Below are 1,153,433 nucleotides of genomic sequence, written 5' to 3'. Positions count from 1 at the left end.
CCTCTCCCTCTCGCCATCACCCCCCCTCTCCCTCTCGCCATCACCCCCCCTCTCCCTCTCACCATCACCCCCATCTCCCTCTCACCATCACCCCCCCTCTCCCTCTCACCATCACCCCCCTCCCCATCACCCCCCCTCCCCATCACCCCCCTCCCCATCACCCCCCCCTCTCACCATCACCCCCCCTCCCTCTCACCATCACCCCCCCTCCCTCTCACCATCACCCCCCCTCCTTCTCACCATCACCCCCCCCCTCCCTCTCACCATCACCCCCCTCCCTCTCACCATCACCCCCCCTCCCTCTCACCATCACCCCCCCCTCCCTCTCACCATCACCCCCCCCTCCCTCTCACCATCACCCCCCCTCTCACCATCACCCCCCCTCTCCCTCTCACCATCAACACCCCCTCACCATCAACCCCCCTCTCACCATCACCCCCACACCATCACCCCCCTCTCACCATCACCCGCCTCTCCCCCCCCCATACACACAACACACTTCAAGCAGCTACCCCATACACATAGGGTCTCAGACAAAACGCAAACATGTTCAGAGACATACATTCACACACACAAGGATACTCTTTGTCAGACACACTCTCAGGCACATACACAGGTAGACAGTGCATCAATGTGTATATGTGACACTTTTTTTTGTTAGTGGGGCCTCATGTTTGCGTTTCGCCTAAGGCCTCATAAAGTCTAGAGCCGCCTCTGGTGGGAGATGCCAGAGGTTTCCTTTTGAGAGGTTCAACATAATTGAAAACCAGCTCATCCTAGGCCAGAAGGGAAGAATCACAATTATTCTTGCCTTTTCCAGGATAATTTTCTGCAAAATCCCTGGAATGAGAATTACTGGAGAGAAAATGTAGACCAGATGAAAATCCCAGGGATTGGCTAAGGCATCCACAGAATCTAGATCGCCTGACTGACTTGCTGATTGAGAGAAATATTCTGGGTTTCCTGGTTTCCTGGTCTTTAGGCCATCAGGTCTACATACATAACTTTGCCAGGGAGGGAAAACAAGTTCGTCCTTGCCTGTTCAGATATACAACTGTGGTTGCATTGTCCAATCTCACTTGAATGTGATGTCCCTGTAGGTGTATCCTGAAACTCAGGAGAGCCAACCAGATTGCCTTGAGTTCTTGGTAATTTGATGATTTCTGGGAAAACTGAGGTGTCCATTCATTGTCCCTTTGTTGCATATTTCCCAGATGAACTCCCCAACGGAAAGATGAAGTGTCTGTGGTGACTGTAAGCTAATTTTTCATTCTGAATGAGAGACCCACTGCCAGAAACTGGGAAGTCTTCCACCCACAGAAACCCTATATTGTGGATAGCCAAATATTCATCTATAGGTCTAGCCGATAGGTCCCATTCTGCCAGAATATTTCTCTCTAGATGGCTCCTTCTTGTCTTTACCCAGTTGACAGCCAGAATTGTAGAGGTAAAGAGTCCCAATAGCCTTATTGTTTATCTTACAGTACAGACATTCTTTGTCTGTAGAGCCATAATGGACCTGAAGATATTTGTGGGTTTTTTCTGCTGGATGAAATACTTTCATTTAAAACCCAATTGAATAGTTCTGGTGGGAACCAATGCTGATTGTTCTTGATATCAAATTCAGCCATGTGGCTGTAATTATATCTTTGAGTAGTTGTTGACTTGAGGATGCTATGAGAAGTCAAATATCAAAATGTACAGCAAGTACAAAAGGTAGGATAAGCGCTAAGGGATCAATTAATATATACAGTAAACTAAACTGCAAACACTGAAAGTAAGGAATACCACCAACACCTTACTGAAAAGAAGCAAAACAACACAAAACACAAAAACCAGGTTGTACTGTATGTATTAAGTCCAATTCTTTGAAAGACCCAGGCTTGGATTCAGCCAGGTTTCAGTTAGTGGTAAGTATATGTAATAAAACAGAAAATAGCCAGTAATGGTGCAGATTGCCAGATACTTAGTATAGGACACACAACAAGAATATGTGGGATCACACTCACATTTGCTAGAGCTATAGACCACTGAACAGCGTACAGCAGTATAATCTCCACTGATGGATATGTAGCTGCTTAGAGGTAAGTCTCCCAGCATCCAGATGAATATAAAGTAGTAAAACATAAAAATCAAACAATAGTGCTTACTTTGTGTAACGGACCGTTTCACTTATAAGAGGATAAAACCCAGTTTAGGCGATATCCCCCTTTTCCATTGACTAGCAGCTACTGCAAGCACCAATCTCCCGGACTGCAAACTGTACAAATTCTGGAAACTCCCGAACTGGAAACACACGAACCCTGGAGTAGCTGAACAGGAAAAGCATATAATCCGCTTACACTCCTGGCAGTCAGCATACAATCCAATTCCCACAAAAATGAGACGACACATCGGTTTGAGGGTCAAGCAGAATCTGAGGTTTGGAACACCCAGCCTGGTTTTTATTACAGTTGTGCACATACAGGTCACACCCAGGGGGAGGCATAAAACAACCAATCAAGCAACAGTACAACCCACACATCCCATCCGCCCAGATAAGCAATTAACATAATTATTACATACAGTAAAAATACAGTTTCCACACATACTCTGTAACTTTAAAACCATACATCGCATTCTCATGAAAATACATATCCACAATCAATCCATTCAGGGGAACAACATATTAAAAAATGGCATGGATCAGACCAGGGGTTCAAAAGTTAGTAAAGTATCTTTTGTTCCCCCTGGCTGGCAGTATTTTAATCAAACAGTAAAACAGCAAACAGTAAAAGTAAAAACATCCCCACAATGCACCCTGGCTTCCTCCCTTCTGCCCTGGAGATAATTGGAGAAGTAATCCAATTACCTCCCAGCACAGAGACAGACTCCATTGACCACATGGGGACACAAAGACAGTAAAACACTTTAAAATACATAAATTCACCTTTCACACATAACACACAGACATTTCACCTATCCCCAGATAGCTGGGATCTGCGCGCAGAAAACTACCGAATAGCGCGCAGATCCTACTCACACAGTTTACTTGCGATGGAGCCAAAGTCTTTAACTACACGAATGGGCTCCATGGCATAGCTATCTGGGTTAACACATTTACATAAAGTCTGGTCCATAGTCCAAAGGCAAGAGGCGGGCAAGCAGCCCCCTCCAAGGACACGTGGCGAGGTCGGTTTCGCCACACTTTGTAAAACCAAAAACAGGTAAAAATATAAATGGTAATTTACATTTAGTAGAGCAGTAACACCGTTCAAGAGATAGAGCTCGGGTGGTATGATCCCCACCAAGGATATAATGTTAAGTAGATTCTTCTGAGGGCAATCCTTGCCAGGGATTGGGTGCAGTGTGGAGTAGATACTTCAGGAGTTTTAAAATGTGCCATGAACAATATTAAAGCGGCACTGTCATGCCGAACTTACCTTTCCTCAATCTCTTCCTCTTCTACCCCTCTCTCAGGATCTGTTCTTCTTTTCTTCCTGTCTCCTTTAGTTTTCTTTAAAACCATAAGACAAAGTAGGGACTCTTTGTCTTATGGGATTCCTCCGCTTGACCAGCTCTGACCAGCGGAGGAGCAAAGTGTGCTTCATTTCCGCTGGTCAGAGCAATTTTCCCATGATCCCTAGCTTTCCTCCCTGTTCCCACAATGCTTCCTGTCAGTATTGCCAAACGTCCTGTCACTTAGACAGAACGCCGGCAAAACTGCCGAATTGCATCCTAACAGAATTCTCCATTGGTGTTAGGATGCAATTCGGTACTTTGTTTGTATCGGAATTTCATTCTAATGAATGAAACTCCGATGCTATTCATTGCCGCGGCTGCATCTTGCAGCCGCTTAGTAGATAACTCCCTAATTCCCACGGTATCAGGGAGCTATCTACTAAAAGGCTGAAAGACCTGAATTGGTCTTTCAGCCAACTTTACTAATACTAAGTAAAAATTACTTAGTATTAGTAAATAATATGCCCCTACTCGCTATACCGCGAGTAGGGGCATGTCTAGTAAGCAGTGAGCAGCCTGTGGCTGCCTGTGGCTGCTCACTGTAAAAAACAAAAAAAAAACCCAATAAACACCCCCCCTCCCCTGCGCGGGGGTTAAAGATTGGGGGGGGGGGGGGGGACCTACTGCCCCCCCCCCGCCCCCACCCCTGCGCGGTGGGTGGGGGCCCTAATAAAACAATAAGGGGGGGGGACCTTCTGTCCTCCCCCCCGGCCCCCACCCCTGAGCGGTGGGTGGGGGCCCTAATAAAAACAATAAGGGGGGGACCTATTGTCCTCCCCCCCTGGCCCCCACCCCTGCGCGGTGGGTGGGGGCCCTAATAAAACAATAAGGGGGGGGACCTATTGTCCTCCCCCCCTGGCCCCCACCCCTGCGCGGTGGGTGGGGGCCCTAATAAAACAATAAGGGGGGGGGACCTATTGTCCTCCCCCCCTGGCCCCCACCCCTGCGCGGTGGGTGGGGGCCCTAATAAAACAATAAGGGGGGGGACCTACTGTCCTCCCCCCCGGCCCCCACCCCTGCGCGGTGGGTGGGGGCCCTAATAAAAACAATAAGGGGGGGGACCTACTGTCCTCCCCCCCGGCCCCCACCCCTGAGCGGTGGGTGGGGGCCCTAATAAAACAATAAGGGGGGGGACCTATTGTCCTCCCCCCCCCCTGGCCCCCACCCCTGCGCGGTGGGTGGGGGCCCTAATAAAAACAATAAGGGGGGGGGACCTACTGTCCTCCCCCCCGGCCCCCACCCCTGAGCGGTGGGTGGGGGCCCTAATAAAACAATAAGGGGGGGACCTACTGTCCTCCCCCCCTAGCCCCCACCCCTGCGCGGTGGGTGGGGGCCCTAAATGAACCCCCCCCCCCCCATCAAGGTGACTAGGGGTCCCAAGCCCCTAGTCACCCCCCACCCAAAACATTCTATCCCCTACCTACCCCCCTCACCCTAAAAATAGTGAGGGGGGAATAAAATAACTAACCTGTAAAAAAAAAAAAATTAAACTTACCATTTGACGTCTTCTTTTTTCTAAATTCTTCTTACTTCAGCCCCCCAAAAGGCCAAATAAAAATCCATAAACCCGTCGCACTTTAAAAAAAAAAAAAAAAAAAAAACGAGCGCAAACAAAAATTAATCCATCTTCACCCATGGAGGGCACGCCGCGTACTGAGCTCCGCAGGGCGGGTCAAGGCTTATAAAGCCTTGCCCCGCCCTGCAATTAGGCTTAGAACACAATGATTGGTTGGTTTAAGCCAATCAGAGTGCTCTGTGTCATTTTACACAGCGTGGGAAAATTCAAAAGAACTTTCCCACGCTGTGTAAAATGACAGATCACTGTGATTGGATGGTTTTCAAACCATCCAATCACAGTGCTCTGTGTCATTTTACAAGCGTGGGAAAATTCCAAAGAACTTTCCCACGCTTGTAAAATGACACAGAGCACTGTGATTGGATGGATTTCAAACCATCCAATCACAGTGCTCTGTGTCATTTTACACAGCGTGGAAAAGTTAAATTTTCCCACGCTGTGTAAAATGACACAGAGCACTGTGATTGGATGGCTTGAAATCCATCCAATCACACTGCTCTGTGTCATTTTACAAGCGTGGGAAAGTTCTTTGGAATTTTCCCACGCTTGTAAAATGACACAGAGCACTGTGATTGGATGGCTTGAAAACCATCCAATCACAGTGATCTGTCATTTTACACAGCGTGGGAAAGTTCTTTTGAATTTTCCCACGCTGTGTAAAATGACACAGAGCACTCTGATTGGCTTAAACCAACCAATCATTGGGTTCTAAGCCTAATTGCAGGGCGGGGCAAGGCTTTATAAGCCTTCCCCCGCCCTGCAGAGCTCAGTCTGCGCGGAGCCCTCCATGGGTGAAGATGGATTAATTTTTGTTTGCGCTCGTTTTTTTTTTTTTTTTTTTTAAAGTGCGACGGGTTTATGGATTTTTATTTGGCCTTTTGGGGGGCTGAAGTAAGAAGAATTTAGAAAAAAGAAGACGTCAAATGGTAAGTTTAAATTTTTTTTTTTTACAGGTTAGTTATTTTATTCCCCCCTCACTATTTTTAGGGTGAGGGGGGTAGGTAGGGGATAGAATGTTTTGGGTGGGGGGTGACTAGGGGCTTGGGACCCCTAGTCACCTTGATGGGGGGGGGGTCATTTAGGGCCCCCACCACCGCGCAAGGGTGGGGGCCAGGGGGGGAGGACAGTAGGTCCCCCCCCCTTATTGTTTTATTAGGGCCCCCACCCACCGCTCAGGGGTGGGGGCCGGGGGGGAGGACAGTAGGTCCCCCCCCCTTATTGTTTTATTAGGGCCCCCACCCACCGCTCAGGGGTGGGGGCCGGGGGGGAGGACAGTAGGTCCCCCCCCTTATTGTTTTATTAGGGCCCCCACCCACCGCGCAGGGGTGGAGGCCAGGGGGGGAGGACAATAGGTCCCCCCCCTTATTGTTTTATTAGGGCCCCCACCCACCGCGCAGGGGTGGGGGCCAGGGGGGGAGGACAGTAGGTCCCCCCCCCTTATTGTTTTATTAGGGCCCCCACCCACCGCGCAGGGGTGGGGGCCAGGGGGGGAGGACAATAGGTCCCCCCCCCCCCTTATTGTTTTATTAGGGCCCCCACCCACCGCGCAGGGGTGGGGGCCAGGGGGGGAGGACAATAGGTCCCCCCCCCTTATTGTTTTATTAGGGCCCCCACCCACCGCGCAGGGGTGGGGGCCAGGGGGGGAGGACAATAGGTCCCCCCCCTTATTGTTTTATTAGGGCCCCCACCCACCGCTCAGGGGTGGGGGCCGGGGGGGAGGACAGAAGGTCCCCCCCCCCCTTATTGTTTTATTAGGGCCCCCACCCACCGCGCAGGGGTGGGGGCCGGGGGGGGGGGACAGTAGGTCCCCCCCTTATTACCATTTTTTTTTTTTTTACAGTGAGCAGCCACAGGCTGCTCACTGTTTAGTGGACATGCCCCTACTCGCGGTATAGCGAGTAGGGGTATTGGGGAGATTTTAATCTCCCTTGTCCTATTATGGGGGTCATATTGACCCCCATAGAGTGAGGAGGGGACCTGGGGGGCTTATGAAGTGGTGGGGAGCACTGCTCCCTGCCGCTTCTATAGTTACATATTACAAGGAGGGAGCTGCACGCCGGTAGCTCCCTCCTTGTAATAAACTGAACGAACAAACTAACACTGATACTCAGTGTTAGTTTGTTCATCTGATTTTTTCTATTCATTCATTCGTCTGTCTGATGAATGAATGAATAGATGAAATTCCCTTTCGCATGTCCAGGTGTTTCACTGGGCATGTGCGGGAATCTCACAGTCTGTGTAGTGTGGGTAGATGACGTGTCCCACAGGGACTTCACCTACCCACACAAAGATGGCGGCGCCCTGAATATAGATCGGGGCAGAAGATAAAGAATTAAAAAGAGGTAATGTGGGGGACTTAGGGGCATTTGGGGGTGACTAGGGGGTCGATTGGATGTAGTGGAGGCGGGAGGGGAGTTAAAAAAAAAACGGCATTCGGCATGACAGTGCCGCTTTAAACAATAAAAGTAATAAAAAGTATAATAAATGGTTTTGCACTATAAAATAGATGTAAGTCAAATAAACTTTAATGCTTAAAAACAATGTTAAAACACATACAATGCATTTTGCCAAACAAGGGGCTTCTTCAATTGTACATAGAAGTAGCCTGGACCATATGGGTTTATATAGGGTTAAAACAATTGGCAAATTGAATAATATCACGCCACAAATGCTGGCATATCTGACCTTTGAGCCCAAATGAGGTCACATGAAATGATTCAAAAGTCAAAGTACACATTAACAGGAAGTAGACTAAATGAAAAAAATATATAAAAATATAGCTCGATAAACACTGTTACGTAGTTTACTTAGCAGCGATAAATTCAAACCGGTATGACAGCTCAATGGGCCTATGCATCACCAACAGAATACACCCACTATCTGAGGGCCGCAGGTTCAAATCCCTTCATCTCTCCAATGTAAACAAAAGCAATAGAATATATCTAACACAAGGGGTTTTGATCAAGTGGTGTCAGGGTATTTATATCGGAAGACATTTTGTGCTATGATAGAAATACAAAGTTTATATTCTGAAGTCAATATGAACAGAGCAGACTCAATTCATATTATCTACAAGTTAACAAAGAGACACGAAATCTCTATCCTTTCTCTAAAACTTTACCAGAGCTGAATAGAATGTGTAGTATAAACAACCTAGAGATAAGACATGAGAACGGGGGATGGACAGACTGTCTAAAATGCTAATGGAATAGAATAAATTCTAAACGCAGACATAGGTGACAGAGAAGATTAAATAATTTAATTTTACTTTCTATATCTAACAAGATCCCATTGTGAGTGGAAGTTGAAATTAAGTTTAAACTGTCAATTTTAGAAATTACAGTAGGAATTGGAGACACATAGTCTGAAGAAAATTCAAGAAAACTGTTTGATCTGACAGAAGACTTGAGTTAGGGCAAATATATAGATAAGCCAAAATGACATCAAAATAGCCACCAGGAAAAGTTAACTCTTTCCTGGATAGGTATGTTTAGTGGGACAAGACTGCCATCTATAGTCCAAATACCAAAATGGTTATCTAGAAAGGAACCACACCCAAAGTGTTCCTATTGGTCTATCAGCCACTGACGAACAGAGAATCTGTCCCTTTAAAAGTTAAGACAAAGGGAAGAGAGAGGCAGTCAGAGCAGTCAAAAGAGATTCAATCGGCAATCAGAGCAATCAAAGATCAAGGAGGTATGCAGTCGGGGGCAAAAGAGTCGGAAGCAGGCTAAGAAGAAAAGACAGAGAAACATTCCTTGACACTTAGCTACCTGAGAACATCTGGTGAGAATATCTATTTAACTGGTAAATATACTGGCTTCATTTGATTAATTTAAATTAATTAATATATTCTAATAGCATAATATATGACTGAATAAATCACGATCAGATTTCGATATTTAGAAATCTTAGTTAACTAAGAAGTATATATATTTCTAACCATTTCATGCTGCAGATGAAATTGGGATAAGTGTATATTTCTGTGACATATCACATGTTAGCATATCGTGACATTTATCCAGCTGTATTGATTTGCTATAAAATAAGATTAAATATCTGTTTAGGCAAATTAAAAATTAAAATATCAGCTTGTAGAATTTGGTACATTTCTTCTCATTGGATGGATCTAGGAAATGGTTAATGAATTGGTTTAAATGTTATTTTAATTAAATTACATAAGAATAGATCTTAAATGCCTAGAAGAGGTCTAGCCAGCATTGAAAGGGTTATTCTGTCAGCTAAGTTTTTACGACCTTACGCTGCACGCTAAGGAATTCTGTCTCTGTGTGAAACTTTCACTTTGTCTATGTGAAGCCCATCGTAAATCAGTCTTGACAGCTATGTTATAGATTCTAGACTGTCTTAGCCATTGGGAAATGTTTTTATATTACCATATTGTATTGCATACTCATGTTATACTGAAATTCCATTGATTATTGTCATGCATGTTACTCATTATTATTATTTAAATTGTTAAAAATAAAATTGTATCTATTTTTATAAACAATTTGTGATTTTATTTATATGGTATACATTTCACTTACACGATAACGATCTTTGGGATCTGAGAATTAAAATAGTGGGCAATTCTCTCTGTTTACTATTATTATCCCATAAATATCCCCACAGTGGGCAACTTTAATATGCCCTCAAACACAAAAGCATTATAAATATATATCTATATATACCAAGTTGCAGTAAAAGATTGTCAATAATGGGACAAATAAGATATGTTTTTAATACCCATAATAAATACAATTCATATATGAAATAGCATAGGGTAAAAATAACACATTGTACAGCTATAGATAATGGGAATAAAAGTAGATATGCATGAAACTAAATCTTTGTTTTTTTCTTAGATTTAGTATCATGCATATCTACTTTTATTCCCATTATCTATGGTTGTACAATGTGTTATTTTTAGCCTGTGCTATTTCATATATGATTTTTGTTTATTATGTGTATAAAAAACATATCTTATTTGTCCCATTATTGACAATTGTTAACTGTAACTTGGTATTTATAGATAGAAATTTTTAACGCTCTTGTGTTTGAGGGCATATTGTTTACATTGCAGATTTTAGTCTTCCGGAAATAAACCGACCTTTGGTTTGTTATTTGACGCTGGACGTCCTCATGAACCTCCAGCATCAGATTTTCCCCTATGGGGAGGTCTAATACACGCGCGAGGCCATTGCCGTGCATGCTCATTAGGTCACCCCCGCTGGCTGATGGCAGCTGAGCGTGGGCAGTGCCTGACCAAGCACCGAGGAACATCGGCACTGGATTCAGGTAAGAAGCTGAAGGGGTTTTAACCCCTTCAGCAACATGGGATGAGGGGCACGCCAGTATTCTCTAGTGCCATGAAAACGGGTTTGCTTTCCTGGCACTAGAGAGTCCCTTTAACTGTAACTCAGGCTGTGATTTATCTTGTAAGAAATTATCTCTGTATGTGATTATAATTTGTTTTATGCATTATATGGGTCCCTGAGCAAGTTCTCAACTCTCAAGTGAGAACAAAACAAGTAGCATGACCTTATTATACTGTTATATTTATTCATCAATTTTTTTATACAATAAATATCCCTTTTTACGAAATAATTCTCTGGTTAATCGATTGTTGGAACTAAAAGAACAAGTCCGGAGAGGAGTCCGAGGGAGGAACTTAAGCCCCCTATTGGAATCAAGGGTAGCACCCTTGAGGCGTTTAAATCAACTGAGTGCAACTGAAAATATGTTTTTTTTTATTATTAGACAATATTGCACTATGTTATTATTATTTTTCCTATTGGTCTATCAGCAAGAACCTTAAATTTTGTGTATATACATAATATTTAGTATAGTATATAAATACCTTGAGGTCTAATAGGTTTAACCAAACCTTTTCTTGAATAATGTATGTTGCTGATTGTATGGTCTCCATATAGATCTTCTTCCCGGTGATGAATTAATTGACTTCTTTTAGGTCTAGGATTTATGCCTCACCTGGCTTTTGAACAAAAAACAGTTTGGAATGGATTCCTGAAACATTCTGCAGGAAGAAGCCATGACCTATTTCTTTAAAAAATATTCTCTACTTCTGTTTTGGACAATGGAAGTCTAATCATTCATCTCTTCTTATAAAAGAAATGACCCAGTTGTCTCTGGTGGTTTTCTCTCATTGAGAAGCAAAGGAAATACATTTTCCTCCTACTGCTTTAGCATCAGAATCTGCGATCTTTTGTTATTTCCAGCAAATTTTCCTTTTTTCTTTATTTCTCTAATCAGATGGCTGATTTATTCTTGTTGCAGACCTGTGAAAGAAAACTCTATAAGAAAATTTGTTTCTATATGTTTTATTCCATCTTTCCTTTTTCTGGTCTTCATGCAAGACCCCTTTCCCTTCACCTAAACTCCAAGATGTTTAGCTGCTTCTCTGGAACAGATGCTACAACATAGGCTGGTTGCAAGAAGAACATATCAAATGCTGTAATTTTGACATACACGTTTCTTTCTCAACTGGTTTATCCGGAGTCTCAGGATTAGACATACTAAAAAAGAAAAAAAAAACTAAATAAGGTTTTAAAAAAGTTTTTAAAAAGGTAAAGGGTAGAAATATGTGGAATCCAAGAAACACATTGGAAGGAAACCGGCAATTTCTTCCCTACCCAAGAAAAAAAAAAGAGGTGTAGCAATCCTCTTCTCTAAGGAAGAAGAACGAAAAATAAAATACCAAGAAACTGACAAAGATGGAAGATATATAATCCTTGTGGGTGAAATAAACAGAAATTTGATGACGTTAGTACATCTATGCTCCTAATAAAAACCCTTTGAAATTCTTTCTGAGAATATTAAATAAACTGGAGAAAGTCAAACAGGGGCAATTGGTGTGGATGGGTGACTTTAACTGCCTACTGGACCCTTCAATGGATAAAAAATCTCTCAGGTCTGATTAGAGATAGATATGTAATAGAACAGGCAAGGAAATTTCAAGAATTCATGGGTAAGAACTCCCCCCTATATGATATATAGTGAGTATTTCACGCAGAAGAGAAAGATTATACATGCTTTTCAAAAACATACTGTGCCTACTCAAGAATTGATTTAATATTAGGTGAGGCAGGAGTGATAAACCAAACTCAAAAGGTTAGGATTCAAGACATAACATGGTCAGATCACAATGCTGTGATTTTAGATCTCAGAGAGAATTGCATTGGTTGTAATAGAGATTGGAGATTGAATAATTACCTGGTAAAGAATCAAAAAAACAGAAATTATATAAACAAGATGTAAGAGCTCTACTTCCTGAAAATGAGATGGAAGATACTTCTTTAATTACAGTATGGTGTGCTTACAAGAGTGTAACACGAGGCCTCTTTATGAAACTAGGAGCTCAACTAAAGAAACAATCAGGAAAAAAACTATCCGAGCTGTATATACTAAAGGTGCTAATTGAATTGAAATTTTAGAATATTTTAAAAACAAGATATTTACAAAGCTATCTAAGGAGGCATTGGAAGAGATTATTAAACCATTCTCTATTCATGAAATTATTCATAGAATAGATAGCCTGAAAATTAACAAGTCCCCTGGACCAGATGGCTTTAATGCCTTTAAAAAAAAAAAACATTTAAAAACATGTTAGCACCTCACTTGATGAAAACATTCAATGAAATCGTAGTTAAAGGGAAATTACCAGAAGAGATATTAAAAGGGAACATAACCCCTATTTTAAAATCAGGTAAAGACCCCACTGACATAGTAAACTACAGACCTATTTCACTATTGAATATAGATTCTAAGCTATATGCAGGCATTGTTGCCAATAGGATAAAAAAATATATATAAAATATCTGGTTCATACCCATCAGGTAGGTTATATTAATGGGAGATCCTCTTCAAACCATATTAGGAGTCTAATGAGCTTATACGAAGATGCAGAGAAAAGACAGGTACCCCAGCTGACACTGTCAATAGATGCCAAAAAGGCATTTGACAAGGTTAGCTGGGATTTCATAAGAGAGTCCTTGCAGGCTTTTGGGATTAATGGCAGAATTTTTCAGGCTATAATTGCCTTATATTCCATGCCAACAAGAAGAGTGGTAGGGTCAGGTGTTAAATCTGACTGGCTCCAAATTAAAAACGGAACAAGGCAGGAGTGCCCTCTATCTTCACTCCAGTATATTCTGTCGTTGGAACTACTAGTTTGGGAGATTAGAGCCAACAATGATATTAAAGGACACAGAGGCTCAGAACATCAAAAAATGTAACTTTACGCAGACAACATCTTATTGATACTGGAAGACCCTATAAATGCAATTCTAGAAACAATGAATATAATCACAAAATATAGCTTCATAACAAATTACAAGTTAAATATAGGAAGAACTGTTGCATTATCACAAAATTTAAAACAAGAAGCAATAACACAATTGAACAGGGTGTATGTACATCTCAAGTATTTGGGAATAAAATTTCTTTAGATCCCAAAAATTGGATAGAGATAAACCTATTACCCCTGATTAAACAAATTAACAGATCATTAAACATATGGAAAGGCCTAGGTACATCATGGTGGGGGAGGATAAACATAGTAAAGGCATACGTACTCCCAAAGTTGACATATATCTTAAGAATGATACCCCTTATAGTACCACCAGCTTGGCTAGACTTGATACAATCCATTTTAATCAGTTCATTTGGGCAGGAAAAAAGAAAGATTACGTTTGGAATCCCTTTAAAAAAATAAATAAAAAAAGGAGGATTAGGGATACCGATTATAAAGGAATATGTTCAATTCGCATTACTAACCTATGCAATAATAACACAAAATAAAAAGTCTAAAACAGTTCCGAAGTGTCAAAGTGCCGATGTTCCGAAGCACAGTATTGCCTAAGTACTAATATACTTACACAGTGAAAGAAGAAGAATGTTACATTGTATACAATTTTAAATAAAAAGTATACAAACATAGCCAGGATTCAGCTGTAAGCATTTGCAACACTTACAACAATCAAGTAACATACATTCATATAAAATGTAAGTTACTTGGCCAGTCAATGTAATGACAGGAATGAATAAGTAGATAACTCCCTAATTCCCATGGTATTAGGGAGCTATCTGCTAAAAGGCTGAGACAAATTTACTAATACTCTAATAATCTTTGGAATTCTCCCACGCTGTGTAATTTGACTCATAACTCTCTGATTGGTGGATTAAGTAACCAATCAGAGAGTTATGAGTCAAATTACACAGCGTGGGAAAATTCCAAAGAACTTTCCAACACTGTGTAAAATGACACAGAACACTCTGATTGGTGGATTTCAAACCAACCAATCAGTATGCTGTGACAGGTAAATGTAGAGACTTACCTGTCAGTCTCTTCATTTACCTGTCAGAGCACTCTGATTGGATGGCTTAAACCCACCAATCAGAGTGCTCTGAACCTAACTGCAGAGCTCAGTCTGCGCGGAGCCCTCGACGGGTGAAGATGGATTATTTTTTTTTGCACTCGTTTTTTTTTTTTATAATTGCGTCAGTTATTATGGTTTTTTATTTGGCCTTTTTTGGGGCTGAAAAAAGAAGATTTTAGAAGAAAGAAAACATCGAATGGTAAGTTTTTTTTTTTTTTTTACAGGTACTTAGTTAAAGGTCCCCCCTCATTATTTTTAGGGTGAGGGGGGTAGGTAGGGGGATAATTTTTTTGGGGGGGAGGGGGTGACTAGGGGTTTGGAGACCCCTAGTCACCTGGGGGGGACATTTTTTTAGGGCCCCACCTGCCGCTCAGGGGTGGGGGCCAGGGGGGAGGACCTTAGGTTCCCCCCCTTATTAGTATTTAGGGCCCCCACCCGCCCCTGAGGGGTGGGGGCTAGGGGGGAGAACACTAGGTACCCCCCGTATTCCAATTTAGGGCCCCCACCCGCCGCTCAGGGGTGGGGGCCAGGGGGGAGGACATTAGGTCCCCCCCTTATTAGTATTTAGGGCCCCCACCCACTGCTCAGGGGTGGGGGACAGGGGGGAGGACATTAGGTTCCCACCTTTATTCTTGTTCAGGGCCCCCACTCACCGCTCAGGGGTGGGGGCCAGGGGGAGGACATTAGGTCCCCCCTTTATTCCAATTTAGGGCCCCCATCCGCCACTCAGGGGTGGGGGCCAGGGGGAGGACATTAGGTCCCCCCCTTATTCTTGATTAGGGCCCCCACCTGCAGCTCAGGGGTGGGGGCCAGGGGGAGGACATTAGGTCCCCCCTTCTTAGTATTTAGGGCCCCCACCCGCCGCCCGGGGTGGGGCCCGGGGGGAGGACATTAGATCCCCCCTTATTAGTATTTAGGGCCCCCACCACGCTCAGGGGTGGAGGACATGGGGGAGGACATTAGGTCCCCCCCTTATTAGTATTTAGGGCCCCCACCACCGCTCAGGGGTGGGAGCCATGGGGGAGGATATAAGGTCCCCCCCTTATTCCAATTTAGGGCCCCCACCCACCGCTCAGGGGTGGGGGCCAGGGGGGAGGACATTAGGTCCCCCTTATTAGTATTTAGGGCCCCCACCCGCTGCTCAGGGGTGGGGGCCATGGGGGAGGACATTAGGTCCCCCCTTATTCCAATTTAGGGCCCCCACCAACCACTCAGGGGTGGGGGCTGGTGGGAGGACAATAGGTCCCCCCATCATTTTACTTTAGGGCCCCACCCGCAGCTCAGGGGTGGGGGCCAGGGGGGAGGACATTAGGTCCCCCCCCATCATTTTACTTTAGGGACCCCACCCTCCGCTCACGGGTGGGGGCTCAGGAGGGGGGACCCTATATATATTTTTTTTTAACAGTGAGCAGCCACAGGCTGCTCACTGATTAATAGACATGCCCCATCTCACGGTATAGCGAGAAGGGGCAAAATTTACTAATACTAAGTCATTTTTACTTAGTATTAGTAAATTTGGCTGAAAGACCAATTTAGGTCTTTCAGCCTTTTGTTAGATAACTCCCTAATACCGTGGGAATTAGGGAGTTATCTACTAAGTGGCTGCAATAGAAGTCCCAAAGTGCCAAAGTCCCGAAATTCTGAAATGCCGAAGTTCCGAAGTGTCAAAGTGCCGAAGTTGCCGAATTTCCGAAGTGCTGAAGTGTCGAAGTTCCGAAGTTTTGAAGTGCCGAATTGCTGAAGTCCCAAATTGCAAAAATCACGAATTTCAGAATGCCGAACCGAACTGAAAATTTTCCCCATGCTCATGCCTATTACACACCTAACTGAAGACCTATACCTGTCTTTCTGGGAATTAAAAGGAGTCAAATATCCTGGAAAACAAGGAAATAAAACCCCTGGACACTATACAGAGAGAATTTGGCCTAACACTGAGGGACACATTTAAATATCTAAGAGTGAAAGGTATAGTATCAAAATATGTCATTAGAGAGGGCATTTCTAAAGAGCACCAACTTTTGAGCAAACTAATCCAACAGAAAGACTATAAAAATTTAGTAACTAAATGCTTAGAATTGAGAAGACTATTAAAAAAAGAATCAACTCCTCCGGCACTTAATAAACGGGAGCAAGAACTATGGCTGGTAATAATGCTACCAGACTGGAATAGATGCTTAAAAATGACCTATAGCAACATCCATTGTTTCAATTTAAATGAGTTACAATTTAAGCTGATGTCATGTATTCATCCGCTTATAAAAATGTGGTTACTGACATTTACTGTCCACACAGGAAAAGTTGTGCCGAGCAGCAACCTAATCCACAGAAGGGTTAATGCTGAGCAGCAATTATGCAAATGGCAACCTGGTAACTGACTTTGGGGTCAAAGGCCGGTTACAGCCTATCAGATCTATATGGGTATTTAGACCCATCCTGCTCAGTGCCCTGTCGTGGTTTCCCTTGTGGTTGTCCGAGAGTGCGTTATTTATTCTGGTATTTCTGGTTATTTGACTTTGGCATTGTTTTTGACTTCCCTGTTTTCTGGTATCTCTGACTCCTGGCTTTTCCTTATCATTGTGTCTCTTCTGTATCCCTTGACCTCGGCTATTCCTGACTATTCTTTGGTACGTTAGTCCGGCCATTCTAAGGTCTGGTATATGTTACCTATCAGTCCTCTGTGTTACACAATTCTACGTGCTGGATCATACTGTAATCCTGACAGCTGATGAACAGATGGCACTTAGTACCAGAAAGAATTGCTAAAATGTATGTAAATAATACAGATTTATGCTGGAGATGTGGCACTTTTAGAGGCGATCAGACTCATATTTGGTGGTCATGTCCTTTATTAAGACAACTATAAAAAAAAATAGACAGAAAAAGACTTTGCAGCCTGGATTGAGCACAAGTATGAGTTTTCTCCAATGAGAGTGCTACTGCATATGTCTTTTAATAATTTAAATAGAAATGAGACCAGAATATTCTTACATCTGGTAACGGCGGTAAAATTTACATCGCAAGAAATTGGAAGTCTTCAGTAGTAAGCAACTGGCCACTTATAAAGGCACAAATGACATACCAATGTAGAATGGAAAGAGATATAACTAATTTTATTAATAATAGAAAAAAATTAGCTTCCATTCTGGAATCAAATATTAAAGGAATTAGGAGAAGAAATATAATATGATATACATATTAATACAGAATACTAATTCTGATGAGTAGAATCTGGAGTGAAGCAGAAAATAAAGAAAAGGACACAAAATTTTTTTACAATAAAGTTCTGACTAGTGTAGTACAGATATCTATATTTGTATATGTACGAAATAAGTCTATAAAGAAACTCGGCTTATACTCGAGTCAGTGTCTGTATTATGGCAATTTACATTGCCATAATACAGACTGGGGGCTGGCAGCGAGCGCTTACCTCTCCTGCAGCTCTTGTCAGCTCCCTTCTCCTCCGCGCCGGTCCATTCAGCACCTTGGTCAGCTCCCAGTGTAAGTCTCGCGAGAGCCGCGGGGTCATAGTGCGGCTCTCGCGAGACTTACAGTGTGAGCTGACAGAGGAGCTGCACGGACCGGCGCGGAGGAGAAGGGAGCTGACAGGAGCTGCAGGATAGGTAAGTAAACTCTCAGCCAGCCCCCCTCCCCCTCCCCACTGAACTACCAATGCCACTGGACCACCAGGGAAGGAGAGCCCCCCTCCCTGCCATGTATCAAGCAGGGAGGGGGGACGAAAAAAAATAAAATATAAATAATAATAAAATATTAATAAAACAATAATAATAATGAAATAAAATAAAAAATAACAATAAAACAATAATTATTAAAATAATTAAAAAAAAAAATAATAATAATAATACAATTGCCCACCCCCCACCAAGGCTCTGCAACACACACACACACACACACACTGCATTCATACACACACAGCATTCATACACACACTGAACTCATACACACACTGCACTCATACACACACTGCACTCATACACACACACTGCATTCATACACACACTGCACTCATACACACACTGCACTCATATACACACACTGCACTCATATACACACACACTGCACTCCTACACACACACACTGCACTCATACACACACGCTGCACTCATACACACACACTGCATTCATACACACACTGCATTCATACACACACACTGCACTCATACACACACTGCACTCATACACACACTGCACTCATACACACACACTGCACTCATACACACACTGCACTCATACACACACTGCACTCATACGCACACACTGCATTCATACAAACACACTGCATTCATTATATGCACACACACTGTAAATAAATATTCAATTAATATAATTTTTTTAGGATCTAATTTTATTTAGAAATTTACCAGTAGCTGCTGCATTTCCCACCCTAGTCTTATACTCGAGTCAATAAGTTTTCCCAGTTTTTTGGGGTAAAATTAGGGGCCTCGGCTTATATTCGGGTCGGCTTATACTCGAGTATATACGGTAAATAAAAAATAAAAAATTCACATTTTAATTAACTAGTTTTAACATAGGCGATTTACATGCTGACTTGCAATACTTGCTGACTTTTTAAACTGATCCAAGAAACTCCTCAATTTTTGCTTTTCTGTGGCATGACCAAATTTAATTTGTCAACAGAAATTGGAAATCGAATTGTGCATGCACATAGCACACCGCGATCTCCAGGTGGAATGCATTGCAATCTGTGCATTCGTTCCACCGCCAGAACATCCCAGAATGTTGTGTCAGACGCATCTTTGCCATTTCTGTCACGGACATCAACAGAACTGATAAAAGCATGGAATACAGTCACCTGGCATACATTCCAATGCTTTAGAGGAGAAGAGGGAAGAATCAAGCACATCTCAGAGCTAATCTTCCCCGCCAGAGCGGAGCCCTTCTCTGCTTAAGCCACCTAACCTCCTGCAAATAAAATAAACACTTGAGTGCTTGAGTTACTGTGCTCGTTTGCAGGTTTTATGCCATGTGGATAGGATTATGCAGAGGGGCTTAACTTTTACATTTCTAGTGGGCTGCCTGTCTTTTGCTGTCAAGACATGGTGGATATCCCTGTTGTTGTGCACTGCCTCTAATCAGTAGGGTAAAAGATAATATTATTTTTGTGACTGAATATACCTGAAGACAAGGAAACAGCTAGGAGGAGATTCTATTCTATAAAACACTTATACTAAAACATGACAATATATGCTACAGGAAATAAACTTGAATAAGACAAATAGATTCTTCTATATTTGTGTCAGGATTCCCCCATATTACACTCTGCAGTACTTCCTGGTTCACCGATGAGGCCCCACCTATGCTTGTGATGTCATCCATTCCTGTGTTAAAAGGAAGCTGCACCTGATCTCAGGTGCTCAATCAATTTGCCACTTTGATGCTTGCTACGTGGTTGCTATCTGCTGAGAGAGCACTTTCTATTGATCACCTGTGTTCCTAACCTCTTCAACCTGATCCTGACTACGCTGACTTCTCCACTCCCAGACATGGAACAGACGTGACCACGAAATCCTGTAAATCCTCAGTATACTGCTGGTATCCTAAATCTTGTTAAGTTCTTCAGTTAAGGAGATTTACTAATGGATGATACCTGAAGTTACTAGGTAGGATAAAATGAATACTTGTCTGCCCTCTGGGATTCAGTTACTCTTCAGCTAATTATACTTTCCTAATTTAATTAGGTTTCTGCCAGCACTCTAAAATATTTATAAAAGAAGAATTGCCTTTTTCCTATTCCATAATTGATGTTTAATGGACTGTATTATCCAGGGCTGGCACAAGGATTCTTGCCGTCCTAGGCAATAATCCATTTTGCCACCCCCTTATGAAGGCAACTACGTTCTCTGACAGGTTTTTCACTACATTCTGAATTGCAATGAAGAGAGATTTAGGAAAGAAAACACACTGCGTAGAAACACTCATCCAGTATATGCATCCATATACACACACTGCCTAATACATCCATCCTGTCATGGTTCTCACCGTGCCATCCAGGTGCCAGACAGGGGATTTGAACCTGGGTCCTTTCCTGCAGCACTAAGGGGCTGGACTTCACCAGTGTCTCCTACCTGTCAATCTAAGTCCACCTGAGTCAGGTGGTTTATTATCCCAGATATATAACAATGCCTCTCCCTGAGGGCAGTGTCAGTTCACATGTACTGCCTAATGTATACATCAATAGAAACAAAGCAAAAATTCACAAACTGAATATAATGCTGACTGGAGATAAAGATGTAGGCACCAATGCATCCAGTGGTATGAAAGAATGTAACCAGAGAGAGACCACTAAATATCTGAAGTAACAGAAAGTATCAACACAAAAATAAATAAACTGACTCCAAATAATAAATACCGAACTAGCCTCATAAGGCTACTCCCATGCCTAAGTAAGTGAGGAGATAAAATTACTAAACACCTAAGTCTGCAATAATCATATAGGCTTTATTATTCCTAGCCCTTTAATGCATAGGGTGTTAGTAAATCTCCACTTAGTACCCAAGCACCAGAAAAAGTGGCAAAGGGAGAAAGGTCACTGTCTAAAAGATTAGCAGCCCTAATAATCAAAAGTAGACAGACGGATAAAGTTAAATAAAATAAAGTAAAGAAAGCCTCTCTCCTTGTGAGACTAACTACATAGGCATTGAAGAAATAATGTAAATCGTAAATCAAATAATAAATAAACTCCCATGTCTCAGTAAGTGAGGAGATGAAGTGCTAAACACCTAAATCTGCAATATACATATAGGCTTAATGAGTCCTGGCCTTTTAATGCATGGAGTGTTAGTAGATCTCCCCTTAATTCCTGAGCACCGGTAAAAAAATGCTAAAGGGAAAAAAGTTACTGTCTAGAAGATCAGCAGCACTAATAATCAAAAGTAGGACAGATCAAGTTAAGTAAAGTAGAGAAAGCCTCTCTCCCTGTTAAACTTACTAAATAGGCATAGAAGAACAAAATTAAAAGGAAAATCTTAAATCAATATTGGGATTTAATTTATGTTACTGTGAACATTTTTTTCAGTTTAATATAGAATTCTATTAATATATATTAAAATTATAATGTAATATATGTATCTAATTACATGGTCACACACACTAGCACACACACTGTCATTCACATAATCTGACATAATACACATTTTCACTAACACACTTTAACTGACATACAGTGTCACTTACACATTCTTACTAACACACACACTATCACTGACATACACAGTGCTGTTTACACACTCACTAACATACACACTCACTGACATACAGTGTCAGTCACACACTTTCACTAACACAAACACTCTCACTGACATACACAGTGTCACTTACACACTCTCACTGACATGCACAGTGTCACTGACATACACAATATCACACACACTCACAAACACACACACACACACACACACACTGTTGCTGACATACACACAGTTTAACTTACACACACACTCTCAGTGACATTCACAGTGCAACTTACACATTCTCATTAACACACACACACTGTTACTCAAAAACAAACTCACACCACTATAAATATAGTTACACACACAAACACAGCAATTCAAAACACACAGGCCAATTTACAATCATATACTCATAATCAGTTCCACTTACCTTTGGATGGATCATTCATAAGTGCTGTGAATGAAGGAGAGGTCCAGCCTGCAGGTCGCTGCTGTTGCTCCTGGTGGGGGGAGCAGGAGAGCTGTGCACTGTGAGCACAGGCCACTTCCTGTTCCCCTCAGAGTGCTTCTGGTGTTCACAGGTAGGGGGCAGCCGGAATACCAGGTCATGTCCTGGTTTCCCCTGCCTGCAGGAAGCACAGTGCTCTGCTCGGGTGCTGGGGTAACAGCATACCCCGCCCTCGAGCAGGAAAGCAGCTGAATGGCTGTGCTGGGGGGGTGGCTAAGGAGCAGCTCACCCAGCACAGCATCCCCAGACAGCAGCTGGGCAGCCCACCAGAAAACCTCCTTGTGGGCACCCCCCACAGGCCTTATTCACCTAATGTTAGCACTGGCCCTTATATATTTTCCTAATTAAGGAGTTACCTTGTTTATTTATTTATTTCTACTGAATGCTATCTCTGTTAAAACAATTCCAAGCAGGATTTAATTTTGCTTATGCTTTATTATTTTCGCTACAGAAGATTGATAACGTTAAATTACTTAATTTCAATAAATTATACTTTCTTAAAGTGACAGTATCAATGTATTATGTATCTGCAATTGTGTTCTAAATGAAGTTTTACTAAAGTATCACAGTTTGCTTATCTTCATTCGATCCATGAGCAGGAGATGCAAATCACATTGAACTTATCGTAGAGCAAAGCATTTCCTAATTTAATATAATCTCCTCTATTTCTTATACCCTTTAAAGATGATTAAATAAATATCACAAGATTGCCGTGATTATATGTTGGATGTCATGATACATCTCGAGACGTGATGACGTGATGACGTGATGACGGGATGTCATGATATTTCAAGTATGACTCCAGTGTCATAAGTTACACCGTTGTTTTGTCAAGATCATACTGTGGACACTGAGCGTCTAGATATGACATATGGTTTACTAACAATGGAATGTAGCTCACCAAGATTTAGCTGTTACAAGGTAAAGCAAATGCATACTTAATTAATAAATTGACAATTGAAAGTAAAAGAAAAGGTTTCTTATATTAACCATATCAATATAAAGCCAATGTGACCCACCTAACGACCAGACTCTCAAACTGAAACTGGTCAAACTCACAAAAAATAGAATGCAATTCCAAGTTGACAGCAACAAAGTTTAACTTCAACCCAATCCAATTATTTATCGAAATTGTTATACATGTTACTGCAAATGAAGGAGAGCACTCCAAATCCAGTATTAACCCCTTAAGGACACATGATGGAAATATTCCGTCATGATTCCCTTTTATTCCAGAAGTTGTGTCCTTAAGGGGTTAATCCAGTAATTTTCTGCCTAATATAACTCAAAGCATATCAATGCAGACGTTTCAGTTCAATATTAACTTTTATCACCTCCTTGATGAAGGTAAGGATGGAATGTCGAAGGCCTGCATTGATATACTGGCTTAAAAGACTTTAGTGTGCTCCTGTTAGTTTCCATCAGTTTTTGGACTGGAGACGGCAGTGTGTGTGTGTGTGTGTGTGTGTGTGTATATATGTGTGTGTGTGTATATGTGTGTGTATATATGTGTATATGTATATGTATATCTTTTTAATCCACTATATTCTGCTTTATTTAACTCAAAACACCATATCAATGTAGACGTTTGACATTTCTATCCAAATATGTACATGAACTGCACGTATACTACACTCTATTAACATATGGTACACTTCTAGACCCATACAGGGATCTGAAACTTTATTTTTCATTTCATTAAATTCCACAGACATGCAAAATATGGTCTGTTGTAGCTCTCGTACAGACAAACTCTGTTTCCAGAGAAAATCAAATATTTTTTTTCAAGCACTAACTCTTGCCATGGTCCATAACACAAGCAATCAAAGTCATCATGTAAATTTGATGGTTGAATAGCAAACAGATGCAAAATATTGAGCATCACCGCACATTCAGAAAATCATTTAAAAAATCAGATCATTTGTGTGATCAAGATTGATTAATTTAATGATCACCAAGTTCTACCTTACATTCACAAGTAATTTTTCAAACTTAGCTGGTGATTTGGTGACATCTAAAAAGCTCATTCTTAATGCTTCTTTTTTTTTAAATATAAAATTAAACTATTTTGGGTTATTATTTGTGATAGCAAAAGAAAAAAACAAACAGTAAAATTACCGTATATACTCGAGTATAAGCCGACCCGAATATAAGCCGAGGCCCCTAATTTTACCCCAAAAAACTGGGAAAACGTATTGACTCGAGTAAGACTAGGGTGGGGAAATGCAGCAGCTACTGGTAAATTTCTAAATAAAATTAGATCCTAAAAAAATTATATTAATTGAATATGTATTTACAGTGTGTGTATATAATGAATGCAGTGTGTGTGTATGAATGCAGTGTGTGTGTGTGTGTGTGTGTATGAGTGCAGTGTGTGTGTATGAATGCAGTGTGTGTATGAATGCAGTGTGTGTATGAATGCAGTGTGTGTATGAGTGCAGTGTGTGTATGAGTGCAGTGTGTGTGTGTGTGTGTGTGTTGCAGAGCCTTGGTGGGGGTGGGCAATTTTATTATTTTTATTTTAGTTATTTTAATAAAACATTTTTATTATTATTTTTTATTTTATTTTTTATTTAATTATTATTTTTTATTATTATTTTTTATTTTATTTTATTATTATTAAAAAATATTTCTTCCCCCCCTCCCTGCTTGATACATGACAGGGAGGGGGGCTCTCACTCCCTGGTGATCCAGTGGATGGGCAGTGTGTAGGAGGGGGCTGGCAGGAAGCACTTACCTCTCCTGCAGCTCCTGTCAGCTCCCTCCTCCTCCGCGCCGGTCCGTTCAGCACCTCTGTCAGCTCACACTGTAAGTCTCGCGAGAGCCGCACTATGACCCCGCGGCTCTTGCAAGACTTACACTGGGAGCTGACAGAGGTGCTGAACGGACCGGCGCAGAGGAGGAGGGAGCTGACAGGAGCTGCAGGAGAGGTAAGTAAACGCTCTGCAGCCCCCACAGCCCTCAATCTGTATTATGGCAATGTAAATTGCCATAATACAGACACTGACTCGAGAATAAGACGAGTTGGGGTTTTTCAGCACAAAAAATGTGCTGAAAAACTCGGCTTATACTCGAGTATATACGGTATATATATATTTGTTATCGGGAAACATAGGTCGATAGTACAAAGAGAATTGTGCGTAATTATATACATAAAGTCCTTTGTGGTGTGCTGAAAATGACGAGTGAGTAGGCCTGTAAAGAAGAGGGCCCACCTAAGTGTGAGTATGTTATATAAAGGGAGAAGAGGGTGGTCAACAATGCTGCATCAATGGCAGATAAGGGGCAGGGGTCCAGGTTATATAGGCTGGACTACAGGCTATCACTTTTGTTTGTGTGTTTGGGACACTGTCACGTCCTGCTCTGTTCTGTGGAGATGTCTGGTCTTGGCTTCTAGTATCCAGTACTCTTGTTACAATTCTTGTTTAGTTTTTCTTGGTTTTTGGTTTTCTATTCTATGTCTGGTTTTCTTTATGCTGGGATTTCTGGGTTCATTCCTGTAATCCATCCCTGGGATTCCCAGTCTCTAGGTTTCATTTAAATGTTTGTTTTATGTTGCCACACCCATTTGTTTTCCATCATTCACTCTGTTTCAGTGTTCCTGCAGGCAGCTCCTCAAGGCTTCTGCCCTTTCTTGGAGGTAAGTGCTATATATGTATTTTGGTTGTTTTAGCATATATCAGGCAGTGTAGGACCTGCCCGATATGGGGTACATTGGCGTTGTTGGCAGGCTTATGCTATGTATGATCATATAGTGTGACTAAATCCCCATAATTTCCATATGTAGTACTTAGTTATTTCTCCTCTTGTTTTGCCTATGTTATCTTGTCTTGTTTTAGTTTGTATACCCAGTCCATGTCCAGTCCTGTCCAGTCATGCCCATGTTATGTTCATGTTTCCCTCATGTCTTGTGTATATGTTCTGGGTTTAGCTTACTATCCTTCTCTGGTTCTGGGTTCTATTAGTTCTGTCTCGTTTTCATGTTTGGTGCCTATCTCTAGTCTTGCCTTGTTTCTAGTACTGGATACAATCTTGCTGCAGAGCCTCCCTATTCAGCTCCTGGGAGGTCTGCTTAATTTCCAAGCTCCTAGTTCCTGGTATCCGCTGAAGCTGATTCAGGGTCTTGGTATGTGGCTGCACAAATGCTGGTGCTCAACACTAGGGGGCGTGTGGTTACCCTGCACCAGACCCTGCTAATCCACCTCCACACTGTGACTCCTACTCTGAACATCAGGCATACTGGGTCCCGGTCCTGCTCCGCCGCCTGGACACTGTGTCTGGGTTCCGGACACCGGACCGCCACCCTGACAGACACATAGCTGATAGTTCAAAGAGAATTGTGTGTAATTATATACATGAAGTCGGTTGTGGTGTGCTGAAACCACACACTTAGGGCCACCCGATGAGCCCCCTCCTTCAGGGGCCCGGTGAGCACTGTGGCCGTGGTATAGCGCGACCGGGCCCCTTTAAAAAAAAGAAAAGAAAAAAGCAGCCGCAAGTGCGGCTGGGAGGAAGTGGTCACTTCCTCCCAGCACAAGTGAAGAAGGAGTCGCGCCGACTCCCATCATCCCCAGCTACCCTCCTGCAAAGGTAAGAGACAGGAGGGTGGCTAGAAAATGAGCACTGTGTATGTGTGTATTTCTGTGTATGTCTGTATATATGTCTATGTATGTGTATGTATGTGTCTGTCTGTAAGTCTGTGTATGTATGTCTGTCTGTATGTCTGTATACATGTATGTGTCTGTCTGTGTATGTCTATGTATGTATGTATGTATGCATGTATGTGTATGTCTATGTACAGGGAGTGCAGAATTATTAGGCAAATTAGTATTTTGACCACATCATCCTCTTTATGCATGTTGTCTTACTCCAAGCTGTATAGGCTCGAAAGCCTACTACCAATTAAGCATATTAGGTGATGTGCATCTCTGTAATGAGAAGGGGTGTGGTCTAATGACATCAACACCCTATATCAGGTGTGCATAATTATTAGGCAACTTCCTTTCCTTTGGCAAAATGGGTCAAAAGAAGGACTTGACAGGCTCAGAAAAGTCAAAAATAGTGAGATATCTTGCAGAGGGATGCAGCACTCTTAACATTGCAAAGCTTCTGAAGCGTGATCATCGAACAATCAAGCGTTTCATTCAAAATAGTCAACAGGGTCGCAAGAAGCATGTGGAGAAACCAAGGCGCAAAATAACTGCCCATGAACTGAGAAAAGTCAAGCGTACAGCTGCCAAGATGCACTTGCCACCAGTTTGGCCATATTTCAGAGCTGCAACATCACTGGAGTGCCCAAAAGCACAAGGTGTGCAATACTCAGAGACATGGCCATGGTAAGAAATGCTGAAAGACGACCACCACTGAACAAGACACACAAGCTGAAACGTCAAGACTGGGCCAAGAAATATCTCAAGACTGATTTTTCTAAGGTTTTATGGACTGATGAAATGAGAGTGAGTCTTGATGGGCCAGATGGATGGATTGGTAAAGGGCAGAGAGCTCCAGTCCGACTCAGACGCCAGCAAGGTGGAGGTGGAGTACTGGTTTGGGCTGGTATCATCAAAGATGAGCTTGTGGGGCCTTTTCGGGTTGAGGAGGGAGTCAAGCTCAACTCCCAGTCCTACTGCCAGTTTCTGGAAGACACCTTCTTCAAGCAGTGGTACAGGAAGAAGTCTGCATCCTTCAAGAAAAACATGATTTTCATGCAGGACAATGCTCCATCACACGCGTCCAAGTACTCCACAGCATGGCTGGCAAGAAAGGGTATAAAAGAAGAAAATCTAATGACATGGCCTCCTTGTTCACCTGATCTGAACCCCATTGAGAACCTGTGGTCCATCATCAAATGTGAGATTTACAAGGAGGGAAAACAGTACACCTCTCTGAACAGTGTCTGGGAGGCTGTGGTTGCTGCTGCACGCAATGTTGATGGTGAACAGATCAAAACACTGACAGAATCCATGGATGGCAGGCTTTTGAGTGTCCTTGCAAAGAAAGGTGGCTATATTGGTCACTGATTTGTTTTTGTTATGTTTTTGAATGTCAGAAATGTATATTTGTGAATGTTGAGATGTTATATTGGTTTCACTGGTAAAAATAAATAATTGAAATGGGTATATATTTGTTTTTTGTAAAGTTGCCTAATAATTATGCACAGTAATAGTCACCTGCACACACAGATATCCCCCTAAAATAGCTATAACTAAAAACAAACTAAAAACTACTTCCAAAAATATTCAGCTTTGATATTAATGAGTTTTTTGGGTTCATTAAGAACATGGTTGTTGTTCAATAATAAAATTAATCCTCAAAAAGACAACTTGCCTAATAATTCTGCACTCCCTGTATGTCTGTATGTATGTCTGTGTATGTATGTCTGTATACATGTATGTGTATGTATGTATGTATGTCTATGTGTGTGTATGTATGTATGTATGTATGGATGTATGGATGTATGTGTCTGTCTGTCTGTATGTATATGTATGTCTATGTATATATGCATGTATGTGTATGCATGTATGTATGTATGTATGTCTGTATATGTATATGTATGTATTTCTGTGTATGTAAGTATTCATGTCTGTCTGTATGCATGTAGGTATGTCTATGTATGTGTCTGTCTGTAAGTCTGTGTATGTATGTGTCTGTGTGTCTGTATGTATGTATGTGTATGTATGTCTGTATGCATGTATGTCTATGTATGTATGTCTAGGTATGTCTGTATGTATGTCTGTATGTCTGTCTGTATGTCTGTATGTCTATGTCTGTATGCATGTATGTGTGTATGTCTGTATGCATGCACTTATGTCTGTGTATGTATGTCTGTCTGTATGTTTGTGTATGCCTGACTGTCTGTATGTATGTATGTCTATGTATGTCTGTCTGGATGCATGCATGCATGTATGTATGTCTATGTCTGTCTGTCTGACTGCATGTATGTCTATGTATGTCTGCCTGTCTGTATGTATGCCTGTGTGTGTATGTATATGTGTGTGTATGTATGTCTGTATGTCAGTATGAATGTATGTCTGCATATCATTATGAACGTATGTCTGTGTGTATGGATGTCTGTATGCATGTATGTCTGTCAGTAGGTCTGTATGTATGCATGTATGTCAGTCTGTATGTATGAATGTATGTCTGTATGTCATTATGAATGTATGTGTGTATGGATGTCAGTGTCTGTATGTCTGTATGTATGTCGGTGTCTGTATGTATGTATGTGTCTTTATGTCTTCATGCATGTGTGTCTGTATGTATGTTAGTATGTGTCTGTCTTTTACTATGTATGCCTGTGTGTATGTCTCAGTATGTGTGTGTCAGTATGTATGCCTGTATGCGTGTATGTCTGTTTCCATATGTGTGTCTGTTAGTATGTATCTGTGTCCTTTTGTATCAGTGTGTGTGTTTGTGTCTGTGTATGTATTCCTGTGGGCGGTATTTGGAGGTGGACCCAGTGGGTGGTATTTGGAGGCGGGCCCCTGGGGGCCCAGACCCTGAGCTGAGTTAGGGGCCCCAAAATTTCTGGTGGCAGCCCTGATTGAACGCATATCTGACATCCAGGTCTGGTTGTGGTATGTACCTACAGTAGTTGGACGACTTCCAACAGCCCATTCTCTTTATAACATGCTTAGGAATATTGTTATATGGTGCCTCCAAAGCTGCTCCTATGCGAAAAGAGTGTCCAGAGAAAGAAGCAGAGCAGAAACCTAGCCTGACTAAGAGAATCCTGATATGAAACATACATTTTTGTGTAGTGAGAGGGTTCCCATGCCACAATAAATGTTGAAGGTTAGGGGAGTTTATCAGCAAATGTGATCATCAAGTACCTTTACTGGACACCAATTCATGTTTGAAGGGTAAAAAGGTATTTCTACCCTGGGTCCTACTTGACTGGTCTTGGTATGTTTTAGTGATACAATATAATAATTGTCTTAATTAACTCTTGTATCTGAAGGCAATTGCTATTATATGAATACTTAGCGACTGAGACTGAGACAGAACTAAGAAACCCATAAAAGGCTAGGTAAGTAGCGGCTTTTATGGTAGTTTCTTCAAAAGGAGCGCTGTCCAGTAGATTTGAGAGAGCAGGAAATTTGGGGGTTATCTATAGGCAGTATTTAGTATTTAGGTATTTAGGCAAAGCTAAGGGAGCCAAGCAATGATAGAATTTCCTTATGATTGCAGGAACCTTGTTGGCTAAGAATATGGTTCTGAGAAATCTTTCACTTTAAGGAGACTAGCTTTCATGGTTATGGAGTCCAGCTGAATGCCTAGGTAAGTTACTTTAGTGCCAGGACCTTTGGTTTTTCCGTTTGAGATTGGGACACCTAGATTATTGAATAATTGCATGGAGTTATCTTGGGGGCTTCGAATTGGCCACTACTCTAAGAATATCATCCAAATAGTTAATGGCTGTTGGACATCTGTATGCATTAGGTAGTAACCAAAATAGTATCTCAGCAAACATAACAAAAAGCCTAGGGCTGCTCTTCGAGCCGAAAGCAAGTCTGGTAAAGAAATGGCAGTTTTCCCACTTGATTCCATGCAGATGACATGGGGGCATGACTAACCACGGAGGAGACAGGGTGCATGGAGTAAGAGCTCCTGGTCCTAACTGACTAACAAGCGTTACAAACAGCCGACAACCTGCACAAAACTTGCTAATTTTGCAGCACAGCAGCTAACACAACAATTGACGGAAGAATACACACTACTCAAAAGCAAAATAACTGATATTGAGGACAGAGCAAGGCGTAACAACATGCGGTTTCGCGGGATAGCTAATAGCATGGTAAACAAGACCATGCCTTATGATCCATGCTATGTGTAAAGCATGGGTACTAGGCCTGGAAGAGGACAAATGAATGATGGATCGAGTCCACCATTTACCTCGGCCACAACATTTTACTGCAAAGCAAAGCAAAAGCAAAAGATCGACTACTGGCAGCAGCAAGGAAGCTTCCCAACTTGCCGGATCCCTCTCGACATATTTGCTTGTATGCTAACCTCTCAGCGGCGACAATGGTGAGACGTAAGGAATTTGTGAATGTTACCAAGACTCTTCGCAGTCACAACATACTATATCGCTGGGTATACCCCACAAAGTTAATTCTATGAAGGAATGGGAAAACTCATGTGATTCTTGAACGGGTAGATAGCACTAAACTGCTGGCGGACTGGAGCATTCTGCAACTACCGATTTCACTGACCCCATCTCGCAAATCACCTTCAAAAGTACCTGGCGAATGGCAGATGGCAAGATCGCCGACTAAGAAAAAAACATCCTCCCCAACCATTAGCATCTAAGCTGCGATCTACAGGGGATTTGTGCCTACCACCACTTTTGCTATCCTTTCACATTGTGTATATACTTTTTATTTTACTGTTAACTGCTGACTGACAATTTCCATGCACTGTTATACAAATGTCCACATGACACTGTTATCTAGGACATTTTCAGGTTTGACCTAGAAGGAGGACCCTAGGTGGGAAACCAGAAGAGTGGTGTTTAACATAACTCAGCCTCCTAATAGTAATTTGATGGATGCCCTACATACACCAACTGGTGTAGCCCCCTGTAATGCCGTTGGGACCAGAACAACAATCCGACTATACCAGACATTCGCCGCATCACCTGTGGTCTTGCAATTATCCACCTTATTGAGATACCTAGGCATTACTCAAGTACTACTCAAGTACTACTCAAGTACTACTCGTATCACACTGTTGCTAGTGCTCTTGATATCTGCAGAACAGGCAAACAAGTGAGCGACAATCCTCAATATTTCATCTCTTAGAATGGGCCAAAACCAGTAACCAAGTGATCGTGCTGGACGCTGAATAAGAATTTGATCGCCTCAATTGGCTATATATGACGTCAACTCTATTCAGACTGGGCTTTTCGACAGTTTTAATCAAAAGCTTCCAAGCCCTGTACTCATGCCCAACGGCACACACCTTTAACTAAGGCTTTACATCATCCGAATTCCATATTATGAATGGCACACGCCAAGGCTGTCACACTCCAATAATTTTTAGACTTTGTTTAGAACCATTGGTAAGATGCATTAAAACTTCCCCAAACATCAGAGGCATTTCCACACCAGCAGGAGAGCAGAAATTAGCTCTTTTTGATGATGACATCCTAAATTTTCTCACACGTCCAATAGACTCTATACCTCATTTAAATTATTTGTTGGAGAGATATGGGAAAGTGTCTTACTACAAAAATAATGTGTCCAAAACTCAAGCCCTGGCATACCCCGACCAGACAAACTAACCTTATAACGCTCCCACTCCTTTAAATGGCATAAGAAATCTATTGCCTACTTGGGTATCAAACTCACAAAATCCACATGCCTACTTCCACAGGAGAATCATTATCCATTAATAAATACATTACAGACACAGATGGAGACATGGGAAGGGCTAGACGTGTGGTGGCTGGGCTGAGTAAACTCCATCAAGATGATGGTACTTCCACATATATTATATCTTTGCAGAACATTACCTACAGCTTTACCAAACTCTCTTTTAAAAAAGTTTCAAAACACCACAAATGCATATATTGAGGGGGGGGGGGGGGGGAGGGGGATGAGAATTCAATACCGCCTCATGTGGTTACCACATGATAGAGGAGGTCTGGGCATCCCTGATATTCGCAAACATTACAGGGCAACTGGGCATGCACATTGTGTCAGGGGTGACAAAGCCTGTATGGCTCCAACTTGAAAACGCTTGCACTCACTCATAAAAGTTGGAACACTTGCTATGGGCCTCAATGCCACCCTCCTCCATTCCAAGTTGCAAACTAACCACATCCCCCTTTATTTGAAAAAGTTGGGGAGCATGGACACTGACACTCATTGAACCTAAAACACTAATGGCTGTGGCTCCTATCCAAACTTTATCTTTATTGTAAAGTGATCTCCATCTAGTGTCATGGCATAGGGGAGGCGTCAGTTAATAATTTATGCAGTACTTAATGATCCATTCAGCAGTAAAGTACAGTGTTAGTATCTTACACACACATAAAATTTAAATGTTATTTATCTCTTTTCAATTACACAGCTTTGTAAACCTTGATATAAAACCATACAGCAAAATAGAAAAGATAAAAATATTATTTATTTTTGCATGTATCTCTGAATGTCTGGAATATATACCTGAACATACATTATTACCAAAATTTTAACAAGCTCAATATACCACCCACATTTGTGAGTTGAACCTTGAAGCAATAGCATATTTTTAGTGTTTTAACTATATTACACTATTTTTTTTGCCTTTGTATAATCTTTTTTTGTAGATATTTTGCTGAATTATTTATGCACAACTACTGGGGTCAAGCAGTTTCCACAACTGCAAGAAGAATTTCACCTCCCTCCTAAAGAAGTATATATGAACTTACGCATTAAAAATATTCTACAGACTAAACTAACTCAGGTAGATATCCCTAAGCTCCCTCTTTAGGGCAAACGTTGCCTCATAATGCCCAAAACAGCTAAACCACTATCTCTGTTACACTGCACTAATGGAGGAGCATGCCATGAGTAAACTACCATATGTGGAGGCATGGGAGGCAGATATAGATAAAACCTTCCATCTTAAACGTTGGCACACAGCGCTGTTATTAACTATGCAATCCTCAAAGTCTGTCCCTGTGGGAAGCCTATTGTAAGATACTTCAAAGATGGTATTTAGTCTAATAAAGATTATCCCGCATATACAAAAATGCTGATCCCAAATGCTGGAGATGTGGAGTAGCAGTAGGCTCCATAAGGCATGTATTCTGGGACTGCTGCACTACTGTGCATGCGCTGTGGTTACAAATTAAAAATGTGATAAAAGGGATCACCAAAGTAGAGGCTCCACTTGACGCAGAATGCTTTTTGTTACATCTAATACCATATTTAGATTAAGAACCACACAGAGTGATCATCATCAATTTTCTCACACTGGCAAAATCTAGCATAGCCTCACACTGGAAAAGCACACCATTACCATCCCTACTAAAAATCCTGCATAAACTAGAGAACGTATAGCAACATGAACTAATGGTGCACAAAGTACTAGGTACACTGACTTAATACACACGAATGTGGAGCAGCTGGTCGGAGTCTAGACTCACAGATCTTGCTAACACACACTAGCACTACAGACTGCACACTGTGGCACTGCTTACTGCCCTGGAGAAGGGTTGCAGGTTCCCCAACTGACAAATAACCATATAATGATCCTGTCATTGACATCAAATAACCGCCATGCAGAACCTCTTTTGTGTACTAAATTGTTCAGATTCTTTTAGCTTAATGTTTATTTTGGTTTTATTAGTTTACTACTAATGGCTCCTCTACATCAAAAGACAGCATAGGTACAGAAGCTGAGCAGAGACATGCACACAAAGCAAGATGTCCCACACAGTTTACTCTCGGTGAACACGCTTACATTTATATTCATCAATGTTCAAACATGTGCACTACTCGATGTCTTACTGAGAAATGTGATTGCATTGTGATACAATATGTCCAAGATGCTTTTTTAAAAACATGCTGCGCTCTATGCATACATGTTGAAATGTGTTCAGATAACATGTCAAAAAATGATTAATAATATATTTATATTATAAATAAAAAAAAGTGTTTATAATGACTGTTTTGCTTAACCATGCCCTGGTTCCCGCTGAAATTATAGCTTGGATTACATTATCTATGTATGGTAAAATTATTAATTAGTCAATTAGTCAATTATTAATGTTTTTTTTTTAATTTTACGTTTACCCATAGAAATCCCTATTAAGTTAGTACGCCACACATGGAATGGGAGAACTTTAAATGGGCCTCCTAGGAATCCTTGTTCTAATTCTGTTTTGATGAGGGAGTTGACTGCAACTGAATTACTCAAATCAGACCGTAAATTATTACATTCCAAAATGCCTGAGGGTAAGAAAAGTAAACCTGGGTGAAAACCATTGATAAACCCGGAGATTAGGAACTCTTTTAAGTGTGTGGATGGATGGATGGTTAGACAGTAGTTGTGACAAAACATCAATTTCAACAGTTGTTAAATACTGCTTAGGGTACATTTTTGGGGGTACATAGTTTTGACATGTGCCTTGAAACATACAGAACAAACGCGTAACAAACTAAAACAACAATAAAACCACATGGACCTGCATTTCAATTATTGCAGATTTGAGATTTCCCAAGGCAAATACGCCTGTGAAGTTTGTCCTTCAATTCTTTTTGTGCGGCTAGGGGTAGGGCAAAGGTTGGTTGCATGTGACACAGAAGCACAAGTTGCACATGATGGTATTCTGAGGCCTGCAAAATGCTTGCAGAAGAGCTCTGTGTCTGACTCCAATCTGTTCTCATGTTGAACTGTGCTAAGGCTGAAATGGATTGGTGGTAGAAAGGTGAGGTTATACTAGGTGCTAAGCTGCTTGAGAGACTCAGAGGAATCCATGTTTAAAATGGAATGAGGCAAAAATGTGTTCTTTATTAAACTAATTTGCATATGCCCACCCAGAATCATTTGCAGTAGTAACATCACTGCCAATTTTTTTATTTCTGTGGGAAAAGCAAGTCTTAGGGCTTGACTGGTGCGCAGATCTTTGTTTAACATTATACACACTCTAATAGACTGTGCAAAACTTTGTTTAACATTGTATTAACATTGTATTGACCATACTTGACTAATATGGCTAATCCAATCTATATCTATATCTGACTTGCTTTAGTATTCACCCTGACTCATCTACCATTTTTGGTTCCTAAATAGATTTACATTGTGCATAGCACTCTACAATATCCAGACTATATCAATATTTTTAAGAAGTCTTTTTGTTCTGTTTTTTTTTTTTATATTCTTTATTTTGTTCGGGTGATTCAAGGCAGTTAAACAAAGTTAAAAGACAGTCGTGATAAAAAACATTGTAAACATACATGAGCGGTTACGTCCTTTTGTGAGATGGCCCGCTTTTTCTTTATATACATCTAGGGGTGTGCTAGTGGTTCCCAGGAGTGGGGTGTCTAAGGGTGTAGAAGGTGTCGACCACCAGGTAAGGCTATGTGTAAGTTGCGGTCTAACCTGTGTGCGGCTGTATTTATGAGTTATAGCTCCTGTTTTTGCCCCCTAACCTGCGGGGCTGTGGGGGGGGGGGGAGGGGGGAGAGAGAGAGGGAGGTTTACATGTTGCTCGGTTGGTATGACTAGTCGAGAACGTGACACGGGAGAGCAACGTTTGTGTTAGGCTATAGCTCTCTGAGGCAGATCTTAGTATACCACTGAGGTAGTGGCTGCAAGTGAGTTGTGTATTGATGTCGTGGGCGGATAACAAGAAAAATTAATATAGAACATTAAAAGAAGCAAAAAGGAACATTATAGGAGGAAACATAATATAGATTATTGTCCCGTATTAAGTCAGGTCACTGAGTTACTGGAACCGCTGGGTGTAAAAGGGGTGACTCTGGATACGTCCCAGGTTCGGCTTGTCTGTCGTTGCACTTTGGCCTTGTAATCCGAGCACCTGGAGGAAAGCAGTTCCTTCTGTGGGGTCTTGGGCCCTGAAAGTCTTTCCATCTTGAGTGACCACCAGAGCTCTAGGGAACGACCACCTGTAGGGGAGGCCAGCGTCTTGTAGTGACTTTGTGATCGGCTGCATCGATTTGCGCCACAGTAATGTGGCTCTGCTCAGATCCTCGAATTGTAGAGGGGTCTTGCCCTTCACTGCATTGAGGAGCTGTTGTTTGTCGGCTTGAGTTTGGCAACGTAAAATAATGTCCCGGGTGGCCGTGGCTGGTGCCTGCGACAATTTGGCAATGTGGTACATTCCGTCAAAGTTGAGTTGTTTTGCGTGTTTTGTGGACATAACGGTGGAGACTAGGCGCCTGACGAAGTGGGGAAGCTCCTCGGGTGAAAGGGCCTCCGCCACTCCGCGGATCTTGATGTTCCTGTTCCATTCTCTGTCCTCTAGGTAGGCCAATTTGACACCTTGGTGAGCTTGAGCCGTTTGTAGGTGTTGCACAGTGTCATGGATGGCGGCCAAATCTTGTTTCAGGTCAGTGAGGGCCTCTTCTGTCGTTTGGACCCTGTTAGTAACCGCCTGTACTTCTGCCCGCACAGTTTTGAGTTCTGCCGCAAACATTTGCTGTATGTGTACCAGCAGGTTGTGTATGTCCTGTTTGGTGGACGGTGCATTTCCATCGGGTATCGCCGTGGTCTCCGACATGGAGGGGGTCCCTGTTGGTGAGTCTGTTGTTGTTACAGGGCCTGGCTGTGTCGCCCCTCTGGGTTTCAAGGTGAGTAGTTGGCCGATATCTTGGCCCTCTCTGGGTGCAGACTGGGTCTGCTTCTGTGTTTTGCGTACCATGTCGCCGTCTGGAGGGGTTGGTCTGCAGTATTCTGTGCGTATGTTTCCCTCTGGGCTCGTTCAGCTCCAGCGGGGGTCGGTGGTCGGCCGCAGGCTTTCCACGTGGTAGGCCCGAAGGCCTCGGCGCCTGGTTTTGGTGTGCGCGGGGAAAGTGAAGGGCATCCGTTTGCTCGCTAGTGCTTCCCCCTCTCATCGGTGGTGAGTGAACGCCGATTTTAGCAGTTTCTGCGGTAATAAAGTTTAGTTTTGCCGAGTTTTATCTCGGAGCCGTCTAGAGATGCGTCTGCCTCGGAGCTCCGCGCCCCTTTTTGTTCTGTTTTGAATGAGGAAATTTTATATTTTGTTCTGTTAATCATAAGGGGTTACGCCCCAGACACCTCTGGAGTGTCATATTGGTGACTATATTTAAGTTGAGAGGTTCTGCAGCTGCAGACTATCCCAAACTTCAATATATCTCTTCATTTATGTATTTATGTATGTATGTATATAAATTGTATCAATAAAAAATAACAGAATCCCAGTGAGTGGTATGAATAAGAGTAGAAACTCTAACACCTTAGTGAGTTCCCTTACATCTCACCAATTATAAGCAAGGAACTCTGCCTTATATTTATGTATGTGTATATAAATTGATCCAATAAAGGTGAAGTGAGAATATTGAAAAAGTACTATATAAAGCATTAAGATTTGTGTTTATATAAAGTTTTGGTAGTGTGTGAGAAAGCCTGAATCTACATTAAGTTCTTCGTTTCTGGTGTTGAAATGTGTGATCATTTTCATCTCAAATGTCTTTCGTTCATGAGAGTCTTTGAAATTCCTTTTTAAGAACTTTAATCCTGAGGTTTTGTATGGAGTGACCAGTCTGGGTGAAGTGATGACCAACATATGCACACACAAGAAATAAACCGAATGTAAGCAAATAAAATTTCACGCATTACAAATGTATAAGAAATTTTTCCAAGTTAAACAGATTTGGATTCAAAATTAAATGCAGTAGCACGATTAATTCGTAATGCCTTCATTTATTCAAACTTCCCAAATTATGCCGTTTATTAAAAAACCATGTGTACAAAACCCATCCATTACCATGGATGATAATAAAAGCACCATTAATTAATTCACATAGTGGTATTTGATTTTTAATTAAAACATTTTGTAATTGTATTCTGTTTATGTCAGAATTGCAACGTGCATTCCTCTCCACTTGAAATAGGCTTCTAAATCAGCTGCCATCAAGTGGAATAAGATTATTTGTATTACCAAGGATTTTCGACAATCATTGATATGTGCTTATATCATAAAGAAACAGGATAACTGGATAACAGGTATAAAACTATCACTATTACTGTTGCAACCTGATATGCAAGCCTTAATTAATGCAGCAGTAATAGACAGACAGATTGATTTGTGTATATAATAATGGGTAATGCTTCCCATAAACAAAAAAAACATAATTGAACATATTGCACTTTACAATTCACTGCATAATAGCCATTGAAGAGCTAAATATTTATAGAATATTAGTTTAGAGGGTCTTAGGATTAGTCCCATAGAAAAAGGCATCATTGCATACTGCAATATTTTATATATATATATATATACTTTTATTGTTTAGTCGTGGGCAAATTCTCTTATCCATATTTAGAATATATCAGGACAGATTTTGCTTTGTTGCACAGTACAATGCATATTTAGGCTCAGCAGTACAGCATCGGTCTAAATGAGAAATGTCATCTGTCATGTTTTCTAGATAAGGGTAAATGCATTGTTTCATTCCCTTTTGGTTCTTTAACCCCTTAAGGACCAAACTTCTGGAATAAAAGGGAATCATGACGTGTCACACATGTCATGTGTCCTTAAGGGGTTAAAGAAAAAGTATTCTCACCTCGTGCACTCTTAAGAGACCACCAATAATCCCACACAAGTGGTGAGTTCTTATTTTAGGTTAATATTCAAAGTATTGACTGGGGAGGCCGGGATCCTTTACATATCATATTAGTATTCACTGCACATCAGGAACTGAAGTTCTTGTGAAGATAGAATTAATTACTTTTGAGTTTATTTATTTATTAACTTCATATTTCCATTAGTTTTAGAAGATAAAACTGTTATGTATATGAAATATTGGAAATAATACTGTATTTGACACATCAAAGGGCTTGTATTGTAAATTGTTTGACAGATTACCCATGGACAGTGCCGGAGGCACCTGGCACCACAACCATTACAACACAATGTAGTGCTTTCTAATTTAATTGCCATGGAATTTAGACAATCAATTTATTTTCCCCTTTTTTGCTAAACATGTTTGCAGATTTTTATAGCATTACATGACAGCCCACTTTCAAAGTTCAGGATTTGAGAATTAGGTTTTGAAGGTTAGGGACATTTTTATTAAAACTAGGGCCAGTGGTTTTAGAGTTAGGAGAACTAAAGTGTCATGGCTCCTGGTGATTCTGTCGGCGTGGTTGCACATAAAGTAAGCAACCACGCTGACAGAAACAAATTTTACTTATCTTGTTCCCGGCAGATCACTGCCCGACCTCCCTCAGGTCCGGTCCACAGCGGGTTCGACGCTCTTAGGAGCGCCGACCGCTGTGGTTTGGATTTTTGTAATAAACTTAACTTCGCCCACACGAAAGATGGCACCAACGTGCGTGCGATGTCACATTGTAGATGCGCACACATGTTTTGGGTTCAGAGGTTGGAGGCAACCAATTACAGCCAAAGGAGGGGTATTTAAACCCAAATTACCTTTCTGTCAGTGCCTTGTCGTGGTTTCCTTTTGCTAGATATCCGAGAGTGTGTTCCTGATCGTATTATTCTGTTTTTTTACTTTGGCTTCATTTTGACTTCTCTGAATTCTGGTATCCTTGACTTTTGGCTTTCCCTCATTGTTGTGTCTGATTCTGTGTTCCTGACCTCGGCAAGTATTTTGACTATTCTTGGGTACGTTAAGTCCAGCCATTCCGGTTAGACGTTATCATTAGTACTAGGTGTGATACTTTTTCTGCGAGCTGGATCAACTATAATCCTGACATAAAGTTAGTGAATTCATGCTAGTCATTCATTCATAAATCATCATCCTCCTATATTGAATGAGTGGAAGGGATGACCTCCCTTATAGTATATTAGAGTCTTCTGAGCCTACGTTGTAATGTATTTAAAGCCCCTCCCAACATATTGACTCTGTGTAATTTATAATTATTACTATACAAAGAGGTTAGTGTGCATAGAAAGATGAAAGATAATATTGCTTTGGGACTGAACGTACCTGAAGATAAGGAAATGGCTAGGATGCGATTGTTTTCTTCTATAAAACACTTATAAGCTTCTAAAATAAATACAATATAAATCTATGGTGAAATAAACATATTTAATAGGCATGTTTAATAAGCGAATTTTGCAAAACATGAAATTTGTTCTGGAAAATAAACACAACCTATCTATTTTCCACTTTTTGCTAAACATATTTTGAGAATATTTTGTTAGGCTCAATTTTATATTTTACAAGCATATTTTATTTGAGTGAGGTGCCACCTGCTTTTCAATGGATAGATGAAGTCCTGCACATATTAAGCCACATATAACATGTCACTGAGCTTCTATCTAAATTGCCTGCTTTTTAAATTCTGCTATGTTCTTGACAAAACCTCCATTCCAAGATCTGAAATATCGGACTGTTTAAAAAAAAAAAATGTTAATGTAAGTGATTTCTTCTTTGGTGTTGATGTGTGCATGACTTTGTCTTCTTCACTTGAAAGGTTTATCGATGTTCTGGCTGACTTGATGTCCAGTAGATAATCTTAAGTCCAATGCCTTTCCAGTTCAGAAACCTTTACCAACTCTTTAAGGATGCACTCGATTTGTTTAATGGACCACATACAATCAGCTACATTGTGGGTTTTAACACCTACAGAAGCATTGAAATATGGTCAAACTGTAAGTCCCTGTCAGATAATATTTTACAGCTGGTACAAATGCCTCCCATAGGGAGTTGTTATTTCTGTGATAGTGTCCATTCATCTTTGAAGACACCTAACCTTTCAGATGAAATCTATCACGTACAAATTATTTACTGCCTATGAGTTCTCACTGCATCTTGCCAAGCTAATCAAAGTGTGGTCTAATAATTTATATATTCATGCGGTAGTGCCATTTAGAACAGATTGGTAATATTTGCTTATCCAGATGATGTTAAGCTTAGTGGAACATGGGCTGCTGTGAATGCTGCTAACAGTGGATATTCAAGCATTAAAGAATATATATCACACTAAAATTCTGCAAGACAAATACATATTTTGAGTATAGATATTCAAAAGTAGTCAGACTTCTGGTGCGCTGTGCGTGAAATGAATAAAAAAAAACTCTGGACTTATTTCATGTTTGTCTATAAAAAGCTGTCTTAAGCATTGTTTATACCAACATCCAGTCGATGCTTGCAGCTACAAAATATCAACAGGTTTGCATGCTCCACATATGCCTTTAATGTCTACATAGACATTCATAACACGTATCAGTTGACATCAGTGGCAATGGAGTCTGTGTCTCTTAGGCATGCTGCGCAGGACATACTGATGAGTTTGCAGAGATATATGATGTCAAATCTTGCAACTCCCACATCCTCGACTCCAGCTGCCAAATCCACATATCTCATGCTCCACAAGAGTAGGACCATCTCGGGCATGCCAAACCATGATTTTCTTGTGTGACATATGATTGACAATCATACCTCTTGATCACCCAACAGATTATTATTGGCATTTATATATAGCTAACATATTCTGCAGTGCTTTACGATATTGTTAATGGGAATTTTACAATAAATGAGACAAATTATTATAAATGTTGACATTTTGAGGAGGTGAGGTATAAAACCATAATAGGTAGGGCAATATGGAGGATAGGAAGCCAGTGACAGGGTGGCAAAGTAGCAGAAATTAAAGTTGAGGGTGAAGGGGAGAATGGGCGCACTAATTAAGTTGAAAGAGTAATGACGGTTACCGTGGGAGTCCATAGACTATTCTGAAAAGGTGGTTTTAGGGACTTCTGAAAGGATTGAGAGTAGAAAGTGTTGATGTGGGGTGTGGGGTGGCAGGCTAGTGAGGCAATGGCTCTCTGCAAATCTTGTTAGCTATGACAGTGAGACCTGGGTAAATCTTATGAATGCTGCCACAGTGAGGCACAGATAGGATGAGTCACTCTATGTTTGGAGGACTGATTGTAGTGTACTTCGAATGCATGATCATCGGTGCTCACTCTACTCTTGGTGTGAAGTTTATTGGAATTTTCACCCAAACACGAGAGTCAGTGAAGGGCCCAATGTGTGGGCAGGACTGAATGGTTACCCTACCAGAAAAGGCTGTAATATTGATACTCAAATGCACTGACATTTTATGACACTTTTCTGAGCAGACACTAATTTTATCACAGACATGTCCATCCATCTGTCCATTCCCCTGGCCACTCCCCATATTGTCCACAAAGACAATTCAATTGTACGTGCCTGATGCTAAATGCTGCTAGCCATCCCCTGCTTCCCAAAGACCTATCCCTAACACTAAGCCAAGGGTTGCCAGTAGGTAGATCCCCAGATGTTTGTTTTAAAACTACAGCTTCCAAGATGTCATTCTAAAAACATTCTAAAAGCATGCAAAGGATCATGTCAGTTGTAGTTTAACAACATCTGGGAATCTACCTTTTGGTAACCCATGCGCTACCCACTATCCTATTATTACCCCTGACACTAACCTTACCTTTGCCCCAATACTAATTCTAACCTTAAAGGATTTTGTTATAACCAAATTTACAACAAAATGAAAGTATCTATTCATCACAAGAATGTAATGTTATTTTTGTAATTAATATTTTACAAACTTCTTTGATAACAAACTCTGCATTATGTATTTATAATGGCTGCAAAATAAAAAAAAAAGGAGCAAAATAATAATTTACTGAATTATTCGCAAACTGGAAAATTATTATATATTACTATATATAAAACTTCTTTACTACGCATTCCTTTCAGAACCTTATCCATTCATTTTATTAATAATATGTACCAAGATAGGAAAGCTTACAGAGTTTGTACTCCGGCGAGCAAGACATTTTTGCCATCAACATGCTGCTTTTGAAAACCTTTTCTTTCATAAATAAGAATATAAATGAAAGTATGGAAGTATGGAAGTAATACTGGAAGTTGGTACTAACTCTTTAGAAGAGAAAGATTCATGTATCATACAACCGGCTTTGTTCTCAAATGAACACATTACTAACATCTGTGTGTAACTTGCTCGTCGTACATGCAATGCAACCGGACTAAACTATAATTAATGTTAGCGTATAATTATCACAACCGTAATTATAGATTTCATATATAGGATTTTTGTGACATTTTACTTAATTCTTTTACTTAAGCATTTTAGTTTTACTTTATGGGCTTTTTCAGAATATGGAATATACAAAAAGTGAAAGGAGGAAGTAAGAAGAAGCAAATTGAGAGAAAATAAAACGATTTATGGGAATAAAAAGTGGTGTCTTGATTTGGGTTATATTTTCAGCTTACAAATAGAATTAAATGGCCATAATATGTTAAGCTTACCTGCCAATACTAAGGCAAAGATCTTACAAAGACTCCTACACTAAGAATTATTATTACATGAGACAATTACAAATTGTTACAGGAACAATAGGTAGGTGAGAACCCTGATCAAACAAGCTTGCAGTCTAGAGGAGTGGAGTATAAAGACACATTAGGAAGGGCATTGATGGGGACAGCAAACAAACAAGGAGGAAAAGTAACAGGACTGGAGGTGAGACTCGAGAGAGCCAGAGACAGATTTGTGACATAGAAGTAAACTGTGAGGCCATAAGCTTTCCATAAGAGAGGTTTTGAGGGACTTCTTAAATGATTGAAGACTAGAGGAGATGGGGGTAGACAGACTGCTCCAAAGGAAAGGCGCCTGTGAAAAGTTCTGCAAGCGCACGTTAGCAGTGAAGGTGTGAGGAGCAGACAAAAGAAGGTAATCGGAAGAGCGGAGAGATTGATAAGGGGAAACCTATGAACCAGTGAAGAAATGTAACTTTAATAACCATTGCTATGGTACCAAAACCACGTAGTTTTTTTTTATGTATTTTGGTATTTGGGAGAGTGGGCAGGTATCTATTTTGCTTTTTTTTATTAGACATTTGTTCTGGTGAATAGTAGCCATTGCTAATGTTCTCTAATTTTATTTATTTGTACGAAAGTTTGTTCAAAGCAGCAACTCACCCCTAGCTATTTAGGGTAAATTAGTTTGTGCAGTAATATTTCATTAAGCCACGTTTAATTAAGCTACATTGCTGGACTTTTTTAGTTGCACTCTCTAGAAGGACCATTTAGCAAGCATTTTCTGATATCTTAGTATTCTTATTGCAGCACTGCACATTATGAAATACTACTTTTTTTTTTTCTTTCCAAAAGGAAGGGAGATGTCCCCTTATCCCTTTGTTTGGAGTTTAGATTTTTTTTTTTCTATTCTCCTTATACTGCTGGTCTGCTACTGATGTGTTTTTTTATAATCCTGAACCCACAAAGCTACAGATTGTACTACCTTACTCTGTATTAATTATCCCTATATTTGGGTAGAACTACCAGATTTTCATATACAGTCATTAAAGCTACACTCAGGATAATTGTTTTGTAAATATGTACATTATTATTTCTGTTTGAATTTCCATTTCCTTTTCTTTTTGTTGTGGTGACTTATTTCACCTCTTAATCGCTATATTAAAAGTGAAGTTTTATTTTTAGAAATACCTAGCCTAATTGGTTGATCTTTGCCACTCCACCAGCGATAGTTATTATTTCTCGTTCTCTCCAGGCAGTTCTCTCTTTTTTTTTTGCACTTATTCCATAGTGAATAGTCTCACTACTGGTTACCCCCGCTTCAGAAGGTTAATAATTACATTACCTTTCTTTACTCTTTTATAAGTATATAGAGTTTCTATTTTTACTTCTCTTCCTTTCCCGTCCTTTGGTCACTTCTTACGTTGAACAATATCATCCTTTAGTGGCTGTCCCCTAATCATCAATCATCTTTTCTTTCAAACCGAATGCATACTGAATGAAACCGAATGTCTACTTTCTGGTTTGTATAGAAATTGATATTTCTTATCAAATTTTTTTCATGAGTCGATGTTGACATTTTGCCCTAGGTTATTATAATGAATAATTTGTTTCGAAGTGGTATTTAAGAGGATTTTAAAATGCTTTTGCTCCGTCTCCTCATGCCCTTGCATCTCCTGCTACTTCAGTTTTCCATTAATCAGCTTCCATAATTTGAGCTCGGAATCTTCATCTCCAGACTCAACTCATGAAACTCCTAATCCAGTACTGCTCGACACTTGACACAAAGTGACAGACATTTTGAAGTTGCTGTTATAAAAAAAAAAGAAAAACTGTCTCTGATCCAATAGTACATCCTCTTACAAAGTGATAAATGCTTAATTCTAGAAAGTGGTTAATGAGACTCTTCTCACAGATGGTGGATTTGAGTTTCCAAAATGAATGTCTTTAAAAGAAATATAATAATAAATACTGCAACATTTATTTCTGCAACACCTGCTATGGTTGTGTGATCCTTTGGTAACATTTAGTTATAGACTAAAATGATAAAATGAAAAGAAGCAATAGGGCAAGTGTAGCTCAACATGGCCAGTTCAACTTTTTCAGAGAAATAGTAAGTGGAATTTGTTTTTTATCATCTACATAATGCAAATTTTATTTGCATCATAATGTGCTGTTTTTTAAAGATAGTCTTTAAAAAGATTTTTCAAAAGAAGCCAAAAATTGCCAGGTGGAATTGTTCCTTTTACGTGCCAAATAGGAAAATTCTCCTTTGGATCTGCTGCCCCCTACCGTCTACTATGTTCAATCAATGTTACACTTCTGCAAGAAAATTTTCCCTCTTTCAAAGCAAAATAAGTAATGTTTTATTGATAAGCTCAGAGGTTACGACAACAGCCATTATGAACATTGTTCCTGTAACTCTCCTCATCAACTGTGTCATTGCATCGTAAGTTATGTTGTTTAAAAAGTGCCCTCTATTGCAATATACGCCGTTCCTTCTGTGAATGTGAATGATTAAACATCTCTGCTTGTCAATGGAACCTTCAAAGTGAATTTTATGACATCAGAGTTTGTAAATTGCATTTATTGTGTTCATTTTTGCAGTGAATATACCTGATTAATATTTAAAAAGCGCCATGTCCAATTTGATATCTGAATCGATTAGAACAAAGGTGAAGTTTGTATAGATTTTAAGCTAACCCTGTTTATTTGTTTGCTGCACAGCAATCTGGGACATCAAACGCTAACAATTTTAATCAAACAATAATTATGTGAAACAGTAAAGTCTATATACCCTCTGAGCCATTTTGTACATTGTGCTGCTTAAAATCTTATTAACCTACCTTTACTGAAAGGTCATTCTACCACATTCTTAGGGAAATCAATTTTAGCTGAATGGATGGAGTAGTGTGACGCTAATTATATTCCTTTCAACGAGGGCAAAGTGACATAATATAATAATAGGTATGCCAGCCTGTACAAAAAAGTTATGAAAATTAATGAGTGGACATTAACATAAAATATAACTTGAGTAATATATAAACTGTTATTTTGCATAAAGAGCTTTCTTTCATTTTTAAATTTTAATTTTCAAAGATAAAAGCATTTATATAACGCCAACATATTCGGCAGCGCTTTACAATTATAGAATGGGGATATCTAACAACAATATATTGTAAAGCGTTACGGAATCTGTTGGCACTATATAAATGGCGATAATAATAATAATAATAAACACACAAATTAACAGAGAAGAGGTGAAGAACCTGCTCAAACCAGCTAACAATATATACATTCATTCACTTTTTTTCCCCATCATACATATAGCATTCTTGTCTTTTTCTTCTCCCCCTCCTCCCTGCCCCCCTCTACCCTCCCCCTCCCCCCCAATACTCTTCCTTATATCCTCCTTGCCTTTGTTTTCTAACCCTATACCACAGGGGTGCCCAAAAGGTACATCCCCCACATGTTTTAAAACTACAGCTCCCATGATGCTTTGTTCTAAAGCATTCCAAAGGCATGCAAAGCATTATTGGAGTTGTAGTTCAACACCTAGGGATCTACAATTTTGGGCACCTCTGCTATTCCATGTTTCTATCATCCTAGTCTTTTTCTCCACATTCCTATACTATTCTTTTTGTCCTCCTCAACTTTCTCTAATCCTCACCCCATCTATCCTATCTTTTTACTTTTTTTCCTTCTCAAATCCATACTATTCCTTTTATTCTTCTCATTTTGTCTCGATTGAAAACCCTCCTCTTTCCATAGGCTTGGTAGTTGCTTTGTTTTTTTTCCCATTTTTATTTTCATAATTCTGTTTTATATGTCTTTTGCTTTGACCTTTCGATGTTTATGTTGCCTTTATTATTTGCATAAAACCTTTCAATATAAACAGATGCAATACCAAAAATGGAAATGTGTAAATCCACTCACCTGAAGACTGTGTTATGTTTTATACATACAGGAAACCTACACATTCTTTATATTAAATGGAGTTATTGAACACAACAAATCGTAATGTGATGAAGATTTATTTTCTTTATATTATACCATGAAATAAAACAAACCCTATATATTAAAGGGACACTGTAGGCACCCAGACCATTTCAGCTCATTAAAGTGTTATCCTATAGAATGTAAGCTCGTTTGAGCAGGGTCCTCTTCAACCTATTGTTCCTGTAAGTTTATTTGTAATTGTCCTATTTATAGTTAAATCCCCCTCTCATAATATTGTAAAGCGCTACGGAATCTGTTGGCGCTATATAAATGGCAATAATAAATAATAAATAAATAAATAATGGGTGCAATGACCCTATTGCACTTAGCCCTAGAGGGCTTCCTGATTTCAAATGTATCTGACGTTGGACGTCCTCACGCTCGGCTTTGAGGAATAATGAGCGCGCAGCATTTGGCACGCAAGTGCATCGGAGGGGGCGGAGCTGACTCAGTTCTGGGAGAAGGTAATTGAATAAAGGTGTCAGAGGAGGGAGAGCGTGAGTGACAGGGGAGGCAGAGGGAGCTATATTGCCAGGAATAACAGCTATGTATTCCTGGCACTACGGCATCCCTTTAAACAAATCTCTAGAAGGTTTGTTTTATAATGAGCAACGACTGTTTTTGAGCTCTCTTCATTAGATGGTTAAAAAAAACAGTTTTCTAAGGATATTAAAGGAACCCTCTGAAACCCTAAACAACTTTACTTGCAGTTTTTCCAAGTTCTTTTTATATATACCCCCAATGAAATAATGAATATTGCAATGCATGTTTTTGTATTCATTTGGGCATCTACTAAATATTGATTGGTATTTTTTTGTTTGGGCTGTATAGTGTCTCTTTAAGTAATGAGCACACATTTGCTATTTTTGTAATGCTTTTATTAAGAGTATTATGTAAAATGGTGCATCAGTTTTAGTAGAGTAAATTGAAAGCAGCTATAACTGTGGCATTGTCTAGATCAGTGGTTCCAAAACTTTTTAGGTTCAAGGCGCCCTTAATATTTTTATATTTTTCCAAGGCGCCCCAAGCCAAATGTTGTATATATATATATAGGTTGTATATATCTGCAGCGCATGAATATATAATTTTTATTTTAAAAAATAATAGTTTTCATATCACCTCCCCCTCCCCCCCTTACCTTTGCCTGGGAGGGGGACATTCCCTGCAATCCCTGGTGGTCCCAATGCCTCAGGAGCTGCTAGAGTTCACCCTCACGAGATTTGAAGTGTTGCCATAGTAATGGGAGCAACGCTCCGAGCTCGCAAGAGGAGAATCCGGCGAAGCTGCAGGTTGGAGCTCCCCAGGGTCCTCTCTCCCTCCCGGTTGCAAGAGGAAGACACAGTTCCGGGTGCTATAATCATAGCACCGGAAAAATCTTGCTGCACCCCGTGTGTCCATCACGGCACACAGTTTGGGGACCACTGGTCTCGATGGTGTCTGATGATTCCTTCTTAGTGGTGGTGAGCTCTCTTGTGTAATTTTTTTTTTTTGGGACACTTAGAGCCCCAATCAAACCTAACCTATAATTATCTATATTATATTATCCTGATCTATATTATTTATATCTATTAAAAAATGTTTAGTGTGGAGTGTTTCACTTAAATTGTATTGGTGCCCAGAGTGTCCCGTCAATAGTGCTGTCAGCAAATGCTCTTAAAATCTCCTAGAGCTTAGAGTTTGTCCTTAATGCATAGCTGAATATCTTCAATTTCTCTGACTGGTCATGGATATACTGAAAACACAATTGAATGTTTGATCTACAAAATAAAGCATTGTTTTAAAGCATCCTAATATTTGATTGGTTTCATACTGTCCATATTTTCTACACTGAGATACATTGTGGCCATTTCTCCACGACTGTTTTAATTTATTTATTGGTTCTTCTTCCAATTAAGGCAAGATTCCCTTACAGTTGCTCTTCAGAGGAGGCCATAGAGCAATGTTAGAGAATATCAGACTCTTGGAGTACTCTTGTTAAAATAAAAACCTCAATCTATCTTTTGGCCTCTCATCAAAACCTTATGCAAAAATTAGGTGCCCTGTACAGGAACAAATTCTGTCTAAGCCCTGTAATCATTAAATATGGGGATGTAGTGTATGCGCTTGAGTATAAAACCCACCTTCATAAACGTACTATGTTGTATAACTCACTCTCTCGCTTTAGGCTACAAAGAAATTATATGACCCACCACTGTGACATGTTGTAAGATCTAAAAAGGCTATCACTGGAATCCAGAGGCACCCTCCATCTTTCTAGCCTTGTGTTTAAGAGCTCTTCTTGAGAGTTCCCACCATATCTGTATAGAATGCTCTCCTGAGCCGTAACAACCTCCTATAATCTCAGATCCAGTACTAGCTCGATCCTCATTGTCCTACTGAGCACCGCAAGTGTGAAACAACCTCCCGGACACAAATAACTCTTCCTCCACACTAAAATAAATCCTTTTAGAATTCCATGTCAACATATCTCAGTACAGAATGCACCTGTAATCACGGTGGGTTATATTTCTTACCTGTTCTGTGTTAAATGTATGTATTTAAATAATACTTTGTATTTTTAATATGCTGTGTATTTTACTATACTTTTGTATTTTTAATATTATATTGTGTATTTTATTATTTTCTATTTTTAAATATTTTGCTGTATCCTGTTGTAACAATGCAATGTTTGTGGTTGCAGGACATACTTGAAAATGAGAGAAATCTCAATGTATCCTTGCTGGTAAAATATTTTCTAAATAAATAACTAGTGTATAGCGTTTAATATTTCACATTTAATGAAAATGAACATCTCATATGTAATTGCACAAATACAATGACCTGTCCATTGTACTAGACAACAGCAAAAATCATTGCACAGCCACTATTGAGTTCATTGAAACATCTTTGAATGCAGCTCCCTCTACTGGTAAATAGTGTAACTACTAGCCTTTTCTTTTAAACTATATTATGCTTCAAAATGGTTTGAATTTAAAAGGCACTAAGTCATTGCATTCAAAAAACCTTCTGCAAACTAGTTTTTGAGCCAAATACATTACATACATTACATACATTACATACATGCATTTAAAAAAAAAAAAAATGTTTTACCTTTTTTGGAGTTAGTGCAAGATAGGATTTGGTGCCGGTTCCTAAATCTGGTGACATGATGTTTTCCAAGATGATTTTAAAAGTGTTAAAAAGCTTTCTAATATGTATGTTTCATAAAAAGGTTTAGGCAGCTGTGAGCGTAAACAGAAATGTGAGTATTAGTTTGCAGGACAAAATGTAGGGGGTGTTAATGGAGAGTTAGTGAGAGATCAAACTAACTGAATACAAATTAGATGCTATCACACCAGGGTCCATAGAGGGACAAAAACAATCTGAAATGACATTACAAGCAGTTTTACTATTTTGTTACAGTCATTTTAAAACACCCATTCAAGCAATCAAACAACCACTGGATGATAAAATGTACCCTAACAAAATCTAAGGAAGAGGTAATAATAGAAGATGCAATGAGTAGGCCATTGTTAGATATTAGGGGTGGTTTGAAGGCAGAGGGGAGTGAGGTTACTAAGGGCTTTGTAGGTAAGAGTGCTGTGAATGGGGAGCCAGTGAAGGGACTTGCAGTAAGTTGCAGCCAATGGGAAAGAACAGGTAGAAAGGAATAGGTTGAAGATGTGAGTAAGAGCAGGAGTGAGGGTGGGATACAGAACGTAGATGTGAAGGGATTGGGTCAAGTAGGCAGGTAGCAAGGTGTGAAAAAGTTCATCTTCAGTGTCTGGGGGTAAGGAGCAGAGGGTTGAAGTGAGTGGAGTGAGTGAAGGTGCAGGTGGAACATTGCAAGCTTGTTTCTGGATGTAGCTATCAAATAGTATGTGTTTGGATTTTAAAGAATTAGCAAGGTCACTATGATTAAACTTGCATACACTTCGCAGCAGGTAAGAAAAGAGTTTGTTGTAGCTCTCACTGAAACAGGCAAATCATTTAATATACGTGTATAGGGGGGCAGAGCTTAGCGACGAAACGGATCAGACTCCATTTCTGGCAGCTCCGAGAAAAACTAGCAGAATCCGCTCAAAATCTAGCAAACTACATGCCATCCAGGCACACAACTACCAGCATTGATCAGGGGAGACAATCCTGCATCACCCGATGCCCTTTCGGTACACTCCGAGGCAGGCAAAGCCAAAAAATAAAATCCGGGCCTACTACACGCCGAACTACCGCGGCCTGGAGTACTTGTGGGGTGGAGAGGGCCTGGAGGACGCAAGAGACGAACCACAACAGGATCCTGACCACGGCCACAAGGAGATGGGGCGCAGATCACAAAGACCCCAACAAGGTACTGCCACAGCACAGCCTGATATAGGGGCAGTGTTGCAAAAACACACCCCAGACAAAATGACGGCTGAACAGAGCCCAGACCCCCACATGTGGACACCCATACAGATCAAACCTCCCCAGGGGCAATACAGGGTACCACACAACCCACACAGCACATTCTCACCAAGTCCACATTCCAGCAAGGAACTACAGACCCAGCCACCAAGCAGGACCTGCAGCAAATGCAGACCATGCTGCAGGACATACAACGCCTGCTGGCAGCAGACCTACCCGCGCTCAAAACTAGCATGCAACAGGTAACAGAGAAAATTACCACCACTGAAGGAGAAGCAAAAACAATCCAGGGAGAAATTTCCACGCTGCAAGACTCACTCCACCAACTACAACACGACCACCAACACCTGGCAATACAATTAGCAGCACAGGAGGATAGAAACCGACTAAACCACATCAAAATCAGAGGCATACCAGCCTCAGTGAGCAAAGAGGACCTGCCACACTATGTGAGGCGACTAATACAATCATTACTACCTTCTGCAGTGACAAAGAAGCTCACCTTTGCAGGGATTTATTTTTGGCACATAGAGTGAGAGTGACCACTTGGAAATATATTAATTTAAGCTTACAAAAGGATTTGCACTATACCCCTACGTATTTTATATTTGCATTGGAAGATTTGAGGATACTTTTGAGAAATACTCCCTGCTTAAAAAAAGTTCTGTAAATAATTTTGCTTGCACACGAATTGGTCATGTTATTTTAAAGTTGTGATTGTCAATGTATATACCTTTTTGGAATTACTGTTTTCAATATATTGTACTTTTTTACGTCTACAGTTTGGAGTAAAATGAACACTACACTGAACAAAAAAAACAATAATACTATGTTTTCAACATTTAGTAGATGTTAAAATAAAATATGCATTTAGATTAGACTTTTTAATGAGTTGTAGTACAACACTAGCCCAGCTCTATTGAGCTAACAGAAGAGGAGCTGATTGGCAGTTATTGACATGTTTCAACACCCATTCATAAAAATAACCATTTCTTTTGAAATCATCACTTTTATCAATTTTAAACAAAAAAAGCAAAAAAACAGAATAATTGACAGACTTCAGTGTTCCTTTAAATGTAATTTACAGGTTTATTTTAGTGATCATAGAACTTGCTACTTGCAAAGATTTTTTTTTTTTTAAATTTATGTAACTGTTAATTTGTGCATAATTACTGAAATCTACAATTCACCTCAACTCATTATCCAAGCAACTGAAGCATATCGGGAGGACTGTCTGACTCTGCAATGGATGACAGTCTCTTCCCGAGATCCATCCATTGTGTGGGCAAAAAAAATCAGTTGGTTTTATTGTATGTTTACACTTGGTAACATAGTTTCAAAATGTAGACAAACATATCAGACCACTGGGCTTTTTTTCCACAGTGAGCTGTTTTCAATTTGTCAAAATATGCATACCTAAATATCAGAATGTGAGATACAATGGGGACACGTTGCCAAAGTGATTCAAACTGTGTACTTTTTCTGGGAATAAAAAAAATAATCTGTTCCAGTTTAATAAAGCCGAAATATATATATTGTTTAACTCCCTGCACCTTGAACATTATTTCCAGCAATTTGCAACTCAGTTGTCAAATGACCACAAATCACTATTTAGTGAATGTACCCCGATATAGGCCTAAATGTAAAATTTTTATATAAGCTTTTCAAATTATTTGATATTTTTCAAAAACTTTAATATATATATTTAAATATATGCAGTTATTTGAAAATCGTATCCAATAATATTAAATCAAGGCCATTGTTGTATATTGTCTTCCCAGTGACAGTGATGTAACTGCATTCTCATTTTTAGTTTAGTTGTCTGAAATTCTCCCCTACATACTTGAAGAGTTACTCTTATCCTCTGATTAAATGGTCGTTTAGATTTACAATGCCCTATTGGGCACTACTGGCTAGGCCATGTAATAAAGCTATAAAATAATAATAAAAACTTACCTGAAATTACTGCTCCCAGTGATGTTCTTCGTGCTTTCTCCGATGCCACCAAGAGTCTCACAGACTCTAATCAAATGCGTCTCGAAAAGAATCATTTTGTTGGAACACTTCATCGGCTCAGAGCTCATTCGTGCACAGGATTGTTATTAGAAAAAATTCTGGACTGACTAAGTTAGGTGTGCCTGGGGTACAACTAGCGTAAACACTGCACATATTGACCCCTACCACTATGACCACTTCACATCACTGAAATGGTCATGGTGGTTGGGGTAACCCTTTAATTAGCACAGCAAAACATATGTACAGCATACATATACCTTAAAATGAACCTCCGAGACTGGCAGTCTTTCTAAAGCCCCTTCAGTCCCTCTAGACTTCAGTACAAAGCTCCATGTAATAAAACAAGAAAAAAACTGGGAAATAATGAAAACTGGTACTATAACACCTGGGTCCTCCACCCTCCCCCTTCCAGACTTTCTCAGACACATCACATGCCACCTGGGCTTAGACAAGCACAAGCACAAACCCAGATGTACCATTTAGGTATGAGCTGCAAAAATAGAAACGTATTAAGTCAGCAGAGGGACATCGACAACAAAAGAAACATAATAATCCATCAGGGACAGGCAAACACTGAATAGTGTGAAATGATGACATGTTCTGAGCAATGACTTTTATTTATACATCTGCAGGACAGGACAAGGCAGATCCAGGGAGAGAGGTTGCTGGAATGGTGATTGATGTTACCTGGTATCATTATCTGTTCTTTTCAAAAGTGTTTGAGAATGGATCTGACACTCATACAATAGTAATATACAACTCTATGTCAATATTCACTTTTATTTTTAATTTCATACAATGGAATGCTCTATAAAGAATATGTAATACTTTAAAACTGAATTTGTCAGAAAAGTTATGGAGTAGATTTGAGCAATGGTATTACAGTTTATACAATCTTAGAGCCCTAGTAAAGGAAATTCATGCCCATATATGCTATCATAATCTGTATGCTTTATTTGCTATCTGATTCAGTAAGATATGTTTTATAATTCTTATCTAAAGGAACACTATAGTGTTAGAACATAAAGCTCTATTCCTAACACTATAGTGCCCTCTGCCATCCCCCAAGAAGCAAATAAAGGGTTAAGAACTTTGTTGATTTGCATGATTCCAGCACCAATTTCCCTTGGTGCTGGGTCAGTGTCCTCCTCCAACAACATTCGATTTGTGTGCCCATTAGGTCTTCCTTATAGGATAGCATTGACTCAATAAATTTTCTATGGGTTTTTTAAAGACGCTGGACATCCTCATGCAAAGCATTGATCAAACTCAGTAAGAACTGCAGGAAGTACCTCTAGTGGCTCCCTGGTAGACAACCACTAGAGACAGTCTTAACCCTGCAATGTTATCATTGTACTTTCTCTAAAACAGCAATGTGTGCAGCTGCAGATTTAAGGGGACAGACACTGATCCAAGACCACTTAAATGAGATGAAGTGGTCTGGGTGCTTGTCTGTGTGCTTGTAGTGATCCCTTTTAATCCCGAACATTGTTAAAACATGCACTCTATTAAATCCAAAATGTAAATGGAAATATTAATCCTCTTTTATTTTTTACTGTCTATTTGTTACTTGTATATTTCTGAGCTTCCAGCATGTGAATAAAAGAATACAGAGTTAGAAACACAGCCATATATTTTACTAGTGGATCCTTTAATGTGTAGTTACAGAGCTGACCCTCAATGGTCGATCATTGCTGGACACAACTACATGCTCCATGTATGTTAGACCTCCTCTGTATACAGGGCAATAACTCCAGTTGTGGATACTGGGTATGGCATGCAAATGACTCTCACAATGGTTATGATACATTTTTAGATCTATTTAACATATGGTCTCATTCTTTATTTGTATGCTGTTAGAAACACATCTTGAAACCTAGTCTAGGTGAGAGGCCAGTCTACTGTATCCTTCACTGTAATCATTGTCATTAGTCACTGGGTATGTTTATCAGCACATACAACAGATTCCAACACACAAGATTATATATCTTGTTTGCCCTATTTTTTTTTAAGATGAAATATATGTTCACTTTCACTTTCCATTTCCTGTTTTCATGGTGATTACAAAATTGTTGCTTTTGTACAAACTGAAGATGAAAACCCTGTAGTGCTTTTTTTTGTACTTAGAACATTCGCTCATCAGTTCAAATTCAGAATAATCACAGCACCTTCCGGTTAATATTTAAGTTGATTTAGCAGACATTTCTCCTCTACATGTTAGCCAGTGTCTGACAAGAACGAGAGTCTCATTTAAGTAACTAACTCATTCTGAATTCAACAAAGGACAAGTGCAAACTATATTGGGTTAATATGTCTCCATCATGAGCAACATCTGTGATTTAGTTTTTCCACTAATGAACAGAAAAGGAACAGTACGGTCTTTTATGATATCAATAATCACTAATTTCTTCTATTTAAATGTTTTCTTTCTGATCTGGTTTGGAGAAGAGGTGTTTATACGTCATTTTCTCTTCTTCTTCCTTATCTTGCATTCTGTTCTCCAACTTTATTATTTCTTTCTTCACCAATCGCTTCATAGTTGGGTCCAAGTCAACAACTTTCTCAAAATCTTTCTTTGCTTCTGCCTCATTCCAAACCTCAGCATTTGCTTTGCCTCGTATGAAATACGCCTTCACCAAGCCTGAAAGAAAAATGGTAAAATGGTGATTTATTCTGGAACAGAAATCGTGACCAAACATCTGGAATAAAAGTGATTCATGACATGTCACACATGTCATGTGTCCTTAAGGGGTTAAATCAGCATCGGCAAAGGAATTCTTGTCTCTCTGGACCAACTACTCCTTCTGTTATTATTCAAATTAAAGGTATATTCCAGAATTATTTGTAACACATTTTGGAGCTAAATATAAAATAGAAAAATAATTGAATATGCTCAGCCTGCCTTACCCATTGCTTTCATTAGGATAAATTCCTATTAATCTCAGTGAATTGTTTTAAGGTTAGTGAATTATTCAGATTGTCACAAACGCACCCTACTTCAAGAGTGTGCATGATGTAGTTGTGGTGGTGAAAGAGTTAAAGTTCACTATTTGTCTGCACTAGACCGGAAATAATGATAAAATCCCCCATTTACACCACCCTCACTTAAGCATAATAATATAAATATTAATATTTAATGCTGTCCACCAGGTAATTTAATAATAAAAACCCACCAAATGTAACTTAGCACAATATCTATGTAATTGCAAAATACTAATTAGTATCTTCAGGTAACGAGATTCTTTACCAGAAAAAGGCAGAACTCAATAAAAGAATATTTAATTATGAGCAAAAAATAGTCACAGTGCATACAAAAATATAGATGACAATCAAAATAGTTACACCAACAACAGATAAAAACAAAAGGGATAAAATAACAGAAGTCCTAATCACACCACTCAGGTCACCACTCAGGTTTTCAAAATAAAACTTCTGCCCCAGGGGGTCTCTGAAAGGTGGTTACTCACTTGGAATTAGATTCTGGCCCCCAAGCAAGTACAAATGCACACTTCAGTATCATTAGAGATATAACCTGTGGATTACCAAGCCTCACCCAGAGGTGGAGATGAGGCATACCTATAGAAACTATAAGTGACCACCCCCTTGTGTTCCAGACCAACATCAATCAAAATGGAAACATTTTGTTCTATCTCCTTTTATGTATTCACCACAGAAATAATTGCATCTATGACTTTGTTACCATTTTCCCTATCCATAGATATGTCACGCTCCTTACTTGTGACCCAATATAGTAGGCATCACAATCTCTTCCCCTATGGTTTAGTTACGCAAATCATGTTTGGGCTTTATTAGAAGATTGTGCTGGTCACATTCAAAATATAACATATTATTCTGTGGGTAAATATTAATGTTTCTTTCTTTTGGATATGATACTGGAACACAAGGCTTGTTTTTTTCTTGAAAGCTAATGATCATTAACATATCAAATAAATCAACTCATTAATTAAAAGGTAGGGGCCATATGGCGGAAGTCAGCTATCTTACATTGGAGCTAGACCTTCCAGGCCAATTATGTGTGACTTCTCACACCTTACAGAGCCTTTTATTAATCAAGGTATCAATCCACATGCAAACAATCTGACCTTGAAACCAAGTGGCCAATTCATATATGCATTACACAAATTAAATTACATGGCAATATTCTATTGTGCAGCAATGAATTATGTACCCTTGGCGTGACACAGATGATTTAAATAAAATTTCGAAATTTATGGTTGAGTACCACCTACAGATACAGCGTCTCTGCAAGATCTTGTTTTACAATAGACCCAGAATGCCATGTTGAAGTATGAACAAAATATGTTTTTCACCATTTTTTTACATATACTTTGTTAAACAAAGAATCTGTTCCTTTTCAATACCTGATGAAAAGATCAATATATATATAAAAAATAGTGTGTTAAAGTGATGGTTCTCCTTTAAGGAAAACATTTCAAGTTTTGAAAGATTAGAGGCTTTTGTGACTTTCATGGGCAGTTATGTATTTACTTTGCGCAGTTTCAGGAAGTGATATGTCAAATATTGGTTCTGCAAATTGGATGATTTCCTTTGGATTTATGTCCTGCGGCTTTGAAGTAGTGTTAATCTCACAGCTCACAGGTTAAGCTTCAGCTGTAAGAAATAGTTCACAGCTTTTTACACCCCGGTACCAATGTGAGCTCTTTGTTCCATTTCAAAATGTAAAAATCATCAGAGCTTACAAAATACTTTTATTGTAGTGTTTTTTATATTACTTTCAACAAAAAAAAAAAAGAGGAATACTGGCACAAATCCATTTTAAACCAATTACTCCTTGGTTTTGCACCCCTCTCTGTCACAGGTGCCTGATCCCAGGGCCTTATTTAGCCTTGTACTGCAAAGAACTAGAGATGTTTTTTTTTCCCAAGTGAGTAGCTCATTTAGCAGACTTTTGGGGGTACAATGACATTGTGGCAGGTTTATGCAATGTATGATCATATAATGTAACTAAACACCCATTATTTTTTGCCTAGATTAGGTGTTTTTAAAAAACGAAAAATCTGTCAGCACCAAAGTTGCTGTTTAGTAGATAAGGGAGTGCGTTGGATTTTAATTTTTACAAACCCATTTTAGAACACGTCATTTTGAACGTGAAAAAAGATATTTGCTACCTAGTAATTCTGTAATGCACTGCTAATTTGTCTTATTGTTAACTTTTTAAGTTACTGCATGCTACAATGGTAATCAAGTCACAATAAGATATGTACTCTTGGGACCGGTGAAGTAAAACATGATTTGTTTCAAGGGATTTTGAGTTTTAAGAAGTTTCACTCAGAAATAGTGTTCAACCACGGCATGTGCTGATACAACTGGTTCAGTGAATGAACTAGGAATCAGATGATATCCAGCCAATACACTTCCCAACTATCCCGATTTCACAGTCACGATATTAGGGTTCTACCTCCCCGCCTTAGTTCTGTGGTGTCTCACTCTTTCAGACCCCGAAAAACTGTCCCCAACAATCATAGCACGAGTGCATCATAATACATGTTCGCGCTTTGTTCAGGGCTCTAGGATCCTGCAGGGAGAGCTGAAGCAGTGCTTCCTGCAAGGTCCTAGAGCCGTTAGTGGGATGGCTTGAGTGATGGACAGACATACACACCAGGAGGTCTGCCCTTAGGGGTGTAGCTAATGATGCTGGCCCATTCCCTTTACCTCCCTTACACCAATGTCCCAATTCTCAAGAAGCAGGAGGTGAAAGGTCTGAGTCAGCTTGCGTGCTCATATGCACGTTGGTGTGACAGACATGTATGAATAAACTCCCAATACACTTGCTGTGATGAGTTCAGAATTAAACCACTGTAAAACACTTATTCATGCCAGTAGCGCAGATATATGGTATGCCACATAAATGGCAAAAGGTATAGATTGAGAGCAATGTACCGGGGCAACATTAGGCTATGGGCACTTTGATGACAAACCAATATTAAAAGGGTAAACAGAGACTTAACAGCCAGTGTGGGGTCAAAAGACCTTCCACTGGAGTAGGTTCGGTTGCAGGGTATCAGGGCATAACCCTATAGGATAGATATGAAAAAGAGAAAGAGACTAGATAGGGATAGAAGAAAAACTCCTCCCCCTTCAAGTCCCTATACCCCAAAGAGACGCTAGTTCGTAGTATAATGGCAAAAGTGTGCCTGTATAGAACTAACAAGAAATATATGGAAAATAACAAATTTTTATTAGTCCCACTTAGGGAAAACAAATAGAAAATCAATACTCAGTGGTGTATCACAATAGATATGAGTGTATCAAAACGGTGATAAAGAAATAAAATAAAATTAAGTATTAACAGTAGTCAGTCTAGAGTTTGCTGTGCAGGTTCTGCACTTATTATACTGGTGTGAACCAGTATCTGGGAGTAGGTTTCTAGGGTAATTGGAGCGTATATTGGTAGAGATAGTCCAAGACTTGCTATACACACTCAGCGCTAATGTACTGATAATAGTAAGCCACTAAATTTTAGATTAGTAGGATAGACAGTGTATCGAGGTTTCAAGTGTAGTTAGCAGCACAGTCTAAATAGATCACATTGGCTCTATTAGTATACCAAAAGTAGCAACATAAAGCGGTTAAAACGGCTACTGCATTTCCCTCATGCAGTGGCCAGAATATGCAGAGGGAATAGGTCCGTTTAGAGTTACTAGTAACACCCCTATCTGGTAAAGTATAGCAGAAGAACCCGATCAAATATGCTCGTAGCAATTAACCCAATAATAATGAAACAGAGGGTATGGATATGGGGGAGCTCAATAGTCTCACCGACAAAAACCAACAAGGTGAGGCTATTGGTATGCAAAAGAGCGTAAACTCCCTAGTGGATACCTAGTCCGATTACAGCTAAGGTACTAGGTGCACTGGAGGTAGCCCCAAGAATAATAATTGCAAGCCTGTGCCCTGGATCCCAAATTCCCCCAACACAAAGTGTGTTGTCTCACCGGCAAAGGCTCATAAAGTGAGACAGCTAGTAGGCAGACAAAGGCATTGCTCCCTAGTGGGTAAGTTTTCAAATAGCTGCTTAGGTCCTACAGTACACCGCTAACGTGCTGGGTGTTGTAGGGTAACGAGGAGATGTTAACCAGATATAGACCCAATTCCCTGAGTCCCAATTTCCCCAGTCAGAGTAGAGGCAATCCCTCCTTGCTCAATATTAACAAAAGACAGAGTGACTGAGTTGCCTAAAAACGAAGTATAGACCATGTGGTCGCAGCAAACGCTCAGTTCCCCTATCAGAGTGGAAGCCAAACTTTACTGCTAAATATAAACGTAAAAGCGAGTAGCCAGACTTCCCATTCCCTAGTTAGAGTAAAAGCAATCCTTTCTTGCTAAATATTCTAAATGCAAACAGAGTAGCTAGACTAACTGAACTGAAGTAAAGACCATGTGGTAGTGGTAAAAGCTCAACGCGCGTTTCGGCGCTACTGATGCGCCTTTCTCAAGAGCTTACCGGCCTTGTATCGCGCCACAATTTAAACCCCCTTAAGCTCCGCCTTCCGGTATCTGACGTCACCACAGAATGTGATTAACGTCAGTCTAGTGGGCGGGGAAAAGGTAGATGAGTGGCAGGAGAATCCTCACTGTTGGGAGATGGGTGTAGATTGACCCTTCGAATCCCTGTTTGTGCAGGAGGATGTAGTTACAAAAAATCCTATAATGCAGGATAACTTAATAAGAATAATAATAAACAATAATAAACAATAGTAAACGATAATGAGTAGTCTTATATATTTCGAATAGAGCTGGTTGTATGGAGTACATACAACAAAGTACATGGAATACCAGATTCCAATAATGTACAGAAGGTGCAATGAAAATGTAGAAAATGTAAAGGTAAATAAACAAATAAATCAATGGATAAATAAGTGGATAAATTCATGAATCGATAAATCGATACACAGACAACGTTTTGGTGTTGTTAAACACATTTGAAGGATATACATTCACCCATCCATCTTTACAGTAGGAGCCCCAGGTTATTCCTGCATTGGTGTACTGTATGGGTGGGAGCCTGTTTTAAATGGTATGGCAGCCACAGAAGGTACCAATACTGTCTTGAAACATATAAAATAGATTTGATAGACTCATATCTATTGTGATACACCACTGAGTATTGATTTTCTATTTGTTTTCCCTAAGTGGGACTAATAAAAATTTGTTATTTTCCATATATTTCTTGTTAGTTCTATACAGGCACACTTTTGCCATTATACTACGAACTAGCGTCTCTTTGGGGTATAGGGACTTGAAGGGGGAGGAGTTTTTCTTCTATCCCTATCTAGTCTCTTTCTCTTTTTCATATCTATCCTATAGGGTTATGCCCTGATACCCTGCAACCGAACCTACTCCAGTGGAAGGTCTTTTGACCCCACACTGGCTGTTAAGTCTCTGTTGATCGTTTTTTTGGGTTTCAATACCTAGGTTGCTTACTCTTCTGAGCTGCAACATTGACACCATGTCAGGCTTTCTGGCTAATAAACCAGATAGCTCACTATGGTGCAAAGATGCTGAAAGTGTTTTCTCCGATAAACAACTAAATTTCACAGACAACCCATTGGATATACATTCATCTTTCAATACACTCAATAAACTATATAGGCAACAAATACGAGCGAGTTGGGAGATATCCTCCCTTGATAACTACCTGAAAAAAGAAATGATTCCGAGAGGCTTGAGAATCAGTAACATCCCGTCTTCCCACGCTGAAAACTCTGAGCTAGTTAAAGAATGGGAGGCAGCAGCCGGCACTTGCTCACAAACATTCATGCAAATAATTTGTAAACATGAAAGGATTAAACTTGAAGGTACCGATAAACAACTAGAACAAGAAATTGATAATGTCCATAAATTTCAAACAGATCCCCTCTATAACCAATTGGAGATCAAACTCAAACTTAATTTAGACAAATTCCAGCAAACCATAAGACTGAGGAAACATCAGAAGTTCATTAGGGACCTGAAGGATTATGAAACAGGTCGCATCTACGGGCCCTTTTCACGTAGAACCAGAACAAATTCTGATAACATTTTGACGTCTGATTATGATTCTTCAGATACCGACAACGAGCCTAGACAACAACCAAGTCTACCCACTAATGTACCTAACCCATCCAACACCAGAGGCATCCTAAAAAAAGGGGTGAATTTTTTAGAGTTGGACCAGAGGGAGGAGGTCCCTCAACAAAGATACCAAACTCGCAAAAGAGGCAGAGGAGGGAGGTACACGAGGAGGAGACAATATTAAGTCATACGTCTCAAATAATCAATCTTTCCGACCATGTCTTGAGCTACCATGAGATCCATGTCCTAAAAAAGGGTCTCTCCTTTGTACCCACTCCAGCATACAACAAGTTCACATGGATCAAAGACATACATCTCTTCGTCAGGAAACTAGCTCTATGTAAATACCACCAACTACAGATTGAAAGAAAAACGAAGAACTTGGGCATCTCTGAGGACGACTATAATGGACTCATGACCTTAGTATCCCTACTGGATGAGAATGATCCCAACATCACTCAAGGCCAAACGAATCTAAAACCTAAAAGCAGATTCACACCACATATAGGCAGCTACAAGAACATCGAACTATTCTTGGAAGCAGTGAAGTTTGAAATTGAAAGTATAAAAAATGTAGACCTCGAGTTTTATCCCAACATGAATTTAACAAAAAGTGAGGGTAAGGCTCTCATTTCCCTCAAAGAAGATAGGGAAACAATTATAAAACCCGCAGATAAAGGCGGTAACATAGTGATGATGAAATCCACCAACTATGTTAAAATGGCCTTAAAAATCTTGGATGACAGGGAAACGTATAGGATACTCCCTAATGATCCGACCAACTCCTTTCTGGAGGATTATAAACGGATCTTGGATAGGGGTCTCAGTGGGGGGTTGCTATCTAGGGAGGAGTATGACTTCATCCTCAACAAAAACCCTAGGATAGCAACCTTCTACTGTCTACCAAAAATCCATAAAAATAGGTTGGACCCCCGGGTCGCCCCATAGTGTCGGGCAATGACGGGCTTACACAAAATGGGAGCATCTATCTTGACCAACTCTTACGCCCCTTTGTGGAAACCCTACCCTCCTTCATCCAAGACACCAAACAGACACTGGCACTCCTCTCGAACCTCTCACTTCCAGAAAATGCGAATCTATGCAGTCTGGATGTTGAGACCCTTTATTCCTCCATACCCCATGAGGGGGGAATACAGCATGTCCAATACTATTTGGAAAAAAGAGGAGCAAGCCATGCAGCGCATACAGAGTTCACCTTGGAATTACTCAAATTCGTGCTGACACATAATTATTTTTTATTCAATGACAAGTTCTACCACCAGGTGCGGGGCACTGCGATGGGGACAGCTTGTGCCCCATCATACGCCAACCTGCACCTGGGTTGGTGGGAGGCAATTGTCATTGGATCCACGAAGCTCTCATCTTTTACCCCCATGATACACCTATGGGCAAGGTATATAGATGACATTTTAATAGTGTGGCAAGGCACGTCCAATGAGTTTAATCAATTTGTAACTCTGTTGAATGACAATGAGTACAATCTCAGATTCACCTCTGAATTTGGAGGAAAAAACCTGAATTTCTTAGACCTAACTGTATCCATTGATGACAAAGCCATCAAAACAACTCTCTTTAGGAAACCTACCGCCTCAAACAGTCTTCTGGATTGGAAGAGTTTCCACCCCAAGCCTCTCAAGAATGGTATCCCTATAGGCCAATACCTGAGGGCCCGGAGGAATTGCAGCACCATTCAGGAATTTCAAACTCAAGCTGATAGACTGCGAAAACAGTTCAAAGAAAAGGGATACCCAAATCGGTGCCTCAAAAGGGCGTACAGGAGAGCACTTGAATCTGATAGAGAGACATTACTCTGCAAAAACAAACCTTCAACATCCACGGCATCCCGCCCTCGCATGATTGCAACCTTTGATGCGGGCTGGGATAAAGTTAGATTCGGCATTGAAAAATACTGGCCACTCCTGACGGGCGACACTCACCTCACCAAGGTTTTGGGCCCTAAAGTTGAAATAACGGCACGGAGGGGAAAAAACCTTAGAGACCTCCTGGTACCTAGCCACTTCCAACTACCACGTCCAAATTTGAAGACGTGGCTGAACAAACCGGTAACTGGGACCTTTCAGTGCGGACGATGTGTCGCCTGCAAATATATTAGACGAGACTCAAAGAAAGTATCCGATAGCGAGAACAAACAGGTCTTTAATGTGACATCATTTTTTAACTGTAACACCTCTGGCCTGGTATACCTTCTTACCTGTGAATGTGACCGAAAATACGTGGGTAAGACCTTTCGTCCTTTTAAAGAAAGGATTAAAGAGCACGTCAGGTCACCCAAACTCACTACTGAAACACCCATTGCTCGCCACCTTAAGGAACACCACTCAGGTAAGCCTCAGGGCTTACGCTTCTGTGGACTTGAATTGGTGAAACGAAATAAGAGGAGGGGGGACTACGACAGATTTTTAAGGCAGCGTGAAAGCTTTTGGATCTATAGACTTAAGACCCTACAACCGAAAGGCCTGAATGAAGGCTTTTCATTCGCCCCTTTTATTTAAAATATCAGCGCCTCACCATACTCTAACTACTATGAGCCTCTAACCTTGAGTTATTGAGGATGTCTCCCCCAGGTGCACCATCATCACCTGAGTTCTTTTGATTATATATATCACCAATCCAACATACTAATATATTTAATCACCCATATCTATTTTATATGTTTCAAGACAGTATTGGTACCTTCTGTGGCTGCCATACCATTTAAAACAGGCTCCCACCCATACAGTACACCAATGCAGGAATAACCTGGGGCTCCTACTGTAAAGATGGATGGGTGAATGTATATCCTTCAAATGTGTTTAACAACACCAAAACGTTGTCTGTGTATCGATTTATCGATTCATGAATTTATCCACTTATTTATCCATTGATTTATTTGTTTATTTACCTTTACATTTTTTTACATTTTAATTGCACCTTCTGTACATTATTGGAATCTGGTATTCCATGTACTTTGTTGTATGTACTCCATACAACCAGCTCTATTCGAAATATATAAGACTACTCATTATCGTTTACTATTGTTTATTATTGTTTATTATTATTCTTATTAAGTTATCCTGCATTATAGGATTTTTTGTAACTACATCCTCCTGCACAAACAGGGATTCGAAGGGTCAATCTACACCCATCTCCCAACAGTGAGGATTCTCCTGCCACTCACCTACCTTTTCCCCCCCCACTAGACTGACGTTAATCACATTCTGTGGTGACGTCAGATACCGGAAGGCGGAGCTTAAGGGGGTTTAAATTGTGGCGCGATACAAGGCCGGTAAGCTCTTGAGAAAGGCGCATCAGTAGCGCCGAAACGCGCGTTGAGCTTTTACCACTACCACATGGTCTTTACTTCAGTTCAGTTAGTCTAGCTACTCTGTTTGCATTTAGAATATTTAGCAAGAAAGGATTGCTTTTACTCTAACTAAGGAATGGGAAGTCTGGCTACTCGCTTTTACGTTTATATTTAGCAGTAAAGTTTGGCTTCCACTCTGATAGGGGAACTGAGCGTTTGCTGCGACCACATGGTCTATACTTCGTTTTTAGGCAACTCAGTCACTCTGTCTTTTGTTAATATTGAGCAAGGAGGGATTGCCTCTACTCTGACTGGGGAAATTGGGACTCAGGGAATTGGGTCTATATCTGGTTAACATCTCCTCGTTACCCTACAACACCCAGCACGTTAGCGGTGTACTGTAGGACCTAAGCAGCTATTTGAAAACTTACCCACTAGGGAGCAATGCCTTTGTCTGCCTACTAGCTGTCTCACTTTATGAGCCTTTGCCGGTGAGACAACACACTTTGTGTTGGGGGAATTTGGGATCCAGGGCACAGGCTTGCAATTATTATTCTTGGGGCTACCTCCAGTGCACCTAGTACCTTAGCTGTAATCGGACTAGGTATCCACTAGGGAGTTTACGCTCTTTTGCATACCAATAGCCTCACCTTGTTGGTTTTTGTCGGTGAGACTATTGAGCTCCCCCATATCCATACCCTCTGTTTCATTATTATTGGGTTAATTGCTACGAGCATATTTGATCGGGTTCTTCTGCTATACTTTACCAGATAGGGGTGTTACTAGTAACTCTAAACGGACCTATTCCCTCTGCATATTCTGGCCACTGCATGAGGGAAATGCAGTAGCCGTTTTAACCGCTTTATGTTGCTACTTTTGGTATACTAATAGAGCCAATGTGATCTATTTAGACTGTGCTGCTAACTACACTTGAAACCTCGATACACTGTCTATCCTACTAATCTAAAATTTAGTGGCTTACTATTATCAGTACATTAGCGCTGAGTGTGTATAGCAAGTCTTGGACTATCTCTACCAATATACGCTCCAATTACCCTAGAAACCTACTCCCAGATACTGGTTCACACCAGTATAATAAGTGCAGAACCTGCACAGCAAACTCTAGACTGACTACTGTTAATACTTAATTTTATTTTATTTCTTTATCACCGTTTTGATACACTCATATCTATTGTGATACACCACTGAGTATTGATTTTCTATTTGTTTTCCCTAAGTGGGACTAATAAAAATTTGTTATTTCCATATATTTCTTGTTAGTTCTATACAGGCACACTTTTGCCATTATACTACGAACTAGCGTCTCTTTGGGGTATAGGGACTTGAAGGGGGAGGAGTTTTTCTTCTATCCCTATCTAGTCTCTTTCTCTTTTTCAATATTAAAAGGGTAATACGGTATTGAGATGACCGCAAAGTTGCCCTTTTCTCTACTGGGGGCAAGGCTGCTTCGTGTGCATCCTATCATCCAACCCCTAGAATAAGTATCATGGATTTGGTTGCATGTCGGTAAAGATTTTAAAATAGGACTAACTAATGGAAAAGGGATGCGTCTATGTTTACCAATTTCAGAGTTCTATTTACTGTCTTTTCTGCTGTGAAGGGAGAAGCCAGAGGCGTACCTAGGTTGCACGGCACCTGGAGTGAAATGAAGAACATGGAACAGCACAGCCAGGAGAATGGCCTTGACAGACTAGGAGGTAGGTATAGCAACCAGTTTGTATTAACGGTTAGTTGGTTAATGGGGGGCAGGGCTTGCTAGGGATATATACTGGCCAATGTATGTAGTGGCCATTTTAACTAACCTAAGTTTTCTGGCCAATGTATGCAGTGGCCATTTTAACTAACCTAAGTTTTCCAGTTAGTTGTCCCTCCTACCCTACCATTTGTTTAATAGTTTTTTTCAGTTTTTTCACAGCGGCGTGAAATGGCCAGGTTAAATTGGGGGGTAGATGGACTAGGAAATGGGCATGGCTACATTTAGTGTGGTTAAGTTGGTTTGTAGGTTCGAGCTCGACGGTGGCTCCGAACATGGAGGTGTAAGGGTGTCTCGGTACCTTACTACGGTTTTATCCGTTGTGAATGTGACCATTTGAATGCCCATGTTATATGTTCTCTGGTATTTATATTGTTATATGTTGTTGTTATTATTGGGGGTCATTGCCAGGGCTAATTTATGTATGGGAGATGTTGGTTTTAAATATATTTGATATTTGTAGGCAACGACTCTATTTTGTTATATTTTACATAATAATTTAATAAAGCTGTGTATTAATATTTTACAACAGTAACACTTGTGTCCGTCTTTTAATAGGTTTCAGGGTAAGTGTTAGAGACTATGCCGGAGAAGCGACTGTACACATGTCAAGGTATTTGGCGCTCCTCCCCCAGACCCGTAAAAAAAAAAAAAATCATATCTCACTATGCACTCACCTAACTTTTGTTAGGGAAGTATGTATGTATGTATATATATATATATATATATATATATATATATATATATATATCCAAGAGGGCTGCACTCACCTGAACATGCATACATTATACGGTGCTGCTGGGGCCAAAATATACAAAATACAAAAAATGTGTATATATATACATGCACTTTCATACATAAATTCATATACACAGAGACATTTACACAGACTCATATACAGATACCATGTTTCAGGATGGCCACGTAATGCACTGGGAGTAGGGGGCCTGCTGCCTGTCAACTGGGGTGGACGCCCTGTAATTTAAACAGTTAAAACATCTCTGGAAGGAGCTAATTAGTAGGTTAACGAAACCCTTCCTGGAGTGCTTTGTGTGTCTGGAGTCTGTCATATTTGTGATAGCTTATAAAAGTTCTGATTTCAATCTAAATCAGCACTTTTGTAATCAGGGCCAGGAACACATCCCTTGTTGTCACTCAGAGAGCCAGAGAAGGTTTACTGCACTTGTGTTAGCTCCACAGAGCTAATGTAAGCACCAGACATGCTGGACTAGCACGTAAGTGCCTTCCTCTCTTGTCAACTCATAGTTCCAGCACTGAAGGTTTTTAATGAGAAGCCTCTGATTGGACTATTCCCCAGCAGAGACTGAAAGGGCTTGCAAAGACTGCAGACAATGTGTTTTTTTTTTGTTTTTTTTATTGTACGTACGTGTTTTTTTTCGGTGGTACATCTTTTATACTATTAAAACATTCAATGACGTGTTCAAATAATGTTATGTTTGATCACGAAATACATTTATTATGTGGACATTCAAAGCACTCCAACAGTAATCATTGGAAATGATGCATGTTTCAATGCGTGACAAGAGACTAGCAGAAATACGGCTGAGATTTTTAAGCAATCCCTGTTATAGTGGACATTGGAGGAGATAGATTGGATCCTGAGGATTTGCCATCCATATAAGTCTGTTTTTATGCATAATGTTTTTTGCATTCAAATAATACATAAAACAACATTTGGAACTTTTTTGCTACTAAACTTTAACCCCTTAAGGACACATGACTTGTGTGACATGTCATGATTCCCTTTTATTCCAGAAGTTTGGTCCTTAAGGGGTTAATCTTGCGCATCGCTGAGCAATATTCACTAGGAAGAACAAGTGTTAATTTTCAGAAGACACATAGGGCAAAAATACATGTTACTTCTAAGCCCTTGAGAAAGGAACCAGGTCAGAGAACCCTGCAGAGCTGCTCAAGTGTCACTGACTAGTTTGTTATGCCATGTCAGGTTTTATTAAGGTGTTGGGGATCAAACTGTCTAGAGAGACCTCTGAAGTTGAAATTGCCTACAGACAGAAGGGATGCATAAGGCAATCATGATTTGGAAGGGCAGAAAGGGAAGGTTATATTAAAAAAAAAAAAAAAAAAAGAAAAAAAAACACATTACAAATGTCAAAATACATAAACAAAAGAAAGCATTTAGAGAACTTGAATAAACAAATAGATACTACTCAAAGAGTTCTAAAACTAATACATGTTCGATTGCAAACAGATCAAACGTCCGACCTTCAAAAGGAATTTAAAGCAAAGGGACACACAAAGCTCTATTTGCAGTCATTCTACAGCTTCTTCTTTCTATATAATCTTATCTTTATGCTGACAATGATCCAACAACAGTTATAGATAATTGAGAATTGTGATGTTAAAACACACTATTTTCTCCCAAACACATGTTATTTTCTTCTGTTACATATGGCACAATATAATGACAATGTTTAAGTAAATGGATGTTTACTTTTTTCTGTTTTAAGGAATATACAGTTTTTTTTAGATGTGCAATTTTACACAGAGGGGAAGAGCTTAAATCTGTTAGCTTGAAAGATACCGCATTAGGCCACCATGAACCAATACACCTTAGAGAACCACAAAGTTATTTTAACCCCTTCGTTACCAAGAATAACTATACAGGTCATCGAGTTTTGCTTTTTTTTTTCCTTGTTATGGTAAATTGAATATATATTAAAAACTTGTGTTATCCTCTGCTCCAGTACTGGTCCTCAACCAGCTGAGCTAGGGCGTGCTCTTTGACTTTTGATTGAATTGCGTATCAAATTCAGGAATCAAAGACAGCAGGGCCAGATTAAGAGCCCATTGGGCCTGGTACTAACAATTATGATGGGCCTAATTACATAATCTTATCGACAGAAAATACTTAAACAGTCATAACTCCCAAGAGTCATGTATCTGGTGGAGGTGGTGCTGGAGGGAAACTCACAAGATATATCTTTCAGAAAACACATACATATGCTAATCTCTTTCATCTGTCAAGTAAATCCATACCCCCTAACAGCAGGTCTGGTGAAGCAGGATATGGATGGGTGGGGTAAAAGGGTGGGCCACTGACGTGAATCACGTAACCAGAACCGCCCAAAGGTGCGAATATGCCCCAAAAAGGGGTGTGTCTGTCTGAAAAATTGGAAGACCAGCCTGGCATGAATGTATGAAAGGCTGCCTTCCAGACATGCCGACTGGCCAACTAAGGGCAGACAGCACCCTGAGCTTTGCATAAACGCATCCAATGATGCTCTCACTCCACGCTTTCTAAGGACTGTCCTCTAGCATTCACTTGTCCACTGATCTCCTAACCTTCTTACTAGCAGGCAGAAGCTCCTGTCTGGGACAGAGGAAAGGTGTATGTACTGAGTGTAGAAGAAACGGAACATGCCACAGTGTTAGAAACCGAAGCAGCAAGAGCATTCGCATAGTGCGCAGAGTCAGCTTTACCTTAACTAATTTCATTGTCAGCCAGTCCACACAAGTTTTGTTCCTCTACATCCATTTTAAGATTCCATACTTAAGCTAGAGCAAGTGAAGAGTAGTTAAAAAAAAAAAAAAAAAAATTCTGGGCCTTTCCTCCAGAATATGTTTTTCCAGGTTGCTCAGCCCCTCTCTTCAGCCATGTGCATCTCTCGATTCTCCTCGTAATCCCTTTTTATTCCCTTGTGTGTCTCTTAACCTTGCAGGAGAGGGGAGCTATGTCAACCTAGGACAGACCACCCCCCAGCCCTCAGTTTGTGGTACATTGAAAATACCATTCTTAGCTTCACTTTTATTAACCACGATTTTGTTACTTATAAAGAACTATCTTAATACAAATCTTAAAAAAAAAGTATGTTTATTGTCTCTTTTTCTCAATTTCTTATATGGGCAATTTTGTAATGCTTTAAGATTGGTAAAATAACTCTCAATGTAAATAGACTATTTAGACACTTATTGCAAGCACACTGGAATGTCAAAAAGGCGCCTAGTGCATTAGATGCACTAGACATTTCAAAAACTCTACATCACCACAGCCCTTGTTAAGAATGACTTGTATTTAGCATACTTAAAGTTCGGTCATCTGTTGCTTTGTGCTAGTTTGTCCGATTAATTGGGATAGATTGTATACAGGCATTTATTTAAATTCCCCATGGCTGTTATTATATCAATTGAAAACCTTTTCACCCAGAAAATGTGATTCTTCAAATAAAATACAGCCATTTATGCAAATGAACATTATTTGAATGTAAAATTATGCTACAGTGCCTAAAATGGACCTGTCACCTAACACAACTGACTACTTTACATTACTCAACAGTGTGTGAAAATACTGCCCGCAGGTCACATTATTTTGCTTTAATGGATGAGCAGTTTTTTAAAGACACGATTAATAATATATTTAAGCCTACATACATAGATGATATAAATAGTATAAGACATTATAAAATAGTTCTTGCCCGTCCTTCTTTAAAATGATTTAACTGTCATGATTTAATGTCATGATCTAACTAAAACACAATCTAGAACAGTTATAAATATGTTTATATATTTTTTTTTGTATTAAACAAGAGAAAATTCCACACAAGAAACAATACATGCAATTTACTCCATACACATTTTGTACATACTAGTACAAAAGGACTGAGCTTGGAATCTTGTATAGAATTCATGCTGGCAAGTACCAGATAAGGTAAATTTAGAAAATATTGAGACATTTGGTTAATAATAATAACAATAATACTAATTATTATCATTATTATTACTATAATATTGGCCCTTACCAAATGTCAGCAAATGTGACTGACAGGTGATTTATGGGTTTAATTACTAAACATTAATCTAGTAAAACCATTTGCATTTTTTTGTAAATCAACTATAGAACAGGGGCAGATCCAAAGCACACATTTGGGAGGGGTACTGTTAAAATTTGTGTCTGACTTTTGTCAGTAAATGGACACAAACATTTGCACAAACACACATGCACACATTTATAAACATAGTGAAAATATGTAACATAGTGAAATTAAGTGCAATGATATATGATAATATAATAATAATAATAATAATAATATAATATTAAAAATGCTGCAAACACTCATGTATAATTATCTTATATACACAACAAAAATATACAGACACTTTAAAAAAAGACTTCAACCTAAAAAGGTGGAGCGTGATAGTAAAAAAATATTGATTACCTAATATCGTTGTGTGCAGATTCAAATCAGTATAGTGCTACATAAAAAAGGAAAAATACAACAAATAGCATTACACTGTGGAAAATTAATAGAATTGTGTAATTGTGCCAATGTTCAACTCATATAGTTAGAGCCTAGTACACCCTGGCTCTAAGTTGCAAAGCTGTTGGTGTTTTAATGAGGGTCCACCACATCTTCTGAATGAGTACATGTCTTGGATGGTATCCTCAACTCAGTAAACAAAAAAACAAAAAAATTAGTGCAGGTGGTATTGTACAAAAGAAGCAATTGAATGGGGTAATGAAACGTGCTCACATGGACCAGAGTTGATGTGCATAGGCTTCGGTCGAGAGTCTCCTGCTCTTCTGATACACATTTCACTGTGAATCAGCAGCTTCCTCAGTTGGTAAGTTTTTATTGGATTTGATTTCACCTATAGCTCATAGTTTTACATATCACCTACACACATTTGGGTTTTTGCATTCTAAGGTGTCCATATGGAGCCACATGTGATCCCTTATCTCGAAATAAAATTTAATCCATCATCTCAGATTAGTTATAAGATTACAGTCAATTGTATATGTATGAGTAATTTTAATAGTAGTAATTTATATATGTAGGTACTTTTGCATTTATGTGTTCATTTTTACTTAGTATGTCACTGTACAGGTAAATTGCAATCTTAATGTTATCTCTCTATATGTCTTTTTTTAGTTTTGTGTATATGTGTAACCGTGACAACAAGGGAGTTAACAGATTGGGATGCCCTAATTGATATAAGAAAAATCTTCACACACACCCCTTAGAGGCATTTTGAGTGAGGCTAGACCTTCCCGGTAAGGATAAAGATCTGGCTATGAGCCGTACCCATGCTACAATAGGGCATGTAACATCGATATCCACAACAGTTATAATTGGACCAGGCAAAGCACAAACATATTGACTGAGGACTGAGGAAGCTTCTAATTCACATCAAAAGAGAAGGAGACTTTGGGACTTTTACTTGCTTTTTAATTTATATGTTTTCATTGCCATACAAGGCTTTTTTAAATGTAAGAAAGCAAAGTATTTTTAATTTACCAGCTTTGCTGCCTGCTATCTACTGCAGGAATCCTGTCTGGTCTGTTTGAGAAGTTCTATCCCATAGGTGGCACATTGCTTTGTAAAACAGAGCTGATGTGCCAATAGGCTCTGGTCTAGACATGTGCATTGGTTTTCGTACGAAAATTCGTGTTTTTCCGTATTCGTTTACTGATACGTCAAAGAATGTTCTACATATGAAAAGGAAACTAAACGAGAGGGAAAATGCCAAATGCCTTGCCTTTTCGTGTTAGTATTTTCGTTTAGTCAGTGGCTGCTCGCTGTCATTTAAAACTGGATATAAATCAGTATCTTATATAGAAGTGATAGAGAACTACGGTAAGAGTACGTACCAATAGTTATAGCAAAAACTATAACAATGTTGCAATATGAAAAAGTAGCTATTTAGACCAGTAACACAATAAGGCTGTGTTACTGATCTAAATAGCTACTTTTTACACATACTCTTACCATATCACTTCTGTTCAAGATACTGATTTATATAGAAGTGATAGAGTTTTAAATAACATAGTTTAGGAGACATGGGGGGACCTAGCACAGGGAACCTTAATTAAATAAATAATGGGGGGACCTAATGTCCCCACCCATGAACAGCGGGTGGGGACCCTTATTAATTAAAGGGGGGACCTAATGAGTCCCCACAAATAATCAAGTGACTAGGGATCCCCAAACCCCTAGTCATTAATCCCCCCATTAAAAAAACCCTACCTACCCCCTCACCCTAATAATAGTGAACTAAAAACTAAACTAAGCCCCCATAAAATAAATTTCATACTTACCATTAGATGTCTTCAATCTTCTTTTCTTTATTCAGCCCCAAAAAAGGGCAAATAAAAATCCATAATACCCGTCGCAACTGTTAAAAAAAAAAAAAAAACCTGAGCGCAAAAAAAAATCCTGACGGTAAAAAAATAATCCTTCTTTAACCAGCGAGGGCACGGCGAGCCTGAGCTCCGCAGGGCGTGGAAAGGCTTATAAAGACTTCCCTCGCCCTTCAATTAGGCTCAGAGCGCTCTGATTGGTTGGTTTAAGCCAAACAATTAAAGTGCTCTGACAGGTAAATCAAGAGACTGACAGGAAAGTCTCTTCATTTACCTGTCACAGCACTCTAATTGGTTGGCTTGAAATCCAACCAATCAGAGTGCTCTGTGTCATTTTACACAGCGTGGGAAAGTTCTTAGGAATTTTTCCATGCTGTGTAATTTGACTGATAACCCTCTGATTGGTTGCTCTCAAAAGGGTCCGCTCGCTGTTTAGGCGACATGCCCCTACTCATGGCATACTGCGAGGAGGGGCATGCAGGAGGATTTAACCTCCCTTTTACTAATATGGGGGTCATAGTTGAATGGTTAATGATTAATGGTTGATGATACAATTTTTGGTGCATCCACAGTGCCGTTTTTTGTCCAAATGGATGAAAACAAATTATTTTTTAACGAATTTCATTTGAAAATGAATGCTTTGCTTACGAAATTCGGGATTAACGAATGAAATTTTTATTTAGTTTGAAATCATTCATACGAAACGAAAATTTCACTGGTGCACATGTCTACAAGTCTGGTCCATGTGAGTAAATTGCATTACCACATTTATTTGCTTCTTTTGTTCAATACCAACTGCATTATTTGTTTTAGCTTATTTTTATTTTATTTTTATTTTTTTACTTTGAGGATTGTAACGAACGCCTGGTATTTCATATACCCGTTTGTTCGTATGCTCCCAAAATGCTAGGGACTTAGTGGATTATAGCCCGACTGCATGGAGCGCTGATTCATCTGTTCCCGAAATCCAAGTTGTGCATAAGAGTAAATCCAGCAGTTCGTCGGTCACATACCCAAACATCACCCGAGACTTGGTGAAGGGTACAACAAGAATGTTTTATTGTGGCCAGATGGACAACTATTAAACACAGACCCCCAAGAGGGGTGTCTCAAGCAAAACCATAGAAGACCCCCATAGTAGACCCTCCCCCCCGGTGTCTCTATGTCTGGGAGATAATTTAGTGTACTCTGCCTTAAACTAATTATCTCCCAGGCACTATAATGACTAAGCATAAAACATAAAATATTAAAATTACACATAATACATATAGGAACCCCCACCAATTTTAGATCACCAGATAGCCCTGGATCTGAGTGCTCAAGTTGTCCAAATAACCCTCATATCCCATGAACACAGCCGAATCGCCACTGGGGTAAAGTTTTGACCAGCCGCACATGAGGCGCCTGCCCAAATTAGTTCCATAGAATCAGAGGTAGCGGTCAGTCAATTTCAGGAGTTCCAAAATGAACAAACAGACGAACAGTTCCCCTGGCTCATAGGTAGCAATTGTTCGCCTAGTGCATGCGAGCAAACCTACCGAACAGCGATTTCCTGTCGTGAAGTTTGGCAGGTTTAGCGAGGTCGAGTGTCCAACGTATAGTTTCAGACACTTGACGACCAAGTCCCACTGTCTGCTTTTGTGCGACAAGATGGCCACCGTTTTTTCCAGAATGTGTTGTTCAGTTATATGAACGGTGGCCACACAGGGAGATCACTTAAGTCTGTGGTTTCTTTGACCGTAATGAGCCAGGGGGGTTTTTGGTGTTCAGTAGATTTATCTACCAAATGCAGGGAAAGTAACTTGGGGAATAAAGTATATAGTTTTGTCACAAGGATATCATCCAGGAAATGTATTAATTTAAAAGGTGTGGTGGAACCTCATTAAAACACTAACAGCTTTGTACGATTGAGACAGTTGTACTAGGCTTTACTTACATGAGTTTAAAATTGGCAAATTATCACAGTTTCATACTTTTTTTTTTACAGTGTTACATTATTTGTTATATTTTCCCCTTTTTGTTTTTATGTGGAACTATATTGATTTGAATCTGCACACATGGATATTCGCTAATCAATCATTTTTTATTTTCACAATTTTTTTTAATATTGTTTTGCCAATACTAAAGCAGAAGTCTGTGCAGCTATTCTTCTCTCTGGTATTGTGGACAACTCAACTGAGTTTTCTCCCCAGCATACCTGGACTTCTCCATGGAACTTATACGGAATCTGGACCTCAATATTGGACAGAGGAGGGACTTTGTTATTTGCTGGAGGGTGTTTGTTAGACCACAATGCTTAATTAGCGCTGTTCCTATCTATCAGTGCTTCACGCTTTGTAAGTGTGATGTATATGTAGCACATTAGTGTCTAGTGTGATTTTAAACTGTGTTTCTTTTTATTTGTTTCAAGTGAAAGTACTGAAGATTTTATATATCTAGAGCGGTTTCACATTGGATCAGATCAGCTCAGTACTTTGAGGATACATTTAATGTATTTATTTTTTTACCAAGTGTGACAACCCTCTTATATCTCAATTCATATTATAGCCATCCCACAACAGATTTTGTTTCCAGATTTTAGAGTTAGCCTGGGTTGTTGGTGAAGGCATTTTTAAGTAAAGAATAGAACACAAAATGAACTGAGTTATCAACCCAAACAACGCTGTGCTATGGGTTGTTACAGACAACCACCAATCCTCCTCAGCTAGAGTTACATAGAGGATTCTGAATACCACCATCAATTTGCTCTTAACTTGTTAGCACTCATGATTTAAATGCACACCATGAGGAATCCAGTATGACATAAGAGGCAAGCACTAAAGTCCACTCTGAGACAGGTGGCTCTTCCCCACTGACAACATCACTGGGAGTTTCTCAGCCACAGTGATACTCGCAGAAGGATATAGCAGAAGCCTTTTAGATAATACTGTAGTAGTCTCTCTAATATATCTGATATTTTAGCAGGCAAGAATAGCATAGACAGGTTGGCAAGCATTATATCGCTGGAGGGAAGTGACACTCTGGAGGAACCAGTAACAGAGGACACACTCAGTGCAGGAAGATAATGATTTAGTGTATAAGCCTGGACTCAAAGATCCTGCCACTTGTCTACTATGCTGCCTTTTATGAAAATCTTATTACCTAGGCTTCTTTAGATAATTAATGACCTCTTGATGGTTAAAAATCGTACAAATGTAGGGGAGAGCCTGATGGAGCAAAGTTTTTGTCTATTACTGGTGCTCATGCCAATGTGAAATTAACATCAAAAATACATAATAACTGCTAGACTAACAAGATCCCTCCCATCCATGATTGTCCCTGACCAACTGGATTTGTTCCTTGCAAGAGAAAAAATACTACATATTTTGAACATCGCATTCTTGGAACCGTTCTGTAGTAAAATTGACACAAGGTGGAGATGTTCTTTGTCACCGATGCTGTTTCATCCAAACATGGGTGCCCATCCTTAATTGCATTATGAAAAGGAAAAAAAAATCACCTTTAAATTGTTAGCAGCCATAAATCTGACTGCTAACAATTTTTACAAAACCCAACTCACATTTTCGTGAACAGGACTGGGTTCAACAATTGGCAGAGACAATGATCACACATGTACATGGCATCAGCTCAGAACCTTCAATCTGAGGAAGAAAGATCTTTCTACTTGTGCATAAGGCTTGTGAACACCACAAGAAAATATTGTACAAAATGCACACATTGTACAAAATAAATATATAGGGCCCTGTATACAAAGCTCAGGTAGCTTTCTGACAAATCGCTGCAGTTATGAACCATTATACTTGTTCACAGTGCAAAAATTAGGGTTGACTGAACTGGTTTTTGGGACACCCGAACTTCAGCCATGTGTTGGTTCTGCTGGGCAGAATTTTTAGTACCAAGAGGGTGCAATAATAGGCCAATCAGGGTACTGCAAAATATAGACATAATAAAATACTATGTGTATATTTTGCAGAACATTGATAGGAGCATTTTCCCACAGTTTGATTCACAGATCGTGTGAGAAAAAGTAACTAACAGAGGGAAAAACAGGAGGGGCAGTAAAAATCGAGATTTATGTAATAATTGCATAGTTATTAAATATAAAATATATAATTATCAATTTTTTTACTGCTCCTCTTTTTTACCTCTATTGCACACATCTCACTTTATTCATGAATAAAATCAACATTTAGTGGCTGTCCCCTAGCTATCAAACCTCTTTTCCGATCAATCATCTCTTCCTTTGGTGCCCCAGGCAGAATCCAGAAAAACGAATAAAAACGAACATGCTCGCCCATTCCATGGTTCAGTTTGTGATTTGGGTAAATGTCTGCTTAGAGTTTGTGAATTTGGCCGACCACATGATCAGCCCAAGATCACAAATTGCAATTCAGAAACAAACCACTAAGTCTATAAGTCACTGTCAGAGGATGCAAGTACTTAGAAACTTGGAAACATAGAATGTGACAGCAGATAAGAACCATTCAGCCCATCTAGTCTGCCCAATTTTCTAAATACTTTCATTAGTCCCTGGCCTTATCTTAAAGGACCACCCAGACCACTTCAGCTTAATGAGGTGGTCTGGGTGCCAGGTCCCTCTAGGATTAACCCTTTTTTTTTATAAACATAGCAGTTTCAGAGAAACTGCTATGTTTATACTGAGGGTTAATCCAGCCTCCAAAACCTCTAGTGGCTGTCTCATTGACAGCCGCTAGAGGCGCTTGCGTGCTTCTCACTGTGAAGGTACGTTTAACCCCTTCCTCCCTCCAGAGCCCGGCGGGAGTGGGTCACTGAGGGTGGGGGCACCCTCAGGGCACTCTAGTGCCAGGAAAACGGGTATGTTTTCCTGGCACTAGAGTGGTCCTTTAAGTCTAGGATAGCCTTATGCCTATCCCACGCATGCTTAAACTCCCTCACTGTGTTAACCTCTTCCACTTCAGCTGGAAGGTTATGATGTAGAATTATTAAAAAATCTTTATTGAACTTGTACTGAATTATTGTACTAACTCCATTTTAACCTCACACTGTGACAAACCCTCCATTTTGTCCTCATTACCTGACAGATCCTCCATTTTAATCCATTTTAAACTATATTACATGACAGAATTTCCCAGCAACATTTAACACAATGAACAGAGACTGTATTTTCTATAAAGACATGACTAACCCAGGAACTGCTGAATTTCCTTTAACTTGCAACATAGTATAATTTGAAGGCCATGAGAACACTGTACTAATGAAATGTTCTATTCATAAGAGAACCTTGCACCTGACCACAAGACCTGACATCACTGACTGTGTAAAATGATGCTCAAGCCCCCCTTTCCACCGAGTAAACCTCATGCTGGGAAAGATGGCTCTTGAGCCTTCTGTCCACACCCGTGTCCAGAACAATACCACCTCCCGGTGGGAGGACACCTAGCTAGTCACTCAAATCCCTGAGCCAATTAATAATATTGATGGGTGGACACTGATATAGTCACTTAACATTTAATCCAATTAATGATGTTTATTTGTTATTATCTGATATTCAATAATGATGTCATTTTGCCTTTAAAAGGGTCTGCATACCCGTTTTCTAACCCAGATGCCATTAAATTTTCTGAAGTGCTTTTAACCTGAACTCCATGTGTCAGTGTGAACTTACTTCTGCGTATACGCAATTTAATCATCTCAGATTTGGACAGGAACAGATAGACATTTAAACATATTTGTTTATTTCTAAATTAATCTACATCAATTTGGCGCCCAGAACGTGGGGCATCGGGCTATGTCTGGCCGGTGAGCCGTCCTAAGGAAGACGCTGTTGGACGGAGGAATCCGGGGGGAAGGAAAGGAGATTGATCACCTCCAGGTACACGGTAGAGACTTCTGCAGAGCCACCTTTGATTAACCTGTCCACGTGTCTGTGACTGCTTCCCGGGAGGACATCAAAGACAGGTAATATCTTGCCCAGTGTCTTGTTACTCACTTGTTTACCTGCATTTAGTCTATCTGTTGCCTGGGTGTGTTTGAATTGGCCTGTTTTAGTTTAAGTGCCCGGGTTGAGTGTTTATTTGTTTCCCCTTTTTGGGATAAGAGGGGGGGTGGACCTGTGGTAGTTTGCCTGGGGGTCCTGTGTTTGTCTGTTGCCCCTTTTTGGGATAAAGGGGGGGTGGACCCGGGGGATTTGCCTGGAGTCCTGTTGCCTGTTTACTCCTTTTAGGAGCCACGTGGCTGTGGCTGTATGGAAAAAGGGGGGTTGACCTGTGGAAGTTTTCCTGGGGGTCTTCTTTGCCTGTTTACCTCTTTTAGGAGCCTCATGGCTGTGGCTGTATGGAAAAAGAGGTGTGTTGGAACTGTGGAGATTGTGTAGACTCATAATTTCCTGTGATCCTTCTTGTGTCACTTTGATAGCCTAGCTAGCCTCATTGTGCACGTAGCTCTGCTGCAGAGCGGTGGTACCCTCCAGCTTTAAGCGCTGAGTTGGAGTCATCCCTGATTTTTTATTTGTGGCGGGCGGATTCAAGCAGGCATTGCTTGTCTCCCGCACCACGTGGTAGTGAGACTTATGAGTGGGTTCATAGGGGCACTACAGGAGTGAGGATAGAGGTGGCCACACTTTGTGGACTGCTGTAACGAGGGAGGCTATACAGGATTCGGGTCGGAGATGGTTGCTGTTTCCTGTGGCCGCTGGTAGTGAGACTTACGAAAGTCGTTCTCCGAGCGGGGACACTACGAGGTTGAGGGAGGTGACTTAGGTCACGCGAGTAAAGGAAAGGAATTACTGTTGATTTCATTTGAACTGTGATGCATGCACTGTATTTCAATTGTATTGTTGTTTTTGTTTAAATTGGGAGTCATTCAAACTCCTGTGTCTGTCTCTAAAATTCCACTTTACCTTTTTTTTACCTTTTCTATACTTCCTGAGTTATATACACTATCCTCTCCTATTTCTATTGTGAGAGAAGTGATTGGTCACACACTTCTCACCTCGCTCCAATTAGTGACTAGTCTATGTTTTGGGAAGACGCACTTGGGGGGACCCACCCCTCTCGAGTGGCAGTCCACCATTGTAGACACTCTGTTTAAATCTCTTTCCCCTGTATTTGGGACGCCTGTATAGGGAGGGATTTGGGACAGGAATTGAGTAAGCCCGGTAGGGGCTGGCTCGCATGTGATTTAGTTGAAGACAGAGAGGGTGAAGAGATGGTTAAGAAAGTTGATAAGATTGCTAAAGTATGTGGAATTGCTGTGCCTTCATGTGGTAGATTGCAGCCAGAAAGCTGGCATAGATTACTGACAGAGAAGAAAGCAAGCTTACTGGTACAGAGTAGCAATGCTATTCAGCAGGAAGGTTGGGCTGAGGAAGAACTAAATCACAAGGGTGTGAAATTATGTATATCATAATAATTGTTTTTGTATTTTGTGTTAGCCATTACCCTGGTAAAGGGGGGGGGGGTTGTATTGAGTTTCACTGAGAGTATTACTAAATGTTGTGTTTTTGTGTCTCTTTGCATTTGCAATAACTGTAACGTGGCTATCCTTCTGTCTTGTTACTGTACAGCATTGACATGGTTAAAGAGATTCTGCTGGCAGTCTCTCTCTCTCTCCCACTTCCCCCGCCTTTCTCTCTCTCTTGCTTTCTGTGAGACGTGAGGGGGGGTTGCGTGCTTGCAGATTCAGATTAGTTTCTTCCGTAGCGTTATATATATTTGGACATGTTAAGTGATTAATAGCTGGTGAATGATGGGGGAGGTTAGTTGCATCCCGTGAGTTTATTTTTTGCACCATGTTATTCCAAAGCTTCACGGGCTGTTAAATGTATAATGTTTTCATTTGTCTTATTTAATCCGTCCATAGTTTAGTATTTCATTTTGCCTAACAGAATGTTGCTTCTCTGATTTATTTTTATTGAGCTATAATTTAGTGTAAAGCTACTGCAAGTTGAAATGCCCTAAAAGAAAATGGCCCCTAGAACAAAAGAAGGTTGTCCTTAAAGAGACACGTCAGTCCTGGCTCCTGCCCTCACTCTGCCCTTAGTGAGGTCATATACGCCCATATATCGTGTCAATTCGAGATCTACTTCTACCACGCTCATCCTATCCTAAGACATGCTGTCTTCCTTAATTCCCACATATTATGAACAAGAAAGTTCTAATAAACAAGATTTCTTGAACAAATGGTAATACAATTAAGGATTGGTTTCAAAATGTTTTGATCTAATTGAAAAGGAACCAGTTAACATTATAAGCATAACTATTAACAAATGAATAAGGTGGGAGTGTGTTCCAATCTGTTTTTTACTGGATAATGTTTGCCTCCAAGATTAAAAGACTGACTAACATAATTTTTGTTGTAAGCCCAGATATTTTATTATTGCATATGCATAGGAATTGAGACTTTGGGCATTATAGTGTATTAATTCTAGATCTGTTACTAGCAGCAAGTGCTTAGCCTTATGCCTATCCCACGCATGCTTAAACACTTCTACTGAGTTAACCTCTACCACTACAGTTGGAAGGCTATTCCATGCATCCACTACCCTCTCAGTAATGTAATACTTCCTGATATTATTTTTAAACCTTTGTCCCTCTGTTTTTGAGACTATGTCCTCTTGTTATGGTAGTTTTCCTTCTTTTAAATATAGTCTCCACTTTTACTGTGTTGTTTCCCTTTATGTATTTAAAATGCTTTTATCATATTTCCCCTGTCTCGTCTTTTCACCAAGCTATACCTGTTAAGATCCTTTAACCTCTCCTGGTGAATTTTATCCTGCAATCCATGAACCAGTTTAATAGCCCTTCTTTGAACTCTCTCTAAGGTATCAATATCCTTCTGAAGATATGGTCCCCAGTACTGTATCCAGTACTCTAAGTGAGGTCTCACCAGTGTTCTGTACAATGGCATGAGCATTTCCCTCTTCCTACTGCTAATACCTCTCCCTATGCAACCAAGCATTCTGCTAGCATTTTCCGCTGCTCTATTACATTGTACATTGTCATTAACAGCCAGAAACTGGAGAACAAGAAATGTGAATTAATGTATAGCCAATTATAAGCTTAACAAAATCTCCATTATCTTTTCCATTTATTTTGCAGAAGACAATGTTATTTGTCTATTTTGTATGTTTTAAAAATACATTATCAGTGAAGAGTAGAATAAATTTTATCCCATTTGCGAGACATAAAATTGTGATAATGTATATTTGTGATATGAGTAGGAATTGCATTTTGAGATGTTAGATATAAATTAATAAAATAAAGAACGAGAGTCAGGGATAGCGTCTGTCTCCACGGGCACAAGTCTGGTGTGGGAGATGTGGTGGGCTAGCCACTGCGGGACACCCACGGAGTGAAATGTTCGAGGCCTGTGCAGACAAGATGAGCATGTTAGCCTTTTATTATTTTTCTCTAGGGAAAGCATAGGGCCAGTTAATAGTTGTTGTACATGGGCTATTTGCAGCCTCCATTGCATTTCTACCTAGTCTTGATTTCTGATGTATCCTTCATTGCTACATCACCTGTCTGCTCCCTTACCTGCCCACCCCCGCTTACTCCTTCCACCGATCCCTCCCCTTCATCTACAGTCTTCCACTTTCTCCTCCTACTCCTCCCTCTACTCCACCTTCTCCTCTTTCCTCCTACTTCTCCTCTACTCCTCCTACTCCTTCCTCCTGCTCTTACTCCTCCCTCCTCTTCCTACTCCTCCCTTTACTCCACTTTCTCCTCCTACTCCTCCCTCTACTCCACCTTCTCCTCTCTCCTCCTACTTCTCCACTTTCTCCTCCTACTCCTCCCTCTACTCCACCTTCTCCTCTCTCCTCCTACTTCTACTCCACTTTCGCCTCCTACTCCTCCCTCTACTCCACCTTCTCCTCCTACCTCTCCTCTACTCCTCCTACTACTCCTCCCTCTACTCCACCTTCTCCTCTCTCCTCTTCCTACTCATCCCTCTATTCCTCCCACTTTCTCCTCCTACTCCTCCCTCTACTCCACCTTCTCCTCTCTCCTCCTACTTCTCCTCTACTCCTCCTCCTACTCCTCCCTCTACTCTCTCTCCTTCCTCCTGCTCTTACTCCTCCCTCCTCTTCCTACTCCTCCCTCTATTCCTCCTTCTCCTCCTCCTACTCCTCCCTCTACTCCACCTTCTCCTCCTCCTACTCCTTCTTCCTGCTCTTACTCCTCTCTCCTCTTTCTACTCCTCCCTCTACTCCACCTTCTCCTCCTCCTACTCCACCTTCTTCCCCTCTCACTCTATCCACTACACATTCTTCCATCTCCCCACTGCCATATCTATATCCTTTATATGCTTCCTCCCTTCTTATTCCTTACCAATTTCCTCCGCGCATAGACAACTCTGCCTCTACCTGACAACATTATATTTTGAAGAAAAGTTGCTCTGGCCACTCTTCCGCCACTTCCCAGGGGGGAATACCACACTACCACACATTATTCAGACTGGTGGAGGTGCACTTCATCATGAAAGAACTGTTTTGGGCACTCTCAAGGAAATAGTGCGGTCCTGACCCAGATTCCCATGGAAGTAAGACACCTGTAAGGGAGGTGGCTGTCCCTCATGTTTTTTCTTCACTAAGTCCCCAGAAATCTCATGAAAGGAACCTGACTCATTAGAACAAAACATGAACATTCAATTTACAACTCTCTACAGAGGGGGGTCAGCAAGAGAACTGTAAATAGAAAGACAAATACCCCCCAATCTCACACAGAAATAGGTGAGGAAACCTCTTCTACTGCTCCTCATGGTTGCTTTGAACAGATGAAAGAAGAAACAAGACACCTTTCAACAGAGCATGCAGTAGCTTTACCAGATCCTGACTCCACCCTGTTTGCGGATAAAGAGGAAAGGTACCATACTGGATTTGCTGTTGCTACAAAAGATCAGGTACGTCAAGCATCTTCACTTTCCTCACCCACATCTGCTCAAGACGCTGAATTGACAGCCTTCTCAGTGGCATACAAAATGCCTGAAGGAAGACATGCCAATACCTACACTGACTCAAGATATGCCCTGGGTGCAGCACATTATTTTGGATCAATCTGGAAGATAAGAAGCACCACTATGCTGACTAAAAGCTGCCAACCAAGCCACAAGTGCACCAAGGGAAGTGGACAGAATGGTGTCCGCTAAAGAAACTTCTATACTCACCATGTAGATCCTACCTACAGATCTCAAGCTTCTGAAAGAATGACAAGCAGCTGCTGACCCTGAAGAAATACAAAGCTGGAAAAACAGAAAGGGGCAACCCTTGAAGACGGGCTGTACTCCAACACTCTCAAGCTCTGTTTACCCAAAAACATGTACTGGGCAGTGAGCCCATGGAACTTTATACCTATCCAAGACCCTCATGAACTCTTTGATCTCTAAATACTCTAAAGCACCTAGCTAACTCTCAATATCCCTTTCAAGAATCCAGGTGACAAAGAGCTGCTGGGTCAAATATGCACTAGTTATAATAGACATTTTGTCAGGATGGCCAGAAGCCTAGCCGGTCATCAATGTGACAACCAAGACCATATACCCAATAGTGCATTGTGAAAGTTGCAGAGATCACTCAGTGGATTCATTGTTCCAGATTCAAGACTCTCTCTCTCTCTGCAACATGAGAAGTAACATTTGTTGATTTTGACACACTTTTGACTCTAAAGAAAAAATTACTTGTTAAAAAATAAATAAAAAGATACCAACAAGTAGGTGTTTGACGGCCATAATAATGCCTGACCACCTGCCATCGATGGAAAGCCGAGGACCCCAAAAGGAGACCTCGTGAAGCTAAAAAGATCCAAACGCCAAGCTTCCTCAGGATTATTTGCCCATCCTGAGTTTGTGGTGATATTAATATTGACTAAATGATACGAGTCCACCTACGCTGATGTAGCGTGGGACAAGTTTAATACTACAATGCATAAGCAAATGTGCCCTAGCCAAGGTTATTATGTCCATACACATAATACATGACAAGGTACTCTTGACACACCACATTCATGCTTCAGAACATAAAGAGGAGCACCCCTCTAAAGGGAAAGTTTGACATATATATATATTGATGCCATAGATGTGCCAAGGGGGGTACCAGATGATTTTGCAGTAAAAGGAAAGTTTGAGTCCATTTTCCCAACCGTCACTGCTAATAATAATATTTTGATTTGCATTTATTATATCTATTGCAACCAACAATGTTTACCTGTCACCATGACTTGTTGTGCCTACACTCCAGATAACACAGGTCCATATGGTAATGTAAGCTTGTCTATTTATGATGTCCCTCTGAAGAACTAAGAAGACTTTAAGAACCGTTACTTCATAGGGTTTTGTGCCTTTGGGCTTACCTGTCTTCTGAAACTAACCAATAAAGTTTATCTCTTAGAATCTAACATTTCATAGGGGGGACTGATGTAGAATTATTAAAAAATCTTTATTGAACTTGTACTGAATTATTGTACTAACTCCATTTTAACCTCACACTGTGACAAACCCTCAATTTTGTCCTCATTACCTGACAGATCCTCCATTTTAATCCATTTTAAACTATATTACATGACAGAATTTCCCAGCAACATTTAACACAATGAACAGAGACTGTATTTTCTATAAAGACATGACTAACCCAGGAACTGCTGAATTTCCTTTAACTTGCAACATAGTATAATTTGAAGGCCATGAGAACACTGTACTAATGAAATGTTCTATTCATAAGAGAACCTTGCACCTGACCACAAGACCTGACATCACTGACTGTGTAAAATGACGCTCAAGCCCCCCTTTCCACCGAGTAAACCTCATGCTGGGAAAGATGGCTCTTGAGCCTTCTGTCCACACCCGTGTCCAGAACAATACCACCTCCCGGTGGGAGGACACCTAGCTAGTCACTCAAATCCCTGAGCCAATTAATAATATTGATGGGTGGACACTGATATAGTCACTTAACATTTAATCCAATTAATGATGTTTATTTGTTATTATCTGATATTCAATGATGATGTCATTTTGCCTTTAAAAGGGTCTGCATACCCGTTTTCTAACCCAGATGCCATTAAATTTTCTGAAGTGCTTTTAACCTGAACTCCATGTGTCAGTGTGAACTTACTTCTGCGTATACGCAATTTAATCATCTCAGATTTGGACAGGAACAGATAGACATTTAAACATATTTGTTTATTTCTAAATTAATCTGCATCAGCTATTCCATGCATTCACTAACCTCTCAGTAAAGTAATACTTCCTGATATTTTAAAACCGATTTACCTCTTATTTAAGTAGTAAACCTTTGATCCTGATTAGAGTGTTTCTCTCACACTCCTGCAGAGAGGCACATAATATTGTAAAGCGCTACGGAATCTGTTGGCGCTATATAAATGGCAATAATAATAATAATACATGTCAGTTGCAGTAGAATATGTTTTCCAATCACCTAATTGTTATAGACCCAAAAGCGCATGTAAATTAAACTGTTACTTTAAATGTCAAGCCCTTGTATATTTTGTAACCTGGGTGGTGTTGGATAAGATCTGTTGTCTGTTCCAGAACTTCATAGTACTCCTCCATGTGAAGCAGACACTGACAATAGTTCAGGACTAGAGTGTTGATCATCTTTTCTAACTTCATCCAAGGCACTTCCCAGGGCTTTTCCTAAAAACAAAATGTTTTATATTAAGAATGCAACCATCATTATAATAAAACAAATAAAGGATTTCTAGCGCTAATGAAAGTATAAGTAGGCAGCTATACCAATCCAAACCACCAAACCAGAGTCTCTTCCCTCTGGAAAAAAGTACAGTTTAGTATGGAAATGAGGAAGCAGTGCCTTGTAGATAGTCTCAAATCCAGGAGATGTTCAGTGTATATTTGAAGAGAAAAGAAACAAGAGAAAACAAAATAGTGTAATATCTTCTGACAGTTAGTGAAAGGAGTATAAAAACAAACAATCTTCAGGAGCTATAGATCAGCTTGCTTTTTTTTTCTTTTAATTGTATTTTAAGCATTAAACACCAAGCATGTTATGTTTTTATATGTTTGTGTTTTTATTTACCTTTGATGTATCTAATTGTTAAAGTGGCACTGTCATGGCCGAATCCCGTTTTTTGTTTTTTTTTAACCCCCCTCCTGACTCCACTACATCTAATTGTCCCCATAGTTGCCCCCAAATGCCCCTAAGCCCCCCATACTACCTATTTTTTAGTCCTTATTTTCTGCCCGGACATAGGTCCTGGGCGCCGCCATATTTGTGTGGGTAGATGAAGTCCCTGTGGGACACGTCATCTGCCAACACTAGATACCGTGCATTTGTAAAAAAATATTTTACAAAAATTTATATATTTTCGTTTTTTTAACAGTTGCGACAGGTATTATGGATTCTTATTTGGCCTTTTTGGGGCTGAAAAAAGAAGATTTTAGAAAAAAAATCAAATGGTAGGTTATTTATTATTTACAGGTATTTAGTTTTCTTGTTCCCCCTAGCTATTTTTAAGGTGAGGGATGGTAGGTAGGTCTTTATTAAAACATTTTTGGGTGGGGGGGGGGGGTTGACTAGGGGCTTGGAGACCCCTAGTCACCTGGGGAGAGGTTTACATTTAGCCCCAACCTGTTGCCCATGGGTGGGGGTTAGGGGGGAGGACAATAGGTTCCCCATAGTCATTTCGGGCCCCCACCTGCCGCTCATGGGTGGGGGCCAGGGGTAGGACTATAGGTCCCACCCCATTTTAACACCATTTTGGACCCCCCTGGAAGTTTTTAAAAAATATTTTATCAAGAGGAAAACTCCAGCTATATCCTTGGTGGGTGTCATGCCTTAATTATGATATCCCCTTAAATTCCTGGTTCCACGGAGCTTAGCCACACCTCTTCATGCCCCGGTCTCCCTATTTAATCTGACCGCACCAGCTGCTCAACGCTGGATTAATGAACTACGTTCCGTACTCACGAACCGGCTGCAACATCGTTGTGAAAGCCTGCTGCTTACCGGACCGGACTGGAAGACTTCAAGTTCCCTTCACCTTTCCTCAACCACGGCTAAAGCTGACCTCTATCCATGCAGGATAAACCGCCTCTAAGGAAATCTCGGGAACCAGTGTTCTATGTGCCGGAAGCTAAGTAAAACCTCTGTGATAAGCGTTACATCTCAAACTGTTATTTCCTGTCTCCAAAGTCCTTCGTTAAAGCCAACCGTTACAGCTAACTTCAACTCATACTTGTCTCAGTTAGCTGCATCTATCTTACTTCAGTTAAAGCCTGTGGAACAGTTAATTGTAACTTCTTATCACCTAATTGATTATTGCTACTAAAGGACTCTTGCTGCTTCAGTTACCGTTTACTCCTTAAAGCTACAGTGCATATAATTGTGGACTTCAGTTATCGTTTACTCCTTAAAGCTACAGTGCATATAATTGTGGACTTCAGTTATCGTTTATTACTTAATGCTACAGTACCTGTAATTTGGAATTAAAGTCAATACCAATTACTTCTAATAAATATTCGAACTATAAAGAAATCTGCAGTTGTGTTCCTTCATAACAAATGTTTAAACGTTAGAGATTAATCCAGCCATTGTAATGGATCCAGCAGATTTCGATTCTACTATAACTACGTTGAATCAAAGAGTTGATACACTAGCCCAAGGTGTGCAAGAACTGCAAGTTACTCACGAAAGACTTTTCGCCTATGTCAGAGATTTACAAACTCATACTCCTCATACTACTCTGCACTCGGTTAGTGATCCTGCTGTGTGTAACCCTGAAATATTCTCTGGAGATCGTTCAAAATACAGAGAGTTCCTCAACTCCTGCAAATTGTTAATTGCTTTGAAACCTCGATCCTACCCTACAGAAAGAACTAAAGTTTGTTCGGTTATTTCCTTTCTAAGAGGTGAACCTATGTAATGGGCCCATTCCTTTCTGGAAAACGATGACCCCATCTTAGATTCACTGGAAGAATTCTTTGAAGCCATGTCTCTCCTCTATGAAGATCCTAACAAACAAGCCACAGCTGATTTAACAATCAGAACATTACAGCAAAGAAATAGACCCGTTGAAGATTATATTGCTGAATTCAAAAGATGGTCTGTAGAAACGCAATGGAATGACATCACATTGCGCAACCAATTTCGAATTGGGTTATCTGAAGCTGTAAAAGACGAACTATCTAGAACAGAACTTCCTAGTACTTTGAACGCTCTAATTCAATTATCAATCAGCATTGACAGAAGATTAAGAGAAAGAAAGGCAGAAAAAGCCCTTTTACATTCTAAAGACCGTAAGCCTTTCACTCCCTCAAAAGCTCCAGAAAAGACTTCCTTACCAAGTGAACCTATGGAAATAGGGGTAATACGAAGTCCTCTTACTCCTGCAGAGAAGAACCGACGACGTCAACTAAACCTATGCATGTATTGTGCCTCTCAAGATCATCTGGTTTCTGATTGTCCCTTATTAAAACGGACAAAGGCCGGTAGACAAGCTTATACCTCTGCTATCTTCAGTGCACTCCCTTCAACATCAACCAATCCGTTCTTAACTGTATCGCTTGTCTTACAGTGGGATAAGGTGAGAATTGTGACTGAAGCTCTCATCGATTCTGGTGCACATGGAGTATTCATCGATTCAACCTTTGTAACAAAGAATAGAATTCCTTGTATTCAAAAAGCTAACTCTGTTCCTATTAAAGTGATTGATGGCTCCTTTATCTCCTCGGGACCGATTCTTCATGAAACCATCCCTCTAAAGGTAACCACAAATCACATACATACTGAATTTCTAGTATTCGATGTTATTCCGTCACCTCTCTATCCCGTTATAATAGGGATCAACTGGTTAAGGAACCACAACCCTCAAATTTCTTGGTCTCCTTTCTCTATCACCTTTAACTCACATTATTGTAAAGAAACATGTTTACAACAAATTCCTATTCTTCAAATCTCTAAAGAACCAACCATACCCTCTTGTTATTCAGACTTTTCAGATGTCTTCAGTAAAAAAGAAGCTGAAACGCTCCCGCCTCATCGTGCCTACGATTGTCCTATAGACCTCATACCTGGTGCCCCAGTACCATTTGGGCACATCTACCCTCTCTCTGAGGCTGAACTACAAATTCTTAAGGAATATCTAGATGAAAATCTACGGAAAGGGTTTATTAGACCCTCTAGTTCACCTGCTGCCTCAAGTATGTTTTTTGTAAGAAACAAAGACCAGACTATTCGTCCTATCATTGACTACAGAGCTTTAAATAAAATAACAGTTAAAAATCGTTATCCTCTTCCTCTCATCAATGAACTGGTTGAACGATTGAAAACTGCTACCATCTATACAAAGCTTGACCTTCGCGGGGCATATAATCTCGTCAGGATAAAGGCTAATGATGAATGGAAGACTGCTTTCCGAACAAGGTATGGCCTCTTTGAATATCTGGTGATGCCTTTTGGCCTTTGCAACGCCCCTGCAACTTTTCAACACTTCATAAATGATATCTTTAGAGACCTATTGGACGTCTGTGTCATCATTTATTTAGATGATATTCTCATATACTCCAACACTCCTGAGGAACATAGAAAACATGTCAGATGGGTGTTATCAAGACTCAGAACTCACAAATTATTCGCTAAACCTGAAAAATGTCTTTTTCATGTCAAAGAAATAACCTTCTTAGGTTATGTCATCTCCCCTCATTCAATAGGTATGGACAATGCAAAAGTCGATTGTATCATCAACTGGCCTGTTCCGTCCACAGTAAAAGAATTACAGCGATTTCTAGGATTCGCCAATTTCTACAGAAAATTTATTAAAAACTACTCTGAGATCGTTCACCCACTCAATCAACTTAACAGAAAAAACCATCCCTTCAATTGGAACGAGAAGGCTCAAACTGCCTTCACTGAATTAAAGAGAAAGTTTACAACAGCTCCTATTCTTCAACTTCCAAATCCTTCATATCTTTATGTCCTTGAAACGGATGCTTCGGAATTTGCAATTGGAGCTGTCCTCTCTCAACACAAAACTCCTCAAGACCCTCTTCATCCTGTCGCCTTCTTCTCACGATCATTATCTCCTGCTGAAAAGAATTATCCTACAGGAGAAAAAGAATTATTAAGTATCAAAGTGGCTTTAGAAACCTGGAGACACCTTCTTGAAGGTGCTCAGAATTCTTTAATCATTTATACTGACCATAAAAATCTCGAATATCTTCACTCCAATAAAACACTGTCTGCTCGACAAGTAAGATGGAATCTCTTTTTTTCCCGGTTCAACTTCCAAATCGTCTTTAGACCTGGGTCTAGAAACAAAAAGGCTGATGCCCTTTCCAGGATCCATAAAGACACTAAAATTGAACCTCCTTCGCCTAAAGTCATTGGAATCTTATCTTCTCTTATTGACGACATTAAAGATCTCAGTGAAGATGCTCTCGAACTTCCTAAATCAATTAAATTATCTAAGAAAAACGGTCTCTACTATTTCAAAGACCGGATTTACGTGCCTCCATCCTTCAGAATTAAAGTACTCGAATTTATTCATGATTCTCCTCTGGCAGGTCATCCAGGTATAAAGAAGACCCTTGAATTGTCTAAAAGATACTATTGGTGGCCTCGTCAAGACCAAACTATTGAATCTTATGTCAAATCTTGTTCTGTATGCCAAAGATCAAAACATGTCCATCATCAACCATTTGGTCAATTATTGAATTTACCAATTCCTGAACGACCTTGGCAATCCATCTCTATGGATTTCTTGGTAGAATTACCTCCTTCTCATCATCACACTACCATTTTAGTGGTAGTAGACCGCTTCACAAAAATGTCTCATTTCATTCCTTTAAAGAAGTTACCTTCATCCTCTGAACTTTCGAAAACATTTCTTGACAACATTGTTAAACTTCACGGACTGCCAGACGAAATCATTTCAGACCGAGGAACTCAATTTACCTCCAAATTCTGGACTGCTTTATGTGCCACTCTTCATATCCAACGTAAACTATCATCTGCATATCATCCTCAAACAGATGGACAAACTGAAAGAGTCAACCAATGCTTAGAACAATATCTACGATGTTATTGCTCTCACTTACAAGACGATTGGATAACTTGGTTACCTATGGCAGAATTCGCATACAATAACTCTTTTCATACCAGCAGTAAAATGACTCCATTTCTATCCAATTATGGATTTCATCCTTCCTCATTTCCTGCTCAGACAAGTTCTTCATCTAATCTCTCCGATTCGAATCAAATCTCTCATATGTCCTCTTTATTCAAAAAATTGCATGACAATCTTGAATTGGCCTCCTCCACTCAAAAGAAGTTTTTTTATACAAAACGACAACCTTCACCTTCTTATCAAATCGGTGATCTTGTCTGGCTTTCCTCAAAGAACATTTCTACAAACCGTCCATCAAAGAAGTTAAGTTCTCTTTTTCTTGGTCCTTTTCCAATACTATCGATTATCAACCGTAATGTTGTTAAATTGAAACTTCCACCAACTTTAAAGCTACATCCTGTTTTTCATGTGTCCTTGCTGAAGCCTCATCATCCTGACCCTTTCCAAAGGAATGTCACTACTTCTCCTGACCCCATACTGGTCCAGGGTGAAGAAGAATATGAGATTCAAAGTATACTGGATTCAAGGATCCATCGTGGCTCCTTACAATATCTCATCAGATGGAAAGGATATGGAGTTGATGAAGATACATGGGAAAACTCCTCTGACGTTCATGCTGACAAATTGGTTTCCCAGTTTCACAAACGCTACCCTTCTAAGCCAAGTCAATAGCACCCAGAGGTTGCTCATTAAGGGGGGGATACTGTCATGCCTTAATTATGATATCCCCTTAAATTCCTGGTTCCGAGGAGCTTAGCCACACCTCTTCATGCCCCGGTCTCCCTATTTAATCTGACCGCACCAGCTGCTCAACGCTGGATTAATGAACTACGTTCCGTACTCACGAACCGGCTGCAACATCGTTGTGAAAGCCTGCTGCTTACCGGACCGGACTGGAAGACTTCAAGTTCCCTTCACCTTTCCTCAACCACGGCTAAAGCTGACCTCTATCCATGCAGGATAAACCGCCTCTGAGGAAATCTCGGGAACCAGTGTTCTATGTGCCGGAAGCTAAGTAAAACCTCTGTGATAAGCGTTACATCTCAAACTGTTATTTCCTGTCTCCAAAGTCCTTCGTTAAAGCCAACCGTTACAGCTAACTTCAACTCATACTTGTCTCAGTTAGCTGCATCTATCTTACTTCAGTTAAAGCCTGTGGAACAGTTAATTGTAACTTCTTATCACCTAATTGATTATTGCTACTAAATGACTCTTGCTGCTTCAGTTACCGTTTACTCCTTAAAGCTACAGTGCATATAATTGTGGACTTCAGTTATCGTTTACTCCTTAAAGCTACAGTGCATATAATTGTGGACTTCAGTTATCGTTTATTACTTAATGCTACAGTACCTGTAATTTGGAATTAAAGTCAATACCAATTACTTCTAATAAATATTCGAACTATGAAGAAATCTGCAGTTGTGTTCCTTCATAACAAATGTTTAAACGTGACAGTGGGGATTATACCACCTATGCGATTGGGATTGAGCAACAAAACTTTGTTTGCTCCCCTTTTGTTAGTATCTCTTATTTTATTTATTTTCAATGTTATACCAGTAAGCATTTTTTTTTTACTATACATATCTACAACGGTGACCCACTGCTTTCAAGTTTAAAGATACACACAATTCCTACTGCCATCAGATCAAGATACAACATTTGCCAAGGGCCTACAGGACCACCACATCCATAGGCAGGGATTGTACCACCCAGGCGCTACTATCTGGAGCTGATCTATAGCTCCTGAAAATTGTACGTATGTTTTAATACTACTTTCACTAACTGTCAGAAGATATTACACGTTATTGTTTTCTCTTGGTTCTTTTCTCTCCACATATCCACTGAACATCTCCTGGATTCGAGACTATCTACAAGGCACTGCGCCCTCATTTCCATAAGAAACCATCACTATAAATCAGTATATAGCTGAGGTAAGGGTTACTGCAGTACAAAGAGGAAATCGATATATACAAACTTCTCCTGTTGTGCTGCTGACACCTCCCTCTGCAGCTCCAAGCATGGTAAAGTGATCCACAAAAATAGGAAAAAATGTTCTCCAAGGACATGCATTGAAAAAGGGGAGAACCCGAAACGTTTGTACATTATGTCCTTGTAAATAAATATTTTTGTAGCACTTGGTGTGCACATTTGCGCTGCCCTCATTTTTTCTAATTTTGTGGATCATTATAAATCAAGAAGACATGAGGATCTATATCACGTTGTACAATCAATTTGATTGTTCTGCTTTATCTTGGCAGCCAGTAAAACAATTTTAAAATAAACTGGGCTAAATCAATATTATTGTGACTGGATGTCAGCCTAGTGTTTACTGTTTACACGATTCAAAAAACACTGTGTCTGTTTGCTAGGATTTGTTTACTTCTATGGAAGACTAAATAGCGTTTTCCAATCGTGCTTGTTATTTAGAAAATATTTGTTCTCATTGCATTGGGATAACGGATAATAATCTATTTTTCTAAGTGGGGACATTGCATCATATTCCTAATTTGCTGTTGTGTTCCATAATGCTACAATCAAGCTAGGTTAGGATTGACAGTTTTTGGGGGGATACTTTAAGTGGTCATTTAAGTTTACTGTAGTTGGTTACTTAAAGGGCGACTCTAACACCATAACTTCCGGTATTGGTTATGGTGCAGCCTCTCTTTTATTGTGACAATACAATAATTTTTTCCCCCCATGTGTAGGGCAACCTTCCATGGGTGTCAATCAGTATACTCTCTTCCTCTCTTTCTGGCTGGCAATATCGGATTTGTACAACCTTTGTTTCTATCTGTCGTCCCTTGCTGTCCATGGCTGGGTGAGTTACAAGCACAGTCCCAAAGCTTCTGCTGCATGGATATCAGGCAATTAAACTATTTTACTCCCTGATATATAACAAAATTATATATAGTTTCTGATTTTGATATTTACCATCCACAGTGCAGAAATATAATATATATATATATACACACACATGCCATTTATTTGAGCAGCCTGTTCTGCTGGAGCATGACCCCTATCATGCGTATTGAGGTTGTGGCTGAGGATTGTGTTTGATAAACATTTCTGTACACAATAGTTTTCTAAAGTAAGTGTCACAGTTTTCAAGGCCAGTTTAAAATGAATACTGAACAAAGACACATCAACTAATATAGTTTTAAAGCGTGATGTTTATAGGAATCTCTAAATTCCAATAAAAGCAACTGCCATCACGAGAATATGGAAAGGAGATTTGTCCTCATTGCAATGAGGAGCATATGTTTGTACAAAGTCCAGGTCTAACAACTGCTGGGCAAAAAGAAAACTCATTTTCATTAGCTGCTGAAACCAGTTTTTAGATGATGAAGGTAAGCTTTCAAGGCATAGGAAATATTTTTGCAGATTTTAGTAAATATATATAGTAAATAGAAAATATGTTTTTTTTATAATATAATTGAACAATATTGATCTGGAGAAATGATTTTCTTGCTCCAGAGTCCAGAGAGAATGTTAAGAAGCCATCATGTAAAATATTTGCATATTTTAAAAAAAAGAACAATACAAATAAAATAATTGATAAAATTGAAAAAATGTTTAATTAACCATTCATATCTTCACCTGTACAGTACTGTTTATGTATATGTATGTAAAAATTATTATGAACATATTTTTTTTTTTTTTTTTTTTTTTAAGAATAAGGATAAAAGTGGATCTATAGAACTTGACGGGTAGGAGAGGCATGGGAGTGCCTGATTTAAAATATTATTATGCAGTCAATGCAGCAGCTGCTATTAAATTTAATTTAGATTCACATAAACCAAGATGGTTAGAGATAGAAACAGAAAATTTACACCCATACTCTATTAAAGAATTCATTTGGCTCCCTATTTCTAAAAGACCTACATTATCTACAATGTTTCCATCAACAGAAATCTCATTAAAAGCTTGGGATGTATTGTTTAAAACGTTAAAACCCAACTTGTCTTGATCAAGAGCTATGTTGCTTTCTATCCTAAATCAATGTTATCCACAAATAGATTTGACTGATTGGCGCTCCAAATTCATAAACAATATTGTTAGTTTTTTTTCCAACAATGATTTGTTAATGTCGTTTGAAAAATTTTATATGGGGGGGGGCGGAGTCTGACCGCCAAGCAGCACAGACGTGTGGGGAAAGAGCTCCCGCCGGGCGGACAGAATAAAGCCATTACCGGCGGCCACACAGCTCAAAAACCCATCGGGGTGCGCCACCCGAGACAGGGGGTGCACCACAGAATCAGAGGAACCCTTTCTGGAGCCTGTCGGTGCCTGAGGCCCAACACACAACTTGCGGCCTGCGGGAGTAAGTGCCAGGGAGAGGCGGCCGCTCTCCTCGATGCCGGAACCCCCAGATTCAACAAAGATCTCCTACCCCCCCCCCCCCCCTGGACCGGTGGGGGTCATCCCGGTCCCTGCCAGATAAGCGGACGAAGTTTGAGGCAGAGAAACGCAGCTAAACAGTCTACTGAGACACGAGTGTGTCAGAGCATGCCTAAAATGGCCGCCCAGCAAGGGCCAAAGAAGGAGCACGCAGACAGCTACCCACACTCGCAACACCTGGAAGCCCTGGACCGACTTTGCTCGAGTCTCTACGTGACACTATGTGACAGGGGAGTGTTTTACCTTCAAGCGGCTCAGATGGTGTCCTCATGGATCCGTCCGGAGACCCGCCGATGCCACTACGGAGTTCCACTGCGGGCCTTCGGGGTGGACAAGCGGCCCAAAAAGAACCGGCAACAACGGCGACGGGCGAAGGTCTGGAGCAAACTGGGTGCATGCAACCACTCACATACAAATAAGAGTGGGACAGCCAGGCAGCCACAAAGCCCCAGCAAAGCACCTGGATACAGCACCTTAGACCAGCAAGCCTATACTCCACAGTATACATGGTCCACAGCAACCTACCAAGCCACAGCACAGCTTCATGCCGACAACGATCAAGCCAGAGAGATCTTGCCCTCCCCAGTCGCAGAGACTGTCTATCCCAAGTGGCCCATGTGTGGGGTCGGCTGATCCAGGACTGGAACTGGTATTACCGTAAGGGGCATTGTCGGACACTCCAGTCCCAAGAAAAAAAAACTTACATTGTTATAATTTGTTTATATAAACGTGCTACCACCTTATACCTAGCAGCCTAATGCCTGAGGCCACATCTATACACTAGGCGACAGCCGACACTAACGATAGGCCTACCGCCTTTAACACTCACTACACTTGTTCACAGCTCGGCAATAGCTTTCAACCCAACATTATACTCATATATGCATATCTACCTTGAAAACACATTATTCACTGCATAGACAAGCCTGATCAAAACGATAAACATGGATTTTAGCAGTTGCAGCATTGTTATGCTTAATGTACTTGTCTTACTTAAGATTCAATACTACCTAACTTGTTTTCATTTTAAATATAAAAATGTGCAAAAGCCTCTAAATACCCCATTGTCACAAATGTTACTGGTATAAGCGAGTGGAATGCCTTTGGGGTACCACAAGCATGTATGTTCAACCTAAATGAAGAATTTAAATATAAAAATTCTAAAAATATTTTTTTATTTTTTTTATATGTAATATGATTTGGATGATAATTGAGCTCCGCAGTTACTGAGATCCTACAAGAGCAACTTGACATCCCCAATCCTAACCACAAATTTGAGAAATAAAAAATTTCAAACCTTTAAAAATGTTTTATTTATTTCACTCAAATAAAAAATATATGATCTCCTTATGTTGTTCTTATTTTTTTCAGTTCAAGATCCAAAACCAGGTTATATTCTAGCCTGGGAAAAAGATTTGGGTTTGCAATGGGACCTGGAGGAATGGCTTGCCTTCACATCATCTCTCAAAGGGATCACACAGTGTTCCAACCATATAGAAAAGCACAACAAATGTATATACTGGTGGCACCTGGCCCCTTCAAGACTTTATAAGATGAACACAAAATATTCAGATAGGTGTTGGAGGGGTTGTGGAGGCCTTGGTACTCTTTCACATATGTGGTGGCACTGTGCAAAATTGCAGCCGCTCTGGCAGGGAATACGTTCATGGACTAAAAAAATAGATCCGTCAATTATAACATTTTCTCCAGAGGTGGGTATATTCAAAAATCTCCCTAAGACATCAAGTAAATTAGATAGAATCATGGTAGGCCACATTCTTATTGCGGCCACGTCGATCATACCTTGCTATTGGAAGTCTACTACTTTACCATCAATTAAGGAAGCACTGATTTTAGTGCTCGATAACAAAAGGTATGAACTGGGGTTTCAGCAACCCTCACCTCAAAAAGTGATTTTGCTGTTTTGCTGTTTCATTGGTACACCTGGGAAAATGATATAAGTAAAGAGTTTATCCTGTAGACAATTCCATATGTCCTCTTACATATTGATATATAATATATTTAGACATACAATTGGTTATATTACTCTCTGTATTATATTCTGACAGGAACAAATGCACTATTTTAATATTATTAATTTGGATAGTACCCGTCCCCTCCCTTTTTTTTTTTTTTTTATTTCTTTTTGATCATTATTTTTTTCACCTCCCCTACTTATTTTTACTTGTTTCTATTGTTAAATGTTGATTTCTTTATATACCAAATTAATGTGAAACATGTTTTTTTTTTTTTTTTAAATACTGTTCAATAAAAATAGTTTGAAAATAATAAAGGATAAAACTGCACAAAGCTGTAATGAATAAAATAACATGTTTATTTCTGTCCAAAATATCTCTAAAAAAAAAAGAAAAATCGCTAAAAATCTGTGACTGTAAACATTGTGTCTGTATTTGTCCTTGCTGTACCTCATCTATTAACTTGCCTTAGTCTGGACATTTTTCAGACAGATGACAGCTTCTCTGTATTTATTGGTGGCCTCTTCATAGCGTCCCAGCTTGAACAGCCTGTTACCTTCTCCATGAAGTATAGGGACAGCCTTCAGCTTCTCGTCATTATTCAGAGCCCAGGTCTCCCTCTTATACATACTGGGGGATTCTACCTGTTAATGAAATAATTAATTAGGTACATTAAAAAAGGTGGCTGTAAAAATATCACAGAATAAACGGGGTGATGGGATGTAACTCAACTGTCAAAATAACCCTAACCTGCAAAGCTTGACAGGGAGATGTGCAAAACTAGTTTAACTGGAGAACATTTGCTTGTCGCTGAAAATCCTATCCACTGTGCTATATTGCTCCATAACATGTGCTGTCTAAATGTTTAGATTCAATATAATTAAATAGAAATTCAACATCCTTTTTACTAGTTCTACCATTGTGGAAGGTGGGAGGGTAGAGTGCAGTTTTGATGATACATATATGCTAAACAGTTTAGCTGATCATGCATTTAGATTCTTATGCAACATTTTTTATTTGGCCTGGGGTGGAGGTACGTTGCAGACACAAATTATGCTGGTGCCAATAGCCATGGCATACTTCCAAAAATATCAAATGGTCAAGGAGTACTTTCATTTTAGGGTATGTGGCAGGAGGTGAGGTCAGGGATGGGTCTTTTCCTACAAAAGGAAACTTGGGAGATATGCTTTGTTAAGTCACGAGGAATACTTGCTGAACTGATAGTAGCAAACAGACTTAAGAGGGATACATTTTCATAACAGCATTGATTAACCATGAATGTTACACTACAAAGCATTAAAAGCATATATCTGTTGCATGTATTAGTGATATTGCAGAAGGTCTTGATGGTAAGGTGTGTCTTTTTGCGGATGATACTAAGATATGTAACAGGGTTGATGTTCCAGGAGGGATAAGCCAAATGGAAAATGATTTAGGTAAACTAGAAAAATGGTCAGAGTTGTGGCAACTGACATTTAATGTGGATAAGTGCAAGATAATGCATCTTGGACGTAAAAACCCAAGGGCAGAGTACAGAATATTTGATAGAGTCCTAACCTCAACATCTGAGGAAAGGAGTCTGGGGGTGATTATTTCTGATGACTTAAAGGTAGGCAGACAATGTAATAGAGCAGCAGGAAATGCTAGCAGAATGCTTGGTTGTATAGGGAGAGGTATTAGCAGTAGAAAGAGGGAAGTGCTCATGCCATTGTACAGAACACTGGTGAGACCTCACTTGGAGTACTGTACATAGTACTGGAGACCCTATCTTCAGAAGGATATTGATACCTTAGAGAGAGTTCAAAGAAGGGCTACTAAACTGGTTCATGGATTGCAGGATAAAACTTACCAGGAAAGGTTAAAGGATCTTAACATGTATAGCATGGAGGAAAGACGAGACAGGGGGGATATGCATGCGTGGGATAGGCATAAGGCTATCCTAACTATAAGATAAGGCCAGGGACTAATGAAAGTATTTAGAAAACTGGGCAGACTAGATGGGCCGAATGGTTCTTATCTGCCGTCACATTCTATGTTTCTATGTTTCTATGAAAGACGAGACAGGGGGGATATGATAGAAACATTTAAATACATAAAGGGAATCAACACAGTAAAGGAGGAGACTATATTTAAAAGAAGAAAAACTACCACAACCAGAGGACCTAGTCTAAAATTAGAAGGACAAAGGTTTAAAAATAATATCAGGAAGTATTACTTTACTGCGAGGGTAGTGGATGCATGGAATAGGCTTCCAGCTGAAGTGGTAGAGGTTAACACAGTAAAGGAGTTTAAGCATGTGTGGGATAGCCATAAGGCTATCCTAACTATAAGATAATGCCAGGGACTAATGAAAGTATTTAGAAAACTGGGCAGACTAGATGGGCCGAATGGTTCTTATCTGCCGTCACATTCTATGTTTCTATGTTTCTATGGAGATTTGTGCAGTGCCATTCTCTCCTTTTGATGGGGACTGTGCATAAATCAGTAATGCTGGATGGAAATTGTTTCAAAAAAATTACTGTCACAGTAAGCTCAAGAGGCCCCCACAAAATAATTAAGGACATTTAGTAGAATGGGGATACAGAGGGAGTGGATGTTTCTTCTTCTGTAATGACTATGTGTTTACATATTTTACATACATACATACATATGTTTACATATCTTAATGCATCGCTCTGAGAATGTACCAGAAATGCAGTAGTTTAAAAAAAAATCTACAAAATGTGGATCAAAATTATTTACCTGATTTTTCAACTTTTAAACCATTGTGGCATAAATTTAGGTTTTTGTTTGTAAACCCTAAATAATGCATTGCCGATTAATTCATTAAGAGGAAAAAAATGTTGTATGTTTGTTTGTTTTAAAAGTTTGCCAACATATATATATTACCTTCAATAATTCAATCACAAATATAAGAGGCTGCGGTTCTTTCTGTAACTCATCAAGGTCTTCATAGCCCAAGGTGTGGTAAGCAAACATATTTGCAAGGCCGCATGTGTGAATATGCCAATCTGTTGGATCCTTTCCTTCTGCAATCCGCCGCAAACTCTTGGCAACTAGCGGGTATAAACCAGTGTGCTGGAAAAGACAGACAAGGCAATTTAGTAATAATATAATGACAACCAGTTCCAAAGAAGAAAATAATAACTGCAAATCTTACATTCGTACTTCTTGAAATTAGTTTTCCACGGAATTTAAATAAGAACTGTGAATCATTTTAAACACTTTCACTTGACAGAAGGTGAGGGCAACAATATTGCAAGCAACTGTGGTATAAACTGATCAGCCACAACATTAAACCCACCTGCCTAATATAGTGTAGGCCCACCTCAAACTGCCAAAACCCTGATGTGTCAAGACATAGGCTCCACAAGACCTCTGAACATGTTCCATGGTATCTGGCACCAAAACACTAGCAGCAGATAATCTAAGTCCCACAAATTGCAAGGCGGGCTTCCATGTATCGGATTTGTTGTTTCAACACATCCCACAGAGGCTCAATCATATTGAGATCTGGGGAATCTGGAAGTTAAAGAAACACCTTGAACTCTTTGCCATGTTCCTTTAAACCATTCCTGAATATTTTTTGCCGTGTGCCATCAAGGAACACCATTCGTACAAAAAAGTTATAGTAAGCGCTCAAACTGTTAATATGGGTAATAGCATAGAAAAGAATAACCGGGTGCTTCAAGCAAAAATCTGACCCCAACCAGATCCAGAGGCATAGTGAAAAGGAAACCCAAGCACACCAGAAAGAGTTGTTTGCATATATATTTTATTGATACAGTGGAAACACATAAATTGTACAGAAAAAGTGCTGTTAATAGTACAAGTATGTAAACAGTAACCAGCAGACCAATATACCACTATATAATAAAGTGCTCAAGAAAAAAACATAAAGGGGTTCCAAATCTATGCTTGTAAACTTTAACAATTATTAGACCTTGTTCAAACTATACTGAAAGTCATCACTCACCTGAAATCACACAAAACTATTATTTTTGTATGAGATGTCTCTATAAACATTTCTAATCATTTCTGATACTATTTCAAATTTTAATATGTAAAACAGAATAGGAAACCAGTACCTCTCTGAAAGCAAGTATTGACAAGCATTTATGAAATATATGATCCAGACCATTATAGTTATAAAACAACTTGATTCCAAAGGAACCAAATTAATATTAGTATTTCCCATTTGCAGTCGACGAGTTTCACTTGTGGCAGGATGTATCAAACTCATCAAGGCAATATAGCCGTACTCATAGCCTTCTATCAGTAAAAATTAGCTGATAATTATCGACTGTTTTAGGACGATTTTTTTTTTTATTATTTCAGCTGGATTTAATACCAGCCAAGCTTCAAGCAACCAAATCTGATAAAAGAATTGTCTGCTTGAATTAAAACCACCGATAAATGTGCATCGGAAGGACATTTATCGGCAATTTTGAATTACTACCCTTGTTAGTCATAAGAAAATCAACTGAATCCTGGGTTGCTACACTCTCTTGGGTTAAGTTGACCGCTGATTTCGGAAAGTTAAGCAACACGTAGTATTCAACTATGTATTTATCATTATTAGTAGTATATTTAATTAACGCAGAAAGAAGTGCTACAAAAGTGGATTACAACATTAAAAACGATGCATTAGTATCTTCATTAACTATAAATGATGATTTATTGATAGCCAATGTCCAAGGTACAGGTCAAAAAACCTAACTGGAAATATAGCTGAGTTGGAGAATGTTTACAACTCTCTTACTTGACCCACAAATAAGCAATTCCTTTATCAATTCATCTCAATTTACTGTAGAGAAATAAACTCAGAGTAAACTTACCTATTGGAATGGTTCTTTACTGAGTGATTAAGACAAAAAACAATTAACAACTGTTAAAATGTTGCAGCCTCAATAAGTTATTTTATAGTTTTGTGAGTTAAATTGGTTCATCCTCTGGGAAAATAGTTTATTTTATATAGAGTGTTTGTTCCATAAGTTTATTTTGTGTTCTGATTTACTTCTCAGCATGTTCATACCCACAGAGGAAAGTTCCGTACCTGTCATTCTGTTCCAAATTATACACTACAAGAGGTAAAGAGGGTTATAATGCATGATGTAAACATGTCGGAGATGAAATACCACCAGAGAATCAGCTATTTCAGAAGCTCCAGGGAAACAAACTCATTTTGGATGTCAGTGCATTATTCATTGTGAATCGTTTGGTTGCACGTATTCAAGCTCCTATGATCTCTATTTTCTCTTAGGCTCCAAATAATCTTATTGCACCTGTACAATTTGCAGCCTGCAGGTTGCCAGCAGAAGGTAAGACAATCACTTCCATATGTTCTGCATCTGATCTTCACAATTATTCAAGGACTATTGTAATCTTCTTTTGCAAATGACGAGCCTGCAGTTAAATGGATTTAGAAAACAGCCCTAAAACAGATGAAAAAACCTGCTCATGACTGAGATTCATTTGAATTCTAAAGGTCAATAATACAATATTTTCTAACAAAAAAGGCTTTATAAAATAAGCCCTTCCTCAGGTCCATGGCCTTTCCACTGATCTCTATCTCTGCTGAAAGTCATTTCTTACTTGCATGCTAATGTCACCGTTTATGAATGTGCTTGATTTAGCGACATTGTATGACACCAACCGTGCAACTTTGATCAAGACGTTGCCTCAACTTTAAATTCCTGCCTGTCTCAGTTTGCTTTAAGGAATTTGATTTAATCAATAATCGAAGTAAACAACTACAACTATAATCAGCCAGATAACCTGGACTGTTTATTATACCTCTGCATTCTGAACAATGTACCATGATGTTTTGTCACAGATTTATTAGTCACACGTTCTCATTATAGTTGTTTGCTGCAAGTCACTTATGTGCAATATATAGGGGTCAGATTGACTATAAGGGGGCAGATAAGATACAGTCAAAACTGGGGGAGCCACTGGGGCGGAGCCTGACAGCTGAACAGAGCGGTCGTACTTCAGACTAGCTCCGGGCCAAACAGCCCCAAATCAGTTCAAAATACTGCAATTATCTGCACAGTGCCAGCTCTCCAGCCCCAGGGGTATACCATGGAGAAGAAGCCAAATCGCGACCCTGAACAAAACTGGCGACCGCAGCCAGGTGATAGACCTGAGGCCTACTTGCGGCCTACTCAAGAGGCATGGGGGAGACGGCCGATCCCCCAGCCGACTGCAGCCCACTTTGCTGGAGGTCTTCCCGGAACACCATCTCCCCCCCCCACTGCCGGTGGGGGTTATCCCGGCAACCAAAGCATGTAACCGAAGACAGAGATACCGACCAAGATTTATCAACACCGCAGGGCCATCGACACCCAACATGGCGGAAGCCACGTGGGCCCCAGCACCCGAGCCCTGCCTGCTCCCATTGTCGGAAAGGTTAGACCGACTATTTGCTGACTTCTGGGCCAAGATAACCAGCCACGGGGGCACCCCAGGAGAAGCCCCATCAGCATCAGCCCCAAGGGACTCTACACAGAAGCCCGCAGCACAGGTATGGACCTGGAGAGGGACCTGGGCAGCAGGGAGAAGGAGGCGGGAAGCCCGACGCAAGCTCCAGCAATCCTATACTCGACCACGGGTGAGTCGCCTAAACCCTCAACAGGGACTCATCCAGGGGCAACCCCGCACCACTCCTCCCCATGCATACAGTCCCATCTGTGAGACACCATGCCGGAGGGCCCCGTCGGAACAGCTCCCTTACAGCCCCACGGGATCACACGGGACCTCCAGTACTCACTGCCCAACTGCATCAGGAGAACCAGTGACGGAAAAGGGCCGGTTCCGCGCCCGTAAATCAGGGATACCTCCTAATGGCAGCTCCAGCACCATCATGACACCAAGGGCAGCAGGGGCCGACCCATCAAACAGGCTCACATACCAACATGGATCCATGCCTCTCAGAGTTACCGGCCTGCCACTAACAGGCATCGGCTAAGCACCCCCAGGCGGACACTCTAATCCTAGGCTCGCTCGAGCTATTTACCGGGACTGACGTGATGCACCATCCCCGGCAACGACCCAACCCATGGTACACATTAAGCTCTGACACACTCAAGCGCCCACAAGATGTCATTTATTCTACTCTAATAAGCCTGTGTAAATTGTTATAATTTATCTGTTGTGGTTCTTTACCAATCTTGCACCACCCACACTCATTGAGCACCTGTCAATTGGTATCTCCTCACTTGAATAGGCATTACTACATGCTCACGATCTGACACACATTAGCGATTACACATACCTGCAACCTACAAGTCTAGACTCAAGCTACAACTCATGGGCATAACGCCCTTACACTAATCTGGTATCTGTAACCAGTGCCTGCGCCTCAAACTTTAGTCTGGCGACTCCATACTAGCACTGTGTCGCTCCAACTTGTATAATCAATATAAAAATGTGAAGCTTTCAATGTGATCAGTAGGCTTAGCCTGATAACACAACCTGTTTAAAATATGTTTTTGTTAAACGACTTGTAAAAATAAAAAATGAGGCATTCATATTCCGGAAATGTAAATTGCACGGTTATCGTTGTATTAACCCTTTTTTTTGTGGAATACCCTTGCATTTCCCCTTCTTTATTCTGTACCCTTCATATATGCCTTACTAAAATAAAGATTGACAAAAAAAAAAAAAAACTGGGGGAGCCACTGATAATTTCCACTGTGAGGGGTTAACGTACTGTTGTCTGGTACCAGACACCAATATATTTGGGAAAAATACTCACCAGTCATGTGGGTAGGCAGGTGCCTTCTCTGCCAAGTACAGTTAGCGGTGGGCAACCCCCCGCAGCTGAAAGCAATTTGTTGTTTGCATTCTAATTTCACCATTAATGAGTCTGCTTGATTTAACAACATTGGATGAATGACACCAGCCTTACAACGTTGATCAAGAAGTTGCCTCAACTTTAAATTCATAGCTGCCTAGGCTTGCTTTAAGGAATCTGATTTAATTAATAATCTAACTAAGCAACTACAACTATGATCATGTTGCATTTATATGCAGCACTCGGAATGGAAATCCTCCAGAAGAATAGAGACAGATAAAAGAGTCCCTAAACTAGTCCTTAGAATGGCTGGATAGCTAGAATAAATACAAGAAGAAAGGAATATTAAAACAGGCCAAGGTCAAGGCCAGAAATACACAAATGCAAGCAACAGAGACAAGACAAGGGAACCAGAGAAACAGTGTAGTCAATAGAAAGCTGGGGCAATACCAAAAATACAAAAAACAGACAAAGGAATGCACTATTGGGACACTAGAAACTCTATGAACCACAAAAAGGCACTGTGCCTTGGGCAGACCGAGATTTTATAAGTTTGAGTGTGTGGTTAGCATAACCATGACCCCAAAAGGTGAGAGTGCAATGAGTTCTATTGCTTAGAGCTCCCCTGACGTCATGATGCGGGAAAGCATGCACCGTGTCATAAAAAGGGGCGGCTGCACAGCAGCTGGTGTCCATGAGGCTGACCGGAGCCTCATGCTTCATGGGAGCAGCGGCCCACCGGATCGGAGCAACACCTGATCCGCTAATGTAAGTACCGAACCGCTAATGTAAGTACAGCAGATCTGACAGGTCAGCCAGATAGCCTTGGCTGTTTATCATATCTCAGGATTATGAACATTGTCCTGTGCTCTTTTATCACAGATTTATTAGTTATGAGTTACCTCATAATAGCGGTTTGTCACATGTCACCTATATACATTGGGGGGCAGATAAGATACCACAGTTAAAAATTGGGGGGCACTGATCATTTCCCTTAGGGGGGTGATGTGCTGCCCTTGACTATTTGGCCCCAGACACAAATTTATATGGATAAGGAATAGAGCAGTGCTAAACAAACTAGGAAGACTAGGATGGGAGGCAGCATACCTGATAATAGGGGAATCCCTCCAACTCCCAAGAAAACTAGAACAAGTCAAAGAACAATATACAGGTAGCGCCAAGAAAAATACTCCAAACACAATAGTATATAATAATAAGAGCAATAAAAGCAATAAGAGCAATAACCCCCCCCCCCACAAAAAAAAAAAGAGTCCACAATAAAACTTAAAAGAATAAAAAATACCATATGGTACGGCACAGACTCAAAGGTGGCAATAGATCTTCTAGTCCTGGTATGGGACTTTCTTGGTAGCATTGCTTAATAGCAGAATATGAAAAGGAAGCAAAAACAGAGGCAAACCAATAGTGCATTATGGTAGTACGTGGCAGGACAAACAACACTTAGATAAGATGTCAACTCACATATGGTAGAGCTACAACCAGCTCTAGGTAAAACAGCATGCAGTGGTATACAATCCCCACTTGCAGGATATCCCTCTGGTTAGACTCAGAGGCCTATGAAACAGTGCAAGCTTTGGTATTTGATCAGATGACCTGTAGCAACAAGAACGTTAACCCCTTAAGGACCAAACTTCTGGAATAAAAGGGAATCATGACATGTCACACATGTCATGTGTCCTTAAGGGGTTAATACGCATTTTCACACTCCATCTTAGCAGAAGCAGGATTTAAGCATACTGGAAAAATTGTCTGTAAAAATGAAAATTAACCAATATGTACTGGGGAAAAAAGTAACAGTTTAGTGGAATAAGGATATAGTTTATTGATTAGTAGGGGACTGACAGGGTTATTTACTAAACACAAACAGAGAGAAACAGGTTTTGCAACGTAGCAATAAAGAATCTTCTTTAATTAGACCACATATGGCTGATCATACAAGATAAAATATGACAATATGACGGGAGCAATTGTACAAGGATCAAAACAAAGCGTAAACAAAACCTGGAATTTAACTATATGTTTGTCCAACCATAATCTTCCTATTTTATATTAAGTGCACTAACACTTATTATATATCATTGTGTTCAGGAGAAACAGGGCTTTCATTTGACATCAAAATATTTAGATATGAAACGAAATGTTATTTAAATAAAATCTAAAAATTATGAGAAATTAAGACATTTTGTTATTTTTCAAGTTCTGCATGACATTTTATCTGTGAATGTAATAGTACTTTTTTTACTGCAATAAAATACACATAATTGTATTAATCAATGTCATACGAGTACAATAGTACCCATCGTGTACAGGTTTTATGGTGTTTTGGAAAGTTACAGGGTCAAATATAGGGCTTGCAAATTAAATTGTCTGGACTTTCTGCCTGGGTTGTCAGGCAGGTCCCTAAAATTATAATTAATAAAATTGCTTAATTACATAAATGAATAGATTAATATATACATAGAACTGTATCTATATTAATCTCCTTTTTTTTTTTAGCAGTCGGGCAGCCATAGGGATTGGTCCTGTGACATAAAATGAGGGTACATAATTCCCCTCATGCTTCCTACCCATGGGTACTGTCCACATCCTACCCTTCATGTGGTCAGTAGCTATTATAATATCCATGGAGAAGGATATAGTATCCCCCTGGCCATTAAGAAGACCCTAATTGTAATAATCACGGGGTTGACCACACTACGTGGGAAATTTTACAATGCTATGTAATATTAGTAAGACTGGTCTGATTGGCTGGCTAGTAAGCTAACCAATAAGAGCGTTCTAAAAGCAAAGTCTCACTTCTCTTGGCTTGGCTGTCAGAGGGGTTTGATTGTTTGGCTAGTAAGAACGCTCTTACTGATATCACATAGCATAAGAAATTTATAAGGGCTTTTCATATTCTGAGAACTCTGACTAAGAAGTCTGTGACGAGCCCTCCTGAGGTGAAGATGGATTAACTTTATTGCATCACAATTATTAATTTTTGCATTGTTTTTTGTGAACCTGTTTTTTTGTGTGTTTTTTTAAAGTAGTTGCATCAGTTATTATGGAATTTAATTTGGCCTTTTTTGGGGCTGAAAAACAGAAGAATTAGAAGAAAGAAGATTTCTGATGGTAAGCATATTATTTTAACAGGTGTTAGTTTTATTCCTCCCTCCTCCGCCCCCCCCCCCCCCCCATTATTATTAAGATGAGGGGCATGTAAGGTTATTTATTTTATTATGGGAGGTCACTAGGGCATTGTTCACTCCTTGTTACCTGAACTAGAGGGCAAGTTGACATGACACTATTTGGTAGTATGGACAATAGCATATCCACCCATTCTTGTTTAATAAATAGAGTCCCTACCTGCAACCGACAGGAGACACTAGGTCCTCCCCACATGATATAAATGTTAGGGCCACCAGCTGCCACCTATGGATGGGGACCGGAGGAGAACTAATGTCCTGAGTATTAATATTAGGGCCCCCTCCCTGTTTCCAATGGCTGGGGGGCAGGAGGGGAAATTAGTTCACCCTTATCTTATAATAGCCCCCACCCACTTACCATGGGAGAGGTAAGGGGGGGTGAATACATTTGGTCCTGAATTTTATTAAAAAAATGGTGCTTTGGGAATATTTTGAATCCTATACTTTGTGTAGGATTGAGATGTGAAAGCACAGATTTTAATCCAGACACAGAATGCATCCAGGTCACTACGGCACTTGGGCCACCCAAATTAGGACCATATTTGTCTATAGTAAATGTGAGAATTGCCATTCTGACCTGAATTCTGTCATTTTCACCAAATTTATTTAATAAACTAAAAAAGGAGAGAATATGAAATGTAATGGAGTGCATGTACTTGGTTAGATGCGTAAGCTAACATGAAAGGAAGAAAAATCAAGTTGAAGAATAGAGATAAGGGCTAATATAGAGGATTTTAGTAGGAATCTGATATTGACCTTGCAAATACAAGGGATCAGCATCAGAATAATAAAACAGATGGAATAATATAGACTGAGTGGCTTGCTAATACAGATGGAAGAGAGGAGAGACTTATGTGAGCTGTCAAAAAGTTGATATAGATATGGTGAGTAAGGGAAGGGAAGTAAAAGGAAACACATGTAAATTAGCAAAAAAAATATATGTATAAAATGAAGGTTAATAAAAATGTGGTCTGGACACTATCAGTCACTTGGTTTCCAATAGTATACAGGGCATCTGGGTTCTAAAGCATTTGTTAATGTCCTACATTACTGCATTATATAAGATGGATCAGTTGACCCCATTTAAATATACTTAAATACTTGTTCGTAAAAGACTTAAAAAAATTATTCTGTTCAGAACCATCTAATAAGGGATGGTTAAAGGACCTTTAGGTTTAAATGCTGAATATAATTGATCCTAAACATTATATTTGAAGAGTGACCTTTAAAAACTGCCCATTCCATGTAATCTGAAATGTATATTTATTAGTTGAATAATGCTGAACTTTCCAAAGCATACAATTCAATATATGCCCGGTAATAAAAATGTAAAAACATATTTAAGTACTATTTTACATTCCTGGATACTGAATCAAGTAAAGGTCTTATTATATTTATTCTCTACCTATAATTTAAGCTACTTCTAATATAATAACATGCAGTTAGCAATGGAGGCTGGTTCATAGAAGCAGGTGCGGCATTTTCAACCAGTTTTTTGCTGTAAAAATATATATAATTTAAAACTATTGACATGATAAGGATGAATTATAAGTGTGTGTTATATAAAACATATTGTGTTAAGGTTTGTCATGATTATATCTGCAATTTCCTACTCGCCTTTATTACTTGATCATGCTGAGCAACTAATCATGTCAAGCTTTTGGGACAGTTTTGGAATAAAAGTCTTATTTTCACCCCCCTTAGACATGTTTGGTTTACTGTCAGTAAAATATTTACAGCATCCACAGACTTTGTTTGGGGCCATCATATCCTAAACAGCTTCAAGAATAGAACTGTATGTTAGCCTGTCTTTCATGGCTGTCATTGGATAACATCATCGCTGGGTGGAGCCAAACATTTTGAAAGTGGATGTTACTTCCCAAATACATGTATCTATGGTATCTTTTGGTATTGAATAGCACATAATATTTCTGTGGGTCAGGTATTGGGTAGAGCCCAAAACAGTTGGGCAAAGTCTAGTGCCCCACCATTTGTAAAGGGATACCTTATGTATTAAAACTATGTCATCATAATTAAGTGGTGTTGGTGTATATAATCTGTCCCTTTTGTCTTACCGGGTGAAACATTGCTAATATTCTCAGCATAACACTGGGTGTCCATAGCAAGCAATTCGTTAGGAAAGTGTACATACTTTAGTTTGCCTTGCAATGATATTTAGCACACAGGATAGAGTTGCCCATCAGCCCCCCACGCCCCTCCCCCCAAAATGTAAAATTGAAAGGCAATCTACAACTAGTTTATGTAATAGTTGCAGTGCCAATGGCTTATTGGTGCAGGCTATTTGTTTTTTTTTCAAGTTAATTGAAAATAAATAAATACATAAATAAAGTCTGCTAAGAATATAAACCTGACCCTCTCTTCCCCACTTCCTCATTATCCATCTAAATATTTGTAAATAGTATAGCAGGATCGCCTCAGCTCTTCTTGTGCTGTTGAAGCTTACCTTTTACCTGTTTTAGTGCAGATTAGTTTCAAATCCCTCTCTCGCCAATGTTGTCTTCATCCCTTGTCACCCCCACTTTTATTTAACCATCCACCTCCCAGATGTTTGCAGCCCTGCCTAAGCAACATTGTGGCAGAGGTCATTCTATTTCCTCTGATTGGTCTCTCGGTGAAGGTCTGATTGTTCTAGAACAGGCCTAGGCAACCTTCGGCACTCCAGATTGTTTTGGACTACACACCCCATGACACTTTGCCAGCATTATGAGTGTAAGAGCATTATGGAGGATGTAGTCCACAACATCTGGAGAACTAAAAGGTTGCCTTTCCCTGTTCTAGAAGCAGAGCTAGCGGGTAGAGAGAGGATGTTGCATTTACCCACGTTTGTACTCTTTACTCATATTGCTATGTGAGAGCCCCCAATACAACTTCTCACACTTAATATTGGAGCCCCTAACACCACCCCAACCACCTGATTGTCACCTACAATGGGCCCAACTCCATTGGTTCCAAAAGAAAATTCTAGGGAAGGAACCACTTAAGGCATTCAAATTTTAGTTTGAATGTTAATTGTGGTACTCACTGTGACATCACACCAAAATTCAGCAACTTCTCCAATTCTCATGGAAGCAAGCAACATCTCCCAGACCTCCAGTTTAAACATGTTTCCAATTACGATTTCCATTGGAACCCCAACTTTCTTGCTGTCATCGATAACTGTACCTTCATCATCACATTTTATTGTGCGGAAGTGGAAGGTAACCTAAACAAATAAGAAAAAAACCAAGGTGGTTATAAACTTGTTATTTCCATCCACAAAAGAAGAACAAAACATGCAATATATAAAAATATTACAACATGTATAAAGTATATTTTCTAGAAGTTATTCAGTCCTGAAGGACCAAAGCAATTGTCCAACTTCTGAAACAAAATCTAGCATTTGTTGCATGTGTTTGTTCGACAATAATTTTCCTCTCTATCATAAAGTGCACTACACCTATTATAAATAATGTTTAAGGCCAGACTGGCCAGATTGGCTGTCCTTTGATACCCTTTGGTGTATAAATAACAGAACATTAATTACAAATGCAATTTTAAACTTCCCAGAGATTCTATCTGCTGAGGTGACACTATCTGTGTCACGATACTATCCAGGCACCTTGATAAAATGGATGTAGTGCTATCTCGATTAATATAAAACTGGATTAAATTAAAGGGAAAGCTTCCAGTTCTCTGTAAGAGGCGCTATGTAACCTCTGAAAAATAAGATATCCAATTCATTTGATGTGTATAATATGTGTATCGCACTATCTGGTGTACAGGAATGTTTCAGGACCTCCAATGATTTACTATATTTGTAAATGTATGTGACATTTGTAAGATTATACTGGGGTAGAACCATAATCTCAACATCAGGTATTCTGCTTCTGGCTATCATTCTTTCTCTGCAGTTAAATCTTTTTATATACAATATATCTCATCTCTGTTTTTGGTAACACTGTGTCAGATTATATAACTTCTCCAGGTAAGATAAGGAAATCTCTTTAAATCAATGAAACGTTACATTTATCAATAAATACATTATGCTTTGTTGTTTTTTTGTTGTTCTTTTTTATATCCTATATAGCAACCAATAGATGCTTAGACAAATAGCAGTCCAAAAAATGTATCTATATATAAATATAGTTGTAATCAAAATTAGTATTCCCCCATTGACAATCAGGTTTATTGTCAATATATACAGACGTTAAGCTGTTTGCAATGAAGAAATCAAACAAAAGCAATTGATATAGCTCAACACAATGAATGCTTCAAGTGACTTCCCTAAATTCAAATGAAAATGCAACTTATAAAGATTTCTCCAGTCTCAAAATTATTATTATTATATTATTATTGCTGCTCTCATTTATTTATTTACTGCTTGTGAAGTGTATTACAAGTTGGAATAGTTTGAACTGTGCCTTGTTTTCAGGGTTATCCTGGAGCTAGCCATTTTGCTGCCTGGTGTTGGACTACTGATTTATCACTGGATCTTTTTCACCCTGCTCGGATTATAAAATATGTACCAATAAGCTGTCCTTGAGGATCACCACCAGAATGACACAATTCTGTTAAAGTTGGTGGTCTTTCTTTATCTTACTTTCTCTTTACCAGAGAGCATTAAAGCGGCACTGTCATGCCGAACTTACCTTTCCTCAATCTCTTCCTCTTCTCCCCCTCTCTCGGGATCTGTTATTCTTTTCTTCCAGTCTTCTTTAGTTTTCTTTAAAATTATAAGACAAAGTAGGGACTCTTTGCCTTATGGAGGATTCCTCCGCTTGACCAGCTCTGACCAGCGGAGGAGCAAAGTGTGCTTCATTTCCGCTGGTCAGAGCAATTTTCCCATGATCCCTAGCTTTCCTCCCTGTTCCCACAATACTTCCTGTCAGTATTGCCGAAAGTCCTGTCACTTAGACAGAATGCCGGCAAAACTGCCGAATTGCATCCTAACAGAATGAGAAGAGTTTCTCCATTGGTGTTAGGATGCAATTCGGTACTTTGTTCGTATCGGAATTTCATTCTGATGAATGAAACTCCGATTCTATTCATTGCTGTGGCTGCATCTTGCAGCCGCTTAGTAGATAACTCCCTAATTCCCACGGTATCAGGGAGCTATCTACTAAAAGGCTGAAAGACCTGAATTGGTCTTTCAGCCAAATGTACTAATACTAAGTAAAGATTACTTAGTATTAGTAAATAATATGCCCCTACTCGCTATACCGCGAGTAGGGGCATGTCTAGTAAGCAGTGAGCAGCCTGTGGCTGCTCACTGTAAAAAAAACAACAAAAAACCACCTAATAACCCCCCCCCCCCACGCGCGGGGGTTAAAGATGGGGGGGACCTACTGTCCTCCCCCCTGGCCCCCACCCCTGCGCGGTGGGTGGGGGCCCTAATAAAACAATAAGGGGGGGACACCTACTGTCCTCCCCCCCGGCCCCCACCCCTGCGTGGTGGGTGGGGGCCCTAATAAAATAATAAGGGGGGGGGCCTACTGTCCTCCCCCCCTGGCCCCCACCCCTGCGCGGTGGGTGGGGGCCCTAATAAAATAATAAGGGGGGGGGACCTACTGTCCTCCCCCCCTGGCCCCCACCCCTGCGCTGTGGGTGGGGGCCCTAATAAAATAATAAGGGGGGGGACCTACTGTCCTCCCCCCCTGGCCCCCACCCCTGCGCAGTGGGTGGGGGCCCTAATAAAATAATAAGGGGGGGACCTACTGTCCTCCCCCCCTGGCCCCCACCCCTGCGCTGTGGGTGGGGGCCCTAATAAAATAATAAGGGGGGGACCTACTGTCCTCCCCCCCTGGCCCCCACCCCTGCGCGGTGGGTGGGGGCCCTAATAAAATAATAAGGGGGGGGACCTACTGTCCTCCCCCCCTGGCCCCCACCCCTGCGCTGTGGGTGGGGGCCCTAATAAAATAATAAGGGGGGGGACCTACTGTCCTCCCCCCCCGGCCCCCACCCCTGCGCGGTGGGTGGGGGCCCTAATAAAATAATAAGGGGGGGGACCTACTGTCCTCCCCCTGGCCCCCACCCCTGCGCGGTGGGTGGGGGCCCTAAATGACCCCCCCCCCATCAAGGTGACTAGGGGTCCCAAGCCCCTAGTCACCCCCCCCCCCCACCCAAAACATTCTATCCCCTACCTACCCCCCTCCCCCTAAAAATAGTGAGGGGGAATAAAATAACTAACCTGTAACGCCGGTAGCTCCCTCCTTGTAATAAACTGAACGAACAAACGAACACTGATACACAGTGTTAGTTTGTTCATCTGATTTTTTCTATTCATTCATTCGTCTGTCTGATGAATGAATGAATAGATGAAATTCCCGTTCGCATGTCCAGGTGTTTCACTGAGCATGTGCGGGAATCTCACAGTCTGTGTAGTGTGGGTAGATGACGTGTCCCACAGGGACTTCACCTACCCACACAAAGATGGCGGCGCCCTGAATAAAGATCAGGGCAGAAAATACAGATTTAAAAATAGGTAATCTGGGGGGCTTAGGGGCATTTGGGGGTGACTAGGGGGTCAATTGGATGTAGTGGAGGCGGGAGGGGGGTTAAAAAAAAACGGGATTCGGCATGACAGTGCCGCTTTAAAATGAGTTTTGTTTTCATGTAAAAAGTCATGATAGTTTTTCTTCGGCATTTTTCCTTAGATGTCACTTAAATGCTGCACCACGTCAAGATCTTTGTTTAGAATTTAGATTATGGCTTTATCTCTGTCCCTAAAGGTAGTCTTACTTTTCTTGTTTTGCAGCCCTGACAATGTTGTTGCTCACTGCTTAACCTTTTTAGTGGCTTTAAGGTTATCCCTTCATTAGTGCAGGGGTTCTCAACCCAGTCCTCAGGACCCCATACCAGTCCAGGATTTGGGGATTATCTGGGTGTGTCTAAGGTGTTTTTTTTCTTTCTTTAATAATTCACACATCATTTTGTGCATACACCTGAATGGCACAGTGAGAAGGCAGCCTATATTTCTCCAATGACAAACTCACCAGGCTGCTGAAAAGATGTGTTCACTATAGCACAGCTTCTATGAAATCAAACCATTGTCAAGCACTCTTATGAAGCATTGAATCAATGCACTCTGGGTTTTAGTGCAACAGGCATTTAATTAGTAGAAATATATATATATAAAAAAAAAAAAAAGAAACAGCCGTCATTAGCTAGCCTGCCATCTGTTGCGATGTGTAATCCTGCAACTCCACATGATAATACTCTGTAGCTCTGGCTTACAAAAATACAGATCAATGTATTTGCTTGCATATATATGTGACAGGCAAAAAAGAGAGGTTGTGCATGCCTACATATGTATGTGCATAAATATAACATGTACAAATATAATATGTGCATATATATCACATATACAATTATAATATGTGCATATAAATGTAAACTGTGTTCGATGGGGAAATGTCATTAACCCCTTAAGGACACACGACATGTGTGACATGTCATGATTCCCTTTTATTCCAGAAGTTTGGTCTTTAAGGGGTTAAGGGGTTCTAGAGTCATCACAATAGTCCACCCAAATAATAGCATTATCCACCTTTAATTAATCTGATTTTTATTTTGTAGGGCTTGGGTTTATGACCTATGGTTAATGGTAGGTTATCTTTCACCTTAGGGTAGTATAAGAACATATGATCAAATTAATAGTAGCTAGTCCTGAGCAGCAACTACTGTTGACATCTAGTCATCTTTAGCCATCTCCGGAGATATGCCAACACAAAAATAGGGGAGAGAGAATTGTGCTGTTTCTGTCTTCTCATCCCCTCACAAAGGATTTCATTTTTGGAAGAGGTTTGAGTTAAAATTGCAGCAGTTTTACATAAATGCTGCAATCAGCAGTGTAACTCCTACTAATCTCTGGCCGACTAGGGTAGAATATGTAACATATTATTATGTATAAAGCGGCAACAAATTCCGCAGCGCTGTACAATGGGATACATATAATGTACATGTATATTAAGATATGTGTTCTAAGGGACAACCTATCTCTGTATCTCTATAGCTGTGTATCTGTCTTTCCGTCAACATGGCCCAACACATTTATTTAGTTTTGTTTTTCTTATACAGTAAGTAATGAACCTACAGAAAGGAACATCACATAGATAGTTACTAAGAATACCACTGCATTCAAATAATACAGTTTGCTTGAAAAAACGCTGATAGAAATCTAGCTAGAGCATATTCAGGATAGAACAGTAATGCGACTTATAGATTTTAGAATAACTCATTACATATTGACTGTACTAACCAGGTTATTTACTGTCAGAGTTGGTCGAGAAAACAAAGTGAATTTAAAGCAAATTGCAGAGGTTAGATCTAAATAGTCAAACTGGAAGCATAGCGGACTTGAAGAATTTTTCAAATTTGACTATTTTGTCCCCAGGTTTGATGACGACCTTGAATTCACTTTCACTTCCAGAAAATTCTCACTTTTGCAAAAAACCTTCTCTATAAATTGGCTAGATTAATATTATAATTTAGCTGTGGTTACAAATTTAATATCCATCTAACTATAAATGAGATACATACTTACACAATTTGATGAAAACATTTCTGTATTTTCTTAGAATCTAGTGTCTTGAATAAGCATAAAGATTTTCTGCTTTGCATTGTGTGGTTTCCTGCACTCAAGGTACTTCCAATTCAGCAATTTGCATGTACAATAGTCATGTTCTATGCTTAGAAAACCTTAGGAAAAAATTGTTCCCTCTTCAAATTCAGACTTTACAAACTCTTGCATTGTATTCACGGAAGACAATATGTTGAAGGTGAAATAAAACTAACCTTTGATCCAGTAAGACATTTTGGTATGTCCCCTGTACCACCATGATAGATTTTCTTCCTCACACCTTCCATATTCAGTTGCACAATTTCATCCATTGTAGCTGCTAAGTGCCTGTCTGGGTGACAAGAGAATCAGAATGGAAGATTAACCTTTATATAGGGATGAGCAAAGATGTCTAAAGCTGCCTTGAAGCCATAAGACCAGAGGATTGAAGAGTCTTAGGACAGATAGTCTGCCTTAGTCAGGGCTGTTTATGTAACCAATATTTCATCTCAGCTGCAGTGTGCTCTAAAAAAACTTATTTAAAATAATATTGGAAAGGAATGTGATAAATTATTTCAAACATTTAATTAAATGAGCGATAACAATTAAAGAAAAAAAATGGTTAAAATTCTATGGGAAGATGTATCACAGCAAAAGGATGTGCTATTCTGATGCTATGCACTAAATAAGGAGGAATCACTATGGAAACCAATAGGGTATCCCTCAAAATGTAGCATTTTCTCTAGCTGGAGAACTGGGATTTTGTTCAACCTCTGCAGTTGTACAACACAATGTACCAGTAGACAGGGAGAGAGGACCTTCCTGCACCACAGCAGGGCTGGCATCTTTTGAGTCAGTGAAAGGTACAAACAAATGGCCTTTTATGTGCACGAATACTCACTCTGTTTTTCCACTGACTTCATTGCCACCAACATGTTATCAATGTCATAAACAATGTCTTTTTTCACAAGGACACACAGCAGAATAGTGACTGTTGCCGCTGAACATTATACACATTCAGTGTAGTCTGGAAAATTGGTCAGCCTCCGACATTACACTTCCCTGGAAATATCCTGGTGGGCAAATTCAGGACTGGAGTGCACACAAGCACTAGGAAATGGCCTACACCCCTACTCCCACAGCACTAAGCAAACAGACATCCCAACACACCTCCCACTATTTCAACTCAATTAAGTTGTTATGGTGCAAAAGGTCCCTGGCACCATCTTACCTTAACCCCTTAAGGACACATGAAATGTGTGACATGTCATGACTCCCTTTTATTCCAGAAGTTTGGTCCTTAAGGGGTTAAGGTTGTTTTTTTTTTTTGGTTTTTTTTAACATTCTTTATTTTTGGTTTAATCCACATGTATATTGTCATGATATAAGAACAAAAAGCAAGACACAAACATGACAAGTATTCCAGTGTGGTATTCAGGCATATAATATGCACTTGGTTGCTTTCTATGCTTATTCCACAGTCTTTGCAGACTTGGCATGAATCTACTGACTTGGCATTAAATCGTTATTTCAGGAACTGTTAGATATTGGATGTACCAGGGGGTGTACAAGATTACACCTGGCTGTTTCAAGACTAAGTGTGACAATTCCTCTAAACCTTTAGCTGGTGGGAGGGGGGAGGGGAGGAGTTTGTTTGGTCAAGATACAAGCCAATAGGTGGAGTAAAAGAGCTGTGCTTAGTTTTACCGAACGTAAACAAAATGAATAAATGGCGGAACAGAAATAGAAACACAGCTTAACAAAAGAAGACCATGCTAAAAAAAGTAGGCTATTCAGGTGGTAACTGCGGCATAATGGTCTTGCACTGGTTGTCTCTGTCTGAAGGTGACTACTTTGTCTGGATCCCAGCGGTGGCACGGTTTGGCTGTTCTTCGGGTCTCAGTGAGATTTAGGGAGAGATGAGAGAGTCCCAGCTTAGTCAGAAAGATTTATGCCCCTTGCAAGTCTTGTACCAGCTGTTTGTCCTTGCCCTGGAGAACCAGCAATGTACAAGCCCTTTGCTAACGATATTGTATGCTTTGATTCCTGAGGAGTGAGGTGAGCGGCCTAAGAGCCATTCACCAGGCCTCCAGAGAGATCTGCATAGAAAGTGAGTGGCATAGATTCGAATACGTAGGGTGAGCGTTCCCTTACCGCTGCTAATACTGCTGCCCTGTCCTTCCCCTTCTGGAAACGAACAATTAGATCATGGGGTACTGTAGCTGGGGCCTTGGCCAGTTTTGGGACTCGCAAGTAACCATCCAGTTACTTTTGTGGTAGTATTGGCCTGTCGAGGGGATAGTAGCTCTGCCAGGAGATGCCGCAGGATATGCGGTATTTCGGACACTGTAGTGTCTTCCGGAATGTTTTAAAACTTTTAAATTATTTTGGCGACGGCAAATGCAGCAAAGCGGCGATCGTATACTTCATTTTGGCATTGAAGACCCTGGACAATTTGTTGCATGGTATCAAGTTGGCTTACACAGTCCTCAGAGGTAGATTCCAAAGCCCCCAGTAGTCCTGTCAGACCCTGTTTATCAGAACAATGTACAGCTACATCAGACTGGAAAGTTCTCTGAAGGTCTGTCAGCAATGTCTTTAGGACTGTGGTTGTGACTGGTGAGTTGTCTGGATTTGGGACAGCCGGGGCTGGATTAGGCATGATAGGTAAGTGTACAATCCCCCTCTTCATTAGACAAGTTGTATGAGAATTCAGAGAATGTCTCTGGATAGGCAGCCATCTTGGGCCCAGCAGCGCCCCTTGTGCTTGCCGCAGGAGGTCTCCGATACTAAGTCCTTGCTGCGCCTTTTCAGCTCTTTGGTCTTGCGATCCATTCTGCTTCACTGTCTCCAGCCGAGTTCCCACAGTCGCTCAAATCGGACTTTGAAGTCGAAAATAAGTGAGAAATAGTCGATAGTTTGCAGGAGCTCTCTCTCAATGTGACCAGTTTGTGACCAGTTTGCCCCAGGGGTTTAACTGTTTAGAAAAAGTATTTAATCCAAAACTCAGACAAATCCAAATCCAAGACAGACCTTTGCGTACCTAATTTACTCAGCGCTACTTCCGTAGCGCTTTACAATATTATGAGAGGGGGGGATTTAACTATAAATAGGACAATTACAAGAAAACTTACAGGAACGATAGGTTGAAGAGGACCCTGCTCAAATGAGCTTACAGTACATGTTGTTATGATGCTTGTAGACCTCTCAATATAAAAAATATACTTAAAAGCAAAACTGAACAGAAAAGCGTAACTTTTTAAAAAAAAAGTGCATAAACACCATGCTATTCTTTCATTCATTCCTTTCATTTCTGGAAAGAATACGTCTGGATACATCTGCTAATGATCTTTTTTTCCCTTCTGTCCTGGTTGCTGTATATGCCACAATGCTTTCAGTGTCTGATGGAACCTATTATTTCAGAAGAAACTCATTTCCTTTAATTAGTATAATTAACTATATTGCACACATTGATTTAACCCCTTCATTATCAGCAGAGTCTGCAGCACAATGCATTTCAAGCTGTTCTGGCTATAGCAATGATAACAGAATAAATAAAGTAAGAAATCGTCACTGGAAGTTTGATGAGCAAAGTTATTAAGTGATCAAGGGCTACAGCTGTAAACTAACAATAGACCCCACTTCTTCAAAAAGAACAATTAAAAGGGAGTGAAGAATACCGGAAATCTTTGAAGTTCTTAGTCCTTTGTGCTTTACATGAGCGAACACATGGAGATCAGAGCACAGAAATAGTTTTTCACTTCTCAACTAGTTAATAATAAAGGAAAACAGGTAATAATAAAGTGACAGATGGAATAGGTCCGTTAATTGAGGAAGTATGATTAGTACCACTGTCACAATGTAGGTCCTGATAACTATTAGATCACATCTTCTCTTTAACGAGACAGAGGTCAGTGTGGGAGTTTTATTTATGCCTCCCAACTGTTCTGTTTTTTTTTAAAGATTGTTCTCATTTAGTGGCCTTCCTAATTTTGTTCCCTGGTCAACAGCATCCAGGGACACCATAGAACTAACCTCTAGTAGCACAGCGCATGCACAACATTAGATGAACACATGTAAAAAGTGCTAAGCCTGCATTGCATTGATGTCATGTATTAATTTAAAAATGGTCGTATCTGGAGACACACATGTATATTAATACATGTGTAAGTATTATAGGTCTAATAATACATATAATACAAACATATTAATATGAATGTATATTTATGTATTACGCTCAGAAATATATTAAGCCGTAACTTGTTATGGTACACACATACACATATTCAGATTATCAGCCCCCCTTAATAAATGGACCACTCCACACTCCAAAAGCATGGGAAAATATTTATCTCCTGGTGGTTTAGAGGTCTCTGCTAGTGATTTAGACCTCAACCAGTTCAATTTATCATATCAGAATCTGGATTTCACACTTGAATACTGGCACCTCTTTAAAAAGTACCAACAAACCCAGCAGATGCAGGCAAAACATTAATTCCCACCATGCAAGACGCTTTCTGTTTTCTAAATTAAGAGTTTTAAACCCTATCGGAATTCCCCACCTCTAGTGAGGAGCACCGGGCACAAACTCACAGGGTTATTTAATAATACAGCTACATCGGAGAAAATCTCACAGTCAACTATGCTTCCAGAACGGCTGTTTTGGTCTTACATTTCAAATTCACTTTAAATTTCTAACTCCTAAGTTCACTGTAGATAGAGAAATGTATTGATTCAGCTATTTTGGCCTTAAGTTTTACATTCATCTTGAATTCACTTTGAATTCTCAATTAAGCGAATACCCTGCCAAAGTCTGGCATGATCCTGGACGTCACACAGATTTAGTAGTCCGTCTAGATCACCTTGTGGCTGTCTGTATGACAGCCACTAGGAGGAGTAAAGATTACAAAATATAAACAGAGGCAGTTCACACAGGGTTATTCGCTTACGTGAAAATTTAAAAGTGAATTTAAAGAGAATTTAAATTTAAAGGTCAAAATAGCTGAGCCGGAATTTTTTTTAAATTCATTTGTGCTTCCAGATCAGCTATTGAAGTTCTTTATGTGTTGTGACAAACTTCTTCCCTGTGTGTGTTTGTCCAGGATCTTTTGGCAACCGCACAGCCGTAGAGGGTAAGTAAGCCAGGACAAGACAAAGTCCAGTTTCAAAGGCCTCTGCCCTGTTTATTTTCTGTTGTTAAGAAATAGCAGGATACAACAGGCAGCAAACCTTCTTTCTCCTCAAAACACTTCCCTCCCTCCACCCTGCTTTAACCCCTTAACCCCTTAAGACCGGAGGGCGTACAATTACGTCCTTTTTTAAGCGGCTCTAAACGCCGCCAGGCGTAATTGTACGCCCTCCAGTTTTTTTTTTACTTACCCGGCCGCCGGCGATCCCACACCGGCGATCGCGGTTGGGGGGACTCCCAGGGAGCCTTCGCGGCACCTCCGTCCTCTTCAGCCCCCCCGGGCCATGTGAGAGTGAGGTCCTTGCGAGGACCTCACAATCACATGGCCAGGATAGCTGGCTGCAGCATTGCCAGCAAGGGGACTGACTGTAATGACAGGTAGTCCCCCTGCTGGCTGAAATCAAATAAAAAAATGTTAAAAAAGGGTGCAAAAAATAATAATTATATACTTAGATCATATATATATATATTATATATCTATGATCTAAGTATATATATATATATACACATATACATACACACACATACACTGTCTAGGTGTATTTTAATATTAATATATATATAATTATATATATATATATATATATATATATATATATATATATATATATTAATATCAAATTACACGTAGACTGATACTGATTGAATATATATATATATATAATTATTGTTATATATATATGTATATATAATATAAAAAAATTAATATGTAAATACGTAAAAAAAATAAAATTATAATTATAAAAAAAATTATTAAAAAATATATAGATGTGTTTTATTTCGTTCTAACTGTATTGTGATATTAATATATCTATATTTATATCAAAATACACGTAGAACAAAATAATATATCTATATACATAAATATATACGTATTTATCACTATATATATACCTATATATAAATAAAAATATAACAAAAATTATATATATACGTATATATACACACACATACACACATATATATATATACATATATATATATATATATATATATATATATACTGAACACAATTATAAACGCAACACTTTTGTTTTTGCCTCCATTTTTCGTGAGCTGAACTCAAAGATCTAAGACTTTTTCTATGTACACAAAGGGCCTGTTTCTCTCAAATATTGTTCCCAAATCTGTCTAAATCTGTGTTAGTGAGCACTTCTCCTTTGCCACGATAATTCATCCACCTCACAGGTGTGGCATATGAAGATGCTGATTAGACAGCATGATTATTGCACAGGTGTGCCTTAGGCTGGCTACAATAAAAGGCCACTTTAAAATGTGCAGTTTTATTACACAGCAGAATGCCACAGATGTTGCAAGTTTTGAGGGAGCGTGCAATTGGCATGCTGACTGCACGAATGTCCACCAGAGCTGTTGCCTGTGAATTGAATGTTAATTTCTCTACCATAGGCCATCTCCAAAGACTTTTCAGAGAATTTGGCAGTACATCCAACCGGCCTCACACCCGCAGACCTTGTGTAACCACACCAGCCTAGTACCTCCACATCTAGCATCTTTACCTCCAAGATCGTCTGAGACCAGCCACCCGGACAGCTGCTGCAACAATCGGTTTGGATAACCAAAGAATTTCTGCACAAACTGTCAGAAACTGTCTCAGGAAGCTCACATGCATGCTCATCGTCCTCATCGGGCTCTTAACCTGACTGCAGTTCGTTATCGTAACCAACTTGAGTGGGCAAATGCTCACATTTGATGGTGTCTGGCACTTTGGAGAGGTGTTCTCTTCATGGATGAACCTCAGTTTTCACTGTACAGGGCAGATGGCAGACAGCGTGTATGGCATCGTGCAGGTGAGCGGTTTGCTGATGTCAACGTTGTGGATCGAGTGGCCCATGGTGGTGGTGGGGTTATGGTATGAGCAGGCATATGTTATGGACAACGAACACAGGTGCATTTTATTGATGGCATTTTCAATGCACAGAGATACTGTCACCTCCTGTTGCAGCATGATAATGTATGGCCGAATGTTCCAAGGATCTGTACACAATTCCTGGAAGCTAAGAACATCCCAGTTCTTGCATGGCCAGCATACTCACCAAACATGTCAGCCATTGAGCATGTTTGGGATGCTCTGGACCAGCGTATACAACAGCATGTTCCAGGTCCTGCCCATATCCAGGGCCGGTGCTTGGATTTTTAGGTACATAGGCGAAGATGCATTTTTCCGCCCCCCCTCCCCCCCAAAAAAACATCTTCACCTATGTGCCTCTTAACCAGCCCCTCTCCCCTCCCTGACCATTAATGGTCCCTTCCCTGTCCCTTAGTGTTCTTCTCCCCTACCCCCTCTTTTCCCTGTCTCTTGGTGTTTCTCTCCCATTCCCTCCCTGTCCCTTGGTGCACCCCACACCCCTTTAGTGGTCACACTCCCCTTCCTGGTGTGTCAGTGTGTACAGAGTGTAGCGGAGCGGATCGCGGTACAGGAGCTTCAGTTTTCTGTACCCGGCCGAACTGACAGGGAGTGCTCTCTCTGTGAGCACCTCCTGTCAGTCTGGCCAGGTACAGGAAACAGAAGCTCCTGTACAGTGCTCCGCTACACTCTGTACACACTGACAGTCACACACTCAATGACAAACACACAGACGTCACTGACAGACACAGACTCATTGATCTGACACACACTCATTCATTGACACTGACAGACCCACACTGATTGACACTCATTGACAGACACACTGATAGTCACACACAGACTCAATGACAAACATACTCTCACTGATTTGACAGACACACACTCATACACTGACAAACACACTCATCATGCACTGACAGACACACTCATACACTCACATGCACACACACAGACGCACTCACACACACACGCTGTCACTCACAGACACATACTGTCACTCACAGACACACACTTTGTCACTCACAGACGCACACACTGTCACTCACAGAGGCACACACTCTGTCACTCACAGACGCACACTCTGTCACTCACAGACGCACACACTCTGTCACTCACAGACGCACACACTCTGTCACTCACAGACGCACACACTCTGTCATTCACAGACGCACACTCTGTCACTCATAGACGCACACGCTGTCACTCACAGAAGCACACACTCTGTCACTCACAGACGCACACTGTCACTCACAGACGCACACTCTGTCACTCACAGACACACACTCTGTCACACACAGACACATACACTCACACACACACACACACACACACACAGACACATACACTCACACACACACATACACTCACACACACACACACACAGACACATACACTCACACACATACACACACACAGACACATACACTCACACTCACACACATACACTCACACACACACAGACACATACACACTCACACACATACACTCACTCACACACAAACACATACACACTCACACTCACTAATTATTTTATAAATAAATATTTTCCACCCAGCCTCCCTACCTGGAGAGCTGGTGTGGATGATGAATCCTTCCCTGGGGTCCAGTGGGGCTGCTGGGCGGCGTGCGGCTGTGCTGAGATCAGACGCGGCGAGGGAGCTCTAACCTCTCTGCTCTGCTCCCTCGCGCGCTGCCTGTCTGCTGATACCGCGGGAGCCGGAATATGACGTCATATTCCGGCTCCCGTGGTATCAGCAGACAGGCAGCGCGCGAGGGAGCAGAGCAGAGAGGTTAGAGCTCCCTCGCCGCGTCTGATTTAAGCACAGCCTCACACAGCACCGGGGGCCGAGATGGTGGCCCGGCAGGAGGGAGAGCTTCCCTCCTGCCGGTCACTGAAATCTTGCGCCCCCAGAGCCCGTGCGCCCTAAGGCGGCCGCCTGTGCCGCCTTATGGACGCGCCGGCCCTGCCCATATCCAGCAACTTCGCACAGCAATTGAAGAGGAGTGGACCAACATTCCACAGGCCACAATCAACAACCTGATCAACTCTATGCGAAGGAGATGTGTTGCACTATGTGAGGTAAATAGTGGTCACACCAGATACTGACTAGTTTTCAGACCCCCACCGTACTTCCCCAATACAGTAAAACTGCACGTTTTAGAGTGGCCTTTTATTGCGGCCAGCCTAAGGCACACCTTTGCAATAATCATGCTGTCTAATCAGCATCTTGATATGCCACACCTGTGAGGTGGATGGATTATCTCGGCAAAGGAGAAGTGCTCACTAACACAGATTTAGACAGATTTGTAAACAATATTTGAGAGAAATAGGCCTTTTGTGTACATTGAAAAAGTCTTTGAGTTCAGCTCATGAAAAATGGGGGCAAAAACAAAAGTGTTGCATTTATAATTTTGTTCAGTGTATATATATATATATATATATATATATATATATATATATATATATATATATATTTAAAACATTTTCCTATTTGCTATAAAATACCTTGTGAGTGGTACGCCAGCAATGATTGAACTTTGGTAACATTGCTAGCTGTCCAAGCCGAATGATGTTTTGAGGATGCCAGCAAAACAATTTAATATTTACCATGATTATTTTGAGAATAATAGTGACAATATTCAGGAACATTGAGCTATATGAAGTTAATAAACATTCCCAAAGAAATATATATGTTTCCTAAAAAAAATATCAGATAAGCTTTATGTACCATGCAAGAGTCTCCCTCTTATGTTCATTACATGTAATTGTAGTTTAACATCTTTGTTGCTTTGCACTGCTATTAGAAGTATTAGTGACAGTCAACTCAGCCTGCAATAATTCTGATGTCAATAAAACACTTTGCATTGAGTTGGGTAATGATAGCATTTACTTGTTATCAATTTGATTTAAAATTGAGGGCAATTGGTGCTTGATTCCTTTTTAAAAACATTATAATGTATTTAAATATATATTATTATAACTATTCTTTTTTTTTCTTATTAATATTACGAATCATTTGGTTATTTAGAACATGTAACTTCACTAGCAATAAGTTACATGGCTCGATATAAAATGTATAGCTAACGCAATTTTTTTTTACATTTTTTAAACAATGTCCCAATTGTAAATTAATTCCTACTGGACCCAATTGCTAAGACAAATGCATGTGCAGTCTCAGTGGTTATTTGGAGAAGCAAACTAAAGACACGGAACATAACAAAGTCACAGTAGCAGAAACACATTCCAGAATGCATATAGCATAGAAAAAATATTGATACATTTAAAAGCACTGGCAGTAATGCAAATGAACAGAGCCCTTCTCAGAAATTAATTTGTGGGCTATCGACGTGCTTTTTTTCTCATTTGTGGTTTTTGTTTTTAAAGGGACACTCCACTGTCCAAACAAAGTAATATAATAATAATTTGTGATTTTTATAGCTCTTTTATCCCTTTACAAATGTGTGAAACAGACATCAAATTTAAGAGTTTCTGATAGTCAGAGGGACTGACTCAATGCCTGATAAAAAAGATGGGTCTTGGATCTGACTAGCACAGTTTCTGTGCTGTGTAGACATCTCAAACCTGACTGGAATATCAAAGATCTTACAACTTCCCCAGAAATGGAATGTTGCATACTGGTTTGCAATTTGCCATGCAGTCTGGTTCTAGTAAAGGTTTCTTTAGGAGGTCTTTTATCACTGCTTCTTTTAGAGGATCCGAGAAGTTTCAAGATGTTAGTGAACAATGTACTATTTTTGTGAGGGCTGGGGTGAGTTTCAATGCACAAGGAAATAAGATCAGCTGGAGCAGAGTCTAAGTCACACGTTGTGGGGCGCAATTGTTGCATGGTTCTTTTAACTTCTATATCCACATTTATAAATATAGACCATAAACTGGGGCAATCTGGCATTACACTGTAGTGGTTCTGGTGCATAACTGGTTGGCCTGCTGCTATAGAATCTCAAATGGAGGAAATCTTTTCTGTAAAGAAGATTTCAAATTCCTCACTTTTATCCTGAGAAAATGCTGGTTTGCAGAACCTTTCTACTGTGCGAAATGGTTCCAAGAGTCTATTCTAGGTGAGTGTAATTTCACGTGACAGGAATGCAGATTATTTTCTGAGTTATCTTTAGTTGGTATTCATCGAGATGTTTGGTTAGAACAGTTTTATCATCTCTATCATGTGTTTTGTGTCACCTACTTTTGAGTTCATGGTCTGTACTCTTCATTTTTCTGATGGTGCTATCAAGCACGTTGCCTTGTTGTGTGTTTTGACAGTGCGTATACGTGTTGATGCAATGTTTTCCAGGGTGTTGCTTCAGGTATTGTTGTAGGAACTGTGGTCTTCACAAGTGCTTATTAATTCACTTAGATCCAAATGTGATGTTACATTTAATTGAGTCACCACTTTTAATGAGCAGTGCTTGTTCTGAGGCTTGGCTGAGTGTGATAAAATGGAGAAGTGTATGGAGTGGTTGTCTAACCAAACAACTAGATTTACAGTTACTGGGGATACATCTATACCATAATGGAACACTAGTTTAAGTGTATGACCGTTTCTGTGGGTGGAAGTAGCGACGATTTATATGAAGTTGAGTGCACTCATTAAGCTGAGAAGGTCCGGGATAGGGTGTTACCAATCCATGTGTTTAAATATCCCAATATAAGCCATATGGGGTGTTCAAGAATTAAACCAGTCAAAAGGTCTGAGAGTTCTTATAGGAAGCTCTTCCCATCTCCTGAAGAGCTATTGAGATGCTGGCAGCTACGCATTCAAAAATTGCCGTGTGTGGACTGATATTGGCCTGTGGTTTAAGGATGATTTAACACAGACCATTACTGTTCCTCCACTGCAATCTTGCCTTCGACGGTGGAACAAAGTATAATTGTCTGGAACAGCTGTGAATGGAGCCCAGGCTTCCTGTGGCTGTCCAATCACAGACTTCCCAATGCAGTGAACGACAAGTCGTTGCAAGGCAGGTTCTATGGGCAATTACTGCCTCTTGAGATTAGCTCCACTGAGGTCACCAAACCAGGAAGTAACAGGACCGGTTGTCTGATTGACAGCTAGCAAGGTGCAACAAAGTTAATTTATAAAAGTGACAATTTCTTTTAAAAATGCACTTTTTGTAAAATAAAAAAGCACTAAAGCAATCAAAACTCCTTTAGGGACTCAGAGTGTCCCTTACATTTCTTTGATTTTCATGGTTTCCTGGTTGTCTGATTAACATCAAGTGAGGTGCAAAAAGGTTAATTTATAAAATGCACTTTTTTCTCAAATAAAAAATCACTAAAAAAGCACTAAAGCAAGCTAAACTTATTAAGGGGTTCAGAGTGCCCCTTACATTTCTTTAATTTTCCTGTTTGCAAGGATATAATTCCTTGCAAATTGTATGAAATTAAGTACACTTCAAATGCTTTTTTTTCCTATTCAATTTCTTATTGAGAGTTTGAGATTTACGAGAAATTAAATGTCACATATTACTACTACTAGATGTTCAATAAGATTTAATCAGCAGAGATCTTGAGTATTATGCTAAGTTTATTGGTAAATGAATATTGCTAACATCAATCTGAAGAATAACCTGGCCACAGTGAAATCAACTGAGAATTATCTAGAATCAACAGTCCAGTGCGATATGCTGCTTTGTAGTTGTGACTTTGCTAAGTGCTTACTAACACCAGAGTTCAGTTAAAACGCACCCGAACGTCTTCAAATGTTAGCTATCTAGATGCAGACTCTGTTAGTATGCCTCTAATATATAGACATTAATTGGATACTCTGGGCAGCAACCAATTTTTTTTTTGTCAATCTTTGTTTTTATTGAGGCAAAGGATGGATCGTTACAGAAAGTAAAACAAGGGGTTAATGCATGAAAGATACAAATTATGCACAACTGGTTTATACAAGGATTGCATGTACTCCCAAGAGTAACGGCCTCTTTTTTTTTTTTTCTTGTTACCGTATATACTCGAGTATAAGCCGACCCGAATATAAGCCGAGGCCCCTAATTTTATCCCAAAAAACTGGGAAAACTTATTGACTCGAGTATAAGACTAGGGTGAGAAATGCAGCAGCTACTGGTAAATTCCTAAATAAAATTAGATCCTAAAAAAATTACATTAATTGAATATTTATTTACAGTTTGTGTATATAATGAATGCAGTGTGTGTGTATGCGTGCAGTGTGTGTGTATGAATGCAGTGTGTGTGTGTGAGTGCAGTGTGTGTGAGTGAGTGCAGTGTGTGTGTGAGTGCAGTGCGAGTGCAGTGTGTGTGTGAGTGCAGTGTGTGTATGAATGCAGTGTGTGTATATGAGTGCAGTGTGTGTATATGAGTGCAGTGTGTGTGTGTGATGCAGAGCCTTGGTGGGGGGTGGGCATTTTTTATTATTTTTTAATGATTTTAATATTATATACACACATCTGCAATTTAGGTGCAAGAGGGTGACTCAGATTGATGGGAGTCTGACTCCCTTTTCTGACTCCCTGTATATATTGCAGTGTGTGTGCATTATATACACACACTCTGTATATAATGCAGAGTGTGTGTGTGTGTGTGTGTGTGTGTGTGTGTGTGTGTGTGTATATATATATATATATATAATGCACACACTGCATTATATACAGGGAGTCAGAAATAGGAGTCCGACTCCCATCAATCTGAGTCACCCTCTTGCACCTAAAATGCAGAGTGTGTGTGCATATAATGCAGAGTGTATGTGTATATAATGCACACACTCTACATTATATACACACACATCTGCATTTTAGGTGCAAGAGGGTGACTCAGATTGATGGGAGTCTGACTCCCTTTTCTGACTCCCTGTATTTAATACAGTGTGTGCATTAAATACACACACACTCTGCATTAAATACAGGGAGTTAGAAAAGGGAGTCAGACTCCCATCAATTGGGCATTATTATTATTTTTTTATTTGAATATTTGAATACTTTTTGTAATCATTTTTTTTGTCCCCCCCTCCCTACTTCATACTTGGCCAGGGAGGGGGGCTGTACAGGGGGAGGGGAGGCTGTCTAGGTGGAGGGGGGCTGTCCAGGGGGAGGGGGGCTGTCCAGGTGGAGGGGGGGCTGTCCAGAGGTAGGGGGGGCTGTCCAGGGGTAGGGGGGGGGCTGTCCAGGTGGATGGGGGGGCTGTCCAGGGGGAGGGGGAGCTGTGAAGGGGGGTCCGGTACTTACTGCCAGTCTCGCGGTCTGCTCCCAGTGTAAATCTCGCGGCCCGCGTGTCTCGCGAGATTTACACTGGGAGCTTAACAGAGGAGCCGCGCAGACGTGCTGGGAGCTGACCGGAGCTGCTGTAAAGGTAAGTAACAGCTTCTCCGGCCCCCAACATGTCATGGTCTGTATTATGGCAATGTAAGTTGCCATAATACAGACCTAGACTCGAGTATAAGACGAGGGGGCTTTTTGAGCACAAAAATATGTGGCAAAAAACTCGTCTTATACTCGAGTATATACGGTAATTAAGAGTCTCAACAATAGTGTTATATAAGCTAAACAAGTTTAGGCTGGCTAAACAACACATGAGTGATTATTAGTTTAGATTTCAATCTTATAATATGTAATAGAAACAGGCTGGATCATATAATGCAGTATAATATCGGCTTCAAGTGTATCATTAAGCTGCAAACAGGCTAAATCTAATCGCCGGTCTGGTAGTTGCATGAGATAAACAGGCTTACATAGCTAGGTACCTACACAAGTTAGTGCGATGCAGTAAGTTTATAGTAGAGATATGTGCAGGGCCCAGAGGCAACCCTCCGAGGGGAGCCAAACACCTATCACCGAGCACATAAAAAATCAACATATATCTTAACGGATAACTACAGAGGTATCCAGCTTGAGTGTGACATTTCTAAGCTGTTACGGGTGGGTAGGCTAATTAAGCAATACGCTGTAAAAACAAATAATAACATTAATAGCATTCCTATCATTCACCTGTCACATGGAGGTCAAGGCATGAGAAATTAAGAATAAAGAGTTGGCGGGACATAGTCCTCAATGGCTGCGTAGATATGGTAGCTTGTCAGCGGTCCAGGCCACCGTGCGGCAGCGAGAGTTATTACAATGTGTCTCCGCATTGGCAGCTGGATAAAAAGCAAAATAAGCGCTAATCTAAATAACAGCCCATTACAAACTTCAAAATAACAGGGTTATACATTCTCGCCTCGTCTGTGTCACCCCCTGTCTGCCCTCATCAAACACAGTAATAGAATTAGCTATATAAAGCATATCACGCTGGGGGGGAAACATGAGGATACCAGAGACCGTCCGTTGGTTCTTGCCGGGGTTCAGTACCACCGTAGTGGGTTACGGTAAAGTGTGCTAGGCAACCAGTCCGAGCTCAGCCGATGCCCACACGCGGAAAGTACCTGAGAGAGGTATGGGAGTCACTGTGTTTTGCAACGTCGCGGCTCAGTTGTGTCATGTTCCTCTGCAGGCTTCTGATGTCAAACGGGTCAGGGCTTGAATCCGCGTGTGAGTCTCGGTAAAAGCAAGGGAATTCCACCTTCCGGCCCCTAGCTGGTTCCGAGGACGACCTCTTCATTTTACAGGCCCAGTTTTCCCATAGTGGAGCTCCGTCTTCGTGCCGGTTGGCATTCATGCTGTCGGCATGGTTCCTGGGTGTCAGGGTACCTGAGGTCTCTACCTCTGAGAGAGGTAGAGACTTAGTCGTTTATCCGTCTAGACGAGCCGTTTCCTCCGTTCCTCGCGGTCCATCCAGTCACTTAAACGCTGGCCGCGAGGGATCCGCTTCCTTTTCTAACATGACGCTCAGTACGTGACGTCATGACGCCAATCCCGAGTGACCTGTCACTCAATTGTCCGATATCTAATCAGGACTTGTCGGAGGCGTGTCTACTCCCCGGAGTCAGGGTATTTAAGCTTGCTTCTCTCTTCAGCTCATTGCCCTGTCGTGGTTCTAGCTTGTCTAGTCACTCAGTGCTCTTGTATTCTAGTATTCTCTTTGGTTCTGACCCGGCTTGTTGTACTATTCTGCTTATCTCTGTTATCCCTCTGACCCGGCTTGTCTCTCGCTTACCTGTCTTCTCGTTCCCTCGACCTCGGCTTGTCTCTGACCATTCTATGTTATTCTCTGTACGTTAGTCCGGCCATTCTAAGGCCCGGTACACGTACCTTTCTACTGTTTGGACTCTGCGTGTTGGATCCCTGTCCCGATCCTGACATTACGACAGGGCCAATGGATCCTGCAGGTACAAACAGTCAGCTTGGTTCTTCCGACCCCAGGTTTGATGCCATGGAACACAGGATGGATCAGATGGCCCTAGCACTACAGGCGCTATTGTCTCGTGCTAGTAACCCACCAGAGGAGACACGTACTCCTTCGATCTCTCCTGTAAGTTCAGGTCTAGAAGTAGCTACTGTAGGTGCTTCTTCTCGTATTACTCCACCAGTACGTTATGGCGGTTCTCCTGAGAAGTGTCGTGGCTTTTTGAACCAGATCAGCATCCATTTCGAATTACAACCCCGCTCCTATCCTACAGATAGAGCGAAGGTTGGATTTATTGTTACGTTACTCATTGAGAAGGCTCTGAGATGGGCTAATCCTTTATGGGAGAATGATAACCCGTTAGTGTATAACTATAATGCCTTTGTAGCTGCTTTTAAAAGAACTTTTGACCCCCCTGGTAGGAAGGTCAATGCAGCTAGATTACTGTTGCGCCTTAGACAGGAAAATCGAACACTTGTGGATTATGCACTAGAGTTCAGATCCTTGGCGGCAGAAGTTAAGTGGAACGAACAGGCTTATATAGACGTATTTTTAAATGGGTTATCAGATGTAATCCTTGACGAGGTCGCTACTAGAGAGCTCCCTGAGAATTTGGAGGATTTAATTTCTTTTATCTCTCGCATTGATGAACGCTTAAGAGAGAGGCAGAACACTCGAGATAGGACTCGTAGACCCTCCTTTAAACTAGCTCCTGCATTTCAAAATTCTGAGATCAAAACCTCACGTTTCCCAGAGCCTATGCAGATAGGTAATACTCACCTCACAGAGGAGGAGAGACAGTACAGGAGAAGGGAGGGTTTATGTATGTACTGTGGAGTCAGAGGTCATTTACGCCTAAATTGTCCCAATCGTTCGGGAAACGCTCGCACCTAAGTTTCTCTAGAGGACAGGCCTTGGGTGTATCTATTTTGTCCTCTGTTCACAATTATAAAGATCACAGGCTTCTGTTACCCGTTTCTTTGACTTGGGAGAAGGGAGTAGTAAAAACCATGGCTGATACTAAGAATTGGTCTAAGGAAGCTCTCCTTGCTTTCAAAACTCTCAAGGAGCTTTTTGCTTCCGCCCCAATTTTAGTTCACCCTAATACCACTCTTCCTTTCCTACTTGAGGTTGACGCCTCGGAGACTGGCATAGGTGCTATCCTATCCCAAAGGCTAGGTGTGGATAAACCGTTACACCCATGTGGATTTTTTTCTAAAAAATTGTCTGGTGCTGAGAGCAGATATGACATTGGTGACAGAGAACTACTAGCTGTTATCAAGGCTTTAAAAGAATGGAGACATTTATTGGAAGGGACATTACATCCTGTTACTATTTTAACGGATCACAAGAACTTGTCCTATATTGGAGAGGCCAAGCGATTGTCTTCCAGGCAAGCTCGTTGGTCGTTATTCCTCACCCATTTCAATTACGTTCTCACTTATAGGCCTGGTTCGAAGAATTCTAAAGCCGATGCCCTATCTCGCCAATATGAACCTTCTGCTTCATCTGAACCGGTTCTGTCCTCTATTGTACCTAAATGCAATATTATTGCTAACACAAGTCTCAAAATCCATTCTCCGTTGCTAGCCCAGATCATGAAGTCACAACATCTGGCACCTGGACAGACTCCTGAGGGAAGAAACTTTGTTCCTCCTGAACTCCAATTGGAGCTCTTACAGTGTTTCCACGAAAGTAAGGTGGCTGGTCATCCTGGCATTCGCAAGACTTATTCCCTGATCTCCAAGGATTTCTGGTGGCCTTCCTTACGAAAGGATATTAAGGAGTTCTTCGGAGCTTGTGAGATTTGTACCAAGACTAAACAGCCTCACACATCGCCATGTGGTCTATTACACCCTTTGGACATTCCAGAGAAACCATGGTCCTGCTTGGCCATGGACTTTATTGTGGATTTACCTGCTTCCAAGAGACAGACTGTTATTCTCACGGTGGTTGATAGATTTACTAAAATGGCTCATTTTGTGCCGTTACCTAAACTCCCGACTTCTCCTGAATTGGCGGAGATTTTCGCGAGAGAGGTTTTTCGCTTACATGGGATACCTTCTGAAATTGTTTCTGATAGAGGTTCTCAATTTGTCTCACGATTCTGGAGATCCTTCTGTTCTCAATTAGGCATCAAATTGAACTTTTCCTCTGCCTATCACCCCCAGTCTAACGGGGCTGCTGAACGTACCAATCAAAAGATTGAACAATATCTGCGCTGCTTTGTTTCCGAACACCAGGATGATTGGGTCGGTTTGATTCCTTGGGCGGAGTTCGCACACAATAATCTCGTTTGTGATTCTACTCGTTCTAGCCCCTTCTTCATGAACTATGGCTTTCATCCTTCCATTTTTCCTTCGGTCTCTTCTTCCCAAGGAGTACCGTCGGTTGATGATCATGTCGCCAATCTGAAGAAGTTGTGGGATCAGACTCGTCAAATTCTCCTGCATAATTCTATGTTGTTCAAAAAACACGCTGATAAGCACAGAAGGGCGGCTCCAGTTTTTGTTCCTGGGGATAGAGTATGGCTGAGTACTAAGAACATTCGTTTAAAAGTTCCCTCTATGAAGTTTGCTCCTCGTTACATAGGTCCTTACAGGGTTCTGACTCGTATCAACCCGGTTGCGTATCGCCTAGCTCTGCCATCTGCCTTACGCATCCCCAACTCCTTCCATGTGTCTTTGCTGAAACCGCTAATTTGCAACAGATTTTCCTCTACGGTTTCCTCACCTCGTTCAGTTCAGGTGGAGGGTCAGGAGGAGTACGAGGTCAACTCCATTATCGATTCCCGAGTCTCCCGGGGGAAGCTACAATATCTAGTCAACTGGAAGGGATATGGTCCTGAGGAGAGGAGTTGGGTACCTCAGGAGGATGTTCATGCCCCTCGCCTCCGCAGGGCGTTTCACTCCCGCTTTCCATCTCGTCCCGGTTCCTTCCGCCCGGTGGGCGTATCTGAGAGGCGGGGTACTGTCAGGGTACCTGAGGTCTCTACCTCTGAGAGAGGTAGAGACTTAGTCGTTTATCCGTCTAGACGAGCCGTTTCCTCCGTTCCTCGCGGTCCATCCAGTCACTTAAACGCTGGCCGCGAGGGATCCGCTTCCTTTTCTAACATGACGCTCAGTACGTGACGTCATGACGCCAATCCCGAGTGACCTGTCACTCAATTGTCCGATATCTAATCAGGACTTGTCGGAGGCGTGTCTACTCCCCGGAGTCAGGGTATTTAAGCTTGCTTCTCTCTTCAGCTCATTGCCCTGTCGTGGTTCTAGCTTGTCTAGTCACTCAGTGCTCTTGTATTCTAGTATTCTCTTTGGTTCTGACCCGGCTTGTTGTACTATTCTGCTTATCTCTGTTATCCCTCTGACCCGGCTTGTCTCTCGCTTACCTGTCTTCTCGTTCCCTCGACCTCGGCTTGTCTCTGACCATTCTCTGTTATTCTCTGTACGTTAGTCCGGCCATTCTAAGGCCCGGTACACGTACCTTTCTACTGTTTGGACTCTGCGTGTTGGATCCCTGTCCCGATCCTGACACTGGGTCGCAGAGACGTGTAGCCGCGGTCGGGGGCTTTGAATGCCGCTGGGAGGTGAGTAGGTCGGGTGTGCTGAGTGGTCCTGCACTGGTGTGCGTGTGGGCCAGTGTTGCCGCTTGCGAGATCCGACTTTATGTTCTGCCGCCCCAGCCTCCTTCCTTGTGTCCGTCTGAGGGCCGCTCTGGGGGCTCTGGGTGGGTGACCGCATAAGAGGCGTCGGGTTGCAGGGCGAAGCCACGCCATTGCCTCTTTCATTACTAGCCTGTAGAGCCAGCTCCTGGTGTATAGTGTGCTCCACAGGTTGGTGCCTAGTCGGTCATAAAATGCTAGTGTGTGAGAGGGTGGCTTGACCGGGCACCTGTTCATTGCAGGTCGAACCTGAGGCGCCATCTTGTGTAGGCCCTGTCCGCCCCAGGATGTCGCCGCCATCTTGCTTGGACCTCGTGGGTCCCATTCGTTTGTTCGTCGTTTCATAGGGGTTGTCATCCCCATAGTGGACCGGGATAACCCCCACCGGTCCAAAGGGGGGGGGTTGCAGGGCTGTGCTCTTGTCTTGCCTGTGAGCGGGCTTCGAGTCGGGGGATCGGCCGCCTCCTCCATGCTCTCGGCCCCTCTCCGGATTAGGCCGCGTGGCCGGTTCGGACTTTCCCGTGGCGGTTTGGCACCGGGCTGGTACTATTCTGCTCCGCATGAGGTCCCGGTTCAAGAGCTGGGTAGCCTGAGTAGATTGCTTCGTTATACCAGGCTGGTTGGGTATTTGTGTGCCCTCTGGTGAAGGAGCTCTCACAGGACACGTCCGCCCATCTTGGCTGTCAGGCCCCGCCCCCCAGAAACCAATTTTTATGCATTTTATAGCATTTTGCGTAAATAATTAGCTATACCTTTTGTACACTTCCTTTTATAGTTTTAACATTTGGCATTACAGTAGTTCTTATGATGCCAGACGTTCCCTGGTGCTCACCTAGTAAATCTGCCAAACTTTTTTTTTTTGTATGGGGGGTGCAGAAAGGAAAGTGGGTGGGGGGAGCAAAATCAGTTTGTTTTGTTCCATTGCATATTTCAAGTAAATTGTACATACATTGCACTTGACATAAACATTAACATTAATTGCGGCACAATTGTTAACAGTGATAGCTGCCTAGTAATAGTGGCCTAGACCGGGAGCTTGTGTGTCGGCTCTGTTTTCGAGTTGTTAATGGGACGGTTTCTGTGTCTGGGATTATGAGGAGTTACTGAACCCCATAATCCACTAGGGTGTGTCTTTAAATCTACTAGGGTGTGTCTTTTGTCAGTTTGGGGTTGCTTGCTTAAACTTTGTTATTGGGTAGTCGTAACTGTTATATTATATGGCTCTATAGTGTTGTTCCCTTTATTACTGCTAACTAGTGTTTGGCGTGTTATTGTTACTTCATCTTTCGTGTCCGGCATTTCTTTAGCCGCTGTGTGTATGTGAGTTCAGTGGTTCTGTGTGGTGCCTGTTTGACGTTCACTCACTTTGATTGGAGCGTTCCTTATTCCAAGTCTGTGGTGTATCGGTGTTTGCAATTTTGGTTTGAGCTGCTGTTTGATTTACTTTTAAAATTTGGTTAGATTCTTCCGTATTTTGTTCCAGTATTCCTTCCACATGAGGTTTGCTTTGGTGATGATTTTCTTTTCTCTGTACTGGTTCATGTACAAAGTTTCATATTGCCAGTTGGTGTTTATTTGGTCTATTAGGCTGTTGACTTGTGGTTGGGTTGTCTTCTTCCATAGCCTGGCTATCACTATTGCCGCCGATATAAGTATGTGGTATGTCGTCGCCCATTGTACTTCATTCATGTGTTCAGGTGGTATGAACAGTATGCATGTGTCTACTTTGAGCGTCATTTCAGTTCGCGAGACTTGTGCTATGATATCCTGGACTTTCTTCCAGAAGGGCTGCAATATAGAGCATGTCCACCAGGTGTGAAGCATTGTTCCCACCTGTTTGTTGCATCTCCAGCATGTGTTCGTGGATGTGTTTGGCCATATTCTGTGTATTTTGTCTGGGATTAGGTACCAACGATAGAGTAGTTTCCTCTGTAATTCCAGGTGGTTCGTGCATGAGGTGACGCCTTTGTGGGAGTTGTATGCTTCCGACCATTTTTTTTATTCAATAGTGCAGTTTAGTTCTCTGTGCCATGCTTGTTTGTAGCCAATTTTGTCTGTTGGTTTGGTTGAGGTTAGCCTACTGTTGCATATTGAGATCACTTTCCTGGGGGGTGCGTTGTCCAAGCATATTTTCTCAAAATGGGACAACATGTTTGGTGGGTCTTCATTGCGAGCAGTTGGTTTCGAGCCTACCATGCATGATTTGATTTGCAGGTACGGGAATAGCATTCGGTTTGGCAGTTGGTATTTAGATTGCAACTTTGGGAATGGTAACAGTTCTCCTACTTCGTACAATTGTACGATATGTTTCACGCCGTGTGTCAGCCATGGATTTTTGTCCATTGTGGTGATTATTTTCGCTAGTGCTTGTATGGGAGTAGATAGCGGAATCGGTTGGTAGTTTGTCATTTTGTGTTTGAGTGAATCCCAGATATCCAGTAGAAATTGAGTCGTGGGCAGTAGGTGGAGCGTTTGTGGTCTCCATTTCATCGGGGTCCAGAGAAGGGTTTGTAGCTCCATGGGGGCTGCCCAATGGGTGTGGTGCTAAGATCTTGTGGAAAGTTTGATATTTCTATTTCTTCTGCAGTGATAGGTGCTATTAAATCTGCTATTTGGGTGTCCGTTAATGATGGCAATTGGATGTCTTCTAGATATGTGCGGATGTCCCTGCTAGTCTGTTCTTCTATACCTTCCGCCTTTTTTAAGTTGTATAGCGCTTGATAGTATGAGGCGAAGGCTTTACTTATATCTACTGGTGATATGGCTTTCGTGTTGTTGTGGTCTATTACATACTCGATTCTGTTCTTTACTTCTCTACGTTTGAGCCTAGTCGCCAATAGTTTACTGGCTTTGTTGCCTTGCGTGTATTGTTGCATGTTGAGTTTTCTTAAATTGAAATTCACTCTTTGTAGAGTGTGCTCCTTAAGCTTGTCCTGTAATTCTTTAATTGTGTTTTGTAGCGTATCAGTTGGTTGTGTTTTATGTTGTGTGGTTGCCTCTTGCATTTGTTTGTGCCAGCTTGTCCACTGTGCTTGTGTGCTATGCTTGTGCTGCGCTGCTCTTTTCAGTAGTAATCCTCTGATAACTGGTTTGTGTGCCTGTGCATATCATGCTCATTGGCATTTGTTGAGAATGGTTGGTTTCAAAGTATTGTGTGATTTCTATTGATAGGGAGTCTATGAATGACTTATCGTTTAGCAGGGATTCGTTTAGTCTCCATGGGCTTTTGTGCTTGTATTCATATTGATCTTTAATCGTCAATGACACTGCTGCGTGATCTGACCAGCTGATCGTGTGTATGTTGCTGTCTGCTAGTTGATCTAGGTGTTGCCTGTGGATGTGGAATCTATCGATTCGTGTGTAGGTCTTGTGGGGGGCAGAGTAATATGTGTAATCCCTTTGGCTTGGGTGCAGTACTCGCCATGTGTCATATAGCTGGTAGTCGGCCATCATTTTCTTATATGCGGTGCATGCGGAGTGGAGTTTTGCTCTTTGCTTAGAGTTCGAGTGTGTGGTCGTATCCCAAGAGGGATCCATAATGTGGTTGAAGTCTCCGCATAGGATCAACATACCTCTTTGAACCTGCATTATTTTAGTTAATAGCTTGTGAAGGAAATTTTGTTGGTCAATGTTTGGGGCATAGATCGATACTATGGTATATTCTACGTTATTTATCGTGCATAGTAGTATAATGTATCTCCCCGAGGAGTCTATGTGTGACTCATGGTGTGTGAATGCTACCATGTTTTTGATGAGGATTGACACTCCTTTGGAATTGTGCCCCGTGACTGAGTGGTACTGGTGTGGGTAAAGATCCAGTCTGAGCATGGGGCTTGTTTTAAAGTGAGTCTCTTGAAGGCATGCAATATCAGCCTGTTCTTGTTTCAGGTCTCTGAATAAACAATGTCTTTTGTAGGGGGTGTTTAACCCTTTTACGTTATGGGAGTATATTTTCATTTTGTGGTTCTATTGCTTTTGCGCTGGGTTTTCTTTTTCTATGATTTGGTGTGTGTTTTGGTTTAGTTGCTCTGTGTGTGTTTACTGTGTGTGGCTCGTAACACAATATATTTGGCTATATCGTACTCACACCGTCTGTCCTGGTTTGCGATGAGTTTGCTTGCTTTTTATTGTGCTGTCTTGATTTCGCGGTTCAGGGAAATGGGATGTTGGTCCAACTAGGGAGGGTCAGGGGGGGAACAAAGTAGTAGTACCTACTATTAATACCCTAAATTGGGCTTGAGTGCAGAGCGTCCGCACTGTGAGAGAACGTGGTGGGGGTTTGAACTTACAGTGCAGTAGTAGTGTCCGACCCTTGTCAGTGCTTTACAGGGTTTTCTCTTTTAGGTTAGTGGGGCATGGTCCCATCTTATTGGGGTTTGCTGGAGCTCTCAATTCTGGTATTGCCCATTATACTGTTTTTTTTTTTTTTTTTTTGTATTTTATTTTTTTGTTGTTGTCCCCCTTAGTGATAGCCGCCCTTTCTGCGTGACAGTCGGGGGAGTTGTGTAATTTCTGTAGCGTCTTTCCCTCTCCCTGGGTGGTATTGTGTTATGTCACTAAGTATTATAAAAGGGTTCAGGTGTGGTATGTAGGTGAGGTTTTGGCGTTTGTCGTTCTTCCTACTGTCTGTGGTAGGTGGTATTTAACCGCTCAGTGAATTCCTGGGACATGGCATATCACAATTACACATTATGTCAGATTATAACGAAACAATTCAACTTTAACATCTCTTATCATCTAAACAGTTGTATCCTCAGCCTGTTATTGTTCTCCTGATCATTATTTCTATGCCCTGGATCAATTCAGCATAATGCAGTTATATCTACATTCCGGGCTGAGATTATCTAGCTAAATACATTACAACAGAAATTGACTATTAAATTATATTCAAACCATGAGCCACCATGTCTGGTCTTGGGAGGCCCTTTCATCTTCGGGCTTTCTTCCAGTCCGAGGGTAATCTTTGCGAGGGCTTCGTATTCTCTGGAAGTTGTTGCGTGGTGATACCCCAGGATGTCAGAGCCCGTTTGCCATCCTCCGGTGACAATATGGTGGTGAGAGTCCCATTTCTGTGGATTATTAGGCGAACTGGGTGGCCCCAGCGGTACGGGAGCTTCTGGGTCCTGAGAACCTCCGTGATTTCCTTAAATTCTCTGCGTTTTTGGAGGGTAAGTGCTGAGAGATCCGAGTATAACTGAATGTGTCCATAACATTCTGGCAGGTCTCCATGTGTTCTCGATGCTTGCATAATGGTGTCCTTTATATGATAGTAGTGAAGTTTTGCCAACACGTCTCGTGGGGCTTCTGCTGGTAAAAATTTCGGCCTGGCCACTCTATGCACTCTGCCGATGAGCAGCATGTCTGCGGGTATGTCCGGTACCAGAGTTTTAAACAGGCCTGTTAAAAACTCTGTTAGGTCCGGGTGTTTCACATCTTCGGGGATACCTCGAAACCGTATGTTTTGGCGCCTCGATCTGTCTTCTAAGTCCATTATTTTTAGCTGTAGCTGGTCTTGTTGATGTTCGAGTCTCTGCACATGCTCCGCCATGTCGTTGTGGGCCTCCGCGTATTCTCCCATTCTATTCTCCATTCTGGCCGTGCGGTCACCCAGATCTTGCACGTCCTTCCTGAGGTCCGCTAAAGTTTTATTAATGTTAGCTAATATTTTGTCTGACATAGAGTCTAGGCATTTTTGCAGTACTCCTTGCGTGATCGGCAGGTTCTCTGTTGGGTCTTTCTGCAGCGGCAGCGTGTCATCTCCGTCGCCATCTTGGTCGCTCTCTTGCACTGCGGCCTGTTTGGGCTGTTGAGATCTTGCTCCAAAGAATGCGTTTTTTTCGCCCTTTGTCCGGGTTCTTGGTTTTGTTCTTCTGTTGGGACATCTTTAGGTTCCCTTTTGTATGCTTCCCTGTATTTTCGCTGGTAAAAAACGCTTATTTTGGGTCTGTATGAGCAGAGCTCCTGCTACATGCAACTGTCTTCGCCACGGGTCAGACCACGCCCCTCTGCCAAACTTTTTTAATATTGTTTGACAACTTACCTGGGTCCCACTGGATGCCCACCGCTGCATGCATGCATGGGTTTCTCCTCTAGCCTGTGTCAATGCAGTGCTTGCAGTGAAGGAGTTAAATCTGTATGTAAATAATAATTATTATTATTTTTAGATGAAATTATAAGACATTTATGTTTATTCTTTATGAAGGTTGCAATGGCCCATTTCTCCTCAGTGAGGAATCTAAAACATTCCATATTTACATACTTTACATTCTTTTTCTCTGGAACACAGCATCCTTCTGAGCTCAGTTAATATCCATGACCTTCGTTGAAGATTGACATTAAATTAGAAATATTGTATGTACTGAAAACGAAGACTTCTATTCACTAAAAAGTTTGACTGTCACAATGTGGCTGTTGTAACAGAATGTAACTTCTCAAGTGAAAAAGTTTTTTTTTTTCTGAAGTTTTAATAATTTATTAAAACTTGAAGCAGAGCTGTCACTTTTATGGAAATAGTAGCTACTCATTCTCTCACCCCAGTAAACTTTTTTTAAGCGTATACTGTGCTGCTAGTGCGACAGATGTAAGTGTTAACCCCTTCTCGACGTTAGAATGATCCATGCAGTCCTTTACAGATTTCAATGGCGTTAGGATGGTCCAAAACTGACAGATGAGTTATATGCAATCAGGGCTGGCTTTAGGACTTTAGATGCCCTGTTCGAAAAATCTTCACAACGTGCTCCCCCTGTCATCCAAGTATAGTGTGTGTATAGGAGTGTAGTGATTGTATAGGGGATTTATTAAATTAATAATGACTTAAAACAAATATTCATTCCTCCTTTCCAGTTATTACCTAGTTGGGAGAGGGGCATGCTGACCTGAACCTGGTCTGCCCCTCCACTGGGTACAGACCATGCGTAACTGTCTCACAAGCTCAGGGACTTGCAGTGTCCTCTGGTAATCTGCCGCAGCGCTCTGATTATCCTGAGCTAGGAAGACCGCTACTTATGGTCTGCAGAAAAACAGAAGTGCAGGCCAGAAGTGCCTGACTGCCTCCCCTACATTACAGAGGAGCAGACTAAGTATGTCACATAATACTGTGAGTGGTTTTACTTTGGAGCTCTTGATTATACTTCTTTACCTTGACCTCTTTAGAATAAAAATTTGTAGTAATGCGCTACTTCTCCATTTATCACAGAGCTCCACAACAATAAACACTCCCGGTAATGTGGAGCTTTGTGACATGATCATACACTACACAGCAATACAATTCTAAGTAATGTCCCTATTAGTGTACCATCGAGCTCCCTAACTATAAAATACAGAGTAATGTGCATTTTATATACCAGAGCTCCACTGTAATACATCTCACTATAATATGATGTCATGTTTGTGTTGTCTGTGTATGTGATAGGTGTGATGACTGGGTTGTAATATGTATGCTATGTGTTGGCTGTGTGTGATATTTGTAATGGGTGTATTAACTGTGTTATTAACTGTGTGTGATATGCGTGTATTGGTTGTATGTGTTATTTGTGCTGGGTTTATTGGCCGTGTGTGATGGGTATTTAATTCAGAAAAAAATATGCATTTAGGCCCATGTGTGAATGCAAGTTGTGTCGGCCGCATGTCGCCCCCTGCTCCCATGGCGCCCTGTGCGGCCGCACTGCTCGCAACACACAGAGTGAGTGCTGTATACAGCTCTTTAAATAAGCATTGAAGTCCTTCCCTATTTACTACAACCCTGCTCACAGCAGGAGATCAATGGATACCAATTTTCCCCTCTGTCAGATGGGGCCATTTTGTGGCCTCAGATTGACAGATGCACTATATCCAGTGCTCAAAGTGAACGCTGCTACAGCCATTTAAGTGCCTATTGCTAGAATATGGTGTAAGCAGAGTTAAATCGGCACTGTCACAGAATAGGGATTTTGCAGAATTTGCAAATACCCCCTACAGTGACATCATCGTTGGGGATCTGATGGCTGGGGGGGCAGGCAAAGTTGAGTTCTACTTCCCTGAACTTGTTTTTCTCAGGTGCCACCATTTTCTCTCGTCAGGTCCTCTTCAGCTCCAGGAGCAGCCACTACTGAATTCCTGTGCATGCAAGGAGGATTACTCCATAGATAAAGCCAATTCCCCACAGGTGACGACTGGGAGGATTTACACTTCTAAACAGCGGTAGGTCTGCCCAGGGTCTAGAAGTGTCAGGCATAGGAAATATACAGACACAAAGTAGTCTTTACTTTATCTCTATTTATCTCTTGACTGGGTTGGAAGTTCAGTGAAATTTCAACACAGTCAATATGAATATTTAATAAATATTCTATCTTTATAAAATACTCATTTTTCAGATGGCAGTGACAGTGCTGCTTTACATCTTTGTCAAATCAGGAAGGCTCGGCAGAGAGGATGTCCCTCTGTCAGCTGGGGTCACATTTTGGTTGACCGATAAGCTGCATGCAGTGCTTAAAGTGAGCGCTGCATAATGCCCTTTAAATGAATTGAAAACAGTGTGGCTGTGCAATTACGCTACGCTCATCCGCTGTGATTCTCAGGAGCTCATGTGTGTGTGTGTATGTGTGTGTGTAAGGTGCAAAATAACAGTGGAACAGCAAAGCTTGCTACTGTATTTGCTGTTTTGGTAAGTAAAGAAATTTGTCTGCTTCAGCAATTCGGACCAATGGCATTCGGTTTGGTTGAGCACTTCCGAACTACGGAACTTCTGCGATTCGGAACTTCGGACATTTGTAAGCATCCGAATTGCATATGTCTAGTAAGTGGTTGTGGTGGCAGTCCTGACACTGGGAGCCCTATAGATGTGTAAGTGGTTGTGGTGGCAATCCTGGCAATGGGAGTCTATAGGGTTCCCAGTGCACAGACTGCCCCCACAACCACTTACACACCTGTAGGGCTCCCAGTGCCAGGATTGCCACCACAACCACTTACACATCTATAGGGCTCCCAGTGCACAGACTGCCACCACAACCACTTACACATCTGTAGGGTTCCCAGTGCCAGGATTGCCACCACAACCACATCTATAGGGTTCCCAGTGCCTGGACTGCCCCCACAACCATTTACACATCTATGGGGCTCCCAGTGCCAGGACTGCCACCACAACCACTTACACATCTATAGGGCTCCCATAGCCCAGACTGCCACCACAACCACTTACACATCTATAGGGCTCCCAGTGCCAGGAATTATTCTTGTCATTATTCACGTAATTTTCCCTCCCTCTCGTTTTGCCACTTTTCAGAAATCCGAAGCACTTCGGCATTTCAGACCAATGTCATTCGGTTCGGTTCTACCGAACTTCGGACATTCGTAAGCATATGAATGTACTAACTGCTCGAAATTCGTCCAAATGTACATTCAGAACGAAACAAATTGCACATGTCTAAGAAATATTAATAACAATCAGATCCCTGTCAGATATGCTTTCTGCTTATTTTTTTTTACATTATAAGCTATAGATATTTGTCCCAAATGTCTGTTTGAGATCCAGAACGCTGGTAGGGAACAGAAAAACAAAACATACAACCAGTTCTCTAAGTTGAAAAAAATCCTTTACACTATTCAGAAAAAAAGCACAAGAAATCAAAGTCACACTAATGTTTAACCACAGGCAGTGGAAGCCAGACTGCAGCTCCCCCAGCACAGCGTTACTTCTCTATTTTACAGACAGCACTTCCTCCCTTAATAACCCTATCGCTCCCAGGACTCGCAACAAAGTGCTGAACATTTACTGTATGTCGCCTGTGCCGCAGCACCGAATGGGTTAAGGAACATGCGGGATGAGGGTTTCTTGGGATGTCACCAGGCGCAGGCCAATCATGTGAACGTTGGTTCTCTGTAAAAAAGTAGTTGCCTACCGCATCTCTCGGGAACGAGCAAGGAGGCTGAAAACTGCTGCAAGTAGTCCTGAAAGGTTAGTAAATAATCCATGCCTCTCTCCCCATCTACACAAAAAAACCTTCACTCTTTTTCCTGCAAAAAGCATACAGTCACTTGCAATAAACAACAAAGAAAGTCTGCGTTTTTCTTATCAGGTATGCTCTCTTTTATGTGCAAAATAGATAAAGTGAGATTATTTATTGACCGTTCAGGATATTTTGCAGCCTCCCTCCCCCTCCCTGCGTGCTCGTTCTGGAGATTTGGGAGCAGAATTCAAACAGGATTTGAAAAGAACAAGTTTGGAATCCATTGAGAACGGGTGAGTGATCAGACGTTCTATTATTAAGAGGATGGGATTCTGCAACTGAATTAAATGTACATTATTTATTGCAGCATCCTGTGGCCTGCCTCATCTTGCCTACTGTTAGCCATTGTTATAAAGCAATTTGAGAAATACAACGATCACAGATTGAGAGATTTGTATTACTGTTGTCAGCATTCCAAATACTTTGATTTAAATACAGAGTTCAGTTTGTCGTTTTACATCCATAGGACAGGCTGTGTGAAGTGCACATTAGAATGGACATAATAATAATTTGGGGTTATTCACTAAACTCTTATTTATTTGCAAGCTAAATTCTGATTTGTAAAATTGAGGCTAAAATAGCCAAGATGTGACTACCGGAGATGGGGATTTATTTTCCAGACCACCTATTGTTTGCTGTTTTCCAGTTTGGATTTTAATTAGCTAAGATTCAAGAGTACTGAGTCCCCCACCAAAAAAAATAAAATAATAATAAAAACACACACACTAATCTCCCTCCCCATTAGGAAAGCAGCACCTCAATGCTTTACTATGGGGATTTCACTGATGCTGGATGTCCTAATACAGAAGGTGAGGACGTCCAGCATCATTTAGGTGACCTAAAATCCATTAGTATCTAGAGAATTGCCTGTAGTGTTGGGAAAGGTATTACGTCCGCTGGTGACTCTAATTGGCATACGTGGACTACACCTGTTGAGACTCATCTAGTAATGGTCAGGTCCCGTATTAATTTATGCAAGGGGCAAATTGGGGGGTGGGGGGACTGGGGATCAGTTTGGGTAGCTATCTGCGCCACTGTTATTTAATGTCTAGTAATGGGTAATATGGACCCCAGACGTACTAATTGTGTACCCAGGATCCACATTAGTTGAGTGACATATGAGGGCTTTATATATGCATTTTTTAATTGCACCCATAATGGGGGTTGGGAATATTGACAAATAGTGTGGATTGGGATAGTAAGGAAGACTAGTTGAAGATTTAATGTCTGGGACACCAGGTCCACCTGCCTTAGACAAGGAGCATGTTATAGTCTGGTGTACCCTAGGATGTCTTTTTCAGGATGAAGGATTTAATTATCATCTGGTATCTTTTTAAAATGTAAAGAGAGCTGGATGGAGGATAGTCGGACCTAAGTAGATAAAATATGATAGGGTGGATGGACATCTTGACCGCATTATTTTTACTTATCCACATTCTCTCCAGGGATTGCAGCTTTTCCAGTTGAGACATGATGGTGGTCACTAGTTTAGCATATTTTTCCTTTATCAATGTGTTACCCGTTGTGACCTCCATTCAAAATCAAACTTCGTATTTGGGATATCATAGTGTGACATATCTGTAGTAACAGAGTTTTATTTGTCCTGTGTTTGCAAAATGATATTTTTCCATACTCCTTGATGAGTTGAGGTTCTGCTGGTGTCAACAAAATATCATCCGCAAATAAGGACAGCTTCTGCAGGTCAGTTGTTGTTGGGCTTAACTCGCATGTATTAGAGGCTCCTAAATCAGCACACAAATCAAAGGTGAGAGAGAGCATCCCTCGCCTATCCCATTAGTAATTGTGACACAAACCCTGAGTTAAATACTCTGTCAGAGGGGATTGAATATAGACTCAATAAAGCCTGGAATAGGGTGGGAGGCCAAATATACGAAAGATATGGGTAATGAATAGCCAGTTGAGGCGTGTGTGAAAAGATCACTGGGGATTTTTTGCTTGTGAATAATTTCTACCATACCTTAAACCTTTGGTGTGTTGAGTCTCGCTACTTACATTTTTGCATAGATTGTTTAAAAGGGAGAAGGGATGAAAATTTGCGCAAAACATAACGGGTTTACCAGTGTTTTGGAAAAGTAATAATGTTTGCCGCCAGCATCCTGCCCATGTTGTGGAAGTAGTTAAACAACTCCAATACTTGGCGCCAGCAAGTCGGCAAATGTGGAATAGTAGATATTCGTAAACTCATCTGGCCGTTTTACATTTTTAAAGAGAGCGGATAACCTTTAGGTCTTGTCTAAAGTTAATCTGGAGTTCTGAGAACAAAGATCAGAGCCACTCTCATACACAACTGTCCCCTGGAAGAGCCAGTTAGTGGCGAAATGTGCGTCGGGATAGTTGTGTATGAGAGTGTCTCTGGATTTAGGAAATATGCTGCAGCTTTACTTTTGATTATATTGATCAGCCACCTCATACTTCAATTTTGATTTTATTTTATATTTTTTATTTCATTTTCGTTTTTCTATTTCTATCGTCATAGCCTAGTATAATAGTCAGGGGGAAGTTTTAGATTTCTAATATATGCTTTATGGGTCAGCAATCTCAGGGTGTGCTTCTCTCCCTCTGGGGCAGTAACCCCTTAAGGACACATGACATGTGTGACATGTCATGATTCCCTTTTATTCCAGAAGTCTGGTCCTTAAGGGGTTAAAGTGGAAAATCCTGAATACACTGTGTTATTTTGGACCTTTTGAGCCTCCCCGCGAAGTAATGAGTCATTAAGTCTCCATTGCTCTGTAGTGTTAAACTTACTATTTAGCTCCCCAGCCCACCTCTGTTTGCTTTGAAAAGGTTAAAAACTTAGCCCAAGCTGTGCGGGTCTTGATGCACCTGGCTCCACCTGGTCCCTGAGATCATCAGTATTTATGATCTCAGCCAATCCAGTGCTTTCCCACAGGGATTGTGCTGCAAAACGCTGTGCTGCACCAGTTAGCATTTCCTCATAGAGATGCTTTGAATCAATGCATGTCTATGCAGAGTGTGGAGATGCTAAACGCAAGTCCTGCACTCTGTGCAACACTGGACTAGGAAGCACCTCTAGGGGTGGTACAAGATATTTTAAATTTACAGCTTCCATGATGGTTTGTCATTTGAGAGTTGTAATTTTTCAACATCTGGGGACCTACATTTTGGATATCCCTGGTTTGCAATGAAAAACCTGCAGGGACTATAGTGTCCTTTTTAAGTCAACCTCTAGTGCTTGTCTTCCAGACAATAACTAGAGGCACTTTCTAGTGCCTAATGGAGTTTTACACTGGACGTCCTCACGCTTTGCATGAGGACATCTAACATCTTCAAATACCACATTTAATGCTTTACTACGGGGAAGCTTTATTGCGAGCCTCTGCGCTGGATTTAAGGTACGTTAAAACCCTTTACTCATGGGAGACTTGGAGGAGGAGGAGGAGGGCACAGACTTCTGAAACTAGAGACACTATGGTGTTAGGAATACAGTTTTTAATTTGACTCACATATGGCTGTGCTCTTGCATGCCATTGGGATGCATGCATGAGAAGACATTTGGAAGAAATGCTTATTATTGTATCATGACACTAATTACTGGAGTTAAGGAAATATGAACTTTCACTTTTCTAGAGAAGTGGCAGTTGTCTTTCAACAACAGTCTTTCTAGATTTTTTTTTTTTTTTTACCAATTCTTCACATTTTGGGGTTGTATAACATTTCCTCTGTCTGTTTGCTGATGATTTTGCTAGCATGTGGTGTAGATGCATTACATGCTTTAAATTGCCTACTATACTTTATATTCACACATTTTTAAACAGGAGGTTCATTTAATACCTTCCAGAATCCACATCCTGTTTTGGTTTTTATCTTTACATTCCAAGAGCTAGATATATGTGTCAGAAAACTCTGGAATCCACATTGAAATGTTGCTGCCCTAGTTGTTTCCTTGTTTTCCATATGCTCAGGCCATTTGTATCACAAGGCAAGCCTCTCAAATAACGGAAAACGTCTGGCAGAGAGCCATGGATTGAAATCTATATTCTCCTCAAAGCGCGCAGTTTAGCTTTTCTTGCATCTTAAATGTTCATTTGCTGGATACATATTTGTTGAATGACTTATTTTCATTCCTAAATGTTGAATATTTTTTTTTTTTTTTTTTTTTGGTAATAGTTGCTTTAATTATTGTAGAAAAAATATATTCACCAAATTATTTTAATAGCAAATAAATGAAAAATGACAGCACTTTATTGCCTACATTTCGTAATTTGGATTTCATTTCACATCAGTTTGGAGTGTAATAATTAAACCTCGCCGTTGTGTCCTGTGACAGATGGAATGTTCAAACACCCCGAATGCTGAACTTGCTGTTGTAATTCTGAACAATACTTTAGTTCTTGAAGCCATTTCAAGGTCACTGTGCAACATTGTTCCCATCAGTTTGCTCTCTGGACACAAAAGAGCTGTTCACAATTTTAATTCAGAAGACTAGTGCAAGTTAAAATAAAGCGCCTTCAAGAAGCTGCTTGGAAACAACAATACAACATTTGCACTGCTCAGCTATCTTGCACATGCAGGCCATATATTTTATTTTATCTCATGGTATCTTATATATATATATTTCTTTTAAATAAAATTCTCAGCAACCTTGTTTGTGCGTTACATCCTGGGTGTGGACTGTAATAACTTCGATTGAAATGAACTGTCACATTCTTTTGATTTTGGCTCTGAGCCCTTATTGTTAAACGTTTGCACCACCCTGCCTTCATTTCGAGCCTCTTGCAAGTTCAAGTTGTCTAATTGTCAGGGGTTTCAACTCTTGGCAGATGTTTCCGAAACAGCAAAGACTGCACATTATCTTCCATTTCATGTTGTTTGGGTAACTATTGCGTACATAGACTCAGTGAGTGCATCTTAAAGGACCACTATAGGCAAGCAGACCACTTCAGCTCAATGAAGTGGTCTGGGTGCCAGGTCCATCAAGGGTTAACCCTGCAGCTGTAAACATAGCAGTTTCAGAGAAACTGCTATGTTTACAATAGGGTTAATCTAGCCTCTAGTGGCTGTCTCATTGATAGCCACTAGAGGCGCTTCCGGACTTCTCAGTGTGATTTTCACAGTGAGAAGACGCTGCCGTCTATAGGAAAGCATTGAGAAATGCTTTCCTATGGACTGATTGAATGCGCGCGGCTCTTGCTGTGCTTTCGGCGGATGATATCGGAAGAGGGAGGAGAGTCCCCAGTGCCGAGGGAGCCCGGCGCTAGAGAAAGGTAAGAGCTTAACCCCTCTTGAGCCCGGCGGGAGGGAGACCCTGAGGGTGGGGGGGACCTATTAACACTATAGTGCCAGGAAAACGAGTTTGCTTTCCTGGCACTATAGTGGTCCTTTAAGTTTGCTTCCCCCTCTGTACATTGCGGAGGGTAAGGAGCGCCAGACTATACAATTTACTCCCACAATTCTCAAGGTATAACTGTATGCCAGTCACTAAGGCACAGTGGGTTCAAGCACATGCCAAGCAAGTGCATAACCTGCCTCTGCAAAGTGTCGGATAAAGAAAACAACTTTGCATTGAGTCTGGTTTAATATGAGAAAAAAAATAATAATCTGCATTTTGAAATACTCTGTTATGATCTAGAAAATGTGGTTCATGACAGGCCAACTTTAAAGCTTTTATGGAGGCACAGCATTTTGCCCTGTAATCCCCATCATCACATGTGTTTAATTTGTAGATAGATATGTCATTTATTTCACTCTTGCTCAATTTATTTCACTCTTGTTGTATTGCAGGGCTTTCTAGAAGTGCAGATATGTCGACCATTTTGCAAAATGTTGGCTGGAGAAACCACAGTCTGCTGGAGAATTTAGAGGACAGCCCTCAGCCAGACAAATTTAGGAAGATACCCTCCTCAAGCTCGCTTAACACATTGCGAATGTCCTTGAGGAAGAGGATGCCCTTAAAGCAGGTCGATGTCAACCTAAATGCCATGCCAGATTGGGACAGTGTGACGGGAAAAAGCAAACGGCACCGCATGCAGGCTGTGACTTCTACAGCAATGAACATGTTTGGAGCTGTATCTCAGGTAATTAATTGGGGGTCTCTACAGAGAACGGAGGAGACCAGAGTTATTGAGCAAACTCTATTGTGAGAAACGACTGTGATGCATAGAATAATGGATCAGTATGTGGAAATGTAGAAATGGTCAGAAAGAGAGAAAATTAAATGTAGCTCTGAAACAGGAAAATACATACACTGCTCTTAGGAGGGGGAGGGATACATTTAGCTTACAGGAATGGAGAACAGAGAAAGTGTGGTGGCATTGTGTGCATCTGTGGACCTCTAGATCACAGATGCCCAAATAGCAGTTCAGGATTTGGGGATTACCCCAAAGACTAAAAACACCTTAGACTCTTCACCTATTATTATCGGCCGATTTTCAGGAATATCGGTATCGGCCGATTTTCAGGAATATCGGTATCGGCCAATATAGATACCGATATTGCCGATAATTCATAACAGGACCGCCAGGCCTATTACAAGCCCGGCGGTCCTGGCGGGCCCACAGCAAGCTGTTACTTACCTTCCCAGCAGCTCTCTTCAGCTCCCTGTGTAAATCTCGCAAGTCCCGCAGCCGGGTTACCATGGCAACGCTCCGCGCGGCACGCATACTGCGAGATTTACACAGGGGAGCTTCTGGGAAGGTAAGTAACAGCTTGCTGCAGGCCCCCACTGCACAGTACATGCCACTGGACCACCAGGGATTGCCATAGCTCCCCTCCCTAGCCAGGTAACAAGCAGGGAGCGGGGACAAAAAAAAATAAAACATATAAATATTAAAAATAAAATTAACACTCTGCATTCATTATATACACACACTACACAAATACACACTGCATTCACTACACAAACACACACAGCTCCCCTGTCTAAACACACTGCATCCACTACATGTGACATGTATATTTTGTGCATTTACCTTAAGAAATAGTTTATTTTTTCAAAATGGTAAATGCACAGTATATAGGCTACCGGCCTGAAAATTCACAGATTATCGGTATTGGCTATACAAATTCAATATCGGTCGATCCCTAGTGTTTGGTGACTATGGCATTTTTTGTTTGTGGTGTTTTTTTATTATTATGATTATTATTATTTCTAGAGGCCTCCAGGTTCCACATGGCTACAGTTTTCCATAAGCTTTAAAAATGAGGTGTTTAAACTTTTGAACTCTACCTTTTGTGCTAACCATCAGGGAATGTGATGATTTATATGACTTTCTCATTCTTCTTCAGAGCTGTAACACTGAGCATCTAAACTTTGTGCTGCTTACACAAAGGGATTTGTATATTGCATTGTAGGAAATAACCAGTGAGCTGTGCAGGCTTTTCAGCAGCATCCAGATGGAAGATATTATGAAGACTGGCTTTTTAGTTGCTTTAACAGGTTTTTGATAGCTCTGGAAATTGTGATCAATAGTGCCAACAGAGTGTAGATGAAAACCTGCAAATCATTAGCTGAGACAGTCTTTATGCAACAATATTTAATATTCTGTGCAGGTTCAGGTAATCGTGGTGTGAAAGGGTAGGAACCAGCTGTGGGCTGCAGATATCTCCTAGAGAAATGCAAAGAATTTATTGTGAGTGGCTAATACATAGGAATGCACCTTTATGTCCATTTCTCGGACATCTGCGAAAAATAAAAATGTGGCATATAAAAATTGTACGCTGTGATAAAAGCATAAACAGCATACCATGTATCTCACATTTGGAGTTGAACACGGTTTTGTAATGCATTATAGAGAGAATGCATTGAAAAAAAAAATCAAAACAAACACGCTTGAATTTCCATAGAGAACCCATAGGTTATAAAAAGTGCAGTTTTCACTTGTTTCTTTTTTCTTTTTTTTTTATGCAAAAAAAATATATATATATTTTTATATATATATATATATCCTGTCTTACTGTGTTTTACACCCCACCTCCTATAGAATTTAAGCTTGATTGAGCAGGTCCTCTTCAACCTATTGTTCCCGTAAGTTTATTTGTAATTGTCCTATTTAGTTAAATCCCCTCTCATAATATTGTAAAGCGCTACGGAATCTGTTGGCGCTATATAAATGGCAATAATAATAATAATACATATACATATATTTCTCATACATGTTTACTCTAATTATAAACATCACTTGTAATGAAAAATGATAATTAAATATTTCCAGTCCAGTTCTGATGCTCACACTCCCGTTGAGGCCGGGACAGGGGTCATGATAGGCTCTCTGACTGGTCTGCGACTATGCAGCCCAATGCATTGCAAACTGTGATGCACTGTGTGTTCTGACATCTTTCTATCGTGGCCAGCATTACACTTTTCAGCAAAATGAGCGGGCCAGCCCGGCTATCTTTCGCTTCTTACATGCATCAATCAGCCTTGGGCACACCGACTCACTGGTTGTTCTTCCTTGCACTATGCTTTATAAATACTAACTGCCGCATGCCAGGAGCACCACACAGAGATGGAGATGCTCTGACCCTGTTGTCTCGCTATCACAATTTGGCCCTTGTCAAAGTAAGTCCCAATTCAGGAAATGACTGTTCATTTGCTGCCTAATATATCCCAGCCATTGTAATTATATATTCAATGTTATGGCTGATCAGTGAGTATTCTGACTGGATAAAAGTACCATGCAGCCCCAACTAGAATACATCTCACTGTTTAAAGATCTACCCCAAACAAGAACTTGCATGCAATTAATTATGCATTTTTTTCAAGTAACATCTGCTGTTACCTCCTGGCTTGGATATCATAGTGTTGCCAAACCCAAGAGGCAGCAATTGCCCAGAACCCCTGCCTTGCAAAGACCTTTCTTTGAGCTGCATTGGCAAGTCTGTGATTGGACAGTAACAGACTGTCTGGGCGGGGTTAGAAGGGGAGGTCTTCCAAAGGCAGCAGAGCAGAGAAATTCTGTTTTTTGCAAGTTGCAAATGATGTACCCTCAATTAAAAAAAGAAAAAAAAGCGTAATTAAATGCACGCAAGCTTTCATTTGGGGTTTATCTACCAAACAGTGATTTTTATCTTGTATTTGGGCAGAGAAATAGCTAAGTATGTATCAGTGCACTTTTTTTAATATTAAAAGGACACTGTAGGTACCCAGACCACTTCATCTCATTGGGTGCCCTAAACCTGTAATCTGAAAATTGTAGTGTCACAGAAGCTGCAATGTTTATATTGCAGGGCTAAGACAAGACTTCCTCTAGTGACTGTCTTATCAGACTCTTCTTCCTGCTGTTTCATGTTGTTTAACATCGTGAAACGATGCTGGACGGCCTCATAATGTGCATGAGGACATCCAGCGTCTTCAAATTCCCCATAGGAAAGCATTGATCAAATGCTTTCCCATGGGGATGGCCTAATGCGCTTGCTGCACATGTGAATTAGGTTCCACCTCGGAGCTGATGTTGGAGGAGATGGAGCCAGCACAAGGAACTTCAGAGCTGAAATAAGTTGAGTTTTTCAAACGGTTTAATAGTTTAAAAGCATCAATACCCTTTTAATCAATTCCAGATAGTTTGAAGAGCTTGGCTTTGTGACATGTTATGTGCAGGCTTGGATTGTTTTCATGGGATAGTGGCGCGGAAATGTAAAGCATTCATGGAATGTGACCGTTATTTTGATAAGAGATTTGCAGGAATATTTTTGTCTTAAGGAGTAGGCTATAAGAGGCTGGAAATCTAAGAGAAATCACTTCAGCCAATTGGTCTGAAGTGATTTGAAAGTGCCAGTAGGTATTTACCTCAAACACTTTAACATTTTTCTCTATAAAGATATATATATATATATATATATATATATATATATATATATATATATATATATTCTATTTTTATGAAAAACATGTGTAGACTATGTTGAATTTTCAAAGCAATTAGCTGAAATACAACAGAAAATGTATGGACTACTTTTTTCCCCACGTCAGACAAACATGCTTATGCAAGATGATCTGTTGAGGATCATGTGATCTGCATATGCAACTGTAATTTTGGGCACCTGGCAGCTAATACTGCATTGAGCTTCAGACAGATCCGTAATGAAATGTAGTCTCCTCCAAAATGCCACAAAAGAAGTGAATGTGTCACCTTGTGGAGGGTGTATTTGCAGTTCTGCTTTAAATAATAGTAATGAAAACTACCTACTTAAAGAAACACTATAGGGTCAGGAACACAAACATGTATTCCTGACCCTATAGTGTTAAAAACATATTAGCTGCCTAACCCCCTTAAAAAAGTAGAAATCTCAACTTTTTTTTTTTCTGGCACTGGTTCCACCCTCTTGGCTGAAATAATCAGAATTGATCATCTCAGCCAATCCAATGCTTTTCCATAGGTTATTGCGCATGCACGGAAAAAGGATGCCCTGGCCGATCAGCATCTCCATGGGGAAAGTTCAACGCCTTCATGCATAGTGTGGAGACGCTGAACGTCCGTGCTGCTAACCGTGTAGCACTGCCCAAGAAAGCATCTATAGTGGCCGCCTGAGTGACTGACACTGGAGATGTCACTAGGCATCATTGTAAACAGTGCCTTTTCTCTGAAAGGCAATGTTTACATGAAAATGCCTGCAGGGACGCAATGTACTCAGCAGAACTAAAGTGTCCCTTTAAGGATAGGATTTAGAATTGAAAAGTAAAGTATTGTGAGAACCTTTAAAATGCTAAAGGCACATTTTGATTGGAGTACAGTGAGATGTCACTAGGCATCATTGTAAACAGTGCCTTTTCTCTGAAAGGCAATGTTTACATGAAAATGCCTGCAGGGACGCAATGTACTCAGCAGAACTAAAGTGTCCCTTTAAGGATAGGATTTAGAATTGAAAAGTAAAGTATTGTGAGAACCTTTAAAATGCTAAAGGCACATTTTGAAAGTGAGAAGTATGGGATAAGGCACATGGCAAATGATTTAGGTAAACTAGAAAAATGGTCAGAGTTTTGGCAACTGAGATTTAATGTGGATAAGTGCAAGATAATGCATCTTGGACGTAAAAACCCAAGAGCAGAGTACAGAATATTTGATAGAGTCCTAACCTCAACATCTGAGGAAAGGGAGTTAGGGGTAATTATTTCTGATAACTTAAAGGTAGGCAGACAATGTAATAGAGCCAGGGCCGCCACCAGAAATTTTGGGGCCCCTAACTGAGCTCATGGTCTGGGCCCCTGGAGGCCCGCCTCCAAAACGGCCCACAGAGACCGCCTCCAAATCCCGCCCACAGGAATACACACACAGACACACACATTCACTGATACAAAAGGATACAGATACACACACACACACACACACACAGATAGATACATACTAACAGACACATATTCTGATACGCATATAGGCATACATACTGACACTAAATATACAAAGTGTTATAAGGCGCTTAAAATAGTAAAAATTAAAGTGCTCTCAGTTATAGCAGCTTTCACACAAAAATAGGAACTCTCTCTATTCCTATTACATCAAATACAAGAAAAACACTATTTAACAGACAAGTGCCAAATTAGTGAAGGTGTGTAGCGCTGAAAGGTAGATTACTTACTCCCAAATTGTTGGGGATATAATAGTGTGCAAATGGCTGTAGAAAAAAAGGGAAAAGTATATAGTGCAACACTGTTAAATTAAAGTGGAAATATATATTCCAAATGGAAGCACTCATGTGGTCTAGAGCCTATTGTGGATTGGCTCTAATCACTTGCGCCGTTGTGCACTTAAGGTGGCACACACCTTATAGATCCACGTGTAAGATGTTCCTCAGAAACATGTAAAACAAAGAGGTAGGGGGGGAGACAGGGAAAATTGCCCTGGTGCGGAAATCCTTAATCAGGTGAGGTATAGTGCAAACACATATAGATGGCTTCTCACCTTAAAAAGAGCCTATCACTTGGCTCTAAGTGTGTGAGTAGATGAGTCCAGTTCTAGGGTGACTCTACCCTTCTTTGAGCAGGATAAATGGTCCACCAATGTGTAGATTCAATAAAATTTATATTTATTCTATTAGTAAAAAACTTCTATAAAATAAGTTACAATAAAATAAGTTACAATAAAGTAAGTTACAATACATACACAGTGGTGGTGAGTCCAAAGGACTCACCACCACTGTGTATGTATTGTAACTTACTTTATTGTAACTTATTTTATTGTAACTTATTTTATAGAAGTTTTTTACTAATAGAATAAATATAAATTTTATTGAATCTACACATTGGTGGACCATTTATCCTGCTCAAAGAAGGGTAGAGTCACCCCAGAACTGGACTCATCTACTCACACACTTAGAGCCAAGTGATAGGCTTTTTTTAAGGTGAAAAGCCATCTATATGTGTTTGCACTATACCTCACCTGATTAAGGATTTCCGCACCAGGGCAATTTTCCCTGTCTCCCCCCCTACCTCTTTGTTTTACATGTTTCTGAGGAACATCTTACACGTGGACCTATAAGGTGTGTGCCACCTTAAGTGCACAACGGCGCAAGTGATTAGAGCCAATCCACAATAGGCTCTAGACCACGTGAGTGCTTCCATTTGGAATATATATTTCCACTTTAATTTAACAGTGTTGCACTATATACTTTTCCCTTTTTTTTCTACAGCCATTTGCACACTATTATATCCCCAACAATTTGGGAGTAAGTAATCTACCTTTCAGCGCTACACACCTTCACTAATTTGGCACTTGTCTGTTAAATAGTGTTTTTCATACATACTGACACACACATACTGAGACATACACACATATACAGACACACAGGCGTACATAGTGACAGACACATACTAACATACATACAGACACACATGCATAAGGACATACAGACACAGACACATTCATAATGACATACAGGCAGACATTCATACTGGCATACATACATTCATACAGACAGACATACACACATTCATAATGACATGCAGACATACATACAATGACATTCATACACACATAATGACATGCATACAGACATGCAGACGGACAGATATCCGGACAGATATCCGGACAGATATCCGGACATACACACACACACGCAGCTCATTTTCCAGCCACCGTCCTGTTTCTTACCTTGTCTTTGCAGGAGGGTGGCTGGGGATGATGGGACTGGTAGTCAGCACAGCTCTCCCTCTTGACTGGCGCGCGCTCCTCCCGCGAGGAGTGAGCTGGGAGGAAGTGATCACTTCCTCCCAGCAGAACTTGCGCTGCGGCAGCATTTTTATTTATTTTTTTAAAGGGGCCCGGTTGCGCTATACCACGGTCGCAGCGCTCACCGGGCCCCTGAAGATATGGGACCCATCGGGTGACCCTAAGTGCGTGGGCCACCCGATGTGCCCCATCAGCGTGCGGGCCCCCGTGCAACCGTTAAGGTTGTACGCCCCCTGATGGCGGCTCTGAATAGAGCAGCAGGAAATGCTAGCAGAATGCTTGGTTGTATAGGGAGAGGTATTGGCAGTAGAAAGATGGAAGTGTTCATGCCATTGTACAGAGCACTGGTGAGACCTCACTTGGAGCATTGTACGCAATACTGGAGACCGTATCTCCAGAAGGATATTGATACTTTGGAAAGAGTTCAGAGAAGGGCTACTAAACTGCTTCATGGATTTCAGGATAAAACTTGCAAGAAAGTTAAAGGATCTTAACATGTATAGCTTGGAGGAAGATGAGACAGGGGGGATATGATAGGAAGGGAATTAATACAGTAATAGAGGAGACTATATTTAAAAGAAGAAAACCAGAGGATATAGTCTTAAATTAGAGGGGCATATGATTAAAAATATCAGGAAGTATTACTTTACTGAGAGGGTAGTGGATGCATGGAATAGCCTTCCACCTGAAGTGGTAGAGGTTAACACAGTGAAGGAGTTTAAGCATGCGTGGGATAGGCATAAGGCTATCCTAGACTTAAGATAAGGCCAAAGGCTAGGGACTAATGAAAGTATTTGGAAAATTGGGCAGACTATTGGGCCAAATAGATCTTATCTGCTGTCATATTCTATGTTTCTATGTCAAATTCTGTCCTAATCTCTATGAAATCTCGTAACTATAGAATACATAACAAGATGATTGAACAGTCTTTGTTTTGTTAGCAATATGTACTTTGACAGTGGTGAGGAGTTACTGCTTATTGCAAAACGAATTGCAGTGTGGAGTACAGATTTGGAGGCAGATCATGTAACCTATGTATTATAAACATGCCACATGCTCACGCGTTACATGAAAGATGCTAATGGTTTGCATCCCATATATTCTAATGATATATTATAATACATAATTGTACATATGAAAACATAACTGTGTTTTTTTCAAATATTCTATTCCTATTGGTTTATGTTTACCTATAAGGAATCACAAGAAAGCCCTCTGTGTCCTATAAAAACAAGTGGTATGTATAGCTGAAGAAGTGTGTTGAACCTGTATATTTTATATGGCCTTTTCTATATCATATTATAAGACTCTTTTATCATATGTTGAAACTTTGAAATTATGTGGCCATCAAATCACAAGCACAGAACACTCTTCCAATTTGTGATAGTTGAATTTGTCCCTTTTTGTTCTCCTTTAAAATAAATCTTGCTTAAGGGTATTGCATGAGCTTTGAGCCCCAAGTGGGTTCCTAAAAATCATTGTATTTTAGCCCAATTTCATAGTTAGCTTCAAGTCCCCTGTGATACTGAAATAAAAATAACACCCCTAATAATATAATTTGTGACAGTGCCACTTTAATGTAAAACCAAAACCAGGATGCACACCAGCGCTACTGAAAATATAATCAATACTTTATTTACACAATAGTAGAATAATAAACAGAAAGCAAAATACACAGTGTAAGGCTGGAATCTATACATCAATATGCCACAATATTACCATCAATAGCCTACCAGGGCAGGACACAAATCCTCTAACCCCCAACGTTTCGGTACTCCAAAGGATCACTTTCTCAAAGGAACATTATACTTTAATATACCATATTTGAAATCAATGCAACATGGTTTGGGGTTAATTCAGCAAGTGTGGATTTATAAATCTATTTTCGTGTAATACTCTGCCTTCGAACACATTGTGATTTATAGGACTGTGTTTAGTGTTGGACTTAGGCTGGGTTTAGGAGGGGTTTAAAGGGACGCTGTAACTGCTTCATCCTGTTGAAGTGGCTATTGTCTGTAGTCCCTTGGTGCCATCCTTCCGTTCAATCTTTAACCATTTTTAATGCTATATGAGAGTTCCCAGCAGCCCATCATCTCTGTGCTGCTTGAGCTAACGAGGAAGCATTAGTCTGAGCAGCAATTGGCAGCTGTTATTGGCTTTCAGTCTATCACATTGCTCATTCAGGTATGAATCTGTATTTGTAGAAGTAGGAAGAGTGTAATTTCTGCCTTAGCCACACCTCCAGGGAGGGTGGGGCTAATGGGAAGCTAGGGTCCCTCATTTATTGGTAAACTGCTTGCAAATGGTTTTCCACTGAATGAAAGGACAGCACCAGGGGACTCCAGGCAGTATAACCAATTCAATAAGATGATATAGTTCTAGTGCCTATAGTGCCCCTTTAAGTCAATATATGTTAGAGGAGACAATATTTTATTTATACTTTTTTTTTCTTTTCTATAAAATATCAACATAGCGCTTACATTCTGCATACAATTAATCAGTTGTGCCTTTATAATATGTCTGCCATATTCTTTAAAAACCTTACCAAATAACTTTGTTGAGCATCTTTTGAGGGTACATTGTTTTTAAAGTTGTCTGTCAATATGTATTAATAGAAGGATGTGTGATAAATTATTTTATATATGCGATTTGTAAGGGAGCAATTGTCCAATGGAAGCCTGTGCCGCTAAACCTTCGAATGGTTGTTTCTTTTTTTTTACTTTTTAAATTCTTTATTTTTGCACACGATAGGTAAGGCAAGAATAATACAACTTGAAGGCTTGCGCAGAAGCCAATAGCCAATACTTCAACCTCGTACACACAATCATTGACAGTAGACGATAGCACAAGCCACTTTATAAATTCTGGAAAAACTTATCCCCTATCGAGGATTTTATGGTTTCTTAAAATTCCACGCTTAGCACTCGATGGGCATAGCCAGAGCAATATAACTGTGAGGCTTTCGCAGACACCAAAATACCCGGGCTCCGGTTTGGAAATACAAATACTGACAGCAGCCCACTTGCCAAGCCTCGCTATAATTTCTACATTTCTTGCCCCCTACCGTGGATTTTGTAATTTTATTCAGGCACTATATCTTAAGTAGGAGCCCTAGTCATATTAATGCTAGAGTTAACTTTAGGCATCCTCAATTCTCCATCAGCATACTCCTGCCTGTGAGAGAAAAAATAAAAACAAACGCATGAAATGAGACAATAAGAAATATCGAAGAGGAAAAGAGCAAGATGTAAAAAATGAAGAAGTATAAGAAGAGAAAAAGAAAAGAGTTAGCGAGGAAGAAGGGAGAAAAGAAGAAAAGAGAGGAGCAAAAAAGTGGAAGGGCGAAGGGTGAGGGAGGCGAGCGAAGCTAATGAGGTCTCCCCCGGTACTGGACCACTCGGTACTATATCCTGGCCCTCACAATACGTCCATCTCCTCAGTCGCCACTGGAGCCCATTATGCTAGAGTCCCATGGTTCCCAAATCCTCTGGAAATTGGCGGTTGTCCCCCCTCAACCTAGCAGTCAGGTCGTCCATAATTCTGCTGTCCCTTATCCTAGAAATCACCCCCTGGATCTCTGGGCCTCCAGGTGAGAGCCATGCCGCGGCGATGACTCTGCGTGCACTCAAAGTTATTACCCGTACCAATTTCTGTTCTCGTCTCGTCCATCCCTCAATAGATCTGTTTAACAAATATATCCACGGGTCCATAACTAGGAGCTTGCTAAACGTCTGCTGGATTAGGTCTTCAACAGACTTCCAAAATCCGTGTATTTTCAGGCATTCCCACCACATGTGGAGGTATGTGCCTCGGAGTCCGCATCCCCTCCAGCAGTCATCCGTATCTATTTTACTAATTTTGTGTAAAGTTACCGGAGTGGTATACCACCTAAGCATGGTTTTCCATGCCTGCTCCTGTTGCGTGACGCAGATGGACGCACTTTTGGTTGCTTCCCAAATCTCCTGCCACTCAATTCCCTCCAGTTCCTCCCCCAGGTCCGACTCCCACCTATCAATGTACTTCAATCTACCCCATTCCTTAGTCTCCGTGCTAAGATGAGCATAGAGAAGTGTAATCAATCCTTTAGGGGTAGTACCATCTCTACAGAGCTTCTCATAGAAAGTAAACGGACTCTGGGCTGCTGCTCTAACCCGGGGTTTTCTAGCGAAGTCCCTGATCTGTACATATCTGAAAAAGTCAGCTGGGGTCAGGTGGTTGTTACGTTGGAGATCTTCGAATGGTATGATTTACTTGTCTTTATACAGCTGGTACAAGCGTTGTAGCCCAGCCTTTTCAATATTTCGGAAGTTCCTAGGGGCCATTCCAGGCGGAAACTCTCTATTTCTGAGTATCGGAGCCATAGGGGAGGGAGAGGAGGCGAGTCTAAATTTATCGCAGTTCGCATCCCACAACCGAATAGAATTAAGTATAGCCGGGCATGTCGCCCTTATCATGGGCCTATGTACTTTTGGGACCCACACCGTAAATTGGGGGACGTCTAGACCCACTAGCAATGATTCAATCTCAACCCATCTCCGTTCCCCAACAGGGGAATGCCACATGACTACCTGAGACAGTTGGGCCGCCAAATAGTAATAATAGAGGTTTGGTAGTCCCAAACCTCCTCTATCCTTCCGCCTATAAAGGACTTGTCTGGCTATTCTATGCCTTTTATTGTGCCACACAAAGTCGCAGATCGCCCTCTGTAACGGAACCAATTGAGATTTCGTGACCCGTACAGGGAGAGCCTGGAATAAGAACAGCAGGCGCGGGAGAATATTCATTTTCACCGAATGAATACGTCCCAGCCATGAGATAGGCTTGTCCGACCATTTTTCCAGGTCTCCTATCAGGGTCCTGAACATGGGGTCGTAGTTGCTAGAGTATAGTTGACCTGGATCCGCCGTCAGGCGGACTCCCAGGTATTTGAAGGAGTTCGGTTCTAGCCTTAGAAGGTGTGTTGCCCGTATCAAAGCCTCCTCGGCCGCAGTCAATCCTATGGGCATCGCACTTGATTTCTGTATATTTGCCTTGTAACCAGATAGGCCCCCGTATTCTCGTATGACTCCCTGTAATGCCGCTAGTGACTCGATTGGATTCGTCAGGGTAAGGAGGACGTCGTCCGCATAAGCAGCGACCGTGAATTCTTCTCCCCCCACCCTGACTCCGCCAATGTTTGGGTGTCTGCGTATCGCCTGAAGTAGGGGTTCTAGAGCCAGGACAAAGAGAAGGGGGGATAGAGGGCACCCCTGTCTGGTTCCATTATGCAGTCTGAAGGGAGTCAGGGGGGCACCCGTTATTTGTATCTGTGCCCTGACATCATGATACATTGCCTTCGTTACTTGCATAAACTCTTCCGGAATCCCTAGGTGTGTCAATACCGAGAACAAGAAGTTCCACCGAACCCTATCGAAGGCCTTCTCTGCATCAATCGAAACCACTAGGGAAGGTGTTCCAGTTGCCACTTGCTTCCAGATTAGATCGGAAGTCCTTCTGGTGTTTTCGAACAGTTGCCGACCTTGGATGAACCCGACTTGATCGGCATGGATAAGTGAAGTCAGGAGCGGATTCAGTCTGTCCGCCTGTATTTTGGCCAATATCTTTAGGTCCTGGTTAATCAATGAGATAGGCCTGTAGTTTTCGGGTTGGAGTACGTCCTTCTCCGGTTTGGGCAACAGTATTATCGTAGCCAATGCCATCCAACCTTCCCCCTTGCCTTAAGTAGTTGAATAATGTCACTAGTCGGGGCGTAAGCTCTTCCCGAAAAGTTTTATAATACGTCCCATCGAATCCGTCTGGGCCTGGTGCCTTGTTACCTTTTAGACTTGATATTGCTTTGTCAACTTCTTCTACGCTAATTACTGCAGCCAGACTTTCCGCTGGCTCCCCAGTCAGTTTGTTCATTCCTAGACCTTCAAGGTATCGCGAGATGTCATCTTCCCCTTGTCTCTCCTGAACTGACCCGTCCGGTGTGTGATTGTACAGTTGCCTGTAGAAGTCCTCAAATACCTTTGCAATATCAGCCGGTTTCGTTTTTGTTGTGCCATCCGGATGCCTGATGGCCATAATGGGGGGTCTGCTTTGCCTGGGCCGCAACGTCCTAGCCAGGAGTGTGTCCATTTTGTTTGCCTTATCAAAATATGTACGCCTGGACGTCATGGCTCGAGCCGCGTCATCAAGCAGAAGAGTACGTATGTTCCTACGAACCGCCTCTAGACGGCCGAGTATCTCATTGTCCGAGGCAGATTGGTGTTTTTGTTCAAGGTTCCGCAGCTGTTTTAACAAGGTCTCCAGTTGTTGGTGCTTCAGTTTCTTCTTCCTCGTGGCCAATTTGATCAAGTTCCCCCGTATGACCGCCTTATGCGCTGCCCACACTGTGCTAATGCTTACGTCCGGGGTAGTGTTCTCATCAAAGTAATTTGTTATAGCCGTTCGAACGTCTTCCATTATCGTAGTATCCCGCAACAACGACGCATTCAGCCTCCAGTTCCAAGGGCTCGTTACGCATAAATTACCAAGTATGATAGAAGCATCCGCATGGTCAGACCAGGATATGTTCCCAACCTTTGATCCCACTATCCTGGGTGTGCCTGTCGCGTTAACCAAGAAGAAGTCAATCCTGGAGTAAGTTCTATGGGGGGCCGAGTAAAACGTATACTCCCGTTCCAGCGGATGTTGTGCCCTCCAAACATCAATCAATCCTGTGCCCGCCATAAATGCCTTCAGCAGGCGGTCCTGTCCCCCCCTCCCCTGCGATCTCGGGCCTCCATCCCTCGAGCTCCTATCAATCGCCGGACATGGGGCGGCATTAAAGTCTCCCCCCATAAGGATCATACCATGTGGCAATGCGGCAATCTTACCTTGCAGCATAGTCCAAAATCCAGCATCTGGCTGATTCGGGGCATATATATTAATCAAATGGATGTTGTGGGAATGTAAGGTCCCTGAGACAATAATGTATCGTCCCTCTAGGTCCACATCCTGGGCAAGCACCTGGAAGGGGCACGTACGTCGAATAATTATGGCCACCCCATTCCGTTTACGGTGAGATCTAGCTTCAAATGAACCCGTATATATATGATCTCTTAAGCTGAAAGTAGCTTGTTTGGGGAGGTGGGTCTCTTGTAAGTACGCTATGTCCGAGTCCATCCTTTTCAAGGCCCGAAACATGAGACGTCTCTTTTTAGGGGCATTAAGGCCCTTAACATTCAAAGTGGTAAGCTTAATCTCCATCCCGAAACATAGTGAACTCCGCTAATACAGCTGCGCCCTTGTCTGTACTAATATTCGCTATTCGAGCGTCCGAACCCCCTACCAGGGCTAGTAACTCGCCCGCCCCCCCCTGAGCCCTACAGAAGGAGGATACAGAAGGTAAAGGGAAAGAGGGAGAGAGAAAAAGAAGAGAAAAGAAAAACAGAAAGATCATCCGGACACCGTCCGATATGATGAGAAAAAACAAACGAAAAAATCTGGTCTTATAAAATGCCAGAAAATTATGGGTAGCGTGTGCCCACTTCCCCCTCACGATCAACGTGTGAAGGGAACTGAGGATCCCTAGAGTCCCGCCTCCCACGCGCCCTGCAAATCGTATAGTGACCTCCAGTTCCATTGCGATACTTCCCTATATCTAACCCTGTTCCTCATCCCAGTGCAAACCCCTCCATTATCCTCCCTACAGTGTTCCAGGGATGCATACTTAGGGTCTCCTCCCTTTACCTACCCCCGTCCATCAATGAAGATTCACATCCTGTCCCCCGTGTAGGCCCTACCTACCCCCCAAGGGCCTCTGATGAGACACCTACCTAGCTCAAAACCAATGGGGACTCATCAAAACACTCCCGCCTCCCTCCTTATCTGCGCCTAAAGGGGCGGTGCGCCTCCGCGTCAATCGGTGAACATCCCCGCTCCAATTCTGAAAGGGAGTTGGGCCCAGGTGTATAAAAAGTGAGGGGAGTCTGTCCAAGTGTCGTGGTGACAGGCGGGGTCAGGCACTAAGGATTTAACTAAAAAGCCCCAATATGACCCTTAGGCCAACTATTAATCCCCCCCTCCAAAACCTTGGGGCTTCGCCGCTCTCCCCCTATCGGTACTGGCAGGGGCTACAAAAGCAAAATTTAAGGTCTTTAATCATGCAGAGCTGCCTAACATGCCCCGTTGCTACCCCACCCTTCGTAGGCTGTGTCAGAACATTACTCTCAAGTTGTACACGCATATACATAATACATAGATAGAACAACACAAAACAAATCATACCATACATAATACATCGAGAACCAGGATGAACAGTACATTTCCTCAACCATTAATCTCTTGATCCCTCCTGCGAAGGAGATCCCACATCTCTCAAAGGGCACCAGGAAAACACACCACTATGACCTTAGCTATTTGGGTATACAACTTGGGGTGTTTGGTTCCGGAATACCCTAACCTGTTGCGTCCTGATTAATGGAATCAAGTAGCAATTGGGAACATTTCAAGCAAGTAATTGGCCTGTATACCTATTGGTATTGTGGTGTGAATATATAGGTTATTCGCCTTCGTATATTATTATTTGGGACCTGGTCCCCTCGCTATATGTTATGGTTTTCATCTTATATACTTTTTTTTTTTTTATATATATTTTTTTTTTTTTTGGTTTTTTAAATTTTATGTATGGTATTATTATTGTTTTGTTTTTTTTTCCCCTTAATAGCCCGTTAACATATATCTCCCCATCCCACCCCCTATATAATGATGGCTCTGCGGGGTAGGCCGGTAGGGTAGTTGCGGAGGTGTTACTTTAGCAAAATCACAGGGGACCACAAGACGCCCACCGCAACACCTGCGAAGGGCGGCCCGTCGAATGGTTGTTTCTAAATATAGTCTTTGTCTACAGAAATGGCTCCAGTGTTCTTGTGTTTATGGTAGCTCACTTTTAGTGATAACCTGTTTGAGATAATGTAATGTTTTAGTGGTTACTTAATATCACAAATGGAGTGATGACCCCTTCAGGGGCTGAAGAAGATTTTTGATCTTGCATTCAGCGCATACAAAGGAATGAAATGACAGCTGATAATGGAGGTTACCCATCAAAATGACAAGATAAGGAAACCATCTCCAGGATTTTAAGAGCAAAAGAATGCTACTGGGACAGTTTTTTGTTTTTTTTCTCTGTTATAAATTCGTTTTACTAGTTCTAATGGTTTGCATTTTACTATTCAGCCATTTATATCCAAACATTTAAAGAAAGGAAAAAGAAAAAAAAAACTTGCTTGGTTTATTGAGGTCTTAAGAGCAACTGTCATTCTACATGGTGTTACCGAGAAGTGGATCTACCTGTTGCTAAAATAATCAGAACTAACCATCAATTACAGTATTAATGTAATTTAATGCATTGTTTCCTGTGGTTTTTCCTAGTATTACGGGGAAGATAATCCCAGTATACTGTAATTTTTTATAGTAAACGTCATTAAAGAGACACTGTAGGCACCTAGACCACTTCAGCTCATTGAAGTGGTCTGGGTGGCAACTCCCATCACCCTTAACCCTGCAAGTGTAATTATTGCATGGCACCCTTATATTTAAACGCAGCAAGAGCTCCCAACTACAACCCTGGCACACCAAGCTGACCCGATACCTCCATAAATGTTCCAGACCTGCAGAATGCTGCTGGAGAAAGTCTCACTCTGCACCTGACTTCCTCCACCATAACTGTATGCTGCACTCCTACAGTTTGTAAAAAAAAAAAGAGAGAGAGGTTGCGCCAACGGCAAAAGTAGGTTCTTAGAAATAAATCTTAAAAAGAGTCCAATATTGATGTCAAATTCAAAGCACAAATAATACCAAAAAGAGTACTAGTTCAAGTCTTGCCAGGGAGATAGCCAGCAGTCTTATGGGGGGAATGTTCACTGTAGAAGTCCGATGGAAACAACTTGAGGGATACGTATGGGGAAACAGAGAAAGGGTGATAGTAGTGCAATAAATCCAATACAAATGTAGTCTTAAGGCAACAGAGTCTAATATAGTCCTACTCACGTTTAATAGAGCAATAAACCAGCTCTAGTGTGAATGGCATACAGCGGTACAATCCCCACTTATAGGCTACGTGATGAGATGTAAATTGCTGAATTTTGTAGACCATAAAAGGGTAAAATGAGGAGACAACTAATAGTGCTCACTGTATAAAAATATACAATAGGAGTATATATATATCAAAGTGTGTACTCACATTTGATTGAGCAGACAGACTACTCAATGAATCAGGATTTCTTTGGAGTAATACTCAACTGGAATAATAAAATCCGGATACCAAGCAGTGACAGTAAAAAAATTTAAATAGTAGCAAATAGTGATAATGTAAAATGGCACAATACGTGTAGTTAAAAGTAGCCAACGTACCTTTATTAAATACAATATTAAAATATCCACACTGCGTTTCACCTATAGAGGTTTTCTCTATTCTTGCTGTGTACTGGAAGTTTCATAAACTTTTAAACCATCATTTCCAGTACACTTTTAGCATTTCAAAAGGTTTGTGTGTATGCGTGTGTCCTGAATGGATATTTGGAGATGTGAGCTCTTAAAGTATTTACAGTAATAATGCTTTAGTGGGCACATGAAAGAGAAGGAATTGTACAAATTGCTGCTCAAGTCAGTCAAGCAAAGCACAGAGGTGGGATTATGGTATCTGTCTTTGCGGTATAAGTAATAAAAAAAAATCTCTTCACTGCGCTACAAAAGGAATTGCTTGATTTTGAAACTCATTATATTTTTGTATTATGCAAACTACATGAAATGCCGTTTCCAACCTCCTGAAATATCCTCATTTAACAGGAAGCCATGGTCTGCTGCACGTAATTGCAAAACTTAATCCCATCCTACAGCATTAGCTAATAATAGACTGAAAATTGAATAGAAGTAACAAAAATGTACTGAATCAGTAGCTGCCACTCAATATATTCCAATATTTACAGGTAAATCTGGTAACTCCTCATTTTTATTAGGGAGTTAAAAGTAGAATTAAAGGGTTGCTATAATCCTTTTTGGGAGACTGGGGGAGGGTGACAGTCTCCCCCCTCCTCAATTTTTTGTAAAACCTGAAAGAAAGAAAAAAGGTTCCCTGCTTTTCTCCTCCGATGCCACTGGGGCAGTGCCGAGATCCAATCATAGGCTACTAATAGAGAAGCCTGTGACTGGACCATATCGCTGTCTCAGATCGCATGTGTGCTGGTTGGGAAAAGGGAGTTTTTTTTAATTCGTTTTTTTTTTTATTTATAATTCTTTATTTTTTCCATCTTGGTAGACATAGTGAGAGCTCGTTAGCATATTAGCTTGTGCAAAAGCCAAGTAACATGTCATGCATTTGAACATTGTTATATAATAAACAACCATAGACATTGCACATTCATTGTAAGTCACATCTTCGTCACCGTCCACCAAGGAGTTTTGAATTAACTCTGAACAAACCCTAACTTGTGTCCCGTTCTATTTCCAACACGTTTCTTCACTAATGCTGACTTGGGGTTTGCCTTCTTCTCTATACCACCTTTTAACCCCTTAAGGACCAAACTTCTGGAATAAAAGGGAATCATGACATGTCACACATGTCATGTGTCCTTAAGGGGTTAAAGATTCATTCATGTTTGGTGTGGTGTTGTGTTACTCTTTGGTGGGTATAGTTGCGTGACCAGGTATCTACATGGTACATTTAAGTATACGTATACGTTTGTGTAATGTGACTCGCACAGTGTTATTGTCTTTGTCACTAGCCTACATATATTGTTGTTGGCGACACAATTTGACATTTACACAGTAACCGGTTAAAGAAAAGAGGGGGGAGTAACGGATAGGGAGGGGAGGGAAGGGGGAGGGGATCCTCAAGCGGAGATCGGAGTTTCGTCTGGTTTAGACTGGCTTACACTCTGGGTAGGCCAGGAATGGTAATGCCTCCTGTTCTAGTCTCAGTCTTCTCTATCATTTAATTATTATTTTTAAACCACCAATGTGGAACAAAGGGAGCGCAATGTGGGCAGGAGGAGGGGGGAGCTAGCTTTTCATGTCTGCCCACTGACAACACATGTAACTTATGCACAGAATTGACCTTGGCAGCCCGGAAAAAATAATTCTGAGCTGCCCAAGTTATGTGTGCTTGGGGTGCAACTTGCCCCTGGCACATATTGCCAATATCTCTGGATTGGCAGTGTTTCAAGATGAAGCACTGAACATCCAGGCTCCTGCCATCCAATACTACTTCGATCACTGAAGTGGTCATTGTGAGTAAAGTAACCCTTTAATATTTTGAGTGAGGAATACGGTGAATTTAAGCGTATAAAGTGTGATATTTTTCTTTTGAGATTTCAAGGGATAGATCAAGCTTAACCTAATGAGTTTCTTTTAATTTATTTTAAATTAATTTTAGTGCATAGATAAAAATATACAAAAAAACTAAACAAAATAATAATGCTTGTATTATAGCTTGCTGAATTTTCTGCAATTCTCAAAGCCACATAGTCTCTAGTGAGCATTTGCTAAAGGAGGAGAGAGGCTCAAATTAGTCACTATACTCCCTTAACTTTCTGTAGCCTGTAACCTAACAAATCAGCAGTGCCTTATAGGAACTGCATCTTGGGAAATGTATAGCACTACATTTGGAAGTGATAAAGGAAGCACAGCAGGTTGAGATGAAGGATTAGAATGGATAGGATTATGGAGAAAAACTAATTATAGGATTATGGAGAAAAACTAATTATTTCTTTAAAAAATAAGATTCATTTAAAAAAAAAAAAAAAATGTAAACTAACCACTCAGTTCCCCTAATGTGTTTTGGACTGCTCTATAAGGATGCTTGTGGGAAAACCTTAATAGATCGATCTATATACTGATAATTCTGTTAACTTTTTTTTTTCCTTCTTGAAATTTTATTTCAATTTTTTTTTTTTTTTTTTTTTAAATAACGAAGGAATGAAGCTGCTTTTGGCACCGAGATGGATTTAGACACTTATTGTGAACTTATTAGATATTTTAAATGTGTAGCAATAATTAATATATATTTCCTGTTTCAGAAATTAAAGAAACCGTGCAAAAACCAGACTGCCTATTTGTTGGCTTCTCCAGGCGAAGTTAAAAATTCCAAAAGAAAAGCCAAATCTCCTGAAAACGGTGGTAAACGTACCACACCAAGAACAACCAAGTGGCGTCCGCTAGAAGATGCCAGCCCCAGAACTTGTTCCACCCTGAAATCCAAGAAAAGCACCACACCACGATCCAGCAGGGCTTCAAGCTCCCAGTGGAAATGTTTTTCTAGCTTGGTTAGGAAAGACGAACTAAATCTGAGAAGGTCTGTGAGAGCTGCATCCTTAAAGAGCCCGTATTCCTCACCTGCAACTCAAATGAGGAGAAGGTAAGATTTGTTTATTGGTGTTGGCATATCCGTCTCCAAGGCCCTTACGCCATCCAGTTTTTTTTAAATTGACTTAAAAGGACTCTCCGAGCACCATCGCAATTTCATTGGAATGATGCTGGCTTACCATAGGGGTTAAACCGCTCATGACAGTTTAACACCAAAGTCCCTTTGCCAGTACAATATAACTCTGCCCCCCTCCACCATGCGCTTTCTGAAAATCAATATAACGGAAACCTTCCCCTGCCATGGCAGTCCAAGGCTTCTATTATGAAGATTTTCAGAAAACATGTATTGGAAAGGGCAGAACAATAGAACACTCTGTGGAGCCTGAAAGGTAAGTCGGCGCAAGGGACCTCTTGGCACCGTAAGAATTTAATTTAGATAAAGTTGCTATGGTGCCAGGAGCGTTTATTTAATGAGCACCAATTTTTTGCAATGGGTATATCATAAACGTTTGTACATCCTATTTTTTTTAATTAGATTTTTCTAAATTCTTTATTTTCAAGTTTTACGACTGTTAATGTGGAGTACAGAATATAGAAAAGGGGAGGGGTACAAGTACAAACCAGTTAGTCGAGTGAGTTAACATTTGCCATTTCAGAATTGGGATTATAGAAACTGGAATAGCAGTGGTTCGAGTGCCAGATTTTGTTGGCGGTAGTCTCTTTTGCTGACGTTGGCTTTTGGTCATAGAGTCGTCAAGCTGGTGGAATGTTGTTCAGTGTCAATGAATATAGGCTAGTGCCTTGTACGTCTGGGGGGTTATAGAGGCGGGTGGGGAAATTGGAAGAAGGGGGGGTTGCGTTCCCAGTCGTGGTTCGGGCAAGGTCCCTGTAGTCCCCGTAGGGCCAGTTCCTTGCGGTGTGGTTCGGGGTTGGTTGCGGTGGATGGGTCATGAGCCGTTTATTTCAGTGATCTGTGGTGGTAGCTCCTGGCCAGGGGCTTTTTCCAGGTGTTGTGGGGCCCTGTGGTGAGAGTCAGGGGGTGAGGGGTGTGGGGGTTTTGGCCCCTCGTAGGGTTTGGGTAATAAGGGGTCGGTGTTGTGGGGGGTCGTGTCGCCGTTGTTTCTAATTGTGTCATCAATGGTATGAGGTAGTAGTTGAGGCTTTAGTTTGGATTGGAAATAATGATCGTGAATTGGTTGCAGGTGGTCTGGCGAATATGTTCGGGGGGTCCGCAGGGGTTAGGGGAGGTTGGAGAGGGGTTGTGGGGGGGGGGATCGGGGCGGCGGGTGTCTCTAGGAGTTGGGAGGCTTTAGGGGTGGGTCAGCTGATATATGACCCAGGGGTCCCACATTTTTTTGTGGTGGTGGGTTGTTTCGTGAAGTAGGGCTGAAAGTTTGTCCATCTCCTTGGCTTCCTCTATTTTTTTGAGAACCGTGTCTAGGGTGGGTATGTGTTTGTTGCCCCATTGTTCGGCGATTGTGCGCCGTGTGGCTAAGGCGATTTTGGCGAGTAATTCGTTTTGTGCCCTAAATAGGGGGGCGTGGGATTTAGATAGTAGCCAGACCCACGGATCTAGAGGGATCTCATTGTGTAGGAGAGCTGATGTTAGGTCTGCCACTTTCGCCCAGAGTTGTGTTATGTGTGGGCATTGCCACCAGGCGTGGATGTAGGTGCCCTGCGACCTGCAGCTTTAATTCGATTTTTATCTGTCGTGCATGCAGTCAAATGTCTAAATTGCTTTTCTTATTATGCATTGCAGAAAGCAGTCTGGACACAACGATTATTTAATTTTTTATTTTTTTTATGAACTGAAAAAAGTTAATTCTGCCTTATTTTCCATTCTATGCAGAACGAATATGGTTTAGCTATTCTACGTAATATGCAATATCCATTCATGATGGTTTGTTATGTGAATATTACAGAAAGACATACCATGGCACTGGTAATGCTTCCCAGTACCAGTGTACTTATTAGAGAATTCTGAAAGAATTTACGGAGTTTTAGATTAAATTTTTTTTTTAGACCAAAGATGCAAGCATGTGCAAATTTACCTTGTTAAATAAACGAAATCTAAAAAGATTACAAAAGTTTATTTTCCGCTAACTGTGACCTATTTTTCACTTTCCTTCAAATCATTTTTTTTTTCTTCTTTAATTCCTTTCCAGGCAGTTTGACAAAGATCTAGACACAGTCTCCACAGGGATCCGGCAGCTAAAACGCCTCTCAAGACTTTTTGATGATGCCATCTTGAAAGAAGAAAGGTAAACCGAAAGTATTCTCTGATGTGCCCTCTTGAGTCTGTCATTGCCTGAAGCATAGATCTGATATTAAGGGAAAGATTTTCCAGAACTGTATGAGGCAGCCATTGCCTGCTCAACTTTCTTTAACCTCCCCATTCCCTGGCGAAAGAGCAGCATATTGTTCCCTGTGGTATAGGATATTTTAAAACAAGTATTTCAAAAATAAAAATATTATTTACTTTCTGAATGCTAAAATCCATACTCCACTTTTATGCCCTACTTTAAATTACCATCAGAGCCATTACTTATTTTATCCTATCCCATTCAAGCAAAAACAAATGACCTGGTTTTATAGTAATGTACATTTTTTGGATCTTTCCTGCCCATGCTGTATTATAAATGCAGCTTTGAGTTTGCAGATTTTTCCTTGATTGTTTTTACATAATCCAATTATTAAAGCATTACTCTAAGCACAATTACAATTGCAGCTGACTGTAGTGGTTGTGGTGCCAGGTGTACCCTGGCACCACCCAACTGTGAGTAGTCAAACCAGTTTTGAACAGTTTGACACTTATCTGGGTCCGATGGTCACCTACGGTCCGGCCAATGATATCACTAAAGCTGACGTTCCTATCTCCTCATTAATGATATCAATTATGTGCATCTTTTAATGGAATGTATGCTTATGTTTACAGTTAACTAATTATGTTCAACCAGGGCTAAAATTGATATATTTAATATAGAAGGTATAGAAGATATTTAATGCAGAAGGTGAAATACAACTTTAGATATGTCCAAAGAAGAGCCTGGACTGGCGGTTCCCAGGGGACAAATGGTTTGTTTACTTATGATGAGATGGCGCCATGCTGCTCATGGCATCACAACCATTGCAGCTCTCTGTAGTGTTTATGGTGCTTAGAGTTCCTCTTGAAGTATTTGACTTTGATTTTCGTCATGCTAACCAAGGCACATATTAAAGAATATTTTGGCTGTGAGAATGTGCAGTGATAAAAAGCAATATTTTTGTTTTATCCTTTGTGACATAGACCTTGTTCGTTGTATTCATCTTCACGTAAACATTTGACTCATTCTCAGTCACGTAACAAACCTTCTATTCGGCCTGCCATAAACACGTGTCTGTCAACAGTTTATTCTTCTCTTATATTAATCTGGTTTTTGCTCAAATACAAAAATAAAAATTAGTTTAGTAGATATACCCCTAATGAAAACATGCATGCATTAAATTAGGCATTTTTCATAGGAGTATATATAAAATAGCTGCAAATGCCACAGATCTTGTTTGTAGCCTTTGAAAACCCTCCCCTTCTTCCCCAGTCCAGACTTTCTGTGTCTGTCTAATCACGTTTCCCAATGCAGCTCAATGAGAAGTCTTTGTAAAGCAGATGCTCTGGTCAGTTTGTGCCTCTTGAGTTTAGCTCCACTGAGCTGACCAAACTAGGAAGAAACAGGACCAGCTGCCTGACCGCTGAAGGGGAAAGTTGTAACAAGGTTAATTTATATAAGTGCCAATTATTATTAAAATCTGCACTTTTTGTAAAATGAAAAAAATAGGACACACTCTTCACACAAAAAGCATTTAAGCAAGCTGAAGTGCTTTAGAGTTTGGAGTGTTCCTTTAGCAATCTAGAAAGTTCTGATCTCAATTAGCAATGGAAATATAATATACCTTTAAAGTTATAATTGCAGTAAATGATTTAGCTTGCCCTTTGTCAGTTCTGATATTGTATAGCACAATGCAACCTTCTTCACCCTATTTTTTTTTTTTTTTTTTTTAATAAAAGGTTTACTCCAACCCATATTAGTACTTATGCTTTTTTAAGTGGTCATGGTGGTAGGGGTCTGTATGACATCCAGAGGAATTGGCACTTGTGTACCGGCGGCAAGTTGCAACCCCAGCACACTTGACATTGGCAGCCCAGAACTCTGGGCATAACAGCCTACTGTCAACAGACGTAACGTGATTATCCCGTTGCAGGCTGAGCCACTAAGGGGAGTCTTGTGTGTCACCTCCCAACTCCCTATCTCATCATTTACATTTATTTTGGCCTCTGCCCGCTACACTCTCCCCTCCCTTTTCTCCCCTTTTGCCAGCTCAGGTCACATGGCTTTTTGAGTTATGTGATGCTGTGTTTGGACGAACATTGGCTGTCATGACGCAAGGAAGGGGGGGTGGAAAACTGTGTAAGCAGCTTCATCTGGCGCTGGATTTCACGTAAATCCAACTCCCTTAAAATGTATTTACGAAGTGATTGGGTAGGAGGAGAAGGAATAATCAATGCCCAATACGGAATTATTTATTTATGTATTTATTCATTTTTAAATATTCATTAGGGTTGGAGTAACCCTTTAAGAAAGCATTGCAGGTTATATTGATTATCTGTTATTTATTTTTAGTGTAATAAAGGTCTTCATTTAGGGCACACCTGGCACCACAACCACTATGCTACTTGGAGTGTTCCCGAAGTCGAATATAACATGTTAATGTACTTTTGTCCTTTTTAGAGTTCTTAAATAAATAATAAAACAAAACCAAACAAAAAATTGTGCTGACACTATTCTTTCATCTGTTATTAGTGACTTGACAGTTTCTCTCATTGATAACTGAAGAATAGAAACTCCAGGTAAAAGGTCCTTATGTTATGTGCATGGGCTGCTTTTCTATACTAACCCACCAGAAAGATCTGCCTTCTCCCAAAAAGGCATTTAAATAGAGTTATCCTTCCTGCAATTGAAGTTAGCAGTTGATGTTAGCATTTGCATTGAACTGATACACCGAGGGTCTGTGAAATAGCTCAGGCGTATTTAAAAGGATATATTTGACATGCAGAGTTATTTTCTATATAGACATGCACATTCCCATGCTTAGAGGTGGCTGAATCAATGAATATGGAACTTAGAAACATTTTTCACACTCTGTGTCTTACAAACTCCTTGACAGCCATTGTTTTAGAAGGAATCGGGTATAAGCACCTTTTGTATGCAGTCAATGTTCATTTCGTGCTCTGTTGCTCCTGAGCTTTAACAAATTAATTTTGGCATGGCTACAATTCTCTGTGGACAAACCTGGGAAGCGTTGCTTTTTCCTGATCCTTCATAGGTCCTGCTGCTCAAAACTGTTGTATAACGATACACAGATGTGGTTTTTCTATGTGAGGAAGAGAGCACTGAACTAAATGATCACACGTTCACTCTAGTTAAATCTTCGTTAAATACCATTTGTAAATGGGAAAGTGATTTTAAAGCTCTCTAGCTCTGACCAGATTAATTTTAGCTATACCGTGTTTTAACGAACCATTAACAGCTCATGGTAGGTAATGAACCATAAAATAACATTTCAAGCTAGATTATCATGAATGATATTAGAGGGTTTAGAGAACTTAAATAAAAAATAAATATATAATATCAAAACTTCTGCTATTTTTTCAGCTCACTTTCCTAATGGTTTGCATTCTCTTTTAATACACTAACCTGTTTCATTTTGTTTGTGGCTAATGGTAACTTTGTGCATGCAAGTCAATGTATATTATATCGTGTATGTTATGTTACATTTCATGGATTGTTTCCCCCCGTTTACAACTGCATCTCAAAATACATTCTCAAAATATATCCTCATTGATTTATTTTTTATTTTTCCTCTCTCTCTTCTTTAGTTTGGGGTTTGACACATTTCCATGGAAGTTAGTAGCAGGGTATTACATTAGAAGATAGTAAAATTCTCATTCACTTTTTGAGTGCCAGAATGTGTGCAACATATTTCAAAGCAATGCTCTGAGTTCTTGTCTGCCAATTAAATGGTTAAACATCTATGCACATTTAATTAGTCATACTCTTACACACACCTGAAAAATTATGGTTTAGAGGGGCACTGTAAGCACCTAAATAACTTTTTAGTTTAATTAAGCGGTTTTGGTGTCTAGATGATGTGCCTGTAGTCGCACTGCTCATTTCTTTGCTATTTAGGAGCTAAATCACTTTGTTTATGCAGCCCTAATCACACTTCCCCTGCCTGTATCCACACAGTCTCCCTACACATTCCCTGTAAAGCGAGAGATCTAATGCACAGTTTGTTTCATTTCGAATTTCATATCTCCTCCTCTTCCGGAGCCTCCTTCATCTCATGCATTGCATCCGGTCAAAGCCCTTGAAGGGAGTGATATGATGTCACATCCTCCCATTGGGATTCCATGCCGAAGAGCATCAAAAGTGTATCATTTAATTTGATCTTAGAGACACTCTGCCCCCTTAAGACAATGGGATGAGGTCAGAGACCAAAATCCTCAGTGCCAAGTACCTTTTCAGTGGTACCCTGGATATTTCAAATCATTTTTAGTTCATTTTTTATCACACTGGGGCAAGTAAATTTTTAAATATCAAATTCTCCTGCTTTATATGTGGAATTGAAGAAACATTTAAAGGAACACCTGTATTCCAAACCCTATAGTGTTAAAGCCGCCAATAGGGAAAACATTGGATTGGCCGAGATTATCAAGGTGGTGGGGGAAGAGCCAAACATTGACCTGGCCAATCCACATCTCCTTACATATATGCATTGAATCAATGCATCTCTATTACCAAAGTTCAGAGTCTCCATGCAGAGTGTGGAGATGCTGAACGTCAGTGCTGCATGCTGTGCAGCATTGCCCCATGAAGTACCTCCAGTAGCCATCTGAGGTGTAGCCACTGGAGGTGTCCCTAGACTTTAATGTAAACACTGCATTTTCTCTGGCTGCAACTGCATTGCTTCCAGGGACTATCTATACTCACCAGAACAACTAAAATGAGCTGTATGATGTTCTGGTGACTTCAGTGTCCCTTATTTGCTAAATCTATGGTGATTTGTCAAATTTATATAATATAATACAGGTTCTCACATTTCAAATGAACAAGATGTATACTTTTATATTAGCTGTGAGTGGGGTTGTGGACAGGGATATTTTAGAGACATTTTAGGTAACTTATTATGAACAATTTATGTCGCTAATTAGTTATAATGTATAGAATGTACACAGAACTGTGTGTTATACCGATTGTGTAACTAGGGTAGGACCAATTTAAGGACTATACATTTGTGTGCTGATGTAAGCTTGGTTGGATAACCAGGTTTTAAGAGCTCTCCTGAACAACTTATCTTCTGTGGCTCTTACTGTTGTCAGCGCTTTTTACAGTGTTTTTGCCTTTTATGCTTCTATCATTCTCCAGAAAAGAAGCCATACTGAACTATCACAACTTAATGGCCAACAACTTGCGCTGCACGCGCCCTTCTCGGCTGCCTTGGAGAAGGAGCACCAGAAAATTTCAGCATACATTTGGAGCCTGGACGGAAATTGCATTAACCAGCATCAGCAACATTGGTGCACGTTGACGATATGCTGAGTTCTACTATCGCTCTTTCTTTTTACATGTTAATATATGTATTCCATACAAGCTATGCTTATTAAGTATATGGCCATATTATGCTTGAGTATATTCCAAAAGCATTTATGCTGCAATTCCTATTTGCGTGTTTTCAAGGCAGCTATTTTTTTTATATAAAAATGTTACTATTCTCAGTCCATTAGTCAGTTTGATTAAATGGCTATTTTTTAATATAAACCAACGAAGGTATTTTTAGTATTACTATTTTGTATACTTGTTTAGGTATTATCCTTCGTATACCTAATAGATATAGCTTCTATTGATTTGTGAACGTCCATTCAGGGAGAGATTTTACATGTTTTTCCAGAGCTCTCTGCTTACAAGTCAATACATTTAATTGTTCAGTAACGAACTGATGCATGCCTATTTATTCAGTTATTGCATTACTTTCATTGTATGCACGCCTAGCTAGTTTAATATTGATAGGCTAATTTGGATATGTTACATGTATGAAAACATATTGGCAAACTCACCAGGAGATCTGTATCTATCTAATTTATCTCATTATTATGCCCACAGTTAAAATCCTTGTGTATGCTCTTTAAGCACAGTTGTTTTGGCTTAAATGACTTCAATTTAAAGATTTAATCTCAGGGTGTTATGGAATTCGACCTGGTGGAACTATAGGTTGGCAGCACTACCAATTCTTTAGTAGATATTGATAAAGAAACGGTAATGTCAATTCCAATATGACAAGGGATCAATCAAGTAGTCTGAAAATCTAGATTGCTTTGACAAACCTGACTAATTCTGTGTAGATAATGAAATATGATACTTTATGATGTAAATTGTTATGACTGGAAGTTTTTATAATATTTTTTCAGTAGCACAAACGTAAAATATTCTAAGCTGCTCAATCCTAGATTTCAGATGTCAATTGTACCCAGTTCTATTATATATTTTTGGGGGAAACAAAGTAAAACGTTAGGTTATCTTTATGGGTATTTTTTTTACCCATCCCTAAACAAATCCTAACCCTTGCTTTAAATACATAGACTGGTTCAGCAATTACAGAAGCAGGAACTGTTACATTTGGCTGTCTAACTGTAACCTTGAATTCTAAAAATGCATTGTACCTTGTGCCCAAGCTCTTACACTTAGCTACATAGCACTAAGCCTAATTCAGAGTTCTTATGGAAATATAAGAATAGGTGGAAGTCTAAATCTAAAATGTAATTCTTTAAAGAGACACTATAGGCACCCAGACCACTTTGTCTCATTAAAGTGGTCTGGGTGCAATGTCCCTGTCCCCTTAACCCTGTAATGTTAAATATTGCAGTGCCTGAGAAACTGCAATAATTGCTTGCAGGGTTAAGACTGCCTCTTCCTGCTTGCTAGGTGACTTTTGGTCACCTAACTGGCTCTGGATGTCCTCACGCTCTACATGAGGACATGCAGTGTCCATAAAATCTCCACAGGAATTTTTCCTATGGGGAGGGCCTATTGCGTTCGTTGGAGGATGAGCGTGTGTCGTTGAAGAGGCAGAGGGAGACTGGCGCTGGAATCCGGTAAGTACAGTAAGGTTTTTTTTTTTTTTTTTAACCTTTACAGTGCGAGGGTGGGGAATTTCAAGGGGAGGTGAGGATGGGGGTGAGAGGGGCAGAGGAAACTATAGTGCTAAGAATGCAACATTATATTCATAGCCTATAGTATCCCTTTAACCCCAATTTGGAACAATGGAAACATTATGTTTTCAATTCTAAAAATATCATGTTAATGTAATTCTTAATTTAGTAGGACTGCTAGCGATGGCGCAAAACGTGCCACTATGCAGTGTACTTGATTCCCATGAACAATTTATGTAGTAAAAGGCATTCAGAACTCCAGTGATAAATTCAAACATTAGGCAACCTGCCTCACTGGTATTACCTGATGGGGCTTTTAAACATTGCAGTCAAAACACTTCAGTCTTTGTGTATAAATCAAGTAGAAGCAGTATCTGGAACATGAGGGAACCTTGTGACATAATATCCAAACTGCAGCTTGTAATAAATGTCTTCTTTATTAAGTCAAACCATTAACCACACACAAGCCAAGACCCCCCCTCTCCAACCTGAGCTTAGCACGTAATCATAGGTACTTAATTCCCATTTACTCTTAGTACAACAACTGGTAATATAGAATCACCTTGCTTAAAAAGATAACTGCTATTGATTAAAGATAATAAAGCACCGGGTATTGGTTTCAAGATGTCTTTTAGATGAGGCGCAAAGCTGGTTTTCTTCTGTCCTTGGAGATGCTGCAAAAGAAATGACATATATCTAAAAATATATATAAAACATTTTGACGACAAGCAGTTGAGCTTTGACCACCCTTTTTCATGATTAAAAACAATCACATGTTTCTATTATGTCCTGCTTCTTAACACTAGTAATGAAGGAAATATTTTGCACCATTTTGTATAAGCTTTTATTTTCAAAAGTGTGACCTCCTTTTGTATATATGTTTTTCCTGTAATAATGTTTTGTAAGCCATTAAAAGAAAATAGAATTTCTTTTTTTGAAATATGCCTTATGTGTTTATTTAAAAAGAAAACATTTTCTATATTAATACTTGACATCGTTTATTAAGCTAGGTGATAAGTAACTAGTGACGGTGGGAAATATTTACATTTAGGGAGGGAGCTTTATGACCTTTCAACTTGCGGGATAGAACCTGTTTGACAAATGAAATGAGTAGCAGTTAAACGACTAATGTACAGAGGAGGGGACAAAAGTTCACTACTACTTAAAACACAAAGATTCACGGTCTAAAAAGCAGGAGCACATAAATAAAAGCCAATTTTGTTTGTCTTATTACTTGCTATTCAAAATTCCATAATATGTTTCATATCCATTGGCGGTATTCTTCAAGGATCTAAGAGGAAATGTATCGAATAGATTTCCAAAGTAGTTATGAAAGCTACTGAGCTCTGCTTTATTCAGTTGTAGTTCTACCTAACACACAGCATTCTATTACTTTGGGACACAAAAGGGAGAGTTTTATATATGCAATATGTGTATACACACACACAAAGCTGATGCTCCAACTTACTGTGACTTAATCTTAATGCATGATACCTGGATGCATATCCCTCGTTTACTATTGCTAAAATGTCCGTATCAGTTTATTTATAACAAAGTATAAATCAGTGTTTTTGAAACTATTCTGTCTTCATTGTAAAACGACCAATAGGGCATTTTTCAGTGCATATATCAGTTTTAAAGGAAAACCCTCATCATTACCACTATAGCGTACTCCCATGAATGGGTTGACTTCTTCCCTGGGGTCTGATGGGAGCTGTTCCATGCTTTCACTACAGCTGACGGATCCAGAAACTGTTTCCTAGAAAATGTTGTTAGTGCTCCTGCACGCAAACATTGAGCTAAGTCCTGTTTAGCTCAGACATCGAGCTTTCTGCTATATGTTGGATGTAGTGGATATAGGGAGGGGACCCCAGGTAAGAAGAGGCCTGTCTTACAGTGCAAGGGTGTCAGCAGCATGCTGTAGTGATTATGGTGCTCGGAACGTTCTGTTACATTTATTAGTGATAGCATCAAGCATGTCTGCAATGTTATATTAATGACTAATAATTTCTGCTATGGATAGATTTTAAGGGGCATACCTATTAATATTTCAAGCTATCATGGATAAAATATAAGGTGATGACAAATTAGAGAGCTTTGAAGTTAAACATAATTTTATAAGTAATGTATTTTTATATCTATTCACACATGCTAGTAGTTTCCATGTATAACTAATGCAAAAGTGAATACTTGTAAAAAAAATTTAAATAAATGGTTCATTTTAAATTCTATCTGCCAGAAGGAATGGAATAAAATGATTCCAATATTGTATACACAGATATGTGTATGGTGTAAAGACTTTAAAGATGGCTCTAAGAGTAACATGTGAAGCTCACAACTTATGCAGTTTTTTTTCACTTTTATTTAACTGTGCATAAGGATTTGGGATATTGAGCAAGTAAATATTTTTTTTTTTATTTTATTTTATGTATTGGGGCTAATGTGTACTATAGTCATTGCTGCATCCCAGGAGTAGTGTCAGTTTGAGCGCAGGTCTTATTTTTGTATATTTGTAAAAGTAGGGATGAGTTTTTCGCTTTATTTTTCACATAACTAAAAAAAAAAAAATAATCTATCAATACTTAATGAAAACATTATTTTTTAGGTGACCAATTTCCTTTAAGCATTAATATCCGTTTACGAAACCTGCTATGATTATTTTATTCATGTTCTTTATGTTGCAAACAAAAGTTCATTTTAAATTGTATCTCCTTAAATAATCTTCTAAGAAATCTCGCCGTTTAATCTATAAATATTATGTGCACTAGGATTAGGTTTGCGTATTTTTTCATTTTTTTTTTTTACAAATCCAATCAATAAATCAAACACATGTTTAACAGGATTATTTTATTTGTTTAAAAACAAGCTGACATCAAAAAGTATACTGCCTGTAAAAATCTTACATTTGATCTTAGAAATACATACTATATTGTACAGTGTTATATCTTACAGTGCATCAATAAGAAATATAAACATTTTATCACCATAAATAACTTTTCAACAGACAAGCAATTTCTTTATCTTAAAACTAGACGTAAAGTTAAAACTCTAAACCCAAAGACCAGCCTTTTCACGGGAATTCACAAACAAAATAAAACATCTCATTTCTCACAAATATAGAAAAATAAAATTATTTAATTAGTGGAGATTTTCATGAGTCTGCAGAGGAAGTCACCTTGTACTAGTATTTCTTAAGCACTAAAAAGTTGAAGTAAGTAGGTGGGACATTGCTTGATAATGTCTGACAAGTAGATCACCATTGTTGTCCAATGGAACATGTATATTTTATTTGTTCATTAGCCGTGTGGATTATTGTCATTTCACTGCCCTAACAGGATGCCATTTGAACAAGGCATATACCAGCCAGCCCCATCAAGAACTTGACTATTTATTTGGATCATTCCCTTTGTTTTACTGTAGAGAGACGGTTATTTTTACATTTCAAAATCAAATTTATGTTGAAGTAGTGGTCTGGCAAAATATATCTACACAATTTATGAAAGTTAAGTGAAAAAATTAAATACTAACGGGAGTAATTACCGATTTTCATTTTCGGTGTAAACGTTTGCCATCCTAGGTTGAGAATAGTTGATGTTGTGAACCACTGAACATAGGTGGCAAAGTGAGATAATGTTTTATTATCAAGATAAATTATATATTTCATTGCTTTAGATTTAATTTCACTGGTTACATACTTCTCCAGCACCCACCACCTGCTATCACAAACACACACTCTTGTATGCCACTTGTCCTGCTTGGGAACACTTCCCCAAATTGGATGACCATCCCCTATGTTGCCAACACTCCAGATTCATTGACAGGACATAGCCACAACAACAAACTGCAATCACTGTGATCTACAGTAGGATAACGACTCTGCTCTTCTATGTCACTCTATTGACATGTGAATGGAGGGACCTTATCTAATTTTAGATTAGTTTAGTGGTTTCGTACAAACACGGTCTTTTCTGTGAAAATTCAATGTTTACCTTAGTCTCTGAGTGTACCACAAGACAGCCACTAGATTTGCTTCATATTATGTTCCTGCAATCTGGGGAGCTCTTATGAAGATGCCCAAAGCTTCACACAGCCCTTGATTAGGATAAATCTAATGAAGAAATGTTGATTTTCGCAGTGCATGTGCAGTAGACCTCCTCAGTGCTTCTTGATGGAGAATCAAATACAATGTAAGACAAACAGTTGAAATATCCACAATTGTATTTTAATAAAGGTATTTTGGCCTCTTTCCACTGTATGTGTGCTATTTAACTTTTTTAATATTTCTACCTGGAATCCAATTTTAAGTTCCAGTGCTGGAAAAAAGGTACGTAAAACTTTTTTTTTTTTTTGAACTGCAAACAAGGGGACACTAATCTAAATAAGCATAGGGGCGCTATAGAGTTAGAAATACAAGTTTGTATTTTGAACGCTATGGTGTTCCTTTAATGTCTTAGGTCTTGTGATTCATGAGATACTTTCCTCACAGCTTATACTGGATTACAAAATATGTCTGGGTCCATTTTAAAAGAGTTATTTGCCATAAAATGGTAAAATATAACCAATTATTATTATAATTTATTATTAAAATAGGATCTCACTGGCTTTTTAAAAATAACGGTTGAGAAATCTTAAATATTTAATTGCGTACGCTTTTTGAAAATGTGATGCTTTAAAAAGAAAAAAAAAGGCTTAATTCCTCAAGCAAGACTCATGAAGCTCTCACAGAATTGTGGTGTATAACTTCACATCATTCAACTGGAAATATTTAGAACATGCCACACATTAAAACAAGTATACTTTGGTCAAGCAATTAGATATCTTTTCCAGTACCAAACACATAGGCAAACATATCGTCAACACTGTAGACTAAAGTAGCTGTTTTGTATAAATCACGTAGGTGGTGTAATATTTGTAACAATCATTATATATAATAGAGAGACTTTAAAATTCTAGGTGCTGGGTTATCATAAAGTAGTTCCTTGATTCTTTAAAAAAAAAAAAAAATATCTTGAGATTAAATTAATTTGAAAATTTCAATGTCCCACAAAGAACCTGTTTAATGACCAATATACAAAAACAGAGACCACTTAAATCAAACATAGTGGAACAATAGCAAATGGTGTGAAACATAATTTGAGCTTTGCAATTTTGTGGGGTAAATACCATTGCTGAATTCACACATAGTTTCTGACTTTTGCTTTTTAAATGTGATGACGATCCAAAAAAATCCACATCTTTTTTTTTTGGTAACATGGTTGCAGTTGGAATTTGTTATTGACTTAAAATTGGCTTAACTTCAGTCATCATCATTAATCATACAATCTCAAGATTGATATTCTGCCCTTGTGAGCATAACAAATATAATGAATCCATCTTGGAAAGATTTGATGTGCCGATTTGATCCTTTTTATAGTTCACTTATGATAATAGGGGACATTGATATGCTTTTGTGTTCCTTTAAGCATGTTCTGGTCAAATGTTGGGCACAGTGTGTGTTGTGTTATCAATTTTGTAATTTGTAGTATGTTGTTACAATGTTTTACTGTACTTTACTTGTTTTAAGTGACTAACAAGCAAGCAAAAGTATGACTTTGGTGACATTACTTCCACGTGTCACTCAACCATGGAAGATGTTTGTGGTGTTAGTTCTGCTCATGTGCAAACACTACAATTTATTTTTGGCATGACTTATCAGTCTTGTGTGTTGTTGAATTTTCTAAGTGTACAATGATTCCTTCATTAACTATTTTTCCAGAAATATTGTGATTGCTTAAACTTGGCTGGTTTTCATTGAACCAAGAATGGTAAAAGTATTGTGGTAAAATATAAAATACTTGAACATTGGATTTGTGATTGCTTTAATTTACTTAAAGGATACTTAAAGCTTGTTGACGTGCTTTATGGGTGAGGGGTATCCCATAATAATGACCGTTTATCAAAGTGCCAATTTCTATTAGAAATCTTCACTTTTATAAATAACTAGTGGAACACCCTACTGACCATTAATAAAACCGCCAGGGTGGGGGCTGTCTTCCTCCTTACGTTAGCTCACGAACTAGCTAACGAACGTGGCCGGCGCCTTCCTTCCCCCTGCATATCAGCATCCAGACCTCAGATCAGTGTGTTGCTTGTGGGGGCGCAAATACAGAGGATATCAATGAGAATCCTCTGATTGGCTATTTCCATTTGAAGAGACGAAAAGTCTCTTCTGTGGAAAAAGGGGAGGGCTTTAAAAGTCTGGTGTTAATAAAAACTGTAGGTTTTGCAAACTGTATTAAAATATACCACAATTAATACATACATGAAAAGTATGTTTGCAGATTGCAACAGACATTGTCACATCGCCAAATTAATCTTGTTGCGCCCTTTCTCCTGCTATGAATCGGGTACCAATCTGCTACTTTCTGGCTCAGTGAAGCTATACTCAAAAGGCAGCAATTACAGAGAGTTTCTGCCTTCCACTGAACTGCATTGGGGGGGAAACATGGGCTATTTGAAGGAGTAGCGGGGAGCTTGCAAAGGCTTCAGAAAAGAGATCTGCATTTTTACAAGCTGTTTTTAGTAATAATCGAATAAATAAATAATTAGATGCATGCAATTTATTTATTTTCATCTGGGGAGGTAGAAGGTATATCTACTAAACAGTGTGTTTTTTCATGTGCACTGGAGTGTATTTTTAACTGCTCACTGGCAAGTGTTAACAAGCCAATAAATATCAAATGATATGAAAGTTATGTAACCTCTGAGTAGGTCATGTCTGGTACAATATAATATTGGTTGTAAGATTTTATGAAGCATTCTATTTTATTGAATGTTGACGAGTGGTTGCTAGAAAGACTGCCAACTTGGTGTATCCTTACTTCTGGTTTTATTCCCTCAAGGATTTATAAGATACCGTCCAACTGAATCAAGATGGTTGTTCCTGCAACTCTTTATAACTGAATACAATTTGTTGACATGGTCTGTCAGTTATCCTTTTTCTAGAAACTGTGAAAGATTTATTTTTCCTTTGGATTTTTCAATACGAAAGAATACCAATAGGTGGCAGTAAAGGCATTCCAAAAGTCGACTGCTGCATTACAAGAATCATCTGCCACTTACTATCTTTAAAAAGCCACCTGATCTTCTCTACTGCTAGATTCCTTCTAACTCAAAGAAAGTAGCCTAATCCATTGCAGTATTATTGAAATGCATTTCTGCTCCGTATAAGCTTTAGGTTACATAACAATGTATTTAACCTTGTTATGCGAACCTAGTTGGATCTAAAATGAAGTTAAGCATGTGAAATATTCACATCCATTTCTGTGTAATTTCCTGACCCACTGTGCCTATAATCATACATTTGAGCAGCATATTTTAAATATGCTAAAGTTTAGAAGAGGCACACACAGAAAAACCTTGAGAACAGCACACCTGTTCAGAACTCTTATCAGTGGAAGGAACCTAACAATTTAATTTACAGGTCGGTATGATGAAGTGGATGTATATAAATGGACAAGGAGCCTCTAGTATTGGCAGACATTTGAGAAAATCGAAAATTCTAGAGCAAATATTTCTGGTTCCAAACAAATAGACTTGAAGAGAGAATATGGGTTATTATTTGTAATTTGTATTTTTATACTGCCGTCCAGATGATCGTATCGATATATTCCTACAGGAGTAACCTCAAACGTGCAAAAGTGCCAGATAATTCTGTTACCCATTTGTATTGTGATCTGACTTGAGAGTGTATTGTAGTTAGTTTTGTCTGTTGAACTATATAGTGGATACAGGCGCTGAATATCACTAATTATGAAGCATAGAATGACAAACACTAAGCCTACCAGTGGGCATTCATTGTCCACAGGAAAACCAGTCTTAATAAGTTCTATAAGAGAGATTAAGAAGGAATCTTAAGAGAGATTTTGCTATGATATATGATCATTGTAAAATATTATAAAATCTAATGTAAAAATTGCTCAGTAAATGTTTTTTCCCAGAATTATTGGAGTCAGAAATATATGTTGTAATGTAGCTCACAGATTAATGGTTTTTATCCAACTCAATGGTACTTATCTTATTGACCTCGGAAGAATAAAATGCTAAGTAGACTCTCCCTAAAAATTTAACTTATATCCTTCCAACAGAATGTACTGTTATTACAACATGTATAGTGAGTAAATAAGTTAAAGGATACCTTAGTTATGATAACCCAACACACATAGAGTAGATTATTGCCGTTGAACAAAATAAAAATCTAACAGAAATATAAACCAACGAAACAGAAGTGAAGTGATATATCGCTGTATTATTTAGGTTTGTGGTCTACTCAACCATGCTCTCTATATGAGAAAATCTAACAGCTACACCTCTTTTATATAGATAACATATCTAACAGGACAAAGCCAACCAAACAACTATTTAATAGAAAGCATATATCGACTACAGACTGCTGTAATAGTCTTGACTTTTATATCACAGAAATTTTTACGAAACGTGTAAATATGTACACACAGTCTGTATATGTCAAGAAAGACCATCTGTGCACTATACACAGGAGCAAGACAGATGCTTAAGGTCTCATCAGAACCGAAACAGATTTATGTATCCTGGTTTTAACAATTTGAAGCGTGGAAAGGTGTGCAAAGTCTGCACAATAATATCTATTCTATCAGGAGGGAGACAGCAGTATATTTAACCCCTCAGAAGCTACATTAAGTTTTGTAACACGTGTGCAAAAGTATAGCAAGGAAGTTTGCACCTTCCGGAGCTCAAATAGTTAAAGGAACCAAGCTGTTTCATGTAAGTGCCACTAAGAATTAATTGTGAAATTGCTACCCTGAACTTTTCCATTTCGTATCGGAGGCACTAAAAGGTTTAGTGACAAATGAACTCTAACCAATGCTTCATCTAATATACATGAGAGGTATTTGTATTAATAAGTGGAAAGGTTGCTTAGAGTGAATTCAAATGATATTAAACCATTTCAGAGGTTCGTGCCTTTAGATAAACTCTTGCAATTTTTTTTTGTATGTATAATTTCAGGCAGTACAAAAGAAAAACCCAGACAAAATAGAAATGTCATGTAATGCAATTAAATAGAATCAAAATTCAAGTAGAGTAGTTTTCAAATGTTTGTACTGAAAAATGTCTGTTCTTCACAGACATATTTGTTATTAGTAATTGCATGTCAATTTTTTGATAAATTGAATGTGTAACAAAGAGTTTGAGGAATTGATTTTTTTCTTTTACGTTTTGTTTTGTGTTAGCGTCATATAATTCACACATTGCTGGCAAATGTAAATGCTAACTTTACATCCTCTAGTTTACACTGAAGCCATTTTGTCGTAATAAGCTCCGCCCGTGTTTTGAAAGTGCAACAAGCAGGGGCTTGCTTAAAATAGCAAAGCATGACAATAGCTACAACTTCCCTTTCAGAAATAATGAAATCTATAATTTTATTCCTCTTCTTGGGAAATTGCCAGTAATGTGTGGTAGTTGCAGTATAATTCACCCCATGTACTATCATTTTCAGCATTTGCTATATACGGTAATCTCAATTTGTAAAAGGTCATTGCTAGATATAAGATAACACAAATAATTAGATGCCACTTGACTCTCAAATACGTATTTGTAAGTTGAATAGTGTAAACTCCTGTTTGTTTTTATTTTAACCTCTCATACAACTTGAAAATATTATACTGACACTACCGTTGCAGTCAATGCAATTCTACTTGATATATAAGAAAACATTGCACATCTCATTTCTAGTCCGATACCACTGATAACTTAGACACCTTCTGCACCATATATATTACATTATATTGGCTCAGTAAATTTAATGACAATCCACAAAACAGAATGTGTTTCAGTGCACCACAGAATAAGCCACAAAACAGCTGACAATATTTATCTTTTGTGCCCAAGTATGAAGGAGAGAGAATCTCCCTTTCACTAATTGTAAGTTCATGCACAATGGTGAATTATATCCACCGATTCCACTATCATGTCAAGATATGGGTTGAGATTACGGTGTTGGAAGGCCATCATAGACAAATCTGTCCTATTTTTCTTTTCTTTTTTTATTTGGAACCTTGCATTTCATGTGCAAAGTGCTGCTGAGGAAATTATATTAACAACATAAAGTGTTTCTTGTGTTCTGCAGAAAATGTCCTATTTTCACAGTCACATCAAGGCTCTCAGGAATTTTCTATTTCTGTAAGCTGCCTTTTCTGTGGTATTTCCCAACTCAATTTATTATCAAGCTTTTTGGTGCTAATATATTGGATAAGCAGCCATTCTGGCTTGCCCCTCTTCTTAATCGTGCTTGCCAATTTGCTCTGTACTCCAGTATACTATATTCTAAATATGCCATCTATACATCGGAGGTTGTGTGGCACTTCTGCCATTCCAGAGCACACCGTATTTATCAAAATGTCCAGATAGCTAACTTATCCTCAGTGTTTATGGGATTTGTTGGGTAACAAACCCACATAAATAGATAGCAAATTCTAAATAAAAATGCGCCTTTTTTGTTTTCAGAACGTGCCTTTAGTAGTGAGTAGTCAACTCATGGAGAAACTTGGACACTTAGGTGACTAGTCTTGACTAGTTGATTTAATTCCCTATCTTTGACATCATGTTCTGTGACTAGAGTTAAATTTAGTAGGTAGTGTGGTTTTGGTGTGAGGAGTTTTAGAGCAAATGGGTTTCTTTGACAATCCCCAATGTGTGTGTTTTTTTTTTTGTTTTTTTTTTCAATTCCAGCCATTTTGCAGCACTTCCACAAAAATATTATATTGATACATCTTAGTTGTTTGCCCTCTGATCAAACAGTTGTGAAAAAGATCTCCTGGAAAGCTACGATAGATCCTTCATATTGCTGTTTACATGCTGCCCACTCTCTCCAAATTGCCATTGCCCATTTTTAATGTGCACATTAAAGCAGGAACTGTTGCTTTTCTTATGGTGAGGGCTCAAATTTGAGCCCTGCATTTCTCACCCAAGAGAGGGGATTTAAGTGACGATCGTGATCTTTGTCAGACTCTGGCTGACTCTGTGCTCGTTCTGGTTTGGGGTTGGTGGATGGTGGCTCTGGCTGCTGAACGGACATAGTCCTACGTAGGTGGTTTCTTTTGCGCAGGAATTCAGGCTGAGTGTGCAGGCCAAAGCTGCCCTTTCTAAGAATCATTCGAGAATTGTTCTTCTTAGGGCGGGAATGGTGGCTAAATTCTAATGAAGCTAAGTGAGCAGCATACCCATCACTTACGAACTACAATACAAAAACAGAAAGTTAGCATAATTATATCAATATATCATTATGAACAAAACACAGTTATGTATTCCAAATATTACAAAATATTGGTATATTTTTTGTAACTGCACAAAGTAAGCAAACTAGTCATCAATATATTTTAGATAATAGCTAATGAGATCAATGAAATGAAAATGAAATTTTAATGAATTCAGTATATTCTATAAACTGTTTTTAGATATGGCAAGAATAATTGTGTTAGCGCAGGGAAAAAGAAAATTATAACTTGAAGGACAAAATATAAAAACACAATTCTTTAACCCCTTGAGGACGCTAGACGGTTCAGGACCGTCATCGGCATTTTTCCCTTGCCGACCGACGACGGTCCTGAACCGTCCTAAATTTAAAATGTACTTACCCGATCGCCATCGTTCCCCCGGCGGCGATCGGCGGTGCTCCCGGTGTGGGGAGACTGCCTGCAGCCCAGACAGTCTCCCCATGGCGGTTTAGGACCCCTGGGGCCATGTGATCGCCCAACAGGGCGACCACATGGTCACAATAGGTGTCCTAGTCTCTGCCTGCAGGGGGACTGTCTGTGCTGACAGGCAGTCTCCCTGCTGCTGTAAAATCATTACAAATTTAAAGTGAAAGTTAATAAAAAAAAATATATTATTATATGTGTATATATATGATATATAGACATATATTATACCTATATAATATATGTCTATATATCATATATATAATGTCATGCTAAGTGTATTTTTATATTAATATATACATATATTAATATAAAAATACACTTATAATTAATTTACACACGTATATATATAATATATATAATAACTACATATATTGTATATATATATTATTATAAAATACGAGTAATAAATAATTTAAATTAAAAAAAATTAAAATAATAATAAAAATTAAAAAAAATTATATATCTATACGAAATGTTATTCTAACTGTATTTTGATATTAATATATATATATTTATATCAAAATACACTTAGAATGAAATTGTATATATATCTATGTATATATAAATAAATAAAAAGAATGCAAACTATTCATATGTCCATATACAAAATTACATAAATAATTATATAAATATACACGTAGACTTCAAATATATAAATATGCATATATATTTAAATTCTACGTGCGTATTTATGTAATATTTTTACATAATTAAGTTATTTTATTGATTGCAAATTAAGGGACCTGCCTGCCAACCCAGGCCGAAAGTCCAGAGAATTTAATTTGCTATCACTGTATTTTACCCTGTAACGTTCTACGACACCCTAAAACCTGTACATGGGGGTACTGTTTTACTCGGGAGACTTCGCTGAACACAAATATTAGTGATTCAAAACAGTAAAACATATCACAGCGATGATATTGTCAGTGAAAGTGACTTTTTTTGCATTTCTCACACACAAACAGCACTTTTACTGATGATATAATTGTTGTGATACATTTTCCAGTTTTGAAACACTAATATTTGTGTTCAGCAAAGTCTCCTGAGTAGAACAGGACCCCCCATGTACAGGTTTTATAGCGTTTTGTAAAGTTACAGGGTCAAATATATGGGTCAAATATTTTTACATTGAAAATGGCCAGGTTGGTTACGTTGCCTTTGAGAGCGTATGGTAGCCCAAGAATGAGAATTACCCCCATGATGGCATACCATTTGCAAAAGAAGACACCCCATTTGCAATACCTTGGGTTATGTCCAGTCTTTTTTAGTAACCACTTAGTCACAAACACTGGCCAAAATTAGCGTTCAATTTAGTTTTTTACTTTTTTCACACACAAACAAAAATGCTAACTTTGGCCAGTGTTTGCGACTAAGTGGCTACTAAAAAAGTCTGGACATACCCCATATTGAATAGCCTGGGTTGTCTACTTTTAAAAAAATATGTACATGTGGGGTGTTATTTAGCAATTTATGACAGATAATAGTGTTACAATGTCACTATTGATACATTTTAAAAATGTATGTTTTGAAACCGCAATATCCTACTTGTACTTATAGCCCTATAACATGCAAAAAAATAGCAAAAAGCATGTAAACACTGGGTATTTTTGAACTCAGGACAACATTTTGAATCTATTTAGCAGTTTTTTTCATTCGCTTTTGTAGATGAGTAAAAGATTTTTCACATAAAATTCAAAAAACGTGTATTTTTTTCAATTTTTCATCATATTTTTTCATTTTTTTTAAATTAAATTACATGAGATTATATAAATAATGGTATGTAAAGAAAGCCCCTTTTGTCCTGAAAAAAACAATATATAATTTGTATGGGAACAGTAAATGAGAGAGCGGAAAATTACAGCTAAACACAAACACCACAAAAGTGTCAAAAAGATGCCTGGTCGCAAATGTACAACATCGCAAAAAAAGTCCGGTCCTTAAGGGGTTAACACAGTTAGGCCACATTAAATCCCTAATTATTTGGTCAAATTTGATAAATAAGCATTGTTCAAATGTTAACCCCTTAAAAACCGGGGACGTACTAGGTACGTCCGACAAAAAACGGTCCTTAAGGACTGCGGACGTACTAAGTATGTCCGTGGCGAATATGAGCGTTGGAAGCAATCGTGATCGCTTCCAGCAGCTCTAAGGGTATTGCAGCGATGCGTCGATTTCGAGGCATCCTGCAATAACTCTCCTAACAGTTCCCCTTTGGCAAATAAGGCCCCTGCGGGTCATGTGATCGCTCTGAATCATTGCCGCAATAGGCGTCCACGGTGCTGTCTGCAGGGGGACTGCCTAAACTGACAGTCAGTCTCCCTGCATCTGTAAAAAAAATATGAGATATAATATATGTGTGTATATATATTATGTGTATATATATATTTATATATTGTGTGTGTGTGTATGTATATGTATATATATATATATATATAATGTGTATATATATATATATATATATATATATAATGTCATACTAAGTGTATTTTTAGATTAATATAATATACATATTAATATAAAAATACATTTATTAAATTACTGTCACAACTGCTAGTGTGGTCCAACACGCAGAAACTATGTAAACATATACATAGAAATTGAAAAGGAAATAAAAGGATAGAACGTTAACCGGTCCTTAGAATGGCCGGACTAATACGTTAGAGACAGAGAATGGTCAAAGGGAAAACCGAGGTCAAGGAAGCTAGAAATACACAAATACCGTTTAAACAAGCCAAGTCAGGGAAACCAGAAATCGGAATAACCAGGAATAGCCAAGGTCAAAATACCAGAGTACCAAAGTGATTTTCTTTCCTTATTGCTAAATCCAAAACAACTATGACATTATACTGACCTGACATTGGTTTTGATATTTCTTTGCTGGACGCCCAACAATATAGATTTGAGATGGTGACAAACCAAGCACATTGTAGACAGAGATATCCTTCATAGAGCCGTAAGCTGCACTGATCTTAATGTGACACTGATCAAAATACAGATAATAATTGGGATTAAAGTACAGATTGTCTTCAAGCATTTTGGCAAGCAAATATAAGTGGTTGGATGATATGAGTTTACAATGGATTTCATTTTTTGTCACCTAACGCAGTTTTATATAGCATGCATTTGTAGTCTAAACTAAATGTTAAGCTCATAACATTTGTCAAAATTGTAACACACAATGACATTGGTAGATTAGTGTAAATTGGTAGATATTGATGCAAATGTACTATTACTAACACCATGAGTAGTAGCTGAGCGTTGTATATGATGTTATAAGAAGATGTATGCCAAGCATTGGAAAGCATACACAAATTACAGTGATACTCATTCTCACCTCTTGCATTAGGTTGCGGAGGAAAATTGTCTTTTGTCGCAGTGGGTCATGTACAAGGCCATCAGAGAAGAAGATCATGCCCTGGGGAAAGTTGTGCTGAGATAACCAAGAGACTACTCGTTGTTTCTGCATATCTGGGCGACCAGTGATATAAATTATTAGGTAGCCCAAATCTTGCCAATGCCTGAAAGAAATTAAAGTAACATGTTATAAAACACATGTTAAAATATTACTTCTTGGTAATGTGACATTGTTTTAGATACATCATAAATGTAGCACAGAAGACCGTGAATATTCAGCAAATTAGATGGCCACATTAGTGTTTGTTTTCATATTCTGCTTCAATTTTTATTTATTACGACATTTTGTATTCCAATTTATTTTTTTACACATTCAAATTTCATCTAAAGGGAAATCCACTCATTGAATTTTCATGAAAATCTATGGAAGTTATTCTGCTAGTGACACCTTAACATCATGTTATGTATCAAACAGAGCAAATACATTACACACAGAACATGGAAGCGGTATACTATAATAGCTACACTAACTACAAATTATTTATACGCCTCTGAACTATAGATCAAAATGCAGTTCATAAACATGAAGAGATTGTTGAATGTGCCATCTGTTCATTAGAAGAGAAAAACACAAGCATATTACCATATTCTATTTCTTAATTGTGCTATATATACACAAGGTTCAACATGTCAAGTCTAATGCTATTTACTGATGATAGACTCATTACTCTATTTCTAATACCAAACATAAATCCTATCATACCCTTTGGGTATGTATAAAATGCCCAAAGGTTTCTATACATATCAAAACAACAAGGCACACGAGTAATAGCTGTATTTTTACATGGTAGCTTTTCAATGAAATTCTACAGTAAATTTTTCCCCAATTCCTGACCAAATTGATTATGAATAGTGTTGTCGCGAACCCGAAATTTTCGGTTCGCAAACGCGAACTTCCGCAAATGTTCGCGAACCGGCGAACCGCTTGAACCGTCATTGACTTCAATGGGCAGGCGAATTTTAAAACCAACAGGGACTCTTTCTGGCCACAATAGTGATGGAAAAGTTGTTTCAAGGGGACTAACACCTGGACTGTGGCATGCCAGAGGGGGATCCATGGCAAAACTCCCATGGAAAATTGTACAGTTGATGCAGAGTCTGCTTTTAATCCATAAAGGGCAGAAATCACCTAACATTGACACCTGTCCTCAAAGCCCAGCCCTGATACACACTGACACAGAGCAGAATAGAGACTGTTCCCCCTACATAGGGTCACTTGGCAGATATGGATTGACACCTGTCCTCAAAACCCCTGATACACACTGACACAGAGCAGAATAGGGACTGTTCCCCCTACATAGGGTCACTTGGCAGATATGGATTGACACCTGTCCTCAAAACCCCTGATACACACTGACACAGAGCAGAATAGGGACTGTTCCTCCTACATAGGGTCACTTGGCAGATATGGATTGACACCTGTCCTCAAAACCCCTGATACACACTGACACAGAGCAGAATAGGGACTGTTCCCCCTACATAGGGTCACTTGGCAGATATGGATTGACACCTATCCTAATGATCCCTGATACACACTGACACAGAGCAGAATAGAGACTGTTCCCTGTCCACAGAGACCATGATACACACTGACACAGAGCAGTATAGAGACTGTTCACCGTCCACAGAGACCATGATACACACTGACACAGAGCAGAATAGGGACTGTTCCCCCTACATAGGGTCACTTGGCAGATATGGATTGACACCTGTCCTCAAAACCCCTGATACACACTGACACAGAGCAGAATAGGGACTGTTCCTCCTACATAGGGTCACTTGGCAGATATGGATTGACACCTGTCCTCAAAACCCCTGATACACACTGACACAGAGCAGAATAGGGACTGTTCCCCCTACATAGGGTCACTTGGCAGATATGGATTGACACCTATCCTAATGATCCCTGATACACACTGACACAGAGCAGAATAGAGACTGTTCCCTGTCCACAGAGACCATGATACACACTGACACAGAGCAGAATAGAGACTGTTCACCGTCCACAGAGACCATGATACACACTGACACAGAGCAGAATAGAGACTGTTCCCTGTGCACAGACACCATGATACACACTGACACAGAGTGTCCGCGTGAAATAGGGCCGTGAGTAATGACGTCACGGGTAGCCTGCCCATAGTATCGCATGGGGTGGAAGAGCTGATAGGACATCTGAAACGTATTGGGATGGAGATGCTTAATTGTTCTCCAAAATGCTTGACACCACCCCATAGTGAATCTCTGCAAACTTTAATACCATCAGAGGAGGAAAAATGTGGCAGCCCACTGGGATTATTCGAAAAATTTCAAATTGATGATTTTCCAGACCCTGGGGTTGACATTAGTCCAGATTTACATCTTGTGACCCATGAGGATGTTCCAGGCACTACTTGTGAAATAAAGACAGATAATAAAGTGAATGATCCTTCTCCTTGGGACTTGCACCCTGTCGTTGAAGGTGGAGTAGGCAATGGCAAGAGCATGCTGTGGGTAGTCAGTGCAAACACTCTCTTCCCGGTGAAAAATGAGGAGACTAACTATGATGACGTTATTTGCGTTGAAAGTAATGATGCCAGAGATCTTTTGAAACCATATGGAAGGAACGAATTGGTTAAAAGAAAGGCAAGAGACCACCTGCATATAGACAAGAATACGCATAAGAGAAAGAAGAGAACAGGTGAAAAAGAGAAGCTGCAGACTGCCTATCTGCAAATAGTTGAGTTATGTCCTGAAGATGTCCGTGTTACCACAGTGCAGACTCTGTTTGATACACTACTGAGGAGAGTCAGAGAAACCCCAGATCTTCACGTATTGGATGAGTCGGTGCGTGGAGTTGCAGAGAACGTAGAACAAGAAATATTTAAACTTTTCCTGTGTACTGACAGCAGATATACATAGGGTCACTTGGCAGAAATGGATTGACACCTGTCCTCAAAACCCCCGATACACACTGACACAGAGCAGAATAGAGACTGTTCCCTGTCCACAGAGACCATGATACACACTGACACAGAGCAGAATAGGGACTGTTACCCCTACATAGGGTCACTTGGCAGATATGGATTGACAAATCCCTGACAAACAGCTACCACATGCAAGGAAGGCAGCAGGGGCGCAAATGACCCACTCCCGACGCGGGAAGGTAGTGATGACAAATAACAATACAGGACTCTTTAGAGGCCCTGTAATTGTAATCAGTCCACTTGAAATCCTTTAACTTTGATCAATTGGAGGGAAGTCTGGTGCAGAGCCACTGACCCATGCGCAGGGCCAGCCTTAGGCCTTTGGGCGCCCTGTGCAAGAAATCTTCACCCTGTCACACCCATGTGCAAGAAATCTTCACCCTGTCATAGGGTCACTTGGCAGATATGGATTGACAAATCCCTGACAAACAGCTACCACATGCAAGGAAGGCAGCAGGGGCGCAAATGACCCACTCCCGACGCGGGAAGGTAGTGACGACAAATAACAATACAGGACTCTTTAGAGGCCCTGTAATTGTAATCAGTCCACTTGAAATCCTTTAACTTTGATCAATTAGAGGGAAGTCTGGTGCAGAGCCACTGACCCATGCGCAGGGCCAGCCTTAGGCCTTTGGGCGCCCTGTGCAAGAAATCTTCACCCTGTCACACCCATGTGCAAGAAATCTTCACCCTGTCACACACACACACACACAGGCAGACAGCCATACACACGCACACACACAACTGCGACTGACTAGGTTTGTCACCTCCTCAAAAGGACGCATGAGCCTACAGGCATTGCGCATGAGCGTCCAGTAACGTGGCAAAAAAATTCCCAGCTCCCCAGAGGCTGTCCTAGCACCCCGGTCATACAAATATTCATTAACAGCTTTTTCTTGTTGGAGCAGGCGGTCGAACATTAGGAGTGTTGAATTCCAACGTGTAGGGCTGTCGCAAATCAAGCGCCTCACTGGCATGTTGTTTCGCCGCTGGATATCGGCAAAGTGAGCCATGGCCGTGTAGGAACGCCTGAAATGGCCACACACCTTCCTGGCCTGCTTCAGGACGTCCTGTAAGCCTGTGTACTTATGCACAAAGCGTTGTACGATCAGATTACACACATGTGCCATGCACGGCACATGTGTCAACTTGCCCAACTTCAATGCCGCTACCAAATTTTTTCCGTTGTCACACACCACTTTGCCGATATCCAGTTGCTGCGGAGTCAGCCACTTTTCCACCTGTGCGTTCAGGGCGGACAGGAGTGCTTGTCCGGTGTGACTCTCTGCTTTCAAGCAAGTCAAACCCAAGACGGCGTGACACTGCCGTATCCGGGATGTGGAATAGTACCTGGGGAGCTGGGGGGGTGCCGTTGATGTGGAGCAAGAAGCAGCGGCACAAGAGGACTCAGCCGAGGAGGTTATGGAAGAGGATGGAGTAGGAGGAGTAGAGGAGGTGGCAGCAGGACTGCCTGCAATTCGTGGCGGTGTCACCAACTCCTCTGCAATGCCACGCATTCCTTGCTTGTCAGCCGTCAGCAGGTTTACCCAATGCGCAGTGTAGGTGATATACCTGCCCTGACCATGCTTTGCAGACCAGGTATCAGTGGTCAGATGGACCCTTGCCCCAACACTGTGTGCCAGACATGCCATGACTTCCTTTTGCACAATCGAGTACAAGTTGGGGATTGCCTTTTGTGAAAAGAAATTCCGGCCGGGTACCTTCCACTGCGGTGTCCCAATAGCTACAAATTTTTTGAACGCCTCAGACTCAACCAGATTGTATGGTAAAAGCTGGCGGGCTAATAGTTCGGACAAGCCAGCTGTCAGACGCTGGGCAAGGGGGTGACTTGGTGACATTGGCTTCTTACGCTCAAACATGTCCTTGACAGACACATGACTGTGGGCAGATGAGCGGGAACTGCTCAAGGCGGGAGACGGAGTGGCGGATGGTTGAGAGGGGGCAAGAAGGACAGCCGTGGTTGACGTGGCTGAAGATGCTGGACCAGGAGGAGGATGGCGGCTTAGAGTAGGCGTGCTACTTGTACTCATGTGTTAATCCCATAGGCGTTTGTGATGTGAGATCATGTGCCTACGCAAAGCAGTTGTACCTAGGTGGGTGTTGGACCTCCCACGACTCAGTTTCCTTTGGCACAGGTTGCAAATGGCATCGCTGTTGTCCGAGGCAGACACACAAAAAAAATGCCACACTGCTGAGCTCTGCAATGACGGCATTCTGGTGGTGGACACAGCATGCGTTGATTGGCGTGCTGTCGGGCTGACCCCGGGTGCCGATGCATGCTGTCTGACTGTGCCACTAGCTCCTTGCGACGACCCCCCCCTGCTTCCAACTCGTCTCCTCCTCCTCCTCTCTGTCTCCCCATCTGAACTTTCGCCCTGTTCTTCTTCTTGCCGAGCGGGCACCCACGTGACATCCATGGACGCATCGTCATCATCAACCGCTTCGCTTGTATCTGACAACTCAGAAAAGGAAGCAGCAGCGGGTACAACATCATCATCATCACACCGTACCTCCATGTGTTTAATGCTGCCTGCCTGAGACATATCCCTGTTATCTACATCCTCTAGCAATAATGGTTGCGCATCACTCATTTCTTCAAACGGGTGTGTGAATAACTCCTCTGACATACCAAGTAAAGCGGCTGTGGTGCTAGTTTTGGTGGTGGCGGCAGGCGGGTGAGTGCTATCTTGAGAGGTGCCTGAAGCTAAGCTGGAGGAGGATGGTGCGTCAAGGTTCCGAGCGGAGGCTGTACAAGATTGGGTGTCCTGTGTTAGCCAGTCAACTAAGTCCTCAGAACTTTTCAAGTTCAGGGTACGTGGCTTCTGAAAACTGGGCATTATTCTAGGGCAAAAGGGAATCACAGCACCACGACCACGACGGCCCCTGCGGGGTGGCCTGCCTCTGCCTGTCATTTTTTTGGGGATTAGTGGTACTATGCGTGCAAGCTACTGTGAGACCAGATATGATTGGCAATGTGCACTGGAACAGTTCTGCAGAGCACACGCTGAAGGAAGGACTGACAGAGCCGCTTGAAGACAAGTAACTGCTATTCAATCTATAACAGTGAAAAACAAATTTTGGTTTTAAAAGCACGCTATAGAGACACCAAATATGATTGGCAACTGTCAAAGCACGCTGGAACAGGTCTACAGAGCACACGCTGAAGTAGGCCTGAAACACAGACGCTTGCAGACAACTAACTGCTCTTCTATTACAGTGAAAAAAAAATATTTATTTTAAATCTAAAGCTTAACCAATTGTTAAAACAGATATGAGTGGTGGCACTGGGCAAGTAGGCACAGTATCCAATGTGAACCTCACACAGAAGCTGGCAGGCAGGCAACTGCTCTTCTATTACAGTGGAAACAAAATTTTGGTTGTAAAAGCACGCTATAGAGACACAAGATATGAGTGCCAACTGTCAAAGCACGCTGGCAGGGTTGTGCAGGGCACACGCTGAAGGAAGGCCTGACAGAGCCGCTTGAAGGACACTGACTGTCTGCTATTAGCTTACACTGGAAACCTTTTTTCTTTGTAAAAGCACGCTAAAGAGACACCAGATATGATTGGCAACTGTCAAAGCACGCTGGCACAGGTCTGCAGAGCACACGCTGAAGTAGGCCTGACACCCAGACGCTTGCAGACAACTAACTGATCTTCTATTACAGTGAAAAAAAATGATTTCTTTAAAATCTAAAGCTTAAGCTATTGTTAAAACAGATATGAGTGGTGGCACTGACTGTGCAAATGGGCAAGGCATCCAACCTCACACAGAAGCTGGCAGGCAGGCAACTGCTCTTCTATTACAGTGAAAAAAAATTATTTATTTTAAATCTAAAGCTTAACCAATTGTTAAAACAGATATGAGTGGTGGCACTGGGCTAGTGGGCACAGTATCCAATGTGAACCTCACACAGAAGCTGGCAGGCAGGCAACTGCTCTTCTATTACAGTGAAAAAAATGATTTATTTAAAATCTAAAGCTTAACCAATTGTTAATGGGCAAGGCATCCAACCTGACACAGAAGCTGGCAGGCAGGCAACTGCTCTTCTATTACAGTGAAAAAAAATTATTTATTTTAAATATAAAGCTTAACCAATTGTTAAAACAGATATGAGTGGTGGCACTGGGCAAATAGGCACAGTATCCAATGTGAACCTCACACAGAAGCTGGCAGGCAGGCACCTGCAATTACATTACACAGGAAAAAAAAGCAGCCTGATGTTATAGCCCTAAAAAGGGCTTTTTGGGGTGCTGTCCTTACAGCAGAGATCAGATGAGTCCTTCAGGATTGTAGTGGACACTGAATACCCTAGCCTAGCTATCAATTTCCCTATCTAATCAGCAGCAGCTAAACTTTCCCTCCTCTCACTAAGCTTTCCCTCCTCTCACTAAGAATGAATCGAAAATGGATGCTGGGAGGGAGGTTGGAGGGTGTGGAAGGGAGGGAGTGCTGCTGATTGGCTGGAATGTGTCTGCTGACCGAGAGGCACAGGGTCAAAGTTTGCCCAATGATGACGAATAGGGGGCGGATCGAACTGCGCATGTGTCCGCCCGCCGTGGCGAACGCGAACACGCTAAGTTCGCCGGGAACTGTTCGCCGGCGGACAGTTCGGTACATCACTAATTATGAATAACTTTTATCATAACTGTACATATCCCTTTATTAACTTTACTGAAAGCATAAGGAACATAGGGAACGTCTTCAGTTCAGCTATCTTGACCATAAAATTTAACATCACTTTGAATTCTGTCTTTTTCGAATAACCCTGTAATGTTGCATATTTGAATATGTCAGATAACATGTCACAGGATCGTTCTGCCGGCAAAGTGGGTGCATAGGGCAAATGGCAGATTATTTTCCATTGACTTAGCAAACAGTGATTTTCTATAATACACAGAAAGATATGGAGTGTAGAGATGATTGAGGCTCTATAGAATGGATTAAGAATGCTGCTTCTTCAGTTGGAAATATCAGAAGACAATAGGATTGTCCCGTAGTAGTTGCATCCATGCAGGCTCTAGTTAGATCCAATGTACAAATGTTCTACTTTACCTGACCACATCCACTGCTCCAGCCCTGACTTTGGGATCGCTGCCCATAATGGAAACACTTGCTGCAAATGAGCCATCTATGCTGAAAACCACACACTCCATCCCTTTGGGAAGCACTGTCAGATAACTTTGTGCACTGCTTTGGTCCCCCCTAAAAAAAACAATAACCGTTATTTATTATTCTCTTGCAAATAAAATACCAGAATATTGTGTAGAACAAAGCACCACCACCAGCTCAGTGTTTTAAAGTGGACATGATGCCTGGAGTCTGTATGTGCAGCATTTCGCTATGGAGCACTGTACATACAGAGTTTAACCCCTTAACCCCTTAAGGACAGACGACGGATATATTCCGTCATGATTCCCTTTTGTTCCAGAAGTTGTGTCATTAAGGGGTTAAGGACCAAACTTCTGGAATAAAAGGGAATCATGACATGTCGCACATGTCATGTGTCCTTAAGGGGTTAAATTCTTGGCTGTTAGAAGTGTAATTCTACCTTCGGCATCATTAGACAGCCTAGAACAAGAGTTCTGGGCTTTCTGATGTCAATTGTGTGCATGTTTCTATGCACAGAGTGTCATTCATTTGCTGAGAGTGATCAGCTGACACTCTTAACAAGTTCATGGCTAATCAAAATGGCACCCTTCTCCTGCAACTCTGCAAACAAAGTTTGCCATTACCAGGAAATGACACTAGGGTACTCCTGGTATCATTAAAAAAAGTACAGCAGACTACAGTGGTCATCATGCCTTAAACAACTCTTTAATTAATGTAATGTAATATTTATTAAAACAATAGGTAGTGTTTTTACAATTTTTTTGTTTTACATGTGTGGCTATGTGTAGCATAAGGTGTATCATTCATCTTATCAGTCAGAATGGACGAATATCTATTGATGCCTTATTGCGGTAATCATATGTTCACATGTTTAAGATAATAATATATGCTCAATGAATCCAAAGATATCAATAAGATATTTTCCGGAAGACGCAGTAGAAGAATGACCAGAATTCAGAGAAGAAAACTTTCAGATTCAGAAGAGCTGAAACAAACTACTATTTGCAAGTATGCAAGAACTTTAAGGCATGTAAAAGATCAAAGCAATAATTTACATTTGATGTAAGAAAGATTTAGCATCACGTTATAATTGATGTCACGTTAAAACATATAACATCACCTCACAACCATCTTGATGGGATAAACGCCAACACCCAGTCTCTTGTCTCCAGGAACACTGTAAGAAACTCGTCCACTGCTGTTGGATATTTCTGTTTCAAAGTACACCCAGCGGCCACTGGATGGCTCAGTCATGATTAGAATGTCTACCTAAAGGGTTTTACAACAGGAAACCAAAGAATCAGATTAGCTACTAGAATCCTCTGCACTTCCAGTATGGCATACTTTCAGAAAAAACTTTGCTTTACCATGTACACAAAGGCCATGGTCACAAGCATGAATGGCTGCAAGAATTGCATCAAGAGCCCCATTCATAATATTGTACAGCTAGCAATTGTACAGATTCGGTAGCAGTCAACAGAAAGTTATAAAAACTTGGAAAATTGTATTAAAAATGCAGGGTCTTCAAAGGTGGTCAACTAAAATGGGGATCAGCTGAAAGCTTGAGAGAATGCGAAAATACCACTTGGTCAAACTGTATGCTAATCTTTTTTAAGATCTTTAATGGAGTTTTAATGATAGGTGTTGTTAAAGGGAGGGGCTTGTTTGGCTGAGGACCTGGATGTGAAGTTCTTTAGCCCAGATCTCTACAGTTGGTGTAGAGAACAAGAGGATATTAGTGGAGTTTTTTTATTTTTTTTTATTTAATTTTACATCAGGCAGCTGTTTTTCAAAGCAGCCACCTATTGTAAAAACAAAGATGAATAGGGTGGCAAACGTGCCTATGCCACAAGCTCCTGGAGGAGCCTGCTAGCTAGTCTCCTGCCCAAGGACTATGGGCCTTATCCAAAGACCCCGTTTATGTAGTTAACCTGCCCTGCCTCCCCAATAGACTTCTCCTTGATTCCTCTGGTTCGGTACCTTCCCTCTCCCGAATTCAGCAGAACGCTCGATCCCTGACGGTCGTTCGCATGAACCAACCCGTGAACAAACTTCAGCAGTATTTAGCCGAGATCACTCTGGAACTGGTTTTCGACTATGTGACATTGTGGTTCATGGCCATATTGATCTGGTGTTTTGACCTCCTTGACGACCCACAAGGAGAGCGATTTTTGGAGGGAAGGTGCCCGAGACTCTAAGGAACAAATGCTCCCTGAGAGCCCAGAGGAGCACCCCGTGGAAGGAGTGATGGAGGACAGAACATTTCTGCACACCCCTCTATTGGTTAGGTAGGATGTTAAAATTGCATTGAGTACCTAGCTGTGCAGCATGTGCTTGTTTTTGAACATGCTTTCATTGAGATCCTGGAGAGGGTCAGCAGCACACAATTCATGGCTAAAGAGGAAGGGCTATGTTTTCCCTTGGGCTGAAGCCCCAGGTGTTTATAAAACCAAGCAATGCTCAGAGCCAGTTTTACCTGATACACACCCATAGGATAGGCACAAAATGCTTCCCCCTCCAAACCAATTTAAAAAACTTGACCGTTTAAATATAATAAAGAAGTAAGAGATATGGAAAATATATGTTGCTATAAAACTTATTTAAATGTTTTTTCTATACAAACAGATATCAGTGAGTATCCTATAAAGTGTATTTAGCACAAGTTTGTCATTAAATGAACATTTTGAATAATTATTTTTATAGCAGGAAAAAATGAACAAACTTTACAAGATAATTTAAACTATTTTACAATCAGTCTTGACATTAATGCATATTAGTGGTGCATGTGTACTAGGATGAGAATGTGCAAAGAGAACTTGCATTCATTCTACTGATTGATAAAAATAGATTCACATCTAATATGCACCAGTTATGACTCTGATCTCAAGTCAGATTATGTTACAAGCTTTATTTTACCTTGTCACCAATCTTAATTACTATTGAAGTTCTTTCTGGAATATATATAACTGGGAATTCAAACACTTCTATTTAAATTCATTTTCTAAAATTAGAATATGTGTAAAGGAGTCATTATCAAACTGGAGCAGTTCAAATGGAATCCAAGAGAAATGAGATTATTTAAGAGTTGCACTGCTGAAGGCAACAGAAAATTGCAATAGGCTTGTCAGTAAAAGCACTAAATTTAAGAAACCACTGTGGTACTCCGCAGATGTGGCCAAAATAGTAAAAAAAACTAAAAGTTAGCATTTAGTAATAAAAAATAAAAAAAAAACAGAGTGAGGAAGACAGACAGATCTGTAAGATTAGGCAGAACAAGGCTAAGCAAGTTATAAGAGCTTCCAAATCACACACAGAAGAGAAAATAGCACAGTCAGTAAAAAAAGGGGACAAAAAATGTTGTACATAAATGAGAAAAGGAAAATAAAACAAAGATTAGTTAGATTAAAAACAAAAGAAGGAATGTATGTAGAAGAGGATAAAGGTCTAGCTGACTGCCTCAATTAATATTTTCGTTCAGTATTTACAGATGCAAATGAAGGAAAGTGACCTCAGTTAGGAAAAAGGACAAATTAGTAATTTGTTACATGTGAGTTTACAGAGGAAAAGTTTCTTTTTCAACTGTCAAAAGTATATACAAATAAGTCAATGGGGCAATACACCCAAAGTTATTAAAAGAGCTTAGTGGTGTACTAGCAAACCATTAACAGATTTATTTAGCCAATCATTAACAGGAGTAGTCCCAGAATATTGGAAGTTAGCGAATGTTGTGCACATTCACAAGAAAGGTAGTAGAGGTGAGTCGGGCAACTATAGGCCAGTAAGCCTTAATTCAGTAGTGGGGAAAGTAATGGAAACCATGTTACAGGATAGGATTGTTGAACATCTAAAATCACATGGATTTCATGATCAAAGATAGCATGGGTTTATTTCAGAGAGATCATGCCAAACTAATCTTATTGCTTTTGTTTGATTGGGTAACTAAAATATTAGATCAGGGTGATGTAGCAGACATTGCTTACCTAGATTTCAGTAAGGCAAATGACACTGTTGCACTTAGAAGGCTTATCAATAAACTGCAATCTTTACGTTTGGATTCCAACATTGTGGAATGGGTAAGGCAGTGGCTGAGTGACAGGCAACAGAGGGTTGTAGTCAATTAAGTATATTCAAAGCATTATCTTGTCACCAGTGGAGTACCTCAGGGATCTGTACTTGGACCCATTCTCTTTCATATTTGTATTAGTGATATTGTAGAAGGTCTTGATGGTAAGGTATGTCTTTTTGCTGATGATACTAAGATATGTAACAAGGTTGATGTTCCAGGTGGGATAAGCCAAATGTCAAATGATTTAGGTAAACTAGAAAAATGGTCAGAGCTGTGGCAGCTGACATTTAATGTGGATAAGCTCAAGATAAGGCATCTTGGACGTGAAAACCCAAGGGCACAGTGCAGAATATTTGATAGTGTCCTAACCTCAACATCTGAGGAAAGGGATTTAGGGGTGATTATTTCTGATGATAATGTAATAGAGCAGCAGGAAATGCTAGCAAAATGCTTGGTTGTATAGGGAGAGGTATTAGCAGTAGAAAGAGAGAAGTGCTCATGCCATTGTACAGAACACTGGTGAGACCTCACTTGGAGTATTGTACGCAGTACTGGAGACCGTATCTTCAGAAGCATATTGATACTTTAGAGAGAGTTAAGAGAAGGGCTACTAAGCTGGTTCATGGATTGCAGGATAAAATTTACAAGGAAAGTTTAAAGGAACTTAACATGTATAGCTTGGAGGAAGATGAGACAGGGGGGATATGATAGAAACATTTAAATACATAAAGGGAATCAATACAGTAATAGAGGAGACTATATTTAAAAGTAGAAAAACTACCACAACAAGAGGACATATTCTTAAATTATAGGGGCAAAGGTTTAAAAATAATATTAGGGAGTATTACTTTACTGAGAGGGTAGTGGATGCATGGAATAGCCTTCAAGCAAGTGGTAGAGGTTAACACAGTGAAGAAGTTTAAGCATGCCTGGGATAGGCATAAGGATATCCTAACTATAAGATAAGGCCAGGGACTAATGAAAGTATTTAGAAAATTGGGCAGACTAGATGGGCCAAATGGTTCTTATCTGTCATCACATTCTATGTTTCTATTTATTTATTTTAATCTAAACTTTGGACTAAATACATGTTTAAATGTTCAGGTTTATCATTGGAACTAGCCCTACATTATTACAATGTGCACATACCTTCTCTCCAGTTAGCGCTACCATGTCTAATGGTCCATACATGAAGCGACCGACCAATACCTGGGGCCCCCCTTCCACAGCAATGATATCATTAGCTCTGTGATTGGCTGTTACGTTCTGAAAATTAGAACACAATATAAGTCACACAGCTAAGATATACTAGTTATAGCTTTTAACGTAGGCTCCAACTGTGGAAATTCAGAAATTATAACATCTTGCTGTCATACCATCATGCATCCATGTAAGAGTTTTTTTTTTTTTCTATTTTAAAATCTAGTATTTATTGTAGAATTAATGTATTGTATTTTTAATTTAGCTTGATAATATCACAGCAAACATTCCATCACACTTACTCTAAATAATAAAACTATGTCAAATTACTACCCTTTACGCTTGCATGATACATGAAGTAAGCTGGTCTGTATATATTTATAAAGTTGTAGATAGAACTCCACAAAGATTCTCAAACATGTTTCTGTATGATCACAAAGCAATTTAAACATGTCTTGTATACAGCAGATCTGAAGCATTGTGTTTTCACATCTCTCCCACAGTGCAGTGCAAGCTATGCAAATGAACAAAAACAGCATAGGGATGTCTTCGATTTCTAGCTAACATTTTTATAGGTTCACTTCACAACAGGCTTCTAATATATGGATGCATTACTTTTTAGAGCATTTTTTTTCTTTTTTTGAAGAGTTTAGATTCTAAATAAATCAGTTGTTAATACCTGTGTGGACTTTTTTTTTACAATTCTGCAGCTAATGAGCATTCAAGTAGCGTGGTTCATATTGGCAAATGTGAAAAGATCAAGCTAAGAATATTATTTTGAGTGATTAAAATGTATTAACTGAACATTATTAATTATCAATTGCACTATAGATAAGAAGTACCCTTTCTCCTTAAAAAAAAATGTTCCAAAGCGTCAAACATGTTTTTGAAACACAAGATATTTTTGCACAGATACACATTAGTCATTTGTGAGTACGTATGAGCTACGACACATCTTCCCACCTTTCATTACTGAAGAGGAAAAGGATAAATGCCCCTGTAGCTTCCTAGAGCTTATAGTTTGATGAAATCAAAGTGAAATTATAGCCTGCTGATTTACTACTTCCCAGAATGGTAAAACATTTCCAGTAAGAATCTGTAGCTGGAACTAATAAAAAGCAAACATTCTGCAGCTTGTAACTATGGGTTTTGCTATCATAGTGCTTTGGACATCCATATCAAACAGTAATTTCTTACTGATGAGGGCTCATTGAATTTAGTGCATATCCCATTACCATCCATGATAACTGGTTGTTAAATTAAAATTTACCCTTACATTTGTTTTTCAAGCTGGTGAACATATATATTTTTGGATAGACTTTGGCTAATTGTCTAGCTTTGGCGGGTAGTGAAAGTTATCCTTAAATAAAATGTACAATTTGTAAAGAAATTCTTCATTTCAATTACCGTATATACTTGAGTATAAGCCGACCCGAATATAAGCCGAGGCCCCTAATTTTACCCCAAAAAACTGGGAAAACTTATTGACTCGAGTATAAGACTAGGGTGGGAAATGCAGCAGCTACTGGTAAATTTCTAAATAAAATTAGATCCTAAAAAAATTATATTAATTGAATATTTATTTACAGTGTGTGTATATAATGAATGCAGTGTGTGTGTATGAGTGCAGTGTGTGTATATGAGTGCAGTGTGTGTGTATGAATGCAGTGTGTGTGTGAGTGCAGTGTGTGTGTGTGTGTGTGTGTGTGTGTCAGAGCCTTGGTGGGGGGTGGGCATTTTTATTATTATTTTTTTTTATTTTATTATTATTTTTAATATTATTTTATTATTATATATTTTTTTCGTCCCCCCTCCCTGCTTGATACATGGCAAGGAGGGCGGCTCTCACTCCCTGGTGGTCCAGTGGCATTGGCAGTTCAGTGGAGGGGGGAAGCTCTTACTTACCTCTCCTGCAGCTCCTGTCAGCTCCCTTATACTCCGCGCCGGTCCGGTCAGCTCCCCTGTCAGCTCCCAGTGTAAGTCTCGCGAGAGCCCCACTATGACCCCGCGGCTCTCGCGAGACTTACACTGGGAGCTGACAGAGGTGCTGACCGCACCGGCGCGGAGGAGAAGGGAGCTGACAGGAGCTGCAGGAGAGGTAAGTAAACGCACACAGCCCCCTGTCTGTATTATGGCAATGTAAGTTGCCATAATACAGACAGTGACTTGAGTATAAGTCGAGTTGGGGTTTTTCAGCACAAAAAATGTGCTGAAAAACTCGACTTATACTCGAGTATATACGGTACATGTACAGACCTGGTTGAACAGTCCCACTAAACATTTAGTTTATTTCTCAGGTGTCTCATATCTATATTAATCTATATCTATCTATACACCCATCTATACTTACATCCATCCATATATATACAATTGAAGAGAAGTAGAGGCTGCACTCACGGTCTTTGGTTTCAAATATGAAAAATCGGTTTTATTCTTTGTGTCAAAATCAATGTTTCGGTCCACACAGGGACCTTCCTCAGGATAGAGTGCACTCAATCCTGAGGAAGGTCCCTGTGTGGACCGAAACGTTGATTTTGACACATGGAATAAAACCGATTGTTCATATTTGAAACCAAAGACCGTGAGTGCAGCCTCTACTTCTCTTCAATTGTGTACATCTCTTAATCCCTAAAGGGACGGGCACCCGGCAATTCAAACCCACTGCACTGCAGCAGGAGGTCGTTTAAGCGTGAGTGCAAGGAAATATATATTGTATATATGGGTCTCTTTGCATAACTCCTGGACCCAAATATACAATCTGACACAAACCTAAAATATGTTTTATGGGCGTATACCTAGGTCTTAATTTTAACCCCTTAAGGACCAAACTTCTGGAATAAAAGAGAATCATGACATGTCACACATGTCATGTGTCCTTAAGGGGTTAAGTGTAGTACATGATGTTTTACACACTTAGGTAGAGTAGGTTTGGTGTATCTATATAATATGTTCTATGTTTTATGGGGTTTTTTTTGTACATGGTGGTTAGGACCAAAACATCACTATCTATAGGTTACCAGATTTTATACATATCAACAAAACATGAATAATTACTGATTGCAATACAACGTATGAGTGATCAAGTCATTGACAGATAAGTAAGTGGTCTGGAGTGGCGAATTTAGAGAACTCAGCGTAAACACAGATTCTTTTGGACAGACTGGCTAGTAAAAGGCACATCAGTACCAGTATTTCCAACAAACCCCTTTTCAAGCCATTCCACCATTCGGTGCCAGCATTGTTGGTTTTGTAGGTAGTAGGAGGTAGTAGTAGTAGGTAGTATTGGAGGAAGTAGTTTAATCATAATTGTCTGAGACAAAATGCAAACAGCAAAGAGTGATAATTTTGATCTCAAACTTTTCTTATCACTCAGTCTAGGTAAAGCTCACATATATTCACCGTATAACATACCCGTAGCTTCACATGGTTCCTCTTACGAAGCCATTTTTCCTGTCGACCTGAGGGACTCATGTTCACTGTGTCAATACCTTCCTTTTGTTTGATTTGTACACTTTCATATCTCATAAGCTGAAAGACAAATGAAAAGCACTGACCAAATTTGAACCTTTAATCTACTGTTTATTTATACGGTTGTAAGTACTGTTGAAGCAAAATTCAAACAAACAAATACTGATCAAGCAAACTTGGTCACCATGTTTCCTATTTCACGGGAGCCCTCCAAATAATACAGCAAATTAGGTCAGTTCCTCTGAAGGTGCAGTTTTATAGGTGCATCATTTTAGTCTTTGGATCACCCGTGGGCCCTCATTTTGATTCCTTATTGAATAGCTGTAACCACTTGTGTTCATTGCACTCAAACCACTCAAAGATACTTGTCATAACTAATTTACCAGTATAGAGTTAACCCTAGCACAATTCTCTCACACGTATGTTGTTATATCACATTTTATATATGTATAAAATACCAGTTATAGAGTGCATTATATTTAAACCTTGTGTACTTCTTAATTTAAGAATAAACCTCTATGTGATTGTGTTAATATTAGGAGTTTGAAAGGCCATAAAATGTAAATGTGAGATTAAAGCTAAGCAGAATTGAGGTGTACAAAAAGAAAGTATGGTGAAATTGTTTCGATGTTGTAAAACTATTTCCACAATTAAGATACTTATTAACCAATTGCAATCTCCGTATACTGAATGTAAAAAAGTAGTATTCATTACCATTACTTCTATCTCAAATTTGTAGCTGCTGTCTTTATGGGGTACTTTAACGTAGGACATTAGTTCACCACGTCTACCAAGTCTAAACGTTTTCAAAGGCATATGAAAATGTGAAACATGTCAACCATTGTATTTTGTGTTGTTTTCTGAATAAATAAAATTATTATACATGGCTTATTTAAAGTACTATTATCATTCTTAAAGGACCACTATAGGCACCCAGACCACTTCAGCTTAATGAAGTGGTCTGGGTGCCTGGTCCAGCTAGGTTTAACCCTTTTTGCTGTAAACATTGCAGTTTCAGTTTGCCTATGGGTTAATCCAGCCTCTAGTGACTGTCTCATTGAAAGCCGCTAGAGGCGCTTCCGCGCTTCTCACTATGATTTTCACAGTGAGAAGACGCCAGCGTCCATAGGAAAGCATTGAGAATGCTTTCCTATGAGACTGGCTGAATGCGCGCGTGGCTTTTGCCGCGCATGCGCATTCAGCCAGGGTGTCAGAAGAGGGAGGAGAGTCCCAGCACCGAGGGAGCCCGGCGCTGGAAAAAAGGGAAGTGTTTAACCCCTTCCTCCCCCTTCAGTGCCACGGGAGTGGAACCCTGAGGGTGGGGGCACCCTCAGGGCACTATAGTGCCAGGAAAACGAGTATGTAATATTTATCATAACAACTCTTGTCTTGTCTTGACTTGTATTAGGATAACACTTAGGGGTTTTACATGTCACTATAATGAATTGAATTGCAGGCAGCAAAACAAATAGAAAACATATGATGTCTGTCATTGGAATTAATGTTTTCCACCCTATCACTATTTAGAAAATCACACAAAGCATGGAGCACTCTTGTAGGACCATACCTGTCGTAGAATGAAAGCTGCCACATCCGTTGACTCCCAGTAGCTGGCATGGAAAAGATGTGGCAATGCAACAGTTGGGAATGCAGTAAGGACATCAGGACAATATAAGGCGTAATCCAGGCGTTTTGTTCCCCACCAATTTGCTGTAACTGGGCAAAACCGTGAAACATCACTAACATTAGATCCAAATAAGTATAATAATCTGCCATGAGTCCCACATACAAGAAGTGTATACCAATGATGTTGTAGAAATCACATGTCGAATATAGTATTCTAATTTATGGAAATGTATAACTACAATGCCCTCCATTAACATGGCATCATTGGTAAATATGAACAAAGAAGGCTGTGAAAAATCGCCTTTAATTGTTTACTTGTTTATCTTTTGTTTAAAAAATACACAAAAATATTCTGCTCTCATGGATATCAAACAATTGCAAACACAAAACAAGTTTATAAAGATAATAAAGTTTGTTAAATAGATGTGTGCACAATTATTGGTACCCTGATGAATTCATATGAGAAAAATATAGTTGAAGTATAATACCATTGAATTTTTTTTTTTTTTTAGTGCACCTGGGTGACTAGGAACAAAAAATTGTTCAACCATGACTTCCTGTTTCATGACTTCACTGGGGTATAAATATCAGGTAACACATAGGCCAAACTATCATTCATCACAATGGGTAAGAGCAAGGGATGTGCGATAAAAGGTTGTAGAGCTTCACAAAACGTCAGAGCAATAATTAAGAAGTCGGTGCGGCTAGTTACTGCTGGGACTATTCGTGGGTTTGATTCAAGCGAAAGACCGCCAGAGAGCCAGCTTTCGGTTCCATTCGCATGAAGGGAAAGTGCAGAATCAGGGGCACCCAGGGAAAGCTGCTAATGGCAGCTGGGGAGATTTAACTCCCGAACAGGGACTTTGTATGTGGCCCATAGTCTTTGGGCAGGAGGCTAGCTAGCAGGCTCCTCCAGGAGCTTGTCCGATAGGCACGTTTGACATGGTATTCATCGTTGTTTTCATAATAGGTGGCTGCTTTGAAAAACAGCTGCCTGATGTAAAATAAAGAAATTAAAAAAATCATTTATATCCTCTTGTTCGTGACAAACGTCCAGGGTAAGGAGCATTTGTCATAATCAGGAACTACAGACCTACATTTAATATATTAAGGACAATGAAACTGTAAGGAGGAACAAAATGTTGAAAACAAAGTGGGCTTTATCAAGAGAACTACAAAATTATAGACAACCAAAAAAGTTCTTTACAGTAACCTGTTTAAAAAGATGTACTTTTTATATGCACAGGAATAAAATCAACATAATCTTTTTCATATGACTATATGTAACCATTCTTACTGTTTGCAATTTTTGCTGAGGGAAGACTTTCTGAGGACCCAGACATCTCACTGTTCATGCTCACAAGACTTGATCTTCTCGCTTTTGCTTGTGTTGGAGTTGAGTTATTAGGTGGTGCTGGTGTGTCCATAGCATCTAAGTTGCTGGGTAACGTGTTTTCTACAAATGCTGCACTACAGGCTTGAATGGCATCCACTGTGGACAGAGATTGAATTTTTTATACATTATTCCTGATTGAACGTGGACATCAGCTAAGCACATGAACAAGTCTTAGGAAATCAATCGCTGAGATACAAAGTGAAACAATGAGTGGTGATGATGTGATAGTCAATCAAAATGCACAATTAGACAAAAATAGCCATATAGGCAAAATAACCTTTGAGTTCTGATATTTTGGCCTATATTGTGCGCACTTGTCTTCATGTCAAATAACATAATGTAACATACTCACAGAATAAAAACTGTGCAATGTCCACCTATCTATCTCTATATATTCAGTGACCTTTGGGGTCTTCTACAAGATGATGCCCTTGACACATAGATACATGCTCACAGACACACATGTACACAGATGTACATTCCTACACTTGGTCAGACACACTCACATTCAGTTGAAATTAAAATTATTCAACCTCCATTGAAAATCAGATTTATTGTAAAATAGTTCAGCTGTTTGCAATGAACAAATATAACAAAAACAATTGACATTTTTGAACACAATAAATGCTTCAAGTGGTTTCCCCAAATTCAACTCAAAATTCAACTTATGATGACTTCTCCAGTCTCCAGAAATTATTCAACCCCTTCATGGAAAGCATCTGTAGTACTTAGTAGAGCACCTTTTTGCTGTTATGACTTGTTGCAAATGAGATGCATATCCAAACACCAGCGTCTGGGAGCATTCCTGAGGAATCTAGCCCATTGCTCATGTGCAATAGCCTCCAGTTCAGTAATATTCTTGGGTTTGCATGCTACAGTGGTGGCCACTATAGAATTTTCCAGGACTTCTTCTGCATCTAAGCCTTGGTGGAATTTCAGATATGCTTGGGGTCATTTTCTTGCTGGAAGGTCCAATGATGCCTAATCTTCAGCTTCCTCACAGACGGCATTACTTTTTCTCCTAGGATTTCTTGATACTTCAATGAATTCATCTTGCCTTCCACACACACTGCAGGTTTCCGGTGCCAGAGGATGCATAGCAGCACCAGAGCATCACCAAGTCACCACCATTCTTAGCTGTAGGCAGAGTGTTCTTTTCAGCGTATGCTTCATAAAGCTGATCCATTGGGCCAAAAGGTCCAGTTTTGTATCATCGCCATGGGCGTCCGCAGGGTAGGGGAGGGGGAGTTAAGGGGGGGCACTTGCCCCCCTCTGTGTATGGAGAGACAGGGATAGGAAGCTGCATCTATCCCTGCTTCTCTCTGCTGAGTGTAACCCAGGAGCAACACATGCAGCCAGCAGAGACAGCCTACAGATCAGGTAAGTGAGGGATGGGGGGGAGAGATAGCTTATAGGTGAGGCAAGTGGGGGGGCAGTTTATAGGTGAGGCAAGTGGGGGGGGCAGCTTATAGGTGAGGCAAGTGGGGGGGGCAGCTTATAGGTGAGGCAAGTGGGGGGCAGCTTATAGGTGAGGCAAGTGGGGGGGCAGTTTATAGGTGAGGCAAGTGGGGAGGCAGATTATAGGTGAGGCAAGTGGGGGGCAGCTTATAAGTGAGGCAAGTGGGGGGCAGCTTATAGGTGAGGCAAGTGGGGGGCAGCTTATAGGTGAGGCAAGTGGGGGGGAAGCTTATAGGTGAGACAAGTGGGGGGGCAGTTTATAGGTGAGGCAAGTGGGGGGGCAGTTTATAGGTGAGGCAAGTGGGGGGGCAGTTTATAGGTGAGGCAAGTGGGGGGCAGTTTATAGGTGAGGCAAGTGGGGGGCAGTTTATAGGTGAGGCAAGTGGGGGGCAGTTTATAGGTGAGGCAAGTGGGGGGGGCAGCTTATAGGTGAGGCAAGTTGGGGGCAGTTTATAGGTGAGGCAAGTGGGGGGGGCAGTTTATAGGTGAGGCAAGTGGGGGGCAGCTTATAGGTGAGGCAAGTGAGGCATGGGGGCAGCTTATAGGTGAGGCAAGTGAGGCATGGGGGGGCAGCTTATAGGTGAGGCAAGTGAGGCATGGGGGGGCAGCTTATAGGTGAGGCAAGTGGGGGGGCAGCTTATAGGTGAGGCAAGTGGGGGGGGGCAATTCATAGGTGAGGCAAGTGGGGGGCAGTTTATAGGTGAGGCAAGTGGGGGGGCAGCTTATAGGTGAGGCAAGTGGGGGTGCAGCTTATAGGTGAGGCAAGTGGGGGGCAGCTTATAGGTGAGGCAAGTGGGGGGGCAGCTTATAGGTGAGGCAAGTGGGGGGGCAGCTTATAGGTGAGGCAAGTGATGCATGGGGCAGCTTATAGGTGAGGCAAGTGAGGCATGGGTGGGCAGCTTATAGGTGAGGCAAGTGAGGCATGGGGGGGGCAGTTTATAGGTGAGGCATGGGGACAGGGCAGCTTATAGATTAGGGAAGTGAGGCATGGGGGTTGGGGGGGGCAGCCTAAATGAAGAGTCTGCAAGGAGCAGAAAGGGACAGAAGGAGCACAAAGGTGAAGGAGCAGAAAGGGACAGCAAGGAGCACAAAGCTAAAGTAGGAGAAGGAGCAGAAAGGGTCTGCAAGGAGCAGAAAGGAATCAGAAGGGCGCAAAATAAGCAGAAAGGAGCAGAAAGGTAAAGGAGCAGAAGGAGCCAAGGAGGAGAGAAGACCGTGTCAGAAGAAAAAGAAGACTGTCAAATGAAGGAGAAGAAAAGGAGATTGGAGCAGGAAGGACAAATGAAGTGAACCCTCCACTTTATTCTGGACACCACATCATAAGGCTTTGGTACCTGGACCTGGCAGGGAAACTCTGGACCTTCTCATCTCCCCAGGTAAAAAAAAATATCAGTGTTAATGTGTTCACTTTTATTTACTGTGTGTCAGGAAGCACAGAGTGCCGCTGGTTAGGGGTGTCGCTGATTGGCTAGAGCGGTCAGCTGGCACTCTAAGCCAATCAGTAGCTCCCCATTCATAAAAAAAAGTAAAAAACTTTTATCAACCGGGAACTAGCGATTGGATTAGAGCGTCAACTGTCAACTCTAGCCATGCTTGACGTCACCCATGCTTGACGTCAATCTGCACTTCCTGACACTCCGTTTCAGATGTCGAATACCACTGAGCGACCTGGAGCTGAAGGGAGACTTTGGGGTTAAACCATTTGAGAGCGGTTTAACCCCTTAAAGGAAAGAGAGCACCCAGGGGCTTCCTGGCATCATAGCATTTTCATTTAGATGAAGTTGTTATGGTGACCAGAATGTTCCTTTAATTTGCTTAAAGGAACACTATAGTGTCAGGAATACAAACGTATTCCTGACACCATAGTTGTGAAAACGCTATTCACCCTGGCTTTATGTGATAATGGCTATGCTCCTCCCCTTCATGACACTGTCAAAAAGGGGCCAAGCATGGATGTCATTACAATTCTGCCCCCCCCTGGAAAAATTCCTGCGGACGCCTATGATCATCGCTCAACAGAACAGAATCCCAAAACTTATGTGGCTTATTTATATGATTTTGAGTATATTGGAGACAATGTTTCTTGTGCTTTTGGGTCAGTAGTGGTATACATTGTGAAGTTCTGGCATGGAAACCTTCTGTGTTTAGAACGCATCTTACTGTGCTCATTGAAAACTTAATGCCTGTTGCCACCAAGTCTTCCTACAGGCCTTTAGCAGTCACTCAAGGGTTTTTTCACAACCTTCCTCCTCAAAAATCTGGTTGCAGCCATTGATAATTTCCTTTATCTACCCTGTCCAGTTAGTGTAACCACTGTTCCTACTTTTGGCTTAGCCATATTTCTAACATGCAGTAAAATGTGACACTCAGCAAACTTCTAGCCAGTTCAGATATTTCAAGTTTTCCAGCTTAATCAGACCTGGTGCAACTAATAAAGCCCTTGATTAGTTGCATCAGGTGTGCTTGACACAACACCTGTTTTGCATATTTGTGCTTTTGTGAGGGATTCTATTCAGAGGGTTGAATAATTTTGAGACTGAAGAAGTCATTATAAGTTGCATTTTCGGTTGTATGTGGGGAAACCACTTGTATAATTTGTTGTGTTGAGCTATTTCAATTGCTTTTGTTTGATTTGTTCATTGCACACAGCTGAAAGTCAGTACATGTCGAAAATACACGATTTTCAAAGGGGCTTGAATAATTTTGATTACAACTGATAAAAACATTCAGTTACACACTCTCGGAGACAGACAGATACATGCTCACAGAAAGAAAAACACAGGTACACAAAGCTAGATATACACACATTTAAAATTACAGTATCTCACAAAAGTGAGTATACCGCTCACATTTTTGTAAATATTTTATTATATCTTTTCACTGAAGAAATTACACTCTGCTACAATGTAAAGTAGTAAGTGTACAGCCTGTATAACAGTGTAAATTTGCTGTCCCCTCAAAATAACTCAACACACAGCCATTAATGTCTAAACTGTTTGCAACAAAAGTGAGTACACCCCTAAGTGGAAATGTCCAAATTGGGAATGCCCTCAGCAGTGCATCTACCAGCGTGTGCTTGTAGTCACGAATATTCTGATCACGCTCCAGTAAGGGAATTAAGGACGGCATGTTGTCCTTGTAACGGGGATCCAGCAGGGTGGCCACCCAGTAATCAGCACAAGTTAAAATGTGGGCAACTCGGCAGTCGTTGCACAGGCACTGCGGCATGTAGTCGCTCATGTGTGCCAGGCTGCCCAGAGGCAAGGACAAGCTGTCCTCTGTGGGAGGTGTATCGTCTGTGTCCTCCGTATCCTCCCAGCCACGCTGCAGTGATGCCCACGGGCTGCGTTGGATGCCACCCTGTTGTGAGCAAGGTTCCTCATCCTCATCATCCTCCTCATCCTCCAGAACTGTACCCTGGCTGGACAATTGTGTAACTGGCCTATGCTGGTGCAGGAACCTACCCTCCAAGCCACTTGTGAATGACTGGCCTGATAACCATGGAACTGACCCCTCTTCCTCCTCCTCTTCCTCCTGTGCCACATCCTCTTCCATTATTGCCTGAAGCGTTTTTCAAAGAGACATAGAAGTGGGATAGTAAGGCTGAGAACGGCGTCATCGACACTGGCCATGTTGGTGGAGTACTCGAAACAGTGCAAAATGGTACATAGGTCTCATTGGTGGTGAAGTGGTGCTGTTCCGCAGAGCGACTGACCCGTGTGTGCTGCATCTGAAACTCCACTATCCCCTGCTGCTGCTCACACAGTCTCTCCAGCATGTGCAAGGTGAAGTTCTACTTTGTGGGCACGTCACATATGAGGCAGTGAGCAGGAATGCCGAAGTTAAGCTGCAGCACAGACAGGCGAGCAGCAGCAGGGTGAGAACGCCGAAAGTGCGCACAGACGGCCCGCACTTTCTGCAGGAGCTCTGATATATCTGGGTAGTGTTTCAGGAATTTCTGCACCACCAAATTCAGCACAGAGCTATGAGATCTCGCCCATTATCGCACACCACCAGGCCGGGCTTGAGGCTTAGTGGCAACAACCACTCATCGGTCTGTTGTTCCATGCCTGCCCACAGCTCCTGCGCGGTGTGGGGTTTTCCCCCAAAACATATGAGTTTTAAAACAGCCTGCTGTCGTTTCCCCTTGGCTGTGCTGAAGTTGGTGGTGAAGATGTTACGCTGCCTGGACGAGGTGGTGGTAGAGGAGGAGGAAGCAGAGTAGGAGGAGGAGGCAACAGGAGGCAAAGAGAAATGCCCTGCAATCCAGCGGAAGGACATGCGCCAAACTGCTATCCGCCTCAGGCCCAGTCACCTCTACATTTGCCCAGTTTGCAGTTAGGGAGATATAGCATCCCTGGTCCACGTATCTGTGGTTATGTGGACCTTGCCACAGATGGAGTTGCGCAGTGCACACCTGATTTTGGGATGGCTCGCCTGGAAAAGTAGTGGCGGCTGGGACCACATGGGACCACCGCCATCAGGTTTTTAAAACTGTCCGTCTCCACCAGACGGAATGACAGCATTTCAAAGGCCCCGAATTTTGAAATGCTGGCATTCAGGGCCAGGGATCGCGGGTGGGTAGGGGTGTACTTCCTCTTTCTCTCCAGTGTTTGGGAGATGGACAGCTGAACGCTTCCATGGGCCAGTGTGGAGATGCTTGGGGACGGTGGCGGGCGTGGTGGCGTTGCTGCCACATCCTCTGCTTGCAGGGTGGCAGGTGCCACTGTGACTCCAGAGGTGGCGGAAGAGGCTGAGACAGCACCTTTCTTGTTTTTTTTTTGTTTTTTTTTAAATTCTTTATTTTTGAAGTGCGCACAGTGATAACAATTGCTAATGAGGTACCCCAAAGGCAATCCTCTAGCTCGTTAGGTACAATTCGAACATAGGGGTAGACATGAGATCTTGCACACAATTTTTTTTTTAAAGGTAAGGAGATAAACTGAAATGATGAACTTTGCTTAGAGAATTTGAAGAGCACAACAAATGAACAACGTTTAGATTTTAGTCTAGTACATGTCGAGTGTTCGTTAAGGTTTAAAACAAGCTTATCGATTAACTGTATGCTTACAAGCTTTGTAAAATTAGTAGTCGTTTTACATATTCTACGCTAAACATGCATTTGATAAAGTTACTGATAAATGAGCAACGTCAGTTAGATTATGTAGATTATGCTTGGGTAACATTATTGAGAGTAACAATAGTTTCACCAGTACCAATAGCTTATCTAAGAAGGATTACACAGGTAAGTTAAAGTGAATAGGGTATGCATAAATTTTTAAAAGGGACAGGTAGCGATAATTAAGAGGTCTAACATGTAGGTGTAACGAATTGTTAGCGTTTAAACAGGTTTAGGTGAATCAAGAATGTGCTTCAATTGAAATAGCTGTTTACACGTTATATACAGACTCCACGACAGCGTGTTTAACGATGTGCTAAGGTTAGACAGTGGCTTAAGAGCTTGTACATTTTAGGTAGTGATAACAAGCCTGGCTAGACAGTGAAATCATTAGGTTAAAGTAAAACAAAATAAAATATAACTTAGTCAACGTTTAACAGTACAAGATTAGTTAATAAATTTGGTATTTGTGTAACATAAGTAAAATAGACTTGTATCTGCTACCCTTAAGAAAGTGAAGGTGAGAGAATTTAAATAAGAAAAGTATAACAACTGAGAAATGGCAGGGTAGCGTCCCTCATGTGTGAGATGTGCATGGCATCCTCTCCGAGGGCCAGGGTATAACCATTGGACCCCTGCTTAGCCTATGCCCTCTAGGGGGCAGATATAGTCCCGTGACCAGGGTAAGCGCTGCTGGCTGTCCCGGCTCTCAACGGATCGGTGAGGTAGGCCTCTCAGTGTAGTCAGAGTTCCATTCGGTACCAGGTGCTTTCCGTGTTGTCTCAGTGTCTCTGAGCTGGTGGAGAAGTAGTGAGGGTGCGTCACTGTAGAGGTACGCATCGTTGCTTGCCATCTGGTGACTACTCTCCGTGCAGGTATGTTGGTGCATGCTCGGGCTGTCTGTGGTCGATATCCTGCTGCTTTTATTAATCCTCTCTTGCGCTTGAGTGTTGGTCAGACTTTGTGGATGGCAGTATGCAGATTGGCGTGTTGCTTATCCTTTATTGCTGGGTCCGCTGAGTGAGGGGTAGGTCGGGTTTTCTGCTGTGATGCGGGCTCGTGGGTTTCAGCGTTCGCCGTTTCCCGCCTGTTTGGGCTTCGATTCAGTTTGGAGGCCGCCCTGGCGTTGTGAGGGGGGGTCCATTGCAGGGTGCGCCTGGTGGCCGGGCGGATCCACGCCGCCACCTCCCTCATCGCCAGCCGGTAGGGTTTTCTTCGGGCTTCAAGCTTTGCCCAGTAATGATTGCGTAGCAGGTCTATGAAGTCCCTTGTGTGCTTGGGTGGTGCGATGCGTGGTTGCCCGGTCTTAGGCCTCGCCGCCATCTTGGCCGGGCCTTGTGAGTTGCGCTTGGTTGGCGTTTTTGTCGCTCGTTCAGGCGTGAGTATGGGTTTGATCGTCCCCAGCGAAGACCGGGATGTCCCCCACCGGTCCATAGGGGGGGGCAGCAGGGCTGAGGTGGGCTGTATAGGAGTTCGTCCCGTGCCGGTAGGTCGGCCGTCTACCCTGGGCCTCAGGCTCAGCATAGGTTTAGGCCGCATGGCCGGTTGAAGCGTTTCCACGGTGCATCCGTGTCGGGCATCTATCGCTGTGTGCAGGATGCTGTTCTGCACCTGCTCCCGGTCACCGTTTGCCACTTGTGCCATTATAACGGTTGGTAACATTGCTTTTTGGCTCAGAGTTGCAGGAGCTCCTAAAATGTGCGACTGGCCATCTTAGCTGTCAGGCCCCGCCCCCCCCTTTTCTTGGTTTTTGAGGTGCTTACACCACTGCAGCTCGTGCTTTGCATATAGATGCCTGGTCATGCAGGTTGTGCTCAGGTTTAGCATGTTTATGCCTCGCTTCAGACTCTGATTGCAAGAACTGCCACGCCAGGGAACTCCTTGGAGCTGGCTTTGGTGTGCTCGGTCTCTGGGTGCTGTGGGCAGTAGCAGGCATACTGTCTAGGGGACAGCCACTCTGCTTTTGCACCCTGCTCCCTCTTAAGCTGTGCTGGTGCCTCTGTGCGACCACCGCCTCTTCCCCCAAACTGCACACATCACTCGCATGACCTTCATTCCATGTGGGGTCTAGGACCTCATCATCCTCCACATCATCTTCCACCCACTCCTCAACCCTGCCCTGCTTGCCGGTCTGCGCACTGCAGAAAGCCACAGTAGTTGGCATCTGTGTTTCATCATCATCAAAGACGTGCTGCAGTGGTCCTTGCATGTCCACATCCTGACACATAAGTGGTTATGCATCAGTGCACTCAATCTCTTCCACTTCTGGGGCAGGGCTAGGCGGATGGGCCACAGAAACCCCGCCAGCAGAGTCATCGAAAAGCATAATAGACTGCTGCATGACTTGTGGCTCAGACTGCTTGGCTGATTTGCAAGGGGATGAGGTGAAAGACAGATGGCAATGGGCTGCAGGTGCCAACTCTGAGCTTTCAGCAGGGGACCGGGTGGGAGACAATGTGAAGGAACTGGAGGCACTGTCAGCCATCCAATCTACTATCGCCTGTACTTGTTCTGGCCTCACCATTCGTAGAGCAGCATTCGGGCCTACCATATAACGCTGAAGGTTCTGTCGCGTACTCGCACCTGAGGAAGGTGTTTCACTTGTGCATGTAGCTGGCTCAGTTTGACCACGTCCTTTCCTTGCAACAGGAGCTACACTAACACCAGCAGCACCACGATCAGGGCCACGTCCCTTATTTGACGCTCTCCTCAATCTTTGCGGTCACCCACCAAACTATCAGATGTTTTATGTCAGGCGACAATGTAACCGCCTATAGTCAACAATTTTTTATTTTTTATTTTTATTTGCTTATTGGACTGCAAGAAATCTACCGCAGGACACAAATGTACTATTTAGCACCCAAAACAATTTGAATTTTTCAAAGTGTGCTGAAAGCATAGTATTTGACGGTTCTATTTGACTCTCAGATATGAAGTGCACCGCAGGACGCAAATGTACTATTTAGCATTAGCACCCAAAACAATTTGAATTTTTCAAAGTGCACTGTAAGCACAGTGTTTGACGGTTCTATTTGACTGTCAGATATGACGTACACACCCCAAATTTACTTTTTATCACCCAAAACAATTAGAATTTTTAAAAGTGCAGTATTTGATGCTTCTATTTGACTCTCAGATATGAAGAGCACGCCCCCAAATGTACTTCTTAGGAGCAAAAAAATGGGAATTTGTCAAAGTGCGCTGTAAACACAGTATTTGACGCTTCTATTTGACTCTCAGATATGAAGTGCAGGGTCCAAATTTACTATTTAGCAGATTAGCACCCAGAAAATAAGGATATTTACAATTGCGCTCTAACTGCACTATTTGACGCTTCTATTTGACTCTCAGATATGAAGAGCACACCCCAAATTTACTATTTATCAGTTTAGCACCAAAACAATTAGAATTTTTACAACTGCGCTGTAACCACAGTATTTGACGCTTCTATTTGACTCTCTGATTTGAAGTGCAGGGCCAAAATTGACTATTTAGCAGATTAGCACCCAGAAAATAAGAATGTTTACAATTGCGCTGTAACCGCACTATTTGACGCTTCTATTTGACTCTCAGATATGAAGAGCACGCCCCAAATTTACTATTTAGCAGTTTAGCACCAAAACAATTAGAATTTTTACAACTGCGCTGTAACCACAGTATTTGACGCTTCTATTTGACTCTTAGATATGAAGAGCATGCCCCAAATTTACTATTTAGCAACTTAGCACCAAAACAATTAGAATTTTTACAACTGCCCTGTAACCACAGTATTTGACGCTTCTATTTCACTCTCAGATATGAAGTGCACCCCACTAATGTACTTTTTAACACCCCCAAAAATGAAAGTTTTAAAACTGCAATGTGACAGCAGTATTTGATGCTTCAAATTGACTCTCAGATATGAAGTGCACCCCACTAATGTACTTTTTAGCACCCAAAAAAATTTAAGTTTTAAAACTGCAATGTGACAGCAGTATTTGACGCTTCTATTTCACTCTCAGATATGAAGTGCACCCCACTAATGTACTTTTTAACACCCCCAAAAATGAAAGTTTTAAAACTGCAATGTGACAGCAGTATTTGATGCTTCTATTTGACTCTCAGATATGAAGTGCACCCCACTAATGTACTAGTTTGCAGAATTCCTACCTAATCTGTCCCTGAAAGCGGCAGCATCCTCTCCCTACACTAATAAGAGCTCATATGACGTGCGGCGCTACGTGACTCCAGCTTATATATAGAGGCTGGGTCACATGCTGCACTGGCCAATCACAGCCATGTCATTAGTAGGCATGGCTGTGATGGCTTCTAAGGGCACACGAGTCAAACGCTTGTTGATTGGCTGCCCTGCAGCCTTTCAAAGCACGCCATTAAATCGCTGAAAACCGAACTCCAACCCGAACATACACTGATATGTCCGTGTTCGGGTCTGGGGTCCAAAAACGTAATGTTCGGTACGAACCCGAACTTTACAGTCCGGGTTTGCTCAACTCTACTCATAAGTAAAATACAATGATTTAAGTTTAAATAACTGCAGGTCACTGGAACATTTTTATATTTTTAATAGAATATGGAATCAACAAAGATTATATAAATTATATTCTAAGCAGTGTAATTTGTTATGTCAAACAGATTTACAAAATATGTTGGCTTAGATTTATCAAATGGCAAGAAAAGGCTAAGAAAATGGAAAAATGTTATAACCGAGCAAAACAATCTTCAGAAAAACGATTGATCAAAGTGCGTACAGAGTGTCTAATGTTGATTAATAGCTTCCGTGGTGTAAAAGGATTCTTGGAGTTTGTTTTGTACTGGCTGTTGTCCAACCACTTGATAAATCACAAAATAAATGCACCGAAAGCAATACTTGCAAGCAATATTTCAGTAAGAAACTTAAAAACATAACAGTGACGCATACTGATCCTCAAGCTCACGTAGACACTTTTTTGCTACTTCAGTGTTCTTTTTAATCTAGCACTTACCAGACGTTAGTAACCCTTGTCTCTGCTTTTGTTGTTGCAGTACAAAATATATGGACTGTATCAATAAGCATCAATAAGCAGTACTGCATGCGTATGACTATGTGCCATTCGTTCATTGGGTTACTAGTTCAGCTTTTTGAATTAAACAGACAGTGTAATACAAAAGGCTGAACGAATGAACAAATGGATGGCTCATGGAAACATTTCATTGGACCCCCATTAGTTTGTTTGTTTGTTTGTTTGTCTATCAATTTGTTCTCCGGTATTTGTACGAATAGATGAAAATGACGATTTCCGTCATAAAATCCATTCGTACGAGTGCGAATGCCCAAGTCTAATGACTAGCTACCTATTTTTAAGATTAACCAAATTGTGCTGTAAATAAAGAAATAATGTATTGGCCTATTTATCACCTATTAGATACTGGGTGTTTAAGTTTTTCTGTATTTTATTATTGAAAATAAATTAAAGATTAATTCTATAAAGAAGAAACTGTAATGCATAATATGTTTTATTAAGTGATCTATGTCAAATAAAAGATCCTGCAGCAATTAAACAGTTACTGGTATATGTGTATAATGAAATATTAGTCATATCAAGTCATTGCTGACGCACTGGAATAGTGAGAGTTTGAGCGCAGGGCTTAGTTTTGAATGTTTGTATTTGCTTTTGTATTACACAGCAATGTTACAGTGCTGCCGCCCAACCCATGTGTTCTCTAGTTAATATTAATAAGTGTGTAGGGGTTTGAAAAAATACCCCTCTTATTATAGTTTTTACCTTTTAGCTGAAAGCAACAAGGTGAATTGTTAGTGTAGAATAGATATGTGCAATTCGTTTTGGTCGGAATTTAAATTCAGACGAATTTAGGCAATTCAGACATTCGGATGCTTCCGAATGTCCAAATTGCTGAATTTCGAAAGAGCTGAAGTGCCGAATTTCGAAAGTGCCAAACCGAACCTAATTGCGGAAGTGCTTCAGCTTTCTGAACAGTGGCAAAACAGGAGAGGGAGGAAAAATGAAGGGAATGATGACAGGAATCTAACCATACCCCTAACCCTAATCCTAACCTAACCCCAACCCTACCCCTAGGGGTAAGGTTAGGGGTAAGGTTAGGGTTAAGGTTGAGGTTAGGGTTCAGTTAGGGTTAGGGGTATGGTTAGATTCCTGTCATTAAAACGCAAACTTTGGCCAGCGTTCGTGACCCATTTTTTTTTTCTTTCTATTTTATTTCAGACATTACCAGCCAAAAAGATTTTTCGAATACATCATTGTATAATGCTTTGGTAAAGAGTCATCATCAATATAGTATTTCCTCTTCCTATCTCATTTGACTACTTTCCGTATCCCCTATCTCTCTTCCTCTCTCTCCCTTCCCCATCGTCCCTTCCCCTCCCCTCCACTCTCCTCTCCCCCTCCCTCTCCCCTCTCTCTTCACTTGCTCTCCTCTTCTCTTCCCCAAATTCCCAACCACTTTTATTTTAGGGTTCTACTTTTCGATCCTATGAGAGTCTGTTTCCATATCCATGGATCAGATACCATTGAATATTCAATGTCTCTATTTATGGAGGGCAGGGGGTAGTGGTGGGTAGAGACAGGGGAGAAAAATCTCTTTCTACATTCATTAATCAATCATTCATACATTGTCTTGGTACAGTGGTGAATTTCATTTTTCTCATCTCTAACTTATGGAAGTATATGTTGTGTATTTAACTATTTCTATGACAAATTTTTATTTTCCTCTTGTTCCAACAATTCTAACCAGTTAAACCAGAAATTATTCTCTTTACTGTTACTTCAACTTTTGTTTACTCCCATTTCCATTCTTATCTGAAATTTTACTTGTTGTATAAGCTTTGCTTTAGAGAATTCTTGTGTCTTTTTCCAGTTTCTAGCTATAATTATTTTTGACGCTATCAAACAATGAGTTGTCAATATCTGTTTTCTTTTGATTAAAGCAGGCCACCTAAAGTGAAGCAGCATCATATCTGGGCTGGTCTCTATTTTGATATTATCCAGTTTAAGTAACAGAATTCTCACCAGCTCCACAAGGGGGTTACTTTTTAAAATTTCCACCATATGTGAAGATAATCTCCTCTTGATTCTCCACATCTCCAACATAGGTGATCATTATCTGTTGAAATTCTAAACAGTCTTGCCGGTACCAAGTACCATTTATTTATTACCTTGTAATGGGTTTCCAGTAAATGTATGCTATGCACATATTTGTTTACCTTAGCTAATGCCCCATACCAAATTTCTATGTCTATATTTATATGTAAAAGTTTCTCCCAGCTTTTTATTGCTGTTGGATAATGTTCTGTTATCTTAGTATCTAATATTCTAATACTTTTTGAGAATAGTTTTCTTGTTTCGTCATTATCAAATATAGTTTTAATTGCGTTGTACATATTCCATTGATTCATAAATTTGTATTTTTTTTAGGTAGCTATTTATTCTTAGATATGAAAAGACTTCTTGTGGCGGGAGAGACGCTTCATTTTTTAATATTTTAAAGGATTTCACCTTATCATCTATATACATAGTATTTTCTACTGTAGTAATATTTCCTTCTTTCCATTTTTTTTAGAGAAATATTTGGTATTTCTCTTTCTAGATGTTCAATATTTTGGAAACCAAAAATTTTGTTTTTGATATCTAATTTCTTTTTTAACTTTTCCCACATAGGTACTAAGTGTCTCAGCACATAAGAAGTAGAATAGTCACATATTTTGTCATTCCATATTATGTTAGCTAACTTCTTGGTTTGACACATTTCAGACTCTAACCAGAACCAACCCTCCTTAAATATGGATTCTTTCTGCAATAGTGTTATATGATGAATTATCCCCGCCTCATAATATTTTTCTATATTTGGATAACTTAGTCCACCTTTACTTGTGTGATTGCATAATGTATCTATTTTTATTCTAGGTTTTTTTTGCCTCTCCATACAAAGTTAGAAAAAGTTGATTTTATCATTTTTATCCATGGGGGAGGGATTGTTAGCGGCAACATTCTAAACATATATATCCATTTGGGGAGGACATAGGACCTTAAGGTGTTAATTCTACCCCACCAAGATATTTCTAGTTGGGGCCATTCCTTTAAATCTTTATTAGTACGTTTTAGAAGGTGCAAGAAATTTATTTCCATTAGTCTGTCTATATGCTTAGTTATTCTAATCCCCAAATATACAAATTATTCTGGTTGTGAGAAGCCATATTTAATTTGATATTCCTTTGTTATCCTACGTTTTTATACAGAGCAATCGATTTGGTCATATTTATTTTATAATTTGAAATGGTACTATACAGTTCAATTTCTGTCATTATTTGGGGTAGAGAATTTTCTAAGTCTTTGATATATAAAAGGGTATCGTCTGCGTATAATGATATTTTTAAATCTCCCTTAGTTGTATTGAGGCCTTTTATTAATTGATTTTGTCTTATTTTTAAAGCAAAGATCTCCATGGTGATGATATATAGGATTGGAGACAGGGGACATCCCTGCCTCGTTCCATTTTCTAATCCGAACCAGGAAGAACATATGTTTTGGCTTACCGATCTTGCTAATGGGTTGGCATATAGAGCTCTAATCGCATCCAGCATCCACCCAGAGATATTAAATGCTTCCAAGGCTTTAAACATGAATCCCCAACTGACCCTGTCAAACGCTTTCTCTGGGTCTAAAGACAGGATCAGTAGGGGATCCCCGTTTTTGTCCGCCATATCCATTGCATCTATTAGCCTCCTCACATTATTACCTGAGTTTCTCCCAGGGATAAATCCACTTTGATCCGGATTAATTATATCCTCCAATATTGTTTTTAATCTCTTGGCTAAAATTGATGCAAACAACTTTTATCTATTCTATTATCTGCTTTTTTTTTTTTTTTTAGTTGGTTTGTTAAGATTTTATCCGCCCTGTTTTGACGATAATAATATTTAATTTTTAATTTAGACATTTTTTTTCTATATTTTCTAATATTTTGTTTTTTATAGTCTGTTTGATTTTCTCTATTTTTGTTTGACCTTCTCTATTTGGATTATCCTTATATTCTTTAATAATTTGATTTAGTTGAATATACAGCATAGCCAACCCCAATCCTTCTGTTCTTCGAATATGTTTTTTAATCTTTATACAGTGCCCTCTAATCGTTGCCTTATATGCGCACCATATTGTTACATCTGATAACTCTAACGATCTATTTTCTATAAAAAAATATTTTGAGGCCTCTCTCAGGAGTTCTTGATTTTCTTTATTGTATAAGATTGACTCGTCTAATTTCCAGGTTGACCTTGGATGGTTTATCTTCCCTTCTTTTAATGTCATTATAATACTGTTATGATCAGACCATATCATGGTTTTTATTTCTATCTGTTCCACTTTTTCTATTATTCTTGAGTCACCTATAAAAAAAATCAATCCTTGAGTGTGAGTTATGGGGCCATGAGTAAAAGGAATATTCTTTAATTATTGGGTTTCTTATTCTCCAAATATCGTACAAATTATTATTTTTAATAATATTAGAAAAGGTTTTGATGGTCCTAAGTTTAGTTTTATCTATGTTTATACTGTTTTCTCTATGTGTGTCCATTTCTGTGTCCAGAACACAGTTGAAATCTCCCCCAAATAATATGCAACCCATAGCAATTTTATCTACACGCTCTAGGATTTGAGAGAGTAATTTCAGTTGGTTCAGCATTGTCAAGGTTTATCTGTATTTTATTCCGTAGTTGGGAATAAAACTTCATCGGGTTGATATTAGGTAAGTATACATTTAGTAATGTATATAGGTCACCATTAATTGTACAAACTAAAATTAGGAACCTTCCTTCTATATCACTATCCTGATGTTGTATTTCTACTTGTATGTATTTTGAAAACATAATTGCCACCCCTGCCCTTTTTTCTTCTTTTTTAGAAGAGGTGAATACCAATGGAAAAAATTTCTTACACCAACTATTTTTCTCTTTAAGGGTCCAATGTGTCTCCTGTATTAGTGCCACTTGGATATTTTCAGATACCAAATAGTCATTAAAAGCCCATTTTTTTTAGGTGTATTTAAGCCCTGAATTCGTGACCCATTTTGAATACCCTGGGTTGTCTACATTTGTAAATGGTATGCCATGATGGGGTTAATTCACATTCCTGGGCTACCATATGGTCTCAAAAGGCAACATAGACCCAGCAAACCAATCTGGCAAACTGAAATGGGCCAGCCCTATATTGACCCTGTCTCTTTCCAAGACACCCTAAAACATTTACATGGGGGGGGGGGGGAGTACTGTTTTACTTTGAGACTTCGCTGAGTTACTGAGTCAAATATAAGTATTGAATTTCCTTTTTTTCACATTGAAATTTGCCCTGGTTATGTTGCCTTTGAGACCGTATGATAGCGCAGGAATAAGAATTACGGCCACGATGGCATACCATTTGCAAAAGTAGACAACCCAAGGTATTGCAAATAAGGTATGTCCAGTTTTTCTAGTAGCCACTTAGTCACAAACACTGGCCAAAGTTAGCGTTCATATTCTTTTTTTCCATTTTTCACACACAAACAAATATAAATGCTAAATTTGGCTAGTGTTTGTGACTAAGTGGCTACTACAAAATATTGGCTATACCCTTTTTTAATAACCTTGGTTGTCTACTTTTTCAAATGGTATGTCATGGTAGGGTTCATATTCATTTCTGGGCTGCCATGCCGTCTCAAAGGCAACTTAGCCAATCTGGAAAATAGCAATTTACAAAAATAGAAATTGTGAAAAATCTTATGTTTGACCCTGTAACTTTCCAAATCACCATAAAACCTATACTTGAGGGGTACTGTTGTACTTGTGAGACATTACTCTACATATCAAATGTAGAATGTGTGAATATATAAATATAAAAATAAATATATATTTAAAAAGAAAATAATATATATATATATATGTGTATATGTGTGTGTATATAGAAAAAACAGAAAAAACAGAAGGGAAGGCTGCTCTCCGGACTTTTAAAACAAAAATTTATTCAATCATCATTAAAAAACGACCAACGTTTCGGTCCCCGTTCGGGACCTTCCTCAGGGTCAAAAAATAGAACAACAAAACAATACAGTACAGTGCATCAATGACCAATATATACCAAAATATTCAATTAGTTTACTCACTCAGGTGTGTTCCCGTGTGTTCCCGCCATCACCCTGTGCTCTTCCGGGTATGCGCGCGCATCTATGCGCGTCACGCCGTCTCCATTACGTGCCTACGTATCGGATAGACCGTAACCCTGGATACCATGTAAACAAACAGCCCGTTCATAGAAACCAGTACTGTGTTCAACGGGATGAAAAGGACTACAAGTGTACAGTGGGAAAGTGCATCGAAGTGCTTAAAAAATAAAACGATCTATTAATTTGTATAAGTGAATACACTGGTGAATACTTATATTTATCATAAACCTAATAAAGGTATACATATATCCTAATAACCAAATGACATGTACATTAACCCCTCAGGGGTATAGTGGTAATTATATATACTCAAAATGTGTAATATATAGAGTGATAAGGTGCTACTACTTTCGTTAAAGTGCTAGTGATAAATATAAAGTGCCAATAATTGCCACAAAAAGTGCTAGTAATATAAATAAAGTGCAAAAACCACACGTAAAGTAACTTAAAACATTAAATGACTGTATACAATATAACAGCTCGTTATTGTAACTCCGACATAAAATCACATCTAATAACGATACCCGTTACTTTTTATTACCAGTTAAAAATAAATACTATTAGCTAGCTGTAAACCTCATATAAACGAATGATATGCATTACTCTCATTTAACCCCATGGGAGCCACCGTATTCAATTGGTGGATCCAAAAGGTCTCTTTTTGAAGGAGCATCTTTCCTCTATCGCCACCTCTACGGGGGGGAGGAATGTGGTCTATGCCCACAAACTTCAATGATGCCAATGGGTGTTTCTTGTCCAGAAAGTGCCGTGCAACCGGTTTGTCTGATAGTCCATCTCTATAGGCTAGCCTAATGCCCGAACGATGCCCTCTGATCCTCTCGCAAAGCTGTGTCTCCGTTTTGCCCACATAGTGGAGGCCACATGGGCATACTAGTTTATATACAACGAACTGGGTCTTGCAAGTTATGGTGTATTTTATGTCATAAATCTTATTCGTGTGTGGATGATTGAATTTCTTTGCTGGAATCATATGTCCACATGTCACGCACCCAAGGCATCGCACACTCCCTCGTATGTTGTATTTAACTACACCAGTATAGCTCTCCACTGGATCTGTGCGAACCAATATATCCTTAAGGCTTTTATTCTTCTTGTAACAAATAAGAGGCCTCTCCTTAAAGATTTTCGGCAGAGTGTCGTCCGCTGAGATCATTTTCCAATTATCTCTGACAATAGCTGATATTTGGCTAGATGAATTGTGGAAGGTCATTGGAAAGACCAATCTTTGTTCACGTGTCTTACTTGGGAGCACCGGAGCTAGGCGAGCTTTCAACAGTGCATCATCCAATACATGAGCATCATAACCTCTTTCCAAAAACTTCTGGGTCATAACCCCAAGTTGTATCTCGGCCTTGTCTTTATCTGAATTGTTACGGATCACTCTCTGGAATTGAGCTTTTGGGATCGATTTTATCAGGGCAGTAGGATGTGCACTCCTAGCATGTAGCAAAGTGTTGCGATCCGTGGGTTTGGAAAATAAAGTGTGTTGTACACCATTAATGCCATAAGAAAGTTCAAGATCCAAAAATTGAACCCGATCTTCACTAATGTTCGCTGTAAACTGTATGGGTAGCGGGAGGGAATTCAACTCATCGACCATAGTAACTGCTTCCCCATATGTACCTCGCCAAATAATCAGCAGGTCGTCAATGTAGCGATAGTATCCAATGATTAAATGCTGATACGGAATCAAAATATGGGTGGATTCATATACGTACATGTACGCGTTCGCGTACGTGGGGGCCATCGCCGACCCCATCGATGTACCGGCCACCTGTAAGTACCAAAGGTCCTCAAAACGGAAATAACTGTTGTAGAGAATAAGTGACAACAGCTCCAGCACAAATTCAATAGGTGGTCCTTGATAGATAGGGGATGCATGCAGTACTTGTCTCATTGCTTCAATGCCCCCTATATGGGGGATCACCGTATATAGACTTTTCACGTCCATCGTTATAAAAATTGGAGCTGAGTTATTAAAGTCCAACTTTCTGATTCTGTGTAACAATGTTTGTGTGTCTTTGATACAGGTGTGAAGCTGTTCAACCGGCCCCTTAAAGATGAAATCGAGCCATTGGGCTATCGGTTCTAGAATGCCGTCGATTGCCAAAACAATGGGCCGGCCCGGGGGTCTATTGGAATCTTTATGTATCTTAGGGATACTGTAAATGATTGGGGTACGAGGGAATGGTCTATTCAGAAATCTGTATAGCTCCAAGCTGATGAAGTCTGCCCTAAGGCCCATCTCTAATACGTCCTCAATCTTCCTTTGAATCCCCAAAGTGGGGTCGCCTGGAAGGGGCCGGTGTGTGTATATATACACACACACACACACGTTTTTATTTCCTATATATATATATTATATTATAAAATAATTAAAGCATTTTATAATATATTATACATATATATGATTACATTATAAGTGTATTTTGAGAGATATATGTATATATCTCAAAGTACACTTATAATGCAATCATATGTATGCATTATATGTATAATATATTATAAAACTCTTTAGTTATTTTATTAATATTATACATATATAATATATGTATAATATATATATATATATATTTTTTATTTTTTTTTATTTTAGCTGCCTGGGGGACTGCCTGATTGCTCAGGCAGTCTCCCTGCTGGCAGCTTCATAGACTTCCATTGTGGCCATGGGATCATGGTGATCAGATAGCCCTGGAGAGCCAGAGAGGACGGAGCTGCAGCAAGGGGACTGCTGGGATCTCGGGCAGTCCCCCTGGACTGGGATTACTGCGGATCACCGGTCCAGGTGAGTACCCGGGTAATTTTAGCCTCAGACGTGCAGGGTAAATTAGTTGTCAGATATCCCCATTTTATATATGTAAAGTGCAGCAAATCTGTTGGGGCTATATAAATGCTAATAATAATTTGTATGTGACATTGATGATGATGAATTTGTTTTTCTTATTGTAATGGGTTTGAATGATTGTGTATTGCGTAAATATACACAACTTTGTTCAGTAAAAATAACTGTCTTGCAAAATGGGTTGGTGCTTGGTGCAATTACTAATATGATGTGTGTTTGAAAACACTGCACACAGTCACTGCACACAGTCACTGCACAGCGCTCTCAAACTAGCACGGTGCACACTAGACAGATCACACTCACACAGAAAAATAAATAAGGATTTTATCTCAGTAAAGAACTGTCAGATTGTAAATTGGTGATTACAAGTTGATGTTAAGTGACTGAGGCTAGCTGTGCGACACTGCACTAACCATTACCAAAATTCTCACTAGGATGAATGATGCCGGCTAACACTCAACAGTTATGTGAGTCCCACTGTGGCAGTAGGTAGCAAAATATATATATATATATATATATATATATATATATATATAGAGAGAGAGAGAGAGAGAGAGAGAGAGAGAGAGAGAGAGAGAGAGAGATTAAATGTTTTGAGCATCACACTCACCAAAAAGGATTTTCTTTCTATAAAAACTTAACTATAACGTTTTGAAAGCCTCACACTAATATCAATAAAACAATATCAGTCTCCTATCTCCTACTCAAAATTGTTTTAAGTGCCACTGACAGTAACTAGCTAGGTTGTTATAAACAACAGCACCTTAAAACAAGCTCACGCTAGGCTCAATGCCACAATTGCAACCTTCTATCTTCCACTCAAAGTTCTTTTAAGTACCACTGACTGCTAGCTAGCTAGATACAGAAGTACCTTAATGCTAGTCTCACAATACAATTAATGACACAGACTGTCCCCCACTTCCACGCAGACACAGCAGGGAGAAACATAGTATCACTGCAGGTCTTTCCCCCCTCATTAACTGCAGTCAAAGTATCTGGAAGAATCCTGCTTGGAAATATAGATTGTTTTGCAGGTTCTCCATTTACCCTTTATTGGATATATGCATTATTGATAGCATTTTGAACATGCTACAAACATACAAAACACGTTTCCAGGAGATTCAAGTATATACATCCATTGGTGTTAAAAAAACAAAGTCAATTGCAAATGGTAATTAAAAACCACTTCTTAGGATATGACAATTTGTCACCATATTTTAGCTACGTCATTATCAAGCAATCTTGGTTAAATAATGAAAGTAAGATTTGAAACATAGTATACATAGCTAGAGAATAAACATAAGATAACACAGCAATTTTGTGTATAGATTGCTATACCTACTGTGAGCTATGAAAATAAATTAAGCATTTAAATTAAGCATTAAGCATTTGCAGGAGGATGCAGCTCTAGTATCTGTCTTTAAAGCCACTAGAATGTGATTTCAGCGAAATGTAAATATAGCCATTTCTCAGAAATGGCAATGGTTTACATTGTCAGAGAAAATGACATCTGTGGAATAGGCCCATTGATTTAAAAAAAAATGGGCACACTTCTTAGAGTTGCCAGTTATTTCTCATGTATTTCTTATGGTTGCCAGCTATTTCTCAGAAGTATTTCTCAGGTATTTGAGGCTGCCTAGCCAGTATTGCAGTAATACTGGCAATACAAATGTCTGTCTCAGTATAAACAGAGATTATTCTGCAATACCAGCGCCGGCCAGTAGGGGGTCGCTGTTTGTGTGGAGAGAGGCACGGATAAGAAGTTACAGCATCTCCCTTCCTGCCTCTCTCTACTCACTGATCCCCGGTGGAGCAGCTCTGCACAGAGAGTCCAGACAGCAGCTCCGAGCCTGCAAGACATGGGGACGGTGAGAGACTTGGGGACGCTGAGACATTGGGACACTGAGAGACATAGGGACACTGGGGAACATGGGGGCCCTGAGAGACTAGGGACACAGTGGTCCCATGTCTCCCAGTATCCCCATGTCTCCCAGCCAGTGTCCCTAGTGTCTCAGTGTCCCCATGTCTCTCAGCCAGTATCCCTAGTGTCTGTGTCCCCATGTCTCCCAGTGGCCCCTAATCTTTCAGTGTCCCCAAGAATCTCAGTGTCCCCAGGTCTCCCAGTGTTCCCTAGTATCTGTGTCCCCATATCTCCAAGTGGCCCAATGTCTCTCAATGTCCCCTAGTGTCCTTGTGACATGGGGACACTGGGAGACATGGGGTCCCAGACACTAAGGGACTGGGAGACATGGGGACACTGAGATACTAGGGAACACTGGGAGACCTGGGGACACTGAGACTCTTGGGGACACTGGGAGACATGGAGAAATGGGGACACTGGGTGCCCCCTTTTTGTGTGTGTTCGCCCCTTTTGGCAGTTCTGGTTATGTGATTTGTGTCAGTGGCCCACCCTTTTACCACTCCTTAGACTTTCTGCTTTACTGGACACTGCTGTTAGGGGGTATGGGTTTACTTGAAAGATGAAAGCGTGAGATTAGCATAGGGTATGTGTTTTCTGATAGATATATCTTGTGAGTTTCCTTCCAGCACCACCTCCACCAGATACATGACGCTTGGGAGGTAGGACTGTTTTAGTGTTTTTTGGTGAATAAGATTTTGTAATTAGGCCCATCATAATTGTCAGCACCAGGCCCACTGGGCTCTTAATCTGGCCCTGGGTATAAAGTTCACCCTTCTCACTTCTCAAGTATTAATTAAGATATTAATTGGGTAGTGCTGAGGTCTCAGACTGACTGAGACATGGGGCTGGTGTAAAACGCACCCTTGCTTACTCTATAACAACACCAGTACAGTATGGAACATCCATTTTGTGTTGTCGTGAAAATGCTTTCTTTTATTTAACTGACAAAAAACGTATTGGTGTCTTGCATGAGTGTACATGTGAAAAATGAGGATATATGTTGCATTGTAAGAGCTATGGTCCATCCAGTTACACCTGTGGCTCTTCTGTATTATATAGAGAGAAAAGTAATTTGCACCTTGCATATTCGTGTGAAATAATATCTAAAATGTATCGAGAATTTAGCTGCAAACTATTCTTTTATCCATGACAGGGGCTGACAGATAATGAACTGAGTTGGTATGGCTGTAGCAAAAGCCTGTACATTCTGCACAGAATGATGCTCAATTCAGTATTGTCACGGAACTGTGCAGCAATTCAATCTCTGATTCACTTGCCTTCCCCATCTACTTGCGGTCAGATTTGACTGATGGATAAATGATGCTGTGTGACAGGCATGTGAGGCATGCAACCAGCGTTTAACTCATCAGACTGCAAATAGCCAGAAACGCAAAATCCAACTTTAACCTTTCTTTTTCCCTCTTCTTTTCATATGTATTATTGATGTTATCTTAACCATGCTACATATATGCAAAATATGTTTCCAGGAGATTCAAAAATATACATCTATGGGGGCTAAAAAATAAAGAATGTGGCAAATTAATAGTGAGAGTCAGTAAAATGGTTATAGACAAAAACATGAGATATGACAATGTTTCAGCATATTTTAACCACATCACTACCAAGCAATATTGTTATTTTATTTTATTTTTTTAAATTACATAATATTTATTTTAAAAAATTGGATATATAGCTAAAGAATACCCATAAGATAACACAACAATTGTGTGTATAGATTGCTGTTCAGACAAAAATCTGAATTAAAATTATGCAAATTAAGCTTACTGACCCTGATCACGGCTAATAGTTCTCATTGAGCAGGATTGAATTCAATGCTTCTAATGAAGAACTATTGGATTACTGGTGGAATACAGTGATTGTTGTGCAAGCTTCATATATTCACAATGCCTCTCAATGAGAAGCATCTGACTTAACAAACGTTATCAGGATCCACGACTTCACCAAATGCATATTGGGCTGCATTGATAAGTCTGTTTTGGAGCTGAAATAAAGGGAAGTTCACCTTAATCATAATATTCATTTTGTGGTTGTGTGGGAATTTCAAACAAACATGGCAAACTCGTAACTTTATTCTAGCACAGAACGGCTTGTTTCCAGTTGACAACCTGCATTACAAAAAATATCTGTTGCTGTTGATGCAGCTCTAAAAAAATATATTCTAATGCCGCATTAGTAACTATTTTTCTTATATATTAAATTCTATGAAAAGTTATAGATATTGTATTTTTTTAAAACGTACAGAAGTTTCCTAACTTATGCTAAAATTGGGATGATTATATAGAAATACAGAACAAAGACAAAGCATTTCCTCCTACTCAATATAATGAAGTCCTTTTATCTTCAAACAATTGAAGATTCTTATATGCTGGGTAAGAACGAACAATTAAGGAGATAACAATATATGATACCAAACACATATATACAACAGATCCAACTCATTTTATATTGCTAGTCTATATAACATGTTTTGCTTTTTTACATTCCATTGGTGCATCACAATCAATTGACATCTTTGCAGTAGTGATAAACTGTACTTCATTTTAAAAACACTAATTTTAAGTATGTAACTAAGATAGAGTGAAAAGTGGAGGTGGAGTAACTAGGGAAGGGAAATGGTAAGATAGTAAGGTAATTTTGGGATAAGCAGAAAAAGAGATCTTCCTCCAGTACCAAAGGGAGGAGGATATTTTGTCCCACCAGACAACATTAAAACATTACATTCGCTACATGTCTTTCAACTTTGGAAATCCTCTAAGGAGAGAATTGTTATGAACAAGACAGGGACTAGGTCAAAAGTCATTTATGTTGATGTTGGCATGCGGCTGCCACCACCGCAGAGGAATACCAGGTATGCTGTATTCCAGAATGGTGCGCACTGTATTTTGGAATATGAGATCAAGTCAATATGTATATTTTTGAAGTTCGGAGAAATATTTTTGCCATTGTTTCTTTATTACATAAGGTGTGGAGTCAATCCATTCTAAACAAAAATGTTAATTTTGTCAGAAAGAGAGAAAGCGAGAAAGCTGAGGCTGGGTCGACAAATGCCGTGTGACCTGCATTAGGGGAACTGTAGATTGGACTATGAAAGAAATAGTGGTTAAGAATGAGGAGGAAATGGAACCGAAGAAGTGAGACCCCATTAGACACAAAGCCCCCAACACCAGATAGACATACTGTATCTTCTCTTTGTTTGTATAACTTATATTTAAAATGTTTGCTGTACTCAATATTTTGAAAGCCATAGATCTTTGTGTTTTGATAGTCATTTATTTAATATTCTAGAAACTCATTATTTCAATACCGTATAGAATTGAAAAAAGAAACCAAAGTTTAGAACTGAAAAAAAAAGAAATCAACGTTTCCTCAGAGTGGTACCTGTATAATAGAAAATTGCATTGATATTGTTTATAATACCTAAAAGATAGGACTTTCCATCTCCCAGTGGATCCTTCTGATATCTGGGGACATTAAATGGGGGAAGCACATGGAAAGATTTCTCCAAGAGAGGCTCCAGTCTACAAGCAGATGGATCAGCAGAATGGAAAAAGCTGTACACTTGACCACAAGCAGGACGTGCCCGGCACACTATGAAAGAAGAGAAAAAATAAACAGGATTTATTAATACCAAAGCTGCATTTTGCATTTCTCTATATATGTATATATAGAGAGAGATTTTAGATATATAGAGATATGTTCTATATATATTTATAAGTTGACAATTCACGATATTCATTTAAGCAACTTGCGATTTGTCTGAATTTAGGACGATCATTAATTAAAAAAAAAAATGTCTACTCACCTTTCTCCTTTACAAAGGGGTAGGTTTGGGGAGGGGGTTGGGGGGGGGGGCAGTACCTTAACTATTAGCAGGCCACTATAAGGCTAGGAATACATGTTTTTGTTTTTGACACAATAGTGTCCACATTTTTTTTTTAAATACCTTTTAAAGCAGCCTTGTCATATTATTTCATTTTTCTTTGTTTTTTCTTTCTTTATTTCTCCTGTATCTTCATGATCATACTCCCTATTTTGCCACTTGCCATTATTTACATTTTGTATCTTCTTTTTTATCCTAGATCGCAATACCTTGCTGCAGCCATTTATTCTCCTATTCCCATGTTGTCTGCTGTTTGCCATTGTAAGTGATTGATATTACTTTTGGATTGTGGGTAAATCTGATTGGCCACTAAAACAGTACCTTGCATTAAACTCTACACATCGTCAAGTTTTGTGAAGTTTGTTGCTATACATATCAAAAAGTAGTCCCTAATTTTCTTTATCTATTTTTTAAAAGCTCAAGTGTTCAGAATAAAAAAAAATAAAATGAGATTCAGACAAAGGAAGCTATATAGAAGCAAATTAGATGACGTTTATCACAGGTAACACCTCCACTCTAAATAAAAAAAAAACTACAATATAACATATTGATCTAATCATGATGTGGAAAATTATTTATGAATGGTAATTAGTAGACAGGGAGATCTGAACCACAATTTTCTGAATTTGTGCCAATTTTTGTGCAAATTCTCGAAATTCAAATTGCAATGTACACAAATCACGAATCAAACAAGCCATGCAATGACAGAACATGTTCATTTTGATGTGTGACTCTGAAAGTTGTATGTGGTGCCAAAAAAAGAGATGGTTGATGGGAAAAAAATATAATTGACAGCTGGGGATTTTATTCACAGATCAAGTGAGAAATAGAAGGGAAAAAGAAGGACCAGGAAATATCTATACTTATACATTATACATTTAATAAATATATAAATATAGATTTTTAATTTTTTTTTTTTTACTGTTCTGTAAGTTACTTTGTAAAACTTGATCTGTGAACCAAACAACAGGAAAATAAACTGTACTGCAAAATATATATACAAAATATTATAGTATATATAAATTTTGCACTACATTGAATGTCCATGTCGGTGCCCTTTATGTTCTCTGATTCATTCTGATTTCCAAATATGGTTTTCAGTACCAACATTCTGCTGAGCCAAACCTACTTGTGGAGGAAATTCAGACTTCCTGAAAAATGTTCTATTTTCTGGAAAAATGGTTCAGTTATACAGAATTTTCTCATCATGCACAAGATTAGTACTTTTACGTGCCAGCCAGGTTTGCATGTATGAATAAAGATAATACATGTTGGAGTTGGATTGTCTGGTTATATTGTCCTTTTGGTCAATAGCTCATAAATTAGTTCAAGAAGTAACGAATGGAACCTTTTAAACCAGAAATCTATTTTTTTATATTTATAATCTCTAAAGAAAAGTTAGGATTATTTATCATACAATAACGGCATCTTTAACCCTTAAAATAGAATTGGGAAAGATTATTTGACACCTTCAATAATTTTAGTAATTAATTAAAAAAAGAAAATAAAAAGGAAAGGAAGGGGAAGAGGAATAGGGATAAGTGAGAATGCAAGGATGTAGGATGTTAAAGATAAAAATGATTGAGAAGGGACTAGTTCCATGTGATGTAGGAAGTATAAGGTATGTTATCATTATGGGTGGGATGTTAAAGGGATGTTATAGCATTTGCAGATATCGAGCAACGAGAAAATCTCATAGAATATTAATTTGCAGCTACACTCTGTATTTTGATATGAATATGTTTTTCTTCATATGTAAAAAAGTAAAATACAAAAAGGCCTGGGAGAGAGAGAACAATGTAAAATTTTCCAATGCACAAATACATAACAGTAAATACAAGGGTGTAGATATGCATCTAAATCATATGAAATGCCTCAGTTTCTATATTATATTTTCCTCTAATCTCCACTGGATTTCTACTAAAGATGCTGTGAAGAGCTTGCAAGTGTATCCACATTTGTTTGGGTACACTGTGCTTAGACCTTTCTGGAATACGTTATCCAAATTTTAGGTGAATTTATCAGCAACTAATTTGTTCCCATTCCAGCAGCAGTTCTTCTCTAACAATTAACTCTAAAAGACATTTGTTTGTCTAAGGCAGCCTAACTACTCATACTCATTAAAATAGCACTATAGTTTTGGATTAGGAGTGCAAACATGTATCCTCAATTCTATAGTGTTCTCCTCCCTTTTCAACTCAGGGGTACATGAATTAAATAAGAAAAAAAAAGGGGGGGGGGGATTTTTTTTTTCTTTACTGTTTTACCAGTGGCACGACTCACTCTATGCAGCCCCTCGCTCCTAAGAAAGACGGCCACTAGATGTCTGTTTAGCCCTGAAATGGAAATAGTGTTACATTGTAGGCTAAAATGACAGGAGCACAGCACTCAAACCACTTTATTCAGATAAAGTGGTCTGGATGTTTATAGTGTCCCTTTAACTGAAATGATATGCTTCCAAAAAGGATTTGCTTGTTTATAACATACATTATTATCTCGAAACTACAAGGGACATTGTTATATCAAGGCCTCTCTGCCACACACAGTGTAATGGAAGAAGTCAAGCTATTGATTGACGCTTTTCTTACATTAGAGAGATCTTATTGCTTTTGTATCGATTTGCAGGTAGGGTGGGCATTAGAAAGTTTTACAATTAAAAGTAAAAATAAGCTACATGTGCACTATCCCAAATCCCTATGCACCTTTAAATAACTGGAGTTTTTTTTCGTATCACACCAATGGACATTAAAATGTAAGCTCACCTGCCACATCAAGGCAAAACCTCTTAGGTGAGTCCTACACTAACAATTCACCTTGCTGCTTTAAGTTGAAAAGCAAAATCGCTAATGAGACAGAGATATTTTTTCTAAAAAATTAGGAGGTTTTAGACTGAGTTAGATTTAAATGTACTGTTATAGTCAAATGAAAACACTCACAAAAATGCTATAATTTAGTGAGTACATCTCTCTAGTCCTCTACCTACTTATGTGGAGCTGATGATACACAACAGTGTCTGGTATCACCAGCTATTGGTGTGCAGCTCTCATCACTGTCAGCCAGCCAATGGCAAAAGGTACCTTTCCAATCCCTGCTTGAACATGTGTCTGTATTTCTGAATCAACAGAACCACGAATTTGTGATATCTTTAATTTCGTAGATCTGTGTAATTTTTAACAGCAATTACTAGAGCAAACAGGTATACTATAACTGCCTGTTATTGTAATGGGAAGCGGACAAGAATGCTGTAAAGTGGTTGTCAGCATTCAGAGGAATAACACACTCCCAAGTGACAATAGATAAACTATCTCAGATGCACTGAAATTCTAGAGCCTATTAAATCTGATAAATTCACATAACATGAGTAATTTGCAAACAAAAGAATATATATTTACTAGAGGCATCATTTTGCACGGTACTTATTGTGTAACTAAACTCCAGTTAAATGCATCACTCTAGTCAATAATGTATATCACTTATATGAATTGAGATTGAATGATGTTTACTGATCATAAATCCTACCCTGCTGCCTACAGTAAGCATAGCTAGCGGAATGTAACTCATATTTGCCATTAAATTACAGTAACCATATTAGTTCAAGCTCATTTAACTCGCATATTTCTATTTTGTAGTAATCGTTGAAATAAATTAAATGTAATGAGAGAGGAGGGGTTTAAAAAAGACTCTAGTTCATCAAGTTCAAACTTTAAAACACTTGTTATGCTGTTGATCTAAAAGAATGCAAAAAAACAACTTCATTTCAAGAGATATCCATTTATGGCCTTGATTTAATATTGTTTGGTAAGCTTTACAAATGTTTTTTGAAAAATATTTATTAATAAACTTTTCTAATTGTTTTTTCAACATATTAAATAATCGAAACATATAGCATACATAAAAAATTATATATCAAAAAATATCAAAATATAAATATATATATTTTTCATAATACTAAATCATTTTAAAAGTTTATCTGAAAATATTAAATTGTTTGGAAAACTTATCCGACAATATTAAATCGAGGGCTATGTCACAAAAAGGAAAAAAAAAAACCCTTTTTGATCCCACAATGGCAAACAGATTTCTCCCTGGATCAACAAAAACAAAAAAATATCTAGAGAGTCTGATAGGACAAGCTCTAAGGTACTGGCCTGTTAACGGGACATGCCACATGTCACTGTAAACATCTACGACACACTAAGTTTTATGCTCCAATTGCTGGCATGGAACCCAACAACGGATCATTGGGTACCAGCCAATAAATAATATTTGAAGCTGGATAAGCAGGTGTTTTAGCAGGACTAAATCTAATCCTCATTCTTACAGAAAGTAGACTGAATAAAATGTACGTATTAGAGGGAATGTGTCTGCTTCATATTCTTTCAGATAATAATAGGCTTGAAAATCATAATCAAAGCAGGCAGAGATGAACGTGAATTTTTTTGAAATAAACTGCTTCACAGAGCCATTGGAACGTGTTGCAGAAGTTAATCAATGAACCAGCTTTATGCAGTTCTGCCGGCTCTGATGCACATTTGCATGTTAAATGCGGTGTACTCAAGTAAAGCAATCAGCCAGGGGGCAAAAAAATGCACATTCATTATTTACGCCATAGAGGATTCCTGGTAGCATGCGCCGGCCACCCTTTGCGCTCTAGTTGTTATTAGATAGTAACTCAGATTAGGTTGGTTGGGGGGGGGGGAATGGAAGCTTACGCTTATAACAATATGATTATACATGGTTGCCTACCGCTGACTGGTGATAATGTCAGGACATTCAATCAGCAGATCAAACCGCTGGATACCAAATTGATGGAATATTAACTAAAGTCAGCAAATGGTGCTACAACTCCACTTTTTTTATGGAAATTAAAGATTTTTTTTCTCCTTTTGTTTCTTTTATGAAGAAATTGCATTCGCAAAGGGCAAGAACTTATAGGCTTGCAGGCCGCAACATATACAAACAGATCATTAAGACAGGTATATGCATTGTACATAAGTTAAATTTCTATGTCAACCCTTCAACAGTAGCTAACCTACACTTCAAAACCACCATGTAATAAAGATCAGCATGGTAACATGATTTGCCGAGCGCTCCCCAGCATTAGCGTCTACCAGAGTTTTCCTTTATCACATTAGTTAAGCCATTATTATGAGAAAAGGTCAATCCTTGCCTGCAGTGATCATGAGAATAAGGTCTACTAGAGAGGATAACGTAGAAAGAGTTAGTGTATAAGTAGATGAAGAGAAAATAAAAAAGGATTCCAGTACCTGGGCGGTCGAGCGCCCCCGCGATACCCCCACGTCTCCTGCCTGTTCAAGCATTAAAAATCACGGATCTTTTTTAACTCCTCGACCACCCTGACCTGTTTTCACTCAGCTACAAAAGAGTCAAAGTTCCAAAGCAAGGCCATCACATAATGAGTTGATGCTGAAAATGTTTAAATATGTGTGTGCGTGTTGGAGGCACTAAAGTTTTTCAGGGATAGTGATGTGCTTTGGATGGAATCTCTCAAGTGTACTAAATTATGGACATAAAGGGACAGAAACTCTCATTTCAATCTATTTAAGGGAATAATTAATAAAATCCTGATAGTAGCATCACTGCCCAAGCAGCGTGAGTTCTGTGGAAAATCACTTTCTTTACAATGGTCTCTGCAGTTTCAAATTCACTAAATGAAAATTATAAAAACGTACCCATATGCCAGTACATGGACTGGGTGTTTACATAATTACAGTTATAATTTAATACCAATACATTTATGGCATTCATGGCTCGAATACCGATACCAGCATAAGAGATAGAAACAAGGGCCATAGAGTGTTTTTCTCAAATATTGCCACAGTAGCATGAAAATAACATACTGTAAATTGATCAAAATGTAATTTTGAATGATTTATCTGTAAAAAAAAACAATAGTACATAAAAAGTATTATTTTAGTACATGTCAGGGGTAAAACAATAACAAGTATATATTTGTATAATAAAAGTGATTTAAATTGCAGAGAAATGAGCAGTGAGACTTCAGAGGCATAATCTATAGACTAACACTGCTTCATTAAGCTATAGATGTGTTTGTGACTATAGTGTCCCTTTAATCCCTTTAAGGTTGGTGGGCGTTCTATGCCGTCCTTTTTTAGATGGTCCTAAATGCCGATGGGCGGCATAGAACGTCCCCGTCATCCTTTGAATTTACCGGTTCTCCGCCGCTCCACTGACGGCGGTAGTGATCATGGGGTCTGCCTGGGAGCTCTGGCAGACCCCCTCTGCCCGATCTGGCCCCACCGGCCATGGGATCGCGTGGTCCTCGCGATCACATGGGTGGAATAGCCAGCTTATGCAGTGCCTGCAGGGGGACTGCCTGAGCTCTCAGGCTGTCCCCCTCATGCCTGTAAAAAAGTTAGTAAGAGTTAGTAAACTGTTTTTAAATTAAATAAAAAGTACTTAGATCATATATATATATGATCTTAGTACTTTTACATACACATACATACATTAATAAAAGTGTATTTTAATATTAATATGTATATATATAATTATATATATTAATATTAACATACACTTAGAATGACGTTAATTATATATATATATATATATATATATATATATATATATATATATCATTATTTATTTATATATATATATATATATATATATATATATATATAAAATAAAAATAATCAATACATTGAAAAAATAAAATAAATAATAAAAATACATTTAAAACAAATTATATACCAGTTTTCATTTGTTCTAACTGTATTTTGATATTAGTATATATATATATATATATATATATATATATATATATAAAATTCAATATAGATTTAGACGTTATAAATACATATATGTAGCTATATATCTATATGTATAACTATATATAAATAAAAATAATAAAAAAACATTATATATATATATATATATATATATACACACACATATATATTTAAATTCTACAAATTTGCTTATGTAAGAATATTATATAAGTATGTAATTTTATTAATTACAATCTGAGGGGCCTGCCCGACAACCGAGCCAGAATTTGGCTCGCAAGTAGAGTTGAGTGGACACCTGGAAGTCCGGGTTCGGGATCGAAATTGACCCCGAATTTGACCCCGAACCTGAACCCCATTGAAGTCAATGGTGACCAGAACTTTTGGCCACTAAACTGCCTCTAAAAAAGTCCTGGAAAGGGTTAGAGGGCTGCAAAAGGAAGTAAAATGGGGGTAAGAGTAGGACAAGTGCCCTGCAAACAAATGTGGATAGGTAAATCACTTAAAATAACTTAACATAAAATAAGCAGCCGCTTAGTAGATAACTCCCTAATTCCCACGGTATTAGAGAGCTATCTACTAAAAGGATGAAAGACCTAAATTGGTCTTTCAGCCACATTTACTAATACTAAGTAAAGATACTTAGTATTAGTAAATTCAGACCCTACTCGCTATACCGCGATACTGTAAAAAACAAAACAAAAAAAAAAACCTATTGGCCCCCACCCCTGAACGGCGGGTGGGGTCCCTAAAGTAAAATAAGTGGGGGGTCCTATTGTCCTTCCCCCCCAACCCCGACACCTGCGCGGCGGGTGGGGGCCCTAAATTTAGAATAAGGGGGGACCTATTGTCCTCCCCCCCAGCACCCACCCCTGAGCGGTGGGTGGGGGCCCTAAGTTAGAATAAGGGGGGGACCTACTGTCCTCCCCCACGTCCCCCACCACTGCGTGATGGGTGGAGAACCTACATAACAATGAGGTGGGGGGGGGGGGACCCTACTGTCCCATAAGCTAAATACCTGTAAAAAACAAACAAACAAAAAAACTTACCATTTGATGTCTTCTTTCTTATAAAATCTTATTTTTTCAGCCCCAAAAAAGGGCAAATAAAAATCCATAATAACCGACGCACTTTAAATATATAAATCAATTTTCACCTATGGAGGGCTCCACGCAGACTGAGCTCTGCAGGGCGGGGGAAGGCTCATAAAGCCTTGCCCCGCCCTGCAATTAGGCTCAGAGCACTCTGATTGGTGGGTTTAAGCCATCCAATCAGAGTGCTCTGACAGGTAAATTAAGAGACTGACAGGTAAGTCTATACATTTACCTGTCACAGCACTCTGATTGGTTAGCTTGAAATCCACCAATCAGAGTGCTCTGTGTCATTTTACACAGCGTGGGAACGTTTTGTGGAATTTTCCTACGCTGTGTAATTTGACTCATAACACTCTGATTGGTTACTTAATCCACCAATGGGTGAAAATTGATTATTTTTTATTATTTTTTTAAGTGCGTTGGTTATTATGGATTTTTATTTGGCCCTTTTGGGGGCTGAAAAAAGAAGAATTTAGAAGAAAGAAGACATAAAATGGTAAGTTTATTATTATTTTTTTACAGGTATTTAGATAAGGTTCCCCCCTCATTATTTTTAGGATAAGCGAGGTAGGTAGCTGTTATATTTTTTATAACAGTCCCCCCCTTTATTGATATTTAGGGCCCCCACCCGCAACTTCAACAATGCTTTGAAAGCTGGGGCTCTACCGATTCCCCATGCTTGCAGGATTGTATTTAGCACGGAGCAGTATTTGTGTGTTTGACTGTAAGCATGTGTTTGTATGGAGTATGTTTGTATGATTGTAGGGGTGTGTTTGTATGTAGTGTTTGCGTTTGAATGCAAGCATGCATTTATATGTAGTGTTGGTTTTTGAACGCAGGTGTGTGTTTATATATAATTTTGGTGTCTGATACAGAGGTGTGTTTGTATGTAGTGTTGACATTTGAATGCATGGGTGTGTTTGTATGTTGTGTTGATGTTTGCATGCAGGTGTTTATTTGTGTGTAGTGTTGGTGTTTGAATGCTGAGATATATGCACATATACACATACACTGCCCCACACGCACACACTGTGATACACATACACAAAGATACACACACTGACACACATGCAGATACACATATACACAAACTGATACACATTCAGATAGACAGACACACAGATACACACAAACACTGACAGACATACAGATAAACACACACTGACATACAGACACACTGACAGACACATAAACACTGACAACATACAGATACACACATACACAATGATAGACATACACAAACACACAAAGACACACTAACAGACAGACATACACACACACACTGACAAACATATAGATACACACAGACACACTGACAGACAGACATATACACACACAGACACACTGACAGACAGACATATACACACACACACAGACACACTGACAGACAGGTTAAGGAGGGTGGCTTACCTGGGATCCAAAGTGCTGCCTGAGGTATTTGGGAGTTGGAGGAGCTGGTCCTGCCCAGCCCCCCTCCTCTCTGCCTTCTCCTGCTCTCGTGCCCCAGTCTTCTTGGGAGGAAGTCCTCCCATGCTGACGAGAAGGGGGCCGGCGGTAGCTCCGCCCCTGCTGGGCGCCAGCCGCGCTGTGTGCTACAGACGGAGCAGGGATATGACGTGTTCATATCCCTGCCCCCTCTACAAAGTCTGCGGCACTGCAGGTTGGCGCACGGCCACGCTACAAGAAGTGACTGGCAGGAGAGGGGAGCTGTGCGCTTCCCTCCTGCTGGTCACCCGGACATTTGCGCCCCCGGGCCGGTGCGCCCTAAGGCGGCCGCCTGTGCCACCTTATGGACGCGCCGGCCCTGCAAACACTGTCTGAGTGACTGCCCCAAGAGGTCTCTCTAGGCAGTAATTTAAACACTGTCTTTTCACGTTAAATTGCCGGCAAGAACATAATATACTCACCAGAACAACTACATTAGGCTGTAATTATTCAGGTGACTATAGTTTTCCTTTAATGTACTATAGAGACAATATAAAAACAAATAATTAAAACAAACACCTGTATACTTTAATTAACCTAGATTTACTATATATATATATATATATAACCAATATGAACTCCGGTAGCCCAGCTCATGTAATTCTTCACAATCTCTTAATATTTAACATTTCACTAAGTCTAGATTTCCAAGCAGGGGGAAAATTAATTGCAACAATGTTCACATTTTAAAAAAACATTTGTTTCATCCCTTCGGGAACTTCAAGAATTGATTAAATTGCACAGTTCATTCAATTAGTACTTATGTAGGCCAGTGGAGCAATATGTTCATTTAATAATTAGCTGCAAAAATAGGAGGTTTAGTAAAAGAGATGCACAGAGAATATTAACCTATTAAAGATAAATTATTGAAAAAAGTTACATTATTTATAACATCAAGCGTAAACGAGATGTGGATCAAAGTTGATATGCACAATTAAACCACACTTTTTATTTTTGTTAAAATGGTTTTATTGCTCAGAGCAGAGTACTACCAGACTCCACATATAATTAATATTACTGATGGTATATAATGTTATATTTTTATAAGGAAGATATTTTACATTGAGCCCTCCCATAAGGGCATGTGACATTAGATAGGTGGTTCTAGTTGGAATGATTAAGTGGTTAAAGATTGAGATTCTGTCCTCACAGATGTTGGTATCTGGTTTTCATAATACCAGTTCCAACCTCTAAATATTATCATTGTATATATGTTAAAATTGGAAGAGTGACATGGTTTAAGATGTAGGGAAGATTTGTGTTACATTTTGGAGAATGAATGGGAGAGAAAATGGATGGATGATAATGGCTGGGGAGAAGCAAAAAACAAAACAAAACCCTAATTGATCAGATATATTTTTAATCATTTGTTCTGCTACATCATTTGTACTACATATCATGCTCATTGTGGCCATCTAAATTAATTCACATTAAAGGGACTCTCCAGTACCAGGAAAACAATGCTTTTTCCTGGAACTGCAGGTCCCCTCTCCCTCCATCCCATCCCCAGTTGCTGAAGGGGTGAAAACCCCTTCAGTCACTTACCAAAGGCAGCGACGATGTTCCTCGTAGCTGCTTCTTCCTCCGCCGACTCTCCTCCCCTTCATCACGTCAGCCGGCAGGGAGACTGATCACACCCACCGGCTGGGGAGACCTAATGCGCATGCGCGGCAATGCCGCACACGCGCATTAGACCTCTCCATAGGAAAGCATTGAATATGCTTTTCAATGCTTTCCTATGGGGATTTTAGCAACGCTGGAGGTCCTCACATAGCGTGTGCTAGAATCCCGGAGGAGGAGCAGTTAACCCTGCAATGTAATTATCGCAGTTTATGAAAACTGCAATAAATACAGTTGCAGGGTTAAGGGTAGTGGGAGATAGCACCTAGACCACTCCAATGGGCAGAAGTGGTCTGGGTGCCTGGAGTGTCCCTTTAATACGAATAAAAATAAAAAAGGATGAATAGCTCTATCTAAAAAATATAGAATGGAGTTTCTATAAGTGGAAAAAAAAACCTAGTTAATCTAAATTTTATAAGTTTAGATAGATAGACAGACAGATATACAGACAGATGATTATGCAACTGAAACTGAGAATTTATTTAAAAAATGGAAACTTCTTTTCATTAAAGTAATTGAAGTATAACGTTCATTACCTACTATGGTCAGGTAATGTGTCCTAACTTGAAGACAATATATTATTCAGTTAGGGAAGGAAATGTAAGATTAATTATTTGTACTATAATTTTTTTTTATCTTTTTTAGCAAGCAGCCATAAACAATAAGACAATTCTTAAGAAATAAAAAAAAATATAATGAAACAAAAATGAAGTTTTAAAAATGGCCGTTATCAAGGAGATACATAATTACTTTGCTGGAATGTGAAACGAAAGTGCCTTACCATCCAGTCCAGGAAGCACAGTCCTCCTCATAGCTAAAACTAACCCCAATGGCGACCCGAACAGGAAAAAATCTGACACCTCAAAATCAAACCGCCCCATGTGAACTTCACAAAGGTTGGCGCTGACAGTTCGTGGAAAATCCATTTCATCCTTTAGAACACTTGAATGGATGCTGCATGGAAAAAGAAGCTGACTTAGAATAATTCAAAGTAATAAGAATGCCAAGGGGGTGGATGCTTGTAGACAAATCCAGGTCACAGTCAAACTATTTCTTTTCTAATCAATATGACAAATATATGTAACTACAATTCACCTACAATTATATAAATCATATGTCAGTCATAATCAACGGGCACCCTCCAATATAAGTAGTCCATTTGCTAACAGCCTGTATTGAAAGCTGGAATCTCCTGCTAGGAGCTTCCGTTAGGTCTCTGGAGCTAAGACCTGCAATGCAGGGCCAGCTCTTTGGCTGAGAGTTTTAGCCGATCACTTCCCGTGAGTAGAGAGGATTGTTTAGCAAATGGTTTAATTACTTACATTGTGGGATGCGACGTCACTCTAAGCACCATAATACTACAGGTGCTTGGAGTGTTCCTTTAAGGTTAGTGTAGGGCCCACTGATATTAGGGTACTTTGAGGCAGTAGTGGGTTTAAAAAGGTTTGGTCGTACGGTATTACTAAATTTTGCATATTTGCTAAAAAAAAAAAGTATCTAAGAAGCTTTCTAAGATTTCAAACCATGCTTTGTTGGACTTTACAGCAACACCATGATTAAGAAATGTTTTATGTGTACCCTCCAATTCTTTTTTCTTCTGTCTTGCTATTCAAGGTTTTTCTCTGATGAACAACTTCAAGAAGACACGGAAGAGTAGTACTGATAAAGCACAGTGCCCTGAATGTGGGTAGTTCTGACTGGTCGCACCTGTCACCTTACATACCAAGATGAACTTCACCAGCGACATTCCCCCATCTTGTCTTGGCTTCATATTTTGCAATATTGTGAATTAAACTTATATGTATAAATGTGTATACACATCAACAACCTTTAACAATCTGACTAGACAACTCTCTAACTATAAGCTACTATATATATATATATATATATATATATATATATATATATATATATATATATATCACGACCTACATATTATGTACATATTACGTACTTTAAGTAATAACATTCACCTTGATAAAAATGCATGGTGCTGGGAAATCGTATCACAGTCATAAGTAGATGAGTCACTCTGTTTTCGATGTAAGGGTTGCCTTGGTTCCCCATTGTCCAAGACTCCAGAGATGTCAATATTGCTCTTGCTGAGCCTCTTAGTACCTCGTAGACCTGTGCTGGTGTCCTCACACAAAATGGGATTATCCTAACAGAAAAGAGAAAAGAAAAAAGCAAGAGATTTTTTTCCCACAGTAGATGGAAAGAATACACATTAGTATCGTATTTCCACTTTGATGCACATAATTGGTTTAATAGTGGTTTAATGTAGTTCTATCAGAATTAATATTTATTATTGACTGCTTAAATTAAACCATGAGCCTCATTTTGGCCCATTAGCCACAACTGTCAGAAAAATCCAAGACTGGTATATGTGATTTGCAAGCAGGCACACTGCTATCTGCAGACCAGGCTCTTTTTGAGAACTGCAATCACAAAGGAAATTATTTGAAATAATTCACCTTCAGATTGGGCTCCTATTAACGTAATAGGAACATGGTCCAATTCAATAAACAAAAAAGTACCCAGACCATTTTATCTCAAAGAAGTGATTTGGGTGCAGTGGTCCTCTCATTTTAACTCTGCAATGTAAAACCTTGCAGCTTTTTTTTTTTTTTTTTTTTTTAGAAACTTCAGTGTTTGCGGACATACTGATAGCCACTAGAGGAGCTTCCTCCTCCAGACCAAGTCAAATTCAGTCTGGGAATCAGATGCTGCTAATAACAGCATTTGATTAGAAGAGTGTGGCATGCACTCTCCAATCCAATGATTCTCCGTAAGAAGCATTGGGTTGGGTGACAGCACGAGTGATGACAGGATGCTTGCTGACATCACTGGAGGCTGCACTGGAGGGGTCCCAGCTGTGGAAACGAGGTGAGTAATATTTATTTAACTTTATTTTTACAGGGAAAAGGTGAATGGAAGGAAGGGGGGTAGATTAAAGGAAACCTATAGTCCTGAAATAATGATTGTTATTTTCTGGACTATAGCTTCACGTTAAGTTAATAGGAGCACACATAATGCGGTAAAAGAAACATCCTAAATGTTACTCACTATAATACTTGAGAACCTATCCTTCAATGCATGGCTCTGGTTACCGCCACAATGCCTGCAGAATTTCTGGGATATTTACTAAAGTAAGAATTCAAGATAATTCAAAGTGAATTTAAAATTTAAGGCCGGAGTAGCATAGCTGACTTTAAAGAGACTCTTTCGAGTTCAGCTATTTTGATCTTAAAATTCTTTTTGAATTCTCATTTTAGTGAACAATCCAATATGTCTTGGACAAACTTCAGCAACTCAAATAAAATATGCTCAAACTACAGGAACTAGCATTTCTGTGTTTATATTTGTCAAAAATATTACTAAACCATAAGAAAAGGTCCTGCACTCTAATTTTTCTTTTTCAGTGATCAGAACTCCAATTTATAGGGTAACAGCTCACACAAGGTCAACATTTCGACTCACAAAAGGGGCTTTGTCAAGCCTGGTTATCGCAAGACAAGGTTAATTCTGAACCCTCTGTTATTTCCCACTTACGTTTCCCTGTAGATATCTTAGTGTGTGCGGGGCTTTTTTTGGAAGTGTGTTGTAAATATATTACTAAGACTGACAGGTTTTTCTAAAATCGTCAACAGTTTTAATGTCTCATGGTGTCATTGTAATATTCCAGCCATTGTGTTGCTGGAGTGTACAAAATATACTGTATAATGGAATTGTTACACGACTCAATGCCCTACCCTGTGCTTTATTTATTGTAAAATGGAATATATAATGTTTGTCTGGATATGCGAGAGCCAATTAATCTGTTTATGTACATTATGCCTTCTCTAAATCAATAGGAGTCAAAAAATCAGGAACCACCCAAGTATTTAGAAAATATATAAAGCACTTAAAGGGACACTCTACTGCCCAAATAAATAAAAAAATAAGGCTCATAAAATATCCTATTTATGTATGCATTTTTTTTTTGGAGTTATATCTAAAATCAGTTTGCAAAATGTGCAGATCTCTTGTCTGTAGCCTTTGCAAGCCCTCCCCTTCTAATCCATCACAGACTTTATGTGGCTGTTCAATCACAGACTTTCCAATAGAGTTCAATGAGAAGTCTTTGCAAGGTAGGTACATTGGGCAACTGCCTGCCTTTTGAGTTGAGTTCAACTGAGCTAACAAAACCAGGAAGTGACAGGTCTGGTTGCCTGATTGACCGCCAGGGGGTGTAACATGGCTTATTTATAAAAGTGCCCATTTTTTTTTTTTGTAAAATGAAAAACAGTGGACACGCTCGTCACACACGCTTAAGTGCATTGAGTGTGTGGAGTGTTCCTTTAAGGTTAATGGTAATGCAAGTAAAGTTGTGTCTTTCAATACATCAATAGGACAGAATAGCTTTCTGCAGTTTTACACCTATTGTTCTATTATATAGTGGTATTGGAGAGAATAGAATATTAAGTGTGATTCCTGACTTTGACTCTTTCAATATTGTATTTACCAGAGTTATCTAATGCCTTTGGTGTCCTGATGTTAGCAATAACTAACCTTGTAAGTATGTGCCTTTTGTAACATGATAAGTGAGCTTAAATGTGCTTCAAGTAAATTCTATAAGCAAAAACTCTCACTTAAATTATGCAAGAACAGTTGGTGTAAACTTTACAAAAAATTAAAAGTGCAATTGTTTGTGAATTTATTTATTTGGTTGAACAGCAATATTTGATTGTTGCAAGTATATGCAAAGACTGTTTCTCCTGGTTTCCATCAACTTGTATTCGAATTAAAGTATTCAGGTCTAGTGATGTCACGAACATAAAATTTTCGGTTCGCGAATGGCGAACACGAACTTCCGCAAATGTTCGCGAACGGGCGAACCGGGCGAACCGCCATAGACTTCAATGGGCAAGCAAATTTTAAAACCCACAGGGACTCTTTCTGGCCACAATAGTGATGGAAAAGTTGTTCAAGGGGACTAACACCTGGACTGTGGCATACTGGAGGGGGATCCATGGCAAAACTCCCATGGAAAATTACATAGTTGATGCAGAGTCTGGTTTTAATCCATAAAGGGCATAAATCACCTAACATTCCTAAATTGTTTGGAATAACTTACTTTAAAACATCAGGTATGATGTTGTATCGATCAGGTAGTGTAAGGGTTATGCCCGCTTCACAGTGACAGACCAAACTGCCCGTTTAACGCACCGCGAAAAAACCCGCAAATAGTCCATTTGCAACACCGCAAACTCCCCATTTGCACAAGGTTGGATACCAAGCTAGCCATGTCCTGTTCCTTGTCACTGATGTCATTGATGTCATTGAAGGTCTCTCTTCCTCCACCCAGGAAGCGGGATATGGAAAAAGATGCTTGGTTGGTCCTCCTACTTCAAATTTGGGGCACTGCGCGTGCAATCTAATGTGCCACCAAATAGGAGTGGTGTGTTAAGTAGTACTATTCATATCAGTTTAATCCCTGTTACGTCCCCTATCAGGGGACGTGTATATAAGGCATCGATTTTAGGAAGCGGGAGATGGAAAAAGATGCTTGGTCGGTCCTCCTTCTTCAAATTTGGGGCAGTGCACATGCAGTCTAATGTGCCACCAGATAGGAGTGGTGTGTTAAGTAGTCCCCCTCATCAGGCCTTTTTTAGTCGAATGTATCGCCCACTGTCAGTCCCTTCGGGATTCATCCCTCATTCATCTTAATAAAGGTGAGGTAATCTAGACTTTTTTGACCTAGGCGACTTCTCTTCTCAGTGACAATACCTCCTGCTGCACTGAAGGTCCTTTCTGACAGGACACTCGAAGCGGGGCAGGCCAGAAGTTCTATCGCAAATTGGTATAGCTCAGGCCACAGGTCAAGCCTGCACACCCAGTAGTCAAGGGGTTCATCGCTCCTCAGAGTGTCGATATCTGCAGTTAAGGCGAGGTAGTCTGCTACCTGTCGGTCGAGTCATTCCCTGAGGGTGGAACCCAAAGGGCTGTGGCGATGCGTAGGACTTAAAAAGCTCCGCATGTCCTCCATCAACAACACGTCTGTAAAGCGTCCTTTCCTTGCCGGCGTGGTCGTGGGAGGAGGAGGATTACTTTCACCTCTTCCCCTGTTAGATTCCCATCGTGCTGTGACATCACCCTTATACGCTGTGTAAAGCATACTTTTTAATTGATTTTGGAACTGCTGCATCCTTTCCGACTTGCCGTAATTCAGTAACATTTCAGGCACTTTCTGCTTATACCGGGGGTCTAGTAGCGTGGACACCCAGTACAGGTCGTTCTCCTTCAGCCTTTTTATACGAGGGTCCCTCAACAGGCAAGACAGCATGAAAGACCCCCATTTACACAAGGTTGGATGCCGAGCTAGTCATGTTCTGTTCCTCGTCCTCAGTGATCTCTCTGAAAGTATGTTCTTCCCCCCAGCCACGTACAACACCACGGGTACCAGATAGGTGACAACGAGCACGCTGGGATGCCTGTTGTGGTTGGTCTTCCTCCTCCTCCTCAAAGCCACATTCCTCCTCTGACTCCTCTTCCTCACAATCCTCTTCCAGCGTTGCCGCAGGTCCAGCAAGCGATGCCGATAAGGCTGTTTCTGGTGGTGATGGTGACCACAACTCTTCCTCTTCACGCTCATCTACGGCCTGATCCAGCACTCTTCGCAGGGCACGCTCCAGGAAGAAAACAAATGGTATGATGCCACTGATGGTGCCTTCAGTGCGACTGACTAGGTTTGTCACCTCCTCAAAAGGATGCATGAGCCTACAGGCATTGCGCATGAGCGTCCAGTAACATGGCAAAAAAATTCCCAGCTCCGCACGGCACATGTGTCAACTTGCCCAAATGCAATGCCGCCAACAAATTTCTTCCGTTATCACAAACCACTTTGCCGATCTCCAGTTGGTGCGGAGTCAGCCACTGATCCACCTGTGCGTTCAGGGCGGACAGGAGTGCGTTCAGGCAAGTCAATCCCAAGACGGCGTGACCATGCCGTATCTGGGATGTGGAACAGTACCTGGGATGTGGAGCAAGACGCAGCAGCAGAAGAGGACTCAGTCGAGGAAGTTATGGAAGAGGATGGAGTAGGAGGAGTAGGAGGAGTAGGAGTAGGAGGAGTAGAAGAGGTGGCAGCAGGCCTGCCTGCAAGTCGTGGCGGTGTCACCAACTCCTCTGCAGAGCCACGCATTCCATGCTTGGCAGCCGTCAGCAGGTTTACCCAATGCACAGTGTAGGTGATATGCCTGCCCTGACCATGCTTTGCAGACCAGGTATCAGTGGTCAGATGGACCCTTGCCCCAACACTGTGTGCCAGACATGCCATTACTTCCTTTTGCACAATCGAGTACAGGTTGGGGATTGCCTTTTGTGCAAATAAATTTTGGCCGGGTACCTTCCACTACGGTGTCCCAATAGCTACAAATTTTTTGAACGCCTCAGACTCCACCAGCTTGTATGGTAAAAGCTGGCGGGCTAAGACTTCAGTCAAGCCAGCTGTCAGATGCCGGGCAAGGGGGTGACTTTGTGACATTGGCTTCTTACGCTCAAACATGTCCTTGACAGACACCTGACTGTGAGCAGATGAGCAGGAACTGCTCAAGGCGAGAGACGGAGGGGCAGATTGTTGAGAGGGGGCAAGGAGGACAGCAGTGGTTAACGTGGCTGAAGATGCTGGACCAGGAGGAGGATGGCGGCTTTGAGTTTGTGTGCTGCTTGTACTCATGTGTTGATCCCATAGGCGTTTGTGATGTGCGATCATGTGCCTTCGCAAAGCAGTTGTACCTAGGTGGGTGTTGGACTTCCCACGACTCAGTTTCTTTTGGCACAGGTTGCAAATGGCATCGCTGTTATCAGAGGCAGACACACAAAAAAAAATGCCACACTGCTGAGCTCTGCAATGACGGCATTCTGGTGGTGGCAACAGCATGCGTGTATTGGCGTGCTGTCTGGGTGCCACTAGCTCCTTGCGACGACCTCCCCCTGCTTCCAACTCTTCTCCTCCTCCTCTCTGTCTCCCCATCTGAACTTTCCCCCTGTTCTTCTTCTCTTCTAGCGGGCACCCACGTGACATCCACGGATGCATCATCATCATCAACCGCTTCACTTGCATCTGACAACTCAGCAAAGGAAGCAGCAGTGAGTACAACATCGTCATCATCAGACCGTACGTGTGTAATGCTGCCTGACTGAGACATATCCCTGTTATCTACATCCTCTGGCAATCATGGTTGCGCATCACTCATTTCTTCCAACTGATGTGTAAATAACTCCTCTGACATACCAAGTGAAGCGGCTGTGGTGGTGGCGGCAAGCGAGCAAATGTTAACTTGAGAGGTGCCCGAAGCTAAGCTGGAGGAGGATGGTGTGTCGAGGATCCGAGCGGAAGCTGTAGAAGATTGGGTGTCCTGTGTTAGCCAGTCAACTATGTCCTCAGAACTTTTCAAGTTCAGGGTATGTGGCCTCTGAACAATGGGCATTATTCTAGGGCCAAAGGGAATGACAGCACCACGACCACGACGGCCCCTGCGGGGTGGCCTGCCTCTACCTGTCATTTATTTTTTCGAGTAGTGGTACTATGCGTGCAAGCTACTGTGACAACAGATATGAGTGGCACTGGTGTGACACTGTGCCCTGGCAAGCCCTGAAACGCACACTCGTGAAGGAAACTGACTGCTATTATATTACAGTCCAAAAAGTTTAGTTTTTTTTTAAATGCAAGCTATTGGGACACCAGATATGAGTGAGTGGTGGCACTGGGCAGGCTCTGAAATGCACACTCGTGAAGGAAACTGACTGCTATTATATTGCAGTCCAAAAAAGTTTAGTTTTTTTTAAATGCAAGCTATTGGGACACCAGTGAGTGAGTGGTGGCACTGGGCAAGTGGGCACAGTATACGCTGTTAGCCTGACACACACGCTGGCAGACAACTAACTGCTATTCAATCTATTACAGTCAAAATTGTATTTTAAAAAAAAAAAAATTACACTACTGTTACACCAGATATGAGTTGCACTGGTGTGACACTGTGCCCTGGCAGGCCCTGAAATGCACACTAGTGAAGGAAACTGACTGCTATTATATTACAGTCCAAAAAGTTTTTTTTTGTTAAATGCAACCTATTGTGACACCAGATATGAGTGGTGGCACTGGGTGAGTGGGCACAGAATACGCTGTGAGCCTGACACACACGCTGGCAGACAACTAACTGCTATTCAATCTATTTTTTTTTTAAATGTACACTACTGTTACACCAGATATGAGTTGCACTGGTGTGACACTGTGCCCAGGCAGGCCCTGAAACGCACACTCGTGAAGGAAACTGACTGCTATTATATTACAGTCCAAAAAGTTTTTAGTTTTTTTTAAATGCAAGCTATTGTAACACCAGTGAGTGAGTGGTGGCACTGGGCAGGCCCTGAAACACACACTAGTGAAGGAAACTGACTGCTATTATATTACAGTCAAAAAAGTTTTTAGTTTTTTTTAAATGCAAGCTATTGTAACACCAGTGAGTGAGTGGTTGCACTGGGCAAGTGGGCACAGTTTATGCTGTTAGCCTGACACACAGGCTGACAGGCAGGCAACTGCAATTACATTAAACAGAAAAAAAAAAGCAGACTGATGTTCTAGCCCTAAAAAGGGCTTTTTGGGGTGCTGTCCTTACAGCAGAGATCAGATGAGTCCTTCAGGACAGTAGTGGACACTGAATACCCTAGCCTAGCTATCAATTTCCCTATCAAATCAGCAGCAGCTACACTGTCCCTCCTCTCACTAAGAATGCAGCTTCACAATGAATGTAAAATGGATGCTGTCCAGGAGGTGGGAGGGTCTGGGAGGGAGGGTCTGCTGCTGATTGGCTGGAATGTGTCTGCTGACTGTGAGGTACAGGCAGGGTCAAAGTTTACTCAATGAAGACGAATAGGGGGCGGACCGAACAGCGCATGTGTTCACCATCCGTGGCGAACACGAACAAGCGATGTTCGCCAGGAACTATTCGCCAGCTAACAGTTCGGGACATCACTATTCAGGTCCTACTTTACAAAATACCCTTTCTAAGTGTCAGATTTAAAGTGCACCTCTCCATAACTATCATAGCAAAATGTAATAAAATTTTATAGTTTGCTGTAAAATGTACAGCTGAAAAGCTACTTATTATTTTATTATGTAATCATGTTCCTGTGCAGTAGACCTCGGCATCTGCATGTTAAGAATTTTGTGAAGGAGATGTCATCCAATGGCCCAAAACAATTCTATTTACTAAAAGAAGAGACAATCTTTAAATAACTATTCCTTTTAATTTATACCTTTGCTACCTATTTTGCCAGCACAATTTTGGGCTATACCAACCCATCACTCACATGCCAATCTCAGATGACAATAATGTGTTATTAACATACATATAACATCAAGGGCCAATAAATAATATTATAATTCTTCATTAACATAAAAACAATATTTTACTTTGCGATGTCTATTAACACAAAAAAGTGATAAACATGCCTTAAAACATACTTTAATAGATTAACAATCACACTAAAAAAGTTAAACTCTCAATCCCTGTAGATATAATTGTCACCTAATAAAATCTGCGCTGTAAATCTGTATACATACAAGTTTCAGAAATAAAACTGAGGAATACTGATTATTAAATACACCATGCTAATAAATATTTCCTAACATTTATCAAAGCCATTTGAATATACACATTGATGTGCATCATTTCAATTTTAATATTTATAACAATCTAAACGATATAAGTTATGATTAAAACTATAAAATGGATACATTATATTGTCATTTTAAAAAGTCACTAATTATACAGTAAATGAAACATAAGGGCAATTAATCTGTCAATTAATTCACACTGTGAACACACTACATAAACATATTTCAACTCTCTATCAAATTAGTCCTATTGTGATTATCAATTTCTTCTTCATTTTCACAGATTGCTTTAGCAAATATATTTAAAAAATAAAAACAGAAAATAATTATCCTCTGAAAACTGCCATTTTTAGTTCCACATTGTGACTGTAAGTGTGAATGAACCAGGGAGGTCCAATGCAATTCACGTTATATATTCTCACTACAGTATATTACCTGTACCAAATGCATTATTGTTTTGTATTAATGCTTACTACACAATTCAAATATGACAGTATTAATCTGGATGGATGTATATATTTTTTTTATTTTCCACCCCTTTCCTTCCTCCTTTTTTCCCTTTCCTTTTCCTTTTATTTAGCTTTTTTTTTTTCATATTTTGTTCTATTACTGTTATTGTAAAAAAATAAAAAAATATTCAATAAACATTATTTGGAAACTATTTTAGATTGCAGTATATTCCATACATGGCATTATCTGTTTCAGTTTTGAAGTGAACTTGTCATTGCATTTTTAAGTTAGTAGAAATCATTTTATAATGATGTGTATTGTCCCATTAAACTGTTATTTCACTAACCTTCAATGTGTTGTTTTTTAAGCCTTAGTCGCCTTCCGTTATAGCGTTTCCCCACCACCATCCACCCTCCTTTGTGGGCTGTAACTAACCCCTCTTTGAAAAGCCTGGTCGTGCTTCCCGAAGTCTGGCACAACCCCTCTCTATGATGGTGAATGTCACGCCTTTCTACCCTTTCCCATCCACCTTCTGTCTCAGTACCAGAGGGGAGTGGGGGGGAGGAGGGGAGACACATTTTGTATTTTCTGGTAAGCTTTTGTTGCCAGTACTACAGAGGGGTGCTTTGAAAATGAGTAACTAAAAAGGAATACATGCACGGTTACAATATTTGAAGACAGCAAAAGAACATTGTTACTATTTTCAGCTTTCATATATTATGTTACAACATTTCTAAGTAAGATATATTACAAAATTAATTTTGCTTTATCCCACCCTGCGGCAGTGTCAGGATATAGTTGATTAGGTATACGATATGGAGATGCTAATGGAAGCGCTGCATAATAAGGAGGACAAAATGTGTATGCCATGGCTCACATACATGTCATGTTCCACACAGTGACTTAGGGCTTATCCTCATAGTGTGCTTTGGGGTTACCTAAGACAGGAATACCCCAACAATTCTCTTTCACTTTTCCCCCATCTTTCCTGTTCATCTATCTCTTCACTATTCGGAAATGGCGATTGTCGGTGTGAACCCCATGTTGCCTCAGAGGTGCAACAAATGATTAGTCAACAGGGTTATAGGTCAGATTTACAAGAAATCCTAAATATGCATTGATTTCAATAATGATATTTTATAATTCAACTTTTCTTAATTTTTTTTAGGCAGAAGTTGGGCAGTGGCATAAAAATTCGCAAATTTTTATGTATTTATATCAAGCTTGGCTAAACAAGATATCGTGCACATTTTAAGTAATGACATGAAGGATAGTCGATTAGGTGTCGTTTGTGTGAACATGTTGCTATCAAGTAGAGTGAATTAGCGGTTTGGGTCATTCACCCCGAGCCATCAGAAGCAGGAGCCCCTGCGTGTGTAGATTACTAAGTGGTCAGGTAGTCTGCTGTGTTGTGTGCCTGTGCAGAGCCTCATGTAAGCGTTTGATGTAGGCGGGACCCCCCAGTCTGTGTGTGTGGTGTGTGAGCGGTCATGTCTGTTGCGTGAGGGTATGAGATCGTCAGTGGCAAGAGAAGCACAAAATTAATAACAATAACAACAATAAGAACCCCCAAATGCTCCATGTCACCAACACAGTGAGGGAGACCCAAATACTGTAGTAATTAAAGTGCAGCCAGTGTCTCTGGGTGTCTCGGAACCAGCCCACGACAGCTGGTGTCAGTGTATATGGCCCCATGGCCTCGGCTGGACATGGGGAGTCCTGACTAGTGGGCCTGCCTGCTGCCTCGTCATGGGTATGCTCCATGAGGTTGGGTCGTAAGTGATGTGCAATCCTCTTTTGTTCCGTTTTACGTTGGTGTTTGCCAGTGCAAGTGCGGTGTGACTGCTCGTCGTCCCCTTGAGCTGCAGCTCGTTCCACTTCTTCTGAGGGAGCTTCACTGACCTGCTGCGTGTCTGCAGTCTTGGGGTGTTGCTTCTGCGCTACTGCTGGGTAGGAGGTGCTGTTTGGTATGTTGGAGGGGGATGCAGCGTGGTAACTTGGGCTCCGGCCCCTCAGCTCTTTCAGACAGTCGGTAGATTGGTGCATGGTGCCGGTAGCTGTGTTTGTGGTGCCGCCATTTGCTTTGCGTCTCCCCTCCTCTTCTCCCTTCTGCCTCCGAAGATAAATGTCTATTTGGGACCCCATGGTGCTTACTCGCTGCTGGTTCCCTCGTGTGTCTGGCCAGCAAGGAGTAACGGTCTGTTTCGGGCTCTGTGAGTCAGCTCTTTCACACGTGGCCTCTGCCATCTTGGATTTAGGCTTCGGACCTACGCAGCGGCCTGGTATGATAAGGCCTCCGAGTGGGGCTGTGAGGTGAGGACCGGGATCACCCCCCCGGCCCAGAGGGGGGGGCGACCGGGACGGGGTCCGCACAGATGCAGCATGGCTGTCGGGCTCCGTTAGGCAGGGTAGCAGAGTGGCGACCGTCCAATCCACTCACTACCAGGAGAGGTCCCACGCGTCATTGCAGAGATTTCTTATCCGGGGGACTAGAACTCCGGGAGCAAGCCTCTCCCCGGTTCCAGTGGCCCTTACCCATCGAGGGTCATATTTGTGGGTGATTTGAGCAGTTAAAATCGTGATTTCCAGGCATAATGGGTCGTTATTTGCAGAAGCTGCTCTGCCCTGTGTTCGCTCCGCTCGGCGGCCCGGGCCCGCCCCCCAACCTTTCTTACTTTTATGGCTGTTTTTGTTTTGTTTTTTAAATATGTTTATGTCTCTAGGTACAAACATCCTATAAGGTAAAGATTGTCAAAAAAGAAAAAAAATATTTTGCTTTAATAGACCCTTCCAGTGGTTAGATTAAAGCCTTGCCAGTAATTTTTTAGCAGCCACCCACTACTTGTTACTGTGCCTGCTGCTACTTGACATGCTGCAGCTATTAGGAAATGCAGAGACAGAGTTTTACTAGTTATTGCTACTTCAAAGAAGTTGCTATTGGTTTTCATTATTTTCTATGGAATCTCATAACTACTTCTTAGCAACTGATTTACAACCCGGTGACTACTTATTACTGGGTGATGTTAACCTAAAAAACTTAACACCCCACTTTTTTAACCCCTTAAGGACACATGACATGTGTGACATGTCATGACTCCCTTTTATTCCAGAAGTTTGGTCCTTAAGGGGTTGAAGTTAAAGGGCTTGTTGAACTGGTCTGGGTGTAGTGTCCCATCATCTTTAACCCTGAGCATATCATTATTGCAGTTTTTAATAAACTGCAATAATTACCTGCTAGGGTTATCTCCTACTATAATGGCTGTCTACCAGACAGCCACTAGAGGTACTTCCGGGTCTTTAGGCGACTTTTGGTTGCCTAAATGACTCTGGAAATCCTCACTCAATACATGAGGACTTTCAGTGTTACCAGAATCCCCATAGGAAAGCATTGAATACAGTAATGCTTTCCTATGGGGCAATCCTAATGTGAGTGCAGCCAGCCAGCCAAATTTTAATGGCCAGCCATTAATTTCCTGTCTCAACTAGTCACACAGGGCATAGTATGCAAGCTCAGATGTGTGTTTCTGTGCTTTACCAGCAGGCTGCTAATATGTGAGTAGTTGGTATCTGTAGCTGCAGGCCATTTTAAATAATTTTACAACATCTAAATTAAACGGACACTATAGTCAGCAAACCAATGTTGGCTTAATGAAGCAGTTATGGTGTATAGATCATGCCCCTGCAGTGAGACTTCAAGAGCACGATCTACACACAAAGACTGCTTCATTAGGCTAAAGTTGTTGGTGACTATAGAGTCCCTTTAAAATAACTGTTAGCCCATCTGTGTGGCATGACAGACCTTTATGAATATGTTTGTAAGAAAGCCAAATACATAACACTATAATAGAGCCAAAGGTTATGCAGATCAATGACAAAATACACTATTTTATAAACGTATTGATTAGTGTGAGATGTTGCTGCTTTTATATATGGCTGCCAGAAAAAAAAATGTTGCTAAACAAATAAAATGAAGCTAAAGCATATCGTAAAGTCATACAATAACAGGAAATTGTCTTGTACCATTACCTATGAATAGAGCATTAGATGCTATGGTGCAATACAATTTCCTGTTAATTTATACCTTCATGCAATTGTTTATAGCTGTATTTGGCAAGAGCGCACTGGGAGGTTGCATGCCATTCAATGATTACAGGAAGGTGCTAAGCAGCAGAAAAATGCAAACCTAGGGGATTTGTAGAAAATAATTTAATTTCAAAACTAGGCATTTTTTCAATATTTTTTTTACTTTTTCACTTGAATATTTTAATTTACTGTCGTTTTCAGGGATGTGCTAAAAATACCATGATTTGTAATTGCCTCAGACTGTTGTCTTCCTAGATCTGTTGTAATAAATATGGTACTTTAGACTCGCTGTCTAATAGAGCAGACACAGGAATGGCTGCATATAAAATATCTTGTGTCTAAGATATATTCATGAAGATAAAAAAAAAAAATTACTTAATGATTCCTGTGCTTAAACACAAGGATGCATGAGTCAAATGTTTACTAATATATGAACTGCAAAGCCAAAACCAGAATAGATTTGTAGGATAAATTACCATATATCATAAAGAGAATGAATGTGCTCTAAGCACCACTATGCAGCTAACTATAATTTGTAATTAACCAGAAATAACGCTAAATGAACAAACTAAATGATGAAGATATTAATATAGAGAAGGAAAGAATAAAACACTTTTAAAACTAAGTCTGAACATTGAATCCAGTTATTCAGTTATGTGCTACTGTCTCAGCTTATTATTGTAAATGGCTATGACAGCTTGTTCAATATCCCTTCTGGAACAAATATCCAATATTAGATGTAGGTAGAATGAGGACAGTGGGTACAATGACCTTTGACCGCTGAGTTGACAGATGATACCAATTCCATTCCATAATTCATGCAATGAGTTATTCTATAGAAAAGTCTGGTTGTTGTTATTCCTGTAACAACGTCTGTCAAATATTTAAAGGCTCTCCACCTCAAAAGAAACAATACTAAATTATTAAATAGAAAAAATTATATTCCAATGTACAACCTCTACAGAGTCCTACAAACGTTGGCAGCCAGAAGATCCGCAAATAGTCTTCTGTATGGATATGAAAATATTGGGTTGTATTCCTCTTGGAGTGTAATGTCATTTCTGTACAGATCCTGAAAGGACTGCCCCACAATGGTGATAGATGTGAATCCATCTCTTATTGGGTGGTCCCAGTTCTTAATCCCCCTACTGGAGAGCCTTTATGGAATGTAGTTTAGTTCCAGTTTTGAAGTTATTTTTAGTGCTGGGAACTTTCCATTTTACGATTTCTCTACGAGTCTTTGACTTTCTCTCACTGCTGTTAACTAGCATTCAGTAGGAGTCCAGCCCAGCTATATGATTGTGGCCCTTATGAAAGCATTTTAGCCTAGAGAATTCTTTGGGTTCATGTAGGTCATGGAATTAATATTTGGTATGGCTTCAGCTGGAATACAGATAGGACTACCCTTGCCAAAAGCACCTGTTAAATTAACAGACCAACACATCTCCCCAAAGCTCCTGTACCTTTATAATCCGTTATAATAACACCCACCACCTCATAAGCCGGCATTATCTTTCATTTTTTCTTGGATAAGCACTTCTTGGCTTTTGTATATTTTTATTTGCATAAAAAGTGATATTTTGTGCAGCAGTGCTTTCCCAATAACTTTGACTGTCACTAACTGTCAAAAACTGTCACCCCTGGAAAGGTTGCATGATGTAAAAAAACGGTGATGTAAAAAAAATCTTGCCCAAGGATGAACTATGATTGGTTAGCTTCGAAAGCCAACCAATCAATGTGCAGATTACAGCAATAGGTGAAGATTTATATAACAGCTATCGCTGACCAGTACGCTATTCGTGTTTATAACTTTCACTGTCTGACACTCCATAATAGAAAGGCCTGCACCCTTTCTGTGGAACTCCCTTCCCTTCTCCGTTAGACTTTCACCCAGTCTCCACTTCTTTAAAAAAAATCTTTGAAAACACACTTCTTCAGGAAAGCATATAATTTAAACTGTTCATTCAACCCCTCTCTTCCTGTGCGTTCATTTGTCTGGTTACAATTACGTGTCTGCTAGTCCACCCATTGTACAGCGCTACGGAATGTTGCTGGCGCTATGTAAATAATAAAATAATTATATATCAGGGTCCAACAATACAACACATTAAAGTGAATATATGAATATATATTATTCTGTACTATGATTAGATCCACAGCATCTGCCTCCAATGACCATTTAAAAAAAAAAAATCAAAGTACAAAATGTTTGATAGACGTTTGACAAGGCAGAGTTTTGTTACCATTTTTCTAGTTGTTTTTCTTAAAAAGATAGTAAGCAGTATGTATATCTCTAAAATGAAAAGAATTATGATTTGATTATTGAGTCTATTAAAAAAATAATAGAGAGGTTCAGTGCAGGTAACAACCTTGATTAGTTAAAGAATCACTTCAAGCACCATGACCACTGCAGGGAGAACTTAGTAGAAGTTTCTTTCTTTCTTATTTGGTGATTTAAGATGTCATTACTTTTATAAATTCCATTAAAAACCACTAGATGGCAACATGGTGATTCTTTAAATTGTCCTATATCCAGATTAACATGCAATTACTGTATTCTTTTATGATAAATACATACAAAACAGCACTGCAGTAAGTTTTAGATATTAAAGAAACAATATGTCAGATAATGGGAGTCTAATGTAAATCAATGTTTTTTAAGTTCACTATCCCTTACTAATATTGGAGATACAAATCCAAAATAAGTAGAATATAGATAAAAGAATACAGAAACTCTGTATATTCTGTTAATTGAACATGTATGTACAGAATATAAGCAACAGCAAGAATACTTTCAAATACCCATTCACATACCCAGGCCAATGATGTACAGAAAAGGAAAATGCCAAAGATTTAGAATCTCACAAAAGTGAGTACACCCCTCACATTTTTGTAAATATTTTATTATATCTTTTCATGTGACAACACTGAAGAAATTAAACTCTGTTACAATGTAAAGTAGTAAGTGTACAGTCTGTATAACTCACTTTTGTTGCCAATGGTTTAGACCAGGGATAGGCAACCTTTGGCACTCCAGATGTTGTGGACTACATCCCCCATAATGCTCTTACACCCATAATGCTGGCAAAGCATCATGGGAGGTGTAGTCCAAAACATCTGGAGTGTCGAAATTTGCCTATGCCTGGTTTAGACATTAATGGCTGTATGTTGAGTTTTTTTGAGGGCTGTACATGTACTGCTTTACATTGCAGCAGAGTGTCATTTCTTCAGTGTTGTCACATGAAAAGATATAAAATATTTACAAAAATGTGAGGGGTGTACTCACTTTTGTTGCCAATGGTTTAAACATTAATGGGTGTGTGTTGAGTTATTTTGAGGGGACAGCACATTTCCACTGTTATACAGGCTGTACACTTACTACTTTACATTGTAGCAGATTGTCATTTCTTCAGTATTGTCACATGAAAAGATATAATAAAATATTTACAAAAATGTGAGGGGTGTACTCGCTTTTGTGAGGTACTGTATATAAAGAGAACAAAGAGAAATATTATTGTTATTAAATAATATTACACTGTGCTAAATGCAAAAATATACAATTTTGCTAAATGCTCACTTGGGAAAAATGGAGAAGGTGCAACATACTTGCAAGGCTCCCCCTCTCAAAACATTTCCCTTTCATTAACATTACTTTAAATGAATTGGAGTGAAATGTAATTATGCAAAATAGCGAGCATTGGCCACAGAAAGAACAAAGTAACGTATTTGTCTAAACACAATTCTAATTCTAGAATAAAAAAGATAAAAAAAAAAGATGTGTAAGGTGATTGGTGATTGCACATAAACTATCATTCTACATAACAACAACACTGACCCGTGAATGAGAAATGTGAAACTATGCTCTGTGACCTTGTCAAACACATGTGTATCATCAAGTCTCAATTACTGGTACAGCAGAGCTGATGGTACAAAATCATCTTGTTTTCCAGTGACAGATTGCAAAGCCATCAATGGAAATAAGAATCTAATAAGGTTAAAGTCAAGTCATCTTCATACCTTGATACTTTGAGTTTGGAAATGAAGCTTTAATCGTGGTATTATAGATCACAATAAAGCTTTCACTGTATGTTTGAGTCATAACGTGATACAATAACAACGGCATTTAGTTAAAACTTACAATTTGCTGTACTATTATTGTATTTCATTTGAACCCTCGCAAATGAAATAGCCATTCAATTACATTTATACTTAGCATACATTTTAGAGTATTCATTTAGTCACATTTCGAAAGACATTCATGTGTATCTATGTGATCTTTTTCTATGTATTTCACCTGAAATCATGCTTGGCCTTTATATTTTTCACAATTATTTTGTATTTCGCAGAAAGCATTAAATACATATTGATGTTATTAGCGTTAATGATGTTGTTTAATAAATTAGAGTAGTGGAAGTAAGCTTCCAAATACATATGGAGCTAACCGATGCTGTTGACAATGCCCCTCTTGTATTTAATTTACCTTGTTACATCATTTTTAGGAAAGTGGTGACCACGTGTGGGACTGAGAGCTTCTGTAGTGATTTATGACTTTTCCTCGCTATACTAGTTCTCAGTCATGCTAGTTCTGTATTTTTGTGCATTATACTTTTCAGATTATTCCAAACAATATCTAAAAGTCATTTTCAGCAGTTTGAACTCTATACTAGAATTATGCCAGTGTATCAATGGAACATTATGGTGTATACCATTCCAGCTTAGTAAATATCATCAGACTGCTGACTGCTGTACACTGGACCAGTCTTAATGGGCCTGGACCTTTTTGTTCTGAAAAAAGTGTAGGAATAGCGGGTGATTAACCCGGACGGCATTCTAATACAGCAACAATGCAGTTGTTTCTTCTGGGAGAGACCTGGTGGGGAATATCACGATTTACCCACAAGAACAGGTCATCACAGAGGAAGTATCATGTGCCCCATTTATGGTGGGTCACTAGTCCCCCTGCTTTAATATTTCTGATACTTTCTTTTGAAAGGTAATCCTGGCTTCAATGGGCCTTGCAACTCAGTTAGATTAATCTAATAATAGAAATGAAGCTACTACTTTAGTTGTAAAACACAAACTATGTATACTTATACAGAAGTAGCAATGGGGAATAAAACCCACTAGTATTAAATGAACATAAAATGTTAAACTTCAGTATAACTGCAGCTCCGAGTGTTTGGTAAATTGATTAAAAACAGCACCAGGGGGGGATCTACTTACAGCAAAGCACTGTAAAATAAAACTCATTTGCTAAACTAACTTTACAAGCTATTCAGAATTTTAGTTACCCTGCTGTATGTCTACATTTACATTTTATCTAAATATGTTCAACTGAATGTTCTCAGAAATTCCATAATTTCCATACACTATCCACGCTCACCTGTGTTTCTCGCTGGGAAAATTTCAATGTCCCATTGTTGTTTGTCTGTACATTGAATTACGAGTAAGCACATTTATAAAAGTTCAACATATTATACTGCACTATACAATCTTTGTTCCACATTTTTATCTTCTTGTTTACATACATTCTGGTGTTGTCTTTGTGTATGTATTTAGAGAAACCGTCTAGACTTTTGCAACCTAGAATTGTCATAATGCATCATACCCCACATTATATAAATGAATAAAAAAGTGATGAGAGGTAAAATAACAGAAGAGAATGTACTATGGGAGACAATAGGAGGGCAACAAAGAGCTTCACAATTATATAGAGAGGTGTATCCGGACCATACACACATAAATCCAATAGATGCCATTGATTACATGTTGAAGGTGATTGAAATGAGTATTTTTATGTATATATCTCCTTGGGTTAATGGCTTGTCTCATTATACTTCAATATCACCCAAAAATAGTAATACGCAATCTGACATTCTAAAAAAATATTCTGCTCCAAAAGCAAACCGAAACCTTAACAGGTGGTACTTCTTAACTATGTTAAAGAGATAGAGATCTCTGATATAATCGTCTATATCCAGCAATTCAGGAACAACCGGAGAGAGCGTCGTACTTTCTCAACTGTTCTTTTATAGAAAAAAATTACATCATAACCTTTAAATAAAACTTTGGCCATATAAGGACACCCTCAACCCACAATCCACATTCCAGAGCTCAGGATACAGAACTGCAAACTACCATCTGTTCTTTTTAACCCATTAGACATCTACACCTAATATGTATATGAATAGGAACATAGGATATGTAATATTCTACAGGTATTATATAACTTGATAAAACACAACGTAGGGCCAGATTCACATAGGGACTATTGGAGCAGCAGCAAGTCCTATATTCTCTATCCATCCCTAGTTTCTATACTTCCTCCCACGCATCATCTAGAGCAGGGGTAGGTAACCTTTGGCACTCCAGAGGTTGTGGACTACATCTCCTATAATGCTCTTACACCCATAATGCTGGCAAAGCATCATGGTAGGTGTATTCCAAAATATCAGGAGTGCTGAAGGGTTCCTATGCCTGGTTTCCATAGCAACCACAGCAGATGAGTCGGACTGGCTGTGCTTGAAATTCAGAAGAACCACTTTTGCTCTCCCTGTCGCTCAATATTACCTATCTATTTATTTCTAAATAGTTTTTTCTCTGATACAATACATCTGCTAGCACAATGTGTGTATATATATATTGTCATGCTCTTTAAATAGAACATAATATACCATGAAAACATGTACTAACTAGAGAGGGTAATGTATATAGGGAGAGGGTCTTTAAAACATATACTAACTGGAGAGGGTAATGTATATAATCATAAGTCAAGTTATTATGGGGTGGTTTGTATGCGTGTATCAAATAAATATATTTAGCTCATATTTGCCACTTATTATGCATGTTCTGATTCTTTATTACAAGTAACTTCTGTTTCAGTGGCTGTGCTTTATTCTTCTATATTTTCCTTTCCCTCAGCAAAGGTAATGAACGAAATAGTATTGTGAGAAGAAAGTGAGTCTTTTCAATGCACCATGTCTAATTATACATACCGTCAATATTGCGCTTCACTATACCCGCATGCCTGTGTCAATATTATAGATTAAATTCATCCTGACATCAGTGCTTGACATTAAAAGAAGTGCAATTGAATGTTCATAACAAAGAAAATGTTTGCAACAAAGTTGCAGCTTGTGTAATTAATTAAGTTGAAACTTCAAAAGTGAGAACCAATCTCCGAAGGTTACAAAACATGTATTAATAAGCAAATACTACAGACGAGCTTGTGTTTATTCTGTCTCTTGTGTCCTGGCAATAATATTTAATTACAGCTTAGCATAATTTGAGATTTATACTAAGGTAAGGTCTTAAATTGTTGATATTTTATTACATTGCAATATTACAAATGTAGGTAGTTCTATTCTGACACTCATGCGGAGTGATGGTGCATTTGTATAACCAATTGAACTGAATAAAGTATGTGAAACCGGTAGTTATGGCTTACTCGGAGTAATAACCCAGATAGCACACTGCAGTTGCCATGTTTAATAGAATGTCTTTGAATATACACCCTTGGTTTTATACAAGTACATCAAGGTTTAAGAAGCCGTGGGTGTCTTTGTGATGCATGATTTGAGATGAAGTCATAGACAGATGCAGTTTGCCAACATGATCAACCCGTTATTATATACGTAGAGTATCCAATACTATGACATTTGTGATGTTATCAGAAAGCAAAGAGAGTATTTTTTTTGACTTTGTCAGCAGCTGGCTCTTTAATGGAGAACAAAAAAAAAATAACCACAAAAAAAAAACATCTCTTGTGCCCATCAGTCACTGTAGTGTGTGGAATTATAGGAAGAAGGAAGCAATGCCATCAAACCTTAAGACGGGTAATTGGCAGTTGTAAGTCAGGGCAGAGCTCACGGCAGAAGTTGAGAAACTTCAAAGCTTGGGAATTTACAGCAAATGCAGGAACTTTATGTTTATACTTTTATTATTTACATTTTTTATCCCCCCCCTCCGATAATTTATATAATGCATTAAGGGTCATCTTCAGTTTGATTCCAGAAATCCCTGCTTCAGAAAACTTACAGTTAGGACAGTGAACGCACACGTGACACATACATTGAACAGAGGATCAATACATGTGTGGCAGCTTGTAAAGATTGTTTTCAAGAGTCACTACCAAAAACGAACAACATGAGATTAGATTAAAATGAGGATTGATAGCGGGGAATTGAGTAGAGGTTAGGGTGAGAATGTCCATTGTACTTGGAAGTCAGGGATAAGAGCGTGAGATATATTATTATGGTAATTGAATGCCAATGTTAAGGCTTTTTATTTTAAGCTCGTGTAGTAAAGAATATAAAGAAGATTTGTGAGAATTGTACAAGCGCTTACAATTTAAACTTAAAATAAATGTTAGGAGCTTTAGCACTATATGGGTACTCCTATTAATCTCCACAAATTAAACAGTGAACAACACACAGTGTTTTTTCAGTGCTTAGGTGATATCACTCTCCTTACCATAAAACACAACAGTGTATAGTGCAGTGCTATTGAAAAAGATGTTTGCATGCAAACAAGTCAAAGCTCACCCATAGGGTTATGCAGCATAAGTGGTTTCTTATATACAAAAGGAAACATAAAAATATATAATAGTTAAATACAGTTTGAGTGAATAACACAGAAAAAATACATAATCGGAAATGCTCACAGTTAAAGAGCCTTTTGAACGTTTTGGCTCTGAACGTGCAGGCTTTCTTTGCCTTTATGGTGGCAACAACAACCATCTTCTGTGTTTCCCTTTAAGAACTCCGATGGAATATACGCAGAGTAGAAGACACAAAGTGCAGAAATATAGTGCAGTATATCCAAACATTAGAAATGCAGTCTATACATATAGTAAGAATTGCTCACCTTATTCAGGAGCCTATGAAATAGAATTGGCATCACATGCAAACACTTGGATCCAGTATTTTATAGGCTCCTGAATAAGTTGAGCAGTTTTTACTATATGTATAGACTGCATTTCCAATGTTTGGATATACGGCACTATATTTCTGCACTTTGTGTCTTCCACTCTGCATATATTCCATCGGAGTTCTTAAAGGGATACACAGAAGAGGGTTGTTGTTGCTACCATAATGGCACAGAAAGCCTGCACGTGCAGAGCCAAAACGTTCAAAAGGCTCTTTAATTGTGAACATTTCCAATTATATATTTTTCTGTGATATTCACTCAAACAGTATTTAACTATTATATATTTTTCTGTTTCCTTTTGTGTATATGAAACCACCTATGCTGCATGCAAACATCTTTTTCATTAGTGCTGCACTATACAATGTTGTGTTTTACGGTAAGGAGAGTGATATCACCTAAACCATGAAAAAGCACTGTGTGTTGTTCACTCATGGGTAGTAAAGGCCCACACAGGGAAGTTGAAGTCAAGCTCATGGATACTTGATCACATTTGGGAAAGAATTTTTAAAAATGTATTGCACACAAGTACCAATAAAATGATATTGGAAATAATCCTTAAGGAACATAGCACTAGTATAATATATAATTATGTAACGGAAGAATGTTTGAGCGTTTTCATGTGTAAATTATTAGTGGATTTTAGACGTGCTAGAATGCATAATCACATTTTCCTTTTTTATACCATATTTTGTAAAAAATAATAACCAAATGTATGAATTAAATATTTCCTAAAACAATTACAGATTTGCTTAATCGTTTGCTCAATCATCCGATTCTCAATCAATTTGAGAATTTTACAATGTATGCTTCATGCTGGGTTTTAGCTGTGACTATTTCAGGGCCTAAATCATCAGTAAATGCCTCTTCGAATTAGGGTGCTGATGTATAAAGGTCACAGTGGATAGCTGGCTGTTATTATATCTTAGAAAGCACTTCTCTAGCTTTAGCCAATCATATGTTTTGCAAAAATAAAATTGGTGGGATTGTCTTATTTCCATCATTTATAAAGACTCTTATTTTTGAGAGTCATTTTCTTACTATTGTTTTGTGATACATGGCTCTACACGTGGGTCCTCTCCATTACCCCTGATGGTTTGGCAGTCTTATTGCCCTTTCCTGGTTTAGTATATGACAGATCCTCCAGTCATATACATGCTCATTTAGCCAGACAGTGTTGTAAAACAGACATGTAGTCTCTTAGTTTTCCCAGCTTCTGTCCAAGGTAGCTGAAGGATCCTATCAGATACTAAAGGTAGGGATGCTTTTTGTTACATATATTTCATTAAAAATATATATATATTTCCTTTTAAAACTTGATGAAATGATTATTATATTAGAAAATAGTTATTAGGTGATCGCTGTCCTTTAAATCCCCTGCAACATTTGCCTGTTCCCAAGTAGCATGAGAAATGTAGTGACGTTCATTTTATGGCGATATTGGAATGAACTTAAAAGACTAGAGGAAAACTATACTATACTGCTTCTTTACCCTTATCATGCTCAAATTGTGTGGGTCAGGAACTGGCAGTGTTTCGGCAGAAAATATCATAACGGGACTTTCTAGTCTCTATATCATATTATATTTAGAAAAAAGGAAGACGTGATTATCATTAATATAAAAGAAAATCTCACTGATTCTATCTTTGTTTGCAAGAAAACAAGAGTATAATGCCCACATTAAAAAAGGAGAAATACTTCCTGCAAAAGTTCCAGAAAGGGAGGGCCAATCGCAGGAGACATCAAATGGGAGAAACTATAAATATTCAGGCACACCCAAGGTTTCTTCTAAAATTAAGTCTTCTATTAGGAACAAAAAAGTGGAGACGGGGGCGTGGCCGACTGCCGAGAGAAACAGACGTGAATGTGTGGAGCTCCGTACCGGCATAAACTAAAGTAAGCACTTACCCGACAACCGGCTCCCGAAATCGGCCACACACACACGCCACCCGCACAGAGACACAAATGGGGCGATAAAATAAAAAAAGTCGCCAGCCAGAAACACCCACAATGTCCGATATTAGGCTATCATTTTCAAGGCCTACTCCACAGGCAGCCGCCAAGATGGCGGCCGCAGTCAGCAGCGAGGAGGAGGATTCCCAAGATGAAAGGGAAAGCCTTACTTCACCCACAGCAGAGTCTGAACCCCCATGCCCTGACACAGAATCAGAGGCAGAATCATCCCCTGTCACAAAAAGAGACATTAGGGACCTCTTACAAGAAATGAGAGAGGTGTGGAAGGCTGATATACTAAGCACACAGAAAGAGGTGGGGGACATCCAGCAAAGGCTCACAGCACTGGAAACTAGAGAAAGAGCAAGGGACCAGCAGAAACAAAACTCCCAAGACACAATGCTGACCCTCTCCTCACAGGTCCAGAAACTCACTCGGACTATCACCACAATGGAAGCTCGACACAGAAGGCGGAATATACGCCTCAGGGGGATACCGGACAATATAGAAGGAGAGCAATTACTACCCTACATTCACCGCCTATTGACTACAATGGGCCTTAAAGGAGGCACTGATCCCACAGCCATAGTATCAGCATTTCGTATCCGGAAGGCTGCAACGGCTCCCGAAAACGCAACCAGAGACACTATAGTGGTCACAAAGGACATGGTGACCCGCTCCGCAATTATGTCCCGTTCAAGAGACATGGGCACTGTGCAAATGGATGGCAGCACGGTGGCCCTTTATGGGGACTTACCATTCGCAGTACTCGCGGAACGGAGGCAGCTAGCACCAGCGGCCAAACAACTACGAGAAGCAGGTGTAAGATACAGGTGGGGAGCAGATGGAACCCTGGAGGTACCACGGGGAAACCAGACGCTCACCCTGACATCTAAAGACGACCAAAAGGAATTCCTTCGCCAGCTGCACCTCCCAGATCCTGACGGGCCAGACTCTGAAGAAAGAGACACAGTGTCGCAGCGTACTCCCAATAGTAATCTGGGTCCGGTGAAACATATGTACATATCGAAACTGACCAAGAGACGTTCTCAAACCTCACCACACAGTAGCTGCACGCATGCCCTCGGACCCCGCATGGATGACCAGCTGGGGCGCAAATAGCGCAAGAGCCGACACCGCCTGAACACTCACCTAATCTCCACTTAAACTTTTTCAAATGCATCCCCAACAGATGTTTGTTATTATTATTATAATCTGACGTTAAATGTAGACTTAGTCATGCCGACACCCGTCATTCTATAGCACAGAAAATTTTAAGCTGTTGTTGTTGTAATTTTACTGATGCTTAAATCTTACTATCACCTGTATATTATGGCAAAGCTATACCATGAATATCCAAACTCTAATAAAAACATAAATTGAAAAAAAAAAAAAGTGGAGACAACGTTTTTACTCTTCTCTGAGCCTTTATCAAGCGTCTCCACTTTTTCGATTCTACCTTTGTCACTTAATGCAGTTTATGCATAGAAAGTTACAAACCTACCAAAATAACCTACCATTAATAATGGACTATGGGTAAACTGTAGCATTACACCTGGCAAAGCAATCAGGAAATCTGTCCAGGCCATAAAATGATGAACATTAGCCAAAGGATATTGCAGTGTCAGTGCAATATACAAAGTATAAAATGTACAAACGGAGCATTATGCTATCGTTAGCTCATGATAAACTACATAAACTACAGGAATAAGGTGCAATTTTCTGAAGAAGTTAAGTGGGCAGATCTCATGCTTGCCATTTGGATCCTGTTGTTTGTCAGTGAAAGTGAAGAAAGGAAGCTGTTGAACCTGTGGCTTATCAGAGATCGAATGTTTGATATGTTTAATAAACATGATTTATGAAAAAAAATATATAAGGATGAGGACACAAAATATTCCCTTTTAGGTCTTGATAATACTGTGGTCATGCAGATAGATAATCACTGTTAAGGCTTTTTTTTGACAGTGATTGAGAAACTTGTTAGAGACTTAGTATTTGAAACAGTTACAAATAGTGATTCATTGTATCTCTAGTGTGCACAGATATCTAGCCTGACATCTGTTTTGTAAGCATCTGACATGCCTGCCATTTCCTATGTGCCCTTTAAAATATTCAAGAATATCTTGTGTGAAGCCCTATCACGTCTGGAATTTGCAATGTGCACTTCTAACAGGCCTGAGGCACCTGTTATTGTGAATGTTTATTTCTATTTTAATGCCATTAAAGGGACACGGACTGGAGTTTCTCTCAACCTATTTTTAAATTACTTAAAAACATAACATAGAATTTAAGAAGCTGATGAAAGAAAGTATAAATAATATTAAAGGAACAAACAATATGTTTTTTTTTAAACAATCTAGTGGAAATCTCCCAATGAAAACATTCACACATTTAATGATGCATTTTTCATTGGAGGTATATCTACAAACTACAAATCTATTGTCTGCAGACTTTGCAAGCCCTCCCCTTCTCCCCTAGCCCAGACTTTTCACTGCTGCTCAATGAGAAGTCTTAACAAAGCAGGTGCTCGATGCAGTTGTCTGCCTATTGAGTTAAGCTCCACTAAGCTAAAAAACCAGGAAGTAACAGAACCACTTGACTGATTGACAGCCTGGGGGATGTAACAAAATTAAAGGGACACAATAGTCACCAGAACAACTAGAGCTTAATGTAGTTGTTTGGGTGAGTATAATCATTGACTTCAGGCATTTTAATGCAAACACTGCCTTTTCAGAGAAAAGTAAGTGCTTACATAATCCCCCAGGGGCACCTCCAAGTGGCCACACTTCAGACCGTTCAGCATCTCCACGCTCTTCTCCCACCCCACCTCCTTGCCAAGTGGAAAATCTGCCAATCCAATGATGTTACCAAGGAGGCGGATCGGGAGCAGGAAAATAGGTGAGTTTTCACCTTTTCTAAGGGGGCTAAGGGGGGGAAAGCCACTGAAATGGTGGATTAAACACTATAGGGTTAGGAATACATGTTTGTGTTCCTGACCCTATAGTGTGCCTTTAATTTATAAAAGTTCCAATTTCTATTGAAATCTGCATTTTAAGCTTAAAGCATGCTAAAGTACCTTAGGTGTCTGGAATGTCACTTTAATAATAACAGTCAGAGATATACACCTTTGACATTCAGCTGTTTGCTATAAATATGTAGCTACTATATCTTTTTTTTTTTTTTTTATATATATTTCAGCTAATCTTGTCCTCCCCCATAGTTTTCAAACGTAACACTTGTAAGATAAAATCTTCATAAACACCATCAATATGTGTTCTGTCCAACTTTCTTCCTTATTATCGACACATTGGAAATAGTCCATCCAGATTTGGAGGCACTACAGAAATTTTAATGCGTTCCACACCACTTTATATATAATCAAATGGAACACTGGCATATCTTCTATGTATAAATACTTAGCTAGGCAAGTCCTACGTGTGATATGACAAGAACTATCACTTCTTTGGATATTGCACAATTGAAAACCATCAATGAATTTTCTTAACCTTTTTCATATGATGCTGTGCTTTCTTTTGCAATTTACATCAAAATCTGGTTCAGTCCAAGCACAACCAGGAAACACTATTCTTGTATTTATCTAGCTCTCTCTGCTCACTGCCAGGTGCAAAGGACATAGGTTAAAATAATTGACCGAGAGCCAATATAGAGGCACTAATTTCGAAGGTAGACTCTTGTCATTTTCCGCAATTAATTTTATCTTCCATATCTCACAAATACAGATTAAGGGGGGGGCATGGGGCTACTGTGTGAAGTAAACATTGTATTAAAAATCCTAACAAGCAACATTTTCTTTTTAAGATGCATGTCAATCATAGTCTCCTTGCACAAACAGTCAGCTCTGTTCATGCGCAATGGCACAGCGGCACAGCTGGCCCGTTACTATGTTGCAAAGATACATGTTTCATCACCTTGAACAAAAGTCACGTTGCCAATGTAAACCGTAGCAATAGTTTAGTGCTAGTCATAATAATCAACGATATAGCCAGGTAAAATCTTTGTTGGGGCCCTTTACAACTATAAAAGTATGACTTCTTGCTTGCAGCCTAAAACATATTGACAAATTGGAGAGGCATCACTGCTAAACAGAAACCTATAGTTCTTGCACTGACCCCTTGGGGAACCTACCTTATTACAAGCTCTTCTTAAAGGACCTCTATAGGCACCCAGACCACTTCAGCTCAATGACACCGGAAGAGAGAGAAGAGTCCCCAGCGCCAAGGGAGCCCGGCAATGGAGAAAGGTAAGAATTTAACCCCTTCCTCCCCCTTCAGCCCGGTGGGAGGGGGACCCAGAGAGTGGGGGGACCTAAAGACCCTATAGAGCCAGGAAAACGAGTTTGTTTTCCTGACACTATATTGGTCCTTTAAGCTTTCTTTGTGGGTAACTCTTATTCATTGATTGCCAAGTAGGATGAAGTAGTGGTTCGTACGGTAAACAATACAAACAATTGTGGCCTCAATTTAATCATCTTTCTAAATGATTCAATACTGTCAGAAAAACTTTCACAATTATTTATCTACAAAACATCCTATAGATGTTAATAGTGACTTCTTTAGATAAATAATTTGGAAATGTTTCTTGCAGTGTGAAATCATTTAGAATGCGTATGCAATCAAGACCTATGCCAGGTTCTCTCTAGTAGACATTATTTAGTATATATTCCCAATGTGATCAAAATAAATCTTAAACTGGGGGCGGGGCCCAACAGCCGAGTCAGTCACATAGTGCTTCAGCTCCTCAGGGTAATCCTCATTATAAGCCTAAAATTGGACTTTATTGCTTACTTTATTTGGACAAATTTCTGTCTCTACCTTGGGGAACACTCTGCTACTCATCTGATACAAGGCTGCCTGCAGCTAGTGGACACAGCCTGTGACAGACCTACCTGCGGCGTGTGGTTACACTTGAGGACAGGGAGGCGGCCGACCCCGCCCCTTGACCTGGAGCTTGCAGGCATTGAGCCCTGTTCCCCTGCTTTTGGACTGGTGGGAGATATCCCGGTCCCCACAGGTATCTTGGTACATCCACCTGGAACCAGAGAGTTGAGGCCTGACTTCCAAAATGACCTCCCTGTCTGGGCCTGTAACCATGCCTGACTCCCTGCCACCTACACTTGTGGATACATTCCTAATGGCATTTGATCGCATCTGCACTTCGTTCTGGGAGAAACTCTCTGGAAAGGGGCTTACCTCCACTCCTGCTGACAGCATTGTGGCGCCCCAGAGCCGTCCCACGGCTCTGCACCACCCGACTATGAATCTCCCATGTCCCCCCCCAGCAGAGCAGCACAGATCGAGGCGAAGGAAGCTGCGGCGGCGAACGGCTTTGCCTCACTGAATACGCCATTATACCCGCTAACGCTTCCTCAGACTCTGGAGTAACAAGCCTAGTCATCCTTAACATGATCCGGAGACCTACATCATCTGTTAGAATCGGGCCCAAGAGGGTGAAGAATCCTGGCACAGCAGCACTCCCACTGATCCTGACCTTAGAATGTGGCAATTCTTGCAGAACTGTTTTTGATGGAGAGTTGCTATCCTACCAGGCAGTGTGGCTGGCTATAGCAAAAGGCCTATATGTGGCATTGGATAAAACCAAGCATTCTTGACTGCTCATCTACTAGTATCATCTTGTTAGTGCAGGAATTCCTGTTCTCTCCCTTATCCTTTTCTATTATGACCAGTACCCAGGGGCATTGCTACTAAATTTCTTACTATCATAGTTCAGCATGTCTTAATTATTAGCTAGCCCATTGTATTAACTCACTTATCTTGCTTATTATTTTAAAAAGTGCAATGTTTTTCTTTGACTTTTCTACCAAATCTATATCCACTACTATTGTACATGCTTCTGCAGAAATGTCTATACCAGCTCTGTATGTTTACCAATGCACTATAAAAAAAAAAAACTTAAACTGTTTGTTTCTGTGTGTAGCTATGAAGCCACATACAGTATGTCTTTAAAGAATTTAAAATAAATGAGTCCAGAACTCATCCTTTACCTGTATGCTACTGTCGCTTCCTCTCCTGCTGGTGTTCTGACTCTCTCCCGGTGTCTTGGCACTGTGACAAAGTGCATCAAACCCCAAAATTCCTCCAACGCAGTCTCCGATTAAACACACCTGGGTAAACACAAACACAAGTCCATTTAACCTCAAAACTTTTTCCTCTAGAGCAAACCACAAAAAGTGATATATGTAGCAATTACCAGATAGTCACTACTAGAGAAGCAGTTCGTAATTAATATATATGGACATTTTCATGGTTTAACCTGTAGTCTCACTTTATGTTTTTTTAAATAACTACAAAGTTTACCAGGAGATAGGATAGGTAATGTTGAGACCTGTCTTTATTTACTCTGTAAACAACTCTTTGCCTACTAATTAAATCTTACTGATTTTAGTAAAACTTCCTTCCTGATTTGCTGGAAGAGAAAATCAGATGTGGCTCTCAAGTAACCCAGTCAAGCATACATCTTATTCCTTGCTTAAGGTATTGTATCAATAAAGAAATTAAATAAAACAATGGACTTTTCTCTGTGTAAAGTCTACACGATAGAGCACTATAGCTGGAGCTAAGGGACAATTATTAGAGTTTGATCAATAGAACGCGCTAATAACTTTTTATGAAATGTCATATATTGTGCTTAAAGGCACTATAGTACCCTATAGTGGGTATGGTACCAGGAGTCACCTGGCATGGCCCGACGCTCTGTCAAATCATTTAAGAACCGTTTGCCACTGCCGGGTCTTTACCGTCTGAGCTGACATAGTTAACTGACAGAATATCGATAAACCATAAAAGTAAGGTTGCTCTACAAATAAAATGAATAGAATTTATGAATAATACAAGTAAAAATATATGTTTTTAAAAGAGTAGCTGGTAACCAGGGACGGACTGGGACAAAACTTCAGCCCCGGCATAGGCAGAGTAGCCCTAGGAGTAGTGTTGCCCGAGAGGGTACATGTTGTGTCATCACCAATGATATTCATGCCTCTCAAAGTGGGCATATTTGTTTAATATCCCTCAGTGCCGTCCACGTGAAGCGTGGGGGTGATAGGCGATGTGTGTGCAGCGGTGTATTTACCGAGAGGCATTTGCCAGCCTCTTGTCGTGGGGGTGAGAGGTGGGGACAGGGGCTGCTGGGTGAGAGGTGGGGAGAGGGCCTGCTGGCTGGAGGGTCAGGGACTGCTGGGTGAGACAGCGGATGCAGGGTATGAGAGGGGACATGGGGCTGCTGGGTGAGAGGGGGAGACGGGCAGCTTGGTGAGAGGGGGGGACAGGGGCCGCTTGATGAGAGGGGGAGACAGGGGCTGCTTGGTGAGAAGGGGAGACGGGATGCAGGGAATGAGAGTGGATAAATGGCTACTGGGTGAGAGGGGGGACATGGGGCTGCTGGGTGAGATGGGGAGACAGGGGCTACAGGGTATAAAAGAGGGGACATGGGGCTGCTGGGTGAGCTGGGGGGCATGAGGCTGCTGTGTGAGAAGGGAGGCATGGGGCTGCTGTGTGAGAGGGAGGGACAGGGGCTGCTTGGTGGGGGGCAGGGTCTGCTGGGTTGGGGGTCAGGGTCTGCTGGGTGAGAGGCGAACATGGGGCAAAAAAAAACCCTTAAATTTCTAATTCATTATTTATTTATTTTTTTAAATGCAGTTTACTCCCCCTTCCCTCTTCCTTACCTTGATCCTTGGCAGGAATTAGTTTCCCTGATAGTCTAGTGGAAGAAGTATCTAGTCTACACCCCTTGACAGGTGTAGACCATGTGCACAGGGACTGCACTATGCATCAGTGTGCAGGCTGGTGAGAGAGATCTTTGATCTCCCCACCGCACAGAGCTCCCTCTATGGGCCAGAGGTCAGGCAGCACCAGCCCTAAAGGGGTCGGTCGGGTAGATCCCTTGATCTCTTCCACCAGCCTCTGCTCATGGCCATCGCGGCCCACCTGGAATTTGCCCGGTTTGCCTGATGGCCAGTCCAGGCCTGCTGGAAACGAAATAGAATGCAACAGTGTTATATTGTAATGATGCAGAATGCAAACATTTATTTATTCGTAGATTACCAGACAAGCTGAAAGAAAATAGACAAATATCCTCCAATGGCACAAGTAAAAAGTAATCCTATTAGCATTCCATTGGGACTGGTTTTTGCCATCATGCTGAGTATATCTACGCCTATAATAAGGTTAAGTTAGGATGTCAAAGTCTATTCAATGAATAATCTCCCATATGTTAAAATAAAAACAAAAAGGAAATAGAGGTTAAGTATAATTAATAATAACTACTATAAACATGACATCTGACCACAAAAAGCTACGGTCAATGCTTTGATATGCACTCTCACTTTATTAAATAAGACCATCTGATGTCATAGGGGATGGCAGTTGTATGTAGAATAATATTTTATGATGCTTCTTAGAAGAATACTGCTTAATGTTATTGCATGTTAATTTTTCTACATTGAGTTCTCTGTTTCCATTTGTGTATAAATACCCTCCTCTAATTGGCTTAATATTTACTGGCATAATCTTGCCATTCAGTGCTCTCTGCATGCACACCACGGTACTTCTTATTAAAGTGGCTGAAAGCCAGAGCCTACTCAGAAATTCATAGATCCTCCAAAATAAATCACGTTACTGTTATTAAACAAACAGATTATAGAGTGGGCGATGTGGGTGTTCTCTTGCATAATTGCCGAGCTTTCAAGAGCTGATGCACTTTCGTATTAGATGCAATATAACTGCCCATTTTTCTTTCCTACTTAATCCTATTTAGCTCCATATTTTCCTCTCTGACACTCAGACTAAACATTACAAAGGCAGGCTTTCTCATTTTCTCATAAATTCTCATGGATGGTAATTCCTTGCTGTATAAACAGAGAGTAAATCCTGTAGAGTATCGTCAGCAATTATTAGCCGAATAACTATCCATCTCAGTGCTGCAATGCACAGTTAACTTCTCTTGATTCGAGAGGCCTGGAGGTATTTTGTATTTGCCTATAATTTTTCTATAGTGCATGTTACAATTTTGAATAAAATTTGGGTCAGCTATTTCTTTGTTACAATAAATATGTCTGATTTCAGTTGGAGAATGGCGAATAAAGAGCAGAGAGAAAACTAAATGAATAATTTCAGAAGTTATTTTTTTTTTAGCAACTTATTTAGTAATTTTTGATCTAAGTAACAAAAAATTGTGTGCGTTTTAAGGCACTTTGACACCAGTCATTTTCCAGACATGTCATGATCTACAGGAATTTAAGTCCTGGTTCTTAAAGGATTAAACCAAAGAATGAATTATTTATCAAGTAAATCACGACGCGTGGTTATTGTATTAATTTTAGTTTGTTATTTACTGTTGACTATTGTGGTTGTTTTCATATCAATTTATAAGAACCTAGCAGATTATCTTAAGAAGCCTTGAGGTTCACCAATAGTGATGTACCGAACTGTTCGCTGGCGAATAGTTCCTGGCGAACATAGCGTGTTCGCGTTCGCCACGGCGGGCGAACACATGCTCGATCCGCCCCCTATTCGTCATCATTGAGTAAACTTTGACCCTGTGCCTCACAGTCAGCAGACACATTCCAGCCAATCAGCAGCAGACCCTCCCTTCCAGACCCTCCCAACTCCTGTACAGCATCCATTTTAGATTCATTCTGAAGCTGCATTCTTAGATAGAGGAGGGAAAGTGTAGCTGCTGCTCATTTGATAGGGAAATGAATAGCTAGGCTAGTGTATTCAGTGTCCACTACAGTCCTGAAGGACTCATCTGATCTCTGCTGTAAGGACAGAACCCCAAAAAGCCTTGTTTAGGGCTAGAACATCAGTCTGCTTTTTTTTCCTGTGTAATCTAATTGCAGTTGCCTGCCTGCCAGCTACTGTGTCAGGCTCACAGTGGATACTGTGCCCACTTGCCCAGTGCCACCACTCATTTCTGGTGTCACAATAGCTTGCATTTAAAAAAAAAAAATTTTTTCACTGTAATAGATTGAATAGCAGTTAGTTGTCTGCAAGCGTCTGTGTGTCAGGCCTACAGCGTGTACTCTGCCAACCTCTGCCAGTGCACAGTGCCACTCACATCTGGTGTCACAATAGCGTGCATTTAAAACAAAACATTTTTTTCACTGTTATAGATTGAATAGCAGTTAGTTGTCTTCAAGCGTGTGTGTCAGGCCTACAGCATCTACTCTGCAAACCTCTGCCAGTGCATAGTGCCACTAATATCTGGTGTCACAATAGCGTGCATTTAAAAACAAACATTTTTTTTTCACTGTTATAGCTTGAATAGCAGTTAGTTGTCTGCAAGCGTCTGTGTGTCAGGCCAACAGCGTGTACTCTGCCAACCTCTGCCAGTGCACATTGCCACTCATATCTGGTGTCACAATAGCGTGCATTTAAAACCCAAAAACATTTTTCACTGTTATAGATTGAATAGCAGTTAGTTGTCTTCAAGCGGGTGTGAGGCCGACAGCGTGTACTCTGCCAACCTCTGCCAGTGCACATTGCCACTCATATCTGGTGTCACAATAGCGTGCATTTAAAACCCAAAAACTTTTTTCACTGTTATAGATGGAATAGCAGTTAGTTGTCTTCAAGCGGGTGTGTCAGGCCTACAGCGTGTACTCTGCCAACCTCTGCCAGTGCACATTGCCACTCATATCTGGTGTCACAATAGCGTGCATTTAAAACCAAAAAACATTTTTCACTGTTATAGATTGAATAGCAGTTAGTTGTCTTCAAGCGGGTGTCAGGCCTACAGTGTACTCTGCCAACCTCTGCCAGTGCACATTGCCACTCATATCTGGTCTCACAGTAGCTTGCACGCATAGTACCACTAATCCCCAAAAAATGACAGGCAGAGGCAGGCCACCACGCAGGGGCTGTCGTGGTCGTGGTGCTGTGATTCCCTTTTGTCCTAGAATAATGCCCAATTTTCAGAGGCCACATACCCTGAACTTGAAAACTTCTGAGGACATAGTTGACTGGCTAACACAGGACACCCAATCTTCGACAGCGTCCACTCGGAACCTTGACGCACCATCCTCCTCCAGCTTAGCTTCGGGCACCTCTCAAGATACCACTCACCCGCCTGCCGCCACCACCAACACTAGCACCACAGCCGCTTCACTTTATCTGTCAGAGGAGTTATTTACACATCCGTTTGAAGAAATGAGTGATGCGCAACCATTATTGCCAGAGGATGTAGATAACAGGGATATGTCTCAGTCAGGCAGCATTACACACATGGACGTACGGTGATGATGGTGTTGTACCCGCTGCTGCTTCCTTTGCTGAGTTGTCAGATACAAGTGAAGTGGTTGATGATGACGATGCGTCCATGGATGTCACGTGGGTGCCCACTTGGCAAAAAGAAGAACAGGGCGAAAGTTCAGATGGGGAGACAGAGAGGAGGAGGAGACGAGTTGGAAGCAGGGGGAGGTCGTCACAAGGAGCTAGTGGCACAGTCAGACAGCATGCATCGGCACCTGGGGTCAGCCCGACAGCACGCCAATCAACGCATGCTGTGTCCACCACCAGAATGCCGTCATTGAAGAGCTCAGCAGTGTGGAATTTTTTTTGTGTGTCTGCCTCTGACAACAGCGATGCCATTTGCAACTTGTGCCAAAAGAAAGTCGTGGGAAGTCCAACACACCCAACTAGGTACAACTGCTTTGCGTAGGCACATGATCGCACATCACAAACGCCTATGGGATCAACACATGAGTACAAGCAGCACACAAACTCAAAGCCGCCATCCTCCTCCTGGTCCAGCATCTTCAGCCACGTCAACCACTGCTGTCCTCCTTGCCCCCTCTCAACCATCCGCCACTCCGTCTCTCGCCTTGAGCAGTTCCCGCTCATCTGCCCACAGTCAGGTGTCTGTCAAGGACATGTTTGAGCATAAGAAGCCAATGTCAGAAAGTCACCCCCTTGCCCAGCGTCTGACAGCTGGCTTGTCTGAACTATTAGCCCGCCAGCTTTTACCATACAAGCTGGTGGAGTCTGAGGCATTCAAAAAATTTGTAGCTATTGGGACACCACAGTGGAAGGTACCCGGACGAAATTTCTTTTCACAAAAGGCAATCCCCAACCTGTACTCGATTGTGCCAAGCATGGAATGCATGGCTCTGCAGAGGAGTTGGTGACACCGCCACGACTTGCAGCAGGCCTGCTGCCACCTCCTCTACTCCTCCTACTCCATCCTCTTCCATAACCTCCTTGGCTGAGTCCTCTTCTGCTGCTGCATCTTGCTCCACATCCACCGCACCCCCCAGCTCCCCAGGTACTATTCCACATCCCGTATACAGCAGTGTCATGCCGTCTTGACTTGGTTGAAAGCAGAGAGTCACACCGGACAAGCACTCCTGTCCGCCCTGAACGCACAGGTGGAAAAGTGGCTGACTCTACAGCAACTGGATATCAGCAAAGTGGTTTGTGACAACGGAACAAATTTGTTGGCGGCATTGAAGTTGGGCAAGTTGACACATGTGCCGTGCATGGCACATGTGTGTAATCTGATCGTACAACGCTTTGTGCATAAGTACACAGGCTTACAGGACGTCCTGAAGCAGGCCAGGAAGGTGTGTGGCCATTTCAGGCATTCCTACATGGCCATGGCGCACTTTGCAGATATCCAGCGGCGAAACAAGATGCCAGTGAGGCGCTTGATTTGCGACAGCCCAACACGTTGGAATTCAACACTCCTAATGTTCGACCGCCTACTCCAACAAGAAAAAGCCGTTAATGCATATTTGTATGACCGGGGTGCTAGGACAGCCTCTGGGGAGCTGGGATTTTTTTTGCCACGTTACTGGACGCTCATGCGCAATGCCTGTAGGCTCATGCGTCCTTTTGAGGAGGTGACAGACCTAGTCAGTCGCACCGAAGGCACCATCAGCGACATCATACCATTTGTTTTCTTCCTGGAGCGTGCCCTGCGAAGAGTGCTGGATCAGGCCGTAGATGAGCGTGAAGAGGAAGAGTTGTGGTCACCATCACCACCAGAAACAGCCTTATCAGCATCACTTGCTGGACCTGCGGCAATGCTGGAAGAGGATTGTGAGGAAGAGGAGTCAGAGGAGGAATGTGGCTTTGAGGAGGAGGAGGAAGACCAACCACAACAGGCATCCCAGGGTGCTCGTTGTCACCTATCTGGTACCCGTGGTGTTGTACGTGGCTGGGGGGAAGAACATACCTTCATTGAGATCACTGAGGAGGAGGAACGGGAAATGAGTAGCTCGGCATCCAACCTTGTGCAAATGGGGTCTTTCATGCTGTCGTGCCTGTTGAGGGACCCTCGTATAAAAAGGCTGAAGGAGAACGACCTGTACTGGGTGTCCACGCTACTAGACCCCCAGTATAAGCAGAAAGTGGCTGAGTGTTACCAAATTACAACAAGTCGGAAAGGATGCAGCATTTGCAAAATAAATCAAAAAGTATGCTTTACACAGCGTATAAGGGTGATGTCACAGCACAACGGGAATCTAACAGGGGAAGAGGTGAAAGTAATCCTCCTCCTCCCACGACCATGCCGGCAAGGACAGGACGCTTTAAAGACGTGTTGTTGATGGAGGACATGCAGAGCTTTTTAAGTCCTACGCATCGCCACAGCCCTTCGGGATCCACCCTCAGAGAACGACTCGACCGACAGGTAGCAGACTACCTCGCCTTAACTGCAGATATCGACACTCTGAGGAGCGATGAACCCCTTGACTACTGGGTGTGCAGGCTTGACCTGTGGCCTGAGCTATCCCAATTTGCGATAGAACGTCTGGCCTGCCCCGCTTCAAGTGTCCTGTCAGAAAGGACCTTCAGTGCAGCAGGAGGTATTGTCACTGAGAAGAGAAGTCGCCTAGGTCAAAAAAGTCTAGATTACCTCACCTTTATTAAGATAAATGAGGGATGGATCCCAAAGGGACTGACAGTGGGCGATACATTTGACTAAAAAAGGCCTGATGAGATGAGCTGCCTTGGGCTAAAAATGGTCCACACGCTGCTGTATTTTAGCTCTGAATGCCGGTTGACTTGCGTGACTTATCCGCCACCAACTAGGGTTCAAGCCGCAATGTTTTAGGGCACTTTCTGCCTGGGAAACAAACATAAATTTTTCTGGACACTGTTACAGCAGCGGCTGCAACAATACCTAATTTTTCAGGCATGTGTACATGCCTAATTTTTCGGGCCTCTGGTGCTGCACTGTGGCTTCAAAAACCAAACCAAAAAAAAGGCACATAACAGGGATTAAACTGATAAGAATAGAACTACTTAACACACCACTCCTATCTGGTGGCATATTAGATTGCACACGCAGTGCCCCAAATTTGAAGTAGGAGGACCGACCAAGCATCTTTTTCCATCTCCCGGTTCCTAAAATCGATGCCATATACACATCCCCTGATAGGGCGCCAGCTTGTTATTCTCTTGGGCGCCAGCTCGTTTTTCTCTTTTTCAGTTTACTAGGGACACTTTACTGCACTATGGGCACTTAGACCCACTCTTTGTCTTGTACAGTGTTATTCCTAGCCAGCATCTGTGATGGGAAATCAGGCAGTCATCTAAACGTTTAGATTGAGCTTTAGCTTAGAACGCCCTTGAAGGTGTTTAAGGAGATTAGGGCTAGTTTAGAGGATTCTTCTTAGACCTCTCTGAGTCTTTATAGCCCTTCTACCTATCCAGCATTTCTGGAAACTAGCTAAGAGAAAGGGTGGCTGTGTGTCTGTGATACATTTAACTTTATATCACCTTATTGACACTTTTTATGACAGCATCACTCCGGTCTCCATACTCTCTGCCTATACCCATCTATTTAGAGGGAATTTCCTTGCCCCTGGCAATATTATATAATAGGTAATAGTATTACCATTATTACACAATTAGCCACTATAGGGGAATGAGTATAGTATCCCTTTGTTATTTATAAATGATACAATAAAGACTTTTGTCCATTACTCAATTTACTTTAACAAAGGGTACTAACCACGGTATTAGGAAGCATTACTCTGCTTTCCCTTTCTCCCTCTATTATACACCTATGCTCACTAGGATTTGTATGTATCACTTTATTATAGTTGTCTAACCTTTTCCTATGCCAGGTTTAGATCTCCTTCTTGGGAGATTTTTTCTTTTTTCAGTTTATTAGCATACCTGGGTACAAGCCCTCGGTGGGGCTGGCACCACCACCTGACCACATTTCCTCGTTTCTTCCACTCATACCGCTTTTTCCATCTTTGAAGGGGTTTGGTGAAACAAGGAAATAGTCCTCTACTCGTAACAGGGATTAAACTGATAAGAATAGTACTACTTAACACACCTTATAATAACGCAGAGAGAGGCAACGCAGAGAGAGGAGTCTGAAGAAGAGGAGTCAGAGGAGGAAGGTGGCTTTGAGGAGGTGCAAGACCAAACACAGCAGGCGTCCCAGGGGGCTTGTTGTCACCTTTTGGGGATCCTTGGTGTTGTACGTGGCTGGGTGGAGGAAGAGACCTTCAATGACATCAGTGAGGACAAGGAACGGACATGGCTAGCTTGGTATCCAACCTTGTGCAAATGGGGAGTTTGCGGTTGTGCAAATGGACTGTTTGCGGTTGTTTGCAGTGCGTTAAACGGGGAGTTTGGTCTGTCACTGTGAAGCGGACGTAACCCTTACACTACCTGATCGATACAACATCATACAGTCGGTCCCCCCTCATTATTTTTATGGCCCCCACCCACTGCTCACGGGTGGGGGCGGGCGGGAGGACAGTAGGTCCCCCCCATTGTGATTTATGGCCCCCACCCACCACGCTGGGGGGGCGGGGGGGAGGACAGTAGGTCCCCCCCCTTATCCTTATTTACTGAATATTCCCCTGTATAACAATGTTTGGCATTTAGTGAATATTCCCTATTCTGCTCTGTGTCAGTGTGTATCAGGGTCTCTGAGGACAGGTGTCAATCCATATCTGCCAAGTGACCCTATGTAGGAGGAACAGTCCCTATTCTGCTCTGTGTCAGTGTGTATCAGGGTCCCTGAGGACAGGTGTCAATCCATATCTGCCAAGTGACCCTATGTAGGGGGAACAGTCTCTATTCTGCTCTGTGTCAGTGTGTATCAGGGTCCCTGAGGACAGGTGTCAATCCATAATATCTGCCAAGTGACCCTATGTAGGGGGAACAGTCCCTATTCTGCTCTGTGTCAGTGTGTATCAGGGTCTCTGAGGACAGGTGTCAATCCATATCTGCCAAGTGACCCTATGTAGGGGGAACAGTCCCTATTCTGCTCTGTGTCAGTGTGTATCAGGGATGCTTAGGATAGGTATCAATCCATATCTGTCAAGTGACCCTATGTAGGGGGAACAGTACCTATTCTGCTCTGTGTCAGTGTGTATCAGGGTCTCTGAGGACAGGTGTCAATTCATATGTCAAGGTGTCAATCCATATGTCAAGGTGTCAACATGTCATATGTCAGGTGTCAATCCATATCCATTGTGATTTAGGAATGTTAGGTGATTTATGCCCTTTATGGATTAAAACCAGACTCTGCATCAACTGTGTAATTTTCCATGGGAGTTTTGCCATGGATCCCCCTCTGGCATGCCACAGTCCAGGTGTTAGTCCCCTTGAAACAACTTTTCCATCACTATTGTGGCCAGAAAGAGTCTCTGTGGGTTTTAAAATTCGCCTGCCCATTGAAGTCTATGGCCCGGTTCGCGAACGTTTGCGGAAGTTCGCGTTCGCCGTTCGCGAACCGAAAATGTTATGTTTGCGACATCACTATTCACCAATAGATGAGTAGAAACTAGACAGCACTGTATTGTCCACATGGGAAGCAGCATCAGTTAACCCATCGTTTACTCATCATATTTTATAATTCCCAGCATACATTGCAACCAGTTCTAATTTACCAGGCCAAAATTTCTTGCAACCCGTAGGGAGTGTGGAGAAGTCCACAGTGCATTTCTTTTGCATAAACAAAACTTATTTTATAAAATGCTCTCAGAATAATAATAAAGAAAAATCTATGTGTATTAAAAGATTATTGTAGTTTTCCAGCGGTGAGTTATAATCAATATCACATGAATTCAGGGAATATAGATCTTAATTAGGTCTCAACTGATTTCATATGGAAACAGACAACTCTGGAGGAAAACTTGTAGCCCGAACTGAACAGTCTATCTTTCCTTTGATGGTAGTATTTAAAACTTAGTGGCACAGTTATTATTTTATTCTATTTGCTCGTTTGTATTATGATTTGTTCCTAGAAGGAATTAGATCTGAACGTGCTAAGTACGGATAGTAACATTACTTTTATTTTTAAAAAAATACCCGTATTTACAAGTTTTGCACATCATTCTTGCTTGTTCTACATCTCACTAGACAGTGATTAAATTGTAATAATATTTATAGCAAATTCTTATACTTCGGTTTTGTTTTATGACATCAGGTAATGAAGTTGGATAGTAAGCTACACAGAAAACCATAATTTTATTGAAAATTACTTTCTGAAGGGAAAAAAATTTTTTGCTAGAATTTGTTACAAATTCTAGCAAAAAAAAAATGTATTTTATCTCCTGCATTGGGGCTGATTAGAAGACTTTTTTTGCACTGTTTTTACCTGAACACACAGAAAATGCCTTTTGTTGAACAATATGTGATCTGAAATATTTTTTTGAAAATACAATTTTCTTTAAAATTCCTCTGACTTCATTGACTGAAACAATACTATTTTTAGTCTGTTGCCTGCAACAACAAATGCCAGACATAATTTGAAATCTGCGAGGCTCTCTTAATCTGTTTCAAGTAATATTAAGATTCACAAAAATAAATGTACAGCAGTTAGAATGAATCTCTGTAATCCAGTTGTGCAAGCAATATTTCCAATACTGCTCTGACAATTTGAAAATTAAGAAGGATTGTCCCTCACTCCTAAGCAGACATTAAAAGGGGCATAACTAGGGACCACTAGATCCTAACGTAAAAATTATAGTAATTCCTCCTTGTCACTCCTCCTTGCAGCCCCTTCTCACTCCTCATCACTCCCCCTAAGAAATGCACTTGACACTTGGTTGAGATGCATGTGGTTGCTTTGTGTGAATGTGCTGTGGTTAACCAAGTGTTGCAAGTATGTGTGTAGTTGGATGAGTTTGATTGTGTGGGTGTGTGAAGGCTGACTGACTGTGATTGTCTTTGTCGCTGTTTGAGAGGGAGAGCAAGAAAAAGAGAGAGAGAAAGAGAGCTGTGGTAGTTCCGCCACTGGGTCAGAGATAGGAGCAGATCCTCTCAATGTCCAGTGATGGAACTACAACGGTCGCAGGTATCACAAGCTGTGACCCGGCCTGTCAGTCCAGGGGGTCCAGCCGCCCTGTCGAAACTTGATGTCAGGACCAACTCCCCTTGCAAAACCGCTATCTAGTATATTGTCAATTCGGCTTTATAATTTACAAATGTTTCTTCAAATGATGAATGAACTTAAAATAGTTATTTGGAGCTTGCTGCAAAGTTTGGCAGAATCACAGCATAGGCAGAATTTGCATCTAGGTCCCAGACAGGTGGCCATAGCCAGCATTGGTAAATCAGACCGGTTAGTCTCGGTAGACACAATATAGAAGGTCAAGTTCTAAAAGATGTAATGATGTAAAATGGGAGGAGTCAACAATGGAATATGCCTACTGGTTATGCTGGTTTCAGTGGCGATTACCCCACTTTTCATATGTTGCACCATTTTTCAAAGCACATCACGTTTATAAATCCTTCCCAGTATTTCCATGTCTTTAGTAAACAAGGATTTCAGTAATTTTCATACTCCTCAAACAGCATAACAGTTGCTATCTTATATAATTTGCTCTATTTTTTAAATTATGGCATATCTGAAACTTAGATATTTAGACTATAAGACCAATAATTGTCAAAGATACATTTTTCTAATATTATTTAAAAAGCCTGTTATGCACTGCTGAACAACATGCTTATTTGTTCTGTTTTACATATTAAGAGCTTCAAGATGAATTGGAAAAAAATGCATATATTTGCAATATGGGTTTTATAATCTTGACTCTGATAAGAGTTAATGTTATGGTTACATACATGTGCTTAGTCTAAATAGTTACTGTGGAATTATACCTGTCCGTTAAAACTGGCTCCATCTGTAGACTTCAGGAATTCATTGTAAACTTGGTTTGCTCTGTTGATCACCATAGCAACTGCATCTTGGTACAGAGGAGACGATATAGCCAGCAGTGGTAAGGCAGCTAAGGGGATGTGATCTTCACTAATGCTCAAGCAGTTCTCGTCATAGCTATAGGGATTAAGACTAGAAAAAAATATATATAATTCAGTTTAGCAACAGCATAATAAATATAGAAATCTACTCCGTATAAATACATGCACAATGCCTAGCATATACATTCTTAACAATACTTGTGTAATATGACATATGCTATATTCAAGTGCTGCTAGTAAATAATAAAGAACTGTAACTATGACATGGTAAAACCATATCATGGAGTTATAAAACTATGATGGGCAGATTTAGAGCTTTCATTAAAGTACTCAGTCTTTGAGAAGGAGGGGAGCCTTTGACTTTTTATGCCAAACCTTCCAAAAGCAATTCTAAATGGTCAATGCAGCATGCCAAGCCTTTGATAAGGACTTCTAGATCTTTTACAAAGGCAGATATATCTATAAAAAGGCATGATACATACTTCAAGAGGTGTTCTAAACCGGTGATGAGGTCATTAGAAATGTGCTGTCCTTGCGATAGAGTATTAAGCCTTGGGTTGAAAATGTTGACCATTTGATCAAGAGGTTTAAGCTCATTCTATGGCATGACAACATTTTCATTAAAAGTTCTCAAGGTCTGACTATGACAAAGCCTGTTAATTAGCCAGTGAGTTTTAAAACTCTAGGTAAGACAATTATGTAGGGCTATTCACTATACTCCATATTTTTCTTTTGTTTTGTTTACCTCAGTTTTGCAATTCAGATATCATTTTCAAAAACTCAGTTAGTGAGTAACTCTGATTGCAAACACTTCAGAAGATATGCTGCATTTTAAACAATTGAGCAAGAGCATGCGGGGCTTGTCAGTGATGCATTTATCATCATCAACAAAGCTTATTGCTGTAATAGGTACAATCTAACAGACAACAGCCAGTTAGGGTTGCCCACGTGTTAAATTATATTAACATGTTCTCATATAGGTAGATATTCAAGTAAAGCTGTAAAAAAAAATGTAAAAAGGGAGAAGGAGGCGCTAATATCACAAAATATAACCCAGTGCAGCTTAAAACCACCTCAGTGTATAGTCACTATGCACACTGTACATGCAGAGAGAATTCAAGATAAAGGTGATAGCGCAGAACTCAGATTATATTTTACCTTTTTGATAAATATTCACAGATGGGTCCTATTTGCAGTAGTAATTGTATATTGTGAATATAAAACATAACATAGTGTATACCGTTACAACTACATTAAATTAGTTAACAAAAATGAAACACTCACAATTTTCAGAGCCATACAAGTTAAGCTCTGAACTATGGAAGCATTTCATCCACTTATAGGGATGGCTGGGTCTGGTTGTTCCTCCCAGGATAGCAGATGTGAAAGCTTTTTCAGGGACTCAGGAAGCAGGTGAACATGGATAAAAAAGGAATGTATTACATCAATATATAAAATAACAAATAGAATAACAAATAGATTAAGCACAACACGTTTTGACCATATGTGGTCTTCCTCAGGTGAAGTATGTCTTACCTCTAGCTTGAACACCTATATATATATATATATACATATATACACACCTCTGCAAGGTACAGAGGCCACTGCTTTGGTAATTTAATGCCCAATATGGTCCTGGCCTGGAAGTAAAATGCCACCACTAAAATGGTGATAATTCCGTCTCCGGCATTTGTCCATTCCTGCCACCTTTAAAATGGCTACAAGTCTCTTTTCTTCACAAAATTGCTCCAAATGGTGACGTGTTTATCCAATGGAGCACGTCCGTCAGGGTTCCAAACATGGCGGTACGTCTTAGTGGTGGTGTTTTACTTCCAGGCCAGGACCATATTTGGGTATTAAATTACTGAAGCAGTGGCCACACTTGTTCTTGTACCGGTCAGAAGGATATATAAAGCTGTGCAAGCTAAAGGTACGACATACTGCACCTGAGGAAGACCACATATGGTCGAAACACGTTTTCCTAATCTATTTGTTATTCTATTTGTTATTTTATATATTGATGTAATGCATTCCCTTTTAACCATCTTCATCTGGTTCCTGAGTCCCTGAAAAAGCTTCCATACCTGGCTTCCATACCAGCCATCCCTATAAGTGGATGAAATGCTTCAATAGTTCAGAGCCTAACTTGTATGGCTCTGAAAATTGTGAGTGTTCCATTTTTGTTCACTAATTTAATTTAATTGTAATGGTATACACAATATACAGGGTCCACAGCTAAATGTTACTTCTGCAAATATTTATTGAAAAGGTAAAATATAATCTGAGTTCTGCGCTATCACCTTTTATCTTTTATTCATTCAAGTAAAGCTGCCTGTTTTTAAATACACCATTGTGCTGAGCTCTCTTCCCTGCTGCTTTCTGAAGAGAGATACTAAAACATATAAAATGAAATATTGGGGCAGAGGCCAAAATTAGGACTGTCTTACTGACAGGCTTGTAAATATGTCACACCTGCTATGAGGAGTTTTAAACCTTTAATAATGAGCTCTATAAGGCAAGGCTATGTACCTTGTATGAGAGATACATTTTAAGATACCCAAAATAAAATCTTAGTATAAACACAACAGGGGTTTATATAGACAGTAGAATCTATTCAATAAAAGCCAAGTAAAATAATTGGAAATCATACTTGCAAAATTTAAGCAAATACAGAGCTGAATAGAATCTTCAGATCAGCCAGGATGAATATTTTTAAAGGCAACGTTGTCATTAATTCGGCAAGTTTATTCTGAAATTATCACAATGTGTTGTTTGATGAATAGTCACCAAGGTAACTTTCTAAAAGGATGTCAGCCAGTAACCCAACTACACAATCACCATGTGAAGTTTGCAGACCAGTGATACACGTAAATTTGCAAAAAGATTTCCAAATTAACCAATATAAATAAAACGTGTATTTCCATTGAACCTTAGCAATTACAAAGTAACCCGCAAGTTTATTTTTCAGTGCAACATGAATCCCACTGTCAAGTGGACAGAAACAGATTGGAATAAACATTTGCAAAAACACTTTACCTTGTTACAGTAAATTGCTACGAACACGCAGTTGTCGTGATCAATTTATATTATACAAAACTCAGAAGAGCATTCCCACAGAAATGAAAAGCCACAATACAAAAGGAATCTAAAGCAATAATAATAATACTTATGGCTTCAAAAATACTCTTAACCATAGTGCACGTTCAGATGCCTTTCAGAGGGTAATTTCTATTCCAGAAAAGGCAACGAACACTACACAACGAACGAAATAATATTTATGGGAGTGGAAAGAAAATATCTAACTGCCAATAAATTGTGAAGAATTATACTCTTTAATTGGTTTGCATACAAAAGAGAGAGACAGTGAATTTTAACCAAAATAATAGCAAACGTGAAATCATTATTACGGTGCTAAGATTATTTAAAGGTTTCACAGTTCTTTATGATGTGTACACAGTAATATAATATATTCTATGCATGATTAAATAGCCGTAACTTAAAGATTTGTGATTAATGCCCTGTGGAGCCAGAATTACATGGTGTGAAATAAATGTTCCTATTTATTATTGGTCATGAGTTGATTGAGATAAAATAAAGTTGTCTAGTGTCTGGTCATGAAAGGACTGCACACACCTACATAATTAATCAAATAAGAAATAAATTCAGATATACGAACACTGGTACGCAACGTACTCGTCTTAATTTCATTTGAAAATGAACGCTCTGCTACCTTCCCGATCAGGAGCAAATACAAATTACTTTTCTAACTTTCCTGCCTGCTATAATTTCCTCAAAAAACAATGCATGTTTAGTATAGATTATTATTTTACTTATAACAACTATACCCATGGAGAGAGCTTTGGAATGTGTTGGCACTTTATAAATACAGTATAAGAATAATAATAGATTAATAATATAGATAATGCATGTATTTATTCTCTGTGCAAAAACTGTAGCATAGAATTGTGATAGAACTGTAACGTAGAATAAAAAAAAAAAAAAAAAAAAGAGTTGACACGTAATCCAAACTAGCACACAATAATAATGTGGTCATTTCTAAAAGTAATTTAAACAAGAAGGTAAGAATTGTGGTGCCAAACAATTAAAACAACTGAGTTGTAGGTAAAGTGTTTTACGAGTAATGAGATTAGGAAGTGGAAGTTTAAGTAGTTCTTGATAAGATAGATCAGTGTTCTCCAACCCAGTCCTCATGGACAATCAACAGTCCAGGTTTTGTCAGTCTCTCCATTTGAATAAAACAAAGAAATACATAAATCCTGGACTGTTGCTGGTCTATGAGGACTGAGCTGGGGCCCACTGAGGTAGATCATCGAAACCTATGAGTTCTTAGAATTATAAGATTGGTGGGAATTACGTTTTTCAGGGTTATTTGCTAAAGTCCGAATGGCCCGTACCATCAGAAGGCTGCGTACAGGGTCACCCAAACTGCAAAATCCGGACCTTGTTCATGCTATTTAGCAATGTACAGATTTTACAATTCAGGATCTGCATGAGCCTGAATTAGGTCTGGTTTTCAGACAGACCACAGCCGCTGGATTTTGGTGGGTTGTTTATATCCCTGCATTTATGTATATATTTAATATATATTGAGGAAGACTGCATTGTTTTCAATTGTTTTGTAAATAGGATGGTTTAAAGATTAAAGGGAATATAGAAATTAAATATACACTAATTTAGCGGTCCGTGGAATTAGATTAATCCTTAATGAATTAAAGAGGGCTTTTACATTGATTTGTAATTAAAGTTACATTTTAATTGTTTTACACCCCACGTTTTACCTTCTTAATTAAAGAATTTATAAGTTAAAAATTAAAGTAACAAAATAAAATAAAATAAAAAATAACCTCAAAAAGATGTCAGAAGGTGTTTTTATTACTCAGGATATTTTTTAAACATGTCACCTCATGCAGTTTAGTCAATCAATTATTTCCCCATGATTCACACAGGTATAGCTTATCCAGTGACTGGTGGTATAATCTTCCACATACATTTGCGTTTTGGATTTTAATCAGAGAATATTGCCAAAGAGCAGTTAGTAGTCTAGTATGTAATATGAAGCAATGTTATGTTAAAAACAGAAAGTCCTATTATTTAATTTCTAAAGATTTAAAGTCAGTTAGGGAAAAAAGATAAAATCGCTAGCACCCTCTTGTGCTACACACGTCTCTCCTGATTACTTTGGTATTGAGCTATTCAAAATGGCTCTAAACAGCAGTGTGTCAAATCACTCCAATATCCAGGAGCTTAGCTTAGCCGTCAACATACACTGAGAGAGCCTTAACTACCATACATTCAAAGCTTCGGGAAAGAAAACACAGACATTTAACTATTAGAAGGTGAATATTTTATTTTTTAAACGATGGCAACTCTAGGATATTTTGTAGATATGATGCCAGAGTTGTTCTTAGGGTGTGTGACCTGTGTAATTGCACAGCTATGCCAAATACAGGGCAACGCGAAGCACTGCTGTCACAATGTCTAGATCAGGGGTGCCCTAAAAGTAGATCCCCAGATCTTCTATAACTACAACTCCCATGATACAAATAAACCCCTGAAAACACGCAAACATTCTCTGTTTAACATTTCTTTGTTAGATTGTTGTGTTCTTATAGTCATGTCTACTGACATTCACTGTGTGGCACCACGAGTCACCGAAAGCGAGAAGAACCCCTATATACAGAAACAAAATTGCATATTTTGAATAACTCCATCTTCTGACTCTTTCCGTGAGCCAATTTAATTCTTTTGAAACTTTGTCAATAATGAAATTGCCATATGGAGAGGATCAATAGAAGGAAAATCTGCATCTGGAAGTTTTCTTTCTTTCTCATTATGTAAGACGGAGAAAAAGACACCTCCATCTGCAGATTTTAGAAAACCCATTTTTACTGATCATCTTATCATGTTATGTAATTACAAATTATTTGTCCCGTACACCCACCATTGTGTGCCTACCTTATAATTATTTCTCTGTTACAATTACAGAGTAAATCTTTCATGTTTTAAGACCATCCTTGAACAATTTCTTTGGAATGTTTTTAAATTCTATTTTAACCCGTTAAAGTACCACATTCATAACCTCTTAAAGCATCTCTGTCACTTTGGAGTATTTCATGAAAACATTATTTCTATAAAATACTCATATTGACTACATTGGAGTTTGACTAAAATCCCAGCACAATCCAAAGATACAAAAGTGATAAAGCTATAAACCAGGAGATAATTAGTAACCACTATTAGCTACTGGCTGTTGTTAATAGTGACAGCTTTTGTCAACTATTAATAACAAGGTTGGAAATGAGATTAGTCCTTTTATAATTAAAAAAAGTGGTTTAAGGAACATTCCAGCATTATAATGCTGGATTGTTGAAGAGTCTACCGGACCCTTGTCTCCCCTTCTTTCCTGAAAATATAGCGTAAACTTAACTGTAATTCAGCTGTGAGACAGTCCCTCCTTCAAAGCTCTGCTTCATCCACCGTGAGATTATCAATACTATTGATCTCCCAGACAGGGCCGGATTAACACAGGGGATGATGGAGCTGCAGCTCCAGGCCCAGGCCCATGGAATAGGCCCATTAAAAAAAAAAAAAAAAAAAAAAAAGTAATTTTTTTTTTTTTTTTACACACTACTCTTAAGTTTACCGCTTAACTGGTATTTTAATGGCACAGCTGGTATTTGAGGCTGCCTGGCCAGTGCCAGTATTGCAGTAATACCGGCAATACAAATGCAGGTATTTTTCTCAGTATAAACGGAAATTACTCTGCAATACCAGCACCGGCCAGTAGAGGTCACTGTGTGTGGGGACAGGCAGGGATAGGAAGTAACAGGATATCCCTCCCTGCCTCTCTCTACTACTCACTGATCCGTGGGGGAGCAGCTACACAGCACATAGAGTACAGACAGCAGCTCTACAGCTCAGGTAAGTGAGGGATGGGGGGAAGGCAGCATGGAGACATGGGGACACTGAGACACTAGGAGACACTGATAAACTAGGGGACACATGGGGACACAGACACTAGGGGATACTGTGAGACCTAGGTACACTGGAAAACATGGGGACACTGAGACACTAGGGGACACTGGGAGAAATGGGGACACTGAAAGACATAGGGACATTGGGAGACACTGAGACATTGGGACACAGAGACACTAGGGACACAGTGTCCCAGTCTCCCAGTGTCCCCTAGTCTCCCAGTGTCTGTGTCCCCAAGTCTCAGTGTCCCTAGTGTCTCAGTGTCCCTATGGCTCCCAGTTTCCCCTAGTCTCCCAGCATCTTTGTCCCCATGTCTCCCAGTGTCCCTAGTGACTCAGTGTCTCTATGTCTCCCAGTGTCCCCAAGTGTCTCAGTGCCCCATGTCTCCCAGTGTCCCCAAGTGTCAGTGTCCCCGGGTCTCTCAGTAACATGGGGACACAGTGAGACATGGGGACACTGAGACATTAGGGGACTGGGCGATATGGGGACACTGACACTGTGATACATAGGGACACTGGGAGACAGGGAGACACTGGGAGCAATCCATCTATACAGCAGAATCCAACTGTGTGTAGTTTGTTGGTGATTTTACAGAATTTCCTCTTATGTCACTCCTTGTGATTTACATCATGTGATGTCACACATAACTAATTAATTATACAAATGTATAAGGCTGGTAATTTTTTTACAAGAAAGGTGGCAACCCTAACTACTCTTCACATACTCTTGCTTAAAGGAACACTATAGGGTCAGGAATACAATCATGTATTTCTGACCTTATTATGTTAAAACCACCATTTAGCCCCCCTGGCCTCCTCTTGCCTCCCTAAATATAGTAAACTCTTACTTGTATTCAAGTCTGCAGCTGCTGGCTCTGTCCCTATCTGCCTATGAACTGACTCTGTCTGCTGACATCATCAGAAGTGGTGGTCTGAGCAAATTACAATGCTTTCCCATAGGATTGGCTGAGACTGGCAACTAGGCAGATCAGGGGCAGAGCCATCATAAGTCAAACATAGCCCTGGCCAATCAGCATCTTCTCATGAAGATACATTGACTCAATGCATCTCTATGAGGAAAGTTCAGTGTCTGCATGCAGAGGGTGGAGACACTGAATGGCAGTGCTGCACACTAGGCAGTACTCCCCCAGGAGGCACCTCTAGCAGCCATCTAAGAAGTGGCCATCAGAGTTATTTTCTCTGAAAAGACAGTGTTTACTGCAAAAAGCCTGGAGGGAATCATTCTACTTACTAGAACAAATACAATAAGTGTCCCTTTAAGTTTGGAAGCTTAAGAGGGATGCATTGGATCAAAACCTGTGTGGACAGGCTGACAATAAAATTAGTTTAGATAATGCAGACTTTGGTCCCTATAACACTGTGGCATGCCCCCTTTCTTCTACACTCACTACATTTTCTCTGTCCCAGACTATATACCAGGAACTTCTGCCTGCTAGTAAGATGATAAGTAGACAAGTGGACCTGTGAGTGCTAGGGGACAGTCCTTAGAAAGCATGGAGTAGGCGCATCATTTGATGCATTTATGTCAAGTTCAGGGTGCTGCCTGCATAGTATGCCCTTAGTTGGACAGCCTGCATGTTTGGCAGGCAGCCTGACATGCATTCATGCCAGGCTGGCCTTCCAATTCTTTGGACAGCTATGCCCCCTTTTTGGGCATGTTCACCCCTTTTGGCAGGTCTGGTCACGTGATTCGCGCCAGTGGCACACTCTTTTACATTGACTTCCTGCTTCACTGGACACTGCTGTTAGGGGATATGGATTTACTTGAAAGATGAAAGCATAAATTAGAGAGAGATTAGCATTGAGTATGTGTTTTCGTATAGCTGCATCCTTTGAGTTTCCCTCCAACACCATCTCCATCAAATACATGATGCATGGGAGGTATGATTGTTTTAGTGTTTTTGGTCGATAAGATTCTGTAATTAGGCCCCATCATAATTGTCAGCACCAGGCCCACTGGGCTCTTAATCTGGCCCTGCTCCCAGACAGTCCAATGCTTCTTTGTCAGGATCTTACCTGATGTGGAGTCCGACGTGCAGAGTTATACCCTCACCCTTGCAAATAAACACAGAGCAAGATGACCAGGTAAGAAGCCACCTGGGTTGTGAGTCTGTACACGTGGGCTGTGCAGGAATCTAGCTCCCAGTCGCAGTACAGGCAAGGACAAGCAGAAGAGAAGTCATTGAAAGCCAAAGTCAGGGGAAGCCAGAATAAACAATGAGATAAACCAAGGTCAGGAGCCGTCACACACACTGGATCAAGATACATAAATACAGGAACCAGAATCAATTAACTGAAACTGCCCTCAGAGAGAGGCAATGTTTTATACCTGGCTAATTTTCGATAAGCTTCAGGTAGACTAAGAAAGACAGGGCAGCCACAGGAAAAGTCTAGCTCCCAGTGCTGGAGACAAGGCAAGGATAAACATCAGGCTGAAACAAGAACTCAAGTGTGGCTCAGAGGCAAAACAGCAGGCCCAGGACACAAAGAGCTAGGTTTGTATCCTCTGTTAGGCATTTCTGAGAACTGTGACATTCTTACAGAGAAGCACTGAGACAAATGGCACACAGCTGGAAATTGCAATGCATCGCATAGCAAAGCATTGAATTCAAGACTTATGCTTTGTGCTGGGGCTCATTGTCCTGTCAGATTGATAGCTGGGTATAAAAGTGCTGAGGTCTCTTGAAATCAATAGCTTTATAAAATGATATTGAGGGGACACCTAAAGCATTTCAACAAGCTGAAGTGAAGTAGGGGTTTGGAGTGTTCTGTTAAGTGATGAATTCTAAACAAAGAGTTTAGTTTAACACACAAATAGCCTTTAACCCCTTAAGGACCAAACTTCTGGAATAAAAGGGAATCATGACATGTCACACATGTCATGTGTCCTCAAGGGGTTTATGCTATTACTCTTCTGAAGAAAAATCCCCTCTATTTTTCAAGTAGCTGTAGATTGGCAGTTTGTAAAACTGTAAATATACGGTACTCAAGGCAATACAAACCTTTGTGACTTTATCACAAACAAAATGAATAAGAATTTGCTCTATTGGGAAACAATCCCAAGAGAAGAGATCTGGATATATTTTTACAATGTAATCTGGATGTTTTGTTACTAAAATAACACACTAGAACAAGCATATCAAACTTGCGGCCTGCAATGACTATATTTGCGACCTAGCAGAGGCAGCTCTCTAATTATGCGATTTAGGTTGCTGCCTAAATCGCCTTAGGGCAGACTAACATGTCGGTTTCTCGGTCTATGACCCGATATAGGGAGGGTGCCCAGCGGCTTGCCCATTATGCCACCGGGTGCGAGGCCTTTCTCTCAGTCTGCCCTGAGAGAGAGCCAGCACTAGTCAGTCTGCAGCTCCGCTGGGAAGTATCTTGCAATCTCCAGTAAATCAGAGGTAACCCGCGACAACGCTCTGACTGGAGATCGCAAGACACTTACCATGTGGTCTGTAGCTCTGCACACGGCGGAGTTGCAGACTGGATGAACAGACCACCGGACCACCAGGGAAAACTGAACATCTGTGCCACACTCAACCCCCGACCCTGCCACACTCACCCTGTCACATTAACGCCTCTAATCCTCTCACACGCACCCTGTCTTTTTTTTTATACTGCACTTTTATAAATAAACCTACTTTTCTATGAAAATTTCAGGTTTTGTTTTTTGCAGGCCCACATATACTTAAATCTTGTTGATGTGGCCCATGTTAGCCTTTGAGTTTGACATGCTTGTACTAGAATTTATTTTTTGCAGGGGGGGGATTAACTTTATTTTTCAAATATATAGCTTGTGTGCCGCAGCTATTAAAAAGTATTTCAAATTTAAAGGTACACTCTAAACACCATGGCCACTTCACCATATCTATTTGTAATGCTGTAGTGCATAGAGTCTTTGGGTGAAGTTCCCCTGTTTTTTGTCAAACCATTTTGAGATGGTTTAGTCAAAGTTGGGACTTGTCCGGCACCTTTAATAACAGTCCTTATGCACACACTGAGATAATGCTTAACTTTCACTTCTGCATTACCTGGATAAATCCATCTGCAATTAGTTTGCAAATACTGCAGAGGTCTTAGCTTAGATAATGAGAGAGCCTTGGCGATTGCTAAACATGTGAAAACAATTTATCAGGAAAAAAGAGGCTTACACTAAAAGTTACTTTGCACCATAATCACTAATATAAAGTTTACTATTTGAAGTGTTCCTTGAATTGACTGTTACTCTGAGTAGTTACCCAAGATGCACTTCTAGTTCAAGTAGTGATTTTGATGCTTACACTGTTAATTTAAGGTGCTCTTGCATGCTGCTAAATTAGTGAAATTTCATGGAAATTATACTTCTATCTATTCTACACAACATGTTTTCTCTCTACCACGTACAGAAATGTTTTACATAGCACTCATTATAGATTCCGATTGATATAATAATAGGTGCATTGTGCATGTGTGGACCACAACTTGGAGAGGCCCTGAGTGGGGGATTGTCTATGGACTTTACCCAGTGCATAGGACACAGAAGGGTAATTGGACATGGCGTGGCAAAATATGCTTGGAGCAGGGGTGCATTCTGGCTCATTCTAACTAGCCATCGCCATATATGTCTAGCTGTATGAAACTACCATCCCAATTTCACATGCTTGGATATAGACTGACATATTACAATCACTTGCCTAAATAATTAGTTATCACACTTTTATGGGAGCATCTCAGTCGTCATAACCTTGTCTGCTGTTGTTTTGATTTTAATTATTACCATTGTTTTCCTAACACTGTAGCTTGTGTTCCCAACACACTGTGTTCCTTTAATGCTCAGGAGACGTTGAACACAAAAAAAAAACTAGATGGAAACAAACATCAAGTGAAAGGCTGCATTGCTTAGACACAGAATTAAATATTAATTACTATCCATGAACTGTGAATAGTACATGGATAAACACGACATCACCCAATCCTTCTACACAAAGGTTCTCCATTCACTTGGAAACATATAAATTATTTCTTAGAATGTTCTTTTCTTTGTATATACTGTATAGAAAATGTCCTGCAGCTAGTAACTGTCAATCAAGATAAAACAGCCTTCTACCACTAACATATTATTTGCTTGAGCATCTGCGTAAAATATAGAAAGTGAAGATAAGCGTTGTCATTTATTCATTAATAATGTTTTTGGGTTATAAAGCGTTAACTGGTATAACCATGCTTCTTTTACTGTACAAACAACCAAGCTGATAAACTGCGTTTGCAGCCAGGTGAATAAATAATACGTTTTCACTGTCGCCTAGTGCTTTGCAAGAGAGCAAGATTGCAAGGTAACTGGCTAAATCTCCACCAAATCCTCTCTTTCTCTCTGCTCCCATGTGCTGCAGGGTTTCATAATGGATGTTTCTGGGATAGGAGTGATGTCATATAAAAGAAAACCAAAAAGATATAAAGCAGACCAGGGAATTTTCAGCTCTTTCACTCATTACTCTAGAATGCTAGAGATAAGCCTCAAGAAAGATAGGCCAGAGGGAAGGAGCTCAGAAAAAATAGAACTATACATGACTGTTTTTTTAAATCATTTATATAAAGGTTAAGACATAAAGATCTAAGACATGGAGAGGGGCTAAGAAATTAAGGAGAGCTGATACGCAGAGGAGAGACACAAGGGGAGATGGACATGGAGGCTAAACGATAGAAAGACAGGCAGAGGGATGAGTTAAAGGAACACTATAGGGTCAGGAACACAAACATGTGTTCCTGACCCTACAGTGTTAAAACCAGGGGCAGGCTGGGATGAGGGACATGGAGGCAATTGCTCCCCAGGCCACCCTAAATCCAGGGCCGTCCTCATCCAGCAAAAAAAAAAAAATCCAAATCCCCTGCCTCTGGCCGGGAACTAGGATTCTTCAACTTAACTGTAGGGAGCTACAGCCTGTGGAGTCGGCCGGCCTCTCCTGATGATGTCAGGTGGAGGGGGCATAACTTTCACTGCTCTTCTCCCAGGACCGCTGGGGAGTCTGGGAGAAGAGCAGAGGAAGTTCCACCCCCTCCTCCTGACATAATCAGGAGAGGCTGGCCGACTCCACTTACTGCTGGCTCCTGGATTCTAGCTCCTGCTTTTATGTTTTTTTTATCCCCTTGCTCGGCCCCTGAGGTTTAGTGTCTGTATGCAGAGGGTGGAGCCACTGAATCGCCATCTGAATAGTGACCAGTGAAGTTATCACTAGGCTGTAATGTAAACACTGCATTTTCTCTGAAAAGACTGTGTTTACAGCAAAAAGCCTGAAGGTAATGATTCTACTCACCAGAACAAATTCAGTAAACTGTAGTTGTTCTGGTGACTATAGTGTCCCTTTAAGATAAAACTGGAGAAGCACACCAACACAGGGAACAGGGTAGCTGAGTAAGAGGTAAGATGAAAAGACTGAGAAGAAAACGGATAACATGGAAAAACATAGAAATATAGAAACATAGAATGTGAAGGCAGATAAGAACCATTCGGCCCATCAAGTCTGCCCAATTTTCTAAATACTTTCATTAGTCCCTGGCCTTATCTTATAGTTAGGATAGCCTTATGCCTATCCCATGCATGCTTAAACTCCTTTACTGTGTTAACCTCTACCACTTCAGCTGGAAGGCTATTCCATGCATCCACTACCCTCTCAGTAAAGTAATACTTCCTGATATTATTTTTAAACCTTTGTCCCTCTAATGTAAGACTATGTCCTCTTGTTGTGGTAGTTTTTCTTCTTTTAAATATAGTCTCCTCCTTTACTGTGTTGATTCGCTTTATGTATTTAAATGTTTCTATCATATCCTGTGGAGTTGGTCGGCCTCTCCTGATGATGTCAGGTGGAGGGGGCATGACTCAACTGCAAGACTACCAACGTTGAAGAAATACATATGGGCAACAATGGCGCATGGCAACAGTGGGGAAAAAAGAGACAAACTCAGAGATGCAATGGAACAAAAACTGAGAGAGAGTCATAGAGATGAAAAGGAGCAAAACTGAGAGACAGACTGATAAAGAAACAGATGCTTTTATGGTAGCTGGTTTTGCAGGTAAGTAGTGTTTAATACTAAGTCCTGACTTACATTTGATATTGAGATTATATTTAATATTTTGTATATTTTTACATTTGGAATTGACAATAATTGTATATTTTCAATAAAGTTGGACATTTTAGTATATCTTTTGTTTGTAGATCGTTTATTTTTTTAATGTAGCTTCCTGGAAACTGATTTTATATGATCTCTATTGTTAACCAAATCTATGTGTTAACTCTATGATTAACACATAGATTTGTGTATTTGGTTTCTTCGGCTGAATTTGGGACATTCAGCTGTTTGGCCGAATTCGGTATTTCTGAAACGCCATATAGACCACAAACGACTAGCACGATGCTCAGACATGTTCATTTCAGAGTTCCACATGTGGCATCAATAATGAGATGATTGATGGGAAAAGATGACTGGTGGCTAGAGGCATGTTGATTTTATTGAGAAGTGACCAATAGAGGAGGGAAAAGGAGAAGAGGTAAAACAAGAAATCTATATTTCTATACTATATATTTAATACATACATGTATAATATATAAATAGATTTTTATACTGTTCTCACTCTTATTCTCACTGTTGGTTCCTTTTTCTTACTTGTTCTGTAAACCAAATGGTGGGAATATCAGTGCAGAGCAAAATACATACAGTTAGGTCCAGACATATTTGGACACTGACACAAGTTTTGTTATTTCAGTTGTTTACCAAAATAAATTCAAGTTACAGTTAAATAATGAATATGGGCTTAAAGTACAGTCTCTCAACTTTAATTTGAGGGTAATCACATCTGAATTGGAGAAAGTGTTTTGGAATTACAGCTCTTTAGTATGTAGTCACTTCTTTTTCAAGGGACCAAAAGTAATTGGAGAATTGATTCAAAGCTGTTTCATTGACATATGTGGGCTATTCCTTCATCAATTAAGCAGGTAAAAGGTCTGGAGTTCAATCAAGGTGTGGCATTCACATTTGGAAGCTGTTGCCGTGAACTCACAACATGAGGTCAAAGGAGCTCAACATGCAAGTGAAACATGCCATCCTAAAGCTGTAAACTCCCCCCCCACCCCCCACCTTACCTCCCCTTAAAAAAAAAAAAAAAAAACATCAAAGAGATAACATGAACATTAGGAGTGACCAAACCAACAAACCAACAGTTTGGTACATCCTGAGAAAAAAAAAAGAATGCTCTGGTGAGCTCTGCAACACAAAAATGCCTGGACGTCCACCGAAAACAACTGTGTAATTGTATGACCCTTTCCATGGTAAAGAAAACCCCTTCAGAACATCCAGTCAAGTGAAGAATGCTCTCCAGATATAATCATATCATTATACAAGTCTACCAGAAAGAGAAGACTTCACAAGATCAACTTGTGCCATAATAATGGGAAGAAAATAAAATATGGAAAAAACTTGGAATGGCTCATGATCCGAAGCATACCACATCATCTGCAACGTTGGAGGCAGTGTGAAGGCATGGGCATGCATGACTTCCAATGGCACTGGGTCACTAGTGTTTATTGATGATGTGACAGAAGACAAAAGCAGCTGGATGAATTCTGAAGTGTATATATAAGTGTGAAACAGTGACCATAATTCTAAATAAAGTGGGCAGCAACATACATTTTATCAGCTGAGATTCAAAACTTCAAATATTGTATGTGCGCTCCAAATACATAAATGAAATGGGAGAAAGTAGATAAAATGTATAAAAAATATATACCTTTAATAATAAAAGTCAGGTTAATAAGAACAGCTCAAGAAATATATCTATTGAGGAATAGCATATCTCTAAAAATCAGACATAAATCACAGTATGCAATGTATCAAAAAATGTAATGCAATTCTAACCACAAGATAAGTTACCTTGCTACAGTTCCAAATAAAATGAAGCAGCAGGTAGCAGCCTAAAGTGAGAGGCTTATGCCAGCAAAAAAGGGCGTTGTGGGGGAGGGGGGAAGCAGACCTATTAAATGTTGCAATAGTGAAAACTATGGGTAGGGATCAGAAAATTCAAAAGTCCCTTCAAAGGCTGTAAACCTGATCGCACCGATCCTTAGCCACGGGGTAGTGTGAAACAAATGCCGCGCTCGGGATCTAAACAAAAGACCTTGGCTATCTGGATAATAAATAGCTCAGGGAACATGAGGAGAGGTGACATGCAAATGCCGCGGTCGGTATCTTCACAAAAGACCAATGCTACCTTGATGTTATAAAGCACAGCTACTGAAAATCAAGCTGAATATGGTCCACTGAGTCTACGCGTTTCGGCTCTATCACAGGACTTTCTCAAGACTAAATACAGAGCACACTTGTGCTCTGTACTGTGGTCTTATACACCCTAAAACACCCGGGTATATCACAGCTCTTGTAAAAACCTGGCACGGGAGACAGCCACTAGAGCCTGGATTAACCCTGCAGTGTAAACAGAGAGGGCCCTAATGCAAGAATTATCTCTCGGATGGTAGAGCGATAGGATAGCATCTGCAGGTGAACTTATCATCTATGAGATTTGTGAATGACACGTTTATTTTAATCTTTTCATGACAGGCACATTTTGGGACAAACACAAAAGCTGTCCTTGTAGGTAGAGTGACTGCTCCGGTACATCGCGGATTTCAGACTGTGACATGCAAACGTAGATCCTACAGTTTGCCAGTAAATGTTGATCCTGACAGCACAGAGACCAGGGCTATCACTAACCGTAATTTACTAGCATTTCCTGACATATGATTTCTCTCAGAGAGTGATTGTATGTTGGTAAACGCTGACAGTGACAAACAGAATTATCAATGCCTGGTGTCTACACTCTAGCCTACACAATCACTCACAACAATTCTGAATGCACAATGAGGATTAGAGAGTAAGGTACAGTTTGTCCTTCTACCGTTGTGTCCACCTCCCCCAAAGAGCTCTGTCCCCTAATAATTCATTTAAAAAAATTAACCCCTGTCAGCAAAAGTTGTATTTATTTTTAAGGGCTCCAAGTCACTGAAAATAAAACTAGTAAGTAGTAATTAAATTGGGAGTGATAAAGAGGTTTTAGGTAAACAGACAATACCCCCCCCCCCCTCCACCTGCCTCCCCAGGAATGTCCCAAGCACTCTTTTTTTTTTTATAATGCATTTACTACTTAGTTATTCAGTAACCATTTGCTGTAATTATAAGTGATGAGAAAACTTGGAGGTGAATCTAGTCCCGGTCTTCATTTTCCCTAACACCCAATACAACATGTGTGAGTAAGAAAGAGGCTTATTGGCAAGTCTGGAACATGCCCACAATCCTTCTCCCCTTAAAAAAAATAGCTCTCCTATTAAAGTAGTTTAAAATGATTGCCTGCTCAGCTGTCCAAAATTATTTAAAGGTCCAGCATCAAAATGTCAAATTTAAAGCCTAGAATTGTTAGGTCCTAAACTAGACCTGTGTATTCAGCTTCAAGCAAATAGTGATAAATCAGAATTTTCGGTGATCAGCGATTCCTAAACTAGACTTGTGCATTCAGCTTCAAGCAAATATTGATAAATCAGAATTTTGGGTGATCAGCGATTTGTCAAAATCCACAACTCTGAAACGCCATAAGCACATATCACTAAACAAATTTAAAAAAATGTAATGCTTCAGTATTCTGTCATTGGAGCCAGAATAAGAGTGTGGGATCAGAGAATATTTTATTTATTTATTTGTGAATATTTTATAGTGGGACCTGAGCAGCACATTGCAAATTGCAAAAAAAAAAATAAAAAAAAAATATGATAGCTGCAGTGATCCTTGAGATCTCAGCATATAAGTAAACATTTAAGTAAACTGAGCCAGTTGTCTCTCTGTTAAAAAGTGACCTGTGCAAGTAGTACCCCTTCTTCTAGCCTTATGTTTTCACATTGCAGAGGAAAGGCGTTAACCTAAAAAAGTATTTTTCCAGCCCGTGAAGTTGCAGTGGAATTTAGTAAATATCTAATGCAATTACAGTTTTGTATGGTTTCCCGTAGAGCACTAGTATGTTTAAAAGCTTTTACTTATTATTACTATGATTTATATACAAATACTTGCAACAAGACCAATTGGACGCACAGGAGCAGAACGTTATGAGAGCTCTCTCTCTGCTTACATTCTAGGGAGAGTGCGGTAAAATGGTAAAAAGAGATAGAATGCATGTCATGTATGGGAAACGTAGCTTGCTAGAATTTTACAATTTTTCTTTGGATAACACAGAAGCTGGAGAGACTGCAAGGTGGGTTACTAAGGTGAGTGGAGGGGAAGTTGTTAACACTTTAGCTGAAATGCATTAGCCGAGAGTCTAATGGAGCAGGCAAGGGAGGTCCATAGGAACAGTGCAGCGTTAGAGAAGTCTTGAAGGTGGGTGCTAGAAGTACGAGTATGAACAAAGGATAGACTATAGGGGCATGGATCGGAAATACTTGTGTACTAGTGAGGGTGGATAGGTAGGAGCAGTGTCACATATAGATTTGTAGGCAAGGACCAGAATTTTAAATTCAGCCGTATAACTTACAAGAAGCTAATGACGGAGGAGGTTGGAGTGGGGGGTGCAGGAAGTCAGGAATATGAGTCTCACTATAGACTGTAGTGTGGCAAGCTGGGAATGTGCAGGACCAGTGAGCAGTAGTCAAGGCAGGAAAAAAGAGCAGGAAGGACTAGCACCTTAGCAGCATCCGTGTTAGATGTTACTGGTGGTAGTTGCAACAAAGTTACACCAGTTAATAAGCTATATTTTACATCTAATTTTGGTGCACTGCAGTGTATATTGACATGCTTCAAAAATAAACAGGGACATATATGTACTCAGAGAATTGTGCAGAACACAACTTTGGGAATATTACTGTAGGAAAATAAAGCAAAGGTTCTGTAAACATTTTCAGTAAATATTGTATACATGTAAAAATAAAATATGAATTAAATTTCTGGCAGAAATTGGTAATACAGTGGCTGCGTTAAAAAGCTCTGTAATCTTTTACGTTTGAAACAAAGTCTGTACTCTTTTTGATATGTGGCCTATAACAGGCATAGGCAAACTTGGCATTCCAGATATTTTGTACTACAACTCCCAGGATGCTTTGCCAGCATTATGGGTGTAAGAGCATTATGTGGGATGTAGTTCACAACATCTAGAGTGCCGAAGGTTGCCTATCCCTGGCCTATAACTACGAAAATATGAGGCATCTGAGCTATTCCCAAAATAAGGACAAATAGATTAATCTATTTTCACATATCCTTTTTTCCCTTCCTGTTGTAGTTTGAATTTGTTTTGAAGAAATACTATTTGTCTTTTATAATGTGCAAAACTGTGAAACATATACACTTGCCTTTTTTTTTTCTAATTAAGGAGTTATATATTATACTGTATAGATACTATATTATTTACTGTAGGAACATTCTAAGTGTCCTTTAAAAATATAATACATTTAGTGCGCTAGATGCGTAACAGTAAAACTATCATTGAATGAATACAAAAACATTTACAAAAAAATGTTCTTGACATAAAGATACGTAACAGCTCTTGTTATGAGTAGGTTATATGAATGTGCCAATGTAACACCCTAGAGCAGAGGTAGGCAACCTCCAGCACTCCAGAAGGTATGTACAATTTCCTCTCTAATGCCCTTACAGCCATCAAAGCAAAGCATCAATGGATTTGTAGTGCACAGTACCTGGAATGCCAAAGGTTGACCTCCCCTCTCTAAAGGATAAACTAAATGGTGTTCAGTAATCAATAGGCAAGGCATCCTCGTTCCCCCTAATAGAGTGAGGAAGATTTGAAACCTACAGGAATTGACCACAAGGACTTTACATTTCCCCCCTCCCTATTCATTTAATGTAGAAGTCTGTATTTTTTTTTCTATGGTGAATGTTCATGAATGTGAATGTGTAAAATCTAGTGTATTACAATTTCATGTGATTTCTCAAATTTATTTGCATATTATTCCAGTAAAAGAATAACAAATTGTTCTACAAAGTTTAAACTGTGAATCAGGAAGAATGAGGACTGTTTGTCAGCATGATCTACCTGTACTTAAGAATGACAAACAGTCTAGTGTGCTGGACAACTAGATATATCCATCCACAAAACTTTCATGTATCTGGAAATTTTCTGAAAAAGTCTGAAGTATTCATAAGCACTTTCAGAGATTCTTTCACATTGCAACTGAGAGAGTAGAACATGGAACTCACATTGAGACTGGATCTCAGCCTGTTAGAAGGAACACGATTGCTATACTTGTCTTCTAACCAACAGTCCTTTGGACAAGACTATCTGCATTTTCCATAAACACTTGAACTACTATTAATGACCTTACCCTAGGACAGGGGTGTGAAATATGGTCAGGGATAATTTTAATTCCCAACACGTCAAATGGACAAAGAGGGACACTTTAATTTTAGGGGTGTGAGTGGGGATGTAGTCAGGGGCAGGGGCTGTTTTGAGATTTTTTTGCTGACTTACTAATAACAATATAATATAAACAATAAAGGAAAATGTAATTTATAACAAGAACAATGTATCTTATTTACAGAGACTGGTTTCTAAAAACGTTTATTATACTTTTAAGACACTTTACTGGGAGTTATATTACTGCGGAGCTTTGTTATATAGCCAAACACACCAACAATATGGAGCTCTTAAAATAGAGGGACATTAAGTTAGAAAAGAGGCACAGAGAGATTAGGGACAGTTCAAAGGTATGGGTCATGACCAAGGCAGAATTTTATGATTTCTCTAAGAAACGTGCAGTTTTAAACTAAATTGCTGGTATATCTGTATTTCCTGGCAACTTGAATTTGATAATCCTGCACTGGAACTACGGAAATATAGAAATAAATATTTTCTGAAATGAGAATGTTCTGATGTGAAAACTATAGTTTTTAATATAAAAGTAATGAATTGCATTTTAAATTCACTTTGATTCCACAGACAGAATAAAATAATTAAATATCTAGTGAAACCTATACATGGTAATCTGCAAAGTTAAATGAACAATCCTAAAATATTAATGCAATAATAACAAAAAAGGCATTGCCTACACAGTGCAGTTCAGATGCAGCTTTGAGAACAATAGAAACAGCTTCATCTATTCATTCTTTTTGTCTGCCTTTTGATCATCCAGATGTGCCTCGAAAGGCAATGTTTTTGAATTTACACAAATGCAATTCTGAATTGCTTTGTATGATATCAATTTGGCTTTTAAGTCCAGCTGATTTCCTGTTGTAAGAGGTGGTCATATTCAGATTAGAGATTAACACTTTCATCACAGGTTCTTGAATATTGCTTACTTTGTTGCTCATATCATTCTGTTAACTTGTTCCCTTCCAACATGTATGTAAAGTGAATTTAGCCCATCAATTTCCACTTATCATCCACTTTGCTCCAGCATTAGTGCTCACTAGTGATGTCCCGAACAGTTCGCTGGCGAATAGTTCCTGTCGAACATAGCTTGTTCGCGTTCGCCACGGATGGCGAACATATGCGATGTTCGGTCCGCCCCCTATTCGTCATAATTGAGTAAACTTTGACCCTGTACCTCACAGTCAGCAGACACATTCCAGCCAATCAGCAGCAGACCCTCCCTTCCAGTCCCTTCCACCTCCTAGACAGCATACAATTTAGATGAATTGTGAAGCTGCATTCTTTTTTGTGTGTGTTTGTGTTTATTATACATTATCCTCCATAGCCAGTAACCTGTGTTTATTATACATTATCCCCCATAGCCAGTAAGCTGTGTTTATTATACATTATCCCCCCATAGCCAGTAACCTGTGTTTATTATACATTATCCTCCCATATCCTCCCATAGCCAGTAACCTGTGTTTATTATACATTATCCTCCCCATAGCCAGTAACCTGTGTTTATTATACATTATCCGTCCCATAGCCAGTAACCTGTGTTTACTATACATTATCCCTCCCATAGCCAGTAACCTGTGTTTATTATACATTATCCCTCCCATAGCCAGTAACCTGTCTTTATTATACATTATCCCTCCCATAGCCAGTAACCTGTGTTTATTATACATTATCCCCCATAGCCAGTAACCTGTGCTAATTATACATTATCCTCCCCATAGCCAGTAACCTGTGTTTATTATGCATTATCCCTCCCATAGCCAGTAACCTGTGTTTATTATACATTATCCCTCCCATAGCCAGTAACCTGTGTTTATTATACATTATCCCACATAGCCAGTAACCTGTGTTTATTATACATTATCCCCCCATAGCTTATTATACATTACCCCCCATAGCCAGTAACCTGTGTTTATTATACATTATCCTCCCCATAGCCAGTAACCTGTGTTTATTATACATTATCCCTCCCATAGCCAGTAACCTGTGTTTATTATACATTATCCCCCATAGCCAGTAACCTGTGTTTATTATACATTATCCCCCCATAGCTTATTATACATTACCCCCCATAGCCAGTAACCTGTGTTTATTATACATTATCCTCCCCATAGCCAGTAACCTGTGTTTATTTTACATTATCCCTCCCATAGCCAGTAACCTGTGTTTATTATACATTATCCCCCCATAGCTTATTATACATTACCCCCCATAGCCAGTAACCTGTGTTTATTATACATTATCCTCCCATAGCCAGTAACCTGTGTTTATTATACATTATCCCTCCCATAGCCAGTAACCTGTGTTTATTATACATTATCCCTCCCATAGCCAGTAACCTGTGTTTATTATACATTATCCCTCCCATAGCCAGTAACCTGTGTTTATTATACATTATCCCCCATAGCCAGTAACCTGTGTTTATTATACATTATCCCTCCCATAGCCAGTAACCTGTGTTTATTATACATTATCCCCCATAGCCAGTAACCTGTGCTAATTATACATTATCCTCCCCATAGCCAGTAACCTGTGTTTATTATCCATTATCCCCCATAGCCAGTAACCTGTGTTTATTATACATTATCCCTCCCATAGCCAGTAACCTGTGTTTATTATACATTATCCCCCATAGCCAGTAACCTGTGCTAATTATACATTATCCTCCCCATAGCCAGTAACCTGTGTTTATTATGCATTATCCCTCCCATAGCCAGTAACCTGTGTTTATTATACATTATCCCTCCCATAGCCAGTAACCTGTGTTTATTATACATTATCCCCCATAGCCAGTAACCTGTGTTTATTATACATTATCTCCCCATAGCTTATTATACATTACCCCCCATAGCCAGTAACCTGTGTTTATTATACATTATCCTCCCATATCCTCCCATAGCCAGTAACCTGTGTTTATTATACATTATCCTCCCCATAGCCAGTAACCTGTGTTTATTATACATTATCCCTCCCATAGCCAGTAACCTGTGTTTATTATACATTATCCCTCCCATAGCCAGTAACCTGTGTTTATTATACATTATCCCCCATAGCCAGTAACCTGTGTTTATTATACATTATCCCTCCCATAGCCAGTAACCTGTGTTTATTATGCATTATCCCTCCCATAGCCAGTAACCTGTGTTTATTATACATTATCCCTCCCATAGCCAATAACCTGTGTTTATTATACATTATCCCCCATAGCCAGTAACCTGTGTTTATTATACATTATTCCTCCCATAGCTAGTAACATGTGTTTATTAGACATTATCCCCCCATAGCCAGTAACCTATATTTATTATACATTATCCTCCCATAGCCAGTAACCTGTGTTTATTATACATTATACTCCCATAGCCAGTAACCTGTGTTTATTATACATTATCCTCCCATAGCAAGTAACCTGTGTTTATTATACATTATCCTCCCATAGCCAGTAACCTGTGTTTCTTATACATTATCCCTCCCATAGCCAGTAACCTGTGTTTATTATACATTATCCTCCCATAGCCAGTAACCTGTGTTTCTTATACATTATCCCTCCCATAGCCAGTAACCTGTGTTTATTATACATTATCCTCCTATAGCCAGGAACCTGTGTTTCTTATACATTATCCCTCCCATAGCCAGTAACCTGTGTTTATTATACATTATCCCTCAGATAGCCAGTAACCTGTGTTTATTATACATTATCCTCCCATAGCCAGTAACCTGTGTTTATTATACATTATCCTCCCATAGCAAGTAACCTGTGTTTATTATACATTATCCTCCCATAGCCAGTAACCTGTGTTTCTTATACATTATCCCTCCCATAGCCAGTAACCTGTGTTTATTATACATTATCCTCCCATAGCCAGGAACCTGTGTTTCTTATACATTATCCCTCCCATAGCCAGTAACCTGTGTTTATTATACATTATCCCTCCCATAGCCAGTAACCTGTGTTTATTATACATTATCCCCCATAGCCAGTAACCTGTGTTTATTATACATTATCCCTCCCATAGCCAGTAACCTGTGTTTATTATACATTATCCCTCCCATAGCCAGTAACCTGTGTTTATTATACATTATCCCCATAGCCAGTAACCTGTGTTTATTATACATTATCCCCCATAGCCAGTAACCTGTGTTTATTATACATTATCCTCCCATAGCCAGTAACCTGTGTTTCTTATACATTATCCCTCCCATAGCCAGTAACCTGTGTTTATTATACATTATCCTCCCATAGCCAGTAACCTGTGTTTCTTATACATTATCCCTCCCATAGCCAGTAACCTGTGTTTATTATACATTATCCTCCTATAGCCAGGAACCTGTGTTTCTTATACATTATCCCTCCCATAGCCAGTAACCTGTGTTTATTATACATTATCCCTCCCATAGCCAGTAACCTGTGTTTATTATACATTATCCTCCCATAGCCAGTAACCTGTGTTTATTATACATTATCCTCCCATAGCAAGTAACCTGTGTTTATTATACATTATCCTCCCATAGCCAGTAACCTGTGTTTCTTATACATTATCCCTCCCATAGCCAGTAACCTGTGTTTATTATACATTATCCTCCCATAGCCAGGAACCTGTGTTTCTTATACATTATCCCTCCCATAGCCAGTAACCTGTGTTTATTATACATTATCCCTCCCATAGCCAGTAACCTGTGTTTATTATACATTATCCCCCATAGCCAGTAACCTGTGTTTATTATACATTATCCCCCATAGCCAGTAACCTGTGTTTATTATACATTATCCCCCATAGCCAGTAACCTGTGTTTATTATACATTATCCCTCCCATAGCCAGTAACCTGTGTTTATTATACATTATCCCCCATAGCCAGTAACCTGTGTTTATTATACATTATCCCTCCCATAGCCAGTAACCTGTGTTTATTATACATTATCCCTCCCATAGCCAGTAACCTGTGTCTATTATACATTATCCCTCCCATAGCCAGTAACCTGTGCTTATTATACATTATCCCTCCCATAGCCAGTAACCTGTGTTTATTATACATTATCCCCCATAGCCAGGAACCTGTGTTTCTTATACATTATCCCCCCCATAGCCAGTAACCTGTGTTTATTATACATTATCCCCCCATAGCCAGGAACCTGTGTTTATTATACATTATCCTCCCATAGCCAGTAACCTGTGCTTATTATACATTATCCCCCCATAGCCAGTAACCTGTGCTAATTATACATTATCCTCCCCATAGCCAGTAACCTGTGTTTATTATACATTATCCTCCCATAGCCAGTAACCTGTGTTTATTATACATTATCCCTCCCATAGCCAGTAACCTGTGTTTATTATACATTATCCCCCATAGTCATTTATCGTTGGACCTAGGCAGCATGATGTCTTAGGCCGGCCCAGAGAGTGAGTGAGTGAGTGAGTGAATAATATAATATATATGTTCAGAAACATATTAGTAATATATGTAAATCGGGTTCATGCAAAGAGGGTGAAAAGGTATTAAAGAAAAACACACTTATTGCATCAAATTTACAAAGCTAAACTTTTAAAAGCTTTCCTCATTTCTCTCTCGGGATGAGGAATATATCGGTTGTAGACTGAGGATTTCCATCTGCCCAATCTTTTAATAATATGCACTGGAGTGTCAGTGTTGAAGGAGACCGAAGCTGCCCCTATTCTAAATGAAAGACCCGAGACATGGATACAACCCAATCTTAGGAGTAGTGTTCTGATGTAGAAGATGAATTTAGCCGTAGTCAGAGGGATTCAGTGAGAGTAGTGGTGAAATGTATGTGGCATGACTGAGTGTGGGTAAGTAAGAGTCAAGTATTTTACCTGGGCACTAGTTCTAGGTGGGATAAAGTGGTATAGCGGATGGGTGAGTAGTTTGGTTCGTTTTAGAGGTTTGTAGAGAAAGTATATAGTGATCATGATTTTTAGTGAAATCCAATATTTTTAAGGTGGTCTTAAACAAACATAAAATGCTATATAAAATTTGTGGGAATATCGAATAGTCGTGTACAGTAAATCAGAGAGGGCTCAGAATATTGAACCATCGATCGGTAACCTGGATGAAGTAGGGGGTCTATCTGTTTTATTAAATACGCGTTAATATGCTTTTAATGGGATAGGACATTAGGAAAGGTGTGTGATTGGGATAAGTGGTTGTGGCTGTATTTACCTTATCCTGGGACCGACCTGGCTCCTAAGCTTGAGCCGCGCATGGCTGAATCACTCCTGCCTCCACACGAGCCGCATGCGGCTTGAACTCCTCTTCTGACTTAGCCGCGTGCACTGACCGCAGTGATCAGACACGTGGCCTGCCTGGCACTAGGAGCATGGCTCGAGTCACGAGCTCGCTCTTAAAGGGGCAGTGGGAGCCAAAAGTTGATTCAGGCTCCCATTGGCCCACGTCATTCCAGCACCCCCACACACGAACGTTTTGGGGGGGTAGGCATGACGTGGGCCAATCACTGGTGTAACAGTAGTGTACATTAAAAAAAAAAAACTAGAAATTTGACTGTGAAATAATAGCAGTCAGTTTCCTTCACACGTGTGCGTTTCAGGGCCTGCCAGGGCACAGTGTCACACCAGTGCAACTCATATCTGGTGTAACAGTAGTGTACATTTTAAAAAAAAAATACAGGGGGCTTGTTGTCCCCTTTCGGGGACCCTTGGTGTTGTACGTGGCTGGGTGGAAGAAGAGACCTTCAATGACATCAGTGAGGACAAGGAACGAGACATGGCTAGCTTGGTATCCAACCTTGTGCAAATGGGGAGTTTGCGGTTGTGCAAATGGACTGTTTGCGGTTGTTTGCGGTGCGTTAAACGGTGAGTTTGGTCTGTCACCAGGGCCGGATTAACATAGGGGCTGATGGAGCTGCAGCTCCAGGCCCAGGCCCATGGAATAGGCCCATTAAAAAAAAAAAAAGTAATTCCTGCACAAATCAGTTTGAAGTGAAAAGAAAGTGACTTGGAAGTGTTCCAGCTTTTATGAATTTTCAGTGCACATTTCAATATGGTAAGATGCAAGGGATTGGACAGAATGCCTACTTAAACATTGAAATTTGTTGACGTGGAGCATCATTATCGTCTATGAAGCAGATTTTCCCAGAACTGAGTGGCAGTGGGATCTTCTAATTTTTGCATTGTTATTTATGCGTAGTTCGGGGGACTATTTCATACACAGTCATAAATTAACAGTTGGTGTTACCAGTTTTTCGTAGTAACATTGTATTTTACACCAAAATGTTATTCTTACTAGCCCCACCTGAAAAAAAAAATCCTTTGGTCAACCCATTGAAAAAATATATTTTTTCTTTTCATTTTTCTCACTATATTTTTCCTAATGCCATATTAGTTAACTTTTTTTTCTACTAAGCATTACTATAATTTGATATGATTTTAATAGTATGCTTGCTTACCTCTATATTTAACAATTATATATTTGTTAGGTGTGAAAATAAAAAAAGAAATAAATATTCACCTCTTTTTCCTGCATCTAAGCTCCCTGTCATCATTGTTATATATTCTGTGGGACAATCACCATGGAAACCAGTGGAATCAGCACTCGTCTTGCATTGATGACTACTCCCATTTACATTTTTGCACCACTTTAAAAAAAATTAAATGTATGTCTTTATTGGCGATACACTGACATCCATAATACAACATATATAGACAGTTTGCAAATTCTTGCATGTTACAAAAGAGACAAGGTTTAGGCAGAGGCGGCTCTCTAATTAGGCGGTTTAGGCGGCCGCCTAAGGCCTTGCGCTGGCTGGGGCCTCGCGGCCGCCTAAACCGCCTGTGGGCAGACTGTGTCAGGTCCTCGGTCACTGACCGAGGACCTGACACCAGGAGGGGGCCCGGCGGCTTGCCCGGTATGCCGCCGGGTGCGAGGCCCCTCCTGGCTGCCCGGCCAGCCACCGCAGACACCAGTCTGCAGCTCTGCAGTGAGCAGAGCTACAGACCATGTGTCTCGCGAAAACCGGCCAATCAGAGTGTTGCCGCGGGTTACCACGGCATTGCTCTGATGGTCTTGCGGGATTACATAGTCTGCAGTTCTGCGGAGCTGCAGACTGGGAGCAGTGGCCACCGGATCACCAGGGAGCCCACTGGACCACCATGGACTAAAGGTAGGCTCTCTCACCCCCCACCACACTCAGCCTCATCACCCTCCCTACCACCCTCAGCCAGCCTCCCCACCCTCCCCACCACCCTCAGCCTCCCCACCCTCCTCACCACCCTCAGCCTCATCACCCTCCATACCACCCTCAGCCTCACCACCCTCCCCACCACCCTCAACCTCCCTACCATCCTCACCCTCAGCCTCACCACCCTCAGCCTCCCTACCACCTTCAGCCTCACCACCCTCCCCACCACCTTCAGCCTCCCCACCCTCCCCACCACCTTCAGCATCACCACCCTCCCCACCACCCTCAGCCTCCCCACCCTCCCCACCACCCCCACCACCTTCAGCACCCCACAACCCTCAGCCTCAGCACGCCCAACCACCCTCAGCCTCAGCACCCCCCCCACCCTCAGCCTCACCACCCCTACCACCCTCAGCCTCCCCACCCTCCACAATACCCTCAGCCTCACCACCCTCCCCACCACCCTCAGCCTCACCCCCTCAGCACAGTCAGCCTCAGCACCCCCACCACCCTAAGCCTCAGCACCCTCAGCCTCACCACCCCCCACCACCCTCAGCCTCACCAGCCCCCACCACCCTCAGCATCACCCTCCCTCACCACCCTCAGCATAACCCCCTCACCATCCTCACCACCCTCAGCATCACCCCCCAACCCAACCACCCGCAGCATCACCCCCCCACCCCTTCAGCCTCACCCCTCACCACACTCAGCCTCACCCCCTCACCACCCTCACCATCCTCACCATCAACCCCCCCTCCTTCTCACATCACATCACCCCCTCACTCTCACATCACCCACCCCCTCACTCTCACATCACCCACCCCCTCACTCTCACATCACCCCCCTACTCTCACATCACCCCCCCCTCACTCTCACATCACCCCCTCACTCTCACATCACCCCCCTCACTCTCACATCACCCCCTAACTCACTCTCACATCACCCCCCCTCACTCTCACATCACCCCCCCTCACTCTCACATCACCCCCCTCACTCTCACATCACCCCCCTCACTCTCACATCACCCCCTCCTTCTCACATCACCCCCTCCTTCTCACATCACCCCCCCTCCTTCTCACATCACCCCCGCTCACTCTCACCATCACCCTGCTCTCCCTCTCACCATCACCCCCCTTTCCCTCTCATCATCACCCCCCTCACACCATCACCCGCCATACACACAACACACTTCAGTCTCAGACAAAAACGCAAACATGCTCACAGAGACATACATTCTCACACACAAGGATACTCTCTGTCAAACACACTCTCAGGCACATACACAGGTGAACTGTGCATCAATGTGTATATGTGACACTTTTTTGTTAGTGGGGCCTCATGTTTGAGTTTCGCCTAAGGCCTCATAAAGTCTAGAGCCGCCTCTGGGTTTAGGCATAGACTTAAACCGGTGTCTATAACTATTACAATTTTGTACTCCACCAAGTATCACCTTTAGTATTTTAACCTTAGCTTATGTAAAGCAGAACTTAATAGAGTACAGAATATGGAGAAACAGAAAATGAAAATGGAGAAATGTCTAGAATGGTATGTTGTCTAATAGAAAAGGAGGTTGCTTGTCCCCACAGAACATCTGTAGCCAGCCCAATCCTTCCCAATATGAACCTGTCCTATTCTGGACTCTTGTCACTCCCTGTAAATTCTTCCCTCTTTCTCCAACTCCATTACTCGCGTACCCCTTCTCAGAGGGATTAGTATTACCTGCATAAACCCCCCAATTATTTAATGTTATCCAGCCCGAAATGTTTATAAATTCCCATGCCGAAATAATATTTTATAGTATACTTTGTGGCTTTAAAGGGACACTTTATTCACCAGAACAACTACTTATTGCATTTGTTCTGGTGAGTAGAATCTTTTTCTTCAGGCTTTTTGCAGTAAACACTATATTTTCAGAGAAAATGCAGTGTTTACATTACAGCCTAGTGACAACTCCACTGGCCACTCCTTAGATGGCTGCTAAAGCTGCTTCCTGACATTTAGTGCCTCCACCCTCTGCATGCAGACACTGAACTTTCCTCATAGAGATGCATTGATTTAATTCATCTCTATGAGGAGATGCTGATTGGTCAGGGCTGTGTTTGACGTGTGCTGGCTCTGCCCCGATCTGCCTCCTTGACAGTCTCAGCCAATCCTATGGGGAAGCAGTGTTATTGGCTAAGACCACCACTTCTGATGATGTCAGCAGACACAGGCAGTTTCAGAGGCAGATAGGGACAGAGCTTCAGACTTGAATACAAGTAGGATTTTACTATATTTAGGAAGGCAAGGGGGGCTAGATGATGGTTTTAACACTATAGGGTCAGGAATACATGTTTGTGTTCCTGACCCTATAGTGTTTCATTAAGTTCCTCCCAATTGTCCCATGCTCTAATAGTTTCATAATTTCTATCAGAGCTGTACAAATGTGCTATTTTTCGTATGCTTCATTTAGTGATACCTGTGCTATAACTTTCTGTTTGGTGGGGGTTTGAGTGGAGGTCCACTTCCTAGCAATTAGTAGGTTTGAGGAAATTAGGCTATGTAATGTTATTTACTTGGAATCTTTTGATACTTCTGGGAAAGAACATAAATAGAAAAAAAAAATCCACTTTCTGTTGGATTGGTTGTCTCATGATTGTATGCCAAAAAGACTTGATTAACGTTTATTTCCACCATATGTGGAACCACCATTCTGGGATCTGCTAGGCTAGCAAAGGTTAGAGCATGTTACTCCCATGTTTGCTAATTGTGTGTGAACTAAGTACCATTCAAAGGCTATTTTTCTTTAATTCTAATGAGTAGAGCAACAAGAGAGTCCTTTGTGTATTCTAAATGCTCCCTCCCACTGTTACGGAGATAGGTCACGTCCTAAGTCTGTCAACCACCTTGGCAAATATCAGGAGGAGCTTTAAGTCAGGTTTGGTGATTTCATTATAACATGCAGAGATGAATTTATATTTTGCATAGCTATAGCTATTTGAACACTATGTTTAAAATTAGATAGTACGGTAATAGATGTACCCAGTGTTCCTTTTAGTGGATGGGTAAGATTTGGTGGATTGTAATCCTGTATCAGTTGATATTTGATATAAAGATTCACCTCCTTTCCAAATCTGATAATAATAAAAATAATAATAATAACAAAGTATTTAACCAGGAAAGGTCCATTCAGATTATTCTGGTTTCCAAGTACGTCCTTGGCATGTTACCTTAGCCCAACATCCAGGGGTTGTAACTATTACCCAATTTAGTGGTACTCATTTTATCTACCTCAGAAGCAGGGGCGGACTGAGAACCCTCAGGGCCCCCGGGCAAAATAAATCAAGGGCCCCCTTACAGGCCCCACCCATACTCCGCAGCAAGCGCCACCCATGTCCCGCCTCCATGCACCGCCTCCAGCCACACCCTACACAATCTTTAGACACAAGGAACAAAAGTGCAATAATCCCTTCAAGGCCCCAGTAGAGACTACAATTGAGGGCTAATGGGCCATGGAGGGGGGTCTTTCTAGCAGAGGCTATCTCAGTGTCCTTTAGAGAGTGTGTTAGAAAGAATCCCCTCCAGGCCCTATTAGAGACTACAATGGAGTCTAACAGGCTTGGAAGGGGGTCTTTCTAACAGAGGCCATCTCAGTGTCCCTGCTGGAAACAGTCGCCCCCAGGCCCCAGTAGAGACTACAATTGAGGGCTAATGGGCCATGGAGGGGGGGAGCATTCTAGCAGAGGCTATCTCAGTGTCCTTTAGAGAGTGTGTTAAAAAGAATTTCCTCCAGGTCCCATTAGAGACTACAATGGAGTCTAATGGGGCCTGGAGGGGGGTCTCTCCAACACTCTGGTTCCTATTCACAATATAGCAACACAACATAGCTGATACCTAGGCCAAGTTGGCTCCTCTTACCTTAATTACTGTTGCTGGCTGGCAGTCTGTGGGCTTGCTGGAAGGCTGTGGGCTTACTGGCTGTGGCTGGCAGGCTGTGGGCTTGCTGGCAGGCTGTGGGCTTGCTGGCTACTGCAGGCAGGCTGTGGGCTTGCTGGCTGCGGCTGGCAGGCTGTGGGCTTGCTGGAAGGCTGTGGGCTTACTGGCTGCGGCTGGCAGGCTGTGGGCTTGCTGGCAGGCTGTGGGCTTACTGGCTACTGCCGGCAGGCTGTGGGCTTGCTGGCTGCGGCTGGCAGGCTGTGGGCTTGCTGGCTGCGGCTGGCAGGCTGTGGCTTGCTGGCTGGCAGGCTGTGGCTTGCTGGCTGCGGTTGGCAGGCTGTGGGGTTGCTGGCTTTAAGCCTAACTGGTGGCCTGTAGGCTGGCTGGCTGTCTACTGGCCAGCCTGTGGGTTGGCTGGCTTGCTGGCTACTGGGGCACTCGTAGATTATTTAAAGAAATAATCCATGCACAATAACCACTACTACTCTGTGTAGTCGTTATGGTGCCAGGAGGGCCGGGCCCCCCTCCCAGAGTAAGTAGTCAAACCGTTTAAGAACAGTTTGACAACTTACCTGGGGTCTGCTGGGATATGAGGCTGTAGTAGGGTATAGGAGCAGTGGTGCAATGTGTAAGGGGTGCAGTCTGTGTGAAAGGTTCAGTGTGTGTGAGGGGGTGTAGTGTGTGAATGTGTAGGGTGTGTGGGGCAATGTGTGTACGAGGGGGCTGTGTATGTGTGTGGCAATGTTAGTATGGGGGGCTGTGTGTGTATGGGTGGGCAGTGTATGTGTGTGTGTGTGAGGCAATGTGTGTAAATGTGTATGGTGTGTGTGTGTGGGGGCAGTGTGTGTGTATGGTGTGTGTGGGGGCAGTGTGTGTGTATGGGGGGCAGTGTGTGAATGTGTATGGTGTGGGGGCAGTGTGTTTATGGGGCTAAAGTTCACTCTCACCACTGCGACCACCAGGAATACCTGGTGGTCACAGTGTTGAGAGTGAACTCTAGCCCGTAGCTCCAGGGCTAGAGTTTACTCTTGCAAGAGCCGTAACGTTGCCGTGGTAACCACGGCAACGATCTGTGCTCGCGCAAGAAGGACCCAGAGGAGCTGCAGGCTGAGCTCCCGGGTCCTCTCTTCCTCCCTCCCCTGCCGGCTGCCCGCACGGTGCCTGCGGACAGGGGAGGGGGCAATTGCCCTCCTCTTACTCCCCCCTCCCCCTCTTCTTACCCCCCTCCCCCTCTTCTTACCCCCTTCTTACCCCCATTCTTACTCTCCCCTCTTCTTACTCCCCCCTCCCCCTCTCCTTACTCCCCCTTCTTACTCTCCCCATCTTCTTACTCCCCCTCCCCCTCTTCTTACTCCCACCTCTTCTTACTCCTCCCTCTTCTTACTCCCCCCTCTTCTTACCTCCTCCCCCCTCTTCTACCCCCCCTCCCCCCTCTTCTTACTCCCCCTTCCTCTTTTTACTCCCCCCTCCCCTCTTCTTACCCCCTTTACTCCCCCCTCTCTTCTTAATCTCCCCTCTTCTTACTCCCTCCCCCCTCGTCTTACTCTCCCCTCCCCCTCTTCTTACTCCCCGCTTCCTCTTTTACTCCCCCTCCCCCTCTTCTTACTCCCCCCTCCCTTCTTACCCCCTCTCTCTCTTCTTACCCCCTCCCTCTTCTTACCCCCCTTCCCTCTTCTTACCCCCCCTCCCTCTTCTTACCCCCCCTCCCTCTTCTTACCCCCTCCCTCTCTCTTCTTACCCCCCTCCCTCTCTCTTTTTACCCCCCTCCCTTTCTCTTTTTACCCCCTCCCTCTCTCTTTTTACCCCCCTCCCTCTCTCTCTTAACCCCCCCTCTCTCTTTTAACCTCCCCTCTCTCTTTTAACCTCCCCTCCCTCTCTCTTTAACCCCCCTCCCTCTTTTAACCCCCCTCCCTCTCTCTTTTAACCCATCTCTTTTAACAACCCCCCCCTCTCTTAACCCCCCTCCCTTTTAACCCCCCTCCCTCTCTCTTTTAACCCCCCTCCCTCTCTCTTTTTACCCCCCCTCCCTCTCTCTTTTAACCCCCCTCCCTCTCTCTTTTAACCCCCCTCCCTCTCTCTTTTAACCCCCCCCCTCTCTCTTTTAACCCCCCCTCTCTCTTTTAACCCCCCCTCTCTCTTTTAACCCCCCTCCCTCTCTCTTTTAACCCCCTCTCTCTCTTTTAACCCCCTCCCTCTCTCTTTTACCCCCTCCCTCTCTCTTTTTACCCCCCCCTCCCTCTTTTTACCCCCCCCTCCCTCTCTCTTTTAACCCCCCCCTCCCTCTCTCTTTTAACCCCTCCCTCTCTCTTTTACCCCCCTCCCTCTCTCTTTTAACCCCCCCTCCCTCTTTTAACCCCCCCTCCCTCTCTCTCTCTTTTAACCCCCCCTCCCTCCCTCTCTCTCTCTTTTAACCCCCCCCCTCCCTCTCTCTTTTAACCCCCCCCTCCCTCTCTCTTTTAACCCCCCTTTCCTCTCTCTTTTAACCCCCCCTCCCTCTCTCTTTTAACCCCCCCTCCCTCTCTCTTTTAACCCCCCCTCCCTCTCTCTTTTAACCCCCCTCCCTCTCTCTTTTAACCCCCCCTCCCTCTCTCTTTTAACCCCCCCTCCCTCTCTCTTTTAACTCCCCCTCCCTCTCTCTTTTAACTCCCCCCTCCCTCTCTCTTTTAACTCCCCCCTCCCTCTCTCTTTTAACTCCCCCCTCCCTCTCTCTTTTAACTCCCCCCCCTCTCTCTTTTAACTACCCCCCCTCCCTCCCCCTCTCTTTTTACCCCCTCCCCGTAGCGTGGCCGAGAGGCTCTGCGTCCGCGGTGCCGACCGGATTGATAGGAAGGTGCACACACACTGAGTGTGCACCTTCCTGTCAGTCCGGCCGGGTACAGGAAACAGAAACTCCTGTTCCGCGCGGAACAGGAGTTTCTGTTTCCTGTACCCGGCCGGACTGACAGGAAGGTGCACACTCAGTGTGTGTGCACCTTCCTATAACTCCGGCCGGCACAGCGGACGCAGAGCAGCTCGGCCACGCTACGGGGAGGGGAGGTGAGAAGCTGCAGCCGCCTGAGCGCTCTTAAGAGAGCGCTCAGGCGGCTGCAGCATTTAAAGGGGCGGCCGGGCCCCCTGATGGCGGGCCCCCCTCCCGGCCGGGCCCTCGGACCATGTCCGAAGTGCCCGACCGGTCAGTCCGCCCCTGCTCAGAAGGATGAAGGGCTGAGTCAACCCTGCCGGGATTTGTCCTGGGCATGTTACCTTAGCCCAACATCCAGGGGTTGATACTATTACCCAATTTAATGGTACTCATTTTCTCTACCTCACAAGGATGAAGGGCTGAGTCAACCCTGCCGGGATTTGAACCTGCGACCCAAGGGAACAGATTTTACTGATGAAGCATTAGCCCACTGAGCTATCACAAGAAAATCAAACCACAAGAAGTCCATTATCTGCTTTTGAATGTGGGAATCAAATAATTAAACAGGAGAGAGGGTTTGCCAGGGTCAGGGGTTGGCACTTGCATAGCTTTGTACAATATTTATCTACTACCATAAGAGCGGGCAGTGGTTGGTAATTTATCATGTGTTTCAGGTCAAGCAGAGTTTAGAAGTCATAAAAGAGTGTGAACCCCCTCATGGTCCAAAAGGCTTGTATATCGACCCATTGTCGGCTCTCCCACCCATTTTAAAATGTGATTACTTTGCTTAATGCCACCATTTGGTAATACATTTTCACTTCTGGAATACCCAAACCCTCTGTCACATGTCTTTTGCTAATGTGTAATGGTATTTTAAGAAACGAGCACTTTGATAAATCTACTCTCCTGTTTCTATTTCTCCTCCTCATTAGCAACGATCGTCCTGATCTTGCCTGGGACTGGGCTGGATTGTGATTGTAATTTGCTAAATCTTTAATACAAATTTAATAGAGAAGAGAGCTTCAAAAATATGATTAGCGCAAGTTATGGGTGATTTTTAATGTTTTATTCAATAGTACAATTTCTGAAGAAGTGACTGTTTAATGATTTACATTGGCACATGCATCAGCTAGTAAATTGACACTATATCTAACTGTTCAAATGTCTCTCTTCATGCTTAAATGTCTTCCCTAATTAGCCTTTTGAATTCCAAGTCTTAAGGCTTTTTAAATGTTCCCAGGTCATCCTATTATTAGTAAGACATAATTACTAGAACTGCATTAAAGGGACACTCTCAGCACCAGAAACACTGCAGCTTAATTATTATTATTATATTTTATTATTTATATAGCGCCAGCAAAATCTGTAGCGCTGTACAATGGGAGTGGTTCTGGGCAAAGAGAATGTCCCCACAGTATAAACACTGCCTCTTCTGATTGAACAGTCCTTAGAGAAATGCATTGAGTTAGTGCACTTCTCGGAGAACAAGGTGATAGGTGCAATTTGCAGAGAAGTTGCACAATTCTTGTCTACAAGCAAGTATAGGATTGGCTGAGATCATCACCGTCGAAAGAATAAAGTTACACAATACAATAATGCTTTTTTTTTTTTTGTAAAACGGTCTGGTTACTAAGTAGACAAAACCCCTTAGTAACCAGACCGCTTTTTAATTTTCTCACCGTTTGGGACCAGGGCTGTTTTTACATTTCTGCAGTGTTTGTGTTTAGCTGTAATTTTCCTCTAATTCTTTTACTGTACCCACACATATTATATTCCATTTTTCTCACCATTAAATGGTCTTTCTAAAGATACCATTATTTTCATCATATCATATAATTTACTATAAAAAATATTATAAAATATGATAAAAAAATTTAAAAAAAAAAAAACTTTTTCTAACTTTGACCCCCAAAATCTGTTACGCATCTACAATTGCCAAAAAACACCCATGATAAATAGTTTCTAAATTCTGTCTTAAGTTGGAGATTAGGAAAAAAATCATAGTAAGAACTCAAGAGAAAATTAATAAAGCAATGTTAATATTAAAGCAGGGATGGTACTATGGAAATAACAAAACAGGGAAAAACCTTTCAAATAAATTAAAAAACAAAAATAAACTTCAATCTATAAACTATATAATAGCTGGAAATAAAAAAAAACTCTTCTCACCAACTCAAATAGCTAATGCATTTGAAGAATACTATAAAAGTTTATATAATTTAAAATTTAATGAGCCATCTGTAGGGGAAACAAATCAGTTCTTGGACAAATTAAGCCTGCCAAAAATATCTATTGAGAAATTAAATCAGCTAAATGCCCCATTCTCCATTCAGGAGATTAGTAATACCATTAAAGCATTAATAGCAGGCAAAGCACCAGGTCCAGATGGCTTTTCATCGATTTTCTATAAAAAAATAAATGATATAATTTCCCCATATATATTGAAGACATTTAAAGAATTTGCCAGTTATAAAACTATCCCATCTGAATTACTCCAGGCCTCTATAATGCCAATCCCTAAGGCAGATAAGTACCCAATATATACCTCAAATTATAGACCAATTTCTCTTATTAATTTAGATATTAAAGTGTATTCTAGAATTTTGGCTGATAGACTCAAAATATACCTGATATTGTACATTTAGATCAGAGTGGGTTTGTAGAAGGTAGGGGTACGTCTGATAACATTAGGAAATCAGTGAATGTTCTATATCATGCGGATCAAAGTTTGTCCCCTTTCACCATGGTTACCCTTGATGCCGAGAAGGCCTTTGACCGTGTCAATTGGAAATATTTCGAAGAGGTTTTGAAGGCCTTCGGCATAGAGGGTATTTTTAAGGAGTGCACAATGGCGTTATATAAAGATCCTCAAGCCAGAGTTTCAGGATTTATGTTCCAATCAAAATGGTTCCCAATTAGAAATGGGACGCGACAGGGCTGCCCTTTGGCACCCCTGTTATATATCCTTTCTATAGAACCGTTGGCAGCCGCGATTAGACATAATGATGACATCAGTGGGCTAAAAGTGAATACCTTGGAGAATAAAATTGCATTTTATGCAGATGATGTTCTATTGACCCTTACAGACCCTATTAGATCTATCCCAGCCGTATTTTTTCTTATTAACGAGTATAGCAAATTTTCAGGCTATAAAATAAATATAAAGAAAACACAAATCCTGACAAAAGGTTTAACTGAACCCGGGGTAAAAAAACGTAAAAAGGAATTTAAATCCGGGGCTCTGACGGCCTTCCCCCCCCTCCCCCCTCCGTCGTATATATATAAAAAAAATAAATGCTGTCTTAAGTTTAGAAATACCCAATGTTAACATGTTCTTAGCTGTTTTTTTTTTTTTTGCAAGTTATAGGGCAATAAGTACAGCACTTTGCTATTAACAAACCATTTATTTTCAAAATTAACACAAATTACATTGTAACACTGATATCTGTCAGAAATCCCTGAATAACTCTTCACATGTATATATTTTTTAAAAGAAGACACATTAAGGTATTAGACTTGGGGTATTTTGACTCTTTTCGTGCAGCCATTTTACCACCAATCTATGCCAACTAAAAAAATATAAACATAATTGGTAGTATTTTTGACACACATTGCAATTTAAGAATACATGTGCTGAGAACTTTAAGGGTTCCTGCCAAATATGTGTTCAGCAACATCTCCTGAGTACAGTGATACCACCCATGTATAGCTGTGTCAGGTTCTCTGGGGGCTAAAATACCTTTTTTGGAGGGTGCGCATTTCAGTTTTCCACCTTGGAATTTTGTCAGCTGGTCATCATGCACCATTGTCCTTTTTGGTACATTTTTGAAGCCGGCCAATGTAATTTACCCCCATCAAACCATATATTTTTGAAAAGTAGACACACTAGGGTATTTTAAATGGGGGTATTTTAACACTTTCCAGGCACTAATTCTACCAACAATCTTTGTCAAACTTTTGGGTAGTAATTTTTTTGTGTGTTATTTTTCTCTCACATTGTACTTTAGGCATGGATTCTCAGTTCCTGTTATGTGTTACTGACAAAAAACACCCCAATATGTGTTCAGCAACATCTCCCGAGTACAACAATGCTCCCAATATACAGGTGTTATGGATTTTTGCAAATTTACAGGGGTCAAATGTAGGGCTTTCCCATTTTCCCTGTTTGCACATTGAAATTTGCCTGGTTGGTTTGCTGGGCCTATGTTGCATTTGAGACCATAGCAGCCCAGGAATGAAAATTAACCCCATCATGGCATACCATTTGTAAAAGTAGGCAACCCACGGTATGTAAAATGGGGTATGTCCAGGCTTTTTTAGTAGCCACTTAGTCACAAACCCTGGCCAAAATTAGTATTTATATTATTTTTTTTTTGCATTTTTCACACATAAACTGCCATTTCACCAATGATATTATCAGTATAATATAATATACTGCTCTAAACCCCTCATATTTGTGTAGAGTAAGGTCTCATGAGTACAACAGTACATCTCAAGTACAGGTTTTATGGGAATTTGGAAAGTTACAGGGTCAAACATAAAATGTGCCAATTTCTGTTTTTGTAAATTGCTATTTGCCAGATTGGCTATGTTGCCTTTGAGACTGTATGGCAGCCCAGAAATGAAAATTAACCCCACCATGACATACCATTTAAAAAAGTAGACGCTTGCCAATATTAGCGTTCATTTGTTTTTTGCATTTTTTTTCACAAAAACTGCACTTTTACTGGTGATTTCATCATCGTGATAAGTTTTACTATTTTAAACACTCATATTTGTGTTCAGCGAAGTCTCCAAATATAACAATACCCTCCATGTACAGGTTTTATGCTGTTTTGGAAAGTTACAGTCAGGGCCGCCACCATCAATTTTGGGGCCCCTGACAAAGCACAAGGTCTGGGCCCCCCCGCATCGCCTGCCCCCCCCGCCCGGCCCGCCCACAGGACTCCTACCTAGTCCGCTGCAAATGATGCAGGACTGAATGTCGTGTGTATAGTGGAAGTGAATTAGAATGTGTGTAATGGATGTAGTGTTTGTGTGTATTAGATACTGTTTGTGAAGCAGATGCAGTGTGTATAGTGAACGCAGAGTGTGTTTGAATAGTGGATGTAGTGTGTGTTTGTGTAGTGGATGTAGTGTTTGTGTGTACTAGATGCAATGTGTTTAGTGGATGCAGTGTCTGTAGTGGATGTAGTGTGTGTATTAGACGCAATGTCTCTGTATAGTGAATGCGTGGTGGATGTAGTGTGTGTACTGTGAATACAGGATGTTTGTTTAGTGGATGCTGTGTGTGTCAGTGTAGTGGATGCAGAGTGTGTGTCAGTGTAATGAATGCAGAGTGTGTGTCAGTGTAGTGTATGCAGAGTGTGTGTGTATTAGTGTAGTGAATGCAGAGTGTGTGTTAGTGTAGTGAATACAGAGTGTGTGTTAGTGTAGTGAATACAGAGTGTGTGTGTGTGTGTTAGTGTAGTGAATGCAGAGTGTGTGTTAGTGTAGTGTATGCAGAGTGTGTGTTAGTGTAGTGTATGCAGAGTGTGTGTGTGTGTGTTAGTGTAGTGAATGCAGAGTGTGTGTGTTAGTGTAGTGAATGCAGTGTGTGTGTGTGTTAGTTTAGTGTGTGTATGCAGTGTGTGTGTGTTAGTGCAGTGTGTGTATGCAGTGTGTGTGTGTTAGTGCAGTGTGTGTATGCAGCGTGTGTGTGTTAGTGTAGTGAATGCAGAGTGTGTGTCAGTGTAGTGTATGCAGAGTTTGTGTGTGTTAGTGTAGTGTATGCAGAGTATGTGTGTGTCCGTGTAGTGAATGCAGAGTGTGTGTCAGTGTAGTGAATGCAGAGTGTGTGTGTGTTAGTATAGTGAATGCAGAGTGTGTGTTAGTGTAGTTAATGCAGAGTGTGTGTTAGTGTAGTGAATGCAGAGTGTGTGTTAGTGTAGTGAATGCAGTGTGTGTTAGTGTAGTGTGTGTTGTAGTATGGTGTTTTGGAAAGTTACGGGGTTAAATATAGGGTTTGCCAATTAAATTCTCTGGACTATCTGCCTAGGTTGTCATGCAGGTCCCTCAAATTATAATTAATAAAATCAAACAGTATGTAGTTAATAGTTAAATATATATGTAGAATGTGTGTTTATATATAAATACACACATATATATATATGTATATATATATATATATATATATATAAAATGTATTTTTTTAAATTTATATTATATATATATATATACATACACACATACACATATGTACATACACACACACACACTTTTATTTCCTATATATGTATAATACATTATAATTAAAGCATTTTATGATATATTATACATGTATAATGCATATATATGATTTCATTATAAGTGTATTTTGAGAAATATGTGTATATATCTCAAAGTACATGTATAATCAAATTATATATGCATTATGTATGTATAATATATTATAAAATGCTTTTATTATTTGATAATATATTATACATATATAATATATGTATAATATATATATATATATATATATATTATTATTATAATTTTTTTTTTTTTTTACTTTTTAGCGCCTGGGGGACTGCCTGACAGCTCAGACAGTCCCCCTGCTGGCAGCTGCATAGACTCCTATTGTGGCCATGTGATCGTGGTGATCACACGGCCCTGGATGGCCGGGGTGGCCGGAGCTGCTGCAGCGGGACTGCTGATCACGGCGGATTGGCGGTCTAGGTAAGTCCAGGGCTCCTACTTGCCATTTACCGATTTTTGTCGGATGTACCGAGTACGTCCACGGTCGTAAAGGAGAGCTCAGGCAGGCCCCCTGCAGGCACTGCACAAGCCGGCTATTCTATTATTATTATTATTATTATTATTGCCATTTATATAGCGCCAACAGATTCCGTAGCGCTTTACAATATTTTGAGAGGGGGGATGTAACAATAAATAAGACAATTACAAGAAAACTTACAGGAACAATAGGTTGAAGAGAACCCTGCTCAAATGAGCTTACAGCCTATAGGAGGTGGGGTATTAGAAACATTAGGATAGGAAATATCAGGTAGGAGTGAAGCAGAGCTGGAGAAGAGAGCAAAGCACTATCCCATAGGAGAGAGCAAGAGACCGGTATGTAAGGGAGAGATTACTCTGGGAGACCATACGCTTTCCTGAAGAGATGGGTTTTAAGGCCCTTCTTAAATGATTGAAGACTCGGGGAGAGTCTGATGGCAGTAGGCAAGTTATTCCAAAGGAGAGGAGCCGCCCGTGAGAGGTCCTGCAAGCGGAGTTGGCCTTACGGGTGCGAGCAGCGGTCAGGAGGTGGTCGCGGGCAGAGCGGAGGGTACGAGGAGGGGCATACCTCTGGATCAGTGAAGAGATATAAGAGGGGCTGGAATTGTTCAGTGCTTTAAATGTATGGGTTAGCACTTTGAATTGACTCCGACATTCTAGCCATGTGATCGCGAGCACCCCACGATCACATGGCCCGGAGAGTCGGTTCGGGTAGTGGGGGTCTACCTGAGCTCCCAGGCAGACCCCAGGATCGTGATCGCCGGCTAGGGATCGCCAACGATCAGGTAATTGGCGATTTAGTAAATGACTTACTAGGTACATCCTATTCATTGGTCAGGAAGGGGTTAAAGAAACACTCCAACGTTGCAAATAAATAAATAATTATATATATATATATATATATATATATATATATATATATATATATATATATATATATATATATGACCTTTTACTTTACTTTATTTAAATATAAATATGTTTGGCCCCTACAGCAATTATAAACATTTAAATAAAACCTTTTACGCCTAATGATACTGTATTCTTGAAGCAGATGCAGTGATACATGAGTCAAATTAATATCAGCACACATATTCCTTTGATATTGACTTTCCTTTTAAACTGTGCGGTGATAGGAATTGCTGCTAACTATTGTCATGCTTAATTAAATTTACCTTGAAGTTTATTATATGACCATCTGTGTATAATTGATGGCCACACATATAATGGATTTGAATTTGAGAAGACTTGACACCTGCTACATTGGTAAGAAGGTGCTTACATTGCCTTAGTGAGAGCCCCTTAAATCTAAACCATTGCTTTACTCAATAGAATTCACCTGGATGTTAATTTATTATATCAGCATCCATGTATAATTGATGACATCATATACAACAGATTTCTTATAAGAAATTTATGAATAGCTTTAATCCAGTAGGATTGATTAGCCAATTCCCTTAGCCACAGGTGCATACGAGTAAATACATTTAAAAAGCAATCTATGAAAAAAACATTTTTCTCCTGGAATTCTTCTCACTTGCATGTGATGTTCAACATATTAGAGCAGAGTGCCTGCCAAATATGATATCCTTCTTTGGGATACATCAACATGCAGTCTTCAGAGCAATCGAGAGAAGCAAGAAGGCTTGAGCTCATCAAATCAAATTGATATCCCACTTTACACCTCTAATAAAGAATGCCTCAGTGACTTCATTTATTGGGTCATTCATGCAGGATATTAGTACAAACCAGGCACCATGACAGAGGTGAAATACAGTTTATTCTTGGTATTTTAACTAGAGATTGTGGACTGTTGTACCTATTTTTTCTAGCCATAACAATTGCAATCTGTGTAGGGATTGATCACGTACTTCACTAACTAGCCTATAAGACTTCATGTATACTACTGAGGGTAAAAATGTACACTGATTTAGCTGATATGATTGGGAGAGTATTAAAAATGCATTAAAGAAGGTGATTTTACGCAGTTCAGCTTTTTTGAGCTTGATTTTTTTTTCTCCAGTAGACTGTTGACTAAACTCACTGCTTATCAAACAAACACATTGAGAGGGTCTAGTATAATTTCCCATAGTAACATATGACAAAGTAACTACATTTTTTTTTTCAAAGCACAAAACTCTGAGCCAGTACAAAGGTTTTTGGCTACACAGGCGAAGATGCATTTTGATGTCCCATTTTTTATACTTCTTACACTCTTCTTCTAGCACTCAATAGCCATGTTGTAAGAGGAAGGGACGGGGACATGATGTATTATCAAATCACCATGTCTCTCTCACAATACTTCGGGTGTTGAGGCTGGTCATACCCAGACGCACAATTGCACAAACAAAGTTATTAGCACACATATGAAAACTGTAAGTCATACATAGACACATACTGACAGTCACATTTTCACAAACAAACATAATCACACACACACATACACATAGCACAGGGCTATCATAAGTTCCTCTCTGTGCCGCCATGCATTTGCTTACTCTGCCTTAGTGAGAGACCCAAAAGCCAACTCCTGGAGCACCCCAAGACAACCACACAGGCCACCTTACACTTGCACTAGCCCTATATGTACTTATGTTTAATGCTCTAAAACCTTGTCCAACTGACACTCCACAGGTTGATGCAAGTCTGAATGTTTTTGTTTGCCCCTTATTCGTATAGTAAAGACCATAGAGGCCAAAACGTTGACGATATGTGTTACACAAGTCCTCTGAGTACACAAGTGCAAATAAATATGCACTCGAAGCAATCAGTCTTCCACTATATTATCGGCATAAGTGCTATAAAGTTATATCATTTCATATCTGCATAGCGGGTCTTTTGTAAAGCAGTTGTTCTGTCTCATGTAAACCATGTAAATGACAATAGCTATATTGTAAATGTTTTTTGAGCTCATAAAAGCACATTTCCCTAAATGACACGGTAAAATAAATCTATCTGACAGGTATCCTGTGTTTATTGTCTAAGAAATCACAAATAATATCAGAATGCGCCAATGCAGTCTTCAAATCAACTAAGTAATCCCACCAATGTGGCTCTATTACCATAGCAACCTAATTCCAAAAGCCATTGGATGTAAATACGAAGAATCTGATGTGGTAAAGAGTTACTGGCAGAGGTTACATTTGTGTTAAGAATCTAATATAAAACATCCAAATAAAAGCGTCTAATAATAGTTATCCACCACTACAGTTATATTAGCATATGAGAATCTTCTTATTTTCTTTAATCACATGAAGTGTTTGAACAAGGAATACTGTAAATACCCACAAGACATCAGACATCAGAAAAGGAATGTTTGATAGCAAGGGGTTTAAAGACCCTTTATGATGAACATCCATCCATAAATACACATTCCCTTATGAAAGAAATCATACAGGCAAAATAAGTAATGACTATGTCTGCAGGCGAGGTGCAAATAGTATTCATGACTTGCCTACTCTTTAAGGATAAATTTAAATACATATTAGCAGTAAATCAATCCAGGTAGTTGCAATGGGATATGTTTAAAATGGTTAAAATGCCCTCACCTCTTTTTAATCTTTATTTCATAACCCATCTTCTGCTTATTTAATCAATGTATAGTTTTTTGTCCTGGTATGTTATAGCTTTCTAGCAATATAGACAGTATAGACTGTAACTCAATCATCATTCTATGGTTCCTGTAACAATTTGTAATTGTCTCATTTATTGCAATGGCATCATCTATTCGCAAGAACTGCTTCATTAAGCTAAAGTTGTTTCGGAGAATACAGTGTCCCCTTAATTTTTTAATGTTTAGATTAAACATATTTCACTAAAATGTATCACACTAACATTCTCAGCCTGTCAATTTCTTCTAAACTTGAATGTAATGGGAGGCCAGAACATAGCACCTAGGGGCCGCAGTTAGTGTTAAATCATTTAAAAATGTTTTGAAATATAAACGTGGGCCTGCACCAGGGAACTTCCTACACATGTTTTCATTGCTGTAGATTGTAGGAGTTATGATGCTTAAGAGTTTTACTCAAACTCTAACATCTCAAAAATATTCATGCAAGGAAAAAAAACTTGCTATAGATGCAAATGTTTGCATCAAACAGAATTTGTTGCATTTTAACATTATTATCTCTGTAAGAGACTTTCCTCTGGATCTGGAGTTTTAAATTCTGGGTTAATTAAAAATAAACGCAGGTCAGTTCAGACCGTGTTTAAATAATCTTGGATGCAGAGCATCAAATACATTTTAATGTCACATATTTCTAAACTCCGCTAAAAGAACCTCTATTGCCATGCCCCTGCTCCAGAATTCAACAGAGGTAAAAAGTAGGTTTGGTGGATAAGGAAAATATTAGTCCTTTAGAAATGCTTTTGAATAACTTGTCTGCTGCTAAAACTCACGTAAGAACTTTTATACTTCTGGATATCTCTTGAGAAAGGTCGCCTTTTGTTCATTTCTCTACAGTTGATGCTGGCAGGAAGACTTACCTGCTGTGAAATTTGTTATATGCTTTTTTTTTTCTTGACAAAGGCAAGGTACAACTTTTTTCTATTAGGACTTCTCACGGGCTACAGTGAGATAGAGATCTCAACTGCACACAGAAACTCTCTATAGACCATCTTTTTAGTCTCTCCAGTTTGAGAGTAATCAATCAGCAAATCTTGAGCTAACTTAGAGTTTCAAGAGTGCACATGCAAAGTATATGACAAATGATGTAAAAGTTTTAAAAAAATATACTAGGGACTCAAAGTGAATAATACATGTAAGTGCTGCATATTAAAATAGTTACAAACATATAATTGTTTCCGTTAATGAAACTGATGTACTTTGCCATAAAGAATATGCTGTTGTCTATCCCAAAATGATTATTATTTTATACTTTTGCTAGTAAATGCTCTAATTACTATTACTGTAATAATGTATACTAATCTAAATTTCTCATCAAGACTGGAGTAAAAAATGGAAACAAAATGTGTTACTTTATATTCTTGTAACGGTATTTTGTGCTTCTGGAAGAAGGAACATCGAGGGACATCAGCACCATGGTAAAACTGCTCATCTCTTTCCGGCTCTGAAGCCAAAGTTACTTGGTGAATGCAGCATCCATTCAAAATATAGAAAAAGTTCATACTAGTAAAGCATTGTCTAGCTACAAAAGAAATTTACTCTAAATAAGGCTAACACATCTTGTTATTTTAGACTTTTTTTTATTTAGGATGAAATACCTATCAAAACGTGAAAATATGGTGGAAGAAAAAATATAGTTATTGTAACATCAGTAAACAATTTTATCATTGATACACATCTTAGAAGATTAAAAATTAATAAGGAGTGGTAGTGGAGTTTGAAAACCTCCATAGATTAAACATCTGGGAGATTGAAGGGACACTCCAGGTGCAGAGAGGTTCCTAGATTACCTGAAAAGATTAAACCATGAACAATCCCCAAAGTCTTCAATCCAGAGCCAGAGATCACTCTACCTCTAATTTCCATTCCAGTCAGAGGCTTTAATCATGAAGCCTAAGACCGGGTGCATCTGATTGTTTGAGAGTGTCAACTGATGCTCTCTACCTATCATTAGCTCCCCATTTACAAAAAATTAGTAAACAAAAATACCTACTGTTACTGATGTAAGCTCATCTTAACAGGGTCCTTATCTACAATTGTTCCTGTATCTTTTTGTAACTGTCTTATTCACTGTTAAATTTAGCATTTCAGAATATTGTAAAGTGATACTGAATAAGTTGGCGCTATATAAACACAAATAATAATAATAACCCTTTGCCAATGGTCGTCTCTAAGGATGACTATATATTATAGTTGAATTTGTTTAGCAATTGGTCAAGATTACAACAAGATGGATGAACAGGAACAGAGGGTGTAGATGGCTCTGCTCAAACAAGCTTACATTCTAGAGGGAGTGGGGTAAAGTGGCACAAGTGGTAAAGGTAAATAGTTCATTGTGAAGGGTTCGTTTATTGGATCACACTGTTGTAGGAGAGGAAGAAAGGTGAGTTACCATGGTGAGGAGAGGGAAACGTATTAACAGTTTATTTGATCTGCTTTCCTAAAGAAGTGAGACTGAAGGAACTAAGACTGGGTGAGAGTCTAACGGACTATGGAATGGAGTTCCACAGTGACAGCACAGCCTCGAGAAGTCTTGAAGGCGAGCAGTAGAGGTGTGAGTATGAACAGAGAATAGATCTAGATCTTCAGCATAGTGCAGAGGCCTGGATGGCACATACTTGTGTATTAGTGAGGATAGGTGGGTAGGAGCAGTGTTGAGAAGATATTTGTAAACACGCACCTGAATTTTAAATTAATTCCTATATTTTATGATAAGCCAGTGTAAGTATTGAAAGAGGGGGAGGTGTGGGAGGTGCAGGCAGACAGTAAGATGAGCCTCGCTGCCACATTTATTATAGATTGTAACGGGCCAGCATGAACCCAGCGTTAAATAGGAGTGGATGAAAGTTATGTTTATGAGATAGAAGTGGCAGGATTTGGCAAGTGACTGGACTTGAGTGGTGAAGTACAGGTTGGAGTCAAAGAGAACACATAGGCAGAGAACCTGCGAGGTAGAGCTGATGGTAGTGCCATTGACTTGGATGGAAACAGAAATGGGAGTAGCAACACTTGAGTGAGGAAAGACGAGAAGCTCTGATTTGGACTGGTTAAGTTAATGTTGATGGTATTTATCACATACATTATAAATTTACCCACAGTGCATTACAAAAATTCACATTGTTTGAAACATCAAGCTCATAAACATAAATAGAAAAATGGCTTACTTGTAAACCAAAGAGAAAGCTTCAGAGCATATTGCAGGACACGGGACAAGTCTGATCTCTATGTGGCCGAGAGCAGCTGGAAAATGTGCTCGTGTCACCTTTTCAAACACAGAGCTGAAGGTGTTTACATCAGCCATCTTGCTGTTGGGGTCCCCTCCTCCTGTGTCTAGTATGCTGCCACCATGCAGGACAAGAGCGAGTACATGTGTCTTACAGTCACTCTGCTGAGATCCATCCTGGATAGATATAAATAAAACCATACACAATATAACTCTAGCAATGCTTAGACGGCTTATAAATAAACGTCCCTAAACACTGCTATTTTTTTTTATTTCTGTTTCATTTGACACTGGATTACTTGTGTGTCCTCAATCATACCATATGGAACCAAGACACTGCAATCCTGTTTGTTTTCCTAATTTCACTCAACTCTTTTAGTGTCTTCTCTTATTAAAAAAAAAAAAAAAAAAATCTATAATTTTGATTTGTTGTTTTCAGAGAATTTTCTCATGGATGCCCTACCTTGTTCTGTTAGTGAATTTGTATGGACGGCTAAAAACCTGCCTAAAAGACACGTCTATTATAGCAAATCCTATCAAAGTATTGGGCCATTTCTCTCTGTATCATTGGTTCTGTCTGTCTCTTTTCACATTATGTCTGTTTAAGTGTCTCCAATGTTCTCTTCTTTATTGAAACAATATTTGTTTCTACAGAGTGTTTTTATATTGCTGTTCTTTTACGCTGTACAACACTTACACATCACATATTCTTTTTTCTTATGTAACCACTTCACTTGCAGAATCAGGTATAAACACTTTTACTTTCATGTACTTTGCAGAATAAAATTTCCATTGTAGTGATTTACTAAAGTGAGGATTCAACACACATAGCTAAAAAAATAATTTTAGCTATTTTGATCTTAATTTTGATATTCACATTGAATTCTCACTTTAAGAAATAACACTGTTATTCAATAAAGCCTCAGTCAACCTCGTCTATACGCTATGAATGATTGCCAGTATGTAGAGGAACACATTTCTCTGCCAGAAGTCACTGGTCTCTGATTCAATGGCTGGAAGTGTATTGCAAATGTCAGATTGCCCTCTGCTTCCTAACAGTAAAGGAAGTTTCAATGGGTCATACCATTCCTGCAGACAGGGAGGGAGAGTAGTGAATGGACTCCATACCATTGCAGTGTTAGCGTTCCAGAGATACATACATACCTTTATTTTAGAAATGTTTGATTTAACTGCATTCACTGTACATAGGCTTTATGTTTAAATGTAGGCATTCTTTTTACATTATGTTGCCACTTTCTGTAATCTGTACTGCTAGTAAATTCCTTCAGGGTCCTTAGAAATTCTTAAAAGCAAGGTATTTGACCATTATTTATTTAATTCTATTTTTTTTTCCACACTTACTGCATTTAAGAAAAAAATAAATGTCTATTAAAATAACATTTCAGAATACAAAATGCAATAAATAAGACTCCAAATTGGTGCATTTTCTACCAGCCAGATGAGCTCTCTTCCCACAGAGCATACAAATACAATTGTAACTCTAGATCCAAATGCAGGACAGAATATACAGACTCAATCGAGCAGACATATATTTGATCAGATATTGTCAGCTGCTGATAAGCCTTTTAAGGCAGAAATTCAATTAAATTTGAATCGATAAAAAGCTTACATGAACCAAAAAAACAGATGATACACGTGATCGGCTAATCGAGGCCTCTTTGTGAAATATTGCTAAGATAAAGGATACTATATACTTTCTAAAGCCAAATATTTTTTGTTATAAATAATGAAAGAATAAGTAAAAATTTAAATTGTTTACATTTGCATAATTATAATGTTTAAAGCAATCTGTACACAAAATAGCTTTGTTTTTATCACATCTATATGCTACTTATGCATCCCAGGCTTCAAATACATGTTATGCTAATATTTTATTAATGAAAAAGTGCTCAGTAGTGAAAGGGTTATCACATGACAACATAAAACCTGGGGAATCTATATTCCCTTCTAGACATAAAGCTTTTAACACCTCTCTTCCTTTAGACTGAAAGCTCAATTATGTATGGCCTTTTCACTCTGTTTTCTGTTTATCTGAACTTTTTTTATTATGTATTTGTTGTTTTTATAAACCCATTTACAGCTCTGTGAAAAAATGTTTTTACAGAAAATCTAATATATACATTTGGGAAAAAAATAAAATAAAATCCCAGAAAGCATAAATGGATTTTAAAGTCTATCCCTAAAAATAATATTTTAAATGCCAGCAGCAGAGGTGAATTACGAAAAGAAGGCTTTGCGATCAATACAGTTATAAGTAGCCACATGCAATATTTAAATTAACGTAAGATAACAAGCAGATACTGCTTTTAAATCGATTATTCCCATTCAGAATAATGGGCCTTATGGCAGACCTGACTTACTTGACAGTAGTATATCTTTGGCACGTCACAGTGGCTGCCCCACACAACATGGCTGACTGCATTTTTTTTATCAGAGTATTAATCAACTGAGACGATACTCACTGTGCTGCAGGCAACTCAAGAACTAGATAAAAAAATTTCAAGGCCAAGAAAATGCTACAATGCTAGTGTTCTACAGTTGAGCAAATGCTAAAAATCTCACGTGCTGATAAAACACATTTTAAGATAACTAATGTTATATAATTACAGCGCTAACATTTTTTAAATCCAGTGCAACAAATACTAGCTAGAAAAAAAGTAAATGGTTTCTGTAACCCTACTACGCCATGCAAAATAGTTCATAGATTATTTTAGATGCTACAGATCATATGACATATCTTATTCATTCAGGTAATTAAAAGAACACTGTGGCACCATAACAAATTAATTGGAATGCAACAACTAAACGTTGTTGATCATTTTTCTATTTTTCACTTTTTGCTCACTGATTTCACTAGCAGCCAATGGGCAAATAGTTAAAATAAACACCTCTCACCTGTGATGCTGTGGGTGGGAGAATGTTTACTAAACAGAATGCTCACTGTAATTAAAAACGAGCCACTGGGCAGATATTGTTGCCCAGTCACTTAATAAAATAATCTCTCCCTGCAGTTGGCCCAACTTACATGGCTGAGATAATCAATTTTGATGATATCAGCCAATCCAAGATTTTGCATAAGAAAGCATTGGGAGTTTAGTGTGCATGAGCGGCCATCTAATTGAAATAGCTGACAGACAGTAGAAACATTTAAACCATGCAACGTATGCCACTAGAGGCATTTAAATCCTGCAGAGTAAACATCCATTCCTGCAAAACATCAATGTTTAAATTGCAGGTTTAAAACAATAAGGACATAGGATATATTTTTCTTTCGACAGTTTTCTTCACAAAATAAGCTTGTACCTACCAACCCACCCATTGATTCCTCCCATCCTAAACTGATACACCCATCATCCATCTATTCCCCTTTATTCTCAGTTAACACACAGATTTTCCTTTGTTTATTGAGATTCATTGCCCTATTGTTCTATCTTCCATAATACTTGTGATATCTAGTTATATTTACTGCATAGAAAATCATCCAGCCCAGGAACCGAGCCTAAAAAGCAATATTGAGCTGATATAAGAAAAAGAAGAAACAATATGAAAATGTTCTCACCTCACTGTCCTCGTGAATTTCGAAACTGCTTTGCCGAGGACATCGATGCTTCCTCCCTTGAACTCTGTAAAGATCGCCTGTTAATATTAAAAAAAAAATAAAAAAAATTCAATATAGTTTTTTTCCCTTTAGGGAACCAATAAGGAGTACACAGGCACAAAATATTTCGACTTTATTTTTTATTTTTGCTTCCACCTGCAAGAAAGCCCTTCTCTAACAGCAAATATCAGATGAGGTGTACGATTCCTATCTAGGTTTAAACTTAATTACTAAATAAATACAAATACCAAGGTACATGGACAGGTAATATCAAGGTACATGGGCAAATTGTAATAGAGTGGGTCATAATGCAAAAATGGTAGTGCATGTATAACGTTCTAGCTGATTTGGTAAGAGAGGTCTTATTTGAAATCTGTATCCGAGTACATCCACGAACCAGGACACCGAAGAAGTAATCCAGATAGATCAGTGCAAGTATAACATGAAGCACATGTAATCCACCGCTGTCTGCACATATGCTATTCTACCACTACCCCTAATCAATAACAAAGATGTTCTGTCTACTCTCTAAATGGAAACGTAAGCAAGTAGAGGAAAGCAAAAGAGTTGGGAAGCATAGACATTAATAGGGGAATTAGCAATTTAGCTGGTGCATGCTATAAATTAATAAAACAAGAGAGTTATTTACTTAGTGTGTACATTGCATCTTCTTTTAGTTGATGTTTTTTTAGTAAGGGTCTAGCAGTAATACAAAATGTGTACATAGGTTATAGGTAGAGATTAATTGATTCAGTCTGTGAAATATATGAGATTTTTTTTAAAATGAACATCTTTCCAATAACCAGTGGCACAGCAGCCTAAGTCTGTCATCCAACATACAGCAATTGTGTAGGCAATGTTCTAACATGAATGTCCTTTGCACTCTAGATCCAATACCTTGTTAAGAATTATTAGCGAAGGCTTGAAAATGTGCAAGTCTGATGACTCAAGAACCAGAACATTGCTGGTGACCTAGAAATCACACAGAACATTGCTAAACACTGGTTTTCTTTAATTAAGTCTCGCACAGTCCATGTTGACCAATTTTATTAGGATTCCATTAAAATATATCAAAGGTCACTAATAAAGTGAATCTTAGCAACCGAGGGGGTGCAAGTTAAGATTAATTGCCTCAATATCTTTATTTTTAGAATTTGCCTATATTTTGTAGGGATAAAGGGGGTTAGATGCATCTCTTAGATTTGATATATGACTACAATTATAAGGCTTGCTCTTAAAGTAATAATTAAGAAACCCTAAGTCTCTAGTTGAAGAGATACATTTCGGGGTGTACATAATTCTTATTTTAGGACATCAAAATAAATCAAATACAAATATTATATGTGTAAGAAACTTATTTTGTTCAGAATAAAATTCTAAAGGAGGTACATCCAATACAATCTAGTACATTCCATTCAACTAACATTTTAACAACTAGCAGTATGTGGAAATATTGCTCTGATATCAGTACTTTAGAACTTGTCATTGAGGCAACATCACTTGGTCAAACCATGCACTAGTAGAGACAGTCAAGCTCAAAGAGAGAGAGAGAGAGAGAGAGAGAGATGAGACAGGGCCCAAGACTCAACAGGGATTGGAGACGACTTGATTAAAGATGACTTTAAAAGTAATAAAAGCTCAGTCAGCAACTCATAATCCCTGATCCACGCAAGTGGTATCTCGGAAGAACTGGCAATGGCTGATCCTGTCATACACCCACATCTAAAGGTAACTGTCTAAGCTCAACCTCTTGCTTATTAACAATGACCTATTTGGTTTGGTAACTCTTATTTGTTTTGCTTGTTTTTTCTGTTTTGTTTATGTTGAGAAAAGTGCAAAATAGTGAATGTAACTTACCGAATAACAGTTTAAAAGCATAAATGATAATGTCACTCGTGTTATATTCGTGTACCATGCATTCACAATAAAAATGGTTTTGGAAAAAAGCGCAGTCAGCTCCGCTCATACACTTTGGTTAGCCCATAAGATAGTAATGCACAGGTACTTTACCAAACATGCAGCAGAGATTAAAAAGTTAAAACAGAGACTGTTAGGTAATCTTTGAATTAGTATCTCAAATTTAAAAGCATAACATATGATGTAGCAGAAACAGATGAATTAGAAAATAAAATACTGAATGCAAGGATTCCTTAAATAAATATGAGCTAAAAGAAGCATACTACAGATGAATACAGATTATTAAGAATATAAAAGAGTAAGTATTAAACTAAAGGCAGCCAAGCAGATATAAAAGATAGAATCCTAGACAGCCTTACATTTGGAAGATATATCATCCTAATACAATTGTAAATACATTTGCAGGCTATTATGAATCATTTTATAATCTACAGTCAGGTAAAACTATTTTGCATCCAACCAAGCACGGTATAGATACGTTTTAAGCAGCATCAACATATCTTTACTGCCAACCGGTAACAAAGGACAACTTAAAAAAAAACAGAAATAGATATAGAAGAGATCTCAGTGGTGATTGACTATATGCTATACATTCAACACTTTCCTCTTAAAACAATGAACAAGTTTGTAGTGACTTGGTCACCAACTCTTTATGATAATAAGACGGTTCCCTGAAAACAGTGGTTTGGTTTGGTGTGGTGTTTTTTTCCCTCTGTGTGAATTTTTGTTTGGAATAGAACTTAATGTAAATTGTTGAACAAGATGGAAATCTGTGCAAGGAAACTAATTGTGTTACATGTGTTACTATGTGTTTGTTCAATTTCTATTTTGTTTTCTTAATTATACAATATTACATAAAAAGAAAAGTGTGAAAGATGAGAAGGGGCTACCGGTAATCATTGGTAACTCTAAAGAAGCTGGACAAATCTATATCCAAGGCAAGAAAACCTATAAATGTTGTGCCTTATGGACACATGGCAAGAAGATGGTTATTGCTGACAATACAAGTATCAAATCTCATTTGGAATTTGCCAAAAGGTATGTGTGATACACAACAAACTGAGAAAAAAAATATATTATTTGGTCTGAGAGGTCAGAATTGTACTTTTTGGATTCAGCACAAAAAAACGCCCCTTGCCTTAGTAACACCTTGTCCATGGTGAAGCATGGTGGTAAAAAAGGTACAATAGGGATGTTTTTATTGGCAAGTCTGCAAAATTTTGATACATTTTGAGAGCACCGTGATGAAGCAAAAACAGAATCAGTGAGACAAGGGCAATGCTTCATCTTTCTGCAGGAGTGATCCTAACCATAGGTATGCATAGCAGATTTCATTTGGGTGTGCACCCAGGAGTTCTGTCTAAGTTATATTTACTACAGTCCACTGTAGTGGTTATGGTGCCAGGACTGCCCTGGCTTCCTAGCAGTTTAATTTGTCATACTGTTTTAGAACAATTTAACATACAACTGGGTTGTGTTGGAGCCTGCATCTGCAGGCCCCGTTTCCGGTTTCTCTCTGCAAGCCATGATTTGCAAGCTCTGTAAAGATATCAGGCATCTTCTGCATGAGAAGACCAGATGTGAGGTGCCTGAGTTGACACAGGGAATTTTCAAACTAGCAAAACAGTGAGGTGAGTGTGCATGAAGACTGTGTATGTGGAGAATGGATGTGTATTGTGTAGGCATGTGGTGACTGTGTAGTAGCTGTGTGTGATGCATGTGTTCTGACTGTGTGTGAGGTGGCTGTATGTATGATGTATATGGCCATCCATGTGTGATGTGGATAGCTGTGAGTGATTTGTGGGAGTGAATGATATGTGGATAGCTGTGTGTGATGTGTGTGGACAGCTGTGACTGATGTCTGTGGCAGTATGTAAATAGCTATGAATGCAGTACATGATTATCTGTAGATATCTCAGTGATGTGTGTTTTGTGTTGCTGATGCACATTAAAATTGTTGAAAAACATATTATTTCTTTGCCCCATCTTACTTTTGGCCTATGAGGGGCTACGATCTTGATTTTTCTGAAGATCATTGCCCTGCTCCCTGGTGGCCCAGTGTAGTTGTGATGATGGCCCTTCTCCCTGCTGTCCACATATTCACTGACACATGCACTCACATACACTCATTAACACATACTGGCACACACACTACCCATACAAATACAATGATACACACTCACTGATGCATACACCCATACACACACACTGACAGACACACAGGTATTAATCCATACAAACACAATTGCACTCACAAAGTACCTCCTTACACAATCACTAACACAATGAGTTGTACACACTCACTGACACACACACAGTAACCCTTCTATACTCACTAACACACACAGTAACCCATACATAATCATTGATACACAGTGATTACCTACACACTCACTGACACACACAGTGACACCTACATATTCATTGACTCACAGACTGAGCCATGCACTCTCACTGACACAAAACGTGACCATACACACTTACTAACACACATACACACACTCACACAATAACCCATACACACTCCCTGACACACACAGTGACCCATACACACTCACTGACACACAGTGGCCCATACACACTCACTGACACACAGTGGCCCATACACACTCACTAACACACACAATAACACATACACACAGATACACACAGTGATCTATACAGACTAACTGGCACACACAGTGACCCATACACATAGTGACCATACACAATGACTAACACACACACACACACAGTGATCCATAGAAACATATTGCAAAAAAACATGCTGCCACACACTACACTCTCATTAAGCAACCCCTTATCAGATGCAACTGGATGTCTCAATGTGGCAATGGTAATACCTGCTCCCAGCCAGCCCTTTCTTACCACAGTCTGTCTTCCATTGTTCCAGCCTGCCCTTCATATCCCAGATTGTTAGGATATGCTGTTAATATGTATCCCGGTGGCTTTTTATGATCTACCATTACTCCCCTCACCTCCTCACCACTCTTCCAGGGTGGGGAAGATGATATTAAATAATGGTTTTTTTTGGTTGTTTTTGCTGACAGTAGTGGTGAGCCCACCGGGAAAGCTCCCACACAACAGAGACACAGCACAGGTATCCCTCATTTTCTGATCTCCCTGTTGCTTGTTTAGCGGATGCATTAGAGTGACAGCTGACACACCCCGTGCGCACATCAATGATCCCAGCACACAGCCAAAACTAAGCTCGAGTGATTTAAAACTAAGAATCTGAATGTCTTGAAACAGCCAAGTCGAAGCCCAAACCTCGGCATGATGGAAACTCTTTAAATACTGCTGTTAAAATATATGTTCACTAACATTCACAACCATAATAGGGCATAAACAATTTGGTCTAAACAAATAGTCAAAAATTGCAGTATCCAGATGGTAGAAATGTAACCCAAAAGATTTCAATAGCCAAAGGTGGGTCTACACAGTATTAATTTATGGTTGAATGAATACGGATGTCAGTAATAAATACCTGGTTTTCTTGTATATTAATAGATACAGTCACTGGCAATTGTGTTAGTACAAACTGTAGATTGAATATGCCCAGGTTTAGGTAACAGATATAGCCAAACTTTCTTGTAATCAATTACTGCATGGAAAAACATAAGTGACTTTGTGCCTGCCGAAGCTGAAGACCTTAAATTCACATATATTAAAAAAAAAAAAATACAAAAAATTGTGCTATAATATCTATAACTGAGAAATTGCTTGGTATTTTTTTGTTAATTCATGTGATTAATTCTCCATGATTTGTTACTCAGACTTTATTCAAACCATTGATCTACATAAATGGGGATACACATATTCCATATTTGTAGCCTGACACATATGAAGAACTAAGTCTATGCAATATCATAATTGCAAGGATTGTTTTATTATTGGTTACATCTAAAGGCTAATTATGATGCTTTTAGTTGCTAAGATAGCAGTAAAAACATTGTGTGGTAGACACAAGACAGATCAAACGAATGTGACCTGTCAAGATCTAAGCCAACAATAAAGCTTTTACTGGTTCCTAAGATACCTATATAAACTCTTAAATTGCTACACCAAAAATATAGCACAGTTTGCATTCTTAGATAACACAGCTGTGACACTCATAACATCAATGTGTTTCAGAATGTTGATTTTATGTCAGACCAGCCATTATTTACTGGTCTCCTAGCAACAATGAAAAATGAATTGCAATTAGGACACTTATCCATACTATAAAAATCCTTGAATAATTTCAGTATATCATTTATAGAAGAAGCACTTGGTAATTGGTAGGCTTGTACACATCAGAAATATGTATTTCGACCAAATCACTTCTGCCGAAAACAACAAAACAAAAAAACAACTTTTGGGACGGCTGCATTTTGACCATATACCGATTTAGCGTATCCTAATTTCATAATGAAAAATGACTTGGAAAATGAATCAGGTGAACCAAAAGTGAATGAAAATAGATCAATCAGTACACTGCAAAATATATACATAATATAAATATTATTTATTTTTCCACCATTTGTCTCACAGACCACATGAAAAAAGTAACCAATAGAGAGTATATATATATATATATATATATATATATATATATATGTATATATATATATATATGTGTCATTTTTAATAAATATGTAATATATTAATATAATTTTATTTTACTCCTCGTTCTCTTTTCCCCTATATTGCTCACTTCTCACTTGATCTATGAATAAAATCAGCATTAAGTGACTATCTCCTAGACATCAGCTTTTTTTCCCCTATAAATCACTTCAGAATAAAAAATCAATAATCAAAACCAACATTTGTCCATTGCATTCTTGATTCGGTGTGTGATTTGGCTAAATTTTAAATCAAAGTGTGTGAATTCAATCAATCACTAAATTTGCCCAAATTAATCAAAATTGCAGGTTGTAACAAAATAAATCTCCAAGTCTAGGAATTGGCATTGTGAAAAACATGTGTGGCTAGCAAGATAAAAAAAGTTTTCTCTCTTTATATATTGCAACAGTTACAAGGTACATAACCTCACTTGGCTAAATTATAACATCAATTTATTTGAAAAATTGACCCAAAAAAAGAACCGTCCTTCCTAAATTGGTACTCATGGGAGGGGTGAAACAGCGCTCAAAACATTGATAATACACCAGTTATTATTGATGGCAGTAAAGTTGTGGGAAACAGACTCTGCATTTCTTAAGAACGCACAGATCTCTGTCATACTGTACAGATCTTAGTCGGGCCTTCCAACTATGCCTATTCAGACAGGACCGTCCATATTTCAGTGTCCTCTCCTGCTATCCCAAGTTTATTCCTTGGTGCTCCACTTTTTGGGAACACCAAAGAACAGAAAATATAACGCAAGCGCTTCATTAGACTCACTTACAGTACATTAAGGACCCTATGGCCATGCAAAGACTAAAAACACTCTCTGAATGATTCGCCCTACTCCTTGGCGGTCTCCTCCTGGGCGGCACTCTGTTAGCTGGGAGGAATGACTGTTTCCTCCCAGCTCTGACATCATCACTGGGGCCCAGTCACACTCTTAAAGCGCTGCAGCGCAGATCATGCCCTAGGAAATCCACTGCCATCGGGTGGCTCCAAACCATGGGCCACCCGATGGGCCCTGCTAGGCACCCCGGTTGCAGGGGATGACAGGGTGGCCGGGCCCCCTGGAGTGACGGGCACGGTCGCCGCTGCAACCGCTGTGACCTTGGTAGTTTCGCAACTAGCTTCACGTTAATAGGACCACCCACTGAGACCTGTGCAACATGTGGGAAAAAGACCAACACTTTGTTCTTGCCTCCAAATCATAATGCTTCCAGCCCAAATACCATCCTTTTTTGGAAATATCAATATAAATGGGATCAATTATTACTCATCTTAAACAGATTCAACATAAAAGCACTTGCAATTTTGAGTAGATGAAAGGCTGATTAAAATGTATGTGTATATGTAGGTGTATAAATCTCACAGTAAGTACAGTGCTTACTAACGTGTCCCATTTTCTCCCCACACATTATTTGCACTGCTGATGAAAGTGCCACGTGTGAGATCGTGGGTAAATAAACTGCATTTAATGAGCACCTCTGACTTCATAAACTGTATTCATTAGGACTACATTAAATATGACCTCTTTCATTGCCGGTTAGAGAAACAGCATCATTTGAGTGATTACGGGCTAGACAGGCAGCAGTTTTAATATAGTACAAATAAACGTTTGTTTTATTTCACAGTTAAATGCTTTTCTTTCCTTTTTTTTTTCTCCCGCAACTGTTATCATAAGTCTGATTCACCACTACAATGCACTGACGACAATTACCATTACTCAGCTTCTTTTATTTATTTTTTTATAACATCCTACACTTTCCTTTATCTAACGCCACTTGTTTTGTGCCTCACTTCTTTTATTATTTAGCTCAGCTGTTGTCCTTTCTTCTCCATCCCTAAATACTTCTCGCCATCATAGCATTTACCATCTCCTTCTGCTAAAACGCCCCACATTTTTCTGTCCCCTTATTTCCTATCCATTGCATTTCTCATCCACGAGAACATTTTGTTTATCCGTTTTACCATCTTCTTTTTCAGATTTTCTCTTTCCCTTTTATAAGTTCTTACATATTTGATATCCCTCTTTTCTACTTTTTTTTTTTTTTTTTTTTTGTCAATCTTTCTTTTATTAGAGGCAGATAAGATGGGATACATAAGAGAAATTGGGGGAAACGTGCAAATGAATTACATTATAGGATCGGTACAGCAAGGTTAAATGACATTTCCTGAATTACGGTGCCTCAATTTTTAAATTTTTTTGTCGTTAAAACAGTAGTTAGAAAATACAGGCTAAGGATCATAAGATCCGGTAATTAACATGCTAAAACATTAGGGGTCCTACAGGTGATTTCACGTGTGTAGACAATAAGCTTACAGTTTAAAGAAACAGGGGTTAAACATTAGATTAAATGTTATAAAAAGTACATTAATGCTTATAATGTGATTTGCAGGTCTTGTGGTACACTTAATAGCAATGAATAAGAATGACATGCTTTACACACAGGATATGGACTGAGGCTTAAGTCACAAAATAAAAGTATAGACTATTGGTACAGTAGCTTGTTAATTAAGTAAACGCTAAATATGACATGCTGTTTAGTCATGTCTAGAGTGAATGAGCATATAATGCTTAGCTAGCCTAGGAGAAGCTCTAGACAAGTAAGAAAGGTATAAACATATAACAATTGCTTTATCGTCTTCACATATAAATCTCGTGAGTTGGCTCTAGTGCATTGCTTGGCCAGTCACGTGGTCTAAAGAATAGTGCAGGAGTGGCGTGGGGTGGCGTGTGTTCGCTGCAATGGGTACCAGGGTACCGTATAGGCCATTGTGGTCTGTGTCGCTGTATTGCATGGTACTTGCTAGGATGGTTGTACCGCTAAACATAGCGCTATGGAAGTGCTAGGCGCATGCGTATGTCGTGCAGGGTGGGTGTTCAAGTGTAGCATGAGATATCATAGAAATATATAAAACACAACACCTAAAACTGCATTGCTAACATTTGCAATTAAAACGAGTACTACGCTAACAGGATTAATGATCAAAACTTTAGGTATCGCGGAATCATGCATAGTAAAGGTGGTCTGAACACATCCAAGTAGTTAACAAGTTAAGAGTACTATCTATGGTATCAGGTAACAATTATAACCACAGGCTGGTTCGGTACTGGTAAAGTTTACTTAAGGTTTGTCACAGATCAGTCCGTGTACCAGGCAGCAGGGGAGGCGCGAGGGAGTCAGAGTTCTTCAGCCAATACCCCTTACCAGCCATCGAGGACAGTTCATCTTATGGTCGGGTGAGGCCAGTGCCATCGGGGCTGCCGATGGTGCTGTCTTTTCTACTTTTATCTTCTCTGATGCTACTTGGTTTTATTGCCCCTTGTTCCTTTCTTACATAATCTCTCCCTGTGGACATATATATATATATATATATAGGAAACATGGGGGGATGGTTGCACTCACCTAAACATGCTTAAATGGGGTGCTGCTGGGGGCCATATTATACAATAAATACACAAGATCCAGCGCACTCTCCTATCTACTAAACAGCAACTTCAATGTTGACAGATTAGTTTGTAAAAGTTTTTTTTAAAAACACCTAATCTAGGCAAAAAAGTGGGGATTTAGTTACATTATATGATCATACATTGCATAAGCCTGCCACAACGTCAATGTACCCCATCTTTGGCAGGTCCTACTCTCACAGTCTAATGTCTGCTCTTATGAGATTAACCACTTACTTGGGAAAAAATTCCATCTGAGGCTCTCTGCAGTACAAGACTTAATAGGGACCTGAGATGAGGCACCTGTAACAGGGAGGGGTGCAGAACCAAGGAGTTGGCTAGACTCCCAAATATATATAGGAAACATGGGGGGATGGTTGCACTCACCTAAACATGCTTAAATGGGGTGCTGCTGGGGGCCATATTATACAATAAATACACAAGATCCAGCGCACTCTCCTATCTACTAAACAGCAACTTCAATGTTGACAGATTAGTTTGTAAAAGTTTTTTTTAAAAACACCTAATCTAGGCAAAAAAGTTGAAGTTGCTGTTTAGTAGATAGGAGAGTGCGCTGGATCTTGTGTATTTATTGTATAATATGGCCCCCAGCAGCACCCCATTTAAGCATGTTTAGGTGAGTGCAACCATCCCCCCATGTTTCCTATATATATTTGGGAGTCTAGCCAACTCCTTGGTTCTGCACCCCTCCCTGTTACAGGTGCCTCATCTCAGGTCCCTATTAAGTCTTGTACTGCAGAGAGCCTCAGATGGAATTTTTTCCCAAGTAAGTGGTTAATCTCATAAGAGCAGACATTAGACTGTGAGAGTAGGACCTGCCAAAGATGGGGTACATTGACGTTGTGGCAGGCTTATGCAATGTATGATCATATAATGTAACTAAATCCCCACTTTTTTGCCTAGATTAGGTGTTTTTAAAAAAAACTTTTACAAACTAATCTGTCAACATTGAAGTTGCTGTTTAGTAGATAGGAGAGTGCGCTGGATCTTGTGTATTTATTGTATAATATGGCCCCCAGCAGCACCCCATTTAAGCATGTTTAGGTGAGTGCAACCATCCCCCCATGTTTCCTATATATATTTGGGAGTCTAGCCAACTCCTTGGTTCTGCACCCCTCCCTGTTACAGGTGCCTCATCTCAGGTCCCTATTAAGTCTTGTACTGCAGAGAGCCTCAGATGGAATTTTTTCCCAAGTAAGTGGTTAATCTCATAAGAGCAGACATTAGACTGTGAGAGTAGGACCTGCCAAAGATGGGGTACATTGACGTTGTGGCAGGCTTATGCAATGTATGATCATATAATGTAACTAAATCCCCACTTTTTTGCCTAGATTAGGTGTTTTTAAAAAAAACTTTTACAAACTAATCTGTCAACATTGAAGTTGCTGTTTAGTAGATAGGAGAGTGCGCTGGATCTTGTGTATTTATATATATATATATATATATATACATATATATATATATATATATTTTACACCAGGAAATAAGCATTTTTTTGTCATGGAAAATTCAATTGAATCTACTGAACTGGTGGATTCCCGTCAAACATAAACAAGCTAGTAAATGCTCCTACAGCCATTATGCTGGCAAACCATGAAGGGAGATGTAGTCCACAACATCTGTTGTGCCAAAGGCTGCCCATCCCTGCTAGGGACTCAATTTAGTAAACTGGCCCCAAAGTATTTTGTTTACTAAACAGCTAATATGGTAACCTGACAATGGCATTGCAAAATTTGGGGTAAAACAGTCGAGCTAGAAACAATCTACAGTGCTATCAATTTGGTATTTTGCCCCAACGTATGCAGTTTAGCACTAAACATTTTTTTAATTATTGTAAACCATTTGAATAGCATTTTCCATTTTCAACCATTTAAACTTGGTGCCCAAGGATTATTTTTGGAAGTGAAGTACACTAAAGTGTGTATCAGCTACTTCATATAGAGTTAAAGCTATACAATTCTCTGGAATCTGTGTAACATTTGAGGCACTTCTTGCAATTTATATTAATATTTTATTTTTTTTTTGGCAACTTTATGTTCAATTTACAAAAATTCATTATTTAGAAAATAAACTCTAATGCTGCTATTACAAACACAATCTTTAGCTCAGAACATTACAGTGAGAGAAGGTTAATTAGTGCCTGCCCCATGGCGAATCAATACTTTAATCCATTAAATCATAATTAATGTGCTTTTCTCAACAGCAAGTGATTGGCTTCACCATAGGCTAGAAAATTGCTGCCCTAGGGTTCCAAAGACGGCAACATGACAGCATCAAGCATTTTGAAATCATTGCATCAAGTAAGATGCTTTTGGCATCTTAACCCATTTATTTTCCAAGAGAAAGCAGAGAAATTAAAAAAAAAAGACATGACCAGTCAACAAAAACAATGCAAAATAAGTGTAAAAAATAATGCATTTTCTAATGTGTTGCAGAGTTGCTCAGTAGGATTTCATTGTATATTTTATGAACTGTTCAAAATACATTTTCTGATAAATAATTTCTGCTTTATTGGCAGATATTCTAGTCTCATATAAACCAACATGTTTACTTTAAACACTAAGAAATCATTTAACTTTAATATTCTGCTGTGTTCTACAGTATTTTGACCTTTTTAAAATACAATATCATTGCTCTATGATGGCATTCATTTTATCCCAAATGCCAGATTTTATATAGAATTTAAGAAATTGTTTGCATTTTATTCATCTCGTCTCTCCATGTGGAATTTTTATTTTCCACTATCACCATTACAGTTCAAACTTTCTTCATTAGTGTTCCCATCTTTCTCTTCCATCATCCCAGTCTCTCGGACACATCAATTTCATACACCATACACATAAGGTGTTTCTTCAGCCATGTTTTAAATCTTTCAATACATGTTCCCACTCATTAGTTGAGCTTACTCCATCAAACCTTCATGGTCTCCCTATTCTATAGATCCTATAAATTCTCCACTTTTAACCAAAATGTCCAGCCTTCACTTTCTGCCTCCTCCATATTCATGCACTATCCTTACACTTAGTTTATGTGGTCTGGTTGAGTCCATCAAGACACTTGGATCAATATGTCATTTGGCATTGCATTTCCTGGCTAGCTGGATCAACTAGCAATGATGGCTACTCTGGCTGCAGATTCAGTGCCACCCCAGAGGCCTCTCAGCAGCAGAAATTGCATCTGTGCAATACATTCATCATCACTGGTCTACAAGATGAGCTCGATGGAAGGTTCACCTTTGAATGAAATGCACATTAACTTGAAAAATTTTGTTACTTGTTAATTTTGTTACTTTTTACATTTGTTAGTAGAATAAAAATCATACTTCAACTGCATCTAATGATTTAATAAATTGGACATATAGATGCATTTTCACAGCTAAGTGGTGGCAGAGGCATACTGATAGGACGAGCAGAGATTAAATTGCTGCATTACAATGTAAACAAATACACATTGGGGTGCGATGACGTAGGACCAACGCACAATGCAGTCATTAGTCGTTCGTGCGTAAGAGCAGGGAGGGGGAGCGAAGCTGTCTCAAGGCACGGACCATGCTACTGAAGCTTTTGAAGCAAGCTGAAGTGAAGGAGATATTCCTGGCGAGGGAACTAACCAGATCAGCGGCTCTGGGTTGTACGCTGTGGGTCAGTGAGCCTGGGTGACTGGTCCAGTATACTTTTGGTGGCAGATGGTGTGAAGGTGTGGAGGTGTGGGTGCCGTGAGTTCCAAATATTTAACAACTATATGCAATATAACAGAAACTGGTGTAATGAATGCTGGGAAAACACCTCTGATAATTATGTGAGCAAAAGGAGTAAAAAAACAACAAGCTAATGCAAGTTCAGAAGTGGCAAAACTAAGAGGGGAAAAAAAAAAAGGAAAAAGTTTTAAACACACTTAAGGGGATGTAACCCATTTTAAGCAAGCTCCTTGTTAGGGTAGTACCCCCAAATATTAAACATAAAATCAAGCACAATACAAAAAAAGAGGGAAAAGATCAGAAAACAGACCAACTTAGACTAAACTTTAACATGAAAAAGAAGGGGGGAAAAAAAGAGGGTAAAAACCATTACAGCAAAGGGATTTCCTCTTAAAGAGATATCTCTTCTGTTTAATCTAACAGAATAAATGAACTCTTTCCCACCATGGCACCCAGAAAAGAAAGGTCACAAAACTCAGATAAAAACAAACCTATAAATACTTTTTATTCGCCTCAGAAAAGGCAGGAAGGCAAACTGAACCAAGAACTTCACTGGGCAGCTCAGAAATGAATGAATCAAATCTTAATAATGCGGAAAATCAACAGGAAAAACCTGAACATTTTCAACCTTTAACCAAGGAATGTGTGACGGAACTAATGGGCAATTTATATAAAAAAATCGAGCAAGACATGACAAGTCTCATGGATACATTTAAAGAAGAAACTTCCCAAATTCTCCACTCTATTTCGCTTTAAGTAGAAACAATAAACAATCTGCAAGAAAATTACAAATTATTATCAAACATGAAAATCTAGAAAATAAAGAATATAAACTGAAAGATATGGAAGCTAAAACTATAGAAATGGAAAACAGAGCCCGAAGAAAAAATATGAGAATCAGAGGCATATCTGAGGATTATTCAAAAGAAAAATTTAAAACATTTCTATTGGATCTATGTTCTTCATTAATTCCCTCACATAATCTGGGTCAATTTCCCTTTGTTTACCAACAGCTAAAGGTGTAGCCGAGCACCTACCGAAAGAAGTAATAGTGAGATTCTCCTCTTATTATATTAAAAATGTAATCACACAAACTGCAAGAAAATAACTAAGTTGGAACAATATAAAGTGTTGAAGATATACGCAGATATATCATACGCTACCAGACAAGCCAGAAGAAAGTTCCAGGATTGCACAAAAATATTGAGAGAAAACCACATTGCCTATAGATGGGGGTTTCCAGTGGCTTTGATTATTCAGTTTGAAAACTCCTCAATGATGTTTAAAGACCCTTCCCAAGCACGCCCGAAACTTATGAAAACGGGACTTTGCAAAGAAAACGACATTCAAGACCAACAATCAATAAGATAAAATAAGACTCTAAAGGGGAAGTTAACACTGGGCATAACATGCTAAAGTTACTTGAATATAGGCACTTAAGATAAACATATAGTAAAGCTTAGTGGGTCACAATTTGACAAAGGAAAGACACACTCTTAAATTTTTGAGGTAAGTTACAAACATATGAAAAAAAAAGGATTAAAGACATTTTTAGGTAAGAGGAACTTAAGGTTCTTAAGTATTAAAGGGAACATATGAGGGTTTTTTTCCCCTCTCTCTGAATAGCATATTTCCCATTTTTTTTGTCACAAGGGAAGTGTTAAATAAGGGGATGGAGAGAAGAGGGAAGATACTGGTCCAATCTTTTTTTTTTTTGGCATCATGTGGAAAGTGGGAAGATTATAGTTTATTCCCCTTCTGGGCTCTTACACCTGTTAGACATCGAAGGAAGATTAACACATAATGTATAGATTTAATGTGTTAATCTGGTATGAAAGTAGTATGAATGTTGTGTATTCTCCACAGTGCAGGCTAATTGACTTGGACTGTTGATATAGTATGGAATCTTACAGTAGTGATGGTGCACAACAAAAAAAATCGTATTCACTATGGACCTCTTATAGAGAGTGAAAGTAACCCTGTGTACATAAAATGAGGTGTTTACAGAGTGAAAATATTATAAATAATTGAAAAACAAACAGTGGTTGTGGTGAAACCAAGCACAATCTGTAGGTATACTTGCAAACATGGAAATTACTCTGACACCTATTAAGGAGAAAAAAACAGAAAGAGAGCTCCTAGTGCCGCATAGTAATTTACTTATAAATATATAGAATAAAGCAAACAGAGGTGCCCTTTAGGTGTTACACTCACAAGATTGGAGTCGTAAAAGCACCACTCATTGCTATAGCACTCAGGGAGGATCAGCCCCTAGAGTGCGTGGGATCCGTGGAAAGGAAGCTTGCAATCCGGATCTCAGGTAAGTATACTTTATTAATTGAAATTTAAAAACAGCAAAACCTGTTGTGGAGGTAGTTAGTCCGCTCACCAGCCTCAGGAAACCGCAAAGAAAGTTCCATATACTCATGTAATGTAAAAAAAATCTTCCCGCTGCTATCCTGGCTGCTGTTGACGACTGTCTCCAAATCACTTCCTGGTTCCGGGTCCGTAATGCATTTCGCCCCACCCACAGGGCTTTGTCAAACGGCTGATGCTTCCTCCCACTGTCCTGTGTCTTATATACACCAGTCCATGTTACCAACCATTTTAAAATCAATACAAACTTTCTAATCAACATTTCAAAGTCCAAAATAAGTCTCTTATTAGTAGCACTGCTGATCTCAGTGCTAACTGATAGAAATGGGGTCTCAGATATTAAAAAAAAAAAAAAAATGGAACAAAAATCGGTTATATTGCCTAAACCGATTTTTCACATATTTCTGTGGGCAATAAGAAACTCTACAAAAACTTATTTTATTCAATTAGCATTATGAATTTAAGTAAATATATACATTTAAAATTCTAAATAAAAAAGACAATTTATTTTCTTAAAATGGCAGCACACATTCTCATAATACCACTAAAAATCCATCTAAAAACCTGATTAGGGAACAAAAAACATATACACCCCTACATAAATGGGGGTATTTAGCAATTTGAAACTTATTTCATGGCAGCTCATTTGTTTAGAAAAAAAGAGAAAAAGAAACAACTACTTTTGAAAATACTTAAAACTTGATAAAAGGGGGTATATTGCCTAAACCAAATTTTGCACATATTTATATATGTAATAAGAAATTCCAAAGAACTATTTTTGCTTAATTAGCATTGTGAATATAAATAAATATGTTCACGATGTAACAATCAGTAAAAAATATATACAAAAAAAAGCACAAATTAAGATCAAAAATATTAAAACATAAAAATTTTAAAATACTACAGAAAATTACAAAGTTCAAAATCTTTGTTAAGACCGGACGGAGTTAGTGTTTCCATTTGAAAGATCCATCGTCTCCTGTCCGATCTTACGAATAAAATCACCTCCCCTCCAGTCCCGCTGTACCTTCTTAATGCCTATGAACTCCAGTCCCCGTGGATCCTGTCCGTGCACTTTCTTAAAATGTTCTGAGACACTATGACTTTCTAATCCTTTTCTAATATTATAAATATGTTCTCTTATCCTTATGTGGAGTGGACGGGTCGTCCATCCCACATACTCCAGTCTACATGAACATTTCAACAAATAGATCACATTATTGCTGTGACAAGTAATGTGCTCTTTAATCTAAAATTCTCTTTGCGTTCTCTCTGACCTACATTTTTCCACTTTGCTCTCTTTAATATTCCCCATATTCCTACAGGCAAGACACATCTTGCATCTGTAGAAACCGATGGGGTGTCCTAGGAAATTCTCCATTACTCTCTTAGGTTTTTCTCTCAAATAACTGTGTACAAGATTGCTTCTTAAACTCGGAGAGGTAATTTTGGATTTGGACGAGAGTAACCCACTTAAGTCTTTGTCTGTTTTTAATATTGGTCAGAATCTGTTGATAGTTTTTTTTCAAATATTTATGCGGATTATTAAAAGACTAACACTTCATTAAAACTTTCCTGATTCATATTTTTCACTTTTTCTTTTTTAATTAGATCTATTTGTGCAATTAGTTTCACCTTGTTAAAAGCTTTTTTTAGGATATCTTCTGGATAGGATTTTTCCCTAAATTTCTTTAGAAGGTCTTCAGCCTGCTGATCAAACACTTTTTCCTCTGTACAATTCCGTTTCAACCTAAGTAGTTGGCCCTTGGGTATGTTGTTAAGCCATGGTGAATAGTGCCCACTGTGATATGAAACATAACCATTCACATCAACTTTTTTTAAAAAAAGTCTGTGTTTTCAGGACCCCATTTTCTATGTATATCTTGAGATCTAAAAAAATCAATGGATAAAGTGCTGATATTACTTGTAAGGCGTATGTCCCAAGTATTATTATTTAGGTATTCTAAAAAATCTCTAAAATGGTCTTCTGTGCCTTCCCAAATAAAAATAATATCATCAATATAACGGCGATAGGCCCACATCCGCTCAGTCCAGCTATGTTCATTATAAATAAAAGAATTCTCCCAGTGGGCCATAAAAATATTTGCATAGCTGGGTGCGTAAGTGCTGCCCATCGCCGTTCCTCTTTTCTGTAAATAAAAGGAAGAGCCAAACCAGAAGTAATTGTTATTCAGAGTCCATCTAATACATTCTACTAAAAAATCTATTTGTGCAGGTAATAGTGTCTGATCTTGTTCTAAGAAATACTTGACTGCTGCACATCCTATATCATGTGGTATACATTTATATAGAGAAGTGACATCACAGGTTACCAGGCAATATCCCTCCTTCCATTCTAAGTCCTTCAGCATCCTCAGGATGTCTGTTGTATCCTTCAGAAAGGACTTAGTTTTAAAAACCACTGGTTGAAGAAAGGAATCAATATATTTCGATAAATTGTTCGAGATAGAGCCAATCCCCGAGCCAATCAGTCTTCCTGGTGGGTTATGGAGATCCTTATGCACCTTTGGTAGAATGTAAAAAACTGGGGTCCTGGGTGATTCAACATTCAAAATTTCATATTCCTTTTGCTTCAGGATACACGGCAGTTTACCTCTATCCAATAGTACTGTTAAGGATCTTCTCATCTTCCCCAACGGATCTCCATTGAGTTTTGTATAAACCTCAGTATCCTCTAATTGGCGTGCACATTCAGCCAAATATTTCTCAGTGTCCATTATCACCAAGCTACCGCCTTTATCTGTATAGTTTTGAAGAGTTTCTTAGTGCACACAGAAATATGTGAAAAATCGGTTTAGACAATATAACCGATTTTTGTTCCAAGTTTTTTTTTTTTTAAATATCTGAGACCCCATTTCTATCAGTTAGCACTGGGATCAGCAGTTCTACTAATAAGAGACTTATTTTGGACTTTGAAATGTTGATTAGAAAGTTTGTATTGATTTTAAAATGGTTGGTAACATGGACTGGTGTATATAAGACACAGGACAGTGGGAGGAAGCATCAGCCGTTTGACAAAGCCCTGTGGGTGGGGCGAAATGCATTACGGACCCGTAACCAGGAAGTGATTTGGAGACAGTCGGCAACAGCAGCCAGGATAGCAGCCGGAAGATTTTTTTACATTACATGAGTATATGGAACTTTCTATGCGGTTTCCTGAGGCTGGTGAGCGGACTAACTACCTCCACAACAAGTTTTGCTGTTTTTAAATTTCAATTAATAAAGTATACTTACCTGAGATCCGGATTGCAAGCTTCCTTTCCACGGATCCCACGCACTCTAGGGGCTGATCCTCCCTGAGTGCTATAGCAACGAGTGGTGCTTTTACGACTCCAGTCTTGTGAGTGTAACACCTAAAGGGCACCTCTGTTTGCTTTATTCTATATATTTATAAGTAAATTACTATGCTGCACTAGGAGCGCTCTTTCTGTTTTTGTCTCCTTAATAGGTGTCAGAGTGATTTCCATGTTTGCAAGTATACCTACAGATTGTGCTTTGTTTCACCACAACCACTGTTTGTTTTTCAATTATTTATAATATTTCCACTTTTAAACACCTCATTTTATCTACACAGAGTTACTTTCACTCTCTATAAGAGGTCCATAGTGAATACGATTTTTTGTTGTTGCGCACCATCACTACTGTAAGTTATTTTATGTTCAAATCGTTTTACCAGGATTTGTTTTTGTTGGTTGCTGCATGTAATAAGATCCTTCTCTCATTTGCGCCATCCTATTTATAATCGTTTTTTCTATAGTATGGAATCTGATAAGACGTAAGGAAAGGGAGGGGTGGGGAAGGGAATAGGTAGGGAGTGAATGGAAAGGGGTGGAAAGTGGAAGTATAGAGCACAAACTACATATTTATGTCATTTAAGTACCTTTAAATTAATATCAAGGGTCTTAACATTCCACAGAAGAGAGGAAGTTTATATAACCTCCTCTGTGATCATAATGTTGGTGTGGCATTTATTTAGGAATCTCATTGGGCTGAAGATTCTATGATTCTATGAAACTGTGGAAGTTTATGAGATTTCCTTTTTTGTTTTTGTTTTCTAACTTTGAATTTAGTCCTGATTTTAGAAATACCCAATGTTAACATGTTTTTAGCTTTTTTTTTTTAGAAAGCTGTAGGGCAATAAGTACAAGTAGCACTTTGCTATTTCCAAACCATTTTTTTTTTCAAAATTAATGAAAGTTACATTGTAACACTGATATCTGTCAGGAATCCCTGAATAACCCTTCACATGTATATATTTTTTTAAAAAGAATACAACCTAATGTATTAAACTTGGGGTATTTTGACTCTTTTCATGCAACCATTTTACCACCAATCTATGCCAAATTTATTTTTTGACACACATAGCAATTTTAGAATAAATGTACGGAGAACTTTAAGGGTTACTGCCAAAGAGCACCCCAATATGGGTTCAGTAACATCTCCCGAATACAGTGATACCACCCATGTATAGGTGTGTCGGGTTCTCTGGGGGCTAAAAGACCTTATTTGCAGGGTGCACAGTTTTCCAATTCCAGTTTTCCAACTTGCAGTTTTCACAGATGGTCATCATGCACCCATGTCCTATTTGTGAAATTTTTGAAGCCGGCCAATGTAATTTACCCCCATCAAACTATATATTTTTTAAAAGTAGACATCCTAGGGTATTTCAAATGGTGGTATTTTAACACTTTCCATGCACACATTCTTTGTCAAACTTTTGGGTAGTCACTTTTTTGTGTTATTGTTCTCTCACATTGTACTTTAGGCATGGATTCTTAGTTCTTGTTATGTGTTACAGACAAATAACACCCCAATATGTGTTCAGCAACATCTCCTGATTACAACAGTGCCCCCAATGTACAGGTTTTATGGGTTTTTGCAAACTTACAGGGGTCAAATGTAGGGATTTCCTCTTTTCCATGTTTGTACATTTAAATTTGCCAGATTGGTTTGCTGGGCCTATGTTGCCTTTAAGACCATATGGCAGCCCAGGAATGAAAATTAACCCCATCATGGCATACCATTTGTAAAAGTAGACAACCCACAGTATTCAATTTAAGGGTATGTCCAGTCTTTTTCAGTAGCCACGTAATCACAAACCCTGGCCAAAATTAGCGTTTATATAATTATTTTGCATTTTTCACACATAAACTGCCATTTCACCAATTATATTATCAGTATAATACATTTTACTGATCTAAAACACTCAAATTTGTGTAGAGTAATGTCTCACGAGTACAACAATACCCCTTAAGTACAGGTTTTATGGTGATTTGGAAAGTTACAGGGTCAAACATAAGATTTGCCAATTTATTTTTTGACATACCATTTGAAAAAGTAGACAACCCAGGGTATTAAAAATGGGGTATGTCCAGTCTTTTGTAGCAGCCACTTAGTCACAAACGCTTGCCAAAGTTAGTGTTCATATTTGTTCTTTGCATTTTTTTTTACACACAAACTGCCCTTTTATTGGTGATTTCATCGTTGTGATAAGTTTTACCGTTTTAAACACTCATTTTTGTATTCAGCGAAGTCTTCAGAGTATAACAATACTCCCCATGTACAGGTTTTATGGTGTTTTGGAAAGTAAAAGAGTCAATATAGGGCTTGCCCAATTATGTTTGCCAGATTGGTTTGCTGGGTCTATGTTGCCTTTTTTTTTGTAAAACATTTTATTCAATTATTTTTTTCTAAGAATCACATAAAATAAACAGGACAAACAAATAAATATGTACATTCCACTCCGTATGTTAACATTATTTACACAATTCTGGTAATCAGGATCAATCAGCTAACATCATGTCTCATTTATCAAAATTAGAGCCATACCCTATTTAATTTATTTTCCCATTTCTACCAGAAAACCTGAAATATCTTCAACCTATGAATTTTGTAGTGAAGGTCCGAGTATTCATATAAATGTACACATATCAAAGAAACACTCACACACCTACCATACACTGTTCCGAGAGTCTTTTTTATTTTTTTTCCTAGATTAGGTGTTTGTTTGTTTTTTTGTTTTTTTTTAAACTAATAGAATCTGTCAACATTGAAATTGCTGTTTAGTGGATAAACTGGATCTTGTATATTGTATACATTTACCCCCGAAGCAGCACCCCACTTATGCATGTTCAGGTGAGTGAAGCCCCCTGGTTTCATATATATACATACATACATACTCACACACACACACTTTTATTTCCTATTCATGTATAATATATTATAAAATAATTAAAGCATTTTATAATCTAGTATCCATATATAATGCATATATGTGATTTCATTATAAGTGTATTTTGAGATATATGTGTATATATCTCAAAGTATATTTATAATGCAATCATATAAATGCATTATATTTGGATAATATCTTATAAAATGCTTTAATTATTTTATAATATATTATACATATAGAATATTTGTATAATATATTTATTTTATTATTACTTTTTAGCAGCCTGGGGGACTGCCTGACAGCTCAATCAGTCCCCCTGCTGGCAACTCCATAGACTCCTATTGCAGCCATGTGATCATGGTGATCACATGGCCCTGGAGGGCCGGGGTAGCTGGAACTACTGCAGGGGGACTGCTGGTGTCTCCGACAGTCTCCCCCCGACTGTGATCGCCATGGATCGCTGGTCCAAGTAAGTCCAGGGCTCCTATTTACCTAGTACGTCCGCGGTCCTTAACAACCTTTTTGTGCGGTCGTTAAGGGATGAAATACTGTCAGGATCGGGACAGGGATCCAACACGCAGAGTACAGACAGTAGAAAGGTACGTATACCGGACCTTAGAATGGCCGGACTAACGTACGGAGATAGAGAGAATGGTCAAAGGCAAGCCGAGGTCGAGGGAACGAGAAGACAGGTAAGCGAGGAACAAGCCGAGTCAAAGGGTAACAGAGATAAGCAGAGTAATACAAACAAGCCGGGTCGGAACCAAAAGGATAACTGGAATACAAGAGCGCTGGGTGACTAGACAGGCTAGAACCACGACAGGGCAATGAGCAAATGGAAGAAGCACTGTTAAATACCCTGGCTCAGGAGAGTAGACACGCCTCCGACGAGTCCTGATTAGTCTCCAGACAATTGAGTGACAGGTCGGTCCGGGTTGGCGTCATGACGTCGAGTGCTGGGCGTTGTGTTACAAAAGGAAGTGGATCCCTCGCGGCCGGCGTGTAAATGACCGGAAGGACCGCGAGGAACGGAGGAAACAGCCCTTCTGGACGGATAAACTTCTAAGTCTCTGCCTCTCTCAGAGGTAGAGACTTCAGGTACCCTGACAGTACCCCCTCTCTCAGATACGCCCACCGGGCGGAAGGAACCGGGACGAGATGGGAAGCGGGAGTGAAACGCCCTGCGGAGGCGAGGAGCATGAACATCCTCTTGAGGTACCCAACTCCTCTCCTCAGGACCATATCCTTTCCAGTCGACCAGATATTGTACTCTCCCCCGGGAGATTCGAGAATCGATGATAGAGTTGACCTCATACTCCTCCTGACCCTCCACCTGAACAGAGCGAGGAGAGGATACCGTGGAGGAAAATCTGTTGCAGACTAGTGGTTTCAGCAATGAAACATGAAAGGAGTTAGGGATGCGTAAGGCAGATGGGAGAGCTAGACGATACGCAACTGGGTTAATTCGAGTCAGAACCCTGTAAGGTCCAATATAACGAGGAGCGAACTTCATGGAAGTACTCAACCATACTCTATCGCCTGGAACAAAAACCGGAGCCGACCTTCTACATTTATCAGCGTGTTTCTTAACCAGCATAGAATTGTGCAAAATAATTTGTCGAGTCTGATCCCACAACTTCCTCAGATTGGCAACATGAACATCAACCGACGGTACCCCTTGGGAAGGAGAAACCGAGGGAAGAATGGATGGATGAAAGCCATAATTCATGAAGAAGGGGCTTGAATGAGTAGAATCACAAACGAGATTGTTGTGCGCGAACTCCGCCCAAGGAATCAAACCGACCCAATCGTCCTGGTGTTCGGAAACAAAACAAAGTAAATATTGTTCAATCTTTTGGTTGGTGCGTTCAGCAGCTCCGTTAGACTGAGGATGATAGGCGGAAGAGAAATTCAATTTGATACCCAGTTGAGAGCAGAAGGATCTCCAAAAACGAGAAACAAATTGGGAACCTCTGTCAGATACAATTTGGGAGGGTATCCCATGTAAACGAAAAATCTCCCTAGCGAATATCTCTGCCAACTCGGGAGAAGACGGAAGTTTAGGCAGAGGAACGAAGTGAGCCATCTTGGTGAATCTGTCAACCACGGTGAGGATAACAGTCTGTTTTTTAGATATAGGTAAATCGACAATAAAGTCCATAGCCAAACAGGACCACGGCTTTTCTGGAACCTCTAAGGGATGCAGAAATCCACATGGAAGCGTATGGGGTTGCTTGGTCTTAGTACAAACCTCACACGCACCGATGAAATCTTTGATATCCCTACGTAAAGCGGGCCACCAGAAGTCTTTAGAGATCAAAGCGCACGTCTTGCGAATGCCAGGATGTCCAGCCACCTTGCTGTTGTGGAAACATTGTAACAGTTCCAGTTGAAGAGCAGGAGGAACTAAATGTCGACCCCCGGGAGTCTGTTTATGGGCTAGATGTTGCAGCTTTAAGATCTCGGCAAGTAACGGAGAATGAATCCTGAGATTCGTGTTAGCGATAATATTGCATTTCGGAACTATAGAGGAAAGAACAGGTTCGGATATAGTAGAAGGTTCATATTGGCGAGACAAAGCATCGGCTTTAGAGTTCTTAGAACCAGGTCTATAAGTAAGCACATAATTGAAGTGGGTCAGGAATAAGGACCAACGAGCCTGTCTGGCGGACAGTCGCTTAGCCTCCCCAATATAGGACAAGTTCTTGTGATCCGTTAAAATGGTAACAGGATGTAAGGTCCCCTCCAATAAATGTCTCCACTCCTTTAAAGCCATAATGACCGCTAATAATTCCCTGTCACCGATGTCATATCTGCTCTCAGGGCCAGACAGTTTCTTGGAAAAAAAACCACAAGGGTGTAGTGGTTTGTCCACCCCTAACCTTTGTGACAGAATAGCACCTACGCCTGTCTCAGAGGCATCGACCTCGAGTAGGAACGGCAGAGTCGTATCAGGGTGGACTAAAATTGGAGCAGAGGCAAAAAGTTCCTTGAGAGTCTTGAAAGCAACGAGAGCTTCAGTAGACCAAGTCTTAGTGTCAGCCCCCTGTCTGGTCATATTGGTAATAGGCGCAATAATAGAAGAGTATCCCTTAATGAAGCGCCTATAATAATTGGAGAAACCAATAAACCTCTGAATAGCCTTGAGTCCCTTAGGCAATGGCCAATCTAAAATAGACTGGAGTTTGTCGGGATCCATCTTAAAGCCTTCCCCAGAAATCACGTAACCAAGAAAGTCTATCTGAGACTGGTCAAAACTACATTTCTCCAATTTGCAGTATAACCCATGTTGAAGAAGTTTGAGTAATACCTTTCTGACTTGTCTGTGGTGGGTCTCAATCTCTCTAGAGTGTATAAGTATGTCGTCCAGGTACACAATAACACAATCATGTTGAAATTCCCTGAGAACTTCATTAATCAAATCCTGAAATACTGCCGGTGCGTTACAAAGACCAAAAGGCATGACCGTGTATTCATAATGCCCATAACGGGTATTGAACGCTGTCATCCACTCGTGTCCTTGCTGGATTCTCACCAAGTTATATGCCCCTCTGAGATCCAACTTGGTGAAAATTTTAGAGCCCTTTAGGCGATCAAACAGCTCGGTAATCAAGGGGATCGGATAGGCATTTCTGATGGTTATTTTATTCAAACCTCGGTAATCAATGCAAGGTCTTAGGGAACCATCCTTCTTTTTAACAAAAAAAAAAACAGCCCCGGCAGGAGAAGAAGATCTCCTAATGAATCCTTTGTCTAGATTCTCCCGAATATATTCCTCTAGAACTGAATTCTCTTTGGTGGATAGAGGATATACATTGCCCCTCGGAGGCATGGTACCAGGTAGTAGATTAATTTTACAATCAAAAGTCCTGTGTGGAGGTAGAGTATCAGCATTCCTTTTGTCGAATACTGCTTTTAAATCCAGGTACAGAGGCGGTATCTGTAAATCTGTAGACTGGGTAGAACTACCTGGTGTGTTAATTACACCCAATGGAGAAACCCTCCGTAAACACCTCTCCTGGCAACCCTGGCCCCATGAGAGTATCTCCCCTAACTCCCAATCAATAATAGGGTTATGTCTCTTCAACCATGGGTAACCCAGGACTATGGGAACAGAAGGGGACGAAATAAGCATAAGCGATAAGTTTTCCTCGTGTAAGATACCAACAGTTAAGTTAACGGGTATGGTTTCACGAGAGATAACAGGCTCAAGTAAAGGTCTACCATCTATGGCCTCAACGGCCAAGGGTGTATCCCTTAACTGGGATGGGATAGTGTGTTTAGTAGCAAAGGCCTGGTCGATAAAATTCTCAGCAGCTCCGGAATCTATCAAAGCCATGGTCTTTAGTACTCCCTTCTCCCAAGTTAAAGAAACTGGTAGCAGAAGCCTGTGATCTTTATAGTTATGAGTAGAGGACAAAATAGAAACACCCAAGGCCTGTCCTCTAGAGAAACTTAGGTGCGGGCGTTTCCCGAGCGATTAGGGCAATTCAGGCGTAAGTGACCTCTGACTCCACAATACATACACAATCCCTCCCTTCTCCTGTACTGTCTCTCCTCTTCTGAGAGGCGAGTATTGCCTATCTGCATAGGTTCAGGAAACAGTGAGGTAGTGGAATCAGGACTTTGAAATGCGGGAGCTAATTTAAAGGAAGGTCTAAAGTTCCTCTCTCGAGTGTTCTGTCTCTCTCTTAAACGCTCATCAATACGAGAAATGAACGAAATTAAATCCTCCAAATTTTCAGGAAGCTCTCTAGTAGCAACCTCGTCAAGGATTACATCTGATAGCCCGTTCAAAAATACATCTATATAAGCCTGCTCATTCCACTTAACTTCTGCCGCCAAAGACCTGAACTCTAGTGCATAATCCACAAGTGTTCGGTTCTCTTGTCTCAGGCGCAAAAGTAATCTAGCTGCATTGACCTTTCTACCAGGAGGGTCAAAAGTTCTTCTAAAGGCAGCTACAAAGGCATTATAATTATATACTAACGGGTTATCATTCTCCCATAATGGGTTGGCCCATCTCAGAGCTTTCTCAACGAGTAAGGTGATAATAAATCCAACCTTCGCCCTATCTGTAGGATAGGAGCGAGGTTGTAATTCAAAGTGGATACTGATCTGGTTTAAAAAACCACGACACTTCTCAGGTGAACCACCATAACGTACTGGTGGGGTAATACGGGAAGAGGCACCTACAGTGGCTACCTCTAGGCCTGAACTCACAGAGGAAATAGAAGTAGTACATGTCTCCTCTGGTGGGTTATTGGCACGAGATAATAACGCCTGTAGTGCTAGGGCCATCTGATCCATTCTGTGTTCCATGGCTTCAAACCTAGGATCGGAAGGACCAAGCTGACTGTTTGTACTTGCAGGATCCATTGGCCCTGTCGTAATGTCAGGATCGGGACAGGGATCCAACACGCAGAGTACAGACAGTAGAAAGGTACGTATACCGGACCTTAGAATGGCCGGACTAACGTACGGAGATAGAGAGAATGGTCAAAGGCAAGCCGAGGTCGAGGGAACGAGAAGACAGGTAAGCGAGGAACAAGCCGAGTCAAAGGGTAACAGAGATAAGCAGAGTAATACAAACAAGCCGGGTCGGAACCAAAAGGATAACTGGAATACAAGAGCGCTGGGTGACTAGACAGGCTAGAACCACGACAGGGCAATGAGCAAATGGAAGAAGCACTGTTAAATACCCTGGCTCAGGAGAGTAGACACGCCTCCGACGAGTCCTGATTAGTCTCCAGACAATTGAGTGACAGGTCGGTCCGGGTTGGCGTCATGACGTCGAGTGCTGGGCGTCGTGTTACAAAAGGAAGTGGATCCCTCGCGGCCGGCGTGTAAATGACCGGAAGGACCGCGAGGAACGGAGGAAACAGCCCTTCTGGACGGATAAACTTCTAAGTCTCTGCCTCTCTCAGAGGTAGAGACTTCAGGTACCCTGACAAATACTTAGTGTAATAATGTCAATCTTTTTACATACATCAAACTTTAATAAAGAAGATATAAAGAATACACATTAAAAGAATATAACTGACTCAACAGTGTTAAAACTACCATCTTGCCCCCTTGGCCCCCTTGCCTCCCTAAATATAGTAAAATCGTACTCGTATTCAAGTCTGCAGCTGCTAACCTCTGCCCCTGAAACTGTCTGCTGACATCATTAGAGGTGGTGATCTGAGCCAATCACAATGCTTCACAATAGAATTGGCTGAGACTGTCAAGAAGGCAGATTGAGGGCAAAGCCAACAGAAGTCAAACACAGCCCTGGCCAATCAGCATCTCCTCATAGAGATGAATTGAAAATGCAGTGTTTACAGCAAAAAGCTTTAATCCCTTAAGGACCAAACTTCTGGAATAAAAGGGAATCATGACATGTCACACATGTCATGTGTCCTTAAGGGGTTAAGGGAGAATTGTTATACTCCCCAGAAAAAATGCAATAAGCTGTAGTTGTTCTGGTGACTACAGGGTCCCTTTAAATGGATATCAAAACTCTTAACTTCCCCTCTACTGTATGCAGGCCCATGTGCCATGAAGATCAATTTTAAAATCTGGCTTCCCCATGCCTTTTCTCCTTATGTAGCTCAAGAGGCTTAGTATATTAAGATCTGTATTTCAGGTAAAGATGGTTCTATAACTGCCAGGGAGAGAGGGTTCTTTAAACTGACTGTATAACAAGGATCACAAAAAGGTATCCCCCAGTTATTATAGAAGATCAACTCTGCTGATACATAGCCCATAACCAGCCTTAAGATGTATCATTGGATATGGAGTTCTACAACAGTGGGGGAATAACATTTGGTCAACATATGCAAGTTTCAGTGGTATCCTCCAAATATTCCCATTAAAGTAAGGTACTGATAAATAAGATACACAACATAATCTCTAGCATTTTTATAACCGCAAATTATTCACTAAAGACAAAAGACAAAAGAAAAAACCAACAGACGATTGTCCTAATTTGTAAAATTTTAAATATAGGCATCGATGAACAAGAACATATTTACAAATTGATGCATCCCATATTTCAGATACAATTCATGACAAATTTATTTTATGGAGAAAAATACCTTAAAATAAAAAGGTGTAAGAACATTAAACAGAATTGCTATATTTATGACATTTTTACTTCCTGAGAACAGATAGACAGGTTTATAGCAATGCTTACTGCCATGCTTGGGGTAAAATGTGGTTTATTTTAGTATAGGTAGTACCACCGGAGTAATTTTAGCTATTAGAATCAGTCCTTGGTAATAAATATTGCACTTCTCTGAATTATTCTTCTAGCCTTACTGATTTTGTTCTACGTAATTTAATATTGGCTGAGAGAACATTCTGTACTGTACATCCAGTACTGACATTTACATGCCCAGTTTGATTATCATACACTTATCTGACATTATCCAACGCCTAAGAAGATGGGACCTCTCCAGTTCAAAATGTCCTCCCCCATTTGCAAGTCCTAAAATAGAATTATACACTACCTGTCTCCGGCTATAAATATCCTGCTGTGATCTCCTGGTAAGGAAAGGTCTCTGTTTTCTAAAATTAATATAGGGATTTTTTTTTCTTTCTTAATAGGGAAGTTGTATTGTTCAGCACAGAACAGAAGCAGCCAGCAGATAAATTGTTATTTCTCTTATATAAAGTCTTGACACATAGGACAACAAAAAGGCATATGTAAAGCATATATTTGTCCTAACATTTATAATCACACACACAAACCTATAAAACCACTGGCAACTTATGTTTGGCAAATGCTGTCCTTGATGACGAATGTTTCTTATATAGTTAAAGAATTATTTACGTACTTTGCTGAAATTTCGGAACACACAGATTCGCAATGATGAGTTATCCACTGAATAGGTGCGTTTTGAATACTTTCTCCATTAGGGTTCTAAAAAGAACTAGCAGTTTAGTTGTTTCGTCAGTATGCTGCAATATAATCCTTTTCATGGATAATTAGTGCTGTTACTGGGGGAAGTATCAGAGAAAGAAAGCCATGCCTTCAAAATATCTGAAAGTCTCTATTCTGCAAATTATTTTTTATATATTTGATATATATATGTATATATATATATATATATATATATATTGCAAACATTATGTAGTGCTTTACAATTAAATAAAGATGTATTTGCTCAAATGAGCGTACAAACTATGAAGATTTAGGTAAGTGGATATTTAATATTGGGTGTCTTGTCCAATGACACTTACTGTTGAGGTGGTCTGACCAGGATACAAACCTTGGTCACATAGTTCTAAGCCAATGACAATACCATGGCTCTACGCAGTCGATACAGAGCAAAACAGGGCCCCTCTTCACCCCTCCATTTTGATTTAGGAACAAATAAAATAAGAATATGTCTGAAAGACCCACGTAATATTCCATATCTTTTTCTCCTTAACTGTTATGGATAGAAGGAAAAAAGTTAACGGGGTACCCGCACCAACTAACCTTTGACAAATACTCCTCTCTCTATTCACCTTGTAGGTGGTGGTTGAAATGTTACTATAATGGATCACACCTATGAAAGAGTTGTTAGCGCCTCTTTATGAGTATAATGAGCTAGTTTTTTCTATGCATTACTGGGGTCAGAAGATACCCCAAAACACTGGTACAATAATGTGCTTGTGTCAAATCCCCTGTTCCTAATCCTCACTATCTATGATATAATAATAAATCAACCAATTTGGCTTGATTATTAGTGGTATGATTTCTTTGGACTTATATATTCTTTGGACTTATATATAAAGCAGCCACAGTTCATGTCACTAGGTGCCCTTGCTTGCATTAAAGTAGTAATAGGAATAAGAATAATATATTCATGTACATTTCTGGAATATTTTAACCCGGTTCTGTATGATTTTTTTTTATTTTATTTTTTTATTTAAAGTCAGTATATTGTACAACATTTTCGTTATAGAAATTTGAAAGAAATAGGATACGAGTTAATGTTGAATATCGGTAGTACATACAGTGATTAAACAACATTCCAGAGTCTTACATAATGGGATATCTTTGCAGTAAACATGGAATAATAGTGATATGGGAAACCTGTAACCCTGTCACATAACCTTGAGCACTAGAGTGCATGTTTAAATCTCATAGTTCTGTTCCGCTTTCCCTTGGGTTTTGTCCCTTGGGTCCCTTTCCTGTCTGTCCAGGGTCCTGTTCACTTGTGGTTATCGGCAAGGTCGTCGGGGATCTGGGTACGTGTTTGTCGGGTCTTTAGACGAAGTTGCGTGAGAGGTGTTTGTAGTAGGTCGTCGGTCAGGTGAGAAGGAGAGGAAGAGGCAGAGGCAGGGGGGAAAAAGGGGGAAAATGGGTAGGAAGAAGTCTTGGTCTCTAAGTGGTCGTAAGGAGGAATTGAGTCCATGGGTACCAGATCTCAGTGTATTGGTGATACTGGTTTGAGAGGGCATAGCAAGTCTCCTCCAAACTCCTGGTGGTTTCTACTTTTAGTAGCCATTCGCAAATGGTTGGGGGATTCAGTTGTTTCCAGAAGGTTGGGATAAGCTGGTTTGCTGCTGTTACAAGGTGCCGCAGTGTGTTTCGGTAAGCCTTGTGGGGTCAGGAGAAATAGGTATATGTCTGGGTCTAGGGGAATATTTATTTTCAGAATGGTGTGGAGTAGGCCTGATAATCGTAACCAAAATTTTTGTATCACCGGGCATGTCCACCAGATATGTGTGGTGGTGCCAATGGCTGTTTGGCAGCACCAGCATTGTTTGGAGGTTGCAGGGAATAGGGAGTGTAGTTTCGAAGGGGTGTAGGGCCACCTAACTATTCTGTTATAATTGCTTTCCTGGGTCGTTGTATTTTTTGAAGATTTATGGATTTGCGTGAATTTTGTTTCCATTTATCAGGCGTGATTACTATGCTTAACTCTTTTTCCCAGGTGGTGGTGAAGGCAGGCAATTGTTGGGGTCTCATGGAGAGAATTAAAGAATACATTGTCGAGATGTGTTTTGTCTTTATGGATTGGAGAGAACAACATAGTTCAAAGTTAGTTTGTTCTCGGCTGGCTTTGTGCATTAGTGGTCTGGACTGAATAAAGTGTGTTAGTTGCCTATATTGATATATTTGTATGGCCGTAGGGGAGTCTAAGAATGCCTGTATGGGTTTTATAGTTCGCGACCCGGTGGTCGCCATGGTGTCCCCCAACGCGAGATATGACGTCTTATGGAAGGATTGAAATGAATTGTCATCTACTCCTGGTTGGAATAGGGGATTGTGTGTGAGCGGGTAGAGTGGTGATGGATACGGTGATATTCGTTCGTGCGTGCGTAGGGTTGCCCACAAGCGGAGCGTTGGGGTGATTGTGGGATGTGGGTTGTGAATCATTAATACCTGTCCTGACTTGTGCCACGTAGATGGGTGCTCTGAAAAAAGTATCCTCTAAGGTCACCCATTGTTTCCTGGAGTGGGGGAGCGCCCAGTCGTATATTTGTGTCAGTATTATCACGTTATGGTACGTTTCAACGTCTGGGAGACCCAGACCGCCTCTATCTTTCGGTTTTGTGAGGAGCGAATAGGATAGTCGCGGAGCTTTGTTGGCCCAGATATATGTGGTGAGTGTTTGACGAACTGCCGTGAACCAGGATTTAGGAATAGTTATGGGGAGCACCTGCAGTAGATAGAGTATTCCAGGTAGGATATTCATCTTAAGAATGTTTGTCCTGCAAAACCACCCAAAGTGTGGCTTATTCCAAGAAATGAGGTCGTTCTTTATGGCTTTTAATAAGCCAGGGAAGTTGCTATCGAATAGTTGAGTTGGGAGGATCTCACATTTGCTAATGTTTGCTTTAAAATTGGAGAGTGAACTATAGACATTCATTTCTGACATCAGATGGGGTATCGTGGCTAAAGGGTTTGTTATTGTGAAAAGCACATTGTCGGCAAACGCTGCTATTTTATGTTCCTCTGTCCCCGCCTGGATGCCCCTAATGTTGGCATTGTTCCAAATCCCCTGCAAGAAAGGTTCCAAAACAAGAACAAAGAGGAGCGGTGAAAGGGGGTAACCCTGTCTGGTGCCGTTCGAGATTACTACTGGGTCAGTGAGTTGTCCATTGATACGGACATTGGCAGTCGGGTGTGAATAGATCGCGGAGATCCATTTGTGCCAATGCGGCCCAAAACCCAAGTGTTGCAGCGTCTGTAGCATTAGGGTCCAGTCTACCCTGTCGAATGCCTTTTTGGCATCTATTGACAGGAGTAAACTGGGATGCCCAGCTCGTGTGGCGTGGTGTATAAGATTCAGGATCTTAGTGGTGTTATGCTTGGCTTCCCTGCCCAGAATAAAACCAGATTGGTCTTCGTGTTCTAATCCTGGGAGTAGCGGGTGCAGTCTGTTGGCTAAGATTTTCGTGAAAATTTTTATGTCGGCGTTTATTAGTGAAATCGGCCTGTAGCTACCGCACTGAGTTAAGTCCTTGCCTGGTTTTGGTAGGAGTGTGATGGTTGCATTGAGGGCCTGGGGTGGAAGCGTGTCTGAGTGTAATAGGGAGTTGAATGCTTTCACAAAATGGGGGGCTAGTATCTTCGCAAAGGACTTATAATATTTTGCGGTGAACCCATCCGGCCCAGGGCTTTTCCCGTGTGGCAGATGTTTAATAACGTCTGTACATTCGTCTGTAGTGATGGGATGTTCTAGGGAGTCTTTTAAGTTGTTTGGGAGAGAATAGTGTATTCTCTTCTCCAGGAATGTCTGTATATCTTGCGTCTGGGGTGCAGTGTGTCTGAGGTTATACAGGGCAGAGTAATAGTCGTGGAATGCGTTTGATATATCAGTCATCGAGTGTGAGAGTTTCCCTGCTTTATTACGAATAGCTGCTATGAAGGTGTGTTCTCTCAGTTTTTTTAGGGCATGTGCTAGGAGTTTCCCACATTTTCCCCCTTGGGCATAGTAAAGGCTTCTTGTTTTGGCTAAGGCATACTTGGTGCGGACGTTAAGAATGGTGGTAAGTTCCGTCCTTTTTTCTAGTAATTGCGAGTGGACAGAGAGGGAGGAGTCCTGTTTGTGCGTTTCCTCCAGAACTCTAATTTCTTTGGTTAATTTAGTTGCCTGTGCTTACCTGTGTTTTTTGTGTTTCGATGCCAGTTGGATGATTGTTCCCCTAATGGTGCTTTTGTGGGCCTCCCATATTATCGGGCTAGGAGTTTCATGTTGTGAGTTTTGTTCAAAGTATTGAGTTAGCCCTTCCCTGATTCGCGCTTGTATCTCCTGGTTATTTAATAGAGTGTAATTTAATCTCCATTGAGATCTATTGGGATGCAATGAGGGGATGGTGATAGTCAGTGATATCGGGGCATGGTCTGACCAGGTGATTGATGCATAGTCACATGTTTGGACTAGGTTGAGGAACCAATGAGGAATAAGAAACATGTCAATTCTGGAATATGTGCCCGCTGAGTGTGAGTAATACGAGTAGTCGCGTTTGCAGGATTAGTGAGCCGCCAACTGTCATATAGTTGGTGTGAGTCTAATAGTGCCTGGATGCGAATTCTAGAGGAAGCTTGATATGAGTGAGCTGGGAGGTGGTGTCCAACACCCCGTCCAAGGAGACGTTGAAGTCACCTCCCACGATCAGCATACCTTCTTTGAAGGCATCGAGCTTGTGTAGTATTTTGCGTAAGGCAGGGGTTTGTTTCCTATTGGGGAGATAGATGCTTGCAAAGGTGACGGTAGTATGTCCTATCAGTGCTTTAAAGAAGAGAAACCTACCATTGTCGTCCGTTAGCTGGTCTGTGTACGTGAATGGAAGGTGGGAGGATAGAAGAATCGCTACACCTCTCGATTTGGCTTCCACAAAGTCGCTAAAGTAGCCTTTGGTGTAATCTTAGATTTGAGAGAAGGGGCAGAGTCCTTACGGAAATGTGTCTCCTGTATGAATGCTACATCTGCTTTGTGTCTATGGTAGTCTGAGAGTGCCATGTGTCGTTTTTCTGCGGTATTGAGACCCCTAGCATTGTGGGAGGTGATGCTGATCGCGGCTTTTGCCCCAGGTGTGTTCACATCTGGGGTGTTGTGTTAGTCTGTCTGTATGCGTGCAGGCTCCATGGTAATTTAAACCTAGTGTAACTGGAGAGTGTAGACCCTGAGAAAAAGGAAAAGTCGTTTGGTACAAATATACAAAGTCACATAAACAATGGTATTGTTAACAAACAAATAACTATATACAATTTGTCTAAATCAATTTTAGTTCAATAGGTGAGAATCTTTGACAACTGTGGATCGTCGCTCTAGTGCGACTCTTGTGTCTGGTGTCGGCTTCTGAGAGTCTGTAGAGAGCCAGTGTATTGTGACAACTTTTATATGGATGAGTGAGGAGGGGGTGACTGGTATTGAACCTGATTGTGGTATTTGGTACGTTATGAGTTTATAGCGTATTGTAGTGTGTACTAAATAGAAAACGATTAGCGCCGTAGAAACCGACGGATGTGTAGAAAAAGTTGTGGTGAGTAATGTAAGCTGTAAGGCCGAAAACTTGGAAGTTTATACTAGTGTAGTGGAGTTAGGTGTTGAGTTTCTATGTATGGGGATGTGTATAGGAGCTGAAGTGTGAGGGGGGGGGGCGAATTTCCTAACCGTTGTCCCAGATGGTGGCGTAGGTGTTCGACAATGTTAACATGCATTTTTTTTTTTTATTATTTTTTTTTTCCCCTTTTCCCTCCCTCCCTCTTTTAACCTTGGTGTAGGTTGTCCCAACTGTATCCCAAAGTGTATATCGTAACCTAGAGTTCGGACACAAAGTGTGCTGTCGGGCAATCGTGTGGTGCTCCCGTGTGGTGCACAATTACATATGTTTAAATACATTGTCATATATACGACCTGATATTATTAGTACAGCAAGGTGTCCCGGAGGCAGTGTTAGTCGCTTTAGGTTGAGGTGAGAGTTCACAAGTCCCATTTGGGTTTAACATTCAGACATTGTAAGTCCATCACTTAATAAGTCCAGCACTTCGGGATCAGCTGAGGGTGTATAGAGGAAGGTGAGGTGACCCTGTTCCCTTGTGTTTCCTTGCACATGTGTCGTCGTCTCGGGAGGGTAGTACTTCTGCACTGGTGTGAAGATTGCCGGTTCCATCTGGGTACGGTGTGTATACAAGAGTTAGTCGTCCATAGCTCCTCTGGGGCGTCTTTCTCTTTGTGGTTGAGGACTGACTTGTCCGGTTCTTTGTTTCTTTGCTTGCGATTGCCTTCCCATTTCACTTGGCTGCTTGTTGCGAGAGGCAGCAGGGTCTGGTGCATACCAATCCATAATGGGGGATTCGTTCAGGTTCAGTGCCCTAACAAAAGGGGCTACGTCTTGATGTGTTGCAATGGTGTATGTGGATCCTTTAACATTAACGATTAGGGCAAATGGGAAGCCCCACCTGTATCTTAGATTGCGAATCCGTAGCTGATCTGTTATAGGTTTTAAGGCTCTTCTTGCCTGCAGGGTAAGCCACGAAAGGTCTGGATATATTTGAATTTCTTGATTGTGATATAGCAGTGGTGCCAAAGTGTCTCTCAGGGTTCTTAAGATGTCTTCTTTGAGTGAGAAGTAATGGATGCGACATATTATGTCTCTCGGTGCATCACCTACCCCATTCCTGGGCCTTAGGGATCTGTACGCTCTGTCAAGGATTATCTGTGTGTCAGGCGGACGGCCTAGGATGGAGTTGAAGAGGGTAGTCAATTGGTCATGCAGGTTTTCGCCGTCTGTCTCCCGGAGCCCCCTTATGCGGAGATTGTTTCTCCGTCCCCTATTATCCAGGTCATCTAACGACCTTTGCATCATTGAGAGGTGTCTGTCTTGGGAGGTCACTTTAGTGGTTATATCTCTGATCTGTGTCTGGAAAGATCCCCTCTCATCCTCCAGCTCCTGCACCCTGCGGCCTACCTGTTGTAGATCAGAACTGAGACCCTCCATTTTGTGTTGGAATGTGGATTCCATTTTCCCCAGCATTTGTGCTAGGTCTGCCTTGGAGGCAGGAGCTCTTTGATGTCCACATCTGGAGATTCGGAGGAGCTGTCAGAGGGTGCTGGGCTTTGTGGCTGAGAGCCTGTGAAGACCGCCGCCGGCGCCATGTTGGAGTCCCCATGCTCAGAAACGCGATCGGCATAATCGCGGAATAGGCGGGTATCCGATCCCGGTCTACCCGCTGGGGTTTTCCCTGTTGGTGGGTAAGTGGTCTGCTGCTTTTTATTGTTCCCCATGGCGTTGTCAGGTCTCCGTTAGCTTGGTTTTCGGCCCGTGTAGCTCGGACCTGTGTTAGTGTGCGGCCATTCAGTCCGGTCACCGGCCACGCCCCCCGGTTCTGTATGATATAAGGAAATCTAACATATCCAGAGCTTAGTGAAACTCAATACCCTCTTGGGTTTGCAGCAATTGCACCCTAAAACCGGGGAACATATGCTTTGCTACATGTCATCATCTAATAATGAATAACATTCTGCTTTAAACCATTATTGAGCATTTGCTCTATTAAAGCATTGTTTTTTTGTTATCCCTGCTCAGCAATAGAGTCCCAGTCATATAGCTAGGAATAATACAAGCCAGTGGTTTGGCTAAGTTAAGATAGGAAGGCATGGTGCTGTGCTATGGTATTATAGGCATTCAGACTACTATACAGGAGTCACTAAATCAATCAAACCAGAAAAAATATTTAGAACTTTTCACACTAACTGCAATCTCAATCCAATGTACTATATCTTATCACAGGAGAAAAATGTATAAATACATAGAAGTAAGAAATAAATACTGAGGGATGTTTCAGTAACCAAGGAATTATGACTTACAGCAGAATTACAAAAATTAGGCTAAAATAATAAGATTAAAAAATAAGATACAAATTCACCTACTTTTCTAACTTGACTAGCTTTTGCAAAATTCTTGCCATTAAGTTTCCATTTTCATATAATTTACATATTATTTGATCCTACATTTACACTGACAGTTCTTCTCACAAAGAAGCACTAGTTTAACACTTCTATAAGAGAAGCATTTGATTGGCAAGGCATTTGCCATAGTTCCCCAATGCTTCTTTATCAAAAGCATTGAATTGCAACACATATCCTCGTAAGGATGACCTCACAATTGGTAAGGCCACAGTCAGGTGACTGTGATTCCACTGGATAAAAGGCAACTTTTAACAATTTCCTATTATTCAAAAGGGCAAAGAATGTAAAAATTCAAAGGAAGAATCTAACATTTTATTTATATATCTTTATGTTAGAGTATTCTTTTCAAATTATGGTTATCAGATCATGTCAGCAAGCTCTGTCCTGAGGAACTACACTGCATGAGGTACATAGTTACATAGCTGAAAAGAGACTTGCGTCCATCTTTCTTTCTCACATATGTTTTTGCTGTTGATCTTAAAGAAGGCAAAAAACCCAGTCTGAAGAGTTTAAAATTTTGCAACAAAGTAGGAAAATATTCCTTCTTGGCGAAATGGCAGTCAGATATTTCCTTGGATCAAGCAGCTATTACCCCACTAATTAGAAATTATATCCCTGTATGTTATTGCAAGTATTTGCTGTTTAAACATCTGTATGGACCCTGATAAAACCACTTCTTAAGGCAGAGAATTCCACATCCTTATTGTTCTTACTGTAAAAAAAAAACCTTTTCTTTGCCTTAGATAAAATCTCCTTTCTTCCAGCCTAAATGTGTGACCTCGTGTCCTATGTATAGCCCTGTTAATGAATAGATTGCCAGATAATGGTTTGTAGTGGCCCCGAATATATTTGCATAATGTTATCATATCCCCTTTGAGGCGCCGTTATTCTAAACTAAAGATAATTCGAAAAAAAATCAAATCAGTGTACAAGTGATGAGTAGATCATAAGACCTCCAAAATCAATCCATATCCAGTAGGCTAAGCCCTCTAACTAATTGGACTCTAGTGTGTTACTTATATTGCCTATAGTGATGTCGCGGACATAACATTTTCCGTTCGCGAATGGCGGACGCGAAATTCCGCAAATGTTAGCTAACGGGCAAACCGGGCGAACAGCCATAGACTTCAATAGGCAGGTGAATTTTAAAACCCACAGGGACTCTTTCTGGCCACAATAGTGATGGAAAAGTTGTTTAAAGGGGACTAACACCTGGACTGTGGCATGCCGGAGGGGGATCCATGGCAAAACTCCCATGGAAAATTACATAGTTGATGCAGAGTCTGGTTTTAATCCATAAAGGGCATAAATCACCTAACATTCCTAAATTGTTTGGAATAACGTACTTTAAAACATCAGGTATGATGTTAGTGTAAGGGTTACGCCCGCTTCACAGTGACAGACCAAACTCCCCGTTTAACGCACCGCAAACAACCGCAAGCAGTCCATTTGCACAATTGCAAACTCCCCATTTGCACAAGGTTGGATACCAAGCTAGCCATGTCCCGTTCCTTGTCCTCACTGATGTCATTGAAGGTCTCTTCCTCCACCCAGCCACGTACAACACCAAGGGTCCCCGAAAGGTGACAACAAGCCCCATCTATTTTTTTTTTTAAATGTACACTACTGTTACACCAGATATGAGTTGCACTGGTGTGACACTGTGCCCTGGCAGGCCCTGAAACGCACACGTGTGAAGGAAACTGACTGCTATTATATTGCAGTCAAAAAAGTGTGTGTTTTTTTTTAAATGCAAGCTATTGTGACACCAGATATGAGTGATGGCACTGGGCAAGGGGGCACACATGCTGACAGGCAGGCAACTGCAATTAGATTACACAGGAAAAAAAAAAGCAGACTGATGTTCTAGCCCTAAAAAGGGCTTTTTGGGGTGCTGTCCTTACAGCAGAGATCAGATGAGTCCTTCAGGACTGTAGTGGACACTGAATACACTAGCCTAGCTATCGATTTCCCTATTAAATCAGCAGTAACTACACTGTCCCTCCTCTCACTAAGAATGCAGCTTCCGGGGGGCGAGGCCTAGCTGTCATGGAGGAAAGACGCACTTCGTGTGAGCTCCCTCAATATCTCACTTTAAACAGCTATCAACAAGCAAATGTCACCCCAGAAGGGGATGACCCAGCAATGTTGCTCCTACCTGACCGACACGACATGCTTAATAGCGGTCAGCAACTCGGCAGAGTCTTACTTACCTCTGCGTGGCAAGTGTGGCCTGGTGCTCACCGGGTTAGAGAGGCGGCCGATCTCCCGATCCTGGGATGCCCAGGAGCAGCTACTTCCCGGCAGGAGCTCTGTTACCCACCCCTCGGACCGGTGGGGGTTATCCCTGTCCACCCCTGAGAGGCTGTCTGGAGCTAATGGACGCACAGAGCACAGCCGCCCAGGCTGAAATACTCATCTGCGACTCTCAAAATATGGCGGCAGCCGCGTGTCCTCTTGGTACCAGCAAAGCATGGCAGGATATTGAGTCTAAGCTGGACAGACTCTTTAATCAATTTTGGAAGCAAATAAGAAGCAGGAAGACCCAACAAGCTCCACCACAGCCCTAACAAGCTCCACCACAGCTAAGCGAAGCAGTCCCCATTAAAATCCACCAACGCAAAAGGCGTCAAAGACGGGACCGGAGGCACAAACAGAAATGCAGAGCCTGCCCCACGTCAAGAACTCGCCTCCACTTTAAGCCACCACAATCCCGCACCGGACGTGAAGCACCACCGGGACAGATCCGACCACCCGACAAAACAAGCTTCCACCACCTCAAGCCGCGAACCCGGCACTCAGCCAGAATGCAGCTTCCGAATGAATCTAAAATGGACCCTGTCCAGGAGGTGGAAGGGTCTGGGAGGGAGGGTCTGCTGCTGATTGGCTGGAATGTATCTGCTGACTGTGAGGTACAGGGTCAAAGTTTACTCAATGATGACGAATAGGGGGCGGACCGAACACCGCATATGTTCGCCGTCCGCGGCGGACGCGAACAAGCTATGTTCGTCTGGAACTATTCGCCAGCAAACTATTCGGGACATCTCTAGTCAGGATAGATGCCTCTGGAATGGGAGTTACGGGTTGAGATGGTACGCATACCAGTGTCTCAGGGGCCAAATAAGCATTTCTGGACAAAAGTGTCTGATGGGCCTGGGCAATCTGGTCCATACGGTGATCCTGTTCTTAAAATCTTGCCTCATAGGAGGCCATTTACTGTCCTAAACCTGCAGGGCCCATGGTCCTATCATAATGTCATGATGTAATACCCCAACACGCAGAGTTTAGGATAGCAAGGGACAAGACTAGGATATAACTTATTACCTGGACTTAGAATGCCCAGACTAAACGTCAGACAGAGATAAAGCGTAATCAGAAATGAGACGAGGTCATGGTAACAGAGAGCCTACGAAAACGAGAACAAGCCAGAGTCAGGAAGATGGTAATCAGTCACACGGGCAAACAAGACAGGAAAGGGTTAAAGATAAATTCAGAGTCAAGAACAAAGCCATGGTCAATACCAAAATAAACAAAATAGATCAAGGAACGCACTAAAGGGTACTGACACAGAAACCACGATAGGACAAAGTGGATGGGCCAATTAACATTTGATTGGCCCATGTCATGCCTACGCCCCCAAAACGTTCATGTGTGGGGGTTCTGGAATGACGTGGGCCAGTGGGAGCCTGAATCAACTGTTGGTTCCCACTGCCCCTTTAAGAGCGAGCTTGTGACTAGAGCCATGCTCCTAGTGCCAGGTGGGCCACGTGACTGATCACTGCGGTCAGTGCACGAGGCTAAGTCAGAAGAGGAGATCAAGCCGCATGCGGCTTGTGTGGAGACAGGAGTGATCCAGCCACGCGCGGCTCAAGCTTAGGAGCCAGGTCGGTCCAGGATAAGGTAAATACAGCCACAACCACTTATCCCAATCACACACCTTTCCTAACGTCCTATCCCATTAAAAGCATATTAGCATGTATTTAATAAAACAGATAGACCCCTACTTCATCCAGGTTACCGATTGATGGTTCAATATTCTGAGCCCTCTCTGATTTACTGTACATGACTATTCGATATTCCCACAAATTTTATATAGCATTTTATGTTTGTTTGAACCACCTTAACCCCTTAAGGACCAAACTTCTGGAATAAAAGGGAATCCTGACATGTCACACATGTCATGTGTCCTTAAGGGGTTAAAAATATTGGATATCGCTAAAAATCATGATCACTATATACTTTCTCTACAAACCTCTAAAACGAACCAAACTACTCATCCATCCGCTATACCACTTTAACCACCTAGAACTAGTGCCCAGTTAAAATACTTGACTCTTACTTACCCACACTCAGTCATGCCACATTTCAACACTACTCTCACTGAATCCCTTTTGACTACGGCTAAATTCATCTTCGACATCAGAACACTACTCCTAAGATTGGGTTGTATCCATGTCTCGGGTCTTTCATTTAGAATAGGGGCAGCTTCGGTCTCCTTCAACACTGACACTCCAGTGCATATTATTAAAAGATTGGGCAGATGGAAATCCTCAGTCTACAACCGATATATTCCTCATCCCGAGAGAGAAATGAGGAAAGCTTTTAAAAGTTTAGCTTTGTAAATTTGATGCAATAAGTGTGTTTTTCTTTAATACCTTTTCACCCTCTTTGCATGAACCCGATTTACATATATTACTAATATGTTTCTGAACATATATATTTTATTATTCACTCACTCACTCTCAGGTTACTAGCTATGGGGGGGATAATGTATAATAAACACAGGTTACTGGCTATGGGGGGGATAATGTATAATAACCACAGGTTACTGGCTATGGAGGGATAATGTATAATAAACACAGGTTACTGGCTATGGGAGGATAATGTATAATAAACACAGGTTACTGGCTATAGGGGATAATGTATAATAAACACAGGTTACTGGCTATGGGGAGGATAATGTATAATAAACACAGGTTACTGGCTATGGAGGGATAATGTATAATAAACACAGGTTACTGGCTATGGGGGGATAATGTATAATAAACACAGGTTACTGGCTATGGAGGGATAATGTATAATAAACACAGGTTACTGGCTATGGGGGGATAATGTATAATAAACACAGGTTACTGGCTATGGGGAGGATAATGTATAATAAACACAGGTTACTGGCTATGGGGAGGATAATGTATAATAAACACAGGTTACTGGCTATAGGGGATAATGTATAATAAACACAGGTTACTGGCTATGGAGGGATAATGTATAATAAACACAGGTTACTGGCTATGGGGGGATAATGTATAATAAACACAGGTTACTGGCTATGGAGGGATAATGTATAATAAACACAGGTTACTGGCTATGGGGGGATAATGTATAATAAACACAGGTTACTGGCTATGGGGAGGATAATGTATAATAAACATAGGTTACTGGCTATGGGGGGATAATGTATAATAAACACAGGTTACTGGTTGTGGGGGGATAATGTATAATAAGCACAGGTTACTGGCTATGGGAGGATAATGTATACTAAACACAGGTTACTGGCTATGGGATGGATAATGTATAATAAACACAGGTTACTGGCTATGGGGGGATAATGTATAATCAGGGCCGTCTATAATATGAATAGGACCCTGGGCAAAGCATTTTCTTGGGCCCCCTAGGCCCTGCCCCTCCCCCCCCTAATTACGCCCAACCCCCAATCACACTGACAGACCTTCTGACACATACATACACAGACAGATATATTAAAACATTCGCAGATACATACTGACACACATACACTGACACACAAATATATACTTATATACATTCAGACATAATGACACACACACATACATACATACAAACACACACAGACACAGACACATACACTGACAGATATACTGAAACACACACAGACACATACACTGACAGATGTATTGACACACACATACATTCTGACACACACACAGGGATATTGACACACACAGACATTCTGACACACACTCAGGGATGCTGACACACAGAGACATACTAACACACACAGGCATACTAACATACACACCGACAGGCATGCTGACACACACACACACTGACATACACACATACTGGCATACACACACACACACAAACATACTGACACACACACACACGCACACAGACATACTGACATACACACACAGACATACTGACACACACAGACATACTACTGACACACACACACACAGGGATACTGACACACACAGACATACTGGTCATATCAATGCAGATGCCTAGAATTAACCTTTAGTTCACTTCTCTCCCGTACATACTCTGCATTTTAAGCAAGCTAGTCTCTGAGCTAATTCTATACCATCTGGTTTTACCTACTCTTGTTTATAACTCTCTCCAATAATCAGATAAGAAGTACCTTTCTGACAAGCGACATTAAATAATAAAAATGTGCAGTATTATCTAATGCCTAACAATTGTAAACCTCTGTTTGAAAGTTTGCTTACTCTAGCTGTTGTGGCATTGTGAGCTTATGTGTAATCTCTTTGCACGAATGAAATAAAGAATAAAAAAAATAAATGGTTTTACTTATCAAGAGCTACTTCCAGGGGGTGATACATTAATATTTTGGGTTCTCTCCCAAATTGTGCACAACTATTCAGCATACTCGAAATCAAGTTTAAGAAAATGCACAATAAGGTTGACGTTTCTGTCTTTTAATCAGGCTGTTATAACCTTTTATATATATCTAATAAATTATCTTGCAATGTTGCCTTCTGGTTGTCCCCCCAGCACAAATGCTGTTTTGCTGTAGGAAGGGTTAAAATGAAATGTTCCTAATAATTTTAGGAGGGACTTTTTCTTCAGTAGCGCCAGGACTAAAATCATACAAACGGGGATTAGCATTCAAGATGTGAAGAAGCTGCCATAGTGCCTGACACATCTATCTCCGATGCCGACCTTCTCTCCAGCTTATCAAGACCTGCACGCTCCGGTTCAGCGTGTGTCAGTTTTGCCAAGCAATATGGTATTAAACACAGAAATCTCTCATAACTCATATGGGACAGACTCTCTTGTGGAGAAAGAGCATGACCATTAAAGGGAAAGATGTTCTGGATATCTTGCTTTCTTCTCAATACAAGCATGAATATTGAGGCTCCATTGAATCATGTGTATGCGGAGAAAATTTGGTGTGTCTAATTTGGTAAATCTGAATTTTACGATTGGTTTGGATGAACTGAATGTTTTTCAGATGTTGATTTGGTTTGCCTGAATCGCATTAAAGTGAATTATTTTGCGAATGTGAGTTAGACAAATTGAATAAAAAAGCAAAGATAATGCATTAGAACAGTGCCATTGTCATCATGCATCAAATCAAACTTCAGTCTTGAGAAGGGGGTTTATTTATGAAACAATAAAATGTACTTGCATAGGTTTACATCCAAAATGTAAAACGCTATTTAAATTTAGTTTTTCGGCCTTTATAATATCCACCGCACTATAATATGTTAATTAGTGAACAAACTACCTTGCATGTATTGCTCATAATTCTTGCTTGCAAATGCACTTCATTTGGTTATGTTTTACATAACGCATGCATAGCGTCTTTTCACGTATCTACAAATAATATACCTACATTATATCTACCTACCTATGCCCACCTATCATATCTAATAGTTCTAAATGGAAATACTTACCTGTGAAACTCTGGAAAAATCATGTACATTTGATCAAATTTATATTTACCTGTATTCACGACCTTCTGTATTGTCCCAACAATAATACTAACATCAGACAGAGATTGACTGTACTGTATTCGCTAAAAAAGAATTCAAGGATCAATTAGAGTGAATTTAAGGACAAAAATAGTTGCACTGAAAAAGGCTCCCAGTCAGTCATGCTTCGAGTTCGGCTATTTTGACCTTAAACTTGAAATTCATTTTGAATTCACCTTGAATTCTTACTTTGGTGAATAACCCTGTAAGTGTTGATCTGTGGCAAATAGCAGGCAGACTAGCATGATGTTCTAACTGGCCTCTAACTGTAAATAAACTCTATAATCACATGCCATTGGCCAGACAGACACACATCACACCGGAGTGGAAAAACTTTAAGTTAGGGTTACCTGGCAGGCTAAGGTATTGGCTATTAAATTTAGAATAATTTGTTACAGACCTGTATGATTGTATGGGCTAGGCACTGGCAGCATGCTATAAACCACAGACCAACAACATGATGATCGTACAGTCACTATCAGTATGCTTCCAGTAAAATATTAGTGACAATATAAAAAAATAATGAAATGAATAATAAAATGAAAAAGACACAATGCGAGTAGGTCCATTGATCATGTCCTCTTGCACCTCTTGTGAGGGAAAAAAGTATTTGATCCCCTGCTGATTTTATGGAGTGAGCTGAAGGTTCGAGTTGCCAAACGTCAGCCTCGAAACCTTAATGACTTGGAGAGGATCTGCAAAGAGGATTGGGACAAAATCCCTCCTGAGATGTGTGCAAACCTGGTGGCCAACTACAAGAAACGTCTGACCTCTGTGATTGCCAACAAGGGTTTTGCCACCAAGTACTAAGTCGAAGGGGCCAAATACTTATTTTACACATTGACATGTAAATCAATGTATAACTTTTTTGAAATGCGTTTTTCCGGATTTTATTTTTGTTATTCTGTCTGTCACTGTTAAAATACACCTACCATTAAAATTATAGACTGATCATTTCTTTGTCAGTGGGCAAACGTTCAAAATCAGTAGGGGATCAAATACTTTTTTTCCCTCACTGTATCATCATTATTTGCTCTGCTTCTTCCTGTGATTCTGGTAGGTGGCTGGCTGTCTTCTAGTGGAATAATGTTGGAATGTTGGTTGGGTGATTGTTCAGGTCAGGCCACACTGCTGTTACCTCTTACTTCTGCAAGTGTCAGTTGTTTGTTTGACTTATTTTGTGAATGTTAGTCTACTTTTCAGTTGTGTGTATGAATGAGAGTATATCTCTATAAAGTAGGTGTGCGGTTTGTATGTCTGAAAACTTTTTTTCTGATTTAGACAATTAATGGATTTGAAATAAACATGCATGATTAACAATAAGATATCAACATGTTTGTTTGTCTGTCTATCTACCCACTTTGCTTTTTAATAGGAAAACCACAGGACGGGCACTGCACACTGGAAATCACTTACTAGAGTTCCATTATCAGTATGGACCGATGATCCAAATACTCTGTAGCTTCATTTTATTTTCTGATCTGTAGATGTTCTAGCACTGTGCATCATTTCTGTGCTTCATTTTATAGCACTAAACTACTTGAAGAAAAACAATCCTTGCTACATATGTAGGGTCACTGTAAGGAAAACAATATGTTTAGATTGCCACTTTTACCATATAAGACTCTTCTCTTACATTCATAGCTCAGTTCTTAAAAAAAAAAAAAAACTCATGGCCTTTTAAATTAGCTGTGGTTCGGACCTTCGCCACCTCACCTTTTAAACTCTCTTGCAATTTTATAACATGACAGGAGGCTTCGTATTTTGCTTAAGTCTCTCTTTACTAGAACTCCACAGCAGCACAGAAAAACAACCAATCAGAAAAAAGTTAGGTACTATAAAACTCCCCTCCCCATGCATCATCTCCTCTTTCTTTGCTGCTCCGCATCAGTACAGGTCAGAGTACCACTGCCTCCTGCTATTATTAGTGGGTGGTTTTGGGATTTATTTGTTTATTGCAGTAATTTGAATTTATCTATCTGGGAGCTTATAATATTTTCTGTAGCTTTATTCCTACATAGCATGCCTCTCTGTAAGGTGTTCATGTCTTTTCATGGCAGATGCCCTGTTTATCATCTGCCTGCATGCTTATCTGATAGCCACCTTTGTAATTGCTTTGTCAGCTATCTATAAATGTATTCCTTTTATATGTTTGTGCATGGATTTGGGGGGTCTTGGAAGGCTTTTTCATCCTTACTGTCCCCGTTTTCCTCCCCCCTCTGCTATCCCCCGATACTATGTTCCGTGTTTCCTGCTGCCTCTGCCCCGCTTGGAGGGCTGTAAGTTTTCCTCCGGGATCGGCTGGAGGCTGACTGTCTCTCCCCCTCCAACCTCCCGGGCTTTGCCTCCCCTCAGAGGTGTATTCTCCGTTTTTTTTGCTACCTTTGCCCTTAGATGTCGGGCTGTGTGTGTTCCGCCGGGGTCGGCTGGAGGCTGACTGTCAGCATGCCGCCTCCGACCCCCTGGGCTCAGAGACCGCGGAGTCTCCTCCGACAGTCCCGTGCCTTTCCTGCCGGTCCCCGGGGTACTCGTGATCGAGCACGAGTACCCGACGGCCGGATCTTCTTCCTCACTTGGCCGCATGTTGCGGCCGTCTCCGGACCGCGTGTGCCCGACCGGAGGAGGAGGGGGCGCCCCCCCCGGCTGTGCATGCTTCTTGGAGGGATTGCCTACTCACTTCTAGTCATAACTGCAGATTACAACAGCATTGAAATGGAACATTGGATGCTGTTTCGTTAGTACATGACACATGTGGAGTTCATTACATTTTTGGGTTGCCTGGTTTGCTATGTATATATCCTCATGCTTGGCTATCTAGGTTTACAGCTTGGTCTTACTGTTTTTCTTATAGAGTTTTTTCGTTTTTTATGTACTGGCTTTTCCTTTGTGTTTAAAGCTACCAGTTACTTATGTCACCATTTTTTACATTAATCATACTTCATACTGTTGGGGCAATTTTCAGGTGCCCATATCAGGCAGTTATATATTTCCGTGACCCTGCATCGGATTTTACCCAAACAGTCATTACTGCGATTTCTGCTATCAGGATACATCACAGATTCTGTTTCAGGTATATTGGAACTGTTATACAGGCTCTGTACAGGGCGTATACAGCGCCAGCTAATCCTAGGATTCATGTGCCTCTCAGTATACAGTATATTTTTCTGGCCCAGCTATGAGGCCTCAGATGAGACTAATCTAGTATGAATTAACTGTCCATGGCACATATATAAGCTAACGGACCTGGCTCTGTCTCTATCTGGTATGGGAGACCAGTCTACGCTGATACTATACAAAATATACACAAGGTGTATAGTTGTGTAGGCGCTTCCAACTTAAAATAGACAATAAAAGTAAGTGTGACAGAAAGGTGTAATCCCTTAACACCTAAAGGTAAAGTGAAACAATTAAAATAATTCACACCCACTTAGAAAAATATACAGAGTAAAAAGGATATACCACCTATTGCAGATATAGATATGGTGGTTACATCTGTAAAACAAATGAGACATACATAGTGTTTTCCATATAGGTAAAAACAAACAATTATATCATATGAGGATTGAACTCACAAGGATGGAGCCTCTTAGGCTCTATGTACTTCGCTCTCGGGTGCCTATTCAGGCTTTCGATAATTTTCAGTTGAAGACCCAGACTCCACGAATTCAAGAGTAAATAAGGGTTTATTAATTGATGAAATATTATATTAAAATATTAATAATATAGGACAAAAATAGGCAGATATATGTATAAAATACAGCGTGGTATGGTACTGCAATAATGGTCAAAATTAAAAGCAGCAAAGCACCACAGCATATACACAAAATAACAATACCGCCAAATGAAAGTCCCAGTAAAAAGTCCAGTAAAGTGCAAACGCGTTTCAGCCCTAGATAGGGCCTTCCTCAGTGCTAAATTCCTGGAGAACCTTCAGGGCTTAAGTATCCCCCTTGATAAGTCCAACTGCATCCAGCTGTGCTTCAGAAATCCCGCCAGCCATATCACTTCCGGTTTTGGAAAAAAAAAAAATTTTTTTTTTTTTTTATTTAAAAAACATGTGACTTCCGGTTGGATGCGGTCATGTGATGTATTTGTGTTCCACCATGCGTTCCACACTCGGGCATGGTGGAATTGACTACAGAAAATGTTCATATTGAAAGAGGGCATTTGCCCAAACAAATAATACAATAATATAGTAGAATAAATAAACAAATTGAGTAAGCTGTGAATAAATAAATCGGAATAGAAATATAAAATACAAAATATTTGTTAATATAGGTACATATAAAACATCATATATAAAATAGAAGAAATGTAACTCAGGGGGATGTGGAAGGGAGAGGAAACGTCCTAGAAGAAAAGATATTAATATAAAAATGTAAATATAATATTTAAAAAATATATAAAATATTATATTATAAAAAATGGACTAACTCAAAATCTATGTTGAGACCTTTAGGGCACATAGTGTCCAAAGTGAAAATCCATTTACCCTCTAACTTACTAAGTTCTCGGACATTATCCTCTCCTCTCCAATTCATCCGCTTCTTCCAATAACCATAAAACTTAAGAGAGAAGTGTCACCATTATGAAATTCAATAAAATGTGCTGACACACTATGTTTAGTGTATTTAAATGAAAAGGTTCTCCAGGAATTTAGCACTGAGGAAGGCCCTATCTAGGGCTGAAACGCGTTTGCACTTTACTGGACTTTTTACTGGGACTTTCATTTGGCGGTATTGTTATTTTGTGTATATGCTGTGGTGCTTTGCTGCTTTTAATTTTGACCATTATTGCAGTACCATACCACGCTGTATTTTATACATATATCTGCCTATTTTTGTCCTATATTATTAATATTTTAATATAATATTTCATCAATTAATAAACCCTTATTTACTCTTGAATTCGTGGAGTCTGGGTCTTCAACTGAAAATTATCGAAAGCCTGAATAGGCACCCGAGAGCGAAGTACATAGAGCCTAAGAGGCTCCATCCTTGTGAGTTCAATCCTCATATGATATAATTGTTTGTTTTTACCTATATGGAAAACACTATGTATGTCTCATTTGTTTTACAGATGTAACCACCATATCTATATCTGCAATAGGTGGTATTTCCTTTTTACTCTGTATATTTTTCTAAGTGGGTGTGAATTATTTTAATTGTTTCACTACGCTGATACTATACAATTTTATCAGGTTCTTGGGGTGAGTCATTGAGTTAGCTATTGTTTAGCCCTACTCCTGGAAGAGTCCATGGTTACAATACCCTTCAGGTGGTATGATGATGGTAATCTATAAATATGATAAGAAATTTCAAACGGATCTGTGTGAGCAAGTGCATACCGATTCACAGTTTAAGGAGAGTATCGCTCAGTGTATCTTACATTCATGGACATGATAGTCACTGGAACAACGTCCGCTTATACCCACTACAGCAGGAATACCACTGTTTGCCTGCTGGGCATTTAGGGGCTGCCAGTCCCGGTCAGGTTACTCACACGTTACACTGTCTAAACGGGTTGGTGTCTAAGGGTCCTATGTCACAGGATGCCCTGAGGAACTACAATTTTTAGGGACCTCTACCCGGACTCAGAGGTCCCTGTTGCTCATTCAATACCCACTGCAAAGCGCTACGGAATTGGAAGGCGCTATATAAATACATGTTAATAATAATATTATGGTAATACACAACCCATTGATTGGCCTGCTATGTCTGTGCCCCATTGATTGGCCTGCTATGTCTGTGCCCATGAGAAAGGCCTGCTATGTCTGTGCCCATAAGAACGGCCTGCTGTGTCTGTGCCCATGAGAACGGCCCGCTGTGTCTGTGCCCATGAGAACGGCCTGCTATGTCTGTGCCCATAAGAACGGCCTGCTATGTCTGTGCCCATAAGAACGGCCTGCTATGTCTGTGCCCATAAGAACGGCCTGCTATGTCTGTGCCCATAAGAACAGCCTGCTATGTCTGTGCCCATAAGAACAGCCTGCTATGTCTGTGCCCATAAGAACGGCCTGCTATGTCTGTGCCCATAAGAACGGCCTGCTATGTCTGTGCCCATAAGAACGGCCTGCTATGTCTGTGCCCATAAGAACGGCCTGCTATGTCTGTGCCCATAAGAACAGCCTGCTATGTCTGTGCCCCATTGATTGGCCTGCTATGTCTGTGTCCCATTGAATAGCCTGCCATGTCGGTGCCTACTTGAATGGCCTGCTATGTCTGTGACTATTTGCTTGGCTAACCTTTCTGTGTCCATTCGTTTGGCCTGCTGAGCCTGTGCCCTACTGGCGGGCCTACACTATTGGTACCGAACCCCCTTTTTTGGCCGCAGGCCTGGGGTAATATCACTGAGGAAAGCCCAGTGCCCACCAGTAACATGGAGATAGGCAGGTGTCCAGACAAACACCATTGCCACCGTGTTCAAGAGGACACCAGTATACGGCCATCTGAATTTAGTGGCAAGGGTGAAGGCCCTACACCTCATGCCTGAAGGGCAAGGTTTCTTATGAAGACCCTGGACACATCCGCGGTTTATTCCAAACCGGCGACGGCACGTCTCCAAGGTGAACTTCGCACAGGCAAGGACCGGTACTCGGACTCCTACAGGAGAAAGCGGTGTTTTTTCCTTGTCTTTACCAACTATTCCGTATCTGCCTCCCGGAAGCCTTATAGGTTCAGTTGTTTTTTCCTGCGTTAGGTTAGCTCCTGGCCCGGTCCAGTGGGATTTACTTTTCTTACCTTCCGGACTGCTGTTTTGCCTTCTATCCGGGATAGAATTGGTGTATTTTCTCTTATCTACGTTAATTGTGGCTTTTTTGTTTTTTCATGACTTCCTTTTCCTTTTCGCTTGGGTCGTCGTGAGGCCTGACTTGACCTCCTCCGACCTCCCGGGCACTCGTGGATCGCGGAGAACGTCTCCAGCTTTCCTCAGACTACCAACGGTCTACCTGGACCCCGCGCGCGCGCACGGGATCCGGATAGTCGGTTGATAGTTTTCCATCGTTGTTTCCGTAGATTGCCCTCAGCCTTATGCTGACATTAATAATAGGTACGCCCTACAGTTTGGTCACCCTGAATCTCTAGGCACTCTAGTTTGCACCACAGGAGGGTGCGGCCCTCCATCACCTCGATCCGAGTATATTTATTTTTAGGAACAGAGGGCGAACCCTCTCATACAGAACCGGATGCTGATTTGTTACTAGTGGGCGCGGCCCGCACTTGTCCTGAACCAGATACTGGGCTGGATACAGAGGACAGGTTGGGAAGACCCATTCTCATAGAGAGAACCGGTCACGGATGTAGACTCTGCTGTTGGTTACTAACGGGTGCGGCCCGCTCAGGCTAGCAGCCGGACGCTCTCACGGTATGCGATCACAGTAGTAGAGAGCGCGGCTCTCTCATACGCTCGGCGCTCTACAGTACCGGCCATTTGTTCATCACACAGGCTTGTACCTGTGCAAGACATTGACTTCATAGAGGGGCGTCCCTCATGCATTCAATTAGAGCTGACATCCACGCTACTGACTTCGTTCTAGAGGACTGCCTGGTCATGCAAGAATTACATGTTTAGACTAGATCCCTCTATTCGATCTCCTGTAATGGATCTACTGGATCCAGACCGCTGTAAAACATGCAAGGAATACTCAGTGATATAATGGGGGGAGTCTCCCACTTATTACACACACTCCCGGAGTTGGTACGGCTAATGGATTGCCCTCCGGTATTTGAGAGTGCAGGGTTTTTTTTTTTTTTGGCATATTCTGCACCATATAATACAGTGATTGCTTTCTGTTTTGGATATTCAGACCATTTCGAACAAACTGCGCAGACAGTTTCTCCCATGTCAGGATGTCAGGTGATACGGAGACGTTCATGGCGCAAACGGGCACTGCCTTGCTCGGGTAACAAGATTATGGACGGCCTAGTACCCGGTCTGAAGGTATAATCGTACGTATGGATCACATGGTAAGAACGGAAACCCCGGTTGTCTTGACTTCCCCGGTCATTATGATCTTGGGATAAGATGGCAGGACTGCCCCGTCTCCTCGGAGCGCGTACCTGGTGAACATGGTTCGAAGATAGAGGATCCTCCGTCCATGCTCTATTTATCCCTCACGAGAGCTGTTTTGTTGGTTTCGCGCTAACCTATTTTTCAACTACCGTCGAGGAGACTATGGAAGTACCTGGTGTGCCCCGACTCCTACACAGAGATCTTTCACTCTTGGACGAGGGCATTTCTGGATGGAAATCTGCGTTCCGGTTTGTTTTTTTCCATTCCTTTGTAGATTTCTGTGATTCACTATTCTCAGAGTAGTCGACCACCGTTTCCTCCACACAAGTTCAGTTCGGAACCCTGAATGGACGTCCTTTGGAGTCTTTTCTCTACTGCGTCCGAGGATTACACAGTCCATTTGGTATATTGGTATCACTTAGAATACGGCTGGTTTGGTCACACTCTTGCCTGCATTGTGAATTTATCCTCGGATGAGGCATCTCACCGGGAGGACAGGAAGGAACGGAAGACCCTTCCCCGGTTTTCTATGGCGATTTTGGTGGTGGACTTAGGCGCATTCCTTGAGGTTGTAGATCTACCCGCAAGGTCGCATCGCCGAATGACCCTGGCACGATCGGAGGAGCCGCCTTACGGATCGTGAGTTGAGACATGGTGGCAGTTTCTTCTCGAGACCCTAAGTCCGAGATTGACCTTCGATATTATACAACTACAGGAATATGGCTGATAGGTCAGCTTGCCAGCTCATGGACCGACTGCTAGGAAACTGGTCGCGTTCAATGGATTTACAGCGGATGGTGCTTTTTTTCTGTACTTGAGATGCTTCATCGGCTGACATCTTCTTTGATTCGTCTGCTGTCATTTATAGTACATGGAATGTCCAATTAGGTTTACTCTGATATTTCCTGGAATAGATACCAGCGACACAAACAGCGTTGGATTTGTTGTCTGAGCGTTGAAACAGCCAATACGAAGCCTCCTGTCATGTTATAAAATTGTAGATTATGCTAGCTTTAGTGTACCTATAATCTTAATTTTATTAATGACAGGAGGCGAGTATTTCCCACCCATTCTTGTCCCTCCCTTGTTTAATGTTATAGTTTAGATTATCAGGTACGTATGCAACTCTGTTTGTTGTCTCTGCTACCTGTCGCTTGTTCCTTATGTCTGTGTTTTTTCATAAGTAGGGTTGGGATATCTACATATTAAGGTACTTTTGGTTGCTACATTGGGTACCTACATGTTTATTCAGAGTACATTTCATTGGATAATCAACCTGTTCGATTCTGTTTTTCTCTCGTTTCAGTTTACAGTCCATCAACACTATCTAGTTTGACGGTTACACTCGGATGGTGGACATCGTTATATTCATCGTATCTAGGACTTCGTTTCTTCCCCATGATGTTCTCTGCCTTTTATTCTGTTCTTGTCGCAGCTTGAAAGAGGAAATGATGCATGGGGAGGGGAGTTTTATAGTACCTAACTTTTTTCTGATTGGTTGTTTTTCTGTGCTGCTGTGGAGTTCTAGTAAAGAGAGACTTAAGCAAAATACTCGCCTCCTGTCATTAATAAAATTAAGATTATAGGTACACTAAAGCTAGCATAATCTATAATTCGTTTGTAGCTTAATGAAGCAAATAAAATAGATATGACATCATATCAAAAGAGCTTGGCTTCCTTAAGTCCCCCAAGTACTGGAAGGTTGCTGTAAAGCAGAGGTCCTCAAACTCCGCCCCCCCAGATGTTGCTGAACTACAACTCCCATGATTCTTTGAATTACATAGATAGCCAGAGAATCATGGGAGTTGTAGTTCAGCAACATCTGGGGGGCCGGAGTTTGATGACCCCTGCTGTAAAGGCTTGTGCAAGCAGAAGCACACACTTTGAAACTTATGAAAAAAAGGAGTTTAGATTCCAGAGAATCCAGTAATTTGGTCAAATGCCTGACTTGACATTTCCTTAAGACACTCATGAGTATGTTGGCATTGATTTGGAAGATCACACAATTAAGGTTTGTTAGTATGTTTTTGCTGTGTAGCAACATTTGTATTAACCATAACAAGGTTCTTTTAAATCCAAAGAGGGACATGTCTTGAACATAAAACAAAAAAAGTTAGAGAAGGACAAGGACCCATATTTAGGTCTGTTTGTACCTCTTAATATGGAGGTTCTTGGTTGATATGAATTAACAAATTCTAAGCCTGCAAAACATACTCTTGTTTTTGGTCAGTCAATTTCATATCTCTCTATCTTAGACATGTAGTTAAAGAGAATAGATTTACATCAACACTCCCTTTATCTTACTGCGCCAACAGGACTGAAAAAACGAGGAAACATGAAAAACTCATCCTCTCCTACAAATTCATGACTTGAATCACTTCAAGTATGAGGAAACATGTTCACGTCTTTTCTTGATACTGCGTGGTACGTTTCCCTGTGTTCCATTAATCTTAAAATTTCAGGCTTTGATTCACATACCCAGACTCACAAACAAAAACTCAAACTCTTAATTTCTCATCTCCCTGAAGCTTTCAGGTACTGGCTGAAACTTGGAAGATTGTCCACCTCATTTATGCTGCCTTTTTTCTACAAAATTGTATTATTTATACCTGTTGTTTACCACTGTAATTTTCTGTAAATGCAGTGTTTTACTGTTGTTTTCATTGAATGTATGCCACCAATATTTAAAGTACATGTAGTTATTAATATTTGGAGTGATTGAATATGATTGGTAAAATGTTCAATTGTATGAAATTGTACCCACCCCCTCTCTCCATCCTTTGCCCGTCCTAGCTGTAAATACCTTGATACTAAAGCTGTAAATACCTTGATATGTCTTATCTCAATCCTTGTTTCTTGGACCTTGATTCACAAACTCAACATCACAAGCAAAACCTCAGACTCTTCATCTTTTCTAAGCAAACCCACACACCTATCCAGGTTCTTTCAAAAATGTATAGCATGCTCCTCCAGCTGCTTGAGATCTTACATAAAGGAACACTCCACTGCCCAAATCAAAACAAAGTAAAAATCACTATTTAGTAGATATACCCTCATTGGTAGCATCCATGCATTTATTCGTGCATTTTTTCATTTGGGGTGTATCTAAATACAGCTGGCATGCTCCTGAGCAGGTCAGAGAGGAGACGATTGCAAGGGTTATTGGTTAAAACTTTGTCGTATTAGACACAGGCTGCTCACTGTTTACTAGACATGCCCCTACTCACGGTATAGCAAGTAGGGGCATAATTTACTAATACTAAGTAATTTTTACTTAGTATTAGAAATTTGGCTGAAAGACCAATTTAGGTCTTTCAGCCTTTTGGTAAATAACTCCCTAATACCGTGGTAATTAGGGAGTTATCTACTAAGCAGCTGCAAGAGAAGTCCCGAAGTGCTGAAGTCCCAAAATGCCGAAGTGCCGAAGTTGCCGAATTTCCGAAGTGCCGAATTTCCGAAGTTGCCAAAGTTCCGATTTGCCAAAGGCCGAATTTCGGAATGCCGAACCGAACTGAAAATTTCCCCCATGCCAGGTGGGGGCCAGGAGGGAGGACAATAGGTCCCCCCCATCATTTTACTTTAGGGCCCCCACCTGCCGCTCAGGGGTGGAGGCCAGGGGGGTCAATAGGTCCCTATATTTTTTTTTAAGAGTGAGCAGCCACAGGCTGCTCACTGTTTACTAGACATGCCCCTACTCACGGTATAGCAAGTAGGGGCATAATTTACTAATACTAAGTAATTTTTACTTAGTATTAGAAATTTGGCTGAAAAACCAATTTAGGTCTTTCAGCCTTTTGGTAGATAACTCCCTAATACCGTGGTAATTAGGGAGTTATCTACTAAGCAGCTGCAAGAGAAGTCCCGAAGTGCCGAAGTCCCAAAATGCCGAAGTGCCGAAGTTGCCGAATTTCCGAAGTTGTCGAAGTTCCGATTTGCCAAAGGCCGAATTTCGGAATGCCGAACCGAACCGAAAATTTCCCCCATGCACATGCCTACTAGTTATGGGTAAATACATTTTAGGATAAGGCAATACAGGATCATGCAGAGTAGCAGAGGTTGAAACAGATAGGTAAATTCCAAAATAATATAATGCAGGTTGCTTACGAGATAATGCAGTGATGCAGCAATTGAAGGCAATACACCACAAATTAGGATTCTTATTAGTATTTAGGGCCTCCACCCACCGCTCAGGGGTGGGGGCCAGGGAGGAGGACATTAGGTCCCCCCCTTATTCCAATTTAGGGCCCCCACCGGCCGCTCAGGGGTGGGGGCCAGGGGGGAGGACATTAGGCCCCCCTTATTAGTATTTAGGGCCCCCACCTACCGCTCAGGAGTGGGGGCAGGGGGGAGGACATTAGGTCCCCCCCTTATTTCAATTTAGGGCCCCCACCTGCCGCTCAGGGGTGGGGCCAGGAGGGAGGACATTAGGTCCCTCCCTTATTCCAATTTTGGGCCCCCACCCGCCGCTCAGGGGTGGGGGCCAGGGGGAGGACATTAGGTCCCCCCTTATTAGTATTTAGGGCCCCCACCCACCGCTCAGGGGTGGGGGCCAAGGGGGAGGACATTAGGTCCCCTCTTTATTAGTATTTATGGCCCCCACCCACTGCTCAGGAGTGGGGGCAGGGGGGAGGACATTAGGCATGTCTATTAAACAGTAAGCAGCCTAAAAAAGAAAGGTCCCCCTCCTATTGGTATTTAGGGCCCCCACCCGCCGCTCAGGGGTGGGGGCCAGGGGGGAGGACCTTAGGCCCCCCTTATTAGTATTTAGGGCCCCCACCCACCACTCAGGGGTGGAGGCCAGGGGGGAGGACATTAGGTCCCCCCTTATTAATATTTAGGGCCCCAACCCACCACTCAGGGGTGGAGGCCACGGGGGTCAATAGGTCCCTATTTCCCATCCCCTTATTAGTATTTAGGGCCCCCACCCACCCCTCACGGGTGGGGGCCAGGAGGGAGGACAATAGGTCCCCCCCATCATTTTACTTTAGGGCCCCCACCTGCCGCTCAGGGGTGGAGGCCAGGGGGGTCAATAGGTCCCTATATTTTTTTTTAAGAGTGAGCAGCCACAGGCTGCTCACTGTTTACTAGACATGCCCCTACTCACGGTATAGCAAGTAGGGGCATAATTTACTAATACTAAGTAATTTTTACTTAGTATTAGAAATTTGGCTGAAAGACCAATTTAGGTCTTTCAGCCTTTTGGTAGATAACTCCCTAATACCGTGGTAATTAGGGAGTTATCTACTAAGCAGCTGCAAGAGAAGTCCCCAAGTGCCGAAGTCCCAAAATGCCGAAGTGCCGAAGTTGCCGAATTTCCGAAGTTGCCGAAGTTCCGATTTGCCAAATGCCGAATTTCGGAATGCCGAACCAAACCGAAAATTTCCCCCATGCACATGCCTACTAGTTATGGGTAAATACATTTTAGGATAAGGCAATACAGGATCATGCAGAGTTGCAGAGGTTGAAACAGATAGGTAAATTCCAAAATAATATAATTCAGATTGCTTACGAGATCGTGCAGTGATGCAGCAATTGAAGCCGTTAAGATTCTTCAATGAAGGCAATACACCACAAATCAGGATTCTTATTAGTATTTAGGGCCCCCACCCGCTGCTCTGGGGTGGGGGCCAGGGGGGAGGACATTAGGTCCCCCCTTATAAGTATTTAGGGCCCCCACCCACTGCTAAGGAGTGGGGCCCGGGGGAAGACATTAGATCCCCCCCGTATTCCAATTTAGGGCCCCCACCCACCGCTCAGGGGTGGGGCCAGGGGGAGGACATTAGGTCCCCCCCTTATTAGTATTTAGGGCCCCGACCTACCACTCAGGGGTGGGGGCCAGGGGAGAGGACATTAGGTCCCCCCTTATTAGTATTTATGGCCCTAACCCACAGCTCAGGAGTGGGGGCAGGGGAGAGGACATTAGGTCCCCCCCTTATTCCAATTTAGGGCCCCCACCCGCTGCTCAGGGGTGGGGCAAGGAAGGAGGACATTAGGTCCCCCCTTATTAGTATTTAGGGCCCCTACCCACTCCTCAGGAGTGGGGCCTGGGGAGAGGACATAAGGTCCCCCCCTTATTCCAATTTAGGGCCCCCACCTGCCGCTCAGGGGTGGGGGCCAGGGGGGAGGACATTAGGTCCCCCCTTATTAGTATTTAGGGCCCCCACCCACCGCTCAGGGGTGGGGGCTAGGGGAGAGGACATTAGGTCCCCCCTTATTAGTATTTAGGGCCCCCACCCACCGCTCAGGAGTGGGGGCAGGGGGTAGGACATTAGGTACCCCCCTTATTCCAATTTAGGGCCCCCACCCACCGCTCAGGGATGGGGGCCAGGGGGGAGGACATAAGGTCCCCCACCTTATTAGTATTTATGGCCCCCACCCACCGCTCAGGGGTGGGGGCCAGGGGGGGACATTAGGTCCCCCCCTTATTTTACGTGAGGGCCCCCACCCGATCTGAAGTGTCAAAGTGCCGAAGTTCCAAAGTTGCCGAAGTTCCGAATTGCTGAAGTCCCGAATTGCGAAAGTCCCAAATTTCGGAATGCCGAACCAAACCGAAAATTTTCCCCATGCACATGCCTACTAGTTATAGGTAAATACCTTTTAGGATAAGGCAATACAGGATCATGCAGAGTAGCAGAGGTTGAAACAGGTAGGTATATTCCAAAATAATATAATGCAGGTTGCTTACGAGATCATGCAGTGATGCAGCAATTGAAGCCGTTAAGATTCTTCAATGAAGGCAATACACCACAAATCAGGATTCTTGGAAGTTGATAAGGAAATTCTTTTGGTAAGATGTAATTCAGGCAAATTCAGGATGAAGTAATGCAGGTTAGTGCCTTTCAGTATGAGGAAATGCAAATGAGTATAGGATGAGGCACTGCAGGTAATTATTAAATAATGTAGATAAAATACAGGATATTACCAGGAACAGAGATTCTTGATCAGAGCATAGACTTCAATGTCAAGGCACTGTTGTGACTTATCAAGCCTCCTCATTAGTTAATCCAGGTGAGGTTATTAAGGTGAGTGAATAGATTTGTGGCTAGGGAAGCCACTAGAGGAGAAAATCATGAAGTTCACTTAAAGGGCCAGTAATAAACGAAAAAGTCTTACATGTCAGTTTTAAAACCTGACAACAGCTTGGAAACTGTGCAATTCTCTTGCCTGAAGCCTTTGCAAGCCCTCCCCTTCTAACCCCACCCAGACTTTATGTGACTGTCCAATCATAGACTTCCTAATGCAGCTCAATGATAATTCTTTGCAATGCAAATGTTCTGGTTATCACTTGCAAATCCCCCTTCCTCTTGTCTCAAATCCCCATTATATCTTTAGATTGTAAGCTCACACGCTATCTAACTGGGCACTTTGCAAAAGGGAGCTTCAATGACTTGATCTCAGTCCCTCTACTTGATCTCAGGGCCCTCTTTACCCTTTGTATTTGTCTGTGTACACTGTACTGTTTATTTTCCCCACTTTATAAATGCCAGTGATAAATAAGTTAATCTTCAGAGTGTGCACAGAGGATAAGACCCTCACAATTTCCCCATTAGTAATATGACCATAGTTTACATAGTCCATCTCCCATGCTACAGTCCAGAGTCCAAAAGGTACATTCCCAGATGTTTTAAAACTACAGCTTCCGTGATGCATTGTCATTCTAAAAGCATGCAAACATCATCTAAAAAGCATGCAAAGCATCAAGGGAGTTGTAGTTCTTAAACATCTGGGGATCTACCTTATGGGCAGCCATGTTACACTCTATATGTATACCCCTTACTGCCTTTCAATGTTATGCAATAATAATTCCAGACACATACAATACAATACAAAAAAAGCCATGGGTGAGTTTCTATTCTCCATTCTATATGAGGCACTCTTTAATCTGACATGAAATTCCTCATGCGTTGCTTTTATTGAGCACATAGCAGAGCTTGTTATATTTAAAAAAAAAAGTATGAGCATAAAGTGGCCAGATGGCTCATGATTATAAATGGCAGGATTAGTCTTTGCTGAGCTTGCTGCTTCCATTCCCCAAACGGATCTGTGCTGGCATTGCATGATTTCAGTGATACCGTGTAATTGGTTGAATGCTATATCAGCCCTGGTAATCTCAGTGCTTTGGATCTAGGGCCATCTGCTAACGTTATTTTAACGGGGCAGTGGTCATCATATCATCTTTAAATACCTTACTAGAAGATAGGATTATTCCAGAGGTAAACCGAGCCCCCTCCCCGCCTCACCCCCTTGGCTTAGAATTTGATAATTCATTGAGCAATGAAATACTTGTGTTTTGAAATCTCCCATTAGCTAAAATGAATTATTTTTTCTCCTCTATCCAAATGTTTTATCTTTTAAGCTGCTGCATGAATTTTCTTTGGGAAGCAGCCCAGTTCACAGTTGCCCTGACTAAACATATTCCTTATATAGTTTATCTCAAATGTAATACACATTAAATGTGCTGACTCTGTATGCCACTGAGAATGTTTTCTCAAAAGTTTCAATGCAGTGTAATAGCTAAAGACATCGTTTTTGTCCTGCACTGCTCTGTTACTTAAATGCTGTCATGCCTGACAGTTACCTAGAGATATTTCTAAATGGGCAATTCACTTTTTATAGGTTTACTATTATTCCAATCACGTAGGGCCCTTTGCATTTAACGCCCCCAAAAATTTGCAAATATATTTATGAAAAATACCTAAATTTTAATCAGAATGCTTCACTAATCGTTTTTTTTTCACATAGAGGAAATAAAGCTCAATGGTTAAATACATTTCTAAGTAAAAAGTCAAAGTAAAATTATTCAGTTATTAAAAGAACACTCAAAGCACCGTAACCACTGTAGCTGTAGTGGCTATGGTGCCAGGAGCGCCATGGCTCCCCCATCGTAAGTAGTCAAACAGTTTTACAATGGTTTAGTGTCTTACCTGCAGTTCATCCAGCACCAGTCCTCACCTCCACTATAGCTATAGAAGAGTTGGAAGTGACCCTTTTTAGATTAGACACAGGTTGCTAGAGTGAGAATTGATCGGGATTTAAAATAAATGCAAAGTGAATCTAAAATATAAGGACAAAATAGCCAAACTAGGAAAATTTAGCAATGCTTTCACCTTGCCTATATTGGCCTTAAATTTAATATTCACTTTGAATTCACTTGAAACTCACCACATTTTTTTTACGTTAGTGAAAACCCCTGACCGCTTATATCTCTTGTATGTAGTAGCATCAAATTAGTTTTTGGTATGTAGAAAAGGTTAAAAGAGCTTTACAACAATACAACACATAATATAGTCCTTTCTCTATATTCATTAGAATAAATATGGTTATAAATTGATTTATGTCAAATAGATAGTTTGGACTTTTGTTTTTTTAACTACGATCAAGCACTTTCTTTTCACATGTGCTCTGGGGTATAGTAGATGTTTTCTAAATGTCTAATGAAAGGAAAAAAAATCTTACTAAAACAAGTAATGCATGTAGATGCTCATTAAAGCTGTTTTCCTATGTAATGGATTGTAAAACAGAAAACTGGTTTCCTACATGAATCACGGATCAATTATATTTTGCTCATTATGTCTTTTTTTCATTGTAAAGGAAATTGTCTCTTGAGAAAAACACATGCAAATTTTCTTCGCTTATCTAATTTCTATGCTAGTGATACTGTATTGAAGATCATTAAAGTTATACATTTCTTCAAAACAAAGATGAGAGTGATTTGTGGTATCCCACTGGCACATACAATGTTAACCATGGAATGCCTAATTAGGCCCTACTGTACAACCCAGCGTCAGAAACTGATTAACAATATTCTTTGACATTCTCCTGGTCTAGCAAAAAGAAACCACAATCTCAAACTTGTTGTCTTCTGGTAACATCATAACAATGTGATAAAATGTTATTTTAAAACTATGCTTTAACTGAGATATGATGTTGATCTTGCAATGTTGAGCATGGTATTACAAGTATTACAAACTTGACGACAAAATTAACGTTGCACCTTTGGCAGGCTTTATGACCAAATCACAAGTTGAAGGTTACAGACAGCCAAGTGCTTGGATAATGAGATATCCTATTAACCTATTTTGTTCCATATAGAAATGGAACAATATGATTGTGTTTCTTTAAGGTCCTTCTAAATGGACATTTCGGGCATTGTGCACATGCTTTTTTTTCAAAATATTTTGCTGTGTTATTATGTGGATACAGTGCTACATTCTGTAATTTTAAATCTAATAATAACAAAGTATTTAACCAAGTGTTTTACTCTGGTTTTCAAATACCAGCCCTTAGCCCAACGTCCAGGGGTTGTTACTATTACCCAATTTAGAATAGAATCCAATTTGATGACTCCTATGTTTAAGTCACTGTGTGCCCTGTGTGTTGTATGTATGTGTTTATTATGAAATGTTTTGTCTGCTATCCTGTCCTGCTGAAGATTGCTGCCAACTAGGTGTATTTGGCTATGGAGCCTGGAGCCTGGTAGCAACAGTTGTGTGCACTACCTGAATAACAAGACGTGGTAATCTGCATATTCAGGTAGAATTTCATATTTATAATTCCGCAGGCAGAGATATTTTGTGTTTAATGTTGTAATTACCACCTCTTTAGAAATATTCTATAAGGTTATAATAATTCACTATATGGGTTCTGACAAGTTTTGGTTATTTGCATTTTATTGAGTTTGTCACACCAAGGTTGATGTAACAAACATATGGGCTAGTCCAAAACAAAAAGTATTGTATGTTAGTTCCATTTGGAACTGTGTCCTGTGTGGATTTTTTAGGGATCCCAGTAACAGAGTATTTGCACCTGTTGGCTGGCTGCATGATCCCCCTAGCCCTGGGATAAATTAAGAGAGCTGGGCCTGGCAACCGCATGTGCCTTTGTTTGGGCTCCCTCTCCAATTGCTAGGAAGCTGGAGCTCCGTTACAGTGTATATGTATGTCACTGGTATATTTTGGAAGGGATTAAGAAACAGAAACCAGAAGTATGCTAAGGTAGAACCGGCTAATGAAATGCAATAGCTTTAGGTTGCCCTTGGACATAGCCATATTCAGACAATTTGGAATATTTAGTAGTTACACTAGGAGGAAGTGCCTAACTGCAGACGCGTTCTAATGCTACAAAGCGTCATTTTGTTTGGACATTTCATATGGCCAAAGGATTGACTGTCACTGGACAGTGCGTGCGTGACATATGTCTAAAGTATGGGCATCCACCTACATCATTTTGAGAGGTGGATTGCATTGGATTGCTTAAACATATTCTAGACTAAGCTGTTTTAAACATATACAGATACTTTTCTTTTTGACATCTGATGAAACGTTACATCTTCACATACATGTTACCCTTTATCAATATGACTTCTATAGCTCGAAAGGAAGGATATATTACTATATGCATGTTATAATGGCTTGTTTGACAAACCAAAGCCAGGGATTAGGCCAAATAATATGAAATAGAATTTAATTATAGGAACCAATATTCGTTGGGAGATTCAATAGTAGGAAAAGTTAGGGGGAAAAAACCTTTTGTGCTAATCAATTGCTAGCACTGGAGAATCTAAGATGTCAAAATGTGCCCGAATGCAAGAAGCATTTGCATATTCCAACTTTTTTTTTAAATTTTATTTATCTTTAAGAGTTCTGCAATAAATAGGGGATGTGATTATGATAAAATAGTAGATAGAATTTTGAGTTGATTAATCTAGATAATCAAACAGCTCCCATGTCCTCAAGAGTAACGTTTAGATAATAAATGCAATGATGATGAAATGATGCTTTAATGTTTGAATGGCCCTTTATCAATGGAATAAATTATGATGAATGTAAGTAACACTGCTTCAAACTGAGTCAGAATTTGTAGAGTTTTTAATTTGCATGTAAAGATTTTACATCAACATACAGCATATTGGCATTTTAAAACAACTACACATTTTAGCTACTGAAAGCTTACTATATGTAATTAAATATAAATCTGCTATTTAAAGGTGCAAAGCATTAGAACAAACATTAGCGGAGTGGTCGAGCATGCTAAGCAAACAACTTTATGCAAATCTGTAATTTTATTGCTTTTTTAGCACTCTTTTTTTTACTTTTAAAAGTTGGCTGAGCAAATAGAACATCGGATCCCTACACCCAAACAATAAATACAATGAGCTAACTTACTGTGCAATAAATATATTTCCATATTCAACTAGTGCCGTATATTGCTTCATGGGGCTAAGTGATGGGAAGAGTGATCTAAATATAAAAAAAAAAAAATGGTGCAAAAACGTGAAAGGGGAGTCACCTGTGCCTCTTGGTTCCACTGCTTTCTATGTAATGAAAAGAAGGATGTCCCTCACAGCTCCTAAATGTGCCAAAAAAGGATAGGTGACAAATTCCAAAGTATCATTCTATATTTGAAATACAATGTTTGGGCACTGAAAGGTTCTTATAAGTGCAGGTTTTTTTATAATAAGAATAGCATACAAAGCATGACAACGTTTCAGCCCACAGTGACCTTCATCAAGTCAGTTCATCAATAGTTAATGAACAAGAACATCTCTATGTACCCATTACAATGTGCAACAAGTAAATAATTACATTCTAATACTGACATCATAAAAGAATAGTTACTGGAATTAGCCAGTCCAAAGCCATCTGCTGCAGAACTACTGCCTGCATAAGAATCTAATCTGTCAAGATAATTATTCTCCCATAGCTCTCACAACATACGTTCTGTGTTAACCAATGAGAAGGACTATTAAAATATACTAGCCGAGATGTGTAATACTGAATGACTTGTTTTCCAAAAGGTGTTATCTTGTCTGGAGCAGAATTATAATGCCCATATTGATATGTTTCATCAGAGCATATAAATGTTAGCATCTTATATATTAATGGATCAAAACATGTAGCGTACAATCAGACAACAAAATAACTTATTTATGTAACCTTAGGAGATGTTGCTTGCTTAGCATTTTGAGAATGTAATTATTTAATTGTTGCATATTGTAATGGGTATATATAGGTGTCCTTGCTCGTTAACTATGACTTGGCAGAGGACAATTTGGCATAAACAATGTAATTTATTGCTTGCTGTTCCTATTAAAGCCTGCACTTTAGAAGGACCTTTGAGTGCCCGGACCTTCAGTCTCCAATATCCAATGATGTCCATGGTGATTGCCCAGCATATCCCTTTTTAGAACAGAAGACTTTGACAAACCTCCCACGTTGTCTCATTATTTCCAACATTTTAACATATCACTAATGGGAGTGGGACGGAATAAATAAGGGCTGGAACGTGACTCCCTTGAATTTCAGGGAGCCCAGGTGTGTGTTTCCAGAGTGTAAAAACGCAATGCACTACTTATATTATGTACTGTTTGAGTGTGACATAATATTTTGCACATTATAAGACAGACCAGTATACTGATTGTCATTTCCGAGCCCCTCATTTTGTAAATGCATTGGCCTCCATTTAATATTCTTAGTAAGTTTTTTTAAATGTTTTAAAATTTTTATACAAACTTTAAACATTATGAAAAATATTTACATTTTGCCATATTGCAACATTTTTTATTATATTGTTATTTTATATTGATAAAATATTTTGTGTTATTTTCATATTCTTAAAAAAAAAAAAAAAGTATCTAAAAATATAAGATCAATGCCATTATTCATTATTTTCTATGCCTGTTTCTGTGGGCTGATAAAGTTTATAATAAAATAATTTAATCAGGTTACAGGCCACCCCATGAATGCAAAAACACAGTGCCTGTCTCTGCACAGTGGCCTTAAATGTAATAAATGCCCGTTGGTTTATTTATTTATTTATCATTTCTCCATTATCTCTAATGAGTGAAATGTGCCTGAAAGCTATTTCTGTTGAACTCTCGTTACAGCTTTTGCTAGAGGACAGCATGAATTTTCAACGGGTGAACATCAGTCATGTCATGCTGAAGCACGGTATTGATAATCTGCAATTGTTTGGGGACACAGTACTTCCCCCTACTGCTTCTCCTGATGTTCTGTTTAAGGGATAAACCTCTTATGTAGTCAACACACATAAAACTGAAATACATAAAGAGTAGTCTTCCTCCCTAAAAGGCTGGGAATTAGAACTCATCAAATACCTGTTTTTTTAAATTATAATTTATTTAAAGGAAGACTTTGACATTATCATGAAATAAATTCATTTATAGTGTTAGAGTGTCACTCTGCATGTTAAGAGTATTGGACTACTTTTAGAATAAACAGAGCAAACAAGTTAACAAATTACATTTTAAATTCAAAACCTATGCATCATACATTTAAATGAAACCTATATGTTACATAGCATAACAAGTATCTTTTTCATATTTACACTTAAGTATGATGGAAAATTAGGAAACTTGTGCTCCAGGTGGGTTACTCAAGTTAAAGATGACAAAATTAAATATTTAGGTCAGAATAGAAGAAATTGAGATATCGCTGAAGAATTTAACTTGGTTGCTTGTGTAAATATTGCATTGAAGCAAGACAGGAGTTAATGTGTAATCCTATAATTTACAACTAATTTAAAGACTAAATAATAGATACTTGATATTAAAGCGGCACTGTCATGCCGAACTTACCTTTTCCTAATCGCTTCCTCTTCTCTTCCTCTCTCAGGATCTGTTCTTCATTTCTTCCTATCTGCTCTAGTAGGGACTATATTGTCTTATATATTTTTCCTACGCTTGACCAGCTATGACCCAGGGGAGGAGCAAAGTCTGCTCCATTTCCTGTGGTCAAAGCAAATTTCCCACAATGCTCACCCTCCTCCTTCTGCTTCATTCGGCGTTAGAATTCCAGCGAAACTACCGAATTTCGTCCTAACAGAATGAGAACAGTTTGTCCATTTGTGTAAGGACGCAATTTGGGAGTAGAGTAGGGGCATGTCTACTAAACAGTGAGCCACCAGTGGCTGCTCAGTGTTGTAAAAAAAAGACCCCCAACATTCTCATAAAGTGCCCCTTTAGTGGGGCACCTTTAAAAATAATCCGCCGGGGCCCCGCTACTCATGCCCTGCAAGTGGGGGCCACTAAATGGGGGACCTAGAGTTCCCCTTCGGCCCTCACCAATGAGTGGTGGGTGGGGGCCTTCACATACAATGGGGGGGACCTACTGCCTCCCCTCTGGCCCCCACCCATGAGCAGCGGGTGGGACCCTAGTAAAAATAGAAGGGGGGAGGAACTATTGCTCCCCCCCGGCCCCACCCATGAGCCACGGGTGGGGGCCCTCACATACAGTGGGGGAGGGACCTACTGCCTCCACCCTGGCCTTCACCCATGAGCAAAGGGTTGGGGCCCTAAGATACAATAGGGGAGGACCAACTGCGATTCTCTCGGGTGGGGGCCCTAGTGACAATAGGTGGGGGAGGACCTATTGCTCCCCCCATGGCCCCCAGCCATGAGCCGTGGGTGAGAGCCCTCACATACAATGGGGGGGACCTACTGCTTCCCCCCTGGCCCTCACCCTATTTCCACTAGGGCCCACACCCACCGCTCATGGGTGGGGGCCGGAGGGGGAGGCAGTAGGTCCCCCCCATTGTATGTGAGGGCCCCCACCCACTGCTCATGGGTGGGGGCTGAGGGGGGACACTAGGTTCCCCATTTAGTGGCCCCCACTCATGGTGGGGCCCCCGCGGATTATTTTAAATGTGCCCCACTAAGGGGCACTTTATGAGAATGTTGGGGGGTCTTTTTTACAACACTGAGCAGCCACTGGCTGCTCACTGTTTAGAAGACATGCCCTTACTCGTGGTATAGCAAGTAGGGGCAGAAGGTAGATTTTAATCTCCCTTAATTACTAATACTAAGTAATTAAGTGTTCTTGCATAGCAAGACCACTTAATGTTATCTCACATATTTATTATTATTCTTATTATAGCCAAATTTACCACCCTAACTCCACAGTTTTTACACTACATAGACAAAAATATACCAAAACATGCGGATTGTTCACGATTGGTGTGCTATTACTTTGTGGAACGTTTCGCCGAATGGTTCACGGAATATCGTCGTTCGAGGCAAAATTGGTCCCATAGGAATGAATGGCAAAATGTTCAAAGCTAGAGTGGGAGCTGGCAAAAGCTGAAAAATCAGGACATGATTTCTAAACTGCCACCACTCCCTCATTTTCAGGCCCACCTACACAAATCTTATATCAAAATGTTCAGCTATCCCTGCTGCCACTAAAAATGTCCACAGCTAAGCCATAGTCCTGATAGTTTTCACGATATGATTTGTTTGCAACTCACGCCGTCCATTGACATTCATTGAAACTCCACTCCAGCCAATTTCTAAACTGTGACTGTGCCTTCATTTTTAATACTTCAGAGACATACTGCATCAAAATGTAGGTCTGGGTCTTGTGATTCTCACAATGTAAAGCTCTACACTGCAGGATTTATAGTTTTTAAAATACGACCGTTTGAAGATGGCAACCGCCAAAATACTCTGACCTGTGCCAGGCTGGAGCAGCAAGTGATGTCATAGACAGGGCCATTTGTACACCTGCTAATGTTTTTATAAATGTATGTTTTAATGTAACTGTGAAGCACTTTGGGCAACAACGTTGCAATTAAATGTGCTATATAAATAAATAATAATAGTTACTCCGCCCACTCCAGTTGTAGACTACTGGTGGAGGCAAGAACACTTCACACAATTTCCACAGACATTTTAGCTTTTCTAGTCTTTACTTAGTATTAGTAAATTTGGCTGAAAGACCAATTTAGGTATTTCAGCCTTTTAGTAGATAGCTCCCTAATACCGTGGGGAAATTCCGATTCGAACAAAAACTCCCGAATTGCATCCTAACACGAATGGAAAAACTGTTCTCATTCTGTTAGGATGAAATTCGGTAGTTTCGCCAGTGTTCGAACGCCGAACTAAGCATCAGGAGGAAGGTGAGAATTGTTTGAAAATTGCTTTGACCACAGGAAATGGAGCGGACTTTGCTCCTCCCCTGGGTCATAGCTGGTCAAGCGTAGGAAAAATACTTAAGACAAAATAGTCCCTACTTGGTCTTATTTTTTTAAAGAAAACTAGAGCAGACAGGAAGAAATGAAGAACAGATCCTGAAAGATAGAGAGAAGATGAAGTGATTGGGGAAAGGTAAGTTCGGCATAACAGTGCCCCTTTAACTTTAAGCATATTCATCAACAGTATACATTGTGACAGTATTATATGCTAGTGGATGTTTCCCAGACTAGGATATGGCCATGAGATGCATGATGCTTGGTTAAAATATTTGACTGCTTATTCCAGGGTTAGAATTTTCTTCATGGCACTGCTGTTAGTGAAGTACCTTAAAGGGACACTATAGTCACCAAAACAATTTTAGCTTAATGAAGTAGTTTTGGAGTATAGATCATGCCCCTGCAGTCTCACTGCTTAATTAACTGTCATTTAGGAGTTAAATCACTTTATTTATGCAACTCTAGCCACACCTCCCTGCACGTGACTTACACAGCCTTCCTCAACACTTCATCTAATGTTTACATTTCCTTTATTGCAAATTCTATTTAATTTATAATTCTGTATCTCCTGCTCAATTAAGCTAATGGCTCAATTAAGCTAACATTATTTTGGTGACTATCATGTCCCTGTTTTATAACTTGCTAGGTACATAGCTAAGATGAATACAAGTGAATTATATTGATGCTAAAAATAATTATAGATATGCTAAAATAAACATGTTTTAATAATGCTGAATGTAAACATTGTGACTACAGTCCCCACATTGTGCTGGTCGGAAGCTGGTCTACCTAGTCTGTAGAGAAGTGCAGTACCTCAAAGGCTTGTGACCCAGTGAGAAGTGGAGCCATCTTGAGGAACCATGGCCCACATTCTAGGAATCTCTGGCATAACAAAAACCTTGATTTTATGAATCATTGTCTATGCAAGAGACTAAATAAAATAAAAGATTTGTGCCTCAAAATTAAATATTACGGTTTATGATGCATCTGTGCATGTTTTAGAAAGCAGACCAAAATTGCAATGTATTAACACTCCTTCATCACACACTATATAATATGTAAAAAATAAAAATATTAACGTCTTAGATTTGAACTAATTGCCAGTTAGATTAATTTATGTAAGTTTAACTTGGTGTTAGCATAGAATTTCCAATAGTGTCCTTACTAATAATACCGCCATTTAAATAAAACACTTTATTATGTTTATTCTTATCCAAGGTTACTCTTGTATAAAGTCGTAACATAATTCATTGTAAACAGGCAGATTCATTTGTAAAAACACTTGTACAAACGCACAGCTTTCATGAAAGAGGAAATTGCTTATACTCAAGCCTGTGGCTTTAGACAACCTGACAACATGAGAGAGTGAGAAAAAAAACATTACTACAGCTTTTACCTCCCTGCTTATTGTTTTTTGTTTTTTTTCCGTTTAGAGTTTATTGAGCAGACAACTATCCGCATTGGAAAGAGCAATTTAGTGTACCTAAGATTGACAGGCAGCTACATCATTGGTTAATTAGTTAAAGAGCAACTTCCTATACAATAGTTCTAAGGCAAGACATATAGCAGCCTATATGAAAACATCAATACAGTGTATGTAGTTTTAAAGATAATAGTATTACGCAGCTTGCCTATTAAACTGATATGATTGTCTATATGGTAAGCGAGAAAACACAACGTCAGAGCAGAAATGCTTTATATAATATGTAATAAGGAAAGAAAGGGTCCCAGTGTGTGTGTGTGTGTGTGTATAAATGTGTGTGTGTGTGTGTGTGTGTGTTTGTGTGTAGCAGGAAATTTGTTGTTGGGTTAGTCCTCTGACAAAGTGAGGAAATTTGATGTTGGGTTAGTCCTCAGACAAAGTGAGCAGAAAGCCTTAGTCCCTAGTATACAGATGGGTAGTAGGAAAGTGATAGAAGTGTGGAAAAGGCCATGGGTGTGGGATGGAGGCAACCACAACAGCAACAGGAACAGAAATGTAAACCTTAACTAAGAGACCGTGATAACTCCCTCTTACCCTGCTAGCAATCCTGCCAATTCATATCTTCTGATTGTGGTGTCATTGTGATCACATGACTCAGATCAGCTGGATTGGGTGCAGGTAAGTATCTGCATGGAGGGTGGGCCAGATCATTAGAGTGTGCTATGGTGTTTAAGCCCTCCTTTGTAGGACAGCACAGCACAGTCTAACATCAGGAAGGGGTTAAATATATGGAATCTATGATAGATAAATATATGTGAGAATGCAGGTACAAATGTATCCCATGTGGTTCACTGGGCAAGAGTGCAAAGACATATGTCACACATTTACTGATAATGAAATATATGTAATAGGAACCATTCCCCCAGACTTGGAAGCCACTGTTCTCAATTACTTTGTGGTGTTTTTACTGTTTGTCGTATTTTCTCATGTAGGTAAAGAAAGGGATGGGGATGCAAAAAGTATAATCACCTCTGCCGAAAGCTGACAGTTGTAAGAGTGACTTCCCTTTCCAAGAGATAAATATACTGCCGAGAAAATTCTGTATTCTACCTGTCAAACTTGCTATGATGGGATTCTATGACCGTTCCCAGACATGATTAAGCCATGATTCTGATGAGGATAAATCATTGCAGACACTGCTTTGTGCTTCCATCCAGACTACATAGGAAACTAGACACCCACGGATACTTTCCAATTGCACATATACAGTGGTTTCCTACACCACAAAGGCAATGTTTTACCTCTTCCTTTCTCGTAGCTTGTAAAGGGCCAAAGAAGAGCCAAAATGAAATATATTCTGTTAAGCCAAGCCAAGGACTAGCAACGTGTCTTGCTATCACTGTTTTCTACTAATCTGTTCTGAAGTTAAACACACATTCTGGGAGAAGGGTTAGTACTCAGCATGACTATTCACACCTGTACTGTTTTGTGATATAATAACAAAGGCTGTCAATGTAAAGAAACATTTTTAACAAATTTGTTCCACAGATAAAACAAACATAATGTTATACAAATTAGCAAGAGTATAAAACAAAGGCTATACTACAGTAAAGGTGATTAACAAGCGTTAATCGTTAAGATCTGTGCAACACTCTTCCACACAACGATTTTCAGATTGATTAAATTTCTCCCTGATTTCTGTTTCATACAATACCGTATTAATCAATTGATGAAAATTGTTTCTGTGTCATACACTGAAGTGGCTTGTTTTCTTCAAAAATGTTTTTTTGGAAATTAACGTAATGACAATAACAAAATCAAGAGACATCAATGTTATTCAGGAGCAGGCAACCTACAGTTTTCTAGCTGTCAAACTACAATTCCAATAATCTAATCATGGAAATTGTACTCTTCAACAGCTGGGATGGTGCTGGTTGTCAACCAATGTTCTTTCCATTAAACCATACGTCCTCACCATAGGACAGAGTTGGCTAATTACGGACACTCCAGATACTTGTAAACTAAATTTCTTGTGATCATCAACCAGGTTTAACCACTTAAGGACACATGATGGAAATATTCCGTCATGATTCCCTTTTTTTTTCTTAAGTTGTGTCCTTAAGGGGTAGTTGACTATCTAAGGAAATATTGTTTAGTGCCTTTAAGGTAACTGTGTAGTGTGGTAAATGCAGTTTAACCATCGCCATCTCTGCTATAAAAGTAAAATAAGATACATATATGCTTTATTCTCCCTCTGTCACAGCATGACAATTACAATTCTTGCAAAATAATACGAAATTATATTATGAGTGCTTTGTATGCTTATGATGGATTCATCTTCCTGAGGTTTAATTCATCCTGTCACAATGGAAAGGCAAGTTATTTTCATGAAATATCATGAACTCAACCAATTATCCCAGGAAGAGTTCTTGAAAGACTTTACTCCTCCCATGGCGTTGCTGTGTGTTACATTTTGTGCAGCTACAAGGTCACAGTTAAACTGTTTTAAGACAGGAAGCTTGTTTATACTTTCCTTGAACGATTTAAATAATTATGTTTACAGCATACCTAGATAAATGAGCCTTGTCATATTATAGGATTTAAATGTGTGCATTATTTTTTTGTTAAGCCTTTATTTTGAACTTTTATACACTGCCTGGCCCCCCCAAAAAGTTGCCACCTGGATTTAACGTTTGGTGATATCAAATAGTAGAAGAACAACAGTAGAACTCAGGGTTATGTTTAATAGTGAAAGTAAGAGCATTTCCACGCGCACAAAGCGAAGGGAACTCAAGGGATTGGGACTGAACAGCTGTGAAGCCTTAAGAAAACCACTAAACAGTGAGGCTAATGTGAAAAAGGTAAGCTAAAGAAAGAAAAAAGATCTCCCCCAAAAGGAGTTCCGAAGCTGGCAGGGAAAAGGATGGACAACAATGGTAAAATAATACCTACAAATCCTAGGGGGTATTGTGTATGAGTCGGAGGGAAATGGAGGAGCAAAGTTATGCTTCCTAGTGCCGTTACTAGTGCTCTTTGTAAAAATAGTAATTGGAATAAATCTTTATTAAATCCTTGGAAAATAACAAAGGGACACTATGTTAAAGAACCCCCCCCTGTGTACAGTCTGATAATTTAAGAATGGTAATACAATTACCTATTGTATCATATTGCTTGGGGGAGCAAAAAAACCCTCAAAATCTATGGGTGCAGGCAGGGAATACAGTAAACAGAATAATGCTGTGATAAATGTATCAATAGAGAGATATATAGTTATATGTATCTCAGACCAGCAGCCAGCCCTATTTGTTTCTGCTGCATAGCTTGTATCCAGTAATGCTGGACTAGTAGATGGGCTATAAATAGCTCGGGAAAGCCCTTGAAGAAAGCCCTCTAAGCTAGCCCCTAGTCTCCTAGTAACTCGTCGTTTTCTTTCAATTCACCCCTGCACTAAGGGACACTTCATTGCACAATGGGTACTTAGACCCATTCTCTATCTTGCACAGTGTTATTCCTAGGTAGTACTGGTGATGGATGATTAGGCAGTTGATTCTATCGCTTAGATTTAGCCTTAGCTTAGAACACCCTTGAAGGTGTTTCCAGGAGACTAGGGGCTAGCTTAGAGGACTTTCTTCAAGGGCTTTCCCAAGCTATTTATAGCCCATCTACTAGTCCAGCATTACTGGATACAAGCTATGCATTAGAGTGTGACCTTTTTTTTTTTTTGGTGGCGACTTTTTTTTTTTGTCCAGGCAGTGTATAAGGTGCTGTAATTTTACAACAGGGCTTAAAATTTGCTTGGAATCTAGGAGCCAGATAAAAACATTATAACAGTATAGTCACCAGAACCACTGCAACTTAATGTAGTTGTGCTCTTGTCTATGTCCTGTCCCTGCAGGCTTTTCCATGTAAACAGTGCCTTTTCAGAGAAAAGGCAGTTTTTACATTACTGCCTAGTAACACCCCTTGTAGCAGTCACTCAAAAGGATATTAGAGGTGCTTCCTAGTCCAGTGCTGCACAATGTGCAGCTGCTACATCTAGCGTATCCTCTCTCTGCATGGAGGTGCTGAATGACCCATAGAGATGCATTTAATCAAGGAATCTCTATGTGAAGATGATAATCAGCGAGATGCAGTGTGGCGCTTTCCCTCACATGCACAATAGCCTCCCAATGCATTCCTGTGGGAAAACATTGGATTGATTGAGATCATCCAGATTTATTATCTCTCCCATGTAGGCGGGGCCAGCCATGGCAAGACAGGCACGGCATGGGAAAAAAGGTAACTAAAAACACCTTTCCCATGCGATCAGAGGGGGACTTAAACAGGCATGCTTACTGACAGACATATACTCACTGACAGACACACACACTCAATGACAGAAAGACACCCGCGCTACCACACACAAACAAACTGAAAGAAACACACACACACACACACACACACAAACACTGACAGACACACACCAACTCACTGAGACACACACACTGACAGACACACACATACTGATACTGACACACTAACACACATTTTCTCATGCACTGACAAATTATTATAATTTGTATTTTATTTTAATTTAAGTCCACTCAACCTCCTTGCTTTTGGGAGAGCTGGAATGGATTATTTCCCTGGGTTCCAATGTGGCTGCTGTAATCTCCAAGCTCTTTTTGCTCTGATCCCTCTCCTGTTGTTAAGTGAGGCAGGGAGTGACGTCACAGCAGGGTGCACAAGGAAACAGAGCAATAAGAGCTTGAAGATTACAGCTCCATCGCCGCTGCCACTATTCTTCTTCAGCTAGCTGATAGTGGTTGGTTCAAAAAGCCATGCTTTAACCACATATCAACCCTGGCCTTCAGACTGCCAGTGTAATCTTATTAAATACTTTAACTATAACTTTTGTCAGGACATCCAATAGTCTTAACAGTAAAATGGACCATGGGTTGAGATCTAGTGGAATATGTGGAATGTGAAATATGTATGCATAATTAAATCTTTTACTTGCTTTACTTTAACTTTACCAATAGGGGACTGGTCTGTGACAGGACTACCACACATGAATGTAGGTTCTCCTACAAAGTCACCAACAGGATTCTTTTGGGAATGTACCAATGTGATAAAACTTTACAGGAATAGCACACCATCTTAGTATAACTTTGTACATTTGTTCTTGAAAGCAAACACATACAAAAACCTTAGAGCAGCATTCCATATGTCTTCCTATTCAACTCCCTCTCCAGGTCCCTAGGGCTTAGTGCAAGATCTAATCATGAAACAAATTGCACAAAGGATGAGCATGCTTGTTTTAATTCATGTTTCGGAGTACTGCCAAAAAAAGAGATGATGATGGAAAAAAGATGGTTGATTGCTTGGGGATAGACCTGCATGTTGATTTTATTCACATATCAAGTGAGAAGTGAGCAACAGAGGGAAACAACAGGAGGAACAGTAAAATAAAACCTACAATATAACCAATGTACAGCGCTACGGAATCTGATGGCGCTATATAAATTAATAAAATAATAATAATAATATAAATATAGATTTTTTTTCTGCTCCACTATTCTTTTCCTCTATTGATTTTTTCTAACTTGATCTGCGAAGCAAATGGTAAAATTTGCAGTGCAAAAAGTGGGTAAGAGCAGACATTAGGCTGTCAGAGTAGGACCTGCCAAAGATGGGGTACATTGACGTTGTGGCAGGCTTATGCAATGTATGATCATATAATGTAACTAAACCCCCATTATTTTTGCCTAGATTTGGTATTTAAAAAAAAAAAAAAACTAAACTTGAGTATTGTGTATATATATATTTGTGATCGGAACTTAATAGTAATAGTAATAGTAAGTTGGTGGTGTTTTGCCGAAACCAACGTATGGGTAGGCCTGTAATAAAAGAGGTAATGTGATAGTAAGGTAGTTGAGGGTGTGTTGGGTTTGATCAAACAGCGGAATCGGCATAGGTGAGTAGGAGACTTGCGTTTATATAGAGAAAACTCCTCCCACAAATTCAGGCCTATGGCCTTCTACATATATATATATATATTTATAACATTGATATTTATATATATATATATACACAAGATATTATTAAACATTGAAGAAATAAAATGACAGAAAACAAAATCTTAGTAGCCTGATAGCTATATGAAAAAAATAACTGGTAACTTTAACACAGCTGTCAGGATCTACATCAGAACTTATAAAGCCCAATGCCAATCATAATGCCCAGATCACTTCTGTTTCCTCAATATTGGAGAATGATGGGACAATATGAAATATTTATGCAATGCTTAGTAAACGTCTCTAAAGTAGCAGTGATGTATGAAAAGAGAGAGTGATGGTAAGCTTTTTATTGAAGACGTTTCGTGGTATACAAAAGTATCAACATACATAAACTGTAAATAACTGCAACAAAGTCAACATTACATAGTTATATCGCTGAAAAGAGACATGTGTCCATCAAGTTCAGCTTTCCTCACATCTGTTATTTTTGCTGTTGATCCAAAAGAAGGAAAAAAAAAAAAACAGTTTGAAGCTCTTCCAATTTTGCAGCAAACAAGGAAACAAATTCCTTCTTGACCCCAGAATGGCAGTCAGAGTTATCGGTGGATCAAAAATCTATTACTATCTATTACTTTACTATTATTGTGTGGCCACCTCATCCCCTCCAAAACCTTTACACACCCGTTCACAGGCAAGACCTACAAGATCAGACAACGTATTCATTGCAGAACTGAGTTTGTTATCTATAAATTGACTTGCCCTTGTGGGCTCAACTATATAGGTAAAACAGAAACCGCACTCTGTGAAAGAATATGAGGCCACAGGTCTAGTATCCGGCTTGCCTATCGTGATGGCAAATCGGACAAACCAGTGGCCAGACATTTTCTAGAACTTAAGCATCAACTAGCTTCACTCAGATGTGTTGCAATTGAACATGTTCCATTGGCTGCTAGAGGGGGTGATAGAGCTAGGCTCTTATTACAAAGAGAGACCTACTGGATTTGCCAGTTAGGAACCCCAGCACCTCGAGGCCTCAATGAGAAATGTTCATTTGCTTCTTTCCTATAAGGATCTGAGCCTTGACCTTCACTATCAATATTTACATGTCATGGGATTGTGTACCTCCACATCCGCCATTTTGCTATTTTTTCCATTCGCATATTATTATTATTGTTCATGACTTTATTATTCTTATTCTGATGTATTTTATTTTTCACTTCTCATTTTTATTTTTTATTATTTATTTATTATTTATTATTTATTATTTTTTATTTTTACTGTATCATTTCACTTTACTTTCATGTTTATGGTTATTTTTATTTTTATATTTATTTTTATTTATTTTTTATTTAATTTTCATTATTCATTTTTTTTTAATTTATTTTTCATTATATTTTCTATTTTTATTTTTATTCTTATTTTTATTTTTCATTATTTATTTTTTATTTTTCTATATAATTTTGACTTTTTTATTTTTTTATTTTTTTATTTTTTATTTTTACTTTATTTTTATTTGTATTTTTATATTTATGTTTATTTTTATTTTGACTTTTATTTTTATTTTTTTAACTTTATTTTGTGTTTTTCTGTCTTTTTCTTATGTTCCAGTACTGCTGACTATTTTTTTAATTCCATATTAACCTTATTTAATGTTATATGTAACAAGTATGTATCTAAGGGACTTACCTCAGGTGCGCAATTACCGAGCACTATATATGCATCTTATTCACATATTTAGATTTAGTATCATCACTCAGGAGTAAGATTATTTTCACACACATATTATACACATTTCTGCAGCCTTTGGGCCTCCCCTCACTCATCACTCCAACATACTTGACACATCACTTTGATATTTTACACAAGTTCTATGTTTGCTGTTCTAAGGATTTATATGCACACTTTACTGTTTATTAACATTGTCCATTTTTTCACTACTATTCATACACAATTTTTACATATGTATATACATTTATATGCTGATAGGTATCTTGGAGGTTTTTCATTTAGATTCTATGCGTTTTGGCACGCTCGCCGGAAACGCGTCCTGGTCGCCTTGACAACATTAAGTGTCATAAAGAAATTTGGTCCTCGCCGGCGCTGGTACTTTGGGAGCAACCACCTGAGACCGCTCATTGGTGTTGCCCCAGTAATGCACACAGCCTGGTTAATCGACACGTCCTAGGGGGTCACATGACCGTAAACCCGGAAGTAAGGTTGTCTGTGAAGGCGGTCTCGGCGGTTCCGGCGGCGAGCGCAAATGCAGTGCACCTGGTGGTAAGTACCCATTAGTAGTAATTGTTTGTCCTATATAAGAGTGTTTTCAGTGTTTTGATATTTTGTGTCCTGATGAAAGCTCCTGTGAGGAGCTGAAACGTCGATTTTTGTCTTCGAAATAAATGAAGATTTGAAGTACTATCAATCCTTGAGTGCCGGTAATTTTGTATCTTATACTATTTAGCCACCAGAGCACCAGGTAATTTTTTCTATTATTTAAGTTGGAGTGCAGGGGTTCTCTGGATTTGTATATTACAGAGTGTCTGGCAAACACTCTCCCCATGCACCCACAATATATATTGCATAATATTGCATACATTCCCTACCATTTGAAGGGAAATCACTTCGGATTGGGACTAACATCTTTGTATTTGCACAACTCAATTGTGGAAGGCTGCAAATACTTAATTTTTATGGTTATTATTTTTTCTTAAAGTCGCAGTACTGTTTTAATAGATCATTAAAATCTTGCTTTTTATATTTCAATTTTTTTCATTATTATTTTTTGTGGATCTGGAGAGAGATTTTTTCTGACTATAGAATTTCTTACCCATTGTGGAGGGATAATATCAGAGCAATATGGAGGACTTTTTGTCACAATCAGGGGCGGGTGCGACACAAGCACACACATTGCAATTCAGCGATGCCCAGGCAGAGGAGATTTTGTGGAACACCACTAGTTCAGAATTTCCTATGATCATTACATTGAAGGATGTCTATCATAAACTTCTAAAACTAAAGAAAAAGGAAGTGGATCTCGACCTACATGGGACCTTCTTGTCCGATTATCATCGTGCTAAACATATCCCACGAGGGTTCAGGGTGAGAAATATCCCGACCATAGGGAGAAAGAAAGCTAGGGTGTGTAAAAACTGGACTGCAGTGCTTAATAAATGTTCTTTAGACCTCATGTTGGTAACCATTCAAGATGTGAAGGAAGATCTTATTGACATCAGACAGAAGATTCAAACACTTGAAACAGAATATGCCCTCCAACTAAACACACAGGAAGGCATGGAAACAATGTTGAAATTGAGTGAGGAAATCCTCAAATACAAAAACCAACTTATCAAGTTTAAAAGACAGAAGATGGAAATGGTTCAACTAGACTATCAGGAGGGTACAGTGTATAGATGGCTATTGGGTGACCAAAAAGGGAAACGTAAGAAAATCCATAAACCAAACATCACTACTATCGATGTAACATCGGGGGAATCCGCTTCAGAAGGCGAAGGAACTCTCTCGACTGGACAGACCCGCTTTTTTAGACAAAGATGGGGAGAACAACAAGACCACACAATCCACGACGGTCACCAGAAGCAGAGTAAAAGACGGAACAGGCCACATACTAGGCGAGGCCAAAAAGGACGACCCTATGGGTCCCAAGGGGAAACCGCCGATCCGCAAATAATCCCAGTGTTTAATTTATCACAACGGGAACTAACAACTGCAGAGACCCTTGTCCTGAGTAAAGGTCTCTCATTTATTCCAACTTCCACTCCCAATCAATTTAAATGGGAGGTGGACTTGTTTAAGTTTGGCCGTTCCTTGAGACTTAGAGTTTTTCAAAAACTCTCCTTCGCCTCCTCCAAATTCCTCTATGAGGTCTAGTACATATCAATTTAAGCTACCCAGCACATTTGACCCTCCAATGAGTCATGTTACCATTAAATCCTTTCTATCGACGACCAAGTGGGAATCTGAATCTCTACTACGCCGACATCATTCTCTACATTCTAACTTATCGAAATTTGAACACTCCCTAATCAAGAATCTAGCCACTGACCCTTCCATTGTGATTAGACCGGCGGATAAAGGGGGAGGGATTGTGGTCCTAGATTATGAGAATTATGCGGCAGAAATTAGGCAACAACTGAGCGACACTTCGACATACCAATTGTTGGGAGAAGACCCTACCAGTTCTATAGCCCATAAAATTGAGGAAGTACTTATGTATGGTTTAACGGCAGGACACATAACATTAGAATTATTTCAATTCTTACAAACCAAGCATCCTCGTGTCCCTGTTCTATACACACTTCCGAAGATACACAAGAACTTGGAACACCCGCCTGGGCGTCCCATTGTGTCTGCCATCCAGGGAATACTAGAACCAATAGCTAAATACCTGGACTTTCTTTTCAAGGACCCAGTTTCGTCCCTAACTACATGTATCAAAGATACCCCTGATCTGTTACAACGTCTTCAACAGGTTGGCACTTTTCATGGTATACTTATGACTTTAGATGTAGGAAGCTTGTACACAATTATCCCTCATGAAGCAGGCATACAAGCCATGCGAAACCTTCTTTCTCAATCACCACAATATCACGGACCCCCGATAGAATTTGTTTTGGATTTGTTGGACATCACATTGCAAAACAATTATTTTCGTTTTGAAAATAGTTGGTACCTACAGATAGCGGGCACTTCAATGGGGGCTGCAATGGCCCCCATGTATGCCAACGCTTTCATGTATGAGTTTGAGACCACTCACATACTACAGCGCTTTCCACATCAGATCGGCTGTTATTTCAGATTCATCGATGATATTTTAATATTGTGGAACGGTACTAAAGAAGAAGCGGTAAAATTTGTACAAGCCCTGAATGAGCTATCGACACCAGTCAAACTAACCTCTACTATAGATGAATACAGTGTTCAATTTCTTGATATCGAATTGATGATCATCAACAGGCAGTTGGAATACACACTTTTCACAAAGCCTACGGATCGGAACACGCTCTTACACTACGAGAGCTTCCATCCAAAACACCTTAAACAATCTCTCCCCTATTCACAATTCTTGCGAGTTCTACGCAACAATTCTCTTGAACATCTACGGGAGCAACAAACAAAGTTGATGTATGAGAAGTTTCAGCTGAGAGGATACCCACGGTTGATCCTTAATAAAGCTCTGGATCGAGCCAAGTCGAGTTTCTTGAACCCTTCTTCTACAAGTCAGAAGACAACAGACAAAAGATGTATTTTCCCTATGCAATTCAACACCGCCAGTGGTGACTTAGCTGCAACAATCCGCAGCAACTGGCACACATTGGAAGTGGACCCTTCCCTTCCAGAAATATTTCGTCAGAAACCCATGATGTGTTATCGTCGGAATAAAAATCTGAGGGACTTACTGGTAAAGACGGACCCACAACATTGTTACAAACCAGTCAAGAAGGAAAACATCAATGTGGGGTGTGTAAGGTGTTTGGGATGCGTGACGTGTGGCCACCTCATCCCCTCCAAAACCTTTACACACCCGTTCACAGGCAAGACCTACAAGATCAGACAACGTATTCATTGCAGAACTGAGTTTGTTATCTATAAATTGACTTGCCCTTGTGGGCTCAACTATATAGGTAAAACAGAAACCGCACTCTGTGAAAGAATAAGAGGCCACAGGTCTAGTATCCGGCTTGCCTACCGTGATGGCAAATCGGACAAACCAGTGGCCAGACATTTTCTAGAACTTAAGCATCAACTAGCTTCACTCAGATGCGTTGCAATTGAACATGTTCCATTGGCTGCTAGAGGGGGTGATAGAGCTAGGCTCTTATTACAAAGAGAGACCTACTGGATTTGCCAGTTAGGAACCCTAGCACCTCGAGGCCTCAATGAGAAATGTTCATTTGCTTCTTTCCTATAAGGATCTGAGCCTTGACCTTCACTATCAATATTTACATGTCATGGGATTGTGTACCTCCACATCCGCCATTTTGCTATTTTTTCCATTCGCATATTATTATTATTGTTCATGACTTTATTATTCTTATTCTGATGTATTTTATTTTTCACTTCTCATTTTTATTTTTTATTATTTATTTATTATTTATTATTTTTTATTTTTTATTTTTACTGTATCATTTCACTTTACTTTCATGTTTATGGTTATTTTTATTTTTATATTTATTTTTATTTATTTTTTATTTAATTTTCATTATTCATTTTTTTATTTTTTATTTATTTTTCATTATATTTTCTATTTTTATTTTTATTCTTATTTTTATTTTTCATTATTTATTTTTTATATAATTTTGACTTTTTTTATTTTTTATTTTTACTTTATTTTTATTTGTATTTTTATATTTATGTTTATTTTTATTTTGACTTTTATTTTTATTTTTTTAACTTTATTTTGTGTTTTTCTGTCTTTTTCTTATGTTCCAGTACTGCTGACTATTTTTTTAATTCCATATTAACCTTATTTAATGTTATATGTAACAAGTATGTATCTAAGGGACTTACCCCAGGTGCGCAATTACCGAGCACTATATATGCATCTTATTCACATATTTAGATTTAGTATCATCACTCAGGAGTAAGATTATTTTCACACACATATTATACACATTTCTGCAGCCTTTGGGCCTCCCCTCACTCATCACTCCAACATACTTGACACATCACTTTGATATTTTACACAAGTTCTATGTTTGCTGTTCTAAGGATTTATATGCACACTTTACTGTTTATTAACATTGTCCATTTTTTCACTACTATTCATACACAATTTTTACATATGTATATACATTTATATGCTGATAGGTATCTTGGAGGTTTTTCATTTAGATTCTATGCGTTTTGGCACGCTCGCCGGAAGCGCGTCATGGTCGCCATGACAACATTAAGTGTCATAAAGAAATGTGGTCCTCGCTGGCGCTGGTACTTTGGGAGCAACCACCTGAGACCGCTCATTGGTGTTGCCCCAGTAACGCACACAGCCTGGTTAATCGACACGTCCTAGGGTGTCACATGACCGTAAACCCGGAAGTAAGGTTGTCTGTAAAGGCGGTCTTGGCGGTTCCGGCGGCGAGCGCAAATGCAGTGCACCTGGTGGTAAGTACCCATTAGTAGTAATTGTTTGTCCTATATAAGAGTGTTTTCAGTGTTTTGATATTTTGTGTCCTGATGAAAGCTCCTGTGAGGAGCTGAAACGTCGATTTTTGTCTTCGAAATAAATGAAGATTTGAAGTACTATCAATCCTTGAGTGCCGGTAATTTTGTATCTTATATATATATATATATATATATATATATATATATTTGTATAATGATATCATATCCCGAGGTGCCATTTTTAAAGAGGTTTAAATTTGTTAACCTTTCTTCATAGCTAAAATGTACTTTTATTAATGTTGGAGCCCGCCTCTGCACCTTTTCTAGTGCCGTAATATCCTTCTTTAGAACAGATGCCCAAATTTGCACAGCATATTCAAGATGTAGTCTTACCAGTGATTTATAAAGAGGCAAAATTATATTCTCATCCTGAGAATTAATGCCCTTTTCTTTTACATGACAATAAATTACTGGACTTAACCACTGCTGATTGACATTGCACATTGTTGCCTATTTTGTGGTCTATAATAATTAACAAATCCTTCTCGTTACAGATTATATTCTCTATAAGTACAATGGAGGTTCAGTACAACTACTAGCTCATAGTTCTATATCAAAGGGTAGCATGTTTTGTATTGACCCACTATAGTACCAAGAGGTATTCCTCTATTCCCTGACACAATGTTACATCCTTTTCTAATTGTATTCATATGGAAAATAAAACATAAATATAAAAAAGTAAACAGAAATAAAGTTTACTGTATATGTTGGAGGCTTAGGAGTCACTGCCAGGATTTGTTTGAGCAAGGCGAGGGGTATGCTTCTCCCATATATTTATCCCAAGGTTCCTACATAGTTAAATAGTCTGACATCATCACGTTACGGTATGTCAGATGTAACTGCCCCTGCCCCCTGGAAATATCTGGAGCCAAAATTGTATCCTATAGCTCTGTGGAAGCTGGCTATCGGGCTGGGATACAGACGCCTCTCAAGTTTGGGGATTTTTCTATTAATAAGCATCTTGTGTTTTTTATTAATGTATAATGCTTTTTAATTTTGTGAAAATAAAGATTTTGGAAGGTCACTTGACTGCCTGATCTTCTGCATTATTTGGTCCATCTTCCAGTTGGATGATGTATAGTGGCGGAGAGGAGCACCTGTAACCTGAGCAGACTCACTGCTCTGCACTTGTGAGTGGTATTTCACCTATATTACCATTATAATTTTGACAATATTACACTATGTTTAGTTTTTTTGTTTTTCTCTATATGGCATATGGATGTTTTGAAGTTGTATTACATATTTTTGTTTTAGCACTTGCTTGAGATTTTTCATTTATTTATTTCACATTATTGTTTTACACTTTATTGATTGTATTTTGCATTTTATACATAATTGGTGTGCACTTTATTGATTGCATTGAACACTTTGTGTGTAATTGTTGTGCTCTTTATAACATTGAAGCATTTTCCACTTTGAGCGTAATTGTTGTACACTTTATAGTAGATTGTACTGTGCACTTTACATTAGTATTTGTTTACAACACTAGTAATACTAAGGTATACACTTAAAGTTATAGCTGTCTTAAAGACACAGCACACTTTTTTGTATATATTGATTCTCGTAGTGTTTTTTGGGTTATTGCACTAGGAAATTTTCTTTTTTTTTATCAATACCTTTAGCGCCAATACTTTACTTGTTTTTTGTATATAAACAAAAACAATAACGCAAATTGTGCAGCCAGCTAGTGCTGACTCAGTGATAAATACAATTTGTAGAAAATATATCTGTGACATCATTTATTAAAACATCAACAAAAATTTTTTTTGTGTAATTTGACTCATTTTATGAAGAAAATCAGGAACAAAATATATCAATATTTTGTTGCATTTTCATAAAAAAACAACTCAGGAGCAATCCACTTAGTGAGTGCAATCTACATGAAATGCATGTTATTTAAAGAATGTTAGTTCTCATCCAGGATGGTAATATTTTAAATGTTGTAAAAAATATATTTTGAACTAAAGTGGCATGTCATGGAGTTCTAGTGCACATTTTGAATTGATGGCTAGCGTTTAGCTTTGAAGTGGTCATGGTGTTTGAGGTCTGTATGTGTAGCATTTCAGATTCGAACACTGTACACAAAGAGATAAAGTAGTTTGATACTGGAGCTAAAAATCCACCTCCATCAGTGTCATTAGCCTTCCCAGAACGATACAATTATAATTCAGATATAGCAAATGGCCAGTTCAGACAAGGCACAGCCAGGGCAAACAATGCAAATGCTTCCTTTTGCCTCTTCTCTGTACGCTTTCTCTATGTTTACTATTAGGTGCAAAGGACAGAGCTTATAACTATGATTGACAGGAAGCTCAGAGTTCCAGAATAAAAGATTTAATTTTATTACATCTCACAAATACCTATTTGTTAAACAGAGAGATAAGTATAAATATAAAGATTTCAGTAAGTAACAGTTTCCCTTTAATATTGACTGTCACTTTCTTGCTTCATTACTGCTAAGATCCAGCTAACCAGTGAAAAGGACGTATCTTTAAACAGGCTAAAGGAAGGTTGTTATAAATGTTATTAGCCCATTCCATGAAATTACTACAAGGAACGTACTGATTTAAAAAAATCAACATATTTACCACAGCATTAAATATATATATTTTTTTTTCATTGCTACCTGCTGCATGTATTGTTTCTACAGGGAAAGCCACACCTAATCAGAATGGGCTACACTTCCTTCACAGGCAGAAAGGATTTCCGTAACGATTATATTCAGTAAGAGATACTGTAACTATCTGTGTTTACATTCAGAATTCTCCTACAAAAGCGAAAGCTTTCCTTAGCACCCTATATTTTTTTTTGGCAACTACATGTCCAGTGATGATTACCTCTATTACCGCTCAGAATATACATTTGTCTTCTTTTGCAGGAATGGTAATGGTAATTTATTATTGTATCTTTTTTAAGAATTATGACCTCCTGTCATTGTACGTTTCCCATACTACTCATCCAGCCTGAGGGTAGGGAAGTGTATCATGATCCTGTGATGCCCACCCAGTCTGCCCTGTAACTCACCTGATATATTTTTAGAGTTCCAAGGTTAGGCACCACTGTCCCTTAATGGTTATATACTATAACATTTGCACACAACTTTTCCTATCCGCTTAAACCAAATGCAGCATAATTAAGTGTTCTTGCATTGCAAGACCACTTAATGTTATCTCACATATATATTATTCTTATTCTTATTATAGCCAAATTTACCACCCTACTCCTCCCACAGTTTTTACACTACATAGACAGAAATATACCAAAATGTGCGGATTGATCCCAATCGGATTGCTATTACTTTGTGGAACGTTTCGCCGAATGGTTCACGGAATATCGTCGTTCTTGTGGCAAAATTGGTCCCATAGAAATGAATGGAAAAATGTTCAAAACTAGAGTTGGAGCTGGAAAAAGCTGAAAAATCAGGACATGATTTCTAAACTGCCACCATTCCCTCATTTTCAAGCCCACCTACACAAATCTTATATCAAAACGTTCAGCTATCCCTGCTGCCACTAGAAATGTAGGTCTGGGTCTTGTGATTCTCACAATATAAAGCTATTCGCTGTAGGATTTATAGTTTTTAAAATACGATTGTTTGAAGATGGCAACCGCCAAAATACTCTGACCTGTGCCAGGCTGCAGCAGCACGTGGTGTCCTTTTGTACACCTGCTAATGTTTTTATAAATGTATGTTTTACATACATAGTTACATAGTTACATAGCTGAAAAGAGACTTGCGTCCATCAAGTTCAGCACTTTGGGCAACAACGTGGCAATTAGATGTGCTATATAAATAACACTTCACACAATTTCCCCAGAAATTGTAGCTTTTCTAGTTTAGTTAATATTTTTTGTTTAGATTTGTCCCTTTAAAATTGTTAGTAAATGCCACTAGATGATGTCATACAGCTATCATACAAAACTATCAAAGCAGTGTGCATATTAAATAGAAGGGGAAAAGGCAGCACCATTTATTCAGTACCAGGAGAATCATGATTGGGGTCAAATCAGAAAACATATTTGAGACAAAGTAGATACTTTCATTTACAAAAGAAAATAACAATGGGCAGAGTTTAAAATATTCTCTGCAGTCACAGCCTGGCATTTTGCAATAGCCATGGTTTGTGACGGCTGATGGGAACAGATTTCTTCTCACGTCATATGTCACAGAGGTCCATGCCCAAGAAGGTCTATGTAGGATTTCATGGACTTGTAGGGTCTACCACAGACTTCCAATTTGTAATTGCAATGCACAAGTGAGGTGAAGCTTTCTGGAGGTTTATCGACAGATGAAAAGGTTCATAGTGAGTACAAGGAGGGAGAGAGTCAGGTAAGTACTAACTCACATCACTTCTAGGGGGAATTTTTTGAAATATACAAAAACCACACAAGTGGCAGTGCTGCTTTAAGATGAGAAGGATGTGTTATTATTGCTTAATGACTATATGCGGAGAGAGAAAGCAAGATAAAGTATATCTTCACATTTGAGATATTTGCAAAAAGAACAACAATTCCACAATTGACAGTGACACTTTAGAATTAATATAATTCATTAGTTTTATCTTGCTTCTATTTGAAATATAGTTTCTGTCTTAAGACTGCTAAGTAAACCATTTGTTATAAACTTATGACTTATAGCAGTTTTTCAGTTAACATCAGACAGAACATTTAAAACGGATTTTAATAGATTCTGTTGCACCATTAGCCGTGTTGCCTTTGGTTGTTTATACACGGAGAAGATCAAGAAACAATTGTAAACAAAAATAAAGTACATTTCTGCAGAAATGCAATCAAATGCTACTTCATAAGCAAGATGACAGGTGAAATGTTAGTGATGTTAAGCAATGTCATTGTGTAGTTATGATGCAAAACACAATTTTAGAAGGAAAAACTCAACAGAACTTTAAGCACATTACATAGCACATTCATGCAGGTGATCATATTATGCAGACAGAAATAACACCCACTGCACATCCACTACACCACACAGAAACCTAACAACCATCACACACAGACTGCCTCCTTAATTTACTTCCAGTTTCCATGATTCACAGATAGGTTCAAAGACACACAGGTAGTTCACATATATTACTTGCAGACACCACACTCCTACCATACACATACTCCCATAATATACTATGTCTCGATTAATATTGGTACCCTTAGCAAAGAAGGCTGTAAAAAATAGGTTTTATTGTTTAACCAATGTTAAATATATGCATGGCACAATTAGTGACACCCATTTAGTTAATAATACGTGCTACCTCCCTTTAAGAAAATAACACCTCTGAGTTTTCTCCTATAATGCCTGATGAGGTTGGTAAATACATGGTAAAGATCTGAGACCATTCCTCCATACAGAATCTCTCCAGATCCTTCAAATTTTGAGGTTGACGCTGGTGGACTCTACTCTTCAGTTCGCTCCACAGGTTTCCAATGGGTTCAAGTTAAAGGACTGGGGTGGCCATGGCAGGACCTTGATTGTTTATCAGCAAATAGTTTCTGTGTTGATTTTGATATATGTTTTGGTGCATCTACCCTCTGGAAGATCCAACCATGACCCATTGTAAGCTTTCCGGCAGAGACAGTCAAGCATTCATTCTGTTGATATTTGATAGAGTCCATGATGCCATGTATACTAACAAAATATCCAGGTCATCTGGCAGAAAAACAGTCCCAAAACATTAAACAGAGACCACCGTATTTAGCAGTGGGCATGAGGTACTTTTCCATATGGCTACGTCTCTGTGTGCAAAAAAACCCACCTCTGGTGTTTATTGCCAAAAAGCTGTATTTTGGTTTCCTGTGACCATATAACCAGATCCATGTGACGTTCAAGTAGTGCTTGGCAAACTGAAGATGCTGGAGTTTGTTTTTTGATAAGAGTAGAGGCTTTTTTTCTTGAAAACCTTCCATACAACTTGTGATGATGTTGGTGACATTGGATTGTAGTTTTGGAAACTTTCTGACACCAAGACATAGCTACCTTCTGCAATTCTCAGCTGTGATCCTTTAAAAATTTTGTGGTCATTCGAACCATCCTCTTCACAGTGCGTTGAGACAATATAGACAAAATGTCCTCTTTCAGGTTAATTTATACCATTTCCATTTGACTGGAACATCTAATTTTTGCCCAGAATTATAGACATTTCCCATTTTGTGAAGCCCAGTAACCTTTTGCTGCACATCACAGCTATATTCCTTGGTCTAACCCATTGTGATGAATGAATAATGGAACTTGTGTTACCTCATATTGATACTCCTATAAATGGGAAGTCAAGTTTCCTGTTCCTAGTCACCCCGGTGTTCTAAAAATGTTAAATATCAATGGGAATATAATTTAAATATATTTTTCTCATATGATTTCATAGGGATGCCAATAATAGTGCCACACATATATTCAACAAAAAATATTAATGATAGCAGAGTATTTCCGTGTATTTTTAACCAAAGGTCAAAATGTTAAACAAGAAAGACACATTTTCACAGCCTTCTCTGCCCATATTTACCAATATTTATGGACTGCGCAGCTTACATCTATACTTCTTGTGACATGTTTTGCCCCTACTGTTTTGATGCTAGCTCTACTGAACAACATTCTACCTTTCTTGTGAAGGTCATTGAAGCCCATGTGGATGTCATGGATGCCAAACAAGTTCTGAAGACTTTACAGAAATCTCTGCTCCATCACATTTACTATTCATGGGATTAAAATGGGTACAAAGACCCACTTTAATCCCAAAGACAGTACAAAGACAGGCTTTATCAGACTCTGACGTCCCACTGATATCACTCACATACAGCTCATATCAAAGACACTGGGGGAGATTTATCAAAATATTGTCATCTGATAAAAAAATATTGTCAATTTATAAAATTTTAAAACTGGGGCAATCACTATGGCAATTAATGAACAGATATTACACAAACATACCCCATCACGACTGCTCACTCCCTTCACGAATAGATAATGCACTGACATTATCCATTTGCATGCTCAGTCACATATTCTCCCTCTTGGTTTAATCCTACTGATTTTACTAGCGAAATGTACCTAGTGCTAGAACATTTAACAGGTATGCTCTACAGAGAATATAACATACACGCCTGTACCTCCTGCATTCTTTAATTGGACATGCTTTATGAGGTTACCACATGTTGTCATAATTCAGTCATTGGGCTGCAATGAGTGAGTCTAAGTGGATAAATTAATCATATCACCTTTACAGCAAAATGGAAATCTACTTTACAAAGACAATAACAACGCGTATCCTTTCAAAATGATGAATTAGAAAATTTGAAATTTGAAAGCATTTCCTTTAGTGCAATTTAAGATGATTTTTAGGGTTAGATGCTGTGCATGCTATTATCATTGTTAGTCAAGCTATATACTGCAGTGATGAAATAATGTAGCTCGGGGGTCATATGGTAAGGGTAAAAAAACATAGAGTGTGACTGAGATAACAAAGGGGTTGAAAGGAGTGACTGGGTGACAGAATGGTTTATAAACCATACTGGGCAAGCTGATCTATACTGAGCCTAATAGTGTGCTGATACTCTGCTAAAGCTGCCATGATTTTAGACCACTGACCCAACCAGGCTTCTGTTTGCCCAGTGGTCAGTTTGGAGCTGACATTTTGAATATGGTGGAAAACTGGGCATGCCACCATCATCTCCCACTGTATTAGGCCCTTGGTCTGTAACCGAGTGCCGGACCAGTCATTCCACACCTGGACCCAACATGCCTGGCCTTTTCTCTTTTTTTTTATTTTTGAAAGCATAAAATAGTGCTGCCCTAGCACATGTTCAATGTCCTTGTGACTGCGTTTAACAATTCCAGATCATTTCCTCCCATGTGTGATCGTTTTAGCAACACTCTACATATGAGGAGCTCCACTTGGCTGCTTTGCTGAGCAGCCTTTCACGCTAAGCATGCATATTTCTGATATGTTATTATAAATAAAATCTTGTTTTTATATATATTATTAAGTCTGAAATAATTTTAAAATCAATTGGATGGAAAATATCCCGGTTTAAAAGCATATCCAATATATTCGATTTATTAAGGCCTAAAAATGTTTATTAATATACACACATTTATATCATGCTATGTGTTGTGCAGTATACAAATGTGCTGATTGAATATTTAGTGATTAATCCTCTCAGCATATTGAATGACATTTACAAATAAAAACTGACTGACGTGCAGAAATATACATTGGTAAAAGAAATAGGGGAAATGTGGGGTTTTCATGGAAGGTGCATTGCATGTTTCAATTCTATTATTTATCTCAACAGAACTTTCACAAACACTGCTGCTAAAAATCATTATCTAACCTTGGTTAAAAATCTAAAGAGTGCCCCCATCAGCTGTTTTGATGCATAATTGTTGAATTTAGTTAACCTATTAAATTACATTTTGCTTTCGTGTTACTGCGTCTGAAAATCAACTTCTTTTGTCTTGAAGAAAAATCACCACAAAAAAAAATATTGATAGATATTATTGATCTACTGTATAGATTTTTCAAAGATAATTTGGTAACTATCAGCATTTAATTAATCCGATCCTAAAGGGCATTAATAATTTTATTAAGAATTGATTCAAAAATGTTTTCTGATATTGATCTCAAGCTCAAAGGCTCACATGTTTCTTTCTTCCACATCGGTATATTTTATTTTATAGACATTTACCATGTATAGCTTCATAAATAAATGCAGAGAGCTTCAAAGACAAACTGCTGCAGACAAAATGAAAAGCAAGGGAGAAAGCTATACTGCAGTATAAATGGTTCATTTAATTCTGTTTTACACGCTGTTTTTTTTATTTTTCTTAAAAAAATGTGTGTAGTTATTTTTACTATTTTAACAGATTTGGCAGCCTTGTAATTGAAAATAGCAAAATTAGTTTGCAGCTATCATTTAAGACTTATGACATATTTTATTCCTGGCACAGTGCAAACTCTGCATACACTCCAGGAGAATGCTTTGCACAGAAGTGAACTTGCAGGCCTTGCTAATAAACATCACAGGTTAGTTAACTGATTAACAAGCATAACTACATTATTCCGACACACGCTTTTATGCTGTTTAGTGAATTAACCTATTAGTGCTTTGTCTCAAACTGATCACGTTTTGCTTTGATAAATAGGATCTCAAATACTAGGCAGTGAACTAGGCAGTGAAACTGCAGAGGCATGATCTATCCACTAAACTGCTTAATAAGGTTAAAGTGGTTTTGGTACCTAGAGTATCCCTGTTCAATCATGGCAAATTCAGAGGTCAGAAATATGAGAATAAATCACAGGACATTCAAAACTCTACTTTTTGTATATCAGCTGGATTGTGCTGTGTATATTTCAAGTTCCCAGAGTACACTGACCTGAAAAAATATAGCTATATGTTCTTGTGGATACAGCCACGTTCACAAGAGTGACTGAATAATTAAATCAAAATACATTGAATGCTATGATTTAAAAACTCAATACCAGTAGTAGCACTTAGGGATCTCTGTCTCAGTTTAGGTGGTGATAACTATAAGTGGTAGATATTTTTTCAGGCCTCCCAGTTGTCCGGATTTCAGTGGGAATGTCCCTTTATTAGGGACTTCTTTTGCCATCCTGACTTTGTTCCGTGGTGTCCTACTTTGAAAGCAGCATTAGATATGCTCATGCTATGAGCAGAGCACTGGGATCATGGAGAGAGAGCTGAAAAAAAGACTGTCTACTTGGCCCTCCTTCATTGGATAGACAGGCAACCCATTTGGAGGGGGCCAAGGACCATGATTTGAGACATTGACACATCCTCTTTCTAAGTGTGTCTGACCCATTTGGACGGGGCCGTGGACCATGATTTAAGACACTGACCCACCCTCTTTTACCTCACCGATTGGTGTCCCACTTCACAGGATGCCAATTTTGGAGGCTTTGTTTACTCTGGGTTAATCTAAAGTTTAGATCTAAGCTAAGCATCAAGTTTCATATTGTCTTATTCAAACTTGTTCTTGCAAATTTCTATATTCTAATGTAATTGATTTCTAAAATTGGCTAGAAGCCATTATCTTGAAATGTATCAAAGTATTTGATAGAATTCATTGCTGATTTAAGTTATTGCATTTCATTTTTCCAGTAACCTCATGAGAGAAGTTAAATTTCACTTGGCTAGAATTTTACATGCAGCAATTAAGTATAAATACTTGACATTTTTTATATGATATAGCTGAACTGAATGTTATATTTTTGTTAGTGGTTATTGAATGTAAAATGTCCATTATTTTATTTCAGTTGGTTACTCGAGGAAAACGAGTAGAGGGACTGTTTTGTTGAAGAATTATAAAATAAATTGTTCCAATCTCTCATACTAAGCTCAGGTTCAGCCTTATGTGAGATAATTAAAAGAGTTTATGATTTTGACCGTGGTCTACCTGAATGCTGTAAAAAAGGGTGACATCTGATTGCGGTGGTTGTACACCACACCTTAAAAATCCACTCCAAGGACTGTTAGCATATAGTCTGCTTCTGTTTATGGTGGCCAGATTCCATCTGTATCCCTTCATCCTGGTAATTATGGCTGCAGTGATTTTCAGTAGTCATCAGGAAAAGAACCTGCAAAAGTCCCTATAACTTTGTAAAGAAGTTTTACATTTCTCAAGAGAAATCTTAAAAACGTATACAACCTTATCAGTTTTCTCTTTAGTCTCAACTCCCTGTAACTTCAATACAACATCATAGATCTCTGGTCTCATATCCACCAATTCTTCATTGATTCCCTCGGCAGTGTATGCAGTTGGATTCAAACTGAATTTCTTGGGGATTTTCTTCCAATTTTGTGGAAAGCCAGGCCTTTGTCTGCAGAATATTGGTTGAACTCTCAAGCACATACCCCGTGGTATGCACTTAACCTTGAGATACTCAACCACTGTGCTAGAAAGCAAGTTGTGATTAATGACCTTTGTATTCAATATTTCCAAGAGTTTGACTAGCACCTCCATTTCATTGGCCTGGAAAAAACCAAAGACTTTGCCTGAGATGTATCCGAAACTAGATAATACAAGTAAAATGCAGAGAATTTAGTCTAAATTATATATGAGTGCTCCCTATATATATATATATATATATATATATATATATATATATATATATATATTTTATGTTTTTCTGTAAAACTAAATTTGTACAAATTAAAGAACATGAACTAAATATTTTTGTCCCATTAAGAAGAAAGTCTATATATATATATCTTGATATTGTTATTTTATAACCATACTTCTGGTTCTATATTATTTCAATAATGAGACGAAGACCTGGATATGACACCAAAATTATGGAAAGAATCCTATTTCAATTTAAACAAAATTCAAATAACATAAATCCTATTATAAAAGTAATTTTGTTTTAGACTCCTGTAATCAAACAGTATCTACATTTAAACATGTTGCATGTTGTTCATAAAACAAGAATACATTGTCCCTTGTTAAATTAATGAAATTACAGAAACCAAAATCATATAATCTTTGGCAAATAATAGCACACATTACAGATATTCCGCGATATTCCCATTTGAATCTAAAAACAAATCACAATAGGTCAGAATTTTTATGTAACACTTTAATACAATATGATCACATGAATGAAAAAATGAATACATTTAAAGCCACAACACACTCCAAACTGTGACTGCTTCAGTAGAATATATTTTATAATTTATAGCAGATTATATATTATGAAGTCTCTATTCTAATGCAGCAGAGAATCAGTCCAGCTTCAGGAAATTGTTTTGGTCTAGCAGTTCACTGGTTCTAGATATCAATCTTGGAAAGGAGTAGTTTAGAATTTTGAATGGATTCAAACAGCTGGCTTTAGAAAATCTACATTTCACAAGACTTATCTCTAACAGGAAAGAGAATGTGTTTGATCTTCTTTAACTTGAGGACATGCTACTCTTTATGTGATTTTTTTTCTAAATCCCTTATATTCTATACCAGGCATAGGCAACCTTCGGCACTCCAGATGTTTAGGACTACACCTCCTGTGATGCTTTGCCAGCGTTAAAGGTGTAAGAGCATTATGGGGGATAAAGTCCACAACATCTGGAGTGCCGAAGGTTGCCTACCCCTGTTCTATACTATACAGGATTTCTTAGAATTACATTTCCTTGATGGGTTATTATCAGCTATATTATATACTATTTTTTACAAATGCTAAAAAAATATAAAACTTTCAATATAAATATTTAACATATATAAACACCTTAAAAAGGGGGGGGGGGGAACTACTTAAAAACAAAACAAAATAATATTCAATATCAAGTTTTGACCAATATAAAGTCTGTTAGAATGCTTTAGAATTTACTGATGTTTATAACAATGTATGCAAATTAAAATGGCATATATCTTAGTAGAAAACCTAAAATGTAATGAAGTCCAGGGACTTTTATATACTCTTTCGTAGAGGACTGCCCTGTGCCCCATAACGTCTTCATCTCTATTTGCTGTCTCCCTCAATACCCTTCCTATTATGTTTTTATACCCCACCTCCTCAAGACTGTAAGCTCGTTTGAGCAGGGTCCTCAACTACCCATTGTTCCTGTTACATTTTGTTATTTTCTCATTTGGTAAATTCCCCTTCTATTGTAAAGTGCTGCGGAATAAGCTGGCGCTATATAAATACCAATAGTAATAATAATGAAGTAGTTATGGGGTCTGGAGGTCCTTGGCGCTGTCTTACCTTATGGGTCAAACTATTTTGAAATGGTTTAACCCAAAAGTTCTCTTGGTGGCCCCCTTCCACGCCTGCCTCCCTCTTTTGTGTAGGATAAGAGTGTCAGCTGAAAAAAAATTTTTTACAAAAGGTATGTATCTTATATAGAGACGATTTTAGTTATAGTCACAGAGTTGCTATTTAAAGCTCAGTTTTGCTATTCTAATTTTAGTTTGCTACAGTATGGAGTCTAGTGAATAATACCTCTAACACAAACAGGGTTACTCACTAAAGTAAGAATTTACCTGAATTCAAGGTGAATTTCAAATTTAAAGCCAAAGTAGCCGAATTGGAGGTACAATTTTTGTCATATACAGTGGATGTAACAATATAGCTAAATATGAATGATCAAATACCATGATTTCGGGATATTATGCAAACAAGCAGAAAGCACAGTTACGTCAAGCATCATTACTATATACTGTAGTGCAGGGGTAGGCAACCTACGGCACTAGTGCCATGCACGGCACTCGAGGTGTCTTTCCACGGCACTCCAGGCTGCTAGAGCCAAACAGGGTCTGGCCTATCAGGAGTCTCAGTGAAACTTCAGATATCTGCTAATACAAAGAGGTAGTGAATGACAATCCTCAATTTTTGCATTGCAGCACTTAGATCACTTCCTCCCAGCACTTGTGAATGGGAATCCACACTGTGGTAGAGCAGCCCACAGCTGATGTTGCAGCTCCTGTCCTTGACCTGTACCTGCCCAGGCTGGTCCCCACTGGAACCCAGGGAAGCCACCCACACTGCTAGATATACACAGACCTGCAGAATAAGCCTCCCCTCATACAAATAATACGAACAGCCCACACACAAACATACACACAATCCCCACAAACGCAACACCACTAACAATCTACATACATGCACACAATCCCACATGCAGCCTCTCACGTGCAAAACCCAAAACAGCCCCCATACACTACCTAACACACAATGTGACATATCCATCCACACACAATTCCACAAGCAGCCCTCATACACAGCCCACATTCATATGTATCATACACGATAACATAAACTACTAATGAACAAATACAATATAATAGCTCATATACGCACAAATACAACGATACAAAGCAATTACAGTATACATAACACAAGCAGAATACGGCAGCACACACACGTCAATTTAAAAAAATAGGATTGGCAGGGCCGTTTGAAGGAATTTGGGGGCCCCAAGCAGAATGGACATGGTGCCCGCCCTCCCCCCCCCCCGCACGCAAAGCCTACAGGAACCACAGCATAGCCATACAGTTTAAGATCACCCACACTTTATATAAATAAAAAAGGTTTACAGTGCTAATACTGCTGTTGCATATAATGTGCATAAAACTTTTCAATTGAAAATTCACTGTGTTCTCCTCATCTCCCCTTCTCCTCACCCCTCTCCCTGTGTTCTCCTCATCTCCCCTTCTCCTCACCCCCCTCCCTGTGTTCTCCTCATCTCCCCTTCTCCTCACCCCCTCCCTGTGTTCTCCTCATCTGCCCTTCTCCTCACCCCCTCCCTGTGTTCTCCTCATCTCCCCTTCTCCTTACCCCCTCCCTGTGTTCTCCTCATCTCCCCTTCTCTTAGCCCCCCTCCCTGTGTTCTCTTCATCTCCCCTTCTCCTTACCCCCTCCCTGTGTTCTCCTCATCTCCCCTTCTCCTCACCCCCCTCCCTGTGTTCTCCTCATCTCCCCTTCTCCTCACCCCCCTCCCTGTGTTCTCCTCATCTCCCCTTCTCCTCACCCCCTCCCTGTGTTCTCCTCATCTCCCCTTCTCTTAGCCCCCCTCCCTGTGTTCTCTTCATCTCCCCTTCTCCTTACCCCCTCCCTGTGTTCTCCTCATCTCCCCTTCTCCTCACCCCCCTCCCTGTGTTCTCCTCATCTCCCCTTCTCCTCACCCCCCTCCCTGTGTTCTCCTCATCTCCCCTTCTCCTCACCCCCTCCCTGTGTTCTCCTCATCTCCCCTTCTCCTCGCCCCCCTCCCTGTGTTCTCTTCATCTCATCTTCTCCTCACCCCCTCCCTGTGTTCTCCTCATCTCCCCTTCTCCTCACCCCCTCCATGTGTTCTCCTCATCTCCCCTTCTCCTCACCCCCCTCCCTGTGTTCTCCTCATCTCCCCTTCTCTTAGCCCCCCTCCCTGTGTTCTCTTCATCTCCCCTTCTCCTTACCCCCTCCCTGTGTTCTCCTCATCTCCCCTTCTCCTCACCCCCCTCCCTGTGTTCTCCTCATCTCCCCTTCTCCTCACCCCCTCCCTGTGTTCTCCTCATCTCCCCTTCTCTTAGCCCCCCTCCCTGTGTTCTCTTCATCTCCCCTTCTCCTTACCCCCTCCCTGTGTTCTCCTCATCTCCCCTTCTCCTCACCCCCCTCCCTGTGTTCTCCTCATCTCCCCTTCTCCTCACCCCCCTCCCTGTGTTCTCCTCATCTCCCCTTCTCCTCACCCCCTCCCTGTGTTCTCCTCATCTCCCCTTCTCCTCGCCCCCCTCCCTGTGTTCTCTTCATCTCATCTTCTCCTCACCCCCTCCCTGTGTTCTCCTCATCTCCCCTTCTCCTCACCCCCTCCATGTGTTCTCCTCATCTCCCCTTCTCCTTACCCCCTCCCTGTGTTCTCCTCATCTCCCCTTCTCTTAGCCCCCCTCCCTGTGTTCTCTTCATCTCCCCTTCTCCTTACCCCCTCCCTGTGTTCTCCTCATCTCCCCTTCTCCTCACCCCCCTCCCTGTGTTCTCCTCATCTCCCCTTCTCCTCACCCCCCTCCCTGTGTTCTCCTCATCTCCCCTTCTCCTCACCCCCTCCCTGTGTTCTCCTCATCTCCCCTTCTCTTAGCCCCCCTCCCTGTGTTCTCTTCATCTCCCCTTCTCCTTACCCCCTCCCTGTGTTCTCCTCATCTCCCCTTCTCCTCACCCCCCTCCCTGTGTTCTCCTCATCTCCCCTTCCCCTCACCCCCCTCCCTGTGTTCTCCTCATCTCCCCTTCTCCTCACCCCCTCCCTGTGTTCTCCTCATCTCCCCTTCTCCTCGCCCCCCTCCCTGTGTTCTCTTCATCTCATCTTCTCCTCACCCCCTCCCTGTGTTCTCCTCATCTCCCCTTCTCCTCACCCCCTCCATGTGTTCTCCTCATCTCCCCTTCTCCTCACCCCCCTCCCTGTGTTCTCCTCATCTCCCCTTCTCCTCACCCCCTCCCTGTGTTCTCCTCATCTCCCCTTCTCCTCACCCCCTCCCTGTGTTCTCCTCATCTCCCCTTCTCCACCCCCTCCCTGTGTTCTCCTCAACTCCCCTTCTCCTCACCCCCTCCCTGTGTTCTCCTCATCGCCCCTTCTTCTCACCCCCCTCCCTGTGTTCTCCTAATCTCCCCTTCTCCTCACCCCCCTCCCTGTGTTCTCTTAATCTCCCCTTCTCCTCACCATCCCCCTCCCTGTGTTCTCCTAATCTCCCCTTCTCCTCACCTCCCCCTCCCTGTGTTCTCGTAATCTCCCCTTCTCCTCACCTCCCCCCTCCCTGTGTTCTCCTCATCTCCTCACCCCCGTGTTCTTATACTTCTCCCCCCTCCGTGTTCTTCTTACTCCTTCCCCCTCCCTATGTTCTTCTTTCTGCCCCATGTTCTTCTTACTCCTCCCCCCTCCCTATGTTCTTCTTACTACTCCCCCTATGTTCTTCTTACTACTCCCCCCCCTCCCCATGTTCTTCTTACTCCCCTCCCTATGTCCTTCTTACTCCCCTCCCACCCTCCCTGTGTCCTTCTTATTCCCCTCCCCCTGTGTCCTTCTTATTCCCCTCCCCCTGTGTCCTTCTTACTCCCCTCCCCCTGTGTCCTTCTTACTCCCCTCCCCCGTGTCCTTTTTACTCCCCCGCCTATGTTCATTTTACTCCCTCTCCCTCCCTCCCTATGTTCTTCTCACCTCCCCTTCCCTGTAGCGTGGCCGAGCTCAGGGTGCACTTCCTGTCAGTCTGGCCGGGAACAGGAAACTAAATCCCCTGTACCGCGTGGTACCCAGCCGGACTGACAAGAGGAAGAGGAGCTCAACCACGCTACAGGGAAGGGGAGATGACGAGAGAGGCAGTGCTGCAGCCGCCTGAGGCTCTCTATAGAGCGCTCAGGCGGCTGCAGCCTTATAGAAATGGCCGGCCCTGCTTGGGGGCCCAGGCCAGCTTGGGGCCCCAAGCAATTGCTTGGTTAGCTTGCCTGGTAGTGACGGGCCTGAGGATCGGCACGCTACGGGACATCACAATCCTATATCGGCACAGTGCTGCTAAAAGGTTGCCTACCCCTGCTGTAGTGCATTGTAGGCTGTTTGCAAAAACAAAACCAATTTCGAACACCGCAAACTCATGTATACACAATTCTAACAGGCATGGGGCTATGTATTGGAAATACAGCTTCCATGAGCTTTGCCTCCTAAAGGCAATTTAAATTCTACAAAATCTGGGAGATCAACCTCTTGGATATTCCTGGGCGATATATTAACTAAGACCTTAAAGAACTTAACTTCTGTAGTACCAAATGAAATGCATATTTAAAGAGACACTATAGGCATCCAGACCGCTTTATCTCTTCAACGAAGTGTTCTGGGTGCCATGTCCAATCCGTTTTAACATTGCAATGTAAAACATTGCCATTCTGCAGGAACAGCATTGCGTTCATTGCAGGCTTTGAATGCCTATAATGGCTGTCAGTGTGACATCCATAGAAATCCATAGAAATACGTGGCTATTTCAATCAGATGGTCTCATATAGACCATCTAATTGGTACAGTGTGGCGTTTTGTCACGCAAACACATTAGCTTCCCTATACTATCCTATGGAAGAGCACTGGATTGGCTGAGATCATCAATTACAAAACACGAAAAAAATTACAATTAAACAGGCTGTTTGTTTTTTTAGCAAGGTTATACAGTAATATTAATGGAAAATGAGCAGGCTATGACATTCGAAATGTGTAACTTGCATATAGATCAGCTACCTTCTGTTATATTGTATAACCCCCTTTTTATTTTATTATTTTTATTTTTGCTTCTTTTCCCCCTTGTTATTGTGTTAATATTTGTTAAAAAAAAATTATGTTGAATGTTCTCTATATATATATATTTTTTTTTTAATTGCAAAAAACTCAAAAAATGATTTGAATATAAAGCGTATATAATATAGTTCATAAAAACCCATCCAGGAAAGTTCATTCTCAGAAATCCCGTAGAGTATAGAACATGTTACAAGTGGTTAATGGCAACTGTACTGATGTTTGAAATGCATTTGGAAAATGCTTTGAGATTTAGAGATTAAAAGGGCAACTAGAGTGCAGAGTCAACCAGAAAACCTTAACAATTTGCTGTTGACGTCTGAATTGTAACCTCCGAGTGCCCACAGAGACGCACCAAATTAGTTCTTGGCAATATTTTTCTCATTTCTTGGCAATGGTTAACAGAGTTAAAATGTCACTCCAGGCACTTAATATGCAAGCTTGCATCAGATAATATGATAGTTTCTTCTTTTTTTCACAATACTCATATATATGGTATTATTTTTAATGCATAGACTTTGAATTCAAATATATGGGGAATTAACTTTGAAGTTAGCCACTTGCTCAGAAAAATAAATTATTCTCTTCCAATCTACACACGTATCAGGTGATTTATAGCTTCTATCTGGCATTTATTAACAAAGAATTTCAATGTTGCGGACAGGTTTAGGCAAGAAAATTGGGTGAAAAAAATATATATAATGTAGGATGAAAATTGAAGTTATGTTTTTTTGATGTTATATTTTGAAAAAAAATAAGCAGTTGTGAAAATAAATGCAGTAATGGTTTCTGAATTTCCAACATACAAATATGAATACGATAAATACTTTTGTATTGTTATTAATTATAATTCTAATAATAATAAATATCAAAGTACATATAATGAGGAAAGGTACTCATGTCTACATGTTATTTTTTAAAAGGAGCCACAAAAAGTTGTCCCAAGTGCACTGTCCCAAATCCTTTAACCCTCAGCAGGTAATTATTGCAGTTTTGAAGAAACTGCAATAATTACCTTTCAGAGTTAACTGCACCACTAGTGACTGTCTACCAGACATATTCATTCATTATCTCACTAACTGCCTAATATATTATTTCTTTTTTTTTAAATCAAGATATATATCAATTCATAGAACATTTCGGCGTAATACTCCCAAGTGTTAATCTTTAGTGATGTCCCGAACGGTTCGCAGGCGAATAGTTCCTGGCGAACATAGCATGTTCGCGTTTGCCACCGCGGGCGAACACATGCGATGTTCGGTCCGCTCCCTATTCTTTATCATTGAGTAAACTTTGACCCTGTACCTCACAGTCAGCAGACACATTCCAGCCAATCAGCAGCACACCCTCCCTAGCAGACTCTCCCACCTACTGGACAGCATCCATTTTAGATTAATTTGGAAGCTGCAACCATTTTATATATTTTTTAATTTTTTTTTTACTCCCTCCAGACACCCTGGGTTACTGCAGATACTCCCTCCAGACACCCTGTGTTACTGCAGATACTCCCTCCAGACACTCTGAGTTACTGCAGATACTCCCTCCAGACACTCTGAGTTACTGCAGATACTCCCTCCAGACACCCTGTGTTACTGCAGATACTCCCTCCAGACACCCTGTGTTACTGCAGATACTCCCTCCAGACACCCTGTGTTACTGCAGATACTCCCTCCAGACACCCTGTGTTACTGCAGATACTCCCTCCAGACACTCTGTGTTACTGCAGATACTCCCTCCAGACACACTGTGTTACTGCAGATACTCCCTCCAGACACTCTGCATTACTGCAGATACTCACTCCAGACACTCTGTGTTACTGCAGATACTCCCTCCAGACACTCTGTTACTGCAGATACTCCCTCCAGACACTCTGTGTTACTACAGATACTCCCTCCAGACACCCTGTGTTACTGCAGATACTCCCTCCAGACACTCTGTGTTACTGCAGATACTCCCTCCAGACACTCTGTGTTACTGCAGATACTCCCTCCAGACACTCTGTGTTACTACAGATACTCCCTCCAGACACCCTGTGTTACTGCAGATACTCCCTCCAGACACCCTGTGTTACTGCAGTTACTCCCTCCAGACACCCTGTGTTACTGCAGATACTCCCTCCAGACACTCTGTGTTACTACAGATACTCCCTCCAGACACCCTGTGTTACTGCAGATACTCCCTCCAGACACCCTGTGTTACTGCAGTTACTCCCTCCAGACACCCTGTGTTACTGCAGATACTCCCACCAGACACTCTGTATTTCTGCAGATACTCCCCCCAGACACTGACACAGAGCAGAATAGGGACTGTTCCCCCTACATAGGGTCACTTGGCAGATATGTATTGACACCTATCCTAAGGATCCCTGATACACACTGACACAGAGCAGAATAGGGATTGTTCCCCCTACATAGGGTCACTTGGCAGATATGGATTAACACCTGTCCTCAGGGACCCTGATACACACTGGGGGGGACACACCTACTGTCCTCCCCCACGCCCCCACCCCTGCGCGGTGGGTGGGGGCCATAAATCACAATGGGGGACACCTACTGTCCTCCCCCCGCCCCCACCCCTGCGCGGTGGTTGGGGGCCATAAAAATAATGAGGAATGGGGACCTACTGTCCTCCCCCCTTGCCCCCACCCCTTCGTGGTAGGTTGGGGCCATGAAAATAATGAGGGGGGGACCTACTGTCCTCCCCCCTGGTCCCCACCCATGAGCGGTGGGTGGGGGCTCTAAAAAAAAAATAAGGGGGGGAACTACTGTCCCCCCTAGCCCCCACCTCTGAGTGGTGGGTGGGGGCCCTAAATAAAAATCCCCCCTAATCAAAGGTGACTAGGGGTCCCCAAGCCCCTAGTCACCCACCCCCCCACCCCAAAAGAAGTTACCCCCTACCTACCCCCCTCACCCTAAAAAATTGTGAGGGGGGAATAAAATAACTAACCTGTAAAGAAAAATTCAACTTACCATTTGACGTCTTCTTTTTTCTAAAATCTTCTTTTTTCAGCCCCAAAAAAGGCCAAATAAAAAGCCATGAGAACCGACGCAATTTAAAAAAAAAAAAAAACCTAGCGCAAAAAATCCATCTTCACCCATGGAGGGCTCCGCGCAGACTTTATTTTATTCCCCCTTCACTATTTTTAAGGGTGAGGGGGGTAGGTAGGGGGTCACTTTTTTGGGGTGGGAGGGTGGGTGACTAGGGGTGGGTGACTAGGGGCTTGGGGACCCCTAGTCACCGTTGATTGGGGGGGAACTTTTATTTAGGGCCCCCACCCACCACTCAGGGGTGGGGGCTGGGGGGGGACAGTAGGTCCCCCCTTATTGTTATTTTAGGGCCCCCACCCACCGCTCAGGGGTGGGGGCCAGAAGGGGAGGACAGTAGGTCCCCCCCTCATTATTTTTATGGCCCCCACCCACCGCGCAGGGGTGGGGGCTGGGGGGGGAGGACAGTAGGTCCCCCCCTCATTATTTTTATGGCCCCCACCAACCGCGTAGGGGTGGGGGCTGGGGGGGAGGACAGTAGGTTCCCCCCTCATTATTTTTATGGCCCCCACCCACCGCGCAGGGGTGGGGGCCGGGGGGCGGACAGTAGGTCGCCCCCTCATTATTTTTATTATCAGGGTCTCTGAGGACAGGTGTCAATCCATATGTCAAAGTGTCAATATGTCATATGTCAGGTGTCAATCCATATCCATTGTGATTTAGGAATGTTAGGTGATTTATGCCCTTTTTGGATTAAAACCAGACTCTGCATCAACTGCTTAATTTTGCATGGGAGTTTTGCCATGGATCCCCCTCCGGCATGCCACAGTCCAGGTGTTAGTCCCCTTGAAACAACTTTTCCATCACTATTGTGGCCAGAAAGAGTCCCTGTGGGTTTTAAAATTCGCCTGCCCATTGAAGTCTGTGGCGGTTCGCCCGGTTGACGACATCACTATTAATCTTCAGGATCAAATGCTCCATTTTGTTTCCACATCCATTTGTCTAAGTTCACAATTTTGATTTTCCTTTACTAGAATCTTATAACAGCAATCACATTTACAGAAAAAAAAATGTCTTTCAAAAACAATTGCGATGATTGTAATACTTCTGCTCTCTCTCTTGCTAAGCAAGATTATTTTACCTCTTATTTCCACCTACCCTTGTGATCTTAAATGCCTCTTTCATGCTTTTAAATCCCTACTTCAAATTTTTGTCATACCAGCTGGTGCCAGCATTAGAAATATACTGACAGCTTTTCCGTTATATTTTCCAGCTGGCTGCCAACCACCCACCTCTGCGGGAAGGGGGATGCAGGATGCAGGATGCGCCGCGCTATCTGTGCACAGACATTCTGTCTATCTGTCTCTAGTGCTCCCTGTGTGTCTTGATAAATCAGAGGTCGCGAGTCACAACATCTGAGAGAGAGCAGTAAACTGTAGTGGTTATGGTGCTTGGAGTGTTTCTTTAAAGTACATTTTGTTTAATTTCTGTATTTTGTTTTGATAAAATTACCTACTTGCATTAAACAGACATCAACATGTCATGAAGTAACCTACAAAAATAGCTGAATAATCCCTGTAACATCATCTAAATTATTACCTCTGCGGATACTAGCACTGGTGGCAATTATGTTTAATATTTATCGCTTTCATTCTGGCAAAATATAAAAATAATGAAGATTTCATCTGACTACTTTGTAGCTCACAACAGAGCACTTGGTATAATGGTAATTATTTGTGGTATTTGATTCATTACCAAATTAATCAAACTCCATGTAAAATCTCAACAGAAGCAAAGGCGTAAAATTAGATCAATGTGTAGTTTTAAGCAGAGAGGAGGAAGCATTCAGATGGTTCATGATCTGTTACAAGCCAAGTGGCGGTCCATAAAATGATCATGAGATTCAGGTGATAGCTGTGTTAAATGTGGGACGCATTCTTACTCATTCTGATTTTTTTTTCCATTTTTGTTTCTATTTAAATTTCTAACAATTCACACTCAGTAAAGTAACCAAATAGAGATTATCATGAATTATTATCAATTTGCAATATTTTAGCCAACATATCAGTAAATACGGAAAATTACAGACAATTAATACCAACTTGCATTTCAGCTGCAAATACAAAGCTTAGTTAATAACCTTCAGTGTATGAAAGTCATTATCACTCTATACTTAGAAAGGGTCCTAACATAATAAATTATAGCATGTAGGGATACATGATGTGCATTATAACAGAACCACAAATCATCAAGATGATGAAGGGTGTATTTCTAACTCAACACTTTTGGGTTTGAAAGTCAGGTGCCAACTTACTTTAAATGAAAGCCTAATGAATACAAATGTTGGAAACAAGAATAACATAATGAGCAGCTTCACAACTGTCCTCCTGGGTCCAGTTCTTCTGGAATTTTTAAAATCGTTTTAGGGAAGGAAAGAGAAATATAGATAGTGATGAGTTTGCGAGATATCTACACCCAATTGCCATGCACAGAATCTCACAATGGTGGGGATGTATGTAATTTTGTGACAAGCTGGCATCCATATTTCTTATTTGGATACCACTTGTGACATGAGACATATACAAGTAAACAATTCACTCATTGTATTTATCCAGTGATCAGCCACAACAATAAAACCACCTGTCTTGTAAAGTGTAGTCATCCTCTAATACATCCAGACATGGACCCCACAAGACCGCTGAATGTGGTCTGTGGTATCAGAAACCAAGACATTAGCACCAGATCTCTAAAGTCCTGCAAGTTGTGGTGGAGCCTTAATGGATCAACTTTGCTGTTCCAGCACATCCAGCAGATGCTCAATTAGATTGAGATCTGGGGAATTTGAAGGCCAAGGCAACACCTCGAAATGTCATGTTCTTCAAACCATTCCTGAACAATGTTTGCAGTGTGGCAGGGTGCATTATCGTACTGAAAGAGGCCACTGGCTTTAGCTAACACCAGTCCCATAAAGAGGTGTACGTGGTCTGCAACAATCTCTAGGTAGGTGGCACATGTCAAAGTAACATTAACACGAATGCCAGGATCCATGATTTCCCAGCCGGTCATTGCCCAGAACATAACACTGCCTCAGCCGGCCTGCCTTCATCCCATAGTGCATCCTGCTGTCATCTATTCCCCAGATAAACGGTGCACATCCACACAGCCATCCACCTGATCTAAAAGAAAATGTGATTCATCAGACCATGCAATCTTCTTTGTTTGCTTTATGGTCCAGTTGTGACACTCACATCCCCGTTGGACAGGGGACATCATGAATGGTCTGTGGTTACACAGCCCCATATGCAGAAAACTGATGTACTGTGTGTTCTGACACCTCTCTATCATGGGCAGCATTACTTACTAATTTCATTTAAATTTAAAATTAAGCATTGCTTGAATTTCAGCAATTTAAGCTACAGTAGCTCTTCTATGTGATTGGACTAGACGGACTTGTTTTCACTTCTCTTGAGCATCAATGAGCCTTGGTTGCACATGACCTTGACACCTACTCACAGGTTATCCTTCCTGGCACCACTTTTTTATTGGTACACCTCAAAAGACTTGCCATTTTGGAGATGGTCTGGCCCAAAATCGTCTAGGCATCACTATTTGGGCCTTGTCAAAGTCACTCAGATCTTTTCACTTTTCCATTTTTCCTGCTTCCAACACATGGAATTCAAGAACTTACTTTTAATTTTCTGCCTAATATATCCCCCCCTCTAGACAGGTTCCATTGTAATGATATAATCAATGTTAGTCACTTCACTTTTCAGGGGTTTTAATGTTGTGATTGATCAATGTACCTTTACTAGATGTTAGCTAACACACTTTACAGATAAAATGTAACTGTGTGATCACTCATCAATTTATATTAAATTTTTATTTATTTCAAACAGAGAACACATCCCACAGCTATGCTAAACAGTAGCTAATGTTATGGGACAGGTACATATAGACTATAACATTGGGTGGTATGAAATCAACATGGGGTGTGACCAGTGATGCAATTTCTGGGGTTAGCCCACTAAAAGAGTGTGTCTGCCTGCTGTCAATCACACCAGACTGTCAGGCTGGTCCCCAACTTACAGGACCATGGTCGTAGTGACAGTGCCAGTTCATAGCGCGGCTAAGGATGCGCTTGTGCTGTGTTGCCTGAGGTGAGTTCCCTAGTGACCCTGAAGGCGGGACATCAAGGAACAAAATTGGGATGGAGGAAATGCTATGTTCTCAATTCAGCTTAAGTATTTATATTCTGATCATTTTGCTTCAAAACTAAATTCTAATATAATTTTTGTTTATGTTTTAGAATGGAAATACATAAAGTTTACATGTGACATACACTATAATTTAGCCCTAATGCTCCCCACAAAATAGTAAATTAAACAAATCTAAAAAAAATAAAAAATTAAAACACCTGTACTATTAAAGGAACACTCCAGACATCTAAAGCAATTTAGCTTGCTAAAGTGATTTAAGTGTGACGAGTGTGTCCTCTCTTTTAACATAATACTAAATGTACAGATTTCAGTAGAAATTGGCACATTTATAAATGAACCATGTTACACCCCCTGGCTGTCAATCAGACAACCAGTCCTGTTACTTCCTGCTAGTATAGCTCAGTGGATCCAAAATGAAGAATTAATTGCCCAGAGCACCTGCCTTGAAAGTACTTCTCATTGAGCTGCATTTGGAGGCCTGTGATTGGACAGCCACAGAAAGTCTGCATGTGGTTAGAATGGGAGCGATTCTGCAGAGGCTGCAGACAAGAAATCTGCAGCATTTGCAAACTTTTTTCATATATATCCTCAAAGAAAATATGCATTTTTACATGGATGTATGTTTTCATCAGGAATATATTACAAAATAGTGATTTATGATTCTATTTTTATTTATTTTTGTTGGGCTCATAATGCATTTTATTTACAGCTAGATGCATCTACAAATGCATAGTCATCAAAAAAAATGTGGCCTTTAATTTTCCAAGGTGTAAACCTGCACGTAGAAGCTACTATATATCTTTGTGCGTCCACTGTCAGTACACACTATATTACCCGAATATAATTATTTTCGCTTTTACGCACACACATGCCCACACTTTCTCAATCAGGCACATCTGAGCTTCCATTGCTATGTCTTAATGACCAATAATTGCATTTGTGACGATTGCCTGTCTAAGGACATGCCTTGTAATTGAATTAACTAGCATAACTGGAGTGAAAATGTTAAGAAAATTCAGGCTAAATTGACTAATAGCTCTTAAAATGTCATCAAGGGAGGATGATTAAATAAACAGCTGCATAACAGAAGGAACAGTCTTGATTTCTTTATGCAGGAACATAGCCTGGGTGCACAGTGCTCTAGAATTACGTGACATGGGAATGCATTCAATTTGTTAGGTTTTGTTTTTAGAATTATGTCTTCTCTTTTAAGGTCTACCTTTCATACCAACACTACATTTTTGTTTTTGTAGATAAAAGCACAAATTCATCTTTATATTTTGATGGCCAAATTTATAGATTGCATTTTATTTTAATTTTTTTTTTAAAGATAATTTGTTAGGTTATTTTCATTTTAAATAATCAGTGTCAAGTTATTGCAAAATTCGATGTTTATTTATTTATTTATTTTATCTGGCTACGCATGTGTGTATGCAATTGCATAGTGTGGTGGCCACACAGATAAGGACACGAGTCTCGCCGCCAAGGATGTCCTTTTCCCCCCTCTCTGGATCCCTGCTGCACCAACTTCAGTGAATATAGCTGGGCTAAAACAAAAATATAGACCACCCAGGTGCAGTGAATACTGCACCTGGGTGGTCTATATATATTTTTTTTTTTTTTAAAAACATGTGCGGTATAGCAGAAGGATTCCTCTTAATCCTTATATACAAATAACAAAACAAATATACCTAAAAACATAACATGGAAAGAGAACTCATAGGGTAATAACGTTATATTAAAGAGCCCCCAGCATTTAAAGTTGCACTCACTGAGTAGCAGAAAATTTCAAGCTCATCAATCATAGAGGTCACCGGATACAATAATATTCGACAATCCAAGGGTTCATATGAAAAGAAATTGAAAAAAAACATAGTGCAACACTGTTGTAAAACACAAATTACACGCTTCATTTTTGATTTTATTTACTTTATGTTAATATTTTTATGTTGCTGTTTTATTTAGCCTAAGATAATTGTTTAAGTTCCAGCTACCGATATCATTAGGAATTGGACTGGAGATTACATTTGATGGGCTTGTGATCTATTTCCATTTTGTAAGTGCGATAATTAAAGCGTGTTATTTGTATTTTACAACAGTGTTAAACAACTATGTTTTTTTCTATGTTTTTTTCAATTTCTTTTCATATGAACCCTTGGATTGCCGAATATTGTTGAATCCATCTATGATTGATGAGCTTGAAACTTTCTGCTACTCTGTAAGTGCAACTTTAAATGCTGGGGGGCTCTTTAATATAACTGGGCTGTGTGATTATAGCTGAGCTGTGTGATTATAGCTTTTTACTACAGACAGTAGCCAAGACTTAATGCTGGGAGTAGACTGGTTTATTAGGGCATAGTACACGCAATTTATACACAGACCCCCAGCAGGGGGTCTCCATAAAGTTCAACACAAACTCCTCCCCAGCGTCCCTGTTTCTGGGAGATAATTGAGTTCAAGACCGGTAACTCAATTATCTCTCAGTTACAGGGACCAACACAGTAAATACCCCAAAACACATTCAATTTCTCCAGTAACCCCCATAATTCTTATATCCCCGGAAGTTGTTCGGTGGAACTGAATTGCCATCCGGATAAAGTTTTGACTGACCGGCCACACGGTTGTAGCCCAAAAGAGATCCAAAGTGAAATAGGATGTGGCCGGTCTCCGTTTCAGAGTTCCTGTATTTGTATAAATGAATGTGTTTTCCTGGTTCCAGGGAGCGAATGTTCTTTCTGTTCGTGCGAACAATTTGCCTGAAGAGCGCTCTCCTGGCTCGCTTGGAAAAGAAGCAGGCGGTAGTACAAGTTCAGTTGTGGTCGCGAGATAATCTTTCCGATTTTAGTTCTATGCACTTGTCTTCTGAACACCGCTGCCTGCTTTCATGCGACAAAATGGCCACCAACTTATTTCCCACGTGGTCGCTCATTCGAATGGCTGCCACCCAGCAGAACACTTGAGTTAACGAGGGGTCGACAAATTAACAAGGTGTCAAGGGGGGTCAACAGGGTAATCAAGCCAAGAGGTGGTCTGATTATGACCGGTGCTTTGTTCGGTTACCGAACCATAAGGGAAACTGACATAATATGCTCAGTGACGGGGTGTTGTGTCAAACATAGTCTTTCTTTAAAAGTAATATTTTACTTTCATTTTGCATTAATCCTGTTTTACAGGATTAATTTCCATAGAGATTAATAAAAGAAATTTGTTAATTGAGCTAGAATTTTTAACTCATTTCAGATGACCTGAACAGATTATGTTCATGTGCAGGGGCGGGCTGGGCCGGGGGGCAGGGAGGCAATTGCCCCCCAGGCCGCCCGAAATTCTTTTAGGACCGGCCGCGGCGGGCCGGCCCTTTAAATGCTGCAGCCGCCGAGCGCTCTGTAAAGAGCGCTCAGACGGCTGCAGCTGCTTTTCCCTCCCTCCCCTCCCCTGTAGGTGGCCGAGCTGCACTCCGGTCCGCGGTCCCGGCCGGAGTGATGGGAAGGTGCACACTGAGTGTGCACTTCCTGTCAGTCCGGCCGGGTACAGGAAACAGAAACTCCTGTTCCGCACGGAACAGGAGTTTCTGTTTCCTGTACCCGGCCGGACTGACAGGAAGGTGCACACTGAGCACCTTCCTATCACTCCGGCCGGGACCGCGGACCGGAGTGCAGCTCGGCCACCTACAGGGGAGGGGGTAAGAAGAAGGGAGGGGGGGAAGAGTAAAAAGAGGGGAGGGGGAGAGTAAAAAGAGGGGAGGGGGGAGAGTAAAAAGAGGGGAGGGGGGGAGAGTAAAAAGAGGGGAGGGGGGGAGAGTAAAAAGAGGGGAGGGGGGGAGAGTAAAAAGAGGGGAGGGGGGGAGAGTAAAAAGAGGGGAGAGGGGGGAGAGTAAAAAGAGGGGAGGGGGGAGAGTAAAAAGAGGGGAGAGGGGGGAGAGTAAAAAGAGGGGAGGGAGGGGGGGAGAGTAAGAAGAGAAGAGGGGGGAGAGTAAGAAGAGGGGAGGTGGGGGGAGAGTAAGAAGAGGGGAGGTGGGGGGAGAGTAAGAAGAGGGGAGGGAGGGGGGGAGAGTAAGAAGAGGGGAGGGGAGGGAGGGGGGAGAGTAAGAAGAGGGGAGGGAGGGGGGAGAGTAAGAAGAGGGGAGGGGAGGGAGGGGGGAGAGTAAGAAGAGGGAGGGGGGGAGAGTAAGAAGAGGGGAGGGGGGAGAGTAAGAAGAAGGGGGGAGTAAGAAGAGGGGAGGGGGAGTAAGAAGAGGGGAGGGGGAGTAAGAAGAGGGGAGGGGGGAATAAGAAGAGGGGAGGGGGGAGTAAGAGGGGCGGGGGGAGTAAGAGGGGCGGGGGGAGTAAGAAGAGGGAAGAGAGGGAGTAAGAAGAGGGGAGATAAGAAAAAGAGGGGGTAAGAAGAAGAAGGGGGGAGTAAGAACAAGAGTGGGGAGTAATTAGAAGAAGGGGGTAAGAAGAAGAGGGGGGTAAGAAGAAGAAGGGGAGTAAGAAGAGGGGGGGTAAGAAGAAGAGGGGGGAGTAAGAAGAAGAGGGGGGAGTAAAAAGAAGAAGGGGTAAGAAGAAGAAGGGGGTAAGAAGAAGAAGGAGGGTAAGAAGAGGGGCGAGTAATAAGAAGAAGGGGGTAAGAAGAACAAGGGGGGGAGTAAGAAGAACACAGGGAGGAGGGAGGGTAAGAAGAACACGGGGGGGGTGAGAACACACAGAGGGAGGAGTGAGAAGAACACAGGGAGGGTGGAGGGGGGATGAGAAGAGCACAGGGAGGGTGGGTGAGTGTGAGAAGAGACCGCTAGGGGAGGGTGGGGGAGAGGAGAGACCACTAAGGGGCAGGGGAGAGCTCTAAGGGACAGAAGGGACAGCTCTATAGGACAGGGGGCAAGACAGGGAGCTCTTTAACACTACGCGCACACACACACACACACACAATGCATCCCTATACATACACAGAAACACACAATGCATCCCTATACATACACAGAAACACACAATGCATCCCTATACATACACAGAAACAGAACATGCTTCCCTTACACACAGAGAAACACACAATGCATCCATTACACACACACACACACACAATGCAACCCTTACACACAAAGACAATGCATCATTTGCACACATACACAGAAACATACACTGCAAACCCTTACACACACATGCAAACACACACACTGTTTTTCTTACATACACACAGAAACACAATGCATCTCTTACACTCAATGCACACACATACAGACACACACACACCTTGCATCCCTTATGCATACAAACACAGATTCACACAATGCATCCCTCACACACAACCAGAAACACATAATACATCCCTTATACACAAATACACACTGCTTCCACTACACACAAACACACTGCATCACCTGCACAAACTGGTATCCCTATACACTACATACCATAAGCACACATATTAGATAACACATAACACATCCCCTACACACTCCACTCCCTGTCAGCGAGCTCATGGGTGGGTGGAACATATAAGTGGACTTATGAGTGGGCCTTATGGGCATACTCACCGTCAGGCCCTGGGGCCCAGACCTTGAGCTGTGTAAGAGGCCCCCCAAAAATGGAGCTGCTTCCAATTCTCCCAGAACGTTGAATTTTGTGACCACAGTTGCAAACAGCCTCCAGAGATCCTGATCTACACCAGACCAGTGGAGCCAAACTGCAGCCCATCATCATCCTCATCTGGTTGTAAGTAGGCAATCTAGTATATTATTAGTGACACTAATCTATAATTTACCTCACATTAAAGGGACACTATAGCTTAATGAAGTGGTTCTGGTGTCTATAGCTGGTCCCTGCAGGCTTTTTAATGTAAACACACACTGTGTGCAGCACTGGCGTTAGTTCATATGGCAGATCATATGGGTGGGGCATTGTGATGTCACATGGGGGGGGGTGGCGCAATGGGCCACTTGACTGGTTTTGCCCCCCAGGCCTAAGGCTGCCAGCCCTCCCCTGTTCATGTGAATTTCAGATAATCTGAATCTTTCTCTCTAATTAATACATTCATGTAAAATTAGTTTAAATGCTTGCATCTGCTAACATATGAATAAGTACTATGTAAGGAGAATGCTCCTTTTCATTCTGAATAGTAATATCAACCAAGAAAGGTATATTTAAAAGAATACTCCACTGCCTAAATAAAACATTTTAAAAATACTTTTTAGTAGATACACCCATGAAAACATGCATGCAGTTAAATATGTATTTTATTATAATTGGGGGTAAATCTAGAAACAGCTTGTGACAGCTGCAGTTCTCCCCTCCTAATCCAGACCAGACTTTCTATGGCTGTCCATTCACATATTTCCCAATTCAGCTCCATGAGAAGTCTTTGGAATACAGGTCCTCTGGGCAATTGCTGCCTCTTGAGTTTAGCTCCACTGAGCTAAACAAGAAGAAAAAGTAATAGAACCGGGTTTGACAGTCAAATCAATATAACAAGGTTAATTTATGAAAGTGCCCATATCTATTTTTATCTGTATTTAAATCTGTACTTTTTGTAAAACTAAAAAGAAAAAGTTATCTTCCCAAATTACTTCTATTGACGGTTTATTTGGGTTTTTGGTTTTTATTTTACCACCAGGTTTCTTGTGACTTGGGCTTTTTTTTTATTTAATTGTAGGAAGATTATTATGATTTTTATTTTGCTCACTTTATTGGCCAAAGAAAGAAGATTGAAAAGATTTAACCATATCTTTGACAGGTATATGTTCTTTCCTTCTGGTTATTTTTATTTTTTCAAATAGTTGTACACTCCTTTACTAAGATTAATTAGAATTTAGGGGCTTAATTAAGGTTGTTCATTGGGAAGGGGGGTGGCTAAGAGTCTGGGGAGGATAGAAACCCTTTCAGTGCTAAGGATTAGGACATCCCCCGCCATTTGTTGAGGGGTTCTTCTTTCCACGAGAGAGTCAATGTATATTGATCAAATAAATGATGGTAGCAAACCTGTGAGTCTCAACATCAGGAGTTCTTTTTTTATAGGTTATTTTCATTTTAAAATGGTTGTGCCAACGTTACTAATTCCAATTAGTATATAGGAGGTAGTTGTCATTTATTAAGGGGCTTGAGATCTACATATCTATATAATACACATTTTCTCTAATGTTCTCCCTTCTATCTTTCACTTTAACACTAACTTCTCTCATTACTAAAATATCCCTATCCTTTCGCTCACCTCTCCCTGGCAACAACATCATCATTACTTCCACCTTACTCCCCTCCCCTCTCTATTCATCCCATGCACTCTACACATACCTTTCCAGCCTATCGCCACCAACTCCTCCAAAATCCTCTACATACATACCCTCCTACAAAACTTTCAAATCCTACTCCCACCTTCACTTCCTTTCTATCCTTCTGCTCCTAGGAGCTGGTGATGTCTCTCCAAACCCTGGTCCCCTCTCAACAAACTCACCACATACTAACCAAGGATCCACACTAATCTCATACCCATCTCATGTTCCTCTAAATCCTCCTTCAATACTGCCCTCTGGAACGCATGCTCTGTTTGCAATATAACTAAATCCACTGCTGTCCATGACTTCTTCATCTCTCGTTCAATAGATTTACTAGCCTTAACAGAAACTTGGCTCTCCCCCTCTGACACTGCTACCCCTGCACCTTTGTCCTTCGGTGGTCTCCAACTTACCCACAACCCAAGAAACTCTGAATGTAAAGGTGGTGGTGTTGGGTTTCTCCTCTCCCCTCACTGCTCCTTTCAACCTCTACCCACCCTCCCTTCCCTCTCTTTCCCGTAATTTGAAATACATTCAATTCGCCTTTTCAAACCCTTCTCTGCTAACATTGCTGTTATTTATCGTCCCCCTGGTTCCCCTCTTCTCTTCCTTGACCACTTTGCTGCCTGGCTACCCTATTTCCTCTCTTCTAACATTCCATCCCTAATTCTCGGGGATAAAAAGAGGAGAAAGTTGAGAGAAGTTGTCAGGTTGCTAAGTACGAATTGGGAGATAACCCCTATTGGTGAATACAACAAAAAGAAGAAAGATACTAATAATCTAAGTGGGAGGGAGAGAGACAATACGAATTTATCTCCTACATACCTCCCCAGCTGGAGTTAGTACCAAAATAAGCAACCCTAAGGAATACATGTCCATAAAGCATGTCCACAGAAATCAAATTTAACTTTTAATAGAAAGATTAAAATTATGTAAAAAAAAAATAAAAAAAAATGATAAATCAGTAAAAAAAACCTGAGGCTGAGTTATAAAATCCCATCAACGTAAATGTAGATAGACTTGAATGCCCTAGTCTGATGGCAACATTCGTGGGTGTAATAGAGGGTAAATAGCAGGAAAACCCTGCTGTGGGTTATCTAAAATACCATATTATCAGACCTCCAACTCCCACCTCTCTAAGCCACAGCTAAAGCAAACGAGTATGAACTCTCAGTGGTAGAAAAAAACGTCGGCAAACTTGGCAAACTTATTACCTCTTTTGGATTCCACTACCACCTGTACGCTGATGACACCCAGCTATATCTCTCCTCCCTGGACCTCTCCCCTGCCATCCTGCAACGTGTCACTGCTTGCCTTTCTTCCATCTCTGACTGGATGTCTTCCCGCTTTCTGAAACTCAATCTCTCTAAAACTGAGCTCCTTGTCTTTCCTCCTCCTAATACTGATCCTCCTCTTTCGCTCTCCCTTCAAGTTTGTGCTACCCACATCAGTCCATCCTTGCAAGCGCGCTGTCTTGGCGTCATACTTGACTCTGGTCTCACCTTTGAGCCTCACATCCAGCATGTTGCCAAATCCTGTAGATTCCATCTTAAAAACATAGCCCGCATCCGCCCCTTTCTTGCACCAGATACTACTAAGGAGCTTGTCCATACTCTAGTAATTTCCCGCATGAATTATTGAAACCCTCTCCAGATTGGTCTTCCCAAAAGCCGTACTGCACCCCTATAGTCCATAATGAACACTGGTGCTAGACTGATTTTCCTCTCTAGTCGTTTCTCTCACACCTCACCCCTCTGCCCGTCCTTAAATTGGCTTCCTGTATGCTATAGGTGTCAATTCAAGGTACTAACTCACACCTATAAAGCACTGAACAACTCTAGCCCCTCTTATATCTCCTCACAGATCCATAGGTATGTCCTTTCTTGGTCTCTCCGCTCTGCCCGTGACCACCTCCTGTCCGTTGTCCGCACCCGTACGGCCAACTCACGCTTGCAGGACTTCTCGTGGGCGGCTCCCTTCCTATGGAATAGCCTGCCTACCGCCATCAGACTCTCCCCTAGTCTTGCATCTTTTAAGAAGTGCCTTAAAACCCATCTCTTTAGGAAAGCTTATGGCCTCCAAATCTAACCCCTATCTCACATACCTGTCTCTTGCCCTCTCCTAAAGGGCAGCCCACCTTATTTGACTGCAAATTCCTGTCCTAATGTGTTTTACACCCTGTAGCGAAAGCCACTTCGCCACTGTGTTTTGGAGGGGGCTGCTTGCCCGCCTCTTACCCTGTGACTACGGTCCCTGGGCGATTTGGCCCTTTATGCATGGTATTTGGGCATACTGTGGGTTATTGGGCTGCCCCAGGATTATGGGCCTTCTCATCAGCCCATACGAAACTTAAACCCCATGGCGTTTGAACTGTGTTTGTGGCATCTGAGCGCTGTTTGGATATGTTGAGCGCTCAGATCCAAGCCATCTGGGGATGGGTTGAATGTGGGGGTTCTGTTTAGTATAACAGGAGTTATGTATTTTTATGTCTTTTGGTGGTTGCTGGTAACATGTGCTTAATGGAGGCTGTGTTTGTCCCTGGATATAATTAAATCAGCTTCTCCATTGTCTCCAGGATAGAGGATTCTGTGGAACTAGTTTGAGCTGGAAAAAAACATGCTTCCAGAAGGTCAAATGCACATTTGTACTAACTTTTGAACCCCTGGTCCAATTCGTATGATTTTTGAGTGTTGTTCCCCCGAATGGATTGATTGTGAATATGTATTTTTATGCGAATGTGATGTATATTGTGGGAGTTATGAATGTTGTGTAAAAACTGTATTTTCCCTACCTATGATAATTGTATTTTCCTGTGTGTACAGATAATTAGTTTACAGGTAGAGGGGAGGACTATGTGTGGGATGTAACTATTGTGTGATTGGTTAATGTACGTTACTGTGTGTGTCCCTCCCCTTCATGGCAGCACCTAATAAAAAGGGCTGCAAGCTAGCAGCCAGAGAGTTCTATTTTTACCCTCAACTTGAGTCCTGTCTCTTATTGGGGGAATCTGCTACAAGGGATTGCTATGCTAGGCATATTCCCTTGCTATAATCACTGAGCTCTTGTAAGAGCTTGTTCCTGCTTCGTTCTGAAGGGAGATAGCTGCAGCCTGCGGTGCTTATGGTGTCTGGTGGAGTGCTTGGAGTCCTCTGGAAGCGCTAGGAGCATCCATCAATGGAGGGTACTCGGTCGGAGTACACGGAGCTCCGTTACACACCCCACCTCCCATAGAATGTAAGCTCGATTGAGCAGGGTCCTCTTCAACCTATTGTTCCCGTAAGTTTATTTGTAATTGTCCTATTTATAGTTAAATCCCCTCTCATAATATTGTAAAGCGCTACGGAATCTGTTGGCGCTATATAAATGGCAATGATAATAATAATAATAATAATAATTGAGGTAATCTGGGGGATAGCTAACCTTTGCAGTGCTGGGACTGTGGGCATCCATTGACTCTAGACATATGTTAAGAGGTTGGGATTTTCACATCCATCCAACATGTATCCGTCTAATAAATTAACGTAGAAAAAAAATCTCCAAAGCAATGCTACTTTTCTGGAGATTATGTTATGTGAATACACCAAAATATTTTTATATTGAAACCTCTGTTTGGGAGTGTGGGTTATCTGTTGATGTAAATTTAAGAGTCTATATATATATATATATATATAAAAAAAAAAAAAGAAAGACTGAGCTGTCTTTAAGTACGCATTGTTGAGGCACAAAAAGTGAAAGGATTAATATGTCAGTTGCTGACACTAGAGGACCGCAAAAAGGAAGTAAATATTGATTAAAGGATTAGAACCCAGCCTCTTGATTTGAGAGTGGGCAGCACGATAAGAACCAAGAACTTATCCTCTCACACTTCCAATGTTTCTACAGATCAAAATAATAATCCTGAATGTGTAAGAAAAGATTATTAATACAACAAGATAAGAGGTTTCACTAGTGACCCTGTGGAATATTTCCTAAAATTCTGGTTTGTGTACGTCATGGTATTTCATGGTTAGGCATATAATTCAGGGTACATTTCCTCTTAATTTTACCAGTGAAGACAGACACCTTGATGGTGCGACCTTAAGACCCCAGCTGGAAAAAATACATCTTTCTCTGAGGCTGATATTGATGCTATAATTTAACAGTAAAAGGACCAGTCTTCCATATCCTAGCACTAAGACAAGACTTGTCTTACAGTTTACTCCAAAATCTGATAGTTCATTGCCATCCTTCTTAGACAAACTCTTCTTCGCTAAGCAGGGGAGTAGTACATAGTGCTATCCCTAACAAGACGCATTTCTCTACCATTTCTATACAGCCTGAACTATCCCTCTTCCTATTGACTCCAATCACTGTGTTTGAAATATCCCCCATGTATATGTGCTTGTTTGCCAAATGTATGTTTATTGCCAGAGTTTGTTAGGTCAATAACCATTAAGTCAATAATGCAGATCTAATACTCACATAGTTAAACTCAGAAGTACATTATAAATAAAAAATATATTGTCTTTTTAACCAAAAACATTGTCTCCATGCTAAACAATTCCTCTTGTCAGTTATCCAATAACAGTTCACCCAAGCAAAAAAATGGAAACATTCTCCAAGCCATTGTTCTTTTTAGGAACAATTCCTAATACAATTCGTTTAAAGATACACTCCAGACCACTAATGCCCATCAGCTTGTCGGAGTGCTTTATGTGTGAAGAGTGTGTCCTCGTTTTTTCATTTTACTAAAGGTGCAGTGTATGGACCAGTATTAATGCTGAGGCCTAATATATCAAATTATATATTGGATGCAGAATTTTGAGCTATCTCCGTGAAATATATATATTTTTTTCAATTAAGATTTTTTTTTTTTTTTTTACTTATAAATTTGTATCAAAAACAAAGAGTTGCATAAATTCAGATGTAGTCTACACAGTTAAAGTACATATTTACACACGGAATATAAACACATTCATGTAGTGATATTAGTGCTTACAATACTATTCTGATAAAAAAAATCAGGTATGAAATATAATATCAATTCAAAAGAAAAACTATCAGAAATACACATAAAATTATTATCTCAAAAATAATTATCTCAAAAATAATTATCTCTGGGACTCTGAAGAATATCCAGCCTTACATGCAGATTTCAATAGAAATTATCACTTTTATATTACTGTTACTTCCTGGTTTGGTTTGCTCAGTGGAGCTAAACTCAAGAGACAGCAATAGCTCAGAGCAACAAACTTCTCATTGAGTTGCATTGGGAAGTCTGTGATTGGACAGCCACAGAAAATCTGGACAGGGTTAGAAGGAGGGAGCTTGTAAGAGTCAAGAGATATGTAGCTTTTGCAAGGTGGTTTTAGATATAACCTCTATGAAAAAGTCCATAATTAAATGCATGTTTTTATTAGAGGTATATCTACTAAAAGTGATTTTTCATTTTTTTTATTTTTTTTATTTGGGTAAAGGAGTAACCATGTAAGATAAACATTTCATTCAAGATGAACCCTTACTGTCAACATTCCCTGTCAAGTCCTAACGTGAAACAGCTCGATCATATTTAACCCCCAATCCCAATATGATTGATTGTTGCCCAATCAAATGTAACTATAGGTTACATGTACACGTGATATTTAAAACTGTGTGTCAGGAGCAATAATTAAACCTAGAGAATTGTAAAATGTAATATATTCTAGGTGTTGCTTTTGGAGTCGTCATTCAAACTCTAAAATAAAATGTGCACTCTTCGTTCACTTCATGTCTAGCTATCAATAGCTTTACCGTGTGATAAAAAGTGAGCATTCTCAATATGAGAAATGTGTTCTTGAATACCATGCAGTACTTTAACAGAAATCGAAATTCAGCTTTTTGCTTGTATCTTAAATTACTTTCATACCCAAGACTATGGAATATCTATTTTCTATATGACAGGCGGTATTGCAATAAATGACATTTCATGTTCATTTTTAGCAACAACAAAAAATGAATTTCAGTGGACTAAAATGTGCATTTCATTTTCAGTCTTTGGAACAAATTTAGAAATACTTTTATACAGATTTAAAATTCTATATGCTTATCTATACAAAATAACAACGAACAAAAAAGGGTCTAGGTGCTTCAAAATTGTAACGGTAAGATTCCAAATATGTGTCAGTGGTACAAAGTGCTTTCTAGCACTCAAATATAGTAATACAGAATAAGAACCAAATGTACACCAAAGTGCCATACACAAATTGAGAATACTTATGTAGAAAAATACATGTAAAAATATCTACATAAGTATTATCAATTTGTGTTATATTTAGTACTTATTCTGTATTATCTATACAAGACTTTTCCTATTTTATGTTGAATCAGATGCCTGGACTGAGACGGAAATCACCCAATGCAGACTTTATAAGGGCACTGGAGTAGGCAATGTTTTGGCTCTGCACAAACGTATTTCTCAAGCCCTTGATATTTTATGTTGATTAAAGTTTTGGATACAATTTTGAGATTAGCGTTTTTACATTTTTGTGCCAGTTTACCTTATAAAAAATAATCAATAAATTAGAATGAAAACTCTTGAAGTCACTAAATGATTAATACATTGTGTTGGCCAAATTACTAGTAAATGGCAAGTCCATCTGTTTTAGTTCTTTGATCTTTGCTGGGGGGATAGTTATTCACATAACACTGCTGTCCAATAGAGTATAAGTACTACTACTAACCATACATTCTAGCATTTACTACAATTTTATAGATCAATGTTTACAGATGATAAATACACACAGTACTGGTACTGGTACTCAGCTGTAGGTATACAGTATCTCACAAAAGTGAGTACACCCCTCATATTTTTGTAAATATTTTATTATATCTTTTCATGTGACAACACTGAAGGAATGAACCTCTGCTACAATGTCAAGTAGTAAGTGTACAGCCTGTATAACAGTGTGAAAGGCATTAATGGCTGTATGTTGAGTTTTTGTCCATAAAAGGTCCTCTTAAAACGTATTACTTGTGAAAAAATACACAGCTCACATTGCAAAGGTTGAAGCCATCTGCATTTATATTATCTGGTAGCATGACCAAAACAGTGTTTGAACAAACCTGCTACAACCATTTTTTTTTTTTAAAGTATTTTTTTTCTATATCAGACAAGTTAACAGCTTAATACCTAGAATTCAATATGGAACATCAACTTATAATATGAAATATATTATATATAATGATATGTTTCCAATGTTGTAAAATGTGCCCATATATATATATATATATATATATATATATATATATATGATAAAAATATATTTTCTTTTTCTCTAAAATGCTGTTTTACAAAAAAAAAAAAAAAACAGAATCACCTCACATATACTATACGGCAGATACTTTATCCCTACACACATTTGTTTATAAAACCATTTATAAAATCACAAGTTTTCTTTTTTAAATTAAGACTAGATCACAAGATCATATTTTGATAATAGAAATATGAAGAATGATTCAGGGCATACACCGATTTGTATTATTTGCAGTGTGCAAAAGGATATTTAAATTGAAAATTTAGCATATTAAGTCATTTATTAGTTTTCTAAAAAAATAAATTATTTTGTCTTAATTTGTCATAGTACAAGTTTTAATCTATTCATGTTTTTATAAGGGTAATAATCCACCTTTGCACTTATCACTTACTTTTAGTTTTATATTTATTGTTAAATTAGAATGCTGTTTTTTTTATATATATATTTCTTTATGTTTACCAATATTAATTTTTTTCTGTACCCTGGCTTTTTAGACTCATTTGAGTCAATAATATAAACTTTATACAACTAAGATGCTTTAGACATGAAAAGCCCAGCCACAGAGGGACCCTTGTGCCTTTAAGAAAAAAAGTTTTGCATTGCATCTATCAGGGTGTATAAAACTACATCAGAAGTCTAACTCACTATCTTGAAAAAGCCTGCTGAGTACGGGCGGAACGCGCGGATGAGCGAGAAGCCTTTATACTTACCAGTTCAGACAGACCCCTTCGGCGGTATTGTGCTCCAACATCCCTCCGTTTGGACTTTTACTATTGCGGCTAGACTCATGGAACGTCTTTGAACACATGCTGCATCAACGGAGTAGTAATACTTACAGCACACTGCTTATTTGTTATACAACTGGACTTTGATGGTCAGTGGGATTCCATTACCATCTTTTTAACGTGTAAGAGTTTTCATAAGGGATTGAGTTTTTTTTTACTTAATTATAAATAAAATGTGTTACACTATTTCCGCTTTTTTGTATCTTTTAAGGTATGTGACTGTTACCATGGGTACTGGATACAAAGTCTCAATTTCTATCTAACACAGAAGTACACCCCTGATTTTTCCCTTATCCACCACTGTGGAGGTGGAATTCGAACACAATTATTATATTACCTAGCTTCCCCTTTGAACAATCTTTTGGGGACTCCTGCACAGCGCTGACATTTATCTACATTTGGACATTTGTTATACAGGTTTGAGGAATAACCTTTTATGTCGGGCAGCTTTGAACTTTAGTTTTTGAACTCTATATCATTTTTGTGTCACATAGATAATTTTATATTTTTACATTGCGCTTTTTTGTTTTATTCTCTGTCTAGGAGCAGCATTTGATTGAAATCAGAGTATGACTTGATTCTCACAGGGGAAGACAGCCACTACAGTTGTGTTTAAACATGCAATAGAAACATTAGTTTCTAGAAAACTAACAGACTAAAACAATTAAATTAAAACTAGAAATTAATACTGTGACGAGAGCAATCTCGACACATTGCATTGGAGAAGCCTGGCTGCCCGCCTGCTGCCTTTGGACTATGGCCCTGGGAGATTGGGCCCTTTAAAAACCGTATTCGGCCATACCAGAGTGTATGTCACTCATTCTGGCCCTTTAAATACAGTGGGGTCATTTGGTACTTGCCCTGTGTGAGCTGTGGTAACACAGATAGCTATGCCATGGAGCCTATTCGTGTGATTAAAGACTTTGGCTCCATGGCGATTAAACTGTATTCGGTTGGTCTGAGTGCCATTCACCTAATAATTTGCACTCAGACCTGAGCTATCTGGGGATATGTGAAATGTCTGTGTGTTATGTGTAAAATGTGACTATGTATTTTAAAGTGTTTTATGTTGTTTTGCAACCATGTGGTTAATGGAGTCTGCCTCTAGTCCTGGATAATTGGATTACTTCCCCCCATTGTCTCCAGGATAGAGGGCCCTGTAAAACCATGCTTCCAGAAGGTCAAATGCACATTTGTACTAACTTTTGAACCCCTGGTCCAATTCGTATGATTTTTGAGTATGTTGTTCCCCTGAATGGATTGATTGTGAATATGTATTTTTATGCGAATGTGATGTATATTTTGGGAGTTATTAATGTTGTGTAAAAACTATTTTCCCTACCTATGATAATTGTATTTTCCTGTGTGTACAGATAATTAGTTTACAGGTAGAGGGGAGGGCTATGTGTGGGATGTAACTATTGTGTGATTGGTTAATGTATGTTACTGTGTGTGTCCCTCCCCTTCATGGGAGCACCTAATAAAAAGGGCTGCAAGCTAGCAGCCAGTGAGTTCTATTTTTACCCTCAACTTGAGTCCTGTCTCTTATTGGGGGAATCTGCTACAAGGGATTGCTATGCTAGGCATATTCCCTTGCTATAATCACTGAGCTCTTGTAAGAGCTTGTTCCTGCTTCGTTCTGAAGGGAGATAGCTGCAGCCTGCGGTGCTTATGGTGTCTGGTGGAGTGCTTGGAGTCCTCTGGAAGCGCTAGGAGCATCTTTCAACGGAGGTACCCAGTCGGGGTACCAGTGGATCCGTTACAAATACTAAAGGACCATTTCACTTTTTTTTCTTTCAGGGTTTTTTGCATATTTAGCAAATTCCTCAAATACACACAGACCTAACTTGGGTCCATTGGCCGTGGAGTGCAGGCAAGGTATGTTTTAATTACCTCAGGCTATCCCTCGTGGCTACTCCAATCTTCATCCTGCTGCCCTCTTTGGCTCCTGGTGCTTCAGTTGCCATGACCCATGTCAGTGCTGTACTCTCACACATGCACAAGAATAGAACACTAACATCTATGGAAGATCCGGCGAGACAGCGGGATTCTTCATAGACAGAGCCTGAATCTCACAGCAGTTATTTGTGATGGCTGCTGGGATTGGACAAAAACAGACGGGGGGAGCTCTGCCTTTTGTCAATTTTTTTTGACTCAGGCTTCACCATAAAACAAAGTAGTTTGTACTTTGTCTTAGGGTATCTTTGGAATGCATTGGAATTTAAATAAAATTCCAACACAGTCTTGTGTATATTTCATAAAGAATAGTACAATGTTGTAAACAGCAAACACCAACTCCAAGGAATCCATGTTTAAAATTGAATAATCAGGCAAAAATTTGATTCTTTGTTAAACTAATTTGCATATGCCCATCCAGAATCCTTTGCAGTAGTAACAACACTGAACATTTGAGATTTCTGTGGGAGAAGCAAGTATTTTGGTTTGATTGATGTGCAGATCTGTGTTTAACAATGTATTGACTGTCCACTGACTTCAGGTGGAAGGGATTTTCAATCACAATTTTTTACCACCATAATTTTCTTGGTTTTTGCTTTGTAAGTAACACCAATCTTCAATAGCAAGCCAGTAAGCAACCTCATGCTGATGAGTTGCATTAACAATGAAACAGCTGTCAATGAGTGGTTCACTGGCTTTGCATCTCTTCCTGAGTTGTGTTTCAAAGCTGCTGGATACAACAAGCACAAACTCCAAGGGACCCATTCTTAAAATGGAGTAATGAGGCAAAAATGTGATTCTTTGCTGAACTAATTTGCATATGCCCACCCAGAATCGTTTGCAGTAGTAACATCACTGCAAATTCGAGGTTTCTGTGGGAAAAGGAAGTATTTTGGCTTGACTGGTGTGCAGATCTGGATTTAACAATGTATTGACTACCCACTGACTTCAGGTGAGAGAGGTTCTCAATCACAATTTCAACCCACCATAACTTTCTTGGTTTTTGTTTCATAAAGAATATATCTTTATGAAATATTGAAAAGTTACGAATTTGCATCTCTCTGGAATTTACAGTGCATAATTGAATAAAACATTGAAAAATCACCTATAGTTTGTGTTGACTTTCTCTTTATTTCATGAGACACTGCATTGTCTTTTAAATACATAGAAAAGAGATAGGCGTCCATCAAGTTCAGCCTTTCTCACATCTGTTTTTGCAGTTGATCCAAAGGAAGGCAAAAAAAACCAGTTCGATGATATTTAAATTTTGCAACAAACTTGGGAAAACTTTCTTCTGTATCCCAGAATGGAAGTCAGCGCTCTCCTTGGATCAAAAAGCTTTATTAACAATTTAGATAATGACAATCAGTTCAGTCAAGGCCAAACCACAACAGACTCCAACCAAACGAGGAGGTAAAAAGGAAACATTGTTTCATGTCTCTTGCTCTCTATATGGTTTCTCTATGTTGACTGCATGTGCAAAGGACAAACTTTGTAATAATGATTGTCAGAGAGCTAAGATGGAGTCATCCAGTTGCCATATTAAGAGATGTGGATTTCTATATTTAATTATATTTTTCACACTTTGCACATATATATTTGCTAAATATAGGTATATGTAAACATAATATTAAAAAATCCTTTAAAGTGATAGTCATCCAGTTACACATTTAAATGTAATAATTTACTTGGAATGAAAAACATTATGTATGTAATACACTAAAGCAGGTTATGAACCACTATTGTGAATACTCCATTCAAATTCCTTCAGAAACCAGTTTGTTTTAGGTACATTTTCGATATATTATTATAAAAAAACAAACCTGTTTTATTTATATTGTGAAATGTGAGAAAACATTATTAAAAATCATTTGCAATTAATAAATATCCTGCTACAAAAAGAATATTGAGTTCCTAACAGTTTGAATTGTATTAGGTTCAGAACTTGTTTAAAGGGTATGTACATATTTATGGAGAGCTATGATATTATTAAATGCTTGGTTATATAATGTAAATGCCATGTGATTAAGCTAATCAGCCTACACATGATTAAGCTAATCTTTTCATAGTCAGAAATTGTTGTTTTGTGTTGGCTAGATAATTGTGAGTAATTCTCAGCGTATTCAAAAAGAATTGTAAATAAAACGTAATAAAAATGCAAAAACGTGTTCTTCATATGAAAAATAAGGTTTTTCAAGTTGTGCATTGCATGTTTCAGTTTTATTATTCATGTGAACAGCAGTTTTCAGAAATATTGCTACTAAAATCATTATCTAACCTTGGTTAGGAAGACAAAGAGGGCGCTCATTAGCTGTTTCGATGCTTGATTCTTATATTCAGTGAACCTATTAAATTACATTTTGCTTTCATGTTACTGCACCTGAAAATTAACGTGTTCATTTGTCTTTATGCAAACAAATGCAATCTGAATACAATAATTACTGTCAACACGGCTGCCGTTAGAAATTACGGGGCCCTTTCAAGACCATTTTGAGGAGCCGCCAAACACACAATCCCAGACATGTACACAAATACATACTCACTGACCCAAAAACATTTCCAGACATTTGAACAGATGAATATACTCTCCCAAACACACACAAACACAGATATACACTCACTCGTACACATTCTAAACTACGCATATGTTTTTCCAAACAAACACAGTGACACACATTAGCAGATAGACACACACACACACATAGGTACACTTTGCAAGATTCACACAAAATTCACGCACAGATATACACTGCTAGACAAACATATTCCTTACATATAGTTCTACACGGACAGACGTATTGCCACAAACACACTCCAATGCACGTCACACATAAAGATGCACAATGACACACTGACACATATGCAATGACATATGCATGAAGATGCATACAAATGCACACATGCTGACAAACATACAAGCAGACATTGGGAAACACATACAGAAATAAATCATTATAAACATATTTTAGCCACCCTCCTGCATGAGGTGTAGTTTTGGGTGCAGGAGGTGGCTCTTCTGGGGTCTAGATGGAGCTGGCCATTGTCTCTCCACTATCCTACATAGCTCTATGTATCAGTGTTAATTTTGTTGACTAACAATTTTATAAAAATTTTAGTCGACTTAATTGTTTGAAGTTTAGTCGACTAAAATACGACTAAGGCTAAAATGTCTTTTTAGTCAAAAGACAATGACTAAAACTAAATGGAAATTTTCCTCCAAAATTAACACTGCTGTGTATTCAAAGAGGAAGTGATGCATGTACACATCCTCTCAGTTCTAGTACCAAATGCAAGTGAGCAGTCAGGGCCAAGTTGTACTGATCTGTTCAGGTGCCCAGACCAGTGCACTCATATATGTGGTCCGGGTTTGTGGATATATTTCTATCTCCCCAACTGGAGCACAAAGTTTTATAAGATCCTGAGGAGGTCCAGGCACTCTGATTCCTGAACAAAGTATAGCCTTTGATGACCTGATGGTAGCCCTGCTGTCAATATTGATTTTTGAAGACATTTGGTATATATTAAAATGGATTTAAAAGCGACACTGTAGTCACGATATCCATTTAAACTCATTGAATTGGTTATAGTCCACGGAGTCCACTGGCATTGTCCCTCCATTTTGTGTTAAACCATTTTAGTTTAATTTAGCTTAACTCTAAATGAGGATCCCTTGCTTACCTACTGGAGGTATGGCTAAAGGCAGATATTACACTCTTCCTACTAGCCATACTAATTCATAGCTGAATAGACACTGTGATAGATTGAAAGTGGTCTGCTGAAACTCCTTGCCTATCACAGCTGGCCATTGCAGCTCAGGCTAACGCTCCTTAATTATCCAGAGCAACAGGGGACTTGTGCTTGTTAAGCATTAAAACATTAAAACCAGTTAAACACTAAATGTAATTATGGCACCAGGGGACTGCAGACACTTTAGCCATTTCATGAAGCAGTTACAGTGCCTTTAACCCCTTAAGGACCAAACTTCTGGAATAAAAGGGAATCATGACGTGTCACACACGTCGTGTGTCCTTAAGGGGTTAATTAATTCTATATTAGAAAGGCAATGATAATATTTTAAGGAATTCACTCGAACATTGCAATTTATAGCTTTATAGGTAAACTACAGTGACAATGAGTTTATTCAGTTACAGCAAGATCATTAAGGTTCTACATGAATGCTACTCAAATAGGTGATGTATGGATAAGATGCCCAGCATGATCACCAATGGTAGAAAGACTTTGCTCAGAAGTAAATGTTGCAAGAAGAGTTGTGCTGATGAAAATGTTATTTTGCTTATAGTATCTACAAATGTAATGGGCGTTTCTGACAGTCAACAGGAGAAATACTTAATTGATCTTCAAGAAATATATCAGCTATATAAAAAAATGCAGTAACTCTTAATAGAAAGTTTGAGAAGCTTACTTATTTGACAGATGGCTATGGTTTATGTATGCTTTTCTAAATAACCATGGGAGGTGAATGTATACAGTTATACTGTAATGGGATGTGTACTACATAAAGCTGAAAAATAAAATGTTGATCATTTTACTGCTGAATATGTTAGAGCTTTATTAAAGAGACACTATAGTCGCCCAGCCCACCTTATCTCAATGGAGTGGTTTGGGTGCAGTGTCCCTGTCACCTTAACCTTGCTATATAAAACACTGCAGTTCTTGACATACTGCAATGTTTACAGCCACTAAGGGCGCTTCCATTGCACTGATCAAGTAAAACTTGGTCACGTGACAGTGACAACACATAGAAAAACATTGACTCGCTGCTTTACTATGGGGAATTTTGAATGCGCTGCGCATGCACATTAGGTCCCCAGTTGGACCATCTGTGGGGAGGAGAGCTAAGCAGCACTAAGGGAGCCATGGTGCCATGGTGCTGGCAAGTCAAATATTTACTTATTAAATTGTTACAGCACCTGTAGGGGACCTAGAGAGGAGTATGGACAGGGGTACTATGGCAGTAAGAATAAGTTAAGCAAATACAGTTGCTCTGTAGTGTATATACTTATATGTTTAAATGTGCAAAAGATACATTGTCTTGCACAGGCTTGCACTGCCTACTTCAGGTAATTCCTAATGAAGTGCAGCAGGGCAGCTCTGGGCTATTCCAAAGAACTTCTGCCAATGTACAAATGCTCCAACACTATTCTGCCCATGGGAAACTCTTTTTGGCATCTTTACATGCCCACCTGTCACTTTGGCACACATACAAGCAGGAATGACATGCCACTTTCAGCAAGCATCACCAGTAATATAATCTGTCTCTAGAACACCTGACCCCACACCTCTCCCCATCGTGACCTCATACATGTCAGCTCTGGAGGCATATGTGGCATCATAGATGGTTTATGTAGCAACATAGGTCTTGATTTAATAAGCTTTCCAAATCATTCAATACTTTTAGAATAACTTTCTAAAATGATGTATCTACAAAAGTCACCATTAAAGGCTATTGGATATTTTATAAGCTAAATCTTTGGAACGTTTTTTTCTAGCCATATTGGATAATTTGTAAAGCTTACTAAATTGGGGCCATCATCAGAGTTAAAAATGATTGAGGATCACTTTTTAATTTTCTTATCGCATTATCACATGCGTATTATATATTTTTAGAGATAGAGGTTTTATTTCTTACAAAGCATAATGTTTGTTCACTTTAATTTGACATCCTCATTCAAAGCTGGGTGTAGAGTCCTTGACATGTCATTTTTTGTGTAGACTGTGAAGAGCTGAACAAATTTCACACTGGGCTACTAAGAGAGCTTGTGTAAGTGATGGGCCTTTCCAGGACACAATGAATCCAGTCAACACAGCTGCAGGAGCCCTCAGAGACGGTAGTGTAACAAGCAAGTGCTTCTAAGAGCTGTAGCTTATGCTCTGCAATGTGTTGCCAGTAAATAAATGGGCTCTCACATCGTAAGACTGATGTCCTTCTACCTATTGCCTCGAGGTGCTTGTCTTTTCATTACAGCCCCGGTGAATAGATTGATAATATGTTGCTCTTCTCTAAGGGATATCCGTGCCTCCATAGTAATGAACCACGTGTTTGGTAAGGCTTTGCAATTTGTTTAACCCCTTAAAGACCAGTAGTACATCTTCTTATTATAATCTAGTACAGAAAAACTGCATACCAGCATAATTTAAACAAAGCAATGAATTCAATGCAGCTCTGTACTTGTCTTTCCATTTTGGAATGATTGAACAGAATATTGCAACAGCATTGGTTAAGGACCTAAAGGGCCTAATATTGTTAAGTCAATGTAGATGCAATAAGCAGTTTAGTCCTTCCTTTAATGGAATACATTATAAACTGTTTCCTTGGACACCATGTACATATTTACCAAATACTAATAAATTATAAAAAAAAAACAAAAAACATATGTACAGATGTATGGCAAAATCTATCTTTAACCCTATACATTTCTGATTTGTGAGCAATGCTCTTTATCAATACACTTGCAGATTATTAAAATTGACCACCGTACACTATTTTACAATATTCTGCAAAAGCCAGACCTGCAGAACTGCAATTCAGCTCATAGTTCTTTTTAAAAATTATACTGGAGCCCAAATGAACTTGGCTTATCTGCCAAGAACTGTCAGTTCCGCACTCTATCAAAAATAATTTCTCACCTGCGCTGTCCTCCAATTTCCCGATGGTCTCAATCTGTTCAACTAAATCATTGGAATTCCACTGACTCATTCCAATCAGGATGGCACTTTTTCCTTCCACGACTTCCTCTGTAATAACAAAAACAAAGCTGTAAATATATGTATTAATTCACTTTGGACTGTGGATATCAATAAATAATCTAGCATATGCCACAGAATTGTCAAGAAACAATGTATCATTTGAGGAATGTGACTCACCTTGCTGCACAATGCACATCATTGCGACAGAATACACAGAACAGTACACATTAACGAAAATAATATCATATAAAAAAAGTTATTTATACAACAAACCAAGTACTCCATGGACAGGAGCCAGTTGTTAGCATCAATGGTACATATGAGAGGAGAAAACCAAACATTAGAGTTTGATCCCAATTAGGTTCTCCATTAGAGGAGGGTAACCTCCTCACTCCATCCTGCATCTATTCCATTCCTGATGTCATCACACAAATACACTATTACATGTTCTAAGTCTCCGCTGTATATATAATGTTATAGCGCATATAACAGCCATTTATTTAGGTGTACAAACTTATTGCTAAATCTGATGTCTTATGGTAGCCCTGCAAGTGATATTGTTGCTTTATGTGATACAGAGGTGTCATGTAGGAGTGGCATGTTGTATGGGTATCATCATGTGAATGCTCATGACATATGGATACTACCGGTGATGCCATGTAGTATCTATTTTTATATGGATTATGTCTAGTGTCATCAGAGTGTTATATGTGATATGGTTGCTGGCAAGTGTCATGAGTTTGTTGTATGTGATTTGGATACTGAGTGCCATGTAGGCATTTGATGTCATCTGATTGTTAGATGTAATGTGTTTCACATGGGTACAATGTCAGTGTGTGGCACTGTACATTATATTGGTGTAGTTCATAATAACACATGGATGCAGTCTAGGTACCACGTGGCATGTAATAACTGGTTTGTTCATATTTGAGCTGGTTTGTAGACCCCAACAATTTGGCAATCCCAGACTTATGGTAAGCAAATGTCTGATCTCAAAAGAGTTTGGATTAACATAGAATAATATATCTATATAAAAAAAAAAAACAGTAATAATGAACTTTTATTTTTGTATTACTAAAAAGATAAAATCATGAAATCTACTAAACTTTTGATTTCTACTCTGGACAATGGTAGCATGTAAAATTGTTGGTTTGTTTTGTCGTTTACTTATAGTATATTGCGTGGAGTTAGATTCTGATTACACAATATTCACACAAGTGCTTAAAGGGACTTTCCAGTGCCAGGAAAACATGGCTGTTTTACTGGCACTGCGGGACCATGCAGTGCCCCTCTCCCTTCCACCCCCGATTCCATGTTGCTGAAGGGGTTAAAACCCCTTCAGTGACTTACCTGAATCCAGTGCCGATGTCCCTCGGCACTGGGTCAGGGTCTGCCCACACGTCGTCGGGGGAGACCTAATGCGCTTGCGCGGTAATGGCCACGTGCGCGCATCAGACCTCCCCATGGGAAAGCACTACTCAATGCTTTCCTATAGGGATTACGGCGATGCTGGAGGTTCTCACATAGCGTGAGGACGTCCAGCGCCGTTTAAAACACTTTTTGTGTTCTAAGAACACGGAAGTCCATCTAGTGGCTGTTTGAAAGACAGTCACTAGAGGAGGACTTAACCCTGCAAGGTAAATATTGCAGTTTATAAAAATTGCAATAATTACACTTGCAGGGTTAAGGGTGGTGGGAGTTGGCACACAGACCACTCCAATGGGCAGAAGTGGTCTGGGTGCCTGGAGTGTCCCTTTAAATAATAATAAGCAGAAGACAAGTGTAATGAGAGATGCAGAACTTGGCAAATGTCAAGGTCATGCCAATCCGACTCAGTGTGGTGAACTATCTAATACAGCCTCCTTAATGACAAGAAATCAATGTTTGTTATTGATCTTTTATACTGCATTGTGATATTGTGACCTTTTAGAAATGCTTCAGGCAATATTATAGAGAATTCTTGATTGGCCTTTGACCAATCTCATCTGATGGCTGTAATGAAGTTATGAACAGGTTACGGCAAACAAATACGTAATTACATGCTTGCTTGAATTCAACTACACTTTGTTTACAAAGTGCTAGTAGTTGTTCTATGTGCATAGTTTATAGTGTACATAATGAAGTGATTGCACACTTAATTGATTTAATAAACTACTTCTTAAATACAAGTTATAATATATTTATTATCTTTATGGCAGAAGCCTGTCCGTGATAAGAATGGAAAATATTTTATACTTATTCTCTAAACATGATTGTGGAGTGGACATTTGACAAGGGTATTGCAAACTTAGGCCAAATTAACTAGACTGCAAACATTCTACAGTGCAATTGTTTTCCAGTTGAGCTAATCACAGCACTTTATCTCTTTGCTAAGAAAATTCTCAGTTTAGTTAATATCCCCATTTTGCTATATTAGAAAACAAATGAAGGGGAACAAATATTCGTGATGACACTGCTATGAGATGATGTTAAAATCCTTTTCTATTAGGGTTCCAGTTTAACATTCTAACTCATGAGAAATAGGATGTGGTTTACTTTGAATTTGTGTTAATAGCATTGAAGTTGCCGGAGACTGTCTGCTAGGAATACAATACAACATTAGAAAATTGCAGTTTTGCACACAAAGATTGTCGATTTGGGATGTACATAGTGTCCTATCCCCCACTATCCCATACAAAAAGTCTAGAGTTTTGACAGATATGGGAGATTTCAAAAAGTTATTGATTCCCTGCTATTTAATAAACCTTCCTATAGGCAAAGTTGTTTGCCTATGAAATGGAGAGGTCACCTGTACGCACTTTACATTAGAGGGAATTTCTGAATCTGCTGTGCAAAAAAGTAAACTTTTTCTGCAAATGATCAGCTTAACACAGGGTTAGCTCAGTGGCGGATCCAGGGGGGGGGCAACGGGGCAATTGCCCCCCCCCCCCGAGATTCTCCCCTGCCGGCTAATGCAGGGCTGACATTGCCCAAGTGCCAGCCCTGCATTGTGCCTGCAGACCGGGGAGGGAGATCAGTGATCTCCCTCCCCGGTCTGCAGGCACATTACTGACAGCCGACCGGCAGGGGAGGATGAGAGGACCCGGGAGCTGTTACCAGCAGCTCCTCCGGGTCCTCCTCTCGCGAGATTTGGAGCGTTGCCGCGGTTACCACGGCAACGCTCCAAATCTCGCGAGAGTGAACTCTAGCCCTGGAGCGCGGGCTAGAGTTCACTCCTACCACTGGGACCACCAGGGAATCCCCACTGGGACCACCAAGGAAAGAAAGATGTCCCCCCTCCTCCCAGTAAAGGTAAGAATGGAGGGGGGACATAAATTATATATTAATTTTAATTAAATGTTTAAAAAAAAAACCACACACACATTAAAAAAAAAAAAGCCCCCCCCTACCCTTCTTCTACACACACATTGCCCCTGCCCCCATACACACACATACACACACATTGCCCCTACCCCCCATACACACACACACACACATTGCCCCTGCCCCCCATACACACACACATTGCCCCTGCCCCCCACACACACACACACATTGCCCCTGCCCCCCATACACACACACACATTGCCCCTGCCCCCATACACACACACACATTGCCCCTGCCCCCCCACACACACACATTACCCCTGCCCCCCATACACACACACATTGTCCCTGCCCCCCATACACATTGCCCCTGCCCCCCATACACACTTACATTGCCCCTGCCCCCGATATACACACACATTGCCCCTGCCCCCCATACACACACATTGCCCCTGCCCCCATACACACACAGTGCCCCTGCCCCCCATACACACACACACACACACATTGCCCCTGCCCCCCATATACACACACATTGCCCCTGCCCCCATATACACACACATTGCCCCTGCCCCCATATACACACATATTGCCCCTGCCCCCCATACACACACACATTGCCCCTGCCCCCCATACACACACATACACACACATTGCCCCTGCCCCCCATACACACACACACACACACACACACATTGCCCCTGCCCCCCATACACACACACACATTGCCTCTGCCCCCCATACACACACACACACATTGCCCCTGCCCCCATACACACACACACATTGCCCCTGCCCCCATACACACACACATTGCCCCAGCCCCCATACACACACATTGCCCCTGCCCCCATACACACACACACACATTACCCCTGCCCCCCATACACACACACACACACATAGCCCCTGCCCCCCATACACACACACACACACATTGCCCCTGCCCCCCATACACACACACATTGCCCCTGCCCCCCATACACACACACATTGCCCCTGCCCCCCATACACACACACATTGCCCCTGCCCCCCATACACACACACATTGCCCCTGCCCCCCATACACACACACATTGCCCCTGCCCCCCATACACACACACATTGCCCCTGCCCCCCATACACACACACACACATTGCCCCTGCCCCCCATATACACACACATTGCCCCTGCCCCCCATACACACACACATTGCCCCTGCCCCATACACACACACATTGCCCCTGCCCCATACACACACACACACATTGCCCCTGCCCCATACACACACACATTGCCCCTGCCCCCATACACACACACACATTGCCCCTGCCCCCATACACACACACACATTGCCCCTGCCCCCCATATACACACACATTGCCCCTGCCCCCCATATACACACATTGCCCCTGCCCCCCATACACACATTGCCCCCACATACACACACTGCCCCACATACACACACTGCCCCCATAAACACACTGCCCCCACACACATACATTGCCCCACACACACACTGTAACTGTCACACACACATACTGACCCACACACACACTGCACCCCTGACATATACTGCCGCCCTCACGTACACACTGCAACCTTCACACACACACACACTGCTAATACACTGTCCCCCTCACACACACTGCACCCCTCACACATTGCACCACTCACACATACCACTGCTCCTCTGCCCTACTACAGCCCCATTCCCCAGAGGACCTCAGGTAAGTTGTCAAACAGTTCTTAAACAGTTTGACTACTTACTCTGGGAGGGGGTCTTGGCATTATTGGCACTATAACCACTACACTGAGCTGTAGTGGTTATTGTGTCTGGATTATTTATTTAAATAATCTACAAGTGCCCCTCCCGAGATCAGGCTCTGGATCCGCCACTGGGTTAGCTGAATGCCTTAAAGATACCTTTATGTATTTTACACCTGCAAGAGTTCTACTCTTGTGTCACTAGCCAAAGTGGAATCTCCACTAAGTATTTAATAACATCCTGGAATGCAGAAATCATCCCATCTATTAGTTGTATAATTCATGCGCAAATGAATAGTCACAGCAGAGATGACTTTGTTCAAATGATTCGCCTAGAGTGACTTAAATTGCATGAGATTTTCAAATGTAGTTAAACATTAAAGAGGTATTCATGTTTTATTAACATCAAACTTGCTACTTAATTCTATATGTTGTATAATGAATAGGTTTTTGGTCTATAAAAAAAAAAGGCAAAGTCAGCTGCTCACTCCTGCAGTTTAAGTCAGATTTATTTTATCGCTAATCCTGTTGAGAAAGTATGTGTCAATTTAGCCATAGAAGGAATTCATCAAATCTAATGCACATGACAAGGGAAACATCTGGATTGTTTTAAAGTGCTACAAAACACCTTGCAACCGAATGAAACTATAAAGATCACATACTTTATACACTTTGCAGATCCCGGATTGCTACTGATGGAGGAGTCCAGGGGATAGTATGGTATCTTTAGCACAGTGAGCCCAGCTACAACAGTAATTTGAATGGACATGCATGCTGCTATTGTGGCAATCTACTGGTTGCCATGGTAATGTTTCAAAGCCTTACATTAAATGTCCATGCAGTGAGAGGTTGCATTGGTTCTAAAGAATATAGTCAAGAGGAAATCCAATAATAGCTCCTCATTATATGGACAATAGTGAACTGAATTTACAGGAGTTTATATTAGCCCCTTGACTACAAAAGCACCTTTAACCCTACCAGGATCGTCATTAGGTAAAGCTTTAGGTAATGCAAATATTTATTTCACATGTCATTTTTGCGATGCTTATATTTTTTCAGTAAAGTGAAACCCGTTGTAAAGACAACTTTGTTTCAATTTCAGACGTGTCCCTGTATTTTATTACTTGGAATTATTTTATATTCATTATATTGTTAATACATGTTGATCATCGGTGTCTGTATGTTAGAATTCCGATCATTATTGCAATGGGTAATCTTGGATGTACAGTTCCATGGAAGTTATAATATTATATTTCATTATCCCTTATATTTAACAAATATTTGTTTGTCAGGCATGAATAATAATATTAAATATAGATTTCGACACTAATGTATTTATCTTTGAATGCATCCCTCTTGGATTCTTGTCACTGTGCTGTCATTTAACATAATAATTTGACCCAAAATGCTATTTATTAACTGGAGTAACTTTGCCACAATGCCAATTAGTAAAAGGCTCTAAATATTAACGTAATGAAATCATTATAGAGGAAACCATAGAAACCTCTATCATTATTTACTAAATAACATCATGGTTTGAGAGGCTGAAAAAAGCCAGTTTTTGGTCATAAGCCTACTTAGATCAAGTAAAAAATCTCACTAAGAGAGTGGTGCCAGACTAATTAACCATTTCACAGAAATAGCTGAGAGCAGATTGAGACAAACATGCCTATGCCACGAGCCTCCTGCCTGAGGACTATGGGCCATATACAAAGACCCTGTTTGGGAGTTAACCCCTTCCTGACTAATGACGTACCAGGTATGTCCACCAAAAAAACAGTCAGCAATGACCGCGGACGTACCCAGTACGTCATTTACTAAATCGCCACTTACCTAATCGCTGGCCCCGATCCGGCCCTCCCAGGCCATGTGATCGCGTGGTCCTTGCAATCACATGGTCGGAATAGCCAGCTTGCGCATAGTCTGCAGGGGGCCTGTGTGGCTGTGTGGAGAACTCCTTACAGTCAAGCTGGAATATGAAGAGGAAATGTATTATTGTTTTTTTTTATTTTTACTATGTGGTACATTTCTGTCTTTTTTTTTTATTCCCAACTTGGGATGTTTTTTTTTTTTAATTTAGTTGCATACAAACATTACAGATTTGTTTGGGCATTTTAGGACTGAAAATCAAGACATTAACAGGAAAGTATAAGAAAACAAAACAAATACAGATTATTTATAATTTTTAGACTATTTGTTCTTCCTTTATCATTACTAATAACTAAGACTAATCAATGTGAAGGGAGTAGGTAGGATTACCTCTATACTAGAGGTGACTAGGGGGTTGGGAATCCTTAGCGGCACTTAGAGGCATGCTTAACCCTTTCAGGACCAGAAATTGGCATTCTTGGCCCTGTTAACGATTGTATTACGATACCTTCCACCTCTCTTAACTATTAGAACTATTAGAATGCAACAGTGCTGGGCAACCTCTGGCCCATTAATCTCCACCTGACAGCTCAGGTTGGAACCAAAAGTAGGGCCACCTTTTTGACATTACAGTTTGACATTTTACCTAGTTCCCCGGGGCGGCAGCAACACACCCAATCTTCTCCGTGGATGTATAAGAAGAATAAAACATGGCTGTTTATTGGTCATACTCATTAACCCCTTAAGGACCCAACTTCTGGAATAAAAGGGAATCATGACATGCCACACATGCCTTGTGTCCTTAAGTCACCAAAACTTCCCCAAACATAGATTAGCTTACTAGCGCATATAATCATGTGAATTTATGTTTGAATTTATTTATGAATCTATGTTTGACTAAAATTCCCTGAACATAGATTAGCTTACTATTAGCGCATGGAATCCCGCAATCTATGTTCAAGGAAAATTCCCTGAACATAGATTAGCAAACTAGCGACTAGTAGTGACTAGGGCTTATTTTCGGGGTAGGGCTTATGTTATAAGCAACCCCCGAAAATAAGCTAGGGCTTATTTTTTGGGGCTGTCTTATCTTCAGGCAAAAATGGTAGGAGTTAAGTCAATTTTGTTTAATTTATGCAGCCCTAGCCACACTTCCACTGGCTGTGACTGACATGAAAGCCTTCATAAAAAAACATGGTTTGATTTTCAATCAGATGTAACTTACTTCAGATGTTTTTATCTCCTGCTATGTAAATTTTACTTTAATCACAAACAGGAGGCTCCTGCAAAATCTAGCAGGCTCTTAACAGAGCAAGAGATTAGAAATTCTAAGATAAACAGGCTGGGCAATAACGGAAGTATAAACATTAGGTGACTCTTTACAGGAAGTGTTTAGGAAGCTGCACAAGTCACATTGCAACAAGGTGTAACTAGGGAGAATAAACAAAGTAATTTAACTCCTAAATGGTAGAGAATTGAGCAGTGAGACTGCAGGGGTATGACCTATACAACAAAACTGTTCCATTAAGCTAAAGCTGTTTTGATGACTATAGTGTCCCTTTAATCTCAGTCCTGCATGGTCCTACTTAGTTCTGTAGAGATAACTGGACTATCTTGCAGGAGAAGACCAGAAACAGGGGCTGAGACCAGAAGTGACCTAATTTCATCCCACAGTAAGTTGTCAAACCATAAGAAAATGGTTTGACTACTTACTGTGGGATGACACTAGGTCACTCCCGATACCATAACCACTCCAACAGGCAGCAGTGTTTACGGTGCTAAAGTGTTTCTTTAAATTATTAATTTCAGTTTCATTTTCAAAGCCTCAAGGGAAAACAATGAATCAACATGCTCTCCGCTGCAACACTGAAAAGGTTAAATGCTTCTTGAGGCTTTATACCTCATCTCACTAGGCATGGCTTTCATGTCAAAACAAATTGGCTCATGAAACTGCATTGAGTAAATAGCAAATGATGTTGGGGTTTCCATGTTTTTCCAATGATGGCAATGCACTCCATTCAAAGGTGTTTAGTGATTGGCATTGCGATTAAGTTATGACAATTAGTAAATTGCACTTTTCATGCAACTTTGCTACAAAACGTTTGTCAACATTGTGGGGCTCTAGTAAATTAAATGTATGTGTTATATTGTCTCTTTACTCCTATATCATACTCCTCCGTCAGTCTTTCCTCACCTCCTCTTCTTCTGTCTCCTACATGCACAACATGGAATGAGTTCAGAATAGAGAGCTCAGCTGCGGACTGCAAGAACACCCACTAACCAGTGCATCTAGAGAAACTTTGAAAATAGGTATATTTTAGAGGGTTTATTTCCCTTTAAATCACTTGCTTCCATTTTCTTTGTTTTCACATCTATATTCTTTGGCCACCCCCTTCATTGTCTCTAGTCTGGCAAGCACTTGTATTCTCTAATGCAGCACTCAATTCTCATATTCCCACGCTTGTCCCTCTGAATCTGCCTCTCCTATATCACTCAGCTTGTTGTTTCCCCTAGTCCCAAGTTGTACCTTTTCTTTCATTTTCCCCCTCAGTTATCTTTTCATCTTTTCAGTTTTCCCTTTCTAGATTTGGAGGTGGAGAAATGTGATATTCATCTCTGTCCATTTAGCCTCCTGTGGTGGGATGAAAGTGATCCGAAACATCTGCACAAATGGGCTGCTTTTGGCCTCCCAGTCCAGACGCAAGGCTGGTCCATGGATGATTTTATGATCTCCCCAACGTAAGAGTGACTCCTGGCTTTTGTTCCACTTTGGTTCAAACAATGTCGATCTTTGTGTGATAGTGTTCCTTTAAAAGACCTACAGAGAAGGACTTCTGGAATCCCTTCTTTCTCCCCCATGTGTGACAGTAATTTTGCACATTAATGAGGAGGAAGAAGTTTGCTATGCTGCCCAGCTAAGGAGATTGTCTTGTATATTAATACATACAGCAGCTGGCAAGGAATTCCTTACAAAACAGGAGCTGCCTGAAGGGAAAAACCTAACATTTTAAATGTAAATGGGCCTAGAGCCTCGGTTCCATCACCTGGAAAGCTAACCCAACTCTGATCAACATGCTGATCTCAAATTTGTATTGTCTATTTTTACAGTAAGAAAGTAATCTTTAAGGACTGACTAATTATCTGTTTCAATGTTTATAAGTAAGCAATGAGAACATGCATTGAATAACAGTTTTGAAGCCATAATGAACATCTAATTGGTCACGAGCAAGATAACTTGAAAACAGAAAATTGCCAGAATAAGTAGTAACAAGCAAAAAGTATTTCACGATTTCTATGTGGAAACATTAATGGCTTTTAGTCCAAATAACAGGCATATTAGGTTAATTTAGAAAAATATCCAAGGCTGAAAGAATTATTATTTTTTTTTTAAATAAATAAAAATATTAAACCGATAAGTGAAAGTGGTAAATACTGAAAATGATTTCTATATCTCAAGATGCAATTATTCTAAACCAAGTAGCAGCAGACCTAATTCTTCAGACTGTGATATCATTAATATTCATCTCTGGGTAAAATGTTTTTTTAATTATTAAAGGACCACTATAGGCAACCAGACCACTTCAGCTCAATGAGAGTTCCCCAGCACAGAGGGAGCCTGGCGCTGGAGAAAGGTAAGTGGCTGAAGGGGTTTTAACCCCTTCAACCCAGCAGGAGGGGGGCAATGAGGGTGGGGAGACCTAATGACCCTATAGTGCCAGGAAAATGAGTTTGTTTTCCTGGCACTGTAGTGCTCCTTTAAATGACAATTATGATGATTGGAATTCATCCAGTAACGTAGTAAAATTCCAGATTTTATTTTAAGGAGAGATGCTTAAGAGCCAAGACTATTTATTGGGAAAAAAATGCTAAATATAGAGAAATCACATCACAAACCAACACAATTTTGCTGCTGTTTATTCTAATGATTTAAAATTTCTGTAGCTAATTGTTCTGGTATTGATTTGATAAATATGAAGATTAAACTACAGGAATTTTAACAAATGTTTATTTTTTTAAAAAATACAATAGAAAAATAGAAGGCAACAAGAAAATAAATGTTGAGATATATAAATAACCTCTTTCCATTACTAAACATCGTTCTAGTTATGTCATTTTTCATACTTCTGCAGATATTTATTTAAAGGTAAATAGTAGCAGTCCAAAAGCTTTTAAAGAACACTATATTATCCCTCTGCCCCACATTCCCTCCGCCCCCTCCATGGTCCCCTGAAAGCATTGACTCAATGCTTTCCTATGGGGTTTTGCATGAGGGAACAGGAACACTGCATCCAGACAACTTCAATGAGATGAAGTCATCTGGGTGCCTTTACTTTTAAGCATCTGACTATTTTGCACATTCAATTCTAACATTTGTATCATAAAACATAGCACACAAACGGATTCACAAATGTCACTCTGTAAAAGTCTAGTGTAAGTGTTTTATAGAGAGAAAGATACATGTTCTAAGCAAACCCATCAGAAAATGGCACTTCTGGACTACTGAATATCAAAATGATCATTATTATGTCTTAAATTCATTTCCACAAGAAACCACTTCAATTAGAAAATAATTAACAGAGGTGTCATGAGGATCCAACTCGTGTCAGTAAATATGTTATGTACAAACACTTTTATTAATGTGAAGAAAACACAGTAATCTTGAACTTTTCCATTATTTAAAAGTAACCTATTCGGCACGCTTAACCTATACAAATCAAGGGAGCATTTAAATGCTATGCATCTACCATACAGAGTCACACAGTCCGGTATAATCATATAATATTCCAATCTGTGTTAATTTATCAGTGTACAGGAGCACCTACCAGACCCACCTAAGTCAGAGAAGGAATTAATCATCTGGTTTTGAAACGATTTTCAATGGAGAACTTGCTAAACTTGGCCTGGAGGTATTAGGTTTAACAGCACTAATTGGCAGAGCTATGTCCACTAGTTGACCAGCTTTACCACCAAAACCTACTAAACCGTATGTTCTACTTCAGAGAGGTTCTGTCCACTCTGACAGTTCCACCACTATTTGTCTTACACCTCCCATAAGTATGAGTCTGGGATTGTCTCATTAAATCATCTGCCCCAGAGGAAGAAGAATATAAGTAGGTCCCTAATCTAAGACTATTTCAATGCATTCTAAAACCATGGTGAAAAAACTCATTGTGACATTGAAATGTTAATTTACGTAGATGTTTTAAGGTTTAATATTTCTGGGCAGATGTAGAGAAATGTATCGCATGTCATATTAGCATCATTACAAGACAATAATGTGCACATTAATGTGTAATTTTATAAATTATTTGGCAAAGTAAATTGCATGGTACATTTGGCAACACAAATTTGTGCATGTTATTTTTTCTATATAATTGGTGTATTGCAAAAATAATAATAATATTTTTAAACAACAGCTTGATACAAATTTGCTCCTTAATCTAAGAATATATTAGGTAAAAAAAAAGGCAAGTCTAGCCTTGAAAGTTATAGTCTTAAATTGTCAACCTTCGGTTCAAAGTTCTTCTTCATGAATTAATTCTGTAATGCTTTTCTATCATACTTCAACTGCTGACAAAAAGGTTGCAGAGACTAAGTAGATCTATCATACACTCAAAAAGAGCAAGCTAATGAGACCGTAATGTCCAGCAATCTTAGAAAACCCCTTTATGCTTAAAGACCTGTGTTTATGATGCAATTATCACATATATGTCCTTAAATATCCATTTTTTTAAGTTTAAGAAGTAATGCAATTATAGCCGTGAGTGATTTTCTTGTTAAACACAAATTTAAGTGCAAGGGAAGATAAGGCATTAAAATTCATTTCAAAGTGGTCGTAAAAACCTTCAGATAAAGATGATAATGAGGTGTTCTTTACTCTATCTGTAGAAATCTTTAGAATGTTATAGATACTTTTCTAGAAATTCAAATCTTCCTGGAGATGTTTTCATCATATGTGAAGATCTATATAAGTATATGTCATATGTTTTATTTCCCTGGAAGGAAATCACAGGAATTACAGTTCAGCTTCAATATGCTTGCACCCCTACTCTATATACATCTTTTGAGATGTCTCCATAAATTGTTGGATTTAATCATCATTTTGTGACGGGGAGGAGATCTGCACAGAAGCAATCCAAACTGGAGATATTTTAAAAATAATAATGAAGTATTTAACGATTGCATACTTGCAATAACTGCCAGAGATTTACAGAACCAGCTGTTTGCCACAGGTTATCTCAGTATTTTACTTATCATTCAGTTTTATATATGTTATTTTCTTTATCTTAATTTTCATAAAATTATGCTACTTCCTTATAAATGCTGTCATGTTCTCCAATATGAGCTAAAGAGACACTGTAACAAAGAGAAGAATGTACACATTTTGCATTGGTTTAGGTGCATGGAGGTCGTTTGTTCTATATCATAGTTTGTGGTATCAATTTATTTATTTTGATTTTTCTACATGTCTTCTTCTTCACTGAGTTCTAGATTCCTACTGGAAGACTTTTTGTTTCTCCGTTGAAAAAACTAACAAGGAGCCAAATGGTGTTGAATGTTCTCACCCAGAGTTAAACTGTATCTGGAAATGTTTTCATAAGTGTAGTGGAGCAGTTACATTTATTGAATGCAATATAAGACTGTCAGCTCTTTTCCACCTCAATTACCATGAATTTAAAGATTTGTGTTATGAAAGTAACCTCGCCACTGGCTTTTGGAGGAAACCGTTTGCCAACCTCCTGTCCTGTGACTATGGCCCCTGTGATAAATCCTGGTTAAAACCACTGTGTGTGCTTTTTTGGACTTGTATGGCCACACTTCGAACTCTTAAAGTGGCACTTCAAACTCCCAAAGCAAGTTGAAGCGGCACTTTGAATTACCGAACAACCACTAAAACCAGAAAACACCCTGGAGCTTGTTAACACCTATTAATAACTTGGAACGTTTCTCACCGCAGTGTTCTAATTGTTCGTCTGGGTGACCGCAAATCCTATGGACAACCACGAGGTGGCAGCCATCTTGTTCGCATGAACGCAGGCAGTGGTGTTTGGGCATGAATCTCATGGAACTAAAAACGGAAACAGAAACTCCTGAACACCGCTTGACTTCAATTATCGCCTGCATTCGGTTCTATTCAACTTAGAAGGGCACTGTTTGGTGAAATTATTCGTCGGGATGAGGGGAACAAGCTCTAGGGTAAAACTATTGACTCTGTTCGGTAGTTTGTTCATTTTCAAACAACTGAACTAGATCAACCGCAAGCCCTGATTCTCTGGAACTGTTTTGGGTATGGGACCATGCCTGCTGTCAGTCAAATAAAGGACTTCCATATAATTCCTCAACCCCTGAACTGATCTGGGTGATGTTTGGATATGTTTGTCATATCAGGGCTATCAGGGTATATAGCATTTGTGGGGATGTGTTTTGGGGTACTTTTAAGACTTTTTAAGACTTTATAGAAAAGTGTTTTCTTTATAGAAATCACAACATGCACCATCACAGACACCAACAGGCTCATATATTCCACAGCATTAGTGGTCCTCCAGCTACTTGACTACAAGATCAGGCTCAATGAGAAGCAATACCAACCATGGAAACTATGACTGGAACCCAAGATAAAGACAACACAGAAGAAAGTTATTAAGCTGGATCAACTTCACAGAGGTGGAAAGATCAAAAATAGATCCTGGTTATACAAGAATATGCTCATACCAGAGGCGCTGGAAACAGCTAAGCAAAGACTGACAGCACTGGCAATAAGACTGAGCAGATGCACCTAAGAAGTAGAGTCAATGCCCTCTTTACCAAAGAACCATGCAAGGTGTATGCACAGCTACAGGGTAACCACGGCATCTCCTCCCAAGACCCACCCAGAGATGACACTGGACAGTACTGGAAGTATATCTGGGAGAAAGAAGCATCTCATAACAATGCGGCCCAGTGGCTACTAGACCTGAAAGCAGACCACTGCATGCTGCCAGAACAGGAATCAATCAAAGATATTCAGCAGTGAGCAGCACGCATGTAGAGTTGGTCAGCCCCAGGACCTGGCATGATCCACACCTACTGGATAAAGAAGCTAACAATACTGCATGAATGCCTAGCAGCACAAAAGAACCAGCTACTAGCAACAGGCTCCCACCCTGAGTGGCTAACACAAGTCAGGACCATACTGATCATGAAGGATCACAAGGGAACAACACAATCCATCTACAGACCAATAACATGCCTCCCTACAACATGGAAACTCCTGTCAGGCATCGTAGCCTCCAAGATCCAAGAGCCAAGGATTGGAAACAACACCAGAGGATCAAAACACCAACTACTGGTAGACCAAGCAGTCACAAGGGATTTTAAGACCAGACAGACCAATATGTGCACAGCCTAGATTGACTTCAAGAAAGCCTATGACACAATGCCACACACATGGATACTGGAATGGTTGGGCAGACTTTTGGACAACTGTTCCATATGTTCTAACCACAACAGCATAACAGATTTTTACAAGATAGTTCAGGATGCACACTGTCCATGAGAGACTTATGCTGTAACAGCTGGCTACCCTAAATATTGTATCTTGTGCGGTGGATCTGCAACAATTATTCTCATTCATGGAAATGATTTAAAAAGTGCTTTAATATCCTATGAGGACCATTAAACAATGTGATTTTAATACTATGACCATACTTAATTTATGCAAGGCAGATTACTAGTATGTAAGGTCTGCAGGTCTCCATACACTGATTAACTAATACATTTGATTTAATAATAAGAGACGGATATATACAAAATAAAATACAATAGAATGAGCTGGGTTTCATGATTTTGCAATCCTTCATGATCCAGAGGGAGAATGCAGGAAACAACTATCGGCTTGTATTCCACCTACAGTAGGATGAGAGTTCATCTAGTACATGTGGCACAATATAAAAGAGTAGGGAAGGTATAGGACATTGGATCAAAGGGAATGAGATCCTCAGAGAGCTCTCTGGTCAGGTGTGAAAAGAGAAGGTGGAAACAGGTGATGGTGCAAAAGCTGCAGATGTCTTGTCTGAAGCCTTTGCAAGGCTTCCCAGACTTTTTTGTGGCTGTCCAATCACAAACTTTGCAATGCAGCTCAATGAGAAGTATATGCGTTGCAGGTGCTCAGGGCAGTTGCCTGTTGAGTTTAGCTCCACTGAGCTAAACAACCAGGAAGTAACTGGACCAGTTATCTGTTTGACAACCAAGGGCTGCAACAAGGTTAATTCATAAAAGTGGTAATTCTATTGAAATCTTCACTTTTTGTAAAATGAAAGAAACACACATTCTTTACACATAAAGCATTTCAGCAACCTAGAGTGCTTCAGGAGTCTGGAGTGTCCCTTTACGTAATTAAGACCTTCATTTTCATGCAGAGATCAAATAAATAAAACATATCTGCTTCTTCTATTCTATGTGAGTCTGTGAGACAGGTCCAATCAATCCATACATATGATGACTGCCAGCAGCACACTATAGACTGAGCTAAATGAAGCTCTGTGATGTACTGAGAAGAGACAATTTCTAGGGAATGATGTATTGGACTGGGTAAATTGTTATGCTAGTTGATAGACAAAAGTATGTTGGTATTAAACTGTGAACTCTGGAGAAGTGTCAGGAGAATTGTACCTTTTAGACAACTATATCCATTGGGATTTTCCCATTATGGGTATTTTGACCTAAAAGTTGCAATTCTTTTATCAATTTCCATAATTCACAGTTTATTGAATATCCCCAATATTTTAGACAAATGATAAAATGTAAAAAGAGAAAATTAAAGCTATCTAGATCCTACTTGTATACTGTAACAAATGGGGTCTCTGCCTTCTTTTTAAATTACTTCCAGGTGACATATGCCTGCATGGTGGCCCCTGGGGGCAAAAGGTAAGGGAGATATAATTACTTGATGCTCACTCTCTTTGGTGCCATAATTTTCTGCTCCTCAACTCTTTGCGAATGATGCAACGAGAAACTGCATCATAACTGTATTGACATAGAAGAGTACAAAATGAGTTCTGTGATGGATTTGTCAAGACAATCCTCCACTGATCTGCATGCAAATATCTCACCTGTGGAACTCAATCCCCATATTTGTTTTCTTAGATAGGCGAATTAAATAGCCTGATAAGATTATTAGTGTATTTTTATGTGAGCGCCGCAACTTAATTTGTTTTCTCACCTGTGAGACAGATGATGAGAAATTGCAAAGCTGGAATAATATATTAACTTTTAACTAATTTTGTATTTCCCAGCCTTGTAACAATATGATTAATAATTCTATATAGTTTCTCTGAGAAAGCCAACTTCTGTCTCATTAGAATATGACCACTTCAGTAACTGTTAGCATAGGACTCATCTAAAAGTTTGAGCATGATTTTGACAGGCAAGCTTACAATTTGACAGCTATAATTGCAGTTTAAAAACAGGTCCGAAAACCGTTCAGTATCTGGTGTGACCACCATTTGCCTCACGCAGTGCAACACATCTCCTTCGCATAGAGTTGATCAGGTTGTTGATTGTGGCCTGTGGAATGTTGGTCCACTCCTCTTCAATGGCTGTCGTATACGCCAATACAGAGCATCCCAAACATGTTCAATGGGTGACATGTCTGGTGAGTAGGATGGCCATGCAAGAACTGGGATGTTTTCCGCTTTCAGGAATTGTGTACAGATCCTTGCAAGATGGGGCCATGCATTATCATACTGCAACATGAGGTGATGGTCGTGGATGAATGGCACAACAATGGGCCTCAGGATCTCTTCACGGTATCTCTGTGCATTCAAAATGCCATCAATAAAAATGCACCTGTATTCGTTGTCCATAACATACACCTGCCCATACCATAACCCTACCGCCACCATGGGCCACTCGATCCACAATGTTGACATCAGCAAACCGCTCACCCACACAACGCCATACACGCTGTCTGCCATCTGCCCTGTACAGTGAAAACAGTGATTCATCCGTGAAGAGAACACCTCTCCAAAGTGCCAGATGCCATCGAATGTGAGCATTTGCCCACTCATGTCGGTTACGACGACGAACTGCAGTCAGGTCTCTGCCTCCAGTACCTAAGAATAAGACTAGATGCTGCATTTACTAGATGGGGTAGTACTTATGGTAAGTATAGGTTGGTAGATTCTTAGTTTGCAATAGGTATGTTTTCATAGTGAATAGGGGCGGGTATCCACTAACTTGGAAATCACCTCATTTTCTTACAGTAAGGCTGGATCAATGCACAGGTTCACCATATGTGAACCAGGAAACCCAGCTCCTTTTTACATCTCCAGTACTCCGGGTCAACTGTGGAATACATGCGAGTCAAAGTCATTTATTGATTTTAACGCACTTGGAGTCCCTGTCAGTTGAGTCCTAAGGAGTTTATCCATTTGACCAGCCCTAGAAATAAGCATGCCAGCAACCCAATAAGACATGTGTCCAATGATAACTGACCCCCTTGCTGTGCCCCTGACAATAAATAGTCACAAAACATTTTGTGCAATATTGGTCTCTCTACCTCTCTTTTTCTGCTAGTCTCGTATATGAACAATACAGGAAACATTCCTGCAATTACACTTATTTGAATTTCTTAATAATTTAGTCTATGCTAAAAATGTAATATTGTACAGCTAAAATACCATAAAACATATTTGGCTCACTGTATGGTATTTATGTTTTTCTTTGTCCATATATATCTTGGACAAGCAAATAGTTAAATCATTTTTGCATTTTTCCTTTCCTTTTTTAAAATAACATTTTATGATAAAATGATGGACAATGCATAAAACAGATTCTCTCTCTCTTTTTTGCTTTATTTTTTTCATATAATTGTTTTTAAAGTCTCATTTTGCACAAATTTCCAGTAAGTAATGAATTAAAAATATATAGATAAGCATTCTCTCTCTTTAGAAGAATCCAGAATAATGTCTATCTGCATTTTTCTCAATACTGAATCAGCCTGTGATGTGTTGATGCAAGTGAAGGTGTGAGTTGTGTCACAGTTCAAGAATAATAACGTTACTTTAGAAAAAATGTGAGTTGAGCAAATACTGTATTTAATAATGGGGGAAAGAACACTGTTGCGTGAATGACGAAGGCTAGACATCAAATTGATGAGCTATAGACCTTCTGGGGCAACACTTATATGTAGAGATGTCCCGAATAGTTTGCTGGCGAATAGTTCCTGGCGAACATAGCTTGTTCGCGTTCGCCGCGCCGCCCCCTATTCGTCATCACAGTCAGCAGACACATTCCAGCCAATCAGCAGCAGACCCTCCCTCCCAGACTCTCCCACCTCCTGGACAGCATCCATTTTAGATTAATTCGGAAGCTGCATTCTTTTTTTTTTTTTTTTTTAATTCTTTATTTTTGAAGTGCAGTGAACATACACGTAGTGACAATGACATATGGTGCAATGCAAAATGTTGGAATACAGACTTAGAGTTATGAAACAAAATGTCAAGAGGAACTGCACATTTTTAAAATATAAAACAATCATGCTAGGTAAATTTGTCTTGATATAAGTGAAAAGCATGGCATAGGGAAATCGTCAGACATGTTGAGAGTGTTCGTAAGTTTGAATACACATGCTTGAACTGAAGAGGGGTGAGGGGATTAACACCACCAGTTATAGATCAACATTAGTGATGTCCCGAACGGTTCGCTGGCGAATAGTTCCTGGCGAACATCGCTTGTTCGCGTTCACCAGGGATGGCGAACATATGCGCTGTTCGGTCCGCCCCCTATTCATCAACATTAAGTAAACTTTGACCCTGTACCTCACAGTCAGCAGACACATTCCAGTCAATGAGCAGCAGACCCTCCCTCCCAGGCCTTCCCACCTCCTGGACAGCATCCATTTTACATTCATTGTGAAGCTGCATTCTTAGTGAGAGGAGGGACAGTGTAGCTGCTGCTGATTTAATAGGGAAATTGATACCTAGGCTACTGTATTCAGTGTCCACTACAGTCCTGAAGGACTCATCTGATCTCTGCTGTAAGGACAGCACACCAAAAAGCCCTCAGTCTGCTTTTTTTTCTGTGTAATGTAATTGCAGTTGCCTGCCTGTTTTTGACTGTAGTCTGCCTGCCTGTTTTTGACTGTAATATAATAGCAGTCAGTTTCCTTCACGAGTGTGCGTTTCAGGGCCTGCCAGGGCCCAGTGTCTGACTGTAATAGATTGAATAACAGTTTGTTGTCTGCCAACGTGTGTGTCAGGCTCACAGCATATACTGTACCCATTTGCCCAGTGCCACCACTCATATCTGGTGTCACAATAGCTTGCATTTAACAAAAAAAACACTTTTTTGACTGTAATATAATAGTAGTCAGTTTCCTTCACAAGTGTGCGTTTCAGGGCCTGCCCAGTGCCACCACTCACTCATATCTGGTGTCCCAATAGCTTGCATTGAAAAAAAAAAAAACTTTCTTGACTGTAATATAATAGCAGTCAGTTTCCTTCACGAGTGTGCGTTTCAGGGCCTGCCATGGCACAGTGTCACACCAGTGCAACTCATATCTGGTGTAACTGTAGTGTAAATTTGTTTAAAAAAATAAAATTTTGACTGTAAAAGATTGAACAGCAGTTAGCTGTCTGCCAGCGTGTGTGTCAGTCTCACAGCATATACTGTGCCCACTTGCCCAGTGCCACCACTCATATCTGGTGTCACAATAGCTTGCATTTAACAAAAAAAAAACTTTTTGTACTGTAATATAATAGCAGTCAGTTTCCTTCACACGTGTGCGTTTCAGGGCCTGCCCAGTGCCACCACTAACTCATATCTGGTGTCCCAATAGCTTGCATTTAAAAAAAACAAAACTTTACTGTAATATAATAACTGGAGATCGGCAAAGTGGTTTGTGACAACGGAAGAAATTTGTTGGCGGCATTGCATTTGGGCAAGTTGACACATGTGCCGTGCATGGCACATGTGTGTAATCTGATCGTACAACGCTTTGTGCATAAGTACCCAGGCTTACAGGACGTCCTTAAGCAGGCCAGGAAGGTGTGTGGCCATTTCAGGCGTTCCTACACGGCCATGGTGCACTTTTCCGATATCCAGCGGCGAAACAACAGGCCAGTGAGGCGCTTGATTTGCGACAGCCCGACACGTTGGAATTCAACACTCCTAATGTTCGACCGCCTGCTCCAACAAGAGAAAGACGCTAACGAGTATTTGTATGACCGGGGTGCTAAGACAGCCTCTGCGGAGCTGGGAATTTGTTTGCCACGTTACTGGACGCTCATGCGCAATGCCTGTAGGCTCATGCGTCCTTTTGAGGAGGTGACAAACCTAGTCAGTCGCACCGAAGGCACCATTAGCGACATCACACCATTTGTTTTCTTCCTGGAGCGTGCCCTGCGAAGAGTGCTGGATCAGGCCGTAGATGAGTGTGAAGAGGAAGAGTTGTGGTCACCATCACCACCAGAAACAGCCTTATCAGCATCGCTTGCTGGACCTGCGGCAACGCTGGAAGAGGATTGTGAGGAAGAGGAGTCAGAGGAGGAATGTGGCTTTGAGGAGGAGGAGGAAGACCAACCACAACAGGCATCCCAGGGTGCTCGTTGTCACCTATCTGGTACCCGTGGTGTTGTACGTGGCTGGGGGGAAGAACATACCTTCAGAGAGATCACTGAGGACGAGCAACAGGACATGAGTAGCTCGGCATCCAACCTTGTGCAAATGGGGCCTTTCATGCTGTCATGCCTGTTGAGAGACCCTCGTATAAAAAGGCTGAAGGAGAACGACCTGTACTGGGTGTCCACGCTACTAGACCCCCGGTATAAGCAGAAAGGGCCTGAAATGTTACCGAATTACGGCAAGTCGGAAAGGATGCAGCAGTTCCAAAATCAATTAAAAAGTGTTTTTACACAGCGTATAAGGGTGAATCTAACAGGGAATCTAACAGGGGAAGAGGTGAAAGTAACCCTCCTCCTCCCAAAACCACGCCAGCAAGGACAGGACGCTTTACAGACATTTTGTTGATGGAGGACATGCATCGCCACAGCTCTTCGGGGTCCACCCTCTGAGAACAACTCAACCGACAGGTAGCAGACTACCTCGCCTTAACTGCAGATATCGACACTCTGAGGAGCGATGAACCCCTTGACTACTGGGTGTGCAGGCTTGACCTGTGGCCTGAGCTATCCCAATTTGCGATAGAACTTCTGGCCTGCCCCGCTTCAAGTGTCCTGTCAGAAAGGACCTTCAGTACAGCAGGAGGTATTGTCACTGAGAAGAGAAGGTCAAAAAAGTCTAGATTACCTCACCTTTATTAAGATGAATGAGGGATGGATCCCGAAGGGACTGACAGTGGGCGATACATTCAACTAAAAAAGGCCTGATGAAGGGGACGTAACAAGGATTAAACTGATAAGAATAGTACTACTTAACACACCACTCCTATCTGGTGGCACATTAGATTGCACGCGTAGTGCCCCAAATTTGAAGTAGGAGGACCGACCAAGCATCTTTTTCCATCTCCCGGTTCCTAGAAACGATGCCATATACACGTCCCCTGATAGGGGATGTAACAGGGATTATACTGATAAGAATAGTACTACTTATCACACCACTCCTATCTGGTGGCACATTAGATTGCACGCACAGTGCCCCAAATTTGAAGTAGGAAGACCGACCAAGCATCTTTTTCCATCTACCGGTTCCTAAAATCAATGTCATATACACGTCGCCTGATAGGGGACATAAGAGGGATTAAACTGATAGGAATAGTACTACTTAGCACACCTTATAATAACGCAGAGAGAGGCAACGCAGAGAGAGTAGTCTGAAGAAGAGGAGTCAGAGGAGGAAGGTGGCTTTGAGGAGGTGGAAGACCAAACACAGCAGGCGTCCCAGGGGGCTTGTTGTCACCTTTCTGGGACCCTTGGTGTTGTACGTGGCTGGGTGGAGGAAGAGACCTTCAATGACATCAGTGAGGACAAGGAATGGGACATGGCTAGCTTGGTATCCAACCTTGTGCAAATGGGGAGTTTGCGGTTTTGCAAATGGATGTTTGCGGTTGTTTGCTGTGCGTTAAACGGGGAGTTTGGTCTGTCACTGTGAAGCGTGCATAACCCTTACACTACCTGATCGATACAACATCATACCTGATGTTTTAAAGCACGTTATTTCAAACAATTTAGGAATGTTAGGTGATTTACGCCCTTTATGGATTAAAACCAGACTGTGCATCAACTAGGTAATTTTCCATGGGAGTTTTGCCATGGATCCCCCTCCGGCATGCCACAGTCCAGGTGTTAGTCCCCCTGAAACAACTTTTCCATCACTATTGTGGCCAGAAAGAGTCCCTGTGGGTTTTAAAATTCGCCTGCCTATTGAAGTCTATGGCGGTTTGCCCGTTCACGAACATTTGCGGAAATTCGCTTTCGCCATTCGCGAAATCTCTACTTATATGAATTAACTCTGTTTGCTATATCAGGTTCCCTTTTCATAAGACTTTTAGCAGTACTGAAGCTTTACAATATGATGATGAATAATTTTTGATATTTTAAGCACTTATTGAAATTCTTACCCCCAAAAAGACTAATCTCAGTAGTTTAATTTGCCTGGAAACATGCAATTTAAGCAAATTATAATAAAGCATAATAGATAATTCTACTAACAATGACATGACAAGAGAAAAGTTAATTGTGACATTCTCATTGCAACTAATTTTTTTTATTTTTTTTGCTTAAACTAATGCACAAACCTCGGGCATCAAAGAACTCATCATCTGAGCTGTCGACTGAGTCATTCACAATTTTCTGAAGGTGCCATTGTGCTCCGCTAAAACGCCTTGTTGCTCCTAGAATGAATGCATAATATAGAGTTAACATGATATATACTACACCATGAAAAGTCCTTAAATTTAGTAGAGGGCAAAAAGCATTTTCTCGAACTATACCAACGCATTAAACATTATCTGCTTCATATGGTCTTAGGCAGTTACTTTTTCATTTATAGAATTCTCACTGTAGTGAACAAGCCTGTCACAGTACAAATCACATACCTAAAAATGGATTTCACACATTAAAGTTATGGGAGATTGAGTCTTAAGGCTCATGGGCCTTAAACATAGAAACCACAAGTGATACAGATACAGTTACCCATGAATCATCACCACCTGGATGAACTCTAGCCAACTCACAACAAATGATTGGTTCTTGCAGAATGAAAACAGGCATGGATGTTATTCCTATTTATGTAGTGCTAGTAATTTATCGAAAGCAGCACATCACTTTGCAGGGTTTTTTTTTTAATTATTATTATTTTTTTATTCATTTATTTTTTATTTAACCCCTTAAGACCGGAGGGCGTACAATTACGTCCTTTTTAAAGCGGCTCTAAACGCCGCAGGGCGTAATTGTACGCCCTCTGTTTTTTTGTTACTTACCCGGTCGCTGGCGATCCCACGCCGGCGATCGCGGTTGGGGGGACTCCCAGGGAGCCCCCCGCGGCACCTCCGTCCTCTTCAGTCCCCCCGGGCCATGTGAGAGTGAGGTCCTTGCGAGGACCTCACAATCACATGGCCGGGATAGCTGGCTGCAGCAATGCCAGCAGGGGGACTAACTGTAATGACAGTTAGTCCCCCTGGTGGCTGGAAATCAAATTAAAATAAGTTAAAATAAGTGTAAAAAATATATATATATATATATGATCTAAGTATATATATATACACACACACACACACACACACATACACTGTCTAGGTGTATTTTAATATTAATATATATATATATAATTATATATATATATATATATATTAATATCAAATTACACATAGACTGATACTGATTAAATATATATAATTATTGTTATATATATATATATTTATATATAATATAAAATAAAATGTAAATACGTAAAATAATAAAATAAAATAAAATAATTAAAAATAAAATATTAAAAAATATATAGATGTGTTTTATTTTGTTCTAACTGTATTGTGATATTAATATATATATTTATATCAAAATACACGTAGAACGAAATATATATATATCTATATACATAAATATATACGTATATATCACTATATATATACCTATATATAAATAAAAATATTTTAAAAAAATTATATATATATATATATATATATATGTATAAATACACATATGTATATATATATATATATATATATATATATACACATATATTAATTCTACACATATATTTATGTAATATTTTTACATAATTAGGTATCCTAATTAATTACAATTAGCGGGACCTGCCTGACAACCCATGCCGAAAGTATAGGGAATTTAATTTGCTAGCACTATATTTAACCCTATAACTTTCCAAGACACCATAAAACCTGTACATGGGGGGTACTGTTTTACTCGGGAGACTTTGCTGAACACAAATATTAGTGTTTCAAAACAGTAAAATGTATTACAACGATGATATTGCCAGTAAAAGTGATGTTTTTTGCATTTTTCACGCACAAACAGCACTTACACGGACAATATTATTGCTGCAATACTTTTTACTGTTTTTAAACATAAATAGTTGTGTTCAGCGAAGTCTCCCAAGTACAACAGTACCCCTCATGTACAGGTTTTATGGTGTTTTCAAAAGTTACAGCGTCAAATATAAGGCTTGTGTTTCATTTTTTTCACATTAAAATTCGCCAGATTGCTTACGTTGCCTTTATGACCCTATGGTAGCCCAAGAATGAAAATTACCCCTGTGATGGCATACTATTTGCAATAGTAGACAACCCAAGGTATTGCAAATGGGGTATGTCCAGTCTTTTTTAGTAGCCACTTAGTCACAAACACTGGCCAAAATTGGCATTTTTTGCATTTTTCACACACAAACAAATACTAATGCTAACTTTGGCCGGTGTTGGCATACCATTTGCAATACCTTGGGTTGTCTACTATTGCAAATGGTATGCCATTATGGGTGTAAATTTATTTCCTGGGCTACTATACAGTCTCAAAGGCAACGTAACCAATCTGGCGAATTTCAATTTCAAATGTAACACGCTATATTTGACCCTGTAACTTCCCAAAACACCATAAAACCTGTACATAGGGGGTACTGTTTTACATGTGAGACTTTGCTGAATACAAATATGTGTATTTTATTGCCGTAAAAGCAAACAGTATTATGACATTGACAGTTAAAATGTCATGTAGAACTAAAAATATAACAACATTTCTTATTTTCTCCCATTTTTTTCATATTAAATTATGTTTCATAGCTAAATATTTGTATTAAATGAAAGCCCTGTTTCCCCTAAATAAAATGATATATAATAAGGGGGGTGCATTTAAGAGGAAAGAGGTGAATTACGGTTGGACAGACATATAGCGCAAATGCCAGGTTTTGTTTACATTTTGTTTCGTTCACAACGTGTACATTTGGCTCCGTCCTTAAGGGGTTAAAGGACCCCTACAGGAACCCCGACCATTTCATCTCAATGAAGTGGGCATTTAGTTTTAGCCCTGCAATGTTTAGTAGATATTGCAATGTTTCTATTACAACGCTAGACACACCTCTAGTGATAATGAAAAAAAAATGAGTGATGGAAAGTGTAGATGATTCATGGCTAGAGTGCTGCCACTAAATAATTGTTATTATTCACAAGATCAGTTAAGAAGTGAATAACAGAGGTTAAAAACAAGGAGCAGTAAGACAAAATCTTCATTTATACACTATATATTTAATGTAAAATTATATATAAATATAAATATATATTGTACTGTTCTTCCTTTAATTACCTCTATTAGTTACTTTTTCTCACTTGATTTGTGAACTAGATGATGGGATATTGCGCCTATCAGTATCATGCAAAATATACGCGTGTTAAATATATTACACCAATTGGCCTATTTTCACACTCATGTTGGTTTTCTGGAATAGTTTTCTCAGAAACAACTTTTGGCCGAACTGAACTGTCACATTAACAAACATCATAAGTCCCCCAAAAAATGTTTTTTTAAATCTTAGGGAAATTATTGGCCAGGCTAATAATTCCCGCAGTGCATAAGTCTACAATATTCATGTTTTTTTTTTTGTTTGTTTGTTTTTTTATTGCGTTTTAATAATTGTAATGGACTGTTTAAACTGAAAAGTGAAGATTTGATGACACTTGTCCTTTAGGCAAAGTTCCATTTCAGCTAGGACTTGCTATTTACCCACAATCCGTACGTCATAAGACTCTTACAGAAGAGCAAAATGCATCATAGACAGAGGAGAACAAAATAGAGGCGCCTATACATATTGAGATCCAACTAATGGAATAGAAGATTATAAATATATATTACGTTATGTCCCAAGGTATGGCATATTCATTAAGATACAATGGATAGAAGTAAAAAAAAAAAAAAAAAAATGAGAAAAGAAAAACAGGGTTTCTTTAAATATGACCTCAAACTAACGCATTTTATAAAATTTCAAGAAAATCAAGATATGTTATTTTAAGCACATCCTTTAGTTGCCAATATGTATTAAGGCCAAATTTAAAAGGCTTCCTGGTTATCTATGCTTTTGAAAAAGCTTCAGCATGGCATTAGTCCAGTGACAGTAGTGGAAATGCAATATTTTCACTCAATCTGTGCTGATAGGAGATCCACGTTTTTTGCTCTTTAATCCCCCTTTAATGAAAGGCATGTGGATGGAGCGCGGATTAGTTTTGGTATGCTTAACTGAGCCCCATATGAGAATACTAAGCTGAAAACACACAGCTGTTAAAGGAGCATACTTATTAGTTAAATGTTTTTTATGTTAATGAATAATTTGATCTCCAACTACTGACATTTTAAAGTGCATTAAGTCGCTTTGTTTCAATAAGAAAAAAATAAAGCAATAATCACTTTATCATTGGTCATATCAACAATAAAAACTGTAAAGAATTTAAAAAAATATTCTATAAATAACAGAGAAGCAGTAGGTGGGCAACCAACATCATCAGCAGGACACTGGAACGGGATTGAGAGCTTTGCTCATATAAGCTTGCAAACTATTAGAGAATGTAGGTGATAAAGGTAGAAATCACAGTATATAGTGAAGAAAGATTAAATAGTGAAAGTGTCTGCAGCGGATTAAGATGGACTGAGCCCGAGACTCTGTTTTTGCTTCCTTTTCATATTCTGCTATTAAGTGAAGCTACCAAGAAAGTCCTATACCAGGACTAGAAGATCTATTGCCACCTTTGAGACTGTGCCGTACCTTTCTATTTTATGTACAATAATGTTTATTTTTATTACAAAGTCTTGTTTTCTGTTTTACCTGTATTTGGCCACTAGGGGGAGTGGTTCTTCCAGCCTTTTTGCACCCTTAATCAATTTATGCTCACTGTACCTGTTATATGCCCCTGCTTATATTAAGCAGTAACAATAAGAATAGTCAGAAAACGAGTCAAGGTAAGAAGCAGGAGAAAAGCAGATAAATGAAAAAGACAAGCCAAAGATCAGAAGATCAGAGAACATGGTAAACAAGTAAACTAGTCAAGGTCAAAACCACGATTCAGAACTTCAAATAAATGGCTATTGGGTCAGCAAAAACTACAATGAGGTTTGTAGCTAACGGCAGAAAAGGTTTAAATACCCAAAGTTGAAAGACTATTTGGTCATATCATCTCTGTGGGCCAAAAGGTACATGAGCGATTAAGCTTCACGTCACCAATGATGCCAGAATGACACAACTGGTACTCTGAGTGTGTATTATGAGTCGCGGCAAAAATGACGCAAGAACAGCATAACTCTTCAGGCACACTTTGAGATGTAGTGTAAAAAAAAAGGTAAAAGCGCACACAAAATACCAGAAGGATGTTACCTGTAATATATACAATTATGGTAACCAATGGTAGATGTTCCTGGTATATACTTGTAAAGGACGTACTTGATGGTATATATTACCTATACAAAGATATAATCAAACAGCAAAAACATAGTGTAATCTGTATAAAATATAATAAAGGTGAATATTGAAGAGCTTTATACCTTTGTATATACCAGGAACATCTACCATTGGTTACCATAATTGTATATATTACAGGTAACATCCTTCTGGTATTTTGTGTGCGCTTTTACCTTTTATTTCTACACTATACTTCGTTTTTTAAGTATATGTGGTGACAATATACCTTGGTAGTTTAGCTACACCTTATATTTCCTTAAAGCGCCACCTATAAATGGTGCAAAAATGACTCTTCACGAACAGTGTCAGTAATGATGTTACATTGAAGCAACCCTTAACCAGTTTAAGTGTTGGTGGGGGTATAGCATGCTGTGTCAGTTGATGCCAAGCAAGATGGAGATGGCTCTAGCATGCATGGCAAATGGATTGCAAACTAACTCCGAACTGTCAATTAGATCAGATGCAGAAAATGAAGTGAAACATGTTTCGTTATTTAATTTTGTTACTTTTTCAATTTTTTATTTTCTTTATATTTCTTCTCCTTATTCCAGGTTATACTCATACTGTTTTCTTTTTCTAGATTAGGTCACATAGGTCCTCAATCCTGTGTTACATTTTTTGGTATTTTGCACTTATGTGATAACTAGCAGCTATCCTGAAAAGTACGTGTGAATATTTAAAACTGGCACTAAAAGAAAATATCAGATTTTTATTTTTTTTTATAATACCAATCAGAGCCAACAGAAAGTGTTGTTTCCTGTTTGTTTTTCTACAAACACGATGATGAATGTGTTTTAGCAGAAAACTGTTAGTCTGGTATATGTTTATATGAAAACAAACCATATGTTATTTTTCTTTTTTTTTCATGAGTATAAAAGCATGTAGAGTGTGTACTACACTTACCAAGAATTTTAGAATTCCGTAAGTCAATAAAAACATTAACTGAACATGTCAAAATTCAGTTAATATGGCAGTGCAGCTGCTGCAGAGTTCAGCTCTCATTATGCATACAGTCTGTCGGTTGGTTTGGAACCCCACAAGATTCTGTACAGTCTGTAGGTTTGCTGAGCATTGTTGGAAATATTTTTTTCCAGAAACATCTGTGGTATCAAACTGAAATTTCATTAGACTACAATCCTTAACATTCTTTCATCTTTAACTTTATGCTCCAAGGATTAAAGATCTTATTTCCACAGGCATTAACCACTATAGGCACCCAGACCACTTCAGCTCAATGAAATGGTCTGGGTGCCAGGTCCCTCTCGTTTTAACCCTGCAGCTGAAACTGCTATGTTTCACTGAGGGTTAATCCTGCCTCTAGTGGCTGTCTTAATGACAGCCGCAAGAGGTGCTTCCATGATTCTCACTGTGAAAATCACAGTGAGAAGACGCTGGACGTCCATAGGAAAGCATTGAGTAACGCTTTCCTATGGGCAGTTTGAATGCGCGTGCGGCTCTTGCTGTGCATGCGCATTTGGATCTGACGTCGGCAGGGGGAGGAGAGGTCACCAGCACCGAGGGAGCCCGACGCTGGAGAAAGGTAAGTGGCTGAAGGGGATTTAACCCCTTTGTCCCAGCGGGAGTGGGGTCCTGAGGGTGGTGGGACCTAATGACCCTATAGTGCCAGGAAAACGAGTTTGTTTTCCTGACACTATAGTGATCCTTTAAGGAGCAAATTGCATTTGATTCCTGGCATTATTAAATAAAGTATGAAGTGTGACCTTGTCTTGCATGCTGAGGATTATAGGATTGTGTTAAGTGAGGCATGTATATATTTGATGACATACAAGTAAGGTTGAAGAGTAAATGAAACCTCTACTTTAATCTGAAAAGGAGAAAAGTTAAAGTGCTAATTTGATGTAAATGGAACAAGCTAAATAAAACTACATACACTAAAGCAGTGGTTCCCAAACATTTTAGGTTCAAGGCTCCCTTAATATTTCAATATTTTTCCAAGGCACCCCAAGTCAAAATTTCTAGGTTGTATATCTGTACAGCGCTGCAGCATTTACTGGCGCTATAGTGTAACATACAGTGTTGGTGTTTGAAGCGGTGCTTGTACATAGTTTTAGTGTTTTAATATAGGGGTGTGTTTGTATGCAATGTTTGTGTTTGATTGTAGGGGTGTGCTTGTATATCCTTTTGGAGTTTGAATGAATGGGTGTGTATGTATGTAATATTTGTGTTAGTGTATGACTGATTCGATGTATGCACATACACTACCACATACGTACCAACTTACACAGATATACATACACGCAAAATCATATAGACACCGACACATACACACATCTTAACACATGCATACACCGACATATACACACACACACATGCCCTAAAACACACACAAACATTGATATATGCACACACTATGATACAGATACACACACTGACATAAAGGCACACACAATGACTGCCCACCTACACAGCCATCGTGGAGAGACAGAAGTTCTCAAGCAGGAACCTTCATTAGCTCTCCTGAGTAATGCAGCTAATTGATGGAGCGTTTTAGCTGACCACTCTCAGAAAAGAAAAAAGTTTGCAAAATAGCAGGTTTCTTCACATTTTTTAAATTTTTTAGGCTAAAATAGCTCAACTAGAAACATAAGTCACTTGGAGAATGTTTCCAATTTTGCTAATTTGACCTAACATTTGCAAATTTTGATAGATTCTCAACAATTCATAGTTTAGGAAGTACATTTAAAATGAAGTTGCTAAAATAATGCTAAATCACATTACCAGAAGTACAACTTTATTTAATATGACTATTGTGTGTGTTCCTCTATCATCATGTTACTTTATTTTTGTTCTTTAACTTTTCTGCAATTTTGAATGAATAGAATGATCCCAGAGGAAATAGCTCTAGGTGAGTTTTAAGAATTGAGTCTTAAGCTCGTCCATGGGCTTTTAGCAACAGGTGGTGGCTGAATTTCTAATCTAAAAATAGCTTCTTGTGGATGTAGGCTGCGTCTTAAATCAGACTCGGATTGTTCTTTGATAAAATAATGAAGCTGCCTCGATGGTGAAAATCCCAGTAGCTAGATCCTTTGCTTTTCATTATCTGCATACGCTATATATATATATATATATATATATATATAAATAATTCAAGAATTTGCCCAGGACACACAGCCAGCAAGACTTGCAGCACTACAACTCATGCTGAGGTAGCATTTCTGGATAATTTTAACAAGAATATCTGCACTTTTAGTCCTGTTTAATTTACTTTTGCTGCCCTATTTTCCACCCTCCCCTACAGTCTATCTGCTTAACTGATAACTTAAAATGTATTTTTTTTGTTAGTGTTTGCTTATTGAACTTATTGTCCTGTTAATTTATTGTCCTGTTAATGTATGTACAACATTTGTTACTTTCACATATTTGAACTTTACCATGCCCTCCTATCTCTAAATCTCAAATTTCCTCTCCTCTGCTTTCTTCCCTTAATTGCCCTCTTTCACTTCTATACCTCATATCTCTCTCCCCCCATACTTGATGTGTTTTTTTTAAATCTAAACCCAGAATTTCTATTTCAGTCAAAGCCCAACAGACACATTTAAAGGTTGTCCAGGACTCAAAGCCAGCACGTCTTGCAGCCTTATGCTGAGGTAGAATTTCTGGATCATTTTTTCCTACCCTCCCCATGGTACTCACTACATTTATAGATATTTCAAATCACCTGGTTTTCCAAACACACCAATCATGTCTATTATCTTCTCCTTACATGTAATACCTCCATTCCAGTGCCACAGACCAGTTAACCCTTTACACCTCCACACTCTACTATGGTCCTAGCTGCCTTTATAATTTCCTCATTTATAACAAAACACTACTTAACAATGTTCTCTCTACTATTTTTCTGTTTCAACCTCACTTCTCTCATTACTAAAAGTCTCTCTATCTTTCTGCTTACCTGTCCCTACTGACACCATCTTCATTGCTCCTGTTTTTTCTACCCTCTTCTCTTTGTTCATCCCATACACTATACTCATACCTATCCACCCTTTTCCCTCCAACTCCTTGTAAATCCTCTAAATACAGACATTCAACCAAAACATTTAAATCTTACTCCCACCTTATACTCCTGGCAATCTCTCTCCAAACCTGGTCCTGCCTTTACCCACCTACCTTGTGTCCACCCTAGAAACCTCTCCAATCTTATATCCATCCCATGTAACTTTGGAATGCACACTCTGTGTGCAACATAACAAATCTACTTCCATCCATGATGTATTCCTCTCACGTTCCCTTAACATACTTGCTTTAACCCCTTAAGGACCAAACTTCTGGAATAAAAGGGAATCATGACATGTCACACATGTCATGTGTCCTTAATTGGTTAACAGAAACTTGGCTCTCTCCTTCTGACACAGCTACCCCTGCCTCATTATCATATGGTGGTCTACAGTTTACACACAACCAAAGACATTCTGAAAGTAAAGGTGGCGGTGTAGGGTTTCTTCTTTCACCTCACTGCTCCTTCAAAACTCTACCCACTCCCCCTTCCCCCTCTCTCTCCTCCTTTGAAATTCACTCGCTTTGGTTATTCAAACTCTTCTCTGCTAACATTGCCATCATTTATCACCCCGCCACGCCCCCTGGTTCCCCTCTCATCTTCCTTGACCACTTTGCTGCCTGGCTACCCTACTTCCTCTCCTTTAACATACCATCACTAATTCTCGGGGACTTCAATATTCCCATTAACCCACCCTTGACCTCAGCAGCCTCTAAAGTACTTTCAATTATTTCCTCCCTTGGGCTAATCACAGTGGGATAATTCTCCTACTAATATAGCTGGCAATACCTTCTACCTAATTTTCTCTTATGCATGTACAGTCTAATATCTCCAACACTCCATTTCCTCTCTCTGACCACCACCTCATTTGCTCTCGAGTACCCCCTTACCCAACAACCTACGCCTAACCACCCTCAACTCAGGAGGAACCTTAATTCTATTGACCTCCAGCAGCAGTCAAGCTGATGTTGATTCACAACTCCTATCTATCCCTTCCCTCTCCTATCTCTCACTGGCCATCTCCACATATAACACTACCCTCACCTCTGCCTTAAACGCTGCAGTCCTGCTCCAAACATGCACCTTGATGAGGACACGCTCCCAACTGTGGCATACTAAATCAACATGCTACCTGCAAAGATGCTCCCATTGTGCTGAACGCTCCTGGAGGAAATCTCGCACCCAGGCAAACTTTCTCCATTATAGATTCATATTGTGTTCATACAGCACAGCACAGCCCTTGCCCTCGCCAAACAGTCATACTTTTCTTCTCTCATTAGATCATGCTCCCCCTATCCCAGGCGAATCTTTGAACTCTCTACTGCACCCTGCTGTTACCACCCCTCAAACTAACCTTACATCCGAGAGCTTTGCATGCTACTTTACCAACAAGATTGAACAGCTAAGGAAAGAATTCTCCCCACCCTGTCTCATTCTCAACCACACGTAGATCATGCCTTTCCTACCCTTTAGAATTTCTCCCCGGCTACTGAACAAGAGGTGGCTGCGCTTCTCCTTTCCTCTCGCCCCAACATCTTGTCCGCTTGATCCTGTCCCATCTCACCTTATCAGATCTCTCTCCCCTTGTCTTGTGCCTTCCTTAACACACATCTTCTTCAACTGCTCACCCTCTTTGGCATTGTCCCTGCTGACCATAAACATGTTACTATAGTACCTATCTTGAAAAAAAACATAACTCGACCCATCCATCCCCTCTAACTATTGTCCCATATCCCTGCTCCCTTTTTTCTTTAGAGCTTATGGAAAGACTTGTCTTTACCCGTATGTCTCACTTCCAACTCTCTCCTTGACCCTCTTCAATCTGGCTTCCCCCCCTCCACTCTACTGAGACTTCTCTTCTCAAAGTTACTAATGACCTAATTGCAGCTAAATTCAAAGGCCACTACTCCATACTAATACTTCTTGATCTCTCTGCTGCCTTTGACACCATTGATCATGCTCTCCTTCTTCAAACTCTTCAATCACTCAGTCTCTGTGACACTGTCCTCTCTTGGTTTTCCTCCTATCTCTCCCAATGCTCATTCAGTGTCTCCTTCTCTAATGATGCCTCCTCCATTCATCCTGTCTCTGTTGGAGTCCACCTAGACTTTGTCCTTGATCGCCTTCTATTTTCTCTTTATACTGCCTCTCTTGGATTCCACTACCACCTGTACACTGGTGACACCCAGCTATATCTCTCCTCCCCAGACCTCTTCCCTGCCGTCCTGCAACGTGTCACTGCTAGCCTTTCCTCCATCTCTGACTGGATGTCCTCCCGCTTTCTAAAACGAAATCTCTCTAAAACTGAACTCCTTGTCTTTCCTCCTCCTAATACTGATCCTCTTCTTTCGCTCTCCCTTCAAGTCAGTGGTATCCACTTAAGTCCATCTTTGCAAGCGCACTGTCTTGGTGTCATATTTGACTCCAGCCTCACATCCAGCATGTTACCAAATCCTGTAGATTCCATCTTAAAAACATAGCCCGCACACTCCCCTTTCTTACGCAAGATGGTACCAAAGAGATTGTCTATGCTCTAGTAATTTCCCGCATGGATTATTGTAACCCTCTACTTATTGGTCTTCCCAAAATGGTATTGCCCTGCTACAGTCTGTAATGATTGCTGCCGCCAGACTGATTTTCCTCTCTAGTTGGTCCTTTCACACCTTGTATCCCATAGGAGTCAATTCAAAATGCTAACCCATACCTATAAACCATTGACCAATTCTAGACCCTCTTTCATCTCTTCACAGATCCATAGGTATGCACCTTCTGTGTCTCTCCGCTCTGCCAGTGACCTTCTCCTGTCCACTACTCGCACCCGTACAGCCAACTCATGCTTGCAAGACTTCTCGCGGGCGGCTCCCTTCCTATGGAACAGCCTGCCTACCGTCATCAGACTCTCCCCTAGCCTTCAATCGTTTAAGTAGTGCCTTAAAACCCATCTTTTTAGGAAAGCTTATGGCCTCCCAAAGTAACCTCTACCTCACATACCTCTCTCTCTCCTGAAGGGCAGCACTGCTCTGCTTCACTCCCACCTTATTTGATTGATACTTCTTTCCTAATGTGTGTTATACCCCACCTCCTATAGACTGTAAGCTCGTTTGAGCAGGGTACTCTTCAACCTATCATTCCTGTTAGTTTCTTGTAATTGTCCTATTTATAGTTAAATCCCCCCTCTTATAATATTGTAAAGCTCTACAGAATCTGGTGGCGCTATATAAATGGCAATAATAATAATAATAATAATAATAATAATAATAATAATACGTTTGTTTCTTGTAGTTTATAGATTCCAGCTAGATTGCAAAAGAAAATAAATTATGAATGGATTTAAAAAATAAATAAATTTTATATATATATATATATATACACACACACACACACACACGCATAGTAGAACATAATAAAACAGCTTTACCCTCAATAAAACTCTGATATCCATCATTCTAGAAAGTAGACTGAGAGAGACATTGCCTCGACCCATCCTTTTAGAGGCTCTCGACGAAAAATCAATATCTCATGTCTAGAATCTCTGTCTACAACACATTCCTTTGGGCTGTCAATAATGCTCTGTGCAGATATTTCATGGGAGTGTGAGCACATCAGAATACATTCTTAGTCCAATTTTTGCTGTCGTGAAACTGCATGTAAAGCTAAAATATATAATTAATGTAAAATAAAATACTCTGCTTAGTTTATTCTTACTGGGAAATTCACTGCTTAATTTACTGCACCTATGAAATATTTTAAATTGCGAAACTTTGTTTCTACAAGGTCACCTGTATTGTGCAACACTGCAACTCAAAGGCATGTGACATGAACAAAGCCCCTCATTCTATTCTGTAACTCTAGTTAACACTGGTTTCTTATCTGTTGTGCTAGCTACAAAATAGGCTTGCTACAAAATAGGCTTTCCAGAATTGTTATGCCTTTCTTGTGCCTTGCTTTCTACAGCAATTATATTCATTTAGATTATTAGTATTATCAATATGTAAAATAATGGTATAACACCTTTGTTTGCCATTTCTCTCGGTAGTGAACTTGTCCATAAAATAACTTGCACAACAAATTCTTTAAAATAATTTTTTTTTCTATTAAGAAATAAAATGCTTGATGGCTTTTACTTTTCTTCTCTGCTAAAGAATCCATCACGTTGGTGCTCATCTCAGCCAGCATTGAACTCACAGTTAGAACATTTAACACAGGAAGAGTGAGGAATAACTAAAGCAGTGACATTAACTCATTAACATATTCATTCTTACTAAAAAGTGACAAATGAAATAATGCTTGACAAGGCAGGGTAACACAACTCTTCACAAGTTTAATAATTTCTGATAAGTCCTGACCAATATTTTCTCACTTCAGAGAAAAGTACTTTTTTGCCAGGATTCCGTTTCACCAAGATGCATCTCTGAAGGAGCATCGTAAATTTCACCCTTACCACAGTGCTCATCAACACTCTCCTTAAGGCACACTTAAAAGTCCAGAATTTAGGGATTACCCAGGTGTGTCTAAATTGTTTAGAAAAATACGAAACACTTTAGAGTCTAACACACAGATAATCCCTTAATCCTGGACTGTCGAGGAGAGGGGTGAGGATCACTGCCCTACCACATCATACTCAATGCAGGATTGCTCGAAGCACACTGAATACAGTACAGAATTGTTTTGCAAGCAGGAACTGTTGCCTGTTAGAAGATGTGCAGCTGGCAGGACAATGTCCATGTCCTACAAATTCATTTAGCCAATCAAATGTAAATACAGACTGCCTTCACTTAATTTACTCTTATACCCAACATGACTGTAGTCTAGTTTAACAATGATCTACTCTGGCAAAAGACTTCATAAACCCTCCTGTTTCTATTTATTCCACGGATATAAGATGGGAATAACTGTCCATGAGTACAATTTCACTTGTGCTTCATGTCAACAGCTGGATCAAAAATCTTGATTGTGAGGATTAGAATTAAGTTAGCCACAATTTGAAAAATCTGACAATCAAGGTGTATATAATATGTACAGTGGACAGCTATATATAGAGATGGAACAGGTACTTTGATGTACTAGGTTCCATAATGAAATTCTATGTTCATTAGCCCTGTCTGACAGAAATGTTTGAAATTGATATATAGATGGTGGAACTGCACTCAACCCTTCGCTTTGGACTCCCAGGGTTCTGCTGAATCAGTACCAAAGAGACCATATGTAAAGTATAATTGTAGAAAATAATCCAGGCACTCCAAATTGTTCCAAACGATAGGCAATTTTTATTGGACCCAAGAACCACACAACGTTTTGACCCCTTTGGGCCTTTGTCAAGCTTGACAAAGGCCCTAAGGGGTCAAAACGTTGTGTGGTTCTTGGGTCCAATAAAAATTGCCTATCGTTTGGAACAATTTGGAGTGCCTGGATTATTTTCTACAGAAAACTTTGAAATGTCATGATTCATTTATCTATCTCTCCATAACCAAACTGTGCTAGAGAAGGTGATTCCATGATTAGCCAGGCTTGAAGGCTATATCAGTAGTAATAACCAAATCAGCCAAACAGTCCGCATTCATAAGGATCTCAAAATAATCCACTGGGTATATCATGGATTGGAAAGTGCATACTTTATTGTAGACAAATGGTTAACAACATGTCATTATAATATGTGCAGACCTCATAAGTGACAGGCTATCCAAAATCCTTATGAGTGCGGACTGTTTGGCTGGTTTTGGTGACTTCTACATTTGGGATTATTCCAGCACCAATATTAGGATCTGGAGTACATTTAATCATGTAAGTGTCCACATTGTCTTACATATTTATTTCCCCTGTGGAGTTGTGGCAATAAGTCACCGAAGAAAGGTTTTTCTTGTAATTCAGTTTGTTTTATTACCATATGAGTAGTACACAGTATTCAAAATATATTTCACACAATTATCTGCCTTTTTCTAACCATTAGGTATATCAATGTACCACATGTGTGTGAAATTAAGATCAAAGAAACTGAAAAGATTACGGGTTAATTCATTAAAGAAACTCCCCCCCTCCCTCTCCCAAAAAAAATAATTGAACATTTCTTTAAAATAAAATGTTCATAAATACTGCGTTGACATTTCCCTGAAATTCAAATGCAGTCAACAGATATCACACAACAGGGACTACTTTGTCTTATGCATTTTTCCCGTTCTTGACAAAAAGGTAAAGCTACTCTTGTCATGCTGCCAGCCGTCACCAGCGATGGCTGAGGGGGAAAAAACTTTGTCTATAGAGTTTCCCACAGTTCCCGTAGAAATAAGTGTCGTACTGTTGTGCATAACTGAGATAAAGAGACAAATAAAGAGATAAGGGCTGAAGAGGATGCACCAAATCAAGATAAGTTAAGTCTACCTTACCCTGTACCCCTAGACGACCGCACGCCAAGCGGTGATGTCACCATAGGTGTTCTTTGGAATTTATTTCACAACAATATTTTGCAAAGATGAATTTAAGCAAGCGTAGCTGACTGGGGTAAATTATGCAAATCAGCAATAGTCAAATTTGGTTATTACTTTTACTAGCGCGATTTGGATTTTAATTCACTATCATTTGAATTTAAGACATATGGTAATGCAATCTATATATCTTTGCAAAATGCCTAAAATGGGATTGGCCTCAAAGGAACTCCGAGATCAATTTGTACAGGAGAAAATTACTGTTTTCTTATTGCACCTACTGACTGTGAAATAGATGCAATGTAGCATTGATATAAGACAACCTGGGGAAATGAAAATACTATAAATGCTGTGTATATTATGTGTTTAAAGCATTACAATATAACATGAGGCGTTGTTAAACTCCCTACTAATTTACTGATGACAGTTTAAGTGAATTGTTTGTATCCCATTTATATTTGCTCATAAACTCCCTGACTTGCTTCAGTATTGCAATTTGTAAACCCCAGAGATTTTTGCTTATGATAAGTTTACACCGATTCTTCCAGGACAATAACTAGCAGCAAAAATAAATGCATTGAATTAAAATACAGCTTGAAGAAAATAAAAGTATAAAATGCGATAACTCAATGGAGACATTGTTTACCTGAGAATATCTGGTGATATGAAAAACAAAGGCGCAAGGTTTCCAGCAATAATTCACACTCTTCCCCCTCTCTCCCCATCACTACACCTGCCTCTCTGTCATCTTTTAAAACGTGAAATGACGCGAGCAGGACCCAGCTGCCGGAGTTTGTAAAGGCAGCACAGTAAGAATTAAAGTGTCAGCCAAGACATTTTTCTCCGGCCCATTCCAGCTGCTGAATTACACAGTTCATTCTGAGTGGCAGAACACAATGAGAAACTGAGAGAACAAAAAATGACAATAAGTAGTTCTACTCAGCCCAAGCAGGTTGTGACCTAGAGGCCTCAAAAGGATGGAAATATTAGAAATATAGTGAGCAGCAGCATCAGTACAAAATGCAGCAAATAAAAGAAAAAATAGTGGACGTTGTTTGCTCTGAATGCATGTCCTCTAAATTGTGAAGATACATTAGAAAGTTCGTTATTGTAAATAACATTTACATATATGTAATATCTATATTTGGATATATAAAGGCACGAACAGGTGCCACTCTGGGGCAAAGTGCTGTATAAGGAGCAGTCACCATGGAAACCAATGGAATGTGTGTCAATTGTTAGCGTCCAAAATAGCACCTATTTCACCTTAATAAATCCCCACTAAATATCTATTTTTTGCAGTCCATTTGACCTGAATTTGGTCAGTTCTCTGTAGCATGGCATTGTAAGTACAAACACTCTACATTGAGGCTGGGTGTTTGCATTCTGGAGTTGCCGTGGCTGTTTCGGGCTGCTATATAATTATTTGTGGGGGGTTAAAGTTAAATATTCGACTTGACTGCGCAGCCCACCTCTTAAAATAAAATCAAAATTAATAACTGTCAAATTCCTACCCACAACACAGACATGATAATGTGAGTACACCATGTACTTCTCAATAAATTGAAACCTCTGGACCTTGAGTCAGTTTTCTTCCAGATAAAAAAGTGACACTGATTGAAACAATGTGTTGCATCCTATACAAGATTCAATTTTTTTTCTTGGGTTTAGTTTTTATCAGAAATTCAACAATACACAACATAATACAGAAGGAGGTATGTCTTTGGATAAGTGTATAATATTTCATTCAGTTATATAGAATTCTGGATTTGTTCTTTTGTTCCTGCTAACATCTTCATGTTATAACGATAATATTATTGATTCCAAGTATAAATTAATAACACTGGAATTTACATTCTCTACTCAAGAATGCAATAAAACTCAAGCTTGTATACAACCATTCTCATTCTTTCTATATGTCTCCATCTTTCTGGCTGTATATACCGCAACAAGATCTTGTAACAGTGTCCATGATTTCACACCGCTTATTTATACTTATTAAAGGGACACTTTAGTTACCAAAAAAACGTTAGCTTAATTAAGTGGTTTTGGTGTATAGATCATGTCCATGCAGTTTCACTGCTCAATTCTCTGCCATTTAGGATTTAAATTACTTTGTTTATGCAACCCTAGTCACACCTTCCTGCATGTGACTTACACAGCCTTCCAAAACACTGTAAAGTGAGATCTAATGTTGACACTTCCTTTATTGTACAGTCTGTTTAATTTAGAATTGTGTATCTCCTGCTCTTTTAATAGCTTGCTAGACCCTACAGGAGTCTCATGTTTGTTTAAAGTTCAATTTACAGAGCAGGGGATAAAAATAAACATAAGTTAACATCTGATTGAATATGAAATCTTTTTTGTTCACGCCAGTTGTGTGAGTTACAGCCAGGGGAAGTATGGCTTTGGCTACATGAACAGAAAAAAACAGTAATTTAACTCCTAAATAGCAGTAAGCACTTCTAGACCTAATCTGTACCCCCAAACTAACATTACCTTCAAAGATATTTCATTAAATATTCTTGTGTATGTACACCAATCCTATTCTGTAAGGTTTCACCTGCCCTATAGTAAATTTATATTGTTCCTAATACAATAGTTCAGTATATTATGCGTATATAAACCTGTCAAATTTCACACGCTACAGATTTTTCGTTGCTTATCTGTGTTCCAGCCTATTCCATTTCTGTAACTACCAGTAACCCAATGTTCCTGAAACTATATCATTCTTTTCCTCTGAAGTTCCTAATGAGCTGTTTTGTTGGGTCTATAAAGGCTGTCTAATTTCATTATAATATCCGGTGTTACCTTCAGACAAATTATTTCTGCCAATATCCTTTGCACAGGGCATAACATCTAAAATTATTTCTTAATATTCAGAATGCCACAATTCTTGCTATTAGTTATTCCTAATACTCCCAATGTGTGTGTGACATATTTGAATTCTGTTAAATACTATTGGAAGTGTCACATAATTAGGTCTCATATTGATAAAGTATTATTGATCATAGCACCAATTTCAAATGGCTCCTTCAAACTGCTTCTTTTACACATAACTTTACATGTCATCATGTAAACACAAAAATACTCCATACACTGGTCTGTTATCATTATATTACTGGAGTAATCTTTCACCTATAGTGGGGCAAGGATTGTCATTTTTTTTTTTTTTTTAAAAAGGTACATTTTATGGAGGATCTCTGGAATTCGAAGATACAAGAAAACCTTCCCCTTTCTCTCCTCTGACTTATTAAAAGATTAGGGTGCTAACTTCTGGAGAAAGTTTACTTAATGTTGTTTTTAAATTGTTTTGGTTTAGATCTATGTATATGCTTGTGCTGAAAAGACCACTGAAGACACTTTGGTGTAATGTACCTGTAGTTTTAACCCTGCATTGTGGTTTTGTAGAACTGAAATATTTCAATTGTAAGGTTAAACAATTGAAGTATTTCCTGACAGCCACTAGAGGGACCTGAGTCACTCTCTGTTCTCAATCACATGCTGCTCCTAGAGATTATTTGATTGGCGCAGAGCAGCAATTTTCCACATGTCTACTAGCTTCCAAATGTTTTCCTATGAGGAATCTTTGGATAGGCAGAGATCAAAAATCGTGATCTGGGCAATAGAAACAGAGCGACTGTGGCAAATTTCACCTTTTAACCCTCATGAGGGGAGGGGACATCTAAATAGGTACGGTAGGGGTCCTCAAACTGTGGCCCTCCAGATGTTGCTGAACTACAACTCCCATGATTTTCTGGCTATGTAATTCAAAGAATCATGGGAGTTGTAGTTCAGCAACATCTGGAGGGCCACAGTTTGAGGACCCCTGAGGTAGGGTAATGCTATAGCGATAGCAATACAAGTTTGTATTCCTAACGTTATAGTGTTACTTTAAGATATCATGTTCCATTTTTAAAGTTTTCTGACTTAAAGGTTATACTAATGATCACTTAGGATGCAATAACCTCCAATTTTCTCAGAAGATTTTTATTTGTAGCTCAATAAGTGAATGGTGTCTGTGTGTCCCAATGTATTAAACACTCTAGAGAAAATTATAATCTAATTTTTTTTATTTATTGGCTCATTAATGGCTCATCTCCAAAAAGCCATTAATGATGTTGATAAAATCACCATCCTACTGTTCCGATACTTACTGATATTGCTATGCTCACTGCCTATTCCTTGCATTGGACACGTAAGATTCAGCAATCACACTGATGCTGAAGAGGAATTATCTAAATATTAACAAGGCAGTAAAAAATGGCAAGTTTGTTTTTGTTGTGAAGCAATAACGGCCTATCAAACTCAACAATAACAATAAATTATCAATATTGCAAATTGGTCTTGGATTTAAAAACAGTTTCTTAGATCATATTCTCAACAAGTTACAGATACTTTATTGTAATAATGATAATTTTAAAAGTTTTAATTGATGGTTTAACACACTCACCAGTTCTTATCCCTTTGACTTATTTTTTAATGAGCTTTTCAAATATTGAACAGAAGCAATGTAAAATTAAATATCAGCAGCTTTCCTATGATTCGGGTATGTAACACCTGTTTCTTGTTTATAATACTGGAAAAACAAATAATCTGGAATTATTTATGAGCTAAATTTAGACCAGACTTTGTTACATTGCTGTTTGTGGAGGGGTGGGATGGCTGATTTGGGTTATAAAATGCACTGTGTGGGATGACCCATTACATGTACTGTGTGGGAGGGGCCACAAAATGTACCATGTAGGAAGGGTCACAACATTTACCCTTGTGCTAAAGCTCTCACTCTTTGTTCCACCTAGCAACACCCCTGTTTAGCTATCTTGGCAAAAAATGGTTAGACCTCAACTCACATCTCATTGTTTAGTACACTGACTCCCAACGAGAAAGGTTTGCTACATAATATTAACATAAGATAGACTATTCATGTTGTATTATCACTTAAAGGACTTTGGTACACACACACACACACACATTACTTTCAAAGAGCAAAGAAAAAAAAGATGTGTTATCAAGTCACTCTTTAAAAAAAAAAAAAAAAATCTTTGACATAAGACACAGGCAAAATTAAGTCAATTAAAACAAAACATTCCATGGATGTGACAGCTTCACCTTCACCTCCCTTTAAAATACCCTCATCATGGCTTGTTTCCTTGACAACAGGCGCAATAACCAGTAATATTTCCATTTTCTCACATGCACATTTATTTTAAGACCTGCAAGAAATATTAACAAAGATGAGATAATATCTCTGTGTGTCTAAACAAAGCCAAGATGTCATTGTTCCAAACCGAGAATATGAAGTAGTATTTTTAACTTCTTCCAGACACCGATCACTGGATTGGAGCTGCTCTAAGGCTATAATCAAGTTAGGATCCAAAAATGTTTTGCAAATATTGTCTTTCCTTCCACAAAACCAACTTCTTCAGGGTTCAGTAAACAATTTCCTGATCAAAGTGCCTCAAACACATTTCACAGCAGAACACAAAGAGATCCGTATAGACTTCGCACTGCTAATGGATTTGCTTCTTTGCAAGCCACATTGTAATGCTGCAAGACATTAACTGTTAGCCCAGAGACGTGAGAGAATGACCCTCTGCAACACATATATCGGAGATGTCACTGCAATAATGCATTCAAGCTCGACCGAAGTTGTCCCGCTCGAGAGATATGTTCAATAAAAGGTGTTCACTAAACAAATTATTTTCTATTAAAAACATAGTATGAGATTTATTGGAAACATGAGATGCATAACAAGATTTCAAGTAAATTCTTGGACCTCTAATAAAATGAGCCTCCACCTTCAATCCATATGAAAAATTATTTATTCTTCCATCATTTCAAAATCAAAAGGCAAGAGGGAGAACAGGGGAGGTGCAAGGGGGAAGTCAGACATATTTAATGCATGATCTATTTGCTTAACAAGTACATTGTAGTGGTTATGGTGCCAATATAAATAGTCAAGCTGTTTTACAGTGGTTTGACTTCTTATCTGGGGTCCACCAAGTACCCAATCCTGACTCCTACTTCTGCTTGAAACAGAGAGACAGATAGTCTGAGACTCATTGTCAGAATGCAATCAGCTGGCATTCTAAGAAAATGAGTTGTCCCTGTACCATAGGGAGAGCTAACATAAGCGTTGGAACTCTACCAGCAGTATGGATTCTAAAACGGTTAACCTACTTAAAATGGGGGGACAGGCAGGGAAGTTCTTGCACCAAAACCACTACAGCTCACTGTAGTAGCTATGATGCTTGGAGCTTTACGCTATGTTAGTGGTGCAAGAGAAATAATTTAAAGATATATATATATATATATATATTTTAATTTTTTTCTCAGATAAAGTATTAAATATTAACAAAGAAGAACTACAATTTTTGCACATACAGTAAGTATGACAAATATAGATAAATTAAACTGTGCAGCCAAACTTCGGACGTCTGGGAAGTACTTAACTGCCATAACCTTCATCTACACAGAGTCAACCTGGAAAACTGAGCACAGGACAAAAAAGCAGTACTAATCAGCCTTAGTATGCACAAAGAAAGTCCATTACACATGACATTGAATACGAATAAGTTAATTGACTAAACCAATGGAGTCAAACTTCAGATAGTACAACACCCATAATTCTCTGCTTTTAAAGATAGTTGTGTGAGTTGTAGTGCAGCAACATTGGGGAGGCACAGTTTAAAAGCCCTGCACTAACCAATTCTTTTTGTTTTGAGCTGAGAAGACACTACAAAATTGAGGCAAAAATTACATAATTTGAAAGCAATTACCAATAACTGGACATTTGTTTCAACTCTCACCTCAATTTTCCAAGTTGGTCAACAGCTCAGCAAAGTTAGCTCTTATAGTCATAAACCATATAGTCATAATGTATTACCTTCAAAAAAACAATTAAAGACATTTTGAAGTATGGAAGTTAGTATTTTGTTAAAGATTCAAAATCAAACAATATGTAAAATGTCTGCCCTGAGCATAAAAATAGTGACACGATCTTCTAATATAACATGGCTGGAACATTTTCTTCTTTGTTTATAAATAATTAAGAAAAAATTGGTTGCGTGTATATTTTTATATGTACTATTTTACTATTAAGCATGCTGTTTCATCCATTTATTGTAGATATAATTAAGCTTAAAAACATTAACGAGATTAAAAACAGCAGGTTACAGCTTAATAGTTGAATGCTTTCACGTTTAAGCATGTCTAAACAAATTGCGCTTTAACAGGTAATGGGTAGTTGTCATTGACGAATTGCATGGAGGCCAATTTTTGAGATCTAGATGGATGGCATAGTCTATATAACGTCTATCAGACCCGATCAACTGAAAGGCTTGCTAAGCTGCTTCTAAAAGAGGCCTAAAATAGATGTGCGTGAAGCAATTAAAATATGTTCTACTATAGAGAAACAGGCATGCTGTTTTTCTACAAACACACAGCTCATTTATTACACCCAAACACTTGAACGCACGTTTATGAAGTTAAGTTATTCAGAGCCTGACAATAGGCACCTTCTCCCTCTGTAGTTCAAGCATTTTCGTTCTTAGATGATGATCTTGAAAGCTGAGACATGCAGAACAATAACCTCATAGAAATGCTTCTGATTTTAAAATTCAATGTTGGTTCACAAAAACATGAAATGTGGATGCAAGTGCAAAATGAAGTACATAAACTAGTAGTGAGTGTATAATATTCAAGTGCCCTTTTTTTCGTTTTCCCATAGATCTACCCGGGGTTATCCCTTTTAGAAGACTTCCTATTAGAACATATTGTTCAGGTGGAGTAATAGATCCTTCTCAATATTAGGTGAGCATTCATTATTCTTGAATAGTATATTATCCTGGTAGCCAACTATGATTAACCATGCATCTTTTAACATGCCAAATAAGCTATATAGAAAAGACTAGTCTGAACTAAATAAAATAGGGTATAGTGGGACATCTCTACCATCGGGACTAGTGAAGTTGGTGTTTTATCCCATTCCCATATCTAGAGAGGTGGTCTTCTGTTAAATCGTTGCAAATTATCTGCAAACATCAGGATATCTCTATTATAAATAGTTTAAACTATTACAGTGTGGTTACTACCAGTGGTGTAGTGTATGGGAAGCCACATGGGCAGAATTCTTAGAGACTCAATAAAAAATAAATTTAAAAAAAGCACTAATAATACATTTTTAAAAACAATGTGCCTTTCCCCACACCATTTTTCAAAATAACGGTCTTGATCTTTTGCAGGTCTGTTAACAGACTTATGCCGTGGTTGACTTGAGGTTCTTTAATTTTAAATCTTGGCATGTTTAGACAAGGTAACAATAAGAGTAACGGAGGCGGAGCCTAACATCTGAAGCGGACGGTCGCATGGCCGTCTAGCTCCGGACCAACAAGCGAACTAACTCACAATACCAGCACTTAAACCCTTGCCAAACCTTACAAGGGGAGACCCCGAGATTCCACGGGCACGATGGGCAGGAAAACCAAAAAGGTAAAACCCGACAAACCCCGCCAGGGCATGGACATCGGGGAATTATGGCGGCAGGCACACAACGCTGCAGAAGCCAAAATGGCGTCCCTGCATGGCGGCTGCTCCGACTTCACTGATGGGTCGTCGGACGAAGATGGGGGAGACCTCTTGCTGCCCATGCCGACCCCGCAAACACCACAGACAAAACCGCCCACAAAACCCCATACCCCAGTGACCATGGAGGCAATTGGGGCCCTCATGGCGGACCATCACAAAAAAATAGCGGACGACGTTGCCCTGATTAGAGGGGACATTAAGGGCATTACCAACAGATTGACTGCAGTAGAAGCCACCTCTACCAGTCAAACTAAACAGATTGCAGACCTCCAGACAGCACTAAGGGACCTGCAACATAAAATTTGGCAACATGAGCAACAAATTGCCGCACACGAAGACAAGGCCCGACGGAACAATTTAAAACTACGAGGGGTCGCAGACTCCATCCCCGAAGCTGAGTTGCCACACCTTGTCAGGAGATTACTCGCAACACTACTCACCCCAAAGGCAGCAAAGGCGACCGTTTTGGAAGGTCTGTTCCGCATACCGCGACCTGCCTCGGCCCCACCAACTGCAACAAGGGACCTGATCCTCCAGTTCCAGTCATTCAGGGACAAACAAGCGGTCCTAGAAGCTGTTAAAGGTCAACCTGCATACTCCTTCGAAGACATGTCCATATCGTTGTACGCTGACCTGTCGGGTGGAACACTAGGGTGGAGGAGACAAATGAGTCCATTCACGGCTCTCCTGCGCCTCCAACAAATCCGGTACCGATGGGGTCCGGGGCGCACCCTCACTATAGAAGCTGGAGGCAACAGGCATACCATCCGCGACTTACAGGAGGCAACTGAGAAGCTGAGCCTGCTTGGCCTCCCCCCGAACGCAATGGCCCAGCCGACACGTCCAGCAGGCCAAGTATACCCACCGGGGAGACATCCTGCTGAAGCCCCGGAGTTCGTGCCCCGGAGAACACCCGCAGACCCTTATGCCAAAGTCACAACTTGATAACGGACGTATCTTGGAGGTCTACCACGATTGGCTGCACGACACCGTGCGTACCTGCCGATGACTTGTGGACTGAGACAGTCTGTGACACTCTTAAGTACAATACGCTATGTGACCTTTTATATTTTTTACATGTTTTTTCATATTTTTAGTTTCCGCTCATCTAATCTCTAGTTATGTTCGTATATATACATGATCCCTCTAATGTCATGTTTTTATTTTTGATGTTATAACCGCGGTGGGCCTATGCACACACGCCCTGACAGCCGACTATACTAGCAGACACTAGCCGGTTGACCCCATCGACCGTCCGTATACTAACTTAGTGAGATTTCTGTATACCCAACTGATGTGGTATTATCCACACGTAGCCCTCACACGTTGCGGGGAAGCTATACCTACAAGACCCCGGTCTTAACCTAGGGCATACTTGCAAAGAAGGAAGCCTCTTCCGAGATATTGACTGCACTAGCCCGACAGCATATACAATACAGGATGACGTATATCACGAAACTACTTTAGGAGTGAGACATCGTATGACTACGTTCTTATATGCTCACTAACATGATTTTTTTTTATTTGTTTTCTTTATTGTTTCCCACTGCTTCTTGATATCCTCTTTATATCCATTAACTATGTTTTGAAGGTACTCAGGCTTGAGCGCCATATTACGCATGAACCCATTTATTACACGTATCGACATGCCAACCCTCATTTACTATGAGTCTGACACCCCGACAGTTGCTTTGATTATATGAACCGACACTCGGGCGCACTTTTACAGGTTATAGTGCTGCATACTGTTCCTTTGTATAAAACTATTTTTACCTTTTACATTCTACTACGGTATTCTTATGCATAAAACCGGTTTTAACTGTTAAAATGTGCATGATACTCTGTGCCCCGCTTGTATCGCGTGGGATAAGCTGGAGGACTGCCTTTGGGGCACCTCTCGCCTACTTATGTTACATCTATGCGCTACAAAAATAAAGAATTAAAAAAAAAAAAAAATCAATAAGAGTAACAGGATGAAAAGTAACAATAAAGACAAAGGGAGAAGCAGAACCTATAAATGAGATTACAGGTATCAAAGTTAGAGGAAACCCTATAAGAGAAATTATAGGCTAGGAGGAAGAAGGAGAACCTATAAATGGGATTTTAGGCTGAAAGACGAAGGAGAACCTATACATGGAATTACAGGTAAATAACATAGAGTAGTTATAGAAATAGAAGTTTAGGCAATATACCCGAAAGCAGGTTTACAGGAAACAGGAAAAACCTATAAGAGAAATAATAGGTAAAAGGCAAACATAATATAACAGGACAGAAATAAACAGTTAGTTCAAGTTAGTTCTAAGTTTAGATAATCAGTCTCTTTTGTCTGGAGGTTGTACAGCAGTTACCGGATAGGTGGAACTGGGTTATCCAGGAGAGTTGCAAGTAAGAGGAAAGTTTGTAAAGTCCAGGCAGGTTAGGTCCAAAGCAAAAAGGAATAATTAGGAAACAATGTCTAGTCTGACGTAAAGCAGGAGTTTGGATGAATCAGGATGGATCAAAGGTCATTTTGATTTAAGCAGGTTTTCAGATATCAGACTGAACAAGGAACAGATGTCTTGTCTGTATTAAACCATAAACAACTATCAATGTAAAGGCCCTTAGGTTAGCAGGGTGTGGCCTCTTATAGCACAATTCAGATGATCATCTTAGGCAGGTGTGAGAGACTGATTTTAGACTAGTGGTTAGGGAGGCCACTAGTGGTAGAAAAGAGGTTTTGGAGTAAATAAAACAGCAGACAAATATGTTTGGTTGTCAGGGTAAGATTCTGACAAAGACGGGGCAAATAAAGGTTTCTGTTTAACATTTTACAGTATTTTTCTTGCTAATTACAGCCATTCTGCCCTCATGTAATCCTTATCGGTGAATTACATAATGCCTTTTAATAGCGTGTTCTCCCATTTGAAGATACCACCTGTATCGTCAAAGGGGAAATCACGCTATTAATAGACATTATGTAAAAGCCTATTAAATGGTATTATACTGGTACGCCAGTAATGGGTACCTAGATAGTCTTACTCCTCCTTCCCTACCTACCTCATCCCTGTGATGTATGTGACAGTGATAGCTGCATTGGGTCATTTTTTACATCCACCTCACGTGTATAGATTATACACCTTATTTTGTTGTGTTGAGTAATTTTAAGAAGATATGAAAAAGAGAAAGAGACTGGGTAGGGATAGAAGAAAACTCCTCCCCCTTCAAGTCCCTATACCCCAAAGAGACACTAGTTCATAGTATAATGGCAAAAGTGTGCCTGTATAGAACTAACAAGAAATATATGAAAAAATAACACATTTTTATTAATCCCACTTGCTGTACACACTCAGCACTAACGTACTGGTAATAGTAAGCCACTGAAATTAGGTTTGTAGGGTAGACAGTGTATCGAAGTTTCAAATGTAGTTACAGTGAAGGTAGTGTATGCCTAAGACCCAAGGTCTAGGTAACACAAGTAAGATACAGATCTCAGAAGCCTGCTAAAATTAATAATCTTTAATAAGGTATACTTAACCATGAACAAATAAAACAACATAAATGTGGATACTTAAAGTAGAAAATTACCCAAAACTGTGCAAGAGGAGATTGAAAGGGGCTCAGGGAGTAATGGATGAGGTATCAACTTAGGCAAAAGTGCTCTAGATGTATACTCATTATTGGGGAATACAATTGGGAGGTACCAATGTACACTTAACTACCCGGCTGAATCGTTACAGAACCAAACCCTTAAAGCTGGACCATAGAAGTGTATATTCGTATGGAGGTATAGAGCCAATGAGCTCTTAACAGTATAACACTTCAAGATATTGCAACAGGTAATGTTACATACTTGCTTAGAGGTCACAGGTGGATCATGTGGCCGTCACAGAGTTACACAAGAGGGTACTGCAGCTTAAAAAATAGTGCAGAAATATACATTTAGTCACACCTTTATAGCTAAATGCAGTGACAGTAACATGAAGTACTAGGTAGATAGTATAGATGTGGGATACTTAGATGTTCCCCTATTAAATATAAACAGACTCAACACTACTTAGAACTAGCCCCAGTGCTGTATGCACTGACTGGGAGATAGTGTAGATTTGGGATACTTAGATGTTCCCCTGTTGAATATAAACAAACTCAATACTTCTTGGAACTAGCCACAGTGCTGTATGCACTGACTGGGAGATAGTGTAGATTTGGGATACTTAGATGTTCCCCTGTTGAATATAAACAAACTCAATACTTCTTGGAACTAGCCACAGTGCTGTATGCACTGACTGGTCAAAGCAAGGCTAATAAAGTCGTATTACACACTTAGTATATTAGCTGAAAGCCAACAGACAGTAGTAATAATAGTGCAACTCCCTTCTTCCCTCCAAAAAATCTCCAAACAGGCCCCAGCTCCTCTTGTCCTAATACAACACCCCTAACATAGTGAAGTGAAAAATCGTGAGAAAACCGTGATTATAAAATCATCTAAATTCTCTGCATGTCTGCCTAACGCGTTTCGGCGCTGTACAAAGCGCCTTTCTCAAAGGCTGTCATTGAGCAAATGCTCGAGAGAGCTTATTAAGTATAAATCATAGCCGAAATTCGTCCAATCAGCAACGACCTGGGCGGAGTTTAAAGTTCAATCCGCCCCTCGTTCAAGATAGGTGTAAGAGACATCAGTCTTACAGCCTCTGGCCAATCAGAGCGGGTCCAGGGCGGGGCTTAATGCCGGAGCTATGGTTAGATACATCCACCAGTGGTGATGTGTGTTCGAGCTGTCCGTCTTCTAGGCTCTGACCAATCAGAGCGGGCGGGGGCGGGACTAAGTGCCGAAACCGAAATCCAGTGTAAAGTGCTGACAGGATCATAGGTTAAACCGCAATATGAGTGTAACAGCAGTGGACTGGTTAAAAAACACACATCAGTGGGGATAATCCAATGGTGGGCTTATAGTACATGATAGTAGCGTCCTATTTATGTACATATAGAACAGACTGGGAACATATTGACTATTGTCCAGCCGAAGTGACGTTTTTATTATGGTACATGTAGGACAGACTGGGAACTAAATAAGTATTACCCAGCCGAAGGTTAAATCTTGCTGTGTCCATATAGCCTCATAGTTGGAGAGGATCATATGGGTACCTTCGTACTATATATTAGTTGCTGACTGGTAGAACTTAAATTCGGTCGCTAGTAGTATGGTTCATGATGATGGCCTGATAAAGACGTGATATGTACAGAGGAGTGTGTACATTAGCAGACCACAAGTATAACGAAATGTGAAGGAAAAATGACTATTGAGAAAAAAGTTCTCATTATAAAAAAGGTTTCATTATAAAATAAAGGGGGTGAAGGAAAAACCTTCATTGAGGCCATTAGGGGACATGGTGTTTAATGTCTGAATCCAGAAACACTCTCTCCTCCTTAGGATGAGATCCAGGTCTCCCCCTCTTTTGCCCACATGGACTTTTTCTATCCCTGCAAATTTGAAGCCTCTAGAGGTATCCCCTTGGTGTGTTCTAGCATGTCTTGCTACAGGGGTGTCTCTATCTGATGAGACTGAATGAACATGTTCCATCATGCGCCTCTTGAAGGGACGTATAGTTTTCCCTACGTATTTTTTACCACATTTGCATGTGAGGAGATAAACTAGTCCAGTTGAATTGCAATTGAAAATTTTTTTATCAATGTCTTATGTGCACCAGAGGAGTCAGTTATGGATTTAGAGTCTCTATCTATGTAGCCGCAAGCTACACAGCGTCCACATTGATAGGTACCATAGACATTAAGCCAATTTTTCTTATGTTTGTTGTGTTTGGACAGGTGGCTTGGAACTAACAGATCCTTTAGATTCCTACCCCTCTTAGCTGTTATGGAGACGTGTGATGGGATCACATCTTTAAGATGTCTGTCCTGTGTGAGTAATGGCCAGAATCTAGCCATAATCTTTTTAGATATATCCCAGCCAGCGTCGAAATTCGCCACACAGCGGATTACCTTCGGGGGTGTGGGTTTAGGGATGTTGTCTAGCAGCACTTCACGGTCACTAAGAAGTGCCCGCTGATAAGCCTGTTTGAGGCACCTGTTAGGGTAGCCCTTGGCTTTGAATCTTATTCTTAGCAGTGCTGCTTTTTCTATGAAGTCTTTCTCAGTGGAGCAATTTCTTTTTAGTCGAAGGTATTGTCCCACTGGGATACCCCTTTTCAGAGGGTTAGGATGGTAACTATGCCAATTGAGCATATTGTTAGTTGATGTCGGTTTTCGGTAGAGAGAGGTTTGTATCCTCAGATCGCTCGTGATAGTGAAAGTGCAATCAAGAAAGTTCAATGAGGATGTCCCAATATCCATAGTTAAACGTAGATTAAGATCATTTACGTTCAGAACCCCCACAAATTCGATAAAGAGTTCCTTTGTACCTGTCCAGATGACCATAATATCGTCTATATAACGTTTCCAGGTATGGACATAGTCCATATAGCATTTCATACGTTCAGAATAAACGATATGTTTTTCCCACCAACCAAGGTGCAGGTTCGCATACGAGGGGGCACAAGACGTCCCCATCGCAGTCCCCTGCACCTGGTGGTAAAATTTATTATCAAAGAGAAAAAAATTATGGGTCAAGATGAACTTAAGGAGGTCGAGGACAAACGTGGTGTGACGTGAGTGATTGGGGCCCCTTGTTTCGAGAAAAGAGCCTGTATGCTGTATTCCCCCCAGATGTGGTATTGAGGAGTACAGTGCCTCCACATCGAGGCTGCATAGCATGGCTCCCTGAGGTACTACAATGGATGCAATACATCTTAGGGTGTCTTTGGTGTCCCTAAGGTAGGACGGTAGTTCCTCCACAAATGGACGAAGGATTTTGTCTACATATTTACTGCCTATGCATGTAAGGTTATTGGTGCCTGACACAATCGGTCTGGCTGTAAGTGGTTCATAACCCTTATGTATTTTAGGGAGGCAGTAGAATGTCGATATTACTGGATTTTTCACATAAATGCTTGCATGTTCATCCTTTGTAAGTATTCCGTCATCAAATGCTCTGTCTAGTAGGGCTTTGTACTCAGAGAGAAATTTAGTGGTAGGATTGGATGGTAGAACTTTATATGTACTTTCATCATTCAGGATTCTTTCAGCCAGCTGAATGTAGTGGGGTCTATTGAGAATGACAATATTACCCCCCTTGTCTGCCGGTTTAATAATGACATGTTCGTTGTCTCTCAGATCAGTCATAGCTTTCCATTCTTTTTTGCTAAGGTTGTTACTGGGTTTGATCTTTAGGGTATCTATATCTAGATTTCTGATCAAATTGGTGGTTGATTCGACGAACATGTCAATATTTTTATAATCCCGGATGTTTGGAGTGAATCTACTCTTAGGATGCAGATCAGTGTATGGTTGTGGGGACACATTGTCGTTAGACTCAAGGAGGGATACTAAATCCAAAAGGCATTGGTATTCCCTATTATCAAAGCCTAAGTCTTTGGCTTTTTTCTCATTTTTTATCTGGAAGAATTTGTGGAGGGCAAGTTTCCTCCCAAATAAGTTTATATCCTTAATCCATTCGAATTTGCAGAATGGTGGGGTTGGAACGAAAGATAGGCCCTTCATAATAACTTGCTCCTGTGTGATCGTGAGAGGAGTATCTGAGATATTAATGATTCTAGTGTCCCCTTCTAATACCGTCTGCGTGCTCTCCCCCTGTTGCGTGTTTGCCTGTATTGCGTTTGCTGTTCCCCCTCCCGGGGGAGTTGTCCTAAAAAAGAAACTCCTTTTTTAAGAATCCCTTTTCCTCTTTGAGTGCTTTGTCTAGTCTGGGGTGCTGATGTAACTTCACTGTCTGTATCTGAGGTCTCATATTCTGATGTTGTGCAGTAATCTGAGTCAACTCTTGAGATTTTCCTAAAGTGTCTGTAAACTCTCCCTGATCTGTAATCATCGTTATCTCTAACAAATTTCTTATGTTTGCGTAGTTTGATAACGCTTTGGTATTTGTTGAGATTTTCTTGTAATCTCTGTTCTTGATTTTGGAAAGAGGGATCACTAGTGCATTTTTGTATTTCCTCTACCGCAGTATTCACTTTCTCATCAATCGTTTTTAGCCTCTCTGATTCAAATTTAACTAGAATCTCCATATATTTAATTGAACACACATTGGATGCATCTTCCCATTCTTTTAATAGGGCCGGGTCTTCCATTTGTGTATTAGGTGTGGTTTGTATTCTCAAACCCCTTGGAATCATTGATTTAGCCAGATAGTTCTTTAAGGATGTAATTTCCCACCCCACTCTGATCTGTTGTTTGCATAGATTACTCAGGGTCCTGAATTTATAGTTTATATTGTCATGCTCCGGTAGTAGGGTTTGGTGACTGTCTGAGAAAACAGTTTCAGCACCAATACACCATGAATTGGCTTCTTTTAATTGGGATAAAAAGTTAGCCATGTTAGATTGGGCAAAATTCGCCTTCACAATTAGAGTTATACTGACACACTTGTAGGTATTGAAACCTCTATAAAGTAGATAACTTAAGAAAAAGAAAGTACCCCCTTGCGGGGATAGGGTAAGTGTGTCCAGATCGTATCTCAATAGGGGGTAACCCTTGTATTATATACAGTAGGACAGTGAAGGTAGTGTATGCCTAAGACCCAAGGTCTAGGTAACACAAGTAAGATACAGATCTCAGAAGCCTGCTAAAATTAATAATCTTTAATAAGGTATACTTAACCATGAACAAATAAAACAACATAAATGTGGATACTTAAAGTAGAAAATCACCCAAAACTGTGCAAGAGGAGATTGAAAGGGGCTCAGGGAATAGTGGATGAGGTATCAACTTAGGCAAAAGTGCTCTAGATGTATACTCATTATTGGGGAATACAATTGGGAGGTACCAATGTACACTTAACTACCCGGCTGAATCGTTACAGAACCAAACCCTTAAAGCTGGACCATAGAAGTGTATATTCGTATGGAGGTATAGAGCCAATGAGCTCTTAACAGTATAACACTTCAAGATATTGCAACAGGTAATGTTACATACTTGCTTAGAGGTCACAGGTGGATCATGTGGCCGTCACAGAGTTACACAAGAGGGTACTGCAGCTTAAAATAGTGCAGAAATATACATTTAGTCACACCTTTATAGCTAAATGCAGTGACAGTAACATGAAGTACTAGGTAGATAGTATAGATGTGGGATACTTAGATGTTCCCCTATTAAATATAAACAGACTCAACACTACTTAGAACTAGCCCCAGTGCTGTATGCACTGACTGGGAGATAGTGTAGATTTGGGATACTTAGATGTTCCCCTGTTGAATATAAACAAACTCAATACTTCTTGGAACTAGCCACAGTGCTGTATGCACTGACTGGTCAAAGCAAGGCTAATAAAGTCGTATTACACACTTAGTATATTAGCTGAAAGCCAACAGACAGTAGTAATAATAGTGCAACTCCCTTCTTCCCTCCAAAAAATCTCCAAACAGGCCCCAGCTCCTCTTGTCCTAATACAACACCCCTAACATAGTGAAGTGAAAAATCGTGAGAAAACCGTGATTATAAAATCATCTAAATTCTCTGCATGTCTGCCTAACGCGTTTCGGCGCTGTACAAAGCGCCTTTCTCAAAGGCTGTCATTGAGCAAATGCTCGAGAGAGCTTATTAAGTATAAATCATAGCCGAAATTCGTCCAATCAGCAATGACCTGGGCGGAGTTTAAAGTTCGATCCGCCCCTCGTTCAAGATAGGTGTAAGAGACATCAGTCTTACAGCCTCTGGCCAATCAGAGCGGGTCCAGGGCGGGGCTCAATGCCGGAGCTATGGTTAGATACATCCACCAGTGGTGATGTGTGTTCGAGCTGTCCGTCTTCTAGGCTCTGACCAATCAGAGCGGGCGGGGGCGGGACTAAGTGCCGAAACCGAAATCCAGTGTAAAGTGCTGACAGGATCATAGGTTAAACCGCAATATGAGTGTAACAGCAGTGGACTGGTTAAAAAACATACATCAGTGGGGATAATCTAATGGTGGGCTTATAGTACATGATAGTAGCGTCCTATTTATGTACATATAGAACAGACTGGGAACATATTGACTATTGTCCAGCCGAAGTGACGTTTTTATTATGGTACATGTAGGACAGACTGGGAACTAAATAAGTATTACCCAGCCGAAGGTTAAATCTTGCTGTGTCCATATAGCCTCATAGTTGGAGAGGATCATATGGGTACCTTCGTACTATATATTAGTTGCTGACTGGTAGAACTTAAATTCGGTCGCTAGTAGTATGTTTCATGATGATGGCCTGATAAAGACGTGATATGTACAGAGGAGTGTGTACATTAGCAGACCACAAGTATAACGAAATGTGAAGGAAAAATGACTATTGAGAAAAAAGTTCTCATTATAAAAAAGGTTTCATTATAAAATAAAGGGGGCTCTCAAGAGCTTGAGAAAGGCGCATCAGTAGCGCCGAAACGCGCGTTGAGCTTTTACCACGACCACATGGTCTATACTTCAGTTCAGTTAGTCTAGCTACTCTGTTTGCATTTATAATATCTAGCAAGGAAGGATTGCTTTTACTCTAACTGGGGAACGGGACTTTTCTGCCGCGACCACATGGTCTACACTTCAGTTTAGGCAGTCTAGCTACTCTGTTTTACGTTTATATTTAGCAAGGAAGGTTTGCTTCCACTCTGATTGGGGAACTGAGCGTTTGCTGCGACCACATGGTCTATACTTCGTTTTCAGGCAATTCAGTTACTCTGTTTTACGTTAATATCGAGCAAGGAGGGATTGCCTCTACTCTGACTGGGGAAATTGGGACTCAGGGAATTGGTTTATATTTGGTTAATATCTCCTCGTTACCCTACAACACCTAGCACGTAAGCGGTGTATTGTAGGACTCAAGCAGCTATCTGAGAAAGTTAACCCACTAGGGAGCAATGCCTTTGTCTGCATACTTTTGTCTCACCTTATGAGTTTTTGCCGGTGAGACAACACACTCTGTTTGGGGAACTTGGGATCCAGGGCACTGGCTTCCAACTATTATTCTCTTGGCTACCTTAGTGTACCTAGTACCTTAGCTGTAATCTGACTAGGAATCTACTAGGGAGTAACGCTTTTTCGTATACCAATAGTCTCACCTTATGAGTTTTTTCGGTGAGACTACCGAGCTCCCCATACCCATACCCTCTGTCCCATTTTAATTGGGTTAACTGCTACGAGCATATTTGACTGGGTTCAGTGGCTTACTATTACCAGTACGTTAGTGCTGAGTGTGTACAGCAAGTTTTGGACTATCTCTACCAATATATGCTCCAATTACCCTAGAAACCTACTCCCAGCCACTGGTTAACACCAGTATAATAAGTGCAGAGCCTGCACAGCAAACTCTAGACAACTACTGTTAATATTTATTTTATTTTATTTCTTTATCACCGTTTTGATACACCTATATCTATTTTAGTTTATCACTGTGTGATACACTACTGAGTATTAATTTTTTATTTGTTTTCCCTAAGTGGGATTAATAAAAATGTGTTATTTTTTCATATATTTCTTGTTAGTTCTATACAGGCACACTTTTGCCATTATACTATGAACTAGCGTCTCTTTGGGGTATAGGGACTTGAAGGGGGAGGAGTTTTCTTCTATCCCTACCCAGTCTCTTTCTCTTTTTCATATCTATTCTATAGGGTTATGCCCTGATACCCTGCAACCGAACCAACTCTAGTGGAAGGTCTTCTGACCCTACACTGGTTGTTGAGTCTCTGTTAATTTTCAGAAGAATCACTTCACGCCCAATTACTGTCACATACATCACAGGTAAGAGGTGGGTACGGAAGGAGGAGTGAGGCTATCTAGGCACCAGTTAAGAGACTCTGAGAGTGCTAACGGTCCATGGATTAGGCAGTTTAATATTTGCAATGCCTGCTACCGCACTGGTTACCACCAACAGTTCAAGAAAACTTCCTGGTTACACCTATTCATTTATTATCCTTCTTCACTATAAAGTGAAACCATCTTAAAAACCATCTTCTCTCTGAGTTGAGTAAGACCTGTCAGGATTACATTGATCCAGCATGCAAAATAGTATCACACCCTAGAACTAAGGGTAACGTCTTACTGGGCCTTAGAATGGCCTGGCTTAACGTACCCGAGAGTTGTCAGAAAACTAGCCGAGGTCAGGGACACAGAACGAGACAAAGCGATAAGGAAAAGCCAAAAGTCAAGGGTACCAGAAATCAGGGAAGTCAAAACAAAGCCAAAGTCAAAAACCAGAAAAACACAATCAGGAACACATTCTCGGATAACCATCTAAGGGAAACCATGACTGGGCAATGAGCTAAGGAATAAGTGAGTTTAAATAAAGCTCTTGCAGATCCGATTGGCTGTACCTAGCTTTTGACCCCAAAACATGCGTGTGCGTCTTTTGCGTTCCGTCACCCGCACATCAACGTCGTCTTTACCGTGGGCAGATGTGGGCTATATAATTCCGCAACGGCCGGCGTGCACGACATGCCGCCCAAGCCAGGCATCATGGCAGAAGACCGCCAAGCGGCACTCCCCTCGTGGTTCGGAAGGTAATTATCTCTGTTTTTGCCACATGGATATGAAGGATATGTGACAAGACCACAGTAGATAATATAGTAACTGCAACACAATAGTCACCTTTTTGACTATATAAGGCTATTTTGATCTATATATTCACTAAAAAGATAAGGATGGTGAGCTGATAAGAGACTTAAAAAGTGCAGTTTACAAAAAGCATAGTTTAAAAAAATCCCCAATGCATCTCTACTATTCTAGCCTTAATTCTGCAAGCCAGTTAACAACTTGCATTAACTCCCTGTTTAGAACCTAGATCCTCAAGGCTCTTATCATGGTTATTACAATGTCTCGTACCATGAAGCTAGGAAGCATCTCAGCATGACACACAGATATTTCTTTTTATGTACCAAATGACAGAGTAAAATAATAGATATTGAGTGCAATTTAAAAGATTGTATAAAATATACGCAAACATTCAATTCCATTTTAAAGCAAACATCAGGATATTTTTTTAAAAAGATCTACCTGTTCGGAATGGGTGCCTAACATACCCCAGATAAGTTGTCAAACCATTATTAAAAGGTTTGGCTACTTATTAAGGTATCACGCCAAGACTCTCATGGCAGCAAAACCACTACAGCAGACCATGGAGGTTATGGAGCTTGGAGTGTTCCTTTAATTAATAAAATTAAAATAAATGATTCAACTAAAATAAACAATTCTATCTTCCATAGCCTATAGGTTTAATTGGGATGTATTCCCTAGTTAGGGCACTCTGAAGAATTGACTAGGAAAAAAAAAAAGAGTCTAACTGGAATAATGTTCCAAATCAGATATGTTTCAGCTCAGATACATGTGCCCAAAATATTAAATATTTTTTCAGTTCTTCGCAATTCATATATAGTGCATAAACACTATACAGGTCTATGTTGCTGCTACTGTTTTTTCTTGTTCCATTAACAGATCACGAGAGACAAAGTAAGATGCTTTTTCTACACAGAATTCGCAGCTTCTTATCAGATGATATAGTACCCCTACAGCCTTGATCAAGGATTGGTTAGAAGTGGCTCAGAGTCAAACTTAAAAGACATTCAAAGCATTAAGCCTTGATGGATATATTAATGACAAGTGGATTGAAACAAGATTAAGGGCATCAGTGCTGAAAATACACAACTGTACAGGAAGTGGAAGAGTCGAGCTATGAAAATACAAATGTATCTAGGTGCAGAATAGCGAGAAGCCCTTAAAAAAAAAAAAGAAAGTGGATATAGCTAATATTACTTTATTGAACTGAAATCTGAAAGAAGTCGGTGAAAAGAGAGCAGCAAAATTGTTTTCAAAGAGAGATTCATCGATCAAAAGAGAAAATAATAGATTGGATGGAACAAATATTGGAATACAAGAACGGAGACTGCAATAATCCAAGTGAGATATTGTATAATGGTTTTAACAGCAGCGTAACAGAGAAAGAAATCAGAACTGGCAATACTGTCAAGGCAAACAGCCGTTTACATTTCCCCGCTAGCCACGGCAGATTCTATTTTCAGATGACCTTTAGTATTTTGTTCATTTTTTTTATATCACCAGTACCCTAATAATAAGTCCACTTTTTTACTTGTATCTATAAAAATAGGTGACAAGTACTAACTTTATAGATGTAGTACATAATCGGAGAGAAGGTTGTTGCTATTTTGGTGAATTAATATACCTCGACTTGCATGTATGTAATATATTTAATACATGTGTTTACGAGGTTAAATATATTCCACTGTATACTAGAAAAGACATGTACCTCTACAGATAAACGGCAATGCTGTTATGATTGGTTTGGGTTAGTAAATGTTTTGAAGTATTTGTTTAAAAATAAAATGCTATATAACCTCTTTTGAGATGTTATAAACTATTTTGTGCATGCCATTTATTCACCTGATCTGGTAATAGAGAGCATTCATCGTGAATGAAAATAAACCTTTGATGTCCTGTAGTAGGGACAATCATGTGGTAATTTTCACTGTTGTAAATTATTTTATATATATATATATATATATATATATATATATATATATCAGAACTTTAGACTTAAATTCTTTAGATCAGACTGGTAAAAAATAAAAATCATGAGCAAAGCTCCCTGCTCCCCTTGGAGAAAAAAGGGAATGTGGTCTTCATGCAAAGTTAGCCTGTGCACAGAAAGGGGCCTGTGCACAGGGAGAAAAGAGCCTAAAACATTACACATACTATAAATTAAAAAGAGGGGTTCAACTTAAGTCTCTTTAACCCCTTAAGGACACATGACATGTGTGACATGTCATGATTCCCTTTTATTCCATAAGTTTGGTCCTTAAGGGGTTAACTACTGTCTCTGCAAAAGAGCCATAGAATTTAAATATGGACCTAGATCATAGATCCTTTAAAAAATTGCCATTCCTGACAATTCAGTGGTATAAAGTGGTTGAAGTGACACTCCACTGCCCCCCATTAAATAAATAAAATATTTTTTTTAAAAATCACTGTTTACTAGATGTACCTCCAATGAAAACGAGCATGAATTATTAACTAGAAAAGGCTGCATTTCTCTGGTCTCCACCCTCTGCAAGCCCTCCACTTCTAACCCAGCCCAGACTTTCTGAATTCGCAATGCAGCTCAATGTGAAGTCATTGCAAGGCAGGTGCTCTGGGCAATTTCCGGTCTATTGAGTTTGGCTCAACAGAGCAGAACAACCTACTGAAATCTGCTCTATTCCTAAAATTAAAAAAATAAGAAACAACTAATTTTTAACACATAAAGCACTTCAGCAAGCTAAAGAGTTTTAGAGGTCTGGAATGTCCTTTTAATGGAACACAAATATTATTTTTCCAATGCTATAGTGACCTAGTCAAACGTTAAGGTGAACAGGCCCCCGCTGCCAGAGTTAAAAACTTACTTTTTCTTCCTTGCAGCAAATGTCTCCTTGGGGGAAGCTCTGCCTCTTTGGCTGAGATCATCGAAATCTATTATCTCAGCCAATCCAATGCTTCCCTATAGCAAACAGCCAGGCTAGTGCACATGTGTGACAAAATGCTGCACTTCACCAATCAGATGGTCTCTTGAGACAATTTGATTGAAATAGTGGAGTTTTACTCCACTATTTCATGAAGGACTGTTAGTATGACCACCACTAGAGGCAGGTTAACCATGCCATGAAAATAAAATTGTTGTTCCTTCAGAACAGCAATGTTTTCACCTGTAGGGTCAACATTTTGGGGGGGTAGGAGTGGCTGGCACCCAGATCATATTATTGAAATTAAGTGGTCTGGGTGCCCATTGAGTTTTACCTTGTTATTGGGTTATACAACTATTTGATTGATGACCTTCCTATTTCAGATGTCATGCATATATGAGAAGTGATATTAATGTTCTTATTTTACTATAGTACCGCATCGCCATATCTCAAGACAAGGTTCAATAATAGGTACAAATAGATTTGCACCCAAAGCGGAACGTGGCATCTAGCTAGCTATATGTTTTAATAATATTCCTTAATCCACTTGTTATTGAATTACATCATTTTGAATCATGTTCTTCTCATTGCAGATGACCCTCTTCAGTTCTTAGTTCTGTTCACCATAATCTGTTTATTATTGATTTTTAGTTTTTATATTTTTCTTGTAAAGCACTGGGGAGTATGTTGGTGCAATACAATTACAATTATTAATAATTATAGGAATAAAAAAAAAAAAGTGAGAACATGAGCCCCGTTTTCTACTATCTGTATAGGTCACTGCTGCATTTCTTTTTTTCTTTTTTCAAAGAAGAAATTTTTATATCCTTTAGAGATTAATACTTATATTTCTTGCTGGTTTTTGTTTATGAGAGGGATCAGCTCTGTGACATATAGTAGTGACTGATCAAGTCTGGTGCCTTGATTTGATATTATTGGGTGAGCTTTCCAAATGTTTTAATATTTTGGATATTTTAATAATTTTTTATATATATCGATTTTTTTTGTATATAATATTTATTTTCTATATTTTATTATTTTAAGTTTAACCAAAAATATAGAATCATTTGAAAAGCCTTTCCAAAAGAATTAAATCAGGACCATAGTGGCTATTATTTTAAGTTTCTATGAGATTAAATGGTTCCTTACAGCACTTTTCTTTGTTTAGCTTTACTAGTTCCTATTCTAACATAGATATTGTCTGTCTTCGTTAGAAGTCTTATATGTTTTGCTGGTATTTATTGTACGTGCCTGGATGATTTTGCAGATATAATTTGCAGTTCAGAATTTAGAACAGGTGTGCCCAAGAGGTAGATCCCCAGATGTTGTAGCTCTACCACTCCCAATTGCATGACTCTAGAATGCTTTTAGAATGACAAAGCATCATGGAAGCTGTAGTTTTAATACATCTGGGGATCTATCGTTTGGACACCCCTGATTTAGAATATGCACTGAAAGATAATTAGTTCCTTTCAGGAATTTTGCTGTTTGTTAGCAGAGGTTTAGGGAATTCAGATTGTCTTGATATCTTTTTGCCTACCTAGTTATAAGATATAACATTTTGAATGCTGGGGTACAGCACTAGCTAGTCTGAATGTTTGCGGGAGTTCTGGTGTCAGTAACCAATACCATTGTAACCATTCTTATTCCTAGATGGACATGGAGGAGATAACACAGTGAGTGAAAAAAAATAGTATTCCTTTTAGGGAAACTAGCAGGTTTTAGGTGCAATATTTGTCATCATTGTCTTGGTAAATTTATTAGACTTGGAGATGTGTTTCATTCCAAACTGCAATTCGAAAAAAAAAAAAGATAATTGTTGGGTTACAAGATGATTTAAGGCTAGTGGATACCCACTAAATGCTGATTTTACTCATGGATAACGTGAGAAGTGACCGGTAAAGGGAAAAGGGAAAAAGGAGCAGCAGTAAAAAAAACAAAAACTTATGGCCGAAAAAGCCGACATTTGGTGTACCCAATTTTTGTTTTGTTTTTTCAGATGAAGTGCATCAGCCAAAACAATTTTTTTTCAACATACAAAATTATAGAATCTAACCGTGTATTCCTACAGCAGAGTTGTGATTGGCATGCTTGCTTTTTTCACAGTATACAACTAAAGCTCTTTAGCTCACTATATGTATTTTTGTTTACTTTTTACAAAAAGTGCAGATTCATATAGATAGCCACAAACCTTGTTTAAACCCTTGCCTGCCAATCAGAGAGACGGCTCTGTTACTTCCTGAAGTGAGCTATGTGGGCATGTGTCGACAGGCACACTTGAGCTTGAGGAAGACGGCACTTCCATTAGCTCAGTGGAGCTAATGGAATAAGGAAGAAAATCTCCCTGTTTGATTGAAATCAGTACTCTGAAATTTACAGGAGATGCTCTTCATACACAAAGCACTTCAGCAAGTTAAAGCACTCTATATGTTTGGAGTGTCTGTTTAAAATAGCTACATATACAGACTTATTCACTATTGTGATAACTCCTAGGAATTTAACGTGGAATTTTACAATTTAGGCCACAATAGCCAAAATGGGAATATACTCCAAGTCGGGTCAGTTTTCAGTTGGCTTTTTTGCCCTTAAATTAGAAATCCACTTTGATTTTCTGGCAATTCTCACTTTAGTTAATAACCCCGTTAGAAGAAAACAAGCGTCAAAGAATATCTTTGTTTCCTTTCCTAAACAAAAAAAAACTATTTCAATAAAGAAGTGATTTCTATTTATATGTACCGTTTGATGAACATTATTGTATTAGATGTTGCAATGTTCTCTGGAGAGAATTTATGTGCTGGAATTACTAACTATGGTTATTTACAATTTCCAGGAAATGTTACTGACAGAAGAGCAGAGGTGAAGGTAAAAAGCTTTACATTGGCTCCAGCAATTTGTGGAACAAAATAGCTTTTTAAAAAAATACAAGATAGAGATAATGGTTAGTGTTAGACAGTTTTATATGTAATAATAAAAAAAGTTTAGAACTATTTAATTAGGTTTGGCTAGAACTGGTATTTTAAAAGTTTTACACAAGAATGCATGATAACTGATGACTAGAATTTCATAATGACTTCTGTTATCTATTAATTACTATACGGAGGCATCCAAGTATGTTATGCACAACATATAGCATAGGTAATAATAGTTCATGTGGATGGACCTTTTTTTTATTTTTATAATAATATTTTTTTAACCTCCAAGCTTGTTGTTTCTGTTTACCCTCCATATTTACTGGTTTCGTCTGTCTCTTTTTTTCTCCTCTGAAGGTTCGCTCCTCCTCTAACTCCCCTTCCTCTATACTTCTCCGTCTCTTCTGTGGTGATGTCTGTTGGTATTGGGGTTTGTGTTTGACTCTGTTCCTCAGGTTCCAAAAATCCCCTTCCTGGAGATAGGTATATGTGACAACCTCCTTGTGCTTTTACGGATTTTACTTTGGGGCGTTAAAAACTCGTCAGATCTTGCCCTTCTTTCTGTTCTTATTGGGGTTCTGATATTATCTTGGATATATGGCCTTGACACATGTGGTTCTCTTGTTTCCGTGCTTGAAACCTTAGGACGGTTCCATTCCTTAGTGTTATTGGTTGTCCTGTATTCTGTTCTATTTCTAGGCCCATTTTGGAAATTGGATTCATGGTACCTGTTTCGGATGTTATTTTGATAGTGTCTGACTGAGTGTTGTGTTTTATTTCTATCGCCTTGTCTGTATATGGGCTGTTTTCTATTTCTGTATGTGTAAGCTTCATTCTTATTGTAATCAGTCCTATCACTAGTGATGTCGCGATCATAAAATTTTGCGTTTGCGAACTACGAACGCAAACTTCCGCAAATGTTCGCGAACCGTGCGAACCGCCATAGACCTCAATAGGAATTTTAAAACCCACAGGGACTCTTTCTGGCCACAATAGTGGTTGAAGGGGGGGGGAGGAGTCCTTCCCACTGTCCCCCCCCCCAGCCCCCACCCCTTGGTGGCGGGAGGGGGCCATAATGGTAATGGGGGGGGACCTACTGTCCTCCCACCCACCGCTCAGGGGTGGGGACCGGGGGGGGACAGTAGGTCCCCCCTTATTGTTATTTTTAGGGCCCTCACCTGCCGCACAGGGGTGGGGGCCGGGGGGGACAGTAGGTCCCCCCTTATTGTTATTTTTAGAGCCCCCACCCGCCGCTCAGGGGAGGGGGCCGGGGGGAGGACAATAGGTCCCCCCTATTGGTATTTAGGGACCCCACCAGCTCAGGCTGCTCACTGTTTAATAGACATGCCCCTACTCACGGTATTGCGAGTAGGGGCACAATTTACTAATACTAAGTAATTTTTACTTAGTATTAGTAAATTTGTCCACAAAAAAAAATAGGGGGCGGACCGAACATCGCATATGTTCGCCATCCGTGGCGAACGCAAACACGCTATGTTCGCCGGGACCTAGTCGCCAGCAAACCGTTCGGGACATCACTACCTATCACGTGTATATTTTTTCTTTTTAATTTGGATCGTATCTTTTTCTACTTTTTCTAGGGTGTGTTGTAGATTTTCGGTGATTTTCCTATATTTCTCAGAATTAGTGTGATTTAATAAAAAAATGTGTTCCTTATTAATTTCTGCATCAAGTTTTTCCAATAATTATAAAACCCGATAACGTGGGGGGGTGTAGTTTTAATGACATTAGATGACTATAATAAGGAATGACATAAATTACTGGACACCAATACCTATATAAAACTAGGAGCAGACCCCACAAAGAATCTGAAGGACAAATTCCATAATTATCTAAATGAAGGACTTATAAATGGGATCTTGAATCAAAAAGAGTTTAATTACTTAAAAATTGATTTCCCAAGAATTCCAGTACTATACCACCTTCCCAAAATCCACAAGAATCCGACTCAACCTCCAGGGAGGCCTATAGTCTCAGGCATTGGTTCTGTGTCCTGTAGATTATCAGAGTTTATAGACCAATGCTTGCAACCAATTGTTCAAGGAATACCCAGCTATCTGAAGGATACTGGGGATATATTAAGACACATAGAAAAATTGGTGTGGAACGAAAACTATTTTCTGACCACTGCTGATGTGAGCTCCCTTTACACCAATATTGCACATGGTAGGGGCTGTATGGCCACCAGGTTTTTCTTAGAGCAATCAGGTAATTTCCCCCCTGACCATATAGATTTTATTATGCAAGGGATTCTTTTAATTGTAACCAGCAATTACTTCTGGTACGATGGACATTTTTATTTACAGGCCTGTGGAACGAGGATGGGAACGAAGTACGCGCCCAGCTATGCCAATCTTTTTATGGCATATTGGGAGCTCCAGTTTATCCATCATGGGGCGGGCTGGGCGATGGGCCTCGTTACCTATCGCCATTGCACAGATGACCTGTTTTTTATCTGGGAAGGCACAGAAGAATCACTAACCAACTTCATTAATACATTGAAGAATAATGATTGGGGCATAACCCTTACTACGGATTTTAACAAAACGAGAGTGAACTTTTTAGATCTTGACATTTTTATTGAAGATAATAAAATCAAAACTAGCACTCATTTTAAAAAAGTAGATGTGAATAGTTTTATTCACACCACGAGTTGTCATTTTACACCTTGGCTTAAGGGAATCCCCAAATCCCAATTTATCCGGATAAAAATAAACTGCACTGAGGAGACTACATTCATTGAACAGTCGCATAAATTAGAAGGTAAAATGTTGGAAAAAGGATATAAACAAGATGATCTAACCAAAGATCTCAATCAAGTAATGGCAATTAAGAGAGAAACCCTATTAACAGATAAAGGGATTAATGAGAATAAAGTAAGATTTAATGATAATGACAACATACCTATTTTCTGTAATTACAGTCATGGTAACCATCATTTAAAAAAAATTATTAATAGACACTGGTCAATCCTAAAGGAAGACCCAGTCCTGTCCACCATTCTACCAGACAAACTCAAGGTGGTCTTTAGAGGGGCACCTAACATGAAAAAATTACTAGTAAGGAACCACATCAGAAAACCATGCAGCATAAAGCCAATTGATACTAGGAAAGGTTTCTTTGGTTGTGGAATATGTTTGGCGTGCAGGAACACTGGAAGCAAAAAAAGACATATAGGGAAATTCAAAAGTACTAAAGAAAATGAAGAGTTCAACATAAAAAATCTCATCACTTGCCATTCAACCAATGTAGTGTACCTGTTGGAATGTCCATGCGGCCTCAAGTATGTGGGCCGCACAAAACGTAACTTGCATACTAGAATAGAAGAGCATATAAGGAACATTAAGAAGGGATATGAAGGACACAGTGTATCCAAACATTTTAAGATTACACACAGCAGCAATCCTCAGGGGCTCATATTTATGGGCATACACAAAGCTTTAGGAAATTGGAGAGGCAGTGATTTTAATAAAATTTTAGCTCAAAATGAAATGAGGTGGATTTTTAGCCTTGGGACTTTACAACTCAAAGGTTTAAATATAGATTTCGAACTCTGTCATTTCCTTTAATTATCCTCAATATATATTTAACATTATCATATTATATCTGTACCATCTGCAATATTATATTTGTACCATTAAAAAAAAAAAATATATATGATATTTGTTTTTATGTCCTTTTATAAAATGAAGTCTTAAATTCCAATGGGAGGAGTTTGTCTTGATTGCACTTCAGTTTTTAATCGACCCCCATTTTGGTAATACCTTTTATTCTATATTTGAGGGATACCTCTCTGTTATTGTACCTATTTATTTATTTATTTCACTTTGTTAATATTCATTCCGTTTTTTTTTTGTTGTTTTTTTTTTTATTAATAATGACATTCGGGAAGACGTTGGAAGGCGGAAGTGATGGATGTTTCTTTCCAATATGTTACTTCCGCCATCCACTGCCCTGAATGGGTGCTATGCATGACAGCCCCACCCAACCACCAATAGAATTTGTTCTAATCAAGTTTTTTCATTGATTGACAGGCAATTCAGCCAATGAAAGCTTTTTTACCACAGGTGATCAGTATAAGAAATTTGAAAAAGACAGCCCCATCCAACCACCAATAGAATTCGTTCTAATCAAGTTTTTTAATTGATTGACAGGCAATTCAGCCAATGTAAGCTTTTTTACTACAGGTGATCAGTATAAGAAATTTGAAAGAGACTCTGACCTTATGATTGGATAATTACACATCCTGTGAACCCAAAGGGAGAATCCGAATTAACTTTGGAACACTTATAAAGTGGAAGATTCCTGAGGCTACTTCACAGCTACTGAGGAAGCTCATACAAGAGTGAAACGCATTTAGCTGGAGTTTGGACTTTTATACTTGGACTTTCTTTCATTTTGCTTATATGCTTTTGAGAAGTCTAGTATTGATTTTATTATTATTTTTTATCTCTACAATAAATCGTTATTTGTTTTATATTAGTCCATAGAGTCCTTTCTAGCCTGCCTCCAGGAACACTATGTGGGGAATGCTATCCCAATAAATTAGCATATTGCCAACAAACCTCAGAGCCAGGAATTCAAGGCTCTAGGGTGAGCATAATCATTACTATCTCACTATATTGTATACACTATCTGTACAATACCACCTATGAGGTTTTTTCTCTCTGCTTATTCCATATCTTCGGGAGAACATCGTTTGGGATAAAGGGGTGTGTCGCTGCCTCAAGAGCAAAAAGGAGTTACTTACGGAGCCAATAGCTTATAGGCTCCAACCCACGTGAATGGTTTCAACCAATTGCTACTATTATTCATTTTTTATTTTCGTAAACCATCTGCACTATATTCTCTCTTTTTGTTGTTTTACTTTGTATGTACATTTGGACACATTGTATCACTATGTTGGAGGGGTGAGTATACCCCCTCATTATTTATATCTATATTCATTATAGCGCTCCACTCGCTGGTATATTGTTTATACCTTTCTTTTTCTTGTTACTGGACTACCTAATAAAAATTAAAAAAAAAAAATAATAATGATGATGGGCCTAATTACAGAATCTTATAGATAGCAATAACGTAAGAAGGCATAATGGAACTGAATTTACTGGGACTAGTCACTCCAAACTTAGCATACATGTTTATTGTCTGTTTTTTTGTTTGTTTTTTTATAATTTTTTTTATGATTGAAAAAAATATTCTATTACAAAATAGTAATATCTTCGGCTAATCAAAAACAAATAGCTTTCCTTTAGAGCCAAAAAGGTTGTATTTCTTAAGCATACCTATGTTATACATATGCCAGTTTCTCTCTTCCCTCTGTCAACGTTATACAAATATATCCAGGGCCAATACAAACCATTGTGTGGAAATCTATTCACAAACAGGACTTTATATAGGACACAAGATTATGCATTTAGACTGGAAGAAAAAAGATTTAGTCTAACGTAAGAACAATAAAGATATGGATTTCTCTGCCTGAAGAAGTTGTTACATCAGTGTCCGTACAGATGTTTAACCCCTTAAGGACATATGACATGTGTGACATGTCATGATTCCCTGTTATTCCAGAAGTTTGGTCCTTAAGGGGTTAAACAGCAAGATGCCTATTTGCAAAAACAGAATATTCAAAGATATAATTTTTCAATATAAGGTAATAGCTTCTTAATCCAATGATAAATCTGACTGGGCCACGAGGGAATTTTTTTTCCTAGTTTGTTACAAAATTGGAAGTGCTTCAAACTGTTTTTTTTTTGCCTTCTCTTGGATCCACAGCAAAAAAAAAAAACTTGAGGAAGGTTGAACATGATGGACAGATATAACCAAGCCAATCTGTTCAATGTACAAGCCACACAGCTCAGCCATTTACTTGCACTAATCACAATTAACAAATTCCTCTCCCTCTATTCCTGCGTACTCTGGGTATAGCAACCTAAGCGTGAGCTCTGTGTGAGAAGCTACTATTAATATACTTCACTGACATTTATTTGCTCAAAATAGTGCTTCCAGTGCTGGAGAGTGTTGGTGACACCCTGAAATACAACCTGTGGGGTTCTTGTGCAACTTGACTCCAACAACAACTTGCAAACTACGAGTGGTGGTGAACATGGGAGAGGCGGCCAATCTCCCTAATGGCTGTCCGAAGCGATGCAGTGGTTGGGACCCCTGTTCCCCCCCCCCAGACAGTGGGGGTTATCCCGGCACAAGCATACAGGCTCTACCTAGAATCAATAAGTGGATCCAAGTGGCTCACCTGCTCCTGAGGCCCGCACATGGTGCCGATGCCGAAGCAAAGAGGATGGCTGATGTGCCTGCTTCAGCAGCACGAGGCCTGCTGGAGACACTGGAGGAGTGGCTGGTATAATAATATATTCTGTGATTTCTGGTGTAAGCTGCAAGATAGAGGGATGCAGGCTACAAGATAGCAGAGGAGGGATGACAAGCGATGGAACATGCCTCCCAATCCTCTTCCCTCCCCCCCCCCGGGCGGATGAGTGTCGGAGACTACTTATGGTTCTTAACTCTGAGACTCCGAAGAAGAAGAAGAACCACCCAAAAGCTACCCACTCAAGTCCCAAGATGTCCGGCGCTCACTACAGCCCTCCTGGGCTCCAAAGAGGGAAGACCCTGGTGCTTAACCCACACCCTCGGAAAGAGAAACCTCGATCCCAAGCGGTGACAACACCCTCCCGAGACCATGCTGGCGGTAACAAGATGGACCTGACCCGGGGACCTGCACATGGGCCCCTGAGGTGGGTCAGGACCGGTGGAGCGAACAGCCTTGGATACCTGGGACACTTTTCACTTATGTGACTCTGGTAGCCAGTACGGGCATTGGGTAAATCCTAGCTATGTCCGGGTGGGAGGTGTATGTAAAGGATTTAGTTACCTACGGCTGCTTATCCCCACATGTCTTTTACTACCTGAGAATTACCACAATGGTTCCCTTTAATGATAGCTTTTTACCATCCTGCAGAAGCCTGCTTTAAGTTCTAAATCAGTTAAACATGCTTATCATACACATAAGGGCATCTTAAACTATGTCAGTATAAACACTGAGCAAGCATGTATTATTTCTCCACTGATAGATTAGTCTTCCTTTATACAATATTGCCTCACAAATGCCTATCAAGCGAAATTGCTATTTTTTTACTTTTTGTATGCATTTTACTTATACTCATGTCACTTACTGTGATGGACGGGGTCTCAGCCAGGCCCAAACATTACTAGGCCTAGTCAAGTTACAGTAATCAAATGTAATGAGCATGTGCAAGACCTGAAACCACATTTTATTCTCTCCTAGTCCCTCATTGCCTATCAATGTTAGGTAATCCTGTGTATACGGTTTACTGATTGGTGTAAGGATATAGTTGGGGGATGTATAGTCTAGAAAAAGCCTGTAATTTAAAACTCCAGTGCTCAGACTTTGGACACGAGTCAACTGAGACACGGCCGGCTACAATAAATCTGGTTTTGCTTCCTGAATTGACCTGCATCCGGACTCTGCGTGTGGCTTATTCAGTGTTTTCCCGCAACATTTCAACTAGACGAGTATACCTAGCATGCTTATCCTTATACTTGTGTACTACTTTGAAATTAGTGTTTGCGTCAGCTGTTGTGGTATCATAAGGGCTTTTGTTATCTTGTGCACAAACAAAAATACAGAATTACATTTTTTTTTTCAATGAATGTTTTTCAGAAAGCCACCAGAACCTGTGCTCACAATGTCTAAGCTATATCCTCATTCCTGCTGAACTTAAAATTATTTGCAATCCTCTACTTTTTCTTTGGAATGTCCCTGAAAAGTATAATTAGCATGCTTTTTAAGTAAGCTTCTCAGAAATACAAACACAGTAACGTTAATCAAGTATATAATAATTCACAGAGGAAGGCTTTTACTGAGTAAATGTACTTAAAAGATTATTACATGAATGCTAAATGAATAGTCGTATTCTCTGCTACTTCCCTTTATAACAAATTCAGCTTTTCTTAGGACATTAACCATTGCGTTCTCTAACACCCATTTGGTTTTCCAATAATCCAATACACTTTTTGGTGCTACAAATTCTCCAGTTGGCAATGTCACGGTCTCGTCATCTTATTGGTTTGGATGACATCAAAGAAAACTTACATTCAATAAGCCACACATTCAACTACACTACTTTCAAGTCTGTCATGGTAAGGGTGTACTGCTGAGAAGACACATGCCTGGATTAAAAATCTAAACCGTGTTTACAATATGTTTTTATTATTTGTATTTGTTATTTTATGGGTTTTTTTGAATTTTGATTTAATATGTTTTTAATATTTTTGAGGACTTTTAGGTGACAAGTATTAGTATTTTTCTTGTGGGAGCTATATTGGGGTTTAAAATGGTCCCTTGCAAAGAATTCCATTTCCTAAACAGTCTACCTAACTTTCTTTATCAGAACCTAGTGATGACGCCTGAAGATTTATTTTAAATCTTTTCTTATTCATTTGTTTGGTTCTTTGTTCTGTTGTCACATGTACTCTGTGGAGCCAATTTTCTTTGTAATTATTTTCATTTTATTGTATTGGACTACTGACAAGTTCCTTTCCAAACATGTCTCTTAATATGGTCACATGAAAATAACCAAATGAGGTGACTGTTGTCCCTAATGAATAATCATGTCTTCTATGTCTCTTATGTCTGCCACTAGTGATGTCCCGAACGGTTCGCTGGCGAATAGTTCCTGGCGAACGTAGCTTGTTCGTGTTCGCCACAGACGGCGAACATATGCGATGTTCGGTCCGCCCCCTATTCGTCATCATTGAGTAAACTTTGACCCTGTACCTCACAGTCAGCAGACACATTCCAGCCAGTCAGCAGCAGACCCTCCCTCCCAGACCCTCCCACCTCCTAGACAGCATACAATTTAGATTAATTCGAAGCTGCATTATTTTGTTTTATTTTTATTTATTTATTTTTTGTATTTTTTTTGTGTTTGTGTTTATTATACATTATCCTCCATAGCCAGTAACCTGTGTTTATTATACATTATCCCCCAATAGCCAGTAACCTGTGTTTATTATACATTATCCCCCATAGCCAGTAACCTGTGTTTATTATACATTATCCTCCCATAGCCAGTAACCTGTGTTTATTATACATTATCCTCCCCATAGCCAGTAGCCTGTGTTTATTATACATTATCCCTCCCATAGCCAGTAACCTGTGTTTATTATACATTATCCCTCCCATAGCCAGTAACCTGTGTTTATTATACATTACCCCCCCCCCCATAGCCAGTAACCCGTGTTTATTATACAGTATCCCCACATAGCCAGTAACCTGTGTTTATTATACATTATCCCTCCCATAGCCAGTAACCTGTGTCTATTATACATTATCCCCCTTAGCCAGTAACTTGTGTTTATTATACATTATCCCTCGCATAGCCAGTAACCTGTATTTATTATACATTATCCCTCCCATAGCCAGTAACCTGTGTTTATTATACATTATCCCTCATAGCCAGTAACCTGTGTTTATTATACATTATCCCCCATAGCCAGTAACCTGTGTTTATTATACATTATCCCCCATAGCGAGTAACCTGTGTTTATTATACATTATCCCCATAGCCAGTAACCTGTGTTTATTATACATTATCCTCCCATAGCCAGTAACCTGTGTTTATTATACATTATCCTCCCCATAGCCAGTAACCTGTGTTTATTATACATTATCACCATAGCCAGTAACCTGTGTTTATTATACATTATCCTCCCATAGCCAGTAACCTGTGTTTATTATACATTATCCTCCCCATAGCAAGTAACCTGTGTTTATTATACATTATCCTCCCATAGCCAGTAACCTGTGTTTATTATACATTATCCTCCCATAGCCAGTAACCTGTGTTTATTATACATTATCCCCCATAGCCAGTAACCTGTGTTTATTATACATTATCCCCCATAGCCAGTAACCTGTGTTTATTATACAGGGAGTGCAGAATTATTAGGCAAATGAGTATTTTGACCACATCATCCTCTTTATGCATGTTGTCTTACTCCAAGCTGTATAGGCTCGAAAGCCTACTACCAATTAAGCATATTAGGTGATGTGCATCTCTGTAATGAGAAGGGGTGTGGTCTAATGACATCAACACCCTATATCAGGTGTGCATAATTATTAGGCAACTTCCTTTCCTTTGGCAAAATGGGTCAAAAGAAGGACTTGACAGGCTCAGAAAAGTAAAAAATAGTGAGATATCTTGCAGAGGGATGCAGCACTCTTAAAATTGCAAAGCTTCTGAAGCGTGATCATCGAACAATCAAGCGTTTCATTCAAAATAGTCAACAGGGTCGCAAGAAGCGTGTGGAAAAACCAAGGTGCAAAATAACTGCCCATGAACTGAGAAAAGTCAAGCGTGCAGCTGCCAAGATGCCACTTGCCACCAGTTTGGCCATATTTCAGAGCTGCAACATCACTGGAGTGCCCAAAAGCACAAGGTGTGCAATACTCAGAGACATGGCCAAGGTAAGAAAGGCTGAAAGACGACCACCACTGAACAAGACACACAAGCTGAAACGTCAAGACTGGGCCAAGAAATATCTCAAGACTGATTTTTCTAAGGTTTTATGGACTGATGAAATGAGAGTGAGTCTTGATGGGCCAGATGGATGGGCCCGTGGCTGGATTGGTAAAGGGCAGAGAGCTCCAGTCCGACTCAGACGCCAGCAAGTTGGAGGTGGAGTACTGGTTTGGGCTGGTATCATCAAAGATGAGCTTGTGGGGCCTTTTCGGGTTGAGGATGGAGTCAAGCTCAACTCCCAGTCCTACTGCCAGTTTCTGGAAGACACCTTCTTCAAGCAGTGGTACAGGAAGAAGTCTGCATCCTTCAAGAAAAACATGATTTTCATGCAGGACAATGCTCCATCACACGCGTCCAAGTACTCCACAGCGTGGCTGGCAAGAAAGGGTATAAAAGAAGAAAATCTAATGACATGGCCTCCTTGTTCACCTGATCTGAACCCCATTGAGAACCTGTGGTCCATCATCAAATGTGAGATTTACAAGGAGGGAAAACAGTACACCTCTCTGAACAGTGTCTGGGAGGCTGTGGTTTCTTCTGCACGCAATGTTGATGGTGAACAGATCAAAACACTGACAGAATCCATGGATGGCAGGCTTTTGAGTGTCCTTGCAAAGAAAGGTGGCTATATTGGTCACTGATTTGTTTTTGTTTTGTTTTTGAATGTCAGAAATGTATATTTGTGAATGTTGAGATGTTATATTGGTTTCACTGGTAAAAATAAATAATTGAAATGGGTATATATATTTTTTGTTAAGTTGCCTAATAATTATGTTTTTTGGGTTCATTGAGAACATGGTTGTTGTTCAATAATAAAATTAACCCTCAAAAATACAACTTGCCTAATAATTCTGCACTCCCTGTACATTATCCCCCATAGCCAGTAACCTGTGTTTATTATACATTATCCCCCCATAGCCAGTAACCTGTGTTTATTATACATTATCCCCCATAGCCAGTATCCTGTGTTGATTATACATTATCCCCCCATAGCCAGTAACCTGTGTTTATTATACATTATCCCCCCATAGCCAGTAACTAGTGATGTACCGAACTGTTCGCCGGCGAATAGTTCCTGGCGAACATAGTGTGTTCGCGTACACCACGGCGGGCGAACACATGCGCAGTTCGATCTGCCCCCTATTCGTCATCATTGAGCAAACTTTGACCCTGTGCCTCACGGTCAGCAGACACATTCCAGCAAATTAGCAGCAGACCCTCCCTTCCAGTCCCTCCCACCTCCTGTACAGCATCCATTTTAGATTTATTCTGAAGCTGCATTCTTAGATAGAGGAGGGAAAGTGTAGCTGCTGCTCATTTGATAGGGAAATGGATAGCTAGGCTAGGGTATTCAGTGTCCACTACAGTCCTGAAGGACTCATCTGATCTCTGCCGTAAGAACAGCACCCCAAAAAGCCCTTTTTAGGGCTAGAACATCAGTCTGCTTTTTTTCTTTTCTTTGTAATGTAATTGCAGTTGCCTGCCTGCCAGCTTCTGTGTCAGGCTCACAGTGGATACTGTGCCCACTTGCCCAGTGCCACCACTCACATCTGGTGTCACAATAGCTTAAGCTTGCATTTAAAAACCAAAAATGTTTTTTCACTGTAATAGATTGAATAGCAGTTAGTTGTCTGCAAGCGTCTGGGTGTCAGGCCTTCAGTGTGTACTCGGCCAACTTCTGCAAGTGCACTTTGCCACTCATATCTGGTGTGACTATAGCGTGCCTTTAAAAAGAAAAAAAGTTTGTTACTCTAAGCTAATAGCAGCCAGTGTCCTTAAAGCGGGTGTCAGACCTTCAGCGTGCACGCTGCCAACCTCTGCCAGTCCACTTTGCCACTCATATCTGGTGTCACAATAGCGTGCATTTAAAAACAAAAAAACCTTTTTCACTGTTATAGATTGAATAGCAGTTAGTTGTCTTCAAGCGGGTGTCAGGCCTTCAGCGTGTACTCTGCCAACCTCTGCAAGTGCACTTCGCCACTCATATCTGGTGTCACAATAGCGTGCCTTTAAAAAGAAAAAAAGTTTTTCACTGTAACCTAATAGCAGTCAGTGTCCTTCAAGCTGGTGTGTCAGGCCTTCAGCATGCACTATGCCAACCTCTCCCAGTCCACTTTGCCACTCATATCAGGTGTGACAATAGCGTCATTTAGTGGCATTTAGTGAATATTCCCCTGTATAACAATGTTTGGCATTTAGTGAATATTCCCCTGTATAACAATTTTTGGCATTTAGTGAATATTCCCCTATATAACAATGTTTGGCATTTAGTGAATATTCCCCTATATAACAATGTTTGGCATTTAGTGAATATTCCCCTGTATAACAATGTTTGGAATTTAGTGAATATTCCCCTGTATAACAATGTTTGGTATTTAGTGAATATTCCCCCGTATAACAATTTTTGGCATTTAGTAAATATTCCCCTATATAACAATGTTTGGCATTTAGTGAATATTCCCCTGTATAACAATGTTTGCAATTTAGTGAATATTCCCCTGTATAACAATGTTTGGCATTTAGTGAATATGCCCCTGTATAACAATGTTTGGAATTTAGTGAATATTCCCCTATATAAAAATATTTGGCATTTAGTGAATATTCCCCTATATAACAATGTTTGGCATTTAGTGAATATTCCCCTGTATAACAATGTTTGGAATTTAGTGAATACTCCCCTATATAACAATGTTTGGCATTTAGTGAATATTCCCCTATATAACAATGTTTGGCATTTAGTGAATATTCCCCTGTATAACAATGTTTGGAATTTAGTGAATATTCCCCTATATAACAATGTTTGGCATTTAGTGAATATTCCCCTATATAACAATGTTTGGCATTTAGTGAATATTCCACTGTATAACAATGTTTGGCATTTAGTGAATATTCCCCTGTATAACAATTTTTGGCATTTAGTAAATATTCCCCTGTATAACAATGTTTGGAATTTAGTGAATATTCCCCTATATAACAATGTTTGGCATTTAGTGAATATTCCCCTATATAACAATGTTTGGCATTTAGTGAATATTCCCCTGTATAACAATGTTTGGCATTTAGTGAATATTCCCCTGTATAACAATGTTTGGCATTTAGTAAATATTCCCCTGTATAACAATGTTTGGAATTTAGTGAATATTCCCCTATATAACAATGTTTGGCATTTAGTGAATATTCCCCTGTATAACAATGTTTGGCATTTAGTAAATATTCCCCTGTATAACAATGTTTGGAATTTAGTGAATATTCCCCTATATAACAATGTTTGGCATTTAGTGAATATTCCCCTATATAACAATGTTTGGCATTTAGTGAATATTCCCCTGTATAACAATGTTTGGCATTTAGTAAATATTCCCCTGTATAACAATTTTTGTCATTTAGTAAATATTCCCCTGTATAACAATGTTTGGAATTTAGTGACTATTCCCCTATATAACAATGTTTGGCATTTAGTGAATATTCCCCTATATAACAATGTTTGGCATTTAGTGAATATTCCCCTGTATAACAATGTTTGCAATTTAGTGAATATTCCCCTATATAACAATGTTTGGTATTTAGTGAATATTCCCTTGTATAACAATGTTTGGAATTTAGTGAATATTCCCCTGTATAACAATGTTTGGCATTTAGTGAATATTCCCCTATATAACAATGTTTGGCATTTAGTGAATATTCCCCTGTATAACAATGTTTGGAATTTAGTGAATATTCCCCTATATAACAATGGTTGGCATTTAGTGAATATTCCCCTATATAACAATGTTTGGCATTTAGTGAATATTCCCCTGTATAACAATGTTTGGCATTTAGTAAATATTCCCCTGTATAACAATGTTTGGAATTTAGTGAATATTCCCCTATATAACAATGTTTGGCATTTAGTGAATATTCCCCTATATAACAATGTTTGGCATTTAGTGAATATTCCCCTATATAACAATGTTTGGAATTTAGTGAATATTCCCCTGTATAACAATGTTTGGAATTTAGTGAATATTCCCCTATATAACAATGGTTGGCATTTAGTGAATATTCCCCTATATAACAATGTTTGGCATTTAGTGAATATTCCCCTGTATAACAATGTTTGGCATTTAGTAAATATTCCCCTGTATAACAATGTTTGGAATTTAGTGAATATTCCCCTATATAACAATGTTTGGCATTTAGTGAATATTCCCCTGTATAACAATGTTTGGAATTTAGTGAATATTCCCCTGTATAACAATGTTTGGCATTTAGTGAATATTCCCCTGTATAACAATGTTTGGAATTTAGTGAATATTCCCCTGTATAACAATGTTTGGTATTTAGTGAATATTCCCCCGTATAACAATTTTTGGCATTTAGTAAATATTCCCCTATATAACAATGTTTGGCATTTAGTGAATATTCCCCTGTATAACAATGTTTGCAATTTAGTGAATATTCCCCTGTATAACAATGTTTGGCATTTAGTGAATATGCCCCTGTATAACAATGTTTGGCATTTAGTGAATATTCCCCTATATAAAAATATTTGGCATTTAGTGAATATTCCCCTATATAACAATGTTTGGCATTTAGTGAATATTCCCCTGTATAACAATGTTTGGAATTTAGTGAATACTCCCCTATATAACAATGTTTGGCATTTAGTGAATATTCCCCTATATAACAATGTTTGGCATTTAGTGAATATTCCCCTGTATAACAATGTTTGGAATTTAGTGAATATTCCCCTATATAACAATGTTTGGCATTTAGTGAATATTCCCCTATATAACAATGTTTGGCATTTAGTGAATATTCCACTGTATAACAATGTTTGGCATTTAGTGAATATTCCCCTGTATAACAATTTTTGGCATTTAGTAAATATTCCCCTGTATAACAATGTTTGGAATTTAGTGAATATTCCCCTATATAACAATGTTTGGCATTTAGTGAATATTCCCCTATATAACAATGTTTGGCATTTAGTGAATATTCCCCTGTATAACAATGTTTGCAATTTAGTGAATATTCCCCTGTATAACAATGTTTGGCATTTAGTAAATATTCCCCTGTATAACAATGTTTGGAATTTAGTGAATATTCCCCTATATAACAATGTTTGGCATTTAGTGAATATTCCCCTATATAACAATGTTTGGAATTTAGTGAATATTCCCCTGTATAACAATGTTTGGAATTTAGTGAATATTCCCCTATATAACAATGGTTGGCATTTAGTGAATATTCCCCTATATAACAATGTTTGGCATTTAGTGAATATTCCCCTGTATAACAATGTTTGGCATTTAGTAAATATTCCCCTGTATAACAATGTTTGGAATTTAGTGAATATTCCCCTATATAACAATGTTTGGCATTTAGTGAATATTCCCCTGTATAACAATGTTTGGAATTTAGTGAATATTCCCCTGTATAACAATGTTTGGCATTTAGTGAATATTCCCCTGTATAACAATGTTTGGAATTTAGTGAATATTCCCCTGTATAACAATGTTTGGTATTTAGTGAATATTCCCCCGTATAACAATTTTTGGCATTTAGTAAATATTCCCCTATATAACAATGTTTGGCATTTAGTGAATATTCCCCTGTATAACAATGTTTGCAATTTAGTGAATATTCCCCTGTATAACAATGTTTGGCATTTAGTGAATATGCCCCTGTATAACAATGTTTGGCATTTAGTGAATATTCCCCTATATAAAAATATTTGGCATTTAGTGAATATTCCCCTATATAACAATGTTTGGCATTTAGTGAATATTCCCCTGTATAACAATGTTTGGAATTTAGTGAATACTCCCCTATATAACAATGTTTGGCATTTAGTGAATATTCCCCTATATAACAATGTTTGGCATTTAGTGAATATTCCCCTGTATAACAATGTTTGGAATTTAGTGAATATTCCCCTATATAACAATGTTTGGCATTTAGTGAATATTCCCCTATATAACAATGTTTGGCATTTAGTGAATATTCCACTGTATAACAATGTTTGGCATTTAGTGAATATTCCCCTGTATAACAATTTTTGGCATTTAGTAAATATTCCCCTGTATAACAATGTTTGGAATTTAGTGAATATTCCCCTATATAACAATGTTTGGCATTTAGTGAATATTCCCCTATATAACAATGTTTGGCATTTAGTGAATATTCCCCTGTATAACAATGTTTGCAATTTAGTGAATATTCCCCTGTATAACAATGTTTGGCATTTAGTAAATATTCCCCTGTATAACAATGTTTGGAATTTAGTGAATATTCCCCTATATAACAATGTTTGGCATTTAGTGAATATTCCCCTATATAACAATGTTTGGCATTTAGTGAATATTCCCCTGTATAACAATGTTTGGCATTTAGTAAATATTCCCCTGTATAACAATTTTTGTCATTTAGTAAATATTCCCCTGTATAACAATGTTTGGAATTTAGTGACTATTCCCCTATATAACAATGTTTGGCATTTAGTGAATATTCCCCTATATAACAATGTTTGGCATTTAGTGAATATTCCCCTGTATAACAATGTTTGCAATTTAGTGAATATTCCCCTATATAACAATGTTTGGTATTTAGTGAATATTCCCTTGTATAACAATGTTTGGAATTTAGTGAATATTCCCCTGTATAACAATGTTTGGCATTTAGTGAATATTCCCCTATATAACAATGTTTGGCATTTAGTGAATATTCCCCTGTATAACAATGTTTGGAATTTAGTGAATATTCCCCTATATAACAATGGTTGGCATTTAGTGAATATTCCCCTATATAACAATGTTTGGCATTTAGTGAATATTCCCCTGTATAACAATGTTTGGCATTTAGTAAATATTCCCCTGTATAACAATGTTTGGAATTTAGTGAATATTCCCCTATATAACAATGTTTGGCATTTAGTGAATATTCCCCTATATAACAATGTTTGGCATTTAGTGAATATTCCCCTATATAACAATGTTTGGAATTTAGTGAATATTCCCCTGTATAACAATGTTTGGAATTTAGTGAATATTCCCCTATATAACAATGGTTGGCATTTAGTGAATATTCCCCTATATAACAATGTTTGGCATTTAGTGAATATTCCCCTGTATAACAATGTTTGGCATTTAGTAAATATTCCCCTGTATAACAATGTTTGGAATTTAGTGAATATTCCCCTATATAACAATGTTTGGCATTTAGTGAATATTCCCCTGTATAACAATGTTTGGAATTTAGTGAATATTCCCCTGTATAACAATGTTTGGCATTTAGTGAATATTCCCCTGTATAACAATGTTTGGAATTTAGTGAATATTCCCCTGTATAACAATGTTTGGTATTTAGTGAATATTCCCCCGTATAACAATTTTTGGCATTTAGTAAATATTCCCCTATATAACAATGTTTGGCATTTAGTGAATATTCCCCTGTATAACAATGTTTGCAATTTAGTGAATATTCCCCTGTATAACAATGTTTGGCATTTAGTGAATATGCCCCTGTATAACAATGTTTGGCATTTAGTGAATATTCCCCTATATAAAAATATTTGGCATTTAGTGAATATTCCCCTATATAACAATGTTTGGCATTTAGTGAATATTCCCCTGTATAACAATGTTTGGAATTTAGTGAATACTCCCCTATATAACAATGTTTGGCATTTAGTGAATATTCCCCTATATAACAATGTTTGGCATTTAGTGAATATTCCCCTGTATAACAATGTTTGGAATTTAGTGAATATTCCCCTATATAACAATGTTTGGCATTTAGTGAATATTCCCCTATATAACAATGTTTGGCATTTAGTGAATATTCCACTGTATAACAATGTTTGGCATTTAGTGAATATTCCCCTGTATAACAATTTTTGGCATTTAGTAAATATTCCCCTGTATAACAATGTTTGGAATTTAGTGAATATTCCCCTATATAACAATGTTTGGCATTTAGTGAATATTCCCCTATATAACAATGTTTGGCATTTAGTGAATATTCCCCTGTATAACAATGTTTGGCATTTAGTGAATATTCCCCTGTATAACAATGTTTGGCATTTAGTAAATATTCCCCTGTATAACAATGTTTGGAATTTAGTGAATATTCCCCTATATAACAATGTTTGGCATTTAGTGAATATTCCCCTATATAACAATGTTTGGCATTTAGTGAATATTCCCCTGTATAACAATGTTTGGCATTTAGTAAATATTCCCCTGTATAACAATTTTTGTCATTTAGTAAATATTCCCCTGTATAACAATGTTTGGAATTTAGTGACTATTCCCCTATATAACAATGTTTGGCATTTAGTGAATATTCCCCTATATAACAATGTTTGGCATTTAGTGAATATTCCCCTGTATAACAATGTTTGCAATTTAGTGAATATTCCCCTTTATAACAATGTTTGGTATTTAGTGAATATTCCCTTGTATAACAATGTTTGGAATTTAGTGAATATTCCACTGTATAACAATGTTTGGCATTTAGTGAATATTCCCCTATATAACAATGTTTGGCATTTAGTGAATATTCCCCTGTATAACAATGTTTGGAATTTAGTGAATATTCCCCTATATAACAATGGTTGGCATTTAGTGAATATTCCCCTATATAACAATGTTTGGCATTTAGTGAATATTCCCCTGTATAACAATGTTTGGCATTTAGTAAATATTCCCCTGTATAACAATGTTTGGAATTTAGTGAATATTCCCCTATATAACAATGTTTGGCATTTAGTGAATATTCCCCTATATAACAATGTTTGGCATTTAGTGAATATTCCCCTATATAACAATGTTTGGAATTTAGTGAATATTCCCCTGTATAACAATGTTTGGAATTTAGTGAATATTCCCCTATATAACAATGGTTGGCATTTAGTGAATATTCCCCTATATAACAATGTTTGGCATTTAGTGAATATTCCCCTGTATAACAATGTTTGGCATTTAGTAAATATTCCCCTGTATAACAATGTTTGGAATTTAGTGAATATTCCCCTATATAACAATGTTTGGCATTTAGTGAATATTCCCCTATATAACAATGTTTGGCATTTAGTGAATATTCCCCTGTATAACAATGTTTGGAATTTAGTGAATATTCCCCTGTATAACAATGTTTGGCATTTAGTGAATATTCCCCTGTATAACAATGTTTGGAATTTAGTGAATATTCCCCTGTATAACAATGTTTGGTATTTAGTGAATATTCCCCCGTATAACAATTTTTGGCATTTAGTAAATATTCCCCTATATAACAATGTTTGGCATTTAGTGAATATTCCCCTGTATAACAATGTTTGGCATTTAGTGAATATTCCCCTGTATAACAATGTTTGGCATTTAGTGAATATTCCCCTATATAACAATGTTTGGCATTTAGTGAATATTCCCCTGTATAACAATGTTTGGCATTTAGTGAATATTCCCCTGTATAACAATGTTTGGCATTTATTAAATATTCCCCTGTATAACAATGTTTGGAATTTAGTGAATATTCCCCTATATAACAATGTTTGGCATTTAGTGAATATTCCCCTGTATAACAATGTTTGGCATTTAGTGAATATTCCCCTGTATAACAATGTTTGGCATTTAGTGAATATTCCCCTGTATAACAATGTTTGGCATTTAGTGAATATTCCCCTGTATAACAATGCTTAGCATTTAGGTCATATTCCCCTATATAACAATGTTTGGCATTTAGTCAATATTCCCCTGTATAACAATGTTTGGCATTTAGTGAATATTCCCCTATATAACAATGTTTGGCATTTAGTCAATATGCCCCTGTATAACAATGTTTGGTATTTAGTGAATATCCCCCTATATAACAATGTTTGGCATTTAGTAAATATTCCCCTGTATAACAATGTTTGGCATTTAGTGAATATTCCCCCTGTATAACAATGTTTGGAATTTAGTTAATATTCCCCTATATAACAATGTTTGGCATTTAGTGAATATTCCACTGTTTAACAATGTTTGGCATTTAGTGAATATTCCCCTATATAACAATGTTTGGTATTTAGTGAATATTCCCCTGTATAACAATGTTTGGCATTTAGTGAATATCCCCCTATATAACAATGTTTGGTATTTAGTGAATATTCCCCTATATAACAATGTTTTACATTTAGTGAATATTCCCCTGTATAACAATGTTTGGTACTTAGTGAATATTCCCCTGTACTTAATCCACCAATCAGAGTGTTATGAGTCAAATTCCACAGCGTGGGAAAATTCCACAGAACTTTCCCACGCTGTGTAAAATGACACAGAGCACTCTGATTTTTGGATTTCAAACCAACCAATCAGAGTGCTGTGACAGGTAAATGTAGAGACTTACCTGTCAGTCTCTAAATTTACCTGTCAGAGCATTCTGATTGGATGGCTTAAACCCACCAATCAGAGTGCTCTGAGCCTAATTGCAGGCTTTATAATAGCCTTGCCACGCCCTGTATAACAATGTTTGGTATTTAGTGAATATTCCCCTTTATAACAATGTTTGGCATTTAGTGAATATTCCCCTGTATAGCAATGTTTTGCATAGACGGACAATATACTTAAAAGTAATGTAAAAACTTACCCTGAACTGGTAGAATATGCACGACAGAGCATCTGAAATAATATTTCTAAATAAATTTTTTAAAAAAACAATCATGTGTATTTCTTTACTAATAATACTGATGATTAAGAAATGTTAAATATTGCTCTGTAAAATAAACAAGTAATAATTTGCTAAAAGACATATTTTGCCAAAATTAAACAAAACGGAAGACTTAAGAACAAAAAATGTGTAAAATATTACATATGCCAATGAATATATTCAATCATTTCAAATGATAGAGTCAATTGCAAAAAATGTTATCAAAATAATTTTTAAATTGTTACATAGAAATCCAGACCTTTTACCCTAAAAATGGCAGCATCCATCTTAGTTTCCTTACAGTTATTGTTAATTATTGAATTTTTTTTATTTATTTTTTATTTTCTTTAATAAACACGTAAACAAAAACCATATAAATACAGGACAAAGCAATACTCACATTCTCGGCACATAACTGTGTCTACAATGTTTGTACACTTGAATTATATACGTGGGTTTTCTGTTGTCCAGTTAATCTATACTTAACCACGGGTTGTTTCATAAAGCTTATAAATTACGGTCTATCTTCAGACATTCGGTCTAACACACTTAAATCCTGAGCATTTGAAATCACAATATAATCCAATATAAGCCTAGATTAATTTAGGACAACAGCTTTACAAAGATAATTGTCATTAAGTGTCTCTGCCAGGGAACCTGCCTTAATTAAGGTAGAAACTAAATATCCTCCAACCTTTCAGTTGCCCCCTTCCCCACCATCCTCATAAAGGAACAGGCGAAGGCAGTAAACTAACGAGAGATAAATCAATACCCACTCAAAAGAAAACCAGCTTCTTCTTTATTTTACCATTTTATTTTGCGATTTACTACTCCCTCAAAGGCCTTTTTCAGTTTCCTCTTTCCTCTTGATCCATTTGTTCCAATCATATCCCCCTTTAAACCCCTTTTTAAGCTAATTAATAATTCCAGACTCCATTTTAAGCTGAAATAGCACTTGATTTATAACCATAGACCAAGTGGGGGTTAATAAAGAGCCTTAATATTTCTAGTTTAGCTGCTACCAGGATATGGATAATTATATGTATTATTTGTATTGGCCACTCTTGAAGATCTATATGCAGGAGACAAACCTCTGGTTTGCATAAATTCACATATTGTCTCAATGTTATTACATATATTCCTCCAAAATATTTGAATTTGCTCACATTACCACCTAATATGCATAACGTCCCCCTTATATCTCTCACATGTCCAGCACCTATCCCCCCTCTCAGGGAACATCCTCATAATCCGTGACGATACAAAGTACCATCGGTTAAGAACCTTGAAATGGGTTTCGACCAAATTCAGGTTTGCACTCTCTTAATAAATTTATACATTTTGATATCATGTTTTTCACATCCGCTTGTTCTAGCAAGGTTTCTAAATTCTTATGAATTTTAGAATTATTTAAAAATATGTTTTTTCAAATATTCCTTTAGTCTTAGATAAGTAAAAAAACTCCTTGTTAGACAAGTTATTTTCTTTACATAATAATTCAAAAGACTTTGTTGTTAAACAAATCATTAATTTTGGTTATTCCTGATTCTCCCCAATTTTTCAAATTTATATCAGGTATATTATTACATATATATTTTAAAAGTTCTATTCATTAATATTTTGTCACTTACATTTTTCCTGAGTTTATCTCAAATAAATTTCAGGTCATGGATTATTAATGAACCTTTAATTTCCGGATTCGCACTATTGCTGGTAGACCAAAAGATAGTACCTAAATCTTGTATACCACTTAGCTCTTTTTCAATAGCATACCAACATTCTTTTTGTGAATCCTCTTTTTGGGTTGCAATAGCTTGCATTATTAAACTGGCTCAATGGTATTGTTCTACTTCTGGAATACCTAGTCCACCTTGTGACGTTTTTAAGGCCAGCGTTCTCATTTGTATTCGGGGACATTTCCCTTGCCAGACAAATGTATTAATTGAGGCTTGAATCATTTTAAGCCATATCGGTGTGATCCTGAGGGGTATCATTTTAAACAAATAGGACCATTTTGGAAGCATATAAGTTTTAATAATATTTATTCTTACAATAAACAAAGTATGGAGAGAATTATGGAGAATTAACAGAAAGCATAACCATCTGGGTGCTAATCCTCACTGGTATTCCCTCAAATACCCATATAAATAGTAATCTAATAAGAAAGAGAATGCACACCAAAAAAAACCACAATAGTCACTTAATCTGGTTTAATAAGCCAATATCAGATACAGGCAAAAACAAACAATTATAATTAAAGTGACAAAATTAGGCACAAAAAATAAATCAAAAAAATCAATGATAATTACCAAAAGTTTTCACAAGCCTAATAGGGCAGAAACAGGACACAAAAAGTAACCCCCCAACGTTTCAGCACCTCCTGGTTGCCTTTATCAAGGGAACATGTGACTATTGTGGCTTTTTTTGGTGTGCATTCTCTTTCTTGTTAGAATAGTATTTATTCTGCCACACCACGAGAAGCCTAATGGTTTCCATTCTTTCAGTTATTTATTTGTTTGAGTTAGTAATGGTAAAACGTTTATTTATACTGTATTCTTATGGTATGTACAGATCTTAACACCCAAATAATTGATATAATGGTCTGCCCAAATGAATCCATATTTACTACTCAAAAATTGTTTTGTGTCTGAAGATATATTACTTGAAGGGCCACTGACTTTTCCATATTTAACTTATAACCAAAACAAGGGGAGAACTTTCTAATCCCTTTCCATAGGTTTACAAGAGTCTTGTAACATAAGAATAGTATCATCTGCATGTAGGTTGATCTTAATATTTTTCTCTTTATTCTTAAAACCTCTTTTATTTTGATTGCAACGAATAGAAACTGCTAAAGGCTCAACTGATAAAAGAAATACAAGAGGGGACAGAGGACACCCCTGTCTTACTCCATTCCTTAATTTGAACCATCATTCTCCTGATATTGTTCACTGAAGATCTACCAGGGACGAATCCTACTTGATCTAAATGTATCAGAGGGGTTATAATGTTTTTGAATCTGTCTGCTAGGATTGATGAATAAAGTTTGATATCTACATTTAATAATGATATTGGCCGATAGTTCAATACATTGTCTTGGTCTTTGCAGTGTTTAGGGATGGGGATTATATGGGCTTGGACCATTTCCTCTGAAATCCTATTAAAGTTCCCAAAATCATTAAAAACTTTAGTAAAGTCCTTTTATAATGCTGTCTTTCATCAATTTATAGAATAAAATATTATACCCATCTATGCCAGGGGTTTTGTTTTTCTTCAATTTTGCAATGTCTAGTTCAACTTCTTTTTCAGTAAAAGGTTGATTTAGTTCTAATAATTGAAGCTGAGAGATCTTAGGTAGATTAAGGCTTTCAAAATATCTTTTAACTGCTTTATTCAGACCTGGTTCTGGAAGATTATACAATGTTTTATAAAAGTTTTTAAAGATTTCTCCAATCTCTTTGGGTGACATCACCAATTTGTCTCCATTTTTATTTTTTTGTGTTAAATCTCTTATCTTTTTTCTTTTTTAACTTATTAGTCATCCAATTAGTAGCTTTGTTGCCTTGATAATACCACTTCCTTTTAAGGAATTCCAATGTTCTATTAGCGTTGGTGATCAATAAGTAATTTTATTCAGTTGTTGTTATTTTCGCTATAGTAATACTACAGGGATTCAATTTATTTTGATTATTTAGACCATCCAATTCCATATATAATTTTGGAAGGTTATTCATTTTATCTATTTTATCTGTTACCCCCATTTTAATTTAAAAAAAACCTAATCACACTTTTGTAGGCACGCCATATAATTGGTGTGTCTACCTCAGTGTCTCTATTCTCCCGAAAATATAGATCTGTGATTGTCTTCAAAAAGTCCAAGTTGCTATTTTTTGTAAGAATTTGATAATTTAATCTCCATTGATTTCTTTATTTTATATAGGAGTCTTGGATATCTAAAACTATCCCATTATGATCTGACCAAGGAATAGTTACTATAAATACTTTTTTAATCTTATTGGTCAGATTGATATCACTCAGTATAAGATCAATTCTTGAATATACAAGATGGGTTTTTGAGAAATAAGTAAATTCAAGTTCTTTTAGGTGAAACACCCACCAAAGATCTAGCAAAGCATGATTTCTGATTAATCCCCTCAACCTTTCAGGATTATTTTAAATATTTCTGTGGATCTTAGGAGCCCCAATATTTTTACAATCATACACTGGATCCATAACACAGTTGAAATCCCCATCATTACTAAAGACCCTTGTTTTAAACCTATTTCTTTAAAGATATTATTTATAAATTGAATTTGAGATTGATTGGGCGCATATATATTAATGATCGTATATAATACATTATTTATTTCTCCTACTACAATTATATTACCTCCCTCCGGGTCAAACTTTTGAAATAAAATATTTACAGCTAATTCCTTGAAAGCAAAATGGCCACTCCTCTTTTCCTTTTTTCTTTTAAAGAAACCCCAAGAATGAGAGGAACATTTCTGGAATTTAACCTGGAATGATCCTCCTTCCTCCAATGAGTCCCTTGCAGACCACAATTTCTTTCCCAAGAAATTTGAAAAGAGTATATAATTTTTGGGGCGAGTTGATACCTTGTGCATTTAGCGAAAAAATGAAAATAGAGCCAGGTATTGTAAGTGTTTTGTGATTTTTTTTTCTGCAGGAATAAACTTTTTCTAACTTGGATAAAGGTTGCTTCAGGAGAGAAAAGCAATGGCAAAGCAGCTAATAATTAATCACATTAGCTGTTTTGTTGCCTACCACTGCCAATTGCATTTGCAGAAGGCTATGCAGGCAGAGAGAAACGATTAGAAGCAGAACGGTGCATTTTTGTAGTTATAGAAATAGATAAGTGTTAAGATGCAGAAGTAACACTAGATAAAAGGGATTTCTGTGCAATAATACTGCTTTTGCTGAGTAAAAGAAAACATGCACAAGCCACAGATTGTACCTTTATATGTTCCAGAATGCTTTCAACTAAAAGACATCACGAAAAAGTATAGAAAATGTCAGGATTTCTATGCCTGTGAAGCAAATAATAATACTTTCAGGGGGGGGTTACTGCACCTCCGTAGAACATTAAGATATTTTATTATTTCTTTTCAGACAGACGTATTCCTTTTTGATTGCTTCTTCTCTATAAACCTCTCATTTTAATTGGTTTTCCCCAGGCTTGAAAGCTCCCGCAAGAGCCTTGCAGTTGAGTTCTCATGATATACCATGATTCATATATTGTAGCTAATTCCAGATGATGGATGTAACTCCATTAAGTCATATTTCACAGATCAACAGGGTCACATAACATGGCCATTAACTCAACAAGCAATAATATCACTATTCACTGAAATTTATTTAAACACAAAATAGGCTTGTCATTAAGCTGTGTGATGGCCGGTCTTTAGACAAGCAATTTCATACTAGAGTTGAATGGAACATAAAGTCTACGCAAGTGACATTTCATATTATTTTATCTGGCTTTAAAGTGGACCTGTCATCCGGAATTGTGCAAATGTGTGGATGACAAGGTCTCCTTCAGGTAGGAAATGTAATTTAATGTAAAACAGCAGCATATATACAGGTACACATTAGAAGCCACCTGGAGATTAATTCTTTGAGACACAGTGGAACCACTAGTTAGCTCATTATCCACAATGGATAAAATGTTGATCACATACTATTTAGAATTCAGTGCCCCTTGCAAAAATTCTTCATCTTCAAAAGGTTATAACAAGCAACTCACCATGTGTTAGAATTCTACATAGTGCAGTGCAGTCCCATGATATGGAAGTGGAAAGCATAGCATGCTCAACTTATCTGGAAGCTAAAATCAACTTATCAGTAGCTAAACTTCACATCAGCCAAATTAAATAAATCAAATCAAAAAAATAAAATATTACCATACGCAGGGTTACCATATCCACCATGTTTACAGGGACACATATAAGTTTGTCAGATTTATGAAAACACATGAAATTAGTTACCCTGCAGTATGTATAATGCATATTCTGCAGGATACTTCATTGCCTAATTGCTTAATCTAATACACCTTCTTCTGAATTCTACATATTACAGGGCTACCCTTTTCATGTGCTGCCCATCAATATCTATATACGATATGTGTCCCTGGAAACATGGTGGATCAGGTCACCCTGACTATACAGGACGGAGAGCTAATATTGGTCACTGGACTGATAGTGGTTTGCAAACTCGTCCTCAAACCAAGGATCCATGTTTTCTCAGTTTCTCTATGGACACATAATTGTGAATTGCCTAAAACTTAGACTGTTGGTGTGCCTTGAGGACTCAGTTGCAGTCCATAGCTATAAAATGTTATTGTGAACAAATCTGTTACAATATATTTGCATAGAGAAGAAAATGATTCCTCATGGACCTCATTAGACAGTAATGAATATCATTATATTATTTCATTATTATATAATATTATATTACAGGGTATATCAGGACTCAAATATCCTACTAACTGGGTTAAAAGCAAAGACAATTAAATACACTTACATACAGAGTGTCTCTTAGGACACTGTCACTTATACAATAAACAATTACAATGCACAGAAAATTGCATTTATGGCAATGCCATTGCATATTGTCTGTCTTGCACTTAATTAACATATCTAATAATCAAGTAACTTCCATTTATATAAATAAATGTTCATTAACCATAATGAATCCCTAGAAAACATGCCTTCATAATAATAGCATCGGAACGGAAAAATACATTTCTTTTGACATTACGTTTATAGCCTTGGAACGTGTGGTGAATTCAATGTACTTACTTTTCTAAAGATATATATATAAATTAGAGTAATTATAGTACAATTTAAAGACTAGACAGCTGTTAAATGAATGGCAAAATATATAAATATAACATATATTTAAGGGCTCATTCTGTAATATTAACTTGCAACCTTGAGGTGTGATCAGCACGATCTATAATATAACATTGCCCTATATATCAACAATTTAATGAAATGTAAACATATTCTCTTATCTTATCAGAATCAACCAGAAGCCTGGCTTTTATTATTTGTAAAACCTACTTCTGGCATTTTATTAATGCATTATATTATAGTCAATGGTAGAATTTGAAAATTCTATATTTAACTGATAATGGAATTCAGCCCCAAGGAAGCAATTTACTAAAAGTTGATGTTATAATTACATATTTAGATATACAACATTGCATTGTATCTTGGAGTCATAGATTTCATTCTGTTGACTGTTGCCATGCTATATATTGTACTTCTAGAAGGATGGTCAATATGTGGGTTAGGTATCCTTCTATTAACAGTTTCCTAACAGGACTGTACATTAATAAAGCATTTATTTGCAGGTTAATCTCTCTGCCTGCCTACATTCATAAATTTGAGAAATCTCTACTTAAACTACATTTCGACACAGTTATCTACATTTTTCTACAATGGATTGATTGATAGTCCAACAAATTGGTAGATAGATGGATGAAACATCCACAGTTAGTAGTTTTAATAATTATTTGCAATTTGAATAAATTATCCCATGTAACTGTTGACATACAGGTAGCATTACACAATTCTAAAAAACACTAAATAATTATAAATGTGCAGGTTGATTACAATATAGATTTATCATTAACAAACAAACAGGTGCAATGAGGCTCTAAAATATGCTTACGTGAAAGAATATTATTGTGTTATTCATATAAAAAGAAGAAAAAAAGAAAATAGTGAGTACCAGTTATTATATTAATGGATTTATCATTAGAATGATTTAATTCTAATCTGGAAGAAAAGGTTTAAGTAGCAAATGCAAAGAAATAAAATGAATCAAAACGCAATCAATATTTTAGGCACACGTTCACCACGGGGAATAAAAAACTGTCTGTGCTATTTCTCAGCTTTTGTCATAGCGCATAAGCAAATGCATGACATTTATTAATAAGCCAGTAAGATACTAGACAGATGTAGGGTGACCATGTTGTTTATTTTGTCAGGCCTGTTCACAAAAAATACTTAATCCAGGGCTGTGTTCGTAAAAAAAAAATGGTTATCTAGATAATATAAATATTCAGTTGTGTATATATGGAGCATTTTTCTCCATCATGCATGGTTATAATGACTCTGTACAGTTCGATTGGAACGGAGTATAAAATATCTAGGCACATCAGGTACTTTTTTTTCTGGAAGGCAGTGTTATTTAGAATCAGGAAATAAGAACAATCAGGAAATAAGAACAACGTTTTGGCTCCAACATGAGCCTTTGTCTCATGTAGGAGCCAACACGACATTCTTATTTCCTGATTTCAAAGAAGAAAGTATCACGCGTGCCTGGATATTTTGTACTCTCTTCCATTGGATATTTGGGAAATTGGCCATCCCAGTCTGAAGCACGTTGGTGAAAAGTATCCCCCTCTTTGTGTGTGTATTGTTCTCTATCTGTTAACAAGCTTCAGTTCAAAGGCCATCAACTCCAAAGCAGCATAGAGACATCCAGTTTGTGTGTCCAAGATTAGTGGGAGTTACATGCTTGAGTAGTGGTAGCTGCTATTTGCCCCTAGCCTATCATTTCATTCAGCCCCCGCCTGGTAATGTTGGAAAAGATGCACGAGGAGTCCAATTTACTCTCACCATGTCCTCTGACCATATATTACTAGCTTGAGAAGAGCAGAATTAAAAAGGAACATTTTAAGTGAAGTGAAATAATTAGCAGGGATACTGTATTATTACTGATACTTCAATATAAATCTTTTGGTTTGAGGTGTTCTTTCTATGGAAAAGCATCTATCAGTGAAGGGTTAACAGGCTATAGCCTTTTTGACCTGAAAATGAGAACTCTGGTGTTAAGAGAAGGTATTTTTCCCCCAAAACTAACAGTAAGAGATTCAAATTAAAGGCATAAGCTTTTTGAATATAAAGGTGCCACTGCAGCCTTGAAAATGAAAACAGTGGTTATTTTTGGGAACTACTAGTGGTTGTCAAACATAAATATATTTGATAGTTTAATCTATGTACATACAAAGTATGATGATCATAGACGATGTGTGGGCCTGTTGGTTTTCTAGCAGAAATATCGGATTACATCATGTGCTGGGTGCAACCGGCTACTATGTGCCGGATTGTCTCAGAGGCCTGTTTGCACATTGTCAATATGAATGTTTGAGTTATTTTGCTCATATTTTTCCAAACAAGCTAAAATAAAACAGATTAAATGTACAATTATAAAAATACTGTACTCTCAGCATAGAATTCTAATTTGGATGAGTGAGCTTTCACAAACCCAGGCACAATGTTTTTCTTCATCTTTAAAAAATGCAGCAATTAATCTATTTTCCTATTTTGGTGATATTTAGAGAAATCATGAATGAGGCAACCAGAGAAAAAAATATGAAAGAAAAAAAGTATTCATCTCTCAACAATTGGCGTTCATGATTAAGTTTTTCAGCTCCCCTGGCGCAAACAGCTGGCCTCTGCATCACTGCCAATTACCTCATCCCCTGCAGTGCCCGCGTCCCTGGTGTTATAATTCATATATTTTTAGAAAGATGTCTTTGCTGTGTATTGAAGTAGCCACGGAAAAAAAATCTGTCTGGGAAGCAGCAAATCCTATGTAGTGCTATTGAAAACTATAGATCTCTCCAAATGCCAGCACTTTGCAAATAAGTAGATCAGAAGTTTGATGTTGACTGGTGTTAACCTCTTCAGTAGCAGGTGCAATCAACTTGTAATTATAAATCTGTAATTTGCTATCAGGGACATGCTAAGTTCACAAGGAGCTAAGCCCTTTAGTTATTCTGTGCCCCTTTGAGTAAGCAAGAGATGCCCATTTATTTGGACAAGACATCCTCAGTCTTAACTAATTTAATTTTTTTTATACTCTCTAGTGCCCTTTTAGGGATTAAACCTTTCCACTGATTTCCTGGCCCCAAAGTGTTACATTTATAAATGGGTTAACCACATAAATGCCAACTGTCCCCACTGTATGGCTAGGGGTTCACAAACTCCAACATTAATATATATCCCTAGCTATTCTCTTTAGATGTATGTGTATACATGACGAACCACAAGATGAAGGAAATGCAGTTTGCTATTAGTTTAAAGTGTTTTTGTTAAAAAACCATAGAAATGTGCTTTATTTAGTTGAAAACATTTTACTGGTTTCAGAAAAATTAATAAAACAGAGTGAATGTTGGAGTTGCATACCCAATCACCTCAAGTAGACATAATTAAGGAAACAATATAAAAAAGGAAAACAATTAAACAAAACACCCAATGTCATTAAATAGTCATAATCCATTACACACACATAGAATACCCCCATTTCAGAAACAAAAGCAAAACAATGGCTAAATCAAAGTTCTAACAGGGTCTCCCTATCCCTCATCATTTTCCAAGTCAAACTGGAGGTCAAGCATGGACTAATCGTAAGAAAACCAATGAATACGTTGAAAGGTATGGTGAACAAAAGGTTTTTTTATGTTGATCTAATGACTGTATGTCGGACCCCCAATGTTAATAGAAGTTTTAGTCCTTGTATTCCTTTAATTCAGAGGCCTCCACCCAGTCCAATCTAAATACATAGGCTAATCTGGCTTGACAAAAGTTTCAGGTTTGGCTTATCAGATGAAATCCAAGAATGGAGAAAGGTTTTATTTGAGCTGTCAGTACTAGAATAAATCTGGGGTGTTTCGGGGGCAGTTCCAGGGACGATGAACAGATCCTGGGAGAGTGGCAAAGGGAATCCAAGGTAATGTCAGGGTAATTTTGCACCCCTCCATGCCCCCTAAAGCTTTTTGATTTGAGAACTTTCAAAATCAGCCCACACCTCCACATATTTCAAGTAATAATAAAATGTGTTAAATTCTGTTGATGTTGAAATTCAGGGGCTAAGAAAGCATGTAATGCATCTCTTGACACAAACATACCAAAAGGGTTTAAGTAGTTTATTTGTCAAAGTAAGGGCACCATCAGTGCAAAGGGAGGGGGTGATCAATTTGAATATATGACTAGTTGGGAGAGAGCGATCCAGGACTAAAGAAGAATTTGCTTTAGGCCCCACCTTTTGCAAGGATGGCCAAAAGGTCCCCTTCTGTCAAACAACTCCCACAATGCTTTGCCAGGTGGGAATCTGCCATTTGCCCATCCTTGTAGGGTTGTATTTAGCACAAAGCAGTGTTTGTGTGCTTGAATGTAAGAATGTTTTGTATGGACCATGTGTGTTACTGTATGGAGTCAGCCCAATTGTTAGACACAAGTTGTACGGAATACAGTAGGACTGTTAAGAAAGGTAACCAGATGGAGCTGAAGGAAACCTGCTCAAGGGAAATCCACAGTGTAATTACATGTAAGCACTAATGTAAAGCAGAAAAGGCAAAACAGCAGCTCTTCACATGGGATTGCATTTATCAGAAAACTAATTTCCTGAGGATTCTGCTCTCTCCAACAAATTTCATGTGCTTTAGTACATGTGGCCACTTGGCGTAGCAGATTCTTGGCACGCAATATCAACATTGGGCATAACAGTTACTGCTAGTGATCATCTACTAAATCAGCCCTAGTATTCAGCACTGACTGATGTCCAAATTCTTACACTTAACAAGCAGCTCCATTATTCTTCCTCAAATAGATCAGAGTCCAAGACTATACGGTCAGATAATTCTTCTCATCTACGAGAAAATGTGGACATTCTATTAACCTTTAGAATAAACAAGAATTGTTTGGACTATCTCCTGAACTAAATATGTCAAAAAGGGTTACAGTTTATCTTTGACAATGGTTACTGATTTTATTGAAGCCAGAGACAGTGATCTGCAACATTTCCTTTGTGATAATGTCCATCTCTTACACTACTCCTACGATTTCACTTCTGAAACATACAGCCCTGTTGTTTTACTATATAGCCAATAGGAAATGTGGTTCCAAAGCACTGAGTTAACTTCATAACAGAATATCTTTCTCGAATCATTCCTATAAGTGGTTCAACAGATTTTAAAGTGCTCCGCATTTTTATGTGCTGGGTTGTTTCTGTATTGTAGTCTATAGTAATCATTCCAGCCAACATTTAGGATTATAATCTTGAAGTTGAATATGTAGTCTCAAGCTACAAAAATGTGCCTATATAATATAAATGTTCCATAATATAACAAACCCTATGTAACATATGATTGACACTATAACTATTATTATGTTCTATAGTACTTCGAGAAAGACTTAAGAATTTTTCTCAAAAGCTTATTGAACATAAATGAGAATTATTGCATGCATATGAGTAACACGTCAGGTCCTTATTTCCTGCTGCTTTATAAATCTTGTGTTGAAGGAATGAATGTAACTCTTTTGAGTCCAGGTATATAGGTGAATAGGCATAGGGAATCCACTTAGTTAAATTATACAAAAATATTAATCATGTGTGGTGGACATGCTCGTGGGTGTAGAGACTGTAGGAGGAGGTAAAAACTATATCAAATATACTACATAGGCAATTTGACTTGAATCCATGGTACTTCCCACTTGCCCAGATGATAGAAGGTACATCTAACAAGGAGCAAAAGATATTTAACATGATCATAGAAACATAGAAACATAGAATGGGATGGCACATAAGAACCATTCAGCCCATCTAGTCTGCCCAATTTTGTAAATACTCTCATTAGTCCCTGGCCTTATTTTATAGCTAATATAGCCTTATGCCTATCCCAACTCTGCTTAAACTCCTTTACTGTGTTAACCTCTACCACTTTCTACCACTTCAGCTGGAAGGCTAGTCCATGCATCCACTACCCTCTCAGTAAAGTAATACTTCCTGGTATTATTTTTAAACCTTTGCCCCTCTAATTTAAGACTATGTCCTCTTGTTGTGGTAGTTTTTCTTCTTTTAAATATTGTCTCCTTCTTTATTGTGATGATCAATTAAGCATCGTGCAAAGACATCACTCAATCATGGTTAAAACCTAAGGTCCCAACTCTGGCACAGGGCAACTCAGGTACCAGAATTAAACAAACACCTCTCATGGACAAACGCTCGCCCAACATTGCTGGTGTGTGCGCACGCACATAATGACAAACTAGGGGGCATGTGCATTTCTTGTTTTTGGCCTCCTACATGGGAAGTAACAATTTACATTTGGGCTAGCATTCATTTCTGTTTAATTATTATCCTCATTGGTTCCCTAGCCTATCAGCTCTCACCTAGCCCTATTTATGCATCCCTCTTACATCGCTTCCTTGACCTGTCTTTGTATTTTGTAGCCCAAGAGTGCGTTTCTTTAGTGTGTCTTTTCTGGTATCTAACTTAAGCTTTTTTCCACGTGTATCTGTTATTCTAGTTTCCTTGACCCTTACCTTTGTTCTACGTTTATTCTTCCATCTCCAATCCTGACCTTGGCTTGTCTGACTATTCTATACTTCGCGCTGTACTTACTCATACGTTAAGCTGGGCCATTCTAAGGCCCAGTATAACATCTAGCTTTGTGTATCCATTGAGCTCCTTAGTTTGCGTGTTAGGGAGATTGACCTGGACATTACTGTACTGGTGTATGTAATGTCACAGCTTTCTTTCTGTCTCTCCTTCCTAAACTGCAATTTTTTACCAATAAAATGGCTGCCTTTGTCACCAGGAAATACAACATAGTATTTTGCATCTCTCGTGCAGAAAGGACTTGCCAGCATTCTGGATCTGGACTGCCCTTATGGGTGAGATCAACCTCATATGAAAATAATATAGGTTCTCTCTGTAATGGAACAAGTGATAAAAAAAATAACCCAAGGACAAGCAACTGAGTTTTCTAAGCTTTTCCCCATTCTAATATTCTCTGAGTTAATAAATATACTTTCTTTTATAGGGTTTTTCTATCCATTCAAGAGTGCTATCCATAATGCTCAGCTAGATTTTGGTCTGTTTCATCACTAATCTTAATGGAAAACACAGTCCAAACCGCTGGTGTGACAAAAGTTTTTAATTCAACTCTAGAGCTCCAATAAAGAGCTTGGGCATATCTAAAAATGTTCAGGGTCTTCACTACAATGTTAAGATTTCAGAAAAAAATAGTAGATTCTTTACTAATTTTCACTGTAATTTTGTATTGCCTTTCTGGTGTCTGTAAGTGTTTGCCTGTCTCGGACATTCCTGTTTAAACACAGGGTTTTAAACAAATAAAACATTTGTTACGTCAATATGGCGTTCCCATGGTAACTAATATTAGAACCAGTTGGTTTCCAGAGTCGATGTGAACTACATATGATCTTAGTGATGGTTTGTGACATCCAAACCCAGTCCTCACAACCCGCCAAGGATCCAAGTTTTTGTACCCTCAATTAAATATTGAAAATGTGAAAATCCCTAAACCTTGGACATTTGCTGATGTGCTTTGAGGATTGGGTTTGTAAACCAGTGTTTTATGGCATAGTTATGATTCTAAAGATCCTCGATGTGCTTATCCTGGATGTGTGGTCACACTAGTAATTTGAACCAATTAAAGTAAAACATCTCGGTACACAAAAATCATTTTTCTATTATCTTGCTAAGCTAAAGTCTTTTTCCATGCTAACTCTGATAACCTTTCTCTAGGAAACAGGATATGTCTAATGGTGTATAAATCAGAACACAGAAGGAAAGGTTGTCTGCAGACTAAAAAGGCACAAGGAGCATTGAGTGCCCATTTTATTTAAATATGTATTGAAATAAAGCAGAAAAACTGCTTTGAGGGAGATTTAAACCCTCTATCTTCAGATGTCAACACCATTTTTTTTCTTTTTGATCTCTTACTTGCAGATCATACTGGAGGCCAATGATTTATACAAAGTGCATAACATTTCCTTTTCCACTAGTATGGAAATAAATTATTTACTATGAAGAAATTATATTTCTGGTGCACATTTTAATGGGAATGACCTTGCTGTTTATTGTATCAATAAAAGAACATTGCTGGAGGAAAAAGTGGCAATTCTACTGCATTTTAATTACAGCATATAATCCTTGAGTTAATTAACACCAAAAAATTAGAGCACACTATCAGTTCACTGGGTAATGAGAGGACACATGCAAACATTTATCCACGTTATCATTAAATGAAACATAGTAAAACTATATGACTGACAGTGACCTGTCCTTGAGAAAGAAGTATGGTATATGAGATGATGGCTGCCAATATTAATCACATAAAAAAATACATCAGGCTAATAAAGCCAATTCCCTAGTTGCCACAATGGTACAAGTTTCACATGACCTCAGGAAAGTTTTTAATGATCATCTTTCAATTATATGATTAATCTCTTTTAGTGAGGAAATCCCAAAGACATGAATGTTTCGAGCAGCGGTTCCCAACTCAATTCTCAAGGCACACCAGCTGTCCACATGCTGTCAGTATCCATACTGGAACAAAACTAAGAAATGCCTAGCCTGTTGCTGTGTCTCGAGGACTGGGTTATGGACCACTAGACTTGTGCACAACGAGAAATTCCGGCTCTGCCAAATATTTTCTTTCAAATATAGAAAAATGTTTGGGACACCTGGAATTTGTCTGGATGGCAGTTTGGCTTGGCCAAATGTTATTTTAGGGACGGGATCATAAGAGCAAATCAAAGAGGTGCATAAATGGGCCAATCGATGTGCTGCAAAATAAATACATAATATATTTTCCCCACCATTTGGTTGACAGATCTAGTGATCTGACATGAGGAGCAGTAAGGCACATGCTTTTTTGAATACGGATAATTGACCCTGAACATATTCGGCATTTCAATTGGTCTGAAAATCAGGTGTATCTTGGCTCAGTATTCAGGAATTCTGTCGAACACATGTTTGGCCCAAATTCAGATGAATTGCAGCTCGGCCGAAAAACAGATTTATTTTTAACTAGTAACACCATCTACATTCACTAGGAGCATTGAGATACAATAATTTAAAGATTCTTTCCATGATTCTTCTGTATTTACAGGAATACCGATTGCAAAGCCTAAGTCCATCTTTGGTATGTCCAGTGTGTTGGAAGTATTTTTAGAAATTCATAATCAGTAATATTGTCTCAGCTTTACCCTCACCCATCTAACAAAACTGAAACACATTAGCCTCCCCTAACTACACAAATATCTCAAATGTAAACTGCAGTTTCAATCTATAGCATTAACAACCAGAGTTTAGTTTTTATAATTAACATAATTGATAAGGTAATGGAGAGAAATTACTAAAGATTTAAAGCAGATTCTAAGAGTCTATATTTGTAAAGCGCTGTGGAATATGTTGGCGCTATATAAATAATAATAATAATAAAGCAACATTACTGCTGCTAATTAATCAGAAAACCAATAATTTGATATTGTTATTACATATCACTAGAGCAAGTTATGATTATCAAAGCTGTGTTGTTACACACAGATGCTGCTTTGGTACTCTCATGTTGCTAAATTAGACATCACCGATTCAGTAAATGTAACAAAAGGAAAATCAGGTCAAGCTCCAGACTCAATTCTATGGAAGCTTAGATATAAAGACAAGCTGGGATATCAAGATAACAGAAAGAAACAGAACATTGAACTATATTGTATTCTCTTATAAATATCACATAGTACGCTGAAAGACACATACACATATCATATCTAGAATCTGATTTCTAGAACCATAATGAAACATAGGGCATGGCTGTTCTTTAAAGGTTGCGTTGATTTGTATTATTGCTAAACTAAAACTAATCATGAATCTATCCTATTGCGTACCATATACTAAACACCAGTCTATAACTATAATCAATTAAATAAAATATTCTCACCATTAAAGAGATACCATAGGCACCAAAACAACTTTAATTTAATAAAGTAGTTTTGGTGTATAGATCAAAAAGATATAACTGGTATGTGAGCGCTCCAATTAATTATGCAGATCTACATAAAAATCAAGATGAAAATATCAATAAACTTAAAAATGACCAATCTCGCCGAGATCGCCACAATGACCACCATAAACCACAATTGAATGTACTGGGTGAGTCTTATCTGAATCAGAATACTCTACACATATATATAAGAGTATAACAAAATATCATTTATTGTATAATAAACCAATCATAAAAAATGAAACAACATCTCAACCTGGCGAGAACGGCCTTTTTCCTGCAGCCCTCACGGTTTGGAGTTTATGTGCTCCCAGTTTCTCACCCGATGGTCGGACGGATAGGGTAAGTTGCTGAAGTGATATCCCCATAGTTTTCCATATCTGGATGTGATTTTTCACCTTTGGGGCCATCCCTATCGCTTCCCTCTTAGTCTTGACCAGGGTGTTTGGCTGGTGTTTGAGCTCCCTCTCCGTAAGACGGCTTGGTCGTCTGGGCACTATCCGTTTATCCACTTATATATTTTTTCACGGACTGGACTGGAGCCTACTGCTTGAACTTTTTTGAGTTCACATATAGTTTTTATGCGAATGTGCACATCTCGGATTTTTTACATCAGTCCTTTGTCGACAAGAATATGAATAAGGGGCCCCTTACTATTCATCACGATTACATCTGATACTGGACGTTTTGAGATGTTGTTTCATTTTTTATGATTGGTTTATTATACAATAAATGATATTTTGTTATACTCTTATATATATGTGTAGAGTATTCTGATTCAGATAAGACTCACCCAGTACATTCAATTGTGGTTTATGGTGGTCATTGTGGCGATCTCGGCGAGATTGGTCATTTTTAAGTTTATTGATATTTTCATCTTGATTTTTATGTAGATCTGCATAATTAATTGGAGCGCTCACATACCAGTTATATCTTTTCGGTTTCATTTAATAAGTCGCTCCCTTGTATGTGACGCAGCCCTACTGTTATTTCATCCCATTGGGTATATTTATTTCTCACTGTCAGTCCATATTACATTTACATTTTGTTTTTTGGTGTATAGATCATGCCCCTACAGTCTCACTACTCAATTCTATGTCATTTGGGAGTTAAATCATTTATACAGCCCTAGTCATACCGACCTACATGTTGCTCACACAGCTTTCCTAAATACTTCCTGTAAATAAACATCTAATGTTTAAACTTTATCTATTTCAAATTCTGTTTAATTTAAAATTTATTTGTGACTTAGTCACCGACACTGGGGATGGAAGACAGACACTATATGTGGGTCCCCAGATTCCTTTAGCATTTTGGTCACCCTGTGCCTAATATTGGCGCAGGGTATGCATATCCCCCTCCCCCTTTTTCCTGTCCTATTATTTCCCAAGCAGGCTGTTGTCCAAGACCAGTTTAAACTAGCTGTTTTGTCCCTCTTCCAAGTCCCCTCTTTTGTCTAAGTCACCCTGTGCTTATTAAGGGCACAGGGTGACCGAGAAGCCTAGTCTGGCCTGCCGAAACCAGACTTCCACAGACTGATTGGCTATGAGAGCTCCATGTGCCCAGCCGGGACAAACTTACAAACTATGTGGAACTTTGTCGAGGAGGCTGCCAGGATGGATTGACTCTTTGGGATTGTTACCCGACTAACTCAGGCACAGACAGATTGGAGGTCTGGTACCTGGTTAGCTATCTTTGGGGGGGGGAAGATATGTGACGGTAGTCAACATCACAGTGAATGGAAGACGGACACTATCGTTGCCTCTGTGACTAGGTCTGAAGTGTTCCAGAGTCCCTGTTAGCTACAAGGATGCTGACTTAGCAGAGGTACTCGGTCGGAGTACTGGAGCTCCATCACAATTCTTATCACCTGTTCCATCAATAGCCTTCTAAACCCTGCAGGAGCCTCTTGTGTGTGATTACATTTTAATTTACAGAAGTGAAGATAAAACCTAAGTTAAGATCTCATTGAAAAGGAAACCAATTTATTCATGCAAGCTGTGTCAGTCACCGCCAGGGGAGCTGTGACTAGTGCTGCATAAACAGAATCAAACGTGATTTAGCTCCTAAATTGCAGAGAATTAAGCAGTGACACTGCAGGGGTATGAACTATACACTAAAACTGTTTCATTTAGCTAATGTTGTTTTTGTGCTTATAGTATCCATTTAATATGAATGATGCCTATAAGATTAAAATATATTTAATATGGCTTTTATGCTATGAGGTTATTCATAAAACACTAAATACAGTGGCCAAGCTGTTAGTAAGTCTAATTTGGACAATGTTTCCCAATCAATACATTTTGCTTACATTTTAAATTGGTATTTTCTTATTTTTTCAACAAACTCTAAAAGAATACACTGTATATAAATTATCAACACATAAGCTTGCGAGTTAAAACGATTGTAAAATGTACCTTTCAGAAATGTTTTTGCTGTTGATTTTTTTGTTGATTTTTTTTCCAGCAATTTAAACCTCTAGTGAGAAATTCTCTATATTTTCTGTCCTCTTTACTGTCACTTTTATTTAAAGTATATATACTGTACTAAGACATTAGCCTACTTAACATTTTACACAACTTGTAATAACTTCTTGAAAAAAAAGTATTGGTTAGTTCTTTTCAAACTTAATAAAAGTGGACTTCTGTTTTGTAGGAGATGAGGAGGAATCTGAAAGATTTGCAACGTATGCCAAAACTAGGTTACATTCATTTGAACAAATATATGTGCCATCTGTGGCAGGATGTCTGGGAGCTCTTTAATCTGCAATTACTTTCTCACTCTATTTGGAAGAAATTCAGAGCCATAGCATCATCTGACAGGCATCATAATAACATCCCCCATGTGGATAACTTGATTACTACTAACACCTATTCATAGAATATACAATATGCATTATGTGTATTTATCTATTACATTTGTGTTTACATGTTTTGTATTTTCATTTATGATAAGTTAAAGCTTTTGTTTTATTTATATTTTTATTCTATATTTTTTATTTGGGGATACGGAGTTATTCTCTAATATGAGACATGCTGAGAATTAACAGTGAATTGGACAATTTTAGGCAAAAAATAGCTAAATTGATAATATTGCTGACTTGAAGAATTCATACAGTTAGGATATTTGGGCTTTAAATGTTTAATTTATTAATGGACAGTTTAGTGAACTACCCTAACAATTAAAAAAAAAAAAGTTTAATTTTAAGAATTAAGAAAAGCCTCAATATACACCTCCAAATTAATATGGTAATTATTTTGCAACATCAAACAAAGAGTTGGTAATGAGAAAAAATGTACTACACATGTACATCAATACAGTTGCTTATTTACTAAAGTGAAAACAGTTGAGAATTGAAAGTGGATTTGAAATGTAAGGCCAAATTGAAAACAAATATATCCAAGTCAGCTATGTTTGCATTAAGATTAATACTTAGATACACACTAATGTGTAAACACAAACTAACATGCAATGATAGACACATTAACAAACATACACGGACACTCACCCAAAGACTCACATCGACATTCATTCACGCACTCATACATAGGCGTACACATATACATAGGTTCACACGAACATACAGACACAAATAGCTTCAAATAGTACATACACAGACACCTCTTGCTAGCTTTTAGTACTTCTACAGGTTCCAGGTGCTTGAATGTGATGTCACAGCCCAGCACCATTTCACGCATTCACGCAAAGTACTTAGGGGGCCCTGCAGGTGTGAGAGTAGAGATTGAGCATGTCCCACACAAACATCCTTAGCATGCTGCTCAGCTGGCACAGAGGATGTCTGTATATATATATATATATATATATATATATATATATATATATATATATGAGTGATATGGCTGTGTCTTCTAAAATCAGGGGTCTCCAAAACAAGTTAGGCAAGAGGCCAGAGCCATGCACTCCTCAACGAAAGGGTTGCATAATTCCCAGACACAGAACTAAAAAAAATACTAGTTTGCATCTGCTTTCTGTTTTGAATAGAAATAAAGTCTAAGAACTTTTTGTACTGGAAGAGATAGAAAAGTACTAAAATTTGTATTCCGGTAAATACAACTGGTATTCCCACTCTTGGGAGAAATCTCCCTTAAAAAGTATCACTTACATTTTTTTTTCCACTTGAACTCTTTGAACACCCGAGAAATTCTTAAATTATAGTATTCAACAATAAAAAGATTCTTGAAAATATATATTCCAGAAAATTGTGATACAATCACTGTAAAACTTGGAGACCAACGGCATGGTAAAGCTTGGGGGACATAAACATATCCTGTGCATTCTTTCTAAATATTATGTGTCACTTACTCATCACAATGAGCAATAACTCAAAAATAGGCTCCTTGAGCCTAGTACTTAAACTGCAAAAAAAATGAAATGAACAATGGAAAGAGCCAGCGGCAATCATCTTTCTCTGAGTATTGTACAGTTAATAAGGTCATCACAACCTACAACTATGCAATGGGATATTACCCTGTATTTATGGAATCTTGACCGATTTCTTGAAAGCTTGAATACAATGTTTTAATAACCAGATGGCAAGGTGCCCTGACATTATTAACTTAAGAAGATCTCTGAAGGCATACTGTATGGTGCCAGTCTTTTATCTTTAAAATCATTCCCATCACACTCCTAATTCTTTCACATCCTCTCTGACACTATTATACATTGAACAAAGGAAATGCTTTAACCTTCTAAGGACAATCGATACACTTTGGCATCTGTACCTAAAGACATTATGTCAGCATGTAATGCCCTGTTCATTTAGCCTTGGTATTTCGTTGTAGCTCTAGGGAAACATGTAAAGAGCTATTAGATTTTAATTGAATGTGGGGAAAGAATTATAAAAAAAAAACTTCAAACTTGGCTTATCAGTTTTAAACTTTGCTAAGTAAACATATAACTGCAAAAAAACCACACCAAAAAACAGTTGAGTAGAGTACCACCAAAAGTAGCCTTATTTAAAATTTAAACCTGTTATGTCAGATATAGGTTTGCAGTTTTCTAAGCGTCTGGCTTGACTCATGTTAAACAATTACCTATTTCTTCCCTTAATACTATTTAAAGCTCATATTTAAATGGATTTCTTTTATCCCTGTATCCTACTGAAGACATGAATCATGTTACAGTGGGTGTTACACCTGCTGTAATAAAAACCTTTCCTGCATTCCCCTGTTTGGGAAGCACATCATTGCTTTCAATAACAAGATAAAAATCCCAAACACTTTATGTTATCTCTCTCTATTCACATACTGTCTGTCCAAAGCTGCTGCCATAAATCATTCAGGCTATTTCTCTCCATGTTGCTTCTGTGGCACTCACGCAGAACCTTCTTCCACTTATAGGTATTGCTTTCAGCGTAATTCAAGCAAGAAAGATGCCTACATCCTAAATGGTAGTAAATTAGGGATAACCACACATGAAAAGGATTTGGGAATTGTTAAAGACAACAAGTTAGGCAGCAATATGCAATGTCGATCTGCAGTTGCTAAGGCCAGTAAGGTTTTGTATAAAAAGGGGCATAAAATCTCAGGATGAAAATATAATTTTGCCTCTTTATGAATCACTGGTAAGACCACACCTTGAATATGCTGTGCAATTTTGGGCACCTGTTCTAAAGATGGATATCATGGCACTAGAAAAAGTGCAGAGACCTACAAAGTTGATCAAAGGAATGGAGCATTTTAGTTATGAAGAAAGGTTAAAAAATGTAAATCTCTTTAGTTGGGAAAAACGGCACCTCAGAGGGGATATGATAACATTATGCAAATATATTCAGGGCCAGTACAAACCATTATCTGCAAATCTATTGATAAACAGGGCTATACATAGGACACACGTTCATGCATTTAGGCTGGAAGAAAGGAGATTTGATCTTAGCCAAAGAAAAGGTTTTTTTACAGTAAGAGCAATAAGGATATGGAATTCTCTGCCGGAAGAGGTGTTTTTTTTAGAGTCCATACAGATGTTTAAACTGCAGTTGGATAAATACTTGTAAAAACATAACATACGGGGGTATTATTTCTAATTAGTGGGGTAATAGCTGCTTGATCCAAGGAGACATCTGACTGCTATTTTGGGGTCAAGAAGGAATTTTTTCCTAGTTTGTTGCAAAATTGGAAGTCCTTCAGATTAGTTTTTTTGCCTTCTTTTGGATCAACAGCAAAAACATATGTGAGGAAGGCTGAACTTGATGGACTCAAGTCTCTTTTCAGCTATGTAACTATGTATGTACCTATGTAGAGGAGGATTTCTATGATAACAGGCATCCTGAGCACAGCTTTTTCTCTGTGCAGATCGGTGAAGGGTTGGCGAAGACTGAACTGAGAGGTGTGGGAAAAAGGCTATTTCTAGACCTCTGATTTTAGAGATATCTAGACATTTGCTAGCAATTCTGCTACCACAATGTATAGGTGAAATGTGATTCTCTGCTATTTAAGATTAAGTTGTATTTTCTCTGATTTTGCCACATTTTTCATATTGTGGGTGCAAGGCCTGAAGAAGGGACATGTGTTTTCTTGAAAGTTTGAAGTATTTATATAATTAATTAGTTAGCCAACAAAATCTCATCCTCAGCACTACCATTATATGTGTTTTTTCGCCTAAGAAAAAGAAAGAAGACAATTTTGCTGCCTATTGTTCAAATTATATCTTATGTCAAATTATATAAACCTATGTGTTTTAGATATAAGTCCTAATCTCAAAACATTTAACCACAAAGCTATGAACAAAGCATCTTAATAAGTTATTTGCTATCTGTTACGAACTTCAGTGGTTATGGTACCGAGTTCGCCTATTCCCTTTCCAATTGCTGAGCATGAGTTATTATAGCTGCAGCTAGGGTGTAGAGGAATAGTAAAGATGAATGCAGTTTCCAAGACGAATCTCCCCAGCAAATAAAAGGTTACCCAAGCATGAGCCTAGACTTCATGAAGGGTACAACAGGAATAATGTTTTATTGATGCCACACTGGCTTTTATGGAAATCCTCCTGCAAGAGGACCTCCCACAGTAAACAAAAGTGACAACCAATCATAATACAGATTTACAGTAAAACCCTCCCTTCCTCTGCCTGGGAGATATTTAGATAAGTTAAAGGATAACCCAATTATCTCCAGGCATAGGACACACAATTTCCCCAAAACTTGGAACACCCCTTTACACACAAGGTATCCCCACAAATGTCCCCTGATAGCCCCGATCTGGGAGACCAACATATTCAAATTTCACCCAGATTGGTTCATGGGTTCTCAAAAAGTGAATTAACACACGAACGGAGCCTCCTGGCTCGTAGGAGCGATTGTTCCCCTTGTTTGTGGGAACCAAACTACCGAACGGCGCTCTTCTAGCTGTTGGGCAACAAAAGGAAGCAGGCATTCGAATGATTTCAGCAGTGTTCGGGAAGTCGAGTGTCCAATTTTAGTTCCAGACACTCGACGACCAAGTCCCGCTGCCTCCTTTCGTGCAAACAAGATGGTCACCGTTTTCTCTTCCACGTGGCGTTCAACTATGCGAACAGCGGCCGCCCAGAGAGCGCTCAATGGACGGTTCCCTTTGTAGTTAATGAGCCAGGAGGGTGGTCGGTGTTCGGAAGTTTAATCTACCGAACCAATAAAACGAATAAAAGAAAGTCCCGAATTTCAGTCTATTTTCTTCACACTATCCATGGTAAAAAGAGCAATATTTTCCTGATTCCTGGGTAGTGCAATATACAATCTGTATGGGTGCCATAACAGAAAAAAATATTGTAACAGTTAACAGTTAAACAGTTAATGTCTCTTTGGGACAAAGCTCCAAACATGTTCAGCAGCTAGAGTGCTAAAACAGGTACTAAAGTTTACCATGGCGTGTCAATTCTAGATTATTATCTCACTAATGTTTATTGTGCATCTCGAAGAAAGTTGTTGTTTTTTTTATACTTGCTTATCATCTCCCTCTTTTTGAGTGAAAGGACATTGTTTGTATTACATTCTCACTAATTTAGACTTACATTCTAGAACATCATCAGACACTTGCTTTTAGTGCTATAACACAAAAATTTGCAGTATCTGCCAAATTACTGTTAACATTATGACTCTGCATAACATAAAATGCTAAATTGAAAACTAGTGATGGGAGAAAAATGTATTTACAAGTATCTTGCATGTCTCTATACTAAAATATATTGAATAAACTATTTTAGAACAAAGTTTACTTTTTTATATGAAAGGAATACTATAGTGTCTGAAATACAAACATTTATTCCTTACACTATAATCCTGATGTGGCATTTTAGGTAACTAGTCCCGCTGATTTTACTCACCTTTTCTCTCACGCTGCACCAGTCATGCCAAGCCTGGCCCTGCCTGGCTCCGTCTCCATGGCTGAGATCAAATATTTTGATGATCTCAGCCAATACAATGCTTTTCTATAGGAAAGCAATAGGAGGTTATTACGCACGCTGAACTAATGAGCATCACCTTATAGAAATACACAGAATCAATGCATATCTATGGGGAACGTTCTGTGTTTCCATGCAGAGCGTGGAGACGCTGAACCTAGGGGTTGCACACAATGCATCACTGGACTAGGAAGCACCTATAGTGGCCGTCTGAGTAAATGCCACTAGAAGTGTTTATAGACAGCAATGTGAACACTGCCTTTTCTCTGTAAAGGCAGAATTTACATTTAAAAGCCTGTAAGGGCATGCTATAGACAACAGAACCACAACATTAAGCTGTAGTGATACTGGTGACTATGATGTCCCTTTTAACCCCTTAAGGACCAAACTTCTGGAATAAAAAGGAATCATGACATGTCACATATGTCATGTTTCCTTAAGGGGTTAAGGCATGGGCAAAATAATTAAAAATACATGTTTAACAGTTTTTTTCTCCCACAGCATTTTTTCCTAGTTAAAATGTAACATTTGAAGGAAATTTGACATTTTTGTAGGAAGCGAAGAACATATATATTTTTTTAAAATCATTATTGTGTTCTTATTCTAATTCCAAAGCACAATATGCCATTGGTTTGTGACTAATCGGTTTAGTTATAGCTGTTCCTGGCACAATGAAAGAGTGTGCTACTTCCTCATACTTTGTCATGTAACATATTAGTTTTGCTAAATTATCATATCTTTCAGGAGTATGTAACAAAATATGGGGGAAAGAGACTGATTGATGTATTTGTTTATTTGATGGGCAGGGTTTGGAAATAGATAAAGGGATGGTGGATAAGCAAAATGGGCAATAGAGATCTGGCAGAAATGCCAGTGGTTTACTGGTTAGAGTAGTGTATGTGGAATATGGCTGCTGGAAGATTAATGGGAGATAGAGAGGGCAAATGTGAGGAATAATGTGGAAGAGGAATTTATAGGAAACGAGGGGAACTGATAGAGGAGGAGGAGAATTATAGATTAATAGGACTGATGGTAGGGAGTAATTTGTGGAGGAGGGCTGATGGATGAAATTAATTCTATGGGGTGATGAGCATATGGGAGAACATAAGAACTGGTGAAAAAGATATGTCTATGGGAAAATGTCAGGACTGATTGAGAAAAGGATCATAAAAGGAAATATTATGGCTGGTGGGTGTGTTTTAGGGCATTATGGTGACTGATTGGGATACAAGCTAGTGGGAAATACTTGATTATTAAAATGGAGAATAGAGATCTGAGAGAAAATTAGGAAACATGAAACGGTTTAAAATAGTCTATGGCGGAATAGAGTTCTAATGATGGGAAAGTTCTGGTTACTTGGTGTGAAGGAATACCACATCATTTTCGGCTCCTTTCATATAACGGATTTGTTTTTTATTTTGTTCGGTTCCCGAACCAAAACCACCCCAGAGACCCATTAGAACGTAGAACGTTGAGTATCTTGTACGAAAAATGCAAAGGAAATAATTAATAGAATGCTCCACTGGGTGGCTGCCATTTCATGCATGCGAACGCACGTGGTTGGGACAATGGATGCCGGCCATTTTGTCTCCCAAACGCTGGCAGTGGGACTTGGTCGTTGAGTGCCTGGAACTCATTTCGGCCAGGCACTCCCGTGAACACCGGTCATCATGGACCTGCTGCCCGTTCCAGTTCCAGTACACCTACACAAATGGCGTTTGGGAGTTACAAACTACTGAACACGGGGAGCATTCTACACAAATCAGCTTTTATTTACCGGCCCTTGCTACAACTTCCCTGGAACTATTTTGGGCTTCAACATCATGGCAGACCGGTCAGAACTTCCCCATGATGGCGATCCAAAACTACCAAATGGATCTGTGTGATTTTTGGATATATTGTTTGCTCAGATTCAGGTTATCTGGGGATGTGACTTTTGTGGGGTTTACATGTATTTTGGGGGTACTTTTGGGGTGGTTAAGAAATTTATGATTTTTCTGTCCCTGAGAGATAATATAATTAGTGATGTGTATTCCGATAATTATCTCTCAGGCACATAGATTCATGGAGGGGATTTCCCTGTTTTTCTGTGTTAGAACCCTCGTGTTGGGGTTTTTGCATAAAAAGCCGTGTGTGGCTCCAAATAAACCAGTCTTCTCCCAGCATTAAGCCTTGGCTCATGTGTGGGGGGTTATGGGATATCGGCGATATTTTCCCTGTGGGATTATTTGTGTTCGGTTATTGGGAAAAGGGCATCTGTGGCGGTGATACTCTGGCAGACTGCCACACTTGGTGCATGGTGTAGGGGGACACATGTTAGAGGGAGGCTGATGGAGTAGTAGAGGAATATATTGCAATGTACCAAGAGTAAGTATCAGCTAACATGATGAGGGCTGTGATGATGAGAAATTGACCACTTACTAATAATTGTTGACTATACCATAATATGAGAATGTGAGTGTGTGTATGTACAGGTGGAGTGTAGATAGAGCAGGTAGATAAAAAAAAGTTATTTCTGAAATCTCCTTTTAATATTTTAACCCATTTGTCACTGAGTGGGAGACATATACCTAATTGGCCATTAAATAGCACAGTCACTGAAATTGTGATTGAGGAGGAGGGGGCTTGGGTGAATCCCTCTCCTCATTTGACATGGTGCCACAACTATCCACCTTGTTTACATTTTTTTTTTTTAAATGAACCATTATGATAATGAAGGGGAGCAAAGTCTATCTATCACTTACAGTTAATTATGACTGTAGTGGTGAGCATGTATACATATTGTCTTCATCTCTCAGGGCAGAGAATTGAGCTTTGATACTGCAGGAACATGATCTATACAGTAAACCAAAACCACTTCATTAAACTAAAATAGTTTTGATGCTTACATTATTTTTTAAGGAGACAATCCCTTGATCTATACTCATCCCTCATGTGGATCATATATGTGGATATATTACTGCAGTAAAATAAGTAATGTTTACAAAATTCACTGTAAAATTGCAGTTTTTTGTATAGGTTGAAAAATATTCCCTATAATTTTAGCAGAGACCAGCAATAATAAAATTGCTGCCTTGTATCTATGGGTGTCCTTTTGTAATAAAATGTATATTCTTGACTTTAGAATCTTTTGGATCGATGACAAACATTAAACTTAAGGTCCCCAACATTTCAAAACTTTTAGCTTTGAATCAGGAAAACAATCCTTTTGTTATATGACTTGCAATTGGGAAAATATAAACAAGTCCTAGGCATATAAGGCACTGCAAATATAGAGACAGATTTATGAATCTGTTTTAACATAATTTCTTTAGTTGCACTTGTACAAGTTATCTTTAAATTCTAAGAATTAAAAACTATGAAAACTTTATGTTTCTATTCCAATTTTTGAAAAAAAAAAAAATTTTCATATGATACATGTGACGTTTAATATTCAGAAATGTTATTTTAAAAAAAAAAAAAGAGCAAGGACATAGCAAAAATCTAAAACTGTTCTTGTGATCAGTGCTGAACAGCTCTCTTCAAAAAGGTGTTAACATCATCATTGCCATCTGTTTTGCTACAACAAAACAAATGAGCAATGCAATGCAACGCATAATATTCTGTATGCCATGGTTAGCTTTGACAGCAGCTTACCAAGCCTGCGAGCTATGTTTATAATTTCATATATCAGATAATTAGCCCTTAAATTAAAGTGAGGTCAGGTTTATAAAAGAGAAACTCAATGTATACATGGAATTGGAAAAAAAAGAAACAAAAAATCAATTGTAATTGTATAGATTGTTTGCGGTTTAGATTTTCTGTGTTTTCATTCCTAGTTAGTTGAAAATCAGTTTTACTATCCAGATGTTGGAATCTAATGCAGACTCACACAATACTGATAAGGTCTATATTGCATATACACCTGCTGCAAGCCACTGAAATTCACATGGCTGATAAAATATCAGGGTTCTAGACCCCAGAGTCTTCGTTTTCATAATTCATCGACATTTCCCTCCTTGTCTCCAGTTTACTCCCAAAGCTACACAAAGGTACCAATAGGGTTAAATAAAAGCAGAGAATTTAGAGAAAAAAATATGGCCAAGTGAACCTTATACTGATTGCATAGCTCCAGCACTCTGCTGCGGTCCTTGCTTATAATTAACAGAGCAAATAGGTCTTCAGTTGCCGGGCAAACAAAGAGATAGGAGAAATTAGCACTCCACACCAACTCATTATTCTGGCTATTTATAAACAGCTACTGTGGGCATGGAGAGACAGCAAGAGGAGAAATTGCATTTCTCTTACATTTATAGCACTTTCATGCTGTGTTTTTTTTTCCAAGCAATCTATTTATTATCCTAGAGTCACAGGCCACAGGTTTGATTTAAAATGGAGTAGCAAAAGTAACAACAATGCTAACTTTGACATGTTTAAAGGGGAACTGCCCCATCCCAGGATTTTTTTTTTAATTATATTTGCTTATCTTCTGTATTTAACAAATATGTGTTGTGTTGGCTGAAAAATAAAATTAAATGTAAAAATCCATACAACTGTGTTTACCTCTCTCTCAGACTTAAGCACCCCCATCTTGGCTCCCTGACAAGCATTGTTATACACTCTACCCTTTACGAGCTGCCAATCAGCACAATGATGGGAGCATAGAAAAAGGAAGAGAAACAGTAGTTGGGGTTATGTTTAAAAAGTGTCTTCTGGAAAGTGATGAACGCATGGTGACTTTTGCACTTTAACACTTTAGACCACTTTTCAGAACCCAACATCTTTTATACATACAGAAATCCCTGATGTTTTGATTTCTTCTTTGTTAATGCAATGTATGCCACGGTTGTGCCTGGTAAAGGAACACTATAGGGTCTGGAGCACTACCCCACCCCCCTTGACTCCCTAAATATAGCAAAATCTTACTTTTATTTCAGTCTGCTGCTGGCTCTGGCCCTTATCTGCCTGCTTGGTTGACATCAACAGAAGAGTTATTCAAAGCCAATCAAAATGCTTTCACATAGGAAAGCATTGGATTGGCTGAGACTAGTGTTGTCGCGAACCCGAAATCTTGGTTCGCGAACGGCGAACGCGAACTTCCTCAAATGTTCGCGAACCGGCGAACCGCGCGAACCGCCATTGACTTCAGTGGGCAGGCGAATTTTAAAACCAACAGGGACTCTTTCTGGCCACAAAAGTGATGGAAAAGTTGTTTCAAGGGGACTAACACCTGGACTGTGGCATGCCGGAGGGGGATCCATGGCAAAACTCCCATGGAAAATTACACAGTTGATGCAGAGTCTGCTTTTAATCCATAAAGGGCAGAAATCACCTAACATTGACACCTGTCCTCAAAGCCCCTGATACACACTGACACAGAGCAGAATAGAGACTGTTCCCCGTCCTCAGAGACCATGATACACACTGACACAGAGCAGAATAGAGACTGTTACCCCTACATAGGGTCACTTGGCAGATATGGCGGGGTCGTGGGAGGGGGAGGATGACTTTCACCTCTTCCCCTGTTAGATTCCCGTTGTGCTGTGACATCACCCTTATACGCTGTGTAAAGCATACTATTTAATTTGATCAGCATGGCCACTTGAGTTTTTATCGTTTTCACGCTGCTTGTAGTTTATATATGGTTCACAAAAATCAAACAAACGATAAAGTAAACATGTAAGGATTCAGAATATTCTTTCAAACCCTTACACATTGTGTGTACATACTTTTTGTCTTAAGTTTGTGGCTTTAAAGAGGTTCACGTTGTTTCTATGATGTGCATAACATGTTCTTGTAAATGTTTGTTAAATTTTTCCTGGAATTGTAATTTTTGAATCTGAATAAAGATAGTCAAATCCCTGATACACACTGACACAGAGCGGAATAGAGACTGTTCCCCCTACATAGGGTCACTTGGCAGATATGGATTGACACCTGTCCTCAAAAACCCTGATACACACTGACACAGAGCAGAATAGAGACTGTTCCCCCTACATAGGGTCACTTGGCAGATATGGATTGACACCTGTCCTCAGAGACCATGATACACACTGACACAGAGCAGAATAGAGACTGTTCCCCGTCCACAGAGACCATGATAAACACTGACACAGAGCAGAATAGAGACTGTCCCCCCTACATAGGGTCACTTGGCAGGTATGGATTGACACCTGTCCTCAAAGCCCCTGATACACACTGACACAGAGCAGAATAGAGACTGTTCCCTGTCCACAGAGACCATGATACACACTGACACAGAGCAGAATAGAGACTGTTCACCGTCCACAGAGACCATGATACACACTGACACAGAGCAGAATAGAGACTGTTCCCCGTCCACAGAGACCATGATACACACTGACACAGAGCAGAATAGGGACTGTTCTCCCTACATAGGGTCACTTGGAAGGTATGGATTGACACCTGTCCTCAAAGCCCCTGATACACACTGACACAGAGCAGAATAGAGACTGTTCCCTGTCCACAGAGTCCATGATACACACTGACACAGAGCAAAATAGAGACTGTGCCCCATCCACAGAGACCATGAAACACACTGACACAGAGCAGAATAGAGACTGTTCCCCGTCCACAGAGACCATGATACACACTGACACAGAGCAGAATAGGGACTGTTACCCGTACATAGGGTCACTTGGCAGGTATGGATTGACACCTGTCCTCAAAGCCCCTGATATACACTGACACAGAGCAGAATAGAGACTGTTCACCGTCCACAGAGACCATGATACACACTACACAGAGCAGAATAGAGACTGTTCCCCGTCCACAGAGACCATGATACACACTGACACAGAGCAGAATAGAGACTGTTCACCGTCCACAGAGACCATGATACACACTGACACAGAGCAGAATAGAGACTGTTCCCCGTCCACAGAGACCATGATACACACTGACACAGAGCAGAATAGGGACTGTTCCCCCTACATAGGGTCACTTGGCAGGTATGGATTGACACCTGTCCTCAAAGCCCATGATACACACTGGGGGGAGCTACTGTCCTCCCCAACCACTGCGCGGTGGGTGGGGGCCATAAATCACAATGGGGGGACCTACTGTCCTCCCCCCCTCGGCCCCCACCCCTGCGCGGTGGGTGGGGGCCATAAATCACAATGGGGGGGCCTACTTTCCTCCCCCCCGGCCCCCATCCCTGCGCGGGGGGTGGGGGGCATAAATCACAATGGGACGGACCTACAGATAGGAGTGGAGTATTGTTCATATCAGTTTAATACCTTCCGCGTCTCCTATCAGTGGACGTGTATATGGCAGCCATTTTAGGAACCGCACACCTGGGACCCGAGCAAGGTCACCTCGTTCAAGCTGCTCTGGTTCCTTGATGAGCCAGCTGCCCGTGAGTTAACATGTCCCGTGGAGAAGCACTCTATCCTGTAAAGCCTCACCACAAAAAAATTAAATAAATAACAGCACTCGGAGTGGTGAGTTTAGTAAATGTTCATATCAGTTTAATACCTTCCGCGTCTCCTATCAGTGGACGTGTATATGGCAGCCATTTTAGGAACCGCACACCTGGGACCCGAGCAAGGTCACCTCTTTCAACAGGCGACATGATTTGGCCCTGTAAAACTATCCTGGATATTCTCTACAAGTTCTATGGATATGGCATTGATTTATGTAACAGGGAGATGGAAGAAGATGCTTGGTCGGTCCTCTTACTTGAAATTTGGGGCACTGCGCGGGCAAGCTAATGTGCCACCAGATAGAAGTGGTGAGTTTAGTATTGTTCATATCAGTTTAATACCTTCCGCGTCTCCCATCAGTGGACGTGTAAATGGCAGAGATTTTTAATTGTTGAATCACCTCCCCTTTTTAGGCCAAGGTGGGAAGATGCTTAGACTATATTGGTGCCATCTTGGAGGATTTTTTTTTGGTTTGGTTTTTGAAGCCACAGTGCTGCACCAGTGGGCCTAAAAATTAGGCATGTACACATGCCTGAAAAATTTGGTATTGTTGCAGCCGCTGCTGTAGCAGCGGCCAGAAAAAATTATGTTTGTTTCACAGGCAGAAAGTGCCCTAAAACATGGCGGCTTGAACCCTAGTTGGTGGCGGATAAGTCACGCAAGTCAAACGTCATTCAGAGCTAAAATACAGCAGCGTGTGGACCATTTTTAGCCCAAGGCAGCTCATCTCATCAGTCCTTTTTTAATCGAATGTATCGCCCAGTGTCAGTCCCTTCGGGATCCATCCCTCATTCATCTTAATAAAGGTGAGGTAATCTAGACTTTTTTGACCTAGGCGACTTCTCTTCTCAGTGACAATACCTCCTGCTGCACTGAAGGTCCTTTCTGACAGGACACTTGAAGCGGGGCAGGCCAGAAGTTCTATCGCAAATTGGGATAGCTCAGGCCACAGGTCAAGCCTGCACACTCAGTAGTCAAGGGGTTCATCGCTCCTCAGAGTGTCGATATCTGCAGTTAAGGCGAGGTAGTCTGCTACCTGTCGGTCGAGTCGCTCTCTGAGGGTGGATCCCGAAGGGCTGTGGCGATGCATAGGACTTAAAAAGGTCCGCATGTCCTCCATCAACAACACGTCTTTAAAGCGTCCTGTCCTTGCCGGCGTGGTCGTGGGAGGAGGAGGAGGATGACTTCGACCTCTCCCCCTGTTAGATTCCCGTTGTGCTGTGACATCACCCTTATACGCTGTGTAAAGCAAACTTTTTAATTTATTTTGCAAATGCTGCATCCTTTCCGACTTGTTGTAATTCGGTAACATTTCAGCCACTTTCTGCTTATACCGGGGGTCTAGTAGCGTGGACACTCAGTACAGGTCGTTCTCCTTCAGCCTTTTTATATGAGGGTCCCTCAACAGGCAGGACAGCATGAAAGACCCCATTTGCACAAGGTTAGATGCCGAGCTACTCATTTCCCGTTCCTCCTCCTCACTGATGTCATTGAAGGTATGTTCTTCCCCCCGCCACGTACAACACCACGGGTACCAGATAGGTGAAAACGAGCACCCTGGGATGCCTGTTGTGTTTGGTCTTGCTCCTCCTCCTCCTCAAAGCTACATTCCTCCTCTGACTCCTCTTCCTCACAATCCTCTTCCAGCGTTGCCGCAGGTCCAGCAAGCGATGCTGATAAGGCCGTTTCTGGTGGTGATGGTGACCACAACTCTTCCTCTTCCTCTTCACGCTCATCTACAGCCTGATCCAGCACTCTTCGCAGGGCACGCTCCAGGAAGAAAACAAATGGTATGATGTCGCTGATGGTGCCTTCGTTGCGACTGACTAGGTTTGTCACCTCCTCAAAAGGATGCATGAGCCTACAGGCATTGCGCATGAGCGTCCAGTAACGTGGCAAAAAAATTCCCAGCTCCCCAGAGGCTGTCCTAGCACCCCGGTCATACAAATATTCATTAACAGCTTTTTCTTGTTGGAGCAGGCGGTCGAACATTAGGAGTGTGGAATTCCAACGTGTAGGGCTGTCGCAAATCAAGCGCCTCACTGGCATATTGTTTCGCCGCTGGATATCGGCAAAGTGAGCCATGGCCGTGTAGGAACGCCTGAAATGGCCACACACCTTCCTGGCCTGCTTCAGGACGTCCTGTAAGCCTGTGTACTTATGCACAAAGCGTTGTAAGATCAGATTACACACATGTGCCATGCACGGCACATGTGTCAACTTGCCCAACTTCAATGCCGCTATCAAATTCTTTCCGTTGTCACACACCACTTTGCCGATATCCAGTTGCTGCGGAGTCAGCCACTTTTCCACCTGTGCGTTCAGGGCGGACAGGAGTGCTTGTCCGGTGTGACTCTCTGCTTTCAAGCAAGTCAAACCCAAGACGGCGTGACACTGCCGTATCCGGGATGTGGAATAGTACCTGGGGAGCTGGGAGGGTGCCGTTGATGTGGAGCAAGACGCAGCAGCACAAGAGGACTCAGCCGAGGAGGTTATGGAAGAGGATGGAGTAGGAGGAGTAGAGGAGGTGGCAGCAGGACTGCCTGCAATTCGTGGCGGTGTCACCAACTCCTCTGCAATGCCACGCATTCCTTGCTTGTCAGCCGTCAGCAGGTTTACCCAATGCGCAGTGTAGGTGATATACCTGCCCTGACCATGCTTTGCAGACCAGGTATCAGTGGTCAGATGGACCCTTGCCCCAACACTGTGTGCCAGACATGCCATGACTTCCTTTTGCACAATCGAGTACAAGTTGGGGATTGCCTTTTGTGAAATTCCGGCCGGGTACCTTCCACTGCGGTGTCCCAATAGCTACAAATTTTTTGAACGCCTCAGACTCAACCAGATTGTATGGTAAAAGCTGGCGGGCTAATAGTTCAGACAAGCCAGCTGTCAGACGCTGGGCAAGGGGGTGACTTGGTGACCTTGGCTTCTTACGCTCAAACATGTCCTTGACAGACACATGACTGTGGGCAGATGAGTGGGAACTGCTCAAGGCGGGAGACGGAGTGGCAGATGGTTGAGAGGGGGCAAGAAGGACAGCAGTGGTTGACGTGGCTGAAGATGCTAGACCAGGAGGAGGATGGCGGCTTAGAGTAGGCGTGCTGCTTGTACTCATGTGTTGATCCCATAGGCGTTTGTGATGTGAGATCATGTGCCTACGCAAAGCAGTTGTACCTAGGTGGGTGTTGGACCTCCCACGACTCAGTTTCCTTTGGCACAGGTTGCAAATGGCATCGCTGTTGTCCGAGGCAGACACACAAAAAAAATGCCACACTGCTGAGCTCTGCAATGACGGCATTCTGGTGGTGGACACAGCATGCGTTGATTGGCGTGCTGTAGGGCTGACCCCGGGTGCCAATGCATGCTGTCTGACTGTGCCACTAGCTCCTTGCAACGACCCCCCCCTGAATCCAACTCGTCTCCTCCTCCTCTCTGTCTCCCCATCTGAACTTTCGCCCTGTTCTTCTTCTTGCCGAGCGGGCACCCACGTGACATCCATGGACGCATCGTCATCATCAACCACTTCGCTTGTATCTGACAACTCAGAAAAGGAAGCAGCAGCGGGTACAACATCATCATCATCACACCGTACCTCCATGTGTTTAATGCTGCCTGCCTGATACATATCCCTGTTATCTACATCCTCTAGCAATAATGGTTGCGCATCACTCATTTCTTCAAACGGGTGTGTGAATAACTCCTCTGACATACCAAGTAAAGCGGCTGTGGTGCTAGTTTTGGTGGTGGCGGCAGGCGGGTGAGTGGTATCTTGAGAGGTGCCTGAAGCTAAGCTGGAGGAGGATGGTGCGTCAAGGTTCCGAGCGGAGGCTGTACAAGATTGGGTGTCCTGTGTTAGCCAGTCAACTATGTCCTCAGAACTTTTCAAGTTCAGGGTACGTGGCTTCTGAAAACTGGGCATTATTCTAGGGCAAAAGGGAATCACAGCACCACGACCACGACGGCCCCTGCGGGGTGGCCTGCCTCTGCCTGTCATTTTTTGGGGGATTAGTGGTACTATAAGTGCAAGCTACTGTGAGACCAGATATGATTGGCAATGTGAACTGTAAGAGTTCTGCAGAGCACACACTGTAGGCCTGAGACACCCGCTTGAAGACAAGTAACTGCTATTCAATCTATAACAGTGAAAAACTAATTTTGGTTTTAAAAGCACGCTATAGAGACACCAGATATGATTGGCAATGTGCACTGGAACAGTTCTGCAGAGCACACACTGTAGGCCTGAGACACCCGCTTGAAGACAAGTAACTGCTATTCAATCTATAACAGTGAAAAACTAATTTTGGTTTTAAAAGCACGCTATAGAGACACCAGATATGATTGGCAATGTGCACTGGAACAGTTCTGCAGAGCACACACTGTAGGCCTGAGACACCCGCTTGAAGACAAGTAACTGCTATTCAATCTAGAACAGTGAAAAAAAAAATTTTGGTTTTAAAAGCACGCTATAGAGACACCAGATATGATTGGCAATGTGCACTGGAACAGTTCTGGAGAGCACACGCTGAAGGAAGGACTGACAGAGCCGCTTGAAGGACACTGACTGGCTGTTATTAGCTTACACTAGAAACCTTTTTTCTTTGTAAAAGCACGCTAAAGAGACACCAAATATGATTGAACTGTCAAAGCACGCTGGAACAGGTCTACAGAGCACACGCTGAAGTAGGCCTGACACCCAGACGCTTGCAGACAACTAACTGCTCTTCTATTACAGTGAAAAAAAATTATTTCTTTTAAATCTAAAGCTTAAGCTATTGTAAAAACAGATATGAGTGGTGGCACTGGGCAAGAGGGCACAGTATCCACTGTGAACCTCACACAGAAGCTGGCAGGCAGGCAACTGCTCTTCTATTACAGTGGAAACAACATTTTGGTTGTAAAAGCACGCTATAGAGACACCAGATATGAGTGGCAACTGTCAAAGTACGCTGGCAGGGTTGTGCAGGGCACACACTGAAGGAAGGCCTGACAGAGCCGCTTGAAGGACACTGACTGGCTGCTATTAGCTTACACTGGAAACCTTTTTTCTTTGAAAAAGCACGCTATAGAGACACCAGATATGAGTGGCAATTGTCAAAGTACGCTGGCAGGGTTGTGCAGGGCACACGCTGAAGGAAGGCCTGACAGAGCCGCTTGAAGGACACTGACTGGCTGCTATTAGCTTACACTGGAAACCTTTTTTCTTTGTAAAAGCACGCTATAGAGACACCAGATATGAGTGGCAATTGTCAAAGTACGCTGGCAGGGTTGTGCAGGGCACACGCTGAAGGAAGGCCTGACAGAGCCGCTTGAAGGACACTGACTGGCTGCTATTAGCTTACACTGGAAACCTTTTTTCTTTGTAAAAGCACGCTAAAGAGACACCAGATATGATTGGCAACTGTCAAAGCACGCTGGCACAGGTCTGCAGAGCACACGCTGAAGTAGGCCTGACACCCAGACGCTTGCAGACAACTAACTGATCTTCTATTACAGTGAAAAAAAATGATTTCTTTAAAATCTAAAGCTTAAGCTATTGTTAAAGCAGATATGAGTGGTGGCACTGACTGTGCAAATGGGCAAGGCATCCAACCTGACACAGAAGCTGGCAGGCAGGCAACTGCTCTTCTATTACAGTGAAAAAAAATGATTTATTTAAAATCTAAAGCTTAAGCTATTGTTAAAACAGATATGAGTGGTGGCACTGACTGTGCAAATGGGCAAGGCATCCAACCTGACACAGAAGCTGGCAGGCAGGCAACTGCTCTTCTATTACAGTGAAAACAAATTATTTATTTAAAATCTAAAGCTTAACCAATTGTTAAAACAGATATGAGTGGTGGCACTGACTGTGCAAATGGGCAAGGCATCCAACCTGACACAGAAGCTGGCAGGCAGGCAACTGCTCTTCTATTACAGTGAAAACAAATTATTTATTTTAAATCTAAAGCTTAACCAATTGTTAAAACAGATATGAGTGGTGGCACTGGGCAAGTAGGCACAGTATCCAATGTGAACCTCACACAGAAGCTGGCAGGCACCTGCAATTGCATTACACAGGAAAAAAAAAAAAAAAAAAAGCAGCCTGATGTTATAGCCCTAAAAAGGGCTTTTTGGGGTGCTGTCCTTACAGCAGAGATCAGATGAGTCCTTCAGGATTGTAGTTGACACTGAATACCCTAGCCTAGCTATCAATTTCCCTATCTAATCAGCAGCAGCTAAACTTTCCCTCCTCTCACTAAGCATGCAGCTTCAGAATGAATCGAAAATGGATGCTGGGAGGGAGGTTGGAGGGTGTGGAAGGGAGGGAGTGCTGCTGATTGGCTGGAATGTGTCTGCTGACCGAGAGGCACAGGGTCAAAGTTTGCCCAATGATGACGAATAGGGGGCGGATCGAACCGCCCATATGTTCGCCCGCGGCGGCGAACGCGAACACGCTAAGTTCGCCGGGAACTGTTCGCCGGCGGACAGTTCGGTACATCACTAGCTGAGACTGTAAAGGAAGCAGATCATGGGCAGAGCCAGCACAAGCCAAACACAGCCCTGGCCAATCAACATCTCCTCAATGCATATATATGAGGAAAGTACAGTGTCTCCATGCAGAGGCTGGAGAAAATGAATGTCCGTGCTGAACTGCCTAAGGAAGCACGTCAGGTAGCCATCTGAGTAGTGGCGAGTGGAGGTATTCCTAGGCTGTAATGTAAACACTGCATTTTTTTCTGAAAAGACAGTGTTTACAGCAAAAAGCCTGAAGAAAATGATTATACTCACCAAAACAAATACAATAAGCTGTAGTTGTTCTGGTGACTATAGTGTCCCTTTAAATCTCTTGAGGAAAGAAAAAAAGTAAACACACATTATAGGTGTTTTACAATGCTTCATTTAGCGATGTAATTTCAAGAGAAATTATGGTTCTCCTTTAAGGAATTATTCCTAAAACATTCTTGACTATTGGATTTTTTTTGCAATACTGGGATATGCTTAGAATTCATGAGTTTGAGGACAAAATAACAGACTTTTGCGTACAGCCATTTTCCACATTGCTCTGTGAGTAAAACCCAAATATATAACAGCTCTTTGTCTATATATAAAACTATTTTATAATCGCTACATGTTATAAAGCCTCTGGGATATGTTTATCAAAGGGAAAATTGTCACTGTTGGTGATGCACACACATTTTTCTTTTTTTTTCTTTGCCACTTCATTTGCTAAGCTGTCAGTTTAGAATTGCACTAGACTTCACAAAGACCTGAGGAACTTAGGGCATTTGCAAATGTCGGATTTTATAGTTCTGTTGCATTTATGTTTGTTTCTTTTATAGCTAGAATGTATTTTATTTGACAGTCCATACTTAATCCTAGTGAAATCGTAGTTTTTAAGCGAGATAAGTATTTTTTTTCCTACATTGACGCATGCTTATTCCATGTGTTTGACCTGTTGTATTTGCCCATACATTTTACATATATGTTCTACATCTGACTACAATGCAAAACTATTTTATGTTACACATTCCAAGATGCTTGCTGTTCCATATGCTTTAGGATAAAATCAAATATTCTAAATGTTTTCAATTAGAGATTGAATTGAAATTGAACTTTTCTGGAAATTGTATAATTGAATAAAACACTAAACTCATTAACATTTATGTAGTGCCTACACATTTCACAGAGCTTTAGAATAGGGCTGTTTAAAGGGGAAAAAGACCTTGCTCAGAATGTGCCTACAATCAATGAGGTTTTGAGGCATATATATGTTGTTTACTTTTTCCCAGGTGTTGCCCCGTTTACTTATTGTCAGGGTACCTGAGGTAGAGACTTAGCTGTTCCTCCATCCAGACGGTCTGATGGCTCCCTTCCCCGCGGTCTATCCGGTCATGCTAGGCCGGCCGCGAGGGAGTGACTGCCTTTTACAGCATCTAGGCAGGAAGTAGTCATCAGGACACTCCCCCGGAACAACCTGTCAGTCAATGGCTGCAGGACCAATCAGGACGCCTTGGAGGCGTGGTTACGGCTCTGAACAGGGTATTTAACAGAGCTTCTTTCATTAGCTCATTGCCCTGTCGTGGTTCTAGCTTGTTCTAGTCACTCAGTGCTTGTGTATTCTATTATCCCTTTTGGTTTTGACCCGGCTTGTTTACCTTACTCTGCTTATCTCTGTTACCCTTGATTCGGCTTGTCTCTTGCTTACCTGTCTTCTGTTACCCTCGACCTCGGCTTGTCTTTGACCATTCTATACTGTACTACTTACGTTAGTCCGGCCATTCTAAGGTCCGGTATACGTATCTGGCTACTGTTTGTACTCTGCGTGTTGGATCCCTGTCCCGATCCTGACATTACGACAGGGCCAATGGATCCTGCAAGTACAAACAGTCAGCTGGCTGCTCCTGATCCTAGGTTTGAAGCCATGGATTACAGAATGGATCAGATGGCGCTTGCGCTACAGGCTCTATTAGCTTGTGCCAATAACCCACCAGAGGAGTTGCGTAATACCCCTGTTTCTCCTGTCTGTTCAGGTCTAGAGGTAACCACAGTGGGTGCTTCTTCTCGCATTACCCCCCCAGTACGCTATGGTGGGGCTCCTGAGAAGTGTCGTGGTTTTTTAAACCAAATTAGTATCCACTTTGAATTGCAACCTCGCTCTTATCCTACAGATAGGGCAAAAGTAGGATTTATTATCACCCTACTCATTGAGAAAGCTCTGAGATGGGCCAACCCATTATGGGAGAACGATAACCCATTAGTTTATAACTATAACGCATTTGTAGCTGCTTTTAGAAGAACATTTGACCCTCCAGGTAGAAAGGTTAATGCAGCCAGATTACTGTTGCGCCTGAGACAGGAGAACCGAACACTGGTGGATTATGCACTAGAGTTCAGGTCTCTGGCGGCAGAAATCAAGTGGAATGAGCAGGCGTATATGGATGTATTTTTGAATGGCCTATCTGATGTAATCCTTGATGAGGTTGCTACCAGAGAACTCCCTGTGAATTTAGAGGATTTAATTTCGTTCATCTCTCGTATAGATGAACGTCTAAGAGAGAGACAGAACACTCGAGAGAGGAACCAGAGACCTTCTTTTAGGTTAGCTCCTGCTTTTCCAAGTCCTGACTCCACGATATCTTTGCTTACTGAACCTATGCAGATAGGTTATACCCGCCTCTCTGAGGAGGAAAGACAGCACAGGAGAAGAGAGGGTTTGTGTATGTATTGTGGAGCCAAGGGTCATTTACTCTCGAACTGTTCTAACCGCCCGGGAAACGCTCGCACCTAAGTCCCTCTAGAGGACAGGCCTTGGGTGTTTCTATTTTGTCCTCTACTCCTTATTATAAGGATCACAGGCTTCTGCTACCAGTTTCCTTAACTTGGGGGAAGGAAGTAGTAAGGGCTATGGCATTGATAGATTCCGGTGCTGCTGAGAATTTTATCGACCAAGCCTTTGCTAGTAAGAACAATTTTCCATCCCAGCTAAGGGAGACACCTTTGGCCGTTGAGGCCATAGATGGTAGACCACTACTAGACCCTGTTATCTTTCGTGAGACCGTACCCATTGATTTAAATGTTGGTATCCTACACGTGGAGAATTTATCTCTTCTGCTCATTTCGTCTCCTTCCGTTCCCATAGTTCTTGGGTACCCATGGTTGAAAAAACATAACCCTATTATCGATTGGGAGTTAGGAGAGATACTCTCGTGGGGCCAGGGCTGCCAGGATCGGTGTTTGTGCAAGGTTTCTCCATTAGCTAATATTAACATACCGGAGAATCCTACTCAGTCCACAGAAAGACAAATACCAGACCTTTACCTAGACTTAAGGGCAGTGTTTGACAAGAAGAATGCCGATTCTTTGCCTCCACACAGGTCATTTGACTGTAAGATTAAGCTGCTACCCGGCACTATGCCTCCGAGGGGCCATGTATATCCTTTGTCTGTTCAGGAAAACTCGGTTCTAGAGGAGTATATTCGGGAGAATTTAGAAAAGGGATTCATCAGGAGGTCTTCTTCTCCGGCCGGGGCTGGGTTCTTTTTCATTAAGAAGAAGGATGGCACGCTGAGACCTTGTATCGATTACCGAGGCTTGAATAAAATAACTGTCAGAAATGCCTATCCTATCCCACTGATTACCGAGTTATTTGATCGTCTTAAGGGCTCCAAAATCTTCACCAAGTTAGATCTCAGAGGGGCTTACAATTTGGTGAGAATCCAGCAAGGTCACGAGTGGATGACGGCATTCAATACCCGGTATGGCCATTACGAATACACTGTTATGCCATTTGGACTATGCAATGCTCCTGCAGTATTTCAAGATTTGATTAATGAGGTACTTAGGGAGTTTCAGCATGATTGTGTTATTGTTTACCTGGACGACATACTAATACACTCTAAGGAGATTGAGACTCACCATAGACAGGTCAGAAAGGTATTACACAAGCTGCTGCAACATGGTCTATATTGCAAATTGGAAAAGTGCAGTTTTGATCAGTCTCAGGTAGACTTTCTTGGATACGTGATTTCTGGGGAGGGTTTTAAAATGGATCCTGTAAAACTCCAATCTATTTTAGACTGGCCCTTGCCCAAAGGACTCAAGGCTATCCAAAGGTTTATTGGTTTTTCCAACTACTATAGGCGCTTCATTAAAGGATACTCCTCTATCATTGCGCCTATTACCAATATGACCAAACAAGGGGCTGATACTAAGTTCTGGTCTAAGGAAGCTCTTGGTGCTTTCAAGACTCTCAAGGAACTTTTTGCCTCGGCTCCCATTCTAGTCCATCCTGATACGACTCTGCCTTTCTTGCTCGAGGTCGATGCCTCTGAGACAGCAGTTGGGGCTGTTCTGTCTCAAAGGTTAGGGGTGGATAAACCGTTACACCCTTGTGGTTTTTTCTCTAAGAAATTTTCTGGGCCTGAGAGCAGATATGACATCGGGGAAAGGGAACTGTTAGCAGTCATTAAAGCCTTAAAGGAGTGGAGACATTTGTTGGAGGGGACCCTACACCCTATTACGATTTTGACGGACCACAAAAACTTGTCCTATATTGGGGAGGCTAAGCGCTTATCCTCTAGACAAGCTCGTTGGTCCTTATTCCTGACTCACTTCAATTATGTACTGACTTACAGACCTGGTTCTAAAAACTCTAAAGCCGATGCATTATCTCGCCAATATGAACCTTCTACTGTACCTGAACCAGTTCTTTCTTCTATAGTTCCGAAATGCAATATCATTGCTAATACGAATCTCAGGATTCATTCTCCATTACTGGCCGAGATCATTAAGTTGCAACATCTAGCACCTAAACAGACTCCTGCGGGCCGTCATTTCGTTCCTCCTGCTCTTCAACTGGAACTTTTACAGTGTTTACATAATAGCAAGATGGCGGGACATCCTGGTATTCGCAAAACTTACGCGTTGATCTCTAAGGACTTCTGGTGGCCTGCTTTACGGAGGGATATTGAGGAGTTCATCGCTGCATGTGAAGTTTGTACTAAAACCAAACAACCCCATACGCTTCCATGTGGATTCCTGCACCCCTTGGAGGTTCCAGAAAAACCATGGTCCTGTTTGGCCATGGACTTTATTGTCGATCTACCTATCTCTAAAAGACAGACTGTTATCCTCACCGTGGTTGACAGGTTTACTAAGATGGCACACTTCATTCCCCTGCCTAAACTCCCGTCTTCTCCCGAATTGGCAGAGATATTCGCTAAGGAGATTTTTCGCCTACATGGGATACCCTCTCAAATTGTATCGGACAGAGGCTCCCAATTTGTTTCCCGCTTTTGGAGGTCCTTCTGCTCTCAACTTGGTATTAAATTAAACTTTTCTTCTGCCTATCATCCTCAGTCTAACGGAGCTGCTGAACGTACCAACCAGAAAATCGAACAATATTTACGATGCTTTGTTTCTGAACACCAGGATGATTGGGTCGGTTTGATTCCTTGGGCGGAGTTTGCACACAACAATCTCGTTTGCGATTCTACTCATTCAAGCCCCTTCTTCATGAATTATGGTTTTCATCCGTCTATTCTTCCTTCGGATTCCCCTTCCCAGGGGGTGCCGTCGGTTGATGTTCATGTTGCCAATTTGAGGAAGTTGTGGTATCAAACTCGACAAATCCTTGTGCACAACTCTATGTTGGTCAAGAAACACGCTGATAAACGTAGAAGGGCGGCTCCGGTCTTTGTTCCAGGTGATAGGGTATGGCTGAGCACGAGGAACATCCGTTTAAAAGTGCCCTCCATGAAGTTCGCTCCTCGTTATATTGGACCCTACAGGGTGCTGACCCATATCAATCCAGTTGCGTATCGTTTAGCTCTTCCTAATACCTTACGCATCCCGAACTCGTTTCACGTTTCATTGCTGAAACCACTCATATGTAACAGATTTTCCTCCACAATAGCCCCTCCTCGCCCCGTTCAGGTGGAGGGTCAGGAGGAGTATGAGGTTAACTCTATTATTGATTCTCGAATCTCCCGGGGGAGAGTACAATATCTGGTTGATTGGAAGGGATATGGTCCTGAGGAGAGGAGTTGGGTACCTCAGGAGGATGTTCATGCTCCCCGTCTCCGCAGGGCGTATCACTCTCGCTTCCCATCTCGTCCCGGTTCATTCCGCCCGGTGGGCGTATCTGAGAGGGGGGGTACTGTCAGGGTACCTGAGGTAGAGACTTAGCTGTTCCTCCATCCAGACGGTCTGATGGCTCCCTTCCCCGCGGTCTATCCGGTCATGCTAGGCCGGCCGCGAGGGAGTGACTGCCTTTTACAGCATCTAGGCAGGAAGTAGTCATCAGGACACTCCCCCGGAACAACCTGTCAGTCAATGGCTGCAGGACCAATCAGGACGCCTTGGAGGCGTGGTTACGGCTCTGAACAGGGTATTTAACAGAGCTTCTTTCATTAGCTCATTGCCCTGTCGTGGTTCTAGCTTGTTCTAGTCACTCAGTGCTTGTGTATTCTATTATCCCTTTTGGTTTTGACCCGGCTTGTTTACCTTACTCTGCTTATCTCTGTTACCCTTGATTCGGCTTGTCTCTTGCTTACCTGTCTTCTGTTACCCTCGACCTCGGCTTGTCTTTGACCATTCTATACTGTACTACTTACGTTAGTCCGGCCATTCTAAGGTCCGGTATACGTATCTGGCTACTGTTTGTACTCTGCGTGTTGGATCCCTGTCCCGATCCTGACACTTATAAATATAAATGATCGATTAGGAAGACGAGGAATCACAATCCAGTTTATTACACAGACAGGGCACACAATACAGAATAGTAGTAGAAAAATAAATTGTGTTCTTCCTTTTCCACTAACTGTGTTCAATGACAGAAGAAGCCAATGATGATGATAAGGGAGCCAAATGGTGACTCCCTGTTCTAGGATAGAGGTAAAAAGTGCAGCATGCATTTCTACAACTTGTTTTGTTTTTTGGCCTTTAACCCCTTAAGGACACATGACATGTGTGAATTCCAGAAGTTTGGTCCTTAAGGGGTTAAAAAAAAAAATAGATTTGCTAAATACTGAGGTTTTGTACACATAATATTACAAATTTTCTCAAGTGACAAGTTCCCCTTTAAATCTTTACAGACGATTTGAAAGCTTGGCATTCGAAAGCAACATGAAACACTCTGTGTCCCAAATAATAATGGCAAACAACAAATCTATTTCAATACAGGATATTGTTAAAAGAGCCTGCCAAACTAAAGAAAGCACAAAATGGCAGCTTTTCATAACAATTAGCCCCATGCTTTGAGGCGGTTTCAGAACTGCTGCTCTCTGTAAAAATCAAAATCATTTCCTTCAGCAATTTTAAGGAAAACGCTGTCTCTTCAAAATTGTGTAAATGTAATTGATAAGCATTTTCTCTAGGGACCATTTTACATGACAATAGCTTCCTAATTGTTCTGTTGCAATGTCTTCGACACTTTTAAACATGCTTAACACTGAATCCGTAAATGCTGTTTATTGCACTGAGCACGCATGGCTTAAACTGTGTATCTGAGGAGTAAAGGAGGAGTAAAACATGCATTTTCTTGGTAAATATGACTATTTTACTAACATTCTCTTTGCTTCTGTTAGATGTAGTTAATGGTTATTTTCATACAAGTGCATCACACTAATCAAGCAATGGATCTTAGTGGAGACTCAACAACGAACTGACTAAAATGAAAATGTCAGAAGGCTAAAACTTCCTCTGTTTTATTAACCTCCCATATCAGTACAGACTCTATCATGGAATAGTCCATCCCTCATAATGGAATGCCAACATGGAAATAGTGAATCCTGTAATCAAAGCCTTTTGCTCAATGCTTAAATATCTATTTTTATTTTGTTGAAAAGTTGCCCTCTTTCGTATCCCACACAATCAGTGATCTTTGTTTTAATAAAGTATACTGCATACACAATGCATGGACTTTGTAGGATGCTGTCTATATCTGTGATATATAACTGGTCTCTTTTATCAGTGATATTTCGAGACTGGAAAGCCCTACGATAAAGACTGATTTTATGGTTGATGTTGAAAGGGACTTTTAATTACACAACTCATATTTTCTGTGATGGACTTTTTTAGACGCATTGCTGGCAATAAAGGCGGGCAGTTTCACGTGTTAACGCTTAGCATCCATTTGCTGTGCTGGCCAAATTGTCTCTCCATGTGACTTATTTCACGCATAGTTGCCACACCTTTCAATAGAGGGTTAATAGGTCAGTGCAAAGTTCATGACCCTGATCATCTTGTTGGGCAGAGTGGGACAAGTAGCTGGGCAGAAGAGCTGATTTCACGGCTAGAAGAGATCCTGCGTTCGCTTAAAGGGAATCCTGGTTAAGGGACCGCCTAATCTCGGCGCCGGGGCTTACAGCGCTGATAGAGAGCCTCCAGTAGCAGCATCCTACTGAGCAAGCTGCTCCTGACATCTGACTGAGGTTCCTACATGAGGCACGTCGTACACAGCCGGAGAGAGGCGCGCTTATGCGCGGCACAGCCTGGGAAGAGCACCACCTGCTGACAGAAAAGGAGAATGCCTGCCGATTAAGAAATTGGCTCCAGAAGTAAAAGAAGCAGCTCCTGGAAAGAAGAGAAGGTTTAAAAGATGCCTGCCCTCCTCCCCTGTATCTGTGGTGGGTCAAGGTAGAGTAGAAGGCCGGGCTGAAGACATCCTGACAAGAAGCGAAGAAAGTTCAGATGATGTCGAGACGACATGCCAGTCCTGGAAGAAATGGTTGTGCAAGGCAGAGCTGGTACTTCAGGCAGTGAGTATGATTAGTGAGGCCTTGGCAGCGGTGAACGGTCTTTACAAAAGTACAGCTCAGGCTTGGAGGATAGTGGGAGTAGTAGTTCAAGGATTTATTTAAGGAATATTGTGAAAGAAGAAAGTGAAAGAAAAACGTAGATTGATCCCGCATAATTTTAACTGGCTGCAAGCATTTATATATTTTTCTCATCCATAAAGGGAGAGAAGAAGCCGAAGTTATGTAGCGGGCCTTTCTAGCATGTGGAAGTTATATTAGAGGCATTGAAGAATTTTTATGGCTTGCTATTTGGTGGTTAATAAAGTTAAAGTTTGAAAGTTGGTGAACCATATGTTATATGGTTATGGTTACTTGCAAAGTTATGGTTACAAAGTTATACAAAGGTATGGTTATAAAGTATGGTTACAGAGTTATGGTTATAAAGTTATACAAAGTTTTGGTTACAAAGTTGTGGTTACAAAGTTTTGGTCGTATGGCTTGGTTTATCTATGATGAACTTTAAAAAAAAAAAAAAAAATAGGCCGACCACTCTTCCCTACATGGGGAATGAAAGATGTTGGCCTTTCACTGAACCTGATGCTGAAGCTTTGGCTAATAGGGCGGAACTCTGGTGAGGGGTTTAATGCTCTGGGGGTTTAAAGACCGGAGATGTTTGGTTAATGCTCTGGGGGTTTAAAGACCGGAGATGTTTGGTTAATGCTCTGAGGGTTTAAAAACCGGAGATGTTTGGTTATAAAGTTGCAAAGTTTGTCAGTTAAACCAGCAACTAATGTACTTGTAGTACGGTAAGAAAAATATTATTATGGAACTCTTATTAAAAAGAAAAAAGAAAATTCAGTTTTACTTTCTACTGAAAGTACTTTTATTGCTATTTAGGACTCCAGGTAGCTGAAAGGCTGTGTCCTTATCTGTAGGTGTACCCAAACAAGGAGAGAGCTAATTTATTTTTCAGGTTGTTCAGTTGTTAATAATTTAAAATCAGTTGAATCGGTTAGCAAAATTACAGTCCTCCTTGGGCTAATTTCGCTTTTTCTACGTTAGGTTTAATTAAAAAAAAAAAGAGAGAGAAAAAGAAAAGAGATTCAGACTATTCACCATTTCTTCCCCCTCTGGTACGTCATTAAATGATGAATTTGACAAGGATACATGCTCAGTGTCCTACGCATAATGTGATGATGCACTCAGATGGATAAGAGAATTTGGACCGGGTGCACTGATGGCTAAAGGTGGACATTGAGTCAGCCTTTAGGATATTAACGATGCATCCGGAGGGCTTCAATTCGTTGAGTTTTTTTATTCCTTGACAAGTTTTGATTTTAAATGTTTACCAATGGGTTGTTACATTTCCTGTTTTAATTTGAAGCTTTTTTTTGGCATTTTAGAATAAGTGTTAAGGTGGAGACCGATTTATATTCTATTGTACATTATCGGGATGACTTTTGTTTATTGGTCATAGTTCTGTTTCTGAATATGTTAGGTTGTTAGAGTTTTTTTTTTTCTGTAGCAGTGAAAAGACAGTGGGGCCAGTGACAAGTCTTCAATTCTTAAGGATAACAATTGTTTAATGCTTTTGAAGGTAAACTGACGCCATTTAACATTTGCAAATCGTATTATGCCTATCGGGAGATTTTGTAGGCGAATGGTGCTGGCTTGTGTTAAAAGAAAATCTGTTCACTGTTTTCTAAGGATTTCTGCAGAAATTAAGAAAGACTTGAGATTGTGGGAGCATTTTCTGCAGCAGTTCAAGGGTTGTTTATTATGGTAATCGGAATTTTCAGAATAAGGAAGAGGTCGAATTATTTGGGGATGCAGGGTCAGTTGGTTTTGGCATATTTAGAACAAGAAATAGGCCTTTGTTCAGTGGCCAGATAATTGGGTAGAGCAAGGGTTGAACAGGAATGTAACCCCTTTTGAAATTGTTACCAATTGTAGCAGCATGTTTGGTATAAAAAAAAACAAAAAACGAACTGCAGAATAAACGAATATTGTTCCACTGTGACAATAAGGCAGTTGTACAGGTCTTTAATGCTATGCATTCTAAAAGTTGCTTTGTTATTAATTTGTTGCAAAATCTAGTATTGTTATGTTTGAAACATAATATTTGGTGGAAGGATGTGCATATTCCTGTATAAATTGCATACAAATTGGTCCAGTAGGTGGAAATATAGAAGCTGCATTCTCCTTTTCAGTTTATTAGCAATGATATAGCAAAAAATAAATAAAAAATGCAATTTCCAGGCGTGTAGCTGGTAACATATATTGAGGTTTTGGGTAGACCAGTAGTAGTGCAGGCATTCGTGAGTAGATAGTTGTTAAAAGGTTATTTTAAAACGCTTCGTATGGCTGACGATAGTCGGCCCATAATATATTCGGCCCATAATATATTCAGTGTTGGGAGAGCTGCTTGAAGTTTTGAAACACTGTTTACTATTTGCAATTCGAAGTAAATTTGTTTTCAGCAGCACTTTATTTAGTCTTTTGCAGCACTTAAGATCAATGAGTTGGTTTCTTTCAGTAGATTTAGACTCAGGTTTCGGTTTAAGAATGCGTTGAGCAGGGACGCAAAGGTAGATGTTGGTTGCAATCTAAAACTGATCAATTAAAAAAGGCAGATGGATTCATTTGTCAGGTATCAAAAAAAACAAAACAGAGTTTGCCCAGTGGAGACGCTGCGTGCATATTTAGCTGTCCGCCCCGTGGAACACGGCCTGCTGCTAGTGGAATACCTCAGGCTCTCCTCTAACACGTTCTCAATTTTCAGAATGTTTTGCAGTGATGTTTTGAAAAGACTTGGTTGCAAAGGAGAATTGGCTACTCATTCCTTCAATATTGGGGTAGCATCTGAAGCGGCAAACTTAGGTTTTGGAGCAGAGGCTATAAAAGGAATTGGGAGATGGGAGTCAAAATGTTTACAAGCACAGACAGACACCCCCTCCCCCCCCTCCCCCCCCTCCCCTCCTACTAATTGTTAAATGTGTTTATAAGTAATGTCGTGGTGTTGAAAGCTTGGGGCAAAGTCTTCCTCAGGTTAAAGTTCTGAGGAAGGATATTGTTATGTGGTGGTTGTATTTATAAGGCGGTCAGGTTAGTTATGACTGACTGCCAATTTGAAGTGATGGTGAAAGTGATTAGGGGGTGGATTGGCCCATACAATTGTCTAGTATCCAGTTTATGACTTGTCCTATCAACTTAAGATTGCCAAGCAACAGATCTGGAAGCAATTTGTCGGACAGACTATATACCAACTATCTATAGTAGTTATTCCGTCTCATATACTTAAGCACGGCATAACACCACCGACATCTACCTGAATGCCCAGTACCACACCTGTGACTCAGGCAGCTAACTCTGTGTACTGACCACCTCTCAGTCATCACCCCAGGATTTGCCACGGTACCTTAGAGCCCGTTCAACTGGCAATTCACTGGCCGTTCAGACGATATAGCGGTATACAAGTGACGAACTCCTAACCAATTATATTAATACTTCCTATACCAACATCTGCACTGCTCGTCAAGATTAGCAGCAAGGCAGCAGTAATACTTTGACAAACTATATACCGACTAGCTCTAGTAAACTATACTGTCTCACATACCTAAGCACGGCATTACATTACTTACAGCTATCTGAATGCTAAAGTACAACACTGGTGATTTAGTCAATCAACTTTACGGTACTTTAGAGCCCGCTCCAACTGTGAATTCATGTGTAGCTCCAAGTATCTATTTTATGACTTGTCCTATTAACTTAGGATTGCCAAGCAACAGATCTGGAAGCAATTTGTCGGACAGACTATATACCAATTATCTATAGCAGTTATTCCGTCTCACATACCAAGCACGGCATAACACCACTTACTGTACGCCCAGTACCACACTTATGACTCAGTCAGTTAACTCTGTGTACTGACCACCTCTCAGTCATTACCCCGTGATTTGCCACGGTACCTTCAGAGCCCGTTCAAACTGGCAATTCACGCGGAGCTCTACTATTACTAGAGACCTCTGTAACTATATACATCAATAATCAAGTATCATCTTGAAGAATTCTGTTACTATATATATTTTTTTTCAGGTCACTCCTCTTGAATATTGGAGAACGAAGTAGCCATAGCTATTCAGTTACAATTGAATTGAATTTAAAGACATATGTTCATTGGATACATATACCAACTGAATAACGACACATTTGTTCACATTATTGAACAACCTAACGTCTACATATCTCTATGTTGTCTCCTTCCCTTCATTGTCCCCTTTGCTCCCCCCCTATGTATACGCCTCTATTTTCTAATGTCAGTAATTCCGTTGCTAGCTGAGAGCCAGCCAGGATATACTGTACCTATGAATTGGTGACAGTTTACGATAGGAACGTGTTTTCCTAATTTATTAAAGTATCAATTTTTAACTTTCACCTTTATAGCACACCACTTTTGTGTACCATTATTAAGAATGTCTTTTTGATACCAATATTTCTATATTGTGTTTTCATGTTTAGGACAGATTTCTCTCTTTATGATGGTGAAAGTGAAACGTTTTGGAAGTAAAGTGAAAAGTTTTGGGAGTAAAGTGAAAAGTTTACCGTAATGTTACCGTTATCAAGTATGGTGTGTGCCCTACGGTTCAAGCTTTAATAAACACCACGGCCAAGCCCATTGAAATAAAATAAACTGTGTCTGTGTTTATTGTGTGGTCTAAGTTATTTATACAAATTATTGCCTACCAGACATATAAGTTTTCCAAGCAATTATTAAGGATTATATTGCCCCCATTGTGCAACATTTCACATATTGTCATATTGCCCCACATGTTATTATATTGCCCTCCCATATGTTGACATATTGACTAAAAATGCCAAATTGCTCCTCACATTACCCACTATATGATATCATATTGACCTCATATGTTTTCATATTGTTCCATATGCATTTCCTGATACAAAGAGATACAGAGCACAAACAGCTTAAAACAGACATATACCCAATACACATACACATAGAGAAATGCATATGTGATCGTCGCACAGACAGAAGAATGGGCCTCACTGCAGCAAGAAAATTCACAAACAACATATTGAGTACTGTGAACAAATATATCCCGCTTGTTGTCTGATGATTGGACTTATTTAAGCATATTTAAATAAAAAAAAAAAAAAATCAATGTCACAGTGGTTAAACCTTTATTAATTTCATGTAGACCACTCTTCTGGATCTGAAAAGAGGTGAAATGAATGGACTAGATGATCTGCCTAGGGCATTAGTATTACCTGAGCAATATCTAAGGGGGCACAACATGAAGGTATCTTACACAGAAACCAGAAATTATAGATATCCTAATGAAAAATGCATTCTTCATTTGTTAAGCAAAGCATATGTACAGCGGAATTGTGTCACTGATGTGCTCAAGCAGGTAACAGTTTGGCCCCTTTCCATGTACTTGGTGGCATTCTAATAAAGGTCCTTTTAATGACCAGGAGAGTAAAGAAATATTGTGAAATTAGGAGGTGCCTCTTTAAATAAACATTCATTTTGTTATTGCATTACACATTGAAATGCAAATAGATATTCCATAGGGCTACAAGAATGCTGAGTAATATTTTCTAACATAGAAATATATTTATAAGCACTGTCTGCCCATAGTTGGCAAAGAATAAATCAGCCTAAATTCTGTAGACAGCGCATACAAAATCAGATAACAGGCTGCCAATGCATGCATTGACGCAAGCAAGGGAAAGCTACATTCCCCAGCTGGCCAGAAGTTGGAGTGACGTAAAATAAAACTACACTCATAGCAAACACTACCACCATCGCTATACATTTCAAAAATAAAAAAATTCTAAATGCTCTGCTTCCTATATTTATTTAGCTATAAAATCATACTTCAGATAATGCAAGTTTAAATGTAGTTTGTGCATCCTGGAATATCATCAAGAATAAATAACATGCATTTTAAAGGTTTTATAATATCCCAGAGTTAAGAGTTGGGATAGTGTTGTACTCCTTAAAGTCAAAGTTTGTAAACATAACTGCCCTCACCCCGGCTTTTTCAGCCCTCGCTGTGTTAGCAAAGAAGGCTAATAGAAAGGAATGATTGTGTAGCATAGATGCTGAGCCTTCCTTAAACGTGTGTATCCTGAAGAAATGGTACCTTTACTTTATGTCAGTAAAGTTCTTGTAATGGGATCTGTTCTCTGGGATATTAAATCCGCAAACGTTTAGGGAGAGGATACCCAATGGTTCTGACTGGTATGTCATGTTGCTGTGACCTCTGGTAGGGGTACACCTTTTATATGCACCACCACCTGTGCTACCCTTTCTTGATGTTAAACTTTGGGTCCCCGGCTTGGCCCCAGCATTCTCTTATAGCAGAAGCTTGAGATCTAATGGCAAAGCCCCTGCTAGTATCTAATATTATGGTTGGATGTCTTATTTAACCAACTTATTTATTTATATATAAAATATTTTACCAGGATGGATACATTGAGATTTCCTCTAGTTTTCAAGTATGTCCAGGGTCCACAAAATATATATACACATATATACATTTTTGCACTCCTACCTCCAGCCAAATGGTACCGGGTGCCCAGCCACACTGTTATGTAGAAAGTAGAGAATTGCCGGCACTCCTGGATTTTAACAACAATAAAGTTTACCTTATTGTTGTTAAAATCCAGGAGTGCCAGCAATTCTCTACTTTCTAAATTTAATACATAACAGGTAATAAATGTGGGGGTGTTCCCCCTTGTCTCGTTCTTTTCTTCTCCCTTTTCCATACCCTTAATCTCTCTTGTTCTTACTCTCCCGTTCTCACTCTTTCTCTTTATTTTATCTCCTTCCTTTTACTTTGTTGTCTCATCTTTATAGAAAAAAAACAACAGCTCAGTAATTACCGTGTGTCTTGCTATGATACATATTAGAGTTGTAGCACTATTAGACCAACAACCCAATATCTTATCCCCCTTCCAGTAAGTGCCCATAAAGTTCCACCAACTACTAACATCAATGCCCTGAGTACCCCTCCCCACCTATTATCTACATAAACTCCAAGAGCCCGAGCCGCCAACCCACCCAGGCATATGTTGTACTTTGCCCTTAAGTCCATGTAAACCCACCTCTGCCCTTCCACATTTAACAATCAGGACACATTATTAATAATAACAAGCATGGTAACTATCTGAACACATAAGTACTGTCTCCGAGGCCCACAGGTGTGCCCAGAAAAATTATCCATTGGGCCAGAGTGGGTACCTGCCACCAGTCCCATGGGAGTCTGGGGGTAAGTCAGGTTGTCTGTGTCTGCCCATCTCTGTGTTTAAATGCTGGCTACATGCTTATTTAAGGCTTTGGCAAGCAGGTCTGCTTTGTCAGGCTACCAGCGTATACAGGCCACACTCCCTATCTATTTCAATTTCTATAGTAGCCTTTTATGTGAACGTAAGTAAATCCTTGATCTATATTTTTACTCATTTTTTTCATAATGCAATTAAGTTAGTATGACACAATCGTCTATCATCGATACAATTATTGTTAAAATCAATTTTATGGATACTTTCACTTAATTCACAATCCAAGGTCATAAAAGCTACTCACAAAAACATTGACTGGCAATGCAGTTGTCTCATAGACATTTTGCAAGGTTTTTTTTCCCTTATTAAATTTTTTCTCACAAATCAAATTTAAAATATACCATTTAGAAATAAGAATGAATGCTAGTTTCAATTTACAGTATTCAAAAGTATACAGAATTGAAGCATATAAACTACAAATAAGGATGAGCAGTAGTATTAAGTAAAGGTCAGTCATGCAAATCCCTCAGTGAAACTACATTAACAAACGTTATATTGTTAGCCAAGGAGGGAAAGGGTCACACTAGGGAAGGAAATTACAGTCCCACCTCCTAAACTCTGATGCCAAGTTATTGGTAAAAATCTACTCTTCTAGATTAAGTCCACTACTCCCCGCGCTGATGCACCCTGATCAGGTCGGGTTTATTAGAAAGTACAATTTTGTGAAAATGCAAGACTCAAGGCTGATTTGTCAAGGGGAGCAGTGAAGTCCAGAGCTGTCTTTGGATACAGAGAGGGCATTTGATACAATATTGTGGTCATGCTTATTAGGTTTGCCACAGCACTGGAGTTTTCTTGAGGAGGTTGTCATCTCCATTTGAGCTCTATACATGTCACCCCAGATTATTTTGCCAAATACCAAACATTTCCTTTCCACTTGATCAATATAACTAGTCAGAGGTGGCCCCTGTCCACACTTCTCTTTGCACTAACCCTTGAGCACCTTACATTTTACAAACACAGACATTAAGGGGATAACAGTAGTCGGACCTACCTGATTATACAATATCAGCATACGCTGATGACATTCTATTAACTATTCTGAGCCCCCCCCCCTCCCCCCCCAGATCCCTCATGGTTTGGAACCCTTTCTTGTTTCAGAGTCAACTTAATAAATAAATCCTGCATTATGCTATTTAATGTCTTGGCGGAGGACAGGTGCAGTTGAGGTTCATACGAATTCAAGATTCAAAATGAGGCATTTCGATATCCAGTCATTCAAATTATTGCAAATTTAGATTATTTAGGTTAGGTCAATTCTGGCCAGCTTTTGAGGACCCCTAAAGCTGATTTGAAAAAGAGGAAGCTGCAACCAAACTATTGGTATAACACATGCGATCAAAATTAATTAACTAGCAAGGTTACTTTTTACTTTCAGGCCAACCGTGAGAATACAGAAGGGGGAATCAGACAAACTACAATCAGATATAGATACGTTCTTATAAGGAGGCTAATGCCACAGGATTGCAAGGAAGGTACTGCACCACTCTAATTCTCATGGAGGATCGGGGTCCTTTACCTATACAGGTACTATTCCACCACTCAATTAATTGTTCACTGGCGTTCCCCTCCAGGGGACAGGTGCTGGGTGGACTTAAAATCATGGCTCATGGGGCAGACTTGCCCCAATTTTACATTTGACTGGATTGATTGCACATGGTCCCATATCAGACAGAATGCACGGCAATTATCCACTCTATAAATCTGTGGAATAGGGTTAGTGTGAAATGTCAAGCTGCACATTGCCATTTACCCTGATGCTGAGAGATAAAGAATTCCCCTCCTGGAAAAGGTGGAGTTTCAACGCCTGCATCACCTTTATAGAGATTCCTCGTTATTACAAATCGAGGACATAGCAAAATCCCCCTGCATTAACCCCTTAAGGACCAAACTTCTGGAATAAAAGGGAATCATGACATGCCACACGTCTTTTGTCCTTAAGGGGTTAAAGGAAATTATTTCTCCTTTATATATATATATATATATATATATATATATATAGATTATGTGCTATGCCAGACAAGAACAGATTAAGCAGGCTGCTGTCAGAGGGCCTACCTTTTTTTAAATGTCATGTAATCAGGGAATTTCACTAACTTTACTAATATATACTGTAATTTTCTTGAATTCCAAGATTTGGGGTGAATTACCACACACCAAGCAGTGGTAGGAAGACTTGGGAGACAGGATAGAAGGAGGTGACTGGGAGGACATGTAGGAGGCAGTTAGAAAGGCCTCCATATAGGTGGGGCTCCAGGAGCAAATCTTCAAGCTAGATATAAATACATGTGGCAAGAGTGTCCTCAAGTTGCTTCATATTGGAAGGGAATAGGGGGCCTATGGCCTTAAAGTATTTCAAAGATAATTTAATATTGATCCATGGGTCTTCCTCCTATCCAAGCCCATTGGCAATTTACTATCACACTCCCAAAAATTAATCAATAGGATAACACTGGCAGCCACAAGAGTTATGGCAGCTGGGTAGTTGCGATCGACAGTCCCTACTTTGACCAAAACCCAGCATAAAATTGCTGACATACTTAATTGATAAGCTCAAGACTATTGTTCAGAATTCTATGAATATCTTTACTGAAGTGTATTGGAAGAATACGCATCCCTTCTGGACTAACTAGATGGGAGAAAGTCTCAACGCTCTTTCTTTTTCTTCATTTTTTTTCTTTTTAAGATTTAGTTAATTGTTGATATGAGTTTTTTAGGTTCCCCATTGTGTTTAGAAATTTATTTTATGCTTGTGATATCACGTGAACACTGTGACGAAACATACTCTATGGAATATGAAGGCTTAATTAACTCGTCTAAGCTTTGTAGTCCTTTTCTTTGTTCATCTTAATCTTTAAAGTGCACCTTGAACTATTACATAGTGTCCTTGTTGCTTTGCGGAGATACAAATAAAATAAAGAATAAATAAAAGGTCATCAGTCATCCCAATAAACATTAACAACTTAAAAGAAACAAGTAGGAGACGGGGTTATGAATAGTACCCAACAAAGGCCTGTAATTGTACAATGCAAAGTCCAAAAACATAGTGGTATAACTTCAAGATTATAGTGAGAGTAAGCGCATAGAATATCAGAATTTATCATTATTTTGGATCTAGTGTATGCAGTTAGTGTTTTTTTTTTTTAACCCTTTCACTGACGGAAGCAAATAACATGACCATGTAGGAGTGTTGGTGTTCATGACAAGCATCACCTATCTTAAAATCTAGCAAACGTAATGGATTTATATGTGAACTCTGCTTCCGTCTTGGATAGATTACCATTTTATTTTTTCACCACATCAATTCACTTCGATGAACAACAGCATATGTTAATGACTGAGGGTGGAAACTGCATTTAGGTAGATATAAAAGAGAGGTTGATGAACAGATGACACTATAGTGTTAAACCCACCGGTTAGGTCTACTGGCCCCCTTTCTGAGCAGTAAAAGATGATTTTGCTCACCTTTTCTCACACGCCATACTGGTCTTGCCATGACTGAACCCCCCCTTTGCTCTGCCTCTATGGCTGAAAGCATTAAACGTGATGATCTTGGCCAACCCAATGCTTCCTCATATGAAAGTTTGGAGAGGCTATTGCGCATGTGCTGCAAAATGCGAGGAGACACTAAACATCAGTGCGGCACTGACACAGGAAGCACTCCTATTGGCCGTCTGAGCGACTGCTTCTAGAGGTGTTCCGAGGCAGCAACATAAACAATGCCTTTTCTCTGAAAGGCAGCATTTACATGTAAAAGCATGCAGGAACATGCTATAGACATCAGGACCATTACATTAAGCTGTAGTTGTTCTGATGACTATTGTGTCCTTTAAAAACAATTTCTAATCGATGCACATACCAGCTCAGCCAGGTAGACACAGTAAGAGTATCACTGCATTTATCTGTTGCATCACTGCCTATCTTCAGTCTAGTTGCAAATTGAATGGAGACATTTCTTTGTATTTTAAAAGTGAGCAAAGAAAAGCAGACACAAGGGACACAAATTGCACCCCAAGGATGGTTAACCAAATGCAACAAAGCGAGAGGGAATCCTGGGTTACTGCTAAATACACTCCCAATGGGAGGAGGACAAAGCCTGCCATTGTTTCAAATATCTGAAGGTGAGCTTTGAAGAAAAAGAAGGATATGTCTGTTTGCTTTTAAAAGGTATTTAAGACTTTTGTGCAGAGTTTTGTTAATGCACACTTTTTACGACAGCTTGTTTGTCTGTATTTTTTTTTTAAATTAATACACTGGGGAAAAATGAGTTTGACGTATACTCTTTAATTTTTTTCAGTTTTAATTTTCTGTTAGTTTCTTTCATATTTTATAAATGATCAGATATGATGTATCTGACATATATTTGAAATGCCGGTATAATCATAGCAGGGATGTGGAACTGCACTCAAGTAATATGTATCCGGGTGCTACCAGGCCAATCCCAGTACCAGGGACCAAATACTTGATAAAGAAAAAAAGAAGAAAGGTTCAGGCACTCCAGGATTCAAAAAGGCAAATTTATTGAGCCCACTGCCACTCACAACGTTTCGACCTACACGGTCTTTGTTATACTAGGGTGCCTGAACCGTTCTTCTATTTTTATTTATCATATATTTCAAATGCCACATTCTTTTCTTTTATCTCCTGGTTGATCGATCTGTTAAGCCTTGTGGACAGTTTGCTTCTTTTAAGTTTGTTGCCCAACTATATATGTTTATAAAAATACTTTGTAATTTTAGAATGATATTACACTCTTTTTTTTTTGTTTGTTTCGTGTTCTTCACAATAGGCATTAACAGTGCTCCTGACCTTTTGTAGATACACTTTTCAAATGTTCTTTTAGAACTCATACAATGATGCTTTAACCTAAATGATGCCCATGGGCTTGCAACCTTATTCTGTACCAAGTCTACTTTTGCTTTTACGAGCAAGACATTGATCTATTATTTAGCATGTACAGAAATGTTGTTTTTCTTCATTTAACACAACTGCCTTTTGGAAAATCCCAGTCACTGTGTGACCTATGATTAAAAACATACAGAGGTGATCAACCTTTTCAGTATGGAATGGAACATGATCACCATAGCCAATATAAATGATTGATTGAGGATCTGTAACATAGCACCTCTTCAGTGTACTGTTCTTAATTGTCGAGAAGTTGATATAAAGTGAATTTTAAAAAAAAGCCAAATTGGAAGCATAACTGACTTTGATAATTTTTGCAATTCACCTAGCTTGGCCTTAAAATAGAAATTCATTTTATATTCACTTTGAATTTCTGACAATTCTCAGCTTAGTAAATAAACCTGCAGGTTTTAATTCAGCTATAGCATATAAATATATTCATTCCTCCTTGCGGTCACCTTCCTGACTCTTTATTTAATGGTGTACGATTATTAAAGTTATCGTCCAAGTCACGAGTATTACCTTGTTCATGGATGTGTATATAAGGGGAAATTAAGTGTATGTGACAATAGAAAATGGTGGAAGGCCATGCATGTATCACATAAAAAATATAACAAAGACTGCAAACGTAGCAAAGTCTACACATACAAAATAAAAACAATAAATCAGTGGTAGATATGGAGGCATACATCAAGGCACATGACTGTGACAATCTAGCGCAGTGTATCTGAAGAGCTAGTACACATTCAAGATAATGAAACCTAGTAAACACACTAAGCAAAGAGATAATGAATACAAAGAGAAAAAGACGTGTAATGGAACAATATAGGCCGAGAAGGGTATCAGAATCAATCACCCACTCACCGGCAGTCAGCTACAAGGATAGTACTATAAATATGAAAGAAGAAAATGAATATTGTTCCAGATAAAATCAAGGACACATAGAGCAAGGCTCAGAGAAACATGTCAATAAGTAATGGTGCTCATTAAATAAAGGTGCCTGGTTCAGCTTAAAGGAAATTCATCATTAAAATGTTCTTCGGAGTTTAAAAAAAATGAATGGTAGTGTTATACAATACGAAATACAAAATATACCAAGTCTTGTTTTGTTTTGTTTCTTTTTTATTCAATTTTTGGTTTAATTTTATGATGAATTATTAATTGATCTGGATTTGCTAAAGGCAGCTCTAATTTATACATAATTAACATTAGACTTGTAAATGTCTGTCTTTGGAGCTGTTACAATACTCAAATGGAAAACCATCAATAGCCCTATTATAAATAGTCAGTAAAAACAAAATGCTAACACATCATCAGCATTAAATCGAACTTCTAGTAGTAACTAAACATGTACATAGTTTTGCTTATTTTTAGGAAATATTTTAATAGCTAGCATTTTGTGATAGTTTTTGTTATAATGTTTGCTTTTGTTTTTGTACACTATAGGGGATATTTATCAAGGGAACACAGGAGCTATAAAGTGCTACATGAAGATGATTCTATTGGTTTCCACAGTGATTGCTCTCTATTTAGCTCTTTGCCCTAGAACGGGGCTGTCCAACCTGCGGCCCCCCAGATGTTGCTGAACTACAACTCCCATGATGGCTATCTGTTTAATTGAAAGAATCATGGGAGTTGTAGTTCAGCAACATGTGTGGGGGCGCAGGTTGGACAGGCCTGCCCTAGAATAACATTTGTTTTTGCTTTGATTTCCCCCTAATTGTCATTGTTACATACAAATAATTGGTACGTTGCTGATTTTGCTAGGCATCTCTATATTTCTTTATTTTGTTATTCCTCTACATATTCTAAGTACAGAATATAAACAATACCCTTTCAGAGTTTTTATGACATGCAATTATTATGAAATAACCTGCAAAATCAACTCCAAAACAGCAGGTCTAAAATATAAAATTTTACTTTTATTTAATTATTTATTTTTATTATTATTATTATTATTATTATTATTATTATTATTATTATTATTATTATTATGTTCAATTCCCTTTCAATATAAGAGCACTGACACTTTTCCTTTATCTTTTGATGAAAATAGATATTAAAGGGATAATTTTCCTGCATTGTTATAGGAAACAAATTAAAGGCTTGTCAAAAAATGTTACATAGCTGAAAAGAGACATTTGTCCATTAAGTTAAGCCTTTCTCACATCTGTTTTGCTGTTGATCCAAAATAAGGCAAAAATGTAACAACAAACTAGGAAAAAAATACTTATTGACCCCAAAATGGCAGTCAGATCTCTTCTATTACCACACAAATGAAAAAATGATGTCCCTTGATATTTTATTTTTGCAAGAATTCATGAAGTTGCAGTTTAAAAAAATCTCTACATTATCTGATAAAACCACCTCTTCAGGCAGAGAATTTCACATCCTTATTGTTCTTACTGTTAAAAAAAACCTTTAATTTGCCTTAGACTAAATCTCCTTTCTTTTAGTCTAAATGCGTGACCGTGTTCTATGTATAGCCCAGTTTATGAATAGACTTCCCCTCGTTGTTTTGTGTTGAACCATTGTCAGGTCATCCACTTAGATAATTCACTTACTGATGACGTTTTGTTGCTTTGTTTTCTGTATCTCTTTGTACTGAGGAGTGAATGCAGCAGCCCTATTCTCAAAGATATGTATTCTTTGACAGTGCTCTTTTTACATTACTTTACATAATAAACATATAATTACATGTTAAAGCTGCAATGCAATGCCCCTGTGGCTTTTTTTTGTTCATCCCATCCCCCTAGTAACCTATTACTGCTGCCAAAATGTGAATGCCAATGTCTTCTATATTACGCGAACAGCAAATGTTTGATAAATCTAGATGCAAGTAGTCAAAAACTCTTTGCACCATAACAACTACAATTAACCTTACTGTCTATGTCTAATTTTTGCCCCTTTTATCAAAAATTATATTCCATAAGAATTGTGTAATCCTTATGCAATACTAAGGTGGTAATGGTATGATTAATTAAGAATAAGTGACTGCAAGTTGTTTTAAAGATCATGGTGAGATCTAGCAAGACATCCACCTGATAAAGTTATGCAAGTATAAGGAACCTTGTGCCAGGATGTCTAGCTAATTATGCTATGAACTAGAGTTGATAGAACTAGAAGTACCTTCAGAAGTATCTACGTATGGACTGAAAGAGGACACAAGGAGTTATACATTACAGGGAAGAAAAAATAGTATAATTGATAACGATTAGTGGAGCTTTTATAATATGCTATTTTAAAGTTCCTTTTGTAGGACACATAGCACATTTGTGAAATATCACTTAGTGGCCAATTAATAGTTTGATTCATTGATATAAAAACCAATATGAGAGTTATGCACTAAAGTGAGAACTGTTGGGAATGTAAATAGATTTTCAAATTTAAGGCCAAAATACCCAAACTAAAAAGATAGCTGACTTTTTGGTGAATCAACTTGTGCTTGTTTTATTTATCCATTCCTTGATTTTCATTATTCCACATACAATCGTAAAGTGAAATTTGGCTGTACTATAAGTAACTCTTTATTAAGCACCATGTGCTATTCGTCATTTACTGAATCATAGTATTGGGAATCACTTAATGTGTCTGGCTGCTGTATGAAAACAATTAGTAAATTGGATTTGTGATGAACACATTTCTTTTTTTTTTTTTTTTTTATTTGAGACTGCGCCCCAGTGGAAGACATGGAAAACTAAAACAGAGTTTTTTTAAATTGAAACATAGGTAGTTAAAATAAGAAATTTCTGACACTTATTTTGGGATACAATTATATAATTTAAGATATTTTGACTTATGCCTATAATTCATTAATTAGAAATATACCAGCTGTTGGAAGCCCATTCTCACATCAAACAACTATCTTACCAACTTGTATAGACTGCCTATGTACAAAAATAAAACTAGATTTGGAGATACGAACTGCAATTTGGCTGAATTTGGGCTGATTGTGCAACCTATAGAAGGGGGGGAGCAGTTTAAAAAATAAAATAAAATCTTTATTTATATATATTTAATATTATATTTAATATTAATATTATATTTAATGTTGTGTTTTTTTTACTGCTCCTCCTCTTTTTTTCCTCTATTGGTTACATTTTCTCACTTGATCTGTTAACTAATTTGGCCCAATTTCACACCCTTTTGGTTTGTCCGATTTGGTTTCCGAATGTGGTATTCAGTATGAAACATTGCAGAGCCGAACCAGCATATGGCCAGTGTGTTAAGAAAAATGTTTCTGGGATGCTTCTGGAAAAATGGTTCAGCCAAACCGAATAGTCTCTCTGTGCACAAGTCTGAAAAATAGTATATAAGAGCTATACAATTAGATGTGTTTCCTTCTTGTAATTTCTCTGCAGTTGTAGCAAAATATCTATTTATCTGCCATATATTTCTCTCTTTATATATTGGAGTTCTCAGCAACTAAAAATCGACTTATTAGCTTGGAAGCATTCCTTTGGATTATAATTTATGTCTTTCTTTGAGAATGCTGTTCTAATGATTAATTTTTTTGTGGCTGTTATGATTTAACATTAGTTTTCTAATGTACACATAAGAGGTTACCATAGTTGTGTTAAAGGGACACTATAGTCACCAAAACAACTTTAGCTTAATGAAGCAGTTTTGGTGTATAGTTCATGCCCCTGCATTATCACTGCTTAGTTCTCTGCCATTTAGGCGTTAAATCACTTTGCTTATGCAGGTCTAGCCACACCACCCTTCACTTGACTTACACAGCCTTCCTAAACACTTCCTGTAAAGAGAGAGCTTCCTTTATTGCAAATTATGTTTACTTTATAATTTCTTATCTCCTGCTCTGTTTATAGCTTGCCAGACCCCCCAGGAGCTCTGGTATGTAAATAAAGTTCAATTTACAGGAGATAAAAACTTTTAAAGTAACATCAGATTGAAAGTGAAATCATTTTTTTTTCTTACAGGCTGTGTCAGTCCCATCTGGGGGAGGTGTGGCTAGGGCTGCATAAACTGAAACAAACGTGATTTAACTCCTAAATGGCAGAAAATTGAGCTGTGAAACTTCAGAGGAATGATCTGTACACTTAAACTACTTCATTAAGCTAAAGTTGTTTTGGTGACTATAGCGTTCCTTTAATATATATTGCACAATGTTGCTAGGCTTGAAACTCTACTTACAAAAAGTTTTGTAAAGAATGATACATTGAGACGTCTGTCGATTTCACGTAACTGTTATGATACACTTGTTTCTGATCTAGAATCATATCTTCCCAAAATGTTAAATAGTCAAATAGCAACAATTGGGTTTAATGCATTTATGAAGAAGATCATTGAGGTTAAAGTTTCCTTAAGCCAGATATTTTTCTCTGCATCTCTAAGCTTTCTAAACATCCCATTTCACATGCAACAAATAACTCAGGGACAAAATGACTTTTTTTGCATTCATACAGCCTAATTGCATCATTAAGCATTTCAATGATCCTATTCATTTCCATGTACATAGCCATTTCGCTGTCCCAGAGTTTAAAATAAAAATATACATAGCACTGATCTCAAACCGATGGTTTTATCTGGCTGCTTTTGTGTTGTCTCCAAATATAACAAGGTCACAATTATTATACTGAGACAAAATGTACCTCTCTGCCAACCTTTTTTTTTTTTTTTTTTATAACTATTCAAAGACGATCATGTAATGAGAGCACACAACAATTAAATGTATTCAATGTGGGCTACTTTTGCCATTAACACTGATCAAGACTTTTCCAGACCTACAGCGCAATGTATTGCTGTACATTTTACAAAGCAGCCATAAGAGTTACGGTTCTAATGCGTGTCCCCCAACTCCTATTGCAGACTAATGAAGAGCACAGACACAGGTGATATTTTAGAAAAAAAAAAGCAGATATACTATATTATGCTGTACTATATTATGCCATACTATATTATGCTGTACTATATTATGCCATACTATATTATGTTGCACTATATTATGCCATACTATATTATGTTGCATTGTTGACCTAACTACCTTTCTCTTATGTGCATCTGTGGGGATGGCCAAAGAGTAGATATGGGAACAAGATGTATGAGACCGACATGTATATGCCTGGCACAAGGGAACAATCTTATCTCAGCCCCAAACTTTAGATAGGAATAGTTTTGTCCATTTGCTGTTAATATTGAGTAGTTATTGATGACTCTAAGAACAGTACACAGGGTGGAGGGAGACACAAAAGATTAAAAAAAAAAATAGATAATAGGGGCTGCAGTGGGTGCATAAGGTATAAGGAGCAGGGGATATATAAGGGCTGTGGTGGGTATAGGGGGCATAGTTGTTGTAGTGGGTTCCGGGCTAATAAGAGCTGTAGTGGGTGCAGGAATAGTGGCTGCAGAGGTAATAGAGGTTGTAATGGGTATAGGGTGCACAGAGGCTGTAGTGGCTGCAGAGGCAATAAAAGATGTAGTGGGTGCAGGGGGAAATGGATGCTGTACTGTGTAGGAGGGAATGCTGTAGTGGGTGCTGGTGGTAAGAGGGAATGCAGTAAGTGCAAGGGGTAGGGGTTGTAGTGGGTGCAGCAAACGCTAATGGGCTGTGGTGGGTGCAAGAGAACAGGGGATGTAGTGGGTGTTGGGTCTATAGTGGGTGTTGGGGGGCATAGGAGCTGTAGAGGGTTCAGACAAAGTATTATTCCCATTAGTTGATTAGAAGTGTTTGTATTTTATATTGATATTCCTGATGGGTTTTATTATATTATTTATTAATACATTTTTACAACATTCTGTAAAAATGTCTGATCCATTCGTTTGTTAATGGATGTAGAAGAGTTCAGCCATACTGAACATATGGAATGTTGACTTGTAAATAAACCTTTGTATGTTTACATATCTATGAAAATAAAAATTTATTGAAGGTGCTGATAAAAAACAAACAAAAAAAAAACAGTCAGATCTATACCTTTAGCATAGGGGTTCTCAACCCAGTCCTCAAGGACCCACCTACCAGTCCAGGATTTGGGGATTACGTGGGTGTGTCTAAGGTGTTTAGAAGAAGGTTTTTTTTTCCTTTTTCTAAACACCTTAGACACACCCAGGTAATCCCTAAATCCTGGACTGGTAAGGGGGACTTGAGGAGTGGGTTGAGAACCCCTGCTTTAGTACAATTAATATTATTGAGAGGCTTGATCTGATCAGGAAATATTTTTAGAATAATTTGTGAGTTAAATCTTTACCCACTATAAAAGCATGTTAAATACACACTTAAAAAAACTGTTATATTTTGAAAAAAGAGTTAAGTGAACAGTCTGTCCACTGACATCCATTTTTAATTAGAAACCTTGAGAGATTATATTCTAAAACTGCCAAAGGTTTCAAACAAGCTCCCCGGCCTTCCACGTCTGAAGTATTCATGGCATTTAAATGATATCACATCCACAAGCTTTCCCTCGAGTTCCTTTCACCTTGCTGCACATTAACAAGTAAAATAAGTACATTTGCAATATGGCCTTGCCATATACAATGCAAAAAATTGTTCAGGTAACATTGTATTATGGGCATGAAAACTTATATTCGCACCTTGGAATAGGGGTAAAATTACCTATCTTGATAAACAAATTTCGAAAAAATAAAGAAGGATCGTTTAAATCTGTTGAAAGTGTATCTGTTTGATGTTAAAAAACAAAAAACAATATTTATATTTTATAACGTGAGGTACCATAACCACTTTATCCAAATTAAATAACTTTAATGTTTTTTAACACTCCAAAGGAGCTCAGTATCCACAATATGTTACAATGCCCAAATTAAGGAGTGTAACGATTGACAACCTCTTTGCAAACTGCACTTTTTTTATTCTCATAAACCTCTATGTCATGTTGTGCCATGTTTATATTTTTATTATAACCTCCAAATATTTAAATATGCATAGCGATTTGGGAAGTGCGCAGGTAACTTTTTTCTTTGGTTTTTACTCTTTGTTTATATTCCTTCCATAACTTCTCCACGGTATACTTGCTATTTTGTTATGTACTAGTTACATATCTTGTCAAGTTGTCAAATTGTTAACCATTAAACTTCTCATTAAAATGTTTGAAACACAAAACTTAATGAAGTATTAGCAATCTCCGAAATAATTATATTGGTCCTCAGAACATATATTTATAAAAGATACATTGAGATTTCTCTTATTTTCAAGTATGTCCAGGGCCCACAAAACATTGAATCGTTTCAATAGGGTACAATAAAATACAAAAAAAAAATTAATACACAATATATACAAAATTTAACATTGAACTATATAATCAACCATGGCAGGTGCATTATGTTTTGAGATATGTAGAGGATTTTAGGCTTGGGGAAGATTTGAAAGTGTGACGGAGGTCATTCCATAATTGCGGTGATCTGTAGGTAAATGAGGATCAAGCCGCTTTCTTTTTGTATTGATGTAGAGTAAATAACATGCTGGCACTGGATCAGGGGTTACAGGAGGTGGGAACAGCTGGGGAGAACATTCTGCTCAGGTAGGGTGGGAGCTTTTCAGAAAAGCTCTTAAACACAAGGCTGGAAAGCTGAAGGGTGTGTGTGGATCCAGCGATAGCCAGTTAAGCTCTTAACATGTCACAATGGTGGGTCATGTAATTACATTGTAGCACAAAGCGGCAGAATGAGTTATACAATGTACTAAGTTTATTAAGGTGGGTTTGAGGTGCAGGTGCATATACTATATCCCCATAATCAATGATTGGCATAAGCATTTGCTGTACAATCTGTTTCTTTATTGTGGGGCTTAGGCAGGATTTGGAGTTCCGAGTATGGAACCTTGGGGAACACCACAGGCGACTGGGAGAGGGTGTCGCTGACAAAAATGGACACATATTGCGATCGATCCAATACATATGATCGAAACCAGGTTAGCGGACGATCACCAATACTTGAGTTTTTTATCTTTTGCAGTAGAATGTCTGCTGTGTCAAAGGCTTTGGAAAAATCAAAGAAAATAGCTCCAATTAGGTCTCCTTGTTCCATGACAGTTTGGATGTCGTTGCGAACTTTTAAAAGGGCAGTTGTAGTTGAGTGATTCGGGTAGAATCCTGATTGAAATAATAAAAGGGCATTTAAAGCATTAAAATTAGACAAATCAAAAGCATCCTATATAAGATATAAGGAAGCCAATAATGCTTGCAAAAAGGCAATTAAAGTGGCTAGACTAGAAAATGAGAAATGGATAGCCAAAGAATGCAAAACCAACCCTCAAAATTTTTTCAAGTATATTAATTATAAAAATTACAAAAAAAATTAAAGTGTAGGTACACTGGAAACAGAGATGGGTTTGTTAGTTAATGAAAACCAGAAAAAGGCAGAACTTTTAAATAACTATTTTTTTTCAATATATGTTAATGAGGATCCCATGCAAAGAGATATGCAAATGATTGCTGCAAAAAACTTGCAGATAACTTGTGATTGGATGACTCGAGACAAGGTGCTACAGTTAAAGAAAATTAATGTAAATAAAGCTCCAGGGCCTGACGGTATTCACCCATGAGTACTTAAGGAGCTAAGTGGGGAAATAAGTGAACCTCTGTATTTAAACTTTCAAGATTCTTTTGTTTCAGGTATTGTACCGGGGGATTGGAGAAAGGCAGATGTTGTTCCTATATTTAAAAAGGGTTCAAAATCCTTGCCTGGAAATTATAGACCTGTGAGCTTAACTTCTGTAAATGGGAAAATATTTAAAGGGCTATTAAGGGATAATATTCAGTAATTCATTGGGAAGAACTTTGTTATTAGCAATAATCAGCATGGTTTTATGAAACATAGGTCATGCCAAACTAACCCAATTGCATTCTATGAAGAAGTAGGTAGAAGTATAGATCAGGGTGTTGCAGTGGATGTGATCTACTTAGATTTTGCCAAGGCATTTGATACGGTTCCTCACAATAGGTTAGTCTTTAAACTAAAAGAAATTGGTCTTGATGAATATTCTTGTTCTTGGGTAGAACATTGGCTTAAGGATAGAGTACAACGAGTTGTCATTAAATTTTCAAGCTGGACAAAAGTGGTAAGTGGTGTCCATCAGGGTTCTGTTTTGGGACCGCTTCTATTTAACATATTTATAAATGATCTTGCAATAGGCATTGACAGCCTATTGTGGTGTTATGGAGACAGGCTCTGGCACTGAGGGTAGTGGTGTTGTGGAGACAGGCTCAGAGACTGAGGGTAGTGGTGTTGTGGAGACAGGCTCAGACACTGAGGGTAGTGGTGTTGTGGAGACAGGCTCAAACACTGAGGGTAGTGGTGTTGTGGAGGCAGGCTTGGAGACTATGGTGAGGCCTAATATAAAGCAGTTGTTACATAGTTACATAGTTACATAGCTGAAAAGAGACTTGCGTCCATCAAGTTCAGCCTTCCTCACATTTGTGTTTTGAGGTTGATCCAAAATAAGGCTAAAAAACCCAATTTGAAGCACAATTTTGCAACTACCTAGGGGATAAAATCCTTCTTGACCCCAGAATGGCAGTCAGATTTATCCTTGGATCAAGCAGTTATTACCCTACATTGAAAGATTATATCCTTGAATATTCTGGTTTTGCAAGTATGCATCTAGTAGCTTTTTGAACATCTGTATGGACTCTGATAAAACCACTTCTTCAGGCAGAGAATTCCACATTCTGATTGTTCTTACAGTAAACAAACCTTTCCTTTGCCTTAGACGAAATCTTCTTTCTTCCAGTCTAAACGCATGACCTTGTGTCCTATGTAAAGTCCAGTTTGTGAATAGATTTCCACACAATGGTTTGTATTGGCCCCGAATATATTTGTATAATGTTATCATATCCCCTCTCAGGTGATGTTTTTCTAAACTAAATAGGTTTAAATTTGTTAACCTTTCTTCATAGCTGATATGTTCCATTCCTTTTATTAATTTTGTAGCCCGCCTCTGCACTTTTTCTAGTGCCATAATATCCTTCTTTAGAACAGGTGCCCAAAATTGCACAGCATATTCAATATGTGGTCTTGCCAGTGATTTATAAAGAGGCAAAATGATATTCTCGTCCCGAGAAGGAATGCCCTTTTTCATGCATGACAATACCTTACTGGCCTTGGCCACTGCTGATTGACATTGCACATTGTTGCATGGTTTATTGTCTATAACAATTCCCAAGTCCTTTTCGTGTGTTGTTATCCCTAAATCGCTTCCATTAAGGGTATACGTTGCTTGTGTATTCTTTACGCCGAAGTGCATAACTTTGCATTTTTTAACATTAAATTTCATCTGCCATTTGAGTGCCCAGTCCACCAGCCTATCTAAATCCCTCTGCAGCAAAGTAATATCTTGCTCACATTGTATTATTTTACAGAATTTTTGTGTCATCTGCAAACACTGAAACATGACTTTCAATGCTGTCTTCAAGATCATTTATAAACATGTTGTTGTTGGGGGATTTTATCATAAGAGGTGTGGAGCTGGACAATAGTGGTGTTGTGAGATGTCTTCCCGGAGCTAGTGCTCACAGAGACAGGAGACGTATTTGTAATATTGTTAAGCGATCAAAGCAGGAAGGGGAATTGGATGTACTTGTCCATCTACGAACAAATGACTTGGTTTGCAATGAGGTTTCAGAAGCAAAGGAAGTTTTTAGTGTTTTTGACAATGATATACGGCAGGTTGCTTCCACACTGTCATTCTCTTAAGTTTTACCTGTGCATAACACTCAGAACGACAGGTGGATGTGTATTAGAGACTTTAACTTGGCTTGGGGAATGGTTTCAGGAGCAAGGATTTGGCTTCATTTCAATGGTAGCTCTGTTTGCAATGGAAATAAACTGTACAAAAAAGATGGTTTGCATCTTTCTCAAAAGGCAACAAATGTTCTCAGTGAGCAGTTCAGAGGTTTTGCTAGAATGTATTTAAACTGGGGGGGGGGAGGGGCAAAAGGGTTATAAAACATCAATCCAATTACCCCCCCAAAACAAGGACAGAAGGTGCCTGTAGCAAGTGTGGTAAAAATGATGAGCTTAGAGTCATGTCTACAAATCCTCGCAGTTTAGGGAATAAGATCCATGAACTTGTGGCAACTGATAATAAAGATTTAGTTGCTGTTACTGAGACATGGTATAATGAGAAAAATGACTGGGACATCGCAATACTAGGGTACTCCTTATATAGAAAAGACAGGGAAGGCAAGAAAGGGGGAGGGGTGGCTCGGTATGTCAAGGGTAGCATAAAATCTAGCCTAATAAAAGTTAGTGAGGCGAACATAGAGTCCGTTTGGTTACGTTAGAATTTGGTTATCACACAGTAACTCATGTTGATGTGATTTATAGGCCGCAATGACAAATAGAAAAGTTAGATAAACTACTAGTTGAGGAAATAGCTAAAATGACAATAAAGGGGGAAGTTATCATCATGGGTGACTTTAATCTTCCTAATGTGAACTGGAAAACTAAAATAGCTGCTTGTGCCAGGAGCACACATATTCTAAACTCCCTACTGGGATTGTCCCTAAAACAAGTCGGTGAGGAGCCAACTCATTAAAAGGCCATACTAGATTAAGTGTTAACAAATGGAGATTTGGTATCAGATATTACTGTAGGTGAAAGTTTAGGATCCAGTGATCATCAGTCAGTGTGGTTTAATGTAAGAACAGTGACTGAGTCACACCACACAAAAACAAAAGTTTTAGACTTTTGAAAAACAGACTTTTCTAAAATAAGAATATGTGTAAAGGAGTCATTATCAGACTGGAGCAATTTAATTAGAGTCCAAGAGAAATTGGATTATTTAAAAGTTGCACTGCAGAAGGCAACAGAAAATTGCATTAGGCTTGCCAGTAAAAGCAAAACATTTAAGAAACCACTGTGGTACTCCACAGGTGTGGCCAAAATAGTAAAAAACTAAAAGTTAGCATTTAGTAATTATAAAAAAAAACTGAGTGAGGAAGACAGAATGAGCTATACGATTAGGCAGAAAGAGGCTAAGCAAGTTATAAGAGCTTCCAAATCACACACAGAAGAGAAAATAGCACAGTCGGTAAAAAAAGAGGACAAAACATTTTTGAGATACATAAATGATAAAGGAAAGTAAAACAAGGATTAGTTAGATTAAAAACAAAAGAAGGAAGGTATGTAGAAGAGGATAAAGGTCTAGCTGAGTGCCTCAGTTATTATTTTTGTTCAGTATTTACAGATGAAAATGAAGGAAATGGGCCTCAGTTAGGAAAAAGGACAAATAAGTAATTTGTTACATGTGAGTTTACAGAGGAAGAGGTTCTATTTCAACTGTCAAAAGTAAAGACAAATAAGTCAATTGGACCTGATGGAATACACCCAAAGTTATTAAAATAGCTTAGTAGTGTACTAGCAATACCATTAACAGATGTATTTAACCAATCATTGTTAACAGGAGTAGTCCCAGAAGATTGGAAGTTAGCGAATGTTGTGCCCATTCACAAGAAAGGTAGTAGGGAGGAGTCGGGCAACTATAGGCCAGTAAGCCTTACTTCAGTAGTAGGGAAAGTAATGGAAACCATGTTAAAGGATAGGATTGTTGAACATCTAAAATCACATGGATTTCAAGATTAGAGACAACATGGGTTTACTTCAGGGAGATCATACCAAACTAATCTTGTTGCTTTTTTTGATTGGGTAACTAAAATAATAGATCAGGGTGGTGGAGTAGACATTGCTTACCTATATTTTAGTAAGGCTTTTGACACTGTTGCACATAGAAAGCTTATCAATAAACTGCAATCTTTAAGTTTGGATTCCAATATTGTTGAATGAGTAAGGCAGTTGCTGAGTGGCAGGCAACAAAGGGTTGTAGTCAAAGGAGTATATTCAAAGCATTGGCTTGTCACCTGTGGGGTACCTCAGGGATCTGTACTTGGACCAATTTTTGGACCCTCTTTAATATTTTTATTAATGATATTGCAGAAGGTCTTGATGGTAAGGTATGTCTTTGTGCTGATGATACTAAGATAGAAACAAACAAACACAAACCCCTCAATTAGGTAGATGTGTGTGTGTCTTTGAGATATCCAAATAGGGGGTAACCCTAACTGAACATAAAGTAAGTAGAAGGTATGATCAAGGGTTCAGAAAAAGTCCCAAGATCATGAGAAGGATATCTCAGAGTCTTTATCCCAGTTATCTAAGAGCATACTTTATTGATTAAAAGAATACACAAAAATAATAAACAAACAAATACTAGTCACTCTGAAAAAAAACAAAAAAGCAAAAAACAAACAAACGTGAATTTCCTAGAGGGGAGCTGAAACGGTTCACAATTGCCTTGTCATAATATGAATAAGGAACAGTAAAGTGTAATAGAAGAAAAAAAAAACGTCTGTAGCAAGTCCTATCTAAATGTAGGATACAATATCCCTAAAGTAACAGATACATATTAGCTTCTAAGTATAAGTTCTAATTGATTAGGGGTCGAGCCTCTAAAGCTGAGTAATATGCAGAAGGATGGACTCTAATAATGCCCAGTGGTTGCTATCTAACAAGGATAACTCTCCCTGACTGCTTTCTACCTCCTCGGCCACTAGTGGTCTTTAATTGATTGCTGCAAACTCTGTGGCCTCAACAATAAACCGAAGGTAGAGTAAACTGACGTACTTCTTCTTGTAGGTATAATTCAAGAAAACGATACTGAATAAATTCCAGGGAGGTAGAATGGGATAAATCCTCTGCTCTTGTTATGTAGAGAAAGTAACTCAACTAGGCAGTCTGCACCCTTCTCAGCCACTCACAATCTTTCAGTAATATGTACATATATAGTCTCTCCACTAAGAAACTAACTAGGTAGATTAAGGCTGTCTAACTCACTCTGGAGGTGTGAAAAGCTGCCCTACCAGAATGCTCTACAGCAGTCATTGTTGCGCCATAAATTCCTAATATAGCTGACAAGAGACCCCCAAAACAGCAAAATCGTGCTTAACTTAAAAGTGAAGTGTTCAAAATAAAGTGTTATTTTGAACACTTCACTTTTAAGTTAAGCACGATTTTGCTGTTTCTATGAGGAAATGCTTATTGGCCAGGGCTGTGTTTAGCTTGTACTGGCTCCGCCCCTGATCTACCTCCTTGACATTCTCAGCCAAATATATTGGAAAGCATTGTGACTGGTTCAGAGAATCACTTCTGATGATGTCAGCCAAGCAGGCAGATGAAGGGCAGAGGCAGCAGTGGCAGACTTGAATACAAGTAAGATTTTTACTATGTTTAGGGGGGAAGGTGGCCAGGCGGGCTAGATGGTGGTTTAATAGCCAAATTGGAAAACTTGTCAGTCACCTATGCTTCCAGCTCAGCTACTCTGGCCTTAAATTTGAAATTCACTTTGAATTCTCATTTTAGTAAAGAATCCTGTAATTGAAATTGAAATGTGTTTTCAAGATCACTCAACTCTGTAATAATGATGTTACTTGAAAAAGATAGGAAGTCTGAACATGGGCAAGGAATACGATTTTAAACAGCTGGGAAAATGAACAATACCTCCTTATATATTTTTTTTTTTTTTTTATTATAACACTGTTTTTGTTTTCCAACTTGACAACAAAGTAGTAACAGCCAAAATATTTGGTAGATACAGAATATATTCTTATACCCCCGAAAGACACGGATTGCTCTCTTCTTTTTTTGAAAACCTTTTTACTGGTCTCTTGGCTGGCACAGAAAAGGACCAGTTGACTGTTAAAAATGACAATGGAAAACAGACTATAAAGTCCATAGGCTTGATTTTGTTACAGGAACAATGTTACGCATGATATTATATTCATACAAAAGCCTGGATAGATGTGCACAATATGAATAGATAATGGACATATAATCAGGCATGGCAAATGCTTCAAATGCAATGAAATGTACCAGCATTTTATATCTGATTAGTACTTTCACTTAATGTATCTACGCATACAAAATCTGGATGCTAACCTATTTCTTTTGCAGGAAGGCTCTTTTCATGCATTAATCAACATGTTAAGTTAAAAAAAAAAAGATGGACATGGTACAAAAGCTTAAACCTCCAGTCACTTCTCTAAGGCTTAACTACAGAGAAATGCGGAAGGTCCTTTGATCCAAAGAACGGCGTATCGCAGCATTCCCTCAATATGCTTTCTGCTCCTTTCTTTGATCCAATCTGTTCTGCAACAGTGTTGAACATCCACCAGAAGTTAGATAACCTGCCAAGAGCTTGTTGCTCTAATGAGGCTTCATAGAAAAATGTATAGTGCGCTTTACATAATATACCGTGACAGAGCTTTCTTAAATAAGATTCCAGAACGGAGCAGCCAGCGAGAGTTAATGACAGCAGTAATTCCACCAACTGGGGTTTGTTTTCCTTTAAATCCTTCAATTTGACAACATCTAAATATCACCTAATCACTGGGAAAAAATATTTTATTTAGAAATCTTTTATTAGGGTGTTGTAATATAGTATTGCAACTTCTTACAATTTGATATTCTGCCACATGAGGACAGGATTTGTCATCAATCAAAAATAATTTTTATTTTCCTTTTAGTCTGTTTTTTGTTTTGTTGTGGTTTTCTTATGGTGCTTCCACTTTCCAATGAAACATGACATCTACCAAACTGTTACAGCCTAGAGAGGTGGGCAGCTGCATTAAGAAGTGGCAATGACATCTATTCTCTCTCTCACTGTACACAAAAGAAAAAAGAGAGAGAAAGGGATATTGCTGTTCTTTATAAATATAATATAATTTACTCCGAGTTACCAGTATTCAACATCGCTGTTGCTTTTTAGCAGCCTCACATGAAAAGAATGGTGGTGGTTATGGTGACAGAAATCTTTGGATGCAGTGCCTTGTTATGTTTTGACAAACCATTTCAAACAGTTTGACAAAAAATGGGACAAATAAAGCAGAAAAAAACTGTACAAACTCATACACTCAACTTGTACATTTGCATTCAGACAGTATGTAATCATCTTTTATGGTAGAATCAGCTATAAACACATAGATCCATAGGTAAACCTTGGGTGATTAGTACCCATAGCTGAATTGTCTTTTAGCACCACTCCTCTTGAATTTTTCTTTTTCAAATATATGTGTCTAGCCAGCCCCTTAGCATCTTGCGTGACTCTCCTGAACCATCGTGTTTGCCTCCCTACCCACTGTGCCCTACTATACCCCTGCCATAATTATAATCTGTTTGCAATCTAACTCAACTCTGAAACAATGAAATGAAATTTTCCCTTTCTTAAAAAGTCATTGAACAGTACTGACTGGCATTTTTAAGACTTTGGATATCTTTTTATATACTTTTCCATCTTTCTAAAGTTCCATTACCTTTTGACAGTTCTTTTCTGCTCCCCATGACTCTGTATCTAGCCTGTTCAGTGCATCCACATGAGATCTAACAAACTCATTGACTATTTATACACAGACACTAATTGCAATTTAAAAAACTACAGGTGTAGGAAATTACAAACCTTTGTCATTTTAACCTGTGTATATCACCTTGTGTGCCTGTAACAAGGCCAAACTCAAAAGGTATGTGATCTCTGTTATTATGATTTTAAAAGGAGCCAAACAACTATGTGATAATAAATGGATTTATACGATCACTATCCTTCAATAAAATATATTTTTTGCATGATCAGTCATATTTGCAAAATCAATGCCAAAATTTCACAATTTCTGCCAGGGTATGCAAACTTCTTATCACAGCTGTATATGGCACTGCATTTTGGAAAATGTCTGTCAGCACAGTGATGCCAATGCAATATAATGATGAACTGAAAAATCGTGCTAAACTTTGGAATGACAAGTTTATTTGGGATTATTCACTTATTGAAATCTAAACCATAAGAAATAAACATAGCATTGCAAAATATTACAATACTGGTATTATTAAATATACTGAAATAGGGAATATCAGGTATCAGGTATAACTTTTAGTTATTTAAACAAAAAATGTTATGTCAAGATCGTTTATTTTCTAATTACTGTTTGATTCATCTGAACTTTTTTCACAGGCCTCAGAATAAATTAAGTGAACCAAAGCACCCCGTGAAAAAAAGTGTGTTTTATTACACCTCAATGTTAACCTCTAGCGTGATCGAGCCATCTATTCCTCTACAACTGGTAAAATGTATCAGTAAATTGCATGCTGAAATGTAAAACAGTTTAAAAAAAACGTGACACTTGCTCTAATAAATTCAATGTTTGCAGCAGGCAGAGGCAAAGTAGCTAACATAAAGCATGTTTATATTCAATCTGGTCAAACCATTTAATTTTTTTGCTTCATATTACTTTTTTATTTACTTGCAGAATGTATAATTAGTTGCATATTTGTACAGTTAAATATTCAGTTATGGTTTCTAATTATTTTTTTATTGAGTAAATTAAACATGCACAAAATTGTGCAATAGCTAATTTTAATAGTGAGTATTAGGTTACATAACCAAATACAGTCAAAGTATATTAAATACCTTGTAAAATATATAACATGATTAATACATTGTAGAAGTAGGAGGTTTCTAGACTTGTGCACAGTTAAAACATTTTATTTCAATTAAACTGAAAAAAATTGATCTAGATAAACCAAATTTCATGTAGTGTTTCACGCTTCTGATAGTCAGGGGCAGTAACATCTCTTCTTAAAATACAGGGTGGTTACAGAGATAGTGAGGGGTGGGCAGGTATTACCTAAGTCTGCAGCAGGTGGGTTCTAACAACAATTAGTGATGTCGCGAACTTTCCGCCGAACCATTCGCGAACATTTCGCCAGCGAACAATAGTGTGTTCGCGGCGAAACGAACATACGCAATTTCCGGTCCGCCTCCTATACGTCATCATTGAGTGAACTTTGGCCCGGAACCTCACAGTCAGCAGACACATTCCAGCCAATCAGCAGCAGACCCTCCCTCCCAGGAAGTGTCTGCTGACTGTGAGGTTCCGGGCCAAAGTTCACTCAATGATGACGTATAGGAGGCGGACCGGAAATTGCGTATGTTCGTTTCGCCGCGAACACGCTATTGTTCGCCGGCGAAATGTTCGCGAACGGTTCGGCGGACAGTTCGCGACATCATTAATAACAATTGGGTTTCCCATAATCTCTCCCAAATCCCACCCATGGACTTCTAAAGGTATTACATAAGGGGGAGTGGATATACCACAATGAAATGTTCCTCCCTTCCAGGGACTAGGGGTCCACAAATCCTCAATAGAAAATGCCCAACCATCCCCCCTAACAATAGTGAAGGGGCAATAAATCTTGCTAAAAAAAAATATATTGATCTTCAGAAAAAACAATCACCTGATGCTACAGTTAAAATAAAAATATATTTACAAAAAGAAACACACAAAAACTAAAGGAGTCCTGAAAGGGATACACGCAGACTGCGATTCCAAAGCAGTAAATAACATTATAAAGGTCATACCATGCTTAAAAAATGGTTGGCTTGTAAGTTAACCAATCAGAACACGCCATCGGGCAAGTATATGCCCAGAAAAATATCAGTAGAAGTTATACTTATCTGTTTACGCATCCAGATTTCAGGAGATATCATGAAACGGGTAATGGATGAGCCATATGCATATTCATTTCAGTTACTAAATTTTGATAAATTGTTGATTGCCCAAAATTCAGATGAATAGAAATCCATTTAAAACTGAATACACAAAATCGACAGAATTCTATTTTTTTTTTTTCAGAACATAGCCTTCTAAGACCAAAAGGTTTAGTCTATCTCCATCAAATTACATTGCAAAAGAAAATGAATAATATCAGGTCTTACAACTTGAGGTTGTTCGCTTGAGACTTGTTATTCAAATTTTCGCTTGTGGGGAAGTTGGTTTACCAGTCCTTATTTATCACTAATTTTCTTAGTGTTGACATCTTGTGATTCTTCAGATCTTCCAACCTTATTTTTCATTCACAGCCTAGAATGCTGTGTCTTATTATTGTACAAGGTCACAGTGATACCAGGTACAAATTCTCTCTTAAGCATCTTAATATCGTATTTTAAGAAAGAGAATTGCTTTTTTGATACTTCTCAATGCATTCAATAATTGTTATTTTAGGTTAAGCCATAAGAGGTTGATAAATCTAGGCATACAATGCTATGGACAGGTAGAGGCTTATACAGAAAATTCTAATTGAAGATAATATGCTCTTCTAACAAATGCCACCTTAGAAGAGTCTGCAGCTCTGCTTAGTATTGGAAATTGGGATGGGTTTGTTTTAATTAATCAACAAAAGCAGGGTTGCCATCAGAAATTCTGGTGCCCCTACACAGCTCAAGGCTTATGCTCCCAGGGTGGGCATCCGAGTCCACCCACCTTTGAGTCCACTCAGCAGACCCCCCACCGATTTCCCACTTGCAAGGGTAAGTAAAGTGGATGTAGTGTGTTTGTGTATGAATATAGTGTATGCAGTGAGTATGCGTGCATAGTAGATGCTAGGTGTGTATGTATGTATATAGTAGATGCCGAGTGTGAGTATAGTGGATGCAGAGAGTTTGTGCAATGCGGAGCGTTGCAATAAAAGATACTGCAAGGCTCAGACAGCTGGGGCTATTGAGAAGACACTGCCGGAGGTGGAATCTGCCCCGCTTTTTTATACTACATAGCAGCGCCCTCCGGGCCTCCAAGATTAAAGATATAGTTAATCCCATATAAAAGGCCCCTTCAACACCCTTATACAATATAGCAAACATTGATTTAAATGTGTAACAACTTCTTGATCCTCTAGATTTAATTGTATTTATGTTGCCAACACAACAGTAGTAAATGTAAAATTAATTGGAACAGATGACAAAAAGACAGTAAACACATTACAATATACTATACTGTTTGAAATGTTTCCCATTGATTTCAATTTTATATTTTAAAAATATCAAAAACAAAAAAAAATCTTAAAAGGAATGTTGATCTGTACCATTCCATCTTATTTAAATCTCCGCATACATCACTGTATTTGTACTTTTGCATGTCAATTACGCACATACAAATACTTATAAATCATGCTGTGTGTTTAGCTTCCAAAGCTTTGGCTCATTAACATTCTCAAATTGTTTCCTGAAGTAGGCATACTGAAGTCAAGAACCATGAAAAATGATTTCTGTCGAGCTACGAAGCAATGAAATAAACAAAAATTTGGGACATACTGCCAAATATATGACATTTTAGCTATTTTTGCGTCTGTGCTCAAAAATCTATAAACAATTCATTTTAATTTCTTCCTAGCTTCATTCTAATGTCAGGGACTTCGTGCACTACTATATTCAACTTCTACTAGATGTACAAAAATAACTTGGTGCGCAAATATGTATACATACATTTACAAATGTATCTGACATTGAATACAAAAAGCAAAAGGCTAATGGTATATAAGTGATGTGATTTTCACTCTCAAGACTAAACAGCTGAATTCACAACACCAGATGTCCCTGAACATGGAAAACATAGATCCGATGCTGTAAATTAGACATTGAAATGTGGGGAGGAGGGTAAAATACTGAATGGCTCAGGGACATTAGAATACATAATCAAACTGAATGGTAGACAAGTCATTTGAAAGTAGAGAGACACAAAAAATTAGACCAGAAAATCAGATCAGGTAAGTAAGAGTCAGGTAAGATGGCAAGGCTAGTAATAAGAGACTGGCGAGAACATAGGGGGGGCTGTTCATTGGGAAAAAAAAATAGGTCTTCATGTCCTAAGTCTGCTCTATGCAAAATACTGGATATTTAGCAGACTCTACTTATACCAATGTCTTCTTTGCTTTTATTTAATATTCTGATGTTGAGGCATATTCTGTTGGAGTGTTTACACACTAATTATTCTGTAAAACATTTCCCCATGCTTGTCTCCATCAGTGTGCAATAAGTTCAAAGTGCAAAAACAGAATTCTACAAAACACACCCTTTAAATTCTTGTGGGTACACATTGCTGATAGAAACATTTCTCATCTAAACCATGAATACAGTTTTGAACATTTGCTGACAGACTACACCCATTACCAACACCAAAGCTTCTCTACATGTGGTAGAAACAGGGCAGACACAACTATAAATTTGCACAGGCAGCAGCCTAAGGGTATTCCTCACCTGACAGTCACATAATCTAGCATGGCTGAGTGGACTGCGGTACAGGATCATTTACCCAGTGTGACAATAAGTCCTCTGCCCAGTCTGACAATAAGTGCTTACTGGGAACAACTATCAGCTTCCCATCAGACCAGTTAGTGGTTACAGAAAATGCACTACCGCGTTCCACCCAGTCATACAACAAGGAGGGTAGTGAGCAGGCACAGGAGGGCAGAGAGGGAAGAGACCATAAAGGGATGGGGGAGAAGACACACAGTGGCCTAGAGGGAGGGGGGAAAGAATCATATAGAGGTACAGGGGGAGGAAGTGTCACACAAAGGGGATAGGTGCTGGGGGAAGAGAAACACGGAGAGGCTGGGGGGGAGAGACACAGTGGGACTGGGGTGGAAGAGACACAAAGAGGGACTGTGGGAAAATAGGCACACAGAGTTTGGAGAAGAGGAAAAAGAGACACACAACAGAGGTCAGAAAAGGTGAAAAAGAGACATACAAATTGGCAGTGGGGAGAGACACAGAGGGGTTGGGGAAGGGAATAAAGATACAAAGGGGATGGGGGAGAAACAGACACACAAATTGGTGGGGGAAAGAGACTCACACAAAGGTGCTGGAAGGAGTAAAAGACACACAGTGGTGCTGGAAGAAGGAAGAGACACACAAATGGGCTGTGAGCAGTGGCGTACATACCAGGGTCGCCGGGGTCGCAGCTGCAACCGGGCCCGACCCCCAGGGGCCTGCGACGCAGTATGTACTCATTGGGCCAGCCTCTTCTCCTGGGGGGCCCAGGAGCCGGCCACCTCAGGGCCCCCCGAGGCTGGCCCTCGTGTCACCCCACAGCCGGTCCTGTGGGCGCACGAGGGAGCACTCTCCCCTGAGTGTTTCCTCTTCAGCTCCCTCGCGTGGATACCGGAGCCAGAAGATGACGTCATCTTCCGGCACCGGCATCCCTACGCGGCCACCCAGGAGCCCAGCAGCACCACTGGACCCCAGGGAATCCCCTCAGCACTCCAAAAGGTAAGGAGGCTGGGGCCTGGGGGGATTAAATTTAAAAAAAAAAGTGTGAGTGTGAGTGTTAGTGTGAGTGTTAGTGTGTGTGTGTGTTAGTGTGAATGTTAGTGTGAGTGTGAGTGTGTGTGTTAGTGTGAATGTTAATGTTAGTGTGAGTGTTAGTGTGTGAGTGAGTGTGTGTGTGTTGGTGTGTGTGTTGGTGTGTGTGTTAGAGTGTGTGTTAGAGTGTGTGTGTCTGCTAGTGAGTGTCAGTGAGTGTGTCTGTTGAGTGTGTGTCTGCTAGTGAGTGTCAGTGAGTGTGTTACTGTGTGTCTGTTACTGAGTGTGTTTGTGTGTGTGTTAGTGAGTCTGTTTGATGTCTGTTAGTGAGTGTGTGTTTGTCAGTGAGAGTGTATGTTTTGTAAGTGAGTGTGTATGTATGTCTGTCGCTGAATGTGTCTCTGTCAGTAAATGTGTGTGTCTGTTAGCTAGTGTGTATGCGTCTGTTCATGAGAGTGTGTGTGTGTCTTCAGCACTTACCTTTCTCCAGCGCCGGACTCCCATGGCGCTGGGGATCCCTCCGCCTCTCAGCTCCGAATGCGCATGCGCGGAATTCAAACCTCCCATAGGAAAGCATTACTCAATGCTTTCCTATGGACGTTCAGTGTCTTAGAATCGCGGAAGCGCCTCTAGCGGCTGTCAGTGAGACAGCCACTAGAGGCTGGATTAACCCTGAGTTTCAGCTGCAGGGTTAAAACTAGAGGGACCTGACACCCAGACCACTTCATTGAGCTGATGTGATCTAGGTGTCTGTAGTGGTCCTTTAAGTGTGTGTGCATCTGCATGCCCTGGCGTACATACCGGGGTCGCAGCCCTGCAACCCCTGCAACCCCTGCGACCAGGTGCCTGCCGCCATGTGTTGCGGCCCCGGCCCGCGCAGAGTAAGCCCGTGGGGGGGGGGGCCACGGATCAATTTTCGCACCGGGGCCCCATGGGTCATGTGGACGCCACTGGCTGTGAGGAATGCAGAGACAAACAAAGGGGGGTAAAAGACACCCAATACCCTTGCACCAGCCCTGGACAGAAGTTTAAGCATTTAACTAACCAACCCTTGGAGAATCTTACTCTTAATTTTCATGTTTAATTCTAATTCCTCTTTTTGGAATGATAACTACAGCTAGGACTCCTACTTGAGTACCAAAAGTTCTAATACCCAGCATTCTCTAAAGTTAGACTAAAACCTAAATCAAGGATGCCTACAGCTCTGGTTTTGGTACACCTGATACATTTAAGTTATGTCAGTAAACACTGGGCACATTTTACTTTACTAAGTCATCCATAGTCATCTGTCAATGATTATCTGGCCACTTTAAATTTAAGCAAGTTTGGATGCACAGATATGTATATCTGACACGACCAGCCACTTACAACAAAGATAGCCAATTTTAAGCATTACACTTGCTTAGTGAAGACAATGGAAAAAATCACTAATCCATCTAATAGTACAACAACATGCAACACCACCAATATGAAAGGAAACATCATGTACTGCAGATAATATACAAAGCTGAAGCAAAAACATGAATTATCAAGTGTGGCTCTATTAGCTTTAATAGAGTCATAAATAATCACCCCTGGAGTGTCTGAACCATGCATAGGGATTTTGATAAATGTATTCAAATTCCATTTTTTGCAACACAGATACAACTTTAGTTCTCTGAGGGAATTTACATTGATATTGTATGTTTATTTTATGCTACTTTTATTTATTTTATTTATCTTATGACCTGCAAGCTACCTTTTATCTAAATACCTATATATCTATCTATTGATAGATATGGAACATGAATTTAGAAATGATAAGCAGGAAAACCAAGAAAGAGATAAAAAATAGTTGGAGAGATAAATAAAATAAAGGAAAAGCGCTGAAATTAGATTGTAGCAAGAAAGAGGGCACACATACTAGGTTACTGTTCACTGGAGAAGGTCATGCCAAGGAGCCTTGTCTTCAATTCCCTTCATAATATGGAATAGTCCTTCATTGTTTTAACATTAATAGGAATCTGATTGTGATCTTCACAAAATCTTTTTTCGGAAGAAAATGGCCTTCTGCTTTCAGTAGTGTAAGTTGGTCTGCACACTTTACAAAGATATTATGAATTAATTAATATCTTGTTTCTTCTTCTATATGGAACTTGTGTTGGGGAAGACACAATCCTAAAGGGTTTCTACTGCTACGGCCCTATCCTGTCCCAATTCTAGACTAAAAAATGTGACATTATTCATACAATCATAAGCTCCACACTACCATACCACCCAGAAGTAGTTTTTTTTAGATATTTGATGATTTACCATTCCAAACCTAATTAAAGATTCATTGAAGTGGTCTGGGTGTAGTGTCTCTTTTGCACTTAGTGCTGCAGTGTTAAACATTGCAGTCCCAGAGAAACTGCACTGTTTACATTGCAGCTCTAAGTCTGCCCTCAGTGGTTGTCTATCATACAGAGGGCTTTCTGAATAGAAACGTACCTTTGGTCCGGTATCTGATGCTGGACGTCCTCACACCCTTCATGAGGACCTCCACCGTCAGATTTTTTCCTATAGGAAAGCATTGATGCAATGATTTCCTATGAGGAGGTCTAATGCGCGTGTGGCTTTGCTGCACATGCACATTAGAGCCCCCCTTGTCGTAGGACGTTGGAGAGGGCAGAGCTTCGACCCAACACCAAGGGACATCAACACTTGGATCAGGTAAGTAAATAAAGTTTATTTTAACCCTTTATTTACTGAGGAGGGGAGGGCGTGAGGGAGGAGGAGGCAGGGGGAGCGAAAGTACCAGGAATACAGGTTTGTATGCCTGGCACTATATTATCTCTTTAAGGCAGGTTCCCCCCTTCAGCCCTCCAGATGTTGTGGGCTCATCTCCATAGATGCTTTGCCAGCATTATAACTGTAAGAGCATGATGAGAAATGTATTGCAGAACATCTGAAGGGCCGAAGGTTCCCCACCCCTGCTTTAAAGATTAGACAGACATAGATTTGCAATAATTGCTATAAACCTACAATTATGTGGAAAAATACTATGACTGACTGAAAAAATATGACATATTTATCTGCACATTTTAAATATAATGTGGCATTTTAACATTTTATGGATAAGATTAGAAACATGCATATGATCATATGAGCCAGCATTCTACAGTATTTAAGACACAAAATTTAAGACACAAAATGTCTTAAATTATACTAGTAAAAAAGGAATTCAATATATACTATATACTAGTTTACTATACAATTACAATTATTTATAGAGAGCCATCAAATCCAGCATCTCTGTACAGACAAGACAGACATAGACAGACAAGACAAACATTTAGCTGTAACAAAAAATGTATGACATACGGGAGCAGTAGGTGAAGGCGGGGCCCTGCCCAAACCAGTTTACAATCTGAAGGGCTATGTATTGAATTAGTTATTTAAATATACTACCATTATTTTATTGCCACAATGTTGTTTAGTATGAAGATATTTATATCCCCCACCATAAGAAGAACGTTTTACCTACAGTGTTATATGATGCCGATCCAGAATTTGTATTGGACTGTGTATTGAGGAATTTGCAATTACCCTGGATAGTACTCCTCCACTTTACATTTGTCTTATTTTTATGTTTCTTGATATTAAAATAAAATACTAATATATATAAAACATGTTGCACTCCTATCACACTGCTTTTTCTGCTTATGAAATTGAATATTGCAATAAAAAATATATTGGGTTGAGGGGGTGATCACAAATTCTTACAGAACATATTGCCTTCTCTAACAATTTATTGTCTATTCCTATAGGCTCTTTACAGTGTTAAATATAAATAAGACATAAAAAAAATATTGATGGGCTAGAGGCAGCTTTGGTTTGGTGTGATACATGACTTGATAATCTGTCAAATATTGACATTGAAGTTTGTTTTATAGAATTAGAATTCAGTTTATATTGTAACCATTTAATATCCATGTCATGGCAATAATGTATTATTGCACTATGGAATATTGTCCTTTAATGTAGTTTTTGTAGTGCTTTAAGGACCTGCTGGCCTGGCAGAGATGATATTGTCAATGTCAAAAGGGGTTACATATTTTGAAGCTGGGATCCCCCACAGAGGTCAGATGACAGAAGTGGTAGTGTGAATTGTATAGGAATGTGAAAAGGATTTTAGCATATGAATGTGAATTAATCAAGGCTCTGCAGGGTGTGAGATCTTACACAAAAGCCTGAATGTCTAGCTGGCTTCAGCCATTTGGCTGTACCTTGTAATTGTTGAGTCAATCTCTGTGATATGTTAATGGCCATTAGCCTTGTTCCAGTATCATATGCAAATGAAGGAAAACGTATTTATATTTACCCACAAAATAATAATTAAGCCTCATTTTTGTTATATTTGGAATATGACAAGCGCCATCTTCAAAACAAGCGCAAACACGGGTTGCGTAACTTGACCATAGGGTTAGGAATTGTGATGTCCGCCATATTGGGTCGCAAGTACGGAGTGAAACATATCTATAGAATGGGAAAATAATACATTCATAGATTCAATTATTATTTCTGTGGCAGGTACATAAGAGGAGATAGAGCCAAATGTTTCCAATTGGATTGATGTGGATCTGGATACACTTAGGGTTTCTATAGATACACCTCAACTCCATCTCTGGGTGAGGCGTTGTAATCCAGAGGGTATATCTCTAATGAGACTGAAGTTTGCATTGTACTTGCTTGGGGCCAAGATCTAATTTTGAAGTAAGTCACCATCTTCTTTGCAAGCGACTTTGAAAACCTAAATAAGTGATTTAGGACTTCTGTTATTTAATCCCTTATGTTTTTATCTGTTGTTGGTATAATAATAATTTGTATATCATCTATTTTTTGTTTGCACTGTGACTATTCTTTTTGCTCATAATAAATATTCCTTTATTAAGTTTTGCCTTTGTGTGGTAAAAGAAGAACGTTACCTGAAGAGACTAATTAGTATTTTGCAGTTGCTTAAATATTGTGCTAAATTGTATTTGGTGTTTTTTTTTTTTTTTTTATTTACCTGGGGGTCCAAGGTACCCCTTTTATAAATTGTCTTGGTGGTGGCAGCGTTAAAATAGTAATAGTTATATTATTATGTTTAAGTGAGGGTGGATATTAAGGGGGATTTTGTCATTATTTCCGGTCTAGTGCAGAAATTAGTTAACTTTAACCCTTTCGCCACCACAAATACGTCATGCACACTCTTTAAGTAGGGTTCGTTTGTGACAATCCATTCTAAGTCCATTGTGATGAGAAGTGGTGAGATGTGATCAATGTGTAGAGTGTTGGTTTTATTTAATCTACAATGATTCATTACATTTTACAACAGTTTTAAATTAGAATTGTTTAATATATTATTTGATTTTTATTTCTATAAAATATTAAAGATCCCCCTTAAAATCAAAAGTACGGGTGTTGTAAAGGGTAAAAAACAAAACAGGTCTATCTACAAGATCTGCTTTCATTCTTAATACACATTCACATCTCTCCTTGTCTTTGCTTGCTCGTTTAAACAATATAGTCATTTATTTAACAAGAAAAAAGGTCAACATTGAGGTTCCTGTAAATTAGAATCCTCAGATAGTATAAAACAGGCTGCATTAGGTGATCAGCGAACAAACAGTCCATGACTTACTAAATGTCAACATAAAGGAGTAATAACGCAAAGGAAATATTTCAAAGTGAAAATATCTAAAAATAAAATAAATATAATTATATCATTGAAAAAATGTTATAATATGTATGATGGTGTTTCTCGGTTATCTGAATATTTTTTACAGAAAATAAACATTTGTTACATTTAAAACCTGACATTGTATCTGTATAATGGACAACTGGACGAAATATCTATTCAGGATTTCTTAAAACAATTCTGAACAGATGTGACATCACTGAGCCTATAAAAACAGACAAGAGAAAGAACATCTGTTCGGTGGAAATGGTTCTGAATACCATATCACAAGTTGGATATTTGATTAAAAAACATAGAAGAAGGGTAAACGAGGCCACTTGAAAATAGAGTTTGTCAAAATGATGTGGGAAGATCCAGAAATATTAATCATCCAGAAAGTCAATATGAATTCCAGGAATTATTTCAAAAAGGACAGAAATATCATTAATTACAATTCTCTCAATTGTTTTATTACAATTTAGTATCTTTTAAACTGCCCTGTCTTGCATCCTATGTGACAATATTACTATTACACTACGCATTGTGCCCTTTCAGAATTACTGCAGTCCAATTGTTAGACCTACAGTATATTACTTTCCAGACTTAAATCATTTAATCAAAGTTTCATCCCTTAATCTATTGCATATTTATTTTTATGATTTTTTTTTTTTAAAGACTTAATTTAGATATGTAACATGCTCATGTGCCATGTATATTTGAAGAGTAATGCTCTGCACTCACACTAAAGATTATTAAGAATTTTCTGGGAAGGTCATACAATACAGTCAAGAGTTAATTATTCAATTTTAACTGCACAAGAGCCAAAAAATGTTTAACGCATTAAGAAAATTGAGGCATAACCTGTGTCAATTGGTTTGATTGCTGGTTGGTAAAAATACGTACTAACTAATTTCACAAAATCTTCATGACTGGGTATTCTAATAGTGTTATTCACTAAACACTGGAGTTTGTTTGGATGGACAAAATCTAGTGGAAATGGCAAATTCCAACGAAAATGGCAATTCTCATATTTTCTAGAGCCAATTCTGCTCGAGTTGACCAAATTTGGAGCAATGCCTGGCTGCATTCAGTGTCTGTATTAAAATTGGTGGCTAAATACAAAGTATTTAGAATATTCACAAAGCACCACCATTCTTATCCCCCACTCATGGCCATTAGATGGGGGCTATTTACCCACCTGTGAGCATGTGGGGGCTGGGGGAGACCTTGTGAACAACCCTGTAAAAGTAATTATTGTAAAAAAGCATCAGGGTTAATTATTTTGGAAGAACATGCTTCATTGCATACTGTTTATGTGATTATGCATATACCATTTATAGTTTGTATTTATTTTAACTGAAGTGGAAATGTGAGCAGCAAATACCATGTTAAAGCATTGACAATATCTATTATTTCTATATACAGTGCATCATTAAATAGCTACAAGGAGGTGAATGAGACATGCACATTTGCTTCAAGCACTCTCCTCTATGAAAGTGGCCTGGCGAAGCCCAACGAGTCTCAATATGATTGTCTAGGTTTGCCTGGATTTCTTCTGCAAAGAGAAGATGGTGGGATTTTTCATTTAGCTTGTGCTTTTGAGTGCAATCTGACTGGCAGAAATCGCATAGGTTCTCTCTGTAATGACACATGTGAGTTAAAACCTGTTTGGAACCTGAATGAAGATTAATGAATAACATTGCATGTATGTCACAATAATTTACTCCAAGACAAAATGTAAGATAAGATGGCAGTAGAATTTAGGGTGATAGAGCTAGGAGTGTAAAGTATTAATCGACAACTGATGTCTTTCTGAGAGTCTTGGAAGGGGACATTGTGGAGGTGACCTTCAGTTCCAGGAGAAGCATGGCTGAGCAAGTGTCATGACTAGAACTTCCTTTACCCCAATGTGGATGTGCCCACACTCTACCCTCAGGAACTGTTGGTACGCTCCACAGGGCATTCCACGCACATATGTTCCAGTTCGAAGACAGGTGAAATATCTGCAGTAGTCGATCTAATGTTTTGATCCTAGCCTGCAGTCATGTCACACATCAAGCTCAAACAATGTAATTTACAAAACCAATGAACCAAAGGAATGTAGAAGCATTGGGGAGAATGTAAAGTGTTCTTCCTATCTTTGCTTTAGATAAGGTATTACACATTAAATACACTTTCACTGCTCCGCATGAAAGCCAACAGTAACAAGTTGCAGCAATTTTAGGTATGTGCATTTGGTTATTGTCTCATCTTTCTTGTCTATTTAAGGTTATTATTATTTACTTAGCCTTTTCAGTCAGGTTTTTTATACCCAAGAATTTGGGAGCTGCTCCTAAGCCATCTCCATAGCAACAACGAGACTTTTATTGCAGTTTCCATAGATAATGGGTTTTGGAAGCAGTTTAATTTGTAGGAATGTCAATATTAATCTGTACTTAAAGGAATCCAGGCCGAGTTTATATTGTCTGTCCCTCTCAGAAGATTTTAGGCAGTTAGCATTTTTTTTTCTTTTTCAAATAAGTATTTCTCTACTCCAATTTATAAGTCATGTTGAATTTCACTGAAAATAAGTCACATTTTCTGCAGGGTGGGGTGGTTAAACCATGATAGGTATGTGTATAGATCGGTAATTTGTAATGCCGTGACTTGTAATATGTTTTGTAAATTATTAAACATGTATTAGTCCACAAACTATACAAAAAAACTAAATTTAAGAAACATATATATGCATAATATCTTATTACTGAACAATTGAAATATATGTATGAATATCCTGAGTGTGTGTGTATATATATATATATATAGAAGAGAGAGAGAGAGAGAGAGAGAGACATGGGTATGATTATCAGAAAATTACGCAAACCTTTAACCTCGTCTCATTGCAGTTCTTATGGATATTCAGGGATAAGTGTATGCATGGGTGTATGCAAATATATAGACTAGAGGTCTGGGAGCTTCAGCAGTTGCTGTAATGACAGACAGTTCTAATGGATATATTTGAGGACGAGTAGTTGAAGTGTGTACAAAGGGTAATAAAAGAGGTGGAAATCTGACAGCCAATTTATCAAGACTGTGCCCATGTGTTGTTGTGAAACAGTATAACATGCCAGCCTTACAGAGGTAGAATTTGCAGCTGCTTAAAATTTGTGAATGGGTGTTTGGTTACACATCTCGTTCTAAAATGATTTAAGCTGCAGCTCTGCCCAGGGTGCTACTGCATAATATAACACCTGAGTAACAGAGAATTGTGATATTTAAGACAGCATCAAATTCTTTCTGCTAAACATTTATTGCACATCACTATGTAAATATACAAATATTATACAAACACACACACACACATATATATATAATAAACAATACACAAGATCCAGCGCACTCTCCTATCTACTAAACAGCAACTTCAATGTTGACAGAGTTTATTAGTTTTTAAAAGTTTTTTTAAAAACACCTAATCTAGGCAAAAAAATAATACTGTGGATTTAGTTACATTATATGATCATACATTGCATAAGCCTGCATGTACCCCATCTTTAGGTGAGTGCAACCATCCCCCATGTTTCATATATATATATATATATATATATATATATATATATATATAAATCCTGTACTCCATATATCCAAAATTACTTGCCCAGTGCTTGTCAGAAAAATATAACATCCAGCATAGAAATAGCACTCCAAGGACTTGTATACTGCAGATAAAACTTAACTTTTATTGTTAAAATAAATAAAAGATCTTTTATTTTTTTTGAGCAATAAAAGCTAAGTTTTATATACAGTGCTATCTGCACACTGGAGGATAATATATATATATATATATTATCATCCATGAGCCTGCTCTCGCATTTGTGATGTACTTGCCATGGTGCTCCTAAGGCCAAATAATATAAATATCCACGAACAAAGGCCTTGTTTCAAGAAAATGTGCCTTTATTCACCGAAATAAGGTTAAATTACACAACGCTTCAGTCTGTACCTGTATCCTGATGAATGTCCATGTATAGACTGAAACATTGATGTGATTTAACCTTATCTCAGTGAATAAAGACACATTTTCTTGCAACAAGACAAGTGAGTGCCTTTTTCATGGATATCTATATATAAATATATATATGTGCATACATACAAAAAATAAAAAGGTCTAAATGTTACTCATGAAATTACACAATGAATGATGCGGTCAAACACTTAATGCTTTATATTTGAGGCATTGCATCTAATTCTCTATAAGACGCATTTGATTGGCAGAGTGTAGCAAACACTATGCATGCCCTTCTTCTCTTTGAGTGTGCATGTGACTTCGTTCTGGTGGTGAAAGGGTTAAAATTCACTATTTGTCTGCACTAGACCAGAAATAATGCTTAAAATCCACCTTAACCCCACCCACACTTAATTATAATCATGTAAATATTACTATTTTATAATGCTGCCACCACCAAGACAATTTATGAATTGACATTGGTCCCTCCCAAGTAAATTAGAATAAAAATCCACCAAATAAAATTTAGCACAATATCTATGCAATTTCAAAATACTATTAAAGTGATGTAATCAGGTAACATGAGTCTTTATCAGACCAAGGCAGAACTTACTAAAGGAATATTTATTATGAACAAATAATATTCAGTGCATATAACAACAGATGACAAACATTTTTTACACCAACAATTAAAAAAAAAAAGGGGGCGGAGCCAGCACTCAGCCCGATCAGTCGCATCCTTACAGCTCTCCGACGATCGGACGACAAAACACCCCCAAAACCGACTAAAATAGCGGCATACGACCCGAAACCAAGCCCACTGGAAAGCTGCAGCGTTTGTGTAACGAGTATATACCCCTACACGCAGGATCCAGCCTAACAGAAGACAGTACAGAGGAGAGATACGTCTACCGGACCTTAGAGTGGCCGGACTCGACGTAATAGGATAAGACAGAGTCAGGAACGATCCGAGGTCAAGGGCACAAAGAGACAGCGTAAACGAAAACTAGCCGGGGACTGGTACACAGGAATCAGCAAGCCGGCAAACAGTACAGAATAGGATAAAGCGAAAACGAAGTCAGAATACAAAGCCAAGGTCAAATACGGAGAAACACAACTGAACACAACAAGCACTAAAGGGAACTGTAGCAGAAACCACGATAGGGCAAGGAACTAAGGGAAAAGGGTAAGTATAAGTAGCCTTTAAACTAATGTGATTGGCTCCTGTCACTTCCACTCCCCCAACAGGTAAGTGTATGGGGTGATTGGCATGACAGGAGCCAATGGGAGCCTTTTTGCAATTTAGGCTCCCACTGTCTCTTTAAGAGCGCGCCCGAGATTCGCGGCGCGCTCTTAGCTGCAGGCGGAACACGTGACCGCTTCTCGCGGTCACTGCCCGCCTTCCTGTCTGAACAGTCGGACGAGCCGCGCGCGGCTTGAAGAGAGGACCGCGTCCGGCCCCCGGATAAGGTAAGTACCGCTACAGTACCCCCCCCTGAGGACACGCCCTCCGGGCGGGCAGGACCAGGCCTGGCAGGAAAACGCGAATGGAAAGAACGTACAAGGCGGGGAGCATGAACAGCATCCGCAGAAATCCAACTGCGCTCCTCAGGCCCATAACCCTTCCAATGTACCAAGTACTGAAGCCGACCCCTAAGAAAACGAGAGTCAATAACAGCAGATACTTCGAACTCCTCATGACCCTCCACAGAGACAGGAGGGGGAGGGGGAGTATGCCGGGTATAGCGGTTGCGTACGTAAGGCTTCAACAAAGAGGTGTGAAATACATTGGGTATACGCAGATTCTTAGGCAGACCCAAGGCATAAGAAACGGGATTAACCTTATGTATAATGCGATAAGGACCAATGAAGCGGGGAGCCAATTTCATAGAAGGCACCCGGAGGCGAATATTCCGTGTGGAAAGCAAAACCCTGTCCCCCACAACATAGGAAGGAGCCGCTCTGCGATGCTTGTCAGCCTGAGCCTTCTGGCGGGCAGCAGAGTCCACCAAAGAACGCTGAACCTGCTCCCAAGTACTACGCAAACCAGCCAAATGCTCATCCAGAACTGGCATGCCCTGAGAGGAGAATGCAGCCGGAAGAACAACGGGATGCTGGCCATAGACAACGTTAAAAGGGCTTTTGCCGGAAGAATCATGAGTGGCATTATTCCGAGCAAATTCAGCCCAAGGAAGCAGGTCAGACCAATTGTCCTGATGGTGAGACACAAAACAACGGAGGTACTGCTCAAGAGACTGGTTGGCACGTTCAGCAGCTCCATTAGACTGGGGATGGTAAGCGGAAGAAAATGAGAGGGAAATACCCATCTCCGAACAAAAGGCTTTCCAGAACCTGGAAATAAATTGGCTACCCCTATCGGATACAATAGATAAGGGAATACCATGTAATCGAAACACTTCTCTAGCGAAGATAAGAGCCAATTCCTTGGAAGTGGGCAACTTGCGAAGAGACACAAAGTGAGCCATTTTGGAAAACCGATCTACTATCATTAGGATGACTGTGTTACCATTCGAAGGGGGTAATTCAACAATAAAATCCATTGATAGATTAGACCAAGGTCTCTCGGGAACGGGCAACGGATGCAACAGCCCACAAGGAACTCTACGAGAGGTTTTCATACATGCACAAGTAGTACAAGCACTTATATAGTCAGTAACATCCTTACGTAAGGTATCCCACCAGAAATACCGAGAAACGGCTGACACTGTTTTGGAAATACCAGGATGTCCAGCAGTCTTAGTATCGTGATAAAGTGACAGAATATCCCGTCTCTCGGGAATGTCAACGAACAATTTATCATTAGGCCTCTCGCTGGGTGCCATGCCTTGTTTCGCTTGTATGGCCTGCAAGAGGGACGAGGAAATAGACAATATAGTAGTTGCTATTATCCTGTCTGGGGGAATGACAGGAGTGACATCAATCTCCTGTTTGTCAATAGTCTCGAATTGTCTGGACAGAGCGTCCGCTTTGGTGTTCCGGTCACCTGGCCTATAGGTGATTATATAATTAAAATGAGACAAGAACAGTGACCACCTAGCCTGCCTTGAAGACAATCTTTTAGCTTCGCTAAGGTAGGATAGGTTCTTGTGATCTGTAAATATGAGAATAGGATCCTTAGTTCCTTCTAGCAAATGTCTCCATTCTTTGAGTGCTAAAATGATAGCAAGGAGTTCGCGATTACCCACATCATAATTCCTCTCTGCCTTGGACATTTGTTTAGAAAAGAAGCCACAAGGATGCAATGGCTTGTCAGGAGACTCTCTTTGGGATAAGACAGCACCTACCCCTATATCGGAAGCATCAACCTCAAGTATATATGGCAATGAGGGGACAGGATGCTGTAAAATAGGGGCAGAGGCGAACGTAGTTTTAAGAAAGTCAAAAGCCTGAAGTGCCTCAGTAGACCAGACACGTGTATTGCCATCCTTTTTAGTCATACGAGTAATAGGCGCTACTATAGACGAAAAACCTTTGATAAAACGTCTATAATAATTAGAGAAACCCAGAAAACGCTGGATGGCTTTCAGACCTTGCGGCAGAGGCCATTCTATGACTGCAGCGAGCTTCTGGGGATCCATCCGAAAACCCTCGGCGGAAATCAAATACCCTAAAAACTGGACCTCGGACTGGTCGAATAGACATTTTTCTAATTTGCAATAAAGACCATTAGCAAGAAGGGTCTTCAGAACTGTTGTAACATGTCTGTGATGAGCGTGAATGTCAGTAGAATATATTAAAATGTCATCCAAGTACACAATAACAAATGAGTGAATAAAGTCCCTTAAGACATCATTAATAAATTCTTGGAACACTGCTGGGGCATTGCAAAGCCCAAATGGCATGACGGTATACTCATAATGACCTGACCGAGTGTTAAAGGCTGTCTTCCATTCGTGGTCCTTTTTAATACGTATCAAATTGTATGCTCCTCTAAGATCTAATTTGGTGAATACCGTAGCATGTTTGAGCCTGTCAAACAATTCTGTTATTAGAGGTATAGGGTAAGCATTTTTGATGGTGATCTTGTTAAGACCTCTATAATCAATGCAAGGTCTTAAATCACCTTCTTTCTTTGATACAAAGAAGAACCCCGCTCCAGCCGGAGAGGAGGATCTTCTAATAAATCCCTTGTCTAATGACTCTTTAATGTACTCCTCCATGACACGGTTTTCTTGAACCGATAGGGGGTACACCCTGCCCTTAGGAGGTATAGTACCAGGCAACAAATCAATAGCACAATCGTAGGGTCTGTGAGGCGGTAATTTGTCAGCCTCTCTTTTATCAAAGACAGTCTTTAAAGTTAAATACTGAGAGGGTATTGTCGTAGATAAAGGAGGAACAGTAGGAACGTTAATAGAATTCACAGGCGTGACTTCAATAGTACATGACTCATGGCAGGCTTCACTCCATGATTTTATCTGCCCTGTCTCCCAGTCAAAAATGGGATTGTGGGCACGTAACCATGGATACCCTAACACCAACTGTGAAGAGGGAGAGGTGATGACCTGGAACCGAATGGTTTCATAGTGTAGAACCCCTGTGTACATGTGTAGCGGTGCAGTCTCGTGAGTAACAACAGGAGATATCAATGGTCTACCATCTATGGCCTCAACGGCCAAGGGTATCTCCTTCTCTCTGATGGGAATATTGTTTCTCTTTACAAAACCAGAGTCTATAAAGTTCTCGGCTGCCCCAGAATCAACCAGGGCGTCTATGTTTTCAACTATACAACTCTCTCCCATATGTAAAGAAACAGGGAGAAGCAGTCGGTTAGGAGGCAATGTAGGAGACTTAGAAATCACACCCAAGGCCAGTCCCCTATAAGGTCTTAGGTGCAAGAGTTTTCCGGGAGCAGAGGACACTCCTTTACCCTAATTGCATAGGTTCCTCTTCAGATACTTTAACACTCTCCGGTATATTAACTCTGGGTTGAATAGGTGTAACAAAACGTCTATTCCTGTTCTTAGTATAGAGCCTGTCACGAATCCTATTATCTATATCGATGAGGTAGTCAATAAGGTCCTCTAAGGCAATAGGAAGCTCCTTAGCTGCTACCTCATCCAATATAGAGTCTGATAAACCTTCCATGAAGGCCGTAGTTAACCCATTATTGGTCCAATCGACCTGTGAGGCAAGGGTACGAAACTGTATAGCGTAATCAGCCACAGACCTAGAACCCTGTTTAACCCTCATTAATGCTCTAGCGGCATTCTTAGACCTTTTCATAGTATCAAAAGTTCTGCGAAAAGCTGTTAGGAAACTGTGAAAGTTATGCACCATAGGTCCATTAGCCTCCCAAATAGGGTTTGCCCATTCAAGTGCTTTGTCGGTAAGTTGGTGCATAAAGAACCCAACTTTAGACCTCTCTGTGGGAAATGAACGTGGATACATTTCAAAATGAAACTCTATTTGGTTAATGAACCCTCTGCATGTCTTAGAATCCCCTCCATACCTAGGAGGAGGCGTTAAATGTGCTGTAGCGTTAGGCATAGTCGATACTTCAGGAAGCAGGGGTGCAGGAGGGTTAGGTGCGGTTGCTGGAATGGTTCTAGCTAAGAGCGTCTGGAGAGCCTGAGCTATTTGATCCATACGGTGATCCTGCTCTACAAATCTAGCCTCATGGGTCGCCATCTGTTGAGCTAAATCTGCGGGGTCCATGGCCCTATCGTAATGTAACGAGTATATACCCCTACACGCAGGATCCAGCCTAACAGAAGACAGTACAGAGGAGAGATACGTCTACCGGACCTTAGAGTGGCCGGACTCGACGTAATAGGATAAGACAGAGTCAGGAACGATCCGAGGTCAAGGGCACAAAGAGACAGCGTAAACGAAAACTAGCCGGGGACTGGTACACAGGAATCAGCAAGCCGGCAAACAGTACAGAATAGGATAAAGCGAAAACGAAGTCAGAATACAAAGCCAAGGTCAAATACGGAGAAACACAACTGAACACAACAAGCACTAAAGGGAACTGTAGCAGAAACCACGATAGGGCAAGGAACTAAGGGAAAAGGGTAAGTATAAGTAGCCTTTAAACTAATGTGATTGGCTCCTGTCACTTCCACTCCCCCAACAGGTAAGTGTATGGGGTGATTGGCATGACAGGAGCCAATGGGAGCCTTTTTGCAATTTAGGCTCCCACTGTCTCTTTAAGAGCGCGCCCGAGATTCGCGGCGCGCTCTTAGCTGCAGGCGGAACACGTGACCGCTTCTCGCGGTCACTGCCCGCCTTCCTGTCTGAACAGTCGGACGAGCCGCGCGCGGCTCGTGCAGCCGCAGGACCGCGCGCGGCTTGAAGAGAGGACCACGTCCGGCCCCCGGATAAGGTAAGTACCGCTACAGTTTGTGCACCCGGCGACACCCAAATCGGGACCCGGCATGCCCGAAAACCGCAGTGGCCGGCTCGGGCCTAACGGAGGAGGTGAGGGGGAAGGACGGACGCCTTCCCGCCCGACTCAGCGACCCACAAGCGTATGGCAAAGGCTTCCCCCCCCCCCTGTGGACCGGTGAGGGATATCCCGGTCCCCGCCAGGAGGGAGATCTCGCACGTCACACCAAGCGATGGCCCCTGCTAGCCCCTCATGTAAAGTGGCGGCGACGGCCTCCAAGATGGCGGCGCGGAAAGACCCAGCAGCACGAAAGATGGCCTCCCAGCAAGGGAGAAAGACAAAGAACACAGACAGCTACAAGCCCCCCCCGCTCCCTGGAAGCCCTAGACCGGCTGTGCCTGAGCCTCTGCATGACACTGCGGAGCAAGGGGGTACCCTATCGGCAAGCAGCTCAACTAGTGGTCACATGGCTTCGACCAATAACCCGCCGCCGCCACTACGATCTCCCTTCCCGGGCTTTCCAGGCGGCAACCCGACCACGCAGAAACCGAAAGCCGGCATTGCGAGCAACAAAGCCACATGACCTGGGCCCACACACTCGCTATTATCCTCAGAAGTGCGAGACAGCCGGGCAGGCCCCAAGTACTCCATCCAAACACACAACACTAGAAACGAGCAACCCATCTGACCTGCACACTCGAGCCCTACGCAGCTCGGCACCACGCTCCCAAACAGCAGCGACGAACCAAGAAACCACACGGGAGAAGGTACAGCGACACCCCGCAGGCCTAAACGATATACCCATGGGCCTTAACCCATCACCAAAGGGCCGACTCTCACCTCGGCAGGAGGAACTGGGCCAAAGAATGGACTACCAGTTCAAGCACACTAACGGCATCGGGTGAAGGTCTGCAGCTGAAAGGACTCTTAACTGCAGCTGAACTCAGTCTGCATTCATTATATTAATTTTTCGTTTACTGACTTGCTTTTCCCTATTCCTGTCTGAACATTGCAGTCTTTTACAGTATATGCAGGGCCAGCCTGTAATGGGTTCACTGATCATTTGTCTTATTATTGCATTGCTCGTTATTTGCTATTGGTATTTTACCACCTTAGCTTAAGCTAACAGTTATCCAGATGCCGCATCCTGATTAATCACACACATACTGTCAGTTAGTTTAGCCTGTAATAATATTGTTGATTATTGTTTACTGACAAACGCTTTTCATGCCCTTTTTGCTAAGCGTCACTTGTTTTCTTTACCTTTACTTTCACATTGATGTTCTAAACACGTAGTCGAGCTTATCTTTCACGCAAAGTACAGCTAAACTAGAATACAAGCCTAACATAGTTATCTCATGTACTTACTTATAACGTAGAGACCTATATATTTCACTATATGTATTTGATTAAGCTTGTTATTAATGGAGGAAATCAGTACCAGCGCCCACGATATGTACTCACTATAACAAAACTGGTTTTCTTATCATTCATGTGCACTGTATAGTTTCCATCATTGTTCTTTCATGTTTAAAAAAAAAAAAAAAAGTGCTGTACTGCTGACATTTCACGACCAACTTGATTTTAACCTCATTGTACTGGGAAAAATTTCTCATCTGAAAATGTCACTGCGTACTTGCTAACTAAACCATGCACTACAAAAATAAAGAATTAAAAAAAAAAAAAAGAAATTAACAGAAAAATCTAACTACTCAGAGACTACTAACTACTTAGCTGGTAAAGTGACAGTATTTCCTTGCTGGAGGTGTCCAGCAAGGAAAGGTGGTGTTTTACTCAAAATAGATTTTGGCCCCTAGTAAGCATTTGCCCATCAATTAGATTTATACCTGTGTTTTTCTCATGTTTCCAAGCCAGCCTAGAGGTGTTATATAATGAGGATAAGGCGTACCTATAGGAACAATAAGTAACCCCCCTTATATTTCAGACCAACATCAATCCAAGTAGAATCTTTAGATTTTCTTTTTTCTTTTGTGCTTGCCACAGAAATAAAACTAGCATCTATGACTTTGCTGCAGTTCTACAGTTCCCTACATATGTCACACTCCCTACTTATGACCTAATACAATAGACTTCACAATTCCTTCCAAACGACTTCAGCTGCGCTTGCCATATTTATACTATTTTTGTAAGTTGTGCTTTCCCCACTCTAAGTATGCACAAAAGGAGGCATGGTTATTCATATGTGGGTTATTATAAATATTTATTTTGGATATGACACTGTAAGACAATGGTTCTCCTTAATGCTAATAATAATTAGCATATTAAAAGAACCCACTATCTAAGAAGGGATATAGGCTAATGGTAGAAGCCAGTTAGTTTACATTGACACTAGACTTAGAGGCAACTCATGTGTAACCTATCATACCTTACAGATGACCTCTGGAGTTACAACTTCAAAAGATGGTTTTATGTTTTGAATCTTCTGACATCACATTCCTATATCATTTAAATTAACCCCCTTCTGACATCTATCCTCTACAGTCAAATTGACAATGCCACCTCTACCAAGTAGCCAATTTATGTATGCACTACACAAATCATATTAAAAAGCAATATTCTAGAGTTCAGAAATGAATTATCCACCTTTGGCTCTGAGACCAGGTTAACCCTGGATAAAAGTTGATTTAAAACTTTTTTTTATCTTCACAGGGATCAAGTGATCTATAAAAATAGAATATGCTAGCATTATAAATACATATATTTACTTATGACATAGAGTGTTCCTTTTAACTAGCATTTTACTTCTTATTACTGCCTGTCTTCCTTGTTGCTTAAATAATGTGCAAAATTCACAATCCAAGATTCACAATTCTTGCGTGTCAAATATTTTTATTCCACCAAACAGATGAATTGCAATATAAAAGGTTACAGCTTTCTGAAACATTGTATTTTTTTTTTTATTAGGCAGAACCAAATGTTTGTCAGGGGAAGTAGGAGCTGGCAGCATCATCTTTAAAAAGGATTGTGGCATTTCCCAATGAAATAAGAAACCCAACCTAGTGCTATCAAAATGTGGAAACCTCACAGGGAAGTGCTCCAAATGCAAAAACGATTAATAAAACATACATTTCAGCTTGTCTAAATACGACACTGATTGGTGATCTATAAATTTTTTTTATAAAATATAAAAAAAAAAATAACAAAAACTTAGAAGAACAAGGTCAGGAATAGAGATTACCTAACATGCAAACCTAAAGGAAACAGTGAAGGAACAAATACCGGTTCTTAGAGTGGCCGGGCTAGTGCCTGAGACAGATATATTTCGGCAGGAAGACAGAGAATAAATGAGAGACATGCTGAGGTCTAGGATAACAGAAATACACAGAATCGATAGTCAGGCCAAGGTCAGGATAAACGAGATCAAAAATAGTCAAACAAACCAAGGCCAGAAAACAGTAAATCCAATACACAGTATAAAAACACTCTCAGGTTACAGGAATGATGACAAGGCAAGGACAACAAGGAAGGGTATATATCCTATACTGGGTTGTGATTGGTTACAGAGGACCATGATATTACAAATGTGTATACATTATCAAAAAGCACCACGTAGACTTATAATAGACATTATTGAAGGGGGGAGGATTCCATGTCATATATGATGTCATAATAAGGCACCAGGAAGGTAGGGTAAAGTGGCTGTGCATCAGTACACAGAAGAGTAATACGTTCTGTGATAGCATGGCGCACCGAGGGAATAAGTATCGTGACAGACAATCACCATGGACACCAATGGATTGTTCTTGCTGATGCTCCATTATTTCAACTTTGCCCCTCTTTAAGGTTTACACCACTTTTATAAATATCCCGCAATGTTTTGTGACAGTATGCATTAACAACAATGCTCTTCTGACATATTATAGTTGGTCTACATATCTGTCTTGTGAAATCATTTCTGTTGTGTATATCTATTGAGCCAATCTATGGAACATGCTGATATTCTTACATTAGAAAAAAAAATAACAAGAGTAATAAAACATGTAAATGTACATAGAAAATGACATTTCATGGAAATTATGAAGTGCTGTTATTGCAAAGGGGCACATTTCAAATTAAAATTAATTGTCTCAATCAGAAAGTAATTAGCAGTTAATAGCATTGGCTTATCGTAGCACTTTTCCATTTGCCCAGTTAATTAGGGCTTTTTTCTGCCCACAAAAAATATCACAAATTCATTATTTACTATTGGACCCATTTGCCGGACATATGGCAGAGACAAACACCATGTAGAAAAAGCTTCTGGAGGAAAGAAAATAAGATCATTGCCAAAATAACAGCTCATGATTCTAGCCAATGGGCCAGGGTTTACATAAAAAAGTTCCAAGCCCTAAGTACTCAATCATGACAGCTGTCAGTCAAATAGAATTCAAGTAACATTGAAAACAACTTGCTGATTGCAAGAGAAAAATACATGTACTCATTAAATGTATTATACAAACCATAATTATTTAAACTATCACATCTAAAATGAAATTCAATATTAAGGTATATTAATACATTAATTTTATCACCTTTTTGTTTATGACAAACATTAATGGCTTAAGTCTTCACAGGAATATCTAGTTGGAATTAAACTAAACTAAACGAGAACATGGAATGTTTTGGGCAAAATGTCATTCATGAGATACTGTCTGGTATGATGTTTTATTTTTTCTTCCTTCTATGATAGGACTTTGCCTGGAACATCTGGTACAAATTTGCACACTTTTTTTTTTATTTCAAAATGAGGTGCCTCAACGAAGATATGATACAAATATATAAAAGTGCTGTCACAATACAACTCTTTCATGACCTGATCATTGATATGTCTTTACAAGGAAAAGAGGTTACCCAATGAGAATAGAAACTGACGTTTCTTACCGATGGTAGAGAAAAGCATTTTTTTTCATTAAACAGGAATAAGAGATATTGACTTCTCTGCCTAGAACTGAAGGTTTAACGAAAACAGGTATTATCCAGCTTATACTACCTTAATTTTTTTTTTTTCTTCACCATAACTGTTAAGGCTTAAGAATTGCTGAAGCTTCAAAGTACATTGGGTGAGTTGTATGAAGACAAAACAAATGCTATTCTGGGCCAAAGTGCTAAACAGCAAGAGATGTTTTTTGGTTTCAATGACGATTGCTCATTATGCAGTACTTGTTTTGTTTTGACCAGTATCCCCCTAGTACATTTTTTTTGTAATAAATCAAATTTGTCACATTTATCAATATTACTTTTTGATTTCATTTCTATTATTTTGTGCATCTTTCTATAAAAAAAAAAAAATAGATACTTATGGATGTATCCTTTGTCTTGACTGTGATGCAAGTGTTTATAACCTTCAAGATTTAGCATATTGTATATCCTGGTGTTAAAGAATTATGAAAAAAAAATGGTTGTAATTTCAGTCCATAGCAATTTTCTTGTGTGCAGGGCAAGCTGAGCTGAGCTACCTACTTACCAGAATAACTACAAAATCCTTAAATTTATTCAGGAGGCATACCAGTTGTGACAACCAGCATTTTACAATTTTAGTATAGTTCATTACAATGTAATAACAATGTGATAAGTCTAATAAGAAAGTTAGGAATCATTCCACAGCTGGTAACATTAAAATAAGTTAACCTGTCTGTGATGGCATTGGTGTCGAATTTTAAGCATGTTTCAATCACTATAGTTCTTGTTTAGAATAACAAATAATAAGACTGACCTCAGTATAAACCACTGTTCCCCAACCCAGTCCTCAGAGACCACCAACAGTCCAGGATTTATGTATTTTCCTGTTTTATTCCAATGGAGATACTGACAAACCCGGACTGTTGGTGGTCCATGAGGACTGGCTTTGGGAACATTGGTCTAAACAATTGGCCTTAATAAATGTTTATTACAGTCACAGCATAGGACTGTTAGGTCATGGGGTTGATACAATATGTAGAAATTAAGATCGATACAAGTAAAAATGTACAATAGGGGATAGTACATGCAGGGGTGTATTTGCCGCGAGGCAAACAAGGCATTTGCCTTGGGCGGCATTTTTCAGGGGGCGGCAAAAAAAGCCGCCCCCAAATGCCCAGGGCAAATGCCTTGTTAGCCTTGCGGCTAACAAGGCATGCTGGGCGGCCGGCGGGCTGCTGGGAAGTGCGGGTAGGTGGGCGGCCGGCGGGCTGCTGGGAAGTGCGGGTAGGTGGGCGGCCGGCGAGGGAGCACTTCCTCTGAGCGGTCTGCTCAGCTCCCTCGCGCGCCGCAGAGTGAGGCTGGGAGCCGGAATATGACGTCATATTCCGGCTCCGCCTCCCAGCATCACTCTGCGGCGCGCGAGGGAGCTGAGCAGACCGCTCAGAGGAAGTGCTCCCTCGCCGGCCGCCCACCTACCCGCACTTCCCAGCAGCCACTGGACCACCAGGGAGACAGATATCCCCCCCCCCCAGCTTTCCCAAAGGTAAGGAGGCTGGGGGGGTTAAATAAAAAAAAAAAAATGTATTAAATATGTGAGTGATTGAGTGTGTTTGTATGTCTGTTAGTGTGTGTGTGTATGTCTGTAAGTGTGTGTATGTCTGTTAGTGGGTCTGTGTGTGTGTCTGTTAGTTTGTGTGTGTGTTTGTGTGTGTGTATGTCTGTTAGTGTGTGTATGTCTGTTAGTGTGTCTGTGTGTGTGTCTGTTAGTGTGTGTGTGTATGTCTGTATGTGTGTGTGTGTGTATGTCAGTGTGTGTGTCTGTATGTCTGTATGTGTGTGTGTGTGTATGTCAGTGTGTGTGTCTGTAAGTGTGTGTCTGTTAGACTGTGTGTGTGTCTGTTAGACTGTGTGTGTGTCTGCTAGTGAGTGTGTTTCTGTTACCTAGTGTATGCGTATTTGTCAGTGAATGTGTGTGTGTGTGTGTGTGTTTAGAAGGCGGGACGGGGGAAGGGTTCGGTGGGGGTGGCGCGGGTGGGGGGGGGAGGGTTGGGTGAGGGTGGCGTGGGTGGGAGGGGGGCGCCTGAGTTTTGTCCTGCCTAGGGCAGCACAAAACCAGGATACACCACTGAGTACATGATCTGCACCACTGTACGTGTCTCCATTAACTATAATGGCAGCTGCTGATTTGTATTGAGCAGTACCTAGCTCCTCATTTATTAAAAAGGGTTAGTAAAAGTTGCGTGTAAATGTTATTTACTAGCATTTGTATTTTATAAGTTTCACTGGCAAAGGAAACTCTCTGAACCAGTTGAGACGCTCCCATAAAGAAACAAGAATCTAGTGATGAGGAATGGATTAGATAGACTAAGAAAATTGCATTTGGAAATTTATGCCAAAAATCCTACACTTGCCTAGGGCATGCCTACTTTTTACCAGCCCAATGCCACTTGCTAAAGTTATAAGCGTATGTTGATTTTTAGGTGCACTAATAAATTGAGCACAGTGTTTTTTATATGTATAGTGGGTTTCTATTGTATTGTGTTTTTAGATACAGTTGTTTTAGTTTAACCCCTTAAGGACCAAACTTCTTAAATAAAAGGGAATCATGACATGTCACACATGTCATGTGTCCTTAAGGGGTTAAGCAACATGTTCAGTGGTTTGGAATATGGTTTTAGCACATTTAATAAACAAGTTATATGCTTAATGGGTCCTGAAACAGTTAATTACTGGATTGAAAAAAAAAATACAAAAAGACTATTCTCTCAGAAATGTGAACAAATTAGATTCAATTAGTTCCAAGGAGCCAATACAGACAAATTTAAAATCTAATTTCCCTGTTTGCTGGATGTGGATGTATGCCAGGCAGAATTCAACAGAGACACAACTCCTGCCAAGGAAAGGAGAGTGGGGAAACACAGTTTGATTCAGACATTTACATCCAAAAATCATATGAGGGGCTTATTTAATAAGCTGTCTCTAATAAGCTTGTCTAAATACGAATATCTGCTCAGCTGGAATCATCTAAGCCTCATTGCTAGGGTGGGATATATTGATAATTTTCAAACTTCTATGAACTTGTATCAGTCAAACATTGATTAATGGATATACGAGTTGCAGTATAACTCAACAATTGCAGTTGTTATGAGACTTTTAATATATTATAGTGATAGGGTAGGAGCAGGGCTAGTGGGGCACTGAGAATCATTCTATTCCTGGAAGGTGAGCAAAAAAACAAGGCGCAAGAGTGTACGGAGAATGGACAGTAGCTGAAATAGCCTGCCCTTTGGTGGGACCCCGCTCAGATCTCAAGCTGGTTTTAGCTCATCTTGTGCCATTACAGAGAGAACATCTCTGAAGCATATCAGACTGGTCCCACCCATACTCCATAAGTTTAAAAGCAAATCCAGACATGGACCCCTTGCTCACGGTGCCTAGAGAGATATCAGCTATGCCTCACTGATGATGCCTAACAAGGCTGAAACGATCGCCTGGGGTTGCTGTGTCTCTCTTGCAGAGGGAGCTTGCTGGCATTTGGGATCTGGACTGCCTGTATGGGTGGGACCAGTTTGATATATTTCAGAGATGTTCTCTCTGTAATGGCACAAGATAAGCAAAACCCAGCTTGAGATCTGAGAGGAGACCCACCGAAGGACAAGCTATTTCAGCTGCTGCCCGTTCTCAGTATACTCTTGCACCCCATTTTTTGTATTCCTGGAAGGTAGCTAGAATCATGGGGAAGATTTGATGGTTTGGTAGCATATGGTAGTTATTGTATCCACAATAATTTAATTTAATGTGTGCCATCTGAAGTGGAAGATTCCATACCATGAGTACATGCAACTCCCTGCCTCGCCTTGCTGTTCATTCGCTCTCTGACATCCCAGTAAGGCCTCAATCATTCCAGGAAGTCAGCAAATGCAACTGAAGTTGTGATATTTGATCCCAAACACCCACTCTTTGAAGTTGCCTATGTTTTGTATCATTCTTGAGCACTGCTGAGTAATCTCTTGGGTGATATACATAAATTCAATTGTACTGAGTGAAGAGGAGAACCCAGTAAACCAGGTAAATGGTGTCTAGTGTTGGGATGCACTGAGCCATAAGAGGATACGGTCATCCTACATTTGTTGCAATGACTTACATTTCAGAGGACTATTTCACGTTACTAAAAGGTGAATGTAAATTTGCTTTTGCAGGTTTGGTTTATTGCTTTTGGCTCAATTATCCTGGATTTGGTTGTTACTTTGTACCTATAATGGTACACCCAACTTATGCTCCTTTTAAAGAGCATGAAATGTAATCTACACATTGCATAAAAGCAAAACAGCAGACTTTCATGGGACCTCTCAGGAGATTAAACAAGCAATTTTTACTTGTTTCCTTTTGTGGATAGGGAATTTCCCATTCTGAAGTGTGAAACGCTTGTGCTGATGTCCCGCTGGGATGATGAGAAAGCCGAGGAGAGAAATCAGTGAGTGGGTCTCTCAAAAATGTGCTACAATCAGGCCCTTATACAACAGTACAAGCTAACTCATACGAATCTCTGTTAGGAAGCTCAGAATGAAAATTATAAATGGTGATGCATTTTCTTTTATCACACCGACACGGATCCCTTAGCTACTTAATTCTAAAAAGTGAACCGAGCTGCCGCAAATCTTAAAAGCTGAATCTTGTTGTTGCTTAGATGCAATGAATCAGAAATGGCATTGAATGTGTAAATCAACTCAAATATTTCTTCTGAATCCTATTTGTAACTTTTATATAGGCTTAAGAAAATAAATACAAACTGCAGCATTGAGAGACAAACTTGAGAAAAAATAATATAAAAGCCTTGAGATAGGGATAAGTTGATAGGGAAACTTTGTGTTACTAAATAGAAATTATATTACATTTGAATTGGGCAATTTATAAGCTGCGACAAGAGCGTATGAGAAAGTTACCAAGATAAGACATCTTAATTAGCGGTTAACTTGAATCAGCATTTCAGTGTTCTAGGTTACCCTGAAAATGATTAGGCTGAAGAACATGAGATAAAACAGGCCTTTAGAATAGATGAGGTTTATCGAGACTGACTGATCATTGTAGTTTAGAATGGCGTTAGGTAAATATGTATCTTAACGTGCTTCGCAAGATCTGATCCTGGTCAAATCAGAGTGCATCCGAGGAGGTGATGTACAGCTAACTTTGGTTCATCCATAAGCTACTAAAATGATTTCAATCAAAACAGGAAAGGGGGAGAATTGTTTAGATAATGTCCCAATCAAAGCACATCTTCCCCTTTTGATCCCTTGGGTCCTTGATGAGAGATTTGTGCCTTGCTATTTATTGGTCTGGCATGTCAATGGTTGTTCGCATTACAGGGTCAATAATGTAGGTTCAATTCTGCACTCCAGGATTGATCACCAGAGAATGATTTTGGTTAACACCGCAACTCAGCTAAATATGTTCACATAAAGGTATTCCTGTTCCCTAGTACCATTTACAATTGCACTTTAAAATTTGTATTGCTTATGCATTCCCAAATCAGACCAACGATACACACAAACACCAGAAAATTCAATGCAAGTGAATAATGTACTCTAGAAATAGTAAAACACCGGTGGTTGAATAAAGTTGTCTTCATTCAACTTTCCACTGTTCTTCATTTTTCATATGAATCTGATATTTATGTTATAGTGAACTGTTATGAATCCAGTCTGAAATCAGCTATTAATTGTGCTGAATATTGTACAGATAATCTTTCTACATTCGAGTAGTCATAAGAGCTAAATATTTGCAGAATTGTATATCTTCATCACACTTTCTAACAGTCCTGGATTTGGAGGGATGATCCAAAAAAACAAGTGTTTGTCCCACTGTTCCAGGTTTTCTGTCTGGTGTCCTCAGATGTGGAATGGCCAATTGCCCATAAGGCACAGTGTAAGTGCGCCATTGGGTGCGCCATTGAGGGTAAACAGCCCCATGGGCATCACATTTTAACAGCACTATGTGCAAGTGCTACCCTCAGATTTGTGACTATTACACTGGCATGGGACAAAAGATTCACCTGTCCATAAAATAAATAAAGAGGTTAGGGAATGTTTTAGTACTGGCCTCAGACTATTAAATACAAGAGTGACACTTAGGGTCGAAGGTTTATTTATTAACATAGGCAATTTGTATGGGTTGGGGGAACTCCCTGATTCACTTTTATGATATCTATGTTATGGCAAGATGGGATCTGTATATTAAGTAATCACCAAAAGTGAAAGAAAGGTAAGAATCCATCCACCACAGCATTCTAAGCAGCTTGTCAAAGGTTTGGGAAGCAGAAGGGAGGAGGGTGGGGGAGATTTGCAGAGGACCACTCTGGTTACTAGCCCTGGGCTTGAGAGAGCCCCTTGCTTGAGAGAGGATTTGATTCGGTTACATCTGCATTTCCTGAGAAATCCCAACAATAAATTAAAATGTATTTTGTAGTGACAGTATAAAGAGTGGAGTAACATGCACTGCACTAGATATCACTTGCCATAGTATAGGGGACCACATACTGTAGTAATATATCTCTCCCAATAATATCTTGCAGAAGCAAAAGAAACCTCGTCAACCAGTGGACTCGTGTAATAACACATTCTTAATATGATGTATCACTATATTTAACTCAAAAGTAGAGGAATTTCGCTCAGAGAACATAAGGATAACAACATGGGAAAAGAGATGTTTAAACAAATACGTAGATTTAATTCTTCCAATGGGGAGTAACATAAACCATTAATCATTCTGATTGACTTTATTTATTACATCGGTTTCCTTGTAAAAGATGTAAAAATAAGAAAAAATTTATTTATAGAACAACAACAACAAAATGTTCGTATGAAAATGTTGTATCCTTTTAGAAGAATTCACTGTGGCATTTTACTGGAATGTCAATGAAAGTCAATGAAACTAAACGTCCCTTACTATTTTTATGCATTCCATACCTTTTGCATTGAAGATTAACCATCTATACCACTACATTTAGATATAAAACATATACTGCTTTTTCTCCGGTGCTCAGGTGCAGAAAAAATCCATCTGCCAGCCTATCTGTCTATCAATAATAGAACATAGAAGTAGTTAGGAGCCTTGAAATTCCCATTTAGAAACATAGAAACATAGAATGTGAGGGCAGGTAAGAACCATTCGGACCATCTAGTCTGCCAAATGTTCTAAATACTTTAATTAGTCCCTGGCCTTATCTTATATCTAGCATAGCCTTATGCCTATCCCACGCATGCTTAAACTCCTTTACTGTGTTAACCTCTACCACTTCAGCTGGAAGGCTATTCCATGCATCCACTACCCTCTCAGTAAAGTAATACTTCTTGATATTATTTTTAAACCTTTGTTGTAATAGGCAGGAGCATTATGTGAACATTTTTGCATAATGTCTCCTGTGGGCAGCAGTGGACTGAATTCCATCACTAAAAGCAGCACACGTCGATGTCCTAACAATAGTTTGTTTGTGATGTTAGGGTCAAGATTCTGTTACAACACTTCATGGATATAGACAGACATCCAGATCCAATTAATAATGAAGAATTAGTTGGAAACTGGAAAGACCCACCAATTAGTGGAATTAGAGGTGACAGCACAGAAAAAAAGATGCACAATTGACAACAGGGGCTAATATGAGATGCATCAAGACGAAAATGCGAGACAAGAGCAGGCAAATTTATAAGGCTAAAAGGATGAGAGCAAACAGAATGTGGTAAGAAGGACTACTGGGAGAACAAAAAGTGACATTTGGAGCACAGGGGACATAACATGTGACAAAAGGAATATTGAGCCACAGCGGGAACATAAAGTCCTTAACAAGACCAATTTGTACCTCAAAAGGAGCTAGAAACACAAAATAGAGACACTTTGGGGTATGGCTACATCAAGAGATTTATATACGTGGAAACTATACTCTACTTCTAACTTCTCTTCTCTTTGTCTGTTGTTCACATGAAGAACTGTGACTGAAAATACAGATCCGGATATTAATGTTATTAACTCTTCAGACCCTGCAAGATCCTATCTAATTACCATGGTTATTAAAGGGGCACTATAGTCACCCAGACCACTTCAGCTCAATGAAGTGGTCTGGGTGCCAGGTCCCTCGGGTTTTAACCCTTCAGATGTAAACATAGCAGTTTCAGAGAAACTGCTATGTTTACATTTGGGGTTAAGCCAGCCTCCGGACAGCCACTAGAGGCGCATCTGCGATGCTGGAGGCATAGTATGCCTCCATCGTGCAAAGCGTCCATAGGAAAGGATTGAGAAATGCTTTCCTATGGACACTTTGAATGCATGCACAGCTCTTGCCGCGCATGCGCATTCGGCTCTGCTGACGTCAGACGGAGGAGCTGACGTCGGCGGGGGAGGAGAGGTCACCAGTGCCGAGGGAGCCCGGCGCTGGATAAAGGTAAGCCGCTGAAGGGGTTTTAACCCCTTCAGAGCACCGGGAGTGGGACCCTGAGGGTGAGGGCACCCTCAGGGCACTATAGTGTCAGGAAAACCCCTTTGTTTTCCTGACACTATAGTGATCCTTTAATAATGTCTCTGTTTATGTCACAAGGCTCCACAGCCAAATTTATATGATCGGACGTGCAATAGTATATAATATGCATCAGTTCTCAGTTTAATAAATACTGCCAGCAGTCCTTCATGAAACAAGCTACCATGTCATTAAGATCCAACCATAATTTTTGCCCCTTTCCTGATTCCATGGTTACTGATTTTCCCCTTATCACTGCATTACAGCATGGTCTCACCTACTATGCTAACTTCTAAAGTACACCTTCCCTTGAAAATGTAATTTCTGTTGTTGTTTTTTTTGTTTGTTTCATTACTTATTGTACTGGACAGATTCTAAAATGGGGTTAAGGGATTAAAATGAGATTACATAAGAACTGTCATTATTAGCTGAATTAAAAACATATCACTTGCAAGACCTCCTCACAAGGAAATGTTGCACTATTGTGCCTTTAATTCGTTTGCTTTGTCTGTCCCAGTAGGCACCTTTTTAAAAACACTATGTACTTGGAAACATAACATAGATTTCAAACTGTTTCTCAAAGGAAAAAATAAATACTTTTTACAAGAAAGAAAGGCAACAATAGCGTTTTTGTTGTAAGTCACCCACAAGATGAGCTGTCATAATCAACGATTATTGAATGTAGAATGAAAAGAATGCCTAGGTTTGAAAACGCTTAATAGCTTATATTTATCAAGTTTTTGTTAGAGCGCTCATTTGTACATTTCTGTGGAGGAGTGAGGAATTTAATACTCTCTGGGACCATGTGTGGCTTGATTGAACCTGTCAAAAAATTCTAAACATTTTATCAGTCGTCACCTATATTCTTTATTTGAGTGGTGATGGTGAATGGTTTCTGCCAATCCAGATATATAAGAACATTACAGCTTGGAGTTGAAAATCTTATTATAAAATGTTACAGAAATAAAGCAAGCCTAATATTTACAAAATGTGAAAAGTTCAAACTCTAAAAAGACATTCATCAAATGAACTGCTCCATCAGTGACATCTGAAGGAAATACATCTATCAAAAAGTCACAGTATGTCGAAGATATATTCATAAGTTGATTCATCGTACAAATTGAATGAAAGGGATACTATAGACTTGAAAACAGCTTTACCTTAAAGGGACTCTATAGTCACTATAACAACTACAGCTTATTATATTTGTTCTGGTGAGTATAATCATTCCCTTCATGCCCTTCATTCCCTTTGCCGTAAACACTGTCTTTTCAGAGAAAATTCGTGGACTTTTCAGAGAAAATTCGTGGACAGCCTAGGCATACCTCCACTGGCCACTCCTCAGATGGCTGCTAGAGGTGCTTACTGTGGCAGTGCTGCACAGTGTGCATGGAGACACTGAACCTTCCTCATAGAGATTAATGCATCTCTTTGAGGAGATGCTGATTGGCCAGGGCTGTGTTTGGCTTGTGCTGGATCTTCCCCCTTGACAAGCTCGGCAAACCCAATGCTTTCCTATGAGAAAACATTATGATTGGCTTTGAACACTACTTCTGACTCCTTGTATCATGAGCCACAAGCTGTAGCCGTTGTAGTGTATTGAGTGTCCCCTTACATAATAATGTTATTCACTAAAGTGAGAATTCAAGGTGATTTCAAAGATAAGTTCACATTTAACCCCTTAAGGACACGACATGTGTGACATGTCATGATTTCCTTTTATTCCAGAAATTTGGTCCTTAAGGGGTTAAATGGACACTATAGCCACCAGAATAACTACAGCTTATAGTATTGGTTTAGTGAGTAGAATCATTCCCTTCATGATTTTTGCAGTAAACACTGTGTTTTCAGAGAAAATGCAGTGTTTACATTACAGCCTAGGGATACCTCCACTAGCCACTCCTCACATGGCTACAATAGGTGCTTCCTGTGGCAGTTCTGCACACTGTGCAGTATTGCCTTCAGTGTCTCCACCCTCTGCATGCAGACACTAACCTTTCCTCATAGAGATGGATTAATTCAATGCATCTCTATGAGGAGATGCTGATTGGCCAGGGTTGTGTTTGGCTTGTGCTGGTTCTTCCCCTGAACTGCCTCCTTGACAGTTTCAGCCAATCCTATTAAAAAGCATTGTTATTGATTCAGAGAATAACTTCTGATGATGTCAGTCAAACAGGCAGATCAGGGACAGAGCCAGTAGCAGCAGACTAGAATAAAAGTAAGATTTTACTATATTTAGGGGAGAATGGGGAGTCAGGGAAAATATATGGCGTTTTTCACACTATAGGTTAAGGAATACATGTTTTTGTTCCTGACACTATAGTGTTCCTTTTGAAGCAGTTTTGGTGTGTAGATCATGCTGCCGCAGTCTCAGTGCACAATTTAGTACTTACTTGCTTTAGACGTTTTTATCAAACACTGGAAGCTCCTGCAGGGTCTAAGAGGCTATTAACAGAGCATTGCATTAAAAATTCTAGATTAAACAGACTGTGCAATACAGAAACCTAAAATATCTAGGTTATTTGTCAGTGTTTAGGAAGGCTGTGCAAGTCACATGCAGGGAGGTGTGACTAGGGCAGTATAAACAAAGTGATTTAACACCTAAATTGAGTAAGGAAATGGCAGGGATGTGATCTATACACCTAAACTGCTTCATTAAGCTAAAGTTGTTTTAGTGCCTATAGTGTCCCTTAAAGCTAAAGACTGCCAGTTAATAGAAGATGACAGCCTGCGTTTTTTTAACTTGTGCAAGTTACTTAATTATTTTTGTTTGAATAACACTATTTATGAATGTGGCTGCTGTACACTTCTCTTCAGAAAGTAATGATATAGGAGTATTTATCATATAAAACACTGCTCTATGACCTGTACACATACGTACATGCGCTATTGCTGATGTTAATGTCCCATGCAGGGTGTGAGGACGTCCAGTGTCAGTTAGGGGACCAAAAGTCCATTACCAACCAGGAAGTGCCTCTAGTGTCTGTCTGACTGATAGCCACTAGAGGCAGTCTTAACCCTGCAATGTGATTATTGCAGTTTCTCAAAAACTATAATTATTTACATTGCAGGATTAAGTGGGTTGGGACACTGCTGGGACTTTAATGTGTCCCTTTAAGTGAATGTTGACCCCGGCTTGTGTTTCTGGAATCCTTTTTTTATTTTTTTGTAAAACCGTTCAGCACTCAATCAACATGTTCTTCAAACTTCCAGAGATCTGATGAAACTGTCATGTTGCCGGATACGTAAGATGCTTAGCCCTTCCTCCTGCGGCAGTGCACCAGGTCAGAGGACCGTGATTGTCTCTGAGTACATGGTTCCCAGAGTGTCTTCACATAGCACAGCACAAAGGGGTGAATTGTACCTGTTAAATGTTAAGCTTTTTATGGTCATCCTACAACTTTGCATGGATTTGTGTACTTCGTGTCCCACAAAGTAATGTTCCCTCTCCCTGGCCACAGGTATGAGGCACGGGGTGGATAAAATAAAATAAAAAATGTAATAAAAAATAAATAAATACGATTTTTGCCCAGCCCCTATCAACTACACACACACTCTGCATTCACTACACATGCACACTCTGCATCCACTATACACACACACTAACTCTTTATGGGCGGACTCGGAGGCAGGCCCTAGGGGCTCACACCTTGAACTGTGTAAGCAGCATGCATTAGCAGAGCCTGTAAATTGCATACTCTTGAGCATTAGTTACATACTCTTGAGCAGTCACAAATGAAGTCAATGATGCATTTTAGACATGTGCAAATCGTTTCGTTCCGAATGTGAATTCGGACGCATTTCAGTAAATTCAGACATTCGGGTACTTCCGAATGTCCGAATAGATGAACTGCTGAATGGTTGAAGTCCCGAAGTTCTGAAATTACCGAATTTCTGAAGTGTCGAATTGCCTTAGTGCTGAAGTTCCGAAGTACCGAAGTGCTGAAGTACTGAAGTGCCGAAGTTCCGAAGTTCCGAAGCACAGTATTGCCTAAGAACTAATATACTTACCCAGTGGAAGAATGAAGAATGTTACACTGTATACAATTTTAAATAAAAAGTATACAAACATAGCCAGGATTCAGCAGTAAGCATTTGCAACACTTACAACAATCAAGTAACATACATTCATATAAAATGTAAGTTACTTAGCCAGTCAGTGTAATGACAGGAATGAATAAGTAGATAACTCCCTAATTCCCACGGTGTTAGGGAGCTATCTACTAAAAGGCTGAAAGACCTAAATTGGTCTTTCAGACAAATTAACTCATACTAAGTAAAGATTACTTAGTATTAGCAAATTATGCCCCTTCTCGCTATACTGCGAGTAGTGGCATGTCTATTAAACAGAGAGCAGCCTATAGCTGCTCACTTTAAAAAAAAAAAAAGGTCCCCCCTCCCGAGCCCCCACCCGTGCTGCGCGAGTGGGGGCTTTTAACCTGAAGGGGGGACCTATTGCCCCCCCCCCGGCCCTCACCCCTGAACGGCGGGTGAGGGCCCTACAGTAAAATAAGGTGGGGGGACCTAAAAGCCTCCCCCCTTGCCCCCACCCCTGAGCAGTGGGTGGGGGTCCTAAATTAGAATAAAGGGGGGACCTAATGTCCTCCCCCCTGGCCCCCACCCCTGAGCAGTGGGTGGGGGCCCTAAATACTAATAAGGGGGGACCTAATGTCCTCCCCCCTGGCCCCCACCCCTGAGCGGTGGGTGTGGGCCCTACAGTAAAATAAAGGAGGGACACCTAATATCCTCCCACCTGGCCCCCACCCCTGAGCAGTGGGTGGGGGCCCTAAATACTAATAAGGGAGGACCTAATGTCCTCCCCCTGGCCCGCACCCATGAGCGGTGGGTGGGGCCCTAAATTGGATAAAGGGGGGACCTAATGTCCTCCCCCCTGTCCCCCACCCCTGAGCGGTGGGTGGGGGCCCTAAATACTAATAAGGGGGGACCTAATGTTCACCCCCTTGGCCCCCACCCCTGAGCGGTGGGTGGGGGCTCTAAATACTGATAAGGGGTGGGGACCTAATATCCTCCCCCCTGGCCCTCACCCCAGGTGACTAGGAGTTCCCAAACCCCTAGTCACCCGCTCCCCCCAAAAACATTAACCCCTACCTACCCCACTCACCCTGAAAATAATGAGGGGGGGACCTTTAACTAAGTACCTGTAAAAAAAATAAAACTTACCATTTGATGTTTTCTTTCTTCTAAAATCTTCTTTTTTCAGCCCCAAAAAGGTCAAACAAAAAATCCATAATAACCGACGCACTTAAAAAAAAAAAAAAATCCATCTTCCTGTCACAGCACTCTGATTGGTTGGCTTGAAATCTACCAATCTGTGTCATTTTACACAGCGTGGGAAAGTTCCAAAGAACTTTCCCACGCTGTGTAAAATGACACAGAGCACTCTGATTGGTGGATTTCAAGCCAGCCAGAGTGCTGTGACTGGTAAATGTAGAGACTTACCTGTCAGTCTCTTTATTTACCTGTCAGAGCACTCTGATTGGATGGCTTAAACCCACCAATCAGAGTGCTCTGAGCCTAATTGCAGGGCGGGGCAAGGCTTTATAAGCCTTGCCCCGCCCTGCAGAGCTCAGTCTGCGCGGAGCCCTCCATGGGTGAAGATTAGTGATGTCGCGAACATAAAATTTTCGGTTCGCGAACGGCGAACGCGAACTTCCGCAAATGTTCGCGAACCGGCGAACCGCCATAAACTTCAATGGGCAGGCGAATTTTAAAACCCACAGGGACTCTTTCTGGCCACAATAGTGATGGAAAAGTTGTTTCAAGGGGACTAATACCTGGACTGTGGCATGCCGGAGGGGGATCCATGGCAAAACTCCCATGGAAAATTACACAGTTGATGCAGAGTCTGGTTTTAATCCATAAAGGGCATAAATCACCTAACATTCCTAAATCACAATGGATATGGATTGACACCTGACATATGACATATTGACACCTTGACATATGGATTGACACCTGTCCTCAGAGACCCTGATACACACTGACACAGAGCAGAATAGGGACTGTCCCCCCTACATAGGGTCTCTTGGCAGATATGGATTGACACCTGTCCTCAGAGACCTAATTGTGTAATAATGGTAATACTATTACCTATTATATAATATTGGCAGGGGCAAGGAAATTCCCTCTAAATAGATGGGTATAGGCAGAGAGTATGGAGACCGGAGTGATGCTGTCATAAAAAGTGTCAATAAGGTGATATAAAATTAAATGTATCACAGACACACAGCCACCCTTTCTCTTAGCTAGTTTCCAGAAATGCTGGATACGTAGAAGGGCTATAAAGACTCAGAGAGGTCTAAGAAGAATCCTCTAAACTAGCCCTAATCTCCTTAAACACCTTCAAGGGTGTTCTAAGCTAAAGCTCAATCTAAACGTTTAGATGACTGCCTGATTTCCCATCACAGATGCTGGCTAGGAATAACACGGTGCAAGACAAAGAGTGGGTCTAAGTGCCCATAGTGCAGTAAAGTGTCCCTAGTGAAGTGAAAAAGAGAATAACGAGCTGGTGCCCAAGAGAATAACGAGCTGGCACCCTATCAGGGGACGTGTATATGGCATCGATTTTAGGAACCGGGAGATGGAAAAAATGCTTGGTCGGTCCTCCTACTTCAAATTTGGAGCACTGCGCGTGTAATCTAATTTGCCACCAGATAGGAATAGTACTACTTAACACACCACTCCTATCAGTTTAATCCCTGTTATGTGCCTTTTTTTTGGTTTGGTTTTTGAAGCCACAGTGCAGCACCAGAGGCCTGAAAAATTAGGCATGTACAAATGCCTGAAAAATTAGGTATTGTTGCAGCCGCTGCTGTAGCAGCGGCCAGAAAAGTTGATGTTTGTTTCCCAGGCAGAAAGTGCCCTAAAACATTGCGGCTTGAACCCTAGTTGGTGGCTGATAAGTCACGCAAGTCAACCGGCATTCAGAGCTAAAATACAGCAGCGTGTGGACCATTTTTAGCCCAAGGCAGCTCATCTCATCAGGCCTTTTTTAGTCAAATCTATCGCCCACTGTCAGTCCCTTCGGGATCCATCCCTCATTCATCTTAATAAAGGTGAGGTAATCTAGACTTTTTTGACCTAGGCAACTTCTCTTCTCAGTGACAATACCTCCTGCTGCACTGAAGGTCCTTTCTGACAGGACACTTGAAGCGGGGCAAGCCAGAAGTTCTATCGCAAATTGGGATAGCTCAGGCCACAGGTCAAGCCTGCACACCCAGTAGTGAAGGGGTTCATCGCTCCTCAGAGTGTCGATATCTGCAGTTAAGGCGAGGTAGTCTGCTACCTGTCGGTCGAGTCGTTCTCTGAGGGTGGATCCCGAAGGGCTGTGGCGATGCGTTGGACTTAAAAAGCTCTGCATGTCCTCCATCAACAACACGTCTGTAAAGCGTCCTGTCCTTGCCGGCGTGGTTGTGGGAGGAGGAGGATTACTTTCACCTCTTCCCCTGTTAGATTCCCGTTGTGCTGTGGCATCACTCTTATACGCTGTGTAAAGCATACTTTTTAATTTATTTTGCAAATGCTGCATCCTTTCCGACTTGTTGTAATTTGGTAACATTTCAGCCACTTTCTGCTTATACCGGGGGTCTAGTAGCGTGGACACCCAGTACAGGTCATTATCCTTCAGCCTTTTTCTACGAGGGTCCCTCAACAGGCACGACAGCATAAAAGACCCCATTTGCACAAGGTTGGATGCCGAGCTACTCATTTCCCGTTCCTCCTCCTCAGTGATCTCAATGAAGGTATGTTCTTACCCTCAGCCACGTACAACACCATGGGTACCAGATAGGTGACAACGAGCACCCTGGGATGCCTTTTGTGGTTGGTCTTCCTTATCCTCCTCAAAGCCACATTCCTCCTCTGAGTCCTCTTCCTCACAATCCTCTTGCAGCGTTGCCGCAGGTCCAGCAAGCGATGCTGATAACGCAGTTTCTGGTGGTGATGGTGACCACAACTCTTCCTCTTCACGCTCATCTACGGCCTGATCCAGCACTCTTCGCAGGGCACGCTCCAGGAAGAAAACAAATGGTATGATGTCACTGATGGTGCCTTTGGTGCGACTGACTAGGTTTGTCACCTCCTCAAAAGGACGCATGAGCCTACAGGCATTGCGCATGACCGTCCAGTAACGTGGCAAAAATAATCCCAGCTCCCCAGAGGCTGTCCTAGCACCCCGGTCATACAAATATTCATTAACGGCTTTTTCGTGTTGGAGCAGGCAGTCGAACATTAGGAGTGTTGAATTCCAACGTGTCGGGCTGTCGCAAATCAAGCGCCTCGCTGGCATGTTGTTTCGCCGCTGGATATCTGCAAAGTGCGCCATGGCCGTGTAGGAACGCCTGAAATGGCCACATACCTTCCTGGCCTGCTTCAGGACGTCCTGTAAGCCTGTATACTTATGCACAAAGTGTTGTATGATCAGATTACACACATGTGCCATGCACGGCACATGTGTCAACTTGCCCAACTTCAATGCCGCCAACAAATTTGTTCCGTTGTCACAAAATACTTTGCCGATCTCCAGTTGCTGCGGAGTAAGCCACTTTTCCACCTGCGCGTTCAGGGCGGACAGGAGTGCTTGTCCGGTGTGACTCTCTGCTTTCAAGCAAGTCAAACCCAAGACGGCGTGACACTGCCGTATCCAGGATGTGGAATAGTACCTGGGGAGCTGGGGGGGTGCCATTGATGTGGAGCAAGATGCAGCAGCAGAAGAGGACTCAGCCGAGGAGATTATGGAAGAGGATGGAGTAGGAGGAGTAGAGGAGTCACCAACTTCTCTGCAGAGCCACGCATTCCATGCTTGTCAGCCGTCAGCAGGTTTACCCAATGCGCAGTGTAGGTGATATACCTGCCCTGACCATGCTTTGCAGACCAGGTATCAGTGGTCAGATGGACCCTTGCCCCAACACTGTGTGCCAGACATGCCATTACTTCCTTTTGCACAATCGAGTACAGGTTGGGAAATGCCTTTTGTGAAAAGAAATTTCGTCCGGGTACCTTCCACTGCGGTGTCCCAATAGCTACAAATTTTTTGAATGCCTCAGACTCCACCAGCTTGTATGGTAAAAGCTGGCGGGCTAATAGTTCAGACAAGCCAGCTGTCAGACGCTGGGCAAGGGGGTGACTTTCTGGCATTGGCTTCTTACGCTCAAACATGTCCTTGACAGACACTTGACTGTGGGCAGATGAGCGGGAACTGCTCAAGGCGAAAGACGGAGTGGCGGATGGTTGAGAGGGGGCAAGGAGGACAGCAGTGGTTGATGTGGCTGAAGATGCTGGACCAGGAGGAGGATGGCGACTTTGAGTTTGTGTGCTGCTTGTACTCATGTGTTGATCCCATAGGCGTTTGTGATGTGCGATCATGTGCCTACGCAAAGCAGTTGTACCTAGGTGGGTGTTGGACTTCCCACGACTCAGTTTCTTTTGGCACAGGTTGCAAATAGCATCGTTGTTGCCAGAGGCAGACACACACAAAAAATTCCACACTGCTGAGCTCTGCAATGACGGCATTCTGTTGGTGGACACATTGATTGGCGTGCTGTCGGGCTGACCCCGGGTGCCGATGCATGCTGTCTGACTGTGCCACTAGCTCCTTGTGACGACCTCCCCCTGCTTCCAACTCGTCTCCTCCTCCTCTCTGTCTCCCCATCTGAACTTTCACCCTGTTCTTCTTCTTGCCAAGCGGGCACCCACGTGACATCCATGGATGCATCGTTATCATCAACCGCTTCACTTGTATCTGACAACTCAGCAAAGGAAGCAGCAGCGGGTACAACATCATCATCATCACACCGTACGTCCATGTGTGTAATGGTGCCTGACTGAGACATATCCCTGTTATCTACATCCTCTGGCAATAATGGTTGCGCATCACTCATTTCTTCAAACGGATGTGTAAATAACTCCTTTGACAGATAAAGTGAAGCGGCTGTGGTGCTAGTGTTGGTGGTGGCGGCAGGCGGGTGATAGGTATCTTGAGAGGTGACCGAAGCTAAGCTGGAGGAGGATGGTGCGTCAAGGTTCCGAGCGGAAGCTGTAGAAGATTGTGTGTCCTGTGTTAGCCAGTCAACTATGTCCTCAGAACTTTTCAAGTTCAGGGTACGTGGCCTCTGAAAACTGGGCATTATTCTAGGGCAAAAGGGAATCACAGCACCACAACCACGATGGCCCCTGCGGGGTGGCCTGACTCTGCCTGTCATTTTTTTTGGATTAGTGGTACTATGCATGCAAGCTACTGTGAGACCAAATATGTGAAAGTTTTGGGGTTTTAAATGCACGCTATTCTGACACCAGACCAGATATGAGTGGCACTGTGCACTGGCAGAGGTTGGCAGTGTACACGATGTAGGCCTGACACACCCGCTTGAAGACAACTAACTGCTATTCAATCTATAACAGTTTAAAAAGTTTTTGGGTTTTTAAATGCACGCTATTGTGACACCAGATATGAGTGGCACTGTGCACTGGCAGAGGTTGGCAGAGTACACGCTGTAGGCCTGACACACACGCTTGAAGACAACTAAATGCTATTCAATCTATAACAGTGAAAAAAGTTTTTGGGTTTTTAAATGCACGCTATTGTGACACCAGATATGAGTGGCACTGTGCACTGGCAGAGGTTGGCAGAGTACACGCTGTTGGCCTGACACACAGACACTTGCAGACAACTAACTGCTACTCAATCTATTACAGTGAAAAAAATGTTTTGTTTTTAAATGCACGCTATTGTGACACCAGATATGAGTGGCACTGTGCACTTTCAGAGGTTGGCAGAGTACACGCTGTAGGCCTGACACCCGCTTGAAGTATCCACTGTGAGCCTGACACAGAAGCTGGCAGGCAGGCAACTGCAATTAGATTACACAGGAAAAAAAGCAGACTGATGTTCTAGCCCTAAAAAGGGCTTTTTAGGGTGCTGTCCTTACAGCAGAGATCAGATGAGTCCTTCAGGATTGTAGTGGACACTGAATACACTAGCCTAGCTATCCATTTCCCTATCAAATGAGCAGCAGCTACACTTTCCCTCCTCTATCTAAGAATGCAGCTTCAGAATGAATCTAAAATGGATGCTGTACAGGAGGTGGGAGGGTCTGGAAGGGAGGGTCTGCTGCTGATTGGCTGGAATGTGAGGCACAGGGTCAAAGTTTACTCAATGATGACGAGGGGGCGGATCGAACCGCGCATATGTTTGCACGCCGTGGCGAACGCGAACACGCTATGTTCGCCAGGAACTATTCGCCAGCGAACCGTTCGGTACATCACTAGTGAAGATGGATTTTTTTTTGCGCTCGTTTTCATTTTTTTTAAGTGCGTCGGTTATTATGGATTTTTTTTATTTGCCCTTTTTTGGGGCTGAAAAAAGAAGATTTTAGAAGAAAGAAAACATTGAATGGTAAGTTTTACTTTTTTTACAGGTACTTAGTTAAAGGTCCCCCCTCATTATTTTTAGGGTGAGGGGGGTAGTTAGGGGTTAATTTTTTTTTGGGGGGGTGACTAGGGGTTTGGGGACCCCTATTCACCTGCGGGGGTAACATTTTTTATTTTGGGCCCCCACCCGCTGCTCAGGGGTGGGGGCCGGGGGGGGAGGACAATAGGTCCCCTCCCTATTGGTATTTAGGGCCCCCACCCGCCGCTCTTGTCTACAGCTAATCCAATCTAAATTACCATGGGATATATAAGCATACATAGATATACACAAATATACTACTATCATAAATCATAATGCAAATTTTAGAGAAAGATTGTGCTTCCAGGTGTCTGTGATATTTCCAGAGTGCTGCGCAAGATATGTAAATAAGCACAACATGACATGTGCACATAGTTATTACCCAGAGGTGTAAATGAAAAACCAGGAACTAGTTTTATGTATTACCTGGTTAAAGAGGACACATCAGAGCCTGGAGAATTTGCAGATGGTAGAAAAAGGCAAATATCTTTATACCGCAATACGTATAATGATAATGTTGATTATAACAATTATATAAAAATAGATTTTACCATTTTATTTAATTAATTACATAGCATTTTTGGCATCCATGGTACAACTCACATTTTAAGATAAGCTGCACATACATTTTGTGCCATTAATTTACTTCTTGCATGAAAATTAATTCGCTCAAACATTTCAAGGGAAAAAAAAAATCATGTCAAGTCATCTACTGTCATTGACTGATGTCTTGATCTCAGATGTACATCATTCAAACATGCACAGGTAAATTACCAGTTGATTTGGACCCCATGGATAAATAAAAACAGAGCACTAAACTGCCTGCACCTGAATTGTTAAGAAATACATCAACACTAAATAATTTATCAAGCCGGCTTCCAACTGATGCTGGTTATGTAAGCGGGATTTTGTTATAAAGTGTATCTGAACAATCTTGTATATAACTGACTAATCTCTGCATTCAGTGTCCATTTGGAATTAAGTATTAACACCTTCAGGAAAAGGGTTATGCAAATCCTTATACCTGGTCAGAGACCAAAACGGTTTGCGGACGTTAGTGAGCAGCCTTCATGAAGATCAAAACTCAACTGGTGCCACATGGTCCAGAGTACCGATCAAAGCACCTGGCACTTCTGTGCATAGTTGTGAAATGGTAACCGGTTAACTCGTGATCCAGTAAACACATAACTTTATTTGCAGTTAAGAATGACATTAACTAGAATAAGAAAGGGATATTTTACAGTGAGTATTATTACAAATTAAGCACTGAAGTTATTAACCCCACTTTGTCTTAAATCAATACCCTGTATGGGGTGCATGGGGAGAACCTTATTAAGGAAAGATAATTACCTATAGTGATTTGTTAGCAGAAATTCAGTAGACTGTATGAGACCTTGACATGCTCTAATTCAGCGTGCCCAAAAGGTAGATACCCAGATGTTTTAACCCCTTAAGGACCAAACTTCTGGAATAAAAGGGAATCATGACATGTCACGTGTCCTTAAGGGGTTAAGGGGTTAAAACTGCAGGTTCAATGATGTTTGGATATTCTAAGGGCATGCAAAGCATCATTGGAGTTATAGTTCAACAACATCTGGGGATCTACCTTTTGGGCACCTCTGCTCTAATTTATCACTTTGTTAGTTAAATTGTACCTATTGGACACCTAAATCCCTTTCAGTTTTGGTGACTCTTCATAAACAACATAAAATGTGTAAAATATAAATATGTGAGGGTATCACAGTGCTCCACATTAAGTTTCTTTAAAGGAACCCTTTTTCTTATATACAGTAATGCAGTAATTTATCCTAATTACTCAAATTGAGTGCAAAGTGATAAAGAGGGACATCCTGGCCTTGTGCCATTTGTAATAGATTAGCCATACAAAGTTGGTTAAAGGATACATGAGTTGATTGTTGGCAGTACAGCAAAGAGCTTAAATTCCACATATAAAGCAAACTAGGGGGTTCGTATAACAATAAATTGAATGGCTAACCATAATAGCTAAATGTCCTATTCCGTATCCAATGCAAGTTTGGACAGACCCAATTTAGTCAATGCAGAACCTAGTACTGTCTCTCACTTCTGGCTGGAGAATAAAACAGCATGATATAGATGTTAGAGGCCTCAAGGATTCCAAACTGATTTGCTAGTTTAAAAGCACATTGCTGTGTGAAGTTCTATTATAATTCATCCACCACAAATAATTTTGAGCTCACATGATGCAAAGCCAAGAGGGACAGAGGACATTGAGCCCAAAGAAGGACTTTTGAGAAGCATGTTTTGTTAGCCAATGAGGTATTTGTGGTGTTTGGAGCTAAAGGGCTGTTCTAGAGAGATTATATTAAACATGTTTAGCACATTGCTACTTTTAAAGTGTAACGATTATTGCAGAGGAAATTAAAACATTCTGTAATGAAAAGCATTTACTTAACATCTGCAATAGTTTTGATTATGTTGCCACTTTGAAGATTAAGTTATGCATAAATTAAATACCGGCCCAAGGGAAGCCAACTGTACCTGGATTGAAAATTAGTTGGAGCATTATGCCAAGATTTTTATGAAATGGAATATTTGTCATTTGGATAACAGTAGGTAGTGAAATGCCTTAGGTTCCATACTCGGCTTGATACTTTGTAATTTGTTTATTAAAGAGTTTTAAAGTGGACATTTAAAGAAGTCTTTCATTTTATGTCAGTGGTTCAAAGAAATAAAGAAGGTGATGACACCTTCCTGTTTAGTGGGAAGTGGATAAAATATGTATATGGATAAATGTATTAAAGCAATAGTTTGACTGCTTGCTGTTGTTGATACCTTTATTTTTCATCACAATCACTTTCTCATATAATTTATACTGGACAGAATAGATCTCCTATATTACAATTTCCCTGCTGAAGCAGTGTATGCAGCAAACAAACTGCAGGAAATCATACTAGTGCAGATGTCAGTGTGAGGACTGCAGCAAGCTAGCAGACCTGTAGGTTGTTAAGAGTGTCAGGTTTCAAGCTATTGCAAAAAATACTGTTTAAAGGAACACTATAGGGTATACAACATGTATTCCTGATCCTTTAATGTTAAAATCACCAATTAGCCCCCCCCCCCCCCACACAAAATCCCAGTCGTCCCCCTCTACTAAGTTCCAGTCCCCCCATATACTAAATCCCAGTAGCCCCCTCTAGCCAACAAGCAGACTCCACTCACATTGCCGCTGCCAGTATGCAACTCCGGTGTCCAGCCTCTAGTATACCCCAAATGTTTTTTCCGAATTAATACTTTTTGCCTATATATATTGGTGGGTGGGTGGGGGGGGGGGGGGGTTATAGAAATCTAAGTACCTGTAAACATCAATTACTGTGGTGGACCAATTTCTGACCCACATTGTTAACTGTCTGATCGTCATCGGACAATTATAAATTATTCAAGAATTTGTCAAATTCCATGTGAATGAATTATTCATTTATAAGGCCCTTATAGATTATTCAAAACAACCTTAAGAGAGGGTAGGAATTTGCCTGGATATCAACATGACCACGCTACACCTTATGTTCATTAGATTTATAATATGGTATAATCAGTAAAGCTCAGATTTGGTGCATTTTTAGAACAATGATTTCTGAAGCGGCATTGTCATGTTGAACTTACCTTTCCCCAATCAGTTCCACTTCTCTGTTGTAAAAAAGACCCCCTCACACCTCTAATAAAATGCCCCTTAGTGGGGCACCTATAACAATTAACGGGGGGGACATAGTGTCCCCCCCAAGTCCCCACTCGTGCCCTCCCCCAGCTCCCACCCACGAGCAGTGGGTTGGGGCCCTAAATGTAAAAAATAAAACCTGGGGGGTGGTGACTAGGGTTCCCCAAGTCCCTAGTCACCCCCCAGAAAAAATTCAGACGCTAAAAAAAATAATCCATGTTCACCCAGTGAGGGCACCGTGCAGACTGAGCTCCACAGGATGGGGAAAGGCTTATAAAGCCTTTCCATGCCCAGCAATTTGACTCAGAGGGCTCTGATTGGTTGGTATAAGCCAACCAATAAGAGCGCTCTGATAGGTAAATAGTGAGCCTTAACTGATTGGCTCACTATTTACCTATCAGTGCATTCTTATTGGTTGGCTTGGAATCCAACTAATCAGAGTGTTCTGAGTAATGTCGGTGGGGCCTGGGGGGGGCTAGTTAATAGATAGGTGGGGGGGCTTTTTTATTAGATGTGGGGGACTGGTTAATAGATGTGGAATTCACATGGGGCATGGGGGATAGCAAGTAGGGGCATTTGGAAGATTTTAATCTCCCTTATGCTATTATGGGGGTCAAATTGACCCCCATAGAGTGAGGGAGGACATGGGGGCTTAGGAAGTGGCAGAAGGCACAGCTCCCTGATGCTTCTATTTTTACATATTACAAGGAGGGAGCTGCGAGCCGGCGAGCCTCCTTGTAGTAATCGAACGAACACCGACATTCGGTCTTTGTTTGTTCATTTGAAATATCTGTTCATTCATTCGTTTTTCTGACGAATGAATGAATAGATGAAATTCCCATTCGCATGCCCAAGTGTTTAACTGGGCATGCGTGGGAATTTCACAGCGCTATCTAGTGTGGGCAGTTGACATGTCTCACAGAGACTTCATCTACCCACACAGAGATGGCGGCGCCCAGGACCTAGGTCCGGGCATGAAATAAACATTAAGTATAGGTAATATGGGGGGCTCAGGGGCATTTGGGGGCAATCAGGCGGGCTATTACATGTATTGGGAGGGGGGTTAAAAAAAAAAACAGTTCTGCTTTAAGTCATTAGGTAACCCACAGGTTTCAAAATCTTTGTGTTGCTTCAAGTGACAAAATACATTCATGTAATATCCTTCAGAGACAAAAAAACAAGTATAAGCAGAAAATATCTTCAGGGGGTGAACTGATCAATGCAGAGCATAATTATCTTGCTGAATTAGCAGTGCACAGAGGTAGCCACAAACTGTTTTCTTTCTTAATAGCTGCTAAGTGGTCTTAATTAAATGCTTGAGACTACATGGCGAATAGTATGGGGATAGGCACAGTTGAATAACACTATGCTGTTCGAGATCATCAGAAAAAAGGCTCTTGACAACGAATGGAATATTTTTAAAGAAGTTTATTGCAACTAATCCTAAACTTTCTTGTATTCCTAATGTTTATTTTACATTCACCCTTGATGAGAAATATAATAAAGTTTTCTTTATTTCATGCATAGAAGTACTTTGCATGCAGAAGGGATTGAGAGAGGCAGGTTTGGTGATGCTAGTGTGAATTGCTATACTGCAATAGTATAGTATATATCAGGGGTGCCCAAAAGGTAGATCCTCAGATGTTTAAAAACAACAGCTTCCATGATGCTTTCTCATTCTAAAGCATGTAAAGGCATGCAAAGCACCATGGTAGTTGTAGTTTTACAATATTTGGTAGTAACATCATGGGGTTGTAGTTCGGCCACATCTGCTAGTATACACTGTGTTATGGAAATCTTCACCCACCACCACATGCAGTTTCCCTGCTTTACTGTTGCAGGTCTGGAATTAAATAGCATACACAGGGCCGGTGCAAGGATTTTTGCCGCCCTAGGCAAAAAACAATTTGCTGCCCCCCATATGTCCTGCCCACCATGTGACATCACAATGCCCCGCCCATATGCTTTGCCATATGGGCCAACGCCAGTCTGCACAAAGTGTCTTTTATCTGAAAAGACAGTGTGTTTACATTAAAAAGCCTACAGGCACAGGCTACATACACCAGAACCACCACATTATGATGTAGTGCTTCTGGTGACTATAGTATCCATTTAGTGTGAGGTAAATTAGAGATTAGTGCCACTAATAATATATTGGATTGCCTACTTACCACCAGATGAGAACAAGAGGCTGATGATGGGCTCAGTCTGGCTCCACAGGTCTGGTGTAGAAGAGGCTCTCTGGAGACTGTTTTCACAACAATTAACGAACAGGAAGCAGCTCCATTTTATGGGGCCCCTTACACAGCTCAAGGTCTGGGCCCCCAGAGCTTGACCATGAGTATGCCTACAATGCCCACCCATAAATCCACCTACATGGCCCACCAATGAGTTCTCTCACAGGGAGTTGAGTGTATGTGTGTAGGGGATGTGTTATTGTAGAGGATGTAATGTGTGTGTGTTCTTATAGAATGTAGTGTATAGGGATACCAATATGTGTAAGGGATGTAGTGTGTGTATAGTGGATGCATTGTATGTTTGTGTGTGTGTGTGTGTGTGTGTGTGTGTGTGTAAGGGATGCAAGGTGTGTTTCTGTGTATGTAATTGAATACAGTGTGTGTCTGTAAGGGGTGCATTGAGTGTGTAAGAGATGCATTTTGTTTCTGTGTGTAAGAGAATGAGTGTTTGTTTGTGTGGCTGCCTCTGCCAAACCCCTTAATGGACCTCCCCCTCCTCCTCCAGTGGTCCTTACCCCCCTCCCCCAGTGGTCCTTACTCCTCCCTCTGTGGTCCTTACTTCCCCCTTCCCCCCAGTGGTCTTTACTTCCCACCCACCCTCCCTCTGTGGTCCTTATCCCCCCTCCCTCAGTGGTCCTTATCCCCCCCAGTGGTCCTTATCCTCCCCCTCCAGTGGTCCTTATTCCCCCCCTCCAGTGGTCCTTATCCCCCCCTGTGGTCCTTATTCCACCCCCTCCTCCCCCAGTGGTCCTTACTCCCCCCTCCCCCAGTGGTCCTTATCCTCCCCCCACCCCCAGTGGTCCTTTTCCCCCCGTCCCCCAGTGGTCCTTTACCCCCCCCTCCCCAGTGGTCCTTATTCCACCCCCCTCCTCCCCCAGTGGTCCTTACTCCCCCCTCCCTCTGTGAACCTTACTCCCCCCTTACCCACCCCAGTGGTCCTTACTTCCCCCACCCCCAGTGGTCCTTTCCCCCCCTCCCCCAGTGGTCCTTAATCCCCCCTACCCAGTGGTCCTTATTCCCCCCTCCCCCAGTGGTCCTTACCCCCCCCCCATCCCCAGTGGCCCTTATTCCCCCCTCCCCCAGTGGTCCTTATCCCCCTATCCCCAGTGGTCCTTATTCCCCCCCTCCCCAGTGGTTCTTTCCCCCCCTACCCCCAGTGGTCCTTATCCTCCCCCCCACCCCCAGTGGTCCTTATTACCCCGCCTCCCCCAGTGGTCCTATCCCCCCCATCCCCAGTGGTCATTATGCCCCATCCCGCCGGCCCTGAGCATACAAGAACTCAAGCTTTTCATGAATTATTTTGGACTGGAAACAGCAAATTTCTGACTATGGTTGAGTTGGAGAATTTTTTTCAGATTAGCTATTTCCAATTCAGATGTAATTTGAAAAAAAAAATCCCAATTTTTTTAAATACACATTATTTCCTAACGAGCAAACCTGGTGCACAATCTGAAGTTGAACAAGGTACATCTCTAACCATACTATCAGGGTTATTCAGTAAAGTGGGAACTCAAAGTGAATTTCAAAATGTAAAGGGTGCAGCTTATTGTATTTGTTCTGGTGAGTATAATCAATCCCTTCAGGCTTTTTTTTCAGTAGAAAATGCAGTGTTTACATTACAGCCTATGGATATCCACTGGCCACTCCTCAGATGGCTGATAGAGGTGCTTCCTGGGGCTGTGCTGAACACTGTGCAGCACTCATATTTAGTGTCTCTACATGGAGAGCCTGAACTTCCCTCACATAGATGGATTGATTCAATGCTTTTATATGAGGAGATGCTTATTGGCCAGGGCTGTGTTTTGCTTGTACTGGCTTTACCCCTGATTTGCTTCCTTGACAGTCTCAGCCAATCCAATGCTTTCCTATGTGAAAGCATTGTGATTGGCTCAGAACACCACTTCTGATTATGTCAGCCAAGCAGGCAGATCAGGGGCAGAGCCAGCAGCAGCAGACTCAAATAAAGGTAAGATTTTGCTATATTTAGGACAGAAAGGGGGAATTACGGTGATTTTAACACTCTAGGGTCAGGAATACATGTTTGTGTTCTTGACACTTTAGTCTTTAAGGCCAAAATTGCTGAATTGGACAAAATTCTCTAAGCCAGCTATTTTGGCCTAAAATGTTAAATTCACTTTAAATTCATGTTGAATTCTCACTTTAGTGAATAACCCTGTGCTTCAAACAATGCATATTTAGCTGTTTCTACTTCAGTGACAGGACTCAAAAGTTTAACAAATCAATCATCTTGTGAATACTAAATGTAAAGAATATGTCTCTATTAATTATCCCAACAATTCGGCCACCTTTAATAGAGCCAAACATTATATCTGAAAACTTTTTTTGCTTGTTTGACAACCATGGCGTATATTTCTCCTGGTCACATATCTCTTGAATGGTCAGTTTACAAACATCTTCTCTAGAACTTGCTTCTCTCCCACATTATTTATTATGGGGTGCTCCAAAGTAAGTCTTCACCTCGCCCAGGACTTCCGCCTACTGTTCACAACAACTCTTTGAACTCATGAATTCAGGGCTTTTCATACTACCCTTATCCTGTCAAACTGCTTACTTCACTTTCCTAGATAACTTTCCCACATGACATTCAAGAGTTTTAAATGCTGTTTGGACAAAACCCAACAACTTTATAACAGCTATACAGGTTCCCAAAATGACAATTCCCTTTACTTTGTATGTACCTTTGATACCTTGTTTGTAACTTCACAGCATTTTCTCTCTTAACTTCTGTCTCTGCCATCCCTAACCGGGCAAGATAACACTGGATTCTAATTACATTATGTAACGTTGTATAGATGTGGGTTTGCGAGCTTATGCGACAATGATTTTGCTACTTCTTGGTTTAATCAAATAATTGTGTTATCTATATTCTTTTTTCTCAAAGACATCACACTTAAAGGGACATTTATTTTGCTGCAGCCATTATAAATATACCTTGTGTACTACTTTTTTTTTTAATCCAACAGGTCCACTGATGCAGCTTATTTAAAGAAACAGTGCCACCTTCTCTCCACCCCCCCCCCCCCCGCCTCCCCTTTTTCTCTCCATAATATCAATATTCAAAATATTCTCACATAAGTTGTCATTTAAAGATCTTGATGTTTTCCAGTGCAGAAATTGCTATAGTAGAATTGCATTATATTTCAAACCTAAGCTGATCTCACTATTATTACTTGTGTTGGGAAAAAAAATTGCTTAAAAGCATGATTTCACAGCATTGAATGACAGCTCTCAATATTTTATAGTGAGAATAAGATACACTTGTTTAAACTGTATGATTATGTTGAATGCCCAGTGTGCCCACAAGAAAAAAACCAGCAAAAGGTTAACAGGTGCACAAAGCACACCAGACAGACAAGCACATCCACAAATTTTCTTCTTCAAATTGATACAAACGTCATTGTAATTACAGGATGCAATTCAGCAACAATATTCCACTTCACGCATTTAGTAGTGTACCATAAGTTCAAAGAAAATTGAAAAACACAAAACGTATACTGGAAGTCTGGGCTTTAAAAAAAATATATTTTTTATCATTTTTATATAAATAGAGCTGCAGAACAAATGAAAAACAAAATCGTAATCTACACAAAGTAAGACCCTCAAATTAGATATTTTGTTGTAACAAGTCAAATTCATGCCTGCTTTATTTATCAAGGAACTGTGGCACAATCATATTGTCCCTCTTTATAGTGGTATCCAGGGCTCGAGTCCTGCAGGAACGCGTGGGAACGGCGTTCCTGCACTTTTTTCACAGCAGGAACGCCGTTCCCCCTGCAGGCACTCAGGGGGCGGCAAAAAATGCCGCCCCCAAATGCCCTCTGTTCCCCCTGTCATGGGGGGGCCACCTGATTGCCCCCCCTCCTCACCCCCGGCGGGCGGCTCTCTCCCTGTCACACGCGGCGAGGGAGCTGTGTCCTCTCTGCTCCCTCTCGCCGCGTGGGTTGTCTGCTGATGCCGGGAGCCGGAATATGACGTCATATTCCGGCTCCCTGCATCCGAAAACGGCGCGCGGCGAGAGGGAGCAGAGAGGACACAGCTCCCTCGCCGCGTGTGACAGGGAGAGAGCCGCCTGCCGGGGGGGAGGAGGGGGGCAATCAGGTGCCCCCCCCATGCCAGCCTCACTGCAGCCCCACTGGACCCCAGGGACCCATCCATGCCAGCTTTCCTGAAAGGTAGGGAGGCTGGGTGGGTGGGCAATGTTTATTTGAATAATTTGTATATATGTATGTCTGTTAGTGTATGTGTATGTATGTCTGTGTGTATGTCTGTTAGTGTATGTGTGTGTATGTCTGTTAGTGTATGTGTATGTATGTCTGTATGTATGTCTGTTAGTGTATGTATGTGTGTGTGTATGTCTGTTAGTGTATGTGTATGTCTGTCTGTTAGTGTATGTGTGAGTCTATGTATGTGTGTGTATGTCTGTTAGTGTATGTGTATGTCTGTTAGTGTATGTGTATGTCTGTTAGTCTATGTATGTGTGTATGTCTGTTAGTGTATGTGTATGTATGTGTGTGTATGTCTGTTAGTGTATGTGTGCATGTCTGTTAGTGTATGTGTATGTATGTGTGTGTGTGTATGTCTGTTAGTGTGTGTGTGTATGTCTGTTAGTGTATGTGTGTATGTCTGTTAGTGTGTGTGTATGTCTGTTTGTGTGTGTGTATGTCTGTTTGTGTGTGTGTATGTCTGTTAGTCTATGTGTGTGTATGTTAGTTCATGTCTGTTGGTGTATGTATGTGTGTGTTTGTGTCAGTGTGTGTGTGTGTGTATGAGTGTATTTACGTCTGTTATCATATGTACGTGTGTGTGAGTGTATGTGCTTCTGTTAGTGTATGCATGTTTGCGTGTATGTGCTTCTGTTAGTGTATGCATGTGTGTGTGCGTATGAGTGTATGTGCTTCTGTTAGTGTATGCATGTTTGCGTGTATGTGCTTCTGTTAGTGTATGCATGTGTGTGTGCGTATGAGTGTATGTGCTTCTGTTAGTGTATGCACATGTTTGCGTGTATGTGCTTCTGTTAGTGTATGTTTGTAAGTGTCTGTCAAATCAGTGAGTCTGTTTGTCATTTAGTGTGTGTGTGACTATTAGTGTGTGTCTGTCAGTGTGTTTGTGTGTGTCTCTCTGTCAATGAATGAGTGTGTGTCAGTGAATGTGTGTGTGTGTCAAATCAGTGACGTCTGTGTGTTTGTCACGTAGTGTGTGTGTTACTGTCAGTGTGTATCTGCCAGTGTGGGTGTCTGGCAGAGAGTGTGCTTAGAGGGACACTATAGGCACCCAGACAATTTCAGCTCATTGAAGTGGTCTGGGTGCAGTGTCCCAGTCCCCTTAAACCTGCAAGTGTAATTATTGCGGTTTCTCAGAAACTGCAATAATTACCTTGAGGGGTAACTCCACCTCTAGTGGCTGTCTATCAGACACTATAAGGACTTTCGGGTGGTTAGGTGACCAAAAGTCGCCTAACTGATGCTGGACGTCCTCACCCCTGTGCATGAGGACATCCAGCATCTGCTAAATACCCATAGGATTTTAACCCCATCAGTGTCGAATGAGGGAGGGGGGGCACTACAGGGAATTATAGTGCCAGGAAAACAGCTTTGTTTTCCTGGCACTATAGTATTTCTTTAAAAGGTGGAGTCTAAAGAGGAAGGGGTGGGTTCTTAATCAGGAAGCGGTGCGCCCTTGACAGGAAGGGGTGGTAAATTTAGATTAGGGGGTGCTCCGGAATAGTCATGCCTAGGGCAGCACAAAATTAAAATACACCACTGTGTGAGTGTCTGAGTATGTGTGTGGGTCTGTGAGTGTCTATGTGTATGTGTGTGCACGCGTTTATATATGCATACGAGTGGGGGTTTTTTTGGTGGGGGAGAGTTCCCACACTTTTTTCCCCAGGACTTGACCCCTGGTGGTATCCAAGCCAATTGGTTACTAATGATTCTACACTAGCAAATCTATTAAATACCTACCCACATTAGGCTCATTCTCACACTTTTCACAAATATTTTCCAAGTCGATAATCGGTAAAATGGCAGTAGATAACGTTGGCAAAAAAAGGTCGTTTCCATGATTCGAAACATAAGTTAGTGGCTTCCTTAAGTGTAAACTTCTCCCACAGACATTAACCACTTAGTAACCAGACCATTTTTCAATTTTCTTACAGTTAAGGACCAGGGCTCTTTTTACATTTCTGCTGTATTTGTGTTTAGCTGTAATTTTCCTCTTACTCATTTACTGTACCCACACATATTATATAACGTTTTTCTCGCCATTAAATGCTCTTTCTAAAGATACCATTATTTACATCATATCATATAATTTACTATAATTTTTTTTTATAAAATATGATGAAAATATATTTTTTCTAACTTTGACACCAAATATCTGTTACCCATCTACAACCGCCAAAAAACACCCATGCTAAATAGTTTCTAAATTTTGTCCTGAGTTTAGGAATGTTCACATGTTCTTAGCTTTTTTGGGGGAAAGTTATAGGCCAATAAGTACAAGTAGCTATTTCCAAACAAATTTTTTTTTGAATTAACGCAAGCTACATTGTAACACTGATATCGATCAGGAATCCATTAATAACCCTTCACAAGTATATATTTTTGAAAAGTAGAAATCCTAAGGTATTTCAAATGGTGGTATTTTAACACTTTCCATGCACTAATTCTACCACCAGTCTTTGTCAATCTTTTGGGTAGTTATTTTTTGTTATTTTTCTCTCACATTGTACTTTAGGCATGGATTCTCAGTTACTGTTATGTGTTACTGACAAAGAACACCCCAATATGTGTTCAGCAACACCTCCCGAGTACAACAGTGCCCCCAATGTTCAGTTTTTATGGGTTTTTGCAAACTTACAGGGGTCAAATGTAGGGCTTTCCCCTTTTCCATGTTTGCACATTGAAATTTGCCAGATTGGTTTGCTGGGCCAATGTTGCCTTTTGTGACCATATGGTAGCCCAGGAATGTGAAATAACCCCTTCATTGTATACCATTTGCAGTAGCCACTTAGTCACAACTGCTAGCCAGAGTTATAGTTTTTATTAGTTTTTTATAAATGTATATATATATACACATACATATATATATATATATATACACATACATATATATATATATATACACATACATACATATATATATACACATACATACATATATATATATATATATATATATATATATATATATATATATATATATATATATATACACACACACACACATATAATACATGTGTGAGTCTACTCACTGTTTAGCTGAAATGCTCTTTCCCAGTAGCCTGGAACATGGTCCCCAATTACAATATGGAGAATGCAGAGTTATGCTCTGCCTTAAACTATACCAATTCATACCAGGGATTACGCTCAGCCAATCTCTGCCCTCTACTCCTGCTATAGGACATAGCTTTTTTTTCTTCCCATTTCTTTTAAATTCCCATCCTGTACAACAAATTCAAACCTGGGTGGCAAATCCACCGAAGAATGGCTCTTGAAATAGTTATGCCAACTTCCAACAGGCAAGCACGGGTTTTATTAGATCATAATTATTATTTTTAAACGATTTTAAAAAAAAACAACAACTAGAAATGCATCAATATACAGAGGCTCAGATCACTGTAAACATTACAGTCAGATAGAGACTTTTGGACCCTAGATTTCTGCCCATTAAACCTTAAAACCTGACAAACAAATAAAAACTTGAGGTCAAGTCCTGATAGCTCCCAGTTCCCTGAGAGATATTCTGTTGTCGACAGCTAGAATTGCTATGTAGGTTACATAGATATTAAACAGGTTCCGATGTTCTACTGTATAAACCGTACGCTCATTAGTGGAAAACTATAAACAGATTTCTTCCTGTACTGTACTAACCTTTTATCCACTGATCTTTAAAGGCTGCAAAAATATCTAACTTAATTGGGCACAATTGTGACTTTAAAACTGACATTGCTCAAAACGAGACAGAGCTACTGCCCTTGTCAAATCTGCAGCTAACAGCTTGAGATTTGATTAGACTATAGACCAGATAGAAGATATCTCAGGAGAAAAGGTAACAGTGGGCCAGTGCGTTGCTGATCTCTCTGCATTAGACGCTGCTCGGTTGGAATAGTGGCGGAAACTGGCTTTTGTGATGAAATGATGTGATTGGTGAAAGTGTCAAAAGTTTTAATGCCAGAGGGTCCTTCAAAGCTTATATGTACTGACTTCTGGAACATTATAAATAAGAAAAACACAGAAGTATCTGTAGATAGCAATATAGAAAAAGGCCACATTATTATTATGCGTGTCACAGAGGCAGAATTTCAGACAGCTTCTGAGAGCTGTCTGGTCAATCTCACCTCAGCAAATGATTATTATTTTTTTCAGTGGGTAATATCTGTGTGAATATTGCAGGCTACATTGTAATTCTTATATAAAATCATTATCAAATAGTATGTGAAATATTATTAAGCACTGTTATTAAACCTTCATAGGCATGGAGATTTACAAAAGTGGAAAGATAGATCAAATGATGCACATTTTCAGGTTTTCTATGTATTCATTAGCAAATGACATTTTCACATTTTATTCTATTTATTCAGTAAATATAGCATATGAAACACATTACCACAGATTTTAAAGGGGTACTGTAATGCTAGGAATACAAAGCAGTATTCCTAGCAATATAGTTCCTTACTCCCCCCCCCCCCCCAGGTTTAAGGGGAAGCCAGAGAGGGCCGGACTGGTTCACCAGGAAACCAGGAAATTTCACGGTGGGCAGTCTGCACCTGGGGCCGGGTAGATAGCTGTCTGTGCTGGCAGCTCCCCCAGCGGCCGCCAGCAGAGCTCGACGTTCAAGGGGTCCATGCTGTTTGGGCCACCCGATGGCTATGGATTTCCAGGGGGTCCGGTCAGCGCTGCAACGCTTTAACAGCGCGACCAGGCCCCCTGTGATGAGATCACTGCTGGGAGGAAGTGACTGCAAGTGACCGCGCGGGAGAAAGAAAGGAGGGAGTCAGTGTGGGAACTCTGACTCCCATCAACTTGAGCCACCACTGTCTGTCTGTGTTCCTGTCTGTTTGTATCTATGTGTCTTTGTATGTATGTATGTGTGTCGTGTGTGTGTCTGTCTGTGTCTGTGTGTATGTATGTGTCTTTGTATGTGTGTGTGTGTGTGTGTATGTGTCTGTGTCTCTATGTATGTGTATATGCATGTGTCTGTATGTATGAGTGTGTGTGTGTGTGTTTTTGTGTGTCTGTTGGCGGGGGGGAGGAGTGAAGAGGGAGGAGGGGAGTGAGGGTGGGGGGAAGAGTGAAGAGGGAGGGACGGGGGGGCCATGGATCAGTCTCACACCAGGGCCCCATGGATTGTGTGTACGCCACTTGGTTCTGTCATGGGAAGATCTAAGCAATATAAATTGTTGATGCCATCTTGAGATTAGTTTCAATATAAATTCCTCATTTTTTTATAAAGAAGAGTGGTAGAAAGGTATATTCTCCCATTGTGCCTGTGAGTATATTATACTCAGATCCTGGAACCACCTGACCATGAAACCAAGACACTGACTATATAAGAACAAAACCATGAGTTAGGTTGTGGGCCCCAAAAAGTCACCTGTACATTTTAAAGAAACAACATTTCCACATTTATTAGAAAATTGCATCATAGAGCACTCAGTGCTAAAAACAGATAAAACAGGTGCATGTAGCCCATCAGTAGTTATAGACTGTTCTAAAATAATCTTCGAATGTAAATTATTCCAAGATAATGTTATGTTAGGATAATCATTGTTCCATGTATAGCATGTCCCATACTTGTAGCCTTCTTTATACTAGCCCAGCCACAAACACATGGATGGCTTAGACAGATTAACAAGAAAATGAGAGGGAAATACAAATTATATACTAAAGGTTATAGTAAACGTTGACTTTTTTTTAGAGATTCCTGGCACCATAACCACTTTTATGGGGATTGCAGTTTCCCTTTAAATTTTAAGTTTCTAGTAGATGTATGTTCCACTTGAGAAATTAAGCTTTTGTAGAAGCTCAGGGACATTTTTTATAAAAGTTAAATTAAAGCTGTACTTGTGTAAACATTATGATTTCTTTAGTTTACATTTCAAACCTCAGTGTATGCTTTTAAAAACCTTCAGTATTGCATTTTGTGGTCTAATAGCTGCATTGGAGTTTTAAAAGTAAAACCTATTAAATTGTGTGAACAGAAGGGACAGTGACTGGAGAGTAAGCAGAGAAATTAGGAGTGATTTTTATTTTATTACCAGGGTTCAAATATTTTAAAAGATTAGTTTTCTTAAGCTGTATCCCCATAATATGCGATATATTGGCTGTTTAAAGAGGACAATCTGGGAAGGTCCCCTGGGGAAGCTGTGATTTCATGCATAGAGACATAGGGACACTATAAGCACCCAGACCACTTCAACTCATTGAAGCGATCTGGGTGCATGGTCCCATCACTCTTAAAGGACCACTATAGTGCCAGGAAAACAAACTTGTTTTCCTGGCACTATAGTGCCCTGAGGTTGTCCCCACCCTCATGGTCCCCCTCCCGTCGGGCTGAAGTTGGAGGAAGGGGTTAAACACTTACCTTTCTCCAGCGCCGGGCTCCCTCTGCGCTGGGGACTCTCCTCCCTCTACGGCTGAATGCGCATGCGCGGCAAGAGCCGCGCGCGCATTCAGTCAGTCCATAGGAAAGCATTCTCAATGCTTTCCTATGGACGCTGGCATCTTCTCACTGTGAAAATCACAGTGAGAAGCACGGAATTGCCTCTAGCGGCTGTCAATGAGACAGCATCTAGAGGCTGGATTAACCCGAGTGTAAACATAGCAGTTTCTCTGAAACTGCTATGTTTACAGCAGGCAGGGTTAATCCTAGATGGACCTGGCACCCATGCCTATAGTGGTCCTTTAACCCTAAGCATGTAATATTTGCAGTTTTTAAGAAACTGCAATAATTACCTGCTAGGGTTAACTCCACCTCTAGTGGCTGTCTACCAGACAGCCACAAGAGGGACTTCCAGGCTGCTAGACCACTTTTGGTCACACTTTGCATGGGGACATCCAGTGTCACCCAAAAACCCATAGGAAAACATTAAATAATGCTTTCCTATGCAAAAATCCTAATGAGAGTGCAGCCAATGCCAAGCACGGCACTAGGTCTCCTCTGCCGGCTGACATGGGTGGAGGTGGAGAGAAAATGTACCCGAGCCAGCGTGGGACATCGGCACTTGACCCAGGTAAGTGACAGAAGGGGTTGAGGGGGGGGGCTTGATGGAAGGGTAAGCTATCGTGCCAGGAAACCTAGCTTTCCTTTAGGTGTATTTTCAACAGACACAAATTGGTGGAGGTGTGGTTTACATAACTGGGAAATGTGGAGACATGACAAGTAGCAGGACTGCAGGAGACCTCTCGTGGGGGTGGGAAGGTGGGGTAAGGAGATTTTACATATGATGTGACTTGCCTGAGTACAGTCTGGTGTGATCAATATGTGTGAAACAGTTGCTCACTTGTCATTTTAATGACAGGTAAGTATAGTAGTTTAAGAATTAAATGTAATCTATACTTTTGCTGGCAATTTTATTAGCACAATGTGCAGAATCCATTTTACAAGTTACCTTGACATCTACACATTTTGCGAAAAACAATAAAAAATTTTAAGGATATGCTGCACAGCTCTCAGTATAAATCTATACAGTCTTGAGGACATATTTTATTTATACATCTTGGTCTATCACAATTTAGCTGAATGCTAGGGAGCATCTGCTTCTCGTAGTTCATTTTTAAACGAAGAATTCTAGGTAAATAATTTCACTTTTTTGACCTTGTTGCTGAAAGGCTGGATAGATGGAGAAAATCAATCTAGTCTAGCTTACAAGCTGTCACAGATCAAGAATATCATTGAATATTTAAAATGTCTTATAATAACATGTCTCGGTAGACCAAGAATGCTTATTTATGTCATTTCCTAGGAGAAAGACACACACAAGAGGGTTCAGATAGACAAATATTTTCACATATAATTCCACCCCAGGTGCCAGATAACTTTCGTACACATATTCCTATTACCATTTCTGGTGCTCCTGTTCCAAACTGTGGCCATACTAGGCCACGATTCAACACAAGTTCCCCCTTTAAAAGACCACTTAAAATTCAGATCGCCATGTGGGGTGCTTTGCTTGGATCAAGCAAGCATGGGCGTAAACCTGCTCATGTGCAAATGCTTAATGAGACAAATTGTGATGAGGATATATCCTACTTTGAAGACAAATGTTTAAGCTCACAATGACAATTACAAACTTCGCAATGATATTCTAATCTACCATGTTGTTAGTTTATGTATCTGTTAAAATGTGCAACTATGTCAAGCCATGATTGTGTCTTATATGTAAATTTCTGTGATGTATGACAACTCTGTTATGGCTACTCATGCTTATTCTTGCTCTCCGCACAATAAAAATAAAGAATATATATAAAAAAAAAAGACCACTTCAATAAAAAGGTCTTCTGAGCAAGAAGCAGTGGTTCCCATTGCCCGACATGCAAAGAGAAGCATCGGATTGTCTTGAAGATCATCACACTACGGTGGGTAGTGTGTCTTCTTTAAGGTAGCGAAAGAGAGGCAAATATATAACCAGTATTCTAAAATAACCAGCTTTATAAATAACTATATTCTTTAAATAATGCTGGAATATTCCTTTAAGGGAGCCATCTACGAGAGCAAAGAAAGTAAGAGGAATTAAGTGTCCAGACACTAGAGCAGACTGTTCTAGACATATGCTGGCATCGGTTCACCTGGTTGGAAAATCCTTACTTATCTGTCATTGAATAAATAATATAGGCTAGAAGGCATGCCTTGAAGCAAGCATATAATACCATGAATTGCCATCCCCTACTCACTGAAACAAATCTACCACAATTTAATTTCCACTAACCCTTTTTCGCTCCTTTCTTTTTCCTCATCTTTTTTGCAGTAATTATTTTTCTCGTTTTAGACACACTGTTCACATACTATTATATCACACTGTTTTCTGCATCATTCTCTAGATAAGTAGATTTTTTTTGGCACACTGTTTAGCATATAATGTATTTTTCAATATTTAGCAAACTTTTCATTTTTGTTTGTAATTAGTTGAATCTTAGTATCACAATGATTATTTTATTTGATATGTTTTGTCATATGTCACCTATTATTTTCCAGACATGTCTACTTTTATCCATTGACAATGGGGGATCTTAACAAGTGTTTAGCCTTATAAGCCTTATTCTTCTAATACTGTAGCTTTGGTGCTATTTCAGGATGTTCTAGTGGACAAAATAATGCATTTTTGGAAAGCGCTTTTATTCTATAGGTATATTTCCTGATGAAAGAGGAACTGTCACTTAAATTTTTGCACAACATAATTAATTATAAGTTAACTTTTTATTGGGGATTTTTTAAATACTTTTTTTCCCCAATTGTATGTCAATCTGTCCTGCCAAATTCAAAGCACACAATTAAATGTCTGTACCCCCCCCCCCCCATTGTAAAGTAATTTCTAAGCAGGCCTGTGCTCATATGCTCCATTCAAAAAGAAATCAGAGTATGTCTAGAGCATGATGGGGCCATAATGTTCATCCATACCCCTACGTACTGTGAAATTACCCCTATCAAACTCCAGTTATGTGCAACGGACAGTGTATGTGTCATCCTGATTTATGTATGTCAGTTCCAGTTATACCTGATTACAATTGTATTTAAACACCTTTTGGTGATTGTAATAATTAGCTTAAGGAAGGCTTTTGTAATAAACCAAAACAGTAACCCTCTGGCAATAAACTTTATTAAATTATAGCGTGTGTGCCCAGTCATGCATTTCCTTACTTTGTCTCCATCAGAAATTGCTGATTAAACTGCAAGGTATATCAGCAGACGCTATTTGTAGCTCCACCCACAGTAGGCAATACTTTGTCTGACGATTTTCTTTCCAATGGTTGGAATTTCCATGAACTTGAAGTATTTATATTATTTTTTTTAAATCTAAAATGACATTACTAATGACATTACAGCCTAAATGTCCCAAAATGCACATTGGAACAGCCCTGATTTTTTGGGGGGCCAAGGATGATTCTCTAGTGTTTTTTGCTGCTGGTGGTACTAAGTTTCCAGAAAGCACATTACAAGTGCATCAGACATATTACTAATAAAGTGCTAATGATGTGCTATGCTAGCTTCATATGTAAGTTAGCGGAGAATGCATGTACACACTAACCGTATCACCCCACTATGACTCACACCCTCCTGTCCCTCAGTAGTTGCACTCACAGTTGTGTTTATCAGTATCTTTCTATATTATGCCTTGTCAAGCTAATTTCCTTTGACATGTATTTTGTTAAAGGATCACTATAGTGTCAGGAAAACAAACTCGTTTTCCTGACACTACGTATATAATCCTTGGGGGACCCTCACCCTCAGGGCCCCCTCCCACTGGGCTGAAGAGGTTAAAACCCTTTCAGCCACTTACCTTAAACCAGTGCCGGACTCCCTCGAGCTGGTGACCTCTCCTCCCCCGCCGACGTCAGCTCCCGAGTGGAGCAAAATGCGCATGCGCGGCAAGAGCCGCGTGTGCATTCTAACAGTCCATAGGAAAGCATTTCTCAATGCTTTCCTATGGACGTTCTGCACGCTGGATGCGAGTTTCAGCAAGACAGCCACTAGAGGTTGGATTAACCCTGCTATGTAAACATAGCAGTTTCTCTGAAACTGCTATGTTTACATCTGAAGGGATAAAACCTGAGGGACCTGGCACCCAGACCACTTAATTGAGCTGAAGTGGTCTGGGTGACTATAGTGTACCTTTAAGGTTTTCCCTTTGTTGATAGTATTCTTGAATTTCGCCAGCACAAGACTGCCACAGCTATAGAACCAGAGCCAATACATTGCAGGTAGCTACATGCATGCCTCTGCTATTTTATGCAATTTACATATAAAGTTAACTTCTCATGGTTTATGTCAGTGAACCACAAGAAGGAAATTAAATGCGATAGTAAAATGTTCATACCGTTTGTCATCCAAAAACACACCCTCCAATGCAACTAAACTTGTTGTACAGCATACCTGCGAGGTTTTAAGTCACACATTTACCTTTTGCTTTCATTTCTTAGGTTTTCTCAGGAGCTGTAATGTCAATAAATCTAGAAAAGTCTAGTCCTTTGGGGGTTCTTCTTGCAGAGAGTGAACAAGTGTAAAAAAAAAAGTGACTATTGCATCAATAGTTGGGGTTATTTACAAAACTGGCAATTTGCCCATTCTTCAATAATTCCTGGTTGAGAGAAAAAACAACCGTCTGTGAAGCCCAAAAATATGTGTGACTTATTAATCCTCAATATCAATCACAGTACAATTCTACATTCCATTCTCAGTCCTGTGCTAGACAGCATTGTCTTTTTTTCTGTTACGTAGTGCAGTCCCAAATTGTCACTCAGTTGGACACATTGACTCAGCAGCTATGAATGTAGAATCAAATGTGTGAAACTGTAATTGTTTAATCTTATATTGTTTAACTTTTCTATAAACAGAGTCATGTGTAAATGACAAATCTGCAGGAAAACGGAAATAGAATGTTTATGAAGTACATAACACAAAGAACCGAGTGAATGTATTTCCATTCTTTCCTTCGCAGAAGCTATTAGCACTTCCTTTGAGACAGATCTACATGCAATCAACTTGTTTTATAACATATATCTGTTCTTTTTTTAATATATGTGTATCTGTTCTTTTTTATAACATTAACCCCTTCAGGACCGGCCTGTTTTTGCGATGTTTGTACGTTAAGGACCAGAGCAGTTTTAACACTTTTGTGGTGTTTGTGTTTAGCTGTAATTTTCCGCTCTCTCATTTACGGTTCCCATACAAGTTATATATTGTTTTTTTCAAGACAAGAAGGGCTTTCTTTACATACCAGTATTTATATTATGTCATATATTGTATTTAAAAAAAATAATGAAATATGGTGAAAAATAAAAAAAAAACATGTTTTTGGACTTTTACTTGAAAAATCTTTTACTTATCTACAAAAGCTAATGAAAAAAACTGCTAAATAGATTAAAAATTTTGTCCCGAGTTTAAAAACACCCAGTGTTTACATGCTTTATTGCTTTTTTTTGCAAGTTATAGGCCTATAAATACAAGTAGGAAATTGCTGTTTCAATATATATATATTTTAAATGTATCAATAGTGACATTGTTACACCGTTATCTGTCATAAATCCCCGAAACACACCTAACATGTACATATTTTTTAAAGTAGACAACCCAGGGTATTTAAAATGGGGTATGTCCAGTCTTTTTTAGTAGCCACCTAGTCACAAACACTGGCCAAAGTTAGCATTTATATTTGTTTGTGTGTTAAAAATGCAAAAACCGCTAACTTTGGCCGGTGTTTGTGACTAAGTGGCTACTAAAAAAGGCTGAACATACCCCATTTGCAATACCTTGGGTTGTCTTCTTTTGTAAATGGTATGCCATCATGGGGCTAATTCTCATTCCTTGGCTACCATACGCTGTCAAAGGCAACCTAACCAATCTGACAAATTTCAATAAAAAAAAAAAAAGTAAAATCAAGCCTTATATTTGACCCTGTAACTTTCACAAACACTATAAAACCTCTACATGTGGGGTACTGTTATACTCAGGAGACTTCGCTGAACACAAATATTAGTGTATCAGAACAGTAAAATATATCACAGCAATAATATCCTCAGTGAAAGAGCTGTTTGTGTGTGAAAAATGCAAAAAACTTCACTTTCACTGACAATATCATCGCTGTGATATGTTTTACTGTTTTGAAACACTAATATTTGTGTTCAGCGAAGTCTCCCGAGTAAAACAGTACCCCCATGTACAGGATTTAGGGTGTCATAGAAAGTTACAGGGTTAAGCACAGTGCTAGCAAATTAAATTATCTGGACTTTTGGCCTGGGTTGGCAGGCAGGTCCCTCAAATTGCAATCATTAAAATTACTTAATTAGGTAAAAATATTACATAAATATGCACGTAGAATTTTAATATATATACATATTTATATATTTGACGTCTACGTGTATATTTATGAAATTATTAATGTAATTTTGTATGTGGACATATGTATATTTCGTATTATTTTTATTTATTTATTTATACATAGATATATATATCATTACATTCTAAGTGTATTTTGATATAAATATATATATATCAATATCAAAATACTGTTAGAATAAAATTGAATATATATATATAATTTTTTTTTAATTATTAAAAATTATTTTTATTTTTTGTTATTTATTTTTATTAACATATTATTTGTATTTTATAATAATATATATATACCATATATATAGTTATTATATATATTGTATATATTCGTGTGTAATTTAAATATAAGTGTATTTTTATATTAATATACGTATATATAAATATAAAAATACACTTAGTGTGACATTATATATATGATACATATACATATATTATATATATAGATATAATACATGTATATATATCATATATATATACACATATTATAATTTTTTTTTACACTGATTGTTTTTTTTTTTTTTACTTTATTTTATGATTTTACACTTGCAGGGAGACTGCCTGTCAGCACAGACAGTCCCCCTGCAGGCAGATACACAGACCCCTATTGCGGTCATGTGATCGAGTGATCACATGGCCGTGGGGTCCTGATCTGCCGAGGGGGGACTGCCCGGGCAGACAGGCAGTCCCCCTGGACCGGGAGGAGCACTGATCGCCGCCGTGGGACCGACGGCGATCAGGTAAGTAGCCCAAAACCGTTATGACGGTTCAGGACCGTCAGCGGTCCAAACGCACGTTTTACCGCTGACGGTCCTGAACCGTCAGCGGTCCTGAAGGGGTTAATCTGTTCTTTTTTTGTAGATCATTACTTTCTCAATAGCCTAAACCAATTAAAGTAATATTTACACTTACAAATACAGAAAAACTACCAGATTTGAAGCGGTGTTTAGAAATACCAAGTTATTTTTAATGGATCTCCAGGAATTTCACTGCAACCAAGAGGAGCGTTGTCAGTTTAATCTGTTTTTCAGAAGCTGCGGCAGTGCCAGATGTTGACTAATTAAAATTTACATACTCCAGTCTTGTTTTATATCTTTTAGAAAACATTTCACTATTACGTCTACGTTATCAGAGCATATGTTTATTCTGATCGTGAGGTGATAGTCATCGCAGAACATTGATTAAGAAAATTAAAACCATGACTTGTGTGCATCATCATTTTCGTGGTGGTGTATTCTTCCACTGTGTGCACCATACATAATGATGTGACTTGACAGAGTTCATGCATAGCTGACAGATCTTATCTTATCACATGAAAACATGTTGACATAAAAATGCATATGATTATGGTGTCAACAACTGGGAAATTCTTGGACTCCAGTTGTTGTGGAATGTCATCAAATGTTAAGCCTCTATCATGTCATTTCTAAGCAGCTCTGAGATAGTACCATCAGTCAGGGAAGAGTGAGGAGAGAATAGCATATACCACAAAATGCTTTACACTTTTAACAAATGTATATTCACATGACTTCTTCAAAGCGGCTCTGTCATCCCCCTCAACTATTCTAAAATGAGTATATTCTGGTTTAGTAAGTAAAACTCATCTCCCTTGCAACCAATTGACATCCAGCGAAGCAGTCACCATTAGGGGTCTTTGTAAAATATGCAAAGACCGCAGACCATTAAGGAGTCAATTTAAAGGAAGATTCCAAGCACCATAACCACTACAGTGTGCTGTACTAAATGATAGGATCCTTTAATAATCACCCCAATGATTCTCTCTCGTGTTTATATATATATACACACACACACACACACACATATGTAGTTATTACAATGTTAAACAAAGATCTGTACACCAGTCAAGCCATAAGACTTGATTTCCCCACAGAAATCACAAATCTGCAGTGATGTTACTACTGCAAAGGATTCTGGGTGGGCATATGCAAATTAGTTCAACAAAGAATAGCATTTTTGCCTCATTCCATTTTAAACATGGATTCCTTTGAGTCTATGTTTGCTGTATACAACAGCTTTGAAACACAACTTGGGAAAAGATGCAAAGCCAGTCAACCACTCATGGACAGCTGTTTCATTGTTAATGCAAATTATCAGCATGAGGTTGGTTACTGGTTTGCTTATTGAGGCTCGGGAAGCAAAAAACAAAAAGGTTATAGTGGGGAAATCACAATTTATTCCCCACCATAACCTTTTTTATTTTTGATATATATATATATATATATATATATATATATATATATATATATATATATATATATATATATATATATATATATATATATATATATATATATATATATATATATATATATATCCCAATAAGTAGATAGTCAGCACTCAAGGTCTTGAAAGAAAATAAATTAATAATACGAAGATCCCACGATCAGTCAATGTTTCAGTTCGATTCAAAGAACTTTCATCAGAACATAGTATATATATGATACTATGTATCTATGAAACTATGTCCTGATGAAAGTTCTTTGAATTGAACTGAAACATTGACCGATCGTGGGATCTTCGTATTATTAAATTATTTTCTTACAAGACCTTGAGTGCCACCTCGACTAGGTGCCTCCGCCAATCAATGCTTCCTAGTATCCCTGAGTACTTCCAAGCACTCCAGACACCATAGCCACTGCAGACCCTTAGCCACCGCAGCTTGGCTGGGGTCTCGCCATCCTCCACCCAACCTAGACGCAAGTTAGGGATCCAGCTTCCAGTAGGTAGTCCTCTCCTCCTCCAGAGAGTATAGCTATTACAAGAGCTAGTGATATAGCTGGTACATATGCAAGGTGTTTTCCATAACATATTCCAGGGGCATTCCCCACTGGACCTGAGAGGGAACTGTGACAAAGTACACACTGTAATTATGTTGGCTCTCATGTCCAGGACACTCCCACACAATGAGAGATAATTGAGTCAGGAACTGTACTAAGCTCAATTATCTCCAAGCACAGAAAACATATATTTTACAATAACCCAAAAGTACCCCCAAAACACATGGAAAATCTAGGGGACCAACATATGAAAAAAATCACCCATATCGGTTCAGGGGTTTTGGATTTCCATGTAAGTCATAATTTTGACCAACCGTGCACATGTTTCTATGCCCAAAACAGTTCCAAGGAATTAGGGCTAACAATCTGTCTCTCTTTCTGGAGTACATAAGTACATAAGTACATAAATCACATACATTTTTAAAGGGCCCATGGTCTTCTGGCAGGAGTCTGGCAAGCAGGCCCCTCCAAGAACACGTGGCAGAGGCATTTCTGCCACACCCAGACGTTGTAGAACTCCAACTCTCATTAAGCTTTGCAAACATTTAGACTACTTTTAGAATGACAAAGCATCATAGTAGTTTTAAAACCTCTGGGATCTACCTTTTGGGCACATCTGCCCTACAGCAACCCAGTCTGTTGCGTTCTCTGGTCACTGACAAGTCAGTTTTTACATGTACAAGTGGATTTTGACAATTTTTTTTTTAAATCTAACCTGGACCAGATTGCAATACATTACTAAAATAGCCATGTAACTATCAAAAGTCTAACATTTAATAATCGTTTAAAAATTCACATGGACAAAGAGGGGCACTTTAGTTCTAGAGGATGTGGATGGGGCCACAGAGGCGAACTTATAGTTAGCCAGAAGTACATCAGTCTTGAACTGTCCACCAGGACATTAAATCCAGTGTAGAGATACTGTTCAAAATTAAAATGAACAAATTTATGATGCGTGGACTTCACTGTACAGATCTGCTGATCTCTTTGTGTTTCATTAAGATGTCCAGGTGGATTTGATGTATTTAAGGCCACACTCTAATATGGACACATAATGCTAAAATGTGAGGATTTGCTAAATAAGATTATTTTTTTTTCCCCTCACAGAGTTAAGGGTTTTTGTTTGTTTGTTTAATAGAAAGTATAATTGTGGTTACTGTAACTGAAAGTCTAAATAAAAAGCTAAAACCAGGGCCAGATTAAGAGCCCAGTGCTGACAATTATGAGGGGCCTAAGTACAGAATCTTATCGACCAAAAACACTAAAACCGTCATACCTCCCATTATTATTATTTTTTTTTAAATCAATGGGCCTATTCCATGAGCATGGGCCTGGAGCTGCTGCTCCATCAGTCCCTACGTTAATCCGGCCCTGGCTTAAACATGCCTCACTTCTTGCACCAAGGCCTCACTGGGTCATTGTGCATTTCAAAAAGGTTATATTGGCAGGTTCTTAACACACAATATTGTAAGTTTTTACAAATAAACCAAATCCTGCCAAAGTGAAAATCTTCATGTAGATTATGTGTTACTGGTTTAATAACAAAGTGAGAATGGTAAGAAATACAACTAGACTAGAATAGCATTTTTCTCTCCATAAAATAGTAATTATTTGAAGTACTTTCCCTTTATGTTACCATAATGATGCATTCATTAATTCATTCATTAATTAACCATCTGCTGAATGGGTATGCAAATATTAGACAACCCAACTCTTATAGAACTACAATTCCCATGATACTTTACTAACCTTAAAGAAACAATCCACAGATTTTTTTTTTTTTACTTTTAACAATCTAATAGATATAGCCCTCAAAGAAAATGTGCATCTCTACACCTGTCATGTGTGGCCTTTACAAGCCTCCCCTCTTACTTTTATTCTGTGCTGTGGAATACTCCAATAAGAGGCTCATTATTGATAAGGGGGAATGGAGATGATCTTGCACAGTGCAGCCACTTCTCTTAGGTTGTGGAGCTAATGGAAGTGATAGAAGACCTCCCTGACTGTCTAACATTTTAAAGCAATACTATAGTCACTCAGACCATTTCATTGAGTTGAAGTGGTCTGGGTGCAGTGGTCCTGTCCTTCTAACTATGCAATGTAAATCTTTGCAGTTTTTGTTTTTTTAATCCACCTCTAGTGGATGTCTTCCTGACATCCACTAGAGGCTCAGTCACGTGACATGGAAGCCCACAGGAAACCATTATATTTAATGTTTTCCTATGGGGAAACTTGAATGTTTCCTATGGGGAAGTTGGAATGCAAGCTATGAGGAACATTAGATTTGACCATAATGGAAGAGACTATGATATCCCAATGACGTCACAAGAGACAGAAGGGTAAACAGCGCCAATGGAGCTGCGGTGCTGTAAAAAAGTCAGTAAAACTTTTATTTTCTTAATTTTTATGGCAATTTTAATACTTAATACAAGGGGAGGAGGGCACTGTATCATTTGTTTGTACTCCCAACACTATAGTGTTATTTTCACTACTTAGGATTTTTTGACTGGAAAAATATTTGCATAACATTTATTTGAAGATGGATTTGCAGACAAACAATTTTTATTTTTCACTTATTTGTTCATCCTTTACAAAATATTTAGGAAATTAAAAGCTTTAGTTAGTATGCAGAGCCCTTTATCTTGCAATATTTTACGCACGTCTGAAATGTTAGCATGAATGCAAAAATGCCTTTTTTTTCTTGTGTAATGTAAAGGTGACAAAATAAATAAATAAAAATTGTCAAATACTGTAAAGGTAATTGCAAGCACATTGAAGGCATTACTAGCAGTACAGCTTACCTAAAATGGCCACAAAATATAAAAATAATGTCTACAATTATAATGCCTACATAGAGTGAATAATATATTTCCAAAACCATCCAGTAGGCTGAGGAAATAACTGAACTGGGATAGTGAGGGCTAAATTGAGCTAAGAAAGGCAACAACTGCACTCACCTGACCTTAGAGTGAGACTGCTCTGGTGCCACTACCATACAGCTCCCAAATCCTTGGATTGTAAGAACTTTTGGGTTATCCACAGACTCCACTCCATTTGTCTCACTTACCAAATGCGTGTACGTAACCATCCTAAGGTAGTGTACTAAAGAATAATAATCTTTGTCAAAAAAAATTAGATTTACCTGTTTATGCGGGCAGTTGCAGTTGTTCTTAACACCTGAGTCCCTCATTCTGTTGCACTTTGTCCTCCCGGGTGGTTGAAATAGGCACATTATACTCTTCAGCCCATAGACAGCTACACACATTACATTGGTTGCTTTAATGGCACTAACATCCTAAGTGAATTGAAGACCCCTCAGACACTAGGAATCCTATAATGAAGGTGTTATTTCACCATATAGTACATAACTGATGAAGAATTATCTGAGGTATTTTTTTTAATTATTATTATTATTATATAGGGACAACATATTCCACTTATTTTTTTTTTAATGGGCCATAACTTGCTAAATAAGATTTTTTTAAGTTAAGAGTTAACAACCTATGTTACCAGAAACAAGAGTTTAATGACAGTCCTGCACAATATGATTTTATTCTGTTGTAGTCTTTTATAATTCAGTTAAAGCGACAGGTACTTCTAATAATGTGCCTTATCTTATGAATCTGTGCTAAAGTTTTGTTATTTTTTCTTTCTGAAATAAAGCCATGAATTTGCCTGGTGTTTGAACAACAGCAACTTGCTCCAGCTTGTTAGAGTCATTTCAAGCGGTAGGGAGGAGGCTAGACAGCTCTTGCGTAGCTCTCAAATCTTTATTTTGATTCCATTTGTTCCTGCCTCAGGTTGCAATATGTGTTTATTTGCCAATGTAAAACTCATGAGGAAGGTCAGGAAGTTATTTGTACATCACATCTCCATTAAAAAGCAATAGACTCTTTGGAAATACATCTTAGCAAACACATATTGGGATTCAGTTACACCATATGGCTATGTTGTGTTAAACCCACCACTACGTTGCAGTACCCCAATATTGTAGTACTGTGAAGATATTGGGGTACTGTGGAGTAGTGGTGGGCGAGCCACATGCCTGACATATTTAATTAAATGGTTCTCGTCCTGCTTGGGAATTTTTCTGCATAGCGCACACATTTTTCTTTTCATTTTTTGGACAATCTTTATTTGAAGATTTTGAAAATTCTAATGCCACAGAAGATGGGGAACAAGTGAAGTGACAGAGTTAATACGTTTGGTTTAAGTTTGCTTCTCATATCTTGAAGGGTTACTTCAAGCACCATGACCACTTCATTAAATTGAAGTGGTCATGGTGCATGCAGTCTGTATGTGCAGTGCTTCACTTTGAAATGCTGCACATATGGAGATTAAACCCTCAGCTGCCAGAAATGTAACTTCACTTCTGGCAATGTTAGTTTGGTGTCATTAGCCAGCCCAGAACAAGAGTTCTTGGCTGACTTATGTTAATTCTGTGCAAAACTGGCATCTGATGCTAGCACGCATAGCATGCCAATAGTTGTATGACAACATCATACGGACCCTGCCCTCCCCTCAGTCCCCCTTCTGGTGATGGGGACTGAGGATAGCGGAGGAAGATCAAGGCTAAGGTAAGGCCTTGGTGCAAGAAGTAAGGTATGTTTAAGCCAGGGCCGGATTAACGTAGGGACTGATGGAGCAACAGCTCCAGGCCCATGCTCATGGAATAGGCCCATTGATTTAAAAAAATAAAATAATAATGGGAGGTATGACGGTTTTAGTGTTTTTGGTCGATAAGATTATGTACTTAGGCCCCTCATAATTGTCAGCAACAGGCCCACTGGGCTCTTAATCTGGCCCTGGTTTTAGCTTTTTATTTAGACTTTCAGACTCACTGGGTGATTATGATTATAAATGGGGGGGACGTTGTGCCCCTAGCCTCAGAAAGTGCTCTTCCCACATTGCTAGCATTCCTTTCACAATATGCTATGTCAACACAATCAGCTTTAACCTTTATCAAACCTGTCTATCTAGATTTGTGGAAAGGTGACAAGGTGCAATGTATCTTTTCAGGTTTTCACAAATATCAGTTTACCCAAAAATTTACTTTAACCCATTAAGGACCAAACTTCTGGAATAAAAGGGAATCATGACATGTCACACATGTCATGTGTCCTTAAGGGGTTAATGAAAATCTTCAGAGATAATGTCTGAAAATCGGAATGTCAACATTACACTTAAACTAGCAAATTAACTTTTCATGCTGTACAATGTTGCTTTCATTGTAGTATTTATACTTTAGATAAAATTATTTTAATTACTAATTAAACTAAAACTACTAATTGAAGTCAGTTTGGGTTGCGTTAGAATTTGGTAATCGCACAGTAACTCGTGTAGGTGTGATTTATAGGCCCCGAGGACAAATGGAAGAGTTAGATAATCTACTAGTCGAGGAAATAGCTAAAATGACAATGATGGGGGAAGTTATCATCATGGGTGACTAAATTCTTCCTGATGTGAACTGGAAAACTAAAACAGCTGCTTGTGCCAGGAGCACACATATTCTAAACTCCCTAATGGGATTATCTTTTAAACAAGTCATTGAGGAGTCAACTCATGAGGAGGCCATACTAGATTTAGTGTAAACAAATGGAGATTTGCTATCAAATATTACTGTAAGTTTAGGATCCAGTGATCATCGGTTAGTGTGGTTTGATATTAGAACAGGTACTGAGTCACAACCCACAAAAATAAAAGTTTTAGACTTTAGAAAAACAGACTTTTATAAAATTAAAATATGTGTAAAGGAGTCATTAACAAACTGGAACATTTCAAATTGATTATTTCCAATAGAAATGGGGTTATATAAAAGTAGCACTACTGAAGGCAACAGAAAATTACATTAGGCTTGTCAGTAAGAGCAAAAAAAATTATGAAACCACTGGGGTACTCCATAGATATGGCCAAAATAGTAAAAAACCAAAAAGTTAGCATTTAGTAATTGTAAAAAAAAAGAAAGAAAAACAGAGTGAGGAAGATAGACAGATCCATAAGAATAGGCAGAAAGAGGCTAAGCAAGTTATACAAGCTTCAAAGTCACACACAGAAGAGAAAATAGCCCAGTCAGTAAAAAGGAGGACAAAACTATTTTTAGATACATGAATGAGAAAGGGAAAGTAAAACAAGGATTAGTTAGATTAAAAACCAAAGAAGGAATAAATGTAGAAGAGGATACAGGTCTAGCTGACTGCCTCACTGAATATTGTTGTTCACTATTTACAGAATATTGTTGTTCATTTATTTACAGATAAAAATTAAGGAAAGGAATCTCAATAAGGAAAAGGGAAAAATGAGTAATTTGTTACATGTGAGTTTACAGAGGAATAGGTTCTATTTGAACTGTCAAATGTAAAGACAAATAAGACGATGGGGCCTCAGCTTAGTGGTGTACACCACTCATCTTAGTGGTGTACTAGCAAAATCATTAACGGATTTATATAACCAATCATTGTCAACAGGAGTAGTCCCAGAAGATTGGAGATTGGTGAATGTTGTGCCCATTCACAAGAAAGGTAGTAGGGAGGAGTGGGGCAACTATAGGCCAGTAAGCCTTACTTTAGTATTGGGGAAAGTAATGGAAACCATGTTGAACATCTAAAAATCACATGAATTTCAAGATCAGAGACAACATGGGTTTACTTCAGGGAGGTCATGTCAAACTAATCTTATTGATTTTTTTGATTGGGTAACTAAAATAATAGATCAGGGTGGTGCAGTAGCTTACCTAGATTTCAGTAAGGCGTTTGACACTGTCACACATAGAAGGCTCATCAATAAACTACAATCTATAAGTTTGGATTCCAATATTGTAGAATGGGTAAGGCAGTGGCTGAATGACGGGCAACAGAGGGTTGTAGTCAATGGAGTATATTCAAAGCAAGGTCTTGTTGCGAGTGGGGTACCTCAGGGATCTGAGGTACCCCACTCTTTAATATTTTTATTAGTGATATTGCAGAAAGTCTTGATAGTAAGGTATGTCTTTTTGCTGATTATACAAAGATATGTAACATGGTTGATGTTCCAGGAGGGATAAGCCAAATGGCAAATGATTTAGGTAAACTAAAAAATGGTCAGAGTTGTGGCAGCTGACATTGAATGTGGATAAATGCAAGATAATGCATTTTGGGTGTAAAAACCCAAGGGCAGAGTACAGAATATTTGATTCAGTCCTAACCTCAATATTTGAGGAAAGGGATTTAGGGATAATTATTTTAGATGACTTAAAGGTAGGAAGACAATGTAATAGAGCAGCAGGAAATGATAGCAGAATACTTGGTTGCATAGGGAGAGGAATTAGCAGTAGAAAAAGGGAAGTGCTCCTGCCATTGTACAGAACACTGGTAAGACCTCACTTGGAGTATTGTACTTTTGAGAGAGTTCAGAGAAGGGCTACTAAACTGGTGCATGGCTTACAGGATAAAACTTACAAGGGAAGGTTAAGGGATCTTAACATGTATAGCTTGGAGGAAAGATGAGACAGGGGGGATATGATAGAAACATTTACATACATAAACGGAATCAAAACAGTAAGGAGAACACTATATTTAAAATAAGAAAAACTACCACAACAAGAGGACATAGTCTTAAATTAGAGGGGTAAAGTTTTAAAAATAATATCAGGAAGTATTACTTTACTGAGAGGGTAGTGGATGCATGGAATAGCTTCCAGCTGATGTGGTAGAGGTTAACACAGTGAATGAGTTTAAGCATGCATGGGATAAGCATAATGCTATCCTAGCTATAAGATAAGGTCAGGGACTAATGAAAGTATTTAGAAAATTGGGCAGACTAGATGGGCCGAAAGGTTCTTATCTGCCATCACATTCTATGTTTCTATGTAAACCTACACATCTTCTGCAACAGATTATTATTATTATTGTTATTGTTATTATTTATATAGCGCCAACAAATTAAGCAGCGCTTTACAGTGGGTGGACGAACAAACATGTAGTTGTAACCAGACAAGTTGGACACACAGGAACAGAGGGGTTGAGGGCCTTGCTTAATGAGCTTACATGCTAGAGGGAGTGGGGTAAAGTGACACAAAAGGTAAGGATAGTATTAGACTATTAGGGAGGATATATAGGTGGGAGCAGCATTATGTAGAGATTTGAAAGCAAGAACCAGAATTTTAAATTGAGCCCTATATCTTACAGGAACCCAATGTAAGGACTGACAGAAGGGTGAGGCTTTGGCAGTACGGGCGGACAGGAAGATAAGCCTCCCGCCGCATTTATTATGGACTGTAACGGCGCAAGTTGGGAGCACATAAGACCACTGAGAAGCAGATTACAGTAGGCAAGGCGAGAAAGGATAGTGGAATGGACCAGCACCTTAGTCGCATCTGGCGTTAAGTAGGATCGGATGCTCGCAATGTTTTTGATATCCAAGTGGCAGGATTTGGCGATAGACTGAACATGAGGTGTGAAAGAGAGATCGGAGTCAAAGAGAACACTAAGGCAGCGAGCCTGTGTGGTGGAGCTGATGGTAGCACCGTTGACTTGGAGGGAGACAGACACAGGAGTAGCAACACTTGAGGGAGGAAAGACCAGAATTTCAGTTTTGGTCAAGTTGAGTTTAAGGAAGTGGGCAGCCATCCAGTTAGAAATAGCAGAGAGGCAGTCAAAGACACTAGTCAAGAGGGACGGGGGGAGATAAGGAGAGGACAGATAGATTTGCTGGTCATCCGCATAGAAATGATATTTGAAGCCAAAGGAGCTAATTAGTTTACCAAGGGAGGCAGTATAGATAGAGAACAGTAGGGGACCAAGGACTGAACCTTGGAGGACACCAACAGAGAGGAGTTGGGGAGAAGAAGCAGAGTCAGAGAAAGAAACACTGAAAGAGCGCTGGGAGAGGTAAGAGGAGCACCAGGAGAGAGCAATATATTGTAGACTAATATTGCGGAGGATGAGAAGAAGCTGTTGATGATTAACAGTGTCAAAAGTCGCAGAAAGATCAAGGAGAATTAGGGTAGAGTAGTGACCACGAGATTTTGCAGTGAGTAGATCATTGGATACTTTGGTCAGTGCCGTTTCCACAGAGTTCTTAGCGCAGAAACCAGACTGAAGCAGGTCTAGCAGAGAGTTGGACTCGAGGAAGTCTGTCAATCTCGCATACACAACTCTTTCAAGGATCTTGGACGCAAAAGGCAGTAGCGAGATAGGACGGTAGTTGGACGGGAAGTTAGGGTCAAGGTTGAGCATCTTTAGAATTGGGGTTACAGTTGCATGTTTGAAAGGCGATGGAAATATGCCAGAGGAGAGAGAGAGAGATTGAGAATTTTAGTGAGAGGTAGAGAAAGAGAAGAAGACAGAGTACGGATGAGATGCGAGGGAATTGGATCTAGGGAGCAGGTGGTGGGACGGGAGGACTGGAGCAGAGCAGAAACCTTTTCCGCTGTAGCAGGTGCGAATGAACATAGAAGAGCAGTAGGGGAACTATTGTAAGGGGAAGAAGAAATATCTCTTCCCTGATTTTAGAGATCTTGTCAGTGAAGTGAGTTACAAAGTCTGAGGCGGTCAAGTTAGTAGGTGGAGGAGGAACAATACGGCGAAGAAGACAGTTAAATATGTGAAATAGTCATTTGGGTTCGCGGGAGAGTGTGGTTATGAGGGTTTTGAAGTAATTTACTTTTGCAGAGGAAAGAGCTAAGCTGGATGAGCACAGCATAAATTTATAGTGGAGAAGGTCAGATGCACAGTGAGATTTTCTCCAACAGCGTTCAGCAGTTCTGGAGCATTTTTGGAGGCATTGAGTTAGCTTGGTGTGTCAAGGTTGTTGTTGGGGGCGCTTGCTGCGTTTAAATTTAGGAGGTGCCATGATGTCTAGTTGAGAGGAGAGGGTGGAATTGTAGAAGGAGGTTGCAGAGTTAGGACAGGCGAGGTTTGAGATAGGTAGAAGAAGAGTTTGGAGATTAGTGGAGAAATGCTCTAGGTCAAAACATTGGAAGTTTCTGTGAGATTGATATTCAGACGGTGGTGTCAATTGGGTCTTGGGTATGCTGATGTCAAAAGTCAGCAGATGGTGGTCAGTTAAAGGAAAAGGAATATTGGAGAGATTAGAGGTGGTACGGAGATTGGTGAAGACGAGATCAAGCATTTTTCCCGCTGTATGGGTTGCTAAATTGGACCATTGCGAGAGGCCAAAGTAGGAGGTTACAGAGAGCAGACGAGAGGCATCAGTGCAATTGGGGTTGTTGATTTGGATATTGAAATCCCTAAGTATAATGGAGTGCTAGATGAGAAGAAGTGGGGAAGCCAGGAAGAAAAGTGCTCAATGAATTGCCTGGGTTAACTGGGGGGGTGGGGGATCGGGGGAGGGGCGGTAGATGATAGCAATTCTTAAAGGAGTGGGTTTAAATAGGCGGACTGTGTGAACTTCAAAAGAAGAAATGGACAGGGCAGGGGCAGTTATGATTGGTTGAAAGGTACATTGAGGAGAGAGAAGGATGCCTACACCACCTCCTTTACAGTTGAGTCTGGGAGTGTGAGAAAATTCTAGCCCACCAAAACATAAAGAGGTAGGAGTAGCGCTATCAGAGGGGGACAGCTGGGTCTCTGTAAGTGCAAGTAGTGTGAGTGAGTTTTAGATTAAAAAGTCAAGTATGGCTGTTGTTTTTGAATTACTGCAGATGGAACGGGTGTTCCAGAGTGCACACTGAATGTTGGTAAGTGAGGGTAAAGGGCAGGGTATTGTGATGAGGTTTGTGGGGTTTCTGGTTTTCTTAGTGTGTGTAGAGAAGGTGAAGGGCCCTGGATTGGGAGATACATCACCAGCTGCTAGAAGCAGGAGGAGATAAAGTGACAGGAGATGTGAATGGGTTTTGTATGCATGGGGTCTAGGATGGGGTCTGAGGTCTGGACCCCAATCGATTGTGGGTAAGAATTATAGAGTAGAAAAATGAGTACAAGGCATGAGATGAAAGAAAGGAGGAGTGTAGCAGAGAGGGGCATATGTAAAAGTGGTTGGGGGGTGAGTGAAGTGGGTGTAAGGAGAGATTTTTATACTGAGGGAGAAGGAGGAAATAAAGAGGAGGAGAAGACAGATCATTGTTAAACTGTGAAAAAGTAAATTGGAAATAATTGGAATATCAAGAGCAGGTAGATATTAAGTTTTATGGATTAAGAAAGTGCAAGAGTGTACTAATAAGAGGCAGTGTGTATACTTGTTTTTACTTATCTTAAATTTGGGTGTGACAGACAATCTATAAATGTAATAATGAGCATGGGGTGGGGTGGTGAGGGGAGGGCGGGCATCAGACTTTCTAACACCAGTATTGGGGTTTGGAAATCAGGCTGTTGAATAAAGATATGTGAAGGTCAGATAGGCTTGCAATAAAGCTAAAGGAGGGGGATATGTATCTAGGCACAGAGATGAAGGAATGGTTATTCAAATAAAAACAAACATATCAATAAAAGAAGGGAGGTGTCAGTGGTCAGTCAGAAATCAGAGGGGATATAGAGGAATGCAAATAGGTGAATAAAACAATTACATACAGGGCTAGTAAAACTACACTTTAGCATGACAGACAGGATATAAAGGCAAGAAAATATAAAATGCATAATGGATATATAAAATAAAATAATTGTACAGGGTGGTTAAATTAAATATAAATGATGCTGTGCAGGATAGCGCTTAGTAACACAGAAAATGAACAACAATGCAGCAACCCTAAAAAGGGGATCCCTCTCAACCCTTTAGGATAATACGAAAGTAAAAGACAGCCCTTACCTGTCTTTTATTTTAATGCAGACACTGTCTTTTCAGAAAAAAGGCAGTGTTTACATTGCCCCTAGGGACACATCCTAGTGGCCACTCCTCAGATGGTCACTGGAGGTGTTTCCTGGCTCAGTGCTGCACAGTAGGCAGCTCTGCCACTCAGCGTCTCCACGCTCTGCATGGGGACGCTGAATTTTCCTCATAGAGATGCATTGATTCAATGTATCTCTATGAGGAGGTGCTGATTGGCCAAAACAGTGTTTGGCCCCGCCCCCTTGCTGATTTTAGCTAATTCCGTAGGGAAAAAATGGTCAATTCTGATGATGTCACCAAGGGTGGACCCGTAGAGAGCTGAAAATAAAGGTGAGTTTTAACCCATTCTGAGGGGGCTAATGAGGGGTCAGCCACCTAAATGGTGGGTTTCCACTATAGGGTCAGGAACCACCTGCTCCAATAGCAAGAAGTGGAAAGCGCATTGTTCAGAACATTACATTTAAATGAAGTGTTTTTATAAAATATCACAACACACGCATAAACTTTGGACCAACAAAGAAACACTATCAGGGTTTTATATTAAAATGAGAATGGACCATCCTATGGAGGAACTGTATGGAAATAAATCACTCTAAATTGTTGCAGAGAATGTCAGTCATTGGCTGAGAGCAGTCAGCTGACACTCTCAGTCAGTTAATGTAGACGGCCGGGGCTTCTGACTTCTGCTCTGCAGAAGTAATAAGCGCATCACCGCACCACCAAAGTCCAGCGGGGACCCAGGTCAGGGGGCAAACCATAATTAAATTGTTTGCCACAATACCTGGGAACCGGTCCACGGTAATCCTGGCATCATTTCCAATGTCATTACCTTACCAATCAACCACTATTCACATGTCAAACTGTAATAAAATTATAGAAGGCCCGACACACGATATAAAACATAAAATTATGCTTTCTATAAGTAAATTACATATGTAATTTAAATTAATAATTTACAATGAACATCTAGAAGTATTAAATCCATGGACTGGTGTTCTGCATACTAAAACCAATGCTTGCACACAGACAGTTATTTACTAAAGTGAGAATTCAACATGAATTTTAAATGTAAGGTTAAATTTGACAAACTGGAACTCAGCTATGCTTTCAGTTTGGCTTCTCTGGCCTTAAATTTGGAAATTCACTTTGAATTCTTAGTTTATTAATTAACCGTGAGAGTGTGATACATTGGCACCAAAGACTGGAATTATGGTGTTAAATTATAACTAAATAAAGTCAGATGGTTATCAACTGCTTAGACGCACTAAATGGGTTATGTTATTAGATAAATGTGAAGGCTGGGCCTGCAGTTGAGGGAGGGGCATGTTACCTTCTTAAACCCCCTCCTCATCTTCCTCAGTCCCGTTCGTTTTTCGGCGATTCACATGTCCCCACCCTCCACTCCCTTTATTTATTCTTTTCATTACACCCCATGGGTGGGCCCTCTTTTATTACAGGCCCTACCACGACGTCGGTTCCGGCACACCACAACCGACCTTTTCCCCCCTTTTTTTTATATCCTTTACGGCCTTATTTGCCACTCACACAATTTAAATTAAACTTTAAAACGTGTGTGGATTTACCCTTAAATCATTCTGTAGCACCCACCATTTAGTATACATACAACAACTAGTAGAAGTTATCTGGTTTGATACGAATACAATAGGAATAAAGCAGTCGGTACAAAATATTTCTGTGTACAATTTCCAGTAATAATCAGTAAAAACTCTCAAACTTTTTTACCATGAAGCAAAATTGGCTAAAACACAGTTTGTACGCTAGGTTTATCGTATAGGTTTGTGTCTGGCTCTTCACATATAAAATCAAATTTATACTAAAATTAAATAAGTATTAATTGTTTGTGTTGAGGTTGGAGGGATGACTGCAGAGTGACTGGGCCATATAGTAATACAACATACTTTTTATCTAAATCCTTTCCTTCAGTATAATTTGTGGATGTCTGTCCCTCTCTATCCAGTCTTTATTCTTTTTACAAGCCAGATGTAATTTTATTGCATCCTATCCCACTGACAGGAGTTTCATTACATGTCCCATTATTTAATCTTAAAACTCTCAGTCTGAGCAGAGTTGGATCAAAAGCCAATTATAAATTATTACAGATATTAGAACCAACCCGGTGGTTTGATATTTTGGTTCTGCTTGCAATACACTTTAATCTTTGTCACACTCATTATTATGATTGCATTGAATGATATTATTTGTAAATTGGTCTATTTAAGATGCTCTTGAGGAGAATGCCCTGGTGGCACCAGGTAAGTTTTAAAGTATGGTACCCAATGACATTTGCTAGAATTAGCATCTGCTCACGTATATTTTGACTTCGGACCTTTGCAAAACTCTGCCTTATACGCTACTTTATGTCCAAACATAAACCTTAAAGGGACACTCCAGATCCCTCATGCTCAGGAGTCAGGTAGTTTCTCAGAATACCAGCTTTGCGAAGACATCTCATTGAGCTGCATTAGGATGTCTGTGATTGGACAGCCACAAAAGGTCTTGGTTGGGATAGAAGGGGAATGCGTGCAAAGACTGCAGTCAAGAGAAGTGCAATGTGTGCAAGCGGTTTTAAATACACAATTGAATGCATGCATATTTTGATTGGGAGTATATCGACTAAACTTTGAACATTTCATTTGTTTATATTTGGGCAGTGGAGTGTCCCTTTAACATGTTGTAATAATTACATTATGATATCAAATCCAGTGAATTTCAAGAATTATATTATATTCATAAACTTCACATCATACTATATTAACTTCACACCAGGCTGTATTAACCCAGCCCTTGCAGCATTTACCCAGACAGACTTAAATTGAGTTTGGACTAATTCTGATCATGCAATTGATTTGGACGAACCAGAATGGTGTGAAAATGTGCCTATTAGTGTACTGCAAAATATATAAATATAAATTATTTTACATTTTTTCCTTACTTTCTCTGTATTGGTCACGTCTCACTTGATCTGTAAATAAAATCCACACTTGGTGACTGTCCTAAATCAATCATCTTTTTTCAAAACAAGCGAAACAGTTTGTCTATTGGTTTGTTTAGAGATATATCCATATGGCATTTTGGGGTTGCATAATTCAGATGGATGCTGATCGCCCAAACTTCTAGTGAAAGGAAGCCTAAGTCAAACCAGGAGCTTTTCAGGACCCAACATGGGACTCTAGCCCAGGTCAACCCAGCTAACTTCACCCTTATTGTACTCCAGAACTCAAAGATTGAGAGGTGCAAATAATGAGAACAATTGTACTAGCCGTTACCCCAAAAAAGATGTTCAGGCAGAGGGAACATATGAAAAAGTATACATAGTATTTGCTTAGAAACAAAATTCACGATTCATTCTTGCTAGTCACAAACCACAGTCATTGTCAAGTCAGTCCCATGAATGGTTCAGGGTTTAAAGGAAAACTTAAGCACCAGAAAAACTACAGTGCATTGTAGTGGTTATGGTGCTTGGAGCATTCCTTTACCACAATGAACACAACCGGTAATCCTATATGATTGTTAATCTTCAATATAAAGAGCTATTTTCATTGAATCGTTGGTGTTTTTAGAGTAATGGTTTGAGAACCAGTTCACAATAAAAACTCAGTGCAGACTGTTCAATAATGTAACAAATAAGGAGGTTCTCAACATGTTTTAATCATCAGAGCAGGGCCGGATTAACATAGGGGCTGATGGAGCTGCAGCTCCAGGCCCAGGCCCATGGAATAGGCCCATTTTAAAAAATAAAAAAAATTTTTTTTTTTTTTTTTTTTTTTTTTAACACACTACTCTTAGGTTTGCCACCTGACTGGTATTTTACTGGCACAGCCAATATTTGAGGCTGCCGGGCCATGCCGGTATTGCAGCAATACCGGCAATACAAATGCAGGTATTTTTCTCCGAATAAATGGAGATTACTCTGCAATACCAGCACCGGCCAGTAGGGGTCACTGTGTGTGGGTAGAGGCAGGGATAGGAAGTTACAGAATATCCCTGCCTCTCTCTACTACTTACTGATCTGTGGGGGAGCAGCAACACAGCACAGAGTTCAGACAGCAGCTCTACAGCTCAGGTAAGTGAGGGATAGGGGGAAAGGCAGCAGGGACACATGGGGACACTGAGACACTAGGGGACACTGGGACACATGGGGATGCTGAGACACATGGGGATGCTGTGAGACATAGGGACATTAGGAGACACTGAGACATTGGGACACGGAGACACTATGTCCCCATTTCTCCCAGTGTCCCACATCCAGTGTCGCTAGTGTCTGCATCCCCAAGTCTCCCAGTGTCTGTGTTCCTAGTGTCTCAGTGTGCCTAGTGTCACCATGTCTCCCAGTGTCCCTATATGTCCCATTGTCCCCATGTGTCTGTTTTCCAGCCAGTGTCCCCAGTGTCCCCTAGTCTCCCAGTGTCCCCTAGTCTCCCAGTGTCCCCTAGTCTCCCTGTGTCTGTGTTCCCATGTCTCTGTGTCCCTAGTGTCTTAGTGTCACCAAATGTTTCAGTGTGTCTGTGTCCCCATGTCTGTGTCCCCATGTCTCTGTGTCCCCATGTCTCTGTGTCCCCATGTCTCTGTGTCCCCATGTCTCTGTGTCCCCATGTCTCTGTGTCCCCATGTCTCTGTGTCCCCGGGTCTCTGTGTCCCCGGGTCTCTGTGTCCCCGGGTCTCTGTGTCCCCGGGTCTCTGTGTCCCCGGGTCTCTCAGTGTCCCCGGGTCTCTCAGTGTCCCCGGGTCTCTCAGTGTCCCCATGTCTCACTGTGTCCCCCAGTATCCTAGTGACATGGGGACACACTGAGACATTGGGACACATAGGGACACAGAGACTAGGGGACTGGGCGACATGGGGACACTGACACTGTAATGCATAGGGACACTGAGACACTGGGTGACTTGCGAGACTGAGACACTGGGAGCAATCCATCTATACAGCAGAATCAAACTGTGAGTAGTTTGTTGGTGATTTTACAGAATTTTCTCTGATGTCACTCCTTGTGATTATACAAATGATTAAGGCTGGCTGTTAGAAAGGTGGCAACCCTAACTACTCTTCACATACTCTTGCTTAAAGAAGCACTATAGGGTCAGGAACACAATCATGTATTTCTGACCCGATTATGTTAAAACCACCTGGCCCCTTCTTGCCTCCCTAAGTATAGTAAAATATAACTAATATTCAGGTCTGCAGCTGCTGGCTCTGCCTCTGAACTGACTGTCTGCTGACATCATCAGAAGTGGTGGTCTGAGCAAATTACAATACTTCCCCATATGATTGGCTGAGACTGTCAACTAGGCAGATCAGGGGCAGAGCCAGCACAAGTCCAACATAGCCCTGGCCAATCAGCATCTCCTCATAAAGATAAATTTAATCAATGCATCTCTATGAGGAAAGTTCAGTGTCTGCATGCAGAGGGTGGAGACACTGAATGGCAGTGCTGCCCCAGGAAGCACCTCTAGCAGCCATCTAAGGAGTGGCCAGTGGAGTTATTTTCTCTGAAAAGACAATGTTTACTGCAAAAGGCCTGAATGGAATGATTCTAATTACCAGAACAAATACAATAAGCTGTAGTTGTTCTGGTGACTATAGTGTCCCTTTAAGTTTTGGAAGCTTAAGAGGGATGTATGTGAACAAAACTTATGTGGACTGGCTGACAATAAAATTAGTTTAGGTAATGCAGACGTTGGTCTCTCTAACACTGTGGCATGTCCCCTTTCTTCTACACTCACTACATACACCTTTTCTCTGTCTCAGACTATATACCAGGAACTTCTGCCTGCTAGTAAGAAGGTAAGGAGACAAGTGGACCAGTGAGTGCTAGGGGACAGTCCTTAGAAAGCATGGAGTGAGCACATCATTAGACGCATTTATGTCAAGCTCAGGGTGCTGCCTGCATAATATGCCCTTAATTGGACACCCTGCAGGATTGGTGGGCAGCCTGACATGCATTCATGCCAGGCTGTCCTTCAAATTCTTGGACAGACATGCCCCCTTTTTGGGCATGTTCTCCCCTTTTGGCAGGTCTGGTCACGTGATTCGCAGCAGTGGCCCAACTTTTTACCCTGCCCATTGACTTCCTGCTTCACTGCTGTTAGGGGTATGGATTTACTTGAAAGATGAAAGCATAAATTAGAGAGATTAGCATAGAGAATGTTTTCTTATAGCTGCATCCTATGAGTTTCCCTACAGCACCATCTCCATCAGATACATGACGCTTGGGAGGTAGGACTGTTTTAGTGTTTTTGGTCAATAAGATTCCGTAATTAGGCCCATCATAATTGTCAGCACCAGGCCCAGTGTGCTCTTAATCCGGCCCTGCATCAGAGAAGCATCGTGGGAGATCTGATCTTCAACAGGCTGAGCCCCAGTGATACCTATCCTTAATTCACTTTAAATGTTTTTTTATTAATGGATTTTCTTGTGATAGAGAAGTTTCTGGGATCGCTGTTCAAAGACTTTATTTTTTAGTTGTTGTTGTCTGTAATCGAGCTCAATTTGATTCAGTCCAAATTACGCTTATGTGCTGATGGATTGGCTATTGTATCTGTGCCTTCAGTGTGAGTATAATTTTAAAACATGTTTTGTTCTGCTTAAAATTTCTATCAGTGTGAACTTCAAAATCGTGTCTGTTACCCAGAAGGTAATTGGGATATGTCAACTGAAATCAACAATATATCTAATTTAAAAAAAGAAAACAGAAGAAAAAACAGAAACAGAAAAACACTAGTTAGTTATGATATAGAGATGTCCCTTGCAATAAACTGAGATTTGCTTTACACATATTAATGCTGACTGACAGGAGCTGGTGCCAGAAGTAGAGCCCTGAAAATCAGATTTTTGCATAATTTCATTGTTAGTCTCCTTCAACACTAAGAGAAAAAGCACCTCAGATGACAATTTGTGACAGTATCACTTTAATGCAATGCATTGGAGTTAAAGGGACTGTCCAGTGCCAGGAAAAGAAAAATCAGTGCCCCCCTCCCTCCCACCCTCATCACATGTTGCTGGAGGTTAAAATACCTTCAGTGAATTACCTGAGTCCAGCCCCGATGTCACTCGGCGCTGGGTCAGGCTCCGCCCATGCTCCTCCCCCGCCGACGTCAGCCAGTGGGGGAGACCTAATGCACATGCACGGCAATGGCCGCGAGCGCGTATTAGACCTCCCCATAGGAAAGCATTATCCAATGCTTTCCTATGGGGATTCCGGCGATCCTGGAGGTCCTTCATGCACTTTTCGTGTTTTAGGAACCCGGAAGTCCCTCTAGTGGCTGTCTGATAGACAGCCACTAGAGGAGGACTTAACCCTGCAAGGTAATTATTGATTACAGTTTATAAAAACTGCAATAATTACATTTGCAGGGTTAGGGTGATGGGAGTTGGCACCCAGACCACTCCAATGGGCAGAAGTGGTCTGGGTGTCTGGAGGGTCCCTTTAATTATACAGCACAGTCTTGGGGATTGCTGTGGGTGAAGGGTTAATACGGCATGACTTGGGGATAAATATAAGTTGCGGAGTTTATTAAAACAATTTCATGTTATAGTCTGAATTTAATTAAATACATAGTGTCCTAATGTGATTTATAGAATTCATTAGGATTTAGGTTTAGACTTAGGGTATGGTATAGGGCTGGTTTTAGGAGGATATTAAAGGGGCCATAAAATGTATCCTTGGGCTGAAGTCATTGGTCTTTTGCCATCTTTCATCGTCCCTGTACACATGAATGTGAGAGGAAATATTTGACTTAACCTGTATTTGCAGTTTTGCTGTACAAGTATTTAGAAGCCGAAACCTGTTTTTACAAGCTTTCCAATGAACAGAATCCATTTATCAGGGACATAGCATTCAGAAGCTTACAAAGAAATACATATATAAATAATTAAACAAGATCAAACAGAAGATCACTAAAGGGATATTGTAGGCATCAACACAACTTTAGCTTAATGAAGCAGTCTTCGTGTATAGATCATGTACCTGCAGTCTCACAGCCTAAATGGTTTTAGATCTTACTTGATAAGTTTTTATCTCCTACTCTATTATTTGAGCTTTAACCCCTTAAGGACCAAACTTCTGGAATAAAAGGGAATAATGACGTGTCAGACATGTCATGTGTCCTTAAGGGGTTAAGGGAACACTATAGGAATTAAAACAACTTTAGCTTAATGAAACAGTGTTGGTATATAGATCGTGCCCCTGAAGTGTCACTGCTAAATTCTCTGCCATTTAGGAGTTAAATCACTTCTTTTTTTAAATGAAGCCCTAGCTACACTTCTCTGCATGTGACTTACACAGCCTTCCTGAACACTTCCTGTAAAGATAAATCTAATGGGTAAGCTTAATTTGTTGCATAATCTGTTTAATTTAGCATTTCTTATCTCCTGTTCTGTTAATAGCCTTCTAGGCCTTGCAGGAGCCTCCTGTGTGTTTAATAAAGTTCAATATACAGAGACACAATTTTCTAAAGCAAGTTAAGATCTGATTGAAAATGAAACCATTTTCTTCATGCAAGCTGTGTCAGTCACAGCCAGGGGAGGTGTGGCTTGGGCTGCATGAACAGAAACAAAAGTGACTTAACTCCTAAATGGCAGTGAATTGAGCAGTGTGACAGCAGGACAACGATCTACGCATACAAACTGCTTCATTAAGCTAAAGTTTTTTTGGTGCCTATAGTGTCTCTATAACTGGTTTACTGGAAGTGGTGTCTGATGCTTCTGGGATTTTATATAAAAAGTTAGGGCAACTACAGAAGATTCGATTCAATCATCGGAATCATATGCAAAATCCGAAAAACAGCATAACATACAAATGGCAAATAAATTCAAATTTATATAAGCTATAAGGAAGGTGGGACTGATTCCACAACTGTCCATTGCACCGGTACTATAAACAATGCCAGCTTCTGCATATCGCTATTTATTCGCAAAGCGTTTTACCACGAAGAAAACATTGAGATTTATTAATGTCTCACAGCAGTATTATCATGTGAACTGTGCCTGGGGATAGTCACTCTCACAAACTTATATCATATTATAGTTTACATGTAACAATTGAAATAGGGCATTACCGCAAGGCTTCAAAATATTTAAATGAAGGGTCTTAGTGCTACCATTTACTTTCGAGACCTGCCTGATGCAGACACCTGACAAACAGATTGCTTACAGCAGATATTGAGACTGATACATTGAGGGAATGGAACGTATCTATTGTCTCATTAGACCTTGTGTTCAGTTAGCAAGGTGCCAAGTACTGTATATACTGTAAATGACCATTATGTCTGGGTGTAAACAGTTAACATGTTAGGAAGTGCAGCGCAAGAAGAACACATTATAAGCAGATATATCTTTTTACACTTCTCATAATTCATATATTAAAATGTATTTTGTATTTAAACAGATAGGGGAATTTTGTTGCTGGTGTATCATTTAGACAATGCTATAGTGACTGTCGAACCTATCCATGTAATTAATTCTTGGTTTATAATCTTATTAAGGCCAAAGGATATCACTATCGTTACAGGACAACTCCCATCATACTTTTCCAGCTGATGTTCTGTGGTCTAAGCCTATATGGGATTCACTGGTACCTGAATGTAAACCTTAATGGAGTAATTACCCATAACAAAACTCACTCACTCATTGTTAAATATGCGTTGACGACAAAATAAATGTTTTATGAGTTTTGCACTTAGAAAGTGCTAGCAAATCCTCCACCACTTGACAGCTATACATTTTTCTTCAAACATTTTTGTTGGATTTTCTGGGTTCTGGGCTGATGTGGCTTTTACATTTGTGAAGCTTAAGGTAAAGACGTTTGTTTGCCAAAGAGATTACAGTTGATGAAGAACCTCTTGGCATTTAGAGAAAGTCTCCCTCCATCTTGAAATAATGGCTGAAACATTGGAACATAGACATAGTCTGCCAGCATGGATGCCCAACAACACTGCTTTATGCAGAATATTTTATATTCCATAAATAGCTTTTCTAGTTAGCTTAAGTTACCTTGTGAGTTATTAAATACCATTAAGATGTTCTTAGCACTTTACAGGTAACATCAGAACTGAGGGAAGGTACAGTATGTGCATGAGTTACACAGACAACAGAGGGTGCACCATATAGATACATTAAGATAATGCACTGTCAAATGTAACCATCACAGTTTATTCCCTGTGATATTGATACAGCCTTTAGGAAAATGGGGAGTGTAATTCACATATCTGCAGCGCCAAGTCCAGACATCAGTGGAATGGGTATATAATTAAAAATATAATGAATATTTGTAACAATGCTCTGGACCATTTATGACCTTTAATTATATAGGTTAAAAAAAAAAAAAAAAAGTAGAACGGCATAGAGTCAAATTAGATGTAGATTTATCCCACCAAAATATTGTTTCTAGAAGTTATTTTTCCACTGATGTACATCAGAGATTCATTTGTCTAGACTGAGTGAGTTCAGCAGGTTTTAACCCTTTGGCTGGCAGAGGTGTACCCAATCCATCCATTTTGCACTATTTCACACTGCACCAATTTGACACACAAAGGGTTACTCTGTTCTACAAACGTTCTCACAACCTTTTCATTGAAAAGATTCCGACATAAAAATAAATAATAAAACGCTCACAGCACACTGCATGGAAATACACAAAACAAGACTTATCCCAGCAATACATGGGGTGGGATATTTTAACAATAATAGAGACACATCTGGAATGACGTCACTCTGAATGCCCAGTCCGCATGAAACATGAAAACCTATCCAAACAAAAATTAAATAAAAAACAAAACACACAGGAAAGTGATATAGAGTGATTGATTTCAGAGTCAGTGGCACCAAACCCAAATCCGAGAGGTGTCAATTTAAAGGGGGAAACATCACAACTCAGCATGACTGACTAAAAGGCCTGCCCCCCCCCTCCCCCCCCCCCCCGCAGGTATCCATGGGGACGTTTTTGTTTTTTTAACCATCATTGTCCAAAAGGACAGTCTGCTGCAGATCTCTCCCCTAACATTGACCTATGTGTACTCTCTGAAACATGCTGACAAGACCCCCTTAGACACATTTCCAGAATAGCACAGTGCAGAAAGCAAGAGGCAGATTAACATCTGGCTGGGATGTGCCAATCAACTGCAACAGGCTCCTGCTTGCATTCCAATACATTAGTTGAATTGTATCAGTGACTTTGTGATGAGACAATAGCTCTGTCCTGTGGGCTCTGATGGTCTGACAGACTCTTGAAGCAGTAGTGTGGGGTTACAGGATACATTGCAACATGACACCCTGGAAGCTGAACTAAACTCGGAACGTTCTGTGCAGGGAGGTTAAACTACACTTACTGTAACTGGGATCCCAGCTGACAACCCCTGTCACATCTCATTCTCTCAAAATTGCAACCTAATCCTTGTCACAGAGGGAAAACAATGAGCAGAGCCTGAGTGTGCTGTGCCTGCTGCAAGCTCACTGCTTACCTGTCTGGGGTGCCCGAGCCATCTCTCTCCCAAGTCTGCTAATCCAAGCTTGCAGGTCTTGCTGGCTGTCAAACAAGCACAGAGTATCCCTTCCTTGCCTGTGATCTCTGGATGAGATTTCATAGCAGTGAAAGCTGCTGTGTGCTTTATTCTAATCCTACCCCTTTTTTCCCCTAGTATACTTGGACATTTATTTAGCTTGGCTGCCTCTAGTGGCCCTGACTAGGCTGGAATTATGAAATCTCTCACGAACTCTATGACAGGGAACTAGACTACATGGGTGCATGCATGTTGTGTTACTGCTAATTCCTTATGTAATGCGCTTTTACGTGTCTCACACATGTTTTATATATGTTGATCACTTCGGAAGGAAGTGGAGGAAGAATTGCCCAGTTGGATTTGCCATCTATTCAAGAGCAACACACAACTTTTGATTTGTCTCTCACATACATGCCATGAGGCAGAGGCAAATGAGGTTAGGGCGGATATTATTTTATTTTTTATTATTATTTAGCTCATTGTCCCTATTTGGCCATAGGGCACTAGATATGTCTTATTAATACATGCAATTCCTTTGGTTCTGCTGATGCTTGCCTTGTGTTGGCTATGGATGATAGGAGTGGTAGACTTTGTGTTCTAGATCCTGTCAATATCATTTTCTTTTGGAGCTACTGGGTGATACAGTATCTTTGTCAGCGATGATCACATTGTAACAGTATCCTGGTATGGAATCACTATAGCATAGATATCCTGAATTTGGAGGAAACAACTGGCTACTAGGTCAGGTGTAGGCAACCTTTTCGTAGTGCCATGCCAAAACAAGATCTTGAAGTCCCTTGACGTGCTGGTCCTATATACTTTTATTTTGTTTATTGAGGTGTGTATGTTGCCTTATTTTGCTTGTTTTTATTTTATAGGTGCTGTGGTTACTTTGTTACATTGTATTTGTGTGTACGTGGGCTGTCATACTGTGGTATTGTGTATGATGCATATGAATGTGGAGTATGTATGGCTGCTGCTTGAGGACTTGTGTGTGTGTATGAAATGTCATATTGTGTGTTTGGTGGTGTGTGTATGTGTAGGGCTGCGTGTGGTATCTAAGCAAATTCAATTGGAAAAAGGCTGTAGTTCACATAATTTATAAGGGTGCTATCTTAAAGAGGTATCCTTTAGTGCCAAATAACATAGTACTATATACAAAAAGATGCACACCTTAGTTAATAACTCATCTCTTTATTACGTAAACAAAGTAAATCAAACAAAAAATATGAAATAAACAATTTTTCAAGACTATAACAACCAGTGATAGAGGCCATATTACATGTACTTAAATCACACAGGCATATAAGCTCGCTTGCATATTACCTCGAAGGGCTGGACACGTATTCAAAACAAAACCCCAACATTTTTTCTTTTGTGAGCCCTCCTTCCAGCTGATGGCCATCAGGGTAATTACCAAACGAGGCTGAGCATGACATCATCATGCTCAACATTGTTCGGCTAACGTCCCTCAAAATACATGTACAAAATATAAAAAAAAAAATAAAAGTAAACAATATGTGACATTAAAAATAAATGAAATAAATTTAACATGAAGTGAGCTTATATTATGGACATAGAACTCAATATTTTTTAAAATTGTCCTAGTGGTGGCTGCTTTTATATCAGAATAGGTGTGCATGGTACTAACAGAGGTATATATATATATATATATATATTTATTTATTCTCGATTTGTGATATGCAGGTAGGTACAGCAGTACCTATATTGCCACAACCGCATCCACAGGCTCGGTCATTTAGTACATAATAGAACAAAACTATGGCACGCTTAAGCTTGCACATTTTAAAAAATATTAAAGATGCAAGGTATAAACATAGTGTTGCGGAACATGTGTATAAGGGCATGAGGTGGATTCTTTGCTTGTGCAACTGTGCGTATGCAGGTGTGTAGCTAGTAGGAGGGTTGCGTCCCTGTCACCTTTGCTGAGTTGTAAAGCGGGAGCATGGGTGAACTGCTGTGAGTGTGTCTCTAATGATGTGCTCGTACTAGAGTGGTCTAAAGGCAAATGTGGGGGTCTTCATGGAGCTTGAGGGCGGTGTATTATTCTCTTTGTGGTGTAGCTATGTGCCAGTTTCAGCCTTGACGCTGCCTTTGTGCGCTATGGTATGTGCGCAAGGGGGGAAGGTGTCTGCGGTGGTGTGGTGCAGTGTATTCAATAAATCAATTGTGACATGTGCGATAACGTTCTTTAGAAAGCAAGATGAGCAAAAACATATAAGGAAAAATAACATGTAAATCTAAATAAAATGATAGTAGCTGACTGCCAGCTCTTTTGTTTGCTTAGCTGTGGCATCCTGTTGGGCCTTCAGGTCCTGGACCTCTTCTTCCGTGGCCCTTATCTGGCCTGTCAGTGTGCCCAGCTCATTCTTCAGCACTGCCAGTTTCACAGTGAAGTAGGCCTTAAGAGCGGTCACCATGCCAGAGAGGTCTACCTTAGTAGCCAGTGAGGGTTCTGTTTGCAGCTTGACTTCTCCTTTGGGGTGTTGGAGTTGGCACATTGCTCAGGTATTCATCCTCTGAGGCAGAAAGTGAGTCTAACCCCAGGTCCGGCAGGACGTCCGCGATCTTGGCCCTACAGGCCTGGGACAACAGTTGGCCGATGTCGGGGGTAGGTCCCGTGCTCGGCCCTCGGGATTTCCTCGAGTGCTTCCCCATGTTATACAAGGTCTCTCGGCGGCCGCGTGTACCGTGGTGTAGGCAAATTGACTGGTTAGTGTAGCTTTATTGAGTTGCTTTTGTTGGAGCTCAGGGACCATGCGTCTTGTCAGCTCGCCAGTTAGCTCTGCCCCTTAACAGAGGGATTTTTAACATTCATTTCATCTAGTGCAGACAAAAAACCTAAATCAAGTAGTGCTCTTTGTGCTTAGTAGTCCTTTGCATCGAGATTCCTACTGGCGTGTTGTGTTCTGTGGCCCAATAGAATAGTAGTGTAGTATAATGCACACCTTGAAACATTTCAAATGGAAAAAGAGAGACACTTAACTTTTAGGAGTGTGAGAGGGGGTGTAACCAATGAGAAAATTAAGGTGGCTTACTAATAAAAATGTATACAACTAAAATATAAGCCATAATGAGAACAATATACTGTATCTCATTTATAGTACAGGCTGGTTTCTACAAAATCACTTATTGTAGTTTAACCCCTTAAGGACTAAGACTTTTTTGGCGTTGTTGCCATACATTAATTAGAGCACAATTTCCCACTTTCTTTTTAAAGGCACCCATACATATTATATATATAGCTAATATATATTTTTTCAAATAAGGCTTTTAAAATTCTATTTATATAGATAATGCAATATTTAATAGGAAGAAAATATAAAAAATAGGGGGGGAGGGGGGGATGCTTAAAGGGACACTCCAGTACCAGGAAAACAAACCGTTTTCCTGGCATTGCAGGTAACCTCTCCCTCCCACCACCCATCCCATGTTGCTGAAGGGGTGAAAACCCCTTCAGTGACTTACCTGAGACCCCCGCCGATGTCCCTCGGCAGTGGTTTCGGGTCCGCCTACGCTCCTCCCCCGCCGACGTCATCCAGCGGAGGAGACCGATCGCGCATGTGCGATCGCCGGTGGGGGAGACCTAATGTGCATGCGCGGCAATGTTGCGCGTGCATTAGACCTCTCCATAGGAAAGCATAGACAGCCACTAGAGGAGGAGTTAACCCTGCTGTGACAAGACCAATTTTGCCACTGTGCATTGGAGGAGCCTGGTTGCCTGCCTGCTGCCTTTTGACTATGGACGGGCAATCTAAATACTTTATTTTCCTATGCAGAAAGGTCTATTCATGTATTTCTGCCTGAACAAACAGCCGTCTATTGGCCGCCGAGGAGCCGCGGTTAGCTGTCAGGCGCCGTTAATTGCCCGTCCAGAAGCGGGGCGAGAGCCGCCTATTGACCGTCCAGTAGCTGCGGTTTTACTGGATGAACTCATTTAACCCAGATAGCTATGCCATGGAGCCTATTGGTGTAATAAAATAATTTGGCTCCATGGCAATTGAACTGTATGTGTGTGGTCTGAGTGCCATTCAGTAATAATGTGCGCTCAGACCTAAGCTATCTGGGGATATGTATTTTATGTAATAAATGTAACCTTGTGTATTTTATTGTATTTTACTGTCTTTTTACTGCCATGTGCTTAATGGAGTTTTGCCTCTGTCCTTGGAGATAATTGGATTACTTCCCAATTATCTCCAGGATAGAGAGGAGGGATTGTGATGTCATGGTGGGAGTGTTTCTGTGTTTGATGTTTTGATTGGATGTTCCACAAAACCCTGTGGGTGGGACTTTGTCTGTAAAATGTGTATATAAGGCCAATAAAGACACAGCTCAGTCTGTTCCTGCTTGACCCTCAAAACGGAGCCTTGACTCGTTCTTGGGGGGAGATTTATTGTATGCTGTTCCAGTTCGACTGCTAGGAGTGTAAACCTATTCATATGTTTTTTCCTACTCGGCTGTTTACAGCATTCTTATGTTTGAGAGCATTCGTATGCTTCTCCGGTTCGGTGGATTGGTATCTACAGTAGCTGCCTGCGTATATTGAAGGGAATATCTCCTAAACTGCTGTTAACCCCTTTTATGCCTAGGGGTGCCGTTACACCTGCAATGTTATTATTGCAGTTTATGAAAACTGTAATATTTACAGCTGCAGGGTTAAGGGTAGTGGGAGTTGGCACCCAGACTACTCCAATGGGCAGAAGTGGTCTGGGTGCCTGGAGTGTCCCTTAAAGTAAACACGTAAGGGTCAACATAGGTATCGCTAGTGATAGATGTGCAGTATTACTTAATTTATTTCTATGAATATCCCATACCTGTAATGCTAAAACCACCTGAGCAGAAACTGGCCCTAGAGGCAGTCGAAATACTTTAGGTTGCCACAGTACATTAGAAAGTTTAAATGGGTGTATTATTCTTTGTTCCATAATCACCCACTGGGGGGTTTGATTAATAAAGTGAGGCAGGACTGAGGCTAACACAGAAGCATGATAATAAGTTTGCACATCTGGAACTGCTAATCCTCTTTCAACCATTGGTGCCTGTAAAAGTTCCATTGCAACCTGAGGTCTACCTCCCGCCCAGATAAACCCAATTATGTCTTTATGTATGTTTTTAAAATAAGAATGTAGGACAGTGAGTAGAAGTGTGCGGAAAATGTATTGTAACCGTGGAAGTATGGACATCTTTTTTGCGACTATTCTGTCTGTCCATGTCAAAAAGAAAAAAGTACCCCATCTGACAAGGGTTTGTTTACATTCGATCCAAACCCTTATATACTTTCCTGCATATAGCTCTGGTGCCTTTTTAGTAAACAACAATCCTAAGTACTTAATGCTATCCCTTCTCCACTCAAAGGAATAGCTAATTTTAAGTCTATTTAACAGCAAGATAGAGTCCGAAGCTTAAAGCCTGAATCTTAGCTGTATTAAGAGAGTAGTATGAATGAAGACCATATTCTCCTATTCCCTCCATAAAAGGGGGAAGGGACTAATATATAGCAGAATATCATATGCAAACGCACTGATTTTATATTCAGTTCCACACAGTGTTATACCCTGAATAATCGATTTTTCTCTTATGGGGCTATGGAGAGGTTCCAATACTAGAACATACAGCAGTGGAGATAGTGGGCAGCCCTGCTGTGTACCATTAGAAATAGCAAAGGGGACACAAAGAAATCCCGCCTGCATGACCTGCGCTGTAGGATGTGCATAAAGTGAAAAAATTTGGTTTATGATCTGTGGTGGGAACCCATAGGTATGCAATGTCTGCCTCAAGAAGGGCCAGCTAAGGCGGTCAAAAGCTTTTTCTGCACTTAAAGCTAATAATAGACCACCTCCGCTGGGAGGTGTTCCAATATTTATAATAGCTTCCTGGTATTGTCCATACCCTGTCTCTCTTTTACAAACCCTGTTTGATCATCTCCAATGAGGCAGGATAATGCTAATTCTATTAGCCAAAATCTTTGCGTACAATTTTGCATCTGTATTAAGTAATGATATGGGGCTGTAGTTTTAACATATATATGGGGATTTAACAGGTTTCGGAATAGCTAACAACATCTCCGATGGAAGGGTGCCCGTACTAGACGCCTTTTGATATACTTTCAATAGGTGAGGAGCTAATACTGCTCCATATTTCTTATAATAGAAGTTAGTTAATCGGTCTGCCCCTGGTGATTTACCCTTAGGCAACCCTTCAATAGCACTCATCACTTCTACAAGGGAAATGGGTTGGAGCAAATCACTAGCTTGAGCTGGAGTAATATGGGGGGGGGCGAATAGTTGTTAAATAGTTGAAAATACAAGCTTCACTAGAGTTAAATGCATCTGTATTAGATTGCAAAGTATAAAGTTTTGAATAAAATTTCGTAAATTCTTCACAAATCTCGATGGGGTTAATCTTTTTTTGGCCATCGTCTCCAATAATATGGGCAATTTTAAAATGAGAATATTTATTGCGAAGTCTCACTGCCAAATGTTTAGTAGCCTTACCACTATTATGATATGTATTCGCACGTAGTTTGTGGAGAAAATATTTAGTTTTCTCTGCATTTAATTCGGTTAAGCGTGTATATAGTAACTGCAATTTTGCAGCTAAATCCACAGTGGGTTGGATTTTGTTTAAATAAGAATTTACAGCTATTTGTTTATGGCAATCTCAAAGATTGATTTGTTGTTGTTTTTAAGAAAAGAAGAGTGTCTTATAAACAGCTCCCGTACTACGGCCCAAACTGCATAATCCGACATCTCTTCAGCCAAACTTGTTTTAAAGTTTTCTTCTGATTTCTAATCTGATATCATCTGTAAAAGTAAAGTCTAATAGCAAAGAATCGTTTAGTCACCATGAGCCTTTACCCTTAAATTTAAATGTATCAAACAGTTCCAAATAGACCGGTCTATGATCTGACCAAGTCATATCATCTATTTTGCATCCTGATAGCTGGGCTAAAAGAGCTTGGTCAAGTAAAAAGGTGTCAATTTGTGTATAGATATTATGTACGTGGGAATAAAAGGAATAATCCCTTTCCATTGGGTGTAGGGTCCTCCAAGCATCATAAAGGTCATACTGAGTAATCAATTTAGATAAAGCCTTACATTAGGCCTCTGATCTCTTTTTGTTCTTCCCTGTAGGTGTAGCCGTTGTATCTAGAGTAGGTGATTGTATAAAGTTAAAATCTCCACTAGTGATGTACCGAACTGTTCGCCGGCGAATAGTTCCCGGCGAACTTAGCGTGTTCGCGTTCGCCACGGCGGGCGAACATATGCGATGTTCGGTCCGCCCCCTATTAATTTACTAATACTAAGTAAAAATTACTTAGTATTAGTAAATTGTGCCCCTACTCGCAATACCGCGAGTAGGGGCATGTCTATTAAACAGTGAGCAGCCTGTGGCTGCTCACTGTTAAAAAAAAAAAAAAACGGGGTGGGGGACCTAAAAATCACAATAAGAGGGGGACCTATTGTCCCCCCGGCCCCCACCCCTGAGCGGCGGGTGGGGGCCCTAAAATGAACAATAAGGGGGGGACCTATTGTCCTCCCTGGCCCCCACCCCTGAGCGGCGTGTGGGGGCCCTACAAATAACAATTAGGGGGGACCTATTGTCCCCCCCTGGCCCCCACCCCTGAGCGGCGGGTGGGGGCCCTAAAAATAACAATTAGGGGGGACCTATTGTCCCCCCCTGGCCCCCACCCCTGAGCGGCGGGTGGGGGCCCTAAAATTAACAATAAGGGGGGACCTATTGTCTCCCCCCGGCCCCCACCCCTGAGCGGCGGGTGGGGGCCCTACAAATAATTAGGGGGGACCTATTGTCCCCCCCCGGCCCCCACCCCTGAGCGGCGGGTGGGGGCCCTAAAATTAACAATAAGGGGGGACCTATTGTCCCCCCCGGCCCCCACCCCTGAGCGGCGGGTGGGGGCCCTACAAATAACAATTAGGGGGGGACCTATTGTCCCCCCCCCAGCCCCCACCCCTGAGCGGCGGATGGGGGCCCTACAAATAACAATTAGGGGGGACCTATTGTCCAGCCCCCACCCCTGAGCGGTGGGTGGGGGCCCTAAAATTAACAATAAGGAGGGGGACCTATTGTCCCCCCCGGCCCCCACCCCTGAGCGGTGGGTGGGGGCCCTAAACTTAACAATAAGGAGGGGGACCTATTGTCCCCCCCGGCCCCCACCCCTGAGCGGTGGGTGGGGGCCCTAAATACAAAGGGGGGGTGCCCTTGTTAACCCTTCCCCCCCCCCCAAAAAAAAGATCTACCTACCTACCCCCCTCACCCTAAAAATGAGGGGGGGACCTTTTTTTTTTTTGCAATTAGGCTAAGAACACTCTGGCTGGTTTAAGCCAATCAGAGTGCTCTTTGTCATTTTACACAGCGTGGGAAAATTCCAAAGAACTTTCCCACGCGTGTAAAATGACACAGAGCACTGTTATTGGATGGCTTGAAATCCATCCAATCACAGTGCTCTGTGTCATTTTACACAGCGTGGGAAAGATCAATTTTCCCACGCTGTGTAAAATTACACAGAGCACTGTGATTGGATGGATTTCAAGCCATCCAATAACAGTGCTCTGTGTCAATTTACACGCGTGGGAAAGTTCTTTGGAATTTTCCCACGCTGTGTAAAATGACAAAGATCACTCTGATTGGCTTAAACCAGCCAATCGGAGTGTTCTTAGCCTAATTGCAGGGCGTGGCAAGGTTTTATAAGTCTTCCCCCGCCCTGCAGAGCTCAGTCTGCGCGGAGCCCTCCATGGGTGAAGATGGATTATTTTTTTGTGCGGTCGTTTTTTTTTTGTTTTTTTTTAATTGCGTCGGTTATTATGGTTTTTTTTTTTGGCCTTTTTTGGGGCTGAAAAAAGAAGATTGTAGAAGAAAGAAAACATCAAATGGTAAGTTGTTTTTATCTATTTTTTTTTACAGGGTTTTAGTTAAAGGTCCCCCCCTCATTATTTTTAGGGTGAGGGGGGTAGGTAGGTAGATCTTTTTTTTTGGGGGGGGGAAGGGTTAACAGGGGCACCCCCCCCTCCCTTTGTATTTAGGGCCCCCACCCACCACTCAGGAGTGGGGGCCGGGGAGGGGGAGGACAGTAGGTCCCCCCCTCATTATCTTTATGGCCCCCACCCGCCGCCCAGGGGTGGGGGCCGGGGGGAGGGGACAGTAGCCCCCCCCTCATTATCTTTATGGCCCCCACCCACCGCCCAGGGGTGGGGGCCGGGGGGGGGGACAGTAGCCCCCCCCCTCATTATCTTTATGGCCCCCACCCGCCGCCCAGTGGTGGGGGCCTGGGGGGTGGACAGTAGCCCCCCCCCCTCATTATCTTTATGGCCCCCACCCGCCGCCCAGGGTGGGGGCCGGGGGGGGGACAGTAGCCAATAGGTCCCCCCCTTATTGTTATTTTTAGGGCCCCCACCCGCCGCACAGGGGTGGGGGCCGGAGAGGGGGAGGACAGTAGGTCCCCCCTCATTATCTTTATGGCCCCCACCCGCCGCCCAGGGGTGGGGGCCAGGGGGGGGACAGTAGCCCCCCCCCTCATTATCTTTATGGCCCCCACCCGCCGCCCAGGGGTGGGGTCTGGGGGGGGACAGTAGCCCCCCCCTCATTATCATTATGGCCCCCACCTGCCGCACAGGGGTGGGGGCCGGGGGCGGAGGACAGTAGGTCCCCCCCCCTCATTCTCATTATGGCCCCCACCCGAACCCAGGGGTGGGGGCCGGGGGGGGAAGGAGAGTAGGTCTCCTCCCCCGCCCCTTCAACCACTATTGTGGGTTTTAAAATTTGCCTGCCTATTGAAGGCTATGGCGGTTCGCACGGTTCTATGTTCGCGACATCAAAAAAAAATGTATGTTATGAAAATTCTATGTTCGCGACATCACTAATCTCCACATAATAAAAGACTGCCCTGCCTATATTTATCAATTTTACTTAAGATTGACTGAAGAAAATTTTTAGAGTTGTCGTTCGGGAAGTAGGCTGTAGCCTGCGTATACTGAACATTGTTAAATAGGCCCATTAAATGATATATCTACCCCCTGGATCAAAATAGTGTCTTTGTGGAGTGAAGGCAACATCTTTATGAATAAAGATAGAAGCTCCTTTAGTTTTATTGTTTGAGAGTGCATGGTATTGGACAGGAATTTTTTTAGTAAATAATGCGGGTGTGTGACCTATTTTAAAATGAGTTTCTTGGATACAGGCTATATCCACATAATGGATTAGTCAAATCTCTCAAAAGTAGCCTCCGCTTTTCCGGGGTATTCAACCCCTTAACATTATGGGAGACTATTATCATACTATAATATCAGATGGAGTAAGTCGCTGATGATCAAAATAGTCAGGGAATAGATAATACAAAATATAAGAAATGCTTAATGTATAATAATTATAGGTTGTAAAGCTCTGACCTGCATAAGCTTGCAATAGCAATCAGCAATTCCATACTCCAAGGTTTGTGCAAAGAATTAAAGATAGTAGGGAGACTGTTATCATACTGTAATATCAGATCGAGGAGTTTGCTGGTAATCAAGATAATCAGAAAATAGATAGTACAAAGGAATACAAAATATATGAAACCCCTAATGACTTGTAGTTGTCAATTGTAAAACTCTATCCTGTCTACGTTTACAACGTCAATCAACAATTCCGTATTCCAGGGTTTATGCAAAAAATTCAAGATAGTAGGGGTCCATTTGCATTCCGTCTTATGGGTTTGGGTTAAATTAGTGAACTTCTGGTGCACATTATATAAAAAACAAAATACAGCTGCTGTATTTAAAGGGTTATGAACTGCGCTCACTTTGAGATCTGCTCATAGCTCATCTGTCAGTCTAGGGCCACTAACTGTACATATGACAATAAACTGGACATATGACAATAAATAACAATATATACTAATACACAGAAGTGAAAAATAAAAAATTATTTAAGCAACATATGCAATCATACAACATATGATTGGCATTGTGTTCTGTCATTGTCAGCCATTGTCATTTTCTAAGTCACTCTCCGTATTTCATACTAAACTAAGCTTCTTATCTCTGGTGGCAGATCTTCCAAGAGAAGAAGTGCTAGAATTTCTAGCAACTTTGAATAAATTAGGATGGTTTCCTCTTGTTAATCTCAGGGATCCATCCTTTCTGTAAAATCACTGAATAAATAACAAAGCAGTGGTGGTTAATACTTCTTGCCAGTAATTTTTACTGACATCATAGCAAGAGAAAAACCTAATTGTGTTTAAAAAAAGGTGGCAAATTTGTTAATTTAAAGGAACACTTAAGCACCAAAACAACTTTAACTTAATGAAGCAGTTTTGGTGTATTGATCATGAATACATTTCTCTGCCATTTAGGAGTTAACCTCCTAAGGAACAAGGCTTTTTTGAGATACAATGAATTTATGTATAAGGGCCTTTTTGACACTTTTACCATGCATTTTTATTCTACCACAATTTTCTCTTTTCTTTTAAAGAGCATCAATACATATGATACATATATGTATAAATAATGCAATACTAAATAGGAATAAAATATAAAAAAATAAAAACATTGTTTCTTACTTTTACATATAATAATTTCTACACACCAAGCGCAATTAAAGAAAACTAAATCGAAAGAGATTTACTAATTAGTCATGATTTTTAACCTGCCCAATATGCCCAGGATTTCAATACTTTTTTTATAAATTTTACAAAATAAATATTACAAGAAGTGAATTACGTATTTAAAGATAAAACGTCACAAATTTGGCATGCTGAGATTATATCTTTTATAGCATTCACAGAATTCAAAATCTATACAAATACATACTTATACAAATCCTCAAACCCTCAATCCTACCTATCATCCTACCTATAATCCTACCCTTTAGACTATTTTTCAGGAATTTTGTAGGGAAGTTGTGCGAGTCACAGCCTGGGAAAGTGTGGCCAGGGCTGTATAAAACAAGCAATTTAACTCCTAAATGGCAGAGAATTGAGCTGTGTGAGACTTCATAGGCTTGATATACTGTTTACACCAAAACAACTTCAACCCTAAAGCTGTTTTGGTGCCTAAAGAGTTAATTTAAGGTCTATCCAGGCAAATCATCTAGCATGATGAGATGTAAAGGGAAACTCCAGTGCCAGGAAAACAATCCGTTTTCCTGTCACTGCAGGTCCCCTCTCCCTCCCACCTCCCAATCCCCGGTTGTTGAAGGGGTGAAAACCCCTTCAGTAACTTACCAAAGGCAGCGACGATGTCCCACGTCGCTGCTTCTTCCTCCGCCGCCACTCCTCCTAGTGATTGCGTCGGCCGGTGGACGAGACTGATCCCATCCACCGGCTGGGGAGACCTAATGCGCATGCGCGGCAATGTCGCGCATGTGCATTATGCTCCCCATAGGAAATAATTGAAAATGCATTTCAATGCTTTCCAGAGGGGAAATGAGCGATGCTGGAGGTCCTCACACAGCGTGAGGATGTCCAGCGACGCTTTAGCACAGGTTTCCTGTGCTATGATCCAGGAAGTGCCCTCTAGTGGCTGTCTAGCAGACAGCCACTAGAGGAGGAGTTAACCCTGCAAGGTAATTATTGCAGTTTATAAAAAAACTGCAATAATTACAGTTGCAGGGTTAAGAGTAGTGGGAGTTGGCACCCAGACCACTCCAATGGGCAGAAGTGGTCTGGGTGCCTGTAGTGTCCCTTTAAGTTACTGTAGAAGTAACCAATGAAAGACTTTACTTTTGAACGTGTATAAAGCAATGATCAATTACACCTTCTGCTGGGAGAGGATCACCCTCTTGATATACCAAGAGGGAAAAAGCAAATAATTTAAAGGGGACCAAGAAACATACAACAAGAGGAAAGATATGTCCAAGCTATCATGGGAAGTATTACATATGTGATACCTAATATTCAGTGTAAATGAGATGTATTATAAAATTAACCAAATGTAGCAAACAGTTTATATTTACTTGGATGTTCAGAGGGGAAAATACAGCTTTGCACTAAAGTAATCTTCAAAGACTATAAAGCAAGAGACAATGTGCGACACTACAAATCATAACTAACATACATACTATACACACCTGTCTTTAATATTGAGTAATTAACATATGCCACACATGGATGCTTACTTAATATGAATCTCTCCATTTGAGTTGCACCGTATGATTTGTGTAATCACATTGGAGGTAATTTCTAAGAGACATGGTGAAGAGGGGAATTAAAAGCATTAAACTTAGTAATTCACAAAACATTGTATCAGTGGTGGCTGGGGAAGTTTAAAGATGGTGAGTGCTAATTTTACATCTTTGTACCTAATCCCCGACCCAATGAGACATCAACACATTATCCCAAATCTCTACGCACATTTACAATATGGAGATTTTTAGTACCACTAAAATGATCATTAAAGTGTAAATTCATCTGCTGTTTAAAAGAAAAATTATTACATGATTCTACATTAACAATTCACCTTGGTATTTTCAGCTAAAAGGCAAATCAATAATGAAACAGAAAGTGGTGCTCCCTTTAATTCTAAAATACTTATTAAGGAAAGACGAGAAGGGAGATATGATAGAAACATTTAAATACATACAGGGAATCAACACAGTAAGACATCAACACAGGAGGAGAGTATATTTAAAAGGACAAAAACTACCACAAGTGAACATAGTCTTAAATTAGAGGGGCAAATGTTTAAAAATAAATTTAGGAAGTATTACTTTACTGAAAGGGTAGTGGATGCATGGAATAGCCTCCCAGATGAAGTGGTAGAGGTTAACACAGTGAGGGAGTTTAAATATGCGTGGGATAGGCATAAGGCTATCCTAACTATAAAATAAGGCCAGGGACTAGAGATGTCCCGAACAGTTCGCCGGGAACTATTCGCCAGCGAACATAGCTTGTTCGAGGTCGCCGCGGTGGGCGAACATATGCGATGTTCGGTCCGCCCCCTATTCATCATCATTGAGTAAATGACCCTGTACCTCACAGTCAGCAGACACATTCCAGCCAATCAGCAGCAGACCCTCCCTCCCAGACTCTCTCACCTCCATGACGAATAGGGGGCGGACCGAACATCGCACATGTTCACCCACCGCGGCGACCGCGATCAAGCTATGTTCGCCGGCGAACAGTTCCCGGCGAACTGTTCGGGACATCTCTACCAGGGACTAATGAAAGTATTTCAAAAATTTGGCAGACTAGATGGGCCGAATGATTCTTATCTGCCGTCACATTCTATGTTTTTGTTAACATTTAGTATGACACATTTGTGGTTGGTGGCAGGACTAGATAACTTTTACTAGGGCTATGTAATACAAAAGCAAATAAAACACACATAATTAAGCCATGTACTCAAACCCCCACTAGTACTACTATTGTGAACTATCCCAAATCCATGTGAAAATTTAAATTTCAGAGGACATTAAGAGGTTTAACAATGAATTATGGGAAAGCTCCAGGAGCCTCCAGGAACCATAACCACTTAAATTAAATGAAGTGGTAATGGTGCCTATAATTTCTCTTCAGTAACATTTTTTTCCCCCAGAAGATAATCTATCACAGCTTATACAGCTGCTGAGTGGGTCTTTGCTATGTAAATAATTTTCACTGCAGGTAACCCCTTGTGGTAATAATAAATTATTAATCTATGACCAGACTGTCAAGCTGCAGGTTTAATTATGATCCTGAGCTTCCACACATACCACCAGATTTAATAACCTTGTGTGCTATGTCTATACACATTCTTGTCCCTGCCATTTGAAATAACAAGCTTGCTTATGATAAACAGCGGGCTCCCATAAAATGGAAGTTTAGCTAAAGCTTTGTATATTTTTTTCTGCTGAATGTTATTCAAGTGAGTTTTATAACCTGCTGTCATTCCATAACACATAGTAATAGCAAACTTAGCCAGTGTTAGAATATGCCACGTTAAAGTTGTCGAAGACAGTTGTAAAACTCCACAGAATATTCTAAGTATCCTTGAAGATTAAAAAAGGGGCATGCCAGGCTAAACATTACATATTTACTGGATGATTTTATTTTTTTATATATTGTAAGTAATCCACATTCAAAATATCTAATACAGCAAAGTAAAGTACATATAGTAAATACCAACTGCTAAAATCAGCAATCCAAAAGTTGAAAAAAAAAACAGAATAGTCCTAAAGGAAAAAAAAAGGAAAATTCCCCAATTATTTGCAGAATAAGATACAAAAAAATTACATCTAGATTTTGAAGATAGTCATTCATAAAAAAAAAGAAAAGAAAAGCTACTGTTTTCCTCTCCGTCAACTCCTGACAAATAAAGCTACCAATGGCATTGTCATCATTCTGTTCGGTCAGTGCAGATGTCTTTGGATGATCCTACTAGCTCCTGCTGAATTTTTTTATGAATGCGTATTGCAATATAATAGGCATGCTTTGCACATTGCATGGGAATTTTCTTTTTCCCATCACTGGTCACGACCAATTGCTGGTGAGATCAATCAAAAGTCATTAAATGTCCATTTTGCCAGGTTTTCCATTTTTCGATGTGAAGTAGTCCCTATCTTCACCGTACGTCCATATTTTGATTGTGTTAAAATTTCAGAAAAAGTCTAAGGCAATATAAATGCCGTTCTTCATATAGATTCTATCTTTAGTAACAGCACTGCTTTAATGTGTGAATAACACCTGATATCTCAAACATAAACAGGAAACATAGCTAGCAACATGGGTCATGACCCATTTTAAATTGTCTTAAATGTCACATGGAGTTTTTAACAAGAATGACATAAACTTTATTAGCAATTTCACTTTCTAGAAGGTCACACCTAGCTGAAAACCAGTTCCCGTGTAACACATATATTGAGGCAATCACACAGCCTAGTCAAGTATTGATAGTGTTGGCTACATTAAATCACAACTCCTGATCGCATATCACATAATCTAGATTAGCGATTGCCCTCCTAGAAACAGCTCAACAATGTGTTAACCTGTCAGAAGGATCAAGTTGATGGATCTGTATTTACACTATGAACCTTTAGAAACAGCACTGAGGGAATTACCTGGAAATTCAATATTAATCTGTGTGTACTGGGGCTTTTCTGTTAATTAAATTCATCAGTTATGGTGTGCATTACGAGAGAAATCATGGCAACACTGAGAAGCACATTATATTAATACGGTATTCTCAGTGGCACTACAGATAGCTGTGGGATTAGAGGGGAATGTTAAATGGATTAACAAATTCAGTACCAAATGGACAGACAGCACAATTTATTTTACTGTCGTTTCATTCATTCCACGGTGGCAGATATGTATGCTATAATTATAACATAAAGAAGTGTATTGTAAATTGTTTATTACAACAGACAGGTTAGAACCCATTATGCAAAAAAAATAGGTTAAAGGTAGCAAGGGATATTACCGAGCTTTAGAATCAGGTTTAAGGGAATAGCTTGCAATTAGGTTATGCAGAATATCTGGCAACAGGTTAATTAAGGGACAAACCAAACTCAAGGGAGCCAAAAGAGTTAGATACTAAGATGAATTTAGAAAGAAGGGGAGAAAAAAAGCACAGGTGCAAGAAACATAGAAGATGTCAAGCTAATAGCGACATCTTCCCTGATGTATGGTATGCGGTATTAAGAAATGGATCGTCATCATACGTCATGCCATAGCGTGACGTGCACAATGCGCATCTCAAAATGAGGCCAGTGGCAAAAAAAGAGGTTGTAAAACAATAGTCTGTGTTGTTCAGGGCCGGCGTGTCCATAAGGCGGCACAGGCGGCCGTCTTAGGGCACCAGAGGAAGGGGGCGCAAAAATCCGAATCCCCTGCCTGGCTGGAGACTCGGATTTGTAAACTCACCTCTCTCCCTGCAGCCATCACACAGCAGGAGCAGGGCAGTGAAGTCAGCCGTCCTCCTTTGATGATGTCAGAAGGGGGCGGGACTTCTACTGCTCCCAGACTCCCCAGCGGTCCTGACTGCAGCTCCAGCCTCCAGTGCAGCCCTCTCAGCCGACCACTAGGGGTAAGGCTCTCCCCTCCCGGTCCAAGATAAGTGGGGGAAAGGGGTGGGGGAAGAACTTTTAGTATGTTTACTTTTATTTATTTTTTTAAATCAAAACTTTTTTTGCAGCCCCTTTCTACTGCCTCTGCACCCCTCTACAGCCCCTGCCCCCACCATACTGCCCCTGCCCCCACTATACTCCCCCTGCCCCACCATACTCCCCCTGCCACCTCTATAGCCCCTGCCACCTCTATAGCCCCTACCCCCACCATACTGTCCCTGCCCCCTCTACAGCCTCTGCCCCTCTATACTACCCCTGCCCCCTTTACAGCCCCTCTATAGCCCCTGCCCCACCATAGTGCCCCTGCCCCCTCTACTACCCCATGTGCCCCTCTACAGCACTTCTATTTCCCTCTATAGCCACTGCCCCACCATACTGCCCCTGCCCCTCTACAGCCCCTGCCCCACCAAACTGCCCCACCATACTACCTCTGCCCCCTTTACAGCCCCACCAAACTGCCCCACCATACTACCTCTGCCCCTTAACATCCCCTCTATAGTCTGTGTCCCCACCATACTGCCCCAACCCCCCTGTACTGCCCCATGTGCCCCTCTCCAGCAATTCTATTTCCCTCTATAGCCTCTGCCCCACCATAGTGCCCCTGCCCCCTCTACTGACCCTTTATGCCCCTGCCCCCACTATACTGCCCTTGCCCCCTCTATAGCCCCTGTCCCACCATACCACCCCTGCCCCCTCTACAGCCCCACCAAACTGCCCCACCATACTACCTCTGCCCCTTAACAGCCCCTCTATAGCCTGTGTCCCCACCATACTGCCCCAACCCCCCTGTACTGCCCCATGTGCCCCTCTCCAGCACTTCTATTTCCCTCTATAGACCCTGCCCCCACCATACTGCCCATGTCCCCTATACGTCCCTATATAGCCCCTGCCCCACCATACTGCCCCATGTGCCCCTCTACAGCACCTCTATAACCTCTGCCCCACCATACTGACCCTGTCCTCCTCTACTGCCCCGTGTGCCACTCTACAGCACATTTATTTCCCTCCATAACCCCTGCCCCACCATACTGCCCATCTACAGCTCCTCTATTTCCCTCTACTGTCCCTGCCCTGTCTACAGCCCCTCTATTTCCCTCTAATGCCTCTGCCCCACCATACTGCCCATGCACCCCCTATACAGCTCATGCTCCCCCCTCTACAGCCCCTCTTTCCCTCTTCAGCCCCTGTCCTCACTATACTGCCCATGTCCCCCCTCTATTGCTTTTGTGCCCCCCTCTTTATCCCCTGTGCCTCCTCTATTTCCCTCTACAGACCCTGCCCCCTGCCTCTGCCCCCCTTTCACACGCCTCGACCTCCCCTGTCTCCCCCATCTACTTCGCCTACCCCCCTATACAGCCCCTGTCCCCCCCTACTTCCCATTTACCCCCACCATACTGTCCCTGTGAAACCACTTTATTGCCTCAGTGTCCCTCGTTACAGCCTGTGCCCACACCATACTGCCCCTGTGTCCCCCTCTACTGCCCCTGTTTCCCACCATACTGCCCGTTTCCAACCACATTGACCATTTGCTCCCACCACAGCCCCTAACTCCCTTACTTCACATCCCTTCCACTCCCTTTTACACCCCATAACTCCAGTACAGCCCCTATTCCCTTACTACAGTCCTTACCCCCACTACAGCCATGGGCGTAGGAACCCAAAAAAATCTGGGGGGGATAGCATTTTTACTCGCCGGGTATATTCTTATTCCGTAAACTAGGAGTTGTTTATCCCATTGTACAGCGCTACGGAATTTGCAGTCGCTATATAAATGATTAAATAATAACATTAAAGGGTCACTACAAGGAAGGGGTTTTACTGACCCGGATACAGCGCCGGGATCCTCCTGATTAGAACCACCCCTACCCTTCCCATGAATATTAGAACCACCCCTACCCCTTCCATGCACAAAAGAACCCCACCTACCCCTTCCACGCATATTAACCCCCTACCCCTTCCATGCATATTAGTACCCCCCTAACCACTTCCATTCATATTAGTACCCCCTAACCCCTTCCATGCATATTAGAACCCACCCTACCTCTTCCATTCATATTAGTACTCCCCTAACCGCTTCCAATAATGGTTCTACCTCCCCCTCCTCCCATCCATATTAGTAGCCCCCCTAAACCCTTCCAATTATTTTTCTACCTACCCCTCTCCCCCTATCCTTATTAGTAGCCCCCCTAACCCTTTCCAATTATTTTTCTGCCATGTTAACTAACGCCAGTGCTGGAGTGCCGCCGTGTTTACATTAAAAGGCCTGCAGGGACAGGCTATAGACACCAGAACCACTACATTAAGCTGCAGTGCTTCTGGGGACTATAGTGTTTCTTTAATGTGAGGTAAATTAGAGATTAGAGACACGAATAATATGCTAGATTGCCTACTTACAACCAGATGAGGATGATGATGGGCTCTAGCTGCAGTCTGGCTCCACTGGTCTAGTGTAGAACAGGCTCTCTGGAGGCTGTTTGTAACTGGTCCCAAAAATCAATGTTCTGTGAGAACGGGAAGCAGCTCCATTTTTGGGGGGCCCTTTACACAGCTCAAGGTCTGGGTCCCAGGGTCCACCTTCACGTTCCACCAATGAGTTTGTTCACAGGGGGTGGAGTGTGTACGGGATGTCCTGATATGTGTGCAAAGAATGCATTGTGTGAATCTGTGTTTGTATGTGTAAGGGCTGCAAGGTGTGATTCTGTGTATGTACGGGATGCAGTGTGTGCGTCTGTAAGGGGTGCATTGAGTGTGTGTAAGGAATGCATTGTGTGTTTCTGTGTGTGTAAGGATTGCATGATTGTGTGATTGTGTGTGTGTAAGGATTGCGTGATTGTGTGATTGTGTGTGTGTGTGCACGGGGTGCATTGTGTGTTCTGTGTGTGTAAGGGTGGCATGATTGTGTGAGTGTGTGATGGATGTCAATCTCTCTCCCTCGTCACTCTTTCTCCCCCCCCTCCCTCCCTGTTTCTTTCTCCCCCCCTCCCTCCCTGTTTCTTTCTCCCCCCCTCCCTCCCTGTTTCTTTCTCCCCCCTCCCTCCCTGTTTCTTTCTCCCCCCTCCCTCCCTGTTTCTTTCTCCCCCTCCCTGTTTCTTTCTTCCCCCCTCCTGTTTCTTTCCCCCCCTCTCTGTTTCTTTCTCCCCCCTCTCTGTTTCTTTCTCCCCCCCCTCCCTCCCTGTTTCTTTCTCCGCCCCCTCCCTCCCTGTTTCTTTCTCCCCCCTCCCTCCCTCCCTGTTTCTTTCTCCCCCCTCCCTCCCTGTTTCTTTCTCCCCCCCCTCCCTCCCTCCCTGTTTCTTTCTCCCCCCTCCCTCCCTGTTTCTTTATCCCCCTCCCTCCCTGTTTCTTTATCTCCCCCTCCCTCCCTGTTTCTTTATCCCCCCTCCCTCCCTGTTTCTTTATCCCCCCTCCCTCCCTGTTTCTTTCTCCCCCCCTCCCTGTTTCTATCCCCCCCCCCCTCCCTCCCTCCCTGTTTCTTTCTCCCCCCTCCCTCCCTGTTTCTTTCTCCCCCCCTCCCTCCCTGTTTCTTTCTCCCCCCCCTCCCTCCCTCCCTGTTTCTTTCTCCCCCCCCTCCCTCCCTCCGTTTCTTTCTCCCCCCCTCCCTGTTTCTTTCTCCCCCCCTCCCTGTTTCTTTCTCCCCCCATCCCTCCCTGTTTCTTTCTCCCCCCTCCCTCCCTGTTTCTTTCTCCCCCTCCCTCCCTGTTTCTTTATCCCCCCTCCCTCCCTGTTTCTTTATCTCCCCCTCCCTCCCTGTTTCTTTATCCCCCTCCCCTCCCTGTTTCTTTATCCCCCCTCCCTCCATGTTTCTTTATCCCCCCTCCCTCCCTGTTTCTTTACCCCCCTCCCTCCCTGTTTCTTTATCCCCCCTCCCTCCCTGTTTCTTTATCTCCCCCTCCCTCCCTGTTTCTTTATCCCCCCTCCCCTCCCTGTTTCTTTATCCCCCCTCCCCTCCCTGTTTCTTTATCCCCCCTCCCTCCATGTTTCTTTATCCCCCCTCCCTCCCTGTTTCTTTACCCCCCTCCCTCCCTGTTTCTTTATCCCCCCTCCCTCCCTGTTTCTTTCTTCCCCCCTCCCCTCCCTCCCTGTTTCTTTATCCCCCCTCCCCTCCCTGTTTCTTTATCCCCCCTCCCCTCCCTGTTTCTTTATCCCCCCTCCCTCCATGTTTCTTTATCCCCCCCCCTCCCTGTTTCTTTACCCCCCCTCCCTGTTTCTTTATCCCCCCTTCCTTACCTGTTTCTTTACCCCCCCTCCCTCCCTGTTTCTTTATCCCCCCCTCCCTCCCTGTTTCTTTATCCTCCCCCCTCCCTCCCTGTTTCTTTATCCTCCCCCCTCCCTCCCTGTTTCTTTATCCTCCCCCCCTCCCTCCCTGTTTCTTTATCCTCCCCCCTCCCTCCCTGTTTCTTTATCCTCCCCCCCTCCCTCCCTGTTTCTTTATCCTCCCCCCCCTCCCTGTTTCTTTCTTCCCTCCTCCCCTCCCTCCCCGTTTCTTTCTTCCCCCCTCCCCTACCTGTGTTAGCGTGGCCGAGCTCTGTACTGTCCGCGGGTACAGGGAGCTTTTGTTTCCTGTACCCGGCGGACTAACAGGAAGTGCACACTCAGTGTTCACTTCCTTTTAGTCCGGCCGGGTACAGGAGACAGATGCTCCCTGTACCGGCGGACTATACAGGGCCCGGCCACGCTACATTGAGGGAGTGACAGGAGGGAGCGCTGAGCGCTTCCCTCCTGTCAGCCCCTCTCCTCTGGCTGCGCCCGGGCGGTGCGCCCTCATGGACGCACCAGCCCGGGCAGAGCTGCAGCCGCCTGAGGCTCTCTGCAGAGCGCTCGGGCGGCTGCAGCAAAAGGGGGGCCGGCGGAGCTGGGGGGGATTTCCCCATTACCTGTCCCCCCCGCATGATTTGCTGGGGGGGATGCGTCCCCCCCATCCCCCCCGGTTCCTATGCCCATGACTACAGCCCCTCTCCCACAATTGCTGCCCATACCCCCCACACTAGAGCCCCTGTTCCCACTTGCAGCTATCAACCTACTTCAGTCCCTAACCCCCTCCTACAGCCCCAATTCCCCACTACATTTCCTAAGCCCCCAATTACAGCCCCTAACTCTCAACTACAGACCCTGTCCCCCTACTACAGCCCCTAGCTCCTCAATTAGAGCCCCTATTACCCCACTAAAACTCACTACCAGCCCCCCACCCAAGATTAGGTTCTGGATCTGCCCCTGCTCTGTATACCTGTGTATGCATGTCTCTGTATGACTATGTCTGTCTGTGTATGAAAGTGTATGTATGTCTGTGTCTGTATGTCTCTATATGACTGTGTCCGTGTGTTTCTGAATGTCACTGTATGCCTGTGTCTGTATGTCTCTGTATGACCGTATCCATATGTCTCTGTATGCCTTGTTCTGTATATCTTTGTGTGAGTATGTCTGTGTATATATGTCCCTGCATGCCTGTGTAAGTATGTCTCTGCATGCCTGTATGTATCTGTATGCCTTGTTCTGTATGTCTCTGTATGCCTGCATCTTCATGTCTCTGTATGTCTGTGTTTGTATAACTGTGTCTTTATTTATCTATATGCCAGTGTCTGCATGTCTGTGTGTGTGTGTGTGATGTAGAATTATTAAAAATCTTTATTGAACTTGTACTGAATTATTGTACTAACTCCATTTTAACCTCACACTGTAACAAACCCTCCATTTTGTCCTCATTACCTGACAGATTCTCCATCTTAAACTACATTACATGACAGAATTTCCCAGCAACATTCAATACAATGAACAGAGACTGTATTTTCCATAAAGACATAGCTGACTCCGGAATTATTGAATCTCCTGTAACATGCAACAAAGTATAACCAAGGCCAGAGCCAAGGCCATGAGAACACTGTACTAATGAAATGTTCTATTCATAAAAGAACTTTGCACCTGACCACAAGATTGACATCAGCACCTGTGCTTATGTATAAAATGACTCCCGCTGGTAATATGTTCCAATTTAGTAGCTGCACCTGCACCGGTATCGGCACATTGACAGGATAAGAAAATGCTCTAACCATTGTTTAAAAATTGTATGTAAAAAAGCTTAAAGTGAGGGTGTATGTCTCTTTAAATGCTGTTAGCTTTAAAATCACCTAAAGAAAGATTAAAAAAATATGGAAAACCATATTTTTAGAGAAGACTTGTGCTGGAATGTTTTTGCTTGAAGACAGAATTATGTTGAGAGGTTTTGTGGGTAATAAGCGTTTATCTCATACATATGAGATTATGTGACAGGGTACTATTATATAAAGCATCAGATAATGCTGGGCTGTGGGTGTTGTATACAGAACATTCCTCTTCTGCAACTGTCAATAAATGAAACAAACTAAGTCTCCAGTGAATACTATTCTACCAATCTACTTCTCTAATACTATCCTTACCTTTTGTGTCACTTTACCCAACTCCCTCTAGCATGTAAGCTCATTGAGCAGGGCCTACAACCCCTCTGTTCCTGTGTGCCCAACTTGTCTGGTTACAATTACATGTCTGTTAGTCCACCTATTGTAAAGCGCTATGGAATTTGTTGGTGCTATATAAATAATAATTTTTCGTTAGTGTGGGATTCCCCCCTGGGAAGTGGCGGAAGAGTGGCCAGAGCAACTTTCCTTCAAAAATATAATGTCGTCAGGTAGAGGCAGAGTTGTCTATGGGTGGAGGAAATTGGTAAGGAATAATTGTACTAACTCCATTTTAACCTCACACTGTAACAAACCCTCCATTTTGTCCTCATTACCTGACAGATTCTCCATCTTAAACTACATTACATGACAGAATTTCCCAGCAACATTCAATACAATGAACAGAGACTGTATTTTCCATAAAGACATAGCTGACTCCGGAATTATTGAATCTCCTGTAACATGCAACAAAGTATAACCAAGGCCAGAGCCAAGGCCATGAGAACACTGTACTAATGAAATGTTCTATTCATAAAAGAACTTTGCACCTGACCACAAGATTGACATCACTGACTGTGTAAAATGACGCTCAAGCCCCCCTTTCCACCGAGTAAAACTCATGCTGGGAAAAATGGCGCCTGAGCCTTCTGTCCACACCCTTGTCCAGAACACTACCACCTCCCGGTGGGAGGACACCCAGCTAGTCACTCAAACCCCTGAGCCAATTAATAATATTGATGGGTGGACACTGATATAGTCACATAACATTTAATCCAATTAATGATGTTTATTTGTTATTATCTGATAACCAATGATGATGTCATTTTGCATTTAAAAAGGCCTGCATAACTTTTTTCCAACCAGATTGCATTAAATTTTCTGAAGTGCTTTTAACCTGAACTCCATGTGTCAGTGTGAGCTTACTTCTGCGTATACGCAATTTAATCATCTCAGATTTGGACAGGAACAGATAGACATTTAAACATATTTGTTTATTTCTAAATTAATCCACATCATGTGTCTGTATGACTGTATTTCTGTGTACCTGTATGTGTTGATTGTATGACTGTGTGCCTGTATGGCTGTGTTTGTTTGATTGTGCGCCTGCATATTTCTGTGACTATGTGCCTGTATGTGTGTGTAGCTATATAACTATGTCTATATGGCTTGGGAGGGAAAAGTTACACAAAGGGGCCTGAGGGGAAGAGTGACACACAAAAAACAGGCTGAGGGGAGAGACCCACAGAAAAGGGCTGTGGGAAAGAAAGACACTCAAAGGGGCTGGGGGGGAGGAGGTACACATTGGGGTTCTAAGATATATACAAAGGGGGGTAAGACACACTAAAGGGGGGTACAATACACTATGTGGGGATTTCAAAAGGCTGGATATGAGACACCGCTAAAGATACATCTCATTCGTCTGTGGGGGGGGGGGGGGGGGGGCTGGTGTTGTTATTGCATGCGATGCAAAGATCAGTGCTTAGGCGGAATGAATAGAAACAATCATCATTAATGCTTAAAGTTGAACATTTTACCAGGGTAGTTTGATTGACACTTATTTAGTATATGTATTTTGCTAAGGTGAATGATGTGGTCTGTGAGGGATTTCAGAGAGGCATATGTGGAGCATTTCGAGAGCAGGGTTAGCCAGTGCTCCACTCCGCTGTTTATTGTTTTGTTCCTGGGAGACGAGGTCCAGACCAGGGTTTGGACTGTCTCAACCCACTGCTCAGCTGCAGGTAATCAGCTGCAGCAGTGGGAATAAACCCATCCCTGCTAGGCAGGTAGGGGAGAATGTTTGTTTCTCGCTTGAAGCAGCAGGCTGACTAAGCACTGGAGTGCAGAGAGCCGACAAAGACACTAGGTTGGTGAAACCAATATTGTTTTGTTATAGTTTAACCCCTAGGTTAAACGATAGGGAATCTGATGTTAGTTAGTGCTCAGATGAGCTAGGTTTTTGTTTACAGGATTTGTGTTACATTATTGTTTTTTTTTTTCTTTCATTTGCTGCTGTCTCTGTGGTGAAGCTCAACAATAAAGTGCCTGGAATTAAAGCGGCACTGTCATGCCGAATTTTTTTTTTTTTTTTTTTTTTTTTTTACAGTGAGCAGCCACAGGCTTACTAGACATGCCCCTACTCGCGGTATAGCGAGTAGGGGCATATTATTTACTAATACCAAGTCATTTTTACTTAGTGTTAGTAAATTTGGCTGAAAGACCAATTTAGGTCTTTCAGCCTTTTAGTAGATAGCTCCCTGATACCGTGGGAATTAGGGAGTTATCTACTAAGCGGCTGTAAGATGCAGCCACGGCAATGAATAGGATCGGAGTTTCATTCATTTGAATGAAATTCCGATCCGAACAAAGTACCGAATTGCATCCTAACACCAATGGAGAAACAGTGCTCATTCTGTTAGGATGCAATTCGGCAGTTTTGCCGGCGTTCTGTCTAAGTGACAGGACGTTCGGCAATACTAACAGGAAGCATTGTGGGAACTGGGAGGAAAGCTAGGGATCATGGGAAAATTGGTCTGACCAGCGGAAATGAAGCACACTTTGCTCCTCCGCTGGTCAGAGCTGGTCAAGCGGAGGAATCCTCCATAAGACAGAGTCCCTACTTTGTCTTATGATTTTAAAGAAAACTAAAGAAGACAGGAAGAAAAGAATAACAGATCCCGAGAGAGGGGGAGAAGAGGAAGAGATTGAGGAAAGGTAAGTTCGGCATGACAGTGCCGCTTTAAGTTACTTTTAAAGACTATGCATGTTTGTACCCAAAAGGACCGTGCTAACTGCAAGCACGAATCACAGTATGTGTGTATATGTGTATATATATATATATATATATATATATATATATATATATATAATTGCAGACCATTTCCCTTTGATGTTCCCAGAAGAAGAAATCGGTTTTAAGGTAGTTGTCTTGTCTGAGCAAGAATTGTGTTATTAGAACATGTGAGAATTCGGTGAATGTTACATAATAGAAGCGGTATTCTGAGAATCACATGACCCTCTAACCATCATAGATCATTACACAGATTTCAGTTGTATTTCTTAATAAGTTATTCTTCTTTTTTTCTTCTATGTATCGAAGGCAATATAACTTTGTCTGTTTCATTATTGTACAGTTGTTGAAAAGACATTTGCCAAGTACAGTGGGACCTCGGTTTACGAATTTAATGCGTTCTCCGGGACGTTTCGTATTGCGAAAAATTCGTAAACCAAAACACTGTTTCCCATAGGAATGCATTGAAAACCAATTAATGCGTTCCAGAGGTGAGAAAAAAGTAAAATAAAGTATTTTATCTGTTCAAAACTCTTTATAAAGTGCACTTCAAAGGCATAAATACTGTACAGGGACATGATTAATCAAGCAAAAACATTTCAAACATCCAACTGTATGTTTGTTTTAAAACATCACACATCAACTTTTAAAACATGGCAGACTGTTGGTAACATGGTACAGTACACTTTAACTGTATATAAATCACACGTCAATAGGGAAAACATGGAAAATAGCAAAACAATTTCAACACTGTTTGGAAGATGAGGAGGACGAGGGCAATTGGGCAGCACTAACACAAGCAGGTTCTTCTTCATGTCTAGGCTGTTTTTGTAGGAACCTTTCCATTGTCTGCTGCCTCTGGCGCCTTTTAAGCATCCCTTGGAAAGGGGACATGATGTCTGTGTCAAAACTGCTCACAAGTCTGTGGGCTAGAGCCTTATCTGGGTGGTGCTGCTGTACAAAAGTCTGTAGGTTTACCCACATTTGGCATGCCTCCTTGACTTCCGTGGAAGAGAGCTGTTCCTCACTCATTTCCTCCTCCTCCTCAAATGCAATCTGCTCCTCCATCGACTCCTTCTGCAATTCCACCAGCTCCTCGGTGGTTAGGTCACGGTTGTGTTCCTCCACCAGCTCGTAGACATCCTCCTCAGTCACCTCCAGGCCCATGGTCCTCCCCAAGGAAACAATTTCCTCCAACACTGTTGACTCTGGTGCAGGTGCAGAAGCACTGGAGGCAGGTTTTACGACACAGTCTGGCCAACGGTTGCGCCAAGCAGAATTTAGGTTTGTCTGGCTGACCCCGGCCCAGGCAATGGTGATAATCTGCAGACAGCTCACAATGTAAAAATGCTCTCTCCAAAATTCATTGAGGGTGATGCTTGCGCGATTTGTCATCTCAAAGCATCGCCGGAAAAGCTCCCTTGTGTAGAGTTTTTTAAAATTGGAGATGACCTGCTGGTCCATTGGCTGGAGTAGTGGGGTGGTGTTAGGCGGAAGGAACATGACCTTGATGAAATTAAAGTCCTCCAGCAAGTCTTCCTCGAGGCCTGGAGGATGGGCAGGAGCATTGTCCATGAGCAGCATGGCCTTGAGTGGCAGGTTATTGTCCACAAGGTACTTCTTCACAGCAGGACCAAAAACCGCATTGACCCACTTCACAAACAAGAGGCGTGTGACCCAAGCCTTTGGGTTAGACTGCCACAAAACTCTCAACTGCTCCTTGTTCACCTTGTGTTTTGAAGGCCCGTGGGTTCTCTGAATGGTAGACAAGCAGGGGCTTGATCTTAAGGTCCCCACTGGCGTTGGTGCAGAACAGGAGGGTAAGACGGTCCTTCATTGGCTTGTGGCCAGGCAATGAGGTCTCCTGTTCTGTGATGAAGGTACGCTTTGGCATCCTCTTCCAGAAGAGTCCAGTCTCGTCGCAGTTGAAGACCTGCTGAGGAAGGTAGCCCTCTGAAACTATGACCTCCAGGAACTCCGTAGCAAATTCTTCAGCTGCAGCAACATCGGAACTTGCAGCCTCTCCATGCCTGATGTGGATGCCAGATCTGTTCTTGAACCTTTCGAACCACCCCCTGCTGGCCTTGAAGCCTTCTGCATCTGTTGACGTTCCTGGCTGTTGTTTGAGGAAGTCAGCGTGCAAGGCCTTGGCTTTTTCGCAGATGATCGCCTTGGTCACTGAGTCCCCTGCACGCTGCTTCTGTTCAATCCAGAGCAGGAGCAACTTCTCAACCTCCTCCAGAACAGGTGGCCGTTACTTGGAGACCCTGGTGACTCCCTTGGCTGCATCTCTCCCAGTAATCTTCTCTTTCATTTTTAGGATTGTACCGATTGTGGATGCACTCCTTCCATACTCTTTGGCAAGGTCAGTCAATCGCATTCCTCCTTCATGCTTCCTGATGATTTCCTTCTTGTCCTCAAGCAGAATCATCTCCTTCTTCCTCTTCCCAGCTTCCGCTGCTTTCTTGGGTGCCATGACACCACTGTCCCTAAGTATGCAAAAAAAATTTAAAATGCTTTACACCCACATGAGCTGGCATGGAAAACAACCCCACAATGCAAAACACACAGTAAAAGGCATGCCCAGCACATGAGCTGGCATGGAAACCACACTAAAAGGCATGCACAGCAGATGAGCTGTAACAGGCATGCACAGCAGATGAGCTGTAACAGGCATGCACAGCAGATGAGCTGTAACAGGCATGCACAGCAGATGAGCTGTAACAGGCATGCACAGCACATGAGCTGTAACAGGCATGCACAGCACATGAGCTGTAACAGGCATGCACAGCACATGAGCTGTAACAGGCATGCACAGCACATGAGCTGTAACAGGCATGCACAGCACATGAGCTGTAACAGGCATGCACAGCACATGAGCTGTAACAGGCATGCACAGCACATGAGCTGTAACAGGCATGCACAGCACATGAGCTGTAACAGGCATGCACAGCACATGAGCTGTAACAGGCATGCACAGCACATGAGCTGTAACAGGCATGCACAGCACATGAGCTGTAACAGGCATGCACAGCACATGAGCTGTAACAGGCATGCACAGCACATGAGCTGTAACAGGCATGCACAGCACATGAGCTGTAACAGGCATGCACAGCACATGAGCTGTAACAGGCATGCACAGCACATGAGCTGGCATGGAAACCACAGTAAAAGCCATGCACAGCAGATGAGCTGTAACAGGCATGCACAGCACATGAGCTGGCATGGAAAACAACCCCACATTGCAAAACACACAGTACTGTAACAGGCATGCACAGCACATGAGCTGGCATGGAAATCACCCCCAGAATGCAGAACACACAGTAAAAGGCATGCAAACAACCAAGCTCAGCTCCCTACCTTTCCACTTCTTGAGATGCACCAAAAAGGCTCCAAAACCTGCTGCAAAAGGCTCCAAAAGGCTCCAAAACCTGCTGCAAATGGCTCCAAAAGGCTCCACAACTTGCTGCAAATGGCTCCAAAAGGCTCCACAACTTGCTGCAAATGGCTCCAAAAGGCTCAACAACTTACTGCAAATGGCTCCAAAAGGCTCAACAACTTGCTGCAAATGGCTCCAAAACCTCTCCAACACCTCCACACTACATACTCACGTGCTACCCACACTTCAGTATGCAGGAGGCGGAGCTATAAACCGGGACACTTGTTTCGTATTGCGAAAAAAAAATCGTAAACCGAGGCCTTTTTTTTTTACGAATTTTCGTTCGTAACCGAATTTTTCGTTTACCGAGGCGTTCGTTAACCAAGGTTCCACTGTACTTCCTAGGACAACACACAGAATTACAATAAGATAGTAAGGCATAACTTGGGAAGGCATTTGTTTAAATCTACATGTGCCATAATGATCAGCCAGACTAAAGGTTGGGAATCCTCTTTTTGGTAATGGATTTTGGTCATGTGCCAAACTTGTGCTCTGCATAAAACTATATTGGCTTCGACAATGTGTAAAGGGCAATTTGCACACAGAACCATGGACACACAATAGAGAGAAACATGTCTTGCCTACAGACTAGATATGTGTATACAGAACAAAGGAGTCTTTGTACATACAGTGCGATTGAAGGTGAGCATATAAAAACATGCACTGTGGGAGTAATTACCTATGCTCCAAATATGCCTGTAAAATCTTGGAATTAGAAAATTGAAATTCAAGTATTTACAATGGGCAATTCTGTACATCCTATTCATCAAATATTTCTGGAACCTAGACAGAATAGAAACAAAATACAAGTGAACCATAAACAGTATAAGTGTGATTTATTTAAAGGTACCAAACGTAGTCTGCACATAAAGTCGCCATCTTATTCTGTCATGTCAATTATGCATCCTGCATTTCATAAAAATTGTACACATAACGTGCCGCCTAGGTTCAGGGAGTTGTTTTCTTTGTTTGTTTTGGGAAGGGAGGGGGGGGAGGGGGGATTATTGGAGATTAATCATGATTCAGGTGGTAGGACTCAGGTGGTAGTTTACATGGAAAGGACAGTCAATTCTCCCAGTCTATCAGGAGAACAAAAGCCCAAATATATAATTTTAAACCATACAATTCCCTAGTACTATCCGAGTGACAAAACACACTACGCTTTCATATACATCAAGTTTAGTTACTCAGAATGTTGGCAGATATTTGGAAACCCAAATTTCACTTAACTCTAATGGCAGGGATTCTTCCTACAGGAAAATTGTGTCTATCTAGACCTCTATACCATGAGTAGTAGATAAACCAGTGGTGAGCATTCACTTTTAACTCTCAAGAGATGTGCTAAATGACCCCAGATCCAAATTCCAGTATCAAGACTTAAGCAATTTACTTTGTAAAGACTACAGCGGCAGTGGTTTAAACAGTGTTGCCTTTGTTGTAAGTGCCAAACCAAAAAAAAAGATTGCAGACCTGGAAAGAGAGAGCACTGGATCGTTTACCTTTACTTTGTCGCTAAAAGGGTTAGCCAAGAAATAGGCCAAGAGCTGCTCTTGCAGCTTTACAGTTGTACAGATGAGAAGTTCTGCAATAGCTGGGTGTATACCTTTTGGCCACCCATCTCCAGCTAACTCTAGTAACCTTTCAACAAAGTTTTTTGTGATATAGCATTTAGCAAGACAGCAAAAATCTTGAAGGGAATGATTATACTCACCAGAACAAATACAATAAGCTGTAGTTGTTTTGGTGACTATGGTGTCCCTTTAAATTAAGAGTCAAATGCATAAGTCCCTATATATTACTAATTATCTGCAATTCGCAGATTCACAGTGAAATTTACTATGTATACATAAAGTTAGGAGGGAACAAGTTACCCTTCATTATATTTCCTAAATAACATTTTAACATAACATTTTAAATAACATAAATAACATAACATTTTCCTAATCAATTGTTAGAAAAAAAAAAGTAAGTGTGTGAGTGTGTATGCCCACTTCAAATGTTCATTACAAATTACACATTTTAATGTTAAATCCTATTTGGCATTATAGTTAATTTTGACAATTTTTAATACAAGACTGCATCTGTCATAATTGTACAGCCATAATAGATTTATAGAGCACACAAAATTCCAGTCCTCTGAGGTCTCTAACATGGGTAGATTAATCAATGGCTTAGTCATTTTGACTGATATAGTTGTGCTCAGATCTTCTGATTTATAGGTTGCCATGTAGCAGCACAGCCATCAGTGTAAACACGGGCAAACGGGGAGATCAGAACTATCTAAATTCAGACTAAGTATGAAAACAAATGATAATTATCTTTAGCACAAGATAGAAGGCAATGCTTTGGTTCTTCGGTCAAGGAAAGTGTTAATTTTGGGAATCAATGCAGTCATTTTCAGTCCTGAATTAAAATGCAGTAAAAAATAAAATAAATTAACCATTATAGTAAAATTTATCCAACTGAAACACAATGTCACATGAATAAATATGATTTGTCTTAATTTAGTGTTTTTAGAGAAGTATCAAAATAGCATTTTTCATTTATGTTGTTGAAGTTCAAATTCGCGAGGTGCTGGTATCACGTTATATTTTAATTGAGGAGTTTAACAATTCTTGCTCTGTGGTTGTTACAATGCAATTCACAACATTTTATCCAAGATTGACAGGAAATAAAGTTTTGTGACAGAAGAGGAGGAATACAAGACAGGTTGATCAAACTAGTGACAGGTTCACCTGATGACTATGTATCTACATCAGGAAATTGTATTAATAGATCACCAAGGTCATTACTATCATGAAAATTAATTGCAGTTTCAGCTCACTAGTATAGACTTGCCTAATAATAATGATTTATACCAAAAAGTAATGACGGAGCTACAAATTGCATACAACGCCATGCATTCCTAAAAGCCTTGATTTAAAAGGCATTGGTCGTCTTCAGTTCTGCCTCATTTGGCCATTACCCTTGCTTTTGTCCCCTGTGTTAAACCTATGCTTCTAATGGTAGTGCGACTTGTGGTCAACAATGAAATGTAAGATGGCAGCAGGATATAAAATGATAAATGGAAATAAAGAATTCTCTACTGAGTATTATTTAGAAACCTTTTCCAGTCTTTGTCTTAAAGGGTCTCTCCGGACTGAAGTTGACCCCCTTCATATTAAATGATATAGATAATGCATTTCGAATACAAAGTGAATACAATATCCTCACATAGAAAGCATGTGTACAAGAATGCAACGGGTTCATACAAGTACTAGTTTTTCCCTTCGTATAGTGGCAGTGATACCGGAGAAACTGACGGAAGCCAAGCACAGAGAGATGGACACAGGTTTCTTCAGGAAGGAAGAGATTCTTTATTCGGTTCACCGATCGGGACTCAGAGGGACTAATGTCACCAAAATACAGCAAGTTCTGAGCCCCGGACAATAGTGCAGGCTCCTTATATAGGCACATAACTCCTCCCATATTAAGCTCCACCCGCACATTCTCTTGACCAATCAATACAAATAAGAATTAACTTCCTGCTTGACCGCATGGCCTGTCCAGCACAATGGAGGAGGGGAATACTACATCCTGTATTCTCGCACATGCTCCGTACACTACTGATCGTATCTTGCCTCGTGCAACCAACTGATCGATACGTCAGCATATGCACGTACACATGCCACGTGGTAATCTCGGCCTACTAAATTTATTTTTACCGAGATTCCACCACATTCCCCCCTTTGATGCCTCTTGATATTTCACAATTACTTGAGGCATCACTTAACCTTGGTTTGCATACACCGCAAGTTACCATGAACCAGACCAGACTTGTCTATGATGTGAATCTTTCAACACTCATCTTCCTGCATTGGTTCTCCCTGATCTAGAGCCTTATATTTATAAATAGCCATTATCTGTGCAGCAGCCTTCCTCTCTGCTATATTTTCTATCAGGCTTTGCACAGACCTAACTACTAAGGGTATAAGACATGGCAGGAGTAGACACAACATTAAAATCAGTAGGACTCCACCTACCAATGCCTTAACCCCTCCAAACTGCTCATACCAGCTACCAAACCAACTACTTGGATTATACCCTTTCCATACCTGAGTAGGCACATGCGCTAGTTTAACCATATGGCTAGTAAGCTCAGCTATTGCTTGCCCTTCGTCATCTATTTGAAGACAGCAATTGCTCAGGTTAAACTTCCCACATACACCTCCCTCTACTGCCAATAGGTAATCCAAGGCTAATCTATTTTGGTATACTGCTGTCCTCATCCTGGTATTATGCTTCGCTAGAAGATTGAGCGCTTGTGAAGTCTCATTAGTAATAATCTCAACCTTTCCTTGCTAGGCAAACATAACCTATGATGGAGGTCTTTAATCTCCACTCAGATTTACCTCTAACACTCATCTGATAATCGGCTTGCGAAGATATGGATTGTTCAACTGCCTCAGAACCGGACATTACCTCCTTTGCTTCCCAAGGCCATTGGTCTCCCATGTTAGTACCTCCACACACATAGCAGTTGGTAACATTAAGACTACCGGCAATACTTTCAGCTAAATCAATGAACAGGTTTTTAGCGTTATGGGGGATCTTATTATCTATACTCATTTCTTCATAAAAGGAATGGTATACCTGATGAGTCTGGGAGGTTACCGTATCGGTCTCTATCCCTATAAACAATACTGTCCCAGGGTCTAAACCCGTCCCGTATATTTGAAACCCAAATAAATTACCATATTTATCTAAGAACTTGTCGGGGTTATTTATAAGAATATGGACCGGATTGCATTCCATAGACTTACAGTATGGATTGGTAGGCAACTTAGTCACAATCATGTCCTTGTCTGCTGTCTGTCCCCAAGTTGCCCACCCCACACAAGACCAATATGGGCAAAAGTTATATTCTCTATTTGGGCATCTAGGACTCACATACTTATTTTTACTGCTGGGACAAATATATTTATCATTAGACCCATACGTTCTCTCCCATCTAAGATCCCCACATACATTCCACGGCTTTCTACCACTTGATATCGCCTTACATGCATCAAATAGCAGAACATCCGAAGAATGTACGGATTCTAACACCGTTTTATTAATTAGGGTCCCCTGAGGATCTCCATTCCTGAGAGTCAACCAAATTGTACGGGGTTGATACTCTGGACTGAAGCACTTAGGTTCTCCTACTCCTAAATGGCACACACTATATTCTATATTTAAGTATCTACATCTTGATACATCTCCTTTACACTCGTATTGCGAATGCCAAATTAGGGTCTGGGAAATATGGTTACCTGTTCTTGTAGTCTTAATGCATACCTCACAGCTAGGAGTGTCGGTACCTCTACCTTCCTGAATATAAAAATACACATATAAAAACATTATCAGAAACACATCTTTCGTCGGCATCCTCAGTCTTCGTCCGTGCGATGGCACCTCAGCTTCCAGGATGTAAGGGCTGCAGGGAATGGAGTTTTGATCGTCTTCACAGGGGTCTCTTCGAGACTTTTCCTGACTTTTAAACTACACGTCGGTGAGCGGACAGGCTTTATTATGGCCTTCTCACTCACTTACCAATCTCTGAAACAATAAAATTTGTAATCCACAAGGTTCCTCGTCACTCCGACTGAGTCGTGCGCTTTAACCGGATCTTGCAGGGATTCTCTGGATCTGCTGTAGCTTGCCAAGAATCGACCGCTGCTGGTTTAACCCTGGAGTGATGTATCCACGGAGTCACTTCGGCCACTTTTATCGCTGTAGGGGTAGACAAAAGAACAATATAAGGACCTCTCCACTTGGGCCCTAACGGTACATTATTCCACTCTTTAATCCACACTTGGTCTCCTGGGTGGTAACTATGAACTGGGGGATAAATATTCACAGGTAATCTATCTTGTACCCATTTCTGTACCTCCTCCATAGTCTTACCCAACTCTACAACCTGCTGCCGGGTAATTCCTTCTCCCAACTGACTCAAATCCCCCCTTAAGTTACCAAGTACGGGAGGTGGTCGCCCATACATGATTTCAAAAGGAGAGAGGCCCATCCTTCTGGTAGGTGTACTGCGGATTCGCAATAGAGCTATGGGCAAAAGAACGTTTCACTTAAGTTGGGTTTCCTGACACATTTTTGCCAACTGGTTCTTAATAGTTCTATTCATTTTCTCTACTTTACCAGAACTTTGAGGTCTATATGCCGTATGAAGCCTCCACTTTATACCAAGCATATGAGTCAGTTGTTGTAGACACTGATGAACAAAAGCTGGACCATTGTCCGATCCTATAGAGCAGGGTAGTCCATATCGGGGTATTATTTCTCGTAACAGGAATCTCACAACTTCTCCTGCTTTCTTTGTACGAGTAGGACATGCTTCTACCCAGCCTGAATAGGTGCACACAACTACTAGTAGGTAGCGATGTCCACCAGATTTAGGCATTACTGTATAGTCAATCTGTAGATCGGACATGGGGAGTCCCCCCATAAACTGAACTCCTGGTGGCTTTACTGGTCCTTGCCTTGCATTATTTTTAGCACACGTTACACATCTTCGTACAATGGCTTGAGTCAAGTTGGACAATCTTGGTATGTAGAAATGTTTTCTGAGAGATTCTTCTGTGCTGTCTCTCCCAGAATGTGTCCCGTTGTGATAGTTTTGGACAATTTCTACCGCTAGTGATGCTGGAATAACTATTCTCCCATCTTCTAACTGATACCATTTGTTCTCCAAATACTTTCCAGGTTCAGTCTTTAACCACTCCTCTTCTTGAGCTGTATAAACTGGAGTCCATTGAGACAGTGGAGTTGGTATAAGAGCAGCTATATGCTCCACATATTCCTGTCTTTCTGATTCAGTGGCACGCTTAGCTGCATTATCTGCCATCCGATTTCCTTTGGTTACATCACCATCTCCTCTCAGATGCGCTCGACAATGTATAATTCCAACTTCTTTCGGTTCCCATACTGCTTCCAATAGTTGTAGGATTTCAGCTGCGTACTTGATTTCTTTGCCCTCTGAATTCAATAGTCCTCTTTCTTTATACAAAGCTCCGTGGGCATGAGTGGTTAAAAACGCATACTTGGAGTCCGTATAGATGTTCACTCTTAAACCTTCAGCCAATTGTAACGCTCGTGTCAGTGCTATCAATTCTGCCTTTTGTGCTGATGTTCCTTTTGCCAGTGGCCGAGCTTCTATCACCTTGTCTATCGTTGTTACTGCATATCCTGCATAGCGGATCCCTTCTTTCACATAACTACTGCCGTCGGTGTAATATTGAACATCGGGGTTCTGGATGGGAAAATCACGAAGATCTGGTCTACTTGAAAATACTTCATCCATCACTTCCAAACAATCATGTTGACTTTCAGTAGGTTGTGGCAAAAGAGTAGCTGGATTTAAGGTATTAACAGTCTCTAAATGCACTCTTGGGTTTTCACACAACATTGCTTGATACTTGGTCATACGGCTGTTACTAAACCAATGATTTCCTTTGTAATCCAACAACGTCTGTACTGCATGTGGGACTCGTACATAAAGTTCTTGACCCAGAGTGAGTTTATCGGCTTCAGCTACCAGCAGGGCGGCTGCAGCTACGGCTCTTAGACAAGGTGGAAGTCCGCTGGCCACTGCATCCAATTGCTTAGACATATAGGCAACAGGTCTTTGCCATGATCCCAAGTACTGTGTCAATACTCCCACAGCCATTCTTCTTTGCTCGTGTACATACAGGTAGAATGGTCGTGTGTGATCAGGTAGACCTAATGCTGGGGCACTCATCAAAGCCTTCTTCACATCTTCAAATGCCGTTTGTTGTCCATAAGAAGGGGTCGTGCTCTGTACCTTTGATAGCTGCATACAGAGGTTTTGCCAATATCGCGTAGCTGGGAATCCATATCCTACAGAAGCCTGCTGCCCCCAAGAATTCTCGCACTTGTCTTCTATTCTTGGGTGTTGGTATTTGGCACACAGCTTCTTTTCTCTCTGGCCCCATAATTCTTTGACCTTCAGAGATATGGAATCCCAGATATTTGACAGTTGGCAAACACAACTGAGCCTTCTTTCTAGACACCTTGTATCCTGCCTTCCAGAGAATGTGTAGTAGATCGTGCGTTGCTTGCTGACATATTTCCTTTGTAACTGCTGCTATCAACAAGTCGTCTACATATTGTAACAATACACACTCTCCTGGGATGGACTCGAAATCCAGTAGATCTTGACTTAGGGCTGAACCGAACAGGGTAGGTGAATTTTTAAACCCTTGGGGCAGTCTTGTCCAAGTCATTTGGCGTTTTGAGCCCGTTACAGCGTTTTCCCATTGGAAAGCGAAGATACATTGGCTTTCTGCAGCAATTCGGAGGCAAAAGAAGGCATCTTTGAGGTCTAAGACTGTAAAATAGGTTGCCCTGCCCGGAATTAAAGCAAGCAGGTTATACGGATTGGGTACAACCGGATGTATACTAACAACCGCATCATTGACTGCTCTCAAGTCCTGCACAGGTCGATACTCATCTGTACCGGGCTTTTGAACAGGCAGCAATGGGGTGTTCCAGGGGGAAGTACAGAATTTTAGGATACCATACCGTATGAACTTATCCAGATAAGATTGAATGTTCTTCTTAGCCTTCTGCGGGATGTGATATTGCCGTAGGCTCACTGGATAAACCCCAAGTTTTAGTTCGATTTTAATAGGTGGAATATTGCGGGCCAGTCCTGGTGGGTTGTTCTCTGCCCAAACTCCTGGTATGTTGAATAAGGATTCATCACTCCTAGGGTTTTGGCTAGTCAACGCTGTATAAAGTCGCCACTCTTCTTCCTTTGGTACGGATAATGTCATAATACCTGAAGGTCCATTAAACTTTAAGGATGTTGTTCCGTTTGGTAGGAACGTAATCTGCGCTTGTAATTTGGAAAGCAAATCACGTCCCAACAATTGGACTGGACATTCAGGCATGTAAAGGAATTTATGTTTTACTACGTGACCTCCCAATGTACAGAGTCGACTTTTAAGAACCGGTTTTGCAGCACTTCTTCCAGTTGCTCCTATTACGGTAATAGTTCTTCCAGATGGAGGAGCAACTAGGTTAGTCACCACCGAATGTTCAGCACCAGTGTCGATCATGAATGCACTCCTTTTTCCCCCTATTGATACATCGACCATAGGCTCCGCTCGACCAAGGGGGATGGAGCCCGGTCGGTATCAATAGTCCTCCATGACCGTGTCAGCCAATCCTACAAAGTCCCTACCTTCTCTATCGCGGGACCTCTGCGCTGCGGGATAGTACCTATCTTCTCTTACATTTCCTCTGTTTCCATAACTTCCTCTATTACCATTGCTCCCTCCGGGGCCTCCTCTACCTCTCGCTCTGCCTCTAAAGTTTCCATAACCTGCCCTGGGTGGATCTCCCTCGTACTGCTCTCTTTTCGGACACTCGCTTCTCCAATGCCCTTCTTCCCTGCAATACGCGCACTGATTCCTACTCAGGGGCTCCCTATTCCACCTACTATCGCCTCTATCTGGGCCCCGTCTATCTACGCCTGCGATCGCTACCGCTAGCATATCAGCCTTTTTACGCATCTTGCGCTCTTCCTCTTTCTTACTTTCTGATTCCCTATTCATGTACACCTTATTTGCTACCTCCATTAGTTGGGTGATGGACATTCCTGCAAACCCTTCTAACTTTTGTAGCTTGCGCTTAATATCTCCGTAAGCTTGGCTGACAAAGGCAGAGTTTACCATTCGGGAATTATCAGCGTCTTCCGGATTAAAGGGGGTATACAAGCGGTATGCCTCCAATAATCGGTCATAAAAGACACTGGGCGCTTCATCACTTTTCTGAATCACCTCAACTGTTTTCGACATATTAATGGCTTTCTTCCCTCCGGCTTTCATGCCAGCAATTATAGCGTCTCTATAGGCTTTTAGTTGACGCATGTCTGCGCCATTAACGTTCCATTCGGGATCGATATTAGGATAATGAGTTGCGGCCCATGCTGCTGGATTGGCTTGATTTAAAGTACGGGCTTCATCCTCTAGCGCTTTAATGGCCGCTTGGTTAATCCTAGTCCTTTCCTCATTATTGAACAATGTCATTAATAACTGCTGGCAATCAGCCCATGTCAGATTATGTGTCTGAACTATCGTGGTGAACAGATCAGTCATAGCTTGTGGTTTCTCAGTGTACGAGGAATTGTGGGTCTTCCAATTCAAGAGATCGGTAGTCGTGAACGGGACATATACGAAGACTGGGTCAGCATACACCATTTGGCCTGTGGCATCAAGATAGGCTGACCCAGGATTCAAACGAAGAGGCATCTGATAATGTTTGGGTTGTTGGGTACCGGTCAGTTGTCGGGTTAGTATAGGGCTACGTGGAGGGGCGTCGGTTATGGGTTCCGGTCGGGGGGTAGTAAGACGTGGGGATGTAGAGGCTCTATTGTGGGGAAGGCCGGTGAATAGAATATTCCGAGCCGAGCTAGAAGAAGCTTAACTGGAAACTTGAAGTGGCGCCAAATCAGGATAATTGGATCTAACGGGGGTTGGTTCCGGAAGGGGAGGTTTAGTACGGCGGGGGGTGGATTCTGAACTGGAGGAGGAAGCGGAAGTGGATGGGGACAATGGGGGAAGGGGTGTAGAACTTCCTGTACTTGTATCACTTCCTTCTACAGGGAAGTAAGGGGGCGGCATAGGGATCTCGGACTCAGGGGGCGTGTCCAAAATGGGCCTAACCGTAGTCCTAGTGGACAAACAAGTTCTGGCCACCATGAGGCGACATTGCTCCTCGTGGCATATCCGAATCCATCTTGGCGAGTCGTTTACGGCCTGTCTCCAACAATCAATATATGGAAACTGTCCGTAAAGTTCAGGCCTACCGGATACAGCCACGTGTACACGCTGTACCAGAGTTGGATCCAAACTGCCACGTGGCGGCCATGCCGCAACCAAAGTAGGCCACTCCCTAGTGCACAAAGTGACCAAACGTACAGGGGACATTTTAACCCCAAAATCACATGTTGTAAATCCCTTTTTAAAATTCTTTACCATACAACCTAAGGGATCCAAAATCGTCGACTCCGACGCGCCCATACTTATCAATGGAGCGTCGTTGACAACGAATACTATGCACACGTTCTATTCAACAGTCACACCCGTTTCTTCCGGCAACAGCACCACGTGGTACAGTTACCAAGTGAAACGTACACAATAACACAATAAACACTCAGGGAATTCCCGTACACGCACAGCTGTTACACCAGTCACTAAGTAATCAATATTATGCCCTTTGGCGAAACTATACAGTCACCCACGCTATAATTCTCTATATATGAATTACCCGTCTATAACACACCCCAGTAACATCGTCTTTTACAAACAGTAGTTACAGTACGGTTAGCATAGGTCAAAGCACAATTTAAGGTCACAATACAATTATTAGTGGTTATGGTGTTAAACATGCAATAGACGACAATGATTAGTACTTATATACAAGGTCAGTAAATATACAGGGTTATGGTACCGTGCACTATAATACAGCAACACACTATTAACACTCTCGCTAGACAGCTGAGCTCGCGCTATCTAACAAGATATACACTTTACTAACAATCTTTAACACATATACAATCCCAACTAAACTATTGGCCAGTATCTTGATGGACTACCTAAAACTATCTACATCCGTTTTGGTTAGCCACACTGCCCAAGCACCACATAAAGCGAACTAGAGGGCGGAATTTACAACATAACCCTTTGAGTCTTTCTACTCTATCAATAGTCTAGTGGGTTCCAAATTTACACGCCTTCCCACTTAGCCAAGATAGGTTGAGATATAGCAAACGATAATGTACATCAGAGTCTGCTTAGTCTCCGGGTCCCTCCGACCTAGCGAAAAAATTGTACACCCTAGAACGCTAGTCTAGACAAGACACCAGTGTCCGGCTAGGGCTATTTACACAGAACCCCGCCGGACTCCAAACCAAATCAAACGGTCTTACTAAAGAGCGTTCGATTGAGCGGTGCGCCTTCGCTCCTTCCCTCCGACAGAGGGGGCAGATTCCATACACAGATTTAAACCCCTTATGGGCCTACCGCACAATCGACGGGGACACCCCAGCACTTCTTACGTAGAGGCCGATGATCTCCTGGACAACAGACCAGTGGCGCCGAGACGAAGGGAGGTCCACGCAGAAGTTCAGGGGTGCAGCCGTAGAGAACGTGGGCAAAGATAGACCGTCTCACGCCTCTGCCTCTCAGCTACCGTTGAACGATGAGCTTCCCGGCCAATGCACCAAATGATACCGGAGAAACTGACGGAAGCCAAGCACAGAGAGATGGACACAGGTTTCTTCAGGAAGGAAGAGATTCTTTATTCGGTTCACCGATCGGGACTCAGAGGGACTAATGTCACCAAAATACAGCAAGTTCTGAGCCCCGGACAATAGTGCAGGCTCCTTATATAGGCACATAACTCCTCCCATATTAAGCTCCACCCGCACATTCTCTTGACCAATCAATACAAATAAGAATTAACTTCCTGCTTGACCGCATGGCCTGTCCAGCACAATGGAGGAGGGGAATACTACATCCTGTATTCTCGCACATGCTCCGTACACTACTGATCGTATCTTGCCTCGTGCAACCAACTGATCGATACGTCAGCATATGCACGTACACATGCCACGTGGTAATCTCGGCCTACTAAATTTATTTTTACCGAGATTCCACCACAGCAGTACTTACAAGTGGGATGTTCCTTAGGGTTCTGGACAAGAAGCTCCCCCTTCTTTAGAATTTAAATGCTGTGCTCCGCCTGCTGCCTCCATATAAGCTGTAACCCAGAGACACACACCAGTTCTTCTTGTCCCGGCAACGGCACGGACAGGTTCCCCCACAGTGCAGGTGGAGATTTGGTGCGTTCAGCACAGGTTGCTGACCGGGAGGTGAGTGCCCGATAGTTTCCCGGGCGGGAACTGAGCGGCAATAGTACTTCCGGGTTCGCGTTACGGAACGCGACCGGGTATTGGCTCTTGTGGGGTTTTTTTTGTGATCATTGCTCGTTACGCATGCGCACAGCGGTGGAACGCATGCCCGGGAGGCTTTGCTTTCCACCGAACACAGAATCGCGCTACTGAGCATGCGCGAAACGGTGTTTGGCGCCAAATTCAAAATTTGGACCTATATGGCTGTGCAGGACCTTCCTGACCCCAAGGGTGGGTGTACAGTCCTGGTTCTCCGTGTCACCAGCCCTCCTACACGGATCTTAGGTGATTTGAGGTGAGATTTATCTATTTAAACTCTCCTTTTTTCACCTTTCTTTATGCATGCTCCTAGAATTAATTTATTCTGGTGTTTTTTCCCAGATATGTCCAGTCCTGTGTCTCCAGATAAGACAGATAAAGACAAGATGTCAACTTCTGTTCCGAAAAAAGCCACAAGCAAATCTAAGCACTTATGTTGTCTGGAATGTGCGGTACCTCTACCTGACGGATGTCGCAAAAAAAAAAAAAAAAAAACATGCAATCAGTGCGCACCGGAACTGCTAGAAAAAGCCAAGCAGACTGATATGGCATCCTTCCTGGGCTGGTTTCAGGAAAATTTGTCCCAGACATTTTGAATCTTTTAAAGATGCTGTGAAAAAAGAACCGATGCCTCCCAGACAGGTTAGGGCGCCCAGCTATTCGGGAGAAACTGCCCACAAAGCGTAGGAGGAATAGATCTCTTTCTGTGTCTGACGTCTCTTCAGGTGAATGCTCTTTTTCTTCACCTTCGGATATTTCCAGCCTGGCTTCAAGTGTGGAGGAGGGGTTTCCACCAGAAGAGCTGAAGAAATTTATTAAAGAAGTGACGACGGCGGTACAAGAAACTAAACCTACCAAGGGTAAGGTTAAAGGTTTCCCAATGTCTCCTAAAATATTGGATCTCCTTCATAGAGAATGGAAGAATCCTGAAAGACATGCGTTTATTTCAAAGCATTTTAAACTGCTGTTCAAGCTACAGTCTGAAGAAAAATGGGAAGAGCTTCCTAAGGTGGATGCTCAGATTGCCCAGCTATCAAAGAAAACCACTATACCCATTGGCGAAGTCTCAGGGCTTAAAGACCCAATGGACAAACGGGCCGAAACTTCGTGTAGAAGAATATTCCAGGCCGCAGGATATCAGTGCAGAGATGAAATTGCAGGTTCAGCGGTTCTCAGAGCTCAGAGCGTTTGGCTACAAGCCCTGGAAGATTCCCTCATGGGAAAATCAGATACAGATCCTTCCCATCTCTTGAAACTCGGAAACTCTCCAATGAATTTCTTTCGGATGCCTCTGATGAGTTTCTGCGTTTATCAGCGAGAATTATGGGTTTGTCGTCCGTAGCCAGAAGAGCGCTTTAGCTACGAACATGGACAGCTGATTCTGCGTCTAAGGCATCCTTATGTGAATTACCCTTTGAGAGGAACAAATTTTTTGGCACTCCTTTGGAAAACATTATTGGACAGATGTCAGATACAAAGAAAGCCCTACCTCTGGAATCAAGAACCCAGGGATATAAAAGATTTCAGTACAAGGGTCAGAGGTTTTTTCGTTACCAAGGGCGGTTTCGCAGGTTTCAAGAACATGGTGGAAACAACAGCCAGTGGTCTAGACAGGAATCCAACAGGCAAGACAAAAAGAGGAAGTTTTGACACCATAAGAGTGGGAGGACGCCTTCGGTTCTTCGCCCACGAATGGGAAAAGAGTACTTCAAATGGGTGGATTACAAGAACCATTTCAGAAGGTTACAGAATAAAGTTTTCATCAAAACCACGTCCATCCTTCCTACTGTCATGCTATCCTTTAAGAGTAAAACAGAGGCTCTCCTAACAGAAGCTCTTCTTCATTTAAGTAAAGATGTGGTAGAGAAGGTACCCAAACGTTGGGAATTTCAGGGAGTTTACTCACGCCTTTTTCTGGTTCAAAAACAGATGGATCCTTTCGGCCGATCCTAGACCTGAAACAAGTAAACACCTGCATACCGTGCCAGAAGTTCCGTATGGAAAGTATTCTGTCTGTGACACACATTTTACAAAAGGGAGATTACATGGCAAAGTTAGATTTAAAAGATGCTTATCTCCATGTATCGGTTTCAGAATCTTCCCGGAAGTTTCTCCGGTTTGCGGTTTTAACAAGTAAGCGAAGGATTCTCCATTTACAATTCAGGGCTCTTCCCTTTGGCCTATCCTCAGCTCCTCGAGTTTTTACGAAAATCCTGGCACCCATAGCAGCAGTTTTACGTCTGAAAGGTATCTTGATTGTTCCATTCCTGGACGATTGGTTCCTGAAAGCCCAATCAAGACAACTGCTAAATCTTCATCTCAAGATTGCAATGAAGGTTTTAAAAGATCACGGTTGGATCCTGAACCTGGAAAAATCCAAGCTGACTGCGTCACGAAGTCTAGAATTCTTGGGTCTTCGAGTAAATTCACAGTCCCTCTCTCTTTTTCTACCAATAGTGAAACAAATGAGGATTTTAAAAGCCGTATCAAAGCTACAAAAAAACCTATGCTCAATCAGGGATGCTATGAGGTTACTAGGCCTCCTCACTTCTGCAATCCCGGCGGTAGCCTGGGCAAAGGCAGAATCAAAACCATTGCAAAGGGACATCCTTTCCCAATGGACACGAAAACAGGAAGATCTAGACTCGCCCTTCCACCTATCCGAAGGGGTGAAAAGACAACTGAACTGGTGGACACACAGAAGCAACATCTCAAAGGGCCTATCGTTTGCACAGAAACAGTGGATTACGATAACCACAGATGCCTCCCAGACGGGTTGGGGCGCCCATCTAGGTTCTCAGTTCCATCAAGGTCGTTGGAACAGTGTGGAGGCAGGCGCTTCCTCAAATTTCAGGGAATTAAAAGCGGTTTGGAAGGCACTGGTTTCCTTCAGTTCAGCCATCACCAATCAGTCAGTGAGGATTCAGTCGGACAACACCACTACAGTGGCTTATTTGAATCACCAGGGAGGCACGAAGGTGAAAGCTCTACAAGATCTCTGCTACCGCATAATGTCTTGGGCTCAAGCGAATCTTCTCGCTATATCAGCTACCCATATCAGAGGGTCTCTAAACATTATTGCAGACGACCTCAGCAGAAGCCATTGGTCTCAGGCAGACTGGGCACTGTCAAGCCAAGTTTTCTTGGAGCTGGTTTCACGCTTCGGCAGGCCAGAGATAGACCTGTTGGCCACAAGGAGATCCCTTGGAGCTTCAACATGGCTTGTGTTTTCCCTCCTGTCGCTCTTATACCACGGATTGTTCAGACGTAAGATGGAGAAGGCAAGAATTTTGGCAGTCCTGCCCTTCTGGACGAACAGAAGTTGGTTTTCAGAAGTGGAAAACATGACAATCTCACGTTGGCATCTCCCAGTCTCTTCTCAAGTATTGGAGAATGTGACTCTTCATGTGGAAACTCTGGAGATTTTTCACCTGACGGCATGGTTGCTGCAAGGGTGATCCTTCAAGGCCATGGTCTTTCTGACCTTTTATGTGATGTGTTGCTGTCTTCTGTCTGCTTGTCCACTTCGAAAATCTATTTCAGAGTTTGGATTAAGTTCAGAACCTGGTGTTCACTTCGAGGTTTGGATCCGGCCAAAGCCTCTATCCCGGAAATTCTTTCTTTTCTGCATGATGGGTTTGAAGCCGGCCTGGGAGTATCTACGCTCAAAGGCCAGATTTCGGCTCTAAGTCACTTCCTGGTTCGTGTCATTGCCTCAAACCTGCTTATTCGAAGATTTCTTAAGTCCATAAGGCTTAAGAGGCCTCCTAAGTTAGTACATTTCCCTACTTGGGATCTGTCTCTGGTGCTTCAAGCCCTTTGTGAACCACCGTTTGAACCATTACTGGAGGTTCCTATCAAGTTACTTACCTTCAAGACGGTTTTCCTGGTGGCTATCACCTCTGCTAGATGAGTAGGTGTGATCCGAGCTCTCTCTTCCTCTCCGGAATTCACCATTTTTTCATCAAGACAAGGTGGTCCTGCACACCAAGCCTTCTTTTTTTGCCTAAGGTTATTTCTAGTGCTGCTATTAACCAACCTATTGTCCTGCCGGCTTTTTGTCATCTCCTACATCGACTCTGGAAAGAAAGTGGCATCTTCTAGATGTTAGAAGATCCCTGAAAATCTATCTTCAGAAGACTCAGGGATTTAGATCCTTAGATCATCTATTTGTATACTTTCATGGCACTAACAGGGGTTGTGCTGTCTCCAGGACCCTCTTTGGCCAGATGGCTGACGTATACAATCAGGTTGGCTTATCAATCCAAAGGGATTCCCCTTAGTTTCCCTTTAAAGGCTCGTTCCACTAGAGCTATGGCGACCTCCTGGGCTGAAAAATCAGCCGCCTCACCTGAAGACATCTGCAAAGCTGCTACTTGGTCTTCCTTACATAATTTTATCAAGCATTGTAGGCTGGACGTATTCTCATCATCTGAAGCTGCTTTGGGCGTAAGGTGCTACAAGCTGTGGCCTGCTGAGTTCCCACCCTTTGTTTTATGTAGGGGTCTTGCTATATCCCACTTGTAAGTACTGCCACTATACGAAGGGAAAAACAGTAATTTTACTTACCGTAAATTCCTTTTTTCTTAGTATAGTGGCAGTACTGGCTTTCCCTCCGCTTTCAAATAGATTAAATTCTATGCATCATTCAGTCTCCGTTTGGTTCTTTTGTATTACTGGTGTGTGTATCTGGGTTACAGCTTATATGGAGGCAGCAGGCGGAGCACAGCATTTAAATTCTAAAGAAGGGGGAGCTTCTTGTCCAGAACCCTAAGGAACATCCCACTTGTAAGTACTGCCACTATACTAAGAAAAAAGGAATTTACGGTAAGTAAAATTACTGTTTTTTTTTTCTCTCTCTTTCACTTCTAGATGAAGGGGAAAATAGGATGCTTTAGTGCAGTTGTTTTTGTCATTTTTGGAAAACTAAATAAATAATACAACCCAAAACATGCATGTGACATCTAGTGTGCTTGGGATGTCCTTTTGTTTGGGATGTCCCTTTAAACCATGTAACTGTAATAGATGTTTGTTATGTTACCTGATACTATTTTTGTATTAATTTTTTTACATGTATCATTTTTATTGAGCATGCCATACATATATTTACAAATAATGTAAAGAGCATTTCCAATTTGAGCATGTCATACAATTCACTTTTAGAGCGTGGCATACAATTTTGCAGTTGAAGGCAGAGAGAGTATATGCAAAGAAGACGTTTTATAAAAGTCCACATAATGTATCAAGGATGCTGGAACATTGTCTCTTCTCACTTATGAGATGAACTGCTTAATTAGAAGGGAGGAGAGGAAATAAAAGAAAGTGAAAGAAAACGGAAGGACAGAGGACATAGGAACCCTATAGTCAAGTATCAATGCAGCATTTGGCATAACTTTTTTTTTTTTGCTTTACTCTGAAAACCATTCCCCCTATATGTTTGGAAATCTGCTTAGGCTATTTAATATCATGAAGCACATCTCTTTGTATTTCCTGTTGAGTCTTTGCCTAGCATATACTGTTTTGGAGTTCTGGGGGTACTGCAGATTTCCATGCTTGGGCTATAGAAGTGATAGTCAACATTATGGAAATTGATGTCCTGTTGTTCTACTCACTAGAGATCGTTTAGCCCACAGAAACACTGTAGTCAGGGTCATTCCACAAAAAAATGAACCATTGTGCCAGGGGCTGAGTGGCAGCACCAGCACTGTGGATTACCACCTCACGATAACCTTGTTGGTTTCCCAGTGACCTACAAGTGTGCTGCATATGGCTTTAAACCAGGTATCTAACATAAATGTCAATTCCTTTTCTCACTCTAACATATTTTAATTTAGTATTTAATAATGGGGATGTCAAGCTTAATATGTAGATAATTTGCCTTCTAGCTTTGGGAAAGGAGTAGTTTCTCAAAGTTATCATTTTATGGGGTTCACCCATTCGAAGATTGACTGGGATCTCTCTGGAGCCTTCCAGGCAAGTATCGTCTCCTCTACCTTTTCCTCTGCAGCCCTCCTTCCATGTAGGTATCATCCCCTCAGCCTATTCCTCTGCAGATCTTCTTCCAGGCAGGTATGCATCCCTGCCTGCAATTTGATAGCTCCTGTCTTTAAAAAAGACACTTGTGGCTCAGGCATAGCTCTCTTTTTTTTACCTCAGGCTAGAGGGATAGTGCAGCCAGCCAACAGGTCTGTAGAATCTGTTAACCCCTTAAGGACACATGACATGTGTGACATGTCATGATCAGGGGCGTATTAGCCGCGAGGCAAACAAGGCATTTGCCTTGGGCGGCATTTTCCAGGGGGCGGCAAAAAACGCCGCCCCCAAATGCCCAAGGCAAATGTCTTGTTAGCCTTGCGGCTAACTGACATGCCGTCTGGGCGGGCGGTCGGTCGGTCTGCTGGGCGGCGCTGGCGGGCAGGCGGCTGGCGAGGGAGCATTTCCTCTGAGCTGTCTGCTCAGCTCCCTCGCGCGCCGCAGAGTGAGGCTGGGAGCCGGAATATGACGTAATATTCCGGCTCCCAGCCTCACTCTGCGGCGCGCAAGGGAGCTGAGCAGACAGCTCAGATGAAGTGCTCCCTCGCCAGCGCCGTCCAGCAGCCACTGGACCACCAGGGAGAAATTGGGGGGGGGGTTAAATTTAAAAAAAACAAAACAAAAAAGGGTTAAATATGTGAGTGAGTGAGTATGTGTGTGTGTCAATGTCTGTGTGTGTGTGTGTGAATGTCTGTGTGTGTGTCTGTTAGTGTGTCTGTGTATGTCTGTTTGTGTGTGTGTGTGTGAATGTCTGTGTATGTCAGTGTGTGTGTCTGTAAGTGTGTGTGTATGTCTGTTAGTGTGTGTGAATGTCTGTGTATGTCAGTGTGTGTGTCTGTTAGTGTGTGTGTGTATGTCTGTTAGTGTGTGTGTGAATGTCTGTTAGTGTGTCTGTTAGTGTGTGTGTATGTCTGTTAGTGTGTGTGTGTGTATGTATGTCTGTTAGTGTGTATGTCTGTTAGTGTGTGTGTGTGTGTATGTATGTCTGTTAGTGTGTGTCTGTTAGTGCGTGTGTGTGTGTCTGTTAGTGTGAGTGTGTGTGTATCTGCTAGTGAGTGTGTGTCTGTTAGTGTGTGTCTGTAAGTGTGTGTGTGTTTCTGTTAGCGAGTGTGTGTTTCTGTTAGCTAGTGTATGCGCATCTGTAAGTGAATGTGTGTGTGTGTGTATTTAGAAGGCGGGGGAAGGGTGGGGGTGGTGCGGGCGGGAGGAAGGGTTGGATGGGGGTTGCGCGAGCGGGAAGGGGGCGCCTGAGTTTTGTCCTGCCTAGGGCAGCACAAAACCAGGATACACCACTGGTCATGACTCCCTTTTATTCCAGAAGTTTGGTCCTTAAAGGGTTAATGGGATCCCTAAAAATCCACACAGTATGCACAGTTCCAAAAGGAATTTACATACTCCGCTCTATTTTTACTCAGGGCTAGCCTATATGCTCATAAATATTACTGTGACAACTCAATAAAAATACAAACAATCAAATATTAGACAACATACAGGAACTTATAATAACATAATTACATATTTATAAAGGGGTAGGGAGGACAATAATTAACACAAAATGTATCTCCTGTCTGCAGAATTAGCAATATGCAATGCTACCTGAATATGCAAATTAACAAGCTTTGCTATTCAGATAGTGACAGTGGCGTACATGCCAGGGTCGCAGGGGTCGCGGCTGCGACCGGGCCCGGCCCACCAGGGGGCCCGGCCGCCCTGCGACCCGGTATGTATGTCACTTGGCCAGCCTCTTCTCCTGGGGGGCCCAGGAGCCGGCCACCTCCGGGCCCCCTGAGGCTGGCCCTGCTGTCACCCGGCTGGCCGGTCCTGCGGGCGCGCGAGGGAGCACTCTCCCCTGAGTGCTTCCTCTTCAGCTCCCTCGCGCACCGCAATGATACCGGAGCCGGAAGATGACGTCATCTTCCAGCGCCGGTATCGGTACGCGGCGCGCGAGGGAGCTGAAGAGGAAGCACTCAGGGGAGAGTGCTCCCTCGCGCGCCAGCCTGCCTGCCCGCCGGGTGACTGCCCCCCCAGGAGCCCAGCAGCACCACTGGACCCCAGGGAATCCCCTCAGCACTCCAAAAGGTAAGGAGGCTGGGGGGATTAAATAAAAAAAAAATGTGTTAGTGTGTGTGTGTGTGTGTGTGTTACTGTGAGTGTTAGTGTGTGTGTTAGTGTTACTGTGAGTGTTACTGTGTGTGTTAGTGTTACTGTGTGTGTTAGTGTTACTGTGAGTGTTAGTGTTCCTGTGAGTGTTAGTGTGTGTGTTAGTGTGTGTGTTAGTGTTACTGTGAGTGTTAGTGTGTGTGTTAGTGTTAGTGTGTGTGTTAGTGTGTGTTTTACTGTGAGTGTTACTGTGAGTGTTAGTGTGTGTGTTAGTGTTAGTGTGAGTGTTAGTGTGTGTTTTACTGTGAGTGTTAGTGTGTGTGTTAGTGTTACACACTAACACTTACAGTAACACTAACACACACACTAACACTCACAGTAACACTAACACACACACTAACACTCACAGTAACACTAACACACACACTAACACTCAGTGTGTTAGTGTTACTGTGAGTGTTAGTGTGTGTGTTAGTGTTACTGTGAGTGTTACTGTGAGTGTTAGTGTGTGTGTTAGTGTTAGTGTGTGTGTTACTGTGAGTGTTAGTGTGTGTGTTAGTGTTAGTGTGTGTTTTACTGTGAGTGTTAGCGTGTGTGTTAGTGTTACTGTGAGTGTTAGTGTGTGTGTGTTACTGTGAGTGTTAGTGTGTGTGTGTTACTGTGAGTGTTAGTGTGTGTGTGTTAGTGTTACTGTGAGTGTTAGTGTGTGTTTTACTGTGAGTGTTAGTGTGTGTGTTAGTGTTACTGTGAGCGTTAGTGTGTGTGTTAGTGTTAGTGTGTGTGTTACTGTGAGTGTTAGTGTGCGTGTTAGTGTTAGTGTGTGTTTTACTGTGAGTGTTAGCGTGTGTGTTAGTGTTACTGTGAGTGTTAGTGTGTGTGTTAGTGTTACTGTGAGTGTTACTGTGTGTTAGTGTTAGTGTGTGTGTTACTGTGAGTGTTAGTGTGTGTGTTAGTGTTAGTGTGTGTTTTACTGTGAGTGTTAGCGTGTGTGTTAGTGTTACTGTGAGTGTTAGTGTGTGTGTTAGTGTTACTGTGTGTTAGTGTGAGTGTCAGTGAGTGTGTCTGCTAGTGAGTGTCAGTGAGTGTGTTACTGTGTGTGTCTGTTACTGAGTGTGTTTGTATTAGTGAGTCTGTTTGATGTCTGTTAGTGAGTGTATGTTTTGTAAGTGAGTGTGTATGTAAGTCTGTCGCTGAGTGTGTCTCTGTCAGTAAATGTGTGTGTCTGTTAGCTAGTGTGTATGCGTGTGTTAGCTAGTGTGTATGCGTCTGTTCGTGAGAGTGTGTATGTGCGTTTCTTCAGCACTTACCTTTCTCCAGCGCCGGACTCCCTTGGCGCTGGGGATCCCTCCGTCTCTCAGCTCCGAATGTGCATGCACAGCAAGAGTCATGCGCGCATTCAAACCACCCATAGGAAAGCATTACTCAATGCTTTTCTATGGACATTCAGTGTCTGAGAATCGCGGAAGCTCCTCTAGCGGCTGTCAGTGAGACAGCCACTAGAGGCTGGATTAACCCTCAGTGAAACATAGCAGTTTCTCTGAAACTGCTATGCTTTCAGCTGCAGGGTTAAAACTGGAGGGACCTGACACCCAGACCACTTCATTGAGCTGATGTGATCTGGGTGTCTGTAGTGGTCCTTTAAGTGTGTGTGCATCTGCATGCACTGGTGTACATACCGCGGTCGCAGGGGTCGCAGACCTGCAACCCCTGCGACCAGGTGCCCGCCGCCATGTGTTGCGGCCCCGGCCTGCGCAGAGTAAGCGTGTGGGGGGGGGGGGGCCCACGGATCAATTTTCGCACCGGGGCCCCATAGGTCATGTGTACGCCACTGGATAGTGAATATAGATGTTGCTACCAACAGAGGGTGCTATAAAGGCTCCATAGCTAAATCCGTAGCAAGCATCAGCAGGACAGGAGTGCACACAAAACAATTAACAATAAACAAACACATTATACACATCCTGCACCTATAATGGGCACGGGGTGACTTAGACATAGAAGTAGCCCAGGGTTCCACATAAAGTGTCCGAATGAAACTCCAGGTGATGGTGACTATCATCACAGGTAGTATACTTTTACTTTTACTAATTAAAAGGCTAGAAAGCCCAGCATCAAACCACAGCTCCAAGCACTTTGAATAGGAGAATGGGGGTTATTACTTCTCTACTATTTAACCAAGGCATACCATAAACGTACGATCACAACATGTCATAGAAAATCATTGCATTCAATGATCTTCTATGATAAGAGAATTATTGGCGATGTAATGAGCACCTCACATGAGCCTACAGTTCTGAATTCTCTTCTATAAGGAGCGTTGGATTGGACATCATCCTTGTGGAGTGATAACATCATGCAAGAAGAAGTGGGTGACAGCGCAGAGTGAGACTTAGTGTAGAGTTAGATGGAAAGTAAAATAATCTATTTTTATATTTCAGTGCACACAGGGCACTAGGTGCAATTAGCTAGGGACAGGTAGACTACATTGTTAGCAATCCCCAATGCTTTTATGCCCCGTTAAAGAAATGTAAGAACCAAATTGGAGTTAGAAAACATAGAAACATAGAATGTGATGGCAGATAGGAACCATTCGGCCCATCTAGTCTGCCCAAGTTTCTAAATACTTTCATTAGTCCCTGGCCTTATCTTATAGTTAGGATAGCCTTATGCCTATCCCACGCATGCTTAAACTTCTTTACTGTGTTAACCTCTACCACTTCAGCTGCAAGACTATTCCATGCATCCACTACCCTCTCAGTAAAGTAATACTTCCTGATATTATTATTATTAAACCTTTGTCCCTCTAATTTAAGACTATGTCCTCTTGTTGTGGTAGTTTTTCTTCTTTTTAAATAGTCTCCTCCTTTACTGTGTTGATTCCCTTTATGCATTTAAATGTTTCTATCATATCCCCCGTCTCGTCTTTCCTCCAAGCTATACATGTTAAGATCCTTTAACCTTTCCTGGTAAGTTTTATCCTGAAATCCATGAACCAGTTTAGTAGCCCTTCTCTGAACTCTCTAAATGATCAATATCCTTCTGGAGATACGGTCTCTAGTACTGCGTACAATACTCCAAATGAGGTCTCACCAGTGTTCTGTACAATGGCATGAGCACTTCCCTCTTGTTCCAACTTGGACTCAGATTAGCTCAATAAAAGCACATCCACTCATCAGGAGTTACACTCAATCTTCCCAAAAGATTTTGCTGAAATGAATCATGACACAGCTGCAACTCTATATACATATATATTGGTTTTATTTTACTCCCTAGCAGGCGTGGAAATCTGTAAGAATGTCAGCATGCCTAAGGATTGTTATTGTGCCCATGAATGTTCTCTCATAGGAATAATTGAGTAATAAGTAAATAAGCAATTACAATGTTATTAAAGTTGGTTTTGGGCCCTATCCAAAATCTCTTAGTTATATTTCTCTAGTGAAAAAAAAAAAAGTTCTCAAACACTTTCTTGATACTGCTTCACAAACTACAAAATCCTTGATAGCATTTGTTCCCTGACTTTGAAACCTGACTGTATAGTTTGGGTTGTTACAGTAACACATTCCTAGCAAGTAGCGCATTTAAATATTTGGACCGGGCCATTTGGAAACCCCTTAGCCAGCTTTATTGTTATTACCCACAATCACAAAAGACCAGGGTATGGAGGAAGGGTGAGGGACTATTTGCCAGGCCTTTACCCAGAATTGACTACAAGTCATCATGAAAGTAAGAGCTGCTCATCACTTTTAGGGGTATTTCTTGTTTTTTTGGGGGGATTGCAATAATAACTAATATAATTTGGTGCCCAGCTGCCACTGACCCTCAAGCTGTTCTAGGAAAACACACTGTATGCTGGAAAGAATAAAAAAAAAAAAAAAAACAAGCCTTGCTATTGCATGAGAAGTTAAACGGTCTTAATACCAGCTAGTTCATCCTAGTGCCTGTTGTGTTATTTTCAGGCCAATTTATTATTTTTTCATATGAAACCACAACACGTTCATAAACGACTAACCCTTGTCTTGTGAGACCTGAACTGATTGAGTGTGCCATCATGTGGTCAATCCTCAGATGACATACAGTATCGTTGTAGCAAAATTAAGACCTAACAAACAGTACCCATAAATCTGACTATTTATAAATCCACTAAAATATTTACTGCACTTTTGAGAAACTGTTTATTTGGAACCAAAATACATTTAAAAAAACAGCCAAATGGAGGCTATTATCTCAGCAGAGTATTTTTTACTCACCACTTGGCAGGTCTTTCTTTATTTTGGTTTCAAATAAAGCTTGTTGCCACCCGGATTCTGTGGATTCTGTTGTCAATATGGAGCATCAATATTCATCTGTTTCCTTTGGATCCAATGACCTCCAGGGTTTGAACCTCCTGGTACTCAGCTGTTTGAGCAACACAGAGTCACACTTTCTTTGTGGGTTGAACCATATGGGAGTGTGCTGTGAAGGCACGTAATTTAAAATATAATGTTCAATATATCTATTTACTTGTTGGGTTAACTGCATATAAATGGGGGATACTCCTCCACCATGTGTCCCTCTCCTACTGTCCCTTAAGCCAACCAATCAGCTTGTTCTGAGTCAATCTGCATTGTGTTGGAAAGCTTTCCTCACTCAGCAACTCAGTGGTCATGGAATCCACTTGGGTGAGGTGCAATCAGGTCCTTCTTTATTTTAAAAGTTCCCTGTTACCTTATGAATTAATTTTGATTTTTATTTGGTCTTTTTGCGTTGAAAGAATAAGATAGAATAAAGAAGACATCTAATTTTAAGTATACATTTTTTATTTTACATGTATTTTGTTTATTGCCTCCTTCACTGTTATTAGCATATAGGGTCATTTTTTTTTATCTGGAAAGGGGGGTGACTAAGGGCTTCTGGACCCCATAGTCATCTAGGGGAGTGACTTGGGGACCACTAGTCGGGAGAGGATTCTTTTTATTATTAGCCCCCTACCCCCACTGCCAATGGCTGGGGGTTGGGGATAGGACAATAGTTAAAACCCCCCACATTATTATTTAGGGCCACACACTCAGCCAATGGGTGGGGGTTTGGGATGACAATAAGTCCACCCCCACTCACCACCAATGGTTGGGGGCAGGGGGTACACTGTGTCCATCATTATTATTTTTAATAGCCCCCATCTGTGGGGCAGGAGGGAAACACTTGGTATCCACAGTTTAGTTTGTTAGCACCACTCGTCGGGCAAAGGTGGAGGCATGGTTGAGGCCTGAGGGCACAGGGGGACACTATGTACCCTCCAGTTAATTATTTAAATAGGTTCCCAAACATGGGGTGTGAAGGCCCTGTGCAAAACCTACCTTTTTTGGCTTATGGCAGTGAGCATCCACTGGCTGCTCTCTGTTTAGTATACATACCTCTACTTGTGGCACGCCTTCTAGGAGAAGGGAGGCATTAGCCGGTAGCTCCCTCCTTGTAATAAACAAACAAAAAATAAAAATAAATAGCACACACAAAATTTAGTCCAACAAGCAATTCGGTCTTCATTTTGTTTGTTGTCTTTTCTATTCATCCATTCATCTAGCGGATAAATGGAAAAATATGAGACATTCTGACGAAAATGTGTTTGAAAACAAATGCCCAATGTCTAGTTAATATACCCCATTGTGTGTGTTTTTGCACATTTTGGTTACACCTAGATGATGATGTTTTTTTGTGATATACTTATACATACGTGTTTTTTATTTTGCAAGTCAACTCACCACAACGACCAACACTGCGAGTTGCTATATTATGGCAGGCAGGAGATGAGATGGGGTGTGTGCGAGCAATGCAATGCAAAATGGAAGCCTGCTTGCTGCTCAGTCAGCTAAACCCAATAGCATTATGTTATTGTCAGCAAGTGTAATGACCTGCTCATACAGTAGGACATGAGGCAGATACGCAAAATGCTTATTTTGAATACATGAGGTGAGGGTTCTGACACAGCAGTTCCCACATATGCCAAAAATCTATGTAAAAAGTACGTGCTTACATTTAAACATTGTTATAGCAATGCATTTGTTGTGAAACTACCTTTAAGAAGCCTGGGGAATATCTGATTGATGATAGTAAACAAGTGACAGAAAAATAAATCCTAAAGACCATTTTAAAAATAAATAATGCAGACGTCTCCGCTCCAGAATGAGTAAAGGCTTCATGAAGAGGGTCAGAGATTGGCGCACGATCAGACTGTTAACGTCAGTCTTGACATCATCTCGTTCTTGCTCTTCTTTATGCAACAGTATAATCCCATCATTTAGTAAAAAGGCACTTTAGGAAAATGTCACTCATGCACTCTCCATCTGAGCTGCACTAAACCAGCTTTTCATTTTAATGATTCCAAATGCAAATTAACTTGTTCAATTGATTTATTACTCAGCTAATGTGCTCATCAAGAGCAAAGGCTGTTAAGATGTATCCGTGGAAAACTCTCAAGCTTGCTCTTTTGCACATCTCAGTTTATTCACTAAATGGTAGTTTAAAAAAAAAAAAAAAAAAAGCAATATTCTCTGTGTGGGTCTAAAGGCTGTTTAAAGACTAAAGTGAAAATTGGTGGGATTTCAAAGTGAATTTCAAATTTAAAGGGCCACTATAGGCACTAAAATAACTTTATCTTAATTAATCAGTTTTGGTTTATATATCATGTGTGAAGGTAGTGGGTACCGTGTAGATGTGAATACACTCATTTTATTAGCTTACCTTAAAGGATCACTATAGGGTCAGAAACACAAACATGTATTCCTGACCCTATAGTGTTAACACGACCATCTAGCCCCCCTGGGCCCCTCATGCCTCCCTAAAATTAGTAAAAATCTTACTGTATTCAAGTCTGAAGCTGTGACTCTGCATGCTGTTTGCCTAAAAAAAACAAGCAGTCTGCTGACATCATCAGAAGTGGTAGCCTGATCCAATTACAGTGCTTCCCCATAGGATTGGCTGAGACTGACAAGGAAACAGATCAGGGGCAGATCCAGCATGATTAAAACACAGCCCTGGCCAATCAGCATCTCCTCATAGAGATGAATTGAATCCATTAATCTCTATGAGGAAAGTTCAGCGTCTGCATGCAGAGGGAGGAGACGCTGAATGTTTGGATGCATTTTAGGCAGCCATGACCCAGGAAGGATCTCTAACAGCCATCTAAGGAGTGGCCAGTGAAGTTATCACTAGGCTGTAATTTTTTCTCTGAAAATACAGTGTTTACAGCAAAAAGCCTGAAGGTAATGATTCTACTCACCAGAACATATTCAATAAGCTGTAGTTGTTCTGGTGACTATAGTGCCCCTTTAATAAACAGACTCAAGATGTTAATGGTGACAAACAGGCCATAACTTTATTAATATCAATAAATAACAGTTTTAATAAACGCCATACATTACCATAATGTAACCATGAATATTTCTAATTGAACACCATTGCCAACCATTCCTACTGATCCTGGGCACCTGCCCTCCCCCCTCATCCTACACACAAACCGTCCTCACAACTGGCCTAAAATTAACTCCATGCTATCCACTGACCTGTCTCTGGCTCTTTGGGCATATGGCATATGGCCACCTATAGATATGATACCCCCCCTTACCCAGGGCCCCAACTCTTTTGCTTACTCAAGATCCTGAATCTACACTCGCACTACTCACACATGTCCTTTTTCCTGGCTAGCCTTTGGCCTACCTTCTCATGGTCTTGTACCTGCACTCTCACTGCTCAATTATCTGCCTCTTAGGAGTTAAATCACAGTGTATATGCAGCCCTAGCCACACCTCCTTGTCAGTGATCTATACAGTCTTTGTAAACACTTCTCGTAAAAGAGATCTAATGTTTAAACTTCCTTTATTGCACAGTCTGTTCTTATCACCTGCTCTGTTAACAGCCTGCTAGAGCATGCCACAGCCTCCTGTGTCTGACTGAAGTTCAATTTAAAATAGGAGATAAAAATGTCTAAAGTAAGCTTAAGATCTGATTAAAAATGTAAACTATTTTTTAAAGTTCACTGTGTCACAGCTAGGGGCGGTGTGGCTAGGGCTACACAAACATAATCAAAAGGGATTCAACTCCTTAATGGCAGAGAATTGAGTAGTAAGCTTGCAGAGGCATGATCTATACACCAAAACATCTTTCTTAAGCTAAATAATGTCGAATAGTATCTCTTTAAGGGCAAAGTAGCTAAACAAGATGGATAGCTGACTTGCAGAATTTTTCCAGTTCAACTATGTTAGTCTTCAATTTGAAATTCACTTTGAATTATCAACAATTATCACTTTAGTGGAGAACCTTGTAACCGTTCATGTTTAATGGTTCACTCTAAGCACAATAGCAGTTTTGCATAATTGCAAACTGGGTGGTGCAGAGAGTACACTGCAGTCACTTTCTGCTCAGAGGGTAAATACTCTTCCCTGGGAATTCTTCTCACTTTAGTGATTAACGGAGTTAAATTACTTTATTTTTGCAGTCGTAGTCACACCGCCCCTCGATGTTACTCATACAGCCTCCATTCACAGTTTCTAAAAAGAAGTGTTTATTTGGAACCTTACATTCAGAGTTCATTGACTAGATAGGCAACCTTCGGCACTCTAGATGTTTTGGACTACACCTCCCATGATGCTTTGCCAGCACTATGGGTGTAAAAGCATAATAGTGGATGTAGTCCACGACATCTGGAGTGCCGAATTTTGCCTATCCCTGGACTAGAATATCCACTTCGAAACATCTTATTTCCCTGCTGTGAACAGGAGTTTAGTGCTCTTTTAATTGCCTTCTGGTTCCTCCTGTGTGGGATTAGATAACGATCTCACGAGGAGAAAGAAAAATCATCAAAAATTCACAGGAATTAATAAGATTCCTTCCAAGTCTGGACAGCTTCAAAGAAGAACTCTTTTTTTGGAACTTATTCCAGTTCAACATTATTAGCACACCTGCTAGGGCATAAATTATCATCAGAGAGTTAAAAGAAGCATCTTTGGTTTCCCGCAGAGTGGAAAGTGGGGAGTTTCTCTCAAAATCAGAGTTTTTGATACCTGCTAACATAGAAACCCATTTTTAAATTAGCGATTGTCACCATACTGACTTACTAAGAGATCATCAGGTGCCAGTGGGTCACTATGTCCTTTTTCTTTTATATCTATATATTTTAAATATACCATATTTAATTTTGAAACACTTTCATTTTAGTAATAACACAGGATTATTCGGTAAAGTGATCATTTACAGTGAATTTCAAATTTAAGGTCAAAGTAGCTGAATTGGAAGTATAGTTTGAAAAAAAAATATACAGACTTCGATAATGTGTTCCGTTTAGCAATTGTGACCTTACATTTAAAATTCATTTTGAATTCACTTTTAATTCTCACTTTAGTTAATAACTTTGTTAATAATTTCAATGACCCTTTTTGAGTTTATATTGTTTGCATCGCGAGCATGTTCTTAAAGGGAAAATGGGAGCCTAACCTTGCGTTGGGAGCCTGACCTAACCTTCCATTGGCCAACGTCATTCCAGCACCCCCATTTACGCACGTTTTGGGGCGAAGGCATGACCTGGACCAATCAAATTAAAAAATACAAGTATTTTAACTTATCTGGCCCTAGATTCTGTGCCCTATAGTGGTTTATGTTCCCTGTACCCTTTAGTGAGTTCTTTGTGATATTGTATTGCATTCTGGTATTGATCTTGGCTTTTGTTTCCTGACTCTGAGTTTCTCATTAACCCTTGCCTGTCTTGTTTGCCCTTCTGATTATTACAGTGTACCTGACTCTGGCTAGTTCTCGTTTTCGCTGTCTCTCTGTTACCCTGACCTCGGCTCGTATATCGACTACGCTTTTCTCTGTCTAACGTTAAGTCCGGCCACTCTAAGGCCCGGTAAGATGTTTATATTTCATTAGTCCGTTCCTTGCTATCCAATACTCTGTGTGTTAGGGTTATACTCCGTGATACTATCTGTGCATACTCAAAATGCTTAGTATGGTTTCCCAGATACTAAGCCTGAGTTTATGTCATTAAACTTTGCTTGACTGCATGCGACACATCTAATTGCGCTCCCTCTAACTTTCATGCCTTTTTATTAAATCTATAAAATATATTTTCAAAGCCAATAATCTACATATTCTCTCAAATCTGATATACATTATTATAATACTTTTTTTTTATAAAGCAGGAACGCATTCCACAGTAATTTCCATGGGTGCAATTGGTACATGCAAATAGGCAAAGGTACAAACATCTAAAAAAAAATACAAAAATCTGACAAACAAATGCAGGAGGAGATGAGGGCCCTATTCCCGTGGGAACTTACCCTCTAGATCAGAGCTAGGCAACCTTCATCACTTCAGGTGTTGTGGACTAAATCTCCCATTATTTTCTTACAGCGATAGTGCTGGCAAAGTATCAGATACCTGATCGAGGGATAGAAGGTGTGAGAAATAGGAGGTGGGGACTGCAAAAGTGAGAATGATGTTAAAACTGAGTGAGATGAGGGCATCTGTTGGCTAAGTAGAACGTATTAGTTTGTAATGAGTTGCTTCCCTGAACAAGAATGTCTTTAGCGAGCATGTAACGGAAGGCAGAATAGGACAAGGTCTGATCGCATGGGGAAGTACCCCCCCCGAGATGTCCAGAGGGTTGGTACCACGCGAGACAAGTCCTGCAGGCAAGCATGGTAAGAGGTGATAGTAGAAGATGCAAGGAGCATTTTATTGTTAGATCTTAGGGTGCAGGCTGAAGTATAATTGTTGATTAGTGAGGACAGGTAGAGGGAAGTGGAGTTTTGAAGATCAGGGTGAGAATTTAATTCTGCTATAAATGGGGAGCCAGTGATGGGGCTTGCAGAGAAGTTCAGCAGATATGAAGCAACAGGTAAAGTGGCTTAGACTGGAAGAGGAATTTATTATCTTGCAATTGTCCCTCTTTAGGGGAGACATTCCCAAATCCCTCTGTTACTTTTTCTATCCTATTGACCCTATATATGAGGAGCTCCATATTGTTGGTGTTTGTGTGTGTGTGTGTGTGTGTGTGTGTACCAGAGCTCCATAGCAATAATATGCACAGCAATGTGTCATTAAACTCCAATACACGTGTTTAGAAATCAGTTTTTTTATCATTGAGATCATTGTTATTGTCCTAAACTACATTTTAGTCGTAAAATCTATTAGTAAATCGCCTAAATTGTTTCAGGACAGCCCTGACCCTGGCCACAACCACACTTGACCCATTTGAAATGTTGGGAGATATGGATGTATGCCATATTGGAAATATTCTGTATCTCAATTAACAGTATGTGATTCATTTAAAAAACAAGAATTTTTTTGTTTTGTTTTTTGGACATGCAAGCATAGATCATTTCTAATTGGGCTTGTGAATGTATATCATTCATAACTAAAGCCGTGATCTGTAATTACTCTCCAAATTTTGTAGTAATTTACACATGCATAGGAAGAAAAACACAGTTTCATACATTCTTTGTTTCCCATTTTTTGCTTAAAAAAAAAAAAAAAAAAAGATTTGGGTGCGCCGATCAGCACAATGTAAAATCAACGGAGAGAGAGAGACAACTTTTATCGAGTGGTCATCAAGTAGGCAAGCATCCCAGCTTCTCACAGGTCTTTTCAAGCATTCTGTAAACAACATGTGTATAACTAGCACTTGGAAACAAAAGCACTGCCAAGTAGAACAGCAATTCTTACAAAAAAAAAAATGTAAGTCCAATTAATTTGGTGTCCTACTCATCACACAGTTATAACACCTTGCCCTCCCATAGACTGGCTGTGAGACATCAAAACCTATGTAGCGGTTATTCTTTTAAAATTAAAAACCTAGCTGTTACAATGGTGCTGTGATCATAAGAGTAACAACATCATTACAGTGCCACCTACCGTACCAGGGACAATTTAATTGTTCCCTTTGGGTTAAAAAGTTCATAGGATTAAGGAATAAACAGGGTTACATTATCCCCTACCACTGTGTCCATTATTATTATTATTATTATTATTTTATTATTTATATAGCGCCAACAAATTCCGTAGCGCTGTACAATGGGTGGACTAACAGACACATAATTGAGATCAGACCACTGGACGTACAGGAACAGAGGGGGTTGAGGGCCCTGCTCAATGAGCTTACATGCTAGAGGGAGTGGGGTATAGTGACACAAACGGGTTAAAGTAGGGGAATTAAATAGTTTGTTAGAGAAGGGTTTATTGAGTGCTTGGTAGGTCATTTTTTACAGTTGCAGGGAAGCAGTCAAGGGGTGGGGGATGAGAAGCCTGCTGACAGTTTAATTGATACGCTTTAACGAAGAAGTGAGTTTTCAAAGATTTTTTGAAGGAGTGGAGGCTGGGTGAAAGTCTGATTGAGGAGGGAAGTGAGTTCCACAGAATAGGTGCAGCCCTAGAGAAGTCTTGAAGGCGAGCGTCAGAAGTGGGGATCCGGGCAGAGGATAGGCGTAGGTCTTGGGATGAGCGTAGGGGTCTCGACGGGACATACTTGTGTATGAGGGAGGATAGGTATGTTGGAGCAGCATTATGTAGGGATTTGTAAGCAAGTGCCAGAATTTTGAATTGGGCCCTATATCTAACTGGAAGCCAATGCAGGGACTGACAGAGCGTGGAGGCGTGGGAGGTGCGACCGGACAGGAAAATAAGCCTCGCAGCCGCGTTCATTACAGATTGCAGCGGTGCAAGCTGGGAACATGTAAGACCGGTCAGAAGGGGATTGCAGTAGTCGAGGCGAGAGAGAACAACAGCATGAACCAATATCTTAGCCGCGTCCGGCGTTAGATATGGGCGGATGCGCGCTATGTTCTTGAGTTGGAAGCGACAGGATTTGACTATCGATTGGACATGGGGAGTAAAAGAGAGGTCAGAATCGAAAAGAACCCCTAGGCAGCGAGCCTGCGAGGTAGAGGTGATAGTAGCGCCGTTGACTTGGATGGAGACAACAGGAGTAGCAGCACTTGAGGGAGGAAAAACTAGAAGTTCTGTTTTGGACAGGTTGAGTTTAAGGAAGTGAGCAGCCATCCAGTTGGAAATAGCAGAGAGGCAGTCAGAAACACGAGTCAAGGTGGGCGGAGAGAGATCAGGGGAGGACAGGTAGATTTGCGTGTCATCTGCATATAAATGATATTGGAAACCAAAGGAGCTGATGAGTTTACCAAGGGAGGCAGTATAGATAGAGAACAGTAGGGGGCCGAGGACAGATCCTTGGGGGACGCCGACAGAGAGGGGTTGGTGAGTAGAGGCGGAACCAGAGAAAGAAACACTGAAAGAGCGCTGGGAGAGGTAGGAGGAGCACCAGGAGAGAGCAGTATCCCGTAGACCAAAGTTACGAAGAATGTGAAGAAGCTGTTGATGATCAACAGTGTCAAATGCGGCAGAAAGATCAAGGAGGATTAGGATAGAGTATTGGCCGTGAGATTTAGCGGCAATTAAGTCGTTGGATACTTTGGTCACAGCAGTTTCGACAGAGTGACCAGCGCGGAATCCAGACTGAAGGGGGTCAAGCAGAGAGTTGGATTCGAGAAAGTCTGTCAATCTGGCGTACACAACTCTCTCGAGGATCTTGGAGGCAAATGGGAGTAGCGAGATAGGGCGGTAGTTGGATGGGGAGTTGGGATCAAGGTTGGGCTTTTTCAGAATCGGGGTTACGGTTGCATGTTTGAAGGGTGAGGGAAATGTGCCAGAGGAAAGGGAGAGATTGAAAATGCTAGCGAGAGGAAGAGCAAGAGAGGGAGACAAAGTGCGGATGAGATGCGAGGGAATAGGATCGAGAGAGCAGGTGGTGGGGCGGGAGGACAGGAGCAGTGCAGAAACCTCTTGTGCTGTAGCAGGTGCAAATGTGCATAGGATGGCAGGGGGAGTGGGGTTGGGTGATATAATGATAGGGGAAGGAGAGAGATTAGAGATCTCTTTCCTGATTGTAGAGATCTTCTCAGTGAAATGAGATGCAAAGTTTGTGGCGGACAAGGTGGTGGAAGGAGGGGTAGTCACAGGGCGAAGAAGAGCATCAAAAGTGTGAAACAGGTGTTTGGGTTGATGGGACAGTGTGCTTATGAGGGTTTTGAAGTAGTTTACTTTTGCAGAGGAAAGAGCCATGCTGTAGGAGCGCAGCATAAATTTATAGTGGACAAAGTCAGATGCAGAGAGAGACTTTCTCCAGCAGCGTTCAGCAGTTCTGGAACATTTTTGGAGGTAACGGGTCAGCTTAGTGTGCCAGGGTTGTAGTTGGGGGCGCTTGCTGCGTTTAACTGTAGGAGGTGCCATGATGTCAAGTTGAGAGGAGAGAGTGGAGTTGTAGAGTGAGGTTGCAGAGTTAGGGCAGTTGAGATTTGAGATGGGTAAAAGGAGTGTTTGGAGTGTGGTGGAGAAGTGCTGGAGATCGAGGGAGTTGAGGTTTCTGCGAGGTTGGAGAGTTGATGGTGTTGAAATTTTGGTATGAGGTATGCAGATGTTAAATGTTAGCAGATGGTGGTCAGACAAAGGAAATGGATCAGTGGAGAGATCAGAGGTGGTACAGAGATTGGTGAAGATGAGGTCAAGAGTGTTTCCTGCAGTGTGAGTTGCGGAGGAGGAAATCTGTGTGAGTCCAAAGGAGGAGGTTACAGAGAGCAGACGGGAGGCATCAGGGCAGTTGAGCTTGTTGATAGGGATATTGAAGTCCCCAAGTATGAGAGAGGGAGTGCTAGAGGAAAGAAAATGGGGTAACCAGGAGGAAAAGTGTTCAATAAATAGTTTAGGGTGACCGGGGGGGCGATAGATGATGGCAATTCTTAAAGGAGTGGGCTTAAAAAGGCGTACAGTGTGAACTTCAAAGGAAGTAAAGGATAGGGCAGGGGCAGGGAGGATAGGTTGAAAGGTGCATTGAGGGGAGAGAAGGATGCCTACACCACCTCCTTTACAGTCGAGTCTAGGAGTATGGGAGAACTGTAGACCACCGAAACATAAAGAAGCAGGAGTAGCGGTATCGGATGGGGACAGCCAGGTCTCAGTGAGTGCCAATATTGTGAGCGAGTTAGAGATGATGAGGTCATGTATAGCTGTAGATTTGATGTTAGTACAAATGGAGCGAGCGTTCCAGAGTGCGCACTGAATTTTGGTAGAGTTGGATAAACTGCAGGGTATTTGGAGGAGGTTTGCATGGTTTCTATTTATTTTGGTGTGAGCAGATGAGGTGCGGGGCCCGGGGTTGGGAGAGACGTCACCAGCTGCCAGAAGTAGGAGGAGAGATAGTGACAGGAGGTGTGAATGGGTTTTATATGGGCGGCGACTAGGGTGAGACTGGGTTAGAGCAGGAGAGAGAGAATAGAGAAATGAGTGCAGGGCTTGAGATGAGAGAAGGGGGGAGTGTAGCAAAGAGGGATTGATGTAAATATGAGTGTGTTGAGGGAGGTGGGTGGAATGAGATATTTTGATTCTGAGGGAGATAAGAGAGAAGGAGAGGAGGAGAGTATAGAGCATTGCTCTGATGGGTAGGTAATTAGAGGAAAGGAGAATGAGCCGAAGTAAGGAGGACGACTGAGTGTTAGGGGTTAAGAAGGTGGATTGTGCTCATTACTGGTAGTATTTGCAGCTGCTATTTGGAGTTATCTAAAGTTGTGTGAGGGATTCTATCTATAAATGTAGTAAGAAACATGGGGTGGGGTGGTGTTGGGGAGGGGTGGGTGGGACCCTGAGCACTGTTCAGGTTTGTTAGAAGTGGTCTTTTAAAACTCTGACTGTGGAAGACAGGGATGATAGGGTCAAAACAGGACTGCAATAAAATCTATGGAATGGAGATGCACAGAAGAGGTGAGGATTGGTCAAGCAAGACATTTGGGTGGGTATCAATAAAATAAGGGGGGGGGAGAGCAAAAATAACAGAGAAAGTCTTTAGAGATAAGCAGAATGTTAAATAACATTTAAGTTAACAAACCAGTGATGAGCAGGGCAGGGAGCAACTAGCCTTAGCATGCAGGACAAGATAAACTGCAGAATATATGCATGTATGTGTGAGCAAACACACACATCTATATATATATATATATATACATACAAATACACACATGTATATATACACACACACACACATACATATATTAAAGAACAAGCGCACCCAGTTAAGATACAATGACAAAGAAATGGTGGTTAGAGATACATAGTTTAAAAGTATGCAAGTGGTTAAAAATTCAATACAATTATAGTGTCCAGTATTAAGAGTAGATAGTTTCCTCCATAGTGTACCTTAAAGGGTTATGGGACTATATACCTTAACTAAGGGATTCACGCTTGCTTGCCAACATCTACAGTGTAAATGTTGGTTAAAAAGACTATCCATTAGTGGTTTTTAGAATACAGGGTTCCAGGTTACACAGTTGCTCCTCACGTACAATGATATACACCACTATGGCTGCTGTATGGTGTCGAGATCGGTCGGCATAGAAACCAAAGAAGATTTCAGAAGGGGGAGAGGGGGTTAGGCAGGCCCATAGTAATCTGAACCACACTTAAGTATAGAAAATTAACACAGTGGAAGCCTGATATAAAGTAAATCAGTAGGGCAGTGAAGGGGTTAACCCTGATTTGGAAATCTAGCTCTATCCATCCGTACAGGCACATCACAGTGCATACTATTTAATGTACATTGGACTATTAGCATTCGGTCTTGTAGTATCACACATACTTTGATGCTCATCAAGTTGCAACAGCTACTATTTATTGCAACATTTGATAACCACTTTTTTGTTACACTTTTTAGTGATTTGTCCAATTTTACTCTACAGTTATAGTACGTTCTGTCTATACTCTCTGTGAATCTGTCTACAGTGACATTCTAACCAATGTCAATCAGTTTAATACTGTTTTAATTTCACATTTTATCTCTCCTCATTCCCTCTTTGTACATCAAGGTTTATTGAGAGTTATACTTTGTATATTTATCACTATTGATTTTCTACCATTAAAAGTTACGTTTTAATTATCTTATCTAGGACAGTGTTTCTCTCCTCCTTTTCTTCACACTTAAGTATAGTTTTCCATAGACGAAATGATATATTATCACTAAAGAGTCTATTAGGTTTTGCAGCATCAAAAAGCTACATTTTAAACTCATCATACGAAATATTTGTTTTTCAGAGTGAATCCTAAAGTCTGCCTTTATTTTACCAGAATGACAAATGGTAAGAACACCAAGGTTTTGTCATTGCGTTGTTATTCATGGAATTTGATAACAGCCATGATCTGATCTGATTTTTAGAAAGTGCATCTCAGAAGCCATATTTTCACTAGCAGGGTTAAAATGGGGCGACATGGCACCCAGACCATTTAATTGAGATGAAAAGTTTGGGTGCCTATAGTGTTCCTTTAAATTCTAAATTCACTTTCCATCATTACAATTCCCACAACAGAGTGAGTAACCTGGTAATCATTTGGAAAGTCACTGCATGCTGTAGCACAGATCCGTATTTCCACTCAATCAAACAAATCTATGAGTTACAACTATGCAGTCAGGCAGGTAACATTTTCTTGGCATCCACCAAACTCAGAGTTGTTCATGAGATTGTCCACTACAAATATGAACTCTGCAGCCAGTCTTATCTTCCACTGCTTCTATCACACCCTTTCTCGACAGTTCATTCATTGACTTTGTGTACCCTTCAGGATTTAATTCAAACAACTGACACTAACGAAGGCCCTCAAAGTGTCTATGTCACCAATAATGTATTTCATAAATTACAATTATTATGAAATACCTATGTTGACCTCATTGGGAGTTCAATAAAATTATAATACTGTGAAAAGATATCAGAAGACAAAGCAGGGAGTAATTCATCTTACTGTAAATGCCTACATTGAATAAACTTGACAAACTTGATCTACAAAACCTCCTGCCGTACCATGGCATATAGACATTAGTGTTGTACTCAAGTATGAGCGAGAGCACAGTGTTGTCAATGCTCCATTGCCTGGAGAAAAGGAAAATAGATGGTGGCCCCTGCACCCACAGGCTGCCAAATCCCAAGCAGAGATGTCTCTATTGTATGCAAATACCCCAAAGGTGACAGATCGGTTTCATTATTCAACCATTTATTAATTTTTGAGTTCTCTAAAACACCACTTCTCTATCGCTCCACTGATGACTTTCCTTTGTTCTCACAATGCTAATTTTCAGTTCTGTCCTTAAAGAAGTTCCTGAAAACTCATCCGTTTATGAAAGCTTATTATTTTCCTGGGCACTTTCTCTCATTATAACTGTCCTCTCCTTGGTTCCATACAGGGATCAAAATTTCCATTTGCCCACCAACCATTGACTAGTGAATACTCAACCCTGGCAAGTAAAGTATTTTTTTTTTCAACTAGTACAATAGACCACTGATTCTCCACTAAAATAAATGCATAACCATATGCACAAAATAAATGTCAGTAGGTACAACTGGTTCCTAGAGGTTGCACGTTGGAGTTAACTCTAGAAAACCAAAATATGCTTCTTGACTGATTAAAGCTGCTCAATACCAGCGTTTGAGTGCCTGGATTTTTTTCTATTGTCTAATAGTGTGGTTTTATTTAAACCCTGCTTCCACACATAACCTGTTCTTTCACAGTGCATTCATTATATCAACTTCAACTCTACAGTTCATCCACATACCATTTTCACAAGCTTAACAAGACGCAGACACCACACCTGTCAAACTCTCCTCCTGTCTGTGCTTCCTCTTGTGTTCCTCTATCTGAATTTCTCTTGTAAACTCTTTGAACAAGACTCTTTTCACCTCTTGTATGTGGCAATATTATTTTGACTGTCAATCATCTGATGTTCTATCCCAACTGCTTAATTGTAAAGCACGAGTAATATGTTCCCGCTACCCGCTATGTGTTTGTTTTTATTAAATTGTATGTCAAAAGGTTTTTGTACCTTTGATGTTTTACATATGTTATATAAATGAAATGGTAAAAATAAACTTAAAATTCTTTTAGTATGGAATACTTTACTCTGAATGTATCTGATGTATTGTTTGCTATTCAGGTGCCGAAAGTGACCTTTTAGCATCTTCTCAAATCTCACATACTGTACCAGATCTTTGGAATAATAAATGTATATTCAAAGTCAAACTTTCCATAACAATGTGTTTCATGTTAGCGTGACTTGAGACATATTGGCATAGTCATTGGCTGCTTCATAATTCGATATGGCTAATGGTCTCCTGGGAAGATATCTCAAGAATCTAGGATACGTTTGTCATGTTAATTACAATGTTTAATGTATTTTTAAAGGAATACGTTTTAACCAGCGTCATTGTTGTGTAATGCCTACTGCAGTGATGAACTTTCAGAAGATGGGAGCATCTTTCCGCTCGTTGTTATTGAAGATCTATAATTGGGGTTTACATTTAATGCACATCACAAGAAATATCACTTCTGAAGTCTCACGCTGTTAATTGAAAAGTTATCTCTGATTTGAATCTCTTACATAAGCTACTATTGATTTAATACCATTAACTAGTTTTTAGTGCATACTTAAGTAAAATTGCATTGACTTAAATTGAAATGTGGTATGCTAGTTTAAGAATGCTTGACCATTTACTTTGAGTTGTTTCTGTTGCCAGGTAGACAATCCTAGCAGTGGTTGTTCACAAACGTGTCAGCTTGAGATATGTAGTTATAAGCAGTATTAGTGGAGCAAAGGTAATGCAGATTATGCACCACACTCCACAGCCCATTCCAACTAGACTTGTGCACAAGTCCTTATCACCTGTGACAAATGAATGGATTCATTGGGGGAATTAACAGGAATGTCATTATTTCATGACTTCTAAAAAGTCCAATACCGACTTTGTATAGCGATCAGCCTGCATCACCATGTAGCCAGTGAATAACCATTGCACAAGCAGTATTCTTATGACCATAGGCCTTTAGTTAGACTTACTGCAAAGCCTCCAATAAAAACAAAATGGAATGATATGTTAAATGGGGTAATTGTGAGACATGGTGGAAGTGTAAAAATAAAATAGAACTCACACAGGGAGACGGGTGTGCTCAGCTTTCTTGTGCATGTGTCAACAGTTGCACTCACTCATGTTCAGGGATACCAGACAATTTTAGCCAAAGAATGGCTTTCAAATTTAAGCCAGGGGGGAAAGTACAAACAAATGACCTTGTTTTTCTGCACAAAACTCCCAAATCTCAGTCAATGATCCTACTCGTGCAGTGCAATAATATATATGGGTTTGATAGATGGAGGCTGCTATAGTTGCAATGTGGTACATCATATATCCTTGCAACCTCCAATTATGTGACCTGCACAGCTTACCAGATCTGTGAATGCCAGAGAGACACAAACTCTGTTTTTTGCAACTCCTTTTTAGCCCATGTCAACTATGGTCACTTGCAAACACCTCCATTGATATCATACATATCCAACTTAATCTGGCATCTTTGTTCACCCAGATGCTGCATTTTCCTGGGAAATATCTCAATGGGTCAGTCTGGACTTAGAGAACATTGAGATTGTAGGCCACTAGCCCAACCACAAACTCACATAGTAAAAAGGTTCTGCAAATATTTTGTCTCACTCCGCAATAGACACCTAAAACCACCTCCTGCTATTTAATCCATATACAGATGATGTAAGGCTGTAGCCAGTAACTCCTGTGTGCTAGTGGCTTGGGGTATTATTGCATTCCTGTTCCCCTTGCCAGCCCATCCATGATTTTAGAATATTCTAATTTAAGTAATCAAGAGAACTAGAAAACCACAGATGAAACACGAGATGGTGCAAATTCAAGTCTTTAATGCACTTGTTAAAAAGCAAGTGCACATTAGAAAGGGTTAACGAGGTTATAGCTAAGTTCCTAGTGTGCCACTTGTGAAATCCATGCCCGAGCCCATGCCACATAAGAATATTTCTAAGTTTCAAAATACAAATTAAAAATAGCATTGTGGATATAGCAGAGCTTCCCAATAGAATCTGTGTTCAGCCCTAAAATTCACAAACTCGAATGAAGACCTCAATAAAATACAATAATTGAAGTTCTTCTTTGTCGCTGCAGGCTTTCCGGAACATGACTACCTCACAGCAGTGATGCATGTGTTCCATTCGCTAGAGGTTAATGGGAGTTGGATCTAACAAGAACTGAGTACTCGCACAATTTACCTAATCCCAGTGCACACAATGAACGAATGGCAGACAAGCCATTGTCATTGCGGTGTTTTGGGAAAATGAACAAAACTTGAATTGGAAGCAGTGACGCATTTGAAATGTCTGAATGAAGTCTCAGTATCTAAATGGAATGTAATAGGCACAGTTAATGCTACAAAACTCTCAATAGCTCTGGACTGTAAGAAGTTAATGAAACAGCCAAGTGCGTCTATCAATGCTGGGACTGGAGCTGTCTCCACACTCCCCCCCCCCCCCCCCCCTTATCTCTGCAGCATCATCCACTGCATGAAGAATATTTAGGTTGCTAAAAATAGAAGCAGGCAATTGAAGAGAACGCATGTCTCTGTCCCTGAAGAGCCTCGCTATTTGCTGGTTTTTGTTCTCTAGTCTAAAATCTCGCTGTTTTAAAATGATGAGTTTATTTCACTTTTTTGACTAACAAACCAATCTTTACAGTCACTATGATATTAGGAGGTAAAAGGACTACAATACCAGTCTAAGCCGATCAAGTAAAACATTAAATAGGTGCATATTATATGCTTATACATTATTGCAATTTAAAAAAAAAATGATCTAATGTAATTAGTTTTAATGCATAGATAGGTTTATTTATTAAACCTAGAATCCAAGGGATTTAATATATTTCCCCCCAAAATTAGGTTAATGAATAAAAAAAGGTATCTTACTAAGATCCTAAGACCAATTATCTTATTGTTTTAAAATTTGATCTAATATTTTGTAAAAAAAAAATTATTGATGAACCTCATATTTTATCTAGAAATTTGTTTGTTTATTCGTAGACTATAAGATGTATATCTTCCAATTGAGGGACACTTGTTTCAGAAAAAGTCAGGACAACATTCCCAAATCATGGGACACCCTCAAAGGACACTTACAGAAGAAGCCAACAAAGGTGAAATGTATCAGGGATCCTAGACGGGGAAGTGGATAGTGCTTATATTAGCAATCTGCTTTAGGAATTGCTCTCATTATAGAAACCATTACAAGGGTACCAAGAGGGAACAAGGTATCAAGAGCTTAAGGGGACAACCATTTTAAAACACAGATTAAAATCTTCACTTTCGTAACTTGGTGCTACCTTGGTTCTTTTGTAACAGTCAACAATTCCACGGTTCCTTCTGTGACATCTAAATTAGGATGACTGCTGTCACAAACAGCCTGCGTTTTTGTATTTGTGACAGATTCATTACACTTAAAATGCATTCTACGCAGCTCAGCATTTTGGCCTTATGTGTGCAATTCCCTGGTGACTTCCTGAGAATTTAGAGAGTAGTCCTAACCATGAGGGACTTTTCTGTACGTTTATCTGTGACATCATCACATGTTTATGTGTTACTCTAGATTCACTTACAGGCTTATTCAATAAACACTGAATTGTAGTGTTTGAAATCCAAATAAAAGAAGTAAATTGGAAGTAATTTGAAGTGGTCATGGTGTCTGGAGTCTATATGTGCAGCGTTTTGCCATATGCAAGGGAGCAGTGCTAGCAGATCACAAAGATTACACAAACCCCATCTGGACCCCAGGAAAGGTATCCACTCCATCTTTCCCAAAGATAGAGAAGCTGTGTGGACCTAAATAAATAAAACAAAAAAATTAGGGTCCCCATCCGCCGCTCATGGGTGGGGATCAGGGGAGGGGCATTAAGTTACCCCCATTATTTGTTTAATTAGGGTCCCCAGCCGCCGCTCATGGGTGGGGACCAGGGGGGACATTAGGTCCCCCCTTTACTTTATCCATGAGTGGCGGGTGGGGACCTTTAAATAAATAATGGGGGGACCTAATGTCCCCCCTGGTCCCCACCCATGAGCGGTGGTTGGGGATCCTAATAAATTAAAGGGGGTACCTAATGTACCTGGTCCCCACCCATGAGCGGCGGGTGGGGACCCTAAATAAATAATGGGGGGAACTAATGTCCACCCCAGGGCCCCACCCATGACTGGCGGATGAGGACCACAAATAATAAAGTGACTAGGGGTCCCCAAGCCCCTAGTCACCCCCCCCCCAAAAAAAAATATATATATACCCTACCTACCCCCCTCACCCTAATAATAGAATAATAGTATGGGGGGGGGGGGGCAATACACTAACCCTGTAAAATACAATTTCATACTTACCATTAGATGTCTTCTTTCTTGACTCATAACACTCTGATTGAATAAATAGATGAAAGGTAATAGAAAAGATGAATCGATAGAAGAACGGTAAGTTCGGCATGACAGTGCCACTTTTAGGATGTACCTGTTGTGCCTTGCTTTCTGCTTCACTGCACAATAACCATAATGCTTTACTAAAACCTTCTCTAAACATTAATCCCTATACTAACAGTAAATAGTAAACCTACAATACCTTAACGTTAAAAAAATTAATCACTGCACTACCTTAACACTTACATTTACCTAAACTATCATGTCATATAAAAGATACAGACATTTTGAGACATTATATCAACCATTGATCTTGTGAATTACTGTGATTTTAAATAATATATATACCAATTTGTTTGTGGTGAAACCAAACACATTAAAGCTCCTCACAATGCAGATAGAATTAATGTTGTGCATCACCTGCATATATTGCAAGTTGTTTCTAGAACTGCACTCTTATGGACGGAGATCTCTGCTCTCTCACATGAAATCTGCTGAAACCAATCTCTCAACTTGGGGATTGTAGCACTGAGTGCTCCTATCACAACTGGGACTACTCCGACCTTCACTTTCCACATTCTTTCTAGCTCCTGTTTCAGTCTTTGGTATATGTTCACCATCCCATCTTTCTTCTTCTTGATGTTATGGCCACTGAGTATTGCCAAATCCACCACCAATGAAGACTTCCGTTCCATGATGTACTTGCTTGTCTGTCTGGACATGGATGTCCCATAGGATCTTAGCTTTTTCATTCTAAACTACCATTTGTGGAATCTCCCATCTGGATTTAGGCAGGTCCAACCCATATTCTGTGCAGCTGTCCCAGTACACAATTCAAGCAACTTAGTTGTTCCTTTCTTTGCACAGTTTGCACTATGGGTCCTGAAGGGTGTGGTAGCCCTGCCCTTTTATTGACCTGTTGTTAAATGCTTATTCTGGCGCTTCTAGGATTAGTGCCTCAGTGCTATCTTGCAGTCCGTTTTTTTTTCCAACTATTGGTAGAATTTTGTAATGTTAGCCATATCCACTATATGCCAGTGGTTCACCCTATGGAGAGGTTAGTATTGCCATGTGACTACCTCCTTTTATTCATCCTCTATTTGCATTCCTTTAGCAGTCCTGATCATCCCTCTATTTGGTATTATCTGGACCCAACAATGTCCTGATGTCCTTGCTGTATATCCTAGTTATGCGAGTCAGTCAATCCAGTGGGTGTGGATTTATCCAGTGGGTGTGGATCCAGTCAGTTCCTGGTTCTGATCAACTGTTGTTGGATATCTCCCACTGTGATGATGACTGGTTCCTGTTCTGGGAGCATGCAATGGCTTGCTTTCAGGTCTACTAGCCACTAGGTCTTGATGTTATGTGATGCTTCTTTTTCCCAGATGCTCTTCCAAGACTGTTCAGTCTCTGCTCTGGGTGGGTCTTGGGTGGATATGTTACCCTGCAGCTTTGAGTACACCATGCATGGTTCTTTGGTAAACTAGGCATTTATTCTCTTAGCCTCTGTATCTCTGGTGTATCTGCTCAGTGTGGTCAGCCTTTCCTTAGCTGTTTCAGAGCCTCTGATATGGGAATACCCTGTGTTCCCAAAGTATCCAGGATCTATCTTTTATCTTTCTACCTCTGTGAAGTGTATCCAGTTTTCTAACTTTCTTACGTGTTGCCTTTATCTTCACTTCCAGTCTTAAAGGACCACTCTAGGCACCCAGACCACTTCAGCCTAATGAAGTGGTCTGGGTGCCAGGTCCAGCTAGGGTTAACTAATTGTTTTATAAACATAGCAGTTTCAGAGAAACTGCTATGTTTATCAATTAGTTAAGCCTTCCCCCTAATTCTCTAGTGGCTGTCTCACTGACAGCCGCTAGAGGCGCTTGCGTGATTCTCACTGTGAAAATCACAGTGAGAGCACGCAAGCGTCCATAGGAAAGCATTATGAATGCTTTCCTATGTGACCGGCTGAATGCGCGCGCAGCTCTTGCCGCGCGTGCGCATTCAGCCGACGGGGAGGAACGGAGGCGGAGAGGAGGAGGAGAGCTCCCCGCCCAGCGCTGGAAAAAGGTAAGTTTTTACTCCTTTCCCCTTTCCCCTTTCCAGAGCCGGGCGGGAGTGGGTCCCTGAGGGTGGGGGCACCCTCAGGGCACTCTAGTGCCAGGAAAACGAGTATGCTTTCCTGGCACTAGAGTGGTCCTTTAACCTCCATGGTGGCCATTGTTTTTCTTTTAGCCTGACCCTGTAGTCAAGCTGTTGGAGGACCACAAGTACTGTGCCATATAGGAGCGTGTTGGTCTCTGTGATGGTGTTAATTGGAATTGTATATAGTTCCTCATTAACCACTGCTAGCACTGTCTGGTGTCAGATTTCCAGTGAATTTTCGTAGTCTTGTCTGGTGGTCTAGGACTGCTATATTTTCTGTGATCTGCTCTTTTATATCTGATATTACAGTGGGAGTACAGATGCAAGTTGGCAACAGTATAGGGTTTAGTATAGAAGCATCTAACTCCTTATGACTCATGTATGCCATGTTGTGAAGTCCATTAAATTCCAATTGTGAAACTAGCTTCCTCTCTATGTTCAAATGTTGTGTAACTAGCTGTTGTAGTGATAGTGTAGATGATGTTCTCTTATTCATCCATAGATCCCAAATATGCTTCATGTAGCCCCTCTCATTGTGTTTTACACTACACCTGTTGGCTGTATCTAAAGGGGTTGTTAGGGGTAAGTGACAGGGTGGGTAGGGTTATGTGATTGGGTAGATCACTGTAGCCAGGAGCATGTCATTTAGTATGTTACAGAATGGATGTGTGGCTGTAGGAGATTTGGTACATGATTAATGGATGAATGTATGTGCCTGGTGATTGCATGTGAACGAATAAATGTGTGCCTGTTTAATAATTATTATGACTAGGGCGGAGGGTAATCTCTGCCTTAACCATACTTCAAGCAGGAGATGAGATGTAGGCTGCAAATGGCTCTTACTCATTGTTACACTGCTCAAAAATGGTTAAATACTCAACCGTGAACCAGCACTACGGGAATCCAACACAATAACCACTTAAATTAAATGAAGTGCTTATAGTGCTTAGAGTTGTGATGGCAAACCTATAGACCGTGTTCCACAATAGGCACGCAGAGAACTCTCTGATGGTGTGCAAGCCAAAGGTTCAACAAGTCGCGATGCATATGTCACCCTGGGTAAGTAGCTTCTTTTAACTCCCCTGAGCTCAGCACTGCAGTGCAGGGCTGACTCACTGGAGACTGTCCGTTGAGTGCTCTCATAGAGCAGGAATCTTCTTGGCTGTACCGGAGGAATTGGCTGCAACCTAGCTGACCCCAGTTAAGTAGTCACACCATTCCTAAATGGTTTGACTAGTTACACTGGGATGGCACTCCTGGCATCATAACCACTACTGCGGACTGAGATAGTTATGGTTCTTGGAGTGTTTAATTTATTTTACAGATATAGCTCACAATCTTGTCGATACATTTACAACCTATTCTCATTTCAAATTCAAACATTTCTGTGTGTATCTGTTTGTTGTTTGAGATGTAATAGGTGTTACCATGGAAACACATGTTGTTTTTGATAGCATTAACCATTTTCCATGGGGAAATGCTACTGGGAATGCTGAAACCAGAATCTAAAAACTGTCTTTAATGTAACAGGGATACATACATGTTTTATTTTATGTAAGTCGATATTTTCTGAGCTTCAGTGCAGTAGACATACCCAAAATATATTACAGTAACTGTGTCTTATGTTTAAAACATTTCCTAAGTCTTTCTTTATATGTGTTTGTTTACTTTGTTTTCTGATGTGTGCCCGTTTGAAGCTATTGTGTATGTATATTCAATAGTCAATTAACAACAGAGGAGAAGATCCCATTATTTTAAATAAACCCTACTTTTTCACATTAATAATTTAAAAATGGAAGACAAAACCTAACATTTAGACAAAATAAAGAAAATGTTTTGTTTTTTCAAAAGACAGATCTGTTTAACCTAACCAATTAAATATTTTTTTTGTTTAAAAATAGAACATGTACTTGCAATATTTGAAATTTAGCAAATATTCTTTTCAAATTCTTTTATTAAAAGTTTTGCAATTTTAAACATAAACAGAATTTGTTCCAAATTATAAAGTTCTTTCTCCAATAAAGTCCTTCTCTTTATAATGGCAGCTCTTTGTATAACATTACCTCTTAGGGTTGTGCATTCAATAACAATTCTTGTGACACCTTTGGAGAAAACTTTTCTTTAAAATAGTTATTTAAAGTCAAATAAATTAAATATTTATTTTCTACTCCTAAAATTAAATGATCACCCAATTTCCATAATCTTTGTGTATTTTCCGAATGTTTTTTTTTGTTTTTTTTTAAAGATGAATTGATCAGAGAGTGATCAGTGTAGAGCTGTTCCAGCAATCAGCTCACTTCACAGCAATTCCTGACACTTTCTACAGAAGGTTTTTGGGATGGGTGCAGGTTCATTCATAGGGGCAGCGCTCCACCAGTTTTTGTTGCAATAAATAAATAAACAGATAAACTATATATATATATATATATATATATTTATTTTTTTCTGTTCAGATTTCTTACTTTGTTGTATAAACCTATACTTTTTGTGTTTTTGTTTGATCAAACATGTGTTATGTCCTTTTAATTATTAGTACTGCAGATTCCCTCCACTTACTCCTTGTTATCACCCTCTACTGCTGCTAGGTAGAGTAAAAAAGTTTGACCAAATTCTGATTGTTGTCTAAAAATCTGATTAAATTAAGGATTTAAGGTTTTCCAGCAGAACATTGCCTAGAGCCTAACACTGCCTCGGACAGCCTGCCTTCTTCCCATAGTGCATCCTACTGCCATCTCTTCCCCAGGTAAACGATGCACACACACCTGGCCATCCATCTGTTCTAAAATAAAACATGATTCATCAGACTAGGCAACCTTCTTTCATTGCTCTATGGTTCAGTTCCGATGCTCAAGTTCTCATTGAAGGCTCTTTTGGCAGTGGACAAAGGTCATCATGGGCACGCTGACCGGTTTGCAGATATGCAGCCCCAAACATAGCAAACTGCAATGCAATGTGTGTTCTGACACTTTTATATTATGGATAGCATTTAATTTTTCAGCAATTTGAGCTACAGTCACTCTTCTGTGTGATCAGACCAGAAGGGCTATCCTTCCCTCCTCACGTGCATCAATGAGACTTGGGCGCCCATGACCCTGACGCTAGAGCACCGGTTGGCTTTCCTTGCATCACTTTTGGTCGGTACTAGTCACTCAGTACTGAAAACACTCCATGAGACTTGCTGTCTAATATATCCCACTTTTAACAGGTGCTATTGTAACAATATAATCAATGTTATTCTTTTACCTTTCAGTGGTTTATTGTTGTGGGTGATCAGTGTATATTGTTAAGATATTTTGAGGTCATTTAAAAGCAGAATAAGGAGACGAAACAAACTATAGAGTTATTCACTAAGCTTCTAAAATTGTAGAGCATGCAAATCTGAAAATGAAAACCTAAATAACATGTCTGGGGGGGAAAAAAGCATCCAGCTCAACTCTAGCTTAAATTGTATCGTTTGGATTTTAATTTGCTGCAATCCAGAGCTTATTAAATAACCATATCTATATAATGTCAACAGATTGTTAAAGGAGCACTATTATCACCCAGACCACTTCGCCTCATTAAAGTGGTCTGGGTGCGGTGTTTCGATCCCCTTAACACCGTTGCAGTTTTTAAGAGAGTGCAATATTTACATTGCAGGGTTAAATCCTCCACTAGTGGCTGTCACACAGACAGGTACTAGAGGTGCTTCTGTGGCACAGACCGAGTAAAACTATGTCACGTGACGAGGAAATCACACATGAATGCATTGATTCAATGATTTCCTATGGGAAAGTTGGAATGTGCGCATGGCACTCATCACGCATGCACATTAGGTCACCATTGCTCCTCTATAAGGAGCATTGGATTGGATCCCACCAGAGGAGGCAATGCCTCCTCCATGACATCACCAGGAGGAGGAAAGGTGAGCAATGCTGAGGGAGCCTAGGTCCCGGAAAACAGGTAATTCAAGAATGATTTTTAACCCTTTCACTGGCGAAACTATAACATTAGGAATACAGGTTTGTAAGTTTATAAATATCATATACATTGGGAAGATAAGGATGCGTCACAAGAAAATAAAAGTTGGAATATGTCAAGAGGGATTCCATGCTTTTATTCAGCAGTGCCATTTCCAGAGAAGTGATGGCTTTCATTTAATGTATAAACTAAGAAGAAAAAAAAACAACTGATATACAGAGAGCATAGGGATCCATATTCCTTCAGTCCGTTATCTTTTCTCTGTTTTCTGATATCACCTGTTTCATGACTATTGATCCATGGCATCACTCAGATTAACCCACATGACTTCAGTGAGGGCAGACCGGCTCCTGTGGCTTTTATGCTAACAAACTCTATGAACAAGGCTTTGCATATCGCTGTCTTAACACATCCCAGATTTAGTTTTCTTCATAAGGTATATTTTATAACCAAGCACAATGAGATGTAAGGCTAATTTAAATGTGCTATCTTACTTCGCATGGAGTGAGAACTGTTACTGACAAACAAATGTCACGGCTACCAAAGCACTGAATTCATACAAATTCTGAAGTAGAACTGTGACAGACAAGCTGCCTGTAATATGTGATAAGAGCTTACAATAGCTGGGACTTGAAGGACAGCCAATAAGATGGTTACAATGTAGAACCAGAATGTAAAATAAGTGTAAATTTTTTATCCTGAATAATGTCCAGTGCAGTAGGCAACCTTCGGCACTCCAGATGTTGTGGACTACATCTCCTATAATGTCCTTACAGCCTTAATGCTGGCAAAGCATCATGGGCATACTGGGGATATATAAGTGCACCAAATATTTGTGAACTACATTTACCATTATGCTCAGCCAGCCATTAGCAAAACATCATGGGAGCTGTATTTAAAAATCTTCTATGGCAGGATTACCCATCACTGGAATAGAATGTCTCTTTATTTTATTTATTTATTATTGCCATTTATATAGCGCCAACAGATTCCGTAGCGCTTTACAATATTATGATGAGAGGGGGATTTAACTATAAATAGGACAATTACAAATAAACTTACAGGAACAATAGGTTGAAGAGGACCCTGCTCAAACGAGCTTACATTCTATAGGAGGTGGGGTGTAAAACACATTAGGACAGGAATTTACACTCAAATAAGGTGGGCTGCCCTTTAGGAGAGGGCAAGAGACAGGTCTGTGAGGTAAGGGTTAGTCTTGGAGGCCATAAGCTTTCCTAAAGAGATGGGTTTTAAGGCACTTCTTAAAAGATGCAAGACTAGGGGAGAGTCTGATGGCGGTAGGCAGGCTATTCCATAGGAAGGGAGCCGCCCGCGAGAAGTCCTGCAAGCGCGAGTTGGCCGTACGAGTGCGGACAACGGACAGGAGGTGGTCACGGGCAGAACGGAGAGACCGAGAAGGGACATACCTATGGATCTGTGAGGAGATATAAGAGGGGCTAGAGTTGTTCAGTGCTTTATAGGTGTGAGTTAGTACCTTGAATTGACTCCTATAGCATACAGGAAGCCAATGTAAGGACTGGCAGAGGGGTGAGGTGTGAGAGAAATGACTAGAGAGGAAAATCAATCTAGCAGCAGCATTCATTACGGACTGTAAGGGTGCAGTACAGCTATTAGGAAGACCAATCAGGAGAGGGTTACAATAATCCATGCGGGAAATTACTAGAGCATGGACAAGCTCCTTGGTAGTATCTGGTACAAGAAAGGGGCGGATGCGGGCTATGTTTTTAAGATGGAATCTACAGGATTTGGCAACATGCTGGATGTGAGGCTCAAAGGTGAGACCAGAGTCAAGTATGACGCCAAGACAGCGCGCTTGCAAGGATGGACTAATGTTGGTACCACAAACTTGGAGGGAGAGCGAAAGATGAGGATCAGTATTAGGAGGAGGAAAGACAAGGAGCTCAGTTTTTGAGAGATTGAGTTTCAGAAAGCGGGAGGACATCCAGTCAGAGATGGAAGAAAGGCAAGCAGTGACACGTTGCAGGACGGCAGGGGAGAGGTCCGGGGAGGAGAGATATAGCTGGGTGTCATCAGCGTACAGGTGGTAGTGAAATCCAAAAGAGGTAATAAGTTTGCCAAGAGAGGCAGTATAAAGAGAAAATAGAAGGGGACCAAGGACTGCTGAAAGATGCATTGTGGGTTATTTTAGCCACTATCTTTGTCCATATGGAGATATAATTTATCAGAAAGCATAATAGTAGTAAAAAGTATAGTATAAGTCTATAAAATGTCTATGAAAAAAATCTGTGCTGGGATGTCGCAGTTCTAGAGCATTACTCCATGGTGGATTTCAGCATTATAAACATATGCATATTAAAACAAATCTAATAGTCCATGGAAAGGGGAATTCAATATCTGGGGAGCATTAACAAAGATTTTATACAGTAGCTTGTCTCACAGAATAGTGCACAACAGACACAAATGTAACTGCTTTTAGAAAATACCAATCAGTCACAACATTAAAACGACAACAGGTTAAATTAATAACATTGATTATATTGTCATCGGAGCGAAATATAGTCCGTCCCCCCTATAAATAAAAACGATAACTTTGGGAAGTGTTTGTGACTAAGAGCCTGCAAAAAAAAAAGGCTGGACAATTTGGAATACCCTGGGTTGTCTATTTTTGCAAGTGGTATGCGATGATGTTGGTAATTCTAATTCCTGGGCTGAAAGGCAACATAACCAACCTGGCATATTTCAATGTGTAAAATTTAAATGGGCAAGCCTTATATTTTACCCTGTAACTTTCCAAAACACCATAGAACCTGGACATGGGGGTGTACTGCTGTACTTGTGAGATATCGCTGTACAATTACGAGTGTTTTAGAGCAGTAATACATATAATGCTGAGGCTATCATTAGTGAATGGGCGGGCTTTTTTTTTTTTTTAAATGCAAACAACAAATATGAACGTTATAAATTATACATAGGTGGATACTAAGGTGGAGCTGTAGAGATTGATAAATGCTTACGTCTATATTAAGAACACAGAAAAAGCAAACAGCGCAATATTGTCTGTACATGAATTATGTAATAATTTATATAAGATCACTGGTATTGGTTATGGGCAATGATAAATGTTCTATTATTGTGTTCCCATTCATGTGCAATAACTTATGATACCTATAGGGGGTGTAGTGAGCTATGTGACATTAAGAGCAAGAAGATGGCTGTTGCATATTTAATGAGACATGTGCTTTAGGGAGGAAGTGACCTATAGGTGGCCTAGTGAGCACTGTGACGTTGAGTGAATAAAGATGGCTGCCGCATAGTCAATGAGACATGTGCTTTAGGAAGGTATTGAGAATTCTTAAGTCACTTCCTTTCACAAATGACCACATGTAGTATCCGCCTCCTAGAGATGACCATTAGCTACTGGTTATGTTACCTCTGTGGGTGGATACTAGATGGGAGGTTATTCAAGGGGTTACCAGAAACTAGAGAGCAGTTTCATGACTGGGTCGGAAGAAGCCAGGTGTCTTTAGAGGTGCCCATGTAAATCCATTTAACATGTGGCAAGGAACTCACCTCATTGTTCTGTGTGTTATGCTGATTAAATTATCCTGTGTAAGCTGCTGAATCTCCATGAATAGAGCTAAGTAGATTTCTTACCTGAATGTATTGTTTATAGCAGTGTGTGTTTTTAAAGTATGTTTTTTTTTGTGTGCTTGATAATTGTATTCCCAGTAAAGTTTTGGATATACTTTCATCAAAACTTTGCCTCTTGTCTGTTCATTCAAGATATTCACTAATATTTATGTGATTGACCAGTATACCTTTTATTATTTTATTTGTGGTATTATTTCAGATTTATGAAATTCAGAACTTCATAAATATAAAGGAATTACTTAATTTACCATTACAATCACTCACAAGAGCAGAGCCAGAATCATGTGGCTCGCATGTGTAGCACAATGGGACTATTACCAGGATGTCACCATCCTTCTCTTTGATTCCTTATCGGTTGATGTAGGTAATAGAGAATAGTCAGGATTCTATCCCAGAAATCCTTGATACCTAATCCTAATTCTCTGGAAGAAGGTCTGATGTCTTCACATATATTTGGGCCCTTGGAGGCACATGTTACTCTCCCAATTCTTGATGTGCGATTTTTCTTATTTATTGATTTTATAAGTCAACCATAGATCACTGAGCAGCTGTTGGTCGTCCAAGGTAAGAGATCCTGAGAATCGGGGTGGATAGGAATAGTAAAATCGGAGCAGGTGACATATAGAGTCATTAGCGACCCCTAGCGGCCAGTGAGGAAAGCGATGACTCAACTTGAAGTGATAAACTGTTGTCCTTAAAATCCTATTTAGAAACACGATATCAATGAATGCATTGCTCCTTTAAGCTTCCAAAATTAAATAGACTGGGCATTCTATTATGGTATAAAGTGCTTATGGATCAGATTTTGAAAACTGTAGTGTAACATTTGTTCATTATTAGGTTAAAGGTGGGATTCATCATCATTTACTAGCATTCAGTAAATACCATGGTTGTCTATGTTTTGCAATATTTGATATACCGTAGTTACAAGGAAGGGAAAATGATATTACACATAATAAAGCTTACTTATAACAACTAACATTTAAGTTAAAAATGTTTCACAAGGAATATTATAAAAGGCATTTATTTTGTCCTCAAGATGGTATTAGTCACTGTAGTATTTGCAAAATAAAACAAAACAAATAAAATCCATATTGATTCTAAACACAAGACTTTCAACGAGACTCAATTCACTAATAAAATATATTACAATTTCAGCAACCGGTAAGTCCAAAAGTTTATAAAAGAAGTTTAATCACTATGCCAATTTATAACTTTTGTCAGGAAAAGGTCCTGACCTTCTGAAATGATGACATGAATTTAAAAAGAAATCATAGTCATGGGGATTAGGATAATTACAGAGCATTCATGAGCTGGGTAAAGGTTGCAGACAGAGGTCAATAGAGACAGCATGTGTTTAAGGTCAAAGACAGAGAGGGAAGCAGCTCGCAAACATAATCTGTGAGGTCACTAAGGGGGCTAAAATGAGTCAGAATATACTTATGATAACCAGCAGACATGAAAAAGAATGCATTACAAATGACATACATTATAATCCACTAGCAAAACAAACAAAAAAAGATCTCTAGCAAAGCACTGTTAAAGGGACACTACGGACACCATAACAAGTGCATCAAAATTAAGTTGTTATGGTGCAAAGAGGTCCTGGAAGCTGGCTACCTTTTGGGGTTAAACCGATAATGAATGGTCTAACCTTAGAGCATTCATTCTGGCACCCAATTGTTCAGCCATTTCCCTTCCGTTTCAGTCTGAAACTTCACTCAGTAAGCCTCGGACCGGGCAATGCTGGTAGCGTCAGCTGATGCTCTCAGGCATCCTGATTATAAGATTTGGAAGGATACTACCTTAAGAAAAGCAGCAGCAGACAAAAAAAACAAAACAAAAAAAAAACACTAAAATAAACCCCTCCCCATCCAAAAAAAAAAAAATTGATGTTCATGCACAATATATGTGATGTTGAACTTTTAAGAAATAAAAAAAAAATACTAAAAGTTTCAAATTAGAACTTTATCATTTTAGAACATTTTCTTTATACGTGTCAATATAGTGTAAGAAGTGACAACTTCAAATACTGGAAAATAGTTGTAAAAAAATCGGTGTGTAGCCTTTCCTGTACTTTATTACCTGAAATTTGTTATCTAGTCTGGATATGGTTAGTCATTAGTCTGGTAAATCCAGCAAGCTTGTGTAATATAATTAAACATACTAAAGTGTAATAGCAATACACTCGTGGCAAAATTAAGCAATGAAATGTTCATCATCAGTCTCTATATAGGCAAAACAAGAATAACAGGTTGGTACTTGACAGACAACTTGACTAAGACGCTGCGTAGAGCATCATTATTTTGGCGTACATTAGGAACCTTTGTCCTTGCTGAAAGTTAGGAATCCTACATCTTTATATAGAAAATTATTCTTTGAAAAAAAACAAAACAAAAAACACATTATTGTAATAAATTATTGTTTATTTAAAATATACATAAAACAGATCTGAAACTTGTTTTGTAGTAGATGGTATCTACATATAAATTTCATTTACAAGCGGAGTATGAAAAAAACTGAGAATTTTCACAGTTCAAACAATGCACAGTGGTTTTCAATTTATTTTTTTTGTTTGTTATGTAGGAGCCCAAAAATTCTATGCACTGATTGCATTTGCCTGTTGATCAGTTTATTAAATTTAAACTTAACCAAGTGACTCTTTTTAAAAAATACTAGTATATACCGGTACTTAAATTCCACAAAACACTTTAGCGGTATCTCTGTGTCTAAGGATTTCAGAAACCACTTCTGTAAAGCAAAACCAAAAATGCCTTTGCATTATAATCACAGTTTTAAAGAAAATTGAAATAGAAAGGGATAGGTTTTGATCACATTTTTAGTTACAGAGTTTTATTGGTTAGAAAAATAAACCTTTGGTGAAGTAAACATGGACATCAGCCCAATGGATTCCTATTTGCAGAGTCAAACCTTACAAAGAGATGCAAAATCACCTGCTATAACGGCTAAGAAGCAATTTAGTTCCTGAGCAGTTTACCATTGAGATTTGACTTTGGCAGATGGAAAGCTGCTTAGATGATAGTAACACACCATAACTGTACGTCATTTATAGTTTCAAACCATCTCCACTCTCACACTAGCATCAGTTAACCAGAATCCTATTTAAAGTTGGTTTAATTGTCACTTGCAGTTGCTACTGGCTAAGCACAGCACTAACCTGACCAGTCGCACACTGGGATCAAGTACTCAGACTGTCTATCTCACACTCATACTAACATTAAGTAGCACTATGAACTAGACAGACACAGTAGTAACCTAAACCTAACCAGTCTCACGCCGACTTCATGACACAGGCACAGCAAGGATAAAACTACTAAATCCCTATTAGTCAGTCTCTCTCTAAATATCTTAAGTGAAAGGGTCTAGAAGCTTGCCTGCTTAGAATTCTTGTTGTTTTTCAACCACCTCTTGATTGGATAGGAGATCTAGCCCACATCATTGGGCAGACCTCTTGTCCATCATGGCAAACTAAGCTGTTTATTTGACAACATCCCCCCTTTTCTGCCAACAAAAAGAAGAAACTCAGAATTACAAATTAAACGAACATGTTGCATCCATTGCATGAATATTTTTTTGTGGATATGTCAATATGGTGCTTTGGAAGCGTGGAATTAGGACGATCAATCAAAATTCAGCTGAATCGCAGTTTGTTTGAACGAATGCAAGTGTGCAATTCTAATACTTTGGACCACAAATACAGTAAAATTCTTCAGTATGTTCTTGAACCTGTCATATGCTTCATAAGTTATAGAGTATGGTATACGGCATCTCATCTTTATATGCATTGACATAGACCTTTTCCAACTTTACAGCTGCGCCAGAAACAAAATTCTTCACAAAATTAAAACAACATAATAGTCCATATTGAGGTTTCCATGTCAACAAAGCCATTTGCTGGAGAATTATAGCCACGAATTATATATATATAAAAAAAAAAGTTATCAAATATTGAAAAAAATGAGCAAAATGTGAGGCTCTACAAGCAGAGAAATAATGTTGGCTCACCAGATTAACTGTGTCCAAACTACAGTAACTCAGCAACCTCATGAAATGATCAAAAGTAATTAACTTATTCCACTATCCCAGATTACCTTTTTGGATGCTGAACCTTGCGGTAATGGTAGAATGCATTATAGCAGAACAGCGCAAATTACTGGACAAGGACAAACAAAAATGGAAAATCAATGATTTGCAGAATTAGAAAAAAGAGAAGCAGACTTCAGACTTGTATTTCTGTTCAAAGTCAAATCATGGCACCATCAAATAACAGAGTGAGAGTTAGGGGTCACCCTGTTCCTGCCCTTGTCTGTTAACTGTAATCCAACAATTTAAACATCACGAATAAACATACACGATCTAGAAGAACCATTGCCAACTCAACTTGTTTGCAATATCAACTAGATCAGAGGACGTTCAACACTCAGAGTATAAATGGCATGTACATAACAATGACACTTTAGTATCACAGCTGTTTTGGACAATGGTTGCCAAGGTCTTTGCCAGGCAAATGGCTGAACATTATAGTAAAACCATCATTGTCATACTGTAATAGTCAGCTGGCATGTACAAATTTATTATATTAAGCACAGAATTAAAATGTATAGTAACAAAACACAAGGATACACACACACACACCTGACAGAAATGACAAAAATAAAAAAATGCTAGGGAAATGGTTCTGAAAAGTAAGTCCATATATGTTTAATGTGGGGCAACAGGCTCCAGGAACTCCGAAGTATATATTGCCTCAGAATAACCCTCACACATATCTTGCAATTCTGAAGCCACCTCGCCTAATGCATCTTCAAAAAGCTCATCTGCTATGCTGGAAAGCAAGAGAAATTGTTAATTATTTGCATTATTTTAAGCTAATTTCAAGGGTTATTCAACAAAATGCAGCAATAGAGTGGTTGACCATAAACTTCCATCATGTCTAGTCATTCCATACATACAGGACTGTTCTAAAAGATTAGATTGTAGCTCAACAGCAAAAAACGGTCCATAGCAAAAAAGGTTATAAAAACCTGCCTTATAGGTAGAAAGGTGGAAATCATCCTAGAGGCTAATTGGAACTTCCCCATCACCAGGTAAATATGCAAAATGTAAAAACTTCTTTATATTATTGTTGACTTTGTCCCTTTAAAGCTACAACGGTTTGCAAGTCTGATTGGACACAGGTTAGAATTCTTAAAACATTTTGATGCATACTTTAAGAACAGAAAGTGGGAAACAGAATTTTAATTTGTCAACTCTCATAAAGTAGATTCAAGTAGTGAGACTGGCTAGAACACACTTGTAGATTTGAAGTAGGTGATTTTAAAATGTTAACTAGAAAATATAAGTTTACCAAACACCCCTTTTAAAACAATAAAACAGTTTATACTTCACTCAAAATATAGACCTTCTCAAATAAGGACCTATAAAGAAGATTTACCTTTCTGAGATGTGCCACGGGTTGAAATTGTTCAACACCTCATTGGATGTCAGTCGGAGGTGTCGCTCAAAAGTTTCAGTATAATTTTTAATGCTTTGAAGCATTTGTTTTGGAACAGAGATAGGTACGAGGTCTTGATGCCGACCGGTCAGCTTCTGTGGCAAAGGTTGTGGAGAACTTCTGACCAATTCTTCCCTGGCCATTTGCAGTGAACTTAAAGACATTAGTAGAACGTCGTAATGTTAAAACGGTGGTTATAATATAATTTTTCGTAAGCAAATGGGGTGTTCCTGAGCAGAATAGTTTGTTATCTATGATATTTAATATTGGATATCTGTGACTTGTACCTAAAGCCAAGGACATTATCATTAGGATTGTGTAAACCTTACACTCAGTACCTGTAAGCATTGGGTAAAATAACAATCCTAATAATGAAGGATTCCTAAACTTAGTAAACTGGACTGCAGGTTTAGATAATCAAATATTCTATCAATCAATAACAACCAAAATGCAGTTCTACAGCTGTAGAACCTTAACCCCTTAAGGACACGTGACATGTGTGACAGGTCATGATTCCCTTTTATTCCAGAAGTTTGGTCCTTAATGGGTTAAAGCTCATGCAGCCAGATACATTCCTTTTCTTGATACTTGTAGATCTACAGCTGTTGGAGAACTATCATGTTCAATATATTTCATGAACTCAGAAAGTACATTAAACAGTTAACACTTACATTTGTAAAAATACAAAAGATGAAAAAGAATCAAAAGTTGCATTGAAGAATAGTAACATTCTAACACGCAAACTACCTATAGTGTTTTTGAAAGTGAATGCCAAGTGTAAATCAGAAACGAACAGCAAACGATTCATGCATAGGGTTAAAGCTCAACAGATCTAAAGAGTGGCCATACCATACTTAAAAACTTTAACATTATATTTAGTGTCAAACAAAATGTTACAAATACCAACAAAAGGAGCACGTGTATCATAAATTATTTAAAGCTAGCCATGACTGTGGAATGCAAAGCTTTGTTATAAAAGTACAGGTCATTGCAAAGAAAGATTACAGAAGCGTGGGTTGGAAATGCATGGATTCAGCACGGCATTCTGGAACTGTTGCAGAAACACAGCTATTTTAAGCTATTGTTTCTGGAACATAGAGGCAAATCTCAAAACAGAAATAATATACACAATATATACAAAACATCGTTTTTTTCTGTAGGACTGTTCCATGATATTCAATAATATTTTATACGTACTCTCCTTCAAAAGGCTCCTCTAGCACTATGTCTACAACTGGTTCCCTATGGTCTTCGTCTTTGGTGATCCTGATTGGATGAGGAGAGCGAGGGATTTGCTGTCTGCCCGCACTTTCTTTGTCTGTATGGAACAACATTACCATTATTAAACTGAATTTGGATTGCAGGTAGAATGTTTCATTATGGTATTTTTCTCATAAATAAAACTTTTCAACCTTTTTCTTCCTGAGCCCAAAATTCAGGATCCGCATACACAATCCTACTGCATCTTTGTCGAACAATTTCCTGAGATCTCTGTTGAGTAAAACAAATAAACACATGGTATAGTAAATATGATGCATGGACTCATAAGTAATAAGAAAATACAATATTTTATCAATCAGAGAAATCTCTAACTAGATAGGGACATTGTCTGCACCCTACATGATTCTCTGAAAACAATGCCAAGCTGCTCCAGCATTAATACTTAGTATGACTAGGATTAGGCAAAGCATTTTGCATCAGGTCAATTCCAGCAAGTGATTTGTCATATAGAGGTTAAAGGGAAACTGTAATTTCTCTGGAAATTACACCAAATAATAAAACATTGAGAGATCACTCATAACTTATGCTCATCATTCTTACTTAAATCTTCTGTTTTCTTTTAAAATAAGAATTTAGCAAATACTATCATAAACTAGTCCAGCCAAGTCACAGTCAGGGTAAACATTGCTAATAAGCAAAATAAATTGAAACTGTTTCAATTCTCATCTATTACGTATGCTTTCTCTTTGTTGACTGCCAGGTCCACAGAACAGAACTAAGACGGAGGCACCTAGTTGCAGGATAAAATAGAGTGGTTATATATTTAAATGTAATTTTTGACACTTCACAAATACATATTTAAAAAATATATGTGGACAAATATCCAATTAGAAATCTTGGGCAGTGACTTTTCCTATTTTAAGGATTTTAGTAACTCACTCTATCCCTTTAAGCTGGGGTAATTACGGTATGTTATAATCCACATAAAGAGTTTTGTATTAAGCGCTGAACCAGAATCTAATGGGACTGTCTACCAGAAGAGACAGGTTCAGGAAGAAGAAACATCACAAGTCTCCCTTTCCTTTTAACAATGTTTTTGTTTTGTTTTTACACACTTGCTTAGCTCTGTGCTCACACAGTATTAGAACGGATTAATGCACAACAAAGATGCTTCCACTGGCTGCTGTGATTAAAAAGGTTCACTTCACTAGGTAGTTCAGTATAAGGGAACATTCCAATGTCCAAATACAATAAATAAATAGAAATTGTTGTTATATATATATATATATATATATATATATATATATATATATAAATCCCCCATGAAAACTTGCTTGCATTTAATTGTGCATTTTTTATTTCTAACAATATCTTGTAAAAGCTGCAGCTTTTGTAAGCCCTCCTCTTCTAACACCGCCCAGACTTTCAGTAGCTGTCCAATCACAGACTTCTCAATGCAGCTCAACGAGAAGTCTTTGCAAGGCAGGTGCTCTGAGCAAATGCTTTGCTCTTCAGGTTAGCTCACTGAAATACCTAACCAGCAAGTAACAGGACCGGCTGTCTGATTGATCTCCAGGAGGTGTAATCAGGTCAATTTACAAAAGTGCCATATTCTATTAAAATCTGTACCTTTGTATGTATAAAAAGAAAAAGAAAAAAAAAGCTGAAGTGCTTTATGGGTCTGGAGTGTCCTTGTACCAATATTATAATGGTACATCTAAAGTACAAAACATGTGTTTTATTTTGCCACTACTATACTAAAAACCTAGGAGTATATACACTGAATACTCACCTCTATCTCCTCCATCCTTTGAATCATGGTCTCCAAATCACTGTTATGAAGTAAGATTGCTGAATTCTGCCCTCTGCTCAATTGGTCTGATTCTTGCAAAATATGATCTATTCCTCTGCCAGGCAGGTCCCCGTGGTTAAAGGTCTATAAAATAAAAAAAGAAAACCATTTAACGAAAATGGTTATTAACCATTGTGCATTTAAAAATATAGACCAAATATTAGAGCAAATGTAATGAATGGTTGTAATAACATATTACTTCCCAGATCCTAAAGTGAAATTCAGAGCACCATAACACTACAGCTTATTGCAGTAGGTTATTGTGCCAGGGGGATATTAGTACAGGTGCTAGTAGGCTAAAAAAGTCACATCCCTATGGTTTTTTTTTTTTTGTTGTTTTTTTATCAGTCACCAAGTACTTTAATTAAAAATCCCAAGGATTTCCCTGCATCCAAACCTCAAACTTTATGCGTAAAATGTAATTATGAGAAAGTTTTATTTTCTCATTATTTATCCAAAATATTTGTAAGGGGTAAGCTAAACTTTGCTGCACCAGTTGCTGTTAACACTTTCCCATAAATGGTCTCTAAAAAAAGGCTTCTCCATTAATACCATAACTTTGAGCAGGTTTTGTGCAATTTGTACAACAAGGTTAATTTACAAAAGTGCCAATTTCTATTGAAATCTGCACTTTCTGTAAAATGAAGCTGAAGAGATTTAGGGGTTGGGTGTGTCCCGTTGTTCCAGGATTTTAAATGCCTTACACCTTGTATGGCAAGTTTGGGGCCTTGAAATAAAAGCTGGAAATTAAGATCAAAGAGCACAAGAGGGACACAGAAATTATGTCCTCCCCTCAACCCGCCCTCCCTAACATCTGTCCCTATCCAGCAAGTTGTAGTCATGTCAGCAGAGGATCTGAGATTCAGTGAGAACTTGGCCTCGTCACTGGAATAAGGGTAAGTTTAGGTATTTTCTTAATTTCATTATTTTTGTTTTTTGGGGGGGACCACCAATATAGGAAAGTTTACACTAACCAAAAACAATGTTTCCATAAAACACTATTTTTTTGGTTGGAGTAACAGATTCATTTGAAACACTCAAGATTATTTAGTGTACTACAGTTTATACAATAGAACTGCATTTATTTTATTATCATAGCAGCATTACCTGATGACTTTGCATGCCACTGCCTGACAATCTGCTTGTTTGGAGAACTTCCTCCCTAAGAAAACAGAAAAGAGCATGTTTTACAATTTATAACATTGTAATGAAAATGAGTGGCTTAATGAATGAGATTTTACCACTAATATACAGGTTCCTCTGACATATACTAAGACTTAAAATCAAGCTTTTATTTTTAGAGTTCCTCAAACCATAAAAAAATGCTGAAATGTGTAACACAATTTACAGAGGCCATTGAAATCTTTCACAATGGTAAATTTAATTATACATGTTGCCGCTTTGCATCTTCGTTCCAGTGGCATTACCAAGAGTTGAATGGAGTCTGCACTGAATTACGTGGGGAAGCTTGATTATTATTTAACCAGCCCAGAACTAAATTCTAGACTTAGTAAATAGAATGCAGAGCAACTTCCTTTGAAAACACATCAGTAAGGGACGTCACAGAGAAAAGGGAACGTCAGGGTGGTACAAGTAGGTTAAAAGGATTTTGGAAAAAGGTGTATGCAGGAGATAGGAAGGGTAGTCAGCACTCACCGATTTAAAGACATAACTTTTAATATTCCATGTTAAAAATTACAAACTTGATGCTTGAAAGCATATATAGTTACAGTGTATGGCCATACATTGCATAGTCCTGCCACCCTTATAATGTATGCATGTTCAGGTGAGTGCAGCCTAATTCCATGGGCATATTTAACATTGCACAGTAGAGTCCCAGGAGGGAGCATTTCCCAAGTAAGTGGATTAATTTCATAAGAGCAGGAATTAGGTTGCTAGAGTAGGACCTGCCAAGAATGGTGTACATTGACATTGTGGCAGGCTTATAGAAACATATAATGTGACGGCAGATAAGAAGCATTCAGCCCATCTAGTCTGCCCAATTTTCTAAATACTTTCATTAGTCCCTGGCCTTATCTTATAGTTAGGATAGCCTTATGCCTATCCCACGCATGCTTAAACTCCTTTACTGTGTTAACCTCTACCACTTCAGCTGGAAGGCTATTCCATGCATCCACTACCCTCTCAGTAAAGTAATACTTCCTGATATTATTTTTAAACCTTTGTCCCTCTAATTTAAGACTATGTCCTCTTGTTGTGGTAGTTTTTCTTCTTTTAAATATAGTCTCCTCCTTTACTGTGTTGATTCCCTTTATGTATTTAAATGTTTCTATCATATCCCCCCTGTCTCGTCTTTCCTCCAAGCTATTCATGTTAAGATGCTTTAACCTTTCCTGGTAAGTTTTATCCTGCAATCCATGAACCAGTTTAGTAGCCCTTCTCTGAACTCTCTCTAAAGTATCAATATCCTTCTGAAGATACGGTCTCCAGTACTGTGTACAATACTCCAAGTGAGGTCTCACCAGTGTTCTGTACAATGGCTCTTTCTACTGCTAATACTTCTCCCTATACAACCAAGCATTCTGCTAGCATTTCCTGCTGCTCTATTACATTGTCTGCCTACCTTTAAGTCATCAGAAATAATCACCCCTAAATTCCTTTCCTCAGATGTTGAGGTTAGGACTCTATCAAATATTCTGTACTCTGCCCTTGGGTTTTTACGTCCAAGATGCATTATCTTGCACTTATCCACATTAAATGTCAGTTGCCACAGCTCTGACCATTTTTCTAGTTTACCTAAATAATTTGCCATTTGACTTATCCCTCCTGGGGGATATCTTAGTATCATCAGCAAAAATACATACCTTACCATCAAGACCTTCTGCAATATCACTAATAAAAATATTAAAGAGAATGGGTCCAAGTACAGATCCCTGAGGCACCCCACTGGTGACAAGCCCAAGCTTCAAATATACTCCATTGACTACAACCCTCTGTTGTCAGTCACTCAGCCACTGCCTTACCCATTCAACAATATTGGAATCCAAACTCAAAGATTGTAGTTTATTGATAAGCCTTATATGTGCAACTTTGTCAAAAGCCTTACTGAAATCTAGGTAAGCAACGTCTACTGCACCACCCATATCTATTATTTTAGTTACCCAATCAAAACAATCAATAAGATTAGTTTGGCATGTTCTCCCTGAAGTAAACCCATGTTGTCTATAAGATTAGGCAGAAAGAGGCTAAGCAAGTTATAAGAGCTTCCAAATCACACACAGAAGAGAAAATAGCACAGTCAGTAAAAAAGGGGGACAAAACCTTTTTTAGATACATAAATGAGAAAAGAAAAGTAAAACAAGGATTAGTTAGATTAAAAACAAAAGAAGGAAGGTATGTAGATGAGGATAAAGGTCTAGCTGACTGCCTCAATGAATATTTTTGTTCGGTATTTACAGATGAAAATGAAGGAAAGGGACCTTAGTTAAGAAAAAGGATAAATGAGTCATTTATTACACGTGAGTTTACAGAGGAAGAGGTTCTATTTCAACTGTCAAAAGTAAAGACAAATAAATCAATTGGACCTGATGGAATACACCCAAAGCTATTAAAAGAGCTTAGTGGTGTACTAGCAAAACCATTAACAGATTTATTTAACCAATCATTGATAACAGGAGTAGTCCCAGAAGATTGGAAGTTAGCGAATGTTGTGCCCATTCACAAGAAAGGTAATAGGGAGGAGTCGGGCAACTATAGGCCAGTAAGCCTAACTTCAGTAGTGGGGAAAGTGATGGAAACCATGTTAAAGGATAGGATTGTTGAACATCTAAAAACACATGGATTTCAAGATCAGAGACAACATGGGTTTACTTCAGGGAGATCATGCCAAACTAATCTTATTGATTTTTTTGATTGGGTAACTAAAATTATAGATCAGGGTGGTGCAGTAGACATTGCTTACCTCGATTTCAGTAAGGCTTTTGACACTGTTGCACATAGAAGGCTTATCAACAAACTACAATCTTTGAGTTTGGATTCCAATATTGTTGAATGGGTAAGGCAGCAGGCAACAGAGGGTTGTAGTCAATGGAGTTTTTTCGAAGCTTGGGCTTGTCACCAGTGGGGTACCTCAGGGATCTGTACTTGGACCCATTCTCTTTAATATTTTTATTAGCGATATTGCAGAAGGTCTTGATGGTAAGGTGTGTCTTTTTGCGGATGATACTAAGATATGTAACAGGGTTGATGTTCCAGGAGGGATAAGCCAAATGGAAAATGATTTAGGCAAACTAGAAAAATGGTCAGAGTTGTGGCAACTGACATTTAATGTGGATAAGTGCAAGATAATGCATCTTGGACGTAAAAACCCAAGGGCAGAGTACAGAATATTTGATAGAGTCCTAACCTCAACATCTGAGGAAAGGGATTTAGGGGTGATTATTTCTGATGACTTAAAGGTAGGCAGACAATGTAATAGAGCAGCAGGAAATGCTAGCAGAATGCTTGGTTGTATAGGGAGAGGTATTAGCAGTAGAAAGAGGGAAGTGCTCATGCCATTGTACAGAACACTGGTGAGACCTCACTTGGAGTACTGTACACAGTACTGGAGACCCTATCTTCAGAAGGATATTGATACCTTAGAGAGAGTTCAAAGAAGGGCTACTAAACTGGTTCATGGATTGCAGGATAAAACTTACCAGGAAAGGTTAAAGGATCTTAACATGTATAGCATGGAGGAAAGACGAGACAGGGGGGATATGATAGAAACATTTAAATACATAAAGGGAATCAACACAGTAAAGGAGGAGACTATATTTAAAAGAAGAAAAACTACCACAACAAGAGGACATAATCTTAAATTAGAGGGACAAAGGTTTAAAAATAATATCAGGAAGTATTACTTTACTGAGAGGGTAGTGGATGCATGGAATAGCCTTCCAGCTGAAGTGGTAGAGGTTAACACAGTAAAGGAGTTTAAGCATGCGTGGGATAGGCATAAGGCTATCCTAACTATAAGATAAGGCCAGGGACTAATGAAAGTATTTAGAAAACTGGGCAGACTAGATGGGCCGAATGGTTCTTATCTGCCGTCACATTCTATGTTTCTATGTTTCTATGTCTCTGATCTTGAAATCCATGTGTTTTTAGATGTTCAACAATCCTATCCTCTAACATGGTTTCCATTACTTTCCCCACTACTGAAGTAAGGCTTACAGGCCTATAGCTGCCCGACTCCTTCCTACTACCTTTCTTGTGAATGGGCACAACATTCTCTAACTTCCAATCTTCTGGGACTACTCCTTTTAACAATGATTGGTTAAATAAATCTGTTAATGGTTTTGTTTGTACACCACTAAGCTCATTTCCTTTTCTCATTTATGTATCTAAAAATGTTTTGTCCCCTTTTTTTTTTTTTTTTTTTTTTTACTGACTGTGCTATTTTCTCTTCTGTTGGTGTTTTGGAAGCTCTTATAACTTGCTTAGCCTCTTTCTGCTTCGGTTTTTTATAATTAGTAAATGCTAACTTTTAGTTTTTTACTATTTTGGCCACATCTGCGGAGTAGCACAGTGGTTTCTTTAATTTTTGCTTTTACTGACAAGCCTAATGCAATTTTCTGTTGCCCTCAACAGTGCAACTTTTAAATAATCCAATTTCTCTTGGACTCCATTTAAATTGCTCCAGTCTGATAATGACTCCTTTACACATATTCTAATTTTACAAAAGTCTGTTTTTCTAAAGTCTAAAACTTTTGTTTTTGTGTGGTGTGACTCAGTCACTGTTCTTATATTAAACCACACTGACTGATGATCACTGGATCCTAAACTTTCACCTACAGTAATATCTGATACCAAATCTCCATTTGTTAACACTAAATCTAGTATGGCCTCTTTACGAGTTGGCTCCTCAACGACTTGTTTTAGAGACAATCCCAGTAGGGAGTTTAGAATATGTGTGCTCCTGGCACAAGCAGCTATTTTTGTTTTCCAATTCAAATCAGGAAGATTAAAGTCACCCATGATGATAACGTCCCCCTTCATTGTCATTTTAGCTATTTCCTCAAGTAGTAAATTATCTAACTCTTCTATTTGTCCTGGGGGCCTATAAATCACACCTACACGAGTTACTGTGTGATTACTAAATTCTAACGTAACCCAACTGGACTCTATGTTCACCTCACTAACTTTTATTAGGCTAGATTTTATGCTAACTTTCACATACAGGGCCACCCCTCCCACTTTCTTGCCTTCCCTGTCTTTTCTATATAAAGAGTACCCTGGTATTGCTATGTCCCAGTCATTTTTCTCATTATACCATGTCTCCGTAACAGTGACCAAATCTTCATTATCAGTTGCCATTATTGCCACAAGTTCATGGATCTTATTCCCTAAACTGCGAGCATTTGTAGACATGACTCTAAGCTTATCATTTTTTAACACACTTGCTACAGGCACCTTCTGTCCTTGTTTGGGGGGCAATTGGATTGATGTTTTATCACCCTTTTGCCCCCCCTCTCCTAGTTTAAATACATCCTAGCAAAACCTCTGAACTGCTCACTGAGAACATTTGTTCCTTTTTGAGAAAGATGCAAACCATCCTTTTTGTACAGTTTTTTGCCATTCCAAACAGAGCTACCATGAGAAATAAAGCCAAATCCTTGCTCCCGACAATCCTTGCTCCATTCACCAAGTCACAGGTTAAAGTCCCTAATACGCATCCGCCTGTCGTTCTGAGTGTTATGCACAGGCAGAACTTCAGAGAATGACAGTGGGGAAGCAACTTGCCGTATATCATTGGCAAAAACACAAAAAACTTCCTTAACCTCTGAAACCTCATTGCAAGTCATTTGTCCCTAGATGGACAAGTACATCCAATTCCCCTGCTTTGCTCGCTTAACAATATTACAAATACGCCTCCTGTTGCTGTGAGCAGTAGCTCCGGGAAGACATCTCACAAGACCACCATTGTCCATCTCCACACCTCTTATGATGGAATCCCCCAACAACAACTGCTTTCTAATAGGCCTCACCATAGTCTCCAAGCCTGTCACCACAACACCACTACCTTCAGTGCCTGAGCCGGTCTCCACAACACCACTACTACTACAATGTATGAACACCTACTGTAACAAAAACCCCATTATGTTTTTTTTACTCTTACATTCTGTGAGTTTTGAAAGTGCGGTTTATTGAGTGAGTGAGTGAGTGAGTGCGCTGGATCTTGTATGTTGTAGAAATGAACATGAAGTGAAAAAAAAAGAGACACTTGTTTCTTATACAGTAATCCTCACACTTGAATCAGTTATTCTTATCTGGCTACAATAGAAACTCTCACAGAGTTAAAATCTGTATTGATCAATCTGGAGCAGTCTATGCATCAATCCATGCAAACCATGAAGCATAGAATGTATGGTCACTTGAAGTAGGTATATGCTCCATGGCAAGCACGTGCTATATTTTATTTGTATATGAAACTCAGTGGAAGTGACACATTTCCACCCATTCAAAGGCAGTGACCATGTTCAAAGGGCAATTTGAATAGTTTAGAATTACTTGAAACCAATTTTAAATAGGGGCTATTTGCAGGCATTTCCACCAAGCAGGCTGTCACGTTTGCAACATCACCTAGCAAAGGTGACATTGCTGAATTATATAGTGATGCTGAATAGGGTACAAAAAAAACAAAGTATATATTATTATATAGCAGCTTTCCCTCACATTATTGCAGATAGTAATCTATGCAAACTGGGAAAAATCTTGTCCCACTTTATTTCCTCCAGAGTTTTACCACATTACAGCGAAGTGGGGCTATAAATGAAGGGCAAGTTAACAGCATATCCATCAGATGATTATATATAAACAATATGTCACTTTTAGTCCGCATATAGCTTGAAAGTGGGCAGCTCTGTACTGGGAGTGAGAAGCTTTATGGGACCTAACAAATTCAGGAGCTAACCACCTTAGGTTTATATTCTTAATATTTTAATTGTAAAGCACACCTGAGATTCCGAATGTGGGAAATTTCTTCCTGGTACAGATCGCTCAACTCCTGCGTTCTCCTTGCGCTTTCAGCATCTAACCATGCCAACCTGAGAGAGCAGGGAAGTCCTGATTACTGAACGGTATCTCCTAACCCATGAGATAAGCAGTAGGAACAAATAAGGGAAAATATACGAGTTAACACTAATCTAACATGTCTTTAAAATTATCAGATAATAGGATTAATTTATTGTTCACTATTATCTTAAATTTGCTAAAATACTGCCTTTCCTGTATAAGACAATTTACATAAAACATTTTATATTTGAATCCCTGCTAGGGATTAAAATAAAACAGAACCGGACTGATGTAAGAAACTGTGACAACGTAGAAGAATACATGAATGTTAATGGATTGTATATAAACTAATTTGTACTTAAAAGTAATATTTACTGCAGACAGATATATAGCTCTAGTGTTTAAGTCAAGTAGCAGAACACACCTCACAGCTTCTGTCGGTACAGTGGATGTCGTCTCTGGTTCTTTGTGCTCTGATATCTCATCATGCTCCGGCTTCTTTGGCAAAGAATTGGTTTTTTTCTTTTCTCTATCCAAATTAATCCTGTGTAAAAGGAAATGTCATTAAATAAAATTATAAATACGAGAGGTTTTCTTGTCAGAATTAATCACTTTAAGAACGGCATGTAAATAGCAATACTGAAAGTCCTAAAAGTAATCAGCAGCGACATTCTATGGATATCCATAGTGACTATTCAATTTTAAAAATATGTCCAGGAGACGCTGCTCATTTTTAACAGAATTACCTGCAGTCAGTAAATCAGCAACCAGCTGGAGTGCTTATAGCAAGGCTTACTGATTAACCGGCAAGACTATTTCGCATTTGGAGCCACCAACATCACCAAGGAAAAAAACCTGTTGCTTGCAACATCAGACTATCGATTGATAGTTCACATTGAATAAAAGCATGAAGATAATACTACCTACCCTCTATTTCATAAGGACAGACAATCACTGGGGAGTTGAGATCGGTGTTGAAGTTTATAGTGCTAGATGGGAAAGTGTATGGGTGTGGGGCAGAATTTTGTTTTAAACCTTCTCAATGATACCTGTCCAAATGTCCTATGAGGGAGGGAGAATGGGCAACATCCCATCTGTGATCACTGCAGCTTGGATGTAATAGGGAGGAGGAATAAATCAATAAATAACATAATCACCTTTTTGGGGAAGCTGAAGGAGATGTTGGATTAGGGGGTACCCATGGGATTTTCTTCTCCCTTACAGGTGGACGATTCTCTTTCAATGCAAACGCCACAGTTTTCTTCTGAAAATGTGCTTGTTGTGATAAGTCAGTCTTTCGTGGATGACGGAATCCCTAATGAGAAATTGTATTTAATTTTTTCTGCTATTTTCATTTATTTTCTAATGTGATAATGTGATACTTGATTTTTTTTTTCTAAATTCAAAAAGAAGAATATCAAACAATGGCTGCCAACTTATCATATCATGTCTGTACAAAGTAACACAATTTCAACAAAATTGTTCTTGAATGTATAAATATAGTTCTATGCTGCAGTACCTACCTGGGGTCTATGAGGAAGCAACACTCCTTTGTGCCTGTGTTGTGCTACCTCTGTTTTAGGAATCCCTTTTAGACCACCAGCTTGTACTAAAGCTTTCAGTGCAGATTGCAGGGCCTCACGTCTTTCAGGGCTGGAAGGGTACTCCATGTTTACGGGCTCAGTCTGGGTTGCTGTAGTCAAAGATTCATTTGTGCTCTCTAGAAACGATTTCCAAGAAAATAACCTGTATTTCATCTGCTGCCTCATAAACTCAATTTGTATCAATCTAGTGTGGAGCATGCTTTTCAGCCCAGTAATACATAACAGAACAGAACAGTCCAATTTGTTGTGAAAAGAGTCTGAGAGCGAATACATAAAAAAAAAAAACTGAAGGTGTATATGCACAATGTACAGTATAAAACAATATATAAAAAGTGAAATAATTATAATATTACCCACTCTACATCAAATTCCTACAATAAAGCACAATATAAAAGCTTAGAGTGTAGTATGGCGGAGTTAACAGGGTATATATAGATTCACTCACATACTCCTGAGTCACTTGGAAGTGCACTCAGACTTATAGAGCAGGAATAAAAATATTTATGGTGTATTGAAAGGACCTCCCCAGCTTCTATTGTGGCATGAAATATCCACAGCAGCTCTACTTGAGATTCTGCAATTTTATATATACACGAATATAAATATCTGGATATTCCATGCAACAATAGAAGCTGGGAGGTAGGTCCTTTGAATACATCATAAAGATTCCCATTCCTCCTCTATAAAAGTCTGAGTCCACTTCCAAGTGACTCAGCAGTATGTGAGTGAATCTGTATATGCTATGTATACCCTATTAACTCTGGCATACTACACTGTAAGCTTTTATATTGTGCTTTATTGTAGGAATTAGATGCAGAGTGGGTGATATAATTGTTTCACTTTTTATATATTTTGTTGTACTGTATGTGAAGAAAAGAGACCTCAGCTAACCTTTTATTCTATGTTTTGTGTTTAATTTCCCTTTTCTGCCTATAGTAGCTTATCCGTTCGGCAGTTTGCATCTACCGAACCACGACCTCCCTCCTTGCTTGTTGTGATCTGAAGCACCGACAATTAAGTGTTCCCTGGGTGGCCGTTGTTTGTATAGCCGCACGCCACGAGGAAAAGAAAACGGCGGCCATCTTGTTCGCACGAGGCGAGTCAGCGGGACTTGGTCGTCGAGTGTCTGGAACTAAAATCGGACACTCGACCGTGCGAAGTACCGCTGAAAACTACCGGACGGCCGGTTCTCCCACTTGCCGAACACCCAGAAGAGCGGCATTCGGTAGTTATATCCGTATGGACCAGGGGAACAATCGCTCCTATGAGCCAGGAGGGTATTTTCGGTACTTTTGACCGCTTTCGCCTTTTTCCCCAATTGACCGACCCCACACACTGAATTCGTGGAACTGTTTTGGGCAGGAGCCTCGTGTGTGGTCGGTAAACTAAGACTTCCACACTTTTTAAGAACCCCTGAACCGATCTGGGTGAAATTTGAATATGTTTGCCTACCAGATCGGGGCTATCAGGGGATATGTATTTTGTGGGGATACCTTGTGGGGAAAGGGGTGTTCCAATGTTTGGGTAAAATGTGTGCCCTCTGCCTGGAGATAATTGATTTAACCTTTAACTTATCTCACTATCTTCCAGGCAGAGGAAGGGGCGTGTAGTAAGAAAATACTGTACAGTGATTGGTGATATGTTTGTTTGTTTTGGGAGGTCCTCTTGCATGAGGATCCCCATAAAAGCCAGCCTGTTTCAATAAAGCTTTAGTTCTGTTACACCCTTCATGAAGTCTTGGCTCATGTTTGGGGAAAGGATACTCTAACTACTGGGAAGGATTGTCGTGAAGCTGTATTCATCTCTACCCCCTGCTGGAGCTATGATCACTTATACTCAGCAGCTGGAAAAGGAACAAGGGACCGCAGTAACATCTCCCCTGCAGGTCTTAACACTGTATATTGTGCACATACACTTGCACTGGTTATTTTTAATGTATGTATTCGGTTTGTTGTGGAGTGACAACGGTAGTTGGAGTTTTTTCACAACTATTCTAGCACTTAATCTACCTTTACACATTTTCTTTTATATTCGAGTCTGTGAGCTGTCCATTTATCAGTCATGAATACACTTTGGGTGATGCTATAACTCTTACTTTTTATTTTTTAAGGGGACAGTAATGTTAAGAAAAAGAATGGAGCTTGTACTGGTGCTCTATTGATTAGGAGAGTATTAACAATTTAGGTTTTACTGCTGGCAATGTATTCAGCCAGCTGACACTTTTTTGTATTTATATGAGGGTATAAAGTTCCAATATAACAAACTATTTGATAATTGATAAAAGATTCACAGCTACAATTGTCAAAGCAATCTGTGTTATTTGTTGGAAGACCCCAATCACTGAATCTACAATCGCTGAATCTACGCCCAACATTAACTATCTACACTCAAAAAAGGAGATGGAAAGACAATAGAAGCTAGTCTGTTTTCACACTTACTAATATAAAGTTAGTAGCAGATAAAACATACTTACCAACAACAAGGCGTTTCTTCACATCCTTCCATTTCTCTTGGCTAGCGTTACGTTGCTTTAAGACTGGAGGTGGACATTTTTTATTCCTGGTGGGAGATCCAGCAGGAGTGTCGCAGTTTGATCTCTTTCCAGTCGATGGAGATCTACTTGTAGAAAAACGTGGCGATTGTCTTCTAATGTGGGAGGAGATTTTGCGCTCAAGGAGGAGATCTAAATCCTGAAGATATTATATCAACCATTATATTAGTAAATACTCACTGAAAACAAACTGCTAATGCACTCCCAGATTAACATTTAACATGTGCATGTCACCATGTGCAGTCAAAGGAGAATTACCACTTCTCTGCCAATTACACCATTGAATAAAATGTAAAAAAAAAAAATCAAAAGAAAATTACCAATAACTTGTACAACCAGGGGACACCATGAAAATGACAAACAGAAATATTGTTTGTCGCTTCTCCTTTACAAGTCATGTTTAATTGCAGAAAAGGGAAACATATATAATGACTGGCAGACAGCATCAGTAGACAATCTCAACCTATCTCCCGCTGCCTAACTAAACTTCCTCATAAAGTGGCGCAGAGCGGAAGAAAGTATGCCAGAGGACCAACTTCTGGATTAAACTGCAATTCTGCTGGTGCTGGCTCTGTCCCTGATCTGCCTCCTTGGCTGACATCTTCAGAAGAGATTATCACAGCCAAACACAATCATTATCAAGTCTTATGATTTCAGACAAGGAAGCAAGTTGGAGGCCGGCCCAAATGCAGCCCTGGCCAATCAGCATCTCCTCATAGAGATGCATTTCTATGAGGAAAGTTTAGTGACTGAATGCAGAGGATGGAGAAACTGAATGGCAGTGCTCCACACTGTGCAGCATTGACCCAGGAAGCACCCTTTAGTAGCCATCTGAGGACTGGCCACTAGAGGTGTCCCTAGGTTGTAATATAAACACTGCCTTTTTTCTGAAAAGAGATTGTGCTTACTGCAAAAAGCTTGCAGGGACTGATTAAGCTCACCAGAAGAAATACATTAAGCTGTAGTTGTTCTGAAGACTACAGTGTCCCTTTAACACAGACAACAATGGAAGAAGATATTTGTACTAATAGGAAATATTGATAAAGACAAGACATTTTCAACATAGAAAATTTGACCATTTATAGAAGTAGTAATAACTTTAGTACTCCATAGCAATCTCCTTGGCCACAGGAAGAATACAGATTTTCAGCAAAATAAAAGATTGACAGTTAAATTACAGATACATTTCCTTAATAAAATGGAAATGTATGCATTAGTGGAATATAAGTAAGCATGTTATTGTACATAAATAATGGGTACGGTAATTATAATATACTTAATGGTTGTTTATTGAGAAATTCCCATGTGTACAGGATTGTGTGTGTGCTTGTTAACAGCACACTCTGCAGCTGTGCACAAGCTCAAGCAGTAGCTGCAAAGTGTATAATGAAGATACGTACAGCATACTGAGCTATAAAAATGTTGGTTCTATAAATGCTTGCAGAGAAATTAACTTAATACCAAAGATGAAGCACATTGCTGAGCATATGTTCACATTAAAGAAAGAAAATATAAAATTGAAATGGGAAAGGGTTCACTGATGAGCACGAGAAAGAAGTTACTTCATTTTCTGAAAATAGGCATGAGTTCATCAGAAAGAAATGACAAGGGAATAGGACAAATTAGCAGACTGCGAAAATACCCACAGTATCTAGTTTTCAAGCACAGCTATTCAAACTTAACATTTGCAATCCCCTTTCTGACAAAATGTGCTTATTTAGTGAATAAATCACAATGTTTTCCCTACCTCTGTACAGGTAGAGGTTATATGTTATATGCGACACCAAAAATGTGATATATTTATTAACATGTGATTGTAGCTTCCGATATATTGGTAGGACCACTAGATCTTTAAAGATTAGAATTTATGAGCACATCCGTAATATTAAAAATAAGATGCTCAATCATCTGTGTCTGCTCATTTTGCTCAAATTCACAATGGACACCCTAAATACGTGTATTTTATTGGGATACAAAAAGTGGAAAAAAAGATTGGAGGGGGGGCAACCATTTTTGAAATGGACACTTTGACCCCCTCCGGTTTAAATATAAATTTTGAGGTTTGTAGTTACATATAACCTTTACCTGTACGACTTTTTGTGTCCCTAATATGCCTTTTTAATATGAAAAATTGTAATATGTAGTTTTTAATATACCGTATATTTATAGAGATATAGAGCTTTATGTTGTTCGAATTTGATGTGGTTTCTTAAGGTTTTTTGTCTCTCTGGGCTCATTATCGCAGATGTTTTTATATGCGGAGTAATAGGATTTGAGTATACATCTCATTTTAACTTAATGGATATAAATTTATTTGATCTAATAGGTTATGTACAAAGGTACATCCGATATTGGAAGGAGGGGAGGGCTCTTGTCTCATGTGTACCCATTTCCGGGTTAATTTAGAGGGGTATATATTCACCTAGGTGACCGGACACACTTCATTACACCTGATGAAGACCTACTGAGAGGTTGAAACGCGTTGTGTTTTTAAAGCATCTGTAGCTGAAGACTGAACTTTCATGTAAGACTTTACTATTTTTTCTGTTCAATAAATTATATGTTTATATCTAATTTGGTGCCTTTCCATTCAAATATGACGGGAGAGAGGAATTTTGCTGGAGTGAATACTGAACTACCATCACCACTTCAATAAACGCTTTTACTGGAGCCAGTTTGTTTACAGGCTCTAAAAAATGTGCGTGGGATGTGAATATATAATCATATTATAATATTATATATATATACATATATATATATATATGAGATCTTTATATGTTCTTGGACTGTACTGCTCTTTTAAATTCATTCTTTTACAGCCATTTATCAAGAAAATAACCGAATAGAGTATTAATTTCTTTATTTATTCTGCATTTGCACTTTTTGTTTGCATGCTGAATGCGCCACCTAGTGTGTCTTTGTGATATTGTTGTATATTTGGGGAATTGGGTGATTTATTCCCTTTTTTTGTCGGCACCTTCGTAGCGCCATTCTATTGCACACGTTCTAATTTTTCCAGGACATATAATTAGCTTTATGATTTCAACTAAACTGGACACAACTTCTTATCTGCACATTATACATATATACACACACACAATCAAACAGCAGTGTTCAACTGAGAACAGTAATGGCTATGTTACCTCGGCTTGCTGGAGAATGGACAGAATGGTTTCTGAAGCAGTGGGATCACTTCCAGTTCCAACTTTTGCAGTGCAGAGTGAGAGCTGGCGAATGAGGTGTCCTAGTTCTTTATAGAGAGTAGGTATCTGCTGCTCTCCTCGCTCGCTCAGCTGAGTGATAAATAACTGCAAGGCCCGAATAGCTCCTCGATGGACAGCTGCCAATCTAGACATTGTGCGAGACTGACAAGACATTTGTGAGGTGCTAAGTCCACATTTGTGGACTAAAGAGGGAAACTCAAAGGCAGTTTTACTACTTTTTGTCTTTGGCCTCACGTATGTAAAAGAGAACTGTATATGTCTGTCTATCTCTTGTCAGTTTTCACAGAGATTCAATCTGCCAGAATGTGAGGGAGATCCATTAGCCATTCACTGATCTCCAGCTCATACTTAGCAGGAATCCCTGGGCATGACATGAAATACAGTATTGCGCATGTTTTATCATTTTGCAGACACTTATATAATACGGAAAAAAAGAATCACCATCTTGGCAACAGTTAGAAAGCAAGAGTTGAAAAGGGAGGCACTCTCATACAGCTCTGCATATATTGTGATTGTAAGGGATTTAGAAGCAGCTGATTAGCCACAGAGTTATAATTGCGCAAATGCAATATTATTTTTAACCCAAACATTTAACAGAAGAATAGTTTATAATACAATGTAAAGCTGAAACAAGCCTTTAAGGCTTTGAAAAGGAGTGATTAGCTTGATTTTTCTTTACAATTAAACCATCCACACTCACTTTCTTTGTGTGTTTAATTTTCTGTGGGCTAAGCTCTTCCAAATCTTCCTGGATTTCTTTCACCTGTGTAGTAATAGAAGGTAGTTGGGTATAGGACAGATCTGTTTCGTTTCCTCCATCAGTCAAAATTATATTAAATATTAGAAGTAGGTCAATGAGTTGCATCAATACATGTTCAAACATAGCCTATGGTACGGTAGAACTTCATGTTTTCATATATGTGTTTAGTAATATCCTTGAATGTATATAGAGCTTAATGGTAGTATAATTTTACAGCATTGATTTTTGAATAGTGCAGAAAATGGAACAGTGCAGATTTTATAGGGGAAAATAAGCTCCACATTTACAAAAGGAAAAAAAATATTATATAAATAAAACATTTTAAACACCACAAACAAGAGCCATTTGAAAGTGCAAAACATTTTAACATTTAATCTGTTAAGTTTAAAGGGACACAATAGGCACCCAGACAACTTCAACTAATTTAAGTGGACTGGTTGCAGTGTCCCTGTCCTCTTAACCCTGCAATGTAAGACATTACAGTTTAGACTACCAGACAGCCACTAGAGGTGTTTCCTGCAGTTTCACAGAATTTGACAAAGTGAAGCAATGTTGGACGTCCCCAAGATTTGCATGAAGACATCCGGCGTGTTGCAGAACCTAATAGGAAAGCATTAATTCAATGCTTTCCTATGGGAAAGCCTAATGCGCATGTAGCGCTTGCCATGTACGTTAGGTTTCCTACTTCGGATGACGTAGGCTGAGCCCGACCCAGCATCAAGAGACATAACTGCTGGCATCAGGTAAGCGAAATAAGGTTTATTTAACCCTTTCGCTGTAGTTGGGAGGCGTGATCGGGGAGCAGGGGCCAGAGGGTTCCCTTAGTGTTAGGAATACAACTTTGTATACTGTTCCTTTAACAGTTGTGAATATCATGAAAAAAGCAGATTTATAAAGTAAATCTGATATAAGAATATAGGTTAATACACAAAAAGTATTCCCATGTGGAAATAATTCTGTAAATTAGAGCCACACGATAAAAGCATCAAATTAAACTGTACATCCATACATTTGCAATAAAGGCTATAGTGTATACAGTAAGAAAATAGTCAAGAGACAAAAAATAAGTTTCCTTTAAAAGACAACTGCAAGAAAAAACGACTTTACCTGTTGCTGTAGAACATAAAGCATTCTAGCTGAACGTGTTGCTCTTTCTTGCTGCCGCATCCGGCCTCTGGCCTGTTCAGCTGGATCTAAACGCTCACCAGAGCGCTCTACAAAAGACAAAGTGACCAAGGCATCAAAGAGTCCCTCTAAAATAGGGTCCCTAGCAGCTAAATCTGAAGCATATTATTAAACATCACATTTCCATGGCAATTCTAGAAGATTACAAATAATCCCAGGGTTCGACAATTTTTATTTTTTTTCAGACATGCGAGTCAGATGCAAATGTTAGAAACCTGTCTTGCTGTACAGGAAGAATTTTTATACTTAGACATCATCCCTTTCATTGCCTATAAGGGGAAACCGAACCAAAGCTCATGGGGTTCTAAAAGAATACACACAAAATGAGGCAGGGAGAAAAATAGTACTGCTGCTTACACTTTGGGAAAAGATTTTACAATGAGTAAAAATTTACCTTTTTCCAGATGTGAAGTAGCGGTACCAACACAAGGCAGAACAGAACACTGGGACAGACCTTTAATATTTTACCATGGTCTGAAGACCTTTTCACCCATGAGAAGCATCCCCAAAGGCCTGTACAATCTGTAATGTTTGCTGAATGTAATTAGTGATACATCTTTGCATATCTTATCAGGAGGTGCTTCTGCCGTGGCTACCAAAGAGGTTGAAACCAAGAGCGTTGGATGAGCCTTAATAAACTTAGACATTTGAGACACAAGTATGTCAAAGATACTGTATACGTTAACCACCTTATCAGTGTGGATTTGGATGCCATACACTCTTGGCAAGTGCCTTGATAAGCCAAACAATGTGTGATTTGATTTGAAAGAAGGCAGACTAAATTCAGTGTTTTTAAGTAGAATCCTCTTAACATCTAAACTTTGATATTCCTTCTTCAATCTAGTTTTAGGATTGAAACTAAATGTAGGCACAGCTATCTTCTGTAGGTACAAAAGGTTGGTAACATCGTGAGAATCGTCTTGTCTTTACAGATTGTTTACAAAGTTTAGGTAGATTTACTAAATAGATATTGCATTCAGAAATTATTTTAGCAGCTGTGATTGCAATTAAGAATAAGTTTTGAGTGTCAGATTTCTGAGATAAATTCCTCAGAGGCTGAAATGGTGGGTGACAGAGCAATTAGAATTGTTTTTTAATCCAATGGGGGAAGTTTAAATGGACACTATAATCAACAGAACAACTACAGCTTAATGTAGTTGTTCTGGTGAGTATAGTCAGTCCCTGCAGGCTTTGTGCAATAAACACTGACTTTTCAGAGACACTACCCTGTAAATTGTGTAAAATTGACAACAGACTTACAAATTAAAGGGGCACTATAGTCGCCAGAACAACTACAGCTTATTGAATTTATTCTGGTGAGTAGAATCATTACCTTCAAGCTTTTTGCTGTAAGCACTGTCTTTTCAGAGATAACTTCAGCCTAGTGATAACTTCACTGGCCACTACTGCAATGGCTGTTAGAGATCCTTACTGGGTCGTGGCTGCTTAAAATGCATCACAACACTCAGTATCTCCTCCCTCTGCATGCAGACACTGAACTTTCCTCATAGAGATTCATTGATTCAATTAAGAGATGCTGATTGGCCAGGGCTGTGTTTGAATTGTGCTGGCTCTACCCCTTTGTCAGTCTCAGCCTATCCTATGGGGAAGCATTGTGATTGGACTAGACCACCACCTCTGATGATGTCAGCAGGCAGGACAAAAAGAAACACGGTCAAAGCAAATCATATTTGTGTTCTCCATTTACCTTTACTTGCCAGTTCTTCAATCTTTTGCATATACTTTCGCAGCTCCTTCTGCAACCTCTTTACTTCTAACTCACTTGGCTCTGTTACGGTTTTGGGGCTGGTCTTATTTTCAGGTCCTGAGTCATGAGTAGGTGGGGAGTCAGATGTAACTGGATGCATCCTATACCGATCTGGTGTATACACATAGACCCGAGCACCTGATTTAGTCACTTCAGATTTCGATGCATTAACGGTATTCTTGCTTTCCTTATGGATTTGTGTTTTTGCTTTGAGTTTATGAAGGTGTTTTGAAGGTACATCTGATTTGACTTGGGATGAACCTTCATGCATTTGTAATTTTAGTCTGCCCTCTTGGTTTTCCTGCACATGTTTTCGCTTCACATCACGCTTAGCAAGCTGTAGAGCGAGGTTTAGACGGTCCTCTGATACTACGGAAAATGAAACTGTAGAGATGGAATTCCTTAAAGCATTATCTTGATTTATATCCTGTCCCAAATTTTGCTGAGGTGTACAAAGTTTCTCAATTACAATTGGACTCGGGGCTGAAAAGTGAGCAGCCAGATTAGCAGGATGAGTGAGAACATTTCGATTAAATTGAAGCTAGAAAAAGAAAGAAAAAACAAAACAAACATTTGTTTTAGATTTGAATAAAGGGAAAGTAAACAAATGTTTAAAGTGTTATGCAATTTGTATAATACTAGACAGTCCGAAATGAATGTAAAATAGAGACAAAACAAAATACAAACACACAAATCTACATAATACATATAAAACAATAAGCAAAAGAGTGAAAAGAATCAGTTACAGGAAGGATACACGATAAAGTGCACAATGAATACATATGGAAGTGCTCAGGGTCAGAAATAAAGAATCAAATCAAAACTTTAGGTGTATAAATGTATAAAGTAGAGTTGGTAACATTTTGTCATCGTAAAGGTTTTTTTTAATGCTCAAACATGTTTTAAACTTGTTGATGAATGTTTGGTACCTGGGTAGGATTGACATGCATTCAGTCTACATTTGAGTACCAAGAAAGACAAAGGAGCTTATTCTCTAAACTGTCTTAAGAGTTCTTGGAATACTTTCATGTTGCAGAGATCTGCTACGTGCATTTAACAGTTCGGAACACACTTCTGGCATTGTACTCAATGCAATTAAAACCAACCTGACTTTCCTTTGTCCTGTAACTTCCTCTGAGTGATGCATTGTGAACACCACTAATATCGGTTAAACCCTCCTGTACCATTCTTGAATAATGTTGAAAATCCACCGCCATATTTACATCTTTACAGAAGAGGGGGGGAAAAAAAAACAGATAAAAAAAAAAAGTCAATGTAAATACAGTATGACACTCAAGTTAATTAATAAACAGCAATAATTAATTTGATAGTAGAGTTATTCTGGTGTAAATAGATAAGGAATAATCAACGGCTAGCTTTCTAAGTTGAATGTCACATATTAGCACTATTATATAAAAATGTAACTTCTCAATGGAATTGCTACTTTTAGGACAAAATTGACAATTCTAGATACATTCCTCAACTTTATTTTTTTTTCCATGCTCAGCAATTTGGGCCTAAAATGTGAACTGTATTGAAATGTCTCCATGCCAGTGGGGAACAGGCCACTTCTGTGATTTTATTTTTGGATCTCCACAATGATGGAGACACTTAAACCCCCCCCCCCCGCCCCCCCTCCTCCCCCTCCAATATATAATATAACCCAATATATAATAATGTCTGTGTGGTCAGTTTATTCTGCACTGCAGCTGTTGGATGACTACATTTCCCATAATGCTTTTATCAGCTCCATGGCTGGATGGAGAATTAATGGAAAGATAGTGAACAATCACTGATTGCAATGAAATCAAACCAAAATATTATAAACGCTATATAAATGGACACAGAGTATCAAGCACCCAGCCAATGCTGGCAGTATACTCGGCTACTCGATCCCCCTTACTTTATTGTAGCTCACGGAGGTCACTCACACTCCACAATGAGCGACCCACACTCCTCTGAGAGGCAGCAGTTGAAAGCGGCGCCATGACAACCGCGGGCGGAAGTATCTCTGTACGGATCCCAGCGAGGACCAAAACTAGTCAATAGCGAGAACGCGGCGGGAGTGAGGGGGAATAGAGGCGGGATGTCTGAGCGTGGAAAAAAATGCACCTGGTAGATTTAATTCTGGGTGGGGGGGGGGAATATATTCCCAGCCAAATAATATAAGTTCATAAAGATACACAAAAAATAATTGACTAAACCACTCAAGGTATTCATTACACTGACATTTTAGGTAAAAAATAGCTGAAATTGGAGATTGATTTATTTGTTTTTCCTCCAAAGTCAGCTATTTTGTCCACATTCTCAGCTATGTGCTGCCCCTTTAAGAGCTCAGCCAGGAAGTGAATTGTGAGCACAGTCCATGTGATTTAGCTGTGTTACTGCCAGCTGTAGCTTTCCCAGTGCTCTCTGTAAGGACCTCAGTCTGAGTGCACTCACTCCTTATAGCTCTAGACATGTCTGCTTGTAAAGAAGTGAAGGTAGAAGGATACCAGGCTTACTGCCAGGAGGTGGAGAAACACAAGGGAAAGCCAGTGTTTGCTTATTTTTCTGGAAGTAAGAATGCAGATGGGGTGAGCTGGTGTCCAGACTGCGTGAAAGGTATTATATCTAATTAGTGGAGTGCCTTGGTATCCTCAAACCCCTTTAGTGTTGTGATCATGCCATCTATGATAAGCCTTCTGTTACCAGGGATCCTGTAAATCCTTGTGACACAGTGTGCACACGATGTCACTTGGATTGTAAGCTCACTGGCTATCTAGCAATATCTGTATAAAAGATCTTCAAGGGCTAGATCTCCGCTCTATCTTTTGTATTGGTCTCTTTATATTGTACTTTTTTTTTTTTTTTTTTCTTAATTTTGCAGCGCTGCTGAATATGTTGGCGCTTTATAAATGCCAGTAATAAATATCCCTTAACTGTAAGCTCTTTCGAGCATGGTCCTCATCCCTTTTGTCCTGTAACATTTTGTAGTTTTCTCAGTGTTAAATTTTACCCATGATAATATTGTAAAGTGATTTTGGTACATGTTGGCGCTATATAAATGCCAATAATTATATTATCATTCTGTTGTGTTGCTATACAGGCATACCCCGCTTTAAATACCCTCACTTTACGTACATTCGCGAGTAGGACATACCTGCGAGTGTACGTAAAGGTGCCTCAGGAAATGGAAGGTTCTATTCTTGTCCGGAGCAGGTCAGTTCAGTGTCATTGGGGCAAGAACTTTTCACACCTTCTGACGTGGCACAGGTTAATCCTCTCATTCTGCTTTTGTTTTATGGGTTGGGTTAGGATCTGTAAACCTCAAACATGTTAGGGCAAATTTATAATGCCTACTCCTAGCTGAACCTATATGTATATATTTTTTTCTGCTCGTATATTGTCCATATTCTGCAATCGGCTGCCATCCAGTGAAAGGGTTTTACCCTGCCATTTTCTAAAATATGACTTGGCAGCTTAGCTGCATTAACTGCAATTTTGAGGAATAAAAGTTAAACCATAAATGCTTAAAGTGATAAAAAGGTGTTTCTAAACAAAGTGTGCAACTAAACTGCTAACAAATACAATTTGGCACTGGATTGACAGAAAATGGCCTAGTGAGCAGGTTTATTTTACTTTTCCTCCCAGTTTAAGGTTGTCAGATGAATAAAACATTAAAGGGACACTCCAGGCACCCAGACCACTTCTGCCCATTGGAGTGGTCTGGGTGCCAACTCCCACTATCCTTAACCCTGCAAGTGTAATTATTGCAGTTTTAATAAACTACAATATTTACCTTGCAGGGTTAACTCCTCCTCTAGTGGCTGTCTACTGGACAGCCACTAGAGGGCACTCCGTCTTTATAGCACACGAAAAGTGTGCTATAGCGTCGCTGGACGTCCTCACGCTATGTGAGGACTTCCAGCGTCGCTGAATTCCCCATCGGAAAGCATTGAAAGCCTTTTTCAATGTTTTCCTGTGGGGAGATCTAATGCGCATTAGGTCTCCCCCCGGCGGCGGCTGCGCATGCGCATTTGGTCTCCCCCGCCGGATGACGGTGGGGGAGGAGCGTGGGTGGACCCTGAACCGAGGGTCATCGGCGCTGGATACAGGTAAGTCACTGAAGGGGGTTTTAACCCCTTTAGAAACTTGGGGTGGGAGGGAGAGAGTCCCTTTAAAGATAAATGGTACAATCTGGAATGAGATTTTTTTTTATTTTTTTTACTGTTTGTTTTAACTGAATAAAAGCCCACTGGAAATCACTAAATAAATCACTGGAATTCTGCAGTAGCAGTATAAGTTATGCCTGTAAATGACTATTTCAATGCAGTACATGCATTGGGAAGTGAAAAAAGGTATTGCTTCACTTTAAGTACATTTTCATTTTACATTCATGTTCTGGTCCCATTGTGTACTTAAAAGTGGGGTATGCCTGTACTGTGGATTGGGACTAGGCCACTCTTGAAGTAAATGCTATCCATAGCACATTAGTTTTGCAAAACATTGGTGGCTATTATTTTCCCATTTCACTGTTAAGTAAGTAAGCCCCTTGTGCTTGCTTCTGCTGATACAAATTAGTTTAGAGATGCTTACAGTCTTAATATGTCACATATTCCAAAGGAGATTCTCTGTCTTGTTGTAAAATGAGATGCTAATCTATGAACAATGAGTCAAAGTCCTTCTCCAGTAAAGCACAGCTAACTAAGTACATCAGTTACTATTTGGAGTGTCCGCTGCAATCATTTGGTGATGATCCCCTACTTTTTGTAGTTTAGACCACTTTAAACAAAAAAAAAAAAATTATAAATCACCCCAATAGTTCAGAAATTTTTTGAAAATGCTGTGTGTACCCCAGAATTAAAAGATTAACTTTAACATCAAAGGAGTTCTCCTGCACAACAGCTTAAAGGGACACTAATCACCAGAACAACTGCAGCTTAATGTAGTTGTTCTGGTGTCTATAACCTGTCCCTGCAGGCTTTTTAATGCAAACACTGTATTTTCAGAGAAAAAGCAGTTTTCTTTACAGCCTATGGACACTTCTCGTGGCCACTCCTCAGATGGCTACTAGAGGTGCTTCCTGGGTCAGTGCTGTACAGTGTGAAGCACTTACTGTCAATGTCTCCACGTTTTGCATGGAGGTGCTGCACTTTTTTCTTAGAAATGCATTGATTCAGTACATTTCTATGAGAAGATGCTGAAGCAGTGAGTTTGATGATCTCTGCCAAGGTGGCAGAGTGGGGGTCGAGCCAGCCACAAAGAGATCCACGCAGTGCTAGAAAAAGGTGAGTCAATTCACCTTTTATCTAACTGACAGGGGGGCCGGCCACCTAAATAGCTAGAATTATAGTGTCAGGAATACACATTTGTATTAAGCGCTAGTAGAAGTATAGTGTTCCTTTTTAAGTAACAAAATGCAGGCATTACTAATCTATAACATTGTAAACTATTTTCTTGATTTCTAATTATGATTCATAATGTTATACAGCTTTTAATCTTTTTTTAAATGGGGAGAGATTATTCACTGTGCACTGTTTGCCATGTATTTCAGCCGAGCCAGTAGTACGTGGAGAACTCAAGAATCTTCCTGATGACGCAGTATTTTTATACTGCCAAGTTGGAGAGAGACCTTAGTAAGTGACATATGTAATTTACAAATTATCCCCTCCCACTTTTTATTTTTTTTTACTTATTAATTTGATCCTGTGAATGTGTTAGGTCTTTGCCATCACATACCCATCATGACAATTTTTGCAGTTGCTCTGTCACACCAAAAGAGCTTTGAGTATATCATTGAGATTGAACCTTCCTTTTAAGAAATGCTCATAAAAATTGAGTTGGAATGTCATTAAAATCCCAACGCAGTCAAAAGATGAGAAAGTAGGGAGTTCTTAGTGTTATTTTAAATCTCTAACTTGACAGAAGGGCGTTGTATTTCGTTACTTCCCCCAGAAATCGCTAGTGATCACTGTGGAAATAAAGCATTATCTCACTCATCACCAGATTATCTCTATGGAGGCTCCCTTTCTCGAAAGGAACATCCATAGAGATTATCAAGGTGACCAGAGCTTCTTTAAAAGGCAAACAAAATTTACTGTTTAGTACATATAACTAAAAAGTGCAAAACCAGACATGGGCTTCCATAGTGTATTATATATATTTTTTTATTATGTAAACTGGATACACAGTACTTAAACTCTCCCACATGTAGTATAATCACAAAGATCTAAAATAAAAGATCAAGAGGACAAAATCTCCTAAGGCATTCCGATGGTACTTTAGGCTCCCATGAACTCGTTCGAGCTGCGTGCCATGCCAGTAAGGGAGTTTTAGTACAGAACCTCACAGTAGGCAAATATGGAAGATGGGTGATCGATGTACTCACTTCCTCAGGGAGCATGAACCATCACTGGTACAGTGTGATCTATATTCACTTCATGAGCTGGTCTTAAAGAGACCAGGCATGTTAACCTTCCTTTCGGTTTGAATGGACAAATCTATATTCCTCCATTATTTGTAAAATAGCAGCCGTAAAGGTACGTTTTAACAGTGGAAAGTAGAATTGCATAGATTGTTGCCACTAAGCACTAAAAATAAAAAATTGACTGACCGTTCAAAAATTTAAATCCAGTGTGGGCTTTATTGTACTTTGGGAGGTACTTTGGGGTGTATGGTCTTGGTATGCAGAAATTTTATATGGATACAGTCACTGAATTAAAAGGTTTTATTTTGAAAACAAATATAATAAAAAGCCCTAATGCAAGTATAAACGGTAAAATAAAGCAATTAGCGCTCCCCATAGGAAAGCATTGAAAAAGATTTTCAATGCTTTCCTATGGGGAAATGAGCGACGCTGGAGGTCCTCACAAAATCCTTGCTATAAATCAGGAAGTGACCTCTAGTGGCTGTCTAGTAGACAGCCACTAGAGGAGGAGTTAACCCTGCAATGTAATTATTGCAGTTTATAAAAAACTGCAATAATTACAGTTGCAGGGTTAAGGGTAGTGGGAGTTGGCACCCAGACCACTCCAATGGGCAGAAGTGGTCTGGGTGCCTGAAGTGTCCCTTTAAGGCAGGTTTCATGCAAACAAGTGTTGATTCAGGGGAATTCCACATGTGCGGATAATCAACTTACTTCAGACAGGAGCTGGCACTGTACTCAAGGAGAACAACTGAGCACAGATTTTAGGGTGGTCTGTGCTTAAATATAGAAAAGGGCATGGGAGCCCTCCCATGAGGAGGGGTCTAAGGGCCTATATAAGTGAAAGGCTCTGCTGGGTAACTAGGTGTCCACACCTCCCTATGTGGATGGGATGCTATGTCAGTTTGTGCATTTAACGTGCAAACTTCCATGCTTGCTGAGCTGGATTTGCCAGACCTTGTCAGCCTAAGCTTATCCTGGAGCAGCATGGGGAACACAGTACAGATCACCCCACACGTCCACAGGAGGAGAGGTAGACGGAGTGTGCCTTCTGGAAACCGGACAGGCAGAGCTGTCACACAGTGCTATAAACCTTTGTTTGTACACTGTTTAGTCCTTTCGGAACGCCGTAACGGCTGCAGCCCCCAGGAGCCAGCAACTACTCACCTCCGCCGCGATCCTCTTCTGGGGGGCTGCCTGAGAGCCCAGGCAGCCCCCCTCCGGCAAATGAGGCCCCCTATAGCTGGCTATGGATCTGCCAGCAGGGGGACTGTCTAAAATATTAGACAGTCCCCCTGCTGGTAGGAAAGTATAAAAAAAAATTAAATACACATGTTAAAATAAAAGTGTGTGTGTGTGTGTGTGTGTGTATATATATATATATATATATATATATATATATATATATATATATATATATATATATATATATATATATCTATCTCTCGTCATACGTAATGTATTTTAATATTAATATAAGTATGTGTGTATATATATTAGTATTAAAATACACTTAGAATGACGTTACATATATCTATATATTTTATATATATAATCTACATATATATTATATATACGTATAATTAAAATAATAAATAAAATAAAATATTGAAACAAAATGTAATATAAATTATATATGCATATGTAATTTCATTCTAACTGTATTTTGTTATTAATAAATATATTATATATATATATATATATGTAACAAAATACACTTAGAATGACATTCTATATATATATATATATATATATATATCTATATATCTATATATAAAATACAAATAACCGCGTATATATATATATATATATATATATATATATATATATATATATAAATTACATTAGTATACACGTAGAATTTAATTACATATATATGTATATATATATTAAAATTCTACACGTATATTTAAGTAATCTTTTAACGTAATTATGTGATTTGATTAATTAAAATTTGATTGACATGCCTGACAAAACAGGGAGAAAGTGCAGAGAATTTAATTCGCAAGCACTATATTTGACCCTGTAACTCTCCAAGACACCATAAAACCTGTACATAGGGGGTACTGTTTTACTCGGGAGACTTCGCTGAACTCAAATATTAGTGTTTCAAACTGGTAACTTGTATTACAACGATGATATTTTAAGTAAAAGTGACGTTTTTTGCATTTTTTTACAAACGAACTGCACTTTTATGGACTATATTATTGTTGTAATATGTTTTACTGTTTTAAAACACTAATATTTGTGTTTAGTGAAGTCTCCCGAGAATAACAGTACCCCCAATGTACAGGTTTTATGGTGTTTTGGAACGTTAGAGAGTCACATATAAGGCTTGCATTTCATTTTTTACACCTTGAAATTTGCCAGATTAGTTATGTTGCCTTTGAGAGCGTATGGTAGCCCAGGAATGAGAATTACCCCCATGATGGCATACCATTTGCAAAAGTAGACAACCCGAGGTATTGCAAGTGGGGTATGTCCAGTCTTTCTTAGTAGCCACTTAGTCACAAACACTGGCCAAATATTCGTTTTTTGCTTTTTTCACACAAAAAACAATATGAACGCTAACTTCGGCCAGTGTTTGTGACTAAGTGGCTACTAAAAAAGACTAAACATACCCCACTTTCAATACCTTGGCTTGTCTACTTTTTTCAAATGGTATGCCATTATGGGGGTAATTCTCTTTCCTGGGCTACCACACAGTCTCAAAGGTAACATTACTAATCTGGCAAATTTCAATTTGAAAATGGAACGTTCTATATTTGACCCTGTAACTTTCCAAAACACCATAAAACCTGTTAATGGGGGGTACTGTTGTACTCGTGAGACATCGCTGATTACAAATATGTGCATTTTTGTGCAGTAAAACCCAACAGTATTATGACATTCACAGCTAAAATGGCAGACGGAAATACAAATTTTTAAAAAAAATCTTATTTTCTCAAATTTTTTTACATTTTATTCATAATAAATTATGTTCCATATATGAATAGTTATTGATAAATGGAAGCCCCGTTTCTCCTGAACAAAATGATATATAATAAGTGCGGGTGCACTTAATGTGACAGTGGTGAATTACGGTTGAACAGACATATAGCGCAAATTCCAGTTTTTGTTTACGTTTTGTTTTGATCAGAACGTGCACTATTGACTCCATCCTGAAGGGGTTAATCAGTATATTGGGCTCACTGTATAACGTAGACCGTACAAGGGGTCCACCATAGTAATGACCATTAGTTGACTTATATGTGGGGGTTTGTAATATAACATATATATATATATATATATATATATATATATATATATATATATATATATATATATATATATATATATATATATATATATATATATATATATATATAATCTTATGCCTTTTTTATTTTCTTCTCTTTTAGTTGGAAAGACCCGAACAATGAGTTTAAGCAAGTTCTAAAACTGACTGGTGTGCCAACCCTCCTCAAGTGTGGAACGGTGAGATATGTTAAAACTGTTATATTGAAGGGGAAAAGTAAACCCTCTACCTCTGCAGAAGTAACACTATATTTTGTTCCGACCCCTTCCCTATCATAAACAAATCTTGCAGGATATATAACATTTTAACTTGAATGGACGTCCTCTTCACTATATGGTGCCTGTAGAGGCAGGTACCATTCATTAACTCTTAAAGGACCAGTCAAGGCAAAATAACCACGGCCGTTAGCTGTAGTGGTTGTGTTCCGGTATTGCACCCCAGTCTAATGTCAAATGTTTTAGGCACAATTTCTGAAAATGAGGCGCTGCTCTTCTTGACACCTGAAAACTGGTTATAGTACTAGAAGCCTTACAGTATAGAATTGTATTGTATAGAGGTAATCTGTTTCTTTTAAATTTGTACAAAACCGATATAGCTTGTGGCCTCACCACAATCTTTTGGTAACTAGCAATATGCTGTCAGAGAGACTTGAAATGTTTAGTCTAGAACCGGCCCAATGCTGATGAGAACCACAAAGTCGAATCTGCAGTCCATGGGTGGTTTCCTTTTGGATTTAAAAATGTACATTGATAAAGGTGTCTTAGTTCTGAAAGATGACACCTATCTGTGGAAACATGATTTCTCAAGTTACTAAGCCCAAGAAGCAAAGTCCTACTTGATATGCAGGTGTGTCATAAAATATGTATTTTAATATTAGAGTAGAGATTGTAGCCGTGTTAGTCCAATGATGCATATGTAAAATAACAGATGAAATTGGGATGCGAGTTAAGAAATACTCCTATGATAAAGAGAAAACTGAAACAAGACCGCTACATTGAAAGTTTCCATCTACATTCCTGGAGATCAAACAAAACCAAAAGAGCATGTTTCGAAATCTCTCCGTACAGGAACAAGCTGACTTAAAAAAAATAATCACAGTATCCCCATCAAACTGTGCCAGTACATATACACAAACACGGCCACCCACAACAAAACCTACAGCATTAAAGGATGATACTCCTGCACATATAGCAATGTGGTATACATGATTCAATGCACCAAATGCCGCTTAGAATGCTACACCTGAGAAACCACCCAGCAATTAAATGGCAGAATGAATATGCACAGACACTCCATTAAACACAACAAAGAAGGATCGTACTTCATTTCAGTGGGACAGTATTTTACCCAGCCTGACCACTCAATCAAGGACCTACAAATCAAAGTGATCACAGATTTAGAAAAACCCATGAAATAAACACCTTTTGAAGCCATATTGATACCACTTTTATTTTTTTTTATTTTTTTTTTTACTAGCAAGAAGAGAGGACTAAATGTTGATTTACATTTCCTGTCCCATTACTTTACATGACTCCCTTATCATTACCTTACTCTTCTTTCAAATGTATGCAAGTTAAAATGCATTCTGATGTTTTAGTATTATTATCATCATCATTATTATTATACCAATATATAAAGTATTATGTACAGACACTTGCTTTCCAATACTCAAATGCATGTAGGCTTATAGATATATGTATGCATACCGTGTTTCTCAGAAAATAAGACCGGGTCTTATATTAATTTTAATCACAAAAAACACACTAGGGCTTATTTTCAGGGTAGGGCTTAGAGCCAGTCTGTCAGCCGGTGTCCGCGCTGTGTAACCCCACCAGAGACCCTCACATCCCCCTCCCTGTAATATTCTCCCCCCTCCCTCCCTGTAATACTCTCCCCCTCCCTCCCTCCCTCCCTCCCTGTAATACTCCCCCCTCCCTGTAATATTCTCCCCCCTCCCTCCCTCCCTGTAATATTCTACCCCCTCCCTCCCTGTAATATTCTACCCCCTCCCTCTCTGTAATACTATCCCCCCCCTCCCTCCCTCCCTGTAATACTATCCCCCCTCCCTCCCTGTAATACTCTCCCCCCCTCCCTCCCTCCCTGTAATACTCTCCCCCCCTCCCTCCCTCCCTGTAATACTCTCCCCCCCTCCCTCCCTCCCTGTAATACTCCCCCCCCCCCCCCTCCCTCCTTGTAATACTCTACCCCCCTCCCTCCCTGTAATACTCCCCCCTCCTTGTAATACTCACCCCCTGTAATACTCCCACCCTCCCTCCTTGTAATACTCCTCCCCCCTCCCTCCCTGTAATACTCCCCCCTCCCTGTAATACTCCCCCCCCCCTCCCTCCCCCTTGTAATATTCCTCCCTCCTTGTAATACTCCCCCCTCCCTCCCCCCTCCATCTTCTCCTCACCTCCCCTGTAGCGTGGCCGAGCTCCTCTCCGGTCTGCGACCCGGCCGGACTGACCTGGAAGTGCACACTCAGTGTGCACTTCCTGTCAGTCCGGGCGGGTCGCGGACCGGAGAGGAGCTCGGCCACGCTACAGGGAAGGAGAGGTGAGGCAGTGCGGCAGCCGTCTGAGCGCTCTCTATAGAGCGCTCAGGCGGTTGAGGCATTTAAAGGGTGCCGGCCCTGCCTAGGTCTTATTTTCGGCCCTGCCTAGGTCTTATATTGCAGCCCACCCCGAAAATTCAGCTAGGGCTTATTTTCGGGGTAGGGCGTATTTTCGGGGAAACACGGTATATACAGGTTTATATATGTGTATGCACATTTGTAAGTATATGTATTGTTGCTTTAAGATGTACAAGTGTGCAAGCATATATATTTGAGTGTGGGTGTTTGTGTATATTTGTGCATAGATTGTATTATAGGCCTTCATAGGCCTTCGTTCGTGGATGTGAATTCAAGAATTCCTAATTTATGTAATTTGTTTAACTCTTCCCCTTCTAGTACCATCTCCTGCACTGTTTGTGTTTTCTCTCCTCTCCCCCCTCTCACTCTGTGATTCTTTGATATTTATTAACCTCTGGGGGAATGGTGTATATTCTCTCAGACCTGTGTCTTCTCTGCACTCCTGTTTCTGTAACCGCAGTATCACAACTCTACTCAAAGGGAGGCTCTCCCAATTGCTTGCCATTTCAAAATTCGGTCCAATAAAAAAGGTATTAAAAGACACTAATTTCATCTGTTATTTTACATACTTTAGTGGATGATAAAATGTTAATTGTACAATTCCACACCTCTATCCCTGCAACTGGGTGCCGCCTCCATCTCAATAAATTGCATACATAATTGAACCCATTCTGGAGGAGGTAGAAATATATATCTTTTAATCTAGACATGATCAGAAGCCACAGATCTTACAAACGTTGCCTGTGCCATATGCAATAAAAGCACTGTACTCCATCTGTAACCCTGGATTTCTACCATGTATTTATAGATTGATTTATTTATTTTATTTTTCTTCTTTCTTTTTCAGACCCAGAAGTTAGTGGAAGAGCAGTGCCTTAAGGCTGATCTAGTGCAAATGATGTTCACAGAGGACTAAAATAAGAGCCGGTTTTGTAAACCTTCTCCATTATTAATATATAGGAGAAACGGTTAATGGCCTCCGCTGTGATACAAAAAAATAAAGCAGAAATCGTTTAACCCTTTAAGGACCAATGAAGTAATACCATGTCCTTAAAAAAAATCCAACTTTAAAATGGAATGTCCTATTCTTAAGAAATGCGGAACTGTCCAAAACTACAAACGCAAATTAAACAGGACATTTAGTAATGAAATGTGGTGGTAGGGCTTTAACCCCTTAAGGACCAAACTTCTGGAATAAAAGGGAATCATGACATGCCACACGTGTCCTTAAGGGGTTAAATAGGAAATCAAGTGATTCATGTGTCTTGACAATTCTTTTGGGATGATTACATAGATATGTAAAGTCCTCAGAATCCCATTGGACTGAGGATAATGACTTCCCAAGCTATTAGACCCTGCACAAATTCAGCTTGCTCTGCAAATATTTGCTATATTCATGCATCATTTTCACAAATGTTATAACACAAAGGCATCTGTTTCTTTAAGATTCCATAATGCTCATGGGAAAGGTAGTCCGCAAACATCTGGTGTTTTTAGGTTAGCCAATGCTAATATATGGGATTTTACCTGCTGTCAAAATTAACATATCCAACTCTGCTGTTCTGGGTTTGTTTTCTGATTCGCATAACATCATTTAGTAAACAAATCACTGCCTGTTTAATTTTGTAAACCTTTTGTAAAAAATAAACATATGATTTCAGAGCAACAAGGGGTATGCTAAATATAAATATGACATTGAGACCTTCTGTAATGATTTTTACTTTTTTTTTTTTTTATTTAAGTTTTTTTCATATATAATAGGTTGATTTATTTAAAAGCAAATATATATCCATCCATGCATTGTGCTAGCAGATGTTTAGATTGGCAGCAGGAAATAAAATAGGTCCTCTAGACCTCTATGCCACCAAGTGACTGATCAGCCAGAACATTAAAACCACTGCTGGAGGAAGTGAATCACCTTGTGTATATCATTACAATGACACCTGTAAAAAATATATTAGGCAGCAACTTCTTATTTTTTGAATTTCATGTATTTAAAAGCCGGAAATATGGGCAAGCAAAATTACCTGAGTGACTTTGCCAAGGGCCAAATAGTGATGGCTAGACGAATGGGTCAGATTATCTCCAAAAGGCAAGTCTTGTGGTGTGTTCCCAGTATGCAGTGGACAAACTGTGAACTAGGGTCAGGGATGCCCAAGGCTCATTGATGCACGTGGGGAGGAAAGCTAGCCTGTTGGGTCCAATCACACAGAAAAGCTACTGTTGCCCAAAATGCAGAAATATTTAATGCTGTTGAGAGCTTCGTAGGTGTGTTGGGTTCTATTCAATATACTATATGATGATGGTTTGATAAGAGCAAATAAAATAAGCATGGCAGCAACATAAGGATTGTAGAGAGGCAGTATGGGTTTTGGAGAAACCAATTTAGATACAAGTTGAGAGAGCTACAGTAATTGACAGGCACTTACAGAAGTATGAACACCTTCCTTACAGTGTGTTTTAAAAAAAGGTCTGGCTATGTTTTTATGTGGATATTACAGGGTTTGTAGACATAATGGATCTTTGTTATAAAATTAAGGTCAGTATCAATGAGAATACCAAAGCAACAATGGGTCCTATCACCTCAAAAAGAGAGCAATGGTGGAGGTTAGTTTTGTAAGGAGAGAGGATATGTTGTTCCCTTTTGCAAAGCAGCAAACAAACACTTTGAGTCAGACATTTTTTTTTTCCCAACCTACTACTTTGACAGGTGTTCCCTAGCTTTATTGCAGGCCTCTTTGATCCCCTTACCTATCTCTTTTACAGTGTGAATTTAAAACTTCCCTGCCTCACATCAGAACAGCACTCAGTCCACCTTCAGCTGATCCATTTGCAATAAGCAGGGAGCCTTCAGGATAACATGTAATGCCCATTTGCCCGTCCCATCCCTCCCCACCCCATGCTCATCATTTAATTTATAGATAGACTCTCACCCACAAATCTCAATAATCAGATATAACCGCTGCAAATCAAATAATCTGTACACTCCTATACTCTCTTAACCTCTAACACTCTTTATCTTCCTCGCCTCTGCCTGTTACACTCTAGCTTTCTACACCACTACATGTCCTCTCTGTGCCTTTCACTGGCACCCATCTGAGTAATGTTCTATTTTGTCCTCCTCTTATTTTCTGTTTTCTCCCTCCGTATCAAAATCTCTCCTTACACCTACTTCCCACAACCTCCACATTAACCCCTCTGTGCTGCACTCCCCCTCCCCCCTTGTCATCCTAGGCTATTTATTGAACACTTTTCTTCCTGGCTACCCCATTTCCTCTTCTCTTGCACTTCTTCCCTCATTCATAGGGACTTTAATATCCCAAACAACTGCCCTGGTGCCTTTCATCTGCTCTCTATAACCTCCTCTGTTGGACTCACACAGTGTTATAATTCATCAACTCATAGAGCAGGAAACACTATTGACCTCATCTTCACCAATCTCTGTACCACTGTGGTGGAATCTCGGTAAAAATAAATTTAGTAGGCAGAGATTACCACGTGGCATGTGTATGTGCATATGCTGACGTATCGATCAGTTGGTTGCACGAGGCAAGATACGATCAGTAGTGTACGGAGCATGTGCAAGAATACAGGATGTAGTATTCCCCTCCTCCATTGTGCTGGACAGGCCATGCGGTCAAGCAGGAAGTTAATTCTTATTTGTATTGATTGGTCAAGAGAATGTGCGGGTGGAGCTTAATATGGGAGGAGTTATGTACCTATATAAGGAGCCTGCACTATTGTCCGGGGCTCAGAACTTGCTGTATTTTGGTGACATTAGTCCCTCTGAGTCCCGATCGGTGATCCAATAAAGAATCTCTTCCTTCCTGAAGAAACCTGTGTCCATCTCTCTGTGCTTTGCTTCCGTCAGTTTCTCCGGTATCACCACCTCTAATCTCTCCAATGTTACATTTCTGACCACCATCTGCTGTCCATTGACATCCACATACCCCGTACCCAAAGTACCTCACCCTCACCACATCAGTCTTGTAGAAACATCCATTGTCTTGACCTACAGCAATTATCCACCAACCTCCAAAGTCTCCTTTCATCAATCTCACCTGCACTAAGGCTGCAACCTTCCTCTACAACTCCACTCTCTCCTCTCAACTAGACATCATGGCACCTCCTACACCTAAACACACTAAGTGCCCCCGATTACAACCCTGGCACACCAATCTGACCTGATACCTCAAAAGATGTTCCAGAACTGCTGAAAGCTGCTGGAGAAAGTCTCACTCTGTGTCTGATTTCCTACACTATAAATTTATGCTGCACTCCTACAGTCTGACTCTTTCCTTTTCAAATGAAAACTACTTCAATACACTCTTTACCACACTCTCCCACGAACCCATATGACTGTTTCATGCTTTTAATTCTCTTTACCCTGTCATGCCTCCTCCTCCTCCTACCAACTTGACCCCCACAAACTTAGCAACTCACTTCACGGAGATTTCTACAATCAGGGAAGAGATCTCTCTCTATCCACTACAAACTTTTCACCTAACCACACTCCCTCAGCTGTCCTACGCTCATTTGCATCCGCTAAAGCAGAAGAGACTCCTGCTCTGCTCCATCCCTCACACCCCACCACCTGTTCCCTCGATCCAATTCCCTAGTATCTTATCCGTACTTTCTCCTTCTCTTGCTCTGCCTCTCACTAACCTTTTCAATCTCTCCCTCTCCTCTGACACATTTCCTCTACCCTTCAAACATGCAACCGTAACCCCAATTATGAAAAAGCCCAAGCTTGACCCCAAATTCCCGTCCAACTACCGCCCTATCTCGCTACTGCCGTTTGTCACCAAGATCCTTGAGCAAGTTGTGTATGTGAGATTGACAGACTTCCTCAAATCCAACTCTCTACTTTACCCGCTTCAGTCTGGATTCCGCGCTCGTCACTCTGTTGAAACAGCTGTGAACAAAGTATACAATGATCTTATCACTGCTAAATCCCACTGCCACTACTCTATCCTAATTCTCCTTGACCTCTCTGCTGCTTTTGACACTGTTGATCATCAACAGCTTCTTCTCATCCTCCATAATCTCTGTCTACGAGATACCGCTCGCTCCTGGTGTTCTTCCTACCTCTCCCAGTGCTCATTCAGTGTTTCTTTCTCTGGCTCTGCTTCTTCTCCCCAATTCCTCTCTGTTGGTGTTCCCCAAGGGTCTGTTCTTGGTCCCCCATTGTTCTCAATCTACACTGCCCCCCTTAGTAAACTCATCAGCTCCTTTTGCTTCCAGTATCATTTCTATGCAGATCACACGCAAATGTATCTGTCCTCCCCTGATTTCTCACCACCCCTCTAGACTCATGTCTCTGACTGCCTCTCTGCCATTACTGACTGGATGGCTGTTCATTTCCTTAAACTGAACTTGTCCAAAACAGAACTTCTGGTCTTCCCTCCCTCAAGTGTTGCTACTCCCTTGTCTGTGTCACTCCAAGCCAATGGAGCTTCCATCCGCTCTACCTATAAAGCGCGCTGCCTAGGTGTTCTCTTTGACTCCGATCTCTCCTTTACCCCTGATGTCTAATCAATCGCCAAATCCTGCTGCTTCCATCTCAATAACATTGCATGCATCTGACCCTAATTATCACCTGATACACAACGGTGCTTGTCCATGCTGCTGTCTTCTCTCGCCTTGACTACTGTAATCCGCTTCTCAGTGGTCTTAAGTGTTCCTAACTTGCCCAGTTAAAGTCTATAATGAATGCGGCGGTGAGGCTTATCTTCCTGTCCGCCTGTACTTCCCCCCCCCCCCCTTTGTCAGTCCCTCCATTGTCTTCCCGTAAGATATAGGGATCAATTTAAGATCCTGACACTTGCTTACAAATCTCTACACAATGCTGCTCCCACCTACTTATTCTCACTAATACACAAATATGTCCCATTTAGCCCCTACACTCTGCCGGAGACCTAGGTCTAAACCTGTTCATACTCCTGCCTCTGATGCTCACCTTAAAGACTTCTAAACTTCTCTATGGCTGCACCGTTCCTATGGAACGCCCTTCCCCTCTCTGCTAGACTCTCACCAAATCTCCACTCCTTCAAAAAAAAAAAAAAAAATCTTTAAAAACGTACTTCTTTAGGAAAGCCTATCAATTAAACTGTAGACAGCTTTCCCCACCCTGCACTGATTCTTCTGAAACTGTCATCAAAACAAAACATTAAACCCTCAATGAATACTATCCTAGCAACCAACTTTTCTACCCTACCCTTACCTTTTGTATCACTATACCCCACTCCCTCTAGCATGTAAGCTCATTGAACAGGGCCCACAATTCCTCTGTTCCTGTTCGTCAAACTTGTCTGGTTACAAATACGTTTCTGTTAGTCCACCTATTGTACAGCGCTACGGAACTTGTTGGCGCTTTATAAATAATAATAATTTAATGTTATTTTGTCTATGTTTGGAACCTGTAAGAAGCAGAGCAATATGAAGTTCTCTGTTTGTGTTCTATATTTCTGCAAGCAATGAAACTCAGGCATGCAATATTTTCTCTGGTATCTCGAAACTGCACTCGATCTATAAAATTTCATTTTTTTTAAAGTGTAGTGAGGTGGTTAACATACATATTGCTATAATGTATTCTAAAGTGGTATCAAGAAGTAATTGTGCCATTATAACACCCTACACCTTTCTCTGGATTATCAAGTGACAGAATAAGTGCAGTATTATGCAAGTGCTGTTAAAAGTGTTCAATTTCTAAATGGTTTGAAATGATTACATCAAAATACATCATTTTCAAATAAACATTAGCACTGGAGTCTATGCACTAAACAGTGGGTTCAGCAAATGACAAAATGTAAACCAGCTTAGCACAGATGGAGGGAGTCTTATATACGAACACAACTCCCTTGATTTTTTTTTTCCTCTCTTCTCTGGGTTTTATATTTTGGTCTGTCAATGTTTTATCACCACTACATATCCTTTTTGTTCAGTAATACAATATGGTCATATACCAGTATATTTGACAAGACATTTAGGGGAAAAATGTGAGATACCAATTCCGTGTTTAAAGTGTAACTGTCATGGTACACATAAGTTTAAATTAATATTGAGGAGAATTTTTTTTTTTAAATATCGTTGTGCTAGCAAATATAGATTTTCTTATACATTATAATCTGGTTGAAGGATTGTGCCCCAAAGCTGAGGCTAGCAGCTGGACAGCTCAGCTTGCCTTACCTTAAATAACCTGTGCTGTGCCTCCTAGAAGAAAGAGGAATACCTCGTGCGGGACGGGGAAGAACTAACTCCCTCCCTAAATTTAAGGAATTGTGTGGGAGGGAGAAACACCTATTTTAAATGTTAATCCGCAGGTTACCTGTCCCTATGGATAAAGAACATCCCTTTTGGTACTGTGTGAAACATAAGAAAAACATTTTTTATTAGCTTATTGCTATGTATTTATGAAGTTCTAGTAAGAATTATACAACAAGAGTTAGCCATGAACTGTAAAATAAACACACACAAAGTCAATAGCTGTGTTTGAAAGAAAGTGTTTTATATAACAAGTGATGTTAACAGAACTCCATTTAAATAGATATTCTAAGCCTAGAATATCATAGAGAAGCCATGTGAGGACTGATGAACTGTATTTCCTGTAACAATAATCACTATCTTTAACTTAAGGTAGTCAACATCTCTTATACACACTGTGATAGGAAATTACTATATACAATCCTGAAGTATTCAGTGAGGTAAAATCAAAACCACTTTTATAAAAGAACATATGAAAAAAGTCTATAAAGGCAAATAGCCTCACATTGTTCATGATTTCGGTGCAGGTAGCAGCACAGAGTTCTTCAGCTTCTGATAATTAATTTGTGATTAACTTGCTATGTTGTCATAGATCTTTAACAGGAATTCAAGTTGTGATGCAATAGCCTTTTATTGCAAATGTCTGTGCCCCATTACATAGATGGAACTTCACTCGCACTGCATGTATCTAAAGTAGCTTTTAGGCAATGCCATGTCAGATAACTACATTGACGGATGATTTATTGGGATCCTGGACAGCAGTATGGCAAAGTATAAAGTCCCATGGTGGGCATGGTGCATCATTTGCCAATAGTGTTATTCTGCAACTGCTGTTCAGCCAGGGCCTGCTGGAGCCTCATGCGTTTGCGGCAGTAGTGCTGCCAATGCAGAATCTGTTGCTCGTCAATAAACTTGGCACACTGGGCGTTTACCAGCTCCTTGCGGAAGTGTTCATACTGCAGCAACTCTAACATGTGTAAGCACTGTGGGTATCTGGAAGGGGAAAATAATGAGAGTATAGTTAACGCATATATAAGTTAATTCTAAAATGAGCAGTCTCTCCAAACCTTTAGAAAAGTTTACACAGGCCAAAAACAAATTTTATAACATGACAGGAGGCTTCATATTTGCTTAAGTCTCTCTTTACTACACCTCCACAGCAGCACATTAACACAGAGAAAACAACCAATCGGAAAAAAGTAAAGGACAATAAAAGTCCCCTCCCAACCAACTACTTCCTCTTTCTTTGCTGCTCCACATCAAGCACAGGTCAGAGTACCACTGCCTCCTGCACTTAGTGGGTGGCATGTGAGATAATTTCTATATATTCTCTATTAGTACCTAGTTTTCTGGCATTATCGTGCCTGTCCTAGACTTCTGACTATATCATCTCTCCTTTCTACTCTATCCCACTTCCTCATTGAAGGGCTTCTAGCAGTTTTTCCCCCCTTGTCCAGTTAGCTCATATCTGTCTATTTAGTTCTATCTACTTAGTTTTTCAGTTTTTTCTCCTTTGGCCCTAGTATCGCGGGAGACTGCCTCTTAGCCGCTTCCTCCAATTCCCCGTGCGCCTGGGCCGCGGAGTAAGTCTCCGGCGGCCCCTCGTGTTGGATCTAATGGCCTCGTGCCACCGCGTGGCCCCAGTCTTCTGGGACCTCTCTGCCCTCACCACATCCTTCCTCCCACCGCCGGGCAGCTTTACCGCGGCCGGCGTGCGTCAGAGACGGGAAGGTGAGTTTGGGCCTACCATGTGAGAACCGCAGCCTGTTTCTCTCCAGGAGGAGGGCGTATTCCTGGATTCTACGACCGAGCCCCTGTTCGATCCATGGTGCATTAGGCACCCAAGGTCCTCTGAATGGTTCTTGCCCGACCACGTGGCACAGTTTGTACACTACTGGGTCCACAAACCTCTGGACTGGGAGGTACGAAAGAGGCTACAGGCGGAATGCCCCAGACCCTAGTTGCCGGATAAGCTCGTCATGACCCCGGAATTTGACGCCATGGTCTCCACCTACATGACCTGTACCGGGCGTGACACTAAGAAAGGGGTCGAGCATAGCCTCTGACTGGCGCAGGATAAGCTACTGGATATGTTGGGCCCCCTGGCCAGAATCCTCATGCTGGCGGACGAGGCCTTCTTACAGGGCCCAGCCATACGAGACTGGGCCCTGCGCTCCATTTGCCTGCTGGACAACACCAACGTGGCGCTCTGCACAAAGCGTAGGAAAGCGGTCCTCTTGCACATGGACGCTAAACTATCAGATTTGGGGTCAAAAGAACTAGGCCCCCTGGCCAAGGGTCTGCTCTTCGGAGAACCCTAAATCAACGAGCTTCACAGACACATGAACCTTTACCCTAAACAAAGCCGAGACATCGATGAAAAGGGTCTCGTGCCCACTCAGCTCACAGGTTTTAGGCAGGGCTGGCCGACTGCGGGGTTATATTGCCAGCCGTTTTAGGTTGTCTGGCCATCGAGGACCCCAAGCACTTCTTCCCTACCTTCCAGTTGAGGTCTTTCTACTCCCAGCGGTTCGGACCGCAGTAGAGGGAGCCGTGCTTGTGGGCGAGCAAGGGTGCCCACATTTGAGCCCCTCTTCTTCCAGTTATTTTTCCAGTCTGTTGCATGCGGGCAGGTTGTATCACTGCATAGACAAAAAGACCGTTCAGGGCTACGTAATAGACTTTCATTCCACACGGACACAGGTTCATCTTCCCCTGGCCCTCGTGTCATCGAGGGAACGTCAGTCTCTGGTAGATGCCGAAATCAGGGCCCTTTTCAAAAAGGGCGCAGTCCAGTGGGCGTCGGACGACAGGGGTTTCCTCTCTTCCATAGTCCTGGTGAGGAAGAAATCAGTGGAATTCCGCCCGTTGATCAACTTAAGGAACCTGAATGCCTTTGTTGTTTACAGACACTTCAAGATGGAAAGCATCCATCTGTTGCGGGACATTCTTCGCCCTAGGGATTGGTTTACACAACTGGACCTGAAGGACGCCTGTCGGTCCCGGTGGACCCTTCAGTCCGACCGTGCCAGTTCACCTGCCTACCGTTCGGCCTCAGCTTGGCACCGTTGTGTTTCACCAAACTGCTAAGACAACATGACTCCAATCCAGGGGTGTCCGTTGTATCATCTACCTGGACGATCTACTGATATTTTGCGAGAGTCACTCTTCACTGAAATTTCACTCTCTGCGATCTCCTTGTTCGAATTTCTGGGTTTTGTGGTCAATCGGGAGAAATCAAACCTCGCTCGAGTCACAGATGATCGACTTCTTGGGTTTCGAAATAAATGCAATAGTGCCTCCTTCGCCTTCCTCAGTCCAAGATCACCACCATTCTGAAGGAAATCCGGAGGATGCTGCGCCAGGACCGGATTACACTCAGAGTGCTGGCTCACATAGTGGGTCTCCTCTCTGCATCGATCCAGGCGATGTATCCGGGCCCCCTTCACTACCATGCAGCGCCTGAAGCCCCGCTTCCTGCACAGGAGACCTTCCTATGACAAAGTGATTCCTCTCACTCCGGATGTCAAGATTGAACTTCGCTGGTGGCCACTTCACATGTCCGCCTGGAACGGCAAGGCAATTTTCGGCTTGGAGTCGGGTTGGGGAGCCACTCGTGCAAACGGCTCCACGAGAGGCCCCAGGTCGGAGTCGCAGATGGAGTACCACATAAAATTGCCTGGAACTGATTGCAGGCTTGTTTGCAAAACAGAGCCTGGCGAACCACCTTTCGGATTGTTGCCTTCTACTCAGGATGGCCGTGCAATACATCAACTGCCTAGGACGTGCCCGCTCCAGGGTACTTTCGGAAGTGATGAAGATTTTTTACAGTTTCTGTTTCCAACATAACATTACTCTACAGGCAGGTTATCTCCCAGCAGTGTCGAACCTGACGGCAGACTGGTTCTCCAGACATTGGAGGGATACAAGCGATTGGAGGCTCCTTCGGTTAGTGTTCCTCAAGATCGCAGATCTGAGGGACCCGTTCACTGTGAACCTATTCGCCTTCAGGACCAACATCCAGGTCCCGACTTACTTCAGTTGGCTTCTGTATCCGGCTTGCGCAGAGGTGGATACGTTTCTCCAGGACTGGCCACCTCAGGGAGCTTATGAGTTTCCTCCGTTCACTATGATTTCCAGAGTCCTGTTGCAAGTATGATGTCAACGTGTGTCATTCGTGTTACTAACCCCCTCCTTTGGCAAGGCCAGGGTTGGTTCCCAGAACTTCTAAAACTTTCGCATCAGGACCCGCTCCTCCTGCCATCCCCGCGGATGCTCCTCTTTGACCCGCGAGACAACCCTCGGCGGCTCATGTGCCTCTCCGGGGTTCCCCCATTGGTCAAGACCCGTTGGTTTGCAGATTCCTCAGGGGCATCAGACTAGCACGATCTCCGGCACCCAAGTACTCCTCCCTCTGGGATGTCCACACTGTCTTATCGTTTCTGCAGGAGTGACCGGATAAGCAGGACATGTCCCTCCGACAACTCTCAGCTATATTTGCTCTCCTGCTTTGCCTCATCTCTGACGTTCAGGCGTTCGATGTCGACACGTTCTCCTTTTCGCCGGAGTGGGGGGCCTTCTCTATGTCTAGACGTACTAAGTCGGACTGGTTGGCTAACTTCTACCCTTATTTCCGAGACTCGCCTAAACTCTGCGTATTGGCAGCTCTATCTTGTTATGTGGCGATTACGACTCCACTTCGCCCTTCTCGCTCTGGGCAATTGCTGGCCTTCTATGTACGACCTCACAAACCGGTCTCTTCTACAACCTTGGCGCAATGGATCAGATGGTTGTTGTCTTTGGCAGGTGTGGATTCAGGATTGGCAGGGCGGCATCTGGCGCCCTGGTGGCTGGCGCTTTGCTTCACAACATCCTACGTTTGGCGGACTGGTCTCGAGAAGACACCTTCCAGCAATTTTATTTCAGACCAGCTGTTCAAGCTTCGTTAGCCTTGTTGGCTGAGCGTTATAACAGCAAATATGAAGCCTCCTGTCATGTTATAAAATTGTGGATTATGCTATCTTTAGTGTACCTATAATCTTAATTTTATTAATGACAGGAGGCGATTATTTCAATCCCAGATTCTTCACACTACCCTTGTTCTGTTTTGTCAGCCGAGGTGGATATATTAGGTAAATATGCTGTTTTGCAGGTTTACACTTCTGTCTGTCGCATATTTATTTTTTGTATACTTCTGGAATGTTTGAGTGAAAATCCTGTTGATTTTAGTAATGTTTAACCTTTGTCTGGGTGGCTGCATGTTTTTCTTAGTACATTTAGTTCGTTAACCAATTTTTTCGATTCTGTTTATCTCGTTTTGGTTTAAAGTTTCATCTATGATACCACGTTGGAACCCCTTCTCCGGATGACGACCATCAGTTGGATCCATTTTCTTCCGGGAATACTGTTATATTGTTTGTACTGTTTGTTTTGTCGCAGCTTGAAAGAGGAAGTAGTTGGTTGGGAGGGGACTTTTATGGTCCATTACTTTTTTTTCTGATTGGTTGTTTTCTCTTTGAGTTAATGTGCTGCTGTGAAGTTCTAGTAAAGAGAGACTGTCTTTAATAAAATTAAGATTATAGGCACACCAAAGCTAGCATAATCTACAACTAATGGTGAAAGCAGCACTAACAATGAGGTAAGACAAGGTACATTATTGCTGCAACAAACTGTCATGTTAAAGAGAGCATATTTAAAACTTTAAGGCAGACAGCATACATTCTGGTCATTGACAAAAATTCAAATCTTAGCTGGATTGCTCGTCCTATAAACTGTAAGCTCGTTTGAGCAGGGTCCTCTTCAACCTGTCGTTTCTGTACGTTTTTTTGTAGTTGTCCTATTTATATTTAAATCCCCCCTCTAATAAAATGTGTAAAGCGCTACGGAATCTGTTGAGGTTATATAAATGGCGATATTAATAATTGCCATTGGCTTAAAACACCAAAAAGTCAAATAATTTACCATAGTGATTGCAAATGGTTTGTTTCCTTCAGCTAACATTACAGACTTTAGACATGGAAAGCTATTTGTAGTAATATTTTCATAATGAAGGTAAACCCTTAAAAAGTGGAAGTGCTTTTCTCGGATTTAACACATCATACTTTGGGGGGAAAAAACAAACATGCAAACTAATTAAGAAAAGAATTGGTAAGATATAAATAGGTTACAAAAAAAATAGTCCTGTACTTACTTCAAAAATTTAGCATATTCTGGATCCTTCCAATACAGTAGATATTTCAGATAATTCACAAATGCCTTGTCTTTAAAGTATCCTCTTTGTGCTAGAACTATGGAAAAAGGAAACAAGGCTATAATTAAATAAACCACCAGATGGCACTTTAAAACTGTGGAGTGTCAATTCCTTACCAAAACAAGATCACAAGCATCAGTGAAACCTGAAGGGCACTCAATCGTTTTCGCTGTAATGTGTAGACTAGGCTAGTTAGTTAGTTAAAGAGGCACTCTAACTACTACTGCCCACTGTAGGTGATGGCACCAGCATGCCTCAAGACACCTGCATTCTATGTCAAACCACTTCCCTGCATGCTTGTGGCAGAGCCCTCACTCAAAAACATTAATTGGTTGAGTAAGTCAGTTGAGCAACTGCTGATTTACCAGTGAATAGTTGATTTATTACATTTTCAAAAAACTGACAAAGCCATACAAATCGGAGTAACGGTTTCTCCAGTGATTTGAACTGGTCATGGTACCCAGAGTCTGTATAGCAGCATTGTTGGGGAGTCATTAAAGGGACACTACAGGCATGCAGACCACTTCAGGTCATTGATGTGGTCTGGGTGCATAGTCCCAAGTCCTGTAACCATGTAAACGTAATAATTTCAGTTTTTAATAATCTGCAATAATTACCTTTGAGGGTTAACTCCGCTTCTAGTGGCGGTCTAGCACAGGACTTAAGTTTGTTTGGAATCTAGGAGCCAGTTTTTTTGTGTTTTTTTAAACTAACAAAGTTTAATTTTCAATGGGAAATATGCAATTCTTAAAGGGACATTTTAGTCACCAGAACCACTCCAGATTAATGTAATAGTTCAGGTGTCTATAGCCTGTCCCTGTACCCTTTTCAATGTAAACACTGCCGTTTCAAAGATGGCCACTAGAGAGTTCTATGTTCAGTGTCTCCATGGAGATGCTGATTGTTACCTATAGAGAACATGCACAATATCCCCCCCAATGCTTTCCTATGGTTGGCTTAGCTGAGATCATAAAGATTGATGATCTCAGCCATGGAGGTGGGACCAGCCGTAGTGAAACCGCCACGGCGTGGGAAAAAAGGAGAGTACAACACCTTTCTCGTGTGATCGGACACACTCTATGACATCATATCCTGGCACCATTAAACAGTGCAAGGGAGCAGAGAGAAACTGCAGGAAGTTTAGCGCTCCCTCACGTGCTGCATCAGTCAGCCAGCTCCATTGTTCCCCTAGCCGTCCGCTTTAGCTAAAGGGCTGACAAATTTCAAACGCCAGAGCACCTGGGATTTGTTGAGCCCTGGTCTACCAGACAGCCACTAGAGGGACTTACGGGTCATTAAGTGACTTTTGGTCACCTAACTGATGCTGGATGTCCTCATGCTCTGCATGGACATACGGAAAAATGGTAATGTGACATAAGGGGAAATCCTATGGTGAAATCCTAACACGAGTGCGGCCATTACTGTTCTCCCCCACCGGTTGACCCTGACCCAGCGCCATGTGAAATTAGAGTGAAATTAGAGTTGGACTCAGGTAAGTGACAGAAGGGGTTTTTAACGGGTGCCAGATAGGGAGACATCATAGGGAGCTATAGTGCCAGGAAAACAACTTTCCAGCTAACTTGCATGCTAAAGTTAATTGTTTGAATATTTCTATGCACAGTGCTGCAGAATGGCACTGGTATTGGTATCCGGCTTCAGCAGCTTTGCAGAGCCCGAATGCATGTCACTTGGCAAAGAAGACCCTTGTAACCCAGCAGAGACCCAGATAAGAAGGTAAACTGTTCGGAAAACACAGTTTGCCTCAATACTGGAAAACAGGGCCACAGTACTACTCAAATCAGGCTGTAGTGTTTATGTTGCTTAAAGAAACCATTTTACTATTAAATGTACTATACCAACTTACCCCCCACAAAAATAATAAATAAAGGTAGAATGGGTTGGGCATGAAAAGGAAATTACACCTACCGATGTGAGGAAAAATATTTTCTAATTAGAACAAAAAAAACATATTAGTGTTATCAATTACTCACAGTTAAGGTAATTAGGGTTTGCCAAACACTGTACAAACTCCAACTCCAACTGGAATCGAATCCGGGCTTGCTCATCTGTAAATAAAAACAAAAATGCCAAACAAACAGTTAATGGCAAATAACCAAAGAGTGGATGTTCAATAATCAAAAGGGAACTATCCACTAAATTAGTAAAAACAAATTAAATTTACAAGGTAATTACAAATTGGAAAAAGAAAGGGGAAAAAAAGGAAACACATTGTAAAAACCCCAATACAAAAAGGTAACTTCTTAACCCCTTAAGGACACAGCTTCAAAAGCGTGTCTTACCCTTAAGGACACAAGCCATTTTTGCATCTTTTGCCGTTTGTGTTCAAATGCGATTTGCATCTCTGTCATTTATTGCACCAAAACATATTAAATACAGTTTTTTAAGGGCAAAAATGGCTTTAATTTGATGTCACATATACATAGATAAGTTCTCATTAAATTATAAAAAAAAAAAAGTCTCCCCCACCGACGGATGTTGGCGGGGAGGAGCGTGGGCGAAGCCTGACCCAGCGCCGAGGGATTCGGCGCTGGGTCAGGTAAGTGTAAGTCAGGTAAGTGTCTGAAGGGGTTTTAACCCCTTCAACTATGTGCGATGGCGAGCAGGTGGGATGGGGCACTCCAGGATTCTCTAGTGCCAGGAAAACGGGTTTGTTTTCCTGGCACTGGAGAATCTCTTTATAAAAAGGTAGTTTTTTTAGTTACTGTTACTCCCTCGTCACGCTGGTCTCTCTCCAGTCATGCCACCTCTCTGGCTGAGATCATCAACATTTATGATCTCCGACAATCCTATGGTTTCCAGTAGGAAAGCATTGGGAGACTAGTGTGCATGCATAGCAAAAGGCCTCGACAATCAAATGGCATCTACAAGCAGCATGTTATTGATTAACCAAGTATGATTTAGGTATTCAGCAGAAACACCCTCTAGTACAGTGATGGCGAACCTATGGCACGCCGGGCCCTCTCTGTGGCCACAGGCTCGCCATCAATGCAGAGTAGGCACCTGCCTGCCCGAAACGGCAGGCGCCTACTCTGCTTCCGTGTCGGGAGGCAGGGGGAGGGATCTGTGAAGCAGCTCCCCTGTCCTCCCGCACGATGCTGTGTGGAGCATTGCTGAGCGTTACCTTGGCAACGCTCCACACAGCATCGCGCGGGAGGACAGGGGAGCTGCATCACAGATCCCTCCTCCTGCAGTGCTTACCACCACCGGACCACCAGGGATGGCTGTGTCCACCCCCCCACTTCATTAAAGGTAAGAAGAAGGGAGGGGGGGATACTGACACACAGCACCCCTGCCCCCCCCACAGCAGCACCCCTACCACCCCAGCACCCCTACCCCCACACACACAGTACCCCTACCCCCCCAGCAGAACCCCTACCCCTCCCAGCAGAACCCCTACCCCTCCCAGCAGAACCCCTACCCCTCCCAGCAGAACCCCTACCCCCCCCAGCAGAACCCCTACCCCCCACAGCAGCACCCCTACCCCTCCCAGCAGAACCCCTACCCCCCACAGCAGCACCCCTACCCCCCACAGCAGAACCCCTACCCCCCACAGCAGCACCCCTACCCCCCACAGCAGTACCCCTACCCCCCACAGCAGTACCCCTACCCCCCACAGCAGTACCCCTACCCCCCACAGCAGTACCCCTACCCCCCCCACACAGTACCCCTACCCCCCCCACACAGTACCCCTACCCCCCCCACACAGTACCCCTACCCCCCACACACAGTACCCCTACCCCCCACACACAGTACCCCTACCCCCCACACACAGTACCCCTACCCCCCCACACACAGTACCCCTACCCCCCCACACACAGTACCCCTACCCCCCCACACACAGTACCCCTACCCCCCCCACACACAGTACCCCTACCCCCCCACACACAGTACCCCTACCCCCCCACACACAGTACCCCTACCCCCCACACACAGTACCCCTACCCCCCACACACAGTACCCCTACCCCCCCCACACAGTACCCCTACCCCCCCCACACAGTACCCCTACCCCCCCCACACAGTACCCCTACCCCCCACACACAGTACCCCTACCCCCCACAGCAACCTTACCCCCACCCAGCACCCCTCACACACACACAGCACCCCTCACACACACACACAGCACCCCTCACATACGCACCCCCCCACACCCACCCCCCCACAGTACCCCTACCCCCCCCACACAGTACCCCTACCCCCCCCACACAGTACCCCTACCCCCCACACACAGTACCCCTACCCCCCACAGCAACCTTACCCCCACCCAGCACCCCTCACACACACACAGCACCCCTCACACACACACACAGCACCCCTCACATACGCACCCCCCCACACCCACCCCCCCACACACACGCACCCCCCCACACACACAGCACCCCCCCACACACACAGCACCCCCCCCCCACACACACAGCACCCCCCCACACACACACAGCACCCCCCCACACACACAGCACCCCCCCACACACACACAGCACCCCCCCACACACACACAGCACCCCCCCACACACACACAGCACCCCCCCACACACACACAGCACCCCCCCCCCACACACAGCACCTCACACCTCAATGTAGTATGTGTGTGTATTCGGCAGTCTGTGTGTGTGTGTATTCGGCAGTCTGTGTGTGTGTACTCGGCCGTCTGTGTGTGTGTACTCGGCCGTCTGTGTGTGTGTACTCGGCCGTCTGTGTGTGTGTGTGTACTCGGCAGTCTGTGTGTGTGTGTGTGTACTCGGCAGTCTGTGTGTGTGTGTGTGTACTCGGCAGTCTGTGTGTGTGTGTGAACTCGGCAGTCTGTGTGTGTGTGTGTACTCGGCAGTCTGTGTGTGTGTGTGTACTCGGCAGTCTGTGTGTGTGTGTGTACTCGGCAGTCTGTGTGTGTGTGTGTGCTCGGCAGTCTGTGTGTGTGTGTACTCGGCCGTCTGTGTGTGTGTGTACTCGGCAGTCTGTGTGTGTGTGTGTACTCGGCAGTCTGTGTGTCTGTGTGTGTGTGTACTCGGCAGTCTGTGTGTGTGTGTACTCGGCAGTGTGTGTGTGTGTGTACTCGGCAGTCTGTGTGTGTGCGTGTGTGTACTCGGCCGTCTGTGTGTGTGTACTCGGCCGTCTGTGTGTGTGTACTCGGCCGTCTGTGTGTGTGTACTCGGCCGTCTGTGTGTGTGTGTGTGTGTGTGTACTCGGCAGTCTGTGTGTGTGTGTACTCGGCAGTCTGTGTGTGTGTGTGAACTCGGCAGTCTGTGTGTGTGTGTGTACTCGGCAGTCTGTGTGTGTGTACTCGGCAGTCTGTGTGTGTGTGTGTACTCGGCAGTCTGTGTGTGTGTGTGTGCTCGGCAGTCTGTGTGTGTGTGTACTCGGCCGTCTGTGTGTGTGTGTACTCGGCAGTCTGTGTGTGTGTGTACTCGGCAGTCTGTCAGTATGTGTATTCAGCAGTCTGTCAGTATGTGTATTCAGCAATCTCTGTATTCTGCAGTCTTGTGTGTGTGTATTCAGCAGACTGTGTGTATGTATTCAGCAGTCTCTGTATTCAGCAGTCTGTGTGTGTGTGTGTATTCAGCAGACTGTGTGTGTGTATTCAGCAGTCTGTGTGTGTGTGTGTATTCAGCAGTCTGTGTGTGTGTGTGTGTATTCAGCAGTCTGTGTGTGTGTATTGCATTTGTTGGAGATACTAATAAATACAAGCTTAATTTTATTTATTTATATCATTAGTTAAAATTTGTAGTATTGAACTCTCTGTGTTCTTTTAAAGCAAAAGTTATTAGTTCGGACATTAGTTTTTCTAAACTAAGTTATCACATTATAGGAAGTGGTTTTGACTACTTACTGGGATGTAGCCATGGCACTCCTGGCACCATAACCACAACAGCAGTCTTTAGTGGTTACCATGCTTGGACTGTTCCTTTAATTGAGGAAAACTAAAATCCCCCCCAAAATTAGGCAAAAACTAGCGTATTTGGTAAAATAAATTCCCTAAGTGAGCTGCAGTTACAGCTTGGTAACTTTGACATAAAAACCTTTAAATTAGAACTCCTGCTTGTGTGTCCTACTGTTACCGAGAAGGGGAGGACTACATTGCTGTTACTGCCACACAGAGATTTAAATGGAGAACTCAAACCTTCATTCCCAAGCATAGCCATAAAGATACAGAGAACTGAGACGCGTTACCTGTCTCCATAGATGGAGCCGCCATCGCGTTTATCAGGACAGAGGGGCCGAAGCCTACAAACGTAAACAACTGTCCTGTCAACCGGAAGTTTACGAGTGGGAGGAAATGGCGCTGCGTTCCAAGCCTCGACTTAGCACAAAGCGGAAGTGACCGACCACGTGGTGGGAGTTTGTTTGGAGTCACGTGACTGGTGTTGTGGCATGCTGTCTATGGGTGGACAAACATGGAGTAAAAGGAAACAGGTTTATGCAAAGGCACATAAAATTGATTGTAAATGGGGATTAGTTGACGTTTTACACAAGTACTGACCTTCTCCATTGCGACCACTAAGGAAAACATCACATATCTCTGTATATGAGTGATATTGGTCTGTTGTAAGGAACAGATTAATTTTATGCAGGAAAATAGTGACATCACGTTACAGAGAATATTAATTATTCACATATTTGTACTGTGATTTGCATGGTGTTTATACATCTTCACTGCAACTATATAATAAACTGAGTTATTTATCTAACAGACAGCACCAAAACCATTGTATCTGGATGTGTTTTTAATGAATAGATGCCGTTCCCTTTCTCTGGCAGTGTAATGCTATTTCTTTTTACATTTCAATGAGAACATGCATGAGTGGTTGTTCAAGATAAACATACCTTAGGCATCATCAAACATAACTTGCTGATGCGATTGTGAGTGTGCACCCTATGACCTACAATGCTGTGCCATTTGAAGCATTGGATTAGACAGAAACCGCCAACCATTTTTTTAATTTGTACAGCACAGTGTGTTTACTTTAGATGTTCTCTTAATTTTTAGTTCAAAAACCAAAATCACATGGAGAGACACAATTATATTTAAATAACCAGGTGCAAACCATATAAACACTCCCTTAAATGTTTAAATATCCAGATATCTATATAATATAGAATGCACACTATAACAACTTCAAACAGTAAATATAATCCGACTTTATTATGTACAAAAACTCTTAGTAAAAAACAAAATAACAAGTGGAGGCAAACAATAATACAATGGTACAATACCAAGAAATTTTACAAGCCACGAGGCAGAAACACAAGTCACCTTAATTCTTAGTCACACAGTAAACATGCAGGAGGCCGCTGTATACTCTAGGAGGCAATTAACAGCAGGAAATAAGAAAATTAAATTAAACACTGTGCAATAAAGTAAGTTAAAGGGATTATATAGTGCCAGCAAAACAAACCCTGTCACTGTAGAATCCAACAATGCCCCCTTGCTGCGCGGCAATGTCACTTACCTGAATCCAGAGCCGATGTCCCTTGGCGCTTGGTTAGGCTCCTCCCACGCTCGCCTGTGGGGGAGACCTTATGTGCATGCGTGGCAATGATTACCACTGTGGGGTGAAGAGACATGGCACCATAGACGTGCAAAGCCTATTGCATTAGGTTGTGCACCCTAAAGCACAAACACACATGCCGCGTGTATATGTATGTGTATATATATTTATATATTTTATATACACAGTCACAAACACACATATACATACATACACTGCTGTGTGTGTGTGAGGGTGCTTTGTGTGTGTGAGAGAGTGCTGATAGTGTGCTGTGCGGTTGTGTGTTAGGATGCTGTATTTGTGAGGGTGCTGTGTGTGTGTGTGAGGGTGCTGTATGTGTGTGTGAGAGTGCTATGTGAATTTGTTTGGAGTGATTGTGTGTGGGGGTGGGGGGGGTGGGGGGGGGACAGATTAGGAAAGGTAAGAAGGATCCCCCCTCCCTTCTTACCTTTTGCCTGGGAGGGGGGATCCTTGCTGCCATCCCTGATCCCTGGTGGTCTTAATGGTCTGAGCGACCTCGCAAGAGGAACACTGCAGAGATGCTGGCTAGAGCTCCCCGGGTCCTCTCCTGCCTCTGGGCTGGTGAGGGAGATCAAATATCTCCCCACCAGCCCATGGAGGCACACAGCAGGGCCAGCGCTCGGATAGCATGGATCTGCATGGACCGACAGGCAGTGATGTATTTAGGATTTGTGCTGCTCGGGCACCCCCCCCCCCCCCCCCCCCAATTTACATTTTCCCCACCCCTTCCTCTCAAGGCCGCACTTTGACTGACAGACGCACACTCACTGACAGACGCATACACTCATTGACAGACACACACTCTCATATACACTAACAAACAATGACATACATACACGGTAGTACTTGGACACACACTGACAGACGCACACTCTCACTAATAGACGCACGCACTCACTGACAGACGCACTCTCATATACACTGACAAACAATGACATACACACACTATTACTTGGACACACACTGACAGACGCACACACTCACTGACAGATGCACACAATCACTGACAGACGCACGCACTCACTGACCGACACATACACACATTCACTCACACACTTACAGACACACACACTAACAGACACACATACACACTTACAGACTCACACATACTCATTTCTCCCAACACTCACAAATTTTTTATTTTATTTTAACTCTACCCCAGCTCCCTGGGAGAGCTGGAGTGGATTGCTTACCTGCAGTCCAGTGGGGCTGCTGGTCGGGAAGGCGGGGGGGACAGGCAGAGTAGGCTGCGAGGGAGCTTTAATCTTCCTGCTCAGCTCCCTCGCGCGCTGCTTAGTGATGCTGGGAGCCGGAGTGACGTCATATTCCAGCTCCCGACTTCATTAAGCGGCGTGGAGGGAGCTGAGCAGGAAGAGCTCAGGTGAGTATTCTCCCTCGCTGCCCACCGGCCCCTGCAAAGTTTGCCTCGCGGAAGACACGTCCCTGCCGACAGGGTAGATCCTGTGATCTCCCCTGCCGGCCTCGATCCATGCGCATCCATTGTTCCTGATCTTGTATCCTGATTGGTCCAGTTGCTGCTTATGAATACCACCTAGTGTGGAGACAAGCTGTTTTTAATCTGATACAATGTAAGTGCAATATATGCAATAAAATTGTTACTTTTTATACAATCTGCACCATCCATTTTCTTTTCTCTATTTGGAGTGCATTAGAAGATTTGCTGCCACCTTATACTGAGATTTATCGCTGGAGGTCTCTCATATTGTCCAGTTCCCTAATACAGAGGGAGATATGCATGATTTCATCTTACCTTTGTGAGTTCTCTACCACCCATATTTCCAAGTGGTCTTTAACAATATTACCCTATATATTGTTTATATATTTTTTACAGATACTATTTTGAATTCTTACATTTCTACATATTCCCAGTTTGTATTATATTTATTTACATATTATCACTTTGGTGATTCACATTATTTTTGTACCTTTGTTTTTTTTCCTTTTTCTCGATCCATGCGCAGGCCGAGGGGATCAGCTTGTGCCCAGGCACACCCGGCACACCATGTGCGCACGCCTATGCATTGCACCCAGGCCACTTCAATGAGCTGAAGTGTTCTGGGTGCCTTCAGTGTCTCTTTAAGAAATTGGAGTTTTCTTTGAGGACATGTGTATGGTGGTTGAGTGAGGGGAGATGTGACTAGAGCTGCATAAACAAAGTGATTTAACTTCTAAATGGAAGAGAATTTATAATTTTAACTGCAGGAAGGTAATCTATACACCAAAACCATTTCATTAGGCTAGTTACATTTTTTTAGTTGCTTAGAATGTTCCTTTAACCCCTTAACACCGTTCCAGCGTTCTATGCTGTACCCATTATAATGGGCTTTAAAGCCGTTGCAGCGGCAGAGAACGCCGTAACGGCTTTCTGCCCCAGGAGCTCGGCGGTACTTACCTCCATCGCGATCCACTTCGGAAGGACTGCCTGACAGCCCAGACAGCCCTCCCCGGCAAATCAGGCCCCCAGGGGCCATGTGACCGCTCTCAAAGAGCGATCACATGGCCACAATAGCTGGCTGTGGATCTGCCAGCAGGGGCAGTGTCTGGGCTGTTAGTCCCCCTGCTGGTGGGTAGTGTAAAATAAAATATTATTAAACATGTAAAATAAATTAAATGTATGTATGTGTGTGTATATATATATATATATATATGAAAAAACATTAAGGAAGTGTGCCGAAGATTATATATATATATATATATATATATATATATATATATATATAGATGAAAGCTTGGCACTCTCCTTGAAAAAGGCAACAATATATATCTTGCCTGGGTGCAAATCTTAGGCGTCAAATATATAAACTGAAAAAATCAAGATGCACTCACAGGTCTTCAAATATAAGGAGAAAATGGTGCTTTATTAATCCACGTGTGGTATACAAAAAAAAAATCAATCGACGTTTCTTGAAAAAGACCCGGCAGGGTCGAAACATCGATTGATTTTTTTTGTATACCACACATGGATTAATAAAGCACCATTTTCTCCTTATATTTGAAGACCTGTGAGTGCATCTTGATTTTTTCAGTTTATATATATATATATATATATATATATATATATATATATGTAATCCTCGGCACACTTCCTTAATGTTTTTTCAGCTACCAGCGTATGGATATGTAAACAAAGTAGTAGAGGTGCACTCGTAGGACTTTTTCAAAGGTGAAATTTATTTTCTCAATATAACAAAATTGATCCTGACGTTTCGACCCCTCGGGGTCTTTTTCAAGGTACCAAGCAGTTGTATACTGCAAACACAGATTAAAAGGAATCCATGTTTAAAATGGAATGAGGCAAAAATGTGATTCTTTGTTAAACTAATTTGCATATGCCCACCCAGAATCCTTTGCGGTTGTAACATCACTGCAGATTTGGGATTTCTGTGGGAAAAGCAAGTCTGATGGCTTGACTGGTGTGCAGATTTTTATTTAACATTGTATTAACTATATATATATATATATTAAAATACACTACGTATGACGTTACATACATATATATATATATATATATATATATATATATATATATGTATGTAACGTCATGCGTAGTGTATTTTAATATTAATATAATTACATATGAATGAAGTTACATATATAAGATATATGTATATATATATATATATATATTTTATATTTATATTTGTGTTAGGTGCTCATGATAGTACAGAGTAAAATACCATAATGAAATGTAGGATAGTAAAAAGAGCAAGTCGGTTGTGGTGTGCCGGAACCGACGATGAGGTAGGTCTGAGAAAGAAGAGGACTTACCAAGAAAAAAGAAATAGAAAGGAAAATAAATGTTAAAATGTGGTGTGGTGGGAGGGAACATTTTTTTAATGAAAATAAATTATATATACATATGTAATTTCATTCTAACTGTATTTTGTTATTAATATATATATATATATATATATTGATAACAAAATACACTTACAATGACATTCTATACATATCTATCTATATAGATAAAATACAAATAACTGCAAATATATCTAGATATATATATATATAATTACATAAATGATTACATAAGTATACACATAGCATTTGAATACAACTATATATGTATATATATTAAAATTCTATGTGTATATTTAAGTAATCTTTTAACATAATTATGTGATTTTATTAATTAAAATTTGATTGACGTGCCTGACAACCCAGGCAGAAAGTGCAGAGAATGTAATTCGCAAGCACTATATTTAAAGGACCACTATAGGCACCCAGACCACTTCAGCCCAATGAAGTGGTCTGGGTGCCAGGTCCAGCTAGGGTTAACACATTTTTTTTATAAATGGGTTAATCCAGCCCTCAAATCCTCTAGTGGCTGTCTCACTGACAGCCGCTAGAGGCGCTTGAGTGATTCTCACTGTGAAAATCACAGTGAGAGCACGCAAGCGTCCATAGGAAAGCATTGATAATGCTTTCCTATGAGACCGGCTGAATGCGCGCGCAGCTCTTGCCGCGCGTGCGCATTCAGCCGAATGGGAGGAGAGGAGGAGGAGAGGAAGAGGAGAGCTCCCCGCCCGGCGCTGGAGGAAGGTAAATTTTAACCCCTTTCCTCTCCCCAGAGCCCGGCGGGAGGGGGTCCCTGAGGGTGGGGGCACCCTCAGGGCACTCTAGTGCCATGAAAACGAGTATGTTTTCCTGGCACTATAGTGGTCCTTTAACTTTGTAACTTTCCAAGACACCATAAAACCTGTACATGGGGCATACTGTTTTACTCGGGAGACTTCGCTGAACACAAATATTAGTGTTTCAAAATGGTAAATTGTATTACAACGATGATATTTTCAGTAAAAGTGATGTTTTTTGCATTTTTCACACACGAACTGCACTTTTACTAACGATATTATTGTTGTAATACATTTTACTGTTTTGAAACACTAATATTTGTGTTCTGCAAAGTCTCCCGAGTAAAACATTAGAAGCACCTCTAGTGGCTGGAAGAAGATGTGTAAAACTAGTATTCTTTTCCTATTGCAACAATATTTCAACACTGTGTCAACACAGAAGCTGTAGTTTAACAGCTATCTGGCTCACTTTTCTCCATCTAAGAAGCATTACATAACTGCATTTCATTTATTGTAATTAGCAGAAATAAGAGTGCAACAGCCTATATTTATACTTAACCTCTTAACAGCTCTAAACCTTCAGAGCTTGTGACAATAGCCATCTGCTCTCTGTATCCTAGACCTAGACCACTACTTGGTTTGATGTATGACGATCAGCTCCTGATATAGACATCATACAATAAAGTCTGAACTCGGGTAACTTGGAGGGTTAATATCCTTTTTATACACTATATATTTAACTGAGTAGATAGAGGTATAGCCATTTGACTTTGGATTATTTTTCTGACCATTTACAGTTGTGGTGTGAGGTGTAGTGTACAATTGGTGAATATCCATTAATTTATTTTGTGTTATTCTCCAGTCAACACTTTCTCACAGAGCTTTTGCCCTGCAATTAGGTACAATTACAGGGCCACTCACCCAGGCCACTTCATTGAGATAAAGTAGTCTGGATGCAATTTGTTTTCTTTAAAGTAAGAGTTGTTGGAAATTCATAGTCAATGTCTAATTAAATGCAAGCATTGACAAACTGCAAGCACAGCTAACTTTGAAAACATTTCTAGTTTGGCTATTGCAAGCTAATATTTTAAATTTAATTTATTTTTTTCCCTACCTTCTCAAAGGATTCAAAGACAAGATACAGTAAAATCTCTATTAGTTATGTCCACAGTGATACTTCTAATTCAGCATAAGTACAAAATTCACAAATAACTATCTTCTGTTCCTGGTTTTTCTCAAGACCATATTGCTTCTACAAGGCCTATTTAAATCCTAATCCTGGCTGCCTATAGCATCTGGATTTTGTTTAAAGTCCTTGTGGTAACCTGAAAGCACGAAAACCACCACACCATAATGTAGTTGCTATGATGCATAGATGCTGTCTCTTTTCCCTATAATGTAAAAAAAATGCCCTTTCTGGTTACTTATCAAATAATCAGTCATTTTATGTTCCTTGCCTAATCCTCCCTAACATAGCTTCTCTCTTCCTCCTCTAATTCTTATTTTTGATCATTTTATATTATTTACACAACTAGAAATTGTCTGTACTTGGACTAGAATGCATAATTTGTTTAATTATAATCCATTCAGTTTAGTCTGTAATCTAATTTGGGCAGGATCTTTATCTTTATTATTATTTCAAAGTTAGCCACCTGCAATTTTGTTAATGTTTGGTTTACCCATCTGACAGCACTTTGTAAGTAATAATAATGATCTAAAAAACAGAGAATTGGTGTAAAATTAATAATTTTCCCCATGACAGTATAGTTAAGATACATTCTGCAACATTTTTGGTATTTACAAGTTTGAATACATGTTCTCCAAATATGCAATTTTCTTAAATTGATTTACATATCAATTTAAGAAAGTGGAGAAAGTGTGTTAAGAAAGTGGAGATATAAAATCCTTTTACACTTTGGTTCTTTTCATTCCGACAAAAGTGGTACCAGTTAGAAGTCATTTATTTATTTTTCTGAATGCTTTTTTTGTTATTTTTCAGGATGCGCTTTGAGAAAAAATGCCATCAAGAGGGCATTTTAGCCAACTACAGCTTATGCCTGAACCATTGCTGTCTTGTCTGTGGCGCTGTCCACAAAAATGTGGCTATGACTGGCCAAAGAGGATCTGAGCATTGGAGCTAGATCTGCAGACGTAGAAAAAGCCCTAAAAGAATAATAAACCAGACCCAACTTTCTTATGCCATAAAAAGAGTGAATGTGACCACCTTGTCCCTTGTAGCAGCTCATGGGGCATTATGACTTAAAAATGTGACTGATGACAACTCATCTGAAGGCAGATTATTTTCATGTACTTGTCATGATGATAGATACAGTATGTGCTGAAGGCTGAGATAGAAAGTTGTAAAGAACCCTAACAAAATGCAAGCACCAGCACACACATGAAAAGAGAAACTCCAGTTTCTAAGATTGGAACACATAATGCAGTTTGAGGAAAGAAGTTTTAAAGGGTTACTTCAACCATTACAACCTCACCAGCCTTTAGCTGTAGTCATGGTGGTAGGAATCTGTATGTGCAGCATTTGTGCTTGAAACACTGCACATTTTTGTGCCAGGGGTCTGTTGCTACCCTGGCACGCATGACTGTGTGTTCCGAGAAGCCTAATGCTAATTCTACATGGGGAATCCTATATCTCCACTCCCAGCCTTGCATTCTCATTTGAGCCCTCCCAGCCTTCATATTGTCCTTAAAGGGACACTAAAGTAACCAGAACAACTATAGCTTATTGTAGTTGTTCTGGTTAGAATAGTCAGTCCCTGCAGGCTTTCTAATGTAGAAACTTCGCAGTGTTTACATTACTGCCTAGGATCACCTTTAGTGGCAATTCCTCTGACAGCCATTATAGCTGTTGCCCTCCTCCCCCCACCTGCTTTGCCTTCTTGGCTGAGGTCATCAGAACTGACAATCTCAGCTAATCAGACCCTTTCCTATTGGAGAGCATTATGATTGCCTGAGATCATCAATTTTGATTATGTCCGCAAAGGAGGTGGATCGGGGGGCAGGGCAAACGCTGGCAAACTTGCACGGCACTGGAAAAATAGTTTTGACTTATTAAAGTGGACAATGGGGGGGGGAGGGGGGTCAGGGACCCTACATGTGTTTTTAATACTAGTGTTCCTTTAATGCTCCTCTAATTAACATTTTTAAATATTTGTTTTTTACGTAATTCAACTATCTGAAGCTATCCGTGGAAATTCCTGCAAAGAGTTTAATTACAGGCAAAGAAATGAGTCATGTTGTAACCCTCTCATCAGGCTCGAATTTTTGTTTGCATGGCTGCACATCCTCTATAGTTTGCATCATTCTCCATTGACCTGAAAGCCGTGTATGCTATCCAAACCGGATACATGTTTGATCTGGTCGTTAAACTGCCTACTTTTTATTCAAATCACGAGGTAGACATTCTGCTTTGTAATTATTTCTTCTGTTTTACTAAAACTTTCTATTTTACATCGTTTATGGCATAAGTTCTATTTTCCATCATTTATGGCATTTAGTTTAACTACTTTTGTTTTCTAATCCGAAAATGTAGTGGCTGTAGTATACTTTCATGCAACTTTTCATCTGCCTATTGACAAAAAGACTAAGTACAATGCTGTGCCTAATTAAATGTCTTAGGTCATCAGTATATATTATTAAGGAAAAAGTGTGTATATATAAGCAATGCCTCAATAAGAAAAACTCTGGCATCGAGAGGACTATGTAACAAACTGATTAAAGAATGAGGAAAATGCCACTAAAATGCACTGAATGCATTGTAATCATCATTTTTGTTGCATCTATTTTGTTTGTCTTTGATCACATCCTTATACGTTAAAAAGACTGGCAATGTATATTTTAGACCGGATCTATAGTAGTAAAGAATATAACAAATATGTATCATATTCTGATGTGGATGCCAGAATTTGGCTTTGGCTGTCTTGTAGTGGCTGTGGTGCTTTGAGTGCTTTAACTGTTGTTTAACCTAGTTAAACTTCTGATATTCAGTTCCTTGTTGCAGCCATCCACCTTGTAATGCTAATGTCATTAAAAGAACACTGTATCGTTAGAACTACATATCTGTATTCCTAGTGCTACAGCCATGATGCCCCATGTCATTTATACCCCCGTATAAAAGTAAAAATGCACTTTTTTTTTTTTACCAACGCGTAGTCTCCTTATGCGCTGCCACAACCTCCTTCCGGGTTGTGTCATCCTGTAGCCCATGGAGCAACATAGTAGGAGGAATGGGCCCTGATAGAGCTAGGAGGCAGGCATAGGAAGCTAATAGGAGGTGACTAAGGGGGGTTAATAGAGGTGGGCTTAAGGGGCGTGTGTGTGTGTGTGTGTGTGTATATATATATATATAGAAAATTACCGTCCATTTTGGACAGTGGCCATTTTAATCTCCCTTACCTGTAGTTGTAGGGTCGGTGTCATCCAGCATCGGATGGATCCAGGAGTGGCTCGGGATGTCAGGGACGTCAGTGGGACCTGTATCAGCGTCGGGAGGACGTCCATCGCGGAGGATCATGCCACCGGACCTCCTAAGTCCAAGTGCCATGCTGGTGAGGCGGAGTAGAAGGAGCCCTGGAGCAGTGGACACCGATCGTGGCAATGAGGCTGGAGGCAGAGCGTCAGGGTAAGCCACAGACTCCCATCATCTCAGTGGTAGCAGTGAGGGTTTGGTCAATGCTGTTGTGGTCCTTCCAGGGGCCAGGAAAAATATGCAGCGCCAGGCTGGACAGGCAGATCGCAGGGCGATAGTGGGTGGCACTAAGTGGGAGTACCACGGGGGTCACTCTCAGGTGGCACGATCACCCACGCCTAAGCAGGGCGGCCAGCTGGTATGCACATCTGATGATAGCATGTCAGATGGTGAGAAGGAGCAGCGCAAGGACAGATGGTCCCTTGTAGGACAGCGCAGTGGAGGAGGGCGCACAGGGGAACGGCGTCACAGGGGAACAGTTGGTCTCTTCTACCAGGTGTAGCCGGGGATGCCACAGTGCCTCCAGGTCAGCTAGCAGGAGCCCCAGTGATAGAAGTACTCCTTGCGGCCGTTTCGGTCTAGACAAAGGACGCAGAGCTAGTAAAGGTGGCAATCAGGAGCTATCGAGGATAGGAAAGGGAGGGATATCCCCACTGCAATCCCCCTGTTGTGGGGGGCAAGTGGGTATGCGGGACTGGTACCCTCTTCGCTGTAAACATCTGTAGCTCACTCAAATTGCCAAGATTGTGCGGGAGCCCATGAGAGAGTCAACTCTCCACCATGAAGGCTAGGCCCCGCCCCCGTGACCGATAATTTTAATTCTGTGATGGGGAATCTGGCCTTTCTCGAATTGTTCCCGTTGGTGGTTGACTTATCACTATGGGCCAAGGAATTACGGAACAAAAGGGTGGTCTTCTTCACTGATAATATGGCAGTAGTTCATGCCATTAATCGTCTCTCGGCATGTCTGGTTCCTGTAGAGGGTTTGCTCAGGCGATTTGTGTTGCTATGCATCTCTTTGATGCATGTCTTTGAATATTGTTTTCCGGGTACGCCATGTGCTGGGTTATCTGAACGTAGTGGCGGATGCGTTTTCTCATTTACAGTGGGAACGCTTTTGGATGGCGGCCCCGGGGGCACAGGAGGATGGGCAGGAATGTCCGGAGGAGAAGTGGGGGCTCAGAACTAGACATGTGCAATTAGTTTCGGTGCGAATTTCAGGTAATTCGGACATTCAGGTGCTTCCGAATGTCCGAATAGTTGAATTGCCGAATTGCTGAAGTCCCGAAGTGCCGAAATTACAGAATTTCCGAAGTGTAGTGGTGCCGAATTGCTGAAGTTCCGAAGTTGCCGAAGTTCCGCGGTGTCGAAGTGCCAAAGTTCCGAGGTGTCGAAGGCCGAAGTTCCGAAGCACAGTATTGCCTAAGTACGAATATACTTACCCAGTGAAAGAAGAAGAATGTTACATTGTATACAATTTCAAATAAAAAGTATACAAACAAAGACAGGATTCAGCTGTAAGCATTTGCAACACTTACAACAATCAAGTAACACACATTCATATAAAATGTAAGTTACTTAGCCAGTCAATGTAATGACAGGAATGAATAAGTAGATAACTCCCTAATTCACACGGTATTAGGGAGCTATCTACTAAACGGCTGAAAGACCTAAATTGGTCTTTCAGCCAAATTTACTAATACTAAGTAAAGATTACTTAGTATTAGTAAATTATGCCCCTACTCGCTATACCGCGAGTAGGGGCAGGTCTATTAAACAGTGAGCAGCCTCTGGCTGCTCACTGTAAAAAAAAAAAAAAAAAGGCCCCCCCCCTCCCTGAGCTGGTGGGGGCCCTAAAGTAAAAAAGGGGGGAGGACCTAATGTCCTCCCCACTGGCCCCCACCCCTGAACGGTGAGTGGGGGCCCTAAATAAAAATTGTGGGGGGGGAGGGACCTAATGTCCTCCCCCCTGTCCCCCACCCCTGAGCGGTGGGTGGGGGCCCTAAACAAAAATAAGGGGGGGACCTAATGTCTTCCCCCCTGGCCCCCACCCCTGAGCGGTGGGTGGGGGCCCTAAATACAAATTGGGGGGGGGGGGACCTTATGTACTCCCCCCCTAGCCCCCACCCCTGAGCGGTGGGTGGGGGCCCTAAATACATATTTAACCCCCCTCCCCCAGGTAACTAGGGGTCCAAAAAACCCTAGTCACCCCCTCCCCCCAAAAATAAACTTCTACCTACCCCCCTCACCCTAAAAATAATGAGGGGGGACCCTTAACTAAATACCTGTAAAAATAAACTTACCATTCAATGTTTTCTTTCTTCTAAAATCTTCTTTTTTCAGGCCCAAAAAAGGCCAAATAAAAATCCATAATAACCGACAGAATAATAAAAAAAAAAAAAAAAACGAGCGTAAAAAGCCTTGCCCCGCCCTGCAATTAGGCTCAGAGCACTCTGATTGGTGGGTTTAAGCCATCCAATCAGAATGCTCTGACAGGTAAATGAAGAGACTGACAGGTAAGTCTCTACATTTACCTGTCACAGCACTCTGATTGGTTGGTTTGAAATCCACCAATCAGAGTGCTCTGTGTCATTTTACACAGCGTGGGAAAGTTCTTTGGAATTTTCCCACGCTGTGTAATTTGACTCATAACTCTCTGATTGGTTACTTAATCCACCAATCAGAGAGTTATGAGTCAAATTACACAGCGTGGGAAAATTCCAAATTCCAAATTTTTTTTTAACAGTGAGCAGCCACAGGCTGCTCACTGTTTAATAGACATGCCGCTACTCGCGGAATTGTGAGTATGGGCACAAATTATTAATACTAAGTAATTTTTACTTAGTATTAGTAAATTTGGCTGAAAGACCAATTTAGGTCTTCTAGTCTTTTGGTAGATAGCTCCCTAATACCGTGGGAATTAGGGAGTTATCTACCAAGCGGCTGCAACAAAAGTTCCTAAATGCCGAAGTTCCGAAGGTGCCGAAGTTCCGAAGTGTCGAACTGCCGAAGTCCCGAAATGATGAAGTCCCGAATTTCAGAATGCCGTTCCGAGCCGAATATTTTCCCCATGCACATGCCTACTCAGAACGTCCTGTTTGGAAGGCTAACAAGGAAGTCTTTGGCGCCGGGAACGTGGTCAGCTTACGTCAAAGTATGGCGAGCTGGCGCATACTTGGGGCCAGCATTCTAGGGATAGGCGGTTGGATTCGTTGCTGTTTTTTTTTTTTTTACCACTTGTTTGCAGGTCTCCGTCAGTGGTTGATTGGACTTTAGCGGCACTAGTGTTCCTTTTCAGGTTGAATGAATGGGAAGACCAACTAAACATTTTGTTGTTAGGCAGGCGCTTAAAAGTTTTCGGACAGGCAAGTTTGGGGGATTGTAGGCATCCGGTATCTTTTGAGGTCCTTACCCACAGTGTGTTCGGGTTTCGAGGTGGTGCTTTTCGCCTTGGCTTTTGTGTGGTGTTTTTTGGGGGCATTCCAAGTGGGCAAATTGGTGAGCAGGATGGGTGCTGGGGGGGCGTCCAGCTGGCAGATGTCGAGCTGTCACGGAATAAGGTACAGGTTCTTTTGCGAAGGTCCAAGATAGACGTGTTCAGAAAGGAGTTTCAGGTCACATTGTTTTCCTTGCCAGGTTCGGCTCTGTCCTGTTTCATTAACGGCTGCATTTCTGGGGGTTAGTTCTAGGGCAGTGGGATCTTTTTTGCTGCATGAAGACGCTTCATCTGTCGTGCCTCCAATTTCTTCAGGTTTTTAGATTCGTTTAGCTAAGTTGGGGTTAGACCCCTTGGAGTTTGGGACACATTCCTTCTGAATTGGGGCAGCAACATAAGCGTCTCGCCTGGGGCTTGGAACAATCTGGTTAAGCGTATAGGGCGATGGGAATCAATACAGTTTTGTTCTTACGTACGTCCTCATCGGCTTGTTTAAAGGGGTTGGGGATGTTTATGTGTGGGTTTTGTTTTGCATTTGTTACGTTTCTTGTTCTCATTACAGGTTGGGTGACATGGTTGATCGGCCACTCCTTCATCTATTGGGTGCATCGGAGAGCCGCCATTTGGAATCATGGAATGCAGCTGGGTTTCTCTCGTGTCATGGTTTTCCTGTGTTGGATGGATTTTCGGGGTGGAAATTGGGCAAGTGTGAGCAAGGACATTTTTTTGGATTGAGGATGGTCAACCCCCGGACATCATACTGATACATGCCAGTGGGAATGATTTAGGGCTTATTCCCCAGGGGGAGTTAGTGAAGCTAATGAAGAGGGACATGGACCGGATACAGGAATTAGTTCCTGAAGTGGTTGTGGTGTGGTCCGAGATGATTCCTCGGCTGCATTGGATACATGCTAGGGACCCTGCCGCAGTGGCTTGGTGCTGGGGGTAGGTTAATAACACAAAGTCGGTTTTCATAACACGGACCGGCGGGGTTGTGGTGAGGAATCGGGATCTGGAAGGAGTGCTACCTGGGTATTATTGGGCGGACGGGGTGCATCTCTCCAAGGTGGGGAATGATCTACTTAACCTTGGGTTTCAGGAGGGTATCAGTAAGATGCTATTTTTCCTGGGTGGGGGCGCTCAGGTGGCTTGAGGTGGTCAAGACCTGTGCTGTGGTGTGGTAAAGTGAGTCAATAACGTGCAGGGTTAGGTTGAGTGGAAAATACTCATGGGGTGACTCAGAAACTGGGGGTGTAGGAGTATCTCGGTATACCCCTACAGTTATTTATATATTGGTAAACATGCCACTTGATTGGTGTGTTATGTGACTAATATTCTTGTTATATTATGGTTTATACTTATGTTTGGGGGTCATTGCCAGGGTTTTAATTAACCTTGGGTGGGAGAGGGGTATTTTAGTATGTGTGTTAAGTGTTGGCAATGACCTTATGTTATACGATGTTTTAATAAAGCTCTAGACAAGATTTTCCACCGTTAAAAAGGTAGTCTGTGTTTTATTGGAAATGGGTATTTAGGTTAAGCTGGATATGCCAGAAAAGGCGACTATGCGCATATCATGTAGCCCATGGAGCGACATAGTAGGAGAAATGGGCCTTGATAGAGCTAGGAGGCATACATAAGAAGCTAATAGGAGGTGGCTACGGGGCGGTTTATAGGGGTGGGCTTAAGGGGAGAATATATACTAGCCATTTTAGGTAGTGGCCATTTTAATCTGCCTACCCTTACATGTAGTTGTCCCTCCCTTCCTCCTTTTTTGGTTCTGTAGGCATTTTCTCACTTGGTCACAGCAGCGGGAACAGGCCTGGACTGGCTATCGGGCATACCGGGCAAATGCCCGGTGGGCCGCGATGGCCGTGGGCCGAGGCCGGCAAGGGAGATCACAGGACCTACCCTGCCAGCGCTACCCAAGCACAAGATCTCCCTCACCGGCCCAGAGGCAATTATAAGCGGCCGCCAGCTGGGGAGTGAGGGAGGCAACGTTCAGATCTCGCGAGAGTGAACTCTAGCCTGCAGGCTAGAGTTAACTCTCACCACTAGGACCACCAGGGAATGCAGCACCCTCCATGGCACCATGGAAACCCGGCTTCCCACCCTCAGGCTAAAGGTAAGAAGAGGGGGGAGATATAACTTTGCAACCAGACACACACAGCACCCTCAGACACACACAGCACCCAGACACACACAGCACCCAGACACACACAGCACCCTCAAACACACACACACAGCACCCAGACACACACACACAGCACCCTCAGACGCACACAGCAACCTCAGACGGACACTGCTCCCTCAGACAGACACTGATCCCTGAGACAGACAGCACCCTCACTCACACAGCAGACTCCCACACATATACAGCACACACACACACATATATATATATATATATAATAAATAAAATAACCCTCAGTGAGTTAACAGACAAAAAAAATTAGAAACCTAGAATGTGACGGCAGATAAAAACACCCTCACACACTGCACCCCACACACACACACTGCACCCCTCACACATACAATACGTCCAAATATATATATATATACACACTACAGCACCCCTCATACGGCACCACTACACACATTACGCTCCAGATACACGCTAGATCCCTTACCCTATATGCACTCTTAATCCTTTACACACACACACAATCTACTATACACACTCTAAGTCCTTTACACACTAGATCTCCTACACACACACTGCCCCTAGCCACACATATTACACCACAAACACAAAAGAAATTGACCTATTTTTTCAATACCACACCACACTCTACACACACGCAATCCCACAAGCAGGCTCCAAACACATGCACCATACACTTTCCTGGCCCTTTTGACCTCTGGTAAACACAGCACAAGTATGTTATTAAATTTGCTTGCGCTGCGCAGAACAAATACAGGGCCTTTTTATAATGCTAGAGCTCTTCAGCGGGGCTCTGCGCATTGAACAAACATGCTCACTTTGAGAGGGGGCGTGCTTGTCATTAGTGATGACAAAACACACCATCTCTGGCCCTGCCCCCTACTTAGGGGGCCGCTCTGATTGAAAAATGCCCGGGCCTAATTTTTTTTTCCCAGTCCAGCCCTGAGCGGGAATATGGGTTGGCGAGTCAATAAAGTGCAGGGTTAGGTTGAGTGGAGAATACTCACGTGGTTACAGTGGTTGCGTAGGTTCGAGCTCGTCGGTGGCTCCAAATCTGGGGGTGTAGTGGTATCTCGGCATACCCTGCAGTTTGTTATATATTGGTAAACATGCCACTTGGATGGTGTGTTATGTGATTATTATTCTTGTTATATTATGGTTCATACTCATGTTTGGGGGTAATTGCCAGGGTTTTAATAACCTTTGGGTAGGAGAGGGGTATTTTTGTATGTGGGTTAAGTGTTGGCAATGACCTTATGTTATACAATGTTTTAGAAAAGCTGTGGACAAAATTTTCCAACGTTAAAATGGTAGTCAGTGTTTTATTGGGAATGGGTATTAAGGTTAAGCTGGATATGCCGGAAAAGGTGACTATGCGCATATCATGGAGTCGTGCTGTGCTCGCCATGATGCTCCTAAGTTTCTGACACTCCTAAGTTTCTGACAGAGAGAATCATTGACCTGCGTGACATCAGGAAGTACGATTCTGGCTGTCAATCCCAGAGGGCATGGAGGTGTGGCATTAAGACTGCAGGCACTAAAATAACTTCAATACAATGTTAAATACTATGAGCAAAAGGCAATCTTCGGTTAACTATGAATTTTTAGCATAACATTATTAATTATGAATTTTATTGTATGTATTTGCTGGATTCACCACTCGTTCATTAGTAGATTATGCTCATACTTACTTTAAACCCCCCTGGTCACCGAATGCACAAAAACCCGACAGACTTGTGCTGGATGGGCTGTGGACATAAGGGTACATATATCCATATGTGTTGGGAATGCCCTGAGGTGCAGACCTATTGGAAACAGATCACGGAATTGCTGCGAGAGGTGTTTGGCAGGGAAGTGAAGCATGACCCATGGGTGTTCCTATTATCCAGATCCATGGACGATTGGACAAAAATTGAACAACGCCTAGTACAAAAAATAAACCTAGCTGCACGAAGAGCCCTAGCACAGGTGTGGTTACAAAGGGACACTCCTACAATAGCAATGGTGAAACAAAAAATAAAAGACACTTATTTAATGGACAAATTGACGGCACAGGTTAGAGGAACGGGAAAGAAATTTGAAAAGATATTGGGCCCTTGGATTGACAGTATGGTGAATGATTAGGATTGGAGACACAAAATCATATAGCACGAGACACTGAAGTAAAGTAGCAGGATGTTTAACCAGAGTCCTCACACTACGAGTGGCTTCGAAGAGGTATGTGATAGATGCGGTCAAAAGGGCAGTGCTCTCCTTGGGGGACATAATATTGAACCCCCCACCCCCGCACCCCTAAATATCTCATCTCACGTCCTCGGTTTATCGAGGACGCTCTTCTCTCTTCTGTTTTTACTCTATTTCTTTTTCATATTCCCTCTTTTTCTTATAATGGTACAATCGTGCATACGGAGGAGAGAAGGGTAGAAAAAAATTTGGCACCCCTAGCGTTTTTCATTGTATGTTACTGCACGGTTGATACATGTTTTATTTACTATAAACAACCAAACGGGACGTAGTGCGATGAGTAAGGTTGTGAATCACTAAATGGGTAATTTCAGGCAACTCGTACTCCACAACTGTATGTTGTATAAAATTTAAAATGTAATTGTGCATTCATGATGATGACGTATAGAGTTAGAAAGCTTAGGGTTGATGCCTATTTATACATGTCTCGGTACACCTGTATATGTTGTGTACTGACTGTCCTGTCTTGGAATAAATAAAGAATAAAAAAAATCCTGGTAAGTACTTGTAGTAAGTCACTAGGTCAATATTAAAGGTACACTATAGTCACCAAAACAACTTTAGCTCAATTAAGTGGTTTTGGTGTGTAGATCATTCCATTGCAATCTCACTGCTCACAACACACACTATTAACACACAGACACATGCACACACTTGACACACAGATACGCACATGGATACACACTGACATACAGATATACACACTGACACACACATACTGGCATATACACAACTTGACACACAAATACACGCACTGGCACATACACACAAATACATACACACTCCGATACACACACTGGCACATATACACACACTGACACATATACACAGGTACACATATACACAATCTGACATACATGACATGCAGCCACCTCTTAGCTTACTTTTTGGGTCCTGGAGGGTGGTTGTTAGGGTCTGGGCTGAGACCAATATGAGTGGGCATGCAGCAGCTCACTCCAACCTCTCCATGCTGCCTGTGGTTGTTCTGCCTCCAGCTTCATTCCTCCCCTGCGACTACCGTTTCACCTAAGAGGAAATGACAGGATATCACTTCCTCCCAATCGGCAGATACTAAAGGGACACAGAAATAACACCCATCGCGTGGATAATCAGTAGGGGGCATTTATTTGGGGCATTTAGCATATATAATATACAGGAAATCAAACACACACAATCTGACATTTTTGATGCCTGTTTGTGCAGACTGTCTGGTACAGCTGCATGCAATGGTGAGCCCCCTTATGCCCTCTCCTGGCCTTTGGGCCTGCAGGTAATTTATAGGGGTGAGCCCCCTGATTGCGGTACTATTATCCAACTGTGATTAAACTGCAGGACGTTCCGTGCACCACCTTGAGAGACTCACCACCACCAGAAATCCATGATTAATGCTGCGCAGTTTCTGTGGAGAAGGCTCTCTCCAAGATATTGGTACAACTTCCTCCTAAAGTCACTATCTAAACCTTGGGTCTCGTTCCTCCACTAGACGAGATTGCCATTACCTCAGTTTCTTCCACCAGAGACCTCCTACCCATGCCCAAAAGCCACAAAAAGGGCACCTCATGTCTCTAAAAGGAAGGTGCCAGCTGAATGCACCAATCATTCAACGTTAATGGGGCTAACCCCTCCAGTACTCTTTTTAGAAGAGAAAGATTCCTACCCCCATCTGCATTAGATGTACTGTTTCCATTTGGTATGATAAGGATAGCTGGCAAGATGTGATTCGAAATACGTTAAGGAGTCGTTCATGGATGTCTCCCTCCCACAGTTGGCTTAGTTCTTACATTTCTGGATAAGAATGCCCATAGACCGCGAGGTCCGGGGTCACTTACAAGCGCAATGTCCACAAGCTCTGCTCTCCAAAAATAAAATGGCGATCACGCCAGAATTTCAATCAGGTGGTCATGATATTTAGATCCCAGACAGGACGCAACCCATGTAAGGGGATAGAGAAAGGGTTAAAGTGCACCCATTGCTTGACCTTCTAGGTTCATTAGCCAATATCCTCTACTTCGCGGATCTAACACTTGCACAAGGAACCCAGATTGAGACAATTGCTATATGCGAACGCTCCATTTGTATGCTTGTGAATACTAATGCGGCTTTTGTGCACTGAGAGGCAAAGTGCGGCCTTCTTGAGGATTTACTCGGAGCTTGTGAACATGGCCACTAAGGAGCTGGGACCATCCGCCAATGGATTACTAAAGAAAAGAAAATGTTACTTGCGCTTTCTCCTTAATCCCTATGTATATTTAGACAAATGGAGGTCATTTAGTTGCTCCAATGGCCATTGGAGGGATGCCCGCCTGCCAACGTCAAGGCAGACCCCCCTAAGCGGGTCCTAACACTGACCCTTCAGCCTGCTTCCTTGAGCTTCTGGCAAAGATATCTCTAATGAGACAGAAAGGGGTATTTTTTATATACACCCCTTTACTTATTAACCCTTAATAGGGAACACATGGGATGGGTAGCAGCATTGTAACCAGGCTGTGTGATACAAAGTAAATACAAATACAAAAAGAGAAGTCCTGCGCTTAAGCAGCAAGGACTACAACACACATCAGCCCCAATATATAGTAAAAAACAAAGAAAAGAAAATGTTACTTGCGCTTTCTCCTTAATCCCTATGTATATTTAGACAAATGGAGGTCATTTAGTTGCTCCAATGGCCATTGGAGGGATGCCCGCCTGCCAACGTCAAGGCAGACCCCCCTAAGCGGGTCCTAACACTGACCCTTCAGCCTGCTTCCTTGAGCTTCTGGCAAAGATATCTCTAATGAGACAGAAAGGGGTATTTTTTATATACACCCCTTTACTTATTAACCCTTAATAGGGAACACATGGGATGGGTAGCAGCATTGTAACCAGGCTGTGTGATACAAAGTAAATACAAATACAAAAAGAGAAGTCCTGCGCTTAAGCAGCAAGGACTACAACACACATCAGCCCCAATATATAGTAAAAACCAAAGAAAAGAAAATGTTACTTGCGCTTTCTCCTTAATCCCTATGTATATTTAGACAAATGGAGGTCATTTAGTTGCTCCAATGGCCATTGGAGGGATGCCCGCCTGCCAACGTCAAGGCAGACCCCCCTAAGCGGGTCCTAACACTGACCCTTCAGCCTGCTTCCTTGAGCTTCTGGCAAAGATATCTCTAATGAGACAGAAAGGGGTATTTTTTATATACACCCCTTTACTTATTAACCCTTAATAGGGAACACATGGGATGGGTAGCAGCATTGTAACCAGGCTGTGTGATACAAAGTAAATACAAATACAAAAAGAGAAGTCCTGCGCTTAAGCAGCAAGGACTACAACACACATCAGCCCCAATATATAGTAAAAACCAAAGAAAAGAAAATGTTACTTGCGCTTTCTCCTTAATGGATTACTGTTTGGTGACTCAAGAATCATGTCTCCCTGTTTACAACCATCGACAAGGCTCAGTCCTCCTTGAGACAGGTAGTGCACCCTCTTCCGGGTTGACATGTTTTTTGGTAAGCTGGTCAGCAGAGAGGCCATGCCACTAGCTAATTTTGGGCTTCCAGCCCCAGGCATACCCTGACAACATCTTCATTCTTCCTCATTTTCTTTTCGTGGACAAGCTGCTAGGACCCTGGAGCAGATGCTGAGGATGTTTTCCCGCATGTTAGTTCATATTTCCATTGTTCTTCCACTATGTTAACTGCAGGCAGGTTGTCCCTTTTCTTACAGAACTGAGAAGCAATTTCATCGGACGCTTGGATTCTACAGACAGTTTGGGGCTACATCACCGAATTCAACTTGCCCCTACATCATCCGCATCCCCAGCTACCTCTCTGTGTCTCCAAAGAACACAAGACTCTCATTGACGAGGACATCCAGACATTGTTTTACAAAGTGCAGTATAATATGCGCAGGACATTAGAGGATTCTGCAGCAACCTCTTTCTGGCCCTGAAGAAGACAGGAGATTTCCATTGGGTCATACATTTTGTAGTGAATCTCGATGAACCTTCTTGAATCCACTCAAGTTGCGTCTGTTTCAGGAATTCAAGATGGACTCAATCTTCTGTCTACCCCTCCTGTTTCTCTCAAAGATTGCGGCTATCCGGAAGGGTATTCAAAAAATACTGTGGATGGACCACATTTGTCTTCTGGCTTAAGTCGTGGGTCTCCTCTCTGATTTCATTCAGGCTATCTTCCCTGGACCTCTACACTACCAGGCCATACAACGGTTGGAGGCACACTACCTGCATTCATGTCTCTCAAATGACCAGATGGTGCCTTTCACCTACAAGGGTGGATAGAGCTTTGTCGGTGGCTCCTCGATATGCATGAATGGAAGGCCATATTTGGTCCTTCTCCAGTCTTTGTGGTTGAATTGGATGCCAGCCTCAAGGTCTGGGGAGCGCATTGTGCTGACTCATCCACAAGTGGACGGTTGCTAGACGAGGTGACCGATTTACATATCAACTGCCTGAAACTGATCGCAAACTCCTTTGCTATACGCAGCCTGGCCTGTCACATGTCCGACTACTGCATCCTATTACATATGGACAACATCTTGGCAGTCTAGTATATAAACTACCTAGATGGGGCCCACTCTTAAGTGCCGTCGGAAGTGCCGAATGCATATGGAGGTTCTCTCTATCTCATAAAATTACACTGAGTGGAATACTTACTGGGAACTTCCAACATCACAGCAGATTGGTGCTCTCATCATTGGTGGTATGGAAGCAACTGGCGGCTGCACTTGATAGTCTTTCACAAGCTATTAAACTGCCGAGGCCCTCTACATGTCGACCTTTGGTCTTATGTCTTAGTCGGTATCAAGTCGTGTTTCGGCGCTCTTTCCATTCGCGGCGCGGCTGTGTTGCACTTTTTTCCAACTGGTGCATAGTTTACGGACATCATGCGTTACACAGATTGGTGTCTTGAAGCTTCCTTTTGGGTCTTTTATTTCCATCCTTCTTGTCATGCTTCCTTTGCTTTACTGTAATCCTAGCATTAAAAATGCAAAATCATGTCATGTCATGTGGTAAAATTGTAGATTATGCTGTCACGACTGCTAGTGTGGTCCAACACGCAGAAACTTTGTAAACATATACATATAAAAAGAAAGGAAATAAAAGGACAGAGCGTAAACCGGACCTTAGAATGGCCGTACTAATATGCTAGAGATAGAGAATGGTCAAAGGGAAAGCCAATGTCAAGGAAGCCAGAAATACTCAAATACCGTTTAGACAAGCCAAAGTCAGGGGAACCAGAAATCGGAATAACAAGGGAAAAGGCAAGATCAGAATACCAGGAAATCAGATTCACAAGGATAAACGCACTCTCGGGAACCAGGAACAGGAAACCACATGTCAGGGACCAGGAACCAGACAGAGACGGAACTAGATGCAAACACACCTTTATTGATAAATAAATAAATAACAAAAGCAAAGTCCAGGAATCAAGCAGGGGTCAGTCACCAGAGTGGGTAGTCAGACAAGCCAGGGATCAGGAGCACGGAGAGCAGCGGAGTCAGGAACAAGGCCGGAGTCAGGAACCAGGAACAAACAGGAAACACAGGAACAAGGAGACTTCTGGGAAACAGGAAACCACGCAAGGGCAAGGAGGTTCTGGGCTTAGCTGCTTAAATAGGCAGAACTAATTAGCAGCAGGGTTGATTACTACTCACAGGTGAGTAACCGTGGCAACAAGCAGAAGGAGCTCATAGTAATTGCAGCTGAAAACTCAATCACTGAAACAGAAAAGGGTTGCTGTTTAAAACAGCAAAGAAACCCTGACAGTACCTCCCCCTCAACGACTCCCCCCATCTCTGTTGGTGGGTCCGGGCTTCATGGAGAAGTGGGCGTGATAGGAACGAAGGAGGGATGGTGCATGGACATCAGAGGCTGGAACCCAGGAGCGTTCCTCTGGACCGTATCCTCTCCAGTGCACCAAGTATTGGATCTGTCCTCTGAAGACCCGTGAGTCAATGATGCTGCGTATTTCATATTCCTCATGATTGTCAATCAGAACAGGACGTGGACGTGGCACTGAGGTGGTGTAGCGATTACAAACCAACGGTTTCAAGAGGGAAACATGGAAAACATTTGAGATGCGCATGTTAGCAGGAAGGTCAAGTGCGTAAGCTACAGGGTTAACCCTTCGAAGTATACAAAATGGCCCAACGTATCGGGGTGCCAGTTTTTGTGAGGGAACACGGAGGCGTAGGTTGCGGGAAGACAGCCAGACCCTCTCTCCGACCTAATAGGTAGGTGCAGGAAGGCGTCTGCGGTCGGCCTGGAGTTTGTAGTTCTGCATTGCGCGTTGCAAAGAATTCTGAACCTGCACCCAAGTGGAACGGAGTTCCCTGAGATGTTCCTCCAATGCCGGTATCCCCTGTGGCAAGAACGTATCAGGCAACATGGACGGTTGAAACCCATAGTTCGCCAAGAATGGGGATAGCCGGGAGGAGGCATTAATCGCACTATTGTGGGCAAACTCCGCCCAGGGTAGCAGATCAGACCAGTTGTTCTGGTGGTCAGAAATGTAGCAACGCAGAAACTGTTCCAGTGTTTGGTTAGCTCGTTCCGCTGCACCATTGGATTGCGGGTGGTAGGCCGAGGAGAAGGAAAGCTGAACTCCCATTTGCGTACAAAAAGCTCTCCAAAATCTGGACACGAACTGGCTACCCCTATCTGAGACTATCACTTTGGGTAACCCATGCAAACGAAAGACCTCCCGAGCAAAAATTGTTGCAAGTTCCTGGGAAGTTGGTAGTTTTTTCAAGGGAATGCAATGCGACATCTTCGAGAATCGGTCAACAACCATGAGAACGACTGTATTGCCACGGGAGACCGGAAGATCTACGATAAAATCCATGGACAAGTGGGTCCAGGGTCGTTCACCATTAGGTATGGTTTGCAGGAGACCCACTGGAGGGCGTCGTGGGGTTTTATTTTGAGCGCACACAGGACAGGCAGCTACAAAAGCGGTAACATCCGAACTGAGACTAGGCCACCAAAATTGCCGGGACACAGACCAGATTAACTGGTTTTTGCCTGGATGTCCAGCTGCTTTGGGGTCGTGGTATGTACTCAATAGTTTCGTGCGGAGGTTAATAGGTACAAAACAACGGCCATTAGGTTTCTCTGGAGGAGCATTAATTTGTGCAGCCAGAATCTCCTCGCCTAGGGGTGAGGTGAGGTTAGTACGGATGGTTGCCAGTATATGGTCCGGAGGAATCACAGGAGTAGGGGTTATCTCCTCTCTAGATGGAGGGGAGAACTGTCGAGACAAGGCATCAGCCCGAATGTTTTTAGTACCGGGCAAGTAAGAAACCACATAATTGAATCTTGATAGGAATAGAGCCCATCTAGCTTGCCGGGGGGAAAGCCGCTTAGCTTCGGAAAGATATGTAAGATTCTTGTGGTCCGTGAGGATGAGGATTGGCACTGAAGTACCCTCAAGAAGGTGCCTCCATTCTTTGAGAGCTAGAATTATGGCTAGGAGTTCTCTATCACCAATCTGGTAATTGCATTCCGCCGGGTTCAATTTTCTCGAGAAATACCCGCACGGATGCCTGGGGCTCTCAGGGTTAGGACGTTGAGACGGGCGCCTACTCCTACTAGGAGGGCGCCTACTCCTGTCTCAGATGCATCGACTTCGAGAATGAATGGTAAGGCAGGGTTAGGGTGTGCCAGTATAAGAGCAGCAGCAAAGGCGACTTTGAGAGACTCAAAGGCAGTAATGGCTTCTTGTGACCAATGCTGTGGATCAGCATCTCTCCTGGTCATGTCCGTGAGAGGTTTAACCAAGGAAGAAAAGTTGCGTATGAACTTCCGATAATAATTGGCGAAGCCCAGAAAACGTTGTATAGAGCGAAGACCCGAAGGTCGAGGCCATTTTAGTACAGCCGAAAGTTTCTCAGGATCCATAGAGAATCCAGCATCTGAGATAACATATCCTAAGAATGTGACCTGTTTGCAGTTAAACTCACATTTCTCCAATTTGCAGAACAGATTATTTTCTCTAAGTCTCTGTAGAACACGAGAAACGTCTGCGTGATGGTTCTCGAGAGATGTGGAATGGATAAGAATATCATCAAGATAAACCACCACACATTGCTGCAGCATATCTCGCAGGACGTCATTTATAACTTCTTGGAAAACCGCCGGAGCATTGCAAAGACCAAAGGGCATTACTAGGTATTCGTAATGGCCGCTCCTGGTGTTAAATGCGGTTTTCCATTCGTGGTCCTCTTTTATCCGGACGAGATTATATGCCCCTCTCAGATCAAGTTTGGTGAAGACCGTTGCTCCCTTGAGGCGGTCAAATAACTCCGTGATTAATGGAATGGGGTAGGCATTCTTAATAGTAATGCGATTGAGACCCCTATAGTCGATACAGGGTCTCAACTCGCCATCTTTTTTTTTTTACAAAGAAAAAGCCGGCCCCGGCAGGAGAAGATGACTTCCGAATAAAACCCTTAGACAGTGCATCGGTAACATACTCCTCCATGGCTCGATTCTCTGCTACAGACAGTGGGTAAATCCGGCCACGGGGAGGATTGGCACCAGGTTGGAGTTCGATACCACAGTCATACGGACGGTGTGGTGGCAGAACGCTGGCTTGACCTTTGTCAAATACATCTTGGAATTCTTGGTACTCAGCGGGTAAGGAAGAGGCAGAACATGCGCCCAAAACTTTGACCGGTTTCTGGAGACAGGACAATGTGCATTGCTGGGACCATGATAATATCTCAGCTTTGCGCCAATCAATTGTGGGGTTATGCTTCTGTAACCAAGGGTATCCCAAAACAACCTGGTAATATGGAGAGGAAATGACCTGGAATTGGATCGTCTCATGATGTAGAGCCCCTACAGCCAGAGATATGGGCACGGTTTCTTGGGTCACGTGGGTTGGCTGTATTGGTCTGCCATCGATGGCTTCGAAGGCTAGTGGAAAGTTGCGAGACTGTAAGGGTATAGAGTGCTTTGCTGCAAATGCACAATCTATAAACAAGCCTGCGGCCCCAGAATCAAGAAATGCCTGGGTTTCAATGGATGAATCAGGCCAGGAGAGGATAATAGGCACCAAGGGTTTGCCCACACATATCTCTGGGTCTGCAGAAAGACCACCCAAAATCTGCCCCTGACAATATCTTGGGTGCGGGCCCTTTGCCGGACGAATCGGGCAAAACTTTAACATGTGTCCGTGGTGTCCGCAGTATAGGCACAGGATCTCTCTCGGAGTCTGATGTCAATGAGGGTGACAAATGATATCAGTTCCTCGAGATCTTTAGGTAATTCTCTGGCTGCAATCTCATTTTTAAACACATCGGAGAGACCCTGTGCAAAGGCAGCCACGAGAGTCTCGTTGTTCCAGCCACCCTCTGCTGCCATGGTACGGAATTGACTGGCATACTTGACAATAGTTTTTGTGCCCTGAGCATTAGACAAGAGTAGTTCGGCAGTAGGGGTGGAGCGAGCTGGAATATCAAAAACCCTTTTGAAGGACGCAACAAATTCAGGGTAATTGTAAATAATAGGCTTCTCTGCCTCCCAGAGAGGTTTTGCCCAAGCTAGGGCCTTTTCAGACAGCAAAGAAATCATGAAGTGAACTTTGTCACTGTCTGTAGGAAATGCCTGGGGCAGGATTTCAAGGTATCCTTTAACCTGATTTATAAATTCTCTGCACTGAGCTGGGTTGCCCCCAAAATACTGAGGGACCGGGACAGACCCAGTCATTTCTCTAGCCGCTACAGGTTTGGAGGCTACAACCGGTGCTAGAACAGGAAGTGAGTCAGAGGCGGCCGCAATCGCAGGCTGGCCGGGTACTGGATCTAGATGGGCGTACTGGTCCAAATGGTGGTTCTGCTGGTCCCACCGGGTAAGTAGGTTAGGTATAGGTGTCTTGCCTGTACCATCTGTATTCATGGCCCTTGCGTAATGTCAGGGACCAGGAACCAGACAGAGATGGAACTAGATGCAAACACACCTTTATTGATAAATAAATAAATAACAAAAGCAAAGTCCAGGAATCAAGCAGGGGTCAGTCACCAGAGCGGGTAGTCAGACAAGCCAGGGATCAGGAGCACGGAGAGCAACGGAGTCAGGAACAAGGCCGGAGTCAGGAACCAGGAACAAACAGGAAACACAGGAACAAGGAGACTTCTGGGAAACAGGAAACCACGCAAGTGCAAGGAGGTTCTGGGCTTAGCTGCTTAAATAGGCAGAACTGATTAGCAGCAGGGTTGATTACTACTCACAGGTGAGTAACCGTGGCAACAAGCAGAAGGAGCTCATAGTAATTGCAGCTGAAAACTCAATCACTGAAACAGAAAAGGGTTGCTGTTTAAAACAGCAAAGAAACCCTGACACCACGACAGTGCAAGGAACTGGAGTGAATTAGGGATTTAAATATCCCTTTCTGGGCTCTGATTGGTCAGAGGGTGACCTCTGACCCCAGAACGTGCGCGCGCGTGCGTTGACATCATGACGTCACGCGCACGTCAGTATAAATTTGAGGGGCGGAGCTTGTGATGTGCGCGACCACGTGGTCAGCGTCATCTTTGATTTGGGCACACTGCCCAGAAGACTCAGAGGAGTGGTTCCCGGCTCGCCGACGAGCAGATAAGTTTGCTATATCGGCGAGGTCGTGCTGGTCGGGCACGGCTGTGCCATGCGGCCGGCCGGGAGCCACAACATATGCTAACGGAGTGTACCTATAATCTTAATTTAGTAATGGCAGGAGGCAAGTATTTTCCTTCCATTCTATAGTTTTCTGTTTTTTCTAATCGGTTTCTCTTCTGTGTTTGCAGAGTTTTATACTCGGTGGGTGTTTCCTATGTCTCTGATATTTATGTACCGCATGCTTTGTCCTGGTATGATTCCTAATTGACCTATTTGCCTGTTAATATTGCATAGTGCTTGCTTATTGCTGTTATGTTGACAGGAAGTCATTAACATTGCCTTTCACGAATTTCTGTTCTTTTAAGTTTGATCTTTGACTTTGTTCCAGTTCTATTTAGTTTCTAACTATTTCGCATTAAAGAAAGAGGAGGGGTTTGGACTGTCAAGGCCTTATATAGAGAATGTTACTTTGTTTTGATTGGTTGATTCTATGATTAATCTGTGCTGCTGGAGTTTTGAGTAAAGAAAGTTATGCAAAATGCTCGCCTCCTGTCATTACTAAAATTTAAGATCATAGCTACACACTCGCATAATCTACAATTTTCTTCTGTAAACAGCTTTTGACTTTTCAATGGTTTAACAAAAAAATGTAATTGATTAGTCTACAAGTCCCATGTTTGTAATAAAGAACAAATTGTGTAGATTCACCACATAGGAATTATTTTAGTTAAAAAAGAAAAATGAACTAGAACCTGTGAAATGCATTTGCTATTTTGCCTAGGTCTAAAGGTGAAAAAATATAATCATGTTAATTATGATGTTGCGGTGGATAGACATGAGGACATCATGGACTTAAACCCACTTGTGATGTGCTCAGACACGAATAATTAAATTGTTTCGAAAACATACTGTAGTTCACTCCTGTTTTCTTTCATCTTTGTCAGTAAAAGTCATTCTAGAGGTGGTAAATAAATAAGTAAACGATCTGCTCTAAAAGTCAAATTTATTTAGGAGAGGCGACTTCTTACGATTGCCTTATGAGATGAATATCTACAAATGCAGTTTCTCTGGTACACTGGTGCAGTTTAAGAATGTATTCTAAATGGAAAATATGTAACTGTGGATTCTGTAGCTGTGAGAGAAGAATGTGTTGTCTAAAACGGCCCCATTTATGTTTCCGGGCAGCTCTGTCCACTTTTGACCTTGGTCTGGTCATAAAACAGACCTTGTCTGTACCATGTACTATATTCCTATCTTAAATGAATGAATTAAGTCTATACACGGGTGGTTTAGTCAACGATCATTTACATAGCCCTGTAATCTTGTAACCTCCTATTCCAGAAAACTAAAATATTTCTCTCTTTTACAGTAACATCATTCATGAAAACCAAAAACTAATGTCAAGGTATGGCAGATGGACCCTTGTAACTGTACACCTATCTCTTGTGAATGTTAAGGTCGTTACCTCAGATTTTTTTTTTAGAGTTTCTGTTCAAGCTGATACTAAAATAATTGACAGTGAAATGGTTAAGACCGAGTTTTCAGAACAGAGAGTCATTTCAGGTCTTTCATTTAATAGTCCATCAATGAACTTCTGACTCTAGAAGTACATGCTCTAAATAGCTGCTGCTGAATCACAATTACAGAGATGAAAGAAGAGAATGATTACTATATTTTGGTATATATACACTGAAAGCATGTCTGGCATTAAAATTGCTGGTATTGTAGAGTGACAGGATTGCCTTTTATGGAACCTTCCATACCATGAATTCTGGGAAAATTCTACAGATTTCTAGGTAGGCTTGGGTGGAGCTTAACATAATTGTTGTTTTAAAAAGGTTTGAGTGTTGTATTTAGAAATAGATGTGGCCCCTTTTTACTCTGATTTGTAAATACATAGCCGAACTCACGTAGGTACACTATCTGTTCTATATAAGAGAAGTCAACTTGCGTAACTTTATAAACTCCCAAACTTTCCCAACAAATTATATGCAACTATTATTGCTTAGCAATACCCAGTCAATTGTTGGCTTAGGATGGCTAAATGTTTTGTCTAAAAAAAAAATATAGAGTGCATGCTATGTGTATGATTCAGAGAATGTTATTACCTGTTTAGTAAAAAAATATATATATCTAACTAACTGTAACTCAATCATAAACACTTATTGGGTTTATTGACCATTTTAGATAAATGTTGGTTTCCATTCCTTTGTTTTTTTTCCTTACAATGTTTGGTTTAGTGATTCAACTTGTAATTACACCACTCTTTGTGGTTTGACTTTCTACTACTTCTAGACTGCTATAATTGGCATATTCAGTATGATATTGCGATGAGCTTAACATGCTGCGTGACAGTGTGTGGAATCTGTACACCCTGCCCCAATGTAAACCACATTATTCTCTCACTCTCTGTTCAGTTCACTTTTTGTAATCAAACCATGCCCACTTTTTGAGCTCTGTTATTACTTACCAATGTCAATGTTTTATGATATTCTGTCCACTCCAATTCTTCCGAACACATTGATCTTTCCGGATTTCTCTTCACTTCCTTCCACTTCACTTCTCCATCAGTCCTTGTTAAACACTGCCCACTCCAATTCCTCCTTTAAAATTGCTCATTCCATTTCTGCCTCACACCTTGCCTATTCCACTCCTTCCTCACACCTTTCTCATTCCATTTATCCGTCATTACCTGCACATTCCATTGTTTGCATCAAAATCTACTCACTTCATTATTCTCTCTTACTTCAAGCACATCAAGTCTACCATTGCATGCTGCCAATTTAATTTCTCATACAACGATCTACTATAAATGTGATCATGATTTTTATGTAGCATTTCTACAGATCCTTGGTCTGGCATTACTGTTTCATCTTCTTTCTCTCAAGGTCAAGTCCTTCTAACAGGTTAGCATATTATTCTTCACTAGTTCTTACTGGTGATGAACACTGTCTTTCCCAGATTTTTTAGCTTGTATTTAAAGCAGCACTATAGGGTCAGGAACACAAACATGTATTCCTGATTCTATAGGGATAAAAACACCATCTAGCCACCCTGGTCCCCTCATGTCTCTCTAAATATAGTAAAATCTTACTTGTATTCAAGTCTGCAGCTGCTTGCTTTGTCCATGTTTCCTTTAGACCTGCCTGCTGACATCACAATGCTTTCTCATAGGATTGGCTGAGACTGACAAAGAGGCAGATCAGGGGCAGAGCCAGCACAATTCAAACACAGGCCTGGCCAATCAGCATCTCCTCATAGAGATGAATTGAATCAATTAATCTCTATGAGGAAAGTTCAGTGTCTGCATGCAGGGGGAGGAGATACTGAATGTTTGGATGCATTTTAGGCAGCCATGACCCAGGAAGGATCTCGAACAGCTATCTGAGGAATGGCTAGTGAAGTTATCACTAGGCTGTAATGTAAACACTGCATTTTCTCTGAAAAGATAGTGTTTACAGCAAAAGTCTGAAGGTAATGATTCTACTCACCAGAACAAATTCAATAAGCTGTAGTTGTTCTGGTGACTATAGTGTCCCTTTAATATATTATTATTAAGATGCATATGCATGCCATACAGGGAGTGCAGAATTATTAGGCAAATTAGTATTTTGACCACATCATCCTCTTTATGCATGTTGTCTTACTCCAAGCTGTATAGGCTCGAAAGCCTACTACCAATTAAGCATATTAGGTGATGTGCATCTCTGTAATGAGAAGGGGTGTGGTCTAATGACATCAACACCCTATATCAGGTGTACATAATTATTAGACAACTTCCTTTCCTTTGGCAAAATTGGTCAAAAGAAGGACTTGACAGGCTCAGAAAAGTCAAAAATAGTGAGATATCTTGCAGAGGGATGCAGCACTCTTAAAATTGCAAAGCTTCGGGGGGCGGAGCCTAGCATCCAGGCTGAGTGGTTGTGCTGCACCTCAGCTCCCGCTTACAACTACAGATTTCGGGGATAATCCCCCCAAAAAACAGCGCACCAACTCCCTGGAGTAGAGCTGTGATGACAGGGACACCCGGGGGAATACTTAGACACCCAGAACGAGCATGTAACACCCTGGAAACCCCACATCACATCCTGAGGCCTACCGGGAGTCGAGTGATGGGGAGACGGCCGCTCCCCACGCCAATGGTCCTGAACGTGGATCCCTCGGGGCTCTCACCTCCTACCCCCCCCCCCCCCTGGACCGATGGGGGTCATCTCGGTCTAAAACAAGCGACTGGAGTAACAAATACAAGCGGATTTTACAGCCCGATGAAGGGCAACTCCGGAGCAGCCGGACGCATGGCACGCCTAAAATGGCGGCAGCAGATGCAGCTAGCGACTCAAAATTACTGCCTGAGCTGGAGGGCTCCTGCGACATCCAGCAATGTCTAGAAGCCACCTTTGCCCGATTCTGGCGCAAGTTATGGAGAAAGCTGCGGGCAACTAAAACCAGCCTGCAGACCCTGCCATATCTGGGTAAGCTGACCGGGAAACAAAAAAAGCAAAGTGCGACTCCACCGCTAGCACGCAAGACTGGGGCTGTGGTCGGGGGGAAGAGGCGCCCTACTCCGGGCAGAATTACATACCCCAAGCTGACTACACACACACGTAGCCCGCCCAGGCTGAGGGCCATACGGAGAGAGCCTCCGAAGCATCAGCCACCCTGCGGGAAGGCTGCCCGCCGATGGCGACGATGGAACACCGGCAGCAACCGCTACACCCACAAAGGGACTGCCTCGAACTCACCGAGCTCTCGAGCCAGTGGCAAGAAGATGCCACCCTCTACACAGGCCTGGGGCTGGAGGGGATCCTCACACCTAGATTGCAGCTCCGACATCTTGAGCCATCTCGCCCTGGAAGACAGCCTGCCACGGACCGGCATGGGCTGAAAGAGACTGGTTTGCAGACACACAACTCCCGTTTAACCCGATCCTCTTATACTGTATCATTATTTCTCACTCAGGGAACTCTGTGTTTCTTATAATTATAGTCATATTCTCTGCAGATTACACTGGCTGCCGCCGTTTCCTTGGCACTAGAGAGGGAAACAGTACCCCCTATCCATTGCCCTCACGTTTACGCTTATACTTACTGTCTTGACATAAAAATGTGCACTGTATTTTTCTAATGCTAGATATACCGGTTCACTCTCTTTCTTAATAGACCAACTGCGCTAGCCTGTCTATATAGTTTGAAAGCACAACCTGACAGATTATAGGTTAAGCTCATACGCACTCTTAGATAACATAGTGATGTCTTATTTTTATTATCTCCCAACATGTAACTAACTCCTACTGTTTTATCTAGTTAAGTCCAGGTTACCTGTCTAACCTGTCAGTTTAAGCGTACCCTAACCACTGGGACATAATTACATGTTAGACTGTATTACCCTTGTTAAACTGAAAATGTGCTAGTTTACTAAAGCCAGGAAAAGGTCCTTATGTGATATTTTGTACAGGCAGAAGCTATTGTGGTTAAGCATATCTTTCTGCATTTCTGCATATCTGTGCACACAACAACATAATATGGCGCACAAGTAGCACAGGCGACCTAGCTGAGCAACCAGCATTATTACTTACTCTTATCTCACTCAACCTTCTTAGGACAAAGCAAATGTTTAGTTACGCTGTTAAATATAAAAATTGTGCAAAATTTCATGCCACTGTATACCATGTAAGAAACTTGAAATACGCGGTTGTGGCGCTTGTAGAAATATTGTGTCTATCTGCACTACTAAAATAAAGAATTAAAAAAAAAAATTGCAAAGCTTCTGAAGCGTGATCATCGAACAATCAAGCGTTTCATTCAAAATAGTCAACAGGGTCGCAAGAAGCGTGTGGAGAAACCAAGGCGCAAAATAACTGCCCATGAACTGAGAAAAGTCAAGCGTGCAGCTGCCAAGATGCCCTTGCCACCAGTTTGGCCATATTTCAGAGCTGCAACATCACTGGAGTGCCCAAAAGCACAAGGTGTGCAATACTCAGAGACATGGCCAAGGTAAGAAAGGCTGAAAGACGACCACCACTGAACAAGACACACAAGCTGAAACGTCAAGACTGGGCCAAGAAATATCTCAAGACTGATTTTTCTAAGGTTTTATGGACTGATGAAATGAGAGTGAGTCTTGATGGGCCAGATGGATGGGCCCGTGGCTGGATTGGTAAAGGGCAGAGAGCTCCAGTCTGACTCAGACGCCAGCAAGGTGGAGGTGGAGTACTGGTTTGGGCTGGTATCATATCATATTGAGCATGTGGGGCCTTTTCGGGTTGAGGATGGAGTCAAGCTCAACTCCCAGTCCTACTGCCAGTTTCTGGAAGACACCTTCTTCAAGCAGTGGTACAGGAAGAAGTCTGCATCCTTCAAGAAAAACATGATTTTCATGCAGGACAATGCTCCATCACACGCGTCCAAGTACTCCACAGCGTGGCTGGCAAGAAAGGGTATAAAAGAAGAAAATCTAATTTCCTTGTTCACCTGATCTGAACCCCATTGAGAACCTGTGGTCCATCATCAAATGTGAGATTTACAAGGAGGGAAAACAGTACACCTCTCTGAACAGTGTCTGGGAGGCTGTGGTTGCTGCTGCACGCAATGTTGATGGTGAACAGATCAAAACACTGACAGAATCCATGGATGGCAGGCTTTTGAGTGTCCTTGCAAAGAAAGGTGGCTATATTGGTCACTTATTTGTTTTTGTTATGTTTTTGAATGTCAGAAATGTATATTTGTGAATGTTGAGATGTTATATTGGTTTCACTGGTAAAAATAAATAATTGAAATGGGTATATATTTGTTTTTTGTTAAGTTGCCTAATAATTATGCACAGTAATAGTCACCTGCACACACAGATATCCCCCTAAAATAGCTATAACTAAAAACAAACTAAAAACTACTTCCAAAAATATTCAGCTTTGATATTAATGAGTTTTTTGGGTTCATTGAGAACATGGTTGTTGTTCAATAATAAAATTAATCCTCAAAAATACAACTTGCCTAATAATTCTGCACTCCCTGTATATATGTATATGTATATATATATATATATATATATATATATATATATATATATATGTGCGCGTGTGTAAAAATAAGCTGGTCTGCTTTAATTATAATTCAGTTGTATGGTAAATTATGGGCTTTGTAATACTCTTACCCCATAATTTTTTTCCATTACTTGCGCAACTGTTCTTTTCTTAGTATTCATAACAATCTCTTTTGTTCCGCAGCCAAAACTATAAGTAAATTAACAGGCTCTTTTTGCATGGATACATTTGTGCAGGTATTTTGTTTTCTTTAAAAAAAAAAAAAAGTACAGGGTTATTTCACCTTGGCACTGAGCATTCAAACTTTGACCTTATGTTTTGTTGCAATTCAATTCCCAAAGTTCTCTTCCAGTTATCATTTTCTAGGACATCCAGGAAAAAAACTGAAGTGTCAAAGTTGGAAACATTTGCTGTACAATAATATTCTCATGTTACTAAAATAATAAACACATTTTTTGTCACAGAGTAGTAAAATTGTGGAAAACGTCACAGACTGTATGTATGAACAATATAGTAGCACATCCCTACTTATATAAAGTCCAGGGAATCCCTTTGCCCATTTATTTGCCACCTGCCCCTTTTCTTACATTTACAAAGGGATGACTAAGACCTGTAGAATTGAATAGTATTATACTAAACGTCCCTTCCAATTACCAGAAGGATAGCAATCCCCTCTGTCATTTGCTCTATATACATTCTTATGGACCCTTTGATTGTTCAATAAATTTCCAGACATTTATCTGATTAATTTAGAACAAACTAAACTTGTAATGTCTTTATAAGAACCTCTGTGTCAAGTTTATTGGGCTGTTATCTGGGATCGATTTTTATATTTACCATCTAGACTTCAGAAACAAAAACTTCAACACATGAAACCTCTTCTTCAAGCCTAACTGACCTCTCTAGAAGCTGAACATAGTCAATCTTTTTACCAAATCTACTCTCTCACATTGTAGATCCCTTAGAGAGCTGAATATCATAGTAAGTATGGATACCCTACAGCAGGGCTTAACATTTCAAGTCCTATACTACAAGCCAAAATGTACTTGCCACTGAAGGCTGAAATGTGCATGACACATTCACCAGGAGTAAATTTCTACTCACCAGGGCTAGTGGAAATTATGAGCCCTACTCTACAGCAATTGTACAGGGTTAGACAAAAAAATCCTTCACCTTCGTCAACAAACCGTATATGATGGTGAGTAGATTGAGAGCTGTATACAAACTTCAGGTCATATCTTCAGATCATATCTAAAATAGGCAATATTTCAAGCTCCCATTATTGTACTCAGCAGATAGTGAATACATTTGCTTCTTAATACAATGACTTTTATGATGATAACACATTTTCTGGCCCCACTTCCTGGGATAGAATTTTACAAGATTATTTTAACCATTCAAATCATCTATTAATATATCAATTTCTTATACTGAAGTATCCATAGCTAGATTGTTGGCTATCTGCGAGTAAGATAACTTTTGGATGTATTTCATTTCAAAGTCATTTTAAGTCTGATCTTAGCATATAAACCCATAAACCACTTATATCTGAAAATAAATATGAAATAAGTGTTTTTCTGCTTCACCTTTTTGTGTTGACTATATTTATGTATTACAGTTATACTTATTTGTATGTCTAGTCAGGTCTGTCTTATCCATAACAGCCAGAGATATGTTTCATCTCTGATTACACGTTTCTGTATCTTTATCCAAGGCTGACCGAAAACATTTTGTATTTGATTTCATGTGGTTTTGCTCCTTTTCCTAGTATGTATTTATGTGAAAAAGCAGCCTCTTTAATTTACTGTGTGATCATGGCATTGTTCCATATGCACACACTTTAATAAAAAAAACAAAAAATATACATGTCTCTTCAAGTCACAGCTATGATACCAGGGATGTGTGTGATGACTTTATTCTTTATCTGCAATGCAAGCTAATTCTATAAATGTATATAGCATATTTACAATACTTTTATCAAATAAAATGTAGTATGAATACTCATTTTAGACTTTTAGAGTATACAGAAAGGGTGTAGATATTATATAGAGTGTAGATATTGTATGAAGACTTTACATGTTTTTGTTTTGTTTTTTGTATATGAAATGAATAGGATTGAGTAATATTTTCACTAACTCTCTCTTCTATCAGTGCTGCAGGTCATCATTAAGCACACTTAATTTTGATATCAAGACACTAGTTTAAGGTGACCATAACCTCCCTTATTTTAGAAAAATAAATAAAAAAATAAATGCTAAAGAACTGTTTCAACATAAAGGCTGCAATGCAGGATTTTTTTATGTTTAATCATTCTATTAAATAAAAGTCAACTTAGATATTATTTAATTTATAGCACCCTATTGGGTGAATAATCTAAAAATAACTGTACTAATATTTTCTAGCCTTTAAAGGACGTAAGCACTACAGATTGGTGCAGTGATTATCGAACAAAAATACTGTTGGTGCCATCCTACAGTTGTTTGTTGGTTTGGGAGCATACAACAACTTTGGTTCTCTCCCTGGCAATCAGAATATATATATATACATATATATATATATATATATATATATATATGTAAAAATATATATATTCTCAATGCCAAGTATGAGTGTTCTGGGCTAACCCCACTCAATAATGTAATACTGGAGGTGGGTTGATAATAGGTTAAAATATAAGTCAGCATTCCAGTGGAGTGCTCAGTGCCAGAATGGGAACGAAAAGTAGCCCTGGAAAAAAATTCTATAAAAGCCCAATAATTCATTGCGTCAGCATAGTGTGCAGCTATATAGCACTCAAAATAAACAAAATAGCAGATTTATTTTAAGCAGCGTGCCATTGTATATAATCAATGTTTCAGTCCAACTACCTTGACATATTGAGAAAAGTTTGGTAATGGGACTGAAATGGTGAATGTATGCTGTTGCACAACTGTAAAAAAATTACATCTTATTTATTTTTAAGACGTATGAGTGTGCTCTTATGTGTCTCCCCCCACCACTCAGTTTGTCTCTTTCTTTCCCCAGTCCCTCTGTTTGTCTTTCTCTCTCCCAGCCCCCCACCATGTGTCTCATTCCTTCTAGCTCTTCCCTGCGTCTCATTCCCCCCACACCCTTCTTGTGTCTTATTCCCCCCATCTTCTCCCTGTGTCTTATTCCCCCATCAGCCACTCCATGTTTCTCATTTCCCCCCAGTTCCTTCAAATGTTTAATTTCCCTTCCCCAGCCTCTCCATGTGTCTCATTTCCCCCCAGCTTTGCCATGTGTCTCATTTCCCCAACAGTCCTTTCACGTGTCTCTTTTCCTTCCCCTAGCCCATCCGTGTGTCTCGTCCCCCAGCTCTTCCATGTGTCTCATTCCCCACAGTTTCTTCAAGTGTTTACATTTTTTATGTTTTTCATTACCCAGCTCCTACACATGTCTCATTCCCCTTCAGCCCCTCCATGTGTCTCATTCCCCTTCAGCCCCTTCACGTGTCTCACTTCCTTCCCTCAGCCCCTTCAAGTGTCTAATTTCCCTCACCCAGCCCTTCCATGTGTGTCATTCTGCCTACCCCCTTGTACCGTCTGACATGAAGCAGTTTGGTGCTCACTGAGAGCACTTCCTATCAGTCCGGTGTTTCACCTCCTGTCGGTCACCTGGCTATTGTGGCCCCAGGCTGGTGTGCCCAATGCTACTGTGCACCATCCCTAAAGTATGCTGACCCCCCCAGAAATTTCCTTGTATCCTGGTAGACCAGTTTAACTTGGCCCTGGGTGTGCTGCATTTAAGGGCAACTGTCACCACAAAAGTATTGTTTAATATGATAATCCTTTAATCAAATTTTGAAAGGAAACATACATTTATTTTTATAAAGAATATATATATATATATATATGGAGAGAAAGATATAAAAACCCATTCCTACCATTAGTATATGATAGGATACTTCAGCCAAATAAATGCACCTCAGGTCAGACAGTGTTTGAAAACTGCGAGTTTGTCTCTATGGTCTTTCCTGCTTCACTCTCTGCACAAAAGCAGAGGAGACACCAATTTTTCATTAAATCATTACAAATGGTATTGAGGTGACAGTTGTCTATTAACTAGTCTGACACACTGATTGGGGTCTATGAGAAACAGGTAGTGAGAGCATGCATCTGGGAAACATTAGAGCTGCCCGGAGCTGTCCTATCAATCCCACTGGTAAGCCTGAAGATCTTACCTGATTCATGTCTAAAGGAAGGGAGAGATCTTTCAACAACTGTAAAAGGAATCCAGAGCAGCAGGTGTGGAAGACTGGCTCCATCCATGGTTTCTCCAAGGGACAGAGAGTCTGTTTCCTAAAACTCTTTACTGTAAAGAATGTGAATAGACATAAGGCAAGGGCACCTAAACCACAGCTCTGATTGATTGTTAGACTAATTGATGAATAATATGAATGTGTTCCTCTGCTGAGTACGAATGTTCACTATGAAGATAGCTTATTTATATTAAGAAGTTGGTGAAAGTTTTAATAGTCTAAGATTGCAGTAAAATTAATTAATTCAATATTAAAATTAATTATTGAGAAAGGCTCCACCTCGGACTTGCAGTCATTGGTGTACATATTTTATAGCATGAGAAGAGAGGGTGAGAAGAAATATTTTCTAAACTGATTTTGCAGAATGTACATATTGACTTGTAAAATGTATCAAAAATCAAGAAGAAAAGGAAAGCAAACTAATCTACCAATCCAAACCCTGATCTCAGTGTTTTAGCTGAATAATAACTACTTTGTGTCCATATATATATATATTAGAAATGGGTCATTAGAGGGAAAGAGGCCCAAGTAGTGAATTTGGGAGGGATGGGGGAAAAAGCAGGCAATTTGTTCCATAGGTTTGAGATGTTAGGGAGACAGGTAGAATGGATAATTGGAGGTGGCGGGAAAGACACAAATGGGGGAATTGAGGGAGGATGGAGGTGCTATTAGGCATTTAGAAGAAAAGACAAAACTGGGGGTTAGGGTGCAGAATTACGAATGTATGTTATTGGGCCCTGAACCCGTCCTTGACATTTCAGCTGGTTGGTTTAAGGAATACAGGAAGACCTGTGTGATTCATACTTGTGAAATTGCCATGACTGTCAGTATATAGCTGGTTATATCTGCAAATGTAACCCTCAATTTATAAAATTGGCTGGCATAATATGTTTTACATTAAAGGAATATTATAGGCATCCAGACCACTTCAGACAATCGTAAAAGGTGCTTCCGCAGAAATAGCCAAGTAAAACTCAGCTTTTTCTGTTATATGGTCCGAGGAGACCATCTGCTTGTCGCAGCCTTTTGCTTGGCATGCTCACTAGCCTCCCAATTCTTTCTCATAGGAATTGGCTGATGATCTCAGCTAAGAAGATGGAGCTAGCTGTGGAGACCGGCACTGCCACAGAGAACAGGTAAATAAAACTAAACAACCACCAGGAAACTATAGTCTTAAGAATACACGTTTGTATTCCTAACCTTAAAGGGACACTATAGTCACCCAGACCACTTCAGTTTAATGATTTAGGTTTTAACCCTTCACATGTAAACATAACAGTTTCAGAGAAACTGCTATGTTTACATTTGGGGTTAATCCAGCCTCTAGTGGCTGTCTTCCGGACAGCCACTAGAGGCGCATCTGCGACGCTGGAGGCATATTTCGTCTCCATCGCACAGAGCGTCCATAGGAAAGCATTGAGAAATGCTTTCCTATGGACACTTTGAATGCGCGCGACACTTGCCACGCTTGGGCATTCGGCTCCAGTGACGTCGGACAGGGGAGCTGATGTCGGACGGGGAGGAGAGGTCACCAGCGCCGAGGGAGCCCGGTTCTGGAATAAGGTAAGCTGCTGAAGGGGTTTTAACCCCTTCAGCAGCACGGGAGGGGGACTTTGAGGGTGGGGGCACCCTCAGGGCACTATAGTGTCAGGAAAACCGCTTTATTTTCCTGACATTATAGTGATCCTTTAAAGGTGTCTTTCCTAGAAGCCAGAAGAAAAAGTTAACCATTAAGGTAACGTTACATGTATCTGTCACTTTCCCAGAATTGATTAACTTGATAGAAATGTATGTTAAATAGAAAACCTAAATTAAAAACATTGACATGAAAATCAATTGTATCAATTGTAAAAGTAAAAAAGATCTACTCATCTCAAATCACAGTTTGTGAATGAACCCTATAGTAATAGTCTGCTTCAAACCAAACACCATGTGGTCTTATGTTTACATAAAGTTATTTTTTTTTCAGATAGTGAAGTAATAATCAGTATTATTGCAGTATTTTTCCAGGATCATGTTTGCAATGTTACGTTTACTTTGGACTTGTGTATCAGAATGTTTCTAAGAATGGCTGATTAATATCAAGGCTGAGATCCACATGAGCACATCAAAGAGCTTCCAATGAATATAAAACGTTCTGTTGTTCTGTCCTATTTTGACACATGCTGCTCAAACTGTTTTCTGGGTTAGAGGGAACAGATTGTATTGGACTATTCAGAATGTGTTTCCACAGTAGAAGGGCCAGATGCCATAAAATCCTTGCAGTCCTGGACCTTGCAGTTACGAGAATGATTAATACTCTGTATTTCCCTCTGCAGACTACTCTGACCTCAAATGTTCAATTCTCAATAGTGGAGACTGAGGTCAGGGTGTATGTAAACAGATAGCCTCCTGTGGTCTCCCACCCTGCCACATATTCTTGGCAGTAATATAGCATGGTTGTGATTTCTTTGCCTTGTCAGAATCACAGTATTAAAAAAAATAAAAAAAAATACTGATCACCCTTTGCACTTTTTTTCAATCCCGCTTTATTCACCAGATGTGTTTTTGACAAGATATCAAAATAAAAATAAAATATCACAATAGTAAGTCATAATCTACTACCATGGGTTAACAGGGTGTCCCATTCTTGTCAGTTTATAAAAGTGTACATAATATCAAAGGTTTGAAAAGTTGCCCCCTCCCAGCTGTCAATCACAAAGCTGTGAGGGTGCTATTTTTGTGTGCTGTAGTGGTTGTAGTACCAAGAGTGCCCTGCTACCCACCTTTTGTAAGATGTCAAACCATTTTAGAATAGCTTCACTTCTTACCTTGGGATCCCCTGGCACTTTTCCCCTACACTACTTCTGATGGAGAGCAGGAAGCTCCTAGGCAGGGCTTAGTTCTTCTAAGCTAAGCATTACAGTGCAAGGCAAACTCATTGGTTGAGATGGCAAGCCGGAAGCTCCAAAGCTCTTACTCCAGGTTCTGAACACATTCAAATGGGTGGGGGGGAGAGAGGGGCATCAGAGCAATAGACTTGTGCTTAAATGCATTTGAGCAGGTTAAAACAAATCAATCTGCATTTTAATCTATGCTAACAAGAGCGACCAATGTTCATGTCGATGAATTGTTCCCCCATCCCCTTCTTCCTTTCTGTACCCCTTGTTTTTCTCTATATGTTGTAAAAAATCAATAGAAACAAGACATTGAAAAAAAACAAAACAACAAATCAATCTGTCAGAGATTAAACTGTGGAGTCTTAGTCAGGGCCGGCCTTAGGCATTTAGACGCCCTGTGCGAAAAATCTTCACAGCGCCCCCCCCCCCCCCCCCCGTCATCCATGTATGCTGTAATGTTTGTGTTGTCTGTGTATGTGATAGTAGGTGTGATGACGGTGTGTGATATGTATGCTATGTGTGATATTTGTAATGGGTGTATTAACAGTGTGTGATATGCGTGTATTGGTTGTATGTGACACACACACACACAGAGTCAGACGGCCATACACACACACAGGAAGACAGTCATACACACACAGACACACAAAGGCAGACAGTCTCACACACACACACACAGGCAGACAGTCAGTCATACACACAGACACAGACAGTAATACACACACACAGAGGCAGACAGTCATACACACACACACACACGCAGACAGTCATACACACAGACAAACACGCAGACAGTCATACACACAGACACACACAGGCAGACAGTCATACACACAGACACACACACATAGGCAGACAGCCATACACACAGAGGCAGTCATACACACAGAAGCAGTCATACACACAATCACACACACAGAGGCAGACAGTAATACACACAGACACACACACAGAGGCAGACAGTAATACACACAGACACACAGTGGCAGTCATACACACACACAGACACACACAGGCAGACAGTCAGTCATACACACAGACAGTAATACACACAGACACACACAGAGGCAGACAGTAATACACACAGACACACACAGTCATACACACAGACACACACAGAGGCAGACAGTCATACACACACACACAGACACACACAGACACACACAGGCAGACAGTCATACACACACACACACAGGCAGACAGTCATACACACACACACACACACACACACACAGGCAGACAGTCATACACACACACACACACACACAGGCAGACAGTCATACACACACAGACAGTAATACACACAGGCAGACAGTCATACACACACACACACACACACACACAGAGGCAGACAGTATCACACACACACAGACACACACAGGCAGACAGTCAGTCATACACACAGACACACACACAGAGGCAGACAGTAATACACACAGACACACAGTGGCAGTCATACACACACACAGACACACACAGGCAGACAGTCAGTCATACACACAGACACAGACACACACAGAGGCAGACAGTAATACACACAGACACACACAGTCATACACACAGACACACACAGAGGCAGACAGTCATACACACACACACAGACACACACAGAGGCAGACAGTCATACACACACACACAGACACACACAGGCAGACAGTCATACACACACACACAGGCAGACAGTCATACACACACACACACACACACACACACAGGCAGACAGTCATACACACACACACACACACACACAGGCAGACAGTCATACACACAGACAGTAATACACACAGGCAGACAGTCATATATACACACACACACACACACACAGAGGCAGACAGTATCACACACACACAGACACACACAGGCAGACAGTCAGTCATACACACAGACACAGACAGTAATACACACAGAGGCAGACAGTAATACACACAGACACACACAGTCATACACACAGACACACACAGAGGCAGACAGTCATACACACACACACAGAGGCAGTAATACACACACAGAGGCAGACAGTCATACACACAGACACACAGAGGCAGTAATACACACAGGCAGACAGTCATATACACACAGACACACAGAGGCAGACAGTCATACACACACAGACAGTAATACACACAGGCAGGGAGTCACACTTACCTGACAATCACAGTTACCTGTGGAGTTCATTGTGGAGGCAGTGCAGCTCCTGGTGACTGTTTGGTGGGGAAGCAGGGACTCCTTCCTGCTTCCCCTGCAGCAGTTTTACGGCGCTTTTAGCTCCGCCCCCGCCGCACGGTAAGCTCCGCCCCCGCTGCAAATTTGAAAAAAAATTTTTTTATTTTTTTTTAAATCCACGGCGCCCCCTGCTCCATGGCGCCCTGTGCGGCCGCACAGCTCGCACACCCCTAAGGCCGGCCCTGGTCTTAGTCATCATGCACAAATCTAGTTCCAAGTATGGTGCTTGGAACTTTCCTTTAATTAATGTCGGACAGAACAGCCACTTTTATTTTCATTGCCACATTTCAGTATCCTCACTTGTCATTGATTTGCTATTTTAAAACTTAGCTTTTCGATGTCAATGAATGACTCAGGATTTGACTACACCAATACCTAGCTGTGGACAGGTGTTTTTGGTCTTTTGAGGCTCATCAGCATGGTGCTGGCCTGATTCCCAGTGTTATTTACTGATTTTTTTGGTAACACTGATCCATTGACCGAAAACTTGATTTTGTGCCCTTACATAATTGTATACATAGACCTACAGACTTTTTCCCAAAAACTTTACTTAAGAAATAATTTCTTTGTAATTTTCTATAATTTCTCTAAAATGTGTTTTAATGTTAATCAAAAAAGTGACCTTGTGCCTAGAAATCATCACTATGCTACATTAGTTACAGACAAGAGGCACGGCATGTAACATACTCAGCATGTCTTTTATTTCCATCTATCCGGATGTATATACAATGTGGACTGTGTGAGAGGAATTTGCAAACCATTAATGTTTGGCCATTCAAGATAAACATTCAAACTCCCGTTCTCATTGATGAGACATTCTCTTCAATGTCAAATGAGGTCAGGCAGTGCAAATGCACAGATCCCCGCTGACAATTTGAAAACATAAAGAATCTGTTGTTGTGCATTGGGTGGAGAGTCAGTTTCAGTCCACAAGTGAGGACCACGTTTATTTTCCTAATCTTCTATTGAAAATAAGCTGGCAGAGATACCAAGCCTGAAGTGGCATGTATGACCACATTTCCATTCCCCTACAAGAAATTATATAAATTTCTCATCTTTTATTTCAGAAATGCAGACAAAGTCAGACTGAGTTCCCTTATAAAAGGAGTATGCCCTGACTAAGTCAATTTGCACTTGTGCCACAAGTTCAAGATGTAGTCATTCAGAAGATGGTAGCAATACATTCCACGGGTTGAATCATTTTGATAAATGTCTGGCTTAATGTTTCCTATAGGTGGGGATTGAAAAAGTCATTGCCAGTATTTTGAGGTGGCTTGGAAATAGATATTGGACCATCTGCTGGTTACAAGGTAAGTACACAAGAGACTCACTGAAAGGCCAAAGGCTCACTATACGTGGGGATTGGAAGAGCTATTACCCATCTTTTGAGGTGGCTTGGGAATTGATGCTGGGCCACTTACTGGTTACAGGGTAAATACTAAAACACAAGAAATGGATAGAAGAGACTGGGTGAATGGTAATTGTGGACAGCAAACAGGATTCTTGAAAATTGGAAAAAGATTAGGATACCAGAAAGCATAGTCTCATATATAGGGTCAAAAATACAAACTAACACTACGGGTGCCAAAACCTTGAAAGTGTGCGGAGCCTTGGGAAAGCAAGACCTGCCCAAACATCATTAATTAATAATTTGGCAGTTCCAGATGTATTTTCTTCCAGCAAAATATCTGCAGCATATGGATTGCTCTGGAACCTGTACAACTAAATGGGTGTTTCATAAAAAAATATATAAAATCTATGTGAAAAAGGATTTGCCACTCAGTCAGATTACATGCCTAGGGAATAGGAATGATAATGTTGACATCAGGTTTACCTCTTTCTTTCACATGAATGGGGAACCTATGGCTGGGTAGGAAAAAACGGAATCTCCAATACATTTTTACATGCAAGAATATATTTACCGTCTTGCATGGAGTGTTTATTTGCACAACAAAATGGCACAGAAAAGAATTTGAGAGAATTTTATTTTGTGAATGATTTAAATATGTATCATAACAAAATATAATACACTAGATTATTAGCTATGTATATCTTTTACAAACAGAGTGATGGTTATTTACATAGCAGCATCTATAATCATGAATTATCAATGAAAACAAATCTTGTGTAACAAACAGAAATCCTAAAATATAGAACTCTAAGATTGGTTTACTAAGATATGCATGCTGAATTAGGCACACACTCGATATTGGTATGGATCTGTAGAGTACATTAGAATATAATTATCTCTCGAATTATTATGGCAGGCACTTGCCATATAATGTATGTATGCATGCATAGCACACTCTGGACACGTTAGGAATTTGGCTTAAATCTTATTGTTTAACATGCTGGAAAATATGTACTTATGCTCAATAGATATAGTATAAAAGGGACTCTGTCTTCCACCAAACAAGGAGACCACAAAGTCACCTTTTAGTTTGGTAAACACATATTATATTGGACTAATAAAATGACAAATTAAAGGAACACTATAGGGTCTGAAACACAAAAGTGTATTGCTTATCCTATAGTGTTAAAAAACTGCCCCTTAAATAACTAGAAAACTTACCTTATTTCAGACGCTGCGCTGATCTACCTGTGCAGACTCTGCCCCCGATCCACCTTTTTGGCTGACTGACATCATCAGATTGATGGCCTCACCCAAGCACAATTCTTTCCCATAGGAAAGCATAGGATTGGCTGAGAAATTCTGATGATCTCAGCCAAGGAGGCGGGCCAGGTGCGGAGCCAAACACCGCCTTGACCAATCAGCATCCCATCAGAGAGATGCATTGAACCAATGCATCTCTATGGGGAAAGTTCAGCGTCTCCATGCAGAGTGTGAAGCACACTGTGCCGCACTGCCCCAATGGCTGTCTAAAGGAGTGTCCACAAGAGGTGTTCCTAGGCTGTATTCTCTGAAAAAGCAGTGTTTACAGCAAAAAACCTGCAGATACCAGCTATATTCACAAGAACAACTACATTAAGCTGTAGTTGTTCTGGTGACTATAGTGTCCCTTTAATTGATGGATACCGGTTATTCACTAAAGTGAAAACTTTCAGAACGTTAAAGCAAATATTAATGAATTGGAAAACTTTTTCCAAGGCAGCTATGCTTCCAGTTTGACTATTTTTGTTCTAAAGTCTGAAATCCACTTTGAATTTACCTTGAGTTCACAACAATTCTCACTTTAGTGGATAAGCCTAATCTGCATAAAAAAAAAAACCAAAAAACAGAACTCTTCTAATATATACCATTACAGTCCCAGTGGGCAACTCTGCTATGTTGGCTTTAATTTTGCAATTTGGTAGTCAATACACCACAATACTCTTAAAAATGAATGTAATTAATACCTAAGACCACCAAGTATTCATGGTGGTCTTAGGTAAGGCACTGGAATAGCACTTACAAAGAGAAATTCTTTGAAAGGGCAGAGACGTTCTGATTACTTTAATGACACTGCCCTCTTGCCGTGTCGCTGTAACTCACAGTTTAAAGTGTAATATTTATAAAATGAATCCTTATTCAATAGCTCTATCAGCTGGACTCATTCATTTGGGGTAAAACAGTTGCAGATGTTTTCGCTGAGGACTGATAATAAAATACACTTGATTTGCATACATTAATCAATGCAATTACTTTGGTCCTTTAAGAAACTCTACTTGTAAATTCACAAAGAAATATATTCATATAATTTATGTAAATCTTTTATGTACACAATCTCATATTAAAAGGTTAATTTAGCATCCATTTACTGCTGGGCTCAGTAAAACAATCAGGCACTAGATTTCTTAGAAAATAAACACATCTTAAAATAAAGCAATTAATCCACTTCTGCTTCACTTTTCCCTATACTTGGAGCTGAAACTGGAATTTGATTTCCAATTATTGTATATATTTACTTACTTAATATGGTTTACAGGCACTTGGGTAAGAGAACAATTATTGTTTTATCAATGATTCCAATAGTGGAGCTAATGAACAGGTGTTCAAATCCTTCCCCCCCTTCCCCCCCAAAACACACACACTACTACTCTAAACATTATAACCAGTACATTGTGCTGTAGTAGTTATGGTGCTTGATGTCCCGGGTGCAAGAATCCACCCCTAAACACTTTTCTTTCAATGCACTTAATGGAGTACTCTAAACATCACATCCAGTGCATTGTGTTCTAGTGTTTATGGTGGTTGATGTCCCTTGGCACTGTCCAACGGTAAACTGTCATACTGTTTACAAATAACCCTTCTTGGCACCTGTGCTGCTTCCAGTCTGAGTTGATATGGTAAATCTGCAAAGTTCATTCTTTTGCATTACCATACCAAATCATATGAAATGTCTAGTATTCATTATCATAGAGCTACAAGCTGGTGCCTGCAGCCAATTAACAACTATTCCCTAAGTCACTTCTCCAAATCCCCAGCCAATTATGACCTCCTTGTCAATAATCACATGGCATGAGTCAACTAGTTGACTCCCTCTCCCCCCTCACCCGACAGAATTCTTCCTCATAGTCCCTTCCTACCCAATATTATCCCTCCCTCCTAAACTAAAACCCACTAATTACATTCGATTTACTCTCTCACCAATTTACAAGAACACATCCCCACAGCAAGTAAGTCAAACAACCACCAAATAACCAATTTTCCCATTTTTATACCTGTAAACTTTTTTTCCCCATTTGTTTTGTTCTACACACATAGAGACACAGTAACACAGAGCTCATTCACAGATAAGGGCACAAACAATACCGTTACTGCACTCAGTTACACAGAGGCATACATTCACAGAAACACATGCAACAGAGACACACACAATTACACTAAAAGACATACATTGTTACAGTCATACAAATACAAAAATCATATAGACACTCAGACCCACTATTACAAATACAGTCACAGACAACACACACAAACACACATTCACACATATATAGCTGTAGATCTCAACATTGTCAGGCATGCTATGCAACTCCTGACTCCTTTGCCACTTATCTTCAGCACTTCCCCACATTTGCTCCTGTGATCCCTTGCTCTCCCTCAGTTGTATGATTTTGAGCACAGCGGGATATAATGACATCATATCCCTGCTGCAGCATCTAAAGGGCCACCCAAACTCTCTGGGCCCTGGTAAGGCTGCATTGGCGGTACTTCTGCATCTGATTCGATTTTCTTAGTTTTTGAAATCCTGAGTTAGGCTGTGGTTTCAGTATAATTATGGAGTTCAGCAACATTTTAGAACATCTTGGTGGCATCATTCTAGAAAATTACAGAGGAGAAAGGCTGTGTGCACTTGTGGTCAAGTGAGTTTTTTCACGACTGAGGTGTGGACAATATTTTAACTCTTCAGCAGTAATTGGTTATTTGAGATAGAGGACAAGCTGAAGAAGTCATCTAAACCTATTTGAAGGTGCTCTGTACCAACAATATATCTCACTTGTGCAAAAACAGAAAATGTAATCAAAACCGAAGTTTATTAGCTTGCCCTGTGAGTGGTCCTCCCTCACGGATCATACACTCAAATCTTTAAAAATGTAAGCTACGTTTTTGTAAATGTGTTAAAGCTCTTCTTACTAACAGACCAGAAGTCTGCACCATGTGCTCTGCAGTCTAAGGAAATAAGGAGTGTCACAAGTAGACCTTTACCAACACTTTGTGTGCATCTGTTGTACTTTGTTGATCTAGTTGGATCCAACCTATGAGTGAGAACAGTATTAGTATATTAGTATCTGAACATCAGACATCATATTCTTGTTAGTGTTAAAGAATCGTCGGTGTTTCCCTACTCATGTAAATGCTGGAAGAAGAGACCTGTATTAATATTATTATCTTGTTGGTGTTTTTCTCCAGGAAAAAATATATATTGTGCCCTCCTTGTTACTAATATGTTATTCTAAAAGTTCCCTGATTTGATAAAAAATAGATCCAATATCCATTTCCTATTAATGGAAATACTATTGGTTGAACAATACATCCAAGGCCTTTAAACAATTTATGTACAATGTAACAGTATACAGATGAACACATTATTTGTGGTGATTCCTATTAAATAATCAGTGACAGCTGCATTCCAGTGGATGTCAACTCGTAGCAAAGTTCATTTTGTGGTCGAGTCATGGCATCTCCGTAGCAGTAGTTTGGCTCCTGCACTTTTGGGTCTTTGTAGTGTTGTTCTCGATTTTTCATGAAAGAGGACTGATGGAAATGGTTCACTATGATGTGTCCTTCAAGATCCTCTTCTGTAGCTGGAATATGGCAAACTAATGACCTTAAATATTAAACATGTCCATAATATGCCTCCGTATGTTGTGAATAAATCACTGGTTTCCAAGTTTGAATCTTCTTTTTAGATATTAGTTCCCACCGGTGTTGTTGGCCCAAGCAGGGAAAGTGTTCAAGTTGAACATGGGACGGCCCCAACTATTGATGGCTATTGTAGTACATATAACACCAATAAAATTCATCACAATACCAGTTTTCACCTGCAATCAAAAACAATAACTAAGATTAAAATTGTGTTCATATGCAAAATTACCCTTATTATCATAAGGGTATTATCATTATGCTAGTACTTTAAATCATCTCACAGATTACATTCAGATGTTTTTGTTGAATGACAGACCTATTTTGCGACGTATCTTCTTTAGAAATATTAAAGACCAATAATTATACAATAAAATGCCACTCAATATGTGTTGGTGGTTAGAGCATTTTGAAAGAATGAACGTTTGCTTCAGGCAGTATGGCATTAAATACATATAGGGCAATAATTAAGACATTTATTCACTAACTTCTGAATTGTAGTTTGCCATTGTTTGCACTCAAAAACAGGAACAATGTTTCAATAATAAGTTTGATAAATGACACCTAAGGGTAAGGATGATACCCTGGTTTTAATGCAGTATGCCATTGATACATTAATTCAAATTATGTAACACAACATTGATAAATAAGAGTTAACAAATGGGGCTACCCATGCTTCTCTATATGAGGCCCAATACAGGATACAGAACTTTTACCAGTACAGAACAGGGTACAACTATATACAGTCACCTCACTGCTACCATTACATACTAAAAGGGAGAATAATAATGCTTAGAAAGCTTATGTCAACCATAAGACTATAATAGTACCTACCACAGTGTTGCAAACATAAAAACTTAAAATATTATTTTTTGGCACTTTGCACTGACTGGATGCTAAATTGTGTAAGGATCTACAACAACTGATGTATATCATGTTTTAGAAGACAGTGTAATACAATATTTAGTCACTATTACCATATCTGACACTCGAAGATGTCCGTATGAGAATACAATGGCATTTGGAGGTGTTGCCACAGGAAGCATGAATGCAAAAGACGTGCTGAGTGTACAGGGAATCATAATATATAAAGGATTTACGTGGATGGATTGTGCCTGTCAATAAAGAGAAACACACAGTAAATTGACTAACCGAAAATTTTATTAATTGCAATAATAAAGTAAGTCATAAAGAGTAAAAAATAAATGGAGGACTTTGTGGGTTTCCACTTGTGGGATTTTCTCCATTTGTTTTCTAATCGTATTCCATTTGGGTTATGCCCTAATTACCCTACAACGCTCACAAGCAGAGGTACGGAGTCCATTGGATTCTGGGACTACTGCTTGTCTAATTTTTTAATCCATAAAGAAATTGAGCCCAAACTGTCTCACTTACTTTCCCTTTTACTCCCAGGACCTCATTCTTCAGAGTAACACACTTTCTATGCTAAAGCTCCATTCTGTTCCTCTATATATTTGTGAATAGCTTCTTCCATAACCAACATCTACTTTTGTAGGTAAAACATTCTGTTTGCATTTTGGCAGACAGACAATGGATATTTCTAAGCACACTTAGTACATTGAAAGAATTATTTGCAAAAGTCGGCTGCAATGTCCTGTGTAGTTCAGATGACCTTTCTAACTATATCTACATTTGCATTATGACGCTATACACAAGTGATAAGTCATTTTTGCTTTCTGGTGTCTTTATCAAGTTGCATTATCATCAAATTCCTAACAAATGTCCATAAGTTGGGAATTAGACCTTTTTCATTAACTATTAAAAATCTAATGTATATAGTTTAGTTGTATTGATGCATTTGATTAAATGTATCAATGCAATGACCTCAATTAAATTAGAACCAATCTATTTAAGCCACTTACCAGTTCGGATAAATACAATTATAACCATTAAAGATATATCATATAGCTGATAAATTTTAATTTGAATAGAAAAAAACAATATATAGAAACATAGAATGTGACAGCAGATAAGAACCATTCGGCCCATCTAGTCTGCCCAATTTTCTAAATACTCTCATTAGTCCCTGGCCTTTTGCCTATTCCACACATGCTTAAACTCCTTTATATGTATTAACCTCTACCACTTCAGCATCCACTACCCCCTAAGTAAAGTAATACTTCCTGATATTATTTTTAAAGCTTTGCCCCTCTAATTTAAGACTGTCCTCTTGTTGTGGTAATTTTTCTTTTTTTAAATATAGTCCTCTCCTTTATGTAAACTATAATTGTATTTATTTTAATTTATTGTAATGTGGTAGTAAATCTATTGAGGACAGTTAAGTATGGAGGATGTTTGTAGAAAAATACAATTTTTAGTTTCAGTTTGACTAGCTGCATGGAAATTCCATGTTCACCTTCTACTTAGCAGGTAATCGTTCATGGAATCAAATAAAATACTAGTATGTAAATCATTTATACATGCAATATTATCTTACCATGGATGCAAGGATAGGCAAGAAGAGAGTTGCCGTGGCAACATTGCTGGCACATTCTGTAAAGACTGCAATCATCAGTGACAAGATGACTGCAATGGACCAAGCTGGTATGGAGTGTAATGGTGTCATTTGCTGCCCGAGCCAGTAAGACAGACCAGATGCCTATAGAAAATATGACTGACGGAATTAGAATAACAGAAGTAAAAAAAAAAAAAGGTGTGTGTGTATATATATATATAGTAACAGCCTAATAGTAAATGAATGCCTAATAATACTACTAATATTATATAGCATTTTGTATAGGAGGAGACATTTAGATTCCTGTTGTATTGCAGAATAACCCAGGATAGTTAACTTACTGGGTGCATGTTTACCATTAGCATTCTATGCTCCGTTCTATGTCCCAAACTCATGCCGCCATTCATATACCTTATGAAAATATTTACGGAGTGATATTCTATAGAGAGCTCTGCTAATAATGAATAAACAAACTGAATACTTAGTACATCTTTTTATAAAAATGAGTTAAAATAAAAAGTACAAAACAAAAAACAAAACCGACATACATCACTTCCTTTGGCCAAGGCAAAACCTCCACCAAGAAGGAGTACAATGCTCCATGGCATCTTCTTGTGAACTACCTTCCATGTCAATAATGGTGGAGAGCAAAATGTAATCGTCTGTTCTACAAAAAGAATGAGATTGTTAGTAAGTGCAGTCAGCAAATCTACAGCCAGTGATAATGTACCGTATAGAATGGCACTGAACCCCAATAAAGGCAAGGATGTAGACCACAGATATAATCATGACAGACATGTTTTTTTTTTTTATAAAAAAACACACTCAGTAGTCCTTACAATGCCAATAGAACAGAATTTCAAAAGGGGACGGGCGATGTCCACCTTCAGTGGACCAGCCTCCACTAATTGCATTTTGACAATCAATAGTTCCAACAGTATAAGATACTTATACTGTTGGTACTATTGATTGTCCAACTACAATCATGCTTTTATCGCAGCACATAGGACCTCAAGTCGAAGGGGAAATATTTCAAAATATTTTGATACGATGAATGAGCTCCTGAAGTTTTCCACATTCAATGGGATTCATTGATTGTAATATTAAATATTACATATGCAAATACATTTATATCAGAAAAATATTTTCTGAGCTACTACCAGATGTATGTGAGATGTATCTTATTTGAAACATAAAGTTTTCACATTGATTCTGTCATCAATTAGATCGTAATTTTATAGTACAGATATACTGGATGGATATTGATATATACTGGATGGAAGTTTTATTGAAAAAAAGAGACCGTTGAGAAACAATTTTAGTTAAATGCATCCAATTGATCATCTTTAGTGAATATACCTGGACCTATTAGGATAGTAGCAGCTGCAGGCTACATCATGGTTGAAATTCCCACAGTCATCTTATCCAAATATATACATGAGACTGGCTCTATTAAAAAGAACTAAGAGCGAGTACCTTGTTCCAGATCATCAAAGTCAAAGCTGTTACTGCTACTGGAATAGCTAAATTTAGGTTTGGAAGCTGGCAAAATAAAAAGGAGGACCGCTACGAACACAGCTACTGTGGCATCTGTCACATACCTGCAATTGAGAAAGGTATTAATGATTTATTTTAATTTCACTTCTAGCTTTTTATACTACCTTCATCTGACAAGCTCACAACACAAAATAAGTAAATTCACAAGTCGATAAATAACAAGTGGCCAAAACAGTGTGGTCTACGTTTACATTTTAATTTGTAATAATGATGTTCCTTCCTGCACCGCTTTTTGGCATTCTATTTTCTACAAAGTGCGTTATAAGATTTACTGTTATGAGGATGATGGTGGGTTCTTTTGTGTTTGTAGCAAATTTCACTAAAATGGCAAATTTCCATACAAATTGTACATTACATTTGTCAATATAAAAACTGTATATTATTAATTGAAATTGAAAACTGTTGTGTTTGCATTGCCCAATATAATACTTTTATATCGATTAAAAAAAAGGTTTTTATGATCTGTACAAACCATAAATTAGCATTTTAACAATGTGTTCCAGAACTACATTTTAATATACACACGGTGCAGTTTCTTAAAGGCATTACATTTGCACTTTCTAATCGTATCATTTGGAAAATTAGCACTCTGTTTTTGCAGAGTTATCTTCTTTCAAATTGGACTCTAGTGATTCATTTATGACTGTAATGCCATGTTGGATGATGAAACATAGAAACATAGAATGTTATGGCAGATAAGAACCATTCGGCACATCTAGTCTGCCCACGTTTCTAAATACCTTCATTAGTCCCTGGCCTTATCTTAAGTCTAGGATAGCCTTATGCCTATCCCACGTATGCCTAAACTCCCTCACTGTGTTAACCTCTACCACTTCAGCTGGAAGGCTATTCCATGCATCCACTGCCCTCTCAGTAAAGTAATACTTCCTGATATTATTTTTAAACCTATGCCCCTGACCTCTTGTTGTGGTAGTCTGTCTTCTTTAAATATAATCTCCTCCTTTAAACCCTCTGAGTCATAAGAAAAAGTACACTGTTCAAAAGTAGAATACAGTGGAAAACAAAATGTAGAAACTCTTACTCAACATTATCCATATTGAACATCACAGTGGCCCAGCCTTTGACAAACCCAGGATCTCTTGTAAACCAAAGGATGACCAGAAGAGTGAAGAGAAACAGTACACTGGACTCTGCATATGAAATGGGTCCCAGCTTGCGGTGTTCCTCGCGAATTATGTTATATGCAGCTTGTTCCTTCTCTGATCTCGTAGCTCCACAGCCCCATGTCTTCTTTAAGCTTAATATGGGGAAAAGGTGAGGTGGTTACTCTTTGTAGAAGACATAAAAGTTGTCTATGAGGAAGAAGATCTTAACGCCCTTATCTTCCACCTACAGTCACAGGCATGAATTAGTCCAGCAGATCTGCCTGTAAAGAGGAAAAAAGAAGATACAGAAAAGAAAACTGAATCATAGAACAGAGAGCCTAAAAGTACACAGAGAAAGTTAGAACAATGTAGAAAAGAATTCTAAAAGAGCACACATTGATATATAGCAAACAGGAAGAGAATGCCAACATGAACAAGAGTGAAACAGAAAGTAATGTAATGTCGTTAGTTGTAAGTTCTAATGAATAGAATTAACATAAACAAAACAAGACAAAACTGGTTTTATAGACATGGTACATTTAAACCTGTGATGTTTTAACTTTCTCTCTATTTAAGTACTGATATCATAATTTGTCTTGTTGTGTTGCTTGTCATGTCATTTTGGTTTTAATTATTTGTTATTTTTCACATAACTTACAGAACAGCAAGATTATCAAACAACAAAAATATTCTTCAACCTAGTTAATATGACCAGTATCAAAATGTACAAGTTATAGCATAACAATGCTTATAGCACATTTATTTACACCATGATGCTTGGTGTACGGTAGGTAAAGAAACAATCCTTAAATTTGATTTTCTTTAGAAACTAGAAATTGGTAGAAAACCAAATGACCAATGAAACAAAATACTAGTGCAGATTAAACAATATAATTATTGGTTATTGTAGTAGTTATGGTAAAATGAGTTTTAGGTGCAATTGGAACATTTTTAGTTTGACTGTTTTTAATCACTTTGCCAAAATTGGTGCTCTCCCTAAACAATCGTCACAGAGATAATGCTGATATTTTACTTACCCAATATCCATTTAAACATATCCAATTTAGGAGTATAATGGAAGGCTAACCCCCCCTCTCCCGCCCTCCCGAGCTTTTAAGGGATGGTCACTTTAGCTTAGTAAAGTGGTTTTGATGTATAGATTATTCCCCTGCAGTCTTACTGCTCAATTCTCTGTCATTTAGGAGTTAAATCACTTTTTTTTATGCAGCCCTAGCCACACCTCCCTGCATGTGACTTGCACAACCTTCCTAAACATTTCCTGTAAGGAGTCATCTAATGTTTATACTTCCTTTATTGTAAATTCTGTTTAAGGTAGAATTTTGTAAATCCTGCTCTGTTAATAGCTTGCTAGACCCTACATGAGCCTCTTGTAGATAATTAAAAATCAATCTACAGAGCAGGAGATGTAAATTAACATCTGATTGAAAAGGAAAACATATTGTTTTCATGCAGGCTGTGTGAGTTACTGCCACGGAAGGTATGGCTAGGGCTGCATAAACTGAAACAATAGTGATTTAACTCCTGAATAGTGATGTCGCGAACATAAAATTTTCCGTTTGCGAAAGGCGAACGCGAACTTCCGCAAATGTTCGCAAACGGGCGAATCCGGCGAACTGACATAGACTTCAATAGGCAGGCAAATTTTAAAACCCACAGGGACTCTTTCTGGCCACAATAGTGATGGAAACGTTGTTTCAAGGGGACTAACACCTGGACTGTGGCATGCCGGAGGGGGATCCATGGCAAAACTCCCATGGAAAATTACATAGTTGATGCAGAGTCTGGTTGTAATCCATAAAGGGCATAAATCACCTAACATTCCTAAATTGTTTGGAATAACGTGCTTTAAAAGTATGATGTTGTATCGATCAGGTAGTGTAAGGGTTACACCCGCTTCACAGTGACAGACCAAACTCCCTGTTTAACGCACCGCAAACAACCGCAAACAGTCCATTTGCACAACCGCAAACTCCCCATTTGCACAAGGCTTGATACCAAGCTAGCCATGTCCCGTTCCTTGTCCTCACTGATGTCATTGAAGGTCTCTTCCTCCACCCAGCCACGTACAACACCAAGGGTCCCAGAAAGGTGACAACAAGCCCCCTGTATTTTTTTTTTAATGTACACTACTGTTACACCAGATATGAGTTGCACTGGTGTGACACTGTGCCCTAGCAGGCCCTGAAACGCACACGTGTGAAGGAAACTGACCTTTCACAGTCAAATTTCTATTTTTTTTTTTTTAATGTACACTACTGTTACACCAGATATGAGTTGCACTGGTGTGACACTGTGCCCTGGCAGGCCCTGAAATGCACACGTGTGAAGGAAACTGACTGCTATTATATTACAGTCAAAAAAGTTTTTGTTTTTTTAAATGCAAGCTATTGTGACACCAGATATGAGTGGTGGCACTGGGACCACCTTAAAAATATTGGATATCGCTAAAAATCATGATCACTGTTAAGACCTGCAGGGGAGATGTTACTGCGGTCCCTCGTTCCTTTTCCAGCTGCTGAGTATAAGTGACCATAGCTCCAGCAGGGGGTAGAGATGAATACAGCTTCACGACAATCCTTCCCAGTAGTTAGAGTATCCTTTCCCCAAACATGAGCCAAGACTTCATGAAGGGTGTAACAGAACTAAAGCTTTATTGAAACAGGCTGGCTTTTATGGGGGTCCTCATGCAAGAGGACCTCCCAAAACAAACAAACATATTACCAATCACTGTACAGTATTTTCTTACTACACGCCCCTTCCTCTGCCTGGAAGATAGTGAGATAAGTTAAAGGTTAAATCAATTATCTCCAGGCAGAGGGCACACATTTTACCCAAACATTGGAACACCCCTTTCCCCACAAGGTATCCCCACAAAATACATATCCCCTGATAGCCCCGATCTGGGAGGCAAACATATCCAAATTTCACCCAGATCGGTTCAGGGGTTCTTAAAAAGTGTGGAAGTCTTAGTTTACCGACCACACACGAGGCTCCTGCCCAAAACAGTTCCACGAATTCAGTGTGTGGGGTCGGTCAATTGGGGAAAAGGGCGAAAACTGTCAAAAGTCCCGAAAATACCCTCCTGGCTCATAGGAGCGATTGTTCCCCTGGTCCATACGGATATAACTACCGAATGCCGCTCTTCTGGGTGTTCGGCAAGTGGGAGAACCGGCCGTCCGGTAGTTTTCAGCGGTACTTCGCACGGTCGAGTGTCCGATTTTAGTTCCAGACACTCGACGACCAAGTCCCGCTGACTCGCCTCGTGCGGACAAGATGGCCGCCGTTTTCTTTTCCTCGTGGCGTGCGGCTATACAAACAACGGCCACCCAGGGAACACTTAATTGTCGGTGCTCAGATCACAACAAGCAAGGAGGGAGGTCGTGGTTTGGTGATGCAAACTGCCGAACGGATAAGCTACTGTTGGCAGAAAAAGGGGAATTAAACACAAAACATAGAAGAAAAGGTTAGCTGAGGTCTCTTTTCTTCACAATCACTATATACTTTATCTACAAACCTCTAAAACGAACCAAACTACTCATCCATCCGCTATACCACTTTATCCCACCTAGAACTAGTGCCCAGTTAAAATACTTGACTCTTACTTATCCACACTCAGTCATGCCACACACATTTCACCACTACTCTCACTGAATCCCTCTGACTACGGCTAAATTCATCTTCTACATCAGAACACTACTCCTAAGATTGGGTTGTATCCATGTCTCGGGTCTTTCATTTAGAATAGGGGCAGCTTCGGTCTCCTTCAACACTGACACTCCAGTGCATATTATTAAAAGATTGGGCAGATGGAAATCCTCAGTCTACAACCGATATATTCCTCATCCCGAGAAAGAAATGAGGAAAGCTTTTTAAAGTTTGGCTTTGTAAATTTGATGCAATAAGTGTGTCTTTTCACCCTCTTTGCATGAACCCGATTTACATATATTACTAATATGTTTCTGAACATATATATTATATTATTCACTCACTCTCTAGGCCGGCCTAAGACATCATGCTGCCTAGGTCCAACGATAAATGACTATGGGGGATAATGTATAATAAACACAGGTTACTGGCTATGGGGAGGATAATGTATAATAAACACAGGTTACTGGCTATGGGGAGGATAATGTATAATAAACACAGGTTACTGGCTATGGGAGGATAATGTATAATAAACACAGGTTACTGGCTATTGGGGATAATGTATAATAAACACATGTTACTGGCTATGGGAGGGATAATGTATAATAATAAACACAGGTTACTGGCTATGGGAGGAAAATGTATAATAAGCACAGGTTACTGGCTATGGGGGGATAATGTATAATAAACACAGGTTACTGGCTATGGGGGGGGATAATGTATAATAAGCACAGGTTACTGGCTATGGGAGGATAATGTATAATAAACACAGGTTACTGGCTATGGGAGGGATAATGTATAATAAACACAGGTTACTGGCTATGGGAGGGATAATGTATAATAAACACAGATTACTCGCTATGGAGGATAATGTATAATAAACACAAACACAAAAAAAAATAATACAAAAAATGAATGCAGCTTCAGAATTAATCTAAATTGTATGCTGTCTAGGAGGTGGGAGGGTCTGGGAGAGAGGGTCTGCTGCTGATTGGCTGGAATGTGTCTGCTGACTGTGAGGTACAGGGTCAAAGTTTACTCAATGATGATGAATAGGGGGCCGACCGAACATCGCATATGTTCACCATCCGTGGCGAACGCGGACACGCTATGTTCGCCAGGAACTATTCGCCAGCGAACCGTTCGGGACATCACTACTCTTGAATAGTATGAATTGATCAGTGACACTTCAGAGGCATGATCTATATACCAAAATGTCTTCATCAAACTAAAGCTGTTTTTGGTGACTATAGTCACCCTTTAACTCTATCTTTCCTGGTTTTATTGTGAAAGTGAAATATCTGTTTTAACCCTTAAATCCGGAGGACGTACTATTACGCCCTGCAGGAACCGGCTCTAAACGCCGGCGGGCGTAATAGTACGTCCTCGCCATAATGGCCGCCCACGTGGCCGGCGCTAATCGCCCGCTGCAGATCGCGGTCGGGGGGGATGCCTGGCCCCCCAGGCAACCCCCCCTGTGGCCGGTGACCGCGATCTGCAGTCTCTGATCGCAGTGACAGGCTGTCACTGCGACCAGTATTAAGCATGTGTCAGCCGATTTCAAATCGGCTGACACATGCGGCCGGCGGCTTTCCCCTTCTGCAGATCGCGGTCGGGGGACTTACCTGGCCCCCCAGGCAGTCCCCCTGGGGTCAGTGACCGCGATCTGCTAGGTCTGAGATCGCAGTGACAGGCTGTCACTGCGATCTCAGAGCTCTCTGATCGCAGTGACAGCCTGTCACTGCGATCAGTGTTACATGTGTCAGCCTATTGGCTGACACATGTAACTGGCACAGTGATCCCCCTGCAGATTGGAAGGGGGGAGTGCTTGTACCACCCAGGCACTCCCCCCTGTGGTCAATTACCCAATCTGCAGGAGGTGATCACAGTGACAGGCAGTCACTGTGATCACTGATCCTGTGTGTCAGCCAGTGATGTGACATCACTGGCTGACACTGTCTCTGCCCCCTGTCCTGTAAAAAAAATAAAATATTAGTTAAAAAAAGAAATAAAAAAAATGACAGTTACAAATAAAATATACTTAGATCATATATATTATATATATATATGATCTAAGTATATATATATATATATACACATACACACACATTTACACATACACGACGTGTATTTAAATATTAATATATATATATATATATATATATATATATTAATATCAAATTACACGTAGACTGATACTGATTAAATATATATATAATTATTGTTATATATATATTTATAAATAATATAAAAAAAATAAATATGTAAATACGTAAAAAAATAAAATAAAATAAATAATTAAAAATAAAATATTAAAAAATATATAGATGTGTTTTATTTCGTTCTAACTGTATTGTGATATTAATATATATATATTTATATCAAAATACACGTAGAACGAAATAATATATATATCTATATACATAAATATATACGTATATATCACTATATATATACCTATATATAAATAAAAATATTAAAAAAATATATATATATATATACGTATATATACACATATGTATATATATACATATATTAATTCTACACATATATTTATGTAATAATTTTACATAATTAGGTATCCTAATTAATTACAATTAGCGGGACCTGCCTGACCACCCATGCCGAAAGTATAGGGAATTTAATTTGCTAGCACTATATTTAACCCTATAACTTTCCAAGACACCATAAAACCTGTACATGGGGGGTACTGTTTTACTCGGGAGACTTCGCTGAACACAAATATTAGTGTTTCAAAACAGTAAAATGTATTACAACCATGATATCGCCAGTAAAAGTGACGTTTTTTGCATTTTTCACGCACAAACAGCACTTACACGGACGATATTATTACTTGGTCCATTATTTACTTTATTATTTTCTATATTATGAGGATTAGGCATAACATCTTGCCTGATCTACATTTATATCCATGTCCAGAAGATTTAATCATTCCCCTATCTATTATGCTTAAGTGCACCATTCTTAGACTACACACATACAAAATTGTTCCTGTCTGAAATTATAATCTGTAAAAACTAAATCTGCCCCTTTAAATAGGGATGTGTCTTATTATTTGTGCAACGGGTATATATATATATATATATTGAGTTTTTAGTCTAACTGTTATTTATTTATTTATGTTTGAGGAATGTGTATGTTTATTCCCCATTCATATTTATTAATAGTATTTTGTGTTATGTATTTTCATTGATTTAGAACTAATTGTTTGAGTGTTTAAAAAAAGGGGGGGGGGGGTGTTTTCCTCCCTCACCTGTTTAATTACTCCAACATTTTGGAGGTATTTAAATCTAATTATCTTGCAGCTTCTTTAGTCTTGAGAAAGTCCCGTGGACGGGACGAAACGCGTAGACGTGACTGCACGTGTGGCTGGTTCCACCGGATCCTTTTCGGCTGCCTTTATTTGTTTTTTTTTTTTTCCCTTTATTATTTTTTATTCATTATATCTTTTTTATATTTTTTTTGTGTCCAGAATTTTTTTTTTTTTTTTTTTTTGTGTTTTTGAATCCCTTGTTTTTTGTTTATTCATTTTCCCCTTCGACCTACTATTTTTGTTAAGGGAAGTGAAGGTTACTATACCTCCGGACACAGTGAAGCCGGGGACTGACGGCTATATATTCAAGACTGCTCCATTTCAACCATACCGCGGTCTTTTGAGAAGACACCGACCGCGGTATATCTATATATAGTCATACTATAAGTGACTCACCAGGTGCCTGTGTGAGTGGTCTGTTACAGCGTTCACCGCGGTTTTTTTCGAAGATCCCGACCGCGGTGCATCTCACCGTTCCTCGACGGACCCCTTTTGAAGTGGGTCGGATACCGGCGGCAAAGAATCCTCTTCAATACCCTTCCCCTTTTTTCTGGGGGTTCTTTTCTTCTATTACCTCGGTGGGGGGCCCACACCGAGGCAGGTACTTTTCATTATTGTTTATGTATTTAGTTTCAATATATTTTTTATATATAAGTTTTTTATTTGTGTTTTTTAGTGGCAGCTGCTTCTGATACCGTATGTGATACTTTGTACTCTCTACACAAAGTTAGATGACAGATTAGCATCTGTATTACACTTTATATTGTGTTACATATTATATAGAGAAAGTTGATTGATACATTGTTCACTAAAGTGGATCCATGCACACATTGTAACTTTTTATTTGATTCAATGTTTTGTTTGATTTTTAAATAAATATATCTATTTTTTGTACAAGTGCTAAATCACAGTATATACAATAGTCCTTTTTTTGATATATTCATTTCTGAGCGCACATACTGTTTTATACCTTTTTGAGCTACCACTCAAATTTAGACGCTTGTGTATGTATGTAGCTGCCAGTCCCAAATATTTGTTATTTAATACACCTGATATCTATCTTGTCTATTATCTATAAGGTTATACAAGCGCATTCATAGGTGTTCAGTTAGACTATTTTTTATTTTTTATTTTTTATTTTTTATTTGTTCTTTTGTTTTTCGGGCTCAGTCTGTTTTAGTCCCTATTTTCTTTGGGAATTGTGTATCAATATGGGTCTCAATAGTGTTGTCAACAGGCTAGATAGGAGAACAAATTTGTTTAATGAAAAAATTTCGGGTAAAGTGGAAAGTATTCCTAGCCCAGAAACTAACATACACAAACTGTTTTTCGAGTTGGAAAAAACCCTCAAGTTAGAAATGAGAGATTGGTGGGATAGTGCCCTCCTGAAGAAATATGTTGATAATAAATTTATTCCCAGAGGTCTTAGATTTGATAAACAGCCCTTCTTCAACGACAATATTCTGTTAGAAAAAGAATGGCTAGGGGCTCTGGATTCTTGTTCTTTTATATTAATGGACATTCTGGTTAGGTATAGAGAATCGAGACTCCTTGTCACTGAGAAGAAGATTGAGGATCTTCAGCAACAAATTGGCCACATGCCTTTACAATCGACTGTCATTTCCAAACTAGATGAGTCTGTCAATCAAAGGTTGATCAATTTTGAGACAGATCTAATAGCCCATAAAAATAAGAAGTTCCAAAGGGACAAATCAGACTATCAAAGTGAGCAGATCAGAAGTTGGCAAAGGAAACGTAGTTTCAAGTCAGGTATTAGGAACAAGAGCTCAACTTCAAAGTTTTTGAAGGATGCTAATCCCAATCAATCTCGACTTCATCATACCTACAGGCCCCACGCTGAGTGGGCTAAATATACCAACACTAGGCAACAGTGGAGAGGGTCTCCATCGATCCCCTATAAGGCACAACTTGTTCTTGGAAAGAAAAACAGATCCCCCACGTTTCGTGATAGAAGAGAACAGTATAATTCCAAACATACTCCTGGGGGGAACTACTCACACAATACCACCAGAATGGATGAGAGTATCAGTGGGACCGACAAAGCTAGAGAACTAGGGGCCAAACCCAAACAGGTATCCCCTAAGAAGAAGAAGTTCGCTAGTACCACATCTGAGGATTTTTTGGAGTTAGCCCCCCTACGAAGTATGGAAGAGAGAAATTTTCCCCTCTTCCGAAATCTGACCAGCAAAAGGAGGGGGGCACCCATAGAGGAACAAGAGGAGGTGGGAAACAGTCCGGCCAAACTAAGATGTCTTCAATGAGAGGTCTATTTAATTTATCATCCTATACCCTGGATGAGGGAGAAATCTCCCTATTAAATAAGGGATTAAAATATGCTCCAGATAGACTACCCAACATAATCGATTTGTTTAAAGACCTCAATCATTTTGTCAGGAAACTCACGGTGGTACGATCCTTTAACCTTAGGGGATCAAAAGGTTTTGAAGATTGTCCTAAATTTCTAAATACTCCACAAGACAAAATCATTTTTTACAATTTGATCTCCCTTCTGGAGGAACAAGATGTCCCAGATCCCAAGGAAGATATGCTGAGCATTCTGGATTCGAATATTTCGTCTGGATTAAAACCACCTTCTGTGTTCTATCCTCAGGCGGATAAAGGCCCTTATATCCAAATGTTCTATGAGTTGGTCCTAAAAGAACTGAGAGCCCTCTGCAATGATCTCAAAAAGAAAAAAGCAAAAATTTGTAACAACTTGGAGAAAATTGAGCTAACAGCAATGTCCTCCTTGAAAAACAACGATAAATTGATCATTAAAGGAGCGGACAAAGGAGGGGGTATCGTCCTGTTGGACAAAGTGGACTATCTAGAGGAAGCACACCGAATTTTGGATAATGTGGATTACTATAAGGTTTTAACCGGTGATCCTACTTCAGTTTACAAAAAAGAGTTGAGAGAACTTATAGAACAGGCTCATCTGAATGGAGCGATTGACAAAAGAGAGAGGAGTTTTTTCATCTCAGCCAAAGGGGAGATTCCTATCTTTTACTACCTCCCGAAGGTGCATAAATCCCTCACTAATCCACCGGGGCGCCCCATAATATCGGGTTTGGGCTCATTGATATCACCCATATCCAAATGGGTAGATTTTCATTTGCAAAGATATGTACCACACTTGCCCTCATACTTAAAGGACACAGGACATGTGCTCACGATTGTCAAAGACATTAAATGGCGAGAACACTACTGCTGGCTGACCATTGATGTGGCAGCACTCTATTCGAACATCGACCATACCTTGGGTTTAGAAGCCATTTCATCATATCTAAGATCTGACCCTCTACTTCCAACCAACCAGTCCCATTATATTGTCAAGTTTACCGAGTTTATGTTAACCCACAATTATTTTGAATTTGATGATAAGTTTTTTGTGCAAACCAGGGGTACCGCGATGGGGGCGAGTTTCGCTCCATCCTACGCCAACTTATTTATGGGTCACTGGGAACAGTCGATGATACTCAGTGATCTGTATTGGATGGAGCGACTCGCCCTCTATCGTAGGTTTATTGACGATATTCTCATTGTCTGGAGGGGTGAGTGGAATGAGGTGGAAGAGTTCATGTCTTATATCAACAACAACCGCTGGGGTCTTTCCTTTACATATAAGAAACATAAGTCGACTATAGATTTTTTGGACTTATCCCTCACGGGGGCGGAAGGGCGGATCACCACCAAAACATACCTGAAAAATGTAGACGTGAATGGTTATCTGCATGCCAATAGCGGCCATCATCCAACATGGATCCAAAATATTCCCATGGGGCAGTTTACCAGAATCAAGCGCAATTGCACACTAAAGTCGGATTATGAGAGAGAGTCGCTAAAGCTTTGCCAGCGGTTTATAGAAAAATCTTATCCACCAAATAAGATTTTGAAGGCTTATATGAGAGGACTTAGTTCCAATCAGATATTAGAGCCTGGGTCTCAAGGTCTGAGTCCATCTGAACATGGAAATCATACGAATGAGCACTATATCATTCTGGATTTACTTGAGCATACTCAAGTCCCTAAGTTAAAAAGAGCAAAATATAATATCAGTACCAAAGAGGTTGGAAAAAGTTCCACACCAATATTCACCACCACGTTCAATAAAGGCTTTGACGAGATCATCAATATTTTTTATACATACTGGCCCATTCTAACTAAGGACCCATGGTTATCATTCTGTATCTCAGAAACCCCAAAGGTTACTTTTAGAAAGGCCCCAAATTTAAAGAACATTCTGGCACCCTCTAAATTACATCACTCTAATGAAAAGAGCAAAGAAACAACAACCCACAAAGAGGGGATACCGAACAAAGGTTGTGGCCGCAATATATGTCTTACATGTAACTTTATCTGCGTTCAGAGCTCCACCTTTAGTCCATTCAATAACTCCGATGTTACTTTTCCAATTCTATCAAAAATAACGTGTAACACTTCATTTGTGGTGTATCTAATAACTTGCCCTTGTGGGCGGCAATATGTGGGTCAAACCACAAGACCCCTCAAATGTAGATTCCGGGAGCACAGAACAGCCATCATTCGTAATGACACTAGGTCTGCAGTAGCCCGTCATTTTTCTATTTTTCATGACAAAAATCCATCGGGAATACAGCTTATGGGGATAGCCCAGATCCCCCCTTACCAAGATGAGGCAAAGAGAAGAAGAGAACTGATTAAGTCAGAGTCAGTCTGGATCTTTAAGCTCAATACCATGACACCTAATGGTTTAAATGAAGAGCTGGAACTCTTCTGATTTGTTCGGTTCTCTAATCTCTCTTTTGCCTTAAGGGGCATCTGTAGGGATATCTAGTTGGAGGGGGGTACGATATGTTGAGTTCTGCTCGTGGCCCGTTATATCCCCATCTATTGCTTCATCATATTATATAGATGGGTTTGGGCCACTGATAGTGCCTGTTCAACTTTATTTGGTCTATTATTTATTTCATTTTGTTGTTATATGAAGATCAGGCATACTACTCTCCTTGATCTTCACCTATACTTAAGTCTAGAGTATTCAATCATTTCCCTATCTATAAAGTCTAAGGGTATTATCCTTAGATTGTATATACCTTTTCAAGAATATTTGCTTTAGTTGGAATTTATTATCCATCAATATTAGATCTGCCCCTTTAAATATAGATATAAATTTAAATAGGGATATGTCTGACTATTATGTTTCTCTCACGTCGCAAGGGGGATCTATATTGGTATCGGGTGGAGACTGGTGTGGTCTGTGGAGTTCTGTTTGGGGCTTCTTATAATTCCATCTATTGGTTCATTATATAAATATGATAGTTATAGTTTAAAATTACTTGGTCCATTATTTACTTTATTATTTTCTATATTATGAGGATTAGGCATAACATCTTGCCTGATCTACATTTATATCCATGTCCAGAAGATTTAATCATTCCCCTATCTATTATGCTTAAGTGCACCATTCTTAGACTACACACATACAAAATTGTTCCTGTCTGAAATTATAATCTGTAAAAACTAAATCTGCCCCTTTAAATAGGGATGTGTCTTATTATTTGTGCAACGGGTATATATATATATATATATTGAGTTTTTAGTCTAACTGTTATTTATTTATTTATGTTTGAGGAATGTGTATGTTTATTCCCCATTCATATTTATTAATAGTATTTTGTGTTATGTATTTTCATTGATTTAGAACTAATTGTTTGAGTGTTTAAAAAAAAAGGGGGGGGGGGTGTTTTCCTCCCTCACCTGTTTAATTACTCCAACATTTTGGAGGTATTTAAATCTAATTATCTTGCAGCTTCTTTAGTCTTGAGAAAGTCCCGTGGACGGGACGAAACGCGTAGACGTGACTGCACGTGTGGCTGGTTCCACCGGATCCTTTTCGGCTGCCTTTATTTGTTTTTTTTTTTTTTCCCTTTATTATTTTTTATTCATTATATCTTTTTTATATTTTTTTTTTTTTTTTTTTTTTTTTTTTTTGTGTTTTTGAATCCCTTGTTTTTTGTTTATTCATTTTCCCCTTCGACCTACTATTTTTGTTAAGGGAAGTGAAGGTTACTATACCTCCGGACACAGTGAAGCCGGGGACTGACGGCTATATATTCAAGACTGCTCCATTTCAACCATACCGCGGTCTTTTGAGAAGACACCGACCGCGGTATATCTATATATAGTCATACTATAAGTGACTCACCAGGTGCCTGTGTGAGTGGTCTGTTACAGCGTTCACCGCGGTTTTTTTCGAAGATCCCGACCGCGGTGCATCTCACCGTTCCTCGACGGACCCCTTTTGAAGTGGGTCGGATACCGGCGGCAAAGAATCCTCTTCAATACCCTTCCCCTTTTTTCTGGGGGTTCTTTTCTTCTATTACCTCGGTGGGGGGCCCACACCGAGGCAGGTACTTTTCATTATTGTTTATGTATTTAGTTTCAATATATTTTTTATATATAAGTTTTTTATTTGTGTTTTTTAGTGGCAGCTGCTTCTGATACCGTATGTGATACTTTGTACTCTCTACACAAAGTTAGATGACAGATTAGCATCTGTATTACACTTTATATTGTGTTACATATTATATAGAGAAAGTTGATTGATACATTGTTCACTAAAGTGGATCCATGCACACATTGTAACTTTTTATTTGATTCAATGTTTTGTTTGATTTTTAAATAAATATATCTATTTTTTGTACAAGTGCTAAATCACAGTATATACAATAGTCCTTTTTTTGATATATTCATTTCTGAGCGCACATACTGTTTTATACCTTTTTGAGCTACCACTCAAATTTAGACGCTTGTGTATGTATGTAGCTGCCAGTCCCAAATATTTGTTATTTAATACACCTGATATCTATCTTGTCCACGATATTATTGCTGCAATACTTTTTACTGTTTTGAAACACAAATATTTGTGTTCAGCGAAGTCTCCTGAGTACAACAGTACCCCTCATGTACAGGTTTTATGGTGTTTTCAAAAATTACAGCGTCAAATATAATGCTTGTGTTTAATTTTTTTCACATTAAAATTCGCCAGATTGCTTACGTTGCCTTTATGACCCTATGGTAGCCCAAGAATGAAAATTACCCCTATGATGGCATACCATTTGCAATAGTAGACAACCAAAGGTATTGCAAATGGGGTATGTCCAGTCTTTTTTAGTAGCCACTTAGTCACAAACACTGGCCAAAATTGGCGTTTTTTGCATTTTTCACACACAAACAAATACGAACGCTAACTTTGGCCAGTGTTTGTGACCAAATGGCTACTAAAAAAGACTGGACATCGCTTATTTGCAATACCTTGGGTCGTCTACTATTGCAAATGGTATGCCATTATGGGTGTAAATTTATTTCCTGGGCTACTATACAGTCTCAAAGGCAACGTAACCAATCTGGCGAATTTCAATTTCAAATGTAACACGCTATATTTGACCCTGTAACTTCCCAAAACACCATAAAACCTGTACATAGGGGGTACTGTTTTACACGTGAGACTTTGCTGAATACAAATATGTGTATTTTATTGCAGTAAAAGCAAACAGTATTATGACATTAACAGTTAAAATGTCATGTAGAACGAAAAAAATCAAAAAAAATCTTATTTTCTCCCATTTTTTTCATATTAAATTATGTTTCATAGCTAAATATTTGATATTAAATGAAAGCCCTGTTTCCCCTGAATAAAATGATATATAATAAGGGGGGGTGCATTTAATATGAAAGAGGTGAATTACGGTTGGACAGACATATAGCGCAAATGCCAGGTTTTGTTTACGTTTTGTTTCGTTCACAACTTGTACATTTGGCTGCGGTGTTAAGGGGTTAATCTGAGAAGCTACAAGAGGGCTGGGTTTAGGATTCTAGAAGAACCCCAGTTTTATAAACCTGCTCAAAAGCAATTTCTCAGAAAATATGGAGAGGCACCCAAAACTCCCTTGCACTATAATTATATCAATAGCTTGTAATAGTTATGGTGCCTAGAGTGTCCCTTTAATGCTCATATCGGACAATCTATATGTTATTCGGCCAAGTCTACTTCCTTTCAAGTCTGAGACATAATTGTTTTTAAAGCTTTAACTTCAATGTTTTCATAACACCAGGAGATAATAAAAAAAAAATCTTTCTTTTCAGTCAATACAGAAATCAGCGTTGCTTGTGTACCTGCAGTTGCCAAAGATAGCTTCCAATGGTTTCTTATGCCTCGTTTCCACTGAGCGGATCGGTTCGGGTCGGTACAGTTTGTAAGGTTTAGAATAGACCAGCCCATTCTGTTGAGCGTTTCCACTGCAAGTCAGACCTTTCAGGGCCATGCAGGGTTTAGAAAAAATGCTCTTCCTGTCCACCAATCAATGGATTGTATAGTAGCTCCGCCCTAACCGAACCGTTCCATTTCTTATGGCCCTACATCTGAAGCAGGACCCTGAATGGATCGGTACGGTTCGCTTGTATGGACCACTTTCATAATGGAAACACCCAAAATAGCGAACCGTACCAAACCGAACCGAACCGATCCGCTCAGTGGAAACGAGGCATTATTGACTCTGAAATCATGGAAATATAAACTAGCATGAAGTAACATTGTGCTTCTCAGCAAAATGACTGCACTGCAATAGCAACATGCTTATTCATAATGCAGTATTATATTACCTTCAGCTGCCTGGGAGTAAATATAAAACTCAAAGAAATTAAGTTTGGCAGCTGCAGCTACCATAAAAGTCGGAAAGAACCTTATTTCTTACATATATGAAATAATAGAATTAGTTTTGATTCTCACATAGTGCTAGAGAAATATTTATTTATTAAATATTTTACCAGGAAAGATACATTGACATTTCTCTCGTTTTCAAGTATGTCCTCAGTAAGTGCATTATATCTCATATATATTGAGTATTTCTATATTGATATTTTATTTCTGTAAATATTTCAACAAACAAGGATTATCAAATTTCATCTGGTGAAACAAGCATTATAATAGTATATATTATGATGCTAAATATAATAGTACGTATATAATATATATAATAAACATCATAATAGTGTATAAAAAAATCATCAGACATCCACACACTCTTGAAAGCAAAATAAAAACTTACTTAAATCCCAAAAAAGAGATCTGTAACCACATCCAAGCAATGAACAGCATGACAAGCATATTTGGAAAGGCAAATCCAAACCACGAGGCGAAGTTCAAGATATCTCCATTATTTGGAAAAAGCCTATGACACAGAGATTGTACTGTTTAGAGGAACATCATTATAACCAGTAAAGTATTAAGGTATTAGTATTCAATAAAAAAGTCAATAATAGTGCACAGCAATGTTTAGACAAGATGTACTGATTTGGAAATATTCTTCTACTCGGCTGTAGACACGGCTAGGCTATTTTCGCCTAAATTTGCCAAAATACTTTTTTTGTGGTGGATCACCGTTGTATCAACGCCAGAGATCCCACTTCTCTCAGTGTTATAGAAATGCAGAGTAGCTGCATACATTAGCCAAGACTTAATGCTGTGAGTAGAACTGTTTTTATTGACACAAACACAGTAATTTATACACGGATCCCCAGCATGGGGTCCATATTCAACAACAAATGATCCTGCACTGGTGCCTCTGTGTCTGGGAGATAATTGTGTTATCTCTTGCTGAACTAATTATCTCCTGGACACAGAGGGTACCATACAAAATATCCCAAAAACACAGCAGGAACCTCAACACATTATATAACCCCAGATAGCTCTGATCCTAATGCCCATGCAAAAGTGACAAATTGCCACCGGGGTTTGACTGGCCACTGGCAATGTCCATGCCCAAAAAGAGTTCCATAATGAGTGGGGCTTTGGCCGGTCAAATAACCCCTGTTCCTCTTTGTCTCTTGTACCTCAATTAGCTCTCTCCTGGATGGTTTGAAAATGGAGGGAAAAATGGAGGTGGAAGTTGGCCCGGTAGTGGAGCCAGCCGTGCTCCATTTTGTGAGTCTTGCTATGGTCTTCGCAGCTGGACTCATTGGATGGCCCATAAGGAGAGATGCTCTTGGTTGTTTGGCATGGAGTGGTAGGTGATGAGAGACAGGGGTAGGGACAAGGTTTCTTGTAGAAAACATGGGAGATAAACACAGTGATTATGCCCCTTTAGTGTGGGGCTCTTACTGTCACAGTTTTTAATTTACTAATTTACTTAAATTCTGTATTTATCAGAGCTCTATAAATAGTCAAAATATATCCAGATGTAGCAGACTACATAGTTTCACTTGTATCTTGTGATATGATGTATGTAGCAAGGGGTTCTTAATAAGCAGAAAAGAACTCCAAAAAATTAGATAAATAGGTGGTGGAGCCAAAGACAGATTATCCCTGAGTAGCATACATTCAAATATCCAATTCAATTCCAAATCCATTAAAATTACAAAAGTGCAGATATTTCTATAACACATGACAGTGTGTGTGTGTGTATGGGTCACAGTGAGAAGATGCCAGCGTCCATAGGAAAGCATTAAGAATGCTTTCCTATGGACTTCCTGAATGCGCATGCAGCTCCTGCCGCGCATGCGCATTCAGCCGATGACGCCGATATGGAGGAACAGAGGAGGAGGAGAGTTTCCCGCCCGGCGCTGGAGAAAGGTAAATGTAACCCCTTCCACCCCCTAGAGCCCAGCGGGAGGGGGGCCCTGAGGGTGGGGGCACCCTCAGGGCACTATAGTGCCAGGAAAACAAATATGTTTTCCTGGCACTATAGTGGTCCTTTAAGGCATCTTTATTTTAGCAGTTTTTTTTAATACATCAAGACATCAGGGGTAGTTACTAAAGCGTGAGTTGTTAGGAAATGAAAGCGAATTGAAAATAATAAAACATTTTAAGAGCAATAGTCTGATTGGAAAAATCATCACGCGACCTGTGTTTTCAGTTAGTAGTTTTGGCCTGAAAATGTAAAATTCACACTTTAGTATATATATATATTTTTATTCTTTATTTTTGTTGTGCACACTTACAGCATGGATATTTCAGTTTACATGATTTGAAGCCACAAAAATTGGTATCCAGCTTAAAATATCATATGCTGCACTTATTTTTGTAAATGTAAAACAAGAGTATAAACAAGATGAGCATTAATAGTAACAAGCATTTCTTCACAGAGACTGAAGAAACAAATAGGTGCATGCATAGGTTACTGGACTTCTGCTATGGCTACATTGCTGGCCATGTACCTGGCGATTAGATTGAAAGATATGCAAAAAGCGGTAGATGGCGAGTGAGATAAGAAAAGGAAATAGAACATGTAAAGACTCAGTAGTGAAAATTCAGGATGCCATAAACTGCTGGAGCCTCAGGAAGTTTAGAACTTTGATCATGCTTATTATAGTCACTTTAAATGAGGAGACTACATGTATGTGCAGATTAGGAACAGAATTCAACCTCCGACCTTCGATATATCTGGTAGGTATGTTGATAAAGTTCCAGCATAGAAATGTGCCCAGCTCAGACTGTCCCACCAGCCCCAGGGCTCTTTCGAGCCATCATCTAATGCCCCCAGATCCGATCCTCTTACATGCCGCAATCGGTATTCCCGAAGAGGCTCACCTCTCACTGGTGAGCCACTCTCCTTGGAGCAGGTCTGTGATAGGGAGTTCTACCCCACGAGGCTTGAGGCCCGGGTAAGTGGATACAGGACCTAGACACAAGCCTCAGTTGCTCAGCATTGCGATGGGACCGCGTGGGTCAGAGTAAATAACAGGAGCCGCAGTGATCCACCTCAGTCGGCTAGGAGGTGAAGCTGATTCTGTATGGGCTGTGGCATCGGCCATCTACGATAGGTAAAGAAACAATGCTTAAATTTGATTTTCTTTAGAAACTAGAAATTGGTAGAAAATCAAATGGCCAATAAAACAAAATACTAGTGCAGATTAGCAGATTAGTCAATTTTTGGTGAGTATACCGGCCCCTTCGAGCGGGAACCGGGATAACCCCTACCGGCCCAAGAGGGGGGGAACGGGGCCAGGAAGATAGTATACAAGGCACCACTGCACAGGACTCAGGCATTAGAGAGAAAAGCGGCGGCCGTCCACTGTGCTCCCAGCTCAAGTAGGCTGCAGAATCTGCAGTGTTTCGTGGTCGCTCCAAGGCACCAGATTTAGAGGAGTTCTGTGGCCCCAGTATTCTCTTATACGGTCTTCTGTTAATTTCCTGGCTTTGGGTGAGTTTATGTATAAGTTGTATTTGAGCAAACTCCATAAATTGCATGAGCTGTGCTGACATGCAGCCAGCTAGCATGGCGGACCGCCCCCGGATAATATTTTTTATGCTCCAAATCTAACTCATCTCATTCTTCATAAATTACCAGATTTTCTTTAATGCAGCTTTAGTTTCTTACATACAGTGTTTTTCAGTTTTATGACCACTTCATATTTGTCATGTGTTATTTTAGTAATTCCGTATTTTTAAACATATACTGGGTATTTCATGAAAACATTTCTAGTTAAAACACATATGTAGCCAAAACACATGTTTTAGCTAGAAGACATTTCCAGCGAAAACACACAGACCTCTCCCACAGTACTATGTGTACTCACTGGCTGAATTGTCCCTTTAGAACAAGATTGGGCCCTGTTCCAGTGAGGGTTGCCGTTCCTCCAATACTTGCTGCGTAGCAAATACTCAGCATCATTCCTTTATTGATACGCTTTGTCTCCTCTTTCTCCGTAACAGTTCTCGGCACTTCTTGCACATATCCATTGGTTATAACTGTAGAAGAAAAGCAGACATTAAAGCAGAATGCTACTTTGCAGGTTTATCTTTTAAATTAATCATTTTTCTTTGTCCTTCTATTTGTTTTGATTTATTTTTAATTCACCTTAGTTTTTATTTATACATAAGAAAAAATTATCAAAGCTTTATCAAAGTTCCATTTAAGTTGCTAACCTGATTTATCTACAATCCATCAGTCCATAAAAATCCCAGGGCAAACAGCAGACATCATTGACAGAGGGGAACAAAATGGAGGTCCCCAGGGTATCAAGATCCGATGCAAGGAAGAAAAAAAATATTTAAAATAACTAAAGGCAAGTGGGGAGTATTATTATTAAAATACATGAGATGCAAAGAAAAAAATCTGACAGAGCCGCTTTAATTTAGTGTAAAACTATTTTAATAATCCATGCACAGTATCTGGCCAAGTGCTAGGAATGATTTAATACATAAACAATTACTGAAAATGAAATAAATCAAGCATTGTGGTGAATCAACAAGGGATTTAAACTTTTAAAAAAATAGCCCAGTATTATAGGGGCACTATGGCCACCAAAACAACTTTAGCTTAATGAAGACGTTTTGGTGTATAAATAAGGCCTCTGCAGTCTCACTGCTCGATTCTCTGTCATTTGGGAGTTAAATCACTTTGTTTATGCAGCCCCAGACACACCTCCACACACTCCCTTCATGCGACTTGCACAGCATTCCTAAATACTTCCTGTAAAGAGTCATCTAATGTTAACACTTCCTTTAATGCAAATTCTGTTTAATTTAGAATTTCTTATTTCCTGCTCTGTTAATAGCTTGCTAAACCCTGCAGGATCCTCCTGTATGTTATCAAAGTTCAATATGGAAGGAATCCGAAGAATAGGATGTAATGTTAATCTGTAAAAATACCCATCTCTAGATATGCTATAAAATGTATGTATAAGTATAATTTGTGTATAAACTATGGGTAGGTTTACATTTTTATAAACTATTGAATTGCAAGTCATATAACTGGTCAAGAATCATTGGCCTAAATATGGCGTTTTTGAACAATAAAAATGTTTCGTAAAGTTAACACACTGGAGTACTCATAGGACTTCTATTCCTACAAAGAAGCTAAATTTCTTTAAAGCATATTAAATGTATACACTGCTCAAAAAAATAAAGGGAACACTTAAACAACACAATGTAACTCCAAGTCAATCACACTTCTGTGAAATCAAACTGTCCACTTAGGAAGCAACACTGAGTGACAATCAATTTGACATGCTGTTGTGCAAATGGGATAGACAACAGGTGGAAATTATAGGCAATTAGCAAGACACCCCCAATAAAGGAGTGGTTCTGCAGGTGGTGACCACAGACCACATCTCGGTTCCTATGCTTCCTGGCTGATGTTTTGGTCACTTTTTAATGCTGGCGGTGCTTTCACTTTAGTGGTAGCATGAGACGGTGTCTACAACCCACACAAGTGGCTCAGGTAGTGCAGCTCATCCAGGATGGCACGTCAATGCGAGCTGTGGTAAGAAGGTTTGCTGTGTCTGTCAGCGTAGTGTCCAGAGCATGGAGGCGCTACCAGGAGACAGGTCAGTACATCAGGAGACGTGGAGGAGGCCGTAGGAGGTCAACAACCCAGCAGCAGGATCGCTACCTCTGCCATTGTGCAAGGAGGAACAGGAGGAGCACTGCCAGAGCCCTGCAATTTGACCTCCAGCAGGCCACAAATGTGCATGTGTCTGCTCAAATGGTCAGAAACAGACTCCATGATGGCCTGACATCCACAGGTGGGGGTTGTGCTTACAGCCCAACACCGTGCAGGATGTTTGGCATATGCCAGAAAACACCAAGATTGGCAAATTCGCCACTGGCGCCCTGTGCTCTTCACAGATGAAAGCAGGTTCACACTGAGCACATGTGACAGACGTGACAGAGTCTGGAGATGCCAGGGAGAACGTTCTGCTGCCTGCAACATCATCCAGCATGACCAGTTTGGCAGTGGGTCAGTAATGGTGTGGGGTGGCATTTCTTTAGGGGGCCGCACAGCCCTCCATGTGCTCGCCAGAGGTAGCCTGACTGCCATTAGGTACCGAGATGAGATCCTCAGACCCCTTGTGAGACCATATGCTGGTGCGGTTGGCCCTGGGTTCCTCCTAATGCAAGACAATGCTAGACCTCATGTGGCTGGAGTGTGTCAGCAGTTCCTGCAAGACAAAGGCATTGATGCTATGGACTGGCCCGCCCATTCCCCAGACCTGAATCCAATTGAGCACATCTGGGACATCATGTCTCGCTCCATCCACCAACGTCACGTTGCACCACAGACTGTCCAGGAGTTGACAGATGCTTTAGTCCAGGTCTGGGAGGAGATCCCTCAGGAGACCATCTGCCACCTTATCAGGAGCATGCACGGGCATTGTAGGGAGGTCATACAGGCATGTGGAGGCCACACACACTACTGAGCCTCATTTTGACTTGTTTTAAGGACATTACATCAAAGATGGATCAGCCTGTAGTGTTTTTCCACTTTAATTTTGAGTGTGACTCCAAATCCAGACCTCCATGAGTTAAAAAATTTGATTTCCATTTTATTATTCTTGTGTGATTTTGTTGTCAGCACATTCAACTATGTAAAGAACAAAGTATTTCAGAATAATATTTAATTCATTCATATCTAGGATGTGTTATTTTTGTGTTCCCTTTATTTTTTTGAGCAACTTTGATGTACACATCTATTGTATTACAAATAGTTGCATTTCTTTACATTATTCAGTTGATTGACTGGTTAACTGTGCTTATACTTCTGATTGATATTCAACTGGGTTGCATTCTGCTCTGTAAACACCAGATATTTTAAACCAGACAGGTTTGGAAGCAGTTCAAAAGTACAAAGGTTGATTATTGAAAGTGGAACTCAAGTTAGCTTTTAGGAAGAATTGAAAAGTTAAAGTAAATGTTTTATTATAACCGTTAAATAAGTAATTTTGTACCGCAAACACCCAAAGAGAAATGTAAAGGTGAAGTTTCAATTTATGTGCTTCCTATAACAACATTAACTGATTCTAACAAGAATACAAAACTAAAGAAAATATTTGCCGTTTTTTATTTTTGATGAGCCATGGAAAAATTATGCATCGTGTTGAATTAGGTGGTGAATGTAAATGCTCTCACGAATTCACATTTTTGTCAGTTAATATGTTACATTTAAAGTTGGCTTGTAACCTAAAATAGTGCAATAAATCAATAAAGAAAACAATTATATATACTTAAACTGTTTTTTTTTTTAAATGTGCAGCTAGATTTTTGTTCACTTTTTTATTATATGTTATAATTAAAAAATACTGTCTTTAAACTCATTATTCTACTCCAATGGCTCTTTATCTCGGGGTCGGGACCAAATTCCGAGTCTCTATGACAATACATTGAAAACACATTGGTTATAACATGTATATTGTATTTGTCAGGACCCAGGGGACTGGCAACTACAACTGGCCTAGTGCAGCAGCATTGCCTTCCTCAGTGTGAAGGGGATATCTCCAAAACTGGAAATTGCAGAACAACTGGAAATTGCAGAACAATTTAAGAATGAGTTTCTAAGCTAATGCTATAAACATTAGATTACTCTATAGATGTACATTTACTTATTAACAAGTCTCCTTTAGATACGCAATTTTAAAGTTTTAGATGGATACATTTTGACATTTGGACATTTATTTAATAGGTTTTATTTGTTTTTGTTTTTTTTAGCAACTAATCATATGCAAAACTAAAGAAAATATTTTCTATTTTTAATGAGTCATGAAACAATTTTGCATCGTGTTAAATTAGATGGGGAATGTGAATGCTGTCTCACGAAATCACATTTTTGTCAGTTAATCTATAACATTTAAACATGACCTGTAACTTAAAAACATTACATTAAATCAATAAACAAAAAAATTATATTTAGATATATTTAAAGGGATCCTATAGTGCCAGGAAAAAAGCAGTTTTCCTAGCACTATAAGCTTAACTGGTCCCCTGCTTCCTCGCGCCCCCTTCCGCGAGTCTGAAGGGGTTAAAAGGCTTTCCTATGGGGAAAATCTGACACTGGAGGTCCTCATGCAGAGCGTGAGGACATCCAGCATCAGATAACGGACCAAAGGTCCGTTTGAATTCTGGAAGTGCCCCCAGTGGCTGAGGGCAGACTTAGAGCTGCAATGTAAATATTGCAGTTCTCTGGAACTCCAGTGTTTTACATTGCAGCACTAAGTGCAATAGGGACACAGCACCCAGACAACTTCAATTAGCTGAAGTGGTCTGGGTGCCTACAGTGTCCCTTTAAAGGTTTTATTTTACAGAATACAAACAGAGAAATATAATAGGGTGTCCTGATTCCTGATAAGTAGTAGGTAAGGCTGTCCAATGATTTGTGTCATATGGGTGTACAGACTAAACGTATTGTATTCATTACCTTTATTTATTGATCTCTCCTATGCATGTACAAACACATTAAATAAATACATACCCTGTACTGAAGTCATTGCCATAGAATTTTTTTCCTCGAGTTCCAACCCTGGATTTGTTTGACCTTCTGTATTCTCCAAAATTGACGGGTCCTGCTCCGTATTATTGAGTTGGCTCAAAACAGCCTGGACAATAGGGACCATCATGGCTGTAGTTGCTGTGTTACTTATCCACATTGACAGGAAAGCAGTTACCCCCATGAAACCCATCATGAGCCTAAAGATAACATGGAAGTACAAAAGCAAGCAAATCAAAAGGACATATCAGATAATACACTCACTACTTGTGGGTATTTCAATGGATGTAAAACACATAAGGAGAATAAGTTCCACTTTTTTTCAAAGCATGGTGACAAAATATATTTAATGCATTTTGTAGGTTTTATCAGAAAAGGAAGGTTTAAAGTATGCATAATTATAGAGATATAAAACAATAATAGGTGATACAGCCTTCGGAAAAGGATTCTTGCTTTGCAGAGTTTTGCCATCTTTTTGTACATCACTCATCCTTGTTTGTTTTACCTTTTCATCAATTAATTATCTCCCAGTGAATTACACAACCACACGTATGGTTCTCTCCTCCGTATGTTCTGATTGTTAGGTCAGATTGACTACAGGGTTATTTATTTACTAAAGGAAGAAAAGTGAGTGAATTCAAAGTAGATTTTAAATTTAAGGACAAAGCAGCTGAATTGTAAACATTCTCTAAGCCAGCTATGCTTCCAGTCCAGCTATGTAAATTTTGAAATTCACATATAATATTCTCACTTTTGTGAATGACCCTGTTTGTTAAGTTAATAACGGTGCTATATGTGAATCATATTTCACAAACTTCAACTAATTTAATTCGCTATCTGAGCAAAGGAAACATTATATTACATTTCAGCTACACATTTTTTCAGTCTGTTGCAACTCATGGCAAATTGTTGTTTAGTGAATTGAACTCGAACCCGTCCCAACTCTCTCAGCCTTGTACTCCCGCCCAGATTGAATGTAATTGATATTTGTAATGTGGAGTTGTAAATTTAGCATTTTTAGTGCAGCTTAAGGGGGGACGGGCTCTGGATGCCAGGAAAAGTCCTGTTTTTGTCAAACCATCCTCAAATAGTAAAACAAAAAAATTGGGAGACAGTGTTCATAAACTATTTGCACTGTAGCCACTATGCTGAGCGGTAGTAGTTATGGTACTTAGAGTGCCCTTTTGAAAAATAAAAGTAAAAACACTAATTCTGTAATGTGTACCAATGTGTAATTGGAAAATGACATTTTTCGATATTGGGTGGAGGTTACCAAACACTTATCTTGTGTTCAGAATTTTAGATGGTGATAAAATCCACTCAAATCACATTCTTTATGATTGTAACTCAGCATTAGTGATGTCGCGAACATAAAATTTTCCGGCGAACTGGGCGAACCGCCATAGACTTCAATGGGCAGGCGAATTTTAAAACCCACAGGGACTCTTTCTGGCCACAATAGTGATGGAAAAGTTGTTTCAAGGGGACTAACACCTGGACTGTGGCATGCCGGAGGGGGATCCATGGCAAAACTCCCATGGAAAATTACACAGTTGATGCAGAGTCTGGTTTTAATCCATAAAGGGCATAAATCACTTAACATTCCTAAATCACAATGGATATGGATTGACACCTGACATATGACATATTGACACCTTGACATATGGATTGACACCTGTCCTCAGAGACCCTGATACACACTGACACAGAGCAGAAAAGAGACTGTTCCCCCTACACAGGGTCACTTGGCAGATATGGATTGACACCTGTCCTCAGGGACCCTGATACACACTGACACAGAGCAGAATAGGGACGGTTCCCCCTACATAGGGTCACTTGGCAGATATGGATTGACACCTGTCCTCAGAGACCCTGATACACACTGACACAGAGCAGAATAGGGACTGTTCCTCCTACATAGGGTCACTTGGCAGATATGGATTGACACCTGTCCTCAGAGACCATGATACACACTGACACAGAGCAGAATAGGGACTGTTCCCCCTACATAGGGTCACTTGGCAGATATGTATTGACACCTGTCCTCAGAGACCCTGATACACACTGACACAGAGCAGAATAGGGACTGTTCCTCCTACATAGGGTCACTTGGCAGATATGGATTGCCACCTGTCCTCAGAGACCCTGATACACACTGACACAGAGCAGAATAGGGAATATTCACTAAATGCCAAACATTGTTATACAGGGGAATATTCAGTAAATAAAGGGGGGGCTACTGTCCTCCCCCCTGGCCCCCACCCCTGCACGGTGGGTGGGGGCCATAAATCACAATGGGGGGATCTACTGTCCTGCCGCCCGCCCCCACCCGTGAGCGGTGGGTGGGGGCCATAAAAATAATGAGGGGGGGGACCTACTGTATGATGTTGTATTGATCAGGTAGTGTAAGGGTTACGCCCGCTTCACAGTGACAGACCAAACTCCCCGTTTAACGCACCGCAAACAACCGCAAACAGTCCATTTGCACAACCGCAAACTCCCCATTTGCACAAGGTGGTATACCAACCTAGCCATGTCCGTTCCTTGTCCTCACTGATGTCACTGAAGGTCTCTTCCTCCACCCAGCCACGTACAACACCAAGGGTCCCCGAAAGTATGCTAATAAACTGAAAAAAGAAAAAAAATCTCCCAAGAAGGAGATCTAAAACTGGCATAGGAAAAGGTTAGACAACTATAATAAAGTGATACCTACAAATCCTAGTGAGCATAGGTGTATAATAGAGGGAGAAAGGGAAAGCAGAGTAATGCTTCCTAACGCCGTGGTTAGTACCCTTTGTTAAAGTAAATTGAGTAATGGACAAAAATCTTTATTGTATCATTTATAAATAACAAAGGGATACTATACTCATTCCCCTATAGTGGCTAATTGTGTAATAATGGTAATACTATTACCTATTATATAATATTGGCAGGGGCAAGGAAATTCCCTCTAAATAGATGGGTATAGGCAGAGAGTATGGAGACCAGAGTGATAAAGTGTCAATAAGGTGATATTAAGTTAAATGTATCACAGACACACAGACACCCTTTCTCTTAGCTAGTTTCCAGAAATGCTGGATAGGTAGAAGGGCTATAAAGTCTCAGAGAGGTCTAAGAAGAATCCTCTAAACTAGCCCTAATCTCCTTAAAAACCTTCAAGGGTGTTCTAAGCTAAAGCTCAATCTAAACGTTGAGATGACTGCCTGATTTCCCATCACAGATGCTGGCTAGGAATAACACTGTGCAAGACAAAGAGTGGGTCTAAGTGCCCATAGTGCAGCAAAGTGTCCCTAGTGAAGTGAAAAAGAGAATAACGAGCTGGCGCCCAAGAGAATAACGAGCTAGCGCCCTATCAGGGGACGTGTATATGGCATCGATTTTAGGAACCGGGAGATGGAAAAAGATGCTTGGTCGGTGCTCCTACTTCAAATTTGGGGCACTGCGCGTGCAATCTAATGTGCCACCAGATAGGAGTGGTGTGTTAAGTAGTACTATTCCTATCAGTTTAATCCCTGTTATGTGCCTTTTTTTTTGGTTGGTTTTTGAAGCCACAGTGCAGCACCAGAGGCCCGAAAAATTAGGCATGTACACATGCCTGAAAAATTAGGTATTGTTGCAGCCGCTGCTGTAGCAGCGGCCAGAAAAATGGATGTTTGTTTCCCAGGCAGAAAGTGCCCTAAAACATTACGGCTTGAACCCTAGTTGGTGGCGGATAAGTCACACAAGTCAACCGGCATTCAGAGCTAAAATACAGCAGCGTGTGGACCATTTTTAGCCCAAGGCAGTTCATCTCATCAGGCCTTTTTTAGTCAAATGTATTGCCCACTGTCAGTCCCTTCGGGATCCATCCCTCATTCCTCTTAATAAAGGTGAGGTAATGTAGACTTTTTTGACCTAGGCGACTTCTCTTCTCAGTGACAATACCTCCTGCTGCACTGAAGATCCTTTCTGACAGGACACTTGAAGCGGGGCAGGCCAGAAGTTCTATCGCAAATTGGGATAGCTCAGGCCACAAGTCAAGCCTGCACACCCAGTAGTCAAGGGGTTCATCGCTCCTCAGATTGTCGATATCTGCAGTTAAGGCGAGGTAGTCTGCTACCTGTCGGTCGAGTCGTTCTCTGAGGGTGGATCCCGTAGGGCTGTGGCGATGCGTAGGACTTAAAAAGCTCCGCATGTCCTCCATCAACAACACGTCTTTAAAGCGACCTGTCCTTGCCGGCGTGGCGTGGGAGGAGGAGGATTACTTTCACCTCTTCCCCTGTTAGATTCCCGTTGTGCTGTGACATCACCCTTATACGCTGTGTAAAGCATACCTTTTAATTTATTTTGCAAATGCGGCATCCTTTCCGACTTGTTGTAATTTGGTAACATTTCAGCCACTTTCTGCTTATACCGGGGGTCTAGTAGCGTGGACACCCAGTACAGGTCGTTCTCCTTCAGCCTTTTTATACGAGGGTCCCTCAACAGGCACGACAGCATGAAAGACCCCATTTGCACAAGGTTGGATGGCGAGCTACTCATTTCCCGTTCCTCCTCCTCAGGGATCTCAATGAAGGTATGTTCTTCCCCCCAGCCACATACAACACCACGGGTACCAGATAGGTGACAACGAGCACCCTGGGATGCCTGTTGTGGTTGGTCTTCCTCCTCCTCCTCAAAGCCACATTCCTCCTCTGACTCCTCTTCCTCACAATCCTCTTCCAGCGTTGCCGCAGGTCCAGCAAGCGATGCTGATAAGGCTGTTTCTGGTGGTGATGGTGACCACAAATCTTCCTCTTCCTCTTCACGCTCATCTACGGCACGATCCAGCAATCTTCGCAGGGCACGCTCCAGGAAGAAAACAAATGGTATGATGTCGCTGATGGTGCCTTCGGTGCGACTGACTAGGTTTGTCAACTCCTCAAAAGGACGCATGAGCCTACAGGCATTGCGCATGAGCGTCCAGTAACGTGGCAAAAAATTCCCAGCTCCCCAGAGGCTGTCCTAGCACCCCGGTCATACAAATATTCATTAACGGCTTTTCTTGTTGGAGCAGGCGGTCGGACATTAGGAGTGTTGAATTCCAACGTGTCGGGCTGTCGCAAATCAAGCGCCTCACTGGCATGTTGTTTCGCCGCTGGATATCTGCAAAGTGCGCCATGGCCGAGTAGGAACGCCTGAAATGGCCACACACCTTCCTGGCCTGCTTCAGGACGTCCTGTAAGCCTGTGTACTTATGCACAAAGCGTTGTACGATCAGATTACACACATGTGCCATGCACGGCACATGTGTCAACTTGCCCAACTTCAATGCCGCCAACAAATTTGTTCCGTTGTCACAAACCACTTTGCCGATATCCAGTTGCTGTGGAGTCAGCCACTTTTCCACCTGTGCATTCAGGGCAGACAGGAGTGCTTGTCCGGTGTGACTCTCTGCTTTCAAGCAAGTCAAACCCAAGACGGCGTGACACTGCCATATCCGGGATGTGGAATAGTACCTGGGGAGCTGGGGGGGTGCCGTTGATGTGGAGCAAGACGCAGCAGCAGAAGAGGACTCAGCCGAAGAGGTTATGGAGGAGGATGGAGTAGAGGAGGTGGCAGCAGGCCTGCCTGCAAGTCATGGCCGGTGTCACCAACTCCTCTGCAGAGCCACGCATTCTATGCTTGGCAGTCGTCAGCAGGTTTACCCAATGCGCAGTGTAGGTGATATACCTGCCCTGACCATGCTTTGCAGACCAGGTATCAGTGGTCAGATGGACCCTTGCCCCAACACTGTGTGCCAGACATGCCATTACTTCCTTTTGCACAATCGAGTACAGGTTGGGGATTGCCTTTTGTGAAAAGAAATTTCGTCCAGGTACCTTCCACTGCGGTGTCCCAATAGCTACAATTTTTTTGAACGCCTCAGACTCCACCAGCTTGTCTGGTAAAAGCTGACGGGCTAATAGTTCAGACAAGCCAGCTGTCAGACGCTGGGCAAGGGGGTGACTTTCTGACATTGGCTTCTTACGCTCAAACATGTCCTTGACAGACACCTGACTGTGGGCAGATGAGCGGGAACAGCTCAAGGCGAGAGATGGAGTGGCGGATGGTTGAGAGGGGGCAAGCGGGACAGAAGTGGGTGATGTGGCTAAAGATGCTGGACCAGGAGGAGGATGGCGGCTTTGAGTTTGTGATGTGCGATCATGTGCCTACGCAAAGCAGTTGTACCTAGGTGGGTGTTGGACTTCCCACGACTCAGTTTCTTTTGGCACAGGTTGCAAATGGCATCGCTGTTGTCAGAGGCAGACACAAAAAAAAATTCCACACTGCTGAGCTCTGCAATGACGGCATTCTGGTGGTTGACACAGCATGCGTTGATTGGCGTGCTGTCGGGCTGACCCCGGGTGCCGATGCATGCTGTCTGACTGTGCCACTAGCTCCTTGTGACGACCTCCCCCTGCTTCCAACAACAATGTGCACTGGCAGAGGTTGGCCGAGTACACGCTGTAGGCCTGACACACAGACGCTTGCAGACAACTAACTGCTATTCAATCTATTACAGTGAAAAAAAAGTTTTTGGGTTTTAAATGCACGCTATTGTGACACCAGATATGAGTGGCAATGTGCACTGGCAGAGGTTGGCAGAGTACACGCTGTAGGCCTGACACCCGCTTGAAGACAACTAACTGCTATTCAATCTATAACAGTGAAAACTGTTTTTTGGTTTTAAATGCACACTATTGTGACACCAGATATGAGTGGCAATGTGCACTGGCAGAGGTTGGCAGAGTACACGCTGTTGGCCTGACACACAGACACTTGCAGACAACTAACTGCTATTCAATCTATTACAGTGAAAAAAAAGTTTTGGGGTTTTTAAATGCACGTTATTGTGACACCAGATATGAGTGGCACTGTGCACTGGCAGAGGTTGGCAGAGTACACGCTGTTGGCCTGACACACAGACGCTTGCAGACAACTAACTGCTATTCAATCTATAACAGTGAAAACATTTTTTTGTTTTTAAATACAAGCTATTGTGACACCAGATATGAGTGGTGGCACTGGGCAAGTGGACACAGTATCCACTGTGAGCCTGACACAGAAGCTTGCAGGCAGGCAACTGCAATTAGGAAAAAAAAAGCAGACTGATGTTCTAGCCCTAAAACTGGCTTTTTGGGATGCTGTCCTTACAGCAGAGATCAGATGAGTCCTTCAGGACTGTAGTGGACACTGAATACACTAGCCTAGCTATCAATTTCCCTATCAAATGAGCAGCAGCTACACTTTCCCTCCTTTATCTAAGAATGCGGCTTCGGAATGAATCTAAAATGGATGCTGTACAGGAGGTGGGAGGGTCTGGAAGGGAGGGTCTGCTGCTGATTGGCTGGAATGTGTCTGCTGACTGTGAGGCACAGGGTCAAAGTTTAGTCAATGATGACGAATAGAGGGCGGATCGAACCGCGCATGTGTTCGCCCGCCGTGGCGAACGCGAACACGCTATGTTCGCCAGGAACTATTCGCCAGCGAACAGTTCGGTACATCACTACTCAGCATCAATACTTGCCAAATTCCCCCTAAATTGCTACATAACAAGTATCAAAATACCCTTAGGTAAATAACCTGTGATGTCTATGTTATATAAATACATATTATTGTTTGGCAATCTTGTTGTCTGTGATGACTATTAAGCTTACAAGACAAACATGCCTGTGTCTTAATAGTGCTAGGGCTAGACATTACACGTCTTTATACCTGTATCAGAAGCCTCCGATTGGTCATTCACCGACACAGACTGAAAGTTTATGCTTGGGAAAAACATTGAGGGCTTACAAAGGATGCAGTCAAAAGAAGTGCAAGCTGTTTTAAGTTATACCCCCACAAAAACATGCAGCAAAAAAAATTATTCAGAATTTCATTAAGGGGAAATCTACTAAATAAGGATTAAAATTAATAATTTGGGAGTGGTGTGTTACTTTAAATCCAAGATGTAGGAAGAAGCACTGGAAATCCAACATGGAGGAAGAAGCTCCCTGAAAAGTGAGCTGGCAAATACAAAATCTCTTAAAGGGACCATATGCTAAACTGGAAAATTTTAAAAATAAAAATAAAATAAAATTACTATTTGGCAGATATACCCCAAAGAAAAAACATGCATGCATTTAATTATGCTTTTTTCATTGGGGGTATATCTAAAATAACTTGCAAAAGCTGCAAATCTCTTACCCGCAGCCTTTGCAGGCCCTCACCTTGTTCCACATCCCAGACTTTCTGAAGCTGTCCAATCACAGACTTTCCAATACAGCTCAATGAGAAGTTTTACAAGACAGGTGCTCTAGGCCTGCTGGTGCTCTAGGCCAACTGAGCTAAACAAACCAGGAAGTAACAAGACCAGTTGTCTGACTGACAGCCAGGGGGTGTAACAATGTTAATTTATAAACATGCCAATTTCTATATAAACCAGCACTTCTTATGCAATGAATAAAGAAGGACACACTCTTCACAGCAAACACTTAGAGTGCTGTAAGCGTTTGGAGTGTTCCGTCATGTTCATTCCATTCTATCTACAATAGCTGTTTCTGAGATTTAATTGACTTTGGCATACTGACCTTATATACAGGCTCCCATGTTCTCCAACAATATGTTTAATGCTGAAACCAAGTTCTAAGGAAATTGGGCTGCATGCCACCCCATATCCTATCAAAATATTTGGATGCGTATGCACCATATCCTCCTGTCTGGTATTAGTTGCCAATTATGTGTAATCCACCTTTGTGCTCTGATATGTAGATAAAGGATATGAATATGAAACTCCTTATTAATTGAAATATTTTATATAGTCATCACAAGACAATGCCGTGTTTTATGGCAATCAAATAAATTAATCCTATCAGTACAATTTTGCAATCCTCCCTTTCCTGGAAAAGTTCTCTCCCTGAACCCACAATATGGTCTTCCAGTAACTTTTATAATTTTATTTAAAAAAATCTGTACACTTTCCTGAGATGCATTACAAAACAGATTGGAAAATCAAACAAATTGAAAGATAAATATTCCAAAATATTATTACTTTTCTTATCTCATTACATACTCAATAATCACTGAATCACCTAAAACTAAGTACCACCAAGCAACATGACATACAAACTAAAAGAGCTGCCAGCAATGCACAGTAATTTATCCAAGCTACATTACACTGACAACTTTATATTCCTGTATTTCAGAGAATTGCACCTGCAAACAGCAAAGGAACGCAAAACAATTCATTATAGGAACACATTATTTTTTGCATATAGTTTCCTTAAAGAGCAGTTCAACCCCTGCTATTGTAAAGAAGATACATTTTCATTACAAATTACTGATCTACAACTTTCTTACTCTAGCTTAAAAGAATACTCAAAATAAAACTACCAGCCAAAGAGAACTCTGGCGGGGAGTAATGGGGTTACAGGGGTAGTAAAGGGCATAACCCTACATATACAGAACAAACAGGAGAAGTAATGAGGAGAGCTCCTCGTATTACCGGGGTGCTCCACCTCACCACTACTACCCCTTGATAGATATCCAATAGTACAGGCTTAAAAACTGACAACCTTTATTGAAACAAAAAAATAATAATTATGATAATAATAATATAAATCTCCAACACACTCACAAAAATTAGTGAACAACACACACCCTTATATACCATAAGTAGTGAAAAATAAAACAAAGACTAGAGACTAAACATCTAACTGGTAAAGTATTCAAGCATTTTCCTTGTGTAAGCAGATAAGTCACAATATATCAGAGCAGTGCAGCTCAATACAAATATGTCACAGTATATCAGAGTAGTACCACTCTTGTATAATTAAGTGAGACAATTGAGCACACTGACAAAAAATTGTGTATCAAGGAAAACCAGCCTGTTAATGGTTAATTGTAATATATAGCAGGAGATCTCCCCTTTGCATGGATCAAGTAGGGAAAAAAGGAAATAAAAAATAATAAGTAAATAAATGACATAAGCACAGAAAAACTCTTCCAACAGATCCCTAATTGAACATTGACTTCCAGTAGTAAGGAGAAAAACCTCCTGATATTAAGTCTAGTAGAAGTTAAATCGAAAGGATAGGGAGATGAGAGATAGAGGAAACAAATCGGTTAAAGAAAGTGCTGTCTAAACAGAGTCCATTGTACAGAAAACAGACTCAGTCACTACACTTAACATATGTCATAAATCCCTTTAGTATAGTTTAAAGTTAAAGATCTCTTGTGGGGGTATCCTGCTAGCTGTAGTCTCAGTCAGTAGAAGCCATGACCAAAAACATTAAGTCATAGCCAAATAATAATGGTGATGTAAATACAGGTCGTCCTGCTCAGGTCGCCCAACGCGCGTTTCGGCGGTATAACCGCCTTTCTCAAGGGCAGGTAGCTGGCAGTGTGACAACCTCCCTTAGCTCCTTAAATACCCACACCACTAAGGACCCTCCTACCTGTCCACGGGAGGAGGGATTCGAACGTGTTCCGCCAAACAGCTGATCCCGGCTGTACGAGGAGTGTAATCACTGTCCATGAATGAAGTGCGCATGACCGTAGCAAATTGCTTGCGCATGCGCACGCACTTAGGATTTGTGCTTAGTAGAATTCAGGACGTGATTCCTCTTCGTAGAAGGGTAGTTTAGCTTTGGAATTGACTCTAAAATGAGTCTTAGATATAGATTATAGCCCCAATTGAATTTTTGTGGGCAGTGGTGTATGTATGTATACATACACGAAACCCCCTTTCAATTAGAAAAATATGTATACCAAAATATATATACACATGCCTCCATCCAACAGTATATTACTGGAGGGAATTACCCTTCATCCATTTTAATATGAGGAGCCACTGTGTAGCGGAGAGCCGATCTTGCACAGCTATTCTCCACTAGAGATCCCAGTGAGGCTCAGGAACAAGGTGATGTTAAGTCCATAGGCAAGGTTTCCAGCAGGTAAAGTAATACAGCAGTATCCCCATCGCAATCCCAATAACTGGACGACACACAGTTTCAGGAGTAGACTGACAAGCTTTATTCCACAGTTCCTTATAAAGCCCTCTCCCATGCAAGGGAGGAGGTTCTAACACTTAAGACATTATCCAATCTCTAAGTAGTAACCTCCCACAGATCTCCTCCCCTCCTCTAGCATCATAATCCCCTTATTGTGTACACAGTTTTCCCCGAGTTTTGGATGTACCCTAAATACTTGGGGTACATCCACAAATCCAACATCCCCAGATAGCTCTATTCTGGGGGACCAACATACTTAAAAATTAGCCCATTCGGATGAATGGTTCGTGAGATATGGGGTTCCAAAGATTTGACCGACCGCATGGGTAAAGTATCCGAAAACAGTTCCATGCATTTTGGCCCTGCGGTCGGTCACAAACAAGGGAATGAAAACAGGCGAATTGCCTGTGTTATGGAGCCTGGAGAGGGTTTGAATGAATTCCCTTGTTTATGGGGCTCTTTCTACCGAACGGCGGGTCATTCGGTAGTTTCCATACGAATTTCTGGAAGTATGGAGGTCTCAGCGGTGTTTGCCTAGTCAAGTGTCCGATTTTAGTTCCAGACACTCGACGGCAAAACACCGCTGTTCGGTAGTTTAAGATGGCCGCCGCCACGTGTTTGTTTCCCGAATGGCGGCCACCCAGAGGACAAAGACCACACTGCACTGATTGCCAATTACCTGTTTGCAACATTGTTGCAAACGGTAATTGGAGGCACACTCATTCCTGGGTGGTCTGGTTGTTCGGTAGTTTCATTCCCTTGTTTTATTTGAATGATTCTACCGAACAACTAGAGGAATACAATTCTTTACATACATTTAACTGTCATTATACCCGGATACCATGCTTTCTATACATGTACATACACATTAAACCAGCCATATGACCAAATACACTTATTCTCATACATGTCGTGGGACAGCCCGGTACCAATCCGCTACACACTGTATATATGTAAAAAGAATTCTCATTTTGTACTGTCCACAGGTATTTTTATTAATGGCATATCCACAGCAAATTAATATAAGGGGCCACTGTATATATGTAGTGTAATGGTACTCCCATCCACACTACCCATAAGTGGCACTAGTTTGTGGAGGGGGGGGGGGGAGGGGGGAAGTCTCATTTTTTTACAATTCCACAAGTTTTTCTGTTAATGGCATATCCACACATGTGGGAGGATAAGGGAGGGTTAATAGGAATGGAGAGAATTAACCTCAGAAGAAAGGAAACAAAGTGAAAAATAAATAAATAAATGTTTCATAAGTCAGAAAGAATAGCAGATCGATGGATTAAAAAACAGAGTGGTGTAGTATATATAGTAGAACATAGGCCTGGTAAGTAAGACCCTCATATAAACAAGGGAATAATTATAATAAGGCAAAAAAGAAATAAGAAATAAGTACATAAATAGATACAGTAAATAAGTGGGATGAAGTAAAATAAAATAAAATAAAATAGAGTAAAGTAAATAGAGCTAGATAACCCAAGGTAGGACACTTAAAAGGATATAATATTAATGAGGTCAAATAAATGGGGCAAAAGAGAAGCCTTCATTCAGACCCCGAGGTTGGAGTGTTTTTAGTCTATATATCCATTTTGACTCTCTCTGTCTCAGGACTCTGTCGAAGTCTCCCCGTCTTAGGTTCCTCTTAACTAGTTCCAAGCCACAGAACCTCAGATTATTGGAGTCACCATGATGGTGTTATTTCAGGTGTCTCGAGACAGGTGTTTCAAGGCGATTTCTTGGAGACCGTACATGCTCCATGATTCTAACCTTAAATGCCCTAAATGTCTTGCCCACGTATTTAACTCCACAGGAGCATGACAGTAGGTACACAAGGCCCTTGGTGTTACAGTTAAAGAAATTCTTTATCTCAATTGAACCTTGTCCTGCACTGTCACTCACAGTTTTGGACCCTCTAGATATGTATCTACAGGCTACACACCTTCCGCAGCCATATGAGCCACAAGGCGGAGTACCCAACCAAGTAGCTCGGGAAGGTGGCCTGATAGAGAAGTGACTGGGTACCAACATGTCCCGGATATTACGTCCTCTTCTGGCCGTGATATCAATATGTGAGCCTAAGACATTCTTGAGGTGTGTATCGTTCAATAAGATGGGCCAAAACCTATCCAGGGACCTTTTGACTTCGGACCAACCAGCGTCATACGTCGCAATCATGCGAATTGTTCCAGCCCCTCTAGTCCCCTCAGTTTCAGGACGATCACTCAAAAGTGCATCTCTCTGAGTCTCAAGTGCCCTTTTGTATGCTTTCTTGAGGCAACGATTCGGGTAGCCTTTTGCTTTAAAGTAGGCTCTGAGTTGCTGTGCTTTTATTTTAAAATCAGAGAGGTCACTACAATTCCTGCGGAGACGGAGGTATTGACCCACAGGTATACCCTCCTTCAGGGGTCTCGGGTGACAACTCCCCCAATGGAGAAGGGAGTTTGTAGCAGTGGGTTTTCTGAATAGGGTGGATTGAAATGTGCCATCCCTATTCATAGAGATGGTCACATCCAAAAAGTTAATTGTACGTCCACCGTATTCGGATGTGAACCGCAAATTCTCCTCATTTCGATTTAACAGACTAACCAGATCCAAAAATTCTTGGTGGGTGCCCTGCCACACTATTAGAATATCATCAATGTAGCGGCCCCACCACAGAATCATGGGTAAGTATTTTGTCAAAGCATCAGAGGTAAAGATTTGTTGTTCCCACCATCCCAGGTGGAGGTTCGCATATGAAGGGGCACAAGCCGTGCCCATCGCGGTACCCCTCACCTGGTGGTAGAACTTGGTATTAAACAAAAAGTAATTATGCGACAAAATAAATCCCAGGAGGCGTAGGACAAAAGCTGTATGTAAATCATCCCTACGAGGCTACCCGAATCGTTGCCTCAAGAAAGCATACAAAAGGGCACTTGAGACTCAGAGAGATGCACTTTTGAGTGATCGTCCTGAAACTGAGGGGACTAGAGGGGCTGGAACAATTCGCATGATTGCGACGTATGACGCTGGTTGGTCCGAAGTCAAAAGGTCCCTGGATAGGTTTTGGCCCATCTTATTGAACGATACACACCTCAAGAATGTCTTAGGCTCACATATTGATATCACGGCCAGAAGAGGACGTAATATCCGGGACATGTTGGTACCCAGTCACTTCTCTATCAGGCCACCTTCCCGAGCTACTTGGTTGGGTACTCCGCCTTGTGGCTCATATGGCTGCGGAAGGTGTGTAGCCTGTAGATACATATCTAGAGGGTCCAAAACTGTGAGTGACCGTGCAGGACAAGGTTCAATTGAGATAAAGAATTTCTTTAACTGTAACACCAAGGGCCTTGTGTACCTACTGTCATGCTCCTGTAGAGTTAAATACGTGGGCAAGACATTTAGGGCATTTAAGGTTAGAATCATGGAGCATGTCTCCAAGAAATCGCCTTGAAACACCTGTCTCGAGACACCTGAAAGAACACCATCATGGTGACTCCAATAATCTGAGGTTCTGTGGCTTGGAACTAGAGTCCTGAGACAGAGAGAGTCAAAATGGATATATAGACTAAAAACACTCCAACCTCGGGGTCTGAATGAAGGCTTCTCTTTTGCCCCATTTATTTGACCTCATTACTATTATATCCTTTTAAGTGTCCTACCTTGGGTTATCTAGCTCTATTTACTTTACTCTATTTTATTTTATTTTATTTTACTTCATCCCACTTATTTACTGTATCTATTTATGTACTTATTTCTTATTTCTTTTTTGCCTTATTATAATTATTCCCTTGTTTATATGAGGGTCTTACTTACCAGGCCTATGTTCTACTATATATACTACACCACTCTGTTTTTTAATCCATCGATCTGCTATTCTTTCTGACTTATGAAACATTTATTTATTTATTTTTCACTTTGTTTCCTTTCTTCTGAGGTTAATTCTCTCCACTCCTATTAACCCTCCCTTATCCTCCCACATGTGTGGATATGCCATTAACAGAAAAACTTGTGGAATTGTAAAAAAATGAGACTTCCCCCCTCCCCCCCCCCCCCTCCACAAACTAGTGCCACTTATGGGTAGTGTGGATGGGAGTACCATTACACTACATATTTACAGTGGCCCCTTATATTAATTTGCTGTGGATATGCCATTAATAAAAATACCTGTGGACAGTACAAAATGAGAATTCTTTTTACATATATACAGTGGCTCCTCATATTAAAATGGATGAAGGGTAATTCCCTCCAGTAATATACTGTTGGATGGAGGCATGTGTATATATATTTTGGTATACATATTTTTCTAATCGAAAGGGGGTTTCGTGTATGTATACATACATACACCACTGCCCACAAAAATTCAATTGGGGCTATAATCTATATCTAAGACTCATTTTAGAGTCAATTCCAAAGCTAAACTACCCTTCTACGAAGAGGAATCACGTCCTGAATTCTACTAAGCACAAATCCTAAGTGCGTGCGCATGCGCAAGCAATTTGCTACGGTCATGCGCACTTCATTCATGGACAGTGATTACACTCCTCGTACAGCCGGGATCAGCTGTTTGGCGGAACACGTTCGAATCCCTCCTCCCGTGGACAGGTAGGAGGGTCCTTAGTGGTGTGGGTATTTAAGGAGCTAAGGGAGGTTGTCACACTGCCAGCTACCTGCCCTTGAGAAAGGCGGTTATACCGCCGAAACGCGCGTTGGGCGACCTGAGCAGGACGACCTGTATTTACATCACCATTATTATTTGGCTATGACTTAATGTTTTTGGTCATGGCTTCTACTGACTGAGACTACAGCTAGCAGGATACCCCCACAAGAGATCTTTAACTTTAAACTATACTAAAGGGATTTATGACATATGTTAAGTGTAGTGACTGAGTCTGTTTTCTGTACAATGGACTCTGTTTAGACAGCACTTTCTTTAACCGATTTGTTTCCTCTATCTCTCATCTCCCTATCCTTTCGATTTAACTTCTACTAGACTTAATATCAGGAGGTTTTTCTCCTTACTACTGGAAGTCAATGTTCAATTAGGGATCTGTTGGAAGAGTTTTTCTGTGCTTATGTCATTTATTTACTTATTATTTTTTATTTCCTTTTTTCCCTACTTGATCCATGCAAAGGGGAGATCTCCTGCTATATATTACAATTAACCATTAACAGGCTGGTTTTCCTTGATACACAATTTTTTGTCAGTGTGCTCAATTGTCTCACTTAATTATACAAGAGTGGTACTACTCTGATATACTGTGACATATTTGTATTGAGCTGCACTGCTCTGATATATTGTGACTTATCTGCTTACACAAGGAAAATGCTTGAATACTTTACCAGTTAGATGTTTAGTCTCTAGTCTTTGTTTTATTTTTCACTACTTATGGTATATAAGGGTGTGTGTTGTTCACTAATTTTTGTGAGTGTGTTGGAGATTTATATTATTATTATCATAATTATTATTTTTTTGTTTCAATAAAGGTTGTCAGTTTTTAAGCCTGTACTATTGGATATCTATCAAGGGGTAGTAGTGGTGAGGTGGAGCACCCCGGTAATACGAGGAGCTCTCCTCATTACTTCTCCTGTTTAAAAGAATACTCAACACATCATAACCACTACAGCAGGATTGCAGGATGATGATTCCAGGAGTGCCCCCCACATTTTAAGAGTCAAACCAATTTAATACGGTGTGACTTCTTATCTGAAATCAACAAGGCAGTGCGGATCCCCACTTTCTCTGCAGCTCTCGGACAGCCTGCTGCTCAGTTTGTGTTTGGTGCTAAAGTGAAGCCCTGAATAGCTAGCTTTTTTTGCCGAGAGTTAGCTACGTCTTGCACCACTGGGCCCACAAGCAGCATGGGGCGCATTGGGTTGCCCTCACATTTCGTACCACCCGACAGGTATTTCTGGTCTGGTCTAGTGCCGTTTCCCTTTTACTGCACAACCAGGCCTCTGTCAGATTGGAAGTGTTGGATGCAAGTGAATTCAGGTCAGTTTCTCAACGTTTACAGCAAGAGCCGTGCACCCTAAGCAGAAAGGAGGGGACGAGGAGGGAGAACCTGCACGATCCCCAGTACACATCAGCATCAGCCAATAGTCCCCCTCGACCTCAGCAACACTGAGATCAAACAGCAACACTACATTTAAATACACCCCTACATTCAAACACCAACATTACATACAAATGCACTCCTACAATCAAACACCAATACTACATATAAATACACTGCTACATTCAAACACCAATACTACATACAAATACACTCCTGCATTCAAACACCAATACTACATACAAATACACTCCTACAATCAAACACCAATACTACATACAAATACACTCCTACAATCAAACACCAATACTACATACAAATACACTCCTACAATCAAACAACAATGCTACATACAAATACACTCCTGCATTCAAACACCAACACAACATACAAATACACTCCTACATTCAAACACCAACACAACATACAAATACACTCCTACAATCAAACACCAATACTACATACAAATACACTCCAACATTCAAACACCAACACAACATACAAATACACTCCTACAATCAAACACCAATACTACATACAAATACACTCCTACAATCAAACACCAATACTACATACAAATACACTCCTACATTCAAACACCAACACAACATACAAATACACTCCTACAATCAAACACCAATACTACATACAAATACACTCCTACATTCAAACGCTAAAACTGCACACAAACACAAATTGAATTCAGATGCCAACACTGCACACAAATACACATCTACTCCATGCAAAAACATGCTTACATTCAAACACACAGAGACTGCTCACAAATACAGTCCTGCAAATGGCAATGGGCAAATGTTAAATCCCCAGCATGCACAGCATTATAGAAGTTGTACACCAGTTATGGATTTATGGATCTACATCTTTTGGGTGACACTGTTGCTTTAAGTAAGCAGACAGGAAAGGCATTTACTCTTTTTGGCCACCCTTGCACTACATTGGGGCCCTACAAATTTCATGCACAAGGGTCCTCTCGGTATTAGTTCCCTCACTGTGTGGGCTTAGCTCAGTAAGAAGTCAAATTGTCCTAAAATGACTCCTTTAAATGGCAAAGTGCTCGAGTGGTTATAGTGATTGGCGTGTTCCTTTATACCCCTGGAAGAGAATGCTCTGAAGCATGCACTATTATTATGGAATATATCTATCAATACATAAATATGCATGACAAAGTGTCACCAGGCACGAGAACAAGGTCCCATGAGGTGACTGTGGGATGTCATAATATAGCTAGACAGTCATGTGGTAATATGCAGGTTCACAGCCGAAAGTCTCTTTACTTAATCCTGTAATCTGTCATTACGTCACTGCATTTACCATTTATCTTCATGGAATTCAAACAAAACTGTCGTTTGCACAACAAACTATGTGATTACAGTATCTCTCACATTTTATTTACATTGTATATATATATATGTTGCTTCGCATGTATGAGCAACTATTTCTAATTTTCTAACTATTTCATTTTAACAGGATATGATTTGGCTGTGTTTGCTGAGTAGAAATGGCTGACATTATTTTCCTGCACTGTCTCCCAGCTCCAGGTGAAAGTTCCCATGCAGTGTATACTGTCAGCATGTCCTTTACCTTCCATGGCTGTCTAATGAATGAGCAGTAATCAGACTGAGCCTCAGCTTGTACAGGTCCCTTACGAATGCCAATATGTGATGTTATTAATAACAACATTTTTACTCAGAAATGTTTCATTTGTGCTTTCAGATTTTAGTGAATCTCCAGATGACAGGCGTTTACTTTACCCAACGTAACGATGCTCATTTCACCAATCTCAGATTGATAAATGTCTGTGTCATATCTGCCGGGGAACCTACAGCCGTCAGGCTCCCTGACTGAAGTGCCCGGATGCTGGTTAAGGATGCTACCAAGGTGGTGTTACTGCTCTGGCAGCACTAGGCTTTGATTCTGTATGTGCATCATTTCAAACTGAAATACTGCACATAAAGTACCACGATCACTTAAAATTAGTAGTCCCTACTTTGTCTTGTGATATCTTTTGACCACGTTTGAAATTCAATGAAATTCCAATGCAGACCATATGAGCATTTTATAAAGATTTTAGCATTTAAAGAAAAAAAAAAAAAAATGATGTCTTTGGTGACACTGTTGTTTTACGTAAGCAGAAAGGAAAGGCATTTACTTATTAGGTAAAATGTTTTAAGTAGATTTTTAAAATAACCTTACAAGGGTGGTCTCACTCCAACAATGAGCAGAACCCTCAGTGCAATACGCTTGTGTAAATTCCAATGTTCCACAGCAACAGCCACGATCAGACCACCAACAAACAGCATGTTAGTATCCTTCAGGTACTGCATGCACACCTGTGGGAAACAAATGATCAGTAATTGGCTTCAATTATGTGAAAATGTATTTGCGTGGCAGTTTGTGTGCACATGTGATACCGAAAAGTATCCTTTTTTTTCCTGTTGTTTTTCAATTTGGCATGTGACATGGAGTTTGATGCTCCTGACACTGCTTGATAGTTTGATTTGGATAAGTAAAATGATTCAGAAGAATGAAACTTCATCAGAAATGTCAATGAGACATTTTTCTTCTAATACGGCCCTTTAACAGGGATAGGAAACCTACGGCACTCCAGATGATGTGGACTACATCTCCCATAATGCTCTGACATCCATAATGCTGGCAGAGCATCATCGGAGATGTAGTCCACAACATCTGGAGTACCAAAGGTTGCCTATCCCCTGACTTAGAATATCAGACATAATTAACAAATGATAAAAGGACCAGGTGAATCAATCTGACAGAACTGGAAATCTGATAACTGAAATGCTCAAGTCTCTAATTAAGCATGTAATATATTACTAAAGATGTTGAGGTTTTATGTTTCAATATTGTGATCAGAGCATAACTGCATGATATGGTATTGTGACTGCATTTAAAGTGTAAAAGACCAAAGTTCAACTCCCACTAATATACAGTGCCTTTCAAAAGTATTCACCCCCTTGGCATTTTTCGTGTTTTGTTGCCTCACAACCTGGAATTAACATGGATTGTTTAAGGATTTGGATCATTTAATTTACAGAACATGCCCACAACTTTGAAGATTTTTTTTTTTATTGTGAAGCAAACAACAAATAGGACAAAATAACAGAAAAAGTCAATGTGCATAACTATTCACCACCAATACTTTGTAGAGCCACCTTTTGCGGCAATCACAGCTCCAAGTCGGATAAGTCTCTATGAGCTTGCCACATCTTACCACTGGGATTCTTGCCCATTCCTCCTTGCAAAACTGCTCCATCTCCTTCAAGCTGGATGGTTTGCGCATGTGAACAGCAATCTTTAGGTCTGACCACAGATTTTCTATTGGTTTGAGGTCTGGGCTTTGACTAGGCCATTCCAACACATTTACATGTTTCCCCTTAAAACACTCAAGTGGTGCTTTAGCAGTGTGTTTGGGGTCATTGTCTTGCTGGAAGTTGAACCTCCGTCCCAGCCTTAAATCATGCACAGAGTGGTACAGATTTTGTTCAAGAATATCCCTGTATTTAGCGCCATCCATCTTTCCCTCAACTCTGACCAGCTTCCCAGTCCTGGCTGCTGAAAAACATCCCCACAGCATGATGCTGCCACCACCATGTTTCACTGTGGGGATAAAGCCCAACTCTATGGAGCGTACGGCTTATTGTTGTTCTATGTACAGATACTCCAGTCTCTGCTGTGGAACTCTGCAGCTCCTCCAGGGTTACCTTAGGTGTCTGTGCTGCCTCTCTGATTAATGCCCTCCTTGCCCAGTCCGTGAGTTTTGGTGGGCGGCCGTCTCTTGGCAGGTTTGCTGTTGTGCCATCTTCTTTCCATTTGGTTATGATAGATTTGATGGTGCTCCTGGGGATCATCAAAGATTTGGATTTTTTTAATAATCTAACCCTGACTTGTACTTCTCAACAACATTGTTCCTTACTTGTTTGGAGAGTTCCTTGGTCTTCATGGCAGTGTTTGGTTAGTGGTGCCTCTTGCTTAGGTGTTGCAGCCTCTGGGGCCTTTCAAAAAAGGTGTGTATATGTAATGAGAGAATTAAAAAGAGGGAAACAATGGTAAAGCAACCACAAGCAAATATGCCCATGAGTTACATAATGCCATGAGTTACTTCTGTTGATTATCTTTCGTCCCTATGTTGAGGCACACTTGACATATTCTTCAAACCCTTTGTGAGCCCGACCAAAGAGTAATGAACTTGTGTGGGATCTAGCATGGGAGGAGGCATATTACATCATGTACTGCTGTTTAAACATGTGAGCTCAAACAAGCTTTATACGATTATAATACTGACTATAGTTAGAGACATATCAAGTAACTGTAAAAAAAAGAGGAAGGTTTTACAGGGTTATTCCCTATAGGGACAATCAATGGGCATTCAAGGTTATTTCAAAGAGAAATTCAAATGTATGGTAACACTAGCTAAAGTGATAAAATACTCCAGGTCAGCTATGATTCCAGTCTGGATATTTTGCCTTGAGTTTGAAATTCACATTGGATTCACCTTGAACTCCTGACAATTCTAAAGTCAGTAAATAACCCTGTTTGTTTGAATGCCGCACAAAGAATCTCAGATTTCATCTGATCAGCATTAATAACATGTGATGTTATAACAAGATAGGAGGCTCATATTATGCATTAACTTCCTTTACTAAACTTCAGCAGCAAAAAATATTTCAATAAAGTTTAGTGAAACAATTATAGAAAAAAAAGTCAAGTAACTGTAATGGAATATCCAATAAGCATCCGGCGTAGTCTATATAAAGAGAATACAAAGGCACATGGATATCAGGCCTCAAAGAACTGCCAAAGATTTACCGACATTAAGAGTGACAACTCACTTAAAAGGTGAAAAATATGAAAATCAAAATCTTTATTTAATACTATACGTTAGACTATTTTATATATATATATATATATATATATATATATATATATATATATATATATATATATATATATTTATATGAATGTGAAACCAAATAAACTAGTAATGCAAAAAAAACGTGCTAGTGACTTTAAAAAGGAAAACTCTATGTAGCCTGTCTAGTGTATCTTATCAATAGCTACTACAAAAGGTATCCAGACATGAAGCAGCTCATGTAGCTGTTCAGATACACATTGTAAACTATCTTTAGAATATTCAATAGGAGAATAGCTACTAGTACAAAATTGTAGCAACAGAAGACAGGTGATTGTATACACCCGATCTTTTAAGTCTCCATTAAAGCAATATAAGCAGCTAAAGCAGGTATGGAGGTGGGAGCCGATAGCTACTCAAGAGCAGACAAGTGGGGTATGGATTTCTACCATGTGTAGTGACCAAGGAAAAAAGGAGAAGGGAAATAATAGGGAGCAAAGATAGTTTCCCCTTCCTATTTTATCAGTTCAAGGTTCAATACTAAGAGGCTGACAGGTAAGGGTTGAAGATTAAAAAGACTCCCTTTGAATATCTCTTAATTAGAATTTTAGTGTAGAAACAGTATCTGGGATAGATGCAGCATAAAGCCCAAGTGGGTGCCTACTCACCCCACCAGGACCAAAGCATGCCGTTTGCCCGGTGAGATACTTAAACACTAGGTATTACACTCAACAATAAACTATTAGTAGAATAATCAATCTACCCCAGTCTTATTGATCAATCTTGTGAAACATGTCAAAGCTTTGACTCCCTATCCTAATCCGGCAAAACACTGGCTGCATGAAACAGATCTAATATAAAGCTGTTAGACTACATAGAGAACCTCAAGGATAAAATAATCTTGCCTAACAGAAGCGTCTTAACTCGATGCGCGCTTCGGCGCTATGCTGCACCTTTTTTTAGGAGTGCATGGTCTCAGAGATCAACCCTAGTGCTAGTGATTCCTCATTGGTCATCACAGCCGTGGTTCCCTCAACTTCCCAGCATGCTGATAGATTATCCAAGACTCAAACGAATGCGTCGGGATTCTCTTTGCGATCCAGACGGGAACCTCCATTCACTTGTGGTGTCAGACCAATTACCACTAAAAGCATCACTTATATCGACTCACACGAATAGAGAATTTTCAAATTCAACCCGTGCAAGTTAAGAATCAGCCTGTAAAATTTGGCTTAATTGGTGCATGAAACGGACTGTGGATCCCATACATTCCAATTTAGCAAATGTACTACATTTTTTGTCTTCCGCTTTTGACTTAGAGAAAGCATACAGAATAGAGATGTCCCGAATAGTTCACTGGCGAATAGTTCCTGGCGAACATAGCTTGTTCGCGTTCGCCACGGGTAGCGAACATATGCGATGTTCGGTCCGCCCCTATTCGTTATCATTGAGTAAACTTTGACCCTGTACCTCACAGTCAGCAGACACATTCCAGACAATCAGCAGCCGACCCTCCCTCCCAGACCCTCCCACCTCCTGGGCAGCATCCATTTTAGATTCATTCGGAAGCTGCATTCTTTTTTTTTGTATCTTTTTTTTCTTTTTTTTTTAATTCTTTATTTTTATTTTGGTTGTGCATAAAATAACATTGGGCTTGCACAGCTCCAACAGCTGTTGCAAGCATTTCTTTGACAGGCATTACAAACATAACATGGTATAGTGGGTACTCACAGCATTTATATCTAGTGTCCCGTACGGGCATAAGACAGACAGTACAGTATAGCTCGCTAGTTGCCCATGCGGGTGTAGGGAACAAACAGTAAACAGGAGCCACTCTGGTAACTCATGTGACGTTAAAGGTAAGGCACAGTGATAATGCTCTCTGGTAACTAATGTGATGTTAAAGGGACACTCCAGGCACCCAGACCACTTCTGCTCATTGGAGGGGTCTGGGTGCCAACTCCCACTACTCCTAACCCTGTAAGTGTAATTATTGCAGCTTTTTTTATCAACTGCAATAATTACCTTGCAGGGTTAACTCCACCTCTAGTGGCTGTCTACTAGACAGCCACTAGAGGTCTCTTCCTGGTCCATAGCACAGGAAACCTGTGCTAGAGCGTCGCTGGACGTCCTCACGCTGTGTGAGGACCTCCAGCGTCGCTCAAATCCCCATAGGAAAGCATTGAAATTCGTTTTCAATGCTTTCCTATGGGGAGACCTAATGCGCATGCGCGGAATTGCCACACATGCGCATTAGGTCTCCTCGGCCGGTGGGCGGGATCAGTCTCGCCCGCCGTCCGACGGAGCCAGTAGGAGAAGCGGCGCGGAGGAGGAGACAGCAGCGAGGGACATCGTCGCTGCCTCAGGTAAGTGACTGAAGGGGTTTTCACCCCTTCAGTAACTGGGGATTGGTGGGTGGGAGGGAGAGGGACCCTCCAGTGCCAGGAAAACGGATCGTTTTCCTGGCACTGGAGTTTCCCTTTAATGATAAAGCACAGTGATAATGCTCTCTGGTAACTAATGTGATGTTAATGATAAAGCACAGTGATAATGCTCTCTGGTAACTCATGTGAAGTTAAAGGTGAAGCACAGTGATAATGCTCTCTGGTAACTCATGTGAAGTTAAAGGTGAAGCACAGTAATAATGCTCTCTGGTAACTCATGTGACGTTAAAGGTGAAGCACAGTGATAATGCTCTCTGGTAACTTATGTGGGGTGAAAAGTAAAGCACAGTGACAATGCTCTCTGGTAACTCATGTGGAGTTAAAAGTAGAGCACAGTGGGAATGCTCCCTGGTAACTCCTGTGGTGATAGGATATACACATTGTTAGTAACTCTTGTGAGTTTAGGTTATGCCCAGTGGTAGCGTACGTTAGCGGTTGATACATGGTTCCAGTAAACACATCTATAGTATATATTAGCGACTCAATTAAAATTAGTGTAGGCACTCTGGGCAGAATGTAGGCAGTTCTTGTTGAGATGTATTAAACACTTTGGTAGCACACTGTAGCGTCTCATGGAAAGTCAAAACAACGTAAGCACTTTAGTGGTGTGCGTTAGCCCCTCAAGTGAGTTGCTTATATGCGCAGGGCTCGCGGGCTGCACTCATGGGGTAGTGGCTGGCTGCTCATTGGAACATGTGAGCAGTTTATACGAATATAATATTATAATTATATATTATAGGAATAGTACTACTTAACACACCTTATAATAACGCAGAGAGAGGCAATGCAGAGAGAGGAGTCTGAAGAAGAGGAGTCAGAGGAGGAAGGTGGCTTTGAGGAGGTGGAAGACCAAACACAGCAGGCGTCCCAGGGGGCTTGTTGTCACCTTTCGGGGACCCTTGGTGTTGTACGTGGCTGGGTGGAGGAAGAGACCTTCAATGACATCAGTGAGGACAAGGAACGGGACATGGCTAGCTTGGTATCCAACCTTGTGCAAATGGGGAGTTTGCGGTTGTGCAAATGGACTGTTTGCAGTTGTTTGCGGTGCGTTAAACGGGGAGTTTGGTCTGTCACTGTGAAGCGGGCGTAACCCTTACACTACCTGAACGATACAACATCATACCTGATGTTTTAAAGCACGTTATTCCAAATAATTTAGCAATGTTAGGTGATTTATGCCCTTTATGGATTAAAACCAGACTCTGCATCAACTATGTAATTTTCCATGGGAGTTTTGCCATGGATCCCCCTCCGGCATGCCACAGTCCAGGTGTTAGTCCCCTTGAAACAACTTTTCCATCACTATTGTGGCCAGAAAGAGTCCCTGTGGGTTTTAAAATTCGCTGCCTATTGAAGTCTATGGCGGTTCGCCCGGTTCGTCCGTTCGTGAACATTTGCGGAAATTCGCGTTCGCCATTCGCGAACGGAAAATTTTATGTTCGCGACATTTCTAATACAGAACCATTAATGTGTATCGTTCAGCTTTATCAGGGAACCATAATATGATTGAATCCTTTCCAGTGGGCAAACACCCTTTAGTCTGTAGACTTACGAAGGGCATTAGATTCAAATGCCCTCCTTGCCCTAGATACAATTCTATATGGGATGTTAACCTGGTTCTCCAGTTATTATACTCTTGGGGTGATAATGACTCATTATCTTTAAAATTCCTATCATTTAAAAACTTACCATTTTACTTTGTATCATTTCTTTTAAAATAGTAATTCTGTAATTTGTTTAGATATATATTATATGTTATTATTTAGTTTTCAACTTGCATAATATGAGCCTCCTGTCTTGTTATAAAACTCAAGATTTTCCTAGTCTTAACGTCAGAAAATATAGATTTTTATTAAAGACAGGAGGCGAGTATTATCAATCCCATTAACCCACTCTCTTATTTGTATTTCAGCTTGAACAAGTTTGGAGTTTTTTCCAGTATTTACCTGTTCTAGGAGTTTATTAGATTGGATTACTTCTCTAAAGTCGCAGCTCGAAAGAGGAAGAGGACTGGGGGCAATTCCCTATATATAGACTATGCCGGATACGGATTGGCTATTGGATATTCCATTGCAGCTACTTGACTGTTTTTTTCTTATATTGTTTCACTAAACTTTATTAAGATATTCTTTGCTGCTGGAGTTTCGTAAAGAAAGTTAATGCATAATACTTGCCTCCTGTCTTTAATAAATTCTATATATTCTGACGTTAAGACTAGGAAAATCTTGAATTTTACTTTGCAAAATACACTATTTCATCACTTTGCTGGCTGCAGACAGGAATTCGAATAGCAAATATCACAAATCTGACTCAATTGTCTGCTTCTCGCTGAGTGTGACTTAGGTGAACTAACGGTTATAAAAATTATAAAGTAAAATAATAAATTATGTTAATTTTATTTAGACTATCAAACAATTATACTCGCTCAAAAACATATCTGCATAATATTTTTTGTACTCATGTTTTAGAATACAATAATGTTTCAGTGTATTTTACATTTCATACTGCGGGGAAATAAAAATTACTCCAAAGTACATTTTGAAATTAGTTAAATGCTTTTCTGAATCCCCCTTATTGCTATCATCTATTAGCTTTATGGGAAATTCTTTGTCTTTACTCTGACCACAGATTCTACTTTGCACTATTATCTCTTGCACACATATTCTGCCTTGAAGTATTCTCTTCTGCACACATAGATTCTGTCACATACTATCTTCAAATGGCCACTGGTTCTATCACTTCCATTCTATACAATGACAGAACTAACGTAGAGTGGGCCCTGGTGCAGGAATATTTCTGGGCCTCCTCTATTGTAAGGGTGGCCAAAAGGTAGATCTGAATCAGTCGCACGACTCGCACAATACTTTGCCAGCCGTTTGCCCATCCTTGCAGAGTGGTATTTAGCACTTAGCAGTGTTGGTATGTTTGACTGTAAGCATGTTTCTTATGGAGTGTGTGTGTGAATGTAGGGGTGTATGTTTTTTGTGGTTTTCTCATTTGAATAAAGTTGTATGTTTTAAGTTGCCATCTGAAAGCAGTTGTGTACTTGTATGTAGTGTTTGCCTTTGAATGTAGGGGTGTGTTTAGTGTTTTTTGAATACAGGGGTGTATTTCTGTGTAGTGTTGTAATTTGAATGCTGAGATGTATGAACATATACACACAACGACACATTTACACACATGCAGATACACAGATAAACACACTAACACTCTTCTAAATACACATACAAACATGCAAAAACTGATACATGTACAGGCACACAAGTACACTCTGCTTTTTCATATATATATATATATATATATATATATATTGTAACAAACCACCTCTTTTACAGGTAGGGCTGTCACAGATCTTGCAGTAACCACCGCCTTCTAGGGTATATAAAGTCCAGGACACAGTCAGCTCGATTTTCCTTTTTCTTTATTCAGTAAGAAAACAGGTGCTTTAAATAAAAAACAAACAAAATCCCTTGCTCTTACTTGAGCTCTTACTAGACAGGAAATTGCTATCTGCAATTGGGTGGCTTTCCCACTTACCAATTTCCAAACAAAAGAAATGTCTTTGCAATGAACACAGTTGTCATTCACTCTCCTAGCTGTCTTTTTCTCCCTCCCCTGCAGCAGGCTGCCCTCTTCATTTTAAAGGCCTGTCTACTAATTGACTAGCTACAGGTGAGTGTCAATTAGTTAACTCTAAAGTCAAATCTAAATTGTGGTTTGTTACACAGCAACTAGTGCTGTTGGAGCATTGGCCCATCCTACTCTCCAAATACTCTGCCCCAGGGATCCATACCATGTTTTGCAGAACCTCAGCAATGTAGATTGCAAACGCTAACATCTTTCCTGGGGCATTTAACTGAAAATTCTCAGGTCGCAGTTTAGCAAATCAGGCCTGATGTATCTTCCATCAACCACAATGCCACTTTTACGCTCACAATATATATATATATATATATATATATATATATATATATAGGAGTCCAGCCAGCTCCTTGGTTCTGCACCCCTCCCTGTCATAGGTGCTTCAATCCAGGACCCTATTTAGCCCTGTACTGCAGAGAACTCGAGATGGAAGGATTTCACCAAGTGAGTAGCTCATTTAGCAGACAGTTGGCAGTTAGAGTAGGACCTGCCAAAGATGGGGTACATTGACGTTGTGGCAGGCTTATGCAATGTATGATCATATAATGTAACTAAATCCCCATTATCTTTTGCCTAGATTGGGTGTTTTTAATGAAACTTACAAAATCAGCACCAAAGTAGCTGTTTAGTAGATAGAGAGTGCACTGGATTTTCATTTCATTTTTAACATATACACACACTGGCACACATCCAAATACACATACACAAAGATGCAAACACTGACACATGTACATACACACAAGTACACACTGACAAACATTCAGATACACAGACACACATATACATACACTGATACACATACAGATACACAGATACACAGATACACAAATGAAACAGCAGGAAACTTATGCAGACATACAGACATACAGATACACACATTGACACACATGCAGAAATACAGACACACAGATATTCACACTGACACACATGCAGATAAGTATCTCCTCAATATTTATAAATTCTCTTTATTGTGCACTCGCATAGTATATATACTAAACATAATGAATGTTAAGACCTGCAGGGGTGATGGTACTGCGGTCTCTTGTTCCTTTCCCAGCTGCTGAGTACAAGTGATTATAGCTCCAGCAGGGGGGTAGAGATGAATACAGCTTCCAGACAATCCTTCCCAGTAGATAGAATATTCCTTCCCCAAACATGAGCCAAGACTTCATGAAGGGTGTAACAGAACTAAAGCTTTATTGAAACAGGCTGGCTTTTATGGGGGATCCTCATGCAAGAGGACCTCCCAAAACAAACAAACATATCATCAATCACTGTACAGTATTTTCTTAATACACGCCCTCCCTCTGCCTGGGAGATAGTGAGATAAGTTAAGGAGTAAATCAATTATCTCCCGGCAGAGGGCACACATTTTACCCAAACGTTGGAACACCCCTTTTCCCCCAAGGTATCCCCACAAAATACATATCCCCTTATAGCCCCGATCTGGGAGGTAAACATATCCAAATTTCACCCAGATCGGTTCAGGGGTTCTTAAAAAGTGTGGAAGTCTTGTTTTACCGACCACACACAAGGCTCCTGCCCAAAACAGTTCCACGAATTCAGTGTGTGTGGTCGGTCAATTGGAGAAAAAGGCGAAAGCGGTCAAAATACCGAAGATACCCTCCTGGCTCATAGGAGCGATTGTTCCCCTGGTCCATACGAACATAACTACCGAATGCCGCTCTTCTGGGTGTTCGGCAAGTAGGAGAAGCGGGCGTTCAGTAGTTCTCAGCGGTACTTCGTACGGTCGAGTGTCCGATTTTAGTTCCAGACACTCGACGACTAAGTCCCGCTGACTCGCCTCGTGCAAACAAGATGGCCGCCGTTTTCTTTTCCTCGTGGCGTTCGGCTATACGAACAGCGGCCACCCAGGGAACACTTAATTGCCGGTGCTTTAGATCACAACAAGCCAGGAGGGAGGTCGGGGTTCGGTAGTTGCAAACTGCCGAACGAATAATCCACTAAGGCAGAAAAAGGAAACCAAATGCACAGAAATAGAAGAAAAGGTCGGATGAGGTCTCTTTTCTTCACAATGAACTCCTAACTCAAGCCCATCTGAATATATCCAAACTAGCTATGAATTCCTTCAAAAGTGCTTGACATGAATTGTCTATCTTGGAAGTTACTCAGGATAAGTCCCAAAGGAGTTACCTAATTAAGCAAAGGCTTAGCAAAATTAAAATGAAAAATTTAGATATAAAAGAAAGTTCCAGATCTCCTATAAACCATAACAAAAACCTAAAAAATCTGTTCATTCAAAAACCTATCCTTCCTACCAAAATAGAGGCACACGCTGACTTATCTGAACATAAAGCTCTGCTATATTCAAAGTCAGAAATCTTGTAAATCCATTTTTAATATACACAGAAATGTTGCATATAACTGCATATTCAGGTTCGTTTCGTTACCTTTTTGGATTCGAGAATTCCAAACATTGGAAAGAGGAGAACAGGTAGCAGAGCAGTAACAGCAAGCGGTATAACCTCTGTACACCAGTACACGGCCATGAGGATAATGATGTAAGCACAACTAGCCTCCTGAAACAAAACAGAAATAGAGATGAATGAGAAAAGGTACCAAAAATTGAGAAATAGGAAATATTTATGTCTGAAAATAACCGGGCTTACTACAAAGTTAACATATTTTCTGCACATATAATTTATAACGGATACACATAATATTATGACCATATCCCAAAACCCATATTAAAACAGGCATACTGACTAGAGATGTCCCGAACAGTTCGCCAGGAACTGTTCGCCAGGGAACATAGCTTGTTCGTGGTCACCACGGCAGGCGAACATATGCGATGTTCGGTCCGCCCCCTATTCGTCATGGAGGTGGGAGGGTCTGGGAGGGAGGGTCTGCTGCTGATTGGCTGGAATGTGTCTGCTGACTGTGAGGTACAGGGTCAAAGTTTACTCAATGATGACGAATAGGGGGTGGACCGAACATCTGCGAACTGTTCGGGACATCTCTAATACTGACCAGAGAGCAGGAGACACTAAGAAACCCCAACGTTTCGGCGATATTGCCTTCCTCATATTGTCTATGTTTTCACTTTATGAACAAATAAAATAGACTTTTTTATGTGCAAATTGATTCTGGTGTGCATGGGGTGTCGCAAATAGCAGGTCATCCTGCACATACAGTTGTGCTGAAAAGTTTGCATACCCTGGCAGAAATTGTGAAATTTTGGCATCGGTTTTGAAAATATGACTGATCATGCAAGCAAAATTTATTTTATTGAGGGATAGTGATCATATGAAGCTATTCATTATCACATAGTTGTTTGGCTCCTTTTTAATGATAGCAAAAATCAACCAAATGGCCCTGATCAAAAGTTTACATACCCTTGAATGTTTGGACTTGTTGCAGACACACAAGGTGACACACACAGGTTCAAATGGCAATTAAAGGTTAATTTCCCACACCTGTGGCTTTTTAAATTGCAATTAATGTCTGTGTATAAATAGTCAGTGTGTTTGTTAGCTCTCACAAGGATGCACTGAGCAGGCTTGATACTGAGCCATTGGGAGAAGAAAATAACTGTCAAAAGACCTGTATAATAAGGTAATGGAACTTTATAAAGATAGGAAAGGATTTAAAAAGATATCCAAAGGGGGTGGGGTGACCAGCATGGCGAGCGGTCGCACGTCGCATGGGCTCCGGGAAAAACCTTGCTGATATAAACTACCTTGCTGGCTCTTGCACAAAAATTTGGTGTTACAAAATGCTGTTGCCTTATAACACACCCGCAACCCCTACTAACCGCTTTTGGAAGCCGAGACTGCTTTAGTTACTGGACAACCCACAGAGAGATCTTGCAGCCTAGCTGTGGCGGGTAAGGCGGCTGATCCCTCAACCCCTGATCCAGTCCAGGTGGACTACACCATTTCTCCTCCCCCCCCCTTGCTGGTGAGGGTTATCCCGGCACACTCAGCTACCCACCACTACTTGGGACTGAACTGAGCACACCCTGCTTCACTCACTCAAGGGTCTAAAATGGCGACTGTACATGACTCCACAAAGCCTGCAAGACCTCATTGAGTCTTCTTGGCAGCATTTGATAGCGTTTGTGCAGCCTTTTGGAAGCGGCTGAGAAACCAAGCAGAGTCCATCTTGAAGCCCACAGACGCTGACCATGCCACAGGGTCCAGCATCACTGTCACACACCCTTCACTGACGATCCTACACGGAGGTGGGGTGCCAGGAGTAAAAACCACCGAAGTACTCGAAGCATACGTGCCCGACATAGGAGACCAGGACATCCAGGTGTCGAGAAGCGCAGTGGACAATCCCTGCCTTGCTACAATCTCCCTACGGAGCAGGGGACTATTCTGGGGCACGCTTATGTCCATACATTTCCAGCTATACTGAGATCCTGCAAGCAGACTCTTTGGGATGCCTGGAAGCAATCCCCATCAACATCACCTGGCTCAATTCCGAAGTCAGCCTCATGAAGAGGCATTGGCTGAGTGCAATATTCCGACTAGGGGCCCTCACCCATGCAGCTGTACCTGGAACTACCATACGAAGCATAGTGCACTTATGTCTCTACCACTTGCTGCAACCCGCAGGGGTGATTACTTGCCTGAGCTTGGTCCTTTGCTTATCATCTTGTTTTATAATAAGATTTGTGCTAAAATTAGTTATTATTCATGACAAAAAAATCTGAAAAAATGGTGCAGTACTTTTAACTTTAACGATGTATATGCCTGTCATTTAATAAGTGTTAAATTTCTGCATAACTTGTTTTCACTGCAAGCACCACAATTAAAAAATGATTGACAAAAAATAAAGATATCCAAAGCCTTGAAAATGCCGGTCAGTACAGTTCAATTTGTTATTAAGAAGCGGAAAATTCGGGGATCTCTTGATACCAAGCCAAGATTAGGTAGACCAAGAAAAATTTCAAGTGCCCTTAGTGGATCAAGATATCATTAAAATTTAACTTTTAATAGTACGAAAAATATAAAACAATTGGAGGAAAAAATAAAAAATATTGAAAATAACTTTTAGTGAATTTACAGTAAGTGTAAATGTATGTACAGCAAAACAAAAGAAAAGAACCAAAAAATAAGTGCTAATCAAAATCTGTAAGCTAGATGGTGAATACACGTATACCTATATTATAATGGTATATTTGTGCACATAGTATCTGCCCCAAATTGCAATGTGGGTGACATTCGATACTTCAAGTAGTGTGCAATTCGGAGAACACTGAATTGGGGTCTAATGGGCAGCTGCTGCCGAGTTTCTGCGCATGAATCAGCCCTGTGACCTATGTAAAGAGAGATCTTCAATCGCTGATAAAATGTCCAGTGTATTTGACAGGCCTGTTAAACGATCACAGTCAAGATGAGGATTAATCTTTCTAGTGATAAATCATAATTAAATGAAGTGCTGTACAAATATACACAGAAGATATGGTAGCTGTATGCAACTGATAGTCCAATAGCAATCAGTGTAACGCGTAAGCGACCAAATAGACAAAAACAATCAAACACTGAAAGTGCTGGTAATCAAACCTGTGACCTATGCAGAGAAAGACCTATACTCGCTGTTAAGATATCCAGCATACTTATTGACAGGTCTACAATGGTCACAGTGCAGATATGGTTCCTTCTTTAAAGTGATAAATTATACATAAATGAGGTGCTAAACAAATGTACACTAAAGATATAGCTACATTAGATACATAAAAACACAGAGGACCTGTTCATAAGTTTTCAGGATACCTCTGGTATAAGTAACTTGCAACAAAACAAAGTTGCAGTTCAGCTACCATATCTTCTGTGTATATTTGTACAGCACTTCATTTAATTATGATTTATCACTAGAAAGATTAATCCTCATCTTGACTGTGATCGTTTAACAGGCCTGTCAAATACGCTGGACATTTTATCAGCGATTGAAGGTCTCTCTTTACATAGGTCACAGGGCTGATTCATGCGCAGAAACTCGGCAGCAGCTGCCCATTAGACCCCAATTCAGTGTTCTCCGAATTGCACACTACTTGAAGTATCGAATGTCACCCACATTGTAATTTGGGGCAGATGTGCCGCGATACTATGTGCACAAATATACCATCATAATATAGGTATACGTGTATTCACTATCTAGCTTACAGATTTTGATTAGCACTTATTTTTTGGTTCTTTTCTTTTGTTTTGCTGTACATACATTTACACTTACTGTAAATTCACTAAAAGTTATTTTCAATATTTTTTATTTTTTCCTCCAATTGTTTTATATTTTTCGTACTATTAAAAGTTAAATTTTAATGATATCTTGATCCACTAAGGGCACTCATAGCTTGTCTCCTCTTTCCTGTTACTACCCTGGTAGTCCATTGTGGGTTAACCCCATCTTTTGAGTGTCTTTCCTGTAGCTTCCACCTTTTTTTCTTTTCTTCAAGAAAAATTTCAACCACAACTGCCAGAAGGATTGTTTGCAATACAAAGAAAAACACACAGGTAACCTCAGGAGAAATACAGGCTGCTCTTGAAAAATGTGGTGTGGTTGTTTCAAGGAGCACAATACGACAATACTTGAACAAAAATGAGCTGCATGGTCGAGTTGCCAGAAAGAAGCCTTTACTGCGCCAATGCCACAAAAAATCCCAGTTACAATATGCCCGACAACACCTTGACATGCCTCACAGCTTCTGGCACACTGTAATTTGGAGTGACAAGATCAAAATAGAGCCTTATGGTCACAACAATAAGCACTATGTTTGGAGAGAGGGGTTAATAAGGCCTATAATGAAAAGAATACCATCCCAACTGTGAAGCATGGTGGTAGCTCACTGATGTTTTTGGTGTGTGTGAGCTCTAAAGGCACGGGGAAACTTTATGGCAAGATTAATGCAGCATGTTATAAAAAAATACTGTCAGACAATTTGCATTCTTCTGCAAGATGGCTGCGCATGGGACGATCTTGGACTTTCAAGCATGACAATGACCATAGGCATGCACACGGGATATGCCAGGTGTGCCTGGGCACACCCTAATCCCCGCAGCCTGCCTATGGATTGAGACTGGCAGGGAAGATCTCAGGATCTCCCCTGTCGGCTCATGCAAAGCCCGCGCTATCCGAGCGCCAGCTCTGCTGTAAGCCTCCATGGGCCGGTGGGGAGATCAAAGATCTACCTCACTGGCCCACAGCAGCATGGAGGGAGACAGGAGAGGACCAGGGGAGCTCTAGCCAGCAGCTCTGTCCTGATGAAAGTCCCGGATTAGGTACTGAAACGTTGACTTGACAATAAAGTATTTTGATATTGGAAATCCAGGAGTGCTGGCAATCGTTTGTTTCATATATATATATAGAGTGGGCCATTGAAGGGACGGTTTGTCCCGAGCGCGCAGCCCGAGGAATTCAATCGGTGGACCGGTTACTTTATCCAGCTGATCGACACTCATCTTACTGGAGGAAACACCTTTATCACGTGGAATTCGTAACAGCTTCCAAAACAGAGAACTCTTCACTTCAATAGTATTTACCAGGACAGCTCATTACAACGCAGTAGTGATGGCAATACAACTGGGAGTTGGAAGTGTTAACACACTAAGCGGTGAGATCCATCCATAATAATATTACACATGTGTATAGTGACTTTGCATAGGACTCTTTTTTTCTTATTTTTTCTTATTTTTTCGTTTTTTCTTTTTTAAAAAGTTTTTTTTTTTTTTTTTTTTTTTTTTTGTCCTCCACATATTTTTTCATCTTTTTCATCTTTTTTTCTTTTTTTCCTTGCAAGGATCTGGATCCATCAGGACTGTGTTATGTTACAGAGCTATATACAGATTTATATGTTGTGATATAAGTCTCTGATCCATGGCATTGTTCAAGGACTGACCTTTATGTTAAAACAGTACATTTATCTGTTTGTTTGTTGATAGATATGACAACTGAGACTATTTCTACATTCACTTATTGGTTGATGTCTATACAGAGATCGGATTTATAGAGTCTTAACCCCTTAAGGACCAAACTTCTGGAATAAAAGGGAATCATGACGTGTCAGACATGTCATGTGTCCTTAAGGGGTTAAATGTGTACATATATGAATTTAGAGGCAGGTTCTGCTATATGCTTGTTACTTTAACCCTATGAATTTCAAAGGATTGATTGTATAGTCTGTCCCTTATACAGAACTGTGATTGTGTATATATATGAATTTTGAGATATATTCTGGATCAGCAAAGGCACATGGGTATATACATGTATTCTGAGGCAGGTTCTGCTCCATTCAAGTAATTTCTAATTAGATACATTTCGTAGGACTGAATACTAGTACACAATGTTTTGTATAATGGTTGGAGCAGCAAACAGATGAATTTTCAAATTTTGGTTGAGATCATCAAACTTTTTGTATATCAATTTTTGATTGCATATATATCTTATTAAATTATTTTTTTGGCATTACTATATTACTTCTACCTTTTTCATTTTTGGATACTATATTGAGAGTGCGGTATTTTATTTATTTTTTGGTTTTTATATATATATTTGTGCTCGGAATTTAATACGTAAAGGATAGTATCTGTAAGGGCAAAGTTGGTTGTGGTGTGCCGAAACCAACGTACGAGTGGGCCTGTAAATAAAAGAGGGCCCACCAAGGAGAATGTAATTATAACAGGGTGTAGGTGGGTGGGGACAATCAGCTGAACGGCAGAGGTTAGTAGGGGTTGGGAGTTTAAGTAGGGGACTTACTCCTCCCACAATTTCAGGCCTAATGGCCTTTCTACTTGTGCTCGGAATTTAATACGTAATGGATAGTATCTGTAAGGGCAAAGTTGGTTGTGGTGTGCCGAAACCAACGTACAACTGGGCCTGTAAATAAAAGAGGGCAAAAGAGAAGTTGATGAAAATACACACTTTATTGCCTTTTTAAATAACCAAGTTCATGAAAGCTTGACGAAGCTCTTTCTCTGGTCATGGAATATAAGTATGGTATATGGAGGATTTCCATCACCCCAGTCTCTTGATAATGTGAACCGGTGTATTAGTGCTGGAGGCTGAAGAGGCGGCTCCTATGCAAAAGGAGTGCCCGGAGAATGAAGTCGGATTGAAACCCAGTTTAGATAATAGCGTTCTGATGTGAGACGTGAATTTAGCAGTAGTAAGCGGGTGCCCTTGTATTGATAAGAGCGGAGAGTCTGGTAAGTGTGCGTTAAATGTTGACCGTAGGTGATCTAGCGCCTTGACCGGACACCAGGCATTATCAGTAGGGAAGAGAGGAATTACAGTGGGGTGTAGTGAATGGTTGGTTTTAGTTGATGGGATCGAAAGTAGATAGTGATCCTCCACCTTTGTAAGGTGCGATGTTTTTAGGCTGTGCGTGATATCCCCTTGACGAACAACAGTGAACTCTCTAGGTCTGAGAAAACCGTAAAAAGTAAGATAGATAGCTGCTTTGATCACCAGGTTAGTGTCGGGATCAAACGGGGATTCGTCAAGGAGATTGCTAAGTGATCTGAAGATAGGCCCATCTATAGGTAGTCTTGTGATAGTGAGAGGAGCTGAAACCTTTAACATACCTTTCAATACCTTTTTAATGTGATATGATGACAAGAAGGGGGTGTTGTTAGGGAAATTTGTGAGGCTATGGTGCTGCACCCCAGTGAGATAAAGTTTTATGGTGTTGTGGGAAAGTTTAAGATGTAAGTGGCAAAAAGAGGCAAAAGCCACCATGGTTTGTATAGAAAGGTCGCCTTGTAAACCGAATTCTGCAGTGAATTTGTTAAATATGGTAAGTGCCCTATTATAAGAGATAGCTGTGTTAGGTGATAGTGCTTGGTGAGTGAGAGTCCTAGCGTGATGCATTAGTGTGCTCAATCCAGGATTAGTTTGTGAAACCGTGGTGTCCTGGATGGCTGGTGGTGAGCCGTAGGGAGTGCCTGAGAGAATACCTGGAATTGAGAGCGAGAAAGAGCGTCAGCTGCAGTGTTGTGGATACCCGGGATGTGACAACAAACTAAGTGAAACTGACCGGTTGCTGCTAGCCAGGTCAGCCTGCGAATCAGCCGCATGATGGTCAGGGATGATGAGTGCCCCTTGTTAATGATTTTGCAAGCTGCCGAGTTGTCAGAGTAGCATTTTACTGCCTTGCCGGACCAGAGATGACCCCAGGTGTGTGCGGCCGCCACAATGGGATATATTTCAAATAGGGCTGAGGTCTCCCTGAATCCTGGCAAGGCATCCGTCTCAGCGGGCCAGTGACCCCTAAACCAGTGGTTGCCAAAGATGGCTGCGAAACCAGTGTTGGCTGCAGCGTCTGTGTGAATGATGGGTGAAGAAGTGGAGAGAGGGGGGATAAACATGGAGATACCGTTCCAATCTGCCAAAAACTTCCCCCACATAGCTAAGTCAGCCTTGGCGTGGGGGTCCAATGAGACTGGGCAAGAGTCCGGTACCCCATGGAGCAGGCAAAGGAGCCTGGATATAAAAGACCTTCCCTGCGGGATGATGCGCATGGCGAAGTTCAGGGATCCCAGAAGGGACTGGAGTTCCTTCCTGGTGCAAACATCATTCCGCAGGAACATGTCTATCTCCCCTCTCAAGCGGGTCAGTTTGTCATGGGGAAGGCTAGCTCTGAGGGTAACGGAATCTAGCTCTATCCCCCAAAAAGGTTTATTTAGTTGTGGGGCCAATTGTTTTAGCTGGAGACAAAGGTACTCCAAGTGTGGAAAAAAGTGCTGTAGTGCGGCTGATATCAGTAGGAAGTCATCTAGGTAGTGAATAACTGAGTGACACCTGAGGACGTTCAGAAGCAGCCAGCATAGTGTCTCAGCGAAGATATCGAAAAGTTTGGGGCTGCTTCGAGAACCGAAAGTGAGTCGTGTGGAGAAGTAGTACTTTCCTCGCCATTTAACACCGTGCAAGTGCCAGAGTGAGGGGTGCATGGGTAATAACTTAAACGCGTTTGTGATTTCTGTTTTGCTGAGCCAGGGGTGATTACCAGAAGAGATTATGGCCTGTATAGCATCATCAATAGTTACGTACTGGAGTGAGAATTCGTCTGCTGGAATGAGTGCGTTTATGCTGGGAACAAAAGAGGAGTGCGGTGCCGATAAATCGATAATTAGACGTTTTTTATTAGAATATTTGTGAACTGCGACACCGATTGGGTTAGTCCGCCAGGAGGAAAAAGGTGAGGAGGTGAAAGGCCCGATCATGAAACCATTGGTAATTTCTGAGGAAAGGAGAGTGTCTGTGGAGACTGGGTCTAGACGTGCTGACAGGAGATTAGGACATTCAAGTGTACCTGAGGGGATGGCTACTATACCCGTGAGAAACCCCTGTGTGAACCCCGTGGTCAGATATTCCACCAGGTGCCTGCTAGGGTGTGACCTTAAGTAAAAAAACAGGTTGTTAACATTAATGTTGGTTAGTCATTTGTTAGGGGACAACCTGGCCTTGCCTAAAAAGGAGATGGGCCTACCCAGCTTGTCACGTAGACCACCCGCTGGTTTGTTGTGAGGGGTGAAAGAGGGATGAGGGGTGGGAGTGGAGGTGGTGGGATCTGCTTCAGAGGGACACAAGTCCGCCATGTGGGAAGTGAAATTACATATGGCACAAGACGGGGGCCTAACACCAGTGAAGTGGCGACAGAATAATTCTGTATCCATCTGACACCAGTTAATTCTAACGTTGAACTGTTTCAGATGGGTCGCCGCCTTCGCTGATATAGACTTATGGTAGTCGTAGAAAGAACAGCCCCCGTACTTGATGCCTAGATCCACCACCTTGTGAAGGTAGAGGTCTAACTCCTCTCTTCTGTGGGGATACACCGTGCAGATGACGTCACGGTATATCCCGAAAGCTATCACGAACTGGGGAATTGAGAGTTTTTATTAAGCCTAGGATCTCTTGTCTTGAGCACTACTGAAATATCCCCGTAATTGTAAGCCTTGTTCTCCAGTATGTCCTGTGAAGCTATAAGCAGAGACACCAGACACTTGTCCTTCCCGTCTAGGATTTCTTTCCTGATAGAGTCTGGGACGGAGTGAGCTGGTGACTCAAAAGGAGTTATAACTGTGACTGGTGTAGGCGAGGGGAGTATGGGGGGGGGGCATGCTGGTACAGCGGGGACAGCCAGGGTGGAGACTGGGAGGCCCAGGGTATTACCTGGGGAGGCGATGGCACTCTCCACCTTAGATAGCCTGCTATTAAGGGTCTGTCGGTTGGCCAAGATTGCCGCCAGGGTATCCTGGGTGGCTGTGCCAGTGCTTGGTGGATGTCCTTGAGAGCTAGTGCTTGGCCTAGGCTCAGGGGCTTGGTAGGTAAGTAGCCTGTAAAGTTCTGCCTTTCTAGCTGTGGCTGGAAAGGGGATTCCCCTGAGCTTAAGTTTGGCCGTAATTTTAGGAATAGTCCATGCTCTCAAGGACGTGGGAGTTGAAGGGGTGAGAGATTCGCCTGGAGACTCTGGTCTGATTGGCGTGAACGGTATCTCTTCTGGCAGTTCTTCGATGGGGATTGGTTCTTGGGACATTCTAAAATAAATGATTTTGTGAATGCGGTATTAGAAGGGGAGTGAGGAAACGTGGGGGGGTATGAGAGATGGTATTTATTGGAAGAACTGGACTGTAATGCTAGTGCCGAAGCGAAAAACTTATCTGTGAGATTTTTGGTAGGTGAGGCCCTGCTAATGCCAAGTGGCGGTGAGAGGCTCTACCTATGATTTGGCTTAGGAAATTGAGGCCACAGACGTGGTGGCAGGGTGTTGGCCTCTCGGTGACTTTAAAGAGAATTCAAAACCGTGTGGTCGTGACAGGTGAGGCCCCGACTAAAACCCTGTAGTAGGGCGGGCGAGGCGTATAACTATGATTTGGGCGTGGGGCCGTACCTCCGTGTTGAGGTGGGAGATGGCCTCGCGGGACGGGATTTCCTAATAGGGTGAGCTAAGGCGGTAGCCTAGACCCAGTAGCCAGTTCAATAGTATACTTAAGGTTGACTGGGAAATTCAGGTGTAATGTGTGGATACTAACCTTGAAAGGTTGTAAATGATAACTGGAACCTTCTAGTATTTTTAATGTGGCGAGTCTTGTCTGCTGCTGTTCTTGAAGAAGAAGCCTGAGGATTAAGACAGATGTTGATGTATTTATGCGTATCGTGGTGACGTATGGTTTGTAGTGAGGATTGGCTGTTAGGAGCGCAATGTGAGATCCTGAATTGAGGGATCTGAAAGGTTTAGTATAGGATTGGGACGAGTTTGCGTTAAAGAGAAAGGCTGATTGAGGCCTTTGGGTAGTGATTGCCGTACGTGGGTAAGGACGTAAGTACCTGGTGGTATGCCTGAGTACCGGATCAGGTAGGTAGGATGTTTTCCTTGGCCTGATAGCAGTATGACCGTAGGCCTGGGTAGAGAAATTGTAAAGAATTAACATACTGTGGGCGTAAGACCGTGAGTCAATCATAATGAAACCGAGACCGCGTAAGGTCTTATATAGAAAGGTCTTGAAAGAGTGGGGAACTATACCTTGAATGGAGTACGAAACCTGTGATGAGCATAACTGGTTTAATGAGTAGAAACTGGTGGAGGCCTAGAATAATACTGGAGCTAAGGATTAACCAATGAATATTTCAATAGTTAACGACAGATGTGACAGTATGACAGGATTCAACTAAACAGAAGCCAACACAGAGGGGAGATACGTCTACCGGACTTTAGAGTGTCCGGACTCGACGTATATAGAAGTACAGAGTCAGGAGCGATCCGAGGTCAAGGGCACAAAGAGACAGCGTAAACTAGGACTAGCCGGGGTCTGGTACACAGTAAACAGCAAGCCGGCAAACAGAACAGATAAGGATAAAGAGATAACGTAGTCAGAAAACAAAGCCACGGTCAAGTACAAAGGAACACAACTGAATACAACAAGTGCTAAAGGGAACTGAAACAGAAACCACGATAGGGCAAGGAACTAAGGGAAAGAGGTTGAGTATATATATCTTAACATCTATTTTGATTGGTCCCTGTCACATCCACGCCACCAAAAGGTAAGTGTATGGGGAGTGTGGCATGACAGGGACCAATGGGAGGCCTTTGCCAATTTAGGCTCCCGCTGTCCCTTTAAGAGCGCGCCCGAGACCCGCAGCGCGCTCTTAGATTCAGGCGGGACACGTGACCGCTTCTCGCGATCACTACCCGCCTTCCTGTTGCAGCCGTCGGATGAGCCGCGTGCAGCAGCAGGCCCGCGCGCGGCTTGAACAGAAGACCCCGGCCGGCCCCTGGAAAGGGTAAGAGCCGCTACACAGTTTAATTGAATTTTGAGGCCTAGACCTAGATGAAACCAAAGTGAGAAAACTACTATACCTGTTCCTGTAATAAAATAACTTGAAATAACAACTTTTGAGCAGGAATGCAAGAAACCGATGCAATCTGTAAAGCCAAAGATATGTGACATAGGCAGAAATAAATGACTGCGTGATTTTAAGGAGAAGATGTAGTACAGATGTGGATTTAACGGAATTATCCTAGAAGATCGTGTAGATTAAATTAATATCTGTATGTAGGGTTTGAATAGGGTTGGTGTATAGTTTAGAAAACTTGTTCATTTATATTGGTGACATGAGAAGTCTATAAGACTAATAAAATGGATATTAAAACGTGGGTTACTAGTTAATTAGGTGTAGGAAAAAAGAACCGTATGTTATAATTAATTGTAGAGATTTTAAATGTTTTAGATATATCAAACCGGCCAACGCAGTTTAAGAAAAAGACTGGTAGTTAGACCGGATTGTATAACCAAATACTGACATGTAGGTATCAATTAACTTACCGAACAGGGAATATACGTTTAAGGCAAAAAAGTACCCAACCACTAAACAACACAACAGCAAATAGCAAACCTACTAAACAGTGTGCCCTCTACAAACACCAATACAATAGTATGAATACAAAAGAGAAGTAGGGATGCAAAATGAAGGATAAGCAATTCTAAGGTGCAGATATAAAAATATATACAACCTTGTAATGATGGAGTAAGCGATATCTATATAGAAATAAATAAATCGCATATAGTGTATTACAGAACCAAAATGTTATAACACGCAAGGTGATTGTGGTAACTCACAAGATTATAATGTAAAACAGGCCCATCATCCTCAGTCAGGCAGGATCTTCAGTATATGAAGTAAACAGATTCTTCTATAGACTTGGAATAAAAGAGACCAAATGATAGTGCAGACAGAAATTATATAGAATAAATTTAATATACAAATGCACTTACAAAAGGATCCAAGTAAAACAGCATAAAAACCACACTCAGGTGGTATCAACAGCATCAAAGTAAGTCCCCAAGTGATGTAATCCGACGCGTTTCGTCTAGTCGACTTCCTCAGGGATTATGCTCGTTCCGTTCTGGGGTCGCCATTTAAATCTGCCGCCGAAAGTGCCGTGATGTGATGCACCTGTGTGTGTTTCTCTTCCTGTGCGTCTCAACCTGGAACGCACTGAGTATGTCCGGCGTCGTTTCCGGTTCCGGTTTAGCGATATAAAAAACTTCTATGCGTTTCATGCTGGAACGCATTGGCGAAAATGGGAATATATTTGGAATTCGTGTAAATGAAATTCATGAATTTGTTTAGCATGGTTTAAAAGAATTAACCATAATAGGGATTTGTACTGTGCGTTCATTTAAACCGTACGAATAGATCGGTACTGAATGACCGAACGGAAACATAGAAATACAACGATTAATATGAGCGTTATACTTATACATAGTTCGGTAGTTTTCCGTACGAATACGTGAACGATGCGTAAGTGTGACGAGCGTTCGTCCGTTTTGGCGCGAACGCTGAATACGTTAAAACGAGCATGGATATGTGTAAAGAAGATAGAGGGAGCCTACCCCTACGTTTTTAGGCCCGAACGGAGGGAAATAGCCGAACGCTATTTCCCTCACTTAGCTTACGTGAGCGTGCCGGTCTCGTGACCGGAAGCCGGGTACCGCGACCAGGAGGAAAAAAACGCGCGGCCGGCCTCAGAACGGACGGAGGAAAGCTATTGACCTCTTGCTGCAGGAGACTGAAGCTGATCTGGCGGGAAGCTCAGACCGGAAGTGCTGGTTGCTATGGGGATAGACAATCAGCTGAACGGCAGAGGTGAGTAGGGGCTGGGAGTTTAAGTAGGGGACTTACTCCTCCCACAAATTCAGGCCTAATGGCCTTTCTACATATATATATATATATATATATATATATATACACATACATACATACATACATACATATACACGCGGCGTGTGTTTGTGCTTCAGGGTGCACACCCTAATGCAATAGGCTGCGCACGCCTATGACAATGACCATAAGCAACAGGTCAAGTTAACCCTCCAGTGGTTACAGCAGAAAAAGATCTCATATGTGCGGTTCATGCAAGACAACCAAAGACTTTGCATGGCCTGGAGACATTTTGCCTCACAATCAATTAGGGGCCTCATCAACAACTATTACAAAATACTGCACGCTGTCATTGATGCTAAAGGGGGCAATACACAGTATTAAGAACTAATCACATGCAGACTATTGAACAGGGCTCATTTCATATTTTAATTTGTTGCCATGTTTTGTTTAATGATTGTGCTATACGGTTATAACCTACAGTTAAATATGATTCCCATAAGAAATAAAAGAAATGTTTTCTTTAAAATGGTACATATATTACCAATTCTCCAATGGTATGAAAAATTTGAGAACACAACTGTATACCACTTTCACTGCTCTCTTACAAAGCTAGATTCTCAAGAATCACAGACGGTGGTGCTAGCAAACTACATTATTTCAATTTAGAATAATGAAATGCTCACATGCCATGGCAGATAATAAATAGGAGAATAGGCTCTCTCATGTGCTGAACTGTAAGAACAGAGCTCTGATATGTCCATGTCTGGTTGCAAGGGTTCTAAACTGTGATTGAATCCAGTGTCTGGTTAAACTCAGAATGCTTGGCATTCATGGGTTTGTTTCAGGATTACACCATAAGGTAAAGGAAATACAGGTTACAGTTTTCTTATAGTGATCAAACAAAGGATCTTACTAACCAACATTTTTTATTTAATAAGATAAAACTCATGAGTTTAGCAATGGGTTCGCCAGTTGTGCCCATGTATACCCCATATTAAGTTTGCTACCTGTGCCTACATGTCATTTTGAAATAGTTTATAAGCTTGTCAAAGACAAAGATTACCATTAATATCTGTCAATAATGTTTAAAACTGGATCAAATATGTTTTTATTTTATTTTTAAAATGTATATTTTAAGGCTTCAGTTGGCAAAATATTTAAAACGTAAATAACAACAAAAGTGATTTAACCCCGTAAGGGCATATGATAAAAATTTCCGTCATGCTTAATTCCTAAATGGCAGAGAATTGATCAGTGACACTGCAGGGGCATGATCAATACACCAAAACTGCTTCATTAGACTAATGTTGTTTTGATGCCTGTAGTGTCCCATTAACTGTATTTACTGTATGTGGCCTTTATGCTCAATGTAAACATTCTTTATATATTTGATTGCCATTTCTAGTAAGCTGCAATGCTAGTAATGCCTTCAGGGTCCTTCCAGATACCTATAAGCAAGGTACTTTACCACTTTTATTTATACATTGTGGTCACATCTACTGTATGAGAGAAAACTAACATTTCAGACCCTGTGCTAAACATTGCAAGATAAAAGACACTGCATACTGTTTAAACTGACACAGTTTTAATTTTGATGTTTGTCTTGAAAGCAATCTTTACACAATTGTGTTACATGTTTGTATGCCCGGGCATTTTTAAATCACAGCGGCCCCCTGAGAAGGGGGCGGGGCCAGAGAGGGTGTGTTTTGTCATCACTAATGACAAGCACGCCCCCTCTCAAAGTGAGCATGTTGGTTCAATGCGCAGAGCCCCGCTGAAGAGCTCTAGCATGAAAAAAAGGCCCTGTATTTGTTATGCGCAGCGCAAGCAAATGTAATAACATGCTTGCGCTGTGTTTGCTTTTAACTTGTCTCTGTTGTCTCCATAAGTGGGATACCAGAGGACAAAACTGTTGTAAAAATATATATATTTGTGACTGCTCCTGATCTATTCCTTTCAATCGGTTACTTCTCTTAATTTGTGAACCACAAAAGCATGAAAATGCAACTATCAGTGCATTTATATTTTGCAGTATATTGATTGGCCAATCTTTACATGAATCGTCTTTCCTGAAACAAAGGCAAGGGCCAAATTTATCTGAACTGAAACGCCACATGGACAAAACCTGAATCGAACAAAACAAATTCTCTTTCGGACGAATCCAGTCCGATTAATCAAATTTTCTCACAATGCACAAGTCTGCTTTTCACTCTATGATGGTACACTCCTGCCGGTGACTCAATGCAGATTACCAGTTAAATTTGCAGTTTTTATGAAAACCACGGTGGATAATTAATAATTGTAAATATATTTAAATTGGATTTTTCTTGCTAATTTGGTGTATCGACTTTTAGTAATTACTGCCCTAATTTTTATGTAAACCTAAACATTTTAGCCTTTGAATGTTACAGTGGTAAGTTAAAAGTCAATATTTTATGTAAATAGGGTTAAATATAAATATTGGTTGCCATTAGTTGCCATTAGTACAAAAGGAAAGTTGTTTACACACTTCATTAGTGTTCTTCTGGAAGGGATTAAATCAGTTTTTGTTCTGCACAATACTGAAAGAGTTATTTTATTTCAGGGATAAACTCTGTCTAAATCTACGATGTACTACGATGTGATAATTGACAGATTATTAAAATATAAATCTGTTGAATACGAGAAGTGTATTTGAGGTTCATTGGCATTCAGTGAGCATCTCACACACAGGAAAAGAATCAACAGAGTGGAACAGTTTGTACCTTGGTTTGGAAACACACGCAAGCTATTCTGGAGGGGTAAAAGGAGCTGAGCCAGATTTTCAATATTTAGATAGTAGAGATTTCAAGCACTTCCAATTAATGGATAAATAGCCTTCTGTAGTGCTTCATTGTTCGATTTCAAGCACATATAAGATAACATTGGATAGGTTTGGCTATGTAGATGTAAGTAGACTACATTTCCTATGATGCTCTGCAAGAGTATGACTTTATTTAAAAGACTGAGAGAATTATTACAGGAAAAGGGTGGATTAATTTTTTAATTGTTGATACATTTAATCTGCTTATTTGTTTTCTGCAATTTATACAAGGTGCCAAAAATTTATGTTATTTTACATAATTAACTATTGTGAATACATATACATACTGTGCCTTGCAAACGTATTCACCCCCCTTGGCATTTTTCATTTTGTGTTGCCTCACAACCTGGAATTAACATGGATTGTTTGAGGTTTGCATCATTTAACTTACAGAACATGCACACAACTTTGAAGATTTAAAAAAAATAAAAATGTTTTATTGTGAAGCAAACAACAAATAGGGCAAAATAACAGAACAAGTAAATGTGCATAACTATTCATCCCCCTAAAGTCAATACTTTGTAGAGTCACCTTTTGCGGCAATCACAGCTCCAAGTCGCTTTGGATAAGTCTCTATGAGCTTGCCACATTTTACCACTGGGATTTTTGCCCATTCATCCTTGCAAAACTGCTCCAGCTCCTACAAGTTGGATAGTTTGTGCTTGTGAACAGCAATCTTTAAGTCTGACCACAGATTTTCTATTGGATTGAGATCTGGGCTTTGACTAGGCCATTCCAACACATTTACATGTTTTCCCTTAAATCACTCAAGTGTTGCTTTAGCAGTGTGTTTGGGGTCATTGTCCTGCTGGAAGGTGAACCTCCGCCCTACCCTCAAATGCACGCGCAGAGTGGTACAGGTTTTGCTCAAGAATATCCCTCTACTTAGCACCATCCATCTTTCCCCAACTTAGACCACTTTCCCAGTCCTGGCTGCTGAAAAACATCCTCACAGCATGATGCTGCCACCACCATGTTTCACTGTTGGGATGGTGTTCTTTGGGTGATGTGATGTGTTGGGTTTGCGCCAGACAGCGTTTTCTTTGATGGCTGAAAAGTTACATTTCAGTCTCATCAGACCAGAGCACCTTCCTCCATACATTTTTGGAGTATCCCACATGCCTTTTCGCAAACTCAAAACGTACCATTTTGTTTTTTGCTGAAAGTAATGGCTTTTTTCTGGCCACTTTGCCATAAAGCTCAACTCTATGGAGCGTACGGCTTATTGTCGTCCTATGTACAGATACTCCAGTCTCTGCTGTGGAACTCTGCAGCTCCTCCAGGGTTACCTTAGGTGTCTGTGCTGCCTCTCAGATTAATGCCCTACTTGCATGGTCCGTGAGTTTTGGTGGGCAGCCGTCTCTTGGCATGTTTGCGGTTGTGCCATATTCTTTCCATTTGGTTATGGTAGATTTGATGGTGCTCCTGGGGATCTTCAAAGATTTGGATATTTTTTTATAACCTAACCCTGACTTGTACTTCTCAACAACATTGTCCCTTACTTGTTTGGAGAGTTCCTTGGTCTTCATGGCAGTGTTTGGTTAGTGATGCCTCTTGGTTAGGTGTTGCAGCCTCTGGGGCCAATCAAAAAAGGTGTGTATATGTAATGACAGATCATGTGAGACTTAGATTGCACACAGGTGGACACCAGAGCTTTTTATGGGTTTCATAACAAAGGGGGTGAAAACATACGCACATGCCAATTTTCTGTTTTCTATTTCTAAAAAATAGTTTTATGTATATATTTTTCTAATTTCACTTCACCAACTTAGACTATTGTGTTCTGATCCATCACATAAAATTAAGATTAACAAAACATTGAATTTAAGGCTGTAATGTAACAAAATAGGTAAAAAGTCAAGGGGGTGAATACTTTTGCAAGGCACTGTATATAAATTAATACAATAAGTAAGGTGTTTTCTTGGAGGTTCTAAACTTCAGAGAGATCATGCCAAACTAACCTTTTGATTTTTTTTGATTGGGTAACTAAAATAATAGATCAGGGTGGTGCAGTAGACATTGCTTACCTAGATTTCAGTAAGGCTTTTGACACAGTTGCACATAGAAGGCTTATCAATAAACTACAATCTTTAAGTTTGGATTCCAATATTGTTGAATGGGTAAGGCAGTGCCTGAGTGACAGGCAACAGAGGGTTGTAGTCAATGGAGTATATTCAAGGCATGGGCTTGTCACAGGTGGAGTACCTCAGGGATCTGTACTTGGACCCATTCTCTTTTAGGTATGTCTTTTTTCTGATGATACTAAGATACGTAACATGGTTGATTTTCTAAGAGGGATAAGCCAAATGGCAAGTGCTTGGGTCAAAAGGGATGGGTATATGGTCTCAATTTATGCGGTACTGGCATGTCAGTACAAATTATATTCATAGAAATCATGCAATAATGATTTTTCAATACGCCTGGTAAATGGAAGGGAAAAGGTAACAACAAGGAAGTGATAGAAAACATTGTTGCTATAATTTCAGAATTGCACAACTGAGGTTTTCCCATATTGTGACCTATTCAGAATACCCAAAGTAGATGGTGGGAACCGCACTCAATCCCAACGGCCAAAGGTGCTCCGGATCAGGACCAGCAATCCCAGAATTATACACGAAAGAAGAAAGGACCACAGGCACTCCAAATTGAAACCGTGTGCAGATTTATTAGGAAAAAATGCAACGCCAACGTTTCGACCAACAAATGTCTTTTTTCAAGCATGTTGGTCGAAACGTTGCTTGGCGTTGCATTTTACCCATCCCTTTTGACCCAAGCATAGTGTGTCTTCCTTCTGTACTCTACAAATAACTGTTTGGTGGCATATAATGTGTGAGCACACACCATTATAATCCCTGCCTCCAATGACCAGTTGTGTGAGAGTACTAGAGCAGTGGGCGTTTGAATGCCAATTGTGCAATCAGGCACTCACAACAACTCTGTTTATAAACGTTTTAACGGCAAAAATAGATGGCATAAACTTAGAAGCAGTTACCACTGCTTTCCTTGATGATTGATGAATCACCAATTCATGTTGCTTTATATAGTTGTGAAATTTTGATGGGAAACAGCTAACATGAATCATCCCAACCGTGTATTAAAGGGATAATGCAGGCTGAAGTTCACTCTCAATGCATTAAAAAAAAAAAAAAAAACTAATGCATTATCAAAATACATAAATAATACAATAAAAAATACATTTCAATTTGAAGTTTCCCTGCACAATTTCGGGATTTGCAGCTGTTGCAGTGAGCAGACCAGGAAGTGCTTTATGGGACAAGTAATCAAGCACATGAAAGCAGTTAAATTAATCAGATTAGGTTAATGGTACTGCCAGGGCCGGTGCAAGGATTTCTGCTGCCCTAGGCAAAGATCTATTTTGCCACCCCTTCATGTCATTCACTCACTGACAGACACACGCACGCTGACACACATACACTCACTCACTGACACACACACAGACACACATAAACTCACTGACAGACATACACTCACTTACTGACACACACACACACACTCACTGACACACATAAACTCACTGACAGACATTCACTCACTGACACACACACATACATACACTCACACAGACACACACTCACTCACTGACACACACATACACTCACACAGATACTCACTGACAGACAGTCATACACACACACACTCACTGACAGACATACACTCACTCAGACACTCACTGACAGGCATACACTCATTCACTGACAGACATACACACACACACACTTACTGACATACACACACACACTCACTGACATACACACACACACACTCACTGACAGACATACACTCAATAACATACATTCACTGACAGAATATACTCACTCACTGACACACACACTCTCACTGACAGTCAAATAGGCACAGACACACACACACACACAAACACTCACTGACAGACAGATATACACACACACACACATACACACAAAGACACTCACTGACAGACATACATACACTCACTCACCGACACACACACACACACTCACGTCATATTCCGGCTTCGGCATCACAGAGGGCGAATGAGGGAGGAGTAAGAGGCTTCAAAAAGAGCCTCTCTCGCCGCTTGCCTGCTCCTTCCCCCCTCTCCTCCGGTCACCGGCATTTGATGGTAGAGCAGGCAACTGTCATCAAGGTAAGAAGGTGCCTGCTCTGCCATACTGTGACAGGGCACCTCTGGGTGCCCCCACCTTCGGGCGCCTAGAGGAGCGGCACGGCGCTGAGGGGGGGCGGCTCTAGAGCCGTTCGCCCAGCGCTGCAGCCCAAAACAGGGGGAGTCCATCAGGAAATATCCCGGTGGGCGCCCCCAGCAGGCCGGCGCCCTAGGCGAATGTCTAGTTCACCTAGTGGTGGCGCCGGCCCTGGGTACTGCGTCCTAAATAAGGTTGTGAATGGAGCGATAGACACGATTGCATAACCATGGCTCCTTCACAGAATGTCTGAGCCTAGGAAATACACATGGTTTAAGTGCTTAGACAAGCAGGGGGAATCCTTAACTTTTCTGTCCAAAAGGGAGTAGACTTGTAGCTGCAGTGATTTTTGCAAATTACAGTAGTTACACAGCTGAAAAGAGACATGTGTCCATCAACTTCAGCCTTTCTGACATCTGTTTTTACTGTTGATCCAAACAAAGGCAAAAAAAACCCAGTTTGAATCGATTCTAATTTTGCAGAAAAGGGAAAAACATTCTGCTTGACCCCAGAATGGCTGTAAGATCTCTTCTTGGATCAAGAAGCTATTGCCCAGAATTAGTTAGTGCCTAATATGAATGTTTTGGATGACTTACAGTTGCTGGTAACATTTATCTGTTCTCTGTAGTCTCTATGGCATTGGAGAGGAAGTACCTTTCTGCCTTTCTCCCTCTCTTCCTTGAGTGCAGCCACTTTTTGCCTTTGATCTATAGCAAAGCTGTGTTTCTTGTTATATTAAATCAGTCTGTTCCTTTTTAAGCAAACCTCTGACTGAGGATTCTTAATTACTTAGCTTCATATGGGTGCCCTGCCATGACTTCTACACAGGGTCGGTGCTAGACTATTTTGAGCGCCAGGCAAGACCAGCTACTTGAACCCCTAAAACAAAAAATGCAGCAGAGGCGGCTCTCTAAACCTTGAAGCAGACTGATTCGTCGGGTCCTCGGTCAGAGACAGAGGACCCGACACCAGGAGGGGGCCTGGCAGCTTACCCAGTGTGCCGCTGGGCCCCTCCATCAGTCTGCCCAGGCAGAGCCTGCGGTCTGCAGCGCCGCCAAGTGCCCAGCTGCAGACCATGTGATAGAGGGCTCACGAGCTCCCAGAGCATTGCCGCGGGATACCACAGCAACGCTCTAATTGGAGCTCACGAGAACTTGGTCTGCAGCTCACAACCGGTGGAGCTGCAGACCTGTAGAGCCAGCCCGCCGGACTACCAGGGAATGGGAGCATTGAAAAAAAAAAAAAGTATGTAACCAGCCTCCCACAGCCTGTCACCCCCCTCACCATGCCCCCACAATGTCACACTCACACCCCGCCCCTCACTACTGTCACCCCCACTGTCACTCTCATACCCTGCCCCCCAAAGTCACCTTCATACCATGCCCCCACTGTCACCCTCACACCCTGCCTCCCCACTGTCCTCCTGTCATTGTCACCTTCACACCCTGCCCCCCGTCACCCTGTCTCTGTCACGCTCACACTCTGCACCCTCACTGTCACTGTAACACTCACACCCTGCCCCCCCACTGTTACACTGTCACCCTCACACCCTGTCCCCCACTGTCTCACTGACACTGTCATCCTCACACCCTGCCCCCCCACAGTCACCCTCACACCCTGCCCCCCCACTGTCACCCTGACACTGTCACCCTCACACCTTGCCCACCCACTGTCACCCTGACACTGTCACTGTTACCCTCACATGCTGCCACCACCACTGTCACCCTCACATCCTGCCCCCTACTGTCACCTCCACACACTGTCACCCCCACACTGTCACTGTCACTCTCAAATCCTGCCCCCATACTGTCATCCTCACATCCTGCCACTATCACCCTCACATCCTGCCCCCCAACTGTCAACCTCACATCCTGGCCCCATACTGTCATCCTCACAGCCTGCTACCCACCACTGTCACCCTTACATACTGACACCCACACTGTCATTGTCACTCTCACATACTGCCTTCCACCACTCTCACCCTCACATCCTGCCCCCCACACTGTCACCCTCACATCCTGCCCCCTACACTGTCATCCTCACACCCTGCCCCCACCACTGTCACCCCACACAGTCATTGTCACCATCACATACTGCCTCCCACCACTGTCACACTCACATCCTGCCTCCCACCACTGTCTCACACACACACACACACACACACTACATGCACTACACAGACACTACTATATACACAGACACTACATCCACTACACAGATACTGCATCCATCACATACACCCTACATCCACTGACAATATATTCAACACAAACACTGCATACAATACACACGACATCTATGACACAATTACAGACATGGCATCCACAACACACAGACGCAGCATCCATGACACACAGACACTGTATCCACCACACACAGACACTGCATCCACTGAACACACACACACACACTCTGCATTCACTACACACTGAATATGATATAAACACTGCATCCACTACACAAAAATACATTGTATTCACTACACAAAAAACATAACGGATTCTGGTGTGCTTTTAGTGCAAGGCGGGGGGGGGGGGGGGGGGGGGGAGGAGGTAGCATTTCATTCTTTGACCCAGGCAGCACAATGTCTTGGGCCACCCTGCTCAGTCCCATTGCATTGCCTCTTTTTCCCACTCCACAGCCCCTCTGAGTGCCTCTTTGTCCCTCCATAGCCCCTCTGTGTGCTTCTTTCGCCCTTACCAGCCCCTCTGTGTGCCTCTTGTCCCCCCTAGCTGTTCTGTTTGTCTCTGTGTCTACCCCACCTCTCTGTGTCTCTTAGTCTCCCTGCTCCTCTATGTGTTTCTTTGTCCTTCCATCCCCTCTGTGTGACTCTTTGTCCCCCCGCATGCCCTCTGTGCGTTTCTTCCCCCCTAACCCCTTTGTGCTCCATACCCTGTCTCTTTGTGGTCTCTTTCGCGCAACGGTTTACCTCTTGGAGTGTGGCCGAGTGGAGCTCAGTAGAGGATCTTCTGTTTCGACTACCTGGTCTTAAAGGAAACTATTCGGTGCTCTCAGTGAGTACTTTGTGTCAGACCAGGTAGAGAATGCAGAAAATCGCAGTCCACTCAGCCATGCTACATGCAGTGACTGGCAGGAGGGGGGAGCTGTGCAGTGTGCACCCCTCCTGGCGGTCACCTGGAGATTGCGTCACCAGAGCGGTGCGCCTTGAAAAAGTGCTTACAAAAATTGACAAGGCTTTTTTTTTACATGATACATTTATCAAATCACCTATTCCAAGAAGAAAAAATAATAAACTGGTTATTTAAAGAGACACTATAGGCACCAAAACAGGAGATAAAAACTTATAAAGCAAGTTAACTTCTGATTGAAAATGAAAACATTTTTGTCAAGCAGACTGTGTGAGTGACAACCAGGGGATGTGTGGCTATGGCTGCATAAACAAAAAAAAGTGATCAAACTCCTAAATGGTAGATAATTAAGCAAATCAGCTATGTTAAAATACATTTAGCAATTTATCTTTCAATTAACTACAAATCACTGGTTACTGAACATACATTTTGTTTACTATATACTCTAACCAAGATATTATCTATACAGTGATAGCTAACCTTGAAATGTGGGTGAAATACATTTCCCATTATGCATTTCTCAGCCAGCTTGGGAAATGTAATTGACAACCAGCTGTGGTTCCTGCCAAGGCTAGTCATCAGCACTCTATATGATTCGGAAGATGAATTGCATAGATATTGTTTGGTTTCCAATGGATTCTGTGTACTTTAAATGCTTCCAAACAGTCCACGTGAGGCAATGTTGTATTTGCACAATACTAAGAGTTGTGTGTATATCAAGCTGTATTCCAGTAATATTTCTCAAATTGCAATGTCACTCCCAGTCTATGCCAAGATTAACAACAACCTAAGTATTTTGCTTTCACCTAGTTTATTTTCCAAATCTGTGATGGAATTTTGTATTGAGGGCTCAGACAGGAAGTTGTCTCTTTGAGTTCTGCAACTCAATAAAATATAAAATATTATAATATGTTATATAATAAATTACAGTGCCTTGCAAAAGTATTCACCCCCTTGGCATTTTTTGTGGTTTGTTGCCTCACAGCCTGGAATTAACATGGATTGTTTGAGGATTTGGATCATTTAATTTACAGAACATGCCCACAACTTTTTTTTAATTTTTTTTTTTTTTTATTGTGAAGCAAACAACAAATAGGACAAAATAACAGAAAAAGTCAATGTTCATAACTATTCACCCCTCTAAAGTCAATACTTTGTAAAGCCACCTTTTGCGGCAATCACAGCTCCAAGTTGATTTGGATAAGTCTCTATGAGCTTGCCACATCTTACCACTGGGATTTTTGCCCATTCCTCCTTGCAAAACTGCTCCAGCTCCTTCAAGTTGGATGGTTTGCGGTTGTGAACAGCAATCTTTAAGTCTGACCACAGATTTTCTATTGGATTGAGGTCTGGGCTTTGACTAGGCCATTCCAACACATTTACATGTTTCCCCTAAACCACTCAAGTGTTGCTTTAGCAGTGTGTTTGGGGTCATTGTCCTGCTGGAAGGTGAACCTCCATCCTAGCTTCAAATCACACACAGAGTGGTACAAATTTTACTCAAGAATATCCCTGTACTTAGCACCATCCATCTTTCCCTCAACTCTGACCAGTTTCCCAGTACTGGCTGCTGAAAAACATCCCCACAGCATGATGCTGCCCCCACCATGTTTCACTGTGGGGATGGTGTTCTTTGGGTGATGTGATGTGTTGGGTTTGCGCCAGACATAGCGATTTCTTTGATGGCCGAAAAGTTAAATTTTAGTCTCATCAGACCAGAGCACCTTCCTCCATACATTTTGGGAGTCTCCCACATGCCTTTTCGCAAACTCCAAACATGCCATTTTGTTTTTTTGCTTAAAGTAATGAGTTTCTTCTGGCCACCCTGCCATAAAATCCAACTCTATGGAACGTACGGCTTATTGTCGTCCTATGTACAGATACTCCAGTCTCTGCTGTGGAACTCTGGAGCTCCTCCAGGGTTACCTTAGGTCTCTGTGCTACCTCTCTAATAAATGCCCTCCTTGTCTGGTCCGTGAGTTTTGGTGGGCGGCCGTCTCTTGGCAGGTTTGCTGTTGTGCCATGTTGGTCCATGTGGTTATGATAGATTTGATGGTGCTTCTGGGGATCATCAAAGATTTGGATATTTTTTTTATAACCTAACCCTGACTTGAACTTCTCAACAACATTGTCCCTTACTTTTTTGGAGAGTTCCTTGGTCTTCATGGCAGTGTTTGGTTAGTGGTGTTGCAACCTCTGGGGCCTTTCAAAAAAGGTGTGTATATGTAATGACAGATCATGTGACACTTAGATTGCACACAAGTGGACATCATGTCACTAATTATGTGACTTCTGAAGGTAATTGGTTCCACCAGAGCTTTTTATGGGTTTCATAACAAAGGGGGTGAAAACATACGCACATGCCAATTTTCTGTTTTCTATTTCTAAAAAATAGTTTTATGTATATAGTTTTCTCATTTCACTTCACCAACTTAAACTATTGTGTTCTGACCCATCACATAAAATTCAGATTAATAAAACATTGGACTTAAGGCTGTAATGTAACAAAATAGGTAAAAAGTCAAGGGGGGTGAATACTTTTGCAAGGCACTGTAATTGAGCAAATCATGTTAAAATAAATTTAGCAATTTATCTTTCAATTAACTACAAATCACAGGTTATTGAAAATACATTTGGTTTATTAAATACTCTAAGCAAGATATTGTCTATACTTTGATAGCTAACCTTGAAATGTGGGTGAAATACATTATGCATTTCTCAGCCAGCTTGGGAAATGTCATTGACAACCAGCTGTGGTTCCTGCCAAGGCTGGTCATCAGCGCTCTATATGATTCGGAAGATGAATTGCATAGATATTGTTTGGTTTCCAACAGATTCTGTGTGCTTTAAATGCTTCCAAACATTCCATGTGTGGCAATGTTGTATTTGCACAATGCTAACATGTGTGTATATTTCAAGCTGTATTCCAGTAAGATTTTGCAAAGGTGCTGTGTGTGTAAGGGTGCTGTGTGTGTAAGGGTTCTCTGTATGTAAGGATGCTATGTGTGTGAGGGTGCTGTGTGTGTTGTTTCGGAGGGTGGTGTGGGTGTGTGTGTAAGGGTGCTTTGTGTGTGAGGGCACTGTGTGTGTGTGTGTGTGTGTAAGGGTGCTGTGTGTGAGGTTGTTGTGTGTGTGTTTGTGAGGGTGGTGTGTGTGTGTGTGTAAGGGTGCTGTTAGTGTTAGGGTGCTGTTAGTGTCTGTGTGAGGGTGCTGTGTGTGTAAGGGTGCTGTTAGTGTGTGTGTGTATGTGTAAAGGTGATGTGTGTGTAAGGGTGATGTATGTGTGTGGGTGCTGTTAGTGTGTGTGTGCGGTTAGTATGTATTGTGTGGGGGGTGGGGGGCCTTTTAGTTAATATCCCCCCTCCCTTCTTACCTTATGTAGTGAGGGGGGACCAGCTGCTGTTATCCCTGCTGGTCCACTGGAGAGTAAACTCTATCCTGCGGGGCTATTGTTCACTCTCGCGAGATCTGAGCGTTGCCGCAGCAACGCTCCGACCTCGCGAGAGGAACCCGGCGGAGCTGCTGGCAAGAGCTCCCCGGGTCCTATCCTGCCTCCTTCCATGCTGCTGTGGGTCGGTGAGGGAGATCTTGATCTCCCTCACCGGCCCACAGAGGGAGGCACATAGTGCGTGACGTGGGGATTAGGGTGTGCCAAGGCACACCCGGCACACCCCGTGCGCACGCCTTTGCAACAACCTAAGTATTTTGCTTTCACCTAGTTTATTTTCCATATCCGTGATGGAATTTTATATTGAGGGCTCACACAGGAAGTTGTCTCTTTAAGTTCTGCAACTCAATAAAATATTTTATAATAAATGATATATTATAATAAATATATATTCTTCTCCAGCTAATATGGAGATAGTGGCACCTTTGTTGAGTTTTATGGATCATCTATTGGATGTTTCATGAGCTAAAATAGTTATTCCACTGAATACAACAGGTGGACTGGAACACTTCCAGAAAGGTATGAAAATCAAATTTAGTCTGCAGCATTAAAGGAACACTATAGGGTCAGGAACACAAACATATATTTCTGACCCTATAGTATAATACTACAATTGAGGTCACTCGCCCCCCTTAACACCCTTAGAAGGGGTTAAAACATTCCTTAATTCCAGCACTGCATGGGTCTGCTGGCACTGACACCATCCCGACCCACCTCCTTGGTGACATCATCAGAATTTACATTTTTTTTCATAGGGAAAGCATTGGATTAGCTGAAATTGGCCAAGAGGCAGGATGGGGACGGGGCCAAACAATGGTTTGGCCAATCCACACCTCCTCATAGAGATGCATTGAATTAATGCATCTCTATGAGGAAAATTCAGCGTCTCCATGCAGAGTATGGAGAGGCTGAACGGCTGAACAACAGTGCTGCCTACTGTGCAGCACTGCAACAGGAGGTATCCCTAGGGGGCAATGTAAACACTGCACTTTCTCTTAAAAGACAATGTATACATGAAAATACCTAAAGGGAATGATCTTACTCACCAGCACAACTACATTAAGCTGTAGTTGTTCTGGTGACTATATTGACCCTTTAATTGCAAGTAGACCATATTGGTGTAGATCTCTCCAAGTAGCAAGATTTGGGGATATAATAGTATCGCATACTTCCCAAATGTCCTAATTTAAGACCCAAATCCCTCTCTATTATATATGTTTTATATATATATATATATATATATATATATATATATATATATATATATATATATATATATATATATATATATATATATATATATATATAAAATAAGGTACATTAAAAATTTATAAAAAAAAATACAAGGATTACAGTCCATGGAGGTAACTCATTGTACAGTGAATGGAATACTGAATTGCATAACTGAGGTTAAAATAATCAAATTGGAAGAATTCTCAATTTTGCACATTGTTTTGTTCTAACATAGGACTGTAATCCTTGTATTTTTTATAAATTTTTAATGTACCGTATTTTGAAATTTCTGCTATAGAGTTCAGAAGAATAGACAAACTCAAAATGCCAATGCACTCTAGATTCACTCTATGCTATATTGCAATTAAACTATGCTATGCTGAATTCCTGTTTTACCTTCTCTTATAGCCTCTGTACAAGATATCAAACTACTGGCCACAAATGAAAATCTCCTAAATGGTACATTAATTACAAACATTCCTACTCAAATCTTGACTACGCTCTCTTCAACAAACTCTATCTAACTGTAGCTCTGTTAGTGTAGCTGAGTCTGGATTCCAATCTCTCCAGAATTCTTACATCAGAGTAATTTACATTCTAGGCTAATATTCTACCCCTAGTACCAGCCTAGAGGATTTCAAATCTCTCGTTGTATAGTTTTTTTTTTTTTATGAGTGTCCTGAATCAGTGATGTGAAATGCGTTGGTTAATGTATAATGAGTTCTGCTTCGATGATCCGTACTTATTGCAAATCTTCACTGTCCTGTATGTTTCACTAGCCATACGTTCAAGGACACGTCAATTTAGTAATTAATGTACCAATCTTAGTTTCCAGAGCTGACCTTTGGGCAGCATAATTACTTGCAATATTACACTTTCTAAAATTCATCCTGAATCCTAATTCTACCTGGGCTCTGTGTTTCCAACCAAAATCTATACTATCTTTGGCTGCAAGACTCCAGTAAATGATGTTTGTACAGGTAGAAGATGCATTTGATGCAATAACAGTAAAAATCACAGACAGAAGAACTTTTAGCTTAAAGTTCCAAAACACACTAGATTCCAGATATTTACACAGCTAACATTTTTTTAGGCCCATTGAGGGCATAATAGAGGATTATGCTATGTAACAAACATTATATTGGAAAAATAATTAATAAAACAGATTTCATTCTGCATGACCTTAAAACAATAGAACCTCCTTGAGCTGCAATCTTAAAGGACCACTCTAGGCACCCAGACCACTTCAGCTTAATGAAGTGGTCTGGGTGCCAGGTCCAGCTAGGGTTAACCCTTTTTTTTATAAACATAGCAGTTTCAGAGAAACTGCTATGTTTATACTGAGGGTTAATCCAGCCTCCAGAGCCTCTAGTGGCTGTCTCATTGACAACCGCTAGAGGCGCTTGCGTGCTTCTCACTGTGAAAATCACAGTGAGAAGACGCCAGCGTCCATAGGAAAGCATTGTAAATGCTTTCCTTTGCGACAGTCTGAATGCGCGCACAGCTCCTGCCGCGCATGCGCATTCAGCCGATAACGTCGCGAGGAAGGAGGAGAGGAGGAGGAAAGCTCCCTGCCCGGCGCTGGAGAAAGGTAAATGTTTAACCCCTTCCTCTCTCCAGAGCACGGCATAGGGGGACCTTGAGGGTGGGGGCACCCTCAAGGCACTATAGTGCCAGGAAAATGAGTACGAGGGAGCTGAGCAGGAAGATTAGAGCTCCCTCGCCGCCTACTCTGCCTGTCCGCCCCCTGCCTACCTGACCAGCAGCCCTACTGGACAGGTAAGTAATCCACTCCAGATCTCACAGGGAGGCTGGGTGGATTCAAAATAAAATGTAAAAAATAATAATTTGTGTTGGAAGAAATGTGTATGTGTCTGTGAGTGTATGTGTGTATGTGTCTGTAAGTGTGTATGTGTGTGTGTCTGTAAGTGAATGTGTGTGTGTGTGTGTGTCTGTAAATGTGTATATGTCAGTCAGTGAGTGCCTGCGTCTGTCAGTGTGTGTCCAAGTAATAGTGTGTGTGTGTATGTCATTGTTTGTCAGTGTATATGAGAGTGTGTGTCTGTCAGTGAGTGTATGCGTTTGTCATTGAGTGTGCGTCTGTCAGTGAGTGAGCGTCTGTCAGGCAAAGTGTGGCCTTGACAGGAAGGGGTGGGGAAAATTTAAATTTGGGGGCGTGGGGGTGGGGGTGCCCTTATATGCCAAATTGACAATGTCAACATACTAGTATACCATTAGTTTAGTGCACTTTTTTCAACAATCAAATAAAGTCCAGGAACAGATATAACAATGTATATGGATGTATACAATTAAATGGAAAAGACAAATTAATACCACAACAATGCCATTCAAATTAAACATAAACATTATCCTGCTAGAATGCTGAAAAATACCCTGCCTTGTTCAGGAAGAACAAGCCCAAAAAAATTACATTTTCACACTTTTCACTAACCAGGAAAACTGTGCTTAATCGAAATCAAATTCAGGCTTATAGTTGTAACTATAAGGAGGATCTGGCTTGAATAATATTGTTTCAATATCCAAATGTGTTTTCTCAAACAAAATGTTGGATTGTGTTCTGTTATTTGGGGTGCTGTATGGTGTGCACTATACTTTAGATCCAAATTTGTGAAAATGCCTGGAATAAGATTTCTAAGGTTGTGTCCCTCACAGGGTCATTCACTAACGTGAGAATTCAAAGTTAATTTCAAATTTAGGGTCAAAATATCCAAACTGGAAAAAAAGCTATGCTCTGCATTCAGTTCTGCTATTCTGGCCTTTGAAATTCACTCCGAATTCTCACTTTAGAAAATAACTCTGTTATGTGTGAATTCTCAGGATTCAAAAGTGAATTCAACGTGAATTTCAAATTTAAGGCCAAAATAGTAAACTAGGAGATTTTTTTCAATAACAAACAATAGGTCCTAAAATTTGAAATTTACTTTGAAGTATGTTTTAATTCCCATTTAGTGAACAACCCTGTTATGATGGTCGGGCACGCACGGTGGACAGTGTAAAGGTTGGGGTAGTAGTGGTAGCAGGGCAGGTGAGCTGAGTTTGGTGCCGCCTGCAGTTGACTTAGGTTACTTAAAATTCAGGTTTTGCATTTGGCTTATATTGCTGAATCATTATATATACACACTAACAACTATTGTTACTAACACAAACATTACAATATTTTAAATCATTTAGAGTCACTTTTTTGTTTAGTTCCAAGCATTTTAATGGTCCACTCACTGAAGACTGAATTGTAAACTGACTGACAACCTTACAGCCAAATTAGCATGAATATAAAATGTACCCAGACATGGGATTTTTCTTTGGTCACCTATTTTGGGTTATGTTTGGTAAGTCAGTTGTAAACTCACCTTAATGCCTGTTTAGTTAAATTACTCAGTGTTATTAGTAGGCTATTTCTATTGCTGCCCTGGGTGAAAATACCTATGTGACACTTAGTCTAAGTCTAAATGAGAACACCTCCATGACTGAGAAACATGTATTTAAATGTGAATCTCACTCTGCAGGTTCTTCAGGATACAAATATGTCTCTAAAATGATAGTAATGTGTTCTTGTGATTTCTTTTTAGAGCACAAGGGGTTATTTACTAAAATGAGAATTTAAAGTGAATTCAAAGCGCATTTCAATTTTAAGGCGGCTGTAGCCAAGTTTAACAGGGTTGTTCCCAAAAAGTAGAAACTCAAGGTGAGATTAAAGAGAATTTCACATTTAATATCAAAATGGCCGACCTTGAAAAATTCTCTCAATCAACTATGTTTTTAGTTTGGGTACTTTAGCCTTAAATTTGAAATTCACTTTCAATTCCCACTTAGTAAATAGCCCTGAATGGTGTGTTCCACGGTTAAAGCACAGCAAAAATAATTACACAATCTATTTTTTTTTATTTTTTTATTATTACCTTGGTTTCAATGAGGAGTGGAAGTGGCAGCAGCAGTAGAGGGGTTAAAACCAAAATTAAAAAGTCCTTGCAGCTTAGGAGATGCTTCACACATGGTGCCATCATCTGAGGGAAAAGTGAGGATAACGTAGTAAATAGTTGAGTCAGTAGAGCACAGGTTGATGACAGCAAATACTGGGATGCAGGTCCACAATGGGTTTTAAGTGCTCAGCAAATCCACATGCTCCTCCTAGGGTTCCTGGCACTGATAGTAGTGAGGTGGACAGTGGGAGGTAGTCAGAGGTGCATTTTGGAGTAAGTGATGTGATTCTGGGATTCACAATTCAACCTTTATAAGACAAGTGAACTGGAGGAGGAGGGACATGCATTCTGCCTGCAAGCTGATGTTTTGCACTGTGAAAATCTGTCACCAGACAATTAACTGTGTCACAGACAGATATTTTTTTTAGAGGTTTAAAATTGTTGGATCACTGCAACAATAGCCAAATTAAAGGTTTTAACTCCATAAACTTTTAATAGCAGGGTATACACACTCTGTGTTTAAATTACAGTCATATAGGCAACTGGCAGGAGAATAAACACTTTTATAAAAAAAAAAAAAAATAACGTCTCTAAACACACGATTCTTTAAAAAAAATAAAAAAAAATTGTGGCTATTGTAACTTCTACGTGGTTATTTACAAAGAGCAACTGAGGTGAAATTTGCAAACGTTTTAGAATTTTGTCTAACAGTTGTTATAAACAACCAGCCAGTCCTTTATTATACATAGTATATTCAAGGGTAAAATTGTGTATTGTAATTTGTCTGTTCTTTTTTGTTGTGCTTTAATATAAAATTTCATCCAAAATACTACGTCTTAGATGTTACGTTGATACGTTTATTGCTAAATGGATTGGAGACAACCCTGGTACTAACACAGTTAAAAATATATTGGTAAAAAAAACGTGGGAAATATAATAGATTTGGTGTTCTAATGCCACCAAGTGGGCAGAATGCAAACGTCAGGCAGGCTGAAAGTGGCAGATGAGACTTACTGTTATTTTTATTTAATTGAATTTCTTTACAAAGTGGAATAATCACTAAATGCAGAGATGTAGCAATTTGCAAAATGTAGAGAAAGTTAAATTTTCAAAAGAAACTTTAAAAATGGTTATATCTACATTCTATGATAGTATGATAGAGATACAGAGCGGGAAATATTTTTAGAGATTTTAAGTTGATGGAAAATGTAAAGTTTTCTGTACGTTTATTTCACAGTTGAAAATGTGTAAATACACTCTGGAATGTGAGAGGTACGGAGAGATGGAATAATCATATTTTTACAATATAGAGCAAATTATCAAGGCAAAACCTGATACTCTTCTGGGGCAAAGCACTAAATAAGGAGCAATCACCATAAAACCATAGAATTTGGGAATAAAATATATCAAAATGTATAAAAAGTGTCCCTTTTTCATACTATTATTGGTTTGTATTTATTAAATTGTTTAAAGCTTGTCTAAGATGTGTCGGCTCTTTTATACCCAAATTCTGCCATTTATCACTGCATTATAGATTTTCGATTGCTAAATTCAGGGTGGACAAAAAATGAAGTGAAGCTGAATACTTTTCTACTGGAAAAAAGTTACGGAATGACCCCATAACCCATAAACCCCAAAATATTTTCTGAAAAATGGAGTACATTAAACAATGACAGCACACAAAAGAAGCGAAAGATGAAAAATAAAAATTACTTGAAAAAATGCCACAAATTCACCATACAAAACTGTTACGATTTTCTGAAAAATATCCCCCAATGTTTTTCAGCATTTACCTCTTTGCAGGCAAAATAACACCTTGATTAAACCTTGATTAAACTCCTGTATTTTTGTGGAAGTTTTTTTTGTGTGTAATCAGGTGATGGATACTTTTGATGTTCACTATTTACAATTGTCAGCTGACTCAGTTTGCATGATTTTTGGCATAGAATCCAAGTTTAATACAGCATTCACTAGGTGTCTGCATAATAAAAACCCAGTGGGCAAATCCTTACTATAGGAGCAGGGTAATAAAATGAATGCATCATATACCTCTATTAACATGATGTAATAATCATGTTATAATGGTTCATCCAACCTATATTATTATAGGCTACTGCTCCACTGACTCACTGGAGTACTGGAGCAGCATTAATTATTCTGGGAGAATGTGAATTCCTTTAGCATTCTACTTAAAGGAACACTATAATCACTAAAACAACGTTAGCAGTTTTGGTGTATATATCATACCCCTGCAGTCTCACTGCTTAATTCGTTGCCATTTAGGAGTTAAATCACTTTGTTTATGAACCCTAGTTACACTTCCCTGCATGTGACTTGCACAACCTTCCTAAACACTTCCTGTAAAGAGTCATCTAATGTTTATCCTTCCTTTATTGCAAGTTCTGTTTAATTTATATTTTCTTATTCCCAGCTATGTTAATAGCTTGCTAGACCCTGCTAGAGCCTCCTGTATGTGATTAAAGTTCAATTTACAGAGCAGGAGATAAACAATTTTAAGGTACATTACATCTGTTTGAAAGTGAAACCAGTGGTTTTTCCTGCAGACTTTGCCAATCAGAGCCAGGAGAGGTGTGACAAGGGCTGCATAAACCCTTTATCCAAATCATGCTACACAGTGGGCGTAGGAATAGAAGGCCAAGGGCTCCATGCTGATTGATATTGGGTTAGAAGGGGTTGTATGAGGGTATATTAATTCCTTAGTTGCCATGAGCTGAGTCCTCTAATTAGTTTTAGTAGTCCACCAACTAACATGAGAGAACAAGCAGGTGGGCACATCAGGGTCAATACTGTGTGTGGGTATTTCAACTGTACCTTAAATTTCAGAGATTTTCCCCAAATATTGCATTTCAGAGCTTTATAAATAACCCCACTGGTTTTCTACCATAGCATAATGATATCTCAAAAATGGAGAAAAACTGATATATTTTTACCTGTGTTTTCCAGACTTCACAAGTTAATGATTGGTCCACTCAGCCATTGTTCTTCTTTGCTTTAAAAAAAAAAAAAAAAAAAAAAAAAAAGTAAATAAAAAAGAAACTGAAACAAACATTATAATATCAAAGTATTTAATCTGGAAACATCAGTTTTTTTCCCCCTAAATAAGGATCTATAAGGAACTTAAGATTCAGCAACAAAGGTTTTTCTATATATCCATTGTGAATATTACATATATTTAAAACACACGGTGTTCTAATAATACAGTAATCTAACTTTGACCACTTTGACCACTGGTTTAACCACGACACATATATTATGGACTACTTTTCCCATAATGCTTAGTCAGTGAAAAGGCAAAGTTCACAAATATTGTGAACCTTTTTATTCATCTCTTTGAACACTACCTCCTTCAACAATTGTTTTTTTTTTTTAAATGGCATGGTAATAAAAGGGGTTTTAATAAAATCAGAAATATTTGTGTTTGTGCAGATTATCTCTAAAGTCCAAATAAGGTCAATCCATGTTATACAAAATAAGATGACATTATATGAAGCAGATGTTTGTGGACCTTAGGAAGAAGACAGTGACAATAAAGACATTCTTTCAGATATTGGCCTTCTATGTTCTTTGTCAAAACAGACCCATGCAGTTAATTTTGATATTCTTGCAATATAATTATGGATCTATCTGCATTTAGTAGTCTAGGCTGCAGCAAGACACTAGGTTATATAGGTAAATAGTTGGAGTAACATCTAAGACAGGGCCTTCGAAGGAGAGAGGGTGGGCTCAAAATTCACCTCCTAAATCTACCTTGCTCTTAGTATCCAACATCACAACCCACTTACTAAGGAACTTTGTCATTTATCTATTTTGACAAACATACATTTATTAAAATGCCTTCTCTTTCACCATAACTCCTTATAACTCCAGCTATTTTTTGCATCTACACTTTACAAATAAGGCCAAATTCATTGAGACTGACTAGCCCATAGGAAATATCTACAGTATATTACATATAGATTTTACTAGGTTCTTTGGATACGTTTGAAGCAATAACCGTGATGGTTTTAAACTGTCAGGGTGTTTTTTTTGTTAGAAAATTAAAGTTAAAATATGAGCAACCTGTAAAATAAAAATCAAGCCTCTAATAATACTATATTGTTTATTTATAATTTGGTTATTTTTAGTTTAGATTTGTTTATAAGTTATTTGTCAAGTCACCGTTACTGACTGTTTAGTAAATGGATTCTTTGTAATTTATTTGTAATAGTGGACAATGAATCAGTAGATTTAGTGCATCCCCTGGAACTTTGTCAAGACTTTGCCGGAAAAGGTTTTGATTAAAAGACTGAAATGTTGATCTATTGCTCCCCATTCCTGACAACAGACAGATTTTTTTCTGAATTCATTTTTCTTTAAAAAGTTATAAATATATGTATGTGTAAAAATATACATTAATTGCACTGACCTGGAGAGCAAGCAGAACATCTCGGTCTCAATAAAAATAATCACCTTTTTTAAATATGATGTATAGGAGCTTCTTAATGATTTTTGATTTGTAAGGGTTGCAGTAGGTGCCTCTTACTCCCCTCTCATTTCCGCCTCCTTTTGTCCTAATCGTGTACTTGGACAGATTCTTAATGTCTTGTCCCTGAAATGTTTCCAAGAAAAACCCTCAGAAATGTGGTTACTTTGCCGAGTTCCACTTCATTCTCTTCTACATGAAAGCTCTCATTATGAACCCATTTCAATGGCTTTAAGAGAATTTAGTAGGGGTGGGGGGACTGCTGCTCTCTGTCCTTTCTGAAGTTTTAAAACCACCAAAAATCTCCAGCAAAGTTAACTCTTATGGCAATTACAATGTTCACCTCCTTCTACCGTTTTCACTTATTAAGACCACGATTTAATCAATTACGATTCAACCTCTCAAATAGGAAAAGAAAACAAAAATAATAATTCCATCCTGACATATTCACACATACTAAATACACATGCTGGTCTCTTTTGACCATCAATATTCACATATACATCCTAATATCTATTTTTTTATTTTTCCCCATAAAATAATAGTTTACTAATGGTTACATACACAATTTAAGTTTGGAGATTCATTTGAACTTTGAAATTGCTACACAGCTGCAATTATGAAGCATTTTGAACTAGATAGCTTTCGTTTCGGAAGCTGGATTTTCATAATCTTTATGTTTATAATAGTGTCTTCATAGTCAAAAGCACATTTGAGTAAATTCTTAGATTACACGCTGTGTAAAATGACAAAGAGCACTCTGAATGGCTTAAACCAGCCAATCAATCAGAGTGTTCTTAGCCTAATTGCAGGGCGTGGCAAGGCTTTATAAGCCTTCCCCCGCCCTGCAGAGCTCAGTCTGAGCGGAGCCCTCCATGGGTGAAGATGGATTATTTATTTTGTTTTTTTTATTTTAATTGCGTTGGTTATTATGGTTTTTTCTTTGGCCTTTTTTGGGGCTGAAAAAATAAGATTTTAGAAGAAAGAAAACATCGAATGGTAAGTTGTTTTTTTCTAATTTGTTTTACAGGTTCTTAGTTAAAGGTCCCCCCTCATTATTTTTAGGGTGAGGGGGGTAGGTAGGGGGATAATTTTTTTGGGGGGGAGGGGGTGACTAGGGTCCCCCCCATTTGTATTTAGGGCCCCCACCCGCCACTCAGGGGTGGGGGCCAGGGGGGAGGACATTAGGTCCCCCCCTTATTAGTATTTAGGGCCCCCACCCACCGCTCAGGGGTGGGGGCTGGGGGGGACAGTAGGTCACCCCCTTATTGTTTTTTTAGGGCCCCCACCCACCGCTCAGGGGTGGGGGCTGGGGCGGGACAGTATGTCCCACCCCTTATTGTTTTTTTTAGGGCCCCCACCCACCGCTCAGGGGTGGGGGCCAGGGGGGACAGTAGGTTGCCCCCCTTATTTTTTTTTTAATCATTGTGATTTATGGCCCCCACCCACTGCGCAGGGCTGGGGGCCAGGGGGGAGGACAGTAGGTCCCCCCCTCATTATTTTTATGGCCCCCCACCCACCGCTCAGGGGTGGGGGCCGGGGGGACGACAGTAGGTCCCCCCTTATTTTTTTTGGGCCCCCACCCATCGCTCAGGGGTGGGGGCCGGGGGGGGCAGTAGGTCCCGCCATTGTGATTTATGGCCCCCACCCACCGCACAGGGGTGGTGGCCAGGCGGGAGGACAGTAGGTCCCCCCTCATTATTTTTATGGCCCCCACCCACCACGCAGGGGTGGGGGCGGGGGGAGGACAGTAGGTCCCCCCCTCATTATTTTTATGGCCCCCACCCAACGCTCACGGGTGGGGGTGGGGGGAGGACAGTAGGTCCCCCCAATGTGATTTATGGCCCCCACCCACCGCGCAGGGGTGGGGGCCGGGGGGGAGTACAGTAGGTCCCCCCTTATTGTTTTTTTAGGGCCCCCACCCACCACTCAGGGGTGGGGGCCAGGGGGGGACAGTAGGTCCCCCCTTCATTATTTGCATTCCCCTATATAACAATGTTTGGTATTTAGTGAATATTCCCCTGTATAAAAATGTTTTGCATTTAGTGAATATTCCCCTATATAACAATGTTTTGCATTTAGTGAATATAGGGGAATATTCACTAAATGCAAAACATTGTTATATAGGGGAATATTCACTAAATGCCAAACATTGTTATATAGGGGAATATTCAATAAATGCAAAACATTGTTATATATGGGAATATTCACTAAATGCCAAACATTGTTATACAGGGGAATATTCACTAAATACCAAACATTGTTATATAGGGGAATATTCACTAAATGCCAAACATTGTTATATAGGGGAATATTCACTAAATGCCAAACATTGTTATATTCCCCTATATAACAATGTTTGGCATTTAGTGAATATTCCCCTATATAACAACGTATGGCCCCCACCCAACGCTCACGGGTGGGGGTGGGGGGAGGACAGTAGGTCCCCCCAATGTGATTTAGGGCCCCCACCCACCGCTCAGGGGTGGGGGCCTGGGGAAGACAGTAGGTCCCCCCCTTATTGTTTTTTTTAGGGCCCCCACCCACCACTCAGGGGTGGGGGCCAGGGGGGGACAGTAGGTCCCCCTTCATTATTTGTATTCCCCTATATAACAATGTTTGGTATTTAGTGAATATTCCCCTGTATAAAAATGTTTTGCATTTAGTGAATATTCCCCTATATAACAATGTTTTGCATTTAGTGAATATAGGGGAATATTCACTAAATGCAAAACATTGTTATATAGGGGAATATTCACTAAATGCCAAACATTTTTATATAGGGGAATATTCAATAAATGCAAAACATTGTTATATATGGGAATATTCACTAAATGCCAAACATTGTTATACAGGGGAATATTCACTAAATACCAAACATTGTTATATAGGGGAATATTCACTAAATGCCAAACATTGTTATACAGGGGAATATTCACTAAATGCAAAACATTGTTATATAGGGGAATATTCACTAAATGCCAAACATTGTTATATTCCCCTATATAACAATGTTTGGCATTTAGTGAATATTCCCCTATATAACAATGTTTGGCATTTAGTGAATATTCCCCTATATAACAATGTTTGGCATTTAGTGAATATTCCCCTATGTAACAATGTTTGGCATTTAGTGAATATTCCCCTATATAACAATGTTTGGCATTTAGTGAATATTCCCCTATATAACAATGTTTGGCATTTAGTGAATATTCCCCTATATACCAATGTTTGGCATTTAGTGAATATTCCCCTATATACCAATGTTTTGCATTTAGAATAAAAAAAATAAAAAATTGATTGCAGCTTCCGAATACATCTAAATTGTATGCTGTCCAGTAGGTGGCAGGATCTGCTAGGGAGGGTCTGCTGCTGATTGGCTGTAATGTGTCTGCTGACTGTGAGGTACAGGGTCAAAGTCTACTCAATGATGACGAATAGGGGGCGGACTGAACATCGCATGTGTTCGCCCCGCGGTGGCGAATTCGAACATGCTATGTTCGCCGGGAACTATTCGCTGGCGAATAGTTCGGGACATCACTACTGAAATGTCCAGGTTTGGGTTCGGGGTCAAAAAATCGTAATGTTCGGTACGAACCCGAACTTTACAGTTTGGGTTCGCTCAACTCTAACTGTGTGGTATGACTCTAATAGTTCTAAGTGTTTTTTGTAATTTCTCCATACAATTGAGTTTGAACTGACTGGCTTAATACAACCTTAAAGGGCAATTTTCTTGCATAAAAATATCATAGTACGGACTTTACCACATTTCTAAAACACAGAGAATAATGAAGCATTTCAAGAGAGAGGTTTTGTGGAGGAAACATTAACACGTGCTTTATATGTAACCAGAATCCTAGATAAATGTGGTTTGTGCTGTCTAGTGTATTGGGTATGGACAGGGCCGGACTGGCCCACCGGGATACCGGGAAATTTCCCGGTGGGCCGCGGGAAAAAATTGCGGCGGGGCGGAGCATAGTGTGCGGTGGGGGCGGAGCTTGCTGTGCGGCGGGGGCGGAGCTTGCTGTGCAGCGGGGGCCCGGTTAATGCAGCATGGGAAGCAGGAAGGAGTCCCTGCTTCACCAACACCCAGCCTCCAGGAGCTCCAAGGGATGTGAAGGTAAGAAGAAGGTCAGTGTGTCTGTGTGTGACTGCCTGTGAGTGTGTGACTGTGTGTATGTGTGACTGTCTGCCTCTGTGTGTGTGACTGTGTGTGTGTGACTGTGTGTGTGTGTGACTGCGTGTCTGTGTGTGTGTGACTGTCTGTGTGTGTGTGTGTGTGTGTGTGTGACACTGTCTGCCTGTGTGTGTGACTGTCTGCCTGTGTGTGTGACGGTCTGCCTGTGTGTGTGACGGTCTGCCTGTGTGTGTGGCTGTCTGCCTGTCTCTGTATGTGTGTATGTTTGCCTCGATGTCAGTGACTGTCTGCATGGGAGCCAGAAATCTTGCTGATTGATAGGGAATCAAATACTTATTTCACTCATTGACATGCAAATCAATTTATAACTTTTTTAACATGCGTTTTTCTGGATTTTTTTTTCTTTTTGTTATTCTGTCTCTCATTATTAAAATACACCTACCATTAAAATTATAGACTAATCATTTCTTTGTCACTGGTCAAACGTTCAAAATCAGCAGGGGATCAAATATTTTTTCCCCTTACTGTAGGGGAATAGCCAATGAGATATCTAGCCTAGCCTCATATGAGTCTAACTCAGGCCCCAAATTTATTACTAACCATAATTATATTTTTCTTCCAAAACAGTTTCTTGTAACAAGCAACATTTGTTCTAGATACGATAGCATGTATAATATAGTACAGTATAAACCAGACACATTATCTGTGTTACACAGGTACACCTAAATCAATATTTTTTTGTGTGTGTTTTTTTGGATAAGTTATCTGGTGCATTGCTCTGGAATCTGGATAAGTAATGTATAACCTGGGCTAAAGACACTTCTCAGGATTCAAGCAAACTGAAGAAAACTCAAATCAATCAAGAATTGTTTACCTTGTGTGTCACGTTTTAACAAAAGTGACCTTTTTTGATAGGAAACTTGTTTTTCTTGGTGATAGCAAAATTAGCTCAGTGATCCATTTTTCAGATGTAGCCTAATATATGCTAAAATTAATTCTAAGCAACAGTTTAATTATATTACACTCAATTGGTGTACATTGTAGCAAAATAAAAACATTTTTATTTCTTTTTTTTATTTTCCCACCAGTGGGAAAACAAGGTACCAAAAAAAGAAATGAAGCAGACGTACAGGTTTTGTGTCCTATGGCACTTTCTCATAGACAACATAGACTTGGGGTCGTTGCTAGAGTGCACAAAATCAACCAAATAATTCAACAATTATAATAATAATAATTGTTGAGAGAAATTATATTGGTATTTACTAAAACATTAAATATCCTTTTAAAGGGGCACTACACACACACCTAAAGCACTTTGGTTTTCTGTCGTCTTTTCATTTTACAAAAACTGTAGATTTGAATGGAAATTAGCACGTTTATAAATTGCCCGTGTTACATTCCCTGGCTGTCAATCAGACTACAGGGTCCTGTTACTTCCTGGTTTGTTTAGCTCAGTGGAGGTAAATTCAAGAGGCAGCAACTGCTCAGATCACCTGCCTTGTAAAGACTTCTCATTGTGCTGCTTTAGGAAGTCTGTGATTGGACAGTCACAGAAAGTCCTGGCTTGGAAAAAGGGGAGAGCTTGTACAGGCTGCATACAAGATATCTGCAGATATTTTAAGCTATCTTTTGATATCTAATGAAAAGAATGCATAATTAAATACATGCATGTTCTTATTTATGTCATATGTACTAGATAATGATTTGTTCAGTATTTATGCAGTGGAGGGTCACCTTAAGGATTTGTTTAGAGCTGACCATGCTGCATACAGCTAATTGCAATGAAAACCATTTTAAGTTTAGAAATGCAATTACACTCTCAGCAAATGAATTGTGCCCAAAGATGGGATGAATGTATATCAATAATGCAGAAGTAGGGAATTCCAGTTTACTGATATCTGAAGAGTGAGACAGACTGTGCACACCATGGGGGCACAAATACATGTCAAACCATGGTTTGACTACTTATTGAAAAGATCAACCAATTTAGGAAAACAATCTCCTCTCTTTCCTCCACCTATCCAATACTCAACTTAAATTCTGTTTCTTCTTCCACTTTTAACACCTTTTCTCTGTCTCTGAGCAAGAGGTAGCTAAACTTGTCCTATCCTCTTACTCCACCACAAGTCCTCTTGATTCCCATCACTCCTCATGTTGTTCAATCTCATATCCCTTGTCTGATCTCATCCCTAATGCATATTTTCAACCCCTATTTGTCTGCTGGAATCTTCCACTCTTCCTTCAAACATGCAATTGTTAATCCCATCCTAAAAAAAAAAAGACATCTGTTGACCCTACTTCTTCTAACTGCTATCCAATATCACTACTCCCCTTCACTTCTATGCTGAGCGACTTGTGTTCACCCATCTAACTTTCTAAATACTAACTCTCTCCTTGTCCCTTTTCAATCTGGCTTTTGTTCCCTCCAATCTACTGAAAATGCATTTACCAAAGTGACTAATAACTTACCGTAATCACTGCTAAATCAAATGGTCGTTACTCTCTCTTAATTCTTCTCAACCTCTCTTCTATCTTTGATACTGTTGACTATTCTCTTCTTCTTCAAATCCTCCACAACCTTGGATTCCATGACACTGTACTTTCTTGGTATCCATCCTATCTTTTTGAACCCACATTTAGTGTAGCTTTCACTGATGCCACCTCCTCCTATCTGCCTGCCTCAGTTGGTGTTCTCCAGAGCACTGTTCTTGGTCCTCTTTTATTCTCCATTTACTGTGCCTCTCTCTGTAACCTTATTAACTGCTTTGGATTTCATTACCATTTATATAGTGACCATATTCAGATTTACCTCTCCTACCCTGACCATTCTCCTGTACTCTTTGAATAGGCCTCAAACTGTATCTCGTCCACCCCTAATTTGATGTCTTCCTGTTTTCTAAAACTTAATCTTTCTTAACCTAAAAGTTTTCTTACCCCCTTCATGTAGTCCTCTATCAAACTCCCTAAACGTCAATGAGACACCTATTACCCCAACCTCTCAAACTAGCTGCCTTGGTGTTAGTTTTGACTCATACTCTGTATCCACATCCTGTAACTTTCACCCTAAAACTATTGCCTGCATTCACCCTTTTCTAAATAACGTTAGAAATAAGGAACTTATTCATGCACTCATCATTTCCCAACTTGACTATTGCAACTTAATACTCATCGGCATTCCAAATACCCGCATAGGCCCTCTTCAGTCTGTAATGAATCCAGGATCATCTTCTTGACTTACTGCTACTCCCAGTAGGATCCAATTGGCTGCTTGTACCCCTCAGGATCCAATTCAAACTGCTAACACTAACCTACAATGACATCACTAACTTCATTCCTCACTACGTTTCCTCTTTACTCAATAAATACAACCAATCTCATTCCCTTTGCTCTGCAAGCAGGGGTGGACTGACCACTTGGGCACATCAGTCATGGACTGCCCATGGCAGTCAGGGACCAGGAGCTTCTATTGCCGAACGCCCAGCGGGACTTGGGATAATCACTATACTCCCCTGAGTATAATCACTAGCTCTTCTAAGAGCTGTTCCTGCTACGCTTTCTGGAGTAAGAGAGGTCTGCCCATTGGGAGCTGGATCATGGTCTTGGGTCCAGGGTGGGTGGAGTACGGTGAGACCCTAACCAAGCTGCGGCGGTTTGTGGAGACTACAGTGCTTATGGTGTCTGGTGGAGTGCTTGGAGCCCTCGGTGAGCACTAGGAGCATCGATTGACAGAGGTACCCACTCGGGGTGTCAGGGGGTCCGTCACACTGCACATCCCACAATTGCTGAATTGGGTTAAGATCTGAGGAATTTGGCAACACTTTGTCATGTACCTCAAACCATTCCTGAACAATTTTTGCAGTGAACAGGGTGCATTATCCTGCTAAAAGAGGCCATTGCCATCAGGGAACACCATTGCCATGAAGGCTTGTATGTGGTTTACAACAATCTCTAGGTAGGTGGTATATGTCACGAAGTAAGACATAACTGAATGCCAGGACCCAAGGTTTCCCAGCAGAACATTGCCCAGAACATAACACTACCTCAGCCATAAGGCAGTTATTCTCATAGGGCATTCTGCTGCTATCGCTTCCCCAGGTAAACAATGCATGGCTATCCACCTGATATAAAAGAAAATATATTTAACCAGACCAGGCAGCTTTTTTCCATTGCTCCATTTGCACTCTGATTTTGTCTTCAGCTTTGCAGCCCCATACACAGCAAAATGTGATGCACTGTGTTTTCTGACAGCTTTTTATCATGGCCAGCATTATGCTTTTCAGACGTTTGAGCTATAGTAGCTTTTCTGCGCGCTTGACCAGACAGCCTTTGCTCCCCACATGCATCAATGAGTATTGAGCTCAGGTTTGGGTAGGTGAGATTCTTATTTGCATTTCCTGGAGTGAAAGTAGATAGAATAGGTAGGAGGGAAGAGGGATGCAAAACTTGGACTTTTTCTTTCTTTTTTTTTTCTATTTTTTGATAATTTTTTAATTATTTTTTTTTCTCTGAATGACTTGTCTTTATCTTTGTGAAAAATTATGTTTATGCATAGGAAGATCATGATGATCGAAGTTAGGTAGTAAGTAGAAAACTAGAATTTATTTTTTTGGATGTTTCCATTTTTTCCCCTTTTTCCCCTTCTATTTTTCAACAGATAGATTAGGGAACGATAGGGACACAGATACGGTCAGAAAGGATAAGGATAGGGTACTGATAGGGAGAGCAATAGATAATTTTTGGTACTGAGATTATGGTAAGTTTATGGAAGGGAAAGCATTTAGGGTAAGGTGAGGGATAGGCCTAGGGTGAGTTAGGGCCTTGTAGGGATTGTTTATTTTTATAGACAATTAGACAATTAGTTCTTTCTGCCTTCTATATGATATCTACATCATCTAGATTTAGTTATCTACTCTCATCCCCCTTTTTAATTTTTGCTGTTATTTGTTAAGTGTTTCAAAAATGGAAAGAGTTGTCTTCTATAAAAAGTAATATTGTGAACTGTGTACACATGATTTGTTAATGTAATCTTTATTCAGAATTATTATTTTTAATAAAGAAAGAGTTTGCAAAAAAAAAAGAGCCTTGAGCTCTCATGACACTGACACTGGTTCACTGGTTGTCCTTTCTTGCACACTTTTTGGTAGATACTAACCACTGCAGACCAGGAACATCCAACAAGACTTTCCATTTTTTGAAGATGCTCTGACCCAGTCATCTAGCCATTACTATCTGACCCTTGTCAATCAGATCTTTTCTCTTGTCCATTTTTCCTGCTGCCAACACATGAAATTCAAGCACCGACTGTCCATTTGCTGCCTAACATATCACACCCCTTGATAGGTGCCTTTGCGATATATGCCATTTTTTTTCACATTACCTGACAATGGTTTTAATGTTGTGGCTGATCAATGTGTGTAAATATATATTTATATTGTGATAAGAGAATAATGTGGCTCAAAATGTGTGATATATCAAGACTACATTATACTTATATTTATTTTGATATATTTATATTTGATATCTCTCGTGGACTTTTTATCAAATAGTTATTTTCCTGTGTACTTTCCCATTGAAAAACATGCTTTTAACACTATAATTTGTTTCCATTTTTGTGGCTAACTAATTTCTTTAATGCTCTATTGTTCCATGGTCTTGCGTTTTGGTTTTATGCGAGCAAAATTCTATTTTAATGTTGTTTTAATCTTTTTTTGGTTTTAGTAGCTTGTTACTTGTATTTATTATTTGGAGCAAGAGTGCCACCCAGTAGTTACAACCACCTGTATTGTTAATATCACTTTTTATTACCTGTTTTTTTTGATACACCCAATGTTACCTGAAGGTTTATATTTGATCAAAGCTAGATAGAATTCCCCTCTACTCAAATTAGTATTATTATTAGCATTTACAGAGATCCAATGGTTTCTGCAGTTCTTTTCAATTTTAAGATGGGGATATTTAACAAAAGTAATAGACAAAAAAATGATAACATATGCGTCCTGCTGTACCTCCTGTATACTGCAGTTACTCCTGCAACCCCACCACATCTAAGCAGCAATAAAGTGTGTGCTTGGCGGGATTATTAGAAGAGGGACACAACTAGGGAAATGAGAGTAGACAAAAGGGAACAGGAGGTAAGAGAGGGAGGGTGTGTGAAAGGGAGGGTGTTAAAGTGACACAGGAGACATAAGTTGTTGTTTTTTTTTAAAAAACACAGGGGTGAGGGAAATGGAGGGCAAGAGAAACAAATGGGTGCAATAGACACAAGAGGAAGTAAGAGAAACAAGTGTTGTGCAGGAGACAAAACAAGGGTTGTAATAGACACAAAGAGAGGTGCAAGAGACTCAAAGGGGTAATACATCTAATTGGCTATTTTACTTTATTTTTTCTTGCTTTTAATTTCTAGTTAAAATATATGGGTGTACCTTATATTCTGGCCACTTGCAAATTTGGGATAAATGAGAGGCGTAATATAGTGTACATTTACATCCATTCTGAAGCTGGTTTGCTAGATTTGGTGTTTGCCATCTGGATTTTTGCCTCTGAATATTAAGTGTATCCATAGTGCTACGCATAAAAAAAAAGAAGAGAATTAGGGGCAAACTTGCAACATGCATTTCTGTAGTGGTGCTTTCGTAAAGACCAAAATATCTACAAAATACACATTAGGGAACATCGCACACACACAAAGAAACCCAGTTTAAATTTTACAAGGCCACTTAAAATCACCTATGTTAGCAAACAAATATGGGGATTCAGTTACACCATGTGGCCATATTGTGTGAAGTACGGCACTACATCACAGAACTCCAACATTGGGGGTTCCAATTAATTCTAACTTGTGGGCACTAATTCTAACATGGGATATTAACATGCTAACTGCAATATTTACTGTTAATCTATTCATAAACAGGACTATATATAGGACACAAGGTCACGCATTAAGGTTGGAAGAAAGGAGTTTTTGTCTAAGTCAAAGGAAAGGGTACTTTTACAGTAAGAACAATAATGATGTAGAATTATCTGCCTGAACAGGTGGTTTTATCACAGTCTATACCAGGGGTAGGCAACCTTTTAGCAGCACTGTGCCGATATAGGATTGTGATGTCCCGTAGCGTGCCGATCCTCAGGCCCGTCACTACCAGGCAAGCTAACCAAGCAATTGCTTGGGGCCCCGAGCTGGCCTGGGCCCCCAAGCAGGGCCGGCCATTTCTATAAGGCTGCAGCCGCCTGAGCGCTCTATAGAGAGCCTCAGGCGGCTGCAGCACTGCCTCTCTTGTCATCTCCCCTTCCCTGTAGCGTGGCCGAGCTCCTCTTCCTCCTGTCAGTCCGGCTGGGTACCACGCGGTACAGGAGATTTAGTTTCCTGTTCCCTGCCAGACTGACAGGAAGTGCACCCTGAGCTCGGCCACGCTACAGGGAAGGGGAGGTGACAAGAACATAGGGAGGGAGGGGGGGGAGTAAAATGAACATAGGTGGGGGAGTCAGAAGGACACGGGGGAGGGGAGTAAAAAGGACATGGGGAGGGGAGTAAGAAGGACACAGGGGGAGGGGAATAAGAAGGACACAGGGGGAGGGGAATAAGAAGGACACAGGGGGAGGGGAATAAGAAGGACACAGGGGGAGGGGAATAAGAAGGACACAGGGGGAGGGGAATAAGAAGGACACAGGGAGGGAGGGAGGGGAATAAGAAGGACACAGGGAGGGGAGTAAGAAGAACATGGGGAGGGGAGTAAGAAGAACATGGGAGGGGGGAGAGTAGTAAGAAGAACATAGGGAGGGGGAGGAGTAAGAAGAACATAGGGAGGGGGAGGAGTAAGAAGAACACAGGGTGGGTGAGGAGATGAGGAGAACACGGGGGGGGGTGAGGAGAAGTGGAGATTAGGAGAACACAGAGAGGGGGAGGTGAGGAGAAGGGGAGATTAGGAGAACACAGGGAGGGGGGTGAGGAGAAGGGGAGATGAGGAGAACACAGGGAGGGGGTGAGGAGAAGGGGAGATGAGGAGAATACAGGGAGGGGGTGAGGAGAAGGGGAGATGAGGAGAACACAGGGAGGGGGTGAGGAGAAGGGGGGGATGAGGAGAACACAGGGAGGGGGTGGAGAAGGGGAGATGAGGAGAACACAGGGAGGGGGTGAGGAGAAGGGGAGATGAGGAGAACACAGGGAGGGGGTGAGGAGAAGGGGAGATGAGGGGGTTGAGGAGAAGGGGAGATGAGGAGAACACAGGGAGGGGGGGTGAGAAGGGGAGATGAAGAGAACACAGGGAGGGGGGTGAGGAGAAGGGGAGATGAGGAGAACACAGGGAGGGGGTGAGGAGAAGGGGAGATGAGATGAGAACACAGGGAGGGGGTGAGGAGAAGGGGAGATGAGAACACAGGGAGGGGGTGAGGAGAAGGGGAGATGAGGAGAACACAGGGAGGGGGGGGTGAGGAGAAGGCGAGATGAGAACACAGGGAGGGGGTGAGGAGAAGGGGAGATGAGGAGAACACAGGGAGGGGGTGAGGAGAAGGGGAGATGAGGAGAACACAGGGAGGGGGGGTGAGGAGAAGGGGAGATGAGGAGAACACAGGGAGGTGGGTGAGGAAAAGGGGAGATGAGGAGAACACAGGGAGGGGGGTGAGGAGAACACAGGGAGGGGGGTGAGGAGAACACAGGGAGGGGGGTGAGGAGAACACATGGAGGGGGTGAGAAGAAGGGGAGATGAGGAGAACACAGGGAATTTTCAATTGTTGAAAATGTTCAAGTTTTATGCACATTATATGCAACAGCAGTATTTGCACTGTAAACCTTTTTTATTTATATAAAAAGTGTGGGTGAACTTAAACTGGGCCCCCAAATTCCTTCAAACGGCCCTGCCGATCCTATTTTTTTAAATTGAGGTGTGTGCTGCCGTATTCTGCTTGTGTTATTTATACTGTAATTGCTTTGTATCGTTGTATTTGTGCGTATATGAGCGATTATATTGTATATGTTCATGAGTAGTTTATGGTATCGTGTATGATACATGTGTATGAGGGCTGCTTGTGGAATTGTGTGTAGATGGATATGTCACATTGTGTGTTAGATAGTGTATGGGGGCTGTTTGGGGTTTTGCACGTGAGAGGCTGCATGTGGGATTGTGTGCATGTATGTAGATTGTTAGTGGTGTTGCGTTTGTGGGGATTGTGTGTATGTTTGTGTGTGGGCTGTTCGTATTATTTGTATCAGGGGAGGCTTATTCTGCAGGTTTGTGTATATCTAGCAGTGTGGGTGGCTTCCCTGGGTTCCAGTGGGGACCAGCCTGGGCAGGTACAGGTCAAGGACAGGAGCTGCAACATCAGCTGTGGGCTGCTCTACTACAGTGTGGATTCCCATTCACAAGTGCTGCAATGCATAAATTGAGGATTGTCCTTCACTACCTCTTTGTATTAGCAGATATCTGAAGTTTCACTGAGACTCCTGATAGGCCAGACCCTGTTTGGCTCTAGCAGCCTTGAGTGCCGTGGAAAGACACCTCGAGTGCCGTGCATGGCACTAGTGCCGTAGGTTGCCTACCCCTGGTCTATACAGATGTGTAAACAGCAACTGGATAAATACTAGCACAACATAATATTAAGGGATATCATTTTTAATTAGTGGAGTAATAGCTTCTTGATCCAAGGAAATCTGTCATTTTGGGGTCAAGAATTAATTTTTTGCTACTTTGTTGCTAAATTGGAAGCGCTTCAATTAGATTGTTTGCCTTCTTTTGGATCAACAGCAAAAATGAAATGTGAGGAAGGCTGAACTTGATGGACACATGTCTCTATGTAACAATTTATGTAAACTACTTCCAGAGACTCTCCTCAATGTATGCTGTCCTGTGGTCACCTCCAAAGGATCGCCTAAAATGGATAGGTAGGGTGCTCACTCAGTCCAGTAGGAATCTGGTCTGGATTCCAAATCTACATAGACAAAAATGGGAATTAGGGGCACACCCAGAACATGCACTTTTAAGTAGTGGTGCTGACATAAAGACCAAACTACAAGGTGGGCCAAAATTCAGAGTAGGATTTGTCAGGTAAATAATTTATTTCTTAGTAGTTAAAAAAAAATTGTTGCAGGTACATATTATAACAGAGTATGGAAAAATCATCATGGGACATTTCAAATAAGGTAAAATGAGTAAATACTAGTGTGATATGAGTATATGGGTACCTATGGGTATCTCTGAAGAAGTTGGTGTATTTGAACAAACCGCATACACTTGAGCAGCTCAAGGAGAATATTCATGCAGTGATATGAGTGCTAGAGCCTCAAACGTTAACTAAAGTAATGAACAAAGCAATCGAAAGAGTCTGACTTTGCGAGGCGGAAAATTAAGTTAATTTAAAAGATGTCATCTTCTGTACCTAGTCAAACAAATCTCCATACATTAAGCATTCATTGTATGTGATATCATTGAAATTGGTTAATTAATACAAAATAATATTGACTCCTTAAACAAAATACAGATTAGGCCATGTGTGTAAATTAATCCCCATATTTGTTTGCTAAGATAGCTTTATAAAATGTAACCTGTATTTTTCTGTGCTATATATAAATGAAATTAAAGGAAAATTATAGGGTCAGGAATACAAATGTGTATTCCTGACCCTATAGCATAGGCGTGCACACGGGGTGTGCCTGGGCACTCCCTAATCACACCTCCGTACTACACTGCCTATGCTTAGGGCAGAATAACATGTCGGGACCCGACGCAGGAGGGGGCCCGGCGGCTTGCACACTGAGGTGTCTCGCAATCTCCAGCCTGTCAGAGCGTTGCCACAGCAACGCTTTGCCTGGAGATCAAGAGACTCACCATGTGGTCTGCAGCTCACTCCCGGCGGAGCTGCAGACTGAAGAGAGAGGGCGCCCACTGGACCACCAGGGAAGGTAATAAAACCACCTTTCTACCCCCTGTCATTCACTGCCCCCACCCCCTTCAACCACCTGTCACTCACTGCCCCCCCACCCCCTGTCACTGCCCCTCCAACCCCCAAACCCCTGTCACTGCCCCTCCAACCCCCAAACCCCTGTCACTGCCCCTCCACCCCCTAACCCCCTAACTCACTCACACTGCTTGCACATACAGAGACCTGGCTGTCCCCCTCTGATAGCGGTACTCCTGCCTCTTTATGTTTTGGTGGGCTACAATTCTCTCACACTCCCAGACTCAACTGTAAAGGAGGCGGCGTAGGCATCCTTCTCTCCCCTCAATGTACCTTTCAACCAATCATAACTCCCCCTGCCCTATCCTTTTCTTCTTTTGAAGTTCACACTGTCCGCCTAATTAAACCAACTTTTCTTCCTGGCTTCCCCACTTCCTCTCATCTAGCACTCCTTCCCTTATACTTGGGGATTTCAATATTCCAATCAATAACTCCAATTGCACTGATTGTTGCGGTCACCGGCCCGCCGAGCCTCACGGTCGTGCCCGACCGGCACGACCGCTCCGACTACACGAGCTTACCTGCTCGTCGGCGAGCCGGGAACCGCGCACATAGTTCTTCCGGGCATCGCGCCCAGATCCAAGATGGCGCCGACAGCGTGGTCGCGTCTATTGCTAGCCCCGCCCCCGAGAATTATACCAACGTGTGCGTGACGTCACGACGTCAACGCACACGCACGTTTTGGGGTCAGAGGTCGCCCTCTGACCAATCATAGCCTAGAGAGGGGTATTTAAACCCCTAGCTTTCCCCATTACTTTGCCATGTCGTGGTTTCAGTTTCCTGGTTTCCTGAAAGTGCTATTCTCGTGTTTCTGATTTCCTGGTATCCTGATCCTTGGCGTTTCCCTGGTTATTCTGATCTCTGGTTTCCCTGACTTGGCTTGTTTAATCGGTATTGAGTATTTTCTGGCTTCCTTGACCTCGGCTTTCCCTTTGACCATTCTCTGTCTCTAGCGTATTAGTCCGGCCATTCTAAGGACCGGTTTACGCTCTTTCCTATTATTTTCCTTTTCTTACTTATGTATATGTTTACATAGTTTCTGCGTGCTGGACCACATTACTAGTCGTGACATTACGACATGGCCATGGATCCTGCAGAACTATGCAAGCATATGATCGCATGTGAGAGTAGGGTGGAGGATATGGACCACAGGTTAGACCAATTTGCCCAGGCATTTCAGACCTTGCTCCAGAGGACTGCCTATTTAGAGGTCCCTCCGGTACCACCTGTGGTTCCGCCACCTGTAGTGGTTCCCGTACCACATAAACCACCGTCCATAACCTTGTCACCGCCCCCCCGCTATGGAGGTGATTCTAAGGAATTCAGAGGTTTTTTAAACCAAATTGAATACCACTTTGAGGCCTCCCCAGGTTCATTCCCAACAGATAGATCAAAAATAGGCTATCTGATGAACCAATTAACTGGAAAAGCTTTGACCTGGGCTAACCCCTTATGGGAAAGTGGTGACGCAGTAGCCCGTGATTACAATACTTTTCTTACGGCCTTTAAAGCTACATTTGAACCTAAAGGCAGGGAGAAGAACGCTGCCAAAGCCCTTATGCGAATCAAGCAAGGCAGTCGTTCTGTAGCCGATTATGCTATAGAGTTCAGGACATTAGCGTCTGAGGTTGATTGGACCAATAGCGGTCTGGTGGCTGCTTTCTCTGAAGGTTTAGCTGAGAATATACACGATGAGACTGCAGCTAGAGACCTTCCGGTTAGTCTTAACGAGTTTATTGCCTACATGATAGACATTGACAACCGGCTCAGAGAGAGAGAGAAAAACAAACAACGTAACAGACGCTCTAATTTGTCCATAACCCCTCGTTTCTCTAACCCAGTGGTGAGTAGCCAAACGCCTCTTCCAGAACCTGAACCCATGCAATTGGGTAGTGCTAAACTCACTGAGGCAGAGAGACAACACAGACGTAACGAGGGGTTATGTATGTATTGTGGCAAGAAGGGGCATCTAAGGTCGTCATGCCCGGTTCGGCCGGAAAACTTGCACACCTAAGGCACGTACGGGGACCGACCTTAGGTGTGATGTATATGTCCCCTAAATTGACTAAGAACCGTTTCCTTATCAAAGTAACCTTATCTTTCGAGAACACTACTGTTCAATGTGAGGCTATGATTGACTCTGGGGCAGCGGAGAATTTCCTAGACAAAGAATTCTCTGCAAAACATCTCCTGCCCTTAAGACATAAAGAGAAACCTATAGCAGTCGAGGCCATTGATGGGAGGCCTCTTACCCAGCCTTTCATCACACACGAAACTCTGCCAATCACTGTTTCAGTGGGTGTTCTCCATTCTGAAGAAATGACCTTTCAAATTATCTCTTCACCTACAGTTCCGTTAATACTCGGTTTCCCTTGGCTCCTTAAACACAATCCACGTTTGGATTGGATTGAAGGAGAGATTGTGAGTTGGGGTGAGAGATGCAAAGGTGTCTGCTTTAAGCAAATCCCACAACCTATTGGCACCATTAATGTTCCTGTTACACCTCCCTTGACCACACAAATTCCACAGCAGTATATGGATTTGAAAGAGGTATTTAACAAGGTCCAGTCAGAAGGGTTACCTCCTCATAGACCTTATGACTGTACTATAAACTTATTACCAGGGACTATGCCTCCCAAGGGAGGAATCTATGCCTTGTCCCCCCAGGAAAATCTTTGTTTAGAGGAATACATTAAGGAGGCTCTCAGAAAGGGTCATATCCGTAGGTCCTCCTCACCAGCCGGGGCTGGATTCTTCTTTGTCTCTAAAAAAGAAGGAGACCTACGCCCTTGTATTGATTATAGGGGTTTGAATAGGATTACCATTAAAAACGCCTACCCTATTCCCCTTATATCAGAGCTATTTGACAGATTGAAGGGAGCTCGAGTCTTTACCAAGCTCGATCTCCGAAGTGCATACAATCTAGTCAGGATTAAGGACGGTCACGAATGGAAGACCGCATTTAACACCAGAATGGGACATTACGAATACCTGGTTATGCCGTTTGGATTATGTAACGCTCCAGCGGTATTCCAGGATTTTATTAACGATGTCCTAAGAGAGTACCTTCACATGTTCGTTCTAGTGTATTTGGACGACATTCTCATCTATTCCCCAGACCTAGAGACACATCACGAACATGTGAGAATTGTACTGAAAACCCTGTTACAAAACGGCCTTTACTGTAAACTGGAGAAATGCCAGTTTGACCAAACGGAGATACAATTCCTTGGATACGTTATATCTCCGTCTGGTTTCCAGATGGATCCTCGTAAACTGGAGGCAGTCTTACAGTGGCCATTACCCAAGGGCCTTAAAGCTACTCAACGCTTTATAGGTTTTGCAAATTACTACCGCAAATTCATAAGGGGATTTTCCTCCGTGATTTCCCCTATAACCAATTTAACAAAAAAAGGAACAAATTGTATATCTTGGCCCAAAGAAGCAAGAGAGGCATTTGAACAATTAAAATTTTTATTTTCCTCAGCACCTGTCCTGACCCATCCTGATCCATCCAAACCATTTATCCTAGAGGTGGATGCATCAGAAACAGGAGTTGGAGCCATTCTGTCTCAAAGAGAAAGTCCTGATACGCCTTTACATCCCTGTGGATTTTACTCTCGCAAACTCACACCTGCAGAGAGGAATTACGACATAGGGAATAGGGAACTTTTGGCCATTGTACTTGCCCTTAAGGAATGGAGGCATCTCTTAGAAGGTTCCAAAGAGCCACTTTTGATCTTTACTGATCATAAGAATTTGGCTTATATTGGGGACGCTAAGAGACTGTCCTCTCGTCAGGCCAGGTGGTCATTGTTCCTCTCCCAATTCAATTTCGTAATTACGTACCGGCCTGGTACTAAAAACACCAAGGCAGATGCACTTTCTCGGCAGTTTGAGACAGATGAAGTACCAGAACAGGAGATATATCCTATTGTACCTCCTGAATGCCTCATTGCCACTACTGTTTCCGAAGTGTCTTCTCCACTCTTCTGTGCCATAATAGCAGATCAAACTCAGGCACCTGTGGGAAAACCTCCGGACAAACTGTATGTGTCACCTCAGTTTCGAAAGAAGGTACTAGATTTGTTCCATGACAACCTCACAGCGGGCCATCCTGGAGTCCATAAAACTCTCTCAGCCGTCTCCAGGAGATTTTGGTGGCCTGCTCTTAGAAACGATATCAAAGATTATGTTGGGGCATGTCAAATATGTGCAGTTTCTAAAGTTCCTCCTAGGTCACCTCCTGGACTGTTACAACCACTGCCCATACCTAGTGCTCCATGGACCCACTTGGCCATGGATTTCATTGTGGATCTACCCAGTTCAAACGGGTTTAATACAGTCCTTATGGTTATTGATAGATTCACGAAGATGGCACATTTCGTCCCACTTAAGAAATTACCATCTGCTCAAGATCTTGTTCAAATATTCTTGAGAGAGATCTTTCGGTTGCACGGTGTACCCAAAAACATAGTATCTGACAGAGGTACCCAGTTTGTTTCTAGGTTTTGGCGTTCCTTTTGCAAACAATTGGGCGTCGAACTCTCCTTTTCATCAGCATATCACCCTCAAACAAATGGAGCAGCAGAGAGGGCGAATCAGTCTTTAGAAGCTTATTTACGTTGCTTTATAAATGCCAATCAATCTAACTGGTATGAGCTCTTACCCATGGCTGAGTTCGCCAGAAACAACGCCACTCATGAATCTTCTAATCACAGTCCATTCTTTGTTAATCAGGGTTATCACCCCGCTGTTTTACCTTCTGCATTCTCAGACACAGAAATCCCCGCTTTGGACACCCGTTTAGAATCGATTCATGATACCTGGGATTCCGTCCATTCAGCTCTGCAAAAAGCCTCATTCCGAGCAAAGGTCCAAGCTGACAAGAAACGGGGCGCTAATCCTGTCTTTCTTCCAGGTGACAGGGTGTGGCTCTCCACGAGACATATCAAGCTTAAGGTCCCATCCATGAAATTTGCCCCTCGGTACATTGGTCCCTTTCGAGTTACCCAACGTATTAATCCAGTGACCTATTCTTTGGCACTACCGGCTCATATGAGAATAGCGAATACTTTCCATGTGTCTCTGCTCAAGCCCCTTACTTGCAATCGCTACACCAGGGTATCCACTCCTCCTCCGCCCTTGGTAGTGGGTGATCAAGAAGAATACGAAGTCCATTCTATCATGGACTCCAAATTATCCAGAGGTGTCTTGTCCTATCTCGTTGACTGGAAGGGTTATGGTCCCGAGGAACGTTGTTGGGTTCCTGCTAACCGGGTCCATGCGCCCCGTCTTGTCCGGTCGTTTCACAACCGCTTTCCTCTTAAGCCGGGTCCTTCCCGCCCGGTGCGCGGTCTTCGAGTGGGGGGTACTGTTGCGGTCACCGGCCCGCCGAGCCTCACGGTCGTGCCCGACCGGCACGACCGCTCCGACTACACGAGCTTACCTGCTCGTCGGCGAGCCGGGAACCGCGCACATAGTTCTTCCGGGCATCGCGCCCAGATCCAAGATGGCGCCGACAGCGTGGTCGCGTCTATTGCTAGCCCCGCCCCCGAGAATTATACCAACGTGTGCGTGACGTCACGACGTCAACGCACACGCACGTTTTGGGGTCAGAGGTCGCCCTCTGACCAATCATAGCCTAGAGAGGGGTATTTAAACCCCTAGCTTTCCCCATTACTTTGCCATGTCGTGGTTTCAGTTTCCTGGTTTCCTGAAAGTGCTATTCTCGTGTTTCTGATTTCCTGGTATCCTGATCCTTGGCGTTTCCCTGGTTATTCTGATCTCTGGTTTCCCTGACTTGGCTTGTTTAATCGGTATTGAGTATTTTCTGGCTTCCTTGACCTCGGCTTTCCCTTTGACCATTCTCTGTCTCTAGCGTATTAGTCCGGCCATTCTAAGGACCGGTTTACGCTCTTTCCTATTATTTTCCTTTTCTTACTTATGTATATGTTTACATAGTTTCTGCGTGCTGGACCACATTACTAGTCGTGACACTGATGCCTCTCGTCTGCTCTCTGTAACCTCCTCCTTTGGCCTTACACAATGGTCCAATTTAGCAACTCATACAGCAGGAAACACTCTAATCTTCTTGCCTCTAATCTCTCCAATATTCCTTTTCCTCTATCTGACCACCATCTGCTGACTTTTGACATTGGCATACCTAAAACACAATTGACACCACCATCTGAACATCACTCTCACAGAAACCTCCAATGTCTTGACCTAGAGCATTTCTCCACTAATCTCCTAACTCTCCTTTTACCTATCTCAAACCTCACCTGTCCTAGTTCTGCAACCTCCTTCTACAATTCCACCCTCTCCTAGACTAGACATCATGGCACCTTGTACATTTAAACGCCGCAGGCACCCACAACAACAACCCTGGCACACCAAGCTCACTCGATACCTCCAAAAATGCTCCAGAACTGCTGAACGCTGTTGGAGAAAGTCTCACTGTGCATCTGACTTTCTCCACTATAAATTTATGCTGAGCTCATACAGCTTGGCTCTTTCCTCTGCAAAAGTTAATCACTTCAATACCCTCATAACCACACTCTCCCGCGAATCCAAACGACTATTTCACACATTTAACTCTCTTCTTCGCCCTGCTGTTCCTCCTCCACCTACTAACTTGACCGCCTCAGACTTTGCAACTCACTTCACTGACAAGATCTGTACAATCTGTAACTCCCTCTGCTGTTCTATGTTCATTCGCACCCGCTACATTAGAAGAGGTTTCTGCTCTGCTCCAGTCCTCCCGCCCCACCACCTGCTCCCTAGATCCAATTCCTTCGCATCTTATCCGTACTCTGTCTTCTTCTCTTTCTCCACCTCTCACTAAAATTCTCTCTCTCTCTCCTCTGGCATATTTCCATCGCCCTTTAAACATGCAACTGTAACCCCAATTCTAAAGAAGCCCAATCTTGACCCTAACTCCCAATCCAACTATCGTCCTATCTCGCTACTGCCTTTTGCATCCAAGATCCTTGAAAGAATTGTGTATGCGAGATTGACAGACTTCCTCGAGTCCAACTCTCTGCTAGACCCGCTTCAGTCTGGTTTCCGCACTAAGCACTGCAAAATCTCGTGGTCACTACTCTATCCTAATTCTCCTTGACCTGTCTGCGGCTTTTGACACTGTTGATCATCAACAGCTTCTTCTCATCCTCAGCAATATCGGTCTACAAGATATTGCTCTCTCCTGGTGCTCCTCCTACCTCTCCCAGCGCTCTTTCAGTGTTTATTTCTCTGGCTCTGCTTCTTCTCCCCAACTCCTCTCTGTTGGTGTCCCCCAAGGTTCAGTCCTTGGTCCCCTACTGTTCTCCATCTATACTGCCTCCCTTGGTAAACTCATTAGCTCGTTTGGCTTCCAATATCATTTCTATGCAGATGACACACAAATCTACCTTTCCTCTCCTGATCTCTCCCCGTCTCTCTTGACTAGTGTCTCTGATTGCCTCTCTGCTGTTTCTAACTGGATGGCTGCCCACTTCCTTAAACTAAACTTGACCAAAACTGAAATTCTTGTCTTTCCTCCCTCAAGTGTTGTTACTCCTGTGTCTGTCTCCCTCCAAGTCAATGGTGCTACCATCAGCTCCACCACACAGGCTCGTTGCCTAGGTGTTCTCTTTGATTCCGACCTCTCCTTCAAGCCTCATGTTCACTCTATCGCCAAATCCTGTCATTTCCATCTCAAAAACATTGCGCGCATCCGCCCCTACTTAACGCCAGATGCGACTAAGGTGTTGGTCCATTCCACTGTCCTTTCTCGCCTTGACTACTGTAATCCGCTTCTCAGTGGTCTTACGTGCTCCCAACTTGCGCCGTTACAGTCCATAATGAATGCGGCAGCGAGGCTCATCTTCCTGTCCGCCAGCAACTCCCATGCCTCACCCTTCTGTCAGTCCCTACATTGGCTTCCTATAAAATATAGAGCTCAATTTAAAATTCTGGTTCTTGCTTTCAAATCTCTACATAATGCTGCTCCCACCTATCTATCCTCCCTTATACACAAGTATGTCCTGTCTAGGCCCTTACGATCTTCTGAAGACTTACGTCTACCTTCTGTCCGTACTCCCACCTCTGATGCTCGCCTTCAAGATTTCTCGAGGGCTGCACCATTCCTGTGGAAGTCGCTTCCCTCCTCCGTTAGATGCTCACCCAGTCTCAAAAAATCGTTAAAAACCCACTTCTTCATAAAAGCTTATTAATTAAACTGTTAATAGCTCCCAACTGATTCCTCTTCTGCAACTGTCACTAGTCTAATACTATCCTTACCTTTTGTGTCATTTTACCCCACTCCCTCTAGCATGTAAGCTCATTGAGCAGGGCCCCCAACCCCTCTGTTCCTGTGTGTCCAACTTGTCTGGTTACAACTACATGTCTGTTCGTTCACCCATTGTAAAGCACTGCGGAATTTGACGGCGCTCTATAAATATAATAATAATAATAATAATAATAATAGTAATAATAATAACCCCTGTCGCCCACACAGTGCACCCCTCACAGTCATACACACTGTACCCCACACATACTGCATCCCTCACAATCACACACACACTGTACCCCTCACATACTGCATCCCTCACAATCACACACACTGTACCCCTCACAATTACACACACTGTACCCCTTACAAAAACACACACTGTACCCCCCACACACTGCACCCCTCACAATCATAAACACTGTACCCATGGGTGTCCACAGGGGGGGGGAGGACACTTGCATTTTCAGCTTGTTCTGCTGAATTTCGTGTGAAATTGAAAATACAGTGCAATACCGGCGCCGGACAGTAGGTGGCGCTGTGTATGAGAGGGACAGGAAGCTGCATCTTATCCCTGCTTCTCTCTGACTGAATCCGCAGGGGAGCAACACATGCAGCCAGCAGAGACAGCCTTTAGATGAGGTAAGTGAGGCATGGGGGGGCAGAGACAGTCTAAAGATCAGGGAATGAGGCATGGGGGGAGAGGGGGGCAGAGATAGCCTAGAGATCAGTGAAGTGAGGCATATGGGGGGGGGGGGAGAGGAGGGCAGAGATAGCCGAGAGATCAGTGAAGTGAGGCATATGGGGATGGGGGGGGGGGCAGAGATAGCCTAGAGATCAATGAAGTGAGGCATATGGGGGGGGCAGAGATAGCCTAGAGATCAATGAAGTGAGGCATATGGGGGGGGGGGGCAGAGATAGCCTAGAGATCAATGAAGTGAGGCATATGGGGGGGGGCAGAGATAGCCTAGAGATCAATGAAGTGAGGCATATGGGGGGGGGGACAGAGATAGCCTAGAGATCAATGAAGTAAAGGCATATGGGGGGGGGGACAGAGATAGCCTAGAGATCAATGAAGTGAGGCATATGGGGGGGGGGCAGAGATAGCCTAGAGATCAATGAAGTGAGGCATATGGGGGGGGGGGACAGAGATAGCCTAGAGATCAATGAAGTGAGGCATATGGGGGGGGGGGCAGAGATAGCCTAGAGATCAATGAAGTGAGGCATATGGGGGGGGGGGACAGAGATAGCCTAGAGATCAATGAAGTGAGGCATATGGGAGGGGGGGGGGCAGAGATAGCCTAGAGATCAATGAAGTGAGGCATATGGGATGGGGGAGGGGGCAGAGATAGCATAGAGATCAATGAAGTGAGGCATATGGGATGGGGGGGAGGGGGCAGAGATAGCCTAGAGATCAATGAAGTGTGGCATATGGGGATGCGGGGGCAGAGATAGCCTAGAGATCAATGAATTGAGGCATATGAGGATGGGGAGGGGGCAGACATAGCCTAGAGATCAATCAAGTGAGGCATATCGGGATGGGGGGGGGGGGCAGAGATAGCCTACAGATCATCCAAGTGAGGCATGGGGGGGGCAGAGATAGCCTACAGATCATCCAAGTGAGGCATGGGGGGGGGGGGGGGCAGATATAGCCTACAGATCATCCAAGTGAGGCATGGGGGGGGGGGACAGATATAGCCTACAGATCATCCAAGTGAGGCATGGGGGGGGGGGACAGATATAGCCTACAGATCATCCAAGTGAGGCATGGGGGGGGCAGATATAGCCTACAGATCATCCAAGTGAGGCATGGGGGGGGGCAGAGATAGCCTACAGATCATCCAAGTGAGGCATGGGGGTGGTAAAGTAAGAGAAGGAGAAGGAAGGAGCAGAAAGGAGAAGGAATAGAAATGAGCAGAAAGGGGCAGCAAGGAGCACAACAGGTAAAGTAGAGAAGGAGCACAAAGTGACACAAATGAGGAGGAAGGGGCAGCAAGGAGCAGGAATGGTCTGCAAGGAGAACGAAGGGTCTGCAAGGAGCAAGAAGGGTCTGCAAGGAGCAGGAAGGGTCTGCAAGGAGCATGGAAGGTAAAGCAGCACAAGGGTAAAGTAGAAGGAGCCGAAAGGGTCAGGAAGGAGCTGAAAATAGCAGCAAGGAGCAGGAAGGGTCAGAAGGAGCACAAAGGCGAAGTAGGCGAAGGAACAGAAATGAGCAGGAAGGGTCTGCAAGGAGAAGGAAGGGTCTGCAAGGAGAAGGAAGGGTCTGCAAAGAGCAGAAAGGGACAGAAGGAGCACAAAGGTAGTAGGAGAAGGAGCAGAAAAGGGTAGCAAGGAGCAGAAAGGGACAGCAAGGAGCACAAAGGTAAAGTTGGAGAAGGAGCAGAAAGGGTCTGCAAGGAGCAGAAAGATCAGAGAGAGACAGGAGCAGAAGGGGGAGCACAATAAGCAGAAAGGTAAAGCAGCAGAAGGAGCCAAGGAGGAGAGAAGACCGTGTCAGAAGAAAAAGAAGACTGTGTCAGAAGAAAAAGAAGACTGTCAAAAAAAAGGGGAAGAAAAGGAGATTGGAGCAGGAAGGACAAGTGAAGTGAACCCTCCACTTTATAAGGCTTTGGTACCTGGGCCTTGCAGGGAAACTTTGGACCTTCTCATCTCCCCAGGTAAAAAAATATCAGTGTTAATGTGTTCACTTTTATTTACTGAGTGTCAGGAAGCACAGAGGGCCGCTGGGGAGGGGTGTCGCTGATTGGCTAGAGAGGTCAGCTGGCACTCTAAGCCAATCAGTAGCTCCACATTCATAAAAAAGTTAAACATTTCATGAACCGGGAACTAGCGATTGGCTTAGAGCGTCAACTGACCACTCTAGCCAATCTGTAGCACCCATGCCTGACGTCAATCTGCACTTCCTGACACTCCGTTTCAGAAGCCGAATACCACTGAGTGACCTGGAAATCTGGAGCTGGAGGAAGCCTCTGGGGTTAAACCATTTGAGAGCGGTTTAACCCCTTAAAGGAAAGAGAGCACCCAGGGGCTTCCTGGCATTATAGCATTTTCATTTAGGTGAAGTTGTTATGGTGACCAGAATGTTCCTTTAATTTGCTTAAAGGAACACTATAGTGTCAGGAATACAAACATCTATTCCAGACACCATAGTTGTGAAAATGCTATTCACCCTGATGTGATAATGACTATGCTCCTCCCCTTCATGACACTGTCAAAAAGGGACCAAGCAAGGATGTCATTACAATTATGCTCCCCCCCCCCCTCCCCCCCCGGAAAAATTCCTGCGGACGCCCATGACTGTACCTGTAATGATATTGATGTTACAAAGTTTTGGAGTCCAGTAGCCAGATCAGCAATGTTTTCTGCCAGAGGTAGCCACTCGTTACCCAGGTGGTTGAGCCCCTGAGCCTTGAGTGGCCTTCTGGTCTTAAGCAGAGATGGGAGACTGGAACAGAGAGATGATAATCATAGTGAGGCAAGCCGAGGTCAGTGGGAAGGAGAAGCAGCAAAGTCAAAACGGTCCAAAATCAGCAACAGGTAGGAGAAACAGGAACAAGCTTGATTAGAGAGTACAGGAACCACAATAATCTGGCAAAGGTACAGAGACAGGAAGTGGCTTTTATAGGCCAAGAACCAGACACATGACCAGACACAGCTGAAGAGACTTGTCACTGATACCAATGCTTGTAGAGTCAAGGTTACCAGATCTCAGGTACATTTGCAAAAGGCAGGCTGGTGTACTGGTAAGGAAGAGGTTTAGCAGCATGTAAACCAGGGTTCGGAACCCAGCAGAGTCAGTTCCTCACATTACTCCCACCTCTATAGGCGCAGCCTCTGGATGCCCTATTTACTAGTTTAGCAGGGTACTGTGCATGGATAGACTGAAGAAGATCAGGAGCATGAATATTGTCCATTGGTTCCCACGATCTATCCTCTTCACCATAGCCTTTCCAATGAACCAAATATTGAAGCTTGTTGCGGAATATCCTAGAGTCAAGAATTTTTTCCACCTCGTATTCATCTTCACCATCCACGAGGACTGGTGGTGGGGCAGGCAGGGCTCGACCAGGGAAAGTATTTTCATGAAAAGGTTTAAGCAGTGCAACGTGAAACACTGGATGTATTTTCATGGAATCTGGAAGTTGCAGACGGAAGGTGACAGCATTGATCTGAGCGATGATCTCAAAAGGTCCCATGAACTTTTGACCCAATTTATGAGAAGGAATCCTAAGCTTAAGATTCTTTGTTGACAGCCAAACCTTGTCACCAACATGATAAACTGGGGCCTCTTTTCTATGCCTATCAGCAGCTCTTTTGTAACATTCCTGAGCCTCCGAAAGAGTCTTCTTCAACAGTTCTTGGGAATCTCGTAAGGCGGTGAGCCGGTCAGTGACTGCAGGCATGGAAGTAGTAATTGGGAGACTCACTAGAAAGGTTGGATGGTAACCATAATTAGCAAAAAATGGGCTCAGAGAAGTGGAGCAGTGTTGGGCATTGTTATAGGCAAATTCCGCCGTGGGTAGAAAATCCAGCCAGTCATCCTGCAGGTAACTAATATAGCACCGCAAATATTGTTCTAAAGTCTGGTTGGTTCGCTCAGTCTGTCCATTACTTTGTGGATGAAAAGCGGACGACAGATTTACAGTAATACCTAGAATAGAACAAAAATATTTCCAAAAATGAGATGTAAACTGCACTCCCCTGTCAGAAATTACTTCATCAGGCACTCCATGCAAGCAAACTATTTCCTGAATAACTAGGTCAGCAGTCTGTTTAGCTGAAGGGAGACCACGAGCTGGTATGAAATGACTCATCTTAGTTAACCGGTCCACAACAACAAGAATGGTAGTGTGTTCCTTAGAGGGAGGTAGTTCCACAATAAAGTCCATGGATATAGATCCCCAGGGACGATGAGGAATAGGATGAGGAATAGGGGATGAGCGAGGAGTCTTATGTCTGGCACATACATCACAACAGGACACATACTTCTTAACATCCTCATAATATTTAGGCCACCAAAAGGATCGGGTAAGTAGTTCTTGTGTCTTTCAGTTTCCTGGATGACCTGCTGGTTTTGAGTCATGGTAGAGACGTAAAACGTCCAGTCGCACTGATTCTGGAACAAACAGACGTTGTTGAAAAATCCAAAACCCATTAAGCATGGTCATATGAAGATCACGAGGAGGATCACGAAAAACTGGATCTTCAGCGTAGCCCTTTTTAATGCGAGACATTAGATCAGAAGGAAAGGTAACTCCTAAAAATCTACTCTCAGGCAAGATGGTGGCTTTGGTTACTGTAGTATGGAGGGGGTCAGCTATCCTAGACAAGGCATCTGCCTTGCCATTTCTGGAACCAGGGCGGTATGAAATCAAAAAATTAAACCTTGAGAAAAATAAGGACCAGCGTGCTTGTCTGGCTGACAGTCTCTTAGCTGATTGAATACATTCCAGATTGTTGTGATCTGTGAGGACAGTAATTGGACGGGTGGCTCCCTCCAAGAGATGTCTCCATTCGGCAAAGGCAGCTTTTATAGCCAAAAGTTCTTTATTCCCTATGTCATAATTTCTTTCTGCTGGTAACATCTGGCGGGAATAGAAGGCACATGGATGTAACAACATCTTAGGTCCAGTCCTTTGAGACAGTATAGCCCCAACAGCTGAATCAGAAGCATCTACCTCTACAGTAAATGGCAATTCTGGCTGAGGATGTACCAGGATAAGGGCAGATGTAAACAGAGTCTTTAATCTGGAAAATGCAGTGTCAGCCTTATTGGACCACTGAAAAGTAGTCCCTTTACGTGTAAGTTCAGTGATCGGTGTAATAACGGCAGAGAAATTCTTAATGAAACGCCTGTAAAAATTGGCAAACCCCACAAATCTCGGAATATCTTTTTCATTCTTGGGGATGGGCCAGTCCAGCACAGCTTTAATTTTACTTGCGTCCATTCTTAAACCTTTAGGAGTTATTACATATCCCAGGAATTGAATTTCTGTTTGTTCAAACTCACATTTTTCCAGTTTAATGTATAGGTGGTGGGTACGAAGGCGCTCAAGAACAATGCAGACCTGTTTTCTGTGATTTTCAAGATTATCAGAAAATATTAGGATATCATCACAACAAACTGATCCAGGAGATCCCGTAGTACATCATTGATTAGATGCTGAAAAGTTGCAGGGGCATTACAAAGCCCAAATGGCATTACTAGATATTCGTAATGTCCGTACCTGGTTCTGAAAGCTGTTTTCCATTCATCATTTGGTCTTATGCGAACCAGATTATATGCTCCCCGTAGATCAAGCTTCGTAAATATTTTAGCTGAGCGAAGTCTCTCCAGAAGTTCAGGAATGAGAGGCAAGGAATAGCGTTTTTTAACAATGATTTTATTAATGTCCCTGTAATCGACACATGGCCGTAGACTGCCATCTTTCTTTTCTACAAAGAATATAGGAGCTCCTGCTGGAGAAGTAGATGGTCGAATAAAGCCTTTGGCAAGATTTTCTTGTATGTATTCACAAAGTGCTTTCAATTCAGGCTCAGAAAGGGAGTATATACGGCCAAATGGGATAGCAGCTCCAGGTAGCAGCTCTATGGGGCAATCATAAGGCCTGTGAGGTGGAAGCTGATCAGCATTCTTCTTATCACAGACATCTGCAAAATCCTGATATTGTAGAGGAAGCTTAGTTAAGTTTGTATCAACCATTTCATTAATTGTTGTGGCAACAGGTGTTGCCTTAGAGGGTTGACAATTCATTAAGCAGTGTTCTGAAGGAAAGGACAAAGTTCTAGTCTTCCAATCAATCTGTGGGTTATGCAGAGCAAGCCAGGGTATACCCAAAATCACTGGAAACTGTGTTGAGGAAATTAGGTGGAAAGATATAGACTCATGGTGATTCACTTCCAGAATCAATTTTAAGGGCACAGTCTCATGTGTAACCGGGCCTGACGTAAGTGGAGAACCGTCTACTGTTTCCATTAACACAGGTGAAGATTTAGGGATAGACTGAATTTTATTTCCTGCTGCAAATTTAATATCCATAAAGTTTCCGCCTGCTCCAGAATCTATCATAGCTGTAGTTGAAATTTTATTATCACCATATTGCAAAGTGATAGGCACCACCAAATGAGGATGTTGAGTCATCATACCCTCTTCACCCTGAGCCAGAGAAAACAAGGGTTGTGTGACAGAATCCAGTTAGTCTGAAATCTGGGATTGGTGTTGAATCTGTGCACCCTCAGCAGTCATAGCTATTGTTCTTTTAGACTTGCTAGGGCAATTGATGGCATAATGCCCTGCACTACCACAATACAGGCATAAATTGTGAGTGCATCGCCACTGTTTTTCTTCATTGGATAATGACCCTCTTATTAGATCTACCTGCATAGCCTCAGGTTCAGAGTCTGTAGGTGTTTGTGGGGTCGGAGTAGAAAGTAGGAGTAGCACTTGGTTTAAAAGAGCCCTGTCTTTCCAATCTTCTTTCTGAAAGTCTCCGATCAATACGGATAGCCAACCGCACAAATGCATCAAACTCAACAGGAAGATCAACACGAGCTAGCTCATCTTTTATAGCTTCTGAGAGACCCCTTCTGAAGTGCAACCTCTGGGCTGATTGGTTCCAAGTAGTATCAGCAACCCACTGTCTGAATTCAGCAGCATATTCAGCCACAGAGCGCCTCCCTTGATGTAAATGAAGGAGAGTGGCTTCTGCAGTAGCACAGCGATTGGGGTCATTAAAAACTAGGCACATGGCCTCAAGAAAGTCTTTTAAATTTCCCAAGACTGGACTGTCCTGTTCCAGAAAAGGGGAGCCCCAAGCCAGGGCTTCATCTTTGAATAGGGAGAAAATAAATCCCACCTTCTCTCTTTCAGATGGAAAACGGTTAGGTAACATCATGAAATGCAAACAGCATTGATTTAGAAAACCCCTAAATTTTTTGCGGTCTCCTCCAAATTTTTCTGGTAGAGGCAAGCGGGCATCTTGTGCAGGTGTAACAGTAGTAGCAGCAGCAGCCGCAACATCATGTGCCCTGTAGCTGGTAAGCTCACTATGCATTGATCGAACTTCATTTTGCAGTTCAGCTACCTGATCTTGCAGCACTTGAATGGTCTGTGCCTGGGTCTGCATAGTTCTTGCATTAAAAGCAACCTGCTGGGCCAATGCAGAATCTGATCCGACAGTCTCCATGAATGGGCCAGATTATTCTGTAATGATATTGATGTTACAAAGTTTTGGAGTCCAGTAGCCAGATCAGCAATGTTTTCTGCCAGAGGTAGCCACTCGTTACCCAGGTGGTTGAGCCCCTGAGCCTTGAGTGGCCTTCTGGTCTTAAGCAGAGATGGGAGACTGGAACAGAGAGATGATAATCATAGTGAGGCAAGCCGAGGTCAGTGTGAAGGAGAAGCAGCAAAGTCAAAACAGTCCAAAATCAGCAACAGGTAGGAGAAACAGGAACAAGCTTGATTAGAGAGTACAGGAACCACAATAATCTGGCAAAGGTACAGAGACAGGAAGTGGCTTTTATAGGCCAAGAACCAGACACATGACCAGACACAGCTGAAGAGACTTGTCACTGATACCAATGCTTGTAGAGTCAAGGTTACCAGATCTCAGGTACATTTGCAAAAGGCAGGCTGGTGTACTGGTAAGGAAGAGGTTTAGCCGCATGTAAACCAGGGTTCGAAACCCAGCAGAGTCAGTTCCTCACAGTACCCCTTATAATTACACACACTGCACCCTTCACAATTACACAACACTGTACCTTTCACAATTACACACACACACTGCACCTATGTTTATTTGTATTTGTATATATATACACTGCCACTGCACCCCAGGGAAAGGGAGAACCCCCCAGCATTCCCAAAGGTAAGTGAGTGTGTTAATGTGTGTCTGTTAGTGAGTGGTTAGTGAGTGTGTGTTTGTCTATTAGTGTTAGTGAGAGTGTGTGTATTTAGAAGGCAGAGCAGGGGGGGGGTGGCGCCTAGGGCAGCACAAAACCAGGATATACCATGCATATGTATGTGTATATAAAAATACATATACATGTGGCGTGTGTTTGTGCTTTAGGGTGCACACCCTAATGCAACAGGCTGCGCCCTATGCCCTATCGTGTTAAAAAAACACTATTTTGCGCTCCAAAGCTCTATGAGCTCTCAACTGGTGACTGGATGGTATAGAACCCCTGAGCAGCTACACCGGATAAACCCTGACGCCTCTGATTTATGCTGGAGATGCGAGGAGGCAGTAGGGACAGAGTTACACATTTAGTGGTCCTGTAGAAAAATAGTTCCGTATTGGACCCAGACGCTAACGGGGAGACGACCACTAGTGGACCTGGAATCACAGTGACCCACTTGACACAGGGTCATGCCCCCCTAGAGCTAATAGACCGGACACTAGGTCACACCCTAATCCTAGAACGCACGCCATAAGTGCTTCAAAGTACACAAGGCAGGCAAGAGGAGCCATGCACCTCGTAATCCGGTCATATGTTACACGATCTAAAGCATATACTTGATACTATTGAAATACTGTTGGAGAAGCTTGACTAGAGAATGACTGTAAAAAACAAGGTTAAGCATATTGTTAAGATTTTCTGAATTACGAAGTTACAATTGTTTTATTATCACATTTACGCTATCCTGTGACAAAATTGTAAAATAAAAATAAAGATTGTCAATAAAAACACTATTTTGGTGGCTTGCCCCCACTTGCCCTCATTAAATAAGTATAAAATGTACCTTTTTTCCAGCACTGCATGGGTCAGCCAGCACTGGCCCCACCCCCACCTCGCTTCTTGGCTGAGATTATCAGAGATGATGATCTCAGCCAATCCAATGCATTCCTATAGGAAATCACTGGGAAGCTAATGCGCCGTGCGGCAAAACCCTGCACTGGCCAATCAGCATCTCCTCATAAAGATGCATTGAATCAATGTATCTCCATGGGGAAAGTTCAGCACCTCCATGCAGAGAGTGGAGACTCTGAACGTCCAGTTAGCACCTCTAGTGGAAGTCTGAGTGACTGCCGCTGGAAGTGTCTCTAGGGAGCAATGTAAACACTACCTTTTCATTAAGCTGTAGTTGTTCTGGTGACTATAGTGTATCTTTAAATGAAAGATAATGTTCTTTAAAGTGATGCTAAACCATTTTATTAGGTAGCATCAGTGGCGTACTAAGGGGGGGGCGGGGGGGGCGGCCCGCCCCGGGTGCCACTGACTAGGGGGGTGCCATGACATCCAGTGTCATGTGTCACCCCCCATCATTACGCTGCGGCGGCTGCGCACAGCCGCAGCACCTTTGCGCCCGGCGGGACTTAATTCAAGGAGAAGGGGGAGGAGTGTTGCGGGCCGCGACGTCGCGCAACATGATGACGTCGTGCGCAGCGCCGTCAGCCCGCCTTCACGGATATTCAGGCGGTCAAGGCATCATCAAAATGTGAGTAGTCATTTTATGTGATGGGGCTAAATTAATTAAAGGGGGGGGGGGTGGATAATGGATTAATTAAAGAAGGGGAGGGAGGTTTAATTAAAGGGGTGAGGATTAATTAAGGGGGGTGTATTAATTAAGGGGGGATGTATTAATTAATGGGGTGAGTATTAATTAAGGGGGTGTGGATTAATTAAGGGGGGTGTGAGGATTAATTAAGGGGGTGTATTAATTAAGGGGGGTGAGGATTAATTAAGGGGGGTGAGGATTAATTAAGGGGGGTGGATTAATTAAGGGGGGTGTATTAATTAATTAAGGGGGGTGTATTAATTAATTAAGGGGGGTGTATTAATTAATTAAGGGGGGTGTATTAATTGGGATGAGTATTAATTAAGGGGGTGTATTAAGGGGGTGTGGATTAATTAAGGGGGGTGTGAGGATTAATTAAGGGGGTGTATTAATTAAGGGGGCTGTATTAATTAAGAGGGCTGTATTAATTAAGGGGGGAGTGAGGATTAATTAAGGGGGGAGTGAGGATTAATTAAGGGGGTGTATTAATTAAGGGGTGAGTGAGGATTAATTAAGGGGGGTGTATTAATTAATGGGGGTGAGTATTAATTAAGGGGGTGTGGATTAATTAAGGGGGGTGTGAGGATTAATTAAGGGGGTGTATTAATTAAGGGGTGAGTGAGGATTAATTAAGGGGGGTGTATTAATTAATGGGGGTATTAATTAAGGGGGTGTAGATTAATTAAGTTAAGGGGGTGTGAGGATTAATTAAGGGGGTGTATTAATTAAGGGGGCTGTGGATTAATTAAGGGGGCTGTATTAATTAAGGGGGGGTGTGGATTAATTAAGGGGGGTGTATTAATTAAGGGGGGAGTGAGGATTAATTAAGGGATGTGTATTAATTTAGGGGGGTGTATTAATTAAGGGGAGTGAGGATTAATTAAGGGGGTGTATTAATTAAGGGGGGTGTATTAATTAATGGGGGTGAGTATTAATTAAGGGGGTGTATTAAGGGGGTGTGGATTAATTAAGGGGGGTGTGAGGATTAATTAAGGGGGTGTGGATTAATTAATGGGGGTGTATTAATTAAGGGGGAGTGAGGATTAATTAAGGGGGTGGATTAATTATTAAGGGGCAGTGAGGATTAATTAAGGGGGTGTATTAATTAAGGGGGGTGTGGATTAATTAAGGGGGGTGTATTATTAAGGGAAAGTGAGGATTAATTAAGGGGAGTGAGGATTAATTAAAGGGGTGTATTAATTAATGGGGTGTATTAATTAAGGGGGGAGTATTAATTAAGGGGGGTGTATTAATTAAGGGGGGTGTATTAATTAAGGGGCAGTGAGGATTAATCAAGGGGTGTGTGTATTAATTGAGGGGGGTGTATTAATTAAGGGGGGTGTATTAATTAAGGGGGTGTGGATTAATTAAGGGGGGTGTATTAATTAACGGGGTGTATTAAAGGGTGTGTGGATTAATTAAGGGGGGTGTATTAATTAAGGGGGTGTGGATTAATTAAAGGGGGCTGTGGATAAAAGAATTAAAGGGGGAGGTTTAAATAATGGGGGTGCAGGTTTTTTTTATTAAGGGGGCTGCAGTATTCTATTTATTAAGGGAGGATGTGCACTGCAGATTTTTGTTTTTTGTTAATGGGGTGTGCAGGGTTTTTATAAGGGGGGTGTGCAGGTTTTTTGTTATTAAGAGGGGTTGTGCACGTTTTTGTTTTTTATTAAGGGGGTGTGCAGGGTTTTTTAAGGGGGTGTGCAGGATTTTTATGTGTAGGGAGTGAATGAAATTTATGTGATTGGGGTGCAGGGTTTTTATGTGTAGGGAGTGTATGACATTTATGTGATCGGGGTGCAGCGTTTTTATATGAAGGGCGAGACAAGGGGCTTTGTAGAAAGGGGCAGGGCAGGAGTTTTCTATAAGGTTCTCACCAGCCCCTTTCTACAAAAGCACTGGTCTTCCCCCTTCTACAAAACTGGCGCATTTTACAAATTTTACAAGCAGTTTACAAATGTGAGCAATAAATATTATTGAAAACATTGAAAAAAATGTGGGTGTTTTCTTACATTTTTATTATGGGGGGGGGTGCCACACTCAGGGTCCGCCCCGGGTGCCAAATGCTCTAGGTACGCCCCTGGGTAGCATTACCTTTATACGTATTCTTTATTCACAAATTAGAGAAAATTCCACTACAAATATGAATATTTTATATATAAAATTGTTAACATTTAGTAAATCATTATTTAATTATGTTATTTATATCCTATTTCCTCTCATAACCTAGTTTAATTACATTTTATGAGGTCAGTGAGTACCCAGTCCAAAGAACAATTACTTTTCTAATCCATGCGTCAAACTTTCTTCCACGGAGTCATCAGAATGTCCCAACACAGAGCTGACTAATCTCTGCAATATTTGAGGACTGCACTTAGTTATGTGTATGTGTGTGTGTCAGTTTGTCTCACTAACAGCAGGCTGAGCATCATGGGAAAAGTAGTGCACACATGTTTGCAGCCTATAACTATGCTTGCGTAATGTAACAAAACAGTAGAATTTATATAAAAAAATAATTTTTCATCAGTGAAAACCAAGCATATCCAAAGATACAGGAAATATTCATGTTTCAGTATTCTTAAAAATAAATGTTTATTTCTCCTTCTTTTATTTATTTGTTTAAAATCCAGGTGTCAGTATTACGTAAAAGAACACTGTAGCATTAGGAATACAAACATTTATTCCTAACGCTAAAGACCCCTAGTCACCCAGCGCTTTCAGGGTTAAAATATGACTTTACTTCCATTTTTCCCTCACTGAGCCGGTCTCTTTTTTTTTAAAGCTCCACCTCCCTGGCTGAGATCATTATTGATATCAGCCAATCCGATAGGAAGCATTTGGAGGCTATTGCGCATGCACGTCAAAATGCCACAATGTTGCAATCAGTTTTACTCTGCTATTTTATGGAATTGCCTGTAGTGGCAGTAATATTGACAACCACTAGAGGCAGGTTACTATGGCAGTATGAGTATTGCCATTTTCAACTGCAGGGTTAAAAGGAGGGGGCACATGGCACCTGGACCACTTCATAGCGTTCTTTTAAGTGCATTTGATAGAATAGGCATCATATGTGATAGACGTGCACACAGACAGAAAATTTGGTACGTCTAAAACAGTTTATCCTAATAAACCAAGCAGATTCTGCAGAGCCCTATCTAATTGCTATGGTTTGGTTCATCCAGAATTTTGCAATTTTTATTTAACATCAAAATTTGTAGAAACCATTGCTATTTTTAATGCATGCTGGGCTCGTTACAGAGATAGATCACTGGCTGCAGGAGGGGGAAGATGGAGTCTGCTGGACCCCTCTATGCTGGCCCAACAAGCTGAGCCACCAGACCACCAGGGAATCCAGTGTCCCCCCTCCCTGGCTACAGGTAAGAGGCAGGGAGGGGGAAATTTAATTAATTTAACAATTTAAAAAAAAAATGTATAAAAATTCAACAGATTCTGCGGAGCCATGTTTAATTCCTATGATTTGGTTCATCCAAAATTTAGCAATTTTCATTTGAAATCAAAATTTGTAGAAACCATTGCTATTTTTAATGTGTCACTCATTACTGGCATGTGAGAAGTTAGCAATGGGCTAGCCTATTTGATAGGGGGCATTAGTTTATTATAGGAGCGCAGGCTCCCCCCCCCCCCCCCCATGCCACTCACCCATTAAGAGGCAGAGCCCCCTGCTGGTTCCCTCTCCATATCCCCTCAATTGTGGGAGTGGGGGATGCCTTAATTTAACCTCTCATCCACCAGCAATGGGTGCGGGACGTGAAGGGAGTCCATAAAGGTCCTTCCTTTTAAATTTAAAGTACCTCACAATCCTAAAGGCCAGGAGATAGGTGGAATGGAGCAGCTGGGAAATCTTCTAATGAATTTGAAAGAACAATATTCAAGCTATTCCCTTTCAATGTGTTGTTCAAGCCTTTTGGCTTTGCTTTATAATGCAGGATGAATGTGAGCCCATGCATATATATTTCTGGGTAATGTTAAACATTAGTTAAAAGAAAAATTGAAAAAAATTAAGAGAACATATAATTTTATTTGCTTCAAAAATCTAGCATGTTAAAAATAGGGCAATGTTAATGATTGAATAATAGAATTACTCGGAACATGAAGGACAGCTTGGCCACTAATTAGTGTGCTTGGATATATTCGGAATATGTTCTGTACACAAATAGGATTTCTCTGAAACAATGATACTCACTATATTTATGTGTGCATTTTGAACAGACTTTGTAGTCAGGGAACTTACCAACTGAGCTACCTCACCAGTCATTTTTGTTAAGTGCTTGATAGTGAAGAGGTAAACTAAATTTCTGAACCTGTTTTTTTCCTGTTTGTTTCTTTCGTTTCTTTCTTTAAAAGGACAGTCTGGGCACCAACATAACTTAAGCGGATTTTATAGATTCAGGCATTGTATTCAAGTTGTTCAAATCCCTTTAGTTTTGCTAATTAAAAAAAGATGCATAACCTCACCCTTTACTCAAACATTTATTCATCTTTCTCAAAACAAATTATTATTGAAAGTACTTGGAGCATGTTCTTAGCTCAGCCAATGAGAGATTAATGTCAGACATGACTCTGCCCAAGAGCCAATCACTGTCCTCTTATTATCTATCTCTTTCTCTGTAGCACAGCTATGAAATACTGCACTGTCAGGATCGGGACAGGGATTCAACACGCAGAGTACAAACAGGTACAGGATACGTATACCGGACCTTAGAATGGCCGGACTAACGTATGGAGAATATAGAGAATGGTCAGAGACAAGCCGAGGTCGAGGGAACGAGAGGACAGGTAAGCGAGGAACAAGCCGGGTCAAGGAAAACAGAGGTAAACAGAGTAAGACAAACAAGCCGGGTCGGAACCAAAGGGATAACTGAAAATACCAGAGCACTGTGTGACTAGGCAGGCTAGAACCACGACAGGGCAATGAGCAAATGAGAGAAGCACTGTTAAATACCCTGGCTCAGAAGGGTAGACACGCCTCCGACGAGTCCTGATTAGTCTCCAAACAATTGAGTGACAGGTCGTTCCGGGTTGGCGTCATGACATCGACTTCCGGACGTCATGCTACAAAAGGAAGTGACTCCCTCGCGGCTGGCGTTTATGTGACCGGGAGGACCGCGAGGAACAGGGGAAACAGACCGTCCGGATGGATAGACGTCTAAGTCTCTACCTCTCCCAGAGGTAGAGACTTCAGGTACCCTGACAGTACCCCCCCTCTCAGATATGCCCACCGGGTGGAATGAACCGGGACGAGATGGGAAGCGGAAGTGAAACGCCCTGCGGAGACGAGGAGCATGAACATCCTCTTGAGGCACCCAACTCCTCTCCTCAGGACCATATCCCTTCCAATCGACCAGATATTGTACTCTCCCCCGGGAGATTCGAGAATCGATGATAGCGTTAACCTCATACTCCTCCTGACCCTCCACCTGAACAGGGCGAGGGGAGGAGACCGTGGAGGAAAATCTGTTACAGACTAGTGGTTTCAGCAATGAAACATGAAATGAGTTAGGGATGCGTAAGGCAGATGAAAGAGCTAGACGATACGCAACTGGGTTAATTCGAGTCAGCACCCTGTAAGGTCCAATATAACGAGGAGCGAACTTCATGGAAGGCACTTTTAAACGAATGTTTCTTGTACTCAACCATACTCTATCACCTGGAACAAACACCGGAGCCGCCCTTCTACGTTTATCAGCGTGTTTCTTAACCAGCATAGAATTGTGCAGAAGAATTTGTCGAGTCTGATCCCACAACTTCCTCAAATTGGCAACATGAACATCAACCGACGGTAACCCTTGGGAAGGAGAAGCCGAGGGAAGAATAGATGGATGAAAGCCATAATTCATGAAGAAAGGGCTTGAATGAGTAGAATCACAAACGAGATTGTTGTGTGCAACCCAACCCAATCGTCCTGGTGTTCAGAAACAAAACAACGTAAATATTGTTCAATCTTTTGGTTGGTGCGTTCAGCAGCTCCGTTAGACTGAGGATGATAGGCAGAAGAGAAATTCAATTTGATACCCAGTTGAGAGCAGAAGGACCTCCAAAAACGGGAAACAAATTGGGAACTTCTGTCAGACACAATTTGGGAGGGTATCCCATGTAAACGAAAAATCTCCCTTGCGAATATCTCTGCCAATTCGGGGGAAGACGGGAGTTTAGGCAGAGGAACGAAGTGAGCCATCTTGGAGAATCTGTCAACCACGGTGAGGATAACAGTCTGTTTTTTAGAGATAGGTAAATCGACAATGAAGTCCATAGCTAAACAGGACCATGGCTTCTCTGGAACCTCTAAGGGATGCAGAAATCCACATGGGAGCGTATGAGGTTGCTTAGTCTTAGTACATACCTCACACGTACCGATGAAATCCTTAACATCCTTACGTAAAGCAGGCCACCAGAAATCCTTGGAGATTAAAGCATACGTCTTGCGAATGCCAGGATGCCCAGCTACCTTGCTGTTGTGGAAACACCGTAACACTTCCAGTTGGAGAGCAGGAGGAACGAAGTGTCTATCCCCAGGAGTCTGTTTAGGAGCTAGATGTTGTAACTTCATGATCTCAGCAAGCAACGGAGAATGAATCCTGAGATTCGTGTTAGCGATGATATTACATTTAGGAACTATCGAGGAAAGAACTGGTTCAGCTATAGTGGACGGTTCATATTGGCGAGATAAAGCATCGGCTTTAGAGTTCTTAGAACCAGGTCTATAAGTAAGCACATAATTGAAGTGAGTCAGGAATAAGGACCAACGAGCTTGCCTGGCGGATAGGCGCTTAGCCTCCCCAATATAGGACAAGTTCTTGTGGTCCGTTAGAATCGTAACAGGATGTAAGGTCCCTTCTAATAAATGTCTCCACTCCTTTAGAGCCATAATGACCGCTAACAGTTCCCTGTCACCGATGTCATATCTGCTTTCAGGGCCAGATAGTTTCTTAGAGAAAAAACCACAAGGGTGTAACGGTTTGTCCACCCCTAACCTTTGTGACAGAACAGCACCTACTCCCGTCTCAGAGGCATCGACCTCGAGTAGGAACGGCAGAGTCGTATCAGGATGGACTAAAATTGGGGCAGAAGCAAAAAGTTCCTTGAGAGTCTTGAAAGCAACAAGGGCCTCAGTAGACCAGGTCTTAGTATCAGCCCCTAGTTTGGTCATATTGGTAATAGGCGCAATAATAGAAGAGTATCCCTTAATAAAGCGCCTATAATAATTAGAGAAACCAATAAACCTCTGAATCGCCTTGAGTCCCTTAGGCAATGGCCAATCTAAAATAGATTGGAGTTTGTCAGGATCCATCTTAAAGCCTTCCCCAGAAATCACGTAACCAAGAAAGTCTATCTGAGACTGGTCAAAACTGCATTTCTCCAATTTACAGTATAAGCCATGTTGCAGAAGTTTGTGCAATACCTTTCTGACTTGTCTGTGGTGGGTCTCAATGTACCTAGAGTGTATAAGTATGTCATCCAGGTATACAATAACACAATCATGTTGAAACTCCCTAAGAACTTCATTAATCAAATCCTGAAATACTGCCGGAGCATTACAAAGACCAAATGGCATAACCGTGTATTCATAGTGACCATAACGGGTATTGAACGCTGTCATCGACTCGTGTCCATGCTGGATTCTCACCAAGTTATACGCCCCTCTGAGATCTAACTTGGTGAAAATTTTAGAGCCCTTTAAACGATCAAACAGCTCGGTAATCAAAGGAATCGGATAGGCATTTCTGATGGTTATCTTATTCAAACCTCGGTAATCAATACAAGGTCTCAGAGTGCCATCCTTCTTTTTAACGAAAAAAAACCCAGCCCCGGCGGGAGAAGAGGATCTCCTAATGAATCCTTTTTCTAGATTCTCACGAATATATTCCTCTAGAACTGAGTTCTCAAGAGTGGATAGAGGATATACATTGCCCCTCGGAGGCATAGTACCAGGTAGAAGCTTAATTTTACAATCAAATGACCTGTGTGGAGGTAAGGTATCAGCATTCTTCTTGTCGAATACTGCTTTTAAGTCCTGGTAGAGAGACGGTATCTGTCTCTCTGTAGACTGAGTGGAAGTACCTGGTGTGTTTATTACAGCCAATGGAGAAACCCTGCGTAAACACCTCTCCTGGCAGCCCTGGCCCCATGAGAGTATCTCCCCTAACTCCCAATCGATAATAGGGTTATGTCTTTTTAACCAAGGGTACCCCAGGACTATGGGGACAGAAGGGGACGAAATGAGCATAAGTGATAACTTTTCCTCGTGTAAGATACCAACAGTTAAGTTAACGGGTATGGTCTCACGGAAGATAACAGGCTCAAGTAAAGGTCTACCATCTATGGCCTCAACGGCCAAGGGTGTATCCCTTAACTGGGATGGGATAGTGTGTTTAGTAGCAAAGGCTTGGTCGATAAAATTCTCAGCAGCTCCGGAATCTATCAAAGCCATAGTCTTTAGTACTCCCTTCTCCCAAGTTAAAGAAACTGGTAGCAGAAGCCTGTGATCTTTATAATTATGAGTAGAGGACAAAATAGAAACACCCAAGGCCTCTTAGGTGCGAGCGTTTCCCGAGCGATTAGGACAATTCAGGCGTAAGTGACCTCTGACTCCACAATACATGCATAATCCCTCTCTTCTCCTGTACTGTCTCTCTTCTTCTGAGAGGCGAGTATTGCCTATCTGCATAGGTTCAGGAAACAGTGAGGTAGTGGAATCAGGACTTTGAAATGCGGGAGCTAATTTAAAGGAAGGTCTAAGGTTCCTCTCTCGAGTGTTTTGTCTCTCTCTTAAATGCTCATCAATACGAGAAATGAACGAAATTAAATCCTCCAAATTTTCAGGGAGTTCTCTAGTAGCAACCTCATCAAGGATTACGTCTGATAGCCCGTTCAAAAATACATCTATATAAGCCTGCTCATTCCACTTAACTTCTGACGCCAGAGACCTGAACTCTAGTGCATAATCCACAAGTGTTCGGTTCTCCTGTCTCAGGCGCAAGAGTAATCTGGCTGCGTTGACCCTTCTACCAGGGGGGTCAAAAGTTCTTCTAAAGGCAGCTACAAAGGCATTATAATTATATACTAATGGGTTATCGTTCTCCCATAGTGGGTTGGCCCATCTCAGAGCTTTCTCAATGAGTAAGGTGATAATAAATCCAACCTTTGCCCTATCTGTAGGATAGGAACGAGGTTGCAATTCAAAGTGGATACTAATCTGGTTTAAAAAACCACGACACTTCTCAGGTGAACCACTATAACGTACTGGTGGGGTAATGCGGGAGGAGGCACCTACAGTGGCTACCTCTAGGCCAGAACTTACAGGGGAGATAGAAGTAGTACGTGTCTCCTCTGGTGGATTATTGGCACGAGATAATAACGCCTGTAGCGCTAGGGCCATTTGATCCATTCTGTGTTCCATGGCTTTGAACCTAGGATCAGAGGGACCAAGCTGACTGTTTGTACTTGCAGGATCCATTGGCCCTGTCGTAATGTCAGGATCGGGACAGGGATCCAACACGCAGAGTACAAACAGGTACAGGATACGTATACAGAACCTTAGAATGGCCGGACTAACGTACGGAGAATATAGAGAATGGTCAGGGACAAGCCGAGGTCGAGGGAACGAGAGGACAGGTAAGCGAGCAAGCCGGGTCAAGGAAAACAGAGGTAAACAGAGTAAGACAAACAAGCCGGGTCGGAACCAAAGGGATAACTGAAAATACCAGAGCACTGTGTGACTAGGCAGGCTAGAACCACGACAGGGCAATGAGCAAATGAGAGAAGCACTGTTAAATACCCTGGCTCAGAAGGGTAGACACGCCTCCGACGAGTCCTGATTAGTCTCCAAACAATTGAGTGACAGGTCGTTCCGGGTTGGCGTCATGACATCGACTTCCGGACGTCATGCTACAAACGGAAGTGACTCCCTCGCGGCCGGCGTTTATGTGACCGGGTGGACCGCGAGGAACAGGGGAAACAGACCGTCCGGATGGATAGACGTCTAAGTCTCTACCTCTCCCAGAGGTAGAGACTTCCGGTACCCTAACATGCACAGATACTAAGAGGACAGTGATTGTCTGTGGGCAGGGCCGCCATCAGGGGGTGACAACCATGATGGTTGTCACGGGCCCGGCGGTCCTGTGGGGCCCAGACTGCACAGGTAATCCAATGCGTGTCCAGGCACCTGGCCCTTCAAAGTGAATATATATAGCGAGTACTGCTATATATATGCCTCTGCTGGCTTCCAAGCAGGGCCCAGGACACACTGAACTTCCCCTTTGGCACTTTCGCGAGCCATGGCTGTAAAGCGTTGCCGCGGGTTGTCGTGACAACGCTCCACGGCACTCAATGCATGCTGGGCTCGTTACAGAGATAGATCACTGGCTGCAGGAGGGGGAAGATGGAGTCTGCTGGACCCCTCTATGCTGACCCAACAAGCTGAGCCACCAGACCACCAGGGAATCCAGTGCCCCCCCTCCCTGGCTACAGGTAAGAGGCAGGGAGGGGGAAATAAATGTTTTAAGAAAATATATAAAAATTCAACACCTTAAAAATACCCCCCAGCAGCATTTGTCACCCATCCACCACACACATCCATCATCAAACAGACAAAATGCATCCACTACACAACCACACACATCATCCACTACACAAATACACATCATCCACCACATAAACACACAAACTGCATCCACTACACAACCATACACATCATCCACTACACAAACACACACTGCATCCACTACACAAACACACATCATACACTACACAAATACACATCATCCACTATACAAACACACACACATCATCCACTACACAAACACACATACGGCATCCTCTAGACCACTACACAATCACACACGCAGTATCCACTACACAAACACACATCATTCACTACACACTACATCCACTACACAAACACACACTCTGCATTCACTATACACATGATTCATCCATTCTACACACATTCTCTATCCACTACACAAACATTCAATCTGAATCCACTATAAACACTGTATCCACTTTACTCATGCACTTAGCATTCAATACACCAGGGCTTCCCAAACTTTTATGGGCCGAGACCCACTTTTCAAAATGGAAATTTTTCGGGACCCACTTGCTTTTAATGCGTATTTTAAAAAGTGAACACCATGGCAATCCGCTTCAGAGGCATACAATTGGCACACCATGGCAAACCGCTTTAGAGGCATACAATTGGCAAACTATAGCAATCCGCTTTAGATGCATACAATTGGCACACCGTGGAAATCCGCTTTAGATGCATACAATTGCCACACCATGGCAATTCGCTTTAGATGCATACAATTGGCAAACTATAGCAATCCGCTTTAGATGCATACAATTGGCACACCATGGAAATCCGCTTTAGATGCATACAATTGGCATACCATTGCAATCAGCTTCAGAAGCATTCAATTGGCACACCATTGAAAACAGTCAGATGCATAAAATTGGCACACCATGGCAATCAGCTTTAGATGCATAAACTTGGTATATCATTGCAATCACTTTTAGATGCATAAAATTGGTACACCATGGCAATCAGCTTCAGAGGCATACAATTGGCACACCATGGCAAACCGCTTTAGAAGCATATAATTGGCAAACTATAGCAATCCGCTTTAGATGCATACAATTGGCACACCATGGCAATTTGCTTTAGATGCAAACAATTGGCATACCATTGCAATCAGTTTTAGATGCATAAAATTGGTACATCATGGCAATCAGTTTTAGAGGCATACAATTGGAACATCATGACAGCTTTAAATACATAAACTTGGCACACCATGGCAATCAGTTAGATGCATAAACTTGGCATATCATGGCAATCACTTTTAGATGCATAAACGTGGCACATCATGGCAATCAGTTTCAGAAGCATTCATTTGGCACGCCATTGAAAACAGTCAGATGCATAAAATTGGCACACCATGGCAATCAGCTTTAGATGCATAAACTTGGTATATCATTGCAATCACTTTTAGACGCATAAACTTGGCACATCATGCCAATCAGCTTCAGAAGCATACAATTGGCACACCATGGCAATCAGCTTTAGATGCATAAAATTGGCATATCATGGCAATCACTTTTAGATGCATAAACTTGGCACATCATGGCAATCAGCTTCAGAAGCATACAATTGGCACACCGTGGAAATCCGCTTTAGATGCATACAATTGGCACACCATGGCAATCCGCTTTAGATACATACAATTGGTATACCATTGCAATCAGTTTTAGATGCATAAAATTGGTACATCATGGCAATCAGTTCTAGAGGCATACAATTGGAACATCATGACAGCTTTAAATAAATAAACTTGGCACACCATGGCAATCAGCTTTAGATGCATAAACTTGGCATATCATGGCAATCACTTTTAGATGCATAAACTTGGCACATCATGGCAATCAGCTTCAGAAGCATTCAATTGGCACACCATGGCAATCAGCTTTAGATGCATAAAATTGGCATATCATGGCATCACTTTTAGATGCATAAACTTGGCACATCATGGCAATCAGCTTCAGAAGCATTCAATTGGCACACCATGGCAATCAGCTTTAGATGCATAAAATTGGCATATCATGGCATCACTTTTAGATGCATACACTTGGCACATCATGGCAATCAGCGTCAGAAGCATTCAATTGGCACACCATTGCAATCAGTTTTAGATGCATAAAATTGGCACACCATGGCAATCAGCTTTAGATGCATAAACTTGGCATATCATTGCAATCACTTTTAGATGCATAAACTTGGCACATCATGCAAATCGGCTTCAGAAGCATTCAATTGGCACACCATGGCAAACAGTCAGATGCATAAAATTGGCACACCATGGCAATCAGCTTTAGATGCATAAAATTGGCATAACATGGCAGTTTTAGAGGCATAATTTTGATATATCATGGCAGTTTTAGACGCAGAAACTTTACACATCATGGCAATCAGTTTTAGAGACATACAACTGCTTACTCACAGACTCAGAATCAGAAATGTTGTTGTCCTGCTCTTTCATCCAGGCACCTCACATTGATTATCCTAGTGGTGGAACTAATGTAGAGAGGACCGTGGTGCAAGTATGTTTTCTGGGCCCCCATCTAGTGAAAGTGTGGCCAAAAGGTAGATCTCCATCTGTCGGAGAACTTCAACAATAATATGCCAGATGGAGATCTACCATTTGCACATCATTGCAGGGTTATATTTGTGAGCAGTGTTTGAATGTAAGCATGTTTTTGTATTAAGTATATGTGTGCATGTATGAGTGTATTTGTATGTACTGTTGCTATTGGAATGTAGTGGTGTACTTGTTTGTAATGTTTGCATCTGAATGCAGGGGTGTTTGTAAATGTAGTGTAGGACTTTAAATGCAGGTGTGCTTTTTGTGTGTAGTGTTGGTGTTTGAATGAAGGGGTGTTTGTAGATCATTTTAGTGTTTTAATGCAGGGGTGTGTTTGTATGTAATGTTTGCGTTTGATTGCAGTGTGTGCGTGTGTGTAGTGGATGCAGTGTGTGTATATTGTGTTTATAAAATATACATATACACAATGTGTGTTTCAATGTAAGCATGTTTTTTTGTATGGAGTATGTGTGCAGTGTATACACACACACACACACACAGACACACAAATACACAGCGATACACACAATGACACTTAGTTTCCCCCACACAGATACACAGACACTCATGTACACAGATACACACAGACACACAAATACACACACACACTGACACAAAAGGACACACAGAGACAGGAGGTGAGGGTGACAGTGTGGGAGGGAGTGTGTGTACTGGTAACAGTGTGGGGGCAGTGTGAGAAAGGGTTACAGTGGGTGGGCAGGGGGAGAAAGGGTTACAGTGGGCAGGCAGGGGGAGAAAGGGTTACAGTAGGCAGGCAGGGGGAGAAAGGGTTACAGTAGGCAGGCAGGGGGAGAAAGGGTTACAGTGTGGGGGGGCAGGGGGGAGAAAAGGCAACAGTGGGGGGGGCGGGGGGAGAAAAGGTTACAGTGTGGGGAGAGGGGCAGGGAGAGAAGGGGTTACAGGGGGGAGGGCAGGCAGAGAAGGCATTACAGTGGGGGGAGGGGGGCAGGCAGAGAAGGGGTTGCAGTTGGGGGGGAGGGTAGGCAGAGAAGGGGTTACAGGGGGGGAGAGGGGCAGGCAGAGAAGGGGTTACAGTGGGGGGTGGAGGGCAGGCAGAGAAGGGGTTACAGGGGGGAGGGGGGCAGACAGAAAAGGGGTTACATTGGGGGGCAGGCAGAGAAGGGGTTACAGTGGGGGGAGGGCAGGCAGAGAAGGGGTTACAGTGGGGGGGAGGAGGGCAGGCAGAGAAGGGGTTACAGTGGGGAGAGGGCAGGCAGAGAAGGGGTTACAGTGAGGGGGAGGAGGGCAGGCAGAGAAGGGGTTACAGGGGGGGGCAGACAGAAAAGGGGTTACATTGGGGGGGCAGGCAGAGAAGGGGTTACAGTGGGGGGAGGGCAGGCAGAGAAGGGGTTACAGTGGGGGGGAGGAGGGCAGGCAGAGAAGGGGTTACAGTGGGGGGTGGAGGGCAGGCAGAGAAGGGGTTACAGGGGGGAGGGGGGCAGACAGAAAAGGGGTTACATTGGGGGGGCAGGCAGAGAAGGGGTTACAGTGGGGGGAGGGCAGGCAGAGAAGGGGTTACAGTGGGGGGGAGGAGGGCAGGCAGAGAAGGGGTTACAGTGGGGGGTGGAGGGCAGGCAGAGAAGGGGTTACAGGGGGGAGGGGGGCAGACAGAAAAGGGGTTACATTGGGGGGGCAGGCAGAGAAGGGGTTACAGTGGGGGGAGGGCAGGCAGAGAAGGGGTTACAGGGGGGGGGAGGAGGGCAGGCAGAGAAGGGGTTACAGGGGGAGAGGGCAGGCAGAGAAGGGGTTACAGTGAGGGGGAGGAGGGCAGGCAGACAAGGGGTTACAGTGGGGGGAGGAGGGCAGGCAGAGAAGGGGTTGCAGTGGGGGGGAGGGCAGGCAGAGAAGGGGTTACAGTGGGGGGGAGGGCAGGCAGAGAAGGGGTTGCAGTGGGGGGAGGGTCAGGCAGAGAAGGGGTTACAGGGGGGGAGAGGAGGCAGAGAAGGCGTTACAGTGGGGGTGGGGGGCAGGCAGAGAAGGGGTTACAGTGGGGGGAGGGGGCAGGCAGAGAAGGGGTTGCAGTTGGGGGGAGAGTAGGCAGAGAAGGGGTTATGGGGGGGGCAGGCAGAGAAGGGGTTACAGTGGGGGGTGGAGGGCAGGCAGAGAAGGGGTTACAGTGGAGGGAGGGGGGCAGGCAGAGAAGGGGTTAGGGGGGGGAGGGAGGGGGGCAGGCAGAGAAGGGGTTACAGTGGGGGGGAGGAGGGCAGGCAGAGAAGGGGTTACAGTGGGGGGAGGGTAGGTAGAGAAGGGGTTACATTGGGGTGAGGGGGCAGGCAGAGAAGGGGTTACATTGGAGTGGGGGGGCAGAAAAGGGGTTACATTGGGGTGGGGGGGCAGGCAGAGAAGGGGTTACATTGGAGTGGGGGGGGCAGAGAAGGGGTTACATTGGAGTGGTGGGGGGGCAGAGAAGGGGTTACATTAGGGTGGGGGGGCAGAGAAGGGGTTACATTGGAGTGGGGGGGGCAGAGAAGGGGTTACATTGGAGTGGGGGGTAGAGAAGGGGTTACATTGGAGTGGGGGGGCAGAGAAGGGGTTACATTGGGGTAGGGGGGCAGGCAGAGAAGGGGTTACATTGGGGTGGGGGGCAGGCAGAGAAGGGGTTACATTGGAGTGGGGGGGGCAGAGAAAGGGTTACATTGGAGTGGGGGGGCAGAGAAGGGGTTACATTAGGGTGGGGGGGCAGAGAAGGGGTTACATAGGGGGGGGCAGAGAAGGGGTTACATTGGAGTGGGGGAGGCAGAGAAAGGGTTACATTGGAGTGGGGGGCAGAGAAGGGGTTACATTAGGGTGGGGGGGCAGAGAAGGGGTTACATTGGAGTGGGGGGGGGCAGAGAAGGGGTTACATTAGGGTGGGGGGGCAGAGAAGGGGTTACATTAGGGTGGGGGGCAGAGAAGGGGTTACATTAGGGTGGGGGGGCAGAGAAGGGGTTACATTAGGGTGGGGGGGTAGAGAAGGGGTTACATTAGGGTGGGGGGCAGAGAAGGGGTTACATTGGAGTGGGGGGGCAGAGAAGGGGTTACATTAGGGTGGGGGGGACAGAGAAGGGGTTACATTAAGGTGGGGGGGCAGAGAAGGGGTTACATTGGAGTGGGGGGGGCTGAGAAGGGGTTACATTAGGGTGGGGGGCAGAGAAGGGGTTACATTAGGGTGGGGGGGCAGAGAAGGGGTTACATTGGAGTGGGGGGGGCAGAGAAGGGGTTACATTAGGGTGGGGGAGGGCAGAGAAGGGGTTACATTAGGGTGGGGGGCATTGTTTGGGGTCTGTGCCCTACCTTCATTAGACATCCCTGGTGGTCCAGTGTCTCCCTGGTGGTCCAGTGGGGTAACTCTCCGGTCTGCAGCTCCGCCGGGTGCAGAGCTGCAGACAGTGTAATAAAAGTCTCGCGAGCTCCCAGAGTGTTGCCATGGTAACGCTCTGGGAGCTTGCGAGACTCCTATCACACAGTCTGCAGCTCTGCACCCGGCGGAGCTGCAGACCGGAGCTGCTGGGCAGACTGACTGGAGGGAGCCCTGCGGCATACAGGGCAAACCGCCGGGCTCCCTCCTGGTGTCAGTCTGCCTGACTGCCCGGCGGCCCTGGATGTGTGGGTCAGCGCGACCCACTGGGAATCGCCCTGCGACCCACCAGTGGGTCGCGACCCACACTTTGGGAACCGCTGCAATACACACATTCTACAGCCACTATACACAAACAACCAAATTCAGTACACACACACTTCATCTTTGTGGGTGGACTCAAGATGGGCCCTGTGTGTGTTTTTGGGGGTGGGTCATGTGGGAGGACTCGGGGGAAGGTCATGTGGGCTGACTTGAGGGCGAGCCATGTGGGCAGGCCCTTGGGGCCCAGACCTTGAGCTGCGTCAGGGGCCCCAACATTTCTGTTGGCTGCCCTGTGTATGGGATGGAGTCAAATCAGCAACTCTGCTCACTCTGATCTCTTATTGGCTGCAAAACACTGCTTTGTGAAAAATGAGGCATGGTAAAAGGCAGTAAAACTGTTTTTTGTTTGTTTTTTTAAAGCAAAACTAAATAGATTTCAGTATAAAGAAAAATGCAACATGAATATCGAATGCACATTTATTAAAATGACTCTGTCACCTGGTGTTGTTTGCATATTTCGCAAAGAGCCCTGATTTTCAAGGGACACTATAGTCACCAGAGACCAGAACAACTACAGCTTATTGTATTTGTTCTGGTTAGTAGAGTCATTCCATTCAGGCATTTTGCAGTAAACACTGTGTTTTCAGAGAAAATGCAGTGTTTACATTACAGCCTAGGTACACCTCCACTGGCCACTCCTCAGATGGCTGCTAGAGGTGCTTCCTGGGGCAGTGCTGCAAAGTTTGTGCCCAATGTGCTCCTTTAAGAACTTACTTTGTTTTTTTTTAAATAGATTTTACTTTAAATACACATTGAAACAGAGACTGTTTTATTTTTTATTTTGTTGAAAATCAAATTTAACATGATCTGTCTGAATACTGAAAAATAAATGTGATGATTGAAAAAGTGTAAAGGGTATTTTTAACACTGCTTGCAGTCATCCCAACTGAAGAGGCACTTAGAAAGACGCATAAAAAGAAATAAATAACATGATCTCACTAATATCTCTTACCTTGTGTTGCAATTCCCAGCTTGCTTCATGTTACTGACCTTTGCTCCTTTGTTTCTCGGTGGAAGGTTTCATAGTCCACTATTCACAACTGAGTATACGTTTGTTTGTAGGCAGGCATTCTCTAAGATATTTTCATGGATTTCATATCAAATCTTGGTCCTGGTGCCCTGATCAGGTATCTATTGTGTTTTTAAACACTTCGAAATAGATTATATTCTGTGTATCCTTTTAACAATGTAATGGATCACCAGGCAAAATGATGTATGTCTTTGTCAGTATGTAATGGGAGCAACAGATATGGAATAACAATTGTGAAATATTATAGCTTAAAATATTTATTTGCATTGTATCTCAGTTATGATTATTTAATGCTGCTCTCTTAATAGGTCTGTCTCAAATGTGAGCTCTGAAATTACACGTAGAGTGAAAACGGCCTCAGCACCACCTCAGAGGCCTTTCCGAATCTGTAGCCATGATCGAAGTGTACGTAAAGGACTCACGGCTGGAACCCTGAGGGAGCTCATTGCAAAGGTTAGTGAGGGCTTAGGTTTCCGCGGTGTAATCGGTTCTATACTAGTGATTTCATAGGGTCTCTGGCTATGACAGGCCCCTGATATTTCCCTTGGCTGTGTTCCAGTAATTTTAGTCTGTTTTAATAGTTATTCCTTAAGGACCTCTGATGGTCTGTATTGTCATAACAGTCTGTTTTTTAAGGAACCTATTCCAAAATGGAATGATCCACTTAATGGCTTACTGTATAGAGCTTTCAAAGCAAAATAGGTGGAACTTTCCATTTTGTCATGACATTTCATGGATATAAAGTGACAATATTTTGAATAGCCTAGTATAGCATTTAGTCCTAAAGGGGTTAAAGAGTAAATACTATCAAGAACCAGCTACAGGCCCTATTGCACACTGGATACATGCCCACTGTTACACACTGGCACCAAAGTGATTAAAAATGCATGCTGTGCTAATTTGTTTTAGTTTGTGGTTTCAGAGTTTGTAAATATATAAGGCTGCTTTATTTGTTTATTTGGAGTATTTATATTTGGGGGCATTTGCTCATTGAGTGTGCTTTACTATATTTTGCCATGATTTAGAACAATTGACATTTTAGATACAATTTGATACATATCTTACACTTTTTCGGTGTCACTGTGTTTTTGTCAGGCAATGGATGCTCTTTTCCTATCGGGTATTGTGTCTTTAGTACTAGAGGATGATGGGACAATACTCGATACCGAGGATTTTTTTGACACCATTGAAGATGGTTCAGTGATCATGGTCTTGGAGAAGGGACAAAAATGGACCCCCAAAAAGGTAGTGATTACTAATTATTAAGCGTTTTAAATGTATATATAAACCAATTAAACATACAACACAAATCACAAAACAATTATTTTTAAATGCTAGAAGTACACATATTCTGTGTGATATCTATTACAGTGGTACCTTGGTTTACAAACGTCTCAGTTAACATAATTTTCGGTTTACAGATGAAAATCCATTGAACATAATGCCTCAGTTTACGTTTTTTGTTTCGCAATACAAAGCAAGTTTCCCCATGATGCATTGCGCCTGGGAGGTTTATAGCGCCGCCCTCGTGTATGTTGGAGCCTGTGGGTAGCACGTGGCGTTGAGTGTGTAGGTGTTGGAGCCGTTTTTGCATTAAGTTTTGTAGCCATTCTGAAAAAAATTTCAGCAGTTTTGGGACTTTTTTGAACTTTTTTGCTGCATTTCTCAAGCGGCGGAAAAGTGCCTTTTACTGTGTGTTCTGCATTGTGGGTTGGTTTCCACACCAGCTCATTTTGGCTTTTTTTCTGACCTCCAGAACGGATTAATTGGTTTTCAATGCATTCCTATGGGAAACTGTGGTTTACACATTTTTCGCAATACAAAACGTCCCGGGGAACGCATTAAATTTGTAAACCCAGGTACCACTGTATAAACATTTTCAAGTCATAGAAAGCACCAAAGTTTAATTTCTGCAAATATGTCTATTATCTAGTGAGCATTTTAGGTTGTCTGGTCCTTTGTTCTATCCCACAATAACAAACGTTACAGAGTTTAGTAATCCTTCTTTAGCCTCAATGTAGTAGCTAAAACTCAGTTGTCTAGGCCAGTAAGTATGCATGTATAGCTGCCATAAAAAAACCTTTAGGGATGTTAAAAAAAATACACACACATGCAGTGATATATACCCGTAGCCGTAGATACACACAGATAAATATTCTCAGACACATTTCCAGATGTACACACCCTGAAACATGGTTTGTGATAATAAAAGTTGCACATAGTGATATACTAATTTTTTTTTTCTTCTCTTTGGTCCAAGGGGGTCTTAGCTTACTCACTACAACAGGAAAAGCCCAAAAATAGTAGAGACATTGCTCGAATCACCTTCGATATATACAAGCTCAACCCACGTGATCTTTTTGGCAGTCTGAATATAAAAGCTACATTCTATGGGTTATACTCAATGAGCTGTGACTTCCAGTGTTTGGGCCCAAAGAAAGTGCTCAGGTGAGTGACGCATTCTGAGTCCCAGAACATCAGACAAGATAAATATGATAGTAAATGGTTTCATCAGCAAGTCAGAATCCTTAACCCTTTAAATCCGGAGGACGTACTATTACGCCCTGCAGGAACCGGCTCTAAACGCCGGCGGGCGTAATAGTACGTCCTCGCCATAATGGCCGCCCACGTGGCCGGCGCTAATCGCCCGCTGCAGATCGCGGTCGGGGGGGATGCCTGGCCCCCCAGGCAACCCCCCCTGTGGCCGGTGACCGCGATCTGCAGTCTCTGATCGCAGTGACAGGCTGTCACTGCGACCAGTATTCAGCATGTGTCAGCCGATTTCAAATCGGCTGACACATGTGGCCGGCGGCTTTCCCCTTCTGCAGATCGCGGTCGGGGACTTACCTGGCCCCCCAGGCAGTCCCCCTGGGGTCAGTGACCGCGATCTGCTAAGTCTGAGATCGCAGTGACAGGCTGTCACTGCGATCTCAGAGCGCTCTGATCGCAGTGACAGCCTGTCACTGCGATCAGTGTTACATGTGTCAGCCTATTGGCTGACACATATAACTGCCACAATGATCCCCCTGCAGATTGGAAGGGGGGAGTGCTTGTACCACCCAGGCACTCCCCCCTGTGGTCAATTACCCAATCTGCAGGAGGTGATCACAGTGACAGGCAGTCACTGTGATCACTGATCCTGTGTGTCAGCCAGTGATGTGAAATCACTGGCTGACACTGTCATTGCCCCCTGTCGTGTGAAAAAAAAAAAAATATTAGTTAAAAAAATAAATTAAAAAAATTACACTTACAAATAAAATATACTTAGATCATATATATTATATATATATGATCTAAGTATATATATATATACACATACACACACACACACACACATTTACACATACATGACGTGTATTTAAATATATATATATATATATATTAAAATCAAATTACACGTAGACTGATACTGATTAAATATATATATAATTATTGTTATATATATATTTATATATAATATAAAAAATATATATATGTAAATACGTAAAAAAATAAAATTAAAAAAATATTTAAAAATAAATAATCAAAAAATATATAGATGTGTGTTATTTCGTTCTAACTGTATTGTGATATTAATATATATATTTATATCAAAATACACGTAGAACAAAATAATATATATATCATAATATATATATCTATATACATAAATATATACGTATATATCACTATAAATATACCTATATATAAATAAAAATATTTAAAAAAAAATTATATATATATACGTATATATACACATATGTATATATATACATATATTAATTCTACACATATATTTATGTAATAATTTTACATAATTAGGTATCCTAATTAATTACAATTAGCGGGACCTGCCTGACAACCCATGCCGAAAGTATAGGGAATTTAATTTGCTAGCACTATATTTAACCCTATAACTTTCCAAGACACCATAAAACCTGTACATGGGGGGTACTGTTTTACTCGGGAGACTTTGCTGAACACAGATATTAGTGTTTCAAAACAGTAAAATGTATTACAACGATGATATCGCCAGTAAAAGTGACGTTTTCTGCATTTTTCACGCACAAACAGCACTTACACGGACGATATTATTGCTGCAATACTTTTTACTGTTTTGAAATACAAATATTTGTGTTGAGCGAAGTCTCCCGAGTACAACAGTACCCCACATGTACAGGTTTTATGGTGTTTTCAAAAGTTACAGCGTCAAATATAAGGCTTGTGTTTCATTTTTTTCACATTAAAATTCGCCAGATTGCTTACGTTGCCTTTGTGACCCTATGGTAGCCCAAGAATGAAAATTACCCCTATGATGGCATACCATTTGCAATAGTAGACAACCCAAGGTATTGCAAATGGGGTTTGTCCAGACTTTTTTAGTAGCCACTTAGTCACAAACACTGGCCAAAATTTGCGTTTTTTGCATTTTTCACACACAAACAAATACTAACGCTAACTTTGGCCAGTGTTTGTGACCAAATGGCTACTAAAAAAGACTGGACATACCCCATTTGCAATACCTTGGGTTGTCTACTATTGCAAATGGTATGCCATTATGGGTGTAAATTTAATTCCTGGGCTACTATACAGTCTCAAAGGCAACGTAACCAATCTGGCGAATTTCAATTTCAAATGTAACACGCTATATTTGACCCTGTAACTTCCCAAAACACCATAAAACCTGTACATAGGGGGTACTGTTTTACACGTGAGACATCGCTGAATACAAATATGTGTATTGTATTGCAGTAAAAGCAAACAGTATTTTGACATCCACAGTTAAAATGTCACATAGAACTAAAAAAAATTAAAAAATTCTTTTTTTCTCCCATTTTTTTAATATTTTTTATATTAAATTATGTTCAATACCTAAATATTTGATGTTAAATGAAAGCCCTGTTTCCCCTGAATAAAATGATAAATAATAAGGGGGGGTGCATTTAATATGAAAGAGGTGAATTACAGTTGGACAGACATATAGCGCAAATGCCAGGTTTTGTTTACGTTTTGTTCTGTTCACAACTTGTACATTTGGCTGCGGTGTTAAGGGGTTAAAATCATCATATTACCAAAAAGACAGTTGCCGGGGCTTGTTCACAATTAGAGGTTTATTGACTGAATTGTGAATTTTCAGAAATTCAATAGAGAAAACAGAAACTTTTAAAGTTTGCAAGTTAGTTCTTCAATCTTTAGCAAATAAGTTAACCCTAATTGTGCCAGCAGGGGCTCATTTTGCTTGTTTACTGTACCAGCTACATGGTAAAGGTGATAACTTGTATATTATTTTTTTATAATTGGATATCATGGCAGAAAAAAAATTGCAATCTACTTCAGATTGTAACCTGTTAAAGGGACAAAAAGGGACACTGCCCAAATAATAATAGTAATAATAATAATAATATAACTGTTTAGTAGATATACCCTTGGATAAATATATATATATATATATATATATATATATATATATATTTGAATCAGATATATTAAAAGTTATAATTTAACAATTATTATTTCACCACAATCTCCTTATTTATATATATATATATATATATATATATATATATATATATAAATAAGAAGATTGTGGTGAAATAATAATTGTTAAATTATAACTTTTGATATATCTGATTCAAATAGTTCCCCAAAAAAGGGGGAGGTACTAAATGGGTAAAACAAAATAGCACTCGCTGTGCAAAAATCAAAAATTGAGGAGAGAAAATTCTAAATGATAGAAAAAATAATAACAAAACCAAATAATAATAAATATACGATAAAACAATCTGGTTCCCAAGGGGATACTGAATATATGTGAGAGATAGGTCAATGGACTAACACACTATCAAAAAAGTATCTAATAGTAAGTAGATAACAATGTTGCCAGTTTACTACTAGGTGTCACTGAAAAGCCATCTGTGGTCCTATGAGAAATTGCTGCTTCATTTAATTATACATTTTCTAATCAGAGGCATATCTAAGGACAACCTGCAGTTCTCTTGTCTGTTGCCTTTCAAGTCCTGCCTTTCTAAACCCACTCAGAATTAGGCATGTGCATGGGGAAAATTTTCGGTTAGGTTCGACATTCCGAAATTCGGGATTTTCACAATTCGGCACTTCGGCCACTTCGACACTTCGGAAATTTGGCAACTTCGGCACTTCAGCACTTCGGAACTTCGGCACTTCGACACTTCGGAAATTCGGCAACTTTAGCACTTTGGAATTTCGGAACTTCGTCATTTTCGAATTTCGGGACTTCGGCACCTCAGGACTTCTCTTGCAGCCGCTTGGTAGATAACTCCCTAATTCCCACGGTATTAGAGAGTTATCTACCAAAAGGCTGAAAGACCTAAATTGGTCTTTAAGCCAAATTTACTAATACTAAGTAAAAATGACTATACCGCGAGTAGGGGCATGTCTAGTAAACAGTAAAAATTACTTAGTATTAGTAAATTTTTCCCCTACGTGCTATACCGCGAGTAGGGGCATGTCTAGTAAACAGTGAGCAGCCTGTGACTGCTCACTGTTTAAAAAAAAAATAAAAAAATAGCACCCCCCGGCCATCACACCTGAGCGGCGGGTGGGGGCCCTAACGTAAAATGATGGGGGGGACCTATTGTCCTCCCCCCTGGACCCCACCCCGAGCGGCGGGTGGGGGCCCTAAATCAGAATAAGGGGGGGACCTATTGTCCTCTCCCTGGCCCCCACCACTGAGCAGTGGATGGGGGCCCTAAATTATAATAAGGGGGACCTAATGTCCTCCCCCCTGGCCCCCACCCCTGAGCGGTCGGTGGGGGCCCTACAGTAAAATAAGGGGGGGACCTAATGTCCTCCCTCCTGGCCCCCACCCCTCAGTGGTGGGTGGGGGCCCTAAATACTAATAAGGGGGGGGACCTAATGTCCTCCCCCCCAGCCCCCACCCCTGAGCGGCGGGTGGGGGCCCTAAATCAGAATAAAGGGGGGGACCTATTGTTGTTATTTGACCTATTGTGTAATTTGACTCATAACTCTCTAATTGGTTACTTAATCCACCAATCAGAGAGTTATGAGTCAAATTACACAGCGTGGGAAAATTCCAAAGAACTTTCCCACGCTGTGTAAAATGACACAGAGCACTCTGATTGGTGGATTTCAAACCAACCAATCAGAGTGCTGTGACAGGTAAATGTAGAGACTTACCTGTCAGTCTCTTCATTTACCTGTCAGAGCACTCTGATTGGATGGCTTAAACCCACCAATCAGAGTGCTCTGAGCCTAATTGCAGGGCGGGGCAAGGCTTTATAAGCCTTCCCCCACCCTGCAGAGCTCAGTCTGCGCGGAGCCCTCCATGGGTGAAGAAGGATTATTTTTATTTTGCACTCGTTTTTTTTTTATAATTGCGTCGGTTATTATGGTTTTTTATTTGGCCTTTTTTGGGGCTGAAAAAATAACATTTTAGAAGAAAGAAAACATCGAAAGTTTTTTTTGTTAGATTTTTTTTTACAGGTACTTAGTTAAAGGTCCCCCGTCATTAGTTTTTAAGGTGAGGGGGGGTAGGTAGGGGGATAATTTTTATTGGGGCAGGAGGGGGTGACTAGGGGTTTGGGGACCCCTAGTCACCTGGGGGGGGATTTTTTTTAGGGCCCTCACCCGCCGCTCAGGTGTGGGGGCCAGGGGGGAGGACCTTAGGTCCCCCCCTTATTAGTATTTAGGGCCCCCACCCACCGCTGAGGGGTGGGGGCCAGGGGGGAGGACACTAGGTCCCCCCCTCTTATTTCAATTTAGGGCCCCCACCCATCTATCTCCTAATAATGCTACTGGCTGCTGCTACAAGGCAGTCTGGCACTAAAATGTCTAGCAAACTGTCAAACAAACTCGTACAGTGCCATTTTAGTGCCAGACTGCCTTGTAGCAGCAGCCAGTAGCATTATTAGGAGATAGATTATGCTACTAACTTTAGTTTGTTAGACAGTTCGCTAGGAATCTTTAGCGTCACGCTGCCTTGAAGCAGCAGTTTGTAGCATCTATAGGAGTTAGATTTTGTTAGTGTTTATACCTAATATCTGGTGCTTATTTAGATCTAGCTTAAGTGGTTATAGTTTCTGGGAGGAACTCTCTTGTTTGGCGGGTGCCTCTTTATTTATGGGGTCTGAATATTAACCCATTCACTTACCTGTATGGGACACCTGCAGACCAACCCTCAGGTTTATTCTGTTTAACCACCTTTCCAGATTTGTCTATAGATCTGTGGTCTAACCGTTTTAGACAATTTCTCCACTATGCAAATAACTACCCATGTTTGTTGTCAAGTTCATCCTCGGTATATTATAACCCCATGAGGATACATTTGGATACAAGTAGATAAAACTGTATGTATATATATATATATAGATGCTGTCATTTGCTTACTGATTATACAGCCTTCTATGAATCACCACTCTATTTAAATATACAGTATCCATATGTATATATCCTCCTGAGTCCACTTTAGACTCTTTTGCTTTACCTGCAACAATTTAGATAAATACTGCATGACAGATTTGTTGTACATGGATATTGTTTACTCAACTCTAACTTGTATGCCTTATCAAAAATCTTTAAGGGTTTATTTATATATATGTGGACTCATTTCTACATAGCCGGGATATCTATAGAATCCTGCATTCTGTGGGAACCTCTTTCTAGAGGAGTGGCTTTGCAATAGTCGATTTACTATATGTTGTACTTAGTACAACTTTTTACTTTCAACTTTATTTCAGATATTTTGCCACTCCCACTACTTTCTGAGGGTATCTATATTGCATCTACCCAGTTTTTAGTTCACTTGTTGTTCACGAGTGTTTCACTGTTATTACACTTTATTTTGTTTTGTCCATATTCGGCTTAATAAAGGTTATACCTAATAATAATTTTTATATTTTAGAGATATCTTTTGGTGGAATGGATGTCCAATTTTTCCATCTCTAGTGGAACAACCATTCCACCTTAGTCTTTTTCTTTCGCTTTAAGTATTATTTGGGGTTCATGCCCTTAGATATCTCTGTAACCCTACAGGATTTTTGGTGTTGGCTCTGTCCAACTCTAATTTTCCTTTCTTGTTTCTCTACAATGTAACATTCTTCTTCTTTCACTGGGTAAGTATATTGTACTTAGGCAATACTGTGCTTCGGAACTTCGACACTTCGGCACTTTGACACTTCAGAACTTTGGCAACTTCGGCACTTCAGCACTTCGGAACTTCGGCACTTCGGAAATTCGGCAACTTCAGGACTTCGACACTTCGGAATTTCGGCAATTCGGCACCATCCTTCGACAACCAACGGGCTGACTCCCATCCTGGCTACACCTCAGATACAGGAGGTCCCTCCCAGGCTCCAGGGAAGGAAAGCCTCTGCAAGGTCAAAGGTCACTGCACCTCGAAGGAGGCTGAAGCACTCCCGAAGAGGGAATACCACTGTAACACGTCGAGCCTGTTACTCCAAGCCATGGTAGAACCTGCATGGAGCGCAGCAGGTATCCCCGACGGTCATAAAGAGCTCTTGGGGCTGCCATGCACAAATCTGGAGAGAAGCACCAAACGTAGGAATGGCGCCACAGCGAATCAACCTTATAAACAGAAAGTACCCTGTTCGACTTCGAACATCTCGGCCCGGACCGCTGACTCTTTGGCTACAGGATCTACCAGGGGGCTATGTGTTGCCCAAAACAGGCATGGGCCGATCAGGATTTTAAATAAAGGCCTGTTTCCATGGTCTTTGAGGCACAGCCACTGATTATGGACTCATACTTAACTATGGCCACAATCCTGCAGCCACAGTATCTAGATATGATTTTCTGATACCTTTGGCCTTAGGTCTGCTAACTAGAATCATTTACTTTTATTTTTCTTACTCTTTTTGGTAAGATAGTTTAGTCTAGCACTTAAGTACTATGTGCATTTTTCAAATGTTGTTTGCTCAGATAAGTTCACCCAGCCTGACCAATGCTATGCAACATACATGTATGTTCCAACGCATTAATGCTTTTCTATTTATCAGACTACCTGTCTTCACCTACTTAGCCTACATGGCATATACCCCTAACCTGCAGCAAACCACGTGTTCTGCTCTCTTTGTTGTCTGTCTTGTTAATTACTGCTCTGCACACTGATACTTATTTCGTGCAAGCTTGGTTCTAAAAAAAATAAAAAAAATTGTGCTTTCTTATTCTGTGCCACACTACTGTTACTGATGATCTGCTGATGTTTGCTGTTGTGGCAATGTCAGCTTGTATGTATCCTATATGCACGACAAAAATAATAATATGCCAATAAAAAATAAAGTAACAAATTATATTGAAATCTGCACTTTCTGTAAAAATGGAAAAAAAAGGACACTCATCACATAAAACATTTCAGCAAGCTAAAGTGCTTTATGGTTCTGGAGTGTCCCTTAGAGCATGAGATTATCAAACAGAGAATTACCTTAAATTCCTTTCACAGTGTAGATATGCATTCTTCAGTAAGCTGCAGCTGTGTTTACATAATTATATTCTTCCACCTGATTTGATGGCACAGGTAACCACTACAGTGTCCTGAAGTAGTTATGGTACCAGGTTTGCTCCCCCATATAAATAAGTGCAGGGCTTAGTTCATTGACTAACATCATTCAGCTGTCAGTCCTAGCCAATGAACCAACCCTCTCCATGACCAGTACGACTTACTTTGGAGGGATGCAAGAGCAATGCTGGCACCATAAACACTACAGTTTGCTGTAGTGGTTATGGTGCTTGGTGTGTTTCTTTACGTTGGTTGTAAATGTCCATCAGCTTTTTTTTTACATGTGAAGGCAGTAGGAATCCCATAAGGCACATAATGTACTCAAATCCTATAGGCATACTAGCTGAATATAATGCTGTGCCATTGCATTGATACAGCGTTCCATAATGTATCACAAAATATAAAAAGACAGGTATTCCAAGACAACACTGTTACAAATACAAAGACTGATGAACCACCTAAGCAGTGTATTATCTAAACAGTGGAGTCACTAGGATTGGTGCGGTGCGGTAACTCATGGTGTCACCCCAACCCCCTCCATGTCCCTTAGTGTTCCTCTTCCCTGTCCCTTACTGTTCCTCACACCAACCCCCCTGTCCCTTAGTATTCCTCTTCCTTCCCTGTGCCTTACTGTTCCTCTCCCCCTTACCTGTCTCTTAGTGCCCCCCATTCCCATTAATGCCCCCCCCCCAAGTGTTCCTCTCCCTTCTCTTTTAGTGGTCCCCCCTTCCTGTGTTCCTTATCCCTTTCCTTCCCCTGTACCTTAGTGTCCATCTCCCCCCCTAACCTGTCTCTTAGTGCCCCCCATTCCCATTAATGCCCCCCCTCTAAGTGTTCCTCTCCCTTCTCTTTTAGTGGTCCCCCCTACCTGTGTTCTTCCCCCCCCCCGTCCCATAGTGTTCCCCCCCTTCCCTTTTCTCTCCCGCCCATCCCATAGGGTTCATTGCTCCTCCCCTGGCCGCTGGCCCATAGTGTTTCTTCCCCTCATCCCCGGTGTGTCTCCTACCTTACTGGTAGCATGGCTGGGCGGTGTAGACCGCGGTACAGGTGCTTCAGTTTCCTGTACCTGGCCGGACTGACAAGAACTGCTCTCTCAGTGAGCACTTCCTTTAATTCCGGCTGAGTACAAGAAACAGAAGTTCCTGTACCGCGGTCTGCTCCGCTCGGACCATACTACACTGAGTGACTGGCAGGAGCGAGCACTCCAATCTTGTGGCCCCTGGGCCGGTGCACCCTAAGGCGGCTGCTTGTGCCGCCTTATGGACACACCAGCCCTGCGTGGTGTTGGTGGTATCGCTTCCCCCCCTTCCCCCCGAGATGCACCCTGGTGCAGTCCGCACCCCCATTGTGACGTCACTGTACCAGGGGTAGGCAACCTTTGGCACTCCAGATGTTGTAGACAACATTCCCCATAATGCTTTTACAACCATAATGCTGGCAAAGCATCAGGGGAGATGTAGTCCACAACACCTCGAGTGCCATAGGTTGCCTACCCCTGCTCCTAAACAGTCAACTGTTTGAATAACAAAACTGCAATTCACCACCATTTTCCAAGGGAAAAAATGGCAAAAAAAAGGTCTGAAAAAATCTAGATAACATATAGAGACTCTAAAAACTGTCTTAAGAATTTATTTTAAGACGTGTAATATTTGTTTTTCCTACAGGGAATTTATAAAGTTATTGTCTACAGCTCTGAATGGCTTGGGGCGCGTACTGCTTTCAGCCTCTGGAGTTTTAAGACGTCTACTGGAGGGAGCAGAATATTGGCACCAAAACCGAATTTGCGAATATGAGGGCTGACTATATTTTATGACTTTTTTTTAACAATCGTATTGACCTTTCTCCTTCCATGGCGAACGATCTGTTCAATTAATTTAAAGAGTGTTTTTAACATTTAAATTCTTCTACAAAAGGGAAATCGTAATGAAGGAAAAATAGTCAACAGTACGGCTCTAAAGCAAAGGTGACAAACCAGTGAAAATTTTTATTACCCTATACAAGTATTAGTTCTGCTGAATGAACAGGTTTACAAATATATAAATACATTTGGTTTGGATTTTTTTTTTTTTTTTTTAAATCTTCATATTTATAGGATGAAGTGGAACTGGCTATTAAAGAAAATATATTCAAGCACAAAATTATACTTTACTTGCAATAAATCCAAACCTATCTGTATGTCATGTTTCATTTGTCCTTTTCCCTTATAAATGATAGCTTACTGGCTAAGTTTTTAAACCTGTTTCAGATTGTTTGTATCTTTGTATCTATCTAATTTTACTTAATATTTTTAGGGCTGTAGAATATGTTAGCATTATAAATTAAATAATTATATCAATTAAATGTTTTGGTAAATATGGCCATCGTTTAATAGCTGACAAAAAGGAGTCAGAAGCTAAAAAAAGATGGTTGGTATGTAATAAAGATGTGCACAGGGAAAACAATTGTTTTGTGTTGTTAATTTCGAATTGCATCCAAAATGCAGAAAATACCCACTCAGATGAACCAAATTTCATCTGCAAATGTTGGTAATTTCCAAATACAGATGCCACTTTCGGGAGTTATCTGCTAAATTGCTGAAAAAGCAAGTTAGTGTCAAGTCCTCTTTGCAATTTTAATTTTCCAGTTTTTAGTATATAACTCCCTAATTTGCTACCTTTCGAGAGATATCCATAAGGATACCAAACAAGGGAGCTATCTGCTAAACCATGTCCTCATTTGGTATCCCTATATATGGCAATATTACATAAAGGTACCGATTTAGGGATTTATCTGCTAAACTGTTTTAAGATCAAAAGTAAGACATGCCATTCCCTTCAATTTTGCTATTTTAGCTGTTTAGTAGATATCTCACTAATTGGGTATTATTAATCAAGACAATCCCACATAAGAGTAACAAACTTGAAACTTGGAAGCTATCTACTAACGATTACAATTAATAAAAGGCCTTCTCCCCCCATAATTTTGATATTTCTTTTTTAAAATTTGACAATTTTTATTTTCTGTGGAAAAAAATAATACAGGGGGGAGGGGGGGAGGGGGTATGGGGAAGGGTAGGGATACAGAAGGAAAGGGGGGGGGGGTACAGCAAATACATATCCGACATTTTGTACAGTCTGATGCGGTCTGATTGGTGCACACAGCATTATACCACATAGATCCCACATCAGACCTCTACGTGGTCCTCATCTATTCACTGCCCTCACGTGCAGTTACAATAGGGGACTCTGTTTTGCAGAGTGTGCCAATCTCCATGCGTCCCAAACCTCCCATGCCCTTTGGGTAGTTTTATTAAGGGGGCCACAACCTGCTAAAACATTGCTCATATATGCGCTGTTTATCTATGTCCGTCATGGACAGTTCGGGGACTTCCATGCTCTGGCTATTAATCTTTGGGCTGATAATAGTACATGATATATGAGTTTTTGCATATGCTTAGGGAGGTCGTCCTGAATGAGCATGGTTAGGTACGTAGTTTGGTGGAAGGGCAACTTGGTTGTGAAATTTTCATATTTCAACTGTTCAGTAGATAACTCCCTATGTGCTGACCTATGTGGGATTGAAATATTAAGGGATGCCAAATTAGGGAGATATCTACTTAACAGCCCAACTATCAATATTAAGACTAGCCATTTTTGTTTAATTTTGCTCTTTCAGTTGTTTAGACAACTCTGCTATCCTTATCAAAACAAATTATGACCCGTTCATTTTGTTTTTATTTTCCGTCAATTCAGAAATTTGTATGCTTCCAAATTGCCGAATTTGGCTACAATTTGGTTCAGAACAAAACTAATTGTCTAACATGTCTAATATATACAAACCCAGAGGATTGCTCTTTGAAATAGGACACCTAGTTTAAAAAAATAAAATAAAAATAAAAGTAGTAGATGTTTGTGGCTTATATATACCACCAGGTTTCTGTGGTCCACCACTCAGTTTAATATCTGCCTACTACTCATGTCCGCCTCCTTTAAAGATACCAGCCACCGTTTAGCATTGACCGTTTTGAAAATTGGACACGCACTAAGGAAAAGGAACATTTTCCATTTCATTGCCATAGCAACTTGTAACGGCACCCCCCAGGCATAAAAGGGGTTAAAAGCCGTTTAGGAGATCTTCCCCTTCCAGAGATACAGGCACAACTACTGCAGAACACCAAACTCCCGAACTGAATACAAGGGAATGCTCCAAACTCCCAAACTGCATACAAAATAGCACTCTAAACTCCCGAACTGGAACCTCACGAATAGCTGCTAGCAGACGAACAGGAAAAGCACCCAAGCGGCTTACACTCCTGGCAATCAGTCTCTAACAGCATACAGTAAATCCCCCCAAAGACGAGACAGAGCTCCGTGTTGAGGGTCAAGCAGTGGTCTGGTTTAATGTGGGCTACATGCCCGGTATTTATGCAGGTCTTCCACCTGGTGGACACCTCCCTAGGGGACAAGATGGAAGACTGGGACAGAAATGGTAAAATGACCAATCACAGGCATACAGGGTTAAAACACTCCCACAGTACATTACAATCCCTCCCCTCTATCCTGGAGATAATTGGGAAGTAAACCAATTATCTCCAAGGACAGAGGCAAAACTCCATTAACCACATGGTTACAATAAAACACTAAAATACAATAAAATACATAATGTTACATTTGTCACATAAAATATATACATGTAACACATCCCCAGATAGCTGGGATCTGAGCGCACAAAAGTACCGAATAGCGCTCAGATCATATGCACACAGTCCAATCGCCGTGGAGTTAAAGTCTGTTCTCCATACAAATAGATTCCACGGGATGGCTATATGGGGTAATGCTGTTCATACAGTTTAATCTACCGAATGAACAGGCATCCGTTAAATGACCGAATGCAGAAGCAAGGAGGCTGACGGCTCAGCGGTGTTCGCGCAAATAAGTGTCCGTTTCCAGTTCCATAGTTTGGGCGCTGAACACCGCTGGCCGTTCGGGACTCTAAAATGGCCGCCGCCACGTGTTTGGCAAACGAACAAAGGCCACCCAGCATTTGTCAATTAAGCTGCGGTTAACCGCAGCTTCTGGGAGGTAAATTGCCGACACACTCCCAATACAGGTGGTCCAGTCATTCGGTTATTTGTTCGGTAGATTGAATCTACCGACCGCCGGGCAGAAAGGCAGAACAAGCCTTTTCTGCAGGGGAAAAGAAGGCTTTTTAACATGGGGCCATAGTCCAGGGGCAACAGGCGGGCAACCAGGCTTCTCCAATACAATGTGGCGAGATTGGTCTCGTCACACAACTCCATTGGCAAACTATAAATGGTTTATTCAGCTCCCATGCACTCTACCTGCTATTGTCTCAGCAAGATTCCCCTACAGTTTGATACACCTGATTTGATGTATTATTAATGTGCAGTTGTTTACTTGCATTTTCCTCTAAACACCTGTATGAGGCAGGTATTAATTTTAGTCAGAGAGTGAAAGATGGTATGTTTTATTGTTCAGCATAGAAACCAGATGCAACTCTTGAATTTAGCGTCTCCTATTAATCTCTTTAGGAGACTGAAAACACTGTTCTGCAGCTGCTAATTAGCTGTCATCAAAGATTAGGTTTGGAACAACATCAATAGCCAGTAACTTGATGGTAAGACCACACCTTGAATATGCTGTGCAATTTTGGGCACCTGTTCTAAAGAAGATATCATGGCACTAGAAAAAGTGCATAGACTAGCTACAAAATTGCTAAAAGGAATGGAGCATTTTAGTTATGAAGAAAGGTTAAAAAATGTAAATCTCTTTAGTTTGGAAAAACGGCGCCTGAGAGGGGATATGATAACATTATACAAATATATTCGGGGCCAGTACAAACCATTATCTGGAAATCTATTCATAAACAGGGCTATACATAGGACACGAGGTCACACATTTAGGCTTGAAGAAAGGAGATTTCATCTAAGGCAAAGAAAAGTTTTTTTTACAGTAAGAGCAATACGGATATGGAATTCTTTGCCTGAAGAGGTGGTTTTGTCAGAGTCTATACAGATGTTTAAACTGCAATTGGATAAATACTTGCAAAAACATAACATACAGGGATATAATTTCTAATTAGTGGAGAAATAGCTGCTTGATCCAAGGAGACATCTGACTGCTATTTTGGGGTCAAGAAGGAATTTTTCTTTTTCCTAGTTTGTTGCAAAATTGGAAGCGCTTCAGACTGGGTTTTTTGCCTTCTTTTGGATCAACAGCAAAAGCATATGTGAGGAAGGCTGAACTTGATGGACGCAAGTCTCTTTTCAGCTATGTAACTATGTAACTGTGACAAACATAAAAACAAGCCCATTAGCAGTCACAGGTCAGGATTGTTCTTTGTGAATAAAGCTGAAATCCATCATTAACCCCTTAAGGACCAAACTTCTGGAATAAAAGGGAATCATGACATGTCACATATGTCATGTGTCCTTAAGGGGTTAAAGGAACACTATAGTCACCTAAATTACTTTAACTAAATAAAGCAGTTTTAGTGTATAGATCATTCCCCTGCAATTACACTGCTCAATTCACTGTCATTTAGGAGTTAGATCACTTTGTTTCTGTTTATGCAGCCCTAGCCACACCTCCCCTGGCTATGATTGACAGAGCCTGCATGAAAAAAAAACTGGTTTCACTTTCAAACAGATGTAATTTACCTTAAATAATTGTATCTCAATCTCTAAATTGAACTTTAATCACATACAGGAGGCTCTTGCAGGGTCTAGCAAGTTAGTAACATAGCAGGGGATAAGAAAATCTTAAATAAACAGAACTTGCAATAAAGAAAGCCTAAATAGGGCTCTCTTTACAGGAAGTGTTTATGGAAGGCTGTGCAAGTCACATGCAGGGAGGTGTGACTAGGGTTCATAAACAAAGGGATTTAACTCCTAAATGGCAGAGCATTGAGCAGTGAAGCTGCAGGGGCATGTTCTATACACCACAACTGCTTCATTAAGCTAAAGTTGTTCAGGTGACTATAGTGTCCCTTTAAATGTTAGTTGTGGCCGTATACAATAAGCTGAGATATAGTAGTGGTGGTGTAAGTCGTTTGTGGTTTGCCGGAACCGATGTTCGGGTAGGCCTGTAAAACAGGGCCCATAAAGATGAATGGCTTAATAAAGGGACTGGTGGGTGGGCTTAACCAGGCAGTCTCAGCCCACAGGAAGGGGAGGTCTGTGTATTTATAGGCTGGGTAATTCCTCCCACAATTACAGGCTGAGCCTAAAGGCTCAACCTTCTCATTTGTGGTCATATACAATAAACAGAGTTATAGTAATGGTGGTGTAAGTCTGTTGTGGTGTGCTGAAATTGACATTCCGGTAGGCCTGTAAAAGAGGGCAAAAAATTTAACAGTTTAACAGTGAATACGTGTTGACATTTCATAACCAATACTTAAATGCATGTCTCAATTTCCTCTCAGGTTGAGCGATATTTATGGCATGTGCAGATGACTCTACTGTCCCAGCCATTAGATGAAATGTACTGGGATATTACTAGAGGTAGTAGTAGCAGCGCATATTCTTTTAGAATGACCTGAAAATGTTAGCGGTTGTATTCGAATACCTATAAGTGTTGTGAGCTAGTTAAAGGTTGAGGTGGCAAAAAATATGTGAACGCCGCCATGGAATCGAATGAGTATGGTTTAATGATTTTTATATGCGGAAGTGAGTTTATTGAAAATGGCCAGAGCCCATTGCATGAACAGGTGGCATTGGCAGAGAGCAGTGGCGTACATACCAGGGTCACAGCTGCGACCGGGCCCGGCCCACCAGGGGGCCTGGCCGCCCTGCGACCCAGGTATGTATGTCACTGGGCCAGTCTCTTCTCCTGGGGGCCCAGGAGCAGGCCACCTCAGGGCCCCCCGAGGCTGGCCCTGCTGTCACCCGGCTGGCGGGCGCGCGAGGGAGCACTCTCCCCTGAGTGCTTCCTCTTCAGCTCCCTCGCACACCGCACTGAAACCGGAGCCGGAAGATGACGTCATCTTCCGGCTCCGGCATCAGTACACGGCGCGCGAGGGAGCTGAAGAGGAAGCACGCAGCCAGGGAGAGTGCTCCCTCGCGCGCCCGCAGGACCAGCAACACCACTGGACCCCAGGGAATCTCCTCAGCTCTCCCACAGGTAAGGAGGCTTGGGGGATTAAATTAAAAAAAAAAAAACATGTGTTAGTGTGTGTGAGAGTGTATGTTAGTGTGTGTGTGTGCGTGTGTGTTAGTGTTAGAGTGTGTGTGTTAGTGTGTGTGTTAGAGTGTGTGTGTGTGTGTGTTAGAGTTAGAGTGTGTGTTAGTGTTAGAGTGTGTGTGTGTGTGTGTGTGTGTGTTAGAGTGTGTGTGTTAGTGTGTGTGTCTGTTACTGAGTATGTTTGTGTGCGTCTGTTAGTGAGTGTGTGTCTGTCAGTGAGTGTGTATGTATCACTGTCACTGAGTGTGTGTCTGTCAGTAAATCTCAGCCCACCTGAAGCAGATGCTTAATTAGACAGGTATCAGACACTGCCTCTACCTGAGGGCAGTGTCAGTTCATTGACTCTGGTTCTCCTGTCTGGTTCCTGTTTTTGTGTATCCAGATCGTTTTGCTCCTGACCTTGGCTTATTCGCATCGTGTATCCTGACTTCTGGCTTACTCTGACCTTGGCTTTCTTACCTTGTATCCTGACTTCTGGCATCCTCTGACTTTGGCTTACCCTCGACGATTCTCCTGCTTGTGTCCCTCCCACCCCCCCAATTACACCCAACCCCAAATCACATTTTTCACCCCAATGCAGTGGGGGAACTAAAGTAGAGAGATTCAAAACATACTTACACAGCCATATACACTGACAGACATACTGACACATACACAGACAGACATACTGAGACATTCTCAGATACATACGGACACACACACACACATACACTGACAGATATACTGACACACACACTCAGACATATACTAACAGAAATAAAGAAACACACAGACACATACACTGACAGACGTATTGACACATACACACAGTCATACTGACACACACACACATACTGACACACAGACATACTGACATACACACAGGCATACTGACACACACATACACACACACACACATACACAGACATACTGACACACATGCTACGTTTAACCACCCTCCGAGTTCTTACCTTTTTCTGGAGGGTGGTTTCCCTGGGGTCCAGTGGCAGGCTGAGGTAGTTGGGAGTTATCTTCTGGAACTCCCCTCCTCCCTGCCTTCCTCCTCCCGCGTGGCTCTGATCTCCGGTGGGAGGAAGTGACATGTGGCACTCATTTTCTCACAGTCAGCTGCCGAACAGGAAGGGGCCCAGTCGCGCTGTTTAAGCGCCACAGCACCGACCGTGCCCCTGCTGACACATGCCCACCAGGTGGTTTAATATAAGAAGAGTGAGTCACACCACACAAAGAACAAAAGTTTTAGACTTCAGAAATACATACTGTTTAAAAATTAGAATATGTCTAAAGGAGTCATTATCAGACTGGAGCAGTTTAAATGGAATCCAAGAAAAAATTGATAATTTAACAGTTGCACTGCTGAAGGCAACAGAAAATTGCATTAGGCTTGTCAGTAAAAGCAAAAAAATTAAGAAACCACTGTGGTACTCCGCAGATGTGGCCAAAATAGTAAAAAAAAAAAGTTTGCATTTAGTAATTATAAAACAAAACCCCAGAGTGAGGAAGATAGACAGATCTGTAAGATTAGGCAGAAAGAGGCTAAGCATGTTATAAGAGCTTCCAAATCACACACAGAAGAGAAAATAGCACAGTCTGTAAAAAAAGTGCACAAAAATTTTTTAGATACATAAATGAGAAAAGGAATGTAAAACGAGGATTAGTTAGATAAAAAAAAAAAAGAAGGAAGGTATGTAGAAGAGGATAAAGGTCTAGCTGACTGCCTCGATTAATATTTCTGTTCAGTATTTACAGACAAAAATGAAGGAAATGGACCTCAGATAGGAAAGAGGACACGAGTCATTTGTTACATGTGAGTTTACAGAGGAAGAGGTTCTATTTCAACTGTTAAAAGTAAACACAAATAAGTCAATGGGACCTGATGGAATACACCCACAATTAATATATGAGCTTAGTGGTTTAGTAGCAAAACCATTAACAGATTTATTTAACCAATAATTGTTAACAAGAGTAGTCCCAGAAGATTTGAAGTTAGCGAATGTTGTGCCCATTCACAAGAAAGGAGGAGGAGTCATCAACTACAGGCAGGGCCGGACTGGGAACAGAAAGCCGCACTGGAAAAAAATTATTCCAGCCTTATAATTCCACAGAGTGTTTGTGTTTTTTATCTCGATGTGCTTTGGGGCTGTTATATTGTTTATTACCTGCAGCCCCTCACTCCGTATGATCCATGGGTATTACAGTGCTGTAATTCCCACCCTCCAGGCTGACACACACAATCTCACAACAGACAAGCTCAACAACACACACAAGTTCTCTTACTCATACACAAGTTCACTACAGACAAGCTTACTGATACACACAACCTCACTACAGACAAGCTCGCTGACACACACAAGCTAACTCAAGTCAAGATCACTGATACACACAAACTCACTAAAGACAAGCTCAATGACACACATACAAGCTCACTACAGACAAGCACGCTACAGACATGCTCACTGACACAAATACAGACAAGCTCATCTGACACACACAAGCTCACTAGACATGCTCACTGAAATACACAATGTCCCTATAATCTCACTGACACACACTCAAGCACAGCACACACACATAAGCTCACTACAACCTCACTGACACACACATAAGCTCACTACAAACGCACTGAAACACACAAGCTCACTACAGACATGCTCACTACAAGTTCACTGACACACACAGAGGCTCACACACACACATAAGCTCACTACAGACATGCTCACTGACACACACAGGCTCACACACATATAAGTTCACTAAAACAAAAGCTCACTGACACACTGGCTCACTACAAACTCACTACATGCTGACTGACACACACAATCTCACTATAGACAAGCTCTCTAAACACACAAAAGCATAATACAGACAAGCTCACTGATACAAACAAGCTCACTATAAGCTCAGTGACACACACTCAAGCACTGTACAGACATGCTCACTACAAGCTCACTGACACAAACATAAGCTAACTATAAACTTACTGAAACACAAGCTCACTACAGACATGCTTACTGACACACAGGAGCTCACTACCAACTCACTGACACACACACGCTCACTACAGACATGCTCACTAAAGCACACACAGGCTCACACACAAACTCACTACAGACTCACTGACACACACATGCTCACTACAAGCTCACTGACACTCACACACACACACACACACATAAGCTCATTACAAGCTCTCTGACATACAACCTCACTACAGACCAAAAAAAAATGTGACAATAAATTTAAGGAAGATAACTATCCCAGAAAATATTGAACTACATCTGAACCTTTTATTCTAATATTAAAAAGGGACTATTCACTAAGGTGTTTATTGGTGATTTGAGAACCACCTTTAAGACCACAATAGCAAAGTTGGGGAAAAAATTCCAATTCTACTAAAAAAAGATTTATAATTTTTACAACTTGGATATTTGTCCTAAATATTGAAAGACAATTCATCAGCACAAGTCACTTTTTATTTAATAAGCCCCTTAATATTTATATCAAAGGTAACATACGTCCAACAGGTGATTAGAAAATAATTATTAACTTTTTAGGTTTTTCTACATCTATTAGTGTCTTAAAAGAACACTCCAAGCATCCTAACCACTACAGCCCGCTGGGACTATTGCTAAATTGGATAATTTGTCTACATCATCTAATATCATAAACAAATGCTTTTTAACCACTACAGACCTCTGTAGTGGTTATGGTGCCAGGAGAACCCTGCTGCCATTCATCACTAAGGTGTCAAACTTTTTTAGCATGGATTGACATTTATCTAGGTTTTACTGCGCGCCCATCCCTCAACTGTTACATCTGGTATTCTACAGCAGGAGAAGCCATATTTCACTGCTTAGCACAAACTAGGACTGGAGTCATAAGCTGAGAGTAACAGTGCTGTCCTCCATCTGCATGGTAGCATGCTGTAGTAGTTGTGGTATTTGAATTGTTTCATCAATTTCGAATTTCAGTTTACGGTTTATTATAAACTGGTGCTTAGTGTATATACTCCACAAAGTTTAATTATTTAAACCAGGGCTGCCCAATAGGTGGCACCCCAGACATTGTAGAACTACAACTCCCATGATGCCTTTTCATTCTAAAGGCATGAAATACATCATGGAAGTTGTAGTTCTTCAACATCTGGGGATTTAAATTTTAGGCAGCCCTGATTTAAACAGTGCATTGTCTGAAACTCACAAGGGTCCCTTTAAATTTAAAGTCTGTGGTAAATTCCTGTCAATTTTCAGTTTAATGAATACATCTGCCAGTGTTTTCCATAGGGATTAATTCACACACAGAAGCTCACTACAAGCTCTATACATATACACACACACACACCAAACTCACTGACACACACTAGATCACAACAAGCTCTATACACACTCACTGACACACATTATCAATCCTGTGCTGCTTAGTGGCTATATAATTACCTGTACCTTCACTGTACCTGGACTTTGAGTGCAGTGTGAGTATTTTCCACTTGTGAAAGGTCACCAGGGAGAGGCTGGGGGCGGAGCTCTAGTGCGGGGGCTGGATCTGCAGACTGTCCATGCAGAGCTGGAGGGAAGCTGCTTTTGTGAGAGAGTGAGAGAGACTTTCAGTGCTCTCTCACTGCTCTCTGCTGCAAAACAGCTGTCACCTTTTTTTCTTACCCGCCTCTGGCAGCCATCCAGCAAACTTTCTGCCACAGCCTCCAGCCCCAAACAAAGATGTCAGAGGAGGAAAAAAAGAGTAATGTGCTGCACTGCCGGCCCCAGGAGCACCGGCCCACCGGGGAATTTCCCGGTATCCCGGTGGGCCAGTCCGGCCCTGACTACAGGCCAGTAAGTCTTACTTCAGTAGTTGGGAAAGTAATGAAAACCATGTTAAATTATAGGATTGCAGAACATCTAAAATCACATTGATTCAGGGCTGGACTGGGGAAAAAATTTGGCCCGGGCATTTTTCAATCACAGCGGCCCCCTGACAAGAGAGGGTGTGTTTTGTCATCACTAATGACAAGCAGGGGCGGACTGACCACTCGGGCATATCGGTCATGGACCGAGGGCCTGAGGCAGTCAGGGGCCCGGCCGCACAGCCAAGCTCCAGCTGGAGAGATCAGAGATCTCTCCAACTGGAACGGCAAAATATTTTTTTTTTAGTTAATTAATAGGTTGCTGGGGCCCCTGATAGAGCTCGGGGCCCCAGCAACCTACCGCTCTGCACATTACCCCCCTCCCACTGAATGAGACCTGGCAGCTTCACCTCCTCTCTGCCAGGTCTCCTGCTTCATGTCCCACGCGGCTCTGTGTGATGGGAGAGGCGGGGCCAGGAAGTGACCTCACTTCCGGTTTACTCCTCACACAGAGCCCTCGTACAGCCACCAGGGGAAGGAGCAGAAGCCTGGGAGAGAGCAGACAGAGCAAAGAGAGAGGTAGGCACTAGTCACCCTTCATCCCCCCCTCTGTCACTAGTCACCCCCCCCTGTCAATAGTCACCCCCCTTGTCACTAGTCACCCCCCTGTCACTAGTCACCCCCCCTCTGTCACTGTGTCACTAGTCACCCCTCCCTCTGTCACTAGTCACCCTTTCCCCCCCCACAGTCACCCCCCTCTATGTCACTAGTCACCCCCCCTCTGGCACTAGTCACCCCCCTCTGTCACTTGTCACCCCCCTCTGTCACTAGTCACCCCCCTCCCTCTGTCACTGTGTCACTAGTCACCCCTCCCTCTGTCACTAGTCACCCTTCTCCCCCCCCACTGTGTCACTAGTCACCCCCCTCTCTGTCACTAGTCACCCCCCTCTGTCACTAGTCACCCCCTCCCTCTGTCACGTATCACCCCCCCTCTGTCACTAGTCATCTCCTCCCTCACTCTGTCACTAGTCACCCCATCTGTCACTGTGTCACCCCCTCCCTCACTCGGTCACTAGTCACCCCCTCTCTCTGTCACTAGTCACCCCCTCTCTCTGTCACTAGTCACCCCCTCCCTCACTCTGTCACTAGTCACCCCCTCACTCTAGTGACATAGGGAGGGAGGGGGCGACTAGTGACAGAGGGAGGGAGGGGGCGACTAATGACAGAGGGAAGGAGGGGGAGACTAGTGACAGAGTAGGGGAAGGAAGGGGTTACTAGGGACAGAGTGAGGGAGGGGGTGACTAGTGACAGTCTCTCCCTCACTCTGTCACTAGTGACCCCCTTCCTCCCTCACTCTGTTATTAGTGACCCCCTCACTCTGTCACTAGTGACCCCCTCACTCTGTCACTAGTCACCCCCTCCCTCACTCTGTCACTAGTCACCCCCTCCTTCACTCTGTCACCAGTCATCCCCTCAATCTGTCACTAGTCATCCCTTCCCTCCCTCACTCTGCCACTAGTCACGCCTTCCCTCCCTCTGTCACTAGTCACTTCCTCCCCTCCCTCTATCACTAGTCACCCCCCCTCACTGTGTCTACCCCTCATGCTGCCACCAGGTACCCCCACACTCTTCCACCTGTCACCACCTCCCACACTCTTCCACCTGTCACCCTCTTCCTCATACACTCTGTCACCTGTCACATATGCATTCACACTGACCCTATATACAAAAAAGCACATGTAGTCATCCACACATGCACAAGTGCATTCACACGGACTCAAATACAAACATGCATTGATACACAGGTCTTCACAATATACACATCCAAAGGAATGTCGTATTAAATGAGTTATATTTAAAGGTACACTATAGTCACCCAGACCACTTCAGCTCAATGAAGTGGTCTGGGTGCCAGGTCCCTCAGGTTTTAACCCTTTAGATGTAAACATAGCAGTTTCACAGAAACTGCTATGTTTACTTAGCAGAGTTAATCCAACCTCTAGCGGCTGTCTTCCTGACAGCCGCTAGAGGCGCATGTTTATGTTTACTTAGAGAGTTAATCCAACATACGCGCAGGCGTATGTTTACTTAGAGAGTTAATCCAACCTCTAGCGGCTGTCTTCCTGACAGCCGCTAGAGGCGCATCTGTGACGCTGGAGTGAACTCTAGATTGCAGGGCTAGAGTTTACTCTCGCGAGATCTAAACGTTGCTATGGTAACCGTGGCAATGCTCAGACCTCGGGAGAGGAACCCAGCAGAGCTGCTGGCTAGAGCTCCCGGGTCCTCTCCTGCCTCCCTCCCCCACAGCTGGCGGCCGCATATCAGTGCCTCTGGGCCGGTGAGGGAGATCTTTGATCTCCCCACCAGCCCATAAAAGCACACAGCAGGGCCGGCGCTTGGATAGCTCCTGTGATCTCCCCTGCCGGCCTCGGCCCACGGCCACCGGGCATTTGTCCGGTATGCCCAATGGCCAGTCCAGGCCTGCATGGATTTCAAGATCAGAGACAACATGGGTTTACTTCAGGGAGATCATGCCAAACTAACCTTTTGATTTTTTTGTTTGGGTAACTAAAATAATAGATCAGGGTGGTGCAGTAGAAATTGCTTACCTAGATTTCAGTAAGGCTTTTGGCACTGTTGCACATAGAAGGCTTATCAATAAACTGCAATCTTTAAGTTTGGATTCCAATATTGTTGAATGGGTAAGGCAGTGGCTGAGTGACAGGCAACAGAGGGTTGTAGTCAATGGAGTATATTCGAAGCATGGTGTTGTCACCAATGGGGTACCTCAGGGATCTGTACTTGGACCCATTCTCTTTAATATTTTTATTAGTGATATTGCAGAAGGTCTTGATGGTAAGGTATGTATTTGTGCTGATGATACTAAGATATGTAACAGGGTTGATGTTCCAGGAGGGATACGCCAAATGGCAAATGATTTAGGCAAACTCGAAAAATGGTCAGAGTTGTGACAGCTGACATTTAATGTGGATAAGTGCAAGATAATGCATCTTGGACGTTAAAACCCAAGGACAGAGTACAGAATATTTGATACACTACTAACCTGAACATCTGAGGAAAGGGATTTAGGGGTAATTATTTCAGATGACTTAAAGGTAGGCAGACAATGTAATAGAGCAGCAAGAAATGCTAGCAGAATGCTTGGTTGTATAGGGAGAGGTATTAGCCATAGAAAGAGGGAAGTGTTCATGCCATTGTACAGAACACAGTTGAGACCTCACTTGGAGTATTGTACGCAGTACTGGAGACTGTATCTCCAGAAGGATATTGATACTTTATAGAGCGTTCAGAGAAGGACTACTAAACTGCTTCATGGATTGCAGGATAAAACCTACAAGGAAAGGTCAAAGGATCTTGACATGTATAGCTTGGAGGAAAGACGAGACAGGGGGGATATGATGGAAACTTTTAAATCAAGCATGTCAAACTCAAAGACTAGCAAATGGCCAAATACAGGGCCAGATTAAGAGCCCAGTAGGCCTGGTGCTGACAATTATGATGGGCATAATTACAGAATCGTAAACAGTCATACCTACCAATCGTCATGTATCTGGCAGAAGTGGTGCTGAAGGGAAACCCATAGGATGCACCTATGAGAAAACACACACTCTATGCTATTCTCTCTCTAATTTATGCTTTCATCTTTCAAGTAAATCCATACCCCTAACAGCAGTGTCCAGTGAAGAAGGCAGTGAATGGACGGGGTAAAAGGGTGAGCCATTGATGCAAATCATGTAATCAGACCTGCCGAAAGAGGCGAACGTGCCTTAAAAAGGGGGCCTGTGCCTAAAGAATTGGAAGGCCAGCCTGTAATGCATGCACATTAGGCCACCTGCCAATCATGCAGGCTGGCCAACTAAAGGCATATTAGGCAGACAGCACCCTGAGCTTGGCATAAATGCGTCTAACGATGAGTTTGCTCCACGCTTTTTAAGGACTGTCTCCTAGCACTCGCTGGTCCATTGCTCTCCTAACCTCCTTACTATCAGGCAGACTCCTGTCATACAGTCTAGGACAGAGAAAAGCGGTATGTAGTGAGTGTAGAAGAAAGGGAACATACAGTGTTAGAGAGACTGAAGCAGCAAGAGTATTTGCATTGTGCACAAAGTCAGCTTTACCTTAACTAATTTCATTGTCAGCCAGCACACACCAGTTTTGTTCCCATACAACCCTCTAAAGTTTCCATGCTTAAGCAAGAGTATATGAAGGATAGTTAGGGTTGCCACCTTTCTTGGAAAAAAATACAGGCCTTACTAATTTGCATAATTAATTATGTATGCGTGTAAATGACAAGGAGTGACCTAAGAGAAAATTCTGTAAAATCCCCAAAAAACTACTTACATTTATTCTGCTGAATAAAAGATGGATTGTTCCCAGTGTCTCCCTGTCTTCCAGTGTCTTAGTGTCCCCTAGTCTTCCAGTATCTCCTAGTGTCTGTGTCCTCTATGTATCAGAGTGTTTCAGTGCCCCATGTGTCCCAGTGTCCCCATGTCTCAGTGTCTTCTATGTATCATAGTGTCCCTATGTATCACAATGTCTCAGTGCCCCATGTCTCCAAGTGTCCCCTCGTGTCCCCACGTTCCCCAGTGTCACTTGGACACTAGGGGACACTTGAGAGACATGGAAACACTGTGAGACATTGGGACACTAGGAGACACTGAGACATAGGGGCACTGGGAGACATGTGGACACTGAGACACTGGCTGGGAGATATGGAGACAATGAGAGACTTGGGGACATTGGGAGACATGGGGACACAGACGCTAAGGACACAGTGTCTCAGTGTCCCCATGTCTCCCAGTGTCCCCAAGTGCCTAGTGTCTCCAGTGTCCCCTAGTGTCTCAGTGTCCCCATGTCTCCCTGCTGCCTTTCCCTCCATCCCTCACTTCCCTAAACTGTAGTCTGTCTCTGCAGACTGGGAGCTTCTGTCTGGACTCTCTGTGCTGTGTAGCTGCTTCCCAGCGGATCAGTGAGTAGAGAGAGGCAGGGAGATGCTGTAACTTCCTATCTCTGCCTCTTTCCACACACACAGTGACCCCTACTGGCCGGCGCAGGTATTGCAGAGTAATCTCTGTTTATACTAAGAAATATGCCGGCATTTGTATTGCCGGTTTTACTGCAATACTGGCACTAGCCAGGGAGCCTCAAATACCATAAAATACCAGCCAGGTGACAATCCTAAGAGTAATGTGTAAAAAAAAAAAGTATTTTTTTCTTCTTCAAATCAATGGGCCTATTCCATGGGCCTGGGCCTGGGCCTGGAGCTGCAGCTTCATCAGACCCTATGTTAATCCGGCCCTGCGTATGGTAGCCCAGGAATGAGAATTACCTCCATGATGGTATACCATTAGCAAAAGAAGACACCCAAGGTATTGCAAATGGGGTATGTTCAGTCTTTTTTAGTAGCCACTTAGTCACAAACACTGGGCAAAGTTAGCGTTCATAATTGTGTTTTACATTTTTAACTAACAAACAAATATACATGTTAACTTTGGCCAGTGTTTGGCTACCAAAAAAGACTGGACATACCCCATATTGAATACTCTGGGTTGTCTACTTTAAAAAAAAAAAGAATGTACAGGTGGGGTGTAATTCAGAGATTTATGACAGATAACAGTGTTACAATGTCACTTATTTAAAAAAAATATATATATTGGAACAGCAATTTCCTACTTGTACTTATAGCCCTATAACTTGCAAAAAAATTACAAAAAGCAGGTAAACACTGGATGTTTGTAAACTCAGGACAGCATTTTTAATCTATTTAGCAGTTTTTTTATTAGCTTTTGTAGATAAGTCAAATATTTTTCAAGTAATAGTAAACATTTTTTAATTTTTTTAAAGTAAATTATATGACATGATAGAAATAATGTTATTTGAATAAAGTCCTTCTTGTCCTGAAAAAAATATATATAATTTGTATGGGAACAGTAAATGGGAGAGAAGAAAATTACAGCTAAACACAAACACCACAAAAGTGTTAAAACAGCCCTGGTCCTTAATATACAACATGGCCAAAACAGTCCAGTCTGTAAGGGGTTAAGGTCCTTAAGACCTCCTGGGTGAAATGTTGATCGTCTAATTTCTTCACGAAAACACCTTTGCGAAATCCATTGAGTGCTCTCCAGCGGCTCTTCATTTATTATATAATTATAATTATATATATATTCCAAGTACTTTTCTTTATTAAACTTTTTTAATTAACTTTTAATAACTTTATAAAAACTTTTTACAGGCATGAGGGGGACTGCCTGAGGCAGACCCCAGGATCGCGGCCGTCGTCGGGGGAATGGCGGGGACCCGGTAAGTAAGAAGGACGGCAGGGACATTCTATACCTATATGGTGTTTAGGACCACCCCAAAAAGGACGGCATAGAGCACTCGTCATCCTTAAGGAGTTAAGGACTGGGTAATTTATTTGCACTAGTTGTATTAACTGTATGGTAGTTTGGCACACTTATTGCACAGGTATGGAGTTTAATTATAGGATATACATTTGACTTAGATTGGGACTATGGGTTGTATTGTTGATTTAGTATATGCAGGCCCTATTGTGTAATGTCAATGTATCATTAGGCTGTTCGCATTTTTTATTAATGAAGGAAGGGTTGCATTTCTCAAGTACTAGAGGTACTATGGTATTGGGTTTAGACGGCTAAAAGCTTACAGTGAAAATACATTTTATGTTTTATTCTTTTTTTAATTAATTGCTGCTGCATTTCTGATCAGAGGCCAACTGTGTTTGATTGTACTTTTATGTACATAGTACAGTGATAAGAAAGCTGAATCTGAAGCTGAATCACTAAAGTGAGAATTGTGAAATTCAAAATGGAAGCACAGCAGCTGACTTGGAGAATTGTTTCAGCAACCCTCAATTTAGTGAATAAAGTGACCAGAGGCAGGACCTGGATACACTGCTCCCTATTGCATGGTAAACAATATGTAAGCTTGCTGGCTCTACTTATCAACGGCATAGTTAAACATAAATTGAAAAATGTATTAGAACAAAACAGACACCAAGTGGTGGTCAGAGCGCAACGAAGAGACATGCATTCTGTATCATTAAATCTTTTATTGTGTTTAATATATTTTAAAAAGATCGATAATTTGCTGATCACATTATGCAGAACTAAGAGCGTAAGTTTTACACAGAGTACAGAGCAAAATTGCAGGATGCGTATTTCATTTATTTTTCTCTGGACTTCGTTACTAACTCTAATATATATTCAAATTATTTAATGAGACTAGTAAGCGGACCGGTATACTCTAGGAGTGAATCTCTTCTGATCAGGTGCCATTACTTCTACTGGTGGGGAACATCTAGAAGTGAAAAAAAAATAAGTATATTTATTTTTATTCCAATTGTATATAAATAACAAAAATATAAATATATAAGACTTACTTTGGTGTCCTAACTATGATTAACTATGATCCCATCTTATTCTACATCTATCTTTACCTATTCTGTTTATTAGTTTTATTATACAAAGTAGATATATTAGCCATCAGCTAAGGCCTAGAAATCCATTGTTACTGTCACACCACACTTACCATTTTCTTTTAAAATTTTCCAAGGAAGCAGGTTCAATGTTGGAATTTCTTTGCAATTCACAAAGTCATCAGGGTAGCTACTCCCAAGGAAAACATTGATTGGGACCTCCTTAATATGAGTATTTGCACATATAATAGATGATAGGGTAACATTTTCTATTGCCAGTCTCTGAGCTTCACTAAACACACCTAGATTTTCATAGTACATACTGTGAATAAAAGCAATATTATTAGTTGGCAGTTCAACATTATGTTATTTTTGTATCTCGTAAAACAAGAATTCTTTAATGTTGCTAAAATAAGAAAGTTATTATTTATGTATTTTTTTCTTATCAACATCCCTATGTGAATAATTAAATTACCCCAAACGATTAACTATTAACATGCCTTGCACCCTATGGGATGTTAATTCTTCTCTGCAAGTGACATGTAATGTTTATAGTAGTAACGTCTTTAAGTATAGCAACTTGAATCCCCAAGAAAAAAAAATGTATTTTTGGTTTCAATAACATCCTATGTATCTGGGCTGCCCTCTGTTACCTGGAAGTCCTCCAAGCATAGTAGGACGGAGCCTTTGCTTCACAGTGCACAGCTCTCTTGCTCCCCCTAAGCACCTGGGATACAAAAGTATATCAAACTCCTTCTCACATAGTTACATAGCTGAAAAGTGACGTGCGCCCATCAAGTTCAGCCTTTCTCTCTGTGGCGGATAGCCTGTGTGGCGAAACCGACTTCGCCACGTGTCCTTGGAGGGGGCTGATTGCCCGCCTCTTGCCTTTGGACTATGGACCAGACTTTATGGGAATGTGATACCCCAGATAGCCATACCATGGAGCCTATTCATATAATGAAAGACTATGGGAAAGACTTTAGCTCCATGGCAATTGTACTGTGTGAGTAGGATCTGCGCGCTATTCGGTAGTTTTGTGCGTGCAGATCCCAGCTATCTGGGGATAGGTGAAATGTCTGTGTGTTATGTGTAAATGTGACTTTATGTATTTTAAAGTGTTTTATGTTGTTTTGCAACCATGTGGTTAATGGAGTCTGCCTTTAGTCCTGGGTAATTGGATTACTTCTCCAATTAACTCCAGGGCAGAAGGGAGGAAACCAGGGTGCATTGTGGGGATGTTTTTCTGCAAGCCAGAAAGGAACAAAAGATACTTTTAGTAACTTTTGAACCCCTGGTCGGATTCATGCCATTTTTTAATATGTTGTTCCCCTGAATGGATTGATTGTGGATATGTATTTTTATGTGAATGTGATGTATGGTTTTAAAGTTATGAAAGTTGTGTAAAAGTATATTTTACACTGTATGCATAATGGGATTATGTGTCACACTAAGGGGAGGGGATGTGTGGGAGGTAACATCTATGTCATTGGTTCTTTTATGCCTCCCCCTGGGTGTGGCCTGTATGTGTGAGTTGGAAATAAAAGCCAGGCTGGATGAGCCAGTCCAGATTTCCTGTCTTACCCTCAAAGTGATGTGTCGTCTCATTATTGGGGGGGATGGATTCGTTGTATGCTGTTCCAGTTTGACTGCTAGGAGTGTAAACCTATCGTATGTTTTTTCCTATTCGGCTGTATACAGCATTCATATGCTTGGGAGAATTTAAAAGGTTTCTCGGATTCGGATTGTGGTGTCTGCCAGAGGGCTTGGAGTCCTCAGGAAGCACTAGGAGCATCCATTAACGGAGGTACTCAGTCGGGGTGCCAGGTGATCCGTTACAGCCTGGCACTCCGACTGAGTACCTCTGCCAATCACTGCTTCCTAGTGACTGAGTACTTCCAAGCACTCCACCCGATACTGATACCAGAGAAACTGACGGAAGCCAAGCACAGAGAGATGGACACAGGTTTCTTCAGGAAGGAAGAGATTCTTTATTCGGTTCACCGATCGGGACTCACATTCTCTTAACCAATCAATACAAATAAGAATTAACTTCCTGCTTGACCGCATGGCTTGTCCAGCACAATGGAGGAGGGGAATACTACATCCGGTATTCTTGCACATGCTCCGTACACTACTGATCGTATCTTGCCACGTGCAACCAACCGACCGATACATCAGCATATGCACGTACGCATGCCACGTGGTAATCTCGACCTACTAAATTTATTTTTACCGAGATTCCACCACATTCCCCCCTTTGATGCCTCTGATATTTCACAATTACGGAGGCATCACTTAACCTTGGTTTGCATATACCTCAGGTTACCATGAACCAGACCAGACTTTTCTATGATGTGAATCCCTCAACATTCCTCTTCCTGCATTGGTTCTCCCTGATCTAGAGCCTCATTTATATATGGCCATTATCTGTGCTGCAGCCTTCCTCTCTGCTATATTTTCTATCAAGCTCTGCACAGACCTAACTACTAAAGGAATAAGACATGGCAGGAGTAGACACATTAAAATCAGCATGACTCCGCCTACCAATGCCTTAAGCCCTCCAAACTGCTCATACCAGTTACCAAACCAACTACTTGGATTATACCCTTTCCATACCTGAGTAGGCACATGCGCTAGTTTAACCATATGGCTTGTAAGCTCAGCTATTGCTTGCCCTTCGTCATCTATTTGAAGACAGCAATTGCTCAGGTTAAACTTCCCACATACACCTCCCTCTACTGCCAATAGGTAATCCAAGGCTAATCTATTTTGGTACACTGCTGTCCTCATTCTGGTATTATGCTTCGCTAGAAGATTGAGCGCTTGTGAGGTCTCATTAGTAATTATCTCAACCACCGCCTGTAACCTTATAATGCGGTTGAGCATATAAATTGGGGTCCTATACCCAAAAGTACCATCCTCTGCCCAAGTGGCTGGCCCATAATAGTCTATAATACGCTGGGGAGGCCATTCATCATCTTCCCAGGCGCCTATCTCTATGGGTCCCCTTTTCTTCCTATGATTCACATCATACACTTTAACTCCCAAAGTCTCATCTGTTTCAATAGGTAACAAGAAGGATGGCTTGAGCATACCCAACACACATGCCCCTTCCCAGTCCTGTGGCAACTCCGAATAGGCCTTCTTACCACAGATCCAGTACAAATTTGCTGGGGCTTTCCAACTAGATGTGATAGATAAATCAAACCATACATCCTTTAAATTGGCATATCTTGCAAACGGGTTAGATGGTTCTGAGACATTTGAAGCCGACCACCAAGTTGTATTCTTTGTATCATCATCATAAGCTTTTTGCCCTAGACAAGTTAATTCTCCTACAGAAGTATTAAACATCATTCCTTTCCTTGCTCTGCAAACATAACCTATGATGGAGGTTTTCAATCTCCACTCAGATTTACCTCTAACACTCATCTGATAATCGGCTTGCGAAGATATGGATTGTTCAACTGCCTCAGAACCGGACATTACCTCCTTTGCTTCCCAAGGCCATTGGTCTCCCATGTTAGTACCTCCACACACATAGCAGTTGGTTACATTAAGACTACCAGCAATAATCTCAGCTAAATCTATGAACAGGTTTTTAGCGTTATGGGGGGATCTTATTATCTACACTCATCTCTTCATAAAATGAATGGAATACCTGATGAGTTTGGGAGGTTACAGTATCGGTCTCTATCCCTATAAACAATATTGTCCCAGGGTCTAAACCCGTCCCGTATATCTGAAACCCAAATAAGTTACCATATTTATCTAAGAATTGGTCAGGATTATTTATAAGAATATGGACTGGATTGCATTCCATAGACTTCTAGTATGGATTGGTAGGCAACTTAGTAACAATCATATCCTTGTCTGCTGTCTGTCCCCAAGTTGCCCACCCCACACAAGACCAATATGGGCAAAAGTTATAATCTCTATTTGGGCATCTCGGACTCACATACTTATTTTTACTGCTGGGACAAATATATTTATCATTAGACCCATACGTTCTCTCCCATCTAAGATCCCCACATACATTCCACGGCTTTCTACCACTTGATATCGCTTTACATGCATCAAATAGCAGAACACCCGAAGAATGTACGGATTCTAACTGTTTTATTTATTAGGGTCCCCTGAGGATCTCCATTCCTGAGGGTCAACCAAATTGTACGAGGTTGATACTCTGGATTGAAGCACCTAGGTTCTCCTACTCCTAAATGGCATACACTATACTCTATATTTAGTTATCTACACCTAGACACATCTCCTTTACACTCATATTGCGAATGCCAAATTAGGGTCTGGGAAATCTGATTACCTGTTCTTGTAGTCTTAATGCAAACCTCACAGCTAGGAGTGTCGGTACCTCTACCTTCCTGAATATAAAAAGACATTATCATTAGCACATCTTTTGTCGGCTGCATCCTCAGTCTTCGTCCGTGCGATGGCACCTCAGCTTCCAGGATGTAAGGGCTGCAGGGAATGGAGTTCTGCTCGTCTTCACAGGGGTCCCTTCGAGACTTTCCTGGCTTTTAATAACACGTTGGTGAGCGGACAGGCGTTATTATGGCCGTCTAAACACTCACTTACCAATCTCTGAAACAACAATATTTGTAATCCACAAGGTTTCCTTGTCACTCCGACTGAGTCGTGCGCTTTAACCGGATCTTGCAGGGATTCTCTGGATCTGTTGTAGCTTGCCAAGAATCTACTGCTGCTGGTTTAACCCTGGAGTGATGAATCCACGGAGTCACTTCGGCCACCTTTATTGCTGTAGGGGTAGACAAAAGATCATAAGGACCCCTCCACTTAGGCCCTAACGGTATATTATTCCACTCTTTAATCCACACTTGGTCTCCTGGATGGTAACTATGAACAGGGGGATAAATATTCACAGGTACTCTCTTGTACCCTTTTCTGTACCTCCTCCATAGTCTTACCCAACTCTACAACCTGCTGCCGGGTAATTCCTTCTCCCAACTGACTCAAATCCCCCCTTAAGTTACCAAGTACGGGAGGTGGACGCCCATACATGATTTCAAAAGGAGAGACCCATCCTTCTGGTAGGTGTACTGCGAATTCGCAACAGAGCTATAGGCAAAAGAACGTTCCACTTAAGTTGGGTTTCCTGACACATCTTTGCCAACTGATTCTTAATAGTTCTATTCATTCTTTCTACTTTACCAGAACTCTGAGGTCTATATGCCGTATGAAGTCTCCACTTAATACCAAGCATATGAGTCAGTTGTTGTAGGCACTGATGAACAAAGGCTGGACCATTGTCCGATCCTATAGAGCAGGGTAGTCCATATCGGGGTATTATTTCTCCTAACAGGAATCTCACAACTTCTCCTGCTTTCTCTGTACGAGTAGGACATGCTTCTACCCAGCCTGAATAGGTGCACACAACTACTAGTAGGTAGCGATGTCCACCAGATTTAGGCATAACTGTATAGTCAATTTGTAGATCGGACATAGGGAGTCCCCCCATATACTGAACTCCTGGTGGCTTTACTGGTCCTTGCCTTGCATTATTTTTAGCACACGTTACACATCTTCGTACAATGGCTTGAGTTAAGTTGGACAATCTTGGTATGTAGAAATGTTTTCTGAGAGATTCTTCTGTACTGTCTCTCCCAGAATGTGTCCTGTTGTGATAGTTTTGAACAATTTCTACCGCTAGTGATGCTGGAATAACTATTCTCCCATCTTCTAACTGATACCATTTGTTCTCCAGGTACTTTCCAGGTTCAGTCTTTAACCACTCTTCTTCTTGAGCTGTATAAACTGGAGTCCATTGAGACAGTGGAGTTGGTATAAGAGCAGCTATATGTTCCACATATTCCTGTCTTCCTGATTCAGTGGCACGCTTAGCTGCATTATCTGCCATCCGATTTCCTTTGGTTACATCACCATCGCCTCTCAGATGCGCTCGACAATGTATAATACCAACTTCTTTTGGTTCCCATACTGCTTCCAATAGTTGTAGTATTTCAGCTGCGTACTTGATTTCTTTGCCCTCTGAATTCAATAGTCCTCTTTCTTTATACAAAGCTCCGTGGGCATGAGTGGTTAAAAACGCATACTTGGAGTCCGTGTAGATGTTCACTCTTAAACCTTCAGCCAATTGTAACGCTCGTGTCAGTGCTATCAATTCTGCCTTTTGTGCTGATGTTCCTTTTGATAGTGGCCGAGCTTCTATCACCTTGTCCATCGTTGTTACTGCATATCCTGCATAGCGGATCCCTTCTTTCACATAACTACTGCCGTCTGTATAATATTGGACATCGGGGTTCTGGATGGGAAAATCACGAAGATCTGGTCTACTTGAAAATACTTCATCCATCACCTCCAAACAATCGTGTTGACTTTCAGTAGGTTGCGGCAAAAGGGTAGCTGGATTTAAGGTATTGACAGTCTCTAAATGCACTCTTGGGTTTTCACACAACATTGCTTGATACTTGGTCATACGGCTGTTACTGAACCAATGATTGCCTTTGTAATCCAACAACGTCTGTACTGCGTGTGGGACTCGTACATAAAGTTCTTGACCCAGAGTGAGTTTATCGGCTTCAGCTACCAGCAGGGCGGCTGCAGCTACGGCTCTTAGACAAGGTGGAAGACCACTGGCCACTGCATCCAGTTGCTTAGACATGTAGGCAACAGGTCTTTGCCATGATCCCAAGTACTGTGTCAATACTCCCACAGCCATTCTTCTTTGCTCATGTACATACAGGTAGAATGGTCGTGTGTGATCAGGTAGACCTAATGCTCGGGCACTCAAAGCCCTCTTCACATCTTCAAATGCCTTTTGCTGTTCTTGAGTCCATAGGAAGGGGTCATGTTCTGTACCCTTGATAGCTGCATACAGTGGTTTCGCCAGTATCGCATAACTGGGAATCCATATCCTACAGAAGCCTGCTGCCCCCAAGAATTCTCACACTTGTCTTCTATTCTTGGGTATTGGTATTTGGCACACAGCTTCTTTTCTCTCTGGCCCCATTATTCTTTGACCTTCAGAGATATGGAATCCCAGATATTTGACAGTTGGCAGACACAACTGAGCCTTCTTCCTAGACACCTTGTATCCTGCCTTCCAGAGAATGTGTAGTAGATCATGTGTTGCTTGCTGACATATTTCGCTTGTGACTGCGGCTATCAACAAGTCATCTACATATTGTAACAATACACACTCTCCTGGGATGGACTTGAAATCCAGTAAGTCTTGACTTAAAGCTGAACCAAATAGGGTAGGTGAATTTTTAAACCCTTGGGGCAGTCTCGTCCAGGTCATTTGGCGTTTTGAGCCCGTTACAGCATTTTCCCATTGGAAAGCGAAGATACATTGACTTTCTGCGGCAATTCGGAGGCAAAAGAAGGCATCTTTGAGGTCTAAGACTGTAAAATAGGTAGCCTCGCCCGGAATTAAAGCAAGCAGGTTATACGGATTGGGCACAACTGGGTGTATACTTACAACAGCATCATTGACTGCTCTCAAGTCCTGCACAGGGCGATACTCATCTGTACCGGGCTTTTGAACAGGCAGCAATGGGGTGTTCCAGGGGGAAGTACAGAATTTTAGGATACCATACCGTATGAACTTATCCAGATAAGATTGAATATTCTTCTTAGCCTTCTGCGGGATATGATATTGCCGTAGGCTCACTGGATAAACCCCAAGTTTTAGTTCAATTCGAATAGGTGGAATATTGCGGGCCAGTCCTGGTGGGTTGTTCTCTGCCCAAACTCCTGGTATGTTGAATATGGATTCATCACTCTTAGGGTTTTGGCTAGTCAATGCTGTATAAAGTCGCCACTCTTCTTCCTTTGGTACAGATAATGTCATAATACCTGAAGGTCCATTAAACTTTAAGGATGTTGTTCCATTTGGTAGGAACGTTATCTGCACTTGTAGTTTGGATAGCAAATCACGTCCCAGTAATTGGACTGGACATTCAGGCATATAAAGGAATTGAGGTTTTACTACGTGGCCTCCCAATACACATTGTCGACTTTTAAGAACCGGTTTTGCAGCACTCCTTCCAGTTGCTCCTATTACGGTGATAGTTCTTCCAGATGGAGGAGCAACTAGGTCAGTCACCACCGAATGTTCAGCACCAGTATCAATCATGAATCCACTCCTTTTTCCCCCCTGTTGATACTTCGACCATAGGCTCCGCTCGGCCAAGGGGGATGGAGCCCGGTCGGTATCAATAGTCATCCATGACAGTGTCAGCCAATCCTACAAAGTCCCTATCTTCTCTATCGCGGGACCTTTGCGCTGCGGGATAATATCTGTCTTCCCTAACACTTCCTCTGTTACCAGTACTCCCTCCGGGACCTCCTCTACCTCTAAAGTTTCCATATCCTGCCCTGGGTGGGTCTCTCTCTGCTCTCTGCTCTCTTTTTGGACACTCGCTTCTCCAATGTCCTTCTTCTCTGCAGTATGCGCACTGATTCCTACTCAGGGGTTCCCTATTCCACTTACTATCGCCTCTATCCGGGCCCCGTCTATCTACGCCTGCGATCGCTACCGCTAGCATATCCGCCTTTTTACGCCTCTTGCGCTCTTCCTCTCTTACTTTCTGATTCCCTATTCATGTAAACCTTATTAGCTACCTCCATTAGTTGGGTGATAGACATTCCTACGAACCCTTCTAACTTTTGTAGCTTGCGCTTAATATCTCCGTAGGCTTGGCTGACAAAGGCAGAGTTTATCATTCGGGAATTCTCAGGGGCTTCCGGATTAACCCCTTAAGGACACATGACATGTGACACGTCATGATCCCCTTTTATTCCAGAAATTTGGTCCTTAAGGGGTTAAAGGGGGTATACCTCCAATAATCGGTCATAAAAGACACTGGGCGGTTCACCACTTTTCTGTATCACCTCAGCCGTCTTAGACATATTTATGGCTTTCTTCCCTCCGGCTTTCATGCCAGCAATTATAGCGTCTCTATAGGCTTTTAAATGAACCATGTCTGCGCCATTAACATCCCATTCGGGATCAGCATTAGGATAATGAGTTGCGGCCCATGCTGCTGGATTAGCTTGATTTAATGTACGGGCTTCTTCCAGTGCTTTAATGGCCGGTTTATCCTAGTCCTCTCCTCGTTGTTAAACAATGTCATTAGTAATTGCTGGCAATCAGCCCAAGTGGGATTATGCGTCTGGACTATCGAGGTGAACAGGTCGGTCATGGCTTGTGGTTTTTCAGTATACAAGGAATTATGGGTCTTCCAATTTAAGAGATCGGTAGTCGTGAATGGGACGTATACGAAGAATGAGTCAGCATACACCATTTTACCTACATCATTAAGGTATGCTGACCCGGGAGTCAAACGAAGTGGCATCTGATAATGTTTAGGCTTTTGGGTACCGGTCAGTTGTCGGGTTAGTACAGGGCTTCGTTGAGGAGCGTCGGTTAGGGGTTCCAGTCGAGGGGTAGTAAGGCATGGGGATGTGGAAGCTTTATTGTGGGGAAGGTCGGTGAATAGAATATTCCGAGCCGGGCTAGAGGAAGCCTGACCGGAAGCTTGAAATGGCGCCAAATCAGGATATGTGGTTTTAACGGGGGTTGGTACCGGAAGGGGAGGTATAGTAATGAGGGGGATGGACTCTGAGCTAGAGGAGGAAGCGGATGGGGACAACGGGGAAAGGGGTGTAGAACTTCCTGTATCACTTCCCCTTGAGGAGAAGTAAGGGGGCAGCATAGGGATCTCGGATTCAGGGGCGTGTCCAAAATGGGCGTAACCATGGCCCTAGTGGACAAACGAGTGCTGGCCACCATGAGGCGACATTGCTCCTCGTGGCATATTCGGATCCATCTTGGCGAGTCGTTTACGGCCTGCCTCCAACAATCAATGTATGGAAACTGTCCGTAAAGTTCAGGCCTACCTGATACAGCCACGTGTACACGCTGTACCAGATTTGGATCTAAACTACCACGTGGCGGCCATGTGGCAACCAGAGTAGGCCATTCCCTAGTACACAAAGTGATCAAACGTGCAGGAGACATTTTAACCCCAAAATCACATACTGTAAGTCCCTTTTTAAAATTCTTTAACATACATCCTAAGGGATCCAAAATCGTCGAGTCTGACTCGCCCATACTTAGCAATGGAGCGTCGTTTCTAACGAATACTATACACGCACTCTATTCAACGGTCACACCCGTTCCCTCGGCAACAGCACCACGTGGTACAGTTACCAAGTGAAACGTACACAATAAAACACTCAGGGAATTCCCGTACACACACAGCTGTTACACCAGTCACTAAATAACTGATACTATGCCCTTTGGCGAAACTATACCGTCACCCACGCTATAATTCCTATATATGAATTACCCGTCTGTAAAGACGATGTTACTGGGGTATGTTATAAACAGTAGTTACAGTACGGTTAGCATAGGTCAAGTACAATTTAAGGTCACAATACAATTATTAGTGGTTATGGTGTTAGACATGCAATAGACGACAATGATTAGTATTTATATACAGTGTCAGTAAATATACAGGGTTATGGTACCGTGCACTATAATACAGCTACACACTATTAACACTCTCGCTAGACAGCTGAGCTCACGCTATCTAGCAACATATACACGCTACTAAACAATCTTTAACACATATACAATCCCAACTAATCTATTGGCCAGTACCTTGATGGACTACCTAAAACTATCTACATCAGTTTTGGTTAGCCACACTGCCCAAGCACCACATATAGCGAACTAGAGGGCGGAATTTACAACATAACCCTTTTAGTCTATCTACTCTATCAAAAGTCTAGTGGGTTCCAAATTTACACGCCTTCCCACTTAGCCAAGATAGGTTGAGAGCTAGCGGACCGAATTTACACAGACGCCGCTTAGTCTCCCGGTCCCTCCGACCTAGCGAACAAAATGTACACCCTAGAACGCTAGTCTAGACAAGACACCGGTGTACGGCTAGGGCTATTTACACAGAACCCCGCCTGACTCCAAACCAAATTAAACGGTCTTACTAAAGAGCGTTCAATTGAGCGGTGCGCCTTCGCTCCTTCCCTCCGACAGAGGGGGCAGATTCCGTACACAAATAACCCCTTATGGGCCTACCGCACAATTGGTATACCCCTAGTGGGTCCGCCGTCTAAAACAGCGGTCGTCTTACCTCCTCGTTCCTGAACCTGAGTTCACACTCATCGACGGGGACACCCCAGTACTTCTCACGTAGAGGCCGATGATCTCCTGGACAACAGACCAGTGGCGCCGAGATGAAGGGAGGTCCACGCAGAAGTTCAGGGGTGCAGCCGTAGAGAACGTGGGCAAAGATAGACCGTCTCACGCCTCTGCTTCTCAGCTACGTTGAACGATGAGCTTCCCGGCCAATGCACCAAATGATACCGGAGAAACTGACGGAAGCCAAGCACATGGATGGACACAGGTTTCTTCAGGAAGGAAGAGATTCTTTATTCGGTTCACCGATCGGGACTCAGAGGGACTAATGTCACCAAAATACAACAAGTTCTGAGCCCCGGACAATAGTGCAGGCTCCTTATATAGGCACATAACTCCTCCCATATTAAGCTCCACCCGCACATTCTCTTAACCAATCAATACAAATAATTGACCGCATGGCTTGTCCAGCACAATGGAGGAGGGGAATACTACATCCGGTATTCTTGCACATGCTCTGTACACTACTGATCGTATCTTGCCACGTGCAACCAACCGACCGATACGTCAGCATATGCACATACGCATGCCACGTGGTAATCTCGGCCTACTAAATTTATTTTTACCGAGATTCCACCACAATACCATAACCACTGCAGTTCCTGTGGCCAGCATTACAGTTTGGCTGAGGTCTCGCTGTCCTCTGCCCACCCTCGATCCAAGTCAGGGATCCAGCTTCCATAGACACTACCTCTCCTCCAAGAGACTGTAGCAGTATGCTCTTAAAAGAGCAAGTGATTACAATCCAAAGGAGTATAGTGATTATAGCAATCCCCAGAGTAGTGAATATAGTTGTTCCCTCCATGCATGAGACAAGGTTCTTTGTTGGGGGTGAAAGAGAACTAGAGCGGTTGGTTGAAATCGAGGTATGGTTGGACAAATCCTACCAGGCCTTGCGGTGGCATGCAGCCCACCTCTACCCAGGGCTACTCCCCTACCAGCTCCCCAAAGGAAAGGACTATGTTGGGCCTGGGCTGGTGTGGGAGGCTTTGGAGGATCCCCTGGAGTTTGGAAACCTTGACAGTACCCGCTAGGGGTGCATCCGCGACAAGCGGGAAGACAGTTTGGGGCTTACAGAGTTAGCAGAATTGCAGCAGGATTTATCTTGCATGGTTAACCTGGAGTGCGAGCTTGAACAGGACTATGCCCGCTTGCTCCAAAGTGTAACATTGCCTGTCTCCGACATGATGGGGCTTGCGGACAGTATCGCACCGGGAGAGTTGAGATTCATCATTCCTCCCCAGCAGCCGTGCCTGTCACCAGGAGTCCCGGGCACTGTACTACCTACTTCCTAACAAGCCCCAGAAATAAGAGACCTGATCAACTGGTCCTGGGAAGACCCCCAGTTGGCAGGTGGAGATGGGACTGAAATCCCCTGTTCTAGCTAGGAAGCAGTTCTTGGCAGAGCTACCAAGCCAGGGGTACAGGGAGCTCTGTTACACTCACATTTGTTTTTGGTGTTGATACAAAAGAAGGCAAAATCCCCAGTCTGAAGCATTAACAATTGTGCAACAAACTAAGAAAAAAATCCTTCTTGACCCCAGAATCACACTCAGGTATCTCATTGGATGAAGAAGCTTCTCCTCATAGTTAGACAGGTAGGCTCCAGCAGGCTAGTTCTTATGTGTGTATGTAAATAGTTTTTTCTGTGTTTATGTAAATAATTTGTGACTGTATGTAAGCTGGTGTGACAGTGTGTGTGTGTGTGTGTGTGTGTGGGGCAATGTGTGTGTGTGTGTGTATGTATGTCAGTGGGAGTGTATGTGAATGTGTCAGATTGAAAGTGTATGTCAGTAAGTGTGTGAGCTTCACTTTACTATAAATCCCCCCGCCTTCATTGAAAACACAATTTATCACAGAGATAAATAATGTATTCATTATAAAATATTTATGTATAAATTTAATATACTGCTAGAGCTATCATGTTCACAGTTTTGTGGGTGTTACACATCTGTAACACCCACAGTCTGCTTTCATTTTCTTTGCTTGGGGACACTTCTCCAAACATAGTAAACCTCCACCATGACTCGAAAACACCAGCATCATTGTCAGTATACCTCCCAAACAGTGCTAGAACCATTGGCTATGGAGGATCTATAGTAACCACAGTTCATTCGCTATTTTCTATTGTAGGAGAGCACCACAACTGCCTGTACGGAGTCTTTCCTGCTCTCCCTGTAACTCAATTTTCATTAAATTGATTGACAGGTGAGAGACAGAGGTTTTTCTTTCAATTTATCAATTTTTCTAGCAATTCTGCTTAGCACATTGTTTAAGCTTACAATCACAGTAAATTCTTACTGTGTTCAACAGAACACAGTTGGAATCTTGTTTTTCTATCTCATTATTATAAGGTAAACATTAAATAAAAATGTTTTTAATCAATTATTTGCTCTTTCCACGTCTTTCCCATATTGGGATTTTGTGTTTAAATATATGTATGAGGTTTACATTCATAACGTAAGATGGGGAGAAATGAAAATCTGTTTAAGCAGGGTTCACCTGACTTTAATGAGTCTTTTTTGTCTTTTACTTTGACCCTGTTACACTTCCTGGTTTGTCTAGCTTAGCTGAGGTAAACTAAAGAGGCAGGCAAATACCCAGAGCACCTGCTTTTCAAAGTTTTCTCACTGATCTGCATAGGAAAATCTGTGATTAGACAGCCACAGAAGTCTGGGCTGGTTTAGAAAGGGAGGGCTGGTGAAGGCTGCAGACAAGATAATTGTAACTTTTGCCAGCTGTTTTTTTTTTTACATATACTCCAAATACAAAATGCACAACTGAATGCATACATGTTTTTCATTTTCTGTATATCTACTAAACAGTGCAATCTTTTTTTTTTTATGAACAGTGGAGTGTCCCTTTAACTTGCCAATATATTTTATTTATTTATTTATTTATTTATACATAAAAATGGGTTGTGGTTTATCATCTCCCCCTATGGAACAACCTACCCTGACACCTTGTATCCTAACATCTTCTTTACTTGGTCAATCAAACAGAAAAAAATAGAAAGTGTGACGGGCTCTCCTTTTTTAAATGTATGTATATTGAATGATAGTGCTACTTATGTCTATCGTAATTCAATATACACCAATTTCAATGGAGTGTCTGCCACACATTCTCATTTTTTCATGTTTGATTGGCCAAATAAAGAAGATGTTAGGATACATGGTGTTAGTGGAGGAGGCTGGTTCATAGGATGAAATGAGACAACACAACCCAATTTTGTATTTTGGGGGAGGGGGGTGTCAAATGTTGATCCAGATTGACAATTTTCATTTGAACAGCAAAATGCACAATTTATGTAATTTACTCCAGGATTTCTATAAGTATAAGGTTGGGGAAAAAACAAAACTATGCCTATGCAATGGGAGTATGGGGTTATATATTCAAGCAACAGAGAAGATGCCATCTTAAAATGCGATTGATAGCAGTAGGCAGCAGCAGCCTTTGGCTGACCCCATGCTCAATGTAAGTAACAATTTCTCATATGTCATACACATCCATACATTAAAACTGACTTTTAAAATATTGCTATGTGTGCGCTGTTCCCTTATCCATATTTTTACACAGCCTGATAGTCTAACTGAGGTCTGAACTTGTGCCCAGGGGAGATAGTGACAACAGGGGGACTGGAAGTGATGGTCTGGTTAGGTTTTTTTGCAATGCCACTAGTGTGCAGGGGAGGCAGGAGGGTCTGTGAATGTGCAGGAGAGAAAGGGGGGAATGTAAGGGAGGCAGTGAGGAGGGAGCAGTGGAGGGAAGAACTTACCTGATGTCTCTGCCAGGCTGCTCTTCCTCTTCACTCTGCAGGACAGGAGAGCACAAGAATTGACCTCACTTCCCATCCTCTTTCTCTCTCGCTGCACAGCACGGAAACCTAGTGTCAGAGTGGTAGTCCGGTGCCCGGAACCCAGACACAGTGTCCAGGTGGCGGCGCATGGACCGGGACCCAATATGCCTGATGTTAAGTGGGAGTCTTCAGCGTGGAGGTGGATTAGCAGGGTCTGGTGCAGGGTAACCGCACGCCCCCTGGTGTTGAGCACCAGCGTTTGTGCAGCCACAACCAGAACCCTGATTCAGCTTCTGCGGATCCAAGGAACTAGGAGCTAGGAAATAAGCAGACCTCCCAGGAGCTGAATAGGGAGGCTCTGCAGCAAGGGTGTATCCAGTACTAGAAACAAGACAAAGCTAGAACAGGCACCAAACATGAAAACAAGATATAACTAGTAGAACCCAGAACCAGAGAAGGATAGGAAGCTAAACCCAGAACATGACACAATACATAAGGGAACATTAACTAAACATGGGCATGACTGGACAGGACTGAACATGGACAGGTATATACAAACTAAGACACGACAAGAAAACATAGGCAAAACAAGAGGAGAAATAACTAAGTACTACATATGGAAATCATGGGGATTTAGTCACACTATATGATCATACATTGCATAAGCCTGCCAACAACGCCAATGTACCCCATATCTGGCAGGTCCTACACTGCCTAATGTATGCTAAAACAACCACAGATTAAGAACACATATATAGCACTTACCTGCAAGAAAGGACAGAAGCTTTGAGCTGCTGCCTGCAGGAACTCTAACACATAATGAAAGCTGGAAACATAAGGGTGTGGCAAATAAAACAAACATTTAAAGGAAACCTGGAGACTGGGAAATCCAGGGACGAACTATAGGAATGAACCCAGAAATCCCAGCATAAAGAAAACCAGACATAGAATAGAAAACCAAAAACCAAGAAATATTAAACAAGAATAGCAAAAGGAGTACTGGATACCAGAAGCCATTACCAGAATGATCCGCAGCCAGGAACGGAACGTGACACCTAGTAAGCAGAGCAGGCTCGCTGCCAGGTCTCACTGCCATCTGGGGCAGACCGCCCTCCCCCCCCGCACCCCCATGCTTGCTACGCCACTGAGTGGACTTTTATTATGCTATTCTTGATCTGACAGGGATCTGCTGATAATCTTTTCATACCTGTCTCCATTCCGAGCGTGATTGAACTGGTTACCAATTATGTGGGCAAACGTTTCACCAACTCTACCGCCTTCTACCATGGGTTCAGAAACTCCTCCAAGCCAAAGGTCAATGTTTTCAGTTGTCTTAAAAACATTCATTATCCTGCGTGTCATCTCGGTATTCTTAATTATCTTGTTCAGCTCATTTTCATCTTTTGGTGCAGGCAAATTAAAATATTTCCTCCAAGTAACATATCCTAAAATATATGAAAACTGTAAAGGAGAAGGCAACCAAAAATGTTTTTATATGAAAAGATTAAAATGTTATATATTTGTGAATACTCTGCAGTGTCCTCTGTTTGATGAAACTGAAAAATGCATGGATTTGTATATCACAATAACATAAATAAATCTGTAAACAACATCTGTTAACTTATCTCCGATAGAAAGTTGTTATTCTACAAGAGTGGTCCAAAATTCTGAATAAAAATATTTTTTTTATTAATGAACCAATTTCATTTACATTACATACAATGACTGCTTGACAAATGGAGATTTGTTTGACAGGGTACGGAAGGTGACATCTTTTATATGAGCTTTGTTTGCCACCTTGCAAAGTTGGACTCTTTCAACTGCATTGTTCATAACATTAGTTAATGTTTGAGGCTCTAGCGCTAGACTTTCTGCACGGATTTTCACCTTGAGCTGCTCAAGTGTATGTGGTTTCTTCAGGGCTGCCTTTGAAAACCCTAATACCACTATATTTCAATGTGGGATTGCACCAAGGCACTGGTATTGTAAATTATGGACTAAAGGGTGAGTGATAAGCTACTTGTGTTTATATATGTGCATATACATATGTATGTGTATATACATATGAAGATAATAGTGAAAAAAAGGTTGTTTTTTTTATTTGTAATCCACAATAAGAGAGAAAAAAGTTTACATCATGTAATCGACGTTTCAGTTTGGCTAGCAAACTTTCATCAGCTCCTGTACGTGTGGATCAAGCAGCAGGTAATTATTTATTTGTGCAAAGCCTTCTGGATAGAGATATATATAATTTGTGCTCGGAATCTCTAATACATAAATGGAATGTAGAGGAGAAGCAAAGTTGGTTGAGGTGTGCCGAAACTAACGTACGAGTAGGCCTGAAAAAAAAGGTCCCACAAATTGAAATGTATAAAAGAGGGTGTAGGTGGGTGGGGACAAAACAGCTTTAACGGCAAAGGGGGGTAGGCAAAGTAGGGGGGTAGGGTTTATATAGGGTCATAACTCCTCCCACAAATTCAGGCCAAATGGCCTTCCAACTTGTGTAGAGGAGAAGCAAAGTTGGTTGAGGTGTGCCGAAACCAACGTACGAGTAGGCCTGTAAAAAGAGGGCAAAAAGGAATTTGCAGTAAACACACTTTATTGCAAGTTTAAACAGCTAGATTTCTGAAAGCTTGCCTAAGCTCCCTTTCTGGTTGAGGGATGTAGGAGTTGTATACCGAGGATTTCCAGCGTCCCAGTCTCTTAATGATGTGTACCGGAGTGTTCGTGCTTGAAGCCGATGATGCTGCGCCAATGCGAAACAAGTGACCAGAGAAGGAAGCTGGGTTGTAGCCCAACCTTGACAGTAGAGTTCTGATGTGTGAAATAAGTTTAGCTGTGGTGAGTGGGTGTCCTTGGAGTAGAAGAAGGGGAGTGTCTGGTGAGTGTGTGTTGTGAGATAACAGGAGCAAATCCAGAATATGTACTGGGTGCACGACAGATTCTCGGTAGGGAAGAGGGGAATGATAGTGGGATAGGCAGAGTGATTGGTTTTAGTTGAAGGTAAGGAAAGTATGTAATGGTCGTCTACTTTCTTTAAGTGAGAAAGTTTAAGACAATGGACTGTGTCTCCTTGACGTATCATGGTGAACTCTCTAGGTCTGAGGAAACCGTAGAAAGCCATAAAGATGGCAGATTTAATGACCAAATTAGTACTTTGGTCAAACGGGGATTTGTCCAATAGATCGCTAAGGAGCCTGAATATTGGACCGTCTATTGGTAACCTAGTAGTGCTTGGAGGAACTGTGACCTTAAAAATACCTTTAAGGATTTTCTTGATGAGATAGGAAGATAGAAAAAGGAGCGTGGTTAGGGAAGGTATTGAGGATGTGGTGTTGTACTCCAGTAAGGTAGAGTTTGATAGTGTTGTGTGAAAGTTTTAGGTGTAGATGGCAAAAGGAGGCAAAAGCCACCATGGTTTTGATGGAAAGGTCACCTTGAAATCAAAACTCGGCTGTAAATTTGTTAGTTAAAAATAGTCAGTGCCCTAGCATAAGAGATAGTGGTGTTGGGAGACAGTGTGTGAGTGCTTGTGTGTGGAGTAATAGTTTGTTTAAACCAGGATTATCCGGTGGAACGGTGGGTTCCTGGATGGTTGGAGGTAGGCCGGAGGGGGAGCCTGGCCGGAAACCTGCAATTAAGAGCGTGAAAGAGTGCCAGCAGCTGACTTGTGGCACTGGGGGTGTGGAACGTTTGATGTTCCTTTAAAGACTGACTAGACATACGACTGAGAGGGCCCTTGGGCCCTTACAGGTGTCTACTAAAATGCTAAAATGGCGTGCCCTGTTGGGGTCTACAAATGGTTGGGCAGGGGATGGGTATACCGTGAAGCGAAATAAAATAGCCTTAGAAACCAACGCGCACCCCCGCAGTGTAACTTTTGGCCTTAAGCCAAGGGGCCCCAGTGAAGACCGGGACCCCTCTGCATTGCCTGTACCACCGGGGAGGAGGGGGGGACTTGTAGTATACGTCCATGATAAGGAGTCAGAGTTACTGAGGCAACTGGCCTGCAAAGTTAGTACGTAAGGCTATGGCAAGACACAAGCTTGGCATAGGACGAGTGTTTGCTTGTTGACAGAGGGACCAAGAGAGGAGGGGTAGTATTTGAGGTGTAAGATATACCTGTCATGCTTAACCGTGTATTTCTACCCGCTGAAATAGTAGAATGTAGGCAAATTACAAAAAGAACGATACATTGGTTATGAGAGAGACTAATACTGGATCTGGAGGGAAAGAAAAGAGATACGAAAAGGTCAATAACAAATTTTTATTACTTGAAGTGCAAGTAAGTAGCCCCCCCCCGTGATGGGGTAAGTGCGAATGGGATGAGACATGGCTTGGACGCGTTGTCGTCGTATGCTTGTGGACAAATGGTGGTCCACCGTACGTAGTGCCGTAAATGCGGGTAACACCTGGTGTAGGTCATGTGATTGAAAAGTGAGGGGAAGGTCGGGAGTCCCATGCAAGAGCCCTTGGGAAGGACCCGACACCAGATAGCTCTCTGTCGCCCAGTTGGTGGAGAGTGCGTGTAGAACCAACTTATTTGTTGGGTGAAAGCCGTGTTGGGCACATAGTCTTGGCGTGGGCTCTGAAGCATATGGAGCAGATGGGGCCTTAAACCAGCGAAATGACGGCAAAAGAACTCGCTATCCATCTGGCACCAATCAATTCTAATATTGAACTGTGCCAGATGAGTCACTGCCTTGGCCGACACGGATTTGTGGTAATCATAAAATGAGGACCCACCGTACTTGATGCCAAAATCCACAACCTTGTGCATGTATAAATCAAGCTCCTCTCTCCTATGTGGGTACACCGTGCAAATAACATCTCGATAAGTGCCAAAAGCGATAAACTGTGGAATGGTGAATTTTTTGTTCAAACGTGGATCTCTGGCTCTTAAGACTACTGAAATGTCCCCATAGTTGTAAGCCGGGACAGAGTGGGCCGGTGAGGCTTGGGCAGTGGGAGTAGTGGTGGCAGGTGGAGGAGGGGGAGGGAAGATGAGGGGTATGGCAGTCAGAGCGGTCGAGGTCACCAGTGTAGGGACTGCTGGGGCTGTTAAGTCACCTGGAGTGGCTATGGCCGATTCCACCTTCAGCAACCTGCTGTTTATGGATTGCAGATTGACCAGTATAGCCGCCAGATTTTCCTGGGTGGAATCAGAGTAGCCAACTGGAGGCCCTTGTGAACTCGTGCCGGGCCTTGGATCGTTGGCCTGAGTCATCAGAAGTTTGTAAAGTTCTGCCTTCCTCGCGGTGGCTGGAAAGGGGATCCCCCTGAGCCTGAGCTTAGCTGATATTTTGGGAATGGTCCAATATCTTAGGGATCTGGGAGTAGAAGGAGTCAGGGATTCCTCCGTAGACCCAGGCCTGGCTGGCGTGCTGGGTACATCGTCTGATGGGGGATCGATGATTGGTTCTTGAGACATTCTGAAAGGAATAATGATATGGATAAGTAGGGTATAGTGGAGGTGGGATGAGACCTCCGGAGAACTGGCCTGCTAGCTAGTGCCGAGGCGAAGAATTATACCTAGAACCAAGTGACAGGTGAGTCCCTGCTATTGCCAAGTGGCAACCAGAACGAGGTGGCAGGATGTCGGCCTCTCCGTGACTGTAAGAGATTCAAAATGTGTGGCTGTGACATGGGAAGCCCTAACTGTAGCCCTAAAGAAGAGCGAGTGAGGTGGCTAGCTAAGATTTGGTCGTGGGGCTGAACTTTTGTGTATGAGGTGGGGGTGTAGAACTCGCAGACCGCAGTATTATTTGGGAAAGCTAGGGCCAGCGCCTAACCCTGAATGCCAGTTCTCTAGCCTGACGGGGGCTTGTCTCTTGAAAGAAGTATATAACGTATGTAGATACTGACCTTGAGTGTTTGTCCTGTATATTTAGACAATGCTCAGGGCGACTTCAATATATATGCCTAAATATATATACTGCGAAGAACAGGTCCAGTCCAGGAACCTAGGGTTAAGAAAGATGCTAGTAGGCCTGAGGCATGCCATTGTTATGCCAAGTAAAAAAACTTAGAATGTATGGAATGGTGTGTAACAGTGAAACTGTATCGTAAACACCTGTGTAATCTGAGGAACCTGAATGTTGGTCAAAATTTGAGACAAGCCCCTGGGTTCCCACAAATGAGCAATATTTGTGAAAGATACGAAGGCGAAGTGAGGCCTTAAAAGGACGTAATTGTAGTGAGTAAGATTAAGGATACCGGATACTGAAACGTCGGGGACCAGGTAGCCTAATGGTCGTTGATGGCGTAGTGAATCTGCGAAATGGTGCAGGTATAAGTAATGATATGTAGAAATGAGAAACAAAATTAACACATTAATATAATAGTAACATGGAGGGTGAGGCATCTTTAAACCTGGTGTGTTTAAAGTTTGAACACACCTTGGGAGGTGGGAGGGCATTGTAAAAAAGGACGTGGAGGCTGAATGAGGCCTCAGGAGAAACGTAAAAACGTTAACCTTTTTTTACCTGTTACCGTGAAACGGGATACTGGAACCACCTCCAGGAGTCTTTTTGAGGAAGAGTAGTACAACCTAAAACATGTTCATTTAATAAGAATAAGGAACCTGAGTATAGTGTTTTCAATATAAACAGAGATTTAGAAATAAGAGCTACTGAAAAAAATTGAGCGTGTAGTTGGATAAATTAAAGAGGTTTGATGGGGCTCAACCCATCGATAAAAAAAACAAAAATAAAAAACGTAAAGGGGTTAACTGTTTATTTAAGAGAATATCCCTGGGAATATATGCATAATTAAATGTGATAATGAGTGGCAAATAGTGCCACTTAGATTAAGGGAAAACGTCGGGAGAACCGTGAACATATGTTATTTAAAGAAAAAATTGAGGAACATACTTAAATTGTCAATTTAAAATGCTTAAAACCTCATGCGTTCGGCTAACGAACGTGCAAGAGGAATATAACAGGACCGCATGTGATAGATTTATGAAACGAAAAGCTAGTAAAGCCGTTTGTACGTGTTTTGGCTAAACGAATGTGAGATACAGGCGAACGTAAGGAGAGTGTAAGCGTTCGGTAAATTATTTTAACGAAAGCGTGTATACTCTGCGGTCGGCTAAAAGCCGCACGAACGCAGAAAAACATGAACAGCGGATTTACACGAACTGGTAAGTAATATAGGGAGTCTATCCCCGCGTTTTTAGGCCTGAACTTGGGAAATAGCCGAACGCTATTTCCCACGTTGATGCTTACGTGAGCGTGCCTGTCTCGTGACCAGAAGCCAGATAGCCGGGTAACGAGTAAGGAATACAGCGGGGCAGCCGGTGGACGAGCCTGGAGGTCGACGGCAGGAGCTGCTGAAGACAGACTGTTTGATTGAGGCAAGACTGGCGGGAACAATGAACCGGAAGTGCAGGTAACTATGGAAACAAAACAGCTTGAACGGCAAATGTAAGTAGGGGGGTAGGGCTTATATAGGGTCATAACTCCTCCCACAAATTCAGGCCAAATGGTCTTCCAACATATACACACACACACACGCACACAAAATAGCTTGGCACTCACCCTTTCACTTCACTTCGTTTAACAAAGACCGCAAAGTGCATCTCCTTTTTTCAAAAGAAAAAAAAGAAAAATTCATATAATATATATATATATATATATATATATATATGTGCAAGTGTATATATGTATACACACAAAATTTGTGATTGAGTGTAATCATGTTTTTGTATGGAGTATTTGTGTGAATGTTGGTGTACATTTGTGCGTAGTGTATACACTTTCACACACAGGCACAGATAATGACAGTTACACATATACCCACACTGACACACACAGATACAGAGATATTCATACATATTGATACAGAATACACACACTGACACAAAAGAACTCAAAGACACACAGACATTCCGATCACACATACTGCCATAAACACATACATACTAACATATACTGAAACACAGACATGCATACTGACACACAGACATACATGCTAACATACATACATACACACATACATACCCACTCATACTGACATACAGTCATAAATCCTTACAGACAGACATATACATACAAACACACACATACTGACATACAGACAGAAACACACGCGCACACACACACTGACATACAGATACACATACTGATAGACAGACACACACATACTGAAATACACACATACATACAGAATCACACATAACTACTGACATACACATACATGCAGCTCTAACTTTTCAGCCACCCTCCTGTTCTTTACCGTTTGGCTGCAGGAGGGTGGCTGGGGATTTTGGGAGTCTACCTGGCTCTCCTCCCCTCCCTTCGGTCAATCCGGCTCTTCCCTGTCTGCCTCCTCCCTTCTGCACAGAGTAAGCTGGGAGGAAGTGAACGGCTCTCACTTTCCCCCACCACTAATTTAGACTGCCAATTTTAAAGGGGCCCAGTGGCGCTATTAAAGCGCCGCAGCGCTGACCGGGCCCTTAAAGACATTTGCCCAACCAGTGGCCCTCAGTGCATGGGCCACCCGATGGGCCCCACCAGCAAGTGGGCCCCTGGTGCAGCTGCACTGGCAGCAGTTCTGCCGCTACAGATGGGGAATAGGGCGCCCACGTGGCAAGGCCCTTAGGACTGCCAGGCTCGCAACAACCGTCATGGTTGTCACCCCCTGATGGTGGTCCTGGGTTCGTTCACGTAGACCCATTTTGCACTTCCATTAATGCTACTTGAAGTTAGGTTCCTTCCCCACACTCTCAAGCTCTTTACTGAGATTTAGTAACTCATGGCATACAGCAGAAAATATCCAAATCTGAAATCCAAGTGAGAGGCAGAGCAGCAAAAAAATATATATGTTAAAAGGCCATTAAGCCTATATTTGTGGGAGGAGTTATGTCCCCTACTTAAATGCTGAGCCCTTACTCACCTTTGCCGTCCATGCTGATTGAGTCCCCATAGCAACCAGCACTTCCGGTCAGAGACACCCGTTTAAAAAGTTCTGTTGCTGCAGTATCCACTACCTCTGATACAACCCGCCTAACCACGGAGGTTTGCCCAATTGCCCATATCATAGTTAGTCGCCTTGCGCGCCCTTCTTTAGGGCTACAGTCAGTGCTTCACAAGTCATGGCCACACTCATTTGAATCTTTTACTGTAATTGAAATGCCAACATCCTGCCAATACATCTAATGGCCATGAACCCCCACTGTCCAAATCATAGGTAGGGCCTCTTACCGCCACTTGGCATCAGCAGGGCCTCACCTGTCACGTTGCTGTAGTTAAGTTTTTCAACACGGCACTAGTCAGCAAGCCAGTTCTGCAAAGTTCATGTTCTTCCCTCTCCCCCTACTCTAATAATCGTTGTTCCTTTTTACAGGATATCACAAGAATCTATCCCTATTGATGACCTGCCCTTGCAAGATGTACCCAGCACTCCAGCCAGGCCTGCTGAGTAGGCCACCACACCTTCAGCTCCAACACAAGGCAAGAATGCGGGAAGAGGGACAAACTGGGCATACCCACAATTTCAATGCTGGCGCCTGCAGCTACAGCGCATGCAGGCTGTTGCACATCTGCACCCTTTGCTTCAGAGCTCACACTAAGACCATGTGCCCAGCCAGGCTTTCCCCCAAGAAATGACTGGTTGATATAGATGTTGTGTCCTACTACCTCCGTTCTCACCCCGCCAGTCATTTAGTGGATTTTTTGGTAACAGGGTTTTCACAGTGTTTCCACAAAGGTCTCATTGACATCCCCACAGGAACATTGGAATGCCCAAATCTGTTGTCAGCCTCTAATGGCCCTCATACAGTGGACCACTTCCTCTCCACAAAAACCCAGACAGGTTTCATGATCGGACCTTTCTCAGAACCCCCCTTCTCGTCCTGGCATACATACCCCATTGGGGTAGCTGTAAACAAGTACACAAATAAAAAACGCTTAATAATCGACCTGTCAGCGCCTCATTCTTCACACACCTCCAGCATTAACTCACTCATACCCGCTGAAGAGTTTTCACCACAGTATGCCACAATTGACGCCATGCAAGCCATCATCATAACAGGCAGCAAAGCATGGCTGAGTAAAATGGATATCACGAATGCTTTCAAGCTGCTGCCTATTCACCCATCACTGTGGCACTTACATGGCGTTAAATGGAGGGGCAGATACTATTTTTCCACACCACTCACTTTCAGTTCTAGGAACAGCCCTAAGCTATTTGACATCTTTGCTGAAACCCTCTGCTGTCCATCAGTGATCTACTAGTTAGACAATTTTTTGTTGATAGAAATTGGCTCCTGTGTGGATATTTATGGGATGATAATATTAAACAGTTGAGAATTGGCCACTATTTCAATTCTCTTAGATCATAGAGATCGTTATCATGTAAGTGAAATGTATTCCATACAAATAAAATCACAATTTGTTATAAAAATAGATATAATTTATTGTGACAAATAAAATAATAATAATATTAGGCAGCATGCATGATAATAATCAGTGAATATTTAGTATAACATAAGTATGCAATACAATGGCTAAACACATTCCAATGACTAACAGCATCAACTGTCAAGACTTACAATATTTATGAGGGTACTTCACAGACAGAAAGCTAAACTTCCAGCGAAAAGCCATAAAACCTTGGCTTACAGTTAGATCAACTGAGTAACCCTTTCAATGCTGGCTAGATCCTCCTAGGCATATAATATCATATTCTCATGTAATTTTTAATTAAAATAACATTCAAACCAGCTCAGTAATCATTTCCTGGAACCATCCAATAAGAATAATCTACCAGATTCTATAAGCCGAATTTTAATTTGCCTAAAAAGATATCTTATCTTATTTAGAGCAAATCAATACACCTGGATAAAAACACCGGTATGCTAACACGTGATAATATCACATTAATATATAATTATTGTTAATTCCACCTGCAGAATGGAATGTTTATAACTATATATTCTTTAGTTAACTAAGATTTCTAAATATTGAAATCTGACCGTGATTTATCCAGTAATATATCATGCTATTAGATTTTTAATTAATTTAGATTAATTAAATATTCTCATCAGATGAGTAGGTAGTCCCAGAGTGAATATCTGTCCTGGATCTCTCTGAATGTCCGAATCTGAAAGCCCAAACTTAATCTCTCTTCCCTTTGTCCTAACTTTTTAAAGGGAAAGATTCTCTGTATGTCATCAGTTGGTATAACCAATAGGATACAGAAGGTGTGGTCAACCTGCAGATCACAATTTAAGTATTTGGTCCATAGAGGGTGCAATTGCCTAATTAAACTTTCCTATCCAGGAAAGAGTTAACTTTTCCTGATGACGATTTTGACGTCATTTGGCTTATCTAAAATGACTACCATAACTTACATTTGCTGTCAGTTCAAAGCGTTTGCCTCAGTCTTTGTGGCAATGATTTTGATCGTAATTTCTAAAAATGTAAACTCAATTTCACCCCTTACTTACAATGGGACCTTGTAAAATTTAGAAAGTAAAATTAATTACTTAGTCTTCTCTGTCACTAGTGTCTGTGTTCAAAATTATTTCTATCCCATTAACATTTAAACAGAGCATTCCATCCCCCTGCTTCATTGCTTATCACTTGGCTTGTTTATATAATGCATTCCTTAGCTCAGGCAAGTGGCTAATGTTACAGAAAGCAAGAACATTTTATGTATCTTTGTTAGCCTGAAGATCCAAAATGGAGTCCGCTCTGTTCTGAGTGACTCAGGCA

General features: G+C 40.7%; 8 protein-coding genes across 10 annotated transcripts; 3 read left to right on the top strand and 5 right to left on the bottom strand.

Moving 5' to 3' along the window:
* Positions 1-53,914: 53,914 nt before the first annotated feature.
* On the bottom strand, positions 53,915-121,338 carry AIPL1 (aryl hydrocarbon receptor interacting protein like 1). The gene is made up of 6 exons (XM_063449755.1): positions 121,134-121,338; positions 115,384-115,563; positions 104,226-104,414; positions 101,804-101,980; positions 89,374-89,515; positions 53,915-57,215 (listed from the first exon to the last, which is right to left on the bottom strand). The coding sequence occupies exons 1-6, from the start codon at positions 121,227-121,229 to the stop codon at positions 56,989-56,991; spliced, it is 1,011 nt and encodes a 336-aa protein (XP_063305825.1). The 5' UTR covers positions 121,230-121,338; the 3' UTR covers positions 53,915-56,988.
* Positions 121,339-150,997: 29,659 nt separating this feature from the next.
* On the top strand, positions 150,998-186,416 carry LOC134587501 (uncharacterized). Of its 2 annotated transcripts, none has more exons than XM_063443924.1 (5): positions 150,998-151,082; positions 156,616-156,908; positions 177,035-177,372; positions 179,486-179,581; positions 184,781-186,416. In XM_063443924.1, the coding sequence occupies exons 2-5, from the start codon at positions 156,636-156,638 to the stop codon at positions 184,941-184,943; spliced, it is 870 nt and encodes a 289-aa protein (XP_063299994.1). In that variant the 5' UTR covers positions 150,998-151,082; positions 156,616-156,635; the 3' UTR covers positions 184,944-186,416. The 2 variants fall into 2 exon arrangements, with proteins under 2 accessions (XP_063299994.1, XP_063299985.1); XM_063443915.1 differs by lacking the exon at positions 150,998-151,082 and adding an exon at positions 156,078-156,098.
* Positions 186,417-196,525: 10,109 nt separating this feature from the next.
* Positions 196,526-752,085, bottom strand: PITPNM3 (PITPNM family member 3). Its single transcript, XM_063449741.1, has 19 exons — positions 751,971-752,085; positions 514,958-515,053; positions 491,240-491,347; positions 356,827-356,903; positions 353,188-353,423; positions 304,162-304,351; positions 291,075-291,194; positions 260,955-261,142; positions 259,763-259,935; positions 247,550-247,720; positions 221,450-221,644; positions 220,094-220,242; positions 218,470-218,586; positions 215,008-215,124; positions 210,913-211,061; positions 209,736-209,885; positions 201,613-201,796; positions 201,130-201,258; positions 196,526-197,812 (listed from the first exon to the last, which is right to left on the bottom strand). The coding sequence occupies exons 1-19, from the start codon at positions 751,990-751,992 to the stop codon at positions 197,504-197,506; spliced, it is 2,880 nt and encodes a 959-aa protein (XP_063305811.1). The 5' UTR covers positions 751,993-752,085; the 3' UTR covers positions 196,526-197,503.
* Positions 752,086-840,328: 88,243 nt separating this feature from the next.
* KIAA0753 (KIAA0753 ortholog) lies at positions 840,329-865,585 on the bottom strand. 2 transcript variants are annotated; one of them, XM_063443903.1, is made up of 17 exons: positions 865,522-865,585; positions 864,697-864,815; positions 863,531-864,131; positions 861,745-861,851; positions 860,578-860,640; positions 859,797-860,018; positions 856,576-856,792; positions 854,022-854,218; positions 853,656-853,813; positions 852,923-853,042; positions 852,441-852,530; positions 845,590-845,644; positions 844,423-844,566; positions 842,822-842,900; positions 842,607-842,727; positions 841,350-841,562; positions 840,329-840,740 (listed from the first exon to the last, which is right to left on the bottom strand). In XM_063443903.1, exons 2-17 carry the CDS (start codon positions 864,805-864,807, stop codon positions 840,617-840,619), a joined length of 2,622 nt encoding a protein of 873 aa, XP_063299973.1. In that variant the 5' UTR covers positions 864,808-864,815; positions 865,522-865,585; the 3' UTR covers positions 840,329-840,616. The 2 variants fall into 2 exon arrangements, with proteins under 2 accessions (XP_063299973.1, XP_063299964.1); XM_063443894.1 differs by having other exon boundaries at positions 865,494-865,580.
* Positions 865,586-865,919: 334 nt separating this feature from the next.
* TXNDC17 (thioredoxin domain containing 17) lies at positions 865,920-876,954 on the top strand. The gene is made up of 4 exons (XM_063443882.1): positions 865,920-866,194; positions 869,127-869,208; positions 873,398-873,473; positions 876,774-876,954. Exons 1-4 carry the CDS (start codon positions 866,050-866,052, stop codon positions 876,840-876,842), a joined length of 372 nt encoding a protein of 123 aa, XP_063299952.1. The 5' UTR covers positions 865,920-866,049; the 3' UTR covers positions 876,843-876,954.
* Positions 876,955-883,412: 6,458 nt separating this feature from the next.
* On the bottom strand, positions 883,413-895,734 carry MED31 (mediator complex subunit 31). The gene is made up of 4 exons (XM_063443870.1): positions 895,625-895,734; positions 891,431-891,505; positions 889,380-889,476; positions 883,413-884,182 (listed from the first exon to the last, which is right to left on the bottom strand). Exons 1-4 carry the CDS (start codon positions 895,647-895,649, stop codon positions 883,990-883,992), a joined length of 390 nt encoding a protein of 129 aa, XP_063299940.1. The 5' UTR covers positions 895,650-895,734; the 3' UTR covers positions 883,413-883,989.
* A 51,045-nt stretch (positions 895,735-946,779) lies between these two features.
* Positions 946,780-1,044,020, bottom strand: SLC13A5 (solute carrier family 13 member 5). Its single transcript, XM_063449731.1, has 14 exons — positions 1,043,948-1,044,020; positions 1,042,473-1,042,531; positions 1,039,501-1,039,605; positions 1,007,050-1,007,178; positions 995,876-996,012; positions 976,609-976,823; positions 971,939-972,110; positions 968,470-968,592; positions 952,296-952,511; positions 951,173-951,297; positions 950,245-950,363; positions 949,679-949,840; positions 948,198-948,335; positions 946,780-947,399 (listed from the first exon to the last, which is right to left on the bottom strand). The coding sequence occupies exons 3-14, from the start codon at positions 1,039,603-1,039,605 to the stop codon at positions 947,271-947,273; spliced, it is 1,770 nt and encodes a 589-aa protein (XP_063305801.1). The 5' UTR covers positions 1,042,473-1,042,531; positions 1,043,948-1,044,020; the 3' UTR covers positions 946,780-947,270.
* Positions 1,044,021-1,095,707: 51,687 nt separating this feature from the next.
* On the top strand, positions 1,095,708-1,108,477 carry CIDEB (cell death inducing DFFA like effector b). The gene is made up of 5 exons (XM_063443855.1): positions 1,095,708-1,095,822; positions 1,096,034-1,096,178; positions 1,096,821-1,096,970; positions 1,097,986-1,098,173; positions 1,107,882-1,108,477. Exons 1-5 carry the CDS (start codon positions 1,095,782-1,095,784, stop codon positions 1,108,015-1,108,017), a joined length of 660 nt encoding a protein of 219 aa, XP_063299925.1. The 5' UTR covers positions 1,095,708-1,095,781; the 3' UTR covers positions 1,108,018-1,108,477.
* Positions 1,108,478-1,153,433: the final 44,956 nt, after the last annotated feature.

Source organism: Pelobates fuscus, chromosome 1 (genome assembly GCF_036172605.1).
Source record: "Pelobates fuscus isolate aPelFus1 chromosome 1, aPelFus1.pri, whole genome shotgun sequence".
Classification (NCBI taxonomy): Eukaryota; Metazoa; Chordata; class Amphibia; order Anura; family Pelobatidae; genus Pelobates; species Pelobates fuscus.
The sequence above is the reverse complement of the archived record's forward strand: the minus strand, read 5'-3'. Positions and strand labels throughout refer to the sequence as shown.

Bases quoted from the DNA above. Each gene is read 5' to 3' on its own strand.
- MED31 (XM_063443870.1), bottom strand. From the start codon at position 895,649: ATGGCGGCTCCATCTATGGAGACAG. The intron at 889,477-891,430 runs GTGAGTAATTGA...CTTTTTCCATAG, and splicing joins AAACCCTAATTACCTTAACT to TTCTAGCACAAAGAGGATAC. The intron at 884,183-889,379 runs GTAAGTACAGGA...TTCCCCTTCCAG, and splicing joins GAATATGCTAAATTTTTGAA to ATACCCACAGTGCTTACACA.
- LOC134587501 (XM_063443924.1), top strand. From the start codon at position 156,636: ATGTCGACCATTTTGCAAAATGTTGGCTGGAGAAACCACAGTCTGCTG. The intron at 177,373-179,485 runs GTAAGATTTGTT...ATTCCTTTCCAG, and splicing joins GCAACTCAAATGAGGAGAAG to GCAGTTTGACAAAGATCTAG. The intron at 179,582-184,780 runs GTAAACCGAAAG...ATCATTCTCCAG, and splicing joins GCCATCTTGAAAGAAGAAAG to AAAAGAAGCCATACTGAACT.
- KIAA0753 (XM_063443903.1), bottom strand. From the start codon at position 864,807: ATGGCGGTGGATTTTCAACATTATTCAAGAATGGTACAGGAGGGTTTA. The intron at 860,641-861,744 runs GTAAAGTCGTTT...ATTACTACACAG, and splicing joins TTTATGTTCTACAGCAACAG to GTGAAAGAAATCCAGGAAGA. The intron at 860,019-860,577 runs GTGAGTGTGGAT...ATGTCTTGTCAG, and splicing joins AAATTAAACACACAAAGAAA to TCTCGCACAATGTCTAGATT.
- AIPL1 (XM_063449755.1), bottom strand. From the start codon at position 121,229: ATGGATGAAATTGTGCAACTGAATATGGAAGGTGTGAGGAAGAAAATC. The intron at 101,981-104,225 runs GTAATATATATA...TTTCATTAACAG, and splicing joins TTGTGATTGAATTATTGAAG to GTAGAATCCCCCAGTATGTA. The intron at 89,516-101,803 runs GCAAGTTAATAG...TTTTGTTTTTAG, and splicing joins TGAAAAATGTCCAGACTAAG to GAAAAGCCCTGGGAAGTGCC.
- TXNDC17 (XM_063443882.1), top strand. From the start codon at position 866,050: ATGTCTGCTTGTAAAGAAGTGAAGGTAGAAGGATACCAGGCTTACTGC. The intron at 866,195-869,126 runs GTATTATATCTA...CATGTATTTCAG, and splicing joins GTGTCCAGACTGCGTGAAAG to CCGAGCCAGTAGTACGTGGA. The intron at 873,474-876,773 runs GTGAGATATGTT...TTTCTTTTTCAG, and splicing joins CCCTCCTCAAGTGTGGAACG to ACCCAGAAGTTAGTGGAAGA.
- CIDEB (XM_063443855.1), top strand. From the start codon at position 1,095,782: ATGGATTTCATATCAAATCTTGGTCCTGGTGCCCTGATCAG. The intron at 1,096,971-1,097,985 runs GTAGTGATTACT...CTTTGGTCCAAG, and splicing joins AAAAATGGACCCCCAAAAAG to GGGGTCTTAGCTTACTCACT. The intron at 1,098,174-1,107,881 runs GTGAGTGACGCA...TTTTTCCTACAG, and splicing joins GGCCCAAAGAAAGTGCTCAG to GGAATTTATAAAGTTATTGT.
- SLC13A5 (XM_063449731.1), bottom strand. From the start codon at position 1,039,605: ATGATGGCACCATGTGTGAAGCATCTCCTAAGCTGCAAGGACTTTTTA. The intron at 976,824-995,875 runs GTAAGGTTATTT...TGTTATCTTTAG, and splicing joins GTTGGAGTGAGACCACCCTT to GCTCATGATGGGTTTCATGG. The intron at 947,400-948,197 runs GTAATAGTGACT...TTTTGATTGCAG, and splicing joins ATCTTCGAGTGTCAGATATG to GTGAAAACTGGTATTGTGAT.
- PITPNM3 (XM_063449741.1), bottom strand. From the start codon at position 751,992: ATGGCTCGGGCACCCCAGACAG. The intron at 215,125-218,469 runs GTATGTTATACG...TCTAATTTTCAG, and splicing joins GGAACCATGTGAAGCTACGG to AACGTAACAGCCAATCACAG. The intron at 211,062-215,007 runs GTATGTGCACAT...AAAACCCTTTAG, and splicing joins TAGCGCTAACTGGAGAGAAG to GTAGACATTCTAATCATGAC.